Source organism: Opisthocomus hoazin, chromosome 21 (assembly GCF_030867145.1).
Source record: "Opisthocomus hoazin isolate bOpiHoa1 chromosome 21, bOpiHoa1.hap1, whole genome shotgun sequence".
NCBI classification, from domain to species: domain Eukaryota; kingdom Metazoa; phylum Chordata; class Aves; order Opisthocomiformes; family Opisthocomidae; genus Opisthocomus; species Opisthocomus hoazin.
Window position 1 is genome coordinate 8,443,892 of NC_134434.1, and position 1,107,671 is coordinate 9,551,562.

The window sequence follows — 1,107,671 nt, forward strand, 5'->3', positions numbered from 1 at the left end:
CGGACCCAGCGGCAGCCGGGGGTGCGGGGCCGCTTCTCCTCGGCGGGGAAAAAACCCAGGCGGGAAGGGAGACCCCGCGGCTGCCTCGCACTGCTCTGGGGCTGCTGCTTCGCGGGAATCGGGAGCGCGGGGGTGTCATCCACAGCCCGTGGGACAGGGACAGACAGCGGGTCGTTACGCTGTGTCTCCCCACTCTTAAAACGCCCCCCCCCCCGCACCCCGATATTTCACGCACCCCTGTGACCCGCCTCGCCCCGCGGGTTTGTGCCTTCGTCAGCCGCGGCTTTTATAAGATTAATTCCTCTCACTCGATCGTTTCAGTACAGCCGTGCCCGCACACACCGCACCCCACGCACCCCCGGGGGCGCGGGGCTCCCCGTCCCCAGCTGCTCCCACCCGCGGGTGCGGAGCTGCGTGGCGCCGCGGTGCCCGTCCGAGTGTCCAACGCCGGTCGTGGGGAAGGGGCACGGAGGTGGGACTCCCCCCCCCTACGCGGGGTCCCGCGTGGGACAGGCGGAGCTGCTGGCAGCGGGACCACGGGGACGAGAGAGCGGGAAAGGGGGGCAGCAGCGGCTCAGACCGCGGCGGGGGGGGTCCCGGAGGGGGGGCAGAGGAGGGCAGCGTGGGGAGGGGGCAGTTTCCCCAGGAGAGCCGGAGCGGAGCGGGGCGGAAACCAGGGACCTGGGGGCGGCACCGGGGGCTTCGCGGAGGTCCGGGCGGCGGGGGGAGCCGCAGCGAGAAGTCGGGGGGGTGGGAGGGGCAGGATGAGGACACCTCCCCCCTTCGGCAAACACGGGGCGGGGGGGAGCTCCCGGGGACACCGGCCGGCTGCGTCCCGCGGTCCCGGCAGCAGCGGGAGCAAAACGAATCGGGGCCGAGAGAGCGGGGCAGAGCCTCAGCCCGGTGCGGGCGGGGGGCGGTGGCTCGGCGGGGTGGGGGGGGGCCAGGCCCGGCCCGGCCCGTCTCGGCTTGGCCAGGTTGAGCGCGGCCCGGTGCGGTGCCGGACCCCGCGTTGCAGCAGCGGCGGGGCGGCGGGCTCGGGTCTCGGTGGAGAGCCCCCTCCTCCCCCCCCCCCCTCCCTTCCCCTCCCGCCGCCGGCGCTCGGCCCCGCCCGCCCCGCTCCCGCTCGCACCGGGCACCTCCCGCCGCGCTCGGCTGTCCCGCGCCGTGCCACAGCCGACACCTCCCACCCCCCCGGGCCCAGGAACGCTGGCGTGGGGCGGGGGACACGCACCCACACCGCTGTGTCCCCTGCTCGGTGTCTGCCCGTCCCCGCGCGGGTGGAGGGACCGGTCCGCCCCGTCGGGGCATCGGCCGTACCACCCGCCCGGCCCCGCTGTCCCCCGGCGCGGCCCCGCGGCTCGTCCCGGCCCCGCACCGCCCTCCCCGCCGCGCCGAGCCCCCCTCCCCAGACTCGCGTGGGTCACGGCGCCGTCCCCACGGGCTTCCCGCGAGGGCGTTTGGGCTGGTCCCGCGGGGAGCCGGTATCGGGACTGGTGTGGGGTTGAGGGGCCCGGTACCGGGCGGCGCGGCCCCGGGGCGGCCCCTCCCCGACGGGACGGTCCCCACGGCCCCTTCCCGGGCGGGCGGAGGGAAGCGACCCGCGGCCCCGGCGGTTCCGGAGTCCGTCGGCCGCGCTCCCCGGGCTGCGGGACGGCGGGTGCCAGCCCCGCGTGACCGTGTCCCGCGTTGGCCCGGGCAGCCACGACCTGCGGCCGCTGCGGGCTCGGGGCGCTAAGGGGAGCGGGGGGCGATGCCGGTGGACGGAGCCGGCGGCTGCCGGGGGTCCCGGGACCTGCCCCGCTGCCGGGGGCGGGGGCGGAGGGGAGAGGGGCCCCGGGCCGGGGGGGGGTCGGGAGGGGCCGCCCGCCCCGCCACGACGGGGGCCGGTTCCCGAGGCTCCCGCTCTGCCTCCGCTTTGGGGAAAAAAGCCAGCACGGTAACAAAATGGCGGGGAAAGGGTGGGATTGTCACGGCGAGCCCGGCAGCGCAGCCCCGCCGACCCCCCCCGCACCCCCCGGCACCGCCCGGCCGGGCTCGGGGCGTCGGTGCCCGCGGCGGGCGGAGGGCGGGGGCCCCCCCTAGGCTGTGCCGCCGCCCGGCCCCGCCGCCCCGCACCGCTCCGGTACAGCCGCAGCTGCAGAAAATGGCTGCTCGGCGGAGCCCGCTGCCGGGGGGGGGGGCGGCGAGGAAGCGGCGCGGTCCCCCCCGCCGGTCGCGGCCCCCTCGGGGACGCCCTCGGGGCAGCGGGGCGGGGGGCGGTGGGTCCTCACCTGCGGGGCGGTGGGGGGGCGGGGGGCAGCCCGCCCCGCCCCGGTGTCCGTCCCGACCCCCCCTGCCAGGGCCGCCCCGCAGCCGCTCCCGCAGCGCCCAGTTTAAAACAGAATAAAACCAAAAATCGATGTGAAACCGCAGCGGGGGCGGGAGCACGGGCGCGGGGACGCGGCTCGGCCACGGCAGCGGCTCCGCGGGGAAGCCGCAACGAAAACTCGTCCCCCCGCGCCCCCCCGCACCCCCCCGCCCGTCACGGCGGCGGCTCCCGGGCACGCGTGGGTGCGCGGCGAGGACCCGCGCTGCCCGTCCCGCCCGCGGCCCCGGGTTCGCTCCCCGCACTTCGCGAGTGTCCGCGGGGCGAGGGTGGCCTCCCGAAAGCGCGAGTGGGGGAGCCGGGCCGGAGGCGGTCTTTCCCCCGTGGGGGAGCGGCCGCGGGTGAGGCGGCAGCGTGGCGGATGGAGACGGGAATGTGTCCGTCCGGATGTCGCAGCCCGCGTGGGCCCCATGTACGGGGAAACCGCCGGACCCCCGGGGAGCCCCCGCCCCGCGCGCCTCTGCCGCCCATACTAAGCCCGGCAGCGGGGTCACGCGTGTCCGCGCAGGGCCGCGGCTCCCCGCTCCCAGTGCCCACGCGTGGTGCCGTGTTTGGGGGGGGGCCCACGGTCCCGCCGTCTCTGCGGCCCCGCTGGGACCCGTCCGCCCCCCCGCCCCCCCGTCCCCGCGGGACGCTTCTCCGTGGGTGGGCCGGCCACGCGCTCCCCCGCAACCCTCTTGGCAGACACCGGGACAGGCGGGGGGGGGGAGGGTGTCCTCCCGTCGGGGGTCACCGGTGGGAGCGGGGGGTGCCGACCCCGTCCCCACGCGTGGGGGGGGGGGAGGGGGGCGTGTCCCGGGTGCGCGCGGGGGGGGCGGGGGGGGCGCGGGGCCGTTCCACCCGTGAGAGCCGGTTGCTGCGATACGCGCGGGCCAATCAGCGCTCACCGCGGGCGCCGGCACCGCTGCCTTATATGGCGCGCGCCGTCCGCGCGGCGCCGCGCTCATCGCCATATAAGGGCACGAACCTAAATACAGCCTCGGCCCGGGGCGCGGGGGGCGGGGCCTGTCGGGGGCGGGGATGGGGCGGGGAAGTCCCGCCCCCTCCGGGCCCCGCCCCTCCCGCGGGAAGCTGCCGCCGCCGTTCATTAGGGGGAAGGCGAAGGGGCCGTCTCGCGCCGCTAATTGCTTTTGTTAACAAGCGGGGTCGCGCGCGGGCAAGCCCCGCGTCCCCCCGTCACCCCCCGGCTGGGATCTGGCACCCGCGGGGCCACCGGGCACTGCGCTCCGTCCCGCCCCGGCGGGGCCGTCGGGTGGTCCCTTGCCCACTCGTGTCCGCTGCAACCGGGAGCGGATTCACCCTCCCGCCGTGCCCGCGGGCCGGGCAGCGCGGCACCGGCGTGGGGAGCGGCACGGCGGGACGGGGCCGCCCCGGTCAGACGGGGCGGGGGTCGTGGGGGGGGGGGATATCCCGGGGCGTTCGGGTTCCCTCGCTCGACTGCGCGCTCGGGCCTGCTCCTCCTTGGCCCCCTCCGCAGACAGCTCGCGTGGGTGTCCCTGCAGATCGCCGGCAAATCCCCAAACCCCGCAGACAAAAGGTCTTCTGCGCGGCCGGCCCGCAGCCGGGCGCGGGGCGCCGGACCCCCCGCCCCGGGAACGGCCCCTCCCCCGCAGCGGGACGCGGGTGGGGGCTCCGCCGCTCAGCCCTGCGAGGGACGAGGCGCCAGTGACGGCGCGGACACGCGTGGGGCGGCTCCCCGACGATTCGCGGCTGCGTGCCGCGGGAGGGGATGGCGGCCGCTGTCCTCCGGTGGGACAGCGGAGGGACACCCCACCCCCCCCAACTCGGGCTTCAGCAGAGCAGTGCGGTACGGTGGGGTCCCCGGGGCGAGGAGGCGACGGACCACCCCCGGGGGCGGCGGGAGCGGCCGCCGCCGCCGCCATTTCCAGGAGGACGGTGCCACCTATGGAAAGCACCTGGAAGTCACCGGGCCGGGAAGCGTCGCGTTGCCGTGAGGAACCCCGGGGACCGGCCCGAGCCTCGCCCGCCGCCGCCCCCGCCGCTCCCCGCCCCCGGGGCCCGCACCGCACCGCCCCGGGCGGGGGGCGGCTCACGAGGTCGTCGGGGCCGCTGCGGTCGTTCAGCTTCGCCGCCCCCGGCCCCGCTATCCCCGGGGTGGATGCTCGGCTCGGTCCCGGGAAGGGCGGTGGGCTGCGTGCCCCTCGATCCCTGCTGACCGAGGGGTAACGACTCCCGGGACGGCGGGGAGCGGTGCGGGACCCCGGTCCCCCCTGCCGAGCCAGGGTGCCCGACGCGGGGGCTCCTCGGAGCGCGTCCCACGGGGGACCGAGCCCTGTCGCGTCGGCTCCATCCCGAGGGAGCGAGAGCAGCGCCGGGTGCGTGGACGGGGGGGTCGCGGACCGGAGGAAGAGGAGAGGAGGGCTCCGGGACGGGCGGGGGGCGGCGGCGGGACCGCACCGCTGAGGAGGCGGAGCGCGGACCCCCCTGCACCCGCGCAGAGCAGTGCCCGCGCCCCCCCCCCCCCCCCCGGTCCCACGGGAAGGGGCAGCAGCCGTGCCCGGTGCAGTCCCGGGGGGCCGCCGGGCCTGAGCCGTGCCCACCGGGGCACGCTGCCCCCCACCCCGGTCCCGAATCCGATGTGCACCGCGTCGAGACGAAAACTTCCCCGCACGGGAATTGCTGTGCTGGGGCGAGCGGGGGGGGAGCGGACACCGCTGCCCGGGCACCCCCGGCGATCCCCACCCCCCCCCATCCCGGACCGGGGGTCCCCGGCGGCACCGGGCGATGCCGGGGGTCGGGGCGCGGGGCAGCGCCGTGACCCGGGGGAAGCGGGGGCGGAAACGCGGGCGGCCCGGTCCCGCCCGCCGCCAGCCCCCGGATGACCGCAGCTCCGGGCCCGGGGGGGCTGGTCCTGCCCCTCCCGCGTGGGGTGCGAGTCCCGCAGCCCGGGGCCGGTCGCTTCCTCTCCGCTTCGCCCCGGGCTGCTCGGGAAGGAAGCGGCAGCGGCGCGGCGGGCGGGCCGCTCCCCGGGCCGGGGCAGGGCCGGGGGCTGGCGGTGCCGTCGGGTCCCCGGGGCCGCGCCCGCCCCGCCGGGACAGCCCGGCACCGGCCCGGGGGGGCCCGAATCTGCCCCGGGGCTCGTCCCGGCCCCGCTCGGCCGCCGGTGGGGGGAATCGTTTTCCCACCGGGCTTGGGAATGGGACCGGGACGGGAGCAGCCCGGAGCCGAACCGCGCGGAGGGGCAGGAAACCGGTGCTGGCCGCCTCGAGGGAGCAGGGGGGACGTCCACGACCGCAGAAATCTCGCGTGGAATGGGTCTCCGGGGCGCGCCCGGCCCTCCCCGGCGGTACCCACCCCCCGGCGGATCTCCGACCGGCACCGGCATCCCCGGCCGCCCGGGGAACCGGGACGGACCGACGGCTGGGCTGGGTCCTACCCGTCCACGCGTGGATCTCCGCGGGGCGGAGCAGCTCCTGAGGCGCGGCCGCGGGAGCGCGATGGGAGCCGCGGGGACGGAGCCCGGCTGCGGCGGGGGGGGTCTGTCCCGCCGGTGGCCGGCTTAGGGCCAGCTCCCTCCCGCTCCGCCGCCGCCCCCGCCCCAGCCGCGCTCGGACACGCGTGCTCGCCCCGCCGCCCCCACGCGCGGTTCCGCCATGGGCCGCAGCCTCCCGGTTTCGTTGCAAAGCTCGCAGCCGCGGAAGCCCCCGTGCAGCGAGAAACGGAGGAGGGGGGGAGCTGGGCGCTCGGCCTCCGGGGGGGCCCGCTGAGCCCCGAGGAGCTCATCGCACGCGTCCGGGCCGGGCGAGCGGGGAACCGGCGGCCGGGGGGCGGATTTGGCGTCAAAACGGGAGGAAACGGGGTTCGCCGCGGCGGCATGCGTCCGCGCTGAGCCCCGGGACCCCGCGGCAGGGCTGGGGGCGGAGGAGGCGCGGGGGCGAGGGGGTGTGTCCCCCCCCCGGGCTGAGACCCCCGTGGGGCGCCCGGGCAGCGGCTGCCGTTGGGCTCGGGAGCGCGGAGGGCGGCCCGTGCCCGCGCTCCGCTCCCCTGTCCCGGCCCGGCCGGGCGGGATCTCGCACCCCCCCCGCAGGGCCCCCGGTCCCGGGCGCGGGGGGGTCCCCGGATCCACTCCGGCAGCGGGAGGAGCCGCCCGGGAGAGCCGGGGCCGGTCCCGCACGCCGCTGCCTCGTCCCGCGGCGCCGGGGCGGCTCCGTCCCGCTTCCCCCCCGGGAAGAGACCCCACGAGAGGCCGCGGCCCCGGCCCCGGCTCACCCACGGCGGGGGGGTCTCCGGCCGGACCCCCACGCAGCGCCGGTCACTCCCCGCCGCTTTCCCCGCGCCGTGCTCGTTTGCGTTTCCCCTTCTCCCTGCACCCCCACCCCCCACCCCGCACCGCCACCGGGGACGCAGCCCCGGCCCCGCGCGTGTCCCGCGTGGGTCACGGCGGTGGACGGAGCCGTTCCCGCCGCTCAACCCTGCGCGGGAGACAGCGAGAGCCGCAGCCGCCCCCTCCCCGTCCCCACGCGTGACAGCGAGGCAGAAGCGCAGCCCGGAGCTCCGTGGCCCCTTCGTGCGGTGTTGGTGCCGGGGGGAGGGGGCCCGGCCCCGGTACCGGGCTTCCCGCCTTGCACCGGGGACACCGGCAGCGGCAGTGCGGGGCGAGCGCCCGGTTCCCGGGGCTGCAGCACCCACGCGGGCGCGGGGATGGGCCCCGCTCGGCCACGCCGCGGACGCTGCCCCGGGACCGCCGCGCCGCGCAGCAAGGGACCCCCCCGACCCCCCCCGACCCCCCCGGTGCCCCCGGGTCTCGCTTCTGCGCGGCAGCTTCCCAGGAGCAGGATCGGGGCTGCCCGCGTCCACGCCGATCCACGAGCCGCCCCGCGCCCCGCCGTAATTAACAACGATTAATTCGACATTAACGAAAAACTCGCCGGGACGACGCTGGCCGGGGGTCGGGGGGGTCGCGCCCCCCCCGCACGGCCCCTCCGCACCGGCGTCCGCTCCGGGCCGGGCCCCCGCGCAAAACCCGCGAGGGGGGGGTGCATGGGGCTGGGGGCCCACGGCAGCCGCGGCGTGGAAATGTGCCGCCTCCCCCCGTCAGCGCAGTCTCACCGGCGGCGACGGAGGGGGAGGGGGCTCTGCCCGCAGGGACCGGACCCACGCGCCCCGCGAGTCCCCCCGTGGGGGGCCCACCCGTGTCCCCCCCCACCGCAGGGGTCCCTGCGGCGGCCGTCGAGGCCCGCTCCCCCTCGGCTTCGAGCTCCTCAGCGGAGGACGCGGTGGGGCGGGGTGGGGACAGGCCCACGGGAGGCCTCGTCTGAGCTTGTCCCACATGGAAGGGGCCGCAGAAGCCCTCTCAGCCCCGCGCCCCACTCGCGGGGCAGCCCCACGCGGCTCCGCTGCCCCCGGACCCTTGGGAGCTGCTGCGAGCCGGAGGCTGGACGCGTCCCACGCGGGTCTCGGTCTCCCGTGGCCGTCTCGGGGGCGGGACGTGGGGCGGCGGGGCGACCGGCAGAGCCGGGAAGGGGTCCCGGGGTGAGTCCCGGTACCGGTTGGGAGCCCCGCAGTGCCTCCCGCGCACCCACGCCACTCTGCTGACAGGCGGGGGGTGACAGGCACGACGAGTCCCGCGCGGGGCCGCCCCCCCGCCTCCCCCCTCCCGGGGAGCGGAGCCGGGCGCTGCCGGCGCGGGGAAGCAGAGCCCGCCGAGCTCCGGTCCGCCGGGAGGGACCCGCTTTCCCTCCGGAGCAGCGTCCCGCGGGTCCGCGCAGCTGCGTGGACTATCGTCGCCCCCCACATTCACCGCTCCTCCGCGACCGGGGCCGTTTGCGCGCGAGCGCTCCCGCCTCCGACGCCGCTCCCTTTGTCCGAGCACCGGGGAGCGGCCCGAGGCCCCACCGCCCAACCCCGTCCAGGCGCTGCCGGGCCCGGCCCCGCGGCTGAGGGGGTGTTTGTGCCCCCCCACCCCCCCTGCCGCGCCGGCGCCGCCCCCCCCAACACACCGGGAGCGGGGCGGGGCGCTGGGGGCGTGGCTGGGCGTGCCTCGCCCCGCCCCCCCTCCGCCGGCCCCGCCCCGCGCTGATCGGGACGCGGTGCACGTCGCGGGGCGGGGCCGGCGGCGCGGGCCAATGCGGCGCGGGCGGAATATTCCACCCGGCTCCGGCAGCAACAAGTGCGGGGGGGGCCGCGGCGCTGACGTCAGCGGGCGGAGTATTATGGTCTGGGCTGCGCTGGCGGCTGCCTGTGTGCTGCGAGCGGCCGCGTAAACATGGAGCTCTCGGCCGTCGGGGAGCGCGTCTTCGCGGCCGAGGCCCTGCTCAAGCGCCGCATCCGGAAAGTAGGTGCACCACCCCCCCCCGAACCCCCCCTTCCCGGTGCCGCGGCGTTCCCCCCCCCCCGCAATCACCCCGGCCCCGCCGCTGCGGCCCCGGCCCGGTTGCGGTTGCGGCTGGGCGCGCGCGCGGGGGGCGGCCCTTCCTCCGCGCCGCACGCCCGGGCACTCCCCGCCCCCCCCCCATCCCCCGATCCGCGTTACATCTATCGAACGGCACACCCCCCCCCCTCCCGCCCCCCACGCCGTGGGGCTGCGGGAGCACCTTTGTTGCGGGCGCTGAGCGCGGGTTTGACTGACGGTGGTTTATTCCCCCTTCCCCCCCCCCCCCCGCAGGGGCGCATGGAGTACCTGGTGAAATGGAAGGGCTGGTCGCAGAAGTAAGTGGGGGGGCTGTGGGGGTCCCGCGCCGCGGGGCTGCCTCGCCTTGCGGCGGGAGGGCGGCTCGCGTCCCCTCCTTCACCCCTGCTTATTTCATTTTATTTCATTATTTTATTTTACTTAATTTCATTTTATTTTATTTTATTTTACTTCATTATTTTATTTTACTTCATTATTTTATTTTACTTCATTATTTTATTTTACTTCATTATTTTATTTTACTTCATTATTTTACTTTACTTCATTATTTTATTTTATTTTACTTTACTTCATTATTTTATTTTATTTTACTTTATTTCTTTTTACTTCATTATTTTATTTTACTTTATTATTTTATTTTCTTTTACTTTATTTCATTTTATTTTTTATTTTATTTTACTTTATTATTTCATTTTATTTTACTTCATTTCATTTTATTTATTTTTATTTCCCTTTCTGGCTCCTCACGCTGTTCCCTCCCCGTCCCCCCGCCCAGGTACAGCACTTGGGAGCCTGAGGAGAACATCCTGGACGCCCGGCTGCTGGCGGCCTTCGAGGAGAGGTACAGGGGCTTTTGCTGGCTGCAGCCGCCGCGCTGGTAAACGCGGTGCTGTCTGGTAGCTATGCTGAATCGAAGCTTTGGTTTTTCTGACACCTCTAGGGAGCGAGAAATGGAGCTGTACGGGCCCAAAAAGCGAGGCCCCAAGCCCAAAACCTTCCTGCTGAAGGTAAGGAGGGCCGCGGCGGCGGGGAGGGGGGTCCCCGTGCGGCCCCCGCCGAGGACGCGCGTTGCGGGGGCGGCTCCTCGCCGGGTGAGCTGGACGCGTGCGGCCGGCGACCGGACAGCAGCGTCATCGGCCGGTCTCTCTCCTTTGCAGGCCCAGGCGAAGGCAAAGGCCAAAACGTACGAATTCCGCAGCGACTCTTCCAGGGGGATCCGGGTGCCGTACCCCGGCAGGTCCCCCCAGGAGCTGGGCTCCACGTCCCGGGCTCGGGAAGGACTCCGGAACATCGCCCTGGCCCCCCAGGGCAGCTCCAGCGCCAGCACCCCAAAGGGAGACAGTGTGCGGGATCGGGTGATCCGCGTGGAGGAGAAACCCGGGGAGACCCCCAAAAAGAGAGGCCCGAAGCCCCGGAAGGAGCTTTACAAGGACCTGGCGGAGACCCTGGATGGCTCCAAGAGGAAACTGGGGGACCCGGGGGACAAGGTTGGGGACTACCTGAAGGCCAGGAAGATGGAGGAGGCGGGGGCGGCCAAGTTCGGCTCGGGACACAGCGTCATCCAGCTGGCCAGGCGGCCGGACCCCGACCTGCCCGGCGCCCTGCCCGGCCCCACCCGCGCCGAGGTGGGTGCCAAGCTGGGAGCCGCTGAGACCTACCCCCCCCGGCTGGCCAAGCACCGGGCGGACTTTCTGGACCCCAAGGGGCAGGGTGGGCTGGACCCCGGCGGGCCCAAGCTCCTGCACGGCGCAGTCGGCCCCGGCGCCGTGGGCAGCCTGTACCGCGACGGCGTGGGGGGCCAGGCGGGGCGGCCCTCCCTCATCGCCAGGATCCCCGTCGCCAGGATCCTGGGGGACCCCGAGGAGGAGTCCTGGAGCCCCTCGCTCAACAACCTGGAGAAGGTGGTGGTGACGGATGTGACCTCTAACTTTTTGACCGTCACCATCAAGGAGAGCAGCACGGACCAAGGATTCTTTAAAGAGAAGCGATGAGCTGGGCGGAGGTGGTGCTGGGGTTTTCTTCGGTCAGATCCAGACAAAAGCTTGGGTAGAGCTTGGTGGGCCTTTTTTGGTTGGTTGGTTGTTTTTTCTTTTTTTTTCTTTTTCTTTTTTTTTTTGTCCTGGAGAGGATTTAGAAACTGCCCAAAATTCATTGACTCTTTTTTTTAATTTTTTTTTTTTCCCCCCCTCCACGTCTTACATTTCGTTGGAAAGATTATCTCTAGAGTTATATTTTCTATTAGATGTAAATATGTTATTTAAGAAAAAATGCTTATATATATATCTATATATATTTCAACTCTGAGTTGTTTTATTTAAATGGAGACAACAGTGACTGCTCAGTTGCTCTTAGAAAGGACAATAAAACTGAGACCGAACGGAGTTCGTGCATCTTGCAGGAGCCGGTGTACATAACGAACAGTGTTCACAGCTAATTACCTTCTGGGTTTTTTGAACTCTTATTTTTCATACGATGCTGTGGAGGGGGAAGCGCTGCTCCCTCGGAGGGCAACGCGCCCTGGTTTCTTGGTTGTGGTGGAAGGTGTTGCTTGTACAATCAAGTGTGCTGTGCCCGGCGCGGTGGCCCTGGGCGGCTGGAGTTGGCACTTGGATTTACGGTGGTGCTGGGGAGGGGGCGTTCCCAGTCTGATGAGAAAAAGAGCGTTGCTGCGGAGTCAGGGCGGGGAGGAGCAGAAATCCATCAAAAGGCTAAAACTGTTCTAGTGGAGTATTCGCTTGAGTTACCTTTCCTGGCGAAGGAAGAGGCGGTTTGCGTGTGTAAGGCTCCCGAGAGGGGTGATACTGAAATGCACTTTAACAGAGTTGTTGTAGCAGTTGTGGGAGGCGGGACTGAGCTGAGAATCTGTTTTCATTTTGTCTGGTCGCTTGATTCTGTTCCCCCACCCGCTTTGGGAAAAAAAAGAGAAAAGAAAAAAGGAAGAAAAAAAAAAAGGAAAAAGAAAAAGCCCACCCCAACAAACCCCCCCTCTGTTTACATTCCTGGGATGCCGGAGGGGCTGGGGAGGGTGGCATGCCGCTGCCCAGATTTAGATGCTTTATGCCGCTATAGGAAGCGGATTATGATTATTTTACTTTTCCCCCCCCAACACAGTTCTCTCCAGACTGTTGGAAGACTCCAGATAAAGTGTTTTGTAATATCCGCATCTCTGACAAATCCCAGAGCCACCTTTATGCATTCAGAGACAATAAATATTTCCCTTTTCTTATGCTGGTTAAACAATAGCCGAGAGGCGAGATATTCCCGGGCGCGAGCAGCCCCGCTGACTCGGGCGGCTTTTGGCGCGGGGTTTGCCTGCGTTGTTTCTCCTGGCGTGGGGGGAACCCGCCGGCTTCTCCCGGGCTGGGGCAGGGCCTGGCCGCGGGGTCTCGGGGCTCCAAGCGGGGTGGGGGGCTGAGCAGCGGCCGTGGGGGGCTCTGCCGCCTGCACCGGGTGGGCAGCGGGGCCTTGGCCGGGTGCTGTTTTGGGGTGAGGGGAGCCGTGACCCTGTCCTGGCGTCTTGCTGTGAGCATCGCTGCCTTGGGAAGCACAAATCTGTCCCTGGCACTGCCCGAGGGCTGGGGTCCGGGCGCCCTCGTCCCCCCTCGCCATCACCGGCCACCCCAGCTGAGGTTTGGGGGGACGGTGTGGGGGTCCGACGGCCGGGGAAGGGCTGGGGCCGGGGGCAGCTCGGTGCTGGTGGGCCCGGCCGTGGCTTCCCCCTTGCTCCATCCCTGTCCCTGGCGCGGTGGGACCCCGGTCAGAGGGGGCTGCGCTGGCTGGGGCGAGGGAGCCGTGCCCCTCGGTTCCGGTCTGGGCTTGGTTGCCTTGGTGTGGTTTTTTTGGTTTCTCTTTTTTATTTTGTTTTTTTTTTTGTTTTTTAAGGCATATTTTGTAAAATTGAGGTTTTTAACTCTGTGCGAAGGACCGATGTGCTGGTTTCGGGGTGCCGTGGGCCGCGCGTGGCATCGGCGGGGTGCGGGGGGCAGCGGGGCCTTCACCGTGCGGGGGCCGGAGATGCCGCCCCTCGCCCAGGCGCCCGCAGCCGCCACCGCGCTTTGCGCCAGCCCCGCCACGCGCGTCGGTGAGCGGAACCGGGCCGGGGTGTATATGTGTGTATGTACATAGTGACGTGTATCCTGCGTGTGCGTGCGTGGGGGTGCGGGTGCGTGAATTATTTAAATCTAAGATTGTACAAAAGCGATTTGGCTAAATCTCCGTCTCCGCCGTGAAGCTTAACTACGTGTCTGCTGCCAGCCGTGAGTGTCCGTGCGAGACCCGCTTTTTATGTGAGTTTAAATATATACTTTGTAAATAGGAACGTCTCTGTCTTCCCTTTGGGGCTGGGGGGGGCCGGGGGCATGGCGGGGCGGGTGGTGGGCTCCGACGGGGCCGGCAGCCCCGCATCCTCCCCCACTTCGTGCGGGCAGGCTGGGGGCCGCGGCGGTGCGGGGCTGGGGCCGGGCCCCGACGGGGCGGGGGGAGCGCGGCCGGGCCAGGGCCCCCTCCCCCCCCCCCCAATCCCTCTCCCGGGGGTCTCGCGGGCGGGGGGTGGCGGCTTCGTGCGCGGCTCCGCTCCCAGGAACGGCCTCGGGGCCGCCGCTCCGCCCTGCGACGGGGCGGGCAGCGCGGCGGGGGTGCGGGGCGGGGGTGCGGGCCGAGCCCGGCCTTTGTATTCAGATCGGCCCCGGCCGCGGTGGGGGGGGGGGGGGGGGGGGAGGGGGGCGCGGGCCCCGCGCTGCGGGAGCTGTCAGCGGCCGGGCGCGGGCGATGGGCGGCGGGGAGGGGCGGGAGACGGGGCCGCACAAAGGGGCCTTTCTCCCCGGGCCCGGCGGGGGGGGGGGTGTCTTTCACACGGGCCGCGGCGGGGGGCGGGGGCGGCACCGGCTGGCGGGGCCCGCAGGAGCCGCCCCCCCCCCCCCGACCCCCGGGGCTCTGCTCCCTCCCGACGGCGCGGCCGCTTGGCTCCCGGTCCCGCAGGTGGGGGCGGCTGGGGGTGGGGGGGGTCCCTGGGCTGGGGGGAGTGGGGGGGTGGTTGCCCAGCTCCGGTCCCCCTCAGGTTCGCCCGGGTAGGGGGCTCTACGGCAGCAGGGGCAGGAGCGCGATGCCCCGGGGGGGGGGGGGGGAGGATGCGGTTTCACAAGGCAGCGCAGCCCCCGGCGGGGGGGGGGTCCGGGCCCAGGCGGTGCCCGTCGCGGGCGAAGGGGGGTGGGATATATGGGGGGGGCACTCCCAGACTAGTGACCACACCAGGCTGAAAAGTTTAAAAAAATATTTATTGATATGCTAAAAAAAAGAGCAGTGGAAAAGTTATACAAACACCCCCCCACCCCCCCGAGGTAACGCTCTCCTAGTGTTTTCCTGCAAATAAATTAACAGCAGCCCGGGCTCGGGGGGCTGCGCTCGCCTCAGTGTCCAGGAGCGCCGGACCCCCCGGCCCGCCCTGCGACGGGGACCCCCACCCCCGTCCCTCGGGGGCTCCCCAAGCCCTTCCGCTTGCCCAGGGTAACAACATCGCCAACTCTTGTTCTCCGAAAATACAAGCGAACAAGCAGCTGCAGTTTAAAGCGATCCTAAGTGTCGTACAGGAACCATTTGGCTCTCTCTTTAGTTAAATAAAACATACAAACCAGCCCCGTGACGGGCACAAGTTACAGCAACTATTGGTTGTTTTCACCCATCCCTCAGCTTCTCCCAGTAAAAACCTTCGCTCTTCACACCCAGCTCAGAAACCCACCGCGAACCGAAGCCCCTAAACCATCCCCAGCCTTCCACACACTCCAGTTTTTTTGGTACAAAATATATTTATAAAAATAGATGAAGTTTCTAGGGAAGATGGCCGAGTCGGCCACCTCTTCCAGTCCAACGGAACCCAACCAGAACGCTCAACCAGATTACGCTGGGAGAAACCATCCATCCAACGTACAAACACTGCAGGGCTTTCCACATCGGAAACCCCTCAGAGGATGACGAGCGACAAACCTTTAACCGGCTGTTTGACACACAGCTGAACACCCCCACCCATAGCAGCAAACTTAAAAAAAAAAAAAAGAGAAAAACAAGGTAGACCTAGAGTACTGATGGCACTGACTGGTGAACAGGGTCTGCACCGGCTTTCAGCCCCCATCCACAAAAGCTCCCAGTAAATCACTCCCATAATGAGCCCGGGAGAGGCCAAGGCCGACAGGAACTGGGCGCTGAGACAGCCCCGCGCTGCCCGGAGAGCCGCCGTCCCGCAACATGAGGTCGGGAGGGGGCCGGGGAAGGGGCGCAGGGGGAGACAACAGGCAGAAAACCCTCTGGATTAGCATTTTCCCCGACCTCAGACCTTTGGATGGAACCAGCTGGTGAGCAAAAGGCACAATAGCGAGCGGGGATGGCAGAGGGTGGGTGACGGGGGAAAGCTGCTCGCCGTCGGGGTTCGTGTTCCCCTGGGCACGACGGGCTCCCAGCGACCCCTCGCCGGGCTGGGAGGCAGCAGCAAGCCCCCGCGGGGAGAAACGCACTTGAGCTCAGGACGGGGGCTCGGGAGGGAGCAGCCGTGTCAGAGCCGGCGCGCAGCCAGCACAGCACCCGCCACCGCCGCTCGCCTCCCGCACCCTCAGGTGCCCCCTCCCCGGGGGACCACCAGCCCCCACCTCCTGCTGCTCTAGGCAAGAGCATCCCTGCCCGGCCGGCTCCCTCTGGGCGAGGATCCCTCGGCCCTGCTCCACACGATGCCGGCTGTCCCGCCAGGGACCAGGGCACCTCTCCCCACGGGTGTCACCGCTGTCTCCGGGACCCCGTCACCTCCCCGCTTTGCATAGGCACAAACCTGTCGTGGGACCGGCGTCGCAGACAAGGCTGAGATCCGGACGGTCCGAAAGGCACATCGTCGTTCAGTTTGGGTTTGCAAAGGCCGAGTCGCAAACATTTGGTGTGTGGGGAAGAGCTCCCCGTGCTCCCAGCTCCCCGGGTGCTCCCCCCGCCAGCTCCTGCCCCGCACACCCGGCAGCCACCACGCCTGGAGCCTTCGCGCCGGCCGCCACGGGCGAGCGGTCCCTCGGGCTGCTCAAAGCAGCGCCGGCTCGTTTGGCAAAGTTAAGGGCTGGAAGGTAAACGGCACAGACTGCGAAAGCCCCCTCCCTGGCAGGGTTCAAGGCCAGGCTGGATGGAGCTCTGAGCACCCTGGGCTGGGGGAAGATGTCCCTGCTCATGGCAGGGGGGTTGGAACCAGATGAGCTTCAAGGTCCCTTCCAACCCAAACCGTTCTGTGATTCATTCTATGATTTTGGCATTGTGGAGCTCAGCAGCAACTCCGTCCTCGGGGACCTCCTCCATGGACAACGCTCCCTCCTCTCCCCGGGGCCCAACGGGCAGCGCGGAGCTGGGCTGGGCAGCCAGCGGCAGGGCACGGCTGCCCAACGCCGTGGCGAGGTGAGGCTCAGGGCTGCCTGGCTGCACCGGGGCCGGACGGGGGCTGGCCAAGACGCCTGCTCAGCTCCTGCTGCGAGGCATCGATACGCCTCCACCCGCCCCGGCGTGCGTTGGCTCAGCCAAGACACCGTGCCCAGCGCCGCAACACAACGAGCTCAAAGCCACGACCACCAGGACGGTTGGGGATTGGACACAAAAGCTAAGAGGGAGCATCCCCGCAGCACCGGAGCCTGCTGCTGCCCATCGCTCGACCCAGCGCTGGCTTTGCGTGTCCCCCGAGAACGGCACGCCACCAGCCCATCAGTGGGCTGATGCGTCAGGGGAGGTCATCACAAGCACCTGTACCCCCAGTTTGGCCCATTTACCTCTGCACTCCCGTGCATAACAACACTGCGCGTGGCAAAGATGCCCGTCGTGGTGGCCGGCCAGTCACCAAGCACCCACGGCTGTGCCCATGGCACAGAGAGCACGCAGACGCGGGCAGGAACCCTTCGGAGGCATCGCCCAGCCGTGCACCCCGACCCGCTGGCTCCGCATGGCCCCCCGCAAGAAGCCCAGCACTGGCAGAACCGAAACGACCTCGAATGCTGCGAACTCTGCCTGAACTACGGCTGCGGATTTTGGCTTGTCAGAGTCATCTACAGTCGGGAAACAGATCTCCCTCAAAAAGCATCACTGGTTGCAATTACAAGCCAAAACACACAGCCCGGCTGCCGGCACGGGACGGCGAGATGCAGGCGAGAGGCACCCGCTGCCGGGCCCTGCCCTGCTCCCTCTCCTCCTTCCCACCGCTCCGGACCACCTGTGCAGGTGTCCCCGACCGGCTGCCGAGCCCTCCGGCCGGAGAAAACCGCGGATGACCAGCGTCAGGCAGACCCGGGGCGCAGGGCTGGCTCGCAGGCTGGGCTCCCGGCAGGGAGGGCTCGCTCACCCCCGGTGCCACTTTCTAGCTGAGCTGCAGCACTGACCCCGCGGACACCGGGCAGCCTGACCACCAGCCTACCTGCTGCCGGGAGGGTTGGCACGTTCTGCAAGGATGAAGAAATTCCCCCAGCTCGGTCCCTGCGAAAGCCTGGGAAGCGCTGAACGGGACGCGGAGACGCCGGTGATGCTGGGATGAGGCAGAGGAGCGGCGCCGGGGCTCTCTGGGCTGCACAGCAATTCGGGCTTCGCTTGCCTCTGAAAGTCAAGTCACTGCAAAGCAGCCAGCAGCTCTTGCTGGCTCCCACCCTCGGCAAGGCAGGACCCTCCCTGGGGCGGCACGGAGACGCCCGCTGCCAGCCGCCCCTTGCCCTGACGGAGGCACCTTTGACGCCCGGATCGTCAGTGGCATCCAGGATTCAGTCTTCCCTAGACTGGGTTTATTCCCCTCCCGCAAAAAAAAAAAAAAGAAAAAAAAAGATTTTTTTCCCTTAATAAAAAAATGTAAACAACATTTCCCTATCGGCTGGAAACCACAACAGAACCGTCGTGGGCTTCACCGTCATTGGAACTGACCTCGCCCAGGGGGGCGGCTGGGCTGAGTCTACCCTGAAAAGCCCCCGCGTGCAGCCGGCCCCCGCAGCCCCGAGGGCTGGGAGCGGCGGCTGTCCCATTTGGATTGACCTGTGACTCCCCACAGACAGATCCACGGGGAGCTCCGAGGAAAGAAAAGGACCTCCTCTTCCTCTGCTGAGGAGAAGCCTGGCCCGTCGCAGCTCCACACCCTCTCCCCACTGCCAGAGAGCCGCAGACCTTGTCGTCTGTAAAGCAAAGAAACCCGTGCGCAGTGAAGCCTGGCTCAGAACCTGCCACCCGTCCCTCCCCCCGGCAGCACTGGTGCTCCCGCTCCCAGAGAACGGCGTTGGCCACCTCTGCGCGGGGCACGGCGGGGATGGAGGGAAGCCGGGAGGGATCCGCCGACCCGCTGGCAGTTCGGAGCAGGTTTCACCGCGTCTCTCTCGAGCTTCTCTGGACACAAGTCCCAGCAGGTCTCACGAGGTCTCCGCGTTCACTTGAAGCAAGAAAAACGTGGTGGAAGAGCTGGGCAAAGCTGCGGGAGGGGCTGCAGGACCTCCCCCCTCCTCTCGCGTTCCCGGGCTCAGTATTGCCGTAGGTTGAAAAACCCGACGCTGGTGGGGGACTCCTTGACCGTCACTGTGATCAGGTTAGCGGTGACGTCGGTGACAAAGACATGCTCAATCAGGCTGCGGGTGGGTTTCCAGTCCTGGCTGGTCTGGATGGAGACAGACATGTTCTGACCCACGCCCGGGAAGGAAGCCGAATCCCGGTCCGAATCCGAGCTGGTCTCTTCGCCCGTGCTCACTTCGGAAAGGGCGGCCGGCTTGCGGCTCTCCGCGGCCGCGTGCCCCTCCTGCGCGCCAGCCGTGCCGCTTTTGGCCAAGTCCCTGTCGCCTGCCCGGTGCGCCGGCTTCTCGCTCTTGCCCCCGTCCCCCCCCGAGAGCCCGCCGGCGCTGGCAGCATTCAGCCCGGCCCCCGTCGCGCTGCCCTTCACGCCTCCGGCGCTCGCCGCCGCGCTGCCGCCGCCGGAGCCCTTGGCCAGAGCGCTGCAGAGGTGGCGAGGGAGGCTGCTCCCGCCGGCCGCGCTCGGCCCGTTTCTGACGCTCTGCAGGTTGAGAGCTTGGAGGTTCAGCTCCTGGCTGGAGGCCAGCTGGCTGCCGGCCCCGGACGAACTCGCCGGCGTCTTGCTGCCGTTGTGCAGCGTCTGGCCTCCCGCAGCAAACCCCGATTTCTGGTCCCCTCCAGCGCCGCCGCTCGGAGCAGCCGCCTTGGGTCCCTGCGCGCTCAGCCCAAGCTCCCCAGATCCTTTCTGGTTCCTCATCTTTAAGTCCAGCCCTAAGCCGCTCTTCCCGGCCACCTGGGTCTTCAGCGCCAGCCGGCCCAGGGGCGAGGTCTCTGCCAGCGCCTGGCTCTGGGACATCCTGTTCATGTAGTGGACGATGGAGCTCTGCCAGCTGATGGCCCGGGTCGGGCTCGTGGAGCCACTCTTCATCGCGCCGGGCAGGTTCTCCGCAGACGAGCTCCCCGAGCCGAGCCCGGCCAGGGCGCCCGGCGGGTCCTTCAGCGCGGCCGTGCCCGAGCCCTGCGCGCTGTGCTGGGCCGGCAGCTTCCCCGCCGGCTTGGCGCTGCCGCCCACCTCCTTCCGCGATGTCTTCAGCACCTTCGCCAGGCTCACGGTCCGGCGAGCTGCCTTCTGCTCCGGGGCAAGGGGCTTCCGTCCACGCTTCTTCCTGGAAGCGTCTTTCATTTCGGGCTTCGCCACCAGGATCTGGGCTTTCTTCTGCGGCACCGGGTGGGTGTCTCTGCTGCGGGGACCTCGCTTCGCTTCCAGGTCACTTTCATCCTCTTCATCCGAGGAGGAGGAAGAGGAGGATGTGGAGGAAGAGGAGCTACTTGACTTAGTTTTTGTGGGCATCTCTGGTTCCTGCAAAGCGACGGAGAGGGACGGGGGAAGAGGTAACAGGAATTACCAAAGAGCTGTTACCAGCACTGCAAATCCTCCAGCGGTGCCTGGCCAGGTGCCTCAGGCACACGCAGGCTCCGTCCCCGCATTATCAAGAAAGATGAGGAGCTACTGGAGAGAGTCCAGCGGAGGGCTATGAGGATGAGGAGGGGACTGGAGCATCTCTCCTACGAGGAGAGGCTGAGGGAGCTGGGCTTGTTCAGCCTGGAGAAGAGAAGGCTGAGAGGAGACCTTAGAAATGCCTCTAAATATCTGCAGGGTGGGGGTCAGGAGGACGGGGCCAGACTCTTTCCAGTGGTGCCCAGCGACAGGACAAGGGGCAACGGGCACAAACTGAAGCCCAGGAAGCTCCAGTTGAACCCGAGGAAGAACTTCTTCCCTCTGAGGGTGACGGAGCCCTGGCCCAGGCTGCCCAGGGAGGCTGTGGAGTCTCCTTCTCTGGAGATATTCCAGCCCCGCCTGGACGCGGTGCTGTGCAGCCTGCTGTGGGTGACCCTGCTTGGGCAGGGGGTTGGGCTGGGTGACCCCCAGAGGTCCCTGCCAACCCCCACCATGCTGGGATTCTGTTAGCTGGTCTGCTCGTTAGCTGATCGGCTCATCCTCTGCCGCCAAACGAGTCGGGGAGCGTACGGCCCAAACCCGGCCAGGCCTAAACACCAGGCAGGACCCCGGCGCCGGGGAACTCTTCTGCCTCCTCCTACGCCATCTCCACGATGAAGAGACATCCTCCTCACCGACCCACCCACCACCACAGCCTCCAAAGCCCCTCACCCGGGGTCTGCCGGCGTCGCTGTGTCCTCACCACCCTCTGTGGCCGAGTGCCCACTGCAGCCCGCGCCACGGCCAGGCGCTCGCTGCTGCCTGCCATGGCCAGAGCCCCTCCGGCGCCGTCGCGGCCGCGTTGCCACCGCCACCAGCACTCACCACGTGTTTCCTGGGCCTGCCCCGCGGCCGCTTCCCCCTCTTCCGATTCTGCACTTCTTTTTCGTGTTCCCTGAAAAACACAACGCTTAAGGACAATGTTTGCAGGGAAGAAAAAAACCACACCCGACGTCACCCTGGTTCCTCCCTTTCTTCTGCCATTACAAAACCCGCTCGCCCGGGGTGCTGCAGGCTCGGTTCCTCCCCCAGCACCCAAGCCGCGGTGGGAGGTGTCCCTCACCCCTTCCAAAGCGTGAGGACCTCTCAGGCTCCCAGCACACCGCTCACTTGAACCCACGCTGCCATGGGCCTGCCACACTCGGGCGCAGTCAAAAAGCCCCAAGAACCGTACGGGAACGCGGGGACTCGCGCAGTTCACCCTCCCCACGTGGCACCCAGCCGTTCGCCCTGCGGGACCGGCGCAGGTCACTGGAAGACTCCGGCCATGAATGCGACGCAGTGCAAGAAAAAGAACTGCAAAGTGAGGAAAAGGCTATAAAAACGGTGGCCTTAGGACAAGGACGGCTGTGTGGCCGCCGGGGTACCCCGGCTCAGCAGCAGGCATCTGCCCGGTCACGGGAGGCGAGGTGCTGCGTACAGCGCGGGACTGAACGGCGCGGCCGCTGAAACCAGTTCCCAGACTGCTCACAGAGCCCAAACCCTTCGCCGTGCAGGACCTGCCCGCTGGCTGCCCCGGTGCTGGTCCCTCGGTCCCACTGGTGCCGGCCACAGGCCGTCCGAGGGGAGGCTCGGGGTTTTGTCACACTGGCCGAGCACGGCTCCCCGCTCTGCTCGTGCCCGGGGAAGCCGAGGCGGTGACGGGAGAGCAGCCCTGTGTGCTGCCGGCACATCCCCACCGCCGGCGACGGACCGCACGGCGTTACCCATCCCAAGTCAGCGGCTCCTCCGATTCCTGGCGAGATTTGCCGTTCTTCTGGCGCAGCGGGATCAGGCAGACGGAAACGTCCGCCCCGTCCCTGCTGAGCCTCGCCGCGCTCAGCTGCTGGCGGAGCCGGCGGCCCCTCCGCTCGGCGGGGCAAAAGCAAAGGCATTCCCTGGAAACTCGGCAAGCTCTCCCCTCCGCCGGGCTCGTGTCACATCTCCCACACCTCCCGGTCCGGAGGCGGTGGCCGGGGCTGGCGGTCGCGCGGGGAACGCCTGCAGCCCCCTGCCCCGTCCTGCGGCTCTGCCTTTACGCGGGGCAGCGCTCCGCTCTAATGCACACGGCTAATTAAACACCGCGCGGTCTGCACTAACCACCAGATTCCATTCCTGAAAAGATGGATCCAGAAATGGGTTATAATTAAATCCTATCATAAACTTTAACGATTTTTATTAACACAGAGCCAAAATACTTGGCAGCACTGCGCTTGCCGTAGCCAGCTGGCTACTTTTTCAGCCCCATGCGTGACGCCGGGCGTACAATAGCTGCCGAACAATCGCCGCTCGGCGCCAGGCAGCGGCCCCGGCCCTGACACAGGACACCATTTTCTCCTCGCCCTCTCCCCGCTGTGCCCCCCACAAGCGCACTCCGGAGCCTTCCAAACCCCCGTTCCCACAGCCCCAGGCGCCGTCACCCCGCCGGGGCCTGCAGCCCCCCCCCAGCACAGCAAGACCCCGACCGCCAGCCGGGGAACCGGAGCCGAAGGTCTCTGCTGGGCGCTGCCATTGCCCACCCCGCGCGGAGCGGGCAGTGGGCTGCAGACCCTCGGTGCTCGCCCAGCCCGGGGAGCCGTCGCGCATGGACCTGAGCTGCGATTCCAGGAGACGAACAAAAGGCAACAGGCACGGCCGGCTGCGGGCTGTTGTTTCCCCAACTTCCACCGCACGCGCAGCCAATTAGAAGTTAATTGACTTCACCGTTTGCTTCGAAATATTTATAGTTTGCTCACTTCTTTTGGAAAGCCAGGAGGAGTCTCGGGTCAAGGATGTTCTCCTCGGGCTCCCAGCTGTTGTGCCTGCAACAGGAGATGGGGACTGGGGGGGGGGGCGGTGCTCCCCGCCGCCCCCGCTACCGGCCCGGCCCCGGGGGGGTCAGCCCAGGACAAACGCGCCCTTCGGGGCCCCGCAGCATCCCCGCACCGGGGGTCAGCAGCCCCGCACCAGGCAGGGGAGCGGGGTGGGGGTGGGGGGCGGCCACGCCGCCGCAGGAGAAGCGATCCCGCGCGTCCCGGGGGGGCTCCGGTTTCGGAGGGGGGGGGACGGGGGGGGGACACACGCTTGGGGGGCGGCGGGCCCGGCCCGGGGGGGGGGGGGGGGGGGGGGGAGCGGAACCCCACGCGGCGGCGGGGAGGGCCGGGCCGCGGCCGCGCTTATTTGTAAACAAAAGGAGCGGCGCGACCCGAACAAAAGCGGCCCCCGCGCGCCGCCCCGCACCGCCCCGCACCGCGCGGCCCCGCTCACTTGGAGGACCAGCCCCGCCACTTGACCAGGTACTCCAGCTTGCCCTGCGGAGAGAGACGGGGAGAGGGGCGTTAGCGACGGGGAGGGGGTGGCTGCGGGGGGGTGCGGGGGGGTCCCACCTTGCGCAGCCGCTTGCTGAGGATGCACTCGGCGGCGAAGACCTGCTCCCCCACGCTGCTCAGCTCCTCCATGGCCCCGGCCCCGCGCACACGCGCACGCACGCACAAGGGGAGCCCCCCGGGCGCGCCCCCGACGGCGGCCGCGCGCGCGCTCCCCTCCCCCCCCCATCCCCATCCCCGCGCGCCCCCCGGCACAATGCGGCGCGCGCGCCCCCGGCGGGGTGGGGGGTGGGGGTGTGTGGGGTGTGTGGGGGGGGGTCCCCCAAAACTCCCCGCTGGCCAATGGGGAGCGGGGGGCGGGGCGTGCCGGTGGAGGGGTGGGGGTGGGGGTAGGGGGGAGGCATTGTCTGTGCCGACCCCTCCCCTTCCTCCCGCGCCGGGGGCGGCCGCTGCCCGGCCGGAGCGGGGACAATGCGGACGGCCCGCGCGGGGGCTTTGTTCTCGCCGGGGCCGCGGGGGGGGCGGGCGGCGCGGGTGGGGGCTGGCAGCGGGGAGGGGGGGGGTACACCCGGGACCCCCGTCCCGCGCGGCCCCGCGCTCCCGGCCTCGCACACGCGGGGTCCCGCCCGGGGACAAAGCCGCGGCGTGGGCACCCCCGCGCACCTCCCGCGCAGCCCTCCCGGCCCGGAGCTGGGGAGCGGGGGGGTCTCCGCGCGGTTCTGGTCCTGAACTGGTCGGTTACGGGAGGGAATAAAGCGCGTTTCCTCGGGGGGCGGCGGCGGCCCCGCAGCCCTCTCCCCGCGCCGCGCTCCCGGCCCCGCACGGCCCCGGGGCGTGCGGGGCGGCGCGGGAGGCTGCGACGCGGCGGCTGTGGGCGTGGAGTGGCGGAGGCTGGAGCTCGGCGGGCATGGAAGAAGATGAGTCAGCACCTCGGGGAGCTGGCAGCCGCGGGCCCGCAGCCCGCGATTAACCGTGCGGGAGCCGGCGGGAAATGAAGCTCCGCAGCCCCGGGGTGCCCGCGGCGCGCGGGGGCTGAGCGGGAGCCGGACGGGCGATGGGGGTCCTGCGCGGGGCCCCCCGCATCCCTCGGGCACGGCCGTCTGCGGTAAGCGATGCCGGGCGCAGGGCAGCGTCGGGGGCCGCTGGCTGGCGCGGGGGGCTGGCCTGCTGCGGGGGTCCCCCCGCGCCGGACGGGCTGTGTGAGCGGAGCGGGGCTGCGTGGGCTCGGGACGGGGACGGTGCCGGGCGGGCTGGGTTGCCTCTGGGTGCTGGTCCTCGATCGAGCGCTGCCCCAGTTTATTGGTTTGCTTCCACAACCCCGTTTCGGCGTCGCTTCGGTGCCGTTGGCGCGGTGGGTGCTGGCCGGGAGGTGACGCCGAGACGCGACCCAGCGCCGCGCGTTTGCTCTCCCAAGGGTGCCTCGGCCATCCGGCAGCTCTGCTCTTTGTGTGCCGCCCTCCTAAAGATCGGTAAGGAACCGTGTGCGGCTTCCCGTCCCCGCACGCGCGAGCCCTGTGCCTGCACGCTGCGGCGTTGGCGGCGGCGTGCGTGGGGCTGGCCCGGCTGCCGGGGTCCGGCTCACCGGCACCGAGAGACGCGCGCCCCGGTTCGGGTAGTGCCGGGTGGGCTCTGCGCCAGCCACCCCTCGGCGCTGGTGCTCCTGTGCTCCGCCGAGGACATGGGAATGGAGCAGCCAAGCTTCCCCCCGCAGCGGGGAGGGCGAGGGCGGTGTGAGCCGGGGGGCTCTGCTCGCTGGGGTGGGGAGCGGAGCAGCCCTCGGCATTCCGGTCCCTTCGGGGACCGAGTTTTCAGGAGCTGGTGCCTGGCGCAGGGCTGTGCCAGCGGCGTTGTCCCCGGCTCCTCGTGGCCAGCCCCGAGTCGTCCCCTCCTGCGGTGACCCCCGTTCCCGTGACGCCGTGCAGCTCCTGCACCGCCTGCGTTCCCGCTCCCCTCCGCCTCGACCGGGAGCTGTGTCCCCTTTGCTGGCCGGGGGGAAAAGGGCTGTGCCGCTCCGTGGACTGGGAATCTCCATTGCATCCCCAGGGGCTTACTGGGAGCTGGTGCTGGTCAGCTGGGGTGGGCTGCGTGCTTCTGCCGGTTTTCCCCAGTCTGGAGCTGCAGGTTGCTGCGCGGGGTCTGAACGCGGCGCGTGATGGCCGGGCAGAGCGGGCACCGTCTCCTCGGAGCCCGAAGCCCACCGCGCCCTGGCTCTGCTCCGCTCCGGCGTGGCTGCTGCCGCGGGGTGGTCGCGGCTTTCCCGGGATGCGATGGCTTTAGTGGAGCCATGGGGGTACATGAAAAATCTCGCTGTTTCTCAGAGAAGGAAAAGAAAGAAAACAAATCGGTCTAAGCATTAAAAAAGCCCCAGCTCGTGGCTTTGAAAATTTGCAAAAACAGGAAGCGAATGAAAACACCCGACGTTTGTTAATGTGTTAAAATATTGCGAGTTTTCACGTCGCGATTCGGCGCGTTTGCTCTCGGGCTCGGCGACAGCCAAACGACCACGCTGGGAGCGTCGCTGCCTGCCCTGCTCCGGGCCGGGGTCCGGCCCAGCCTGATCCGTCTGGGGGCTTCGGCGTTTCAGGGGAGTAAAATGATAAAAAGAGAATTGTCTGCGGGTGCCCTCTGTCCCCGGCCCCGCTGCCGCCTCCCGCTCACCGGGGAAGCACAGGGCCGGCGTCTGCGCGGTGTGACCGAGGGCAAGGAGGGCTGGGGCTGCAAAGGCGGAACCGGGGGAGCTGGGGGCCCTGGCACAGCGCGGTGTCCCCGTCCTGTGAGGGGACCGTCCCTGGGCAACGCAGAGGCACAGCCCCCCGGGAGGTGCCGGTGATGCCGGAGCTGCAGCTCCACCTGCGAGTGCCTTTGGGCCAGACGCGGTGTTCTCCATCCCTGATGGAGACTTCACCTTCCCGGAGAAACTTGGGAACACGCAGGGAGCGGCTTGGCTGCCACCGTCCCCCGCTCCCGCCCAGCCAAGCGGTGGCAGAGCCAGCGAACTCGGCAGCCGCTGGGAAAACCTTCGGCACCTTGAAACCGAGATTCAGATCACAGAATCCCAGAATCCCAGCATGGCAGGGGTTGGCAGGGACCTCTGTGGGTCACCCAGCCCAACCCCCTGCCCAAACAGGGTCACCCACAGCAGGCTGCACAGCACCGCGTCCAGGCGGGGCTGGAATATCTCCAGAGAAGGAGACTCCACAGCCTCCCTGGGCAGCCTGGGCCAGGGCTCCGTCACCCTCAGAGGGAAGAAGTTCTTCCTCGGGTTCAGCTGGAGCTTCCTGGGCTTCAGTTTGTGCCTGTTGCCCCTTGTCCTGTCGCTGGGCACCACTGGAAAGAGTCTGGCCCCGTCCTGCTGACCCCCAACCTGCAGATATTTAGAGGCATTTCTAAGGTCCCCTCTCAGCCTTCTCCAGGCTGAACAAGCCCAGCTCCCTCAGCCTCTCCTGGTAGGAGAGATGCTCCAGTCCCCTCCTCATCCTCGTAGCCCTGCGCTGGACTCTCTCCAGTAGCTCCTCATCTTTCTTGAACTGGGGAGCCCAGAACTGGACAGAGTGCTGCAGATGGGGCCTCACCAGGGCAGAGCAGAGGGGGAGGAGAACCTTTGTCGCTCTTCTGAGTACGCCGGACATCCCAGGAATGCTGTCGGTAGCAGCGGCGTTGTGCTGGGGCGGAGGGTTGCTGCCAGAGGAAGGTGTTCGCCCCAAACCCAGCCCTTCCCAGTGACAGGGTCGGGGGGCTTGGAGCAGGCGTGTGGAGCAGGGCATCACCCAGCAGCGAGAGCCCGTCCCGGCTGGGTACCAGCAGCGAGGGCCACGGCTGCTCCGCGGGACTCGCCGAGCGCAGAGCCCTGGCTGGAGCAGCCCAGGTGGGGGTCCGGGCCATGGCTGTTTCCCTGTGTCGCTGTGCCCGGACCCCCAGGCAGAAGGAGCGCGGGCAGGGGTGCCGCGTGTTGCCCCAGCGCTGCGGACGTGGGGGCTGCCGGGGTCAGGGTCGGTAGCGCCGGGGTTTTCTGAGGGGCTGCCAAGGGCGTCAAGCTGTTCCAGGCGTTGAAGGACGGAGCCGGGGCCGGCCCAGGGTGCGGCTGGGCCACGGTGGCCATGTTTGTTGTGAGCAAATGGTGGTCACTTTCCCAAGGTGTCGGTGCAGAGATCTGCGTCTCATGTGGGCACCGCAGCCGGGTCTGGAGCCGCGGGGCTTGAGGGAGGGGATGACCGGAGAGCTCATCACGCCCGGGCCCGTGGCTCGGTGTGAGACTGGTGGGGGCACGTGGCACCCCCAGACCGGGCGTTTCAGGAGGCAGCAGTTCTCCTGCTAAGTGTGTGCGTGCCATCAATAAATACGTGTGTGTGTGTGTTTGTTGTTATGTGACCATCCAGGAGCAGCTGGGACCCCCGGGCAACCAGCGTCTCTGGCACAGGAAAAAGAAAGGGAAGCAAATGGTGTGGAAATGCGGAGCGAATTGGGCTGCCGTACGCAGCGGGGCTCTCCCTGCCGCCTGACCCCCGGCCCCGGGCAGGGGGGAATGAATTGCTGGGGGATGGGGGGACAGGGGGAGATGCAACCCTCGGCGGGGCGGGGGTCTCGGCTGACCCAGCCACGAGTCAGGCAGCGACTGCGTCCACCAGCACAAACCAGTATGGGTTTGCCAGCGAGGCCAGGCTGCGTCAGGCAAATGTACGCTGGAAACGTCACACGGTGGAAGCGCACACGGTGCCCGATGCAGCAGGAAGGGCTGGGAGAGACTCAAAGCAGGACGCGCAAAATTGGAGAGTGGCTTCGAGGTGCTGGGGAGAGGCTGGGCTGGGGCAGGGGGTCCGCAGCTGAGTTAGGTGGTCCCGGCTCGGTCAGTGGGGTCAGACCCTCTCAGCCTCATCCAGCCGTCCTGGGACGGCGAAGTGTCCGTCGCTCCGAGGCTGCAGTGTCAGAGCGGAGGGGAGGACTGCGAGGTTGAAGCGTGTGGCGAGGCTCTCCAGGGCCTCACTCAGAGCAGCCCTGCAGTGGGTGCCCGGTGCTGGGGAGACCCCAGGCTCAGCGGCTGCCCGAGCAGGGTCCCGGTGGGTGTCCAGTGCTGGGAGCATCCCGGGCTCAGCAGCTGCCCAACCGGGGTCCCGGTGGGTGGCCGGTGCTGGGAGCATCCTGGGCTCAGCAGCTGCCCAAGCAGGGTCCCGGCCTTGTGCTGCCGAGAGCTTCGGCTCTGCGTGGTGATCGAGCGGCACCCACGGGGGGATTCGGCCCCGCGGGAGGATTCGGCCCCGCGGAAGCCCCCGAGGCCGCTGGCACCGAGCCCCGGCGGGATGTGCCGGTCCCGGTGCCGGAGCTGGCGAGCGGCCCGTGGCCCCGGGGGTCGGGCAGCCAGGGAGATGCTCCCGGGTGGGGGGGTTTGTGGGGGGCTGCCCCCCGCCCGTGCCGGGCCCTCCCGGGGGGGCTCCGGGCGGTGAGCGCTGCGCGGGCTCCCCCGCCCGCCGGCTGCCGGTACTGCACCGGGACCGCCGGCCGGGCCGCTCCGCGCGGGACCGGCGGGCGGGGGTGGGCGGCGGGAACGGGGCCCAAGGCCGGTCCCGCGGGTTCTGGCGGACGCGCGTGTGCGGCAGCCAGGAGCTCGGGGAGGGGGGCACGGGGAGCGGGTCTGGGGGGAGGACGGGGAAGCGGGGCTCTGGCCAGGGAGGGGGCCCCTCGGGGGTCCCGCAGGGCTGGGGGCTGCAGAGTGCGGAGGATGCACTGTGCTATGGCTGGGCCAAAAGCTGCCGCGATCGATGCTCGCTGCTTCATTTCGCCTTACTCCGAGCGAAAATAGCCTGATGGCAACGCGGGGATCGCGGGGGCAGCGGGGTCTTCCTCGCAGGGCCGTGGCGGGGCTCAGCCTCCGGCCGGCACGGTGCGATGGTTCTGACAGAGCCCTGTCCCGCTGGGACGCTGCCCGGTGGGCCGGGAGCAGGATCCCCACCCGCACCGGCGGCAAAGGTCGGCCGTCAGGTAAGGGTTCCCGCCCGGAGGTTGGTCCCCGTGAGCTCCGCGTTGCCTGCGTGGGTCTGCGAGCATCCTGCCCTGCGCCCGCCGCGGTCGGCTGCCGGGCACCCCGGGGACGCTGGCACGGGGCATGCGGAGCCTGGCACGGCTGGGCTGGCAGCTCCACGTGCTCTGACTGCCGGGCTCGCGGGGATGCCGGCTCCACCGCCGAGCTGGCTGCCTCTGCCCGTGGCGCGGGGACGGCTGCGCTCCCCTGCGCGGAAAGTCCGAAGGTCACCACCCGTAGCACTGGGAAAGTTACTCTGTGCTATGATTATTATTTTAGATAATACTTGCCGTGCTGGCGCAGGCGGCTCCCCTTTCGGAGCCTCCCCGTCGTTCGCTGCCGGGCTGCCTGCGCGGCGCGCTGCCGGCCTGACCCCCACCCCCAGCACGGTTTCGAGCCAAACATTTTCTTCCTGTTTTTCCGAGGGGAGCGCGCGTCTCTCGTTTCATCTCGTTGGGTGATGCAGGGAAGGCAGCGTGAGCAAAGTCTCTATGGCAACAGATGTTTATCGAGCCCCTGAGATGAGGCACAGGGTTGGGGAGAGGCACTTCTGCGCCTGGGATGGGGTCTGGGGCTGCGGGACGGTGGGATGTCCTGCTCCCTGGCCCCCGAGCCCTGGCCTGGCTGAGGGATGCTGGGCTGCTTCCTGCAGAGAGAAGTTTGGGCTCGTACGAGGGCCCTTTGCATCCAGGGTGCACCAGCCCCGCTGCGGAGGGGGCACCAGGCGGGGGGCGCGAGCTGGCACGGGCTCTGCGTGGCCCTGGGCTGGGGAACGGCAGGGCTGGGTGTCTGCTCTGAGATGGGGGGGTCCCGGCCATGTCACTGCCACATCCCCTGCTCTGCGGCACACATCCAGGACCAATGCCCGCTCCCAGAGCGCCCAGGAGCCGAATCGGGGCTGCAGAGGGGTTGCGCCCGTGGGCGCTGCTACGGAGCAGTGCAGCCGGGGCCCGTCCTGCCTGCGGGTTTGGAGCTCGGGGGCGTCGAGGTGGCATTTCCCAATTTTGTGACAGCCATAAGGGGCAGGAAATTGTAGTCAGAGAAGTGGAACGGTGCTCAGGGCACCTGCAGCTCGCGGGGCAGGGGCTGCAAACCCTGCTTGCCTTTGGGGTACCCCCCAGGCTCCCGGGCCGGGCGGCTGCCTCTGCCAGAGCGGAGCTGGTTCTCCCACCAGCGCTGCTGCCGGAGCCCAGCCCCGCGGCCAGAACCGAGCTGGGGCTGCGTCCCCTCCGCGTGCCGAGGCTCTCCGCGCTGCCGGAGCCCAGCACCCGCTGCAGGAGCCTCCTGGCGTGCTCAGAATCACAGAATCACAGAATCCCAGCATGGTGGGGGTTGGCAGGGCCCTCTGTGGGTCACCCAGCCCAACCCCCCTGCCCAAGCAGGGTCACCCAGAGCAGGCTGCACAGCACCGCGTCCAGGCGGGGCTGGAATATCTCCAGAGAAGGAGACTCCACAGCCTCCCTGGGCAGCCTGGGCCAGGGTTATCACAGAACTGCGATACGGTTTTAATCGCTTTGGACGCTCGAGGGGTGCCGCCTGTCCCTGGTCACAGCAGAGCTGTTCTGCCTCCAGCAGATGGGGAAGCCGGGGTAATGTGGCCATGGGGTGACCTTGTCAAGGTCAGGCTGTGCGTCGGTGCCAGCTTCCGCCGCGGCGCATCCCGGCGTGCACCCCAAAGCTTGGGAGAGGCGTCTCCCCCCGGGACTCAGCCATTCTGGAGCAATGTGGATCAGTAATTTGGGGAGGTTTTTGAGACTGGAACCGGTTGTCTTCTCGAGACGCGTCCTTCCTCGTCTCACCACACTTTTCTGGTGGAGCTGCCGGGGCCGCCGAGGCTGCGAGACAGGAAAGCGCAGCCCGGCCGTTACTGATCTCACGTACGCGCGGCCTGCGGGTACCGGCTGGGGGTGCGCGGTGCTGGGGGTGCCAGGAAATTGGGCTGGGGATCGCTCGTCCTGGGGGGTCCCCAGGCACATGCACCCTCATTTCCCTCGCAATGAAGCATTCACCCCTCCGTCGTGACGCCCACACGCCGGCCCAGGCGCGGGCGCACGGGGAGCCCGGGGAGCCGAGGGACGGTGCGGCAGCGGCGGGCAGGGGGCTGGGGCGACATCCAGCCCCCTGAAAGCCCCGGGGAGCATCAATGCTGACCCGGGTGGTGAAAATCCAGAGCGTGTCTGCCTGAGGTGTGCGGGGTGGGCTGCGGGGAGGGGGTGGTGGGCGATGCGCAGCGCGGGGTCTCACGTGTGGGCAGAGCCCGGAGACGCCAAGGCGAAGCGGGGCGCGAGTCTGGGGGGGTCTCTGCTTGTCTGCGGAGCCGTTACCTGTGCGGGGGGGGTCAGGGTCTTCCTGCCCAGCGTCCCAGGAGCAGAGCCATCACCAGCAGCGCCGGCCCCGGCTCGGCGCGGGGAAGAGGGGCCCTGGAACCTGCGGGGCCGGGGGGAGCAGCTCAGCGCCGTGCTGGGGCCCGCACCGGGAGCAGCCCACCCCACCCCCCACCCCCCCCCACCCCGCCAGGCTGCGGTCCCGGGGGGCTTCTGCGGGGATGCGGTCCCCGGGAGCATCCGAAGGGGCTGCGGGAGGGGGGGGTCGGGGCCATCCCCGCATCCACCTCCCCGCGGGAGCGGCCGCCGCCAGGTGTCGCTGTCCCCGCGGGGACGGCGGGCGCGCGCGGTGCGGGGGGACTCACGCAGCAGGGGCCGGAGCGCGGCCAGCGAGCCGTCGTGGGGCTCCGGGGCGATGCCCAGCAGCTCGCAGAGCAGCGCGTAGACGTGGACGCTGTCGAAGGGCTCGACCTGCAGCCCGCGCCGGAAGGCCGGCCCCGCCGCGCGGAAGATGGTCTTCATGTTCATGGCGGCGTTGTCGAAGCCGTGCTCGCCCTTGTTGAACTGCACCTTGTACCTCTGGGTGGGAGACAGAGGGTGCCGGAGCCCGGACCCCTCGGCCCAGCCCGGCGCGGCACCCGGCACCGAAGCGGCGGCGCTGCCGGATGCCTCCGCCTCCCAGCACCGGGCTCCCGCGGCCGGGCCCTGCAGCCGCTGGGTTTAACGCGCTGTTGGGTGTCTTGGGGTTTGTGGAGCTGGTCTGATGGTGTTAAACTTAGCAGAAGCCCGAGGGTGCTGCCCATCGTAGAATCATTAAGGTTGGAAGACACCTCTAAGATCAAGTCCAACCGTCACCCCAACACCCGCACGCCTGCTGAACCATGTCCCAAAGTGCCACATCCCCATGTTTTTTGAACCTCTCCAGTGATGGGGACTCCACCACCTCCCTGGGCAGCCTGGTCCAAAGCCTGACCACTCTTTCAGGAAAGAAATTTTTCCCAATATCCAATCTGAACCTCCCCTGAAGCAGCTTGAGGCCATTGCCTCTTGTCCTATCACTAGTTGCTCAGGAGAACAGACCAACCCCCCCTCACTGCACCCTCCTGTCAGGGAGCTGCAGAGAGCGAGAAGGTCCCCCCTCAGCCTCTTCCAGCCTGAACAGCCCCAGCTCCCTCAGCCCCTCCTCATGGGACTTGTTCTCCAGCCCCCTCCCCAGCCTCGCTGCCCTTCCCTGGACACTCTCCAGCCCCTCAGTGACACAGCCTAGACACAGCTCTCAAGCAATAATGCCTTGCAATTTCCCTCCCTAAATGTCAGCACATCCGAATTTTGTTGTAGTGAGGAGCTTCACGATGGGAAGCTGCCTGCTGGCCTTGGCTTTGGGTCTACCCTTAACGCTGGGCCGGGAGAGGATCTTGCAAATGAAAATCCATGTTCATGCAAGCCCTGCTCCAAGGCTTCTGGACCCTGTTTTATCTGAACGGCAGAGGTGGTCTTTACACAAAGAGCTGGATTTTCCACCTGTTTGCAGGGAGACCAACCAGCATGAAGGCGTAAAGCTGGGTGGGTACCAGGGTGCCGTGAGAAGGGCAGGAGGAGAGAGGCAGATCCCCCAAAGCCCGTGAGATGTGTCTGCACATGCCTCTTACCCCATGGATCACGTAGCCTGGGTCGCTGTACAACAGGAGCGGGGTGATCCGGGAGTGGTTGGCGTAGTGGAACCTCTTTGGAAAGTCTTCTTTCTTGTACACGTGTAGCTTTGGGTGGGCATTTTTCAGGACTGAATACACGTGCTCTAATCTTCCTTCTTTTGGCAACAGTAGTCCGTTTGGTCCGTAATCTAAGAGTTCAAACTGGATGTCACTGAACGTGAAGTTCTCTACGGTCCGGATGTGAATCTCGTCGGTCTTTATGACAGTCTCCATGCCATGGTCGGACGTGATGATGAGGTTGAGGGTTGATTCCAGTCCGCTTTCCTGGATGCGCTGCCGCAGGTAACCAACGGTTCTGTCCACCTGCTCAATCATGCTCTTCCTCTGCGTGGATTCGGGGCCGTACTTGTGTCCCGTTGAGTCTGGCTCACCGAAGTACAGGGTGATGAAGTCCAGGTTGTTCACCGTGAACCATTCCATGGCGGTGTTGATGTTCTCTCTCCAGTTGGTTTCGTTGCTGTAGTTGAACAAGAAGGGCTCCACCAGCTTCATATTCACTTCTTCTCCTTGATATGTTGCTCTTCCGCCGGGGAAATAGATGGAGCCTGTCTTTAAGCCCTGTTAATGGAGACATGGCGTAAACTCACCTGGACTCGCCCTGTAGCATCTCTCCATCTGTCAGTGCAAACACCTACCAAGGCGGTTAGTTCATTCAGCCCCCTAATGTCTACCTCTGCCTCTAACGAGGTTTTCTTGCTCATTGCCAATTAAAAGTGATTAATGGAAAGCACTGCCCTTCCCAGAACTCCTGCACGCTAGTTTTCTCACTGCATCGGTCACACGAGTTATAACTTGGGGAACGGTGACCCGTTTGTACCTCGCCTGGACCCTCCGGCTCTCGTTGGGGTGGGTTTCGCTCCAGCCGTGTCAGCGCTCACCCTGGAGCCAACGGGGCCAGCTTGGCAGGTAAATGTGGGCAAAGCTACGTGTCGTGGGCCAGTCTCAGGCCCCGTCTCAAAGCCAGAGCCAAAGCCTGTGGGGATTTAGGCAAGCCTTGCTGCAGCCCCCAGGGAGGAGGGGACCGGCCCCCGGTGCTGGGGCTGTGGAAATCGGGTTTGTGCCTCGAAGCGCGTGAAACTCCTGGGCTCGGGACGCTCCGCAAGGAACCAGCTGAGGTTTCTTTAAACATAAAAAGGATAACCTGTTTAATTAATGGCTTAATAAAGCTGAAATGCGTCTATTATTTTTTACAGTTTTTAATAGAACGATCGTAATTATTCCTGCCAGCGTGTGGGGATTTCGTTTTTCTGCTGGTGCAATGAGCCTGTCGTTTGCAGTGAGGATGTTCGCTCGTGGCCACTAGAGATCGTGGCTTGCCCGTAGCTTCTGCTGCACGCTTGCGGGCGGGACCCGTGGGTGCAGGGTCTGTGCCGAGGCGGTGGCCCACTTGCCTGTCTCTGCGCCGTGATCCAGATGGGCAGGCTGCCGTTGTCCCACCAGCTGTCCACGGCTTGCGTGAAATAGTAGGGCAGCTTCAGACCCGTGCTGGTGTTGAACCACATGTTGTGAATCACCCCGTGGTTCTCCAGGTACCTCCCTGTCAGGAGAGATGGGGGTGAGCCGGGCTGCGGCTGGGGGTCCAGCCACCGTGGTGGGTGATGGGCTGGGGGTGAACCGGGCTGGGGCTGGGGGTCTGTCCCCTGCACTGGGTGATGGGCTGGGGGTGAGCCGGGCTGCGTCTGGGGGTCTAATCCCCATGCTGGGCGGTGGGCTGGCTCCAGGTTGACAGGGAGCTTTGTGCCCCATCGCAGCTCTCCCCTTGCCTCTGCTCTGCCTCCTTCCTCCCCCTGCCTCCTACAAAGCGGGGTTCCCAGGGCAGGGAACGGGCTGCTGGGGGTTGTCTGCTCCTCACGCGGGGAGCTGACCCCAGGAGGGTCTCACCCGGACCCCGAGCCAGGGCACCCTCGCCCTGGAGGTGCCGGTGCTGCCCGTAATTCCTCCTGCCCTGCTCGGTGCCGGCGGGGTTCACCGTCAGCCTGCCTTTAGCTGATGGCTTTGGTGTTCCACTTTCTCTGTTGCTGGCAGCCTGCGAGGTCAGCACGCAGCAGAAATTCCCATTAGAAACGAGAGAGTTGCACTTTGTGCTGCTCCGTTTCATGCTATTTTTATTATTCTGGTCCCGAAGACTGCACCGTTACCGTGCGATATCCCTCTCCTCTCCTGCATCGACAGGGCCCCCCTGCCTATTCTCATCAGCAGATTTCATTAGCATGTTCCACTCTTTTATGCCAAGGTTATTAATGAAAATCTTAAATAAAATTGGCTCCAAAATCAATTCTTCAGGAATTCCCCTGTTGCCCTCCCTCCAGCTTGACAATCTCCTCTCAGCGTCACCTGCCGTCCTCTCCCCTGTAGCCCGTCACTGCCCCGCGTTCGGTTTTGTACCAATCTTCATCTTCTCCATCTTAACTAATGATTTCCCACGTGGCACCGTATCAAGCACATTACTGAAGTCCAGGAAGATTAAATTTAGTGCATCTCCCTTGTCTAAAAAATCATTTATCTTATCAAAGGAGGCTGTCGGGTCGGTCGGGTGCTATTTGCCGTCGATAAGCACAGGTTCGGCTCTGTCCCTGCCTGCAGCTACTGCCTGGTCTCTCGCTGACCGGGGAATCTGGATCAGGATCGAATGGAGTGTTATTCTGTATTTGTGCCGCTGTGATTATATTTGTGTGTTTGCAGTGTTGTAGCGTGCCTTGTACCCCAATATGCACACGGACGAGAGGCTGTCGGTACCTGGCACCTGTGTAATGTAAACAGTGCGGGCATGCTAACCAAAGCAAAGGGAGGACACTGGGGCGAGAGGCTGATTCGTGCCACAGCTGAACACCAGTGACTAAAGTAAATGCAGCCTTCAGCTGCATGGGCTGCACTTTAATCTTTGTTTTGTCACTCGGGCAGATAGGGAAGTAGAAGTAAACTTGAACTGCAGGCCATCCTGTGGTGGAAGAGGAGGAAACGTCTCCAGGCACAGACAAAAAGGGAGCCTGGAGGCTGCGTGAGCGAACCAGGAGGGGAGACCCCAGACCCTGCGAACGGGACTGGATGAGCAGAATCCCAGCATGTTGGGGGTTGGCAGGGCCCTCTGTGGGTCACCCAGCCCAACCCCCTGCCCAAGCAGGGTCACCCACAGCAGGCTGCACAGCACCACGGCCAGGCGGGGCTGGAATATCTCCAGAGAAGGAGACTCCACAGCCTCCCCGGGCAGCCAGGGCTCCGTCACCCTCAGAGGGAAGAAGTTCTTCCTCGGGTTCAGCTGGAGCTTCCTCTGCTTCAGTTTGTGCCCGTTGCCCCTTGTCCTGTCGCTGGGCACCACTGGAAAGAGTCTGGCCCCGTCCTCCTGACCCCCACCCTGCAGATATTTATCATCATTTCTAAGGTCCCCTCTCAGCCTTCTCTTCTCCAGGCTGAACAAGCCCAGCTCCCTCAGCCTTTCCTCGTAGGAGTGATGCTCCAGTCCCCTCCTCATCCTTGTAGCCCTGCGCTGGATTCTCTCCAGTAGCTCCTCATCTTTCTTGAACTGGGGAGCCCAGCACTGGACACAGCACTGCAGATGGGGCCTCACCAGGGCAGAACAGCGGGGGAGGAGAACCTCCCTGACCTGCTGCCCACACTAAGGAAGACACACACACGGAAGGGCCGTCGGGAAATCGGGGGACCGATGGCGGCTGTCGATGCGGTAACAGCTGGCAGGCACCAGCTCGAGCTGCAGCTCGTGTGTTTGGGATACGTGGACACAAACCAGTTGACCTGATCTGTTGTTAGGGCTAATCTCAGGGATGGGCCCTGCTGGGGTGGCCTCCGCGTGGTCCCTGCCACGATCGAGGTGGCAGCCGCGAGATTCTAGTGACGTCTGGTGCTGTTTGCCTTCGATAAGCACCGGTTCAGTGCTGTCGCTCTCTGCAGCTATTGCCTTGTCTCCTGCTGCGTTGCCGAAATCTGACTACCCTGTTCCGAAATACGGCTACCACTGTGGAGGGTGGGCGGCTGCTGGGCTTGGTGTCCTTCACTGATGCCGATGTGCCCTCCCCCAGCTGCCCCCTGTGCTGCTCACCCGGCGTGTAGCCGGCGGGCACTCACCGGTCAGCAGCGTGAAGTGGCACGGGCTGGTGATGGTGATGAAGGCAGGAGTCATGTACCGCGCCTTCACCCCCTCCGCAGCCATCGCGTCCAGGTTGGGGGTGTCCACGTCCTGGTCGTAGTCCCACCGAAAGCCGTCGAAGGACACGAGGAGGAGCTTGCTGCGGGTGGATGCCTGCGGCACAGGGACGCAGCTCGCTAAAGAGAGGGCAGCAAGCAGGAACCCCAGTGAAGCGAACGTCGCCATGGCCTGGAGGTGGAACGGCCCAGACACCCGGAGTGCTCGCATTAATACATGCGGGATGGGACTAAGTTCAGTCTTTATCTAATCTTGCCGTTGCTGATCAAGTGCACGGCTTCAGCCAGCGCTTTGTATCAGAATGATCCTCTCTGTTTTTCTCTGACTGAAGTAGATTAGCTCAGCTTTGCTGCTGGGCCGAACGCCCAATCTGCCTCCTCCATCACTGGGTTGGTGCTATTTCAGCACCCACGATGGGAAGACCTGCTGGCATGGCAGGCAAGCCGCGTCCCCCCAGCGCCGTGTCCCAGCCACATCCCTCACCCCGGCCGGGCTCCCTTGCGTCTCCGTTCCACGCCCCTGGCTCTTGGTGCCCTGCTCCTCAGTCAGCAGTTCCGCTTCAGAAGGCGACTCACTCCCCTCCCAGGGCTGCTCGTCCGCCTCGAGAGGGGGGCTCGGGGGCTCAGAGAGGAGCTTGGATTCACCCGAGGTTCTCGAGTGTGATGTTGTGCTGGGGAAGGAGGCTCTTTCCTGGATCCTGGCTGTGCCAGCAACCCCCAGGGATGCTCCAGAGGGTGAGCCCAGCTCTGAAGCTCTGTGTCCCGTCAGCCCACCTCCCACCGCTCGGGCTCCGCAGCTCGCCGTGGCTTGGGTGACCCTCATCTGCTCGCGCGCTGCCGAGCTTCGCCGTATCAGCACCCCATTTTATTACTATCTGCTGGTTTTTATGACTTCTCTGGGGTTTAATCATTGCTGACGACTCATTTCTCAGCAACACTGAGCTTAAGGCTTTTGTAGCTTTATCTAACAGAGGTTGACTTGGTTCCCCAGGGTCTGAACTCTCAACCTTTGTGTCATTGCTGATCTCCCTCTGCTCAGGTTCCAGATTTATTCCTCGGTGCTCTGCTGCCGAATTGCCCAGCCGTCGCCCTCCCTCGCTGAGCAGAGCCGTCTCCACTGGTTTCCCCAGCCCTGTCTGGGGTCATTCCTTGGCATTTCCCCGGCAAGGCTGAGCCGGGCGGGGAACTCTCACGCACATGCCAGGGTTCGTCCCTCCTGGCCTGCCAAGGTCACTTTGTAGACCTGAGCATCCCTCAGTATTCCCGTCTGGACCAGCTCCTCAGGGAGCACCGACGTCTCCGCCGCCTCTTCCCCTGTGCTTGTGTTTCCCTGGTGTGACGCGGGACGAACCCGCGAGGACACGGCGAGAGGTTTGAGCGATCCCGCTGGGGACCTCGCAGCCGCCGCAAGCCGGTGATGCCGTGAAAAGCCGGAACTGAAGACTCAATAGTAGGAAGCCTGTTAAGCAGATATTCTCTGTCACAGCGCCGGGCACACAGGGGATCTCTCCTCCACTGGGAGCCAGGGCTGTGGGGCTGTGCGGGGCTGTGCTGGGCGCTACGGAGCCGGAGGCTGCTGGTTGGACTGGTGTGTCTGCACACCCTGGGTTTGGCCAGGCTGGAGCGGAGTGGTCGCTCTGCTGGGGTCACATCTGTCTGTCGCAGAGGCTGCCGCGTGTCCGGGGAGCGTAGAGCAGAGGCAGAGGAGCTGCTGGCCGGGCACCCTGCTCTGCCAGCCGGGCACTGCCGTTCACTCAGGGAACAGTGTTGTTATCAGCGTTTGCTGCCCTGGGTCTGATACCATCCTTTCAGCGAGGACAGAGGGGCCTGCCAGGCACGGAGGGTTTAAAGGGCTCATGTGATAAAGATGTTATCACTCACCAAGCTCAAGGAGAGTCCTAAACGTTCAGCCTGTTCCGAGGTGGGTCCATCCATCCCCATGGACTGCTGACAGCACAGGGGAAGGTCCTGGTGAGTAACTGCGTTCCCTGGCTCCACTGGGGAGGGAAGAGGCTGGAGAGAGGGAAGCACTGCCTTAATCTCGGAGGAATATTGAATAACAGGAGTGTCTCCAGGCACATTTTGATATTCGGTATCTGAGGAGCGCGAGGCGCAGATAAAGAAGATCACCTTTGGCCACGCTGCCTGGGAACGCTGTCGGTCTCCGGATAAAAAGGCTGATGCAGTTGCTCTTGCTCCAGCAGTACCGTGGGCACGTTTCCTACAAGCCAATGTGCCTGAGGGGCCATGGCTGCGCCGGGGTCACCGTGTCCCTGCTCAGCACCCGCCGGACCACGGGCACCCCGCTGACGGCGCTGACCCCGCACGCTTGGAAGCATGCACAAGAACGTGCAATGAGCTGCGCTCTGAGGGTGTGAGTCATTAGTCCCAGCACCTAATTGGGGAAGATGGTCCCTGCAAAGGCGTGTTGGGGCCGAGACTGTCCTTCCCACGCTTGTGTGCCAATTAGCGAAGATAGATGAATGGTCTTGAAAATAGAAATCACAAGCTCAGAGCAGTCATCTGCCGGCGGAGCAGCCCTGTTTGCCCGAAACACGGCACCCGGGCGCCCGGCCTGTTTCCAGCCTTTGCAAAAAGCGAAGTGCCGGGCACTCCTTCGGCAGCACCGCGGCTTCTCTGCGGCGTGGGAACAGGCGGGCGGCACTGGGCAGCGGCAGGGTTCTGTGCCGCGGGGGCAGTTTGCCCAGGCAGGCAGGGGCCGGGCGGGTTCTCTTCTCTATTTTTTATTTTTAATTTAATTTTTTTATTTATTTTTAAATGGAAAATCAAATTGCAAATTTCTCAGGGGTGCCGCTTGAGTTTCAGTCGGGAATGCCACACTTTGTCCCACATGGGGCACATGTCCGCAGGGATCCGTTACTGGCATGGCCTGAGCTGCTCCCTGGCGATGGGCTTGGCGACGCCTGGGCAGGGGTCCCCAGGTGAGACTGGCTGGAGGGAGGAGAGGGGTCGGGGGGCACTTGATAAAAGCCCTCCACGCTCCTAAGAGCCCTTTTGGTGCTGCCCTGCCTGAGCGCGGAGGGAGAAGGCGCTGAGAAGCGGAAGGGTGGCAGAGACCCAGGTCTGAGCCCCCTCGGCAGAGGCGGGGTGGGTGCGGGGTCTCTGCGTGGGCAAGCGGCTGCGTCCCCTGGAGAAAGGCTGAGCTGCAGCTCCAGGGAGAGCCACCTCCCGCGTGCTGGTTGGGGTGCTGGAGGGCAGGGTCACTGCAGGCTGGACACGACGTAGAGGACGAGCTGGTGGAAAGCGAGCGTGTGTTCTCCCTTCGCTCGCCTCCCTGTCCGGCGTGGAGCAGCTCTGCTCTGCAGGTCGGTCACGCCGTCCCGGGGGTCAGGGCATTGCGTGTGCAGCCTGCGGGGAGGACGGCAAAGGAAGGGAGAAGCGCAGAGAGGAGGCGGCCAGAAGAGCGAGGAGAGTCGCACAGAGCAGCTGGAGATGACCTAGGTTGCTCTTCACGCCATGGCTGCCTCCTCCAGCAGCTCAGTGCAGCGCAGATGCCGGGTCGGCGTCTGCAGCGCTGCTCTTGGCTCCCAGCGCAAGACTGCCCGTGTACCGGGGGCCGAGACACGCTCGTTAGCGTCGGCGAAACACCGAGTGCCAGGACCGCGTGGGTAGGGTCGTGATGCTGCGCTGGTGAGCAGAACCAGGAGCAGCTCTGCAGCGGAGCGGGTCTGGGGTGACGGCGAGGGGGGTCTGCAGAGCTGCCAAGGGCTGGATGGAGCTGCGGAGCCTGTGGGAGCTGCGGGGGGCTGGAAGCGCCTGGGACAGCTGGGTGGAGCTGGTGGGTGCGGAGCAGACCCCATTCTGCGCCCTGTGGAGCGCGGCTGGGGCAGCTCCCAGAGAAGGGGGCTGTTCCCAGGCAGAGCAGACCCCCACTGCGCTCACACCCACAGCTGTCTGTGGGTACTCAACCTCCCGTATCCCAGGCACGGCCGAGGAACTGGGGTGCGGGTGAAGAGGGTGCTGATAACGGCCTCAAAGTCAGGAGCAGAGCAGCACTGGCAGCGTGCTGCATGAAATCCAAAGCCAGGAGCAGCCCCGGACTTGGCCGGAGCCCTGAGGCAGATGGAGGGAGGAAAGCGCTCCAGCCAAGCAGCATGTGGAGGCTGGGAGGGGGGTGAGGAGGCTGGGAGGGGGGCGAGGAGGCTGGGAGGGGGGCAAGGAAGCTGGGAGGCGGCATCCCGGGGGGGCACCAGCCGGGGGTCCGCCTTGGAAGCCCCGTGAAGGGCAGGGGGGACACCCTCCCCGTGCTGGGGGGGGTCCCTCCCCGTGGTGACCCTCCCTACGGGGGGTGCGGGGGGGGACACGGGACCCTCCCCGTGGTGGGGGGACCCTCCCCGTGGTGACCCTCCCCTTGTGGGTGCTGGCCCGGTCACCATCCGGGATGTGCGATGCCCCCCGGCCCCTCGCAGGAGGTGACGCGCTGGACGGTGACATTGGGTCTGGAGGGATGTGTGGGTGGGAGCCGTGAGGAGGGGGCTGAGCTGGTCAGACCTCCCCAGTCAGTGCCTGGGGTGGGTGACGCAGCACGGGGACCCTCTCCCCGGCCACGGTGGGGTCACAGGGCAGCTGTCCCTGCTGGGCTGCAGGGCCTGGGCAGGGGGACGGTGACGGCAGCGAGCCCTGTGCAGCCTGCAGTGAGATGATCCTGCGACGCGTGGCGATGGAGCACAGCCCTGTGCTCCGGGAGGGCCAGGAGCAGCCTCCCAGGACCAGCGCTGAGACCCCAGCCCCGGAGGGAGAAGGGAGCCCACCCTGGGAGGGACCCCCGGGGACAGCCGCTTTGCTCCTGCTCTTCACAACCACGCGTGGAAGCTCTGCCTCAAGCGCAGCCCCGGGCTCTCAGGCCCTTGGGACGTCGCCGGTGGCGTGCCTGGTCCCCCCAGGCTCCCCTGCGCGGGGATCCGTCCTGCTGCTCCCTGCTGCCGTGGCTCGGGTCAGGCCCCGGCCGTCAGGGTTCAGCAAGCCCAGGCTGACCACGAGCCAGTAGCGTGTCCTGGGTGCCAAGGAGGCCGATGGGATCCTGGGGTGCATCAAGAGGAGTGTGGGCAGCAGGGTGAGGGAGGTTCTCCTTCCCCTCTGCTCTGCCCTGGGGAGGCCCCATCTGCAGTGCTGTGTCCGGTGTTGGGCTCCCCAGTTCAAGAAAGATGAGGAGCTACTGGAGAGAGTCCAGCGCAGGGCTGCGAGGATGAGGAGGAGACTGGAGCATCTCTCCTACGAGGAGAGGCTGAGGGAGCTGGGCCTGTTCAGCCTGGAGAAGAGAAGGCTGAGAGGGGACCTTAGAAATGATGATAAATATCTGCAGGGTGGGGGTCAGGAGGACGGGGCCAGACTCTTTCCAGTGGTGCCCAGCGACAGGACAAGGGGCAACGGGCACAAACTGAAGCTGAGGAAGCTCCAGCTGAACCCGAGGAAGAACTTCTTCCCTCTGAGGGTGACGGAGCCCTGGCCCAGGCTGCCCAGGGAGGCTGTGGAGTCTCCTTCTCTGGAGATATTCCAGCCCCGGCTGGACGCGGTGCTGTGCAGCCTGCTGTGGGTGACCCTGCTTGGGCAGGGGGTTGGGCTGGGTGACCCACAGAGGTCCCTGCCAACCCCGCCATGCTGGGATTCTGGGATTCTGAGCGTGGTACGGGGAGCAGCACGGGTCCGAACGGAGCGCAGCAGCCTTGGGCGACCCGTGAAGGGAGCAGGGAGCTGGAGCTCAGTGCTGGCGTCGGGCCGTCTCGAGGAGCCGGGGGGCTGGTGGAGCCTGGGGCAGGGTCTGGGCGCGGGGGCTGAGTCGGTGAGGTTGTGCCCACGCGCTGCCTGGGGCTGCCTGCCTTCCCCAGCACTGAATTTGCTCGTGGGTTGAAAATTGAGACTCTCTCCTGAAGCAGCCGCGGGTGTGGTGACTCAGCCGAGCACCAGCATCACGCGGACGGGCTCTGGGTCGAGGGGGGGCACTGGGGCATCGCTCGAGGCTGGGGCCTGGGCAAGCCCTGGCTCGGCAGGAGCTCGGTTCACCCGGGCTGGTGCGAGCCCTTGCTGGGCAGGCGGCTGCTTTGCTGTCGCGGTTGCGCTCCAGCGGTGTGGTGGCCCTTGGGGAGCAATCCAGCATGGCGCTCGGGGCGAGGAGAGGCACAAGGGGACAAGAGCCGTGAGGAACACCGCTCCGCAGCCTGCCCTTCTCCGCGGAGGCAGCTCTGTCAGCCAGCAGCGTGGGTGGGAGTGGGGGTCGGTGTGTCCCCTGCTCCGCGCAAGCTTCCCGGGATGCCCGTGGCCTCCGGTACCCTGCTGGGCTGGACAGGAGAAGGGCCCATGGCTGAAACCCCAGCTGTTGCTTTCTGCAGCCGAGTGACATCCCAGGCTGGTGACGAGGGGCTCGAGCCCCTGCTCGGCCCTGCCGGCAGCGGCCCCCTTTCCTCCCGCACCCGCCGCTGTTGCTGTCTCTGGTCCGGAGTCTGTGGTGGCTCTCAGGGCTCAGCACTGGCTTTTCGGCAGGCGATGGGTTGGGGTCCTCCCTTGGCTCCCCACTGGGGTCTGTGCCCAAGGACCGGAGCAGGGCCAGCCCCGTCTCGCAGCTGCAGCCTGGCTCTGCTCCCCGCCTGGGACCCTTCCTCTGCTGCTCGGTCGAACCCGGCATCGACCACTCCGCCGGAGCCCAGGGCTTGTTCGCAGCTTGCTGAGCTAATGGCTGTGTCTGCCTCCCCTTGATCCCCAGCTGCAGAGCTCATTGATTCAGTACATTTCTTACCACACTTCATGGTATTTTACTCCTTTCTGTGCTTACCTTGTGCCAGATGCTCACCCTGTGCTTCTGCCTGCCAGGTGGAGAATTCCTCCGGTCGGAGAAGCGTCCCTGCCCTGTGCTGGCCCTGCTCTCCTGCCCTCGGTCACCAGCCCTGCTTCCCCCCTCTGCCCTCTCCTGCCTTCCTTCCCTGCCTGCCTCTTCCTTCTGGGTCAGCGCAATCCCTCCGCCTTCTGCCCGCCAGTTCTTTGCCCCTTGGTCCCTGCTCCCAGGGCAGGGGGGGATTGCCTGACGTTCTCTCCAGCCGAGCACCAAGGCAGCCATGGTTCCCAAGGCATCGAGGGCTGCGAGGCTCCAGGCACAGTGCCCTGTGTCCCTGCACGGCTCCCACTTCTGCGGCCAAGCGGAGGGGTCACTCCCTCGGGGCAGAGCCATCTCCCTGCCGGGTTTGCTCCAGCCTTTCTGCGTCGCCAGCCCAGCGCCTGGCACAGCCCTGCCCTGCTCTGCTGTCCCTGCCGGCAGCGCACGGGGTTTTCCTTGTTCTCCTTTGCCTCCCTCCCCGCAACACCTTCGCACTCGGCACGCACTGCGTGTTGCCTCGCTCTCTGCCTCACCTCCTTTCAACTCTCTTGCATGCATCATTCAACAGCCGTAACATTATTGGGCATAAAATATTTACCTAACTGAGCTTTTTGCAAATATTTCCCTCCATTATTTTCCCTCCTTTTGGGAGCAGGCAGTGCTTCTCCTGTGCTCTCAAATGGCTTCTCTTAAATAATACAGCAAGAACATATGAAGACCCAGAAGCCTTTTTCTTTCTCTGGAAATACCCATAAATACCACGGTGTCACCGATCCGTTACAGCTACACCGGGACCACGGCTCAGGAGCAGCCGGCAGCAGAGGCGCAGCCTGCGTGGTCACCTTGCTGCTGGGAGACGGACGGGCAGGGCAGCAGCACAAGGATGCGAGAAGACCTGACGTGATGCAGAGTGTTAATATGAATTAAGAAAGGCTCCTTTCAGAGGGGACAGCTGAAGCTTAGCAGGGGCAGTGCAGGACTGAGCGCTCCCAGTCTGGTCCCAGCTGGGATGCTGGGCCAGCTGCTTGGAACGGCATTCCCGATGGCAGCTGCAAGGCCGGTCCCGGGGCCGGTGGCCCGTGGCACGGGGATGCAGAGGGACGCTTCCCGCTGCGGGCCGGGCAGGCTGGGCAGTCCTCTGCAGCTCTGAAAGAGCGGGACAAAGTGTTTCAGGAGCTTGAGAATGCGGTGTTTCTTCCGAAGGAGGTGTGTGCGTGTGTGGGATGGTGAGCACCTTCTTCCTGTGCGTGAGGACATTCAGCTGCGCACCCACAGCTTTCCCTGCCATGGGCTGCGCTTGTGTCACAGGTGGGTCTTCGCACAGAGGGTGCCATGGGAGGACCCATGAAAGGCTGAGGGAGCTGGGCTTGTTTAGCCTGGAGAAGAGAAGGCTGAGGGGGGACTTCATAAATGCCTACAAATATCTGCAGGGTGGGTGTCAGGAGGACGGGGCCAGACTCTTTTCAGCGGTGCCCAGCGACAGGACAAGGCACAAACTGAAGCCGAGGAAGCTCCAGCTGAGCCCGAGGAAGAACTTCTTCCCTCTGAGGGTGACGGAGCCCTGGCCCAGGCTGCCCAGGGAGGCTGTGGAGTCTCCTTCTCTGGAGATATTGCAGACCCGCCTGGCCGCGGTGCTGTGCAGCCTGCTGTGGGTGACCCTGCTTGGGCAGGGGGTTGGGCTGGGTGACCCCCAGAGGTCCCTGCCAACCCCTGCCATGCTGGGATTCTGTGGGCCGTGCTGTGTGCAGTGGGGGGCTGCAGCCCCCAGGCGTGGGGTGCACCGTGCCCGGTGTGGGGTGTGCCATGCCCGGCGTGGGGTTCCCCGGGCGCGGGGTGCACCGTTCCCAGGCCGGGGTCCGGCTCCCTGGGCCGGGGTCCTGCCCGCGGGGTCCCGCTCTGCCGCGGTGGCCGTGCCCCGCGGGGGGGGGGTCTGGCTGCCGCCCGGCGCTGTCCGCGGTGCTGACGGCGGCGGCGCCCGGGGCCGCTGCGCGCTCCCGTTGCGCGCTCCCGCGGTTCCTCCCTATCGATCCGCCCGGTTCGATCAGTGGGTGCCAGCGGCGGGAAACCTCCCTTAACCCCCCCCCCCCCGAAGGAAGGGGGTGGCGGGGGGGCAGGTGGAGCGGCCCCCGGCCCTGGCAGCCATCCCGGCCCCGGAGGCGTGGGTGACAGCTGCGGTCCTGGCCAGGCGGCCGTGGGACGCTTGGGCTTCCTCCCCCCCCCGGGAAGGTGTCCGGCCATCTCGGAGGGAGGAAAAACTGCAAACGGCAGGAAAAAGCCATGCAGAGAGCCCTGCTGCAGTGGTGAAAAAATAAACGACAGGACCCTTTCCCTAATTCGTGTGTCGTCGTTGTCCTCGTGAGCGGAGCCTCCGGGGTCTCACTGCTGGAAAGAAACAGGTAGTTAAGTAAAATGTGCTGGGGGGAGGACGTGGGGGTGCACCTGGAGCCGTGTCCCCCACCCTGGGCTAGGGATCTCAGAATTTCGTATCCTGCCTGCCTGCACCAGTCCCGTCTGCCGGCCATGACCAGTAAGGGCTGGGACGGTTTAGATCTGAAGATGCTCGGGCAGGGCTGCGGGGGGATCGCACCGAGTCAGCGGCTGGGTGGCAAAATGGTGGTGAATGTCGCTGAGCCCAAGCGATACGGATGAGAACACGTCCTTAGCTGCAAAAAGGCAAAGCTGGCCTTTAATTTAATATTTCCTGCTCAGGAAACGAGACCTGGCAGTCGCTGGCGGTAGTTCTGTGGAAGTGTCTCCTCGGAGCCCGGTGGCAGTCACAGAAGGCAAATTGCTCGTTAGCAGTTATTAGGAAAGGGGCTGAAAACAAAGCAGGCAGCAGCATCATGCCGAGGTACCGCGCGCCGTGTCGCAGCGCAGACGCTGTGCACGGTTTTGGCTGCCCAATCACAGAGAGGAGGTGGCTGAACTAGGGAAGGTAAAGAACGGGGTGACAAGGCCGATCAAAGGCATGGAGCAGCTTCTGCCTGAGAAGGAACTGATAAATTAGAGCTCTCTCAGTTAGAAGAGAGACAACAGAGGTGATATAGGGTGGAGTTCTGGAAATTCAGGAGCAGTGTGGAGATGAGTGATGGGAAATGGATGTCCACCATTTCTCAGGGATGGATGGCATCCCATGAAACAATCAGGCTGAGAACATAAATGAGGAAAAGAATTTTCTTTTTTCCATGCAGTGCTCAATTACGCTGTGGAACTCGGCACTGCAGGGTGGCTCGGGGACCCCAGCCCCCGGCTCGGACAGCGATTAGACAAGTGCGTGGAAGAGGGATGCGTTAGAGGCGATGGAGTGCGGCGGTGCGGACGCCGGGCCTGGCACAGGGAGTGCTCTGCTGCCGGCGGCCGGGCAGAGCAGCGAGAGGGGGCCACTGCCGTCCGTGCCCCGGGTCAAGGCTGTGACACGTGGATGGGTCTGGCCCCACGGAGCTGGGGAGCGGGGTCCGGAGCCTGCAGCGGTGCTGCCCTGCCGTGGGCAGCCAGGGCCGGGTGATGGGCAGCTCAGCGCGTGTGGCCGTTGCTGCTCCATCATTCCCTCTCCTGCAGTCACCCGCTGTCACCGTCCCTGGCCTTGCCCGGCGCTTCGCTGGCCGCGGCATCGGCTGGCCCCGGCTTGGGACGTGCCTTTGCCTCACCAAGGACTGTTTAAGCGTTTCCCTGTTACAGCCAAGCGAGCAGACCTTTCCCCGTAATGCCGGCAAATCCCTGTTCCCGAGGAGCCGTTAATTGATTTCCCTTCTCGCCGTGCCTCCGCTGCCCGCGGCGGTGCTGACACCGCCTGCCCGCGCTCTCCCTGCCCGCGCTCCCAGGCAGCGGCCGCGACAGGCGGATCCTGAAATTATTGATAAACACTCATTGGGGCTGGAGCCGGGGAAATTGCCAGCAACCCCAGCGGACTGCTCTCTTGCCAGCGTCATTTTTCTTGATGACAGCATGTTCCGAAGTTTGTCGGGGAGGGGGCAGGGCCTGCTGGCAACTTCCTTTCGGTTTTATGCATCGGTTGTTTTAAAAGATCCCTGCATAAAAGGAGAGAGGGGAGGCTCGGGAGCGGGTCCTGCCGCTGTCTCTGCCCTCCAGCCCGTCCCCAAAGGGCTGGGCTGGGCTCTCCACCGAGCTTTGCCCAGACCTTCCTCCACGGCCCTGCTTCTTCCTCCGAATCCTCCGCTCCCGTGGACTGTCACCCCGTGCCAGGGCAAGGACACTGGGCCATGCTCTGAGCAGGGAGAGGAGCCGGCGTGGGCGCAGCAGTGGAGCCGGACATCCCTCTTCCGAGGCCAGACAGCCCTCGCCAGCGAGGAGCCCGGCTGCCGGAGGGGCTGCCAGCCGGCCCTCCCCGCAGGGCAAAAATCACCTCAAGCATCTCCCAGGGCTGGTCCCAGCCAGCCCGGTGCGATTTCGCCTGGGCAGTGCTCCGTGCCCAGCTTGCGCAGCGCATACAGATGCACGCGGTGCGTCGGGTCTCGAGCTGTTGCTCTTTCTGGAGCTTGGAGCATTTTTCTCTCTGCTCGGTCTGCTAATTAGCGAGAGGTTGTGGATCAGGAACAGAGGGAAATGTCCTTCTGTGGTTCTGGCACCAGAAATAATTGAGCCATTTTTCACCTATAGCCAATCTAATTCTGTCCACATCTTGATTTTTCTCTTAATAGCTCGGGGATGCTGTTGGCAGCCGTGGGATTCACAGCCATGTCCAAGCTTTTCAGTAATCGTCTGGATTTCGTGCTCTCTTGCTAACCAGTTGCTGGTTTCTTCTGAGTTTTCCCGTAAGCTCCTCTGGGGGTGGGAAAGGAGCTCGCTTTAGCCGGGCTGCGTTTGCCTCTGCACCGCGTTCCTCAATACCTCTCTGCACTGCAGGATGGTGGGCCCGGTGCGGCTCCTCCGCGGCAGACACGCGTCCCCGGGGCCGTCCCTCCGGTCTGGGTCTGTTCCGCAGGCAGCGATCCCGGCTCTGCTCGCCCGGGCGGGGGCTCCTGTCATCCCCAGACCCTCCCCGCAGCGCATGGGGCACGTCCCATGGTGGGCGATGATGGGCAGGGGCTCCTGTCACCCCCAGACCCTCCCTGCGGCGCACGGGGCACGTCCCATGGTGGGCGATGATGGGCAGGGGCTCCGTGGGCTGCCGCGGAGTGGGAAGCAACCCCGGTCTGCGCTCCCCGGGGTCGGCCCTGCTGCCTCCCCGGCTGGGCAGCCCCACGCCGGGTCCGTGCAGGCTGGGGCGGTGGGAAGCGGGGCTGCTTCCCACTGGCTCGGGGTGCAGGGTGAGCAGAGCCCAGCTCCGGGCGGCTGCGCGGCAGCGGCTGCTCGTGCTGGGTGCCCCGGCGCTCCCAAACCAGCGAACACCCCACTACAGTTGTCATGGAAATCAGAAAGTGTGTCTGCTCGGGCTTCCTCGGCGCAGGGCTCCGTCGTCCCCACGGTTCGTACATCGGAGAGCCCCTCGCCGCGCTGACGCGGGAGCAGCTCTGGTGGGGCAGCCGGGGCTCGGTGGGCGGCTGCGGTCCCCCCGCCGCGCCGGTGCTGGGGCCGGTGCTGCGGTTCCGTGCGCCCGGCCCGGGGAAGTGGAGACGTTCACGGCAAGCTGAAAGGTGCGATTCATCAGCGCCAGTCCCCAGAGGCTCGGGGCCTGTCAGGCACCAAAAAACCCCATACATCACGGTGGCGGGGGGGCTGCTGCCTCCTTTTTTTGATTTTTTTTTGGGCATTTTGCTTTTCCATGGATGCCGGAGCGCTGTGAGGCGAGCGGTGGGGCAGGAGAGGGGCCGCAGCGTGGGCTCGGGCCGAGGAGCTGCCATGGCTGATGGATGCCGCTCCCCTGTTCACGCGCTACGGAAATCTCCCCCCGCCGCCCGCGCGTGCGGAGCTGGGGAGGCTGCAGCGCCTGGGAGGGGTCTCCAGCCTCTGCACAGATGAAGGGGCTCAGACGTCTTCCCCATCTTCACCCTGTCCCCCACGTTTGTCCCTCCGTGTTTGTGCGTGTGTGCGTGCATCTGTGTGCAGATTTGATTGTCTTCTTTATAACATTTTCTTTTTCCAGTGTTTATGGGCCATGGGATTGGAAGTGAAGCATCTACTTAATTGCTGTCAGGCAAGGAAATGGGTTATAAAGTTGCCAAGGGAAAAAATAGATCACTCTGGGGTAAATGCAGGGGAGCAGGGCTGATGTGAAGAGGAGGGGGAGGACGGCTGGGGATGGGGAGAGATGGGGGGGGAAGGAGGGGACGGAGCAGGAAGGGATCGGCAGGCAGCAAAGGGAGCTGGCTCGGGAAGGGATGTGGGGGCTCTCCCTGCCTCCAAGAGGGGAAAATCAGGAGAAGGGAGCCCTCCCCATCCTCCCCGTCCTCCCCACTGCCCGAGCCTCCTGGCTGCTGCCGCTCCGGTTCCAGGCTCTTGGCTTGCCACTCTCTTCATCTGCATCACTCTCTTGTTTCCCTCATTATTTCCCCCGGTCGAACCCTCCACCATGTCATCTTCATCGCACGGCTCCTCCCTCTCCCCATTCGCCACATCACTGCGGCAAGGACTCACTTTCCCATCTTTTAGTCTCAGTGCCACACATAAAAGCGCTGTGATGGCCATGGCGTGATAGCAAAGACAGAACTTAATTTCACAGCATTTTCATATAATACTCCATAAAACTGAACAAATTTGCTGGAGTCCAAATCCATCTCATTATGCGGAGTCATTGACAGGGAGGCTTTTACATTCTGGGACTCAGAGCTCAACTGGGGGATGCTACAGAAGAAGAGAAAAATAATTAATTAGGTGCTGCTTTGAATCTTTGATCCTGCGTCACAAGGCACATTAAATAAAATGCCTGGCTCATGAATAAACGCTGCACAGAGCCCTGTTTTTCTGACCCTGCTCAGGAAATTTTCAGCGAGGCTGAGGTGTGTGGCGGGGATCCCTGGCCTGAGTCTGTGCCCCAGGAGCAGGGCAGGGAGGAGGTGATGGAGCAGGGAGGAGGTGATGGAGCAGGGAGGAGGTGATGGAGCAGGGCAGGGAGGAGGTGATGGAGCGGGACAGGGAGGAGAAGGTGGAGCAGAGCAGGGAGGAGGACATGGAGCAGGGAGGAGGAGATGAAGCAGGGCAGGACGTCTCCCTGGGGCAGGAGCAGCAGGCTGCAGTGACAACCCCACATGGTTAAAAAAGCAAAGTACGGCTGCAGTGCCCTGGCAGGCTGCTGAGGATGAGGATGGGCTGAAGGAGCACTCGGGTTCCCCGGAGCTCTGCTGTGGTCCCTGCTGCCCCCTTTGCGCCCAGAGACCCTGCCCGGCACATCCAGGGCCCGCGCCCTGCCCTGCCAGGAGCCGTGCCTGCGCAGGCTGGGGATGGTGCCATGTGTCAGGGTCCCTGCAACCACCCCCGTCCTCCTGCCCCGTCCCTTGCCTTGCGGTCTGTTCTCTGTACACAGCTGCAGTCCGTCTGTCAGTGTCTGTGAGTGAGCTGGAGATTCATGTGGGGTTTGTAACTTTGGAGTACTGTGATTTGTGAGCTGTAAGGACCAAGCATCTGGCCACGCCAGGCGGGCGAGCGGGCTCGGGCTCTGCCAGGCGAAGGGATGCTGGGGCCGGGGCTGCGCTCCGAGCCCTTGACTGGGTTGCCAGTGAGCCCCTGTGAGCACTCACCGTGCCCTGCCTGGCAGCGAGGGCTCTCTGCCTCTCACCTGGGTGGAACACGCGATCAGACCAGGCAGTACTAGGAAGCCTTAACGCCTGGCTTCATTCACTGGCATCCCCCCATGTCCTGGCATGGGAGCGAGTCCTGGCAGGGGTCCTGTGCCCTGATCGATGGGCAGTGGGGCTGCCCCGTGGCAGGGTGGTGGGGTGTCCTCGGGGGCAGCTGCGATGCCAGGCGGGTGAATTAAAGAGAGACCAGCAAAGCAATCCTGCAGAGGAGAGAGCTCGCTTCACCTCGCGCCTCTAATTAATCTCCGAGCCAATGAGGATGCTCTCATCTGGTCTTTACTTAATCCATAACCCAGAAATCCTCAAATTATGTCATTTGTTCAATACAGATGAAATTAATTACTCTGGGAAATAGGCAACAAGTTGCATTTCTGACGCCCCTTATCGCGTAATCAGATCTACAAAGTGCTTTCCGTGCAGCCGCAGTGGCAGCGCGGGGATTGCCTGCGGCAGGCATGAAATACCGAGCAGCATCCGCCATAAATCCGGCACGGCGCTGGCTCTTCCAGGAAGCTGACGGCTGAGGGAGGCCGGGGAGCCTCTGCGGCGGTGCCGCCGGTGCAGCAGCCCCGGCAGCGAGGGCAGGGCGCCCGCCGCGTGCACCTCGGCTCTGCCCGCGGAGCAGAGCCCACCAGGAGCCTCCGCCAAGGGCTTCGCCACCCTCCTCGGCCCCGCTGCTCCCTCCTGCGCCTGCCACCAGCCTCCCTCTTCTTGATTACCTCTTACTGGGGTCACAGACACAGCTCGCGGGGCTTCCCGGGGTATCCAGAGGGATGGGTGCCCCCCCCAGCCCCCCCAGAGCCCCTTCCCGCGGGGCTCTGCGGGGCGCATCCCCCCCTTGCTGACCGCAAGGGGAAGGTCCTCATCAGGATGGATCAGAAGAGCTGGGCGCAGACAGCAGCGATTTGCTCTTTATTGGAGCTATCGCGGGGAGGGAGAGCTGCGACGTGAGGAGCAAAGGCTACGGCAGCGGCTGTGGCAGCGCTGCGGGAGCGCGGCACGGGTGGGAGTGCGGCGCGGGGCCCGTGGGTGCCGGCCCCGTGAGTGCTGGCGGTGTGACTCGGGGGTCTCTGCTCTGCTGGGGGGCCGGGGGGGCCCGGAATGGAGCTGGGGGGCAGGTCAGGCATTGCCTTTCTGCCAGGAGAGTGGGTGTTATCACAGAGAGAAGGGAGGGCTGTACCCCCACGCCCAACCCGGCCTCCTGCCTGCGCTGCCTGCGCTGCCCGCACTGCCTTCACTGCCTGCCCTGCCTGCCCTGCCTGCGCTGCCTGCCCTGCCTGCCCTGCCTGCGCTGCCTTCACTGCCTGCCCTGCCTGCCCTGCCTGCGCTGCCTGCCCTGCCTGCCCTGCCTGCGCTGCCCGCACTGCCTTCACTGCCTGCCCTGCCTGCGCTGCCTGCACTGCCTGCCCTGCCTGCACTGCCTGCCCTGCCTGCGCTGCCTGCCCTGCCTGCCCTGCCTGCGCTGCCTTCCCCCCCCCCGGCGTGGGGTCTCACCTGGGCAGGGGCTGCCTTTGCCCTTGCTGGTTCCCCCCTGCTGCTCTGCTCCTGCCCTGTTTAATCGCCCATTTGCCGATTTCCGACAGACCATGACACGCTCTGGGGAGCCACGGAGGCCGTTGTCCGTTCGTCCCCTCGCCAGCTGCCCACTGGCCTTCCCACGGTGGCACCAGCAGAGGAGCATCCCGGCATGAGCAGCGAGCAGCCTGGGCAGGGCAGGACCCTGTGCCCCCGCTGCCGTCCCCTGTGCCCCCGACACCACCAGATCCCCCCCGGAGTGCGGGCTGCTGCCCGGGAATGGGACCTCCCTGCCCCGCTCCTCCCCAGCAGCTCTCCCCTGCGCTGGGAGAGCCCCGGAGGCGTTCGCTGGAGCCGGGAGCGGGGAGCCCGCGTGCCCCAGCACAGCTGGAGATCTCGTGGAGAGCACTGGAGGCGATGCCCAGCTGCGCGAGAGCAAAACCTGCAGCCCGAGCACGCTCCCTTCTCCCACGACTCCGCTGCGGAACGCCGCTCCGGCATCCGAGCTGCCGAGCCTCCTCGAGCGTCGCAGAGCTGCTTCGGCCGCAGCCTGGCGCCGGGAGCGGGCTCTCACGGCGGGACGAGCCCCCGGGCTGGGGGGCTCCCGGGGCCACCTCGGCCCCATTGCTGGGCGGCTGGGGGTCCGCGGGGAGGCGGCTGGCGTTGGTGGGTCACTGTTTGGGGGGAAAGCTTTACTGTCAGCGATTAAGGCAGGCACCGGCTTACTAACACGTTAGGAGCCGTTGTAACAAAAAATCTATACTGGTTGTTGGCGAGAACGGCAGTAATGAATTGAAAAATATTACCAGCTGCTCAAGGCAGCTATTCCACGGCACGTTAGGGCCCTTAGCCCAGCTCTTCAGCTCGCCTGGGTCACCAGGCACAGGAAAATCTATTCAGAGAAGATAGAAATGTAATTTCTCTCTGCCCTATCAATTTAAATAAATTAACTATTAGATTAGCTGCACTTAAAACAAAACAAGAAATCAATCCCACCAGCCTCGGCTGCTATTAAACTATGTTTTGCACCACTAAACCTGTAATTGCCACAGGTCCCTGTGACGGGAGAGCAGCCCGGCTGCGAGGTGCTGCCGGTGGGCTCGGGCTCTGCTCCCCGGGCAAGGGGAAGGGTGTGGGGGGCAGCAGCCGGGGGGACCCATCCACTGCCTGCCCGCCCACCCCGAGCCCTTCGGCCCCCGCCACAGCAGCAGCTCCTGTGGGTAGCCCGGCCCCAGCCGGGGAGAAGAGCCAAGGTCGGGCCGGCTGCTGGGATCTCCCCAGCACATCCCTGGGATTGGCACCTCGGAAGTGCCCGAAGCCCCCCCCCAGGTGCATCTGCTGTGTGATCCCACTGCACCCCCCATCCCAGTTTGCTTCTCTGGGTGGGTGAACAGAGCCGGAACCCTGCTAAGAGAGTGATGAGCCGGGGTACAGGCAGCCCATCGGGCAGAGCGGGATGGAGGCAGGGATGGAGGCAGGGAGACAGGGATGGAGACGGGGATGGGGACAGGGATGGAAGCAGGAGGCAGGAATGGAGACAGGGATGGAAGCAGGAGGCAGGGATGGAGGCAGGGATGAAGGCAGGAGGCAGGGATGGAGGCAGGGATGGAGACGGGGATGGAGACAGGGATGGAGACAGGGATGGAGACGGGGATGGAGATGGGGATGGAGGCCGGGATGGAGGTAGGAGGCAGGGACGGAGACAGGGACGGAGACAGGGATGGAGACAGGGGTGGAGAAAAGGGTGGAGGCAGGAGGCAGGGATGGAGGCAGGGATGGAGGCAGGGATGGAGGTAGGGATGGAGGTAGGGACGGAGACAGGGACGGAGGTAGGTACGGAGACAGGGATGGAGGCAGAGGTGGAGGCACGGATGGAGGCAGGAGGCAGGGATGGAGGGACACAGGCATCCCCATGGGGAGCTGGGGAGGGCAGGAGTCCCTGGGAGCGAGGGCAGGTTTCTGAAGCAGCTTTTCAGACATGGCTCTTGTCTTTTTTTTTTCCTGCTGAAATTGCCAACTTGTGCAAGCCTGCTCGAGCTCCTCAGATAAATTGGCATCTAGGGGACTTTTTTTTTCCTCCACATTTTATGCAGTTGCGTAAGAGGGAAGAACAGAGGAGCCCAAGCAGCAGATTGCTTTGTAGGGAAGCATGAAGCAGCCACAGACAGAGCTGCTGTCTCCCTGCTGCTAACCGATCTCATGCGTTCAGCTGGATGGAGCTCACGCGTGTGATCTGGGAGTATCCGGGCGAGCGTGGGCAGGACGGGGAGACCCGGGGGGAGTGCAGCCGAGTGGGGCTCTTCCCGGCCTGGCTGGTCGTCTCCCAGGTCTCCCAGTTTGCGGGGCGGCCAGGCGCAGCAGAAGCAGCCCCGCAGACAGCCCAGCCCCGTCCCTCGCTCCAGGAGAAGGCAGCTGCCAGACCCCTGCCCGCTGCCGCTGGTCTCTGCCCCTTCACCACCGCTCCTCGGGGAAGGACGAGCCCCTTTGCGGAGACCCAGGGAGGCTCGGGATCCGCCCGGGCAGGAGCTGCGGGGGCTTCCCAGCGGGGGAGGAGGAGGAGGAAGGTATCGCTATCCACTCAGCTGCCTTTCTCCCTGACCTAACCCCATCGATTTGTACCGATCCGGGTCTGACGAGACGCTTGAAGCAATCGATGCACCTCGGCTCTGCCAGCGGAGAGACGGCGTTTAACCCCCCCCCCTCCCCGTGCCCCACTGCGGGTCCCACCCCCCCGGGGGTCCCTGCACTGGCTGGGCTCTGTCCCCCGTCTGTGCCTGGGGACAGACGGACGGCTCCTGGACCATGCTGGTCCCTCTGACCACCCGTTCCGGGATGTCCCCTGCCCTGCTGCCCCCCCGAGCACCCCCCACCCAGCCTTGGAGCAGTCCTTGGGGATTTCTTGCCTGTGTTCAGCTGGACCAACGCCGTCGGGCTCCCCGGGCAGCACCGCGGTGCCGTGGCCCCCCCAGCACTCCCCAGCCTTTCCCCGGAGGAGTCGGGCCCCGTGCAGGCTCTGTGCGGACCCTTGTGCCGTTGGAACCTCCGTACGTGCTCCCGCGTTACCGCCTCACCTTCCCGGGAAACTCCGGAGAGGAGCCTGGGCAGAGCAGGGGGGGAAGGAGGCAAAAGGGGGGAGAAAAAAAGAAAAGACTCAGAAAGGCTCAAACTTGCAGAAGGGTGAAGAAACCTGGGGTAGGAGGAGGGAGGGGAAGGGGCTACTCGTGAGGCTGCAGAGCTGCCGGGCACGCTTGGGGATGCTCAGAAGGAGGAGCCGGGGCTCTCCCCGCTGGGGAGGGAGCCGGGGGGGCAGAGAGCTCAGGGGGCTGCTCTGGGGGAGCGCTCGGCCGCCACAGCCCTCAGCCAGGAGTGGAATTTTTTCTGAAGCATAAGTAATGTAGGTGAATAGGAATGTCTCAAAAAAGGGAATGGCAAAACAAGAAATGTCTGGTAGCAGCAACGCCCTGGGAATGGGGCCGAGGAGGTGCCGGGGCGGGCAGCCCCCCACAGCTGGCACCGCGTCGGCGTGGGAGCACGCCGAGGAGCCATCGCCTGGCGAGCCGGTTCAGGGCGACGGGGTGGAACACCCACTGTGGAGCTGCCCTCTGCACCCGGAGAAGCTGCGTGTCAGGACCCGGCCCGACTCTGCAGCTCCTTGTAAGAGCAAAGCCATGGCCATGGAGGGCTGAGTGTCGCGAGTCCAGTTCTCGGTGTGATGTGAAGTCAATGTCCTGCGTGCAGTGCTTGGTGCTCCGTGTGCTCAGCAGCCTGCAAGCACCCTGCGAATTGGGCAGAGCTGCTGGGGCGGCCGGGGAGGTGATGAGCTGGGCTACCAAAGCTGTGGAGCTTGGATACCAAGCCCATGGAGCTCGGATACCAAACCCATGGAGCTCGGGTACCAGGCCTGTGGAGCTCAGGTACCAAGCCCATGGGGCTCAGGTACCAAGCCCGTGGAGCTCGGATACCAAACCCATGGAGCTCGGGTACCAAGCCTGTGGAGCTCAGGTACCAAACCCGTGGAGCTCAGGTACCAAGCCCATGGAGCTCAGGTACCAAACCTGTGGAGCTCAGGTACCAAGCCCACGGAGCTCAGGTACCAAACCCATGGAGCTCAGGTACCAAGCCTGTGGAGCTCGGGTACCAAATCCATAGAGCTCAGGTACCAAACCCATGGAGCTCAGGTACCAAGCCCATGGATCTCAGGTACCAAACCTGTGGAGCTCAGGTACCAAGCCCATGGAGCTCAGGTACCAAACCCATGGATCTCAGGTACCAAACCCATGGAGCTCAGGTACCAAGCCCATGGATCTCAGGTACCAAACCTGTGGAGCTCAGGTACCAAGCCCATGGAGCTCAGGTACCAAACCCATGGATCTCAGGTACCAAGCCCGTGGAGCTCGGTTACCAAGCCCGTGGAGCTCAGGTACCAAGCCCGTGGAGCTCAGCGCCGCGTGGCAGCACGTGCCCGGCCAGGCAAGGGGCTTGCACCAGGACGTGACCCCGGCAGAAGGGAGCGGGTCTCCAGCCTGGATTCCCCAAGCGGAGGCTGGGAACCAGCCCGGGTGTGCCGTGCCCTGCCAGCTGCCGCTGCCGGCTCTGCCTTCGCCTGCCGGAGCCTCTTCTTCCTCCGCCCTGGCCCCCGGGGTCCGTCCTGGCCCCCAATAAGCTCAGCCTGACGGAGCCCTGCTCATCGCGGCGCAGGGGCCGGCTCTGCTGCCTCGGGAGGGGCGAGCAGGGTGCTGGGAGACCCCTCCGCTGGCAGGAGATCACGAACCAGGGAGAAACGGAGCGTGGGGCAGCGTCCGAGGGGGCCAGGCTGTCGCCGGCAGGGAAGCGCTGCCCGTGTGCTCCCCACGCGCGCTGCAGCGTCCGCGTCGGGATGCGAAGGCGCAGAAGACCCCCCGACTCGGTTACGGCGACAGAGGCTGAGGCTCCTCCAGCGGGGAGAGGCTCTTCAGCTGCATTAACAGGCTGGGGTCTGGTGGGAAAGATGAGAAAGAGCCGTCTCCTCCACAGGACTCACTGGAGACTCTGTCAGAATTGCCACAATTAGGAAAATTCACATCGAAGCCTCATTTGTAAAGGACCAAAATAAGAGAAAACGTTCGGCCCAGAGGGAAGCGGAGAAGGAATTTAAGCTGCCTCTCATCTCTCATCATTTGCCTTCTCCCACTCCTATCTTGGCAGCCCCAGTATTTTGCTTTGTCTCCTTCAGGTGACTAATCATTAGATTAATTAGTTGCTAATCAATGTTTAATTAAAACTTGGCTGTTAATTACTGGAGGTGCTACTGTAGGTTGGATATGAAAAGATAGGAGATGTTTTTAAGGGCTGTTCACGAGAAGCTGGGCTCTCTGCCTTGTCCCTGGGGCGTCCCTTGCTCGGGGTCCCCTCCCCTCCAGGCTGCTGGGGACGGGGGCTGCGGGTGTCCCATCCCTGCGGCACCCTCAGCGCCCGCTGCCCACCCGCTCAGCCGGCTCCGTCACCGGGCACCGGACCGCGGTGCGGGCAGCTCAGGAGCATCCCTGGTGCTTTCCCATGGAGCAGCCAGGGAAGAAACTTCTCGTGATGTGGGTGGTGAGACCCTGGCCCAGGTTGCCTAGAGAGGTGGGAGATGCCCCAGCCCTGGGATCACTCCAGGCCAGGTAGGATGGGGCTCTGAGCAACCGGATCCAGTTGATGTCCCTGCCCATGGCAGGGGTTCCGTCAGCGATGGGTACCTAGGTCACCCCGGTGGGCACCAGCTCAGCTCAGCCCTTGGTGGGGAGCCTACATCTGCTCCTCAATTCTGCGGCTGCTTCTCCCTTCCCATCTCCTTGGGGAGCGGGGGCTGGTGTGCCTGGCCGGCAGCGGGGGCTGGCCCCGTGGGGCTGGGGGCTTCGTGCAGACCCCGTGGGGCTGGGGGCTTCATGCAGACCTGAGGGATGCGCAGGGTACTGCATCTCGTTCAAGGGCGCTGAACCCCTTATGGCTCCATAGGATGGGCACCTGGGAGAGGGGTCCAGGGCAGCACCCCCTGGCCGGGGCAGGGCCCCCAGGACCCCCATGCAGCAGAGCCCTTGCCCCATCTCGGGGCGGCCCGGGAGCCCTCCCTCTGTGGGGCTGCACTGACCCGGGGGGGACCAGGCACTCTGTGAGTGCAGTCCGTGTGCTAACGGCGTGATCTGCGTTCTCCCTGCTCGTTACGTTCCCTATTTCACTTTTCTTGCCATTTTATGGCTCGTCTGCATTTCTCACGAGCAGACCCGTGGGCTGACCAGGGCTGGTGCTGCAGAGTGTCCCGCGGCAGACACCGCGTCCCCACGCAGACAGCGATGCTGCGAGCGCCGCCAACATGCCTGTGTCTGGGCCAAGCGGTGGCATGTCCCCGTCACCTGGGGACGAGCGGGGGGCTCGCCGCAGACACGGGAATTCGGGCGGCTGAACAGGAGCCGATGCGCTGGCGCCCGTGGGAGAAGCAGCTCCCGGGCTCTGTGCTCGGCATTTCCATCTCCCCCCTCTGCAAACGGGCACCTCTTCGAGGGGCTGCTGTCCCCCGCTGGGTCCCTCTCACCCAGCTGGCGACTGATGGAGGGATGGGTGCTGTGAGCTGCAGACGGGCGCTGCGAGGCCGGGGGCAGCTCCGCAGCTCGCCCGCCCGAGGCACTGGAGGGTCTCAGACCCGCTGGGACGATGTCCCCATCCCGGGCTGTCCCTGGGCGATGCTGTGACTCCCACGGCCGCGGGCCGGGACGCGCGCCGCACTGCACATCGCCACGAAGCGAAATGCGGCTGACGCTGCGCGCGCGGGAGGCGAGGCCACGGGTGCAGCCGTGGTCGCTTCCTTGGTGCCACGGCCGATGAGTTTGCTGGGGGGGGAAAAAATTCTCTTACTTTGCCGTGCTGGTTAGAGAAAGATGCTGAGAACAGACCAGGGGTGGGTGATTCGGGTGGTGACAACGCAAGGAGAGGGAGCTATCTTTAGAAATAATTGCTTTGTCTTTTGCAGAGGCATTAGTGCTTCCACGCTGGCAGTGACAGGAATTAGCTGGAGGTACTGGTGGCATAAATACAGGAGCAAAATTACTGCGACTTTGAATCACTTAAATGTGTGTGAGAGAGAGGGAGACGTCACCAGGGCAGAAAGAGGAGAAGGAAGCGGGGTGGGGGGGGCAGAGGGGCAGGAGCTCTGGGGTCTCCAGCACCAGGCTGGCTCGTCCTTGGGCTCTGCTCCGGAGACCCCGCAGCTGCGGGGCTGGGGGCTTTGCTGGCGCAGCTCCACGCCGGCCGCGCCGGCTCCTGCTCCGCCGAAGAGAGGGGCTGGCCCTGCCGAGGGGCTGAGCCCACCCCTGGGACAGCGTCGCCGCAGGGACCCCCAGCACCGGGGCTGCTGCTGGGGGGCAACGGCTCGGCTGCACGGGAGCTGGGCCGATGGGGTCCCCCACCCCGGAGAGAGGCTTGGGGGTTGGCGGGGTCCCGGCAGGGCCAAATGGGCCGTGCCCATCCCAGCACAGACCCGGCCCTGCCGGTCGCTGCGGGGCTGGAGGGAATCATGGAATCACAGAATGCTTTGGGCTGGGAGGGGCGATTCGCAGTCATCTCGCTCGCTGCCCAGAGAAGCTGTGGCTGCCCCCTCCCTGGCAGTGTCCAAGGCCAGGTTGGATGGAGCTCTGAGCACCCTGGGCTGGTGGAAGGGGTCCCTGCTCATGGCAGGGGGGTTGGAACCAGATGAGCTTTAAGGTCCCTCCCAACCCCAACCACTCTATGAGTCTATGATCTTCAGCTGGATCTGGTTGCTCAGAGCCCCGTCCAGCCAGGTCTCCAGCGTTTCCCGGGATGGGCCATTGACCACCTTCCTGGGCAATCTCTTCCAGGGTTTCACCATCCTCATGGTAGAAAATTTCTTCCCCATATCCAGTCTGAATGCACCCTCGCTTAGTTTAGAGCCGTTGCTCCTTGTCCTGCCGCATGAGGCCAGCGTCTGGGGAGCCGGCCGGGAGGCAATCGTTGGGATTTTCTCAACAGTTGCAGGCAGAGGCTGACATTTTGCTGCCAGAACATCGTCCGCCAGCCGAGGAAGGCACCGGGGTGTGGGGAGCGGAGCGGTTCCCGGTGAGCGGCTGCAGGCAGCGCGGCCGAGCGGCACCGGGGAAGCTCGCCGTGCCCAGGGCATCGCTGCTGCCGTGTCCCAGCCCCTGCCCTGCACCGGCGGGAAGGTGCCCGGTGGGGTCCGGCACCGCGCCACGGCAGGGGCACGCACAGCCCGGAGAGCGTCCGGAGGCGGCTGGCGGGCACTGGGACCGGGAGGGTCTTTGCAGCCGGGAGCAGCTGCAGAGCTGCAGGCGTGGAGCGTTTGGAAACGAAACAGTGGGAGCGTCCTGACGTGTGAAGGGTGCTTGTCTCGGGGCGGCTGGTCCAGGAAAGCAGCACCAGAGGGACACACGGCCGCGGTGAAGGTCTGCTACGGCCGAGCCCTCCTGTCCCTGGACCGTGGTGCCCTGCCCGTGCTCCTCTTCGGAGCCGGCTGGGGGGGTTCAGATGTTGCAACCTTGGGGCTGTTAAAATGGGACCCGGTGACAGCACATAAGGGCGTCAGCTGAGGGTCCCGCGCAGGCGTGGGTGCTCACGGGGAGCGGCAGCCCTGCGTGGACGCGGCCGAGGACGGGAGCGGGAGAGCCGTCAGAGCCCCTCGGGACGCCGCTCCCCTCCGGGTCGCGGGGCTGCTGCTCTGTCGGGAGCACCCAAGGGTGCGGCCGCGGCGCCGGCCACGCGCTGCTCTCCCGCTGTTTGCTGCTCTCCGGCTCCAGCGGCGCGGCTCCTCGCGGGCAGCGTCCTCCCCATCCCTGCCTGTCCCTCGGCGGCGAGGCTGGCTGCGAAATGCGAACCCCGATGTTGGGAAGGAACCGATGGCGGATGAAACAAGGCCGTTCATGCTTTCAGATATTAAATTCCGTGCAGAATATTAAACAATTTCCTCTCCAGTGATCCCGGTAAATTTAATTAGCTCTTGTTCCCCCGATAGAGCTGTCTTTGCAGTCCTGAAGCGCTGCGCTGGGAGCGAAGGGGAGCTCGGCCACATCTCTGCCCCCACCGCCCCCTCCCCGCTCGGCACCGGGTGCCTTCGGAGCTGGGTCCCGGCTCTGGCCATCATGCTGGGGAGGAGGAGGACGGGGTGCGGGAGCCCCTTGGTCTCCTGGCCCCTCGGCTCTGGGGTGCTGTCTGATGCCGGTTTGGTGGAAGGTGTTGGTGCAGCTTTGCTCGGAAGACAGCGTGAGCTGCTCTGCCTGGGAGCGAAGGGCTGGGCAAGGGGGGGACCCTGGGAAGGGGGGGGACCCTGCTCCGGGCAAGCCAGCACTGCGGAAAGTCGGCGGGGTGGGGGCCGTGTCCAGGGCCGTGTATGTGGCCGCTTGGGAACCACATCCCGAGGTGGGAGGGCTGGACACCACACAGGGCTTTGGCTTTCAGTAGAAATGTTTGCTGCTGGTGGTTTTGGAGGGGTTTTTTGGTGGTTAGTTTGGTTTTTTAACTTCTAGAACCTCAGAGCAAAGAGAGGGGAAAAAAAAATTCTCTTGCTGATGGAAGCGGCTGATAGCGGGTTATGAATGTGTCCTCGGCACGGTTCGTTAGCTGCCGTGACACAGTGAGAGCCGTGAGCCGTACGAGACCTGCAAATCAATTCGGGATCTCATCTGGAACAGGACACGGGGCGGTCGGAGCGTGCAGCGCGTTCCCAAACATTCCTGCTCAGCCGAAACAGGGCCGCTCTTCCCTCCCGGTGCTCCTCCCGCCTGGGTACCGAGCAAAGCGCAAAATCAATAAGCAAGTACCTGATTTACTGATGATTAATTTGCATAATTAGTGCTGTGTCAAATCACTTCGCCGAGGTGCAAGGTGCACTTTGCTGTAGACGTTTGCGTGGACATCTTCCCAGGTTTCCTCAAGCTCACCCTGTTTCGCGTTTCACGGTCCCATCAGGACGTGGCATTGGTGCTGGTGGGATTTCGCTGGGTCCAAATGGGCGGCAAGAGCCCGGAGGCTGCCGGGTGGAAGCCCCGCCAGCCCCGGCGTGCCCCAGCCTGCTGCGGGAGCAAATGCCCGTCCCTGGCACCATGTGCCACCATGGGGGCCGTGGTCCCGGAGCCGGGAATGAACTCAGACCCAACTCTGCCCACAGGCACAGACCTGCGGGCTCCGACCAACGCCGGCTCCTCAGGGAGCGGCAGTGTCGTGGCGGCTGGGTCCCGGCGTTTGGTATCGCCTCGCCGTGTGCCGCGGCTCCGCTCCGGGGGTGCTTTGGGGAGGTGCCGGGGGTGGACGGCCGGGGAGAAGCCTTGCTGGGGGCAGAGGCAGTGACGGTGCCCGGGACGGGGGAGCCGGGCGTCCAAGCAGCTCGGCAGCACCCGCTGCCGCCCGTCCCTCGCTCTTTACAAGGTTTGCCTTTTGCAGGAGGACGGGGCCAGACTCTTTCCAGTGGTGCCCAGCGACAGGACAAGGGGCAACGGGCACAAACTGAAGCAGAGGAAGCTCCAGCTGAACCCGAGGAAGAACTTCTTCCCTCTGAGGGTGACGGAGCCCTGGCCCAGGCTGCCCAGGGAGGCTGTGGAGTCTCCTTCTCTGGAGATATTCCAGCCCCGCCTGGACACGGTGCTGTGCAGCCTGCTCTGGGTGACCCTGCTTGGGCAGGGGGTTGGGCTGGGTGACCCACAGAGGTCCCTGCCAGCCCTGCCATGCTGGGATTCTGGGATTCTGTGATTTGCATGGTGTTTTCCGAGCGCTGCTGCCTCTGCAGAGCCGGTCGCTCGGCACTGGGTGAGGAATTCCCAGCAGTGAGGCCGGTGGGGCTTCCCTCCTCCACCTCCTGCTCCCGGGCAGGGACCTGGGGTCCAAGGGGCTTCACCCTCCTCTCCTGGAGCAGGGCAGCAGCTGCGAAGCACGCGGGAGGTGCAGCGTTACCTCCCAGGTGTAAATTTGTCTAGTGCTGCACGACGCCGCGCCACGGGCAGCCCTGGGTGCGTGCCCCCGCTCCTTCTGCCCCCGTAACGGAGAACAGATCGTTCTGCTGAGCTGGGCACTGTTTTAGTAATTGATGCAACGCAATATTCACTGCTTTGATAAGTTTGCTCATACAACAGAGGCTCAGGGTTTTGCTGCTCATGCGCAGCGACAATTACATTTCGTATTTGCTCATTGCATTGCGTAACTTAGCTATGGAATCTATCGTAAATTGTATTTTAAAAAGCCTTCTTTCAGAGCACATCAGCACGGCTCCCCCTGCTCCTCTCTCCGTGCTGGGGAGCGCTCTGCAGGCTGCGCGCGTCGATGGCCCAACGTGCGCCCGGCTCCTGGCTGCGTACGGCACGTTCCACTGCGGGTTTTTGGGTCAGGGCAGCCAACACTCGCCAAAAAGAAATCCGGGTCCTGCCGTGCCATCCCACCGTCTGCACCGCGGCCGAGGCCGGTGTGGGTACCCGGTGTTCCGGCAGCTCGCTGGGAGAGCTCCAGCTGGCACCGCGCTCGCCGGCGGGCAGAGGGCCCGGCGCGGCCACGGTACCTGCGCAGGTAGGATGGGTGCTGGTGAACCTCCCGGCGCGGCCAGGCTGAGCCACCGGTGCGGTGTCAGAGCTGAGCACGCCACCAACGTCCCCTTCTCGGGCAGAGTCTCGAGGAGGGGCTGGACCCTGTTTGGGTCCCTCGAAGTCAAGGGTCCCTGAGAGCCGGAGCCGTCGTGGGGGACTCGGAGGGGCTGCCGCTGCCTTGGCTCGCATCTCACCCGACGCCGAGTGCTGTCTGCTGCCTCGCAGAGGTGATTTCTGGGGGTCTCGGCTCTGTCCTTGCTGGGGGTCCGCAGAGGGAGTGGTGGGGACGAGACGCTCAGCCCCGGGGACTGGGAGCATCCCCGCGTGCCGGCGTTCTGCTGCGTCCCGGGTTTACAGCATCCGCGCTCGGGAAAAACCCGAGACAGAGCCACAACGGGTCCTGACATCACCTTACTCCGGCCACGGTTCCGAGAAGGAAAACCCCGTCATCGTTAAGGATAAAGATAAAAAGGCAGCAGTAATTTAACAACTCTGACTTCCTCCAGACGAAGGCCCTAAATGGCAAATAGACTGTGAAATAAACCAAGAAAAAGAGAAAACCACATGTTTTTTCCAGGTTAATACTTGTTCCCTCTGGTTCACGTGGCAGCCTTGCCCGAAGGCAGGGGTTTGCTGGCTGGTGCTGTCTCCGACTGCTTCGCTCCGCTGCTGCTCTCGCGAGTTCTCTGCCAGCATCCCCCGCCTGCCCCCCCCTCCCCTCCCCCCCACGGCCGGGTTGGGGGGCTCGCCCTCCTGGAGACCCGCGGGCAGATTCCCCGGGGGGTTCCTCTCTCAGCGCCCTCGTTTCCCTGCCCGGGAGCCCTGGCGCGGGTGCGAGCCCCGGCCGGGCGCGCTGCTGGGCTCGGGCCTTGGCGGGGTTGCCTAGCAATCCCGAGCATCGCTCCGCGCGGCGCACGCACACCTCCCGAGCCGGCGGGTACCGCTCCGCATCGCTAGGAACAGATGTCAGCAGGGACCCGGCTCGGAGGCTTGAAACGCAGAGAGAATTCTGCAGAGCTGCGCTCGCCCGCGTTCCCGGCCCCTCGTTCTCCGAATCCGCTGCCTAAAGCGCCTTCAGCCTTGAGGAACCGCGAGCGAAGAGCGAGGAGCCGTGCAGGCTGGGCGCTGCCGTGGTCCGGCCGGTGGCGGGACCCGGGGCTGCTGGCAGCGCGGCGAGGCGCAGGGTCGGGCGTCCCGGAGGGCGGAAAATACACGCGTGTGTCGCACCAACCGGGCGCTGAGACGCGCGAGGCGCGGCTGGGAGCGTTTTACGCCCCTCATCCACGTTACGGCTCGGTGCAGCGCTGGTGATTTTCTCTGGAGTGTTCCTTGGAGCCCGGGGGAGGGAAGGAGGCAGGAGGGGATGGGGGGGTGCCCGGTTTCGGGGGGCTGCGCCAGGGCTCTGCGGGATGCTGGCAGCATCTCAGGGATGGACCCTGGGCAAAGCGCACGGGGAGCAAACGGTGGCTTGCGCAGCCCCCAGGTACTCCAGGAAACACAACTGGGGGAGCTCACCGCAGCCTTAGCTACTGGGAGCCCCAGAGAGCTCACTTGAGAGGTGCTGAGCCCCATCCAGCACCCTGGGCCAGCTGGCAAGGAGCCGTGCGCTGCCGCTGCGCTGCGCGACGTCCCCCGGGCTTGGGGGGGCTCGGGTCACTCGGGGGCCCCTGGCCTGGGGGACCCCCACTGCGCTGCGTGACGTCCCCCGGGCTCAGGGGGGCTCGGGCCACTCGGGGACCCCCACTGTCAGGGCAGCCACCGCTCCTGGCCCCTGCAGAGAGGTGGCATCTCCTGCCAGCGAGCCAGGGCGCAGGGCAGAGCTGCGGGACCCCTGACAGCCCCCCCGCAGAACGCGGCAGCGCTGGGCCGGCTTCCCGGGGAGGGGGCGAGCAGCCGGGGAACGGGGGAGACGGGGAGCGGCAGGGTCTGCTCTCGCAGCCCGCCCGAGGACGGGCTCTCGCTGCCAGCCGCTGCGGGAGCGCCCGCGTCGCCACCCGGGGGTCCTGAAACTGGATTTAAGGCGAAGGGAGCATGGACTGGAGGGAATCGGGGTCCCGCCGCAGACCTGCGCCCCGCCGGCTCCCGCACCCCTTCGGCCGGTCCCCCTGGGCTTGCAGCGGGGACCAGAAGCCCTTTCCTCGCTGGCGGCCACGGCCCGGGCGTCCCACCCGGTGACGGTGGTCCCACCAGCGCGGGGAGCGGCCGGGGGCTCTGTGCCTCACTCGCCGGCGGGTCTGGGGGGCTGGCGCTGCCGAAGCCCCCGGGCAGCGGAGCGAAGCCCCCTGAGCAGCCCCTTGTCACCGCTGCGCGGGGCTCGGTTTCGGGGCGAAACAGGGGGGAAACGCGGCGTTGTTCCTGGGTCAGAGGTGGGAGCGCGTGGCGGGACCCCGCCGAGCACGCAGCGGCCTGGGAGGGGCCTTGCCGGGGTGGGAGAGGGGGGTGGGGGCGGGGGGGGGAGTGGGGGGTGGGAGAGAGAGGTGGGACCTTCAGATGGGTGTGGGGTGGGCACATGGGGTGGGGGAGTGCGGTGGGCGCGGGGCCCGGGTGGGAGCTTGGGGTGGGCGTGGGCTGAGCGCTGCGGGAGCAGGGGGCTCCGGCCTCGGGCGCGCCCCGCGCTGGGGTCTCCCCTCGGGGCCCCGCGGCGGGGGGGGAGGGGAGGGGGAAGCGCGGGGGGGAGGGGATGCCGGGCGGGGGGGCGGTAGCCGCGGGGCGGGGCCGGGGGCGGCCGCACGTGCGCCCCCCGCCCCCTCCCCGCGCGGCGCTGGCGGCGGCCGGGGGCGGGCGCGCTCGCTCGCGCGCTCGGCGGTTGCGGGGGCGGCGGCGCGGGCGCAGCCGTGCGCGAGGCTGCCCGGCCAGGCCAGCCCAGCCCCGCCGCCTCCCCCCGCACCGCACCGCACCGCACCGCCACCCGGGAGATGCCGCTCGGCGGGCGGGGCCCCGCCGCCGCCCCGCGCACCCTCCTCCTCCTCCTCTTCCGCCGCGGGGACCTCTGAGCGCGTGAGTCACCGGGGGCGGCGGCGGCACCGCGGCACCCCCCGCCCGCCGGCACCGGGGGGGGGGGGGCTGAGGGCTGGGGGGGGCGGCGGCGCGTCCCGGCTGTGCCCCAGGCACTCGGCGGGGGGAGCGGCGGGGTTCCGCCGGGGCATCCCGGGGGGGGGAAGGGGAGCCCCGCAGCGGGAGCCCACGGCCGGGAGCCGGGCCAGGAGCCCCGCATCGGGAGCCTCACCGGGAAGCCCCGCACCGGGAGCCCCGCACCGGGAGCCGCACCGGGAGCCCCCTACGCCGGGAACCGGGCCAGGAGCCCACGGCGGGGAGCCGCACCGGGAGCCCCCCCGCAACGGGAGCCACACCGGGAGCCCCGCACTGGGAACCTCCCGCTCCGGGAGCCGGGCCAGGAGCCCCGCACCGGGAGCCCCCCGCAGCCCGCGGCAGGCTGGCGGCCCCGGGACGGTTTGGCGGTGGAGGGCGGGGGTCCCGGCTCGGTACCGCGTCCCTGCGAGCCGCAGCCGGCAGCGTTGGGTTTCCCCGCCAGCGGGTCCTGGCACAACTTCGTGGTGAGTTTACGTTGCAGGTTCTTAATGGGTGTTTTAATTAGGTGCTGTTGCTAACAGGAATATGCTAATTAACATCACACCCGCCAGGTGAGGGTAAATTGTGAGGGAAAGTTGGGTGCGGTGGAGTCTGGATTAACGGGGAGGAGGAAGAGGAGGATGAGGAGGATGAGGATGCTCCCGCTGGGGCTGGCCGGCCGCGGGCGCAGAGCTCGACCCTGCAGCCACCGGGTGAGCCGGAGCCGGGGCAGCTCTCGCCGGGATTTTCCTCTCCCGAGTCCCTGCCCGTCCCCAGGAGCGCCGGAGGGGCTCGCTGTGCCGGCCGTGCTCGGGGCTCGCCGCGTGGGGAGCGCGAAGGCCGTTGGGGGTCACCGGGGTCATCCGCGCCGCGGTGGCCGTGCCCAGCGCTGTCACCCAGCCGTCCCCATGCCGGCAGTCGCCTGTCGGCGAGCGGGCCTGGAGGCTGCACCGCGCGCAGTGTCGCGTCCGGACGTTGGAAGGCTGATGGCTGGGGGGGACAAACGAGGCGCTGGGCAGGGGGTGTGGGGTGCAGGCGCCGGGGGCTCGGACCCGTCCCTCTGGCTGGAGCCTCTGGGGAGGCTTCGTGAGCGCCCGCGTCTGCGCGCAGGCGGAGGGATGGGGGGGAGAGCAGGGATTTCTCGGCTTCTCACTCCAGTGAGCGTGACATCAACAACGCCGGCTATTTTCGGCTGCCTCTCCTGAAGGTTTGGAACGCGCTCGCTGCTCCGCGGAAGCCCGGCCTCGGGCAGGGCGGTTCCTGCGCAGGGGTCTCTGTCCTGGGGGGCACAGCCGGGCTGGCCACGGGTCGCTGCGTGCGGCGGGGGGCTGCGGGGTCGGGGAGTGCCTTCCTCTTCTCCCCCACTCGTCCTGCCTGGCGTTCTCTGGGGTCTCTGGGGCTCGTGGTTCGTCTCGCAGCGCGTCGAGGGTGGGCTCCTCTGCCCTGGCGTTGTTTGGGGTCCGGCGATGCCCGGAGGCTGCCGCTCCCCAAAGACCTTCCTGCTTTCGGGCTGGAATGGTTGAGACGTGATAAACCCTCACAAAGCGAGGGGTGAAGGCTGCTTTTCTGGATAACAGATGGAGAAAGAGCCTGGGGTTGATAATTTTTGTGGAGAGATGGTTGCAGCGGGTCGGGGCTGGCAGGGCTGCCCGGATCTGGCCGGGCGTTGGGAGCTCGTTCTTGGCTCTGGGGAGCCGTGGCGAGGCTCTGCTGGTTGTTTCACAGAAAATACAGGAGGGGTTGGGTTTTTTTTCCACCTTCTCCTTTGAAGTGATCCGTGGGATTGCTTGGCACGCGGAAAGCCTTGGCACGAAGGCACATGAGCGCTCGGCTGCAGCGTTAGGCGAAGCTCTCCAGGCAGGGTGCAGGGGGTTGCGTGTGGGGCTCGGCTGTGGGATCCTCCTGCAGGGACCTAAATCTGGTGCAGCGAGCCGGGGGGGGTGCGGAGCCCGCAGACCAGCTGGCTGGTGACATCCTGCGGCCGCGAGCCCACCCCCAGGCAGCTGCCGGGGCGCGGGGGGCCGGGATGGGGCTGGGAAACCCCCAGCCCGCCGGCTGCTGCTCCCACTCCTTCCTCCGGCTCAGGAACCACTCGAGGACCCGGAGGTGCGGAAGGAGCCGACCCCAGCGGACGTCTCACCCGGGAGCCCGATCGGCGCGGTGCTGGCGTGGCGTGGGCACCGCTCTGCGTGGCTGCGGGGCTGCCGTTGCTGCCGTCCCTGGCAGGCTGGCAGGCGTGGGGAGGTGTGAGGGTGCTGGCCCGCGCTCCGTGCGATGCTGCCCATGGAAAACCGGCTCCTCCAGCTCTGCTTTCCCAAAACCGGCCGGTCGTGCGTGCGTCCTGCGGATGCTTCCCGCTTACGCCGTCCCTGTTGGATACAAGCTGGGGTTTCTTCTCCTTCCTCTGCAGAATAAGGGGCCCCTTTCCCAGCTGCACTCACGTCTCCATCTCCCGCCGCTGGAACGCGTCGGCCTTCGTTACGGCGTTCGCGTCCCCGGCGGTGGGATGCGGGGCAGCCCGCGCACCGCGTTTGCCGGGGCTGAGCCCGTCTCCCGGTGCCGCCGCTGGTCACGGGCGCGTTGCCTCCCCGTCCGGTGCCGCAGTTTCTGCCTTGGTGCCCGGCTCGTTCGCCGCGATGCCCGAGGGCGATCCCGGGTGTCCGCGGCCGGCGGGCAGTGCCAGAGCGGGGCTGGGGCGCACTGGCTGGGCTCGGGCATTCGGGGGGTGCGAGGGTCCCCGTCAGCCTGGTGTCTCGAGCGGCTTGTCCAGCACGGGCTGTGTTTGCCCGTTCAGCGTGTCAGTAAAGGTTTTTAAGGGTGTGCATTTACTAAATTAGTTTGTCGTCACAATTTTTCAGATGGATCCGCTGACGGGAGACAAATGCCTCTGAAGGTTATTGAGATAATAAAAGGCATGAGGGAAGTTCCTTAATTTATTTGAGTTCTCTTTTAATTTACAGTCTTACGGGGCGAGAGCGTGGTGAATAATTGGTTCCTAGGAATGCTCGGGGCCTTTCAGACAGCCGTGGAGGAGGAAGGGGAGCCAGTGGGGAGGTTGGTGATGGAGCTCGGCGGAGCGGGGCCGAGGCTGTGGGGTGCGGGGAGCCCGGTGCTCCTCGGGCATTGCCGCCGGGGCGGGTTGGTTGGCGACGCCTCTCCGTTTCGCACACCTGGAGCAGAGCAGTACGAGAGCCCGAGGCCCCTTCCCTGGGGCGGCGGGGGGAGCGGGTGTCCCGGCTGGGTTTGGGGGGTGACCTGCGGAGCAGCCGCCTGCCCGGCGGCTCTGGACGCCGTTTGCTCGCTCGCTCCGCAGCAAAGCGGGAAGGAGACGGATCCCCAGGCGTGTGAGCTGCCAGGCCTGCCACCTACGGGCCTGGAGCCCACGGCCACCCTCCCCTGCCCCCCAGCCCCTGGTGCTGGCGGTCGGCTCCGGCCGTCCCGGGGGGGCTCGCTGCCCCCGGACCCTCGGGGAGCGCCCACCAGTGAGCAGGGCAGCAGCCCAAGCCGAGAGCTCCGGCGCAGCCTCCCGCCGGGACGCTCCTGCCCTGGCCGGGATGCGCAGCCGGGATGCTCGGGATGCTCCGGATGCGGACGTGGCTGCGGTTTTCCTCTCTGACCTTGTGTGCCACAGGCAGGGCCGTTGTTGGTGCCATTCCGGGGCTTTCTGCTGGGATCGTTGGAGGCATTTTGGGATGTACATTCCTGCAAATTAATTGGCGGGCTGAGATACCAGAGAAGGAAGCAAAATTTTCTTCCCTGTTATTTCATTAGCTGTTGAGATTAAATTTTTTTTGTTGAAACTTTATTTTTGATAAACCACTCTAAAGCTAGCTGTCTCCTTCGCTCAGCTCGCGCTCGGGTGCTCGCGGCATCGTTGCGTCTTCCAGACTAGACGAGATTGAATTTCTAATGGGCAGAAACGAGCGCACGAGCGCGGGATCCCTTTTCGTGTTTCCTTATCTGCTGCGGACGCGCTCCCCCCTCGCTGCCTGGCGCGGGCTGGCTCGTCCTGCCGGCAGCTCGGTCCCGTCCCCGGCTTCACTGGGCAGCCTTCATCCCGCTCCCTCGCTGGCATCCCCTGCCCACCGCTCTCAGCCCCGCACCGTGGGCATGCCACGGCGGCACGGCCGCGTCCGTGTGATTTCAGACTCCTCCGCGTGTCACCCCTGCGCCGAGCCCCCGCGTCCCGGTGCCAGCAGCCCCCTTGCAGGCTGCCTTTGCCTGCTGCGGCTCTGCCGCGCTCCCCAGGCCGCCGCGGCAGAACCGGTGCTTTCTGTGCAGCCGTGGTAGGCAGCCGCGTGGCTGGCTGTGAGCTGTGCCGGTACGCACGGGGCGCAGGGCTGGGTGATGCTGTGGAGGCTTTTTTTCTCCCTTAGTTATTTTTGGCTTCACTGCTCGGAAACTGAAGCTGTTTCTGGTCCAAGGAGCTTCCCGGGTGGAGAGTGGCTCTGGTGCTTGGTCGCTGGTCGCTTGGAGGGGGGCTCGGGGGCTGAGAGGACGGATCCCGCAGCAGCGGGGAGGGCGTCCGGAGGGTTTCACTGCTGCGAAAAGCTGGTGGCAACCCGCTTTGTGGGGTTGGGTTTCCCAAGCGTCGGAGGAACGGCGTGCTCGTGGGGGCCCTGCCAGGCTGCCCGCACCCCTGCTGCGGGGACGCTTCTCCACCTGGGGAAAGAAAAAAAGGCTTTTTTGCGACCTTGGCTGGGCCGGCGCTGCCGGAGGGGGACGAGAGGCTGCCCGCAGCGCCCAGACCCTGGGCGGGCACGGTGGCTGCCGAGCCCCAGCTGGTTCCCTCGGTCCTGGCCGTGCTGCAGTGCCCGGCCATGCCACAGTGCCCGGCCATGCCGTGGTGCCTGCCGTGCCCTCCCGGCAACATGGCTCTGCCCAGACAGGAGGGAGGAGAAAATGGGGTTTAAATACAGAAGTGGAGCTGGGCTCCCTGGGGCGTGAGCGGGGCCCCTGAGCTCCCCGTGACGTCCGATGGATTCAGGGTTGACTGAACCTGGGCAGCCGGGCAATGGCCCGAGTGCCGTAACCTGCCAAAATCGGCTCAAGGAACCGGTGGGCAGAGAAACCGGGATTGTTGAACCAGAGGAATTCGTTGCAGCTGGAATTTGTGGAGGTGATAAAACAACTTTTGACAACAGGCTCGCCTCCTCTGCAGCTGGGAGACAGCGCTTCCCTCGGGTTGGATCGATAAACAATTAATTCTAACGCAGGGAGCCGGAGAAAAAGGGAGAGTTTTCCAGATTTCTGAACTCTTAATCGAGCTCTGGGTAAAACATGGATGTGAGAATCTGCGACCTGCTGATAAAATCTTGACCTTGGTACCGGGTTCCTCAATTCCTGGACTGCAGATGGTACTTCCTTTGCGGAATAAATCCGCTTTTAAATATAGAACCTGTTCCTACGTAGTTATGCTTCCAATGTGTTTAATGTAGCTTTACTTAATAATCTGCTTCAAAATGCTGACTTCCCCCCCACATTTTAATTGAATCCTAATTTCCATTCAGAATCAGCTTAAATTAAAGGAGTTTAAAAACGTAGTAAATAATACGTATAATTCACTTAGTCTTACCATAAGCTGTGAAAATAAAGAATCCAAACAACTATGTAAACCTGCGCGCGGCGCGTCCTTCCCGTTAGCAGAAGACCCGGCATCCTTTGGCTCCGTGTGACGTCTCTGTGACTCGGCCAGTAAGAAAGGGTAATTAATTTTAGCCGGTAATGGGGTGCAGCTGGAAGCACGACAAGGTGCTCGCAGGGCTCCCGGGGCACAGCGTGATGCCGGGCGATGGAGCTGCTGCATGGGCCAGGGTTTGCCTGCCTGGCCGGGCACGGGGAGCTTTCGGGGCTCAGACTGAGGGGAGGCGGCTGCTGACAGCGCTGCCGTCCCGTGTCTGCAGGGTTGGGGGGCCCCGGGGGTGCTGACGGACCCCTGGGCTCAGGGAGAGCTTTGCTGCCGCGACTGATGGGAACCGTGGGTTTGGATGAAGCTCCCCCAAACAGCGTTTGGGTCCGTAGTGCCTGATGGGCACGGCGCTGTCGGGCTGGGGAGGTGACGGAGCCGTGTCCGTCGTGCGCAGGCTGTGAAGGTCTGTTCGCTCTCCAGGAGTCGCCGGGGTTGCCTGAGACTCTGTTTGGTAGGAAAAAAGCCCGAGGGCTCTCTCACACCTTGTGGTCTGGTTTCTGGGCAGCGAAGGAATTTCTGCCGTGGTGCCGCAGCAGGCAGCGAGCTGGTGCGAGCCGCTGGCTGAACTGGGGGCAAACACTGCCTTTGGCTGCTTTCTGGGCCCTGGCAAGGGGACCCCCAGCGCTGGGGTGTCACAGCCCTGGGGCTCGAGCCCCTCTCCAGGGGGCGCGGGGTGGGGGCTGCGGTGCTGCCGGCGCGGCGGCTCTGTGTGCGGCTGGGGATGTACAAATGGTGGATGCTGCCGGAGAGCATCGCTCTGCGCCGAGGGGCTCTGCAGGCAGCCCAGGTAATCTGCATGGCAGCGCGTCGCTGCTGCAGTCACCCCGGGCACGGGATGCTCGCGCTGCAGTCCGGGGGCTCCAGCCGTGCCGTGGCGGGGGGACGTGGACAGCGTCCCAGAGGGGCTCTCGCCGTGGCCCCTGCGCGAGAGCAGGGCTCGGGGCGCAGCGCGGGGCCCCCCGAGCCGGGAGCACGCAGGCATTGCACGGGGGGGTCCCACGGGCGGCTCCACCTGAGAAGGGGCTGCATGGGATGTGCAGATCCTGGGATGGAGAGGGGCCTGGATAATCATACGCGTAGCCAGATTTTTTTAAATAAAGCTATCTACAGTATAGTGCAGAAGTAATTAGGAATCCTGAGCTGGCTGCATCTCGATCTTTATAGCAACAGAGCTGATAAAGCATGATTCAGGGACCTCGTTATCTTTTTTTAAAGAAGTTTTTATTTAACTTCCGTGAAGTTGCCATGGTTACTCCTGTGCATGGCTTCCCTGCCTCTCTTGCCTTAAGTGCAGCTGCTAGCGCTGAGAATTAAAACGTCTCCATTCGGAGCAGCCCTGGCCCCCCCCCGCCGGCATCCCGGCTGTGCTCTGGTGGGGGGGGGCTGCGGCGCGGGAGCCGGCCCTGGCAGAGGCATTTTCAGCTCCTGTGCTTGAGCTGTTGGGCTGGGTTAGCCCTGCCCTGCCGGTGCCAAATCACCAGCCCCGCGGCAAGGGTTTGCAGGGTGGGTTTGGGTCCCCGTCAGCGTGGGAAAGAGACGCTCGTGCTTCCCGGCCGGAGCTGCCTCTGCAGCGATGCACCTCGCGCGGCCGTTGCTCTGCCTGGCATGCTAAGCAGCGAGACAGCCCCGTCCACGCCTCGGACCTCCAAACCCAGAGCTGGGGCTTGGGCTCCTTGTCCGGGAACCTGGCTGCGGGTGGAGCTGCTCCCTCCTGCCGCGGTGCCTCCGTGGAGCCGAGCTGCGGGCCCCTGCCCTCCCACCGCTGCCGGGAGCCGGGTGGTGGAGTCTCCTCCTGCGCCGGGGTCGGCTGCCGGGGCTGGCTGCTGCAGGGCGCACGGTGTGGAGGACACGCGTGGCTTTGTGCAGGTGAGGCTGTGGGCACCCCAGACCAGGGCTGCTGGGATGGCCGGGGCAGCTGTGCTGTGGTGGGGTGGCCTGGGGCGGCTGTGCCGTGGTGGGATGGCCAGGGTGGGCTGTGCCGTGGTGGGATGGCCAGGGTGGCTGTGCCATGGTGGCCATGGCTGGGGCTTCTGTGCCGTGGTGGGATGTCCTGAGGTGGCTGTGCCATGGTGGGGTGGCCAGGGGAGCTGTGCTGTGGTGGGATGGCAGGGGCTTATGTGCCATGGTGAGGTGGCCAGGGTGGCTGTGCCATGGTGGGATGTCCTGGGGCGGCTGTGCCATGGTGGGATGTCCTGGGACGACTGTGCCGTGGTGGGATGGCCAGGGTGGCTGTGCCATGGTGGGATGTCCTGGGGCGGCTGTGCCATGGTGGGATGTCCTGGGACGACTGTGCCGTGGTGGGATGGCCAGGGTGGCTGTGCCGTGGTGGGATGTCCTGGGGTGGCTGTGCCATGGTGGCCTGGCCAGTGCAGGTGGCTGCCATCTTCCCCTTTGCGTCTCAGTGTCCCCGGTGGCCCTGGCAGCCCCGTGACCGGGTGTCATGGGATGCTGCGGTGCCCGTCACGCGCAGGAGGTCCCTTGCAACCGTCCCCTGAAGCAGCCTGGGGACCAGGGACGTGCTGGTCAGGCACTGCTCGTGCAGGGGACGTGCCACCGTGGGCCCCCTGTCACCGCGCAGCCCCCGCGTGCCGTGAGAGAGTTTTGCTCCGATGTCGGGAGGGGCAGAGGGCTGCTCCGCCACGGGCAGCAGCGAGCCGGCGGTGACGGAGATGAACCGGCTCGCCAGCACGCAGGATTGCGGTGATGTCCCCCAACGCGCAGCGCTGCGCCGCGGCACAGCCGGGGACGTTCCCCGCTGCGTGCACGAGGCTCCGGCGGGGCGTGGGGGGGCTCGGGGCCCCGAGCGGGACAGACTGGGAAGGTGGTGGGAGATGCTGGGAGCGGGGACCGGTGCCCCAGAGCCCTGGCTCGCTCTGTTTTGCTGATGGGGCCTCGTTGTCCGGGAGCTGATAGAGGCAGGAGCTTTAACGAGCCCCAGCAGAGCCTGAGCCCGATCCTGCACCGGAGGCCGTGGAGGCAGGCGCAGGGAGCCGAGGTGGGGTGTGAGATCAGCCCGTTTCCATGGCGATGGCCATCACATAAGACAGCGACAGAAGATGTTTTGCGATAAAACCCCTGGAGCCGGGCAGGCCCGAGAGGCTGGGGAGCTGAGGAGGCAGCACCCCCCGACCAGCCGAGGGGTGCCGGGAGGGGTGCTGGGGGATGGGGAGCCTCCAGAAGGGAAAATCGGTGGTGGAGCAGTCGTTTGACGGGAAGGAGAAGCCGTGCCACCGCCTCCCGCCAGCAAAGGGCTTTGGTTTCTGCTGGCAGGGGTGTCTGGGTCTCGCGGGCGCTTGGCACCCTCGCCGTGCCGCTTCCCGTCCCCGCGGCACCGGCCGGGTACCGGGGAGCCCAGCGCCGCACCGGTGAGACGGCCGGCCGGCCGGCCAGGGCAGCGCTGAACTCCGTCCTCATTCCATCTGTCAAAGTTCTGCCAAGCTTCCCCCCGGCTCCTCTCGGCGGTGCCGAGCAGCGCAGGGTGGGAGGCTGCGTGGGCGCTGAAGCCGCGCCAGAAATAATTCCGCGTGCCGGGGGTGCGAGCGGCGCTGCGGGAAGGCACCGCTCACCGGCAGCCCCGCCGCGGGCCCGCCGCGCGTTGCCTGCCGCGGAGAGCCCGGATGAAGTGAGCAGCTCCTGTTTGTTTGCCTCCCCTCGCTTCCTCCTCCCGCCCTCGCCCGCTTTCTCTTCTCCCTTCGCCGTTTTCCTCCTGATGAAAGATTTTCTCGCGGTGTCAAGGCGATGTGACCTGGTTCCGTAATAAAGAGGAGGCTTATTAGAATTAAAGCCCAACAGTGTTAAAAAAGCAATCTGTGCAAGATTGAGGCCAGGGGGGAATTGTAAATTCTCAGCAAAGCCCTCATTTAAAGACTGGGATGAAAACACACGCGTGTGCACACGCCGAGGCCTGGCACCGCGAGGGGACGTCCGGCTTTGAGGAGAATTTTGGGGAGGACGAGGGAGCGGAGCGGTGCTCGGGTGCTCTCTGAGTCGCACGGGATGCTCCCGTTAGACGGGCACGTTTGTGGCTGCGCTTGCTCCGTGGCCGGGGATGCTCCATGAATGTCCCTTGGGCTTGGAGTGGTTTTCCTTGTTCCTTCGGGGACCCCCTCCCCACGCCCCCCCTCCGGCTTGCATCCCCTCCCGGCGCGGCCGCCCACCCGCCGCGGCGGTGGGAGCGATGACAGCCAGCGCCAGGCGTGCAGCCGGTGGGTCGGGCTGCCTGGGCTCCCCGGCGACCTCCGGCTCCGTGCAAGCCCCGAGAGGTGCAGGGCCCCCCCGGCTGCTCCCCACAGAAGTTTCCCTCGGGGTGCGATGGGTGCTGGGTTGGTGCCGGGATCGGGCGAGGTGTGCTGGCTCGGCGGACCCCTGCCCTGCGCTTGTGGTGGGTGCTGTGTGCCGGGGGTGCTCCCGACGCGCGAGCGGGGCTGTGCAGCGCAGACAGTGCCCATGGCGCGGCTGCGGCGTTGGCCTCGTCCCGCGCGGAGCGCGTTTCCCTCCCACCTGCCTGTGCGGGAGCCTGGATGCGACCGCTCGCCCATGCCCGGGGAGCTGCCGAGCCCGCGGTGGTCCCTGGGGAGAAGGGCTGCGGTGGGGGGCCGTGGAGTGACCCCGCTGCCCTCCAGCTGCTCCTCTCTCCCTCCTCCTCCTCCTCCTGCGGTTTTTCCTCCAGGAATGGCTGCAGCGGCGGCTGCGGCTGCGTCCCCACAGCCGGCTGCGGGGAGGGAGTGCGGGGCGAGCGCAGGAGCCGTCGGGAGGGCCGCGGAGCTCCCGCTGGCTGCGGAGCAGCAGCCCCTGCCATTCGCGGCGGGGGTCTGCTGTCGCGATGTGCTGTTGTCTGCCTCATTAGAAAGGGAGCTCTGCTGGCGCGGAGCTGGGCTGCTGCTCCGGCGCTCAGCGCTGCGCACGAGGAGATCTTCGGCGATCAGACAGGAGAGCTGGTGGACGGGTGTTCACCCGCTGGCCTGCCCGGGGTTGGGGCCGGGGGAGAGCAGCCGAGGGGAGGGGGCTGCTGGCAGCGGGGGGTGCCGGGGCTCCTGCTCCGGGATGCCGGGGCTCGGTGCCAGGGCTCTCGGTAACGGGGATGCTCGGAGCTGGTGGAGCCGATGCCCTGAGCCTGGAGCTGCTGGGTGAAGAGCTGCCACCGCCTGCGGGTTTGCGTCCCGGTGCCCGTGGCCATGGCTCACGTGCCGCCATGCCTGCCGGCGAGCCCCGGGAGAGCTGCCTGCGCTGGAGGGACGAGGGCAGCGGGTCCTGCCGATGGTGGGATGCCGGGGAGTGTTTGCTCCCCGGTCTCTCCGGAGTGCCAGGGGAGATGCGGGGCGGCTGGGTTCGGTGGCTGTGCCCTCCCCGTGGTGCGCGGCGCACGGGTCAGCTCTGGCCTTCGTTGTCGCTTCCACGCCTGGGTACTCACAGCCAGCCCAGCACCCGCCCGCAGCACGGTCCCTCTGTCTGTTGCTGCCTCTGCGCCCCAGCCCGGGGAGGGGAGCGGGGCTGCAGCCCCTCCGGGGGGTCCGGGCTTCTGCGCAGGTGCCCATCGCCCCGTGGCGGGGGGCTGGGTGGTGTCAGTGGGGCGAGCGGGGGCAGGGACCCCCCGGGGTGCTGTGTCACTGCTCTTCAGCTTGCTCAGTGCCGGGGGAGCCACAGGGACCAGGGATGCTTTGGGCCGTGACCCGGGTCAGGGCTCACGGGCTGCTGTGTCCCTCTGCCTCAGCCCGTGTGCAGCGTGGTGACGGCCTGCGGCGTGTCTGGAGTGGCATCCGTCCCGAGATGTGACTTCGGGTTTGGGGTGGGTGGTGGGGTTTGGGCAGCGGGGCTCTGGGGCATCCTCCCATCCCCTGGATCTGCTGCAGAGACCCTGAGCAGCGGCCCGGGGGTTGCGGAGGGGTTTCTTCCCAGAGGGCGGGAGGCAGGGCTGGCACTGCCACCACTCCCTGACACCCCATGAATTTAATGTCTCACCGAGGAGCCGCTCGCTTCGGGATAAACGGCCTTTCTGCCCGGAGCCTGCGAGAGTGATGCTGAGGTTTTGCTGCGGAGCAGAGGTGGGTGGGGGAGAGTCGGGTGTGGGGCTGGGTGATGGGTGCGAGGAGCGAGCGCTGGGATTCCCCGAGTCGGGTTGGGCTCTACGGGCTGGGGTGGGGGGTAAGCGCCGTCCTTCGGCTGGGAGACCTGGGAAGCTGGCTGCTTTATGGATCGTTATAGCTGCAGCAGCGATTGCTTCCACTCCGGCCGCGGGCATGCATCCCCTCCGGGCCGGAGGCGCAGAGGAGGGTGTGAAGCCGGAGGAGCGAGCCGGCTGCGGCGGAGCAGATGGGGGCAAACACGGCTTTGGAGGAGCGAGCTGGGCTCTGGCCTCGACGCGGAGCTGGGTGCTGCTGCTGCTGCTTTGCTTCCCAGCTGGGACGACCATGCCCGGGGGCTGGCTGCCTCCCTCGCTCCCTCCTCGCTGCTGCGGGGAGCTGGAGCCAGTTTAGGGGGGAGTCGATGGAGGGTGAACCCCCGCTCCCCGGGAAACCGGCATCCCGGTGGGTGTCAGGAGGACGGGGCCAGACTCTTTCCAGTGGTGCCCAGCGACAGGACAAGGGGCAACGGGCACAAACTGAAGCCGAGGAAGCTCCAGCTGAAGATGAGGAAGAACTTCTTCCCTCTGAGGGTGACGGAGCCCTGGCCCAGGCTGCCCAGGGAGGCTGTGGAGTCTCCTTCTCTGGAGCTATTCCAGCCCCGCCTGGCCGCGGTGCTGTGCAGCCTGCTGTGGGTGACCCTGCTTGGGCAGGGGGTTGGGCTGGGTGACCTACAGAGGGCCCTGCCAACCCCTGCCATGCTGGGATTCTGTGATCCGGACCTGCCCTGGGTGTGGGATCCCGTCCGCTCCCCCTGCGGTGCCTCTGGCCTCGGCTGGGCTTCCTCCGGCCGTGGCCGCCGGCAGGGACTTTCTGATGGGCGCTGGTGTTGCTCTTTGACCAGAGCGCAGCGCCCGTCCCCCAGCATGGCAGGGGGACCGGCTACGGCAGGGGGTCCGGCTGCTGCCTCGCTCTGTTTGTGCAGCATCCCCCGCTTCGAAGCCCTGCGCCGGCGGGAGCTGCCGAGCATCTCCCCGGGCTGCTGGCAACGGCGCGCTGCAGGCAGCGCCCGCCCCCGCGCAGGCAGCGATGGAAGGCGCAGCCCGTAAACGCGGGGAGAGGGGGAGTGATGGAATGGAAGTGGGGCAGCGGTCTGAGGCGGGGGAGCGCGGGTGTGAAGCCCGAACCAGCCGAGCGGAGCTGGTGGGGCTGGTGCAGCTGCTGTGCTGCCTGCCTGCCTGCCTGCCTGCGCTCTGCCTGCGCTCTGCCTGCGCTCTGCCTGCGCGCTGCCTGCGCGCTGCCTGCGCGCTGCCTGCATGCTGACCGTGCCCTGCCTGCGCCCTGCCTTCATGCTGCCTGCCCGCTGCCTGCATGCCCCCCATGCGCTGCCTCCGGCCGTGGTGGGGAGATGCTGGCGGTCCAGCGGGGAGGAGGAAGCCGTTCTGGACTCGCGAGCGGAAGGCCTCCCTTCCCTTTTGTCTGTACCTTTTGTTCCCCTTTCTCTCCGAGCGCTTCGTTTCGCAGAAGCTGTCGTTTTACATAAACCTCGCAGTGAGGGACATCCGTTCCCACTGCCGGCGTCTCCGTCTCAAACACTGGTAACGCGCTGCTGAGCTGACGGCCCTGGCTGCCCAGGGAGGTTGTGGAGTCTCCTTCTCTGGAGATATTCAAGACCCACCTGGACAAGGTCCTCTACAACCTACTCTAGGTGACCCTGCTTCGGCAGGGGGTTGGACTAGATGACCCACAGAGGGCCCTTCCAACCCCTACCATTCTGTGATTCTGTGATTGACGCTCCCTGGCTGCACGGAGCGATGCTGCGGCGGTGAGGGGTATAAATACACGCGTCGAAACGACACGCAGCGCACGCTCCCCAGCTCGCTCTCCCCTGCTCCCTTGCTGCCCAGTTCACATTTACCCGCAGCCTCAGCGCGGGTGCGCACGGCCCTCCCGGCAGCACTGCGGTGCCTGCCCGGCGCAGGGGCTGCTGCCGTCGGGTCCCCGCGCCGGAGGGGTGAGTGGCTGCCCTGGCCCTGGCGATGCTGCGGCCCCGGGGTGACCCACACTCCTGGTGACTGGGCGGGAGGGGGCTGCTTGGCTGGGAAGTCTCTGCCTCAGATCCTGCTTCGGTGGCAATATGGGGACAGCGGGAGTTAAGCAACCCGACTACTTCCTTTTCAAGGGAAATTCTTTTCTTCTGGATGAAATTCAAATCCAACCCCAAATCTCTGTTTCTTTGCAAAGGAGAGGGAAGGAAATGCAAAATACGCTCCCCAGCCCCCCCAGTCTATCAGTCTTGCAGCTGATGAGCAGAACCATCCCTGCTCGTTCTGGGATTCCCTCCCTCCTCTTCGGGAAGAAGTCGGTGCCGTAGCTGCGTGCTGCCGGGCTGCGAGCACCGCGCCGTTGTTCCCCAGGATGAGACGTGGCTGCCCGGGGAGGCACCGCAATGCTGGAGCTGGAAGGTCCTGCGGTCCCTTACCCCCTCCCTGGGGCCACTGCGTTCTGTCTGCCCCCAGACGTGCCGCGGGGGCTCGGGGCCGCACATCGGGAAGGGCAATGGCGGTGGTGGGACCTCTGGGCACGGGGGCACGGGGAGATGGGGGCTGCGGAGCTGGGGGAGCAGTGACCGGGACGGCAGCGAGCCGCAGCCCAGCAGCCAGGGTTCCCTCGGCTCCCGGAGCAAACCGGGAGCGAAACTCCACGGGATGGGGGGCTCCGGGGGCTGCGCTTGCCGGGGCTGCGTCGCTCCGTCCGTCCTTCCCCGCAGCGGAGCGCGGCTGGCCCCGGCGTTCGTCGGCCGAGCGCCTGCCCCGTCATCTGTAACGCTGCGCCGGGAGGTTTCTGCTGCTCTTAGAGACAGGAACCTTGACATGGGAAATATGAGAGTTATTTTATGTAATGTAATACTGTTAAAATGGTTTTTAATTGAGTTCATTTCTGTAAGTTCAACGATAAATTTTTAAGCACCTCAACTTGGAGAGACAGGTCTGCGCTCGGCTCCTCCACTTCTCGCACGAGAGAAGCTCCAGGACCTGAAGTGCTTCTGGACGGTTGATGTCTCCATCCTCAGAAATCCTCCGGGATCTCTGCCCCTGGCTAAGGGGAAGCTTGGTGTGTGCATGGGGGGGGTGTCTGTCCCGCCAGCTCCCGTCCCCCCAGCTCTGCTGCCCGGGCCGGCGCTGCTGGGGGCTGCAGAGATGCTCTGGGCTGGGGCTCTGCAGACCTGAGCTTGGCCAGGGCTGCCAGCGGAGGGTTCGTGTTGGGGAAGGTGGACAGGGGCTGACGTGGGGCGTGCGCCCAGGGCTGCGGTGCATGGGGAGGCTGCGCTTGCAGCCGGGCACCTCGCCGTGGGAGGGCTGGGCTCTGCCGTGCCTCTGCGGTTCCTCCCAGCTGGGATGGATCAGCCTTTCCCAAGGACCCGTGGGTGAGCTGCCGCCTTCGCAGCCGGGAGCCAGGGAGGGCGAGGGCAGCGGCAGTGCAAGCTGCGATGCCATCTGCTGCCCTTGCTGCCGGGTCGGCACAGACCTCGCGTCCCCAAAGCGCTCCTTGCAGAGAGAAGCGCGCCCGGCTGGCGACGCTCCCGGGAGCCCGGGGCAGCTCCGAGGGGCTGGGGCTGGCAGCTGCCCAGGGCTTGTACATCCTCGGGGGGCTGTTGTGCTCACTGGTGCTCACCGTGGGCTCAGGGTAGTCCCCATGGCCAGGGGCTGGGGTTCCCTTTTGCCATGCTGGAGGCAGCCGTCCAGGTTTGGCCCGTGGTTCCGCTGTGCGGCTCAGCCTGGAGCTCCATGCTCGTCCCGAGGAGCGGTGACCGCTCATCCCGGAGCTGGGATGGGCGCGCGGCTGAGCTCTCCCCGGGCCGACGTACGGATGCTTGGGGAGGGCGCAGCCATAAAACCACAGCGGGCTGCGGCTGGGCAGGGGCTCGCCGAAGGAGCGGGTCCAGCTCTGCGTGCTGCGGGTGGCTGGCGCGGTGTTGGTCCGCTGGCTGGGGAATTCCTGGTTTCTGGTTTCCCGTGAAGGGCGGCCGCAGCAAGGCGAGCGCAGAACGCCGCGTGGTTGGAGACGGGGCCCCTTGGTCTGTGGCTGCGCTGCGCGCAGGGTCCACTTGGCTGTGCAGCCCCGGCGGTGCGGAAGGTCCAGGGGGGTGGGCTGGGAGGTGAGCCCCCGACCCGAGAACTGCTCCTGGCCGTCGCTACCCGCTCCCCTCCCGCTGCCGCGGCGGTGCACGGGCTGGCTGCCGGCTACGCGGCGGGCGGCTGCGCGTGGCCGTGCACGCCGGGTTTGCCCATCTGCTCTCGGTGGGGAAGGGGGAGTGGGGGGGGCTCAACCGGAGCATCGCCCTTGGCTCCGTCCCCTCGCCGGACCCGGCAGCGCGCAGGCGGTGCCTCTTGCCAGCGTTGCCAGTACCGGCTCCTTGGTTCTGTGCCCACTCTCCCGCCGGCACCGGCAGCTGCTGCTGCTGAGCCCGGCCAGGAGCAGCCCCGGTGCCAGCTGCTGCGGAGCCGCCTTCCCTCTTCCCCCGTTTATCCGGAGCCTTTTCCCCTCCTGCTCGCCTGCGATGCTGCAGGTTGGAGGGCCGGAGCGCGCAGGGTGGGGAGGGGGCAGCTGGGTCTCGGCAGGGCGGTGGGCTCCCGCTGGGAGCAGTGGAGGGAAGATGGTCTCTGCAGGCAAAGTTCGTGAACGTTCATCACTGGTGATGGGAAGTTTTTGTACGTGCTGATTAACTGCCTCCCTCTGATGTGACATGGCAAGATAAAATATGAGCCACTGCATTCTTTGACTTAAAACTTAATTAAAACTATATATCAAAAACGTAAGACCCTAGGCTTAATAAAACCTGATAAAATTATACTAATACACTTCAATTTCAATCCAAGGCTCCCTGATGGAAGAGCGTGAGAGGCTGAACACATAACTAGATTAGAAACACCTCCTATGCAATATTTATGGTGCTGTCCTGCTTGAGATGCATGGCCTCCGAGGAAGACTCTGGCACTGTGATGAAGAGGAGTTGTCAGCCCTGCTTACATGTAAATAGGAGAGAGGGCAGGATCGTGCGGGCGTGCTCCTGGCAGGGGAAGAGCGATGCTGGGGCTGCGCTGACCCTGCGCCCGAGCAGGGCAGAGGGTTTCTGCTCCCACCCCTGCTGCCGTGCCCTGGGGACGCCTCCGTACCCCGGCCCTGCCTGTGCCGCAGTCCCCGTCTGCGGCACCGCTGGCCTGGCAGCCGCTTGCCGGGGCGAAGGGGAGGCCGCCGGCTCTGGCTGGTCAGCGGCCGGCCGGTGGGCTCTGCTGCAGGCTCCTGCCTGCTGCCGTCGGCCGCTTGGCCGGTCCGGGGTGAGTTATGGAGTGAGACGCTGCCGGTTGGGTCAGGGGCTCGGAGCCAGAGCCCTGCCGTTAGGAGCGGAGCGGAGGAAACGAGCCTGTTGGTTCCCTGCGCGGGTCCCGGCGGGGAAGGTGGCGGTGGAGCTGCCGGGGGCTGATTGCGTGGTGGAGCTGCTCTCCGCTCCCTCCTCCCCAGGCCAAAATCCGCAGCAGTGCCCGGTCCCCGGGCAGGGTCCCTCCGGCGCAGCCCAGAGCATCTCCCCTGCTGTGTGGGCTGGCGCAGCCGTCCCCACTCTGGCCACACACCCCAAAAATCCCAATTTTGGGCAGAAATGTGCTCAGTTTGTGTCCGCCGAGGGGTTTGTGCCGGGGCAGGCAGCACCCGGTGCTGTTTGGAGGGGTTCGGGGTCACTGGCGGGGCTCGGTGCGGCGCAGCCGGCTGCCGTGCCACCTCGCCCCGGCGACGCAGGAGACGGCTCCGGCAGACGGCTAACGCGGGGCGGCAATCGCGGCGGAGACAGGGGGGTCAGAGCAGGGAGGCAGGACCCGTAAAGCGTCGCGGTCAGTGAGGCTCCGTCCGCAGAGGAGAAACCAGGCTCTGAGGACGGAGCCTTCGGAGGGGAGACGCGCAGCGATGCTTGCCGGCGGCAGGCGGCTGGCACGGCGCGGGGAGCAGGAGCTGAGCTGCTGCCGGAGCCGTTTTGAGGGCCGTGCCCGCTTTTTGAGGTGTTCGCACGTGGCCGGGAGCGACGCGCTCCTGGGGTCGCAGCCATCACAGCCGGTGTTTGGAGCAGGGCCGTTCCCGCTGCCGCCGGTTCCTTGGCCCTGGCCTGACCCCGGGCGCTGGGCACGGTGGGTGCGGGGCTGTTGGGGACCCCCTGCCCAGGCACGAGGGGAGCTGGCGGGCAGCAGCGTCGGCTCGGCCGGCCCCAAGATCGCCGTCCCCTCGCCGCCTCCGCAGATGCCTTGGGAGCTGGGAGGAAGGGCAGCGTGGGAGGAGGGGACGGTGCTGCCCGTCTCTGCCCACCTTGGCTCCCTCCTCGCCCCAGGTTTGCCCCCCGTGCCGCCCCTCTCCCCAGCCCCGCGCGGGGACGGGGGTGCAGGGTGCTCTGCGGAGCTGTATTTTCAGAGACTGCGGGGGATGTCATGTGTGTAAAATTAGCACTGCCTTGTTAGTCCTTTTCAGGCTAATTCGGAGTGAAATGCTTTAGCAGTGGTGGGCTGATTCTATCAGGAGAACAAGAACTAATTAAATTCACTCTGACCATCAAGCAGTAAATTATTTATACCCAGGCGGATGCGATATGATCTGTGGCATCCAGCCCCACTGAACCCGCGTCCTCCTTGGGTCGGGCCGAGGAGCAGGGGGGCAGCAGGAGGGCTGGGGGGGCAGAGCCAGGGCAGCCGGCAAAGGCAAACTTGTTTTCCCTGCTGGAAAAGCTGGAAGCAGGGTCGGGGTCTCCCCCGGCAGCCGCCCCCTTTCGCCTGCCTCGGGGAGCCGGCGTCAGACCGGTGCCATCGGCCTGGGAGATGGCAGGGTGGGTACTGGTGGGGAGATGTGGGAGCCCTCCTCCTTCTCCTCCTCCTCCTCCCGGGAGGAAGGCCAAGCACCATGCGGAGGTGAGGGCAGGTTTCTTGCCGCCGTGTCCTGGTCCCCACGCTGCCGTACCATCTCCACCACGGCCCTGCCCGCGTCTCTCCCAGGCCCAGCGCCGTGGGCAGGGCAGGCAGCTCAGCTCGGGGCAGATCCGAACTCCTCTCCTCTCCTTACGGATTCATTTTTTTGGCTCTCTGGCCCCGGTGTCGGATTAGATCGTTCTTGCGTCTCGGTGGTAACATGAGCTTTGACTGCTTAAAAGCTGCAGTTCACTCTAATTACTATTGAGCCGAGATCCCTCTCCTTCTCTTGAGGCGAAAGGCAAGAGTGAAAAATCGTTTGCTGGTCCTTCGGGGGGTTGTAAAGGATTCCAGCAGCCTGGGAAGCTGCTCTGGCTGGGACTGGGGAACACAGCGTGTTCAAAATCGCCTGGCAGTTGCTTCTGTTGGAGGGACACCGGGTACCGATGGCAGAGCAGCCCAGACCAAGCCTTGTGGGGCTGGTCCCTGCCTCCTCCGGGCAGGAGATCCCCGTCCCATCCCCGGGCAGGCGCAGCATCAGCGGGCTGGTGCAACTGGGAGAGCTCTGGGCAGCGCTGGCTGGACTGGGTTTGCTCCCACCCGTTGCTGCCCTGGTCCCCGGTCGGGCAGGGAGCAGCCGTGGGCACCCGGAGCCGCGTGTCCCCCGGGAGCTGCCCTGCTGCTCCACGACCGAGGGCTGGGAGGGGGACGGCTGCCCTGGAGAAGGCTTTGGGCTCTCGCTGCCTTTACCAGGGCGCTGCGGGGTAGAGCAGCTGTTGACCAGCCCGTGCCCGTGCGGGCCGAGCTGCCCCGCTCTGCGGCGCAGAGCTCTCCAGGGCTGCCCAGGACCTCTCCCAGGGCTTGCGCCTTGCTCACACGCAGCGCTCAGTCGCTGTGAACCGATGCTTTCCTCAACAAATTTATTTTTCCGTAATATTGGAGGTAAAGGTGCAGACCAAAGGCTCCGGCAGCATTCCGCGTCGCCAAGCCCCATCGCTGCGGCGAGCCGGCAGCGCGCTGCTCTGCTCCCCGGCTGCGCCCAACGGGGTTTGCGTTTGCACCGGCGATTAATCTCTGTAGCAGGGGAGGGAACTCCTATCAGGAACCGGGCTCGTAACTCTCGGCACACACATTTCCGAAGCCCTGCTGAACCATTAATCCTCCCGGCTCCCCGGGGTGGGGGGCACGGCGGGGGAAATGTCACCTTGCGGCAGGAGAGCTGCGAGAGGCAGCCAAGCCAGGCAGCTCCATCGTGGAGGTGGCTCCTGGTCTCCAGCTCACTCCGATGGACCGTGGGGCCTCACCATTGATTTGAAAAGGGAAAGGAAGAAAAAAAAAAAAGGCAACTGCTTAGCTGTGGGTTTGCTGCTGCTGAGAGGACAGATTTGCCTGCTGGCAGCTATCTGCCGTTAAATGGATGAGCTATTCGAGTGTGGGTTATGGATTTAGGATCAGCCTGACTGTGCTGGAGAAGACACACGGCGCTGAGCCCAGATGGATGTGTGGTCCGGGGAGGGGGCCCAGGGGGAGCCGACACGCTCTTGGCAGTACGGGCAGAAGGTGGGCTGGAGGAGCCGTCCCCGGGAGCGGATAACCTTGCAAAGGGCGAGCAGCTCCTCCAGCCCCCCGTCCGCCCGCGCGGGTGGCTTGGCCGGCTCCGCTCCTGGCTCGGCGCGGCGGGGGCACGCTGCAGCCCCCGCGAGCGGAGAGGCTGCAAGGGGAGTCGGGAACGTCCCTCTGCGTTTGGCGCAACTGGGTGCCAGGGACCGCGGGCTGCGCGGGCGGCAGCGCTGGAGCAGAGGGGCTTGGACGTGCCGGGTGATGGGGCGGGGGCTGCTTCGTCCTCGCGACGCCGCGGTGCCGCAGCACCACGTGCAGCCCCGCTGCGGCGGGCAAGGGCGAGCTCCCGGCGAGCTCCCAGCTTGCCCAGCGCCTGGCGAGCGTGTCGCAGCCTCGCAGCCCCTCAGCCGGTCGCTGCAGGCAGCTGGGCGCGGGAGCAGCTTGCCGGGGCGGCCAGCTGGTGCCACCACCGGGCAGCACCAGGAGAGGAGCCTCGCTTCTCCCGAATCCTTCAGAGCCTGGGAGCAGCTCCCAGGCTGCAAACATCCCTTTCCAGCCCCAAAGCTGCCAGGAACATCCCCGTGCTCCTGCGGGCAGCCGGCGCGCACGGCGCTGGCATCCCAGAGCGAGCCGGATGCGGCCCCGCTCCTGCTCCAGCCCCGCCAGCAAGGAGAGGGACCTGGTTTTGTGGTTTTGGCTCTCGAGGATCGCTTGTGCCCTGAGCAGCCGGGAGATGAAGCAGCAGGAAGGCGTCTCCCCGGTGTTGCTGCGAGCGGGGCGGGATGCTGCGTGCCCACAGCACGGGGATGCGCCCGCGGTCCCAGTGCCGCCGTCTCCGGTCTCCCCAGCCCGCCAGCGTGGCTGGGCGCGGGCAGCGGGAAGGGTGTGACCCCGCAGCGCTGGCACGGTTCGGGAAACGCGAGCATTTTAATTTTTTTATATTTTTATTTTCCATTTTTGACGTTGTTCCTCAACCCCTCTGTCGCGCTCCTTGTTAAGCCGTTAAATCACTCCATTTATTTAGCACGAGCATTGCTGAGAGCTCATTTTTATCTTGGTGAAAACCAGACTTGCTCATGGGCACATAATGAAATTGTATAAATATACCCTTAGTTGGGAATCTAATTTATTTTTCCTGTTCATTACGGGGTAGAAGGCCATTATGAGATGTATAACTTTTTTTTTCCTAGTGCTGGAATTGAAAGGCTGGTGCGGGCTCTTTTTATACTGATGATTTCGTCCTGATTCAATTTAAAGCTGGTTAGAGCTCAAATACTGCAGCATAATTGACAAAGATCGGTGTGGGCTGCCATGCTAATGTCCTGTCTGCGGCTCCGGCAGCAGCGGGGCTGGGAGCAGCGTCCGGCAGAGTCGTGGCGTGCCCGGGACGGGCGTGGGGACCAGGCCGAGCCCCCCGCGAGCATCCGTGGGCGTCCCCGCCGAGCGTGGGAGCGCGGAGCCCGGCTCGCCCCGTGGCCCCGGGGTCAGCAGGACGTGGGTCCGTCCATTTGTCCATCAGCGGGATTGATTTTTGACTGTATTGATATTGCTATAAAGTCGTGTTTATAGAGCTATAATTAAGCGGGGCCATTTAGCAGGCAGTGTTAAGTGCTGAGCAGATTTACGGCATGGTTCAGCCTTCTGCGGCGTTGTATTTCACCGTGAAGCACACCAGGTTTTTATGTGTTCTGCGCTTGTGTTCGTTTGACAGTGATTAGTGCAATGGGGGGTTCCGGGGTCGCCTTGCCAAGCTAAGGAAACAGCAATTACGGTCCCGCCGCAGTATCGACTTAATTGTGTCCATTTGGAAGCGACAGCAGCCCGGGAGCAGGGGAGCAGCTGGTGGGGCGCGCCCCGGCCCCCCGCGCCCGGCGCTGCCCGGAGGATGCTGCTCGCTGCTGGGGCTCCGCGGGGTCGGTGCCAAGTGGGGGGAGGGAGGGAGGGCATCGCCGGTGCGGGGCCGCGCTGGGCTCCTGCAGACGCTTGGCTGGAGCGAGGTCACCGCTGCCGGCGGGCTCAGGGCTCCCCGTGCCGGGGGCTGGCGAGGGAGAGCCCGCGGGAAGGGCAGCAGCAGCCCCGGGGGCTGGCGATGCTTCGCTGGCATCGCCTGGGGCCGGGGTATCTCCCCGCGTCCCAGCCTTGCTGGCTTCCATCGCGTGAGCCGCGCTCGCCGCGGGCTGGGGCCACGAGGCTGCCGCACGCCTGTGCCCTGCGCATGGGAGCTGCTTGGCGGGGGACGAGCAGAGCCGAGCGCCGCGGGCAGGCGGGAGAGGGGAGCGGGCGGATCGGGGGGCGAAAGAGCCACCGGTGGATTTGCGGCGGTGCGCTCGGAGCTGCCCTTGGCGCGCACTCGTCAGCCCTGCCTTTGAACACTCTCCCGCGACGGCTTTCCCGAGAGCTGGAGATTTACCGGCTCAGCCGCTCGCCGTCCCGCGAAGCCGCGGCGAGGTTTTGCAGAGCGGTGGGTGGAAACCCAGCGCGGGCTGCGAGAGAGCCTGCGGGAGCAGCAGGAATCTCCGAGCCCTGCTGCGGGCAGGTCCCGGCCCTGAGCAGGGCGTGGGAAGCGCCAGGGGGTGCCGGGGACCCTGACGGGCAGGAGCCCTGCCGCAGCCTGGGCCCGCGGAGGGCTGGCCGCCCTGCCGTCGTGGTTGAGCACCCTGCCCGCCTGGGAGCGGCCGGCGGGAAGCAGGGTGGGGACACGTGTCCTGCTGCGTGTCCCGCTGTGTGACACCACTCCCTCGCCTGCTGACCCCGAAGCAGCGGAGCGTCGCGCGAGGCTCCGGGCTGCTCTGCCGCAGGCGCAGCCACCCCAGCTCTCCTCACACGTGGCGATGGGGCTGGGGAAGGGCAGCCTGCCTTGCTCTTGCCCTTGCTGCGCGCATTTTCCCAACCCGCTGCAGGAATCAGATGGGCTTTTGCCGACTCAGAGGTGTCAAACGGCTCTAAACAGTCTTCACGCTGCAATATCTCCACCACAGCGTTTAATTGAGTGCCACAGAAATGCCTATAAATAAATGTAATATTCCTGTGCCAGTGCCCTCCCACGGCACCTCGGGGCTTGCAGGGGAGGCGAGGAGGGGCTGGCGCAGGCTGCGGCTCCTGCCCTCCCTCTCTGCTCCGGCCCTTTGCTTCTGCCCTTCCCCCAGCCTGGGGGCGAGCGGCTCCAGCCCTGAGTGGGTGCTCCCGACGCTGCCTGTCCTTGCCTGCACACTGCCTGTCCCCTGCCTGCGTGCTGCCTGTCCCCTGCTTGCACACTGCCTGTCCCCTGCCTGTCCCCTGCCTGCGCTGCCTGTCCCCTGCCTGTCCCCTGCCTGCGCTGCCTGTCCCCTGCCTGCACACTGCCTGTCCCCTGCCTGTCCCTGCCTGCGTGCTTGCCTGTCCCCTGCCTGCACGCTGCCTGTCCCCTGCCTGTCCCCTGCCTGTCCTCTGCCTGCCCCTCGGCGAGGCCATGGCCCCGGCTGCCACACCGGCCCCGTCCCTTCGACGCCCAGCGCCGCGTGCATTCCCCGGTGCCCCGGGAGCGCGCGCTGCTGAGCGGCGATGCCGTCGCGCTGGGATGCGGCCGCGGGAGCGGGAATGGGGGTGTTGGGATGGGGCTGGGAGGCTCCTCGTGGGCGTCCTGGCCACTCCTGTCACCCCCACGTGCCGCGTCCCCCGGCGCTGGGCCCTGCGCCCGGGAGGCAGCCGGTGACAGCGAGGAACAAATGCTGAGACTGGAGAAAATCCGAGAGCGGAGGGCAGGGTGCGGAGCGTTTCGCGGCTCTTTGTGCTGTTCCTGCGCCGTGTTTGTGTCCGGATTCTCCGGGGGTCAGAGGCTCGTGGACACCATGATGGACGGGTTCCCCGCCGGCTGCCTCCGGACCCCGGCGGGGCGGCTCGCAGCCCCGGCATTCCGGATGCCGGTGCCCGGCTGTATCTGCGGCGGCGGGTTCGGGGGGCTGCCGGCGAGCCCTGCGGCCTCCGGAGCAGCGCTGCGGAATTCCGTCCACGTTCCCTTCCCAGATCCCTTCCTAGAGAGAATAAACGAGTGTAGGGGAAGGGAGGGTGGGCAGCCGGGTGCTCGTGGGATGCCAGGCAGCCTGGCAAGGCCACCGTGGGCAGCGCTGGGTGCCCGGGTGTGGAGGTCGTGTTCCCCCCATGGCCCCCTCCCTGGCTGTGTCTGCGGGGCCGGGGCCGGAGCTGACTGCGTGCACGGGGCTGTCCCCGTTGGCACCCCCGGCTGGGCTGCTCCGTGCTCCCCAGCGGGCGCTGGGTGGGCTGCGGGGTCTGCAGGGTCCCCGGGACCCCCCTGTGCTGGGCAGCTGGCCGGACCCCTCCCCTGGTGAGGGAGCCTTGGGGCCTTGCTTGGGATCCTCAGCCAACTGTGGTCCATAAATAGGATCCTCAGCCCATCATCTGCCTGCCTCTTCAGGCTGATGAGCCTCTCTGGTGTTGCTATTTCAGATCCTAATTGCTTTAATCAGCTCGCCCTTTGCCGCAGCTCGGCCGCGCAGCCCCGGGCCCGAGAGCCCTCCTGCTGCCCCTCCGCCCGCACCCCCCGTGCTCTGCGGGCGCAGCTGCGGCCGCGGCACCCGCGGGGACCCGGCACCCCCGGCCACAGCACCCCGCGGCTCTGCGCCGGCATGGCGATCGCTGACGGGATGGTGCTCGGTGGCCGGCAGGCTGGCAGTGGGATGGTGTCGGGATGGCGCTGGGATGGCGTTGCAATGGCATTGGGATGGCGCTGGGATGGCATTGGGATGCTGCTGGGATGGCGCTGGGATGGCGCTGGGATGGCGTTGGGACGGCGCTGGGATGGCGCTGGGACAGCGCTGGGACAGCGCTGGGACGGCACTGGGACGGCGCTGCAATGGCGCTGGGATGGCTGCGGAGCTGAGCACGGGTCCCCTGGGCAGGGGGAGGACAAGGACTTGAACAAACGAGGAGACGAGGAGCTGCGGTGGGCTGAAGGAGGCTTTAATGAGCTGGGAATTCCCCACATCATCTCCTGTCGCTCCCTGCGCTTGCTTTTATCGCCATTAATTCCCTTCCACGGTCAGAATCACTCCTCCTCTCCGGCGGGACCAGGGGCCCACCCCGGTCCCGCTCCCCCTCCCCAGGGAACAGCCGGCCCCTGGGGAGGGGGATGCGCCCAGCCCGCGGCTGCACCTTCGCGCTTGCCTGGCAGCAGGTGGGCTGCGGCCAGCCCCGTCCCTGGCTCCAGCTCGGCCCCTCCGGACGGGGCCTCGGGGCGTTCCTCTGTCCCTGGCCGGCTGCGGGGGCTCGGGACGGAGCTTCCCGGGGCTGCGCTCGCAGCCGGCCTCGCCGGGATGGATCCGAGGGTGCCGGATGGAGATAGCGCGGCCCTTTCCCGGGCTGGGAGCCTTGCGGCAGGACAGGGTGGAAGGACGGACACCCACACGGTGGAAGGACGGACGCCCACGCGGTGGAAGGACAGACGCCCACGCGGTGGAAGGATGGACACCCACGTGGCTGTGCCAAGGAGGAGGAGGAGAATGCTGGTTGATCAGTGCCGAACGCCGCCTCCGCGGGGCAGGGGCGGAGGGGCAGGAGGTGGAAGACCCAAAGCTGCAGGGGACCCCCACTCGCCCTCGCCGCCCCTCGCCGGCTCTCCCAGGAGCGGTGCAGGCTCACGGTGCTCACCGGCACCGGTTCCCTTCCTCGCGCCGAGGCTTTGCGGCTGCTGGGCAGGATGGCCGCGTTCGCCCGTTGGCAGCGGAGGGGTGGGGGGCCCGGGGCGCCCAGCGCTGGCACGCGGGTCCGGGAGGAAATGAGCAGGAAGCTGCCTGCTGTGGCCGGCGATGCCGACTGACCCATCGGGGCTGGCGAGCGCCCCGCCGCAGCTCCTCCGCGCTTGCCAAGCCCGGTGGCGTGGAAGGCGTTGGCCAGGGGCCGGTGCCGGCACCCCAGGGACGAGTGCCAGCTCCCGGGGCCAGGCTGCCCCTCGCCTTCTGTCGCGCCGTGACTTGGCGTCTCCGGGGCGGCGCGTCCCACCTGCGGCCCCTCTGCCAGCGCCAAGCGAGCCCCTGCTCCTTGTCCCGCCCGGCTCGGGCTGCGCGGCCGCACCAGCCTCCACAGCTGGGACCCCCTCCCCTGCGCGCCGGGTCTGGGGCAGAGCGGTGTCCCCCGGACCTGGGTGCCCCCCTTGCCCGACGCGGTGCCCAGCGATGAGCCATGCAGGGGCTGGATGGCGACGCGTGGCAGTGGCCCCGGGGCCGCGTTGTCCCAGAGTACCCCTGGCTGAGCAGAAAACCCCGAGCCGCGGCTTGCGCGGCTCGCGGCGGGGTTCCCGGGGAGAGAGGACGTCTCCGCGTTTATTCAAGGGCATCCCTGCTCACTTAGATCCCGGCATGGGCTGAACAAATGGGCTGCTGAGATCAAAGCGGGTCTTTTTTTCCACTTTTTTTTTCTAAATAATTGAGAAGATGTGTTGGAGGGCGAGTGAAGAAGAGAAGGCTGCGAGAGGACCTAATAAATGCTTATAAATATCTGCAGGGTGGGGGTCAGGAGCACCGGGCCAGACTCTTTCCAGTGGTGCCCAGCGACAGGACAAGGGGCAACAGGCACAAACTGAAGCCGAGGAAGCTCCAGCTGAACCCGAGGAAGAACTTCTTCCCTCTGAGGGTGACGGAGCCCTGGCCCAGGCTGCCCAGGGAGGCTGTGGAGTCTCCTTCTCTGGAGCTATTCCAGCCCCGCCTGGCCGCGGTGCTGTGCAGCCTGCTGTGGGTGACCCTGCTTGGGCAGGGGGTTGGGCTGGGTGACCCACAGAGGGCCCTGCCAACCCCCACCATGCTGGGATCCTGTGATTCTGTGACTCTGTGGTGTGTTTGGTTTCCGTTCGCCTCATGGGGAGGAGAAGCTTCCGTTAAACCCACGCGAAGGCGTTGGCCTGCGTCGATGTAGAAGTGGGGAGTTCATCAGTGCTGGCTGGGGGGTGATGGCTGTTGGGGACCCCATTGGAGTGGGACTGCCCATCTGGTAGCTGCAGATGAGTGGCCGACGGCTGCTTCCCTGCAGCCTCGGCACCGGCTGGCACCGCGCCGGGGCCCCCCCAGCCATGCCCCATCCCTCGCAGGCAGCCGCGAGCCCTGGGATGGCTCCCGGGGGGCTGGGGGCCAGCCCTGACCCCTCACCGCAGCGTCGGCCCCTGCCATGCCGTGTGCTGGCGCTGGAGCCCACATGTGCCACGCTCCGTCCCGGGCTCCTCGGGGATCAATGGGGTCGTTGAGGCCGGCCCGGGGCTGCACACCGCGATTGATGGCAGAGTCGGCCGTGGCGTAGGGTTTATCGCAGCCAATAATCAACCGAGCGTGTGCGGCGGCGGCTGCCGGGCAGGGTCTGGTGCGGTGAGGGTCTGCCCTCGCCATCATCGTTAGCGATGGGGGTTGCTGTCCTGGGGACCCCTTGGTGGGGACCATGCTGGGATCCCCCGGGGTGCGAGGGGCTGCGGTGGGACCCTGCGGCTGCGCAGGGGCAGCCGTCCTGGGGCAGGCGGAAGGGGCCGAAGCGCTGCGCATTCGGGCAGCCAAACCAGGAGCCATGTCCGCGGAGGAGCAGCCGGAGCCGGCTGAAGGGTCTGGCTCTGCCCCAGCCTGCCGGGGTGGGTGCTGCCTCCGGTGGGGAACCCGCGGCCGGGCAGGCGTCGGGGCTGGGTGCGCCAGGCAGTTACCCGCTGCCGCTCTCCTCCGATGGGGCAATGCCGGTACCTCGCGGGGCATCCTCGCACCGCAGAGCCATGTCCCTGCCGTCCCTCTGGCCATCGCCCAGGCTTGTTGCTCTTCCCCCCACAGCCCTCGGCAGCGCCGGAGCCCGCGGGGACGGGAGGACGTGTGCGGCGAAGAGCCCGTGCGGCGCCGCGGAGGTGTGTGCCGTCGTGGCGTGCCCGTGCCGGCAGCAGGCACCGTGGGACCCGGCTCGGTGGGAGCCCCAGCTCTGCTGTGGGGCGTTGGGCTGCATTTTGGGGGTGCGGGGCGCAGCCAGCACCGGGGTGCAGCCGCGTCCCCCGGAGCCACCGCGGCGCAGGGGCTGAGCAGACCCAGGGTCTGCAGCGGCGTGGGCCTGGCCTCCTCCCGCTCGCTCTGTCACCGATCTGCTGTCAGCAGCCGATCCCTTTGCCACCAGCCCTTTGCCTGTTACGTGGTGTCACTCTGCTGTTTCCTGGCCTCTCGAATAGATTTTTATATAATCACTACAGTGCACTTGTAAAGAGCGATAGATCACGTTCATTGCTTTTCCTTGTGATTAATTTCCCATAATAGTCCTCTGTAACACCAAGGCAAAGAGAGGAGAGAGAAGAAAACCCCCACATTATCCACTTTGCGCGCAGAGTATAAATGAATTAGATTTAATTTTTGTTTAATTGTTTCCATAGCTCAGCCTCTGCTAAGTTTGCGGGATAATTTATTTTGCAGTCTTGGGGAAAAGAAGGGAGGAAAGTCTCTGCAGCCGAGTGCTCTGCCTGTGGACGGTGGTTAATTACAGCTGATAGCCTGAGCTGCTTGTAATTACCGGAGTCGCGGTGGGCTCCCCTTCGCACGCCCCAGGTCGATCGCGGTGCGGCCGCGCGCGGGCGAGCAGTGCGGGGTCCGAAGCCGCGGGTGAGCTGGGAAGGGGCGAGCTGGGGCCGTGGGACGTTCTCATGTGTCTTCACATCCAAACAGCGCGGGGCCCCTGGCCGAGGAGCTGCGTGGCGTGGGGGGCGGCTGGGCAGCAGCGGGACCCACGGCGTGGGCTGGGCCCTGCCCCGGAAGGCACGCGTGTGCCCGGCGCTGGCTCTGCTGGGGTGGCGGCAGTGGCTGTGACACTGCAGGACTCGGTGGCTGGGTGACCCGGCCAGCGCGGGCAGAGCCCGAGGAAGAACCGGGATGGAGGTGAGGAGTCGGGCTGTCCCGGCGTGGGGCTGCCGTGGGGCAGGGCTGGGTGCTTGGGGCTGCCGTGGGGCAGGACGAGGTGCTGGGGGCTGCCATGGGGCAGGATGGGGTTCTGGGGGCTGCCGTGGGGCAGGATGAGGTGCTGGGGTCTGCCGTGGGGCAGGGCTGGGCTCCCTTCCTGCTGCCCTGTGCTGTGAGCAGTGCTGATGGGGTGGAGGTGAGGGGCACGGTCCCATGGACGCCCTGGCCCCACGGACGCCCTGGCCCCATGGCTCTGCAGACCCTGGGGTAGGAGCGGGCCGGTGACTTGCCCCCTGGGGTGACAAGGAGCCAGGGCAAGGGGGGTTCACTCTGACCACTGAATTTTCTGGAGCAGCTCGTTAAGGGGGACATTCCGTGGGGAAGGTGCGAGGTCCCTGTGCCGGGCCCCAGCGGTGAGAGCTCTCCCGGCTCGGTGAGCTTCAAGCATCCCGCCGCGGCGCGCCCGGGTGGGAGAGTGGGACCAGGGGAGCAGCCGCAGGGCTGGCGCATGCGGGGAGCTGGCAGCATCGCTCCCGGCCCACGGGGAGCTGCTCGCGGGGGGTCTGCTCTCTGCGCCGCTCTGCGGGGTCCGAGCCGGTGCTCTCCTCTCCGCACGCGGGGTCGCGGCTTCCCGGGAATCACGTCCTGCCTCCCCCGCCAGCCTGGTGCCGGTGCCTGGGCAGGGGCCGTGCTGGCAGCGGGAGAGGAGGCTCTGGGCATTGCTGCCCAGCATCGTCCCCCCCGCCGCTGGACCCCCGTCCTGTCCCGTCCGACCGCGGCGGGAGCGTGGGAAGAGCAGCGGGGACGGAGCCACCGCACGTCCTCCTGGCCCAGCTCGCCCATTAATCACCGGCCGCGGGGCATCGCGCCCCTGCTTAAAATGCGCTGGCGGTGCCGAGGTGAGAGCAGGAGCTCGAGAGAGCCGCTGCTAATCTGCGCCCTCGGAGACGGGCTACCTTCGGCCTGTTAATCAGTTGCAGTAATTACAATCCCAACTTTACATGTGGAATGTTAATGAAAGGACGGGGCGCAGGGACCTGCAGCCTGGCAGCGAGCGGATGCCTGGCAGCGAGGGTCAGGCTGGGCTGGAGGCTGCGGGGGGCAACGCTGCACCCCCGGGCTCATCTGCTGCTCCCCACGGCTGGGGAAGGTGCTGAGCCCTGGTGATGCCGGGCAGGGGACCAGTGGCGATGCCGGGCAGGGGACCGGTGGCAATGCTGGGCGGGGGACTGGAGGTGATGCCGGGCAGGGGACCAGTGGCGATGCCGGGCAGGGGACCAGTGGCGATGCCGGGCAGGGGACCGGCTGGCTGCGGTTGCCGCAGCTCGCAGTGCCGGTGCTGTGTGCTTCGTGGACATTGGCTGCTGGGGTTTCTGCTCCGGTGGCTGCTGGGGTTTCTGCTCCGGGCCTGCTGCTCGCCGCTGCGATGCCGTTGCTGGTGTGGATGCAGGATCTGGTGGGGAATCGGGATATGGCAGCCAGAGCTCCCCTGCCCTCGGCCAGCTCTGGGGACGGGGCTCAGCATTTTCCTTCCCGCACTGCCGTGCTTAGAGGAGCTTCCATGTGACCGACACCGAGCCGCCATTGTCCCTTCCCCATCCCTGAGGGCTACGTGGCGTGCTGTCAGGCTGCGGCCCCTCCGGCTCTGCTGCGTCGGAGCCCTTGGCTGTGCTCGCCGGGGCTTCGGGGGGCTTCGGGGGGCTTCAGCGAGGCCCCGAGAGCAGACCCCAGGCTGAGCCCCGCTGAGCCCAGCGGCGGTGGATGTGCTCGCTCATCCCTGCAGCCCGCCCAGGCCACGTTGGGTGCAAGTGTTTGCGGAGGAGGAATGGCGGGGAGAGCCTCGCCGGGAGCTGGCGGAGGTGGGGATCAGCTCCTGCTGCGGCCGGGGGAGTCATTAAAACCCCGGTCAGCGGCCGCCGAGAGCGCGCTGAGCGATCTGCCGGGCGCTGGTGCCCTGGATTACTGCTGCCAGCAGCTGAAGGAGAGCGGAGCAGAGGCGTGAGCTGAGAGGAATGACAAAGAGGGGAAGGCGAGGAAGAAGCCCTGGAGGAGGAGGAGGAGGAGGGGGAAGGGGGAGGCTGGATCTGTGCAGCAGGCAGCGCGGGGTGCTCAGCAGTGATGCTTTGCTGTCCCGGCATCTGCCCGGTCCCCGCTCCCCACGCAGGCTGCGGGGTCCCGGTGCGTGTCCTGCTGGCCCCGCGTACCCCGACCCCTGGCAGCCCCCTCCCCTGGGTGCAGCCCCGCTGGGCTCCTTTCTTGGGTCGCTTTTGTTTCCCCCCGGAGAGGGGGAGTTGCCGGCTCCCCCCGAGCTCCGGCTGTCGCTTTCCCATGGGGTCGCAGCCAGGTTCACTGAAGCTCTTCTGTCTCTTCGGCCACGCTGGCCGTAAATCTGGGGCTTGTCTGGCCGGGCCCTGGGCTGTTGCCAGTCTTCAGATGATCCGGCTTCTCAAAATGAGGAATGCCTCTCGTGGCATTTCTAACTCCCTCCCATCACCGGCGGCGTTGGAAAGGGCAGGGGGGAGGACGTGTGCGCTGCGGCAGCCGGTTCCAAAGGCACCACCGGGAGCCGCGCGTCCGCGTGGCGGCCGGGAAGGCCGGCGAGGTGCGGAGCTCTGCGCGGTGCCGGCACCGGAGCTTGGGTGGGTCTGGGGGGTGCTGTCGTCCCGCTCGCCCGTCCCGGAGCCTTCGCCGCTGAGGAGCCTCGGCAGCATGAGCACCGCTCCGAGGTAAGAGCAGCAGGGGCTGGTGCTTTGCGGAGCAGAGCCGGGCGCTGTGCCGGGCAGGCTGGCCTCCCCCTGCCACGGCAGAGCCGGGCACCGGACCTGGCGACGCGCCCACGGTGTGCCGGCGCAGCCGACGCGCTGCGCTGGGGCCGCAGCGGGCAGGCGAACCCAAAATGCTGCTGCAGCTCTTGGAGGAGCAGGGCTGGTGGTCGGTGTTGCTCTGGGAGGAGCCGCGTCCGGTGTTTGCTCTCCAGGTTTGGGATCAAGGACGATCCTTGCTGGCCCGGAGCAGCAGGGCTGCAGCCCTGTCCCTGGCTGCTGCAGGCACAGGATGGAGCGTGAGCGTGGCTGGAGCTGCTGGGTGCCGGGGCTGAGCGTGGCAGCCGTCCCGTGGGGTGGCCAGGGGTCGGGAGCCCACCCCGAGCTGGAGAGAGGGATTCCTCCGTGCCCTGGCACCCAGCCCCGCGGGGTTTCCAGCAGCTGGTCACGGGGTGGCTGCTTTAAAACATGGCCAGTGAGCAGCCAGTGGCGAGGCACGGGGTTAAAGATCCTTAAGGAGAGGAGGAGCAGGTCGGTGTGGATCAACGCACCCGGGGTAGCCGGGTGTCACCTAGCGAGACCACTGTGTGTGTGCGCAGGCAGGGGCAGGGCAGGGCTGCGGGCAGGGCTCTGCGGGTGGGCAGGCTGCCGGAACCGGGAAGGGTTGCGGGGACCTTGCGCAGCTCGTCAGGCTGCAGGCTGACCCGGGATGCGGCGGGATGCCGGGCTGACTCGGGGTGCCATGGGATGTGGGGCTGCAGGCTGACCTGGGATGCGGCGGGATGCCGGGCTGACCCGGGGTGCCATGGGATGCCGGGCTGCAGGCTGACCTGGGATGCGGCGGGATGCCGGGCTGCAGGCTGACCTGCGAAGCCAGGCTGTGGGCCGAGCTGCCTCTGTTGCAGAGGGCGGTGCTGGCAGAGCTCGGGTCCTGCTGCCTCTCCCTGCCAGGACAGTGGCGCGGTGCGGTCCCAGCCCTTGGCGTGGGGACAAGGGCCCGGGGGTCTGTGCGGGAGGGGTGAAGCCGTGGGCTTGCCGGGGGGCTGGCTCAGGTCCTTGCTGCCCGTTTGGTGTCTCACCAGCCTCAGGTGTGGTCTCTCCCTCTTCCTTCTCCTCGCCGCGCTGGGCGGGCAGTGCCACAGGCAGCGAAGCAGGGCAGTGCTGCCCACAGCTCTCCTGGGGTGATGCCTGTCCACAGCCTGGCGGAGGCAGGACAGATCTCCTCTGTCTGGCATCTTGGACCCCCTCTGCATTGGCGTTTTGGCCCTGTGGTTGCTTCCACCCTGCGGCAGGGGCCCTGGCACCGCTGCGCTGGCCTGCGTCTCTCTGGGTGGCTGTGGCACCACGTGTGCCCGCTCGCCGTGGGCTGCGGAGCCCCGGGGCAGCCCCTGCTCCCAGCACCAGGGGTGATGCTGCTGGCTGGCCCCCAGCTCTGCTCCGCTCTCCTGCGCGCGGTCTGGAGCTGGAGACCTTAAGAGGGCGGGAACGCCAGATTTGTCTTTTCCGGTTCATCCAGCGCTTGGCTTCAAACAGCCGCAGCCGGTGAGCTGCCCAGTGCCCAGCAGCCCGTGGTGCCTGGAGAGCTCGGCATGTGGGCGGCTGCTGTGCCGTCACGCTGGGCAGAGCCGCGCTGGTTGATCCCTGCGGGCCTCGTGGAACAGTGTCCTCCCTTCTCACAGAATCCCAGAATCCCAGCATGGTGGGGGTTGGCAGGGACCTCTGGGGACCCCCCAGCCCAACCCCCTGCCCAAGCAGGGTCACCCACAGCAGGCTGCACAGCACCGCGTCCAGGCGGGTCTGGAATATCTCCAGAGAAGGAGACTCCACAGCCTCCCTGGGCAGCCTGGGCCAGGGCTCCGTCACCCTCAGAGGGAAGAAGTTCTTCCTCGGGTTCAGCTGGAACTTCCTCGGCTTCAGTTTGTGCCCGTTGCCCCTTGTCCTGTCGCTGGGCACCACTGGAAAGAGTCTGGCCCCGTCCTCCTGACCCCCACCCTGCAGATATTTAGAGGCATTTCTAAGGTCCCCTCGCAGCCTTCTCTTCTCCAGGCTGAACAAGCCCAGCTCCCTCAGCCCTTCCTCGTAGGAGAGATGCTCCAGTCCCCTCATCATCCTCATAGCCCTCTGCTGGACTAGAGCTCCTCAGCTCTGCTCCAGGGTCTCTCCCGCACTCCTGCTCCAGTACTGCTGTGCAGCCGCAGTTCGGCCGCACGGGAGGCGGCTCGTGGAGGTCGTAGCACTGGTCCCAGCGCGTCTGTCGATGTGGATCCCATTTTGGGATACCTCCATCCCGCTGTGCTGGGAAGCACTGGCGTTCTTCCGCTCCGCTCCCTCCTCCTGCCAAGGCACCCGCTGGGTCGCCGGCTGCAACACTGCGAGGCTTCCCCCCGGCTTCCTCCGGCTGCGTCGCGGGGCTCCGGCGCTGTGGCGCGTCGGACCGGCACCCCGCGGTCCCCGGTGACGCTGGTGGGCTGGCGCCGTGGGGTGGCCGGGGCAGGACCCGAGGGCACCGGCAGCGTTACGCGGCGGAGCGCGGCCCTGCGTCCTGGGCTGTCCCTTGCTGCAGCCGCGCAGCTGCTCTCCGTGCAGTTAGAGCTCTCCCATCTCATTCGTTTTAGGGATTAATTAATGTGCTTCTCTTCCCTCCCTCCCTCTCCCCCGTTACGTACAGCTGCACGTGGATTTTAGGGTCGTGCTTGTTTACATCCGTTATCTTTACATTCATGGGCGTTTGTTTTAGAAAAAACAGCAGAAATCCCGTGAAAACCAATGTTCTCCGTGTCCCGCACCCGCCGCCGCTGCACTGTCGGGGTGGTGGCTCCCGGGCGGCCGGGGGGGTTCTGTGGGCTTCGAGGCCCCGGTCCAGCGCCCCGGCAGCGGCGGCAGCGCCTGCTGAGCGCCGGATCAGCCGCGTGCATTCGCCGGGCACAAAGCCCCATGCCGGAGTGGGGCTGCTGCCACGACCTGCCTCTGCCGGGGCAGCCAGCGCCGCCGTTCGCGTGCGTCCGGAGCTCGGGTGGGGGACAGCGTTGAAGAAGAAGAAAGGGAAAGGGGAGGGAGGAAGGATAATTATTTTTTCAGATGGTTCTCAGCCGCTGGATGCCTTTCAAGTTCCCGGCGTGTTCCGGCGGGTCAGGCCGGGCAGAGCCCAGCCCCGTGTGGCGCGATGCCGGCCGCCCTTCTCGGCGTGTCGGTCTCGGTTGTTGGCCGGGGTACAGAGACCCCGAACCTCAGCTCTCTGTGCGGCTGGTGGGAGAAACCAGCACAGCTGCCTGGGCGCGCGCAGTTAACTGGTTAATACATCTTCAGAGCAAATAACGCAGCCTGCGGGTGAATCGCTGCACCAACCTCATTACTGTTGTGCATTTAGCAGCTTGGAGGAAGATAATACCTTTCAGGTTTGACCCAATTTTAGTTTTTGTTGTCATAACCATGGAAAATCGACCTTCAGAGACCCTCAGCAGTGAGCCTGAATAGGAAGTGATTTACAGCAGAAGTGCTGTGCGGAATACTTAATGCGCTTGGGCAGAAAAACAGGCTGCGACCGTCGCCTCGGCATCCCTGTCCCCTGCTGCCCGTGCTGCCCGCCCGCGCGTGGTCCGTGTGACGGGGCCCGCGCAGCGCTGGGCTCCCTCCCCGCGGGGCTGCGGGCGCTGCCGGAGCGGGGCTGGCGTGGGCACCCGCTTCCCGGGGTGCGGCGAGCTGCTGGCCGTGGCGATGAGGGATGCTGGGGGCTGTCACTGCGGCCCGTGCCGGAGGGGCAGGGTGCCTCTGCGGAGCAGTGCCCAGCTCGGTGGGAGCCGTGCCCCGGCGCTGGGGCTCCCAGGGCTGCCCTGGGGTGGGGACAGGCGCCCGTATCCCGGCCTCGGCCCCTCTCCTGCCGCCGGAGGTGGTGAAGCATCCCGGCACTGCTGCGGAGCACCGGGGGACGGGTACGAAGGCAGAGGGTGATGTTCCCAACCACAACGCTGAAAATGGAATGGCAGGAGGACGGCAGGGCTGTGGAGCCGGGGGGGTCGAGCCCGGCAGGCTGCCTTCCCAGCTGGCAGGGGGGCCCAGGGCGGCCGATGGATCCCCTTGGTCCCCCACCCCACAGCTCCTGCGGCACTTTTTGGGACTGTTTTCTCCATCCCTTTGTTCAAGATGGTTGCTCCTTCGCTGTGTTGCCTGTCTTTCGCGTCTTCCCCGGCTCTTCTATCTAACAGCAACGCAGCTTTCGCGTGGCGGGGCTCTTCCCGAGCTACGGCTGCGATAACTCCCTGCTCCCTGGCCCTGAGCTCGGGAAACGCAAACGCTTCGAGCGGGACGCATCCTGCTCCCCAAGCGCCACGAGTTGCCTCCCCGCTTCGCTCCTTGATGAGCACATTCCTTGCGGCTCACGCGGCCCGTGCCTGCTTGCAGCCTGTGCAGGGCTTCCCTGCACAGCAGTGCACCCCGTGAGCCCTGTGCACCCCACAAGCAACGTGCCCCGCGAGCAGCGTGTGCCCCGTGAGCAGCGTGTGCCCCGTGAGCAGCGTGCGCCCCATGAGCAGCGTGCCCCATGAGCAGCATGTGCCCTGTGACCACTGTGCACCCCACAAGCATCATGCACCCCGTGAGCAGTGTGTGCATCCCATGAGCAGCGTGTGCCCCATGAGCAGCGTGCGCCCCGTGAGCACCCCTCAGCGCGTGGCCTCGCCGCTGGACTGCTGCAGCCTGACCCACGGCCTGGCCTCGCCGGATTTCCCTCTCGCCGCCGTTTGTGGGTGCTGGGAGCTGCCAGCCCGGTGCTTTCTTGCGCCTGCCCTTCGCCCGCCCGGTTGCGCCGTGGGAGGTGGCGGGACACGGCGCCAGCAGCGTTCCCACGGGTGAGATGTCACCCGCGCCTGGCGGGGGTGGTTCCCGTCCCTTCGGGTTTGCCTGCAGCAGGCAGCGCCGTTCCCAGCCCCGGCAGCGGGGCTGCGTGGGACCTTCCTCTGGCGCAGACGGGGAGGAGGGTGGCGGGGAGGTGACGAGCCTTCCTCCCCTTTCCCCGAGGCAGCTGCGAGCACGGCTCTGCCGCCCAAGCCTGGCTCCGCGCTGCTGCTGCTGCTGCGCGTGGGTGGCCCCGTGGCTGAGAGCGGGGCGCAGGGCGCGGGGGATGCCCACGGGGCGCTGGCTGCAGCCCCCTGCGCCGGGGTCGGGGGCAGGAGCGGGGTCCTGCGGCCGGGGCCGGTGCTGCCGCGGGGATGCTGCAGCAGGGGTGTGCTCGTCTCCCTCCTCTCCCCAGTGCCCTGCTGGAGCGGGGGCACGGAGCGGGCACCCAATATTAGATTGCTTTAGTTCTGCTGTTTTGCAGCTGAAGGTGAAGCTGCTCCCTCAGCGCAAGAGCTGAAACTCTTTAGCCTTCCTCTGTGTCACCTGCATGGCCGTGGATACCTCCGGGTGTGACGTAAGTGAGACTCGGGGAGAAGACAGCTTCTGCTCCGCATCCAAATCCCGTTACCAGGCGCCGTCTTCTGCGGCGCGATAGCAGGCTGGGCGCAGAGAAGTGGGATCAGCTCCTGATCGGGGCTGGGGCCGGAGCTGCGTCTCGGGCAGCGCAGGCTCGCGGTGCTGCTTCAGTGCCTCTTCTGCTGAGAGAGAATTCCGTCCTCCCCCTCCCCTGTGGCCAAGGGAGCAGCCACTGCAGGGGTTCGCCCCCGCAGCCCCCCGCCGTCCCCCCAGCGCTGCCCCGCCGAGGGGGGTGTCTCTGTCCCCCCACGGCTGGGGCAAGGGGGATGTCTCCGTCCCCCCACGGCCGGGGTGAAGCCCGACAAACGGCGCGGGGCCGGGGCTGAGCATCGCCCCGGGAGCGTGGGGGCTGCAGCGGGGGCTCAGTCTCCTGAAAATGGGTGGGCGCAGCGGGGTCCTCCCCCCGTCGCAGCCGCAGCCTCTGGGTCGGGCTGGCGATGCGGACGCTGCGGGCAGCTGCCGGCATCTCTCCGTCTGCTCCCCGGGGTGCTGCCGGCTTTGATAAAATCTCTGAGCCGTCTGGGGCTTGGCCGGTAGATGGAATCGCGGTGGTTTATGGCGCAGTAAAAGCCGGCTGGCTCCTGGGGGGGATGCCCCGTGGGGCTCGGTGATGGGCTGGGGGCTGCCGGGGGACGGCGCGGGAGCAGAGCTGGCTGCCAGTGGGCAGGGGCTGCTGCCAGGCCCCCGTCAGTCCCCCACCGCCGCTGGGGACCACGCCAGCCCTGTCCTCCCGCACAGGTGGGTTTGCTTTTGGAAACAGAAGGTGCTGAAAAAATCCTGCTGTGTCCAACTCGTTTTAGGGACGCTGTTGGATTTTCCCCATGTTTATCGCGTCCTGCGCTCGCTGCGCGTGCAGGGGGGGTTCGGTCTTGGGGGAAGCCCGCGGTGCGAGCGTGGAAGCCGCAGCCGAGCGAGCTGGTGGGGCTGAGCGGAGGGGAGACGTGTGCCTGATTAAAAAGCCCCTCCGGAGCCGGGACGGCCGAATCCCCGCTGAGCCCCCCGGCTCCACGCGGATCCCGGTGACACACAGACAGCCCAGGGCGGAGGACGGCAAGGGGGCTCCTGCGCCGGGGGATGGGGCTGCGGCAGACCGACGTGACAGCGGGCCGGGATGGAGGGGCTGGGGAGCGTGAAGTCGTGCTGAGCTGTGCTCTAGCTCTGCGTGCTAATCAGGAGCAGAGCCTAATGAGCAGGACTAATGAGGCGGAAGGGGAATTCCAGCAAGTTTGGGGAGGCTGGGGAGTTCCTGTGGTGTTCATGGTTGCTCTGGGGGTTTTCTGCGGTCTCTCCCCGAAAGCGGTGATGGGTGCCGTCGCGGGGATGGTGCCCGCTCCCGGCAGCGTGCTTGGCGTGCCTGGGTTCCGCGGCAGAGCCTGACGGCTGCACCCCAGAGCCGGGCGACTGCAGGCGCCGATCCCAGTGTGTCGGCTCGCTTGCCGCTTCCCCAGGGCTGCTGTGCTCCTGCACCGCTGGGAAGCATTCTCCCCATCCGGCACTGCGCTGCTTCGCTGCTGGGGGTGCTGCTGGGACGGGTGCTGGGGATGCTGCTGGGACGGGTGCTGGGGTTGCTGATGGGATGGGTGCTGGGGATGCTGGTGGGACGGGTGCTGGGGATGCTGCTGAGACAGGTGCTGGGGGAAGCTGGTGGCTTCACATGGCCCTGGCCAGCAGCCTCCCCCGGCGATGGCTGCAGAGCCGTCCCAGCACCCTTTCCGCTTCCCTCTTGGTTTTGGCTGGTTCGAAGGCGGGAGGGCGATTCGTGAGCCACAGCACTGCGGGCATTTCTTTTTTGCTTTCCTCTTCTCCTTGCTTTTTTAATGAGCCAACCTTGGAGGACCTTGAGAGACGCTCCCGCAGCTTTGCTGTGACTTATCTCCCGGCCTCTGCCCCTTATTCCGCCGAGGGGATAAATCTCGGCTCGCGGCACGCAGCTGGTGTGCTGAGCCCGTCCCGCCGCGCGGTGCAGGCGTCGTAACTCACGGTGGGCTGGGGGCTGCCGGGCCGAGGTCGCAGGGTGGACGTTGCCGCTTGGTGCCATGATGGATGGGCTGCCTGAGGGGACGAGGGAGAAAACTCCCATTACAGTGGGGGACAAGCTGTTAAATTATCTCCTGTTCTACCTGGGTCGGGGAAAACCAAGCCAGATCTGCTGAGAGTGCCGTGGGACTGCGGGCTGCCTCCGAGGAGCCGGTGGGGGAAAGAGGGTGGGTCGGGGGGCATGTTTTCCTGGAAGAAAGAGCCTTTGCCTTGCCTTGTCTCCATCCCCTGCGCTCTGCTGAAGCCAGGGCTTGTGCTCCTGGGGGAGGCAGGACCGGCCTCAGCATCCTGCATCGGTGTGGAGACTGGGACATGGAGACTGGGACGTGGAGACTGGGACAGGATCCCCGAGCTGGGGACCCCCTGTGCGCCCCTTGCCACCAAGCCCTGTTCCCCAGAGCCGGACACGGTTCCCCCTCCCCGAGGGGCTGGGGTCCTGCCTGCCGGGCTGCCGCTGCAGCCGGGCCATGCTCCAAAGCCGCTCTCCAGCCGTGAAAGAATTGTGCTGTTAGAGGAGTGGGACAAGCAGTGCGCGAGCCCCTGGATGCCGCGGCGCTCAGCGGCACCGAGCTCTGCCGCGTCCTCCTCCGTTATTAGCAGCGATGCCTACACAGGGACGAGACCGGAGCCTCTCCTCTCTCTTTCAGGCTAAGGAGCTGCTGCTGTGAGACCCCGACGGCTCTTCCCGACGGCTCCGAGGGGCAAACGCCAGCGTGAGCGCCTGCCTGCACCCGCAGCACCAGGGACCTGCTCTTGGCCTCCAGGTACGTCGCTCCCACCGAGCAGCCTGGGTGGGGGGAGCAGGGAGACGGGGTCGGGATGAGGATGGAGCTGCTGCTCCCCGCGGGCTGTGCCTGCCGGTCAGCCCGTTGCGTGCTTTGCGCCAGCACTGGGAGCAGATCCCATGCCCACCCACGGTGGCACAAGTGCCGCAGGTCCAGGCTCTCGTGAGAGGACCTGGCAAAGGGGACGTCGCAGGGAGAAGCCATGGCCGCTCCAGTCCTCATGGGACGGGGTGTGGGGAGGGGTCTGGTCCTGCCCCCAGGCCAGGCTCCCCGCTGCTCCGCAGGGATCGGTCCTGGCTGTCACCCTCCTGCTCGCTGCAGGAGCAGGGGCGTCCCGGAGCACGCGGCGACCTTGATGGTCCCCCCGCACGGGCAGGGGAGCGCACGAGCACGGTGCGCGCACACAGCCCTGTGCATCGCAGCCCGGACGGACCCACCGAGACCCAGCTCTTGGCACAGACCGTGCCGCAAAAACCTGCCACGGCTGCTGGTGTGGCTTCCCTTTGGTCTGGCTTGGACCCGGCCCCGTCAGCTCACGTCACGGGCGCCGAAAGCCGCCGCATGCTGACACCAGCCTGCGCTGGCAGCGTGCTGCAGCCCAACGAGCAGGTAAAATTTCAGCCTCGCAAAGGCAGCGTGACTTTCCCCTCCGTCGTCCCCGTTTCCTCCTGGCGCTGCGAGTCCCCGGGGGTGCGAGTGGCTGTCGGGGGGGCTGCTGCAGCGCTGCCACAGCGCTGTCACAGCGACGGGTGCTGCTCGGGGACAGGCCACGCGGCACTGTCTGCTGCTGCACGCGTCTCCCGGCACGCTGCCACGCTGGCTGCTGCTCCCCAGGGACCCCCGCAGCCGGGACCGCTCTTCCCCTGGCTGGCGTGAGCAGAGGGCAGCACCCGTGCCGGTGCAGCTGTGCCGGTGCAGCCGGTGCCGGTGCAGCCGCGCGTCGCCGGGCGGCTCAGCCCGCCACAGGGCTCCCGGCGCTGGGGAGCCGCGCGTCCCCACCTCGCAGCGCTGCTCGCCGCACGCCAGCTCCGCTGCCTGGCCCCGGTCCCAAGGGCACGCTCAGAAATCCTCAAACGGGGAGTGGGATTCTGAGAGCCCTCGGCTGGGGCAGCGGTCGTCCCGCAGAGCCGGGGATTAGCGAAGGCTGGCTGCTGCCGGGAGGCTCCGCGGATGGATTTCCCCAGCTGCATTCATCAGTCGAAGGCAGCACAGGCAGCGGAGCTCTGTGCATCACCTTGAAGATTTTTTTTGTCTTTTGGAAAACTTTGGGTGGATGTTATTGCTCATGAAAGCGAGGGGCTGATCATGCTGGGAAGGAGCAGGCGTAGTGTGGGCTGGCACCATTATGCAAGCTTCCCACACGCCGCTCTGCCAGTGCACGCCGTTCCAGAACAACAGCACGCGCCCGCGTGCCAGCCCCGAGCCCACCCCCGGGTCTGCCGGAGCACCGCGGGCCCGCGCTGCCCACGTCGCCCTCGCCGCGCGCCCAGCCCGCGCTGCCCGCGCCGCGCTCCTGCGCAGAGCCCCACGCACAGTGGGTGGGCAGGGATGGGGGGCCAGGGGGGTGCGCGGTCCTGCCTGGCCTCTGCCCCACAGCCCCGCGGGAAGAGGGGCCGTGTAGGGCTGCCCCATTGCGCCGGGAGCACCGGAGCTGGCCTGTTACGTGTGCCCTGTCCGGAGCAGGAGCACCGGGAGGTCCTGCTGGGACCTTCTGGTGACTGGGGCACGTACGGGTCTGGGGGCCGCGCTGCTTGGTGTGGGGGTTCGGGGTCGGGATGTTGCCCGGTGGCGATGCGCGTGCCGGTCCCGGGGAGCACGCTTTGCTTGGCCGGGCTGGCGCAGCCATTGCTGCCAGGACCCGTGCCGGGCGCACGGGGAGGGGTGGGCTTGCCGTGCTCCCGCCCCCAGTCAGATTTTCTCCCTTCTGCTTTCTCCTCTGCCCTGAACGCTCCCTCCCCACGACCCGTTTCCCTCACCGGGGCCTTGCACGAAGCCTTTGGGTTGCCGGGGCTGTGCGCGAGGCTCGCTCGGATGTCGAGGAGCAGCCTGGAGCGCGGCGGGACGCACTGACGCGGAGCCCCTGCGCCGGTGCTCCCCATTGTCCCCAAACCCACCACGGCCCCCCGGGAGGAGCGCGCTGCTCCGAGGAAGGCTTGGAGATGAGCAATGGGGAACCATCTGACAGGGGAGCCCTCGAGGCGCTGCTGTTCCAGCGAGTGGGAGTGCGAGATCCGCTCAGACATGAAAGGCTGCGCAGCTCCGTCCCCAAAGTCACGGCGAGGAGGAGGAGGGGGCCGGGGGGTGTGTGGCTGCACGGGGAGGTCATCCCGGGAACGCCTGGCACCGGGATCCCCGCTCCCCCCTTCCCTCCGAGCCAGTGAATTAGGTCACATTTGAAAGTCAGTTTCTTGGCTGTGGATTTAATTTGGCTTTTCCAGGCTAGTTATCATATAATAAATTCCAGGAGATTTATAGAAAACATGCCCAGGGAGGCTTAGCCAGTGTGTAACAAGATTTGTGCCTATTTCCCGGCGTCGAGCAGCTCCGGCAAGTGCAGTGCTGTCGGCAGCGGCACGGGCAGGGCTGGCAGCCCCGGCAGTGGGGGGCCGTCACCCCACGGCTCTCCGGGGCGCAGGAGGGTCCCCAGCGCCGACGTCCTCTCCGCGAATGCCCCGGGAGTGGCTGTGTTCCCCGGGGCCGCTGGCCGCTTGTCTGCTCAACGTCAGCCGCGCCAAGCGGGACCCCGGCGGGAGAGAGTCCAGCGCAGGGCTACGAGGATGAGGAGGGGACTGGAGCATCTCTCCTCCGAGGAGAGGCTGAGGGAGCTGGGCTTGTTCAGCCTGAAGAAGAGAAGCCTGAGAGGGGACCTTAGAAATGCCTCTAAATATCTGCAGGGTGGGGGTCAGGAGGACGGGGCCAGACTCTTTCCAGTGGTGCCCAGCGACAGGACAAGGGGCAACGGGCACAAACTGAAGCCGAGGAAGCTCCAGCTGAACCCGAGGAAGAACTTCTTCCCTCTGAGGGTGACGGAGCCCTGGCCCAGGCTGCCCAGGGAGGCTGTGGAGTCTCCTTCTCTGGAGATATTCCAGCCCCGCCTGGCCGCGGTGCTGTGCAGCCTGCTCTGGGTGACCCTGCTTGGGCAGGGGGTTGGGCTGGGTGACCCCCAGAGGTCCCTGCCAACCCCGCCATGCTGGGATTCTGTGATTCTGTGGGCGACGCTGGTGGCAGCAGCACTGTGAGGACCCAGCAGCGCTGGGCTCGGGGTTGGAGGGGGGCAAAGGGGGGGTCAGGGGGCCACCAGGTGCCTGTCTGTGGGGACATCGCTTCCGGGGGCCCTCGCGTCCTCTCCTCCCTCGCTGCCGGGGCGCGGGGGGCTGTGGGGTGAGAAGCCGCCATTGGCCGCTCTTCGCTTTCCCGGCTGCTGGAAGCGGGTTTCCCAGCGCGCCGGGAGAGGCCAGGAAGGGAAAAGCGCTTGGGTTCATGGTGATGGATGATGCTGGTGGCACGCTGGCAGCCGAGCGGCTGGGAGAGCGCCGGCTCAGCGCAGAGGGCACTGCCAGCCGCGCTCCCCGCTCGTCTCTCGCTGCTAACACCGCCCAATTAGTGTCTTATTAGTCACTGCGCGTGTTAAAGCATTAAGAACAATTAAGGGTGAGAAGAGTTTCCAGATGTAGCGGGAAGTGCTGGAGCCGGCAGCTCTGCGGCTGCTCCCGTGTGGAAGGGCGCTGGTGGCACAGCGGGGCTCGCTGCCGCGGGCGCTGGGGCCGGCGCGGGGTCCCGGGACCACCAAGGAGTGGGCAGCCAGCGGGCGATGCCGGCTGCGGCCGGGGGCCTCGCGGAGCTGGGGCAGAGCCACGGGGGTGCGGGGTGGGTGCAGGACGCGGCTGCTGGGGTGCCCGCTGCCAGGGGGACGCGCCGGGCCCTGCCCCGGACCCCTCAGCCAAGGCGGCCGCGCTGCCCCGTGCACGGGGAGGCACCTCCACGCGCCGCTTGGGCACCGCGGACCCGCTCCCCGTTATGGAGTCTGGAAATGAATTCGAGTCAAATATTTATTTCCTGGCTGGGCTGGATGTGAGTCAGAGTCCCCGTGCTCGGCACCCAGCCGTCGCTGGCAGCCCCGCGCCGCGCCGCGCGAGAAAAGGGGGCTGGGAAAGCGCCTGGCTGCGAGCAGCTACGAAAGTGCATCTGGGACGCGGCGTGTGGGGGACAGCCGCCTCGGTGGCGATGGCACCCGTGCGGTGGCACGGCGGAGCGCTGGGGAAGCGGCACAGGCGGAGACGAATGTGACTTCAGAGCCCGAGCGCGGGGGACTGCAGCTCCCCAGAAACAGCCCCTGGGCACTGCTGGGGGGAGGGGGCCTGGGGCAGGGGCTCCTGGGGGCTGTCGCTGTGCTCCCGCGGCTGGGCCCCCCCCTCCGCAAGGTAGGTCACACCCCACTATTGCCCCCTGCCATTGCACCCCACATTTGCACCCCACCATTGCACCCCTGCCACTGCACCCCACCGCTGAACCCCACCACTGCACCCACCATTGCACCCACCCCGCGCTCCCCAACACCAAACCCCTCGCCCTGCCGCCGGGTGCCGGGGGAGGTTTTCCCGCCGGAGACTTGGGGTGCAGGGGCTCTGCTCCGTGGCGTGCCCGGGAGGGGCTGCCCCGGCCCGGGAGCTGCGTGCCCAGGGCTGCCCACCGGAGCAGGGGCCGGGGGCCGGGGATGCCGTGGTCCCCCCCGTGCTGCTGCCGGGGCTGAGTGGGCACCGCGAGATGCTGGCGGCAGCCGGGGCGGCGGAGGGGAGAGCCATGGCCTTCAGCGTGTTGGCAGAATTTCTTGGTGGCCGGGCACGGAGCGGTGCTGGCCAGATGGCATTTGGGAGTGACCCTGCAGCTCTGAGCGGTCCCCTCGGCTGCTGCGCGACGGTGGGCGCTGCGGGGAGCGAGCAGCGGTGCCGCAGCCTGCTTGCGCCCATGGGAGGTTGTCAGGGAGCCAGGGCTGAGGAGGGGTGGGGGGCGAGCAGGGGGATGGAGCCGAAGCCCAGCGACCATGACGCAAATTCGATGTGCGCCACGGTCCCCGACTCGCCGTGGCCGTGGGAAGAGCGCGGCGGTGTCTGGTGAGGCTCTCCTGCCACGCCCTGACGGCTCCTCCGTCCCGTGCCCCCCGCGCCTTCGCCTCGGCAGCGAGATCGCTCCTCCTCGCTCCGCTTCGGGCAGAGCCTGAGCCCGCTCCAAGAGCCGAGGCGGTGGGGCGGGGGGCCGCGGGACGGTGCTGCTGCCCGCGCTGAGCCCCCCGGGAAGGGGGTGTGGGGTGGCACACAGGGTCATGCCCCCGCGTGCGCCGGGTCCTGGTGGTTGTGGAGCCCGAAGGGTCTGCAGCGGCGAGGTGAGCCCCCCCACTCTGCTCTGCCTTGGCCCCGACCCAGCGAGTGGGGTGGAGTGTGGGGTGGGCCGTACCCCCCCAAGAAGGGGGGCTTTCTGCCCCCCGGGAGCGCAGCGCTCGCTGACCCCACTGCCTCCGGCGCAGTGGGGGCCGGGTCTGGCAGCGCTGCTCGGGGGGCAGCCCCTGGCAGGGCAGAGCGCGCCTGCGCGGGGGCTGGGGACGCTCAGCCGCTGCCCACCCTGGACCCCCGCAGGGGTCAGGGTCCACCCCGACCCGCTGACGCCGAAGCCAGCTGAGCGGGCAGCGGGCAGCGAGACGTCGGCGACGGGAAGTTTGTCTCACGGCTACGACGGGCGACCGCGGTCCTGGGGAAGGGCCTGCGGGTGGGTGACGAAGCGCGGCGAGGGTGGTCTGTGCCGCCACGGAAGAGCTGCTCCGGGGTGAGCTTCGGCACACGCCGCTGCCACCCTGCCGCTCCCTGCCAGCTCCTCGACGGCTGCCGCACCCAGAGGTGCCCAGAATTGGGGAAGGAACAGGGAGATCCTGGCACAGCCCGCAGCGGCGTTTGCGTTCAGGCGAGGTGGGGGCCCGGCAGCCTCTCGGGGTGAGGAGTGGGGCCGGCACGGCCGGCGCCAGCATCCCCTGGGACCGCTGCGAGGGAGCCGGGTCCTGGCGATGGCCGCGCTCCGGGTTTCTGGGTGTCGGGCTCCTCTGCTCAGCTTGGTGTCCCAGTTCGCCGTCCATGATTTGTGGCTTTGCTTCTTCGGTACAGGAGCTGCCGTCTCGCTTCGGGGGTGGGCGAGGGGCTGGGTAGGGGGTCCCCGGTCTGGCTGGGGCCACCAGGGGGAGGCGATGTCGGGGTGGGCTGCTCCGAACCTTTCCCTGCAGTGATGGGATAAATCACGGTGGGGCTGTTTCTGTTCCCGTCTGTCCAGGTGCTCTCTGGGGACGGAGCCCGGCTCACCTTCCCCTGGGATGGAGCGCAGGGACCAGCCGGGGCCAGGCAATTCCCGGTGGGATTGAAGCATCCCGTGGCCGTGTCCCGTGGGGCGAGACGCTGCCTGCCCTGCCCAGGGGCTGTGCGAGCGGGAGCTGCTGGGAGCAGCCACTCCGAGCCGGGAGCTGGGGACGCGGCGGGGCGACCGGGAGCCGGGCAGGGTGTGCGGGGACCTCGAGGCTCTGCGAGTGCGGCGCGTCGGGCTGCGGGGCCCAGCGCTGCGCCGGCGTCACCGGAGGGAGGGAGCGAGCTGGGGCAAGGTGCTCCCGCTGCGTGGGGTGCGAGCAGCACGCGGCAGCGAAGGATGCGGAGGGGAGCGGGACTGTGCCCCCCCGGGGTGCCCCGCGCCAGTGGCAGCGCTCCCGGGCTGGGGGGCTGCCGGCGGTCGGAGGGCTCTGCGCCGGGGCTGCCGAGCGCGTCCCCTGCCCCTCGCGCTGCGGGTGCTGCTGGGGAAGGCCAGGTGCTGCTGGGCGCTCGGCCGCGGCGCATCGCCCGCAGCCGCCGGTGCCGGGCTGCCTTGCAGCATCCGAGCAGCTCCGGTTACTTAACATGCAGCAAGTGTTGCGCTCGGAGAAATTTAGACGTAATTTTTTTGTGCTTGCATGTAAATGTGGGTAGGTGCTGTCCTGATTGATGGCAATTAGCATTTTCTAACGGTAACAGATGTTCAGATTGCCAGGAGGCTGGTACCTAACGCCCACGCTGCCATCTGTTCCGCTGGGCACTGCCTGGGGAAGCGACACCAGCGCCGCAGACCTGCGAGTCCTTGCTGGGGTGTATTCAACAGCATTGTGCAAGGGGTTTTAAATTTTTATTTTTTTTTTCTGGGGGAAAATAATAATAATAAAGACGTTTTCAGGTTTATAAATAGTACGCTCTGTTTATTATGGGATGGAGACTTTCCATCTGATTAGCAGCCTGGTTTCTGCACGGAGTTAGGGAAGCAGCCTGGGCAGCGCATGGAGCCAGGGCGCCTGGCCCGTGGTTTTCCAGGGCAGCAGTGGGATGGGGCTCCGGTGTGACAGCGGTGCCGTCTGTGGGGTGTCCGTGGGTGAACCCGCCGTTCCCTGCCGGCTCCCCGCCGCGGGCGGTCGCTGCTCTGCTGGGAAAGGAGCTGGTCGGCCGTGGAAAGGGTGGAACATCTGCGGACCTTTACAAAGTGCTCAAAGGAGTGTTTGGGGCAGAGGCCCGGCCCCCCGAGCGCAGTCCCCGCTGTCCAGGCAGTCCCAGCCACAGCGCCTTTCCTCACCCATCGGTTGGTGAGGGCTGTCCCAGCGCCCAGCCCGGAAGGTGCCCGGCCCTCCCCGGGCACGGAAACCTTCTCCTTTACTTCCTCCCTGCGTCTGCAGCCTCTTGCACCCCTTCACGCTCCGGCCAGCGTCGTCCTGCCGTGGGAACAGCTCCTCGCCCTGCCCAGCGCCTGCTCCCTGTGTGTTCGCAGAGACGGAGCCTTGGCTGGACGAGCTCCTCCGTCCTTCTGTCCTGCTGTCCTTCTGTCCTGCTGTGCTTCTGTCCTGCTGTGCTTCTGTCCTGCTGCCCTGCTCCCCTTCTGTCCTTCTGTCCTTCTGTCCTGCTACCCTTCTGCCCTTCTGTCCTGCTGTCCTTCTGTCCTGCTGCCCTTCTGCCCTTCTGTCCTTCTGCCCTTCTACCCTTCTGTCCTGCTGCCCTTCTGCCCTGCTGTCCTGCTGTCCTTCTGTCCTGCTGCCCTGCTGTCCTTTTGCCCTTCTGCCCTTCTGTCCTGCTGCCCTTCTGTCCTGCTGCCCTGCTGTCCTGCTGTCCTTCTGTCCTTCTGCCCTGCTGCCCTGCTGCCCTTCTGTCCTTCTGTCCTTCTGTCCTGCTGCCCTTCTGCCCTTCTGCCCTTCTGCCCTTCTGTCCTACTGTCCTGCTGCCCTTCTGCCCTTCTGTCCGCTCCCCAGAGCCGCGCTCGTTGCCTGGGCAGCCCTGCCCTGCTCCTCCATCCCGAGCCGTCTCACCCGCAGTCGCCTGGCGGCACGGATCCGGCGCCGGCAGAGCACCGCGTGGCGGCGTGGCTGCTGCCTGCTTTCCCCTGGCCATCGCTTTGCCAGGAAAGATGCTCGCTCCGTTCGCAGATGCGGGCGGGGGTGACTCACAGGCAGCCTGTCACTGAGTAATGGCATCGCCGTCCCTCTGCCGCGCCGGGCTGGAGCAGCCATCCTCGCGTCGCCCTTATGCGCGGCGTTCCGAACCCCGTGCGGCGCGGGCGCTCCGGTCCCGTGGGCTGCCAGCCCCCGCGGGCTGAGGGCTCTTCCCCCGCGTGGCCGATGCCCCCTGGCCCTCGCCAGCCCGGCTGCCGGCCCGGCCGCTCGCCTGCCTCGGCTCCCAAGGACGATGGCGGCTCGCTCGGGCGTGAGCTGCCTTTGGTAAGGCACCGTTGCGTCCTGCCTGTCTGTCGTGCGTCTCCGCCTTGTTTTCCGTCGAGCTGCTTTTCTGCGGGCTGGGGAGGGCCGGGGGGTCCCTCCCTGCCCCCGCTCCTCGCTTGGCTCCGCGCTGCTTGTTCCCAGTGCCATGGCCCGTTGCAGCTGGACGCGGCTGGGCTGTGAACTGGGCTGGTTCTGGTGGGTTCCTGGGATGGAGGGTTCCTCGTTCCTCTGGTTTGAATTCATTGGGTGTTTGGAGTTTTGCTCCTGCTTTGGCGACCGTAGCTTCCGTAAGGCAGCCTGCGGACGGCAGCGTGCTGATCGCCATCGCTCCCGAAAGCCGCAGCTAACTATGCAGTCAGTCCTCAGGCAGCACCTAGGTTAGTTTTGTCCCCACTCATCCGTGCTGTGTAGCAGCGTCACTTTTTTCTGTATTATCTTTTTATTTGCATAACTAATGAGCCTTTTGCTGTTTTGCCACAGCATCTTGTTCAGCCCCCCCTGGCGATCCTCGCTCTGCCCCGTGCTCCTGGCACATGAGGTTTTCTCTGCTGCTGCTGCTGCTCCCCGCGCCCGGTCCTCGCAGGCTCCCCTCGCGCGGCGCGGGGTTATTTACCCCCTCCCTGCTGGATCGGTTCTCTGGGAGCTTTCTTCCTCTTGCTGAGGACTTTATTTACTCCTCCTGCGTTAAACAAAACTCTGCTGGCCTCACGGCTGAAGGCTGTGGCCTCTGAGGTCCTCTTGTCTTTACTCTTGGAGCTCGCCCCGACGTGCAGATGCGTTTTTGTTTGCCGGTGTGCTGTTCAGACTGACTCGGCACGTGGCCGCCTGAGCCAAGGTTGTTTTCGGCAGCCGTGCCTGCCGCTCCGTGCCTGTGCTGGGCCGGTGGCGTGGCGGGAGGACGGTCTGCGGGAGCCCTGCACCGTGCCGGGGATGTCGGGCTGCCGGGGCGATGCCCGTGGTGGTGAGCTGCGAACGGCCGTGAAGGCGTGGGGAGATTCCTCTGGAAGGCGTGCGCCCACCGGGGAGAAGCTAGAAGGCAAAGGGATGCGGGAAAACGCCGAGACCTGGTGTGAGAATCTGAGCTGCCAGCGGGGCTGGGGGCTGCACCGGTACAGCCCCCCATTGCGAGTGTGCACCCCGGGACCCCGCAGTCCCCGCAGCCGCGTCCAGCAGCCCGGCAAGCTGGGGAGCTCCGGTGCAAGCTCAGAGCCGTGGGATGCGATTCGCGTCGATTCTCCGTGTGGTCATCGGGTTTGGGACCCGGCAGCGTCCCAGAGCCGCGGCTGCCGTGCGGCGCTGCCAGGGTTTGGGGTCGGCCCGGGAAAGGCTCCAGGGCAGCTGGAGCAGGTGGGGGGAGGCTCGGCCGCTGCTCTTCTGCAGCTCAGGGAAGCTTGGAAGCACTTCTCTGTCCCCTCCAAACGAGATGTCCTTGGTCTTGGTCAGAGCCAGGCTCGGTGCGTGGTGAGGAGGGGGCTCAGGACCCCCGTGCTGGGCAGAGGAGCCGGCTGGCGGCTGTGGGATGAGCCAACCCCTCGCCCTGGTGCGAGCGAGTTGACTTCGTCAGACCGTGCTGCGCCGAAGGGCCCGGGCGACGCGGGCTGGGGACGGGGCGAGGGGCTACGAGTGCCCGCAGGCTGCTCCTCACTTGTCTTTTTTTCTTTTGTTGGAAAACAAGTCTGCTTTGCTGCCTTTGCCATCCTTCCCCTCGCTCGCTTTCCAAATCCATCTGGGAAAACTCACCCGAGTGTTCGCAGAGGTGGCCCCAGCCCGGCAGCGCCTGCTGCTCTCAGAAAATGGCTCCGTTGCGGAGGGTTTGATCTATTTTTAAAGGGAGCTCAGCGCTGTCTCCTCCCGCCCTCCCACCCGCCGGCTGAGCTAAGCCCGAAGGCTCCCGGGAGCGCGGCAGCGATGCAGGGTGGCTCGCGAGCCCCGAGCCCGCGCTCCCCGGCCGTGCCGGCGCGGTAGCCATGGCCGGCCCTGGGTCCTGCTCTCCGTGGCCGGGAGATGCTCCGGTGCGACGGAGCGGGGAGCAGGAGAGGGCTCCCTGCACCGCTTTGTCAGAGAGAGGAGCTCGCCGCGTGGTTTCCATTCCTTCAGGCAGGGAATGTGCTGTATAAATTAACATACGGAAACCTAGCTCCGCTTGGAAGTTTGGTGTTTTCTCCTCGTTTGATGCCCTGTTATTAAAACTCGATTTTCTGCGAATAACATCCTTTAAATAGCATTCGTCTTCCAGCGATGACTCACGGCGAAGCAGCAGCTCCTCGCAGGGAAGGCAGGCAGAGGGCAGGCCTGGCGCTCGCAGCCTTGGGAATCCCCAGATTGGTGCCCGGTGCTTTGCCGCGCTCGGGGAAGCTGCCGGGGTTGCCTCTCCTGCCCGTCCCACTTCCCCCGCCTGCTCGGCTTCGGTGATGCCCAGGGACTCGGTGTGGGCGTCGGATCCCCCAGCACGGTCCCCGGAGCCGGCAGACCTGCCCGGGTGCAGCAGGAGGTGACCATGCACCCGCCTGTGCCGCGACGCAGCCGGCGGGTCCGGCGGGCGGGGGGAGCCGCTGCTCGGCTGCCCAGCAGGGTGCTGGGGGGCATAGCTCAGCACCCGAGCAGGTCGTGGGAGGGGGAGCGGGAGGTCGGGCACTTCGCCAGCCGGCACCGAGCCGTTTGGCAGCGCCAGGAGCGGGATGCCCGGGGCTGGGGGAGCATCAGAGCGGCCGAGGAGGGCGAGAGGTGTCAGGGACAGAAAGAAGTGCATGAGCTGTGTCAGGGTGCCCAGCAACAGGACAAGGGGCAACGGGCACAAACTGAAGCCGAGGAAGTTCCAGCTGAAGATGAGGAAGAACTTCTTCCCTCTGAGGGTGATGGAGCCCTGGCCCAGGCTGCCCAGGGAGGCTGTGGAGTCTCCTTCTCTGGAGATATTCCAGCCCCGCCTGGCCGCGGTGCTGTGCAGCCTGCTGTGGGTGACCCTGCTTGGGCAGGGGGTTGGGCTGGGTGACCCACAGAGGGCCCTGCCAACCCCCACCATGCTGTGATTCTGTGATTCTGTTTTGAGTGCTCACTGGGCTGGAGGACTGGTCCGGTGGGTGGGGAGGCAGGGTGGACGGGGCTGGGGCTGAAGGCTCCCGTCCGAAGCTCCTTCACCAGCACTACAGCACGTCCGCACGCCGCGATCCTCCCCCGGGAGGAAGAGGAGGGCACAAGCAGATCTTCCAGCGCTGGCAGTGTCAGGCTGGGGCAGCTCTGAGTGGTCCTGAGCACCTGCAAAAATGAGCTTACACCCACCTCCTGCCCCCCTCCCCGGGAAGCCGCCCGCTCCGGTTCAAAGTTTCCTACGGGATTATTGTTCTTTCTGGGCTGGCATTTGTTAAGGTGACAGCAGCCGGGGAAAGGGAAGGTGTTGGAACAAATTTCTCATAAAAAGTAGTGAAGTTGATGAAACCATTACAGTGCCTGCATCCCGCACTCAATCATGGTGACACGCCGGGGGAGAGGTGCCCGCGCTGCCGTCTGCCGAGCGTTCCCGCAGGGAGCGGGGCCAGCCCTGCCTTCGCGCGGGTCCCGTCCCCGGTGTCCCCTCTGCCCGTCCCGCAGCCCGGGCGTCCCCGGAACTGCCGGGATTCAACGAGAGGGTCCTGCCGGGGCGGCTCAGTCACCTTCGGGGACCGGGGCACAGTGACAGCGCGGACGCAGCGTCCGACAGCCAGCAGCGTCTGCTCCGCGTCCTGTGGGCTCCGTGCTGATCCCTGCAACCCTCTGTCATGGAAGGGCAGGGGAGAACCGGGCGGGCAGCGCCCGGCATCGGGCGATCCTGCGGGAGCAGGGTCTGTGCCGAGTCCCCGGCCCCAGGGCAGTGCCGTCGGGGGGAGCGAGCTGGGGCTGGGGGAGAAGGGGCGACCGGGGAAGCGTGGGCAGGCAGCTGCCCGCCGGGCACCGGAGATCTGCGAGCCGCGCAGGCAGCGTGCAGGATGCATCCCCCCTCCGTTCCCCTCCCTGGGACCCCTGCAAACACAGGCAGCAGCCGGGGAGCGGCGGGCAGCGCTGGAGCTTGTGCTGTGAGGCCGGAGGGGCTGTGTACCACCAAGGTGACAGATACTGGGACGTGTCTCCCGTGCGCAGCGTTGGTTCTTAGGCATGGCGTCTGGCGTGCAAAATACGGTGGGAAGGGGTTTGGCAGCCCTGGCGCGGGCGCCGGCAGCGTGTCTGCCTCCAGCCAGGCTCCCCCGGGGCTCTGCCTTCTGCGGGTGCCTTTTCCTGCAGAGGTGCTGCTCTGGGCACCATGAAGAGCCGAGGGGACTCCAGAAATGGCAGTTTCTCTCTGGACCAGGTCTCAGAAATGTTTTTAATCCCTTTTCCACCCCCGCAGCCTGCTTCACACTGGGCTGGAGGCAGTCGCCTGTGCTAAGTGCTCGCTCCTAGGCTGGGTCTCGAGCTGGTGGAGGAGGCGCTGGCTGCGAAAGGAAAACCCTTTTTCCTGGAGGCATTGAGCTATTCCTCTCTCTGACCTAGATGTCAGTTTGATGCTCCGGCAAGTCCCAAGACTCGCCCGTGAAGCTGCCCAGGGGAAGATGATATTTCAGGAACACAGAAGCTTCTCAGCAGTGGTAAAGTGCACGAGCTTTCCCCGGCAGGAGCCTTGCAGAGCCTCCGTATGCCCGGACCGCCGTGCCAGCCGCGGAGCCGTGCCCCCTCTCCTCGGGCAGCGCGTGCTCCGGCACACGGTGCCAGTGCCGGGCAGAGCCCGCAGCGCTGCCGGGGCTGGGGGCTGGAGCGTGACCGCAAGCAGCTCCGGTGCCCCGTGCTCCGCGGCGCTGCCGCCATGCTGCCCGCCTGGTGCCCGGCCTTCCTGCCCGGAGCGGGAGCCTTCCCGGCTGCGTCATGCGGATCCGCGGCAGAGACCATGAGCAAGCTGTGAGGGGAACGCGGCGTGAGCTGGGGACGCACACTCGCCGTGCTGGGTGACTCCGCGTTGGCACACTCGTCCGTCGCTGCAGCCACGCAGGGCTCCGGCAGCCAGCGCTGAGCACGGGGAGCGCCGCTTGCCTTCGCCTCTCTGCTCGCCTCGTCCCGTCTGCGTCAAAACGCTCATCCTGCTGCAGTGCCCTGCATTCCCCCGGCACCCCCAGCCCTGCTCCCGCGCGGGCTCTGAGCTCCTGAGCAAGTGCCCGAGCTCTGCGGCGGTCTGGCAGGCTGGGGAGCACCGGGGAGACACGGAGTCTGACCCCGAGGCCTGGCTCTGGGGCTCTCCGAGGGTCGCAGAGCTGCTGCCGGCTCTGTCGCCGGGCACGTCGCGTGGTCGCGTGGGTCCGCTTCGACAGACGGATCTGAAAAACGTGGCGGTTTCGTTCTGGTTTTCTTATTTACCTTCATTCCGCTGCGGCACTGCGGGTGGGGACAGAGGAGCAGGACTCCACGCTGCGCAGCCTGCTCGCGGTCGCGCCGGCCGGTGGGGATTGTCCCCAGCCGAGCCCCCAGCGCGTCTCTGCGCGGGGACAGGGATCTGCTGCCCGCCGGCTGCGGGGGGGCTGGGCACTGCGCAGAGCCCCCGGCAGCACCGGCGGGAAGGCTGCCAGCTGCCCGACGTGCGGCTGCCCTCGGTGTCCGCAGAAGGCCTTCTCCTTCGTCGGGCACGTCTGCGGGGGGTGGGAGCAAGGAGGGCTCGGGTCGGGGAGCAGCGCTGCTGCCCTGCAAGAGCCCACCGAGGAGGGGTGGGGGGTGTCGTCTGCGGGGGGGTGCGTGGAGCTCTGCAAGTGCAGCAGCGTGGAGAGGCGGTGGAAAGGGTTGGTGGGGTCACGGAGGGAATGCCAGGCTTGTTTTAATCTCTCGGTGGCTTTTTGATTTTTCCTTTCCTGCTGTGTGCCTCAGTTTACCTGGCTGTTAAACAGGGGTCCGATTTAAAGCCCTTCTGCAGGCCCGGCAGTGTCGCTGGAGTTTGCCGTTGGGTGTCGTGGCGAGGAGGAGCCTGTCCCCTGCTCATCCAGCTCCTTCTGCGTCGGCCCCTGTGCTCGCTGGGCACCAAACGTCCTTCTCCGCTCTCGTCCGTGGGGTCGTGCCCACTCCGGGCTGGGGTGCGTTCCCGGGGGTCTGCCGGGGGCTGGTCCCGCCGGCCCCCCCCGCCTGTCGCTGTCGGAGCCTTCGTGGCAGGCGCTGCCCAGCGCCACCGGCACGACCGAAGCGTTGATGCTTTCGTCTTTTGTTCCCCCGCACCTGTGAGTTCCCCCGTGGATGATTTAGAGCCGAAAGCCTGCGCTCTGGCACGGGGAGAGGGTTCCCGAGATAAAGTCGTCTCTGCCAGCAGCTGAGGTGACAGAAGCCCCATTAACAGCAGCATATGCCTGCACACACACACTGCGAGGGAGCCGGAGCAGGGTGCGGGAGCGCGGGAGCAGCAGCCCACGGGGGGGTGCGGTAGCTGGTAATTACTCTGCTGCCATTGGGACGCTCCTCGCTAATTTACAGCATTAGCGGAGTCGGGATGCGATTCTTCCTCCTGAGCCCGGGCAGGGCTGTCCCCTGGTGCAGGCAGCCGTAATTATCCACATTTAACTGAGGGCTTGTAAAATCTATTTGTCTAGCAGAATGTGAGCGTAATTGCTGTGAATTAAATAAGGATGCATTTGTGGCTGGAGCAGGACCCTGCCTGACGGAGAGCGCAGAAAGTCGTGTCTCCGCATGCCGGCGGGGAGGGGGCTGCTGCTGGCCCCGAGCCGGGGAGGGATTCGGGGGGTTCCACGCATCGCTGCCTCCCGGCGCAGACCTTCACTCGCGCTCCCGTGGCCGCTGCAACTGGGGTGGATGCGCTGACGGGAGCCGGGCGCCCTGTGAGTATTCCCCGTCATCTGCTGGTTGGTCTCCGCTCTCAGCCCGGGTCCTGGGGCCGGGGGCTGCCCTGGGTTTATCTGACTTGACGAGTGCATTTGCAGAAGCCCGTCCTGGCGTGGAGCCGCTTTGCCGGGGTGTTCCTCAGGCGAAGGTCCGCGGGCTCCAGGTTTTGTCTCCGCAGCCTGCCTTCCCCCGGCACTGCTGCCGGCGGCAGGGCGAGCTGCTCCCGGCTCCTGCTCTCCCTGCGGCCGCAGCCCCGCGTGCTCGCCGCAGCCTCCTGGGGCGGGATGTGGGCCGGGGGGGCCAGGGGCTCGGGCGCTGCAGGGTGGGTGCTGCTCGGTGGCCTTTGGGTGGGCACTGGCATGGGTGGCACCAGGAGGGCTGGTGGAAAGCCGGGTGCCCCACGGCTCTGGGTGCTGCGCAGGAAACCTGCCCTGGGTCTCCTCCGCCCTGGTGGCTGAGCCCCCCCCGGGCAAGCTCCCAAGGGGGTTTTAGGGCGTTTGGAGCTCCCCAGGGGCCCTTTCCCCCACCCGGAGCGGCATCGACAGACCTGTGCCCTGGACCTGCTGCGCCTGGAGGAAGCAGCACGGGGTGGCCATGGCTTCGTCTGTGCCTTTGGCTCGGGGACCGTCATGCCCGGAGGCCGAGCTGGCAGGGTGGGCTGGGGGTGGGCGGCCGCTCACCACGGCCGGGTCCCCCCCAGCACCGGGGTGGGATGCTGAACCTCCCTTCCCTGCGTGAGGGCGATGGTTGCAGTGGCTCGATGGAAGCGCTGCCCGTCGCCACGCGGCGAGCCCGTGGGTGAGGAAAGGTGCGCGCGTGGTGGGAGTGCCCACAGCGTCGTCGGCGTGCTGCGGCCGCTCGTGGTGTCCGTGCTGGAGAAACACCGGGGACACGGGAAATGAGCAGAGAAGAGCCACAGAAATGGTTCACAGTCTGGAAAACCTGCTCTGCTGTGGGAGATGCAGCCTAAGTAGGTTGAACTTTTCATCCAAGAGAAGTTTAAGCGGTGGCTTTGCGATGTAGGTCGTCTTAGGCTGCGATCAAGAGATCTCTGCGGGTACAGAGTGCTCTGATTTAGCCAGGAAAAGATATAACAAGATCCAGGCACTGAAAGCTCCAGCTAGACAAATTTTGACTAGACAAGAAGTGCATATTTTTATCAGGGAAGGTAATTAACCACTGGAACAGCTTAGGCCCGTGGGGGATTCTCCATCACTTGACATCTCTGGATCAAACACGGATTTCTGTCTGGCAGGGATGCGGTAGCTTGCATGAACGCGGGGTTAGAGCGCAGCCGTCTTCGGCCCGCGTTCCTTGGGCGCGGCACTCGCCGGGTCTAACGGCCCTTCGAGCCCTAAGCTGTAAGAAGTGATAATGTTCAGTGTTGACACTTGGGGCTAGGTTAAAATTTAGGTTACGGCAGGAGAGATGGAGCACGAAAGCCCTTGGAAATGGGAATTGAGAGAGCTCGTCGCTGCAGAGAAGGAATCCTGTTTTCTCTGGGGATTTCTTGGAGCGTGCAGCGTGCTGAAGTCACCCTCAGAAGTCGGGTAAGCAGCAAATGATCAACACCGTGGGCTGGCACGAGGGTTTTGCTGCCAGAGCGCACTGGGAGCCGGTGCTGGGAGCAAGGTCTGGCAAGGTGCTGCGTCCCGGGGGCTTCGGGCCCCTCTGGCCGCCTGCTCCTGCTCTGAGTGTGAATACCCTGGGGAGGTGGGAGGGGGCCAGCGGCTGCCCGGTCCCTCCTGGCCGGGAAGGGTCGGGCTGTGCTGTCTCCGGGCTCTCCGTGCGGTGCGTGGCTGTGGGGCTGCACTGCTGCTGGGGACGCGGAGCTGCAGCCGGGCTCGGCTCCGCAGCCACCGTGCGACCAGTGACGGGCAGAGTTGCTCCGCAGTCTTGCAGGCAATGCTCTCTGCGCATCTTGGCGTGTTGTTGGCCTTTTTTCCGTGCAGCGCATCACAGCTTGCTCATTTTTGCCTTGGGATCCACGATCGATCCTCCTCCTCTCTCAAAAAGGCTGCCGCGTACCCAGGCGTCCCCTCCTCGGCGTGTGCCGGTTGCGGCTGCTGCCTGCCGCCTGCCGCCGGGCAGCCCCTGCCCTCGCCCCTCCAGCCCAGCGCCAGCCCTGTCCCAGACTGGGCTCTGCAGGGCGCCGAGGAAGACTCCTCTGCTGAGTTATGAGAGTGCCGTGTAGGCTCAGAGAGGCTGAAGATGGACCTGGCCATGGTGTTGCAGCCGTGTTGTGCCCACATGGTAATGCTGCTCGGCTTTATCCACGAGTGCTGGGTACTCGGGTGCCAGAAACTCCTGCAGCCCAGGGAAGTCGCGTTCCCTCCCGTGCCGAGAGCGCCGGGGACCATCCGGGGAGTGAAACCCGGTTGGGGTGTCCTTGGCACGTCGGTGTTTGCTGCTGCCTGTGCGGCCCCGTACCCGGCTCTGGGTCCCCGTGGGCAAACCGGCAGATGTCCGTCCTGCCGCCCCGCGCGCTCCGAGCTCGGTGGCCGCTGGGGCCGGCGCGGGGCTCCGACCGCTGCCCTCGGCTCGCGCGGTGCTGGGCAGCACGCTGCCGGAGCAGGCAGGACGCGGCTCAGCGTGCGCTGGGAGGGTTCCCGGGGCCGTCCATCTGCTGCTCCGCGGCAGCGCGAGGGTTGTGCAGAGCCAGCAAAGCGATGGCCAGGGGCCGGGGCCAGCCCGCTCGGGGACCTCCCGCCTGGCCCGCGCGTGCTGGTGGCCGTAGGCATCCGCGTGCTGGCAGCCCGGGCGGGAGCTGCGCGCTGAGCGTTGCTGCCAGGCCCCCAGCAGCACCCGGCACGGTGCTGGTGGCCGACCGCGCTCCCGATGGAGGAGCATCCTCTCCTGCTGCGTCGGGCCGCAAATAGCGACTGAGTCAGGCTCTGGAACGGGACCATCTTCCCAGGTCCCCGTTTTTTTCCCAATAATTTTAAATCTGTCCGCTGCTCAGAGACCGAATCCTGTGTCGGTGGGAAGTGCCGCAGGACAGTGTTGGTGAGTGGGATTTCTGTCACTTCTCAGTGGGGCAGGGGCTCACCACGCCCCATCCCCGTGTGGCAGCGCGCCCGCTCCCCGCTTGCGGTGCGCGCCTGACTCGTGCGGGCTGCTCTGCGCCGGGGTGAGGCGGCGGGGGCTGAGCTGGTCTCAGCATCTCTGAGCACGAGGCCTGCTGCTGTGAAGGCAGAGCTGGTCCCTGCCCTGAGAGCATCTCCGTCACCCGGCATCCGAGGGCTGTGGCCGGCATGGCCATGGCCAGCGTGGCCGTGGCTGGCGTGACCATGGCCGGCGTGCCGCAGCGCAGCGGGGCCGGATGGAGAGCACCGCACCAGCCTGCCGCAGACCCTCCCCAAGGAGCAAGCGCTGCCCCACGCGCCCGCACCGCTGCGCTCTGCCTTCGTCCCGGAGCCAGTGTCCCATGGGACCGAGGGCACGCTGGCCTTTGGGCTGGAGGAGAGGGGAGCAACTGGGGAGCGTGGTACGGGAAGGGTTAATGCGGAAAGATTTGTACCCTGTGGCGTAAACACTCCAGAATGCATGTTTGCCTTCATTTGCATATCGAAACATATCCTAAAGGCCCCTCGTTTTGGAAGTTCTGTTTTTTACTCCATCTTCCTATAGAAGGGAGGAAATTATTCATAATTAAAAAGTAATAATAATGTGGAATGAAGGAACCCAGCTGTATAATACCCAGCACAAAAGGGGGAGCGTGGGGAATCTATTTTTAATGGTTTCCACAGCAACGGAGATTTTGTTTACAGTGATTTTCCTCCTGTGCTGTGAGGCTGTTCCCAATTTACATTTGTAAGCAGCTCTTGCGCAGGAGGTCCATCACTGGAGGGTGCTCTGGGCACTCGGAGATGAGCTGCGGTGGTGGAGAGGCCAGCCAGTGCTCCTGGGGTGGGGTGGGGTGAGGTGAGCAGGACCCCCAGAGCCCAGCGCCTGCCCGGGCATCGGGCCCTGACCTGTGGCATCGCCGCTGTCCCCCAGGCTGGGGTGCGTGCGGCACCGGGGGCTGCGCGACCCAGAGAAACCTCTGCCGAGGACCAGCCCAAGGCTTGGAGATCTCCAGCTGCCTTCAGGAGCTGCACGGTGACCCCGGCACGGGGACCCTGCCCGCCTCCGTCCGCGGGAGCTGCCGCACGCTTCCCCTGGGACGGCTGCGTTCGTGCCGGTGCCAGGGGAGTGGAGCCCCTGTGGAAAGTGGGGGACGCCGGGGCTGCGTGCGGGGGGCCCGTGCCCACCCACCCTGCTGTGCCGGGCGAGGGGTCCCTTGGGTCTGCTGAGCCGCTCCGTTCGCTCTGAACGGCCCGGGGGGTGGTTGGCTGCCCCGCTGGGCTGGGACCTGGGCACTGGGGCGTCCCCGTAGCCACGGGGTGCAGGGGAGAGGAGGACGGTGCTCACCGCTCCCCCCGCGCTGCCGCCGTCGCTTGCCCGGCCAGGCTGCGGCTCGCCCGGGGTGCTGGCGATGGAGAAGCTCTGTGCCGGGCTGGGGTCCGCAGCTGGTGCCCCCCCGGGGCCGCGGGCTCTGGAGAGGGCGCAGGTACCGCGCTGCGGTGTGGGTGACGGAGCCGGGGAGACGCTGACTGTCAGAGAGCTCTTTTGCCTGGCAGGCGCGGGCACGACAGGATCCTGTGGCTGGGAACTGAAACTCGACCGATGGGTACAGGTTCTTAACGAGGGCTAACGGAGCGACGGAGCAATCTGCTGAGAGCTCAGCGCCTTCCCTGGCGCTGGGTCTCCCCCTCGGTGGCTCCCAAAAGCAGACGTGAAGCGGTTGAACTGCGGGCATCTGCAATGGCAACGGGCACAAACTGAAGCCGAGGAAGTTCCGTCTGAACCCGAGGAAGAACTTCTTCCCTCTGAGGGTGACGGAGCCCTGGCCCAGGCTGCCCAGGGAGGCTGTGGAGTCTCCTTCTCTGGAGATATTCCAGCCCCGCCTGGCCGCGGTGCTGTGCAGCCTGCTGTGGGTGACCCTGCTTGGGCAGGGGGTTGGGCTGGGTGAGCCACAGAGGTCCCTGGCAACCCCCACCATGCTGGGATTCTGTGATCTGGATTGCTGGGGGACAGGGCAGCTCCCCGGGCAGAGCGCGGCGGCAGGGGCGACGCGAGGGAGACGGAGGCTCATCCGTGGTCCCTCCTGGAGCCTGCGGAGGATGCTCTTTCTCTGGGAGGATGGGGAGGCGGATGAAGGCTTTCCGGGTTTTCTTAGGTTCTCTCCCCTTTTCCCTCCGGGGGCGGATGGTGGACAGCCCTCTCCCTTTCGAAGTGCCCACCCCCGGGTGTTAGCAGTTCGTCCCTGGGGGTGGTGGCTCAGCTCTGCTTCAGGATGGTGACAAACGTGCCAGTCCTGAGGACCCGGGCCAGGACAGGCGTTAGCTCTGCTCCCGACGGACACCCTCACCTACTGGGTCACACCAGGGGAGAGCAGAGCTCTGCTCCCTCGCTCGGGGTACCCCCGGGATCTGGGTGGGGTTTGCTTTAATTGCAGACTCATTTTCATCAGTAAAAAGCAGGGCTGGCTCTTCCTAAGTGCTGTGGGCTGACGCAGCCAGTCTGGGCTTGGCCACCCGAGGGAAGGTGGAGCTCGGGGCTGGAGCAGCTGGTGCTCGAGGGCTCTTCGGGAGCAGGGAGCGATCCTGGCCGGGCTGCCGGCAGGAGGCTGTTGGCCCCTTCCAGCTGCACGGCATGGAGCTGCTGCCCGGAGATCGGCTCCTTTTATGAACCAATAAAAGAAGGTTTTTATCACCTGTTCCAGCTAATTTCTGTGGTTTGTAATGGCTTTGGGAAGCAGGTAATTGCAGCGATCGCATTACATGTGTAGGCATTAAAGGGAATTGAGGGGACTGTTTGTTAATTAGCTGTACTTGTGTGGAACCTGAAACATATTAACCTTCATATAATCCCAAACTATTAGGGATGAAGAAGGGATTTAATGATGGGAGAAACAGAAAAACAAAAAGCAATTAGGGCTCTTTTTCCCAGCATTGCTAGTGTGTTGGAGCCGGGGGGGGGGGGCAGCTGACAGAGCAGCCCAGCAGGCAGGCTGGGAGGCCGGTGGGGTGGGATGAGCCGCAGGCAGGTGCAGAATCCCCTGGCAGCATCATCCCTGGGTGGGAGGATGAGGAGGGAGAACAGGACACCTGTGTAACCCCCAATGATGCTGATCTCCCCTCTTTTCAGCTTTGCATCATCCGAGCTGGGACTCGGATGCCGCAGTGCGCTGGGGAGCAGCGATCGCCCCTGCTCTGCGAAGGCCGAGCTGCGGGCGCTGTCCTGACTGTGGGTCTGCAGGGCGCGGGGCAGCCCGGTGGTCCTGGGGTGGGACAGGGTGGGCTCCAGGCACCGCTTCCCTTCGCAGTCGCTGAGGATGCTCTGGGAGGGGGCTGGGGAGCAGCCCATGGTGCAGCTGCTGGCTCAGCCCCCCCGTCATGCTTGGTCAGTGGGGAGCTGGGCTAGGGGAGCCGCTGAGCTCCTCCCCTGCTCTGGGGAGCCTGGGCTGGGGCTTCGGGGGCCCTGGCTGCCCCCGGGATGCTGACCCGGCCCCTGTGCCCACTGCGCAGCGATGGGACCGACGTCTCGCCCGCAGCCCGGGCGGGCACTGAGCCTGGCTGCCCCCAGGGGCTGCGAAGGCTGGAGGGGCTCGGGGGTCCCTGGTGCTGCCCGGCTGGCTGGCAGCCCGCCAACCCCATCCAGCAGCGCAGAGCTGTAGATGCCTCGGGAGAGCCCTGGCCTTCCCCGCCGGCGCGTCACGGTAGCACGTGCTCTGACTACTGCGACGTCTCCTGCCCAAAGTTGTCAAAGCCGGGCCGGGCGCGTGAAGCCCCGAAGACAGCTCCAGTTCCCTGCTGGGAGCCCTGGTGCCTTCCCCAGCAATCGTTAATATCCATCAGCACCGTGCAAACAAACTCCCTGCTCCATTTATTCCACCCAGCTCCCGATTTAATTAGGTTTTCCAGTTTTCTGCTTGTCCTGGGCCGATCACTCCTTAAAACAGTGGAGAATTAATTTGCACCTGCTGTCAGAAAGCGTCTCTCCCCAGTTAGAAAAATAATTAAGCCATCATCACACATCAGGGGTAATGAATCACTGCACTCCATTCCCTTCACAGGTCGTTTGTTTCCTTCCACGCTGGCGAAGAAGGTGCAAACTGAATGTGAGCAGCTGCCAGGTTATCCCTGTCCCCGCTCTGCCCGATTTCCTTCCAGCTCCGTGGATTCTCCAGCTGAGCTGGACCGGGGCCTTTCGGAAGGCTCCTGGGCGGGCAGGTGAGTGGAGTTTCCCCGCAGCCGCAGGGATGAGGGAGCCTGGGTTTGCTCCTTCCCGAGCCCTGGGGGTGTGTGCTGGAGGGTCGGGCTCCGGCTGCCCACGCCGCGTCCCGCCTGTGGCACGTCCTGCCGGGAGCGGAGCTCAGCCCGGGGCCAGGGGGCTCGCCCCACGCGGGCAGGCGGTCCCGTGGGGTCAGCGCGCGGGCTGGCGAGGGGCGTGCGGTGGCACGGGGCTGGCGAGCAGCGGGCCTGGCTGCGGGAGCTGGCGTACGCCTCGTAGCGGGCTGCGGGGTGACCGCTGCGACGTGCAGCTGACGCCGTTGAGGTCCCGTGTGGGCAGTGACGTGCCAGCTGGGGTGGCCCTGGGAGCTGGGAGGAGGGAGCGGGGTGACGTGGCGGTCGAGCTGGCTGTTCACCCGCAGCGCGGCAGGGCCACGGGCACCCCCAGCCCGCGGCGCTGTGCAGGGCATGCGTGGGGCCGTCACGGGTGGGCTTACGCTCGGTAAAGCGTGTTCGGGCTGAGCGTGGACGTGGTGTGACGCTGGGGAGAAACTGAGGGGGATGGTGGGAGAGAACATGGATGCGGATCTGAGGGACATGGTTTGGTGGTGGAACGACAGTGTTAGGTTAGGGGTTGGACTCGATGGGCTTGAAGGTCTCCTCCAACCTGAACAATTCTGTGATTCTGTGCTAAACGCCCTGTGTTTGCATGATGGGACATAATTATCTTGGTTTTGGGTGTAATGATGCAAACCATAATGATGGTTTGGGTGTAAACGTGCCCCCGGATTTGGGGTCAGGAAGAAATTTTCCTCCGGATCAGGTTGGTGGGGAGGTGCTGGAGGCTTTGTCCCTCTCTGCGGTGCAGGTTGGTTCTGCTTACGGTGGAGAAATGAGGACCTTGATGAACAGTGTCCGGGGCCCGTGTCCCCACCTCCCTCCCTGCGCCGTGTTGTGCTTGAGTCTGTCCTGCTTTCGCTCGCTGCACGCTAGTGGGGCGGCCGTGGTGGGATGCTGCTGCACGTCCTCTGTAGCTGTGATGGGGTGGCCGTGGTGGGATCCCGCTGCAGGTCCTCTGTTACTGTGACGGTGAGGCCATGGTGGGATGCTGCTGCAGATCCTGTGGCTGTGATGGGGTAGCCGTGGTGGGATCCCACTGCACGTCCTCTGTGGCTGTGACGGGGTGGCCGTGGTGGGATCCCGCTGTAGATCCTCTGTGGCTGTGACGGGGTGGCCGCGGTGGGATGCTGCTGCAGGTCCTCTGTCATGTCGCATGTGGGAAGCACCTGGGGGAACGCGGTTTCATCCGGGACGGGAAGGGGATGGGAAGGCGGGTGAGCTCCCTGCACCCGCAGCTGCTCTGGGTGAAGCTCCCGGCTCCCTGGGCATGGCCCCTTCCTGGGCTTTCCCTCTGAAGTCCCTGACAAGTCCCATGAGGAGCGGCTGAGGGAGCTGGGGCTGCTCAGGCTGGAGAAGAGGAGGCTGAGGGGAGACCTCATCGCTCTCTGCAGCTCCCTGACAGGAGGGGGCAGTGAGGGGGGGTTGGTCTCTGCTCCCCAGTAACCAGCGACAGGACGAGAGCGATGGCCTCAAGCTGCGTCAGGGGAGGTTCAGATGGGAGACTGGGAGAAATTTCTCTCCTGAAAGAGTGGTCAGGCATTGGCCCAGGCTGCCCAGGGCGGTGGTGGGCTCCCCATCCCTGGAGGGGTTCAAACACCGTGTGGATGTGGCCCCTGGGGACATGGCTTAGCAGGCATGGGGGTGTTGGGGTGACGGTTGGACCTGATGATCTCAGAGGGCTTTTCCAACCTCTGAATCTGCGATTCTGAACAGCTGGGCCCTGGGTGAGCAGCGCTCCGGGTCTGTGGGGACAGTGGGGACGGACGCGCCTGCGAGCACGGCCAGCGGACGCCTTCCACGATGCCCTGCCTGGTCTCGCGTCGTCTGCAGCGAGGCCCCCCTCCGCGCCGCAGCTCCCGGATGCTGGGGCTGCTCCTCGGTGGCGGGGTGCCCGGGGCGGGGGGCGAGCTGGGCCTCGGCGCGGGCGGACACGGCCAGTGGAGACGCCGGCCGTTGGCTGCCGCGCTGCGGGCTGGGTGGGCGGAGGTGGGACGCTGGCCGCTGCCGTCGCCGGTTTGTGCTCCCACCTGCGCGCGTGAAAGCCCGGTGCCCGCTTCGGTGCCAGCTGAGGAAATTAAGGTCCCAGTGAGCTTGAGTGATTTTCCCTGTGGAAGGCGGCAGATGGCCACCATTAGGCGTCTGCTCCCAGCAGCTGCCAGGGTGCGATCAGCCCCTCGCTGGGAGACGCTCAAAAGGGAGCGGGAGGGGAGAGGCCTGGGGATGGGGGTCTGTCCCTTCGTCTGTGAGGGGGGGACGGAGCATCCTCTGGGGGAGCAGCCCATGTTCTGGAGGAGCAGCGTCCACACGCCCCTCCAGCCCCTTTGCGCTGCTGCACCCAGCGATGGGAGGAGGAGGAGGGATGGGGACCCACCAGCCCAGGTCACACCGAGGGTAAGTGGAGCCCTAGAACTGGGGTGCGTCGTCCTGTGGGGGGCCGTGCTGTGCCCTCGTGTGGGACTGGGTGGGCTCCCAGGGTGCCGGCACCCCCAGCTCAGCCCCCTCCTCTCAGGGCAGTGCTGGTGGGGCTCGGGGGTCCTGCGGGTGCTTGCGTGGAGCCGGTGCAGCCCCAGGCCCCGCGCGCAGCCTGCGCCGAACCCCGCCAGCCCTCCCGCGCCGCAGAAGGCGTCCGGCACGCACGCGGTTACCCGACACGCAGCCACGTGCGCAGCCCCGCGTGCTGTCATCCCCTACGAGGCGTGCGGGATGGGCGGGGGGGGGGGGCTGCGCGTGCCTCGGGGTGTCCCGCGTCTGGGGGGGGCGGGGCAGCGTGCCCTCGGGGGGGCTCGGTAGTGGGGGGGGGGGGCAGCGTGCCGTCGGGGGGCTCAGTGGTAGGGGGGCAGCGTGGCCTCGGCGCGGGGGGGGGGGGCAGCATGGCCTCGGGGGGCTTCACGCTGGGGCCTGCGGGTGGCAGTGGGAGCGGGGGGGTTGGGGGGGGGTTGTCGGTGTGGCGGGAGGGGACGCGTTGCGAGCGGAGGGGACAGGGGGGTTTGCCCCGGGTGGGTGTGAGCCCCGGCTCCGACCGGGGCGGGGGCCGGGCCGGGCCGCGCTGCCGGCAGGGGGCGGCTGCTGCCCGCGCCGAGCCGGGGACGCTGCGGGGGGCGGGCGGGAGGCCCCGGGCTGGGCCCGGCCTGCGGCGGGGCGGAGCTGGGGGGCCCCTCCGGTGCGGGGTGTGCGGGGCCCCGGGGCCGCTGCCCGCCCGGCTGTGCGGGGAAGCCCCGCGTGGGCCGGAGCGCGGCGGGGAGCCCCGGGGCGGGCAGGGGCACGGCTCAGCCCAAGAGCGGTACCGGCGGAGATGCGTTCCCCTGAAAACAGCTGCGGAAAGTGGGGAGGGCAGCGAGGCGGCGAGGGGAGCTCCGCAGGCGTCGGGCTGCGGGCTGGGGCAGGGGTCTGGGGGCTGCGGGCAGGGGTCTGGGGGCTGCAGGCGGGGGGATGGCTGCAGGCAGGGGTCTGGGGGCTGGGGGCTGCGGGCAGGGGTCTGGGGGCTGCAGGCGGGGGGATGGCTGCAGGCAGGGGTCTGGGGGCTGGCTGGGGGCAGCTTCCCCGGCGGTCTCTGGGGCTGGGGAGCAGGACCTGCGGAAGGGGGTCGCTTCCCCATTTCCCCCGCACAAGGCATCCCGGCGTCGCGGGCACGAGGCCGAGCTCTGCGCCGCCGCTGTTCGAGCGCGGTGGAAGGAGCCGGTAAAAGCCCCTTCCCTGCCCCAGAGCCCCCGCAGCAGGGTTAGGCACCGTGGCCCGTGCTCGGGAGCAGACCCTGTGCCGGGGAGGAGGAGGAGGAGGGTGGCTGGGGGCCACGCGGCTGCCTGCGGTGGAGGGAGACGGCCGCGAGCTGGTGGGTGACCGGGGGAAGGGTCTCGGCCGCTTGCCTGTGCGCGCTGGGCATCTGCAGCCGGCCGGGGGGCTGAGCTGGTGCCCCGCACCCGTCCTTGTGCGCCGGGGAAGCTCGGCCTGTGCCGCTGCCATGGGGCCGTGCGCATCCCTCTGCTGCTGCCCTTGTCAGGGATAGGTGTTCTCCTTCACTTGCTAATTTAGCCGTTGTCGTCTGCTTTTAATTAAATTAGCATCTTTTAATACATTTTGTCCTGCCATCACAGCTTAATGCCGCTCTGCAGCTGCGGGGAGCTCGGAGCTCCTCTGGAGCCCGTGGGTCTGCGCCCAGCGTGGCTGGCGTGGGGGGAGCTGGCGCCGGCCGGGCTGCGGGACGTGCCCCTCGCTGCGGTGCGGGGCCTGGGTCCTGTCCGTCAGCCCCCAGGGTCTGTGGGGAGCTCCATCCTCACCAGGAGACTGATGTCCCTGGCAGGAGGGGAAGGCGATGGAGCCGCCCCTCAAGGCACCAGGGCCTGCCCGCTCCATTGTTGGGGTCTGCCCGTCCTCTGCCAGGCGTGCTGCCCACCGCTGTGCTCTGACAGCCCGGCACATCTCCTGCCCCTCCTCGCCCCCCGCCTGGCTGCTCCCCTCAGGGACGAGCTCCAGGTGTGGGCAGGGTGGTCGCAGCAGGAGTCCGCTCCCATCCTCTGCTGGGGTCAAGCGGGGGCTCTGCGACCTGCGATGGGTGCCCCCGTCTCTCCGTCAGCACTTTCACACGAGTCGGGTCTCTTCCGTAAGCGACCTTTAGGCGTGACGCCGGAGTGATGGCCGGCCCGCGGTGAGCGCGGGGCCCTGGCAGGACGAGTCTACGTCTGGCTGGGCTCCCCTTGGGTGGGCTGCAGTGGGGTGGGGGGCACACGGGCACTGCAAGTCCGGGTGCCCTGGGGCGGTGGGCAGCGATGGGTGCTGCTGCAGAGGCGACGGGTTCTTGCATCTGCTCGGTGCCCTCCCGACGAGGTGCTGCGGCTGCCCCCGGCTCAGGGTTGGGCTCCCTCGGGTCCCCCCTCCCTGCTGCCGCAGGCAGGGTGCAGTGCAGCAGGGCTGGCCTCGCTGCCGGCTGTCCCAGGTCTCTGGCCCCCTGCTCCGGGGTGATGGTGAGGGTGTTCCAGGCTGTCTCTGGGAGGGTGCTGCGGCGGTGCTGGCATGGGTGCTGTGGGTGGGGTGGTCCCCATGCAGCTCTTCCACTGCGGTGGCATCCCGGCGAGGCGAGGAGCTCCATCCCCTGATGTGGAGGCTGGGGTCCGGCTGTGCTGCGGCGAGGGGCTGCCGGGGTTACTTAACCTCGCGTGTTTGCTGCAGTGGTTCCCGGCTCGGGGCGGCGGGGAGCGGGCGGAGGGGGGCTCCCGTGGTGGCCCTGCCGTGCTGGAGCGCAGCAGAACACCTCGGTTGTCAGCCGGGGCTTGTCGGCCGCATCGCAGGAGCACCGGATAAAGTGTTCCAGTGAAGAAGATAATTGAAAATCAAAAAAGACTTTGTTAATTTGATTAGGCAGAGCCGTAGCTGAATTGTTCTTCATCAAAAGAGATTTAATTTTGACATGCAATTAAATCCTTCTGCTGTACTGGTGCCCCGCGCGTTCCCAGCGACAGGGCAGGGCGGGCGGGGGGGTCCGCAGGACAGCACAGGGCTGAGGCGTGCTGGGGGGAGCGGGAGTGCCTGCCGGGCGGGACGGGGCGCGGAGGCGAGGAGGGTCTGGCGCAGCAAGCACCGCTCCGTCAGCGCTGCCTCCGAGCCGGGGTTCAGCTGCGTTAACTGACGGCACCGATGGCGAGGGCAGCTCTGCGCTGCTTGGTCTCCCCACCAGCCCCGATCTTCTCGGGGAAACGTCCCGACCTACACGGCTGCCGTCCCCGAGAAGGGTCATCCCTGGCGGCTGGCTTTGCGTGGCGGCCGGAGCGGGTTTGCCGCAGGGTCGGCACCCTCCGGCCAGGCAGGAGCTCCCTCCCGCTGCTGGGTGTCGGGGTGGGCACCGCTGGCGTCGGGATCCCCGGCGAGCTCCCGCCGTCCCTCTTGCCGGCTGCTCCCCGCGCTGATGCGGCAGGGGATTATCGCCGCCGCTGAGCCGAGGGGCCGTAATCCATCCCTGCCCGGTGGAAATCCCACAGTCGGGGTGGTGGATTTAGAGCTGACGCGGAGAGAAGGAGCTCAGTGGGATGTGACAGAGCTTCAAGACGTGGCGGAGTGCCCGTGTGCCTCCACGGGCGGGAGCAGGGACGGGCCCTCGCAGTGAGAAGGGGCTCAGGGGGATCACGGCCCCGATTTGGGGAGGGGGAGGTCCTGGAGTGGCTGCGGAGCCGATGCCGTGTCTGGATAACGTGCCACGGCATCGCCAGTGCCTTGAGCTGCGGGGTCCCGTGGTGGGGGCTGCACCCGCTCAGATGGGTGCTCGGCCCCGCAGACCCAGCAGCGTGCGGGCAGGAAGGGGAAGGGGAGAGGCGTGGGGACCCCTCTGCCCAGCCCTGGGGCCGGCAGCGAGCGGGCTCCGAGCAGGCACCTGCAGCTGCCCGCGGCGTGGGTGCAGCAGCCCCAGCGAGCTCGGGGCGGTGTTTACCGCTTCCATCTTGGCTTCTTGCCTTATTTGTTCTCCTCTAATTGAGCAAATGCGCCGTCGGCAGTGAAGCTGGGCCAGCATTGACTTTATGAGGGGAGAGCATCGATACGACGCTGCGTGCTGGGAGGCTTAGTCCAACACTGTCAGGCTGCCGGAGTTTTAAAGTTGCGCTTTATTCATGATGTTGTGATTTCTCTTGCTCTGGGGACTCCGACGTTGATAGATTGTGATGCGGTACCAGAACAATATGATACACGAGAGCGGCTTGCTTCCAAAGCGGGCGCCTGCCACGAGAGCCCAACGTTTTCTTCAATTTTTTTGGAGTGAAAAATGATGGCATAAAGGAATCTTAAGCTTTGCGCAGTTCAATCATCCAGAATTAGCAACCAGAAAGTTGATTTTCCTGCTGACTGGTAGGCTGTTAGAGGTAGTTATGCCAAGCTAATTCCTGGGTTCGTTTTGCTGCGTTTTGCTGCTGCAGCAGCGCTGGCAGGAGCTGTCTGCGCTCCAGAAGTTGGAGTTTCTGGCTGCCAGGTACTGAATTCTTTTGCGAGCGAGCGCCCGCTCCGCTGCCGTGCTGCTGTTCCAGGCCCCGGTCACCTCGTGCCCTGCTTCCCGGTCCTCCGCGTGCAGGTGACCTCTGTGGGCGTGGGAGACGGGGCAGATTGCGGGCGCGGACCCGCCGACCCCCACTGTCAGGGCACCCGGAGCTGTCTGTCCCTGCGACTCTGTTCTCTGGTGCCGCGCTGTCAGACACGCCGGCGATGCGTGTCATGGGACGTGTTTGCTGGGAACACGTTTCTCGTGTGCGACCGTGCCGGAGCTGTCGGACGCTCGTTGTCGTGGCACGAATCACAGAATCCCAGCATGGTGGGGGTTGGCAGGGACCTCTGTGGGTCACCCAGCCCAACCCCCTGCCCAAGCAGGGTCACCCACAGCAGGCTGCACAGCACCGCATCCAGGCGGGGCTGGAATATCTCCAGAGAAGGAGACTCCACAGCCTCCCTGGGCAGCCTGGGCCAGGGCTCCGTCACCCTCAGAGGGAAGAAGTTCTTCCTCGGGTTCAGCTGGAGCTTCCTCGGCTTCAGTTTGTGCCCATTGCCCCTTGTCCTGTCGCTGGGCACCACTGGAAAGAGTCTGACCCCGTCCTCCTGACCCCCACCCTGCAGATATTTATAACCATTTATTAGCATTTATTAGGTCCCCAGCAAAGTACAACCCATTTATCTGTTCTTCAGGTGGATGCCACAGGGGCTTCTGTCGGAGCTCCCCTGGAATGAAGTATGAATTCAACGTGTCATTAAAATCAGGGGTTAGCACAGCTGTTTAATGAGTTGGAGTCTGTAACAGCGTGATTTTCCTGTTTGGTGGCCGTGCCCCATCTTATTTCATTTCATTCTCGCAGGTGCGGTTGGGGGGCACTGGTGTTGCTCAGGCGCAGGCAGCGTGTGCCTAGCCCCGGAGCCGGGCTCTGCCGCTGTGGCTCAGGTGGCAACAGCTCGGTGGAGCTGGGCAGCGGGGGCTGGTCCCTGCTCCTGGGGGTGCCCCAGCCCGGGGCGACCCGGCAGCGTGCCGTGCAGCCCGACGTTTGGGAGAAACCGGGGGACTGCGGCTGCGCCGGGCGCTTCGCGTACCCCCACAGGGGTGCGGTGGGCTGCCCAGCCGCGGGGTCGCAGCCGCTTGCACAGACGGCCAGGGGGGTGGCAGCACGGGGGCTGCGCCGTGCCCCGCTGCCTCGTCCCGGGGCTCTCTTCGGTGCTTTGCAGCCTCGGTGTTTTCCTAACTTACTCCCGAGCTCCGTGGGGGGGAGAAGCACTGGCTGCCGTGTGCATGGTGCTGGAGCTTCGGGCGGGCAGGGGCTGGGTGGGCACCGGGGCACCCGCTGCCGCCTGCCCGGCCCCGGGCTGCTCGCTCGGCCGCGGGACGATGGGGAGGTTTCTGAGCATTACCGTTGTAGAACTTTTTTTTTTTTTTTTTTTAATGTGTCAAAACAGCATTTTTCCGCAGCCTTGTGCTTGGAAATGCTTAAACCATTCTCGCTAACGCTTCCCTCAAAATCTCAGCCGGAGGGAGAGACTCAAGATGGGAAACATCGGAGCGGAACGACTCACGTTGCAGCAAGACACGTGGTAACGGGGCCTTTCCGAGGGCCGGGGCGTCGCTGGATGGCGGCACCTCGAGCTGTAAAGCCTCGTGGCAACCCGGGGACGAGTGGGCTGCCTGCGGTCCTGGCATCTTCCCGTCGGGAAGCCTTGGGAGGCTGCGCTGCTGCCCGCGACGCCGGGATCCCGCGGGGCTGCGCCGGGATGCCGCAGGCTCGGGGCGTCTCTGCCGATCGCCCCGCATTGGGGTGGCGGAGGAGAAGCCGGTCTGGAGGAGCTGCCGCCGCTGTCGCCGCAGCCGGGTGCCCGTCGCAGTGCAGAGCCGCAGCAGGCAGCGCCTGCCGGGCTGGGGCAGCTCTGTTATTTACAGAGAGGCTCGGGGAGCCTCTGAGGAGAGCCAGCACAACTTGCACATTACAACCAAAATTGCAATTAACAACAAAAAAGGGCATTTTTATAACATTTTTATTGGAGTCTTAATGAACAAATAAAGAAGCGGAGAAATCTACAGATGCAATTGTGAGATATAAAACTGACTGAATCAAGATGAAGCAGCAAGAAGCCTTGGCTTTGCTCATTTTCTGCTAGATAAGTAAAACAAAACTGCAAGGGGGGGGGGGTGGGGGGGCGGAAACTGTGGCGCGTGATCCGGGAACCAGGAGGCCCCGGGCTGTGGCTCCTGTGAACCCGGTGAGAGCGGGAGGTCGGCTCAGCAGAGCTGTCTGTTGTCTCCCCGCTTCCCTCCGAGCCACGCTGGGGTCTGGAGGGGTTTCTGAAAGCGCATTGGGAAGGAAATGGGATGCTGGAAAGTAGAAAAGCGTGGATTTGAACCCGGAGCCTGTACAGACAGCGGGGGCTGCGTGGGGGGCTGGGTCTGCGCCAGTGAGGGGAGCGGGGCGCCCGACGGCAGTGAGCACGGTGGGTGGGCGGCCATGGCGCCGGGGCCGACGGCCACCCCAGGACCCCCTGGCGTGGAGGCGGTGTGCGGTGGGTCAGGGCAGGGGCTGACCCCCGAGGGGAGCTGGGGGGGCTTTGCTCAGAGCATCACGAGAGGTGGGGATCGCCCCGCGATCTGCGTTTGGGCACCGAGCGCTGGCTTTGGCTTTGTGTCCCAGCGAGCCCAGGACCCAACGCGCTGGGCTTGGGGGTGCTGAGCGGGGCGGGAAGGGCAGCGAGACGTCCCCAAATAGTACGGGATAGAGAAACGCCCGTGCTCAGAGGGGCTTCTCCGGTACCAAGGGTGATGAGGTGCGTGAGTCGTATCGCCAAACGAGTCAGCGTGCGGACTGCGCGAAGCCGGGCTGTGGCCGCGGAGCCTGGAGGTGCCACCGAGCTGCTGCTGGGGCCAGGCGGGAGCCCCACGCCGCAGCCGCCCTGCGAGCAGCGGAGCCCGGCGCTGGTCCCGGCGCCGCTCCTGCCCTGCCCGGGGAGCGGGGGTCCGGGTCGCTCTGGGAAATGCTCCGCTGCCTTTCCGTGTCTCCGGGGCGTCGTGTGCAGCCGGCTCCCTCTGCTCGCCGCGGAGCTTCCTGGAGCGCGGCAGACCCTCGCTTCCTTTTCGGCACAAGCGGCTCCAGTGGGACCTGCAGAATACTCCCCGGAATGATTCGTGATGCTCCTTCGGCTGGTTTTTAACTGGTTGCTTCTCCTCCTCCTCAGTAGGATTGAACTAGTTTGCCTGGAATATTAATAATTAAAGATCAAGGAATTATATCCCAAGCAGTCTTTTCAGAGGAGCGTTTGTGATTGTTTTAGAGCACACGGTGCCGCGTTTTAGTGGCTCTTTGGTAGAATTTTGCTTCTTTTAAACTGCTGACACCGGTAACCCTATAAATTAGCCGATGATGGAGGGAAATCTCCTGGCTGCTTCTGTTGGTTTTTATGGTTTGATTTGTTAAGAGGAGTTTTGGGTCGCAGCCAGGAATCCCTTAACCGGCGAAGGGAAGGGTTTGCCCCGCGGTGCGGTGGTGACCGCCGGGTTCTGCCACGCTGCGCCGGCACCGGCCGTGAGCCGCACGCGGGACTGGGGATGGGTGCCAGTGCAGGCAGCGTGCAGGCGTGTGTGTGTCCCGTGTCCCTGTGTCCGTGGGTACGGGGCGGCTGCGAGGACATACAGGCACCTCAGCTTCGAGGGAGCGCCGCCGCTGTGGGACGCTTCGATGGCACGTTCCCTGCGGAGCGGATGGGCGGGCAGCAGGAAGGTGCTCGGCTGAGCATCCTGCCGGTCGCAGGGATTGCTCGGCAGGTTGCGGAGGCTGCAACGGTTTGCGATGCTCTCTGCTGCGAAGGGGAGTTCTGCCTCCTTTCGCGCGATGCTGCTGAACGGCCCGCAGCGGCTCGTGCCGCCGGCGTGAGATGACGGCCTCGCCGGTGTGATGTCTCTCGCTGCCTGTGGAGCCGGTGGAAGATGCTGCCGGCGCAGAGCGTGCCCGTGGTGTTCACCATCCCCAGGCACGCGGCAGGGGAGGGACCAGACCCCGCTGCCCAGGGACCAGCAAACGGGCTCGGCTGTGAACGCCAGGCATTGCCCGAGCGCGGGGAAACTGCAGCAGCCTGGGGTGGGTTCAATGCTCCGCTCGTGAACGCACGCCTGTCGTGCCAGCCCACAGCCGGGAGCAGGCAGGGCGGCTGCGGTCCAGGGAATCGATCGTCTTCCCCAAGGCCGAGCGTGGCCGAGGCCGTGCGAGGTCCTTGCCTCCGGGGCGGAGATGCTGTCGCAGGAACGGAGCTCGTTGCACCTTTTGATTGCTGCTTTGAGTCTGGGGAGCACCCAGCGCTGGGTGCAGAGCTCCTGAGGGGGGGGTCCCAAAGGAAGGGAGCTCGGCATGGGGAGGGCTCTGCAGTGTGGGGGAAGGCGACCAGTGTGGTCAGGGCTGCGGACGGGAGCTTTTCCAGTGGCGGGGGAAGTGCTCAGAGCCGAGCTCGCTGCTTCGGCCCTGCCCAGCCTGTCTTGTGTCTCTCCCACCCGCGGGACGGCTGCTGGGGGGTCCGGGAGGGGCAACGTGCGCTGAGTCCCACGCTGTCCCTGGGGGCGAGGGTCTGCGCTTGCCCGTCCCGCTCCCACCCCTTGCCGTAGGGCTGAAGCTTCATTTATTCTGAAGGGAAAAGTATTCACATCTCCCCAACCAACGCGAACCCAAATACAAATAAATTTCTCTCAAAGTGCAGTTGTCGGAGAAAACGAAGGGCCGTTAGTCAGGCTGCCATCAGAGGAGCCGCATTCGCTCTGACAAGCAGCAAAGGCTTATGTTTTATTCACCAGGCCTGAAAAATACCTTCCCGAAGAGGGGGCCCATAAATAAACCAGCATGATGAATATTACACGGGATAAAAACTGATAAAGCAAGGGCCCTAAACACGGGATGCACAAGGAGGTTAGGAAAGCACATGGTCTTCCTTACACCTAATCCTGCGTGATGGGCTGGGGGGAGCAGCGGGGTGGGAAGGGGCAGCCGCCCCGGGGACGCTCCTGGGGCGAGGGGGTGTGGGATGGGGACGGGAGCATCGCTGCAGCCCCAGGCCTGGGGGGGTGTCAAGGGGCTGCAGCGATGTCCCCAGCCCTGCCTGGGACACCTTCGCGGCGGGGGTCGGCGGTGCTGGGAGGAGCAGGGAGGCAGGGGTGCTCTGTAGCCCAGAGCGGATCTGTGGGATCTCCCCTGCGGATTTCCTAGGGTCTCGCTGGCCCTGACAGCCCAGGTTTGCGCAGTTCCGGCGCGGCCGTGTCAGGATGCTGAGGCTTGGGGCTGAGCTGGGTGTAGCTGTGGGCAAGCCCCTCTCATGCACCATCTTTCCTCGCCATCAGCTCTCTGCCCGTGGGTTTGCCGGGGTTCCACCGGCAGCAGAGCCGCCGGGCTGTCCCCGTGGCCGGGACCCTGCAGCACCGACCTGCCTGGGGTCCAACAGCCACAGTGGGCTCAGCCCCCCGGCCCCGGCCGTGCTGAAGGCAGCTGGGGGTGCAGGCGTGAGGAGAGGGGCTTGGTGTGCCGCGGGTGCCGGAGGAGCATCTCCTGCCATTGCGTTTCTTGGCACGAAGAACCTCCAGAATAGATTGGTTTTGAGAACAAGCAGCGAGTTATGAAGGCTGTGATCGTCAAGGGTGTCTGCAGAGATGAAGCTGCCGTGGTCTGGAGTGATCTGCAAAGGTGTCTTCGCTTCTGCAGCCGCTTCCCTGCCTGCTGCGTTCACGCCTGGCTGCCGGCTGTGCTGGGGTTGTCGTGGTGTTCGTCCCGGGGGTCGGGCCGCAGTGCGATACCCCCGGCGATGTCTGTCGGGCAGCTCCGTCCCTGCCAGCGCAGGAGGACAGTCCCCGTCTCTGCTTGCGGTGGTCCCTTGTGTGTTGCAGCGCAGCGGGGGATCGGGGCAGCAGCGCTCCGGGGACAAAACCCTTTCTGCAGCTCAGAGCCCGGCTGGGGCCGCAGCACCTTCCCCGCCGGGGAGCCCGCTCCTGCTGCTGGTGTGACCCTCCAAAAGTTGCTGGGACGCTGGCGTGTCCCCGGGGGTACCGGCTGCTCCGTCCCCGCCCCAGCGTGGGGACAGACAGCAGTGGGGTCCACGGTTCCCGGGGGCTGGGTGGTTGCCCCAGGTGCCCACCCTGAAACCAGCATGGGCTGCGTGAGGCCGCAGAAACACGGCGCAAACAGAGTGCGTGTTTAATAACCAAAGCTCCCCCGGCTCGGGAGGGGGTGTCGGAAGAGGCGTTGCGGGGGGTATTGATGCCGCATGGAAGTGCTGTTGTTATTCCGGCTCCCCACAATCTCGCTGTCGTTCCCCGCAGTCCGGTAAGGGACGTGTCGCAGCGCTCTCCCTGCGGCCGTGCAGCCTGCAGCCCCTCACCCGGCCCCCAGCAGTGGGGGGCTCAGCGGCTGCTCCTGCCCAGCTGCTGCGAGGAGCCGGTGGTGAAGGACAGGGCTCCCCTGGGGACAACACTCCGTCCACTGTGGGTGCCAGCCTGGGGGGGACGGAGGAGGGAGGGCTCCGGGTGCAGGAGCCGGCAGGGGAGCGGGAGGAGGATGGGAACCGGCGTCGATGGTCTCTGGAGCCGTGAGCGGCCGGGCCGGGTCGGGTCGGGTCGGGGTTAGTGCTGGCTGCCCTGGCCCCGGGGCGGGGAGGTGCGTGCTGGGGCACTGCACGCCCTGCTGCCGCCGTGGTCCTGCCACCGTCACCAGGTGATGGGCAGGATCAGGCCCCTCCGCGTGGCAGCCACCGGAGCCGTGGGCTGCTTTGGCAGAGGGCGTGCGGTGGTGCCGAGGCTCGGGCAGAGCTCGCTATGCGGTGCCGGGCTCCCGCCGGCTGCGTCTGCCTGTGGCCGTCGGGGCCGTTTGCCTTTCCTCCTCTCCAGCCCGTGGCGGAGGAACGAAGCAAGGCTCCTCGGGAAGCGGCTGCGGGGCTGCGGCGTCGTGCCGCTCCCGCGTGTCCCCGAGCAGCAGGTCTCGGACAGCGCGAGCAGCGCTTCGCTCGGATGCCGCGCGTTCGGAGGCTGCGGGAGGGGAGGTCTGCGCAGATTTATGCGCCGTAACCCCACGTTTGGCAGTTTCTGTGTCAACTGTTTGCAAACCTCCTTTGAAAAGTTCCTCTGCTCTTCCTGGGGTTTCCAAAGCCGGACCCCGTGGGGAGCGGGAGCAGCCCCCTGCCCTGCACCTCCCCGCAGAGCAGGAGGCAGGAGCCTTGAAATACGAGCACTTAGTTTTTTATTACACCATTTAATTGCTGCCTGACAGTCTAATCCACCATTAAAAACACCAAAGCTCGGGGGAATTCACCATTGTTATTCAACATGTATCTCCTCCGTGCCTCTGCTGCTCCGAGCTCCCAGCTGCTGCCTCCTGCCACCGCGCTCGCTCCCGGGACCTGTCCTGGCCGGTGCCGCACACGCGGCTGCTGCACGCGTGGTCTTGCTGGTGGAGACCTCGTCTGGGTGGAAGCGGTGGGTGCCAGTAAGGGAGGACACGGCGGAGGCTGCAGTGCCGTCCTCTGCAGCTGGCGCGGGTCTGTGGGCAGCGGGGACCGAGGGCTGGGGCTGCCGAGGTGGAGCTGCGGCGGTGCCTGGGAACCGCGCTGTGCGTGGGCAGCGTAACCGGTACGGAAACACGGCGGGAGCTCAGCACGGAGCCTCTGCCCATCCCGCAGGGCCGGTGCGTGCCGTTCCCGGGAGCGCGTGCAATGGGAAACGCGGGGTGCGGGGGTCTCCTCCCCTGGGGCCGCCTGAGCCGGGACCCGTCCCCGTCCCTGGGGACAGACGCATGCATGCAAGTGGGTGTCCCATGCGCAGGAGGAGCGTGCCAGCCTCCCCGGCCGTGGCATCCTTTGCGAGCCGCGGGCAGGGGAAGGGGCACTTCAGAGCCCAGTTTTCTGCCGAGCGGGGCTGTGGGCAGCTCTCCTCGGCGGTCCCAGGGATGGTGCCGACTTGGTGCTCACCAGTTCCTCTGGAACGAGCGGCTTGGCCTCGCTTGCTGTGTCTTGGAGCAGGAGCTGAAAGCAGCCTGCACAGGGGCGAGCCGTCCCCCCGTCTTCAACTGCCCACGGCTCCTGCTGGAGAGCCGCTCTGCAGATGCGAAAACCAGTTTGGGGAATCGCTTTGCGTGTTGGATGCGGGTTTTGCAGAGCTGTTTCCTTCTGAGCTGCAGCGCTCTGCGCTGGGCTGCGTGCCCGGGTGGGTGCTGGGGTGCAGAGGAGCTGCGTGCTGCTCTGCTCGTGGACCCCGGCTGCGTCCTCCTCCTCGCTGGGGCTGGATCCCCCGAAGGGGAGCAGGACCTGACCGCGTGCTCCGGACCTTGCCGTCGCCGGGAGCTGGAGCGGAGCATCCCTCCCTGCGTGGGACCCCACCGCCCTCCCAGCCGCTCCCTGCCAGCGCCGGCGGGGCCGGGCGGGAGAGGTGGGCTCGGCCACTTCTCTGAGCAGCTCTTGCTCACGGTCTGCTAAGTAATGATTTGTCTTTTTTTTTTTTTTTTTCCCGACTTCTGGTGTGTAAAAAATAATGGTGTTGGCTGCCATGCAGGAGGCATTGATCAGGGAGGTCTCGGCTGCCAAGGGCACATGGGGGAAGTGCGGCTCCTGTGCCCCCCCAGCCGGGGCATGGCCCCCAGACAGACCCGGCCTGGGGGGGAGCAGGCCCCTGGGGGCTGTGGGACCATGGTGATCTGAAACTACTGGTTTGTTCCCTTGGGGCTCTCTGCAGTCGCGTGCAGGTGCTGGTTCCCCAGCACCCTTCCGTCTGCTGTCCCCAGTTAAACCAGAAGGTGACCATGGGTGCTGCTGCCGGGGGGCGCGGGTGGTCACAACCGAGACCCCTGGAGACGAGGGGGCTGCTGGCAGTGTCGCATCGTACCCGCCTGTGCTCGGCTCCCGCAGCCCGGCCGTGCTCACGCTGCCGGTGCACGCAGGGTGCAGAGCGGGGAGCGGCCCCCCTGCCCCGGGGAGCGGGGTGCGACAGCGGGGAGCCGCGGGGTTTCGTGGGCTGCGTCGCCTCTGCCGCGCTCCACGCGCTGCTGGCGCCCGCTCGTTGGCGTCTGCGGCACGGACCAGCCTCGACGGAGCAGGGTCGGTGCCGCCCTTCCCGGCACAGCGTGGTCAGCGCCGCTGTCGCCGTCCCAGGTGGGCGAGCGGGGCCGTGGGGAGCCCCGGCCGTTTGCCCACCGCCACCTGAGCACGCGTTGGCGGGGCCGGGGTGGCCAGGGCCCCCAGTCCTCGATGCCATGCTCTGCCGGCAGAGCCCCCCGCCCCGCGCTGCACAGGGGTCCCCGGGCTGCCCCCCCCTGCCCACTGCCAGCACTGTATTAGAAAAACATAATTGATTTTCCTTCCTGCCAGCGCTTAACCCGGACTTTCCCACTGCAGCGGCAGAGGGCCCCGATTACGGCGTCTCCGAAGAGGCCGGTGAGTTATAGTAATGGACACTCTTCTCCTTGTCTGTGCCGCTCGTAAATCTCTCCCCTCCTGAAAGTGCAGATGGTCCATAATCGTCCATCATCCCGAGCCGAGCGCCGGGCAGCACCAGGGTGGGTTTCTCCTCTGAGGCTGCTTTTTCTGCAAGCTAAACGGAACTGCGACGCGGCGCGAGCTCTCTCCGTAATGGAGTGCGAGCAGCCCCGCCGTCAGCCGTGATTTAGGAGCGAACGAACAATAAATATCCCGGAGGCCGGGGCTGCGAGCAGCCGCGGGAGGGAAGGCGGCGGTGCCGGGGTGGCTTACGCTGAGCCCTGCTTGCTGGGGCTCTGGCCAGCGTGGCGTGACCCCCAGCAAGGCGGGAGCTTTCCAACGGCTGCTGCCCCGCTCTGCTCCCGGCGTGGGGCCGGAGCAGCCGCAGAAGTCCCAGCTGCGTGGTGCCGCTGGCCCTGGGTGCCTGCTGCCGGCCCTGGGAAGAAGGGCAGCTCCCAGCAGCAGCCGCGCAGGCGGGAGGGGACGGGGGTGCGGGCAGCAGCCTGGCAGCGCGGCACGGAGCCGCCTTGTCGTCCGTCGTCCCCGCTCCTGCCGTTGCGGGTCTCTGCACTTGGCTGCTGTGGGGTGCCGCGTGCTGTGCTGTGCTCTTCCCCGCGGCAGTGCCGGTCCTGGGATCCTGGTGGTCCCTCTCTCCCCAGGACGAGCCGGACTGAGCACCAAGCTGCTGCTGCTTCCTGAGAGCCAGGGCAGGGCAGACAGAGCCCCTCGCTCCCCACGCGTAGCAGAGCCCGTGGCGCGTTACGGGCAGCGCTGGTGATATTGGTTTCCGTGGGCCATTGGTGCTGCCTCGTCTGACCCCCCACCACATGCTCGTGGCTGTGAAAACTGTCCAGCTCCTGCCCAGCGTCCCCATCCCGGCGGCGCGGGCTCTGCCGGGGGCTGCAGGAGTCGGCCCCTCTCGGGCCAGGCCTGGGCAGCGGGGCCATCCGCACGGGAGCCTGGTGCGATGCTGTTGCTCCGGCAGCCCCGGCTGGTGCCCGCTGTGCTGCTGGGATCCGCAGCAGCCGTTGGGGACCTGCCAGCGCTGCCCACCTCGAAGCAGGTCCCTGCTGCCTCCCTGGGGACTTCTCCTCCCTTCACCCCGTTGCTGCCCATGATCATGGGCTGCCTTTCCCAGCCCCCGAGCTCTCTGTCCCCATGTCCCTGGGGCTCCTCGCTGGCTCCAGCCCCTGCCTGGTGATGCCGTCCCTGCCGTGCCGTCCGGGCTCTGCCCCCTCCCCAAGGGGGACCTGCATCGACGTATCGGCGCTGCCGGCCACAGCGCAGGGAGCCGGCGATACCCAGCTGCAGTGCTCAATGTCTGTATCGACTCTCCCAGCAGAGTCGATTCCGACTTGGTTACGGTGATTTCGTTTGGTATTTAACATCTGAAACGTGCGTGTCCACGCCCGCGAGCGCCGGCGGATGCGGGTGGCGGATGGACTGTGCGTGCTCGGAGCTGGGAAGGGATTCCCTGTGCTGGTGCCAGGAACCGTGGCCCTTGCGCGGTGATGGCCACCAAGCCCTCTCCCACGGGGAGATTTGACCCCACGCCAGCGATGCCGGGAGCGGGCAGGACAGCAGACCCGGGGCCGAGGACCCCGGCAGCCTGGCTGCCGGCTCTCCTCCCGCTCCCCCTCGGACTGCGTGCGGGCAGGGGGCTCGCCGAGGCATCGAGCAGGGACCACTCGAGCTTTGCACCCAGACACCTGTCCTAGACGGCTTCAGAGCTGCCTTTTATCGGCGCTGCCTTGCAGCCAAGCTCGAGAAGCTGCCCCCGCCTCGCCGAGTGCCCTTATTTACAAGAATCCCCCTGGCACAGCCTTTGAGCGCTTCCATTAACATTTTTGCATCTTGCTTATTGCGAGCCGGGGCCCGCCGAGACCCGCGCGTGGCAGGCAGCGGGCAGGAGCACCGGGCTCGCTTTAATTGGTTTGGAGCTCTTGCTGCTGGCCGTGGAGGGGTCTCTTTCCTTGAGTAATGACCTGGAATTTGATCACGTGGCTTTGATTAGATTGTGAGGCTGGAAGCGCAACCGCACGGGGTCAAAGCAAAGCAGGCACTGCCGGGAGCCAGAGGGCTGAGGGAGAGGAGCTCCTCGCCGCCAGCCAGCCTGGCAGAATCAAACAGCCCTGCAGCCTGCTGAAGGGTTTGAGCTGCTAAGGATGGAGCCTCGCAAGCGGGCACACGCGGGCAGCACTGCCTTGCTGGCGGCTGGAGGGCGGCGAGCTCCTCACCAAGCTGCCATGGGCCCCTGGGGGTCCTGCCCTGTGCCACCACCCCGCACCTTTGTGCCCAGGTCGGACCCGTCAGAGCTCAGTCAGCCGAGGGGAAAGGTCCCGGCGACCGTGGGGTGCTCCGGGACCCAGCCTGTCCCCGAGCATCCCCAGGGGCTGCAGGGACCCCGGCAGCGCCGGTGCTGGTGGCAGCACGGGTCCCACTGTGGCCCTGTGCCACGAGCCGGGCAGTGTGGGCAGAGAGAGCAGTTGCAGCGGTGATTAATGGTGCAGTGGCGGGAGCTGGCAGCTCGCGGTGCCCGCGGTGGCGATGAGCAGCTGGACCCCCGCTCCCGACAAGGTGTTCCGGGCCCCCTGCGCTGTCGGGGCCGTGCACCGCCGAGGGCAGCCCCGCACGGGCTCTGGGTGCCAGCCAGGCTACCGGAGCCTCGGCGGCAGCCCGCGCTGCAGCGTCTCTCCCCGCTCCTGCCCGCTGCTGCGGTGAGGAGAGGGCTCGTGGCCGGTTTGGAGATGCTGTCAGCAGCGGCTGCGTTTATTAAGCTAATAAAACAATGTTAAGTATCCGCGCGCCGGAGCCCCCGGAGGTCTCTTTATGTGCAGAGAGGAGCCGGGGGATCCTGGTGCCTCCGCGCTGATGATTGCTCTGTCACGCTAATAAATAGAGAGGAGCAGGTAGCACTGCACCAGGCTGCGGGGCGGCACTGGGCACAGCGCAGCGTGCCTTCGCCTCTCCCGACGTGCCACCGCGCCGGTGCTCAGGCCGCCCTCGGAGCACCGCGCTCTCAGCAGGCCGGCGGCGGAGCAGTGAGGCTGCCCCGGGCACGGCGCAGTGCTGGTGGCATCGCCCTCCACCTGTCCCCGGTGCGAGCGGCTGCGCGGTGCTGGAGCCGGGCTGGCAGAGCATCGTCTCGCACCGCACTGGGGCTCTGCCCCTGCTCCCGGCGCCGCGGCGGGGCTGTGCCGGTGGCACGGAGCTGTCGCCGTGTCAAGCCAGGCAGGGTGTCCCTGGCTGTGGGCTGGCATGGAGCCACCCGGTCCCGACGCGCGAGCACCCCATGCTCCCAGCGAGTTTCTGTGAGGCGCGGGCAGCGCGGCACCCCCAACCGCACAGCCCCACCGCGCTGCGTCCGTGTCGGGCGGCGGTGGTAGGCGACGCACTGGCAGCATGCAAAGCAGGCCGTGTATAATAGATAATAATTAATAGACTGCTCCGGCGGCTAGCTAGGTAAGTAGATAAATAATTTTAATTATCCTTGGGGAGGCTGTAGATTCGCACACAGCCCTTTATTAAACTCTCTGTTTACAACAGTCATTTATATCGTGTGTCATTTTGCATAAAACCCCCTTGGGGCCGAATGGCGCTGCGTAAGAACGGCTCCGTTCCTGCCAGCGCCGCTGCCCCAGTGCTGCCGGCGGCGTGGGCAGCAGCACTGCGGGCCGGGGCTGTGGGACGCGGCACCCTGGCCACGGGGCAGCTCTGGGTGCCTTCACCGTGCTCCGCCTGAAGGCGCAGACCCGGGTGCTGCAGGCCCAGCCACGCCGTGCTCTGCTTCCCCTGGGAGTCCCTGGGGGGTCCCCCAGGCCCCTGCTCCTTCCCAGGAGAGTTTATGTTTCTGTGCTGATGGCAGGGCGGTTTTTTTCCCCCCTTTTTTGCGCATGTCTCTCACAAGAACCATAAATTCCGAGCTGTGAAATCCCGCTGCGTCAGCAGTCTGCGAAATGAATTGATATTAAACGCGACAAAAGTCTCTCTAATTCACCCTGGCCGGTTCCCGCTTCCCTCCCTGCAGACGTCACCGAGACGTGGGAGAGCGGAGACGGCCATCGTCCTGCCCTGAGTGACACCGAGCCGTCTGTTAGTGAGAATCTCCTTAATTACGGATTATTTACAAATAACTGCGCTCTCACTGCCCTGTGCACGCGTGTGCTCCCTCCCGTCCCACGCGTGTGCGCACGCGCTCCCCGAGCCCGTCGGCCGCCGGGCACCTGCGCATCGCCCCGGCTGCGGGGGACGGCTTGGCCGGGGCAGAGCCACGCGGGCGAGCGGGATGCTTGCCATGGCAGCGCAGCGACCCGCTCGCGCGCTGCGGTGACCTCGCTCGCGGAGGACCGTGCTCCAGGGGCGAATTTGTTCTCAGCAGCAGTTTCTGGCAGAGTCCCCGCCATCAGGACGGGAGTCTGGGGGGGTTTAAAATCGCTTTCACAGGAACAGCGCGAGTTGCTCCCTTCCTGGGTGGGTTTTACAAGGGCGTTTTTGGTGCCGGAGGGGCTGGGTGCTGGTGCTCAGCCACCGGAACCAGCCAGGCTGGCACCTGGTGCCCTCTGCTCACCCGGCCCCGCGGCACGCGTGCCTGGGGGGGGTCCCAGGACCCTGCAGCCCCTGCCTGGCGGGGGTTCCAGGACCCTGCAGCCTGTGCCTGGGGGAGGTCCCAGGACCCTGCAGCCCGTGCCTGGGGGGGGGTCCCAGGACCCTGCAGCCCGTGCCTGGGGGGGGGTCCCAGGACCCTGCAGCCCATGCCTGGGGAGGGTCCCAGGACCCTGCAGCCCCTGCCTGGGGGGGTCCCAGGACCCTGCAGCCCCTGCCTGGGGGGAGGTCCCAGGACCCTGCAGCCTGTGCCTGGGGAGGTCCCAGGACCCTGTGCCCGCACCTGGCAGGTTGCAAGGAGGGGTTTCGTATTCTCGGCAGCGGGTGCCTGCCCCGGGGAGCACGGTGGGTGGTTGCTGCCCCACGAAGCAGCCCCTGGCACCATGGTGGCCGGTTCACGGAGCCGTTGAGCAGCGTGGCGGGAGGCTTGTGCCGGGCGTGCTGGCACCGGCCCCGGGGAGCCACGTGAAGGACGCGCTGGTGCTGCCATTGGGCAGGGGCAACGCTGTTTGGTGCCGCCCCGGTGTTCGTGCTCGCCCGGGGTCCAGGCGTGTGCGAGAAGGGTAACTTTGCAGGAGGCAGTCAAATAACCGTGTAGTTTAATATCCCCGTGATCAGGGCTGACATTTATGTCGTTAATTTTAAAACACTTTATTTCTTCTCTATTAAGTTAGACTCGTTTCCAACAGACTAAATAACTCTCTCCCTAACTGCGGGCTGGTGTTTTATCGTTTCCTTCCCTCTTTGGGTTTTGTTCCCTTGCTGGGAAGGGATGGAAGGAGGAGACCGCCGTGCCGTGCTGTGCCATGCCGTGCAGTGCCGTGCCGTGCCGCACCGGTGTTACCTGTGTGGGCCATCCCGGGGTGTCCCAGCGGATGGGCAGCTCTCGCCTGCTCTCCTCCGGAGGCAGGGCTGCATCCCTGTGCTTTTCTGGAAATATGCAATGGTAGAAAAGACAGGGATCAGAGAAATTCGAAGCAGGGACTTTACCAGTCATGTCTCATCCGTTTCCGGAGCCTGGAGGGGTGGCATTTTGTGGTGGCTTCCCAGGATTTAAAGTCCCAAGTGACAGCTCTGGGTGGGGATGGTCCCTGGCCTGGCGGGTCTGTGTGTGCGGAGAGGGACGATAGCTACGGACGTGCCAGTTCTCCACGGGCATTGGTCACGACCTTCTGCAGAGCCAGAACCTGTGGCTTCGTTTTGGGTGGTCGCTCAGGGTGGGGGTGACCCGGCAGTGCTGCAACCGGACCAGCCCCAGCAAGGCCCTGAGCCGGTGGCTGCGGGTGCAGGAGGAGTTTTCTGAACCTGACAGGGAAGTTTCTGCCCCCCTCCCCATCCGTCTGCCTCCGTCCTCTCCCGGCGTCTTCTCCTCCTACTCCTCTCCTGGCTCTTCCCTCCTGCCAGCCCTGACCCAGGGCTTGTGCTCCGCCGTCTCCTCCGGTCCCTCCAGCCGTGCTGCAGTGGCTGTGCCCATCCTCATCCTCACCCTCGCCTTGCCAGGGCTTCCACCATACCTGGGCTGGTGGGGGGCTCACCGTGTGCAGGGGGCACGGGGTGGTTTGAGGACCCCGTGCAGGGAGGAGCCCTCCCCGGCTGTGCCGGGCCAGGGTTATGAGTTATTTTTAGCAATCGATGTTATTGATGCCGTGCTAGCTGGAGGAAGCCACTGGAGGGCTGTTCTTCCAACTCATTACATTTAGAGCTGAACTATCCCCTTTTTCTATAAATCCTGACACATAAAGATAAAATACCCCATTTTCCGTGGAGCTGCAGCCCAGAGTCGGGGCTGGCCCTGGCTGGGACCAGCCCTGCGCACGCGTGTGCTGGGGAGGGTCCCCTGCCTCTGCCGGGAGGAGCGTGCGGGGCCGAGCAGGGCCTGCCGCAGACGTGCCGGAGGCGCCGAGAACTGCTCCGGAGGGGCTGTCACCTCGGGGTCCCGCTGTCCCCTCTGCTGCGTCCCTCCTCGGGGCTGGGGATCCTCCCGGGGGTCTCTCGGTGCTCCACGGCGCAGGACGCTCCTCTCCTCCCGGCCAACCTTGCGAGGGTCGGTGTGGTGGTCTGGGCGGTGTCGGTAGCCCTCTACGTCAGCCCGACACCGGGAAGCGTCCGGTCTGCCTGATGGACGTCCGTGTCACTGCCCAGCGTGCCTGGTCTGCGTGGGGTCCCGAGCCCCTCCGGGCTGCCCTGGGCGAAGCTCCCCGCGGGCTGGAGGTCTCCGGCCGGCTGCCTGCGGGAGGGACGCGGGCTTTCGTGCACAGCCGGCAGAGACGCTGTGCTGCGGCACCGTCCCGGCCCCTGTGCCCCCTCCCCGTCAGGCAGAAGCCCCTCAGAGGGGCTCAGCTCCCCCTCGCCGCTGCCCTGCCCTGCGAGAGCCGCGCTGCTGCAGCTTCGTTAGCGTTAACACTCGCCAATCTCTGTGATTAACGAACTGACTGGAGTGGGAGGAACCAGTGCGGGGATGAAATGGAAACCCCAGGCTCCCTCTCAGCTCGGTCCCTGCCCCAGCCTGCCCGCTCGATGGAAACTCAACCCCGGCCGGAGGGATCGATGCTGACGTGCTCACCGCACGCTGCGCCGGGCCCGGGACCCGCGGGACGCCTTGCTCCTGGGGGATGGGACCAGTGCTGCCAGCGCGCCCACCTCGCCACCGCCCACGCAGTCACAGGGCACAGGATGCCCTGTGGGGACAGACCCCGAGTGGGACCATCCCGAGCACACCAGCGCCGAGCCGGAGCAGGGCAGGGTCTGGGTTTCCCTCGGGCCGGCATCCCGCTCCTCGCGGCTTCGGCAGCGTGTCCGTTGGGAGCTGGGCGCGCAGAGCTGCTTCCCGGCGCGGAGCAGACAGGGCCTGCGGTCCCAGCGAACTCAGCCCAGTGCCTGCGAGGCGGCCGCCCGGGCTCGGCGGAGAGGGCTCTTTCCATTTACTTTTGTAGTTTTTCATTTCAAGATGAAATTAAGCTACAGAGAGCAAAAAAACAAACCTTCTTTTCAAAGCAATGCATCAGCGCATCCCTTAAGGGGAAAACGCTCTCACACGGAGGTTTTCCTGCACTTCAGTCGTCCTCCGTGTCTCAGTTCTCCTGCGCTTTCACAACGCTCGCCTCTGGCCAATTCCCGGGCGCGCTGGGTTCTGTGGTGGTTGAGGTTTTGTTTCTTTTTCTTGCTATTGTTTCCAATCAATTTTACAGTCCCTTCGTATTTAGGACAAAAGCCTCCGCCGTCCTCCGCTCGCCCCGCCGCGTTTGGGGCCCCCGCGCCTCTGCCGACGCAGCCAGGGCGCAGCAGGGGCCGGCAGCCGGGGACGCCCCGCGACGCGTGGCTCTCCGGCCGCGGCGAAAGGCCCCTCGCGGGTGCTGCGGCCGCGGCGGGCTGCTCGGCGTCCCCGTGGGCGGCTCCGGTCCCCTGCCCCGCCGGCTCGGTCCTGGCCGTCCCGCCAGCCACCTCGTCGCTCCCTCGCGCCGCAGCGGGTGACGTTGGCGGTGGTCACCCGGGTGACGTTGGTGGTGGTCACCCCCGGCGCGGAGCGGTCTCCGTTCATCGTGTCCCATCAGGTCCTCACTAAAGAGGCTGAGCCGCAGGTTAATTTACGGTGTGAGGGGGAGCCGAGGGTGGGAATAGCGTCTGCCCTCTAAATAAGTCATGAAGCAGGATCCCAACAGCACAATTAGAACCTTCTGTTAATGATTATTTATGGGGCTGGGAATGCTTATTTAACCTGACTATATTAAATATTAAACCAAATTATAATATTTATAACTGTATTTACAACAAAAGGGAGCGGCGTGTTGCCGGGGCTGCGGCGTGAGGGTGAGATGAGGGGTGCACCGGTGCCGGGCGGCTGCGGGCAGCGCACGGTGGCTTGCGGACACCGGAGGAATGGTCTCGGCTCTGTCCCCCACGCCGGCACGTGGCTTGCGATTGCTTTGTCCGGAGCATCCCCACGGAGCAGGGAGGATGGCAGGAGGGCGAGGCGTCCCTGCCAGCACCCAGCGCTGAGCCGGGTGGGGATGCTGCTGGGCACGACCCCTGCTTGTCCCTCTGTGCCCGTGGCTGCTGTGGAGCTGCTGGGGCGGAGCGGTGCCCGCAGCCCCCGCGGGGTCCCGTCCGGCAGCCGGTTTGCCGTCTGCTGACCCTGCCCTCACTGTGGTCAGCCCTGGCACCCCGAGTCCCGCAGCGGGGAGGGAGAGCCCCGTCTGCCCTGGCAGGGCACAGTCGGCACAGGGAGACGGGCTGGGAGGTCGGCTGCGCTGAGCAGAGTCCCGGCTGGGTAAAACACCCCTTGAACTGGTTTCACTGGCAATTAGGAAGGCTGCTGGCGAAGCAAGCGACGTTACCAGCCCACCGGGAGCCGAGTGCACCCTCCTCCAAAGAGGGGAGGTGGGCAATGGGGGCCGCACTGCCGCGGGGGGCTTTTTGTCCTCCAGACCAGAGTGGGAAGGGGCAGCTGCTGCGTTTGGGGCTGCAGCGTCCGCCCCAGTGACCTGCAGGGTTGCTTCATCCCACGCTCCGCCATTGAACCACACCTGCAGCACCAGTGGTGGGGACCAGAGATCCCAGTAACCCCCACTGGGGCCGGCTCCCCCCCTCCTCGGGCCAGGGCCTGGGCAGGGTGCGAGCCGTGGCGGGCAGTGGGCTGCTGCTCCCCGGGGCAGCCGGGCGGTCCCCAGCCCAGCCCGCGGTGCCGCTCACCCTGCGGTGCCCGTCAGGGACATGGGACCATATGGAGGTCTCTGCCCGCAGCGTGGGGACGGTGGGGCTGTGCAGCCCCTCGGCGCCCGAGCTCCAGGGCTGCTCCCCGCACCCAGTGGCAGGTTTGGCAGGGACCAGGGCACGGTGCAGAGAAGAGCCCGGGGCATTTCCAGCTGCCGAGGGCGGCTGAGAGGAGACCTGCGGCTGCCTTTCCGCAGAGGTTCAGTGCCGTTGCGACCACTAACAGCATTTTCAGGTGCGCAATCTAAGTTAATGACAGGGCTGATCAAATCTCCAGCATAAACTGTTGGGCTGGGGGTCGGGGGGGAACGCGCTGCGCCTCGGGCAGCAGCGCTGCGTTGCTTTTGTCCTCCCCTGATCGGAGGAGGCAGCTGGGCTCGGTGGCCGGGGGTCTCATGCTCGGGTCTCGCAGCTGCGTGTGGCTGGGCGGTTGCTGCGTGCTCGCGCTCGGCTCCTCCACGGCAGAGCCGCGGCTCCGACGCTGCTGGCTCCGGCGACTGCAGGAGAGAAGTGAAAAAAACCCCTCCGTGCTCCCGAGGACGGTGCGCTCGCAGGTTCCGCAGCCCGTTGCGGGTAAAATGATGATGAAGGGGTCCTACCCTATAAGCAGACAACCATGTTGACCTTATTTAGGCTCCTAATCAATTTGCCTCCGGTGTGATTAATTGAGATGCTTGCCATTGATTTTCCGTGAGACGGGAGCGGCCGAGGTGGGATTCGCAGGGATGCCTGCAGGGAGATCTCCGGGTCCGTTTGCTCCGCGCCGGCAGCGAGCGGCTGAGCCATGCCGAGTCCTCTCCAGAGGGACTGTCCCAGCTCTCCTCGCCGCGCTGTGTCCGCTGCGGGGCCGGTCAGGGAGGTCCAGGTGGGGTTTGGGCTTCCCGGGGGCCCTCCTGCACCCCGCAAACGGTGCAGCGGATCCGGGACCCAGGGAGGGATGGCGCTGAGGGAATCAGCAGCGCAGGGAAGAGCCCGCGCAGCCGGTGCCGCTGTCAGCCCCTCGGTCCAGACCTGCCCGTGGTCTGGGTCCCCCCATGCCAGCGGCTCCGGCAATGCCGGTGAGAGGGTCCCCGGAGCGTGGGCTCGGCTGGGGGTGCTGCGAGGGGCAGCGTGACCTCCCCTCCCCGAGCGGCCCTGCCAGACGTGGCGTGGGGTCACCAAGCGCCGGGGCTGCGGCGTGAGCTGCCGGCGGCTGCCAGGGTGGAAATGGCTCTGCCTAGAGCTGCGCGCTGGGGTGAGGGACCTGCAGCACGGATGACTGGAAAGGATTTTCTAGCTAAATTGCTGAGCAGATGGATTTACCCTGGACTGGTCCTTGTGGACTCTGGAACATTTTCTCTTCTGTCACGGTTCCTTTTTATGACCTGCCATTTGCTCCAGCAAGCAAGAAGAGAGCCCTTGGCGTCCAGCTCCCGCTCCGGCTGCCGTTCAGGAACGCGTCGGCATCGCTGCCGGCAGCCGCTCGCTCCCTTTCAGGAGCAGTGCCAGGGCCTGGCAGGACACCCTGCCTGCCCCTTCTCCCCGCTGCCCGCACTGCCCGCGCTGCCCACCCCGGCTGGCGGCTGCTGGAGGGGTGGGAAGGGGCAGCTCCCGCTGAGGCAGGAGGAGCTGGCAGCTGCCGGCTGGCGTCGGAGGACGCTGTGCCAGCGATACGGCCGTGGTTTTTATAACGAGCCGTGAATCGTTATGGCGACCGCCTGCAGTGCGTGTGGCGGCCAGCTCGTGGTCCGGCCAGGGGGTCGGCTGCGTGCGGGAAGAGCGTTGCCCCGTCCCCTCTGCTGCGCCATCCCCGATGCCGCCTCAACGCCGGGAGACCACCGCGGGGTCTTGCCGCGCCGCTGCCGGGACAGCGGCGATGGCAGCGGGCTGGGGAAGCGCTCCCCGCCGCACCCGAGCCGGGGTCGGAGCGCGGTTCCGCCTTTGCCTGGCCCATCCGCTCTGCTGACGGCGCACGGGCTGGTCGCGGCCGCGGTCGGGCTCAGCGCCGCCCGCCTGCATTCTCTGCCCCTCTGTCATCCCCCCGGGGCTGGTGACAGTCCCTGGGGGGGTTCTTGGCGGACCCCTCTGCGGTTCAGCGTGTGCAGAGGGCCGGTGGTGGCCCCGGGAGGGTGGGCTGGGCGCGCCCCTCACCCCGCCGTCGGTGTCCACGCGTGATGCAGCCAGGTACTGCGGTTCCCACCGTCCCTCTTTCTGACCGATATTTCTCTTTCTTAGGAGAAGGGGGAAGGACGACGTGCCATCTCCCACCGAAAGCCCTTCCCCTTCCTCCGGCAGCGTTTCTGCCATTTACATTAAAGGCTATAACGGGTTGGAGTAAATGGAGCAGGTTTGCAATTAGTTTTCAAAGTACTTATCTCATTAAAGTAAATGAATTATTGATTTAGTGACACTCATGCTTTTAGTGAGCGGCACAGTGCCATCACCACTCTGTTCCCTGGCTCACGGCGGCGGTGGCCAGCCCTCGCACGCCTGCTCCTCGCGTGCACGCGTGTGCGGCCGTGGGTGCGTGAGCAGCGAACGGCCTCTCCCCCGGCGTCGCAGCCACCGTGGCCCCGCACCGGATGTGCCGTGACCGTGGGAGCACCGGCACGGCTTGTCGAGGGGCACCCGTCACGGTGCAGGCGGGCAGCGGGCAGCAGAGACCTCCGGGGAGGGGAGGCTGGGGACCAGCGCTGCCTGCCAAGGAGACCCCAGTGCCCTGGCACGCTCCTGTGGGCATGGCGGCCACGCCAACCCATCCCGGCAGTGCCGAGGGTGACGAGGGAGGGAGGGAGGGAGGGAGGAAGGCAGCCCACCAGTGCCGTGGGGCGCGTGGCTTGCTTGGTGCCTGACGTGGGGCTGGTCCCGTCCACCGCCCGTGCCACCAGCGGCTCCTCCGCCGGCCCAGCACTCGCCGGGGAGGGGATGTGCGGGGTGTGCGGCGGGCACACGGGGCTGGACGCTGCCCGGTGGAGCGCGGCCGCGGGAGGGTGAAGCGCTGAAGTGCTGTGCTGGAGCCAAACGCTTACGGCTGAACCTGCCGCCCCCCAGCCAGCTGCTGACTCAGCTCTTTTGCGCTGCTCTGTACAGAGATTTAATCTCTCCCGTTAGATGAAATACTCCATTAATGGGAACCTGCCTGCTCCGAGCCACCCCTCGCCGGGTTCCAGCCGGGGAGGGCTGTGTGCTCCCGTGGCCAAGAGCTGAGGCTGCCAGGAGAGTACTGGGAGCAGCCCCGGGGGTCCCGGGAGGTGCCCACCCCACACAGGCCGGGCTGTGCGGCCAGACGCGCTCGCACTTCGCTCCTGTGCCCCCGTGTGCGACGCGGGGTGGGACAAGCGGCTGTGGGTGGGATGCCGGCGGGTGAGCCTGGGGTGCCACGCGGCTCTGCCGGCGGCGTCAGCGGTGACGCAGGTGCTGGAAGCGCTTCGTCCTCCTTGGGAGCGCGGCGTGCGGGGAGGCGGCGATGCTGCGAGAGCTGCCGTCGTCGGGCGGGCGGGAGGAGGTGCTGGGAACGAGCAGAAGTTGCAGCAAGAATTTTGGTTGAAAGATTCACGGCAGCTGCTCGGGCTGGTGCGCTGGTGGCTGGAGTCAGGACTGGCGGTGCTGGCGACCGCGGGAGCGAGCAGCGTGTGCCCCTCGCCCAGCCCCGCCGTGAGCCCGGTTCCCTCCGGGCGCTCCCGAGCATCTCTTGGCCGGCAGCGCGGCAGAGCCGGACGGCGGTGGGACGCGGCCCGAGAGCGGGGACCGGCGCTGCCGGCGTGCGGGACGGTCCCAGCCCCTGCCACGCACCTTCGGGAGCTGCTGGGAATGGGGCGTTTTATCTTTCCTAGTTACAAAAAAAAAAATCCTTCTCATTTAATTAAAAGTGTTGACATTGTGCCTGGCCATCCCGCCCGCCAGAGAACGTGGTTATAAATTAAACATTAAACCTTTAATGGCCCATAAAGAAATATTCGCTGCTGCTTATGTATATGGGGGATATAAATAGAGAGGGCTGCTGGGGGAGGGGCAGGATATTATTTTTCCTCAGCCAGATAATCTTTGCTAATGAATTTAATTAAAAGCAAAATTAATTTAGGATTTTTGGTGGAGGGAAGGGGGGTCAAAACGTACTTTGAAATCCTGCTGAGAAGTTTCCAAGCAGAGCGGAGCGGGCTGCTGGCAGGGTTTGCCCCACAGCCGCGAAGGGGGGATGGGGGCTGCTGGGTGCAGCACCCGTGGGGCCCGGTGCAGCTGCCGGGCTGGGTGACGTGGGTCGCATTTCCAGGGGACCCCGTGCAGGCACGCTGCTTCGGATCCGAGTGGTTTTAGCTGGGTTGGGTTTTGCTCGTGAGCTGGCCTGCGCTGGGCTCGCCTGTTCCGGCTGCGGGCCCCTGGCGCTCGGGGCTGCGGCCGGAGCCGATCGGCCAGGAAACAGGGACAGCGGCACGATCCCTCCCCGACGACGCTGACCCCAGCCACCCGGAGTCCTGAGCTGCTCCTAGCCCGCTCCCATCAGTGCTCGCCGGGGCTTTTCCTCCCCTGCTTTGGCGCACGAGCGGGACAGGGAGGTTTTGGCTGAGCACCCCGGTCCCCGCGGTGCCTGGGACCACCTGAGACTTCGGGCTGGTGCCGGGCCGGGCGAGCTCCCCGGCTGCGCAGGCGAGCGCGGCGCGTCCCGGCTGCTGGGGCTCCGGGCGGCTGCGGGGAGTTTCTCAGAAAGCGTCTTCCCTGGGAAATGGGTTTGGGAAATGAGGTTTTACCCATCACCGTGCCTCCCCGAGGAGAGCGAGCGCCCTTCAATTATTCATTGCCAAGCAGGCTGCCTGGGCTCCCAGCGCGCCCGGACCCGCCGCGGCGTGCGCCGGAGTCCTCTGCTCCCGCTCCACTGCCTGCCCTGCCAGCGCTGCAGGCGAGCGCGCTCCGGGTGCAGCCGAGGAAGACCTCGGGAGCGGCTGCTGCCAGGCGGGAGGGCAGGAGGCTCTGCCGGTTCCTTGGCCGTGTGGGGCTGTCCCCTTGCTGCCAGGGACCGGGGAGTTCCCACCCAGCGTTCTTGGGGCACCCGGGTCCCACGGCTGAGGCTGCCCTGTCGCGGGGGGCCGGGGAGCGGGGACCCCCGAGCCTGGAAAACGCATCTGGCTGGGCGAGAGCTTTCTGGAGGGTTTTTATCATAAGAGCACTAATGGAAGTCAGCACCAGCCTAATGAGTTGTGCTCCTCCATGAATCTGATTCATTGAGGCAGGAATTACCATAATTGATTATCCTGCTGCGCGGCTGAGAGCCGTGTTTGCTAACAGAAGTGCCTGGGAACCGGCTCCGCTCTTCCCGAGCCGCCACCGCGCGTGGCCGTGCCTCTGGCCGGGCCACAGGCTCGGAGCAGCGTCTGCTCGCCCGGCCGCGGGCGCAGGGTCCCCACGCCTGCGCTGGTGCCCCCGGGGCTGCCCTGTCCTGGGCGGGGGTCACAGCGGCGTCGCAGCGCCCGCGTCTGGAAGCCAAGCCGCTGCTGCCCGCTGGGCTGGCGGCGAGGGGCTGCGGGGCTCGACGCCTCCCGGCCCCCGGAGCAGCGGTTAGCATCAGGAGCAGCCCTCGCTTACTCTTTTTTAAAAACTCTCGCGGTGTATAAGCTGTTCTCATTATTTCGGGGGGTCTGACATGATTTATGAACATTCGCGTTGGCAAGGCTGCAAAAGCCAATTAGTTGAAGTGCAGCTTTCAGGGAGTTTTCTTTGAAATTTGGCGATATTCTCCAAGAAGCGCCCGGCGCCGGGGCGGCAGCGCCGTGTGCTGCAGGGCTTGCCCCCCGCGGGAGCATGGCTCCGTGCTGGGCAGGGACGGGCGCTGCCGGGGGGCAGAGACGCGGGAGCATCCCGGGGTGCGTGCGGGGAGCCGGGCTGGGCAGAGGGCTTGGGGCACACCGGGCTGCCCGTGTCCAGCGCATTGGTGATGGCCGTGCCCCATCCAACCCCGCTGCGCCGTGCGCTGCCCGTGGGGCCGGGGCTGCGCTCGCAGAGCCCCGAGGAAGCGGGGGAAGCGGCCCGCAGGGTTGCAGGAGCGGGGTCAGGTCCGAGGAGGGCTGGCAGGGCTGGGGGCGGGGGTCCTGCTGCCATCGCCCCGTGCAGGCGTCGGGGCTCGGCCACCCCGGGTTGAACCCCTGACCTGGCTGCTAGCTCATAACCAGGGAGGTTTCCCAGCGTGCCCAGGGGGACGATGCTGGCGTTTGTATTCGTGTGCGAACCTTTTGCCAGTCCGTGAGCAAACGGCGTTGCCTGTGAGCAGGTTAGCGAGGACGAGCATTGATTTTAATTCTTCCTCCTCTCTCTTGTCTTTTCTTAGAGAGCCCAGCGCGAGCGCCGCAGGAGGAGCTGGGCTGAATAAAAGGTACGGAGGCGTTCGTTTCGGTCGGGCCGGAGAGGCGAGGGGCTGCTCGGGGGCCGCTCGGCTGCACAGCCTGACCCAGTGCTCTTGGGGCCAGGGTGCCTCTGAGCATGGCAAGAAGCTGCATGCGGAGACCTGCACGTCTGGGGGCCGGCAGTGGGGGCTGCTGCGCGGGGCCAGGTGGGACCCTCTGCCCGCACTCGGGGTCCGGCAGGGGCAGGCATGGAGCTGGAGGGCTGGGGGAAGCAGCAGCCCCCGGCACCCCCCGGGCGCTGAGCCCCCGCGCAGGTGTGACGTGAGTGGCGTGAGTCCCGGGCGAGGAGGGACAAGGGCTGCGGTGTCCGTGAGCTGTCCGGGTGTGCTGGCGTTGCCGGCTGTCTGTCTGTCCGTGCTCAGTGCAGCTCCCGGGAGCGGTCCCTGGGGAAGTCTGCTGCAGGGAGCCTGCCCTGGCTCCTGGCCATGACCTGGCAGTTGCCCACCGTGGGGGATGTCCCGCAGCCTGTGCTGTGAGGTGTCACCAGCAAGCGGTGCCCCCCCAGCTCAGGCAGGCGGTGGCTTGTGCCATGAGGGGGTGGCTGGGCCAAGTGTCCCTGCCCGCCCGGTGCCTGCTGGGCAGATGGGGACGGCTCCTTCCCATCCTCCGCTCCTGTTCCTGGGCTGCACGGCAGTGGCCTCTGGTCCCGTCGCAGGGGGGGGGGGGCCAGGTCACCCCAGGGGTCCATCCTGCCCAGTACAGCGCAGAGCCATGCTCGCCCCGGTCCAAGCTGGTAAAGCAGAGGAGCAAAGCCACAAGGGGCTGGGGGCGAGGATGCTGATGCCTCCGTCCCTCCCTGCCCCGGCGCTGGTCCAGAGGTGCCCGTGGGACGAAGGGTGGCAGGGCCGAGGCAGCAGTGCTGGGCACCGGGGAGCTGTCACCATGCAGAAGTGATGGAGGAAAGAGGCTTTTTGGGGGGCAGGGCTCTTGTCTCTGTCATCGGCAGGACAAGGACGAAGGTGACCCACTGAGAGGGATTCGCGGTCCAGAAGGGTCCCGAGACACCACGAGAAATGTGGAGAAGGAGCTGCTGGAAGGAGTGGGAAGGCTGGGGCGGGTGCTGGGCTCGTAGGCAGCATGAGCCAGGATGAAAGCGACAAAGTCTGGGCTGCGGGTGTGAGCCCGGGGGTGAAATGTGCCGGGCGGCGGCGTGGGCTGCGGGGCCGGGGCTGCTGCGGCGCGGTGGTTTGCTGCTGTGCAGGAGCAGGAGTCTGGGGTTTGGCTGGCTCGGTGCTGAGCTGTTCTGAGAAAGGCAGCGGCTCTGGGGGCACAGCGGGGAGCTCCCTGCGGGCCCAGGGCTCACCCCCGCCTCTGGCACTCGTGTGTGTACTGGTGTCTTGCTGCTCGCTCCCTGTGCCGCAGCGAGGGCTTCGCTCCCTGCGCCGCAGCGAGGGCTTCGCTCACTCCCAGTGTCCGGCTGCGTGCAGGGGACGCATGGCACTCGGGTCGGTCCCGGGGGCCATGGTGGGCTGCAGGTGCCCGGAGCCCACCGGTCCATCGCCGTGCAGTGGTGGGGAGAGGGACTGTGCCCTGTAGTGAGGGGAGGCAGCGGCCGGGTCGGTGTCCTGCGGCCGAGCAGCCCTGGCGCCTGGTTTGGCTGGGAGAGCTGGGACGTGGCTGCGGGGTGATGGGGGGCTGTTTGCAAAGGCGCCTCGGGAAGAGGTGGGCACGGGGCTGGGGGTGCTGGAGCCAGAGGAGGTGAAACCGCGCTGGGACAAGAGCTGGGCTGGGAGCCGAGCTGGGGAAGCGCTCATGCTGCTGACCCTGCCCTGGCTTCGCTCTGGTGCTGTGCCCGTGCCCGGTGACCCCCCCAGGGTTCAGCTTACGTGGTGATGGAGGGGGTTTGTTCTGCTGCGTCGGGCCCCTCCGCCCCGGCTCCCCGTGCAGCCGGCGTCCGCTGAGGGCACGTCCCGCACAGCAGCGCGGGGTCCGGTGTCTGCAGGGCCCCGGGCCGGGGCTGGGGCTGCGTTTGCAGGGCACAGAGAAAGACGAGAGGGTTTTGATCGCCAAGATGTAAGGAGGAGTGGGAAGCCCCCCGCCCCGGCTGCCTGCAGTGGTGGCTCCTCTGCTTTATCACCCTCTCCTGGTGCTGAATTATTGAGAGTGTTGCTTTCCTTTATTGCCGTGCTGGAGGAGAAATGCCTCAGCCCGGCTCTGCTTTGAATATGATTATGGGGCTGGAGATGTCAGAGCCAGCGGGGCCCCAGAGACCGATCTGCCACCCCTCGCGCTCCTGTGCCTTCCCTTCGTCTTATTTATTCCCTTGCTCCCGCGTCTGGTTCAGCGCACACGGTCCCCTCGCTCTCCTCCGCCGCGCGGTGCCCCAGCAGGACGGGAGATTTAGTGCCTGGCAGGCAGCGCTGCCGAGCCGCCATGCCCGCGGCACGCCGGGGCGATGGGAGCTCGCTCCCCGCGGGGAAGGGTCCCTCCCGGCCCGGGGACCCCCAGCTGGAGGAGCCACGATGCCGTGGGCATGGGCAGAGCCCGAGCAGGGCTTGTCCCATGGTCCAGCCCGTGGCCAGCTCTCCCCCCGTCTCCGGTGCCGGATCTCGGCCGGCCCAGGGCTCTCCGCTGTGGGACGGGGTCTGTTGGGGGGCTGCCGGGCTGCGATGCTGGGGCTCGAGGGACGGCCGCTGCCCCGGTGTCGGTGGGGACTGCTGGGTGCCCTTCTCGCGCAGGCTGCGGCGGCCGCATCCCGTGCTGCAGGGCGGCCGGCTTGCGCAGGGACCGTCCTGCCTGCAGGGACTGGGGGCTGCTGGCTCTGTCCCCTCCCCCCTGCCCACTGTCCCAGCCGCACCCTGTCCCTGTCCCCGACCTGCAGAGAGCCTGGACAGACCCCATCACACACCCCCCTCCTCCCTGTCCCCGCTCAGAGCCCTTGGGATGGCCAGGGGGGTCTCGGGGTCACGGGGGCTCCCATGCCATCCCAGCCCACTGACAAGGGCTAAGCCAGTGGCACCAGTTCCTCCCAAACCCCCAGTCCCACTCCTGCTCCCCTGGGGCTGGCTGGGCTGTCGGGGGGCCGGGGGTCCCCTTGTGGGGGGTTCCGCGCTCCAGGAGCTGCAGTCCCCTGGGTTTTGGAGCAAGGGGCAGGGGGGGCAGAGCGAGGTGGAGGGGACTGTGGGGAAGAGAATAATGCGAATTCATCGATTCTCAGGGGAGCGGCTTTCAGGCGTCAGGTGCTTTGTCATGAGCCATCCTGTCGCGCTGGCCGAGCCTGCTCCTGCCAGGGCGTTCGTTCTGCCCGGGGACTTCTCGAGCCGCCCCGGCTGTGAAAGCGAAGTGCTCGGGAGCTCCCGCACGGCTTCGCGGGGTTCCAGCCGCTGCAGGGCGCGGGGCAGCAGCGCAGGGTGCCCGTCCCCATGGGAGCTCCAGGCACAGCTCCCCGCAGCCCGCGCGCTGGCTGGGGCGGTGGGCAGCGCGGCAGCGCTCGAGGGTCTCCGTTCCCCATCCCACGCGGTGCACGAAGCCAGCAAGCCCAGGGCAGCCGGGTCTGGGCGTCGTGCGGGGCGCAGCGGCATCCCCAGCCGTGCCAGCGGAGAGGCCGGGCGAGGGCTTTGCTCCCAGCAGAGCGGCTGAGCATCGTTCCGTGGCATCGCGGGTGTCTCTCTGTCGCGTGCGCGGGAGGAAGCGGAGGGGTTTGGTTTCCGTGCGTGGCGGGAGCGTGGCCACCGTCGCGAGCACTGCGGGGAGCACTGCGGTGGCAGGCGGCAGCGGGTGGCTCGGTAATCGACACCGCAACAGGCTGAGATGCCAGAGCGAAATGTCTTCAAATTAGCCGTAATTGCAGGCAAAATAAAGAGCATGTGGGGCGAGTGGAAGGAGGGTTCTATAAATATTATGATTTTTAAAGTTTGCCCTGGAGTCCTAGAGCCTGTTTAAACGCTAATATCCTGTCTGTGCATTTAAAAAGCCTTATAATGAGGATGGAGCGTCTGCTTCCCGAGCACCTCCTGCCTGGCGCTCCCCTCTGCCCCCGTCACCTGCCTGCCGCTCCCGGCGTCCCGGCCCCGGCTGCCCCGTGCCCAGCGCCAGCGGTGCCACGCGCACCCGGGCTCAAACCCCGCTCGGGGACGTGCTAACCCCCCCCCCGCGACCATCCCGCCCCTTGCCCTGGCTCCCCACGGCTGCTGCCGAAGCCCCCCGCCGCAGCTGCGAGCCCGGCGTGCCGCGCTGCGCCAGCGCGGGGGGGTGTTTGCTGGGGAACCCCTCGCCGGGCAGCGGGTCTGATCTCGGGGAGGGGGGCCCTGGGAATGCGGCGTGTCAGGTCCGCGGGTCTGCAGTTGCTTGTTCCTCACATCACCCGCCATCACTCCTGCGTCACCCTGCGTCCCGCGCCAGGCCCTGCGTGGCTGTGGCTCTGGCCCAGGCAGCACTGGTGCGGAGCACCCGGCCGAGCGCAGTGCAGCCATTTTACCGGCGCTGCCCACCCGGCCCGTGAGCTCGAGGTGCTCCGCAGCGTCTGTTCTGCCACAGTTGTGCCGCCTGCACGTTAATTCTCATTAAATCTAGGGAGCCTAATTGCCATTTCATGTAAATATTTTGTCAGGTGAGAGGGCTCTAGGAAGGGTGGTGCTGCCTGGGGGCAAGCAGCCAGGCTCTCTCCCCGCTGCGGGGACAAGTCCTGGCTGCCGTGCCCATGTCCCCAGGCGTGTGTCCTGCAGTGAGCCCAGCTTGGGCAGGAGGTGCCTGTGCACCGCTGGCTCGTGCCGGGTGGCGGGGGGACACTGGCTGCCCTGCCCCACACCTCGCGGGACGGCTGCAGCCCGGGCTGCGTGGCGTGGGGGACACTGAGGGTCCCGCGACCCTGCCTGTGCTGGCTGCAGGGCAGAGGAGGGACGGTGCCAGGGGCAGCAGGACGTCCCCGGGACTCACGACCCTGCCTGTGCTGGCTGCAGGGCAGAGGAGGGACGGTGCCAGGGGCAGCAGGACGTCCCCAGGCGCTGGCCCCACCGCCCTCCCACTCCGTGCAGCACTGCCAGCTCCGGCCGGACATCAGAGCATCTCCAGGCACCCGGCCACCCTGCAGCGGGCGAGGAAGGTTTCCGCGAGGTGGGAGGCGGTGTTTTTCCTTAGATCCCATTAAAATTTCATGTCCTTTCTCTGCGTTGCTGCTCCCCTCCCAGCTCCACAGCCGCTGTCCCAGATACCTGCCGTGTGCTGGTCTCCCCTCCTCACCTGGCGAGGTCATACCCGAGTGCTGGGGACGTCACCACTCTGGCCTGGGACCTCATGGCCGCTCTGGCTGGCAGGGAGGTGGCAGCCGGGGGCAGACGCAGGGTCCGGGTCAGCAGCAGCGGGGCTTTCGTACGATCTCCAGCTTCTTTGGGAGCTCAGAGCAGGGGGGGCTCCAGCGATCCCCGAGAGCTATCGGAGGAGGAGGAAGGAGCCGGGGGAAGAGGGAGAGCAAGTTTAACTGGGTGCAGAGGAGGCTCAGCCAAGCGTCCGCGGGGAGCCGGGACATCCTCCCCGGCATCCCACCCGTGCTCCCGGGGGTCCCTGCGCCCTGGCAGGGCTGCTCCGTCACAGCCGTGTCAGCTTCCACTGCGCTGCGGTTAGCTGAAACCACAGCGGTCCTTTACAGACAGAGCAGGAAACCAGGAATCTATCGGCGGCCGTGCGGCTGTCTCCGGAGACGGGGGAGCGTGCGGGGATTCGGGGCAGCACGTGGCGCTGGGACGGTGTGGGCTGAGCCGACCGGGCCGGGAGCTGTGGTGCGGCGGTGCTGGCCGCAGGAGGAAGCGCTCTGGTCTGTACTGTGGCCAGTGCTGGGTGCTCTGTGCCCGCAGGTCCCTTCCTCCGGGGATCCCTGCCTGGGAGCCTGCACAGCCCCCGCGGTCCCCAGCTTCTCCTTGGTCCCCGTCACGCTCTGGGAGGGGAGTCCCCATCCCCGTCCAGTCCCGGTAAATCCCGATGCTGCCGCTGCGCAGAGGGGCTGGGGCAGCCCCGGGGAGAGCTCGGGCAGAGGGAGCAGTGGCACAGCGATGGTGTGAAAGTGGCCGGCGCGGTGGTCTGGGACCTCTCTGCAGCGGGGCAGAGCCCGCCGGCACATGGTGCTCCTGCCGGTCACCCTGTGGGTCCCTGCCAGCGTCCTGGCCGGTGCCCGGCGCTGGGTTGCTCTCCGCAGCTGAGCCAGCGGGGCGCAGGGAGCTTCCCCCCGCTTCGCAGCAGCTCAGACCCGTCAGCGCCTTCGTCTAATCGCTTTATGTCTATGACTAACTACTAACGAGCTTTTAATTAATGAATGCCGTGGCTTGGGGGCATTCTGGAGCGGGTGGGAGGAGAGGACTAGACGAGTGCCCCGCTCCCTGGGTGCTGTGGGCTGCCGGCACTGCGCTCGCGGGCTGGCCCCGGGGGGCTGGGAGCCCCCGGCCTCGCTGGTGCTTGGTGCAGCGGCTGCAGCTCGGCCGGGGCCGGGGTCCCTCTTGGCAGCTCTGCCACGCGGCAGCATCCGGGTCTGCGCCCCGGCTTCGCACTGCGGGAGCGTGCTGGGGGTGCCACCGGGCTCCCGTTAGACGCCGGACGCTCGCAGCCTGCCCATGGTTGCGCCTTGCGTCCCCGTGGTGCGTCCCTGGCAGCCCCGTGGCCAGCGCGTCGTCCCTCTCTGCCGGGGAGGGCGTGGGACAGCGTCGCGGTGGGGGCTGCGGCGCTGGGGTCTGGGATGTCCCGTCGCGTCCCCTGAGGGTGGGCTGGGGGCTGGCCGTGGCATTTGGGGGCAGCGGGTCTGATGCCTGCTCGGGGGCTTGGTGCAGCACGTGCGGGGGGCCCTGGGCGCCCGGATGCATGGAGCGTGCCGCAGCCGTGCCACGCCACCGGCCTGCGCAGCACCGGGCGGCTCCGGGGCAGGGCCCGGCCGGGGCTCCAGGCAGCCCTCGGAGCCCTCGTGGCTGTCGGATGCGGTCCCAAGCGCGGGCGCACGCGTGTCAGCTCTCCCAGCGCAGGCTCTGCCCCCCAGCGCCGGCGCCTCGCTGGGCTCCGGACCAGCGGCCGAGGCTGCTCCCGTCCCGGTGCCGCTGTGTTCTCCTTCTTCCAGAAAACAAAACCAAGGAGCCCTCAAGGGTTCATTTAAAATAAATAAAAAATGAAAATAGTGCTGATTTGAAGGAAAGCCAGCCCCATCCTGTGCACGGGAGCGCATCGCCAGCCCGGCCCCGAAGGGCAGAGAGAGAGATGTGCTCAGAACTGCAGCCCTGTGCAACTTCTGCCTTTGATCATATATCTTACATGTGCCCTTTGCTTTCCCTCGTCTGATATTTATTAGGTTTAATTTTACTGGGACGCGGCTGTAAGTGAGACAGATGGAACGGGGTCTGTGCGCCTGGTGAACACATCTTAATTAAACAGATAAATAAACTTTCATACCAGGATGCTTCAGTTTCGGAAGGGTTCCTCCGGGGCTGCGGCTCCGCGGGGCTGGGCAGCCCTGGCCGGGGCTCCTTGGGACTGGGCGCCATGGGGCTGCCCCGGCACAGCCCTGGTGCCATCGCCGGTGCCATCGGCCAGGGCTGCAGCACGGCGTCACCGCCGCGACAGCCGGGAGCAGCAGGGTGAGGGGAATCAGCTGGTGGTGGCTGGGGACATGTCCTCCACCCCAGAGCCAGCCAGTGGGTCAGGACAGCCGACGGGGGACTCCCCGCTGCCATGGGGGCATCTCTGCGGCCGGGCAGGTGTCGGTGATGGCTGGGGATGGAGAGAGCAGACTTGGACGCTTCTCAGCTCCCAGAGCCGTGCCCGGTTCCCCCACCGCCAAGGCATTTATCCTGGGGAAACACAGCCAGTTCCTGCCGCTGCCGGTGGTGCCGAGGGTCTGCACCGCCCGGGTTGGAGGGCCAGGTGTCTGCCCAGTGCGTTGCTCCAGCAGAACAGTGTCTCTCCTTGCCCTGCGCTGCCAGCCCAGACCTTCCTGCGACGCGGGCCGCTGGCTGGCGGCCGTGCCAGGGCTCGGGGCGCTGCCACCAGCCAGGAGTGCCTTTGCGTCACCCTGCCGGGAGCCAGGCTCCGGCGCGGGGGAGGACGGGCAGATTACCTCATCCTGGAGCTGGCTCTCGGCTCACGTGGTTTGCTTGGTTGGGCACCGCAAGCCCAGATCATCGGGCCATGCCCTTCCCCTTGCACCTCTGCCCGAGAGCAGTGCCGGAGCCGCGGTGGAGCCGGACTGGCTTCGGAGGTGCCCGTCACCTTGCCCAGTGCGTCCCTCATCCCGTGCCGGGGTGTGTGCGGTGCTTAGGAGCACGTGGGTGCCTGGCAGGGCCCCCTCCTCTCCCAGAGCTCCCTGAGGGCTGTGGGAGGACGTTCTTGTCCCCCAGCTCTTGCAGAGCTGCCCCATGTTCTGTTCTGGTCACTGGAGCATGTGGCACCGGGGCAGCAGGAGGCCCTGGGGAAGGGGAGCGGGAGGCGAGCAGGGAGCAGGGGGGCTGAGCACAAGGTCTGCAGGGCGGACCGCTGCGTCGGGATCGGGCCGCTGCGTCGGGATCCCTCATCGTCCCCCGGGAGCTGGAGGGCGAGCGGTTGTGGTGGACGCGGGAGCGGCGGCCGGAGGATGCTGTGGGTAGCGGTTGTCGCTGCCAAACTCCTTTCGGCTCTCAGTACCGTGGGGCAGTGGCGGTGAGAAGCCCTCCCCCCAGCCTGGCGTCCCCTCCCCAGTTTGGCTCCCCTTTGGCGTGTGGTCACCGCAGCAGCAGGACCCCAGGGGGGCTGGCAGCCCCTTGGCCCTGGCCACTGCTGCCTCGGGACGGCTCTTCCCGGAGCTGGTTGCTTCCGCCCGCTTTGCCGGCGGCTGCGGGCCGGCCGTGCCGCACGCCGCTGCTGTGGAGTGTCTGCAGCAGAAACGGGAACCGCTGCGAGCGTAGCAGGACACTGCAGCGTGTCGCTCTGTCTGGGGATACTGTGGAAAATCCCAGCCTCCAACTAGGGCTGGTCGTGTGCTGGAGGCTCCGGCGGAGCCGGAGCAGCAGCAGCTGCTGGCACAGCCCTGCCTTTGTGCATCACATTTGGCCAAGATGGAAACTGAACCGAGCCCAGGTTTCGCTTCCCACATACCCAAGCACAACGCCGTCCCTGGCCGTGGCTCTGAGGCCGGGCGCCGGGCAGTGCTGGCGGTGCGGGGCACTGGGGCAGGGACCCCCGCACCAGCGCTGCGCTCTGCGGCACCCGAGCGTGCCGGCACAGCCGCGGGGCCGAGGCAGGATGACACGCGAGGTGGGACCAGGGACCCAAACGAGCGCATGTGCGTGCCCATGCCGGCTACGCCTGGCGGGCCCCGGCACGCAGGCGATTGCCATGGCAGCTGTGGCAGAGGTGTGCGCGGTGCTGATGCGTCAGGGCTGCTGGCGGCACCGGCCGGTCCGAAATGCCAAAACGCCTCTGGAGCTCTGCCGGGGCCGATGCCGTGCCCGCTGCTGGCGGGAGGTGCTTGGGGTCGGGGGTCCCCATCGCTCCGGGGAGTGCGGGGAAGTCGGTGCCGGCACGCTGGACCCCTCCATGTCACCTCAGGGTGCCGGGCTCCCCACAGCCCCCCTCACCAGCCAGGGGGCTCGCCGGCCCTTGCGCTTGGCGTGGTCGGGGACTGCGGGCAGCACCCAGGCTGCAGCCGCGGCTCCTCTCGCAGAGAAGGCCCGCGGGCAGCCGGTGCTGCTCGCCGTGGTGCGAGCCCATGTCGGCGCAGCGCGTGGCCGCGGGGCCGTGGTGCTGCGGGGCTGCGGGCGTGAGCGGGTCCGTGCCGCTCCGGGGAGGCGGGGCCGGGTCTGCTGCATGGCTCCCTGCCCGTCGCCGGCTGCATGCGTGTCTCCCGGGGAGAGCGTGGCGCGTGTGCACGTGTCCGGCTGTGTGTGCAGGGGGGAGTCCCGCGGCGTGGCGGCGAGGCGCTGCCATTGCGGGGGGCTGCGCGGCTGCAAGTGCCGGCTGCTCGGCGCGGCTTCCCGGGGTGCCCGTGTTGCATCACCGCAGCTCCCGGTAAGACCCCTCTTCCCTTGGGAGCTGGTGCCGGGAAGGGAGAGGGTCCTGCCCGCTGCGCCCCATCCTGCCTGGCTGCTTCCCTGGCGCGGCAGCGCGCGGCCGGGGGCTGCGACGGGGCTGCCCGGGCGGCGGGGAAGCCATCTGCGAGCGGCGGCGGAGGGGTTAAGTGCGGGATCAGCTGTTCTCATGTCATTACGGATTCTCTTCATTTTATACAGAGCTCTGTTTGATGTCTGAATGCACAGGGGACTCCCCCTCCTCCTCCAACTCCCACCCCTTTTATTTCGCTCCCTCGCCCTCTCTCCCTTCCTCCTCCCCTTCCTTTCTCTCTCCCGCTCCCGCTCTGGCTCACGCACACCCTTTGCAGACCGTGCGCTCAGTGCCAGTGGCTAATGGCACCGAAGTGAACAGGCGAGCGCTGCTCCCGGCGCGCGGCGCAGCCGGCCTGCCGCAGATGCATCCCTCCTAACTCGCGCCGAGGGGTCGGGAGGGACGGCCGAGGAGGGGAGAGCCCGAGGGGCGAGCCGGGAAGACGAGGATCGCGGTGTGCGGAAGAGGACGGACCCGCGAGCAGCTTCACGGCTACCTGTCGACACATGCTGTGCTCCATGGCTAACTCGGGCTGCCTCCTTGTCTCCAACTCAGGCATGCTTCCTCACTCTCTCCCCTGTCCTCCAGCCTTCCTCTACCTCCAACAGGTAAGTCACCCTCTCCGGGGGATTTTTTTGCTTTCCGGTTCACACGTGTCTCTGGCCGGTTCCCTCTCTCAGAGGGTCAGAGCTTAACCGCTCGCTCCCCGCCTGCGGGCTCTCTCCAGCGCCAGCCCCGCGGCGCCGGGGACTCGTGTTGCAGTGGTGGCTCGTGGTCCTCGGCTGCGGTTCCCCTGGGGTTCCTCTGGTTTCTCTGCCGCGGCGGCTGGGAGCGCGGCCGGGGCTGGCGAGCGGGCTGAGGCGCGGGCAGTGCGGCAGGCAGAGCCGCCGGCGCAGGTCCAGCGCTTTCCCTGCCTCGGCGCTGCTGCCGGTCGGCGGAGGCGAGGGAGGATGATGGATGCTCGGATAAAGGCGTGAGACTCCTGCGTGGCCCGAGCAGCCTCCGCGGAGAAGGGAAGGTGATGAGCTAGTGCATGCACACGCGTGTGCGTGTACATGTGTTTGTGCGTGTGCCGTCGCGTGATGCGTGTCTGCAGCCGGGCCGTGGGGCCGAGCGTGCGTGGGTTTGTCTCGCTGTCAGTGGGAAGGTGCTGCAGAGGGACCCGCAGCGGCAGCGGGTCCGGGTGAGCCCCAGGACTGGGCAGCCCGGCTGGAGGGTGCCAAGGCCGGCGGTTTGCTCCTGAACTTCTGGCCAGGGCGTGCTGCCGCGCGGGGCTGCCCTCGGGTCCCACGCCGGACCCCGCTCGCCGTGTTTCCGGGCTCATCATCCCGGGGGAAGCGCAGCTCCGGAGAGGCGGCGTTTTCTTCAAAAGCCTCTTTGCTGCATCGGAAATCCCGTCTCCCAGCCAGCCGAACTGCTCCATTTGTGCTTTCAGGAGTTTAAAAATTCATAGCATCCTCACCGCGCTCGGCGTGGCCTGCGCAGCTCACCCGGCAGCCGAGGACAGCCGGTGCGGGCGCAGAGCCTCCCACCCCGGCGGGGAAGGGCTGGGGAGCCTCTCGGTCCCTCGGGGGGTCCGAGCGGGCTTGCGGCCGGAGCGTGGCTGCGCCAGCGGCGGGGACGGCGAGGCGCAGGGTGGCTCGGTCCGGCACGCCGGAGATGGGGCTGGTGCAGCCGGTGCTGCTGCCGGTTACACAACTGCGGCGGCGGCCGCGATGCGCGCGGGGCCGGGGCTCACGCGAGGGCTGCTGCAGAGGCCGGCCGAGACGGGTGCGTGATTTATTGCACCCTCCTGCAGGCAGAGGCTGGGGGGAGCTGGGGCTGCACTGGATCTCAGTCTCGGCTTCCCCGGGCTGCGCCGGGGTCCCCGCGGCCGCTGCTGGGCTGCCCAGGCACGTCTGACGCCGAGCAGAGCCCGTCCCTGCGCCCTGCCCGTCCCCGGGGAGGTTTGCAGTCCCTCTGAAGGGAGCACACGGACGCCCTGAGCCGGCAGCCAGCGCGGGGCCCAGAGCCGCTCTTGGCGTGGGCGGCAGGATGGGAGATTTCCCTCTCCAGCCGGGATCCCCTCATCCCTCCGGGATCCCCCTGTACCCCGGCATCCCCCTGTCACCCCGCCACCGCGGGGCCCTGCTGCTCGCCCCGCAGAGCACCCCGGCACGGAGCGGCCGTGCTGCTGGCCGGGGCAGCGGGGCCGGCAGCGCAGCGGGCAGGCATGGGCTGCCGGCACCCAGCCGGGCTGTGCACAGGGGGTTTGGGGTGCCTGGGAAGGAGCAGCCTTTCCCCGCAGCTCCGGGTTCCCCCAGCGTCCCGTTTGTTTTAATTTGACCGTCGTGTTTAGCGTCTCTTCTCCCCGCTTTCCCAGAGGCCTCGGGCTCCTTGGCAGCAGCTCTGCGCTCGCGAGCCAGCAAGGAGGGTTTTATCAGGAGATTTGGAGTTGGATTTTCACCCAGCTAATGAGTGCAGTGGAGGCCAAAACCTCCGTCCTCTTCCCAGGCCTTGTCCCTTGCTGAGGTTCCGCGCCCAGCACTTGGGGACGGGGTGTTCCTGGTGTGTGTCGTGGCGAGGCATCGGCAGAGGGACGTTGCCGGCAGCCGTCACGTGGGGAGGGGGCCCGGGCGCCTCGACCTGCCCGGCTGAGCAATGCGCCTGCCTGGTGCGTCGCGGTTTGACCCTGAATTCGCGCTGGGATCTGGACCTGCGCTGCTTTGTCACGCCTGCGCTGGAGGAGCGCGCGGGGAGCGATGCTGCCTGCGCCCGTCCCGGAGCTCGGCTCTGGCCGGCTGGCTCCACCGCCCGTCCCCTCGATGCCAGAGAGGCCTGGAGGGGTGTAACCGGCTCTCCCCGAAGGCGTTGCGACGCGGGGACTGGGGGGCTCGGTTTAGACCCCCAGGGTTGCGGTTCCCTGTCCGGGGCGTGTGTGTACGCAGGGAGGCCGATGTCCCTGTGTTGGACCTGGGGTGAGCACATGCGCACGGACAGTGCCTGAGCCCCGCGGCTGCGGGGGCTCCTGCCGGGCTGGGGGGACCAAGAGCTGGGGTGCCATGGAGCCGGCGCGTGGCCGCTGGCCTGATCCCCGTCGGGCACGTGCTCTCCCCGTGGGGAGCGCACTGGCGATCGCTGTGCTGGTTCCACGGAGGCTGCTCACGTCTCGTCGCTCCCCAGGATTTTCAGCAGTGCCGGCTGTGAAGCAGTGAGCAAGAAATGAAGTCGTCTGCGAAACTGCGATAAACCCGGCGCCAGGGAGAGCCCGGCTGCCCGCGGGCTCCGGCGGGGCGAGTGGCTCGTCCACGTGGCTGCGGGCCCAGCAGCTTCCCCAGCTCTGTCCCCCCCACAGCTGCGCGGCTGCGTGCAGGAATCGCCCCCCGGCCTTGCCGCTCTCCGGCGTGGGGGTCCGGGAGGGGAGGGGGCTGCGGGGGCAGCAGGAGGGTGGGTGCACACCTGCGGCAGAGCGGCCGGCGCTGGCGGGGCCGGCGGGAGAACCGCGTCCTTCGGTGGGCTTGGTGGTGGCGTCGGGGTCTTGCTCAGGGAGGACCTCAGCGCAGAGAGACTTTGGTGGCTGCATTTCGTTAAGAGGATTCGGTACCTGCTGAAACAGTGTCTCCACCGTAATTATAAGAGAGCAGCTAATTGCTCCAGGACAAGGTGCGCTGCTGGCCTGGAACAGACCCGGGCTCTGAGGCTCAGCGTCGGCGCGGGAGCGCGGCGCAGACCCCAGCGCAGGTGGTGATGCGCGCGCAGGTTGGTGTGCAGGTGGGCTGGGACCCGACGCCGCTCGCCGGGGCGTCCCCACGGTGGCACCGCGCTGCCCAGCCCGCGGCGCAGGAGCCTCCTCGGAGCGGCACCCAGCCCGCTGGGAAGCAGCGTCTGCAAAAGGCGGCTTGGAAAATTCCTTTGCGAAAGGGCTGCTGCCGGGTTTAGCGCGTTGTGTTTTCGGGGAGCGAGCTGGTCCCGAGCAGCGCTGTGGCGTGTCGCAGCAGCGGGCTCCTTTCGAACCTGGTTTCTGCCCCTGCTTGCGCGTTGCGCGGGTGCGAGACCCGGCGTGGCGGCTCCCGGCTCCGGCCGAGCGCCCGCACTGCAGCGGCCGCGTTGCTCGCACAGCGGAGGACAGGCTTGAGAGCCGCCAAAGACAGGCTTTCCTTTTTTTTAATATATTGAAAACACTGATATTAATTTTAGCTTTGCAAAGCTGGTTTTCCCACAATAGCTGTAATTTAGGCCTACGCTGCCTGGCGATGCTCTTTTTATAGGTGTATTCCTATTTTAGTGCTATAGTGATGGGTGAAGGAGTAGATGAAATTAGATTTAGTATCTGTCATTCTTTGAAGCCTTACAGGCAGTCGGTGGAGGGGTTCGGTTTAACGAAGAAGAAAGGCTAATGAGGAGCGCGGGCTGCCCACGCCGGCTCCCGCTGCCCCCGGCCCCCGTCTGCCCCATCCCGCAGCTGCCCGTGCTCAGGGCCCAGCGTGAGACGGGAAAGGGCGTTTGAACCCAGATCTTCCTGCGCTGCCCCGGGGCCGGGACAACCCCAGGGTGTGCGGCCGGGGCCGGTGGGGTGCAGGGACCTGGGTGCCGGCGCTGGGCACGCCGGGCGCCTCGCTGCGCCGGGGATCTGCAGAGTCACGGCGGTGACGTGGCTCCCGGCCGCTCTCCTCACGGGGCGAACGCTGCCACGGCTCTGCCCGAGTCCTGCTGCCGGCCCTGGACGGGACCCACGCGCGGGGGCATTGCGTCCGTGCGCCAGAGTGACCTGGGCAGCGAGGCCCTGCCGGCACCAACCCCGGCGTCAGCGCCGCGGGCAGCGGGAGGGATGCTGCCCCGTTCCCAGGGCTGGGGTCTGCGAGGTGACCGGCTTCCGTGGTGGAGCCGGCGAGTGGCGGGGACACCGAGGGGCACAGCAGCCCCTCCAGAGAGGGCATTAGACCCCGGCGCAGCTGGTATCAGCACGCGGGCACAGCGGGCAGGCGTGGGGCTGGCTGCTGGCAGGGTGCGGGGAGGCTTGGGAAAGCGCCGGCATTGGGGAGTTTCCCGGCTGGGAAAGGTGCCCTGGCACAGGAGGGAGCCGAGGGAGGGGGCTGGGGCGGTGGGGCAGGGCAGGCTCCCAGCCCGAGGAGAGCCGCGGCGTCGGTGTTCCTGCTGCGGCCGCAGCCGCCGGGCAGCGGCGGGGCGAGGGCAGGAGCCGGGCTGAGCGGGGAGCGCTGCGGGCGACGGCAGCTCCCAGCGAGAGCCGGGGGTGCAGAGCGAGCGCGGGCACCAGCACCCGGCTGCAGGGCACACGCGGGCACCCGTGTGCTGGGCAGGGTTCGAGGCAGTGCCTGCAGATCCCCGCTTGTGCCAGGGCCTCAGCGCGCTGAGGCTGCTCCCTGCAGCAACGGCTGCCGGCTGGTGAGCCCCGCGGTGCCACGGCGGGCTCCGGTGCGAGCCGGCAGCGTGTGACCGGGGGGCTCCGCGGTCCCGGCCGTGCCGTGACTCTGGCTCAGTGAAACGCTGCTGCCGTCGAGCAGGCTCGGCGCGCCAGGCTGGCTTCGCAGCTCCGCTGCCCACAGGCACGCGTGGCCGTGGCGCCGGCAGCACGAGCAGGGTGTCAGCCTGCGCCGCCTTCCTCGGCGCTCGGCTGTCCTCCCGCGCTCCCCGGGGCGGGGGCCGTGGCAGTGGTGGCACCGCTGGCACTGCAGCCCGGCTGGTGGCTCGGCGAGCAGCCCACCCCTCCCCCCAATGCCAGCTCGGTGGGCTGCAGGGTCCAGCCGGGCAGGTAGGGGAGGCCACGTCCCAGCAGGTGACAGGGTTTGTGGTGGCATCCCCCGGGGCTGCTGGCATTGCCTGCGGCGGGGTCAGCTGCGGGTCCCAAATCCCCCACAAGCCCCGCTGTCCCCAGCCACTGTCCCCCCACCCGGGTTCTCGCTTTGCCCCCCCGGCACCTTCCCGAGCGTGCAGCCGGCTCTGGCGGTGCCCAGCTCCAGTGTCCCCCAGGGCAGGGCCCCCTCCCTGCAGCCGTCACATCCCGGCTGCGCTGCACCGGTCTCCCAGACGGGGTTTGCCCAGCATCAGCAGGATTCGCTCCAGCCCCGCGTGAGCAGCGCTGCTGAGACGCGGTCCCTGGCAGCAGGAGCCCATTACACTGCACGAGACGGGCGCTGGGAGGGACCCAGGCGGAGGAGGCAGGTTGTGGGGAGCAGCACTTGGGCAGCCCCTGCCTCCGCGCTGGCGCTGCCAGGGTTTCGACGTGCAGGACACGCCGGTGCTGGCAGGGAGGGCTGGTCACTTTGGGGACCCATCGGGGTCAGTGCCTGCGGAGCCGGGTCCCACACCCACCCTCGGGGATCTCAGCCATTCCCCCTCCGTCAAAGAGCCAGGGGGCTGCCGCACCCCACTCCCGGGAGGGCTCCGACCGGCGTGAAATGGGTGCTGGGGCTGGAAGGTGTCTGCAGAGCCAGAGCGGCCGTGTGCCCGGCGGGTCCCTGTGGCCGGCACCCCGGCACGGTGGCCGGTGTCCGGCAGGTCCCTGTGGCCGGCACCCAAGTGCGGTGGCCGGTGGCCGGCAGGTCCCTGTGGCTGACACCCCGATGCAGTGGCTTGTTCCCAGCAGGTCCCTGTGGCCGGCACCCTGGTTCGGTGGCCGGTGCCCAGCCGGTCCCTGTGACTGGCACCCAAGCGCAGTGGCCGGAGCGCAGCAGCGGGGCCATGCTGTGCCGGCGGTGGGGCTCGCTGCGGGATGCCGGGGTGCTGGCTGGCAGCCGGCGGTGGCCCTGCGGTGGGGGGAGGCGGCCCTGGCTGCTCCCGCTCCCCTGCGCCAGGCTTGCAGCACTTCCTCATGATTTTCCCCCCGTCTCCCTCAGCGCTCGCAGTGCCCGACTATAAAATGATGCGTAAGCTGACATGATTGCATGGCTCCCAGCGCCCGTGCAGCTCCTCCCTGGCGGCGCAGGGCTCGGGCAGGGCTCGGGGCACGCTGCCTGCCCCAGCCCTCACCCGCTGCCCCCCGCTGCCCTTGTGTCCCCTCCAGCCGAGCCACAGAGCGGTGGGCACCGGCAGTGCCGAGGCGGCACGTCGCCAAAGCTGGAGGGCAGAGCGCGGTGACCAGCTGCCCATGCGCCCCGTCCTGCCCCGTGCCAGGGACCGCGCCGCTCCCCTGCGTCCCCGCGGCCTCCTGCAGCTCTCTGCGGGGCTGGGGAGCCCCAGCAGCACGTGGACCCCCAGCTGTCGGCACCCCTTCAGCGGCTTCCAGGCTTGGTGTTTACCGGCAGATTCCCGTCCCCGTCCCTTCACCCAGGCTGGCCAGGGACATGGCCGGGGACGTGGCTGGGGACGCGCTGCGCTGGCAGGGCTGGAGCTCAAGCCCTGGGGTCTGGGCTGCGAGCCGGGGCCGTGCTGGCTGCATCCCCGCTCCGGCTGCCCGGTGGGTACGCGGGGACCGGGTGTGTGGCCAGCGGGCCCTGGCAGTGGGGACACTGGGGACATGGGGGCAGGGAAGCAGGGGAGGGACATGGGGGTCCTGCCTCGGTGCAGAGGGTCGCAGAGCCCGGGGCGAGCTGAGCTCCGGGACGGGGTCCCGCAGGACGGGGGCAGCGGGGCCGTCCCTGAGTGCACCCAGAGCAGCCCTGGCACTGGCTGCGGAGGGGAGCAGCCCCCAGCCTGGGGGGAACCCCCGGCCCCCCGCCCCAGCTGCGCCCGCTCGGCATCTCCCTGCCACGGCGCCTTCCGCAGCCGTCCAACGGCTCCTGTAGAAAATCAAAAACGGGGAGAGAGGAGCGGGAGCAGGCGACAGTGGCAGCTTATTTGTGATCTGCATTGTGTGGGGAGCTCTTAATTAGAGCTAATTAGACTAATTAACTTGCAAATGAGAAACTCGTCTTTTTCTCCTTTTCTTCCACAACAAAAAAAATAAAAAGAAGATGAACAACAAGATAAATATTGAGGCTAATTACTTTGTACCTGCTGCAGAACCCCTCCAGCTCGCCGGATGCCCCTCTCCCCACCCACGTGCCTGCCCGGTGCGGTGTGCCGTGCCGTGCTTGTCCCTGTCCCGGTGTCTGTCCCCACTCATGGCTGGTCCCACGGCAGGGCACGGCTGCCCACGTCCCTGCGGTCCCCGCTGGCAGCGAGGGACCACCCGCCATCCCCTATGCATCCTCGGCACCCGCTGCCTGGCAAGGATGCGGCACGTGGCCGGGAGCTGGTGGGGGCAGTGGCCTCCGCGGCACCGGCCATCGCCAGGACCTGGCGGCCAAGGCCCAACGCCGTCCCGGCGTTGGGCCTTGGCCGCCAGGTCCTGGCGATGGCCGGTGCCGCAGCAGGCATAGCACTGGCATCATGCCCCGGCACCCTCGCCACCAAACCCATCCCACCCTGTCCCTCCGCGGCATCGCGTGATCCCGGCTGTTTTCCAGCTCTTCCCTTGTGGTGTCTCCGGTTTCCCCCTCGCTCTGCCACCGCAACACCCCGGGGACTTTGTTAGCACAGCTCGGTTCAAATGTCTGATTAGTCTTTAGGAGATCGAGGGGTCAATTTTCCACAGCTCCTTCCTCTCCATTTAACTAATCTAACTGCACGATTGTTACAAATTTCATTTTATTATAGCCCTGCTTCTCAGTCCAATTGAATTACCAAAATCTCATTTTCTCAGAAGTGCTGAATATGTAATTAGAGGAAAAATTATGCTCCTGACTGCCTATTAGAGAGGGCTGTGGGAGAGAGCTTGTCCGGGTGCGCATGCGGGTCTGTGGTTCCCCCAGCGCCCGCGCTGGCCGGCGCGAGCACGCGCGCGCTCTCGAGGCTGCGTGCGCGCAAGCACCACGTGCGGCTGTGCCAGAGCCCTGGTGCGGCAGCGGCGTGACGGTGATGGGGCTGTGGGTGGGCTTTGCAGGAGCGGGGCCAGGGTCCGGGCAGCGCTGGCTGGGCTGCTCGGGAGCCCGCGAGCTGTGGGGCAGGGTGCGGGGATGGCGGCTGGAGCTGGCGTGGTGCTCGTGGGAAGGCGTAAGGCCAGTGGACGTGGCCGTTCCTCCTGCTCGCTCGCTGCGTCTTGAGCTGTCCGGATCCAGCCAGGCTGGACTCGGCTGCCGGTAGCTCCGTGCCTCTTAGGGTGCACCAGGGACGCACCCCACAGAGCAGCAGCTCCTCTCCAGAGCCCCCAGCCCCTGCCAGCAGTGGGGAGATCATGGCTGGCCCCAGCGCCGCTGGCAGCAGCAGACGGGCCAGCCGCTGGCATGGCAGGGTCATCCCGGCGCGCAGAGCCGTGCCGTGCGTGGGCGCCCGTGTCAGATGCTCCGGTGTCCGCAGGGCTCAGGAGGAGCAGGTAGCTCAGGTGGACGCTGCTGAGGACTCCGGTCGTCTCCAGCCCGTCCCCATCTGCGGGCTTTGCAGCCAAGGCTGTGCCTCGTGCCCGCCTGTCCCAAACCCTTCGGTGGCCGATGGGGACCAGGTGCTGCTGGGAATGCCGGCCAACACTGCGTACGCTGGGTCTGCGTTGTGTCGGTGTGCCTGTGGGAAGAGCTGTGCCGGGGCGCTGGCCTGGCTGCTGCCCTCCAGAAGCATCCGCCGGGAGCTGCTGCGGGTGAGCACCGGCACCGCCGGAGATGCCGGGAGCTGCTGTTGGGTGAGCACCAGCACCGCCGGAGCTGTCGTGCTCTGCTCAGGAGGGAGGAGAGTGCCGCGCGTCCCAGAGCTGCCGTCCTCCTGCTCGCTGCGGGCCTGATCCTGGCGCGTCTCTGGCGGTGATGCAGCCGTCGCTCCGCGGCGCAGCAGCACAGGTACCTGCGAGCCGGGGAGATGCTGGCCGCGCGCACGCGGGGGGCAGCCGGGAGCCCCCCCAGCACCCCTGTCTTGCCTCGGTTACACAACATTATCATTTCATAATACTCTGAAATATACATGAAGTTGGCTGAATGCAGATGAAATTGCACCATTTACTTCATGAATATTTCATGCCGCCTCAGCACCGAAGTTTCCGGCTGGCGGGGCCGGGAGCGGGGCCGGACCCTGCTGCCCACCTGCCCCGCGCGGGACGGACAGGGCCACGCGTGGTGGGGCTGCGCTCCGGCTGGCAGTGGGTCCCCCTGCCCTGGTGTCACCCAGCTGCTGGCCCCGCCGCCTCCATCCCTTGGGGGTCCCGGTCCGGGCCCCAGCAGCCCCCTGCCCTCCTGCGGGGTCTGGGGGGGCCGACGGTGCCAGGGCAGCGTGTGGCAGCCTGGAAAAAGGGTCTTTTTCCTGTGGCAGCGGGCTGCCCTGCCTTCCCCCTGCTCCTCCTCCTCCCGCACCGCAGCTTGGCCCCGCGGGTCCCGCCTGCCCTCCCCAGCACCTGCTCAGTGCAGACCCCCTCGCCCGAGACCCCTGGCAGACCCCCTTAGCAGGCTCCCCCCCCTCCCCTGCCTCCCCCCCCATGAAGACCTGAAGCGCCGCGGCTGCTGCCTCCGGCCCCGCAGCTCCTCGCCTCCTCTCACGGCTCCTTCCCAGGGGGGGACTCCCCCGCTGTCCCCCCAGCTCTCCGTGGGGCCGCGCTGGCCCCCGCTCCGGGGAGCAGAGGAGAAGCGAGCGGCCGCCATCCCCGGTGTCCCCCCCCCAGCACCCCGAGCCCGCTCCCCCACTGCCGCCCGGGGCTGGTGCCTGCGCGGGGCCGGGCGCGCTGCTTGGTATGGACGGCGCGGCATTTTGGGTAATGAAATATTCACAGGTCAGTGATTCCGTGAGAAATGACGGGGATCAGTCAGTCCCTTTTCAGGGAGTCATTTTCTTCCCCTCCACGGCCTCTGCCGCGTGTTGACAGTCATGAGCATGAGCGAGCGGCTGGATCGAAGCGGGGACGTCGGGGCTGTCACGCCGATGAGCCACGCCGGGCACGGCCTCGTGGCAGCCCACGCTGATGGCCCGGCTGCGTAGCGCCTGGCGGGCACGGGTGGGCACGCAAGGACCCTCCTGCATCCTGCATCTGCCGAGCCCACCCCTGCCGCCCGGCACAGCATGGCACTGCGGCAGCGCCCAGCTCCCAGGCTGTGCCCATCGGCGTCCCCGGGCACTGCCCCGGCCCGAGCCCAGCTCTGCGTCCCACCAGCGGGTCCCGCCGCAGCCACGCGCTGCAGACCTGCTGCAGCAGCGAGCAGCTGCCCTGCCGCAGGCGGGCGCAGGCACCCTCGGGGAGTTGCTCAGCACCCTGCTCCGGGCTCAGCTCTGCCTCGGGCTGTCTCACCCTGCCAGTGAGCGAGCGAGCAGCAGCCAGTCTGGGTCAGGGTAACGCGTTTGCTGCCTGCCCTGCCTGCCCTGCCCTGCCTGCCCTGCCTGCGCTGCCTGCCCTGCCTTCCCTGCCTGCCTTCCCTGCCTGCCCTGCCTGCGCTGCCTGTGCTGCCTTCCTTGCCTGTGCTCCCTGCGCTGCCTGCCCTGCCTGCGCTGCCTGTGCTGCCTTCCTTGCCTGTGCTGCCTGCGCTGCCTGCCCTGCCTGCCCTGCCTTCCCTGCCTGCCCTGCCTGCCCTGCCCACAATGCCCGCTGAGGCTTTGCAGCTTGGGGGAACATCTTGGTGGCCTCCTCGGGTGCCGTGGTGGGGTCAGGACCCCGGCCCCTCGCTGCACCCCTCAGCTGGTGGCTGCTTCCCGGTGGAGGGAGCCACCGGCCCTCGGCGCGCGCTGCTCTCGGGGCTCCCTTCTCGCGGGCGCTGGGGAGGTGCGTAGCGGTGGGACTGTGCCCCGTCCCCAGCTGCACCGGGGCTCACGCATGCCATGACCAGGCGGTGATGGCCAGAGCGCAGCGTGCGGGAAGGGGCCATCCGCAGACAGAGCTGGCTTGGGGGTTGGACTGGGTGACCCCCAGAGGCCCCTTCCAACTCCGACCATTCTGTGATTCTGTGGCTGCACCAGGGCTGACCTGGACCGGGGACGCGAGCAGGAAGGGGCCAAGGCGGCGGGACGGCCGTGGGGCTGCTGGAGAAAACTCGGGGATGGCAGGGGAGGGGAGCAGCCCCGGACAGGCTGCGTGGTTGTGAATCTTGACCGTGTGTGCAGGCAGAGGCTGGGCTGAGCGTGGGCACGCCTCACTGGCCCGTCTGCGGGACCACCATGGGACCACCGCGCTGCCCGGCCGTGGCCGGAGGTGGGTGGCAGTGGGTGATGGGTGCTTGGGAGCGGTTGGTACCTGAGGGGAGCTCGCCCGCTGCACCCTCGCAGCGTGCCGGCAGGACGCCCGTCGTGGGCGAGGTGTGGCGGCACACTGCAGGGTGCCCGCTCATTAGTGCCGGCGCACTGCGCTTGGCTAATTGCTCAGACGTGTCCTCTGCATTTGGGGGCTCCTGGTGCGTTATTTTCTTAAAAAGGAGCAAATGTTAAAAATGGCGTCGTCAGCCCCGAGCTGACAGGCACAATCACCAAAGTGCGGTGTCGGCAGGAACCGGCCCCACGCGCTAAATGACTTGAAAGGAAATGGCCTGGATTGTGCTGAGGAGGCAGAGTGCGGTGGGGAGAAAGCAAGTGGAGCAAACAAAAAAACTTCATTAATTAAAGAAACTCGTTAATGAGGGACATTTAATCAGCTAAAGATGATACCCACCCCCTGCCTGCTGCGGCAGTTGCTGCGCAGGGCTGGTGGCGTGGGGCTGAGCCGTGGGCAGGGGACACCGCACAGGGGACACCACGCAGGGGACCCCACGCGGGGGACCCCACGCAAGGGGGTCCCGCCGGCTCTGCCCTGCAGGGCTGGGCTCGGGGAGCGGCACCCCGCAGCCGGCTGGACGGAGCCGCTCTTGGGGGTCTCCCCTGGCCCCTGGCTCCCCAGCGCGGTGCCAAGGAGCCAGGACACGGCCGGCCGCCCGCCAGCCTGCGGGACGCTGCGGCTGTGCCACGCTTCCCAGAGCCACTTCTCTGCTGGACGGCAAAGGGCTCGGCTCCCCGTCCCAGCCCCTCCGCTGCCATCCCTGGGGCCATGGGGTTTCGGCACAGAGCTGTGGGGTTTCGGCACCGGGCTGTGCCACGGCCCTGCCGGCGTCCTGCCCAGGCAGGCGGGCAGCACGGGTGGTGGGGTGCTGCTTCTGCCCCCCATGCCATGTTAAATACCACCGGCTGTGCTCTGCACGCGGGCACCGCGCTCATCTCGTCTATCTCGTTTACTAAATGAGGGCTGCGGGCCACTAATAATGAGAATTTCTTTTAATGCAAGTGCGGAAAGTTGCCCTGCAAAGCACCATGCGGGAGCATCCCCCGTGCCCCCAGGACGCCCGTCAGAGCCCCCGTCCCCGGCACCCACAGGCCAGCACCATGCCAGGGGCTCCCCGCAGAGGCGTCCCCGAGCCCCCCGGCACTCAGCGCAGGGAGGGACCTGGGGAAGGGGCTGCCGTGGGGCCAGGGCCCGGTGACCCTCCCGGTAATGGCAGGCAGCCCAGAGGCAGGGGCACGGAGCCGAGCTGCAGCCGTGCGTGTGCTCCCCCCAGCCCCCAGCCCCAAGCCAAGCAGCCCCCACCCCCGGGCCGGGGAGGGGGGCACTGGGAGCCGTAGATCTGCGCCTCTGCAGCACCAGCAGCACCAGTGGCAGCGCGCAGCAGAGCAGGGGAGCCTAATGGTCCCTGAACGAGATCATACTCGGGCTGACAAGCACTGCGACAGCCCCAATTAATAACAGATACGAACGTGGCTGGCGGGGAGCCAGAGGGGCCCGAGGCCTGGGCAGGCGGGCACAGTCCCTGCCCCGGCACCCGGCTGCATCCCCCTGCCCGGGCAGCAGCGCCCGGCCCCAATCTGCCAGTGGTGACAGCAAGGACAAGTGTCCAGCGCAGAGCTGCTCCGGCTGCTGGCGCCGGGCACACCGGGAGGGACCGCTGGGCTCCGGGATGCGGGCAGAGATGGCCGGGCGCCGGGGATGCGGCAGGGATGGCTGGGTGCTGGGCACCGGGATGCGGGCAGGGATGGCCGGGTGCTGGGCACTGGGGATGGGGCAGGGAGGGCTGGGCAGTGGTCACCAGGGATGCGGTGGGGAGGATCGGGCCCTGGGCACCAGGGATGCGGGTGGAGAGGGCCAGGCGGTGGGAGCGTGCCCGCAGTGCCCGGTTGGTGCGGGCTCAGGTGTGGGGGCCAGGCTGGGCGCAGGGTGGAAGCCCTCCCGGCTGCGCAGCGGGGTTCGCGGCTCCCCGTCCTGCGGCACCGGGCTGGCATGGGCCCGGGTGCTGAGTCAGCACGGAGAGGTGCGGGCTGGCCGGTGGCTTGCGGGTCGGTGGTGGGATCGTCTACGCTGGGTTCGGTTCGCCCGTGGGCCCGGCGTGGGCTCCGGTGCCCCCTCGCAGGCGCGACAGCCCTGCCAGCCGGGGCACGGCACAGCCCACCCCCCCGCCCCCCCCCCACCCCGTGAATCGGCCGCACACACGACTGGGGGGCTCGTCTCGGTGGGCTGCGCCACGGCTGCGTTTCGGGGCAGGGGGCTGCCGCGGCGGGCTGTGGAGCACCCGAGGGCCCCCAGCCCTGCCCCGGGCACCGGCCCAGGCGCTCGCAGCCTCGCGGCTCGAGGGCAGCGCAGGCGGGTGCGGGGCAGAGCCCGGGGGCTGTGAGCACGGACGGACGGCGGGGACGGCGGGTGGGTGGGTGGGTAGGTGGGTGTGTAGGAGGCACATGCCACAGCCCCACGCCGCACCCCCCGTCCCACTTAGCCCCCAGCCCACGGCTCAGGTGCAGCTCACCCCATTTGACGGGGCAGCCAGGTGGGCTGCATTAGAGCAAATGGCCTAATCAAGTATTTAGCAGTTAATTGATCCCAAAGGGGCATCAGCACCGCTCCTTTCCCTGGCTGCCTCTCTCTGCTGCCCCAGCCCCGCTCCCCTTTGCTGTCACCACTGTCACCGGGACGTGGGGTTTGCTGCTGGCTGACGCTGCGCAGCCCCCCGCAGCGATGCTGCCAGCCCGGCTGTGCCTTGCCCCGCACTGGGCTGCCATGCTCTCCCTCCCTGAGGAGCGGGCGACATGCGGGGCCCCGAGCTGAGCCCTGCAGGGGGGGCTCCGGGTCCCAGCGCAGCGGGCAGGGAGTCCCCTGGAGCCGGGAGGGGCTGGGGGCTCAGCTGCAGACGATGCTGCGGCCCTGAGGCAGCTTTGGGGGGACACCAGAAGTGGGGGGACTGGGGGGCTGGGTCTGGCTGTGGGGAGTGGGACCCCTCTGGGGTGGGCGGCAGTGGGGGGGTAAGGGGCCGGTGCCGCTGTCTCGGCAGGGTAACCAGGACGCGACGGCCCCGCCGGACGCGATGGCTCAGCCCTATCCCCCGGCCCAGTACCCCCCGCCCCCCCAGAACGGGATCCCCGCAGAGTTCGCGCCGCCGCCCCCCCACCCCGCGCCGGACTACTCGGGGCAAAGCACAGTACCGGAGCACGCCATGAGCCTCTACACACCAGCACAGAGCCACGCCGAGCCGCCGGGCACCGACGCCAGCACACAGTCCATAGCAGGGACGCAGACGGTACCGGTAAGGGGGCGCGGGCGAGGGTCTGAGGTCAGACCTGAGGGTCCCCCCCGCCACTGGCTTCCTCCCTCGCAGCCTCCCCACCATTTCTGATCACTTGTGATCCACCAGCCAGCCTCAATTATGGAGAAAGCACTGAGCAGGGCGCTTCCCTGCCCTGCCCAGGGGGTCTGCTGCCCCCCACCCCCCCCCACACCCCCAGGTCGCTGTCGCGGCCCCCGGCACCGTGCCGCTGGGGGACCACAGGCCATTGCCAGGCCACCCAACGCTGGCTGGCTCTCCGCAGCGGGTCACCCCGTGGGCTTTCGCAGGGCCCCTGGCACTCCAGCCCCCCGCCTCCCCCTCCCCAAGGCGTGCTCCCCACGCCCCTGCAGCGCTCGAGCCCCCCAGCACTGCTCGTGGGGCGGGTGATGCCACCCCAGGGTGGGCTTTCCCCGACACCCTGCAGGCAGAGACCCCCTCTCACAGCCCCCCAGCTCGCCGGGCAGTGCAGGGAGCGCTGGGACCCCCCCGCACCCCTCCCGACGGCGGGGCTGCCGTGCCGCACCGGCTGCTGGTGGGAGACCTGCGAGGTGCTGCCCTGAGCCTGGGGTCTGCGGGGTCCGGGCTGTCCCTGGGGCAGGGGTTAGTCCCCAAGCCCGACCCCCCCCGGGGACGGGGGGCTGACAGCGGCGGTGCTCCCCGCAGCAGACGGACGAGGCGGCACAGACAGACAGCCAGCAGCTACACCCCCCCGATGCCACAGACAAGCAGCAGCCCAAGCGGTTACACGTCTCCAACATCCCCTTCCGATTCCGGGACCCCGACCTGCGGCAGATGTTCGGGGTGAGTCCGGCCCCGTCCCCGGCGCTCGGGTGCTGCCCAGCGGCACCGCAGCAACCTGGCATCGTCCGCTCCCGAGGGCCCGTGTGCGGGGCGAGGAGCTGCGGGCTGCAGGGTTTGCGCCCTGGTTAGCAGCCGGGCTGTCGGACTGAGGCCCTTGCGTGGGGGGGGGACACACACAGAGCCTCTGTCCCCCTCCCCGCGTCCCCAGCCCTCATTAGCATTCAGAGCAGCGCGGGTTGATGAGATTATGGGTGATACTCCGCAGGTCCTGGAACAGCGGGTGCCATGGGAGGGACGGGGGCTCTCCCCTGCGTGGCACCGAGGGTCCCCCGGTCTGGCCCCCGAGGCAGCCCCTTGCCCGTCCCTGTGCCAGCGGGGCCGGGGGCTCTGCGGGCGCTCACCCTGCTGCTCTCTCTGCTTGCAGCAATTCGGGAAGATCTTGGACGTGGAGATCATCTTCAACGAGCGGGGCTCCAAGGTGGGTGCTGCCCGCGGCCGACACCATTACGGTGAGCCCCGGGGAGGGGGCCGGGGGGAGCTGGGAGGCCTGGGGGCTCCTCTGCCCGCTCTCTCCTCCTCTCCTGCCCTGCGGGACCCAGGCATGGGGTACCCCACCTCGGGGCCGCCCCGTCCCGCGGCCCTGCCCCGGCTGGGGGGGCCGTGCGGGTCCCTGCACCCTGAGTGCCAGAGGTGAGGGGGGGTCTCGCTCTGCCCTGCCCCGCTCTGCGCAGGCAGCTCGCGTCCCTCTGTGTGTGGCTGTCTCTGTTGTATCTTCCCTGCTTTCTGTGCCCCTCTCCCAGACTCTTCTCCCTGCTCGCGGGCGATGCCGGGGCCTCAGCCGGGACCCCCGGACCCAGCGGGGGCCCCGACCCAGGCTCTCCATCTCTGCACTGCGGCAGCCTCACCTCCTGCGCCAGCTCTCCTGATTCACCCCCTCTCTCTCTCTGTCCCCGCACCCTCTCTCTGTCTCTGTCTCTTTCTTTCTCCTTTTCTCCTCTGCTCACAGGGTTTTGGGTTTGTAACTTTTGAAACTAGCACAGATGCCGACCGGGCACGGGAGAAGCTGAATGGCACCATCGTAGAGGGCCGGAAGATTGAGGTGCTCAGATAAGTGTGCTAGTGCCATGCCTGCATGTGCGTGCGTCCCCCCGCCCTGCCCGGGGCTGCAGGCAGGGCAGAGCTGCCCGGGGACCGTGGGCAGGGAGAGCCGGGGCAGAGGACGCTTCGGAGCAGCCCCAGGCCCAGCCCCGGTCCCGCGTGCCCCCCGGGAGGCTTGCCCGGCGCGTGCATGCATCGGCGACTGCGGCGCAGGAGCGTGCGTGCCGGCTGCAGGGAAGGTTGCACTTGGCGCAAGGAGCGTCCAGCTCAAACGAACTTCCCGCACGCGGGGAGAGCGGCGGCACCAGCCCGGGCTCCGGCTGCGTTTTGCCCGGTTCCAGAGGGGTCTGGTGGACCCCGGCTGCCCACAGCCCCCATGGCCGCCATGCAGCCGCCCTGAGCTCTGCAGGGAGGAGAGGGGCTCTCTGCTCCGCGTGCCATCCCCACCTCCCCTGCGCCCAGGGGGAAGGATGCTGCACAGGGCTCCCGTGCCCGTTGCACTTCTTGAAGCTGGGCAGAGGGACCAGGCTCTGCCCACTCACTGGCAGCACGCGGCTGATGGCCGGCGAGCGGTGGAAGCAGGGCCCCGCGTGGTGTGGGGAGCGGGACGCAGACGTCCCCGGCAGTGCCAAGCGCGGGGAAGGGCAGCCTGGCAGGGCACGGCGATGCCCTGTGCACGGGCCCTGCCTGTCGGAGGAGAACGTGGTCCAGCAAAAGCCGGGCAGGAGCTTGGGGGGCTTGCAGGAGCGACCAGGGCTCCTGCAGCAAGCAAGTTCCTCCTGCGGGCAGGGGCAGGCGTGGCGTGGGGACAGGAGGTGGCCAGGCCTGGCGGCAGCATGCTGGGGCTCGGCCGGAGCACGGCACGGCAGCAGTCAGGGCGTCAGCCACCAGCCCCACCGACGCTCGCGGCTGGAGCCCGGGCAGGAGCTGGGAGGCCTGGGCTGGCCGGGGCTGCGGGAGGGACGGCGGCACGGCAGGGCGGCTGCGGGCAGAGACAATTCCCGCGGCCGGCGTCCTTCACTACGGCGGCTGAAGCAGCAGTGACGCGCGCCGAGCGGGCCCTGGACCGTGGCCTCGCCAGCCCTGCTGCCCGCCGGCGCTGAGCCCCCGTCCGCTCTCCCCGCAGGTGAACAACGCCACGGCCCGGGTCATGACCAACAAGAAGGCTGCCAACCCCTACACCAACGGTAAGAACGGCGCCGGAGCTGCGGCGGGCGGGGGCATCCCCGGGCGCATCGCCGCCACCAAGCCCCCGCTGCGAGCACCCTCCTTGGCAGAGGGGGGAGCGGCCGCTCCCTGCACCATGCAGGGGCACAGCCCCCCCCCGGGCACCCCACGCCCTGCGGCTGCCCCGGGACGGGAGCTGCGGCCCCTCGGAGCCCGGCGGGGGGGAGCGCCGCGCGGGGTGCCCCGGCTCACCGGCTCTCCCTGCCCGCAGGCTGGAAGCTGAACCCGGTGGTGGGAGCAGTCTACGGCCCCGAGTTCTACGCAGGTAACGTCGGGTCGTGGCCGGCCCTGCCGCACGTCCCCCCGAACATGGGTTTCACGCCGTGTCCCACCCCACCGCCGCTCTGAGCAGCCCCCAGCCCCTCTCCACGTCCCGCACCCCTGCCTGCGCAGCCCCCCCGCCCCAGCATCCCCGGGGGGCCGTGACCCCGGCTGGTCCTGCGCCGTGGCGGCTGTGGGGGTCCCAGCCAGGCGCTGTCAGGCGCTGCTGCGGGAAGCCCACGTACCGTCCCCTCCCTCCTGCAGTAACGGGGTTCCCGTACCCTGCCACGGGGACGGCCGTGGCCTACCGAGGGGCACACCTACGGGGACGAGGACGCGCCGTCTACAACACCTTCCGGGCCGCGCCGCCGCCGCCACCCATCCCCGCCTACGGCGCGTGAGTACCCGGGTGCGGGGGGCTCTGCCTGCCGCGGGGCGCGGGCTGCGGCTGCTGCTGCGCTGCGCCGTTCCGCTGCCGTCAGCGTCCATTGCCAGGCTCTCGCACCTCGGGAGCGGGCTGCAGCTCCCCGGCACCTGCCTGGCCCCGGGCTCTGGGCGGCCTCGCCGGCCGCTGCCCCGCGGCGTGACCCCCACGCTCACCAGCCTCCCGCGCCCTGAGGCACGGACGGGTGTGCCAGCCGCGTTGGTTGGTTTGATAAAAACACTCGCTCTCCCGGCACGCGCGGCCGCTCTGGCATCAGGCACGGCCGCGGCGATCTGTGGCCGCTCGGTTGCTCACAGCAGCGATCGTGGCGCGGACCCCTCCGTCCCTGTGGCTCCCCTGCCCTCGGCCATGCCCTCTGCCCGTCCCCACGTCCCTGCCCTCCCTGCCAGGGGTCCCGGCCCGGTACGTGCCCTCGGGCTGCCTGGACGGCCGCTCCTCGCCCGTCGGCTGCGCTGCTGGAAGCAGCTCCCCCGGTTCACCGGATTCGCCCCGGTCCTTCTCGGCCGGTGACACGGGCCAGGCTCTGACGCCTCCGCCTCCTTGCAGGGTCGTCTACCAGGACGGGTTCTACGGAGCCGAGATCTACGTAAGTGCCGTGCCCAGCTCCGGGCCGCACCTGGGACCCTGTGCCGGGGCGGGGGGCAAGCGGCACCGGGCAGCTCCGCGCTGGGCTCATCCCCCGGGCAGCCCCTTCCTCAGGGAGGGCAGCCGGAGCCCAGGCAGGGCATCGGCGTGAGCGGGGACACGAGCGTGGCTTCTCCGCAGCAAGCAGGGTGGCACCGCGTGGGTCCTGTGTCCCCAGCCAGGCCCCTCGCTGGGCCAGCACCGCGTGGGATTTACGGCCTCGGCAAGCGCCGGCGCGCTCTTACACCGGCGTTTAACCTCCATATTTAAGAAGCCATTGGCAATATTTCAGGCGGGTGGCTGAAGGATTTATCTAATGTGACACCTCATTAAAGCGATCAGGGAGGTGACATTCTCTCCTCTGGAAATTTAATTTTTTAAGGTTAATGTTTGTGAAAGCCCCTGGGGAATGGTAATGAGGCCGGTGTGTGCCTGGCGGCACGGGCACCGGCTTCCCGTGGGGTCCCGCCGCTGCTCTGTGGCAGTGCCCAGCGGGTGCCCGGCTGCCCCGGCCCCCCGAGCCTCCCCTGGCGGGTGCTGCCCCCCTCCCTGACGCAGTCTCCCCTCTGCGCAGGGGGGCTATGCCGCCTACAGATACGCCCAGCCCGCGGCAGCAGCGGCAGCGTACAGCGACAGGTAAGCGCCACGGCCCCACGGGTATCGCTCCGGGGTGGGGGGGGGAGCCCCGTTCGCCCCCTGCACCGCCGGCCTGACGCACCCCAGCTTTTGTGCCCTGCACGATGAGGACGCAGCCAGGCTCGATGCGGGTGTCCTGCAGACCGGGGCCCCCGCACTCCCCTGGGGCTCCTGCTGGCAGGGACTGGAGCCCCGGCAGGGAGGGTCTGGGGGAGTCCCATGTGCAGCAGGGGGGTAGCAGGGTCCGGAGTGGAGGGGGCTGCTGAGGGGAGCAGGACCCCGTCCCCGGTCACCAACGCCCACCGCTCTGTTCGCTTCCAGTTACGGCAGAGTGTATGCAGCGGCAGACCCCTACCACCACACCCTCGGCCCCGCCGCCACGTACAGCATCGGCACCATGGTAAGAGCGGCCGCCGCGGCTGGGCTTTGCTTCCCGGCGCGAGCTGCCCGGGGAGGGGGTGCCGGGGCAAACGAGGGGCTGGGGCTGGGGGAGGGGGAGCCAGGGGCTGGCGGTGGGGGCAGGAGCAGCGCAGCCCCTGCCTGGCTCTGTCCGCAGGCAGGCAAGAGAGGAGACCCCCCCATCCCGTGCCTGCAGCCCTCCAGCCCCATTCCTCCCAGCGTGCCACATCCCGGGGCCCAGCTGCCCCCCACGCAGCACCCCAGGGCCCCTCCTGGGGCCCGGGACCCCCTTTCTCGTCCCTGGTGTGCAGCCACGCACTGGGAGCACGCGTGTGCACGCCGGCGCCTGCAGCCCACCCACGCACCACAGCTTTTAGCGAGCTTCACAACCAGCATCAAAGATGAAAAATCCCCCTCGTGGGCAGCATCTCAAAGCCAAACCGTCTTTTTCTTCCTTTTTTTTAACCCGCTCCATCCCGGCTGGGGCTGGGGTCGGGCTGCCAGGCCCCCCTCGGCACCCCCAGCCCCGGGCAACCGCTCGCGAGGGGCTGCAGCCCCTCCGTCCCCAGGGAGGGGCAGGGTGGGAGCCGGCCCAGCGCCGCAGCGGGACCGGGACGGGCTCCTCCGCGCTCACCGCAGGCACGCGGAGGCCTGGCGATGGCGGTGCTGTGCGGGGGGTACCCTGCAGCCCCCCACCCGGGCACCGCTGGGCCCTGCCTGCCCCTCACGTCCCAAGGACAAGCGATTTGGTGTCATTATAAAAAGAAAAAAAAAAAAAAAAAAAAAAGGATAAAAAAAAAAAAAAGGGAAGAACTGGGCTCTGGCTCTCTCTCGAATACTGATTGGCTTTTTTTTTCATCTTTGATGTTGCAGGCTAGTCTATACCGAGGAGGGTACAGCCGCTTCACTCCCTACTAGCAAGACAGAGCCCGCCCCCCCCACCACCCTGAGCGCTCCCTAGCTGCAGCCCCGCAGGCAGGCAGAGCGGGGGCGGGGGTCGCAGCCCGCAGGGTCACCGCGTCCCGACCCCCGCCAGCCCGCGCCGCGGGGCCCCGGGCACCTCCAGCCCTGGAGGCGCGGGGGGGGGGGGGTCGCCCGCAGTGGGGGGGGGGCCGGTGGCAGCCCCTCTGCCCCCCCCGTAGGAGAGACAGAGGCCGGCGGGGGCTGCTGCGCGCTCCGCGGGGCTGGGGCGGGTGCGGGACGCGGGGACGGGACCCCCCCCCCCTCCCGGGGTAGCCCCCCGGCCCCGGGCAGCAGCGGCTCTGCGGCGGAGCGGGGGGGGGGCTCGGGGGAGCGGGCCACCCCCCGCACCGCTCCCCGCACGCCGCTCCAGCGAGGGACCTGCCTCTCTGTTTCTGTTGTAGTGAAACCGCGGCCGTTTCCTTCTGGGACCAGGAAGGGCAAAAACAACACCCACCCCCCCAAAAAAAAAACCCTCAAAAATAGAAAAAAAAAATTAAAAGCAAAGCGACAAAAAATAAAAAAGAAACGAAGCGAAGCGGCCGCAGCCCCGTGAGAGCCCGCACGCCCCGAGCAGCGAGCCCCGGAGCAGCGAGTGCGGGGGGGCCGCGGGACCCCCGCCCGCCACGACCACGTCTTCCTCCGGCCCCGGCCCCGGGACGGCCCGCGGGGCTCCCAGCCCGGCCCCGCCGCCGGTGGGTCGGGGGTGCGGGGCCTCGGCTCCCGCGGGGGCCGGGGCCGGGTTGCGGGACGGTGGGCGTTGCAGGGGGACGAGCCTCTGCCTTTTAAAGGGAACTTTTGTTAAGAGGAGCTTGCGACTCGCTTGCGGTCCCTTCCCCCCCCCCCCCCCCCCCCGCCAGCCCCCGGCGCTCCCACCCCGCAGGGAGCAGCCCCGCGCCGGACCCTGCCCCGCTCCCGCCGCCAGCCCCGCTCCTGCAGCCCCCGGCGCGGGGTCTCGACCGGCCCGAGCCCCGGGGTCGGTCTGCAGTAGCCGGGTCTGGAGCCCACCCCGGGGGACCTGCCCGGCCCCCCCCCGCCGCCCCCCGGCCCTGACGTTGCCGCCTGCAGAGGCCCCCGATGCCCCGCAGCGAGCTCCCCCCTTTTCTACGCCCGGTGTACATAGCCCCGGCCCCCGCCCTGTACAAAGCCCCCCCCTCGCTGTACTGGCTTCTTCCTTACAGCAGCCCCCGCGCCGGCCGCCGGCCCCTCCTGTATGCTTCGAAGGTGTGACCATTCTAATAAACAGTATTATTATTATTATTATTATTATTATTATTATTATTATTACAAGGATTATTATTATTATTATTATTGAAATTATTAATAAAGATTTCTTTCTTCAACCAGGGCGACTCAGGGTTTGACTGGGCGCCGGGTGGGGGTCCGGCCATCCCGGCACGGTGCTGTCCTGGGGGCTGGCCCAGGGGGTGGGGGGGGGAACCCTCCCTCCATTTCTCAGACCGTCTGATAATTAATTTGGGGCAGTCCCCCCCGCACTGGCAACGAGGGCTGCGGGAGCAGAAGCGGGGGGTCCCCGGGCAGGGCCCCCCCAGCACCCCGGCCACGGCGCTGGGCGCAGGGACCCCCAGAGCGACGGAGCCCCTCCCCCGCTCGCCAAGGCGTCAAGGCCCCGGCCCCGCCGGCACGGAGTAGACGAGCAGCAGGCGGCCGCAGCCGTCGGGGCCGGCGGGCAGCGCGTCCCGCAGCACCGGCTCCACCAGCAGCTCCAGCCGGCCGGGCCGCCCCACCGTGGGCCGCGGCACCGGCAGCCCCACGGCGCGGTACCGGCAGCCGTGCGCCAGCCCCAGCAGCTGCGGCGCGCCCGGGCCCGGGTCCCGGCGGAGGACGCGGAAGGCGTCGGCCGCATCAGGCGGGAAGGCCCAGCGCAGCGTCAGGCTGAGCGAGAGCTGCTCGGGGCCGGGGCCCGGCTGCCAGCGGAGCTGCGAGGCTGACAGGCCCTGCACCGGCGGCGGGGGTACGGCCACGGTCGCCGCGTCCAGCACCTGCGGGAAGGGGAACGGCCGCACCGTCGGGCGGGGAGCCAGGGGGCCGCCATGCGCCGGCGCGGGGCGGCAGCGGCCGGGACTCACCCGCATCTCGCCGAGCAGGCAGGCGAAGGGCATCTCCCGCGGGCCGGGCTGCGGCCGCGACGCGAGCAGCGAGAGGTCGCGCAGGCTGCAGTCCTGCAGGTCCAGCTCGTAGCACCTGGGAGCGGAGCGTCAGAGCAGGCACAGAGCGGGGGGTCGCAGGGGGCTGGGGGCTGGCAGGGCACTCACCGGCTGGTCCAGCCGTTGGAGCCGCGGTCGCAGGCGGCGAGCGGCGCAGCGAGCCCAGGTGGCGGTGCCGGGAGGAGCCGGGGGTGGTGGCGGCCAGTGGGCTCTGCCAGAGGGAGCGGGGTCACGGGGGGGCTGAGCTGGCCCCGCTCCACGCAGCGGGTGCTGACGGCAGAGAGAGTGGGGGAGGGGGCAGGGTCCTCACCGGGCAGGGAGGCGACGTTGCCCTCGTGGCAGGTCCCCGAGTCGCAGGTGGTGAGCTCCAGCGCGATGGCGAACTCGTCGGGGTGTGGCCCCTCCAGCTTGTAGAGCAGGGTCAGGAAGAGCTTGGGGGGCGCCGGCATCTGCAAAGAGAAGAGGCTGGTGACCCCGAATCCACCCAGAGACAGAGAGAGAGAGGGGGGAGAGAGAGAAGATGCATCGGGTTAGGTCTGCTGGGCAGCGCGCCCCACGGCACGCTCACCGCTGGGCACCGCTCTGCCCGGCCCACGTGAGCTGTGCCGGCACAGTGCCAGCTCGGTGCACAGGGGGTGGGAAGGGGCTCCGCGGCCCCCCCCAACTCACCGGACGGCCACGCGCTGCTGGCCGGCGGGGATGGTGCCCTGCACCCGCAGGGAGCTGCCCCCGCACCAGGCGTCCTGCAGACAGCAGCCGGTGCTCAGCCTGCCCGCGCTCTCCGGGTAGAGCGGCTGGATCTCCTGCGCGCTCAGGTCGTACCAGGGCCCGGCCTCTTCCTCCTGCAGGACAGGGCAAGCAGGGACAGGTGGGGAGCCTGTTGCAGGGACCCCCTCCGCCTGCCCAGCCCCCCCCGGAGCCGGGCCGTCACCCCACACCCACCTTCCCAGCCAGGAACCGGCTGGTGCCCATGCCCAGGCTGAAGGAGGTGGCGAGGGGCAGCGTGCAGATGCTGTGCGTGGGCAGGTGCTCAGCCAGCGAGGCCCAGAACCTGGAGGAACAGGCGAGTGTCCGAACGGAGCCCCCGCCACGGCTGCTGCCCTGGCATGGTACTGGGCACTGCCCAAGCCAGGGCAGAGCGGGGCCAGCCTGGTCCCAGCACGCAGCCGCCCTCTCCCAGCAGCCCCCTCCCGCAGCCCTCCCAGCCTGGGGTGCCCCCAGGGCCACTTCCCTGCCACAGCCCCCACCCCGCCAAGCCGCCCTCACTTGTTCTCGTTCTGCAGGAAGTTTTCCTCCCCCAGGTGCTCGTAGACCCAGCCGGGAGCGAAGATGGCGGCGGAGAGGCCGTGCTGGCGGACCAGGCGCAGGGACTGCAGAGAGGAACGGTGAGCGGTCGCCTTGTCACCTGCCCTGTCCCCACGTCCCCAGGTCCCACTGGCCCCGTGGTGGGGGAGGGCAACACCATGGGGATGTGCTATGGCTCTCCCTCTGCAGGGGCTGTGGCACGGGGATCCCCTGGCTCCCTCTCCGTGCACGGCCAGCAGCCCGGCTGCTCCGGGTTCCCCCACTCCTCACCGCTGTGTCCCCAGGCTGGCAGCCCGGCACGGCACAGCCCGGCACAGCACAGCACAGCCATCGGAGCTCAGAACCCCGTGCCAACAGGGGACCCAGGGTCCTGCTCTTGCCCGGCCCGGCACACCCACCTTGTCAGTGTCAAAGCCACCCCCGACCACATCCCCGCGGGCGAAGACGTCGATGCCGACGTAGACGTCGGTGTGGCGGGGCCCGGCCAGCCGGCGCGTGCGCTCCAGGTGCTCCTCCTTCCAGTTGTAGTTGGTGAAGAGCCCGTCACAGGCGTCAAAGAACACCCTGGGGACAGGGTCAGGGTGGCAAGGCAGGCACGGTGGCTGTCCCTGCAGACCAGCCCGCCAGGGGCTGTGCAGACCATCCCTTGCCCACCGAGAGCTGGGTCGGGGGTGGGCTCATGCCCCCCGCCCGGGGATGGCGGCGGGGCAGGGCCCGGCCTCACCTATTCTCCTCGTTCAGCTCGTTCTGCCATTTCAGCGCGCCGTTCCGCAGGACGCTGTCGTACCAGATCACCATTCCCCCCGGCACGGCGCTGCGCACCTGCGCCGTCAAGTGCCGCAGGAAGGGGGGCAGGTTCCCCACCGCTGCTGCCTGCCAGGAGAGAGCGGGGCAGGTGGGCGCGGGGCGGGCGCGGGGCAGCAGCGGGGGGGCGGGGGAGGGGTACACCGTGACGGCGGCTCACGCTCAGCCTGTTCTCCACGTTGACCAGCCAGCCATCGAAGCGGTAGTGCTGGGCGACGCGCGCCAGCTGCTCGCCCACGGCGCGGTACGCCTCCTCCTCGCCGCCCAGGAACGCCTCGCACAGCTTCTCCCCGTCCGTCCACTCCGTGATGAACGTGCCTGGGGAAGCGGCAGGAGCGGCGTCGGCCGCGCACCCCGGCAAAACCACTGTGTGCCCGGGGCTCCCCAGGACCTGGTCCTGCGGCCGCCGGCCCCGCAGCCGGCCCTGCCCTCACCCAGCACGGGGACGCCGTTCCTGTGCGCCGCGTTAGTCCAGCACACGGGCGGGATGGTGACGGTGTGGTGGCTGAAGTAGACGAAGATGTCGATGTACCGCCAGTGGTAGAAGACGTAGGGATTGCGTGTGGCGGAGCCCTGGATGAACCTGCAGCAGCAAGGAGGGTTGGGCAACGCGGGAAGGATGCCGGCAGACGGCTGCGGGGCTGGGCAGGAGCCTGACTCACGTCCTGGGAGCGCGGCAGAGCTGTGGCACCGAGCCACCCCTGTGCACCCCGGCTAGGGCTGGCCCAAGCGGGGCCACCGCGCTCCAGTGCCCAAACCCAAACCCCTCCGTCCCTGCCCGCCTGCGGCCGGGCCGGCAGGAAACACATCAGGCAGAAGCAGAAGAGGTTTGGGGTCTGAGGCGCTGAGCCCCGCCGCCACGTCTCCCCTCTGCCCAGCACGTACCTGTCCTCCAGGTACCCGCCGCGCATGTCGTGGCACACCAGCGTCCGGGGCCTCTCGCTGCGGAGCGGCGGCTGGCGCTTGGCCAGCGGCACGGTGGAGACGTTGAAGTCATCGTTGCTGTCGGGGCGCCAGGCCAGCAGCTCCTCCAGGCCGGACAAGAAGAAGCTGATGGGCTCCGTCGTCCTGGTGTCGAAGTGCCTCGCTGGCGCAGGCAGGGAGATGGGGGACGGGGTCAGCGGGGCGCGCTGCCCGTGCGGGTCGGTGTCGGCACCGGCACGGGATGGCGGGGAGCGTGGCGGGTGCCCGCGGTGCCTCACCTGGCAGCGGCTGCGGGTCGGTGCTGACGGTGTCGTGCAGGACGGTGGTTCCCCGGGGCTCCGCCGCCGGCTGGAAGCTGCCCGGGGAGGGCGGTGAGGGCCGGGCCGGGCCGGGATGGCACCGCGGCCGGTGCCGAGCCCCGAGCCCGGCCCCTGTCCCGATCTCTGCCTGGTCCCTGCCCTGGTCCCTGCCCCGAGCCTGGTCCCTGCCCCGATCCCGGCCTCTGTCCCGATTCTGGTCCCGATCCCGGTCCTGATCCCTGCCCGGTCCCCTGCCCGGTCCGAGCCCCGATCCCTGTCCCGATCCCGATCCCTGCCCGATCCCGGTCCCGTTCCCGGTCCCGATCCCGGTCCCGATCCCTGCCCTGGTCCCTGCCCGATCCCTGCCCAGCCCCGGCCCAGACCCCCGCCCCGGACCCCGCGCCCACCTCCTCCTCCGCCGCCTCCCGCCGCGCTCCGCCCCCGCTTCCGCCGGCTCCTCCGCCGCCGCCCCGGCCCTCTTCCCGCGCCGCCCGGGCCCTTCCTGCGCCTCCGCCATGGCTCTGCCGCCGCTGCCGCCGGTGCTGCCGCTGCTGCCGGTGCTGCCGCTGCTGCCGCCCGCTCTGACGCGGCCCCGGCCCGGCCCGGCTCGCCCGGAGGCGCGGCCCCAGGAGCTCCGCCCGCCCCGGCCCGGCCCCGGGGTGGGTCCGTGTGTCCCGCGGCGGGTCCGTGTATCCCGGGATGGGGACGTGTCTCCTGGGATGCGACGTGAGTCCTGGGACAGGCTGCAAGTCCTGGGACACGGCCATGTGTCCTGGAATGGACTATGTGTCCCGGGGTGGGACATGTGCCCCAGAACAGGCCGTGCTGTGCAGACTGGGCCAGAGCCGGTGCCGGCAGCCGCCCCGCAGCAGGCAGCCGTCCCCTCGTGCCGTGTGCCAGCCGCGCCGGCAGCCCCAGCGCTGCCCACTGCCCGAGGGACCGGGAGCTGCCGCGGGGCTTTGCCCCCACCGCAGGGCTGGGACCGGGCTCTGGCCGGCCATGAGCGGGGCAGCTGCCCCCACCCCTGCCGCCGGGTCCCGGGGGCCCTGAGGGTGCTGCCAGCCCCACCGGGCCCCCCTCACCACCCACCCGTGGGGCCGAGGCTCTGCTTCAGCTCAGCCCTGGGCCATCGCTCCCGTCCCTGCTCTGCTGGGCGCGTGCTGGTCTCCAGCTGCAGCCCTGCTCTGCCCAGCCATGGACCCACCGATCCAGACCCTGACCCACCGGCGTCCCAGCTTGACCTCAGACCTGCCGCATCACCGTGGGCGTGCTGGATCATCGGGATTCTTGGCAAACCCAGCCACCACCCCCAGCCCCCGCTGCTTGCGGGCTGACGGCTCTGTTACTGTGCTCAGCTTCCAGCTCCCTGGCCCGTGGGGAGCGGCCAGGCCTCACAGAGACTGGCACAGGGCTCCCCGGCTCTCCAGCGATGATCTGCCCTTCCCTGCCCACCACCAGCTCGGCAGCACCGTGCCAGCCCACGGCTCTCGGGGAGACCCCGCACCCTGGGAGCGGGAACCTGCACTGAGCCGCTCGGAGCCTCCGCACACACAGCGCAAGCAGACGCGCCGAAAGCGTGAGTAGGACTCGAAATCACGGGGTGTTTAATGTGGTCGCAAGCTGCGCAGAGAGCGAGGGGCGGCACACCGCCCCGCGCCCCGCTTTGCCATTGCGTCTACAAAAATACGAAGCCTGGCCAGCAGATAACCTAACCGAAGAGGAAGCAGCTGAGGCCGAAGGCCCCACACCCAGGGCTGCCGGTGGGGAGCCTGCCCCTCCTCGGCAGCATCGGCACCGAGCAGAGGCTGCATGCGGGGAACAGTGACGGGGCCTTGCAGAGGGGAACTGATGCAATCCGCCGCCCCGGGGAGCACCTGGGGGAAGCGTCGGCCCGGAGGGTGCCCAGCGCCGTGCGGCAGCGCCCGTGCTGCTGGGACCCATCGCCACGGGAGGAAAGAAGGGCCCTCAGTGGTCTTGTTGCCTTTCCTGATGGAGACTGAGCACTCTCTGCCCCTTTCCAGGAGAAGGAGCCTGCAGAGCACATCACAGCGCGAGGGGGGAAGGGAGGAACACGGCGCATGTGTCTGCGCTGCCTGGCACCAGGGCACGGGCAGGCAAACCCGTTCGGCCGGTGCCGGCTCACAGCCAGTGCCCCGAACTCATGTGCCCCCGCAAACCCAGCTCCGCAGCGGGCGCAGGCGGGGATGAGCCCTGTGCCCGCCCCAGGCGAGCGGCCGCTGCCTGCGTCGCAAACGCAGCAGAGGCTGGAAACGGCTCCGACTCCTCCGGGCGCATCCGATCGGCCTCGCGGGGCTGGGAGTGGGGGGCTCACGCGCTCGGGCAGCTGCTGGGGCAGCGGCACGGAGCAGCGCGAGCAGCGCGACAGCGGGTGGCATGCCCGGGGCGAGGGGACACCCACCCCGGGGCGCTCAGGGGTCCCCGCTGTACTTGATGAGGTGGCCGCTGAAGGTGACGTAAGTGTCGTACTCATCGCTGAAGATGGCGTTCTCGCGCTCGCCCTTGTAGAGCCGCACCCAGACCTCGTCCTGCTCGCGCAGCTCCAGCATGACACTCTGGCTCTGCATGATGCTGCGGTCGCTCACCTGGGCGTAGAGGATCACCACCTCTGCCCCGTTGCGCATCAGGTGCAGGTACGTCTCCTTCTGGTTCCAGGTGTGCACGTTCAGGCTGAAGTAGTAGATCCCGGGGACGTAGCAGTAAAACTTGCCCGTGAACATGTTGAAGTGCTCGTAGAGGTTGACAAACTCCGTGTCGAAGATGAGGGTCTGGTAGTAGTCGTTGCTGTGCAGGGGCTTCTTGCGGCCCACCGAGAAGGCGGCGTAGTGGCTCTTGCAGCGCTCCCCCGGGGCGCCCACGCTGCCCTTCTGTCCCTTTGGCCCCGCGTGGCCCCTGCTGCCAGCCACCCCCGTCTTGCCGAACTTGCCCTGCATGCCCCGCTCGCCGCGGTCCCCCTTCTCGCCTGGGCCAAGCAGGAGGGACAGTTGTGCTGTCAGAGGTGGTGCCACCTCCAAACCCGGTGCCCAGGGAGCCCCTTTGGCTGGCAGAGGGGGACGGAGACAGCCAGGACCCCCCAGCCCCGCTCCCTCCCTGGCTCTGCCGCCGCCTCCAAAGCTGCTGCCCAGAGGCCACCAGCGCAGGAGCAGCTCACGCCCCGGGGGGTCCCTTGCCCACCCCCCTCTGCCCAGGCACCCAGCCCCTCCTTCCCAGTTTGCAGGAGACTGGTGCCCCCGAGAGCTGGCACTGGGAGCCCAGCTGTGCGCTGGGCAGGCTGCGGGTGCCCAGGCTGCCGTGCCGCAGCGCGGGGCCCTGCCAGCCCTCACCTTTCAGGATGGTCACGTTGATCCGAGGCAGGGGCTGGTACTGGGGGTAGGAGAAGCGCTGCTCGGGCGGCTCGCAGCAGCGGACGCAGCGGGGACGCGGGGGCAGCCGCTCTGGGGCACCGCCAGCCGCCTGCTCTGGCGAGACGCTGCGGAGGGCAGAAAGCAAAGCGCAACGGGGAGCTGCGGGTGGGGGCCGGAGCCCTTTGCGGTGCCGGGGCTGCCCCGGCCACCGCTGTGAAAGGGCCCAGCCCCGGGGTCCCCTCACCTGGCTGCGTGGTGCTGGGACGGTGTCTCCGTGGGGTCCGTCTGCGGACGCTGGCCGGGGCTGGGGCTGGGGCTGGGCTGGCTCCGCGCAGGCGAGGGCAGCAGCAGGCAGGAGAGCAGCAGGACACCAAGTGCCCCAAGCCCCTCCATGCTGTGGCAGTGCCCTGTGAGATGCCAGGGACGGCTGAGGGGGAGAGCAAGGCCTGGCGGAGCCATGATCGGCAGAGATGCCGTGCCGTGCCGTGCCGTGCCAGCCTGGCTGCACCCGGTGCCGTCCCCGGGACAGGACCTGGCACACCAGGCAGCCCCAGGCCTCCAGCCCCAAAAGGCTGCTCTTGCAGCAGCCCTTCCCCAGCAGAGCCTGCAGCGTGGGCACACGCAGCTCTTGCAGCTCCAGGGACCATCTGCACCTAAAGAGCCGCTTCCAGCTGGGCCAGGTGCCTCGGCGGTGCTGCAGCGAGCGCCCGGAGCCCCGTGTTTGGGGCAGTGCAGGGGCTTGGGGCTCACCAGCAAGCTGGGAGCTGGGGCCAGGCAGCCTCCAGAGCCCTGGCACCCGTGGAAGAGGGATCACCCGGGGAGCCGAGGGTGGAGCGGAGCAGCAGCCGTTGGCGGACTGGCCAAGCCCTGCGCCAAGCATGACTGCTCCTACGCAGCCCGGCTCCGGCTGCCTCCCATGGACACCCAAGAGCAGCGGCTCGGCGCCTGAGAAAATTACAGGCAGCTCCAAATGCCACAGGGCAAATGTCAGGGTGCAGCCCTGCCTGCCGTGAGGGACCCCAGCCCTGCCTGGAGGGGGTCTGCAGCCCTCCTCCCTCCCTAGGACATGCAAGGATGCCTGCAGCTCGGGCTGCACCGGCCCCGTGAGAGGGGCTGCTGCGCCCCAGGAGCTGCCAGCCCTCCCCTGTGCCTGGGGACACGGCAGGGAGACAAAACCCGCTTCGCTGGAGGGGTGCACGCAGGCGGGGAGCCGGCCGTGACGGGGAGAAACCTCCCTGGGAGCCCACGTCCTGCGTGGGGCCAAAGCTAATATTTGCAGTTGCCGGTGGCACCATGGCCCAACCCGGGCAGCTCCGCTTCCTTCCCTGCCTTATCGCAGCCGTATCCGCTCGAGGCGTGGGGCCGGGCACGCAGCACCGCAGCCCCGCAGGCGCCACGAAGCCACGGCCACACATGCATGCGGCACTGCCCAGCCGCTCGGCATCCGCGGCGGCAGGGTCCGAGGCAGTGCCGGGGCACGACCAGCCGGGCACAGGGCTGCAGGCGTGGGCTGCCCGGTCCCATGCCCTCCGTGCTGCGGCCTTGCAGCGCCGGGGTGGGGAAGGCTGCCTGCCAGGCTGCTGTCTCGGTCAGGTGCCTCCCTGAAGGGCACGGCCGTTGCCTTTCTCCCCCCCGGACAGCCTCCCCCCACACCGGCCGTGCTCCGTGGGCTCTGCCGGGATCCCGGAGCGCCCGCCCCGAGGGGCAAAGGGCCCCGCACAGCACAGCCCCACGTCCTGGGGTGGGCCAGGCCACGGGGAAGGATTTGGGGGCAGAATCCTGGTGTTATGGTGAATGCCCTCTCCGAGGAGCAGGGTCCCCAGTCAGCGGTCGCCAGGCTGGGCCAGCCTGCGGGCCGGCTGCTCCCGTCGTCCCCGAGGGCGGGGGCTGTGGGGTCCGCGGACCGGGCGGGCATGCTCCGGCAGCGGGCGCGGAGGGCGTTCGACGCCAGGACGGATGCCTGGCTTATGAGTCACCTGCGCCAGGGCCGGGAAGGGCGGAGGGACGGGGCCAGGCTCCGAAGGCCTGTCCCGCTGCTCGCACCCTCTGCAAAGGGCCCGTCCCCTCACACGCTCCCTGGGTCCCCCTGCCTCTGTCCCCTGCCTCGCGTCGTTATCTGGGCCCACGTCGCGCTGGCGCTGCCGAGTACGGGCAGAGGCAGGGCTGTGGGCAGCCTGGCGCCATGTCCCCCTGCCCACGCCTCGTGCCTGCCCGTGCTCAGCTCCGTAGGCAGGGGAGCAGCGGATCCACGGATGGAAGCGCGGAGGAGGCCAGGCAGGGGCTGGTGAGCAGGTCTCATCCAGGGCAGCCTCGGCACTGGCCCTCTTCCCCCTGCCTGGCCTCCAGTGAGCGTGGCACGCAGCCCGCCGGGGCTTGGGGAAGCCCGTGGCTGTCCCTCGGCGCTGGAACCGTCAAACCAGACGTTCCCCTGGGACCTGCAGCAGGCTCAGCCCTGGGGAAAACGCAGCTCTGCAGGGAGCTGCTCTGCAGGGAGAAGAAATCCTTCAGCAGGAAATTCCCACCGAGGACGGCAGTGCGCTTCCCGGCTGTCGCAGGGCTGGAAACGGAGGCGAGCGTGTGGGGCGGGAGGTGCCTGCGCACGCAGGGGCACAGACAGCTCGGCGGAAGGGACGCTGTTTTTCCTGTCAGGGCTGGGTGCTCTCCAGGAGCGGTTTGGGTTTGCAGATTTAAGTTCAGTGGGTGCTAAAGCCTTGAGACTGCAAGCCAAAAGATCCTGAAACACATTCCTGGCGGTGATAAAGACCAGGATGAAACACGCGCAAATCCCGGGGGAGGGATGAGGGGGCTGGGATGGGTGGTGTGGAGGCAGCAGGACCCTCCTCGCTCTCCCCACTCGGGTGCTGGCTGCAGCGGCTGGAGCCAGGATGCCGCTGGCACCGGGGCCGTGCTGGTGGGACGGCTCCCTGCCTTCACTCCCACAGCAGTGCAGACCTAGCAGGCAGCAGGGCCAGCGGCGTGGTCACAGCCCTCCAGGTCCCGTGGCACCCAGCAGCACCGATGAGATGTGCTGGGGACCCCAGGAGTCCCCACGTCCCCGCAGACGTGCCCGGGGCTGGCCCAGTACTGGGCTGGATGTGCTGGTGGGGACTGGCTGTGCAGGCGGAGGCCTGGCTGGGGGATCTGCACGGCGCCGAGCCCGCACTGCCGGCTCCAGCACCAGCCCTCTCCCAGGCTCTGCCCTCCCGGGGCTGCCGCGGGTGGGTCTGTGCCTCGGCGGACCCTGGGGTCCCCATGGCCCCCTCCACAGGCAGGGCCGGGTCCCCCTCGCTGGACGTGCCCCGCGGCGCCCGGCGAGGTGGAGCTGCCTCCCGGGTGAGTCCGCACCGATGCCGCAGAACCCGACGCCGACGGGCGCACAGCAAGGTGCAGCTCTGGGGCGCTGGTCCCCAGGCCTGCAGGGCCCCCCCAAAGCCGCCCCCCACCTACCTCCAGGGCAGGGGCCGCTCCCTCCTGGCGCTGCCTTCCCGTCCCTAGAGCATCCCCCCGGGCGCGGGGCAGAGCCTGCCCGCGGCCGATCGCCTGCCGCCCGCTCCGCGGCCGCCTCTCCTCCCTTGGCCCGGGCGGAAATGCACTTTCTAGAAAGCGCGGGCGGCAGCGGCGGAGCGGGACGAGGCACGCAGCCCTCCCACTGCCAGATGGGAGCCCAGCGCGCCGGCAGCCGGCGTTAACCATGTGTGCTCCCGGCGCCGGCCAGCACCGGGCCCGCGGCCACGGCCGGTGCCACATCGGGGTCAGGGGCCAGGGCCGGGGTCTGTGACCCTGGAGGCCGCCGCTTCACTCGGGGCAGGGCCCTGCCCCAGGCCGGGGGAGCCGCCGGCCGCTCCCAGCCCTGGGGACACCGGGGGGGGGGGGGGGGGCCGTTGGCGGGCGGCCGCTGGCAGCTGGACCCGAGCGCGGGGCCCACGGCGGGGGCCGGCCCTGCTTCCCGCAGCCCGCCTGGTGGGGGCACACGGGGGTACCCGGGGCAGCGCCGGCGCGGCGGCGGGGGCTGCGGGCTGCGGCCGGGCCTGCACCGGGGGCTGCCCCGGGGCCATGCCCACGGGGCAGCGCCGGGCAGCGGGTACAGGCCCACCCGGGGCCGGGCTGCGGGGGATGCCACACCGCAAGGCCGGCTCGGGCCCCGCAGCGCGGCTCCGCGGCGCTGAGCTGCAGCCGCCCGTGCGTGGGAGCTCGGGGCTGGCGGGACCCTTCCCGCTGGGCCCGGCCCGATTCGGGCGCGGAGCAGGCCGCGGGGCGGACTACAGCTCCCAGCAGCCCTCGCGGCGCGGCGGGCGGGGCAGTGGAGCGCGGGGGCTGCCGGGAGTTGTCGTTTGCGCCGCGAGCGCGGTGGTTTGGGCGCTTCCGGCTGCCGTGGCGGCGCGCGGGGGCTGCCGGGAGCTGTAGGCGGCGGCGGCGGGGAGGAGGCGGGCGGCGGCGCTCGGGCGGTGAGCGGGGATCGGGCACCGTGGACAGGGGCGGGCGAGGGGCCGGGCCGGGCCTGCAGCACCGGACTCCCCGCCGGGCTGGGGCGGTGGCACCGCGGGGCCCGAGCACCCCGCCGGGACGGGAGCGCCGGGGTCCCCGGGGCCGTATCCGGGGCCGGGGGGGCCCGCTCGGTCCCGGCGCTGCCCCGCCTTCCTGGCAGCGCGCTCGGGGAGCGGGCCCGGGGGTCGCCGTGGCCGTGCCTGAGGGCCCGGGGGTCCCGCGGCCGTGGTCAGGGCGGTGCCGGGGTCCCGCGGCCGCGCTGGGGGCCGGTGCAGCGAGCGGGGTCCCGGCGGACGGAGCGGCTCCCCCTTCCCGCGGGGTCCGTCCCGGCTGCAGCGGGGCCCCGGGGCGAGCAGCCGTGCCCCCGGGCCGGGCCCCTCCGGGCCGGGCCCCCCGCGCTCAATGCCGCCTCTGTTCGCGCCTGGGGCTGCGGAAAGGCGCCTTGAGAGCCCCGGGGACCGGCCCGGGGGTCCCCCGCCCGGGGCTGGGGTCCTGGCCCGGGGCTGCGCGGCTCCGGGTGGGAGCGGGCGACCCGGGGGCACCTTCCCTTCCCGGGAGCCGCTGCCCGCTGCCCGGCCCCGGTGCCCGCTCCCCTGTGCTGCGGGGAGGGGTCCTGGCCCTGCGGGTGGGCACAGCCCGGGTGGGTTGAGGTGCCCACGGGCGCGTCCTGCCCCGGGGAGATGGGGGGGGATGGAGGGATGGGGGGGGCTGCTGGGGCCCTGAGGCTGGGCAGGTCGGGGTGCGTCCCTTGGACCCGGGCGCTGCGCTTCCTGCTGCGGCGCTGGCACCCTGCTCGGGCGGGGCTGCCACGCGTCCCCTCTGTCCCCTGGGGCCTGGGCACACGTTCGGCAGCCGGGCCGGTTCCTGGGGGCTGCCGGAGCTGGGCCAGGCCGGCCGGCTGCTCCCGAGGCAGTGAGGGTCGTCCCCGCCGCCGGACGGGACCCTGATTCCTCCTGGGGCTGTGCCGGACGCTGCGCAGCGGCGTGGGGGCTCGCTGCGTGCCGGGGTGCCTCGGCTCCCTGCCTGGGGCTTGTGCCGGTGTGGGCGTGCGGAGGGGGTGAGCTGGGGCTGAGAGCGGCTGCAGCAGCAGAGCGGCCCCCCTCTGCTGCGGGAGAGGGGCTGGGCCCCGGCGCGGGGCCGTGCCGGGCTCCAGCTCTGACCTGCGTCCTCCCGCCTTGGCCTCCAGGTTCTCCTCGCCCCCGGTCGGATGCCCGGCCCGCCCTGCCATGAGTCTATGAGCCCCCTCCGGATCAGCGTGGGTGGTCTGCCGGTCCTCGCGTCCATGACCAAGGGCGCTGACCCCCGCTTCCGACTGCGCTGGAAGGCCATCGTGCTGTCGTCGGCCTGCGTGGGGTTTGTGCTGCTGCTCTTCTGCCTGCACCGGTCCTCCCCGGCACGGCCCGTCCCACCCAATCCTCGGAACTGGCGGCTCAGCCTGCAGGCAGGGGACCGCTACAATGACACCTACCCGCTGTCCCCACCCCAGAGAAACCCCGAGGGCGTGCGCTACCGCATCGGCGTCATCGCGGACCTGGACACGCAGTCGCGGGGCTCTGAGGAGCACACCTGGTTCAGTTACCTGAAGAAGGGCTACCTGGTGCTGTCGGACAGCGGGGACAGGGTGAGGGTGGAGTGGGACGAAGATGAGAGCGTGCTGCAGTCCCACCTGGCTGAGAAGGGCAGGGGCATGGAGCTCTCCGAGCTGGTGGTCTTCAACGGGAAGCTGTACACCGTGGACGACCGGACGGGAGTCGTCTACCAGATTGAGGGCAACAAGGTGGTGCCCTGGGTGATCCTCCCGGATGGGGACGGCACGGTGGGGAAAGGTGAGCTCTCCCGTCCCGCCCTGCAGACGCAGAGCCCTTGTCCTTGCCCCTCAGGGGGCTCGAGGGGGTGGGGTGCACCTTTTCGGTGACCCTGTGAACCCGGCCGGGCCGGGGGTGGTGGCTGGCTGCGTGCGGGAGGCTGTGCCCAGCACCGGGCCATGCGGTGTGGCGTTGAGGGGAGCGGGGGCCGCTGTGGTGCCCGCGTGCTGGCCGAGCCCCGGCTCGTGCGTTCTCTCCACTGCAGGCTTCAAGGCGGAGTGGCTGGCGGTGAAGGATGAGCACCTCTACGTGGGGGGCCTGGGCAAGGAGTGGACCACGACGACGGGGGAGGTGGTGAACGAGAACCCCGAGTGGGTGAAGGTCATTGGCTACAAGGGTGACGTGGGCCACGAGAACTGGGTGGCGAACTACAACGCGCTGAGGGCTGCAGCGGGCATCCGACCCCCAGGTACTGAGCGAGGCTCCCTCCTGCCACCCCATGTCCCACACCCCCTGCGGGCTCCGGGGCTGAGGGCTCCCCCCCCACCAGACACCGGGACTGGAGCGAGAGTTAAAGGATGCTGGAGGCCGGAGACTCTCCCCTGCGCTGTCCGGTTTTGTCCCCAGCCTGTGCCACGAGCAGCTGGGGGGTGGCTCAGCCGGCGCTGTGCCTGGCAGCCGGGCCCCGGGGCAGAGGAGGCCGTGCTGGGGTGCCCGGGCTCGGCGCTGGGAGGGGCTGGGAGGGCGGCTGTGGCGGGCAGTGGGGCAGGGGGGCCACGTGTGCCCCGTGCCGTCAGACCCCGCTCCCTGCCGCAGGTTACCTGATCCACGAGTCGGCCTCCTGGAGCGACACGCTGCAGCGCTGGTTCTTCCTGCCGCGCCGCGCCAGCCACGAGCGCTACAGCGAGAAGGCGGACGAGCGGCGAGGCACCAACCTGCTGCTGAGCTCCACCCAGGACTTCGGGGACGTGACGGTGGGACGCGTGGGCGAGGCGGTCCCCACCCACGGCTTCTCCTCCTTCAAGTTCATCCCGGACACAGACGACCAGATCATCGTGGCGCTGAAATCGGAAGAGGACAACGGCAAGATCGCCAGCTACATCATGGCCTTCACGCTGGACGGGCGCTTCCTCCTGCCCGAGACCAGGATCGGGAGCGTGAAATACGAGGGCATTGAGTTTATTTAACCGACTTCTGCACTGGACCAGCGGGGTGCGGGCGGCCGAGGGGTGCCGGGCAGCGCGCCCAGCTCTGGCCTTGGCGTCTCCGGTAAAGCGTTGGCTCTGCTGCAGCAGGCGTGGTGCGAGTGTTTCGGCAGTGGCACCTGGTGGCAAGGGACTGCCAGCACAGGGTGCGGTGACCCCCAGCCCCGCCGCGATGTCCCCGGGCAGGCCCTGTGCTGCCGCCCTAGCGCCCAGCCCCTGGCTGCGACGGGAACCCTCTGCGGCGAGTCGGTGGCTCTGGTGACGTCCTGGCTCTGCGTTTGCAGCCGAGGAGGAGCCTGAGCGCCAGCTCTGCAGTGCTGCGCCTGTCCCGCCATGCCGCCGGGCTCCCCGGGCGCAGGGGGGTGTCCAGCCGGAGCACCGGGCCCGTCCCGGTACCTGCGGGAGCGGCTCTGGCCTGGGCCCTGGCAGCCTGTCCTGGGGCCACCTTGCAGGAGAACCTCTGTTCTGTGTCCCAGTACCTGTCTGGGAACGTGCCGGAGACGTGGGGACAGGCATCCCTGGGGGGAGGAGCATCCCAGGGCACGACTGCCCGGATCCTGCCCCGTTCCTGACCCTCCGGGGGTCAGGGTGACGCAGGGGGCCGGGGCCACAGCAGGGCGTCACAGCCAGGGCAGGCGAGGGCCATCTGCGATGTCGTAGCCGCGGGGGATTTCGTCAGGCTTTTCCCCCAGACGTTGCTTTTCCTTCCCTTTTCCCCGTCAGCTGGGTGAGGGGAGGACCGGGGGCACGGGTGGCCCTGGGCGCTGTTTTCTGGGGACAGTCTCCTGCAGGAGGGCACGGCGGCCGTGTCCCTCTGCCCTGTCACCAAGGGGGACGCAGCAGTTCCTGCACCGCCGGTAGCACCGGAGCAGCGGCAGCGGGGCCATGCTGGGTGCTGCGTTAGCGGCACAGCGGCTGTGCCTGCGGGGCAGGGAGCCAGATGTGGCCCCAAGCAGCTGCGGGGGCCAGTGGCCGTGGCCGGGCATCATGTGGGGACATCCCTGCGCCTGGCCCTGCGCCGCTCCCGGCCCGCACACCAAGGCGGTGCGGGGTTTGCTGGTCGTGTGTCTTCCCCCAGCCCTGGCTGTGCACGGCTCGGCCGCGGAGGTGCCTCGACGCAGAGCGGTTGGCTCCGGGAGCAGCCGGGAGCTGGAGCCGGTGGGCGGTGTGGCCGTGCCTGCTCCCAGGGCTGCCGTGCTGGCCGTGGGAGGGAGAGCCAGAAACACCAGCTCGGCTTCCCGGGACCAGCAGCAGCTGGGAAATGCTCACAGCAGCCCTGGGCTTTGCTGGCCGCGTAGCCCTCCCCGCGCTCGCCAGCAGTGTTGTGAAATCGCAGCAGCCTGCGGCCCCCCGGGAGGAACTTGCTGAGGTCTCGGGAGCCAAAAGTGCAAAACACGGGCGTCCACAGGCCCCAGGGCCTCCTTCCCACCCCACCCCACCGTCTGCAAGGACTGCGGCTCCGGGCCTGGCCTGCGCTCCCCCGGCTCGCAGGGCAGCGCAGCGTCGCAGCACCCACCGGCGAGGGGCCGCTGCTCGGCTCCGCCGTGCCCCCCCGGCTTGGCAGGGGAGAGCTGCGGGCGCAGGGCAGGCGGGGGACGGGGTGACTGCGGCACCAGGACCCTCTGCAGCCCCTGGTGCCGGAGCAGGTCCAGTGCAGTGCCGGGGCGAGCTCCTGGCAGCGCCGGGTGCCGGCGGGGTGCTGCCGGCGGGACGCTGCGCCTGGTGCGGGTGGGAGCAGGCAGGGGCGCAGCTTGACGAGCCGCTGCCTCGCGGCTCCGGGCTCGAGCCCCCAGCGCACGTTCGGGCTCTCCGGGTGCCTCCCTGCAGCCGGGGGTCCCTGTTGCCCCCCAGCCCCTCAGGCAGCTCTGCCAGCAGGCAGGGCTTCAGGGAGCTGGGCCTGGCTGCTGCGGTGCAGGGGGTCCTGGGGCCCCCCCTCCCCCCCGCGTGTCTGCGCTGCCCTGCTGCGGGGACCGGCCGTGCTGGGGGAGCGAGGGGTCTGTTCCTGCGGCAGCTGGACCCACGGTGCAGAGAGCCGGCAGGGATGGGGGCCCTCCCGAGAGCCGTGGGGGGCTGGCCCTGTCCCCCCTGCCCCTGTTTGCGGTGCCCTCTGTGAGTCACGGGAGCAGCGGGTGGAGGCTGGACGCGAGGTCTCGCTCAGCCCGGCCGGTGGCTCGCGCTGGCCCTGGGCTGCGAGCGGACGCGCTTGTCCCTGCGGGCAGCTCTGCCCTGGGCACGGGCGCGTCCCCAGCACTGCAGGCAGAGCCGGCCGAGGGCCGCAGCTCCCGGCCAAGGGCACCCGGGGCAAGTCCCCAGCCCGTGCTGGGTGCCAGCTGGCCACGGGCCTCTTCGGCCGCCCTGCCTTCGCCTGCGCCTCACTTGGCACAGCCTCTCCCGGCCTCGCTTGCCCTCCTGGCCTGGCCCTGGGGCTGTGCCGGTGGCTGTCTCTGCTGCGTGGCCCCTTCTTGTCCCCTGGGCTCAGCCAAGCGAGGGGCTCTGCGCCCCGCTGGGGAGTGGGGCCTCTCCATTCCGTGCCCCCCTGCACCCCAAGGCCATCTCACTGGCTGCCCTGCCTGCTGGTGCCCTGGCCCTTTTCCTGGCGATCTGGCTGGACCCCGTCTCGCCCCTCCTCGTGCCGGCGGGATATCGGGGCCCTGGCGGCTGCCGGGGTGCGGGGCAGCGCAGGCAGCAGGGCCATCAGCCCCTGCCTTGCCACAAATGGGACCGGGCTGCAGCGTCCCGGGGTCCCAGCAAGCACCCAGCAGCATTGAGGCGCACGTCAGCACCCAGCGCCGTGGGCTCCCGGGCCGGCGGGACTCCTGGCAACTGCCACCGAAGCATCTGCGAACTGCATGCCTCGCGGCGGAGTTGGGGACTGGGAACCCCTTCTCCAGGTTTCATCCAGCATCCCGCAGCATGAGCGCGGTCCTCTCCCGTGGGTTTCCTGCAGGCTTGAGCAGCACTTGGACCAGGCTCGCCTGGCCGCATTTCTGCCATTCCTTCCCACGCCGCAGGGCCGGCAGCTCCGCCGCCGCTCCGGGACGTGAGTAGCTGTGGCTGGGCAGCTCTGCGGCGAGAGGCTGGCGCGGGACCCGGTGGCGTGGCCGCGGTGCTGGCCATCCCCGCCATCGTCTGCCTGCGGTGCCCAGTGCTGCTCGGGAGCCGTGTCCCTGCCCGGAGGCAGAGCTGGGCTCCCTGCCCGCTTCGCCGGGACGAAGGCACCGCCGGCGAGCGGGGCCACACGCGTGCGGCCGGCCGGGCGTGGGCGTACGGCTGCGGTGACGCCCGCAGCGTCCGGACACCCTCCGCGGTGACACAGCCGGGACGAGGACAAGGCGGGGGTCTCTGGGGACGCGCCCCGGTGCGGGCGGCCGCTGGCCGAGGGCGAGAGGCCCGAGCCCCGCGGGGGTGCTGCGGCGGTGCGGGACCCCCGGGCGAGGGGCTGCGGGGTGACCCGGGCTGCGGCGGCCGGGAGTGGAGGAAGCGCTGGGGCACGGACACGACCGCAGCCCCCCCGCAACCCGCGGCCCCGCGCTCCCGTTGTCTCCCCGGGGCGGGGCGGGGGCGGCCGGTGCGGGGGGGGCGGGCCCCGCGCCACGCAGAGGCGGAGCAGCAAATCCCCGGAGCGCGTTAAAAAGCGGGGCCGGGCGGGGGCGGGAGCCGGCCCCTCGGCAGCAGCAGCGGCGGAGCAGCCCGCATCGCCGCCCAGGGCCCGCATCGCCGCGCAGGGCCCGCGGCCGCCCCAGCCCCACTTCCCGGCGGCGGCGGCTCGGCCGGGCCCGGCGGTGGATGCGGCTTTCTCGGGGGGGTCGCTGAGCCTGCAGCCCCCCGCCCCCCCCCCCTGCAGCCCCCCGCAAGATGCCCGCCGCGCTGCCCAGCCTGCTGGCCTGGCTGGCGGTGCTGCTGCTCGGCAGGGCCCGCCCGGCCGACGCCTGCAGCTGCTCGCCCATCCACCCGCAACAGGCCTTCTGCAACGCGGACGTAGGTGAGCGCCCCGCAGCCCCGCATCCCGCGCGCGGCCCGCGCCAACTTCGCGGCGGGGGAAGGGGCGGGAAGTTGGCGGGGAGCGGGCGGAGCCCCCCCGACCCCCGGCACCTGCCCGCAGCCCCGCGCCGGTGCGGGCTCCGCGCCCCGCTCAGCCCCGGGGCCGTGTCGGCGGGAGCGGACGCGCGGCCCGTGGGTCCGTCCGTCCGTGGGTCCGTCCGTCGGTCCGCCCGGCCTGTGTCCGTCCCTCCCCGCGCCCCTCGGCCGCGCCCGGCGTTGCTGGCTGGGCCATGGAGGGGCCGTCGGGGCCGGGCTCCAGGCTGCGCAGCCACGGTGCCCCGGGCCAGCCCGGCCTGCCCGTCCCGGTGGGCCCGCGGGGGGACGTGGCAGCGGGAGAGGCCCGGCCCCGCAGAGCCCCCCGGCCCCGCAGCGCCAGCCCCCGGCCCGGGGCAGGAGCCAGCCCCAAGCCCTGCAGAGCCCGGCCCCGCAGCGCCAGCCCCCAGCCCCTCAGAGCCGGCTGCCCCGGCTCGGTCACCTCCCGTCTGCTCCTTCTTCCCAGGCATTTCCTCTCCCCCGTCCCACTTTGTTCGGCTTGGATGCTGCTGAAAGGGAGGGCTTGGCAGCGCCGGGATCTGGATTCCTCTTTCGATGAATAATGCCCTTATTAAATTTTAACATATTAAACAAACAGGCCAGCCCCAGTTCCCGGTGCTGGGCTTTGCAGGGCTGTTCCCAGGCTCAGCTGGAGCGGTGGCATTCCCAAACACTTAGCCAGCCCCAGCCTCCGGATGGCCCTGCCCCACGCCCCACTCCTGAGCCAGGATGCTCCTGACGGATTCCCAGGCTCCCCTCGCCCCTTCCAGACCCCGCTCTCGTCGCTCCCCCTCTGCGGGGCAACTCCCGCAGCGCCTGGCCGCTGCCCCGCCGCTGCCCGGCCTTGCTGCTCGGCATGGCGAGCCACCGAGCGTGTTGGGGACAGGAAGGTTTCTAGACAAAATGGAGCACTGAATTTTCGGAGCCGCTGCTCAAGCCGGTGCCTCTGGACCGCGGGATCCCCCACGCCCGCTCCGGGAGCGGGGCTGCGGCTTCCCGTCACGCTGCCGTCGGGCTCAGCTTTCCGGGGTACTCGTGACTCACTGCCCGTCCCGGGGTGCTGGCTCAGCCGTGACTCAGCTGCTGAGTCACCGGCTGTCTCGCGGCCCCGGCTGTCTCGGTGGCCGGTGGCAGGGCGCAGCGTGGCCAGGCAGTGCTTGCCGGCGGGTCAGCCTGCCCCGCGGCCCTCGCCAGGTGCTCATCTGTGGGTACCGGAGCCCGTCCTGCCTGGGCAGCCTCCCCCCGCGCTGTGCTGCCCGTAGCCCTGGCGCCTCCCGGCCCGAGTGCCCTGTGCGGCTCCCCTGGATCAGTCCTGTCTTGTGTGACCCCGGGTGGGGACAGTGCTGGGCTCGGGGGAGCAGGGTTCATCCCGGGGCGAGCTCCCCAGCCTTCTCTTCCCACACAACATGGATCCATCTCCTGCAGCCTGTGATCCCTGGCCTGCTTGTTGCTTCTCCTCTGCCCCCGGGTGCTCTCTGGGGCTGGGGGGTTCCTCTCGTTCAGTCCTCAGCAGGGGGGAGCTGGGCGAGCGCAGCGCAGGGTCCTGGCCCTGGCCCCGTGGGGCTGGGACCCCCGCTCTGCAGCGTGGGGCGCGCCTGCCGCGTCCGGCTGTGCCTCCCTGGGCCCCTCTGCCCTCACTCGCACCCCTGCGGCCACCTCCGAGGCTCCGCAGCTCGGAGCGGGACCGGGGCAGCCAGAGCCCAGCGTGTTTCCAGGCGGAGCGGGGCGAGGCGGATGCGGCTCTGCCTCGGGCGTGGGGTGTTGGAGGGGCTGGGGGTAATGGGGGGGCTGGGACTCGTGTCCCCAGAGCTGGTGACTTGGGACAAGTGGCCTGGCCTGCCTGCACGTGCCCCTCCTGGGCAGTGGGCGGTGGGTTTCTGCGGTGGGCGGTGGGTTTCTGCGGGGGCCAAGCGCTGAGGGCTGCCCCGTCGGCCGTTCCTCACCGGGGCCGTGCCCGGGGAAGCAGAGGCCAGGGCTGCTCCCCACCTGCCCGGGGGTTTGCTGTGCGGGGGGAGATGTCGGCTGCCAGGTGGGGACGTGGCTGGGTCGCGGGCTGCAGCAGGACACCGGCTCCAGCTTGGTGTCCCCTGGAGCAGCGTGGGGGTGCACAGGAGGGGGTGATGCTCAGCCCTGCCGGGCACGGCCGGGGCTTTGGCTCCGTGCAGCGGTGACGGCTCCGGGACGGGGCGGCGGGGCGGCAGAGTGGGCCGGTGTGCCGCCTGGGATGGGGGCACCTTGGATGCATCCCCCTAGGATGGGGGCACCTTGGGTGCGGCCCCTGGCAGTGTTGTGCCGATCCCAGTTGTCCCAGTGCTCGGTTCCTCGGGACGGGGTGCAGGGGAGGAATGGCAGGGGCTGAGGTGAGGGTCTGGGGTGAGGGGTGGGAGCCGTCCCTGCGGAGGGCTGCCGGGGCAGCGCAGCTGGCCGGTGGGCCCTGCCGAGCCCCGCTCGGGCTGGGGAGCAGCCGGTCCCCAGTGTGGCCCCGCCAAGCGCCGGTGGTCGGAGCGCTTCCGTGCGGCTGGCGCGAGGGGCCGTGGGCTGACTGCTGGGGCTGCTGCTGATTGGGCCCGGCACGCTCCCGTCAGAGGGCCGCGGTGACGCACGCGGCCATGGCAGCGCGTAACCCGCGCCTCCCGCGCAGCCCGGCGGGCGGGCGAGCGGGGCCTGGTACCCGGGCACTGCGTCCCACCCCCCCATGGGCACTGCCACGCGCCCTGGGAGCCTCCACAGCCTCCGCCGCTTCTCCCCGCGGGGCTCCGCGTCCCTCCGGGCTCCGCATCCGCAGCACCGCCCTGACGCTGCGCCGGGGCGAGGGTGCCCCGCTCGGCAGCCCCCGCGGGCGCCGGGGTGCGGGCAGGCACCGGGGGCTGGTTCCTGCCCGTGTGCCAGGCAGGGCTGGGGCTCAGCCCCTCCCGGGGTGGTTTGCTGACGCTGCCTCCCCGCCGGCCACACGCGGGGCTGGGGTGACCCAGGGGCTGACCCCGCCGCGGGGCTGGGTGCCCGGGCTGGCGGTGCCGGGTGGGCAGCGGGCAGCGCTGGCACTGGCAGCCGGCCCCTTGGCTCAGCCGGCTGCCAGCAGCCCCGGAGAAGGGAGCTTTGTTCCCTGGCCACGCAGCCCGGCCGCGGCCCCCGCGGTCTGTGGGCACCGGCGCTTCCCGGGCGGGTGCTGGTGGGGCTGCGCGGCGGGGTCCAGGCTGGGGTGGCATGGAAGGGGCGGCCATTCGGCGGGTCTCTGGCCAGGAGGGGAGTCCTGCGGCCGAGGGTCCTTGTGCTGCCCCTCTGCCGGGGGGCACAGAGTGGCAGGGGCCTTTCAGCAGCTGCCCTGGGCAGGGTGGGTGATGGCAGGACCACCCCGACCGCAGGGCAGCACCCACGCAACTTCCCCCCTCGGCAGCTCTCACCGCTTCCACACCCCCTTTCTTCCTTCCCCAGGGAGTGCCTGGGGCTGCCGCGTCTCCCCGCAGAGTCCTGCCCGGCTGCCCGCCGGCTGCCTGCAGCAGCTCCTGCCGCGATGGCCGCTGTCCCCGGCAGGAGCCCCGCTCGGCAGCCCGGAACGCGGGTGCAGCCCCCGAGCTGGGGCAGCCACGCGGCGGGGTCAGGGGGGGCAGCATCCCGCCGGCTGGCAAGCCCAGAGACGTCCCGGTGGGTTTGTGGCGCTGGGTGACTCTGTTTGCCCCCCGCGTTGCTCCTGGAGCTGCACCGCAGCCCCAGTCAGTCCCAGTTGGTCCCAGTTGATCGTGTGCCCATCGCCCAGCCCAGGTGGGGAGTGGTGCAGGGACGTGGGGATGGCTCTGCTGCGGGGTGCCCGGTTCTCTTTGGCCCCGGGCAGCCCCAGCTGCTCCGGGTGGGCAGTCACCTCCTCCCACCGCCCCCCCATGGACCCCTGCCCCTCTCCCTGCCCACCCTTGTGCCCCTTCCCGCATCCCACGATAGGCGGTGAGGAGCGGTGCTGGGGATGGGCTGTGGCGAGGTGGGGGGGTGATGGAGAGCCCTTGGAACCGTCCCCGCGTGCCCTGGGGCAGCTGGCACGGGGTCAGCCCCGCTCCCCAGGCCCTGGCTGCGAGCGCAGCCCTGCTCGTGCGGTGGCTTCTGCGCGAAGTTCAAGGCGAACGCTGGCGTCTGTCCCTGCGCAGAGGCAGGGAGCGGCCAGCCGGCAGCCCCGGCCCGCGGGCGAAGCCCCCTGCCCTGCTGGGGCAGTGGGACTGGTCCCAGGGGGCAGAGGGCCACGAGGGGACCCGCTGCCTCGCAGGGGTCTGGGGTCCTCGCTATGGGGTGGCCGTGGCTTGCAGCCCTGGGGACCAGCATGGGGGCTCTCACCGGTGGGGCTCCCACCCTGCCAGGACGGGGTGACCCCGCGATGCGCCTGCTCGCCGTGGCTTGTCCTGCCCGGGGAGGGAACGGTTCCAGCATGGCCATGGTCGCACTCCGTCTCCCAGAGCCAGCGGCGTGCCGTGCCTGCCGTGCGCCCCGGGAGAGCCCCGGCTCAGCTTCATGGGGGCTCTGGGGTCCCACGGCCGGTGGCTGTCCAGGCCAGCAGCAGGAGCGGTGGGTGACGCTGCTGATGGGGGCATTGCCATTGGGGAGGTCCAGCTGCCGGTCTGTGAGCACCCGCGGTTTCCTCCGTCCCTCGGCCCTGCCTCCTCATCCCGGGGATCCCAGCTCCGGGGCTCCCTCGGCGATCCCGGTGGATCACCCTCCTCGCCGCTCCGGTTCCTGGCTGGGGCAGAGCAGCTTGGCCGCGCTGCTGGGGTCTTGGCGGGGAAAGCGCAGCGCAGCCGTCCCCTCCACAAAGCCGCACTGTTCGGAATAAATCCGCCTAGAATTGGGCTGCATTTTTGTCAAGTGATTCATCAGCACGTGAATGGAAAAGGCTGGAGCCCACTGAACCAGTAACCGTTCCCTGCGCCTGGAGCCGCGGGGCCGGAGCTCGGTTGTACCCGAGTGACACCGCAGGCGCGCGGCGCAGCGAAGGGCTGGCACGCGGGAGGACGTGGCACGGCGGGGCTGCAGGCGAGGGGCTGCCTGTGCCCGCGCTGACCCAGGCGTGCTGCTGGCAGCTGAGTGCCCACTGCGACCGGGGCCGGCTGTGCTGGGGGGTCGTCCCCGGGCCCTGCTCGTGCTGCTGGCCGCCCTCCCCTTCCTGGAGTAAACTCGGCTGGCACGTACCGGTACCCACGTGGGGCTGTGCCCCCCTGACCTTCGGCTTAAACAGCCCGTCTGCAGGCACCCCACAGTATTTATAGAGCGTGGTCAGGTTCCCCCTCCTTGCTGTGCCAGGTGAAAGGCAGCGGGTCTGTGCCAGGCAGCCCTCGGCTGCTGCCATCCCAGCACCTTTCGGTAGGGGACACGCGCCGTGTCTCCAGACTGGCTGCTGCCCTGCCCAACGCACGGCTCGCCGGTCCCTGCCCCGTGGCACGCACGTGGAGGGGGCTGGCAGGGCATTGGCGTGCCCCCGAGGGCCGGGGAGCTGGCGTCCCCGTGGGATGCAGAACCCCGGCAGAGCAGGGAGCCCTGCGAGCCCCTGCCCCGCAGCCGGACCCCTCCCGGCTCAGCCCCCGGCTGGGGGTGCTGGGCAGGAGCTGCGGCTCTGGGGCTGCCACTGCTCCCTAAGCCGTCGTGCCCAGCGACAGGACAAGGGACAACGGGCACAAACTGAAGCCGAGGAAGCTCCAGCTGAAGATGAGGAAGAACTTCTTCCCTCTGAGGGTGACGGAGCCCTGGCCCAGGCTGCCCAGGGAGGCTGTGGAGTCTCCTTCTCTGGAGATATTCCAGCCCCGCCTGGACGCGGTGCTGTGCAGCCTGCAGTGGGTGACCCTGCTTGGGCAGGGGGTTGGGCTGGGTGACCCACAGAGGTCCCTGCCAACCCCCACCATGCTGGGATTCTGTCGTCGTCCCTGGGGCCGGCCGGGAGCTTATGTCCCACCGCAGCGGAGGGAGCGGTGGGTCGTGGTGCAGGGACCCAGGCCCCGCACGCTGAGCGGCTGCGACCTGCCAAGCTGCCGTGTCCCGAGCTGGTGAGCAAGGGTGAGCTGGCTGCCCGCTGCCTCCCCGCCACGGCTCGCTGCCACGTGCTGAGCGCTCACGCGCCCGTCACCACGTCCCCAGGCGGTGCTGGCAGCGTGACCGCAGGGACCCTTCTGTGGCAGAGCTGTCCCCGGGCTCCAGGGTGCCACGGCCTCAGCGGTTAGGGGACACCCGACCTTGTCCCTCGGCACGCTGCCCTGCGGCCGTGTGCGGCCGGGCTGGTCCGTGCCTCCGGCTGCAGAGTTGCTACCTCTGCTCGCCGCGCCGTGCCTTCGCCCTGCCCCAGCCCCCAGCGTCCACGCGTTGTTTCTGCGGGCAGCGAGGGCAGGAAGGGACCCCTGCGGTCCCTGGCCCCGGGAGGATGCGGTGGCTGTGCCTGCACGGCGTGGGGCTCCGCGTGGCAGCAGCTGAGCTCTGGCAGGGAGCCGGCAGCCAGAGCATCGCCCGGCAGCATGGGGACCCTGTGCTCCGGCTGTGGGGTGCGAGGGCAGCCTGGCCCTGGGACCCCCGCTCCCGTGGCGTGGGGGTGTGGAGGGGCTGGCGGGGGCCTGGTGGGGCTGGGGACCCCGGCGTGAGCTCCGGCCTCGCTCTGCGCCCAGAGGTGACCCCCAGATGCTCCCTGTGCTCCTCCAGCCCAGCCTGGCCGCACCAACTTTCGGCTGGTTTAATTAATGACAGTGGGACAAATACCGCCGTGCTCCCAGGGTTCAGCTGTCCGGGTGCCATCTGGGTGACCGGCACGAGCCCGGGCAGGGCCAGCCTGCGCCCACGAATCCGGCGGGGCTGGGCAGAGACCGAGCCAGCACTGGCTGAGGGCAGCCGGTCCAGCAGGGCTGGTGGCGGTGGGGCCGGGCGGTCCCGGGGTGACCTTTCCTTATCACCCGCCGTGAGGGTGCTGCTGTGATGCTGCCCGTTGCCATCCCGCCTGTGCCAGAGCCCTGTCCCTTTGGGGACAGTGTGTGACAGCCAGCTCTGCGGGCGGCTGTCTGTCTGTGGTTGGGTTCGCTGCGGGCAGTGTGGGCAGCACCGGCAGCCGGCCCCGCGCCAGCGTGGGAGCCCCTGCGGGATGGGGGGGCTGAGCGGGACCTCCGGTCCCCGGCCACCCTGCTGACCTCGACACCTCTCCGTTGCAGTGATCCGAGCAAAGGCCGTCTCTGCGAAAGAGGTGGATTCGGGGAATGATATATACGGGAACCCGATCAAGCGAATCCAGTATGAAATCAAGCAGATCAAGGTAAGGGGGCACGTCGGGGCAGGAGATGGGGGGACGGGGCAGCCTCCTCGCCAGCCGCTCACTCCCGCTCTTGCTCCCCAGATGTTTAAGGGCCCCGACAAGGACATAGAGTTCATCTACACGGCTCCGTCCACTGCCGTGTGCGGCCGGCTGCTGGACACCGGCGGGAAGAAGGAGTATCTCATCGCAGGTGGGTGCCCGAGAGGGAGGGCTCTCGGGGGACGTCGTGTGCCGCCCGCGATGCCTGTGACGTGTGTGCCCGCTCCCCAGGCACGGGGCTCCCCACCACACCACCAGCCCTTGGTGGACCCCCTGGCTGCATCCTGGCCATGCTCCGCAGCCCGGGCTGTGGCAGGGGCAGTGGGGGACGAGCTGCTCCCCGGGGTTCTCTGGGGACAGCGTGTGGCAGGAGGGGCTGGCTGCAGCGGTCCTGAGCCCCAGCACCCCGAGACAACGTCGGGTGCGGGGGGACCCTCTGAGCGGCGCTGTCTGGCCTCTCCCCAGGGAAGTCAGAGGGCAACGGCAAGATGCACATCACGCTCTGTGACTTGGTCTCCACCTGGGACTCGCTGAGCCCCACGCAGAAGAAGAGCCTCAACCAGCGGTACCAGATGGGCTGCGAGTGCAAGGTGAGCGGCCAGGCTGCCCCCGGGCACGGGCTGTGCCCCCTCCCCGTGCCCTGGGGGCTGCAGCCCCAGGGCAGGCGGGGGCTCCAAGGCAGGATGCTCTTCCCCGTCCTTCAAGGATGAGGCTGTGCAGGGGGCACGGCACGCGGCCGGGGATGCGGGAAGGGCGGCCGAGCCTCCGGCTCTGCGGCTGGGAACCAAGGCCGGCCCTGGGACCCGCACCCAGGGGTTCCCTCAGTGCCTCCGCATCGGGGTCATGTCCCTGCCGAGCCCCGCAGGGATGGGGCAGCCTGGCATCCCTGGTGCAGAGCTGGGCCGCCAGCCCCAGCTGCCCTGGGCTGGCTCCTCGCGCGCCGGCGTTCTGCCGCGGGGTGGTCACTGACGGTCTCTGTCGTGCGCAGATCTCGCGCTGCCTCTCCATCCCCTGCTTCGTCTCCTCCTCGGACGAGTGTCTCTGGACGGACTGGGCGATGGAGAAGAACAATGTGGACGGGCGGCAGGCGAAGCACTACGCTTGCATCAAGAGGAGCGACGGCTCGTGCGCCTGGTACCGCGGCATGGCCCCCCCCAAGCAAGAATTTCTCGACATCGAGGACCCCTAAGCCAAGCGAGCGCATTCCAGTAGCCAGTAGAAAAAAATCCTGCGAGATGTTAGACTGGTCCACGCTGATATCAATTCCTGGAGACAGCATGAAAATCCGCTCGGCCATGGGGGTCCCCAGGCTGCGGCGCCTGCCACGCACGTGCAGCGGGCGGGGACGGGGACCCGCTCTGTCGCCAGCACCCGGCAGCCCGCAGCTGTGCTGGGTGGTCCCGCGGCAGGGCTGAGCGGGGCGCGGGGGGACCCCCTGCCACGGCCGTGGCCCTGTCTGGCCATGCTCAGCCCCACTGCCCCGGCCGCTGTGAAGGAGTTGAGCCCTCGTGCGTGGCGGGAGCTGCCCCGTCTGCGTAGCAGGTCTACCAGTGCCCCCGCCGCGGGGCCGCCGCCCCAGCAGCTCCCGCCAGACAGCCCTCCCCACTGCCGCGTCCCCGGCTGCCCTCCAGCGCCGGGGACCCCGCTGTCCCCCTGCCCACCCGCTGCCCGTCCCTCCCTCTGGGGTGCCGGAGGGGTGCAGCGCTCCATGCCGGGGCTCCAGGGGGCTTGGCCATGTGGCAGAGCCCCCGGCTCTGTGCGGGGGGCTACGGGCCCTTCCCGGGGCCGGGTGGCTCCTGCGCAGATGCCTTGTCCCGAAAAGCTGGAGGGGCATGCCAGCGTGGCTGGGTGACCCCCCCCGCGTGCACCCGGGCGCTGCTGCCCCTCTCTCCGTGGGGGGTTCACCGCCTTCCCCGGCATGGCGGGGGGTCCGTTCCCACTGCAGCCTCCTGCAGCCGCCGCATGGGCTGGGACCACCGGCCTCGGCAGGCGAGTGGGTGGGGGGCTCAGCAGGGAGCTCCCCCCGGCAGCGCGCCCGAGGCCGGAGCTCCAGCGACACGGGTGTGGGGTGTTCGCCATCGCCTTGTGCAGCCGTTGGCTGAGCCGTGCCGCGGCCGTCGGCACCGCTGCGGCATGGCAGCCAGCTGAGCCCCCTCCTCTGCGGCGTGGGGAGCCCCATCCCCCCCGGCGAAGCCCCCTGCGCTGCCTCTGCGCCATTCCCACGCCACCGGCGCGTGCCGTCGTGCCGCAGCTCGGGGAGCGCTGGGAGCAGGCCCCGCAGCCCCGCACCGGGGCGTTTTCATGCTGTGCGTCCCCGTGAGGTTTGAGGTGTCGTGCTGGACCAGTCTGGGCAATTTCAACGTATTGAAGAGAAAAATTAAACAGAGAGAAAAAGTAAAAAAACCCCCCCCAAGCTCTCCTCGGTCCCACACACGGCTCCTGTCCGCTTACTGTATGGTTATCGCCTATGTGCCGTTTGCCTCTGCCTGCTGGTAGTCTGCCTTCAGTTAATACTGCCACTGTTTGCCACCGGCTGTGGGTCCCTGTGCCGTTTGTCTCCGTCAGGCGCGGGGCTGCCCCGGCGGGGGACGGGGGCCGCACCGGGAGCTCCGGGCGGGGGCAAAGGGGGGTGGCAGGGGCCGCTCCGGGCATGGGGCTGCTCCGGGAGCACCGGGCGGGGGGCGGCGGGGGCTGCGGGGCGGCGGTCGCCCTCCTCCGGCCGGGCCGGCGGAACGCGGAGGCGGGCGGCGGGGGGAGGAGGGGCCGCGGCGTTACGCTCCGCCCCCCTCGGCGGCGTGGGGCGTGGCCGGGGGTGGAGCGGGGCGGGGCCTGGGCGTGGCCGGGGCCTGCGCACGATGAGCGCGCCACAGTCCCCGCCGGACCCGCCTCGCCAGGCCCCACCCTCTCGCCGTCGCAGCCAGCGCGCAAGCGCGGTACCGTCCCCGTGCGCGCGGGGCGGCGGAGCGTGGCGGGGGCGGGGCAGGGGGCAGGGCCGGGGGCGGTGCTGGCGGGCGGCGCGGAAGGGCCTGGCGGCGGCGCCGCTGTGAGGCGGCCGCACGTGCGCGCGGTGGCGGGGACCCGGATGGTGAGTGCGGCCCGGCCGCGGGGCCCGGCGGGACCGGGCGGGACGGGGTCCTCGCGGCCTCCGCGCTGTCTGTGGGGCGGGCGCGGCGGAGCGCGGGCACCGGGCGGGCCGCACGTGGCGGCGGCGCTCAAGGTCGGGGGCGCGGTGCCGGTAGCGGCGGGCCGGGCCCCGCTGAGGCCTGCGGCGGTGCTAGGCCGCGGCCCATTTCCCCGGCAGCGCGCGACCCCGCACCGGGAGCGGGGCGGCAGGGCCCGGCGCCCCCGCCCGACCGGCCCCGTTCCCCCGCAGCCCGGGCCGGCGGGCCCCGCCATGCCGATCGTGGAGAAGCTGAAGGAGGCGCTGAGGCCGGGGCGGCGGGAGGCGGGCGCGGACGCGGAGCTGGCCCGGCTGCTGGCCGCCTCGGCGCGGAGGGTCCTGCTGCAGAAGATCGAGTTCGAGCCCGCCAGCCGCGGCGTCTCCCGGCCGCTGGAGCTGCTGCGCGGGAAGTACGTGCTGCTCAACCCCCGGGCCGAGCCCGCTGCGCCCCGCCGGCCCCGGGACGGGCCCCCCGCCAAGCAGGGTAGGTGGCCGGGGCATGGGGGGGCTGTGCTCCGCACCCCGCGGCCCCGCTGACCGACGCTCTCCCCGCAGGCAGCGGCCGTGCCCCAGGTGGGCCGGGGGACGGGGTCCCTGCGCCCCAGAAGGTGCTGTTCCCCGCCGAGCGCCTCTCCATGAAGTGGGAGCGGATCTACCGGGTGGGCGCCGGGCTGCACAACCTGGGCAACACCTGCTTCCTCAACGCCACGGTGCAGTGCCTCACCTACACCCCGCCGCTCGCCAGCTACCTGCTCTCCCGCGAGCACGGCCGCAGCTGTGAGTGGGGGGCCCGGGTGGCGGGCAGGAGGAGCGCCCGCCTGCCCTGCTCCCACTGCTGCCCAGGGCTCTGGCGAGGGGTGGGTGGGGGTCGGCTGCGCCCTCTCGGCTCCCTCCTGTCCATCCCTGCTTCCGGAGGCTGTTCCGGCGCGCAGCTCCCTTTTCCTGGCTGCAGTAGTGTTCCCCGTCTGTGTGTCGGGGAGGCTTTGTCTCTGCTGGGCAGAGCCGGACTGCCAGCGGGGTCTGCTGGCTTCCCGGGGGGCTGAGCTGGGGGTCCTAAGCAGCCCCTGCCCGTGGGGCTGAGTGAGGGCAGGGCACGAGGCTGCCTGCAGGCAGCACGCGTTTCTGGGTGACCTGGAAAGGGAGCTGGGTGGGCACTGCTCCGAGCGGCGACTGCGGGGAGCACGCGGGATGCGCAGCCCTGTCCGTAGGGCTCCGGCGGGATTGGCCCCTGTGGGCTCCTCCAGTTCCTGTGACCGCTTTGCCAGGCGCGTGGGTGCTGTCTCGTCGGGGGGGTGCAGTGGCTCGCGCTGTGGGGTGGGCTGGTCCCCCTGTCCCCGGGGTGCCCCTGAGCTGTAACGTACTACCGAGCTCGTAGGGAAAACCGAACGCGGCTGAGCTGTGTGGGACCAGAGATGCCCCGTCCCCTGTACTGCTTCCGTTCCTCCTGCGTCTTTCCCCAGCATCCTGTCTTCTCCTTTCCTGTTCCAGGTCAGCAAGGAGGCTTTTGCATGATGTGCGTTATGCAGAACCACATGATCCAGGCTTTTGCCAACAGCGGCAACGTAATAAAGCCAGTGTCCTTCATCCGAGACCTCAAGAGTAAGGATGGCTGCCCTCCTCTCCCCTCCCGTAGCTGTGCAGGAGAGCGGTGACTAATGCAGGAGCAGGGCCTTGGAGCTCGGGGCAGGTCGTGGCAGATGGCTCTCCTGAGATGACTCACTGAGCCTGCCGGGGTTGGGGACTTCAGGGGCTGCGTGGGGCTTCCCCAGTGGCCGGCGTGAGTCCGACACCTGGCTTGGGCTGGGGGGGCTCAAACCCTGGCGTCCCTGCCCCGAGGGAAGGAGGCAGGCAGGGAGGGAGGGCCTGCATCTGTTGCAGCACCAGCACGTGCTGAGACTGATTCCTCCCTCTCCTGCAGAGATTGCCCGGCACATCCGCTTCGGCAGCCAGGAGGATGCGCACGAGTTCCTGCGTTACACCATCGACGCCATGCAGAGGGCCTGCCTCAGTGGCTGTACCAAGTACGTGGGGCCTCTGAGGGCCCGTTGCTGCTCTTCTCCGTCCCCTCGTTGGTCCCCTGTGCCTGCGGACGGGGGCTGTGGGGTAAATGTGTCCCCCAGTTCAGACTTGTAGAGGGAGGTACTGGCTCCAGGGGCCTCGGGTGGATGGCCCAACTCCCTGCCCGTCTGTGTCACCGCTCTGGGCTGCTGTCTGCCTACTCCCTTCTGACTCCTCCAGCCCAGCATAACTGTGGTCCTGTCCCCAGCTCTTGAGGCTGCTCTGGGTTTGGATCCTGTCCCAGCTGCCAGGCAATCCAGATGTGCTGGCTAGATCAGCCCCAGCTCTGTGGCTGTGGGGGAGCAGCTTCCCCTGGGCCCTCCGTCCCGGGAAGCCTGCGTTGCCCCACTCTGAGCTCTGGCCAGGAGTCTCTGCTCCTTCTAGAGCAAGGTGTGCATCGGAGCCTGGTGCCGCCCCTCGAGCTCTGGCACTGGGAGAGCAGGCTGGCAGAGGCTGTGTCTCCCCCCTGCTCCCCGTGCCCTGCAGCCCGTTGGGAGGCTGTCCCGGGGACGCAGGGTGGCCGCTGCGGAGCGGCGGTGTGAGATCCGCTGCTGCTGTCTCTAGGTTGGATCGCCAGACCCAGGCCACGACGCTGGTTCACCAGATCTTTGGCGGTTACCTGCGGTCCCGTGGTGAGTGCTGGTGGCCCGGTCCTGGGCCTGTGACTCAGGGCTGCTGTTTCCCTGAGAGCCTGACGGTAAAAATCTTTCGGGAGAATGGTGAAGCATGTGTGAGTTGCCCGGAGCGGCAGCTGGTCAGTCTTGTGGTACCTGTGAGTTGTGACCCCTGTAGTGAGGATGGAAAAAGCTGTTGGCTGAGGGTCCCCAGCTCGCTGCCACCAGCAAAGGAACCTGTGTTGGCAGCTGTCTAGTGACACTTGCTGTCCCAGCATGTAGTGGAATCGCCAGCCTTCCTCCTTGCCAGGCTGTGAATCCTGGTGCTCGCATCCCGGAGCCCAGACCCGGGGAGGGGGAATACGGCAGCTGCCTGCGCTGCGCGGGGTGGAGGTGGGTGCGGGTGTTGTGCCAGGGTGTGCTCATTGCTCTTCCGTTTGCAGTGAAGTGCTCGGTGTGCAAGAATGTCTCGGACACCTATGACCCTTACCTGGACCTGGCACTGGAGATCAAGGTACTGCAGCAGGGCTGGGCCGGGGAGGAGCTCTGCTCTCGCCGGGCGTGTTCCTGCGCCGTTACTGTCTGAAGGCTCCTTAACCTGCCAGTGTCAGGGCACGGTGCAGGCAGGAGGGACGCAGCCCCTGTTGTTGTGCTGCCTTCTCTGCCTGGCTGAGCAGTGCTGGTTGCCTGAGTGTGGGCCACGACTCCTCTGTCGAGGCTCCGGGGTGCTGGGGGGGCGTGTGGTCGTCCCTCGCGGCGTGTGGCCGGTGCCTGGCCGGTGGCAGGCTCACGGCATTGGTGTGGTTTGTGGCCCTGTGCTCACGCTCTGTGTTGTCTCTCGGGGCCAGCGTCTCGGCAGCTGCCGCACGGACAGGCCGCTCGTGCCCTGACCTCTCCTCTGTCCTTGCAGCATGCCGCGGACATAGTGCGGGCGCTGGAGCTGTTTGTGAGGCCAGATGTGCTGGGGGGGGAGGACGCCTACATGTGTGCCAAGTGAGTGTGCGGGCTGTGGGCGGGAAGGGGCCTGCGCGTGTGCTGGTGGGAAGCAGGTGGGAAGCCTGCTGCGGTGCGGGAGGGGTTCTCTACCTGCTCCACGGCTGAACTGTGAGGCACGTGGCCACGGAAACCTGCGATGAAGCCTGCTGCTCCTCAGCTCCCTCTCCTCCTGAGGAGGACCTGGGGCAGCCGACGTGGCCGTGAGCAGGTGCCCTGGAGCGGACCCTGGTGTCAGCAGGGTCATTTCCGTGGCGTTTGCGGCTTGGCCAGGGCTGGCACTCGTCTGGGTGGTGGAACAGCTTGAACAGCTTGAGCTCTTCCTGTGCAGATGCAAGAAGAAAGTGTCGGCCAGCAAACGCTTCACCATCCACCGGGCCTCCAACGTCCTCACTCTCTCGCTGAAGCGCTTTGACTTCGGTGGAGGCAAAATCACAAAGGTGAGTGCTCGGCAATCCAGAGCTGGGGCTGTCTCCTGGCCCGAGGCCTCGCTGCCCAGAGCAGAGCGGGAGGTGGTCCTGCGCGCAGTGTGAGCTCTGCCACGGTCCTGCAGCCCTTCCCCAGCTGTGTGGTGGGAGTCTGGCTCATCCTGGCATCTTCCTCACCGTGACCTTGAGAGATGGGACTCATAGGACAGCTGAGCTGCTCTGGCTCTAGCAAGAAAGCCATCTGCTGTGCAGGGTGCTGAGACATCCTCTCTCCGCAGGACGTGGGGTACCCCGAGTTCCTGAACATCCGCCCTTACATGTCTCAGAACAACGGGGATGCTGTCCTGTACGGGCTCTACGCGGTGCTGGTGCACTCTGGGTACAGCTGCCACGCCGGGCACTACTACTGCTACGTGAAGGTGAGCCCGGGCGCTCCCTTGGCACCCCTCTGGGCCAGGGGCTGCTGGTGCTCGGGGGGTCCCTGTAGGGTGCAGGGAAGGGGGTGCTCAGCAGGTGTGAGTGGTGTGGAGCACTGGATGAGGGGTACAGGCTGTGCTCTGCTGCAGGAAGTGTGGAGGTCTGCTCCTGCAGAGTCCCCTTGCCTGCCCTGGGCCGCCTGTGGGTTCTGGGGACAGGAGCTCTGCCAATGGGCGCTGCTCCTGCTGCTCTTCAGGCCTGGAGAGTCCCCGGACACAGCCTAAGCCCATTCTCTCTTCTTCCACAGGCCAGCAACGGGCAGTGGTATCAAATGAATGATGACCTGGTCCGCTCAAGCAACATCAAAGTGGTCCTCAACCAACAGGCCTACCTTCTGTTCTACCTGAGGTGAGAGCACCTGTGTCTGCCGGCCCCTCTGCCCCTGCTCTCGGCCCTTGGGACAGGGCTGGCAGCACGTGCCCGGGTGTGGGAAGGAGCTCGGCCCACGTAGCCCTTGTGCCCGTGCATCAGCTCGGAGGAAAGTGGCAGGGAGAGGCCCAGCCCCTTGCCATGGTTTTGCTGTAGATCAAGGGTGCCTCACCTCCTCGGAGCTTCTGGCCCCTGTTTCTTGTGTGCGTTTCTGAGGAGAGCGTTCCCATCGCTCAAACCCTCGCAGCTAACGCATGCGCTTCTCTGCCTTCACCAGAATCCCCGGCCCCAGGAAGAGCTCGGAGGGGCCCATCGCCAAAGCTGCCTCCAGCCTGCCTGGCCGTGCTGGCAGTGTCTCTGGTCAGGTCAAGAATGCTGTGACCAACGGGCCCCTGTCTTCACCGCTCATGGGCCGGGTGAGTCCCGAAGGCTGCTCTCTGCCCGTGCTCCCAGGAGCTGGGAGCTGTGGCCGCTCCGTCTGCGCTGCGAGGGCGGGTGGGCTGCAGCTCCGCAGGGAGGCCGGGGCTCCGTTCCGAACGGGCAGGCGTGCAGGAGGGAGGGCGGTTTGCGGGGGGGATCCTGCTGAGCCAGGGTTCCTGTGTGGGCCTGGTGAGGGACAGGGAGGGCTGTCTCCCTGTGCGTCCTCGGCTCCTTGAATTCTCTCCTCGCTGAACCTCTCTTTGTCTAGAGACCAGACGCGCTGCCGGGGAAGACGCTGCCAGGGCCGGAGGAGGTTGGAGTCCCCGTGGCCCGTAGCATGTTTGGGACCGGGCCGAAGCTGCCAAATGGAACCGCTCCACCAAAGCTGCCTGCTGGGTCCCCGTCACCCAAACTGCCCCTCAAAGCCACCCCCACGGCCACAGCGCTGCCTGATGACACAGCCCGGAGGCCCAAGAAGCAGCTCTCCTGCTCGCAACTGCCTCCCACACCCAGAGCAGTTCAGGGCTTCTGCGACACCAGCAACGCAAGTGGGGCCAAAGCGGAGCTGCCCCGGCAGAGCTCCTGGGAGAGCAAGCAGCTGCCTAGCTCACCCAAGCTGCTGCTGGAGCCCAGACCCAGCCAGGAGCCCCGGGGCAGCGGGGAGAACGCCGGGACCCTGACGAGGGACTCCTGCGGCAGCAGTGCTGCCAGCCCGGCGCATGGCGTGGTGGGGAAGTTGGCCAAAGCATCCCAGAAGGCCAAGAGCGGAACCGGCAGCCTCTGCACCTCTCAGGAAATGGATGGTGGCACGGACCTCCCTGCTGGCCCCAGCGCCGAGCCGGCTGCCGCCGAAGACTCTAAGCCGGCGAAACTGAAATCCTCCCTGCTGGCCAGCGCCGGGCTGGAGCCGAGCAGCACCACGTCCCCGCCACCGGCCAAGAAGCTGGCGCTCTCTGCCAAAAAGGTGAGTGCCCGGAGACTTCAGCCCGGAGACTTCAGATGCCCGGAGACTTCAGCCGGCGCCTTGCGCCTTCTGAGCTGGTGCTTGTGCTGGGGGCAAGCGCAGAGCGAGTGCTGGGTGTCTTGCGAAGCCAAGGGTGGGCAGGGAGAGCCCCTCAGCCCCAGGGCTGCAGCAGTTGCTCTGCCCTCCCTCTGGGTCGGGGTGCGGGGCCAGGCCCCTGCTGTCGTTTGCATCCCTGCGTGGTGCAGGGCAAGGGGCTCCGGCCGCCTTACCAGGACGGAGGGGTGGTGGTGCCCATCCCTGCGGCGCGGCGGCCTCGCCAGCCGTCTCGGGGCAGCGTGTCCCCTGGGGCGAGGGAGAGCGGGTGACGTGCCCCCTCCCTGACAGCAGCGTGGGACTGGCCCTCTGGGCACCGCCGTGCAGCCGGGGCTCGGGACGGTGCGCCGGGGTTTCTGTTCTTTAAATTTCCTTCCTGCCTTTTTTCCTTTGTTCTTCTAACTGAAAACACTTCTGATTCTTCTTCTACCACCCCTCACTTCCCTCCCCCCATCTGTGTCTGTTCCCCTCCCTTTTCTCTGGGCTCCCCTTTTTATTTTCTCCTCTTGGCTCATGGAAACCTCTTTTCCTTAGACCACCAAGTTTTTATTTATGTCAATAACTGCAGGGCAGCACCCCGCGGAAGGCGAGCGGAAGTGACCGCCACGCACAACCTCACCCACAATTTGCTGACCGCACGTACCCCATGAACACCACCCACCCCGACTCCTCTCCCCGGCCTGTCGGCAAGTCGAGGTGAGCAGTGCCTGGCGCTCCCAGGCTCCTGCCCGGCAGCAAGGCCAGCGGCAGCCTTGGGGCCCTCCATGAGGCAGCTCTCCGGCATCGCAGCCGGCTCTCCTGTTCTCCTGGGCTGGCAGGGCTTGCTCTGGATCCTAGAAGCGGGGCAGTTTCCCTGACTGTCGGCACAGGGTAGGAGGGAGCTTTGCGGGCTCTGCCCACATACTAGCGTCCCGTGGGATCAGGAGGCACCAGCCTGGTCTAGATCTTGCCCCGGATCTCCCTTGTAACCTTCCCCATCGGCATGCGCCGCAGCAGCCCGCGCTCTTCCCTAATCCCCGGTGGGACAGCGTGTGCCCGGCACGTTGCTGACACGGGGCGGGTGCAGGATCACTGTGCGCTCACAGCTGCTGCTCCCAGAGCAGGGTCTGATGCCGATTTCATGGCTGAGGCGGCAGCAGTTGGGTGCTGTGTTTGTGCACCTCGGGGTGGGGAGGAAGAGAGGGGCTCCTGCTCCTGACCTGGCTTTCAGATCACGTCAGCCTCTTTTCCTGTCCTTCAGGCTGTCCTCATCTGCTCCCAAACTGCCAAATCCCGAAAAGCCTGCCTTCAGCTTCACCCTCGACTTGGCCCCTCAGTCCCCAGCCTGCCCCCTGACCAACGGTTCCACTGCCCACCCTTCGCCCCACCTTCCTCCCTGCAGCAGGGAGAGGCGGCCCAGCCAGGTCACCCCTGGCTCCTCTAAAAAGAAGCGGCGAAAGCAGCATCGTGGAGCAGACAGCAGCCTTCGTGCTCCAGCTGCAAAGGGCAAGGATGAAGTCTCCAGCCCCCCTCGGAAGAAGAAGAATCTGGCTCAGGAGGGCTCGGTGTCCCTCGCAGGGAAGGGTCCCAGCGGTGGCCAGGAGGGGCTGGGCTGTCAGGACCTGGAGAGCTGGCCCAAGCAGCAAGTGTCAGACCCCAGCACTCACCTGGACACAGAGCCCGTCTTCCCCCTCAAGAAGAAGAAGAAAAAGAGAAGGTTGGAGGAGACAGAAGAGCGCAGCTCTGGGGCACTGTCCTCGGGCAGGTGAGGGGCTAGGGTCACATGAGAGCCCTGCGCACCTCGGTTCTGCCTGATGTTGGGCTCCCCAGGCTGCGGCCGGATGCCTCTCCTCTTTCTGCGGGTGCGATGAGCCTTGCCATGGAGCCAGCTGAAGCGCCGGCTTGCTGGGGGTGGTTTCGCTCCTCCCCGCGTGCCACGCTGGGGTGTGGGTGTCCCTTTGTGCCATTGCCCTGTGGGGAGCTCAGACGCTCCCCGCTCTGCTCTGCTCTGCTCTGGCTAGAGCCAGCTGACCCCTGCTGCCTTCCCCAGCTCCAGGAGGGCTGAGCTGGAGCCCTGGAGGGCAAAGCAGCAGCGGAGCATGGAGGCTGGGGCTGGGGAGAGCGAGCACCGCAAGCGCAAGCGGAGGGAGAGCCTCAGCCCAGCCGAGGAGCCGCTGGCTGTCAACGGTGTCCACGACGCAGCCGGCACCCCAGGTATGACCCTGTGCCTCCAGCTGCTCTGTTGCCCACACAGCCCCTCCACGCTGGAGTGCGGTCCCCAGTGCGTGCTGGCCCCCACGGCTGCCCGGTGGTCCCGTCCTCCTGCCCTGTGTCCTTGGCTGGCCTGCCTGCAGGCCTGCGCCCCGCCGCTGCCGGAGGGCTGTGCGGCTGTACCCTGGGTGAGGGTGTGCTCCCCTCCAGCCTGCGCCGACAGGCTCCGCGAGGGGTGAAGGTTTGCCCACGGCCCCTCCCTGCCCAGGACAGGCCCCAGTGTGCCCAAATGCCCTGCGCCATCAGGACCTTGTTAGTCCCACGGTGTCTCCTGGGGGGAGGTCTGCCTTGGAGATGGAGCGACACGGGAGCTGCCTCTGCCTTCCCCTCACCCCGCCTGTTCCTGCAGCGGCAGCGTGGGCCTGGGACAGCCAGGCTGGAGAGGGGCACAGGCGCTGCCCGGCTGCCCCGAGCCCTGAGCCCAGCCGTGGGGCTGGCACAGCGCGCGGGAGCCAGGAGTCCAGCGTGGTGGAGGAGCTGCTCAGGAACTCCTTGGACAAGGCTTATGGCAAAGAAGGTAATGTCCACTGGCCTGGGCGGGTGAAGGGCCATGCAGCCCCCCTGCCCGGAGGCCTGGAGCTCCCCCAGCCCAGGCAGCTGCCGGGGCTCCCGGGGCTGGGCAGATGTGCCTGGCCGAGGGGCTGTTGGGGGTCCCCCAGCGTGGGGTGCTGGGCTGAGACGCAGGGTGGGCGCAGCGGAGCCCAGTGCCGTGCTCCCTGCTCACCGTGCTGCCCCCCAGTCTTGACATGGGCGGGAGAGGCCTCGGCCGTCAGCCAGGACGCCATTCGGGATGCAGTGTGGGCCCGCAGCAGGACCGTCATCGACGAGTGGGACGAGGAGTTCGACAGAGGGAAGGTGGGTGCCGGCCGCGTCCTGGGGCGGGGGGCAGCAGCCCCTGCGCTCTGACCCCAGGAGCCTTCCTGCCCCTGCGCAGGTGAAGAAGCCGAGGAAGCCGAAGCGGGAGCACAAGAGGCACTTCAATCCCTTCCAGCAGCTGCAGAGCAAGCGCAACTTCTGGTCGGTGACGCATCCCGCCAAGGTGGCCAGCCTGAGCCACCGGCTCTGAGGTGAGCGCCGGGGCCGGGGGGGGCCGGGGGGCCGCCCGCGGGCTGCTAACGCCGCTCCCTTCCCCCCCAGGTGGAGATCCGCGGAGCCGGCCCGGGCCCAGCAGCGGGGGGGACCCCTGGGCAGTGCCTGCAGCTGCGGAGAGGGACGGCGGCCCTGCGGGGAGCGTGCGTGCGGCTGCGGGGCCGGGCTCGGGGCTGCCCCCCGTCCCCCCCCCCCCCCGGCGCAGTGAAGCCGTTGGCCGCGGGCGGGCCCCGCGCGGGGGGGGGCGGGGTCCGGCGGGGGCGGGGCGCTGCCGCCGCGGGCAATAAATGGACGGTTGTTTGTCACCCGGGCTCGAAAGGGGGCGTGGCCGCTGCGGGGGGGCGGGGCTTCTTGGCACCGCCCGCGTCACGTGCCGCCGGCCCTGGCGGCCTGGGCGCCCTCGTCAGGCGGGCGGGGCCGGAGCGGCGGCGCCGGGATGGAGGAGGAGGGCGGCTACGGTCAGCGGGGCCGGGCGGGGCGGGGGGAGCGCCCGGGGGCGGCGGGGTCCGCACCGGGCCGGGGGCGGTGGGGCGGGGCCCGGTGTGCGCAGCCGGCCGGGGCGGGCCGTGATCCGCGGGGGGGAGGGGGGGGTCCCGGTGGGGCGGCCGCGGCTCTCCCGGGGGGGTGGTGGGGGGTGTTCGGGCCGCGCCGCTGCCGGGTTGGTGAGCGGGGTCTCCGGGCCGGGGCGAGGGGCGGCGGGACCCCCGCCCGCGGGTGACAGCGGCTGCTCGCCCACGCGCGGCCTCCGCGGCACCGGCCGGGCGCGGCCCGGGGGCGGGGGAGGAAGCGCCGGGAGGAAACCGGTGCCACGGGCAGCGCGGGAGGGGCCCCCTGCCCCCCACCCCACCCCGAGCCTTCCCGGGGCTCAGCCCCCGCCTGTCCCGGCTCAGGCCATGCCCGCGGTGTTGGTGCTGCCGGGCTCCGGGACCCGCTGCCCTTGGAGCTGGTGCTGCCAGGACCCGCTGCCTGCGGTGCCGGTGCTGCTCGGTTCCAGGACCCGCCGCCCGTGCGCCCTCCCTCTGCCGCTCGCATTTCGTATTCAGCGCTGCCTCTGCGCCCGTCTGCGCTCGGGCGCTGCAGCCCTGATCGGCAGGCTCGCGTCGCTGGTGTGCGTTGGGCGTCTCGCAAACCACCCCAGCCCGGGATCGCGTCTGCTGGGCGCGGGAGCACCCGGGGCCCGCTGCCGGGGGGGCCGAGCAGGGCGAGGTGCCTGGGGGCTGCAGGGCCCCTCTCTCACGCGGGCAGATCGCTGCCCCGCTTGCCATCGTCCGGGTCCGCAGAGCGTTCCCTCCAAGCGCCCAGGAGCAGGACCGGGCCCGGGGATGCTGCCTGTGCCCCAGCCCTCTGGGGCAGGCTCGGCTGGGTCAGGTTTTCTGGGCGAGGACTTTGCTGAGAGGGCGGCTGGAGCCTGTCTGGGTGAGATCTGAAACCAAGGTCCCAGCTCTGCGAGCCGCACTGGTGACCGCTCTCCCGGGAGCCGAGGTCACCCGGGCGCCACTGCTGCGGGTGACGGTGCTGCTGGCGGCAGCGCTGGCTCAGGGGCTGGCGTCCTGCCTGCCGCGGTGTTCGGTGCCGCTGGTGAGCGGCTGCTGCTCCACGCCGGGAGCGACTGCGCTCGGCAGCGGGGTGTTTGCCCTGCGAGGTGAGGCGCAAGTGCCTGGCGCTGCTGCTGCGCGGCCTGGCACGGGCGCTGTTGGATGCGGCCCATCAGCGGGAGAGCGCTGCAGGGAGCGATTCTGTGGGCAGCCGCTCGCCGCTTCCCAGAATCACCTGGAAGACGTCCCGGGCCGTCTGGCAGCACCACGAACTGCCCGTCACCACGCCGCGGAGTCACAGGGCCAGCAGCACCGCCGCCTCCAGGTCCTCCCCGCTGTCCATGCTGCGGGGACATCGTGACCTGCAGCCTTGCCGAAGCCCTGGAGCTCTGCTGGCTGGGCAGAGGCCTTGGCGTGGTGGGAGCCCGGCGGGGAGGCTCGTGCTGGTGGGGTTGTGCTGACGCCACTGTCTGCCCCGTGCCACACGGCCCCTCTCCAGCCGTCTGCCTCGGCAGAGAGCAAATCCCAGGCGAGCAGCTGGAGGCACAGATGTGGGCTCCCCCCGCTGCCGCCGGGGCCTGGGGCCGCGCTCCCACCCCTGCCCAGCATCACCCTTGGGGATGGCGGTGAGACCGATGGACCAGAGCTGACTGAGCGCGGCAGTGCGAGGGCCCACGGCTCTGGACAACGAGGCGGCCATGTCCTGGTGGGGAACTGGCCCAGCTGCTCCTGCCATGCCGAGCTGCAGCACCAGTGAGCAGCCTGCCGCGGGGAGCCCCGGCCCGTCCCGGCACCGTGTCCCGAGCCGGGCCCAGCCCCAGGGCAAGGGATTGGGCAGCACCGGTAATCCTGCGGCACCCGAGGGATTACCGCTTGCTCTGCCCGGGGGATTAAGGGATTTCTCTAAGCAGGGCTGATGCAGCCTCCCACAAAGCGGCTTGTGCCTGGAGGTCTCGCTGTCTGGGGCGGGATGCCCGGTGCCAGGTGGGCTGTGCGAGGTGCGGGAGATCCCCAAAGAGGGGTGGGCTCTCGGGCCCCCCCCCGGCAGGGTGGGGGTCCCCACCTGGGGGTCCCAGCCCTCTCCCTGCTGCTGGCCCGCACAGCCCGGTTTTGCTGGCGGGCCCCTTGGCGCGGGCTCAGCGGGTTCGGAGGCAGCACCTCTGCTCCGAGGGGTCTGGGGTAGGGGGCACGCACCAGCCCTATCCCCTGCATGGAGCTGGGGTGAGTTGCTGGGCTGGGGGAGCGGCTCCTCCACGGGGCCCTGGGGCTCCTGGGGGACAGCGCAGGGATGGCACCAGCTTGGAGAGCGGGGCTGGGGGCTGCGGCCGGCAGGGCTCCGGCAGCGTGTGTTGGGCAGCGGCAGGTAGCTGGTTCCTCCCAAGATGTTTGGGAGCAGAGCACGGTCAGCCACGCTGCTGCCACTCAGCAGTTACTCGGCGGGGACACAGCGGGGCCCGCGTCTCCCTCAGCAGTTGTTTCAGCCCGTCTGAGCACCGGGCTGTCGCGGCTGGGCGGGGGTCCAGAGTTTCTGCTCTGGGCCCGAGGGCGGGGGGAGGCTGCTCTCCGGGGCCCTGCTTTCCGGCGCGCAGAGGATCAGGCCCAGAGCTGCGGTTAACCTGATGCCGGGGTGTTTGTAAACACCCTGCTGCACCCAGGCAGGGTGTGAGGATCGAGGCGGCGGCCGGGTTGCGCAGCGTGGGAGATACCGCCTGGCCCTGCCTCAAGCCAGCTGGAGCACCCACGGGTGCCCTGGCCGCGCGGGGGTTTCTCCAAATGCCGGTCCAGGCTCCGGGCAGGCGCTTGCCACACCACGTCCTGGCTCAGCCCCACCATCCCCCAGCTCCTCTCGCCAGCCGTTTCGCACCCTGGCGATGTGGCAACCACCGCTTCGGCCCTGGGGAAAGGGGAAGTGGTGCCGAAACCAGCAGGTCGGTCACGTCAGCAGCGAGCGCCCGGCTGCCCTCGCAGCCCCGCGAGCTGCCCTTCTCCTCCGCCTTTCCTCCCGTCTGCAGCCATGCTGCTCCGGCACACCAGGGTCCCCCCTGCCCCGCACCCTCCAGCCAGCGAGGGCAAGGGCGGCTTCCTCCCGGCGTGCCCTTCCCCGCTGCCGCCCCGTCAGGGCTCCAGCCTGCCCGGCTCCCGTTTCTCCTGGCTCAGCGCGTCCCAGCGCTTGCTGGCGCAGGCGAGCGGAGCTTGCTGGCTCCTGGCAGCCGGGCTGGCCGCAGGACGTGGCCTCGTGCCCCGACAGGCTCTGGGGTTTGTTACTCACAGCTGAGCCCTGTGCTCAGGGATCGCTCCTGTGTTGAGGGAAGGAGCTGTCGGTCTGGTTTGGGTTAGGTCAGCGCCTGGGGGGCTGGGGGGACGCAAGGGCTGGGCCTTTCCCCAGCTCTGCAGCTGCCTCTGAGGTGGAGATCTGGGGCAGGACCCCCCCAGTTCCTGCTGCAGAAGCCCCCCGTGCCCCAGGCCTGCGGCAGAGCGGGCGGCGCAGCCGTTGCTGCCAGGGCATGCCCGGAGCTCAGCCGTCTGGCCGGCGTCGCCGGGGGCTGGCAGCGGGCCTGCCCATGCGCGGCACGTGGGGCACGCTGAGCCTGCCGGCGCTGTGCTGGGACCTGGGCGCTGTGCCCCACGAGCGGGGGCCGCGGCGGCACCCCCCGCTCCCCGCGCCTCGCCGGAGCCGCCTTGTCTCTTGGTGCACCTTCCCGTATGCAGCGCTGGTTGCTACGCGACCGCCGGCTCCTGATGCTTAATGCTCTAATACGGAGGGATAAAGCCACTCTAAAAATACCCCGCTGCTGGCCCCCCGCGGGGGAAAGGGGGCTGGGGGGGTCAGGCGGCCCGGGACGGGGGGGCTGCCAGGGACTTCCCAAACTCCCCGTCCTCCAAGTGGCTTTGAGCCGCCGGCCGGAGCACCGGGAGCGGAGCTGGTGTGCAGGCACGGAGCGGCGGGGATTGGCTGGGGCTGGCGCGTGGGCTCCTGCGGCTGGAGCTCCCCTGCCAGAGCCGCCTTCCCCGGCTCCAGCCGAGCGGGGAGTCCTCCAGCTCCCCTGCCTGCACCCTGCACGCGGGCCCTGGCACCCGGCCTCCTGCCGCCGAGCCACCCAGCGCCTGCCCGGCCTCGCCTGCCCCGTCGGACCCGGCAGCGTCCTGCACCGGCCTCTGCAGCATGGGGACGGTCAGCGAGCTCTGTGCCTCCAGCTTCCAGGCCTTCCTCTGCCCCTCGGTGGCTGCCAAGCCAGGTAGGCGCTTCGTGCCCTCCCCTCTGCTCGCCTGGGTTCCCCGTCCCCGTGGCAGACGTGGCAGTGCCCGCAGCTCCGGCTCCATATGGCTCCTGCCGCCGGCGGCACAGACCGTCCTCGCCGCCTCGCCGCCTCCGTCCCCCGCGCACAGCCGGCCTCCGCAGGCTCGGGCCGCTGCAAGCGCTGAGCCCCGGCAGGATGGTCAGGCGCTGGGCTGCCTCGCGCGGCTTTGCCCCGTGCCAGGGCGAGCACGGCGTCGGGACCGGGGTGCTCGGGAGCCGCTGGCAGCGGCCGTGGGGAGGAAGCCCCCAGCCCGGTGCGGCTGCGACAGGTCCTGCCCCAGCCCCTCGAGCCCTGCGGTGGGCGATGCGCAGCCAGCGTGTGTGTGGCTGCGAGCACAGCTCGGGGCGTTTCTCTGCAAACCCCGATCTGCGCAGGGCAGCCCAGCGCCTGCTGCACTGGGGCTGCTGGTGGGGACTGGCCGCCCGCGCAGACTGCCGCTGTCTGGGGGTGGCTGTGCCTGGGGGTGGCTGTGCCTGGGGGTGGCTGGTGGTGCGAGGCCTCCGGCCGGCCCTGCGCCCTGCTGAGGCCGAGCAGCAGCCGGCTCGGCTCTGCCTGAGGCCCAGCGCAGTGAACGGTGCGGAGAGCAAGCACGGTGCCAGCCGGGCTGCGCTCCCGCTCGGTGTGTAGGGGCATGGCCAAGCTGGCGCTCGCCTGGCCACGCCGCGTGCGGGGGCTCCGTGCGTGGGGATGTGGGAGCCTGGAGCTGCCGGGGAGCGAGGCAGCGGCCGTGGACGTGGGTTCCCTGCCAGGCTCTGGGCACGGGGGTGACGGGCAGGGCAATGCCGAAGCGGCACGAGGGCCCTGGCTGGCTGCGGGCGCAGGGCCCGGCCGCCTGGGAGGGTCTTTCCTGCAGCCGCCCGTCCCCAAACCCTCCTCCTGACGCGCCTCGGCCGTCGGTGGGGAAGGACAGGGCTGATGCAACCCAGGATGCGCACGCGGCGCGGTGAAAACAGGATGTGGTGTGCTGAGGCGGGCAGGAAGTTTCTGGGGGCCCCCCGGGCCCCCCAGCCGCGGGCACGGCAGGAGCGGGCAGCACTCTGGGCTCGTCCCCGTCGTCTGCCTGAACCCAGTGCCTCTGCCCCTCCGGCGCGGTGTGGGCCGGCGGGAGGACCGGCCGGCACTGCAGCGCAGCGGGGGGCTGAAGGGCTGGCGGGAGGCTTCCGAAGCCCCCATCCTCCCCTCGCTCTGCAGCCGGCGTGCCGGGGGCCGTTCCTCCATCTCACGCTGTCAAGCAGGATTTAGCTGAGTCAAGGTGGCCGAGGCTCACGCGGCCTCGCCAGGCAGCTGACGGCAGCATGGGGACTTGCGGGGGGTTTGCTCCCGCTGCAGGCACGGCCCCCCGGCCCCTGCCACGCGGTGGTCCCGCACGGAGCGGTGGGGTCCATGCAGGCACCCCAGAGCAAGGGGGCAAGGCAGTGGGGAGCAACCTCACACCAGGGCAGCATCGCTCCTGGCCTGGCTCGTGATCCCCGTGCTGGTCCCGTGAGCTGCCGGGGAGGCTGCGGAGGCGGCCGGCACCAGTGGTCCCCACAGCCCTCCCAGTGCTTCCCGGGCTCGGTCCCTGGGCCGGCAGTGGGGCGGTGGGGGCAGGGTCAGGGGTCGGCTGGGGTGGGGGCCCCGCTGATGGAGGGGACCCCCGCGATGCTGCAGCGAGCTCGGTGGGCCGGGCCGAGCGCGGGCGGGCAGCCCCCAGCCCCCGGCGCCGGCCTGCCCGGGACCCCCGGCCCGGGACCCCCCCGGCTCCCGCCCGGCCGGCAGCGGAGGGGTTAAGGCGGCGGCGGCCCGGGGCTGGCTGCGGCGGGGCCGGGCGGGGCCGGGGCCGCTCCCGGGGCCTCTCCCGGGGCCGCCCCGGCGCTCATTGGCGCGGCGCGGCCCTGACTCACCGGGAGCGCCGGGAGCCCGGTCCGCCATGGTGCTGCGGGCGGGGGGCGGCGGTGAGCGCGGCGCGGGGGCGGGCGGGGGCGGGGGGCGGCTCCGAGGCCGCTGGGGGGGGCGAGCGCGGGGGGCGAGCGCGGCCTCTGCGCATGGCGGGGGCTTCGCGCTGGGCACGGCAGCGCTGGGGGACGTTCTGCTGTCACTGCTGCTGCCACTGCTCCCGCTGCCCCCACTGCTGCTGCTGCTTCCACTGCTGCTCCCACTGCTCCCGCTGCTGCTCCTACTGCTCCCCTGCTCCTGCTGCTGCTGCTGCCCCCGCTGCTCCTCCTACTGCTCCCCTGCTCCTCCTACTGCTCCCCTGCTCCTGCTGCTGCTGCTCCTGCTGCCCCCACTGCTGCTGCTCCCGCTGCTGCTCCCACTGCTGCAGCTGCTCCCAGCTGCCACAGGCCCAACAACCCCGGTCAGACGGATGGACCCTCCCGGTGCCCCTTGCTGCCCTCCTGCTGACCCTGTGCGGGGTCCCTGGGCCCGGCTGCCGGCAGCAGGAGCTGCGGGAGCCCCTGGGCCCCCTGCGCTGGGCCCTCGTGCTGGCAGGGAGCCGGGCTGGGGTCCCGCAGTCCCTGTGGGTGGCTGTGGCCCAGCTCCTGTGCCGGGATGAAGCCGGGGCAGCGAGCACCTGCTCCGGCCTCCCTTCCCCTGCAGCCCGCGGCGAGGCTCGCTGGCCTCGGGAGCCGTTTGGTCTCCGCTCGGCGCTGCGGGCTGGGTGTTAGCGCGCTGGGGAAGGGTTAATGCCCTCTTCCTTCCCCAGAAAAGCTCTTGCGTCTGGGGTTTCTCTTCCTCCGGCTGTTGCTGACATGGCTGGGCTGGTGTCACGAGTGCTCGCCCTCCACCGCAGCAGCGCAGGCGGGGAGGGACCTTCCCAGGCTCCGGTACAGACCCGCCGGCCTCTCCGCCCTGCAGCATCTTGTCCTCTGCTGCGCCTGCCCCGGGGCCTGCCAGCACCCCTGCCCAGGGGGAGCCACGCTGCTGCTGCTGGGGCTCGCTTTGCTGGCTCCAGCCTCCAGCCCTCGGCCGGCTCACCTCGGGGCAGGTGAGCCAGCCTGGCTCCGAATTTCACCTCCCCTGCGGCCGTGGTGGGGCGGGAGGGTCCTGCAGTGCCCACTGCAGCCCGGGGACTCCGAGGTTTCTGTGTCTGGCAACGGGCTGCGATGCAGCTCAGCCCTCCGCAGCCGGGCTGGGCGTGCCGGGTGCCCTGGGCGCCGCGCAGGGGGGTGAGCGCCTGCAGGAACGGCTCTGGGGCACATGAGAGGTGCTTGGACGTAAGGCAAGGCCTCCGATATTTGAAGTTTAAATGACTTTCAGCCTGGTGCTGCGGGCTGGGTTGTCTGGTTCACACTGCCCAGCGTCGGAGGCTGGAAGTGCTGGGAAGCGTTGCTGCGGTGCCTGGAGGGACGGTGTCGCAAGCCGAGGCTGCCTCCGGCCTTGGTGCGGGGGGGGATTTTTGCGAAGGAGGAAGCTTGTCAGAAAGCCCGAGCGCAGCCAGGAAAGTGCTGAGCTCAGAGATTCGGTTTGCGTCGTCGCGATTGCCCCAGGGGCGCGTGCGGCTCCCACGGGGGAGGCGGCCGTTCGGGGAGAGCCGATGGGCGGCCGAGGACGGCGCCGGTCCGAAGGCCGTGGCGTCCCTGGGTGCTGGTACGGGGTGGGCGGCCGTGCTGGGGACGCTCCGGGTGGGTCGGGGCTGGTGGTAGTGGTGGCCTGGAGACCGCGGCTGCGCGCGGGGCCTCGGCAGAGCGGAGCGGTGATGTTGGAGGAGCCCCTGCAGGCTCCTGTCCCCGGCACCCCCAGGGCAGAGGCGAGCCAGGGGGACGGGAGGGAGCAGGGATGGGGTGCTGTGTTGCTGCGGAGCGGGAGGTCACGCGCCGGGGAGCAGCAGGAATGTCCCGGGAGCTGCTGGGCTCCGGAGCGAGGGGGGGTGAGCGGTGGCCTGGGGGTGGTGTGGGGGTGGGGGTGCCTGGCTGCAGTGGGGTGATGGGGAGCTGACAGGGTGCAGGTGAGTTTGTCCGGAGGGTGCACCCGCTCCGGGCCCTGGCTCGGAAGGAGGGATCCAGCGCAGAGGGGGCTGCGAGGGCGGCAGGAGCTGGTTTCCACTGGGGCTGGCCCGGTGCGGCAGAGCCACCTGCGGGTCTCCAGGTCCCTGCAGAACCCGGTGCCATGGGGCACAGCAGGGACCAGGACAGGCACCGGCACTGGCTCGGCTGGGGTAGAGCGGAGTTAAACGGGACTTGCCGGGACCAGGGGTCAGAGCCCTGGAGCTGGACCAGGGGCCGTGCCAGTCCTCGCTGCCCAGCCGCCGCGGGCTGAATCAGCAAGAGCCGACGGTGCCCGGCTCCCCCGCTGCAGCCGCTGCCCGGCCGGGCGATGCCCTGGCCTCGCATTCCGCGCGTGCCGGCGGTGGCACTTGGCCGCTGTGTGGGGCCGGGGGGACTGCTCGCCCACCCGGCGGCTCCGGGCACCCGGCAGCTCCCCATCCGAGCTCCTGACGGGCCGTGGGCTGCCAGCTGGGAGCAGAGCCTGTGCCTGGAACCTGCCGGGGACGATTGCCATGGCCACGCGCGCTGACCTGTCCATGTCTCTGCTCAGTGCCCAGTGACCTGACCCCGGAGGAGTGCCAGGAGCTGGAGAACATCCGCCGCCGCAAGCAGGAGCTGCTGGCTGACATACAGGTGTGACGCTGAGGGCCACCGCCTGCCTGCACAACTCCCTTGTCCTGGGCACGGCAGCCTCGTGCCAGGGGCTGTCCCCTGGGAAGCAGGGGACAATCTCCCTGCCACTGGGCAGGGTCCCTGCAGCCCCATCCAGGGTCCCTCGCCCCGCTGCTGGGACAGGGCAGGGTGGCCCGGGGGAGGCGGGGAGCACAGGCTGTCCGTAACGGCCGTGGGATTGGGGTGCAGTGCCCCAGACCTGCAGAGCCTGGGCAGGAGCAGCCCAGCCAGGGCCGTGGGTCGGGTTTGTGCCCCTGTCCCCTTTCCTGGCCAGCTCCTGGCCCCTCGCAGCCCGGGGGGCTCTCGGGAACCTTCAGGCGCAGGAGATGAGAGCTGCTGGGACCGCAGGGTGAGCTGGGCAGACGGCAGCGGCCGCTGCAGGGAGCCTGCGATCTGCCGCCCCGCTGCCCAACTGCACCGCCTCTGCGGGGCTGGGGCTGGGGTCCCGGGGAAACGGGCCCGGGCTGAGGCAGCCGCAGCTTCTCCTTGCGCCCTGCAGAGCTCCGGGCCGTGCGCTCGTGCCATTCCCTGCGGCCCAGGGCACCGGCGTCGCCGTGCCAGCCCCTTCCTGGCACGGGCAGGGACTGTGTGTCTGGGCCAGGCCACTGCCCTGGCAAGCGACCGCGAGGCCAGTGCTCATCTGGGACACTCATCAGCCGTGTCCCTGATTAAGGCAGCAGAGGCTAATTACGGCCACATGCTGGGCACGATCTAAAAGGATTAGGGGGTAATTTTGTTAACCTCTGAATCTCTTCCTTCCTGCAGGCTCGCAGCATGGCGATGCCGCAGGGGGATTAGCAGCGGGGCGCAGCCAACCCCCTCCACGAGTGCCCCCCCCCCCCCGAGCTGGTTCAGCCCCGGGGCAGCTCTCGGGGTGGGAAGGAGGGGAGGAAGGAGAGGCTGCCAGGGCGTGCTGCGGGAATGGCCCTGGAGCCTGCTCCTGCCTCCTGGAGCCGCGGGATGCCCTGCCTGCTCTGGGAAGGGGGACGGAGGGGCAGTCCTGGCTGGTGGCCGGGGGGCTGGAGGGTCTGGGAGGGCGGGAGGCAGCTCCTTTCTCAGCGTGCTCTCTCCCCTCAGCGACTGAAAGATGAGATAGCAGAAGTGACGAATGAGATCGAGAACCTGGGGTCCACGGAGGAGAGGTGAGTCCTCTGCTGTCGCAGGGTCCCGGCAGAGCCTCTGCTGAGCCCCCTCCCCTGGGTGCTGGCTTTCTCGGCTGCGGAGCGGTGCAGCCCCATCCCGTGGGTGCTGGTGGCTTTCCCAGGCACTCTGAATTCCGTGGAGCGGTAGCCGGGTCCCAGGCTGACCTGCTGCTCCAAAGGTCTGTTTTTCCAGGCCTCAGCCCCTCTGTCTGGCCGCAGCGACTTTGTCGGACTTTGTTATTCTGAGCTGGCGCAGGCGGTGCCAGCCTGGGATTAGGGGCTCCCGGCAGCCGGCGGGAGCTGACTCCCAGCATCGTTTCCAATCACCCGCTGGGGCATGAAGGCTGTCACCCTCACGCTGGCCCCACTGGGACATGAAGGCTGCTCTCCCCAGAGCCCCGCCGCACCCAGCCTCCCCCTGTGCAGGGGGCCCTGCCGGGACGCTGTGCCCGGCACCCCTTCTGCGCGGGGTGACCCCATGGGGGGCCGAGAGCAGCCCCGTGCCGCTCTGCCGCGGCGTGGGGCAGAGCCGTGGAGCGGTGTGCCAGCTTCGCCCCGCGCAGGCTTGGCACGGGAGCCCTGGCCGCCTGGAAGCTGCTCGGCTCCCGTTGGGTCCGGGCTGACCCCCGCCGCGGTGGTCTGCCCGGGGGCGAGGGGCCGGGCAGGGGGCAGCCGCGTCCCTCCTGGGCGCTCAGAGCTGCTGTGTGCCGCACAGGAAGAACATGCAGAGGAACAAGCAGGTGGCCATGGGCAGGAAGAAGTTCAACATGGATCCCAAGAAGGTACTGCGGGGTGCGCAGGGTGGGGAGCGGGGCAGTTCACCGGCCCGTCTGGGGCCACGCCGGGCTCGGCCACCTCGCAGCCCAGAGGGCTGGCTGCCCGCCGGGGCCATGGCCGGGGCTGGGGGGCAGCGGGCGGGCTGGTGGGGTCAGCAGCACCTCGTACCGCTCCAGGGCATCCAGTTCCTGATCGAGAACGACCTGCTGAAGAACACGTGCGAGGATATCGCGCAGTTCCTGTACAAGGGAGAGGGCCTCAACAAGACGGCCATCGGTGACTACCTGGGCGAGAGGTGCGCTGCCCTGGGGCGGCTCCCGGGGCGCCTGGGCTCTTGCCGCCGGGGAGACGGGACGCCGCGCGCCTGGAGCTGACGGGGAGCTGGGGGGCACAGGGGGAGCTGGGGGGGCTACACGGGGAGCTGGGGGCTACACAGGGAGCTGGGGGGGCTACACAGGGAGCTGGGGGGCACAGGGGGAGCTGGGGGGGCACAGGGGGAGCTGGGGGCTACACGGGGAGCTGGGGGGGCACAAGGGGAGCTGGGGGGGCTACACGGGTAGCTGGGGGGCACAGGGGGAGCTGGGGGGGCTACACGGGGAGCTGGGGACCCGGAGTGCCAGGGCCAGCTCTGGGGCTGTTCGATCCATGGCTGGCGCTTGTTTGTGTGCAAACAGCCCGGGACTCGAGCGGGGGCGGCTGCAGGTGTCCCCCCACAGACGAGCGGAGCCTGGAGGGGGTGGGGGGGCGCGGGGCTGCTCGGCAGTCACAGGACTTGCTGATCAGGCGTCCCTCGTGCTCTGTTCCCGCAGGGACGAGTTCAACATCCAAGTCCTGCATGCCTTCGTGGAGCTGCACGAGTTCACCGACCTCAACCTCGTGCAGGCGCTGCGGTGAGCGAAGGGGCCGGGAGCCGGGCTGTGTCCCGGCGGGGGGCTGGAGGGCGCGGGGGTCCTGGAGCCGCGCGACGCCTCGCTCTCCGCAGGCAGTTCCTGTGGAGCTTCCGGCTGCCCGGGGAGGCGCAGAAGATCGACCGGATGATGGAGGCCTTCGCCCAGCGGTACTGCCAGTGCAACCCCGGCGTCTTCCAGTCCACAGGTGAGCGCGGGCCCCGGCCCCCCTCCCCGGCCCCCCTGCCTCGCGGCTGACTCCCCTCTGCCCCTGCAGACACCTGCTACGTGCTCTCCTTCGCTATCATCATGCTGAACACCAGCCTGCACAACCCCAACGTCAAGGACAAACCCACAGCGGAGCGCTTCATCGCCATGAACCGGGGCATCAACGATGGGGGGGACCTACCTGAGGAGCTGCTCCGGGTGAGGGCTGGGACGCGGAGGGGCCAGGGCTGGGCTGCGGGGCCGGCGTCCCACAGGGCTCCGGGGCAGAGCGGAGCTGACTCCACGTATTGTTGTACCAGAACCTCTATGAGAGCATCAAGAACGAACCCTTCAAAATCCCCGAGGACGATGGCAATGACCTGACCCACACCTTCTTCAACCCTGACCGGGAGGGCTGGCTCCTGAAGCTGGGTGAGTGCTGGCAGCCGAGCAGACGTGGCCCAGGGAGGAGCTGGGCTGTGGGTGCGATGCCCCTGGGCTGCGTGCGCCTCGCCTGCTGGCCTGGCTCCTCGGAGCATGGCCCTGTGGAGGGGCAGGAGGCTGGAGATGGGGGCACAGCCCCCATGGGGAAGGCGTCCGGAGGTCCAGCAGCCCTCTGTCTTCCCTGGGCTGGTCAGCAGGAGCGGACTCGCAGCTGATGAGGCCCTGCCATGCGGCTGGGTGGGCATCCCGGGGGATTCTGCCTCTACACTGGGCCAGCCCTGGGGTGCAGAGCTGGTACCGGGGTCCGGTGTTGGAGCATAGAGACCACAAGGCCCTTCTCGTCACCAAGTCACAGCGGGGTCCTGCCGGAGCAGGCCCCCGGGAGCGAGCGGCGAGCTGCCCCAGGCTGCGTGCGTCCCCCGCTCCATGCCACAGAGCAGCCCCTGCCTCACCTCCCCACAGCATTATCCCCTCCGCATCCCGGCTCCCGTGCAGGCAGCGTGCATGGCATCCCCGCTGCACAGCCCGGCTGGCGAGGCCAGCGAGCCCGCCCCACGCCCTGGCTCCTGTGGCTTCTCCTTCGGCAGCTCTGGGGAACCCTCTGCCCGGGTTAAACGAGGGGGGACGACGGGGTGCTGGCAGGAGCGGGGGCTGCTGGGGGCCTTTCCCTGGGGCTCTCGCTGGGGTCGGGGCTCTGTCCTCTCACTGGGGGTGTTTTTGCCATATTGCCACCCCCTCGGGACGGGAGAGGGGCCTTAGCCCCGCACCGTGCCCTGACCGGCACCGAGCCCGGCCCTGGGGCTGAGCAAGGGCCATCTGCCCCCCGACTCTGGGGTGGGGGGACGTGGGGGAGACCCCAGACCGGCCTCTCCTGTCCCTGAGCGAGCCCAGCGCCCCGCTGCTGGCCGTGCCGGGCAGGTCGGCATCCCACCGCCGTCGGGGCTGCGAGTGGCTGGGGAGGCTCAGCCCGCTGGTGGGGCAGGGAGGGACCCCCGGGGAGGCTGTGGGGCGGGGGGAGCCAGGCCCCGTGCCCCAGCCGAGGAGAGCCGTCCCGCAGAGCCACAGCGAGCCAGGGCAGGTTGGCCCCCGCGGTGGTGCCGCCGGCCCCGTCCCTCACGGCTTCCCCGCTGCAGCCCTGCCCCACTGACCCGCGCGGGCGAGGGGGGTTCTTCGGGGTTTCCTCTTTTTATTTTTTTTTTTCCTTTTTTTTTAATTTTCTTTTCTCCCTCATTTGTATGTTTCCATGATTTTGGCTCTTCCTTTCCTTGCCCCCAACTCCAGGAGGTACGTACCCCTCTCCCCGCTCTGCTCACGCCGCTGGGGCTTCGTTTCCTTTTCGTTTTTAATTGCTGGTGATTATTCTCATTGCTGCTGCTGCTAACCACTCGCACCGCCCCGGGGAGCTCGCCTACGAGGGCACAGCACTGCTCCCGATGCCGTCAGTGCAGGAATGTGGGGTGCCAGCCCCGCCAGTGCCGAGCGCTCCCCCAGACCTGCTGGTCCCCTCCGCTGCCCTGGGCACCCCGCGGCCCGGGGATGGACGGGGCCATGGCCGCCTCTTGCCCAGCCGCTTTGCCGTGTTCGCAGGCAGCTCGCCCGGCTGCAGCGGGTCTGCCACGAGGGATGGGGACAGGGCTGGGGTGTTCTTGGGAAGGGTCCTCGCCCGTGTGGGGGGTCGGGGGTGCCGAGTGCCTGGAGCTGGGTGGGAGCAGGCAGGAGCTGCCTGCGCAGAGCCCTGTGCCGTGCCGGGGGCTCGTGGCAGTCCCCGTGCCAGGTGCCGGCGCTGCCCCGGCTCCACTGCCTGCAGCCCCCGGTGCCAGGGAGCGTTGGTGCGGTGCCGTGCGGCTCTGCTGGCCCTGTCCAAGCCCACTGAGTCCTGCACCCTGCGAGCCCCAAACCCGGGGCTCCTCCTGCGCTCCCCTGCGCTGGCGCGTGGCCCACTCCCGCCCACAGCCCCGGGACAGGAGGTGGCCCTGGGGGGTCCGGGGGCCAGAGAGGGTCAAGCCCCCGGTGTTGGGGTGGGCTTGGCTGGAGGGGGCAGAGGAGGCTTTTGCTCTGGGCAGTGCTGGCCCCAGCACGGCTCTGGGGCAGGGACGGGTGGGCGGCTGGCTGGCGGGGGGAGCAGGGGGCATGGGGCCTTGGCAGGGGAGCGGGGAGATGAGCATGGCCCCAGCGCACACGGTGCCTCCTCGCATCTGTGCCAGCTCTGGGCAGCACGGCCTGGGTGCTGGTCCCACGGTGGCCGCTGCGATGGCCGGAGCACGCTGGCGCGGTGGAGGGGGAGCCGGGCCCAGGGGTGTGAGCGGTCGCTGAGCCCGGGGAGCGGCTTCTCCCTCTGCGGTGGCGGCTGTGAAACTCCCTCCGACCAAAACTCCACGAGCCGCGACCCTGGGCTCGTGCCTGGCATTGGGCTGCGCTGGCCGGGACGCAGCGGGACCGTGGTCGGGGTGAGCAGAGGGTCCCGCGGCCCCCAAGAGCTGCCTGGCTGCGGTGTCCGCTGGCCACGCTCAGTGTTTTCGGGGGGGAATGGGCACAGCGGTCCTGGCCCGGCACCCCCGCCACCCTCCACCTCCATCCTCATCCGTCTGCTTCCCGCTGCTGCTCGTGCCGTGCCCGGCGTGGTGTGTGCTGCCTGCTGCTGCTGCGCCCAGCGCCCGCCGGGCTGCCTGGCTTTGCTTGCGCCCCGGCGCCCGGTGCTTGCCTGCCTGCGTCTGCGGGGCTCCCGCTCTGCCGTCACCTCCGTGCGCCGCGGCCGTGCTCGCCGGGGCTGCGCCCAACCTGCCCCTCTCTGCTCGCAGGAGGCAGGGTGAAGACGTGGAAGCGGCGCTGGTTCATCCTGACCGACAACTGCCTGTACTACTTCGAGTACACCACGGTCAGTGGCCTGGGCTGGGGCAGCGAGGGGCGCGGGTCCCACCCAGCGCTCGGCCGCCTGCACGGCACAGACCGGGTGCAGCGTCCCGGCACGGGGCTGGCCGCTCGCCTCCTGCCACGCCGGGGTGCCGGTGACTGCTGGGGTGCCGGACGCAGCCCCCGGGCCGGGCAGCACGGGGTGCCTGTGCCGAGGGGTGCTGGGAGAGGGGTGCTGCAGCAGCCAGCCCGGCCCGCGGCGTGCCGGTGGGGTTCGGCGGGTCCGGTCTGCAGCTAACGCCTCTGCTTGGCCCCACCAGGACAAGGAGCCCCGTGGCATCATCCCCCTGGAGAACCTGAGCATCCGCGAGGTGGAGGACTCGAAGAAGCCGGTGAGCACTGCAGCAGGGTCCCGCGGGTGCTTTGGGTGGGGAGGCAAAGCCAGGAGGTGCTGCACCCCCTGGGGATGCCCCGGGCGAGGTGAGAGGGCTCTGCAGCGGTCACTGGGTGCAGACCTGGGGCCGTGCTCACCGCGGTGTCCATGGCAGGGCATGCCGGCGCACTGGAGGGTGACAGGCTGTGCCAGGGGAGCTCTTGGTGCTCTGCCTCATCCCCCCAGCCTGGGGTCCCCTTCGGAAGCGGGGGGCTGCCTCTGAACGCTCTCCTCCCTCCCAGAACTGCTTTGAGCTCTACATCCCCGACAACAAGGACCAGGTGATCAAGGCCTGCAAGACGGAGGCGGACGGGCGCGTGGTGGAGGGGAACCACACCGTGTACCGCATCTCTGCCCCGACGCCCGAGGAGAAGGAGGAGTGGATCAAGTGCATCAAGTGAGTGCTCGGAGGAGCCGGGGGCAGGGTGCAGGGCAGGAGCGGGGTGCGGGGCAGGAGTGGGGTGCGGGGCAGGGGCAGGGACCTGTCAGCTGCACTGGAGGGGGGCAGTGCTTCCTGGGCACCCTCTAAAGATGGGGGGCGCATGGGCTTTCCCGGGTGCACAGAGGGACCTGCCCAAGGCCCTGCTGAGCCGGTCAGACCCAAGCCGCCAGCAGCTTTTGCCAGGCTGTGTGGGTAACCAGAGCCCTCGTTCCCCCTGCCAGGGCAGCCATCAGCCGGGACCCTTTCTACGAGATGCTGGCCGCCAGGAAGAAGAAGGTCTCCTCCACCAAGAGACACTAGCAGCCCCGGCTGGCCCCGTGAGGCCGGCGTGCCCCCGGCAGCCCGAGCGTCTCCCCTCACCGGAGGGCTGCGGGGCTGGGGCTGCGCCACAGCCTGGCCCTTGGGGCCCAGGACCCAGCTTCAGCTTCGCAGTTTCTTTACCGTGAGGAGAGGGCACGGGCATCTCGGCAGCTCTGGATCCCCCATCACTGCCCCATCTCCAGGACAGCATCTCCACAGGCTGGAGCTGGGGCAGCGATACCCCTGCGTGCAGGGAGCCCCGTCCTGCGCTGGGCGCGTGTGCCGTCCCCCCTGCTTCGACCAGCCCGGGCACCATGGGCACCCTCCCCGCTCCTGATCCCCCCAGCAAGCGTGCGGCTGCACACGCTGCTGGGACCCCCAGCACCTGCGTCCTGAAGCACTTGGGGTGTCCTGTCGGGGAGGCAAGCAGCTGGTGGTTAGCCGCTGGCAGTTTTGGGGTGCTGCAGGTGCCGGGTTGAAGGGCGGCAGCCCAAGGGTGGCTGGTGGGGCCCCGCGGAGGCACGACTTGGCCCTCGTTGTAGCGGGTTTGGGTCTGTCCTGGGCTTCCCCGTGCTGCCGCCTCGGGCCCTGCCAGCTGTCCCCCGCACCCCGGATGGTCCCCACAGGCACAGGAGGGCTGAGCGGAAGGCAGTTGTCACCGTCACCGCGTGCTGTGGTGGCACATGGGGTGCAGACGTGTCCTCGCCTGGGTGTTGGAGCGCGGCTGAGAGCTCCAGGGTGGCATTGCCCCGGCGTGTCCTCGCAGCGTGATCCCTGCAGCGCGGGGCAGGGGAGGCCATGCCAGGGCTGGCCGTTGTCTCCTCGAGCACGAGCTCTGGCTCTGAGCGGGTGGTGGGACGCGCCAGGGATGGCTGCGGTCGAGGGGGTCCAGCCGGGCTGGGGGCTGCGGACCCCCGCCTCTGCCTTGCAAGCGCCCGTGTCTTGTCCTGTTCCCCCGGCCACCGCGCATGGTCTGGAGAGAGGCGTCTGGATCAGTATTAAGTCTATTTATCAGAGGTGTAAATACTCCTGTATAGTTTTCTCCTTTTAGATTATTTTGTATGTTGGGTCGTTCTGTGCAGAGGTCTCTCCGGAGGGCGGGGGGTGGCAGGATTTTTTATTCTAACTTTTTTTTTTTTTTTGCCACGGCCTTGTGAAGTAGTGCTGAGGACCCGCAGCCAATAAACACTGAAGCGTGCTCAGCCTCCTGTGCTCTGTGTGCGGCTCAGGGTGGGCCGGAGCCCCCGGCCCCCGCCGCCAGCCCCTGCTCTGTGCCCGCCTTTGCGGCCGGGTTCGCACTTCTCCCGCGGTTTCAGTGCCCGGCACCACAGCGATGCCACGTTGGATGACGCTGTCGGCGCTGCAGCCGGCGCGGTCCTGGTCTGAGCCCCAGCCTGCTCCCAGCCAGAGCCTCTCGTTTCTTGGGGTGTTGGGGGTGTTTGCGTGCCTCGTGCCCTCGCCAGCTCCGCTCTGCTCCCCCCGGCCGCCGGGAAGGTGTCTCGGGGACCTTGCCGCGGGGTGGCTGTGCCGGGGTGGGATGGCTCCTGGTCCCGTATCCTGCGTGCTGTGCACGCCTGTGCGGAGAGAGGCCTGGGCCATGGCAGAGCCGGGGCAGCCCCCGCTGCGGCCCCTGCCTGCCTCGTGCCTGGCATGGAACAGCCCTGGGCACCGCGTCGAGAGCCCAGCCACGTGGTGGACCTGTGGGCAAACAGCCCTCGCCGAGGGGCAGGGGACACTGGGCATGGGTGGGGGGTGGTGGGGGGGACAGCCCTGCAGCTCCGAGGCAGTTGGGGCTGCAGCCAGCGTCGGTTGGGCTGGTGCTGGTTGGGGCTGGTGCCGGTGTCGGCTGGGGCTGGTGCCGGCATCGGCTGGGCTGTGGACAGTGGCCGGAGGTGGTTGGAGAGCCGAGGGGTGCAGCAGGGCAGTGGAGCAGTGGGGCCAGGCTGGGGGGTGGTGGGGCTGGGGGGCGGTGGGGCCGGGGGGCAATGGGGCCGGCATGGAGCCGGCAGCCCCTGCGAGGCTGCGGTGTGCAGAGGAAGGCTGGGGGCAGGGGTGGGGACAGCGAGGCAGGTGGAGGGGTTGGGGTGTGGGGTCTGCACAGCCCCCAGCTGAGAGGGGCTTCACCTGCCCCCGCCAGGCGCCGGGGAGCCGAGCCCGGTGATGTCGGCTGCGCCAGACGAGCGGCATGGCTTCCTGGAGAGCTTTGCCACGCTGCTGCTGCGGGTCCGGCCGGACGAGTGGAGCAAGTTCGTGGGCAGCGAGGAGGCCGCGGCCGTGCTGGACGAGTTCTTCAAGCAGCAGGACGTGCTGGAGCTGGGGCTGGGGCTGAGCCCTGCCGGGCAGCTCCTGCCGACCGCTGGCTTCCCACCCGCCCTCAGGGGCAAGGACGTCTACTTCGTGAGGAAGAAGAGGGAGAACATCACCTGGAAGAACTGCCGGAGCGGGCTGCTGGTGGGCGACGTCGGCCCCTCGCCGGTGGAGCAGCTCGGCACCGTGATGGAGGAGGTGGGTCGCCCAGACGGGCGGGCGCTGGGCACAGGCTTGGGACGAGCCAAGCTCCCTGGGCTCGCCGCTGCTGCCTGGACCCCCGCTGCAGGCTGCTGTAGCCGAAACTGAAGGTGGGCTTGAAAAGAAACTAAATTAATAGAAAAAAAATTGCCCCAGGCTCTGGCCCTGGCCTGGTGGTGGCTCCTGACCACCCACCCCACTGTGCTGGCCAAGGTCACAAGCCGGGTTTTCTCCTGGGTCCCAGCTGGATCGCTTGCTCCCGTGGTTTTAAAAACAGCGCAATTCCCCTTTCCCTGTGCCCCACAGCTGGGAAACGTCTGAGTGGATTTCCCTCAAACTTCCCATAAATGTCCCTGCTCAGGGGACTGCCAGCCCAGAGCACCCGAAAGCTGCGTCAGGCCCAGGGCCCCTGCGATTCCTCCTCCTCCTCAGTGCCAGGGGGTTTCAGACGCATGCCAGCCCCTGACCCCACCGGGTGCACTCTGCACCACTCCCAGCCCACGAGAGCTGGGAACCCACCAGAGCATGAGGGGACTCCTGGTCGTGCTGATGAGAAAAACGTCGTCAACCCGCCAGCGGCTGCCGGAGCTGCGGCTGGGCTGGGGCTGTCCTCGGCCGGGCGGCTGCTCCCTGCCCTTGGCAATGGGAGAGCCCGGCCCGACTGAGCCCTCTCCTCCAGGTCGTGGTCCCCCTGCTCCTGAGTGAGGAGAACGTGGCAGGCTGGCCCCGGGGTGGTGGTGGAGGACATCGTGCACCAAGCCCACCAGCTGAAGAACGAGCTGTTCGTGATGGGCGGGAAGATCCAAGGGAAGCCCCTGCTCCCGCTGCCGGAGTGCCTGGACAGCTGGGACGGCTCCAGCACCGTCCTGGACTGGTGGGTGCTGCCGGCACCGCTCGGCGACAGCAAAGCCAGGCAGGGGCCCGGGGCAGCATGGGTCCCTCTGGGAGGGACGGGAGCTGGGACGACAGCTCTGTCCCTGGGCATCCTGTGCACAGCTGCCCCTCGCAGCAGAGCCCCTTTGGGGGGCTTGTGCCAGGCTGCCATGCTGGCAGAGGTGCCCACGAGCAGGCGCGCGGGGCTGCCCAGGGCGGTCCTGGGCCAGCCCCGGTGCTGGAGCGTCACTCGGCTGCCTTTCAGCCTGGCGGGGCCCGCGGACGCTTCGGTGCTGCACGCTGCCGAGACGGTCGTCATGGAGTGGTCCCAGCAGCTCAGAGACATCCTGAGCAAGGACTCGGTGCAGGCACTGCTGGAGGGGCTGCACCCCCTGCCCAGGACCGAGTCCGAGTTCTGGCACACCAGGATGGTCGACCTGCGATGCATCAACGAGCAGGTGCTGCCCGGCCCGTGGGCGCCCCGCGGCCGTCTGTCCCCAGTGCTGAGCCCCGGCGCTGAGCCCGCCTTTCCCCGCCAGCTGCTCTCACCCCGAGTGACGGCGCTGGCCGAGATGCTGCAGAAGGCCGGCAGCTGCTTCTGGCTGGCGCTCCAGAGCATAGTCCGGGATGTCGATGCCAGTAAGCCCCGGGCAACGCGGTCAGCAGCTGCCCCTCGCCCCGCCGGTGAGGCATCCCCGACCCCAACGTGGAGTCTCTGCCCTGGCTCAGGGCTGGAGGAAGCTGAGGATGTCAGCCTCCACCTGCAGCCGCTCCGCGTCCTGCTGGAAGAGATGCCGCGAGCCGATTACTCCCAGGTAAGCTGCGTGCGGCGAAAGAACCGGGCACCGGCTGGCTTCCTCATCCGCGTAGAGGCAGCGGTGCTGAGCCCCAGGTGCTGTGTGCGGGGCGGATCTGTCCCGGCTCTCCCGGCCCTCATTAGTGCGGCCACGGCCCTGCACTGACGGGGCTCTGCTCCCACAGCTGCAGCCCTACGTGGACCAGACGCTGTGCACCATCCTCCTGCTCCGGGCTCGCTGCCAGCACTACGGCTCGCCCGCCCGTGTCACCGTGGTCCTGCAGGAGATCTGCAACCTCCTCATCGAGAGGGTAGAGCCCCGCGGCCGGCTCCAGTACGGAGCCACCGCCATCCCCTCCAGCCTGCTGTGGGACTGTGAGCGGGAGGGTGACACGGGGCAGGCGAGGGGTGACGCAGAGACAGCCCAGCCACGGGACCAGCAAAGCCCCCGCGTAGGGCTGGAGGGGGGTTGGGGCGGCTGTGGGCTGCAGGCGGTCACCGGAGAGCCTGTGGGTCCAGAGGGGGTCTGGAGCCAGAGCATCCCCCGTGTTCCCCTCTGCCAACAGCCCCTGCCTGTCGCAGACCCGCAGCTTCCTGAGCCCCGAGGATGTGATGAAGGGGCTGCAAGGAGAAACCGAGGAGACCCTAGAGGGAATGAGACTGAGCATTTCCACCATAGAGAAGCTCTTCCAGTCCTACAGCACTTACTGCTCCGACCTGATGCCCACATTGTTCCCGGTGGGTGCAGGGGGGTTGCTGGGCTGCCTGGCCCCGTCCACGGCAGCTCCGCTTGCTGACGGCCCCACTCCACTTCCAGGAGGAGTCGCAGCTCTGGGAGCTCCCCCCCTCTCTCATCTTCAGGAGAACGGACTCCTTCTTGCACAGGCTCAGGACCATCGAGGTGACAGCACGGCGTTTTGGGGCACGGCACCAGGTGCGAGTGAGCTCCCCTGCACTGGGGATGCTGGGGTGGTCCCCTGAGAGTGGCCTGGGGCAAGCTGTGCTCCGTCCTGGGGTGGGCTGGGGCCGTGGGTGCAGCCGAGGGGCAGAGGGGAGGTGGGAGCCCAGCAGCGGTGCGTTGCTGGGAGCGCAGTGGCATCGTCCCCAGCCGGACACCAGCGGCCCCAGGGCCGGGTGGGCACCCCCAGCCACGCCACGAAGTGTCCCCGGGAAGGATGCTCCTCGGGAGCGGGGAGCTCGCAGGACGCAGCACTGCGGCACGGGGAGCTGGGTGCGATGATGGTTTGTGCTCGTCAGGAGCTCTACCGGACAGCCGACGAGTTTCTGAAGCTGGAGAAGGCAGAGCTGGGAGAAGTGAGAGGAAACGTCCTCGGGAGCCGGGTGTTTCAGATCTACGAGGAGGTCTCTGAACTCGTTAAGGGCTTTGCTGATTGCAAATACGATCCCTTGGATCCTGCAGAAGAGGTGAGTGAATGCCGGTTTGGCAGCGTAAGCGTTTGCTGAACGAAAAACATCGCTTGCCAGCGCGCGCTGGGAGAGCTGCCTGTAGAGCCGTCCTCTGGCAGCACCTGCGCTCGCTCTGGGGCAGGTCGCGGGGCTCCAGGGTCTCTGGATTCAGCAAATCCTTCTGGAAGGATTTGGGAAAGAAGTGCAGAGGCTGCGCCAGCTTCAACCATTTTGCTCTGACTGGCAGCAATGGGACAAAGACTGCAAATTTGCAGAGTTCCAGAAGAAGCTGCAGGACAAGGACAGGCGGCTGGCCACCGTCTTCTGCCAAGGCTTCGAGGACTGCAACTGCCTGGCATCCGCTGTGAAGGTACGCGTGCCCCAGCTCAGCACATCCTTGCCCGAGCGCCGGAGGCTGGCGGCCAGCACGGTGCCCGCAGCCGCACCCGTGCGCGCGGGGGTGACCGCGGGGCCGTCACCGCGCCGTTGCGGTGACGCTCTGGAGCGCGGCAGCCGGCGCGTCTTTCCCCCGCAGCTGGTGCAGATGTTCTCCTCCCGGCTGGAGCGACCCTGGATACAGGCTGAGGTTTCCCCCTGCTACTTGGCCCTGCTGGGAATGTTCATGGCCGAGCTGGAGATGGTGAAGGCACTGTATGACGCGCAGACCGCCCCGCCGCAGCCAGGCCCGGGGAGCGCGGCCGTCAGCAGGAACATGCCGCCGGTGGCCGGGCAGCTGGAGTGGGTTCTGGAGCTGCAGCGGCGGCCGAAGGATGCGCTCGTCTCCGTCAGCAGCAGGTTCCTGGAGGAAACGGGGGGCATCGAGGTGAGCGGGATCCTGGGTCGGTGCACGCCGTGGCTGTGCCCAGCCCTCTGTCCCGGGGGGGCTGGGGACACCGGGCTGCTTTGGGGAGCGACCCACCCCTCCGCTGCTCTCCTTGGTGCAGCGTGCCTGGGGATGGGGGTCTGGCGTGACCTGGGGGCAGCGAGCTGGGGATGGGGTCTGGGGTGAGCCGACAGTCAGCCCCAGAGTCAGAGCCTGCCGACCCTCACTGTGCAGGCGGGGATGAACCTTTCCTCAGCTCCTGTTTGTCCTTAAAAGTCCACCACAAATAACAGCCTGGAAACAGCAGCTTTTCCCCAGCGCAGCCCAGGTTGACCTGGGGAATTAGAGCCAGGAAAACCAGAGCTGGGCTTAAAACCAGCATCATCAGTGCTGTGGTCACCGACGTTTCTCAGCCACGCACTGAGCTGTTTAACGAAAAGCAGCACTTTGCCTCCTGACCTCGTGGCTGGATGCAGAACCAAGGCTGAGGAAAGCTTGGTTCTACCCCGGCATTTCACCACCTCCACGCGGCGCAGCAGGTCCCTGTCTGTGCTCCTGGCAGAGCATCTCACTGTCCGTGTTCCTGGCGCAGCCCGAGGTCAAGGTCTCCATCAGCCAGTTCATGTCCTACGTCCACAGGAGCGTTAAGGAGATGTCCGAGACCTACCTGGCCGTGGAGAGATGCTATAATTGCACCACGCCAAAGACCTTCCTGGAGCAGATAAAGCTCTACCAAAACCTGCTGTCGAACAAACGGAGCGAGCTCACTGCCAAGATCGAGAGGCTGGAGAAGGGGCTGATGAAGTTGCAGAGCACGGTGTCGCAGGTGCCTGCCCACAGCATCGCTCCTGCATCGCGCCCGCTGCAGCTCCGATGGGGGGGCAGCAGGAGGCACATCGCCGCAGGGCGGTGACAGCAGCCACGAGGTCCCCGAGCCGTACCCATGGGCTCACTGGGGTGCACAACAGCCCCTTCCCCTTGCTGCACCACCAAGGCAAGGCAGTAGGCGAGGGGACGTCCAGGACAGACAGACCTTGGGCATGCACCAAGAGGGGCCACCGAGTAGGGGACCGGGAACAGAATGTGGAGGCCAAAGCATGGGAGGCCGTCTGGAGAGGATGGAGGCCCTGCAATGGGGCGCAGGGTTCCCGGGTGCACCCCACGGTGCCAGTGACGCTGCGCAGGGTAGCTGGGTGTCCCCAGCCCAAGCAGGGTGGCAGTGCCCTGCTGCAGCCGCTCTCTGCGGAGCCAGAGCAGGAACGTGGGGGGAAGGAGTGATCCCCGAGCCCGTGCTTCAGCCCAACAGGAGGGGCTGCTGTTGCAGAATATCCACCTCGTGGCACGGTGGCTGGGCACACTGGAGAAGCTGGTGGAGCGGCACAGCCTGGGCAGCCACACCGACTACCGGGTGTTCATGAGCGCCGAGCCAGCCCCCAGCCCCGAGGCACACATCATCCCGCAGGGACTGCTGGAAAACGCCATCAAAACCACCAGCGAGCCACCGACGGGCATGCACGCCAACCTGCACAAAGCCCTCCACCTCTTCACGCAGGCACCCTCACCCCACCGCGCTCGCGCCCTGCGCAGCCGCTTCCTCTCGACCGCTTCGGGCCAGCACGGCCGGCTGCCCCTGGCCCCGGGGTTTCGCGGGCTGAGCATCTTCGGGCGCATCACTGCAGACACGCGTTCTGCGCCGGGAGCCAGCCCAGCCCCCGGCCTGTCCTCCTCGGGGTGCCCAGAGCCCCCGTGTGTCGGGACGCGATGTGGGGGGCAACTGGTGCTGCCCGAGGGTTCCCGAACCACGGAGGGTGCCGGGTTACTGGTGCCTTTCCCAGGGCTGAAGGCCGGGCTGCTGTGGGTCAGTGCCCCCAGCACGCAGCCTCACGTATCAGCGGTGTGAGCGTGTGTATGTGTGGGGGGATTCTGAATTTTTTTTATAAACAAAGATACTTCTATGCTTTTTTCTTTCTTTTAATAAACAGCCCTCCGTTCTCCCCTGCCAGCACCCGTTCATTTTCAATGGAGGGATGGCTGATCGCGATATTCACTCGTTCACTTGCAAACCCACTCTCGCTCTTGTCCCCACTGCAGGACACGCTAGGGATGTGCAGCAAAGAAACCCAGGTCAAATGCGTCCTGTTTGCACTCTGTTAGTTCCACGCAGTGGTGGCCGAGCGGCGCAAGTTTGGCCCTCAGGGCTGGAACAGATCTTACCCCTTCAACAGCGGTGACCTGGCCACATCCATCAACGTCCTGCGCAACTGCCTGGAGGCCAGCCCCAAGGTGAGGGCCGTACGAAGTGACCGTACCTCAGCACAACACACACGACAACAATCAACCTTTTTTAAAAAAACGCACCCGTTTGCTGCGCACCCGCCTTCTCTCGAGGAAGCGCCGCGCTGCCGGCAGCTCCTCCCCTCCTCCTGCACGCTCGGGCCGGTGAAGGTGCAGAGCCCTCGGCGCGACTGCGCGGGGTGGAGAGCGGGCGTCCAGCACCAGGCTGGGACGAGCGCCTCGGCGCTCTGTTGGGTTTTTTGTTTAAAGCACTTTCCACCTAAAAAGCACGGCCTGCCCCGAGAGTGAAGGTGCAGCGAGCAGGACGGAGTCTCACCCTTCGGAGAGTCCTGCTTTCCCCTGGCCTCACAGGCACGGTCAGCGCTGACCTGAACGAAGAGCGGACGGCGGGGGTTCAAAGGATGGACGGCTGTGTCCGTACCAGGACAAGGCGAAGTCTGTGGGTGAACACAAGAGATGCCTGAGACAAGGTCCCCTGCCTTGCTCCGCCACCAAGCCTCCACAGCTCTGGGGTCTGTCGCTCCCCTGGACACCAGACAGGACAACCCAGCAGCCATCGCTCCGTGGCCCCGCAGCTCTGCAGTCACGTGCCGCTTCCCCGGGCTGCAGGGGACTTCTGGGGAGCCACGCAGAGAGCCCACGCGGAGCCTCTCCTCGCAGGTACCCTGGGACGACCTCCGGTACCTCTTTGGTGAAATCATGTACGGGGGGCACATCACAGACGACTGGGACCGCCGGCTGTGTCGCACCTACCTGAGCGAATACGTCCGCGAGGAGATGCTGGCAGGGGAAGCGTGCTTAGCTCCGGGGTTTGTGATCCCTCCCAGCTTGGATTACAAGGTGAGAAAGATTAACCTTGCCCTTTGCTGTGGCAAACCACTGCTCTGGATAAATGCGCACGAGTCAGAGTTCCCTCATGCTAACCAAGGGGGAATGCAGGGGAAAAAAAAGCTTTGGTCCCATGGAAACATGCAGAATCACTGCAAAAACAATTCCAGTGGCCGGGCTGGTAAGGGAAAAACTTAGGTAAGATGTGTGTAAAAATCCATCCTGAACAAGCAGCGCCAGCTCGCTTTGAAGCAGCAGCACCAAACCAAAGCGCGCTGCCGTATTCTCAAGGCTGAAGTGACACTCGGGCGCCTTTGTGCGTGCCTGCTAAACCGACGCCCGCGCCTGCCCTGCGCTTAGGGCTACCACGAGTACATCGACGACAACCTGCCCCCCGAGAGCCCCTACCTGTACGGCCTCCACCCCAGCGCGGAAATCGGCTTCCTGACGGTCACTTCGGACGGGCTTTTTTGGACAGTTCTGGAAATGCAGCCCAAAGAATCGGACGCTGGAGGAGGCGCGGGTGTCTCCCAAGAGGAAAAGGCAAGTAAAGTCTCTGCTTCGTTTCAGCAAGCCACGGCAATTCAGAGGCCAGGGGGGGAGGACAGCTGTGGGCCCACACACAACGGACATGAGAACAGGACCCGTAACAATAACCGACTTCTTACCAGCGCAAGAGAGCACAGAGCCGTGGTTCTAGCCCAGTACTAATGCCGCAAGCCGTCAGCTGGAGAGGGGGAGTTGCTAGCGCAGAGCTCAGGAGCGACACTGCAGTCTGCTCAGCTCCTGTCTAGTGTCTGTTTCAGCGTATTTGCACCCGTTTCCCTGTGCCCAGGCTCTCCTTTGCATTTCAGTAACTTTGCCGCTCTTTGGCATTGGCAATGTACTTAACACGAGCAAACGCTGCACCGTGCCACAGCTGCTGAGCAGGCAGCGTGGCTACCGCAGCCCCGGGCAGGCGAAGCCCCGGGCGTGACGCCCGACGGTCCCCGTCCCAGCCTCAGCGCTCCCCGCTCCTCCCTGCCCTCGCATCGATCCACAGCCCAGGCGGGCAGGCAGCTCCTCACGCAGATCGTAAGACCATTAGCTGCTCTCCTCCAGCACCTCCGAGAAACCCAGAGGGTAACGGGAAGGGGCTGAAATGCTGCCCCAGCGTATTCCTTCTGCTCATTCCGTCTGAACACGAGGTGTAGTTACAAAAGTCAGCCGTGTTCAGAAAAGTGACTCTTTGACGGGGTCCAGATGCACCAGCAGCAAAACGCGGCTCATAGGCCACGTCCTCAGCAGCTGGACCAGGCTCCGTAACTTCCATTCATGATGGCAACTACTGAAAATACAGATTTTTTTTTTTTTTTTTAAAAAAAAAAGGAAGGGGGGAAAAAAAAAGTTTTCCTTCTGACTCCCTGGATTTTACACTTGAGTTTCACAGCCTCCTCTTACCTTCTTGGCTATTCAAAAAGAGCTGCACCTTTTTAAGATGCACGAGCAGTCAGTAAAAGAATAGACAGAGGAGAAAGCACAGGAAAACACAAAGGCAGGAAAAAGAAATCTTACTAAGCTAATTAGCTGTTAACCCACAGCACTTTTCCTTAGATCAGAGCAGTTCTGCCGCATATTCTTTGCAGGTGAAGTCAGTCCTAGACGAGATTATCGCGAGGCTGCTGGAGCCGTTCAATATGGAGGAGATCATGGCGAAAGCGGTGGACAAGACCCCGTACGTTGTAGTTGCCTTCCAGGAATGTGAGAGAATGAACATCTCGACCCAAGAGATCAGGCGCTCTCTGAAAGAGATAGACTTGGGCCTGCAGGTAGGCGTGAGGCAGCTCCTGGAAAGCACCTCTCCCCACCAAACGATTCCCCGCGATTCGCCAGCGGCTGTTGCTCGATTCAAGCCTTGTCTTGTTCAAAGTGCTTGGCTCCCCTCGCTCACACTCTTACAGATCCCGCTGTGCTGGCTCCGGCCAGACGCTGCCAGCCTCCTGCTTCGCGAGGAGTCTGAGGCCAAATGCTTCCACCAGTCTCGCTTTCTTCAGATAAAACTGCCCAGGCTTTTCTCTTCTTTAAAGGGAGAACTAACGATTACGTCACACATAGAGGAGCTGGAGAACGCGCTCTTCTACGACAGCGTTCCTGAATCCTGGACACGTTACACCTATCCCTTTCTCCTTAGCTTAGGAGCCTGGTACGCAGACCTGCTCCTTCGGATTAGGGCGAGCAGATTTCTTGTGAAAGTTAAAGCTTAGGGAGCAAGCGGATACCACAGAAAACCAGGAGCCACCTCCATCAGTGTACAGTGGTTAACTGGTTTATTTTGTAATATTAACTTAAGCAGTTTGAAGTACCTGAAATGGCCTGTTACCCAAGAATGAGAGCAGAAGTCTGAAAAGGGTTCACCACCGGAGTATATCACTGCTTCAAAAGAATATTAGCTAACCCCATCATAATGTTATATGTCTCAGAAGAAAAAAATATTTTATAAAACCATCTATTTTAAGTGTGGCTTTGTTAAAAAAAATACCAGCAGTATTTACTGCCATCCAAATTCGTGGTTTAAGTTTCATTGCTGCAGTGGAATCTGCTATTATTCACCCCAGACCACCTCCACCCTAGTCTGCCCATCTGGAAGACGACCTGAAGCTTGCGTGTTGGGCACAGTGAGGCACCAGCTCTTTGTCACCTCATACCTCAAAGCAGTACGCTGCTGCTCAAAGGCCACGCTGCACTCTGAAGCACTTGGCTGGTTTTATTTTCCAGGAACTGGAAGTCTGGACAACAGACTTTGTACTGCCTGCAACAGTGTGGCTGGCAGGATTCTTCAGCCCCCAGTCCTTCCTCACTGCCATCATGCAGTCCACGACCAGGAAAAACAAATGGCCGCTGGACAAGATGTGTCTGTCAGTGGAAGTGACCAAGAAAAACCGTGAGGATGTAAAAGCTCCACTCAGAGAAGGCTCCTACGTGCATGGATTATTCATGGAAGGTAAAAGATTGTATCTTTTGTGAGATGTTTCAGACATGGAGGAAGCCCCGTTCAGCCTTAAAAACTCTTGCACGCAGAGCAGGTGTTCGTACTCATGGGCTTATTTGGATTTGTACAGCTTTTGCGAGAGCTCCAAGCAGCAGAGCCTTTATGCGGCACTGCTGTCAGACACGCCAGCTGAGGGCAGCACCCGCCCAGCTCACACAGTTTCACAAACCAGAAGCTGTTTGTGGAAATTCAGACTGCGTATCATGAACCCAAGGACCGAGTTGTCTGAGGCCACACGGCTCTAGGGAATAAATATATCACACTCTTATCTGATGTGCAAGTAAGATGAATCAGGAAACTCAGAACCTAAAGCTAAAAACGAGGGGGAATGAGATGGGCAGCATCAGCAGAGCACCGAAGGGGTCCACTTAGGACAGCTATCGTAGTTCCCACCACGGCCAAGTTCTACCTTCAGCTGTGCAACTTCCATGAAACTCCTGCTGAAGGGATGAGTGGGGACAGGATTTATTTAGACATCCCACACACAGTAAGGCAAAATGCATTCATGAGTCACAGTGAGATGAAAACACGTTAGTTAGCCCTAACGACTACAAAGCCATGGGTACCCAGCCTTCACACCCCACCCTCGGCTCCTTCCCACCCGCAGCAGTTAGGAAAACAGCCCCCTCTAAGTGGCGAAGCCACTGGCAAGCTGGCACCCTGACAGTCTCATCATGTTGCAGGCGCTCACTGGGACATCCCTTCTGGTGCGATCGCAGACGCTCGGCTGAAGGAGTTGACGCCGATGATGCCAGTCATCTTCATCAGAGCCATCCCTGCGGACCGCATGGACACCAAGAACGTCTATGAATGTCCTGTCTATAAGACCCGGACGCGAGGTCCCACCTATGTCTGGACCTTTAACCTAAAGACAAAAGAAAATGCTGCGAAGTGGGTCCTCGCCACTGTGGCTCTGCTCTTACAGATCTAAACTTCAATGACTGTGGAAAACAGCAAATGCTTTTACTTGCAAAAAACCTCAAAGTTGTGTAACTCAGACAAAGTTTGATTGTAACAGAACTATTTTAGCCAAGTATCAATAAAAACATTGCTGGAACTGCTGTCATGTGGAGACTGCTCTTAAAATACGTGGAGTTTCTCACGACGGATACTGGTTTTTAGTTGGTGGTTTCTGATAAAGTGCTGGTTGAGCGCCAGGCCACCGATGGAAGCCAAACGGAACAATTGCGTGCAGCTATCCGGATTCCTTTCCTTCTCATAGCTCTCTGTCTTTCCACAGCTATTTGTTTGATCGCTTACTGCAAACTGTGAGCAGAAATCATCAAGCCGTGTGCACGGCAGACTCCTGCATGGCAGCACGCATCTGTTCAGACCAGGTGGACGCAGAAAGGTGCAGATTTGGCCCAGTTCACCAACACACCAACCAGCACATCCCAGAGAAAGTCCATCTGCCAGCAGATCAGTCTCTGAAGTATGTCCCTTTCTATTTCTAGGCTACAGAAGCTACTCTACCCTTTCTTTCACAACACATAATAGGCCTAACTGCTGATACAAATTGGGTGTTGAGATCTGCTCTGGTCACCATACTGGAAGCCAACGCCCGCTGCTTTATCATAAAATAATTTACCAAAATTCCACCCCATGAAATATCTGAACAATTAGTTCTAAAATGCAGCTGCACAAAACTGTCCTCACAGCTAGCAGTAAGAAAAGCCACATGGGGAGGCAAGGGGAGCTGCTTGTTTCTTTATAAAGTAGTAGCACTGAGACTAAATTACCATTAAGCTTTACGCTTATCTTCAGCTTTTTCAGGTGTCAGAAATCCCTTTTGTTGGCAATACAAGATCAGAACACAGTGCACACGCTCTGCCAGAGAAACTCATGGGCAGCCCAAGCCTGCGCTCTAACACATTTTTGTCTGGCTTCCCAACCAAGTTCTTTGCAGGGTGTGCATTACGGTTTGAGCTTCCCACTCAGCAAGTGACATCCAAAAATCACACTGGCACCAAAAATCCTCTCATGCCCTCTCCACAATTCATGAAGGACACTGATAACACATCTTGACATGAAGGAGCCAGATACACAGCCCCAGAGATGGAGGCCGTATTTATGTAAATAAATAGGATGTGTGAACACTCAGCGTCAAGGGCACACGCTCAGGTGCCAACTGCATGGACTATGTGCACAGCACAGAAAAAAAAAAAAAAAATCTAAGAGTGATTCCATGAAGCTCAGAGGGGCTCCAGTTACTGGGCAGCTGAACAGCCAGGCAAACCCAGCACGCTGTGTGAAACAGAACGGCAAAAACAACTGCCCCTCTTAACAAACATCTACAAGGTTAAAGCAAAGCCCTGATCAGATAAAAAGAAGACAAAGTATTTTAAATACTTCAACAACGTTTTCTGTAAGCTGGTCAAGATAAAAACACAATCCTTCTCCACAAAACTCTGAAAGGGACATTTCAGAAATGGGAGCTTTATTTCTGTGCATGAGAAATACCCTCGTATGGGTTCTCTTCCACTGCCCCTTCCAGAAATTCTAGTAGATGAAACCCAATACAGACCCTGAGCAATGACTGCAGTCAGTGGCAAGAACCCCAGAAGAGAGATGCCTGGTTTTTTCCCCACATCACCTATGTTTCCATCATCTACTTCTTCCACAAGACAGAGTACTGCACTTCTTCATTGCAGTCAGTGCAATACAAATTCCCCGTAAGAATGGCAGAGAACTCACCCAAAGGAGCAGCTTTTCTTCTTTCAAAAGAAATTCTTGATCAGAGGTGTTACCAGCTTCACCCACAGTTTCACGTAACGATTTGGCTGCTCAAATGTTGATGATGAGACTACACCTGAGCAGAGGTAAAGCTGCTCCTGCTCCTATACAGGAAAAGAAACATCATCCCGGTAAATCCTACGTGTTAAATTACATAATGGCCTCTAAGAAAAGTGAGTTCTCAGATAAAACTGGCATGGATCCCGCCAAAAGGATGTCTCCTTTCTCCCACAAGCCTGAACATAAGACCCTCACTCCATGCAGCACAACTCACACGCAACTGAACCATCAAGGAGCGAGCACAGGATCTGTCCCTCACACCTGTCCACCACAGCACTCCACCTTTCGATGACTATCAGTACGCTAAGTAACCGAACCTCAAGAATTAGCAATTTAAACTCTACAAAGAGCAAAGGTTTTGCCTTCTTGTGCCCCACAGCTGCAGGAGAGCTAAGCTTCAATTTCAGAAAAATCCTAAACCCCTTGCTGTAACTGCCAGAAAAGGAAGCCTTACCATAATCTCAAGAGACTGGCTTACGCAGCTCTTTCTAGGCAGAACTCAAGCGCTGTGTTTTCAAATGAATATACAGTCATGATTTCAACTAAATTACCAGAAACACTTAGGCTTCTCCAGTGTGTACACAATACCGCTGAAGGAGGAAATGAACCATCATGATGATAACACACGCTTGCGTTGCACGTGAAAGCAGCTGTTTGATCAAAGGTAGAAGCAGTTTTCTTATCAAAGCCAGTTAGGTTTCCAGATTTGCAGGCAAACAAGGAGCAGAGCAGCTACTGTAAGTCAGTTCATAACCTTTTTTTCATTAGCTAAGCTGTTACAAACAACATAAAATCCTCCGCACTGTTTAAATTCAGGATGGAACAGGGAAGCAGGAACCAAGCATAAGACCAAAAAGATGAAACAACAACAGAAGGAAGACATCTGTGTGCCAAATCAGTCTAACTTTAGAAACCCAAATGCTCCAAGAGCTACAGTCAGCCCTGCACCATGGTCATCCGATATAGCGAGGTCATCTGCTCACTGGAAGCAAGACCATTTATCTGAACTGAAGTTCAGTTCATTCAGTAGAACATCCAAAGATACCCAGACCCCTCAGATCTCTTCCCAAATCTCATCACACGTTTATAAAATGGAACTGAATGTTACATAGGCAAAGTGATTTCATGGCAGCGTACCAGTAACGTATTAAGTCTTCTAAACAAAGACCACAGAACAGCAAACAAACAGCCAAAATCAGCTTCCAGCAAATGGGAATGGCTTCAGGCCCTGTAAATTAGATCACTGCAGCACTATTTCAGAAAATTCCTTTGTCATATTTTCATTGATTCTCCCCTTCCATTAGAAACAAGTAGAGGCAAGATATGAATTGAAATATCCAAGCAACTCTTCCAGTAATAGAATTGTTTTTGATTAGATAGACTCTGACTCATCCTGGGGAAGAGCCCTGATGCAACAGGGCAATTCCCATTGATCTTCAAGACAACCGTGCCTTCTTATGCCAGGACTTGGCTTAACAGAATGCATTTTTGAGATCCCTAAGTCCCACACAGAGGCACCAAACCAATTTGCTTTGTATCAGAGCACTACAAGAGAAATTACTTGTGACACTGTCAGTTCCAGCAGAAGATTCAGAGTCAAAACAGCTGGGGAACCAGGCAGGATTTAGAGAAGCAGCAAAAGTGCTGAGCAGTACAAGCTGCCTAACAATAAAAAAAAAACCAAACAATAAACCAAACCAAAAACCTGGGATACTGAACATTAAACCACTGAAAAATGTTTGTCTAGATTCCATAATGTCTTATTATTATTCACAATTATATTATGTCATATAACTTCAGAGACAATCCAGCCAGCCCAGAAATCCTCTTACTGTAGAAACTACACTAAGATCCCCTGCCTCTGTTCACCTCCACAGCCTGTGGGCAGCCACCCAGAAGCTAACTGACCGGCATTTATACTCCTACAAAGGATTTCCCAAACGCCTGAGAAGCAAAATCCTCCAGAAGTCCCAGATCAGCAATTCAAAGGGCCTGACCTCATTATCCTAGAGCACGGTGCAACCCTGGCAATGCACAGACTTGGAGGATAAAGCCCAAGAACGTGCTGCGTGATCAGCGAGCAGAGGAGGGCCAGCAGATCCTGGCTGAACGCTGTCTCTCGGCATCCAGTGCCTGAGCACTCCCAACACTCGAGTTCACCGGGGACACATGTTCTTTCCCGTTATGGCCCCTGTTTCCCAGAAACAGGCACTCGCAGCAGGCATCTCATCAATAGTCACTTAACTGACAGCTCCTTGAGACTTCCTATGCTCGAGAAGGTTTTGAATTATTGTAGCTGGAGGTTTTTATTGCAGCTGCGTCATCAGCATTCCCTGCGTGACCAAGAAGCACAACATCATGTTATCTCCCCGCAATCAGCCACTTACCTGATGGAGTTGCTGCTGCAAAGCTTTATTTTCTGTCACTATCGCAACCTGAGCTTCCAAGTCGCGATGAACCGATCGATACCCGAAATTCGGCGAGCCAATGAGCGTCAGGCAGGGAAGGTCGCTTCCCGCCAGGTACAGCCAGAGGCCTGCAAGAAAAAGAGGAGAAGAAAGGAAGCGTGGCAGACAGAGGAAACGACCGGGGCAGCCTCCGACAATCGCTTCACTTAGAAGAAATGAATTAAACATGTTAGATTACAGTAACTATAAAAGATCACGACACAAAGCAAGCCTCCTCACAGATGGTCTAGCATGTCCTGTACAGCTTCGTACGAACCTTGGGGTGCCCGTGCACAGTGGCATTGTCCAAACTCGTGCTCTTAACACAGGGCTGCAGCACGCTCGGTGCCGCCCTAGGGACACATTCCCAGGAATGTAAATACACTGCATGGAGGGGCCCCCAAAATAATCTGGAACAAGTCACTATCATCAGATTAGAGGTCATTTTGCACCACGGCATATCTCAGAAACACCGAAATAAGACAAACAGTTCTTCAGTAAAGAAAAACCTACAGCAAGCAGCAGAGCACCAGGCAGGCCAGGCCTGGGCCAGCAGTTCCCGAGCTGGAAGCGGTGCAGCTGACAGTGACTAACCCCCTTCCCGAGACGACACAGGACAGGGACATGAAGAGGCATCTCCCTGCTCTGACAGGTGAATTCACACGAAATTAAGACTAGTAGAGAAGTGCAAGCTATTACACCCACTCGCTTCCCGAGGAGACACCCAAAGATGACATCAAACTCTTGCCAGGGCACAAGGCTCCCTCCACTCACCACCACTGCAGTCACACACAGCTCTGTCAGCAACAGCAGTAAGCGTGAGACAGCCTAGGGCTGCTGTTCAAGCACAGGATGGAAACACACTACTCGTAAGCACCCCACTGTAGCACGGGAGCAAAGCACAGCTAGGGATGCCACAGGAGAGCCAGGAGCATCGCCAAGCAGAGCCTATGCAGCCATTCTCTGTGTGTAAGTGGATCCAAGCAGTGTTTGCTCTCCACTTAGCGAGGCACAAGCGCTCAGAACAGCCCTGGGCAGGTCCCTGATAGATGGCTTATTCCTCCTGCAAGTCACACAAAGACTACAACAAAGAAACCGTCACATAAAAACCACCTAGTCCTTAATATAGAAGCAGGTTTCCTAACTCAACCCCAGAGCAGTTCCAAGAATGCCTTGAGTAAGAAGCTGCCGATTCACCACTGGTTCCTGTAACCTCCTCCCCGCCCCCACATCGCACAGCTTCGCTGCCACTTGCAGTTACAGCTCCGGCTCGGGGCTGGCACTGCCCTGACCCGGCGGCGGCACCGGCCCCACCGTGGCTCACCACCCGCTGAAGAAGGGCAGGACCCCCGACGCAGGGGGCTCCGGAGCCGCAGAAAGCACCCGAGTGGCGCAGAGACTCGGCAAATTCTGCCACCAGACAGGATGGCTGCTGCGTGGTGCCCGGCCCGGCCGCAGCACGAGGCTCCCAGCAGCAGGCCAGGGCTCTGCCTGGGGAAGCAGCTACGAGGAACACGCTTCCTCACTATTTCTAAGCAGTCACGCGGAAGCCCTAAAGCCTTTATGGTGTCTCTGGCTTTACGGCCACCTGGCAGGATCTGCTCAAACAGTGACTCACCTTTCCAGAAAGGGGAAGCGCAGTTTCCCAGCCGCCATTCAGTTGCAGTCATGCAGGTTTACCTCGCAGCAAACAGCCACCTGCCCAGCACTCTGCCGCCCAACATTTGCAGGGAAGGGACCCTAATGCTGAAGGACGTACCTGTGTCACCCACGGCACCACACCCAGAAATGCAGCAGAAGACAGGCAGACGTGCCCTGCTGCGGGTAGGCTGCACGATGTTACACCCGGCAAAGCCCCTCTCCTCGCAAAGGTTTGCATTTCCTACTCAACGCTCTGCTGCAGCTGCACTTGCACCAAACCGGCCTAAGGACAGTCGCAGCCCTGGTGGGAATACGCACTGCGGGAAGTTGTGCATGAGGATGCAAAAGGTTTTAAGAGGAGCTGGAAGGGTGTACAAACAGCAGCCACAGCGTTTGGTGTAAAGGGTGTCTTTCATCTTAGTCCAAAAGGGAAGTACTAATGGGCACTACTTGCTGCTAGGGATCTCACGTCCTCTTCCAGGAGCCAGACTCCATGTGCAACTGCCCTTCATCTGTCTGCAGGGTTTCCTCCTTTTCCCTCTTCTGCCCTGTCCTCTCTTTCACACACACTATGCGACTCCTGCAGAAGGAAACCGGATGAATCAAACATGTGCCAAAGGGCAGAGCATGCCAGAGAAGGGAGCTACAAGCTGATCCTTCCAGCATCCCAAAGAGGAAACAGAAAGACGGCAGCAAATATCTCCGACTGTCCCTCCTGCCAAGCATGGGAGCTGCTGAACTCCTCGAGCCTGGTATCCCCCTCTCAAAGAGCAGACCGTACAGCAGATAGAGCCCAAAGCACTTCCACGAGAAGGCACAGCTGGCCCAAAAAGCGATTGACTGCCACGTGCACTTTGGTAGCTTGGAAAAGCAGCCCATGCGTTCCGAGCTCAATCCATGCCAAACCACAAAATCCCACTCGGAGTCAGCAGTGCCCAGCAAGAGGAGGAACCTGTGAACCACAGATCGCCTGAGCACGTGCTTCCTGGAAGACAGACCACACAAGACTTCCCAGGCAGGCAGGCACCTCCTGAAGCTGCCCTGGGCTCAGATAAGGGTTTTACTGCACGAGAGTTACCGATCTCACCGCCGGAGAGGCACAACACTTGGTAGAAAGGTTTGTAATTTCAACACAGGGGCAGCCTAGTAACACTCACGTGTTTTCTTTAGTCAAGAGAAGGCCTACTCAGCAGCTTTCTCTCCCTATCACCTCTGAACCTTCTTCCGAACAGCCCTGCAGGAAGCTGGGCAGATAGAGGCATTCCCACAATCATTAACTGCCAGTCTCCTTAAACAAACAACGGGAGAACAACTCCGGAACAGGAACAGGCTGGATCCCGGGGGCCGCATCCTTCCCCCGTTCAGATCAGACACGTGCTGCAAACAATGGAAGTGCCCCCCAGCACGCTGCAAAGCCAGCTGGGGACGCCTGCACGCTAATTAGTGCCAGAGCGGGTACGCTTACAGTAACAGAGCTGCCCCCGGGGACCCGTGAGCCATCACCGGAAGTGACACAGGGACGCGGCGCAGAGCTCTGCCTGCAGAAGATTCAAGTGACAGAAGATGCTGTGGAACACGGCAAAGATGTCCCAGCCTAGCCGAGGGCCATGCCTAACCACGAGACCCAGTCATTTTGTGAGGCGTTCCGCTGGCACAGTCACGTGAATCAGACTTCTCAAAAAAACCCCCACCAAATCCTCAATTAAGTAGACTTCCTAAACTATTTGCATTATTAAAATCTACTACTAAGTAATCAAATACTTACTACTGCGCATAAAGTAGGAGAACAAGAGAGTCAAGGACTGGATTTTCTGGAAGGAAAATTTAGAGACACAACCAGCAACAACCACTTAGGGGAAAATATTCATGCTTTGGTCAAGGTGGCATTGGGCTTGTGAAAACTGCACTAAATCTACCCAGCAAGAAAGAATCTGGGGTCTTCTACAGAAGACCATGATGGCAGCATTAATTATTTTTGTTTATTAACTACAATTGTTAAGCAACATTCATTTCTCAGCAACTTCCCCTCCAGCTGCCTCCAGCTCCCAGAAGGCACATGGGTGCATTTATTCACCATGCGGCACTTTCCTGTATGCCGTAAACAGAAGCTGGTACAAACTCCTCACCACCTGGATCATCCCCACAAAGACCTGCTGCCAAGAGAACACGGCGCCCAGGACCACTGGGGAGTCACCACCAGCAAGCTCTCTGCTTCTGCTGCAGATCCCACTCTGGGGTCCCTGACACAGTCATGGCTTCTTGTTGCTGGAACTGGCAAGGGGGATACAAGAAACTGAATCACAACTGTTACTGCGACCACAAACACATCCAGATGCTTCCTTTCCTTTCACATCAAGGTCCATATCAAGACAGTGAGTTGCTGTCACCACAGGGACAATTCTTGTACAATCTCTGGGGCTCTATTTGAATCAGAAATCCATAGGCAAGACATGACTTTGCATGGTTGTCCCCTGAGTGATTCAAACCATCCAGGTTTATGCAAGCCAGCTGTTTGAACCTTGGATGAGTATTTGGATGTTAAGTCTAGACTCGGCACACAGCCGTCCCCTCTCTCGTTGCACAATCCAAACACATGCAAGTCTCAAACGCCTTCTGAACACGTCCTCTTGGGAAATGGACTTCTTACCTTTGGCATGGAAAGTCCACCCGGCCCTAGAGTACTCCTGCAGCTGGACCCTCTCCTGCTGGTGAAGGTAGCAGACCTCACTGTAAAACTGGCGTTCAATGTAAACATAGGCAGCAGGGATGGCACCCGCCACCCCTTTGGCACCAAAAAACCCATTCACCTCCGGTGAGGCCAGAAGAATCCGATACTCAGCCCTAGTGCCCAGAATGAGGTCCATGTAAGCTTGTGTCAGGTTGAAGTAGCCAGTGGTAAGGTATATCCTGGCATCCCGCTCAGCCTCTGTCAGCAGCGTCTCTGTGACCATCTCATCTATTTGAATCCCAAAAGGTTTCATCTGGATTAAGGGATAGATCCAGGTGTCAGGTTCTGGTTTCAGACCCCCAGATGCTTGAGAGCCTTTGTGGGACAACAAGGAGGTGCCTTGCTGGCTGCTGTGGAAAGTCTTTGTGTGAAGGAGTTCTTGTCGTGTCCTGGCAGAGTTGATCACCTCCATGACTCTTCGATTTGCTATCTCACAGTAAGCCATCTTGTCTCCTGCAGGAAAACCACAAGAGATCATGTCTGAGACCTGAAGGTGCAGAGCTACGCATCACCTATTATGTAGTGGGAAAAACTACTGACAGGACACCAACATCGGAACAAAAACAAGCTAACACAAAACCTATACAACTTTCTTCCCTAAGTCTCAAAAATACATGTTTTAAGGTTAGCAAAGCTACATTACAGAAGAAAAACATTCAACTTGAAGAGGGGTAAGAAACTCAACTAGCAGCAGCTAGAAAAATCCACTGAGAAATGAAAAGACCAGGTCAAAGCTAAAATGGTCACCAAGAACTGGAACATACAAAATAACCTACTGCCCGCAGTCTAAGCTCACATCACACAGCAGTGCACAAGGCCAGGACTAAAACTTCGTATGATGCAATCAGCCTGACAGACATACGCCCTTCTCTGCCCACTTCAACACTTGCTCTCAGCCCTCCTAATTCAATATTCTTTTGATTCCCAGAATACACTCAACTACAAAATACTAATTACCAAAAATACATTCATGAAACTTTCAGAATATGTACACAAAGAACATGCAGAATTATAAGCATTAATATGAAAAATAGAAGGAACCTTTCAAGCAATGTAAGTTCTAGTTTAAGGTCATAAGCAGCAGAATTATGAAGAAGCAGTGAGACAGTGACGGAGGAACTTTTAGCCTTTGCACTCTCTGCCAGATCAGCTGGTGACAGCCACCATGCTAGGAACCCTCTGACCGATCCAGTCTCAAAACTCTAGTGATTTTTATTTTGATTTTAATAACGGATGGCACAGAAATGGGTCACCCTGCAGTCTGTAAACAATGCCCAGACACTCAGCAATTCACGGATGGATAGAGTTCAAGTCATCCTTAAGCCCTGGCTGTCCCTCCCCTCCCCTGGGTCACGCCACCCAAGCAAGTAAGACAACTCCCTCCTACCTTGGTATGGGTGTACCATCCCCTCCATCATCTGGACTGTATCATCCCGCTGTAACTGCAGAGACACATCCCCAATCGCATCCACTAGCTCTGTGAAGAAGTCTGCAATCTCAGGAGAGTCCTGCAGGAGAACATAGCGGTCCTGACGGTTGGTGAAGTACAAATCACTCAGGTTTGCGCTAGGAGAGAAAAAGAAGAGTTCCAGAACAGAGCACAGGCATATGATACTGAACACCCCAGCCCAGGTTACAGATCTCACTCTGCACATAACTGGACTAAAGTACAAATTGGCCATTTCCTTCTGAATCATGAGAAATCTTTCCTTTTTCCTTTTGAGAAAGACTCTTTCATATAAGAATCTCATGTGGAAGAGCAATGGTTTCTCTCCCATCTCAGAAGAGCATTGACATAATCACTACGAAAAGACCAGACGACAATAACGAAGTTCAGACAACACCGGTAGCATGCACAACCTTGCCTCAAAACCTCAGCCAAACGAACCACAGCAGGGCCTGAAGAGGCAGGACTCACCCGCTCAGGATCACATTATCATCAAAGAGGTAGACCTTGATGTGCTGCAGTCCAATGGTCTCATTAAAACGCTCTGGAATCAGGAGCCTGAGAAGCCCACGCAGGTTTGGGGTGTGGAAGAGGGACACACGGACTTGCTCGGGGAATCGCTGCAGCAATGGAATTAGCATTGTTCGAGAATTCTTCCTGCCTGGGAGACAAGGGGAGTTTCACACACAGGACAACACCAGACAGGGGATACAGCACGGCAGCTCCTCAGCTAGAAGCTGATTACAGAACGAGTGCCCCTCTCATACGCTGGCACTGGACGTATTTTCCTTTTTTCTCTTTTTTTTTCCCCCAATCGCTTTCATTTGCACTATATCAGTACTGAAACTGACACCCAGAACTGTAAGTTCTTTGACAAATGGACCTTGGAAACGGTCACTGAGCAGGTCCAACACCATTCAAGCTTCTTAATTAAGACACACCTAGCACAGTTAACTCATGCTACAAAAAGTCACCACAAAAGTTTCCGGTTAAGCGTACTGCCACTTCCAACAATTCCCACCTTCCTTTAAAAATGGAAATATGAAAGAGTATGATGAGTAAAGGCAAATGCACTGACAAGTGAACTGAGCCAACAAGAAAGCACAAGTTGCACAGAGCAGAGTTTGGCCTTTCTCGCTGCTACCACCTATTTTTGGAAGAAAAGCTGCTCAGCTTGGAGATTTTCTGGGAATAAGTAGTTACTGGTATACACAAAGCCAGTTTTTAAAAGGTATGATTTCAGCAAGTAGGTCCAATTGGTCAAGACGGCCTCTCTGAAAAAGGGTTTATCCAGCCTAACTGTAAAATAAGCCTTTGAAGAAATCAAATCATCATCATATGTACCCCGAGATCCCCTGGTGTAGTCCAGAAGAATGGAAACTCTGAGGTTAGATGATCCTTTTGCTTGCAGTGATTTCTCCAGTGTTTCTTCTAAGCAATCCACCTGCAGAGAGAGATTCCTCTACTCACTACAGAAAGCAAATAAAGCTTCATAAGGAAAGTGTTCAGCAGCCAGGAGGCTGGTGGCCATGAAAGCTTCCACACCCTCCCACGAGTCTTTCCTAGTCATGCAAAACACTGCTAGTTTAGACTTTGCATCCGCCAGACTGGCAGCCTACTCTGTCAGCCTAAAGCAATACATCAAACACATTCTTCGAGCCTCTGAAGAGCAATTATTATTAGCAGAAAGAGTCCCAACATCATTCCCAAATCACAGATTTGCATTACCAAGGAGAAATCTTGGTAGGAGTTCACAAATGATGCAGAGGCAGTTTTGCTCCTTAACTTCAAGGCTGTTTGTCACATGCAAATTCAAACCCTGTGTACAAGCCCAGACAAAGCCAGGCACAAAACCCTTGCAGGACTCTCTCCACCTTTACCCTGCTGCGGAGTTGCATTGTAACTTAAGAAACTGGCCAAGGTCAGGCTTCTCCCTAAAGGTCTCGGGTAACGCTTTTATTGCTAGAGGGAAGAACAGGAAACAGAAGAGATAAACAACATGAAGCAAAACTGACCTCTGTCTTTAATGCAGAGAGCTAACACTGCATCTGCATACTGTACCTGGAGGACAAAACATAGCACTACATACTTACAACTTTAATCGTGTTCAGGAAAAATTCCAGAAAAAAGAAAAATTCTCCACGATCCCACAGTCCTGCGCAAACCCTTTGAACACTACGCCAGTAACCTCTAACAGCCTGAAGCATCCAGGCTCATCATCCCCTGAAGAAGTTCAGCAGTTCCACAGCTCTGCACTAGGCCTAAAACAGGAGCGCCATACGCCTCCCTTCCAAATTTCTCCCTCCCCCACCCCACATACAAGTACACAAAGGCAGCCAGGAACCCTAGAAAACCGCCCAGGAGAGGAGAGAACACATGTAAAGTGAATCCCTACAGGAAAGTTATCAGGACGTTACAAGCTCACACACTGCACCTCCCACACACCTCCTGTACCTGCAGGAACAGGATGCTTTTTGCAAAGGCAGGCATTTTCTCTCTGCATTCACTTTCTCCCCTTGCCAAACCCTTTCCACACTCACCAGCTCCTGTTCAAGGAGCCCCGTTCCCAGGTATAGTGAAGCCATCACCACTCGACGCTTGGCTGTTTTTATCTGCACCTGGAAGTAGCAGAAAATAAGTTTGGTGTCATCCTCGGTCACCAGGAGCTAATGGCCCAGACCACGGAAGAGCTGTGGTTCCCCCGAGGAGGATCACTTTAGCCTCATCACAGCATGGTCTCCCTTGCCTTGCAGAAGGAAAGGCAGAAGGATAACACACTGACAGCAAGGACGTGAAACACACCCGTCTTTACTGAGCAACACCAGCACCACTGCTGCATCCAAAAACCAAGACAGAAATCAATGCTTTCTGGAAAACTGAGGAACACACTCCGGTAGCTAGAACTATTACAAGAGCAGCTACCAGGCAGTAGCTGCCACACTGGGATTGTATCAGTACTGGCAACCCCAGCTTTCATTCTGCAACTGCTTTAACCCTTTGTATCCATTCTGTGAACTAGCTGGAACCTAGAGACCTTCGTTTACAGAGCTGTCCTCCTTCCCCCTGTCCTCGCCACCAACGGATGTCATGGGGGGGAGCTGCTGTCTCCACGGCCCACCCAAGCCTTGTTCTCCAACAGCTTACCACGGCGATCGGAGATCACGTTTCAGAAGTACTGGAAATTGCTTTAAATATGCATTGTGAAAAGCCTCAGGCAACTGAGCTAATCCAAGAAATCCTCACCTCAGCCCTACTCCTTACCTAAGGGACGCAATGTTACAGGACTCGCGCTGTGAGGACCTAAGCGACCTTGGGAGGGACTGAGGGAGCTGTGCTGGGTTCGTATCGCAGAGGAGGCTGGGGGGCTGACCTAACAGAAGCCTGCAACTACTGGAAGAGTGGCTACAAAGATGGTGGAGCCAAACTCTTCATGGTAATTACAGCTGAGCAGCAGCCACAGGCAGCTTTGGAAAGTTCAGCTGTGACATCAGAAAAAAACTGGTAAACTACTAAGATGGCACAGCACTGGAATTGCTTACCCCGAGGCAGAACCTCCAACCTCGGCTGTTTTCAAGACTCAGCTGGCCAAAGCCTGCCTGACCTCATCTAGATGACAACAACCCTGTTGCAAGTAGAAGGTGGACTGGTAAGCTGCAGGTGCTCCTTCCTAACAACTTGTCTATGATTCTGCATAACCACTGCAGCTTCCAGCCCCCAAAATCCACTCCCGCAACTTGGAACCTGCAACTCACCTTCAAGAGTTCATAGAACTCAGCTGGGGACGAAAGCACCTTGACATGCGAGCTGGAGATCCCAAACTCCGGCACCAGATTCCTGATCCACTGGAACCTGTGTGCTCCTTCTGGACAAAGGGAACACGGCGGGGCCGTGATCACAGGAACCGGAGGGGTAAGCAACGGGGCTAGGAGAAGCCATGACGATCTGTGAAAAGAAAGTTGGAGAAGTTCTGTACGATGGAGCCTTCGCTTCCCACAAGCAGCCTCCGGTAGGCAAAGCAAGAGCTGCAACCGGGGCCAATACAGTGTAAGGACCCACGATGGTAACAGTGCCTTTCCCTTTCCATAATCCCAGCTGAACCGCCAAATCCATATCTAGAAATAGAAAAACACAAGAAAGCAGGTGGGAGAACAGATCTTAACATCATCAGCTCCTTCCTCTTATCGGCAGGGGAGACGAGAGGAAACTACTCTTCCATCAGAACAGGAACGCAAGAGAGGAAACAGGCTGGAAGCTGAGGAACTGAGGATGGGAACTCTCCCAGCCACCCACAAGCCAGACGTCCAGCGGTGCCACCGTGGTACCAGCTACCCCTCTAATCAGTCACTTCTAAATTGCCGTTATCACACACGCGTCAGCTTTGCCATGGCGACAGTCACGTCCAGCTCAGCTCTCAGCTGGGCTAAAGATTCGTTGTTTTAATTTCAGGTAAAGACATCTTAAAAATCACACTACTCTAAAAGTTCCTTAACAAAACAGAAAAATGCCTCAACCCCTCAAACATATCCAAAAAAAGATCTGCAACACGCAGAGCGGCCAAGGGCAAGTCCTAGCCAAAGCAACGAAGTCCCATCCCCAGAATGGCCTACGAAAGGATCGAGGTGCTTCAACGGGTCAGAGCCGAGAACCACAACTGAGGAACACCAGGTAGCCCTCCACGACGCCACTTGCATTCTGCACAAGTACTAAAAGAAGGTCAAGACTTCTCTTGCAAGCTTCAAAGTAACTGTAAGGGAAATGGCAGGAAGCCCATTCTTACAAAAAAATTTCAGAACAAATTTAATTCCTTTGAAGTCACTTCGGGAAGAAACCAACTCACTGCTAACAGTCATGCTTCAGGGGGTGACAAGAAGCAAATGGCATCCTTCCTCCTCTGGAGGCTTCATGCATGCAAATCCATCAAGTCATACAATAACCCTGGTAGGAGTCCGTCCACATGACAAAACCACATTTCAGCACAATTAGCAGCAGCTGCTCCCATGAGATCCAGGAATCCACGGGCAAGGGACTGAACTACAGCCCCAAACCTGACAGAGAACACTCTGGCCCGCAAGTCCTACTCGTGGGAGTCGGGCTTGCTGTCAGGACAGCACCAAGGTGGCTGGTGCCAGCCCCGAGGAACGCCAAGGCCCCCGGGCCAGCAGGCAGCCACCACCCTGTGACCCATCCCCACGCATTCTGCCACCACCACGTACCAAGAAGAAACTTGATTATGACTTTACCAGAACTTGTTACAAGGAACTTTTAGGTTTTACCACAATCCAAAGCCCAAATTACCACAGATTCCAGGAATATGATTTCACTCCTTTGCTTCATGATAAAACACTGGATCTTCGCAAGGTTTCCGAACACCCTTACGCAGAAGCCAGGCAGTTTGCAGTTGCGTTTCCTGGAAAATCCACTAGTTTGTCACCGACTATTCATCGCATCAGAAATCTGAGTCAACTTGTGCAAGAATTCCTAGGATGGCAGTTTTCAACAGATCATGTGGGCCAGGCTCAAGCTTGACACCCACAAGTTTTACAGATTACCAACACAGGCTGTTAAACACAATGGAAATAGCCCATCAAAGATGGTTAAAAAACAAAACAAAACAAAAGGCAGAAAATAAATAAAAGAAATCCTGTTTTTCAAGCACACTCTAGTCAATCTTTATAGAACCCGAGCAGGACCTCTGCGCGTCTTTGCTCGACTCGCGTCTCGAGGCACAGGCACACGCTGGGAGCAGAGACCCACTGCTACGCTACTGCCAAGCGAGCACGGCAAACCGAGCACGGAGGACTGAGCTACACAAATTCAGACTAGCATCCAAAAATACTTTTTTTTAAAAACAACAAAATGCACAGCTTGCAGAGCAATAACAAAGGCAGGGCTACAGCCCAGCCCCGCCAATTACAGATCGCGTTCTCTGGAATTATTCCCACTGAGGTAACAGTGGCAAATTTTATGCATTTTATGAAAACAGTCGATCAGCAAGAGGAGATAAATGTTTTCCTTATCATTCCATTGGTCAGCCCTGGCCAGTTATACTTCCAGGAGCCAGCAGAGTGGCCGAGAAGCCACTTCCCAGAAACATGATTCCACGAAGCCATTTTCTGGCAATGAATACGAAAACTGCAAGTTAAACTGCATCCTCACTCCTACGTGGCCCAACGCTGGGTTTCTGGATCGAGCAGGCGCTCTTCCGGCAGTCCTTCCCGGTGCTGCTGAGGGAGTAAAATCGATCTGCGTCACCAGCACTATTTGGTATGAGCCTTCCGATTAACTTCATACAAGTATTGATATCCACTAATTCCATACTCTGGATTTTTTACTGCCTACGCAATTCAGAGTGTATCTACACTGCTTGATCTTTTAATCCAATACTGAAATTTTAGAACTTCTTTAGTGTTGAGAGCTGAAGGCTTTTGTGATTATCAAATAAAGCAGTATTTTGCTCCAGCCAACAGTAACAATGGCACCGCAGCCGTCTGCCAAAGCGGCAGCTTCTACGCACCGGAGACTGAAAATAGCTCAAGTGACTACCCAAGTATGACACCATCCTTTCAGCAATCAGAAACCGTGTAACGTTATGAAGAAATCGTCAAAATTCCATGCTTCAACAAACCAACTTTCAGAGAAACAGAAAACGGGGCGGGGGGAGCCCTTCCCATGTACTCCACATCATCAAGTTAACCGGAAAGCGAAAACAGAAGTAAGAGGAACCACCTCAAATCTTTTCTGCATAAAAAGTTGACCCTAAATATAAATGAGGGGTTTTTTTGTGTGTTCTATTTTTAAAAACTGTGGTTTTGGTACACAAACTCATGATGGAGCCGAAACACTTATTCACTGTAAAACCTCATCTGCAGAGCCAGAGGTGAAGTGAAACTGCAGGATGCGGCGCCGTCCTTTCACCCACGCATACGTCACCGCACGGGGGGATCTACAGACCTCCTGCCTTTGAACTCAGCTGGCTCTTTCCAGGGCTCGGTCTAGTAATTTATCTACGCCAAAAAACACTGATGAAACCAACAGAGAAGTTGGAAAATAATTTCCTTGGCTTAGCCAGGAACACACAGCAGAACACGGGCTAACGTGGGGCTCTGAGACAGCAGCGAGGGCGACTGCAGCACGTCCGCTGTCCAGGGGGAAAAGGAGCGTGAAGACATGCTGCGACACCGGAGATGCCGCCCGTACAAAAATACGTTTAACTCATCCAGAAGACTGTATCAGGCAGCGCACCAACTACAACAAAACACGGCATCCTTCCAACGCTCTCTTACCAAGCACAGTGCAAAGTGATGCCCGAAGACTGGGGGGAAAGGCCTTTTTTTAAAGACTCTTTCGAAGCATTTTGTGTGATCACTTCTGAACGCAGGATGTTCTACAGAAAGACAATCATCTCTGATTCATTAATGTTTTGGTTTTAGTATGCATTGTACTCCTGATTGCACAGCCCCACAAAAGCAGCAGCAGCGCAGTGGCAAAAACAAGGAGAGGAGCAGCTGTTTGGGGGAGCGCAGTGGTGGGAAGACGGACAGGAGGAAGCACAGACGGAGGCTGTGGCTGTGCATCCCCTTCAGCACGGCACACAGCCACAGGGCACCGAGCAGGGCAGATCCGACCCCACAGGCCCAGCTGAGCAGGGCAGATCTGACCCCACAGCCCCCACTGGCCGCCGAGCAGGGCAGATCCGACCCTGCAGCCCTGTCGGGTGCCGAGCAGGGCAGATCCGACCCCACAGCTCCCGTCGGGCACTGAGCAGGGCAGATCCGACCCCACAGCTCCCGTCGGGCACCGAGCAGGGCAGATCCGATCCCGCAGCCCCCGCTGGGAACCAAGCAGGGCAGATCCGACCCCGTAGCCCTGGCCGGGCACCGAGCAGGGCAGATCTGACCCCGTAGCCCTGGTCGGACGCTGAGCAGGGCAGATCCGACCCCACAGCCCCAGCCAGGCGCCGAGCAGGGCAGATCCGACCCCGCAGCCATGCTTCCCCATCCCTTCTGCTCCCTGGGGAAGGAGAGAGAGGAAAGGGAGAGTCTGGGCATTTTTCAGAGGTCAGCGCCTGGATCCTGCTCACTGTGCAGCTGCCCAAGGGAGATGTCAGGAAGAGGAGTGAAGGCCCACTCCTCCCCACCACGGCCCACTTAGATCCATTTAAAAAGACAGAGAAAAAGCCCTGTGAGCCCAGTCTGACAATCCACCTACTCCAGCGTAACGCTGACAGCCGCTGGAAGCAGCAGCCCCCGTCCCCACTCACCGCTCCCGTGCCAGGCGCAGCCCCAGCGCAGGCAGCGGCGAGACCTGTCCTCACCCCCCTTCCGCGGGGATCCCACCCCCCACGGACACCCCCGGCCAGGCACGCTGCACCCAGCGCCCCAATGCCGGCACCGCCGCCCCGCAGGCTGAGCCGCACGGCGACAGCCGGGGCACAGCGATGCCTGGCAAAGGGGTAATCATCGCTCCGCTCCGGAGGGACGGCAGCGGTGAGGGGAACGAACCCGAGGGAAGCAAAGCACCGCTGCCGCTGGGGCGGGCGGGCAGCAGGAGCAGCTGAGGCCGCAAGCAAGGAGCGGGGCCAGGCCCAGGCCCAACGCAGCCAGCCCCTTCGGCAGCCGCAACCGCTCCCGCGGCAGGGCCCGCGCCCAGGCCCGCACTGGAGGGGCCGGCCCCTCCCGCGCTCCGGCTCTGCCGGGAACGGAGCGGGGGCGGAGCGGCTCCCGCCCGGGCCTCCCCGCACCACGCAGGAGCAGCACCTGCCGAGGGCTGCGGGGGGGAGGGGTGCCGGCGGCGGGAGCAGCGCGGCGGGGCCGGGCGCGGGGCCTTACCTGCGGGCGCGGCGGTCGCGGCCGCGGGACAGGCGGTCGGAGAGGCGGCCGAGCAGCGCGGCCAGGCCCAGGCGGCCCCGGGGCAGCCAGGCCGAGAGCCGCCGCCACAGCGCCGCACCCCCCGCCGCCATCGGCCCCGCGCGCCTTCCGCTTCCGCCCGCTGCCATGGCGACGCGCGCGCGCACCGCGTTTCCGCTTCCGGTCCCCGGCCCAGAGCGGCGGAGCGGTGCCTCCGGGGAGGCCTCGGCGCCCGCCGTCAGCCCCCGCCCTTCGGCCCGGCCCGGCCCCGGCCCCGCGGTGTGGCGGGGAGGGGCGGCCCTGGGAACTCGGTCGCCGCCCCGGCCGCCTCAGCACCCCCCCCCCGGGTGTCCCCGAGCCCTTCGCCTGCCCCCTCCCGCCGCGAACCCGGGCGAGCGGCGCCCGAGGCCCGGGCACGGTCCCCTCCCGCGGCGGGACCAGCGGACGCGCCTCCGCTGCCCGCCCTGGGCCCCCCGGGGACGGGACGGGTCTGCGGGGGCCGCGCCCGGGACCCCCGCACCGGGCGGGGCGAGGCGGTGCCCGGGGCCGCGGGAGTCGTGTGGTGTGTCCCCCGCTCCCCCCCCCGCCGCAGCCGCGCTTCCCAGCAGCGGGGCCCCGCGCTCCGGCACCGGCGGCCGCCACCACCCGCGGGCAGGGTCCGGGCCCAGCCCCGCACTGCCCAGCCCCGGTGGGGTTCCTCCCGCAGGCCGCCGGACCCGGGGCGGGGCGGAGGGCGAGGAACCCACGGGGGCACCCGGCCAGGGGAAGGAGGGCCCCGGCTCCGGGCCCCGCCGGCCCCCCCGGCCCCTGCCTCCCGCCCCCCCGCGCTGCCCCGGCCGCCGGCACCGTCCCTCGGGGTCGCGGCCCCCAGGAGCGGGGCTGGGGCAGGGGGGCCGCGCCGCTGCCGGCTCCTGGGAGCCCCCGGGGGGGGGGGTCGCCCCTTGGTGTCCCCCGCCGAGAGGGTTCTTCCCGGCAGCCCCCCCCCAGCCGGGCCCAACCCCCGCGCCCCTGCCCCGCCGGGTCCGGGACCCTCCCCCAGCAGAGGCGGGGGGCTGCACAGCGCCCTCCGGGGGTACCGGCATCCCCGCTCGGCAGCTCCCGCCCCCCCGGGGGCCGCCCGCGGGCAGAGCTCCCACCCCCGGCCCGAGGGGGGAGGGGGGCACGGCGGCCCCGGGGCTGCCCCGCGGCTCTCGCGGCGCGGGGGGAGGGGCAGCACGGGGGGGCCGCGGCCGGGACTCTGCTCTTCTTAGAAGGAAAGAGCGCGGCGGGGAGCGGGGGGCGGGGGGCGGCGGCGCTGCCCGGAATGGGCCGGCGGGGGCTGGCGGCGGGCCGGGCCGGGCGGGGCGCGAGAGGCCGCCGGGCAGCCTTACAAGAAGCCGCGCAGTTCCAGGAACCCGAGGGCGGGCTCTGCGCCCGCTATAAGAGGCCTCCCCGGGCGGCCCCGGCAGCTCCGCCGCCGCCCGCCGCCCCGACCGGCCCCGCCGTCGCCGCCGCAGAGACCGGCCCCGGGCCCCGCGCCCCAGGTACAGGACGGGACCGGGCTCCGGGAGGGGCCGGCGGGCACCGGCGCGGAGGGAGATGGCCGGGCACCGGGACGGCGGGGCCCCCCCGGGGGGAGATAGCCGGGGGCAGGGGAGCCGGTGCCCCCCGGGGAGGGGGTGGCCGGGGATGCCGGTGCCCCGGGAGGGCGGTCGTTGGAGCTCAGTGGAGCCAGTGCCCCCCAGGGTGGGATGGCTCGGGAGCGGGGGTGCCGGTGCCCCCCGGGGAGGGGGTGGCCGGGGGTCGGCGGAGCCGGTGCCCCCCAAGGGGTGGGTTTGTCGGGGGGTCGGCGGAGCCGGTGCCCCCCGGGGAGAGGGTGGCTCAGGAGCGGGGGTGCCGGTGTCCCCCGGGGAGGGGGTGCCCCGGGAGGGCAGAGCCGGGGAGCAGGGTGCCGCGGCTGACGGCCGTCTCTGCCGCAGGTGATGGTGTAGCAGCGGCTGCTCCCGGCAGCAGCACCCCGAGCGCGCAAAGCTGGCTCCCTGCGCCATGGTCACCCACAGCAAGTTCCCCGCCGCCGGGATGAGCCGCCCCCTCGACACCAGCCTGCGCCTCAAGACGTTCAGCTCCAAGAGCGAGTACCAGCTGGTGGTGAACACCGTGCGCAAGCTGCAGGAGAGCGGCTTCTACTGGAGCACGGTGACGGGCGGCGAGGCCAACCTGCTGCTGAGTGCCGAGCCGGCCGGCACCTTCCTCATCAGGGACAGCTCGGACCAGCGGCACTTCTTCACCCTCAGCGTCAAGACGGAGTCGGGCACCAAGAACCTGCGGATCCAGTGCGAGGGCGGGAGCTTCTCCCTGCAGAGCGACCCTCGCAGCAGCCAGCCCGTGCCCCGCTTTGACTGCGTGCTCAAGCTGGTGCATCACTACATGCCGCCTGCACCCTGCGCCGTGCCCGAGCAGCCGGGGGGGGCCCTGCACCCCAAGCGCACCTACTACATCTACTCGGGCGGCGAGAAGATCCCCCTGGTGCTGAGCCGCCCACTCTCCTCCAGCGTCTCCACCCTGCAGCACCTCTGCCGCAAGACTGTCAATGGGCACCTGGACTCCTACGAGAAGATGACTCAGCTGCCGGCCCCCATCAAGCAGTTCCTGGACCAGTACGATGCCCCCCTCTAAGGGGCCGGCGCAGCGAGGCGACACGCTACAAGCACAAGAGCAGGGGCAGGCGCGATGCCCCGCCGGCGCGGGGACTCACAGGGCACGCCGAGCCTCTCCCTCTGGGAAGGAGAGCAGGGGGACTGGGGCGAGCCGCTGTGCTGGGGGGACACCCCGAGGAAGCACGACACCCCGTCTCCGCGGGGAAGGGGACCGCTCCGGTCGGACTGTGGATGTTACAGTGCGCCCAGCGCGGGGGCCTCCCCGTCACGGCTGGGCAGAGCCCGTTGGCAAAGCCCCCGCGGGCTCGGGCAGCCAGGACAGCACGGGGGGATGAGCACCCCGACAGCCGCGTCCCCGCCGCCGCAGCGGGACCACGCCTGGGGGGCCTGGCGAGAGCCCCCTCTGCCACCAGAGAACGGAGCGCACTGGAGCCCAGCTAGTGCCTGATCGCTCTTCCTCGGTTTTAAGGGGAAGGTGTTTTTTGCCCGTACTGTATTTACCTCTTGCTGCCTCCCTGTGGGTGGAAGCTCCTTTCACACCAGGCCCCAGACTTGGAGGTCGCTGCCTTTTTCCCCTCGTTGCCATTTTTGGGGGGACTAAGCCTTAATATTCTCCCTGCACATCGTTTGGTGACGCTGCGTGGTAACGGCCCTGGTAATGTGCCATGAAGCTGGAGGGGAAGCAGCGTGTCCTGATGCCGCTGAGAGTCCCGTGCAGCCGCGTCTGCGAGGAGCACCCCGGGACCGGGCGCTGCCGCTGGACCGTTGCTCCCGAGCGTCGCACCCCAGCTCTGCCCAGCTGCTCCCCGCAGACCCCGGCCGCGCTGCTCCGTGGGGCACCGATTCCTGCAGGAAGGCGACGGGAGGATCCCCGGGAGTGCGCCATCCTGCGAGTGCTCTTCAGCGTCCGCCCGGGGAAGCCGTTGGGTTTTTCTGGTTCTTTTTTTTTTATCTTTTTTTTTTTTTAACCGAAGGGATGTTTACAGGCCAACGTGAATCACTGTCTTTTATAAAGATTCCATCTTCACCTCCAGCCTCGAGGGCTGAGCAAAACCATGCTTGAAAATTCAACCAAAACAAAACTCAGATGAAACTTTGCACATATTTATATTTATATTCAGAAAGGAAGTGTTTCCATAATTTATAATAAATAGCACTATTTTTTAATGAAAAACCCCAGATCTGGTTTGTTTCCTCCTGCACCTCCGAGGCTGCTCGGGCCCCCCGGTGTGACGCATGTCCCTCCCTGGACGCCGCGATGGTGTTTACACCACGTAAGCGCCGGCTTCCTGGAGCCGCTCTCCATGCCGGGGTGATCCCGCCGCGGTGACTCAGAGCCTGGCGTGCGTAAGCGCTGCCCCAGCGCTCAGGTACGTCTGAGCCCTGCCATGCCGCGCCGCCGGCCAGGCCGAGCTGCGATGTGCTGCGGGGACTGGACCCGTTCCAGGCACGTGGTGCAGCCGCGAGCTGTCCCCGCACCGTGGGACGTGGCCCATCGCCCTGGCCACGGAGAAGCTGAGTTGGTGGCCGAGGCTGGCCCGCTGCGCAGCCCCATGCACGTGAGCCCATCCTGCCTCGCAGCCGGCCCCCAGCCCAGCTTCGGGAGGGGATGGTGGAGGCAGTGCGTGATGGGGTGAGGAGCTGCAGGAACGGGGCACCGAGGTGCGGGGTCAGGATGGGCTTTGTGGTGCTTCTGCTGCGAGCACAGCAGCGCCAGGGAGGGGGAGTCATGGGGGGAAGCCAAGGTCCAGCTCTTCCCCACCGCACGGAGTTAACAGCTCCATCGGGGCTGCCCTGCGCAGACCTCTGCCAGCCAGACCCCATCCTGCCCCCAGCCTGGCCCAGAGCAAACGCCCGAGGAAGGACGTGAGAGGAGCAGGGTCTCCCCAGGGGTGTCCCAGCCCCCAGCAGCGCCTGGCCCCGCTTCTTCTGCCTCCACGCGAGCGGCACCGGCCGCGGGGGTGTGAACCAGGCGCGGCAATAAACCCACAGCTCCGGCCGGCCGGAGGGGAGCACGATGCCTGGCTGGGGGGCTGTGCCTGGGGGGGCTTGGGGGAAACTCCTGGGGGGTGCCAGTGCCCTGCAGAGCCCCAGCAGCGAGGAGCAGGCTGTGCCCAGGTGCCCTGTGCTGCCGCACAGCCCCTCCGGCACCCGCGCAGCCCCCCCAGCCCCGCACCGTGGGCATCGTGCCGGGCATCGTGCACCGTGCTCGCGCCCAGGGAACCCCAGCCGATGGGAAAAGGCTTCCCTTAGGAATCGCCCCAGAGCAGAGGGACGGCGAACGTGCCCAGCTCGGGCCGCAGGCACGGCACAGTCCCAGCGACTATTTTGGTGCTGCCAGGAAGCCGCGCGCTGCCTGCCCGGGCGCCCGCCGGAGCTATGCGAGGAATGCCCACGCGCACGGGTGGCCGCCCGCCAGGCCCTGCCGAGGCACATCCCCACGTCAGGGCTCCCGGCAGCACCGGGGACTCCCGGCCCCGCGCCAGGGAATGGGGTGGGAGCAGCGCCCACACCACACGCAGCACCTGCGGAGCGACCTGGAGCATCGCAGCACCTGGGAGTCCCCCACGGGATGGGGAACTGGGGCCCCGGGGGGCCTGAGACCCCCAAGCCTCCCCCGGCAGAGCCGGGGGGTCGCAGCACCCTGCGGCGGGGCAGAGCGGGGCAGCTGCCCTCGGTGGAGGGCAGCCAGGCTGCCTGCAGCAGCCCTGCCCAGCACCCCCCGCCAGACCCCCGACCCCCATCCCTGCAGGAACGGCCCCGGCTTCGCCGCTTTCCAGAAGGGCCCCGGGCGCCTGCGCCGCTGTTCGGGGGCCTCTTCCCTCCCGCTCAGGCTGCCTCGGTGCTGCAACCCGCTGCCGAGCCGAGAGTCCGGGAAGCTCCGCCAGCCCCGCGGGTTTCTTGGAATAAACCCAACCTCTCGGCAGCAGTGACGTGGCGGCCGGCGGGCAAATCCCTGCCGAAGGTTTCACAAACCTCTTGCCTTCCCCAGAAAAGCTGAGCGGACTTGGCCCCGCGTTTCGTAAGCAGCCGATCGAGCGTGTCATGGGCAGCCAGTTCCCCTCTGCCCCGCGGCTGGGGCCGGGGCTGGCTGAGCTCACCCCCGCGGAGGTTTCCTGGACAGGGAAGGCATTCTCGGCGGTGATCAGACCCTGTCACTGCATGGCAGACGGGAAACAGGGCACGAGCGCAGGGGGCCAGGCACGGGGCTGGGACACCACAGCCCTGCGGCTCCCCCCACCCCGTGCCTCCCGCAGCCGGGCACCGGGCGGGTGAGCGAGGCTGCCCACCCAGCCGCGGCCGAGCAGGAGCTGCCGCAGCCCCGCTCACCGTGGGGTCCTGGCTCCCGTCGGCCTGGCCAGGAACACCCGGGCGATCGGCTGGCATCCCCAGAGATGGACTCGGGGCAGCCTGAGAACCAGCCGTCAGCGAGCATGGAGGCGGCCACAGAGAGCCAAGCCAGGCAACCCAGCAGCCGAGCACGGCGCCCGGTCTCCTCGCTGTGCCACACCAGCCCTGGGATGGACCAGGCACCGGGACAGGCACCGGCACTGGCACAGCACCCTGCCAGGCAGCGGCCCCAGGCCCCGTCCTGCCCGCACTGGCCAGGCAGCACACAGCTGGAGGCTGAAGCTGCCCATGGGCTTTCCTCTGTGCTGGGGCTGGGGTGGGACGGGACGGGATGGGACGAGGTGGGATGGGATGGGACGGGGTGGGATGGGGTGGGACGGGACGGGATGGAACAGGACAAGTCAGCCAGTGGCTTCGCTCCACCTGCTCTGGGCACAAACAACCCAAACCTGGCACGGCTGAGCTGGGCACACCAGCCCTGCCCTGCCCGGGGCACCGTTAGGCGGCTGCATGCCCTGCGCTGAGCGGCCGTCCCACCAGGCCAGCCTGCGGCACGGGGCTGCGGGGCCGGCCGGCTCCCGGCTGCCTCCCAGGTCAGGGGACGTCTGGCCCACGCAGCTCCCGGGCAGTGCGGGATCCACAGGCTGAAAAGCAGCAGAACTCCTGGCAGCTGTGAGCTCAGCCTGTCCCCAGTGCCACCACCTCCTCCACACCACGACGGCAGCCGTGCAGAGCAGGGCAGGATCGAACAGGGCCACGCGAGAGCCTGCCGAGGGGTCGGGGAGCAGGAGGGCAGTTGGGCAGGGACAGGCAGCTGCCCCGCTGCCCCGGACGCTTCCCACCGCGCCACCAGCTCGTTAGTGCCACGATAAGAAAGTGTCAGCCAGGATGGTGAGCCCGAACCCTGCGGGGTCAGGGGGTGCAGGGAACCTGCTCTGGTGCGTACCAGAATCTGCAGACCCCAAAACGGGAACCAACTGCAGGTGCGATGGCCGCAGGCAGACAGCCCCCGGCTGGGCAGGCAGCGCAGCAGCGGGGGGGCTTGGCCGGGCACCGCAGCTCTGCTGCGGGTACCCCAGCCACGCCGCGAAGCCCGGCCGGGCACAGCCAGAGGCCATCCCTGGGGAGCAGCACAGACCCAGCCCGCACCGGGACCACAGCCTGCCCGGGGCCGCGGGTGTGCAGAGAGCACCCCGTCCCCTCGCGGGAGCAGTGGCCATGCCAGGAGGGGACCTTCCTGCTTGGAGCACCCCTGTCCCACCCGGGCCACGCCGGCTCCCTCCGGGTGGGACACAGGGGAAGGGCAGGCTGTGGTGCAGGGACACGGAGCCGTGGCACAGGGCAGGCTGCGGCGCAGGGACACGGAGCCGTGGGGCAGGGCAGCCATGGGGCCGGGCACGGCCACAGCCCGCAGCAGGAGAGAGGTGGCTTCACATGGGGCCCCCTGGGGGGACCCCCGGTCTGGCCAGGCCGTCGCCCCAGGCGTGGTCACCCCCCAGCCCCTCCGGTCCTTGTGCCCGGGACTCGGCGGTCGCCCTGAGGAAGGTGGCGGCAAGCGGCAGCACCGGCAGCCGCCGGGTCAGCAGAGCCCGGAGGGGAGCTCAGCGCGAACACCCCGACCTCGCGGCACACCCCTCGCACACTTCCTCCCGCGCTGGCCCCGCAGCGCCAGGACATTCCCACGTCCACCGCCGCGTTTCCCAGTAGGATGCAGGAAAGGGCTGTGCAGCAGCTGGGGACTTACTGTAAATGGCACCACCTGCTCCTTACATGGCAATCCCTCTGCGGGCCGGGGCGCGGGGACGGTCGGGAACAAGGACTGAGACATCTGCTTGCCGGCACGCTGCCGGGAAGCGCGGGCTCCGGCTCTGCGGCACAGCCCGGGGCTGGCGCCGGCTGCCCCGGCTGCGGGTCAGGACAGGCGACGGCTCCCTGTGCCGCACGGGGAGTGGGGCTGCGTAGCCCGGCAGCTCCACGCTCCTGGGGTCCGCAGGAGCCCCTGGTCCCTCGGCATTCCCCGCCTCGCCCGTCTGCCCCAGTCAGGCGCCCATGGCACGGCACCGCGACGCTGCGTGAGCCGCTCAGGCTCGGCCGGTGGAAACCCGTCCCGGTGCTGGCACAGAGCCTCGGTGGCCGCAGGAGCCGCGGGGGCTGCCCGAGCCCCCTCCCGCACACCCGGCTCAGTCCCCGGCTCTTCCCAGCCTGGGCAGGGCTGCGAGCGGGTGGGGAGCGCGGGCAGCAGCCGGACCCCGTGCCCGGGCCAGGGCGTATTTCGGGATGGAGACGAGCCCCAAGGCCTGTGTACGTCCCCATGGAAACTCCTCTCTGTTGCCGCTTCCCCAGCCAGGCCTGCGGTCCGCTCGCTCGCAGGGAGCCAGCAGCTGCGGATTCCTCACTCCTTCCATCAGCAGCTCCGTGGGGCCGCGCGCCCCGGCCCCCCGCCCCGGCCCCTCGCCCGCCGGCCGGGCTGGGGTCCCACTGCCCTGCCAGCACCACCCCGAGCTGGGCGAGATGCAGACCCCCCACCCGCCCCAAGTGCCCTGCATGGAGCAGCGTCTCCCACCGCCCCGCAGCCCCCGCCCGCTCCAGCGCCCTGCGACCACCGGCCACGGCGCGGGCAGAGCTTGGGCTGCCCATGCGGAGACGGACGTCCAGAGTGGAACCCCCCGGCGCGGTTCCGCAGCCCAGGAGGAAGTTTTCATCCCAGCAGCTGGAGCCTGCAGAAAGTCCTGACATTTCAGGGGAAGGTTTCAAACAAAGCCGCGTTGCTGTGGCAATGGCAGCCACAGGCCCCCCCGTCCCGGGGCTGGGGACGCAGCCAAGGCGGAGGGAGCGGTGCCGGGGCTGCCGGGCGGGCGGGCGGGCGGTGGGCTGCGACCTGCGTCCCCAGCCTTGCTCCTGCACCGTGCCGTGCCCAGGGCAGGCGGAGGGTGCTGGCACGTGGGCAGACCCCATCCCATGCCCTCCCCAGGGTCAGCCTCTCCCCTCCCCGGCCAGCGACCCCGGCCCACGCTGCTCTCACACCGGCGTTCGCAGGGAGTGCCGAGGCACCAGCCGTGGCCGCAGTCGCGGCTGGGCGCGGGCGCCGATGGCACGTCGCGGGAGGTCCCCGTGGGTGCTCTGTGCCGCGGGCTGCTGGCTGCCTTGGGTGTGTTTGCCCAGCGCAGCGCTGAGTCCTCGGATGACCCTGGCAGAGCAGCCGCGGGCAGGTGCCAAACCCCAGCCCCGGAGCATCCCCTGGCCTCGCGTCAGCCCTGGCCTCGGCCCCGGCGCAGGAGCCGGCAGCGGCGACGCCGGCTGCGGACGGGGCTCCCAGACGTGGCACCCTGCGTCCGCGGGGCTGGCGCGGCTGCTCCCAGTCCGGCCCTGCCCGCCTGTCCCCTCCACACCGCTGCGCGATGCCGGGGGGCACAGAGGTCCCTGCAGACCTGGTGGGCTGTGCCCATCTCACGTCCCAGGCCCGTCACCACGCGAGCAGCTCCATCCCGCGCCGGCTGGGCCGGGGCGGCGGGCGGAGGTGGCGCAGCGCTGGGCAAGGATGGGGCACGCGGCGGGCAGAGGGCACAGCTGGAGCAGATGTTCTCTAGGAGGACCCGAGGGCCCTGTCTCAGCGTTTAACGAGTGGGAATGGGAGCACTTTACTGTAATTCCAGCAATTACATCGTTCATCCTTGGCAGCTGACGCCGGTTGGTGTCCAGCGCCATGGGATCGCCATCAGCCACCTGGCACAGAGGCTTGGCAGCGCGCCGTGCCGCGGGCAGCCGGCCAAGGCAGGGCAATAAAGAGCTGCGGAGCGAGGTGTGAGGTACGGTAAGGGCCCGCCCCAGGAGTTCCTGTCACCGGCACGGCCGCGGCGCGCAGGCGCTGGCCCCGCGGTGCCCAGGGGTGCCTGCCAAGCCCGGCAGGACCGGGCATCCCCAGCCCTGGGGCCCGGCAGCCCCTCCGCACCGCGGCAGTCCCCGTGCCCGCGCAGCCTTGCCAGGGTGCGGAGCTGGAGCTGCCAGCAGCAGGATGCTCCATCTGCCCATGCGGCACGGAGGGCTCGGCGCAGCGAGGTGCCGGCCGGCTGAGGGGACCCCGCACACGCCAGGCGCTGGAGGGGGCTCGGGGATGGGGCAGAGGTGGCTCTCAAGGACCCATCGCCTCTGGGGACCCCGGAGACCTGGTGTCCCCCCCAGCCAGCACCCCCCCAGCCCATCAGTGCTTCCAGGCAGGCGCTGCCCAGGGGCTCTCCTTCCCCGCATCGCCCGCCCCGGCCGCCACACCCTCCGGGTGGTCCCCACCAGCGCCCGGGGGCACGCGGGAGCAGGGGGCAGCTGGCACCCGAGGGACGGGAGCGCGAGCCCTGCTGAGTCATCACTTTGCTGTTCTCGTTTTTCCATGGGGTTGTTGTGCAGCTTGCTGGAAGCCAGCTAAGAGCCATGACTAATCTGTTCTCAAAACAAGCACAAAGCGAGCGGGGAGGTTTGTGCAAACCCGCGGGGAAGGGGGGCTGAATCACGGCGCGGGGCTGGGGGAGGCGAGCGGCCGGGAGCAGCCAGGAATGCACAGCCACAGAGCAGCCCCGCCGGCAGCACCGCACCGGGTGCGAGGGTGGGCACAGCCCGGGGTGGCGAGGGGTGGCCAGGACCCCCGAGCTCCGCTCCATCCCCTCCCCGCGCGGTGCAGGGCCGGGGTGACGCAGGCAGGCGTGGGCCGTCGGCGCTCAGAGACGCACGTGCTGTCGCGGGGTCGGGGCTCCCGTCCCGGCCGTTCCTGCCCTGCGGGGAAGCCACCGGCCGGGGGAGGAAGCGCAGGAGTTTGCTCTGGCCGGAATCGGGCATCCATTGATTTGCTGTTATTAAAACCAGAGCTGCTGTCGGGAACTCTGCAGCCTGGCTGCCCTCATACACGCTTCCCGGAAAGGGCCGTCCCGCGTGCCCTCGCCGGCGGGGCTCGCTCGCCCCAAAGCCCCGCGACGAGGCGCTGGCCCGCGCCGGGTCCGGCAGCAGCCGGGGCAGGGGAGGACCCGTGGGGACGGGAGCTGGGGGGTCAGCTCTGCGCTCGGTGCCCACCGCTCCGCCGCCCGGCAGCTCTCAGCCCCCGCTGCGCCCGCCCTCCCCGGCTCGCCCAGCAGCGCGGCGCTGCCGGCGGGGCTCGCGGCGGCCCTGTCACCCTCCGCGGTGCGGGCGATGGCGAGGCCGCGGCGGCACTCGCGGCCCCTTTCGTCTGCCGGGCTGGAGAGGTTTCCTGGCCAGGCAAAGTCATCGCTTCCAGCGGGGGATGAATCACCCCTGTCAGGAATCCTTCCCGGGGGCTTTTCTGTAAGCGTGTGGAATTTCGACACTGCGGAGGGCCGTGGCGGCCGTGCCCTCCCGGCCGAGCGGGTCCCTCCTTGCACAACCGCCCACCGCGTGCCTGCTCCCGGCCCCGGCCTCGCAGCCGCTGCCGAGGGGTCCAGGCACTGGCACCCGGCAGGGAGGGTCCGAGCCCACGGCGAGGAGCAGGGCTCTGGGAGCCACCGGAGCCGGTGAGGGGCCATGGTGAGCCCAGGGTCTCAGCATGCCCACCCGCAGCCCCACGCGCCCGGGTGCCCCGCACGCTGCCCCAGCCACACGCGGGTCCCCACAGGGCCATGGGCTCGCCGGTGCTGCCTGTGCTCAGCACCGTGTGGCCGCCATCACGCCGTCGCCGCGGCTGTCGGCTGCGGTTCGGAGCCCCCAGCTGCACTCGCACCCACAAGCAGGTGCCGACAGAGGGGAAGTGGCGGGTCCCAGCCACAGCGAGCAAACCAGCTCAGCAGCAGCAGCATCGTCCCCGCGCCCCGACCGGGCACGTCCCCCCTGCTCATGCTGGTGGCACCCCACACTGAGGGGAGCGGCGCGGCGGTCGCCGGTGGGGCAGAGGCGTGCAGCCGCGGATGGAGGGGCAGCTCCTGGCAGGCACCCGCCCGCTGCCCCCGCCACCAGCCTGGTGCCGTCCTGCTGTGGGGTCACCGCACGGGGACACCGCTGACCCGGGGACACACCACAGACCCGGAGACACACTGCTGGCCTCGGGAGACACCGCTGACCCATGGGGACACCGCTGACCCGGGGGGACACTGCTGGCCCTGGGGGCACATCGCTGGCCCAGAGGGACACTGCTGACCTGGGGGGACATCACTGACTGGGGGGGACACTGCTGACCTTGGGGGACACCACTGACCCGGGGGGACACTGCTGACCCAGGGGGACATCGCTGGCCCGGGGGGACACTGCTGACCTCGGGGGACACCGCTAACCCGGGGGGACACCGCTGACCCAGGGGGACATTGCTGACCGCGGGGGACACCCCTGACTCGGGGGCACATTGCTGGCCCAGGGGGACATCGCCAGCCCGGGGGGACACCACCGACCCGCGGCTGCCCCGGCATGGGCTGATGCAGCCGGAGGGGAGGCGGGGAAGAGGGCCAGGGCCGGGGCCTTCCCGGCAGCGAGTGGTGACCCTGCGGGAGCCCAGCCGGTCGGTGGGGCCGTGCCAGGGCTGGGGTTTCTCTCGGTTTCCACACGCTGCAGAAACTCTCTTTCCGAGTGAGAGCAGAGGGGTTTCTTGACAAGGGAGGAAGCGCACTGAGAGCAGGAACTGAAACATCACCTTTGAGGCTGGCGGCTCTTCCCCAAGCCGGCCGCCCGGCTCAGCCTCGCCGCTCTCCTGGCAGCTCTGCAGTACAGGGGGCTGCTGGAGCGGGGGCTGCCCCTGCCCCGCACCCAGCCCAGCCTGCCAGGACCCGGCCGATGCCCTGGCCGGGCACAGATCACGGCTCGCTCTTCAGCACCCTGCTGTGGCCTCACCTGCGTGACTTGTCCCTGTCCCCCCCATGATGGCATCCCCAGGACCTCAGCCCCACCAGTCCTGGCAGCCGCGGCAGAGCTGAGCCCAGCAACGCAGCCGCCTCCTTCGCTCGATGCCTCGGCTGCCCACCCAGCCCGCTCCCCCACGGGCTCTGCCGCCTCGCCGGGGCCGGCCCTGGGGCTGGAGCAGGGGGACATGGCGGCCGACACGTGGGAGAGGTGCGGGGGCTCAGACACACGCACTGGGCAGACGAAGCGGGAGGATCCCCGGCCCCAGCCCGGGCTGTGGTGAGCGTGGTGCAGGGCGGACGGGCTGCGCCGTCCCCCAGACGAACCATCCCGTGGGTGAGGAGAGCAAACGGCCCGGCTGCCCACCGCCCCGCAGACCCCGTGCTGGCGAGGCGAGCGCATCGCTGTGGGAAACCGGAGGTAACAGGTCCCGCTTCCCCATGCCTGCTGTGCTGGACACAGCGCTGCTGTCAGCGGAACGCCTTCTCGATGCATGCCCCGCTCCAGGCGTCCCAGCAAGGCTCCCGGCTGGGCACGGCCGCGCATGGCCAGTGGCCCCAGTGGGGAAGGGGAGGCTGCACCAGGCAGGGGCTCTGGGGAGCTCTGGGGGGCTCCGGGGGGGTCACGGGGCTTTGTGGGGGTCATGGGGCTCTGTGGGGCTCCTGGGGGCTCCGGGGGGCTCTGGGGGGGTTGCAGGGCTCTGTGGGGGCTCCGGGGCTCTGGGGGGCTCCGGGGGCCTCTGGGGAGCTCCGTGGGGGTCACGGGGCTCCGTGGGGGTCGCAGGGCTTGCAGCCTCTGCAGCCTCCCAGTGCCAGCGCAGCCGGGCACATCTGCCGCAGGCAGCTTCGGCGCAGCGGGCCCGCGTGCAGGCCCTGCCGCCGCGGCGCTGCTTCCCAGCAGCGGCCATCTGCCGTGGGCAGCCGCCAGCCACAGCTGCAGCCATGCTTCCCGGGGGGCTGGGTGATTTGCCTCCCTGCTTTGCATGCCTGAGGCTGCCCCGGGGACAGGGGACACAGGGTGTGCGGCGTGCCCGGTGCTGGGGACACGGCCACCGCTCCCACCCCATGGCAGAGCAGGCAGGGGGGCATAGCCGCCCCCACCCCAGCGCGCCGAGCCGCCGGCAGCCGCTCCAGGTCTGGGGGAAGGGAGGTGGGGGATGCGGGCATGGATCAGGACACGGCAGGACCTCGACTCTGGGAAGTTGCTTTATTTTGCTTGACACTTTCTGCCCTTCCTGGAAACAAAGAGCTGGAGGGGCCACTCCGACCTGCCTGCTGGGAAGCAGCCACGGCCCCCTCGGCCCCGCCCCGCTCCACCCTGCCGGAACGCTCCGAGCCCAGAGGGGCTCCCACGGCCCCCACCCAGCCCTCAGCCCCTGCCCCCAGCCTGCCCCCGAGCCCGGGAGCGGCTCCTCCAACCGCCCCGAGACCGGGGGGACGTCCACGCGTCGGTGTCGCGGAGCAGCCCCAGCCCCACAGGCTGGGACGGCTGCACTCGGACCCCCTCTGCTGCGCACAGCGCTGGCGAGCCCACGGGCTGCGGTGCCACGCACCGAGGCTGAGCAGCTCCATCACAGCCCCGAGCTCCCAAGGGCTGCGGTCCCTGCACCCAGGCTGAGCAGCTCCATCGCAGCCCCGAGCTGCCCACGGGCTGCGGTCCCTGCACCGAGGCTGAGCAGCTCCATCGCAGCAAGCCCCACGCATTAGCACCGGGTTGATTTATAGAAATCCAATGGCTGGGGCTGCCGGTGCCTCCTGCCAAACCTCATTAACGGCTGGCCTGGGAGCAAGGCAAACAGCTCGTGCAGCAACAAGGAAATCCTTGTTTAAGCATTTCTGGCCGTGTGGGGCCCTTCCCCTCACACCCAGGGGAGGAGGAGGAGGAGGTGCAGGCCACAAGCCCCAAGCTGGCACCACCTTGGCAGCCATGAGGAAGAAGACACAAGAGGATACAGTGGGGTCTGCACAGGGAGGGATCCCCCCAGGACAGGCTGGGAGCTGGGAGGGAGTGGGAAGCCACAGGGGCACGGTGAGGGGCAGAGGGCTCCCACGCCGCAGCGCTGGGGTCTGCCCTCCTCGCACCACCGCAGCAGCACTCGCGACCGACGGGGACACTGGGGTGGTAGCAACGGGTGACCGAGGGCCAGCTCCGCAGGGCAGCCCTGCTCAGCCGACAGCTTCGGGCACCCAAGGTGCTTCGGGGCTCGCTCCTGCCCCTCTGCCTGGGGCCACCGGCTGGCCAGCGTGCTGGGCCGTGCTGTGCCATGGGGCAAGCTCTGCCAGGGCTGGCCCAGAAGCATTCACCCAGCGCAGAGCCGCCTGGAAGGAGCCTCTGCGCGGGGCTGGGGCAGGATCCTGCCTGCCCCTCGGTGCCCCCTGCTCCCAGCTACGCCGGGTTCCCCGCACAAAGCGCTGGCCGTGGGCGCAGGGAGCTCCAGGCACGCAGGGCTGCCGGGAGGCCGTGGGAGCCGGCATGGCTGCCCCATGCCAGGCACCAAGCACCGGCACGGCTGCCCCACGGACCTGGCACCGGTGAGCTCCAGCCCAGCCTCAGCGAACTGCATCCGCCTGCCCCACATGTGGCTCGGGATCTATTTCATCATCTGGAGAAAAGCATTTACTGCCAATAAACGGGCTAATTAATTCTCCTCAAAGACCTCTCAATTATTCATCTCGGGCCACAGAGAAAACAATTACCGCGCTTACCTCAGCCCTGGCTCGGCCAGTGCAGCAGCCAGCGCGGGGCCAGGGCTGGCGGCAGGCAGGGCACGGCCGGGGACAGCCCGGCACAGCTCCCGGCACTGAGTCCCAGCTCCCGGTGCCCAGCCAGCCCTGGCTTTGCCCACTCAGCAGCAGCGGCCCCGCGGAGCTCCGAGGAAGGGCTGTCGAGCTGGCACAGCCACCCAGCCCAGAGCCGTCCCCGGCGGCCATGCCCTCCCGGGGTGCCCCCGAGAGCTGCCCCCAGCACCAGGGCTCAGGAGGGAGGGGACCTGCACCTCTCCTCGCCATGGGATGCGTCCCGTGGGTCTGACCCCCATCTGCCCACGTGCAGCCGCTGCATCCCATCCACCGAGACCACAGCAGTGGGTTGCCCCCTCCTCGCCACCCGCCGCAGCGGCCTCGTCTCCCAGCCCAGCCCAGGGCCGCAGACCTTCGAGCCACGGCCAGGTGGGCGCCCGCTGCGAGCAGGGGCTCAGTCTGTGCGCCCCGGGAGCCAGCAGCCCCCAGCCCCGCACGGCACGTCGCTGCTGCCCAGCCAGGGACAGGCAGGACCCCATCCCGCCGGGGCACCCAGCCGCCGGCTGCCCCTCGGCCCCGCACCCCAGGGGCCGCGCTCGGAGCCCCCTTGGACAGGGTCCCTTTTCCCAGGCCGTCTCCATCTCCGGGGCGCTCGGGATGCTCCTTCTGCCCCGCGGCGGGGTCCAGCCCCGCTCCCTGCATACCCGCTGCACCCGGAGCAGTAAAGCCCCTGCCCCACCGCTTTGGGGGTCCCTTCCCGCGGCGCGGCCGGACCCCAGCCGGGAGGGTGCGGACACCGAGCCCCCCCGGGGCGGGGGTCGGGGTCCGCGCTCTCCCACCCAGGGTGGGTCAGGCTGCTCCGCACGGCCGCCCCGCCGCGCCCGGGACCCCCGGACCCCGAGGAGCGGGGGCAGCGCCGACCGGGGGCGGGCAGCCCGAGACCCCTGCCCCGGCCCCGGGCCCGCAGGCGCCGGGCGGGCAGCGCGGGGGGCCGGGGCGACGGCGGGGCCGGGCCCGCAGGGGTTAAGGGCGGCCGAGGGCGGGGCTGTCGGGAAGCCGGGATTTCTGCGGTGGTTTTACTGGAAAAGTTGTTGCCGGCGGAGGGAGGGGTCACCCCGGCAGGCTGGGGACGGGGGGACCGGCCGGCACCGCACCGCGGGGTCCGCCGCGTCTGACGGGCTGCGGGAGCGGGCTGCGGGAACGGGCTGGGCGCTGCGGCGGGACGCGGTGCGGGGCTCGGGGCAGGGACACCGGGGGCTCTGCCCGCCGCGGCCCAGCCGGGGCCCCGTGGGGCACAGCCAGCCCCGCAGCACGGCCACCCCACAGCACAGCCCCGCAGCACGGCCAGCCCCGCAGCACAACCACCCCACAGCATGGCCAGCCCTGCAGCACGGCCACCCCACAGCACAGCCCCGCAGCACGGCCAGCCCTGCAGCACAACCACCCCGCAGCACGGCCAGCCCAGCAGCACGGCCACCCTGCAGCACGGCCAGCCCCGCAGCACAGCCACCGCGCAGCACAGCCACCCCGCAGCACAGCAGCGGCAGCCGAGGCTGCTCCGCGCCTGCCCCGGGCAGTGTCCCCCCACTGGCTGCGTCCCAGAGGCCGTCGAGGGTTCGGCTGAGCTCGGGCTCGCTCGGGCACCGTCTGCGAGCGGAGCAGCTGCCAGCACACAGCCCGCAGTGCCCGGGCCCAACGCCACAATGGTGCCGTCGTGCCAGGACAGCAGCAGGCAGGGCTGGCAGAGACGCAGCCGTGTCCCTCGGCCGCCTCCGACCCCACACAGCCTGGCACCGGTGGCATGGCGCGGCGCGCTGGAGGCCTGGCATGGTGTGCTGCAGGCATGGCATGGCGCGCTAGAGGCCTGGCACGGAGCGCTGGAGGCATGGCATGGCGCGCTGGAGGCCTGGCCATGCCCCTGGCAGGCTGCGCCAGGAGCCCAGCACGTCCCAGCGCTTCCAGGCATCGCTCCACGGTTCCCGACAGCAGGAAATCACTTGGCCGCGCCGCCCCGGCCCCTCCAGGGATGATTGATGGCGGCTCCCCCCTGCCCGGGTGGGAGCGGGGCCCTCCAGGCCGGCCAGCCCCAGCACGCGGGATGAGCTACGGCAGCTGGCAGCACAGTCACAGCACCCAGGACGAAAACACCCCTGAGCCCACGGCGAGCGCGTCGGGGTTGCTGCCAGGCCCTGCCGCCGGTGCCCATCACCAGCACAAGAGACCCACGGCACTGCCTGCACCCCCGGCAGCCCCATGCCCGCAGCCCCGACCCGCAGCCCCAACCCGCAGCCCTGTGCCCACCACGCTGTGCCCACAGCCCCAACCCGCACCCCTGACCCCCAGCCCTGTGCCCGCAGCCCCGACCTGCATCCCTGTACGTGCAGCCCCGACCCACAGCCCTGACCCCCAGCACTGTGCCCACCACCCTGTGCCCACAGCCCCGACCCCCAGCCCCGACCCTGCCGGCTCTGCGGGGCCGGGAGCAGGGCGCTGGCCCCAGCCCTGTCCCCGTGCCCTGTCCCCGTGTGTGCCGGGCAGGCGGCCGGGCCCAGCACAGCGACGGCGGAGGGGGCAGCGCCATGCCGGCCCCGACACCCGCGGCACGGCGGGGGCTGCACGGGGGTCCCACCCCTCGCTGGGGGGGGCCGGGGCAGGGGGAGCCCGGCCGGCTCCGGGAATCGCCCCGGCGGCTGCCAGGCCTGCGGGGGGGCGGGGGGAAACCCGATCCTGCGCGGCGGGGCCCGGGCTACGCTCCTCGGCCGCGGCTCCGCTGGAGCTTGGCCCCGGGGGGGCTCCGCCGCGGCGGGATCGGACCACAGCCGCCGGCCCGGCCCCGGGAGAGCCCCCGCAGAGCCCCCCAGACCCCAGGCGAGCCCCCCAGCCCCGGGAGAGACCCCGCCGAGCCCCCCAGACAGGGGAGAGCCCTCCCAGCCCCCGGGCGAGCCCCCCCATCCCGCCGACCCCCCGGGAGAGACCCCGCCGAGCCCTCCAGACCCCGGGCAAGCCCCCGCCGAGCCCCCCAGACACGGGAGAGACCCCGCCGAGCCCCCCAGCCCCCGGGCGAGACCCTGCCAAGGCCCCCAGACCCAGAAGAGCCCCCCCCGAGCCCCCAGGAGAGACTCTGTTGAGCCCCCCAGACCCGGGAGAGCCCCCGCCGAGCTCTCTGCCCAGCCTCCCTGCCCCTGGCCGAGCCCCCCCAGCCCCCGCCGAGCCCCCCAGCCCCCGCTGAGCTCTCGGCCCGGCCCCCCCAGCCCCCACTGAAGCCCCCCAGCCGCTGCCAGGCGCTGCGCGGTCAGGGGGCTCACGGGGTGCCGCAGCCAGGGGAGCCCCGAGACGGTCCCCAGCCCAGTGCCCCAGGGACGGAGCGGGGAGGGCAGGGTGGGGGGGGCCCTGCCATGCTGCGAGGTCCTGCAGGGGCTGCGGCCGCTCCCCTCAAAGGAGCCCCCTGCGCCAGTGCAGACCCGGGACCCTGGCCGGGCTGCTGGAGGGGCTGCCAGCCCCGAGGCACCCCCCCGGGGCTCCAGAGCCAGCGCTTGCAGGGCCTGAGACGAGAGGCACAGCCAGGAGCTGCCCCCACGATGGACGCAGCGGCGGCCGCCATGGCAGCTCCCTGGGGCACCCCGGGGCACCCCTGTCAGCAGCTGGGCGAGCGGCCGTGGGCCCCAGGCCGGGGTGCTCCGTCCGGCCCTCCCCGAGGCAGCGGGGGAAGCGGCGCTGGAGCCTGCCCTGCCCCGGAGCAGCTGCCCCGGGCGCTGTGGGGGTCCCCAGGCCCCCACGGCCGCGCTTCCCCCCAGCCCTCCACCTGCGGCCGGGCGAGCGGGCTGCCCGGCGCTTACGGGAGGAGGAAGCTGCTGGGAAGGCAGCGCGTGCGGCGGGCAGCGCTGGGGAGGCGAGGCGAGGCGAGGCAGCCGGCGCAGCTCGGCTGTCCGTGCTCCCAGGTCCAGGGCCAGTAACGGGAAGCGTCTGCGCTCAGTGACGGTAAATCAGATCGGGGAGATTAGAGGCCTTTTTGCCTAATCATGAGCAGCTTGAAGTTGGAGGACAAGTTCCTGGAACAAAGAGGAAATGGAGGCAGTAAATAAAGAAAAACTGTTAACATGTGGCCCTGCGTGTGAAAAACGTCTCTGTGAAGGAGTGTTTATGGCTCGCTCCTCTGCGGGGCAGGCAGCGCCGGAGCAGGCGGTGGGGCCCCGTGCGCAGGGCAGGCGGCCGGGGCAGCCGCGAGGGGTTCCTTGGGGGGGAGGGCTGGGGGGGCCAGGGCCCATGGCGGTGTGTGGTGGAGCGAGGAGGAGCGCGGCAGCACAACGGGGCCGCGGCGCAGGCAGCCGGACTGGGGCTGTCGCGAGGCTACGTGCGCGGGGCGGTGGCACAGCACGTGTGAGCGGGGAGGCCAGGCAGCACGCGGCCCACCGGGGAAGGGCCCACCCGACGGCGCCTGCCCCATGGCTCCCCTGCCAGTGCCTGGAGAGGTGCCGAGCGCTGCGGGGCTGTGCCCCCTCCCCACCCGCAGCACGACGCGTCTGAGCCCGGGCTCTCCCAGCAGAGCCCCGTGGCCGTGGCCGGGTCTTGCCCCATGGACCACCGCAAGCCCCCAGCCGGTCCGGCCCCACGCAGGGCAGCTGGGGGGGTCTCACCGCTGTCCCGGGCACGTCCGCTTCCACTCCAGGGGCAGCGGGGATTCCTGCCGGGAGCCGGACACCGGCGGCCCCCTCCCCAGTGCAGGCAGGGTGTCGAGAGCTGTGGGGCTGCCCACAGCCCGCACCAGCGCGGTGGCAGTGCGTGCCGGCCCGCGGTGCCGCAGGACGCGTGTCAGCTGTTCCCAGGGCAGACGCGGCCAGGAGCTGGAACCGATCCCCAGCATCAAGGTGACCCCGTGGCATCCCCGCGGGCAGCAGGAGCGGCGTGGCGGGAGCAGCACGGCGGGAGCAGCATGGTGGTAGCAGCATGGCGGGAGCTGTCGCGGCTCGGCACGCAGTGCCACGGGCCTGTGGACGGACTTGCGGGTCCCCACGGAGCCACGGCCGAGCGGGCGCCCAGGGCCCTGCACCCGCACTCCCTGCGGCACGACGCCCGCCACGGGTGCTCCGGCAAGGCGATGGGCTGGGGGGGAGCCGGGGGGGGCCGAGGGGGGGCGGGGGTCTCGGGGCAGCACCCGCCCGCGTCCCCCCGCGCCCCGCCTGCCCTGCACCGTGGGGGGGGGGGGGGGCCGCGCTGCGGGACAGCCCCGGGCCGCGCTCGGTGCCCGCGCGTGTCCCAGCCCCGGCGACCCCGCCCCCCCCGCGCGCGCTCGGGGCGGTCCCGGCCATGTTGGCGGTGCGGGGCGCGCGCGCGGCGGGGCGGCTGCCGGGGGCGGGGGCCGGGGTCCGTGTGCGGACCCCCCCCCGCCCCGCCGCGCGCCCGACGCGCGCCGTGGACCTGCGGAGCGACACGGTGACTCGGCCCTGCGCGGGGATGCGCCGCGCCATGTCCCGCACCGCCGTGGGCGACGACGACTACGGCGAGGACCCGGCGGTCAACGGTGGGCGGCGGGGACCGGACCCCCCGCGGCCCCGGGCCCGGCAGAGGCGGGGCCGCACCCCCCCCCAGCCGGGGTGAGGAGCCCGCAGCGGGGCTTCGCCGGGGCTGGGGGCGGCCCGGGGCCGGCAGCCCCCCCCTCACCCCCCCGGCCCCCGTGCCCGTCCGCCCCGCAGAGCTGCAGCGCCGGGCCGCGGCCGTCCTGGGCATGGAGCGGGCCCTCTTCGTGCCCACGGCCACGATGGCGAACCTCATCGCCGGTGAGTGCCCGGGGCCGTGCCCCCCCCGCCCCGGGGCCGTGCCCCCGCCCCGCCCCGCCCCGGGGCCGCCGGGTCGCGACCGGGGGTGGGTTTGTGCCCCCGACCCGTGGAGGGTGCGGAGGGCGGGAGCGGCCCCGCTGCCCCCCGGGGTCCCGAGGAGGGAGAGCTCCGCTCCCGCTCGGGGAGCGGCCCGGGGAGCGCTGCGGGAGCGCTGCGGGAGAGACCCTGTCCCACCCGGGCGCTGCCCCTCCCCCCCCCCCCCCCCCCCGCTCTGACCCGCAGCAGCCCGCTCCTCTCGGCCCCGGGGCCGCCCCCCTCTCCGTGCTGCGGCTGAGCCTCCCCCCGCCCCGTTCCGTGTCCCCGGGCCCGCTCGGGCCCCGCGCTGCTCCCTTCACCTGCACCCGCTTCGCTTCCCCGCGCTCCTGTGTGCGGGGCCGCCCCCCCGCCCCGCTCCCGCTGTCCCGCAGTGATGTGCCACTGCCGCTGCCGCGGGGCTCAGCTGCTGCTGGGCCGGGACACGCACCTGCACCGCTACGAGCACGGCGGGGCCGCGCAGGTGGGTGCGGGGGCTGCGGGGCGGGCTGCGGGGCTGCGGGACGGACTGTGGAGCGGGATGCAGGGCTGCGGGACAGGCGGGCTGCGGAACAGGCTTAGGGGCTGCGGGGCGGCGGGGCTGCGGGACGGGCTGCAGGACGGGTGGGCTGCGGGACAGGCTTAGGGGCTGCAGGGCGGGCTGCGGGGCTGTGGGGCGGGCTGCGGGACAGGCTTAGGGGCTGCAGGGCGGGCTGCGGGGCTGTGGGGTGGGCTGCGGGACAGGCTTAGGGGCTGCGGGGCAGCGAGGCTGCGGGACGGGCTGCAGGACGGGTGGGCTGCGGGGCGGGCTGCGGGGCTGCGGGGCGGGCGGGCTGCGGGTCGCTGCTGCCCTCCGGTGGCTGCCGGTTCCGGTCCGGGCGGGCGGTCCCTTGCTGGGCATCAGCCGGTAGCCAGGGCCCGGGGCAGGGGAGGGGGCTGGGCACACCCGGCCCGGGGGAGGCCGGGACCCCCGCGCCCCGTCCCGCTCAGCGCTGCTCTCCCCCCACCCCGGGCGCAGGTCGCCGGCGTCCACTCCCAGGCGCTGCCGGACCTGCCGGACGGCACCTTGGACCTGGACGGGCTGGAGGCAGCCATCCGCGAGGCCCACGGCAGCCGGTACCACCCGCGCCCCGAGCTCATCTGCCTGGAGAACACGCACAGCTCGGCGGGCGGCCGGGCGCTGCCCCTCGCCTACCTGCGGCAGGTGGGAGCCCGCGGCGAGCCCCCCGCACCAGCCCTGGGTGGGATGGCACGGCCGGGTCGCCGGGGCCTGGCCGAGGGGCTGGGAGCACGGCTGGCCTTGGCGCCGGCCGCCCCGGGGGTCCCCGGCAGCCCGGCTGCTCCTCTGCGTCCCCAGGTGCGGGGGCTCGCTGACCGCTACGGGCTGCGCCTGCACATGGACGGAGCGCGGCTGATGAACGCGGCAGTGGCCCAGGGTGTGGAGCCGGCTCAGATCGCCCAGCACTGCGACTCTGTGTCCCTGTGCTTCTCCAAGGTGCTGGGGCAGGGAGGGGGTCCCAGGGGACAGGCGGGACCACCACAAGCCGGGACCTTGCCTGGTTCGGGGGCGTCGCGCTGAGTGCCCGGCTTCCAGGCTGGGGCATCCCCGCACGTCCCGGCAGGGGCACGGGCAGCCGCCGCGCAGCCCCAGTCACTGTCCCGGTGGCTCGGCAGGGCCTGGGTGCCCCGGCCGGCGCGGTGCTGGCGGGAGGCAGCGAGTTCGTCGCCGAGGCCTGGCGTGTGCGGAAGCTGCTGGGCGGGGGGATGCGGCAGGCCGGCGTGCTGGCAGCCGCTGCCCGCGTCGGGCTGGAGCATGCAGAGGCCACGCTGCGCAGAGACCACGACAACGCCCGGCGCTTTGCTGAAGGTATCCTGGGGCCCTCCGCGCGCTCTGCCCGGCTGCGCAGGCTGCTGGGTCCTGCCCTGCCTGGCAGCTCGGCGTGGGTGCAGCCTTATCCCCCCACCCCGCGCTGGCTGGGCTCAGCGCACCCAGCACCGCCCGGCACTGCCGCGGGTGGTGGTGGCACGGTCGCCTTCCCTGGGCTGGATCTCCAGCCAGGCAAGGAGGCTGCTGGGGTCCCTGCCTGGCTGGGGTGCCGGGACAATGCCGTGCCCGTCCCCACGGTGCGCAGGGGGGGAGGGCAAAGGGTCCCTCCGTCAGCCTGGACCTGGGGCAGCGGTGGGCAGCGCTGCAGCCGGGCACCGGGCCGGCAGCCTCCTGCCCCTGCCTCCCCCAGGCATCCAGGAGCTGAACTCGCCCCTCTGCTCTGTGGACCTCGCGGCGGTGGAGACGAACATCGTGATGGTGAGCATCAGGGGGGGCTGGCCGTCCCCCGAAGAGCTGTGCCAGCAGCTGCGGGCAGTGAGCGAGGAGGAGCTGGCCGAGACCGGCCAGGCTGTCAGCGTCCTGCTGTTCCCCTGGTCGGCACACGCCGTGCGAGCCGTCTGGCACCGCGATGTCTCGGCCCGCGACACCGAGCTCGCAAAGAACAAGCTGGAGTTTGTGGCCAGGAAGTGCCAGGAGAAGCTGGCCCTGGGGCTGTGCCCGACTCCTCCGAGTGCGGGGGGAGCCTGAGCAGCCCCCAGCCCGGGCAGCCGCCGTCCCCTGGGTGCCGCAGGCGGGATGGGGCGGCTGTCCCAGCCTGAGCTCCAGGCGTGTTCCCAACCGGCTGCAGCACCACATCCACCCCCGCGTGCCGCCCTGCAAACCAGCGTGAGCCCAGCCCCGGGGAGACCCCAGCCCAGCCCCGGTGGGAGCACCGCACCCCCCCAGGAGGCAGCACCGTCGCAGGCGTGCCGGAGGGACGGGGGGAGCCCAGATCTCACACCACCACCCCGACTCCTCCGAGGCAGCGTCCCTGCCTCACTCGTCACCCAGCAAACGTGTCCTCGGAGCACCCTCTGGTCCTCGACAGAAGCTCTGCTTCCGTACCTCGGGTCCCACAGGCAGCACCCAAAGGCAGAGCCAGACACCCCCACGCCCAGCCCAGGCGCACCACACGTGCGAGGACGCTGCAGCGGGGGGACGGAGCCCGAGGGGTGGTCAGGGCACAAAATAAACCCGTTCTGGCAGCACGGTGGCTGTGCAGGCCGTGTTCTCCTGAGCGTGCTCCTCTGCTGACAGCGCAGCAGGGACATCGCCGCAGCCCGCAGGTCCCCGCTGAGGGACAAGGGCTCCCGAGGACGTGGAAGCATCTCACGAGTTGGTGCCTGGCCCGGACTGGCCCAGCCAGCTCCCCTGTGGGCTCCTCCATCACCCCCCGCCCGAAGGCCTGCGCTGCCCAGTCCCACAGCCTCCCCGCAGCGGCAGGTCGGCTGTCCAGCTCCCCTGCCTGCCGAGCCTCTCGCTTGCTGGTTGGGCTGTGCCGGTGCGAAGAGCCGGGCCAGGCTCGGTGGTGCGTGCCCCGCTGCCAGCGCCGAGGGGCCGGCCGCCGGATGGGTGCTCTGCGGCGAAGAGCAGACTCTGCCGCAGCCGTGCCCGTGTGTCCTCGCCGGCTCGGCACAGCCCCAGCTCCCCGGGAAGCCGTTCCGCCCAGGCAGCAGTTACTCCGATTTTATTTTTTCACTGGCGATCTGCAGTTTAAAGGAAATTGAGGGAACAAACTTTGCCACCCGGTCGCCCAGACCGCGCGCTGCAGCCCTGCCGGCCCCGCGTGCGCCAGGCGGGCAGGAACAGCCCCGCAGAGGAACACCAGCCCGGCGAGAAGCAGGGGCAGCCGGTGCTCCTGGCTCCGAGCCCCCCTGCCCGGCTGCAGGCTGGACGGGTGGGGGGCACAGAGGGGTCCACAGGCAGCAGCCGCCTGTGCTGCAGAGATGGTGCCGGCTGCAGCGCGGGCAGCAGGGCAGGCTGCGGGCAGGCTGCCGGTCGCCGCCGCGCAGGGCCGTGGTTCCAGTCCCGGTTTGTCCCCGACGCGCCGTCAGGCTCTTGAAATCATGTTCAGAATCACCTGGGACAAGGAACCAAGCGCTGTGAGCCCTGCCTGGCCGCGCTCCCACAGCCCCGAAGCTGCACCCGCACCCGCTCTGCGACGCAGTGGAGCTCGGCTCGGCACGGCCGCCCTGGGCTGCCGGTCCCGGCTCCGCTCACCAAGCGTGGGACGACGGGAGCTCTTTCCCTACCTGGGTGAGGACGTAGCTTTCCTCCGACAGCTTCTCAATGATGTCAAAGTGATCCACGCCAGCGAGGTCGAGCAGGGAGACGGCCCAGCCGGCGGCACGCAGCGCCTGCGGGGAGAGCGGCGCTGGCAGAATGGACCCCGACCCTCGTCCGCCCGGACACGGCAGCAGGAGCGACGGCGCGGCAAGGACCAGCGTCCTCCCCCGAGCTGCTGTTGCCCTCTGCAGCAGCCACTGCCACGGCAGCAGAAGCATCGCTCCGACGCTGCACACCAGCTCTTCACCCCGCCCTGGGGGGTCCGAGCGGGGCGGCCGCAGCAGCGTCCCCGCAGAGCCGGGCCGGGGGCCCACCTGGCCGTACTCCTGCGACTGCCGGCGAAACTCCGGGGAGTCGTGCTGGGCCACAGCCACAAGCACCTCGCTGGCCGCAGGCGCTGCGGGGCGGATGCACAGCATGGGGCTGTTCCTCCGGGCGACCTCCCTGGAAGATATGGCAGCGACAGCCGACGTGGCCCCTCGCTCGGGGAGGCCGTTCTGGCCCGTGCAGCCCCCAGGGCTGGGCAGCGGGGCCAGGCAGTGCCCCCCAGTGCGGCGGGCTCAGCGGCCAGCGCAGAGCAGCTGCAGGGCTGACGGCGTTCGCCCGCAGCTCGCACCGGCCAAGCACCGCACACATGCACGCAGCCTGCCGGTGCCGTTCGCAGCTGCCGTCCCCGCGGCGCGCGGGCTCACCGGCTCATGTTCAGCGCATCGTTCACGTAGGTGTGCAGGATGGGCTCGAGGTCGTAGATGCCGCTCACCAGCACAGCTCCTGGAGGCAGAGGTGCCAGTGGTGAGGGGCCCGGCAGCTCTCACAGCCCTGCCCATGCGAGCCCCCCTTGCACCTGCATCCCCCAGGCCTCAGTGCGTGGCTGGTGGGTGCAGGGCACGCGCACCCCGGGGGGCTGCATGTCCAGGAGCCCAGAGTCACAGAATCCCAGAATCCCAGCATGGCAGGGGCTGGCAGGGACCTCTGTGGGTCACCCAGCCCAACCCCCTGCCCAAGCAGGTTCACCCACAGCAGGCTGCACAGCACCGCGTCCAGGCGGGTCTGGAATATCTCCAGAGAAGGAGACTCCACAGCCTCCCTGGGCAGCCTGGGCCAGGGCTCCATCACCCTCAGAGGGAAGAAGTTCTTCCTCGGGTTCAACTGGAGCTTCCTGCTTCAGTCTGTGCCCATTGCCCCTTGTCCTGTCACTGGGCACCACTGGAAAGAGTCTGGCCCCGTCCTGCTGACCCCCACCCTGCAGATATTTAGAGGCATTTCGAAGGTCCCCTCTCAGCCTTCTCTTCTCCAGGCTGAACAAGCCCAGCTCCCTCAGCCTCTCCTCGTAGCAGAGACGCTCCAGTCCCCTCCTCATCCTCGCAGCCCTCTGCTGGACTCAGTCTCCCGAGTCCTGCACCCCAGCACCCGTGGGCTGCCCGCAGCTGGGGTAACTCATCTCCCTCAGCTCGGCGGCCCCTGCCGCCCCACACGGCAGCAGAGACGGCCTCGCCCCGGGTGCAGACGCTGTTCTCCTTCGGCCCCCGTGCCTGGACATGGCGGCGCTACCTCTGATGTCCGGCACCGCTCCGTACTCTGCCCAGTCCGTGGACAACGCCATGGCTGCCAGGTGGGCCCCTGCCGAGTGCCCGCACAGGTAAAGGCCCCTGGAGAGAGTGAGCCGTGAGGCAGCGCAGGGCGTGACGGCGTGGTGCCTGCTGCCCAGGGACACCCTGCCCCGCGCGCAGGAGCCAGCACGGCCGCCAGCGCCGCAGCCTGGACGGGTCCGCTCGTTCACACCTCCCAGCCTGCCAACCGACGCCTCGTACAGCGACAAGGGAGCACGGCCACAGCCGAGGCATCGACACCTCTGCGACAGCTCGGAGCTCGTCACCTCCTCCTGCTGCGGCCACGGCCACCCCCGCACCCCAGACCGCCCCGGGAGGGAGCTGGGCCCTCGCGGGGATGCCAGCGGCCATCGCAGCGGGACGGGGGGGACCCCGGGAGCCGAGCGCGGCCCACCTGGCCCCGGAGTACCGCTCTGCCAGGAAGGCGATGCTGCGCCGCACCTGCCGCACCATGGCGTCCATGTGGCCTGCGCAGAGAGCGGCGTCGGGCACGCGATGGGCAGCGCGGGCAGCCCCCCCCGCCGGGCAGCACCTACCGTGGGGGGCTGTGTCGTAGCCCACCGCCACCACCCCCACGCCCCGCGACACCAGGGGCGGGGCTGCGAATCCCGACTCGTCCTTACTGCGGGGAACAGCAGGTAGCCAGGCTGCGGGCCAGGGTCTCCGGGGCCGCTCAGACCCTGTGCGCCCGGCGCCAGTCCGGGGGTCGGGAGCAGGCGGTGACAGCGGGCCGGGGGCTCCCTCCCCGCGGGAGCCCCTTTCGGGCAGCCCGCCTCACCTCAGGCACTGCCAGTACCCGCCGTGGATGTAGACCAGGACCGAGAAGGCTGAGCAGCAGAGCCCGGGGTGAGCAGCGGTCCCCGGCCGCTGCCCGCCCCGCCGCCCGCCCATCACCTACGGCCGGAGGGCTCCGCGGGAAGGTAGATGTCCAGCTGCTCCCCCGGCCCGGTGCCGTATGGGACGTGCAGCGAGGTCCGTGCGCCGGCCCGGGCCCGCTGGGTGCCTGCGGGGGGAGGGGGACGCGGGGCCTGGGGCACGGCCGCGGGGACCGGACACCCGGGGCCGCCCGGCCCCGCCGCCCCCGGCCCGCGCCTCACCCGCCGCCGTCGCCGCGAGGTGCGCCCGGAGCACGGCGTCGCTGCCCAGGCGGGGGGACCAGCGGCTGGGGGAGTACTGCCGCTCCAGCGCCTGCCGGGCGACCGGGCACCGGGTGAGGGGGCGACCGGGCACCGGGTGAGGGCACCGGGTGAGGGCCCCGCCGCTGCCCGCGCCCCGGCCGCGACCGGCCCCTGCCTGCCCCGCGGGCCCCACCTCCGCCGACATGCCCCGCCAGCCCTCCATGCCGCGGCCGCTCCCGCTCCCCGTCCCGGTGCCCGTCCCGGTGCCGACCACCGACCCCTGCCCGTCCCGGTCCCGCCCAGCGCCCGCTGCACTCCCGGGGGCGGGGCCGGAGCCCGGGGGCGGGGCCACCCCCCATTGGCCGCCCGGGGGGCGAGTACGGGGGCGGGGCACTGGGCGGGGGCCGTCCGGCTCCCATTGGCCGTCCGGGAGGCGGGGCCGGGGGGGCACTGGGCGGGGTTATGAGGCCGTGACGTTTGGGCGCGCGGGGCATGCCGGGAAATCGGCGCGGTCGGGTCCGGGGCGCGAAGAGAAAGACGAGTTTTGGCGCCCGTGCCCCCATTGGCCGGCGGGGCGGCGCGAGCCCTCCTCCGATTGGCGGGCGCGTGGGCGCGCGGGCGCGGGGCGCGCCCGGATTCGCCGGCGCGGCGGCAGAGGGGCTCGCGCGCGGTCCGGCGCGGCCATGAACTGCCTGACCGTGCCCGGCGTCCACCCCGGCTCGCCCAGCCGGCCCCGCGGGCAGATCCAGGTGCGGGCCGGGGGGAGTTGCGGGGCCTGGGGGGGCCGGCCCGAGGCCAGGTTATGGGGGGGGGGAGCCGGACCGGGTACGGCCAGGGAGGGGTCGGGTCCAGGTACGGGGCCGGGGAGGGGGGGAACGACGTGGGGGGGGTGGTGTTGGGCTGGAGGGGGGGCGCCAGGCTGGGGCAGTTCGGGACCGGGCCGGGTACTGGGGGCTGGGCCAGGGGGTGCCGGGGAGGGGGCCGGGGCTGGAGGGGGGGGGGCCGGGGCCGAGGCGGAGGGTGGGGGGGACTGGGCCGGACCGGGGCCGGGTACGGGGAGGGGGGTGCCGGACCGGACCGGGGCGGTGGGCTGCCTGCCCGCCAGTGCCCCCGCCGAGCCGTGCTCCCGCCCGCTGACCCCCACGGTTCCGCCTGCAGGTGATCTTCGGGCCCATGTTCTCCGGGAAGAGGTAGGCCTGGCGGAGGGGGCGGGCAGGGGAGGGGGTCGGCCCGGGGCCCGCTGACCGCCCACCGCCTCTTGCAGCACAGAGCTGATGCGGCGGGTGCGGCGGTTCCAGCTGGCCCAGTACCGGTGCCTGCTGGTGAAGTACGCCAAGGACACGCGGTACGGCCCTGCGGGCGTCTGCACGCACGACAGGTGAGACCCCCCCCTACCCTCCCCGGCCCCCAGCACCCCCCGCCGCGCCTGGCTCAGCCCCCAGCTCTGCCCCTGCCCAGGAGCACCATGGAGGCCCTGCCCGCCTGCCGGCTCCAGGACGTGTCCCAGGAGGCGCTGGGCTCCGCCGTCATCGGCATTGACGAGGGCCAGTTCGTAAGTGTGGGGCTGGGGGCAGGGGGGAGTCTGTGTCCCCCAGGACGGGGCGGGAAGCCCTGCCCAGGGCAGTCTGGTCCCGCTGGACCGCGCTCGGGTCATCAGACCCTTCCCCTGGTCCCCGGGGGCCTGGAGCCTGTTGTGCAGGCCGGCTGCAGGGCTCTGGTTTCCTTTGTGCCCTGCGTTGCTGTCTGGGCATGCGCCACTGGATCCCGAGCCAAGTGCTGCCCCTTCCTCCCCCCTACGCTTGCTCTGTGCCTCCTCTAGTTCCCAGACATCGTGGAGTTCTGCGAGGTTATGGCCAACGCTGGGAAAACAGTCATCGTTGCTGCTCTTGATGGGACTTTCCAGAGAAAGGTAAAATGCTTATTTCTTAGTATGGCAGCTGCTTTGGGATCCTGGTGGAGCCCGTCCAACAGAGCCGCCCCTGCTGTCTTGGCACAGGCTTTCGGGAGCATCCTGAACCTGGTCCCGCTGGCAGAGAGCGTGGTGAAGCTGAACGCCGTGTGCATGGAGTGCTACCGAGAAGCCTCCTACACGAAGAGGCTGGGAGCAGAGAGGGAGGTGAGCTCTCCTGCAGCAGAGCACGCTTTGGCAGCGCCGTCTTGCCAATCCTGCTGCTCTGGAGGGGTCCCTGCGGGGAGCGGGGCTCTGCAGCCTCACCCTCCTGACTTTCTTGCCAGGTCGAAGTGATCGGAGGAGCAGACAAGTACCACTCGGTCTGCCGAGCCTGCTACTTCCGCAAGCGGCCCCAGCAGCCTGGCTCGGAAGACAAGGAGAATGTGCCCATGGCGGTGAAGCAGCTGGACGCGGCTGCCTCCCGGAAGATCTTCGCTTCTTGACTGCGGGGCTCCCGCATGGGGAAGAGTGAGAGGAAGGGAGCTAAATGCTTCGTCTCCCCGACGCCGGATCTGGCTTCCCCTGCTTTTAGCAATTCTATTAAGTGTCTCAGCTCTACTTGCCAAACCAGGCTGCCGTTCCTCTGCGCTGAGGGCTGGGGAAAAGAGGAGGATCGGCTGGGCCTGTTGCCGGGGGGAGCTGAAGCGGGAGCCTGACTAAAAGTGAGTTCCTTCCTCAGACGCTGGAAAAGAGACGGGTGTGGTTACCGGTGCTGCCACACAGACAGGTCCTGGAAAACTGTCGCAGCAGGCCGGGCGGCAGGGTGCTGTCGCTCGCCGTAGTTCTGGCCTGCTCTCCTGGCCTGTGTGCGTTCAGACTGGCGCTGGTGGCTGGTTCACTTGCCTGTGAACACAACCGTTTCCTTCTCTTGCGCACTGTTGCTACATTCCAGGTTTCTTAAGACAATGTACAGTAACTTTGTATTTTAAACCCGCTTCCTTTTTAATGCAGTCTGAGGAGATAACCCATTCCTTGCTGTAGAGCTGTGGCTCAGCTTCTCACTGACACACGCAGCAGCGGCCTGGCCCTCCGCAGCCTCTGTGACCGACTGCGTGGCCCATCCCTTTGCCATTACGCCTGCTCGCTGCAACTGTCACATAAATTGTGTTGAAACAGAAGAGGGGGAAAGGAAGGCTTGGCTTGATGGCCTAGCAGTAGGATCTTCCTGGCTTTTGAACTTAAAAGGACCGGCAGTTGTCCAGTAGCAGTCTGTGTGCTAAGACAGAGCCCTCTGGGGAGAACTAGGCTTCGCTTCGGGAAGGGTCACTGCTCCAAAACCAGGGGGGTTTTGCTCAGGACCAAGCTCGGTGCTGCTACGTCTGTGCTTCGTTACCTGTGAAGGGTTTGGAGGCTCAGGACTTAAAGGTCTGGGCTGCGGCGAAGATCCGGCTGCTTGGAAAAGGGGCCCTGCTTCGAGTGGAAGGTTCTCGACTCTAGTCGTGTGTTGCTCCCTCCTGAGCTGTCCAACATTCTGGAGGTTCTATTTCCTCCGCCACAGACTGGCGGAAGGATCCTCTTCCCCCTTTGCTTGACTTGGGTTCTGGAAGGTTTGGGGTTTTATCTTACTCCTTGCAAAAGTGCTTTTCCCTGTATACCAGCGTCCACAAGCTCCAAGGCGCAGCGCTCGGCTCTGGCCGGGTCAGACCCCCCGTGCAAGTGCAGTGCTCGCTGTTTGCCTGCACCCACCCGGCAGGAGACGGCCCCTCCCCGGGAGGTCACGAGAGCTGTCTGAAACCTGGCTCCCTCCACACTGCTTGGCGTGACGACAGCTGTGGCACTCGAAAGCACTGCAGTGCCAGGCCTGGGCTTTCCCCTCAGGGAGAGGGAAGCCAGCACTGCTGCTGGTTTAGCACTAATAAATTTAAAACTTCATGAAATTGTCCGTGTGTTGATTACCAGACTGCTCTGAAAAGGCTTCCCGCAGGTCGGGCTGCGCAGACGGGGCCGGCTGGTCGCGTGCAGCAGCAGCCGGGGCCGGGCGGTGCTGGAGCTCTGCTCAAACCTTTGGCCAAACAGGAGGGCTCGCCTAAAAATAGCCCCTGGCGCGAGCATGCTGTCGGCTGGGGCAGCTCTGCCGCTTCCCTGCCGGGAACCCCCAGCCCTCGGGCAGGGGGGTAACCCGGGTTTGCGTCCCCAGAGAAGAAAAGCACTTGGTGGCGAGGTGAAAAAGTTTATTCCATCTCTACAGTGACAAACAGCTATTCGAATGCCAGCCCCAGCAGCGACAGCTCGCAGACCACACGCTGCTGCTGGGAGCAGCTTCACAACAGCGCAGCAGAAAAACAACCTGAGTTGGCCAAGAGCGCGGGCTGCGCACAGGGCGCTGCGTGAGAGCCGCGGGTGCAACGCGGGATGACGGCCTCGCTGCTTGGCGCGAGGCCAGCCCAGGGGCCAAGTACCGGGTCAGCAGGGAGAGCGCTCCAGGACCCTCCCTGGGCACCCGGAGCAGCCACAGCCCTGCTGGGAGACCCCGAACCCCGTCGTCCCAGCACCGGCAGCTCCAGGGCAGGCTGTCAGCAGGCACAGCGTGGGAGTTTACAGTCAGAAGACAGGGCTTTGGCATCGAGCTCACCCAGCAGCAGTCGAGGGGGCAAGGCACGGGAAGCCAGCGGCGGGCAGGAGCCGGACCGCTCGGCTGCGCTATGGCAGCGAGAGCCGGCACTCGAGGGGCTGCAGCTGGGGGGCTGGGAAGGCACCAGTGCCAGGGCAGCAGTCACCAGGGCACAGCCAGGCCAGAGCCGGGGGTGCAAACCACCCCCCCGCCGCTTCCCCCAGCAGTTCCTTCCCCCAGGGCAGGACGGCGAGGGCAGGGGCTCGGCCGGCCCCGCGCACCCCCCCACCCCCGGAGCCGTGGGGCTGCGCTCGGCACCTGCAAAGCGCCCACCGCGCGCGGAACCCATCACCACCGCGTGCCGAACCAGTCACCCATCCCAGGCCGGGCCCCGGGCCCTGGTGGCGCAGAGCTCAGCTCCAGCACCGAGGCCCGGTGACCGTCCCGCAGCGCAGCCGCCACCCCCCCGCACCACCTGCCCCCTCCCACCCCACAGCAGAGACTGGCACTGGCGCGGCCGTCCCCGCCGCGCAGGGCTCAGTACACCGGCGGGGGCTGGTAGCCCTCCGGCGCTTCCGCCGTCTGGGTGAAGGGCGGCTGCTGGTAGCTGTCGTGGCTGATGTTGGGGTAGCTGGAGTAGGGAGTTGGGACCTCCGCGCTGGGGTCGACGTAGCTCTGAGCAAAGTCCTCCACCCCCATCTTGTACCTCTTGTAGGCGAAGGCGATCAGGAGGCCCTAGAGAGACGAGGGGGCTGGTGGCGTCAGGGCGGCCCGGGGAGCCCCTCCATGCTCCCCCCCGCGCGGGGCAGGGCCGGGCTCCACTGCGGCCTCACTCACCCAGGAGAAGATGGAGAAGAAGCTGAAGGTGATGGCGGCGCGGGCCGAGTCAGCTCCGACGTGCACGTCCTTGGCCTGCGTCCAGGCCCACTGGTTGGTCAAGAAACAAAAGCCAACGAACCACAAGAAGGTCCAGAGCCCTGCGGGAGGAAGGCGGTGTGAGGGGCCGGGGCCGCGTCCTGCCGCGCCCGGGCAGGTCCCCACCACATTGCTGCCGCTGCCGTTGCGGGGGGGCCAGGGGCCGGTGCAGACGCCCGCGCCCCGCGGCTCCTCGGAGCGCGTTCGGCAGGCAGCGCGTGGCCCGTGGGCAGCGCGCCAGGCGGCAGCGACTCCCTTCGCCAGGCACCGGCGGGTGGCCACGTCACGGGACGGGGGCAGCCATCGCAGCGCGCAGCGGGCAGAGCCCCGCGGCCACCGGCACCTGAGAAGCCGAGGTCGGCCAGGACCAGGTACTTGCGGTCGGTGGCGTTGCTGATCTGGGGGAAGTAGACGTCCACCATGAAGAAGAAGACGGAGGCGAGGAAGGCGAGGACGCCGATGCCAATGCCGTAGCGGCAGGCGTCCTCGTTGCGGTTGAAGATGCAGAAGAGCTCGGAGGAGCTGGGCAGGTTGGTGTAGCCCTCCCCTACCAGGCAGGCGAAGACGATCAGGGCGAAGATCTGCGGGGGGGGAGCGGCCGTCGGGCGGGGGGCGGCGGGGGGGGGTCCCGACCCCTTCCCGGGCTGCCGGGCCCGGCCAGGCGGGGGGCACCGGGCCGGGTCCCGCTGAGCGCCCGCCCGCGGGGGGAGGAGGGGGAGGCCGGGCCGGGCCGGGCCGTGCGGGAGGGCGGGGGGAAGGGGAGGGGAGGGGAGGCCGGGCCGTGCGGGCTCGCCCCGGGTCCCCCTTTGCGGCCCGTCCCGGCGGGGCTCCCCGCGCCCCCCACTCACCGCGCTGGCGATCCGCGCCAGGACCTGCGGCTGCCGCACGAACCGGCCCAGCTCGAAGGCGCCGCCGGCCTTGCCCGCCCCGTACGCGCCGCCGCCGCCGCCGCCCTCCATCGCCGCCGCCGCTCCGCGCTCCTGCGCGGCACCGCCCCGGGGAGGCCGGGCCGGGCGGGGCTGGGGGCGGGGCGGCCGGCGCGACCGGTGTGTCCCCTCCCCCCCCCCGACCCCTCCCGGTGCTGCGGCTGCGCGGCCCCGGGGAGCGGGCGGAGCCGCGGGCGGAGCCGCGGGGGGGAGGCCCGGCGCGTCCCGGTTGCGGTGTGCCGGGGGGGGGAGAGGGGCTCTGCCGGGGCTGCTCCCGCCGCCCCTCCGCCCGGGGGGACCGGCCGGGGTGGGGTCGGTGCCCCCCTCCCCCCCGCTGGGCCCGGGGCCGGCCCCGCACCCACGTCGAGCCGCGGAGCCTGCCCGGTGTGGGCGGCGACAGCCCCGGGACGCGTCTCCCTCCGCCGGTTCCTGGGGTTCCGGGGGGCCGGGAGCCCCGCCGGGGTCGTCGCCTGCCCGGAGCATCCTCAGTCCGGCCCGGGAGGGGAGGAGGGGGCGGGGGGCACCGGCGGGCGCTGGTGCGGGGGCTCGCCGCGCTCTCCGGTCCCGGCCCGGCGGGCGGGCGCAGAGCTCCCTGCCCGGTGTCTCCGCCTGGGGCCGCTTCGAGCCCCGCGGGAGCGGGACGGGGCGGCCTCGCCCACCCCGGGGCTGCGGGTCCCGCCGTGCCCCTCCCGACCAGAGCGCGGGGGGCGGTGCCGGGGCCCGCTCGTCCCGTCCCGTCGGAGCCCGTCCCGTCCCCCCCCGCGGGCAGGGCCCGCTCGGCAGCGGCTGCACCGCCCCCCCCCCATCCGCCCCCCCGCCCCTTCCTTCCTCCCCGCCCGGCGCTGGGTTCGCACCCGGGTTTGTCCCCGCGGTCACTGCCACTCCCCGGGCCCCGCCGCACGATCAGGGCGGTCCCGCGGGGGGAGGGGTGCGGGGCGCTGACGCCCGCCCGGTCGCTGCCGCAGGCGCGGTGTCGGCGGGACCCGGGCGGCCCCGGCAGGATGGACCGGCCACCGTCCTGCTCCCTCCGCGTCCCCGGGGACACCGAGAGCGACGGGTGAGTGCGGGCCGGCCTGCCCCGCGCCCTCGGCCCCGGGACCCCGCACCCCCCGCGCCCCGCACGCTCGGCCCCGGCACGCCGCACCGCCCACGCTCGGCCCCGGTACTCCGCACCCCCCATGCCCTCGGCCCCAGAACCCCGCATCCACGCGCCCCGTACACTGAGCACCGGGACCTCGCGCCCTCCACGCCCCGCACCCTCGGCCCCGGCACCCCACACCCCCCGCGCTCCGCACCCTCCACGCTCGGCCCCGGGACCCCGCACCCCCCACAGCCGCCGTGTCCCGCACACTCGGCCCCGGGACCCCGCACCCCCCGCGGCCGCCGGGCCGGGCTGGGCCGGCGTCGGGGCTTTGCGGCGGTTCCCTCCCGGCCCCGGCAGCCCGCGGCGAGCGGCTCTGTGTCGCGACAGGCAGGAGCCGAGCCCGGACAGCGAGGGAGCCCTGCACAGCTCCTTCCAGCAGCTGATCCAGCAGCAGAGCAGCGCGGTGCGCGCCGGGCTGCAGCTGGAGATGCAGGCGAGGGGCAGAGGTGAGGCGCGGCGGTCGCAGCCGGGGTGGGACGGGGACAGCGCGGGTGCCCAGGGCTGTCTGCCACCCCAGACCCTCCTGGGCCGGCTGGGGCTTGCGCCGAGGCTGCGGCCGAGGGGCTTGTAGGGTCCCGCTGACACGGTCGCAGTGCCGGCAGCGGGGCAGAACCCCCCCCCGGGAAGGGGGTGCTCCGGGGGAGCACGCAGCGGGGCCGGGCAGTGGGACCACGGGGACTGGAGCCGTGGGCGCTCCGGCTTTCACCGCTCTGCGTCCCACCCTCCCCTCGCAGAGCACCCGGTCCATCTGGCCCCCCCCGACGCCGGTGCTGCGGCCTGGCCGGAGCCCGGGCAGGGCGAGCAGCGCCCTGGCTACTCCTCCGCTTCCCTGCGGATCCTCGCCAGCATGCCCAGCCGCACCATCGGTACGTCCCTGCCGCCGTCCCCGGGCCCAGGGCCCCGTGGGAGAGCTCTCCCGCCCGCCCTGCTCTCCCACAGCCACCCACCCCACCGCCCTGCTCTCGCCCGCAGGGCGCAGCCGCGGGGCCATCATCTCCCGGTACTACAACCGCACGGCCCGGCTGCGGCGCCGGAGCAGCCGCCCGCCCCTGCAGCAGCTCTGCCGCGCGGCGCGGCCCAGCCTGCGGCAGTACGACCTGGAGACCGACCCCGCCAGGGCCACGCTGGAAGGTGAGGGACCCCGAGAGCAGGGGCGGGCGGTGCTGGGCACCCTCCCCGGGTTGGGGACTGGCATGCCGTGTCCTGGCCGGCTGCTTCCCGCTGAGCCCCCCGTGCCCCCAGACAAGCGGAGTCTGCTGGTGAAGGAGCTGCTGAGCCTTTCGCCCACCCAGCGCAGCCACATGCTGCTCGCCATGCCCCTCAGCCTGGCAGAGAAACGCACCCTCCGGTAGGTCCTCCCCCACCAGCCCGGGCCGGGCAGGGCTCCCACAACCAGAGCCATCCCAGGGCCCGTGACCCCTCTGACGTCCCTCTCTGCGGGGCAGGCAGGAGCTGAGTGGGCAGAGGGGCCCCCCGAGGCAGCACACCCAGCACCGGGCCCTCTCCTCTCCCTGCGGATGGTCCAAGGACTACGTGGTCCTCGTAAGGCTGGGGCACGGGTCTGCACGGCGGCTGCTGGGGGCTCCGGTGAAGGCTCTGGCCCCGGTGCTCTCCCCAGTTTCCCTCTCCCCAGGGCTGCCGGGGCCTCTGGTACAGGCTCCTCTCCCTGCTCCCCGCCGTGCAGCCCTGGCACTACGCCCTGAAGCAGATCAGCGGCCGCTTCGGCTCCAGCGTCCTCTCCTACTTCCTCTTCCTCAAGATGCTCATTATGTTCAACATCATCTCACTCCTCATCCTCCTGGTCTTCGTGGTGGCCCTGCAGGCTGCGTATCCACCTGCCTCGGCCAGCCCCCAGCCCTTCACCGGCCTCGAGCTCCTCACGGGAGCGGTAAGCACTGCCAGCACGCCGGCGCCAGCACGTCCCCGCGCCGGGAGCTGCTCCAAGCCTGGGGCCCAGCCCTGTGCCCCCGCTGCGGCGATGCCCCGGTCCCTGCCCTGCATCCCAGCATCCCCCGCCACAGCAAAGTCCCGGTCCCTGCCCTGCATCCCAGCATCCCCTGCCGCAGCGACGCCCCGGTCCCTGCCCTCGCACCACCAGCGCCCTGGGACTGCCGGTGCTGGGGGTGGAGGAGGGCGCGTCCGGTGCTGCCCCAGCCGAGGGCTCTGTGTCCCGCGGGCTGGCATAGATGTGCCAGACTGGGCAGGGAGCTGCAGGCACCAGTGAGGTCACCGTGGGCCGCTTTCCCACAGGGCTACTTCACTCACTCGCTGCTGTACTACGGCTACTACAGCAACGTCACCCTGAACGACCCCTGCGCCTCCAGCCCCAACGGCAGCGCGTGTCCCCTCGCAGCCCCCCCTGGCCCTTACAACATGCCGCTGGCCTACATGTTCAGCGTCGGGGTCTCCTTCCTCATCACCTGTGTCCTGCTGGTGTACAGGTGGGTCGGCAGCGCTGGCGGCACTGCAGCTGTCCCCTCGCCGCCCAGCCCCGATGCCCTGACACCTCCTCCTCGCCGCAGCATGTCCCGCTCCTTCGGGGAGAGCTACCGCGTGGGCAGCTCCATGGGGGACCTGGCCGTCAAAGTCTTCTGTGCCTGGGACTTCAAGGTGATCCAGAGGCGCTCGGTGAAGCTGCAGCATGAGAACATCTGCACCCAGCTGAAGGTGAGGAGCCGGGCCAGCGTCGGCCCGGCAGACCCTGGGCCCTGCAGTGGGAGGCAATCAGAGGAGCCAGTCCAGTCCCAGGGCTCAGCATCCCCCTCCTGCAGCTGCAAATCCCCCCCACCCTGCAGCAGCACTTCTGTCCGTCCGCCCTCGGGGTCCCGCCTCAGCGCAGCGGGACAAACCGCGCTCCCGGCACGGCTCTCTTGCAGGAGCTGCTTGCAGAGCGGCGGTCTCGCTCCCACTGCCAGAGCCTGTGCCAGCGCCTGCGGCACTCCGCTGTGCTCCTCCTGGCCTGGGCCCTCGCGCTGGGCACGGTGCTGGGCTGCGTGCTGGCTGTGCACTACTTCTCGGAGCACATGCACGTGGTGAGTGCTGCTCGTCGCCGTGGGATCTCCTGCCCTGGCGTCGGGGGGCTGGGGTACCCGTGGCATCTCCTCTCCTGGCATCGGCGTTCGCTGCCCTCCCCGGGCACGGCGCTGCTGGCAGCCGTGCTCACCCTGCTCCCGGCTCACCAGGTTCAGCAGGAGCATGGAGTGCAGGGCAGCGGCGCGTGGCAGCGGGAAGCCGTCCTGCTGGTCCTGCCCCTCGGGGTGTCCCTGCTCAACGTGCTGATGCCCCACCTGTACAACTTGCTGGCCGCGTGGGAGAAGCAGGACTCGCCCGTGGCAGAGGTCTATGTGGCGATCTGCAGGTAGGCTGGCCGGGGCCGGGGCGGGGGGCGCGTCCTGTGCCCCTTCCTGTGGCCCATGGGGAGGCTTTGGGGCCAGGCACGCTGCCCGCGGCGCTTGGCCCCTCCATCCCCAGGGCTCAGGGGCTCCTGGCCCTGCTCCTGCGCCCCAGGAACCTCTTGCTGAAGATGGTGGTCCTCGGCCTGCTGTGCTACCAGTGGCTCAGCCGGACAGTCGTCTGCTCGGCAGAGGAGGTCAGTGCCACGCGGGGCCGGGCTCTGCGGGTCGGTGCGAGGAGCACATGGCGCCCGAGCGAGCCGGCTGGGCCATGCCATGCCATGACGTGCCATGCCATGCCATCCGGACCGTCCCTTGCCAAGGACGCACGGAGCCAAGCCAAGGCTGCCATCCCAGCACCAGCAGGGGCGGGGGCCTGGCAGTGGGGGGGTCTGCCGGACGGCCGCAGGCACCATCGGCTCCTTTGCTGGGGAGAGGGGGGCAGCAGCCGGACGAGGGCACCCCAAACGTGGGGTGGCTGGGGAAAGGGGTGCAGGGCAGGAGGAGGTCCCACAGCCCCTCGCACCGTGAGGGCCACGGGAAAGTCGTGGGGGAGGAGGGGTCCTGCTGCCCGCTTGGTGCCACCTTTGCCTGTCTCCCCAGTGCTGGGAGACGTGTGTGGGGCAGGACCTGTATCGCTTCGTGGTGATGGACTTCATGTTCACCCTGCTGGACACGCTCTTTGGGGAGCTGGTCTGGAGGTAACGTGCCCCGGGAGGGGTCCCCCGCCAGCGTGGCATCCCCGGCACGGCCCTGGCTCTCCGCTGCCCATCGGTGCTGCCCCGGCGCACTCAGGCTCTGCTGCCATCCGAGGGGAAGACGGGGTGCCGAGCGTCCCCCCCGCAGTGTGGGAGCAGAGCTCTGCTCCTTCCCAGGCTGATCTTGGAGAAGCGGCTGAAGAGGAAGCAGAGGCCGGAGTTTGACATCGCCCGGAACGTGCTGGGGCTGATGTATGGGCAGACCCTGACCTGGTGAGACATCTCCCGCCCGGCACGTCTCTGCTTGCCACTGCCTGGTGGTCCCCGGCGAGCCCCGTGTCTGGCAGGGACCGGGCACGGGGAGCTGCTCATCTCGCTGTGCGGGGCCGAGTGAGACCCCCCCAGCCCCGCGTGGGTGGGACGAGGGAGACGTGATGACAGTCGCTGTTTGAGGGGAGCCGCTGAGGCCCCTGCTTTGCCACCCTCCCACTGCCTTTCTGCAGCCCACGGCCTCGCGTCCCCGGCCTGCGGAGGGGACCCACGCGTGTGCCGGTGCTGCGTTCCCACTCGGCACACCTGGGAGCCGAAAGCCCACCGCCGCCCCAGGCTCGGTGGGACCCCAGCCCAGCCCAGGCTGTGCGGCAAACCCAGCTCAGGGCAGCGTGCGCCTGCTCCTTGCTTTGCGAAAGCCCGGACGCAGCCGGCACCAGGGCCCTGCCGCTGCCCCCAGCGCAGCCCACCACCGGCTGCCGCGGGGCTCGCGCCCGGGACGAGCTCGTCTTCCCCCGTCTCTCCCAGGCTGGGCGTTCTCTTCGCACCGCTCCTGCCAGCCGTGCAGACGCTGAAGCTGCTGCTGCTGTTCTACATCAAGAAGGTGTGAGCTCCCCACGCGTCCCCACGGCTCCCCACGCGTCCCCGCGACGGGCAGCCCTGCATGACGCCTCTGCCGCAACGGCGGTGCCGCGCAGCGCCAGCCTCGCGGGTGCGAGGGGCTGCTGCTGGGGATGGGGCGTCCCCACGCGCGCCCCGCTTCTGGGATGGGGAGGGACGGGGTGGCGGGGCGGGGGCAGCCGTCCCGCTCGCACCCCTGCAGCCGCTTCCCGGGAGAGGGCAACATGCGGGACTCTGCCTGTCTGCAGACCAGCCTGATGCAGAACTGCCAGTCCCCCAGCAAGCCCTGGCAGGCGTCACGCATGAGCACCGTCTTCATCACCCTCCTGTGCTTCCCGTCCTTCCTGGGTGCAGCTGTCTTCCTCTCCTACACCATCTGGTCGTGAGTACCCGCCGGACCGCGGCTCGGGGCGCAGAGCCGCTGGCGCTGTCGGCACGCGGAGCACATCGCACCCGGCGCAGGGCTGCACAGTGCTGCCGCGGGCAGGAGGTGCTGCCCAGCCCTGGTCGTTGCACGGAGCGTAGCAGTGGTTGGCCGGTGCCTGCTTCTCCCAGCTGTTCCCAGATGTTCCTGGTGCAGGACAAGGGGTTGACACCATGACACCCCCCTCCCTGTCCAGCCCCTGGGCATGGCTGGGGTGGGCGAGGCTTGGTCCCTGCTGGGCTGCACATCTGAGGCCAGGCAGTGCCCTGGGGGCAGCGGGTGGCTGGGCTGCCCATCGCTCTGACCGACCCCGTCATTCTGTCTGCTCAGGGTGCGGCCGTCGGAGACCTGTGGTCCCTTCCGGGGGCTGGAAACCATCTACAACTCGGGGAGGACCTGGGTGCAAGTGCTGGAGAAGTCCAACCCGAACATCACCTGGCTTTCCTGGGCCCACCAGCACCTGGTGGAGAACACCTTCCTCCTGTTCTTTGTGTCCGGGGTCCTGCTGTGAGTACAGACCCAAGGCTGAGCCCTGGGGCCACGCTTTGAGGGTCCTGCTGTCACGGCCCCGCACCGGGAGCTGGGTGTCGCTCCAGAGCCCTGCGCCCCAGCACTGCATCCCCCAGCTTCCCGCCCCGGCTCCACCGTCCCGTCCCGCCTGTCGTTGCAGGGCCGTGATCTACTTCAACATCCAGGTGGTGAGAGGCCAGCGCAGGATCATCCGCCTGCTGAAGGAGCAGATTGCCAACGTGCGTGAGCGCCGCGCGCTGCCCCGCGCCCCGCGACTGCCGGATTCAGGCTGCAGCCCCGACGGCGCTGCCGCTGCAGACGTGGGAGAGCCCGTCCCACAGCGGCTCACTGCCCGGTCTCTGCTGTTGCAGGAAGGGGAAGACAAAACGTTCCTCATTCAGAAGCTTCACTCCGTTTACGAGCAGAGAGAGAGGAGCCTGAGTCGCAGGTGAGGCCGGCACGGAGGGCAGGGGGGCTGCCGGGGCGCTTGGCCAGGCGCGCAGACGTGGCTCTGCTCCATGCCAGAGCGGGGCTGGCAGAGCACCGCTTGCCGGGGAGCGGGAGGGGGCTGGGGGGAGCCCGGCGTGTCGCTGACCCTTGTGCTGTGGGCACGGGCGGCAGCGGGGCTGGGGCTGCGGGGCGGAATGCGCTGGGGGGCTGTGGGGCTGCCCTGGTATCTGGCCTGTCCCCGGGGACGCTGGGTCCCTGGTGCTGCTGTGGCCCGGAGACGGCACTGGCTGCCAGCAGAGCTGGCACAGGGATGGGGAACAGGGGAGGATGGGGACGTTTAGAGACCCCCATCTCCGCTCTGAGCATGGGGCGGTGCCGCCTGCCCCCGGCAGCAGACCCCGGGGTCTCAGACTGTCTGTCTCCCCTTGGCGTCAGCATCCCCAGGAAGGAGCGGCAGGGGACAGGACTCTGCTCACAGCCAGGGACGGGACCCGGCTGTCCCTGAGGGCTGCAGTGTGGCGCTGGAAGCAGCAGGACCGTGGGTGCTGGGGAAGAGCCTCTCCTCGGGGCTGCAGGGGCCAGGGACCCGCTGGGACACGTCGTCTGGCCGTTCCGCGGGGACGCTGCGACACACAGTGCTCCCACTGCCCCGAGCCGCTGGGGACGCGGCCGGCGCAGCACGACCGGGGCCAGGACTGCTGCCATGTCCCAGGGCACAGCCCTGCGTGGGGCCGGCTCGCCGGCGGAGCCCTCACTGTGAGCAGAGACCAACACTCCCTCCTGCCAGCGCCCCAGCCAGCCGGGGAGCAGCTCTGGGCTCGTTCCAGAAACCCTGGGGGCCAGCGAAGCCTTCTGGATGGAGAGGACCCGCAGCCCCCGCGCTGCCCAGGAGCAGCACGGCCGGAGCCCATTAAAGTGGAGCTGTGCAGGAGCCCTCCCCGCCTGCGTCTGCACTGTCGGGCTGCAAGCAGGCCAGCAGATGCGGTGGTTCGTGTTCGCTGGGGGTGGTGGCTGGGCAGCAACGCAGGGAGCCCCTGGCGGCCGTGGCAGGGGTGCTGGGGCTCCTCGGCACTGCCTGCCCACCCTCGGGCTGCCCAGGGGAGAGCCTGGCACAGCCCACGCTGTGGGAGCGAGACCCCCGGCCACCTCATTGCCTGTGGCCCCGGGAGCCACTGGCCATCACGGTGCGGCGTCTGCAGCCCCGGCGCCGAGAGCGGCTCTCCACCGCGGCACGCTGCCAGCAGTCCCTGGCACGCCGGCTGTCCCTGTGCCGGGAGGCTGTGCCATGGCGTGCCAGCCGTCCCCGTGCCAGGAGGCTGTGCCCCGACGCAGCCAGGCCCAGGCAGCCTCCGAGACCCCGGGACCTGGCACTGGTGCTGCTGGGTGACGCGGCTGCCGGCTGCGCTGGGCTGGGCTGTCAGGGGGACACGGGATGTGCTATCGGTGCAGGCACAGCCCAGGCTCCCCGCACAGACCCAGCCCTTCCCTGAGCCCGAGTGCCACAGAGCAGCCGTGGGCTGGCACTCGCTGCAGCTCGTCAGACATCCCTGACCGAGGCATCCCCGCGGCTCAGCCCGCCCCAGCTCCCGACACCCACCCGGCCCCAGCAGCCTTTCTGCCTCCCCCCCAGTCACCCCATGAGCCCACGCTGCTGGCAGGAGCCCCACGCGCACTCGGCCTCCACCCCGGGAACCGCCACTGGCGCAGGCACCGCCGCACCCCCACCCCGCTGCCCGTGAGCACCACAACCACTGTGGTCCAGCCCCGGGGGTCCTGCTCGCCCCGTCCCCCAAAGGCCGCAGTTTCCACCCCAGCACAGCGCAGCCGCCAGCCTGGACAGGACAGTGAAGTTTTACTGCAAAGGCCGCCATGTTCCCCTGCCGCCGTCCCGTGACGCCGCGCCGGGCCCCGCTCACGGCCCCACGCAGGGCAGCAGGGCTCCCAGCAGCGTCGGGGTCAGCGAGGGTCTCCGAGGGCGGCCCGCAGCCACTGCAGGACGTCACGCAGGCCGGTGCTGTCGCGGGCGCTGGTCTCCAGCGTCGTGATGGGCTGCGTGGCGCAGGAGACGATGTCCTGCATGCGGAACAGCGACTTCATCTCCGCCAGCGACATGTAGCAGGGCAGGTCACTGCGGCCGGGGGGGGGCTGCGTTAGCCCACCCGACGGCTCCCCCACCCGGGGGTCCCACAGAACCCCCGCCCTCGAGGTGCCCCCGCCCCCCTCACATCTTGTTGAAGACGACGAGCACGGGCACGGAGGCGAGCGGCGGGGCGCAGAGCACGGAGAGCAGCTGCACGCAGGACGAGGAGACCTGGGTGGGGTCCGCGGCGTCGACCACGAACTGCGGGAGCAGACGGGAGGGCGGCGGTGCGGCGTAACGAGGGACGGCAGGAAACAGCACTGCTGGGGCAGCACCCCGGGCCGCAGCCCACCGCTGCGGGCCGCCCCTCTCCCCGCCCTTGGGCCGGGGTCCCCGCCGGCGCGGTCACGGCGCGGCGCGGCTCACCATCAGCGCGCGGCCCTCGCCGTAGTAGCTGGGCCAGACAGGGCCCATGCAGCCGCCCAGCTCCCGCAGCACGGCCACCCGCCGCAGCGCCGTCAGGTCGGTGCCCACCTGCGGGACCGGGGCGCGGGTCGTCGGCTGCGCCTCCCCCCGGGGCCCCCACCGCCCGCCCGACCGGGCCCTGCCTACCGTGGGCTGCGTGGCCGGGGGCTCGCCCAGCTCCACTGCCCCCCCCACGGTGCTCAGCTGTGCAGCCGGTCAAGGGCAGCGTGAGGGGGATGCAGACCCGCCGCCCGTCCCGGGACCCCTGCCCTGCCCGGGAGCCTCCCCTCCACCCCCCCGCCGGGACGCCTCCCGCCCGGGACCCCCCGCCCTGCCGGGACCCGACAACCCCCCCCCCCCCCCCTCCCCGTGCCTGGGAGCCTCCCCTGAACCTCCCCACCGGGACCCCTCCCGCCCCCCCGGGACCCGACACCCCCGCCCCTCCCCGCCTGGGACCCCCAGCCCCGCCGGGACCCCCCCCCGCCTGGAGCCCCCTGCCCCGCCGGGACCACGACACCCCCCCCCTCCCCGCCCGGGAGCCTCCCCCTCACCCCCCCATCTGAGACCCCCTTCCCTCCCCCCCGCCCCGCGCCCGCCGGATATGACGTAGCCGCTTGGCCAGCAGGCTCTTGCCGCCACCCGTCGCGCCCAGCAGCAAGCACGTGGGCACGGGCCGCCCCGCGCCCGCCATCGCGCCCCGCCCCGCCCCGCCGGAAGAAGCCCCGCCCCCGCCGGAAGGAGCCCCGCCTCCGCCGGAAGGCGGAAGCGGGAGACGGAAGCGGAAGCGCCCGCGGAGCGGCGGTGGGGCAGGCCCGGCCGGAGGCGGGGGGACGCGATGGGGCGCGGCGGAGGCACCTTCGAGCGGCTCCTCGGTACCGGGCGAGGCGGGGGCCGGGCCGGGGTCCGCAGCGCTCGGCCGCGGGAGCCGGGGCGGGCGGGCGGTGCGGGGCCGGGGCGGGCGGTGCGGCGTCGCGGCGTCGCCGAGCGCCCTGGGCCGTCTGCGGGGGCCGAGCTGCCACGGTCCGGGAGGAACCGGGGCTGCCGTGCCCGGGTGTGGGGGCTGGGGCGTCGCCGGGTCCGGGCGCGCTTCCCGGTGGTGGCAGAGCGGGGCCGAGGGTGCTGCGCTGCTCTCAGCCGTGCTGCTGGGTTCGTCCCTCCAGATAAGGCTACGAGCCAGCTCCTGCTGGAGACGGACTGGGAGTCCATCCTGCAGATCTGCGACATGATCCGGCAGGGAGATACGCAGTGAGTGCCCTGGGCGTGGGAGCCCGCGGTCGCACGTCTCTCGTCGTCCCCCTCCCCAAAGGCGTCGGAAGGGCGGGACAGCAGGCCCTGGGGACTGCAGGCTGCCCCTGGCCTGGACCCCTCAGAGAAACTCTAGCTGGAATGTGCTTGTTTCCTTCCGTTCCTGGGTTAACCACATGCTGCGTGTACCCTTGTGTTGGGGTGGGGGCTGGCAGGTTAGCGGCAGCTGGAATCTCCCCTCGGATTCTTGTTTGCCTGAAGACGTGCCCTCTCTTTCCTTACCCAGAGCAAAATATGCCGTCAACGCTATCAAGAAGAAAGTCAACGACAAGAATCCCCACGTGGCACTCTACGCACTGGAGGTAATGTCAGCCCAAGCTGCGAGCACCGCCGGGCCCAGCTCGCAGGCCAGGGAGCTTCCCGGCTTTTATAATCTTTCCTGCGGGGCTGCGCAGCGTGCCCTGCCCTGTCCCGGGAGCGGCGGAGCCGCAGGTTGGAGTTTTCCTGCGCCCGGCTCTAGCACAGGGGTTCTGTGACTGACCAGCAGGTCACGGTTTTCGTTGGCATTCCATCTCGGAGTTACTAGCAGACACAGCTGGAGTGTGAGAGGCTGTCCCGGGGGGGTCTGTCTTGTGCAGCAGCGGGGCAGAGGCTGCCGTGCAGCTGACACATAGCTCGCTCTCCAGCGTGGCGGCGTGGTCTTCTCTGGCTTGACTGACACTGCCCTGGTGTGACTCCTTGCCTAAGTCGTGTCCCTGTCCTGCTGTGATGGCTGCAGTAGCCTGTAACGTTTGCTGGGACTCCTCGCGGGCCACAGAGGAGGAGGAGAGCGGCAGGCTAATGCTGTGCTTTGCCCTTGCAGGTCATGGAGTCAGTGGTCAAAAACTGTGGCCAAACAGTCCATGACGAGGTGGCCAATAAACAGACCATGGAAGAACTGAAGGAAATACTCAAGGTAAATACATCCTATTTTACTGTCGCTTTTGAATGGGCTTGTGAGAGAAGCAGCAGGAGGAGAAAACGTGCACGTCCTCTCTTTCATTCCTTTTTTGTAAGGAATAGAAGTGCAGGAATAGAAGGGAACTGTTTGGAAATGTATTTCATAAAAGAGCAAACTGTATTGCGTGGTGTGAAGGGATGAGTGTGGGGAGCTAAGGAGCAGGGAGCGGGGAGAGAAGATACCGTGATATCAACAGTAACGTTTGGCTGTACTGTGAAGTGGGGTAGGAACGTGCTGCAGAGGCTTGGACCACTTTGTGGCTAATGCTGCTGGGTGCGATGCTTCGCTTGGCTTGAGGCAGCGAAGGAAAACAGAGGCGATGGTCTGGCAGTTGCACCAAGGATCTGAGCAGCGGTGCGGTGAATTCCCTTCCCGTAGTACAGCATGAGACCTGCAGGAAGGTAAAGCAGCAGGGTGAAAACAGGCAGAAGCTTCCTCTTTATCGTGGCCATTTCACTGGCCTGTGGCATTGTCTGAAGAGCGTTGCAGGACGCGAACCTGGCTGTTCTCACGGACAAGTTGTCGCAAGCTGTCGCTTGCCAGTTTGGTGCAACGTGATGCCTGCAGGAGCTCCATGTGTCCTTGGACTGGAGCATTCCACAAGTGAAGTGGAAACGGGAACTTCTGTCTCCAGCTCCCATCCCCAGAATGGCAATGGCCAGACAAGAGCTTGCTAGAGTAGTGCTGTTCCTTCCTCACAGCCTCCGTCTTCCGCCAGAAATAGACGACCGGATGACCCAGATACTTGCTGAACGAGCTGTGCGAGTCCCGTCACCTCGCACGCCGTCGCAGGGCGTCTCACTCCTGTCACCTCCCTGTTAGGGCTGACTCAGTCTCCGTGCGGGATCTCCTGCTGAGATGGGAGCACTGCCGCAGTGCGATGGACGGGTGCAGCCGCTCCAAGCGCTGAGGAGATCAGATCGAGAGGATTTTGTGGTTCTCTCCCGTCCTTGTCTGTCTCGGTAGTTTCGTAACTGCCGCAGACCCCTTCTGCTCCCACACGTGGAGCTTTGCTGCTTGTGAATGCCCAGTGCTGGTAAACTGGTCTTAGTTCTGATGAGGTTCAGGGCTGCGAATTCAGAGTTTGTGGAATGCAGGATTTTGCCAAATATTCTAGAAGTTTGGAGCTCCAGGAATTGTCAGCAAGTCACGCTGTGTGTGCTGAAATAGGAGCTTGACAACGCTGCTCTGCTTCCTGGGGCATTTCTGGAGCAGCCGGTCATGTGAATGCGCGATGACTCGGTCAGCTGATGACAGGGCTGCTCTCGGAGGCTGGCTGGGATAGGAACAAGCTTGCCAAGTTTCCTCTGGCTCCTTGAACCGTGATACAAGCACCCCTACCTCCAAAGGGCAGTCTTCGCAGCTGTCCTTACTGCGTCACGTCCCGAGGTAGCTTTGGGTGTTCGTGGGTGGGAGTCTCGGGGCTGGAGGTGCTGACAGCCGGGCACCAGCACCCCCGGCTGTGAGCCTCTGGCACCCGGTCTGTGCTGAGCTGAGGCGGACCGTGCTGTCCGTGCTGTTCTGCCTGCTGGCTCGCTGTGGGTCCCGCATGTTTCTGAGTGCAGTCTGAGCAACTCTTGTGAGGAGGTGACCAAGGGTGTTGGGCAGGCCAGCGCTCGTGCCGGCCCCGGGGCGCGACTGTGCGAGTCTCTACGGACATTTTCTCAAAGCATCGTAACCTGCTCCATCACCTGCTCTGAAGGACACTTTCTTGTTCGTGCTGGAGGGGGGAGGTGGGGAAGCTGAAGGAGGCTGTAGTCCTTGCTGTGAATGGTCCTTACTGCAGCTTTCTGACAGCTCTTACCTTGCGCAAGTGCTCTAAAGTCTCTTTCCACGCATGGTATTTCTGGCTTCTCTTTGGGGGGCTCACACCATCCTTTGGGTTTCAGGGCCTTTTTCTCAGATTTTTGTTTTATTTCCCCTCCTCCCTTTCTGTGCAGAGGCAAGTGGAGACAAGCGTCCGCAGTAAGATCCTGTACCTTATCCAGGCCTGGGCTCACGCCTTCCGCAATGAGCCCAAGTACAAGGTGGTGCAGGACACCTATCAGATAATGAAGGTTGAAGGTGAGGAATCGGCGGGCGAAGGTGGGTGGGCAGGCAGCTGAGCAGCTCTGTGCCGGAGGAGCCTTGCAGGAGAAGGAATGGGTGTCAGGACCCTGCCTTCCTTTAGTGAAATTCTGGACTTGCGATACTGAGTTTTTTCTTGGTGCCCGATACCCGATGAACCTCTTGGCCTGAGTGTGTCCTGCTGCACAGAGAGGACAGCCCCGTTGTCCCGGGATCGGGGATGCCTTGCTCTGGGCCTCCAGCCCCGCCAGCAGCTAAGGGTTGGCAGTGAGACCTGAAAAGCAGCAGCTGCGAATGCTCTTCAGGAAACTGGCAGCAAATCCGTGTGTCCTCTGGGAAGGGATTTACAGCAGGGTGGTTCCTTCCTCCCAGGCTTTCATTAGTACCTGGGTCCAGGCTCCCGCTTTCTGACAGTGCCAGTATGGCGCTTCCTCTGTTGTCCCGGGGACGGCAGCGTTCACCGTGGGGGAAGGGACACGCTGCTGTCTCTGCGTCTGTCTGTGGAGCAGAACCTCCACAGGCAGTGGCACAGCCTGGAGGTCCCAGTTCCCTGCTGAGCCAGCGTTGCCGCACTCTTGCCACACAAGGGGTGAGACTCAAAGCCCTGCCTACCCACACAGGGGGCTTTTTTCTCCCCCATGCTGAGTTCAAGGTCTTGAGAAATAAGCCTTTTCCAAAGGGCCCTGATGTCCCTTACGGGTGTGTAAGGGAAACCAGTAGGGGATTGTCCTGCACATTCGAGAGCGTGGCTGAGAGCCCAGTGCTTCACTGGCAAGATAACGGGCAGGGCAGGTGTATGGAGCTGGATCTGACGCGTGTGGCTGGGACCTGCAGCACGAGGCTGTGGGCACCACGGCCTCGCTCTGCGGAGGAGCCCTTCACAACGGGACTCTCGCTTCTCCTGCAGGTCACGTGTTCCCCGAGTTCAAAGAGAGCGATGCCATGTTCGCTGCAGAAAGGGTGAGCTCTGCTGGTGGGGACGGAGTTGGCGCTGCAGGACGGACCTCGCTGTCCTGTCCCCTTCCTGCTAACCCTTGCGTTCTTGCATTCCTCATTTCATGCAGCTTAGAGACCTTGCGGGGTGCATGCAGCTCCCAGCTGTCGCGCGGGCAGTTGTGGGGTGGTGTACAGCAATTTAGCCTTAAACTGCCAGAGAGAGGGGAGACTTGATCAGGACAGGGAGTTAGTCTCCTCATAGCCTGCTCAGTGGCCTTCCTGCAGCCTGGCAGTCTGAACATGGCAGCAGAGCACTGCTAAAGCGATGGCTGTGCAGGCGTGTTCCTAGGAAATCTCTTGCTGATCGGGAAAGCATCCCCATCTCTAGTAACATGAGAGGAGATAACTTGTGGGGATTAATATGTCCTGTTGAGCAACAAATGCTTTCGGTATCCCCCATTCATGAGAGTGCCTTGGTTGGCTGTAGGAGCTCCCAAAATGCTCTGTGGAGACACTCCTTGAGGCCTTTCTTCCCTCCTCACGCAAGTTTCCTTAACCTGACAGGCTCCAGACTGGGTCGATGCTGAGGAGTGTCACAGATGTCGCGTGCAGTTCGGTGTTGTGACGAGGAAGGTGGGTGCTTCTCCTGCCCCTCTGGGTTCCCTGGTCCTGTGCAGCCCTCCAGGACTTGCAGGACTCCGGAGCCTGCGTGGGAGCGTGTCGGGGCTGCACCGCGCTCCCTGGCCACTGGCAGGGAGGTGCCAGGAGTGACTGAGTGGTGGGGTGTAACGGTGAAGGAGCGTCTTGCTGCTGCACTGATGTCTCTCATGCTTTGCAGCATCACTGTAGGGCCTGCGGGCAGATCTTCTGTGGCAAGTGCTCCTCCAAGTATTCCACCATCCCCAAGTTTGGGATTGAGAAGGAAGTGAGAGTCTGCGAGCCCTGTTACGAGCATCTCAACAAGTCAGTACCCTTTGTGCTGTGTTTCTGCGCCTGCAGCAGCGGGGACTGAGGGGAGAGGCTTGGTGCGGAGCCACCTTTCTGCAGACCGGAGCTGGGCTGGGTTCCCTTCGTTCCTGGGAACAGGGCTTACAGCTGTGGTGGTGTGCAGGGCTGGGGCTCCAGTGCGGAGGAAGGAGCACTCAGCCTGCACCGTCGTCTCTTTCTGGCTACAGGAAAGCGGAGGGTAAAGCTGCTGCCACCTCCGAGCTGCCCCCCGAGTACCTGACCAGCCCCCTCTCCCAGCAGTCCCAGGTGAACGGCTGCGCTGCCGGTGATCCAGTGACCCCGACCCGCTTGTCGGTCCCTGTGCTGACCCCCTCCCCGTCTGTCCGCTTGCAGCTGCCTCCAAAGCGCGACGAGACAGCTCTGCAAGAGGAGGAAGAGCTCCAGCTAGCTATTGCCTTGTCTCAGTCAGAGGCTGAGGAGAAGGAGAGAATGGTTCGTGCCCTGCTTGGCATCTGGGAGTGGTTGTTGCCATACAGCCCCGATGTGCTGGGCATCTTCTGGCTGTGCGGTAACAGATCTCTAGGCATGTCCTGGTGCAAGTGAGAGAGGGTGAAAGCGGAGCCAGGCACATGCTGTGTTGCAGCCCCGAATCCTGGGAGCAGGCTGTGCCCAAGCAGCAAGCCCTGGGGCACGCTGGCCAGCAGGAACCACACCAAGCGTGAGGCTGGGTCTGCCGGCCATGCCTGGCCCTGGCGGGGAGCCTCGCCCACCCGGTGTGCCCGCTCTGTTGCTGACTGGGCAGTTCGGAGCAGTCTGGACAGTCCTCCAGTTGACTCTTCTTGTTCTCTTTTGCAGAGGCAGAAGACAAGCTACTCCATGTACCCAAAGGCTGAGCCCACACCTGTCACCTCATCAGCTCCCCCGGTCAGCACGCTCTATTCCCCACCCGTGGTACGTTCACGGGACCCCTGGCTGTGAAGTGGCTGGATGCAGGCCACCTCCCTAGCGCAAGCCTGCTCTGCTTGGGTCAGACTTAATCCCTGTTCTGAGAGAAAAGATCTGCCCCGTTCGATCCCTCGCTCTGTCACAGCACTGCTGTATTTTCAGCAAGGTCCATAGTCAGCCGGCATTTCGGTGCCTCCCCTGCTGCCGGTCGCTGCAGCGTGTGTCTGGCCGAAGGAGATGGCCGTCGCCTTTCGGTCTCTTGCTGGCGCTCGGCACGGGTGGTTGTGCGGGGCCAGGGCCGAGCAGCACGTCTGTGTGGGAGCTGTGGGTCTCTGCTTTCTCTGAACCGGATTTTGCTGTTTGTCTCTTTCCAGAATTCCTCTGCTCCCTTGGCTGAGGACATTGACCCCGAGGTAAGGATCCAGGCCTTACTAGGCCATGGCACAGGCTCACTCCCAGCAGGGCTGCGATGCTCATCTTCCTTCTCTCCCTGGCAGCTGGCTCGGTACCTGAACCGCAACTACTGGGAGAAGAAGCAAGAGGAAGTTCGCAAGAGCCCCACGCCGTCAGCACCTCTGTCCCTCACAGAGCCAGCCGCTCAGCCCGGGGAAGCCCACGCCGCCCCGCTCGGCGTTGTTGAGGTAAGAGGGGGCCTGAACCTGTGTCTGGCAGCTTGTGGTGAGGAGCGCCCAGCTCCTTCCTTCAGCCCGGCCACGCAGCTCTGCAGGCTGGCTGCTGGCTCTCGGCACTGGGGAGTTGAGGCTGCCCGGCTGCCCTGTCCTTCCAGCAGCAGTACCAGAACGGCGAGTCTGAGGAGAACCACGAGCAGTTCCTGAAGGCGCTGCAGAACGCGGTCACCACGTTTGTCAACCGCATGAAGAGCAACCACATGCGGGGCCGCAGCATCACCAACGACTCTGCTGTGTTGTCCCTCTTCCAGTCCATCAACAACATGCACCCTCAGCTGCTGGAGCTGCTCAACCAGCTGGACGAGCGCAGGCGTACGTGGGGGCTGCCCGGCCGGGACGGGCATCCCGGGGGGAGCAGGTGGCTGCTGGGACTTTCCCAGCCCCGATGTCTGGGTGCCTGTGACAGCCTCTCCAGAGAGAAGCCGGTGCGGTGCGCGGGGGGGGTCTGAGTGCTCTGCCCCGCAGCTTCCCTGAGGCCGTCTCCTCCCTCCCCAGTGTACTACGAGGGCCTGCAGGACAAACTGGCGCAGATCCGGGATGCGCGCGGGGCTCTGAATGCGCTGCGTGAGGAGCATCGGGAGAAGCTGCGCCGCGCGGCGGAGGAGGCAGAGCGCCAGCGCCAGATCCAGCTGGCCCAAAAGCTGGAGATCATGAGGCAGAAGAAGCAGGTGAGGCAGGGAAGCGCTTCCCGGCTGTCCAGGGCCCCATCAGCCAGCAGGCCTGCCTGCACCTCGGGCCCTGGCAGGAGGGGATGCTGCGGTGTCCCGGCTTGTAGCCGTCACGGCCCTGTTCCCACAGGAGTACCTGGAGATGCAGCGTCAGTTGGCCATCCAGCGACTGCAGGAGCAGGAGAAGGAGAGGCAGATGCGCCTGGAGCAGCAGAAGCAGACGATCCAGATGAGAGCTCAGATGCCGGCCTTCTCCCTGCCTTATGCCCAAGTATGGCCACTGGGCCGGAGACCCTCCTTCCAGGTGCCAGGGGACATGGCCTAGAGCTTGCTTTTCCTTCCCTCCACAGCTCCAGGCCATGCCCGCGGCCAGTGGGGTGATCTACCAGCCCTCCGGGCCTGCCAGCTTCCCTGGCACCTTCAGCCCGGCCGGCTCTGTGGAGGGCTCTCCCATGCACAGCGTGTACATGAACCAGGCCGCGCAGGGGGGCACGGGGCCATACACCACAATGCCCGTCACGGGGACAGGTACGTTGGCCAGCCGATCCCGCGCGGGGGGAGGCCGAGCGCGAGGTGGCTGCTTCAACCCCTGCCCTCACTGCCGCAGATCCCAGCATGGTGAACGCCTACATGTACCAGCCGGGGGCCAGCAGCGGGCCGGCGGCGCAGCAGGGGCCGGCAGTGCCCACCACCACGCCGGCGTACTCGTCCTACCAGCCCACCGCGACGCAGGGCTACCAGGCAAGCGAGGGCAGGCTGGGGCACTCGGCGGGGCTGCCGCGGTTCACCCGTCCCCGGGGGAGGGAGAAAGGGCTGGTCCGTCCCTGATCTCTGCGCTGCTGCTGCTTTTGCTGTGAGGGTGGGGGGGTCAGAGCCGGTTCCGGGCTGCCCGTGGCGCAGAGGGGAGGAGACGCGATGGTCCCAGCGGAGCAGGGAGTGCCCCGGAGCTCCTGGGGCGTTGGTTTGCGGGGAGCCATCGCTGCCCGCGCCCCCCGCTCAGCCGCCGCCTCCTGCAGAGCGCAGCCTCGCAGGCGCAGAGCATCCCGGCCATCTCTCAGGCCCCGCAGTCGGGCGCCATGGGCTACCTGGGCAGCCAGTCGGTCTCCATGGGGTACCAGCCCTACGGCATGCAGGTGAGCCCCGCCGCCCCTTCCCGGGCACCGCGGGGACGGGCTGCGGGTGGGCTCCAGCCCACGGAGCCTCCCCCGGCCCGTGCGTCCCCCTCCCTGCTGACGGCCCCCTCGCTCCCGCAGGGCCTCATGTCCGCGCTACCGGGACAGGACGCGGCGCTGAGCAGCCTGCCCGCTGCGCAGCCCTACCTGCCTGGGCAGCAGCCCCTCTACCAGCAGGTGAGTGCCGCCCGCCCGGGGGCTGCGGCCTGGCCCCGCGCCCGCTGACCGAGCCCCCTCCTCTCTTGCAGATGGCCCCGGCCGCAGCAGGAGCAGCTCCCCCGCCGCCGCCGCCGGCCCAGCCCCAGCCGGGGCCCGCGGCCCCGCCCCAGCCCCAGGGCGGCGGCGAGGCCCAGCTCATCTCCTTCGACTGACCTGGCCGCAGGGCGCGGCCCCCGTGCAACACTACGGCTGCCCCCGCCCCCCGGCTCTGGGGCCGGGCTGGCGGCCCCGCCCCGCTCCCGGGCCCCGCCCCTCCGGGATCTCCCGGGGCCGCAGCTCGGCCCGTGGGGCCTGCAGCCCCGCCCCCCGGGCTCAGCCCCGCCCCTCCCCTCCACCCCGTCCCCGCGGCCCCGCCCCTCCGCGCGCTCTCGGTGACTCTAATAAAGTGTTGGGAACGAGGCGCGGCCTGCTCTGCTTGGGGGCGGGGACTGTCGGGGTGAGCGAGCTCGGCGGACCCGGCGGCTAGAGCGCCCGCTCCTCTCCGCCGACCATCGAGACGCGGCGCGGGGGCCGCCGGGACCATCGAGCGCGGGGGGCAGAGCGCCGCCGTGTCCTCTGCGGCCGCCATGCTGCCCGCCGCCCGCGCGCTGCTGCCGCGCCGCCCGCCGCCCGCGTGGCGCTGGGCCGGGCCTCCCCGCGCCGGGCTGCGGGCGCTGGGCACGGGCCGCGCGCGGCGGTCGGAGGCGCTGGCCGGGGCGCCGCTGGACACGGCCGCCAAGGAGTACTCGCCCAAGGTGCGGCAGCTGGTGCGGGACATCGCGGGGCTGACGCTGCTGGAGGTGGCGGACCTCAACGCGCTCCTGAAGGTGGGTGCGCGGGCGGGAGGCCCGGCCCGGCCCGGCCCGGCCCCGGGCGCCGCCTGACCGGGCCCCGGGGCCGCTGCTCTCCCCGCAGGAGACGCTGAAGATCCCGGACGTGGCGGTGGTGCCGGCGGCCGGCTCACTCCTGCCCTCCCAGGCGGCTCCGCAGGTACCGGGCGGGTGGGGGCGGGGGCCGGGCCCGGGGGCTCCGCGTCGGCCTGGCGGGGCCCCGCGGCCTGGGGCCGGGCCGGGCGCCTGAGCCGAGCTGCGGGCGCTTCCAGGAGGAGGAGGAGGAGGTCCCGCTCAAGAAGGAGAAGACGCATTTCACCGTCCGGCTGACGGAGCTGAAGCCCGCCGACAAGGTGAAGCTCATCAAGGAGGTGAAGAACTTCGTGCCGGGAGTGAACCTGGTGCAGGTGAGGAGGGGACTGCCCGCGGTTCCGGCCCTGGGGCCCGCACGGCAGCTGAAGCACGCTGCGAGCGGCAGCCGTGACTCCCGGTTTAGGTGGGAGCCCGGATTGCTGCATTTGGGAGAGCGCTCTGCCTGTGTGCACACCTCGGTCCGGAGGTGGGGGCGAGGTCTGGAGTAGGAGTCAGTCTGTCCATCTGTCCGTCTGTGTGTCTGTCATTTCTTGGGGAAGGCTTTTCCCTCCCCGCTCTGCTGTGTGTCGAACAGCTGAGCCCCTAGCAGCAGTGGTGGGATGGAGGAGGAGGCTCCGAGCAAGAGCGTCAAAGTCTTCCATGCCAGCCTCCGCTGCTCCAAATCTCAGAGCTGCTGCGAGCTTTGCTGCAGAACTCGGGGGCAGCCAGAATTCTTCACTGCTGCTGGATTCGCCATGCCTTCCCCTTGGCTTTTTCGAGGCCAATGTATTTCTGAATTTAGACATGTTTCTCTAATTCACATGTCTTGCAATCTGTGCTTCCCATGCTTGTCAGAGCTCCTCTTTTTGTAGGTGATGCTTTCTCTTTTTTCGTCGGAGGAGCCGGGCCTCTGGCAGTGCTGTGCAGCGTCTGAGCTCTTGCCCTTGAGCAGTGCTGTAGGCTCAGAACAAGGAACGGGCGATACAGCTGCTGCTGTGGAAGTATTTAACGTGATTCAGTTTCCCACTGGGTGATGCTTCCATATCGCAGGGATAATAATAGCACTTTCTGTTGCAAGGAGGAAACGTTGAGCATTGTAAAATCTGCTCTTCTTTGTAGCCCGGGGCATCAGAAGGGTTTGCAGAAAATCTCCTGACCCATTTGTATTGACACATTACATGGCAAGTAATTCAACAACAGGAACTCTGGTAGCAGAAACGTGAGTTTCGTTGGCCCGCTGGGATAATTAACTGACTGTCAGCTTGGTTACTCCAGCAGTTGTTTATCCAGTATCAGTCCCAAGCAAAACCCTGTAACGGACATGATCAGCGGATAGTTAAAAGTTGTCTAGGGAACTAATGCTAAATCAGCCTGACTCAGGATGTGGAACCTGTCAAACAAGCTGGTTACGGTTCTGATGCAGTTACGAGGTTGGTAGGCACAGGTTATTGCGGGTGAACTTTGTCAAGTGTGCCTTACCCGACCTGGTGTGTTGGTTAAAACACCCACAGAACACAAGCTGCTGCTGGGGGTTGGTTCTCTCTGCAGCGGTTGGATTCAAAGTGTAGCTGACACGTTTTTATTGCAAATTTTATTGCCATCCAGCTGAGGCTTTTGTAATGAGCTCTGTGGGGAGTCTGTTCTTGGCCTGTAAGGCTGTTAACGATTTGGAAGAAAGCATCGCTAGGAAAGTCTGTGGACGTTGGGTGCTGATGTGACTCGAACAGGTCAGCCCAGCAGAAACGGCTGCTTGACGAGACAGGCGCAAGCCGGGCTTGAGTGCGTGTGCAGCTCCGGAAGGTTGTTCAGAGCTGGCTGACAAGACGCTCACCTCACGTCTCCACCAGCCCTGGGCCAGCGTTCTCGCGTGCTCCGGCTGGGACTGGAAGCGCGTTGCCTCTCTGCCCCATGGCTGCTACTGTGCAGGTCCAGCTCTCCTCCGGCTGGGAGCTCTCAACAGCGGCTGCCTTTGACCGAGGCTGCTTTACAACAGGAGTTAAGCATTAGTGAGCAAGGCTTGAATGAATAACCTTGATTGTGTTGCCCGTCCTCATCACGGCAAGCCGGAACAGGCTCCGTTCCGGATGCTGTCCTGGGCTCTGGAGGCGTGCCTGCCCTGCCGAGCGTCGCCTGCACAGCGGCTCCTTCTTGTCCCAAGCGAAAGAGCATTTTCTGCCACCACAGACACTGCATCGCTGTGCCCAGCATGTATTAAAACAACCAGACATTTCTGTCAGCTCTGGTCGATCTGTTGGGCGCCGAATACCGGCGGTGCCACACGGCAGAGAGCGGGCAGCGGCTCTGCACCTCCCCAGGCTGTGCTCGTAAGGAGCCGAACAGCTTTGTGGCTGCTGCTTGGTGTAAGAGCACAAGCACCTGACCGCAGCAGGGGCTTCTCCTGCCGGCTCTCTTCCCTCGCTGTGCAGCAGAAGTCCCTTGAGGTTGGTTCAGCCGCTTTTCAACTTGCCTTAAATGCTGCTCTATTGCATAGTGCCAGTAGGTTTGTGTAAAAAGTCCTGAAACTCGGGATCATGTTGTTGAGCACAGGCTGTGCTGGAACTCATTTTTCACCCGGCACAGTGGACTCCTGCGCAGCCGTGCGCAATCGCTGCGGCAGCCTCTTCTCGCTGCCGGCAGAGGTATCTGAACCAGAACATTCACACTGAAATAAGTGGGCCCGAGGAGGCGAGTCGCTGCCTCGGCAGGCCGTGGCGCGGTGGCTCTGCGTGCGTCCCAGGCTTCGCAGACCAGGACTGCACATCTGGGAGCACCGTGCATGTGGCGGGAGGAATCCACGGGCAGTCACTTGCTGGGCGAGGTCTCCCAGGCTCTGGTGGCTGCGCCGTCAGCCGCAGCCAGGCTGGGAAGTCTTCCGGCAGGATGTGCTGCAGTTCCAGTCCTGGGTGTTAGACCAGTCGGTGGGTTTCCCTGGTCTGCGTAGGCAGAGGTCGGGCTCATGGCTCCAAGTCCGTTAGTCCGGTTTGTGAAAGCCAGTTTACGAGTCTCGTTCGTTGTCCTTCTGCAGGCGAAGAAGCTGGTGGAGTCCCTTCCGCAGGAGATCAAGGCGAACGCCTCCAAGGAGGAAGCGGAGAAGATCAAGGCGGCGCTGGAGGCAGCAGGAGGGACTGTGGTTCTGGAGTAGGCAGCCCTGTCTCGCCGCGGAGGGACTGGCGTGACGGCAGCTCTCCCCGCTGCTGCCTGCCCACGCGCCGGCCGCTGCCGGAGCCAGAGTCCGGACGTTTCCGAGTGCGCGACGTCCCCTCGTCATGCGGTGGGGACGCTCTCGAAGCGATCTGGCGCGACGACGCCGTCGGGTTTGGTGGCGCCGCTGTCGGCTTCCGTCGCCGCAATGAACTCTACCTTCATAAACGTCCTGAAAAACAAAAAAGCAACGCCGTAAAATGCTTCATCTCTCCAAAATCAGCCCCAACCCCTGCCTCTGCCTGGTTGTCCCTTGGGTTCCACACGCGGACCCCGGTACCGGTGCGGACCCCCTGCTTCCGCTCTCCTCGAGCTTCCGCGTGGTTTGACCTCCCCGTTAATAACTCGCGGTTAATTATTAACGGGGAGAGGCGCCTGCCGCGGTCTCCGGGGCCGGTTGCGGGGTTGGAACCAGACTCCCGGAGCCGCGGGGTCCCCGTTGCTGGTATCGAGGGGGCGTGTCCTGCGAGAGGGGGCGTGGTTCCGTCCGGGGGGGCGTGGCCTCGCCCAGAGCGGCGCCGATGGCGGAGCGGCGCGTGTCGCGCTGGTACTTCGGCGGTCTCGCCTCGTGCGGGGCCGCCTGCTGCACCCACCCGCTCGATCTGCTGAAGGTGACCGGGACGGGGGGCTGGAGGGCGGCTGCGGGGACCGGCTCTGAGGGGCCGGTTCTGAGGGGCCGGGGGGCGGCTCTGAGGGGACAGGGAGCGGCTGTGGGGGGACGGATCTGCAGGGCCGGCTGCGAGGGGCCGGGGGGCGGCTGGCTGTGGGGCCGGCTCTGAGGCACCGGGGACCGGCTGTGAGGGGCCGGTTCTGAAGGGGCCGGTTCTGAGGGGCCGGGGACCGGTTCTGAGGGGACTGATCTTCAGGGCCGGCTGTGAGGGGCCGGGAAGCCGCTCTGAAGCGCCGGGGACCAGCTGTGAGGGGCTGGGGAGCGGCTGTGGGGCCGGCTCTGAGGGGACGGTTCTGAAGGGCCCGGCTCTGAGGGGCCGGGGAGCGTCTCTGAGGGACTGTGGGGCCGGCTCTGAGGGGACGGAGCTGCAGGGCCGGCTGTGAGGGGCCGGGAACCGGCTATGAGGGGCTGGGGAGCAGCTGTGGGGTCGGCTGTGAGGGGAGCGATCCGAAGGGCCGGCTTTGAGGGGCCAGGAAGCCCCGCTGAGGGGCTGGGGAGCGGCTGTGGGGGTCTGGGGAGCGGCTGTGAGGGGAGGGATCCGAAGGGCCGGCTCTGAGGGGCTGGGGAGCGGCTGTGGGGCCGGCTGTGAGGCACCGGGAACCGGATCTGCAGGGCCGGCTCTGAGGCGCCGGGCAGCCGCTGTGGGGGGCTGGGGAGCGGCTGCGGGGGGCTGCGGAGCGGCCGTGGGGCCGGCTGTGAGGCACTGGCGCCCGGCTGCGGAGGGACCGGCGCTGAGGAGACGGAGAACGGCGGCGGGAGGGGCGTTGAGGGGACGAATGGCTGCGGGGGGGCCGGGAGCGGCTGCGGGGGGCGGCTCTGAGGGGCCGGGAGCGGCCGTGGGGGGACCGAGGCTGCGAGGCCGCGGCCCTGGGCCCGGGGAGGAGGCTGGCGGCTGCGGGGCCTGGCGGCTGCGGGGCCCGGCGGGGGGAGACAGGGCCGGGGGGGCCGCGGGGACAGCGCTGAGGGGCCTAGCCCAGGGGCGGGGTCAGGTGTGGGGAGGGACACGGCTCGGGGCTGAGGGCTCTGGGGGGGCCCCCGGGGCGTGGGGGGCTCCCGGGGGTGGGGGGCTCCGGAGGGGGGGGGGGGCCGTGGAGGCCAGCCCTGCCTAGGCGCCTGCGTGCGGCACGGTGGTGGCTCCGGGGCCCGTGGTGTTGGACACGGGCCCACTGGGCCCTGTGTCCTCGGGCCAAGATGTCACCTAGGCGCCGCGGGCGGCCTGGCATCCCCGCTCCTGCACAAAGAGCGCCGCGCGCAGCCCCGCGCTGCCAGCACCCACGGACGGGGCGAACGCCAGCGCTGCCTGGAGCCTTGTGCGCCGGCCAAGCAGTGACGAGCCTGGCAGCCGGGCCGGCTGTGGCGGGGGAGCGGGAGAGCGAGCCCGGGCCAGGCCCTGCCGTGCCGTGCCCGGGGCCTGCCCGTGGGTGAGACTCGGGACAGGCAGCCCCTTCCCACCCCACCGCATGGAGAGAGGAGAAGCTGCACCGGGCACAGGCGCAGGAGAGGAGCCAGCGCTGGCAGGGAGATGCCACGGCCCCAGTGCTCGGCCGGTGCCCAGCAGGCCGCGTCTGCCCAGCGGAGGTGGCTGGCAGCCCGTGGGAGCTCGTGTGGGATGCCCTGGCAAGGTGCTAAGAAGGGGAATTAGTCTGGCACATGCCTCTAGGCCTGTCTCTGTCTCTGCGCCAGCATGACGGGTGTGACTTTCAGGCTGTGTCCCCACGCACTGTCCCGTGCGGGTGCATAGCCCCCGCATGCCCTGCAGCCGTGAGCAGCCCAGGCCAGCCGGCTGTATTTGCTAGAGGGTTCATGCCTGAATATTGGAACGCGGACGTGCCTTTGGCCCAGAGCTCCCCTGCAGTGGGGGCTGGTGCCAGGCGTAGGGAAGGACGAGAGGCGGGGGGCCAAGGGCACTTCACCAACCTCTGGACCTTGGCCCCGGTGGGAGGCCGCAGCCAGCCTGGCCAGAGGGTGCTCACACAGCTGCCGACCCCCCACGCCGGAGCTGCATGGCCACTGGCTGTCCACGGGCCACCTGCCCTGCGGCAGTGCCCACAGCGCTGGCCAGCCCCGCTGCTGCCCGCCTGCCTGCCCGCTCCCTCTGCCCCAGCTGCCCGGCAGCTGCTCACCCGGCTCCCCGGCACGCCCTGAGCTCCGGTCCCCAACGTCTGAAATCCGCCCACCGGGGTCAAAGGCAGGCCCCTTCCTTGCACCCTGGCTGCTGCCCTGCACGGGACACAGAGCCTGTTCCCAGCGTCCTGCTGCGTATCCCACGCCCTGGCCCTGCCGGGGCTTCTGTAACGGGAGCCAGGCCTGGTCCCCTGCCAGCGGCCCTTTGCTCTCTTCAGTTTTATCTGCCAGGGTCTTTGACCCACACGTGATCTTCACCGTGTGGGGTCCGGTGGGTGCGCTCGGAACATGCTCCGGCACTGGCCAACGCGGCTGCCGTGTCCCAGCCAGCCCGTGCAGCCCCACTGCCGCTTCCTCTGGTGATGGTGGGCAGCACTGGGCTGCTGCGGGTGGGAGGGGAGCGCCCAGGCTGTGCCTGGCCATGGCAGGGAGCGGTTCGGAGCTGGTGAGCGGGGCTGCAGGGTTGTCTTCCTGCCTCTGCGATTCCTGTGGCTGGGGAGCAGGGGAAGTTCCTCCTGCAGGCCTGTGGCCTTGCGTGGCAAGGCTTCAGGGCAGCAGGAGGTCGTGAATTCACCAGCCCTGTCATCGTCCCTCCAAGCAAGCCTGTGCTGGTTGCTCGCTCGCTCATGTGCTTCTGGATCCTCCCCACTCCGGCGTGGCCTGGGGCCTTTCCTGGAGGAGCAGGCGCTGCCACTTCATCTTGGGGCGTGCTGCTGAGGCCACCGAGCTGGGCAGGCGCCTGGGAGGGACGGTGAGCTGGTGCCCCGCACTGCCCCTGCTCCTGCCAGCCTCCACCGCCCTGGTACTGCGCCCGTTTCCCGGTATGGCTTAGGTGTGGGCAGCCGGGAGCTGCCTGCAGGGAAGCTCCTGCGTGAGCTGACGAGTGGCTCTGACAAGCACTGGGAGCGGCCATCCCCGCGCTGCTGCCCTGCGCTCTCCGGGGTGGGGGGCTCCGCCGCGCCAGGCCGCTGCTCTGACGCTGCCGGACTCTGCCCCAGGTCCACCTGCAGACGCAGCAGGAGGTGAAGATGCGGATGACGGGGATGGCGATGCGTGTGATCCGCACCGACGGCTTCCTGGCTCTCTACAACGGGCTGAGCGCCTCGCTGTGCCGGCAGGTGAGCGCTGCCAGCCCGCGGGGCCAGCATGGGGGTCTTGCGGCGCTGCCCCCCGCCTCTGGCCGCTGGGCTGGGGCTGGCTGGCTGCCCGGAGCCGCGGGGGACAGGCGCGCAGCGGGACACAGCGGCTCCTCTCCCGCTCCAGATGACGTACTCCTTGACCCGCTTTGCCATCTACGAGACCGCGAGGGACCGCTTGGGCCAGGGCAGCCAGGGGCCTCCCCCCTTCTACCAGAAAGTGCTGCTGGGCGCAGTGGGAGGTGAGCGAGGGTCCCTCAGCCCCGGGCTCCCTCGGGCTGGAGGAGCCCCCTGACCCCAGCTCTGCTTTGGCCGCAGGTTTCACCGGCGGGTTCGTGGGCACCCCGGCAGACATGGTGAACGTCAGGTCAGTTGGTGCTGGGGGGGGCTGGGGGCTGGCGTGCGGCGCCAGGGGCGCGGTGGGGCCCTGCCCGTGCTTCCGTTGTCCCTCCGGACCCGCTGCCCCGCGGTCAGCGGCCCTGCGCCCCAGGGCCCCGGGCTGCTCCGCCACTCGGTGCGATGGCCCCCGGCCCCGGCGTGGCCCCCGGTTTGGGGCTGGACGCGGCTCTGCGGCCCTTCGCAGACAGGCGATGCCGCTGGGCGCAGGGCAGCCCTGGGCCCCGGGGCTGGGGGGGCAGCGGGGCAGCGGCCCCCTCCTCACCCCGCGGTGCTCTGCCCTGCAGGATGCAGAACGACGTGAAGCAGCCGCCCGCCCTGCGGCGAAAGTGAGTGCGGGGCCGGGGGGAGCGGGGGTCCCTGGGGGGATCGGGCGGGGGCCGGGGGGAGCGGGGGGAGCGGGCGGGGCCGGGGGTCCCGGGGGGAGCGGGGCGGGGGGCGGGGGGCCGTGCGGCCGCGGGAGGGCAGCACCGCGCCGGGGTCGGGAGCGGGGCCGGGAGCGGGGCGGTGGCGGGAGCTGCGGGTGCCCGCTGGGGGCCGCGGTGCTGCCGCGGTGCGCGGGAGCCTCGGACCCTGACACCCTCCCGTCTCGCTCCCCGCAGCTACTCCCATGCCCTGGACGGCATGTATCGCGTCCTCCGGGAAGGTGAGGCTGTGCCAGCCCGGGTGGGGGGGGCCTGCCCGCCGTGACCTCCCGGACGCCGGGCGGGAGCGGCCCGGGGGGCTCAGCCGGGGCAGGGAGGGGGGATGGGGGGTAGCCGCGGTGCCCGTGGGGCCGGGTGAGCTGAGGGTTGCCAGGGCCCAGCATCTCTGGCTGGGGCACGGGCCGGGCAGTGCCTGGCAGCCTGCCTGCGGGCTGGCGGAGAGGAGAACCTGCTGGGAGCCGCTATAAAAAGCACAGGAGGGTGGAGCAGGTGGGGAGGGGGGTGAACGGCAGCAGGAGGAGGTAGGGCTGTTCCGAAGGATTTCCTGTGGCCTGTTGGCTGTTGCATGTTTTAAGCGGTGTAGCGTGAGGACTCTGGGACGCAGACTGGGCAGGGAAGGAGGCTCCCCGGGGGGGGGAAAGGAGTGTGAGCAATGTCCCAGGACTGTGCTGATCCCGATCTGTCTGTCCACAGAGGGCTTGAAGAAACTCTTCTCAGGAGCTACGATGGCATCCAGCCGAGGGGCCCTAGTCACCATTGGGCAGGTAGGACAGCCCTGCTGGGCAGTGGGTGCCCAGGGTGGGGACAGGAGTAGTCGCTGGCACGGCATGGAGGGGGGATGTGTCACTAATATGCCATGTCTCCACAGCTCTCCTGTTATGACCAGGCCAAGCAGCTGGTTCTTACGACTGGGTTGCTGTCAGACAACGTCTTCACTCACTTTCTGGCCAGCTTCATCGCTGTGAGCAGGGCTGGGACTGGTTTTGCCCGCAGCTTGGCTCAGGACCCCAGGCTGGGGCTCCCAGAGCTGCCTCTCAGGATGCTGACGAAGCGGGGCCGGGCACAGAGGCTCCTGTGGGGCTCCCGGCCTGGGGTCGGGCTCAGGCCGGGCTCCGGGTCTGCCCAGTGACCATGGCAGTCGCTGGCAGCTGGGTCTCCTCCGTGAGCCGCAGCTGCTGACCCCTGCTGCCTCTCCCCAGGGCGGATGCGCCACATTCCTGTGCCAGCCGCTGGACGTGCTGAAGACGCGCCTCATGAACTCCCAGGGCGAGTACCGGGTGAGTAGCCTGTGCTGCCTGCCTCGCTGCTGCCGGCCTCTGCCTCTGGCACCTCATCTCTCCCCCTCTCCTGCCAGGGCGTGACCCACTGTGCCATCGAAACTGCCAAGCTGGGACCCCTTGCCTTCTACAAGGTACCGAGCTGGGGCTGCGGGGGGTGGGCGCGTAGGCTGGAGCGTGGGCGGCTGGGCCGGGCTGGGCGCAGGGGGGAAGGTCCAGAACAGATCTGGGGCAGGAGCCTTTGGGGCTCTGCTGCCGGCAGCCTGTGTCAGGCCTTCGTCCGCCTGTCCCTGGCTTGGCCCTGGCCTGCTGCGAGCCTTGGCCTCTTCTGGGCTTGCCGCCTGGGTCCGGGCACCGCAGCAGCTGCCGCACTGCACCCGTTGGGCTCCCAAACGGGAATGCGGGTGTGGGCAGTGCTGCTCGGGCACTCGGACCTTACTGACCAGCAGACACTGCTCAGCTCTTGGGCCCTGCGTGCCCAGGCTTGGTGCAGTCACCCGTATGTTCAGTCTCACTCCTGGGAGGGCCCCTGAAAAGGGGTTTCACACCCGAGGTTTCTTCCAGATGCTGCCAGTCAGGCATCTTCCCTGTCTGCTCATCTTCCCCAGGCAGCGTGCCAGCCCCTTCTGAGCCAGGGGCTGTGGGATCTGACCCGGGCTCCTACCGAGATTCTGCCTACGTAGCGGTGATGCGGCACTGATGTGTTTGGGGGCAGAGGGGTTGGTGCATGATGCTGCGATCTGTGTGCACAGCGATGGCTGCGGTGCCGCCCTCACCGCTGTGGCACTCTGCCTGCCACCACGGCCCCGGCTCCTCGGAGCTCGCGCTGCATGCCCAGCCGGCCGCTCCCCCATGCTTGCACGCTGGTGCCGCTCCCCGCGGGTTGGGCTGCTGGGCACCCCGGGCCCCGGCGGGGAAGCCCAGGGCCAGGCACATGTTGATTCTCCCCATTTTCGCTGTCCCCTTCCAGGGCTTCGTTCCTGCTGCCATCCGGCTCGTTCCTCACACCGTCCTCACCTTTGTCTTCCTGGAACAGCTGCGCAAATATTTTGGGATCAAAGTGGTCGCCTGAGCAGGAGGGACGGGACCCTGCCTCGCCCCGGGGGGGTGAGCGTGCGGGTCACCGCTGAGATCCCAGAACCTCTCTCGCCTGTCTGGGGTCAGCGCTGCTCCCCCTGCCCCTCGTCCCCACTGCCGTGCCTTGCCAGTGCCTGTGGCCAGCCCGTCCCAGACTCACTGGTCCTCTGTCACCCTGTTCTCAGCATCTCCGTTACCTCTGGGACCCTCTTGGGCCTCTTGCCCCCCTGCACTGTTGGTTTGGGGTTCTTCTTGCTGTGTTCCCACTGCCCACGAGTTCTGCCCTTGCCTCCCTCCGCCCTGTCCTGTGCGGGCCTCCGGGAGCGGAACACTGCTGTCCTGTGGGGCGGGGGGCTTGGGGGGCTGGGGGGCCAGCAACCGCGCTGCACCAGGGCAGGGGGCCGGCCTGCTCCCAGCCTCCCCTGCCCCAGCGAGGCAGCCGCAGGCTGGGCGCAGCCGGGCCCTGCGCTCCGGCCGTGCCTCTGGCCCCGCGTGCTCCGCGCTGCTTCCCAGCCTCGCCAAACACCCCCTGCTTCTGCTCGGCCAAAGCTCACCAGCGCCCGACGGCTGCTGGGCTCTTCAGGGACGGCGCCTCGTACCAATGATGACAGAGACCGGACCCCGGGGTGAGGGGCAGCCCCCTGGACCCCTGGCCAGGCACCGGCTGATGCCCTGCCCGCCTGCACTGCCCTTGCGCGGGGCATGGCTGCCCGCTGCTCCCCTGGCACCAGGCAGTGGCGAGAGGCGGCCTCGTGGGGGGTGTCCGTCCAGCACCGCGGCCTTGACACCCCCTGCCCCTCGCACCGCCGCCGGGGCAGACCCCAGCCCCTCGCCCTGTGCAGCCCTGTGCTGGTGGCCCCGAGGGATCAAAGGACTGGAAGATCTGTGACCTGAAAGTGTAATAAACAGTGGAGCAAGCACAGGGCCTGGTGTCCTTCCGGGGGGTGGGGGCTGTGTCCCCTCCTGCTGCGGGGGGGCTCAGGCCGGGGAGCAGCGGCCGTGGAGCGAGGCTCGTCCCCTCGGCACCGCACCGGGCTGCGGTGTCCACCCCGGTCTGTGCCCGGCCCCGAGGGTGTGTGTGCCTGGCGTCCTGTGCAGCAGGGAGCTGTGGGCCGGGTGCCCGCGCCAGCGCCGCTCCGAGCTGTGCCCGCTCCCAGTGGAGCCGTGCCCCGGGCGCCGGCCGCCTCTGCCTCCTGGCGCGAGCGGCCGCCTGCATGTGGCACTAATTGGGCTCCAGCCGTGGAACGGAGCCAGCCCGGGACAGCAGAGAGTGAAAGCTCGTCACCCTAACGAAGTCTAATGATGCTGGCGGGCACGGCTGCTTTGTTCCTGTGCCTGGCCCCGTGTCAGGGCGAGCGGACCCCGTCCTCCCCGGGGCTGGGGCTGCCTGGCCCGGGCCCGGCTGTGGTGGCTCATGCCCCAGCTGCCCCGGCACCGCTGCCTGCACTGACGGGTGCTGCGCGGCGATGAGGGCCAGCGTTGAGCAGGAGGGCAATGGAGCCGCAGGGCCCTGCCGCGGTCCGGTGTCCCCCTGCAGATGCACAGAGCCCTGCTCAGCCCCTCGCTGGCCACCCGCAGGGACGTGCCAGCCGCAGGGATGTGCCAGCCACAGGGACGAGGGCCAGCCGCAGGGACGTTCCAGCCAGGCCCCGGGTGCCAGCCCTGCCTTCGCGGTGCCCACTCACCCTCTTCCCGCCGGCAGGCCAGTGTGTGCCGGACACAGGCCGGAGCACGGCGCGTCCGGCAGCCGCACGGTGCGGGAGCATGCTGTGTCCCTGCGCATCGAGACCGCGGGGCCTTGGGCCTGCGGGCAGCCACTCGCCGGCAGTGTGGGCACTCGCTGCAGCTGGGCAGCCCCCCGGCCTCACCCTGCCCCCTGCCAGGCCCCCTCCCGCCTGACCACCTGGGACCCTGTGCCCGTGGGGGTCCCACGGGTCACCCCGCTGCCCGCGTCAGGCAGGGCTGGGGGCTGCCGGCCCCCCCCCAGCCGCCTCCCGGCCTGGAGAGGTGCGAGGGCTGTGTGCGGGGGTACCCCGGAGTCCGACCCCCCCCTCAGCACTGCCGAGGCACCCGGGGAGCGGGCGGCCGAGCAGGGCGGGACCCCGGCAGGGGGCTCCGCGCTGCAGCCGGCCCCGGGGCTGGGCTGGCCGGGCTCGGGGCGGGGGGGGGGGACACAAGCTCGGTGTCCCCGAGCTGCTGCCGGCCCGGTGTGACGATGTCTGCGCCGGGGGCCGGGGCCGGGGGGCGGCTGCTGGCATCGCCGCGGCAGGGGGGTCCTGCCGGGGCCGCGGCCCAGCCCCAGGCCAGGGGTTGCGGGGGGGGCCCGGGCTGTGTTTACTGGTTGCGCTGCGGCTGCACCGCGCGCGGCAAACCCGGACCCGCCGCCGCCAGCCGCGACCGGAGCCGGGAGGCGGCGGCAGCTCCCGGCGGGGGTTGTGTGGGTCCGCGGGGGAGGGGGGGGTTCGGCGCCCGGACGGGACCGGGGCACGGGGCTGGCCCGGGGGGGCCGGTGCCGGGAAGCCCCCGGGGACCGCAGGAGAGCCCCGAAGCCGCGCCGCATCGCTGGGGTCCCGCCGCCCCCTCCCCGGGGGACCGCGCGGCTCCCAGCGGGGGCTGCACCGGTCCCCCGCAGTCGCGGGCACCCCGCCCCGCTCCTGCAGGGGCCGGTGCGGTGCAGCTGCCCCCGCCGCTCGCCCGCCCCGTCCCCGCCGGCGAGCCGAGCCGGTGCCCGGGAGCGGGGCGGGGCGGTGGAGCCGACGGCGGGGACCGGCGGCGGGTGACGAGCGCCGGGGCCCCCTCAGCTCCCGGGCGCGGTGATGCGGGGCCGCGCGGGCAGGGCGCAGCGCCGAGCACCCGGGACCGGCGGGAGGAGCGGGGCGGGGGGCACCGGGCTGCGCCCCCGCCGCACCCCGTGCCGGCGGGAGGAGCGGGGCGGCGGGACGCGGCTCCTCGCCCGGGGTCCCTCCCCCCGCGCCGGTCCCTCCCCCCGAGCCGCCACAGCCGCCGCCGCCGCGGCTCCGCCAAAAGTTTTCGCCGGGGCGGCCGATCCCGCCGGTCCCGGTGCGCGTCCCCGCCAGCACCGCGATGCGCCCGGGAGCGGCCGCCAGCGCAGCCCCGACAGGTACCGGGGAGCGGGGGGTGGGGGGGGGAGCGCCCGTTCCCGCGGCCCCGGGGCTCCCCGCCCGGCGGGATGCCGCCCGCCCCGCGCCTGGATGCGGGTCCGAGCATCCCCGGGGCCGCGGCTCGACCCGGAGTCCGGAGCCGTCCCGGGCGGGGCGGACCCCCTCGGCAGGGGGGTCTCGGGCGGGGGTCCCAGCTGGGCTGCGCCCGCTCCCTGCCCGCGCCGCTGCCGCTGCCGTCGCCGGGACGGGGCTCGGCGCCCGTGGGTGGTGCCGGGGCGGCTGCGAGCCCCGGGCGAGCGGTCCCAGCCGGGCTCTGGCGCGCCGGGAGCGTCTCCCCGGAGCAGCCCCTCGCCGGGTCCCGCTGCGTGGGCGCGGCGGTGCCGGCAGCTTTCGGAGGGGAGAAGCAGGGGACCCTTCCCCACCCTGCGCAGCCCCAAGCTCCGCGGGAGTCGCGGGGCCCGCTGCGAGTGCCCTTTGTGACTCTGTCCCGAGCTCTGCTGTGTCAACACGGGGTTGGTAAATGGCTTTGTTTAACCAGGACATGTTGGGTATGTGACCTTGCCGCCCTCCTGGCTCAAGCGCATCTCCAAAGCCGCTGCCGAGATCACCTCTGCCCGGCGCCGTGCTCCCCAGCCCGGCTGCGTCCTCGAGGGAGAGCGGGGCGTGCGGGTGTCAGGCCGGCTCCCCTCGAGCCGCGGCGACTGGACGGGCAGGGCACGGGGCATCTGCTGCTGCTGCCCAGCCCGAGCTGCCGAGCCTGCGGCCGCCCGGCACCTCGCCATGCGCCCCGTAATGCACCCGCTTCACCCCACGCAGCGCCCGGCAGCGCGTTGTGGGTGCCCTGACCCATGCCAAATTCACTGGTTGCCTCTGTGATTTCCCCAGCTTTATCTGTGCATCAGCAGGAAAATGTAGGGCCCGCAGGACCCCTCCTCGGCATGTTAGTGCCGCCCCAGCTGCCAGCTCCTGTCCTTCCCACCAATCCCTGCTCCGTTCTGCACGCTGCGGTGCGGGCGTTTTTATGTTCTGTTGCCTGGAGAGGGGAAAATAAGGCTGAATGGAGAAAAGGCAAAATGTGGATTAAAAATAGTTAATGAAAAAATGTGACCGCAAGCCCTGATCAGCAGCGCAGGGCTGAGACCAGCCGCCGAGCGCAGCGCGGTGCACCTCGCTGTGCCAGGCAGCGGCAGCGGCAGCGGCAGGCTCTGGGCGAGCTGGGTGGCGGGGAGATGGGATGGCTGCTCTGCTCCATCCCGCTGTGCTCCTCCATTTCATCCTGCCTCGTCCTGCATCCCCCACAGCCAGACCCCCTGTCCTTGTCTGCCTACCCCAGCCCAGGGCGTTGGGGGAACTCGGCTGCAGGCGGCAGGCAGCAGCGGGCGGCTGGGCACGAGTGCCACCCTGCAGCACCGGCTGCCACCAGCACGGCCGGTGAATGGCCATGCCCAGGCGCTGCCGGTGCCCAGGGACAGGCAGGGACCCTGCCAGGACCCCCGCCAGAATGGGCAGCTGTGTGCAATGTCACCTCGGCAGGGCAGGGTTTGAGCTGGCTCCTGGGTGAGGTACCGGGAGGGTGCCCCAGCTCCGTGGTGACCACAGCGTTCATTCGTGACCCGAGCTGCTCTGGGGAGGTGGGTGCTGAGCTCCCGGTGCAGATGTGCGTGCACACATGCCCGCCTGCACTGACCTTTTCCTAGGCTTTTCCCAGTCCTGTGCTTCCCCTGTGACATGCTAACCACACATGTCACACCGTGTCGCTCATGCTGTGCTCCTGGATTTCGTGGGTTTTCATGCAATGCAATGAGCAAGAAAAACCCATTTCCCTGAGCCAGGACCGAGACGCTGTATGGCTCAGCAGCTCCTCGCCAGAGCCTGCCGGGCAGCAAGGTTATTCTGCGACTGCCCGGCCGTGTGTGCAGACCCCACACTCCCTCTCTGGTACTGGGCAGCTGTGGAAGACGCCCTTGGCTGTCCCTCTCGGTCGCCGGGCAGTCGTGGAGGTGATGCGAAGAGCAGAGGGGCGAGTGCCGGTTGTTTGCATCCTGTGTTGCTGTTGACGAAAACACTGCCAGGGTTGGTTTAGGTTTTCTTGGTCCAAAGTGCTACAGAATCTGACATTGTCGGTGCCTGGTGACGTCGGCTCGCTCCGTGTGCTGCTGCTCGGTGTTTCCACGCTGATGTAGCTCTGTGCAAATGAGCTGTGGTCTTGCAGTGTGAGGGCTGCTCCAGGCCGTTCAGCTGTTCCTCTGCTGCCCGTGTTCCTTGGACTCGCTTCACGGGGGGGACTGGGGCAGTTGTGGGTTGCAGGTGGGGGGCGGGAGGCACCCCCAAGCTCGGGGCAGGGACAGAGGCAGCGACAGCACAGGGTGCAGGCTGGATCTCCTGGGGCTCCGTCTCCCCCCACCGCTTGTCCTGCTTGCCCTGGTCCTGGGTGGAAAGTGGAGCAGCATCTGCCGGGCCAAGCTCACGCTGGCATTGCATCAGCTCTGGCCCCGCACCGTCCCCTCCCCTGCCAAGTGCTGAAGCCCCCGCTGCGCTGGCTTGTAGCTCTGAGCTCAAAGCCAAGCCAGCCGTGGAAAGCGCTGCACTAGGGCGCTGGGGGCTAATCCCTGTGTCTGGAGGGCGTGCAGCCCCCACCGCTGCCTCCTGAGCCAGCGGTGCTGTGCCGGGCACAGGGCTGCGCTCGCGGGGCCAGGCTGCGGTGGGCTGTGCCAGCCTCCCGGCGCGTGTGCGGGGCCGTGGCTGTGCCGCGGTGCTCCTGGGTCACGTTGCAGATGCCCATGAGTGTCCCCGTGGAGGCTGCACCGAGCCGCTGATCCATGTGTGATCGGCCGCAGCGATCCCAGATGTGGAGCTCGTTCCCTCGCACGTGTGGTGGCAGCCGGAGCCGGGTGCCAGACAGGGTGGCAAAATCCTTGGGGAGGGGGCAAGTCTGGGGCCCACAGAGGAGGTGGTCCGGGGGGAGAGGGGGTCCTTTCCCTGCCCCCGCCACTGCAGGGGTTGGCACTGCTGGCTCGGGAAGGGGTCAGCATGCCAGCGCAGGTGCCGGTGGCTGCCTCGCTCCCCGCGCGCCGAGGGCAGATGATGGTGCCTGGGTCTGATGTCTCTGGCCCCCAGCACTGACCCCTTCCCCGCGTGGGCGCAGCCGTCCCGGGACTGCCTCCTCTTTCCTCCTCTCCGGGTGCGGGTGCGAGGTCTCCTTCTCCAGCTCCGGGTGTTCGCATCCTGGCCTCCGCGGGGGTCAGCAACCGCAGAGCCATGACACGGGAACAAGCCGTGTTGCCCAATGCCAGCGTGGGGCAAAAGTCCCCTGTGTGCCCATGGCAGCACACAGCAGCCCCCGCAGACGCACCCGCCGGCGTGCTGTGCGCCCACGGCTCGTCACGGCCGAGGGTCCCCCAAAGCCTGGCCCCGGCTGGTGGTGAGATGCCCGGGCAGGGAGAGGACGAGGTGATGTGGAGCCGGGTCCTTCCCGCGGTGCTGCCTCTGGCAGCCGTGGACACAGCACAGAGGGGCTCCCAGCACTGGCGGCCATGGCACGTCCAGCCAGCAGTGACGGCTGCTCTGAGCACTGCGGGCACCGATGCTGGGCAGCACCAGCTCCTGGGAAGGTGCTCGGTGCTGCCGGTGGTCTGCGCCGCCCCAGACCCCGGCATCGCAGCTGCGCAGGGGCCACTGCTCCTTCCCTGCCACTGCCCATCTGCGATGAACCACAGACCAGTGGTCCACAGCTACTCCTGCCTGCCCACGTGCCTGCTAGAAATAGCCTGCGTCCCCAAGAGCGCAGCGCGGGGTGGCTGAGCTGCCGGGGGTCCCTGGCACCGTGGGGAGCAGGGGACCGGGCGGCGCTGCGGCTGCGGGGCACTGCAGGCGGCTGGGGCAAAGGGCCTGGGCAGGGCCCCGCTGCGCCGTGGGGAGCCCCGTGCCAGAGGCGAGGAGCCCCGTGCCGGAGGCGAGGAGCGTGACTGGCCCCACGTGCCAGGACCCCTCACCCAGTGCAGTCTGCCCAGCTTGGCTGCGGCGGGGCCCCGGGGCCGGGGCAGCGGCTGCCAGCCCGGGGGGAGTCTAGGGCAGAGGCCTCCCCACTGCTAAATCCCATCGCAGGCAGCTAAAAATAGAGGCACCTCTGCCCCAAAGCTCTCCCCGGCCGCGGAGAGGGGCTGCCAGCTTCGCAGCAGCCCGCCGTGCCTGGGGATGCTCGGAGCAGGGGCCGGGCACGGGGAGGTTCCCACGAGGACTGGCCACGGGCGGTGGCAGAGTGGGGCGGGGGGTGCTGGGGGGGACAGAGGTGCTGGCATGGGGACAAGGACAGGGATGCTGGTGAGGGGACGAGGACAGGGGTGCTGGGGGGGCTGATGGGGGGACAGGGATGCTGGTGAGGGGACGAGGACAGGGGTGCTGGGGGGGCTGATGGGGGGACAGGGATGCTGGTGAGGGGACGAGGACAGGGGTGCTGGGGGGGCTGATGGGGGGACAGGGATGCTGGTGAGGGGACGAGGACAGGGGTGCTGGGGGGGCTGATGGGGGGACAGGGATGCTGACGAGGGGATGAGGACAGGGGTGCTGGTGTGGGCAGGTGCCCAGTGGGCGCCCACGGAAGGTCCCCATTCCCAGCGCCCGCCTGGCGCGGTCTGTCCCAGCACACAGGTCCTTCTGGCCTGGGACCGTCTCAGCAGGGCAGGTCGGGCTCCCCGCGCCGCATCTGGAGCCCTGCACGCTGATTAATGAGCTTCTCAGGCGGCCGCCTGTGACAGGGCGAGTGGGTCTGCGTGGAGGAGACGCGACTTTCCCAGGGATAAAAATAGTCCCGGGCAGAGCAGCGAGCCCTGGGAGCGGTGGCTGGTCGGGGCGCGCCGGCCAGTGCCCGGGGGGAGGCCAGGGTGGGGGGCTGAGGGGGGCTGGGGGGAGGTGTCTGACGCCGCAGCGTCTGCCGTGGCACCGGCACTGCCCCCCGTTCTGTCCCCGCGTCCCCCTGCACGGCCGTGGGGCTGCCGGCCCCGTGTTGGGTGAGCTGGAATCCTGCTCGGGAGTGCGTAACCGGCTTAGGGGGATGGAGGGCATTACGGCGCCTCGTGAGCCGGGCTTTGTGGGAGCCCCGGGCCGGGGGCCGTGACCCGCAGCCATGCTGAGCCGGGCCCGGGCCACGGCAGCCCTGTGAGCCCGGGTCCCTGCGGGGTAACAGCCCCGGGGCTGGCAGCCATCCCTGCCCACCGCCCTCCCGGGTGGGTGCTGTGGCCAGGGAGACCATTGCGGGACAGGGGTCTGCTGCGGGTGGGGGCACGGGGGGAGGCAGCCCCTGCCCCAGAGGATGCTGAGGCATGGGGAGGGGTCCTGGCTGCTGCCAGAGTCCTGGGCTCATGGGGCTCGGCACTGCTGGCCACCGGGACTGGCGCTGGGGGGGGGGGGGCCCAGCCCAGGTCCGTGTGTGGGGGGTCTGGAGGCGGCGTTGCGTGGTGATGTCCCGCACGGCGCTGCGCCGCAGCCAAGCTGGGGCTGGGGAGGGGGCGAGAGCCAGGGGCTGGGGGGAGTCTGGCCTTGGCAGAGGGTCTGATGCTGCCCGGGGGAGGAGCTGGCGGGTAGGGGCAGCTCTGCAGCCTGGCGGGAAGACGCATGGACGAGCAGCTGAACACGGGAGCCCGGCCGGCTTGGGCGAGGACGGGACTGTGGTGTCATGACCAGGGCCGGCTCCGTGCGGGGCAGACCCCCCCGCGCCCACCTGCCCCCAGCCACGTGTCCCCCAGCTCTGCCCCGGGACGGGCCCTGCCACCCGCATCCCCGTGACCTGGCGTCTCGCGCAGGGTCTCCGCCATGCCAGTGCCGTCGCCGAGCTGCCAAGGGCCGGTAGGAGCCGGGCGCCCGCGCTGCTGCCCATGCGGCTGGTGGCCTGGCGGAGGGATGTCCCAGCCGCGACGCCTCGGCCGCCTGCTGCTGCTGCTGCTCTGCTGCCAGGTAAGGACGGGCCGTGCTCACCCCGCGCCCAGCCTCGCGCTGGTTCCCGAGCTGCCACCGAGCCACCCCTGCCCGCGGTAGCCGCACAGCATGGCACGGCACGGCATGGCACAGCATGGCACGGCACGGCACAGCACGGCGTGGCACGGCCTCTGCTCGCCCGTGGCCATCCCCAGCCGGGGTCACTGCTCTGCCCGGCGTGGCGGCCCCGCGGCAGCTGGTGGGTGACAGCTCCCTGGTGCCCCAGGGCCCCTCCGCCCAGATCACGGATTTTGTCTTCGAGAGCTGGAAGGCGTACAGCGAGGAGTGCCACCGCAACATGAGCCGCCTGCCCGCGCCCGCAGGTGGGGGACGGAGCGGGACGGGGAGTGGGGCGGGGGGCTGGCGGGGGCTGGCGGGGGCTGGGCAGGGCGGTGGGCTGGCGGGGCCCGGCTGAGTGCGAGGCCGAGCACCGCCGTGTCCCTTCCGCCCGCAGAGCCAGTCTGTAACCGCACCTTCGACAAGTTCTCCTGCTGGCCCGACACGCTGCCCAACAGCACCGCCCGCGTGCCCTGCCCCTGGTTCCTGCCCTGGTACCAGAAAGGTAACGGCCCGGCGGGTGCGTGTGTGTGCGTGTGTGTGCGTGTGTGCACATGCGTGTGCGCGCTGCTCCGGGCAGTCACGCCCGCGCCGTGCACGGAGCCTGCGGCGGCTCCTGGCCCCTGCAGACCCCGCCGGCCGCTCCCCGCAGTGAAGCACAGACACGTCTTCAAGACCTGCGGGCCGGACGGGCGGTGGCTGACGGGGCCCCGGGGACAGTCCCTGCGCGACGCCACGCAGTGCGAGCTCGACGCCCAGGACCTGGCGGCGCAGGTGGGCAGAGCCGGGGCACGGGCGGTGCAGGGCTCCCTGCCTGTCCCTGCCCCGTCCTCACCTGCTGCCTCCCGCCCCAGGAGCAGTTTGCCAAGACCTACGGCAGCTTCAAGGTGATGTACACCGTGGGCTACTCCGTGTCCCTGGGCGCGCTGCTCCTCGCCCTGGCCCTGCTGCTGGGCTTCAGGTAGGGACGCGGCACGGCTTCCCGGTGCGGGGGGCAGGCGGGGCGTGCCGGGGTCTGGCTGCAGCGCTGATGGCGGCTGCCCACCTCCGCAGCAAGCTGCACTGCATGAGGAACTACATCCACATGAACCTCTTCGCCTCCTTCATCCTGAAGGGCGTCTCCGTGCTGGTCATCGACGCCCTGCTCAAGACCCACTACAGCGACAAGATCGACGACTACCACGTGCACATCTGGCTGAGTGACGAGGTGAGCCGTGGGGCGGAGGGGCTGGGGCTGGGCGGCACAGCGCGCTGACCACTGCCCGCAGGCGGCTGCGGGCTGCCGGGCGGCCACGGTCTTCATGCAGTACGGCATTGTGGCCAACTACTGCTGGCTGCTGGTGGAGGGCATCTACCTGCACAACCTGCTGGTGGTGGCCGTCTTCTCCGAGAGGAGCTACTTCACCCTCTACCTGTGCATCGGCTGGGGTGAGTGCGGGCGGGCTGGTTCCCCCACCCTGTCCCCATCGCCGTGCCCAGCCCCGTCCCCGCTGTGCCTCACCTGCCCCCTGCCCACCTCCCCTCAGGTGCACCCCTGCTGTTCCTCATCCCCTGGGTCGTTGTCAAGTTCCTCTACGAAAACGTCCAGTGAGTAGCAGCCGCTGGAGCAGGCCGGTGAGCGGTGCCGGCGGGGGCACGGGGCGTGGGCAGGGTGTGTGGGACACGCTGAGGGACAGCGGGGACAGTGTGACAGCCCTGGAGCGGCTCCACGCCACTGTCCCGTGCCCCCGAGCGTGTTGGGCCATCGCACTCACTCGGCTGGGGCTGCCGAGGCCACGCCAGGCTCTGGCAGCCGCCCGCTTGAGGGGCTGCCCAGCAGGCCCCCTGCCCTCCTCTGCAGGTGCTGGACCACCAACAACAACATGGGCTTCTGGTGGATCCTGCGCTTCCCCGTGTTCCTGGCCATCCTGGTGAGTCCGGGGCTGCCGCTCTGCCCACCACAGCCCCTCGCTCCACATCTGCCCGGCCCCGGGCCAGCTGCCACAGGGCTGTGCCGGGCAGGGGAGAGCGCTGCCCTGCCTGCCCTGCCTGCCCGCCCTGCCTGCCCTGCCTGCCCTGCCCCGCCTGCCTGCCCTGCCCTGCCCTGCCCCGCCTGCCCTGCCCTGCTTGCCCTGCCCTGCCTGCGCTGCCTGCCCTGCCTGCCTGCCCTGCCCTGCCTGCCCTGCCTGCCCTGCCCTGCCCCGCCTGCCCTGCCTACCCTGCCTGCCCTGCCCTGCCCTGCCCCGCCTGCCCTGCCTACCCTGCCTGCCCTGCCCTGCCTGCGCTGCCTACCCTGCCTGCCCTGCCCTGCCCTGCCCCGCCTGCCCTGCCTACCCTGCCTGCCCTGCCCTGCCTGCGCTGCCTGCCCTGCCTGCCTGCCCTGCCCTGCCCTGCCCCGCCTGCCTGCCTGCCCTGCCCTGCCCTGCCTGCCCTGCCTGCCCTGCCTGCCCTGCCCTTCCCCTCACGGCTCCACCGCTCCATTGCAGATCAACTTCTTCATCTTCATCCGCATCATCCAGATCCTGGTCTCCAAGCTCCGCGCGCACCAGATGCGCTACACCGACTACAAGTTCCGGTGGGTGGTGGGCACAGCCCCTGCCCCACACGCCCATGGTGCCCAGGCTGGGGCACACGCGCGTGTGGGACCACCCCACGCCCCAGTGCTGACGGCCCCTCTCCACGCAGGCTGGCCAAGTCCACGCTGACGCTGATCCCGCTGCTGGGCATCCACGAGGTGGTCTTCGCCTTCATCACGGACGAGCACGCCCAGGGCACCCTGCGCTACGTCAAGCTCTTCTTCGACCTCTTCCTGAGCTCCTTCCAGGTGAGCCCAGCCCCACCCGGCGCCGGCCCTCTGCGGGCACCCTCCACCTCGGAGGGACCAGGCCAGGGCGGGGGTCGGGGTCTGACCGCGTGCCTCTCACGCCTCTCCTCCCTCTGCCCAGGGGATGCTGGTGGCCATTCTCTACTGCTTCGTCAACAAGGAGGTGAGCAGGACGGCGCGGGCGCGGGCAGCCGGCGGGCGCGGGGCCATGCTGACGGCAGCTGCCCACAGGTGCAGGCAGAGCTGCTGAAGAGGTGGCAGCGGTGGAAGCTGGGGAAGGACCTGGCGGAGGAGTACAAGCAGACGTACAGCCACACGCCCGGTGCCCGCAACGGCGCCGGCAGCGCCTGCGAGAAGCACCAGCTGGTGAGCGGCTGCGGGAACGGGCTGGGGCGCAGCCCCGGCGCCGCGCGCCCTGGCACCCACTACCTCGAGAGCAGCAGCTGCGGCACCGCCGAGCACCTTGCCCTGGGGGACCGGCACCACTGCTACGAGTTCCCCGAGACCACGGCCGAGAGCCACTTCTGAGCCGCAGCGGGGGCCGGAGGGCGTTGCGGCCCCGCTGCTGCTGGATCAGCCCCCGTCTCCCCCAGCCCCATCCCCGGGCGCGGCGCAGACCCTGCCTGCCGCGGTGAGGGAGCTGCGTCGTGCCGGGCGGGCACGGGGCGATGGAGGCAGCTGGGCCAGCTGCAGGCGAGGCACGGCGAGCGGGACCTGGACCTCTGTGCGGGGGAGATCTGGGGGGCGGGGGGATCTCTTTTGGGGGGGGGGGGGGGGGGGGCTTTGTCCTGTGGTGCTGCCCTCGTGCGCCTGCGAGACCCTGTGCGCAGTGCTGTAACTTATCTGTCGTGACTGTCAATAGGTGTGGGCCCGTGCCGGGCCGCAGGGCCAGCTCCACGCGCTGCGCCTCTCTGTCCGGGGCTTGGGGACTGCGATGCCGTGGCCGAGACCCTCAGGGAGCTGGGCCGCCCGGCATGGAGGGGCTGCACCAGAAGGCAGCCCCACTGCCAGCCCCACAGCCCTGCTGCCTGCCCCACAGCCCCACTGCCTGCCCCACGGCCCCGCTGCCTGCCCCATAGCCCTGCCTCCTGCCCCATGGCTGCACTGCCTGCCCCACAGCCCCACTGCCTGCCCCATGGCCCCGCTGCCTGCCCCATAGCCCCGCTGCCTGCCCCACAGCCCCACTGCCTGCCCCACAGCCCCACTGCCAGCCCCACAGCCCCGTTGCCGGCCCCACAGCCCCACTGCCAGCCCCACGGCCCCACTGCCAGCCCCACAGCCCTGCGCAGGTGAGCGAGGCAGACGTGAGGCAGCGGCCGTGGCTGCGCTGCCGTCCAGGGCTCCAGTTCCCACCAGTGCACGCTCTCCTCCGGCTGCTAATCGGCTCTGTCCTCTCGCTGCCAGGAGCCCTTAATTAAATTATTTGGCTCTGCCCGCCGGCACCCCCGCTCCCCTGGGAGCTGGCCCAGGCCATGGGCCAGGCAGCAGCCGCCGGCAGCACCGAGCCCCGTGAGCAGCACGGTGGGGTGCGGGGCTGAGGGTCCCCGTGCCGGCCGGCTGGGCTGCCGGCTGCAGCGGTCAGGGAGCGCGGCGGGCCGGCCCCTCGGAGCCTTGTGCCGCGCACATGAGCGCTAAGCCCGGATGCCGCGGCTTTGGGCACCACAATCGCCTGGTGTGCGGGGATTAGGCCGGCGTGGTGCCCTGCCCGGCACCCTGCCCGATGGGTGGCGGAGGGACGGACGGACACCCTGCCGTGACCCCTGCCGCCCACTGCGAGTGCCCCTGCCTGGCCCCGGACAGGTGACAGTCCCCGGCTGCCCAGACCCCGGCTGCAGCCTGGTGCAGGAGATGTGACACGCGAGGCGGGCGCTTGGAGCTGTGCCCTGGCAGCCCCACGCAGAACACGGCAGCACCGGGCGGGCAGCTGCCCCCTGCCAAATCCCACCCTGTGCCAGCATCGCCCATGCCGGCCGGCACGAGGGGCCGCGGGAGCCTCGCTGTCCGCCCAGGCGCGGCAGGGTCCCCGACCACTGCGAGGCCATCAGCGGGGCGGCTGCGGCGTGGGGCGGGCAGGGACGCAGCACTGCCCCAGCTGCGCAGCGCCTGGCTCCCGGCGGCACCGCCATGCCGAGTGCGCAGTAATTTTCCTCTGTTTACTCGACAGCTCGCCGTCTGCCCTGGCGTCGGGGGCCAGCGCGGCGCGGGCAGCGGGGACGTGGGGCGGTGGGGAGGGGGGTGCGGGGCTCGGGGTCTGCCTGGCCTCAGGGGCAGGGATGAGGACGGGGAGGGGGACAGGGACGGGGCTGGCCGGGGTAGCCCCCGCAGAGCCGCTGGCCCCCACGGCCGCTGCCGTCACTGCGGCCTCCTGACGCGGTAACGAGCCTAATTGAGGCAGATTGCTGGAGCACGAAGCGGTTTCTGGGAAGGTAAATATGGCCATCGAGCGGCGCCGGGCCCTGCGCCTGTTGCTCCAGCGTTGCCGTGGCAACGCCCCACTGTCCCCCCGCCGTGGCACCGTGAGGGTCCCACAGTGCCGAGGATGCGGGGACCCCCCCACCCCACGACAGGGACCCTTCAGGGCCCCCAGGCCAGCCCCAGTCCACAGCGCGTCCCCAGGTGCCGTGGGGCAGCCCCTGCGCTGCCCCATGTCCCCCGCACAGCCGCTCCTCATGTCCCGCCATGTCCGGGGGGCAGCTCCCGGCCCTGTCCCCGCTGAGGGGCCCGGGGCACGTGGCAGCAGCAGGGACAGCGTCTGCTGGTGGCTGGGAGCCTTGTGCCAGTGCCCACTGCCCACCTGCACGTCCCCTCCCTCAGAGCCGCTCGCCATGGCCCCTCGCACCCGCCACCAGCCCGGCTGCCACCCCAGAGCCGGGGCAGGGCTGCAGGCTCCCCCTCCCCACGCCCTGCTCGTCCCCCACTCCCATGGAGGCTCCCACCGTGGCCAGCGGCTCCCCGGCACGCTCAGCCGCCCAGGGCTGTGCAGCTCTGGGGACCCCTGGGAGGGGGAGTGGGGTGCCCGCCGCCCTGGCCCAAGGAGCTCGCTCCCATGGCACTGCCGCCAGCGTTCTTTGCCATGGCCGCAGTCTCTGGAAGGGGACAGCCCGCTGCCCCACGCCGCCGTGCCCGCCGGCTGCCGGGGGACGCGGCACCCACCCTGCGCCTGGCTGCAGGACCTGGCAGGCAAGAGGTGGGTGGCCTGGGGGAAGTGGCCTGTGCCTGTGCCTCTCGCCCCTGGGACCCCCGGGGGCCCCAGCGAAGGCTGGGGCTGGGGAACCCCCCCTGGCACTGCCCGCAGCACAGCCTGCCCAGCGCGCACACACGTGCACCATGCTCACACACACGTGTGCATGCACACACACACACGTGTGCACGCACACACGCACACACACGGGCACAGACCTCGGCTGCCCAGCGGGAGCTGCCCTTTCCCAGTGGAAGGAAGGTGCTGCCGCCAGCCCGCACGCCCCGGGCAGCGCATCCCAGAATCCCGGACTGGTCTGGGGGAGACAGGGCCACCCCGTCCACCCCCCACAGCGGGTAGCACTGTCCCCAGCTGGACCCGGCTGCTCAGAGCCCCGTCCAGCCTGGCCGCGCATGGCCCCAGGGATGCGGCATCCCCGGCTCTCCGGGCAGCCCATGCCAGGGTCTCGGCACCTCAGCGCCCAGCACCTCTCCTCCGCAGTGCCCGGGGCAGAGTCCCCGGCTGCGGGTTAAACCCAGCCGTGCCGCGGCCTGCCCGGGCAGCAGCACCCCGCAGCCAGGCACCCCGGGGCCGCGGTGCTCGCAGCAATACTCGCACTTTATCAAGGCGACTGAACACCACAAATTGGTCTCCTAAGTACACTCTGCCTGCTGCCGTCCCCTCTTCCCACCGCCTAATTCAATGATACAACACCTACCTCTCTTCCTCCCACCATTTAATCTAATGATCAGCACCGCGCCCGAGTCACAGCGAAAATAAACCCTTGCCGAGTTCGGTTTTTATAGGTAAACAGCCTGACTTCTTTGGCCTGCGGGCTCGCTCCCTCGCAGGGCCACCCCCCCGACACCTGACTTCCACACTGCTGCACCGCCTCATCGCCCTCACCCCGTGGCTCGTTATTAGTCTTTGTAAAAATCGCCTGTTTATAGAATGACTTCTGTATGACATTTCATGAGAGTTCGAGCGACTGCTTTGCCTCTGGCTTTACAGCATCGAAGCCCAGAGAAAAACAACGGTGAGGCCGGGGGCTGGGCTGCAGGACCCCGCGTGTGCCCTCGGGCTCGGGGACACAACCGCAGCCCCCAGACAAGGCCTGTGGCGCACGCACGGCTGCAGGACCAGCGCCGGGACCATGGCAGCCGGCCAGCAGCCCGTCCCCAAGGCTGGGCACCACGCAGAGCCCATCCCGCGCTGGGACGCGAGCCCACGGGGTGCAGGCACAGCCCGGCCGTCGGAGCAGCGAGCCAGCCGGCTGCAGCTCTCCGTGCCGGAGCGTGGGCCACGACCTGCAGAGAGCTGCTCCGGCACCACTGCAGCCCGGCTGTGCCGGCACCGTGCAGCCAGCGCCCGGCGTGTTTGGGCAGCCCCGTCCCGCTCCCCTCGGCACCATGCTCTGCGGGGTACAGGGCTCCCAGGCAGCAGGCTGCGGGTCGCTGCCTCCAGCGCAGCCCCTTCCCACCCCCTCGGGACGCACAGACCCAGCACACGCTCGGCGCTCCCAGCCGGGGCAGAGCCGCCCGGCTCCACAGACACAGGGCACTCCCCGGGCCCATCCCGCAGAGATCGCAGCGACCGTCACCCTCCTGCGCCTGCTGCCAGAGGGGCTGGGGGCTGGCAGCGCCGGGGCGAGGGCGCGGGGCCAGGGGCTGCTCCGGCAGAAGCGGCAGCAGGAGGGGCCGAGGCGCCGTCCCACAGTGCCAGAACCGGGCAGCGTGCCCCGGCGCGTGCGCGTCCTGGGAATGTTTTGGTGATGGGAGGTAAACAGGGTCGTGGCTAAGTGTTAAGAGATGCACTTCAAGAGAAATTCTAGCAATGCTAAGTATAGTTTAAATGCCACCAAAGCAGGGGAAGGAAGAGGATACGAGTGTATTAATAGTCTCAGCATTTAAATCTTTGGTCCAGCGACAGCTCCGAGGATGCCGGCTGGCAGGAGAGCTGCCAGAGCACCAGGGCATTGTGCTACCGGCAGGCACTGCCAGGCTGCACACGTGTGCGGCGAAATTAACTGCCCAGAGCAAGTGCAAGGGCAAGATCCCTTCTGGAAAAAAAGAAAAAAATAACAGGCAGCTTCTGGTCTCTGCGATACTTCTCCTTAGGACTTGGTCAGACCCGAAAAGGCAAGGAAAGCCCTGGCCTTTATTACCAGCGCTGAGGTCTAAAATGGAAAACATGGCTTCAGCTACAAAACAGGAACGTTTTGGAAGTCTAAAAAAGGGAAGAACAAGGGCCCTGCCCCAGAAAGGCTGCAGGCGCACGGGCAGCCAAGGACCCAAGGGGGGGACGGGCAGGGAACACCCCCCAGCTGAGGCAGCCTTCTCCGGGCACAGCCCACCAGCACCGTCCCACTCGCTGCTGCACGGCCGGGCACAACCACCGCGGTGAACGGCCGAGGCAGCGGCCCTGCGCCGGCAGCGGCAGAGCAGAGGCTGTGGCGGGCAGCGGCACGCAGAGGCAGAGCCAAAAGGACACCAGCTTTTATTTACAACACTCCTCAAGTGACAGACAACAGAAAAAAAAAGGGAACGGTACAGCTCAATGACTCAAGAAAGGAAAGGTAATGGCAGCCACAACTCCTCCCGTGCCCCTCCCGAAGCCCACCTGTGCCAGGTAGAGTCCCCGCAGCCCTATCCCCACCGGCTCGGAGCACAGGCGGGCAGGGCGCTGCTCCCACCACTCCCCACGGTCTCATGGGGGCACAGAGCCGCGGCCAGCACGGTGAGGATGGCACAAGTCGTTCTCCCTCGCTCAGAGACGATGATGCAGAAACCACCCTAGCCTTGCCAGGAGTGGGGGTCCCAAGACAGCCCCCCCGGGTAAGTTACACCAGCTACAGCAGCCCCCCCCTCCCAGTGACAGTTCTGCCAGCTGTGGAGGCCAGATCTCTTCCGAGGGTGCACATCTGGAAAATGGTGTTAGTACAAAACAGCCCAGCGCTGTGCAGGCGAGGACGCCAACGAGCTTCTCCCCACCGCCAGCGCCAGCCGCCCCCCCGTGGCTGCCACCTCCTGCGGAGCTGCCGGAGCACCGAGGCAGCGGGGTGGGGCTGAATGCAGCCCAGAGCCCCCCTCCGAGCACTGCTCGGGCACCTGGGGCTGGGCCGGTGCCGAGACCCCAGGAGAGAGGAGCAGCCCCACCTCCAGCCCCACCTCCAGCACCACAGGGACCCGGCCCAAGCACAAGGAAAACCCGGCCTCAGCTACAACCCCCGAACTTGGGCAGCGCTGACAAGGCCCAAGCACTTGGAGCCCAGGTACAAACTAAGCGCACAGCAGGGAGTAGGGGACAGCCAGAGCGTGACCTGCCCAGCAGCCAGCTGCACGAAGCGTGTCAAGCTAGGGCTGCTGGCCTGTCCCGAGGCACGTGGACAGAACGGGCTCTCTTTCCTCCTCCCACCGGGACCGCCCAGCAGCCGTGGATCCTTGGTGCACAGGAGGGAGCGGAGAACCAGCGCTGCCTGTACCGACGGCACAGCCGCTCTGCTCCGCCCTGCCAGGCACCAGGGCGCCCAGGTACTCAGCGCACCAGGGGCAGAGACGGGAGGAGAATGGGAGATCTACGAGCCCAGCACGAAGTGGGGAAGGACAGCTTGAGGCCAGAGGAAGCTATGAGCGGGGGGCTGGAATCCTTTGCAACAGGCTCTGGGCACCCTCAGCGAGCCCCTGAGCATCTTCGATTTCAGGCAGCTTCAGAGCCGAAGCTGACAGGCTCTCCCGGAGGCTTTTGGGAGCACAGACCAGAGGAGGAAATCAACACAAAATCTCAAATTAAATCTGCTTGAGGACCTTAGGAGACCGGCCGATCCGCCCGGAGCACCCGCCTTAGGACTTCTTGGCGTCCTGTGTGTTCCTCCTCTTCAGGTCACCCAGGTCGACAGGTTTGAACGCTGCAGGGCGGACAGGAGAGGCTCTGGCAGCGGAGGCCGCACTGCGGGGCTCTCCCGTCCAGCGCAGCCCCCCGGGTCGCCCCCCGCCGGCGCTGCCCCCCCCTCCGCTCACCTTTGAGGCTGGGGTTCGGCATCTTCTCCACGTACTCCTCGACCAGGCCGCGCTCGGAGCCCATCTGGCTGCGCAGGTCGCGCTCCACGCATTGCCAGGCTGCGGGGACAGGCGGAGGGGCCGCTGGCCTCAGGGCCGCCCGCGCCCGGCCCCGCCGCGCCCCGGCCCCTAGCCCCCCGCCCCGCTCACCCTCGTAGATGAAGCGCACGTTCTCCTCGTGGGCCGGCGTGAAGATCTCGCTGCCGGCGCCGGGGGAGCGCGGCCCGCCGCTCCGCTTGCCGTTGTAGACCACGCGGGACACGGGGGAGCTGAAAGCCAAGCGCGGGGCTGAGCCGGGCCCGGGGCCGCGGCTCGGCCCGGGGCCGGGCGGCGCTCACCTGGCCATGGCGTCGTCGGCGCGGCGCGGCTCGGCTCGGCGCGGCTGCGGGGAGAAAGGAGGGGGCGGCCAGGCCGGGGCTAGGCCGCGGGCCGCCCCCCGCCCGTCGCCATGGCAACGCGCGCCCCTCACCTGGGCCCGGCTCCCGCCTCCGCTCGCCCTCGGGCCGCGACGGAAGCGCCGCAGCGCGCAGGCGCGGCCCCGCCCCCGCGCACTGCCGGCCCGGGCTGACCCCGCCCCCGCCGCGGCCCCGCCTGCCGCCCGCCCGGCCTCCGCTCCCGGCTCCCGGTTCCCGGCCCGGCCCCGGCGCAGGGAGCGGCGCAGGCGGTGTCCGAGATGCTTTATTGGAAAAGTACAAAGTGTTCCCGAGACGCGGTACCGAGCGGCCCTGCCCGTCCGCCGGCCCAGGCCCAGCCCGGGCCCGGCCCCAGCCCTCGGGCCCGGCGCAGCCCCGCCGCCCGGCCCGGCCCCGCAGGTCCCGGGGCCTGCTCCTCGCCGCGCGCCGCCTCAGCCCATCGTGGTGGCTCGGAAGAGCTCCACCAGGTCCGTGTACTCGGGGTCGATGAGGTCCGAGGGCTTCTCCCCGGCGTCGGTGGTGGCCTCCAGGCTGGCGCCGAGGGAGAGGAGGTACCTGGGGGAGATGGAAGCTGAGCGGCCGGGCCCGTGGCCGCGGGCAGCCCTTCCCGGCCCCCGGGGCAGCCCCGCGTGTGCCGCCGGCACCGGGCGCCCTCCGAGGAGCAGCCCCGGAGCTCTGCAAGGCAGCGGCGTCCTGCCGCAGCCCGGGCGAGGTGCTGCTCACCTGGCTATGTCAGCGTAGCCGTCGCTGCAGGCCATGTGCAGGGGTGTCCACCCGTTCTCGTCCTTCTGGTGGATGTCAGCACCATATTTAACCAGCAGCTTGACACAGTCCAGGTTTCCGGTAAGAACAGCTTCGTGGAGGGCTGCCATGCCTGGAAGGACAGGATTTGTTAGCCCTGGACTGGGCGAGGAGTCTCTAAAACGCTGAGCTTACAAGTGCAAGTTGTCCACAGCCCAGGAAAGAGGGGTTCCAGCAAACCCTCATTGTTAGGGAGACGAGTTTGGGGAAAGAAACAAAGACTGAAGAAGCAAAAGGAGATGCCGCATGTTTCTGTTCCCCTTCTGCAGCATAAATACCCTCTCTAAGATGGCATAGCACCCACCTCCCTGCTGGGCCAGGCAGGACAGATAAACCAAGGAGGAGCTGCCCTCTCCTGCAGAGCTCCCGGTCAGCCCCGAGTCCTCGCCAGGACTCACGTGGGGACACGAGGAGAAGTGTCTCCGATGTCCTGCTCTGTCCCAAGTTTTGGAAGCTCCTTACATAGCAAGTAATGAAGCAATCAGCATGGATAGGAGGAAGCCCGGGGTCATTTGAGACCCTGTCTCCGTGGCCATGTGACAGCAGGAGCTGAAGCCAAGCACAAGAAAGGGACAAATCTGGGCTCTGCACCAGCCAGTGCGGATCAAGGCATTCCATAAACAGTTGCTGGTGAGGTTGGGCACAAACACAGCACAATGCCTCCCCCACAAACAGAAATGCCGCAAGTCCACAGATCCAGCTGTGCAAGAGAGAGAGCAGTGTGTGTCAGAAACGGACAGAGCCAGGAACAAAACGTGGAGCCTTGTTTCTCCCTGCTCTTTCCCCAAACCGAGGCGGAAGGCAGGAGCCCCACTGTCCCATCCAGAGCTCCACAGACCAGCCTTTGCTCACCGCTCCTTTCCTAGGTCCCACCACGCTGCGGGTACACGGTGATGCCTTGAAGGGGCCCAGGGGTAAGCGTCCCCGCACCCCACAGTGTGCACTGGCCACACTGTGGTGGGGAGGTGTTTGGGCGCTGGCACGGGGCTCTCTTGGGCCCTGCTTGGCAATGCTGGGGGCCCTGCTCCTCACTAGGGAGGAAAATCGGCTCGATGCCAACCTGCCGCCCTGCCGAAGGTGGCCCACATGCTTGTCTGGCTGCACGCTGAGCCGTGCTGCTGCGCAGACTGCAGCTCCGCCAGCCCCGGCAGCACTCACCAGAAGGGTAGATGGTGTCCAGCGTCACCTTCCTGGCACGTATGAACCTGCCCACCTGCTCCAGGTCCCCCTGCCTGATGTGGTCCTGAAAGACGACATCGTTGGGGAAGCGCACGGTGCGTGAGGCTCTCAGTCTCTGGACGTACCGACTGTACCGGGGCATTGAGACTGAGTAATAGTCCTTCATGCTGATCTTGGCCTTCAGGCACCACAGAGGAAGAGGTCGAGCAGAGGCGTGGAGGGCTGTAGGGGCAGCCGGAGTTGCTCAGTGCTCGGCCCTACCACTTGCTGCCCTCGAAGTGCTCCTTTCTGCTCTTCTGCCGGTTGGATCCCTCCTCGCTGCGCAGGTGTGATGGCACTCCCTGCGTGCCCGTGTCTGTGCCTGTGCCCGGGTCCCCTTGCTACACTCCCATGCTGCCCGGCACTGGGCGCACACAGCTCGCCCGCCCGCCCTTGGCCCGGGACTGATGGTTCTCCAGGGCCTTGGTGTTATATAGGCTCCCGCGGGCTATTTTGAGGACATGCAGCTCATGCTATTTGCCATGACACTTTGTAACTGAGCCGTCCAGGCCCGCAGCCTCCCACTTCTGGGCAGAGGTTGGTGTCTCATCTTACGACCCACCTGTTGGTTGGTGTGCCCATCCAAGCGGGCAGATCTACTCTTGCTTTTGCATGGGCAGCCCTTCAGAGAAGCCCAAGGGCCTGCAAACAGAACTGGCCAGCAGGAAGCCCTCACTCACGCACGCATGCATGCCAGGGAAAAGACACAAGCACGGTCACCAGGCGAGGGGAACCGGCTGCTCACGTAGCGACCAGGCAGTGCAATGCAGGCGTGTCAGAGCTGTGGTGCCAAATACATGCAGAGCTAAGTCACTCTCCTGTGGTTGCATCATACAACTTGAAAGGAGCAGAATGAGCTGTGCTGCCTGGCACGACTGCATGACAACGTACAGCTAAGCATGGCGAGCACCACCAGCATGTTGGACATCATCAATGCCCGTGTGAGGACAGAGGTGCTGCTGGTGCTCCTGATGCAGAGCCAGAAGCCCTCAACGCCAGTCCACGATGTTCAGCGTTGTCCTTCAAACTCAGAACCAGCTGCTGCGTAAGGGCACGCTTCTACAGAACAGCCTCAGAAGAATAGCTGAAGAACAGCACCACCACCAGACAATTCCTGCATTCGTTACTCTCCAGCAGTAGCTGTCAGAGGCCCAGAATGGACCATTTGCCACAGAGGAATCTTTCAGATCTATCAGGCATTCAAGCAACAACTGCTCCTCCATCCTTTTCCCCATCAAAGTTTGGTCATTTCAGATACATGACCATATCTGGCTCTGCTTCATGCTGATGGGGATTGTCTACGCAGGGCAATGAACTGCCCTGCAGTATCAGGAGAAATCCCTGCCCTGCATTAGGGGTGACAGAGATCATTCTGCCCCTTGTCCTGAGCCCCTGCCAGCAGTGAGGCCGACAGCTCCCATCAGACACGCACCCGAGAACGGCCTGCTGCACCCGTTCATCTTCTGGCAAACACATTGATCTTTCTACTGAGCATCTCTGCTCAGTGGTACATCAGACAGAACACCGTGCGACAGGACGCTTTTAGCCTGCTTTCTTGGAACAGCAATTAGCTGTGTACACAAGATGACTCCAACAGAGTCCTGCTCTACCAGGCACAGCCTTGGTGTATGAGAAAAGCCCCCCCTCCTCTGATCCGAGCAAGGCAGGTCTCAGGCCATAAACAGAGGAGAAACTGCAGAGCTCAGCCTTGTTTACACTTTGGCTCCACAAAATGGACCTTTTTGAGCCGAGTCTTCCAGTGGAGCTTCCTACTAGCAGTGCTCTCTTCCTCCCCACCCCAAAACACAAAGTTGCTTTCTTACTTAGAAGCAGCAGCCGCTGACACTGCCTGCTCTGCTGGGCCACGGTGATTGCTGCTACACCAAGACAAGTCCCTGGGCTGCCTTCAGATACACAAGGTCACGGCCCTGGAGGGAGGCATCTTCAGAGACCCTTCCCCACATAACCACAGGTAACAGTCAACCACTGGTCTGGTTGCAGATGTTGCTGCTCACTGCAGGGGGGGTCGGACTGGATGGCTCTTAAAGGCCCCTTCCCACCCAAACCATTCCGTGGCTCTGTGACTCCTGACAGGAGAGGCAGTGGCAAACACCATTCCCTCATCCCACAGCCCGCGACCGCCCATTCAGCCCCAGCGCTGCTGTGCCTGGTGCCACTGCACCAGGGTCCTTGTTCCCAGGGAGCTGCGGACAAGTGCTGCACAGGGCTTCTGTTCTGCCACCCCAGCACACCCACACACGGTGACAGGCACCAGTAGCCTCCCAGGTTGCCCTCTAGCTCCACCATGCCCTCCCCTGTGACATTTATAGCATATTTGCTTACAAAAATATTTTCGGCAGCAAGTGACTGGTTTGGAAATAGCAGTGTAGCTCACTGGATCATGTGAGCCTGACTAGCAGAGGTACCAGCAGCCCCAGGTCTTCCCGTCGGCAAATTCCTTGGTTAACTGCTCAAGAGCAACAAGGTCCTCTCGCCTCAAGCCAGCTGGCAGAGCTGCTTCTTCTCAGAGCCCAAGCCAGCATCCACTGAGAACTGAGCTGTCAGTTGTGTGCCTGCACAGGCTGACTTAATCTGGACATGACATGGTCATCTTGGAAGTTTTTTCCTTTATAGATTATGCAATACAAGTTTCTTCAGGTTAAGCTACCAGAAGCCACCTGCAAAACCACAAGCATTCAGAAAGTAGTTTCTCTCAGAAATATGGTATTTAGTGAAAGTTTGAGAAAGCCAACAAACACACACTGTTTTGGCAGAGTCCCTTGAGAATCACCCTAGAACTCTGATTCTCTTTCAGGTCAGGTTCAAATATATTCATTCTGTATTCCAGTAAAGACAGACAGACATAATAGTATTAAAATCTCAACTTTATTTGGCCAACAAATTCCATTCCAATGTTGCTGTAGTGGAATGCTAAGAACCAGCCTGATGCAGCTCAGGCCTTTGAGGCACTCCCCCATTCAAGTTCCTCCCCAAACCCCAGTAATTGCAGATGTCTGTTTTTATCTATTTTATCAGGCCCTCCCACACCACCCACCTGCCTGGTCAACCCATTCAAAATAATGCATGGGAAGTGATTGCAATAAGTCTTGCATTTGATCAAAAGGATGGCAACACAGCTAGGTCTCATCTAAGCTGGTGAGCCAGCGACCACCTCCACCCCCAGAGCCCGCCACAGCCAGTGCACACAGTATTCCACCCTTCCAGGTGTTTGGAATAGTCATCTCCAAGTGTCTTGAAGCAGAGGGGGAAGGAAACATCTAGCCAGCACGAAGAGAAGTACCTTCATATACACCTTCCACCAGGACAATGCCATCAGCATCGGCCTCTTCCCCTACATACACTGAAGGCCAATTACAGGGAAAAACAGCTGAGACCATTAAGGACCCTGCCAGGTGCAGAAACCAACTATGGGCTTTAGTTTTCAAAGAAAAAGGAAAAGCAGCTTTCTTGGAAGATGTTAGTGGCAAGGCTCCAGAATGTTGGGCCATTGAACTCACTCTACCGCTTCACAATCTGCACCTACCCAGGAGAACAGAATACTTCAAACAAAAGCTGTGTACAAAAAAAAGTACATCACAATTTAAAAAAATGAGCCCAGCTGGCTGGACTGGCTACCTAGTGACAGATCCCTTCTCAAAAGCGAAAAGAAAGAAAAGAAAGTCAAGTGTAGAGACAAGCGAGGGCAAAGTGTTACTTTCAAAGCCAATCCCTGGATTTCCAGTCATTCACCTTCTGCTTTAAATCTTAATGGGTTTCTGACTTGCTGGGCTGCATAACAGCAGCCAATTTAGTGTGTGATTTTTTGGGTGATGTAGATCAGTCTTCTCTTTACAATTCATCCTTTTGGATTTTCTGCTCATCATCATCATCATCTTCCTCAAGGTCTGTTTCTTCATCTGTCTCCAGGTCCTCCAGATCCTGTACAGGTTACAAAAACAGCTGCTGGTCTCTGGCACATTAAGCAGACCCAAAACCAAGCACAGAACTACATCTCTAGTCTGTTCGCTATACTCTGCTGCCATGTTAACAAAACATCCAGAGACTACTACCAAGAGCTCTGAATTTGGGACATTAAGGATCAGAAACCCCTGCAAGGCAGTACCTGCACCTGTACCTTGCAGGGGAGGAGCTTTCAACTAGATATACTGTGTATGTAGTGTTCATCATGCTGCTCAAGTTCCAGGTGCTGAGCAGGAGTTCTCAATAAAGAACAAGCCCTCTGAGCACTCCAGCAGTTTGTACAACAACCAGAGACAGCTTGTGCAAATTTAGAGGTTACAAAATCAACAGTATCCATGCATTTGTGTTTAAGCCTCCCAAGAACACTTCACACCCAGCTGAAGCATTCTCAATAGAAGGAGTCCATTACAGGCCAACGGCCAGCCAGGCTGCAACTGAACAGGTCACATTTTATGACATGGGCACTTTTGTTCACCAACAACATCCTTTCCTGCCACGTAACAACGCAGGATCTTGTTTAGGACTGAGGATTCAAGCACAGCACCAGATCCGACCCACGCTCCATATTCTGAACGCCCAGAGTCCTGTGTTAATGTTACTCACATCATCAGCTGCTGCCCCATCCTGACCTCCGCTCTCCAGAAATTTTTTGAAGCCTTCTAGCGTCCTCTCCCCATTATAGTCAATTACCTACACGGGAAAAACATCAAGATAATGGTTACGGGCACCCACAGAACCACAGCCCTGGAGAGGAGAATTCTTTCTGAGCAACAGTTAACATGCCAAACAAAAGGGAATTTAAAAATTCACCTTCACCCATATGAGACGAAGGAAAACAGCTCAGCCACTAGACTTCAGAGATCACTGCGAGGAAAGAATAGCCTGCAGATGAGCACACCGTCCTCTGCTATGCTCCCCCTTTTCCCCATTCCCACTTCCCACCCCCACTAAACTCCTTCCTACAGCCCAGCCCCCCACAGAGGGTCTCAGATGTCCTGTAGACTTGATGTGTTCCATCCCTACAGAATGGAGAGCCCTCCCAAAGGCCTTGTCCAAAGCAGAACTCAAGCAGGCAACTACACATTCTAGTGCTCCCTCGTTATACGATCTGTGTAAAGGTCAGCTGCCCTCTTACGTTTCTGCCAGAGCCTGCAGGGAAGAACTTGAGTGTGGGGAAGCTGTGGATTTTCACTGCCTCTACTTCATTGGCTGTCGAATCCATCTTGGCAATGACAATGTTCTCATGGTCCCTGTAGGTCTCTCCCAGCTTGTCCCAGATCGGAGCCAGCTGCTTGCAGTGACCACACCAGGGGGCATCTGTTCATCACAAAAACATAGCTAGCACCAGCAACCAAACAAGTCACCACCACCACCGCTCCCCCCTCAGGTTCCCATGCCAGACCAAGCCCACACATCTTTTCAACCGAGGCTCTCCCTCTGTGGCTTCGATTCTGCAAGATGCTTTCTCCCCAGTCCTGGTCATGCAATACTATGGCACTCCTTTCATGCCAGCTACTGGGAATCAGCTGTTAAAAGGTACTCACAGAACTCTACAAAGACATTCTTATTCTCATCAAAGGCAACTTCTTCAAAGTTTTTCCCAACTAGAACTTTGACAGGCTGCTTATCCCAGTCATCAGGAAGATCTTGACTCATCAGGTGGGGCTAGAATAAGCAGTGAAATTCAAAGCTATGGTTTACTGCACAGCTGCTTGGAACATACCAGCAGTCACATATCCCAGAAAACCCAAGTTTAACCACCCCTCTCAGTGCCTCAGTCATAGGCAGTGAGCAATCAGATGAATCAGTCACTTCCTCCCCTGCTTACAGAAAGTCTCCTTCCCACCCAGAACAAGCGGGAATAGCAGGTGCTCTTGCGCAGAGAGAACTGCAGTTGAGCTCTGCAGGGAGGAAACAATATTGCTGACAGCATCATTCCCACAGGGCTGTGTTTAGCTAAACAGTCACTACTGGAGTAAGGTGCGCATAGCTACCTCCAGCAGATCAGAGCCAAGAGCTCTTTAAACTGTGCCACACAAGTTCACACCTTCCACAGATTGTTGGCAGAAAGAGCAACTGGGTAAACAGCACCGTTACCATAAGCAGCAGAAAGAGCAGGCTCCACCTGCACTTGGGTGCCAGCACATAGCTTGCTTTCCTACAGTCTTCATGCCCCAGTAGTTTTGTCTTTCATTTCTCACCACAAAGCCCACTAGATACTCTGTACGTTAGTTGGAAGGATTTTCTCCAGACAACTCATGCAAATTCTCACAGGGAGCACTTCTTACTCTTGCTTAGCCAGTAGGTTTAACACCAGCAGCATTTATCTTCATTACCTTGATCTTGCCCTCCAGGAACTTATTACAGAACTCTTTGATCTTGTCTGCTGTGAGGTCATCTGATTCAGGTTTGTATTTGGTCATTTCTTCCTCCAGTGTGATCAGACGTACAGCTGGACATTCTTCTTTCTTTAGGCCAAAAAACTCCAAAATCCTCTGGTTGTCACTGTGGTCACTGTCTATGAAGATGAACAGGATCTTTGGAGGAAAAAGTCAAAGGCAGTATGGTGAAGACGAGTACCTCTGGGCTATCGACACTTTACACACACACTTGCACAAGCAGCAGCTGAACCAGCCCCTCTTCCTTCTCCAGGCCCACCAGGAGGGCACCCCATCGGAGCACAGATGCTGGAGCCGCAACAGTTCAAGCAGCATGCGCACAGACCTGGCACTGGTGGTGATTAAGGCAGAGTCAGATTTACATCCGCAAGAAGGAAAGTCAGGAGTTAACTGCTATTCCTTCAACAGTTGGGCAAGCCAGTAAGTGACTCAGTCACCTATTATCGAGAGACACAGGCAGAGAGAGAGAGCTAGCTTCAAGTCCTCCTCCACAGCTACTAAGTGGATATAGACAGACAGCACTAAACTTCTCTGCAGGTGGTGGCCACTTAATTCATAATCCAAGAGATCCATCTCACCTTCCCTTTGAAGTTTCCAGCTGCGCTCTTGAAGTTGTCCAGTTTCTCTTGATAGTCAGAGACGCTTTTTGGTAGGAACAGCAGAATATGAGTCTTGATCTCTCCTCCAAAGATTTTAGGAGCAGTCTGAGGAGTAGAATATAAACTTTATTTTTGGAAGAGGTAAATCAGTGCCAAGATGAGCTTGGCGCTGCCATTCTGACTAGAGCACAGAAGCCTCCAGTACTACAGGACTGCTTTGAGCAGCAAGCTTGTGCCTCCTTTCCTGTGTGTTCTCCACACTTCTCCATAACCCCAAACTAGCGTCAGCTCCAAGACAAAACACGACCACACAACCTACAATTTGTTATACTCATACAGTAGCTACAGGAAGGGGCCTTACCAAGTCTCTGAAGACCTACCTGTTCAGTGAACTCTATGACCAGAGGCAATGCGTTAGACTTGATGAAGTTCAGCAAATCGTCTTTTGTGAGGTCCCCTTCAAAGTTGTTACGGCCTTCATCAAACTGCAAAACCAGATATTCTTGCGTTAGAACACTTCCATATGCCACACAAGTCTCCGTCGAGAAATAAGATGCATTCATGCCAGAGTCACTGCCGCAATGGACCTCAGCTGCACTTGCTGAGAGCAGACTTCGGTCTCTCAACAAGGTCACCACATGTTCACATAGAATCTGGATCAAGGTGTTCACCTTCCTGGCCAGCAAAGCCTTCAGTCATGCCCTGCAGCAAGTGGTGAGCTGCAGCAGGACAGTCCGCTTAGATCTTGGCATTCTTCTGGATGATCACAAAGCAATATGTGAAACAGATCACCAAGAAGGACTTTTAGCAGCCGCTTTGCAGCAGGCATTAGACAGACCAGTGAGAAGCTACCAGAGCATGGGCAGCTTTCTGCTCTGCAGGAATTAGCAACATCGGAGCAGACACACACACTTTAACCAGACAGCGCTATGAAAGGAGTCTGACAGCAAGGCCCACTGCACTGCAAGTAAATAGTAATTTACACAGCTCTGTGGGTTGTTTCAGTCTGTGTTGTTAGAGACCACAGCATATGCTCATCACACACATCGCACCAGTGGTGCCAGATCCCTTTTTATTAGGATATCACCTGTATCCCTGACCAGGGCTCTCAGAACCCTCTTGGGCAGCCTGGAAAGGGAACAGCTGTAGAAGACTGCCAAGGCTAAAGAGAGGATGTGCAGGACAACACAGCAGCCCCACAGCAGGGCAATGCTCAAGTCACCAGCAGAAGCAAGAGTAGACTCAGATAGCCTTCTGTTAGAGGAAACACGCTAGTCTCAGCTGAAAGGCTGAGCAAAAGCTTAACATTGGAAATGGACTTTGTAAATACTTCAAAGTCAAACTCTCAGTTTAGACCCAACTAACTGCAGGAAGCTGAGCCAAAGTCCAAACCCACAACTGTTGGTAAAACAAACCACCTGGTTCTTACACCCTGGTATTCGGTTACCACTGGTGCCCATTTCCATCTTGGTTTGGGGTGGGCATATTTGAGAGCTCTCACAGCACTACCATGACATCGCACAGGAACAGGGAGACAATGTTCACAGCTGAAAGGCATCTCACCTTCTTTCTTCCACAACGAACAGAGCACTCCTGCAGCATCCCAGCCCTCCAGCAGCTCACGCACAGCCTTTCAGACCAAGCTTCCTCCCACTCCTAACACCTCACACACACTGCCAGGTGCAGAATTGCTTTTCATTCCAGATGTACCCAGGTAGACTACACTTATGGAACAGAGCTTGAAAGTTCCTTTACTGTTAAAGACTGGTCCTGCCATTGCCCCAGTTCTTCAGGAGTGGAAGAAACCTTAACAGAGCTCAGAGAACTTAAGGGTTAGCAGCTAGTACATCAGATTAAATCAACTCAAGTCCATTCTACAGCGAGCTAAACATGAGGAAATGTGCAGGTAACTAAATAAAACCCAGGGTAATAACTTGTCAGTGCTGGAAGCCCCAGCTGTAACCCAGCCACTTCAAAGCAACCTCAAACATTGCCCTGCACAGAGCCCAGTGCTGGTGCTCCCCACAGCCCCAAAGAGATGGTCAGTTCTGGAGCTCAGCATTTGCCAAAGGACATGAACAGCAGCTGTGAAAAGCCCTGCAAACAGCGGTTTCAGCCTAGCATTAGCCATGAACAGAGCGTACAGAAGGAATAGAAATCTATACATGTGAGAACAAGATACAGGCAGTACGTCAGCCAAGAACAAAATACTGCTCCCTTCACCCACCCCAACTTTTCTAGCTGCAAAACTCTAGCATTTCGAACTCGTTAGCCAGATAATTTGGTCACACAGTGATCTGAGGGACCTCTTACTGAGAATTTAAGTCCACAAGCATCTAGTGCCATAAAAATCACTACAATTTCAGAGGTGTAGTGGAACAACAAATGCTATTTTAGCTGAACAAGGCAAGAATGAGGTAAGAATTCATTCAACTCGTTAGCCTGTCTTAGATCAAATTGTGCAGAGCAACGACCGATTAGATTACAGATTTAGGAAGTCTGATCCCAAGCAGCTTTCCGTCCTGCCTCACAGCACCCCCGTGTGCAGTACCACCCAGTCTAAGGAGCCTCTACTTGCCAAACCTAGAATTTCATCCCAGTGACTCACATTTTCATGGTAAAAGGCATCAGTAATTTATTCCTGCTTCCGTAGATGGCCACCATCCCTCTGCCCATAATCCAGCTGCCCCAGCCTCATCAGCTAGAACTGCAAATCCTCTTAGGAACTTCGCTGCAATCACTATGGCGCAGAACCCAGCACGAGGCAGAGCAGCTCCCAGACGCAGACATCTACTGACTGCAGCAGAGCCAACACTGAGCGCATTTAAAGCGACTTCGCCAGGACACACTCGCACAGAGCATCACGGCAACGCCACCAAGGACTCTGCCACCATTCTAAGACCTTCAAAGTTCAGGGAGGGGCACGGGAGGCCTCACTAGTTACAGCCATGAGTATTTTAAAGCTTGTGCTGACCATTACAGCACAGCAGCCAGATACTTGAGAAATAAGCAACAGCTTGGCCCCAAAGCCCAACAGCTTTGGGAGGACAGCACTGGGCCGGTAGACCAACAAGGCTGCTGACTGCAGGCCCCTCCGCTGCCAGGTGTGCCCTGCGAAGGGCCCCAGGGCTCTGCCACCCCACAAAGGGGCTGCAGGGGCTGCTCTCCTCCCCCGTCACGCTCCAAGGCTTGGAAACAGCCAGACCAACAGCACAGGGTCTTGTGCCATTTCATCCAGGGCCGCCCTCACTTGAACCTGACCAACTGGAGAACAGAAGAGGCAGAAGACTCAAGAGCAGTGCTCGTGCTTTGCAACAACCAGTACCTTCTTGAAGAGGACCACACCGTCCTTGCTAAGCTGGTACTTGGTGAAGACATCATCACTAGAGGAAATCCCAAAAGGAATGTCATCCACAGCTTCTGCCGCCAACAAGAACTCCTTTGCAGCCTCTGATGTCAAATCCTGGTGAATAAGGAAAGGTGGTTCGTGGGACACACCACACTGAAGCACAAACATCCCAGGCCTCCCCAGCCAGAGAACTGGAAGATCAAGTAAGGCAGGACAGCAAGCATTGCACAACTTATGGAGAGCCTTCCCCAGCTGTCAGGTCCCCGTAGGGCAGAAAGCAGGGAAGGTCCTAGACATACACAAGAGCTTCTCAAACAGAAGCACAAACTCTACCTTAAAGAAACCAATCACAACCACTTCACCGGAATCCACTAATGTCTCTGCTGCAGCAGCGTCTGTCAGGGTGGTTGCAGCCGGGCCAGTGCGCTTCTTCAGCCAGCTGACAATATCATCTGCTTCTCTGCCAGCTACACCAGAAAGACAAGAACACTGATTCACCTTTTGCCTTGCCTAAGTTTAAGAACACAAAACCCCTAAGCTTTGAGACAGACGGCTCAGCAGCCAGCTGAGAGGTCAGAAAGAATGAAGATACTGTTTGCACAACTCTATTCCTTTTACTCCAGCATAATTAAGCTAATCTCTAATTATTAAGTCAGGGTACAAGGGGCTCCCAGGAGTCCATTCTTCTCTTGCTTCCAGCCCAAGCATGCTCTTAAACTTTAACCAGCATTACAACATTCCTTTAAGATCCTCATTTTTTTAGGCAAATGTATCACCTTTCCCTTTCACTAACCAGTATTCTGCGTGCTACCTTCAGCATCCAGCGCAGTGGCGCCTGGTTTAGCCGAATTCTGCTTGTCTTGGTCTTCCTTGCACCTCTCTCACACCTCGTGCTTGCCCCTTTACCCAGCCGCCCAAGCGTTCGCTCACTTCTGGGTGCTACATTGCTCGAGCGACGCCAAGCCCAGCAACAAACAAAGCCTGGACCACTCTGCTTCCCTGCACAGAGCCAGCTCCGCCTGCCCCCGCTCGCGTTAGGGGCTTCCCCCGCTCGAGGCAAGCAGGGCTGCCAAGGGCAGGCGTACCCTCGGCCCCGGAGTGCAGCCGCCAGCGCCATGGACCTTGTCCAGCCGTGCCAGCGCGGGCCGGGAGCGAGGACGGGCGGCCACGTCGCTGCCCCGGGCACGGGGCCAGGCCCGGCTCACCTGTGTACTCCCGGGGAGCAGCCCGGTCGCCGTTGCGGAAGAACTTGATGGTGGGGTACCCGCGCACGCCGAACTGCTGCGCCAGCTCCGACTCCTCCGTGGCGTCCACCTTGGCCAGCCGGATCTCCGAGCCCTCGGCCCGCAGCCGCGCCGCCGCCTTCGCGTACTCGGGGGCCAGCGCCTTACAGTGCCCGCACCACGGGGCGTCTGCGGGACGGGACGGGGTGTCAGCGCCGGGGGCCGCGCCCGGCCGACCCCCCCCCCGCACAGCACAGCCCGGCCCCGGCCCCGCGCCTCCGGCCCCGCCCGCCGCCGCCCCCCGGGGCCCGGTCACGCCGCGGATCACCCCGCCCCGCTCCCAGCCCCTCGGCCCTCCCGGCCCCATCCCGGCGCCGCTCCCGGCCCCCCCGCCCCGCGCTCACAGAACTCGACGAGCAGGAAGCGGTGGGCCGCCAGCGCCTGCTCGAAGGAGGCCGCGCGCAGCACGAGGACGCCGTCCTCCTCCTCCTCGGCCGCGTCGGGACCGCCGGCGCGCGCTGGCGGCGGCAGCAGCACGAGGCAGAGCAGCGCCACGATCGCGCGCAGCCCCGCCATGGCGCTGATGGCGGCAGACGGGATAGGACAGGCCGGGCGCGCGGCGCGGCGCCGCCTCCGCTTATAAACCCGCCCTCCCCGGCCGCCGCCGCGCCCCATTGGCCGCGCCGCGCCGCCGCCGCCGCCCGCCCGCCATTGGCTCGGCCCGCCGCCCGGGCCGCCGCGAGGCGCCGATTCGCCGGCGGGCCGGGCCCGCCCCCCCCGCTCGCGACCGCGGGTTGGCCGCTGGCCTCGCCGCCCCTCCCGCGGGTCGCCATTGGCCCCTTGACCCGCTGCGTCCCTCGCGATTGGTCAGCGCCGCCGCCTCGCGCGGCCGCCTGCCCTCGAACGTGGCACTCGGGCGGCCCCGGCGGACGGGCACTGCGCGTGCGCGCGGCGAGGCGCGCGTGGTGGATTCTGACTGGGCCGCGTCCACCGCCCTCTGACCCGACCGGAAGGGAAAGGGCCGCTTCCGGCGCGGGGCACGTGACGCGGCGGGGCGCGCGAGGACCGGGAGGGGCGGCCCCGGCGGCCCCGGGAGCCGCCGCCGCGGGAGCCGCCGCCGCCTTGCTGGGGCCCAGCGGGAGCGCGGTGCGATGCCGGATGGCGGCACCACATGGGGCAGAGCAGCGCGTGCCCACGGCCGCTGCTCGCGGCTGCACCGCACGGGCGGGTCGGGCTGCCGCAGCGGGGCCCGCCCTGGTGCTCGGCCACCCCAGAGCCGTCCGGTTCTCCCGAGGGGCCCTGCCCCAGCACCCCCGCAGCCGTCCCCTGCTGCCCGTGGGACCGGGGCTTGAGGCAGCGCGCTGCCTTGCCACAGGGCCGCACGTCGGCAGAGGCAGCGGGGCCGGGGTGCGTGGGCCCAGCAGCTCCCGCGAGGCTGCCAGCGCTCACTGATACATTGCAGGTGCCGCTGCTCCCTTGTGTTCGTTTTTGGTGCTGGCCGGGCGTCGCGCCACTGCCGCATGCAGCGCCCTCGTGCCTGCCTTCCGGCACCCCGCGAATGGAGCACAGTTCTCGTGTTTTCTTTCCATCCCTTCACCGTGCCCGCACTGCAGTGTCTGCCGAAGGGAAGGCCGCAGAGGGCCCTGCCTGCCGTGGTGGCAGATCATCCCCGCTGGTGTCATGCTCGGGGCTGGGGTAGGGTGTCACCACATCCACACCTGCCAGCCACCACCACAGCAGGTCCGGACCCACAGCCAGGGCTCTCATGCACTGCAAGGCATTGATTCACGGTTCTCCCCTTCCCCTCGGCCTCAGCTCTCCCAGGCTGCCTTGGGCTGCCCCAGGCGAAAGCTTCAGTGCACAGAGCTGTAGTTCTGCTGCTTGCGGGCAGCTGCTGTGTCAGACCAAGCTGCTGCATCACCAACAGCCACCTGGCCAGAAGAGCATCCCGGGGAAGTCTTACGCATGCTCCGAGCTGAGGGTTGTGCGCTGCATCTCCTGGAAGAGGCCGAGGCTTCTGCTCGGAAGCCGCAAGTGGTGAGAGTCGCTTGGCCACCACAGCCAGGGCCACACAGCCGTTGGGCTGCTCCTGTCTGCGTGTGCTCCTGGGTTCGGCTGCTGGTGGGAGAGCCCAGCCTGGCGCCGCGCAGCAGGGACCACGTTGTGGAGAAAACGCGGGCCATGAATCACCGCTGCGGCCCCTCGGTCCCTGGAGCTGGGAGTGGCAGCCGTCCTGCCCTCCCCAGGCACCGGCCGTCGCAGGACCGCTCTAACAGAAACACCAGCGTCCATAGTGTGGAAAGACTTGCCAAAGAGCTGGGGGTTGCGTCAGACAGGATCTCGCCCTGACGAGGCTGCCCGCAGAGCGGCTGTTGGGGGCCAGCACAAGGAGGGCCTTTGTTCGCTTTATCAGCACATCTGGACTCGCTCTAACCGACACGATGGAGGGTGACGCCTGCGACAGCTCCTGCGTGGCCTCTCACGTCCCCACGCCGCAGGGGCCGGCAGCTGGGAGCCACCCGAGGGAAGCGCGCCTGCCTGCTGCTGCCTGGTCCCCACCGGGCTGAGCGCGGTCGCTTCTGCCCCTGCACTGCCCTGCAGCGTCGGAGCTGCATCGCTGCCTCCAGCTGCAGCACCTGGGGAGCACGGCAGCTCGCCGGGCCCCGAGGTGGATGGTGCGCTCAGTAGCTTCCCCGTTGCTTTCGGAGCTCTCGGTTACGGTCACGAGTCTTTTAGACCAGGAGCAGGGCCCAGCCACCTCCTCCACCGCTGCTCTAGCGCTGTGGGTGCTGCAAAGCACTGTTCCCAGCTCCACTTCTGACACAAACACGCCACACGCTCTGTAAACATCCGCAGGCTCTTATCGCACATCGCCTCCATCTTTCAGACTGCGCAGGAATCCCACGTTGTGCTTGCCGCGGGAGCAGGCGCAAGGCCAAGGCTTGGGGCCCCCAACCCTGCCACCTCCCAGAGCTGCCGCTTCCACCTCCCCGCGCCCTTCTCGTCCCTCGTGCTGCGGACTGTGCAGAACAGGGCAAACAGCAAGGGATGGATGTGAAGGCAAGCCCCCGCGAGCAGGGAAGGACACGCTGCAGCCTCTTCTCCTCCAGCAGGGACTGTGCCAGACCCCCTGCTTCACAGCTCAGCCAGCCCCGGGATCCTGGTCTTGTCCCGCCCCAGGCATCTGCAGAAATCCCCCATGGAACGGGAGTCCTGCCACTGCCTGCCAAAGACCCAGAACAGAACCAGTGCGGACAGCAGACTGTCAGTTCAAAGATTTTATTTAACTGTCATAAAAGGAGAAGCAGACGATGATTCCAAACCTGTTAACCCGGGTCTAGGATTTACAGACAATATGCACCAAATCAAATTAACAAAAATCTCTCTAGGGGCAGGGCGGGGCGGGGGGGGGTGGTTAGAGGCAGACGTAGCTATGAGAAAGCCACATGTGCTTGGTCCCAGTTCTAATACGACCTCACGTGGTAGGATCCAAAGAAGAGGGCTGCGGAGCTGCAAGGTGCCTGCCCAGCCCTCGGAGCTCCTTCGCCCTGAGCGCCGGGTCGGTGCCGCCGCACTGCCGGGGCCTGCTGCGGGCACGGGGCAGTCGAGTGTCAAGGCAATAAATACTGACGGGCCAGGCACGGATTGTAAAGGCAGAACAGATACATAAGGCATTAACCGCTTCTGAATACTCGTCCATTGCAAGCTCTTTGTTGCCCGTGTCAGGAGCAGCGGCAGAAACAGGCTGGTCCGTCCCCAGCCCAGCCAGCCAGGAGGGCGGGTGCTGTCCTGGGGTTTCAGTGCTTTGCAGCTGCCTTGGCTGCACGGAGAAGTGCGAGGTGATGGCAACACTGGTGACCCCCGCCGTGCCCCAGCGGTGCTGAGGCTGCAGAGCGTGCGGCTCCACGCCAACAGGGCCGGGCGCTGCCAGGCCAGCTCTGCGCCGCGGGGGTGCCCGGGCGTCACCCAGGATGTCACACCGCCCTCCCCGCTGGAGATGTCCCATCTCGGGTGAAGAACGGACCAGCAGCGAAGCGGGAAGTTGTGAATCTTTCCTAATAACCCATGAGGGGCGTGACCAAGAGGAGTGCCATGCCAACAAACAAGGGGAGGGCGGGTGGCATTTAAAAAGTGTAACGAGGGCAGGGCCCCCTCCCTAGAGGATACGCGTTACACATTAAGGCATCATGGTTACAGGGGACATCCACAAATGAAGCTGCCAGCGTTCCCAGGACACTGACCGGGTGGAAGGGGTGGGCTGGACATCATTTTAACCAACAAACGGATTCAACAGCTGCCTGGCACCAAAGTTCTTCAGCTGCTTGGAGGCAGGAGCTACCCTGAGCTGCGCACAGGAAAGGCAAGCGCAGGATCCCGCACAGGACTCTCTCCCCTTCAGCGCCTACCGGGACACAGGAAGGCGAGCAGCAGCCAAGGGGCTGGCGAGGGAGCAAGCGCTCCCACCTCCGTGCTGGGACAGCACGGCCCTGCGACGGGCAGCTGGGGACCAGATGCAGACAGCACGGTTTGGTCAATGGACTCAGTGATTCTCTGGGGAGGGGGCATGTTACAAAACTGAGCTCTCTGGTCAAATTATAACGGGGGTGGAAGGTAAGAGGGGTCCAATGTCAGCACTTTGGTACAGGGGGGGATTTCTACGGTAGCCACTGTCTGATTCACGCTCTCTGGGGTTTGGCCTTGGGAAGGGCTAGTCCTTCCACTCCTTCTTGATGGTCAGGTTCCACTCCCAGGACAGGTGGTCAGTCTTATCATCATCTGTGAACTTGGATTTGATGTTGTAGCTGCCCCGGGCCAGCATGCCCTTAGGGGCTTCTTCCATGGGGGTCAGAAACTCGTACTCCTCTGCTCGGGGGCCGTAGCTCCCAACCATGTACTCGGTCTTGTCAACTAGAAGGAGAGAGAGAGGTGTATGGAGGCTGTCTAAGAGCCCCCACTGCATCTGGGGCGAGGCTAAAGCAAACGAAAGGTCTGTTACAGCTACAGCAATCCGCAGAGGAGCTGGGAGAACAAGAACGTCATCGACATTAACAGCTCCGTTCACTTCAGGAATGGCTCCTCCCGCCAGGAGTGATCCCCCCACGCTCGCAGCGCTCTCAGCAGCGACCGTTCACGCCGCGCTACGGCGGGGATTACACATCAAGGCCAGAGGTGCGGGCGCAGCCGGAAGTGGAAGCTGCCACACTGCAGCAGACCCAGAAGCCTTCACACATCACCACGGGCTCAGTGGCAGAGGTGATGGCAGACCGTCCCCTCCCACTGTGAGCTGCTGGGGCACCAGCGGCGAGCCCCCACCACCGCCGTGGAAAGGCAGGAAGCCCTCACGCAAAGCAGCACCCACGTCCCAGAGAAGCACTTACTTTTCACGCCTTTCCGGAACGTGTGCTGAATGTACTTCAACCCTGACACAATCTCCCTGTTAACCTGCAGAGACACAAGCAAGGACTGCAGCAGACATCTCGCAGACGCGCTGCCCACCCCACCCGCAGCAGGAGATGCTTCCTCCATCACACCACTGTTTGGTGCTCAGGCACTCCCTATGATGGACTGCAGCAGCCCGGGGTTCCACTCGTTCTGCAGTTTTCAGCTCTGAATTCTTACCCTAAAGGAGATTTTTATCCGGTATTCCACAGCCTCCTTCAGCACAAATGCTTGCTTCTTGTAGCTCTCCAGGTCACCTACAAAGAAGGGAGAGGGTTGCTCCAAGTCCCTTTGTATTGTGCTGTGGGGCAAATTTAAGTTGCAAGAGGTGATGGGGACAGTATCTGCAGGGGACGACCCTTGCTGCCTGGACAGCCCGCAGCTTGTCCTTTCGCTTTTGCAGGGCAGGACCCTCCGTGCTGCTCAGCCCACGCTACCCAAGGTGGGCAAGCGACGCCCTGTGACAGGACACCGCAGCGCAGCAATGCAGTCAATTCAAGAATGTTCTTTGCAGACGTTTGCTGTGAGGCTGTCACCATCTCAAAGCTGCCATCAGTGTCGTGGCGCAGGCTGGAGGACAGCTGGCTCCCACCTGGCCGCCCACACCTCTACAAAACCAGGGCTGGCAGGGAGTGGGGACAGAAAGGCTTTCTGCTGCGACGGGGCACACCGCGGCTGGCTCAGAGCACAGAACCCTCCGGGTGGTTCTCTGCATCCAGCACGGGAGGCCGTGCCCAGCACGCCAGCAGCGCTCCTGCGCGGCCATCTGCCAGGCCCCGCGCCCGGCCAGCTCTGTCCTGGGAGAAGCGCTGGAAGCCCTTCCCAGCTCACCTGTCAGGTCCAGCTCCAGAGGGCCCGGCGCAGTAGTGCAGACCAAAGTCAGCTTGGTCACCACCACATTTGGAGCATTGGGATCTAGAAGACAAGCAAAAAGGCCGTTAAACACCCGTCCCTAACGCCAACCAACACAACTCCTTTTCCCTCCAGGGCACTTCTTGAAAGAGCAAGGAAACCAGTGAGAACCGCGTGTCCCTCCGTGAGGGTCTGGGCTCCTCGCTGCACTGGGCCCAGCCCAGGGGCTCCCCACTCGCGGCAGTGCCACCCCTCAGTCCCTGTGCTGGTTCCCAGGGCCAGAGAGCAGCACGGGGGGAGCGCAGACACGTGCCTTTATGCTCCTGACTGTGCCAAAGCGCAAAGAGCTGGGAGAAGAGCAGCTCCCGGACGGGAGCAGGGACGGGGCTGGAGGTGGCTGACGGGGCTCTGGCTCAAGCGAGGCACAGCCACGTCCTCGGGCTCACCTGCAGTCACGGTGACGGCACCAAGCAGTGCCTCCTTGTACTTGCGCAGGCTCTCATCATCCTTGTCAAGCTCCTGGATCTCCTGGATGCTCTTCTGGGCAGGTGGCTTATAGTTGACGGAGTGTTCGTCCTCCTCATTTTCAGCCGCAATCTGGGCCAGCTGCTCTGCCGTCGGCTCCTGCTCCGCCATCCTCACACACGCGAGTTACACTGAAGCGGGGACAAGAAGCGTCACTGCACCCACCTGCCCAGAAGCGCAGGCTCCTTCCCCGCCGCGCAGCCCGGCAGCACGCACCAGGCCTCCCCAGAGCTGCGACGCCGCAGGCTCCCCCTCTCTCCCCGGGCTGTCCCCAGGGCCTGTCAGGGGACACAAGCCCACCAAGGGCCCACGGCTCCTGCAGACTCCTCCAGCAGGCCAGGTCTCACATTCAGCCCAGGGAGGCCCACACAAGAGGGAGGAAAAATACAGCCTTGGTGCTTTACTCATAAGCTGGAAGAGGTAAATACCCCAAGGCACAGAAAACGCTCTCCTCCACAAGAACAGACGGGGGAGGCTTTCACTTGTAATGAGCCTGAGCTCAGAATAAACCCAGCTGAGTTCTGCTCTCTACAACACATGATTCCAGCTAAGAATAGGCCTCTGCCCAACGACCGGCACAGATGCCAGGAGCCTCTGCCGCACTCTGGAGCTCACAGTTTGTAACTCAATCAGATCAATCTGCTCTGTGCCGCAGAGCGGAACAAGACACCTGGCTCGGCTGATCTCACACGCGGTCCTTTTCAAAGATCTGTGTCACACAGCGCCAGTGAAGCAGATAATGGATTGAAAATGTGCGGAGCTGGGCTGGCTGTCCAAGACTCTAACCAGGAAACACCCAGCTACGCACCCAGGGCTGGTGAATGGTGATGCCAACAACCCACTAAAAACCTCGGCCAAAGCCAACGACATCCTCGATATCCTCGCTATTTCCTGATGTCCCACAGGGTGTGCTAAGGGTCATCCGAGGGCAAGTACCAACTTGGACTCTAAAGACTCAAAAAGACAGCTTTTGAAAGGCTTTTTGTACAAGCAAAATCTTTCACAGCTGATCTTCTGATGGATCCAGGTGTTTCTGTCATCATCAGGCATTCCCGCGTCCGGTTCAGTGCTCCTGCCCGGAGCTCTGTGCTCGCACGCACGACTCGCAGCAGGCTGCGGAACTGCCTTCGCTGCTCTGGCATCTACTTTCCAAATAAATCAAGAACTACAAGATTTGCTGCGAATACAACACACGCACACAGACTACCTTAATACAGGCTTAGTTCTGCTCCACATGCACCTAAAGCTTCGCATACGGGTTACACGAAGCAAGCTAACCATCACCCGTTCTTTCCGCCTTTGAACTAACCGACGTACCAGCGCACGGTTCCGTTACTCCTTTTCTAGTCCGTGTGCCACACAGAGGGGGAAAGAGAGACCTCAGCGCGGGCACGACCAGGCACTGCTCACAGAGCGCGCTCTGCAGCGACGCAGGGCAGGGCCTGCAGGTGCCGGGGCCAGTCCGACGCCACGTCCCGCTCGGCCCGGCAGCGGCTGTCACAGCACGGCAGTGGAGGTGCCACCCGGGCCCCACTGACACGCTCAGCCAGAAACATTATGAATGTTTTCTTGTTGGGGAACAGGGCAAAGCAGACAGATTAGACACAGAAAGTGAAATTTTGCACATCTCCGCCAGAAGAGCAGACTACAGACAACATACCGGCAAACACGCAGAGGAGAGCAGGGAGTGCAGGGAGACCCGCTGCGCAGCCCACCTGCCCGGCTTCCCGGGTGTGGCCAGTGCCGAGGCGGAGCTGCAGGCAGGCCCTGGCGCGGACCCGCTCCTCGCCCACTGTCGAACCCCAGAACAGCCTTGCTGGCCTGTCCCGGGCTGGCAGCACTTCCCGGGGAGGCTGGCGCAGCTCTCGGGGTGTCCTGGGCGCAGAACAGATGCAATGGACGCAACTGGTATTTCTGGGTAGTAAAGCTTGACAAAGATTTATCACCAGACAAAGGTGAGGGGACGGTGTGACGCTTTGGGGTTATTACAGGGGCCTTGGCCCTGCGTGGCACAAGCGTGTCTGCGTAGGAAGCTCTTCCCATTGTACCTTCACACTCCCAACTCCCAACCGCCACTGGTACTGACCCCCGCGCTTCACAACAAGCAGCTGGCCCTTCTGCACGGCGTTCTCCAATATCCTGGCAATGAATATTGTGGAAATTTGTATTCCAAAGGCCATTTAATCTCATGTCATACATGGACAACTGGTTAGATTTCACCCTGGTATCTCCGTATCAAACTTCCTTTGTGCTCCTGCCCACAAAAGCCTCCAGCCTTGCAGACTCCCAGAACTGTTGAGCAAACACTCGCTCCGGCATCCCCCTTACCGCAGTCCTTTGTCTCACCTCCAGGCTAGACTTCACCTCCCGAGCACTAACGGTCATTCTCTCTCCCTACACTGACAAACTCCGGGATCTTCCTCCCGAGACACCTGTAGCTTTCGGGAAATGGAAATGACGGACTTTCAGCGAGAGCTTTATGGAACTGAAGTTCCAAGTCCCTGATTTCTGCTGACTCCCGAACTCTGTGACTGAGCCCCCCTGAAAGCATGGGTACAATAAACAGACACACACACGGCAGACGATCCACCAGTGTCCACATGCACAACCCCGATGGTGCTGGGTCCCTTTCCATGGCATTACTGCCCACAGGCGTGTGCCACCTTCCAATTTTCAGTCCAAGCAGAGACAAAAGTTCTAGCGAATGGCCTGATCAGTACCTGCAAGCGCCAGGCCACAGGGCCCTCGGACAGCCTCTCCTCGAGCCCGTGAAGCCCCTGCGGCATGAGCAGAGCAGCACCCAGCACAGCGCAGCTCCCCAGCAGCGGGGTTCGGCCCGGAGATCGCTGCACCCCGCGCAGAACAGCCTCCTCGTTACTCAGCACCGGCTGCTGGCACCTGAAATAGCAGCCGGTTTCCAGGATTGGGTGCGCTGTCCGCACCAGCTCAGAACGCATCAGCTGGGGCTCACCCCTGCAGAGAGTTGCCACCCATGGACAACCGACCTCCGAGGTAACCATCAGGGCAACGGCTTCCTCCCACACATCACCAGCACTCAACCTTCATCAGCTCTGGCTCAACCCCTCCCACAAACAGATATCTAGCAAGAACCACACCATAGAGGGCACAGAAAAAAAGCCCTCAAAAATAACCAAACCATAACTGAAAATCCAAACCCTCAGCTCTTCGGCTGCATTCCTATGCCTCCAGCCCTAGTCCTGTTACCCAGAGCTGAAGAGACAACCACGCACACCACCACACGGATGAATGAAGAACCACCCCAGCCCTCACAGGATCTCTGCAGGGACGGAAGCCCACCAGAGACAGAAGACGGCTCTCCAGACCAACGCAAGGCAACATTCCAACCAGCAGCTCAGGCCAGGCCTGGGTTCAGCCCTCTGCGGAAGCCCCGGAGAGAGACCACCTGCCCCTTCGCCAGGCTCCCCAGGAGCCGCAGTTGGGAGAACGCCTGCTCCAACCAGGCTGCGCCAAAGCCACTGCTGCAGCGCTCCCAAGGAGCGGGCTTCCGCACCCGGCTGGGGGGGGCCCTGCCACACGGATGGGAGGGCTGGGGGGGGGCCCCTGCCACACAGATGGGAGGGCTGGGGGGGGGCCCTGCCACACAGATGGGAGGGCTGGGGGGGGGGCCCTGCCACACAGATGGGAGGGCTGGGGGGGGGGCCCTGCCACACGGATGGGAGGGCTGGGGGGGGGCCCCTGCCACACGGATGGGAGGGCTGGGGGGGGCCCTGCCACACGGACGGGGGGCCCCTGCCACAAGGATGGGAGGACTGGGGGGGGCCCCGCCACACGGATGGGAGGGCTGGGGGGGGCCCCGCCACACGGATGGCCACCCCCTCCGGCACAGAGCACTGCGCTGCATCCCCACGGGTCCCAGCGCCTCAGCTACTTCTCCAAACACGCAGACAGAGAGGAAGGAAGCTCCTGATCACATGAAAACTTTTCTGAGGGCCTCAGCCTCGCCCTTCAGGCTCCTCAGATGACACCCTTGTTGAAGCTCCAGATTAGTAAACCTGAGCTCTTCTGGGCGTGTGAAAGACCAGCCACCACCCTGCCAGACAAAGCAAAGCCAAGGGACTCGGCCGCATGTGAACTGCCAGTAGAGAACTGCACTCTCGTACCCCACCTGCGCCACGCCGAGACCTCCCGCACACACGGAGCGACACGCAGAGGAGCGGGGGCCTGCGGCACGGCCCTCCAGAGCGCTCAGCTCCCACACGCAGCCTCCCAGCCACACTGCCAGCCTGCTGCCAGGCGCGGGTGCCTCACGGGAGCTCAGCCCCTCAAACCCCAGGCACTGCTCAGAGGCATTTGGAAGTAAATTCCCCTTCAGCTCCATCTGACACCCAGGAGATGCCGGGTGCCCGCTCAGCCCCTCTGCACAGCGTCTCTCTGGCTCTTAGGGCACAGCCGAGTCGCAGAACGCTGAAGCCGGTGCCTGCGCTGCTCTGCAAGATGGCACAGACCCACTGTGAGCTGGGCTCAGCCTGAAAGCAAGTTACAGGAGGACTCCTCAGCCGTGGAGAAACGTTGAGGGAAACAGCCATGGGCTCTCCTCAGTTCCTCGCAGATCACAGAAGCGCACAGAAGACAGCAGGAGACTGAACCGCTTCCCACCCGAGAACTGGCACCCAGCTGCTCTCACTGCTGCCTCAGGCCAGCAGCTCCTCCCGGGTTCTCTCACACGGAGGAGCCAGCAGCGGCGAATGCAAGAGCCCCACCTTCTGCCAGGCAGAAAAGCTGCTGGGGACATTGGCCCGTCCGTCTTCAGGCAGAGCGGTCACAGCGACTTCTTCACACCCCGGGATTGAGACCCCGCGGCACGAGTGACGCCAGGGCTGGTCCGAGTCTCCTGGACTGAGCTCATGGGCTTCGGCCGCCTGCCGGGCCACGGCGCAGCCGCGCTCAGGCAGCGCCGACGCGAGCCGTCACGCCCTTCCCGCTTCCCCTCCAGCGCAAGGGAAAGCTCGTGCAGCCACACACAAGCACGGCTGGAATTTGATCCCGTTAATAACCGTTTCTGCAGTGCTACTTTCCATCCAGATCAGTCTCTGATCCGGCTCACCGTGCAGCTCCGAGCGCTGCCGTGCCGCCAGGACAGGGAGCCTGAACTGCCTGAACCAGCTCAGTCTGCGCCGCGGCTCCACACGCACGACAGCCGCTCAGGAGGCTGGAGCAGAAGCCACCAGGGCTCGGACGCTGCCCAGGGCAGCAGCAAAGGAGGAACTGGTGATACCGGCACTTCCTGAGGCCGAGCGCTGCCCTCCGACACCACCTGGGAGCTGGGCGGCAAGGGGACGTCCCGCCGCTTTGGAAGAGCATCCCAGAGACCTCTCGTCTCGCCTGATCCCCACGACTTGCTCGCAGCTCTGGGGGTGAGGGCTCTGGAAACAGCCTCCCGCCTTTCTGAGCCGCGCACTTCGGAGATGCAGTATTTGATTTTACGGGTTGCTTTGCCCTGGCACAACCCTGGACTGGACCGCAGCTCACCCGCAGGGCGTTCACGGTCGAGAGCAACCCAAAGGCAGGCGCAGACACTCCGTACGCTCACAGCTTCAGGAGTGTGAAACTTCTCGCCGCCCTACACCCAGATCAGCCAGGCTGCACGGGGAGCGGGCTGCAGTCTGGCTGCAGCCACCGGCCCGCCCGCATGCTCACCCCTGCGCGGTGACGCCCGCGCTGCAGCCGCCGACACCGCCGAGCACGCGACCCCTCCGCACCAGCCGCCACTCGTCCCCGCGCTGCGACGCCGCCGTCCCCACTGAGCGCGCAGGGGACAAGCGCACCGCAGCGGGAGCACGCGGGGAGCGACGCCGCACGCTGCACCAGGCCCGGAACCCCGCGCAGCGGCTCTGCGCGACGGCGCGTCCTGCTCCCCCGCAGCGGAGGAAGTCGCGGCCTTCAGACCGGCTGCAGCAGGCCCAGAGCCGGGCGAGGCCTCGCGCCCTTCCGGCCCAGGAGCCCGGCACTCGCTGCCCGCCCCCCGCCCCCCGCGGCACCGGGGCAAACCGGGCTGCTCCGCCGCGGCCGGGGCGGGCCCAGAGGAGGCCGCCCCCGAGTTCCCCATTTCAGAACCAGGAACCGCGTCTGGGGGATCCGCCCGAGAGCGGCGGGAGCCCCGGCACGCCCCGGCGCCCGGGACGGGAGCAGGGCCCGCGCCCCGCCCGCCGCCCCGCCCGGGGAGGAACCCCCGGGGCGTGCTCGGAGCGGCCCCGGCCCTGGCGCCCGCACTCTTAGCCCCAGCCGCGGGCCCCCCCCCGGGGCAGCGGCCCCCCCCCGGGGCAGCGGCCGGGCGGGCGAGGGACCCCGATACGGCGCCCCGGCCCCTCCCACGGCCCGGCCCCGCGACCTGACCCCCCTCTCCTCCCCTGGCCCGGTGCTCAGCCCCCCCCCCCCCCCGCCTCCCGCCGCGGCCCAGCCCCGCCCTACCGGCCCCGCTCCGCGATCCGCGCTGCGCTGACAACGCCGCCGGGATCCGCCCAGCCGCGCGCGCACCCCCGCACTTCCGGGACACGCCCGTCACTTCCCGTTATACACGGCTGAGCCCTGCGCCTCGCTTCCGGCCGCGGCCCGGCGCGCCGATTGGCCCGGAGGAGGAGCGCGCGATGGCGGGACGGACGACAGAGTCGGGGCGGCGGGGCAGAGCGCCGCGGGCGGGGCGGCGCAGGCGTGCACACCTCTAGACACGGTTCTATTTTATTACGGCAAAGGTGAAAAAGCCACCTCGGCCCAACAGGCAACCAGTAAAATTTATCCCAAAAATAACTCGGTACAAAACAGGTCTGCTTCAGAATTAAAAAAAACCTTTACAGGAGTTTAAAACCTATCCCAGAACATAAAAGTAAAACAAATCCCATTCTCGGTATCAGTAGCCGCAGCCGCAGCCCCCGCCGGGGAGTGTGGAGCGAGATCGGAGTCCTTCCTGCGCCCGCCACCCGCCGCTTTAGCTGGTGTCCATCTGGAAGAGAGCAGAGCAGCGGAGCCATCAGCGCGTGCCCCCCGCTCAGCCGGGCCCCGCAGCGCTGAGGCTCGGCTGCGACAGCGACCTGCCACGCTCCCCCGCACGGCAACGCTGCTCACGCGTCCCAGCGGCCGGAGAAGGCTGTTCTAAACCACCGGACATTCCCATGCCGATTTGCTCTGGAACTCTGCTCATCCCACCTCTCCCACGCCATCCCTCCAGTTACCCCCGTCCCACCACGCGGCCACGGCCCGGCGGCGGCAGACGACGAGCACGCCTCCCTGCGGATCCGTATCTGCCATCAGCACCACCCACCCCTCCTCCGTCGGCAGCCCACGGGGTTATTTCACACGGGTTTTTTGGTTTTGTTTTTCCGTTTCTGCAGCCAATTCTCTCTGGGGGTTTTGTTCTGCAGCTCCTGCTCCCCACAGCTGTTCCAGCTACAGCAGAGCCTGCCCCACGCCGGCCCCAGCGAGCTGGGGAGCTGGAACAGGGGCCGTTTCTGGGCTATCAGTAACAGCAGCTACCAAGCGCTCTGGGACGCAAAGCCAAAAACCAGAGCCAGGCGCTGCTCGGCTTAGGGAAAGGCTGCTTTAGTCCAATGACTGGAAAACGCTTTCTCTTTCCTGCCGGCTCCGGGCTGCCTGCGCTTCCCGGAAGGAGACGGCACCGGGCACCCGCGAGCAGCACCCGAGCAGCACTCACCCTGGCATTGTAAGCATCCAGCTGTGCATCTAGTTCCTCTGCGGAGAGCTGCTGTTTGGAAGTTCTCCCGGCTCCTCTGCCTCTCCCCCTGTTCCCGCCACGAGTACCTCGCCTGTTGCCTCCTCCACCACCAAATCCTGAGCCACCGCGGTTTCTGGTCATGCCACCTCTGTTTACACTGCGATTTTTAAAAAGCAACTGGTTTAGTGCGTTCCAGCTAACCGGAACAGGCATGCAGAAGTCTGCCAAATGGGAGACGGATCCACGCAGCCGACACAGAGAGGGGCAGCCACGTTCCCACCCTGCACGGCATCTCACCTCTGTGCTGGTCTCCTCTGTGTGTCGATCTGTGACGTGACCAGCTGGATGTTCATGGGGCGCCCTGGAGGGAGAGCAGCCCGTGAGCCCACCCGCGGGACATGGCGCCGGCTGCCCGGCCAGGCAGCGCGCTGCCAGGCAGACTCACCATCCAAGGGGACGCCGTTGTACTGCTTCATCGCTTTCAGAGCGTCTGCCTTCCTCTCGAAATGCACGTCTGCCGTCCCTAGGCTGCGGCCAGATCTGTCATAGTGCACAGCTGCCTTCTTCAAGGTCCCAAACTCTGCAAAGAGCTCCTGAGAAAGAGAGCGAGAAGAGTGTACGCGTCCATCAGCGCCGCAAACACCGCACAGCCAAGAGACAGCGCTGGCAGTCCCCTACACAGCCACTCGGCAGCAGTCGCTTCCCAAAACGCCACTGACCACTCAGGAAAAGCGCTGAAGGTAGAGGGGAGCGCAAGCCCATCAGAAGGATTTCAGATCTGCCACAGAAAGGTCGCAAAAGCAAGGATTTCACATGCACTGCTCGCAGGGCGCACGTTCACAGCCAGCGAAGCAGATGCAAGGGAAACCGCGAGTCTTTTTGCTGAGCTGAGTCAACGGGGCGACTAATTATAAAGAATCCAGACCCTAATCCCGTTCACAGAGGAAAAATGATCTGTATGAACGCAGGGATTCGCAAGATGATCACAGTTTCATTGTACTGGACTTTTTTTTTTGTCTGCAAATCTTCACTAGATCAGGTGCAATTTAAAAAACCCAGCCCGTTAGGAAAATACCCCAAAAGCCAAGATTAGCAAAGCCCTCTGCTGAAGTACGTCACTCGCTGTCACGACGGATGGAGACGAAGAGGCAGCAACAGAGCTGCCATTAAGGAGGTCCCGAGGACACCTCCCCTTCGCGAGTTCCTGCCACTCCCCGTGCCCCAAAAGCGCAACATCTGCGCCCGAGCCGTGGGCGCCCGAAGGGACAGGCCACCTTGTCCAGCGCCCGCTGCACAGCCTGACCCCGCGCAGCGTCTCCGCGAGCTGCTGCCCAGCGTCTGACGGAGTGCCGTACGCGTCCCTCCGCCTCCTACGCGCTTCAGGGAGGGCTGCAGGCCCGCTGCTCCCTTCTGCTCCCTCACGGGAGGTGAACGTTACACAGCACTCGACACGGGCTTTCGGGAACAGAGCGCGCCACAGGGAGGCGGCGCTCAGCGCTGCTCCAGAGCCAGCTTCTCCTCGCGCCACGGACAACGCGGGCTCCTCCTGGGCAGCAGCGAACACTCGGCCGCGACGCTGCGCAGCTCCTCCGAGAGCAAAGCGTGTGCGAGGTTCCTTCCAGCCAACACACCGCCCAGGCTGCGCTGCACCACATTAACGATGCAATTAGCATCAAAACAAAGAGAGTGATCACCACATCTTAGGCAGCACTAAATTATGGAATGGGTAGGAACAAATAGGTGCACAGGCATTAAGTCAGCTCTGCTGCTAAATAAACTATACATCAGGTTCATCCACGCCTCGGCGCAAGCCAGCGGTGGGAAAGGTGAATCCCAGCTGCCACACGAAGCGCAGGAGCTGCTCCAACAGAGGTGACTTCACAGCGTCATGCTTTGTGCGTCGGGGCCTGACTACACCAACCAAGAAACTTCAACCAAGTCTGAACTCACATGACGAAAAGAGGCGGTTTTAAGCGCATTACCCAGTAACTAGGTGACCTGAAAAAGCTCACTTCCAGCCCCCCAGGCACAGCCCAACCGGCGCGCGGAGCAACCGGGATGAGTTAGGAGAAGAAGAAAGCAGAGGAGTGGGTGGGTGGTTTTCCCTGGCGAGGGCACGGGGACCAGAAGGCAGCTCCAAAGGAAGGGCTTCACAGCATGGCTGCGCCAGCAGACCCCCAGCGGGGACGCGCCCCGTCTTTGCAAGCGTTTATTGCCGCAGAACCCACTGCCGTGTCGCGACCGTGCCGTCGCAGCTGGCGGGGAGCCCCGCGCTCCCCAGCTGCAGGGACAGACCCCACCGGACACCTGGTGGGCTCTCACCCCAGGCATGGCTGGAACATGGACAGGACCCTGAACACGACAGTGACCACAGCTGCCACGCGCTCCCCCTCGCTGACGCGTCCTCCCAGCAGTTCGATGCTCCGCAGAACGTGACTTTAACAGCGCTGCGCAGGCGGGTCCCGTAGAAGCAGAGCAACGGACGCAGGCACGGCGCAGTTACGGGACACCGCTGTTACGCAGGCACCAACACCGTGCGCTGAGCTCCCCGCGCCCCGCTGCATTCAGCCAAACGGCCGTGTGGCCCCGCACGCTGCGGCGGAGTCACTGATGTGCAGCCGGTGGCCGCCCCCAGCTCTGCGAACCGCAGCCCCGGGACCCCGCAGCCGCCGCAGCACCGACACCAGCGGCAGCCCCAGGAGCCCCAGGGCCGCAGGGACCTCCCGCCCCGGCGGCGGGACCCGCCGAGCCCCGCGCTCGCCCCCGCCTACCTGGATGTCCGCGTCCGAGACGCCGAAGTCCAGGTTGGAGACGAGGAGCTTCCCGCCGGTCTCCACACCGGCGCCCGCCCCGAAGCCGCTGTCGAACAGGTCGTGCTGCCACTTCTCGGGGAGCTGCTTCGGCTGCAACGAGACCGGGACCTCGCCGACCGGCCCGGGCCGCCGCCGCCCGCGGACAAAGGGCCTCCGCCGCCGGCCCCGCCCGCCGCCCCGGCCCGCCGCCCCGCAGGCCCGGCCCGGGCCCCCGCCACGCCGCCGCTCCCCGCCGCGCCCCGTACCCGGCTGTAGGGCGCGGGCCGGTTCCTGCCGCCGCCCCGGGCCATCAGCGGCCGGTTCCGCACGGGGCCGCCGCCTCCCGCTCGACCGGCGCCCACACCGCCCCGGCCGGGCCCGCCCCCGCGGGTGGCGCCGCCCCGGCCCCGGCCGCCCCGGCCGCCGCCTCGGCCGGCCCCGCGCTGGCTCCGGTTGAGCTTAATGATATCGTCCAGGGACATGTCCATCTTGTCGGCCATGATGGCGGCTCCGCTCCGGGGCCTGCACTTCCGGCCGCGCTGCCGCCCGACGCCGGAAGCGGAGGAGGCGGGGCCGGCGGCGAAGGCTCGGCGGCCGCGCGCGCGCTCGCGCGCGGGGGCTTGTGGGCCGGCGGGGCGGGGGCGGGCCTTCCGGCGGCGCGGGCGATGCGGGTGCGCGTGCGGAGCTGGCACGGGGTCGCCTCGTGGCTGTGGGTGGCCAACGACGAGAACTGCGGGATCTGCCGGATGGCCTTCAACGGCTGCTGCCCCGACTGTGAGTGCGCCGCCGCGCGGGCGGGCGGGGCGCGGCGGGGCGGAGCGCGGGGGGCGGGGCGGAGCGCGGCGGGGCGGGGCGCGGTGCGGGGGGCGGGGCGGGGCACGGCGCGGGGGGCGGGGCGGAGCGCGGTGTCTGAGGGCGTGTCCCGGCGCAGGCAGGGTGCCCGGGGACGACTGCCCGCTGGTGTGGGGGCAGTGCTCGCACTGCTTCCACATGCACTGCATCCTCAAGTGGCTGCAGGCGCAGCAGGCGCAGCAGCACTGCCCCATGTGCCGCCAGGAGTGGAAGTTCCGCGAGTGACCGCGCCGGGGCGGGCCGGGGGCGGGCCCCCGTCCGCTTTAAAGCCGGCCCCGGCCCCGGCCCCCGCCCCGTCGGTGCGGTCCCGGCGGCACCATGCGCGCTGCCGGCGGCGCGGGGCCGGGCCTGGGGCTGTTGCTGCTGCTCTGCCTCTGCCGCCCCGCCGAGCCCTGGTACCGGCCGCCGCCCGGGCCCCGCCACTACTCGGTGGGCAGAGCCGCGGGGCTGCTCTCCAGCCCGCGCCGCCCGCCGCCCGCCCGCCTCGCCGGCCCCGGCACCGACGGCTCCGCCCGGCGCGGCCCCAGCCTGCGGCTGCCTGGCCTGGCCCCGGCACCCGCGCAGCCCCGTGCCACGGTGAGTACCGGGCTGGGCGGGCGGGGGGAGCAGGGCTCTGCGGCCGGGCAGGGGGGCACCCGGTGCCCGTGACGGTCTCTCCCGCAGGCACCGTGCGTGACGGAGGTGGCCCCCGCACCGCGGAGCTGCCGGCGGCTGCCTGGAGCCCCCGCTGCGCTGCGCTGCGAGGCCGCTGTCACCCTGTCCCTGGACCCCGTGGAGTGCACGGACGCCTGAGCCGTGCCGGACGCTCTGTGGTGACAATAAACGTGCTTGGGCTGGCTCCACCGCGTCCGTCTCTGCGCGGGAGGCAGGTGCTGGCAGGCGGGGGCGGGGGCTCGGGCTCTGGGGGTCTCGGGGCTGCCACCCCCCCTGAGCCTGGCAGGGCCCTGTCTGGGGCTGGGGCTGCCCCAGGTTGGGCCAAACGAAGCTGGGACGGGCTGTGCCCCGGGCAGGGGCCAGCGGCAGCGCGGGGAGGGGGGCGTGGGGGCGCAGCTGGCGGCAGGGCGGGGGATGGGGCTGAGCCCGGTGCCCAGCCTGCGACTGCAGAGGGGCCCTGGGTCCCAAGAGAGGGCAGCCCCCTCCCCTGCCTCCTCGTGGGTCACAGCAGGGGCTGGGTTGGCTGATGGAGCACCCACTGCCTGCCTCCCACTCCGAGCCAGCCTCGGGGCTGCTCCGAGCCACGGGACCCATGACAGGGACCGGGCTGCCTCTGGCCCCGCAGCCCCTGCGAGTAACCCCCTCAGTGCCGAGGCTGCTGGCACAGCCGGTGCAGAAGATCACTGACTGATCAGGACCAGTGGGTTGCAGCCCACAGGGCCAGCCCGGCACCGCAGCAGCTGCAGGGCATGGCCTGGGGAGCTGGCGTGGGCAGCGCGGCGCCGGGCTGAGCTGCGGGGAGCGGCAGCAACGGATGGGAATTTGCTGGGCGGTGAGCGAGCACAGGCGGGCACTCCCGGCTCCGCGTCACCCTGGCTGGGAGGGTCCCCGCTGCCCCCTGCACTGTGGCAGACACAGGCCGTGCTCCGGCAGCAGGGCTGGGTTCAGCGACAGGAGTGGGGTGGCAGCAGCCCCCAACAGCAGCTGCTCCCCAGCAAAGGGCACCCCTCTGCCAGGCATCTGGGGGGGCTGCCTCCTCCCCGGGGGTGAGTCCCGGGGCACAGCCCCCAGCCCGGTCGCGGTCCCTGTCCCCATCCAGGTCATGAGGGCCTTGCCCCGCCTGGGAAGGGGCACTCGCCCTGGCAGGCACCGCGTTCTTTATGAAAGAAGTCCCTGCAGGGGCTCCTGGCTGCAGCCCAGCCCCACAATGGTCTGGACGCACCGAACCATTGCCCTGTGATGTGCTGCACTGCTACGTGATGCGCCGTGCTGGCCTTGGCCTGGTCAGTGGTGTCAGGGTCTTCCCAGGAAGCCGGGTGGGTGCCAAGGCCATTGACCACAGCAGAAGGGATGGCCCAGCGTCCCCAGTGCAGCGGGGTCGGCACGGTGCCGTAGGCACCTGCTGGAGCTGCCACAGGGTGCCAGTGCCCGCCACAAGGCTTGGCCGTGGCACTGATGTTCCCCCGGTGCCCAGAGTGCTGCAGCAGCGTGGGACCTGCCATGCAGCCGCAGTGGCGTTGCCATACGGGTGTCCCCGCGCAGCCCCACTCCCACCTGCAGCAGTAACATGCCAGCTGGGCCCCGGTCGCGGTCCCAGTGCTGCGTCCTGCGCAGAGCCACTGCGCGTGGAAAGGGCTGCAGAGCCCCGGCCCTGCCTGTGCAGCAGGACCAATGCGTGGGGAGGAGCCAGGTCCAGGCTTTGGCCAGGGTGGCAGCGGCTGGCAGCAACCCACCGGGCATCGGGGTCTGCTCACCCCATCGTCCCCTCCGTGAACGGCTGACGGGGCGCTGGGGGATGAGCCCCAGTCCTGCTTCGGGAGTCCTGCACCGTGCCAGGTCTGGGATGAAGCTGCTGCCAGCTCCCCTCGGCGGGGTCACAGCTGCTCTTGCAAGACGTGAGGCACCCGCTACAATTGTGCCAGCAGATTGATTCCCGTTAGAGAAACGGCAGGCACTCACTGCAGTCTGCATCGGGGGGTGTGGGTGTGTGCTCCTTGGGGTGGGTGCAGGAACCAGAGCCTTGATCTTTTGCGCTTGGGGGGCTGGGGTGAACCACCACCAAAAAAAACCAAATCACAGAAAACAGTCACAAATTTGAAATTCATGCTCCCCCCCCTCCTCTCCCCTCCAATTTTAACACCACGCTTATTCTTTCCCTGGGACTCAGAGGTTATCAGTAAACAGAAGCTCAGAAGATGGCCCAGAGGCCCTTGGAGAAATGAATATCATATGCAAAAAGTTTACAGCGTAAGCTCAGAAACAGCGTGCAGAAGCCCTGAGGAGCAGCAGCTCACCATGCTCCAGCTGAGCAAGTGGAGCTGACGTTTCCACGCAGAGAAGTTACACCAGCAGGCAAGCACCCGCGCACGGCGAGAGCAGAAGTAAAGCACTTCTGTCATTTTTTCAATAACAACAGTACCTGTCTGGGTCCCAGAGGCAGCTTATTTGCATGCAGATGCTCAGCCCGGGGTAGATGTGTCACCGTGGCTGAGTTGTTTGTTTTTAATGACAAACTCTTCTGTGGTCTCTCAGGAGGGGGGCCGCATGCTGCAGCGGGGTTGTTTGGGTGCTGAGCAGCCGGTGGAGCCCGGGAAGGGGCCGACAGCGCCGAGTCGCTGCTGCTTCGGGGGCGAGGAGCGAGTCTGCCAGCTCCAGGCAGCAGAGCTGACGTGCCCTGGCGCGGCGAGGTTTCGGCAGGAGGGCACATGGGGCAGCTGGGGGCTGCGACGCAGACCAGAGCAGAGCACCAGCTCTTCCCAGCGCAACAGGGTCCCAGCACGCACGGCCCCTGTGCCCAGCGGCTGCTCTGCCTGCACCCCACAGCAGGAGAAGCGCTGGCCTGAGCCCTTCTCCTGGGATGGGAGTCACCCCGCACATCAGCCCGCTCCCGCACCCCGACTGCAGCTGGGACTGATGCCACAGACCCTCAGCGCAGCCAAGGCCCCTGGCCGACTGGCGAGGCCCACAGCCCTGTTTTCCACTGGGATGGAGCTGGACGGGGAGCCAGGGCAGGGCACAGCCCGCAGCACGAGCCGGCTGGTGCAGCCCCCCCGAGCAGCCGGTTGGGTCAGGGGTGAAGCCCCAACCCGCTCAACAGCAGCAGCAGCCGCCGTTACCTGCGGTCAGGAAGAGAGAAGCCCTGGTCCTGGCTGCAGAGCTGCAGCGGCTGCAGAGCAGCGGACAAGCAGCAGCTGTGAGGGCTCACCTGGACACGCTGGGAGGGAGGTGTCTGTTCTCCGGACCCCAGGCAGTCTGCAGCGGCCAGGGGTCACAGCAACAGGCTTGTCACCACAGCCTGCGAGGGCAGGACAGGCGTTACCTTCCTACAGAGGAAGCACGTTCCTTCTCACCAAAAAGGGCAGCAGAAGTTTGGGATCCCCCTGCACCTCCCAGGGCTGCCCCTTCCTCTCCCCCAGCTGCAGAACTTGCCGCAGAGCCCAGCCCCGCTGCCGGAGAAGGGCCCGGAGCAGAGCGTGGAGCACAGCGGCTGAGGCTGGGAGCAGCGGGGACCAGCCAGCCCTTCCCTGTCGCTCCGGAGCAGGAGCATCTGGGTCTCAGCAGCGGCCGTGGGGCTGCAAGGGACAGCTGCCGGAGCCCGGGATGAGCGGACACAGGCACGGCCTCACCCGCGCTCAGCCCGGCGCGGGGATGGGACTGCGTTGCTGCCGCAGCACCCAAGGGCTGCCAGGTGCACCAGGGAGAGGAGAGGAGCCTCCGAGTTCTCCGGTCCCTCCCCCTGCCTGGTGCTTGGTGTGGAGCGTTCCCACACAGGTGGGTATCTTAGCTCTTGTCACGGATGACACGTTAATATAGTCTATGAATATTGTATTCTATTCATTACTGAAATGCCAATATTCAAACCCAGGCTCTGGGATTAGCAGCTGTGCAGCCGTGAGCCCCCGAGCTCCACAGCCGATCTGTGCCTGACGCAGCCCCTCCAGGCACTGCAGCGGCTGACGATGCTGCTTTGGCAGTGCGATGCACCAAGGCATCAGCAGAATAATTCAGGTCAGCTCCTGCCCCCATACCCACCACAGTTATGTGCCCACCCAGCTGCTGAGACACCTTTCCAGCACAAAGTCTGCTGCACTTTCAGAGTTCAGAAAGCATAAAACCCTGGAACACAGAAAAGCAGAGAAAAGACTAGTTCAATTTTCTACTGAATTCAGGAAAAACCTCCTCCCACAGTGAGAATAAATGGCTTCTAGGCCAGAACAACCCCTAACCCTGCACCAGAACAAATCCAGCGTGGCCCAGGGCTCGGGCTGGGATGGGCTGCCCGAGGGCAGCGAGCTCATTCCTGGGCCACAGCAGCCTCTCCCCAGCTCCCTCAGCTCAAGCCACAAAGAGACCAACGCACGACTCTTCCAACATTTTATTAATGATCAGCAACAAAAGTTTACAACAGAGGACAACAGAATCGGCGCGGAAGGACTGCCCAGCACCGTGCAGGGAGCAGCCCAGGACACCTACCACAGCACCCTGGAATGTAAGAGGCAGAAAGGGGCTCAGCCCAGCACCCGTCCTCCCCAGGCCCCGCACCTCCCCGCATGCCACACATCAGCCCCCAGAAAACAGCCGTGGAATTTTGTGACAAGGTCCCTCCCTCCCTTTGGTAACCTGTCAGGCACAGGGTGGGCTCCCTCGGCAGCAGCCAGCAGGGCTCTGAGCATGGTCTACACACAGCACGGGGTCCTGCTGCCTCATGACAGCGGAGCCTTTGCCAAAAGCCCCCGTGGTTCCCCCACCTCGTGCGGAGAAATGCCCCAGCCCACCATGGAAACCACAGAGCCGGGTCCCTGTGCCACCCACCCCTCTCAGCAGCCGCCACGCCGCTGCCTGTTCCGGGGCAGCAAACAAGACGCTGGCACCGTCACAGCGGGGAGAGGCTTCATCCAGCCAAACCCAAACAGCTCGGGGCTGGTGTTTGTGCAGCGGCTGCAGAGAGGCAGCGCGGTGAACCCCGCAGCACAGGGCCCGTCGACACCTCCAGCAGCTGGCACAGCGCCGGCCCGCTGTCCCCAACGGGAAGCTCGCAGGAGGCACTGCGGGTGCCGTGTCCCTTCCCTGGGGGGGCCGTTCTCGCCAGTCTGCCCCTGCCCGAAGGGCTCCTCTGGACCGCAGACTCAGGTCAGGACAGCCCAGCCCGGAGGGGAGAGGGGGCCTGGGCAGCTGCTCCATCTCCCTCCTACTAAAAGCCAGAAATGGCAGAAGGTAAAAGCACATCAACATGTTAAAACATTAGTTATCATTAAAACAATTTTTTTTCTTTTGTCAGTCTCCTCCTGGGAAAGGGGACGGGGGCTGATTAACGGAGGAAAAACTAGGCAGCAGGATCCTGACTCATTGTGTCTGCGTAATTAGTGCAGGAGGAGCTAGGACAGCACATCCTGCGTGCTGCAGCGGTGCCCGGTTCAGGGTCCCCTCTCTAAGAGCTGTCTGTTCCTCAGGAGGGAGAGGCTGCGGCACTCTGCGACCCACACATCAGCTCTCCGCTGGCCTACTGCTTCTCCTCTTCCAGTCTCTTCATGGCCTCCAGCACAGCCAGCTCTTTTGCTTCTTTCTTCTGGTTCCTAGCTTCAAACTCCAGCCTGGATTGATCACAAAATGCCATGAGATTCTCATCCATCCATATCTCTAGTAGACTAACAGCACCTGCAGCAGGGGAGCGCTGCCTTCTCCTGCACTGCTTTGTTCCAAGAGTACGTCAGAAACCTCACCAGTAACCCCCAGACACCTCTTCGAGAGCCAGCACACAGAGCTTCCCACGACCGTTACCATCACTCCGAAGTCCTCGGCTCCCACCCTGGCCAAACACTACTTATTTCTCCCTCTGCAGAGGGTGCTGCTGTTCCACACTTGGTCTGCCCTGGGACAGACCCCTTAGTGCCGTAATACCAAAATCACATCTACTGCAGACCTGAGCCACGGTCACTGAAGGTAAAGGGCTCAGGCCTAAAACAGCACACTCTGAAAGAAATAACATGCTAAATCACCAAGAATACAGCAAGGAAATTTTATCATTACCAGAGGAGGAGGAGGAAAAGTTATAAAACATGCTGTGCAGCACATTCTGGCATAGTAGAGTTCAGCTGTTCCTTCTCCTGCACAGTCCAGTACATCCACATTTAAGCAGCCTGCCCAAGCTATGGAAGATGACAGACCAGCTCACTGATTCTGCGCCTTTAGACAACCCCTTCTGTTCCTGTTTGACCCCATTAATTAGTCCTCAGACAAGCTGGACAGAACAGTACGCGACAGAACTGGGAGACGAAGAAAGCCAACCTGTTCTTGATGATTCTCTGCACAATTAAATCTGTGGTGAGATTGCTGCCACTGTCCACCAGCTGGAAAATGCCGCGTCTCTTCGGTTCCTGTGAACGACACAGCAGACTCAGCTGTGAAAAACACGCAGCACCTCTGGGTTTACAGCTCGGCAGGGAAAGCTGCACAGAAGTCACAGCAGGTGCCACAGGCACCCAGCCAGGCACGACACAAAACGGTCTCTGAGGAGGCAGAGCAACTGCCGACAGCAAAGCTTCACGTACACAGCAGCTGAGCAAGGTTGCCCAGGACTGGCACAGAGCAAAAATTACAGGATTTCTCACTCTGCCACGAAGGCATCAGGAACAGCCAAAACAGTGACTGAAAGAAGGAAGCTGTTGTGAGTGATTTAGAGGCTCTGCTCCAAGTAGCTGCCCTCAGGGAGGGATGAAAAACAGCATCACCTGCCAAGGACTGGCTTGGGGGCATCCTCTGCAATACAAATTCTCAGCTCGGGAACACGAACGAAGTCATGCTGTATCTACCAAATGCTGACAAAGAGGCACAGACAACAGCAGCTAGTGGCTTACCTGGTATGGATCAGAACCATCCTTGTCTGGCACCACCTCAGTCATCCCATGACAGACGAGCGTGACCTAGAGGACACAAAGTCGCTGGCAAGATCCAAAAGATGACAGGGACTTTGCCTGCCACCACACTCACCACAGCACAGCCTGGAGATCAGCAGAGCCACCCCTCCCATCCCAGGCTCAGCAGCGTATCCGGGGCTCCCTGTAACCCTGCTGAGCAGGACCGTCTCTCTTCTACATCCCTGTGTTTTCCTGCACCACTTTAGCTCCCTAACCACATCACACGCCAACATCTTCACTTCCATCCATACGCAGAGACTCTCACCCTGAAGTGATCCAGCAGATCAGCAGTGACAGCATAGGGGGCTCCAATCACCACTTCCGAGACATACTAGAAAAGAAACCAGTAGACAGTACAGATTTGGGAAAAGAAAAACCAAACCAAACCACACCCCAAACCCAAACCAGAGGCCAGCCTGCTTCCTAAACAGACTTGAGCAGGTCATCTGGTTACAGAGTTAGGAACTCCAGGGAACGGGAAAGTGGGTGTAGCAGACACTGCCTGTCACACAGCATCTTTTCGTTCCACTAAAGAACAGGCTTTCGGGTAGTGCGTACAGAGCAAATCCAAGAGTTAATTGCTCAGGTCACATGTTCCTGGGCCTCCCCACATTTCTTCCCCAGGAATTTTCTCCCCTGCTGCAGGGAGCAGAGTTTTCTACAGGAACACAGCCGCAGATCAGAGCAGCACCGTGCACGGCACCCTGCCTTTCCACCGCCAGCGAACGGAGGCAGGCAGGGTCAATAGCTCAGGTCAGCCAGGACGACAGAGGAGCCCGGCGACTCCTCCCGAGAGCACAGCAGCCCCCCCGGCAGCCTAAAGCGATCAGTCTTGTCTTTGCCTTCTCAGCGTACACCAAAGAACTCGTGCAAGATTGCTGGCTACAGGTGAACACCACCAGCTCCGGGCAATTTCTGGAACAGCACAGAGGCACCTACCCGACAGGCACTTACCCTACAGGCCAAGACACTGAGTGTTCTCTCATGGATGTTCATGATGGGATAGTTCTTCCCTTTGTAGCGATTTACTTCCTAAGACAAAGCATCAGGCTCAATTAGAAGACAGACAAAGCAATCCCCTTTTCCTCTCACGTTCTCCCAACACGAAAATTCCGTATTGGCCAATACACCCCTTTCCTGTCTTCCAGAGCACAGCCTCCTTCTTTCAGAAAGAACAGGCGCCAAGCTGCTCTGCCTTTGGACAACGCTGTATACAGACCTGGTCAAAGTGCAGCCCAGCAATGATGTAGGGTTTCTCTGCCAGCTGGTGAACCTTCTCCAGGAAATCCACGTGCCCAATATCTGTAGACCTGTTTAAGGAACTGAAGCTAACACAGAAAATAGGGAAAGGAAGACAGTAACACATGCACTGAGAAACCACAGTGGGAGACAGGAATCCCAAGGATTTTATTTTGGCATTACTCGTTGCCTATGTCCTAAGAACAGTTGCCTCCTCCCTCCTCAGGCTCCACAGGTTCTGGGCAAAAGCCAGACATCTTTTCAGCTCCACCTTGCCTCTGCTGAGAATTTCTACCTGTTTCGGGTGTTCTGGCACAACGCCTCAAAGATGGCCTCAGGAATGCAGTGTCTGCTCCAGACGCCCTGTGCAGTCGCTTGGTCTATGACAGCCCGTCCTCAAGAGGGACTTAGAGCGTGACCATCAGCGTGTGGAGAGCAGCCAGCTGTCGTCCTGAAATCCTCCAACAGCCACAGATCTCTCTACAGAGGACCTATAATTCCTTTCTCAGTGTCCTGCGACTAAGAAACTGCCAGTAAGAACTCCTGCCTCCTCCCTCACATGCATACCCACAGAAAAGGGAAGGGCAGAGAAAGGGAGCGAGAGAAAGGGAGCGAGAGAAAGGGAGCGAGAGAAAGGGAGCGAGAGAAAGGGAGCGAGAGAAAGGGAGCGAGAGAAAGGGAGCGAGAGAAAGGGAGCGAGAGAAAGGGAGCGAGAGAAAGGGAGCGAGAGAAAGGGAGCGAGAGAAAGGGAGCGAGAGAAAGGGAGCGAGAGAAAGGGAGCGAGAGAAAGGGAGCGAGAGAAAGGGAGCGAGAGAAAGGGAGCGAGAGAAAGGGAGCGAGAGAAAGGGAGCGAGAGAAAGGGAGCGAGAGAAAGGGAGCGAGAGAAAGGGAGCGAGAGAAAGAAAGAAGACCCAGAGAGGTAAATATCCTGGTACAAAAAGACCAAGGCTACTTTCTTGACAAAACAGTGAAGGATACGGAACAGGTCGAAGGCTCCAGCCACGTAGATTATGGTGTCTCCTGGCTGTGGCTCCTTCCCTGATGCAAACTGGATGATCTTCTGAGATGTTTGTAGGAACTGCGAGACGCCAGTCCAAGGACTGTGACCCTTTGGGCCCTGGGAAAACACACACCACACACCTTTCCCTTTCATGCTGCAGGAGGCCCCTCCTGGACAACACACAGAACGCTGCTGCAGGCAATGTGCTAGCCTTAATTTGCTAGCAAGGATCACAGCTCTTAGCAGCTTGGACCTTCTACATTCCTGGCACCAAATATTTATGCAATCTCACAAAAGCCCTTTTAGGTCTGCCAAACACTGTCCAAATCGTCCCCTCAACAGCCAGCTGAGGAGATGCCGAGAAGAAAGCTCAGGAAGCAGGAAAGCAACAGGGTAGTCTCAGATTTCCAGGAGAGGCAAGGCTTACTAAGCGAGACAACACGCACCCCACCCACGCCCTTCTCAAGCCTCAAGGCAGCCGATCCATTGATCCGGCCGACGGTGCCAAGCTGCGAGGGGATCACCCTCCGCTCCAGCAAGGGCCAGATCCCAGCACTGGTGCAGCCGAGGATGGAGCTTTGTCCCCACCATGGGGCAGTTTTGGAAACAGCCACCGAGTCACCTGCTCCAGCCCCAGCTTCTCTCCTCTACAGCCACGTGCTCTGCAAGACTTAAAAGAACGACAACCGAGCTGAGACCAGGGCAGGGCATGCAAATGGCAGCAGAAGGGGGGCTCGGCTGACAGGGGTCATGCAGGGTGCCTGGTGCCCAGACATTGTCCCCAGATCCAAGCACCAGGAAACAGCCATGCTGGAGCAACAGCCCCCGTAAAGCCTGCTCAAAAACCCCAACGTAGTGGAGAACAACGAGGATGATTCGGCCTGGTCAGCAAACCCCCTGCGAGTAAAAAAGACTTACTCAAGCTGTAGGTCCAGGCACTTGTTAATCAGGGACAATCCATGACCCAGGGGAAAAAAAGGGGCTGATAGCTCTTTCGAGGTTGCCCAGGACGTGAACCGGACACGACAGCAGAGAACCCCAGGAGGACTCCTCTGCTACTTGAAGACCAGGCACGTGAATTCTGCAGTACAACACGCTAGCTATGTGCCTGCTACATAAATACTTCCCAGACCTAACACCACACCTTTAAAAACATGAGCACTAAAGGGAGCACCCACAGAGGCTGTCCCTAGGCGGGAACCGCGGGCTCTCGGGTCCCAAAGGAAGCAGCGATAAGGAACTTACAAGCAAGCCAGAAAACCAGCAAAGGCTCAATAGCTGCAGCAACTCAACGGCGCTGCTGACGCACAGTTCACTCGCTGGCCCTGTGCGGCCACACCTGCCTATTCACTGACTATGGCAGCTACTTGTCTGGGGCAGCAGGCATTTACTGAGGCTACTACTAAATGGGGGGGGAAAACAAGCCTGCAATGCAGGCCAGAAAGCACATTTGGAATTCTTGTCAGACAGGACAACAACCAGACGTCCACGACCAGAACTCACATTACCTTCCCAAAGTTGTCAGTGTGCTTCCGATAGTCTAGGTCCTCATCCTGAAGGGAGATAAAGAGTCAAAACGTTTAAGCACTCACACAGCTCATCCAACCAAGAACATGCTTGTGTGTGTCAGAAGTGCTGGGAAGTCCAGGCTCAGACTGCGCACCATCGATCCCTGGCACTGAATGCTGACAAACTAGTTAATACCTAAACCAGAGTCGTGTCCCAGCATGAGTCACACGAAATGTGCCCTTATCTGATCCCAGCCTGGCACCACACAGTGACGGTGGCTCTTGCCCAACCTGCAGACCTAAGAGCGTTGCACACCTACATATTCCCTCAACCACACAAGCCCCTAACAGGACAGCGTCCCTCCTCCATCCAAAGACACTCCACTAGAGACAGGCTTAGACCTCTGAAGACAGCTCGTAGCACTGCACCAGATCTTGGTATGAACTTGCACATTATGGCTAAGCCGATCTAACAGATCACCACACTAAAAGACCTCCCTCTAGCCCTGAATTCTCCTGTGGGTCCCTTGTCTTGTCCCCGCTGTTACGCAGATGATTCCATTCACTGGACTGCTTGTTTACCAAGTCAATTCAATTCGTTAACCAGCATAAAACTACTTCCTTTATTTTCCTAGCAGGTAGTGAGCCGAGGAGACTCAAGAAAGGTCTGATAAGACTAGAGACAGCAGAAGACAGAAGCATGCAGCTCAGTGGGAAGGAAGAGGACTTTCCAGTTCTGGCAGCACTGTTGCTGCGCTACGCGGTTTCACCCTCGGATAAGGCACAGGATAGCCTGCAGTGCCCATAATGTTCCTGAAGCCCGTGCCAATCGCAAGGGATCGAAGCTTTTATCCCCCCACACCTTTCCAAAGCAGCGTGGTCTGAGATCACACGGTGATCTCGGACAGGATTAAGCAAACATAAGCAGGTTGTATTGTTGCCGCTGCCCATAATCAGCTTGCCAGTTCTCTGAGCACCTGGGAGCCAGACCCAGGAGCTCTGCTGCCACTTGGGACAGCAAAAGGAAGGAGCTGGCATCTGCCCTGGACTCCGCACTCCCACCCAAAGCCCTCCGACTCACTATGTTGCTGTGGTGAGCCTTAGTCATGAGCAGCATGCGGCCAACGAGGTCAGTAGTGGACACACCTTGGGTGCGTTTGCATTCCCTGCAGGGAGACAAGCAGAGGATAAAGCAGAAGCCACAAGAGCATACACTGCCTCCTCTTCCCACCACTATCACGGGAACACCCCGGACACCTAATAAATCCAAACCAGGGGCCGTCCTGAGAAACTCCTCCTTCTACCTGCTCTTGATATAAAGTACAGCACTCCTCTGCTGAGCCTCTGTGTCTTCTTCACGCCCCAGCAGCTGCTCACATGAGGCAAGGTTACCTTGCGCAGACTTCCCAACAGAGCTAACTCCCAGTGTGGCTTCAAGAGCAGAGCTAGCACCTGCCAGGAACAGGAGGGCCCTGCCAGTCAGCTGCGAGTCTGCGACACTTCCCGAAAGCCAAAATGGTGGGAGCAACTGAGGCTCTGACAAAAATTCAGAGTGTGACCTGAAGACAGCCGTGTTCCATCTGGCCTCCCTTCAGGACACAAACTCCCAGAAACTCTGCCCAAAACAAGATAAGAAGGTAAGCAGCAACAGGTTACCTGTACCGCCCCGCTGTCTTCACTTCCTCATAGGTATCCTTGCCATCTATCGTTAAGGTGATGTCATCTGCAGAGAGAGAAAACCTCAGAAACGGGCCCCAAGCGTTCCTGCACAAAAGCTCTTTCAGAATGACTGTAGTAGCTGAACAGCTCCAGCACGTAAGCCAGACTATAACTCCCACAACCCAAATCCCTGTGCGTACACGTGGGACACACTCCGCATCCCATGGAAACGCCGGGGTTTGCAGACTACCCTGTCTGTGGGGACAAGCATATTCCTGGATGCTAAACATCACTAGCCATCTGGTCCACTGTTTTTTAGATAGTCCAGAAAATCTGAGCCGGTTGCCCTTGCAGTGAATCCAGCAGCAGGCACAACTGAATTATTGTCTGAACGACAACAAACAGCTACCATCAGTCTCAGCATTAAGCAGCACCTTAACCTTAACTTCTCTAGGACAGGTTTTAGCCGTTAGTTCGTGTTACAACTTCTTCAGTCAGTTAAACAGTCCTCCAACAGCCAGTTCTTCCCCTCAGTGACAGCACTTCTACAGCGACATCAAGCTACGCTTCCACAGAGTTAATTCTGGCTCATCTTTGACACGGTTCCTAACTCACTGTACAGAAACATCTCTCACCTACTTTTAGCAATCGTGTTAAATCTTCACAAGTGAAAACCTAAGCTGTCTTTCATTTGTCAAAGCAGCCAGCCTGCAGCACAGGGTCTCCCTCATACGGTTGGTGGCACGCTCGGGGACGCTGAGGGGTTCCTCTCAAAACCCCGCTCCCCCACCTCAGGGTACGGGACGGGAGAAGAGAACACACTGCACGCACAGCTCTGTGTGCCAGGAAAGAGGCAGAAACAGGGGCTTGTGGCCTGTCACCCCCCAGCTAAGCTGAGCTATTTCAAAACTTATCTTTTGCATAAACACAGCCCGGCAAAACTGCAGCGTGCAAGGGTATTACTCAGGTAGGAGGACTGAATGGTTTGGCAGAGGAGACAAGAGCAGGGAAACTGGAACAAAGGCCACCAGCACTTCTCTTGCCATAATCCCTCCCCAAGTCTAGTAAGGGGTTGCGTACCCCAAACACATTCAGGGCAGGCAATTAAATTAGCAAGGAATTTGGTAATCACCCTAAAAATAAATAAAAGCATATCTATGTTATGGAAGATTAACGACTTCTTTACATTTAATGAAATATTGGCTTATTGAGAGTAGGTGGCTAAGATCAGATGAGGAAGGATACATGAAATGAGTGCAAAGACTACTCCTAGTTAAACGAACAAAATACCTTCAGAAGGGTAGGGAGGAGGGGCTGAGGCTGCATGAACACCAGCAGCAGTCCCAGGAAGGACAGAGTACAAAAGTAAGAACATTTCCTCAGAACACTGGCTCCCTTCAGTGACTGTAAACTGCAAAGTGTTTGCAGTAAGAACTAGGTCTCTGACCACACGGCCAGCTAAGCCCTCGAACTTCTTACCAGCTGGATAAAGAGAGAGCAGCTTTTCAGATCTGATCTCATCCCAACTTAAGCAGATATAAACATGATTGCATTTCTGCACACTTACCTTTTCAACAACATTCTTCACATTTAAGCTTTGTAAACGACTTTGCCCTACGCAGAGAGCTCTGCTTGTTCAAAGGGCAACCTCAGGGTAATTGTCAGACAATGCGTTTCACCCTCGTAAGTCAAAAGGAACCAGCCACTCTTAGGGTGCCTAGCACACAAACGTGTTTCTCCGGAGCACCAGAACAGGAACAGCCAGGCTGCCCAGTGCAGGTGTTGGTAAGGTGGTGCACACAAGGTGCCCTCCAACAGCCAGCGCTGGCCAGAATGCTCCTCGGTTTGCAGCAGGGAATTCGAGAGCACACGAGCCCCGCAGCGCCTGTGTTAACAGAGCTATTGCCTCAGAATACCACTCACCACCGTGCACGCAGAAGTCACAGTTATATTTGTCCAGGGTTTCCAGTGTGGTGACATAGGGAGCTCCTGGAGCAATCTCATCCACCCACTTGATGGCTTTCACCATTTTGTACCTCTCCTCCTGTGTAAAGACAGGGGGGCCCTTGTGCTTGGCAATCTCCTCTGGCCGAAAAACAGAAAAACCCAGTTAGAGGCACGTACTACAGCTACGAAGACTCTCACCTACAGGAGCCTCACGCATTTCACAGGCAGGTGAACTTCACTGCGGTCTTATGCTCAGCATGGAATTGGTTTGTGGCACAGAAGGAAGCCCCAGCTAGATCAGAAAATATTTTAATTCAGTTGCATTTGCTAAGTGCCTAACAAGGGCCCTGGAATTCACTCGGAAAGCAAAAGGTCTCGGTACCTCCCTGTACCCAGATATTCCCTCCTGGGGGGACTACCTGGGCCTCCTGGCAGCCCCCGAGAGGAAATTCCCCTTATAAACAACAGCTTCATGCTACGCTTCACTCATGCTAGAAAATATGCATCCATAAACCAGCTTAAAATCCATCTTCGCATGCAAGAACTAGTTCCGAGCACTTAACTACCAGATGGGCTTGAAACGAGTTTCCTCCGCGCAGTAATCTGTTTTGGAACACCAGTTCTGCAGTTTGCACCAGCAAAACCTGACTCACTTTCAACGGGTCCAGTTGTTTTCACAGCACAGAACACAGCTCACCCCTCAAACGCAGCCTGCGAGCTCTAACTACCTCCCCCTCGCTCCGGGAAGCGTGCAAGGGGCACCTGCGCTCCCTCACCCAGGGAAGATACGCTTTTCTGTCGGAGGCTGCTGCTTCTTGACGAAACGTGGGAAGACGCCTGCTTTGTAGCAGGACATCTCCGCTCCCTGGGGGCAAACGCTGCTGGGCGATTCTCGAGGCGGCACGAGGTGAAAAGCTGAGAAAACCTCTTACCATCCGTGTGGACTCCAACAATCAGATAATCTCCCATGGCCCGAGCCTGGCGCAGCTGGTTGGAGTGGCCATAGTGCACCATGTCATAGCTAGAAAGACAACGGCCCGGTTCAGTCCGGGGACGCGGGCGCTGCGGGACGTGACCTTCCCGGGGCTCCAAGGTTTAAAGTCTCGCTGCTATCTGGAACCACGCAGCGACCGGTGCTGGCGGCCGCACTTCACCCGCTGCCACCAACCCAGGCGCCCGTCGCTGGGGGGGGGGGGGGGGGGAGGGCCGGGGCTCCCGGGACCGGGGACCACCGCTCAGCGCCGGCCTGGCAGCTGCCGCCTGCAGCCCCGGGCGGCCCCGCCGGCAAACGCGGTCCGGCCCGGCCCGGTGGCTCGGCCGAGGCCCTTCCCGGCTCCGGAGCAGGCGCGCGGCGGCGGCGGCGGCTGGGCGGGGGGGGCCGCGCCGCCCCGCGGGAGCCAGCCCGGGCCCGGCCCGCCGCGCTGACAGAGGAGCCGGAGCCGCCGCCGCAGCCAACACCGTTTATTTCTCGGGGCGCCGCGCCCGCCCGCGCCCGACTCACCATCCGTCGCACCAGACGCGCACGGCCCGGTGCGCCGCCGCGCCGCCCGCCGCCGGCCCGCCGCCCGCCGCCGCCCCGTTGCGCAGCATGGCCGCGCTGTCACCGGCGGCGCCGCCGCCCGCGGCCGAGCCGCCGGGGCCGCCCCGCCCCGCGCCCGCCCCCGCCGCCATCTTGGCCGCGCCCCGCCGCGCTCAGTTGCTCTTCCGGCGCCGCGCGCCCTTGGCGCAGCCGCGGCCCAGCCACCCCGCGGGGCGCGCGGGCGGCGGCGGCTCCCGGTCGGTCCCCGGCGGCGGCTCCGGGCCGGTCCCCGGCGGCGGGGCCACCGGCTTCCGCGAGTGCGTGCCTTCCTCCCCGGGCCGCAGCGGCTCGGCCAGCGCGAAGATGGGGTCCCGCGCCCTGCGGAGAGGGGGGGAGCGTGGGCGCGCTGCCGGGCGGCCCCGGGGCGGGCGGGTCCCGGGGCGCGGCCGCCGCGGGGCACCGGGCCGCTCACCGCTCGTAGCGCGGGATCTCCAGCCCCAGCTCGGCCATCAGCAGCCGCATCACGTCGTCGCAGCGGCCGTGCAGCTTCAGGGCGGCCAGGTCGTCCTTCGGGGTCCACTGCGGGAGTGACAGCAGGGCGGCGGCTGCGGGCGTCTCCCCGCACGGCACCGGGGCCGCCGCCCCCGCCCCCTCCCTACCCCACCATCCCCACTGTCCCCCTGCCCCACCGCCAAGGCCCCGCATGCCCTCCAGCGCCCGCCCGACCCCAGCCCCCTGCCAGCAGCTCTCACCTGCAGGTTCACGATGTAGAGCTTTGGGCGGCGAGCGGGGGGCTTGCTCATGCACCACAGACGCGGGTATTTTTTCAAAACCTGCCACAGAACAGGGATGATCAGCACGGCCAACGGCACGCGCAACTGCGAACCGTATCAGCGAGAGGAAAAGGAATGTATTACCAGGAGGGGAAAGAGGGAGGAAGAGAGACTATCACAGATGGTGGGCGAATCCCGACACCAGAGTTTACAGTTGTCTGTTTGGGAGGAGACTGCTCAGCACCAAGGTGTATCCCCAAGAGGGAATGCTGCTAACAATCTTCACCGAGTCTCTAAAGTTACCTTTAAGCTGGAACCCAGACAAAGAATCACATCTGCTTTGCTTGCAGCTTCTGTTGCTGCTTCCCAGTTCAGGGGCTGCCTCAACGTCCCCTTCTCCCCAAAGTGGACGATTGTGTCTCTCAACTGTGCCCCACACTTGTGGCACATCCTGCCAGTGTGATGCCTGTGCAGGGCTGTGCGCTCTGTCACGTCAAAGACTCGCACGTACTCTCTGTTGGGCGTACACGAAGTGCAGACCTGGTGCAGAATGGAAGCAAAAAATCCGTCACATCATTATCGCCTAGCCCGTCACAGGCCAGAAGCCAGCCACCTCTCCCAGAAGAAAAGCAGTTTTTGGGGACATCAGGTTGGAGACAGTAGAAGGGATCATCAGGGATCAGATGCTAGCTTGGAAAAGTCTGGAAAACCTCAACTAGCAAGGGGCATTACAGGGAGCCTGCGGGCTATGCGACAGGAGGGATTTCAGAGCAGGCTGAGGAACAGCAGTCAGAAGCAGGAGGCTCTAGCAAGTACAGAGAAAAAGCTACAGAGATGTACAGAACACTTTGTTTTGGTGCTTGCTAACTAGTTCACCCCAAACCTCATGGCCTGAGGATAGGAACTAAGCAGAGGCTAGCCCTTGTACTAATTCTTCTCGAGCTAGTGATGGATAAAGGGTTTACATTATCCTCTTGTGAGGCCACTAGATGGTAACCTGATCCTGTCCTGGCCACTCACCTCTATGTACATGTTTCCATGAAGCTCGGATATTGCTGCTCGGGGTAACCCACTCCGCAGGTGCAGCCCATCACAGTTTTGAGACACCACATGCTGCACCTGAAAGGGAACAAACCACTGAGCTAACACACATGCGGAAGACTGTGAATGTATCACTCAGACGCAGATGATGCGTAGGTCTCAGTACGCACCAAACAGCACCAGACATCAGAGCAGAACCCGCAGCAGAAAAGCGTGGAGAACACGCCTTTATGGAAGTTAAGTGAAAAGACTCCTCCTGCTAAGCAGAGCTGTGCTAGGTCTGGCTGACACCGTGGCCAGGTCCCTGACCAGCCTCACCCAGAGGAAAACACAAGGTGTTAAAGAAAAGGCACCGGGGAAAAAACTGCCAGATGGACAGTCTGGAGCTAGGCTAGTGAAGCCTCAGCTGCATGTGAGCACAGGTGCTTTTTCCTGCATGGATGTGTAGCCATCTGAGTAAAAACAGTAGTTAGGCACTCATTAAAAGCTTTTTTCCTTTGTTGGGTTTTATTTATCATACTTAGACAAAGGAACACAAGCGAGGTATGGAAAAATCTCTTACCAGGTTGTGCTTGTGTAGGCAGGCAATGCTCATGTGAGTGAGTGTGGGCTCTGCCTCACTCAGATCTGCAGCCCTGACAAGAAGCAAGGGAAAAAAAAAAAAAGAAAGTTGGAATTGTGATTAATCCCTCTTTCAGTATCAGCTTTCTGCCACACAGCTCAGAATTTCTCCCTACCTGATGCTCCTGCCCTTCTGCAGCAACGTCCATATGCCATTAGGGCCTCTGTAGTCTGGGATTGAAGCTGCCTGTGTTACCGAAGAGCCAAAACGAGGCGTGACGGGAAGGCTCATACCTCTTGTCCACAAACACACCAACCCGGTCTCACCCGTGACCACCAGATACACCTCATTCACAGGTGCTTTCTCATTCACTCCGAAGTTTCTAATGCAACAGTTCCCTAATTGCAGGAAAACCTTATTTTGATGCATTTTCTCTCTAGCATCTTTCCTCCTACCTTACAGCTCTCATTTTCGCCTCCAGTATTTATTTTCTCCAATTTTACCATTAGGGAATCCCTCCAAAACTTTTTTGACCCTTGGTACCTCCCATTTCCCTACACAGAACTCAGTTCTTGAACCTTTCCTTGTTTTCACTAGACTCTGATTTCTGGTACCTTGCACTCAGCATTCTTTAGCAAAAATGCTTGTGGCCTTAGTGCTCATACACCCTGCCCAGAATCATGCTCCACAGCAACAGAGACTGTAGAAAAGCAAAAGAAAAATAAGGTTCCCATCTCAGAGTTCAGACAAAGGTGACGTATGTCACGTTCGAAGAGGCAAACCCAGATTTTCACTCTCCCAACAGAGGCCGCTGAAACCAACCATTTCTTGAACTGTCATTTATAAGCTCTGAAAACCACCAGCTATTCCTACTTGTCCATTAATGCCAACAACATGAATTAGCTAACTTGTTCTTACATTTTACACCAAAATAAAAGACTTGAGTGAAGTAAGACTCATGATCTTCCCCTTTCATTCAGAAGCACGTTCTTCATGTGGTCGCAGAGGTGATGCGGCCTCGGAATCCCCTGGGCAGCAGGCACAGCCCCAAACTAGCAAATGGTCATGGTTTGCAGTGAGCTGCGTTAACATGGCATCCCAGACTCGTAACGCACCTCACATAGTTGTTTGCAAACCACAAAAATAGTCCAAACCACACTGCAACGCTCCTGAAGTACCTCCCAGAGCTCCAGCCACTCACACCCAAAGAATCCTACCGTGCTGATCCCAGCTCCCGTGTAGATGACAAGGTGCCTGGCATTCCGGACAGCAGCAGCCAGCTCAGTAGCCTTTCTCTTTAACTCCTCTGGTTCGTCACACACCTAGAAAACACAGCTGAGCAAGCTCATGTGTTTCTGAGATGCCGTGCATCCCTGAATTGGAAGGAACGGGGGTTCCCGGGAAGCTTTAACGCAGGCCTAGCCCGGCCATCGAGTGACACACGCGCTATCAGAAGTGGCTTCCAAACAAAAGAACGCGGGCGGTGCCCAGGGAAGATGCAGGGAAGCAGCTTCCCGGACGGCCGCACGCGCAGCTCCGCCCTCCCAGCGGACGTGCCCGCACAGCACGCGGCAGAACCCCGCACGCGGCTGGGAGACGCGGCGACACAGGCCCGGCGGGCCTCGGCCCGGGGCCCGGCGGCACAGCAGCCTTGCTGCGGGGCCTGCCGCAGCTCCGGAGCTCGCCCCGCAGCCGCTGGCCCGGCCGCCGCAGACCCCCGGAGCGCGGCGCTCCCCCCGCCGCGGCCACCGGAGCCCGCCGCCCCGCCGCCGCCCACCTCCTCCTGCCGCCGGCGCAGCCGCTCCCGCCGGGCGCGGCGCCGCTCCAGCTCCCTGACGATGTCCTCGCCCTCGCTCAGCGCCTGGCACTCCTCGGGGCTCCGCTCCGCCGGCGGCTTCCTCCAGATGCGGGACACCTGCGCGGGACACGCGGCTGGTCACGGCGGCCCGCGGCGGCGCGGCGCGGCGGGGCGGGCCGGGCCGTACCTGTCTCCGCCGGTCCCGCTGCTCCTCCTGCTGAAGGATCTCGGCGCGCGCCGCCGCCTTCCGCTCCGAGCGGCTCAGGCTGCCGCCGGCCGCCATCTCCCCGGAAGCGCTGCGCTTCCGCTGCCGGGCGCTCCGCGGCAGCGCCGCTTCCGGTGGCCGGCGAGAGCGGCCGCGCCCCACTTCCGGCGTCGCCGCCCCCGGTGCGGCGGCGCCCCCCCGCGCCGCGGCAGACCGCGCCCCAAGGAAGCGCGAGGCGGCGGCTGTTGGGAAGCGGTTTATTGTCACGTACAGACCGGCGGCGCGCGGACGGACACGGAACAGCAATAAATAACGCCCGCCCGCTCGCCGCCCCGGGCAATAACTTAGCAATAAATACCGCCGGGGCGGGGCTCCCCACGCCACCGGAGAGCGGCGCGACAGCGCGACACGATTCACCACACGACAGAGAGCCCCGCGGCACGGGGACACGGCGGGGCCCGGGAGGGAGGGGGACCACGACAGCCTGCACGGCGGGAAACCACACGGACGAGCACCTCGGGCACGACAGGCTGCGCTGCGGGACGCCACGCGCGGGAGAGGCCCACGGGCCCGGAGGGGACGGGAGACACCGCGGGCACGGCAGAAACGTGACGGGGGCCAACAGGCCACCGAGGACGAAACCCAGACCAGCGCACGACGGGGGGGAGCAGCACCCCGAGGCCCGGGCCCCCGCCGACACCCGGCCCTGCGCCCACAGCTCGCGTACACACCCGCTGCCGCAGGCGAGCGAGCGCTGCACGGCGGGAGCAGCGACAGCAGCCGATGGAGCCGGTGCCGCCGCCCGCTCCGTCCCCCGGGCTCGACCCCTCACTCAGCGGCAGCAGCACAGCTGCACCCAGCCGGCCGGGAAGGACCCGGACACTCCTCGCAGCAGAGCACGACAGAAGCAAGCTCACCACGGCTGCAGGATTGCCCGCCACCGCCCGCCCTGTTGATGGGGCCCTCCTCGCACCACAGCCTCCAGCCCCCAGAGCTCAGTTCCTCACAAGCCCTCAGCTGCTCACCCTGCCGAGGTCAGGCCTCCGACGGGGTTCAGAACGGCTCTCCAGCCAGGTTCCATCTCAGGCTGGCTGCAGGAGGGACGGGGCTGGAACCGACACCCCAGGCCAACTGGAGGTCTCCATGGTTTGGAACACCTCACCTCTTCCAGGCACTGCGTCACCAGCTGGAAGATACAGGTTAGGGCCCAGAGCTCTGTGCTCAGTGCTGCTCAGAGCACAGCCCACCTGGCAAAGGGCTGGGAAGTGGCACATCGGACACCTCAGGTCAGAGAAGAGCGAGCTCAGGGCTAGGAGGGGGAAGCCTGGAGGGCAATGTTCTAACCCACTCCTTGTTCGGGAAGTTCACTGGGAAAAGCATCCCAAACAGCTTCCAAAAAACAGCTTCCTAAACTCCAAATCAACCAGAGCAAAGCCGATGTCCACCTCCAGCAGGAAATCCCCACCAGCTATCTGCTCCTGTCCTGCCACATCATGGCTTTCATCAGGTTTACCGGCTTCTCAGCCCAGAAGACGGCAGTATCAGTTCAGCTACATGAGAAACACATCACCAAAAACCACCCAGTATGGCAAACTGCGGTTTCACTTGTGCCATCCCAGTCTGTCCCCTCTGCTCAGGAGACTTTCAGCAGCCAGGAGATCACAGACTTCACCCCCACGTCCTGCTTCTCTAAAACAACTCGGTAATCAGCTCAAATCTCTGGGGAGGGGAGAGGGGGATCAAAGTGTTTGTGGAAATGAAGCCTGGCCACAAATAGCTTCTCAGCTGTGTCACACAGCTCTAAGTCTAAGCACTCTTCCAACACCCACAGACAGAAGCTGCACCAGGAAAGACAGTAACCATGCCACAGCTTAATTTCCAGTAATATGCAGACACTCAGGACTAGCGCTGGTCCCGCGCTGCCCAGAAGGCAGGCAGACTTGCCCCTCTTGTCAGACGAGCCGCAAGAGCAACACAAGTTCTGATCACAGATCCAACTCCAGAGTTAAATCCCGTCAGCCTCCTCCCAAACTCGGACAACTCTCCCTTCTGTTACTTCTCTACCAGCTTTGCTGGAGGAAGACAAGCGCAACGTTTTCCCCATCCCGGCAACTGCATCACCCAGTGTCGGCTGCTCAGCAAGAGGCCCAAGCTGCCCGTCCTCCTGCAGCACACCTCTGCAGAGAAGGGTTTTCTGGGCAGGCATCACTACTTTAGTTGCACCAGCCATTCATTTTTGCCTTCAAGAGCAGCAGCACCTTTGCCTGCATGCCAGAAGCCTTGTGGAGAATTCAGAGAGATTCCAACTCAATCTCTCAGTCAAGCTTAGAGAAAATGATGGCAGCATGAAACGACAGCACACGGCAAAGGCAGCCAGCGGCAGCACCACACCACAGCGCCTCGCAAGAGCCCAGAGAGCACAGAGAGCGCAACACAAGGGGACACAACGGAAGCCAGCAAGGTCGAGAATAAGTCACTTTTGGTACAATTGCAAAAAGATATCAAACAGGACTTGCCTCTTTTTTTGTCTTTTTCTAAGTTTTATAAATAAAGTCTGATAACTCTTTATAAAAACTAACCTCAGAGCCACAAACAGTTTGCAGGAGGTTCATGAGAAACTTTAAAATTATTTATTTATTAACTTTCAACTAGCAAAGTCTCCGAGAATATTTCCCCATTTATATGGTCAAATATTCTCACCCTCTCGGATAAAAAAGCTGACTATAAATACGCTCTCTCTTCTGACTGATTTTAATTTTAAACTTAGATAATTTAATAACTCTTAAAATGATGTTTCTCTCTTTAAATAAAGGGCTATTTAACCACATAAACTGGTTGTGTAAACCATCACACTAGAGACACTTGATACCCTCAAAACACGGGAACAACTAGTGATTTTGGTCTTGTTCAGTGCAACGCATTAGGCACAAAACCGGCCTGCAGCCAACACGGTACCTTCCCTCCCTCCCCGGGGGTGCTGGGCCGCTGCCCGGGCCCCGTCCCGGCTCCCTCCCCGGCGCTGGGGCAGAGGCAGCGGGGCACGACAGCCTCCTCCTTCCCACCACGGCTAGTTTACACGGCTAACGCAACGGACGTCTGAAGGAAACCCACTGTTCGGGCACAGAGGCATACTAGAAAGAAATACAGACCTATCACACAGAACACCCCAACTGCAACTACGGGTACCAAATGAGACAAAAGCAGCAGGTTCGGGCGCCTGGCAGTCAGGCACCGAGATGCACCGCCCGGAAGAGCCATGAAATAAAGCCTTTGGCAGCGACCGGACACGCGGGTTCCCCGCCCCAGGAAGAAGCCTCCCTCCGGACCTTCCCCAAGCCCTTCCGCCACCCTGCTGTCAGCCACGCTGCACAGACGTTCTTTGGCTAGAAAGCCAAGATCTCGCAGCCTGTCCCAAGGGCGCCCGAGGCCTACGGACCGCTGGGCAGGAGGCTACGTCTGCACAGGACACGGGACGCACCACCACTGCTCATACCAATCTGGACACAACAAAACAAAACCGGAGTGATCAGCAGGCCAGTCCTGGGCCAAGTGGAAGGAACCCGGACCCATGTGGGGAGGATTTGTGCTTTGGGGATTCCAGGCTGGTTTTGTGCCTAATTGCCCTGCACAGACAAGCTCAGGCAAGACTTGCTTCACTAAGACCGGGCGTCCGTTTTGGATTTCACTATTGTGATGACACTGGTAGTAGCAACCTTGCCAGGGATGAGGGGCCCCATACTGGCAGTGAGAGGCCCCCGTGCAGGGGTCACGGGGCTCCGGGCCACGGTTCTGGCGAAGTTCTGGAGAGCCTCGTATTTGGAGCGGAGAGCATCGAGTTCCATTTTCATGCTGGCGTTCTCAGAGGCCAGCTTCTCCACTTCTTGCTGCAGCTCTGCCTTCTGCTTCTCCAGTTCCTCCTTCTGGGTAACACGCTTGACTCTGCAGCTGGCGGCATAGCCCCGGTTCTTCAGCGTGCGCCGACGCTGCTTCAGCTGGATGATCTCCTCCTTCGACAGGCCCCGCAGATGCTGGTTCAGCTCTCGCACAGACATGGTCACCAGCTCCTCATCTGTCAAGCTGGTCCCATTCTCGCCTGGCTCCCGCTTCACCTGGAAGAAAAGGCAGTGCACATCTGTGAAACCTGGAGCGGATGCCCGCACCCACCTCCTGCACCCCTTTCCTCCACCTGCTGCTCTACCTTCAAGGCCTTGTTTCCTTTGTTGGGGGTCGTCATAACACGGCAGCCTTGTCAGTCAGGTTCTGGAAGGGAAGGAAGGTCCGGTCAGCCACGCAGGACGCAGCAGAGCCCGCGACACTCCTGCAGCAGGGCCCAGCAGCAACGCCCCGCACGGCTGCACATCCCACTCCCCCCTGCGCAGGCGAGACTCGACAGCACCCGACCGAGCGGGACTCACAAGCGGCAGGTTCTGTCCCTGAGCAGAGGCTGCTGCCCTTCCACACCCCTACTCCCATGAAGACTTTGTGGCAATGCCTTTTTTTTTTTTTTTGCTTGGGGTGGGCGAAATTAAAAAACTAGGAGGAGTCAGAACACACGGAAGCCACATTTTTAAAAATAGCCTGGCAGGCAGCAGGCTGGGTCCAGAGCACGGCTGCTCCGGGCCAGTCATGCTGACTCAGCACGCCGGCACTCTGTGCCTCTTGCTCCCAGCCTCATCCTTGTCGCTCCCCAGCAGAGCAAGGCAGCCAGCCGCTCCGGCGCGCCCTTCCAGCAGGTGCCCAAGCACAGCCCAGAAACTGCCCCAGACAGGAGTCCTGCAAGATTCTAAGGGCCCCCAAGGAGCCAAACCAGCACAGTTCAAGAGCACGCGACCCTAGGCAAAGAGCACAGGGGAAGCCTTTGCTTCGCTGGGCGCGGTGCGGGAGGGGAGAATGCCACTGCTGCGCTCATGCCTCTCCAAACTTTTTCTGCTTCCCAGGAAAGCCAGCACATCCAAGTTCACATCAAAGTTCTGTACCCAGCCTTTCCCAAGGAGCAGAAGGACAACCTGATACTGCAGCACACGGAAGAATTTGGGCACATGGGAATCCCATCACAAATCTGGGACGACGCCTCAGCAGCCTTCACCTCTCCCAGTCACGCAAAGCTGACCCTGGCTGTAGGTCTCTCCTGTGAGAAAGTCCCTATTAGACCCCGGAAATGCCAGGGCACAGAACCACCCTGCCCCTCCCTCATCTTCAGAGCCAAGGTATGGTCACAAGAAAACAAAGATCAAGGACAGCCAAAACCAGAGGAGAGCAGACTCCTTTGCTGCCACGGAATACACGACATCAGAACTGGTAAGAGCAATTCTCAGGCCTGTTTTTACAGTGAACCATACCCAAGCTCCTGTTTCTGTCCCTACATACGTCCTCCCCTCAGGCTTTAGTTCAGAGTGCTACTACATTGCCCAATGAATTAATCCGCTCAGATACTGCTTGACAGACATAGCTGCACCTCAGACAGCCAGGAACCGCACACCTCCTTAAACGAGGCAAGCGTTCATGTGCACGCGCAGCCTACAAACACCTCTGTGCCTTTCTCCTCTTCGGAGCCAAACAGTCAAGAAAAATGTTGTTGTTGCTACTGCTTTGCTAAAAAAAAAAAAAAAAAAAAAAAAAATGCACTGATGCACAGCTGTAGCCAAGAACCAGATGCACAAGTCAGCAAATACAAATCTATGCTCTCCCAGCAGCTGCACTGCAGGCTCCCCGCAATGCATCTGCCACCTACTAGAGGTGAGCGGGGTCAGCATTCCCCAGGACGCTGGCAGAGACGCTCCCAGAGCCCCCAGCCTGCCAGGAGGCAGGCTATTTATACCCAGAGGACAATGCTCCTTCCAGCGAGACGTCTGCTACAACCCGGCAGTGCTGGTGCAGAAAGGGTCACTTTGTCATCCAAGGAAGGCGGCTGCAATGAAGCAGACTAACACAGGACGGACAGCACACAAGCAACTGCTGCGTAAAATCAGTTCTTCACTCTTTCCCATACCGTTGTAGTTCTTTCCTCTGCTCCTACTGGGCAAACAACACGGCTGCTGGGAAAAGGGGAGCAGGCGGGGAGCAGCTGGGGAGCCCAACAGTGTCCCCCCCGCAGCACCCCTCTGCGCTGTCCTCCAGTGCGCGCAAGGAGCCGAGGGCAGGGGTGGTCAGCGGACCACAGAAATCGCTTTGCCTCGTGGTGCTACAGGATTGCCAGCTGCCTGGCAAGCGCTGCAGCTTCCCTCCTCACAGCAGCGCTGCAATAAAACAAACAGGGCAACAAACGTGCTGCATCAGGCAGGGTGCTGGGAAGGGAGGTCCTGGGGTGGGCTGGGGAATCGGCAGGGTGCTCCCACAGTCCAGACCCCGCAATGTCCCCCGGCCCAAGGGGATCAAAATGGACACGCACAAATCAGTCAGTGGAAGGGGAAGAACAACCCAGACACCAGCTGGCCCTCGGTTATGGCTATTTTTTGTGTCCCGTCCGAAGGATCAGAGGCAGGGCTATTCGGCAGCTCACAGAGAGGACACCCAGAGAACTGGCACCACGACAGAGACCAAACTTGGCCTAACTCTCAAGACTGCTGATTGCTCAGCTTTTGATAGCTTCCTGAAGAAAGATTGGGCTGAAAAGCGCCAAATGCGATGACTGCAATGAAGAAAATGCAGCCTCAACACATTTCCCCAGAGCTGAAAAGGCCTGAACTCAGCACAAGCGCAGCCAATTCTCTCCTCAGCTCAAAGGCAGCGCAAGGGAGCTGACAGCACCGCGCATGATTCAACGCAGGCCCCATTCTCCACATTCCAGATCGCAGAACCGTGCCACGAGCCCCGTGTAAACACAGTGACGTCACCCGTTCCAGTGCAGGCCGGCCCAGAGGAGGGAAGGAGAGAGACCCATCTGCGGGGACAGGGAGGCAGAGGAAGGGGCCGTGCTCCACAACGGCTCCGCAGCAGCCGGCGGACGGAGGAGCGAGGGCGGGTGGCAGCGGCCAGGCACGCCACACGACAACTCCCTCTCCCAGCGTGGATTTCACACTCTGTTTATTTGCTTTCTTGCACATCAGCTCACACAGCCCTCCCCGGAACCCACGAGATCGGGTGGCTCCCCCAGCTACACACAATGCCAGGACAGTGCCTCCCCTGTGCCCCCCCCCGCAGCTCCCGGTGAGCTGGGTGCTGCCCCGGGCACGCTGACAGCAGCTCCCGCCGCAGAGAACCGGCCGGCCCGCGGGCTGACCCCGCTGGCACAGACACCGGGCAGAACCGGCTCCGGGCAGACAGACCCCCGTGAGCCCCCCCCCCACGCTCCGTGCCCGCTCAGCTCCCAGGGCCCCGCGGCGCCGAGCCCCGAGCAGACCCAGCGCCCCGGCCCACGCGGGGGCTCCGGCGGGGGGGGAGTCCGCAGCCCCCCGCGGAACGGGGCCCAGAACCCGGCGGCATCGAGCTGGGGCAGCGGGGAAGCGCGCCCAGCCCACCCGCGGCCGAGCCCCCGCCCCGACCCCAGCCCCCGGGAGCCGCCGCCCGCCGCCACCGCCCCTGGCGGGAGCGGGGCCCCGCGGGCCGGCCGCGAATCAGGCCGCGGCGGGTGCGGGGGGGTCCGAGGGCCCGGGCGCGGCGGGGCTGGCGGGGGCCGACCGGGAGGGGCGGGGCGGGGTGCCCGCGCGCGGTCCCGGGAAGCGGCGGGCGGGGCCGGGCCACAGGCTGACGGCCCCGCGCACCTGTTGCTCGGCCGCGGGGCGGGTGACGGGGCCGGGCGGCGCCGGAACCCCCACTGCGAGTCGGCGGCGGCCCCCCCGGCCGCCATCCCGGGCCCGCCGCGCCCGGCCCGCCCCGCCCCTGCCCGCCCCCGGGGACCGGCCCGCCGCCCCGCCCCGCCCGGTGCCAGGGCCGCGCCCGTCTCCCGGGCCGCGCCCGCCGCCGCCAGCGGCGCTCACCTCCTCACGGGGCCGCCGGGCCGGGCCGGGCGGGGAGGCCGCGCTGGGAGGGACCGGGACGCCGCGAGCCGCTGCCACCGCCGCTCACGGACGCGTCACGTGATGTTTGGGTCACGTGGCTCCATTCATGAAGCGCCCGGTGCAGCCGCCCCGGGCCTTAAGGGGGACGCGCGTTTCTGTCGGAGGCGGCGCCTTAAAGGGGAGGCGGCGGCGGCAGGCGCGGGGCCCCGCCCGGCCCGCGGTGCAGGCCCCGCCCGGCCCGCGGTGCAGGCCCCGCCCGGGAGCCGCGGCGCTCCCCGGTCCCGGCTCCGCCTGACGGCGCGCGGCAGCTCCCGGCCCGGGCCGAGCCCTGCGGCCGCCGCCCCGCCCAGCCCCCGGTGCCTCGGCGGCGGGGCGGGTCTCCCGGCACGTCCGGCCGCAGCCTGCGGCCTCCCGCGGCGGCACCGGCGGCCGCAGCAGCTGCCGGGGGTGGGGTGCGGTGGGCGCCTCCCTCGCGCTCCCACGCGTGTCAGCGGCGCGCGGCGAGGCAGCAGCGAGTGCTCCCCGCCCCTTGCCCGTTCTGAGCCGTCTCCGGTGCGGAGAGCGCGGCCGCCTCCCGCCGCTCTGCCCCGCCCGCAGCCGGCACTCGCCGGAGCTGCCCAGGCCGCGCGGGGAGCCGCAGGGGTCCGGCGGCAGCCCCCACCCCCCCGGGCACGGGCGGCAGCGCGGCCCCGAAGCCGGGCTGACCCCCCCGAGGAGCGATGCTGCTTTCCCGGGGGCGTCCCGCCCGCTCGGCTGAGGGTCCGCACCGCAGCACGGCGGCTGCCGACGGCGCTTACCGAGTGCTGGAAGCAAAGCGGCTCTGACGAGCTGCGCCGCAGCGGACGGGGGGCACGGGGAAGGCGCAGCGGCGAGCCTGGGCATACGGGGCGAAGGCCACGCCATGGAGCGAGTGCTCCCTAGAAGGGCAGAGCCTGGGCCCGGGGGTCCAGCAGCAGCACCGGGCTCTCCGCGGTGCACGCAGCGGACGAGTGAACCGACCCTGGTGGGCTGCGTGTCCCACCGGCTGCGGCAGCAGCTCAGCCGCAGCCCCGCAAGCACCCAGAGGCTCCCGTACAGCTCTGCCTCTGTGGGGTGCAGCCTGGGGCAGGCCACACGTCTCCCCGTGGAGGGGCCCAGGCGCAGCCATCCTGCCTTTTATTCCATATCGTGCTATAAAAGCAGGAACTCGTTCACAACGTTTCCCTTTCACTTGGCATCAGCCAGGGCCAAAGCCATCTGACCCACAGCTTGGCCTGTCTGCACGGGGTTTTCACAGCAGGGGAGCACCCGGCTCCTGCTCGCCTCCCGTGGAATCTCCTACAGAGTGGCAGAACCGCTAGCACGCCCGAAGGGTTGGGATACTCTGAGAAGGGTTAGCACTCCATGTCCTTCCTGTCAGATTTCAGCCAGACACCCTTCCTTCTTCCGCTCTCTTCGTATCTCCAAACACTGGTAGCACGGCCCTAGAACAAGTTTTGTGTTGCTGCTCAGGAACCATGGGCGACAACGAGAAACAGGCCACCACACCCCCCAGTCCCACGCCGAAACCAGCCTCAGAGACCCCTCGAGCACACTCCCTGCGGGCAGCGAGGACCCCACAGCCACTGCCAGGGGCAAGAGGTACACCCAGCCCACACAGCTGGGATCAGCCACAGGTCTCTGCCACAGCAGCAGTTTATTATGTAAACAGGGAAGAGGAGTAACCATCTGTTGTGCCCGTAGGGTCATACCCTGCTACCAGCCAAAAGCCCAGCACTAAAAACACTTTAACATCAGTAGCACCTTTGGCAGCCTCTGCATCAATACCAAAATGCTCTTCCTGCAATGCCTGCATGTCCAAGATTCCTCTGGAGACAATAAGCCCATCTCAAATGTTCTCTTTTTACCAGCACTCCCCCAGTACACCCCAAGGTAGCATGCAGTGCAAGTTACCCACCCAAACCCATCCCACCCCTTCAGCCTGTTGCTCCCACTGCAGCCCCATGGAAGTGACAGGGGCAGCTTGCATGCTCTGTGCAGTTTTCTGGCCCAGGACAGGACTCCGGCTCTGGGAGAAATGTGGTGAGGCAAGGGAGCCATGCAGGGACACCGGCTCCAAAGAACTCACAGAAAGCAGCACATGCAATCTTCTCTTTGCTGCTGTTCTGGGGCTGGCTCCCATGACTGTGCCCAAATGAGAGGTTACATGTCCTTCTCGATGACGGGCTGTAATCCACCTTCTGCCCTTTGATTCTGCGACCCTCACTCGTCCCTTTCCCTGTGGGCCCCGGGTCCTGCATCGCCCTTGACAGCACAGTGCCTGGTGCTCAGGGCTGTGCCAGCCAGCAGGAAGGGTTGAGCAGGGATGCCTCTGCTCGCTGCTACCACAGCCCTGGCCAGATTCCTTCCCTCACAAATACTGGAGTTTCAGGGGCAGAAGTGACTGCTGCTCCTAGACCCCATGCTTCACTGCCGTTTCTTGCTCATAAATTTGAGTCAGATTTGAGAAACTCTCCAGACCAGAACAGCAAAGGTCTTCCCCCTCTGCAAAAGCGTAGTCATCTGCACCATCTGTTTCACCAAGCAAGCCCTTGTTCTTGGACAGGCATCAGGCATTCTCAAATCCGCCCTGAACCTCTTTTGTCAAGCAAGGACGGACTTTCCTCCTGGGTCTCACGCAGGACAAGCTGGGCGAGATGGGACAAGATCCGAGTCACAAGCCAGACCAGATGACTTGGTGTTTCCATTTAGTCCTATATTCTACAGAACTAGGAGTGCAACTGCACGAAGCAGCCCCAAACTTTTTTTCTAGGCATTAGCAGTGCAACACCTTCAGAGAAACAGGAAGAAAAAAAGAAACGGTTTAGAAAACACCAAAGAGACATAACTGTGCCCACATAAGGTGATACTGAGTGCTGCTGCTGCTTAGGGGCTCTGCTGGGAGGAATGCTGTCTGGAAGGACAACCAGTCCTCCACCCGACAGCTGGACTGCACAAGCTGAAGCAGAGCAGCCACTGTCAACAGGCATCAACACTCCAGTCCAAGGAGGAGGTACAGCCCGATGTAAGGAATGGTGCTGAGGAAGAGTCCTGCCACCATGCAGCAGCCCAGCACCTGGGCACAAAACCCTCCTCAAGTCTCAGGGAATGGTACAGGACGCGGCTTTCTCTGGAGGTTGTCCTTGACTTCAGCTCTGCTCCCAACTGCCCCAGTAGCAGTGCAAGCAGAGCGCCAGGCAGCACAGTGACACAAACACATCCACGGGTGTGTGGGAGCAGATTCTGCCCATGGAGAGCATGAGGAGGTGTCAGAGGGAAAAACCCCTCCACCTGCCCAACCACCCAAGCAAGGCTAGCAGCAAAGGATGGACAGGACAATGAGAGCAGCTCACGGTTCCCCAAACCAGACCAGGTAGAGAGAAGGGGTGGCTCCCAAAGAGGGAAATGGAGTATGGTCCAGAGGTTCACACCATCCCTCTCCCAAAGTCAAAAGCAGATGGGAGATGGGACAGAGGCACTTTGGTCTCTTCTGAGAGGTGCTTTAGGGCCCAGCCTCTAACATAGTGCGCAGCATTGCATTCGTGTGGCAGCATCTGCTCTAGCTACTAAAGACAGCAACGAGACACAAGCTCTGACAGCAGATGCAAGATGGGGCAAGAGGGATCCAGGCCTGCTTCAAACCTTTGAGACCAAAAGGTGTTCTGAAACCTCTTCAGAAATCCTGTTAGTAACCATTTCTTCATGGAACACCACGAACACTGCCTGAGACCTAGAAGCATCCAAGGCTTCTGGACAAACAATGCCCTTGATGAAGCTCTGATGATGGTACCACCCCTGCCCAACAGAGAACAGCAATGCCAGGGACAGTTTGCACCAACCCTGCTACAGGTTAAAGGCCCTCTTCTACAGCATTGCACTGCCCACAGCTGCTGCAAGCCAAGAGCCAAGTATGGGGGACACCAGCATTCAAAGGCAGCATTTTTGCTCAGACAGAAAAGAAAGGGCATGGAGGGGACTGATGTTCAGTACAGCCGGACTGCAGCAGTCCAGTCAGTTCTTCTTGCTGCTGGGGCTCTTACTGGTGAACAGACTGACTTTGCTGGCAGATGCCATGGACAGAGAAGGCGACTCCAGCTTCACCTTATCCAACAAAGTCTTCTTTATGGCTGCTGGGGAGATCCTCTCTTGGTCTGCCAAATGCTGCAGCTCCCTGCAGTGGGGTGGTGGGAGAGAAAGACATCGTAAAAGGAGGAGATGGAGGGGGGGGGGGAGCAAGTTTTGCAGGCTCTTTAGGACTTCCTAGGTGCCCACCTTGTCCGGATGCAGGATGCCTCCACAGCATTGATTAGGAGTGAGCGAAAGCCACCGCTCTCCAGGAAGTGCAGGGCATGGATGGTGGCTCCCCCGGGTGAGCAGACATTGTCCTTCAGCTGACCTGGATGCTGCTCAGATTCTAACAGCATTTTGGCAGCACCCTGTGGCGAGGAAGAGAAAACAGCTGCCAGAGCTCTGACTGAGGAACCAACTGCCAAACACTCCTGTTCTCCACTGCACAGAGCAGCACCTAACACTCACAGTGGGCAAAACTGGGCTCCTGTCTGAGCCGTTAGCAGGCTGCCAAAATGCTTCTCAGAGCTGAAAAAGCCTGCAGAGGAGACACGGTTCCCCAGGCCCAGCTCCCATACCACCACCAGCAGACTGCTGCTGACACTTCCTGTGTCCCCTCACCAGGAACCTATATGCAGTCAAACCAGACATGTTTTTTAAAGTAGATTCAGTAAGAGGGCTGAGATAATTTCAAACCATGATGTGCAGAATACTCCGCACAGAGCAGGCACAGACTCAAACGTGTTCTGGATGAGGAAATACTGACCAGCAAAGCCTGTGCTCCAAGTCGAACGGCCAGCCTGCGGGGAAGTCCCATTTTCACTCCCCCATCTGCCAGAGCATCCAAGGCAGTGAACGCCTGAGACCAGACAGAGCAAGAAGGTGACTGAAAGTCTCTACTCCAAGACCGATAGCCTCAGGAAGAAGAGAATGCAGGGCTCCAGGATCACACTGTGACTTCTATCACTTACAGACTCGACAAATGCCTCCCCCTTTACCGCATGGGTGCCATGCCAGGCTTCCCTCCCTCTAGTTCCAGCTCAGGAGTTGAGGGGAATGGGAGAAATTCAGCTTCTGGGTCATAGTAATTACAGGCCCACGTTTTGCAACATGGACACGTGGACACTGCAAGCTGGCTATGGACTTCAGACTCATCCGACTGGTAATGGCGTTTTGTCGTTTGACCCAAACCAGTCATAAACTGGATACCTGGATTACATGTCCCATCGTGAATGTGAGTGATGAGAAAAACAAGAAATGACAACCTGAAGTTGCACAGACTCTCATCGCATGCAAAACCTACTGCTCTCCCAAGACTGTCACAAGTTGAGGAAGCAGCACATACATACGCAGGGCCACTGCCACTGAGCCCTGTTACAGCATCTATCAGGTCCTCTTCCACCTCGGTGCAGAAGCCTACACTGGCCATCAGTTGTTCCAAGAGCTTCCCATCCTCCACATCTGCGTGAGTCCCCGTGGCATAGACTGTAGCACCTTCCCGGACAATCACAGGAGTGTTGGTCATACACCGGATCACTTTTGGTGTGGGGCAGAAGGTAGAGAGTTTCTTAGGGCAGAAAATTTTTGAGGACAGGTAGAAAGAAAGGAAGAAAGAAATTAAAAAAAAAAGAGCTTTAGTGCATATTTGGCATATACCAGATAGGCTGTTTAGGAATGGACTCCCCAGGGCCAACAACACCACAAGCAGAGGGAAAAGAGAGGCTCCTGTATTCCAAACTCCCTGCTTGGAGCCAAAGCAGCCAAAACTTGAACGTGAAGTCTTTAATAGTACCAGCAAACAGGAAGCTGGGCAGAGCTACTGGTGGGATCAACACCCTGAGCACCTCACTCCCACACCAACTCACAAGTCTCCAAAACAGCTCATGCAGACACTCAGCACAAAGTCTGCAGAAACTCAGGGGAGATGACCCATCTGCTGAGAGAGAAAAGATCTGATAGCACCTCATGTAGTGAACGAGCTGGCGTAAGGACTCTTACAGCCTTTTCTCATAAGGGCAGGCAAAGGCGACCCAAGGCAACCAACTGGCTGCAGCGTGAAGTGAGTCCCGGGAGCACAAGTAAGGCCTGTCCCTCGCACCAGCTCCTGGGGGGCCGGAGGAGCGGGCCCAAGCCCCGAGGCCCCAGGCCATCCCCGCACGGCGGCAGGCGCTCCCAGGCCCCGGCCGCGCCGCCCCTCACCTTCTCGATAGAGCTGATGGTGACCCCGGCCGCGCAGGAGACCACGATGTGGCGGGGCTCGATGTCGGGGCCCACCTCCTCCAGGATGAAGGGGATGATGGGGGGCTTCACCGCCAGGAAGAGGACGTCGCTGCCCTTCACCGTGTCCTTGTTGCTCACCGTGAAGTTCACGCCCATTTTCTGCAGCGGTTGGGGACAGACGGGACCGCTGTCACCCGGGGCGCCGCGCCGGGGGCAGCGCCGCTGCCCACCCCCGCACTCACCCGCAGCCCGCTCACGGTGGGCAGGTCGGTGTCCGGGGAGCTCGCCGTGATCTTGTGCGCGGCCAGGACCCCTGCGAACGGCACCGCGCGTCAGCCCCGGTGGCCCACGCTGCCCGCCCGCCCCGCGCGCGCCCGCCCCGCGCGCACCTGCCGCCGTGAAGCCGCGGGCCAGGGCGAAGGCGAGCTGCCCGGCGCCGATGAACCCCACGCTCATGGTGCCGTGCGCAGCGCTGCCGTGCGGGAAGGAGCGGTGCCGTGCACAGTGGTGCGGCCCCACCGGAGCCCACCTGCAGCCGCGCCGCCGTCCACGTGGCCGCCCGCCGCGCAGGGAGGCGGTGCCGCGTGGCAGCGGGGCGGGGAGTCGGCGCGCAGCAAATCGGCGGGCTGCAGGGTGGGGCCGCGCCGGCTCTCCGCCACTCAGGGGCGAGGGGGCGGTGCCACCGGCTCAGCTCTCGCCAGCTATTGGTGCAACCGGCGTTGGGTGTTGCATCATTCACTGCCTACGGGGGCCGCTGGGGGCCAGCCACGGCGCCCCACGGCACCGCGCCGCGCCGCCAGGCGGTGCAGTCCCCCCGCCGCAGCCGGGGGCCGGCGGCGCGCGCGCTTCTGGAAGCTTCGGGCGGCGCCGCGTGCCGGGCCGTGCCGCGCGCCGCCGCCGTGAGGCCCCGCGGCGCCGAGCGGGAGGGGCCCTGCCCCGAGGCCTCAGCGGGGACGGGCGGGCTCGGGCCCTGCCTCGCTGCTGTCCCCGACGTCCCAGGGAAGCTCTCGCCCTGCTCTGCAGAGCCGCACGCGGCCGGGGCGCCCAGTGAGAGGGCCCCGTTCGTGTCCGTGCGGGCCGCCCTCGGTCCGGGGCCGTCCTCGTCTCCGTGGCGCTGCCGGCAGCGCTCCCGGGTGGAGTGGCTTCCCTGCACCGGGACCACGGTGGGCACTTATGCTGCGGCGGCCGGAGCCGTTACCAGGCAGAGGCCCCCGTCCCTGCCCGGGGCGGGGGTGCAGCCTCGCGCGGGGATGCCCGTGATAACGGGAGCGGGGTGGGGCGGCGGGCCGCGGGCCGGGCCTGCTCCTGCTCCGTGCCCTGCCCGGGGGCGCGGGGTCGGTGTCCCGCTGCTCCGGCTTCCGGTGGGCCCGCATGTCTCCGGGGGTGCCGCATCCCGGGCGTCAGCAGGAGAGGGTGGCAGGAACCGCGCTGCGCCCCAGCCCCGAGCGACCCGGGAGGTTCGTTGTGTGTAACGGGCGCTCCTGGCCGGAGCCCCGGAGCAGCCTCGGCGCACCCCAGCCACAGGGCGGCCGTGCCACGCAGGCGCGCCCCTGGCCTTCGTCTGCCCAGAAAGCCGAGGGTGGTCGGTCGGTGTCGCAGGGAGCCGCGCGTGCAGCAGGACACGAGTTACTGATTCGGGTCTGTTAACTGAGGGGAGAGCTGAGCTCTGGAATGCAGGGGGGTTAATGGGCTGAATGGTGGCAGGGGCGGTTGTTAATGTCGCATTGGGCAGATATCGGATGTTCTCTGTCCTGGGTTGGGTAATCTCATAGTTTCCAATGGTTAGTGAGTGTTTTAACCACTGAAGCATGAGGTTTTGATTTTTTTTTGTTTTGTTTTTTCCTCCTACAAGAGTGGATTGTTGTCCACACAATCTTTTTTTGCCATTTTGACCATGCTAACATTTTTTGCTCAGTCTTTGGCTGGCAGATGAGAAAGCTAAATCTGAACACGCTGTTCCTGGCAAAGACTTCTCTTTCCACTCCTCCAGTCAGCAGTATCATGATTTCCATGTTAAATTCTATTTCCACCTTATTGTGACGGCACTAAATTTTACCCCCATTGTTTCCCAGTTACCTGTTTCTTTTGGGCCATTCTTTATGTCCCTGGCACAGTACAAGTTGCATCAGCTTGTGTCATTAGCAGATTTTATCGTATTGCTGCTAGTCGCTCCTTCTTGGTGCAAAATCTTCACAGCAAAAAGCAAGCAAATGCGTAGCTGAAAGAAGCGTTAACCAGCTGAGGAGCTTTCCAGCAGACTTCCCTGCCCGAAAGGCACAGGGTGGTCTCTGGGGTCAAGCAGCCCCTGCCTGCAGGACACCCACCGCTGCTGTCCCCAGCCCCCACCAGCCCCCTCGGAGCCGCTCCGGCCTCCGCAGGAAGGTGCTTCTGGAAAGCAATGTTCCTGGTTTTGCAGGTTTGGGTTTTATAATGGAAGCCATGATGGTTCACAATCAGCTATGTGATTTTTGGTGCCCTGTAATAACAAAAAATAAGTAATTTTCAAGTGTGACAAAGCTTAATTCGTCCAGGTTGACGGGTGCAAAAAGAATACATCGTAAATGCTCAAGGTTCATTTTGTGTGCCCCGTGGCTCTCTTTGTATGCTGTCTCCTGCAACACAAATGGATTTCTTTCCCCAAGTTAGCATTTCTTACTTGTACAACCTCTTAATTTGTTTGGGTGGGAAGAAATTCTGCTCTCTAATACCCTGTTTTATATTGATAGTAGATAGCCTTGGGTCTTGCCCTAGAACAAGCGGACCAGCCTCCTGCTGGACTGTCCAGATTTCCTGCCCTCAGCGGGGGCCTGTGGAGGAGGAGACCCCTCAGAAGGCAGCTCAGCGCATTCCCTTTCTGCTGGGTGCTGCGTCGTGACCTCTTTCATGGGCTGATAATTCCCGCTGCTGAAGGTTGCTACTTACTCAGTAGCAGAATTATGCAGCGCAGTCTGTCCCAACAACTTTTTACTTTGCTTTTCAAACCCTACACAAAGCACTGATGAAAAGTGAGTTTCCTTCCTTTTTCCTGAGTGACTCTGCCACAAAGAATGTCAGTCAGAGGTCTCGGCTGTCTTGTCTATATACTTTTGGGGGGCTGCGTTCAGGCTTCATACATCAAAATAAATTGAGCTGAGCTTTCTAGCAGAAAGCGGAAGGGCTATGTCTGGCGAAATAAAAGCAGGGTGGGGAGCACGATTAAAGGATACAAATCTCTGGAGATGTAGTATGTAAGTCTGCCATTCAGCTTTATTTTAATTTGGTTAAAAAATAAGCCTTGCTTCTGACAGCTACTTTAGATTTGAATCAAACCTATCTATTCCGCATGCTTTCTGCACAAGTACTCAGACTGCTTTGGTTTCTCCCTGGATCAGAAATGACGAGCATTTCTTCCTGTTAAGCTTGAAATCTGAACTATGCAATGTGGGACTTCAAAGTGGGTGTTTTGTCAGGGATGGGTCGGAGAAATGCAGCTCGCTGGTGGCACAGAGAGCTCGGGAATCCCAGTGCCTGTCTGGTCTGAGGCAGCGCTCCCAATTTGTTACCGTTGTATGCAAGTTTTGTTGCGTCCCGTCCCATCCATGCCACCCCCCAGGTTTGGTCTTATGCAGCGCTGTAAGGTCAGTTCATGTCTGCATCCCCCTCCCCACAGAATTTATCTTTAAGCTTCCAGAAAAAAAAAATTCTTTACATCAGTATAAGGAAACGGTGCATGTGAACTGAGGCAAAGCAGGTGCCAAGGTACCTTCTGGTCCTGCTCGAGCAAGGACGTCAAGCTGCACGTGGTTATTTTGCAGTTTGGCTCTGTTCCGCACCCTGTTTGTTGGCAGTAGAGCCCCAATTTCACAAATCTTCATTTCTGTAACGACTCAATGTTTGCTAAATAGGAATACCCCATGCTTCTCCCCCAAGGTGCGTGCTTGAGGATATTCTTTTTCTGTGCTAAACAGCAAAGGAGAAGAGAGGCAGGGAAAGGACTGGTAATCTTCAAAATACTATTGCAGTTATGGTGTTCTTCTCAGAAACACCCCAGCTGGGATTTTCCCACCCTTGCAAGCATTTCATGTCTCACCACACAGCCCAAACTAACCCAAACTCTGAGGGACTGTTTTTCATTTCCAGAACTGCTGTTCCTTGATGGAACTCTTAACTTTCCCACTTCCTGGGTAGTCACTTGATTACAGCTAAGCGTTGGTAACAGTTTCAAAATCCTTGGTGTCTTTCCTAATATTTGGCTCGGTAATCCAGTAGCCTGCAGACCCACTGTTGCAGCAAGCGTTTCTGCTGCCTGGAGATGAAAGACCGTTTTGCATACTTTGAGCTGTGTCGTTTCTTCGCTCTGGCACCAGGCAGCTGCACCAGATGTTGCACGGTGGGGGAGGTGGGCTTTTCCCAGGGTTGACTACAGGATGTTAATTTGCTGATCGAGTCAGTCTTGACCTTGAAGTTTGGCTGATGGTTCTTGAGTGCATGCCTGATCAGCACCTCCCTTCCCTGCGTCCCGTCTCCGGCCGCATCCCTGATCGCTATTGCTCGCGGCACTGGGACAGCTTCGCAGTGGCAGACCCCTGTGTCAGAGGTGCGAGACAAAGCGGATGCGCTGGGAGTATGCCAGGTCTACAACGTAGAGCAGCAGGTTCACGTAGGTGAAGATGGCGACCACCAGCTGGCTGTCCCAGGGGCACTTGCCTTTGGCGCAGAGGCCGGGGCGCCGCGGAGAGCCATACTTGCTATCAAAGCAGAACACCGGCCAGACAACCGCTGCGCTCACGTACAGCAGCACAGCCCCAAAGGTGTAGATGACCACGGAGCGCTCGAAGGGGAACCACGGCAAGGCGGTCTTACCTGTGACGCTGAAGGCCACTACCACCACTGTCGCCACAAAGCAAAAGCTGTAGACGGCCACGCACCACTGCGTCGCCACGTATTTGCTGTACTGGCTGTCGTTCACCAGTGCCCCAAAGATGATGCAGGCCACGAAGGCCTGCACGATTTTCAGGAGCCCAGAAACAGTGGCCATGTAGCTAGTGACTTGTCCCGGTTTTGCCCTGGTTAAGAACACCTCGGTGGCATACACAACGAACAGGAGGCCTGCGAAGACACTGGCTGCGATGCGAAAGTCTCTCACCTCACAGCCGATGGGGTAACAGCCAACCTGGACAAAGTAGAGCGGGTAGATCACCGCGGCCGTGACAGACATGAGCGTGGCGAGCATGGCAAAAGCAGCAGTGAAGTTTCCCCAGGAGATGCTCAGGCAGCTGTGCAGATGCGTGAATTCGCAGGTGATGATGAAGACAGTGACAGCGAAACAGAAGGTCCAGACAAACATGCAGAAAGTGCCGTATGCTGCGCTGAATCCCCCCTGATGGGCCACCAGGCTGAACGTGGTGCATCCGAACGTCATCTGCAGCAAACGAGCTATTCCCACAGGGGATGTCACAGCAGCGGTGTTCAGATACGGCCCACCTGTGCTCTCCATCATCTTTCCAGTCCAGCAGACAATGCACTTAAAGCCCCCTCAAAACGTCCTTTCAGGCTTTTGCTCCTTTGTCCTGAGTCACACCTGGTACGGGGTCGGCAGAGCGGCAGCTCCAATCCCCGCCTGTCTCTGCCGGTGTCGGTAGGTGCTGCCTGTGACGCCGAGCTGCGCTGCTGGCAGCCTCTCGGCGCAGGCTGGCTGGCTGCAGTGAGGTTACTGGCTGGCTCTGCCTGCCGGCTGCGTTCTCAGGGTGTCGTGATCAGCTCGCTCCACTTTCTCAGGTCTGAGACTTGCCCCATGTTCTGTCCTTTCACCATCTCCTTTCCCACATGATGGCTGAAAGGATCATTTTCTCCCTGGAGGCTGACATATATTCCATTTTAGCTCTGCAGCTGTAGCTCTCTGCTGCGCCGTTCACAGGAACCTAGCAGTATAAATAGGGGCTATATTAATAGTTCTGGAATGGGTCCTGCCCCTCTCAACTGCTATGAGCAGGTGTTATTTAACACTGAAACTGCGAGCTCTATCAGAGGCTCTTGGTTATCCTGCTGCTATTGCTCTAGAAATGTTCGGGTTGCTGGGATGCTGTTGTTCTCCCAGCAGCCACCCCACGCCATGGGGGCTGTCTGTGGAAGTGGGCTGTGATCCAGCTACGCTGCAGAAGCAGGAGCTCAGACCCATGGACCCAAGGGCCCCTGAGCGGGGGCACAAGCCCAAAGGCATCGCAAGCCCTATAAAAGGATTTAGGGCAGAGGCTGTGATAAAAGCTGACTCACTTTGCTCCATTGGATCTGGAGCGGTAATATTATTTACCTGCCGTGGAAGGCCTTGCTGTGCTTTGAGTATTAGTGAGGGCATGTGGCTGTGAAGATTTTGAATACCAGTCCTCACTGTCTCCTTAAACTCTTCCCTGTCTCGGTTTTACTTATATGGGAACCAGCTATCCTTGTATCTCTGAATGCCAAAACCAAATACAATTGTGGAAAAAAAAAAAATTGCTTTTATATTCTTAGCTCTGTTTTGGAACACAGATTTCAATGTATCATGTCACACCCTCCCCTCTGTTGGATCAAAGCTTTCCTAGGTAGCCATTTTTGGTATATATTTCCCCATACTTGGTCTCTACCCAAAAGTGTCTTAATTCTAACTCTAAAAGCCACTAAGAAAATTTCTGGTGTTTCAGAATGGGAAAAATGAAAAACACAACATAGAAGAAAAATTCCTCGCTTACCTCATGGCAGCATTGGTGACACCTCGCCTGCAGGTCAGCTCTCACTGTGCTGGTCCCAGTATGGATGCGGGATCGGCTCAGGAGTTCTGCATGGGTGCAGGGAGTCAGCCTGACCGGGGGCCAGCCCAGCACCTGAAAACCCTTCTGAATGGCTCAAGGTAGTCACCAGCTGTGCTGATACAGTCTGTAACTTCCTAACCAGGAGTTATTGACCATATGCTTGGTAACAATAATAATTGCTTAATATCATTGTTTCTTATTCGTATGTTCATGTAATGATGTGACACCCACCAATGAATTGCACATGTGGTGCTAGGTATTATAAAGAGGAGGTGGCAAAGGAGAGTGTCTGCTCCAGTTTATGATCTTGGTGTGCAGTTCTGGGGCAGTCTGGGTTTGTCCAGGTGAAGGACACTGCTCCTCCTTCTCCTGTGACCCTTCCTTGTGCTGTGACTGGGGACTTGGACAGGCTGGTCTGGGGAGCTCAGAGAGGTGAAAGCTCCCAGACTCCTGGAAGAACACCCGTTCTCAGCCAGTTGCTGCCTGCGAGGTCTGCTGGCACCAGTGCTGCTGGCAGGCAGGACCACAACCCGCGATGTGTGAGTGCTGCAGCTCACGCTGCCGGGAAGTGCACCTTTACCTGAGTCTCTGCTTGAGTAAAATGGGCTTTGGAGACGATGCAGCACGCCCAGTTTCTGGCTGCCTGTGCCCACCCCTCCACCCTCTTCCCTTGCTCTTACACAGCTTGCCTACACGACTGCTCTGCGAGTTGGGTCAGGATACTAATCTCAGCTTTAAAAAAGAACGGCAGAAAATTTGCACCTGATGGGGATTATTTTTAACCTGGAGTCATCACTGCTCTGATTTACACTGCAGATGTGCATGGTTGTGTCCACACAGCAGTGACATTGACAAGCAGAGTAGCCAGGACCAGGGGATTGGACAGGAACTATTTTAAGCTAGTATTGCTGCTGCCAGTCTTGTGATCCAGCTGTGTATTAAGAGACAAATGGAGACAGTCATAGGTTACAGCAGGATTGCTTTCGGTGAAAAGCAGTGGATACATCACTCCGGTAGCTCACAGCGTTTGTAGGCCAGGGATAACTTTACAGAATGATTCACACGAGAACAGTACAAATTTTGTGGATGTAAAGGTAAAATGTGCCTACCTTCAGTTTTGCTACCGTCTTGTAACCTCACTGTCTCTTTCACAAAAATCCCTCCCATTTTCCTTAAAAAGACCGCTGGTGCTAAGTGTAGAAAACATGCATTTATTTGGGGTGGAAGCTGCGCAATTAACATCACAACAACCAGGAAATGCAGCAGGAGAGCCAAGGAGCTCCAGGTGAACCGTGCTCTCACCCCGAGTTCTTGCCCTTCCCGACTCTGTGATGTTAATCCTTCACCTCTAGCAGGAGTTTCCCAGACTTGCTCAGCTGTGCAGCCCTCCTCCACGAGGACTAAAGTGGGTTATCTGGGTAAGAGCTAGCTTCTCTCGAGCCCCGAGTATTAGCAGCGATTCCTGCAGTGAACAGAGGCACAGGGTCTACCCTCCAGCTCATGGCTGAAACTGTTCACGTGCCCAACGCCCAAGTCTGGACTTGTAGTTATGCAGTGCAAATACATTCCGCTATCCGCTTGTGACTTCCTGGTTGCCTTTTAATTCTGGCTCAATCATATGATGCTTTTGGAGACAATTTTTCCCTCTCAGAGGGAAAGCGTCTCATCTAGTCATGAGATCTGAGAGTACAAACACATAGTACTGAATTCTTCCAGTCTTGCCCTTTTTGCCACTGGCTTCCACACAGCAGCTGTCACTGCGCGTGGACTCAGAAGTGCCAGCTTTACAAAGGCTTGGGAAAATTATGTTTATTGCACAAGAAACAGTATAGAGCTAGAAATTACTTCCTGGGTTACAGATTCCAGTTTCCAGCTACGACTTGCAACCACATTGTATAATTTTTCTAATAAATTAGCAAAGTTCCCCTTTAAAAACATATGTTAGACTTCTGTTACACATTTTAAAAGACTGTTGCAGCACAACACAAAGCTAAAAGAGTGATCCCTGACCCCCAGGGATTTTTTCCAGGTGTCAGATGTCCCCTCCAAACATTCTCTGCCTTTTAGAAATTAACCTTTGAACTAATGCTTTAGATATACAGGTAACCAGCTCTGCAAAAAGTATTCCAGATGTCAGCAGTGGCATTTATACTTCACTGTTTCCTAGTACAAATACATCACTAGACTAAGGCCTAAGGCACTTGCCATGCCTACGGGTGCATCATCTTGTGTATAGTCATCCTGTGAACAACTGATGTGCACAGCAACTTCCCCTGGTGCTCCCAACTGAACTATTCCAAGCAGTAATTCTGGCTGCTGCTCAAGTACCAGCACTTTGATTGAATCTGCGCGACTCCAGCTCTCAAAGGAATCCCATCTTCCTGTATGGTTTTCCAAATGTCTGCACTGAAGAAGCCTCTCAACTTAGTGGCACGAAAAAATGTAATCAGAATAATTTTACTTTTATACCCAAGTCATTACAACATAAAGGATATCAGCAATCCCTAAACTGGTATCAGGGAAACTCCACTGGCAGTTTTCATGCATTTCAGTTGTGCTGAGAGCACCATCCATTTTCTCTTTAGCTACTGTTTTATCTTAAATGTGTACTAAACCGATCTTGCACAGCAGGATAGCTAATTTCCTGCATGGTACTGCCCGACTAAGTCCACAAAGAGTAACCAGATGGCTGCGGGTTTTTGTTTTACTCACCTAGGGCAATGGATCTTACAGATAGCACCAAGACCTATCTTAAAAGTGCATGGAATTTCTTCCAAAATTAGGCCCTAATTTTCTGTCACCTACATATTGTGTACCCATTTACACGAGTGCAAGCAAATGCAAAGTCAGTATCGGGAACTTCTGCAGAACGGACGTAAATTATACTCCTTGTGCAGGTTTGTCTCTGCTGGCTGCAGTACGCTACAGCGTGAAGCTTTTTTGCAACTGCCTGTGTGCTCTCTGCCCCAAGGAACGGTCTCTCACTCTCCCCAGCTTCAGTCACACATTCCTGATCCCCTTGTCCTCCTCCCATTACCATCAAAGGGGATGCTGTATGTTCTGAGGTGGGCGAGTTCACAAACGACTAGAACAGAAATATGTTGGTGCTTGTCTTGTGTTCTCTGCCTTTTATGTTCCAAATGCTCCCCATCTGAAGACAGGCCAGGCGGTCTGATCAAACATTTCTCTCACTAGAATAGAGGCCTTTGCTGCAAAACCAGATCTCCCTGTGTCTTAAAATGCAATGCCCTGGAACACCTGGCAAATCATAGTCAGGCTGAAAATGCTGTGCAAGTTTGCTGTGCAAACATCAGATGCTGAGTGAAAATCTGTGTACTTCGACCTCATATTACAACCTCTTCATCAGAGAAACAATGACAAAGTGTACTGCGAGGGGAACACAGAAGTCTTAATTATTACAGAATATCAGTACCACCCTCAGCCCTCTCCCAGGCACAAATGATCGTAAGGATAACCCATCGAAATGAGCAGCATATACAACTTTACAAAGACATATGTATGGTTCTCTGGTGAGCCCTTATAAATAGCATTTTACATATTAAAATAAATATGTCCACGTTGCCAAAGTAGCAAGAGGTTTCTTCGTTATTTAAAAAAAATATGTTACAAAACAATATCATTTATATTTCTTGCTTAGTTTAAAAAAGTAATAAAAAAGTCATTTTATAAAATAATACGAAAGTAAATTGAGTATAAGAGTGTCCATCCCTAGCACGTGTCCTGGGTTTGTATGTTATGACTCATCATCAGATGCTGACCTCCAGGGAGTCATGTAATCATTCCTTCACTTCCAGTTGGACAAAAGAAATCCAGTGCTTGCTTTTTTCACCACTTGTATCAAGTCTATGATGTAAAATTCATGGCAAGGGAAGAAGTCCTAGATCTGGGAAGGTTCTTATTGCTGCTATTTGTGGCTTTGCTACTCCCTGTATCAGATTGCCTTGTGTAACACAGGAAGAGGACGTGAACAGCCAAATCTGAGCCGTGGAATCTGGAGGTAATGAGTTCCAGTCAAATAGTGTAAGCAAGAAACTGCTTCTCTTTTTTTCTTGACACATCCTAAGTGTGCAAGAGCGTGGGAGCATGTGGGTGTGTACAGGTTGGAGCATGCATGGGTGTGAGTGTGCATCTGCCTGCATGAGCGTAAGGAAGAAGATTAGAAAGTGTGGGAGAAGGGCTTAGAGTCTCCTCCTGCTCTAATCTCTCTGCCCCTCTGAAGACCCCTTCCTAGTTACCACTGCTGAGCATCCCCAGGAGTTTACTGGGCTCCAGGCCCTGTTGCTGTGCCATTTTCTGAACATCAAAGCCCATGTGCATGAGGAACTGGATCACATTCATCTCCTGCCCTGTGAACTGGTCCCTGATAGTGGGGCATGAGGGGTTGCAGTGAGGCCATGGACAGCTGTCAATCAGATGAATTGGGCAGCCTTTCAGAGGGGCCTTCCCATTTTTGTTGCTTTCATGTAGGCTCCGATCCCAACAGTGCAGGGCACGGGGTAATGATGTCCCCTTCACCTGGATGTCTGTCCAGTGACTGAAAAGAGAAACCGTACAGATTCTATCAGAGGGGTCAGGCTGTCAGAACTGGTTAATTCCCCTACCGTTTCCCTGTTGACCTTTTGTAGAATCTGCAAAAGCACTCACTTGCGTGTAATGATCTCATGAGACAAACAGGCAGGAGCAAAGCTAGCGCTAAAGGAAAAAAGGAAACATGGATTAGGTCTTGGAAGGACAAAGTAACTCCTGCTAAACAGAACCTTCTGGACTAGGTACAGAGGGGAATTTTTGCTGCCCCTGGCAATATTTTAAAACCAGCAATGACTACCATCACACAAAACCCAACCGGACTGGAAAGTATCCAGAAGAAAGGGGCTCCATCCTGCCTAACTGCACATTAGCAACAAGAGGCTCCTGAATACTTGCTCTTGCATGAAGTAAGGCACATTAACTGTTCCTCCTCTGTTGTCTCATCAACTCTCTGGATGTTTTATGATCAGTACTTTTCAAAACATCCCTGTGAGGTTAATGGCTGTGCAATGGCAAGGAGTCAGACCTCACCTTGGAGGTAGCAAAGAAAAAAACATGATCCTATTGATAACAATGGGTAGCTGATAATTGTGAAGCTGGAAATTACTTTGCACTTATCCAGAAATAAAAAAGGCAAGATTCTTGACGTAGACTAACTAATAGTTATCGAATTTACAACACTAATTTCTACAGAGATCTGAGAAATGCTGCAAGGATACTGGATATCTCTTAGAAATAAATGTGCCAAGCTTTCTACAATGAAATACTTACGTCACATCCTTCAAGGTGTTTCTCAGCTCCCTACCCAGATTCTGGATGTAGAGCCACTGCCCTTCCTGAACAGGCTGGCCAGTGAGGTGTACATTGTCTACTGTAAGCTGGGCCTCATCAAAGAGCCACTGGACAACAAAGACTGGACCTAGGAAGACAAAAAATTTGGAAAAGGAATTGCTCTAACTTAGCTGTGATTACAGAGGAAGCTCTGTATACATATATACACACCTATATGTAATACATTTTATATCTCTCCTCTGATACTTACATCGAAGAGTGGGGTAAATTTTGTATCCAAAAAAGCAATTCCACTCCTCTCCCTCTTTAAACTGCAGCTTACAGCGTTCAGGAACAATACCATTCCAATACCTAGAAGACAAAGCGATATTAGAACGAAAGTCATAGCGCAATGTTAGCAACAGCCTTTCCATATCCTGGTCTGTTTCTGTTCTGATTACAGTTCCAACTTATTGACAGCAGATTCTTTCTTAGCTTCATTGTCCCACCAACAAATTTTAGAGCATCTACAATCACAGGCATTCTTTTGCAGGTCTAGATTTTAAATTATTTTCTTTTCCAAGACAGTAATTGAAAAAACAGTGACATAGATGATAAATACTCTTTAAGTATCAAAATGAAGGAAGACAGAGAGGGAGGACATCTTCTCCACACACTAACCTCTTATAAAAGTGTACTTTAGAGCATCTGCTTGTACCTTATTCCTCTTTTGATGGCTTCTGTTGGAGCACATGTTATGGTATCAATACAGTCAGTTCTGCGGTACTGTTTATTATCCAGGAACCATCCAGAGTCTGCCAAGCCTCGAACCTGAATCCCTTGATAACCCATCTCCTCCAGCTGCTCGGCCACTCGATCCACATTCAGCAGCACTCCTGTCCCTCCAGCACTGCAACGGCAATGTTAATACTTCAGTCATGCAGCACACACAGCTATTAAACGACTGGCTGGCATACGCATCCTCACAGCAGTGACACTCTACAAACGACTCCATCTATCCACAGGACAATCCACTACTAACCTGGTAGTCACCAAGTTATTTCCTTGATGTACAAAACACTCAGAAATAAAGCCAGTGCTGAGTAACAATCTGGTACCTCAGAAACCAAATCTCGTTCCTGTTTGTTCTTCTGGGTGATATACATGCTTTGTCTCATTTGCAAGGGGTTCAGCTGTTCAAAACCCAAAAGAATCTGAAGTGAGACAAATTCACCCTTTGCAACTTCTGTATTACACCCCTGTGCAACATATGCTGAGTGTACCATAGCCTTCCGCAACACTGCACGATTCTGAGCACCTGCATCAGGCAAGTCTGATTTTTTAATTCAGATGTCCCAAATCAACCCATAAGAGACATGAATCTCATGGTGTGGGCCAACAGGAGCCAGCATTCTTGATGCAGAGAAGAATGAACACATTCCCTCCCTCTTGCAAAGCTTTCACCTTGCTGTTATTTTCTGCATTTTCTCGTAAGTGTACCTGGACCAAAAGCTGAGGAAATAATACTGAATCGTCCCCTATGGTACCACTCAAAGGAAAAAACTGAGAAGAGATAGAGGGTCTGCTGCGTTAGTACTCCTAGAAGAAATTTTTGAGGAGCTGCCGAGACCTCCTCCCTAACAGCTTTCTACTGGGAAACCTCCTGTCTTCACCACAGGAAATCTTGTCGATACCCACCTGCTCCCTGCCAGCAGCAACACTTTGGCAGTGCCAAGACCTTTTCCCACCAGCTCCTTTACAACCTCCTGAATGATCAGCGCTCCCATGAAGGCATATTCATCTGGAAGAGACAGCTCAGTATCAACAAAACTGTTTCCTGTCCAGGCTAAGACTTTTGCTTGCTCTCCACAAGGGATTGTGAACCTAAAACCAGGCCCATTTTCTCCACCCGTATTGAGCACATCTAACAAGAGCTACCCCCTGTTCCCCCTCCCCGCACAAAACTTGCTTCCCTGAAAGAAAGCGAAGAGAGAGTGAACAGAATACACAATAACACAAGCTCACCTTCCTACAACAGTGCTTAGTAGCCGGTAAAGTTGGAGAGGGAAAACAAGAGCAAACCAGGAAGGCGCTGGGACCCTTTCTCTATACACGAGCAATACGCACACCTTCCTACCCCCTGGAATCTCAGTTCCAACTAACTGCATCCCTTTTTTTCCCAGTTCAGACAAGCAATGTTTCGAAAAACGCTATACCTACATATATCGCTACTTTCTCGGCACCACCAGCAGGCAGTCACGTTTGCTGAAGTGTAACTGCTTCATAGGAACAACTGTAAGAAGCTATGACGAAGAGAAAAGGTCCCTTACTGTGACAAAAAGTGTATCTGTTGTACCCATGAGTGGTCAGTTTCTCAGCGTAAGAGTTAGTGTAAAAAGACAGTGACACAATGTTTGGTTTCAGGCCAGAACTCACAGACGAACTCAGAGAAAAGCACTGACCTTCTGCCTTTTCAGTGCCACATGACAGAGCATCTTAGGCACAATTCTTTCGTTCACAGCAGCGTATACCAACAGCAACTCCATTCTGGTCAAAGAAAACTCTTCATGAACAAACGAGGCGAGAACTAAGCCCCTGGTGTTTCTGTAGACATTACTGTACCCAAACACCAATCCTGCTGAAGTTGGGAAACCCAGAGAAGTACACTATGTAGAACAACTCGTTTGCATGAAACCTAGGTTAATCTGGAAGAGGACTCCTTTAAGCAGACTCCCACAGTTCCATCATCAAAATGACAGCCGATGGCAACGCATGTGTTAAGATGAACTATCCTTCGTTTCCCAAAGAAACCTGCAGACAGCTTTAGCCTAACACACGAGGGCTCCTTTCAAATGCCAGATACTCTCCTGATTGAAGTCTGAAACTGAATTCACTGCTCTTGCCTCTCAGATCAGCAAAACCAAAGTCGCATGCAACAAACTCTGGTTCCTCAGCTACACCATTTAATTTGCAGTGTGCTGGAACCTGGAGATTCATCTAAAAAGAATTTCGTTTCTCTAATCCTTGCATACTGTATCATTGTAACAACTCCACAAGCAGTGGCTCTGAATTATGTCAAAACAGCCTGAGCTAAAGAGATCAGGATGTTTTATCTGGAAGTAGACTGATATTCTTTCCTGCCCTTCAGCAAGAAATAGCCTGTTCTTCATTCGCGTAATTTCACAGAAGTCTGGCCATATCCTTTAATGCGCAATGTCTGGGGCAGCAACAGCCCATCAGCAACACTCACTTTTCTCAGACTTGGACGAGGCACCACTCCAAACATCACTTGAGCAATAAGGGATGAATCTGTAAGAGAGACTTGTGTGAGTACCAATGTTCCTTTGACATGCGAGGAGGGGTGAGGACAGGGTCAAGTAACCGGAAGAAAATTAAACCCCGGGGAGGGGAAAAGGGAAGTTTCTTGTCCAGTTAGACAACATACCTTCTTGCACACCAAGCCAGAATTATAACTGTCTTGAATTTTCTCCTGAATACTGAGTTAAATCAATAAATAATGTGTCTTTTATCAAGATAATTGAAGCACTGAGCTCAGTGGACAGAACCATGGGCCAAGATTTTGCTCTTAGCTGTCCCACTGATATGGTGGATGGCCTGCCACAGGGAAACTGTCTGTGCTTCAGTTTTTCACAGGAAAACTGAAAATACCTTCTCAATCCAGTGTCAACGCTGACTGCAACCACTGGAGGTTTTTGCAGGACTGAAGTTCTCTTCCCATTTTTGTCTCTGGCTTGCAGAATGCAAATAACATCCCCTCTCTTCTGGCTTTCCCTCCTATACGCTAGATGCTAGGCACCTAGCACACGTAAACGGGTGTCTTTCTCATTCCTCTGAACTAGAAGAGCTCCTCCACATCCCTCAAACTGGCACATGTGTAACATACTATCAGCCCACCCCTCACAGCAGTATTTGCCACTTCAGTTACTGGAGAAGGCTCTCCAAGCTATGTCCCCAGTTTTTCTTCATTGGATCACCCCACAACTCCAAGCACACTGGACTTCAGTTTCTCCAGACCTTGCCAGCAGTACTTGTTAGAGCGCTGTACTAGAGTAAATGAGGACACACACACTTCCCTCCTGCGTGCGTTAGTCTTACATCTGTCTTTGTAGCGTTCTTGCTAGCCTACAAGGCAGGAGATGCTGTTTAAGGACAAACCCATTTCCCTCCGCTGTCCCTCCTTACACCATGTTTGCATTCCACCAGTGGGGGTTTTCTTCTGGCTGTGACGACAGGATCCCGGTTCCTGCAGATGGGCACAAAGAAACAAGACATGTACAGACAGCAGTCCGTGCCTCCAGAGAAACCCTGTGAGCCTCACGCAGGATCTCTGACCACGCAGAAAACAAACATCCACGATGAAAACCATCGGCAAGGGAAGCGGAAGGAATGCTTCTACATTTGCCCTTAGGCAGTTGTGACTCTCAGAATTTGATCCGTACGGAGATGAAGTCCCTCTAGGAGCCTCTGGCAGTACAAAGAACCTGTGACACCTGCTTAAAACTAAGCGCTTCCCAGGCGTCCCCGCAGGTGCACTCCAGGACAGGCAGCCCCGGGTCTGTGCCAGCGACAGAGGCCTGGGCGCGCAGCGAGTCGGAGCATGAGCAGCGAGAACGGGGAGAGACACTCAACACCCCGCGCTGTGCGGGGAGCCCCGCGGGCCGGGGCGCGGGTACCTGGGCGCTGGCTCTGCCTCCCGCACAGCCCCGACAGACGCTGCTTCCCACAGAGCAGCCCTGTGGCCAGGTCAGCGGGGTGCGGGGGCAGGACCGGGACCCCAGGGCTCCGGCGAGAGCGCAGGCAGCGGACCCCGCTACGGCTGTGGGCACGGGGCTCCCACCCCGGGAGCCGCCCTTGGGGCGGGGCAAGCGGAACGCGGGGTCCCCCCAGAAACCGAAGCCCCGCGCGGGCTCCAGCAGAGCGGGGCCGTCCCGCCACACCCGCCCGCGCTGCCCCCCGGGGCGGGGGGGGGACTCACCCACGCGGGTGGCGGGCCACTCCCGGGAGCTCATCAGCCGCCGCATGGTGTCGTAGCGCGAGTCGCAGTTCTCCCTGCTGAAGCAGTACCACCCTCCTGCGGAGGGAGCGGGGGTCAGCCCGCGGCGGGCACCCCCTGCGGGGCACGCCCGGCGGGCAGCCCCGGGCGACGGGCGCGGGGCGAGCGCGGGGGTCCGAGGCGCCGGCGCTCACCTTCCAGGAACAGCAGCCACCGCCGGCTGCCCTTGGACTCCTTCAGGTAGAAGCTGCGGACAAACCAGGCGCGGGCGGCGCGGCGTTAGCGGGGGCCGGGCCCGGCCGCAGCGCTCGGACGCCGCCGGGCCGGGGCTGCGCCGCGCGCGGGGGCGGAGCGCGGGGGCGGCGGCGGCGGGACGGGCGGAGGCGCTCGCGCCCGCCGAGACTCAGCGCCTCGGGCCGCCGCCGCCGCCCGGCGGGCGCGCGCTGCACCTGTCGCCGCCTCGCCGCGCGCCGCCGCGCGGTGGCGCCACAGCCCTCGGGGCCGGGCCGGGGCAGCGGGAGCGCGCGGCGGGCCGGGGCCGCCCCGGGCGCGGCGCGGGGACTCACCCGGCCGGGCTGCCGTCGTTGCAGGTGACCGAGGCGTTGCGCAGGAGGTGCAGGCGCAGGTCGTGCGGCAGCGCCTGGGCCGAGCAGGGGTACAGCGACTGCGCCAGGCTCTTGACCTGCGCCATGAAGCTGTCCATGTTGCCCTCCACGGCGGTGAAGTCCAGCGGGAAGCTCTCGGCCGCCGCCGCCGCCTCGCCGCGCTCGCGCGCCGCCAGGCCCCGCCGCCGCCAGCCCTTCCTGCCCTCGCCGCCGGGCCCGGCGTGCAGGAGCCCCAGCAGCAGCAGGAGGTGCACGGCCGCCGTGCCCATCGCCGCCCGCCGCCACCCGCCGCTCGCCGCGGCGGCAGCCAGTCCCCGGCGCCGGGCAGCGCCGCCCGCGCTCCGCCGCGCCCCGCCGCGCCGCCCGCGGGGACGGGGGTCGGCGGCGGGCGGCGAGGGCGGCGCGGGCTCGGCGGCGCGGCTGCCGGCGCAGGAGCCCGCCGCCCGCTCCCAGGCGGCGAGCATGACAGAGGGGCACGGAGTGCGCGGGGAGCGCGCCGGGGGCGCCGCCAGCCCGGGCGCCGCGTGGGGCAGCAGCCGGCCAGCCCCCGCCCTGCCCTGCCCTCCGCCCCCTCGGAGCGAGGCGGAGGGAGCGGGGGGTCTGCTCCGCGCCGCACCGGCACGCCGGGCCGCTCCGTCGGACGCGCCCCCCGCCCGCCGGCGCCGCCATCGCCGCCCCTGCCGGCGCCGGAGCCGCGGCCGGCGGCGCCCGCCAGCCTCGCCCGCGGGGGGCGGAGGGGGCGCGGGGCCGCTCCTCCGCGGGACGGGGCCGGCCGTGGGGGGGGAGGGGGGGGCTAAGGAGGGGGGGAGGTCGAGCCGCGCGGGCGCGGGGATCCGCACGTGGCAGTCCCCGCGGCGGCGCCCCCGGCCCGCGCCGCCCCCCCGCTGCCTCCCCCCCCCCCCCCCCGCGGCCCCGACGGCGGCTCCTCCCCGGCTCCGCGTGGGCGCTGCCGCCAGCCCCGCCCCGCGGGACGCGCCAGCCCCGCGCCCTCGGCCACCGCCGCTGCGGGGCCCCCCCGGGGCTGGCGGCGGGGTCCTGCGGCCCGGGGGCCTGCCCCGCGGTGCCGCGCTCCGGCCCGGCCCCGGCCCGCAAGGAGCAGCGGAGCGCCGGGAGGCGGTCGTTTGGCCCGAGACATCGGCGTTCTGTCCCCGTATCCGCCCGGGGGACCGGGGCGGGCAGCGGGTCGCTCCCGCGCGTGGGGCGCGGTGGCCCCGGCGGCGCTGGGAGGAGGGGGCTCCCCCGCGGGGGGGGGCGCGGCGGGGCAGAGGCCCGGTCGCAGCCCCCGGGCCGGAGCCTTCGCGCCGCGGTCCTGAGGTTCGGCTCCCGGCAGCTCTCCCTGCGGCCGGGACGCTTCCGGGGAGCGCGGCAAGAGTCCTGGAGAAGAAGCCGCGTCGGGTCCCAGTCAGCAGAGCGCTGTCGTCTGGAGGGCAGGCAGTGTCACAGAAATGCTGTCCTGATCGCAGACCTCGGACTTAAAAACCGAGGAAAAACAGAGGAAGTGAATAATTCCATCTTCATTTGGATGGCAGACCAGACAACTCGTCCCCCTCGACAGCCCTCCAGAGAGGAGCAGGGAAACAGTCTGGTTTTACTGGGAAATGTAACCTATCTGGGATCAGAATAGGTGAAAATAGTATAGTCGTATAATTAATAGTAAATAATAGTAAGTGGAGGGTGTTTTTGTAGAGCAAGAGTTAAGGCTGTCCAGCTGCTGCAAGTACGTTTTTTACCTTGGCGTGCTTGGACTTCTGAAGCGTACCCGCAGCTCTGAATCTCCTACGTACGTAGCGCATGGTTTTGCAGTTTGCTTGCCATGTCAGGTTTTTTGGTCATGCTTTGTCTTTTGTTTTTTAATCTTTCAGTTACTCTTCTGTAGTGTCGGTCTTAGGTCTGTCCTCAGTCAGATTTTTACCTCCAAATGTTTTCTTTTATTGAAGTGCTGATAGTACCAGCAGCATCTCTAAGCCAAGAAAAGCTGCTTAATTGAACATACCCCTCCACACACACACCACATTCACTCCCTGACGTATTTGTGGTCCCGGGACAGTTCTGCATCATCGTACCACCTTCTACACTGGCCTTACCATCCCTTCCTCACTGGCCGTGACAGGTCTGAGCAGTTCATCACTGGGACTAGTTACAGCAGGTTAGAGATCTTGTCCGGCTGCCTGAGCAGAGGCGCAGCTGGAAGCGGGTTAGTTTGTGCAGAGTCTGCACAGATGAACCGGTACGTCGTGAGGAGTGCTGCAGGATCACTGACTGGAACCGTCAGTGTGAACAACTCCAGGACCTCATGTTCCACTAGCTACAGCAAGAAAACAGGACGGGTAAAATTGCTGAACTCCATCCTACTTCTTTAGAGAAAAGGCTGCCATTCACCTCACTGATAAGCTTGCGTTCTTCCTGGGTTCCGTGCTCCTTTTCTTAGGGGAGGTCTGCAGTTCCTGGAGTCTGTAACGCTTTGTACCATTAAGGGGTGACTGGATGCAATATACCAAGGAAGAACCTTAGGGCAAAGAGAAATGCATGTTAAAGTTGCAGGTCTTTGGGCCTTTGTCGGAAGAGGTGAAGCAAAGAAATTTAAATTTTGCCTGTCTTGGCTTTACTGAGCCCCTTTTAGCTTTCTTAATTCTCCTGGCTCAGGTAACTCAGGGTTTCTTTCAGAGCACTCTCACTTGTCATCCTTCCAAAGCCCAGTAAAACGTTCACGGTACCTCTGTCATGAAGGAGCAAGGGGGCTGTTAAGAAGAGTGTAAGGCTGCGTGAGGTTATGTCATGACAGACTGCTCCTCCTTCTAGACATTTAAATCTGGTACAGTTTAACTCTTTGACATCCTGTGCTTGAGGGAATGTCAAAGTGTGCACAGATTTTAGAGAGTTTTATAATACTGTCCCTCAGCACGAGAGGTTCACTGAGTTTTAATCTTTTGAGAAGAGCCACCCTACACTGAACAGTTTGGGCTCGGTGCAGAAGAAAGCTCAGGGAAAGCTCTGAAAGAACTGGAGTTCTGCTCCAAGCACTGAAGATAGGGCATTTTTACTGATAGGTGTAAGGCACACAGGAGGCCAGCAAGAGATTTTTAATGATTGGGAATAATGTTAGGGCAGATACTGTTTTCATTTAATACTTTTCAAAATGAAATATCCTGCATAATGCGTTCCACTATGTCCTAATGTAGTTCTCTATGTTGGAATATATTGGACTGTGCTATACAATAGCAAACGAGACAGTTCTGAAATTCTCTAGTGCTCTGCCAGGACCAAGGCAGCTCCAGCACTCGCCCTTTTGATGCTTCCCTGTCAGACACCGAGAGGACTACACCTGGAGCCCTGTGCAAGGACTTGTGCCACAGGTATATTTCCCCTTCGTCGCCAGCTCTCATGCCTGATTTAAGCAGCTCTGCAGCCATGGCTCAGTTGAAGTTCCTTGGCTTGTTTCTTGGGTCTTGTGTTGACCAGAAGTGTGTGTGTTTGTCTGGCGTAAGTCACCCCATAGAAGACCACTCACCAACAGGTAAAGTCCTGCTTTCCTGTAGTCACACTACCACCATCTCTTCTAGCATCATTGGTGGGCAGGGGTGAAGGAACTCTGGTAGGGCAGCAGAGCTCGTTCAGCCCCTTCGTATGCAGCATGCTGTGCGATGCTCTGGTAGCAGCCACCCTCTTGAATGTCCCCAGGACTCAGCATGATCAGTAGCGTGTACGGTGGCCCCTACAGGAGGAAATACTTTTCAGAATCATTGTTACTGTAATAAGTCACTCTTGTTCTGTGTCATATTTTGGAACTGGTTACAACATATTTCTAGGTGTTCACAGTTAATTTCCTAGCTATTTGAAAGCAAAAAAAAAAGGGGGGGGGTGTTTCCTTGCTTTACTGAGAAGCAAATTTATGCATTATTCTCTGTGTGGCTGTCTGACAGAACGCAAACGTGCATAATGCCAGGGATATGTACCTGATGCAAAGCACTAGCTGCCTAAAAGGTGATTTTAGGGAAAGTTCATGCTATAGTTTGTTCACTGTAATCACTAATGAAATGTAGTTGTAGATGTTGTTTTGCTGAGACTCACCTGGCAAATTTGCAGGCATCTTCTTGATCCGGACAGTGGCAGAAATGGGAATTGTTAAGGGTGTTTTCAGCTATTCCCTAATGAGTTCCTCTTTCTTAGTAGCACTGTAATGAACTCCAGGTTGTAGTTACCTCCCCCTTCTTTTTGTCCTGGTGCTTCTAAATTCAGACAAGTATTTGAGATTAGAATTGTCTCTGGCTATGAAATGTGACCCTTAACCTCGATGCAACTTTCTGATCATGACATGCCGTTAAAAACTAGATTCATCTCTCTAATCCTGCAACTTGAAAATGTTCAGCTCAAATTACATTGGTGTCTTTTTAACAGGAGCACCATTTCTTGACGGGATGTGTCACTTCCAAATGCAAAATAGGAAACAGCTGCCTGCTTCAGACATCAAATGGGAGCCACCCCCATTCAGAAAGAAGACGAATTTTTTTGGCTCCATGAAACCCAAAGTGTATCTTTTAAAATGGAATGGCTGCTCCACCTCAGCAGCTGAATAATCACTGGTGTTAACATAGCCATTTTAATTGTTTCTTCTTCTTCATACCATCTGTGAAGGTATTAGTTAGTGGAAGGACAGGATATCTTCATTCTGTGTTAGATACTTGCGGAGCTTTGGCTCTCTACCCTATTTTAAAGACTAAGAGGAACTTGCACGCCATGGATATTTGTTGCACCCTTTGCAGGCAAAAGTGTGAAAACTTTCAGAACAATCTTGCCCTCAAGTCCTCATGCCTCTTCACATATTTTACAGCAAAAGGCAATTAAAAAGGTAGAGAATTATAAGAAATATGTCTCTAGACTTGTGAATGTTACAGAGAATGATTAGTGATTGTTTCTTAATTAGAGCCAGGGAACACCAAGGAAGAAGTTCTAAAACAAACAAAATTAAGTACTGCTGTCGTACAACACCATGGCATCGGTTGCCCCATGATTCTGTGGATGCCAAAAGCTCAGGTGGGCTCAAAACATGGCTGGGCAAATTCTTGTAAGAAAAATCCATCAGACATGATTAGATGTAAAGACACAACATCTGACTTGGGAAATCTAGAAGATGCAGATGGCTGAAAACTGGAAGTTGATACTGGGGAAAATACAACGGCAGAGTGTCCTGCTGTGCTGCTGTTGGCAGTTGCCGTCACAGGTAGTGTTCCGATGACCTTGGTGTGAGCCAGTGCAGCCATTCTTATGAAGAAGCCCTGCTAAGATGTGGGCCTCTCCCCTAGAAAAGAGCATCCTTGGGAGGACGGTAATTCATAATCTCCTTCTGCAATGCTGACTTTCAAAGTGCGAACAAAGTTTTTTGCTACACAAGCTGGGAACTGACAAGTAAAACGAGGATGGTGGCAATAGCTCCACATGTAGCTATCATGGTTATATACAGAAGGCTCCGCAGCTGCTTAGCTGAAATAGCAAACAACAACAAAAGTGCACACAGACTACTTACAAGGTATTGATATATGATTGAAAGTCATTCAGCTGATGTGGACCGACAAGTTACTAATCCGTTGTTCTGTGGTAACTGGCCACATATATATATACACACACCCCTTGTCCATCCCAGCTCTGAGAGTGAAATACATCAGCTTAAATCATTTTAATGCGTTTAGGAATTACAGACGTGGACTGGGATGCCAGTATCCCAAACGCTGTAGCTGTATAAGTGATAAGATAATGATACTTCCCAACGGAATGGAAAGAACAAATGTAAAGACTTTTTTAAGCGTTATTTTTAAACAACGCATTATACAACAGGACATCCTTCACTACTGTTGCTACATCCTATTCAGCAGTTATGGTGTTGGGTGGACTTAGGAATCCACATGCACGCAGAAGCAAGGGGCTGTCCCTCCATCATTAAAATTCCCATCCTCTCTTTTTCTCCCTTCTCTCACACTGCTGATATGGTAAAAACGAGCAAGTGTTATCTTTTACAAAAGTGTCTTTCCTTAAAAGGATATTTTTCCTTTATAAGCCAAGCAAAGCAGACATTTTTGTGGGCGCTGGGGGCAGCGGTGGGGACCTAAGCTTAACATATATGATAAATATAGAAGAAGTAGAGAAAGTATTTGGCATGTGGTAACAACTTAGGCTAAATAAATTCCAGTGGTTACCCAAACTGAAGGTTTTTTTATGACAGCAAACAAAACAGACTGTAGTTGAATCTCTGAGAGTGCCTTCGACGCTGAAAAGGTGGTGTGGAGAGGAAGGGGAAGCTCGTAAATGAAATAAAGTCTGAGAAACTTTGTGTCATAAAATGTAAGAAAATCTTGGATCCCTAGCTGCAGTCATCTCATCTGAATGGCTGACCTTGCAACACTAATCATGAGATGCCCAATCAGGATTTTTCCTTTTTTTGTCTTTGGCCAGAAGAAACGGCTTTTGAAGGCAGCGGGATGCTGTAATTTGTCTTAACACCGGTGTCGTGATTGTGACACTGTCTAGACGCTCATCTGACAATGGGAACGTAGCAAGATGCTCCCCTCTTCTCTCTGACGTGCGGTTGTTGCAATAAATTTTATATTTTGCCAAGGAGTACCTTTCTTGTATGCGTAGATATTTTCGGAGTTATTAGCCACCGCCATCGCTGTTTGGTAGGGAGGCAAGAGCTGAAGTCTGTGGGGGAGATTTCCTGGTATAAATTCTGCACCTGAGTGCCCAGCCCCGCGCGCAGACCCCTCGAGCGAGGGTGACGAGCGCCTGGGCCACGAGCGCGTGGCGCGTTGGCGGCTGCGGGCCCGAGGCTTGCTGCGCTCGCAGGACTGGCGCGCTCCAGTCTGGGGTTCCTACGCGCGTCGCCAGAGCAGGTCCCGGCACAGCGAGGAAATCTGTTTTACCTCCTCGGGGCTCAGCCGTAGCCCTGCAAAGCCAAGCCCAGAATACAGCGCGTTGCCGGCCGCCGCGGGGAACGCCGGCTGCTCTGCTCCCAGCTCGCCGCAGAGCTGCGGGACGGCGGCGGGCCCGGCCCGGGCTCGGCTCCCCGCACAGGCCCCGGAGCCGCCGCCTCTTCCCGCCCTCCCGTCCAGCTCCCTCAGCCACGGCAAGAGCCGGTGCCCCGGCGGGCGTCCGCGCGCCTCCCCGGCCTGCCCGGCGCCCGCCCCGCTGCTTCCCCGCCCGCGCCCCGAGGGCCGGAGGTGCCGCAAGCCCCATTGGCGCCCGGGGAAACGCAAATGCCGCGCCGCCCGGGCCCCCGCCCCGCTCCCGGCCCCGCCACGCCGGGCTCGCCCTCCCGCGCCACCGCGCGCTGCTCCGCTGGGGAGGGGAGGGGGCGGGGCGGGGCGCGGCCGGCGGGCAGGGGCGGGCCCGGGCTCGGCTCCGCCCTAGCCGCGCGCAGGCCGGCGGCGCGGCGGGCGGGAAGATGGCGGCGGCGGGTGGGGGGGGTGGCGTGGTGTCGGTGCTGGCCCCCAGCGGGCGGCGGGTCACGGTGCGGGTGGGGCCCGGCACGGTGCTGCTCCAGGTGGGTCCGGGGCGGTGGCGAGGGCGGCGCGCGGCGGCGCGGGCCGGCCCCTGACGCCTCCGTTCTCTCCGCAGATCCTCGAGGAGGTCTGCAGGGAGCAGGGCGGCAGCCCCGGCGAGTACGGCCTGAAGTGAGTCTCACCGCGGGGCCGCCTCCGCCCGCCCGGGCACCACTGCGGGCCCGGCCGCAGGCCGCGCCGCGCCGCCGGTGGGAGAGGCCCCGCGCGCCCGTGCCCGCGGCCTGCCCGTGGTCCCCGCGGGCCTGCCCCGCCGCGAGCGCGCGTGTGGCTGGCGGGCGCGCGCCGGGGGGGTGCGGGGTCCCTGGGCCGCTCGGCGGGGTCGGGCTGCGTGTTGTCCTGGCCGTGGCTGCGGGGGTCCCGCGCGGGGAGGCTCCGCGCAGCCGCCCCCGGGAGAGGGCCCGCGGGCCGCGGCTGGGGCCGGCCGCCGGCTCAGCTCTGCCGGTCGGGCGGGCCTCTCCCGGCTTCCCCGTGCCCAGTTCCCTTCGCTGCGGGGGCCGGTACCGAGACCTTGGGGGACTTCCACAAGGACGTGTGTCTCCCCCCCCCGCCCTGCTGCTCTCCCGCAGACGGGTAGGACTCTTCTCACCTGGTGGTCTGGCCCTGCGCTTTGGGGTGTCGTAACCAAGAGCTGCTTTGTCTGAGTGGCAGCGAAATGCAACCGCAGAAAGCCACCTTTTTATTTAACAGTGAACACGAGGCTTGGATATGTACTCGGCTGCTGTTTATCTCTGAAAGCCTGAGGAGGAACGTATATTTGGGTATTTTATCTGTGACCTCTACGAACTGCAGCTTTTTTGGCATGCAGAATAAATTTGTGTTCTGAGTTACCAGAAGTTGTGTGGTGTTGAATCGTGCTCTATGGCATCCAGTCAGCCTGTGGGGAATTCTCTTGCTCAGTATCTGGACCTTGCATTGTTGCCAGTCTCTGAAGCGATCTGCAGGTGGCAAAGGGTGGTTCCTGGTGTCTTCATGGGCTGTGTTCTTCTTTAGGTTTCAGAGGAGTGTGTTGGATCTCTCTTTACAGTGGAGATTTGCCAGACTGCCCAACAATGCCAAGCTGGAGATGGTGCCAGTCTCTCTTAATAGAGTGGGAGGTGGAAACACGGTATGTTCATTTCACAGTGTGACCCGATTTGTTCAGTTACCAGCCGTGCTGGGTATGATCCCCTCAGAGCTAATGAGTAAGAGTATGGTTAGGCTTGGCCAATGCTTGAGTGGAAGACCACCCAGAGGCTGTTTGAGGTGTGGTGGAAAATGGTAATTTAGTAGCTGGAAGTCTTTGCTCGAAGCCTGTGTGGTGGTGTAGTTCCAGCTGTGTGCTGGAGGATAGGGAGATCTTTTGGGGAGCTGAAAAACTGGTAGTCGTGAATGTATAAGAAGTTAAACATTACTGATGACTTAGCTCAGCATTAGAGCTACTAACTCAGTTCCCTTTCCTCATTTCTATTTCAGTTACTGTTGTCTGCCCCTGGATTTTGACTAAAATCACAAATTCTTACAGGATTATTTTTTGCTTCTTTCCCGGCGTTGCTGTTCACGGTGTGTTCACACAGCTTTAGAATTCTTTGTGGTGTGTGCTGTCTTTAGCAGTTGTAGAATGTCCCTGTTTAGTATGACATACAAAGGGCTTGCAGATGGCACATTCTGTAGGAATTATCGTCATGTTTAGGAGATTTAAAAATCTTTTATGCATGTCATAACAGCTGGAGGAATAATTTTTAGAACGATGCATAGGTGTTAAAGAACGTGAACATTTTATGTGGTAAAAATGATGAATGTTCTTATTTAAGTAGCCTGGGAATGAAAACTTGTCTGTCACTAACAGTCATCTCTCTTCTTACTGACTTCCTCATACGGAGTTTCTCAATTTCTGTGAAAATTTCAGGTCTGTTAGTGCTAATCTCTTAAAGTCTGTCTGCCAAATTGTGTTAGTGGTATTTTGTTACAGGCAGTTGCCTTAGCTGTCACAAAGGTAAACTGATACATACATTGAAAAGTGAGCTTTGTAGTGTGAAGTGGTTTTGGAATCTCTGCTCTAGTTCACAGATCGTGTGCAGCGTAGTTTTGGGAGTCACTGATGTCCACGTTTTTCTCTGTAAAACCTCAGTGTGCTTTGTTTTGACGCTAATGTTTTCTTTCTGACTTTGTGGCAGAAAGAAGTTTGTGCTCCAAATGATGTATTTAGTTAAAGAAAAATACCACAAGCTGGTAGCATCTGCTTAAAATTTTCAGTTAAAGAAGTTGTGATGGCATGGAGTTTGTCTTCCAGAGGAAAGTATTTCTGTTAGAATGGTGCAATGCTGACTTTGCCTGTCATTTGCATCCAGTTTTGAGAGGTGTTGTGCTGAAGGAAAACAGGGATTTTATTATTTTTTTCCCCCAGTACCAGAAAGGATGAGAAGGTCTGTGTGCTGTAGCAGGGGGGCTATAACATGGAATCACTACTTCAGATCACCAAAGAAGACCTAGTGAAAGTTTAAGTTGTTACTGTTCAGTTGTAGCTCAACAGGAGAATCTACGGAAATGAGGCTTCCCTTGGAGTGCGCGTTGCTGTTTTATGGAGTTGAGAAGATACAGCAAATAAGCTTGTGAAGGGTGCAGTCTAAACAGAATTGCTATCCCATAAGCTTAGAGCAGAGGTTTCACTTGGGAGAATTTTACAGACAGTATAAGAAAATACTTTGTACGGAACAATTGACCAAAAGAATTCCCTTCCACAGGGAGCTAGTGTCAAATCCTATAGGAAGTTTAAAACAGCCCGTTAACTGTAACTAGAACTGACACTAGCGTTATGCCCTGATAGAGTGGCAGCTGAGATCCGGACTCAGTCATGCAGGCCGGCTGCAGTAATGTTGGGATGAATTTGGTTCTGTGCCTTTTGTTATTGTCTCTTACTGAGATAACGTGCGTGGAAGCAGGTGTGCTTTTCTGTGGTGGGTTGGCAGCAGTTACCCAGTTTAGATAAATCACGAGTTTGTTCAGCAGGTCTGATATTTTAAAAACAGAATGCTTTTGGATTTGCCTTCACATGTAGAAATCATTGATTCTTGTAAGGCGTTTTTTTAGTGAAAACTTGAACAAATTTCCCTTGTGGTGGCAGGTGATCTAGGGGTACCATCAGTACAGTTCTAGTGTTAAAGTTGTTAGCCTTTTGTTTATATGTTTGTAAACTTAGAAGATGATTGGCACTGGTCTCTCTGTTATTTTGTTGGGATTTTTAAAAATATTTTTCTAGTTGACTGAATAGGACTTTCGTGACATACTTAGCTTTGAACTGTTGCCCAAAAACTGATGCAACTGGTAGTTTGAATTTCTGGGCTGGATTATTATAGCATGGTGATGTCAGCTGTCATCACTCTGCTGTAGCTGAGAGTAATCTAAGGCTTGTCTCCAGCACAGGAGAAACCAGGAGGTTGTGCAGTGGGATGAAACGACTGAGTTCTGTTGACGATGCCACTGTTTCCTTTATGTAGAAAAATTCCTGTCTCCAGCAGATCACAATCTGCAGTCCTGCAAGGACTGGTAGGAGCCGAGGCAGATGACAAACGTACTCCTCCAAGGAAATCACAGTCGATTGCTGGAGTGTGTAGTGTCTATTTTTTCTCATCTCTCGCTCGCTCTTCCCCTCATGCTCACACACACACTCTCTCACAGCGAGAGAGAGGATGCCCTGAGATTGTTGGTAGGGACACATGAAAACACAGAATGAAAGAAAGCTTCTGCTCGTGTCCTAGGCTTATGTCCTTCTCAGACTTCTGAATAAGGCCAGTTTCTGTGGACTTCAGAAAACTGTACCTGACTAGAGACACTAGGTGCTATCTCATAGGGACTTTTTTTTCTTTGCATTTCTTTAGACATGTGAGCTAAGTGGGAAAACTTAGGAGTTAGACATTTTGAAAAAGAAGGCTCAATATTCTCTAAAATGTAAAGATAACACCTGAAGTGCACTGCCATTTCCCATCTCTTGGTCGGCTGCTAGATTTGTTCCCTTGGGACCATCAGGAGTTTGAAGTTCTTCAGGACTGTCCTCAGTGTGTTCATTTTAGAAATGCCTTGGATTTTTTTTTTTTTTAATGGCAGCAGTGCTCTGAAGAATGTGAAGGATCTGCATGAGCCCCTGCTAATGAATGTGAATGTTCACATCCCAGGTTGGAAAAGGCCTGTTAGAATAGACAGCTAGCTGTCCTTTGGCTTTTTCTGCAGGTGTTTAAGAGCTTACTAACTGAATGTCCAGAATTATTTTTGTGATTTTTGATTAATTTACTCTTAAATTGTATGTCAATATTTTGTGGTTAGGAAGCCTTAGTGAATTGCAAATTACATATATCTCTTTGGACTGATGATAGTTGTATGTTCTTCAGTAACTCAAAGATAGATTTGGGCTGTGTTCGTTGTTTCTCTGTGTGGATGTACAAGTATACTGTTTGTTCTGCCTCAGTGAAGTTCCGCAAATCAGTGCTTAAATCGACAGCTCTGCGTTGGTGTTTTGGTTTATGCAGCTGCATCAGTCCTGGCTGGGTTATTGGAATTCATCTTGTATAGCTGTGAAGACCCTTGCTGTAAAGTTTCAGCTAGTGTAAAGCAGAACATATCAATTGCTTGTGGTGACATGTTATTTGGGACGCTTGCATTGGCTTTTGAATATGTTTCGGTTCAGGATATGGCAGGGAAGAGGAGCCCAAGGAAGCTGGTTAATATTCAAGGATTTCAGCCCCTACAACTCTGTGATTCCGTGATCATCTCCTCCACGCTCAAGAGCAGTCCATTCCAACGAATAGGAAGTCAGGCGAAAGTGCCAGTGTGTCTGAATGGATGAACAAGGAGCTCCTGACCAAACTCAAACACAACATGGAAGGGTACAGAGAGCGAAAGCAAGGGTGGGTAACCTGGGAGGAATAGAGAGATCTTGTCCGAGCACCTGGGGATGAAATTAGGAAAGCTTAAGACCAACTAGAATTGCGTCTGGTCAGGGACGTCAAAGACAGTAAGAGCAGCTTCTTTAGGTACCTAGATGACAAAAGGAAGGCTAGGGAAAATGTGGGCCCATTGCTCAACAAGACAGAGGCCTTGGTTACATAGGACAGGGGAAAGGCTGAATGCCTTCTTTGCCCCAGTCTTAGTACCAAAGTCCCAGAGACCAGGGGGAACGGCTGGAGCAAGGAAGATGTCCTAAGTGGAAGAGGATCAGGTCAGGGAATACTTCAGCAAACTGAACATGTGTAAGTCTATCCTGATGGGATGCACCCGTGAGTGTTGGGGGAGCTGGCAGATGTGACCGCAAGTCTATGCTTGATAGTCTTTGATTGATCATGGTGATTAGGAGAAGTGCCTGAAGACCGGAAGAAAGCAAATGTCACTCCTGCCTTCAAGAAGGGCAAGAAGGAGGACACAGAGAACTACAGGTGGGTCAGCCTCACCTTGATCCCTGGGAAGGTAATGGAGCACCTAATCCTGGAAACCATTTCCAGGCACGTGAACAACAGGAAAATCCTCAGGAGTAGCCAGCATGGATTCAAGAAGACGCACTCATGCTTGACCAACTTGATAAGCTTCTGTGATAAAATGACTAGCCTGGTACATGAGAGGAGAGCAGTGGATATTGTCTAACTGGACTTCAGTAGGGCCTTTGACACTGTCTCTCACAGGATCCTCATACATAATACTCATGTTCATAGCAGAATAGAACTATTCTAAATATTAACTTCTGAAATAATAATTTGAATACTCTGCATTTTTAACTGATGTAATTCTTTGCAGCAAGTGTTTAGAAGGAAGTGATGTTTTTTTGGATGGCAGGTTCTAGAGATCATTGAAATATTGAAAAAATTTGTTGTGAAGAAAAAAAAGTTTTCATTGAATTTTCAGATTAATTCAGTGTGTTTTTCCTGTAGGTTCGGGTTGCATTACAATTGGATGATGGCTCCCGTTTACAAGACACCTTTCTCTGTCGACAGACTTTGTGGGAACTTCTCAACCATTTTGCAAAGATCAGGTGAGCAGTGCAGTGAGAAAATACTTGTTTGGATGGATCTCTCTATGCCAGTAGCTAGCTGTTGTTACCGTGACCCAGCTAAATCCTGAAGATTTGTAGAATTTGCATTTATTTTGCTGTGTTTTTTTCCTTTACAACACAGACATTTGCCTTTTCCTTGCTCTTTCAGATTTGACACTTCGTAGTTTTGTTACTATTTTTCAGTTCTGGAGTAGCACTCCTGGTTCAGGGCATAAACTGGTAAGAGACTGATAAGGCTGGGAAGAAACTATACATGGATATATTGCTGCACCTGTCTTTTACACAGACTTGTTTGAAGTCAAGTTACTGCCGGAGTTGAGGTGGTAGCCTACATTATCTTGATCACTAGTATTTCTGTGCTGTGGTTCCATGTGATGGAGAGGCTTTTTAAGTGAGTTGCTGTTGCTCTTTAGGCTTACTGTTTTGTGAGTTCTTCAAGGAAATTTGGAGCTCTCAGCAGGCTAATGTGGAATCTTCAAAAGACTGATTAGATCCTGTTTAAATGGAAGAATTTCTGGTCCTACATTTACTGAATATATACGTGGGTTAGAAATCTTATTACAGTTCAGACTACATTCATGCTTTCTTTTGTCTTTAGTTTTGACTTTAAAGCACTGTATTGTTTTGAAATGTCAAGCTAATAAACTTTTCTCTAAAGACAGTTCATTTATTTTTGTCAGGGCTTAGAAGATGAAGCCTTGAAGCTGTGACAGCCATTCTATTCTGAAAAGAATTTCCAAATTTCATTTTTTTCAGTTGTAGTTGGCTTTACCTTTCTCTTGATAAATTTGGTTTTTTTTAGATCCTGTATTTCTAGCTTGTTCTTTCTTTTACATTCCTCGCCTTCTGCTAGTTGCTCTGTTGCAGTTGAATCTCTTGCCCATCCGTACAGATGTTGTGCTATGGTATTGTGCAAGTTGGAACTATTTTTGTTATTTTTCTCAAACCAATTAAATACTCGTCTAAAGAGACAGTAGCTTTCTGTGTCAAAACTTTTGAAGTCTCCAAGGCTGTGGTGCTAGAAAAGCAATGAAAAGAGTAGTCAGTAATAAGGGTGATAGCGCAGTAGCATTCAGATAAACACAGCCTTTTACAGTACAGGTACAGGATGCAGAATGGTGGATTGTCACCTGTTAGCTGAGCTGTAGTGATTGACTGGTTACGGGTGTGTGTTAGTACTAGACTAACCTGTACTAGCATAAATTACTTTAACTGAAGTTTAAAGTTGCTCTTTCTACACTACAGTTGAAATATCCTAAGCAGCATGGTTCTGGGGTTGAATTGGCTGATGTTATCTCATTAAGTCAGGGTTGCACAGTTGAATTGTGTGACTGTAGTTGCTCCAGAGCTGTTGTCAGGGTGAAGGAACTAATTCTTCCAGCTTCCCACTGCTGTGCTGTTAGTTTTCTGCTAGCTTAGCTCCCTGACTGGCCTGTAACAAGATCAAAGGAGTGACTAGTGCTGGGCAAGGGAGGGAGTTTGGATCAGGGGGCATTTTCTGTGTAGCAGTAAGGGATTGAACAGTTAATGCTCAATTCCTGCCCTCCTGTCTAACTCCCCTCATACGATTTGTGCAGCTGTGTTGGGAATTGGCTGAATAGCTGATTCAGCTGCAAAATAGTATTTTTCCTACATTATCTTTCAGGTAGGTAGGTTTCCTGACACAGTTAAGGGTTGTGTCTCATAGGCAGTGATGACAAGAACTGTAGCGTGTCTGGTAGCAAGAATCCAAAAAGAGGAAGCAGCAGATGGGTAGTATGTCAGTTTTTCTGCTCAACGTGTTGTGTCATCAAACCATAGTTTGAGGAAATGTTGGAGGTAGCCTAGTGACTCTGAAGTGACATAAATGAGTCTTGCTGATCATTCTCTTTTTGTCTCTAATGGTGATGGACCAGGCCTACACTGTGGCATTTTACTCTTAAGTCAAAAGGGACAGTCTTCATGTAAATGCTAGAGAGAAAAGAATTGTTTTACTTTTGATCAGGGAACGAAGTAGGCAAGAAAAGCCGGGTATAATTTTCCTGTCTTTTTCAAGGCCCCTCTTCTACCTTACTACATACTTTGTGACCTCTGGGAGGAGAAGAGTGCCTGTTGCTGTTTGGGGACTGCTAGGCTGGTGGGGATGGTAATTATGGACAGTGACAAATAGCCTTTGTGTGGCTTTCTCACACATTAGTTATTTCTTTGGTTTAAATTTTGAGCTTTTTATATAATTTTGCTCCTTTGGAGTGGTTTTATTTGTTACAGGTTATTGTAATACTAATAGTTAATGTGCATGTTGCTCTTTTGAAGACTCTAACTGCTGCAGTGTGCTAAGCATTATTAACTTCAGTTCATAAGACACAGCTGTTCTTTTCGGCCCGCTGGAAGCTGAACTCAGATGTTTGGTTGGACTCTGCAAACTTTTGATTAAGTTCAACAAGCAGCAAAGATGCTGTGTGTGACTTAATCACAAAACAAGTTGGATCTATAGCCATCCATATAGATTTCATGGGCTATGTTGCTTTTCATTGTGTGTTGACTCAGTTGACTAACTAGTCAGCTAATTGTTGACTTTTGCTGAATCCTTCTGTGACTTTCCAACTGGAGACATTTTCCTGGAATGCTCAGCTGCTCTAAGTGCGTGAGGGGAAGTATTCTAAATCCACTGGAATTTCCCCCAGGTTTCTAGTGTCCATCTTGGCTAATTGGGTCTGAAGAAGGTCTGGAAGCTATTGTAAGGCTGCTCCTCCTCTCAGCGTGCGGCAGTCCTTGCACAAGATGTTTACAGGCCCTGTCAGATCACTACATGAAGGAATCTAATCTGCTTGCTGTTCCCCTTCTAAAGAACAGCACATCAAAGAAATGACAATGTGTTTGATGTGTGTGCTTGCCTCAGTGAACGCATGTAATGGATTAACAGCAGCTGGAGGAGGAGCCTGCTGGCTTCCAGGAGTTATACAAAAATAAGTCTCTGGGGGATCTTTGCTTGGAGTCTGTTCTGCAGAGACTGGTTGAGGGCACAGTGTTGTGTACCCTTTTAGCATTAGGCCTGGGAGAGCTGTTGCTTTTCTGTCTGCTACTCCTGCCTGTCTGGCAGCTTCAGCAGCCTTGTAGACTCTTTTACGTAGAAGTGATTGCAGTCTGGGCACTTGAAGACAGTTTTGACAATGACTGTGACTCTTTGCTACTTTGTGGTATCATTCCTTAAGTTCAGATATTTTCCACACGTTTTTAGAAAGCGCTTGAATTCAATGAGTTGCTTAAATTGAGAAAGCCGTTTTGGAAAGCTGAATGAAACTGGGTTGTGTACGTCAAGTTGGTTTCCTTTTTTGCAGGTCTTTGTGGTGAGGACATTGTGCCTCTGTCCTCCTAAATGGTGATCATCCACCTTTCCTGATAGACAGGCAACTTGACATTCAAGCTTTTATTGCTCTGGGCTGTTTCATCTGCCTTTTCTGTGATTCTGTACTGTTTCCGCCGTGTCTCAGCAGTCCTTTGTCTTTTGTGCATTTCCATTGAGGATTCCTATAGGGATACAGCTGATCCTGACTGGAAGCAAAAAGCACTGAAAATAAGATAGGGGATGACTAGCTCTCCTGGATTGTCTGGAACAGTCTGAGCACACACAGCCTGCTATGGTGTACTAAAGGTAGTCTCTTAGGTGCTGTTTTGTTCCAGTCTTCCAGTCAGGCAAGATATTTTTCTGCCTTTGCTCATCAAGCTTACTCAGTTACTGCTGAAAAAGGAGTGAGGGAGGTCAGAGCCTGAGTCTTGAATCACAAGATTATGCTAATTCGATATTAGGAACTTAATCTCTTGATTCCTGCAGGGCCTTGTGTAAGGCTTTCTGTCCTTGACAGAGAATAACTGCAGAACCGTAAATGGTGTCAGACCTATTCTAGTGTTGTTTTGGTTGTTCATCTTGAGTTAGAAAGTTAACTGTGTTTCATAATCTGAAGCTTGAATGTAATAGTTTGGATGCTCTGGGTGTGTCTGTTTCTTGCTGCACAACAGGATTTGTTGTGGTGGCTGGGAGAGGTGTTCTGAAAGAATGGTACCTGAGGATTATAAAACCCTTGTGACTTGATGCACCTTGTCTGGAAGTAGTTGTCAGCCCTTGACTTCCCTAAACCAGACCTGGCCCTCAGGACTGGTTTTACAGGTTGCTCTGGATTTGCCAGCTCTAGCGAGTAGGGCTTCTCAGTTGCATTGTGACTCATCTTGTCCCATATCACCATGCTGTTGCATGCTTTGTTTAGAAAGTCTTAAGTTTTAACTGTTAGATTAAGACGGGAGATAGACTGCTACAATTAAACCAAATGGAAGTCTCAACTGTGGTCTGCTCTTCAGAGGTTTGGTCCCCCACATCCTCCAGCTGGAACTCTTTGATGTGCTCTTGCTCTTGAGGATTACTCAAAGGTTGGGTGTAGTAATTTCCAGGTGGTGTGCTCAATGCTGAGTGACTTCTGGTTCCAGCTATTTTGCTTACATTTAATTGAAGCTGAGTTTTGAGTCTACATGTAAATGTTCTTGATGCATTTTCCCTGAACTTAATGGGTATTTCCCTTCGTTTTCTACTCTGTAGGCTGGTTGACTTCTTCCCTGTTCAGTTTGTTATGTCACTTTGTTGGCCTGAATAAATTAATGTTAAAATACTATGTAAGACATTGATTGTGTATCTATTCTGTGAAGCTGCCCATCTGTGATGCGTTTTGAATGTAATAGAAAGATAATACCGGCAAAGCTGTTGTTAAGTAACTTTGAACATGATGATCATACGTAAGATTATTGAAACAGCTGCATTCAAAGTAGTGAGATGCATTTGGGTGTGCAGCCTCTTGTCTTCTGCTGTGCAGGCAGGTTGCTGAAGTGGTAAGGGTTAGGAGATGAGCAAGGATGTGTTGCTTTGCTGGGCTGTCGGGTAGGTTTCACTAGCTGATCTGCAGAGAGGTGGGTTCTCTTCGAGTGATGGGTGATTGGTTCCTGGTGGGGTGAGGCATGGGGGAAAGCCATATTTTTCCCCCCAGAGACTGGACTCCAGGGAGCACTAAGATCAGGGGAGTTTACCATGAGGCAGTATTTCAGCTGTTTTGCTTTTGACTGTAAAACAGCTGTTGCAGTGCAGATGGAATATACCAGCTCCTTACCAAGGGATGTCCTGGTGCAACTGAAATGACAGAGAGCTCAGGATAGAGTGTGCAACAAGAGCTACTGGAGTGTTATGGAGAAGGATAAATCTCATCAGTTCTCACTGTGTTGATGGGGAATATCCGGGGGCGATTTTCTCACCTTTTGTTTTGTAGTTTCCCCTACTAAGTTAGGCTGAAACTTTTGAATCTAAGACTTTTGAAAAAAATGCTGTGAGAATTCAGTCAGTTATCTGTCCGAACCGCATCTGTCTCAGCATGGACAGTGTTCTCCTGGTCACCTTTTGCCGTTGGTGTGCTTGGAGGGGGGAGAAGCAAACTATTCTTCTCCTTAATTTCACGTTTTACCACATTCTCAGCTGATGTCAGTTGGAGTTTCACATTGATGGCTGAAGGGGAGACCAGCATGAGACAGTTTCTTCTGCTGTTGAATCTAATTCTCTCTGATTTCAGTGCTTCAGTGTAATGTACTGGTTAATTCTTGAAGGCATCTTACTTTGCTACAGACATCTGAGGTTTCCCTGCTAAAAGTGTTAGTCCTTCCCCCCCCCTCCTTTAGGAGCACCATGTTGCAGGGTTTCCTACGTGCTCTCTTTTGAAATTGCATGATCTTGGATGGATAAGAACTGAGACTTGCTGTGACAGGCAGTGATTGTCTTTTCCCAGTCCATCTTCTGTGTTTGATCGAGTGAATGTGTAATAAAGCTTCTCTTCTACTTGAATGTCTCAGAATTGCTTTTCTAGAGGAAAACGGGAAGAGTAGCATCTTGTCAAGAGTACCATCTTACTGTTTTTTCCCATTTCTCTATGCTAAGAGTCCTTCACTTATGTCTTCCTCTGCAGATGGCCTGTCAGCAGTTTGTGTTGTTTCTGATATGTGTCCTGCCTCACTGAAATGCTTAAATGTGGGTTGGTCTTCACTTTGTCTACTGCAGCAGCCTTTCTGTGTCTTTTGTTTTGTCCCTGGTCTCCAGAATCTGAAAGCTTCTGCTGGTTTTTTTTTTTAATTTTTTCTTTTTTAATTTGTCCGATACTAAGACAGGCAAATTATTTGTCCTCAGATTATTTGCTTTTGAGCAGTATTTCATTCTGTTTGTTGCTCTGCATACATGGAAAGAAACTGACGTGTCCCCAGGGAAAGTACAGTCTAAACTGTAATAAACCATTTAACTTAGATAAGGGATTACAAAGAGCAAGTATTATGAAGGCATGTTCCAGATTGTCTCCTGAGGCACATGAAGAATGATGTGCTCAAATTTAGCTAGTAAGATTGACTAATATCAGAATTAACTTTAATTACTTATCCTTTGTTTTTAAATTTTCAGGGCTGTGTTTAAGGAATAATGAATGCATTGGAGCAGATTCTTTACCCGATGTCTAATACTGACTCTGTGAACTGTGCAATGGTTGTTGCTGGAGCAGGAGACTGTTGCTAGCTAGTTTAACTTCTTACTATTGCTCTGCATTGGTTTTGGAGGGGGTAGGCTGTTCTACGGATGCTGCAGTATTTTGCTCTTTATTGCAGGGAGTTTATGGAACAGCATGGTGAATTCTCTCCAGTGTGCATTTACATGCGAGACGAGGTAAGTCAGCTAAGTCTGCTTAACTGTCTCTTGTCCTTCTGTCCCTAAAAAATAAGAAAAACTCAGCTCTGCTTTCCAACCTGGAAAGTGTTTCTTTTGAACTTTCTTGAGAAGGGAAGTAGAAACATGTTGGTCTCTTCAAAGCATTACGTGTCTGTATGGAAAAAAGCTCTCTTGGAACGTAACCCTGGGCAGTTTAGACGTCTGAGCCCATAAAATGAGCTCAATGACCTGTTTGTGTTTTTCTTTCCAATTTCTTTTCAAGCTCGAGTCAAACCAGTGGTTTCATTTTAATAAATATTTGCTTTTCTCTGTGTTTTGATCTTTTGCTATTAATGTTTTCTTTAATATTTTGAATGTGTGTATTATGGAATTTGCTCTCCCTAGCTGTCCCCTTCACTTCCCACTGACCTCTGTGGACAGATCATCTTTATTCTGGAACGCGTCATTACAGGCAGATGGGAATGTATGTAATGAAGTCGACTGTCTTTCAGCTCAGAGATGTTGCCTGTGATTTAACTTCTGACATAAAAATAATGCTTTGCTGAGGTCAGATCCGTTCTGCATATATGTACGGGATGGAATTATATGTAGGTCATCTTCCCTTGAGATCATTTAACAAGCGATGAATTTGGTAAAGTGGTACAGGTGAATAAAGATGGATTCAGGTCTCACTTCCAACTGCAGAAAGAGTGTGTTTTGAGCTGTTTCTGGTGTTGTGTAGTGTTTGCTTTCATACGGGCTTCTTTCCAGAATACTTTAAATGCTTTCTCAGGTAGGTAGTTGCCATGATTACTCTTCTCTGTTTTTGTTGCAGATACCAGGAAAAGATGCCCTAGAGAAGACAACACTGAAGTCACTTGGCCTGACTGGAGGCAGTGCCATCATCAGGTTGGGAGGAGCAAAGTTTTTTGAATTCTTTATTTTTCCTTTCCACTCTGGTGGTGAATTTTTTTTTTTTTTTTTTTTTCTTCAAATACCCAAAACAGAAAAAAGGCATGAAAAAAGTTCAAAAAGACAAACATCGCAGCACTCGATAATTATTGCATTTGCCTGTTTATCTGAAACTGCTGCCCAGATGTGCTTCCCACAACTGCAGATTTTGGCACTGACCAGTCCTGTGCAGATTAAAGGGGCTTGTTTGCTGCTTCTCCCCCCCGCTGCCATGAGTGAAACAGACAATTCAAAGTTAAAAGTCCCTCTGAGAGGACCATCATCTACCACTTAATTCTTCCCAGCTTTGGATTTCAGACATGAAACTCCCAGTCCTTGCAGTGCCTCCTGCTGACTGTTTGGGAGGGCGAGGCGGGGTACAATGACAGCCTTTCTGTGATCTTCTAGCCAGTTCTTCGCAGTATATACAAAAGGCAGGAGTGATCAGAAGCTGTGCTTTACAACTGACTGCTGTTTTTTCCTGGAAGGCAGTTTTCTTCCTGTGGGGCGGGTACTTCCTGTTCTGTTTTTTTTTTTTTTTGCACAAACCCCTGACCCCCCACCTCTAACTTCAGGGCAACTGGAGCTTGTTCTTTTGTGAGGGTCTGGAAGAAGCAGATCATTAAATTAGGGATATATTTGAGTCTAGCTGTCTTGTTTGTGTCATGGTCACATTGAGAATGGGGAGGGCAGTACTGTTGGGATAAATGATTTTGGTTTTATTCCTTTTGGTGTCTTATTTAAAGAGTTGTCATGAAGAAGTGCAGTTCATCTGGTCGGGAGGAAGCTGTGGGTGCCACGGTGCAGTGTAACGAGCCGACAGTGAGGCCAGGCTCTATTGAAGGAGCAGTGGATGTACCCCTACCTCAAGCAAACACATTCCCAGAGGACTTGGACCACAGGGATGTGGCCACGTCTTTAAACAGCTGCACAGACAAGCAAGACTCAATTAGAGAATCTCATGTCCGCTTGGAGGAGCAGCGGCCTTCCTCAGAGCCTGAGTCTACCCCATTTGTCCCTTTTATTGGAGATGAACAGTGTCTGGGGGACTCTTCTGTAGCTCTACCGCCTCTTGGGTTAGATATGCCATCTTCAAAGCTGCCAACAACTTCTTCCAGCCCTGGAGGCCCTTCTAAGCCAAAGAAGTCTAAGAACAGCCAAGAACTGCAAAAGGAGCAAGAACAGGTAAGGGAAAATTTGTTTGCAATGAGGGCTTTTTTTATCCTGCCTTGCCTGAGGCTGAGCTTCTACAAGGAAGAAGATATGTCCATGTTTAAGACTCTTTCCCCTTAATATAGGATTAGGTGCCTTGGTAACATACAGATCTTCGAAGAGTTCAGTAAGGAAGTATTGCATTTTGGACAGTTTACTATAGGAAGTATGAAGGATAGGAATTTAAGAATTTGCTGTCCAGAGGCAAACAAAGCTTTGAATCTTGAGGTATCCTTGATAGATGGTTCTAATGGAGGCAACACAACTGCAATAAAAGCACAGTCCAGAAGAGCCTCAATGTCCGTGCCTCAAATTTCATGCAAATTTCATTAACAAATGCCCACTTTGTCACCTGAGCCCTCGGTACTTGTCCTTCTTTTAAAAATTGGTATCTGCTGTGTAGTTTTGCTAAAGATGAGCAGAGTTTGGTCAGACTAGTGTTGTTGTAATACCCTGAAGGTGCTTACTGCTTGTTGTGACTGACTTATCTCCCAGATCACACAGAAGGTATAAGCTTAGTAGAGTTTTATATATGGAAAGGGATAACTTTTCTAGCTTGTAGGATTGTCCTGGAGCAGAAGCGGTCTTAATAGGTTTGTTGCAACTTGATCCCATGACTTCCAAGATCTGAGAAGCTGGTCAGAGTTTCTAACTCTTAGGTAGTTGTAAGGTGTGCTCAGATTTCTCATCAGAGCCTTTCTGTTGATCATGGAACTCCATAGTAAAGCTATTGTAAAAGCAGTACCCCATGCTGGTAGTTGTTAACATCTGCTTCCTCAGAGTTCCTTCTGCCTGTGGTCTCTCTGACTTACAGTTTAACTCTTTCGGTGGCACATGTGGTAGAATGTAAGGGGTATAGATCTAGGAAAGGAATTTTTCAGCTACAGTCGCATCTTACTTGCTAGGAGTTCAATATTGAGGGGAGGGGAGAGGTCTGCACCTCTTACTTTCAGTCTAATCCCATCCCCTCTCTTTTCTTAGTATTGTAGATGAAGCAGAAACCTTCCATCCTTTTCCTTCTCTATTTCTGCTTGCATGTAAAAGTGTCTTCTGTCTTGCTCAAAAATATCCTGCTTCTTAAATAAAGTCTACCTCTCTCTAATCCTTTTCCCAGGGAGACAAACTGCACATCTCTCATCATTGTTGGTGTCCCTGAAGTATAACTGTATTGGTAAAAATAGAAAATGCTTTAGCCCGTGTAGAGATACCAGAACTTGATGGCTCAAGAGTGCTGTGATGCCATCACAGCATGGCCTTTGAATGGTGTTAAGTATGCTTTCCGTAGGGCAGCTGTATGGAATTGAATTCCTTCAGCAAGGTTGGATATGTCTGGCAAGTAGTGTAAAATGAAGTACAGGAGGCATTAAATTCATAACTTACTCCACATTATTGCCCCCTGGGAGTTTCACTTCCTGGATTCTCTGTGAGCGGCTCTTTCCCTTGGCCCTTCACTGCACATATCATCACTAGGGCTGGCTTTAGTGTTGAGAGATGCCCTTCATTAGTACGTCCTAGAGTTGGAGTTTTGGTTCTGATCCAGCCACTGGATTAAACAATGGAAAGCCCTAAGTAGAAGGAAAGGGTGCCTGATGGGATTCTAAGGGAGCTCAGTCCAGGAGGAATTTAGCAAGACTATGTACATGGTCTCATGTTGATGAAGAGATTCTACCTTGGTTGACTTCTTTGTGGTTGCAGTCCATTCTTGATGAGTTTCTGAATTGTTTAGGATCAGAAGCCAGACTCTGGAAGGACTCTGGAGCAATTACAGATGTAGCAGAAAGAGGCCTTGCCAACCCAGTGATGAATATTTCAGTGTATTAGAAACATGTTTGGGTCCATCTAATCAGTGTTATTTAACCTTTTGGAACAGACCCTAAGTGTGGAGCACTAAACAGTAGGCTGCGTGATTTGTGTGGTTTAATGTGTTGCTTGCTTCAGTCACACTTCAATCTATGAGGGGTTAGGAAAGAAGGAGTTGCAGTTGTGTCTGAGAAGGAAGGAAGGAAGAGTTGTGAGGGTTTGTGGTGGTATTCTTCACCAGTCCTGTGGTCCACACTTCTCTGTGTGCTGGCTGGAGAGGCAGAGCTCATTTTATCATTTTACTGGCTACAGCTTAATGTGAAGTTGCGCTGTTGGGCACAGAGCTGAACAGCGGTGGCCTAAGGCCTCTCGTGATCCGGTATCTTTCTCAGAATTGCAGTGCAGTTCAGACCACTCCAGGGCACTTCTGGAGCCAGCCTCCCTTCCAGTTTGAGAGCAGCCTTGGAAGCAGCTGCAGATTCTGTTGGGGGGGTTCTGCGCTTGTGTTAAACAGCATGTGATTTTTGACTGCTGCTTTCAAGCCCTTTGATCTCTGGTGCTTCTGCTGCTGATTGATTACATTTTATTCCCTCCTCCATTCCTGCCATCCTCCGCTCTCCTTGCTCTCAGCAGCAACAGCAGAGCAGGGCTAGCCACATGGCATCTGCTTTTTGTCCCTTTTCAGTCCTGAGGAAAAAAACCAAAACAAAACAAATTATTTTTAAACATCAAAGGTCCATTTTTGTAAAAGAATCTTCCCATTAATGCTTTGCCTGTGTGTGGTTTTTGAAGCTGGAGAGAGAGGCTGGATAAAATCTGTGCCGGCGTCCCTTCGTTTCTTGGTCTAAAGATGGTTTACAGACAGCTGCATGCTGACTTTGATGTCAGAACATTAATTATTAGAAAGTAACTTTACACCAGATTCCCCAGGAGATTAGAGCTCCCTGAGGTGGTGGGAAGGAGGTGGGTCTCCAGGGAGAGCTTGCTGCTGTGGAAAGCACAATAGCCACTACTTCACTTAGCATGGAAAAAGTTTTTCTCTGCTTACCTGCTTACTTAGGTCTGGGGTGGTTACCATAGAGTGAACTGCATTCTTCCTGACACCTGGCTTTATAGTAGACTACCTCATAGACACTGCTGTGAGTACATGGCTTCAGCCTGCTGGTGAAGAGCACTTAACATCTCAACTTTGGCAGCAGCAGTAGAGACTTTGAAGAATGAAAGTGACAAACCGTAACACAGCACCTCTGGCTCCTGAAAGGTATCGCTGACAGAAATATGACAGCAAAATGCACAGCTTGCTGTCCTCCAGGATTACGAAATGGAAGGCAGAAACTGCCAGGTGGTGGCCATTTATTATTGGAGGAGGTGGTTACCTTTTGTCACCGTTGCAGGAAACACTAGATGTGTAGTGGACTGGGAAGAGAGTCGGTGTACCTGGTAGCTTCCTTTTTGTAAATTGCCGCGGGAAGGTGGTTCTGGGATTCCGTCTGTGCTTTAGGATTGTTGGTGACACATTAAAATAAGGCTGTATTGAGAGTACTCCGGTTGAGAGATGCCTAACTGGAATACGTAAGTGAGCAAATGGTAACGGATGAGGAAGGGGGAGCAGGATGATGGCTGGACTCCGAGGAAAGAGAGAACTGGTTGTGCAACAGGAATGGTTACTTCTTTCTCTCTGAAGAGTGTTTCTGACGTCTGTAAGGAGGTGAGATATATGGTTGATTCCATGGTATGTTAAATACATGGCAGAAGAGATATTACGATGATACGATGTAGTAGTGTTTGCATCCTGAGTGGCAAAATGATGATGTCTTTTGGTTGTTAAGCAGTGCTTAGTAGACACCTTGCGCTGCCCTTCTTTGATCAGACCCTGTTGTGCAGTTCTGGAATTGAGTTGCAGAAATGCTGAATCAAACCACCTGAATTAGGTTTCACAAAAACTCACTTGTTACAACTCTCTCCAGACATCTCAGTGTTATTGGGGGCTAGCTGAATGTTTAATATTAGGGAATTCTTGCACTAATTGTGTATTTTTGCAATCTTGTTAGGCGTGCACAGATCTGCTGCTGCTTCTGTATGGTAAAGTATGTTTCTTCGCGTTAAGTAGTAGCTAAGTAATGTGTCTTGGTGTGGAAGTTAAGATACTCCGCATTCAGTGTTGGCTGGGGAAATGGATAAAATTGCAGACTTAGGAGCTAAAAGGTAGCTGTGTGTCTGTGCAGGGCCCGTACAGGTGTGCTACAGAGAATTAAATGGGGACATCTTGGCTGGATGCAAGTTGGAGGTCAAGAATAGGGCGTTTATGTCTGGAAAGTAGTGGATTTTGTATCACTGTGTAAGCAGTTGTGGTAGGATGGGAAGTGGCTCTAGAGGGGAAGTTCTGACTGCCCATTTGCAGTACCTTGATGGCGATGGAGACCCACTTGTTTGAACAAAAATTTCTGGAAAGCAACGTGTGAATGACAGTCCTAACGTGCAGTGAACGCACAGTGAGGAAGAGGGGGGAACACTTAGGACTGGCATATATGTCTGCCTTCTGCTATGTCGTGATTTCTGATGTCTTGGTTAAAGTCTTTAGCTACTACCACGGTTTGGGCAGTGACTGATGCTTTTCCTGTGAAATATGACTACTCTTAGGGTTAGCTAAAGCGCTTGCTAGAGCCAATACTAAATGGTGAGTTTAGGATTTGCAAATGCAGACATAGGAATTCTCTCCATCATATCCCAGCACCCTTCACAACATGTACCTGATTACTGGGGAGGCCTGATTAATTCTTCTCTGGCCTCTGACATTGACCTGATCTTACCAGGCCAGCTGCTGGCAGCAGTTAGGACTGCTGTGCAATGGGCTCTTTCCCAGAGGGTGGCTCTGCACCCTCGGGATCACTCCCCAGACGCTGGGCATTCCTCCCCCTGAGCCCCAGGAAAGCTGCAATCAGGCTCCTTCACCCTCTAGTTACAGCTGACCCTGCTCAACTTTCTAAAAGTAGCCAAGGGTCCCACCCACACAACCTCGCTCTTTTTATTTCTCAAATTACCCTTTAGTGCCCACAAGCAGAGCGAACATTGCCTTGTAATTTGTGTTGTGCTTTGACAATTGAGGGAGACTCCTGTTCCCAAGGGGCCTGTGCCTGGGGGAAGGGAAGGTGGATGGGACAGATGGAGGGAGGACATTTGGGCGTTAATTAGAATTGGAAAGAGTACAGGAGGAAATCAGGGGAGAAGAAATGGGTGTCAGGTTTGTTCATAGAGGCTAGAGCTGTGTTAGGCTGGCAACTGGCTGTAAAGAAATGCTGTATTAACTGTCAAAGTTTTTGTTTTCGTGGGGCTCTTCAGTCATGGACAGCTTCCTCCCCTGCATCTCCTTTGGCTTGCAGTACGCTATTCTGTTTGTTTCCAAGCTTTGTGCCTTTAAACATTTCTGTGATTTAAAAAGTTTGGATTGTTCAGAAGCCAATAGGTGTAACTGCCTCTTGTGTGTTTCGCTCCAGTAGTGGTTTGTATTCATATACTGACACAGCTGCTGCTTTTGACATAAGGGAAAGTAGCCAGTATCTAATGTTTTCTAAATTGGGAGGGATACACAATGTCATCCTTGCTTCAGAGACAGCAAATGCTGTTTGATAGCTTGGGATGGGGGTGTTTGGGTTGGGCTTTTGGCGGGTTGTGGGTTTTGGTGTTGTTTTTTGTTTGTTTGTTTTTTAATAGCTGCAGCCACAGTTATAGGCCAGGACACAACTGTGCTGAAAGGTTTGCCACCATGATCTCTGTCTCCCAGTTCTGGGCTCTGGAGTTGGGGGGAGCAGAAGGGCCAGGCTGCCTGTGCCCTGCTGTGCAGGTGAGAGGGGTATCTCAGCTGTTGGAGGTCTGTGTGCTGCTTGAATGGCCTGTCCGCAGCAGCTGGGGTATAGGGAAAGTTGCTGATAAATGTATTAAGTACCTTTATTGCAGCTAATGCATACGGTGAACTGCTTTCCTCCATTTGTCTGCTTTGCCTGCAGCAAAGGCTGATTTCAGTGCTAAGTACTTTGTAAGTGCAAAACAAAAGAGTTTTTACTGTCTTGGAGCTTTATGCACACCAGAAGCCAGGTTAAAAATTTGAAACGTGTACAGTGAAACCCTGCAGTGGCTCAGTTCAGAGAACTCAACAGGTCAAAAACTACTTTACCAAAACAAAGGATTGCTCTCTAGAGTAAGAAGTGGAGTGAGCCCTGGATGGGAACTAGTGCTGTTCATTCTGTGGCAAGAGAATGTGAAGCGGAGAGAACAGAAGATATGGTGTGAGTCAGGAGTGCATGGCAGATGACAAACTTAAAAGGGCAGTTTATAGTCTGTAGTATGAAGAATAGCACCTGTGTAAGTTATGTACTGCCTGTAGAATGGTGATTACCATCATTTGATTTTGCTTTATTTCCATTTTTGGTTAGGCTGGCAACTGGCTGTAAAGAAATGCTGTATTAACTGTCAAAGTTTTTGTTTTCGTGGGGCTCTTCAGTCATGGACAGCTTCCTCCCCTGCATCTCCTTTGGCTTGCAGTACGCTATTCTGTTTGGTTCCAAGCTTTGTGCCTTTAAACATTTCTGTGATTTAAAAAGTTTGGATTGTTCAGAAGCCAATAGGTGTAACTGCCTCTTGTGTGTTTCGCTCCAGTAGTGGTTTGTGTAATCACTTCAGGTGGGAAGTGATTACATACTGAGAGAGATTTGGAGTAGAGCAGAGAGTTAGGTTGTGGTCTTGGGACAGAAGCAATTTCTGAGTGCTTGTAACTAGATAGAAGTATGGTTCAGCTGCAAAATATCTTTGTAAGTGAAGAGATTCCACAGGCACTCCTTGGAGAGGAGTTATGTCTCCTTAAGTTAGATGACTGCTGAGGTTATTACCCTGGGCTTCCTATGCTGACAGTGGAGAGCAGTTAACTGCTAGGGTGTGACTCACCCGACAATATAGATTGCTCCTGCTTACTGGGGGGAATTGTGCCCCAAGCTCTATCAACTATAAAGAATGAGAACACTAACAAGCTCTATATCATTAGTATAATCTTAGTGACATGAATGCCACACTGACTGTCTTTCAGTTTGCAAATACTGTCCTTGTACTTTTTTCAGGAACCTTATAGCATAAGCAAAGCAATGCATTTAAGACTAATCAAAGCTCATTTTTGTTCTGTAGCTTGTAGAACGAGAGCCACTTGTGTGTCACCTAGACCTACTGGAACCACTTCCTGCTGGCCGAGAAGACCTTCCTGATGAGTTTTTTGAAGTCACAGTGGATGATGTACGGAAACGTTTGGCACAGCTGCAGAGTGAGAGGCAAGGTCCCTTTCTGCTGGTGACTGAGATTGTTCCATATCTTTTTGTTGAGCAGTGTGACACTATGCACTTACAGCTGGCTGTGATCACTGGGTAAAGGGTTGTAGAGAAGTTACTGGGTGTGGAATGAATGAATTAGTCATCAGCACTGGAAATCTCTGCTCTTTATGCAATTTGAGTTTAAGGGCTATGTCCTGTTTCTGTGACAGAACCCATGTTGTTGTGTGAATTGATTGAGCATTTGTGCATGAGTGTTGAAAATTTCGTCATGAAGTGTCTGTGATGCCTATGAGGTGGAAAGTTTATCTGAGAACCTCAAGCTAATCAGAGATGGGCCCTCGCTGAGGAAGGGTTAAGTGAAAGATTCCTTCCCATGTTGTGCGTTTCGGGGAGTTATTCAAAGCCACTTAACACTGCACCTCTCTTTCTTTCTTTCCTTCTCCCTTCTTCTGAAAGAGAAGCCACTGCCTTTGTAATTAGATGTGCTCTTACTTGCTAGAGGCCCAAAGCAGTGATGAGCTTCCGCTACCTGTTTTGATCTGACTTCACGTTAAATATTAGAAATTAAATGGATGGAATTTGTAACTTGTGATGGATAAATATATGAACACAATGATCCAGCTTCATAGAAATAATTCAGTGACTTCAGTAGTAGCTAGTAGCATTTTCAGCCAGTAAGAAGCACCTTGTGTTTTAAGTAACAGAATTGACCTTTTATTAGACCTCATCAGAAAAGACCAACTTTCAGACATTACCAAAAATGGAAATAAAGCAAAATCAAACTTACCCGTGAATCAAGACATGAAAACGTTTGGAACACACACAAAGAGGGGGAAGAAGTATAGGAAGCTGGACTGATTATGCATCTCACTGTTCAAATAGATTGCTGTCAAATATTCATGAATTTACTGTAGTCTTATTCCAGTTCTAAACTAAAAAAAAGGATTAAGGTAAACTAGGCTCCCTATCACAACAGCATTTTATTGTCTATACGTTCCTTAAAGAAATTAATTTCATGGATGTATTTAGCTTCAAGTGGATCATAACATCCTTTAAACATTACAAGCATTCTCTTGAGACTGTGGGACAGCCTACTTTACAGTGTAACCAAGTCTGAGTTGAACTTTTTACTTCGAGCTGATTCTTTTTTTCCCCACAGGCTGCTGAAATCCACATGAGTACACAGATTGGCCTGAAAATTTCTCAGTCGCTTGTGGGTCTGGAGTATGTAGTGGTACAAATGTAGGATCCTTTGGTTGAGGGTTACTGGAATACAACCCCCTGAAAAAAAAGAACGAATTTCCAAACTTGCTGATGCTTGTAATCCCTTTTTCCCTCACAGCAGGGATAAAAATAAAGGCAAGTTACACATGAAACTGATAGCAGTTGGCTTCTGATCTTAACAAAAACTAGCTGCATACAATGCAGTATTTCAAATACAATTATAATTTAATTCTGACTTCATGAAGAGCGAGGAATTGGTGTGAATCAGCAGTTGGTACACAAAGAAGGAATGGAGCATGTTAGTTTCGTGTTTGCTTTTCAGATTATAAATTGGCACTTTTGCATCTTGGAATGTGGTGTACCAGCTGACAGTTCTGAGCACGGTTGATGAAGTAAGCCTGTAGTTGTGTTGTTCGTTAGCTCTTCCTGAGATACCTTGATAATTCTTAAAATGAAAAGAGATCCTTCAAAGTGTCTAGGTGTAAGAGATTAATGTGCAAATAGTTGTGCAGAATTATATCAAATGTTTCATCAAAATCTAGCGTAGTAAATAGTTTATGGAGAATTAAGTGCAAACAAGGAAAATGGACTAAAGCTGAACGTGGGATCTGTGGGATCTAAGCTTATTTCTTTACTTACAGGAAAATATATAATTGTTTTTTCTTGAATTAGTGGTTTCATCTTAAATACAGGTAGATTTTTTTGACACCCACTACTCCTTTTAGAACACCCGTCCACACTGCCAGTTCTTGAATGATCTGAAACTTCTGATTTTTGTTTTGTTTCCCTTTTGCTGATTAATACCCATTAATTTCTTGTGCCAGCATTGTTTTTCAGCTTCAGTAGCTCTTCTCCCTCCCTGGAGTAGTCTCGTCTGACTTTAGTCTCTGTTTTATTGGATTAATAAGTCCACCTCTTCTTCTTCTTCTTGAGTAGTCTAAGCAAACATTCCTCTGCTCTCCTTACTGTCTTTTCTGGCGTCTGCTGTAATGAACTTACTTTTAAACTTTCGCAAGAAAAAGAATTTTATACAGTATTGTTGCTGATGCTCAGTAGTTCCATATATGAGATTTTAGGGGTAGGAACCACAGGAGGTGGGGAAAATGCTGAAGGGTACATGGAATGGTTGAGCAGTTCTCATCAGCCCTGCATGGACCTTTCTCTTTCTCGGTAAAATAAAAATAAATTTTAAAATTACAAAGTGACAGCTTATCTTCTTCCCATGCATCTAGGAAACGCCTGGAAGAAGCTCCACTGATGACAAAATCTTTGAGGGAGGCTCAGCTGAAGGAGAAGTTAGAGCGTTATCCAAAGGTAGCCTTTGTTCTTCTTCCAGTCCCTCTGGCTAGTCCAGACTAGGGGATTGAGTAATTTTGGGAATCAATTGTGATAAACAGGATCTTGAGCTACTCCTAGGAAGACTTTTAAAATTCCTGTCCCTGCTAATTGTTAGTGGGACTTGCATAACAGTTGTACCATGTAAAAATCAGCTGGCCTGTAATCATTATGGTTGAGTGGCAGGCAATATAGCTCCCTTTATTTTGTTCCAGATGTTTCAAAACCCTTGTGTTGTGCAGACGTCAGTCTGCATGACTGAACTCTCCTCTGTAGTCTCTTACATTTTGATAATATCTCATTAGAAGTTAAATGATAAGATGTTACAGATTGGAGATAGCTTACTCGGTAAATACGATCCTAATGCAGTTTTTGTCTCTGGTGATTTATTGAAGGAAAAAAAAAAAAAGAGACTAAGTTCCCAAGTTAAGTGCTTTTTGACCAATGCTGGAAATAGAATGGTACGAGTTACTTCAGATGTATGGCAGGAGGATTCTTGCTGCTATGGATGCTTCAAGATACTGATAGGCTGTCTGTACCTGTCTGTGGGTGACTTTCTACTTTGTGCGTCACTTAGCACAGGGAGCTCGTACTCTCTGAGTAAGTGCTGCTGCATTGTACACCGTACTGTTTCTATAGATGAGCTCTCTTACAGCCTTTGAAAGCCAGGCAGCCCATGTTCTCTGAGGAGCTGCACAGTAGCTGTTAGCCAGTATGCTATTCTACCCCCGTAGAGTAAATATCTTGAATCTCCCCGTTTAAAAAAAACAGCTTGCTCACAAATTCTAAGCCAAGGACAGGAGTTACAGAACAGCCTTAAACAAATCACCTGTTGTGCTTTGCCTCTAACTTAGGTGGTGTTGAGAGTCCATTTCCCAGACCGTCATGTTCTACAGGGGTTCTTCCTTCCTAGTGAAACTGGTAAGAGCAGTCTCCACTGTGTGTAGCTGCAGCTAACCTCTCATCGTTGATTAGTTGCATGACAAAAGAGAGTGGCTCTGGACAGATCTTTCTGCTCTCCAGGGAAGTAATACTGCTCTTAAAAAGCAGCAGTAGCTAGTTACGCTGTCCTTACAGGGTCCCTGAACTGGATGAGAAAAGCGTCTGGGGTAATTTTCTTAGTTAAGCGGAATTTATTTCCAGGACTACTTGATGGTGAAATACTTGTGCTCAGAAAACTGTCCCACTTGATGTCACATTGTCTGTGTCCAAATGGTATGTTACTGAGATGAATTTGGACACTTCTCTATGTTAAAGCTTAAAAATTTTGGGGGAAACCTCCCCCATCCAAAACAAAACCAAAAAAAACAGGAAGAAGAAAAAGAAGCTGTAATAAGAATAACAAGGGATGAACCTTTCTGCCTCTGTCAGTTCACAAAAGGTGGTCAGACCAAGTAGCTCTTACTGTTGTTAATTGAGATCATCTTGGTCTCAGCTGGCAGTGAAGGTTACCCATACAATTTTTTTGATACTTTTGTATGGAACAAGAACTAATAACTAGTTACTAGAGTCTCATGTGGGTGGTCTCTGCAAATCTTGCGGCTGCTGTTGGATTTCCTAGGAAGAATTTCACTGGCATCCTTAGATTTTGCTAAGAGACCAGCATGTCTAAGTGTATGTGGTGGTTTTGGTTTTTTTTTTTTTTTTTTACAATTTGTAGTCGTAAGTGTTCTTTTGAGAAAAAGGCAATCTGCAGCCACTGTGGAGCGCAATTCTTCTGGTAAAGGTTAGTCTTTTTGCCCACCGTCTGAAGAAACTAATGTAATTCAGCAAACCTTTCTTTCCTTTTTTTCGCAGTTGGCATTTTGAAGGACTTTGTAAGAAGCCACCTTGCAGATGCAGACTTGCCATTTTACTTGTGTGAGTGTGCTGTTGGTAATATTTGGCCTGACTTTACAAAGCCTGTTCCTAGCTGTGGTGCATATAGGATCTTGTGATGCCATGCGGTGTGACCTGGGGAGGCATTCCTTCCCTGAATACAGCCTCAGAGTGTGAAGAAGCTGTAGCCTGCTCACTTAGCCACATTGTGCTTCTGCCTAATAAGAAGCCTGTGTGGGCAATGTGAATGTGTCACTCCTTTAAAGAGCAGTAATCCCTCACATACCTGCTGTATTTATTGTTTTGGTTGCTGGGTGGTCCTGTTTTGTAACTTGTTTTTTAACTTCAGTTATTGCACCTCCCAGAATCATCTTGAACAATGAAAGTTTGACACTCTTCGAGGTAAGGACTCACATGTGTGCTCTGATTCTCTCTGACTTGCTGCTCCTCTTCACCTCGCTATATGCTTTAGTTGATTTTAAAAGAAGCTATATAATGTTGTCATCCCTGTAGACTTCTGCTTAGCCAAGACTAAGGAACCAGGTGTTTCGGAGCACAAGCTCTTCACCAGAAGAGGTCCACCTTGTGCAACAATATGCGCTGGCGTATTGTGGCAGCGTTGGGGGGTTGCGTTGTTGCGTACATAGTCTCTGTGCCTTGCTGAATCTCAGCTGTATTTAGTCTTGAAACATTATTCCAAGAGGTGAGCTGATAGGATGTGCTGTATCTGCAGTTGGACTAGTGCAGTAGGAGGTGAGACACTGAGTTTGGATAGGTAACTGTTTTCAATTTCTACAGCAGGAGCTAGAGGCCATAGCAGGCAAAAATCTGACCTTTTTGATAATCACTATGTGAGAATTTATTTTAAGTCTGCTTGTACATTGAGGAATACGTACACTCTGTGTGCGACTTCTCAGAGGCTGAAATTTAGGTTTTGAAAGCCAGATTCTTGGAGGTTTTTTGCAAATGTCAGATGAGTTGCTCTGGAAGTCTCTGGCTACAGACTCTTGGCTGTGTAAATCACACACACGTTAAGAGACTGATCGAGTGATTTTGCCAGCAACTTTGCCCCAAACTCACCATGTTTGAAATGTGCTGTCGTTCAGGGAGAGGGTAGAGAAAGGGGCCTTTCAGGCAGTGTGGTGAATCAGGTGGGGATTAGCATGCTTCTGAAGTTGTTTGTAATGGAGCTTTCCAAATTCCACAACTTCCTGAGTGGGCCATGTGGAAGAGATAGATGTGCAGCTGCTTTTGGACTGTTGAATGTTCAAGGAAGCGAAGTGTGGATCTCTGTGTTCACAATGGGAAGTCTCTCCCCTTCCTAATACCCTGTTAAGAATTCTGTGCTGAGATTTGAAGTTTTGGGAGTGGTTTTGTTGATGTTGGAGTTCGTTGTGTTGTTACTGTGCCTGTGACAGGTTTAGCTTCCTAGGGAGTCCTGAGCTTCTCAGGGATCACAGCCCTGTTTGATGCTGTGGTTCAGGAGTTGCTGTGCAGTAGCTCTTGGCCCCCACCCAGCTTTGCAGCCTGACGACTCCTCTGTTCTGTCAGCCTTCCTGCTTTCTGCCTGAGCATGGCCTCTGCTCAGAGGTGCAGTGTGCATGGCTGTGCTTCTCCCACCGACAGGAATCAGACAGTGTATGTGTTCGTAAGACGTAATGTCATCGTGGGTGGGGAGAGCAATGATTTTTCTTTTCAAAGCCATTTTGTGTATTTTAATTAACAATGAAAATACCAGTGGAAAGCGCTTTGTGTCTTTGAGCCAGGAGATTTTGCCATTTGAGCATGAAGGCAGTTCTCCCAGCTTCCTCTGACTTGTGCCATTCAAAACACTGTCTCAAAGCACACATGGTAACCATGATGGGAAATGCAAAGGACAAATCTTGTCTTCAGATTTCTGAGAAATCCCACGAAGGGGAAACTGGCTATGGTTGCATTGCTAATGATATATTTGGAAAACATTCAGAGGAACAGCAGGTAATAAAAAATGTTCTGCACTTGTTAGCAGTTCTGAGGCAAGGGAAGCAGACGTAGAGTGGTGACTAGTACAGACTGGTCTGACATGACACACATGCACTACTCTCAGCCTTTCTCTGTCTCATATTTTTTTAATTTGTTTTGTCTTTCTTATTTTGGTCCTAAGCTGTCATGTCTGAGAACATCCCTTACCTAGAGCGCCTTTATGCACGTTTTCTAACATGCTTTTTGGAAAGCTTTTTTCATTGTTCCAAAGTGTGGTCTCTGCAGCTCTCACCAACAGAGGTCTCCTGCAGAAACAGACTAAGTAGGCTAGAATGTGTCAGTCTGCAAAAGATGTGACTGGGAAAGAACGAACATATTGAGGAGAAGCTGGAAGGGGTTGATTTCTTACTCTCTACAGTAGTAAATGGCATCAAGTGAGGCAAGCAGGAGCTAGAATAGGTGGAAGAAGGTAGTTGTGTTCATGCAACAGAAAGCTGAAGTGTGGAATTCCTTGTCATGGGATGCTATATACTGAAAGTATATACTGATTCAAGAGAAATTTGGACCAGTTGAAGGAAGGTATCTGCTGAGAGTCTCTTAATATGTAGAAATCATCTCAGGGAGCTTCTGAACTGAAAATCTTTGCTAGCTAATAGTACTAAGGAAAAGTATCACATGTGAGCAAAGAGAAAGGATACTCTTTGTTTTTTTGTTCATGTTTAGAGACAGGATACTGGCTGGACTGAGTAGACTTTTGGTCTGTGTGCAGTTGTTCTTATGTCCTTGTGTGTTGCTGGAGGTGGACTGACCAGGTTACCTTGGCAACTCACCTGGTCCAACAGCAATTCCTGTATTGACTCAGCTGCCTTATAGATTGAATGATAATGGACTAACACACATGAAACGGTGCACAAAATTTCGTGTATAGCAGAGGATTTGAACTGGCGTATGTGACTTACTTCTTTGAATATCCTGGAATAATTAAGCCTGTGTAGCTTTACTGCCTGTTAGGTGTTTTAAGGTTTTTTTTCAGATTTATGGTTTCATTAATAGAACTGTTTTGTATATAATTCTCCCCATTGTAAGGAGAGAAAGGAAAAAAAAAAAAAAAGGAAAAAAACCCAGACAGTATGAGCTTCAGAGTTCTGGAGAAAACAGCTAATAATATCAGTGGAATTTGTTGGATTTTCTTTTGCTATGTGACGTCCTGTGTAGCATTTCATGTCTGTGAGAAAAAGATGCAAAGTATAAGCAACTTGTTCCCAAGGTGGTGTGTTCTTCTGTACCGTGCAAGTGATGATGTGACACATTTAGGTAAAGGGAAATGAGTCTGTGAAGCAGTAAGGGCACTGCGAACTCCATCTAACCAGGTGTCCTGTAGAAGCTTTTTTCTGCATACTAATTTTTATTGTTTCTTGAGACATTTCTGCTGAAAACCCTAAGATGAATGTTTGTCGTTTTAAAGGAACTTTATCTGAGCAATTTAGACAGTGGACGGATAGCTGCTGGTTACAGCTGAGTCAGCTGAAGAGGCTGCTGCCCCAGTTATTCTCACATCTGTCACCTGGTCTGCTATCTGTTTCGTTCTACATGAGTTGGATAAATATAAACAGTTTAAATAACAGATGTTTGCAGGCTCAGGTCTCTTGACTGAAGTGGGTTAGAGTCTCATAACATGCAAATGCAAGTGATTGTTAATGTCTTGCAATGAGTGGTAGTGATGGGCTGAAGAAAGTAACCTTGTCAGGAGTATAGTTTTAGCTGGGAGGATATGTGTGTCTGCAACATCGTGAAAGTAGTTTTGCTCATATATTTCTCACACTTTACAAGAGTTTGCTGATGCACTTGCACCAATGGACCCGAGCAAACTTGTTCTGCGTGAGACCTTGCTAAAGTTTATGGTGAGTTTAAAGAACTCCCTTCCGGGTTCTGTATTTTTTCTCCTTCTGCAGTTGAGTATATAAACTTTGTGAAGTTTATACTTATAATGTAGCTTGTACTCATAGCCCATCTGTTGCAGAAACCTCAGATGGTTGGAAATGTGTACTCAGCTGTAGGTATTCAACTTTCTAGATTTTTTTTTCACAATGCAGATTGTGGAACATTTCAAAAGGCTATTGTTTTCAAAAGTTTATCCCCAGAATTAGGATAGCCCATCCAGTTCATCACAGCTGACTTGCAAAAATGAGTTGATGGTGAAAAGAGCAGGCCAGAGCATTTTTGTATTTTTTTTTTTCTTTTAAAAAATATTTTTTTAATCATTATATTCAGGGAGACTTTAACTGTGACTACAGGGCGGTAGGGCATTGGAAGTGAGTGTGTGATTTGACCTAAATGCTTGAGGCTAGCAACACTACTCTAATGAGGGGAGCAGAGTAGAGGCTTAACAATAAGAGAAGACGTGTTACTGGATTGGCAAGAAACAGCAGGGGAGTTGATTTGTTTGAGGAGCAAAGAAATTCATGTATGTTCAGGGTGAGGTGTGAGAAGGGAGAAGGCTGCAAGGGGCAGAGGCGACTTTGAAGGATAAAACAGGGTGAAGAGAGGGAGCAGAAAGAAATGTGTGCCTGGACAGGTCTGGGTTCCACTGTCTATTCAGAGTTTTAGATTTTGGGGCAATGGCTTGTGCAGTGCCAGAAACGTGTGCTGGGGGAAGGGCACACGAGCATGTGCATTAAAACCTTGAAGTTGTTTGGTGCAGCTGAGTGTAAAATGGCCATTATGTAAAATGGGTTTGCAGATCGGAGGAGCTGTGTTTAATGGCAGCGACTGTGTAGCTTATGTCCCTTGCCTGGGGCTCTTCAGCTCTTTCAGGTCATGGTCTGTTACGGCAGGAATGATTCTGTGTGTTTATAAACATTTTATTTGGATGAAGCATCAAACAGGAAGAAACAATTCCTGCCAAGAACTTGTCATACCATTCTGGTTACCCATACTGCTTGTCAGAGACCACAGTGCTCTAACTTACTAGGATGGTGCCTTTTCCCAGTTTAGGTCGGCTGATTCTGGGTGAAGCTTTGCTCCCCTTTACCAGTCTAAATCCTTTTTCGTCTTTAACTTTCACCTTCAGTAAGTGAAGGCCCTGTGCTGTAATGTCTTCTGCTTGGCTAGGCTTTCCCATCTGCTGCTGCAGATCTGCGTGCTTGGCAGGGGCTGAAGGGGGGCTTTCTTCTCCGGGAAGACGCGGGTACGGAAGTTGCTCTAGCTTTCATGTCCCTGGCAACTGTGTTATTGTTGGATGCCCTTTTTATAGGCGGCTGTTACTAATTGGGCTGCTTTGCCTGCGCCTCAGTGCTCCCAGTAAAAATGACCCTGGCCCAGACCAGGAGCAAGAGAGGTGATATTTCTGGTGTGGGGCCAGGTGGGGCAGCCCTGGGGACAGGACTTGCTCGTCGCGTCTCACCTGCTCTCTAGTACTGCCTTCCAAAATGTGAAGTGTTCAGTCTCGGCAGAAGTTTGTGTGGGTCAGTATCCACGCTCGAGGGCTGCAGTGCAGGCTGCGGTGCCTTGTCCTACTCTGGATGGGGTTAGGCTGTGTATGGGTGGGTTAGGTGAAGACTTTGCCCCTTTCAGGCATCATGGGGTCTGTGGAAGAGAAACCTTTTGTACTTTAGTCAGAGGTCCCATTCTGTTTCCACTATCTGGAAGGAAAGAGATGAAAAGACAGAGCTGCTCTGTAAAGGCAAAAGGCATATGGTTAAGGCATTTTGTAAAATGTATGGCTTTCGGGCTGGAGGAAAAAGAGCTTTTACACTAAGGTGACCCTGCGATACTCAGCATCTCCATAGTGTGAGAGGTTTTTCTGGAATAATACTGTGTTTTGGTACATAAAGTGCAAATGTGAATGAAGGGCTGTGGTGCGTGTGGTTCTTCTCACATTGTAGGGAAAAGGGAGCATGAGTAAAGTCACGAAACAGCTAATTTCTCAAGCTTTTTTGTGTTTTTTTTTTTTTTTTTATAAAGGTGTGTGAAAGGTTGAGGAGGGATGTTGTCTTTAGCAGTAGTACAGCTCTTTAAGATTGTGAGGTTGTATCATGTAACCGCCAAAATTTGCAGCTTTTGTTCCAGATGCTCTGTGTCAGTAGGGTTAGGAATAGCCTGCTGGAATGCGTTGCACCTGATGTGGTTCCCTTGCAAAGGTGTGTGCACGTAACCTGACACTTGATTGTAGTGGGATATTTCTTAGATGACTAGAAACCTATGTTTCTGTTCAGAACAAATCTTCCAAAACAGGTACTACCATGTTGTATCTAGCCATTTTGGATTTTTTCAACATTTAACTGTCATATTATTAGGCTGTTCACTCTTTCATACACATCTTACCTGAGCGGAAGATAACAAACCAAAATAGAGGTAGACCGTAGGTACTTCGTAGAACCTCTGAAGTGTATATTCATTTCAGGAATAAAGTGACTTTCAGAGGAAGCAAAGGCAATCACAAGGAAAATTGCACTGAAATCTAAGTATCTCAATGATAACTGTGAGCTGTAGTTGAAATTGTATGAGCCTTAGAATTTCTGACTTTCAAGCATGAGATTTTGTCTAATTACCCGGTTCCATAAATGCTTTTCCATTTTTTTTTTTTTTTTTAAAACGTGTGGCTTATTCTCCTTTTGCTTTCAGGGACTTCTTAGATTCTTGTTCCCCAAATATGGTGCTTAAACTCTTGAGAAACAGAAAATGAGAAATACTTAAGAAAACCAAAGACTAAAAGAATAGAAGTTGGCTTATGGCTTCTGCACAGTCCATTCTTGCTTTTCTAGGTTGCCTCCTGTCTTTTCAAAATACATGATGCTTTCATGTCTAAACCTAAGTGGACTGCTATTATTACTTTTAAGTAGGACTGTGGCAAAGAAGCGTACAACTATTTATTCCCTTCATTTTAGTCATAGGCTACTTTATGGCCTTCTGTTTTCTCCTTTTGTTTGAGAAGTGCCTTGGTACATAAGGAATTCTAGCAGCATCCTCCAAGGATATGGGAATTCTCTTGATGAACTTAAGAAAGATTTTTCTAGAAACTTACGGTCTTTTCTGAGACTGTCAGAGGCAGAACCTTCCTGAGCCCAAGCACAGAGTGTTCTGGACATTGACCACTGTCACCCTGGATGTTTTAGGAACTTACTGTCATGGAGACTGCATGATTGATGGTATCACAACCCTGCCCTCCACTAGGGCAGAGGGTAGAGTTGCTTCTTCTGTGATATGACTGGGAGTTGCTTGTTTGGGATTGCTTGTCCAATGTCATATGTGAATCACGGAGTTGCATCTAGCTTTCCAGGTCTTAAGTTAGCAGTAAGTTATCCTCCACTCTATAGACTGCCTTGGTGCTGTCTGTAAGAAAAAGTGGATGATGCCTGAGGCAGTAACATGAGCACATTTGAGCATTCAAATATTTATAAATGACTGAAATTTGTGCTGAAGCCAGTAACAGGAGTCATGGCAGATGGTGGAGTACCATATTATCAACACTTCTGCACTGTCTCCACCCTCTCACTCCATTCAAGCTGATAAGATTGGAACCACATTCATTAAATCTGATCTCTTACAACGGAGGGAGAACTTTTATGCTGCAAGCAAAACCAGGAAAAAAGACAAATATTGTCAGCTTGTTTGCCAAGATACTTGGGCTGAAAGAACTGTCTGAAGTGAATTCTCTCCAAATATGTGTGTATTTACAGTACAGTGAACACACAGATTGGCAGCAATGTGGAGGAGTTTTTGGAACCCATAAAGACTTCAAGGCATTGCTTTGATTTTTTTGTTATTGCTGTTTTTGCTGGCTGCCATATCCTCATGTCCCTTGAAGTGTTTTATAATGTTCTGCTCTCCAGTACTGATCAGCTGCAGGGTTCCCTGTTGTAGCACTTGGCTTTGGGTTCCTTATAGCTCTAGTTGCTTGTTTGTGTTTTTTCTAGGGTAGCTGAGCTTTTCAGAGTTGCTTTTTCCCTGCTTTCTCCTCCCAGAAATAGGCACTTGTGTAGTGCATATCTGGGGTGCGTTAGTGGAAAAAATTGTTGATTGCTGGGTTAATACTAGGAAAGAGTTAGAAGAAGCTAAGAATACCAGCCACTGGAAGAGTCAGGGCAGCAAAGAGGGCAGGATGCCATCATCTGTCTTCAGAGCAGCTAAAGGAATCCACAGGCTTCCACGTAAATATTTAGATCTTCTAATCAGATCTTAAGAGTGCACCGAGTGTTTCCTCTGGCATGTACTGTGGGGCAGGAATCCAGGGGAGCTGTTTGTTCCTTTCTTGGCCTTTGGTTCAGTTTCCATATCCTATTTGTTAATGCCATTTTGGGCAATACATCTGGCATGCTTGTTCAGTGAAGCCGACTACAAATTGAGCAGTGTGAAGCCTTCTCTGCTTTTGGCAAGGCTCTGAATACAGTTTCAGAAAAAATGACTTCATCAGAGTCAGTCCGTCAGAGGTATTTCCAGTGGCAGGCCTTGCAGTTGTTCCTCTCACCAGCAAAGAAAATTGCAATTAATAGTGAAATTCATCCAGCCTGGAGGATCGCATTCACCTTCCTGTATCACAGAATCGTAAGGGTTGGCAGGGACCTCTGTGAATCACCCAGTCCAACCCCCCTGCCAAAGCAGGGTCACCTAGAGCAGGCTACACAGGACCTCGTCCAGGTAGGTTTTGAGTATCTCCAGAGAAGGAGACTCCACAACCACTCTGGGCAACTTGTTCCAGTGCTCCATCACCCTCAGAGTAAAGTAGTTCTTCCTTGTAATGAAGTCTTAGCCCTTTATTTCTCTATTTAGGATTTTCTCATCTGACCAGATACTGGTAACAATCTTACCTCCTGTTTGTCTTGTGAGGTCTGTTAGCCGTGCTCGCAAGGGCTGTCCATGCTTGCTTCTTCTGCTGACTTTGGGTAAGGCTAGGCACTTCAGTCTGGGTGACGGCCTGCCTTGTATGACTGAGTGTAGAGGGGAAATTCTGCCAAAAATGATCTCTCTTCTACTGTCAGTTTTGGAGACCAGATCTTTCTGATCTCAGCTCAAGGGCGCAATGAATGCTCTTTATGCCTGGATTCCTTATTAAGTAGCATTCTCAAAATAGTGCTTTAAAACCTTATCTTTGCCTTATGAATTTTAAAGGCCCCCTGCTCTAGCTGGATCAGACCTCCTCCGTATTGGCTGCAGAATATCCATCTTTTTGGCAGTTGCAGTCCACATTGAGCGGCTTTGTTCTCAGGTTATAAACACAAACTACTTAGTCAGTTTGCCCCTTTTACCATGACTGTAGTGTTTATTTCTGTTTCAGCGATGCTTTGCAGTCTTGCTGCAGAAGCTTTTGATCCGTCGGCTTTCCGGTTGAATTTTCCAAGAGCTAGTTTATGTGTTTGGGGTGTGTGTACTATGCAGTATTTCATGTTGGTAGCTTGGGTTTCTCCTTCCATGCGCGTGTTCCTTTGAAGTGCTTATTTTCTTATTCATCTTTTAACATCAAACTACAGCAGACCTGTGGCACTCTAATCTTTTTGGATCATGTAACGGAAAGAATGCTTCTCATTCTGGCAGCTGTAAGTTCCCCTTAGACAGCAGTCTCTGCCTGGTCTGAAAGCATCACTCTGTCAGCGAACAGAATAACTGCATGGTAATAATGTACATATTTTGTAATATTCTGTTCTAGGCTTTTTTGAATGTATATGTCTGGAGATACCTAGTGAAGGAGGAAGTGTGGAGATGTTTTTGAGGAGGGTTCTGCCTGAAATCTTTTCTGTGTTCTGGAGAACAAGTTACAAAAACATGCAATAAACAAAGCAGAAATGTTTCCCTTGTGTATCGCAGCTGAATTCACAGTGGAATATTGTTCTAGTCTAGATATTTTTGTCATGGAATGCAAGATGCAGTAGCCCCAGTATACCATTCTACAGCCCGGATGCCCTGCTGTTGTAAACCACGCTCACCACTATGGTGCCTGAGTAACTGCACTCGGCATGTCTGAAATAAAACTTTGAGTTACTTGGCTACGCAGTTTCAGACTGAACGTGGCTTTATGAATAACAGACTGGTCTTCAGATTTCAGAAACGGAAAGTGTTCATTTAAACTTCTGCAACTGTATATTGATGAAGCTGTGTTATTTAGATCTTTTTAAAATGAGGAGTTCGTCGTTTGGAGTGATACTCCTTAAATAGGGAGGCCAGTAAGCAGGACATTGTCTTCCTCCACTTCTTGCCTTATCAGTGACTTTCTGATCCCTTCAGAAGAAAACTGTCCTGTGATTAAGGCCTTGGATGGGACTCTGGAGATGTATATAGTTAGTTCTCATTTCTGCTACTGTCATCCTGTGTGATGTTGAATAAGTTATTTAATCTATTTAGGTCTCAGTTTGTCATCTGTACCAAAAAAAAAAACCCTCAACCAAAAAACCCCAAACCTCATACTTAACATTTTTGTTTATATTGCATGTTGCTGCTCTGTATGTATGTATAATTGAACAATGGGACACCATTTTCAATTGGATTTCTAGGTGCTGTTGCAATAAAAGTAATAATCTAACTGTATTTTGTAAATATGCCTTGCACAGTGTGATTTGAACATTATAATTAGGTAGATTAATAGCATCTGTTTTTCCATTCAGCATGGCATTGTATCTTTAGCTGGAAATCAAAGCAGCGAGGAAGAGAAATGCTGGATATTTGAGTAGCATAACTAGCTGTTGACTCATTCATATTGTAGTAATTCTTCACATATAACTGAATGGAGCTTTTTCAATATTTGTTTGAAACAGTCTTTTATGATTCTTTTGGTCAACCTGGCAGGCTCAGTGTGACTTTAAGAGGTTTCTAAATCTGTTTCAAGTCATAGATATTCTTATAAGAATCCTATGCAGTGAGGTTAAGAACTGCAGAGTTCTGCTAGAGACATTGATATATGCATTAGAACAACTGCAAATGGGGAAATATCATCTGACTTGAGAATCTAGTTTTTGGGTAATGGTCTGCCCAGTATTTGATCCTTGCATTCTTAGCAGTGTTAGAGAATCCTAAAGGCTCTGACTTTGGGTTTGTATGTTTTCCTGGACTGCAGCTACTAAAGCCGCCTCATCTTTATGCCAAGACATTCCTTGGCCAGTGGGATCATTCCACTGCCTTTTTTTTTTTTTTTTTTAATGTGAAGTTGGTGCCGATTTAAATACTTTTGTGTTACAGAAAAATCTGACAGCGTTATGTTCTGCCAGTGACTGGCTGGAGAATTCCTGGGGTGATGGGTGAGATGTAGCTAGCTGCCTTCTGTACTGAACCCTCAGTAAGTGTTGAAATTGGGATGGTACCTGAGAATTCTGCACAAAGGAAACTAGGCAAAGGGTTGTATGAATGACCCAACAGAACTTACTGTGTTGGCTGAGCCCTAGGAGGGGGTAGGGGTGTGGGGAAATCAGCCATGAGAAGGAGGTTGCATTCTGTATACTTATGAGCTGCTGTCTAGTTCCTTTAAATTTCTTTCAGTTAAGAGATTTTGAACTGAAACATTTGTACTGATGTTTTGCCAGCAGTGGTAAATGGTTGTGGAGGTAGATTCTGAAACTTAGGACTATGGTTATTTGTCAGCCTGTGAGTAAATAGGGTAGAGGTTTATATTGGGGCACAGTCTGTCTGTGTGTTTGTGTGGGTGAGTGTGTCTGTCTAGCTCTTGGTCTGTGTTTCTCACTCTTTTTTTCTTTGTGCCTCATGCAGGCCCTGCCATGAATTTTCTCTGACCCCTTGGGGCCATTCCCACATGAAGCTTTGATGTGTGTGCCCGGAGCTTGATTGACAAGGAAGTTTTGGTGGCGGCAGCAGGGAGACTAAGAGAAAAGGGCAGGGCTTTGAACTAAAGGGCTTTGAGCTCTGAGATGCTGTGCTTACTTATCTCCTTCAGAATGTTAATTATTTACCAAGATAATTGGTCGGGAGGGGGGAAAAAAGAGAGGGAAGGTTATTAAAAAATTCCAACACAAACATGCTACAAAAACCTCATTTTCCGACTTGCAACTGGCATGAAAAGGATGTTGTGTGTAAAAAGGCTTGAGTGTATGTGTGTGTGTGTGTGTGTGGGGAGCCTTTTTTAAGGCACCCATTTACTAAATAGAGGGATCCCTTCAGACCAGTGCAGTGGAAACATCAAAGCTCTTGCAAGAGTTTTCTCTGGGGTTTCTAAACCGTATCTGATACTTTTTAATTAGAAAAGTTTATGGAGAGCCGTCTTTGTGACTGGAGCAGGCAACCTTATGCCCTGTCAACACAGGAATGAAATACTAAAAGACCTAAAAAGTAATGATTTCTACTAAAATGTCGGTTCAAGGATGTGAAGATGCCTGGCCATTTTAGCATGAGCTGAAGACGTGGAGGAGACTGATGAATGTCTTTTGCTTCAGTCCAGCATAATGTAGTCTGTACTGTATGTGAAAGTCTCCTCCAGCTTTTGGATTAATGTCAAAAAATTTTTAATACCACATAGTCATTTGGAGTTTGTAGTCAGGAACATAGGTGAAGCTGTTTCATTTTTGCCTCCAGTTAATACAATTTTATTAGTCTCTGTGTTAGGTAGCAATCCACAGACTCCCCCGGTAATTGCTGTGCTGGATCAGGTCCAAGGGCCATCATTCCCATATCCTGACTGTGCTGATGGTGGCAACAGAGGTTCAAGAAAACTCAAGAGCCGGCAGCCTGCCCTGCGCAATTCCTCAGTATGCATTAATGACACAAAGAGGGGCAGGTGCTTGCTTTTATCTGTTTATTTACTTAGTGGATCAAGGTGAGAAATTTAGTGTTATTGTTATGCCAGGGTAAATGTAGACCATCAATCAACGTTTTCTGTACAATTTCTGGCTAAGACAGTACTTACCAATTTTACACTATGATGATTTGGTTTCTTTAACTGTCTCATAGCATAAGGACTTCTGAAAGCTTAAAATAATTGTTTCAGCTAGTTTTAGTAGTATTATACTGATGTGTTAATTCCCATAGTAAGTATGATACTTTTCTTTCAGAATCCTTACTGGTACAGCTGGTTACACCGTATTGTATTACTTCTGCATATCACCTTCAAACCCTTTTAAAAATACAAGCCTGTGCTTGCAGCAGCATCTGTTTTTAGCGTGAAGCTTAACAATTTTAAATCTCTTACTCTGCAGCCCCTTACGAACATTTGGATGTACCACTTGGACGTGGTGATGTAGTGCTTTTTAATGTATCATTTGGTTCCAGCACAAGTTTTTCTACTGCTTCAGTTTCTTTGAGTGTGTGGTGTCACGCCATAATCACTGTAAGTGGCAGAGCAAGCTTCATAGGTAGGTACCCCCCTCACTTACCTGCAGTTGCTTTTGTGATTCCTTCGTTGAACCAGTGGGACTGCCAGTTCAGTTCTACAATTTCTCTGGTACCCAGCGAAGGACCAAAAGATAATTAAGCAACTGATGCATCTCACATATGGGGAGAGGCAGAGAGTTGGGATTGTTAAACCTGGAAAAGAGAAGGCTCTGGGAGAGTCTTGTCAATGTGTATAATAAACACGATCAGAAAGAGCGAGGAAGATGGGCCGGACTTATCTCAGTGGTGATGGATAAAAGGACAAGAGGAAATGGACATGAATGACAGCAACTTCCATTGAAATAAAAGGAAAAAGGAAAAAAAAAAACAAAACACCACTGAAAGGGTGATCTAACACTGGAACAGGTTGCCTGAGCAGGTGGTGGAGTTTCCCATCGTTGTTGATATTCAGAACGCAACTGGACATCATGGTCCTGAGAAACCTGCTCTAGCTGACCCTGCTCAGGGCAGGTGGATTTGGGCTAGGCAATCTTCAGATGCTCTTTCCAGTCTCAACCATTCAGCGGTTCTGCGGTGGCAATGGTGTTGTAGGATGTTTCTGCCCCTGTAGCTGCTCAGTCTTACCCAGGTTGTAGTTTGTTACAGATCGAGAACAAAGTTACTCTGCTCCACGTCTCCCTGATGATGAAACTGATCCAAAGAAGTCATTGAAATTCTCTTCTTTAATTGGATTCCTTAATCTTAGTAATTGGTGATCCAACCGATTATTTTAGGGACTTCCGTTATCTGAACTTCTTATTGTAACTTTTTGTTGGTTTAATCCTTGAATGGTATTTTATCTCTCCCGAGTTTCCTTCCCTGCACCCATTCTGCATATTCATTCTGTATTATTCGCCTCGGAAGTATTAACCACCAAAGTTAAAAGATATTTGCCATTTTTAAATTATGGGTAAATGGCAACATTTACTAGCTTGCTTTAATGCTTACTTCCTGCTTGCTTTTTTTAGCTAGGGCTGCACAGGATTTCTAAGACTGTTTTTCCCAGTAGTGTTTGCTCAGTAGCTAACAATTCAGTAGCTAAGGATTTTACTTCCATTCCCTCTGAATTTCAGGTCTTTAATCAGCACACTTAATTTTAACTCTCTCTTTCTAAAATATTAATTGTTCATATGTTTTAATTTCTTATGGTCTTGGATTTTATTACATTGTAATCACTGTTTCTTATTGGCTGGAATCTGATCCTGTATGTTCCTTAGGCCTAGTTGAAAACAATTTTTCTTTTAAGTTTACAATATTCGTTGAGTAGGTCATCATTTGAGCTACTGACAAATTACTTCTCAACAATATCATGTCATGTGTTAGTATGTTGAACATAATTCATATTTTGTATTGAATTTTATTCAGTATTTATTTATGCAGAGGTAGTTGAATAGTTATTTATCCATGACATAAGAGGCTGAGTGTAAAGCAATGAAAGAAGATAGTGAGAATGGCCATTGTCAACATAAGTTATTAGAAGCTTAATCATTTTGATTTGTTGCTATGTAAATTAGAAAAAAAACAACAAGTGAACTGCAACAAACCGGATACTATCTGGTGCGTTACATCTGAGTAACTTGAGAGACATCAGTTGCCATCTTGTTCTTCCTGTGTGATGGGTATATACCTTAAAATGGGGTAAGCTGAAGTATAAAGCAGTGTGGTAAATTTATGAACAGGTTAAATTAGGAACCGGGGCTGCTGACTAGAACTGTAGGTATTTCCACTTTTCTCCTCGCCCCATGCAGAGAATGTCTTTTCTCTGTGGAGTGGCAGTTAATGGTAGAGTGGCAAAAGCTGACTCTGGCTTTATTGCACTTCTGGGTTGCAGAAAGAAGAGTTAGTTCTCTTAGATTGTGAGCTAATGGGAACTCTGTTTAATGTGTTTTTTGTGTATGCGTTTGACCAGAAATTGTTGTTGTGGAGTGCTGACGAGGTAGGTGAAAAGATAAGGTTCAAGGTAATATGGTGCATAGCTTTCTGGGGCCATTCCCAGTGAGACAGTCAGCATCTCCCACCCTTCCACTGATGTGGTCAGCCAGGGCACTGTGGCACTATCCTTTTATCATAGGTCTTTCTATATGGAGACAGTACTTGTGAGATCACAGACTCAATAAATTTGCATACTTTAACTTACTTTCACTTGATTCAGTGCTTCGTGACCTATATGTGTTGGGTTTTTTTAAGGTGTGTCATGCAGTGTAATTAAGGCACGCACTAAATGAATTATGATTTTGCTGACTGACATCTCAAGTAATAGTCAGGAGTTGTTGAAAAACATAGATCACTTATGCTGGTGCTTTGCTCAAATTAGTTCTGGCCACACTGTCGTTATTTTTATCTCGTTTGGAGGTAGATATATAAATACAAAATAATCATTAATAACATTTGCAGATGAAATAAAGATCATCAGATTGATAACTGCAGACATGAAAAAGGCAGTCCTACGGTTATCTAGGTCACATAATGAGCTAAATGGATGAAAAAAATGTTTGAATATGGCAGTTATTCTGACAAGTAGGGACTAGGAATTCAGGCTGGATTTATAAAAGGATCGACTGCATCCTGGAAAGCTGTTGAAACTAGACAAATTCCAACTTGAGTCAAGGTATAAATGTAATAGAATAATCTAGAATAGATTTCTGAGGGCATAGCTGTATTTTCCTTCTCTTACTATCAGCCACTGGGGTCTCGGAAGATTCTTAATAATACTCAATGTTATCTGCTTAGCAGTGGAGAATGTGGGTGAATTGTAATGGTCTGAGATACAGGGACAGAGGAAAACAAATAGCAGATCATCAGCACAAATGTCACTTGCTATGCAGGTCTTGTCATCTGTGTGTGGTAGAATAGTTCATAGAATTTTGCTTCATGTCTTACTCTGAGTGCCCTGTGCTCTACACAAGTTTAGCCTTTTCTGAAATATAGATGGTTCGGTGACCTCAGCTTAAGCTCTCTGAATTTGTCTGTAGCTGTCTAACCTGTCTCTAATGTTCACAGTGAACTGTGAAAGCATCTACAGTCAGTGATCTCTTCTTTTTCCCTTTTTCTGCAGGCTAAACTCTTTCCGACTGCCATAATTCATTTTGGATCTGAGGAGTGCCAGGGTGAGTGAATTTCCTCTCTTCTTCAGCTGACTGTATAGCTCCTATAGTAGACCCAGGAGAATTACATCTTTAAGTTTGGAGTTCTTCCAACAGAAGATAATGCAGTCCTCAAGAATGCTGGCAGATGTTCTCCTTGCAAATGGCTGAAGCTCTGCAGAGCTAGTTTGGTCAGTTAGCTTGAGCACAAATGTAAACATATTGCCTTTCTTATGAGACTTGTTAGGCTCTGGAGTAGGCAGTGTCTACTATGGGGACAAGAATGATAGAATGACGACTCTGTAGAAGGAAATTCCATTGTTCAAAATGTTAACCAGACAAACAATTATGAAACATTTCTACAGACCTTCTTTGTAGTGGACTGGCTGGAGATGGGAGAACAAATCTGAATCTTTGATTCTTTGACACCTCTGGTTTGTGCTTAGAATATCTGTTTCTCCCAGAGGTTAAAAATGCTCTGGCTTCACAGAAAAGTTTCTGAGATGCAGCGAGCACTGGAAGAAAACGTCAAGATCTTGAGGTCTGAATGATGAAATAGGGCACCCTGAGTTGTGAAAGAGACTGTCATAGTTTAAAAGTGTCCTGAGTCAGATGAGGGAAGGTGATGGAGATTTACTGTAGTATACAGCAGGTATCTGCTGAGCTGAGAACTACGTGATTCTGTGGTGATTGATGTCTCTGTGTTACCAAACAAGTGTTTTGGTTTCATTTTTAAACAGACTGTTACCTGAAATCGGACCTGCTGCGCTCTGCAGTTTCCCCTTCTGCAGCTGATTTATTAGTAGCCAGGTATGTTGGGACGGAATAGAGTTGCAAATGGGTGAGTATTTCAGGGATGGGAAGCATGAAATGAGCCCATCTTACTACAAAGAAACGTGCTCTGAAGATACTAGGACTTCATTTTGTCCTGAAACAGTCATACTGCCATACTTGACTTCATAGCTTTGTGAGTCCTTCTTTGCAAAGTAGGATTTCAGTGACTAAATCAAGTAAATCCTAGGGCTTTCATCATGAAAAAGAGCCTTTTCAATCTCACTTAAAAAGTCTAAAAGTGGTGGTGGTACAAGGGGCTATTATGAAAAAATGAAGCTTAATTCTATTTGCTTTTCTTCCTCAGATATTTGTCGAAATCATTAGTTCCTTCTGCTTCATCATCTTTAGAGTCAATAGTTCCATCTCTATCTGAACCAGAAGTGGGAGGTGACAAAAAGGCTGATGAGCAGCCAGAACCGGCAAGCGTGCATGAAGCTCCGCAGGTGTTGAGAAGGGCCCCTGGGAAAATACCCAAATGGCTGAAGCTGCCAGGTATCATGAAATAAGAGGAGAGCTCTTCTCATTCTGAACTCCCCAGAAAGGCAGACTCCCCTGTGCAAACTTTGTTGGATGTTGACAATATTGCAGATGTCAACATAAGGCTTGCAGGACATTTGGTTCAATGCTTGTCAATCACAAATCAGTTTCCAACTTAGACTCAGCCTTCACTGGAGAAGTACCCAAATGCAGGGTCTGGGTTGTGTGGAGTCTGGTGTGTAATCCATATGCTTGCGGCGTTCTTGACTATATACTGGGCTTAATGTTTTGAGTTCTTAACTATGCTAGTGTACTTCAAATACTAATAGGCATGATATTCTACATACCAAGGGCCCATGTCATCTGTTAAACCTCTGTTGTTATTTTTTCCTTTGCTGGTATAGTCTGGTTTAGTACTTTCCTTTCTCTTGATTTTTTTTTTTCAGTTGGTCTTTCTGTTCTTAATATTCACTGCAAAACAGAGTGGTTTTCCATAGCTAAGATTGCAACCAAGTTTCCATTATGATTTTTTTCTTGGTTTATCCTGATCAGAAAACTGCAACCTTGGTTTTAGTCTCAGAACCAATAGCTTATATGTGGTTTTATATGAGAATATATACAAAATATGAAGTAACTAGAAGAAGGATTCCTGCATTAAACAATTGGAAATATTTACTTTTTGATGCAGTGGCTAAAAGGAGAAAAGGGGGGGGGGGAAGACGTTGAATCAACACTCTTAACGGCAATAAATCTAGAAGAATTATATGGACTTCCCTGGCTAATAATGCCAACTGCTAACTTCCTGAATGACAATTTTAGTATTTGATTCTGGAAGATACTGTGAGGCCTTCAGCTCCAGCTCACCTACCTGTGCAGTTTACCCATTAATGGCTAGTGTGTAATAATGTGCTCTAACATGCATGCTAGTAACATGTAGGACGAAGTTCCCCGCTCCAAAAGTTATGATATATTCACCATTCCATCTCCCTAAGAAGTGCTCCTACATGCTACCCAACTGTTGCCTGAGCACAGCAGTGTATAGAACCCTCAGCAACCAGATCATATTATTGAGAAACAATATGGTGCGAATTACGTGGTCAAGTGTTTTAATGCTTCTGTGTTTATTTTGTAGGTGGGAAGAGATGAAAGGTTCTGGGCTGCTGGATCAGTGAGCAGTCAGCTGTGCCTCTTTCCTGATGAACTTACTCAGAATGTTAAAAAAATTGTTGGTGGCCCTGGAGAGCTCTAATCTGTATGAACATTAGTTATAAATGGAAAATTGCTATTTCAGATGCCAGTTTCACCTTTTGGAGGAGTGGAAGGCCTGTTTGTGGTCTTTGTGACTACAGAAGCAAGGTTAGAGGTTAAATTTAAGGTTTCTTGCATGCAAATAATATGAATACAGAATTAAGGGGAAAAAGAATTCCTGTGTACTTTCTCTGAAGGACTTTGTTTCTGTCCGTATTTTAAAATTCAGATCTTCCCAATTCTACCTTCAGAAATAACTTGAGTCTAGCTGCCTGAATTCTAGCAGCATGATACAATCCGATCTATAGCACTTAGCTGGAGTTAATTGCTGCCTAGAAAAAGACTTCTCTCTGCTTCTTGCTGGCTGGAGTTAGTGCTGCTGATAATTCTGGGCATAGATGGCTGGAAAGTGAGTGAAGAGGAACCGCTTAGGTCACTTAAAACAGTTCAAATAGGCTTTTCCTGTGAACCTCTCTGTCTGCCGCACTTGTATTGTTTTCAGTTGCCAGAATCTTGTTAACAAAGAACACAAGTATCTGTTAATGGAATGCACGTGGAGTTTGTTTCTGCCCCAAGCTCTGTGTTTTATTTTCACTACATATAATTAACATCAGTAATTACAGTTACAGTGAGGGAAAAAAACATCCAGTAAAAGGGCCTCTTCATGTGACCTTCAATCTACGGACTTCTATGGTCCAAATGTTTCCACAGAAGAGTAGCTGTTCTCTGCAGTGCAGTTAGTGTACAGAGGAGAGCACTAGTCCAGATCTCTGCCTCCTGCAGATGTACTGGGATGAATAGTGTTGGTTAGAATTGCACTTATACTGGAGATGAACTCTATAGTGCCACAGTAGCCGTGGTGCTGTATTTTATTTGAAGTCTTCTCCATGGATCAGTGATTCATATTGGACAGCTGGGGCTCCGTGTTACGGTAATAACATGTTTTCCATTTTCCCTGTATAGACAATTGTTCCCTGAGCTATGGGTGCATCTGCACAATTTGTAGATGTAATAAAGTAGAGTGGCCATAGGAGGCCTTTTTGTCGGTCTCTTTGATAATCCGTTTCTTCCCGCAGCACTTGGTTTCTCTGTCAGTTCACAGGAACCTGTACCCTTTTCAATGGGCCTGTCATGCCTCATTCCCTTCCATTTTTTTTCAACAAAGCAAAAGGGAGCTTTGTACCATCTGAATGAACTTCAAAGTGACTAGAAAGGGCACCCAGGGTTCCTGGCACTTGTCATTGTCTTCCAGCCTGGCCAACATTTCCTTTCAGGTCTAATTACTTCCAAATGCTCCCAGATGCTTTGAAGAAAGTCAGAGGGAGGGGGAGGTATGAAAGAAAGGTGGAAGAGGAAAAAGGAGACTCAAAGTGGAGGGAGCAGAATGCTTTAAAAAAAATGTTGATGATTTCTTATATGACACCCAAACTTAAACAGGGAATGTGTGCAGCCACTGGTAGTGGGGAATACAAGAGCACTGTGTACAGTTGCTGCTCTAAATTCTTACTCTGGAAAGCAAACCTTTCTTGCACTTGACAGGCTATAAAACATACTACAGCAGAAAAAAAAAAACCCTAAAATAATGTTTAAAGTTTATTACTTTAGTGGATTAAATGTGGTCTGAGCCTATGCTCCGTAGGACTATCTGCGTCTTGGTTCAGGTGTTATGTCAGGCTTGTTTGTGTCGCAAGTCAGAGGCAGACTGTAGCTAGAGCTGCTTTGCTGAAGTCATGCAGGATGTATCAGGGGCTACCTAACAGCCATAGCTAATGATAGGTGATGATACACTTGTGCTGGTGGTTTTGATTCACAGGGTTAGAATAAGCAGCAGTTTGGTTGGCAGGAAATTGTAGTATGCTTTCAGGTGTGCTAGTCTTGTTTTTTGAAGAGTACAGGCAACATTAAATAACACTGATTTGCTTAGTTATTTTGATTCCACCAGTTTTGACAGAGACAGCACCGTAACGATCACCTGCAAATACCTGATATGGGAAAACAGAAGGAAAAGTTTAGGGATACAAGCAGCAATATTATTACTGGGGCAGTTTCATGGGTTAAATAAAGGGATGAAGATTAGGAGACTTCATATTGCTAACTGTGCCTTACCCTAGTCAGTTCTGCCCATGCGTGTCCCTTGTGTAACTCAGCCATGCATCAAATCCAATTTAATCTACTTCTTTTTCAGGAGAATGAAAAATTAGTACCTTCAACAGCTAGACCAGAGGTCTTACTCCCCTTTCCCTATGCAAAGAAGAGTCAGTTTTAGCTGCTGCTGCTATTAACATAATGCTTTACTACTAACATTCACACCAGCAATCCTCTTCAGTCAAGAATGCTTGTGTAGGGACCAGATATGTCAGGGAACTCAAGCCCTTTTAGAGCAGGAGCTTTGAGAGATCTGTGTGTCAGCAGGAGTCAGAATAGGGGGAGAGATGAGGACTTGAAATCTGGAAAAGGCAAGAAAGTAGGAGTGAATTCTTTGAGGGACAAGATGCCCCAATATTTAAAACTGCAGCCTCTTCACTAAGGTAGTTGCCTCAAGGATTCCTACCCTGCCGCAGAACAGCACATGCAGATACCCGATGAGCTGGATTTGTTTTAGTATCACTTCTGCTACAGTAGCTGTACTCATCCCTGGGGGTTTGGGGCGTTCAAAGGTAGTATTACTTGCATTTTTTTGCTATTGCCTTTTTTTACCATATGGTTGTGGGGCCGAAGGCTGAACTAGGTCAGTTCCTTCATTGTACAGCTGTACAAACAGCTGTCTTGGCAAAGAGGCTGCAGCGCAGAGGGATGGGGCACTGCTTAAGCTGGTACTGTCATCAGAAAGAATGTGTATTAAATTGTGGTTTTAGCTGAAGTTTCCAAGTGGCTGGTGTCCTGAGTGATGACCTTGATAGCTCGTGGCTGAAAAGAGTACAGTGACCTACTGAGCCTTCACCTGCTGCAGCTGTCAATGGGAAAAAAAGCTGCTCGCCGTCACTGATCGTAAAGACTACAGCTAGCCAGGAACAGAGAGCGTGCAGTCCTTAAGACCCACTGGTGTCAGCTGCTTTTCGTGCAGCTGGCTGTGTATTTCCCAACAAAGCCAGTTCAGTTGCGTGGGTCCTGCCTGCATGTGTAAGGTTTCTTATTTCACAGCTTCCCCCCCGGCCCCCCTGCGGGCTGAGGGGCCAGGCTGTCCCATGATGTGGGATTCTCACACATGCTGTTTGTTATTCTGTCCTCTTTCCTTTCGTCCTACAGAGATTTAGAGAAGAGGGTGGGTGAGGGGGAAACTTTGCAAGTCTTTGAAGCAACTTGACTTTCGATGATTAATTGCAGCAAAGAGCCTACACAAGGGAGGGAGACTCGGTTTTAATTTATTGATGTTTCTTTGTGAGAACAAATTTATAGCAGAGGGGAAGCAGCTTCTGAGGAAAATATCAAATGGTTAAAAGGTTCCAAGCATTCTTTGATGTCACAGCCCTGGAGAAATACTGGAAGGTAGTGAGGGACAGACACTGTTTATTTATAAAACAAAGATCAGTTACCTGCTTTTGGCAAGCTTGTGACTGAGCTTCTGTTAACAACCTATTCATTAAACAGGCTTGGAGCTGGACCTAAAGTTTCTGCCACAGCTGCCTGCTGAGGTGAGGAGAGCCTGAAGTTTGGATGACATTTCCAGCTATTAAGTCTTTCCATGCATCTCTGTGAAGCAGGACCTTTTTCCCACATTAGCTGAGAAAGCAGCAGCATCATCTCACTGTGAAGTACAGGCTACTGTTACAGGAGTAAGGCGGCAAGACGGAAAACAGTTACACGCTTAGCCGACCAAACCAGGTGTGTGGCAGCCCTTTTTCAAAAACAGCATCTGACAGCATAGTTGCCTAGGGCTTTGTTGTGTTTGGTAAAGGAGAGGGGAAACAGAAACAAAATGGCAGAGAAATAAAAAGTTGACTGTTGTTCCTAGAGCTAGACTTCGAGGCTGAGAAGGATGTTCACTGTCAGGTCAGGGTCTTCTGCTGGCAGGTGCCATTTCCCCCAAGACTCCTCTAGAAATCCAGGAGCTATAAGGAGAGACGAAACCGGTTACTTTGGGTGCCCGAAGGGAAGAGGCCTCAGCTGCATCAGTCCCCTCCTTGTCAGGTGCCAGGGTTACGTACCAGCTGCGGCAACACTTTCTCCACGTGCTCAACATCCACTTTCTGCAGGCCCTCAGCCTGTGCCTGCCGTGCTGCTCGCGCTGCTGCTTCTGCAGGGTGAGTGCAGGGGAAGAGCTGTCAGAGGGGCATGTGGGGTGCTGGTCTGTGCCCCGGCCGGGGCCTGACAGAGGGGTGCTGGTCTGTGCCCCCCCTGGGGGCTGTCAGAGGGGTGCTGGTCTGTGCCCCCCCCGGGGGCTGTCAGAGGGGGGCTGGTCTGTGCTCCCCCGGGGCCGGGGGCTGCTGCTCCGGGAGGAAGGTGCTGTCCCATGGCAGGAGGTGGCCCCGCTCCCCTTCACCGGCCCTGCGGTGAAGGCGGTCTCGGCGGCGGCGGAGCAGAGCGGGAGCGCGGCGGGGTGAGCCGAGTGCGGGGAGGGGGCGGGGGTCCCTCTCACGGCTCAGGCCGACCCTGGGCCCGGCACTGGGAGCAGGGGCTGCGCGCTCACCTCGGACGAAGACGTTCAGCATCTCCGCCATCAGCAGCTGCGCGTCGCCGTTAACTGCAACGACAAAGCGCTGAGGGAAGCGGGGGGCCCGCCGCGCCGCGCCCGCCCGCCCGCCGCCCCGGTACCTCGCGTCTTCCCGTCGCGGAAGTGGAGGCGGAGCAGCCGGTCCACCGTCTCCTGCGCGGAGAGGAGAGCGGGTGAGCGAGGCGGGAGCAGCCCGCGCGCCCCCCCCCCCGCCCCGCCCCGCCCCGCCCCCGCTCCGCCAGGGCCCGCCGCACCTTCCTGAAGCCGCCGGCGCGACCCTCCCGTTCCTCCATGGCGCCGCGCACTGCCGCGCCCCGCCTCCCGGAAGTGCGCGCCGCGCGGGGCGGGGCGGCGGCCGGCGGGGCGCGCGGCGGCGGCCATGGAGGAGTTCCGGCGGGCCTACGCGCGGCTGTGCGCGGCGCCGCAGGAGGCCGTGCTGCGGCGGCTGCGCGAGCTCGGCGGGGCGGCGGGCGGCGGGCGCCTGGACCTGGCGGCGCAGAGCCTCTCGCTGGAGACGTGCGGGGCGCTGGGCCGGCTGCTGCGCGGCGCCGCGCCCTGCGCCGAGGTGGCGCTCGGCGACTGCGGCCTGAGCGAGGAAGGTGCGCGCGGGGCGGTGGCGTCCCGGGGCGGGGGCCCGTGCGGTGAGCGGCGGTGGGCGGGCGGGGCGGTCCTTCCCCCGCTTCCCCCTCACGCCGGGCCCGCGGGCGGGCGGCGGCGCTGAGCATGCGGGGGCCGCGCTGCAGCCTGCGAGCGGGCCGGGGGGCGGCGGGGCCGTCAGGCGGCGGGCGGGACGGCTGGAGGAGAGGTCGTTTGTACTTGGGGCGGGCGGCCTTGCCCGGGCCGCGGCCCGACGCGGCGGGGGCGGCGCAGCCCGGGGCTGCCAGGGGCGCCTTCCCCGCGTCCTGGAGAGCGGGCCTGCTGCCGCCGGCCGTGGACAGACGGCGCTGGTACCGGAGCGTCCCGGTGATAGCCCGCTGGAGCCGAGCGCTGGACGGGGCTGCTGTAGGACGCAGAATGAGTCTCTGCTTGGTCCCCGCTGCGCGGCAGGGCTGAGGTCAGCCAGCAGGCATCTTGTCTGTGTGGCCTGTCTGGACGTGGGCTATTTTCGTGGCTGCAGTAGGAGGGTACGTAGGCTGACATGCAGTTCTCCGCCCAGGCACCTCTTTCTCTGAGATTATATAAAAAAATCTCCTGCCCTGAAAGTTCAGACTCGTGCTTTCCAACAGCAGTGGCCGTTGACTTAAGTCTTACGTTTTATCATAGCTGCGTCTTCTGAGCTGGCTGTTTGAAAGGATGCTTTCTCTTCCAGCTCAGGCAGAGGGTTACGCATGTGAAATAACTGTCTTTTTTCTTCTACTCAGGTGTAAAACTTCTGTTGCATGGTCTTTGCTCCAACACCACAGTCAAATCTTTGGATTTGAAGGTGAGTCTGTTTGAATAAGACGAAGAGATGGGGAAAGAAACAGGAGGACAAGCTTAATCAGAGTTAGAAATAGATCATCTTGGTGCAGGATTGTTCTTGGAGACGTGTACTTCTGTAAAGTTATTGTTCTCAAGCGTTCTCAGTCCTTGCCTCCTAAACACTGTGTCAGGACTTTCCAAAGTTACATTGCAACTCATCTTTTTCTGTTTTTATTCAGTTACTCTGCTTTGATAGAAAGTGATTGCTGTATATCTTTTGGCAGTTGCTGCTTGGTCAGATGAGGCATGTGTAGACTTTTCTTTGGGTTTCTGCATTAATCAGTGAGTTACAAGTTGTTTAAACTTCTGCTTTTGTAGAGTTTGTCCAGCTTGCCAATGTATTTCAGCTAGCCTGGGGCTTGGAACTAAACATCCCCTTTCACATGTGGTAATCACTCTACTGTGAGAGTGACTGCCTGTATTCCTCTGGAGCATCGCTATTCACTTGAATCTACAGTCCTAAACTGCATCGCACCTTGCTTTCTCACTTGTGCAGGTGCTAGCTGAGACCTTTTTAATGAAGTGTGTTACAATGGTTCTGCTTGTCTAGAATCGGCATTTTCCATCCCATTGTGGGCCATGCTGATCCTGTGCTATCCTGTGATTTTGGTGAGCTCTCAGTCATGATGCCTGGCAAGACTAATGGTGTATGTATCCACCGTTCCTCCCAGGCCCTTTAATTTTCTGGAAAGCTGACTGATAGGTGGAACAAATCTTACTGAGACCATCTTTCACAGACCGAAATCGGCATTACAGCTGGAGTGCACCTGGTGGTGTTGATGGGATAGCTGGACTGGGACAGGGCATAGCCTACTGATCACCTGGGACTTCTGTTTCAGGGAAATAACCTGCGAACCATGGGAGCTGAGGCTTTGGGAAAACTTCTTAGGCAGAACAAATCCATCAGGAGGTAAAAAGTTGTATCTACCTCTCTTTCTGTTATTCCTGCCAGATGGAGCACAACGTTAGAAAAGGGTTGAGGGTTATTTTTGTTGGGGTTGGAGGAATGTCAAGTGGTGCAGTTTCTTTGGAGGGATGGGACACGTGAAGAAATGAGAACTGGTGGTGCCGTATTGGAAGATGCAGGGCCCTAGCAGCATCCTGCTCTCTGAAACTGAGTCTGTTAGTGGAGCTGGGTGTTTAAATGGGTGCTGTGATCCAGGTGTCATTCAGGCTCTTGCAACTGTCCGATTACTCAGTTAACTCCAGTTCTGTCTGATTTTCCCTAGCCTAATCTTGGAATGGAACAGCCTTGGCATGTGGGAGGAAGGCTTCTCCTTTTTCTGCCAAGGACTGGGAGCAAACAACTTTCTCCAGCGGCTAGATCTGCGCAATAACCAGATCAACCATCAAGGGGCCGGAGAGCTGGCCACAGCACTGAAACAAAATGCCAGCCTTCAGGAGCTGGGTAAGAGCAACTAGTTCTCTGCTCACCTACATACATGTATGTGCATGCACGCACATGTATATCTTCAGGTTTGTTGCAGCCTGCCCTGATCTCTGCCAACTGGTCAGTGACTTTGCCAGTTCCTGTCAGTCTGGAGTGCTTTGCAGGCTTTGTGCAGGGAGCAGAGGTCACAGCCCCATGGCCTTTGGAGAGTGGGAACTGTAATTGGAATCTCTGGAACCAAGCCTGCAGATGAAGATTGCGTGTGTAGAGCAGAACAGTTCTGACTGCAGGAGGAAATGTGTTCATTCCCTTTTGTGAATGCTATTGGTATGCCTCCTGCCAGACTCGGAGACTCACTTCACACTTGCTATGTCCTTAGTAAGGAATTCTGTCAGAATTTCCTTCAGCAAAACGTGGCTTGTGGTGCTGGTTCTTTCTCATCCACAGATTGTGGTTGTAAAAGGAAGGCTCGTGAGATGAAAATACGAGGGGCAGACTTGTATACCTTTTGAACTGTAATGGCTTCCTGAACTGAAGATTCATCCTTGTCTTTCTTGCTTTGTCTGTCATTTTCCCTCCCTCTCATTCATCTTGAAAAGGGAGACAGTGCTCACCTGTGTTTGCGCTGAGACCATCTGGGCTTAGTTAGCCAAGCTTGTAGGTGTGTAAGGAGCACGGTTTCTTGAGCTCTGTCTTTTTTCAGCAGATGTGTGACTACCGGGGTGAAAGTTTGCTTTCTGTATAGATTTGCGTTGGAATAATATTGGGCTTCTGGGTGGCCGAGCTTTGCTGAACTGCCTGCACAGCAACAAGACCTTAAAGAGGCTGGAGCTGGCTGGGAACAATGTTCCTAGTGACATCCTGAAAGCTGTGGGTAAGTATTACTTGTTGTACGGGAAAGAATCAGTAACTCCTTTCCGACCTGAGCACTTGAGGGATATAGGGCACTTGCTGCTCCAGAAGACCACTACCCTTCCTCCCCTCCCTTTCTCAACAGCATTTACACAGTGCCCTACATTGTTTCCTCTTGTCCTTTAGTGAGGGCTGGTCAGGTTGGAGGTGTCCAGCAACCTGGACACCTCTTTCCTCTTTCCAGCAAGAGGAAAAAATAGTCTGGATTGAATTAGAGATTACTATGCCATGTGAATGTGGGAGAACTTGGGGCTCTGTTTGTCTCCGAGAAGCCAAGTTTGGATATGGCTAAAGCAGCATGTCCTTTGTTGTTGTCGTACCCACAGTGGAGCTGAATTGCTCTCCTGTGGCTGGGGTGTTGATTACCCCATATGCACTGCTCTCTTGGATTTTGCCCCACCTCATGTCTGTAAGGTGGGAGCGGTCTTTCTATGTGGACCATCGTGAGAAGGGTTACTGTCCTGGTGCTTCTGATAGCTGGATGTCATCCTGAGTGCTGTCTCTTCCAGCAGTGCTTGCTATTGTGTTGCTTTAGAAACATGTGCATGCTCTCCTGCTCTCTCTGCATCAGAACAAGCCATGGATCACAACAGAGACCGTCAGACTATCTTGAGTGAGACCCAGAACCGAACGTACATACTCAGCAAGGAGGTTTTGAGTCTGAAGGATGAGAAGACCAAGCAGGTCAGCAATCTTACATGTTGGCAGTTCAAATGGGGCAGCTGGAATCCGATGTTTTCCCTTGGTGTCCCCATGAAGCACTCATGACAGGATTATTGTGCACCTGAAGCTGCATGTGCATCTTTATCGGTGGGAACACAGCAAGGTTTACTAAATTGGGTCCTTCCTCTGAGCTGGGTTGCTCAGGAATCAAACCCGTGACAGTGTGGGTATGGACATGTGCCCTGCTGAACACTCTGGGTTCTGGAGGAGTTTTGGTGGGTTTTTTTTCACCAGTTCTTGTGCTTTCAGTTCTTTCTTTGCAGCTAATTTGGTATTTTCCAAGTGATGAAAACCTAGAAATACAAATCTGTTTTCCTTGTGACACATGATGGTGCAGAGTCCCGATAGCTGATGACCTCGTTCAGATGTGCTAATGAACCTGTCAAACCTCCAGTTTGCTTGTTTTCAATAGAGTGGCTTGACCTGTATTCAGCTGTCGCTAGGAAAGATGAGAAACGTAAATGCTTCAAGCTGATGCAGTTTATTTTCTCACTGATGTTTGCCGTGTTCACAGTTCTTGGATTTGATGGACACTATAGACAAGCAGAGAGAAGAAATAGCCAGGAGTGGCAGGTGAGTTGAATTTCTGAGTGCTTTCTGCTCTTTGATAGCAGAATTGGGCCCTCTCCATTTCCTGGAAGAAATTACCCACCTTTATTTTGTTTTTTTCCCTTTCTTGTTTTCGTCCCAAATGCAGGATGTCTGCAGCACGAGTCAGCCAGCTGCAGGAAGCATTGGATGAGCAGCACTCTATTATGAATTCACTGAAAGCCAAGTACGGAGGAGGAAAACCTTAGCCTTCCTACTGTTCTGTGCTGAGCAGAGCTGTTAAGAAGGGGGATAATCTTGTAGAGTGGCTGGCTTACTATTTCGCTTAGTTCCGTAGTAATGTCAGGCCTTTGGGTTTGCCATGCTAGATATTTAGCCTGCTTTTAAGTAAAACTGCAGTGCATTGGTGTAAGAGCAAGTGAGTTACAGAGGGTGAAAAGGAAAGAAAAAGGATTGCGCGGATGGGATGGTGGGGGCACATTCCTTGCACAGTTTGCAGCCTGGCAAGAGTCTGTACCTGCTTCCCCTGGCAGCTGGCAGTATCCTCTGAGAACTGCTGCGTGTATGGAGGAACCTGACCAGCAAGATTGTGTGCTTGGGACCAGTGAGGTGGAGCTGCCCTAAAGCAGTGTTAGATTGTGTAGAGCGATATGCACATGACAGTGGTTAGACTTCAAACACAGATAAGCCTGGCTTACTCAGTTCTGCCAGGTAAAGGTAGTTTCGTTATGTCACGCCTCGGTGTGCATCTGTCCCTCGTACAGAGTAAGCAAATTGCTTCTGCTACCTGTGTTTAAAATTCTATCCTTAATTTTAAGCAACTTTGCAGTGGTGTAAAATAGCCAGCTTTGTTCTCTTGTGAGAGTGGGCAAATCCTGGAGGGGGCTGGGCAGGGAAAACAGCTTATGGAAGACAACACGGGGAAAATGCAGTGGAGCACCAGACCGCTAGGCTTTGAGAAGTCCAAGGTCACTTACCGTTTGCAGAGGCTGCTGGATGTAGAGATAAGTGGTGTCCTTTTCCCAGAGGCAAAAAATTTAACCTCATTTAGCTAGCCGGGTTTCATCCACTGCCAGATACACGTTAACGTCTTGTACCATGTGGTGTAGAGAGATCGCTGGAAGTGTCTGCCTTAGAAAGGACTCTGGAAAGTGTTTCTCTGTATAGACTCCAGATGACTGAAGCTGCCCTGGCTCTGTCTGAGCAGAAGGTGCACAATTTGGGAGAGCTACTGAATGCCACAAAACAAGAACAAACCAGTATAACTGAGCGCCACTTTACGGAGCTCCAGCAACAAAAGCAGGTGAGCTAGATAAGTCCTAGTTAGGTTTGAGAGCAGGGTTCCAGGTTATGCCTCATTTGTGTAGATTTGGAGGATGCTGGATAGGATAAGCAAGCATGATTTTTAGTGGGCTAACCGCAGCTGCCATGACTAAAATTGTTATGTGAATTAGGTGAGTTCCCGGGTGTGGAGAGGAGCCATGGTGTTTATGGGGTAGGTTGGGTGTAGTTGGGTGCGATGTTGGTTGGAATAGGTTGGCAGTGCAAGAACTAAGGTGAGTACAGGTTCTTTATTTTTATTCTGTTTGCAGGAAGGTGCTGATCGGGAAGGCAAGCTTTTGCGTGACTTGTCTGCCGCGAGTGAGAAAAACTTGCTTCTAAGAAACCAGGTAGGAAAGCAAATCCTAGGCTGAGAAACAGGACTTGGGCTTGTCCACTTCTACTCTGTATATGTGTCCTCTACTTTCATTGTTGTTTAGGTCTCTGCTGATTGTTCTGTATAGCCAACTTTCTCTGCTAATAGGAAAAGAAAATCCTTTGTGGTGGTAATTTTCTTGTAGGTGGAGGAGTTGGAGAAGAAGTGCAAAGTTCAGCAGGATCAGCTATTCCAGGTAAAACAAGACTTGACCAACACAACAGCAGAGCTGAAGCTGCGGGCTGTGCAGGCTGAGGGTGAGTGGAGGAGCAGAAACAGCTCATGGACACCTATGGGTTGGGATTACTGTTCATGAGTCAACAATGCAAGGCAGCCAAGAAGAAAGGGTGGAAGAGTTTGTGATAGAGCACAAATATCGCCTGCGTAGCAGGAATACCATAATTGTGATATGGCTGCTTTTAATCTGCAGAACGCCTAGAAATGGAGAAGAGAAGATTTAAACAAAGCCTTGAAGACATGGAATCCCTTCGGTTAAAAGAGGTAAGAGTGGGGTTTCTGCAGCATCCTGAGATTAGTCCCGCTTTGGTCCTGATATACAGGTGCCACTGGAGGTCACCATTTGCTGTCAGCTGCTCTTAAATTTAAAAATTAGTGGACTCGGACTCACTGTGGGAATAAGAGGCCATTTCTTCAGGCAGAGCCTAGCTGAAGAAACCACAAGACATTCTACCAGCTAGTAAGATTTTGTAGCTTGCAAAAGTATGGGCCAGAGCGGTACACTGATTCTGCAAAAGAGGCTTGGAGGCTGGCCCTTGTGTCAGTCTTGCCATGCATAGAGACAATTATGCATAAGCAGTCTTGTCATGCTCACTGAAATAAAGATGCATTAATGGAGGAAATCAAGATATATATGTTATATACAACCGATTCTTTGCTCGGGGCTCAGCTTGCTAGTTCCTTCTGTTATGTTCCAGGGGGATTCTGTCTCAGTGTGGGCAGGACGAGAGGCTGTGTGGTCAACTCTTTGGAGTGTTTATTGAGATGGGAAATCTCTCAAAAATAAAATGATACCAATAGATTTCTCTGAAGATTTTGAAATCTTATAAGAAAAGACATAGGCCAGGAAGATTTTAGCCACATTACAACTAGAAAATGAATGTGGTGTTTTGTACCGCTTGAAGATGAGAGCTCAGACTGTATCTTTCATCTTCGCGTGGAGGGGGTCTCTGCCTGAAGTTTCCAGTTTCTAGAGGGCAGGTTCTGTCTATATTGCAGTTTCCTAGTGGAGGTCTGAGGGAGGTAAGAGTTTTTCTTTGGTGGTAGGTGGGTCGATGAGAGGATGCTCTTTCTCATGTCCAGTGGCCATGCTGCTAGGCCTGGAGATAGGAGTGGTTTTCTGGCACTTGTTTGAATGGTTTCTATTGCTTTGCAGGTGGATCATATGGCACAGCACATTGAGAACAGTGAACGTTCCATGCAGGACAGGATCCAGAGGCTGGAGGCCATCAGGATAGCTCTGGAGGAGGTGAGAATGGATGCTCCAGGCACATTGGAATGCTTGGGTATCGGTGGCAGGAGAAGGCTGCTAGGGAAGCTTTGTGGAGTCTTGCATTGCTGACCTAGTAAAGATTGTTGTGTGCTGTAGGGAGGAACAGAAATCAGCAATTTACCAGCTAAAGTTACTTTTACTGTTCTGGACTAAGGAAGGAAAAGGCTCCAAGGAGAAACTTGTAGATTCTGATTGAACAAAAATAAAGTTTCCCTTGAACATGGTTAGATTCTTACCGGAATTTGACTTCATAGGTTTCCCATGTGGTCCCAAGTAGTGTAGCGTATTTCTCCTTAGCTGTTCCCCCAGCTAGATCAAGTGCTGCCCTCTCCTATTCCCCTGTCTTTAGAAAGCTTCCCCCATTACTTGCCCTCAAATAACTGAAACTCTCATTGATTTAGGAAGGCAGTCTCGGGGTGAGAAAATGTATGTAATCTGGGTTTGTTTTCCCTGCCGTTGAGTGAGTTAGCTGTGTCAATGTTGTAGCCTGCGACTGGAAGCTGCTAATGTTTCCTCATCAGTGTTGCAGTGATGCAGCTTCTCTGTCTGAAATGACCATTCATGTTTCTGTGGCAGGAGTTGAGCCAAGTCAAAGCGGCTGCACTCACTGAGCGAGGACAGGCAGAGGAGGAGTTAATAAAAGTCCGGAATCAGGCTCGGTTGGAGGAGGTAAGGACAAGATCTGTCTGTGGGCCCTGCCTCTGTGGGAAGGAGTGTATTTGGCTGCCTAGCATGTGTTTTTGCTCAGTAACTCCCCGCCCTGGGTTTCACTGGCCTGCACACAGTGTGTTTTCTGAGGAAGGAGTCCTGAAAAGTCTGCTTTGAATTGTCCTCCAAATGTAACCACTATCCCCACCTGCTCTGTGCTTTCCAGCAGTAACAGAATTGATGTGCATATTGTCATAGCAGATTTCATTTAAGTTGCCAACTTTTGAAGGAAGCAGCCAGATGTCCGTCCTTCTGTTTAACAGCAGCATTCATGGGCTGCTCATGTTTCTTTGGACTCAAAGGAATTTCCACAGGTGGCTACTGCTGCTGGACAAAAAAAAAAACCCACCACAACACTGTAGAACTGAATGTTTTGAAGATAAGTCAACGCGCTGGGAAAGAGAATAAGGGATGAGGAAAATACACCAAAACTATTAGAATGTTTACTTACATGTAACGTCACAAAAGAAGATGCTTTACTGAGTTACAAACATATAAAAGCTGCCATGTGTGTCTGTGGTGGGACACAGCAGTTGCTTAGCTGAATACAGTGGTGTTTCAGAGCTGTTTGGGATATGGAGGAAGTGAGGGTAGAGCATTAGCTGTAAGCACCAGCGGTGGCATTGGTGCTTCTACCAAGGACATGCTTCTGTTTCTCAGCAAGTGAGCTGGGCTTTGCAGTATCTCCATCAGAATGTTTTCCCTGGCAACAGAAAGCAGCTTAGCTTCACTCCTGAATGCAAGGGAGAAGTGCTGTAGCTATTATGGCTAACTCCTGTGTTTGTTCTTCAGTGCCAGCTGACTCAACCAAGGCTTCATTGTGCCGGGAACAAAAAGGGGAGAAGCCCTTCGTGGAAACAGAATGAGACTGATGTATTTTAATTTTCGTTTGTGTCTTACAGCAGCAACGACTAGAACACCTAGAAGAGAAGCTGCGGTTGATGACTGAATCACGGGATGAAGCTCAGAACTGCTGCCTCAATCAGAAGCAAATGGTTGCTGAGGCCCAAGCCAAAGCCAATCAGTTGAGCCTGCATGCTGATGGACTCAGAAGGCGGTTAGAGGAACTTCAGCAGGTAATTTGGACTGGAGTAGAGATATGGTCACCACAGGGCAGAACAAGTTGCTGAAGTTGTTTGGTCATTCGTGGATTTGTCTTTGTGGGTCAGGACCTGAACAGTAAAGAAGAGGAGAAAGTCACAGAGGTGAATAAAATGAAAGTGGCATTACAGGAGCAGATTGGACACCTGCAGGCTGAACGCACAGCACAGGAAGGGCTGAGGGAGAAGATTGCAGCCCTGGAGAGACAGCTGAAAGGTGATGGATCCTTTCATGCTTCTCAAATGGTAATGTTGGGTTACCCTACAGCGGGCCTGGAACTGAGCTACGTTTACAGGTACTGACAACGGTGATTCGTGTCTGTGCGTACAACTGTGAATTGTAGCCTCCATCCTGATACATTTGCAGGGATTCTTGTCCTCATTTTGTGGAGACGAAGACTCAGATAGCTACCCAAAGCTGCACAGCAAGCAAGATGCTTGGATTTCCTGCACAGTGAAGTGTAACATCTTGCCTGTGCAAAACCTCTCACGTGGTCTCATGCAGCTTCTCTCGTATGCCTGTCAGTCATCCTGCTTCCGTTGCCTTTGGCTGTGCCTGTAACGTGTTGTTCCTGTTTATTCTAGGGAAAGCCTAATTTTCTTTACTAATGCTGCTCTTCTTTCACAGCTCTGTCAAGTAATCACCGTGAGGCACTGCTGGACAAAGAAGGTGAAATCTCTATGCTGCTGGAGAAACTGAGAGTAAAAGAGGCTGACATCTCCAGGATGAGGGAAGAAGAGGCCCAGCGAGCAAGCTTCTTGCAGAATGCCATCATGGCATATGTGCAGGGCTCCCCCTTGGGAACCCACGGTTCTAGGAAATGAGAGCGTGGCTTAAAGAATCCAGATACCTGCTGGCAGGAAGAGGATGAGCAACTCAGGTACAGCCCCTTCTTTCTAGGTGGGACAGTTTTGTCACAGTGGGGTAACACAAAGGCTTGCAAACACAGAAAATTGCTCTTGCTCTTCAGAAATCTTGCTCCTGACCACGTAAGGGACAGGAGGAAACAACCATCCAGGGCTGGGATAGAGACTCGTGGGTCTGAGTTCATGATGTGGAGCCCTTCCCCTGCTCTGCTACAGCATTTGAAGTAGTTTCTGTGTCCTCCCATACAGCACCAGTCTGTTGGCACACTCTGTTGTTACCAGGGGGTTATGTGTTCCCTGGGCAGCGGTCCTTCCGAAGCATTTGTTTGGATGCCAAGGCTGTTTGCAATGAAACCTGATGAATGACGGGCTGCAGTGTTTACAGTTCCCTGTAGGTGGGAGCCATTGACTTTGCCATGGGGTCCCGAATCTGCTGGAAATACCAGGTCTTACCCGCCTGTGCTTTTATAGCCAGTGCTTAGATGGACGCAGCGGCTGAGAGGGCTCACTTTGGCTCTTTTACTCTGCCCCTCCGTGGCTCTGCCTGTAGTGATGGGCAGTAGATATGCATTTGTTACACGTGGAAACGGCAGTGCAGAGGGGGACTTGCTGTGCAGCGGCTATCCATATCCTTGTTGGACAGCTGAGCTTTGGCCATGATTCAAGCCTCTGCACCACTGACTGGCATGGAAGGGGTGGTGTGGTGTGTTGGGGGGGTCAGTATCTGTGCTTCCTCACTTGTGAACTGCAGCCCTTGGCTGGAGTTCTTGTGGCCAAAATGCAACAGGATTTCATTCCACTATGACAAATGGCCAGACTGTCCTGCTGGCTTCTGAGGATCCTGGGATCGAGTACTGTTTCTGGGCCTTACCCTGGAGAGGAGTGATGTTTCTGACTGTCCATGAGGGAGCTGCTTCTCTGCGCACGAAGGGGAGAAGGTGCTTCCTTTTCCTGGCAACAGGAGTCATCATGTGGTGTGGAGAAAGGGAAGGGATGTGAGGGTCTGGATCAGAGAAAGTGGAGACCTCTGACAGGAGAGCAGTACAAAAGCCTCCTGTTAAGTTTCTCTAGTGAGTCTGTGGTAGGAGAAATGAACTTGTGGTGCATATTTTAAGAGGCAGCTGGAAAAAGAAGCTTTCTGTGTGGACTGGTTGGTTTGTGTTTGATTTTTCGTACTGGGCTTTGTGCTGCTTTTTTAATAAAGAGCTTTTGCATTTTGTTGTAACGCCGGGCAGTGAAGCTGGGTGTTTGGCTGATGTGGAGGGAGGGGCCTGCTGCTGTGTTACTCTCGCCAAGATCCCGCCAGTCTGTTCTGGACCTAAAAGGCTGTTGGAGGTGGATAAACTGAGTGTGTCTACAGATCTTGGTTCTGAACGGAGGTAAAGGCGAAGAAGCTGGGAACCTATGCCCCGGTTGCAAGGAGGGGACAGAGCTGGGCTGTGGCTGCTGGGCAGCTCTGCGGACCGGCAGGTGAGGGGACAGCAGGGCCTGCTTTTCCGGGAAAGCACCGCTACGCGAGCATCGCTGTTCTCGGTGGAGTGCTTGGAGAGGTGGAGGGCTCCGAAAGCCACCTTCACGCAGGGTTGTTGCAGCTGCAGCGCCGGGCCGGTGGCAGTGCTGGCCGCGGCCACGCTACAGCCGCCTTGCACAGCCGCCGCCTCGCACCGCGCTCGTCGGGGGGGGTCATCGGCCGATGGCGGCCCGGGTGGGTGGGGGAGTGGGGCAGGGTCCCGCGGCGGGGCGGGGCAGGGGGCGGGAGGCGGGCCCGGCCTGCAGCCGTGCGGGAGCGGGGCGGGGCCGGCGCGGCGTCCGCCCCGCCCCCGCCGCAGGGCTCGGCTGGGCTCGGCCGCGCTCGGCTGGGCTCGGCTCGGCTCGGCCCCGCCCCGCCCGCGCGGGCTGTCACTGCGGCGGAGTCGCGGCGGCGCCGCCATCGCGGGCAGATGCAGGCGATCAAGTGTGTGGTGGTGGGCGACGGGTGAGTGCGCAGCGGCGGGGCCGCCCCGGCCGCGCCTCGGCCCTCCGCAGCCCCGCACAAAGCGGGCCTGGGGCCGGCGGCGACGGGGGGGGAGGGAGGGAAGGAGCGGAGGGAGGGCCCGGCGCGGCCCCGCCCCGCGGCCCGGGAGAGCCGGCTCCGCCAGCGGGAGGCGCGGCCCGGCCCGGCCCGGAGCGCCGCGGGGCCCGGGCGGGGTGGAGCAGGCGCTGGGCGGCCCGGCCGGCCGTGGCCCCTCAGCTGCGGGGCCGCCTCGGCGCTGGAGGGTGACGCGCCAGGCCGCGGCCGCCGGGTGAGGAGCCGGGGCGGGCGGGCCGCGGGCGTGGGCGGTGAGGCGAGGCCGAGCCGGGCCTTGCTGCAGCGGCGGCCGTTAGAGCCCTGCCCAGCGCGTCCCGCGCCCTCCTGAGTTCATAAACTTGGGTCTCCGTCTCTTGATGCGGTTCGGTTTCGCATCTAGCAGTGTACTGCCCGGAAAACAAGCACCTTCTTGTCTTGGGGTTTAAATCTTGTCTCCTCGTTATTTTATTAGGGGCCTGTATTTCACTATTTTTCATAATACAAGAGTGATTCATCATAAAGTCCTCCTTAAAAATCTGGATATTCACAGATTTCTTTCGTATCTCCTTTTGTTGTTTACATTCTAAGGTGAAATACATTGCCGTTTCTGATTTCACTATGTGCATCTTGTCATCCTTCTTGCTCTTTTCTTTAGGCTTTTCCTACGTGCCTTTTTCTGAGAACACATCTGTATGCAAGCTGCAGGCAGGCATGCAGTAGATTTGTCGTGCTTCGTAACTTTTCCTAGCTTGTCCTGCAAATTTTTCCTCATAATTCCTGTTTGCTTTTCTGATCATCACAGCAAGCACAGAGCTGAGATATGGAGAACTACATCTGAACTCATCTTAGGCAGGGACTGGTCTTTCCACCTTGTCATGTGTGCTACCCCCTCAAATACACGTTTGGATCGAGGCCTTCCAGGTTCTAGCCTGTGAGGGCTGAAAGGGAGCAGGAGAAAGAGCTGCCCACCAAAACAGCGCAGCCTTACTTTGGAGGGGAGAGCAACAACTGGGAGCACAGCATGTTGGAAATGGACTTCAGCTGAAGGTTTGCAGTCCAATATTTTGCTTTAAGTCCAAACTGACAGTGCAGAGACTAAATGAACTCGGATACCAAAACACTTTAATCATAGATGGGTCTGTTTTTTGTGAGTTATGTGACTTCCCTGTTTGGTGAGAGAGGTGTCACAGTTGAGGGGGAAAGTCGGGCTGGTCAGTGTAGTGGTTCCTTACACAACCTCCCTGTTCTCCAGAAGAGGGGACCTGATCCAGGGGAAAATCTGGGTGGATGACTGTAGTGATTCTCACTGTGCTTTGTGTCATCCTGGTGCAGGACTGTGGGGTCCTCTGAGGTCTCTTGCTTATTCCTGAAGTCTTTCCTTATGTCACTGCAGTTACAGATTTGGGTAGAGGATACCCATCTCTGCGGGCTCTTCAGCTTCTCTCAGGCACCTAAGGGTCAGCTTTCCCTGTCACTGGCACTCATGATCTGTTTCTCTGGAAGGTTGTCCGCAGTTCACAACTCTCACAGTGATAAACAGGTTGTTTACACTCCTAGTACTCCTCTGTTCTTGTAACGAAGCCTTTCTCTTATCCTGCAGGGCTAGCTGAAGTTTATATGCTTACACCATTGCCAACCAGGCCCAGACCCTGCCAGCTGCCACCACTGGGCTGACCAGTCCCACCGGCCTTCAGCCAAGCCCTGAGCTGGTATTTTCAGTGATGTACACTGATGCCAAAATCTCTTTCCAAATTGACAGTGGTCAATTTTAAAGTTCATTTTTGTTTATGGATGCTTTTTGTTTCCCCCCTTTGACATTGAATTCCTACATCTGAGAAGCTTTTGTGTCTTTGCACGTTTTTTCACTTCACTGTTTACCCATTTTGCTAGATTATTATGGATGTGTTGAGCCCAGCACAGAACCCTAATTTATTCCCTCTCTTTTGGTTCCTGGAACAAATATACTTTGCCTGGTGTTTTGCTGAGGCTGAATGGGTGGGAAAAAGGAGTGGGAGAGAGCAGGGTCAGGTGTTCAGGCAAGGTGTACATTGTGAGTTCAGGCCTGGTCGCTGATGCCTAGAGAATTCCAGCCAGCTACAGGTTTGTTTTCTCATGTGATAACTTTTTACCTAACTTCTTTTTCTGGGTGGCAAGGGGAGAGTTTTACAGTGCCTCCTGCTGTACCCCTGTTTATACTTGTCACTCTTATCCTCTGCAGAGCTGTAGGGAAGACCTGCTTGCTGATCAGTTACACCACAAATGCCTTTCCTGGAGAATACATCCCCACTGTGTGAGTAGTGGCCTTGGACTTCAGTTGCTCTTTGCTGTGTGTGCACGTATATGTAAAAGCTGGTCTTGTAGGTGAGGAGAAGGCTGTCCCAAATCAGACTATGAACTTCACGCACGAGGAGGATGCTGGTGGTGTGGGTGTGTATGTGAGAAGGGCAGAGGAGTTCCCACAGGAGCTGCGTTGCAGCATCCTGTCCTGATTCACTGTCTCCTTGGATGTAGTATAGAGACGTGTGGGCCTCAAGAAGATTGTCACTGATGGGGACTTTTCCTTGGCAGGTTTGATAACTATTCTGCCAATGTCATGGTAGATGGAAAGCCAGTGAACCTAGGCCTCTGGGATACAGCAGGGCAAGAGGATTATGACCGACTGCGGCCTCTTTCCTATCCACAGACGGTGAGTGCTGGGCTTGGGCTGGCTTGTAACTGCTCCCTCCTGGGGACAGGGAGGTGCACAAGGACAGCCAGGCTTCTTTCCTTTGAGGAAAGTCTTAAGTTACTGCAGCTGTAACCGTAATTCTGGTTATTTAAGAAGTATCGCAGCTGAATTTTTCCTAAGAGATTGTCCTATTCTAGTCCCTGCTTTGTAACAGTGTTTGAACAGTTAGGCATGCCATAGGAAGGCTCAAGTGAAAGCAATGTTGTGGGGCTGCTGTGCAGCCGAGCCATGTTCCATATTCCCATTCTCTCTCGGTGGCACAGCTCAACTGTTGGGCTGCGCTAGAGTGTTTCCCTGGCTGTAGTAATTCCTGCATGGCCCCCTTTCCACGGGTAAAGCCCATAGCACTGTTAAGGTCTTTGTGGCCGCAGGCTCTTAATGTGCAGAACCTAGTATCGTAAAAGAAAATGAAGTCATACACTCAAAGTCCATTCCTTTCCTCTCTGAATTAGTTTAGCACCCTTAATGGGGAAAAATCTCTTACAGCCACAGTCCTTGCTTGTGGGAGGAGGTTGTCCTCTATAAGGCTCCCTCTCCACCCTCCCTCCATTACTTTTAGCTGTTTCTTTCTGCACGGCTGACCCTCTTGTTTCTGCACAGGATGTTTTCTTGATCTGCTTCTCCCTTGTGAGTCCAGCTTCCTTTGAGAATGTCAGAGCCAAGGTAACGTATTCTCCTTCTGGGTGAAACAGTGGAAGGGAGGAACCAGTGAAGTCCCCTGCCCCACCCAGCACCACACCTACAAGCCCAAAATTTCTAGCAGTCATGTTTTGGTAAGGGGAGGTCATAGTCTGCAGGTTTTAAGAGGGGCCTACTTTTTATTCATGACTTCTTTGACTGATTTTTTGCCTTTTTGAATCTGCCTCTTAAAGAAGATAAGGGAAGTCTTAGAATCTAAAATGCGGTCAAGGGAAGCACTGTGTGCACAGTCGGCTGTCCCTGTCTGTCATGATTCCATGTCTCAGTGCCTTCATTATTACATCTGCACCAATCTCTTTCTGTGGACCATATTCAGAACTGTAGGCAGAAGGATCCTGTTCAGGTAGTGCCACTATGTCAGATGGTAAAAGCCTTGTTCCTAATAGTAAATGCATCCTTGTGGTTACATCTACCGCTATCGCTACTTTTCTTATCGTGCCTCTCTGTTTCAGTGGTACCCTGAGGTCCGACACCATTGCCCAAATACACCTATCATCCTGGTGGGCACCAAGCTGGACTTGAGGGATGATAAGGACACCATTGAAAGGTTACGTGATAAGAAACTGGCCCCCATCACTTACCCTCAAGGTTTGGCCATGGCTCGGGAGATCGGTGAGTCTCGTGTGCTGACAGATCTCCATGGCATTGAGCTTTTTATTTTGGAGTGGGTGAGGGACAGTATGTCCTGGTAGGACTGGAGTGGTTGAGCTGGAGCTCTCTTTCCCCTAGGGTCGGTAAAGTACCTCGAGTGCTCCGCCCTGACGCAGCGGGGCTTGAAGACGGTGTTTGATGAAGCCATCCGGGCTGTGCTCTGCCCACCGCCTGTGAAGAAGCCCGGCAAAAAGTGTACCGTGTTTTGAGGGCTGTGGCCTAGGTGCTGGCTCGGCATGTTGTCCTCTGACAGATTGCATATTAGCTGGGTGTTTCTGGAGGGGGCTGGGATGTGTAGGGCCCTTCATCATGTATGAAGTCAGTGTTTTTTAAATGTCTCTTTGATTTAACGTCAGTGTTGATGTGAAGGGGCAGCGGGGGCAGGAGACTAGCTGGGGGCTGTACAGCCCCCAGGGGAGGTACAATGGGGAAGGCAAGGTAGCTCCTTGGGGCAACAGGCTGTTTTGGCTCTCCTGAACTCCAAGCTGACAGGGCTGAGACATCCATCCTGTCCTGGAAACACCTGGTTTCAACCTGCAGGTGAAACAGGTGGTGAAGATCCTTGTGGGAGCGGCGAGGGAGTCAATACGAATGGTGCTGAACGACAAGAGCCGCTGGGAGAGTGGTTAGGGTCTCCTTGTCCAGCCTACTGGGGCTAATAGTTAACAAATTGGTGCTCTAGCAGATATGTGCCTGAGACTGTTAAAGAAATCATAACCAGCCCCGGAAGGGGTCGAAGTAAATGAGGTATGAAGCTGAAGAACTAACGATTAGGTGCTTTATTGGGTACTAGCCAAACTCAGTGAGTGAAACAGCTCTGTGCAATCTATGTATTTGCCTTTTTGTGTGTGCACACCCTAGGACAGCGTGGTGCTGCTCCCCCCATCAGTCTTTAGCAGGGCCTCCCCCCCAAATCCAGTCTCTGCAGAGCAGGACTGTGGTTGCCTCTCTTTTGTTTTTTTTCTACTAAAGACAGCAAAGGAAGCAATGAGGAGTCTGCTAACTTCTTCTTTCCCTTCCCACTGAAAGTGCAGGCGGGCTCTATGGATTTGGATGGAACAGGGAGAGCTTCTGAAGGGTTGTGGGGGGGGAACAGGATTGGAAGACAGGTCCAAGTTCTAATCATCATGTAGAGTGACAAGATAAAACCTTGTTTGGTGCAATAAACATTCTCCATGACGGTGTTTGTGAGCTTTATTATACAGCAGCCTTCTAAAGGTAATTTTCTGCCTCGCTTCTCATACAGGCTCCAGCCCTGCTGCCCCTCTTCTCCAGCAAGACTGGGTCTCTGTCATTGTTTTCTATCGAGTTTACATCTGTGCAGTACTAGTGTGATGAACATCAAGGCCAGGTGTGAAATGCAGGTGTCATCTTAGGAGACAAGAAATCCCCCATCAACCATCAGTGAGCTGCCAGTTGTCATAGCACTCTTATCACTCAGCAGGAAGAGAATGCTGTTCACCACATCATCCACCTCTGGAATCAAACACAGAGAACATTCTGATGCACCCCTCAAATTGTGCTAGAAAAACAAGCATCCCAAATGGTATGCCTTTGACCTCTATGTGTATTTGGAGCAGGGAAATATCTCTGCCCCTAGACTGTGCTTGATGCAGTATACAGGACACAGTGGCTGAAAGCTGGACATCACCTTGTTGTGATCAAATGATACTTAGTTCACAGCAGACACCTATGCTCCCCTCCCAGTCATATTTAGGAACAATAGAGCAAGTGCATTTCACTTGCCCTAAGAGCAGAAGGCTGTAGGAGAGGGGAGATAAGGCTGATTCTCGCCCTGTCCTCATCAAATGCTTCAGGAATTCAACCACAGCCATTGAGCAGAGTTGTGACTTTTCCCACAAAAGAAGCAAGGTACCTGTAGTTGAGATGTCAATTAGAGGGAAGGCTTGGATACAACAAAAGAGCCCAGCCTGGCAACAAATCTGCACCACTGACCTGCAAACTTTCCCAGCGGAATCCGATTAATCATGGCAGCAGATTTCTGAGGGTCACTCCAGTTAATTCTCCCCATGTCTGTCATAACTACCGTGGGGTTCACAGTGTTCACCCTGATCTGGGACCAAGAGCAACAAACAATCTAACCAGACTGCTCCGAGGGGAAATGCTCAGGTTCAGCATTCACACTTTTCTTTCTCTCGGAAAGGATCCTACCTTGTGGGGTCCCAGTTCCATTGCCATTACCTTGCTTAGCATATCCAAAGCACTTTTTGTGGAACCTTCAAGAGAAGGGGAGAACAGGAGGCATTTAAGTGCATAGCACTTGGTCTGGAAGTACACAAGGACTTCTGAATAGAGAAGTATTTCACTGCCCAGAACTGGCAGTCAGCAGCTTGGTGGCTGCTGCTCTCCAGCTAGTCAAAATGAGAGGGGCACTGCTAAAGCTACACATACTTACAGTAAACAGCATGATCCTGCAGAGCACGCTGAGATGCCTGGCTGGAGACATTTACAATAGCGCCTGGCACCCCCTGTGCAATCATCTGCCGAGCAACAATCTATGGGGGTAGAGCAAAAAAAAAAAAAGGGACGCCAAAATCGTAACAGGAGAAATCATCATTTCACTCAGAAGGAATCTTGCTGGGCTATTACAATAGCCAAAAGAACAAAAACATCCGGAGGAAATAAATCAGCACTGCCTCCCACTTAGAGAGTCAAAGCAAGAGAGTGAACGGGCTGTATGTGCAAATTGCCAGGTTAATATTGGATTACAGTCGCTTTAGCCCCTGCAGTGAACACTTATCTCTGTTGTGCGTTAACAACTCAGCCACTGCTGTTCATGGAGACAACTGCAGTGACAGTTCTTCCTCACCTGGGAAACGTGAAGCACAGCTCCAAGATTCACATCAAAAGACCTACAAATATATAAAAATATAAAAGTTACAGAGTGGTTGCAGCCCAGGCCAGAGAGGTGGTTTTGGGAGGCAGCAGAGGCCAAGTGCTGCTGGTACCTCGGAAACACTGGTGACACTAGAACATGGACAGAAATGCCAAGCTTACTGGCTAGCAAGAATGATCAGGCCTGCTTTCAGCAATAAAACATTCATTGGATGTAAGCTATTTCGTGTGCAGGGAGGAGGTGCACTCGTGCATTGTCACATTTAAGCAGTGAGCCCTGGGCTCCTCACAAGGCTTTAAAATAGCAAATAAATCTGCTATAAGATGGGTAGAAGCAGCTTTTCTTCCATTTGCCACAGTCTTTCCTTGGTCAGGTATTTACCTGCTAGTTCTGCAGAATGGTCTTAGTAGAATTCATACATTTTGTATTCTAGTCACAAATTAATCCTTTATTACAGATCCACAATGGCCGTTCTTAAGGTAGGGACAAAGCATGACCCATCTTCTGAGAAGGACATAGACGCACCATCTCCTGTAACCTAAAGCTTACCCCCAACTGGAACTATGGATCTTTTGAGAAGAAAAGATGTCACGTTATTGCAGTGAGGAAATTTAATTTCCCACTGCGACAGTTTTATACTCCTTTACCTGCCTTTGTCTTCTCTACAGCTGAATTGTCTTATCAACAACAGCCTTTCAATTTAGTGGAGACTGAGTCGGAGCTAGACTGGAAGCTCTGAGCCCAATTAACAGCAAAAGGCACTCTTCTCTCCCATGTAAGCTGGATGGCATGCGCACACCACCATCTAAGAGGTGAAACTGCAGGTTCTGCCTACTCCGTAACTGTGGAACAGCGTCAGCACTTTACTTGGTTTCCTTTTCATGTTTACAGGGTGAAAGGTGATTATGTAAAGTGGTAAATCACAGTGGAGAAAAGAAAGCAGACATTTCTCAACAAACCATTGAGACAGGGAAGGTCAAGCATTTCTAAAAGTGTGCGTGGCTGTGCCTGGTGCCTACACACCAGCTGCTTCCTCTCGTAAGAGCCACCGGTTTCTGGAAAGCTTTACCACAATTCTTGGCGCTGGCCGTTTGGCAAAGGCTTGGCAGGCAGCGCCTGCCCGCGGGCCGTGCGGGCAGGCTGAGGCGAGGCACTCACCGCTGCAGGGCCGCCCGCGTCACCCCCAGGAAGGGCTGAAGCACCGCCACGGCCGCGTTGTTCACCAGCAGCTCGAAGGGCCCCGCCGCGCCCACCGCCGCCTCCGTCGCGTCCCAGTCGGCCAGGTCCAGGCACAGGGGCTCGATGCCAGGGCACTGCGGCGAGGGCGGCCTCCGTGGGCTGGGGGGCCGAGGGGCTGTCCCGGGCAGGGGGCTGTCCCAAGGCAGGGGAAGACGTTCCCGGAGGGGATCACGGGGGGAGGGATGGGGGGTGTGTCCAGGGTTCCCAAGGCCAGGGAGGTGCAGGGGGGGTCCCAAGACTAGGAGAGTGCAGGGGTCCCATGGCCGGGGGGGGTCCCATGCCAGCAGGGTGCAGGGGGTTCCAAGGCCGTGGGGGTGGTCCAGGTATCCCAAGGCCGAGGGGGTCCCATGGCCGGGGGGGTGGGGGTGGGGGTGGTGTCCCAAGACCGAGGGGGTCCCACGGTCGGGGGGGGGGGGGGGGGGGGTCCCATGGCCGGGGGAAGGGGTGGGGGATGCAGGGCCGCTCGGTACCTCTCGCGCGAGGCTCTCCAGGTCCGCCGCGGTGCGGCTCAGCGCGGTCACGCGGGCCCCGGCCTTGCTCAGCGCCACGGCCACGGCGCGCCCGATCCCTGCGGGGAGACGGTGTCAGCCCCGGCCCCCGGCCCGCGCCCGGCCCCCGGCCCCCGGCCCAGCCACCTTTGCCGGCCCCAGTCACTAGGGCCCGGCGCCCTCGGAAGCTGAGGTGCGGTTCCATGCTGCGGACGGATTGCGGCCTGGGCGGGCCCGCCAGTCCGGGGCCGGGCGGGGCCCGGGAGCGGGGCGGCCTGATAGGGCTGGGGCGGCCGGCGGGATCTGCCCCGCGCTGGCGCCGCAGGGCTCCCGCTTCACCGGCCGGAGGATGGCGGCCTGGCGGGGAGGGCCGCGGGCCCCGCGCAGCGCACTGCCCTGCGACGGGCCCCTTCTCGCCGAGGCATCTGCCCGGAGGGCAGGCGGCAGGTCCGCGCTCTGCAGCCCCGCGTTCCCCCGAGAGGACGCAGCAAGAAGCCATTTCTGGGCTCACGCAGCAAGAGCCGAGCATGCTGAGGTGAATTTTCTTGGCTCTGATTCTCAGGGAAGTATCATGGTGAGAGACCACAGAAAAACAGGCTTTTTAACCAGATAATCAAAAGATCTGCCTTCTCTGCCGCCTTGAAGTTGCTGATGAAGTTTGTAGGCAGCTCTAGTCTCACAGGCATTGCCTAGAGAATCAGCTGCAAGTACACGGGCTCCACTTGCCCGAGGACCTAGGCATACAGGATTTCACATGCAGCACCTGTATGGCAACAGCCAGGTGTGCTGGAAAGCACAACAGAAACGCAGGCTGGAGATAGTTAGAGGTCACAGATAAGTTACTGCACCAGTTTAATTGCAGTGATAGTTAGCATGGCAGTTCTAACTCCTGATTTGCAGAGCAGCATGGACAGTTATGCACCCTATTAACAGGTCTGTTTATAATACTACCTAATTCAGATACTGCTTTCTGAAGACTCCTAAATTTAAGAGCTCCTGTGGCATACATAGTAAGTGCAGAAACAGAAGGAAAGTCCTGAGAAACGTTTACAACAATTAACTTACTCCTTATTTCAGTTCTTTTACTTTACTCTGTTAATCATCATTTTCAAGGATTCTTCGCATCCATATTTATCCCTCTGCGCATCCAAGTCGTCTTAACTCACATGCTTTTTGGCCATTTGGCATCACAACACCCTGACAGGAGGCTGTAGTTTTCTGGATTACAGGCTTTATGGTCCATTTTTGGTGCAGAGAATGTGTCAAGAAACACGAGAAAACACAGCCTTTGTCATCCTTAAATATTTATTTTGTAGAATCACTTTATGTAAGAGACAGTAGTTTGATTAAAGAGCTGGATCCTGATATATCCATACATATACCCTACTGTATTCTCAACACAAGAAATCTTGGAAGAATCTTGAAAGCAATACAGAACTGTTGAATGCGATGCAGCACAATGTGGTCCTTTCTGTTAATAAACAACCTACCAGCTTAGAGTATGCTGCCTCTTTGGCACACCTAGCTTAGGGTGACCAGTGACTACAGTGTGAAATTTCTACTACTCATTTTTCTGCCATCCATATGAAGCATCACCATTTTTGAACTGCAGTTTGCCACATAACTACCCAGCCCATGCTGTCTGTGATACCTTACAAGAGGCTGCTACCAGTGGAAGAGGAAGAAAAGCTCCAACAGAACAGTTCAGAATCAGTGTTTGAAGACAAAAATCTGAAGAGCTCATGAAGTTTCACAGCTTTCTGCTACACGAGGTTGAAAACAAGAACCTAACAAGTGTTTAAAAAAAAACAAACCTGTTTATATAGATACCAGGAATCTCCAGAGCTATTAATGACAAATCATTAAACCACAGAATGCCTCAGTTCCAGTAAGCAGAAGACCTAGTAAAGAGACAGAACATACCACAACCTACTATTCCACAAGTCCTTCTCTGTTTTCTGTAACAGGCTGTCAGTGTTATGGGTGTACCTGTTATGTAACAGCCACTGTGCTAGCTGGACTTTGGTCCAGTTCCCTGCAGCATTCTTATTCGCATACCTCAGGACTGTAGCAAGTAGCAGTCAGCTTGCCTGCTCCTCAGTAGAATTAACTAAAATCATGCTGAGAGGACAATGTACCCAGGCAAACACTGAAAGGTTTGTGTTAATAACAGAGTGCAGGTAACGGTCTATTTCAGGAGGCTGACAGCTCTGCTAAGTTTTGTACTTGGATACACTGCAGGCATTTGCCTACATTATACCCCTTTTCAAATGGCAGGAAGTTAAGCAACTAGCTGAAGTCCACGGTACAGCTCAGCACAGCTGTTTAGAAATCTGAACCTTTTGCTAGGTCCACACTCTAGCTGTTAATCATAGTTTCAGGTTATACAATGTCATTCTACTATTCTCTCCTTAATTTAGCCTCAGACTTTAGCATTAAACCAGCAAGCATTTTCTGAAGAGCTTGTGAGAGAAAACAGTGGTTTTGCAAAACCATTTTTTTAATGCTGTTCTTCATGTCAGGAAGGGATTGCAGATGGTGAAAGTTCAGGCTAACAGAAAAGTAAACACACGGAGCCCCGTTTCTTCCACTTTCAAAACTAAGCTTACTTTCTTTAAAAAGCAGCAGTAGATGATACTGCTACAGCACTGAACTTCTGCCTTTGTGTGAGTGTGCAGTCTCCTTTCAGTGATTGCACGAACTATTTATTAAAACATTAAGGAGTAAAAATAAACACTGATTAGACCTTAAGGTAATCAAACGATCACCTGAAGAAGCTGGAGTAACCACAGTCCTACAATTAAAGGTCCTCAAATTATACCACCAAAAACTTCCTCAGGGCATTACAGCTATCTAGCATTCCTCCTCCCTCACAGACAGCAAAAGATACAGTACAGCTTCAGAAACAGGGCATTTTATCAGCCAGTGAGCATGCTCTAGCTCATACAACCTGCTGCGGGCAAAGCAGGAGAAATGATTACCATTTCTTCAGTATCAAATATCAAGGGAATAGTCTGGGACCTGGCAGACCACCACCACAATCAACAGCCACTGCAATTCAGCTGATAAGAGAGCCAAGTCTGACAATCACCTCCATGGGAGGTACACATGTACTACAGCGGAGAATGTGTGCTGCAAGCAACTCTTATCCAGTCCTGAGTAAGCCTACTCTTACACAGTTTTCCCATGACTAAGGTGTTCAGCCTTGTTTACCCTAGTGATTCCAGGATTTCTGGTGTTTATGAACAGACTCTGTTGTGGCCCACAGGTGGACTTTTAAATATGGCAGGCCACAGAAGCTCTTAAATAATTCTGTTCCCAAGGGAGCCCAGTGAAAACTTCCCCTCTCTTGTCACCATGGGGACTACAGTCTGCTATAGCACTCTAGCTTCAAGACAATGGCCTCTAAAAGCCCCTAACAGTGGTAAGAATGCTATCGTTCCAAGGACTGCATTTGCCTAGGATGTGTCCAAGCACAGCTTCACATGACATCAGATGAAAGTGTGAAGTGACTCATACACATATGACTGTAGTCATTATTCGAAGAGCCACAGGACAAAAGAACAAGGGTTCTTCCTGGAATGTCCCAGTTGCAGCTGAACAAACCATACCTTCTTGCTTTTGTAAACCGAGTCTGTCTACCTCCTTTGTAGATACCTCTGTTTGTCTCCCAGAAGAAGAAAAAAAAAACAAACAACAAACCACCACCACAACTCCTGTCTTATGCAAACTAGGTAAGACACAGGTGTCAATGACTGGTAAAGAATTATGACATCTTCTTAGCAGGGCACCAAATAGTGTCAGGGTAGAGCAGACAATGGACAGATTTAAATCTATGAACAAAAAAAAAACAAACAAAAAAGAGATTATTAGATTGGAATTCTCCATACAAGGAATGTACTAGCATTGAATGTCCAGCAGTCTAACAGAGCAGAGACGGTGGGTCTACCTGCCTTTGGCACAGCAAAAAGAGCTGACATGAGAAAATAACCCTGTTAGTGGGTCTGATCATCTTACAGTTGATAAACATGAACACGGCAGGGAGATCTTGTTTTGGAAGTGGACACTCACCGGGTTGGATCTTGCTGAAGGCCAAACACTCCTCCCACACTCACAACATTGTGTTTGTTCTCAGGGTCCCCATAACTTAGAGTTACCTGTAAAAGCAAATAAATATACACTAATGCAGAAAAACAGAGTGGGGATAGCAGGATTATTAAGGAGGTATGAAGAAAGACTCCAAGGACCCTGTCCAATCTGAACGGTGGATTACATATGAAAAAACAGTCGTTAGTTTTGACATAAGGAATATTGGCACTGAATGGTAGCTATCAAATGGACTACCGCTCATCTAAAGACAACGTGGGAGAATAAACAAAGGAGCTGAAAGTTGCATTGTCATGAAGGACAAGAGGAGTTACAATTGTAAAATTTGTAAGGGCATTAATCCTGCTAGTGTCTGTACCTCCACTAAATAACATACGTTCATCCTCACCAGATGCTTGCCTGAAGCCTGCGATAGTAGTGTCTTAGCACAGAGGGAAAACAGAAACATTTGAATGTTAAACGGCATGCAAGGGACTACTGTGTGACAAACCTGGCAACAAAATTTAGATCTCTGGAATGCCAATTCAGTGCTATTCTTCCAGACAAGCACTGAATTAAGAAATTTTCAGGTGCCAGGTACAAGACGACTTTTGTTTTCTTTCTAATTGTAGAGTTCTTGGATTTTGGGTTAGCTGTTCAGTCTCTGTTATGATCACCAACAAAAAGCTGTATTCAGTCTACAGTTAAATTCATTAACATGAAGGAGATTACATCACTGTGGAATTTGGCCCCAAACGTACATTTCTGCTGCCTAATACAACTGCCAGGAAAACACAACCAAGCAGTTCGTAGGGGCAAAACCGTACTCTCATTTTTTTTCGCGGTGCCAAACAGTGAGGCAGAGCTTCTGGATAGCCTTATAGCCCCATCTACTGCCCATGAGTAAAAACGCACCCCAGCAATTTACTTGATTTTTCCTAAGAAAAATTCCTTAAGTTTCTTGAAATTCAGAGAAGTTATTCTTAAAAATGACACTTAAAAGACATTTAACTATGTCTTAGTTATTTAAGAGGTACTTGCTATAGCTGCGACACTAGTCTTGTTGAACAGCATGAATGAAGACCGAGACTTTGTTAGGCAAAGACAGAAACACATGGCAGGCAAACTAAGTATTGTCTCCTTCTACACTTGCTATTTCTGTGACTCATGGAAAGTCAGAGTTTAGAAGGAGATGGGGAACACCATATTTAGGCTTAATGTAGCAGAATGTGTCCTCAAAGATGGGGACAGCTACGTGACCTGATTGGGTAGGGTGAAAGTACACTTTTTATCTAATGAAGCAATTGGACAGTACAGAGCTCTGAGAGAGTCCATAGACATCCTTCTTTGCTGAACAGTGCTGAGTCTATAGAAAGTATTCTTTCTGATCAGACTGAGGTGTAATTGTAAGAACAGGATATGAGGCTCAGCCCTACCTGCTGCAGCACAGACTCGCCTTGTAGTCTCTGCAGATTTTCCAGATGGGAATGGAACAATGGGCTGTGCAGCAGCTTTACCTCCAGCAGCCCTTCAATGATGTAGCCAATAGTGCAGTCGTCAGGAAGACGCACTCTTTCTGCAGTACTGATGAAATTACCCAGGCTGTGAGACAGAGCACAGGAGACAAGAGAAACATGCTTCAAGGCCTACCAAACACATACTGATGGAGCTCAGCTAGAAACAGTCTTTACCTGGCCCAGGGACTCATCTTCAGGGCAAGACCTCTGCTGATACAGAACCCTGCTCCACCTGTGGCAAACCAGAATTTCATGGTTGTCTTCTGAAGAGTAACAAGAAAAACACACAGTAGTTACTGATAATCAGCTTTTTCCATTTGGCTGGGCAGGGACAGAAACTTGAGGTTCTACTGGTTATCACATACTGCACTTGAATCAGAACAAGACTACAGATTAATTTCTATTTCTTTAGGCTGCTGAAAGCCCAGCTAGCTGTTCTCTCAAAGGAAACTCTATCCTGGAACTAACAGCAGTTAAATTATCAAGTTAGCACAACTGAGGTAGCACACATGAAATGGGGAACTATAGCCCCGCTCCTACCCAATTCCATCTGTCCCCTGGTCATTCTAGTCAAGGGTCGCAGCCAGCTCAGTGTTCCTGAGGAAATCAAAGGTGGCCCATTAGTCACTTGGCTCCATGTCTAAGGAGACTAGTTTGTTGTGCAGAGCTTTTGCTAACAAGCTGCTTTGTAACTGACTTCCTGGCCAGCAGATTGATTGTCTTTAGGCCTGTCAGTACAGGCAACCTGGTGAGGACTCGTCCTTTAGCACATCCGTCTTGTGACTGAGGTATGTTTGCTTCCACTTCTTGGAAACCTAGTAACCATTCACTACTGAAAATACCTCATATACTCATAGAGCCTTTGTCACCCACTTGAGGTTGGTGCAACATGGTAACACTGTGATACTACTCTCAGAACAAACAAAAAACCCCAAGCCCCAAAACCCTAAAACAAGGAACACTCTCCCCAAAACCATTAAAGAAAAAGAAAGAGTCAAGGTGGGGAGGCCTACTCACCTCAGTGTGAGGGAGATCACCAACATATGTGAGTAAAGGAAGACAAACAGACATCCACCCAGGAGACAAACTATTTTACACATGCATATGACATCAGATCAATGGTTCATTTAACCTAGCACCCTGTCTCTGAAAATGAGCTGTGCCAGGTTCATTGCTTGCAGATTTTATTACTTCTTTTTATGGGGGGATCCTGTGAACTGTCAAGGTTTTAAAAGCTTAGAAGGTCAGGATGTCTCTCAGACTAACTGCAAAGCTTCCTTACTGATCCGTCATTTTGGATATGGTCAGCTGCTTCAATGGGATGGTCCAGACTTGGTCGCCCCACATAGACATCCTGGCTGTGTGAGAAGGCAGATAAGAGACGCAAAAGAGTCCGAGGATTTACATAGTTGTCATCGTCCACATGGCAAAACCATCTTGAAACAAAACAAAGTAAGAAAGTTACTGCAGAGCAGTGACAAAGAAACGAATTACAGGTTTAGAGCTGAGTCTTAGTCTTTCAGGTTTGGCGCAGAAAGCATTTCCCATTGTCCTGAATTACTGAATGTGGAAACTGAAAGCACCCACAGATCCTAACTCTGGAAAGAGCCTGAAATCAATAACCCCCCTTTAGATTATCATCCTTTCTGCCTTTAAGACCTTTATGTTTGTTTATAAACACTGCTTCATGCTGTGTTCCCTTCTCTATGCTCATCACCATGTTTTAGCTAATACTGCATTCCTTAATGAAGCAGAGGTTACTCAAGTTTCCGGTGAACACAGAACTGGAAGAAACAAAGTCAATCAGAACAACACGTTCCACCTACTTTTGCCCAGATTCCAGGAATTTATCATACTCCACAGACATCTTGCAGCAGAGAGCTTGCCGGGTATGGACAGCAGAACAGTTGGTGTTGATCATATGATCCCCTAGAAAAACAAAGATCAGCCCTTTCAGGTTTGAGAAGCATGTGTAGTCCAAAAAAAGACTACAAAAGAAGTACACATTTGGTGCCAATACTGTATATCTGAAGTGCATATGGTACGCACATGGAGAGTAAACTGCAGGACAGGCAGGGCTCACGGGTTATGCATATGGCATGCAAGCTGTAGAGGACGTAAAAATGTTTGAGTGCAGGGTATATAAATAGTGCCCTGAGACTGTATGCAGATGAAATACCTAATATAACTTATGACCAGATAGACTTAAGCTTAGTAACAGGAAGGAAGTGGGTGCAAAGGTGAACCCAGTATTCAGGAAGTTCCAGGCACCTTGTCCAGGCGCTAAGAACGAACAGTATATTCTCTGTGAAAGGAGATGTTTCCTCCATCTCAGCCTCCCTAATTGCTTGTGCAGCATGAAATAAGGACTTCTGGGGAAAGTGTGACAGAAACAAACCTCAGCTATAACAGACAGCATACACCTATGCTACACAGCTTACCTGTTTTCAGGCGTAGCTCCTGATCCTCCCAGTCTGTGAATATAAACGTCTGTAGGAAACAAAAATGGTGTGTCCACATTTGAGAATTTCAGAAGCCAATTTCAACTTTGCTCAGTTGCAGTCAGAACTCTGAATGTTTTGTCTTATTAGTTTATTTCACTATAGCCGTTGGGAGTTGGGGTGGGGAGTGGTGGCTGAGAGAGCGCCAGCAACTTCAGCCCTTTCCTTATTTGATAAGTTTTTGCACTGCAAACCAGAAGAGTCTCATTTCAGTAAAGCATCCAAGATTTTACTCTCCTCATACCAGGGTACAGACAACCATTTCCAGATAGGAATGACTGTCTTTTTTGGTAGTATCTCCCTCTGCAACTTCACCTCCTCTCTGGCTAGGAGTCATCCACAGCTGTTAAGCAAGCTAAAGGGAAAGAATGAAAGTCAGGGTGGAAAGTGCCAGGTGGAAACACTGTCTTGTTCCAACTGCTGGACAAAGCTGCATTAATATGCTTGAATAGACTGAAATTCCCAAACAAGTGAATAAGTTCTACATTGTCCTATGGAAAAACCCGAGCTGCTGAACTACTTAGCCCAAAATATCAGCTTAGATGCATCAGCACCAGGGATCTTTCACTATCTTTTTCCACAGTTGTCTAAAAGTCAGCGAACTGTTTCTGCTTGGACCACTCCTCCTGGACTGCAACTAACTAGCTTAATCAATGACAAACTCTTTTGGAGGTGGGTTCAGACCAACTGTTTTGGCAGGACGACCTTGCTTGGCCTTACAAGAAGGGACTTGGTGAGGAAGCGCCGTGGCTGGCAGAGGACGAGGCCTCCGGCTGCCGTCCCGGCCCGCGGGCGCAGCCTCACCTGTCCCCTCGCCTGGGAGATCCAGGTCTGGAGCAGCAAGTCCAGCCGGCTCCGGTGGTACTTCCTCGTGGTCTTCACCGCGATGAAGATGTCCTTCAGCTCCAGGCGCTCCCGGCCCGAGCCCCCGGCAGGCCCCAGGCGGCCCCTCCGCGCGGGCTGCGCGCTGCCAGCCAGGCCGCCGCCGCCGCGCCCGCTCGCCCCGGCCCCCGGCCCCCCTCGCGAGCCCGCCCGCGTGCCAGGCGCGCCGCTCCCCCCGGGGCCCGCCCGCCGCGGCGGGGGCCCGCTGGGCCCGGCGGCAGGCGGCGGGCGGCGGCGGGTGGCGGCGGGGGGCTGCCCCCGCGGCAGGAGGAGGAGGAGGAGGGCGGCGGCGCTGACGGACAGCAGGAAGCAGGCCTTGCGGAGCCCCAGGCAGGAGCTACTCATGCTGCAGCCCCACCGGCCCCCGCCGCGCTGCGCGGCCGCCTCATGGCCCCGCGGACGGGCGGGCGGGCGGCGGCTCCGGGCGGGTCGCCGCCGGGAGTCCGGCGGCCGCCCCCGCGGCAGCGGCCGGCTTCGGCCGGGAGGCGGCCGCCGCGCTCCGGGAGGCGGCCGCAGCCCCCGCGGCCGGTGGAAGAGAGCGCCCGGGCACCCCAGGCCGCGCTGACCCGCAGAGAAGACGGTCCCAGGCGAGGGGAGGCGGGCCGCGGCCCCTTTAAGGGCTTCACCTGTCGGATGCGGTCTGGCGGTCTTCCGCGCGACCCGGAAGTGGAAGCCGAGCCGGAGGGAGGGACGGAGGGGTCAGCCGGAAGTGGCGGCCGCGAAGGGAAGGATGCCGCTGCCCGTCCAGGTCTTTAACTTGCAGGTACAGGGCAGCCACCTCCCGCCGCTGCTGGCAGCGTCTTCCCGCCGGGGGCCGCCGCGGCCGCGCGCCGCCTGCCTCCCGCGCGCCGCCCGGCAGCGCGGCCCAGCCCTGCCCTGCCGCGGCCTCCGGGTGGCGCGGTGCGGCCTTCCCCTTCGGCCCCGCGGCTGCTGCTCGGGAAGGGGAGCCGCTCTGGGCCGGCCCTGCGCCCTCGCTCGGCCTTGCGCCGGGTCCGTCGGTGTCCCTTCCGCCGCCGTGCGCGAGCAGCAGCGCCCAGCCCAGCGTCCTCCGGCACCCGCGGCGTCCCCGCCGCTGCAGCGGCCCCTCGGCTTTATTTTCGCGTTGTGCGTGCTGGAGGGTAGGGGTCGGGTAGTAGGGGCGGGTGTCGTGAGGCGGCGGACGAGGAGGAACGGAGACCCTGCAGTGCTGGGGAAAGCGGACGGAGCCTGGAGGGGGTCGGTGTAGTGAGTCTGGCCCTTCCGTCACCGCCCCCGCGATCCCGTTGCGAGTTAACTGTGTTTCTTCCCTTTAGCAGCCAGCAAGTTCTCTGTCAGGGCGCGGGGGTGCGGAAAGTCAGGGCAGGATGAGGGATAGTTCAGCATCCAGCTCAGCTGCTTCATCAGTGACAGATCTGTACTGCACCCCTTCCAGCAGTAGGTCACACCTTCTCCTGAGCACAGCAGGAGACTTCAGCTTGAGTGCCAGCTTATCAGCTTGTATGAGGCTTTATGAGGTACCTTCCAGCTGGGCGCCCTTGTGGGCTTAGATGATCTTAGGGAGTGAGCATTATTTAATTTGCTTTGTGAGTATTTCTGAAGTAAACCTTGCATCTTCCTTACAAAATACAGAGTTAGCCTGAAAATGTCTGAATTTGCCTGTCGTAGTGGGACTTCCAGACCACTTGTGTTTTTTCTTGTCTGGGCGTTAAGAGAGAAATGCAGATTACAGCCTGCCACCGTAGCAGGACACAGATCGTTCTGTTCCACTGGCTGGAGTTACCATTAGTTTCTATAATGCTGATTTCTAAGGAGTTCACATCAGGTTTTTACTATGGTAGTCTAAAAAAAGCAACCCTGACACTTAGTGTTTATGTAAGAATATATATGTGTTTATAGAATATGTAAGTGCTTATATATAATACATGAGAATATGTAATTTTATATATAAGAAAACAGATAAGGTAGATAAAAATGGAAAAAGTAATGGTCTCGATATCTGGTGACTGAAATGGTTTTATGGACAGCTTTCCTGAGTGGTGATATGGGCAATCAAACTCCTCTTTTGCACTCTCCCTCCCTTTCCTTCGCACAGAGAATAAAAAGCTAGGAAACAAACTTTTATATGCTTTACTTGCTTTTACTTCAGATTTTGGGAGATTTCACATCAGCATTGAGATACGTGCATATTTGGTACATACCAGTCTGTGAAAGAATAAGCAGGCTGTGGGTGAATACAAAATGCATCAGTGTTTAGAGTTAGGAAATCTGGATCTGCCCTCTTCCTCCTCACAGAAAAAACAAACAACCAAACAAACCCAAAACACCAACCCAACCAAAAAACCACTTTGATTTCTTAACAGACAGCAAAATCAATAAAAATATGGAAACAATTTGGTGTTGATGGGGGCAAGATGGCTGACATTTTTGTCCTTTCTGAGGACCACTCATCAATCTACCCCAAATCAGGTGTTGCTTATGTTGATATTTGCACGTATTCATCATTTTGTAAGAAGACATTCAGCTTGTTTTTCTTGAGTTTAAATTGGTAATACCTAGGGGAATGTTCAGCACACTTTTGACTAGGAGAAGGAAAAGAATTTCATGATACGGTACCAGTTTTGTTTGTGGGACTGCATAGTAAACTTCCCCTAAATGGGAACACACACAGGTACTGTATTGGTGCAGTTGTACTGAGGTCACTGTATCAGTATGATTGCTCATGTAGTTCAAAGCAGTGAAGATATACTGGGAGAATAAAATTCTGTTGTTCCTGCAAAGGAGAATTTACCTAAACAGTTGAACTTGGATAACTGTACTAAGGTAGTTCAACTGACGGTGAATTTTTGCAGTGCAGACAAATTTTTTCCCCAGTGTTTGTTAGAAAATGTGGAATTGCCATTCTGCGTTCTGTTCTTTAAATTCTTCAGTACTTTTTAAAAGTATGACAGTTGTAATATTACCCCCTCCCCCCCAAAAAAGTTACTTTTAAGTGTTAAAGCCGCTTTGAAAGGTTCTAGTGAGTTTTTTGGGTACTTTTTGAGTTTTGGAGGTTCTTGAGCTGAATGTTAATGCCTGCTCTTGCTCAAGGAAGAGAAATGGAATATCATTTGGAATTTAGCATGCATGCCTGAGATACTTTGTAGAATCAGATTTATTGACCCCATCACTTTCTTGCTTGATAATCTACGAAACAAAACAAGCGCTCTGTGTGAATGCTGAGCCTGAATGCTGCTTGTTTTAGACAAAACAACATGCAGAGTAGTGCTGGTGTTAGAGAAAAATCCTAAATGTGTCTAAACGCTGAGGGGTGTTTTTTAGTTTCTAAAATTTAATGTGCATTTAAGCAAGTCCTCTGTAGGTTGAGTCACATAATTGTTTCCTGCTCAAATGTAGTAAGCTACTTTTGACCCCATTTTGCTGTTCTAGGGTGCAGTAGAGCCCATGCAGATTGACGTAGATCCACAAGAAGATCAGCAAAATGCACCTGATATCAACTATGTGGTCGAGAACCCCACTCTGGTATGTGCTGGTTGAGGGCTAGTGGGTTACGTTTCTTGGGCATGGCCTCTTCCTTTAAGTTTTTTTAAAAACTCCCTCATTTTACTCCTTGTCAAATTTTTATTTAGAGATTAATGGATTCTCTTCAAAGCAAGGTGGGGTAAGAACAGCAGTGACCTCTGCTGTAGCTTGTCACATATTGACGTCTGCTGCACCTTCTGAGATGAAGGAGGAATTGCTGTTTTGTGACTCGCTGCGTGCTGCCTGTTTGACAGTTTCCGTTCTGAAATAGTTTAGTACATCTCTGGTTACTTACAGAGATGTCATTTCTTTATTTTGAGGGTTGTTCTTTGATGAGCAAGGCTCAGGTGCTTTAAGTATACAATTAAGATAAAATTCTTTCAACATTTGATCCTCTGGAGACTGGCTAAAACCCACAGAGCTGTGGAGTTATAAAAGGCTGTGTTTGCTTATATCAGTTTCTTCAATTTTTAGTTAATAGTTTAAAATTTTGGCCAATTTTTATGTATCAGCTCTGTAACAGTGAGAGATGGGTGTTGTAGAAGAGAACAAAAATGTGTTAACTGGAAAAAGTTAAAGCAACATTAAAAGTGCAAAATAAAGCATTCAGTTAGGAAGCTTTGGATATCATATAATATATGGATATCATAAATAATATTTTCTTGGATATCATATAATATTTTCTTCATCAACGACCTGGATGAAGAGTTAGAATGTACCCTCAGCAAGTTTGCTGACGACACCAAACTGGGAGGTGTGGTAGACACACCGGAAGGCTGTGCTGCCATTCAGCGTGACCTGGATAGGCTGGAGAGCTGGGCAGAGAGGAACCTGATGAGGTTCAACAAGGGCAAGTGCAGGGTCCTGCACCTGGGGAGGAACAACCTCATGCACCAGTACAGGCTTGGGGTGGACCTGCTGGAGAGCAGCTCTGCGGAGAGGGACCTGGGTGTCCTGGTGGACGACAGGTTAACTATGAGCCAGCAGTGTGCCCTGGCTGCCAAGAAGGCCAATGGGATCCTGGGGTGCATCAAGAAGAGTGTGGCCAGCAGGACAAGGGAGGTTCTCCTTCCCCTCTACACTGCCCTGGTGAGGCCTCATCTGGAGTACTGTGTCCAGTTCTGGGCTCCCCAGTTCAAGAAGGATGAAGAGCTACTGGAGAGAGTCCAGCGGAGGGCTACAAGGATGGTGAGGGGACTGGAGCATCTCCCCTACGAGGAGAGGTTGAGGGAACTGGGCTTGTTCAGCCTGAAGAAGAGAAGGCTGCGAGGGGACCTTATAAATGCCTACAAATATCTGAAGGGTGGGTGTCAGGAGGATGGGGCCAAGCTCTTTTCAGTGGTGCCCAGTGACAGGACAAGGGGCAATGGGCACAAACTGAGGCACAGGAAGTTCCGTCTGAACATGAGGAGGAACTTCTTCCCTCTGAGGGTGACGGAGCACTGGAACAGGCTGCCCAGGGAGGTTGTGGAGTCTCCTTCTCTGGAGATATTCAAGACCCGCCTGGACAAGGTCCTGTGCAGCCTGCTGTAGGTGACCCTGCTTCGGCGGGGGGGTTGGACTAGATGACCCACAGAGGTCCCTTCCAACCCCTACTATTCTGTGATTCTGTGATTCTGTAATGTCTGAAGCTTTAATTTGTTCCTCTTGTCTCCGTGCTTTATAACAGTTGTCACATGGTTATTCACTGTTTATTGCATGGCCCTCTATGTTATTGTTGTTTTGTGTTTTTGTTTCTTTGATTGGTTTTGGGTTTTTCAGCATATGACCTGATACCTTGTTTGATTTCATTGCATTTCAATTCGGTTCTGAAGCTAGAGTGATGAAGCAATTATGTTGTGACCTTTATGTCTTTGTTATTACTATAGCATCCAAGTGTTCCACAAAAATTAGTGATTTTTTTTTCACTATAACTGATGTAAAGGACCATAACTCCCCTTTGTCATTCAGAGAGCTGAGGAGTAAAGTGAAATTACCCAGTGATTTCAGGAGTATTGTGCACGATGGGGCATGAAACTGTGGAAGAAAGACTGCTCCTGTCTTTAATACTTTTCAAGTTCTGTAGCAAATAAAGCTGGAATCCTAAATACAAATTTTCAGTGCACACAGTTCTGTTTCAGTCTCAGAGCAAGATCATTCTTGCACTGAATCAGGCAAGAATCATTTTGGAAAATGCTACTGTGATGCCTATAGCGGGGTCTTAATTTAGACATACAAGGGTGAGGGAGTCGGACACGACACAACATGCATATTAAATGTGGAGAAGCAACCTGAATCTAGTGTTTCCTGCTGCCTGAATGCTTGACTTTGCCCTGAACATTCTGCTATGGTTGTTTGCATGTGTACTTCTGTCTTTAGGAAATCTCCCTGCAATACCATGTCATAGCTTTACATTTTGGGCTTTCTCTTCTCCACTCCACTGCAAGGCTTAAAATCTGTTAAGTGTTCAGAATTTAAACCTCAGATCCTTCCTCAAGAATAAGAGACCCTATTTGTTCTCAAAGGAGATGTTTTCAGAGATTAGTATGAGCAAAAAAATGCAAATCATCATATGGAAGCTATTTTTCAAGGAAAAACTTCATCTGGAATGGTTGTCTGATTTAGGAAACTTCAGCTCAAAGAGTGGAATCTTGACAAAATTATTACTAGGTGATATAACGAATGCTTAAAGTGGGTGAGCTGATTAGCCTTAATGGATAGCATTACAACTGAAATAAAAAAAGGTAAGTTGTAATATAATGCATATTTCTGAGGAAATTACTAATGTTTGAAGAAAGCAGAAATTGAATAATCTTACCTGATTTTTTGTTTGTCTGAGTCATGTTGCCCGCTATGAAGGGTCAGGACTGTAGGAAAACCTATGCAGGTCACAGTGTAGTAGCCTGATTTACTGTTGCCATCTTTGCCGTCTAAGACCAAGTTTTGTTTGCAGGATTTGGAGCAGTATGCGTCCAGCTACAGTGGTCTGATGCGAATTGAGCGGCTGCAATTTATTGCTGATCACTGCCCACAGCTGCGGGTGGAAGCTCTCAAGATGGCACTGTCATTTGTCCAGAGAACTTTCAATGTTGATGTGTACGAAGAAATCCACAGAAAGTTATCTGAAGCCACCAGGTACTAAGAGATCATGGGAACCTGGAGAGCTTTTTTGACTGAGTTAAGACTGGTGTGCCACAGTGGGGGACTTTGCATGTCATACTATCATGTTCCTTATACAAATTGTCTTTGCCCTTAGAATTTGGTAGCAGTGAAGTGTATGCGTTCAGGCCTAAGGTCTCATGCTTTTTGTAGAAGATTAAACACAGAAGAATATCTCATTCTGAAGCCTTAGTGTTTTAAAAGGCTATAGGTAGATATTGAGGAGAGATTAGTCCTTGCAACTGCTTCAAATATTAATGAACACAGTTGTCTCCTTAGGTAGATTATGGAGATGAAGCCTCTGCTACGTGCTCTTGTGTTCATAAATTAAAACCTTACCTAACTATTTGACTTGTTTTGTTTTTTTTCCTTCACCCCCCTCCCCCCCTAACAACAGGTTTGCTTTAAAGGGTAGCCTTTAATACTCCACTTATCCAGCCATACTTCCAGTATTTGCATTATTTTTGTTGCTATGCATATTTGTTGATTTCTTGTCTGTTTTGCCCTGGGAGTCTTTACCATCTATGTGTGACAGTATGTTCATTGCCTTCTTATATGTGAAAAGGATTGTTGGTTTAAAAATAAAAAACCAAACAAAAAAACCCCAACCAAACAAAAAACCTGAAAAAAGCCTCATAATGTGTTTGTCTGTTTAAAATATTGAAAAATGAGTTCAGTGCAAGTAGATACATTGATCTGAGCTGAATGGAAAAAGCAGTTGGATAGTATCTGTACAGCGTAGCTTTGCTGTCAAGCCATTGCAATATGGCTGAGGAGAGAACTTGTAAACACGTGCACAGCGTCCCATATAGAGATGTTTGATGGGATTCGTTAGTGAGTTGTTAGAGTCACTAAATACTTTTATAGAATGTAACAATTCATTGCAGCGCTGTTACTAAATTGGTTTCTGTTGATTTATAGAGTAGGTTGTTTCTTTCAAATTAGCAGTGACTTGCTTGTTAATAAAATACCTGCAAAAGATCATTAGGATGATTTTGAGAAGAATTTCTGAACATCTGTGATGCTTATCTTACTGTTTTCACTGGATATCTTAGCAGTTGTCGTGGTTTAACCCAGCAGCTGGCAACTAAGCATTGGAGAGCTGCTTGCTCACCTCTCCCCGTCCTCCCCAGCGGGTTGAGGAGGAGAAATGGACAAAAGGGGAAACTCGTGGGTTGAGATAAAGACAGTTTAAGACGACAACAAAGGAAATACTACTATTAATAATAATGGTAATAATGAATATGCAAAATAAACTATATACAATGCAATTTTTCTCACCACCTGATGACCGATTCGCAGCCAGTCCCCAAGCAGTGATTGCAGCCAGTCTGCAAGCAGTGATTGCAGAAACCGGAAATCACGAATTTCGCTAATTCCTGAAAAAAGTTCGAACTTCTGGACAAGAGAGCATTTGAACTCGTGGAAACGAGAAGAGCAGATAGCCTTCTTCCTGCCTGGGCAACCCCCATTTGTAAACTGAGCATGCTGTCTATGGTATGGAATATTTCCATTGGCCAGCTTGGACTGGCTGCCTGGCTATACTCCCTCCCGGCTCCTGCCCACCTGCTGATTAGCTGAATATGAGAAACTGGATACGTCCTTGATTTCATAGCAACAGCTAAAAACATCAGTGTTATCAACATTCTTCCTCTACTAAATCCAAAATACAGCAGCTACTGGGAGGGAAATGAACTCTGTCCCACCCAAAACCAGGACAGCAGTCTATTTCTTTTTTCCCCACCATCCTTGTTTTCTCTTTGGTCTGTTTTGTGTATGCAGCACTGTTTAGGGTAACAGGGCCAGGTACTTAGCAGACCTCTGTTTTGAAAAGTTTGCAGTGTAATAACTGCGTTCAAACTATTTTCTTTCAGAGAACTGCAGAATACACCTGATGCTGTCCCTGATAGTGGAATAGAAGCCCCACCTCTTGACACAGCTTGGGTTGAAGCTACACGCAAAAAAGCTCTTCTTAAACTGGAGAAACTCGACACAGATCTGAAAAATTACAAAGGGAACTCCATCAAGGAGAGTATCAGGTGAGATGCAGGAGGCTCTGCTGGAGCAAGGAAGAGCATTTTGCTCCTCCAGGCACCTAACACAGGATGTCAACTGCATTCAGTGCCTTAGGTCAGTGTGTTGAGTTACTTGTTTGGAACAAACTGACTGTGTCCCTTTCTGAGCACACAGTTCATTGGTATTTTAATTCCTGTGCTCCAGGAGAGGCCATGATGACTTAGGTGATCATTATCTTGACTGTGGGGACCTCAGCAACGCTCTCAAGTGTTACTCACGAGCCCGTGATTACTGCACCAGTGCTAAACATGTTATCAACATGTGTCTCAATGTCATCAAGGTAGGAAGGTTTGCAGGAAATGGTACTTGGTGTCTTTCTGATAATCTGCTGTAAAGTTCACCTGTACTTTGCCCTGCTTACACCTCTGGTGTCTGCAGTGATACTGCTTATCTAAGTAACAGCATTTATCCATGCTTTTTTTACAATGTTTCTGTTCTCTGCAGGTCAGTGTCTACCTCCAGAACTGGTCTCATGTTCTGAGCTATGTTAGCAAGGCTGAGTCTACACCAGAAATTGCAGAAGTAAGGTCCTGCTCTTTAACTTGCATGAGTTTTCCCTTTGTTTCCTATCTCAAAAATATTTAAAACAATTTCTTCCTTTGCCACTTTAGGACTTGCTTTCTATAAGACTCCCATCATCTTACAGTCTGTTCTTCTAATCCAGCCTCCTTAGCTGCTATACTATTTAATCACAGAATCACAGAATGTTAGGGGTTGGAAGGGACCTCTGTGGGTCACCCAGTCCAACCCCCCTGCCGAAGCAGGGTCACCTACAGCAGGCTGCGCAGGGCCTTGTCCAGGCGGGTCTTGAATCTCCAGAGAAGGAGACTCCACAGCCTCCCTGGGCAGCCTGTTCCAGTGCTCCATCGCCCTCAGAGTGAAGAAGTTCTTCCTCATCTTCAGCTGGAACTTCCTCTGCTTCAGTTTGTGCCCGTTGCCCCTTGTCCTGTCGCTGGGCACCACTGAAAAGAGTCTGGCCCTGTCCTCCTGACACCCACCCTTGAGATACTTACAAGCATTTATAAGGTCCCCTCGCAGCCTTCTCTTCTTCAGGTTGAACAAGCCCAGCTCCCTCAGCCTTTCCTCATAGGAGAGATGCTCCAGTCCCCTCCTCATCCTCATAGCCCTCCGCTGGACTCTCTCCAGTAGCTCCTCATCTTTCTTGAACTGGGGAGCCCAGAACTGGGCACAGTACTCTAGATGGGGCCTCACTAGGGCAGAGGGGAAGGAGAACCTCCCTCGACCTGCCAGCCATGCTCTCTTCATAATGCACCCCAGGATCCCATTGGCCTTCTTGGCAATTGTTACTTTTCTCCCATGATATGTGTATATGAAATCTGACTCATGGTAAAAACAGAGACTTTCCATCCTCAGTTCTTGGTATATTTCCCAAGACAAATAAGATGAAGTTACCTTGCTGTTGAGATTTGCAAGTTAATTATTAGGATAAAGTATCCCAAGGACATTGTAATCAAAGCAGTTTTCATACTGCTTGCTCACTACTGCTTTTTCTTATCGTTTAGCAAAGAGGAGAAAGAGACAGCCAGACACAAGCAATTCTCACCAAACTGAAATGTGCAGCAGGTGAGTGAATCCTTCATCTTCCTGTATTGTCTGCCTGTATTTCTGCCTGTTAGCTGTCCATAGGGCTCTTTGACAACAGTGTGTGCTTGGCTTACTTTTTCTCTCAGATTTTACAGACTTTGTATTTTCTCAACAGAAATGCAAAATTTAATAAACTGGATGAGATGGAACTGCTGACTTGTTTTTGCCATTTCTTTCTTCTCCCTAAGTTTTTTCAGAAAGGATACCAGTGTGAGTCAACGTAGTTCAGAGGATGCTAGATACTATCTGAGAGTCTGGTTTCACTTCAGTATTGAAGGCACTAGCAACCATGTGGGGGCCTGTCCTACTCCCCAGATTTTGTAATTTCTCCTAATTTGTGTGCTGTCATAAACAAAGGACTAACTTTTCCTGCTTCCTAGGCTTGGCTGAACTAGCTGCTCGGAAGTACAAACAGGCAGCAAAGTGCTTCTTGTTGGCATCATTTGATCACTGTGATTTCCCTGAGGTGAGGACCAAGAGGGCGCTGTGTGCAGGTCTTGGAGGGGATGTAATTCTTCTAAGTATTAGGTTGTAAAATTCAGATATTCTCACAGCAGTCCTGTATATTCAACTATTCCGTGCTTCTATGATAGTTGGTGGTGCTGTGAACTGTGTGTTTTTTGTGTGTGGGGTGTGTTTTTTTTTTTTTTTTTTTTTTTTTTTTAAGAGTCTGTGTTCTTAGGTTCTCTAAATTATCTACTCTAGATCACATAGGAATTACCAGTTGTGTGTCTGTGTAGCTCAGTCAAAAGACTGGCTCTTGGAACAGGTTTCTGCTCTCTTAGAAGTGGACTTCTCAGGCTCTGGGTGAATGCCTGAGAGCATGCTGAGTGGTTCCACTGCATTTGACAAGGGCTAATCTTGGCACAGGTGAAGGAAAGGCCTGGGGTAGAATACTTAATTCCAACCTTCTGCCATTTTAGTAGTCAGTGACAACTCGATCTTTCTCTGTCTCTGTAGCTGTTATCTCCTAGTAATGTGGCTGTGTATGGTGGTCTCTGTGCCCTTGCTACCTTTGACCGTCAGGAACTGCAACGAAATGTTATCTCCAGCAGGTAAGTGATGCCTTGAAAGGAGTTAGTATGTACTGGACATCTTTTGGGACATGGGACTTTAGCTGAGAGCGAATTCTGGCAGGAGTAATAGCTTTCTTGCACAGGAGAGAAAGAATCACTGAGCCTTAGTTTGGCTTTAGCATTAAGTGACGTTTTGCTGTCTAAAACACAGTGGTTAATCACAGGTGAAATTTTTGTAGTATAATGGAATTTTCCAACTTGGGTCAAATCCAACATCTGCATAGCCCAATTTTCTCTTTCTGTCAGAGGTCCATATCAGATATTAAATCGGAGGGATAGAGCCCTACAGAAGGCAGCTGTAATATAATTTGCTTTCATGTTACTACTTGTTCTGGGGTATGTTAATTGTGTTAATGCAATTTAATAATTGTTAATACAACTTGCAGTGTAATCTAACTATGACATATGCAAGGTTAAGAGAATTACAGTCTTTGGAAGCAAATGGGTATTTGTGTGTCATAGATTGAATTACAGTGGTACCGAATTCCTGTTAGCTAAGTGTATGGAAGCACTAATTTTAAATTTATGTGGAAAAAGGGTTGTTACCCTGACTTTTTTATTGGCTGATTCATAGGGTGAGATCCCAAAGGTTCGGAAATCTGTGATGGAGAATTCGGAGAGCACTGAGAAAGAGTGTGCATCTCAAAGATCTCCCACATGATAGGTTATTTTCCTGAGACAGGTGCATGCTTTACCTGTCTATGGCATGCTGTACTTAGTGAAGGCTGTGCTTTGAAAGGGAACACAAAGCTGGCCAGCACAGAGTACGGTGCCTGCACAGATGTGGCCTATGTTTTCTGGTGGTACATCCTGATTTTGACCTATTCACACTCATTTTTTTGTTTTGTGTGGACAAACACTGCTTGATTTATCAAAAGTCTCTTGCCTTCCTTCACCACAGCTCTGATGCTGTGCTGCATCTCTCTGTGTTCCAGGCTCCCAGCCCTGCTGAAAATAGGCTATCTGGTCTGTTAGAGAGTAAATTCTTGGAATCTTAAATGATAATGAGAGTTTGTAACTTTGCAACTTGGAGTGATGGGACTGTAGGGTATTTAAGCGGTGGGTTCCAGTGTCTGATCACTGCCATCTTTATTTGTAGCTCCTTCAAATTGTTTTTGGAGCTGGAGCCACAGGTTCGTGACATCATCTTCAAGTTTTATGAATCTAAATATGCTTCATGCCTGAAGATGCTGGATGAGATGAAGGTGAGTTGCAGGGGAGCAGTGCAGAATAGACCCTAAAAGTTTTCTGCACCTAGCCCTTTGTGAGAAGCAGTGACTGTTAAAAGTAGCTACTAAGAGTGTTCAGCTCTTCTGTGTCTTCTGTCTCCTGACGTGCTGAATGAAAATTGGAAGTAGTTTAGCAGTAGAGCATGAGGAGAAATGGTATTTTTTTTAAACATATTGCTAGTTCTGTTATTCATTCTTGATTTATGGTATTTTCTTGCTGTAGTGTAATATCCGTAAGGTTTAAGTATAGATACATATATGTTTCAGAACATAGGAATAATGTGTTTTTCCAGGCTGCTTCTCAGCTTCTAATGTGTGTTTTTGCACAGGACAACCTGCTGCTGGATATGTACCTTGCACCTCATGTCAGGACGCTTTACACCCAGATTCGAAATCGTGCCCTTATCCAGGTAATTGTTCCTGTAATCCTGAGAGGTGGATGAAAAGTAAGATAGCCCATCTCTTTGTAATTGCTTTTCCCATGTTTTTTCAGAGGGTGGGGAGCACGTTTGGCAACTGAATATTTTCTTCTTCCTAGTACTTTAGCCCCTATGTGTCGGCAGATATGCGCAAGATGGCCACTGCTTTTAATACCACAGTGGCTGCTCTGGAAGATGAACTTACTCAGCTGATTCTGGAGGGACTGATCAATGCCAGAATAGACTCGCACAGTAAGGTTAGTGCATCTGAGCCACAGGCTGAACAGCTGTATTAAGATTAGAAACTCTCCATTCCTGGGAAACTCTGAAGTTGCATTCATCTGTTGTGACTGGTATTTTCAGTAGGGCTGATCTGTCATACCTTAGTTTTGTTCCCTTGCGCAGAAAGGGCTTCCTACTGTGGAACCCTCTCATAGCTCCTGTGTACAGTTCTCTGTATTGGTTACAGATTCTTTATGCTCGCGATGTAGATCAGCGCAGCACAACTTTTGAGAAGTCTTTACTAATGGGCAAAGAGTTTCAGCGACGTGCCAAAGCTATGATCCTGCGAGCTGCAGTCCTGCGCAACCAGATACATGTCAAGGTATGGGCATGTTAAATGTGGACTTTGAGACAGTGTTAAGATTTTAAATTTTTTTTTTTAACTGAAAGTATAAAAGGTGGTGAATGGAGGATTCTGGAGGGGAATGGATTTATTGTGCTTGTGATTGAATGAATTCTTACAATAGTAATTAATTATAATTAATATATCACAATATTACTATTACAATAGTAATAGTTCCTTACTAAACATGTAAGGAACAAGCGTTTCTAGCCAATACGTTGACCTGCTTGTACAACGCAGAATGTCCTTTGAAGTTTGTATGCTTAGATTGATTCTGAGTAATTCATTCTGACTAATTCTTGATACAAATATCTTTTATCTTATCAAACAAATATTGTTTGAAGTCTGGGTTTTGGTTTTTTTGTTTATTTGTTTGTTTTTTTGTTTTGTTTTGGGTTTGTTTGGTTGGTTGGTTTTTTGTTGTTGTTTTTAGTAGAGGAAGTAAAAAATGCATTCATTGCTTGGAGTATTCCTTCCAGGATGCAGTTCCAAAAAGAGTGCCCTTAGGGACAATACGCCGTCTACCACAGAACGTGTTAAATTCTGTACTATGTTAATCTCTGCGATAACTAAATGCCAGATAGGATTCAGCTTCTGGGGCACACAGCACCTTGTGCATAGTAAATAAGAGTGGCTTAAAAGTTCTGGTTTGACTTTTTTAGGAACAGTTCTTGTGAACTGTAACTATAGAAGTTGTAAACACAAAGCTTTTCCAAAGCAATCATTATTTATGAGTTGGGGGTATGCTCTGCCCCTGCTGTTACCCTGCTGTGCTTCACCTGTGTTTCATTTGGTCTCTCAGGAAGCACTCTGCAGGATATTTACGCATCACTGACTAGATGTGTTTTGGTCTTGTTGCAGTCTCCTCCAAGAGAAGGTAGCCAAGGGGAGCTTACTCCAGCTAACAGCCAGTCCAGGATGAGCACCAACATGTGAAAAACTTCGCGCACTACCAAAAGAAATGGTCCCTTCAGGACTGTACCCAGTGTGTCACCCACTAACTGCTGAGCTTCACAAACTGTCCCTGTCTCTCTCACTTCTTGCTCGGATTGAGAGGTTCAGGGCTGATGGTGGATAATACAGATATTCCAGTAACTTCAGTTCTCCTTGAAAAGAAATTATTTTTAAAAACACCATCCCTGCAATGGGTCATCATTTCAGTTTTGGTAGAACATCTTCCTCCATTCTCCCTTCTTCCACCACTCCATAAAGAGTTGTCAGGTTATTCATACAGATGCCGATTTGGGAGTTTTTCAGCTGCTATTAGTTTTCTTCTTTCAAAGCTGCAAAAATAGTTAGAGTTAAGTTGAATGGACAGGTGTGATCTAAGATGAATTTTGCTGGCCTGAAAGTATTGCCTTGATTCGGAGCAATGCTGAACTTTCTGTTTATTCCAGATAAACTTACAACTGCATTGCTCTCAGTTATGGAGCTAGAGTTTTGTTGGGAGATGAGATTTCCTTTGAGAAACTCTTAATGATTTTTCACCTGCACCAGAAAATACGGCACTGCTTCCATGCAGTCAGTCACAGGCCTTTATTTTAGGGTGTTATGTTTACCTGAATCCAGGTTCGTTCTCTTTGGTCTCTGTTTTCAAAGACCTGTTTCCTGATGTGTTTCCCACTTGTGCATGACCTGGCTTTGGGGTCCAGTGTTACCATAGCAGTAAATCTCTGCTTCATGCAAATACTGCTGCTTGTCCAGTCTTACTGCCATAATGTGTGATGGTTTCCCAACATGTGCAACAGTTGCTTCTGGTAGCATGGATAAATGCCATAAAATACCACTGAAGTCCTGTGGAATACCTGAAAGCAGCTAATCTAGGTGCCTGCTCTCCAGGTGCATTTATCCTGCTTTTCCTTTTATAAAGGGATTAAAGGTAGCAGCCCGGGTGTGTGCGTGTTCTGTGTTAATGAAAGGAGATATGCACTGAATTTCCTGAAGTCACCGTAGCCTTGCATTCATCTAATCCATAAGGCAAGATCAGAATTTTGATCCAGTCTTGACTGGTCTGGCAACTGACTACAGATGTTACTGTTAATGTGTTAATGCTTTTTTTTTTTTTTTTTAAATACGTTGTTATATCTAGTGCATTAAACAGCAGGATTAAAGAAGCATCTGAGTATTTGGAGTTTTGTGTTAAAGTTGGGGTTCAGGTATTTTGATCTCAAGCCATTGATTTTTTGCTAAGCTTGATGATGTTTTGTAGGCCATTGTATTGTGCTTTCTGATTAGGCTGGAGATGTAGCTTGGATGAACTGCAAACAAAGTGCAACTTGAGGGAACGTTCTAACAGCAAAATTCCTGGATTGCATTTGCGTTGCTGCTAAATTGTAACAGTGCTCTCTCCCTCTGGCTTTCCATGCTTTTTATGACTTAAATGCTGAAAATGGAAGCAATAGTTCCTGTGAGGTCTTTGGTTAAATGTCTTTCATTTGGCCTGGAAAAATTCTCCAGTTTTTGAGGGGTGAAAAAGGAGAGACCTAGTTAATCGAGAACTTTGAGTCAGGCATCACTCACTAGCCAGTTTAGTGAGAAAGGCAAGTGGAGTCCTCGGGTCAATTGCTGTACATTCTTGTAGAAATGCTAGCAAAGTCATTGTTCATGCTGAAGGGAAGCCATTCAGTCCTATAATACTACTTAAGTGTTCTTGCTTTCTTAAAACGGGCCACTGATACATTTCTAAGGAAAAGATCTTATGCTCTGCTCTTGAAAAGATGGTTTTGCAACCCAATTAAGTCTATCTTGTCAGCTGGCTAACTTTGCTTACACGCAGCTTCCACTCTCTTGATTTTAGTAAATTACTTCTGTTCCTTCCTGGAGGCTTTCCACTGGAGGAGTCCTCAATTGTAAATGGACGTCTTTAGCACGCTGACTGGAGAGTGTCTGCTCTTCCAGACACTAGCACTTGTCCACTCTCGGGAAGTGGCTGGAAGAGCATAGCCTTTAACAGTGGACATGGAGCCCACGAGGTGGCAACAGCAGTTTCCAGCTTTTGCTGTGGCTGGGGGCAGTTCCATAGCTGGGGCAGAGGTGATCGGTTTCTTCTCTCCAGACAAAAATGCTTACAACCTCTTTCGAGCAGATAGAGCATTTCTCTTTTGTTGCTTAGTTCTTCGGCACTGTTCAAGCATAGTGTATGCTTTTGTATAGACTTATTGGCATGTAACTCTAGCCTGTGAAAGAAGCTGTTGTTGTTTTAGGATCTTGTAAATGTGAGTCAGGGCTGTCTAGGCATATTTCTTCTGGACCTCATTGAATGCCTGCTTCAGTCCTAACTACCTACCAGTCCAAAAGTCAGGAAATAAAACACAGCATGGATATAGTTCTGTATAACTTGCATTCATAAGCAGTTTCTCCCAATGAAAGATTATTCTTACCTTAAATTTCTAAGTAATTTCTGGAGTAATAAACGGGAAAATAGTGGCTCACATAAAACAAATTTCCAGTGATTCCCTGTGACCACCAAGGTAATTCAGGGGATGAAGTTTTGTATGATCTGTAGCATGCTGGTATGTGTAGGATGTGTTCAGAGGAACTTATTTAAGTAGATTGCATGAACTTCTGCAACACCTTTTCATTGATGAGGAGGGAGGTGCCAGTGGTAGGCCATAATTGATGGTGTCCTCATGCAGTGTAAATCCTGCTTTCTTTGCCTGATCTAGCTAGGGATAAAGGAAAAATGGTTGGCAAGAACCTGGTTCTTTTGGCAAACGCAGTTTTAATTAGCACAACTAATTTTAGTGGTAATGTAGAAACTGCCATTATGAGATTTGTGTTAGTGTAGTTGGGGATGATTGGTAAGTATCTGGCCAGAACTTGTCCAGCATGGACTGTGCTGCTAAGATTTGTAGAGGGAGGTCTGTAAGAGGGGAGATTATATTATTGCTTGGACTGAGGCTGGGTGCAGCATCATGTGTGAGCTACTGTCATCTGAGACAATTCAGTGGATGAGAGAGAAAGTAATCGAGTTCTGTCTTTGCCCCATGCCATACATGTATGATTTGTACATTGCTTTCTGGGACTCTTGCCATCCTCTGGACAACTCCCAAAACTGCCGCTGAATAATGTGTTATTCTGGTACATGCAATGTAATGTAAACTGATGGAAAAACAAATGAAGAAACTTAAATAATAGCAACAATGCTTCTGATAAAGACGCATCATGCATAGGTCAAAAGTGCTGGTGAAGCACATATTTATTTATTTATTTATTTATTTAAGAGTAAAGTCTCAGCCAACGTAATTTGGCTATTCGAGGTTCTTTGTCATCTCCTTCATTACTTTTTATATAAAGCAGATGACAGTGGGGGAGCAGTGTGCTCCACGGGACAGTGCTCTTAGTATTTTCTTGTGCCACCCCCTTGTGACTAATACAAGTCAGCATTTCATTTTTTCAGTAGTCCATCAATTGTGAATTTGCAGTAGGGTAAAAACCACCAAACTGGTATGGAACTGACTTCTTATCTCTGATGCTGTTAGGGAACAGGGTATGAATTACTCTCTGCTTTGCAAATGAGCTTTATACTTCAACTGGTACTTCAGCTTCTGCGTTCCTATGGATCTGTGAATTCCATTCAATGTTTCATAGAGTCTGACAGAACAACCTAGCTTTAGATTTTTCTCGTAGGATAACTTGATCACACTAAGTTAATTAGACACGGAACAGAAAGTGGCTAATAGGATATGTCAACCTCTAAGAGATTCAGTAGTTAGAAGTTTGGTAAATTCATAATGCAAGTGGGACAGTTTCTTGACAGCAAAGAAATAATTCAAACTTAGGCTTCAGTAGACTTAAAAGCCACTGACTGAAGGGTGGCTGCATTAGCAAGAGAAGGTCTAATTCAAGCAAGAATTCAAGTGGCGAGACCTGAAAATCTGTCTCACGTGGTAGATCAGGCTAGGTAATCTTGTTGTCCTTGATCACACAGATACTGCTGTTTCAGTTGCCTAATACTTCTGCAGCTATAGCTTTGATTATTATACTCCATGTGGCTGTAGTTTATGTAAATGTGAAGTCTGTGTGTACATAAAGTTTGTACCCTGTAAATACATGCTGAGATCCAGGGTTTTCAGTCTTTCTTTTGATGTACTTCTTTTTGTCTTTTCTTTTTTTTTTTTTTTTAATTCTCTGATACCTCATCTCATAAGCTGTTTGCCAAATAAAGGCAGTTGGCTTTCTTTTTGTCAGGTGAACTACTACTACTTTTTCTTGTGTGCCTCTGAAAAGGGATGTAGATCCAAGAATCCAGTCATCTCCCTCAAACCCAAAGGCTGAGGATCATTTTCACTATCACTCTACATGCAGAGGACTGTCTGCTCCTCCCCCTACTCCCATTAAAATTAAATAGTGTCTATCTTGTTGAGGGCCTGTGAAACAGAAACAAAATAGGACATTACCTTCTGAGTTGGCAGGCTGCAATTTTTTGATTAGAGATAAACAGGATAATTAGTATATTGCCTAGCCTGAAAGTAATCCCTAGTTAGTGCAGGTGTGCCCAGCATGAATGGTAAATGACTTGGCTTTACTCGTGTTGTAATAGTGCCTCCTAATTCACAAGCATTGTTTCTGAAGAAATTGATACACTGGTCATCTTTATTAATTGCAAGGTTATAATCTTCTAGAATGTCTGTTGAAAATTCAGATTGCAACTTTTTTTTTTCCATTAGTGTAGTGATTTGTAGTTAGATGCACACAGGGAGTTTTGTGTTGCAGAGCCTAACAAAAGTATTCCAGGCCTCTGTTAGGAGCACTGCGGTCTCCTGCCATGCCATGGAACCGGGAGCTAACAAGATAAGGGTGCATCTGTCTGCATTGCCTATTAATAAATACCTTGGAAGAAGGGGGTGAGGACGAATATGCCTTAAATACTAATTCTGTATAGAAATGTGTCCATTTAGGGTTCTTAAGTACCTTAAGTTCAGGCCCTTCCTGAATTTAGGAGCTTAAAGCCAGCTTGATCCTGGTGAGTGATTCTGTCATGAGACTACTCATTTGAGAGATGTGTTCTAAAATCCCACAGTGTGTTTAAGAATGTAATCCGAATCTCTCACGTAGCACCAGTTCACTACTGTGCTGTAATGGTGGATGTTTCTCATGCAAATACCTTTCCTGACTTTGTAAATTTTCTCTGGCACAGTGAGCAGGAGAATGACTGAGCTTTCTGATGTTTCTGGCCAACTGGGTAAATGGGAAGGGGTCAGGTAAGCAGTCTGAAATGCCATGACAGTGAACATTTAGCTTTTTACTAGGAGAGGGGCTTTTCAAACAGACCAGGGAACTCATAATACTTGACAGCTTTAAAGTGTATGCCTGTGTGAGGGAGGAAGCAGACTATTTCCACAGGAGGTGGGCACTGTGGGTTCAAGTTACCATCTTCAAATATGGCAGAGAAGCATTTTTAAACTTGGTTCTCCCACACTAATCACTGCACTATTTGGCATATGCCACACCCTTTCCCTCCCCCTTGGTTTCTGTGCTAGTTCCAATTCACAAGGCAAGCTAGAGTACCACCTAACAGCTCAGTGTCTAAACTTGAATGCCAGGGTAGTCAGAAATTAGGAAAGCTGCTGAAAGTCTTGGTTAATGAGCTGATTAATGTTGGAAGATGCTATTCCCAGAACATGACAGAAAATATTTTGTTCACGTAATGAGCAAATGCAATGGGAAGACTCAATAGGAGAGTTTGAACTACTTTTATTGTCATAATCTGTAGAAAGCGACAACTAAATGTTAGGCAGCATTTAAGTCCAGCCTCCAAATGGATACGAAGTTCTTACCTCTTGTAGTCCATCTAGAGGACTTAGTGCAAATGAATGGGAACAGCTAGATAGAAGCTAGTTCAATGTAGACAAATGTCCAGAGAGATTAAGATGCACATGATCATATGATAGGGAGGGTGCCTGAAGAAATAGCATAGAAAATTTGATCACAGAAAAAAGTGGGTACAAGGGTGATTGACATAAGGGTAGGCCAAGGTCTGTGCTTCACATCTGGTGCTCTGCTTAGTGATCTGTTAATCTTGCTTGTGGACTCTCTTGTTGTTAATGCTTTGAATGAGAATGTTGCTCCATGGCTTGAGTAAGTCTACAGCTACTACTAGTTTAGGGTGTTTTTTCAGCATACTGTTCCAGTCCATATATGAACTCTTGACTGTAAACTATAACATAGTTTGTAATGGAGGTTAGGAAATACACACTGGTATTGCTAGGGCTTGAGGGTGGCCTGTGTACTTGTGCATGCATGAACACACACACACAAGTAGGGAATGGTTGCTGAGAAGTCAAAAAAATTGTTAAAAATGGTTTGTAAAATAAGCAGGGCATGCTGTTACCTTCTGATCTCTGAAAGTGCTGGGTTTCTGTCATTAAAAAAAACAGTCTTGAGCCCCTCTTTTAATTGTGGGTGGGGCAAGGGAGGGTCTTCCCTATTTTTAGAAATGCATGGTGCTGCATTTGTTTTCTGACCTTGGAGGCACTTTTGATTCTTGATTTATTACTGTTCAGTAATGTGTCTTTTCCAAGGCAAGGGCTCTTAGAAGACCCTTTGCCAGTGCTTTAGGCAGACCTAGTATTCTGGGTGCTGGCTTTGTTCATTTCCTTTCAGACCCAGCGTAACTGCCAAAAGGGGGTATCTGTCTGACACTTTCTGACAGGTAGAGGTAGAATCTCTGCAGCTGGGATTCTAGAAAAATAAATGTCAGCCAGATGAAGCATGAAGGAAAGAAACCATAGAAGTCTCCCTACTGGCTCCTCACAGTTGTGTTCAAAATAGCTATGCCGTGTCCAGTGTTGATGCTAAATGACCTATTTTATTTTAAATTTGTGTTAAGGTACACACCTAAGTTAGGTCAAATCTGTGGAGGTTCTGTTGCACAGGCTGAACTTAAGAATACACAGCACCAGCTAAAACAGGATGAGCTGTTTTGTTTGTGAAATGAAGCAGGCCCTCACCCAGCCAAACCCTCAAACCATCAACTGTTCAGAACTATGGACCAGAAAGTCATCATACAAACTATCCACTCTGAACACGTCACTGCACAGTGTAAGACGGTCTGCTTGCCAGACATTGTATTGGCAATTGGCTTGCTGTATTTGCTTACAAAACTAACAGCTGGACCACAACATAATTTTGATAGGACAGGACAAGGAGTAATGGTTTCAAAACTAAGGGAGAGTAGATTTAGACTGGATATAAGGAAGAAATTTTTTACAATGAGGGTGGTGAAACACTGGCACAGGTTGCCCAGAGAGGTAGAGGAGGCCCTGTCCCTGGAAACGCTGAAGGCCAGGCTGGACAGGGCTCTGAGCAACCTGATCTGGCTGAAGATGTTCCTGCTCACTGCAGGGCAGTTGGGCTAGATGACCTCTAAAGGTCCCTTCCAGCCCAAAGGATTCTATGATAATTTCTTATTACTGGCCAGTACAGTACTGTAGTAGGCTGTTTGTTAGAGAAATGTTAGGTTACACACCAGCGTAGAATAAATTTAAAAAAAAAAAAAGTTAAGACCAGTTATGAATAAAACCTGCCTCCATGGAGGCAAACTTACTGGCTTAAAACAGGCATACTTAGCCTAGCAAGCAGGGTATACTCGTAAACATATGCTAAATCTCTTCACAGCCTGGCAACATGAAGCAGAGGTTTGACTTGCTGGAAGCAGGGCCTTGGATAGTGCAGGGGGTGGGACCTATACCCATCAAAGGCTGACACCCTCTCAGTGGCAGGCAAACCATTTTAGATGGGCAGGAACTTTTGCTCAGGACCCAGGCCAGGCACAAAACTCTGCACCCCTCCCTCATTTTCTTCCTACCCATTCCCCCACCCCCTTTCTCCACTTTCCTTGGAGGAACAGTAGTTTAAGACCTGCTAATTTTACAGTTAAAGGCTCTAGTGCTGTACAGGGCTCATTCATAATGTGCCAGCTTTGCCAGCCCAAGCATGGCTAGACTGCATGCTTCACAGGCTCCACAATGCATCATTGCTTTGTTCCCTTCAGTAGGCTGCCTGTGACGAGAAGGAAAGCTTTAACAGGCCTGCTGCTTTTAGTGCACTAAGAAGGTGCTAGCAGTGCTGCAGCAAAGATGCTCAATCTGCAGCTGCAGGAAAGGGCAGCATACGCTGCATGGAGCAGGGTCACTAAGCATGCAGTGAACTGCATTCAGAACACAGGCCACAGGGAGACAAAATTTCAAAGCTGAGCTAAGCTTTATGTATTTATTCTAAGGTAAGCTTTATGTATTTATTCTAGGGATGGCTTCCACTTCTTCAGTCTATTAAACAGCTACACACTGTTGCTGTTGGGGTGCGGTTTTTGTTTCGGCTGTTGATGTTTACAGCATACTGAACACTGGAAGGCTACACTGACTTGAGTGCCTAGGAGACACAAAGCCCATGGGGAAAAAGGGTAAAAGCCAGGTAGGGGTATTGCATGTGTAGACCTGCATCTGGTTTTGACACACTTCTCGCAGACTTTATCATGTGGGAAGGAGAAAGAATAATCATGTAATTAAGTATGAGACTTTAAGCAGGGAAAGGTTCATGGACCTAGTTCTAACCTAGCACAATTTCAGACAACCGTCTCTGTTAAAATAGAGATTTAATTTTCCCCCAACATTTGGCTCATGGGAGACCGTTAAGCTTTATCATACTGTATAAAACTATTAATTGTTAATACATAATGTGGTTATAGCAACATCTTACAGTTTTACATTCAAATTTTCAAAGTACTGCTAGATTCCTTTCTGCATTGAAAACACAGCCTGCTGAAACTCAGATGTGACACATTTTCTGTTACCGAAGAAGTCACTGACATTGCTATTTTTAGCATGCGAGAAGGCTGTTCTAATAAAAGAAATTTATTCCCCAGTAGTAAAAACAGGACATGAAGGGTTAATGAACATACAAGAGGCAGATTGTGATGGCCACTTATATAGGTTACCCCCACCCAAAAATGCAGCATTTTCAGTCTCTAAAACATGCTGAGAAATTTAATTGCATCCTTTTTATTTCAAATGCAGGATAATTCCCTGAGTAAGCAGCTTTTTTACTTAAATAAAACTTTTCCAGAACTTAAAATAAACCTGTGGAACAAGTTCACACAGCTGACGGTGAGCTGGAGACGGCATGTTCTTTGGCCCAGGGAAGCAGAGGCCTGGCAGGAGCGCTTTAACTATTCACTTCCAAAGCTTCACACTGCACTGTCACCAGCCTCCTTCAGTACAGCAGTCTCCCCCACATCTACATCTCCTCTCCGACTGATCTCTGGGTTTTGAATTACTCTTTGACTACTCTGCCATGAAAGGGATTTTTCATATTTGGTCTTAAAGAGTAATCCATGACCTGAAGAAGCAAGGATGGGGAGGGGGGAGAAAAAAAAAAAAAAAAAAGTGAAATGAGATGACCGCACAGGTAAACAGAACAGCTCATTCCTTACAGTTACAAAGAATGGGTCCTCATAGTCTGGAAACTATGCGTCCCAGCACTTTGGAAGCAGAAGAAATACCATACATAGAAGGAAGAGCAGGCTTTTAAAGTTGTAATATAAAATTTTAGATAGCTACGTATGTAGATTTTAACACACACACACCCCCACAACTCATACACCAAAGATTAAAGTAATGAATATACACAGAAGATGAGACATTTTCTCAATGACTTGTAAGGACAGCTGCACTTACCTGGACAGTCTGCTGTCTCTTTGAATGCTCTTTTTTTACAGCATCCTCGGCACATGTTAAACACACATTTATTGCCCTGGGTTGGGTAGAGGGTAAAGAAGCTTTTATCAGTGAAAATAAAATTATTATTGTTTACTATAATAAGCAACCACAATACAGCTCTGCACATTCAGACCTTTGGAAAAAAAAACACCCCATGAACATGTATATTAGGCAGTCACACCTCAGTCTAATGAAGATCACAGAGTTGATGTCATACGGAGGGAGGAGCCCCAGCTATAAAGTGTTTGTACATAGCGAACAAAAACCGAAACAAAAAAAAATCAACTTCTTCAACATCAGTAATCTACTGGGCAGCCTGAGTTACACAACACAAGCAGGCAAGTGCCATAATCACTTTGGAACAAGCATTATGACATTGACTGCAGGTGAACTTGCTGTAGTTCTCTGCAAAAAGTATGTGAAACATGGTGCCTAACATGCTTGCTACCATCTGTAGCTATGTCTAAAATAAATGTTACCACAGCAATTACTTTCCTACTTGCAGCTTAAAGTATACCTCAGTATATATTAAAATATGATGTACAACCCTTAGGGGACAGCAGCAGTTAAGTCTTGGCTAGTTGACAACTTGGCTCTACTAGACTGGGTATCCATGGTGCTCTGGCTCACACGTGCTTAGTGATCATTTGGGAAAGTGGGGTTCCCTCCATTCCAATTAAAAATTCCTTCATGTTTGAGGAGTCCTTGGTTGAATTTTGTTTGTTTGTGTGTTCCCCCCCGTTCCATGACATAGCTTAGAAACATATGAATGGGGGGTGGGGGAGCAAACCGAAAAAACAGGCCCCGTCACCAGATTTCAAGGGCTGCCTGCACCATTACAATGCTGCAAGAGCAAAACAAAAATGAGACTAAGCCCAGCTTCAGTCACGGTTGAGGCACCAAGCTGTGACACCTGGATTAGCTATGAACAGGATGGCTTTGAAAGCAGGCCAGATGAATACTTACTATTTTCCCAATAATGAACACAGCAAGAAAAAGTATTTTCTTCTGTAGCTGCAGCTCCAAATTGAGCCCCAGCTGGCTATTTCTAAGGTGCTAGAATAGTGCTACAAAAGAGAGCAACACCACATGCCTGTGTCCTTGTGTCCCCACCCCCACAGCTGTAATGCTACTTTTTCAGCTAGAACACAGAACTGTTCCTTGCACCTTACGCCCTGCTTCTACATTTGCATGGACAGGTATCTTAGCAGCAATGAATACACTCCGCTCACTCTGCTTAGCAACATGTCCCTGCCAAGGAAACAGCTATGTTTCCCAAGGGGGGAAAACTAACAAACAAAACACCACCCCAGTCAACTCTGTTCAAATATCAAATATTTGAAGTTTTGTATATAAAGTTTCAAATACATATGCTGTATACAACCTGGAAAACAGCTGGCTTGTTTAACATTGTTAATGGTGAAAATTCCTGTTAATCTGCTAGCAAAAACAGCTGAGAATGACCAGGTGCTCAGTCTTGTTCTGGTTAAGGGCATAGATCCAAACCCAATGAAAAACAGAGCTACAGATTGCTGCCTGGCACTCGCTACAGACTGTACTGCGACAATGGTTAAAAAGTATCTGTATTAGTACACCAATAACCACACAAATTATTAAAATTCTCAATCCTTGCAGAAAAACACCACCCACCACTAACCCTACTGAGAGGGGTTTTGTTTTTAATTTCACAGTAGAATACACGTGTAATTACTGGAAGTTTGGAGATGTGGCTCCAAGAGATCTTGGGAAGTTCATCTAACTCACTCAACTGTCTTAGCAATAAAAATCCTCTGCAGGAGTAAGACTTCACTTTTTTGGAAAGGCAAATGATCTCAGAGAAGCTACAGATGTTAATGATTTTTGTGCAGCACCTGCAACTCAGTGACCGGTTAGTTAATGTTAAGAGGCTTTTGCATAAGTATGGACTTCCTCCCCTCCCTCATATAAGCAGGACTTGGTATGCATGCAGTAATGGACACTGGCATGGACCTACCTCAGGATGTAGAATCATAGAACACAATCACAGAATGGTTTGGGTTGGAAAGGACCTTTAAAGGTCATCCAGTCCAACCCCGCTGCAATAAGCAGCGACATCTTCAAGTAAATCAGGTTGCTCAAAGCCCTGTCCAGCCTGACCTTGAATGTTTCCAGGGATGGGGCATCTCCCACCTCTCTGGGCAACCTGTGCCAGGGTTTCACCACCCTCATCGTAAAGGAATTTCTTCCTGATATCCAGTGTAAATCCACTCTCCTTTAGTTTAAAACTATTACCCGTCTTTCCATCGCAACAGGCCCTAATAAAAAACCCTGTTCCCATCTTTCTTATAAGCCCCATCAAAGGCTGCAACAAGGTCTCCCCGCAGCCTTCTCTTCTCCAGGCTGAACAGCCCCAGCTCTCCCAGCCTTTCCTCACAGCAGAGGGGTTCCAGCCCTTGGATCATTGCTGGGGCCTCCTCTGGCCCCGCTCCAAAAGCTCCAGGTCTCCACTGACTTACCTTAGGGTTTCCACATTGATCACATTTTGCATACTTGGCTAGAAAAGAGACAGAAACCTGATTTCAGCAACGGTATTTTTATGTGGAAGAACTAAATTTAAAAAAAAAAAATCAGAACCAGACAAAGCTTGGGGCTTTTCTAGCCTGAGAGAGACTCTTTTGAAATAAAAATACAGTACCTCAAAGGGCAAAGGTAAAGATGCTTTCACTTTTCAAGTACCTCTAAGCTACATCCAAACACAGAAAATTTTAATCCTATGTCAAGCGTAAAAGAGGACATCTACTTGAAATGCACACAAAATTCCAATTTCAAATACTAGTGACAGCTATATTTACTTTGTAAAGCGTTTTGATCTTGAAAAGATGCTTATAGTGGATCAGTGACCTACTTTGATCCTTGTTTTCTATACTAATGAAGATAATTTGAATCACATTGCCTACTACCCAATTTCCCAATAATGCTCCCCCTTTTTAAAGAAGTTTCTACAAGTACATAAACAAGGAAAATAAATAGTGGCAATTTATGTCAAATGTGATAATGAAATGAACTTTACATGCATTCATGCCAATAAATGGAACTTACGTTTTAAAGATGGATCAAAGCTTTTATTTGGATTTCTTAACTTCTTTTTTTGCTTATTCTTTGACAGAAGCTCAGAATTTCCATCTTCCTCCTCTTCCAGAGCACGTTTCCCTCGCACACCTTTTTCAGTCCCACTGGCTCCATTCTCCTTGCATCTCTCCTTTGGCCTGAAACAGTGAATATCATCCTAAGTTGGCTGAAGGAAAGAAGTAGGTGTTCCCTGGCCACTATTCTGGTTTACAGAAATCTGGGTAAACTAACGTTTTGTATCATGGCTAAATTACAAGGAAGTGTCATTGCCCTTTAAACTGGAATAGAAAAACCTAACTTTTTTGTTAAAATTTGCTGTTAATAACAGACACACTGTCAGATGTATTGGAAACACAGTGCAAATTGGCCAGTTAAATTAGGCACCTGTTACTGCCAGGTTTACTGAAGTATTTACTTAAGTATTAATCTTGCCATGCTCGTTCTTCTCTTCAGCCCAATTTTCACAACATGAAAGGAATACGCTATCTGAAAAGCTTGTCCATACAACACAAGCATCCTTTATAGCATACAATTTAGTTCTCATCTTTGCTACCCTGGCAGTTACCAGCAACATTTGTGTTAAATATAACAATAAAGTACTGTCAGGTAGCATATCTGTTGCACATCAGGTTCTCTTTCTGAGCTGCGGTGGAATTCTTGCGTTTTACTTTCCAGAGGGAGAGAAATCTGAGGAGAATCTAAAGGAGAAGATGCATACAATGAGCAACATCCCCACAAACAAAGCAATAATCAGGAAAAAACCAAACCAGAATAAAAGTAATCCAAAGTCTTCAATTATTTTCAAATGAATGTAAGCTCCCACAACAGGACTGGATGGCTCTGTATTGATAGTATGGGTGGGAAACGCCTCTGTGTACCTGTCCATGTTAGAATAGATAACTCACCCTGGCCTGATGTACGGCTGACAAATCCAGTGGAAAAAAGGCAACCCTTCTTTTGGCTTTTCTCCTTCTTTCTGATTAGCTATTTCTTCCTGCAGCATAGAGTTACAGTCAGTTTTCCTGGAGTTCTCAGGAAATACTTCAATAATACTTCAAAATCCAGGAAACCACAAACTGGAATTTAAACTAACAGTTACTGACAGTTAGATATAGGCAAAAACCTCTACTAAGACAGATGAATCGAAGCAGATTTGTAACTCCTAAATCAACTTTATCCCATGTAAAGCTGTTCCAGCTTAAGGGGATGCTACTGTAGTAAACTACCAGTATCAAAGTTGGTAAGCCACAAAGTTCCAGTGAAGTGACTAACAGACATCCACTGCATGACATACATGTTAAGTTCCCACCAAGTGTGGACAGTGTTGTTCCGAGAGATTAGGGCCCATCTTGGTACCTGGCATCGTAGTTTCAGCTCCCTGTTGACATCTACAATGCCCTCTAGAGTCTTCACTTTTGCTAATTCTTCACGCAGCTGCTGGTAAACTTGAAGCCTGAGGCAAATCCCAAACATCAAGTCATATTTATTCACTATGGCTAGACCACGAGCAACTAAAAATGTTTTTATAAAAACCCTTCATAGATTTTTCTTGCTGCACTTGCCTTTGGTAGAAACTTGTAAGTCCAGAGAAAAGCACACATACCTGCCCCTCTTTTCCAAATAAATACTTGGCACACAACCAAGGTACTTCGAGATAAGCTAACCTGAATGTACAGCGCATCAGCTGCTCCTCAGTAGCTGCCCATGGCCATCTTACTCCACAATACATGGAAGACAGCTTACTTCGCAATGAACAAGGAGTTAACTCATGTTTGCCATAAAGTGCATGTGTGCATAAGGGCAATTACCACACGGTAGCTGATGTGCTGTGAGCTCACACTCTAGCTTATCTTGTGGTAACTCGTTCAGTCCCCCTGCCCTGTTTCCCAGATATGCAGTGAAGGGTAAAGGCCTCAGCCCACATTCTCTCCAACCAGCTCCAGGAAAAAAACCTTGCAGCATAGTAATTCTGGCCAGACAAATCCTTGTCCAGAAAAGCTAGAGACTTGCTAAGCGGGACGAGCCCTAAAAACATTAAGAGTTCTCTGGAGATACTCACGTGTGATGCCAGAGCTTGAAGAGATGAGCCCTAACATAAGACAATGGACAAGGGTACTTCTGCACTATCTCCAGATACTCCTCAGCCATCTCCCACACCAATGGGTTTCGGCCCTCAAACAAAGCTGGGTTATGAAGATTACCTTCTAGGGAATGAAAAGAAATACTCAAACTTTCATTTCAGGATTGAAAAACAAAATCAAAAACTAGGCTCTGGAACTTGATCAGCTCTGTTGTGATTCTACCAACCAGTCACAGACATACAGAATCATAGAACGGTATGTACTCACAAAGAGGAACACAGGGTCCATAAAACTCTGGCCTGACCTCAGGATACTATATTTCACTATACAGTTCTTAATTGAGCCAAATAGCTCATATCTAATTGTAAAAAATTACAACAAAGTATATTTTCCAGAAAGGCATCCAATCTTAACACAAAGACAGTAAAAAAATAAATAGAGAAATCACTGTTTTTTGTTGTCCAGTGGTTAAATACTTGGACAATGGGTGTCTTACCTTATGTCTGTATTCACATTTATCTGGCCTAAATTTACAGATACTGCTTCTCACTATGCTTTTCTCTACTAGCTTCACAAGCCTTGTGTTGACCAGTATTTTTCTAAAACAAGATTCTACAACCTCCCAGAAAATATGTTTCATTGCCTTAACTGTGTGAATGATTGGAAGCTTTTTCTGACACCTATCCTTGCTCTTCCTGTAAGAAGTTATGCCAATTCTTTCTTGCCCCAACCTGCCAGAAATATTAATCAGTGGACACACTTCCTGCATCAAGATTCATTCAAAAACCATTCCATTGATTAACAGATGCCATGAAAATATCCCAGGACAAGAGGAGTCCCATATGCCTTTGTCAAATAATTAGATTTGAGCTGTCCACTCGATGGTACTACAAGTCCAACGTAACAATTCTTACAACTCTTAAGTGACTCCTGTTCCTGCTAAGAGATGGCCAGTGTAAGAGGAGAGAGAATGGCCACTCAGCTTTCAATCAAAGCTATGCACCAAGTCAGTCTGACGTAAGCTTTCATTAAATGTATATGGGGCTGCTAAGAGAGTAAGAAACAGTTTGTATTCTCATCTATTACAAGTAAAAGTTAATTTTCTTTACCTGCACTCATGACACCATGCACTCCTGTCTTACGGATACATTCTTCCACATCGCTGAGACACTGGATGTTTCCATTTGCAAATACAGGAATGCTTACAGCTTTTCTATACCAGTGAATAAAACAGATGCATAAAACTGAGAATTAGAATCAACCTAGAAATTCTACTCCTGTCACACAAATTTGTTTGCTCTTCAATGCACTGCACACTCTGCTTAAAATCTACGTTCATAGCACGTTAGCAGAAATCCACTAAGATTGGTACAGCTCACTAACCTGACAGCTTGAATGTGCTCCCAAGATGCCACACCAGCAAGCGGTCCTTTCTGTTCTTTAGTACGGCCATGCACAGTCAGCAGCTATAACACAAAGTTGCATTTACTTTTCATGCGTGTGAAGCACTGGAATAATTCCACTGACAAAAATTTCCTTTCACCCCATATGCTTCATCGACATGACTGAATTCCCACTGCTGTTTCAACACTGCAGGGACTCTGGCATTACAGAAAGATATCAGCAGCTCACCTACCATAGCATGGTTTTGGGCTTCTTTCAGCTTGCTATTCCACAGCATGACAAGATCACATCTTGGGAGAACCTACAGACTTCCTATTGCATTGGTTCCCATTTGTGATTCACTTTGGAACTTGTGATATATTGATCTGGCTTGCTCCTCAGCAGAAGGCCTGAATACTGTCAATACTGGCTCTGACTACAGACTGTCTCTTCCAATTTAACTGGAATTAAGTCCTACAAGACTGCCTATTCCTTCACTAGTGGTGGCCATATTTGATACTGGTTTTGCTTACAGCCCTGTGGATTTCATGCATTCACACTGCCTCCTGCAGCACTATGTTAGTCTGAGATGCTCACCCACAGTGAAGGATGCCGCACTGCCCAGTGATTACAAGAGAGACTCTGAAGCCATGATGTCTTCCATATCATACTAGTGACCTGCTGCCTATGACTGCAAATACAATCAATCTCTCTGCATCCTGTTTTCTCTGTCTGTAAAACAATGTGGCCTATTCATCTCCACAGTACACCAAGATCTGGTCATCAGGTGCTTTACATAGAGACACATGTCCAATGCAAGAGCACAGGGAGCAGCTGCCTCCTTACCTGGCAGCCAGCTTTCTCCAGCATCTGTGCATACTTCACTGTCTTGTCAATTTCGGGGAAAACGCGGATTTTGCACGTGATGGGAACAGAGAGCTTCTCGTTAGCCAGTAAAACTGGGAAAGATTGAAAAGACAGGTAAGTGGGCTGCACAATGCTATGAAAAGTCCCTACTCTCCTCAAGATGTGATACTGGATGTGATAAGGAAAAAGCCTGAAAAGTTAATGCTATGCAGTTCTCGCAGCTGAAACTATCAGCACTGTCCTCTGCAATCCTTATTGCTTCGGTTAATCAAGTAATAATAAAACGTGAAGCACAAAATCTGCATTCTAACGAGAAGGCATAAAATAGTCAGCATTTAATAGCCCTAACTTTTCCACTGCATCAAACCTTCACTTTCAAGGACCGCCCCTCTCAAATCTTAATCATCGACACAGGTTTACTATTGTCACAGGCTACTGTACTCCTCCTACTCTGCCAACAGCATTAACACTCGCTTGCCCACCTTTCCTACAAGAGATGCTTTGCTTCTTCCCAAATTATCACCCAAATAATCATCAGAATATTCATCACCCAAAGAATCACGAGTCTCGTCCATGGCAAGCAGAGGCTTATTAACTGAGGTACGCTGTGGACTCAGTTAAGTAGTAAATGTAGGTTACAGAGTCAGGGTGAAATCTAGAACAACATGTTAAACTCCCATAGTCTTTACACAGTGCATGGAATCAGAAAACTACTAGAAAAAGAGCTAACAAAGACAGCCAAAAGGAAAACAGTGAGAAGTGGCATGCCTGAAATTCCCTTCTCTTCCAGAGCTTGAATTTCTAATGTAGGGAGTCACCTGCTTTCTTCTCTTCTTACCTTGAGGCTGTATTGATTTGCATCTTTCCCTCCTAAGAAAAGTGCCCTAACAACCACATTACATGCTGGGCAGGGAAGCACTGTCTGTTTTTCCACATCCTCAGCAGTGTATTTGCGCCAAACATAATTCAAGATTCCCTGGACCACAGGGAATGCAAACGGAAGTGGGACTCTTTAAAATTTCACAGTTCAGACACTTTCTTCGAAGTGGGGTGAAGACAATTCTCAGCTCTACCCAATGACCAAAACCTTGCTTTTCAAATCAGTTTCGAATGTATTTCTTAAAGAAATATGATACTGTTCACAACTGCCACCGATAGTCTGAAAACATCCTACACAAATTTGGAGGAGAGAGGCATGACTTGCTACGGTGTGGACAGAAAGAGTATGCTGAGTGGGTCAGAAAAGGGCAACCGTGGCTTTAATCAGAAACACAACTGGCACCCCAGAACTTCAAAGTGAAAAAGTAAGGCACTGGGAGTTCTGCTGTTTCTAGTGTTGGAGAGCCACTAAGCCTTCATTAGATCGGGACTTAACTGACTCACTTTCACCTAAAGTCTGTTTCAGGTAGTGAAGCCTTTTAGCAGATCTAGGATGAGTTTGTAGTGGGATATCACCAAGTACCTTGAGGGTGCTGCTGGAATACAGTAAGAAAGAAAAAAAACAAAACCCAAACATAACCCTCCCCAAAGAAACATGCTGCACCTCCTTTCCCCACAAATCCCTAAATCTCCTCTCAATGATGAGCTCATCCCATTCTCTCTCAGTGAAGCCTCTCTAAAGACTTACTCATTCTCTGAAGAAGATCCCACTCCTCTTGCAGAAATGCTCCGTAGTGACCTATAATAAAATAGCATATGACAGACCTGTACAGAAGACTAAGATTCTGAAGTACACAGCTTTCATAAACACTCACATACTAAGATCCAGACACCCATATGCCTCACCTGCAGAAGCACAGTTGCTCTGTCCTGCCTGAACTGGAAAAGTTGGATCATTCTGTTCCCCATGCCACCCTAGATTTATAGGATAAACAATGATTCCCCACACCCTACTTTCACTGCTACTTCTTAAAGCTGGTGTGGTGACACTGCCAGCTCAAAGTCCAACTTTCAGGGGTTTATACCAGGTGTTTAAAAATTCCCTGCAGCATAAAACCTGATCAGATTGAAAGATCTATTTGCCCTGTACATCACTGATCACTTCCTATTAGTCTTTGAAAGACATTTTAGAAGAGGAATGGGCAGTTACTGAACAAATGTTTCCTCAACATCCTAACTGATCTAAAATTTTCAAACACTGGTTCTGCTTTTCAAATATAGCCACCTTCGCAGTATCTTTAAGGGATTCAGCAGGTGTTATCCTCTTCTATGCTACTGTGAATAAACTTTGTGCAAGTATCAAGGAAACAGCAGGCGCCAAGTGCCTACACGATATAATTTTAAATGCAGTTTTGCAAAATTAGGCTGTTTGAGCAACTGAAATCAGAACGAAAGTCAAGCTCTTGCTAAAAATACTTCTTCTGAAGGATATTCTAGACACAAGAGCTGTCACTCAAGAGAAGGTGGAATTAGTTATTAGTATATCTAATCTTTGCCTTAGGTATTACAAAGCATTACCTGTTAAACTGGGTGTAACTAAGTCTGACTTCAGCAATACTGCAGCCACCCCCCCATCAAGGCTTAATTTGGTCCTCTTGATGTTTTACTGCCAACATTCACATTTGAAACATGCCATTTCTCTGTTTATCCAGGGTTCAGATTTGCACGTACCTCTCTTTGCAATCATTTGGGGGCAACCCAAATTTAGGTCTATGGCATCACAATAATCCTGAGCCAACAGTGCTGCTTGGACAAACACTTCAGGGTCATTGGCACAGAACTGAGAAAGACAAAGAAATGTGGAATAATCAGGCAATAGCTTTCTTCAAGTACTGCCAACACATTGTGACATAGTTATGAAGCAACTACTTGCTACAAAAACCAGGCATAATATGTAGTTAACAATAGCAAACACCGTTTCTCAAAAAAACCCAACAAACAAAAACTGTGACACCAGCTGAAGATCCTCAGCCTTCAAATGACAAAATGAGAAAGATGAGCATTCAAGAGGCAAAGAAATATTTGTAGAATATTTTACACGTCGTACCCCGTAAGAGGGAACAACATAAAATCCCCTGTAGAACAAACAGCTGTAGCATTTTAATATATAAAGGTGCTGCAGAAGAAGAGTCACCTGAGGTGTCTCTGGGTCTTGAGACAATTCAAACTTTATAGATACCAATAAGCACCACTGCTTCTAAAATGAGTTCACATTAGTGTGGTGTGTGAAATAGACACACTGGGCTGTTAGTCAAATGCTCAGTCTAAAATACAATTAATATTACATTTAAAGCACAGTGCAAAAATCAATTTATTAAGAAAAATTGGGTTAATTGGAAGTTGCTTTGTTGAAGAGGACACAGCCAGACTATTCTGCTCATTTATGCTTTTCAACAGAATTTCTAAAATTCATTATTAACCAAAACCAATGCCATCACATCTTTAAATAATATGGATTTAAACTCAAACACATGTGAGCAGAAGGTGTTACTTAAACCCTACAGCACTACATAAATTATGGCTGACACCAACTAAAGCCAGGAAAGGCGTTTGCTTTCTCTGAGGTGATTGAAACAATGGAAAGCATCCAACCAAGCCACATCAGTGAGGATTTTTACACAGCAAACAAAGTCCACAGAGCAGGCTGGGCCCAGATGTATGTCTGCCAAATCTACTTCCAAAAGTCTGTGACCAAAACCCAAGCCTGCCCAGAAATACTGCAGAACTCAGTAAGGACTGCGGTACTGGGTCAATCCAAAGATTAATGTAGTTAGTTCCATGCCTTATGTCGAACAGTGACCAGTGGGAAGAAGGATAATACAGCAAGCTCACAGTAACTGACAGTCTTCAGGTAGGTTTGCCCAGAATACACAGCTTACTGAGCTGAAGATCTGTGTTCAAAAGACTTGTACCTTTCTAAGACTGTTTAAATTTCTGCCACCTGTATTTGTATGTGGCAAAAAAACTGCCTCCCGTGGAAAAAGAATATACAAAGCTGTACTGAGACAAACCAAAGGTCCATCTCATCCTGCTGAAAATGGTCAACAACAGATGTCTAGGGAACAGCAGAAGCTGGAAAGCATCTTCAAGGACTTTAGAAGCAGAAACAGTGTTTCCTGCACCTAATGACCCTCAATAGTTTTCCCTCATTTGCTTTCTAAACTCATACAATCTTTCAGCATCCAGCACATCCCACGGTAATGAATTTCGCAGTTTATAACTACCACTACCCTTACTTAACACTCATTTCCCATTTATCATCTCCAAGCCAGTCATACTTTCACAGTCTTCTTTCATTTCTTCCCTCAGTCAGAGGAGATGCTACTTTTCCAGGATGAAGAGTCCTCATCTATTTAACTGCTCCACATGTTGAAATCATGCCATTCCTCTGCTCATTCTGTCTTTCCCTGTATTATTGTCCAGCTTCGCAAGCCTCTCTCCCTCTTTGGGATAGAGTGAAGTACCTGAACCTCACTGAGTATTCACGAAGCAGAAGCACATGTCCTTAAAAGTGTGTTCTGTCTTCCTTGCATCCATTTTCTATAGCTAAGGACTGGACATGTGGCTTCAGAGAACTACTGAAAAACCTGTGATCCTCCGAGTTGCATCAGATCTGGAACAACCCTTGACTCTAGAAGACCAGCTGCAATCTAGCTCTGAAGATGAGGAGCAGAGGACTAAAATGCTGTGAGAAGGCTAGTGCTCCAGGCCCCTGAGGTTAAGACACCCAATCCTCTTTGCTAGACAAGGGATAAACAGAAAAGCACACGCCTATTTTCATGAGCTAAGTACTGTTTGCTGTGTTAGGTGAAGAAAACGAGAATTCTGTCATCCCATATAACCCCTTTAAAATCTGGGTGAGATTGACTAGCTTGAACTCACGCGTATTTGGAAACCGTCTGGCTTTGTTAACACAAACGGGATGGGTGACGAGGGCAGGGGTGCACCGGGCGATGCCGACTCGCTCCTGCGGCGTTACCCGAGAGCGCAGCGCTGGGCGCACCCCGCGGAAGCTCTTCCCGGAAGCCCCCGCCGCCGCTCCCGCTGCTAGGGCTGACCGGGCGGGCGCCGCCGCCCCGGGAGCGCAGCGGGCGGGCCGGGGCGGGCGCCGGTGGCGTGTCCGGCGCTCACCTGCACGATGAGCGGGCGGTCCTCGGGGCAGGCCTCGCCGTAGAGGTTCTCGCGGCGGTAGTTGGCGTCCCTGAGGAAGACCTGGGCGTGCAGCATCGGCGTGTAACAGAGCTGGGCGCCGTGGCGGCGGCTCAGCAGCCTCCAGGCCAGCTCGCTCTGGTCCACCATGGGCGCCACCACGTAATGGGCGCTCCGCAGCGTCTCCCTCCAGAAGGCCTCCCCGCGCAGTTTCGGCATCTCCCGCCTGCCCGCCCGTGCAGCGCTGCGGCAGCTGCCGCCCCGCGCCGCCGTACCGGGGCTCGCAGCCGCCGCCTGAGGCCCGCAGGCGGGCGCGATCGCTGGGCCCCGGCAGGGCACCGAGACGGCCGGACGGTGCCACCGCCATCTCGCTCCGGCCGGCTCAGCAGTGCAGCTACGCGCCGTCCCCCCCGGAAACCGCGGCGCTGCCAGCAGAGGCCGCGCGCGGAAGAGTCCGGACAACCGCAGGGCCGGCGAGTGAAGGGAGGAGGCCGCGCTCCCCCGGTTTCCCACCGCGGTGGCGGGCACCGGCTGGGTCGCTACAGGCCCCTTCCGCAGCGCGGGCCGGCGCTCGGACCCCCTGCACCGGCCTCGGTCCAAGGCCGTGCGTAGCCTGAGGGCCGGCTGCTGTGACGACGGACGTGGGCGGCCTCCCCGCCGGCGAGCGGGCACGGTGCCGCCGCGCGCAGGGCTCCCGCGCGGGCCGTGAGTCAGCGCACGCAGCCCCGGCCGGGGCCGCCCGCCGGTGGGTGCCTGGCGCAGCGCGGCCTGTGCCGCCGCAGCAGCCGCTCGCCCGCGTCCCGCCCTGGCTCCGGCGCACCCGGCCGCCCCCCTGGAGCGCACGAGGCCCAAGAAGCGTTGCTGGTGCTGCACTTTGGCCTCTGTCCCCCGCAGATGCTGAGATGAAGCGGTTATTGAGCATTACAAGAGCTCAGACTCATTGAGGGGGGGAATGTCTCACCGGTCCTTGGTGTCAAGATAATGAGGGCAGAGAGGTGGAAATGATCTACCTGGCTGAACCAAAAAGAACACACACGACAGAAGTGTTCATTCTGCAGCATTTGCTAAAGCTACAGACCAGCACCAGTGATGCGCACTGTAGAGGATTTTGTCTTCTCAGCTGCTTGCACCTTCCAGAACACCAAAATGCTGTGTCTCTACTCCAGTCAAAACACCAATGTAACTTTAGTCACAGAGCTTTAGATGTTTTTTCTTCAAAAGAGAAAAACCTCAAACAAAACCATTATATACAACCACAAAGCACCAGAGCCTAAGCAGTGTTCCATGCAGAGTCCAGTTGTTTGTTCAGCAAGCCTGTTAGAGGCCTTGCACTGACAGCCTTCACAGTTTAGTTCACTCTGAAAGCTTACCTTCCTTTCCCCCTCCCCAACTTTCTAGTGCTCACGGCTGTGATGAACCTTGCTGCAAAAAACAGCGAAGCTTCAAGCTCATCTTCCACTACCTTCTGGAGGCCTGAACACCCAGCCTCTCCAGCCCTCCTTTAACGCTCCAATCTCCTCTTCTGCAGCTGCTCCAGGGTTTCTTTTTTTCTTCTCTCCTTTCTTCAGACTAATTTGCTGGCAAGGTGTCTGATCTTCAGTTAGGCTAATTTAACTAATTGCAGGAGAAACAAACACCTGCTTCCTTTACTACTATTCTACCTTTAATCTTTTGAGTTTTACTTGACCTCTGTCTCAGCACCAGAAAGCTTCTCTACTTCTGGTGTTTGGTAGTGCTGTTTAAAGTTATCAGTTCTGTTAAACTGTGACCCTTCTTGCATTTTTTTTTAGCTATTGTCTATGGCAAGAAAGGCATGCTTCTTTCCCCTCAGGAAGGTGGTAGAATAGAAAAGGAAAATAATAGCTTTAATGCTGACGACTGCATGTGCTGTATGTTCTTATTCTTACTATTAAGGCTATATTGCAGATTTAAGGTATACTGCCCACCATTTCAGAATAGCAGTGTGACTTTGTGAGCCTAAATAAGTTTATAGGGCCAATAGGGGACTCTGTTTTTCAGCCTTGAGATTAAGACCAGCATGGTGTAAAGAAGCCTGTCAGAAGCTAGATGGAAAGCAAGTATCAGCGGACAAGAGATTCCAGCTCCAATATCACACAGAAGGGTGGATGTGAAGGATTTCACTTCTGCCCTTGTCTTCTCAAAACAAACAACTGCAGTATTTGATTTCACATTATGACACTTTTGTTCTACCTATGTCTATCTGACAGACTACTGAGAAACAACAAGCAGTACCAGCACTAATAAAGTTTTTATTTTTGGCACACTTGTTTTCAGCAGCTAGTTACATAATGGAGTACAGGGCAAGAACTCATAATTAGACAATAGGGGAAAGACACCCCACCCCACCCCCTCCAAAGAAAGCAACCTTCTGCTTTTCAGGTAACAACTACAAGAACATTGAGAGCATATCTTCTATTACTAAACCAGTATCTTCAAGCTTTACTTAGATGAAACCATGCACATTTATGTTTATACAGACAACTTGTCCAACTCCTGCTTCAACAGCTGGAACAGCATTAGTGCTTGCTCCGTCCACATAGCCCATTCAGACTTGATAAACACTTCACCACAGAACTATTGTACCTGTTTACTTAAAGTTTAATCACTCCTTCCTTTTTCCTTCTAGGTTTTCAATACAACCAAGGCAAGTAGGATTCTTGCCACTTTTTTTCAGGCTCACTAACAACTGCCAGCAGTTAAGTTAAAACAAACAAACCAACCAGTCCACATTTGTTTCATGTAGTACCCTATGCTAGGATGTGCATGGATAGTGTGTGGTAGATATAACAAAGTCCCATAATATGCACAGATGCCCACCTCACATAGCCACTCTTCAGTAGTAGATTCTTTGCAGCTGTTAAGACACCTCACCCTCACACAGTGCCCCCTTCCCTCCTTCCATTACCATCTAACACTAGTCATCATACTTAACTTACTAGCATTTATACCCATTGCCTAACACTCTCAACGACCTTGAGGTAGATGCTATTAGTCCCATTTTACAGAGGGGGAAACTGAGGCAGTAGCATTAATGGCTTGTCCAAAACTGCAACAATGGAGCCAGAATTAGAATCTGAGAGTTTCCACTTGTCTTGTAGGTGTGGTTTGGATGTATCTACGGTACCAAAATCAGGGCAACAAGAAGCCACACCCCAGAATAACATCTTCTTTATTATTATTTCTGCAGACTCCAAGTCATATGCCAGCAGCAGTTTTTGCTTGATACCAAGAAATGAGAGATTCCAGATGAAACAGGATTAAGAAATGGTGCTAGAGAATAAGACAAAAAGCCAACCAGTCATCAATTCAGTTTAATACTATGAAAGTAAAAGAGAAAAAGACACTCTTCAGACCAAAAAGTATTAAAAAAAGGAAAAAAAAGAACAAGACTTATTTTGGAAATGTTTTAAGTTGACATTATGTTGGTTTTATTTCAGATTTCACAAAAGAAATACGTTATAAAACTAAAACCAGTTAACCCAGCCACTATCAACAGAGGGTGGTACAAGCAAAAGATACATCAGAACCTGCACTGAAAAGCCACCCATTCCTGTCACTGCAATGCTCCTGTACTAACAGGATACTTCACTGGGGGATGGAGAAGTGGGGTTTTACAGCAGTTCTGAGAGAGGCATATAATAGCTCCTCCGAGTTGGTGCTTTGTTGCTACCCAGGTCTCCTCTGTATCATAAGTGTAGCAAGGATTCACTGATTTCGGAAAGGACTGATCCAGCATAGCAAAGGCAGGAAATTTTTAAATTGAGTTTTATGCAAGTTTGCTTTAAAAAGGTACTACATCTTAAAATAACACCATTAAACTGATTACTTCGCTAACTTATGTGGGATCTCCAGTCTCATTACCAAGAGGAAAATGAATACAAAAGGCTTAAGCAAGCCCTGTGCTAAATAAAATATACAGGGGCTTTGGGTAGATGCTTGTATGTTTGCCTGAGCTTTGGTTATGGAGAGCAGAGAGAAGAGGATTTGTTCAGGTATTGCTGAAGAATTCCGTTTCCCCCCTGTTCCAAATGTCTGGCTGGGTGGTGAGACTGGAGGTGGGAGGGAATAAGGTAAAGCAATAGTCTTAATGCTTTACTAAGGTTCTAATACAACAGAGCACAGAACCTTGCACAAATACAAAAGTACCTGTCTAGGGACAGCTTTGCCTGTTTTTATCATGCCAAAGTTGATACTGTTCTATACAGTGGCATCTGTCAAACCATCCACCCTTCCTTCCTACCCACCTCTCCACAAAAGAGTGGATGATGGCAAGAACCCTCCCTTCCACCTTTTCCTTTCTGAACAGGGCAGGGCAGTGGGAGAAAAAGGAAAAAAAGAACACAAACAAAAGAGACCAGACTGTTCCAAAGATGCACTTTGGTTTAACAAATGGGCAACTTTCCCTTGCAGAATAAACCTTCCCCTCCAAAATGGGATGTTTCTTTTCTCCTATAACCCACGATAAATTAAAACCAAGTAACAAGTCTCTGGTTTGACACAATAAATACTTAGAATATATCAAATTAAAAAAATATAGTTACAAAAGCCTCAATGGAATTCTCTTTCTGACCTAACTACAGACAGATTCTTCACAGACAAAAATGTATCTCCGAAATCCGCTGCAGCTCCTCTCCCTGCTCACTGGGCTTGGTCAACAAGTGCTATCACATACCCTTTGGAATACTGTTAAGACAAAACAATATAGAGCACAAGAAATCTACTCCTAAATTTGTTTTTCATACTGCCAAGGGTGTAGGAAGCAACCATCAGTGGGGAACCCTTACAGCAGTGCACAGTGACAGAGTCACTGCACTAGAGCAACACAGACAGGGATACTAGGGGAAAACAATGCATAGGAAGGGAAGGAGGAGAGAGAACCCATAGAATTTGGGGAAAGAAAAGATGAGCAAGAAAGAGAAAAACACTAATCAAGTTCAGCTGGACTTTCCAGTTCTGGCAGCAGAGCAGATGAGATGTTGAACAACAGGAAGAGTTCCTTGGGGTCTGTAATAACAAGGAATGTCGTTGGCATTTTCTTCACCATTCGCAGTAAGTAAGCAGAAGTTAACCCTCTCTGACACTGACACGTGGCTCTGCCAGTGAGCTGTGGATGATCCCAATAATTGATTCAACGCCATCTCCCTCCAGTAAGGTGCGGTGATCCCCTTCAATAATATGGACAGATACTTTCCCATCGCATACCTGCACAGACAGGAAAAAGAAAAGCTCTACATTCACAATTTACAAGCAGCTGGTAATCTAGCTGTTTTGGGTTTGTCAGTCTTCTAATTTGCTCAGTCTACACCACTGCCTCTATCAAATTCTGTTGAAAACAGCACCAGTTTGACACATTTTCATAGACTAGCTGCAGGCCATTGTTTGGAACCAATGTTTTAAGTCACAACAGTTTGACAGTCTGGCAGGTGATCCACTCAAATATAAGATGGGCAGGAAGCTGACCAACCTGATACTAACAGAATAATTTACCTACAAGATCAAAGAAAAAGTAGCGACTTCCAAGCCCTTAAGAAAACTGAATAACCCTCCCCACCTAATCTTTCTCCCACCACCACGAATCTTCCTTCAACACCATTATGTAACCTTAGTAACATACAGGTTAGCCTGGAATCAATAATCAGTATAAGTTAGAAGTCTGAAGAGATAGGAGATGCCAGAAGCAGGAAGGTAATTCTGAAAATCACTTCCTTTTCTGTGGTACCTGTACCATAATGTAAGATACTTCACCCTTTCACACAAACAGGGGCTAAAGAACAGTGACCTTATCCGGACTAGAGGCTGAAAATCTAATTTTTTTAGGTCCACACTCCAAGAGGTCCAGAAAACATAACTAAGAAAGAGACGTCTCTATTGTCAGAAGGCTGACACTTGCTTTCCAAAAGCCTGCCCTCATGCAGTGGACATACTTTAGGGATCTACAGCGAAAGAAGGAGACTAGAAGTTACTTCTGTCAAGTTATTCCCTTTTAACATCTTTATTATCTCAAGTCTAGATAGAGAGCTGCAAGAATTAGCTGTAGAAAATACTTACTTATGCAATATAGAGGCTAGACCTTCTCCTGACCCTCATTACCCTGAAAAAATGCCTGGAACCAACCAACTAATTTGCTTTTGGGGACTTTTAATTCTTGTTAGAGCATGATAGCTGCAGAACAATCACTTTTTTCAGGTTGGTTTCATCCCTTCTCCCTCAGTAAGGATGATTTTCCATGCTTTTCTTTTGCTCCCCCAAATATCAGGAGAACCTCAGCAGTCACCAGTGGGCCTCAGACTGACCTCTGAGAGTCTGTAGTCTCCACCCAGACCTTCTTCATATTCATTGTGAGACTTTGCCCGCATCAGTGTCACATTTCCATGATACTTGGACTCTGGTATATACTTGTCAGCAGCCTTCAGTTTATGGTAAAAAGAAGCAGCAGCAAAGCTGAGTGCTTCACGATTGATGTTGGTATGAATCTGAGTTATCAGGTCTGCAGCAGCGTTCACACGAGCCTCCAGACCTTTCAGGGGCAGAAGAACCTCCAGCAGCTGGAAATATTAAATTTTTTCCCCATTAGTCGCAGTATCTGAGAAACCGTCTCCATTAAACAAAAAACCCACAACCCTTCTGTGCAACATAAGGAGATATATATGTAAAACCAAAAAAGAAACATTACCTTATTATATTCAATGCCTGTAAATTGCTGAACAAAGGCACACAATGCTTCAGTCTCCAATGCAGCCTCATTTCCTTGGGTCAACTTGGCTCTGTAGCTCTGGAAAAGAATAAAATGCAAACGTGAGAGGAATATGACTGATCTTGAATGTTAGATAAAAACAATTACAGAACAAATGGCTTTGAACTGGGGAAAAAGGGAGAGGGGGGAAAAAAGAAAGAAAAAGGATAGACTGAAGGTTGAGGTGTGGTGGGAGAGGAAGATCCTTTGAGGACAGATTAGGAAGCAAATCCACAGGTGGCAATTGACAAGAGCCTAGTATCCCTTAGACTGGATATAAGGAAGAAATTTTTTACAATGAGGGTGGTGAAACACTGGCACAGGTTGCCCAGAGAGGTAGTGGAGGCCCTGTCCCTGGAAACACTGAAGGCCAGGCTGGACAGGGCTCTGAGCAACCTGATCTGGCTGAAGATATCCCTGCTCACTGCAGGGCGGTTGGGTTAGATGACCTCTAAAGGTCCCTTCCAGCCCAAAGGACTCTATGATCCTACAGAAAGTACAATGAAAACGGAAAGGAAGGCTTAAGCAAGGTGCCCTGGCACCCCTACAGGAAGCTTTTGCCATGCAGGCTCCAGCACTTTCCAGAAGACTAATATGATTTACCATAGCAAGAGCAACATTTGTGTCCCAGCTCTTGCCAGTTAATGAAGATCACCCTCCATATGCTGCCACCCTTCAGGCATCCCTAAGCATCCACTCTCTACAGCTGTCTCCCAGCGACCTGGTGAAGAAAAATCTGTCTGCTTTTCAGATGGCTCATATCTGCAATAGCAAGCTCCCAGAACATGAGCCCTGATGGGGCTCCTGATCCACACAGGATGGTCCCCAGACAGAAGATTTTCTTTGTATCTTACCTGAGTGTATGCTGCCACAAATGAATGAGACCCATCAAAGAGGAACAGACTGTTGAGTGCATGGGAAGCATTTTGTTGTGCTTGCAGTTGGGAGCACATTTCAAAGGCTACACAGGCACCGAATGAATATCCAGCAATGCGGTAAGGTCCTTCAGGCTGTATCTGCTTCATACAGTCAATGTAATAGGCTGCCAGGCTCTGTATACTGTCCAAAGGAGCAGCTAGAACATGGAATTGAGTTAGAAACAAGACTCCAGTGAAGAGACACTGGCAGAAACAGTTACATTTTCATGAGCTTAGACAACCCTGTCGGAAACATCCAGGCTATTTTGAAGTAAAGTTTCTGAACTGTAGTTAGCAACTTACATTTTAGACAAGGAATAGTAATGTTCCTGCTTTCCAAAGACAGGTAGAACAGCATGCCTCATTTTTCTCCTGCATGCTTATCTGCTGGTAGGGACTCAACGCAACATTGAATTGTTCCATTTCCCCCCTACATAAGCTCTTCAATCTAACCTAATAGTTCTTGTTACCTCGGGATGTCTGAGACGACCCTATACAGACTATAGGTACTGACACGTGATCCTTCGAGTTTTAGAGTCTAGAAAACAAAGCTCTCTATAAGGCAACTAAAATTCAGAATGTTATGTTTACAAATTCAAGATGCTGAAGAACTGAGATACCTTTTGTGCACTGGAGCCCATAGCAGGGCATGTGAAGTCTGGAGGCAAGAGTGTAGAAAACTGCAATGGATCCTTCAATGGGGTGAACAAGGAAAAGAGGGCGCTCTGTGCTCTGAACATCATTGAGACGGGTGATCGTTGGCCCTTCTGGGTTCACCAACAAGTTGTTCAAATCTAGTTTTGGAGGTTCACTCGGGCCCGTCTTCATCAGTTGGGATGGCTTCAGCTCTTTGAAGGGAAGCAAACCAGACAAACACAGTTAGATTTAAGATCAGTCTTGGTCACGTAGCCATAGTCCTAAAGGAGAATCTCAGGGCTGCTCTGGATTAGCCCATTGGCTCACTAAATCATCAGGGCAAAGACATACGGACCTTCTTGTTGTAAATTGCTCTGCAGCAAGTGAACGTGCTTTTAGCTTACAGTAAGCATGACATTACGTTGTTTATTCCTCAGACAGGTAAAAGGTCTCAAATTCCATCCTGCACACAGCTGCAATAAGAGTACCCACACCGGCAGATACTAGCCAGACAAGACGACAGCTTTCACGCTCTTTCTTATACCCTGCCCCCAGAAGTGATGGACCTGACCCAATGGTCAATGTACTTCAGTGACGTGTCTGTCACTTAAAAGGCTTTCAGCTATAACCTTATTTCATGATCTTAGTCCATGATTTGATAGAGGCTTATGTCACTAGAAATGAAAGCAATGGATTGGGAGCTTAATTGTTTGGACTCGGGTGACTGGCAGCAACCCTGATCCAGACACTATACCCTCTGCTGTCCCGGACTTGGAAGAAAGTTCACGCAGTTTGTTGATTGTAAGGAGTCGAATTTCTCTCATGGTCATAACGATGTCATAGTCCCTCTCCAGTGTCTGGCGCACCTCCACACCCATCAAGGAATCCAAGCCCAAGTCTGCCAAGGAACTCTCAGCATTCAGACTACTGACGTCACGGACACCTGAGAAAAAAAAACAGCATACTAACAAAAGGCCGATTTCTTCTCAGCTTCCTTCTTTCTCCTAAGACCTGAACAAACTGCAGCTACAGAGAATTACTTTTCAGTATCATCTAATGCTTTCACAAGTCACCTCTTCTACAACCCACATCTGGTCATTTGGGTTACAGTCTTTAGAGTACATTTTAAATGTGCACAGCTTTATAACAGGGGATACATCAGTTCCAGCTAAATACCTGTGAATACTGTCACTTCAGCTCTAGATCAAGTTCAGAACAGTCAGCTAGAGGAATCTCACATACTGGAGGCTCAAACAAACTGCAGTCCTAGACCCAACACAACTAATCCTCAGCTATAACATGAGATGAAACAGTTATCAGTGTCAATGATGGCTGATTGGAACACTTGATGTCTGTCACATTGGAGCAGGAGGCAATTCCTCTAGTTTTCATTGCCTCTTCCCCTTCCATTTTCACACTGTTTGAGACTCTCACCCTTTCCTTACCTGTAAAAGGCTTCTCATAGTAACACTTGCACCTACAGCTCTTCCTCCCCTTCTCCACCTTGTGCTGCCCCATGTTACCACCCATCCCACAATTATGCTTCTTACTAGCTTCTCCCTTTGTTGTATACATACACTATCTCTTTCCAGACTAACCCTACAGCTGGTACAGTTTCCCAAAGGCTTTCCTACGACTTCTAAAGACCATGTTTGTTCTCTGAGGTCAGATTTGCTGTCAGTTACTGCACACAATTCCTTAAGTGATACTCAGGAGACTGTCTGATTTATCAGTATCTCTTTTGGTAGAAAACAAAGGATCAGTACACACTTCTGTCTGCAAAAGAGACAACTCAAGTGGGACATAGTGGAGTTGACAGAGATTATTCACTTTCGACATAGGAACAGGGGACACAACGGTAAAAGGAAGCAGGTTCAAAACAGGCAGGAGGACGTAGCACTTCTTGTAATGCATAGTTAAGCTATAGTTACCAGATTTTCACGTGGGATGACAGACAGCACTGATAAGAGATACAATACCAGTTAGTCACTAAGTACATAAAAGCTACTTTTTGCAGCATGAGTACATCCCGAGGTGAATGTTTGAAAGGTGGAATAGTACACAGAAAGTTAGTCATGTATCTGCCCTATTATGTGCTGACCCAGAATTTTGCTCTTAGGGGCTGTTCCTGTTGATTCTCCATTTGGAGAAAGGCACCAGTCCACTCTAAACAAAACCCAAGAGACTGAAGAGCATTTATATACACACACACAGGAAGGGAGAAAAGCCCACACTGAAGAAACAAATTGATTATTGGAGAGAAGGAGCAACATAAAGGAAAAAATACACAAACAAATAGTCCCACAGCAACATCACCACACCCACACCACAGCAAATCAGCAGGAGATGCTGAACAGAACATCTACAGCAGCACCACTGCATTGAGATGGCAGACACTGCCCAGCACTGCTTATCCGAGAGCACTTACCCAGGATGTGAGCAACAGCTTCTACAAGATCCCGTTGACTGCCTCCTTCAGTTTTTACAGAGACCTTCTCTGCTAGGACAAAACTTGACATGACAGGATGAGGCTGATTCAGAAAGGTATCAAGCACCTCCAGGCATGAGCTGATTTGCTGGGGAATGGTTCCCCCAACCACAACCTCTCTGTTTCCCATTGTCTTCAAAAGGATACCCACATCACCAATGGCTCCCCATTGGATTGCCAGGCCTGGAGGAGAAAGCAGAAGAAATAACACACTAGACTAGCTAAAGTACATGGCAGCAACGAAAGGCAGTTAAAAAACAGCTAAGCAAAGGCCTGCACTTCCTTTGTACTGTTAAATGGCCAGTGTTCATTCACGCATCAATGACTCAGGGTAACAGATGGGAGAGGAAACAGCCTTCAACATTCATTACCGTTCCAGACAAGTGCAGAAGTTTCTGGTGAGCTGGTTCTTGTGTGGATGTTTGGTGGGATATATTATTCTGTCCAATGAGTAAAGTCATCTTACCTGGGAACCCATCATGATGTCGCTGCTCACAGATACGCTCCATAGCAGAATTGGCGAAGCCATAATTACTTTGTCCAGCATTTCCTCTTCCACAGCTTACAGATGAGAACACAACAAAATAGTCCAGGTCTGGACACTTCTTACGAGTCACCCTTGGAACAGAGCAGGAGAGAGAAACACCATGAGAAAAACCTGCTAACTATATGTTACTGTGGTAGGCTAGAGCAATACTAAAACAACTAAGTTTGATCAGCTCTGTGACTATAAAAGCAGTTCATACTTGTCCCTTCTACAGACACTTACCAATCCAAATGAAGGGTGCCCAAATACTTGGGCTTGTTGACCTCCCAGAAGAATTTTGGGGTCTGATTTTCAATCATGCCATCTCTAAGGACCTGTTGGGGAGCAGGGGGTGGGGAAAGCAAAGAAAAAAGGTACAGTTTCAGTATCTGCAGTTTCTCCATATTAATTTGCTATGTGGCTTGAGATATAAGAGGATATCGCACAACACATTTTTGTAGCTTTGATACAGAGGTATCCTGAACGTCCTGAAATATGACATAGATAACATGGCTTTTGGCAAGTCTGCTTTTTTCAGTACTGCCGCTGCAGCCCTCAACTGACAAGTTCCATATGTGATTTTTCTTGTCCCCAGGGATTTTGGGCAACATTTGTGTTATAAGAACTGAGCTTACTGGCCAAATACTGTTACTTCCCAGGTGAAGGGGCCAGACCTGTAAGCCTTTAGTCACCAAGTAAAGCCAAAGCAAAGCATCCTCTGAAACAGAGAGGCAATCTAAAACTCTTATAAAGCCTGACCCCACCCAGTAAAAAAGCCACTTGAATGGCTGCTGTCTCTTACAAGTCTTCAGCATTTTAAGATTCAACAAGGGTGAGTGTAAGGTCCTGTATCTGGGGAGCAATAGCCCCACGCACCAGTAAAGGCTAGGGGCGGACCTGCTGGAGAGAGGCTCTGCAGAGAGGGACCTGGTGAGCAATAAGTTAACCATGAGCCAGCAGTGTGCCCTGGCTGCCAAGAAGGCCAATGGGATCCTGAGGTACATTAAGAAGAGAGCATGGCTGGCAGGTCGAGGGAGGTTCTCCTCCCCCTCTGCCCTAGTGAGGCCCCATCTGCAGTACTCTGTCCAGTTTTGGGCTCCCCACTTCAAGAAAGATGAGGAGCTACTGGAGAGAGTCTAGCGGAGGGCTACAAGGATGAGGGGACTAAAGCATCTGTCCTGTGAGGAAAGGCTGAGGGAGCTGGGCTTGCTCAACCTGAAGAAGAGCATGCTAAGAGGGGATCTTATAAATGCTTATAAATATCTCAAGGGTGGGTGTCAGGAAGATGGGGCCAGACTCTTTTCAGTGGTGCCCAGTGACAGGACAAGGGGCAATGGGCACAAACTGGAGCATGGGAAGTTCCAGCTGAAGATGAGGAAGAACTTCTTCACTCTGAGGGTGATGGAGCACTGGAACAGGCTGCCCAGGGAGGCTGTGGAGTGTCCTTCTCTGGAGATTCAAGACCCGCCTGGACAAGGTCCTGCGCAGCCTGCTGTAGGTGACCCTGCTTTGGCAGGGGGGTTGGACTGGGTGACCCACAGATGTCCCTTCCAAACCCTACCATTCTGTGATTTTTGTCACTTACCACAGCCAAATTAAAGATGCCTCCAACTGGGCCGAACTGCAAAGCTTCTTCTATCAACAGCTGTGTTCCTTCTAGTGTTCCAATATCACTGGTAGACACCAGTACTTGGATTCCCAGTGCCTTCCACTCTCTAACACGTCTAGCCTGGTAGCCTACAAAAAAAAAAAGTGAACAGTGCCTGGGATAAAGCATTCAAACCACAAGGCTTTGGTTAACCTGCCCCTTGCACTTTTCTGACTATATAGACTGAGTAGCTAAGTAATTCCTGATTCAGCTACAAGAGGAAGATTGGAAAAAACTTGAATAGTAGATATAAGTCACTTGAGTTTCAGAAATATTCCAAATAGATCAAAGTGGAGATCAGAATCAGGAGAACGTACTGGGGCGGGGGTGTGGGGGTGTGGAAGTGCAACAGCGAAGGCAAATTAACAAGAATTTGGATACTGAGACAAGAAAGAATGGCTAGATTAGAGCAAGGCAACAGATTCTAGCAGCGCAACCAGAACTTGAGAAGTAGAAGTATCTGATCTATTTGCTTGTACAAGTGGTGCAATTGTGAACCTGCCAATAGAAAGAAGAAATCTGTATAGACAGAGAGAAGTTTTGTTATGACTGAATTTTTATGAGGAAACAGACTACCACTGATAAGAAATCTCACTGCTGCAACTGTAACAAAACTAATGGCTTAAAACTGAGTAAAAATGCTTGCTGATGTTATCAGATAGTAGGGCGCATCTTTACAGATGAGCTATCTGAAGGAGCAAGAGCAAGCATCCACACATATAACTTGAGGGACAGAGTATCTTTAGTGAGAAGTTTATAGGCCTTTCCTTGTGGCATGTGATCCACAATGCTGCAGCCACTGGACAAGCCAGTCCAGGTAGCTGGATACAGACTTTGTAGGTGGGGTAAAGGTAAAAAGTAAGGCTGCAGAAAAAATCCTGGGTAAGCGAGAAAATTGGTTGATAGAATCTGGAAGCATAAAGATGAGGAAGGTCATATTTGGAAAAGAGGTAAAGTTAAAAGATACTTCCTCCTTTAGAATAAAGGGGACAACAGCTTGTTTCAAGTGAGAGAATACACACATGAGAGGAAAGAAAATAGACAAGACATTATTATTTGCTGATAGGACACCTAAAAATAGAGAGCAACTACAAAGAGAGGTCTGTTGAAAGGCATGTTCACTGTTCCTTTACAGTTTTTGCTTACCAGTTCGTATGCCAGAACGAGATGTCAGTATAAGCTTCTGTGCTCCTCTCTCAATTAGCCACTGTGCCAACTCAAGTCCAAATCCTCCTAGGCCCCCTGTGATGATGTAAGACTTGGTAGCTGGACAGGACGTTCGGGAGACGGCAGAGATTTTAACTGGTTCTGACCTTCTTAAAGGGTACTCCTTTTCCTCTTCTTGGACCTTCCACCCCGCAAAAAAAAGGAAAAAAAGAAAAAAGAAGTTGAGATTAGATACACAATGCATTTCTTACCTTTCATGTTATGCTCCTTCAGTCAAGGGGAATGAACCTTGTAGAATCAGTGACAGACTTGACAGTTACGTTCATTACAGTGTCAGCAGCAGAAAACACAACCCTGTGCTTAGTTATACAACTTCAGCTTGAACTGGATCAAAATATCCAACAGTCACCTACAGAGAATGACAGATGCATCAGAGAACCAAAGCCATTATCTCTACCTTGATCATAACTTTGCCAATATGTTTTCCTTGTGCCATGAATCTGAAGGCAGCTTCTACCTCTTCTTTGTTGAAGACCGTACTCCTCAGGGGCTTTACCACGCCATCTTTTATACCTTTCTTCAACAACTCTGATACTGCTTCCCACTCTTGGTTTCCCTCCTCAAAGATTGCATCTAGTAGGATCCCATGAAATGCCACATTCTTGAGGAACAGAGCCATTCCTAGAAGAAGCAACTTGGTTATGACCCGATGCTGCTGACACTTCAAAACAGAGTCTATCTTCTATTTCAGAAACACTCCCGTGTAGGTCAGCAGTGCAAGACTGCTGAGTAAAGCAGTCATTTGTTGCTAGAATTCTACATTTTCCAAACTAATTAATGCATATACTCTCTAAATGGTATATTAATTAGATTGTTCTCTTACAAGCAGATCAGTTTAACAGAAACTCCACCCAAAAATTCCAAGTCAAGAGGACCAGCTATAACATGGCTGGTCTGCTATTAAAAAGCACATTCTCTGTCTAGTGACAGCTGAGTTACGAGACACAGGGAAGCCAGAATCCCATGTACATCCAGTCCATCTTCACAGGAAACTCTTCCTCATAGAAAGTTATCCATGATGCTATGATTAGTTGAAATTTAATTAGAATAAGAAAGGAGACCGTCAACATTTGCTATATGCAATCATTCTACAACAGGAGAACATTCTTGTCATTTTTCACTAACACATCAGATTATAACATTCAAATTTATTTTCCCCATCTGAAAGAAATCAGGTTAATCTTGCCCCAGTGCTATCAAAAACTGGGAGATGCTGCTGACTCTTGAGGGGCAAGAGGCCTTGCAGAGGGGTCTGGATAGACCAGAACATCGGGCAATCATCAACGACACAAAACTGCAGCTTATACAGCCATGAAATTAATTTGTCGAGTTTTACAGTGCACTCCTCTATTACAAATGGACAGGTTACATGCCCAAAAGTTTGTAAGTCAAGTCCAACAGATCTATGCCATCTACAAGCTAACAGATACAGTGGTGAATAGTGCCACGTGAAACAAATACTGCTTCTTTGTTACCTTCCTATCCAAACACTTTGTGGGCAACATGTCCTATAATGACTTTAAAGAAAGACTTTGAGGAAGACAACTTTATTATTCTGCATGTTTTATGCAGGCTTCCAGAAAAATGCTGACTGCCACGATTCTCCAAGAAGGTATTTGTTGAAAGGACCACATAAATTCATAGTGTCAAAAGTGAAACAAGTATTCCAGCTAAAAGCTTTTCTAAATTGGAAGAGTAGTCTGTGTTAAGATAGTATATAGGTTGTGCTCTCATGCTTGCTGAAACCTAATGAGATGTATTTCCCCAATGCCCCATCTTACCAAGCTGACTGTTGTTAGACAGATCAAATTTGCCTATTTCCAAAAAGCGCCCATGTCGAGCAAGACAACGCAAACTGGCTTGGAGCTTCTCTTCTGCCAAGGAATTCAACACGAGGTTGACACCTGCAATGAAAGAAGCAGCAGCTGTTTAATAAACTCAACTCTGCTGAAAGCCTAACCCTGTTTTCTAGTGACTCATTTTGTCTTTAGCAAGTGCAACTGCATAATATGGCAGAGCTGACAAAAAGAAGTGTTCCTTGCACTTACCTTTTCCATTGGTAACTCGCAGTATATGTTGCTCAAAGGTAGTATTTCGGGAGCTGGCAAAGCTATTAGCATCCAGCTGTGGGAATCTTGCTTGGAGATACTCGCGTTTCTCAGTGGAGCCTGGAAGTACAAGACAGGTTGAATGATACCAGTGCTCTTACATTAATTTTTTTTTATGATGAAACAGCCCATTTTCATCTGCACGTCTTCTTCCAAGGACTGTAAGTCTGAGCAGCCATCAAGCACTTGCTTCAACACTCTCAGGCTCTCAAGGCATCAAACCTTAGGACAAAGGCTGTCTAGTTGTTACCACTCATTCAGGAGCTAGAGCAAGGACCAGACACAGACCAAACCTTACAATGGATAGACATTCTTTGATAACATTACTGAATTTAAAATGAAGAAGCCTTAATCATCTTCTGTACTTTTGACTATATAGTGTAAAGAGGTAGATAAATTTGTCTGCGCTGTGGAAGTTTCTGGCACATAGTCAGTGGCTGTATTCACCATGTATCCCATTCTCAGTCTAGAAACTAAATCAAAGTTACACGAGACCATACTGGGGAGAAAAATATATGCATAAATATGCATTTTTGTATATAAACATATGTGCACATGCACACACACTTCCTCTATTACAGAATCACAGAATGTTATGGGTTGGAAGGGACCTCTGTGGGTCATCTAGTCCAACCCCCCTGCTGAAGCAGGGTCACCTACAGCAGGCTGCATAGAACCTTGTCCAGGTGGGTCTTGAGAGAAGGAGACTCTACAACCTCCCTGGGCAACCTGTTCCAGTGCTCCATCACCCTCAGAGGGAAGAAGTTCTTCCTCATCTTCAGCTGGAACTTCCTCTGCTTCAGTTTGTGCCCATTGCCCCTTGTCCTGTCGCTGGGCACCACTGAAAAGAGTCTGGCCCTGTCCTCCTGACACCCACCCTGAAGATATTTATAAGCATTTATAAGATCCCCTCGCAGCCTTCTCTTCTCCAGGCTAAACAAGCCCAGCTCCCTCAGATTTTCCTCATAAGACAGATGTTCCAGTCCCCTCGTCATCCTTGCAGCCCTCCGCTAGACTCTCTCCAGTAGCTCCTCATCTTTCTCGAGCTGGAGAGCCCAGAATTGGACGGAGTACTGCAGATGGGGCCTCACTAGGGCAGTGTAGAGGGGAAGGAGAATCTCCCTCAACCTACTGGCCACACTCCTCTTAATGCACCCCAAGATCCCATTGGCCTTCTTGGCAGCCAGGTCACACTGCTGGCTCATGGTCAACTTGTTGTCCACCAGGACACCCAGGTCCCTCTCCGCAGAGCTGCTCTCCAGCAGGTCCGGCCCAAGCCTATACTGGTACATGGGGTTGTTCCTTCCCAGGAGCAAGACCCTGCACTTGCCCTCATTGAACTTCATCAGGTTCCTCTCTGCCCAACTCTCCAGCCTGTCCAGGTCTTGCTGAATGGCAGCACAGCCTGCTACTGTATCCACCACTCCTCCCAGTTTTGTGTTATCAGCAAACCTGCTGAGGGTACACTCTAACTCTTCATCCAGGTCATTGATGAAGAAGCCAAATAAGACTGGGCCCAGTACTGACCCCTGGGGGACACCACTAGTTACCAGCCTCCAACTAGACTCAGTGCCGCTGATGACAACCCTCTGAGTTCTGCCTTTCAGCCAGTTCTCAATCCACCTCACCGACCACTCATCCAGCCTGCACTTCCTGAGCTTCCCTAGAAGGATGTTGTTATGGGAGACAGTGTTGAAAGCCTTGCTGAACTCGAGGTAGACAACATCCACTTCTCTCCCCTCGTCTACCCAGCCAGTCAGGCCATCGTAGAAAGCTATCAGATTGGTCAGGCATGATTTCCCCTTGGTGAATCCATGCTGACTACTCCTGATAACCTTCTTTTCCTCCACTTGCTTGATGATGACCTCTAGAATGAGCTGCTCCATCATATTTCCTGAGATGGAGGTGAGGCTGACCAGCCTGTAGTTCCCTGGGTCCTCGTTCTTGCCCTTTTTGAAGACTGGAGTGACACTGGCTTTTCTCCAGTCCTCAGGCACCTCTCCTGTCCTCCAGGACCTTTCAAAGACAATGGAGAGTGGCTCAGCAATGACGTCCGCCAGCTCCCTCAGCACTCGTGGGTGCATTCCATCGGGGCCCATGGATTTGTGGGCATCCAGATCACTTAAGCGATCCCTCACGCAGTCCTCCTCGACCAAGGGAAAGTCATCCTCTCTGCAGGCTTCCTCTCTTACCTCCAGGGCCTGGGATTCCTAAGGGCCAGTCTTGGCACTGAAGACTGAAGCAAAGAAAACATTCGGTAACTCTGCCTTCTCTGCATCCTCCGTCACCAGGACACCCAGCTCATTCAGCAGCGGCCCTACATTGTCTCTAATCTTCCATTTGCTACTGATGTAGTTGAAGAAGCCCTTCTTGTTGTTTTTGACATCCCTTGCCAGATTCAATTCCAGGTGGGCCTTGGCCTTCCACTTTGCATCTCTACATGCTCTGACAACATTCCTGTACTCTTCCCAAGTGGCCTGTCCCTCTTGCCACATTCTATGGACCTTTCTCTTCCACCTGAGCTCTGCTAGAAGCTCTTTGCTCATCCACGCAGGTCTCTTGCCTCCTCTTCTAGATTTCTTTCTCAGGGGGATGCACCGGTCCTGAGCATGGAAGAAGTGATGTTTAAACAATGACCAGCACCTCTTGGACCCCCCCTGCCTTCAAGAGCCCTGACCCACGGGATTCCTCCAAGCAGCTCCTTGAAGAGGCCAAAGTTAACACTCCTGAAGTCCAAGGTTTTGATCCTACTTATCGCCCTGCTTCCTCCACGCAGGATCCTGAACTCCACCATTTCATGGTTGCTGCAGCTGAGTCTACCTCCAACTTTCACATCCTCAACCAGTCCCTCCTTGTTTGTTAGTATGAGGTCCAGCAGAGCGCCTTTCCTTGTTGGTTCCTCCACCACCTCCATCAGAAAGTTATTATCGATGCTCTGCAGGAACCTCCTGGATTGCATGTGCCTAGCTGTGTGGTCTTCCCAGCTGATGTCAGGGTGGTTGAAGTCCCTCATGAGATCCAGGGCCTGTGACTGTGAGGCTGTTTGCAGCTGCTTGTAGAAGGCCTCATCAACTTCCTCCTCCTGGTCAGGTGGCCTGTAGTACACACCCACAATAACATCACCCATATGAGGCTGTCCCTTAATTCTAACCCATAAGCTCTCGACTCCTTCATCTGCCCCCAGGGAAAGCTCAATGCATTCCAGTTGCTCTCTCACAGACAGAGCACCTCCACCACCTCTCCTTGTCGGCTTGTCTTTCCTAAATAGTCTGTGGCCATCCATGACAGCATGCCAGTCATGCGAGCTGTCCCACCAGGTTTCTGTGATGGCGATCAAGTCATAGCCATCCTGCTGTACAATGGTTTCCAGCTCCTCCTGTTTACTGCCCATGCTATGTGCATTGGTGTGGACGCACTTGAGCTAGACTGACGATCTCACCCCTGACACTGCTATGCCATGCCTGGGCTCATCCCTAGTGAGCTGGGCGATGTCCCCTTCCCCCTTTGAACCTAGTTTAAAGCCCTCTCAATAAGCCCCGCCAGCTATTTATAATAAGTATTACATAATCCCACCTCTCTCCCAAGATTGGGCCCTCAGTACTCACCTACAGTAGCAAAGACTTGGCAGCCCATGCTCAGGGCAATGGCAATGGCTGCTTGGCCCACACCTCCTGAGCCAGAGTGAATAAGGACACTCTCACCCTTCTTCATACCACCTCGAATCACCAAAGCATAATAAGCAGTGGCATAAACCACAGGGACTGAGGCTGCTTCTTCCAGAGTCCTAAGCAGCAAAGTGAAAGAGAGAAGATAAACTTTAGCCTTGGAAAAAGAATACTAGATTCCCCGTGATAAAATCTGACCTTTCCATTGCAGAAAAGCAAACTGCTGAGCTAGACCAAAAAGTTCAAATGGTTCTCAGTCATACAGCAGACTACCACAGCTGCCAAGCACAGCCAAGAGTTTCATCCTCCTGCAAAAATATTTCAGGAACCAACCAGTAACATAACCAACACTGAAATCCCAGTGTAAGATGACACATATGGAGCTAAGAGCCCAAGCAAGGGATGAGAACCTTCTGCAAGCCACTGTACAAAAAACTAGCACTCAACTCCTGCAGTGAATCTAAGCTAAATCCTACTGCTGCTCAGGAGACTATAGCTCCATTACCATTTTCCAGAGGGGAATCTACCCATTGTGCCATCCTCTAGTCTGATCAGGGCTGTCAGCCTCAGACAGGAAGGCAAATCTTAACCATATACACAAACCAAAAAAACAGAAGTTGACCTACCAGTTTTTAGGCACTTCCCATAGAAACTTCTTGTCACAGTCTACTACTGTAGCCAGCCCCTTTGCCGGCAGCAATCCCATCACCCTTTTTCCAGCCAGGTCCCGTCCTGAGAACTCCATGCCCAGCATGCACTGCTGCAAAGCCCAGTTACCTGAAAGAACATTAGCATCTTTTACACAGGAAATTTCTCTTTTAAAATCCCTTGGTCACCAACTTACTACAACAGTAGTCCCTGGAAGCTGGAACCCCAGAGACAGAAAAAGTGCTGGGATTTGTCTACTATGTACCCAGTTCACAAGTGACTATAGTTAATTTCTCACTACAAGAGTAGCAGAAAAAGGCTTTATTTTCCAGTTTTCATCTGAAAAATTTTATGGAAACATCCTGTTTCAGAGACAATTTTGTTTCTCTTTGAAAAAGAATGATACATAAACTAGAAAGGATGATCACAGCAAAAATATCTTTACTATGAAATCTTTAATTTTTGTAAACAGTCATTTTAGGCAGAGACTAATCTCAGTCATGAAGGGAAACCCAGCCCTAGTCACGTCGCCCGTAAGAATCTCCAAAGGCACTTTTTATATGTTCCATCCTCTATCCTTTAAATACAGCTTTAAAACCATTTAATATATATTAATTCTTAACTCACTATAAGGCAAGATATTATCACCTCCATTTTACAGACAGGAGATTACTTCATCCTGCCTTTTTCTCCCCTAAGAGGAAAAGGCATGTCCAGTAGCGTGGCAGCATGAAACTTCAACATTCTCATCTTAGTATGAACCCTGCCCACCTCCAGAACCTCCATCAAGTTGCTTCACCTCATGCTTGATATCTACATAATGGGGCTAGTAGTGTTTCCTCGCAGCAAGTTTTATTAATTTTGCCATATGAAAAATGAGACTGCAACTGAAAGTAGACCTGACGAGTTTTTGATGTACAGTCCTGCAGTAGGGCTATACTTCCTTTACAAAAGTATGCTTTCTTGCTAAACAAAACCTGATAGATGCTTTAGCCAGTGCATGGCCAACGCTCAGGAGATACACGAATAAATTCTAGAACTGTAATATGCAAACACATTTTCTTCTAGTGTAACTTTAACTCACCAGGAATAGCATCTGGAGAAAGCTTTCCTGTGGCAAGCATAATGTCCCGAAAGTTGAGAGATGCATAATAGACTTTGCAGAGTTGAACATTGGGATTAGTTGTGTGGAAGTGCCGAAGCGGGGAGACAATCCAGCGAAGAGATGAGAGATCTCCACGAGTCAACACATTCACATAGGCATACTCTGTCAACTCCTGAGGTTGTGCTGCAGAAGGAACAGTAAGAACTTCACACACATTTACTCATTCTGGAAAGCGCATGCACATGTTAATTCCTTGTGTAATTGCTACCTCCTCCTCTATTTGCTCTCCAGAAAGCCCTTTCTTACCCTGCAATACTACCCATACCCTAAATAGCTCATCCCTCCTCCGGATACCTGAGCACGCTACTGTTCACGCTAAGCTGCGGCAACGGAATTCCAAATTATCCATCAAAACACAGTAACAAAAAATAATTGTAGGAACAATAGCTACGCATTTTCTATTAAAAGCCATTCAGACTCAAAGCCCTGCAAGTGGTCCTCAGACCTCAAAAGAGTTACCTTGCTGCAATGGGAGATGCCTGAAGGAGCCCCACTTTCCATCACGACACACATTCATCACCAGGTCCCTCTGAACAATCTTCTGCATCTCCAGTGAAGACAGACTTGTGGGTGGGACAGCTGATGAAGGGTTCAAGTTGGAAATGAACACACACCTAGAAGCCAAGAGTTGTCATTTTTTTTGTTTTGCTATAGGCCTGAAAAGAAGCTAAGACAAAAATATTCCATCTCCAACTGCAACTCAAGGGCATGCTTACATACCTGATTCTGTGGCCTTCTGCTTCAAGGCGGAGGCAGTTCACCATTCCCAGAATTCCTGAGTTCCCACAACTGACGGCAGTCAACCACACAGGCTGCTCTGATGGGTCTGCCAAGACCTTCTGCAAGACAAATGCCAAACTGTTTTATTAGGAAGCACAGAAAGGATATAGCCCTCGTATCGTTAAGGTAGAGATTAGTAACTTCTATTTTAAGAAAAGTAACTGAATGCACATACTTTTAACACCGCTAGATATCTCATTTAGGAAGTGTAATGATTTGAAAATTCAGATGTCCAGGGCATGGGATTTCTCACCTTTAAGGATTCAACCCACTTATAATCGGTCTCATCTATTGGCAGAAAAACAGGTGTTTTGGCAGGGGCTTGCCGGCGACACAGGAAAATAACCGATCCAAAGAATGATTTCTTCATAGCAACCAGATTCAGTGAGGCTTTGCTGAATAAGCCTTCCCACTGTGCCTGTCAAATCAGGTAAAACAACAATTAACAGGAAAGTCAGAAGTCAATTAAAAATACAAGTCACATCTATACTTCATGTTGAGTCTCCTCAAAGATGGCTTCACCAGGAACAACAGGCACCATACACCTCTTTCTTGTTTGAAATCTTGGCAACTGTTCTGTATTATCTCAGTACAAATATATATTTGATTAACGTAACACTATTTTATCCATGTCTAGGCTATTCCTTCTTCCCCAAAACATCCTCAGAAAGCAGTAGTAAAAGTATCTTGAAGCCCTTGTTAGGGAACTAGTCTTACCACACTACCGGGTGTCCAAAAAACAGAGCAGTGACCATGCTGTCAAATACCATAGGGTATTTGAATGTGTCTAGAACTTAATTCCAGCAGTAAGGCACACCTCTACAGACAAACACAATGTACAGATTCTAACACAGAAAACAACAGAAACGGAAACAGTGAGTTTAGAAGTTACCAATCTGTCACATAAGCTCTCTCTGCAATAGAAAAAGTAAGGTGGGACAGAGGAAACATGAAAAACCAAGTCACCGAAATCCTTCAGCTGCAGGGAGGTGGGAAGAAGCACCTATACACGTAAGTTGCATTGAAACAGCATTTCAGAAGAACAGAATCAAAATGCACGTATAGCGTATCAAGAAACACTGCGGCTCTACTATCTGAATAAACATGATGGCAGGCTCTTAGAAATGCATCCATTTGCTTTTCATACGCCAGGGACAAAACAGTGAAAAGTTTTTACAGCACAATCACTTATGTCAAAGACTAGGGACACTGTCCCTATCTAGAAAACCTTAAGAACTATATTAAGTCCAGCCTACTCTCACCTGTGTAGTACAATTTTCTTTAGAGAAGATACATTCAAACCACATGTACCTTATCCAAGGAATGTGCTAATACCAGGCTACTGATACTTATGGCAGATCTACGTTTTAAGTTATCAGCTTCAGTAGCATCACATCACAGAGTCTTCTTTTTATCCTCGTCTTTAGTGGGACGCAAAGCCAAAGAACTCAACCTTTCTTCTCAAATCTCCTTGAAAAAAAATCTTTGCAGAAAGTGAAGGGCTATAATCCATGTAACTACAAAATTCAAAATCCAACTACCACACTCCAGAATTATAAAGAAGTTTATAAACTATTAGAAGTGCTACTCTCTTCTTATTCTAAAAGAAGAGCTGAGAGGCTACAGCCCCTCAAATCAGAAATAATTTGTATGTTCTGTAGATGAGCAGCTTCCCATTACTGCTTAGTCCAACAGCTGCCAAGAGAAGGTGATGCCCCAGTTCCCATCCTTACCATAGCCACTCACTCTCTCCTCCTCTTGTGCTAGCATCGACATTAGTTCATCTGCATGATATACCGGTTTGCAGATACAAAGCAGAGATAATGCCACCCCACCCCCCCAACTTCAGAGGACTTATTTTGCTGTTTCTCATTATGGGATCAGATGAGGTAAGGAGGAAGGAAAGGAAGGAATAAGGAAAAAAAAGAAGAGTACAAGAGTAAAGTCTTCCTTTCTGAGAGCACTTCAGTGTTAGAACTTAACTAGTTTATAAAGTCTCACTCCCAGCAGTGATATCAAAAGGAAGAGAGATATCCTGATACTGAAACATTTTGGGATCCTACAGTGATAAACCTGTAACCCACACCCAACAAGACACCACATTACTTTAGCTATAGAAGAATTGTCCTGGCCAGTGTTTTCATACAGATAATATAGACATACAAATGACAACGAATAATGTTCAATGCATTAAGAAAGGCTATCCTGACTGAATTCACAATTTAGTCTCCCAGCCTAGTATGTGGAAATTCACAACTCTTCTCTTCTGAAGTGTTTATTATGTATTCCTACAGACGGCCTCATCGGAAAGTGATGTAAGTGATGTCTACTCAACATTCATCCCAAGAGCATCTGCAAGCAGCAGACTACAGACTATCCACTGAAAAAGTATTTATCCTTCCAGGAGGCTCACCTCACTCAGGAAGCTGTGTTTCTGCTGTAGATCTGGACTTGCAAGGAAACTGACAATTTCTCCAAGAGTTTCTCCTTTAAGAAGGGTGTGTAGCAAAACAAACCCTCCTTCTTTCACTGCAGCTGCCAAATTAGAGAGAATTTCAGTGGTGTTCCCTAGAACACTTGTCGAACAGTTGTATACCACCAGGTCAGCGTTGGTCAGATTTCCAGAGGGAAGGCTAGATGGATCCCACTGGCTAAGGAGAACTCCAGCATCTTGTAGCTCCTTTTCATTAGCTGAAAGAGTTTCCAGAATGCGGTCAGTTGCAATGTAGTCCACCTGCAACAGGGGCTGAGTGTTCAGAATACTTTTGACACGAGAGAACAGATGTCCACTTCCTGCAAGAGCCTGTGAGAAAAGATGGGGAAGGAAAAGGGGAAAACAACTTGAAACACAAGCAATATCCAAAATTATAACTGGAACAACAGAAGTATGCGATCAGGTTACTGGTAGGCCTAGAAACACTAGCTATAGTCCCATCCCGGGCTTCCAGCTAACCTCTACTATCTTCATCCTGTGACTGGTCATGTTCTCCAATGCCATATCCAGACAAGTCTTCAACTCTGAAGAATCTAGCAATCCATTGAGAAGAGGGTCGTCCTGGAAGTGCATTTTCTCTTGAGTCACAATCTGTTCCAGCTCAGAATGGAGGTTTCCATTCAGTTCCAGATGGCAGATTTCAGCAAGGATATGCTGAAGGCCCTTCTGTATGGGTGAGGACTCTGCAGCAGCCACTGCAGTTTCTAGTCCAGGGATGACTAATTTGACCCCATGCACTGCCACCTTAGCCTGTAAGTTCTGGATCAGATCTATGGAATAGAAGGGGAAATGAAAGGAAGAGTCAGGTTTTCCAAAGATTTTTCTTTTCCTCTTCACCTCCATTTGCTATACCAGCTGATCAGCACCACAAATCACACCATCTCGTATCACTAGCCTAGCCACAAACATACGGTGCATGCTCCTGTACATTCACATGATTATGTATCGTGCAGCAGATGCAGCCCCCAAACAAGTAGGCTTTGTGGCAAGACAGTCTAAAACACCAAAATTACCTGTGGCAGGACTGACTGAAAGAGGGCAACCAACACAAAACTTCTGACTGATTTAGGGAGTTGTGGAGGGAAATTGTAAGCTTCCGCAGATACTAAAATGCTATTTTGCTTTCCAACCAAACAGAAAATAGCTCATCCTGAGATCAGAAACAGCATTACAAAAAATAAAATTCCCACTACAGCACATGCAAAAAAAAAAGTCTTTGAGGATAGTATTTGGACACTGCAGGAAAAAAAAAAAAGGAAAACTTTGAAATCTATTGCCAGATCAAAGGATGAGTATGAAGACGCTTTACCAATACAGAGTGACAAAATTGCTGTCTCCAGATATAGCAACATTTATCACTAGAGTAAAAGCTTCAAAATAAAAAAAAGTAATTTCTGTCCCTTTGATGAAAAGGCACTTGAAATGATGAGCTAAGTGGATGTCTCACCATCCAAAGAGCACTGTACTAGGCTACAAGCTTTGCAATAGACTAAGCTGCTCCTATTCTATTCTTGCAGTAAACACAAACTATTTTTTTTGGTGTGCCTCGCTAAACAACCTTCTGTTCTTGGATATGCTCTTGCGCCCACAACCTAACAGTAACAGACATGTCAGCTTACCCGTACCTTGGCAGTTCACAGGTAAAAACAAAACAAGAAAGCTCAAGACTTGAGGAAGCAGGATCTCCTGTTAAGTGTCTGAAGCAACTAGGCTAGATTTCTCCTTAAAGAAGATCACTTGTGCCTCTCTGCTTGCAGAGGGGAGTTGCGCCATCTGATACCACACTGACTGTTATAAAAGCGTAGATGCCCCTCCTCATGGCTTTACTCCTACCCACATTCTAGATATACCTCAGGCAGAAGCAGCTACTAGCAATCATACAGACATACGACTCCTGCTGAAGTCTCCTATAGAGGCCAACACTATTTCTTGGATGTTCTGAAGTAGTATGAACTGCTTCTATCAGACATTCCCGTCAGGCTGGAAGATTCCCCTAGTGTAACAAGAAACCAGTCCCACTGTACCTTTACAGTGCTCCAGATAGGCATGAAGATGGACACTGGAAGACAAACAGTCACTCTCAGTATAGGGCACAAAGCAGAATTTTTCCAAGGTGGGAGGGATCCGTTCCTGTTGTCGTCGTGGTGCCACAGCAGCATGAAGGCCATTGATCTGAACACCCCCTGCTTTAAGGCTATCAAGACAGTGGTCCACAACAACATCAAAAGCTGAAGGACAGGAAAGAAACATAAGTTTGCATCAAACACTGCAAGTATCTTATTCAAGGTGACCAGATGAACAACTGTGCTATGTCAGACTGCTACAGAGGTCCAGAATAGCTTGGAGACTAAGAGGGTCCCCCAAAGTCCATCCTATTTCCTAACAAGTCATACATTCATCCACACAGCAGTCAGAAGAACTAGCAAAAGCCCAAGCATGAGAGACCTTACCTTCTACATCGTCCTGGTATTGGCACACCTGCTCCTGATGCAGCACTGGGTCAATAAGTACTGAGCGAATCCTGGTGGGTAAACGCAGACTGCGCCCAGTCTCAGCTAAGATTAGTACGTGTAGCAGGCTGTCAAGGAAGGTCACCCAGTTCCTATTCCACTGGACCTTCCCAGTGCTTGCTGCAGAATAAGAGGAAGCAGAAGCCTTGCTGTGATTCTGTCTTTCCGCAGATGCCAGAAGTCACTGCTTATCAAATGCAAAGTCTGCCATATATACCCAGCTACTCCAATAGTCAGTTCTACATCGGACATAACAGCTTTCCCAGTGCTCTGTCAGAACTCTTGGTTCTTCTCCATTATCACACAAAGTATAATTACCACACAAAACAGTCAGGTGGACTATTAATATAAATGGAATTAAAAGACAAAAATATTCATCACTACAATAACCATGCTCATCATTCTTCTACAGAAAGTAAATTCACCTTCACTGTTGCATTCCAGAACGCCCTGGAAAGTTGGTCCATAATTATATCCACGCAGATGCAGCTCTTGGTAAATGTCTTCTTTCAAGAGGCCAGACTTCGAGCTCATGTCTACTTGAGACTGAAAGTCAACTGACTGGTTATGGAAGTTCTTCAGAGCATTTTGTTCTAGGAGGGAAATCTTCCCTGATAGGCACAGTGGCAAGAATAAGCATCATCAGTGTCCATAAATAATGCATTTTAGTAGGACAGTGCATATACTTACACTTCGTTCACTTACCACTCACAGCCAGATTCCCATTCCCTGACACCTCAAAGCAGTGGGAAGCAGGCATGAGTCTTACTTCCAGCTGTACTGATCCTACAAGAAATATTGAGCAAGACGGGACTGTGAGGTCATTCATTGCCACCATCCTCAAGCAGAGCTTTCTCTTTCACCATCTCCAGACTCACTGCGTGCAACATCTAATAAAGACGACCATAACATGTGCTACTTGATGGTATGAATTCACTTCTTTGTTCGGTCATGTTGCACTCTTCTTTACATTCTTCCTCCTCACTTTCCCCTTGTATTTCTTCCTCCCACTCCCTTCGTCTTCATGACACAGTTTTGCAGTTGTACCAGCATTCCTCACTCACCTTTTTTGGGAAGGATAGTCGCCTGATGAATTGTGACTTCTTCAAACATAACAGCCACTTGCTCCACAGCCATCCCAAGAGACCGTGCCAGAGTTCGCCAAGCCAGTACTAGGTACCCAGCTGCTGGGTACAGAACTCTGCCATCAATGCAGTGACCAACCAAGTAGTGGTCAGGAGAGTCAGGACTCACATCTGCCAAAGAATAAGAAGTGCAATAAAAATAAGAACAGCCCAATAAAGAGGTCTTTTCCTCCCCTCAATGTCTGTAAGAGGTTCTAGCTGTTTCCCTAACTATCCTTGCCTTGCAACATGCAGCTCTTAAAACAACCATGAGTCTGAATCAAGCGAGTTTCCTGCTCTATTCATATTCTTTCATCCCATTTCAGAAGCAGATCGAGTCTTTTTCAATCCAAACCAAATATTAAGCTTCAAGGACACTGCTTTGAATATCCTTTTCCTAGTTTTACAGAAGAAATGCAGAGGTAAAGCAGAAAAGAGACAAACAAACAAAAAAAACAAACAGGCAAACACACCAATATTGTAGAGTGAAGCAGATGCAGAGCCTTTGGAACCTGCTGGAAAGTCTTCAGCTTTTGGAACATCCCAGTCCTGGCTATGGTCCCATTTGATGTATGGAGAAATAAGGGGTGTTCCCACAGGGACAGGGTACTCCACAAGTGGGAACAAGTTATTTCCAAGAACATTTATCCTAGGAAGACAAAAAGGATCAAGACAATGGGGGGGAGGAGGAGAAAAAAGCGGGGTGGGGGGAAGTTCACTATAATAGAAGTCAGACAGGGTCAGACAGTAATTGGTCTTGGACTCCACATCTGAGATTTCTCCAGGTGTACCATGAACACTCACTGCGGCCAAATTTGTAATTCTATCAGTATACAAGACGCAAAATTTATTTCCAAGAGCTAGTTCCAGGTTCCTAGGTCTCTAAAATGGGACTGCTCTTTTAAAAGCATCTTCCCAGCCCAAGCAGTCTCTAACCCAAGGCAACATTTCATACGTGACCATGTTAAATAGGTAAAGCATAGATGTAAACCCCATTTTTTCCAAGTTTCTTGAATTCTGTCCTAACTGATCCCCGACTCACCCTCCTCCCTTAGTCTCCTTACCCAGTTAAATGAATCTTTCCAGTCTGTATTAGGAAGAACTCCAAATTATTTTTGTGCTCTTTCTTCATCAAAGGTAGAATGGTGCAAGTTGGTTTCAAAGTTCTCCTCAAGATAGCCTGGTCAAGTAGAGTCCATAAATCACTGGTAGAAGGCATTACTTACTACTTTGTCTCTAAGTTTTTCTCTATAGATCTCAAACCACGCCTGTTTCTGTGCCAAGAGTTCTGTGCTAGGACGTACACCATTTTAACAGGCAAGAGGAAGAGCAGCACAATATCCTTCCAGCAACCCAAGAAGTTGCACATCTGGTAAAACAGAACCTACACAATACTCATGAACTTCTGCCAAAACACAAATCTCCCTTTCCCAAGCAGACTGTCAAGCAGAATCAAAAGCTGCACTTCAAGAACTGCAAGAAGCAGTTCATCCTCTCAAGCCTCCCACTCACACACGCACCCCACACATAGCCTAGGCCCTTGCTCCCAGGAGCAGCCCTTTTGAATCTGAAGCATCCTAGAGCATTTTCCAAGCAGCAGCTATTAAATAGAAAACCGCAGCCTTGAACATCTGACCCAGCTTGTATCTTCTCTTCAATGTGATCCCACGGTCTTTAAGTAGGAGAAGGAAGAGGGTGGGGAGGAACCAGAACACCCTCAAACCCAGCTGATGAAGTCTTTAGTCACTTGCATTAAAATGGTGCAACGATTTTAACATGAAGCATAAAATCTTTCTACAGAGAAAAATATCTACCTAATTTAAAGGTTCTGCTGAGTCTCCCTTCAGGTCACTTTCAAAGCATAAATAAGGCTAACATGACATAATAAACATACACTGGATTAGAACTCAGAGGCACTGTATAACTATTAAACTTGATTCACAAGTAACCATGATTCCTCTTATGACTTTTCTCCTCTTGCATGCCACAGACCAAATAAAAAAGACCAGTTCTTGAGACTTAATGGACACGCACAAGACCACAGCACTGATCTCGTGGAGCAAGAGCATCCTAACGTACCTCGTGTTCTGCATCCTCTACTATGGAGCTAATTCCACAAGATCAATTCTTACAGGGTGGGGAGGAAGGAAAAATGATCTGATCATTAAGGGAAAGGAGTTTATGAAGAAAGCAAGCTCCTGTGGTCTCAGACTACTTTGTCTAGCGAAAGAGAGGAAAACACTACTGCCAGCTACCACTTTCTAAGACAAAAACCTCAAACCAAATTCACTGTGCAGATGGTGATAACAGATTTTTCAGAGAATTTCTCCCCCCACCCCAATTTTCACACACATCCTCTGTTAGATGAAAACAATGAAATGCTTTTCTTGCTCATTGCACAGTTCAGAGAGCTGACTACCAGCTATCTGAAAGGCAAGGCAATGAATAAAGGCAACACTGAGTGTCTGGATAGTGAAGTGGTAGTGTGTTGGGATTTTTTTTTTTTTTTTTTTTAACATACACCACCCCCCCAAAAAACCCCAAACCAACCAAAAAAACACAGTAACACCAAAACTCACATTAAAAAACCCATCACGAAAATGTTAAAACTGGGACAGACTCCCAAGTACTGCAGGGAGAAAGTGTTCTCAGAACTAGGGGAAGGGGGGCCAGTATTCCCTCATCCTCAGATCCTCAATCTCCTTTCTGCAGCAGCGTATCAACATCGTGCTATACTGACAACAGTCAAATACAATACCTGTAAAAGAGCATGAGGAGCAATCTCTACTACAACAGCGTTCTCTGGAACATGCTTCAGACCTTCGTGGAACAGCACTGGATTCACTAGGTTGTTCACGTGATACTCTGCAGAGGAATTCCTAGCCAGATCACTCTGCCATTGAGATTCAGGTATAGATGTACTGATCCATCGTGCTGAACGAGGTTTAGGGTGTGGAATAACCTAGAGACAAACAAGGAAGAGTTAATTGTCACACATAACAATCAGACAGGCAAAAGCAAGCAGCCCCTCCTTTTTACAGGCCATTTTTCTCAGCTGGATTGCTCAGGACATCCTTCTGCTTGAGACCACAGGACTTCAAACCTTTGGTCTCAGAGGTCTATATACTCTTCAAGAGATTTCCTTCTCCTCCTAAAGAAAGGAACCCCCTTAAGCACAACATCACCTATACTCAAATCCAGGTGCCTGAGCATAAGCCATGCAAGCCGTAGTTTGGCAATATTACCTTTTTCAGGGCACTCAGCAGCACTGGTGCAATAGATGCCATGTAATAGGAATGAAATGCAACTCCAGCACTGCGCACCTCCTTTGCGAACACACCATCCTTTTTCAGTTTGGCTACAAACTCATTCACAGAGTCCTAAGAAGAGGAATATAAGTGAACTAAAAATAAAAGCTCACAAGGTATTTGGGATCTGTATGAGTCACTGTACTCCCACCATGCCCTCCATCCCTTGCGACTTAAGAGAAGCCATATCTGGGATGAGGTTATTGCCCTTCTCAGTCTTGTAATTTATCACTCATTATGCCCACAGCTATAATACTATTCAGCATAACAGATCTTTTATTACTAGCTTACTAAGATACTAACATCACTTCCTCTCACAGAACATTTAAGTGTTTAAGTTTATACAAAGCACCATGTCCCTTGCCATCACTTTAATCCAGCTCCCCTTTGCAAGCAGCTGAGCTGTAACTCAGCTAGCTTCATGCTTTCTTCAAACCAGAACTTCACAGGTCCCAATCACAACTGCGGTATGCACCATATCAGCTCCTTGCTCACCAGAGGCCCCGAAACAGTGACAGTATCTTCAGAGTTGTGACAGGCTGGTACCACATGCGGAGGACAGCGTTGCTTACATTCCTCCCATGTCAGACCTGCAGAAGGAAGACCACAGGAGAACACAAGTGTTTCTAGCCATAAGCCTCATAAGGTGAAGCAATCTGAACTGCACAATCACTGTGCTTAATTCAGCATTTTGCAAAACTGGGAAGGATTCTTAAGAGAAAGATAGACATCCCCCTTTCCTCAAATGGGATTCTACAAAAGCAAAGAATATTTATCTCAGGGCTTTAACATGACATTTATCACAGTGATACTGAGCACAAGAACAGAGAACTGAATCTTTGTACCATCCCATTAAGGGATGGGGTGGGGGGGAACCCACACACTTTCAAAGAAGCTACAGAATTGTTTGTTTAGTTTCATCTTGCCCTTAGCATTCCGAGCTAGAACAGAAGAGAGAACACGTGAGCTTGACACACAGAAATGGAGAGCCACAAAACACCCATAGAAATTGACAACTGTAGTGGCTTAAATTAGCTTAACACATGCAGCATCTGGTCATATATTACATGGATACCAGTCACAGGAAGAATGAATTCAACACCAGATTATGAAAAACATACTATATGCAGCACTCCGAGATAAGTTCTGTGATAAGTGTCATGTATTTAATGTCAAGGGGGAAAAAAAAAAAAGCTAAATTAGGTAGGTAGTCCTTCGTAGAATTAATTAAAGTACAAAGTACAGGACTATAACAAGTGATCTAGTGAAACATACTGCATGAGACCTGCAACAGCTCTTCTCTTGTTTCAATTTTCAATTGACCACTGCATCCAATAATAAAAAAAACAGAAGAACAGCAATGCTGCCAATAATAATTTTATTTTTAAACATGTAAGTCACCACGAAGCCACATCAAAAATTAAAACTGCTGGGCCCAAAGCTCAAACATTTCACCCAGTAGTGGGCAAATCTACGTGACTTAGGAAGAAGCTTTTTCCAGAACAAGCTTTGCTTAGTGTTTCTCTAAGTGCTGTTAGGCCTAAGTAAGTTCTAATGTCATTATGATCCACTATCCAGTTGCTTACAACGTAATAGTGGCTTACTGGTTTCACGTCTCATCATTCTTGAAGACAATCATAAATATATGGGGTTTTTTTAACAATTTAAATATATACATGTGTGCATATGTATACGCACGCACATACATATATATCAAGAGCCAAAAACCCCAGTGCCTTAGATTTTCACCTCTCTTTTCAAGGAGATTATTTATCAGGCCTCTGTCATTGGTCACCTGTCAATACCTCTCTCTATTTCCACTTAGTTTTGGATGGATTACTAAAATTCTGCTGTACTCCAGGTCAGAGATTACCACCATTATATAAACTTCAATTTTTAATAACATATTCTACATCAGAATAAAAAGAAGAGGTAACAGTAGCCAAAAATTTACAGGCATAATTGTCTCCACCAACACATTTCAGAGCCCAGTTTTATCCCAATGCCATACAACAGAGATCACATGTACTTTCCCACATCGCTCTTTTGGTAAGGGTGTACCTACCAACAGCAGCCATTCCTCCTGGGGGCAATTTGGCCTCTTTAACACATCGTCCCCGCCAATAAGCGGCAAGAACGGCTTCCTCGTGACTTAAGGAGTTGTCTGCATAGCCACAAGCTAGTTCTCCCACCGAGTGGCCCAAAATCCCATCAGGTTGTAGACCTGCAGCCTTCAGCATATCAATCTGTGCAATCTGCAAGGAAAAGTAGAATTAGCGATTCCATGACAAAGCAAGCAGGTGTCAGGCCTCAAAGGCACACACCAGTAATGAGTACATTACAAAATGGCTTTTGGTACAGACATTCTTCTCAGACTCACTGCTTTTTATCCCCTCCCCCCCGTAGCTCCAGTGTCATTTCACAGCAATCGTTATGAGACTCCAGCATTGATTTGGCCTCTCCACTACGTAGCTTTCCAAGAAGAAGCTATTTCCAACAACAGGAGGTTGCCAAGAGCATGTCTGTACAAAGAGGAAAGACCAGCTTTCCAGATCACTTTAAAATCTCTGCCTCTAACTTATTAAGAAACAATGAATCACACATTGACGCTCTGAATTAAAAGAGACTTCATTTAGCACCATTTAGTTAATTTGCACAACAAATTTTAGATGACGTTCTATGGAACCTTGCTCCTTGGCACATATGTTCACACAAAACTTACAGACATTCTTTACTCTCTTAAAAGGGGAAACTGTCCCACATACGCACACAGATACACACGCAAATCTGTTTAGGTCAATATTCATCCAAGTGTCTTGCAAATAGCAGAGCCCAAAACTGTCAAGGGTGCAACATGCTCCCTCCTACCAGAGAGATATTTCTAACAGCTGCCATTTGATGATTACACAAAACAAACTTCTGTTAATCAGTATAAAGTGTTACTGGCCAAAGAGACACAGTAGCAGAGCACGCTTCTGTGGATTGAGTCTATGACGCCCTCCACCAGTCATGTGAGTCTTACCTGAATAGCAGCTAGTCCAACGAACGCATGGACGGTGTCGTCAAAAGTGTTCTCGTCTGCTTGCAGAAGCAGGTCCGAGACCTTTAGGCCTGTGTTCTTCAAAGCCTCGTCCGAGCGCCATATAGACTGGCGAAACAAATCCAACTTCATAAGGCTCAGGCCCATACCTTTCCACTGTGTTCCCATGCCTGCAGGACAGATGAGGAGAAAGCGAGCTTTAGTAATGCTCCATAACAGGAGTAAACATCACACACTTGCTCTGACAGTGAAAGAATTCTAAGAGTAAAACATTGTACGTTTCTAACATCCTCTAAATCAGGCACTGCTTTTTATTTTCCTGGACTTTGCTATCATCAGAAGACAGCAAAGTTGGAAGGATTAGATAAAACACAGGAAACATGAGTCTCCTAGACATATCACAGGCCTGCAAGATATGTCCTTATGCCAGAGTGGAAAACATAAGAGCACAGAATCAAGTTGCTCCAGCCCCACATGTATAGAGGAACGAAGTAGCCTGGACCCATTGCTGCATACCTACCTGAGCAGATGTACCAGAGAGGTCTACCAGATGCTTGAACTTGCTGAACCTCTTTTATGTCGTTCTCAGTGCCAACTAGTGTGTAGCCCCTGTAGGGCATGGAGGATACAGGAACTGCAGAGATATCGCTGAGCATGCTTACAAATGGGCTGCATCCTCCATGTTTTCTGCTCTCTTGAATAAGTATTTCCACAGCTTCCTGCGTTCTGCCACAAATTTGAACCAGTCTTGGCATGTTACAGGTCTCCAGAGGCTGGCGTTTGTTTTCATTTGGCCTCAGAATTACATGGGCATTAGCACCTCCAAAGCCAAAAGAGTTGATACTGACAAGGCCACCTTTCACTGGCATAGGTTTACAAACTACCTTTAGAGAGCCATCTTGTAAGGCAGGAATATCTGGATTTGGGGTATTGAAATGAAGATTTGGAGCCCACAGCCCATGTTCCAGAGAGAGAATCACCTGGAAGAAAAAACAGAACATTTTGTGCTCCACATTTTCTTCTACCAAACACTATTTTGTTGTTACTGTTTTACCATAAACAACCATGATAGCATACACTAAAGCAGCTCTCTGCTTGGATAAAGGGACACTTCAGAGAATAGCATTACTGATGTTACTGAGGTAGTACTTAGTTCACCTAGGCAAATTTTACGTCCATGCAGGAAGTCAGCAGTGAAGGTAAAGGTGGTAGCTTTACGTTTAGCTTCCAGACCCTTTCTAAACTAGAAAGTCATGCAGTCTTGCTGGAAAAGCAACCTGGCTACTAAGAATATCACATCTTCCTCCTCCCCTTTCAGATCCTGTCCCTTCATCTTTCCCCAGTCACACATCACTACATATGCTCTTCCTTATCACTACAAATGCTTCCATTTCTGCCTTTGCTGCAAAAGAGCCAAGCTGAAGCACTGGTAAAGGAGTTTGCTTGCTGCTTTGCACCCATTTGTTGTCTTCTTGATCCAGAAAAGCAGGAACAGCAGACTGGTCAGAACTTGCAGAGCCAATGGGAAGCACAGAAACAGTGCTAGTTAGAATAGCTGTGCCAAAAAAAGCAAGTGCTCCCTTCTCTCAGCAGCATCTCTACAAACAGCCAATGACACCAAGCCCATACTCCTCTGTGGCACAAGTCCAGCAAATCACAGACTACAAGGTCAGGTGCAAACACTCCGTGCTTTGTGTGTTTGGCAGTTCCTTGATCACCCCAAAATGGCCAGAGAAACAGATACTCATTTGGGAACTGTTCTTCCAAGTTGATTATCAGACACGGCAGCCTACCTGGGAGAACCACCAGCATAAATGTATGGTTTCAACTCCAGTCAGCATGTTTAAAGTTGCAGTTTAAGTACTTTCATGCACACTGTCCTACACCTACCATACTACGCACTATGAACTTGCTGTTGCTTGACACAGCATACCTATTTGTACTTTTAAGTCTGCCATGATTTCCACACAAGTTTGAGAGTACAGTACAGTGAGCGTACACCACAGCCTCCAAGAAGCTTTGTCTCTGCTGCTCAGTAAGTAATTAGACAAGCCAAGTAGTTCAAAGACACATGTGAGTTTTCCCTCCCTTACCAGAATTTCACTAAAATGGCCTTGGCAAGTGCTAGTTTCTTTCCTACCTATCCACATAATTAATGGATTCTCTTTAAGCCTGAAATCAGACGCTTTCAAGATTTGTTTTCCAACTTATCATATGTGACATTTCACATACAAGAGCATTTTATGGAATTCCAAAAGAAAATATTTACAGAAACTACAGACTTTCCAAGACAGTTTCTGTCCAAGAAACAGTGGCCTTAGTCTCAAGGACATCTGATCTATCATTCTGATTAACTTCCAAATCTTAAACTACCGAGTGCTGCCCAACTTTCAAAAGACAGAGCTTCCAATATCCTTCCAAAGCTTCAGGTGCTTTCAAGATGCCAGATCTTGAAAAAAAGACCTCACACAACTTAATAAAAGCACAGCAAACAGATATTCAGGCACGCATGATGGGTGTCATGGGCTCTTGCCTGCAGCTGTAAGTTCTGATACAAAGTTAAATGAGAAAACTGACAAAAAAAAATAGTGAGAAACATGGTGTCAGAGAATTCTTCCAAATGAAATTGTGGCTCTCATCTTTGCAGTTCTGCATCCTCTAAGAAACAGAGACAGGGAAACAGTAGCTCAAAGTTATGATCCTGTCCTGACAGATCACCGCAGAACTGCACTAAACAAGCTGTTTATGTTGTCCTGGTTTCGCCTTGGATAGAGTTAATTTCCCTCCCAGTAGCTGCTGTACTTTGGATTCAGTACAAGAAGAATGTTGGTAACACTGATGTTTTCAGTTGTCGCTACTAAATCACAGACTTTTTCCAGTTTCTCATACTCAGCTAAACATCAGGTGGGCAGGAGCTTGGAGGGAGTATAGCCAGGCAGCCAGCCCAAGCTGGCCAATGGAAATATTCCATACCACAGATGGGATGCTCAGTTTATGAATGAGGGTTGGCCGGGGGGCAGTCAGGAAGCTTTCTGCTCTCCTGTTTTCTGTGAGTTCGAACCCTCTCTCATCTGGGAGTTTGAACTTTTTCAGGAAATTAGCAAAATTCACAAGCTTGGCGTTCCGTGATTACTGCTCAAGGACTGGCTGCAGATCAGTCATCAGGTGGTAATAAAAATTATACTGTATACAGTTTGTTCTGCATATTCATTATTATTAGTAGTATTTCCTTTGTTGTCTTATTAAGCTGTATTTAATATCAACCTATGAGTTTTCCCTTTCATTCATTTCTCCTTCCCATCCCACTGTGTGGATGGTGAGGGGTGAGTGAGCAGCCTTCTAGTGCTTAGTTGCCAGCTGCCAGGTTAAACCATGACAAAACAAACCTTTTCACCCATACTGTATTGTGAAGTTTATGACTCAGTTATCATTCCTTCTATGAAGAAGGTGTCAGTCTGAAGAGACGGAGGTGCTAAAAAAAGTAAACTTCTCTTTACAGAGAGACAGACACTGCAGCCTCCATGTTTATTTGCAGATGAGGCTATTCAGAGTAAGTTGTATGTATTCAGGTCACAACAAGTGCTTTAAAGAGCCTAAAATTCTAGCAGTGACAGTGTACATGACTTCAATTTGCGTGGCTCTAAAACTGTCAGTAATAGGCTTACAACCAAGTGTGAACATTAGCTAGCTCTCTGCTAAGCAGTTTAGCAGCCACAGCCAATAGATGATCATCTGCCTACAGCAGTAGTTAGTAGGCTGGTTGCTAAGACAACCAGTTATTCAAGCTGGTAGCCTCACCTGGAAGAGCTCACCTGGCTTCTTGCCAACACAAGCGAGACAACGTGATAAATCCCTGACAAACAGCCAGAAGGAACAGATACTCTTTTGGCACCAAAAGCACATGCTGCCTCTTATCATTGGTCATTGCCAACTACTCCAAACATTTAAATCTCTCTACTCGTACACCCCTCAAACCCAAATGACTTACAGCTGAGTTCTGCTGGAAGGTCCAGTATAAGGATAACCAATAAAAAGTCATCCCAAAGTCTTTATTACAAACAGAGTTATGCTCCCGTAAAATTCAGTAGGAAGGGGGAACTAAAGTGTGTGTGCACACAGCAGAGGGCCACCTGGGCTTTCATGTCCAGCTTGCAGAATAGCCACCTGAGCTTTTAAAAGTATATGCAGGTGAAGCAAGAAGTAGATGATTAATGAGAATCACCCGAGTTCTTCTCATTACTAGTGAACATCTTGTCCTGAATCAGAGCACACTTTCCTGAAAACAAACACTATAAAACCCACACACTGTTGTGTTCCCCCCTCCCAATTTTCCTTCTCAAGCCACCTGTTACCTTGGCTAATGCAGCAAGACCAGAGGCAGGCTCTGGATGACCCATGTTTGACTTGGTTGATCCAATCAACAATGGCTCTCTCTCACATTGACAGAAGACATTTACAATGCCATTTACTTCCTGTGGATCTCCAACCTAGTAGGAAGAGAATCAGAATGGCTATTAGATAGCACTTCCAAAACACACCACAAGAGAGAAATCTGAAAGATAAAAGATGTTCAAGCAAAATGCAAGAGCAGTGAAGCAGTACATATTCCAGTAACTAGCAGAAGGGAGAAATAGTTCATTCTGGAAAACAACAAAGAATAGTTTGATGAAAAGAGCGTGGCAAGTGATGCGAGGGAAGAAAATAAGGGAGAAGAAAACACTCCAAACCCAGAAGGGGCCATGCTGACCTTGGTGCCCGTCCCATGAGCTTCAACATACTCCACTTCTCCAGGGTTGACACCGCTTTCTCTGTACAAAGAGCTGACCAACTGCTGCTGCATCTCTCCAGATGGGAATGTCACACCTAGGACCAAAATTGCCATCAATTCCTCCCTCCTATCAGGTGTTTCCTGTTCTGATTTTAGCACCCTTTCAACTGTCTGAGGCTACCAGGTCCAAAAAAAACAGACTTCTATCAGGATTTACACCAGTGTCCTTAGCACCAAATACAATAAACCTCTCAGGCTCTTTGGAAGAAGAGCAGAGGAACCAGAAATGGACCTAAAGCAGTTAAGACTAGTGTGGAAAGATACTGGTTAACAGAATACTAGGAGATGTCTAGATCAAGCAGAAGATGTGAAACTTGGTGTCTCCACAACCGGAGAGTGGGAGAAGTGGGACAGCAGTAGGGAAGAGTGCCTTACAATCACAGCACTACCTACATTTCTACCATCAGTGCAGAAGTTACAGCAGACATGTCCTGAGGAAGGATAAACTAGCAACAGTACTTTTCTGTTACTTTGCACAGTAGAAACCACCACTTGTCCCCTTGAACTTCTTTACAAAAGAGTCCCAAACTCTGCATTACCGAAACTGAAGAAAACCCCCCCCCAACAATAAAAAAACTTCACACTTTTAAAGAAGAACCCAGCACAGCCCATTTTTGATGGCAAAGACTCTAGACTGAACAGTTCTGTAGGTAACTTGCTTTTCAGCGGCTCAAGGCCTACCTTGCTCCTTAAAGCCATCAGTGTTACTTCCAGCATTGACTATTGTGGCATAGATCCGCTTAGCCATAGATCTCTTGGTCAAAAGAACAACAACAACAGCCTCAGAGCGACAATATCCATTTCCTGAGAGCAGATAGAGAAAAGAACAAGTCACTAATTCTGCTCTGCTTTAAAAAAAAGTTGCAAAACACCATGCAGTAAGGTCATCTCATTCCTGAGCTACCGCTTACAACAGAGTGCTTTGAGACTATGACATCTCTATTCCTTTTAAAAGAATTCATGTCCTAAAAAGGCTTGCTGCCGATCACAAATGATGATAGAAAGTCTCCATCAAGAGACAGCTATTTCCTCTCTGCTATGGCTGAGAAATGAACCATCCAGTTTCTTCCCCACAGTTAGTTTTCCAGGTTCAATGAAGCATGCAACACACATCAAGTCCAGGGCACGTTCCAAACAGCGCATCTAGGAACAACTACAAGGCCATGTCTTTGCTCTGTTTCAAGAGTATCTGATCACAGACTCCACAATAAGTTCCTCTCATACAACATGCAACCTTTTGTACTAGTGTCTTACCTGAAACATCAAATGCCTTGCAGGCACCATCAGGACTAAGCATACCCAGTTTCATGAACTGTACAGAAGTGTTGGGTTTCAGCAAAATGTTGACCCCTCCTACTAGGGCTGCACTGCACTGTCCATGACGAATTGCCTTATAAGCATTTTCCAGAGCAATAAGACTAGAGGAGCACGCTGTGTCAATAGTTATGCTTGGTCCTTAGGGAACAGAAAGGCAAAACAAAAAAGCTGGGTTTTACTGTTCATTTCCTAGAGTTGCTCTCCGAAGACCATAGGATGGGATCACAAGAGAAACATCTTCAAAAAAAATGTTAAGTAAGAGTTGCTTCAGAACATAACAGATAATCCTGATACAATGGCAGACAAGAATCACTATCTCTGCCTGCTTACCAGGTAACAAAGGATGAGAAAAGTGCACACAAATTGCAAACGGTTTAGCTTTAAGGGTATTTTTTTTTGTTTTAAATTCCATCTCTGTCTCCATCAAAAAGATATTGTAGCTTCACAGCCAGATGTCATCTATTTCCCCATTCTCACCAATAAAAATCCCTCCCCATTCTTACTGCTACCCTTGCCACTACCTCTGTTCTCTGCTGCTCTTCATAGCAATTCCTATGCCTCCACCCTCTTCAGTGCCACACACAGTTCAAGTCATATCTATGCCTTCAATCACATCCTTTTGGTGGCTCTCCCGCTTCACTCAAAAAAAGCCAACTGGTTCAGTCAGTTTATATCCAGGCTAGCTGACTTCTACACAGCTTGACACCAAATAGCAGTCTAAAGGCTGGAAAGGACCTAGACCTTCTTATGAAGGCCTCCTGACATCATCATCTTTCAGATGAATGCCAGCTATGCCCGTCAGCAGCAACTGAGTTAAAGCCTTACAGCGAGTCTTATTACACACTTACAATACATTTTCTGCTTCTCATATGCCTCCTTACAGTAGCTGCATGCTACTTTCTCATCCCAAAATGTGTCTATGTCACCATAACCACCCCACTCCTCTACATAAGCTATGGTACAACCATGCTCAAATTGGAATTGCTGATCAACATCAAGAGGTTTGGGGGCACTTACCTGTTAAGTCATAAAAGTAGGAAATCCTGTTGGCAAACATAGCACGCTGGCAGCCAGTCATACTGTATCCCAAAAGCTCTTCTGGATCTTGGCTAAGGGCTTCAGCAGCTTCTGACCCACTGGCACCAACCCATACACCTGTGTCTGTGCCACGGAGGGTGGCTGGATTAATACCTATGGGGATATTGGAAGATAGATTACAGTAGACAAACTTATAATGAGTGGCAAACTGGGGAGACATCAGATACACTGGCACCAGTTCAAGAGCTGCTACTTACTGTCCATTTCTGGCAGGCCTGCAACATTGTTCCCTTACCTATAGCTACCTTATATCTGTTTCAATTGCAGACCTTCACAATTCTCACTGCAAAGTCCAACAGAACTTTGGTGCTGGCTTTTGGCCAGAACACCTTGTGCATGGAGACAGCTCTTCAACTTAGCAGGACATCACCATAGCTTTGTGTTAAAAAAAAAAAAGTGCACGGACTATGAAAGACAAACGCTGATCAGATTAGCTAACAGCTGGCTTTCATGGCAAAAAAAAGAAACAGACCAAAGGTAAGAAAAATCACAGGACCTGGAATGTCATGTGAGCACATGATTACCTGTCTCTAGCCACACACAAAGCCCAGATCTGGAGTACAAGACAGAAAGGAAAAAATCTTCAGCACAGAAGCCAACAATCAGAACAAGAAACAACTCTTCTCTAAAACAAAAAAAAACCAAAAAAAAAAACCAAACACAGCAAGCTCATCTTGCAGCAATCTTTGCTGTTTCTTCTCTGTGCTTCAAGAGTCCTGAAGACAGGGAGAATATTCAAGCCTCCAGACTGAGGCTCAGCAGTAGAAGAGCAAGTGTTAAGTTTACTAAGTCAGTACTAGTGAGGTGGTTCCAACTTTTTCCTATACGTTTCTTATGATCAGACATGAAACTGATTAACACAAAAAACAATTTTTTTGTCTTTCTGGGTAGCTCAAAAGATTAAGACACTGGCAGTGATGGAGGAAAGAGGCTCCTGTTTCTGAAAGCACACTTCCTGGGTGAGCCTTCTATAGAAGCAGATCAAGTGCCACAAATTTTCCATGAACCTGGCCAACAGACAGGAATCCATTAAGCCATCTGCCATTCCTTTAGACCACAGATAAAAATTCTAACCAAGTCATCTTGCTGTTGCACTACAAATACACCTTTAGCGAAGGGACCTATTACAGAATATTAGGGTAGAGCAGAACATACAAAAGCTCTAGAACTGTTGACTGTTTAAGTGTTTCTGTTGTACTGATTGTACCATATGATGCAGCTAGAGATCTGCTGGCAGTCGGTATAGATTTCTAAGTTTGAGTTCCAGAGAAAACAGCTTTGTTCTAACCCTCATATCAGTTCTTTGGTCTCCTCTCTAATGTGATGGCTTTCTCTTGCTAGAGATCTCATCACATCTGTGCATGTCTGCACCTATTGCACAGAGACAATACAGCACAATTCTCCCTCTTCAGTCATCCAGCTGCTTACCTCCATCCAAAATAGCTTCATAAGAAACTTCCAACAGCAAGCGAAGCTGAGGATCCATCGTATGAGCTTGTTTGGGGTGAACCCCAAAAAAAGATGCATCAAATTTGCTTATGTCCTTGAGCTTTCCATTTCTCTTGGGCAGTCCATAAATTCCTGACAAGAAAAGTTCAACACTGAATCACGGAATACACCAGTTTTGAGGCAGCTACCAGCTGAGACAAAGTATGGAATGACCACAGCCAACTGTCAATTACATGTGAAACCTCACTTCCCTGATGCAGTACCCACAGCGCTGCAAGAATATCTACCTACCCATCTCTCAATCTCATCTGAAAGTGAGAACACTGCATTAACAAAAACAAATGTCATTTTTAAGACTCTCCCAGATATGGCACCAAAGACATCTACCTAGTTCAAGCATTTTTGCTTTGGCAAGTGGTTCCGAACACATACAGAGTCCAAATCAGCAGTTCCAGTCAGTTGCCAGGCAGAAGAAAAACAAAGCTTTCACTTCTGCAAATCGCTAGCATGAATTGGATAGACGTGTGCCAATCACTTCAGAAAGACAGTCAGGCACAAAAGAACATTGTAAAAAGCCGTAAGTCGCAGGACTGGAGTCCCTGTGCTACTTCTGAACCCAGAAAAATGACAGAGTCGTCTTACTGCCACAGCTATCAACAGCAGAATTCATGTTGCCTAGCTGCTCTGTCAGAGTGTTCTTTTACTAGAAAGCAAGCTATGTATTATTTATAAGCTACTACTGCATGGGACATGATATTTTATAATGGATTGCATTAGACCTTCATAAAAGTGCTCTGTTCCTGAATTTCTTTATGATGTATCAAAAATTAATCCAGAAGCTCTGTCAGTTTTACACCTGGTAAATCCTTCACTTTCATAGGATAATTCCTCTAAAGTGCTCAGAACTCAGGGCTCCAAGAGGAGAGACAAGCAGCACTCACCTGGTTTCCACCTCCGATCATCCTCTGTGACCATATCAACTCCATTAAGCAGGTTCTCCCAAAACTCTTGCAAATTCTCTGATTCTGGCAGCTTTCCTGCTATACCTGCTATCACCACGTCCTCCATCTCTAAACTTCTCCCTGTTGCTGAGATCCACAAAGCAGTTAAGACTAGTAAGACTTCACACAGAGAAGGAAAGTATACGTGTTTCTTTTCTTCCTGACATGTGACAAACAGGCATATTTGCAGGAGAAACACCCACACAGGAACAGCCCATGGAGTCTCTACTAAAAAAAAAAAAAAAAGACATCCCAACTAATCAAATGGACCATAAGATCCGTGGGGACAATGAGGAGCAAAAAACTGATCCTGAGGAGTGTTGGTCTCTGAGAACTGACAGTTTCTACGTGACAACTAGAAAACAAACAGGTCCAGATCTACTAAATGGCAGAGCCTCTGTGAAGTCAGCAGAGAAGAAAGATTAACATGCTGGAGCAGAGGTGGGTGGAGAAATTATGAAATACATATAGTAAAATACATAATTACAAGGCAAACCTAACAGGTAGCAAAACAAGTTCTACGATCATTCCAAAGTTAAATGCTAACTTAAGAATCAATAACAAAAAAGAGTTTGTTGGAGGGGAAAAAAAAACCCCAAACCAAAGCAACAAAAACAAACACCCCCCCAACCTCTCAAAAAAAAAACCCCAAAACATACACACAGGACAAAACCCATACAAAAACACAAAGATTACAATACAACTTTGCATCAATTTAAATACCCAAAGCAAGAAGTACGTTTTACCAACGAAGTGTTTCCCAACTGGACCCTGCACTGCCACATGCTTAGAGGCCTGGGAATGGGGCACTGAGTACATGTGATAGAGAGTGGTGCTTTAAAATAAAAGTTGGCAGAACAGATCTGGATTCCGAATGGGATGAAAAACCTTAGCTGTTGTCTCAAGAAACTTGCATTCTAAGACCCCAATCTCAAACACCACAAGATGGCATCACGCTATATAACGCAGCATGGCAGGCCATCTACACAGATCACACCACCAGATGACAGCTATATATTACAGTCACACTAATTCAATTTATTCTCTATTACACTAAAAATATATTAACAACTAAGCAGAGAGAAGACAAGTTAACCTGATGTTTCAGTTAGGATTGACAAACTGTAACTTGAACTTTAGTAGGCAAGTTAAAGGAGAGAGGGGGAAAAACCCCATACATATATGGGTTATTTTTATATACATGAAAACAAATAAAAGTGTGGTTGTATGAACAAAAGAGGTAGTAAACATTCACAGTACTTCCTTAAATAATCCTTCCAGTAAGCAGAGGCAAAATATTCTTTAGAGCTGATGTGTGGGATTTTAACAAGTAAAAACCACAAAGAAAACTGGGTATTCAAATAGCTAGAAGTCTGCCTTAACTTTGAAGGAAAGACTTTGCAACAGAAGACCTAAAGTCTGACTTCCATCACAGATTATGCTCCGTAGTGCCATGAAGGCACTTTGCTTAAGTGCTGCTGGTGCTCGATCGTCTTCTCCATAAAACAGCACTAGTGGGTAGTCTTAGACAAGCACGTCATAGCTGTTTTTTCCAACCCAAGACATTTCATTTAGGCATGGTTTTGCAGCCTCTTTCAGGAGTTCCTGATGCTTCTGAGCAAGAAACAGGCCTCTTCCATGCACATACTGCTCAGGTGTAAACACATTCCTGCAGCTGAAAGAGGCTGGGGTGCACACACGGAAAGCAAAGCCCTCTGGTTAGCTGAGGTGTAGCCCAGCCAGAACACACCACCACCGGGGTTGCCCGATTTCTTTTACCCTTCTTTCCTTCAGCAATTATCTTGATTCAGATCTATGGAGTAACTGTGGAATTACACAACATTGAAGTAGAAGAGATGATTACCTCATCCAGTCCATCCCTTCTGGGAGCAGAAACAGAAGTGCTCCCAAAAGGACATCTTGGACTTTTTCACTCTTATGCTAAACACCCAGACAACAGAAGTTCCATTCCACTCTTGTTTTTCATTTACAAAGGGAAACACTAAGGGCCAAATGTGCAAGGCCCTTACTGACAAACTATTCCCCAAAACCAAAGCTGGTAGCAATAGGCCCAGTCCACTCCAGGCTGAAGAGAAGCCTTTCAGTTTCACCACTCACACAAATCTGTTAAGTTAGTTTTATTGCTGGTGTAACCAACTGTACCTGGAAAACCTGGTCAAGGGCCACAACTCTGCTATTCTTGCAGCAGTTCTGCACTAGGGGCAGAGGAAGAATGGATCTCAGGCACAAAGCTTACAGTCTAAGCATAAGGCAAGAGACATATGAGATGATAATGTGATTATAATTCAATCTTATGCTGCAGCTTGTTGGGCAGTGATCTCTAGGGAGAAAAATAACGTGTATTTCAGGGGACTGAAACATCACTTCTGGGCTTATTTCTTCCCATCCCAGATCTCTTTCCCTAGAGTATCAGAAAAACTCCATCCAGGTACAGCCAATCTGGATAAAATGTTCTTCTAAGACAGTGAAGTAATGGAATTTATCAGCGAAACTATTTTTGCCAACATATTATGAATGTAGTTGAGCGAGACTGTGTCAAAGGTGGAGAAAAAGATGCTGCAGTAATCAAAATGTAGAAGAATAAGAGCCAAGAAGTTAATTTTAGCTGGGTGAATGGATACAAAGAGTCACAACTGAAAGACTTTTTACACACAAAGAACTGGAAATATTTAGACTCAGCACAAAGAGTTCCAAATGCCTATGTCTAAAATAACATACAAATTACGGATTTAGCAACAAACAGTAGAGATGATTTGCTGTGGAAAACAAGAGTGGGAAGAGGAAAAGTTATGAATATTAAGTCATGCCTAATTAAACAGTGATTAAAGTAGATGTTAAGGCTACCAGAAATGTCTTTGGTCTTCCCTGACAGATAATAAGCAGGTACACCATTGTAAAGTTGATTGACTCTACTCCCAAATGGTGCACTATTTTACTATATTAGACACTCATTTTTGTCTGTAGAGAATTTTTAGACTATGCACAGTATGTTGACAGTTTTTGAAGTATAGGACATAGCACAGATGAAGAAAGAAAATTCTTTCTACAGCCTTTTTAAAAGAGATTGGAATACAGTAAATATACAGGTTCCTACTACATTTGATGAGCAAGATGATCAAAAGCAACAGGTCAAAAAAGAAGACAAAGAAGATAATGGTACAAACAGGATTCTCACATTTCTTACGGCTGTATTTTGCTGGATCTAACCAGTCATCTAACATCCTTTTTCCTGTTTACCCTTCGGTTTTGCTTGAATTGAATTACGTGAATTCTTCCCAGACAGCCTGTATTTTTAACTGAGGGGAGAGGAGGGAGAAGCAAACACCCCCACCTCCCACAACGCATCAGTCCGACAGACACCTCAGTTAAGCATAAACTACCACCTCACTGGATTTACACAACATTTTCTGGCAATGATGTTGCACTGCTGACTCATTCAGTTTGTGACTGGTAGTAACTAACAATCCCTTCTGGTATTATTGACCAGTAACAACTTTCATCACTTTATACCTGTGCTCTGGTTATCTACCTCCCACATAAGCTATTTGACAAGGCTGGTCTGTTTATTGATGCCAGTTCCTTTCTCCAATCATGTTATACCTTCTTAACCTTGTTCTCTATGTATTGGATACCTCCTGGTATCATGTTAGCTTAATGCTATTATCAAACTTACTTTCAAGTTGGAATACTTTTCTCCACTGCATTTAAAATATTTGATTTTTAGCACCTCACTAATCCAGCACCAAAAATGAATCAAGAAGAAAAGTATCAATCATAGTTTTCCACCATCCCTCACAGCTGTACTTTTTTTTTTTTTTTTTTTACTTTTTCAAACACTTTTATCTACTGTTTCCCTACAAAAATATCTGTGTCCATTAAGCCTGTAAGCCTTTAGAGGAGGTAAGAAAGACACCCCCCCCCCAAAAAAAAAAAAAAAGCAAAGGTAAAATTTTATTTCTTCTCCCACTCACACCTGACTTGCCAACTACTGAAGAGAATACTTTTCTTATTCTGTTATACCTGTGTCCACCTACGGTTCAGTGCGGAAAGAAGCGGGAGAGGTAGAGCAGAAGAAACAACAAATAAAACCCAAATCTTGTTTGGCCTGATGCACAGTTCTCTTTCCTAGACAGAAGCACAATATTTATTTCACTGTTATTTTGATGGTTGTTATCACATTGGGACAGAATCAATTACTGTTACTGTTTCTAGGCAGTCTAAATCCTGATCTTTTTTCGAGCTCCCATTACTGTAAAATGAAACATCCATGACTCCTCCATAGCTTCCTTCAGCACAGATATTGACAAAAGAATTGCTTTCTAAGTTTTATTTAGAGATTTGGAAACCTGGATTATGATGTCGCCATACTGAAAAACTGTCATTACATAGAAACTTCATTTGCGAAGAGCTACGTCTGCCTCCAAAAAACCTTTTACAAAATAGAGGGAAACACAGCTTGGTGTAGCACTTGGCTACATCAATCTGTGTGCTACAGCTTTGGTTTAACAAAGACCTTTTAACTGTCTCTTTCCGTTTCGAGACTGGATTTGTCCCACTGACCACAAGACAAGTGAAAAAATGGTACAAAGACAAATTTAAAATGCACTATTTAACAAGAAATTTTGTTCAGAGCTGTTATTTGAGAAAAGTAGGTTAGATTTCACCCATGGAATCAACACAGCTGATTCCCGAATGGTCAGAATTGATTTGTACAAAAATTTAAGTCCCCAGTATCACTAGATCATGTTTGTAAAATATTTGTTCATAACAGGCCTCCACGTAGGGCCCTCATCATCTGAATTCATCCATAAAATGCAGCTTTTCACAACGTACTATTATTTTCAGTTTGACTCAAGAACCATGCACACTGAAGGAAAATGTGAACTCTTTGCTCATGTACCTTGAGGCTTTTCCTGCCTTTCATTTTTTCTTCCCCCCCCCCCCCCCCCCCCCCCAAGGCAAGACACGCTTTAAAGCCCCCAACGCTGCTCTGTAAAGGAGTATGGGAGTTAACGTACACAGTCTAAACATTGCCTGTTTCAGTTTATTCAGCCAAATAAAGCCTTTAGCTAGGAAAATATGCAGTCAGTATCTCCAAGCGCCCTATGCTGGGGAAGGAATGGGGAATAAAAATCCAACAGGAGCAAAAACAGCAGAAGAGAGAAGAGCATCATCACGTTCCTGACAGAATCGTATCATCAAATCCAGACTGATGTACAATCAATGGGTTATTCTGTCTGGGCGGTAGGCTTATATCGAAGTGGAAAGTAGTTCAGCAGTATATATGAGGCACCTTTTTTTGAGACGGTTTCCTAGTACCTACGGACAAGTCACCTTTCGCAACAGCGAACGCTGAATCTCCTCCCTCACGAGCTTCCTCACCCTGCCACGCCAGTGCTCCTGCGCTACCGACCCGCGGCACCGCGCCGCGCTGCCGCCCCGCGGCCAGGACACAGCGGCCCATTCAGCCCCGGCGCCCGCCCGGGGCCGCCCGCTGCTCCGCGCCGCTCGCTCGGCGCCCGAGCCGCGGCAGTGCGGGACAGCCCAGGCCGCCCAGCCCCGCGGCGCACGCTGCTCGCCCCGCACCGGGCGCGGCCCCTCGCCGCCGCTGCGGAACGGCGCGCCGAAACTCGGAGGAACGGCAGGAAAGCTCCCGCCGCCGGGCGCGCGCGAGGGCCGCGGGCAGCGGTGCCCCCGGCCACGTCCCCGAGCCCGCCCGGCACGGCGGCGAGGGGTCGCGGCGGAATGGTCCCCGCCCGCCGCCAAGATGGCCGAGCGCCGGCACCACAATGCAGCCGCTCAGCCTCCCTCCGCGCCTCCTCGTCGGGCGGGCGGGCGGGCAGGCTGCGGCTCGGTAACCAGCCGCCGAGCTGGGGGGGACTCTCCTCGGCACGGCCGCGCTGGACCACGGCAGAGCGGCCCGCGGCAATAGGCCGCGGCGACCACGGCGCTGGGGCGCAGAACCTTCTGGTCGTGCGGGACGGGCCCGCGGACCTCGGCCGAACCCGCGGAGCCCCCACCACTCGCCCAGCGAGGCATGGGCGCAGCTCTCCGGCGCAGAAGGCAATATGGAGCCCCCCACCCCCCCCGCCGCGCCCGCCGGGCGCAGTGGCTCGCCGAGGCCGTCGCTCTCCCGGCCGCGCCGCATCCGCTGTCCCGCCCGTACCTGCACAGGGGCGGAAGGTTTCGCGCCGGGAAAAATCTGGCGGCAGCTCAGCGCCGGACCAGACTGCTGCGGGACAGGCGCTGCGGGTGCACGCGGGCTGTGCGGCGGCCGGTGCCGGGCTGCGCACGGCCGATGCTCCGCGCCCTCCTCACTGTCTCCCTCTAGCTCCCACCGCTATTTAAGCAGCCGCCACCTCCGGCGGCCACGCCACATGGGCTGACGGTTTACTCCTCGCCGCAGTCCAATGAGAGTCGGGGCAGGGCCGCCCCGAGCCGGCCCCGGGGTGATGCCACCCCCTGCCCGCCGGAGCCGCTTCAGAGTAACTACAAGAGCATAGCTGGGGCGGACCCAGGCGGGCCCCCGTGCCCGCGGCACTGGGCCAAGCTCTCGCGCTCCGCCCCGTGCTGGAGGCCGTGGAAGGCCGGGCGCTGCGGGGGGCGCCTGGCTTCAGGCGGGCCTGGCCGGGGCCGAGACAGAACCGACCCACCGCGGCCGCGGGCCTCTTCGTGTCCCTCTCCCACCTCCCCGCGGGTGTGCACGCTGTGGGGCTACTGCCACGCCGGCCCCACGGCTCGGCGGGCGCCAGGCCAGGCTCGGCCGGACTGCGGAGATCCCGCGCGCGCCCGCGGCGCACAAAGGGAAGAGACACTGGGCTGGACGCGCAATCCCGGGCCGGCACCCAATCCGGAGGCGGGAGCGTGTGGGCGGGGGCGCGGCCCTGCCAATCGCGGGGCCCGTGGGGTGTTGCTAGGCGATAAGGCGATGTGATGACGGCTGAGGGGACGGCCGGGGCCGCCGGCGGAGCGAGCAGCAGCCGCCACTTTCCAGCGGCGGCGGTCGTTCACCCCGGCGGAGCGCGGTCCCGGGGTTACCACAGGGCAGCGGGCACGCCGGCCAGGGATGCGCAGCCCCGTGCCCGGGCCCGTCGCGCCGCCGTGACTGGCGGCGGCGGAGCAGGTCCGAAGGCGGGGGGCAGGCCGCCGCGCTCCCGCGGGCGCCAGGGCCTCGCTCCCGCCGCGCCCACCTCTCCAAAGGCGGAGAAGGGGACCATGGCTTTGCGCGCAGGCACCCTTGATCCACTTTCTATATAACTTCTAGTCCTTAAATTAAAGCAAAATAGTAAACAAATTTAAATTACCTGCGACTGCTGCTCCAAACCACAAAAAGCCATCCTGCCTTTCGGGCGGCAGGCGTGGGCCCGAATGCCGGGATGCAGAAAGCCCTGACCTCGTCTCTTGACTCGGGGGTAGAAAACGCGTCGGTCAGAAGCCCCGTTTCCAGCAGCGCTTTGCACCGCTGCCGGAGCTGCGCTGCGCAGTACAGCTCGAGTGCTATCACCTTCTCTGGGCAGACCTTTTGCCTGTATCCATATATTCCTCAGTACTACTATAATTTCTTAACCCTTTGATAACAAGTCAGCAGTTTACTCTGTTTTACCTTTTCGATACTCTATGATCGGCTGGAATTCTCTTTTTTACAGGCTCTCCTTTCTTTGTACAATTCAGTAGCATCCACAGTGCCACCTTGTCACCACTCTCTCATTTGGTTTTTAAGAATCAATGCCCAATTTGTTAAATATTTTGGTCATAAGAGAAATCTATGAGAATGTTCCCCTTGTGTTAGGTACACACTTAGCACAACCTCCCCCCCAGTAGCCAAGCAATATGTTCATGTTATTTATTCTTATTATGCAAACCTTGTTCATTTTAAGCATATGGATACACTATGCTCTTATAGTTACTCTGAAGCAAATGTACAATAATTGAACTACTTTTTTTCTATCACAAGTAAAACAAAATTAAACAATCAAGAGCTATAATTTTCCCATACCTACAGTTGCCTTAAGGAAACCTGTTTCTCAGGTAAACTGAATAAATTAAAGTTGCATTTCTGGCAAGATGTCTGCATGACCAGGCATGCCAGGTGACATACTTGGGATGGGGGGAGGGGACGGGACTAAACAACCACAAAAAAACTCCCAAACCCCTCAAACCAGCAAACAGAAAACCTAAAAACCTGCAAAGAAACCTATGCAAAGGCATTTCTGAAGTCTGCAGCCCATGAGCTTACATCCATAATGTAAGGAACAAAAAGGGATGTTTCCCAGGCTCAGGTGCAGTGTTAAAAAGATTATGGAACAAACTGCTCTTTTTCTAAGGGCACACTGCTTTAAACATCCATAAATGCACGGAATCTCATAGCACTGAAAACCTGCACATCTCCACAGTTCAATATGAAACATGAAGTTGGAAATTAAAGAAATGTTTTTCAGCATAATCCACAGCTATTAAAAATTTTGGAATTTATACATTGTGTTCTAGAAATAACCAGTGTGAGCTGTGTCTGGTGTGATCTGGCCAAACTTCCTGTACTTGTTAGAAACCACTATACTTCGAGCTACAGAAAGGGCTCATTCAGGGTCTGGTTGAAGGGAATGCATCATGTTCTGGCTCAAGAACAATGTTAAATGCTGAATCCAATGACAGGATTTTCAAGTAATTAAACAATTTGGAAAGAAGCTCACAAGGTCTCTAGGGCATCATAATGGCTTGGTGACATCTCAATGAAATTTATTACAGGTTTAATATCTGACTATAATAACATAGCACCTTTGCACTAAAGCAAAAGATTTTCAGCAGGGAGTAGAAAAATTATTATTCAAACTCTCAAAATGATTGCTACCACACTGTCAGATGCCACAGAGAGCAGCTGTTTGCAAAGAGTACCAGGAATGCATTTCTGAAAAGAAAAGCGCTACAGGAAAAAAGCGCTCGTCGGCAAGTAGCTCTCCTCCTTCATTCATCCTGTTTAGATTTTGTATGTTTTTAGTAGCAACTGGGAAGTATTATTCACTTCAGTGATACCACGCACAGAATCACAGAAAGGCTCGGGTTGGAAGGGAAGTCTTGAGATCACCTACTTCAATCCCTCTACTCAAGGAGGGTCAGCTGGAAAAAGGTTGTCCGGGACCACGTCTAGTTGGGTTTTTATTATCTGCACAGCTGGAGAGTCCCTAACCTCTCTGGGCAATCTGTCCCAGTGCTTGACCATCCTCACAGTAAAAAAAGTTTTTCTTAGTTTTTCATGTGTAATTTCCTTTACTTACAGTGAAGTTCATCACTGTAATATCCCAAGACAGCTCAGCATTACTGGAAATGTTACAAAAATACACTGATTACTTGTTTCAACGTCCTGGCGTGTTCACAACTACATAAATATCCCTCATTACATCACAACTCCTTCAAGTTTTCTTTTAGTTTCATCTGTTGTAAGACTTATTTCTTACAATGCTTCTGTACAATTTCAAGTGTTGCTAACGAACATGTTTTTCACTGCTTTAAACTCTATGCAATCTCTTGTTAAAGATAAATATAATTACTGGTGTGACAATCGAAGTTTAATTTTATACTCTTTCATGCTGTCTGAACAAGTGAAAAGAGCTACAAAAGATGAGAAACAATACAGATTCAGGTATAATCTTTTCAGCTCCCTTTCTTTCAGGTAGAAAGATAGCTGCACAGGATTAACGGTTGCACTGTTAATTATAAGAAAACAAGTAGGTCGAGGCATCCCACTTGTAAGCTTGAATCACATCTACAGTTTCTCAACAAAATATTTGCTAATGACCTGCAAGCCCTGCCTAAAGGCACAAAGCTTTACATATGTATTAACTGGCCATTTCTAAATCCATGATGCAAGCAATATTTAGCATATATAATTAAAATAAATTAGCATTAACACTGAAGATTGTGATCACATAATGTACACAGATTAACCCTTTATTTTAGGGTTCACAGCATGAAACAGAGTATTTGTTCTCTTTTCTGGCTGCAAACATCACAACTCGACATACAAAAAGGAGGCTGACATTTATATCTGTTTTACAGATTTCAAAGTTAATAGTAAGTGTGGACCTGGGACTTGCCACCGGCAAAGAAATCAGTCTTTAATATTATAGTTGCGGATTTTTGCCATGTTAGAAGAGATTTTTGGTTTTATGGGATGAGCACAAGATAAATTCCTGGATTTTAACTTCTGCCGAACTTCCAGTCTGGTTCCTCTGACTGTCAGATCTGCTGCTGGCATTTCCGGTTTATCCCTTGCTTTGATATTTTGCTGAGATTCTTCCGATTTCTCAGTTGAATGTGCCACTTCAAACTCCACTGCTCAAAAAAAGAAAGAAAAATACTTTGTAGTTATGTTTGTATTTAATTATGAGACTGGATAGTTGAAGAGAACTGGTTTACTCTTTTTCTCCAAATATACTGCTGCCATAGTGCCATACTGTTGATGTCTTATATTGAGTAACAGAAGCATTTCTGTACATAGGAGGCACACAATTGTCCTTTGAGGTTTGCTATGCTGATGACATAATACATCAGTATCTCCTGCTCAATCCTTGCTTCATCTGTAGCTGTTCATTCTTCATCAGACTGCTTAAGAGAGGAGAAAGGAAGACAGCTGGAAGGTCACTGTAACTGTTGAAGTCAAGCACTACCTATCTGTTCAGTTGTTTTTAAACATCCTATTTTACAAGTTTACCCTTCTCTCCATTGTGAGAGAACATATGTATCAATAAAGGCAATACCAACACACTGGACAACACAACACAAAGACCTACCTACCTGTGCCCATATTGTGAAATGGTGATAAAGTAGTTGGCTGCAACAGTTTGATCTGTTTCAAGAAATCACCAGCAGCCATAAAAGCTGGAGCAAAACGTGTTTGGATATGCACAATCCAAAGGGCTCAAAGGCAATTCTGTGTGCTTCACAAAGCTGCACTACTACCACTATCTTTTGGGATTGTTTTCATCTTTTCTCATGGAAGAAGGCGTTTACTGTGGAATTCTTTGTTTTCCTTGTTTGAAGTACTGTGTGTACTAGAGAGTGTACTGTATGTACTAGAGAGGACTAACTCAAAAAGTAACATCTTTGGTTGGCAAGCAGGGAGACTGGTCTTAACATCAATTGGAGTCCATTCTGCAGCCTCTCGCATAATTCTCTGAAAACTACTATCTCGAACCAACTGAACTTCAGTCTTATCACAGGTTTCATTAGGTAAGACAAGTGGAATTGGTCCATCACAGTATCCATTGTAAGCTGTAGATAATATTTACAGCTGCTTGGCTCTAGTCACTTAATCCTTATTTTTCAAGGCACTGAGATTTTAACTTTAGATTTGCTATGAAGAGCCAAAGCAGGCAGCAGAAGTAGTCACAATATACTCGCAATAACACACGCTACAACATTCTGTACTAGATGATTTTTTTTGATCATGGTAGGCTTCAGCGACAGGTACTATTCAATCACAGAGAAAGAATAAGAGGCTCACAAATTGATGAAGATAAGTTATTAATAGGATAAGGTAAATTTTCATAGTCAACAGAACATGGTAGAAAGTCCAAACAAAATTCTACATGGAAGGAAATAAAAAATATTATTGAATTGTGGAATGAATTAATCTATTGAGGGCTTATAGCTCTATGCAAAGCATGACACTCTGGCTAGTGTCAAAACACACCACTTTTCACAGTAACTTTTATGTTCAGGCTTAGGCCGAGCCAGCTGTTCACTCGTGTGTGTGCAATCTCTGCACTGAGTCAGCTTGGTGGCGTTTGTTGTTATAGGCAGCAAGAGCCCAGTGGACTCTTGTGCTATTGATGCAAAATCACCTTGCCACCTAGTGGTTACCTACAGATGTAGAAGATATGAAAGAGGATGCTTGAGTCCATGGAAGACCTTTGGGTGTATTTTCCTGCCTGGAAAAAGGACTTTCATCCTTATAGTTCATTACCCTAGACCTCTACCACATCTGGCAGATGATAAAGCAGAATTTTACAACACCAACAGTTAAGAACAGTGCAGGCAGCGGTGTCTGAAAGGTACCGGATACAGCTTCAAAGATTATTTTGCTTCAACAGGAGCTGCAGCAGAATGAGAATATGTCTTGTTTGTGGTCTAAATAACAGCAATGAGCAGATCCACAAATAGCACACAGTCAACACTGCTTACGGTAAGTCTGTTATTTTGAATACTCCCTCAGTTTTGAAGGGTCTTTTGTATTCAACCAAGGGTATAACTTTCAGAAATAATGTGGGAGGCCCCAATACTGTAGATCCAAAGGAAAAGTAACCGAGCACCAATGCATCACATGCATCCCTTCCTCTGAAGTCTTCTGTATGCTTGTCTCTTGACATTAGCAGAGACATTACAGTTGTAACTAGCAAAAGCTACTTGCTTAGGTGTTTGGAACAACACAGAACACAAGCATTCTATATGGCTATTGTAAAGTTTTGGACTGTCAAAAATTCTTGTTAACACAGAAATTTAAAACCCTGCAAACTTGTAAGGTTAGTTCTACAAAACAGAAAAAGACAAAGAGCAATAGCCCAGAATTAGAAATGCTATTTAAAGTGAAATATCCTAAAGGAACACTGAATAAGGACCTGCATATGTTACTGGTTCTGCCTGGGACTGTTCACGTGTGAAGGACCTTGACAAAATCAGCATGAATGCGCACTGTGCAGTAAAATTTTAATGCAAGTAGCTCAGTTTTCACAAACCAACAATGAAAAGGCACACCACGTTTACAAGCCTGTAACTTACTTTCAGCAGGGACCTTGGCAACAAGAGCGAGTAAGATCATTGTTAAGAGCCTAGACTGCCTGTGAAAATGGACCCAAATGTTTAGTGTATTGAAATGCTTAACATATCTTCTATTTGATGTGTGTCAACTACAGTCTGAAATTAATATTCACAGATTTTTTCTCAGAACTAAAGAGATACAGGTAGACATGTTGCATGAGCAAAGTGAAATTTCCCCAGATGGAAAATTTCACTTAAGAAACTTGGCACTAGATATTTGCTTATGGCTAGCAGTGTTTCTGAAGGAACACCAACTCAAACAAGTTCCTATTCAGGAGAAGAACATTTAAGTGAAGAAAATGTAACTAGAGGATTAGTTAATATTTGCGAAACACTCCAAAGATGAAGTTTTGTGTAATGCAGAAAAGAAATGGTGAGTCCTTCTCTGATTGGAGCCAGAATGAAGCCAGAGCCTGAGCGCTCTTTCTGTTTGTTAATATTTTACCAGATTCTTTCTCTGGCCAGCTTTTTACCCACATGGATTGCTCTTAGAACTGTCAGTGATGCCAAAGCTGTTGAAATTCTGTCTAGTGTGGAAACACTTAAGATAACTTTTGATCCATAAAGTGCAGAATTTCAGACAACAGAGCTTTGCAAATAACAGTAACAATGTGAACTATAGTAAAAGAAACTCCCCTAAGTTCAAGTGGTAAACCAGAAAAGTTACTTTGCTTCAAAGCAGCTCAATCTCATTGTTTGCTAGGCTACAATGTAAACCCAAATTAATAGGCCGAGGACCCAGTTCTGAGTATCTGTGGCAGTGGGGTTTCTCAAAATGTGCAGTGGGACCATCCACCACAACTGGAGCCCTCCTCTGGCATGAAAAACACGAAGCTTCACCTTCCCCAAAAGCGTGCAAAACAAGAGACTAGGGGGGACATTCCAAGTGCAGATAGAGCTTGCCTTATGCTCTGATTGCCTCTGCACTGACCCCGGCTTCTGTTGACCCAAGGTGACACAGATGATCAGGAGCTTTTCACATGGTACCAGAAAGCCTGCTTCACAGTACTGGCTTCACTCTAAATGCAGTCTTTCAGTCAACCTTTAACAGGTGATGTTTGACTTTCTTTCCAGAAAAACTAGTAAGTGTCTCCAATAGCAAGTAAAAACTTTATTAAGCTAAACTACTTGAAAAAAATAAATTCCAGTTTTCTAAAGGTTTTACAAAGCTTCCCCTCCTCCTGCCAAACATTTATTCTAAAATCATAAAAGGCCCTACGGCCCACAGATGGATAGAGAAATCTTGCAGCATGTACAGAAGCTAATCACACGGTTGTATACATGTGATGATTTTCTGAGGAAACCATACAGCTCTTCTGACAAGCAACTTTCCTTTGAGGATGACCTGTCATCAGCTTTATGACACATATGATATGGATTACGAGCCAAAGTCTCCCACTTGCTCTCAACCTCTGTGACAGGGCATATAAAAAGGAAAGAAATACAGAAGCATATTTCTTACTAGTATCATCCATGTATGTAACACTGATGCTTTTAATATCATCGTGGCTTGTACCCGTCTACCTCTGTAGCAGGATCTTTTTCTTTCAATGATACAGAACAACAAAAACACCTGAACAAGGACGATGTGTTCCTTCTAAACCTTTTCTTTCTATTTATCTGCAGAATTAACACAGAAATTATTAAATCCATCTCATTCCTACAGTACAAACTAAAAATCAGCAGGTAGAGTAAGGAGAGAGAAAATTAAAATATCTCATAGCCTCCTGACTTGCTTGGAAGCTTCCACAGGTTCTGAATTCCATAGTGAAAGGAATAAAATATGTAACAGTCCACTTCAGTAATTCAATGTTAACATGTAGCCATAAACACTCAAAAACACATTGAGTCATTGAGTTGTATCATATGCTGGAAATACAGCAAATTGCAGGGCTTACCTGACATGTCAACCATTTTAAGTCCCAACAGGCAGTTTTGTACATGAAAAAAATAAATTAATCTGTTCAACAGGTTCAGAAAATCATTCTCACACTACAATTGTTTCTGTACAGAAAATGCCCAGAAATGCCCATAAAACACAGCTACTGGTGTGACAGATTTGTTCAGAGTTGAACTTTTAAAAGAAATGTTTGAATAAGCAAACTAACTTGCTTGCTTTGTTGCAAATAATTTTTTGCTACTAAGCTTTCATGTCGGTGTGTGTGTCACGTATCTGAAAGCCCAGTACCGAGTCATTCCATCTTAATGATGGTTCTATCCACTGTAGCCTTGTGTTTGATGAATGTATTAATTTCAAATGAGTGGTTTCAAACAGGAAAGATTGAATGAATTTTCCATAGCTCAGTCATGAAAAATCATAGAATCATGGGTTGGAAAAGACCTCTAAGCTCATCAAGTCCAACCATCCACCTAACACCACCATGCCTAGTAAACCATATCCCAAAGTGCCATATCCACACGTTTTTTAAACACCTCCAGGGATGGGGACTCAGCCACCTCCCTGGGCAGCCTATTCCAATATCTGACCACTCTTTCAGTAAAGAAGTTTTTCCTAACATCTAATCTAAACCTCCCCTCACGCAACTTGAGGCCATTGCCTCTCGTCCGATCGCTGGTTACCTGGGAGAAGAGACCAACACCTGCCTCACTACAACCTCCTTTCAGGTAGTTGTAGAGAGCAATAAGGTCTACCCTCAGCTTCCTCTTCTCCAGACTAAACAGCCCCAGCTCCCTCAGTCGCTCCTCGTAGGACTTGTTCTCTTGACCCCTCGCCAGCCGTGTTGCCCTTCTCTGGACACACTCCAGTAACTCAATAATAATAATGCAAGTCTCTGCTAAATATCAGAAGCAGAACTCCTTGAAAATTTTGTATATTCTGCTCTGAGGTGACATTCTTCCAAAAAAGAAAGATTTTGCCTTCACAGTCTTGTTTTCTGAAATGCAGAATTCAGTCTAGTATAACTAAGCATACCATTTGGATGGTTTCCTGGGCGAGAAAGCTAAGCAACATAAAGGGGTTTCTAAAAGTCCTATTCTTGCAGTGCAATTTTTCAGGGCCTGCATGTTTGAGTAAGCAGCTCTGCTCATGTTCTTAGGGTAAATCTGGATGCAGAGATCAAATTACGGTTGTTCTCAGGAAAAGATCACCCCTGACTGATGTTTCACTTGTTTCGTGTTGGCAGTATCATCTTTCCGTTTTGCTACTCTCTAGATCCCCAAAAATCTACAATAAGTTTTGCAATGGTGGCTGGAAATTTCTAGACATTAAGAAACTGATGTCCTTGTAAGGCTGCCAGTGGTGTTGCATCATACACACAGCAGCGTGAAAACTGCATGGCACTATCAGTAATGTTTCAAAGACATCCTTTTGCTTATCCTGTCAATATAGGCCTGACCTGAAATACTCTTCCTATTTCAGTCCCAGCCCCACAAAAAAAGCACATGAATCATGACTGTCAGCACTATGTCTGTTCCAGTCCTACAGGTCTGCCAATGCACATTACTTTGTCCCTGCAATGCACCGCTGTTGTGAATAAATACACTTATAATCCATTCTCCATTTTGAAAGCCCTTTTACATTTTTTTTTCCTTGTGTGCTGCTAAAGATGGTTCATTGCATCTATACACTGGTTTAAAAATAGATGTAATATAGGTTGGAAAGGACCTCTGGGTGAAATGTCACAGTGCTTATCACTCCTTGCTCAGAATGTATCTTAACACAACTTGCGTCCATTGCTGCTTTTCTTTTCACTGTGCACCCGGAAGAGTCTGGCTCTGTCTTCTCCAAAATCTCTCACTATGTAGTTAAAAAGCAGCAATCAGACCACCCATTGGCTCTTTCTTTTTCTACCCAGTTCTCTAAACCTCTTCTCATGTAACCTGTCTTCCAGTGCCCTAGCCATCTTAGTGGCTCTCCATTGGAGTCCAGTTTGTCAATCCTTTATACCACAGGGCCCAAAACTGGAAACAGTGCTCCAGATGTGGCCTCACAAGTATCAAATAGCAGGGAACAAATCACTTTCCTTAGTCCACGGGTTGCATACTTCCTCCTGCTGTCTGGTGTGTGGTTAATGGCACACAAGTTTCTATGTAATGGTAACAGGTCACGATTAAAATAAAGCTCATTTGAAAAGGCTAAATGCCTGCCATGTTATGCCACAGCTGCCATCAGGTCTTGGAAATAATGATGATGATGAAAGTAATAACATCAAAACCAAAAAACCCAACAACCCCCTCAAGCCCCACAGCACTGTAAGAAATAATTCACTAAATGCTAAACCTCTTATTCAAAAATAAAAATCACCTTTACTTGGAACACTCTGGAGAGACGTTTGTCTGTCTGTTTATAAAGACCTTTAACACAGAAGAGTCTACAATTGTTCTGGGGAACATATTCCATTACTAGCTGCCATTAAAGTTTTTCTAGTATTATAATTCAGGGCCACTACTCTTTGTCCCATCCACAGCAGGCATTAGAACAGTTTTCCAAAGTTTTGCCGATAAAGGGTTACTTCATGAACAGGCCAACAGTTTGGGAGACGTAATATTCATCTGCAATGCAGTGCTCAACACAATGGCTACCATTAAAAAGTTCCTTTACAACTGGCCTGTGAAGCGGTTACACTTCACTGCACACACCTTACAAATGGCCCTCCTGCTAAAATCTCCAAGAACATGTGGTGCTTTTTGTAGAAGTATAACACTGAGTAAGGTTCAGTTTGTGACCTAGGTTTTACCTCCTCCTCTCATCCTAACCCTGATACTGTCTGATATGCAAGGTCAGGATGCTGTCTCACATGTAAGAATTTGTGTCTGCTTTTATTTTTTTAAGTTCCAACTTATGGCACTGGACTACAAAATTCTAGTGAATAACAATACCTAGTTCATTGTGTGCCCACAGCATATATCACGCTATGCCCATAATCTCACTTTTGGCCTTTAGGTCTTAGCACACTAAGCAGTACTGTAGCTGTTTACTTGCCACAAAAATTATTAAGCAAGGATTTGCCAAATTACAATTTGATCTAACAGTCACTTGGTAATGCCTGAAGTGTACAGTTTTCAGACAGACACTTTCATATCTGCCCCAGATAAGGTTTATATTATGTCAAAACAGAAGAATGTTTTCATTTTCCAGGAGTATTTAATAAAAGGGGAGAAGTATTTGCAACAATGGCATTAAAACTGAAGACCTATATAGGCATTTCTCTTCATTCTTTCTTCTGCTGGCAAGAGTGAAATGCCCTTCAAGTAACTCATTAGATCTTTGTATTCGGATTACAGGACTGTAACAACGGCAGCAGCCATGCAAAAAAATTAGTGGAAGGGGGCAGAATCCACTACTGTACTTTGATTCTTCTAGAAGAGCCAAATACTGTGACTATTTTACAACATATGCTTACCTTGGTCAGTGTTCTTTTGATGACTGAGAATAGAAGGGCTTGATCTTATTTCTGAATTTTGCCAAATACCTCGGCAGAAATTGTGTGCTCTAGATGAAGAAAGCTCAGCGGATGGTAATTCTGTTTCTTCCCCACAGCTGCTTGGAGCTTCTTCTTCCTTTAAGCTAGGGCAGGCAACTAGAGGAGTGATCCCTGAGGGATGCTGTTCCTTTGCATACTGCAGCTCCTAATATGAAATGTTTCATTAGCACAAATAACTCATGGTCTCTAAAAATAACACATTTATAGCTCAGTTTGCTGTTACATCGCTAGGTTTAAAATAACCAGTTATAAATAATATTAAACAAAATTATGTTCCCTTCAGATCAACAGGGCCAAACAATCCTCCTAATACACCTCTTTCTAAATATGTTCAAAATCTACATTTCTTGCTGCTGTTACTATCATCCTTCTTGTTACTCAAGTTTATATTGCCAGTGTCGTTCTTCACTTTTGTCTTTTCCCATTACTAAATTACAGAAGAGAAACTCCCAAAGAAGTCCTAAAAAACCAAATAGAATAAAGCAGCTATGGAAAAGTGGTTTGTCAGCAACTAAGAAAACCTGATTATCCCACAAAGTTTAACCACCTTTCAACATGTAGCAATTAAAGTGAGATTTGATGAAAAGCAAACTGCTTCAGCCCTGTTGAAGGAAATGAAAATAACCATCAAAGTCTTATGCTAAATATTTAAGACTAAAGAAACAAAACATGAGCCCATCATATAAAGTAACTGACACCAAAATTCCTGTAGGTGCGATAGTAATAAATTATCTCAGATTTTCTTGAACACAGAAGCAAATGTAGCCTGGCTAGTAAGAGTGATTACCTAGAAGAAAAACACCCAAACTAGAGTAGTAGTGTTTGGAAGCTCAACCTGGAGCTCAGCTTCAGTGCAGGAGCTGAAGCCTCAGCAGGTGTGTTCTGGGTAAGAGCAGCCTGGAATTTGACTACTGAAGATCAGCAGCTTGGATACGAGAAGGACTGTCCTTTCTAGTCTGGACAAATTCCAGCAGTAATAGAGACGATCCCAAAGGTTCCAGAGCTGGAAAGATTCTCAGGGATAGCCACTTCAACCATGACCTCCAAGCAACCCATGAGCTGAAGAGGTTGACTACCACTCCTGGAGTTTAGTACACCATCTGGAAACTCACAGTCAAATGCTACCTCTCCAAGAGCCATGGACATACTGTATTTTTAAAATCTATCTGTTCTTAAAAAAGCAAGAAGAATCTTTAGTGATTCTGAAAAGAACACGGGAGACACAAGCTGTCAGAAAAACAGCAAACAGTACCCAGCTCATTAAAAATAAGGTAAGGGAAGATCAGGATAGATGGGCAATGAATATTCATTGGTGTCAACTTAGAAGTCAGCTAAGTTCTAAGATGAGTTGTGAAAGAAAAAAAATTAAAGAGGTGGAGAAGAAAAAAAAAAAGTAAAAAAATGTAGTTTGAATTGTGGTAATTTTGCACAGATCTGGAAATCGCTTTTACATACATTTAGTATAAACATTTAGCTACTCTTTTTCAGATCTTGATCCAAGAAGTGCACAGATGAAACAAGCAGGCTATAAAAAGTCTACTCAAATGTTTTGCTGGACCTTAATCTCCTTGGTAAAAATTATTCCTGGTGTTAGAGTTTAAGAAACAGTTCACTGAACTGAAAGTTCAAGTGAACAAATGATGCCAAGCTTGTGACTTCAAGTTAATAAGACATTCATAAGCATCCTGAACATATTATACATCCACAAGCACACTGAGGCATTCCACAGTAAGTTCACCTGTTGACAGACCACTTTCCAGGCTTCCTGCACACTTTCGCAGTTGCCTCACCTATTTCCTTCTGAAACCTGACAAGAGGGAGATCAGAATCATATGCTCAGGATTGCCATCTAGGACCAGAGTTGACCTTTTCACCTTGGAGTTTTACCAGAAGCTTAAGATCTCCTGCTTCAGAAGTAGCCCATACCACTGTCCTATAACATGTGTCATTGATACGCCAGTGAGGCTATTTATTTTGTGCTCCCTGATCCTTTTCTCTGAGGACTTCCCTTATGCTACAAGATGCTAATACTTCTTGTGACAGTGCTGCTGTGACAGCTCTTGATCAGGTCATCAGACTGTTAATGAAGAGTTGCAAAAGAGTGCTGCATTCCCAGACCTGTTCTCACAGAGCTCAAATAATTTGAGCCTTCCCAGTCTCGGAACCCAGATGGCTTTCACTATGCTATGCCCTAACTAGTATTTCAGATGCTCTCACTAATACTTTTGATGTCAAAAGAACTTGATTAGATTAATTTGATAATATATACCAAATTCTCCAGCCAATGTTGCACTTACCTGACTAACCTGTTACAGTTCTTGATTTCTGTTATCTAAGACTATCTGCTATATCTAAAGAAGAACAAGTATCCATTAGCTCTGTAAAGGTACACCAGATGGCATTCTCAGTTTATCATTGTCTGATGGATGGTTTACAATGTTTGCTCACACTGCAACCTTTAAAACTTCTTCATTGACTAATGGGCAGTAAAGAAGAACAGGTGCTTATTTTCACTCAAGCAACCTGTTCAAATTTGGTTCTAATTGACTCCAACAGCACAGCCTTTTGGACTTTAGGCAACCTTTCTCCATCTCACAGGAGCACCCCTCCCTTTGGATATATTCTGCTAGGAAGAAGCTAAGAGAAATTCAGGAACCTGTGATAGGACGTCCAAACACAGACCTCTTCCCTGCCAGGTTCCCTTAGAACATATTCCAAAATGTTGCTCTAGATTCAGTCTGATAGATACACCTTAGCCAAGAAACGTGTGCCCATTTTCTCCCCCAAATATATGTCTTTCCTGGCTGAAATACTGCTGCTTATTTTGGATGTTTGGACAGCCTTTTCCTTTCATATCCAAATGTTTGAGTCCTCCAAACGATTACTACCTGTTTTTACTACTATTCTTTATCCCAGAGATTAGCAACACTGTGCAGAAGCTGGAGAACTGTCTGCCTAAAGACCTGACAGCAGAACACTGAACTTGATGCTGTCAACACCTGTTCTCAAATTTAATTGTCGGATGATCTTTGCACTTCAACTTTTTACACTGTTTTCTTAAATCTACTAACCCAGAAGTTTTTGTAATTGGTCCAGCTAACATCCCTCAAGGGTAGAATTACACAGCTGATCTGCAAGACCGTTTTACTTCACAGGAAAAAAAAATCTATTTTCAGCAGAACTACATTGCAAATTGAAAGTGCATCATCCCCAGATATACAACTGGCTAAATTGTTACCAGCTGAGTCACTTAACTTTTATTTACCTAATTTGTAACATTTATTCTAAGCAACTACAGAGGCTAATATGTGGGTTTTCTTTTTTCTTTAACACCATTCTTAACTGTAAGAAAAATCAAACATTAATTAGAATTTACTTCCACTGGCTTTTTTAAGAAACTCGTCTTTGTCATTCAAACTGTCTGGCCAGATGGTTCACATACTTTGTAATACACCTAGGCCAACCAGATAACACCTAAAGAAATTAGTGATAACTTCAGGCTCAGAAAAACACAGAATGGCATGCTCAAAACGAATACGTGGTTATTCTGTCTTCTCTTTTTAGAATGTGTCTAGGTGTTAAAGCATTTAAGATGTGTTTAGAATGTGTTCAGGTGGTAAAAATTTCAAGTAAATGACTGACAGCTGTGATTTCTTAGTGCAATCTGACGATATGATAGGATTCTTTCTTGTGTAGTTTCACATTATCACAGAGACCTTAGCATGCAAAAAAAGAAATGTTAAACCTCAGTCTCCTACATAGTCCTGGATTAACCATACTGATCCTCAAAACAGCTCTCAATCTTTTCTTGATTTCAGTTAAGAGAAATAAGAATGTATGAAGAGAGAATTAAAAATGAACAGTATCCTCCAGAGGACATTAGCTTTAACTCAGTTGATTTTTTTCGCCAAAGGGAGAGGAGATTGCAGTTTCAATCTAATAGGCTGGAGGCTGACTGCTCGGAAAGCAGCTCAGCAGAAAAGAAACAGGAAACCTGGTGGACTACAAGTTGAACATGAGGCAGCAATGCATTCTTGAGGCCTTCAGCCTACAGCATGCTGGGTTGCATCAAGACAAGCACTGCTAGCAGGTCAAGGGAGGTGATTATTTCCCTCTGCCAAGCACTGCTGCAACTACATTTAGAATATTGTGTCCACTTTTGGGCTCCCCATTGCAAGAAAGACATGGACATACTGGAGCAAGTCCATCAAACAGCCACAGAGATGATCAGCGAATTGGAGCATATGACATACAAGGAGACATTGGAGAAGCTGGCCTTGTTTAGCCTCCAGAAGAGATAGGTCAGGAGTGATCTTTTCAACATGTACAAGCACCTGATGGGGATGGTGGGAGGAGGTAAAGGTGACTGAGCCACACTTTTCTCAGCAGTATACGGTGGAAGAAGGAGAGGCAATGGGCAGAAAGTAAAGTACAGAACACTCCGCTTAAGCATAAGGGGGCAAAAAATCCTCAAACCCCAACCTTCTTTCCTGGGATGGCGATCAAACACTGGAATAAGTTGCCCAGAGGGGTTCCCAGAGGAAGTATTTCCCCAGTTGAACTTGGTTAATAATTCTACTGGAGTTTATACCTCAGAGCAACAACCTCACCCTTTCTGAAAGAACATTGTTTACTGCCCTCAAAACTACAACGACAATCAGCTGCTCTGACTCAATCCTCACAGGAACAAATCTGCTGATCAATTAAGTAAAGTACATAGTGAAATCCTGACTACTGAAGCCACTGGGAGGTCTGCCACTAACTACTAGGACAGCCAGGATTTATCCATTTGTCTCTCTGATGAAAGCCGCAATCTAACGATAAAAAGTTGTGTTTTAATTACAAACAATTAGAGACAGGTTAATTATATATCCTGCATTCATATATGGAAAATGTGCTATTACGATAATTTGAACAAAGGTGCTTTAAAATCCCACCACTGTGGATATTTGGAAATATGTTCACTGATTAATCATTCTCAAGTTTATCTTAGAACATGCTGCAAATCCTTCAAATGGCCTATCTTACTTCTTTAAAACAAAGCTTTATGAAGTTCATACTTATAATTCAGATTGCATTTATGCTGCATTAACACAGGTGTTTCTGACATTCCTTGGATGAAAATAATGTTTAAAAGTTTAATTCTGAAGTCCCGAATATAACCCTTTAAGTAAAGGGGGTAACATCTGGCTGGCGGCCAGTCACTAGTGGTGTTCCCCAGGGCTCAGTTTTATGGCCTGTTCCCTCCAATGTTTTTATCAATGACCTGGACACAGGAGTTGAATGCACACTCAGTAAGTTTGCCAATGATACTAAATTAGGAGGACTGATTGATTCCCTTGAGGGTAGAGAGACCTTATAGAGAGATCTTGGTAGACTGGTGCACTTGGCAATCACCAACCATATGAAATTCCACAAGAGCAAATGCTGGATTCTGCACCTGGGACAGTGTAATCCTGGATGCCCATATAGACTGTGGGACAAGAGGCTAGAAGAAAAGAATCTGGGGGTTTTGGTTGATGGTAAGCTCAATATGAGCCAACAATGTGCCCTGGCAGCCCAAATGGCCAGCCGTCTCCTGGGGTTCATGAGTCACAGTGTGGCTAACAGGTTGAATTGGTGTGGTCTCACCTCGAGTACTGCGTGTAGTTTTGGGCTGCACAATATGAGAAGGATATAGAAATATTAGAATGTGTCCAGAGGAGGGCAACAGTGATGGTGAAAGGACTAGAGGGCAAGACTTATGAGGAGCAGCTAAGAGAACTTGGCTTGTTCAGGTTAGGAAGGAGAAGACCTCATTGCTGTCTACAACTTCCTCACCAGGGGGAGCAGAGCGGCAGGTGCTGATCTTTCTGCTGTCCAGAGATAGCATGCAAGAGAATGGTTTAAAGCTGCATCAGGGGAAGTTCAGACTGGGTATTAGGAAGAAGCTCTTCCCTGAGCTGGGGTTCAAGCACTGGAACAACACTCCCCAGGGAGTGGTTGTGGCCCCAAGCCTGTCGGTGTTCAAGAAGCATTTGGACAATGCTCTTAGATACACGGTTTAACTTCTGTGTTGCCCTGTGTGGAGTCAGGACTCGAAGATCCTCATGAGTCCCTTCCAGCTCAGGATATTCGATGATTCTGTAAAATCTACCAAGGTACCAAAGGAAGATTTGAGCTAGAATCCGTTAAAGACACTTCAATGCAGATTTTTAAGGAAAGTTATATTCATGGAATTAGAACTGACTTAACTGCTCATTATCACTAGATTTCAGAAAACATATCATTACCTGTGTTGTAAGCCTGTGCTGTAGATGCTTTAAAGCTGATAGCTGACACTGTGTTCTTTTGACAAGCTCTCTTGGAAAAAGACTACCAGAGGCAATACAAACTGTGCAGCACTTAGAGCTAACAGGATGCCAAAGTCCTAGAAATGAGAGAAAATACTGAGGAAGGATTTCTCTGTTGTTATTTTGTCACCAATATTACATTCCCAGCAAGTGTTTACAGTGGATACAAACGAACTACAGAACACAGGCCTTTTCATTGCAGCTGGATTCAATGCTATGTGGAAACAGGCCTCATGTTTTTCTCCTTTGCTTCATTATCAGAACAGTTGTTGCATGGAACTTCAATGTCCACAGTGAAATCTTCTTAGACTATATATACTCTTGATTCAAGTTTACTCTATAGTAAGCTTATTCTGCTTTCTCTTCCACTTTCATAAAGCATTAGTTTTTATTCCAAGAGATAAACTACCTCTTTTTCTCCTCTTAAAAGAAGTCTTAGTTCAACTTCCAGTTCCCACACTAACATCTAAGCACCGGGGAGTCCTTCGTCTAAGATGTTCATCAACAAAAAGTTACTGCCTACATACTCTTAGTGTTCTATGCTAGCACCTCCCATCACAGGATAATCTTATTTGCAACAATTAGCACAGCAGCCTCACACAAACTGTGCAGATCAAGAATCTGTCAGGTCCAGCACTTTGTTTTCATATTAAAGCCTAGCTGTCTCCAGCTCGAAGAAGGAACTGATTCCCATGTTTTATTCTAAACATATAAGCTAGCACCCTGCTGTAGAATAAGTTTACCTTCCTTTAATACCATTCCAAGTTCTGCCCTGAGTCTGTTTCCCATTTCAATCAGCTGCTGCTTCTCTTGGCTCAGAACTGCGATTTTTCTTGCTGCTTCCTTCAGTGCATTTTGTGTTCCTTGTGGAGTGCAGCTGACATCATATTGAAGACCAACACCAGGACCTATATCAGGTAACTCTTGTCCAAGATCTACCATCTTTTCTTCAAGAACTTTGGGTTTCGGCCCCTGAAAAAAAAAACAGATAGTGCTTGTAATGAATATTTTGAAAGTGTGGTCTGTGGATTTAGAGATTTTGTACAAATGTGCATTAGAACCCAGTTGAAAAAAAAGTGTAAAGTTGAAGTCTACAGCCCATTTTTGAGGGCCCATTTTCAATACTTTGTTATCAATATAGGGCAAATTAAACTGTGGAGAAAATGCTATAACAGCCTGAGACATTCTCACAGATACTGCTAACTGTGTGTAAAATAATACCACATAGGATAAACACCGTGTAACTGTAAACTAGAAAGCAGTTAATTTTAAGTTAAAATGTGGAAAAAAAATTTTACAGCAGATCGCAAGCTACCACAAACCCTTCTTTGTGTAATCATCACGTGCATACACACATATGGGGTAGAATGACTTAAAACACTGTTTTCAAGAGAAAGGCTGCAGAGTGAAAAGTACAAATTCTACAATCGGAAAGCATGCAGGTCCGCAAACAGTATTGGAGAGAAAGCTGGAGAAATTAGTGCAGGACTAGAATATAAAAATATGAAGAAAGACACCAAAGTGAAAGAAAAAAAGAAACACCACTTTGGCATAACATATAGCAATTTATATCAAGGCAATTACTATAAGCAGCCACAAATTATTACATTCTGCCCTCATCATATGAACAATGAAATTAACACACCGAAGCTTAACATACAGAGAGGTCAAGGTGATGACCAATTACCCCACCAGTGGCTGTCACACTATGTACCACCTTCATTGTACCAAGAGGCAAAAGCACATCACATGGCTGGGGCATGAATATCATTTGCTTAAATTTCTATTTTTCCTGAACTTTTCATAAAAACTTTCAACAGTGTTACCCAGAATAATTTTTTTTTTAGGTAACAGATTGTAAGCTGTAGAGTTAGGAGTGGAACTCAGAAATCTTTTTATCTCTAGATCCATGTCCAGAGTAAAACTCTGCAATACAAAAAAGAGAAAACATGGGAAAGATGGGTACTAAAAAAAGTGGGAGGACAAACTCTGCTCAGAGCTGATATGAAGAGAAAAGAAGAAGGATATATATACACGCAGAAGTCTACATGCCTATTTTACCAGTTTCCACAATAAACTTTCCTCTGTAGCTAAATTTTAGCTCTGGAGTCTATAATTTTGAGATTATGGTCCCAGAACCTCTGTTATATTAAATGGAAACAAGAAAACTATCACTATGGCTCACAGTATTGACTTCACATCAGCACCCTCATGTTTAGTTACCATTATTGCTCAACAGATTATAAACTCCCCAAGGTAGAAATATTTTTGCCTGTAATTCATCACAGCCTTAAGTACATCCTTAGCAAGCAATTAATAAACGTAAGAAGTGCAGAGACAATGTAGAAGAATATTAAAAAATAAGCACTTCTAAAATCCAGTAAGGAATTCTAATGAAGTTTTGCCCATTGTTTGTAAGATATTCTCAGGACTGTTTCCAGCTGCCAGTCTATGCCTAAGAAGGCTTATTATGCACTAAGGAAGAAGAAATAAAGCAGACGGCACAAATAGACAGGAAATGATAGTTCAACTTCAGTGAAGACAATATTAACTGCAATTCTAGCATTTAGTTCACTTCCAGTTTTGGCCTGCACATCTGCTGTTTACTACTTGCCTATACGTACAAAGCACAAAGTAATTCAGCATTTCACACTGAAGATGCACATGGCTGCCTGAAAAATGTTCTTTTTCAATTATAGTTTAGCATCATGAAGCAAAGGATTCATCTCTGGCACAGAGAATGTTCAGTTCCTATCTTACTGTCTCCATGAAAGCCATTCTCCACTTTTAAAGCTCTATCCCTACCTAAAGAAATGCAAAGAAAATGCAAATGCATCTTGAATGGTAGTTTGTAAAACATTTTCTGCAACAGACAGAATAGTTGGTATACAGATTAATTGAAAATTAGAAAACCGTTAATTTTTATTTATATTTTCACCTATCTTACTTTAGACTCTGTTTACTACACCATGAAATTGCTGGGAGACAGGAAGGGGAGAACAGACAGTGACTTACTCCTTATGTAGTATTAGATCTTTGTCACAGTTTTCAATTCCTTTATTATTTTCCTGAGAGATTGCCTCTGTCACACTTTAATGCTGATATTGTTCCTACCCTTTAAAATAACACAATGGGAATAACATTTGTAAACCCTAGCACTGAGTAAAAATGCTCCCAGAGCCTTTGTGGGTGGTGAGAGAATCGATCCAAATCGATGTTGGTGCTCAGTTATTTCTCCTGGTCATACTGAGTCATTCCACAGCAGCCTGCAGGGCATGCACAAGAGCCCACTGCAGCTGGACATCCCGCTGGTGCGGCACGGGAGCTGGTGAGTGGGAGGTGGCGGCCACTGGCCCCACCAGCACTGCCACGTTGCACCCTAGCATGGGACTGGCAGAAGCGAGCCCCACGAGCCGGCAGTGACGAGGTTCTCCCAGGAAAAGCCACCCACATCCCTGACGGAGTATGCAATGCCATTTGCATATCTATCTCCAACCAAGGCTTCACAGGACCCTCTCGTCAGAGTCCAGTAGTCACACAGTATCTACAGTTTCATCTCTGTTCACCTTATTACAAGGCATATTGAAAGATTTTCAGTATTTTAAAAAAAGGCTAAAATACGGATTTACAATGGAACCCAAACTACTCTATGATTCTCTGATTCTGTGAAAACTTGAGGTGATACACAGTAGTGTAAGAATTTGCAAGTGGAAAAAAAACAATAGCAAGAAGGGCTTGAAAGACCAGGAGTGACTTGTGCCAGGGAACGACTAGTCAAAATCTATTCCCTAGAAAGAATGAGCATAAGTTTGGCTGAAAAAATCATTGCTGGCTCTCATCTAACTTACATTTATCACTAACTGACCACATAAGCATATACTGCTTCAGTTTTTAATATTAATTCAAGCAAAAATAATATGCTATATATTTAATTACACACACATACGGATATTTTAGGTAGTTTAAACTTCATACCTTTTCTGTGTCTGGGCTTACTATACCATCCAGGTTAGTTGAGCTGACTTTAATATTGCTCAAAGTAGTTCCAGCTGAAGTTTTGTTTGTGCACAATGAACCTAATCAAGAAGAGGAGTAGATATACTGTAAACAGAGCTGAAGAAACATAAAAAATAGCACAGTCTCACAATGCACAAAGATCAGTCAGCTACAAAATACAGAAGTCACTACAGATGACACATTAGAAAGGTCAATTTGTGGCTAAGGAGAACAGAGAAGTTTTTATTTCTTCCTGTACTGCATAATTTAATCTTTCTTGCGAAACTGGCAATACTGAGTATAACAAGAATAATTAAGACACAGCAGATTCTTTCAATCACAGTTGGAAAAAATTGGCAATAAATGGAAGTTAATCCCCAAAATCTCTTCTTTTAGTTCCAGTAAAAAAGTGAGTCTGAACGTATTGATGTATATGGACAAGTCAGGGGAAAGAACAGATGACTTTCCGGAAACTAGAAGCGCCCCTCTAAGTTACTCTCCCACTTCCTTAAAAAATTCAGATTTAACATTATCATCTCTTTCAGTGATTGAATATAATCTCCAAACATTTTTAAAAGGGATATAAGAAAGATTATTTTAGTTGAACGAAGTATTTCAGCCATAATGGAAACAGATAATACATATCTGAAAATTTACATGTATCACCTGACAAACATTATTGCTTCTCTTGGACACTGCTAAACTCTAGCAGTGGTGAATCTTTTACATATTGGACTACACCATCTTCAAAAAGCAGTGGACTAACTTTAGTTGCCTGTGATGAAAAACTATGCTTGGATTTGGTTTTTTTATTTAAAATTGACAGAGGTTTTGCTTTAATTGGTTATTTATGTCTCATTATTAACAAAGCTAGAATACGTTTATCTTTATTAAAAGTGCCTGCGCACTTAATTAGCTCATGATTTCGTTATACTGTACAAACGACAGTTAAAACTAATTCTGCAAACTGGTAACACACAGATCCAGTCTTACTGCAAAATTACAACAGAGAAGCATAACAACAGCAAAACGGTACAACGAAATACCTTTCATTAATCCCATCTTATTTTTTCTGAAATACAGAAAAGAAGGCATGGTGGCTCTGGAATAGTTTGAAGCAATTAGACATGAAAAGTTTACGTAGATGAGACACAAATGTATGAAGCAGCTATTTACGTATTTACACTTACATAACGAGTAAAAGGTGCTAAACACAGGGCTACTTATTCCACAGAAGTAAAAGATGTCCTTTAAAAAATTATACCTTGCCTATTCTTTTTTAAAAAACAAAACAAATCAGAGCTGGTTATTCCAGTATCAAGTTACAGTTGATTTCCTTTTCTCTTTTCTGCAGACTTCCAAAAGTCACAAGAATGTTTATGAAGAAAAAATCCAGTTTTGTTTCTGAACAGGCCTGCATGAGAGCCAATCAAGACCAAATGTAACAAATTTTCAGAAATTTACTGCAAAATGTATGTAGTTGTAGTGGACATACCTTCTGCAGGTTTGGTGGTTTGTTTTTTTTAATGTTATCAGCTTTGACTTTCCCATGAAGGATGATGAGAAAAAGTAAAAATGAAAGTGTAAGACATGATATACTGAAATGTTTCTGAGAGATGCTAAAAATAATGCAACTAATGTGTGACAGTATCTGGTAAAATAATGCATTTGAAAGTACTACATATTTTTAATATTGAGATGTTTAAAAATCTTCAGCTTCCTGATAGAGCCACTAAAAAGGCCACCTGGTAAACATACTGAAAAGAAGGGTAAACATACGGAAAAGAAGGGTGTTTCCTTAGCGCTCAGCCATAGTAAGCAGGACAAAGAAAGCTTGCTGGGTGCAGGACAAAGAAGCTGTGATAATGAACTGACCTTCCAGAAAAACAGGACTCTGCAACAACTATACCTGGAACTGATGCCCTATGCCCATTTACATATCTACACCAAAAAGGTATAAAAAGTAACTCACTACCTACCCAAAATGAGTCTCTCTGCAAGACCCTCTCTGCAAAAGCTCCCCTGCATGCAATCTCCCGGACAAACTGGACCCTCACTGATGACGCCTGGCTGACTCCAGACTCTGTGATGTGGATCATCTTTGAAGTGAGAGTCTTTTTTTTTCCATCATCACTTAGCCCCACTCTTGGGAGAGGTTTTGTGAGTATCATACCAGTAACATCTCATATAATATATTTACAGGCACGTGCCCAGGTAAAGGTCTGTAAGAAAGACATAGACCTGTTAAAGCGGGGGCCCATGAAAATTAGCAGAGGGCTAGAACACTTCTCCTATGAAGAATTTTTTTACAATGAGGGTGGTGAGACACTGCAACAGGTTGCCCAGGGAAGCTGTGGATGCCCCATCATTGTAAGTGTTCAAGGTCAGGTTGGACAGGGCTTTCAGCAATCTGATCTAGTGAAAGATGTCCCTGCCCATGGCAGGGGGGTTTGAACTAGGTGTTCTTTAAAGGTCCTTTCCAACCCAAACCATCCTATGATTCTATATACTTGCTTCACTGGTTGCAATTCTGTAATAACTTGTAATATACATATATTTGCTTTACTCTTGCAATATACATATGCATTTGCTTTCCTAGTAGTAATTGTGTAGTGACTTCTAGTGTGTGTGTATATTTGTTGTTACTTATAACAGTTTTGTAATGATTTTTAATAAAGAAATTCTCAGAATCTCGGACCTCTGTGTGCTTGTGTATTGTGGAATCCTGAGAACCCCATGGTCAGGATTTTACACACCCGTGGGTCAAGTAGCTCTCATGGGTCGTGACTGTGACCTTAAATGAATTTAGAGTTCTGTGGCAAAAGTTGTCACCTTGCTCTGCAAGCTGTCTGTTTTCTGCCAGAGGAAGAGAGAACAACATCTGCTCATCAAGACTCTCCATTTCTTTCCTCATTTGTGCAACAGCAGCCCGAAGGCTGGCATTCTGCTCCTGCAGCTTTTTTATTTTCAAGGCAGAAATATCTTTGCTCAGAGAACTTTTAACATAATATTGAAATACCTGTAAAATAAAAGTACAACACAGTAACAGTGTTTCATTAATGAGCAACACATATCCTCTCCACAACACCACATACAGAGATCCTAATACTTTCAGTCCATGAACAGACTTGGCAGAAAGGAACCACAGGAAGAAAAGAAACAGATCTGGTTATTATGGGGGTTTGCTAGGGAAAAAAAGTGCTATGATGAGAACCTGAGATAGAGGAGGAGGCATAGATGGTCAGCAGGATGGCCACAGAGGTGGCTCTGTCTTATCACTGTTGTTCTTTGAAGAGTGCTATCTCTTATCTCTTCTGTGTATGGGTAACCTACCTCCTTAAAGAACTTACTGGCTCAACAGCAGTCCCCTTTCTGACTTGTTGAATTCTTGGAAGTGTAATTGGACATCATTTGTTCACAAGAACATAAAGAGGCTGGACATCCTTTGCTAAACTGGAAAAGGGGAAGCAGTATATGGATTACTTCTAGGCAACCTGGACAACTGACAACTTCTAGAAAACCTCTAGGCACTTCAATTCTGAAATAAGTACCAATGTCTTCGTTGTGCGCATTAGTTATAGACAAGCTAACAGTGAATGATGTAAAAGGAATATTTGTCAGATAGCGATTTAAGCTCTGCCTTCACAAAGGCCTTGACGCTGACTTTTGGAATTATACTTGGTGGAAGTATGAATTGATGAGCAAATGTCGTTCTTACAGACTTTCAGAACTGAAGAGGCTGACAAAACCCAGGTTGCCAAAGCTGCTTTAACTACTGTAAAAAAAAGTAATTTATGTTAGTAAAATATGAGCAGCTTGCTTAGAGAGTAATACATCCCTGAATAATTCTATTTCTTAAACTTTTGAAGGGGCATTGCTCAGTGTTTTCTTCATGAGCTGCACACAGCCTTAAAGATTATCTTAAGAGATTTGGTTTGGAAAGCTAGTCCTGTGCAAAACTTGCTAGATCACTCTAAGAACCGCTTTACTCTGTTACGCTGAAAGTTGCTAGCTCCAGAATCCAATTCTTGACAAGTCAGCAACATATGTTTATGAAAAATACAGGAAAAAGGACAAGTATGGAAACTTCTTCATCAATGACCTGGATGAAGAGTTAGAATGTACCCTCAGCAAGTTTACTGATGACACAAAACTGGGAGGAGTGGTGGATACAGTAGCAGGCTGTGCTGCCATTCAGCGAGACCTGGACAGGCTGGAAAGTTGGGCAGAGAGGAACCTTATGAAGTTCAACGAGGGCAAGTGCAGGGTCCTGCACCTGGGAAGGAACAACCCCATGCACCAGTACAGGCTTGGGCTGGACCTGCTGGAGTGCAGCTCTGTGGAGAGGGACCTGGGAATGCTAGTGGACGACAGGTTGACCAGGGATCAACCTGACCAGGGATCCTGGGTGCATTCAGAGGAGTGTGGGAGGTTCTCCTTCCCCTCTACACTGCCCTGGTGAGGCCCCATCTGCATTCTTCTGTCCAGTTCTGGGCTCCCCAGTTCAAGAAAGATGAGGAGCTACTGGAGAGAGTCCAGCGGAGGGCTATGAGGATGATGAGGGGACAAGAGCATCTGTCCTATGAGGAAAGGCTGAGGGAGCTGGGCTTGTTCAGCCTGGAGAAGAGAAGGCTGCGAGGGGACCTAATAAATGCTTATAAATACCTGCAGGGTGGGTGTCAGGAGGATGGGGCCAAACTCTTTCCAGTGGTGCCCAGTGACAGGACAAGGGGCAATGGGCACAAACTGAAGCAGAGGAAGTTCCAGCTGAACCCGAGGAAGAACTTCTTCACTCTGAGGGTGATGGAGCACTGGAACAGGCTGCTCAGGGAGTTTGTGGAGTCTCCTTCTCTGGAGATATTCAAGACCCGCCTGGACAAGGTCCTGTGCAGCCTGCTGTAGGTGACCCTGCTTCAGCAGGGGGGTTGGACTAGATGACCCACAGAGGTCCCTTCCAACCCTGAACATTCTGTGATTCTGTGAAATGCTTCGTCTCACATGTCTCCTCAATTTCCAAATCTGCAACTTTGGGTGAGGGAAGAAAAAGGAAAAGCAGATGTGACAAAAAAAGCCAAAGACACAGAGAATGATTGGAAAATACATTTTCTAGTCACTTGAAATTCCAGCACAATCTTCAGGAAAAAATTCTAGTACGAGCAATGGGATATAAGGACCAGGATATTAGGGGCCTGATAGGATTGACTTCTGCTGTTTCTTCATTCAAAGTGTGACTGCAAACATTTTTAAAGATGTTACATTAGATGAATGGCAGTGTATTCTAACTGTGGTTTCAACCAAACAAAGGATGCAGAATTGAGATTTCACCCCTGTAAAATCTTTCTAGATGATGGAAACATTTGTCATCAGCCATTTAAGAAATGCAGATACTGTTTGGTACAGGAGTATTAGAAAGGCCTGCAGCTGTGGAACACACACTCCTACAGTCACTAAATGAATCCTGATTCGCAGACTAGGTGTTTTTGAAAAGGTAAAGACCGTCTAATATGTTTGGAAAGTTTGTATCAAATGCTGCTAATCTATGTTTCTGAGCCCAAAAAATATTTTGTTGTATTCAACCCTAACCTTAAATTGTTGCAAAACAGCAGTTCTGCCTCTTGAGAGGGAAAGGCAATTCATGAGGCCCTGCACATAGGACACGTGTCAGCAAAATACTTAAATCTCAACATTTATGCCTTGCACAGCCTCAAACACTACTCCTTCTCTGTCTTCTCCATCATTCCCCACTTCCTTCAGTCCCCTTATTTCTACAGTCATAAGTCTGTTCGGTCAGTGTGATCTGAAAGTGTGATTTGGAATGCTAATAGCCTTCAGATTACGTTTCCCTGTTGTAAAGACAACGGCTGCCCTACAGCCTCTTTCTCACGTGGCTCTTTCTGCCCTAACAGTACAGAGTACCCAGAAGATGAGGATAATCTCTATTCTGCTTTTACAATCTCTCCAAGGCTGTTAACGTGAGGGGAAAGGGAGTTATTTTTATAAAAAGTCACAAAGGGAAAGGCACCAGTAGGTACCAATATATCACCCAGGTGTGTTCTGAATTTTGGGGCCCAGAACTTCATCCCAACCTGCAACCTACACAAGAACCATCACAGTTTGAATCAGAAATACAACTGTTCCAGATTTTTGCTAGTGGAAAAGGGTCTAGACAGAAGACCACATAATCATCCAGAATTACTGTAAGCAATCTTTTCTTATCTGTGCACTTGTATGGTATTATTAGCATGCTCCAGCTAGGCAGACATGACCTAAGTCATACTCAAAATCAGTTACGAGCAAGATTCTCCAGGCTGGTGTGTTTCACATCTCTGATGCTTAATTAAAGGCCAAGAATGACTACTGCAGTATTTCTAGCACCCTCATGGGGTCTCAGATCAATCTGAAAAAAGGACCTGTATGCTGAAGATACTGCACTAGGGTGTATTTAATCTTTCTTGCCGCAGCCGCCTGAACCAGAGGCTAGCCAACATACTATTCCTTCTTTAAGAAGACTCATTGACACAAATGCTAGAAATTTTAAACTTCTAATCATTTTTCACCCTCTGTTTGTTTACAATTCATTGTGCACACAAAACTTAAGGGAAAGGGTTCTAGTTCAGAATAACAGATTTTTTTTGTTGTTGTTGTTGTTCATTTGTTTTATTGGGCCCAAACTCTTTTCAGTGGTGCCCAGTGACAGGACAAGAGGCAAGGAGGACAAACTGAAACATAGGATGTTCCATCTGAACACGAGGAAAAACTTCTTTACTTTGAGGGTGACAGAGCACTGGATCAAGCTGCCCAGAGAGGTTATGGAGTCTCCTTCTTTAGAGATATTCAAAACCCACTTGGACACAGTCCTGTGCAACCTGCTCTAGGTGAACCTGCTTTAGCAGGGGTGTTGGACTAGATGATCTCCAGAGGTCCCTTCCAATCCCTACCATTCTGTGATTCTGTGATTTTGTGGTTTGTTTTTTAAACAATGGCCCTTCACATAAATCAGAGACAAAAATGGTTTTGCTGAGATGGATACTGCTTATCCTACAGACAAAAAATGCAAAACAGAGTATGTTAACAACTGAAAGAAATGTGTGACAATGAAAACAAAGTCTTGCCAACAACAGTAGTAGTCAGTTACAGTGGAAGACAACAGTGAAGGTGAACAGTAAAAGAAGAATCCTTCTCCAACCCTGAGTCTTTTGGTATTTTAACGATTAATGATTAATTTTCAAATCAGTCCAGTTTGAAATGAAATTGAAAAGACAACTTGCCCCATAGTAAGCTTTTGTTAGCAGTCTGCTTTTGTCTAATTTATTATTAAAATTGTTTTCAGGAAGTATCTTTCTGAGTACAACAATATATGCACGCAGAAACCACTACGCTTGCTTAACATTGCTTTTTCTTATCAGCAAGCTCTGATAATACACTCTTAACCGCTCTCTGTTGAGCATCTGTAGCTGCCCAGCAGGGCGCACTGCAGCACACTCTTTACTTCCAATCTTTTACAAAAGACAGTTCCCTACTTGTAATGCATTATCCTTCAGCGCAGCTTCAAACCAGCATTATGTCTGCAATTTTGAATGGCTTTTTCTAATATAGGTACTTTAATAAGTAGCAATGAAAGGAAAACTAGTTTGTGATACTAAAATAAAAGACATTATTTTAAACAGCTGGCAAGTTAGTATGTTGAAACATTGCCTTCAAATTTTAACTTTACTACTTTAAAATCTACCCTGAATTGCAACTAACACAGAGCCTCAGAACATTTCAGAACTAATTCTTCCCTTTCTGATGTGCCATGATGGTACAGTACATTGTCTTGTTTTGGAGCAACTGTCTACATCAAGCTTGCTCCTTTTGCCAGTGAGTAATGTATCAGACCCATAACGAAGCCTGTGACACCTAATCTATTTGTATTCCAGGCTAGATATACCCGTATTTTTAGTTAAACATATGAAACAGATGAACTGCTTACAAGAAGTCCAGTGGAAACAAGCCCCATAAGGAATAAATTCATCCAAGTCAAGACATTAAGCGTTGTCTAACCTGTTTCTCCCCTTCAGGTGAAATACTGTGATTAAAAGATGCTTTTGTTGGCTGTTCTCTCTCAACAGTCAAAGCAGAAAGCACAGTCTTCACTTCCTGCAACCTGCAATCTGTTTTCTGTAGATCAGCTTCAACCTAGGAGGGATGGGAGGGAAGGGAGGGAAAGCAGAGGACATCAGTATCTTGAGGACAAAGGGTGTAAAGGGTTTAAAAAAAAAAAAAAAAGGAAATCAAAGAAAAAGATGTTTTAAATCACAGGGCAGGGACCTAAAGCGTATTGCTTTTGGCTTAGTCAAAAAATGCCTTCACAGAAAAATAATTTGGCTTCATTGTCTTATCTTCTGTATGTAAAATGGACAATGCTGATTCATATCTCAGATGTATTTCTATGCTACACCTGTTGATGCCTATGAATCATTTTGGGAAGACAATGGTAAAATAAAACGCCAGGGTAAATGCCTGCATTCTAAGCTTTGTAAAAGAGTGTTTCCTCTGTACCCACAAGTTTACCAGGCAACCGGTCACTGAGAATTATTGTTAGTCCATTGTGTAAACAATAAACATGTATTTCATATTTCAGAAACACAAGCTTGTACACTTCATAAAATAGGATTTTTTTTTCCTCACACAAAAATACTCTGAATTTTCCAGGACTAATATTGTTCCCTTGATAGAGTTCAAGATGTATTATGATATGAAACTCTTTTTTGGCCTAGGGCTGCTCGAACTAAAAGCGATCTTTCTTCTGATACAATGCCAAGAGAAAAGCAGTGGCATCTCTCCAGCTGACAACTTCATTACAAGGGAGAAAAGGTTGCTATTAGAGATTGTCCATGAAAATTAATCTGGTCTCTGATCAAAAATACCTGATGAACTGCTGTGTACAGAATTAGTTTTACAGATTGTTGAAAGAAGACCAAAGTTGCGGCTCCCCTGAGCAACGCCATGATGGAACAACTCCATAGCTCTCTATGTAACAGATGGTTCGTAAGTGGTGTTAATTTGAGATTCTCACCTGCTCTCTTGCTGAAGACAGGGTCTGTGTTAGATCCTCTGATTTCTGGCAATGATTACTTTGAGCATTCTCACAGAGCTGCTGCCAGTCCAGTTCTGCTTTCATTTTACTCTGTTCCAGAATCCATTCTTGCTCAGCTGCCAGAGACAGTTGTTGTTTATACCTAACACACAGAGCAAAACTGTTGATTTCAGAAGGATGTTTTGTGTTTGCTTTTTGGTTTTGTTTTGGTTCATTTTTTTTTTAATTTCACACTTTTTGGCTGACCTTATCTTCTTTCCTTTTTCTGTTTTCCAATGTATCTATTTTATTCTATTTCACTCTAAGTATTTTACTGGACAAAAGCATTTTAATTGTTTAGAGCTCAGCAGCCTTCTAGAGTCCATCTGTACAGATATTTAGAATCAGCTTTGGAGGTCATCTCAGCTTAAGAGGCATAAACTGCTCTTCAACACCAATACTGCTCTTGGCAATACCATACACAGCATGTGTCCCATTTGTAATAATGGAAATGAGATACAAAAGAGCTAGGAATTAAAGCTGTTGGATTCTCGGGATAAAATTCCTACGCTCAAAGGCTGCTGCATATACATACATTGAAAACGCACTGCAGAAAGAGAAGAGATAGGAGGAGCACAAAATGAGACAAACGTCATATTCAGAATTTAAGGGCTTTCAAGACAGGTTCAATTGTCCTATGGCCGAGCTTTTATAACACCAAGCTATCAAGACTTCAGGGCATTGTTATGACTGGTTGGAAATACCACTTTAGACAAAATCTTAGTCTTCTTTACCACTCTGCATATTTCTGGAATTTGACCAACTGCGCCCTCAACTTCTCTTCCTGTCCATGCATTGACTGAATTTGGAATTCTTTAGAGGCAGACTCCTTAGAAATCTCAAATCAGATGAGAATCTTGGCCTGGTTTTAGCGCTACAATTTCTTCTTGAAGTCTACATACAAGAACAGCTTCCCTCCCATATTAATATATACTTGCTTAAGACAATTAACAAAACATGTGATGCAATCTTGGATATAAAACTGTTCAATGACTTTTTTTTTTTGTTTTTTTTTTTAATTAGCTCAGAGGGACTTTTTCATGAGCCAAAGTCATATTGTAAACCATGCATTTCCAGTCACACAAAATGCAGGCCATCTAAGCAACTCCTTAGTTTCCAGTGGCCTTCTTGGATTGGCAATTATCACAGAATCATAGGATCACAGGTTGGAAAAGACCTCTAAGATTATGAAGTCCAACCATCAACCCAACACCACCGTGCCTACTAAACCATATCCTGAAGTGCCACATCTACACATTTTTTAAACACCTCCAGGGATGGTGACTCTACCACCTCCCTGGGCAGCCTATTCCAATGCCTCTTTCCAGGCTGGTTATGAAAGAAATTCTTTTCTTCTGGTGTGTTGTTCCTTCTCTAGGTTCCCAGATACTTTCTTTTCCATGTAACCTCCTTTACTTGCTAAACTCTGAGGAGATGTTTCCTGATTATGTCAATCACACAACCAATGTTTATATCGAAATTTTGCTACAAATTTTGTTGCAATAGTATAGAAAGAGCATAGAACAGATTGGGTTGGAAAGATCATCTGGTCCAACTTTTCACAGGAAAGGGAGTCTAGATGAGATTATCAAGTACCCTGTCCAATTGTGTCTTGAAAACCTCTAGTGATGAGGACTCTACCACATCCCTGGGGCAGTTGTTCCAGGGACTGATTGTTCTCACTGTAAAAATAATTTATTTTAACACTGAAATGAAACCTCTCCCAGTGCAACTGGTACCCGTGGCCCCTTGTCTTCTCCATGCGGCTTGTGAAAAGAAAGCCTCGATCCTCTTTGCAGCTGCCCTTTATGTACTAGAAAACTGTAATGAGGTCCCCCCAAGCCTTCTCCAGATAGAAAAGATCCAACTCCTTCAGTTTTTCTTCACAGGGACGGTTCTCCAGAACGTTGATCATCTTTGTGGCCCTCTCCAGTCCATCTGTGTCTTTTTTCAACTGGGGACCAAAACTGGGCACAGTACTCCAGGTGTGGTATCCGTTTAACCATGAATTACTGTGAGCTTTTCACATAAGTTGGGCACAAAACTGGTAGGTATGCTGTTTGGAGTTTCTTTCATCACCGCTTGTGAAACAAGATAAATCAAGTCACTCACTTTCTAATAAGAGCATCTTTCTCTCTTAAGCAAGCACAGTGGCTCCATTCTCTTCTGCACAGCTCAGTTTCCAGACTTTTATATCTCATCTGAAGTTCTCTAAGCTGCTGCTTCAACTTTTTAAACTGTTTCACTTGGGCTTCTTTCCCTGAAGCTGGCATTGGATCCATTTCCTTGGTGGTAGCATGAGCTAGTTCTTCATGCCTAGAAGATGTAGAAAAACAGAATAAAGTGAGGTGTCTAGCAATACAAGCACATTATTTTTTATTGCTGTTGATTTACTTTCTTATTAATTTAGTTCAAGCAAATTCAAAGAATCATTGTCGGAAGCAGTGGAAGCTGCAATCAATATCTGCTTGACAGTGGAACAGGTTGTAAGGAGGTCTTTTGCGGTTGTTTTTTCAAGAATGCCACTACTCCACTACTTGGTTGGACTTAGGACAAGGACTGAGTCCTCCTTATACCACTGCAGAGAGTTTAACTCCAATTTATCACAGAACTTTAAGTTTGTGATTAGCACAAAGAACAGTTTCACTTAATTATGGGCTCAGGGTGATTCTATAAATTACGTGGTTGGGTTTTTTTAAGGTGACTCATAGAGAAGATATTTCAACAGGTGAACTATTTCATTCAGCATACTCTTTTACCATACTGAAAACATTCTTCCTAGTAAGAATAATTGAAACACAGCTATGATCAGGTGGCCCAAATAAGAGACTGTAGGAATTCATGGAGCAAAAATTAATTTCCTGAGCATGCGCTCACACAAAAATAGGGATCAGGTTTAAAATGAGAAAAAGGTGAGTTATTAGAAGAAAAGGCCACAGATTAGTGCCTATAGAAAACTTGAATCTAACAGTAAACAAAAAATGAGACATGCAAGTAATAGTTGTGTAATGTTCTTATCCTCAGAAATTGACCTGCATATAAATTTTAAATCATATACAAAATTTTGGATACAAATGATTAAAGCAAGACAGAAGGAACAAAAATTGAACTATGAGCAAATCTTATTTCTTAAGTTTTAACTAGTGAAGAGTAAAACATAAAAGATAAACCCCCCAATAATACTCTGGTTACTCTCTCTGTATATATCACACTGTCACTATATTCACAATCTGTCTGTAGCTGCTTGAGAAAGTATAAGTTGTGACTGAACACAACTAGACTTACTGGATTCAGATCAAGTGTATGAAATACAAGACACTAAAACTAGCCACACACTCTAGAAGTGGGAAGAACTAAGCTTTTTAATTATATTTACTGCTTGGGAGAGGTACTCCTTTTTGCAGTAAAGGCAGAAGGTACCATTGAACCATTAAAACTTCTAAGATAAAATGTTATTTTTAAAGTGAGACAGTTTACATCCAGGAAGAATGTAGCAGAATTAACCTGAATCCATGCGACTTGGCAAATACGTCATACTAAGGGCTACTTCTTTCTGTTGTAACAATATACATTACTAGATCAATTAATTCATGTACACAATTCCAAGTGGTTGCTAAAATAAGAGTATATGAAGAAGAATAAGCTGGAAGTGTTGTGGAGTTGTAGAGTTCGTGAAAAGCAGTTTATTTTGATCATAATAAAAATTGTAAGATAACAAGCATCTTTCACAGCAACAAAATCATTGAACTGGTTTTCTTTCTCCAGTTTTAAATCAAACATTTCTGCTGTTTGCAGTGATTCTAGTGTTTGCATTCCAGTGTCTCTGAGGGCCTCCAGTTCTCTGGTGAGCAGCTTCACCATAGAAAGGCGGAGAATAAGACTTAGGAATTCTAATGGGAGCCTGATATAACCTGATTTTTTTAAGAGGTCCAGAGCCCTTATACAGTTGAAGCATTAGCATCAGCTACAGAAACAAAACAGTATAGAATGTTGTAGGGTGTTTTTTTGGGAGTATGCTTCTGTTGTTTGTTCGTGGTTTTTTTTTTAATTTGTAAGTAACATTTGCATGGTATAAGGATTAGATCAACAAAGAACTTTTAAACACCTTCCCCATAAGCTATAACCTCTGCTGTTATCTAGATTTCTACTTCCATATTACTGCAAAATACCCATTTTGTATCCTCTTCCTAAACCTATTACCTACATTAACATTAATCCTGCATAGTACCCCCACCTATCTCTGCCTAAAGTTCCTTTTACAGTTTTTTATTCAGTGACTCCTTGGCTTCCCCTGCAGCTGGCCTCACTAATACATGGGTGAAATAACTGTGGATGACCTCTCCTTCCCTTGCTTAATGCTTCCACCACCAATTTAGGTGTAAATAATAGATAGATATAAAAAAATATATATAAAATACATAACTCAGTATAGACAATATGTTTCATAAAAAAGATATAATGGCACACGAGGCCTACTGAGAGCTATTACATTCAGATGCAGCTGCAAGCAGTATTAGAAACTGAAACAGTATTATAGATATCTAATCAAGCACGTAAGTCTGAAAATGGCAAAGATTAAAGGTTTCTTCTGAAGTACTGTCAGAGTTACACTGCAAATCACAGAGTGAGAAATATATGCAAATTTACATTTAGTAAGTATACATGCAGTTGCAGCTCCTTTGTTCATACTGAGTAAACAGCAGTTGGTCATGCAATCTTTATAGTCAAGACTGCAGTAAGACAAAGTGTTTTTAGGTCCGGTACTACAGCAGTGTCCTTTAAAAAAGGCCCAGGACAAGGTGTGTTGAGTTTGCTGTGTAGGGCTCTAGGCCGGAGAGAACAAATCCTGCAAAACACCCATTTTGAGACGCAGGCATTGCACTTTGGAAACTTCCGCATCTTGATAAGGGACTGTGGCAGGCGACTGGAACCCTGCGGAGGCAGGGTGCCAGCTTGCAAAGCCCACCTCTCTCCCTCTGAGATGTCATGTAGGCAAGGAATTTAAGCGCTTGCACAAGGCAGCGATCATCCTTGCTCCCCACCTCATTTCAAGAACTTTTGGGAAGCACAACAGTATCCCTCCCCTGAGGAGGGACAACCGCTACCCGAAGCTGGAGTAACTGGACCTTGAAAAGGATGGTTAATTACAATGTTCTATGTATGCTGCAAACTTGGCAGAAGAACTGAGAATTCATGTATCCTTAGTTGAACTACCCTCATTATAATACTAAAAATCACACCCCCTGAGCTAGAGACCCCGGCCCAGGCAAAGGCCCTTCCTCACTGAACATAACTAGTGAATTCCAGAAGCATTATATCTTTAAACCGAAGTGAGAAGGGAACAAACCAGTCCGAGTTAGGAGGGTATGGCTAGTAAGCAGTACTAACATTTTTAACTGTACAACATGCAATGTGATTGTAAGTGGGTGTGCTTGATTGATGGGAAATCACCAAGCACCCAGGCTTGCGAAACCTTGCGATGAATGACCCCGACCACCAGCAGAGACCATCGCTGAATCCAAGGGTGGTGATATCTTTTATCTTTCATTTTGTTTTCCTCTCTTTCTCTATCTCTGACTTTCTAGGCACATAAGGGTAATGTTGCTGTAAGTTTGTCAATCTGTTGTATTTTGGGGTTTTGTAAAATCAGACATTATGCGGTTCTAAGCTTTGCCAAGTCAATATCCGTTCTAACATCACTGTGCTAAAGGTAATGTTCCAAAGTTGTGAAGTTACCCTCTTTTGTAATTCCACTGAACTCCAAGTAAAGCTTCATTTGTAGCTGAGCCTCTTGGGTCATTGTCGTGACTCCTAGGAACCACACAGAGAATTAAAAAGCTCACCTCCACCTTACTCGCTGAGTAGGACTGGACAGCATAGCAAGATTTTGGTAGCAGGGAGCCTACAGGGGTGGCTTCTGTGAGAAGCTGCTGGAAGCTTCCCTCCATGTCCAATAGAGCCAGGGCCAGCCAGCTCCCAGACAGACCGGCTGCTGGCCAAGGCCGAGCCCATCAGCAATGGTGGCAGCACCTCTGGGATAATGTATTTAGGAAGGAAAAAAAAAATTCCTGCATATCGGCAATGGCAGCCGACCAGAGGAGTGAGACCAAGCGAGATAAACAATTCAAACAATTCCACAGATACCAAGCTCAGTGAAGAAGGAGGGGGAGGACGTGCTCCAGGTGCCAGAGCAGACATTCCTCTGCAGCACGTGGAGGAAGACCATGGTGAGGCAGGCTGTTCCTCTGCAGCCCATGGAGGTCCACAGCGGAGCAGATATCCACTTGCAGACTGTGGAGGACCACATGTCGGAGCAGGGGGATGCCCAAAGCAGGCTGTGACCCTGTGGAGAACCCACTCTGGAGCAGGCTCCTGGCAGGACCTGTGGGCCTGTGAAGGGAGGACCCCACACAGGAGCAGGTTTGCTGGCAGGACTTGTGACCCTGTGGGGGACCCATACTGGAGCAGTCTGTTCCTGAGGGCCTGCGCCCCATGGAAAGGACACACTCTGGAGCAGTTCGTGAAAAACTGCAGCCCGTGGGAAGGACCCACATTGGAGCAGTTAATGCAGAACTGTGTCCTGTGGGAGGGACCTCACGCTGGAGCAGGGCAGGAAGCAGCAGCAGAGACAATGTGCGAAGAACTGACTGCAACCCCCATTTCCCGTCCCCCTGTGCCGCTCAGGGGGAGGAGGTAGAGAAAACTGGGAGTAAAGTTAAGTCCAGGGAGAAGGGAAGGGTGAGGAGAAGGTGTTATTAAGATTTAGATTTTATTTCTTATTATCCTACTTGGATTTGATTGGTGATAAGTTAAACTAATTTCCCCAAGCTGAGTCTGTTTTGCCCATGATGGTAATTGGTGAGTGATCTCTCCCTGTCCTTATCTTGACCCACGAGCCTTTCATTGTATTTTTTCTCCCCTGTCCAGCTGAGGAGTGGGAGTGATAGAGTGGTTTTGGTGGGCACCTGGTGTCCAGCCAGGCTAAACTACAACACAAGGCAACAAAAACAGAAACTAAATTCCAATAGTGTCAACATGCAAGATGTAGGAATCCATGGATACCACTAACAGCCAGGCAACCTTGTGTTACCCTAATAAGCCTTCGGCAAGGTAAAGTTTGTAGGAAGAAGTAATTTATTTTATTAGACAAATACAAACACAGATAGACAAAGCTGGCAATATTTTAGGCATACAAGCCCTCTTTCCGAAAACTTACCTGCTTTTCCCAATGCTATCAGCTAGTTTAACGTGAGGGTTTTTTTCTCCCTCTACCGATACACCTTGGTTTGTTGACTCATTAAGCTACCATTTAAACCACCACTGAACCAAGTGAACACAGGCACTACAGAACCATCCAAGTAATGTTGGTTGATGATTAGTGAAGACTGCACATGCAGAAAATACAGATTTTGGAAAAGTGAATTCCTCATTACTAGCCTGAGAAGGGTGAGACAGGCCTTTCAAAGACCTATATATAGTTCTTTGTTGTGTAGGAAAAAGCCCAGTCCCTACGAATGAAGTTAAGATGCATACCACAAATCGCCCGGCTTCCTGCTATCCAGGAAAGAATCAATTCAATACATAGGTGGAGGAAAACCAGCAACAACAACAGAGTCCTCTTTTCATGCATTTCATACAGGAATGACTTGAGATTATAATAAACGCATTCATTCTGTGAGTAAAGGTTAACAGCTTAAAAATAAATTACCTTAACTTCACAGGACAGAACTAAGGTACTCATTTCAAACGTCTGCTTTTGAAATTCTCGTTCTCTCTTTTTCAGTTCTGCATCAAATTCAGCCAGCAGTTCCTACAAGCAGAGCAACAGATAGGTAACACTAGTACAATGGTACTGCTGGAAACACCATATTGTCATAGGCTTTTTTAAACACTGTACAAGGGGTTTAATCATTGCATAATCTTTCTCTGCTCTGATGAGAATGAGAATGTGTTGAATGAAGCCTATCATCTGGCCTATGGTAGGTCCCCTAACACGACTTGTATAGCAAAGGGGAATTTGAAGAAACATATCAGCCAAATGGCATTTTTGTCAAAAAAAGATCAGATTCCATAACCACAGGGGAAAAGGAAAAAAAAAAGAAAAAAAGGTTATTTTAAGAAAAGAACACCAATACCTTACAGACATTAAAGTTCAACTCCTTACAGACATCTGAGCATTATTATGGAAACAACTGAACATTCTTCTAACTTCTAAAGGAGCAGAAATGTGCTGTATCTCCCCAGTGCTAAAAGTCATGGGTTTTTTGGTTTGGTTTTTGTTGTTGTTGCTGTTTTTTTGTTTTTTTAAACTGGACACTTTACTTAGCAAACTGAACCAAACAGTCTTGAGCTATACAAAAAGAAACCAAATTAAGTTATTTCAGCCTTTTTTGCCACAACTTAAAGTAAAATTTTAAATCTAAAATAAAAAATATTAACAGAAGTGACATTTATTTTATAAACACACAAATAAAGGGATAGTGATTATTATGTACAATCTAGTACAAGCAGTTAGAACACTCATCTTCTTATACACACAAACATATATATTTGGAATTAATGGTGATAAACATTTAACTGTTTCCCTCTATTTTTGCAGAACAACAATAGAAATAGTATTAAAGAACCAACAGTGGTCACTAACAAACCACAAGAAAAAAAGACTTTAAAAGTACATCACAGAGACTTGTAATCACTACTCTACGCTTTTTGTTTAAGTTAAGCAAAACAATTCACTACTATTACAAGGGAAAATTTTGGCTGCAGTCAAGAGGCTTTCAAAGTGAATACTTGTAGAACTACTAAAAAGCTAAGAAATTATAGCCTTATGGAAAAGTTGTCAGAAAAATACTACCATGTTTTCCACTCTGGAGATGCAGAGACAAGAGGCCTGCTGGAAGATCAGAAGCTATGGGAAAAACTTTTTTTTCCCCCCTGTATAGCTATTGAATTTTAATTTAAAGGAAAATAGTCAAAACAGTCATATTGTTTGTCATACTTGGTAAAAACAAGAAAAATCTGTTGTTAGAGGACTTTATGTTTCAGTCCCAAGTAAGAACAGTACTACAGACTGGTCATTCTGGTGTGAAATTCCTCCAGAGTAACACTGCAAGTTATTCAGAGTCCAGTACGGAAATTACAGACACCAGGGATGACACCACTGAAGAAGTGTGAAACTCATTCTTCACAACACCTATGTTTCATAAGCTTCTGAAAACCAGGAACTATTGATTTTCCAGAAATTGAACAGTTGCAGTGAGCAGCCACTCAGGTACTTAGACTGATAAAATATTTTTAAAAAGTGTTTAGGAGATACTACTTTGAGGAGGTAAATTGATAAATCACAACTGAAACTTGAAAACAAGAAGATGATGTCACAAAGGATTTTGGATAATTGATGCAATATCATGTGTTAGGTTAAGGGGAATTATAAAGAGACCCAATGACAAGCACGTAAGATGGGCTTCTTTAGTTGTAAGTCATAAAGAATGGTAATACCACACTGGAGAAAAAAAAAAAAGTTAAGAGAAATAGTGTATATTAGATGTTGTTCCCTTATGCTTGCAGAGCAGCAGTTAGTCAGCTTTATCATTACAGTTTAACCACACAACACACAAAGATAACTTCTAAATCAAGCCTGTTATCAAATGTGGTTCAAGTGAGAAGTGCTCTTACTCCTTTGGGTAAGTTCATAGGCTGTCTTTGGGGAGCCCACGGGTAAAGCACTTCTGGATGAAGATGGGTTATTTTAGTAGGACTACTGTACTGAGGGCAGTGAGATATGGATTGGCAGATGTTGGGTGCAAGGTGTAATTGCCTAACAATCTCTTTTACCACTTCCATTTATATTATATATTGGTTTGGTTGACAGGACAAAAATTAACCATTCTAGTTTTAATGATTAAACACATTAATATGTAAATAATTAAAAGTCATTTTAATATCAAAAACATTTTTATACAAAAACAAAGAAGGAAGGTTTTGTTGCCCTTTGAAGTCTTAATACATACAGAGGTGGCAGAGTGCCCTCTTTAAGGTATCACAGTTGAAGGTCACATTTCACTGTTACTAAGACTGTCCTTTTACAGTGAAATGATAGCAACGTAAGAGGCAGAACGGGGGAAAAAAAGTACCTTGTAATTAGGAGTATGATAAACAACGTACATTTACCCATCTTGCCTAAGGCTGCCTCTGCTTTCTAGATGCTGACCTTTCCTGCAGTTTCAAGGTTAACAAATTTAGCAGTGTGCTGTCTACATAAAACAATCTTACACAATCTCAAATTACTAAACACATTCTTACAGTTCCTTACAAGGGGCAGCTGCCAGACAAGCAAAGCAACAGCTACTAGACAAGTAGTACATAATTCTTCTAAACTGTCATTACGCATCTCATCAATCATCAATCAAAAATAGGCAAAACCCAAAAGCTTACACAACTACAGCAATATTCAACCAGAACATTCTAATAAAAAAAAAACAAATTGGAAACAAAGATTGCTAGATGGCACCACAGCATCACAACATCGTTTCTCCTTATTCTTATACCTGTTTCTGACAAGCAAGCTCTCCTTCCAGTTCTTGGATTCTTGTCTCCATGCAGTGTTTCAGGTTCACATACTCCTCATTGCTGAAGATCCATGTGACTGTTCCTAGGGCTACAAACAAAAAATAAACAAATTTACATTAAAGAGCATCTTTGGTGACTTAATGGGACATATATAGGATCATAGAATGGTTTGGGTTGGAAAGGACCTTTAAAGGTCATCCAGTCCAACCCCCCTGCAATAAGCAGCGACATCTTCAAGTAGATCAGGTTGCTCAGAGCCCCGTCCAGCCTGACCTTGAATGTTTCCAGGAATGGGGCATCTCCCACCTCTCTGGGCAACCTGTGCCAGGGTTTAACCACCCTCATCATAAAAAAAATCTTCCTGATATCCAGTGTAAATCCACTCTCTTTTAGTTTAAAACTATTTACCCCTCTTCCCATCGCAACAGGCCCTGATAAAAAACCCTGTCCCCACCTTTCTTATAAGCCCCCTTTGAGTACTCAAAGGCTGCAACAAGGTCTCCCCGCAACCTTCTCTTCTCCAGGCTGAACAGCCCCAACTCTCAGCCTTTCCTCACAGCAGAGGGGTTCCAGCCCTCGGATCATTGCTGGGGCCTCCTCTGGCCCCACTCCAACAGCTCCAGGCCTGCCCTGTGCTGAGGGCTTCAGAGCTGGACACAGGACTCCCGGGGGGGTCTCACCAGAGCAGAGCAGAGGGGCAGAATCACCTCCCTCGACATGCTGGCCACGCTGCTGGAGATGCAGCCCGGGGTATGTCTGGCCTTCTGGGCTGCGAGAGCATGTTGCTGGGCCATGTCCAGCTTTTTGTCCACCGGTACCCTCAAGTCCTTCTCGGCAGGGCTGCTCTCAATCCCTTCATCCCCCAGCCTGTATTGATAGTGGGCGTTGCTCTGGCCCAGGTGCAGGACTCTGCACCTGGCCTTGTTGAACCTCCTGAGGTTCACACAGGCCCACTTCTTGAGCTTGTCCAGGTCCCTCTGGATGGCATCCCATCCCTCAGGCATGTCAACCGCACCACTCAGCTTGGTGTCACCTGCAAACTTGCTGAGGGTGCACTCGAACCTGCCTTCTATGTCACTGATGATATTAAACAGTACTGGTCCTGATACGGACCCTTTACATACAAGTGTAAAATTTTTTTAACAGTATGTAACTATAAATACAAGATGCTATAATTTCCTGAGGGAACAGTCACCATATAGTTTTTTCTCCTAAGTCAGTTGAAATCAATTATAACAGTATGTGCCATTTCTTGAAACTATGTCAAGTTATTTGCATATGAAATATCGAGGATCTGCTGAAAAGTAGTGAAGACTTTCACTTAAGTATAAAAGAGCTCCTCCTCCACTCAAAAATTTCTATTACATAAGAAGAAATTGCAAAACAAGGGCTGCCTAGCAGAAATTTGAGCTTCTAGATATATCTAAAAATTGAAGCAGCTCCATATCTTTTCATCTCCTCCCCCCAGTATTTTTATTTGCTATCAACAAAAAAAAGTTTATCTGAGATACAGTGAAAGAATATCAGTAAGTCCGGTGTTTCAAATTCAAAGAGCTGTCACTGGTACCATGACCAGCATGTTCTCTAACGATACACTGAACCTTTTCAAGCTTTGGATTCATCCCTGCAAGACTCAACAGGCTTGGTGCAGCCTGTTCCATGGCCAAACAGACATCGATTGATATCGTGCAGCTCTGCAACCTTCTGATTACTTTCAAATCTATATTACAGTCATTTTACGTAGCTGAATGACCGTTGCATTTGGTTAGAAAAGGTTGATCATATAATGACTACATAGACAGAACAGCAAACTAGAACTGGATAGTCACAACCAGGTAAATGTATATTCACTTTCATATTCTGCTACATTTGGCTTTTAAATTTACACTTCACCCGAATTAATCTGAATCCTATAGCCAACAGTTATGCTCATAAATAAAGTCTAACAGAAGTGTCATCTCAGTAGTACTCAGAAGCAGCCTATACAGGCACTTCTACTCCTCCCTTTTTCATCCCACAACTCTCCAGGGCAAGGCAGATCTTAAGGATAATTGCTGTACTGATCAGTATCCAGCCAGCCTGGCAAAAAGGCAATGCTGGGTGTAAAAGACTCAAACTCCTCCATCCATTCCCAAAGGCTATGCTGCATATAAAATTCCTAAACTGGCTTTAAATGAGTTTGCATGTGCTCCAGAACCACAGTAACATCAATCAGGTAGTGACCTTTGAAGAATTCCAGATCCATGTCCAGATCACTTCTAAAAACTAAAAAAAGTTACTCAAAACTTCTCCAGACATCTCTACATTATAAATGCAGTTTGACCCAGAACACTTTACAGCAGTTATGATTTGAAACAGAGAATAATCCCAGAGATACTGTTATATCTGAAGACAGCAGTTATACTAAACAAGAACGATGTGCAGACAGATCTCAAGAAATACGTGTTTATTCCCCCCGCCAAGGCTTAGAAGTCTATACAGAATAATAAAATTAGGGAGAATGGCCAAACTAAGCAAATGCATTGCTTTAGATATCTTCATCTTTTAATTGGTTGTATTAGTCATAAAACTTGGTCCTGTGACTGGATATGCCCCCTACAGACTTCTTTCCTTTACAGAGGCCTATCAAAGAAAGTGGGACAAAAATGTATTTAGGAGTGCACAAACCCAACCCCTATCACAAGGTTAGGTTGCAATGGCTTAAAATAGTTGAAAGGCTGAACCATCTGTGTTGAATCCACAGCACAATGTAGCAACTAATGTCTAGTAACCTTAGATAAGATTATTGACAAAGGTTGATACCATTTATCACTTGTCTCCTCACGTACACAGGAGACAAGTGCATCCTGACATAACACACAGTAGACATATCACAATACTTTCAGACTCCTCTCATTTCCCAGAGGTGTTTCAGTTCCCAAGGAAAAAGCATTTCCTTCTGACAAACGCTTTTCTGCTCCCTACACTGTTTCCCTTATAATCATACCATCTCCACCCAGTCACATCATCTCCCCAACATATACCCTTGTAAATTATGTAGGGACATGCCATATGCTGAAGAGTATCCTCACTTACACTTAGTAGTATCCTTTCTCTAATAAATTGCCAGAAATCAGACAGGTTACTGCGGAAACCAAGATATAGGAGGCGTAAGGACAGCCCAAGTCCCTTCTGTTAGACTTCCTCTGTTCATGTTCTAGTGTTCCTCTGTCAGAACAGATAAGCATATCTCCATGCTCAAAGAGCTCTTGACTGTATGAATGTTACTGCTTTATCCCAATCCAAATATGTCTTAGAGAAGCTAAATTTCTCTTTTCCTGCATACTATTCTAAGGAAGTCACATCTCACCTGCAAAACCGTTCCAGGTCTCATTTACGTTCTTCAGTGTGTTGTCGATAGTGATAATGAAGTTTGCATCTTTTTCTTCTTTCCTTGACAAGCATTTGCACCTCTTTACCCGGTTGTAGTCCAAGATCACTAATCTCTGCCTGTTTAGCATCTTCAGATGCTTTCAGGCGAGTGACTGTGACAGCATAGTGTCCTAATTCTAACTCTCTCTTCTGAAATTCCTAGGTTATAGACAAATTCATCTTTCAATGTGTTAAATTTTTCATGCATGTCTTGGAGTTGCTTTTTGACATCTTGTAGGATTTTGTTTTGACACGGGAACTGGCAAGCGTGTAGCTCCTTTGCTTCTTTTTCTTTCCACTGAAGGAGATAATTTAGTTCTTTCTCCATTTGTAACAATACTACTATAAATCTGAAACAGGACCTGACAGAAGACAGTTAAGACTGATAACTAATACAAATCAAGTATCTCGTTACTCTCAGTCTACTGCATAGCTGATAATTAATTACCAGTAACTTTTAAATTTAAATTGTAAAGTTTCTGGGACCACCAGGTATTGGCCACTTCTAGAAGCAGAATTTACTTTTATTTACAGTTCTGCATTATCCAGGGATAAGACTTTCTAAATTAGTTATGATACGCCGCTAAATTTTGGGGCGGGAAAACATAAATTTCTCCTTTCTTTATACAGGTTGAAAATAGAGGCATAAAAAGATTTAGTCACTGTAAACTACATGCATATTTCTCTTTTCCTGAAGACATTTATGACAAGTCAAGTCACAGTCCAGCCTTCTCTTATATCAACAGTATTAACTGCTGTGTCCCATTTGTCTTCTCCTCCCACAATTACTCATGGGACTACAAAGCTACTGTTCTGTCCACAGTTAAATACACCTTGAAGTTACTTTTCAGAAAGAGCAACAGGTATGTGGAAATAGCTGTATTTCAGTAACCTATTAACTGTATTTTTAAAACTAAAAAGAAAGTAAACAACATAGAGGTTGTGTTTTTACTGGTAAAACCCTTTAGTTGCTTCACTTTCATCTCTTTCTATTGTTTATTTTCCGTATTTGCCTCATATCTAATTATAAACTCTGTAGAAGAAAAAAACATTTCTAAGCACCATGGTTGCTTTAAAAATAAAGAAAAAATTTAAAAAAAAGAAAAAAAAAATATGGTAATTTGTGCTCAGATCTCTCCAGAGATTTTCCCAAATCTCTGGAGTCAATACAGCTTCTCTCACTGTACAGTATTATTCTGTGTCAGTGGTTACAGACAATCCCATCTGGATAAGCACAGGGATGCAGAGAACAAAGTAGACAAGCATGCCTTTCAAATAGTGGGTCTTTAATCTCTTTAAATAAAAGATTTCCAGATCGGCAAACATGATGCAATATCTCTATGTTAAAGGATGCCACAACTTCAACAATATTTTTCTTCACAAACAAACTAGACAACTCTAATTCTCCAGCACCAAAAGCTGAGTCTTGGATCATTGGACGTGACAAGTATAAAAAAATTCAAGCTTGCTCTTCCAAGGTACACTGAATAACAAGCACTGCTAGAGGACAATGATCTGGTGGTCTTTCAATTTGGCTGGCCTAGATTTCACATTTATCCCTAAGGCAGTTAAAATAAATTATGTTTTCTCTTCATATTCGGCTTCTTGTTGGCAAACTTCAAATTGTGCTACCATGTGGAAAATAGTATAAGCAGTATTTCCTTCATTTGGATAAGCAGAAATAGATTTCTTTTTTTTTAGAAGTCACTCTCATGGATATTCCTGAACAGTACTGCCTCCCTGCCTATAACATGCAACGCTGAGAAAGATTTGTTCTTTCTATATTTCCCTTTCAGCTACTGTTGCTCCAAGTGCATCTGATGGCTTCCATAGTTAAAAAGATTAACTAAATCTGACTTCCTTCCACCCTCCACCGCAATCAAAAATACATTCAAAATAAAAAATGCCTACAAGATCCTTTCTGGACTCCAGGCACTGAAGAAACTATGCTCAGTCTATAACCATTAAGGTATCAAAATACTTTTGTAAGTGCCTTTTAAAAACCTGACACATGCTTCATTAGCTAAAATTAGTCAGACATTATTAGACAAGACCATTGTGTAAGTAATCAAAACCAAGACCACAGCCCCAGCCTGTTGCTTCCTTGAAATCATCAAACCAAAGTCATGATTTTCTTGGAAAGAGGTCATTGAGAAAAATGATACTTCTTTTACAATCTCTCTCTACGATTATCCTAAAATTAAAAGACACCACAGTTTCCTATAGCAATAACCTTCCTCCCTATCTCCGTATATCTCACTTACATTGATGGCACTGGTAAATTGAAAGTGGTATCCTGAGGTGAGTTTGGGTTACATATAACACAGGAATCATTCATTTCACATAAAAATGTGAATGAATAAGCCTTCCTGTCATTTTAAAATATTGCTTTCCATCAGAGCGAGCTGTATTTCTTAGAAATGCAATTAAACAAGGGAGAAGGGAGCATTTTACCTTTGATAGCAACAGTATTTATAATTGCAACTTAGTTTCAATAAGGACCATAATGGAAATAACAGTGTAATTTTAAACATAAATTACACCAATTGCCTGGATGCCTTACAGTCAAAAAAAAAGAAGAATAGTAAACCTATATATGATGACTTTAAAAGATGTCTTAGGAAACAGCACACATATAAGTAAGAGACAACATCTTACAACAAGCACAGCTTACCTGTACAACCTAAATAGCAAAGGTACCTATTACAATCCAACCACTTACTTCTTGCATACCCAGAAAGAGGTGATTGACAGGTACTCCTGTTCCCCCACATAAGGGCCTAATGGGACTCCTATCACTCTCTTTACCAAAGGAAAATGATGGCTTGGCTGTAAATCACACACAATTGAATGTGCTTGGCGTATCTGATTCAGTGGAGATTTCACAACTGTGACTACTAGAATGCTACTTCAACAACAAGAAGTTAGATGCCATGTTTGAGCTAGTCAATTTTCAACCAAATAAGGTGATGACAAAGAATATTTCAGAGTAACACTTGAGAACCTTCAGACTTCTCTAAAAACCCTATTTGTCAAAGAGGTGTAAAGCTCTACAATTTTGTTCGAAGTGTAAAGAAGCTGTACTTGCTTCTCTCTTCCTTGCTATCCTTATAGCATACCCTTATTTTACCAAGAATAAGACATGCATAACAGACCAGTAGAGCTAATAAACTGGGATTACTTCCCTTCATTTCAAAACTACAGAAAAGAGGATGAGAAAGAAAATGCCACACAGCCAGTATCAGTTCAGTATGTCTAGCTACAACAGTTTTCCTTAATGAAACAGTAACAGATAGAACCAAGATCACCCGAGTATCAGCACAGCTGTTCCACTATGTGCTGCAAGTCGTGAGGAGACAAGCAATCAGCACAGGCCATAGCTACAGTTAATACTTGTGCTGTAGCATTGTCAAAAAAAAGAAAGAAAAAGAAATCATGTCCACACAGTTCCAAGGAAAAAATGATGATTTAAAAAAAAAGATGGTGATACAAGTTTGCATCACTTGCGTGCTCTTTCTTTACTGCTAGTAGCTGGTTTGTTATTTACCTTACAACTAAGGTTAGACATATAAAACTGCAAACATACGTCATGCATTATATGATCTGATCAGAACAGATAAAATGTAGCATAAGCTAGGCGATGGGAAAAGGACCAATAACACATAAGAGAAACCTGGAATGTCAGTTACTGAGCAGGGACACATCTCTGGCAAAATATGGGGTGGACTATGCTGTGGGGTACAAGATAACCTGATGTCAGGCTTACCATTATGCAGGACAGATGAAAGAACAGGAGGCATAAGGGACTGCATAAGTAAAAGACAAAGTATGGTGGGAAGAAACAATTGTCCCTGGGACTAAGAAATGGGTACATATTCCAGAGAGTGTCCAGGAATGTAAATAGAGGGCAATGCACCATGAGGAACACTGATACCAAGGCCCTAGAGCAAATATCCTCAGGGATGACAGAAAGGGACAGCCACATGGATGGAGGAAAGGAATGCTACTGGCAAGCCAGGGATTGAGTACCCTAGGACTAGAAGTTTACACACTGTTAAGTGCAGAGAGGGAGAGAAAGACATAATCGAGTGGGAGCAAAAGAAAACACTGCCAGGGGAACAGCCCACAGGCAGGCAGCAGATCCCAGGAGGAGGGGTGAGACGTCCCATGGAGGGCCCAGAGGGTCAGATGCTCTGAGGTGGAAGAGCAGATGGCAGGCAGAGTGCCGAGGTCAAGTCCCTTTGAGGAAGGCAGTAGAGAGGGGCACACGGTAGCACAAGATAATGCTTGGGACTCAGAAGCAGCACACAGAGAGCAAGCAGTAGCAGGAAGGGTGCAGAAAGACAGTGGGTCCTCAGAGAGAGAAAAGGGCTCTGAAGGACAAGCTGCGGCACAACGGGGCGCCGTGCGGCCTCTGCGCCTTCCGATGACGCCCACGCAGCCGCCCTGTGGCGGCTCGGCTCCGCCCGGCACCAACCTGCACGTCCCTCCGCCGACGGCTGCAGGCCGCGTCCCACGGGAGCCGCGGCGGCCAGCGCCTGGCCGAGAGGCGGGCCCGTCTCCATGGGAACCGTGCCCCGCCCCGCCCCGCCCGCCCCGCCCCGTTTGTTCACCCGTCCCAGGCCCGGTCATTTGCTTGTTAAAAAAATGTGTCTGTTCACCAAATCAGACTACACTGTCTACGTGAGATTGAGGAAGACACAACACGTCAGCTGGACGTGAAGCATGATTTCCCCTTAGTCACTCTAGATTACTTGCTTGTCTGGAAGTCATGAAGCAAACTTCCTGTAACGCTCTCTCTTTTTTGTGTTTCTGGATTGTATAAACGGCTTTGCCAGGCGAGAGACCTTTCAGAAATCTGAACTTGCATGAATGGTATCTGAAGTACGCTAATTTAAAGAAAATAGAATATTATCAGTAGTTCTTACATATCTTTCCTTAGGTCATCAGAAGAGAACTGTATTTCCTAACCCTGTGTCATCTAAAGAAAGCAGGGGTTTATTTCCATCAGCAACTACTATTGAAAATTAGAATCAGAACTAATAATTTGATTTTTAGGTAAATCAAGTTTCATTTAGCTACATGAAGTGTATCTACATATAATTTCAGAATAGTACAATTACTAAAGGGATTTAGTTAATTTGTTTATCTGAATCACCTCTGGTTTAAAACACAACAGTGAAATTTGGCCTCAGATGATTTTCCAGATCTGAGCACACAAAAACTATAGTGCATATCCCAGCATAATCTACACTCTGCAGCGGGCCTCTCAAAGCACTCATCAGAATCAATACATAGTAGGTCAATGTCTAAATCCATATATCCTGCTGACTGGTTGCATACTTGTTTTCCTTACTTCTTACTTCAGAGTTGCCTAACCTATCAATCGCATTATCTTTTGTTACCCTTCCTCATTGCCCGCCCCCTCCCCTCAAATTAGCTGTCATCTTCTCCAAGGTACCTTCAGACAGTCCCTAGTCATGCAGTTAAATGCATGTTAGTTCCCCATATGAGTAACTGAAGGCTTCTAGTGACTCAACAGTGCCTGAAATTGGTAAATTTTAATCTGAGCAGTGAGTCAAAAAGATTACAGTCTACACAACATCGATTTTAGGATCAGTGTAGAAACACATATATACCTAAAACAAATGCAGAAAATGTCCTGGTTTTATAGATGGAAAGAAAAGGAAATATTTTTCCCTTTGAGCAAAAAAAGGACACAAATTTGGAAGAGAAACAGATTTTCTGTTCTTATCAAACACTAGTGAGTTCAGTCAGATTTAGGCTAAAGGTAGGTTTCAGCCACCTTTAGAACCACCTGCAGAGTCACAGCTTCTGAATACATGTCTGTGGACCCACCAGTGCACTGTGAAATAGCAACACTTACAAGTAGCTACACAAAGAAAGAAAACAGACACACCCTCTGAAAATGCTGCATTTTAGGGAAGTAAAGCAGGGTATACCCTGGCTAAAAATACACCACTAAGCTCAAAAGCACTTCTAAGTTTCCAGTCTTAAGGCTATGTCCCAGCTCATCATGGCCTAACTCCACAACAAGACAAGACTCAGGATTACACAAACTATTTAGCCTACCACTCTCATTCTTGTTTCTGTGGAAAAATTATTCTAAGACACAGGCCCACGAGAGCCATGGCTCATTCCAAAGATGCTTACCTAGACAATCAGAGGAGCAGATTTATGAGAAACATCATGCAGGGACTCTGAAAGTGAAGATGGACATAGGCTACCTTGATGAAACATAAAAACTAAAATATGATTCAGAAAAGTCTTTCTTTCAAGTGCAGCTTTCCTTCAAATGAATAAACTTATTTCCACAGAGCCCCAAGGAGTGTATTTGGTATATATTATACAAACAATACATACAAAAAATTCAGAACTAACATTTTAAAGATGATCTTATAAATAAAAGTAGCCGACTTTACAGCTTGCAAAGGACTCCACAGGAATTTTTGATCGCCTCTGAAATTTGAGTGTTGTTATTTAGGAGCTAAATGGCACGTTTAAATTGTTTTTTCATCCAGGCTAGAAGAATTTGATTTCCATGTCTCTTTTCCATGTCTTATCTGTACGACAACTGAGAGTTCATATTTTTGAAGACTATATACATGTTTGTAGGTACAGTTCATGTTCCGCAACTGCATCTTGAGAGTAATATAAAAACCCCTTGTTTTCATACTTGCTTTAGAAACAAACTAAAAATTACTGAAACCTCAACTCAGAACATTACTGGCCTTTCTGCAATAAAGATCTTACAAGGGCTCTTTGTACAACATGAGCTGCTATGTTTACCTTTTGAATCAAAGGCAGAGGTGTATGCACTGCAGAGTGTACAGTTAGCTGTGTATGAAACCATTTGAAATGTTCAATGTTACTATTAACATTCTTAAAAGCACTGCAGTGAAAATCTGTGATTGATACAAGAGACTCCATTCAAGTGCAAATCAGAAAACATAGCCTTAAAAACAAAGTATCTATAAAAGCTTAATAAGAATACATGTTTACAGGCACTTTTAAGGTAGTATTTGGGACTCACCTACAAACTGCAGGCAGCAAAGAGTACCACTGGAATTTGGAACAGGAAGCAGCAACCACCCAAAACTGTTATGATACACAGAAGCATTTCTACAGTTCAGGAGGTGCTAAAGAAGACATTTGCTGTCAGAAGCCCTAAGTTCCAGAGCAATGAAGCTTTGTCCTAATGTCAGCTACCCTCTTCCTATTTATACCCTGTGACAACAATATTCCAGTCCCTTCTGCATTTTTGGAAGCCTGATCAGGCAAAAATTTCCAGCATTCTCTGACTGTCTTTACTGATGCAAATGGAAAACACTGGATTCACTGCATCGCTGTTTGTAACGGAAACAATCTAGGAATCTCATGAAGCTCATAGGAAGAAAATGTAAAGTTCTGCACCTGGAGAGGAATAACCCCACGCACCTGTACAACCTGGGGACCAACCAGCTGGAAAGCTGAGAGTCCTGTCCAACAACAAACTGTGCCAGCAAGCCAGCAATGTGCCCGTCTATTCAGAATATCATTAGCCTTCCTTGCCGCAAAGGCACAAAACAAAAAATAACAAAAGTCAAACGAAATATGTATATAAAGAACACACCAGAATCCTTATTTATGTGGACACTAGTAAGGAATTATGGAGTGAAGGACTTTTTAGTGGAGGGTTGGTGGAATCTAGCAACTATTAAGTATAACCCAATGACATTATACTTTCCTATTAAGAATCCCCTTTAACAAGAAACTAAGCTGAGACTTTCACAGTCTACTCTAGACAAAGAATTTGCCTGTCTAATGGTTCCTCATGAGTTAAGCAACACTTTTGAGAATATCTGTAATAAGTAGCATACGTATAGATGGAACAATACTAAGATGCAGAATTTTTTTAATTTAGTTAGAACTGTAAAGAATTTTTCAAAGCTCTTTCTGAAGTTAGATGCCTTAAGTCACTGCGTTTTGAGTTCTCTTTGCTGCACTTTAATATTCCCTCTACTCATAAGTGTACTGCAGCATATTTAATGCTTAAACACATGCAACACAACTCAACATAACAGATATGGGGTTTGTGCCTTCCTCTCAGTTCAAAGTGTTTATGAGGTTATCCAGATTCTGTGCAGGCTTCTGCAAGCACAGCAACCATGTGTTCTGTTCACTTAAACTACTGCCTTGTTGAACACTGAATGAAATCCAATGATCTGGATGCTGATGTCGGGGGGTGTCATTTACCCTGGCATGTTATCCTCTATGAACACGTTCATTTCAGAAAATGTATTCTTCAAAAATAGTAGGAGCTGTCAACTACAAAAGTGAGACCACAGACCACTGGTCAGTTTTCTCAGCAGCTGGTCTATGCCTATGGATGTCCACTTCTGAAAAACAGACCAATTGCAGTGACACTCCTCTGCCTCTAGAAAAAAACCTCACTGACCTCTGAAATGGTGCGAATGCAAGCGCTCTACAGCTGAATGCTAACCAGAGAGCACGGGTTGCACTCTGTGGACTAGGCTGAAGAGAGGTGGAGGCTTTGGTAGGGGCAATGCTAACAGATGTGAAGGACACACCAGTCGTCCTTTTTGTCCTTTTAACATGTTTGGTTAACACCTCTTTCCTTATCTAGCCTCTTATATCATCTGAGTAGCTAGAAGAGATACTGATGATTTAGGTATTCTGCCAATCTAAATTTCATTGTTACTCCTCTTCATTCCTAGGCACGTCTGTCCCTCCTGAAAGTATCTTCACAAAGTACCTGCCTCTAAGGTTTGAATTAAAAATTCTACTGGTGGCTATGCATTTCTACAATGTAGTGATTCAAGTTAAGTGGAGTAACAAAGCAGAAGATTTTGGAGGATGGAACTGTCCTCCTTAAGAAATTACAGTCAGAGGGTGGGGTCGTGACAAATAAAACTGTCTCCCTCTTGAAAACTGTAGGAGTTTTTCCAGTCCTTTGGGACTTACAGTGGAGACACTTCCTTTTCCTGGACAACCAAGAATACCTGTCAAGACATATAAAAATGTCTTCACCTGCCAGACCCCATCAGTTTTGCTGGGCCTCAGGCATTGCACTGCTTGCTTCAGAAGCTTCACAAGAATCAGTGATTTTTGCTCTTCTACAACTACCTTCATCTAGTTTGTAAGTGAATGGCCTAAATTCAGGTAATGGTAGACAATGAAAAACTGGTTTTACTGATCTTTAAGATTAGCAATGTATGTCTCGCTGGCTGCATGTTATCTACCCAAAACAAACCACCCGGCCTTCCTCATCTTTGCACATTACTGCAATAAATCCCTAAGCAGGTACAGATGGATACCAGAGCAAAATTGAACCAAAAGCCAAAGCAAACATAATACGCAGGGAAAAGAAAAAAACTTCTATGGCATCAAAAGAGTTTCAGATTCTCCCTCTGTATTACCTGATTTCATGGAGTGGCTTCTAAAATATCAGAAGCTACTAATCTGTGCAATACCATAGCTCTCATAAGACAATAATGTATCCTCTTGTCCTGGTTAGAACCCTACCCCTGCCTATCTCCACATTTAAGCTGGAAAAGACCTTTAAGATCATAGAATCCAACCATAAACCTAACGCTGCCAAGCCCACCACTAAGCCATGTCCCTAAGTCACATCTACTGGTCTTTTAAATACCTCCAGGGATGGTGACTCAACCATTTCCCTTCGCAGCCTGCTTCAATGCTTGATAACCCTTTCAGGGAAGAAGTATTTCCTAATATGCAATCTAAACCTCCCCTTGCACAACTTGAGGCCATTTCCTCCTGTCCAATATCACCTGTCACTTGGGACAAGAGACCAAACCCCACCTCACTACAACCTCCTTTCAGGTAGTTGTAGGGAGTGATGAGGTCTCCCCTCAGGCTCGTTTTCTCCAAGCTGAACAACCCCAGTTCCCTCAGATGCTCCTCATAAAATTTGCTCTCTAGACCCTTCACCAGAACACGCTCCAGCACCTCAATGCCTTTCTTGTAGTGAGGGGCCCAAAACCGAACACAGTATTCGAGGTGTGGTCTCACCAGTGCCGAGTACAGGGGGTAGATCACTCCCCTACACACTGGACTGTGTGCAGTAAACACACAAAGGAGTGGAGAACCTACTCCTGAATTTCCTAAGGCCTGAGTAGCCTAAGGAGTGCTGCTTTCTGTAGTGCACTTTAGGAACCCACCACAACTTGTGTGGATGCTAAATAATAGCAATGACAACACACAGTTTTATAATTCAACACCCATTCAATTTTATAACTCCACATTTGTCTGAATAGCAGTAAAGCCACAGCAGATAAGTGCTTCTGCACTCCATCTCACTCCATCTAGACGTAAAAGGAGAGATATCTCCAGTAGATGTATTTGCAGATGGTGCTCGCTTGGTAAAGGAGGAGGGATGAGGAGGGAAGCCAGTAAGTTATCTGCAGGATGCACAATACCACAATCAAAACGACTAGGGGAAAAAAAAAGCAAGGAAGCTCATAAATGTCTTTCTTATGTGAGGAGACAACAAAGAAACTGTGATAACTCCTTGGAAAATAGAAACGGCTGCACAGAACAAACCTCAACTACAGACGCTAGTTCGTGCCTTTAAGTCCACTGCTCAGGCCCCGCTCCTCTTGGCGGGGGGACAGCACTCCACGCGGGCAGGACCCAGCACCGCGCGGCGCTCCACGCAGGCAACGGAAAGCTCGTGTCGGAGCCTCGCGCGCCAGCCCGCACGGCCCACGCCACCCGCGGGGCTCCGCTTCGGGCTCTCCCGAGGGGCGGAGCCGGGCCGCACGCGGCTGGCGTGCCCCTGCGCGGGCGAACCTGTAGCGGCGGGAAGGAGTCACATGGCGGCGCTAGGACCCGGGCGCCCCCGCCCTGCCGTGGGAGGGGCGAGCAGCCACCGACCGGCCGCGCCGAAGCGCTCCGCAGCCGGCGGTTCGCAGACGGGCTGGGGCGGGTCTGTCTGGGCGCACGGGGAAAGCGGGCGGCGGCCCGGCGCGAGCGCGGGCATCCTCACGCTGAGGCGCGGGACGTAACTCAGGTACTGAGGCGGAGCCGTCATGCGTGATGCTGCGGAGTGCTTGGCTGGCGCGCGGGGGCGAACGCAGTGGGGAGCGCGGGGGGATCCGGAGCCGGGTGAGCCGACTCCGGAGCGGCGGGCAGGCCGAGGGCGCATCTCTGCGTGGGGCTGCCCGGGGCCAGCGGACGCGCTCGAGCGCGGCCGCAGCTATGGACGAGAGTGACGCGGGCGTCGCGGCTTCATGCTTCGCCCGAAGGCTGCGCAGGGCGCCGGTGGGGCGGTGGGCACGGCGCGGGCTGTCCTCACCCCCCTGGGCGCCACCTCACGTGGGACGGCGGGACGCCTCTTCCCCCCTCCCCCCCCGCCTGCGTTTCTCCCCGCGCATGGGGCAGGCGGCCGCATTTCTTCCCGGGAAAGCCCCCGCTGCCGTACGGGTCGCCCAGCATCCCCCGCCGCCGTCGGCCTCACAGCGCTGTCCGGCGCTGAGCGGTGCTGGCGACCGAGCTCCGCTCCGGCTGCTGCAAGGGAGCGCAGCCCCCAGCTTCCCTCTTTGGCGGTCGGCTCACGCCTAGGCGCGTGCTGCCGCCGGCCCCAGCGCACGTACAGTACCACACCGGAGGCTCGTGAGGCGCCTGCCGGCTCCGGCTTTGTTCTCGCCATCGCTACCTTCAGGCCGGTACCGGGCGATAAGGGTCCCCGCGTCGAGCTCCGCCTCCACGATCCGTTCGCTGCTGCTCACCATTTCAGTGTCGAGCCCCCGGCGGGTAAATGCCGGAGTTCCCTTTGTCACGGCGGTGACAGTTCAGATGCGCCAAAGCGAGCGACGCGCAGTCTGAGGGACCGTACCCTCACAAGGACATCGCCGTAGCCCCGGGCATGAACTCCGTTACTCTGTTCTGGGAGGGCTCTGAGAACGGTGAGGTGCTCGGGCCCGCAGTCCCGCGGCCGCATCTCAAGGCTGCGTGAGCATCTGCGCCGGCGGCGGCCCGAGGGCTGCGCGGGAGCCGTCTCGACTCCGGGCGGCGCGGGCTACGTGCCCGCCCCGCAGCGCCGCGCGGGTGGCCGTGGCCGTTGCCGTTGGCGGCGCCGCGACCGCCACCATTGTTCTCCCGACCCCGCTCCTCCCCCGCGGCGGGTCGCCGCTGCCGGTCTGCATCTGTTGGACAAGAGCCCTTTGCTACCGCTCGAAATCCACGTGAAAAGGTCGGCGGCTTGCCTTACTCGAAACGGTTCTGTGGCGAAAAGCAAAAGCGCACAAAAGTGGGGTTGAGTTGCAGCAATACAACTTCCTCACCGGCGCACCGGCTGTGGAAACGCACGCTTGGTCAGCAGGTTTGCATGCTTTTGGGGTAAAGCAATTGGAAAACCGTTTAGTTTAGGATGTCACAGAGTGAAGTCATGTATGGTTTTGCAATGTTTATTTCAGAGGGAGCGGTAGTTTGTTAAGGCGTGGCAGTTGGCAGTTTAAAAATGTAAAATGGAATCTATTAGTACAGTACACCTGTTTTGGTTCAGTCGGAAGTATAACTCAAGCTAAATTATAAAAATATTAAGGTAACTTTTGGAATTGTGACTGAAGTGGGAATTCACATATCTCGATGTACAACACCATGTTATGCAGCACTGTCCAAAGTGATTGTGTAAAATGACACCTCTTAGCCAGATGATCTTTTCCCACTATATTCAGCTACATGTGCTGACCTACCTTGAGATACAGTGCATGTGCACTTCATATATCAGGGTAATTCCAAGGTATTCTGCAAAAATAAGCATGTATGTCAGGCTGGTGACAGGACTGGACTCTTAATTAGTATATATCTAGCTCTGTCACTTTTTGGTTTTATACTAGAAAAAATAGGCACACTTCTCTACTATAAACAAGTGGCAGAATTTCTATTTTTCTAAAGCTCCAACACATCACAAAGCCACCATAGCTGCAGGGCTGAAATTAATTTTCATGATACATAAAGAATGAATAATGAATGTAAGTATTCAACTGAAGTTGGGATTCTGCAACTTCTATTTTTGAAAGCATACAGAAAACAGGCAGATAATTCAAGTGCAACCGAAGGTATGTTTGTCACTTTTTCTGTGCACCCAGAAAGGGCATATGCTGTCTGGTCTTAAGGTGCCGCTGTGATGCTGATATTAATACACTTACAGTAATGGATGTGGTGTTAAAAAACCCATAGGCTTTAGAAAAATAAGTCCACTTTTCCAGAAACTGGGCATTTGATATGCAGACAATAATTAGGGAGGCTGACAGTGCTGTTGTTTTAGAACTAGTGTATTTGTTTCAAAGGTGGTACTTCAGAAGATTGAGCTGTTAGTTACTGTTGTATCTGTAATTAAAGAAAACATTAATGCAAGTATTTATCTCAAGATTAAAAGAGCTGTTTCTTTCTTGTTAAGAAGCAAGCCGCATTAATACTTCTTCTTTAAATGTGAAGTTAGTATGCAGATCTGTGGCTTATTCATTCGCTTATGGCCCAGTGTAAGCTAGGTGTACTTGTTCATAACACGCTTATTAAGGAAAAATAAAAAATCCCCCAAGAAACCAAAATGATAATATAATCTGTTTTTCCCAGATAATGTGAAGAACAGGGCTTTAACATTTTCATGATATAAAGACAAAATAAATAAGCACAACATCCCCTGTAAAGAACTTTACTCAGATATTAGAATCTACACTGGTGTATTATTTGCTACACATCAAATTGCAGTGTGAATTTACTGTGTCATTGCAGTCTGCTAGTAACTTGTGAATGTACGTTACTTACTGTGCTGTAGCAGTGAACACTGAAATGGTTTGAGGCTAAGTGGGGACTAGAGTTTGATTAATAGTAAGTGTTGGTATGGAGCATCACCTACAGCTACAGACAGCACAGAATTACTCTATGGCTTATCCTAGGAGTTTGGAGAGAGAGAGATGAGGGAATGGTGAAAGCTGGCGAACACTTAAGAAAGGCAAATGTAGCAGAACCAGAAAACTCTCACTGATATAGCAGAGGAGGCTAAAATGGGAGAGTGAAAGTCACTGCAGGGCCTTGTGGGGAGGACAAGAGGTCAGGACAGGCATCGGTAAATACAGTAATGATTTTGTAGGTAACAGGAGTTTGCAGCAGCCTTTGGGAATGAATGCGTAATTCAATTGGCTGATATTTAAGCAGGTAAGCCACAAGAAATGCACTACCCTGTGCATTTCACTGGCCCATCAAAATGGCTTGTACGAAGTGTCTAAGAATGAGTTGTAATAAATAAAATTTGAATTAAAGATATGTGCGTTAGTGCTTTGGAGCATCAGGACAGAGTTGAAGTCATGCTGAATAGGCAGATGTCAGCAATGTCAATGCAAAGGGTAGTTGCTTTATATGTAGAGGGCTATCACCAGGGTCTAGAGGATATTAAAATTATTTTTGCAGGGGTCATTTTTGGCCAAATTTCAATACAGTTGGTTAGTCTTAGGATTCCTCACTCAAAATCAAGGATAATCACACATATTTTGTTTAGTCTGCTTAGATTTTAATACCCTTGGGCAAATATAGGAGGTTTATAACTACTATTACCACAGTAGTGAGCAGTCTACACTTTTCAACGTATCCATACTCCCAACACCCTACGAAGAGAGAATCATTATTCTCTTCATTCCACAGATAGGAAACTGAAGGAGGATCTCTACATTGCTCAGCTTAGACCATCTTCCTTATTTTGTAATTGTACAGTTCTCAATCTAGTGGTGTTCCAGGCTGAATTCCAGTCTGAACTGGGTTCACTGCATGGAAGTTCATGTTTTATTTTTGATAACCGTTATTTATTTCTGTCCTAGGAATTCAAGGTTGGGTAGATTTCTGCCATAGTTAAAACAAGTTAATTCAGGGGAAGTTCTCAAGCTATGTAGATCAGCCTACATACTCACAGATGTCCTTCCTACTCATACTGCTGACCATGAAGTACTGCTATGTGACCAATAAGGGTATTGGCTAAGCACTGATAAATCTAGTATCAGTGTTGATACTGCCATTTCTAGCTGCTGCTTTTTGTAACACAAATGCTCTCCTTTTATATACACTGCACCATCACACCGAACGTACCACCCACAATGGTAGCATCACCCAATATTTCCTCCTAACTGATCCTGTGTCATTTTCCACGGCAACAGGAAGACAGTCTCAGGAGCATGAAACCCCACAGATTTAACTACATTTGCGCCATTTGTTTTACACATTACCAAAGCAAGAACCCATTTATGACAGGAGGAATCTAGAATAAATACTGACTTGTCTGTTGTGGAGATACTGAAACTGAGCTGCAGCCAGTTAAATGTCATCCTTTGCCTGCAAACAGGGCTGACCCAGCAAAAGCAGAAAGCAAAGCAAATGGTTGAAATAGTTACGCAGTAGCCTCCTGTCTTAGCAGGCTTTGGCAGTACCCCAGGACTGAAGTGAAATTCTAAGTAAAAATTTTGCCTGTGCAAATAAACCACAAGCCCATCTCTTCTAACACTAACGATAGTTTCACGTTTCACAGGGGAACTTCCCCACTACTTCCTTATTTGTTCTTAAGGAGGTGAATACAGTCCAGCCTAGTAAGGCACACCACAACAGGCTGAAGGGAACAGGATGAAGTGCATCTTCTGCGGGGTTCATTTAGTTCTGGCTAATGTTGGTGTGTTTTCATGAGCTACTGATAGACTAAACCAGATGAACAAGTATGTGTGTGCACGTGTAGACCAATCTTAAAAGCACAGTGTTTGAAGGTCTGGTATGTTGGTTTATGGTGATTTTTAGCCAAATGTGGTAACAGACATGATGAAGAGTAAATGGATGTTACTGTTTGTTTCCCCGTGGGCTTATTTTTATGAAGTTCTAGGGGTAGGCCAGGTTCCCCCACATCTGCAAGTCTATGTCTTTCATCACAGCAGAACAAAATCGTCTGAGAGACCATTCCTCTTACAGCACGCAAAGCTGGCAAGTTGCGTAGGCCGGGTGGAACAAAACACGTCTCTTACAAGGGTGACCTGCTCTGCTGAGCAAGGGAGAGAGCCAAGAACGGCCAGGGAGGAAGACGCTTCCACCTCCTCTGAGCGAACCGGGCTCCGTCGAGTGCGCGCCGCCGTTGCGAGCTCCGTGCGGAAGCGCGGCCCCAGCCCCGCCCGCACCGGGCCGCTGCACGCAAGGCGGAGAAACCGAGCTGCGCGACGCTGGCGCGCCGCGCTTGCGGGAAGCGCCGTCGGCTGCCTCCGCCGCAGTGACGGTAGGCGCCCCGCCCCTCCGCCCAGTCACGTCCTGCACGTCTCGGTGCGGTGGCCGCCAGCGCGCGCGCGCGCGCCCTGCTGGGGTGGCCCGCGCCGCCGCACGTCACAGTGGCAGGGTCACGCGGGACCCGGCCCGCGGGCTGGCGGGGCGGAGGCGCTTCCATGCAGCCTCTGCACGGAGGCCCGCGGCTCAGCGGCAGGCAGCGTGGCGGGAAGCCGGGCCTTCTTCTGGGCCGCGTTTGCGTCGGGCTCGGCGCGCCGGCTGCTGAGTTACCGTCCTGCCGGACGCGGTGAAGCTTGGACAGTTCGTTTCTGGAAGAAACAAGCGTGTTGCCAAGTAGCTTTCAATGGTGATTCGTCTCAAAAGCCACCTGCCGCTTCAGGTGGCTCGGATGTATTTTACTGTAAAGAGTCCAGTACTGTAGGCCTGCAGAGACTGCCCTTACAACATCTTTGCTATAGGTTCCATAAAGGAGACTGCCCCCGCCTGAGTGCAGGAAGAAGCACAGAGGTGAATGCCATGAGCCGTTTCTTCCTAGGGCTGAATATTCCTATCCAGCACTCAGTAAGCAGCCAGGAGAAGCTGCCGATTGCTATTTTTCAACACAACCTGCTCATGTATTATTACTTTCTGTTGCCACTAGATGGTTAATACAAAAGAATAAAAATTACACAACCCTTCCCCCAACATTTTAAACGTTCTCTCCAAATGAAATGTTCTGACAATTTGGAAGTAGTGGGAGTGACGATTCCTCCTGGCCCCTGGACTCCTTCAATTTTACATATCATTCCTCTTCTTTATACACTTGAGCTGAGACACTTGAATCCACATTTTCCCTGTTGTCATTAATATTACAGAACTACCAGTCTCATGAAGGACTACACTTTGTGCATCTACTCTGTGCTATCTGGTTATTGGTTTAAAAAAATAACAATCCTTTTTTTAAGAATGCTTTGTATCTTGCATCATACAGAAGTTACTGGGAAAAACAAGTTTAGAAGGGTGGACAAATCCCAGTGTCAGGAGGGTTGGCAGAGATGCATCTTTAGACTTTAATTTAGTGACCCACAGCCTGGTGCAGAAATTGCCCAGTCTAACAAGCTGTGCATTTTTACATACTCTTACAGCAATCAGCGAATCAGCCATATGTAGTAGCAGGCACTTAGATGTCTAGTTTTACTGCGGTATTCTGTTTCACTTCTTGTTAACTATTTTAGGTTCTAGTTGTACGGACTTAAAACAATTTTTTTTTCTATTTAATTTCCAGAAAACAAGAGGTGAAGCCAGTAGTATGAGGCTTACTGTCCTTCTTGTACAGCCCAGGGTAATAGAACAGCTATAGTCAGGGCCAGGTTTATTTCTGCATCATGTATATAAAGTTGTTTCTTCCAGGAAGTGGGAGTGCTGGTCCAAATGCCATAGTAAGTATGTTCATACAGGCCTGTTAACAATCATGCATTCGGTGCTCAGTTGTCTAGACAAGTCTGCATGAACTAGATAGTTGTGCCATACATTGTCTGGTTCTGAAATGGAGCTGTAAGAACTACGTAATTCCTAATGCACAACAATCACTATGCAGACCTATACTTCTGAAAGCAGAATTCCTTAGTGATGAACATCTCCGACGTGCCACTGTGCTCACACTCCTCTTTTAGGTACTATCATAGAGAAACAACAGGAGTAATCAATTGCATTTTCAAGAAATGGTTAATTTTTGTATGTGTAAGATTTAACGTAGAACTTCTTTGAAGCGCACTAACTTTTTCAAGATTTCTCTAATAGGCAGACCCAAGAAAAACCTAATTATTGTGATGCGATACCTCCCTGCACTCTTCACATACAGGGACACTTTATCTGCCTTTTCAGTGTCTTCCCTTCCTTCCCCCCCACCCTTTAAACTTTGCAGCATTACTGTCTAGTACATCACATTTTCATGAGAAATTTTATTTTTTAGATGCAAAGGTGCTTGTGGCTGCATATGAAGATGTGAAAGATAAGATGCATCAAATACTAAAAATTCTAAAAATTTTTACTGATAATGTAATAGTAACAGCAATGGAAAGTATTTGCTTCAAGCAGACAGTAATACTGATCATTGTTGCAGTTACTAACTCCCATCATCCACAAAAACTGCCCATGCAGATTTTCATTGCAGTTTAGCTTCGGTGTTTGATGTGTGAAAACTGATAGCTCATCAGAATTTCAAAGGGATCTGTCTACCTTTTCAAGAAACTGGTGCAGCAGGGCTGTATTGCTGTCCTCAGTGGGGAATAAAAAGCCTGAGTGATTTGTCCACTGTTGCACAGAATACTTGTGATGCACCAGGATTTTGCATCCAGGTCTCCAAAGTGAATAGTCTAGGAGCTTCATATAACAAGGTCTCATTACAAAAATCCCATAGACTTTAATGCAGTAGTTATTGCATATTTGTGAAAGTCAAACACGCCCCTGAACTGCTGTAATGGCTTCAGTTTTTCTGTAAAACAGTGATGTGGTTGAAATCCAGTTTTGACTTTGAGAGCTGTGAGGGGATGTTCATTTAAAACCCAGCTGTGTACATCTCATTTTTACATATTTTTTGCAAGCTTTGCAAGGACTAAACTGGAACAAGGAATAGTTAAAACTGCACTGCGTCTTCAAGATTTGTATTCAAAATAGTCCCATATCTTACTTGCAACTTTTAACTGTAGTGCAATTTCTGCCTATTTTGGTGAGATGGTTTTAGTTAGATAATTATCCCAATGTCTATAGACTGTAATTGCTTTTTGTTTCTCAGGGAACAGTCTTGAGCTTCGTCATGGGAGCTGTGGTAGCTGACGATGGTCCATCTGGTGTTAAAGCCCCCGATGGAGGCTGGGGCTGGGCTGTCCTTTTTGGCTGCTTTATCATCACAGGATTCTCCTATGCCTTTCCTAAGGCAGTTAGCGTCTTCTTTAAAGAACTTATCCGGGAATTTGGCATTGGATATAGTGACACTGCATGGATTTCCTCCATTCTGTTGGCCATGCTTTATGGAACAGGTAGGTAGTTCTCTGTTTTTGAAACAGTATTGTGTCATACAATGATGTTTGTAAATCACACAGCCACTTACAGTATGAATCATGATTGCATATCATTACTTGTGTGCAAGTGAGGCATTCCAAAGAATTACTATTGATGGCATAAATCCAAAAGTTATTTAAGCACATCCAGCTTGCATATACAATTAAATCTCTTAACTCAGTAGCTACTAAAGACAATGAGAAATTGCATGGCACTCTGAAGACGAAAAAGACTAAGTATTAGACGAAAGAACACTCTTCTGGATTGGCCTGATGGGATAGACAAAGTACAGAAAGAATCATAGAATCATTTAGGTTGGCAAAGACCTTTAAGATCATTGACTCCAGCTGTAAACCTAACACTGCCAAGTCCACCGAAGAAGAAATGCAAACTGACATAAAATAAATTGTAAAAATTGGTTTATCTTAGCAACTGTAACTGGCTCTTCTTGCCTAGGTCCACTCTGTAGTGTATGTGTCAATCGCTTTGGCTGTCGCCCTGTCATGCTGGTGGGTGGCCTTTTTGCCTCAGTGGGGATGGTGATAGCCTCCTTCTGCACAAGCATCGTTCAGATCTATCTAACCGCAGGTGTGATTACTGGTAAGTAGCGTGCATGGTTGAAAATGGGTTAGCTAACATCTTACCTTTAGGTTGAAGTCTTGTGTAAGTGATAAATATCCTAAATCATTAGGATCGTCCAAATGGACTTTTATAAAGATGGTAGATAAATGTGGAATTAAACTGTAATTTATTTTTTTATTGATGTTAATTTTTCTGGTATGTTTAACAGCCACTGCTATAATCAGTGAAGTGTAACTGTAGAGTACAAGAATATTATGGAGGTGGAATGCTTTTAAAAATGTTATCTTAGAATTCTTTTGTCCATTTGAAATAAAACTATTTTCTCCTAAGTCACGAATTAGAAAAACTGTAATTAGTTGTTTTTTTTTTTAATAGTTATATTGTAGGCCAGTATTAATTTTTATGTACTCTCTGTTACAGGTTTGGGTCTGGCACTAAACTTTCAGCCTTCACTCATCATGTTAAACCGTTACTTTGACAAACGCCGGCCCTTAGCCAATGGGCTATCTGCTGCTGGGAGTCCAGTGTTTCTTTGTGCTCTCTCACCATTAGGGCAGATACTACAACATGAGTATGGTTGGAGAGGAGGATTTCTTATACTGGGTGGGATGCTGCTCAACTGCTGTGTATGTGGAGCATTAATGAGACCTTTGGAGCCACCTAAAACGTCTGAAGCTACCCAAGAGCCAGCTGAGAAGAAAGTGAAGAAAAAACTTCTGGATTTCAGTGTGTTTAAAGATGGTGGTTTTGTAATCTACACGCTAGCAGCATCTATCATGGTGCTTGGCCTCTTTGTTCCCCCAGTTTTTGTTGTGAGTTATGCCAAGGATTTAGGGTATCAAGACACCAAAGCCGCTTTTCTTCTGACTATTCTGGGATTCATTGATATCTTTGCTCGACCTATTTGTGGAATGGTAGCTGGTCTTAAATGGGTTAGACCACGCTGTGTCTACCTCTTCAGTTTTGCTATGATTTTCAATGGCTTTACAGATCTCATGGGTTCTATGTCTGTTGATTATGGTGGCCTGGTGGTCTTTTGCATTTTCTTTGGCATTTCTTATGGAATGGTAGGTGCTCTTCAGTTTGAAGTTCTCATGGCTATTGTTGGTACTCAGAAGTTCTCCAGTGCTATTGGTTTGGTGCTCCTGGCAGAAGCTATGGCTGTTCTAATTGGTCCACCATCAGCGGGTAAGTATTCTGTTTAGTTCAGACTTCAAAATCATTTGCATTGCATCCATTTACACAAATTGTATGATAAGGGAGCAGAGAAAAAGACAACCTGAGTCACTCGAGGAGTGCATATGGTGCTAGTGTTGCATGTTTCAATGACTTTCTGCAGTTACAATCTGAAATAATCCAAGACAGGATGGGATGAATCTTTTCCTTCATGGATCTGTTTCAGGATTGGTTGAATTGCCATCTGGAGATGCTGCTTTTTCTCCACTGAAAGCCTCCACTGGACCTCTTAGTAGATGGCTAACATTGTAAGAGAAGAGTTTTACACCCAGAGTGAATAACAGTGAATAACTTTTGTGAAGTTCAGACCTCTTTGGAGTTGGGATTCAGAATATGAAACCCGCCAATTTTCTTTGGAAAGGACTAGGATAGATTCTCTATACCCATGGCAGATTTGGAGGAGAAAAGCAAATGTCAGAAGAAGGAGCAAAAGAAAATCTGACAAGGAGGACTGTAAAACTGGACTGTTTTAAGAAAAGTAGACTGCTTCTATTGCATGTCTCAGAACCCAAGAATAAGGGGATGTACAAAATATTCAAATTCATTCATTTGAATTCAAAATTGCAAATTACTTACTAATTAAAGAACATAAATGTTACAGACCCTGAGCTGAACACCCCCCCCCCCCAGAACCCACCAGTTCACTGCCATAAAATGTTTACTGTTCATACCAGACACTAAAAAGCATCAAATGTCTTTATTGTGACAGAACCCCTCATGGAAAAAGCAGTACTATGCACAACTTCCTCTGATCTTCAGGTTTGGAGAGGCACTTCCTTCACATCCTCCCTCCTGTTCTTTCACCTCCACCAAGTCCTGTGAAAATTTAACTTGACTAAAGCATCAGAATCAATTACCCCAGACAGACTATTAAATAAGGTTTGCATTTTAAACAGACAGCGCACCGCCTGTGTAGGAAAGGAAATGAGATTGGGAGCGAGAGGAATCTGATGATACAGATCCCAGCCATGGATGCCCACATTTTGATCTGAAATACACGGCACTTATCTCTTGCATATGAAGAAGGCTAGGCTAGTTTTATTCCAGTTGAATTGCATGACTCTGTATGTGCATGGGAGTATGCGTTTTGGGATGTGACATTAAGTCAGTGAATGTTAAACTGAATTGAAATAACTGAGAAATATTTTGTTATAAACTTGTTAAAAAGCTATTTCAAAAAAATTGCTTAGATAGTCATGCTAATTCTAGACAGAAGTCATGTAGAAGTTTAAAACATGTCATTGTAAGATTGTAACTTTTGTTAAATACCTGGAATGTTGTCTTTTTCAGGAAAACTCTTGGATGCAACAGGGAGGTACATGTTTGTTTTTATTATTGCTGGAATTGAAGTTACCACCTCAGCACTTGTATTGGCCTTGGGAAATTTCTTCTGCATTAAGAAAAAAACAGAAGAACCACACACAAAAGAAGCAGCAGCAGAAAGAGAAGAATTAAACAAATCTGAAGACAAAACTCCTGAAGATGCCAAGGTGGACTCTATTGAAGTGGAGCAGTTTCTGAAAGATGAGCCTGAAAAAAATGGTGAAGTTGTAACTAACCCAGAAACGTGTGTGTGAGCCTGACAGGAAACCAACAAAGCGTTTAGAAAAGAAAGCTTTTCAACACTATTTATTTTAGAAATAGACCTAGTTTAGGGCTGGGCCATCTGCTTTATTAACTGGAGGCCGGTCAGGTCATCAGGTCTCTCTGGAAGCTGATTAGCTAGACAACCTTTTATTGGAAAATTAGCTTTAAAAGTGAAAGGTGGAGCATTGTGGTTATACTTTTTATGTAAACTAAAAAGCTTTTATAAACACAAGTAGAGTCTTGCTATGCATCACCAGAAACTGCTTACTTGGAAGAGATATAGGAAGACTATATTTCAAGAAAAGTGGAATTTAATATATGTTTTCAGACAGTATTGGTGGAATCGCTGTGTTGTGCGGCTAAATAGAATTTCCCTTTCTGTGTTCTTTGTGAAGGGGAAAGAGTTTGAGATGGAGAAAAATCTCAGGAACTTAAAGGTCTCCATTAGGTTTTTGAATTTCTTATTTTTTTAGCTTTTTAGAGTAATTGGCCTAGCCCTAATTTAATTTTGATAATAACTGTTACTTTGATTTATGCAAATGTATTTCTGAGTTTTGTCTAAACCTGTAATCTTTGTACTTATCACCTGGAAATACTGTATGTGGAAAGGCAAATTACAGATACTGTCCTCAGCAGATCACACAAGTGGTATTCTAAGGGAGTACTAAAAGAAAATAAAATGAGCCGAATCGATCTTGACAAACCATAAGCAAAGTTAGCCTATGTTTACATACACGGTTTTCAGTAGTTTCCCTGCAGCACTGAAAAATATTACAAGTCACATGGAGAAGACAGATACTAGGTTTAGTACAATCTTCTGAAAGAGTGTTTATTTTGTATACAAAAGACACAGTATATGACCTGTAAATTCGAGTGGATCGACTTAGCGAAGGGACTGGATTATTTTGAAACACGTTAGCCATCTTTAAAATGCAATGTTAGCAACATAGGAAAGTCTTAAAAGGGTGGGGTTGTTTGGGTTGGTTTTTTTCTTCTTCTTTTTTTTTTTTCTCTCTCTATTTACTCCACTTCCCTAACCCTTTTGCTTAATCTATAAAAGTTCATGGTGCCATTCTTGCTGGTTGAGGAAACATGATAGAACTGTCGATCATATTTATGACAGCAATGCATAGGGACCAATCAAGAATGGGGTTGCCACTGCTACTCATTGCACAAACAGAACAGGGAGTCTGTGGCCAGTCTTTAAATCTTCTCTGACACTGGTATGGGGGAAGGAGAAGAAACAAATCAGACAAGGCAGTGACAGCACATTTGAAAAAACATGGAAAAGAAAAAGATTCATTGTGACAATGCTGAACAGAAAAGGAAGGTAAAAGGAAGGCATTTTCTGTATTTTTTTTCACCCAAACACTTTCAAAAATGTAATTGTTTATACAAAATCATGATACTGCAACCCACCTTTCAGATATGTTTATGAAAAGATGTCTAGGCTTTGTGACTTCAGTAACAATCTTCAAAATAGACTAAAAGTAACAGATTCAGTTTTCTTGTTGGTAGGCAAAAGAATATTGGCTTTCAGGTGCCAAAATTGTTCTGCTTAATAACTGAAAACTGGAAGAAGCTAATCCCTTAACACCCTATATTCCTTTTAAAAATAACATCATTAATTGTTTCATACTCAATCATTTTAAAAGAAACATACAGTAAATCCAAGAAAGTGCCAAAACCATGAACCATTCCCTAATGGAACTATCTCTGATAGCAGCTTCCATTTTGGTAGTTTCTTCAAAATGGTTTTGCATTGCTTAGGACAACCTTGGACAGAAATTGGAAAGTCAGGATCATGATGTTTGAGTGATTTTAAAAAGAAATGGATGCTGCATTGAATAAACTTTATTTTTATATTGCATGTAGTGCATTACTTTAAAACTTAATTTAGTGGCAGGAATTGTGCTGGCATGTCCTAGTCACCAAACTTAGCTCCAGTTTACTAAAAAATGAATCGGTACTTGGAACACTGCTAGCTCCAGAAGGCTACCACATGAAAGGGCAAGAGGAAAATGGAATCCACAGATCAGTTTATGACATCCCTGGAGGCTGCTTCAGCTGATACGTGAAGGCCTGATAATAGCTTTCAGATTGGAGTTCTCTGTCCTGTTTCAAAAAGCAAAACCTAGAAACATTCCCAAAGGTGAATTCAGATTGTCAAATAGCCGTTTTTGTCTTATTGGGGGTTTTGATCACCAGATTTCGTTGCTAGATAATGCTGTACTGTTATCACAGACTCCTTTGACCTCAAGCTTTGGCACAATTTTTAGTTTCTGTACATTCTGTAAATTGTCTAGACAAACATCTCGAAAATTTGGGCTTATACTGGCTTCCCAGACTGTTTCATTTTCCACACGTAATACCTTTATGATTAACCTGGAAACAAGACGTTACAATTTTATGTGATTGGGGCAGAAGAGGAAGTTATTAGGACAAGGGAAACACATTTCAACAAGACACCATAAATAGTTTCTAAAGTAAATCTAGTGTTCACAGAAAGTGCCTCATTGGCCTATATAAGTTCTTTTCCTTGACTCAAAGATGAACTACTCTCAGTAGGACTGCTGGTGCTCTTGTGCTATTTTCAGCACAGACCTACCAGTGGATTGCAGTATTCGTGAGAGCAGGAGATGCTTACTGCATGAGAGAGATGAAATCACAGGACTCTTATTGACTGTGAGAAATAACGGTTGGAATTTAATTTGCTAAGCAGTTTCACACAGGCTATAAAATCTTTTACTGTTTTCATTATTCACAAGAAGCTTAACACAGAGATGAGAAGCTCCAAATGCAGATCTCTTAGCAATATCAAAACTGGCAGGTTTAGGAATACTTCTGAGTTGTGGAGCCAGTTAAGCTCCCTGCTTCCATTCTGTCCCATTCAAGGGTGACACCCAGGTGTGCGCTAGCCCTCCAGTCCTCCTTCTGTTCAGCTACCTTTATTTCCTTAGAAACAGATTGACTATACTGATTGGAAGGAAACCACCATGCATGCCAGATCCCTAGCTTAGACAACTGCGGGCCAGTATGCTAGGCTCTGCTGAGGCATGCACCCAACTGCTCCTACAGGCATGGCCAGAAAGGCTTTATAGTGAGCTCCTGTTTTATAGACCTCCCTGCTTCCTACCCGAAGATGTTAAAAAAAAAAAAAAAAAAAAAAAAGCAGCAAGCATTGAGTCCTTAGGTTCCCAGCGCTGTTGTAGAACACAAGCTAGGAACCGTTACATACAGGAGGACAGGATTGTATTGGAACCCTTTCTCTTGGCAAGACTAGTCTGGCTCCTTATTAACTCTGTTTATTGTACATTTACAAGGAATTGCTTTTAAACCTCTCCAGGTATTTTGGTACAGTATTTCTTTAATCTCAGCACCACTGAGATCCTCTTCAGAGCAGTTTGTGAGATGTGCTCTTTCACTTCTTTTGAGGATTTGCATGGTCGGAGTCATAAAGCATTGCTAAAGAAACACTAACTGCCCGGGGACACAAGCAGAACAGTTCCATGCAACATCTACCTGGATGAACCTTTGTACAACCTTTACCTGGTTAAAATTTTGTGATTTGAAAAAATCAACAGGGAAGAAAAGGGGAATGGGGAGGGAAGGCAGGTAATCATACATCAGACTTGCCAAGCATCCCAAATACAACATTATAATTTACTCTTGCATCATACACTATAGGAACAAATACAATTTCTTTAGACACATAGTTGATGAATCTATTTAAGAAGTGAGGTAAACAATCAAAAAACATAAGTGCAGTGCAAAAAATCCAAACACAGTTCTATAAAACAGCTGAACAGTTTTCATAATTATTTCTCTGAAACTAATGAACGGTCTTTTAGCGTACAGGCAAGAATAAATTTTAAGGCATCTTAGATCTTTGTACATTCTATAAATTGTGTACTATAGGATTTATGGTTAGAATGTTGTATGTTTGATCATGTAATGGATTTTAGGCCCTTAATTTCCTAATGTAAGGTGAGGATGTGTGTATAAATGCCTCACAGAGAATACATAAAGAGGTATACATGTGTGCATATATGTATTCATATATGTATGTATCAATCTATATACATATCAAACATGCAAAATACCCAGTGGAGACAGTTTGCCTGTTCACTAGACAATGACCAATGCAGAGTTAAAACTATTTTCTTCCTCCTCCTATACAAAGATAAGTTTGGTTTTTTAAAAATTTCTAAATAAAGTATCTTGTAGCTGCTTGGAGCCTAGAAGATCTCAGCAGAACTAAAAATTTTAAAGGGATGCAGATATCTGCTTTAAATCACAATCTCTAAATTTTATTTTTCTCCAGTCCTTAAATGCATTACAGCAATTCTTCAGCAGTACCTGCTGCTAAAGCAGTCAGTTCCCTAAAGTGGAGACTTGAAATGGAATGAAGGTGTGGTGTGAAGGACCAGAAAGATCTTATGCTTGTTAATATTAAATCCCATCCAAACAAATACGTGTGTCAGACAATGTAAAATCATTCTCTAAAAAGAAACTAAAATATTCCCCATACCAACCAATCAAACTTCAAAATGAAAATCCAAAATACACTCATGTATGCACCTTTGCTATGTCCCAAAGAAAAACTTCTGTTTGGTATGCGATCATAAACAGAGGGCTTTCAGGACAACGCAAACTCTTACATGTTAGAGCGGTAAGTACTGACTTTTGTATGTGTGTCTGTGTCTCTCTGCCACACTTGTCTTTAAGATTATGGGAGTACACTTCAGTTCTGTGCAAGTGAGATGACCGTTTCTCATTAATGCACTTTAATGTAATGTGTACATTTATACTTTTTTTTCATGTTTTGCTAGTAAACTAGTGCAAATGTAGTGAATAAATATCTATTTGGTTGTCAAAAACTGTGGGGGTGAGAAAATAATCTTAGAAAAAAATAACACCCAGATTTGGAAACTGGGCTGCATTTGCACATGCTCAAATAGCTATACAGAAGCACAGTGCTTATAGAGCAGAAAGCAAGAGGTGACATGAGCTCCCAGGCAGCCAGAATTTAACGTGAGCAAGGGGACTGCTTTTGCCATGACTCATAGTTTGTCCAGTTCCAAAATGGAAATGGGGTCTTGCTGTAAACGATCCTGAACACTATTTTAAAGCATTAACTAGTTTAAAATAATAGCTACTACTTTTGTTGTGCTCCATGGAGAAATTATTATTCTTGTCCTCTGAAGAGTACTCCAGGTTTTGTTTGCAAGTAAAAGTTTCATGAACTGCTATGACTTATAAAGCTCTAAATATTTTGAGTATGACCCACTAACAAGCTGTCTTTATCATCAGGTGATGCTCTTTAGAACTTGAAAGCTCCTAAGAAAATACAGTTTAAGAACACGTTTATGGTGGGGTTTTTTGGATTCCATGGTACCCCAGCTAAGACTGTCTCTCCTCAAGGTATAATCTCAAGGCTACACCCACGTGAATCAAAAGTACAGTCTCTTCAATGTAACAAGAGCTAAATTTTGCTATCTAGAAGGCTCATACCTATTTGTGCCTAATTCTAAGTACATCTTCTGAGAAATTTTAGAGAGATCTAAGCTCAGCCCCAGAAGTTCCTCTGTATATTTACACTGAAAAGATCGTAGGTCTAGCTGACATAAACCCCCATGTTTCAATAAACATATCATTACCTTTTTTACACTCGTTTAGTTAAATCAGTAAGACTTAAGGTGTAATCAAATGCTTTGCTACCCTGCTGGCCAGATCAAGCCATATGCTGCTACAGGAAGGAATGTTACCAGGTGGACTGAAATGACAGAATTTATTAGCATGCAGTCAGCACATCCTTGTGACAGAAAACCAAAGAGATTATCTTTGCCTCTGGTACTCTTTGACTCAGAAAGAAAGCAGTCAGACCATTCACCGTGGAGGAAAAACGGGCACGACCTGAGTTGCACAGCGTCTGTTCCCTGCTGTCGAAGGAAGGTGACAATATTTGAAGAGTAAACACCTTTGACAGTAGCAGAGACACTGCATATGAGAAGCAATGGCTTTGGAATATATTATTTCAGCAGTCTTCTCAATGCTTCTGGAAGAGAGCTCATCTTTGTGCCAGTAACAAAAAGGCGCATATACTGCAAAAGTCAGGGCTCTTCATAGTCTCTTGCTAGTGACATAGTCTGCGAGATCAGCAGGCCTGCATTTGTCTAGCAAAGTTAGAGGCAGACAGAGTAAAAAGCTACTTACCTCTAGTTACACGCTGTTTGTTCCTTGACTGATCTCAATACCCACTTCATGATCTCAGCAACATTCCAGCTGGCAACTTTCCTCACTATGCGTAGATGAATGCTTCGGAGCAGTAAGAAATGAGGATAGCTCTTGCTCATCTGACTCTTCATCTACTACTGTTTCAGCCATTTAAAGCCTTTCACTGGAAAACTCTGAATCCAATGAAGCGTATCTAGATTTTAGTATTTAAAATTCTTAAATAGCAAAAGACTTTTCCAGCCTTGAGGAAAAATGTGGTGTAAGATCCAGTGGTTGACAATGTCAGACAAACTTAAAATACAATTTCTTAGCAATGGGAGCAGAGAAACATTTGCCATTTGGGTCTTCTAAGAAAAAAATATGCACATGAACTCAAAATACTGTGAATCACTTACTTATCCTTTTCTTAAGGATTATGGGAAATACCAAAAGCTCTGCATTGCCTTTGTGCCTGTAACGCTTGCAGCACTGAACCAAGCTAAGGACTATAATTAAATTAAATGTTTTGTCTGGTTATGAGATCAGGACTAGACATTTTCTTCCTAGTGCGTAATATACCAAATGAATTCCTGTTTTGTTCCACATCCCACTGCACCTCAAGTATCCTGGACTGGTCACAGCAAAGACACAGTAGACTAGGGCTTAATGCGTTAGGATGATATACACAATTTCCCCTTTTCCACATTCTTATTTGTCCTTTACAATTCTATTTCTCAGACCCAGATCTTCTCTATGCATTTCGAGTAAAGAATTTTCCCAAAATGAGATTAACAAAGAATACTAACTTTTTTTTTTTTTGGTAGACTGTGTATTTTTGTAGATCATAGTTCTCTGTTGTCCCTCTGCCTGCAGCACGCAACTGTTTTGTCAAAAGAACTGAAGCATACCAGTCTTAGTAAGACTACGCAGGAAAAAAACACCAATGCCTGAGAAAAAGTCTTAAAGTGTTACTCCTGTGCAAATATTTGCTGATAAAATTAGCAGGATTTTGCTGTGAAACAGATTCTTACTGAAGATCAGGCCTCTGAGCACTTTCCTGGCATAAAACTACTGAACGATGCAAATAGCCCATACAATTCAGGTTCATACAATCACTTAAATCTAGATCTAGACATACAGACATAATGCCAGTAATTGTCACCTGAATGAACCAGAGGGAAGTATAAGGTTTTTAAGTTCTGCATTCTTTAACAGCAAAACCTTTTTATAATTAACCTGCCTCGTCCAGTGAATTTTAGACACTAGTTTGCTGTAGGATTAAATTCATGGTGGATTACAATTCCTCACAACTGGATTAAATCTATATTTCTGACCAGATGACTCAGCACTATTAAAAAAAAAGCAGTGTTTGTTTTCACTTAGTATTTTGTACACATGAAGTGCTGCTTTTGTAGAGCAAAAGTTAAAGAACAAAATAAATGCCTTTTTACTTAATTCTTTTACTAAGAGAAAGTAAATATTCTTGAAACGAATACATACGCTCTAGCCAACAATCTACTTACAGATCTGTAAATTCATTGTAAAGATACCTGTCGGGAAATTCAATTTCTGACAATGTTGCTTTTGACAGATTTTGTGGAGGAAATGCCATTCAGAGGTCTGGAAAGTGGGGAAATGAAAAGAACACGTAGTTGTGCTTATGATATTTCGCACCACTGGAGAATGTAGGAGTTCTACATGCCTTCTATCAAGGGAGACTTTGAGCACTTTCATAAAGTTAACATGGAATACATGGACTCCTCAAATGTTTTTACTTCCTATCTCTCTTTAAGCATAGGATTTATTTTTAATTGTTTTCAAGGTACTTGTACCACAAAGAATTCATGGACTCTAACCATCAAGATTACGCAGAACAGCAACACAGGTGGTATTTTCTACATAAAAGCACACAGCCAGTTCTAAACGAAAACTGTGAGGATAAATTAAATATCCCTCCAACTTTTAAAGGCCTGCTAATCAGAAAAAGAGGATTCTTGAAGGTGCATTTGCCCTCAGATTATGAACAGACCTTTGAGAATTACACAGCAAAAATCAGGACTTCCATTATACATGGCACTGCGGGTAGAGCTCAGTATTTTTCTGGCTTGTATCCTAGCTCCTATAACTGATCGAGTCTCAATAGCAATTCTCTTCCCATAGTTCCTTTCAATACAATGCTTTACTTGATAAAAGAAAGCGTTTGCTAAAAAGACTTTTGGAAAAGAAGCAATATCCAAACAAAAACATTTACCTTTAAAGAGACAAAAGACATGCTTTCTGTGAGCAAAGCAATACGCTTCTCTTTCTTCCTGTACACCCTAACTACTGCATCTGTCTTCAAATGTTTGCAACTGACAACACTCTTTGCAAGTACAGAAACCTCTTTAAAAAAAAAAAAAAAAAAAAATAAGAAGAAGAAAGAAGTTACACAAAGTACAGAGTAAGGATACACTGTAAGTAAGTTACACCAAAGAAGAACAGAAGTCATTATGAATGTATTTACACAATTGTTAAAGTACACAAATACAGTGGTAGTACAAATGAAGTGCTCCGAGATACTGGTTTTCAATACACAGGTTCATACAGACAGTCTAACTATTTTCCGCTTGATGGAATTTAACTATTATGAAGGACAAAAATTGCCCACAAGTGAGTACAATTCTAGAAGTCTGCAGTCAACTTTTACGCATAGTACAGCAATCTAATGTTCCAGATACAGCGAATAAAGAGGCTGCCTTCTTAAGTCCCTCTAACGGTACATTATTAACCACAAATATTTACAAGGAAAGCACAGTGAAGTGTAGAACTGTTCAAATGGTAGTGCACATGCCTAAAATACTGAATTTTATAGTAACTGAGGAAATAATTCTTACGCAAACTTATCCATGGATCAAACTCTTAAGCGTTTCCACTATACTGTCCCCAAACACAGGTTTCCCCAGTCAGACCCAGAGTACACACAAGCAAGTAGCGAATGTTCTGAAAACATCCAAAGAAGAGTGACTAATACTCAATATGTGGACTTTTGAAAGGGGCAAAAAACAAATTGTAAACCCCGAAACAATAAAAGTTACTCTTCATAAAACTCTGAAGACCAATATGCCTTTTAAAAAACTTGTTTTCAAGCAGGGAAGAATTTCTTAATATACCTAACTGTTCAAAAAAAATCTCTGTATATACTTTCATTTTCAAAGTGGAACTTCCCATTTCTTCAGTCATACTAGTATAAACATTACTTCTGATACTGTTCCAAGTACTGTGAGGACACCATACCTACTTTTATTTTATGAGACTGTTTACAGCAACAAACAACATGAAGAATCTCCCACATTCTATAACCAACAGGTGCTAACAACACCTGCAACAATTTTTTTCAGCAACCCAAGTTGAGTCATTCATTCCTAGCTAATGATTCTGGGCATACTCAGGAATTAAATACAGTATGCACCTGAATTGTAAAAATTCTCAGGATTTCACAGCAAGAGTAGGTTGTTTTGTTTTTTTTTAAGTAATTCCTTTTTTGAGTCTTGGCATGAAACAGAAGGCCTGAATCAATTTATTTATTTATTTTTAAACATGTAGATGTTGAATGAAACGTGAAAATACACTGAAGATTCAGTAGCAATGTGTATTTTCCACTTGCAATACCCTCCAAGCTAACCAGCCTCAAAGTGCAGGAAACACAATTTTACCAGTAAAAACAATGTTTGGAACTATTCATTTATCCAAACTGATCAGAGAGACAGGACAATATTTCAAATTCTAAATCCCTCATACAGTAGAGTCTTTCACTTTGTCCTTCATATTCTTTACAAAAAAAGAAGTCCATTATCACCCTCTCTACTATACTTAAGACTCTCCTGCAGGGTATTTAGTTCTCTTTTATGAAAAAGAATGAGTATTAAAAATTCCTTTGTGTTACACGGAAAGTTAAATTTTAAGTGTGAATGAAGACAGCAAACAGCAAAGTAAAATTCTAACAGTTTTAAAAATTTTATGAGAAAACTGTCTCAGTCAGAATGGGACCACACAAATAAGTGAACAGTTTAAATAAAGTCAGATGGTTTTGATTCATTTACATGTTCCCTGCCAGACTAATTTTTTCAAACAAGAAATTTCAAGTAATTGTCTTTAGTTTAGGTTTGTTTATACTCTACATTTTTAAATCAGACAAAAGCAAGAGTTCTTTACAGAGAATTAAGCCAATAATTTTAGCAAAATGATACAAAAAACTTTCTGAAACCAAGTAAAATATTTATAGTTACAGTAGAATAATAAAAAGGGGGTAAAGTCTGCCTGCCGCCTGTGGAGGGAAAACTGAAACGGCCATCCGATAACAGGCGGTCAACTCTGTAAACCATCTTTCTTTTCCAGCCCTGTTACCACAGGGTTCTCTTAAGGTCATTGGGTTTCTGGCAAAAGCGTCCTGTAATGGCAGCTGCTGGAGTCTGTCCGTGTTCCTCCAAGTGTCTTTTAAGTCACATGGAGAACTCCAGTTGTAATATTTCCACTCTAGTTTAGGATATTTTTGCTAGTAAAGCCATTGGTAACATAGGAGATCAGCCATGCATTATCTGCCCTCCACGGCAAAATAATTTTCATCGGTGCACAGCAGACTGGAGAACACTGGTAGTTACCCGTGCAGGAATCTACCAAAGCCAAAAAACAAGACAATATCAGTACATATCCTTCCAATTAACATACAAGTGGCTCTCAATGTACTCTTAAATAATTCATTGCCAAAACTAAGTGTGTGAACTTAAAATCCAATGAGCTATACACTGTTTCCCAAACACCTGTAGCTACACGAAGTTCCCTGTATTTTCCTCCTTTATTAGAAGTTAACATGGAAAAATCACCTTTCCAGCCAGAGGGGATGTTTTAAAGAAAAGCAAACAGAGCATAAACATGCACAGAAGAAAGAATAAACCAGATGAAAACATTACCAATGTGCAGAAACAGACTCAATGAATAATTAAGTTTGGGGGAAAAAAAAAAATCCCAGTAAAAGGATAAAAAAAAAATTATTTGCAATGGCTTTTCATTTTCAATGGGACATGGTGGTTAAAGACCCTTCATTAATTTCCATAGCTTGATCTATTCCAGTAACAGTGTAACATTATTTCAATAACACTTCCACTGTGAAAGTGAAAAACAACCACACACCACTGCAATTTAAGAAGCGAGATATCTCTAAGTAGCTGTATCAGTATTCAGTATTAATTTCAGTTGCAAACAGCTACAAATAGTACGGCATACAGTAAAGGCCAACCACCGCAGACACAAACCAGAGCAGACTAGAACCCGCAGGTCTCCCGCTTACAAGCACACACTCCCACTTTCCAGTGCAAAGCTTTAGGTTTGCCTTTTTTTAAAACAAAACAAAAAAAAATTTACTCAGGTCTGAAAACTGGACTTTAAAGTGTTAAGTGATCCATTTACAGTTGGATCTTTTTATATGTTCTAAGCTGTTTACAAAGCAGCTTGTGCACAGTCAGCCAAGCACACAAAGCAGGAAGAGAGAACAGAAGAGGAACAGCAGGATTCTTCACCAACTAGAGATACAGGATTAGTGCAAGCTTAGGCTTTACAGAGAAAGTGAGGCAGCAGACGGAGTAATAAAACAGAATTTATTAAGGAAAAGAAAAATCTCACAGCCTTTTTTTAATAAGAAGCAAAGAAAAGAAGCTCCTTGAAATACTTAAGAAAGCATCCTTTGGCCATCAAGGTTCAGATTCCAACTGAAACTTGCTATTTCCCTGATGAAGCCTGTCATTGCCAAAAGCATAACAGACTAAAAAACGAAAAGCCGCACACAGAAAGGCAGGAACTTCTACCGCACTGAACAGTGGAAAGGAGTTCTAAATACTCAAATCAGTCCACCTTGAGATGCTCATGTTCAAACTATTCTCATTAGTATGTGAACATTTTTAAAATATAGATACTAATAGATCTAAGTATTTTTAAAATGACATCTCATAAGGAATGGAGAAGAATATAAAACAGTGAAAAATGGACATGGCTGTAGTAGAACATTCCATTCACGACAAGACAGAGCCTCATTTGAATAATATAGCCAATTGAGTCTTCATATGAAGTATTTTGGTTTTCAATTCTGAAGCAGATCTGTTTTTTGAATGGGTGACACAAAGCTGCATGAACATCCCCAGAAAGACACATAATTCTCAAACAGCTGAAATTTAGGCTTGCTTATTTTGTTTTATTGTTGATGCTTGAATGACTTTAGGGACTTTTAAGTCACTATTTTTGTCAATTCTGCGTAAGAGTTCAAGTGGAACAGCAGCAGTAATTCAATTTTTGGCAGGACACTTAAGTTTGAGAAAAATCAATGGTCCATCTGACCAGAAGGCGCAGGTACAACTATGAGGTAACGTGAGGAGAAGAAGCAAAGTTGGAAGTTTCCAAAGATTTTTTTTTTCCCCACCCCATCCAAAGTTTTGGTGTCTAATGAGAAGCACTCACCCAGTGCTGCCTTCCAACGAAAGGAGACGAGCAGCTACTTGCCATGGTGTTCAAAAGGAATGCTATTCTGAGGTAGGGGAAAAGACAGCAATTTGTAACAGTTGCACTGCCCCGATATATAAAGATGTCTAACAAATATCCAACCTAAACTTGCAGTAGCAAACGTATCTTTTGAGGGGCTCTGATTTCAGACTTGTATAAGACATTTCTGTCGCATTAAGAGATATGTGAAAGGAAGAAATCATTATTCCTCAAAGAAAGCTGACAGGGTCAGAAGAACAACTCAGAGTATGATGCCTATTAAGATGGATATATGGAAAAAGACTTGCTCATGAGGAGATGGAAAATGCAGAGGCATTGGAAGTATGTTGCTTTTTCCTCAGGGAAGCGGCACAACACTTAAGTTGCTCAATGCCAGTGTTGGCTACAGTCTTCTGAAAACCTCTCCTGCCAAAAACACTTAATCAAATATTTCTTTGTGCAGCATTCCAATATTTTCTTCCAACGACAGAGAGAATACCTCTATTACCAGGAGGAGTTATGCACAGATTTGACTGTTGGGCACTGAACATGCTACATTCGGGGGGGGGGGGGGGGGGGGGGGGGGGAACCCAAAACAACAACTTACTGTATACCATGAGCAGATCAAACCTTCTGTGAAAGGAAATGAAGGCTACTCACACATAACTAGACTCCTGATACGATCACTGCTTTCAGGATGCAGTCTGTGCAATGTGGACTGACAGAACTGATTCAAAGTAGCGTTTACTGGAATACTCACGACCTCGTTCACTACATTTCTTAATGTTTAAAGACTGACTACATAAAGGAGACGGTGAACAATTCACTCACAGAGCTTAAGAGCAGAAGGATCTTTTAACAGCTGGTATGATTGTCTGTCCAGCACTGATCATAACTCTTCATTGCACAGAAACCTGCAATTTAGACTTGCTTTAGACCTGAAAACACCACCTAGAAATGAATCCAGGTTTGATACAAAGACAAATAGAACAGATGATCTACTTCTTCTAGAAGTTGTTTTAGTGGCTAAATGCCTTCACTTTGATCTCTGTTTTGCTTTTCTTTAAATGTGAGTGGTTTTAATTTTAAGCAATAGGTTCCTCACATATGTTTTCTGTATAAATGCCAGTTCCTGTTAAAATCATTGTCTCTAAAATACTACACCAACTGACTCAAAATGATCTCTTACCTTTCAGACAAACTGAAAGATGCTGATTTGAAACTCCTGAATTATACAATCTTTTTTCCCAAGCTCATTTTTTAAGGCTCTTCTCTGTGTTACTCAGTTTTCCAGCAGTTTAAGATACTGAAAACTGAACTGAATATTCCAGCATCCGTCTCATCAATGACATGAAAAAACCTCTCCATTTCTGTTCATCACTATATCATACACAGATTCAAGGATGAAATTACGCCCTTTTGTTATGACACCACACTAACCTCTCCAACATTATACTTAAAACCTCCTCAGTCATTGCTTGCCACAGATATAGTTCCAACATACAACACAAGGGGCTCCACTCCTTCATCCTAACCAGGCTTTGAAGTACTGCATTAATACACACTTCATTTGAAAGGCTTCACCTGACTGCTCAACTCTCATTAATGTTTATTGCTGCTAAACATCTCACAACTTTCAGGTTTTTAACTGTTGCATTCACTTCCATATAATCGAGAGAAGTACTGAATAATGTGTGCCATAGAATTTAAGTAATTTCCTTAGAAACACTGAAGTTTCACAAACCATTTTGTAGACATCCTAGCTGTTACTCCAATAAACACTTGTTAGTTAGTCTCACAAAGTGCTAGTCTCTCTAACGAGAACGATTTAGGTAATACGCCAACATTACCTTGGAGGTGGGGAATATACATGACATCTATTTTGCTATCCTTACCAATTGCCATTTTTCTGTGAGTGTTAAATTTCTCCGAGAAAATCTATTTTCCACAAAAGAATTTTGGTTCGTATTATCTACATTCCCAGCCTTATTTTTCAGTTTCAGTCTGATCAGAACTCATTTTGGAAAAAAGAAAGATAAAAATGTGGAGTCATCTTTAAGAACCTTACTTGGAGGTAAGTAGCTTTCATTATTTCTTTATTCTGCACGTCCATCGCCCTGAGTTTAAAACACAGTAGCCCTTCCTCTAGATGAGAGGTAGAGATCACAGATGCAGCACTGCCTTACCAAACCAAGGCAGCCATATAAAATAACAAACCCAAATTTATGAAGTTATAAATAACAACTCTAACAAATGTAGTTCTTAACATAGGCTATCTGTAGATCTGCATAGCAAACTTTAATAGCTGCTTTCTACCACGAGTACGGTCTAAGCACTTCCTGAAAAAGGAACAGTGGTAGTATATTTACTTAGGGCTTACTAAGGAAACTAACAATGGAATGGGCATGGACAGTTGCTGTTCTTTACTGTTCTCCTGATAAGAAGTGGTATAGATGATTTTTTATATTCTTACACCTAACCAATCAAAACTCTCTTTAATAACCTTGCCATGCGAATTGGATACTTTAGGTTTTCCTCACTAAGGACAAAGTATAAAGGGAAACCCATGGCTTTAATTGGTAAGCCAGTTAACATCTAAGGATAAATTTTTATTATGGAAGAGCTACTTTAACGTTATGAAGACAGTTAAGAGCGTAAGCTATGAGAACTTGCAACTTGAGCCATCTTGCCTGTTATGGAGTAAGCGAGACCTAGAAAAACGAAAAGCAAATTTTCTCCAACGAGCTCAAGGGGAAGCGTTATAAGGTAAAGTCTAAGGAAATCTCTCTTGCCTTCCAAATCCGAGAGGTCCATGGGAAGCTGTTTAAATTATAACAGATTTGCACACTGTTACTCAGTCACCATGAGTGGAGACCAGCAGTGGTTCACTGCCTCGGTAAGATGATAAATGCTTAATTCTAACAAACTCAGAGAAGATCCTGACTAGGCCGCTACTGGGATTGTAAAGAAGTCAACTGAATGATCCCATACTTTGAGCAGAGTGTTAGAAAGTGCAGGTATGGAAATGTACCATTAAGCCAGACTGAACTGTTGGCCCACACCACAACTTGCACATCTGGATACTGAAACACTACTTAAAAACCCCCACAGTCCTACACAATCTCAGAGTCTTCCCATTTTACAAGTTAGGCAGAACCAAAATGTATCTGCAAACCCACCTGGATTACTTGTACATTACAATGCTTAGAAAAGTGTCACATACATACCGAGCTACATGTTCATAATACAGCAAAAAAACCTGATAGATATACTCTCTCCTAACATAGTCAAGTAACATCACTGCATTTATTTCTGTTACTCCCATTAGTTATTTATCTGACTGGTAACAGAGACAAAGCATCCGAGATTCACTCAGAATGACAGAGATGAACCCTGGGCACACACACTTTACCAGCAAACCACCTTTACATTTGAGTAAAGGTTTAGGGGGAACTTGGCATCACAACCTCACAGAACAGCCAATCTAGTCCAATCCCACTACCCAAAATGCAGTCAACTACAGCAGGCTGCTCAGGACAATGTCCAACTGGGTCCCAGGTAATTTGGCACAGGCAGGCTCCGCATTCTCTTAGGGCAGCCTGTTGCAGCCCTTGCCTACTCTCATAGTAAATGTTTTTTCTCACGTCTAAATGCAATTTCTTTTATTCCTATTTGTGCCCACTGTCCGTTGTCCATTCACTGGATATGGCTGAGCAGAGTCTGGCTGCACCTTCTTGCATTCTTCTATCAGGTATTTATGCGTATTTACGAGATACGTAACTATGTGCAGTTCTACCCTCTTTGTTTTCATACTGTTTACAATCTTCAGCCATAAAATATGTCAATGTGAGGATTTCTGGTGGTAAGAATTACAGTTCAGTGAAGAATTCAAGCTGGCAAAAGTTGCCACCAAAGCCAACACGGAAAACCTCACCTGTCTCCTATGCTTGTCCAGTCATTTCTGCCCCTCAACTGTTCACCCCTCATGCAAACGCAAACATTTGTGCAGCTACATGGTGAAACAATTCATTCAGTCGAAAAACAGTCCAAAAAAATCCCACTTCACTTTTGTCACAGACTTGCTTCTTCAATCCAGTTCACCCTCAGTCTTCATCAGATACCCACCTGGCCTCCATCTAAAAGAGCATTCCCTCTAGCAGTACGATTTTATATATAAGAACATGTACTATCCAAAACAATTCATTTTGCCAATTAAATGACAAAGCCAAAAGGAATCGAGTTACTTTTTATCAATGTGCTCTTTCAACGAGGAATAAAATGAGTCCACAGCAAAATCTGTGCAGTTAGAACTCCAGCACAGCATTGAGGCATGATGGAAAAACCCCTAGACGACTGCACCAGTCCTTGTAACAGACTGCTCTCCCAGTAATGTTGCAGTATGCCTACAGTACAGGTGATTCCCCATTCTGTAGCTAAGACTGAAGGCAAGCTGTACAAAGCCAGGCCACACACTACTTAAGACAAGTCTGTGTGAATACCCTGAAAAAGGAATGTAAGCTACAGCATGAACTGTTGAAAATATATTTAAACAGTGTTGGTCAGTCTTACAAAGAAGCATTCTTAAAATCTTTTTGCTAAGTCATCGTGACCAATGAGGATGATTTCCGTGCTGACTATGGCTACGAATCACTATCATTCGTCCTCCTGCCATCCTCTTCAAATCAGCCTTCTGCGACCTATCCATCATCCACACATGTGGCTTCTTACCTGCTCTGAATTACAGTACTGCGCTACAATATTTTTTCACTTCTGCACTTTCTGTTATTCATCAACTATTTCTTGTCTATTCTGCACCAATACTGTTTGCTCTGTTGGTTTGGAAACATGACTCAGAACTGCCTCTCACTCACTCTGCTTTCTCATTGATAACAGAAATAAGAAATTCATTGAGCATAGGAGCTAAACACCATAATTGTAGGTAAAAACGCTGTATCTCTAGGATTTTGCATCATCTCATACACCAATGACTCTGTATTACTTTGAGTATTTTATGCTTACTGTTGTCAAGGTTAAAAAAAAAAAAGTAATTTCTTCTTTACAGTAGTCTACAGCCACACCACAAACATTCAGCTAAAATGTCAAGTATTTATGAGTCAACATATTCTGCAGTATCAGTATGATATCACATCAATTAGCTTGTATGTCCTTTTGGCAAATTAACTTTATCAAATCACCCTCATTTTCCCACGACACAGAAATCTTCTCTACCTGCGAAGTTGACATGCGAGAGGTATCCTGTCGGCCTGTTAAGTCGGACGACGAGATATTGACTGGGGCACCACGATGCAATCTCATACTCACTTTCCTTTCGCGTTCCATACCAGATACTGGCCGAGGAGAGGTGTTGGCTGTGAGAAAAACCACATTATATTCGCGTAACGAGAAATGGGATTATGACACGGTCACTGGAAAAATCACTCTCTGGCTGTTTGCATACAAAACTTTCAGAATGTCATACAAGAGAAATCAAAGCCTTTGTTTTATATTCACAGACATCTAAGCAGCAATTGGCAGGTAATGAGTGTATACAATTACCTTCAATCTACTGAAAAGCAAGGGGGAGAAAAAACAAATTAAAAACCCAAACCCTGATCAGAGACTAATACCACTCAGGTATCCCAATTCTAATTCCGACTTTCTAACGACCAGGAACAAAGTGCAAATTACAGTAGTCTACAAAGTGCATCTATCCAGGTATTTGCTTACTTACCAGCATGTGAAGTTGGGGTAAGAGGAGTAGGAGGAGCTACATCTTGTGTTCCTCTCAGCCTGCCGGAAGCAGTGGAGGGTAATCCACGCACAGCTGGATTTCGTGTATGTCTCAATCTTTCCTCTCGTTCTCGCCTTTCACGTTCAGCATCTTCAGCTGCTCTGCTTGCACCCTACGGGTCAAGACTAGTGAACAACTTCAAGGATTACTGAGCTTACAACTATGTACTCCGATAAAACTACTGAAAATAAAGAATTGGACAACCTTTGAATTGAAGTTTTGCTAGGGCATTAATTATTCTGGTAAATTTTCTTGTGAACTGCCATAAATTTTGTTCATACAACTACTGGCATAGTCTTCAAAATGCTAATGCACATACATACTGTTATGGCAGCTGGACACCTCCTTAACAGTTGCAAGTGACCTGTGCTGAAGATCAAGGTGGGTGAAAATAACAATCCTTCAACCCAGCCTGGTGACTGCCCTGAAGGAAGCATCTCAGAAGCCTTTCCTCATTTCCTGATCTTTTCTCCTAGACAATAGAGCTTACAGGAGGAAAAACCCGAGACAATCTTACAGTATCAGTTAAGACACTCAAAACTGACAACATAGTAAAAAAAAGTTTTAGAAAGCTATGTCAGCTACTCACGAATTTCAACATGTTCCAGTCAAACACATAATCGTAGGAGAACCCTTGTCGGTGGAATAGGTTTCTGAATAACTGCCTTAGATAGGAATAGTCCGGTTTGTCATCAAAACGCAAAGAACGGCAGAAATTCAAGTATGTGGCAAATTCAGCTGTAATAGAAGAAAGCCTGTTTTTTCCCTTCAGCTTCACATTTGCTTTTTGTAATTCCAAATCATAAAAAAACCCAACTACTCCAAACGCAACAAACAGAAAATCTCCTAAACCTAAGAAAAAGAATAATGACCTAATACTAGAAATCTGAAGGCAACACTACAGCCCATCTATCAAGTCAACCCTGAATAGGAAACTGTCTATCACAGAGTCAGCAAAGATCTCATTTGTCAACAGCAGGGAGGACCCAATATTAGAGTTCTTTAACCAACAGTTGTGGGGGGGGTGTGTGTGATGTGGATGACAGGTTTAAAATTACAGCTGAGTAAAAAAAAAGATTTTTTTTTTCTCTTTCTTTGCTTTGAATATATTTAAATACCATTTCTTGTGGGACATGGAATAGCATCTCTTTGTTGTTAAGTCACATAAAGATTCATATCTGCTACGCCTCAAAACATGCAAAATCTAGGGGTCCTGTATAAATTTCCCATGTAAGTCATGCTACAATTTTAGATTTGCAATGGTCTGGACACCTCTTTTTATATGGCATACGAAATACTAGTTACACAGCAAAAAAATGAATATTGCTGTGAATTCAATAAGCCAGAGATAACAGCAGTATCAAAATACCGGCTTTTGAGTTCAAGTCTTTCCAGATGAAATGATGTATTAATAATTTACATTAAGAAAGAAATTCTAACAATAAGCACAAGAAAAGTTGATTAGTCTTCCCTGCCTGTTAAGCCCAGAGAAAAAAACATAGTTAATGAATGCAAAGGAACACGTATGAAGCGACATTTGAAACACATTGAAGACAGTAAGTTTTCATACAACCCTAACAAAAACCATAGTTCCCATTATCGTACCTAGATGCCAAAGCCAAGATTGTGAAAAGAACAGAGATGGAACTCTTCATGAAAGATCAACAATATTCTCTGATGGCAGCTAACGTTAACAAGTTTTAAAATAGATTTAAGTATCATTCTGCAGGCCTCAAAAATGCCTAGTTATTACTGTGGTGTAAACACCAAACTGAGATACAGAACAGCTTTGAGGCATGATGCTAGGATATAGGAGGGTTTCTTACGCCTCTCACAGATGCTGACCATCAACATGCCAAACCAGAGGAACCTGGAATGACAATTCCCAAGTGAAACAACTGCAACAGGCAAGAGGTGTATCTGACTATACAATCCAATTCATCCAAGAAAGAGTACCCACACATATGAAGAAATGGGTAGTTTCTCAAAAAAGTTATTTATCTGTTAAATTTATCCAGCCAGCACAGATGCCCACACTCACAATACAGTGTGCATCAGACAATACCAAGCTACCATTTGACTCGAGGGCACCACAATGATTGGTTACTAATAGATAGGACAAGGTATAATTTGAAATGGTCTATGAACACAAAGCTCCCAGTATTGAAAGCACAGTATCTTTATTACGGATGTGCCCAATCATGGGGAAAGTGGTGGGGGAAAGAAGAAAAAAAAAAAAGAGAGAAAAGTAAAAACGACTGGTAGAATTCAGTGTAAAGAAAAAAGAAACACCACTAAAACATGAACATGTAGACCTAGCACCACAAAAGAGCAACTTACAAGGATATCCTTTACACAAAACCTCAATGGGTGTAGACATTTTCTTTTCACTGATACGTTCATATTTCTGCCTCTTTGTTGCTGCTTTCAGTCCCTGCCAGGGGAGGGAGCCCAGGTTAAAATACATCAGTACATAGCCCAAGGACTCCAAGTCATCTCTGCGAGATTGCTCTACAACAGTATAAAAAAGTGGACTCATTAGGTTTCATTTTCTACTGGAAAAACAAAAGACTTTGCAACAAGACTGTCATAAAAACCCTTCGAAAAACAAGAGAGAGCTCAGAGTTACTATGCGCATGACAAACTCACTCAGTACAAGAAAAAGCCTATTACCCTTGCACTTATTAAAAAATGTGCTAATTCTTGAGAACTACAAACTGACCAAATCCCACCCAATCAAGAGACAAGAGGCCAAGCATGCTGCGCTGTTGGTGCCAGAAATAGGGACCATCTTCTATGCCTCCATAAAGCAACATCTACTTGCACTAAAATCATGCGCATTGACACTTTTGAAGTTTCTGTTTATTGCTTTCCCCAGCTCACCAATTCCAAGATGAGTGTTGATGGATGCATAACGGGCAGTTCCTGTTAAGTTTTTATTTTCACGATATGGAATATGTTGATGAGTTCGAGCATCTCGATACTTCTTTGCTAACCCAAAGTCTATTATGTAGACAAGATTGCCTTTCTTCCCCAGGCCCATTAAGAAATTATCTGGCTTCACGTCTCGGTGGATGAAGTTCTTGGAGTGAATATATTCAATTCGGCTAATCTAAATACAGAGAGAAAAAAAAATTGTCAAAGACACGGGGCATACACCTTGTTTCTTATAAAAACACTAGCAACTCTGTCTTAATGATAAAAGAGGTAAAGAAATTTTTTAGTGTAAAATGCAAGGGCATTGAACAGAACATAATTTAAAAGACAGCAGATAAACCTCCTCTCCAGCTCTTTCCTTGCAGCTGTTCTACATTTGTTTCCAAAAACTCCCTTGGGGGAATTTCTTTGTCTTTGAGCAGTGCAACAACTCGGTTGCAAACAGCACAGGTCCAGTTCTTAAAAATCAAATTAAGACTTTGTCATCACTTTTGATGCGACACTTTACATTTACAGAAACAGAACCAATTTTGAGTCTTTTCTCTACTTACACAGCCTATCCACCTCTAAATTACAGAAATAAAACAAAGTTGCTTATGATCTCTCAAGAAATTTTGATATCCCAACATACTGCAGTATCGAGATCAACAAAGCAGTTTCTTACCATTTGGTCAGCGAGTAATAGGACTGTCTTGAGACTAAATTTCCTTGAACAAAAATTGAAGAGATCTTCAAGACTCGGTCCCAACAGCTCCATCACCATTACGTTGTAGTCTCCTTCAGCTCCACACCACTTAATTGTGGGAATGCCCACTAGAAAAAAGGAAACTGTTTATTCAGTAGAACAATTTGTTCTATACAGTTCATGCACACAAATCTTCAACGTTCCTAAGATGAATTCTAAGAGGGTCATTACTGTGAATGTTTGCATTTACAGTGAAGCTTAGTATTTTATCCTACCTTCAGCCATTCTGAAATGTAAAGTTTGATAATTTCACAGCAGAACCAGTATAAAATTACAGCAAGAGGTCTAAAAATAGCCTTTTTCCTCTTCCCCAGAAATGTCCCAGTATTTGTGCTTAGCTTGTAACTTGAAAGTATTTATCACTTTTGCTGGATTTGAACCTTAAGCATTTTACAAGTACTAATACTCATGTAGTCTCCCAGATGGCAATAAGGAGCAAACTGGAAGTCTGAAAATAAAGACAGTGTCAAACCACTAAACAGTATTACCGAAGAGGACCTTAGAAATTAACTTCTTGGTTTCAAAGCCTACAAGATCACCGTAAAATATTTCTCTGTTCCATTTACAATGAATTTTCACTCCCGCTTCACACTCTTGTCCTTCCAGTTCCATTGTGTTTGCTGTTTGGTGAATCTCTACCAAAGTAGCATTGTTTGAGACGTGTTATACATTCAGCTTGACAAAGCTAAAATTAGCCTCACTTCATGGAGAAACTCAGGAAAGTTATGTCACACTACACTGTAGAACTGCTCACATGTTTTTAATTAAATCTGTATGTAGGTAGCCTTATCCAGAATTTCAGATGCCTTTGAGTTAATTTTATGCATTTTGGAAGTGAAATCGTGTAATTCACCCATTTTAAACTCATACCTTACCTTGATATGCATTATTTCTTCCTGAATCCCCTGCACAGAGAAACCCCTATTTGGGCGAAAACGTAACCTTCTGCCACCTGCCTCTGCAGCATCCATCCTCAGAAAGAACCCATCATCATGGCCTTAGTAAGCCCACAAAGGAAGCACTTTACTCTGTGAAGGCTATTCAGGTTACACACAGGTAGCAACTGAATGAGGCAGGAATTAAAAAGTAACTAAATGCAAATACACACTATCATCCATTTCTAGATGTACGATTACTGTATTTTGCATTTGACATACAGTGTGGAATGTAGTCTTTATGTGAAGCATAGCCTCATTTAGGAAGAATTCAAGGGACTATGTAAAATATCCCAGAACTGCACGGGAATTCACAGAATTCTAATACATATGAGGGAGATACCCTAGCAGAGTACCACACGGTGGCTATGAAGTTGCTTCACTCCTGTTCTCTACTACTAATGCTATTTTGTCTTAGAACTCCCACAGCAAGGAAATATTTTTAACTCAGAAGAAAGAATTCTAATATATATAACAAAAATGAACCTGAATTTACTAAGTTTAGAACTGTGCTACTCTAATAAGCGAGTGAGGTTAAACCCTCCAGAACAGCAGTTACCATCTTTTTACCGATGAGAAACAAAAGTCAATCAGTGTACTGCTGGACGGGACCAAACTTTGTTCCACATTGCTTGAGGTTTTCACATTTTAATATTCTGGGACCATGAGCAACATTGGAGGATTAGTGGTTATCATGCAGTTTGGCAGCCATGCACATGGAACTGCTATTCTACATAGCTCGCAGAAGAACTGAGGTACTACTTTTCACCTATGCTGCCACCTTTCCCACCTTCTCCTTATATGTTGAAAGGGATCTTAAGCATTAAATATTTCCAGGTGGCGGATACATCAAAGACATAAACCCAGTTAAATCCCTGAAGAAGGAAAATAATTTGCTTGCCTCCACCCTGCATCATTTTGTAGATTTTACTCTCAATGTGGAGCTGAGGATGTTTGGTTTTCACACATTCCAACTTAATTGCAACCTCCTCTCCGGCAGCAATATCAGTTCCTAAAACGAGAAGAATTAAGAACATTGCTCAAAGTATTGTTTAAGATGCATTGCCTTCGTCAAGACTGAAACAAAACAAATACTGACAAACTGCTTCTCAATGACAAACATCCAGACATTAACTACTTTCAGCCACGACTACCTAAAAATTCTTCTGAAGTCTTACAGATTCTCTCTAACGGACTAGCAGTTTAAGAGACAACTATTAGACACTGTAGCACAGGAATTTGAAACTGCTGCTATCCCATTAAAAAAACACAAAACAAAGCAAAAAAAACAAAACAAAAAACCCAGTGCATCTTCTGAGGGGTGTCTTTCCAATTCCAGTTTGTGGTGGAAGTGCTCAGAATGAATGTTTACAGGTGTGTCAAGCATCCCTGCCAACCTAAGAAATGCTAGGAATTCAGATCACCTCCTCTTATGCCTTGGAAACAGAAACTACCACTTCCCTAAATATCAACATACTCCAGATGTATTCCAATACCTTATGATTTTATCCAGTTAGGAGGTAGATTATCTAGAATCAAGAATGTGTTCTCTCAAAAAATTTTTACAAAAATCGCATTCAATTCTTGTTTCAGGAATCAAGTGACTGACAAAATGGCTTACCTGTTCACTTCTAAAGTTTAAACTGATGTAGGGAAAAACTGACTTTCTTAAAAAGAAACACTGAGTCAAGAAAATACATACTCTCACAGCCATGCAACTTAGGAACAGGACACAGGAATTGGCAAAAGCAGATGTGTGACATTTTTTAGATATCGCCCAGTCTCTTTAGTTTCAGAATTTGGCTTTCTCTTTTCACCATTACCTCATGGTTTAGCATTATGCGAAGTACATCACCTGCTGTTTGTTCCAATCCCCACTCTTAAATGCTTAACTTGAGGTCTGCTAGTTTTTGTTTGGAAAGAAAGAGTAAACAATCATTTTTGCACTCACTTTCTCCATGACATTCAGGATTTCACAGACTTCTACCCTACCTCACTTTCCCTTAACTCTTTTCAGAGTTCAGTAACTCTTGTCATTCTCTGTATAGAAGTCCTTTGTAACTACCCCTAATGACTCCCAATTTCACTTACCCATACCTTTTCCAGTTATTTTCCATAATGCCCTTTTCAAAAGTCACATAAAGCAATTAAGAAAGAGATGTGCAATTGTAATTTTTTTTCTGCTTACCTATTATTTTTCCCCATATGCTTTGACTATTACAGAGTACTAAGCTAACATATTCACCTGCAAAGCCCCTCCCACTGTAAAGGAAGACCAGGTTCAGGACTACCTAAGGAACCTGAACACACATAAGTCTACAGGACCTGATGAGATGCATCCCAGAGTCCTGAGGCAATCGGCTGATGTCACTGCCAAGCCACTCTCCATGATATTTGAAAGGTCATACCAGTCAGGCACAGTCCCTGGTGACTGGACGAAGGGAAACATTGTGCCCATTTTCAAAAAGGGTAGGAAGGAGGACCCTTCGGGAAATACCGAACTATCAGCCCCACCTCTGTGCCTGGTAAGATCATGGAAAAGAACCTCCTAGAAGCTATGCTAAGGCACATGGAAGACAGGGAGATGATTCGAGACAGCCAGCATGGCTTCACCAAGGGCAAGTCCTGCCTGACCAACCTTTCTATGATGGTGTGACTAGATCAGTGGACAAGGGAAGAGCTACGGATGTGATCTATCTGGACTTCTGTAAAGCCTTCGACACAGTCCCTCACAATATCCTTCTCTCTAAATTAGAGAAATATGGATTTGATGGGTGGACTGTTCAGTGGCTAAGGACTTTGTTGGAAGGTCGCACCCAGAGGGTAGTGATCAAGGGCTCTATGTCCAAATGGATGCTGGTGACAAGTGATGTCCCTCAGGGGTCTGTACTGGGATTGTTGCTGTTTAACATTTTCATCAATGACTTAGCGAGATCGAGTGTACCCTCAGCCAGTTTGCAGACGACATCAAGCTGAGTGGTGCAGCTGACACATCAGGACAGGATGTCATCCAGAGGGACCTGGACATGCTTGAGAAGTGGGCCTGTGTGAACCTCATGAGGTTCAACAAGGCCAAGTGCAAGGTCCTGCATCTGGGTTGGGGCAACCCCCACTATCAATACAGGCTGGGGGATGAAGGGATTGAGAGCAGCCCTGCCGAGAAGGACGTGGGAGTACTGGTGGATGAAAAGCTCGACATGAGCCACAAATGTGTGGTTGCAGCCCAGAAGGCCAACCGTATCCCGGGCTGCATCAAGAGAAGCATGGCCAGCAGGTCAAGGGAGGTGATTCTGCCCCTCTACTCCGCTCTAGGGAGATCCCACTGGAGCCCCAGTAAGAGAAGGAAATGGAGCTGTTGGAGAGGGTCCAGAGGAAGGCCACAAAAATTATCAGAGTGCTGGAGCACATCTTCTATGAGGAAAGGCTGAGAGAGTTGGGGCTGTTCAGCCTGGACAAGAGAAGGCTGCGGGGAGACCTTACAGCAGCCTTTCAGTACCTGAAGGGGGCCTATAGGAAAAATGCTGAAAATATTTTCAGCAGGGCTTCTTGCGACAGGACAAGGAGTAATGGCTTTAAACTATAGGAGGGTAGGTTTAGTCTGGATATAAGGAAGAAATTATTTACCATAAGGGTGGTGAAACACTGGCACAGGTTGCCCAGAGAGGTAGTGGAGGCCCCATCCCTGGAAACATTCAAGACCAGGTTGGACGGCACTCTGAGCAACCTGATCTGGTTGAAGTTACCCCTGCTCACTGCAGAGGGGTTGGACTAGATGACCTCTAAAGGTCCCTCTCAACCCAAAGCATTCTACGATTCTAACTATCAGAACTGCAAAATCTTGTTCCTGAGATTAAGGAGCTACGTTAGTGCTTTATAGCCTTTTGTATATAAACTCAGGCTAACCAAGGCTAATAAAAGACAGGCTAACACTCCACACCTCAAAACAGGCATGACTTCACTCTGCAAGGGACTGAAGGTGCATGGAATTATCTATGAGTTCACGCAAGACTATGCTTTTTTTTTTTTCAGGTTAATAAAATGTCTTTTTGTGTGTGCACACATAAGTATTAAGGTGGTGTTGGTGGTACAGTGAGTTGTTCTGAGTGAGCTCCAGAGTCTGTTAGGCATTTCACAATACACCTTAAGATAACAAACAATCTGAAGCTCACTCTAGGTACAACTGGCATAGTAAGTGGCAGGATCCCTGACTGCTACTTTGGTCACAGCACAGTAGCAGCAACTGGAAACTCTTCAATCTGTAATGTAAGATTTCCAGATTTTATGAATATGTTATTTTGGTGGACCTTAAATGAGTTACGATACACATCAATCGAGAAATGTGAAAGGACAGATCAACAATACAAGCAGGAAGGCTTTATCTTCTGACCTAATACTGACCTCCCCATCTCAAACAAATAAAACTCTTGATTTTGAATCACAGAACTCTGGAACTTTCTTGCTTATCCCTACATTCACTACCTGTTCTCCACAATCTCACGGTAGCCAAGATCAGGGAAAGCGTGGACTGAAGACACTATTATCTGGTGGGCAATCAGCAATGGATGCAGTTGTTCTGGGGTTTTGGTTTGTTTGTTTTTTAACTTTTCCGATCAAAAACAGACACAAATTGCTGTCCGAGTATACTAACAGACATTTCTCTTTATAGGCAGCTGCAGACTTCTGTGTTTGATTTGGGCAAAAACTTCACAGGAGGATCAAGACCTGTATTATCAGTATCAAGTTCCGCTCAACACAATATTAAATTGTTACTTGACGAACCCCAGTCTCAACCTAGTAGGTCATTTCTTAGGATAACTGCTCTTCCCAATAAGTCTTTATCACCTGAAATAAGCAAGATCCTTAGCCTGAACTCAGATTCTGTATAACCCCTCTCCTTCAAGACAAGAAACTTTGTATTATAGACTAATGAAATTAAAACATTTGAGTCCAGCAAAACTGATGAGAGGGGGACAAAAAACCAAATCATTCTTCCAAGCAATCCAGTGCTTGACCCCAGTGAAGGACTTCTGACCTCACCTAAACCCTGGGAAAAAAATTCTAAAATAACTCCGTAACCACCAAAAGCTTAGGTTCCTTTAAGGAAAACATAATACTCGAGAAGCAGCAAGAAGCAGTATTATAAGAAAAATCAATAATTAAAAACTAGTAACAAGCAGTCTAATGACAAGTCACCATCTGTAAGTAAAAAAGAAAGTCTGGAGTTGTGAAAGTATTTTCTTTTGAACCGCAAAATTCCAGTGTACTTGGAACTGCAAAATCCTCTACCACCAGGAAAGCTTTGGAAATTATTTTAATTAGTTTACAATCCAAAACTCATTCTTAAGAAAACAATATACGTCATGCAAAAATCATGAGAATACAGTGACTGCAATGCCTTTGTGATTCATATCTATTTGACCTCATGGACTGAGCAACAAAACAAATGCTTACTCTGATTCCCCAGCCCCTTGTCCATCTTTGATACTATACAGAATATCTGGGAACCCATTTCTTTCATATTTTCCTCTGGAGGGTAACTTCAAAAGATGCAGGTACACTAAATTCCTAAGTTTTATTTTCTTTAAGTTGTCCGCACTTCTTTATTTACAATAGTATGTTGCATTTCAAAATCCTGTCCCACAGATCCTGCCATTCTAAGCAAGCAAAGCTGGGGTCATTCCAAATTCCAGAAGACATATTTTGAGGTATGAGGGAGAACAGGAAAGAATATGAGAGAACTATGATAATGAGAACAAGTCATTGGCTCCATATTCCAAAGAACTGACTGCAAGAAAGAAATAAAGAAGGTACCTCCCCTTTACTCTGGAAATGCCTTCAGCACCCTTGTAGATGTATTAAAAAAAACAACACAAAAACAAACAAACAAAAAAAACCACATGGGGACTGGAAACATGCAAAAATAATAAATTCTTCCTTTTCAAAGCATAAAATCAAGCTGGAAATCTACATTGAGGTAATCAATGAATTCACTAAGAGATATCAGAAAGTACAACTTCTGAAATAATTTGAAGAGTTATTTTAAGTCCCTTACGTACTACTGTGCAGCCTGAACAACAAAGTAGAAACTTCTCTTCAAAAAACAAAAACCATTTCATTATCACACAAAGCACAGATTTTGAATGCCTCTGTTTTACCAGATAATGGTAGGCAAATCAAATGGGCCTCTACAAAAGGCTTCAGTTCTTGAGACACAGTAATTTCCCCCGGAAAACGAAACCCATGCCACTAGCTGGATCTTCCAGTCATATAATTCTCTGTTAGTTACTGCCTCAAGTGTGACACTTGCAGCTAGCCCTACAAGTAAATCCATGCTGGCTACTTAGAAACAAAAAACAGAGGTCAAATACTGAGGATGAGGAATTCATATGCAAAATGCAGCGCAGCTGCAGTACTAATATACAGAGAACTATTATTTCCTGTGCAACTTAACTGGTGTGGGCCGTATGCGTAAAGATAAAAGTGATGAATAAAAAAATGTTTATTTTACTTGCACTTTAAATTTATACCATAATATAATTTACCTGAGCAGTAGTCAAATGCTAAAGCGGGTGTTTCTTAAATCACCTCCAATATTAACTGCTGTCTTAATCTCCACCCAAAATCCCAAAGGTAGCGAATGAGGATTTTTGCACAAGCATTACCACCATCTTTCTCACAACAGTCTTCAATCTTCTATGCAAATGTTGCAGAGAGAAAGAATCATGTCTCTAGACAACCACGTGCCTTTAACTAGAAGCACGGATTTTTCATCAGGCATGTGATCTATATTACAGATTATCAGTATTTCATTATCTGCAAACAAGTAGCTTTAGCTAATTATTTTCAAATGCCTGCTGTGTGCTGCAACATGAAGCACTGCTGTCTAGGAAGCAAAAACACCTTTCATACTGCATACACTGCCAAACATACCACATACATTAGCCAGTGACGTTTGTACCCTCCAGATGTATGCAGTTAACATACCTTAGCCCCTGCAAGTTCCACCTCCCCCCACTTTTTTACTTGCTTTTCTAAGTTACCACAATTTTCAAATGCAGACTACTCATTTCTGTGTGGCAGGATGTAAAATTTATACCTCTGGATTTAACCCATTCCTTATGGTTTGAGAGTTTGTAAAATACTTGCTTTCAAAATCCGTGGTACCCACCACTTCTTGTCATCATCCAAGCAGTGAGCCGTTATGATAAGAGCGCTACATAAACGGACAGGCAAAAACAACGCCAATCCTGCAAACTTTACAATTGCACAGAAATCACGGTAGCAGAATAATATACACGCAACAAGGCATTAGGGCAACATTAAAGCAACAGGATAGCCAATCTAAGATGATTCTTTGAAGGATTTGAGGGCTTTTTTAACTGCAACCTTATGATCTGCAGTTGTGCATTTTTTTTTTTTTTTAAGGCCTCGCAGGAGAAACAAACCTCCCTGTGACAGCGATTTTTCGTAGTCTACTGCAGTGATAGTTAACCTTGACACACGTTTCTTTCCCAAAACACTTTTCTGAATGTGGTGGGTTTTTTTGTTTTCAAGTGAGGAAATTTATACCCTTATCCCCATTTTACAGATGAGAAGATTAACGCTGACCAAGGTCACAAGACAACAGCGGGAAGTGGCAGCTAAATAAGCCAGAATTCCCGATTTCCGCACTGCCCAAATTAGGACACGATGTCAACGAAATATTAAATCGCTGTTGCTGTGCCCCACCAATGTACTTCATATCAAAGGAGATTTATTAGACAGCAGCACAGGCTGAGCTCCAGCCGGGGTGAAATGAGGTCCCGGGGGTTGCCCCCGGCCCAGCCTCGCCGGGGGCTGGGAGTGGGCACGGCAGCGAGCAGCGCGCACCCCGGCCCGGCCCCCGACGTTCTCCACAGAGCCACAGACCCCCAAGTACGTCCCCACGAGCCACCCTCCTTACCCAGGTAGATGTCCCCGAAGGAGCCACTCCCGATCTTCCGGCCCAGCCGGTACCGGTTTCCAACCCTCAGCTCCATGGCGGCAGCTCGGTTCCTCCGAGACCGGGTTCTGTTGTTCTGCCCGCCCTGCCGGCTCGCGCTCTGCTGCCTCACAGCCCTGGGGTTCCTGATGCCATCGCGGCTTTGGTCCCGCCGGTCGATACTAACGAGGCAGACAGCACCGCCACCACAGCCGCCGGGAAGGATGGACGCGGATTCCCCGCAACACCAGCCCTCAGCAGCTTCGTCTCCGAGCCGCCATACTGCGTGACCTCACTTCCGTAGCAACGGGGGCGGGGCGCGCTGGCCGTGGGGACGGGCGCGATGCCTCGCGTGGCTAGCCGTGGCGCGCGGGTGGGGTGCCGCCTCACGTGTCCCCCGTGTCTTCTCGTGTTGTGTTCAGGCGTCGCTGCCGGTCGCGCGGCCCCCCCGTGGGGCACCGGCTGCTGCCTCATCGCATCTCACTGTGCCGCCCCACCGGGCCCACGGACCGGGCCCGCCCGAGCCGTCCCAGCTGTCTGCGCCGCGCCGCGCCGTGAGGGGTCCGCCGGGCAGGGAATGCGGCCCGCGGCCTTCCGGGTGCGTGTGTCGTCACTGTCCTCCCGCCGCAGTGGAGGGGTACTCCGGCTGCGCTGGACTCCGAGGAGAGCTCGTTTGACCGTGGGGCGTCAGGAACAAAGTGTGAGTCACGGCCTCGCAAATTTCAGGGGAAAAACGTGTCATTCCTGCTGGGGAGGCATGTTGGGATCTGCTCTGCGGCCTGCTGTGGGGTGGAGGAACCACCTTACCTCTGCTACAGTGGAAGAGGAGTGGTGAGAAAATATGTTTCTGTTTGCATGTTTTGTCCTTTTCTTCCAGCAACACCCCTTGAAATCACGACCTTGACAGGCTAGTGGTCTTAAATTGGATGACTCGAGGTTGCCTTCTGTTATGGTGAGCCAGAGACTGCACTTACAAGTGGGGAGATGGATTATGAAGCCAGCTTCTGGCTTGAGCCGGGCTGGGCTGCAGATGGCGGTGGACTGTGATGTAAAAAGGCTGGGAGCATTGAGAGAGGTGTGTGTGGCAGAGGTGTAGGGTGGCAGAGGGAGGAAAAGTAGTCACAATGTGTTTCTAGGTAAAGAGTTTCTGAGTACCCTTCCAGTTGTTTCATGTGCCATCCTGCAAGAGGGACTGTAAAACTGGAAGGGGTCTTTTTAGTGAACACTGGGGGGCTTTGGCTGTTTTTCTGCCTGTCATGCTTGTGATCCCTGTGATTTGGCCTGCTGCAGTGCTGAGATAATCATGGTTCCTCACAATCTTCTGTGCTGAGAGGAAGAGCTATGCTGTGGTATATATGCTAGAATGGAGAAAATGAGGGTAGTGTCCTCCTTGCTGTGTGTATTAGGGAGTACAGTGTGCAGCCTTGGAGTTGGTGATGTCCTGATGTGCTGGGCAGAATTAGTGGTAAAAGTACACAAGAGCAGCTCAAACAAGGGCGGGCAGCCAGAGACAGGAGAAAGCAGTGGACTATTAGTTGAGTGTTGGACCCCATGTACAGACTGACATGTGGATTATGTAGGTCATATTGAGTTCATTAAAGCAATGAAGGTTTGGGGCACGGTGGCAGAGGCGGTGGGTTCTACTTGTGTTCGTAAGAGAGCAAGCTTTGTTGATTTCTGCTTAAGTACATAACCCTGTACATGTGGAGGAAGCTGCAGTGCTGATATGTAAATGGGAACTTTTTTTTTTCTACAGTCTCGGCCTTTGCAGTAGGAGGCAGGCTGAACATAGGACCAGAACTGTTGATCTCAGCTGAGTAAGAGAGTTTCCACGCCTTTGATTTTCCCCGAAAAGTGTAGCTGTGGGTTTATAGAGGGAACAGTGTGGTGTCTTGGAATGTTGTTTACAAAAGGCTGGCTGCAGGCCAGTGTTCCCCCTTTCCATCAGTAGTTTGAGATTATTACTCACAGCTCTGGCAAAGATGTTGCAAAGCTACCTGTCACTCAAGCTTTCTGATCAGTACCAATCAGAGTAATTTGCCTTCTCTCTGGTCATGTCTTGTGATGACCGCTACAGGTCTGAGCATTGGGGCTTGTAGTTCTTTACAGTAGTGCATGGCCATTGCATGGTTTGCTAAATGTAACTATCGCAATTAATAAACCTAAGTATAGTTGCTGAAATTATTTCTATAGAGCATAGAACCACGTGAGAAATTTCTGCAATTGCTGAAAATGTCTCTTGAGTCCGACAGAATGAGAGACATATGCACAGTATCTATAACTGAAGGCTAGCAATCACTGCTGAGCAATGTTATTCCGGCAGGCCATGTACCTCAGCTCCTCGGTCTTGCCTCAGAGTCTCCTTCATGGCATTATAACTTTGTCAGCCATTGCTTACCGCGCAGTTGTGGTAAAATCTGTCAATCTTCAAAAACATACAGTAAAATTCAATGTCCTACAGAAAAGCATAAAACAATAAAGTTACTATATAAGGACATGAGGATATCTAATGCACACATGGATATGCTGCCATAAGAAATTTAAATCTATGAACTCTGTTTTGAGATTGATTAATAGGAGTCTTTATTTCATATGAGACTTTAATCTTTCTTAAGTTGATCTCTTACTTTTAAAACTTCTTTCATGCATCTTCTGTAGCTCCAGCCACTGGAATATCATGTACATGAGGTAATAACTTGGCTTCTTGTAGCTCTTAATGTCTTGCAGCTCTTGTGGCTCTTAGTATCATCCACACAGAGAGACATGTATATATATATATATATATAAAAAAATATGTATATGTACACATGTATATTCCATATGCAGATATTGCAATATATGTTGGTGGTCTATTAAGCATGATCACTGTTAAAATGGTATTAATAATACATCAAGCCTCATCAACAGAAACAGGGTTTCTCTTGTTTGAAGACAAAGGTGCATTTAAACTGGGTCCATTTTCTTTTATTTCCTCCATTTGGGTATATTTTCTTCTTGCTTTCAACTTTAGTCATGGCAATGAATGTCAAAAAGCCTACCCCAATATCCAGAAACCACTCATACCCCTGCCTGCAGGCTGCAGATGACTCTAGATGTCTTCAACCTCCTTCTGCCACCTGGTTCTGGCTTTCTGGCACTCACAGGGACATCTGTGCACCCTCAGTCCTGTGCCACAGGGAATGGGATTTATGCCCTGATGCTTCTTGGCCAGAGGCATGGAGCCCTCAAGGGGGTCCAAACTAGAAGAAACAGTTTCTGCTCAAGTAATAGATGAATGTAGCTTTGCGTAATGTGAAGAGAAGTGGTTCCATCAATCACAGTTAAAGCTTCAGAAAAGTACTCTGAAAATAGGATAAAGTAATGGCCTCAATAGTTTTTTTGTTTGTTTTGCAGGGTAGTACTTTGAAGGCCGACAGCTTGAAAAGACGCAGCTTGACCTGATTTGTTGATTTTAGTGATATTTTCAAGAAGCATGCAAGTATAGGAGGAGCCTAAGAGCATTAGGAAGAAAGGAAATAGCAAGGAAGGTTTGAAACAGAGGAAAAGCCAAGTATCATGACTACTGAAGTTGGTAAAGTTGGAGAGAATTTGGGCTTATGCTGAGCCTTGGCCTCATTGGTGAAGAAAGGACCCGGTGTGCTAGGCACGTGGCAGGTACCTGAGTGCAGCTGGAGCATGGTGTGGACTGGGCTGGGCTGTCTGGTCTGGGGCACACCAGAAGAGAGGGAAAAGGCAGGAGGATCTGAAGGAATATAGGATGCAGGCTTTTCCTCTCTGATGGCTTCTCAGGCACGCAGGGTCACTCATGAGGTCCCTTATGCCTCCTCCTGGAACTCTGACAGCCACACAAAGCACCCAAGGCACTGGCATTTTCACAGAAACAGCACCACTCTGGGATGGGACTGCCACCCTGACATGCTGCCAGCAAAAGCCCTTTGCCCAAAGGCTCTGCAGACATCCCTCAAACCAGCCCCAAACCCCCCAACAGCTGCTAAACCCTGCTCCAAACCCACCATCAACCTTCAAATTCCCAGGACTTCAAAACACCCCCAGGCCTCGACCAAAAGGCTCCAGCCCCAAACCCTGCCCCAAGACCACCAATGATTCCAGCACTGCCCTGAACCCCATTCCCAGAACCCCAGCACCCCCAAACCCACCCCCTCCAACAATGCTCTGATACCACCTCCAAACTATACCACATCACCCCTGCTTTCAGGCTCCCCCTCAATTCTGGGTGTCTCTTACCTCCCTCTGCTGACCAGCCCTGCCCTCCTGGTGCCCAGTGGAGAATTGTGTGCCCCTAGTCCCGCGCCGCATGGAAACAAGATAGATGGCCTGATGCTGCTGGGATGCAGACACAGACTGCCGAAGACTTGGCAGGGAGTGGATGCTTCTGAGGCACTGCCCCCTGCACTCCCCGTTCCCAGCCCAGAAAGATAAGCACAAGCTAGCCCCTGGGTGCACTTTATTCTCAATTAACGCAGAGGTCATTAGGTTCATTAAGGGGACACAGTAAGGACCCAGTCAGGGAGCCACCACAAGCCTGGGGTCCCTGAGGCGCTCTGGTCATCTCAGTGGAGCTATTCTGGAGGCATGTGGTGGGCTGCTTGTGGGTTTTCAGGATGCTGTGGTCTTTCTAGGACTTTATCAAAGTCTCTGCTATGTTCAGGATGGCCAGTGGGGCTTTTCCTCCTCACCTATGGGCTCTGTTCAGTGTGTGTGTGGGCATTTAGGGGTCTGTAGGGCTGTCCCCATCATGTTACTATGATGTTTGGGGTGGTGCAGGGGTCTTCTCGGGACTCTGCAGCTTTGGGGAATGTGTCTTAGCAGTATCATGGCATCCCTTTCCTGTTTTTTCAGGGGTAGTTTGGCCATGCCCAGAGCTGTTCCCCTCTTTTTGGGGAGTTATATCAGGGTCTTTGGTTCTCTGCCCCCAGTTTCATTTGATTGCTGTGTACTCTGTTTAGTATCCCCTTCAAACAGATTTTAAATATGGAGGGTTTTTCCTCCTGACTGGTGGAGGGAAAGACAGGACTACAACACAAAGTGATAAACACAAGAGATTACACATGCACTTTCAAGCTGTGGTCTTTGCTAAAACACTGTCCAGAACTCTAGGGAGAAATAAATGTTCCATTGCAGCCCAGTGAGTTTTACTGCCACTCTGTGAACACAGACTGAAGAAAAGGGGGAATTACAGGGAGACAGTGTCATAACCACCGCTGCAAAACAAAAAAGGCTAGTCTTGTGCGTCAGCTGTCTGCACATCTGCCTGAGCAGCACGACTGGTGTTCACAGGGCAGTACCACAACCGGTCCCCCTCTCCGCTGCACCAGCATGTTCTCACCTCACCAAGGAGCTGACAGTGCTTGCTCCAGCCCGTCAATGGCTGCGCCTCACCCGTGCAGCCACCCCTGCAGCCTTCTGCGCTCCCCTGGCTACAGCGCGGCGCTGCAGCCTGTCACTCACGCATGCGCACTGGCAGATGCTGCACCGTGTCCTTGCCACTGCTGTGGGCTCACAGGCTGGAAGCGCAGCCTGTCAGTGCTGGAGTTCGTGTAGCTGCACAGCGTACTCGTAGGAAGTTAAATGCACAGTTCATCTTTTAGACATGCAATCAGTGTTAGAAAATGCAGACAGAGAACAGAAGACTGGTGAGAAGATTTTTATCAATAATACCTAAAAAATTGGATGAAGCAGGGAAGAAAAAATGCAGTTCACTGGATCCTTCGTATCACTAGAACTCCTAGAGAAGGAGGTGTTCCTGCCTGGATAGCTAAGATAACTATCAATAAAAACTTTTTGTTACTTCTGTCTCTCAGGGACAGCTCTAAGGACTAAATAATCCATTCCCACCCTGTAGATATTGTTAAATGTGCCTGGATTACCTTTGCTTTGGTAGTTTCTTTTTGTTTTGTTACCAGGCATGCATATGTGAAAAAGATATGTAATACCTACTTTTTAGATTAATTGCTGTGGCTGGAGTCGATTACAGCCTGCCTTATGGCCCCTTTGGTGTGCACCAAGGCTCTACATGTGCTCCAGAGCACCCTGAGACCCTCTGTTCACATTTTGAATTGCCCCCAAACCCTCCACATGCCTTTCTCTGTGCCCCTGGGCCCTACGTTTGTCTTGCAGCGTGCCACAAAGTTCTCTATTTAGCTTTCTTCCCTGTCCTGGAATTTTCCGGAGACTTTCTAGTGTGCTCCAGGATCATGTTTTCCTTTCTGTATGCACCAGGGCTCTACCTTTGCTCTTCTGTGTTCTCAGAATCTTTTGTTTGCCCTATCACCCTGTGATGTTTTTCTCCCCCCCCCCCCCCCCCCCATTGCACCCCAGAGCTTTCCATTTGTCCCCTTAATACTCATCTTTATGCTTTTTTGTGCACCCCAGGTCTCTCCCTTTAGCTTTCAGCAAGCTGCCCCCTGGAGCTGGGCACCTATGCTGCTTTAGCAGCCCCGGCTACTCGTTAAGGGGTTGATGATGATGGCCCTGTGTTCCCTATGGGCTGCAACTGTGGGCTATGGGGCAGCGACTGGGGAACGACAAGCCCCAGGTGTGACAGCAGTACCCTCTCTGTGTCCAACAGGCTGCAGCCAGAGGTAAGTAGGTGGGAATAATTGTGCTGCCTGGGGTGGCCATGCTTGTACAAGTCTGGAGAAAGGGGGCCGCCGCCAACCATAGAATATCAGAATGGTTTGGGTTGGAAAGGATCTTAAAGATCATCTTGTTCCAAGCCCCCTGCTGTGGGCATCGCCAGCATCGGGGGCGGGGGTCGGTGCAGCAGGGCAGTAGAGCCCGGCACGGGGCTGCGGAGCGGGAGTTCCCGAGAGCTGGAGGTGAGGGCCCTCAACGTGGGAACGCAATAGAGCTGGGGGGGTGCGGGCCTTGCGAAGGGTGGGGGACCCTTCGGAAGTCCGAGTGAGGGCTGTGCTGTGAAGGGGCGCCAGGGGCCTGACGTGGTCCTGCGGGAGGCGTGGGCGACGCCGGAGAGGGGGGTGGGGGCGAGCTGGAGCCGCGTCGGACGCGAGCGGGCTTCGCTCGTGGGGGAGCACCAGACTGGTATCGTGGAACGCGCGGCTGCGCTTCAGGCTACGCGGTCGCTTCCGTATCGCGCGGACGGGGCGGAGAGGGGAGGAACGCAGTCTCCGCAGGGTTGTAACTCACGAAATGCAGGGCCCGCGAAGCAAACCGGGAGGTGTAGTTTCTGACACTGGACTCGCGGGCGGGCCAGTTGCTTTTCGACGCATGCCGGAAGGTGCAGTCTCGTGGCGCTGGGCTGCGCGCGGACGCGTTGTTATTCAAGGCGTGCAGCTCACGTCCGCCACCAAGTGGCCAAAAATTGGTATGCTGCAGCTCGGGAGCTGCGGATGCGCAACGACGCAGCCGTGGAGCTCGCTACTGCTGTTCCGCGACCAAAACGCGGTGCTGCACTTAAAGCACCGCGCATGCGCAGTGGCGCCGCCGTGCTCCACACTGCCATCAGCCGGTAACGGCAACGTGGTGCGGCGGTGCCTGCGGGGCAGTGCCACCGCGCTTGCTGCTGCTTCCCGGTAAGGAAACGTCACGGCCGCCCCACGCGCAAAGCGCGGAACGGCAGCGCCGGTGGCGTCCCTAGGCGAGCGCCGACAGCTGGGTGCTCGCTGCTGCTGCCGCGCGTGGCCGAACCGCGACCCTGCAGGCCGGTGTTAGCGCGCGGCTCTGCCGCCTCTGGCGTGCCGTCGGTGTGAGCCGCATGCGCGGTGCCAGGGAGCAGCATGGCGGCGCGCTGGGCGCAGGTCGCGGCGGCGGCTGGGGGTCGAGGCCGCTGGTGCGGCGAGGGAGCCCCTCGGCGGGTGCGGGGGTGTCTCCTGGCCGCCGGCTGCCCTGGGGTGGTGGGACAGGGAGCTTCAAACCGCCCGCTGCGGCAGGCTCCTGGTCCGCTGGGGGCGAGCCGGGTGCGGGCAGCCCCAGGGACTTACCCGGGAGCTGACAGAAGGGGAGAGGGGAAGGAGGCGGGCCCCCCCCCCCCCCAGGCGCAGATGCTGGGCACCTCCCCGACTCGCCAGCGCTCCCCTCGAGACTCTCCCAGCCCTGCTCGTCCCGTGCAGCTGCCCCCAGCGCCAGCACCTCCCCTGAAGCCTGTGCCAGAGACCCACGCTGTTCGCAAGCCCTGTCCTGAGGGGGGCAAGCCGGGCCTCGGTGTGTCGTCAGAAGCCCCTGCAGGAGGGGTTTTGGCCAGGGGTCGGCTGTGGCAATAAAGATCGCTGCTGCTTCTTTCTCGTTCCCAGAGGCCGTGCTGAAGGTGCGGTTGTCCGTTCCTCCCCTAGGGACGCCGTTAACTACGCCTGCTCCAGGCTTGTGTGGGCTGTCTCTGCCGGGCCTTGCTCTCCTCGCGGCGCGGGGGCGAAAAGGGAGAGGCGGAGTGCTTACTGGCTGCGGACAGGAGCTGGCGCGGTTGAAGCTGGAGAGGCCAGAGAAGGCTGAAGAAGACGAAATCGAAGACTGGCTGGCTTGCAGCTGCTTCCCACTGCAGGCAGGAGAGAGCCTGCCTCTCCAGGTGAGGAAGGATCCATTTTCGTAGCCCGCAGCAGGCCAGGCTGCCAGCATGCCCCACAGCGTCTGTAGATGTCGCCAGCAGCACAGTACGGCTGTGGAGCGTGCGAGCGAGTGAGGCTACATGTGTCCAGGGAGCCTCGTTTTGTAAAAGCTGTGAGACACGCACGTTTTCTCTCAGGTGGAGGACAGCCAAGCGACCGAAGTCACGGAAGAGGAAGGGAGGAGAGAAGGAGAGAGAAGCGTCTGAAGTGGCAGAGTCTCCTAGCAGTGCCGAGAGCAAGAGCTGCAGTGAGTCCCAGGCTTGGGGCCATGTCACACCTGTTCTACATCCTGGACCCTTTCTGCCTCTCCCCTGGCCCCCTCTCTTTCCCATGCTGCTATGATTTTTTTTTTTTTTCTTCCCTGGACCTCTCCTTTCTGTTCTTGTGTTCTGCCCCTGCTCCCTGTCCCTCTTTTTTTTTTCATCTTCTGTCTCTGTCCTGCAGCCCATTGCTGTATTTTCCTTTTCCAGCTGCTTTTGTTAAACAAGACTGGCCCCAAAACTGAGCCCTGGGGAACAGCACCTGTGACAGGCTGCCAACTGGATTTAACTCCATTCACCACCACTCTCTGGGCTCGGCCATCCAGCTATTTTTTTACCCAGCAAAGTGTACACCCATCCAAACAATGAGCAGCCGGTTTCTCTGGGAGGATGCTGTGGGAAATAGCGTCAAATGCCTTACTGAAGTCTAGGTGGACAACATCCACAGCCTTTCCCTCATCCACTAGGTGGGTCACCTGGTCATAGAAGGAGATCAGGTTGGTCAAGCAGGACCTGCATTTCATGTACCCATGCTGGCTGGGCCTGATCCCCTCGTTATCCTGCACATGACCGGTGAGTGCACTCAAGATGAACCGCTGCATAATCTTCCCCGGCACCAGGGTCAGGCTGACAGGCCTGTAGCTCCCTGGATCCTCCTTCCGGCCCTTCTTGTAGATGGGCGTCACAATGGCAAGGCTTGTCCTTCTCTTTCGCCTCTTTATCATTCCCCATCCTTCTTCTTGCCTTTCTTCTTTCTCTTTTTACCCTTCTGCCCCAATGCTGCTTTCTTCACCTCTGCCTTGCTCCCTGCCCCTTGTTTCCTCTCACCATCCCTCTGTCTTGCTTTCTGTCCCGGTTTTCCTATCTTTTCTAAGTCTCATTACCTGTCCAGTCATTTCTTGGTGTATGTCCCTGTCAAGCTGGCTCTCCCTTTTTTCCTTTCTCTCTCCCTCTGTCCTGCTTCCTGACATTTTCTTCTCTTCCTCTGTCTGTTCTCTAGCTCCTTGTTGCTTCCCTCCCTGCCCCCCCCCCCCCCCCAAAGAGACCCCCCCCGGTCTCTTTGTACAGATCTGACCTTTGCTTTATTTCTCGGTCCCTTTGTCATGTTCCCTATACTTATTCTCTCTCTTGTCTGTGTATCCTGCACCCTGTCACCATCTTTGTCTCTCTTTTTTTCATCCTCTCCTCCCCCTGCCCCCATTGCGCTCTCCCTCTGTCCTGCTCTCCACCCCTGCATTTTCTTGCTCCATCTCCTATTCTCTATCACTCCTTGTACCTATTTTTCTTGATTTCTCTACCTCTCTGACCTTTTCTTTTGACCTTTCTTTCTCTCTGTGCTCCTCGGTCTTCTCCCTTGTCTTATTTTTCTCTTTCTAGTCCTCTGTTGTGCTCCCCATCGCTTATTTTCTTTCTCCGTTTCTCTGCCCTGCTCCCTGTCTTTCTCCATCCTCCTGTGCTGCTCTCCAGCAGTATTTTTCCTTTCTCCAGCTCTCTGAACTCCTCCCTGCCTCCACTCTTTTTCTCTCTGTCATTCTTTCTGCTTCCCTGGACCTCTCTCTCTGCAATTTTGTGTCCTGCTCCCTGTTTGTATCCCACTGTCCTCGTCCCCATCCTTCTCTTTTGCCTCTCTGTCCCTGTCCTTGTCCCGTTTTTTTCTTTCTCCATCTCTCTGTCTGGCTGCCTATCTCTGTCCAGTTCCCTTTCTGCTTTTTTTTTTTTTAATTTTCCCACTCAGTTACTCTGCTTTTCTTCCTGTCCCCATTTTTTTTTCTCTCTTCATTCCTCTACCTTGCTCTTGTTCCCTCCCTCTCACTCCCCCAGGGTCCTGTTATCCATCCTTCTCCCTGTTGATTTTTTTTTTCCTCTTGCTCTATCCCTGTCGTGCTCCCTAGAAATATTTTTTTTAATTCTCTTTATATCTGTCCTTCTGTCCATCGCTACTATTTTGTTCTCCATCTCTCTCTCCTGCTCTCCTTGTCATTCTTTCCTTTTCCCTGTACCTCTGCTTTTCTGTATCCTTGCATCCCGCTCCCTCTGTCTCGCTCTATCACGCTGTCTGGCTTCCCATCTCTGTCTTTTTCTTTTTACCCTTCCAATATGTGTGTGTCCCAATCCCCCTATTTTATGTCCCAGTCTTTTTACACCCTTCTGTCATTCTCCTTCTGTTGCTGCTCTTGTTTTTTTTCTCTCTCTGTTCTGCAGCCCATCGCTATTTTTTTCCTCCTACATCCCTTTGTCCTGCTCCCTGTCCTTGTCAGTTTTGCCCTTTGTTCTGCCTCCAGTCTTTGTTTTCTCCATCTCTGTCCTTTCCCCTGTACTGTTTTGTCTCTGCTCCTCAGTCCTTCTCCCTCATCTTATTTTCCTTTCTGCCACCCCCCTCTCTTTTTCTCTGTGACCCTCTGTGCTGTTACCTTTCTTTTATTTCTTTTCTTTTTTCTTTCTCCAATTACCTGTTGTCTTACCTGTCCCCCTCTCTCTGTCTCTCTTCCGCTTTCTTGCTTCCTGGCCCTATTATTTATTGTTTCACCTCTCTGTCCCACTCTCAGTCCCTGTTTTCTCTCATGCTCCGCCTCTCTGCCATTCTCTCTTGCTCTCGTTTGCTGTCTATCCCAGCATCCTGCTCCCTGTTGCTCTCTCTTTCATAGTATCCTTCTTTCTGGCTGCCAGTCCCTCACCTGTTTATTGCTCTGTCCTTCCTCTTGTCTTTCCTTGTCCCTCTGGCCTGCTACCCATCATTACTTCTTCCTCTCTTCCTCTCTTCCTCTCTTCCTCTCTTCCTCTCTTCCTCTCTTCCTCTCTTCCTCTCTTCCTCTCTTCCTCTCTTCCTCTCTTCCTCTCTTCCTCTCTTCCTCTCTTCCTCTCTTCCTCTCTCTTCCTCTCTTCCTCTCTTCCTCTCTTTCTCCATTTCTCTGCCTACATCCTGTCACTCTCCTCCTCTCTTTGTCTTCAATGTTTCTTTCTCCTTCTCTGCCCTGCTCCCTGTCCCTTTTCTCTTATTCTCTCTGTACTCCATCCTCACCGGAAGCGAAAGCTGCAGTGAGTCCCAGGTCCCCAGGGCCCTGTCGCATCTATACTGTGTCTCGACCCCTCCTCTGGCCCCCTCTTTTCAGATGCTGCTGTGATTTTTTTTTTTCCATGCACCTTCTTTCTCCATCTCTGTCTGACCGGCTTCCTGTCCCCGTCTTTTAGGTCCTCCCTCTCTCTGCCCTGTAGCCCATGCCGTTTTTCTTCTCCATCTCTTTCTGTCTGGCTCCTGGTCCCTATTTTTGCTTTCCTCCCTCTATGTCCCATAGTCTGTTGGTATTTTTGCCATCTCTGTCTCTCTGTGTCCAGCTTCCTGTCCCGTTGGTTCAAGATCTTCCTTCTTGGCTCACTGCAAATCTACTTCTTTCTTAATCTCTCTTTATTCTGCTTGCTGCCCCTCATTTTGAATTCGTTCTTCTCTGTCCTGTCACCTGTCACTATTTTTTCCTTTCTCCATCTCGCTCTGTCTTGCTCCCCATCCCTGTTTTTCTAAGTCTTCCTTCTCTGCCCCCTAGCCTGTCATTACATTTTTGTTTCCCCATCTCAGTTTGTCTGGCTCCCTGTCCCTCTTTCTTCATTCCACCCTCTTTGACACATTGCCCATTGCTTCTTTCCCTTCTCCCTTCCTCTCTGTCTCAGTGTCCCCATTTTTCAACTCTCCTCCTCTGCCTGGTAGCCCGCCACAGTTTTTTCTTTCTCCATCTCTCTCTGTCCAACTCCCTGCCGCTAATTTTCAATTCCTCCCTCTCTCTTCAGAAGGTGTCGGGACTTTTCTCCTTCTCAGTCTCTCTGTTCTGGCTCCCTGTCCCTGTTTTGTAATTCCTCCCTCTCCGCCCTGTTACCCATCGCCATTTTTAGTTTCTCTATCTCTCTTGGTCTTGATCTTTTAAATTCCTCTCTCTCTGCCCTGTAGCCTGTCAGTTCTGAAAGTCTCCACTTCTCCACCTGGGAGCCCTGTCTGGCTCCCAGCCCCTCTTTTGCACTTCGTCCCTCTGGACCCTGTGGCCTGTTGCTTTCTCCCTCTTATTTCCCTCTGTCTCTCTCTGGCTCCCCGCCCCTGTTTTTTCATTCCTCCCTCTCTGCCCTAGAGCCCATCAGTAGTTTTTTCTTTCTTTGTCTCTCTCTTTCCAGTTCCCAGGCCCTGTTTTTCAATTTCGTTGTTCTTGGCTCTGTGCCACAGTATGATTTCATTTCTTTTGCCATCTGTCCCTGTCTGGCTGCCTGCCAGGATTTTTTAATTCCTCCCTCTCTGTCTTGTAGCCCATCGCTGTTTTTTCTTTCTCCGTGTCTCTGTCCGGCTCCCTGTCTGTTTTTTGTTTTGTTTTTAATTCCTCCCGCTCTGTCCTGTACGCGTCGCTCTTTACATTTTCGTTCCTGGATGTCTCTCTGTAGATTGCTCCCAGTCCTGGTTTTTTAATTCCTCCCTCTCTGTTGTGGTTTAACGTGGCAGCCAACAACTAAGCACTAGAGAGCCACTCGCTCACAGCCCCCACCCTGTTCACTCCCCAGTGGGATGGCGAGGAGAAATGGACAAAAGGTAAAGCTTGTGGGTTGAGATAAAGACAGTTTAATAAGACAACAAAGGAAATACTACTAACAATACTTCTACTACTAATAGCAATAATAATAATGATAATAATGAATATGCAAACCAAACTATATACGATACAGTTTTTCTTACTACCTGATGACTGATTCACAGCCAGTCCCCAAGCGGCGATCACAGAACCCGGAACCTGGAAATCGTGAATTTTGCTTAATTCCCAAAATAGCTTGACCTCCCGGCCAAGAGAGGATTCCAGCTCATGGAAACGAGCAGAGCCGATTCCAGCCCCCTGGCCAGTCCCCATTCATAAACTGCATGTGATGTCTATGGTATGGAATATTTCCATTGTCCAGCTTGGGCTAGTCCTGTAGCCTGTCGCTTTTTTTTTTGTTCCCCCTCCATCTCTCTGTGTCCAGCTCCCTGGCGCTGCTGTTTATTTCCTCCCTGTCTGTCTTGTAGCCCATCACTGTTTGTTTTTTTTTCTCTCTTTCTCCATGTCTTGCTGTCCAGCTCCTGGTCACTGTTTGTTAATTCTTCACTCTTCCCTGGAGCCAACTGCTATTTGTTTCCATTCTCCATCGCACTCTGTCCGGTCCCCTGTTGCTATTTATCCATTCCTCCCTCTCTGCCCTGTGGCCTATTGCTTTTTCTGCCTTTCTTTCTGTCCCTATATTTTAATTCCTCCCTCTCTGCCCCGTCACCTGTGTGACCTTTTGCCTTTCTCCTTTCTTGGTCCCTTTCAGGCCGGCTCTCTGTCCCTATTCATTGATTCTTCCCTCTCCACCCTGTAGCCTGTTGCTTTTGTCCTTTCTCCATCTCGCAGTCTCTGGCTCCCTGATGACCTTATTTTAGAATTCCTCCCCCCACACCCCTTCTTTCTGTATGCATTGCTATTCTTCTTGCTCTCCAGCTCTCTTTCTTCCAGTTTGCAGTCTCTATTTCCTAATTCTTCCCTCTCTGCCCTGTAGCATGTAGCTATATGGTTTTGTGTTGTTCCCCCCACCCTTGCCACTTCCTTCCATCATTCGCTGTCCCAGCTCCCTGTCCTTGTTGTTTCATTCCTCCCTCTCTGCCCTTTTCTTTGTAGCTTTTTTTTTTGTCTTTGCAGCTCTTTTTTTTTGTCTTTTCCCATCTCTCTCGGTTCAGGTCCCTGCCCCTATTCTTTTTTCCTTCCTCTCTGTCATGCTGCCTGTTGCAGGTTTTTTCTGCACCTCCATCCTGCTCCCTGTCCCTCTGTGTTGGTCTCTGTCCTGCTCCTTCTCCTTCTTTCTGCTGTCGCTCTTCCTCTCTCCCTGCTGCTTCTTTCTCCATCTCTGTGGGACTGCCTGTCTCCATCCTTCTGTTGCTGTCCCTTTCCCTGCTTCGTGCTTTCTCATTACACCACTGCTGTCCAGCTGGCTGTCACTTTTCTCCTCTCTTGTAGTGTCCTGCATCCTGCTTCTCGTTTTTGGCAGCCTCTGCCCAGCAGCGCGTTGCTCCAGGAGCTGACTGACCGACTGTTCTCCGCTGGAACAACAGGCGCGGCTTCTTGAAGGACTGCTGAGGTGTCGGAGGGGCAGGGGGATCATCGGGGGCCCTGAGCCCCAGAGCAGACCGGCTCCCGGGACTGGCCGGGTGCGTGACTGAATAAACACCTGTGGTACCCTTTGCCCTCCTGGCTGCCTTTGTGGTTCCTTTGCACGGGATGAGGGGCTGCGACAGAGCCCAGGGTTGGGAGTGGACTGTGGGGCTCGGGTGATGACCCCATGTTCTTGGTGGGCTACAGCTGTGGGCTGGGCTGGACGAGCCCCAGGTGCTGGCAGTGAGGCTGATGGTGACAGCACCTCCCTCTAATAAGGGGGCTGCCGGTGGAGGGGCTGGAACTGCCCTGCGCCGGGTGACTATGGAGGGGCTGGTGCGTGGCAAGGGCGGAGTGGAGCTGTCTCCGAACGTCGCCGGGCTGCAGCGAGTTAGAAGGTGAGCGGGGGGGGGCAGGCAATGGACCTGTGGGTCCCGGGGAAAGCCCCCAGGTAACGGCGTTACCTGCCGGGTGGCGGGCCGGGACAGCGGGACCGTGTCGGAGGCAGGGAGCGGCGGGGGTGCGACGCGGCGTCGGAGCCGGGCGGTGGGGGCTGCACGGAGCTGCGCTGTGGAGCGCGGGGCTGCGCTGGGAGCAGAGGGTCTACCGGCTGTCTTGGCGGGGGGCACGGTGTCCCCGCAAGCTCAGACAGCAGGGAAGGTGCCTCTCGCGGCGTGCGGGGAGCTGCAGTCCTGGGGCGCGGGGCTCGCGGTCGCCCGCGTTAGTTCCGCGGGGCAACCGGGGAAGGTGTGGTCTTCCGGCCTCTGACTACCGGGCGACCGTGTTGTGCTGGCTAGGGCAGACCGGGAAGGTGTCGTTTTCACGGACCTGGCTGCCGGGCAGCCGCATTGCTCTCGGTCACGTGCGGTGCGGCGTTGCACTTCATGCCGCCATGGCCCCCGTTGCGCAGGATGAGGTGTAGTTTTGTTGCCGGTTTCGGGTGGTTTTCTGCAGGCTGTGGGCTGTGCCTGTGCTCCGAAAAGAGCTTCGGGAGCGCACGGCCTCGGGCTTACTTCTGCCACCAGGTGGCCGAAAAGTGGTACTGCAGCGCTCCTGCCGCGCAAGCGCGCTGGCACCCCTGGGCTCGCTGCTGCCAGCGGGTGGCTGAAAAGCGGTACCACAGCGCCCCGGCGGCCGGGCATGCGCGGTGGCGGCCGGCCAATTGAATGGGGATTTTGCTTAATTTTTCGGCGCTGGATCCCAATTTTTTAACTCTTTCTTTTCTTTCCTGTAGTTTGTCTTTCTTCCTTCCCCGCGCTCACCTGTGTCCCTCCCTGGCTCCCTGTCCCTGTGTTTTAGTTTCTCCTTCTCTGTTTTCTAGCTGTTGCTGTACTTCCTGTGTGTGTTGCTCTGCTGCTCTGTCCTTGTCCCTTTCTTTGTAGTCCTTGTTCTCCTTCCTGTAGCCTATAGCTATAATTTTTTTTTTTTGACATCTCTCTGTCCAGATCCCTGTGGAGTGCATGTCTGCGCTGGGGACTGGGGAGGCTACCGGGTGCGTCAGCAGCGGGTCACAGTGTCAACATCTTGAGAAAAACTTTTTAAATCAATAAAATCTGTGTATAAACGATTTATGCAATGTCTGTAGTTTAATCTCTTAATATGCGCAGATACTCTTAATAATTTTATGTCTCGGAGGGGTTGGCTGGGGTAGCTATAAAATGCATATTGATAACTACAGTTTGGATTAAGTGTATCAAACAAGTAATTTTGTGGGGTAATATAAGCAGTCCTCAAATTAATAATAAACTGTCCTAAATTGAATAATAAATCATACTCTTTGTCCATGGTCTTCCTGGAAGCTAGGACTACATATCAAATTCTCAGCTGTTCCATGTCTGGACAGGAACGTGTGGCAGTTCACGAATTCCTGATGTAATCTTTTTAACTACTTCCCTGTTGTCATCAATTTTTAGGCAACAGTTAGTCATTTAATTTTCCTCAAAGTCCTTGTTTCTCTGCCAGTAGATAACTGAGAACCAATCTATGTTGTAAAATTGCTGTCTGCATTTGAGTCACTTGTTTGGCTAATAAATCTAATGCTATTGCCATTTGATTTGTAAGGATTTCTAAAACAGCTTGTAATTGGATGGTACGGTTTAAATTATAGATTGGTTCTCAGGCACCAGTGGTGGGTTTGTGAGGGTTCCAGGTCACAGGTCCGTAATGTTTAATAATTCACTTGGGGGGCCATTCATTCTTTCCCCATTTTTGGCTAGAACCGCTAGTAATAGAGGAGTCAATGGAATACTTGACCCTAGAAAGCTCATCGTAATGTTTGATCCCTAGTTCTGATCCAGAGGTATTTGGTATAAGAAAAGAAAGGGTCAAATTACACCTATAAAGCAAGGGCCAGTCCAGCTGGCAGGTAATTTTTTATAGGCATGGTTTCCACAAATCCAGTGATGACCTTTTAGGCTGGTACATCCATTTGGAAACAGTCCAGTCTAATTCTTGTTTACCATATCGCGGCTCCAGTTTCCAAAATATTGTCGCGTTGGAAAAGGTGAGCCGGTTGCTCTAGGATACAACCATCCTTGGTATCCCGTATTTTGGTGGAAAGTACAATTTGCTTTGCTCAGTTCCGTATCCCCCCCACGAACCTGGGGTGTTCCACAAATTTTCTTTGTCATCATAAAATCCCCATAGGGGTATAGAGACTTTAACACTACAATTTGAATATCCATTGCAACCCAGCCTGAAAGTCCAATCACAACTACTTTGTCCTACCCATATTCCGTCTGATTAATTACAGGATAAGCAATATTGGCCCTTTTAGGGGTATGTTATAAACCAGGGTGTTTTCTCACCATACGTGTCATTTTGTACTATACTGTCATTGTCTGCTAATTGACTTGGGTGTACAGGGGTAGAAACCCAGGGCCAACTATGCAGACCTAGAGGGCCTCCACATATCCAACAACTGCTTAAATTAAAGGTTTGAGCAACAGCTTTACCTAATAACAGAAATTCATTATCTAATGAGGGAGTGAGCATGTTGATAGGAAAGTTTCCTATAAACCATAAGAGACAAATTATAACCGGCCAAACCACCCTTTTTAACAATAGCACAGACATGTTATTGTATTTATTATTAAATCTTAAGCAGCACAAACAAACACATGCAATTAAACTTCCTGTTAAATGACTCTTCAGTTGCTTTCCTTGTATCTTCTTCGGTTATTTTCCTTTTAGCTTCTAATTTTTCATCATATAAACAAACAAAGAGAAAGGATTCTCGGTCCCCAGGAAAAGGAAACCAGATAAAGAATTGGTTAAGCCGATGGCATAATCCACTGGGTATTAATTTTGTGTTCTTTCCCCAAAGAATCTTTTGCTTTCCATACATATTTATTAAGTGGAGCAGCCAGCACCAGTGGGACTTCTCCCACAGTAGGAAGTTTAACTAATGTCCTCCTGCACATTCCCTCCTCTCTCGGTTTATCTGGATATGGTGTTTTTACTAGAGGGGGTTTCATTTCTGTCCACCTTACATTTTTGGGTTCAGTTTTAATTGGGCCATACTTTCATCCATAATTGATTAACTCCTGAGCTACTTCACCCCAAGTCCATATTTTTTGTCCTGGAGCATGGTGATGCGGGGTTGGTGCTCCTGTTAAAGCCACAGTTGCACAGGCGCTTTGCAGGGTGTAGGTAATGGTATTTTGGAATTGAATTCCTAGCGGTTTTAATGATTTGGGTAAGCCTTGGATGAGGGGAGTTATTCTTTCAGGATTGACCAGTATCATCATTGGGGATTCTTGCCCTAATTTTAATTCTCAGTCCTACATCATCTGTAAACGATCTGCTTTTTGTACATTTTCTGAGAATTGATCTTATGACCTGTTAAGTGTGAGAGGATCTCCCTGTTCTAATGGGTTTAGACCTCCAGCCCAATAAGCTGCTCACTGTGTGAGTGACCATGGGGCTCTAGAATTAACGGTGGTTAGAAAAACTCCAGGTCCCCTGTATCCATCAGCCTCCCTTTCACTTAACATCATTTGATCTCCACCCATTGATGACACTCTCCAGACATACTCTGTCTCAGTAATCCAATCTCTCTTGGATTATGCGAATGATCTTTTTTTATTTTAGCTAATTTGGTTGCTGTATACAGTACTTGCTTAGTTAACACTTTAGGGGAATAATCTTTGTCATTATCATAAGCATACTCTAATTAATGGCTTTAAAGATCATGTAGGTTGTTGCAGGGAATCATGCAGGGCTTTAACTTCCTAACTTGATGGTAGGGTACAAACCTTTCCTTGTATGGTAACTGTCAGGGCAGGAAAAAGCTTCCTGTTGACAATTTTCTTTTGTTAGGTTTTCTATCAAAGCCTCCTGCAAACACCTAATACCTTCCTGTTCCCTTTCCGACTTTTCTTGTAAGACTTTAACTTGTTCCTTCAACCTTTTATTCTCCTGTTCCAAACTTGCTACCTGCTCTTGCACTAAAGCTTGTTCCTGTTTATCCTGCTCTCTGGCTTCTGCTGCTGCTACTAAACTTGCGCCGCAAACCGCTCATATCATAGCTTTACCTTTCTTTGCTTTAGCTTCCATTCACAATGCCTCAATTTGCTCTACAACCTTTCCTAACTGATACCAGTTAGACTAAGCCCACTTGTCCCCTGATGAGGAGGGGCATGCCTTAAATTTCCTTAAAAACTGATACAGAACCTCCCTGTCTGCCATCACTGCAGCTGTGGCTGTTTAAGTTACCGATACCTCCCAAAACTCAAGGATCCCATTTCTGACACCAATTTAAAAATGTCAGGTTCCGATATATATAGAACAACAAGGTGATAATTGTTTAAGACATCAACATCCCCTCCTTTCTTATGCTTCGTTTGTCTCTGGCTGCTTCCCTTGTGGGAGAGCAGAATCGCGGGTCAGAACCCTGCACTTGCTTTGTACTTGTTTGCACATTCACACACAATCATACAACATTAACTTGGAAAACAACACAGTCAGTCCCTCTCAGAGCCTGCCTCCAAAACAAAAAATGCCGTCAGCCCCTTTGCGGACCCTGCGGAAAGAGTACTCCCGCCTGAACCCCAACAGATAATAAAATAGATTCATGATCCTTGAGTTTAGATAAAGCACAACCGAGGCTCGATAATGGTAACCAACGAACCTCATGAGTTTATTTACTATGGCTCTAGAAGTAACAGTCTAACAAAAATGGTGTACAGAAGAGGAAGAAGGAAACAAAGAGGAAAGAAAGAAGAGAGAGAGATGTGTTAGCACTGGGAAGAGAAAAACAGATAGTCACCACCCTGGATCCCGTGGCATCCCGTGGGTCCTTCACTGTTGATCCTCAGCAGTCAGTGGTGAGTGCACACCCATAGTGTCTCAGAGGGTCCTTTTATATCCATCTGAGTCAATCTGCTGTGGTCAGTTTGCACCGATCATTTTGTACCCGTTGCTTTTCCACCAATTACCTTGGTACACGTGGGTGTCTAAGGTGTGGTCTCTTGGCTGGACCTGGTGGGTCTCATCCCCTTGAAGTTTTTAAAAAAGTGTGTGGCCAGCAGGTCGAGGGAGGTTTTCCTTCCCCTCTACTCTGCCCTAGCGAGGCCCCATCTGGAGTTCTGTGCCCAGTATTTCTGGGCTCCCCAGTTCAAGAAAGATGAGTAGCTACTGGAGAGAGTCCAGAGGAGGGCTATGAGGATGATGAGGGGACTGGAGCATCTCTCCTATGAGGAAAGGCTGAGGGAGCAAGGATTGTTTAGCCTGAGGAAGAGAAGGCTGAGAGGGGACCTACTAAATGCTTATAAATATCTTAAGGGTGGGTGTCTGGAGGATGAGGACAGACTCTTCTCAGTGGTGCCCAGTGACAGGACAAGGGGCAATGGGCACAAACTGAAACACAGGAAGTTCTGTCTGAAGATGAGGAAGAACTTCTTCACTCTGAGGGTGACGGAGCCCTGGCCCAGGCTGCCCAGGGAGGCTGTGGAGTCTCCTTCTCTGGAGATACTCAAGAGCCGCCTGGACGCGGTCCTGTGCAGCCTGCTCTAGGTGACCCTGCTTTAGCAAGGCGGTTGAACTAGATGACCCACAGAGGTCCCTTCCAAACCCTAACATTCTGTGATTCTGTGAGGCGATGATGACACTAAGGCCTCTGTAATGCTGCCACCACCACGATGATAATCCGATTTCCCTAAATACCTAGTCCCCTTTAAATGTTCTTTGTCTGCCTCGCTTATTCCCTTTGCTTTTTTTCATTATTTCTTGTCTTTATTTAGTGCCTTTGCTTTTTAATTTTTCTCTCTAGATCTCTGTTTTAGTATACTGTCTCTAGTTCATATTTTTTTCCTTTAATTCCCGAATGGCTATCAATTGTAAATGCTCTTTCTATGTCTACTTTCATTCCTTTCGCTGTCTTTTTTAACTGCTTCTGGTTTGTCTTTAGTGCCCTTGCTTTTTAATTATTCTTTCTATGCCTACTTTTATCTTGTTCATTGCCTTTATTTTTTAATAATTTCTTCTCTTTCCTTAGTGCTGTCGTTTCTTAAAATTTATTGTCTATGCCTGTGTGTCCTGGGTTCAGCTGGAATGGAGTAAATTTTCAGAATAAGCCATTTGGGCTGACTCAAACTAGCCAATCAAATGGGATATTCGATACCATGTGACATCATGTTTGGTATTTAAATAGGGGAGCTGGCTGAATCAGGGAGATTTGCTACTTGGGAGCAAGCTGAGCATGGGGCTGTGAGAAAATTGCACTCTGTGTGTGTGTATATATATATTCATTTTAAATCAGTATTATTCTTGTTATTTTCTTTGCCCTTTCCTGTTCTGTTAAACTGTGTTTATCCCAATCCACAAGTTTTTGCCTTTTCCTTCTGACTCTTCTCCCCATCCCACTGGGGGTGGGGGGAGGGTGAGAGAGTATCCACGTGGTTCTTTGTTGTCTGCTGGGGCTAAACCATAACACTGTGTTTTAGTCTGCTGTTGCTGTTTTTTAGTCCTTTCCTCTCTTAATCCCTTGGCTTTTAAAAATCTCTACTTTTATCTCATTTGCTGACTTTATTTTTGATTATTTTGTCATCTTACACCTTAGTGCCATAGCTTTTTAAGTTTTCTTTTTATGTCTCCATTTTTGTTTGCCGTCATTTCTTTTTATGTTTTTCTCTTTATTTTCTGAATCTCCATTTGCTTTTTAAATTTTACACTTTTATCCCAGTTCATTGTCTTTAATTTGCTGTTATATTTTTAAGTATTTCTTGTTTCCTTAGTGTCATCACTTTTGAAATTTTCTTTCTCCATCCCTTTTAGTTTGCTGTCCCTTTTTTTTAGTTTTTCCCTTTATTTCCCTAATCTCCTTTGTTTTTAAAATTTTCCACTTTTATCTCGTTCACTACCTTTATTTTAAAATAAAAATCTCACTTTTCCTTAGTGCCATTGCTTTTTAGATTTTCTTTCTATGTCTTGATTGAATTCCTCATCACTATTTTAACTTTTGCTTATTTCCTTAATCCCCATTTAATTTAGAATTTTATGTCTACTTTTATCCCATTTGCTGTCTTTATCTCACTGTCCTTATATTAATTATTTCTTGTCTTTCATTAGTGCCTTTGCTTTTTAAGTTTTCTTTCTCCATCTCTTTTAGTGTGCTGTCCCTATTTGTTTTTTCCCTTTATTTCCCTAAATCTCATTCCTTTTTATATTTTATACATTTACCTAGTTTACTGTTTTTATTTTGCTGTTATTTCTTTTAAATATTTGTTTTCCATAGTTCTGCTGCTTTTAAAATTTTCTTTCTACATCTGTTTTTTGTCCCTATTTTAGTTTTTTCCCTTAATTTTCCTAAGCACACTCGATTTCAAAATGTTCTGTGCTTAAATTTTTTCCCTTTGATATCTTTATTTATTTCTTGTCTTTTATTTGTGCCCTCACCTATTACATTTCTTAAGTCTATGTTTGTTTGCTGTCCCTATATTTTATTTTTTCCCTTTATTTCCCTTATTTCCTTCTAATATTCTCTTTATACACCTGCTTTTATTTCCTTTGCTGTTTTTTTAAAAGTTATTTCTTGTCTTTCCTTAGTGCCGTTGATGTTTAAATCTTCTTTCTAGGTCTCCATTTTAGTTTGCTGTCTCTATTTTTAATTTTCTTCCTTATTTCCTTACTCCCCATTGCTTTTAAAATTTTCTGTCTACTTTTATCCTGTTTGCAGTCCTTATGTATCTACCTTTATTTTTAAATTATTTTGTCTTTCCTTAGTGCCCTTGTTTTTTAAATTTTCTTTCTACATCTCTGTTTTAGTTGGCTATCGATATTTCACAATTACTTCCTTTACTTCCCTAATACCTATTGCTTTTTAAATGTTCTTCATATGCCTACTTTTTTCCCTCCAAAGTCTTTATTTTCAGTTATTTCTTCTCTTTATTTAGTGCCCTCACTTTTTAGATGTTCTTTCTAGTTCGCTGTCCAAATTTTTCAACATTTTCGCTCTATTTCTTCCACAGCAAACGGCTGCAGTGGGGTCCAGGGGAGAGGGTGATGTGCTGTTGGGCTGGTGCAACTGCCCCTGTTCCATATGGGTTCCAGCTGTGGGCTGGAGCTGCCCAGGTGGGTCACGTGAGTTGAGGATGGGGTTGGGCCAAGGTGTTAAAAAGGCTGCAGGGCTGACCCCGTCCTTAGCCTCCAGCCTCACAGGCTGCACCTAGTAGGGCTGCCCCAGCCCTGCTGTGCCAAGGGGCTCCGGCTGGGGAGGGGGCTGCCCTGGCATGCCTGCCTGCAGGAGCTGGCTGAGGAGTGGAATGAAGGGGGTTTGGCAGGCAGCTGCTTCCAGCAAGAAACAGCCAGTCCCCATGGTGCAGAAGGATGGCTCCCAGCCATCCCTGACAGAGTGCACCAGCAGCACACAGCTCCGGGAGCTCTCTGCTTCCGTCAGCTGCACGTGTGAGCTGCCATGCATCCAGGAAGCCTCGTGGGAGAGAAACATCGAGGCACCCACCACCTGCTCCTGGGTGGGTGAGGGTCAGGCAACTGGCACAGCAGAGGACGAAGGTGGCAGAGAGAGAAGCCTTGGGGCAGTGAAAGTCTCCTGCCAGTGCCAAGAGCTGTGGTGAGTTGTGTGTCTGGGCCCATCCCTGCCGCGCTTCTCCAGATCTCTGCCTCTCCCTGCCTCCATCTCCTTTTCAGGCTCTCTGGCTCCCTGAAGTTTTTGCTCTTCTGCCAACACTGCCCTGTATCTTGTTGCCTTCTACATTTCCTTTCTATATCTCTCCCTTTTTGTCTCCCCACCTGTTACTGTTTCATTCTTCCCACACAGCCTTCTTCCCCCTTTCTTGGGAAAATTGCAGTTCTGGGTCTCCCTCTACCCAGTGACCTGTGTCTGTTTGGGGTGACCCCTTCTGCTCTGCATTGCATTGCTCTTCCAATGTCCCTTCCTTGGGGCTGTCGTCACGCTCTCTCTCCCAATGTTTAACTTCTTACCTGTACTGCCAGTACCCCATTGCTTTTTAAATTTTCTCCCTACGTCTACATTTAACCAGTTCCCTGTCTGTGTTTTATTAATTCATGCCTGTCTTCTACTTCATTGCTTTTAAAATTTTGTTTCAACTATTTACTTTGCTGAGACTATTTAGGTTTTTTTTTGCCTCTCTGTTCTTCATCGCTTTACTTTTTAATTTTTCTTACTTAGTCAAATTTTATCCAGTTTGCCGTCTCTATTTTTCAATTTTTTTTCTGTCTGTCTCTTACCACATCACTTTCAAAATTCTCTTGGTATGCCTACTTTTATGAAGCTGCTAATCCCTATTTTTAATTGTTCTTTGTCAGTCATGTACCCCTTGGCTTTAAAATTAAGTTTGCTGTTCCTATTTTAAAATTTTATTTCTTTATCTCCCTAATTGCTGTTGCTTCCTAAAAGTTCTGTCTATTTTTATCCTATTTGCTGTGTTTATTTGTTAATTTTTTCCTACTCTCCTTAGTGCCATTGCTTTTTAAATTTTCTTTCAACATCTTGGTTTTAATTCACAGTCCCTATTTTTAAATGTTTTTCTGTTGTTTCCCTAATCCCTATTGTTTATTAAATTGTCTACTTCTATCACATGCGCTGGATTTATTTTGTCTCTTTTCTTAGTTCCTTTGCTTTTTAGATTCTCTTTCTATGTGTCTGTTTTAGATTACTGTCCCTATTTTATAATTTTCCCCCTTTATTTCCCTAATCTCCATTGTTTTTAAATTTTCTACTTTTATCTCCTTTGTTGCCTTTATTTTTGAATTATTTTTCCTCATTTTTCCTTAGTGCCATTGCTTTTTAGATTTTCTTTCTATGTCTCCACTTTAGTTCACAGTCACTACTTTCTAATTTGTGGCACGCGATGCAGATCAACGTGCTTTGTGCTGCTGCTGTGCTCACTGCTGCTTCCGGTAACGAAATTTTTAGGAACTACTTAGCATATTTATTACTTTTCTGATAACTAATTAGCATATGTAAATATCTTTCACATATGTCTGTTAGCATCTTTGGGTGGTCTTTGGAGGTCCCAAGATGAAGGCCCATCCTCTTCATCACAGTGTTCGCTGATTGACTTCTGTTTCTGTGCAAACTCATTTCTAGGATCACGTACATCATGTCCTTCAGGTGGTTTGGCTCCGGTCTTGTTGCTCTCTTGGTGCCTCCTTGTCTCTGTAGCTTGGCATGTTTGCCCTCTCAAGGCCGAGCTGTCTGGAGTAGAATTATTTAGGAGTCTCTTTTATCCCACAGTTACCCAATTATTTGCTGGGAACCAAGACCACTTTTGTTTCACTAAATTATTTTGTCTAATGACTAAGTGATAGCTTGTGCCCATGTCCATCCACTACTTTCCTTAATAAGAAAACAGGGATTAATGTAACAGTTACATCATTGAATCACTATGCATGCAAGTTACAGTACTAAAGACTACTAAAAACTAGAAAATATTAAGGCTTTTTTGTTATAGTCTTTGTATTGCTGCCTATCTCTGTCCAGTTTACTTTCTGTTTGTTGGAGGTTTTTTTGCCCTTCATTCCTCTGCCTTGCTCTGTGTTCCCTCCCTTTAGCTCCCCCAGTGTCCTGCTGTGTGTTACTGGTCCTTCTCCATGTTGATTTCCCCACCTCCACCCTCCCGTTGCTCTATCCCTCTGTCCTGCTGCATGGAAGTATTTTTTTTTTATTCTCCATTTCTGTTCTTCTGCCTGTGGCTGTTTTTTTGTTCTCTGCCTCTTTCCTGCTCCCCACCCTCGCCTTTCTCTTGCTGTCATTCTTTCCTCTTCCCTGTACCTCTGCTTTTTTGTATCCTTGCACCCCACTCCCTCAGTCTCACTCCATCGTGCTGTCTTGCTCCCCATCCCTCTCTCTTCCTTTCTACCTTTCCAATGTGTGTGTCCCTCAGGCCCCCCTTGTATGTGTCCATGTCACAGTCTTTCTGTCTATACCCTTCTGTCATTCTCCTTCTCTTGCTCTTGGTCTTCTCTCTGTTCCTCTATCCTGCGGCCCATTGCTGTTTTTTCCTCCTCCATCCCTTTGTCCCACTCCCTGTCCTTGTCATTTTGACCTTTGGTCTGCCTCTCATCTTTGCTCGTTTTCTCCGTCTCTGTCCTTTTCCCTGTACCTTTTTCTCTCTGCTCCTCAGTCCTTCTCCCTTATCTTGTTTTTCTCTTTCTGCCATCCCTCTCTTTTTCTCTGTGACCCTGTGTGCTCTTCTGCTTCTCAATTTGCAGTTGTCTTATGTGTCCCCCTTCTCTGTGTCTCTCTTCTGCTGTCCTGCTCCCCAGCCCTACTATTTATTGCTTCACCCCTTGGTCTTGCTCTCAGCCCCTGTTTTCTCTCGTGCTCTGCCTCTCTGCCGTTCTCTCTGTTGCTCTCATTTGCTGTCTGTCCCAGCATCCTGATCCCTATCATTCTGTATTTTAAAGTATCTTTCTTTCTGGTGTCCTGTCCCTCAGCTGTTTTTTCAATCACTCTGTCCTTCCTCCTGTCTTTTCCTTGTCCGTCTGGCTTGCTACCCATCATTAATTTTTACTTTCTTTCTCCATCTCTCTGCCTCCATCCGGTCACTCTACTCCTCTCTCTGTCGTAAATGTTTCTTTCTCCATTTCTGCCCTGCTCCCTGTCATTATATTCTCTCTGCCCTAGGTCGAATCTTGGTTCCTGCAAGTGCTTCCTCTTCTCTTGGTGCTCCTACCACCCCATCCCTTGGGCTGTTTGCTTTCTAATGGTAGCTGATGTTGTTCACACATCCTCTGTCTTGCAGTTGTTGGGGTTGACTTGCTGTCTTGGGATCCCATCCTTTTTTCTCCACTAGACTTCTGGAAATTACTATGATTCCCAATCTCAATGTGATACTCTGTTCATGGAGAAAAGTGTACCTTTTGTTCCTTCCCACCCCTGTCTTTTGTGGCATAATTGTGCTCTGCTGCTTAAACCTGACCATCCAACGTCTGGACCACCTGCTTCTGAAGGTGAGACAGAGTGAACTGAAGTTCCAGCGTATGAGCTCTTCACTTTGAGACCCCCATGAAAAGAGGCAGGGCCTCATTAATATGTAGCATATTAAGGAAGAGGAAGGAAGAGAGCGGTCTGAAAATTCTGACCTCCAATTTTTGCGGCCTCCCACCCCTTTGCAGCCTCCAATTTTTCTGGCCTCCCGTGCCTTTTCGGCCTCCAATTTCTTCTGGCCTCTACTTTCTCCCCCTGGCCTCCCATGCCTTTTCAGCCTCCAATTTTTCTGGCCTCCCACCCCTTTTTGGCCTTCAATTTTTCTGGCCTCTACTTTCTCCCCCTGGCCTCCCATGCCTTTTTGTGAAGTAAGGGAGTACGAATACATTGCTGAATGGGGCCCGTTACAGCTATCCAAGGGTGTTGGCAATGCTGTTAAACATGTCCTTTCTAAATCAGACCAAACAGCTATTGCTGGCCCCAGCATCTGCATCAACAGCTAGGTCTGAAGGGACTCTGGAGCAATCTGGGCACTGCTTCTGGCTCATCGTATCTACAGGGTGAGGTAAGTTCATGCCAGCAGCTCTCTAGTCAATGTTCTTGTCCCAGGATCTACCATTCTCTCTGTTGCTCTTGTTTGCTGTCTATCTCAGCGTCCTGCTCCCTGTTCTCTATTTCACAGTATCTTTCTGTCTGGCTCTCTGTTGCTCTATCCTTCCTCCTGTCTTTTCCTTGTCCCTCTGACCTTCTACTCATCGCTATTTTTTTTCTTCCTTTCTCCCTCTCTCTGCCTCTGTCCCGTTGCTCTCCTTCTTGTCTCTCTGTCGCCAGCATTTCTTTCTCCTTCTCTGCCCCGCTCGCTGTCCCTTTTCTCTTATTCTCTCTGTCCTCCATCCTCCCTGTAACTTTTTGTCTGTATATCTCCATACTGCTGCCTGTCCCTTCATTTCTCACTATATGCCCCTGTCCGGCTCACTGTCCCGTTACTCCCCTCTGTCCTGTTTCTTGGCCTTTTTTCTCATCCTGCAGCCCATCACTTTTTTTTTTGTCTTTCTCCACCTCTTTGTCCTGATCTGTGTGTCCCTGCCTTCCACGCCTTTCCCTCTGGCTTGTTCCCTGTCTTTTTCTCTCCCTTCTGCCTTCTTTATTCCTCTGATTAAATTTCTCGGGCCGAGTACAGAGAGGTGGTGAATGGAGTTAAATCCAGCTGGCGGCCGGTTGCGCGTGGAGTTTCCCAGGGCTCCATTTTGGGGCCAGTCTTGTTTAATACCTTTATCAATGATCTGGCTGAGGGGATTAAGTGCTCCCTCAGTAAGTTTGCAGATAACACCAAGTTGGGCGGGAGTGTCGATCTGCTGGAGGCAACGAAGGCTCTGCGGAGGGATCTGGACAGACTGGATCAATGGGACAAGGCGAGTTGTGTGAGGTTCAACAACAGGGCCAAATGCTGGGTCCTGCCCTTGGGTCACAACAACCCCATGCAATGCTACAGGGTTGGGGAAGAGTGTCTGGAAAGCTGCCTGGCGGAAAAGGACCTGGGGGTGTTGGTTGACAGCCAGCTGAACATGAGCCAGCAGTGTGCCCAGGTGGCCAAGAAGGCCAATGGCATCCTGGCTTGTACCAGGAACAGTGTGGCCAGCTGGAGTAGGGCAGTGATCGTGCCCCTGTACTTGGCACTGGTGAGGCCGCACCTCGAGTACTGTGTTTGGTTTTGGGCCCCTCAGTACAAGAAGGACACAGAGTTGCTGGACCGTGTCCAGGGAAGAGCAATGAGGCTGATGAGGGCTCTAAGGAACAGGTCTTGTGAGGAGTGGCTGAGGGAACTGGGGTTGTTTAGTTTGGAGAAGAGGAGGCTGAGGGGAGACCTTGCTGCTCTCTACAGCTACCTGAAAGGAGGTTGTAGTGAAGTGGGTGTTAGTCTCTTCTCCCAAGTAACTAACGATAGGACGAGAGGAAATGACGTCAAGTTGCACCAGAGGAGGTTTAGATTGGAGATTAGGTAAAACTTCTGAACTGAAAGTTGTGAAGCATTGGAACAGGCTGCCCAGGGAAGTGGTGGAGTCACTATCCCTGGAGGCGTTCAAAAAATATGTAGATATGGCACTTCAGGGCGTGGTTTAGCAGGCATGATGTTGTTGTGTTGACAGTTAGACTTGATGATCTTGGAGGTCTTTTCCAACCTAGACGATTCTATGATTCCCTCTTGATCTGTCTGTTCTGCTGCCCGCTCATCATACTCTCTCTCTCTTTCCCTCTGTCCTACTCCTGTGCATAACACGTCGGAGAGTGAGGCTATGAGTCTAGGGAGCTCGTCTCGCAAGAGCTGCAAGACATGCACATTTTCTCTTGGGTGAAGGATAGCCAAGTCAACGGACTTACAGAGGAGGAAGGAAGGAGAGAAGGAGAGAGAAGCATCTGAAGCAGCAGTGTCTCCCGACAGCGCTGAGAGCGAGAGCTGCGGTGAGTCCCGGGCCCTCAGGGCCCAGTCGCCCCTCTTCTGCATCCCGAGCCCCCCCATGGCCCCCTCTCTTTTCTACAGTGCTGTGATTTTTGTTGTTTTTTTTTTTCCTTCCCCGTACCTCCCCTCTTCTGTTTATGTTTGCGTCCTGCTCCCTCTCCCTCTTTTTCTCGCTTTTTATATTTTCTCTTCATGTCTGTTTTAGTACGCTGTCCGTATTTCATAATTTTCTCCTTCCCTAACAGCTATGGCTTTTAAAATGTTCTTTTTATTCCCACTTTTGTTGTTTTTGCTACCTTTTTAAAATTGTTTCTTGTCTTTCTTTAGTGCCGTTGCTTTTTAAATCTTTCTGTGCCTGTTTTTATCCCATTTGCTGTTTTTATTTTGCTATTTGTTAAATAATTTCTTATCTTTCCCTAGCATCCTTGCTTTTAAAATTTTCTTTCTGCATCTATGTTTTTGTATGCTGTCCCTTCTTTTTATGCCATTTATTTCCTTAATCCCCATCGCTTTTTAGATTGTATATATTTTTCCCAGTTCATGGTCTTTATTTCACCGTTAGCGCTTTTGAATATTTCTTGCGTTTCCGTAGCGCCATCGCTTTTTGTTTTCTTTCTATAGCCATTTTAGTTTGCTGTCCCTATTTTTTAGTTTTTCCCTTTATTTCCTTAACAACCATCGCTTTTTAAATGTTCTTCCTGTAGACTTTTTCCGCTTCGGTGCCTTTCTTTTTTGTTCTTTCTTTTCTTTCCATAGTCCCCCAGCTTTTTAGCTTTTCTTTCTACGTCTCTGTTTCAGTTGTCTGTCCTTAAGTTTTAATTTTTCCCTTTATTTCTCTAACCTTTGTCATTTTTTTTTAATTTTCGACTTCTATGTCATTCACTGCCTTTATTTTTTAACTTTTCTCATTTTTCCTTAGCGCTGTCGAGTTTTACATGCTATTTCTACATCTCTGTTTCAGTTTGCTTTCTCCACTCTTTAGTTTTTTATTTTTGTAATCCTCATTTCCTTTAAAAACATCTGTCTACTTTTATCTTATTTTCTGCCTTTAAATTATTTCTCGTCTTTCCTTAGAGACTTGCTTTTTATGTTTTCTTTCTACAACTGTTTCGGTTTGCCATCCCTATTTTTGATTTTTTCACTTTATTTCCTTAACCTCCATCGTTTTTTTCAGTTTCATTCGTTTACCCTATTTGCTGTTTTTCTTTTGAGGTTATTTCTTTTAAGTATTTATTGTCTTGCCTTAGTGCTCTTGCTTTTAAAATTTTCTTTCTACACCTTAGTTTGATGTTCCTGTTTTTTTAGCTTTTCCCTTTATTTTCCTAAGCCCACTTGCTATTTTAATGTTCTCTCTACACTAGCATGTTTTTGTTTTCGACGTCTTTATTTTAGTTATTTCTTGTCTTTCCTTAGCGTCTGTTGGCGTCCTGAAGGCTCAGCTGGGGTCCTGGGGGGTCTCTGTTGGGGTCCTGGGGGGTCTCTGTTGGGGTCCTGGGGGGTCTCTGTTGGGGTCCTGGGGGGTCTCTGTTGGGGTCCTGAAGGCTCTGTTGGTGTCCTGGGAGCTTTTCTGGGGTCCTGGGGGCTCTGTTGAGGTACTGTAGGCTTCGCTGGGTTCCTGGGGGCTGTGTTGGGGTCTTGGGGGCTTCGACGGGGTCTTGGGGGCTTCGCTGGTGTCCTGGGGGCTCTGTTGGGGTCTTGGGGGCTCTTTTGGGCTCCTGGAGGCTTGGCTGGTGTCCTGGGGGCTCTTTTGGTGTCCTGGGGGCTCTGTTGGTTTCCTGGGGGCTTTGCTGGTGTCTTGGAGGCTCTGCTGGGGTCCTGGGCGTTTCGCTAGCTTGCTGGTGGCTCTGTTGGGCCCCTGCGAGCTTCGTTGGGGTCCTGGGGCCTTCGTTGGGGTCCTGGGGCCTTCGTTGGGGTCCTGGGGCCTTCGTTGGGGTCCTGGGGCCTTCGTTGGGGTCCTGAAGGCTCAGCTTGGGTCCCGAGAACATTGTTGGGGTCCTGGGGGCTCTGTTGGGGTCCTGGGGGCTCTGTTGGGGTCCTGAAAGCTCAGCTGTGGTCCTGGGGGCTCTGTTGGGGTCCTGGGGCCTTCGCTGGGGTCCTGGGGGTTCTGTTGGGGTTCTGCGGCCTTTGCTGGTGTCCTGGGGGCTCTGTTGGTGTCCTGGGGGCTCTGTTGGGGTCCTGGCAGCTTGTCCCAATCCAATATTGGGGAGGTTTCTATGCGATCCCAGGAGACGAGATTAAGATTCAAACGCAGTCATATGCTGTGCAACCTTGTAAACTTTATTTTCGGTGAACCGGGAATTGGAGGTGTGGCGGGGACGGCAGTGGGGGGGAGAAGATAAAAAGTCGGAAAAACCCCAGTGGGCGAGGAAAAGAAGTGCGGGGGGAGAGGATCAGTTACCACCACCACGGATTCGACGATGTGCAGCGATGTCCAGTCGGCTCAGTCTCTGTGCAGGCGTGGAGCCCCGGCGAGAGTAGAGCCCAGCAGCCAGGCGGTGAGGAGGAGAGCAAGAGAGCGGCGAGGACCACGTGCTGCCCTTTTATAGGGGCATTTGCGCGTGCGCAGAGCATGTCCACATACATGCAGTTCCTGCCATGCGTGCTGCCCGCTTAGACAAGTCCGTTCTTGCCTGTCCACGGGCTACTCTGTGCGCAAGCGCTTTCCTGCAGGTCGTTGTGGCGGTTTCTTTCCAGAGGCCAGCAAGAGATGGCAATGGCAATGTCGAGACAAAACCTGTTTGTAGTGGTCTTCTACACCCTTTACAGGATCACGTGGCAGTACGCTGAAGGGTTCTAGTAGTAGCAGACATCAGTGCCGATTGGTCTTCCTGTCATACATAAAATAATGTAAATTCCCCATACTAATTTATAGCTTTTTGGTGTAAGCAACAGGTTATCAGTAGTAGCAGACATCAGTGCCGATTGGTCTTCCTGTCATACATAAAATAATGTAAATTCCCCATACTAATTTATAGCTTTTTGGTGTAAGCAACAGGTTATCACACTAACATGAGCTGTGTACCAAAAACTTGGCTTCCACCAAGAACAAAATTTACTTTTAAATAGTTACACCCCCAGCATATGTGGGCTCATAAGCTTTGCGAACACTAGATATATTTTTTTCAAAATATATCCCCATTGCTTTGCACAGTAGGCGATGCAGGAATGGAAGCTGCAGTGTAAACCCTTTGCACCGGCCAAGTATTCCCACTGTCATCCAGTTCTCTGCTTTTTGTGCTGACCAGAGGGTTGGCATGCTGGGTGCCAGCAGGCAGCATTACCATCCTGCCTTTTACAGTGCTTTCTGTCCTCGCAGCCCAGGGTGTCTTGGCTCAGATCCCTCCATGAGACTGTGTTACGGACTGGCAGAGAATAGGACTATATGACTGGGAGGATGCCACACGATAAAAAGCAGGGTCTCAGTCAAAGTAAGATTAAAACGTGCTGATAACATAAATGACATTTTTAAAATAATCAGAGATGGCAGATCTTGCTGTCTGTAACTGAACAGGGTTTTCGACTGAAACAGCACTGTGGAAGTCAAACAGTGTCACAAAGAATTGCAAATTAAATTCCCCAGCTCAGCGTGATCTGGCCTAGCACAAACAGCTTTTGCTTAAAATAGATGAACAGAGGTGGGTTCATCCCAGCACTTATCTTATTCTGCTACAATGAATCCATACAAAATCAGTTTTTCTCCTTGAGCTGGTGGTAGAACTGTGCACAGGGATACAGCGGCCATGCACCTTCATTCACAAGGGAAAGTCCCCATGTTCCACATAACAAGGGGGGATAGGTTTTATTGTCACAAGAGATCTCCTTTTCTACTGAAAACATTTAGTGAGAAAAACAAATAATTTTATGTTTGGGCTTTCTTACAGAAAGCCAGCATTGCTGTACAGAAACAAAAAAAAAAAAAAAGAAGAGAAAGAAGGTTGAAATTCTCAACAAGTGTTTGCTGCTAATCGTAGTAGGGTGGAAAGTGGCAAGGACAGAGCAGCAGAAGTCAGTAATCCTCTAGCCCTCGCTCCCTCTACTCCCCACCCAGGCTCACAGAATCATAGACTATCTCGAGTTGGAAGGGACTCGTAAGGATCACTGAATCCATCTTCCTGCTCCTCGCAGGACTACCTAAAACTAAACCATACGAGTAGGAGCATGGTATGTATGCACGTAACTTCCTGCAATACGGGATTTAACTTAGTCCAACTTCTCTACTGTTTTATTTCTTTTGTATTTAATATAAGTTAGATTTACTATGTATTGTATAATCGTGGTGGTGTATTAAGCATAAGCATAGATGGGAGCTGTATTCCCACCAATTTTCCAAAAGTGCAAGTCTTATTTAACAACAGTTTAGAAATCACCCCAATCCTGAATGTTGTGGGCAGCAGTGCAGCCCGTGCCTTCCGGTTTTCGGCTTTGTTGTGCAGTCTTCCTTGCACAAGATTGTTAACAAGCACGGTGCAATATTCCTGTGACAGCTCTGATTTGTTGTGGCGGTCACACTGGACAAAGAAGTGTGTACATCGGCAGTGGCAGATGCTTTTTGGCTAGTACGCTGTGGCCATTGGAAAGGGCAAACCGCGAGCTGTCTCCACCAGCCTGGCGCATGCCGAGCTCAGTCCTGCAAGGTGCGCAGCACTATCTGTGTCCCACGGAGCTCAGAAGTGCTCAGCACCTTGCTACACTGCGCCCCGTGTTCATCATACATGCACAATCTATTGTGCGCTTTCTGGCTTCTGTGGGTTTTGCCTCTTCAGAACCATGTAATTTTAGCACAGTTTATTTACTTTGGAAAGAAATAGCCAGTAATTTTAAAATACCTTAAGTACGTCTTGAGAAGTGCAGAATTATATGTTGCATCTTGTCAAAGCCAGTAAAACAGAAGGCTCCTTAATTATTTCACTTTTTCTTTTGTTGTAATATGGTTTAGAAATAAATGTAAACATTGCATGCAAAACCAATGCTGTTGCATTAAGCTAGCAGCTAAAAACTTCTACAATCTCATAACAAACCATCCTGTCTGTAGCATTGATAAATAAGTGAAGGAAAGTAAGTGATTTTAAAGGCTAGTTCAGCACTACCTCAATCTCCACACTGACCGCTGACACCTACATCTCCCTTCTGCCTGGAGTGCAGAACGTACTGTAAGCAGAAGACATTTCCTGTTATTTAGTTTTTGAGGAACAACCTCATAAAATCCACATTTCTATAAATGAAAAGCCACTTTCTTCTCAATAATTTAATCAGCATTTTTGAACCGTGATAAATAATTTCCACGTTCTGCAACCATACATTTCCTGAGCAATATTCAGCCCTTACAGAATGCTACTTAACAGTGATTGAAAGAATGTAAAGGGTTTTTTTAATATTTCACAGAAGAAGTCAGCTGCTTAAAAGGGTGATATTCATAACATATTGCTTGGAATTAAATCTATAGAAATCTAATACTAAGCACAAATGCTTTGGGGGTTTTGGTGTTTGTTCTTTTTTTAGTTAATGTAACTTAAAGATAAATATCATAAATCACCCTCATTGGCTCCATCAGGGAAGCCAGCTTTTCTTGGTCTGTCTTCAGGACGAGTTCTCATAATCTGTTTGCCGTCTTTTTCAGACAAAATTGGTGAAGTGTCTAAAGACAGAAAAGCAGAAATTAGTTCTGAAATTACCAAGAAGTTAATATTTTATCTGTCAGTTGTAAAATTAAATGTCTCCAAACCCGATTTTTGTCTATATACAAAGTGTTCTTTCATTACAGCCCCTTCCCAGGGGATATTGCATTCCAGGAGATATGAGTGGAATTTTAAACCATTTTTATACTTGTGCTTTCTATAGTTCTACCAGTATGAAGCAAACCCTACATATTCATGTTACTCTCTGAAACAAGAAAATACAACAGCACCGTCTAACCACTGACGTTAGTAACTCTTCCAATTCTTTGTTCTTCTCTGTGTTGCTTTACATTTTACGATTATTTTTCAAAGTAATGAGTCAGACTTTCGTTGCAAAGGAGAGATTGCATTGAACATTTCGCTCGCAGGACCTTGGTAAAATAGTATTAAAATAGTGAGCTTATAAAATTAAACTTTTGGGTTTTAAAGTAAATTACTACAGTGTGATAATGCAGAGAGTAAAATATCTAATTCAATAGCATGATTGTTAAAAATTAAATCATGGAAATCTGCAATATAAAAATAATTAAGTATTAGAAATGAAATATGAAGATACTAAAATACAGGTTTGAAGAACTAATACTGCTATAACACGTTCTGCAGCCCTACATACACACGCAGGTTTGTTTAATATAAACTCTTACCTGTAAAAGTGGTCATCAGAACCAAAAAGAAGACAAACACAAGAAACTGCTTCATTTTGATTCTGCTTTCTCTCAGGCTGTTCCAAAATGAGTAACAGTGACGGAGGCATTAGCCTATCTGAAGTAGCTACGTCAGTCACAAATGTTTGTTTATGATTTAACTAATTTGAGCGATAGTATGATTTTTAAGACATCTGGCCTGAAGTTTTTGAATGTGGCTATTATCTGCTCTCACATTCTCAGCATAACTCGGTTCCTGAGGGAAAAAAAACAAACCCTTTTTCCACTTCAAGCTTCAGAGTTACACTGGACATTTTAAATTAGTGAAAATCAACTCCATCACCTTACATTTAGCATAGCAAGTAATGGTTTCAGGTGCCTAAGGTAACGATTGTTTTTCAAAAGAAGAAATTGGATGTTGCTGAAAAAAGGCAGCCGCAAAGGGTCCCCTGTTTAAAAAATTGTCTCGAACTTTACCCTGGCACAGAAGTACACATTGGTGTGGCTTAACTCTAGCAAAGCCAAATTATCACTGATGAAAAACACAGCAGAGAGATTTTTGTCAAATTAATAGAAGCAAGCAAATGAAAACTCACATAATTCTTCTCTTTTTCAGGACAAGTTACTAGCAAACAGGATTATGAAGGCTTTTACTAGTAAACATAGTGTGAAGTGAGAACGCAGGTTTAGCAAATGTCGTTGCAGACAGCCAGTTTCTGCCACCAGTGATGGGACCGGCCAGACCTCTCCTGAGCAGCACCAGGCTGGACTTACGGCACCAGCATCTCCAATTTGTCGGCAAAGAAAGCAGTGTGCCTCTGAGTACAGTGTGTGAAATAAGGAGTCAGAATTCATCGGTGGCTCTCGCTCGAGGGATGTGAGTAATTAGCATTTCCCCTGCGAGGAATCCCGTACCTCTGGCACCGCTGATGACACAAAGCTGGGAGGAGTGGTGGATACACGAGAAGGCTGTGCTGACCTGGACAGGCTGGAGAGTTGAGCAGAGAGGAACCTGATGAGGTTCAACAAGGGCAAGTGCAGGGTCCTGCACCTGGGGAGGAACAACCCCGTGCACCAGTACAGGCTGGGCTGGACCTGCTGGAGAGCAGCTCTGCTGAGAGGGACCTGGGGGTACTGTGGAGTCTCCTTCTCTGGAGATATTCAAACCCGCCTGGACGCGGTCCTGTGCAGCCTGCTCTGGGTGACCCTGCTTCAGCAGGAGGGTTGGACTGGGTGACCCACAGAGGTCCCTTCCAACCCCTACCGTTCCGTGATTCTCCCGGGGTGTGCCAGCCTGGCTCTGAGCTGCCCTGCTCATTTGCGCCTTTTCATTTCCTGGAGAAGTGGCGTTTGTTCTGCCTGTGCCCTGTGTCTGCAAGGCCCAACCGGTTTCGGTGAGATCTGGCGGAGAGCTGGGGGTCTCCAAAACGCTGTGTTACAGCACGGTTCCAGAGATCGAGCAGGAGGTCAGCGAGGGGGGCTCTGCGAACGCCCCTCGACGGGCACATGGGGGAGAGCAGCACTGGGACGCGGCTGCTGGGCCGGCCGGGCTGCCATGGCACGCCTGTTCGTGCAATGGTCGGTTTGTAAAAACCTGGCAGAATTATGGGCTAAACCGGGGAGCGCAGCAGGCGATGGGGGCTAAGCCGCCTGGCGTGGGGCAGCTGCGGGGTTCGGGCGCCCTGTTACCGGACTGGTCCTGGAAACCCCGGTGTCAGACCGTGGGGCCTTCGCACGTTTCAGCGTGTGTTTGAAGGCACTGACAGCCTAAAATCCAAAAGATGTTCTGTACGCTGTGTGGATTGACGCGATTGTTCAAGGCAGTTTTCAAAGTGCAAACCCCTATAGTTTCTAATGGCAGCAAGTATTTATTTTTAGAACAGCTACAGGGCAAACAGCGTAACACGGGCAGGCAGAACGACATTACGGGGGGAAAGCACGTAGGGTCGGGGGCGCACAGGGACACACAGCACGGTAACGCGGCCCGAAGCCAGCTGAGCAGCCGCCGCGGCCCTGCCGCCCACCGAGCTGACGCTGGAGCCGCGCGATGTCCCGGCCGCCGACGAGAAACCCGGAGTCGCGATAAGCCGGCGCCCAACCCGACCGCGCCCGCTTCCGGGCGGCGCCCGTCTCCTGGCAACCGCCCGCTTCCGCTTCCGCCGCCCCGCGCATCCCCGGCGGCCGCCGCTCGGCCCGGCGCAGGCGGGAGCGGCCGCGGGGAGCCGCCGCCAGGAGCCCCCGCTGTGCCGCGCTGCGGGGCGGGAAGCGGCCGCGGGGCCAGGGCGGCGGCGGCAGCCCCCAGCGCAGGGCGGCGGAGGGGGGCGCGGCGGACTGAGGGGCCGCGGCCTGGGCGCGGTGCCGGTCCCTGCCTCGGCAGAGGGGCCTGAGGGGAAGGGGGGCGCTCGAGGGCGGGCGGGGCCCTGTGGCGGCTCCCGCCTGGGGGCAGTGGGCGGGAGGGGGCCGGCGGCCGGGCGGCCTTGCGCTAGGCCCGGGCAGGTTTCGGCGGAGCTCCTCGCACCTGAAGTCCCTCTGTGGGTTGGCAGGCCAGGGGTGGGGGCAGGTAGGTGCTTAGCTCTAATAAGGGATTAAAAGATGTTTCATGAAGCTGCACGTTGGCCCCTGGAACGAAGGGGCCGTTCCTGGGCTCGCCCTGCTGTCAGCCCAGCTGGCGTGAGGGTTTAGGCCGAGCTGCCGAGGGATGGAAGGGTTGGAGAGTGGGAGCGGTGCGTCTTCGTTGGCGGTCGCGGACTGGAGCTTAGTGTTGTGGACGCTGTGTGCTGTGCTCCTGCCGGTGCTCATCACCCTGTGGTGCAGCTTCCAGCGGTCCCGGCGGCAGCTGTTAATACGGGACATCTTCCACAAGAGCAAGCATGACTGGCACTACACAGACCTCTTTGGCCAGCCCTCGTACTGCTGCGTGTGTGCTCAGCACATCCTTCAGGGTGCCTTCTGCAACTGTTGCGGCCTGCGCGTCAGCGAGGGGTGCCTCAAGAAGGCTGACCAGCTTTTTCTCTGCAAGGAGATCATGATGAGGAGCAACAGCGGAGCCCACGGCTCTATGCCGCACCACTGGATCAGAGGCAATGTCCCACTCTGCAGCTGCTGTGTGATCTGCAAACAACAGTGCGGCACGCAGCCCAAGCTCTGCGACTACAGGTACTGTGAGAGACTTTGGTTTCGTATCAGAACGTACGATGCTATATCAGTGATGTGTTTTCCACAGAGTTACTGGAACTCGTTACCCCGAAGGAGGTCCTGCAATAGTCAAATATGAAACTCTTTTTAAAAAAAAAACAAACTCCAAAGAACCTGAAATTAAATTGGATGCTTGTGGATAATTTGAGTCATAGATTAAGAGTATAGCACTGCATCTCATGTCCGCTTGTTCTCTTCCTTGCATTACTCCAGCATGATGTGCTAGCTACTGTATGATTGCGTATAAAAGGCTTTCTATGTCCAAAAGAGTTTATAGTTTAGGGGATGACCTTAGAAAGGTGCTAACACACTTGTCATTTGTACAGTGCATAGCCTGAGCGGTTTGGGTGGTACAGCTCACAATTCAGAGCACCAAAAAGCAAATACATCTCTGCAAAAGAGGCATCTGCTCAGTATAACTAGAGCAAACAACTGTCCTATAGTTGTTTTCAGTTCATTTTTAAGGATACTCAAAAAACACTAATCAGAAGTTTTAAAAGCTCCTGTAACATGATCTATTGTTAACGTTTGTGGTAGGAGTGTTAAAAAATTTAACGGAACCATTGAATAGCCCTGCACACTCATCAGTAAGGCCGACTGCAAAGTTGCCAGCGTGATGCATAGTGGCATGTTAGGCCGAAATATAGTGCTAGTTGTCCAGGTGCTGGGTACAGTGCAAGTGTCATTCCAGCCTTCTCAAGGGATGTCACCTTTCCAGCACATATTGTGCCAGCTTTTGCTTTCCTTCTGTGTGACACTGTCAGACTGCTTGGTAAGTAAGCAGAATTACAGTGTAAACGAGCATACTATCGGAAACAAAACCTTTAGAGAGAGTGTGCGTAGGAGAGGATTTTGGTGGCAAAGGGGGAAGGAAGGAAGAAAAGAAGAAAGTCACAATATGGGGCAAGTATCATTGCTACTCTAGTTATGTGCTGGATTAGTCAGAAGGACTCCAAAAATAGCTTTCACAGCTGCTTAAATCAAGGCTTTGGATGTAGCAAATGAGGATTAACATTCTGCAGAGGCTGGCAGTGGATATTGCAGTATTTCCTCTTGTTCTAGTCCATTTTCCAGGACAGCTTTTAGAATAGGTCAAAAAGCTGAGCAGTTTTGCATAACAAATCCTGTCAGCCTTGTACAGTACTGTGCAATCTTTTAGGTTTCAGACTTAAAGGGGTATTATCAATTTAAGAAATTTATTAATTAATGTTACTAGTAAAACTTTATTAAATTGAACTGTAGTGTTTTATCTGTGCTCTGTAAGGATGGATAGGAGTTCAGTTTCTCATACAAGCTTTTAGTGTAACTGTTAACATTGCAGACAATGCAAGAAGATATTTGTAGCACCTGGTTTTGGAACTGTTGGGGACTTTTTTTCCTCCAGAATTCAAATGCTTTTCTGGATTTGCAAGCGCATGATCAAGTTATATAATTTTCTGTAGCCAATACATAGTCATGTAAACTTCCAGGGAATGCATGGTTTTCTCTGTAATGTGTTTAAAATATTACTTATAATGGTGCATGTAAATGTAAGTACTTTTCAGAAAGTTAGCCTTTCTAAAATAAGTGAGAAAAATTGATGTGCTTCTTGTTTGAGGATTTTTTAAAATGTTTTTTGGTCTTTTTTCCAGATGTGTGTGGTGTCAGTACACTGTGCATGATGAGTGCATGATGGATTGCTTAAAGACTGAGGAGTGTACATTTGGCGAATTCAGAGACTTAATTATTCCACCATACTATTTGTCTACAATCAACCAGATGCGTAAAGACAAAAGAACCGGTTATGAAAAGGTAGTTGTCTACTGCTTCTTGGTTTTACAAGACACTAAAAAAACAAGAACAAAAAACCCACGCATTAAAACTTGAACTCAGTACATTGTCCGGTTAATAACTGTCAGGTAAATGTTTCAATATATGTGAAGTACTTGCAGTGTTAATTCAGGGGTGCTTGTCATTGTATTAACATGATAGCTGAAGCATAATTAGACGTCTGGATTTTGTTAGTCCAGAACAACACTGAGATTTGGGTACCTTACCTCCTCGAATGTTTTGTGATTTTTCTACTACTGTGTTCATAACATTGTAGTATTTGTTGACCTAGGTACTGTAGAACAAAAATCTTCAACCTGGGTGTGTCAGAAGCATTTGTTTCTGTTTTGACTATTTCAGACTGATTGGTAACTTGCTCATTTCAGCACTGACAGGGGACAGGTTTTTGGAGCAAGGCTTTCAGCGTGTTTGAACGCGCAGTATTTGTGTGCCTGACTGACTTTTACCCTTTTGCAGGTAGTACCTTACTGCAGAAAACACTGGATGCCAGTAATCGTACTGGCTAATACTCGTAGTGGAAACAACATGGGTGAAACTTTGCTAGGAGAATTTAAAATTCTGCTGAACCCCGTTCAGGTATTTACAGTGAAAAGCCACTATAATAAAATAAAAGTTTAAATTAGAATAAACAGCACTGTGCTTACACAATAGCAGTAGGATCTTGTGGAAGATCAGTAAAGGAAACAAATTCATGCAGTTCATTCTTTTAGAAAGACTGGCTTTATACAGAGAGACCAAAAGTGTAGAGGCTCCTCCCAGCCCCGCATCTGTTATGGTTCTAATACTGGTCCACTCTTCTAATATACGTGCAATAATTCCATTAATGATAAGTATCTGATATTGAAACAGTGTACAATTTTTAGACAATGAAATATCTAGATCTTCTTGATTTGAAACCTGGATTTGTTTCAGTCCTCACTTTTGAAAACGTCAGTGTTTACAGTTGCTGCTTTGTGTTGTTGCTTTCCCCTTAAAATCCACTGGGCCGGCACAGGATGTGGACGTAAGGCAGTTAGTTGTTCCTTGGATTTCCTGGCTGCACCTGAATAATCTTCCTTTAAAGTTCAAAACCCAGCCTTAGAATACAGGCGAATAGAAATCAGTATGTACTTGTTTTAAATGCATCGCAATAAGGCTTTAAAGAATAAACCTGCTCAGAGAAGTCAGGACAGCTCATTTGCTAATGGGATATTGTAAATGGAAAATCTTTTGTTTTGCATTAGAATGAACTCCCGGAAGTTGTATATCTGTGAGGCAAATCCCGAGTCATGTTTAGTGAACTTACGGAACTCCTTATTTTCCTTTCTTCTAGGTTTTTGATCTAAGCAAAATTTCACCTGCTAAAGCACTCCAACTTTGTACCTTGCTGCCTTGCAACGCTGTCAGGGTTCTTGTCTGTGGTGGGGATGGCACGGTAGGCTGGGTCCTGGATGCAATTGATGAAATGAAGATAAAGGTATTGTGTTTTAAATTAGAAGATGTCTTATGGTGAAATGAGCTTTAGAGCTGCTGAAGTGCTACACCTAATCTCTTGCCTGCATTTGTTGTTTTCATCTTCCTGAATAAGCCTACAGAGAAATATTTGTGGAATTGCTGATTCATACTGGGGGAGACAGGGAAATGCATCTTGTTATGAGTCCCTGTAGTTCAGGAAAAATAAGAAAGCTTTAGATTTTTCATGATGTTTAAAGTTGTTTTTTCAGTAAAACAAGAAAAGAATAAGCTGCAAAATATCTTTTGCATTGTTGTTTCCTCTTTGTCTAAACAGATTTATTTTATCGTAAATGGCATCACTAATCATGGCTAATGTGCTCTGATGGCTTATTTCTCCTAGCATGCTCAATGTTTTCTAATAACCTCATAATTTTACTGGCTATGTTGGTTATATTGGCAGTGCATGAATGAGTGCAGTAATTTGCTTCTGTTCCTTATCATGTATTGTAAAGAATCTTATCAGTCTGCAGCCTCACCTATTAACAGCAAGTAGAGAAGGAAAAAATGAGCTGTATGTTTACTGTTGGTTTGAAATGGAAGATTTACCAATTTACAGGGTACTACTAAGAACTCCTGAGAAAATCAAGAATAAAGAATAATTACTAGGGCTTTGATACTTTACCAAATAAACTTTTTTGTCTAGTGTAAAAGGAAGAAAGTTACTCTTCTTATATCAATGTCTTTTTCTTCTTTCTTGTGCAGCTTTCTTGTTAATATCTGAAATCTTGTAATTGAAGGCCATTATTACAACTTCATGCATAGTCAAACTGAGCTTCTTTGAGATTTTTTTATGTACTGATAAAGTAGAAATGCAGCAAAGTGTAACTAAAGGTTAATGAATATGAGTATATGGTTACTTGGTTTTGGACACTTGATATCTTGTCCCTCAGAGACAATATAGTTGATGAAATCTGGGTTCTTCTTTGTTTCCAAGTATTCAAATTGAGTCATTGCAGTTACATACATACTGTTGAGATTATCAGCAAAACCTTTTTATTATCAGCAGTAGGTTATTTGCTCCCTTCATTTATCTTGACTCTCAAATACAGGTTACCTGGCTGATAACTCTTCTTGAAAAAATAGTAACCGTAATGCCACTTACTGCAAGTGCTTTTCACAGCTGAGTTTCAAAGGCCGTAGTACATCTGAAAGAACTGTTCACCCTTCTGTGGCAAAGTGGCCGTTTTGAATGTCTGCTTCTGTCACTCTGATCTGCAGAGGTGATTATCATCTGCTCCATCTGTTGATGACAGTTGGATCTGTCTCTGAAACAGATACTGACTTTCCTTCTCTGAGTATGTGAAGTTCTGCCTGTGGTTGAATACTCTAGTATTATACGCATCTGTTGTTTTAGAGCTTGACCTCACTTCACGCTTGTGTGAGTGTTTTGGTCTCTTGTTATGTTTCACAGCCTTGTGTGTTACATCTCTCTCAGTGCTCGTATCACTCCCGAGAGGTGTGTGCAGTAACAGTGTTAGTAGCTTACCATGGCTGCAGCAAGTCAGCAGCGTATAATCAGGAAGTCGGATGAGAAATTCAGGCTTCCACTTCTAGATCCAAAGCACCATCCTTTTGAAGGAATACTCTGTTCAGTATTAATGCTGCATTGTTTACACATTGTGTTTGTGTTCTCTTTTCCTACCACAAAGATTTAACATGTCCTTCCTTTGCATTATCCCTATGATATGTACTTAAATGCGCCATCTGCTATACTAATGCTGCCAGCTCTATTGCTCTGCACCGTGTAACAAGCTGCTGTGAAGAGGAGTGATTTTTATCTAACCTGAATGGTTGAGAGTAAAAGGGACAAAATGAATGCTGAACAAGGAGCTAATGTGCAGTGTTTTTGTATCCTAGGGCCAAGAACGTTATATTCCACAAGTTGCCATTTTACCTCTGGGAACAGGTAATGACCTGTCTAATACGCTGGGCTGGGGTGCAGGTTATGCTGGAGAAGTCCCTGTAGAACAAATCTTACGCAATGTCATGGAGGCAGATGGAATCAAGCTAGACAGGTAAGTAACAGTGAAAAGATAACTTGTATAGAACCAAATACTGTTATATCCCGTTGCAGCAGTGTATGTAAAGGGTATTGCTGCAGGGAACTGTAAAATAACTGAACTTCAGAATTAGTCTTTATTTAGTTGTTCTACAAGGCTTAACTCTTTCATAATTTAATTAAATTTGAATATTTTGACTTGGTCCTAGTGTGGATATAAGATTCCTAACTACAGCTTTGATACTGAGTGAGACAATCTGTCATGAGTCTAATGTCTGTTGTTTTTCAGATGGAAGGTTCAAGTAACAAACAAAGGATACTACAACTTAAGGAAACCAAAGGTATGATTTGCAAGAATAAATATGGATGCTATGGAATACCTGTATGTTTATTTTTCTGGTTACCTGCTTCCTGTTAAACATTGTGACTTTTCAGTCCTAATAATGATATTTTGTAAGACCGTAACTAGAAGTTCTGTCTTACAGGTATTCACAATGAACAACTACTTTTCTGTAGGACCTGATGCTCTCATGGCTTTAAATTTTCATGCTCATCGTGAGAAGACTCCCTCTCTGTTTTCCAGCAGAATTATTAATAAGGTGTGTTTAGTAAAGTGACATTTTCTCCTTGTAGTTGTTGACTTGACTGAAGGCTATTTTTGTTTTGCATTGCTTTACTCCCCTACTTCCTTTCATGCCATTTTAAGAGTTTGAACTCATTTTTCACAGGGATGGAATTCCATAGGTGAAATGTTTCCAGCCCACTCAGAAGTGTTTTGTCTTGCCTCTGCTTGCTGCCTTACAGAATATGCTGTTTGTTCAAATTTTTTTTAAAAATGTTTCACTTGCTTTGAAATTTAATGGGTTAGACATTGTCTATTTCCTTTTAAAGTGGAAAGCAAGTTTCTTATGCAAGTTGTAGCCTCAGGAAGAAAGCTTAGCTGAAAGATTTGCAAATATGTTACATATTAATTTTAGATAAGGTTTGCAGAACAATAACTATACATGAATATTTCAAATAGTATTCATTCTTCATATGTATTGTCTTTTTCTAACAGTGTTTTCTGTTCTCCCTATTTTGTGTTTGTTTTTTTTTTTTATAGGCTGTGTATTTTTTTTATGGAACCAAAGACTGCTTAGTACAAGAATGTAAAGATCTTAACAAAAAGGTTGAGGTAAGTCTTTTACTTTGCTTATTCTTTGGATAGTGGAGTGTAAAAACTTACCTTGCGAAAGAAAAGTGGAAGAGCTTTACAGTTTACATCTGTGTGATATTTGTATAAGGATGGCTCTGGACTTGGAGTATTTTTGACGTTCCTTTCGCTATCTGCAGCTTACTTTATGGGATTCATGTCTTTGAGCTTACTGAAAATTCCCATTTCTTTTTTCTGCCCTTGACTCAGTTCTATGAGTTAAAGTACTGATATTCAGAAAAAAGTTGCTGTAGCGCCAGAGACTTACAGAAGTGAGAGTTCCTTTTTCTTTTCTCTATTAACAGAAATTTATTACAGCTTAGGATATCTTGTTAAAGCAGAAGCATTTTTTTTAAGTATGAAAAGAGAACATGTTCTATTTATACAGCAACAGTTTTTCTTCAAGTGAAAGCCTATTAAATGCATAAAGAGAATAATTAGTTTATATTGAAGTAGTGGATACTGAATTTGATCCACAGTAATTAACTTCTGTTTGTCTTTTAAAGCTAGAGTTGGATGGTGAGAGAATCGAGTTGCCCAATTTGGAAGGCATCATTGTCCTGAATATTGGATACTGGGGAGGTGGCTGTAGGCTCTGGGAAGGAATGGGTGATGAACCTTACCCTTTGGCAAGGTACGCAATGCATCTTTTTCTTCTTTTTTCCTTTAACAGTTCTTCTAATGTAAGCAATTCTCTCCAGTAGGCTGTGCTTATGTAGCCAGACTAGTCTGAAAGTCAAAAGGATTCCTTGTGACAGTAGGCTATCTCAGATTTTTTTATTTTCCTCATGTTAGAGACTTGGACTAAGTGCATCTACACATCAAGGTTTTCTCAAGACCTTCTCAAAATGTCTGGTACGATTAAGCAATAGCATTGAAGAGACTATTAAAAATGAAGGTAGCCATCAAAAAGTAGAAAATACGTCCATTTCAGAATATAAAAGAACACGTCTTAATAGAGGTTAAAATACAAAATGAAAACAAAGCAAGCCAAAAATTTGACTCCCATGTTTGAGTAAGTTGGCTGGATCAATGCTAAAGAAGAGAGTAGGTGGGTACATCAGTTATTCCCTCCTGTGACTTCATTCTTTAGAAGCCATGTGTATAAATAAACTTCATAGTTCTGTTACAAGGCTTATGATCCTAGATTTCTAAAAAATTTTTGGGCAGGGTCGTTTACCAAAATCTAAAAAAATTCACCCATTACAAGATTTTTCTGTAGATTAATAACTGAGTGAAAAGACAGAAAGTACAAATGTATGGAAGACAAATCTACTGTGGGCCTTAAATATGCACGGTGAGCCTTGGAAAGTCATATATCCATAATTTCCAGAAGCTAGCTGAGGTGTACCGGCTGGTGTATTGCTCCATACTTGCATTTTAATATGTCTTCTTTTGCCATTCAGTGTGACTTTTGTCCAGCACAAATAGATAAACGTATTTGTCGAATAGCATTTGTCTTCTCTGTAGGAGTAGCCATAAAAGGACTGTGTAATATTTGAAAGGGTGTTCTAGAGGTCATGAGCATCACCAAAAAGACTCTCGTTTCTTAATTCATAGACATGACGATGGACTTCTGGAAGTTGTTGGCGTTCATGGTTCTTTCCACTGTGCCCAGATTCAGGTGAAACTAGCAAATCCTGTTCGCCTGGGGCAGGCACACACAGTGAGGGTAAGTGGTGTTTATGAACTTGTTTCCGTAATTTTTTTTTTTTTTTTTTTTTTTGAAACACAGCATAGTATCTCAAGCACTCAACTGTCTGATCTGAAGTTGCAGTTTGCATTTGACCTAGATGTTTCTCTTGCTTAGTAAAAATTAATTATGTCATAATTCACAGTCCTCTGTTGTTGTGGTTGGTGGCCTATGAGTGCAACTAATTGTATACTAAGTTTCTTCCTGGCCAGGCTGAAATCATGCAGCATCAGTATATTGTAGTTGTAAAAGGTGTCTTCAGAGCTACTTTGAACTGCTATGATTGTGTGTTCTTCTATTTAATACTAGCTGATCTTGAAGAGTTCAAAAATGCCGATGCAGGTGGATGGAGAGCCATGGGCTCAGGGGCCCTGCACTGTTACCATAACTCATAAGACACGTGCACTGATGTTGTATCACTCGGGTGAACAAACAGATGACGAAGCTTCCAGCATGTCTGAGCAAGACCACATGAGAGAACAGACGGATGAAGACGCATAGATTTTGTGGAATTTCATGTAATACAGTGATGAACTTCAGCTCATTAAAAGCACTGACAACGCCTAATCTAGATGAAGGTTTATGCCATAAGGTTCATACTTGTGAATGAACTAGAGCTGAGGAAAAAGCCATGCTTTTATCTTCAAGAAAACTTTCACAGCTGAATTACCACAACTATTTTGCCTTTTAGATTGATGGTGATGCCCAGCCTTTCTAGCTGGAGGAGTTAGTAACACTAGTGACAGGAAACAGACAGATATCACAGCCCTTCCTTGCTGTGGAATCAGATCTTCTGCACATATGCAGTATAGTGTGCAAAAGGTTTGATACCCTTAGAAAGGGGAACAGCTGGAAGTTTGGCCTGCTTCCACCTGCCCTGTTCCACAGAACAGTTCCAGAACAGAAAAACAGACCAAGTAGGATGTGGGCTGATTTTCTGACAGTAGTCTGCTCCTGGCTGCCATCTCTTCTTGGGAGCAAGATGAGTACCTTTCGGTGCACCTGCTTATGCAGTGTGTGTCTAGTAGGCTTGGCTGGGAGAGCAGAGGGTCTGGGACCTCTTGGGAAGGGGGTTAGCAAGAAAGATGCTTTTGGGCTAAAGGTTTCTGGAAATGTTCTGGTAGAGAATGACCTTTTTCAGTGGCTTTGTAAACCGTAGATAAAGTACTCCTGAGGTCCAAAGTGCCCAAGATACAACTTCAGAATAATTGTACCATGACTTGCACTGAATGATCCTGTTACTGACTCTGCTTCAGTTCAGCGAGAGACTAGTTCTAGTTTTTGTAAATAGCAACGTCTTTGTTCTTGATGAGGCTTTTTGGAGGAAAACTTAGACAAAGGAGCTGTCTTTTTTAGCTGTTTAGAGGAGGGGTTTAAAGAAATCGTGATAATTGGCAAATGTGTGTTTGTTTAAAGGCTTCTTAAAGATCTGGCTTCATAATTGCCTGAAAATCATCAATAGTGAGTCAGTCTGTTAACTGTTGAAGTGTGGAGGTTGAGAGATAAGTTTGTGGAGGTTAGCAAGTTCTGGCATTCATGTGTATAATTAGATTGTGAGAAAAAGTGTGGAAGCATTTGTTTTCTGACTGGCTCTTAAAGGTTCAAAGATACTTTGTTGGACCTGAAACTTCATTTCCCAGATGGATATAGGGTGAGAAAAAGATTGGTGGTCTGTGCTGATGGTAAAGTTTAAGAATGCGTGTAACAGTACATGGAAGCTGTCAGTTTGGCATATCTGAAGCTTCTCAGGTTAAAAGCTTCTCAGGTGAAAACATCTTCATGGTGAACAGAAGTAAAAATCTGCTTCCTTTTTTCTTTTCTGTTGTAGGTATTTTAAGCCTGCAGCAGGTGAGAGCTATGAGCTGGGGTTTAAATTTTGTCAGTAAAGAATTCAGTTAAGTCCAGCTGAGTTACTGAAGGTGATCTTCCAGTTAGGAAGAGAGTGTATGCTGAATGTATCATGCATAAGCTGAGACCATAAAAGAAGTTGAGAGCCTTGGTCTGAACTGTGAACATCGCTGCTTTTGTCAGAACGCCCCCAATCTCCCCCCCCCCCCTTTTTTCTTTATGCTAACTGAGAGTGATACCATGGAGTAAAGTAGGCTATGTTTCTAGGTTTTGTAAAATGAAACTGTTTTTCAACAATCTGTAAAATGACATTTGCATTAATGTTAAATGGACTATTTATATTTTAAAATAATTTATTGAAACCTTGGCAAAGTCAGTATTTTTAGAACCTTCAACTGTAATCCTCTTTGGAGAGCATTTTTAACTTGATGGTATTCGTTGTAGGAAGTGTATGTACTACATCTTAAATACTACTGATTATCAGTGAATTTATAGCTGCCTGAAAATGTGATTAGAGTGAACTGTAAAGCAGAAACCATTTGTAAATTCCATATTCATTAGCCTTATAGACCTCATCTTAATTATTTTATTGTATGTAAATATAGAGAACAAATTAATAGTTAAATCTATGTAAAAAGTGTTTAAAATACCCAAAGGTATACTATGTTAGATAAATCCACTACCCTTTTTATTGTTATGAGGTTCAATTTGTATTAGCTTAAAAAAATCTTACTAGTTAAGTTATTATTTTTTTTAATAACTTATAACCATCAGCATCCTAAAAATCATTATATTCTATGCTATGGTCCTTATGTAACTGTTGTTTACAAACAAATGACAAGTCTGGAAAAGCAGGGTGTGTGCTATGAAAGGCAGTATTTTCTCAAGAGAAATGACACCACTGGCTACTTGATCTAAACTATTCGCAATGCAGTTTAAAGAGTTACCTGAAGTTGATTGATGATTATTCAAATTGTTTTGTAGTATAAGAACCTTTAACTTTTCAAAAACTTCTCTCTCTGAACTCCTGACATCTAGGAAAAAAACAATCATTGCCAAGACTTTAAAAGTTTCCCTTTTTTACGGCGGGCGAGCTGGCTTCTCCACTTGTGCTTTGCCTGAGTGGGTGTCAGTGATGTTGCACAATGTTTGTGCAGGCAAGAGCCTCCCACTTAGAGCGGCCTTGCTAGGAATCCAGTCCTAAATGTGTGAAACCCTCTTTGAGAAAGGTAAATCTAGCATTCCTCTTGCAGCAAATGATGGGTAGCAAACATAGCGATTCTAAGTGTGGGGAAGCATTCCTCTTGCAGCAAATGATGGGTAGCAAACATAGCGATTCTAAGTGTGGGGAAGCATCTTGTAAAATTGTATTTGTGGTATGGAGACTATTCTGTAAGGGTGAAGCATCCAGTTCCCGATCAGACACGGGGTCATCATTCTGTTGTAACTGTATGTAGCTGACACATGCATGACAAAAAAAAGTTCTTTCTAAACATGCAGTGTTAGCACTGGAATCTGGTAGGAAGTCTGGCTGTTTCCAACGTGCTGTCCTTTAATTTCAATGTATCCTCCTTTCCAGTATGTTGCAAATTGGATTAAAGCCTGTTTTGAGTTGCTTTTCTGGCACTAGTTTTAGTCCAACTGCAGACAGTAAATGTCAGCAATGGGCTTCCAGATTCTGATGCTAGCATAAATGAACTTTTCTAATTTAGATTATAGCTGTATCTGCTTAATGTTTTCATGTGTGTGTTGTAATTGTAAACTGTTACATGCTTTTTTAATGTAGGTCAGTGAAGTACCAGTACAAATAGCTACTCTGTAGCTCTTCTGAAAACAGGTTGAAACCTGAAAATGCTGCAGAACGTTCTCTATCCAGCAGAGGGTGCTCTGCAGCTGGATCTCAGGTCTTGCACGGAAGGTTTTTTCCCTTACCCTGTTAATGATTAACGTTGGAGAATCAGTGCAAGTAATGTTTCAGAAAGGCAAATAATGAATCGTTTATTTTGGCAGTCTTCATATAGTATGTCTTTGTGTGAAATGTACAGGGTGAATAATAACATCAATTATCGAGCACTCAAAAGTGAATTTACAAAGTTCATTTTGAAGTTTTATTCCTGCATACACCAGCTTAACTGAATTTTGGTCAGATTCTGATAACTTTCTTTGCTGGAGGTTCTCAGTCCTGTGCAATGCAATACGATAAACTTGTATGGAGAGCCTTTCTGTGAGTCAGCTTCCTGCCTTGCTCAAACCTTGTTTGTTTACACGCACATTGAGAGCCCGTGTCCATATTTTCATGTGCACAGAACTGCTTGTCATAGGCTTTGTTTTACTTTGTGTTTTCCCTTCTGCAATTCATAGCAGGGTTAAACTGTTTGAAATGCCACCCACATTTTGGATATTTTTCTATGTCTGGACTTCTCAAAAAGGTGTCTAACGGCCAAATTTGCATTCTTCATCTTCAAAAGCAGCTGAGATGGATGGCATTCACTTACGAATACATCTGTTGTTCCTGGTGTTTGAAGCGGGTTAGGGTAGTATTTAGAGCATACTTTTAACGGCACTTTGGAATTATTGCAGTTATGAAATAAAACACAAGACTATATTCTTTCTACTGCAATGGTGATATTTCTGTTTCAAATTAATTTGGAATTATGTTCAAATTTGAACATTTTTCTCAGCTCATGCTGTTATGAATTGCATTTCATGTTCATAAAGTAAAGACTGTATAGCAGAATTCATGCATTTGGTACTCTTTTTTTATACGTTCATTTTGACTGTTGCCCCTTCATAGGGGTTTTTTTCTGTGTCTTGCTTTTCTTAGGTGCTAAGTAACTTGAAACACCATTATTTTAGTTAGAAGCTTTAAGTGCTTGCTCTCTGAAAACAGACCTGAGTTTCTCCTGGTTGCAAAAGAAAATGCTACTGTGTTTGAACACACTAGGAGAAAACCATCTTGTTGAGGCAATGCTTATAGGAAGAGTAGGTTGAAAGTTTCTTCTGTATAACTTCAGCTGATTCAGATTGAGAATTTGTTCCCTGCACATTTTGTCTTGCTAGTGTTTACATCTACTCAGTAAATACTTCTTTCCCTCAGTCATTTAATTACTCATTTTATGCTGGCTCACTTTCAGCTAAAAATGTCATTTGGGACAGTATGAAAAGCTCTCCTGAAATCAGGATAGTGAGCTTCTCTTCTGTCCACTTTATCCTTCATGCCATCTAGCTTGTCAGAAAAGAAGATTGGAATGGCTTCACGCAGCGTGCTCTTAGCCCAGTAACCTGCCTGTTTGGCTTGTTCAGTCACTATCACCACACTTGGAAGATAGTAGAAAGGACTCCAGAGGTTCTCGGTGCCCCTGACCTATTCTGAAAGTATAATTCTCACTCTTTTCTGCTGGGGAGGAACCGCACTGTTCTCCACAGGTTCTGAGAACTGATAGTTAAAGGTTCTGGTTTCAGTTTGGCCAGTTCTTTCTGGTTCTGCGTTATGTTGCACTGAAGCTCACAGCTTTTACAGTGTGTGTTACTGTATGTCACTGGTTAAAAAAAAACTTCAGGCACTCTACCTTAGCTGTGAATCAGTTTTATAATACTTACTCTTTTTCACTTGGCAACAAATGCTTTTTGGTAGAGCACCACTGTATCCTAGTTACTTAATCTATGGGTAAGAGTAAGACACTTGGGAATCGTTGCGTGTGTTCTAACTGAAAATCCTGTTTTGTTCTGTATTTCATAACAGTTACTAGCATTTCTTTTTCCTTTTGGAAAAGAGATGTGACCCTTCATTTAGGAGTAAACTAGCATATCATCAGATTTAAAAATACTAGTAGCGTAACTGATCCTGTTGAATGTGAACCATTTAGTTTAAAATGCTCTGACTTTTTCTGAGAAATGATAGCTGCTTCCTGAACACAGGAGTGAGACAACAGAGACCACTTGTTCATTTAGCAATTAGGTATATTGAGAGAATATGCACATTCTGTATTTCAACTTCATTTAGGCCACAGTTCTAAAAGCTCGTCATGATCAAAATTTCTTAATCCCACTAAGAGTGCTGAATACGCAGTTCAAGTTTTGGGCATCTCAGGGAGAGACTTCTAGCTGGAGTAAAGCCACATGCCTTGACTAAACCTAATGATGATATGCGGACTTGCATTAGCTGAGGATCTGGCCCTTAACTGTTGAAAAGTATGAATGTATTCAAAATTTTACTTTGTTTCTTGTTAATACTGCCCTGTTTACTGTGCTGTGTAATTGCTGTATGTAATTCATTTGAGTTTATTCGTATGAGTTTATTGCATTCTGTATCTGCAAAGTTTACATCCCTCAAAAGCCATTTTGTCTGCTATCAGCTGTTGTAATCCTTAGAGTACCTCCAGCCATCTTCTTTCTAGGATTTTTATAGTGAAAGAGAATGGTTTTTTATTTTTGTAGCTTGTAACTTCAATATGTATACTAGTTATTTCTATTTAGTAATTAGTGATCAGAATACTGTAAAAATATTACTTGTAAGAGCTGTAGCTTTAAATTAGTAATAACTACTTAGAAGAAAATACCAGCATGTTAAGTTTAAAAAAAAAGTTATTCTTTAGCTTGGAAATACTGTGATGCTGTGACCTGGGATTTGTATTGAATGTGTTTATGCATATATTCTGAAGTTGCACTAAACAGGTAAAAATGAGCTTAAAATGCAAGTAATAGATCAAAAAGTAGAATTCATAACATCTTAGGTTTTTTCAACCAAGAAAGGTGACATTTGGGATTCAGTATTTTTTTTGTTTTCCCGCAGAACCGTGAGGAAGGAGTGGTCAGTGTACTCTTGACGGAACAGTTGTTTGCTTGTGGTGCAGTCTGAGAGATGTATTATTTAGTGCTCAGACATAAGCAAAAGCCATCTGCACCATTCCCACCTCTCTTCTCAGAAAGCAAAATCTCAGAGCAAACCTGAATGCTCACAGCTGTAAAGTATATGAGATCTTACTTGCAAAGAAATAACCAGCCAACATAATATTGAACCTCCAATATAAATGTTTAAAGTCAAAATTTGCTAATTTTTTCTTGATATCATGTGATGCTTTTAAATCCCAAATTGTTTTTCCTCTTCTTTTAAAAGAAGGCAGGCTGAAATGAGAGGATAAGGAGGTATTACTGTAAAGCTCTTAGTCATAAAAGCTGGGAAGTGTGTTCCTTATTTGCTGCATAGGCAGAGGAAGTGTGATTGTGGAACGTCTCGTAAAAGTCTCTGCTCTGTTTGCACCGTCAATGGCTTCACCCAGTATTTCTGAAGCGGGTGATGATGCCATTGCCTCCTGTAATTGTGACGTTTCCTCAAATCATTATATGTGGATGATGCATGTGAGTACTTGGGTGAGGTTCTGTTTGAAAAAGCTGCAGCTCCAGTGAAGTCACAGAACTCCACCCGGTGCTGTGGTGGTACTGCACATCAACACAAGTGGAAGTGAAGAAAGTTTTTGTTTTCAGTCAGTTGTATCATGGCCTGTCTCTTGTGACCTAAGGTCCCAGAAGGCTCTTTTGAGAAGCATCTGCTTCATAGAAGTGTGTAAATACAGAATTTTTCACAGCACTGATCCTGTTACTGAATTTCCTAATGCATCTTTTTGTTGTCTTGTTATTTGTACTGTATTTCTGTGTAGATTAAATTGTGTGGATTAAAGTATTTAAACTCAGCTCTTCCTGTTCCTCACTATGCATAAAAGCAAATGTGTGTTCAACTCTGTAACAACCTAGTGATGATGATAACTGCCTGACTTTCAGAGGGCTGCGGTGTGATCAGCTTGGTCAGTTTGAGAACAGAGCTGTATTTTGTTGAACACTGCAGCCATGCTTCTGCCAGAGATCCCTGCTGCAAAGTCCAAGCATCTCCAACCTCAGGTACATGGAAATATTTCTAGACAACATGGCAATCTCATTCAGAGGTAAAACTAGTACTATTTGGTAGCCTACAAAAATGTCTCAGCAGCTGGTTGTCCACTTCTGGTTCATCCTTCTCCTTGAGATGTTCAGCCCTGGGCAAAAGCTGAGTTTGTATGGCTATATAATAGATGTGTTTAAAAAGCCCAGGCTTCAACTGTAAGATGAACTGTCTAGATTGTTCCTTCTCACCGACATTGTCAGTGATTTGGGATCTTAAAACAGTTCGTGAAACAGTTTGTGGTGCACACGCTTTAGTTAGACTAAGAGGGCAAATAGGCCTACAGATTTCTTACCTATAAAGAGCAATTTCTGAAGAAGAGTTTTAACAGGAGATGTTGTGGTGTTTTGTGGTATTACTATAAACTGGAGGGGGGAGCGCCGCTCAGCAAGTGTCAGCAAAATACACGCAAGGCTTTCCCCAGAACAGGGAAACGCTGCTGCTGGAAGATATTCGGAGATCGAGTGGCTCAATGCTTTCTCCTGATGGCAGCAGATGTGTTGGTTCAGGCTTTTGGAATGAATAAATCCTGTGGGGCCACTTCACCACAGTGTTGGTTCCCTCCCTGAGTCCTCTCCTCTGTTCCCTGATCTCATTTGCCCGAAAGAGAGGACAGGCTCTGGCCCTTAGCTCCTGTGTTATGCCACAATCAAACTCTTTGTGTGGTGTTTTTCATTCAAGATGGGGTCAGAGCACAGATATTCAGCAGGTTTTTTCTTAGATGGGTAGGACAATAGTTTGAGGAACAGTGGCACTAATGTTAATACAAGATCTAGTTTTAATGTATTTTTAAATGTTTTTAGAACTGTTGGAGTGAACTGTGCGTAGCACCAACTTGAGCCAGACTTTAGCCTAAGGTTGTGTCAGAAGTCACGCCACAGGTACGTGTGGGGAGAATCACAGGATCTTAGAAGTGCAAGTCATGACTGAAATTCTGTTTCTGTCTTTTGATAATAAAAGTAAAAATTGTGAAGTATTTGGTGAATGAAAAGTAGTTGTGGGGGGATCCAAATGAGGTTCAAGGAGTCTAGTGTTAAGGAAAAGCCCTAATCGCAGAAATGCAACGGGATGAACTCTGCTTCTCTTCCCACCAAAGCCAAAGGGCTCCAGAGCGGAGTTTCATGCCAAGGGACCCTTCCTGAAGTGGCAAAAGTGCTGGGAGAGCGAGGAGACCCCAACCCCTCCCCCCCCGAGCAGGAGAGAGAACGCTGCTGGTGAGGGGTCTGGAGAAGAAGGGAGCTGGGGCTGTTTAGTCTGGAGAAGAGGAGGTTGAGGGGAGACCTTATTGGTCTCTACAACTACCTGAAAGCAGGTTGTAGTGAGACAGGTGTTGGTCTTTCTCACAAGTAACTAGTGATAGGATGAGAGGCAATGGCCTTAAGCTGTATCAGGGGAGGTTTAGATTGGATATTTAGGAAAAATTTCTTTACTGAAAGACTGGTCAGACATTGGAAGAGGCTGCCCAGGCAGGGGTGGAGTCCCCATCCCTGGAGGGGTTCAAAAAACGTGTAGATGTGGCACTTTGGGACATGGTTTAGTAGGAATGGTGGTGTTGGGTTGACGGTTGGACTTGATGATCTTAGAGGTCTTTTCCAACCTTAATGATTCTATCATTTCTGCACAGTTGACAGTGTCTGATTTTGCCGCCCATGCAAACAGGCCAGTGAGGGATACTGCACTGCAGCTAATATGAACACTGACACTGTGTCACTGCCAGATGAGAAAAGGTGTTTGGGAAATGCACTGAAATAATCAGAAGTTTTGATTGTAGCCTTATCTGCGTTAGAATATAATATTTGCTATTCATAGTACTGGGCCCACAGCTAGCTGTAATTACTGTTTAGTGCACAATGGGAAAGACCTAAGCAACCTGGATGTTGTAAAGTACCAGAGAATGTACACAGATATCTGAGTACTTGCGTTTTGAGAGCTGGAGATCAATGCTACATTTTCGATTTTAAATGGAGTACTATTATTTGGTTGGTATTTGCACCGTAAATATGAGATAAAATACTTTCTTTTAGTATAGATCAGAGATATTGAATTTCTTCTTGTTTTGTATATTTGTATATGTTAAACTTGGGGGGGGGGGGAGTGTTGCCTTTTAAAGGGGCCTTAACCATTTCTTATAGCATTAGTGTCATAATTAATATTTGCCTTTATAGAGCATCATGCATTTAAAATAATGTGTTCTTTTTAAAGCAAAGAAGTAGTTTAGTGAATGAGTGATTGAAAAACCAAAATAACCCAGTGTGAAGTGAAACAACATACTTAAAAACGCACGTGATCTGATGATTTAATCCACAGCACTGTGGACTTGTCAGCCTTGAAATGAGCAACCTGAAATCCTTGCAATCGGTGAGAATATTGAAGAGCTTTCAGATAGCGTGGATGTTGGATATATTAATTCTGTTTGACTGCAATCTCCCTGTATTGCATAGAGTTGAGATAACTATCATGATACCAGTAACTAGCAGAGGTACCTGAATGTTTCCAAGTGGTGGGGTGAAAAGCCTTTTTGGAGAAAATCTTTTTGGTTTCATTTGTTTCAGATTTTAAACAAATAGGCTGACTTTTCTGGGGAAAACATCAAAAAAAGTTCTGCTGTGCGAAGATACTGCTCCTGCTGTTTAGATTTGGTCCAATTTTTTTCCAGCATCAAGACCAAGGGTGTTTAGATACAGACATGAGTAACAGTGGGGTAAAGCAGCTAGTGTTTCCGCTGAGATAAGATGGAAAATTTGAATCGGTGGAAAAGTAGTAAAGTAGTTGAAGAGGAATGTAGGATCAGGTCATACACTCTTTTAACTGCAGTGACTTTATTAGTGTGGCAAAGCGGACAGCCATTGTCACAGCAAGGAACTGTGGTTCAGTCAGGGCATTTTAATTTTGTCTCCTGATGTTTTAAACTCTGTCAGCCTAAGGTGGTATTGTGGTTTTCCAAGTACTTGGTTTCAAGGGCAGCAAGCAGTGTTTCTTCCCCTGGCACCTTACCTCACATAGTTTCTAAATGAACCATAGAGACCTTTCTTTAGCCACGGTAGAATAAAAGCCAAAGGGGAATAATCTTCCTTGCGCTGGCTGTGTTAGTTTATGTATAATAGGAGCCAATGGTTGCATTTATGTGCTCATTTTAGTCTTCTCAGACAGCAGGTTGAACAGAGACAAACCCTAACATACAAGCAGTTCGTAATGCCCACTGCTTCATTATGTATATCACTGAATGTATCCCGAGTTCACCCACACTGCTTTATTTGCCCCCATTGCGAAAGGACGGGCAGAGACCAGTTGTATTGAGGGCATGAAGCACTCAAACTAGCAAAAATGAAGCCAATTTATAAAGATTGAAAGGTCAACTTGGGAGTAAGAGAGGTGAAGTACAGCAACAAGTAGTTTAAGCTACAGCTGACCGTAGTTCTTGCTTAATGGTTAGAGTCAACATCTTCCATAAAGCAGCAATCTTCTGTGTAAGATCTGTTCTGTTGCTTGTTCTCTGCATAGATGGTAAAACCTCTCAAAAGAGTCCTAGACATCCTAAAGGAGATGTAATTGGTACAGTTCCAGAGATCTATTACAGGAAGTTCCACATCGCAGGAGTTTGTCATTCTGTGCTCAAGAACCATATAAAAGAGAAAGCAAATTTTATGGTGCTAAACAAACTCTTCATTCAGTTGTTTCGCAAAAATTCTATAGATTTTCCACCTTTTAAGATGGATAAATAGGGCCAGGAAGCCTTACAAAAGCACAGTGATTCATGTATTCAAGGAATAGGTACCTAAAAACAAAGTAAGGATGCCAGAAGCATCTTCGTGTTCATCTTCATGGTTTTTTTCAGTCTTTGGGGAGCAATTTCTCCAATTCTGCATACAGGAAAATTGTGTCAATCATCACTGTTTCACATATGGAGAGTTGAGGCAATGAGAGACAATTCTTGGTGGAATTTGGGTGCCAGCTCTCATTAGTGCCAACTTTAAGATTTGAGCTAGACCCAGTATGGGCTTGGGGGGGACCCAAATTATAGTCAAAACATATTTGTGAACAACTGCAAGCAAACAAGTGATCTTCTTTCTTTACTGTGTTTGAATTTAACCCAATGAATTATCTTTGCTGAGGAAAGCATGTTGAATGTTTTCTGCTTCAGCACTGCAAGTTTAAGTCTTTCAGCCTCTTCCGGGAAGAAGTAAAGCCTTTTCCATAATCCTTCTGATCTGTAACATTTCATAAAGCACCAGCGCTCTTTATGCACTTAATCATTTGTTCTTTGCTGGACTTGTGCGTGAAGTGTAGATAGAGAATCAAAAGAGGAATAGGATATTTCCCCTGTTCACTGAAAGTCAAAAGAGCTGCAAGAATCTCTAATGAGTCTTTGAAGGAGTGGACCAACACCATGAAGCAAAGGCTTGTGAACAGACACTGGGGGCTAAGTCTTCTTGACTGATTTGAATGAGGTTTTGCCTGCTTACACCAGAGTGGATTTGGCCCTTTTTGCATGCAGCTGGTCTTTTCCTCGTGTCTACCTTGCCTTTTCTGTGCTGTTTCAAATGCACTGAATTTTCAGCACATCATTCTGTAGGAAATTAATTACATCAATACAGGCTTATTCCCTTTATTAGAGGTGTGACTCATTCACTCCCTTTCTCCAATTCTATTATTATTTTTAAGGTAAATGTTTCAAGAATTTTAGCTGAAATGTAAGCTCAACTTTGGCTCAAACAAAAGGATAAGAACCCTGTTTGTATAACAAAGTAGGACAAGAAGTCTCCTGTCACAGTTAGGAAATGGCAAAGTCATGGCTTTCAGAGACCTTGAGAATTCTAGCGGGAAGGTACAGGAGCTGCCTCCCAAAGTCCCAAAATCGGGCGTTTATGCTGAGCTTTGCCACTGACCCAAATATCTAATACCTTCTGCTGTCTGTGAGAGAGCCCATGCTTAACTTCACCATGGGAAGAGGAGGATTTTTTCCTCTTTTTCTGTCCTTGACCAAGGGTCTATATTTTCTCCCTTTTTAATGGTCTTGATCTCATTCTGTTGAAATCTAGCAAGGCTTCCAAAATAGTCATGGAGAGTCAGAGTTAAGAATATTCAGAGTTATTCCAAATGCTTTTCTTCATTTCAGAGTGATGAGTTTTGGTTTCAGTATGTTGCAGTGATAATTTAGAGATTCATGCTCCTGTAATTAGTACTGTCGTACTTAGCATATTCATAATTTTGTCTCAGGATGTAATCCTAGAAATGTTTGAGAAAGCCGTTGTACTATCTTCGGGGAAAAAAATCTCTCACTAGCTAAAGAAATACTCTCACTGTCATCCACAAGCAAGTACCTGAAATTGATTGGGGGCCAAAAGGGGATGTAGGGGCTCTGGGTCTGCCGTCAGGCCGATCGTTACAGCATGCCACAGAGCAACAGTGCTCTTCACTGTGAACTTGAGAAGCTACAGCAAAATGGCAATGTCCTTACCTAGATCAGTGCCAAGGTTAAGGATAGCCAAACTGCTCGAGTATCGGTTTCACGCAAAATGAATGCTTGACACGAACCCTAGGAGATTTACTTTTGCATGAATGATATTCCTGACTCCAATAGAGAAACTGTTACACCTCAATGAAAAGTGTTGCTGATGATAATTTGATCTAAAATTCTGTTTCTGATGTCATATAAATGGAACCATATACAAATTACCTTGTTACAGTCAGGAGAATAAAAGTAGGATTTGCAGGCTCGGGCTTCTAAGGCACAACATTCCTTTCCAGACAAATGTGGAAACTCCCTCTAAACTGGGGAAAAAACCTAACCTTAAAGCGAACAAAAAAACCCACAAAACCTTTCTTCCTCCACCAAGATCTACTTGATTAAAAAAAAAAAAATGCAAATTATTTTCTTACATTGAAAAACATCAAGGAGTTTAATATAAACACAGACAAAATACAACTAACTCACCTCCTTAAAGTTCTGTTTAACTAATTTAGGATCAAGAATTACTCATGAAGGTATTCTCACCTAAATTATTTGCCTCTTTTCAGTTAGCTTTTATTATTTTAATATGGCTCTTCCTACCCCCTCTTAGGGCATTGGCCTGACTCTCATAATTGCCTGTATTTTATGTAAATAGAATTGTTACACTGTAAAATGATACACAAATGTGTCTACCACACAAATTCCAAAAAATGGTGTCAGTAAACCCATTATTTTCAACATAACGGCATCTGATAGCAGCCTGGGAAACACGGGGCAGACAGATGTAAGCCCATGACAAGGCCTGGAAACAAAAACCTGAATGAGGAGCACTGACAGAGCACAATCAATTGACTTTTGAAGTAACTCCTTTTTTCACTCAGCAGTTCTACTCAGCTGAGCAAGAATCACAAATTGCTGTCTTGAACTTTTTAAAAGGACAAAATAGCTGCCAATGAAAGTCTAAATGACATGAACTTTGAATAGCAGTCATACAATGACCGTGCTGTGACGTGTTTTTAACTGACATATTGATTATTTGAGAAGTAGCAGCCACTCAAGTGGGAGGGAACCAAGAAGGGGGGGGGGGGGGGGGAGATGGGAGGGAGTCAGAGAACTGGGTATAGAAACATAGTCTGTTAAACACTAGCCAAATACAATTTTATTTTAGGAAGGGAAACAAGTATTAGGAAACATCCTGATAAACATTTTCATGTATGTTCCCAGAGAATATGATTTGGAGTCCAAGTCTGTTCTTCCTTTTGCTCTGACAAAATGATCGCAAAGCTAAACCAAGAGGAAATTACATTAGCAAGTAAGAAAACAGACCTTGTATGGGTAATGAGTGTGCTGACTTCTGGGGTTTCAGCACCTGCTCAAGCCCCAGGCTGTAGCCACAGTAAAGTTTACGCAGGCTCAAAACTTCCAAACTCTGGCAGACCTAACTGACCTCGTAGTCCCACGGACATCATGGGACAAGTAGTTGGTAAAGATGAGGATTCCCCCCCGCCCAGTTTTTGTACTACCTGCCACTGCTGAGCAAGCAAGACCATTGTCTGACTCTCTGGGAACTCTTCAGAGAGTTTGTTCCCCAAAGCCTTGATCATCCTAACTCCCTTGAAGAACTTTAAGTGGAAAAGTCAATTTGTAACTTGGTTTGTGGGTGCCTTCATTTTGGCTAATTTAAAAACCTCTGTGGAGGCCCCAGAGCAGCTCCCCCTTGAGCTGCTTTCCACTGGCCGCGCGGGGAGGCAGCAGCTTGCAAACCACAAGCCCTTTAGTTTGATTTCACTGAGTAATATTAGGAATCAAACCCATCACTGCTTCCAGACATAACTTCAGGTAACAGATGCTGGACATCACTGAAGGCCTCTTTTAAGCAAGCCCGTTGCACATACTGAGTCCCTAGTCATTCGTCTTCCTCCAGCTGATGACCATGTTTTCGCTTAGCCGAAAAGGCTCCAGTTTCATTTACGGGATAGGATGCAGCGTTACTGGTAATGGGTGTGTAGCTCAGGTGAAGGAGATGATAGTTTAGGATGGCATTTGACACTCCAACGGCTACAGCTCTCCTTCCTTTCTCCCTTCCCCAGTTCTCATAGAACTCAGTGAGTTATGGACTAGAAGACCTGTTATTTGTACACTATAGCATCCTTATTTCTTCCTTGCTGCTTGCTTCAGCTTTGAGCACAGAACAAAGCATTTAGAGTTAGGGTTTACCATGAATATTTATTGAATTCAGAATATCAGAATTCATTTACAGCTGAAGAGATCAAGAACAGTCAGCTTCTAAAACAGTCACAGGCACAGTCCTAAAACAGATGGCATAAAATCTATGTCTGTTGCCCTGACAAAGATGTCTAGCTGGCACATCTATATGAAATAACATAGTATAGATAGTGAAGTATATGGCTGATATATCAGTACAATCAACAGGTTTACAATTACATAAGCATATATTTTTCTAACTGCAGTATTTTACTGATGTGTTTCACTGAAGAAAAGGTTAAATTTAAACAGATTATCGTGTTTTCAGTGGGCAGGTGTTTCTCTGTTTACTCTCACTTGTACATTAACATGCAAATCATTCCACATCCTCAGAGCTTTAACAGCACCAGAATTAGTTCTTTTTCTAGACTGGATAAGTTGAGTTCTTTATAGTATTAAAAAGAGAAGTATAATTAAAACATATGCTTGTATCTACATCTTCACAGAATCACAGAATGTTCGGGGTTGGAAGGGACCTCTGTGGGTCACCCAGTCCAACCCCCCTGCCAAAGCAAGGTCACCCAGAGCAGGCTGCACAGCACCGCATCTAGCCAGGTCTTGAATATCTCCAGAGAAGGAGACTCCACAACCTCCCTGGGCAGCCTGTGCCAGGGCTCCATCACCCTCAGAGGGAAGAAGTTCTTCCTCATGTTCAGGCGGAACTTCCTGTGCTTCAGTTTGTGCCCATTGCTCCTTGTCCTGTCGCTGGGCACCACTGAAAAGAGTCTGGCCCCATCCTCCTGACACCCACCCTTGAGATATTTATAAGCATTTATGAGGTCCCCTCTCAGCCTTCTCTTCTCCAGGCTGAACAAGCCCAGCTCCCTCAGCCCTTCCTCATAGGAGAGATGCTCCAGTCCCCTCACCATCCTAGTAGCGATGTCATCCTGTTTAAAAGCAGTACAGCTTTGATAGTTACTGCCCAAGTAAAAACACATCAGTTGTGCTGAAGAGGCTTTCGAACCATTACTTATCATGCTATAACTAATTTTTTTTTCTAATGTTGTATCACCCCAATGTTTCGATATATCCAGGATATCTGAAGCTAACCAAAATACCAGTTTTCAGAAGTGCTGCAATTCAGTTATGCATTTCTCATTTCATTCCAAATTAACAGAACCTCGGTCTATCATTTCTATTCATTCATAGCACAAAGAAAACAAAGAAAGAAAAGACTCAGGAATACAGCAGCAGGCTTGTTTCATTGCAGGTGGTAATCCAGAACACTTTATGTGTTACATACTGTCGGTCATACACCAATGTCACATATAAAGGATCCCACCTTGCCCAACGTGGCAGAACAAAGGCTCTTCTTTACTTTCCTTGAGTATCACTCCAGACTACGGTTAAAGAAGCCCAAAAACTTTGAGGATAATATTCACACCCCTTTAAAGTCAAGAAGCAAGCAATAGAAAATGTGGACTTTCTCCACTGCACAAACCACCAGAGCAAATTTTTCCCCATAAGCAAGAGCACAGAGTACTCCCTCGGCACCCTGCTGCAGGGATCCGCAGCCCTGTGGCACAGCCAAGCAGCCAAAGGGACTGGATTTCTCAGAGGAAACTGCTCTCGTCCCTCACTGCTGAAAAACTGGAAGTGCAGAAAAAGAAAGTTTTGCATTTGTTGCTGGCTCCTAGTGGGACACATCCTCCTTCCGAGCCTTTTGAAGTGTTCTGCTTAGTTTGGTAGTCTTAGCACCGACTGTGCTTTGGAAAGCTGAGACCCTTGAGATAGTACAACTACTCCAAAGACAGCCATGGCACTTTTAGGTCCACCATCAATTCCATATCCTGTTCTGGCCAAATGCTATCCTTGACAAAGTCCTTTGAGTTTACAAACCAAGTAAAAATCATTGAGTCATTAAGATTGGAAAAAGATCTTTCAGATCATCAAGTCCAACTGTCAACCCAACACCACCATGCCTGCTAAACCATGTCCTGAAGTGCCACATCTACATGTTTTTTGAACACCTAGAGACACCAAGCCCGAATTCCTGCAAGTCTCTCTCTACAGCACTTTGCTAATGTGAAATGTAGTCACAGAGGTTCCTCTGAGCCTTCTAACAATTCCCTTCCAAACTGCCAGCAGTAGTAGCTTTGTGTTTGATTTCACCAGGTCCCATAAAGGGGATTTTTACAAATCAAAGTCCAGAAAGTCTCTCGTATGAGCTTCCCTGTTCTTCACGGGCTACAAGACATAAGAGCTAGCATAGTAAGTCCAGAGGCATCAATAAGATACAGGCCCAATAATTAGGAGATCCAGATACCTCAGATGCCTACTGATTGTTTTAAAATTGTAAATAGAAATGCAGAAGTACAGATTCCTCTGCTCATGGTGAGGACTTCTGAAGACATACCACAACCCAAAGCAAAGAACACCAGGAGAATTAAAAATCCATCCCAGTGGGAATGGACATATAGTCTCCTTTGTGCTAATTCCCTGTGTGTTTCAAAAGACTCACCTGTCTGCCCGCACGCTTCATGCAGAGAGGATCCAGCATTTTCTAGGTACTGTGCAGAGTCTTGAGACTCCTCAAATCAGAGTCCAAATAATATGTAGGAAATCTAGTTTCTACCACCTAAGGAACTGAAGATACACCAGCAGAGAACATCCCACCTCACAAAGAGGAAAAGCTTTATGATGAGAGACCCTGCTTTAAGTGAACAGCACATTCATGCTCCCTATGCAAGCCAAAAATGCACTCCTTGAACTGCTCAGCACACAAAAAAACACTGAAGAGCCTCCACTGTGAAAACATGAAGCATGTTCTGGGTCAGAACATGAGACAGAATGCTTCATCCCACAAGCTATATTATCACAGGGTGCACACTATTTCCTGTGGACTCTCTGGCTATATTCCCAGTTTTTGAGTCGATGTCATTTATTTCCTGGTGATTCTGACACCGTTTCTTATCCACCAACTCTAAAAGTCTCTGCATTTCCATTCTGATGAGATTTGTCATACTGGCTTTTACAACTTAGCATTGTAAGACCTGAACTTACTGATTTTAATAGTTCATTCTGTATCATCTCATGGAGTCATACACTGAGAACACGTGTATTGCAAATCCTGACTACAGACAACAGTCTGTGTATAGAGAAAAAGGCAATGCTGAGACCTACCTCAAAGCCTGGAACCCGAGTTTGTCAGGGAATTCTTCCTGTTTCTTTCTCAAAGGGGTTAATGCTACTGTGAAACACATTTAGACCTGAAAATTAATTCTGGGGATCCTTTACAGCAAACCACAGAAGCCACAGCAGCTACTGAAGACATCTAACTATGGTTCGTATCATAACTTTGCTTTTAGAAGGACAATCAAGGTCTCTGCAAAAACCGTTCATCATAGTTTTTACTATCATCAACATTTTACTAAATCACTATGTAAAGGCTTTAGCAATTCAGACCAAAGAATCAGCAGATTTCCCGAACTGCTTAAAAGAGCTAATAATTTTCATCTGAAACAAACTTTGAGACTTCTTAAGACCAAAACATAAAAAGAGTTACTGCAGGACTGACTATCTGCATGTCAGTACTTAGGCAAAGTAAATGAAGATAAGAGACCTTACTGTTTCATTTGGCAGAGAGAGAGAACAGTGCCACTGGAAAATAACCAGAAGGCAGGGTACAAGGCTTCAGTAAACTGAGTTTTGAATTTATAGATCAAGTTATGCTTCTCCCCAACAGCCATGAAAATCACAAACCCTGCCTCGCAGTGGAGCAGCACACCAATCTTGGTAGTCTTCACATTGGGTAAGCACTTTTCAACATCATTATGCCAGGATGATATTTTGGAATTAAACCACTCAATACACCAAGAGCTGCTGTTCCTGCCCAGGCGGCTCTCTGGCCCCTGCCGTTCCATGCTGCCGTAGCAGATGCCAATACCACAGAAGTTGTTCTGCTGCAGTTCCACTTCCCAGTAGTGGATGCCCCTCTTGAAGCACTGGAACCCCAGCACTTGGGAACAATCAGTGAAGCGCTGAGGGTGGTGGTTATAATTCAGGGAGGTGTCTGAGACAGACATCCTGGTGTATCTCTCAGACAGAATCACTTTGTTATGAGCTGTGTTGTAATCCAGCGTGATGTTCGCAGCATCTGCAATGACATGAATCATCTGAGGGTACTGAAGAGCAAAGCGTTTTTATTTATATCGTCCTGCCTAAGCACTTGTTCCTGTGCGTGTTTATCTCCCTGCTCTGCTCTCCTCCACAGGGCAGGCAGTTCTTAGGGCCACAGCCATAGCTGCTGGGTTCAGCTGCAGGACCGTACACAGCAGGCAAATGGAGGGCAAGTCTCCTTCCTTCATCCCCATGGAATTCCTTCACCACCCAAATACATGCTGGCAGAAGAAGGGGATTGCTGATCTGGCAGTGAAAGGTATACCATATTGTATACCGTCTGGTATAGCATCTTAAGCAACCCATCATGGGCTCACGTAAAAGCCTTGCTTTTCATTTCAAAGAAAAATCCAGTGTGTTACAGTGTATTTCCAGGCTACCCTAATACAGTCATTTTAGGCGACACCAAAGCTATTACTGAGAAAACTTCATTTACCTTCATAAAGATACATGAATACTGAAGAGAAATTTTATTCCTCTGGCAAAAGAGCCACTTAGAAACCTCCTGCCCCCCTTTCCTCTAAAAATTTCCTTCATTTGTAACAACTGGCTGATAACCTACTAAGCTAACTAAACCTCCTCAAGAGTATTTTTGTCAGGTAACTACAGAGGGCACAAAACACCAGTGCAGTAAGTGCAGAAAGTTCATCTTCAAGTAGTGTAACTTTGTGTGTCTTACACTGCAAAAGCTCCTCTCTGGATTTCTTCAGAAAGTTGTTGATAAGCTCTTTAACTGTCATGGCAGCTGCAGCATTTAGTGGTCCCGTGGGTGGTGCTGTGTCGACAGAAGAAAAGAGAGTTTAGCCAGTCGGGAGGAAACCCCGCATGCTTAACACACAGCCACAGACACCCTGGGGTTGGAGTGGACCTCAGGAGGTTATCTGGTTTAGCCTCCTGCTCCACACAGGGTTAATTTCAGTATTAGCTTGGGTTGCTCACAGTCTTGTCAAGTTTTGAAAATCCCCTGTTGTCTCTAGGCAACCTCTTTCAGCACTTGATCGCTCTCCCAGGGACTAGTAAGAGCCTTCTCAGAGCAAGAGTTGAACTTCTGCTTAATACATCAACACTAATGACCACCTACTCACCATTTTAAGAGCAGTCAATGAAAATTAGAATAAGTGTGCTGAAAGTTTGGACTCACCAACTTCAACAGGTTTCTTTTTCTCCTCTGGAGGGGGAAAGAAAAAAAAAAATAAAGTGAGCTCCAAGTTCTACTGAGACTGAAAACCCACTGGTAGACTATGCCACTTCTAAACGCCCTCATCATGGCTCTTCTGAAGCTGCAGCAGTAGGTAAAGCTGACAGTCCAGGGTGTTGAAGCTATATACAGACACACCCGTACTGGAAAGCTACACATGAAGCACAACATACTGTTTGCTTCCCATTTCACAGGGTCATAAGCCTGGAAGGAACTTCATCTCTGCTCCAGGATGCAGCATGTCAGGGCAAGTGGTAATAAGCCTGCTCCCATGAGGCACTTACATAGACTATTCCTTTTCTTTTTCCAACAGATCTTCTATTGCAGCAACAGGAGCTACAAGTTCACTCCACTCCAGCAACCCACCACAGACCCTGCTGAGTGCTCCACACCCAGGACTTGTGAATGGAAAGGACCACGTGTCAAGAGCTCGGTGGAAGTAACACAAGTAGTTTGTTAACACTTGGATTTACTTCAAAAAGAGAATATGGAAGATCTTCCCAGCAGGCTAGAGTGATGCATTAATACCAGTATCTGGACAAAAGAACACTGAAAGGCCCCAGACTGTCTCCATCACCCCAGCCATACACTGTAAGCAAGACATGGCCAGCAAAATGTTGAGGAAGGCTGCTGTTAATCACCACTTACCGGTATCTGCTTCCAGCTGCAAAGGGGCTTGAGCCTGCTGAAGGATTTTCTCTTTGCGGGTATGCTCTTGTGAGGGGGGAAAGCAAAAAAAACAGAACATGAACAGCTCATAAGCAGGATTCAATCACACAAATCCATCAAACAACCCAACAGATGTTTAGTACAAATGAAAAAAACCCCGCAAGAACCAGAGGGTGGGGAGGCTCTGCTTTGCTCTGCAGCCTGCACCAACACCACTACAGGGGCACGCTGAGGGTAACGCACCGTTATACCTGGGCAGTCTGCTGCTCCGCAGCTCCCAAGGCATCCATCGCTGAACAGCCCAAAATGCCCTCCCCTTCCCGCGCCAGAGTGCTCACTACAGATAACCACCCCATCACCGCTAGAGCCAGCGGCTCTTGGGTAACTGCTTGAATTCTTCTGTAATGGTAAAACCACAGTTAGAACAGGACAATGTTCTTCAGTACTTACGTGGTCCCGGGGCCTTTTTCCCAGCAAGGGTTTTGTTTGTAGAAGCCGCTGGAGGGGCCTTGGTTTTCCCAGGTGTTTGTTTTGCTGCAATGGCAATAGTTTACATTATGGTTTGCATTGCCAGGAACAGTAATGCATGAGCAAAGACATTTTTCAATCTTATTTTTCAGTCATGTGAACAGAACTTAAGTGACACTCAGCAGAGATGGGAACTGCATAGAAGATACCCAGGCCCCAGTCCAAAAGACACTTTTGCTTAACCCAGTAAGTAGGGTTACACCTACACGATCAGCACCTTTACAGTTGGGTAACCATAGTCCTATCACTCAAAAGTGTTTTATGTCTCCCCTCAAACCCACATCCTAAGTGCATCAAACCCTGCTACATAATAAAAACATAAATTACTGTAAGAAATAAAGGCTAAGCTGTGCCAGAAGGGCATATTATCACGATACTCATCAGCTTATCGAAGTATAGATAAAAGTAAAGAGACACCAGGACACTTTCTCCTCCTAGTTTAGCCCAGACTGGAGCATTTTTGTTTGTAAACAGAGGACCACAGAAGTTGGGAGACAATTTATATTAGCCAGCTGTATTTGCTTCAATATTTTTTTTTAAATGATATTTGGAGGGGGAAGGTGCCTCATTTGAACTGAAAGTCAAGGCAGAAAATGCCAGTTCTCCCAGTGATACAGTACCTTCTGCTTTTTTCTCGCTACACTGAGACACCGAAAGTTTCACAATGTCTTTAAGGTTAATGGCAGACTGGTAAGTGGAATGTATCAAGTTTTGGTCCATTTCAATTACAGGGATGAAAGTGTCTTTTGTTGACTTTCGTTGCAGTGCTGCTGCTCTCTGAAATGAGAAACAGAAGATCTCATGCAGACCACCTTGTGTAGCAGACAGGAAAAATACAACCAAGTTACTTCAAATGGGGTGGGGTTTGTGCATTCATCACACATTCAAAGGAGCAAAGGCTACAGTCAGACACGACCCACGGCAAAATTTCAGCAGCAATCCAGATGCATTAATCCTCAACTGATTTCTGAAGCAGCAAGAAAGATCTACGGGACAGTGTCACAACACAGAGCTGCAACACCTCATGAAGATGAATTGTCTCACTCGCTGGCCCCTCCGCTTGCGGCAGAGGCTGAATTGGGGGGGGGGGGGGGGGGGGGGAGTTACCAGACACCACTTCATTCCAGCACTCTTCCGTTGATATCTGTGTACTTATCAGTACATCCTTTTATAGCAGGTTCTTGCACACGACTACATTATTGTTTGACTGAAAGTGTCTGGAGAGCAGGGCTACCACAACAGGTTTTTGTGATTCTGCATTCTAAAAACACAAAGAATTGGATTCGCATCTAAATGACATATTACCTTCAAAAACAGGATGTCATCACCTTCAGTCAGCGCCATCTCAATCTGATCTTTGAGAGACTGGATTTCATTCTTCTTACCTCCCAGAATACCGTGAATATAATCAAACTTATTGCAAACTCTTTTTTCTTCCTCTGCAATTATTTTTAAGGTCTCATTTTCTCTTTCTTCAATTAAAGCTTTAATTTCTGAAAACTCACTTCTGATCAAATCTTTCTTTCTGGAAGCTGTCTCCTGGAGCAGACAAGAACAGACAGACACTGGTTTCAAAATGACAGTTTGTAAACAAAGTACTGCTTACTATGACTACAAGAAGAACCCAAGGCTTTGAGGAACACGTAGGCTTCAATTACTTGAAATGGACAATAGAAAAGCTATGCATGTCTGTGTAGTTTGGAAAGAAAAATCATTTACTCCCCAGAAATCAGGCCAGTTGCTGTTTCTGCCTCTGAAATGTGGCATCTCTGGGTAATTCCTGATCCTCCAACAGATGTTCCAGAGGAGTGAAGAAGTGCTACCCTGGCAGCTTTTCAGTTTCTTGGTCTCTGCCACTCGGTTCAGAAAGCATGGTACAAGTGAGACGTACCCAATCCCGCCATCGGCACAAACAGCAACCCCGATCACCAGCTAAAAGCAAGGACTAGTTCTGCTAGTTTACAGGGAAGAGCCATCCCACCTCTCTGCACTGGTGCAGCCGTTACAGCTCCCTAAGCCTTCAGCTTGGGCTGCACAGAGATGCGCTTACTGGTACAACAGGAAAGGACAGGTTTGAGCCCCGTTTCAGGTCAGTCGTATCAGCACACGCAGGTATAAAACCCTTGCACAGTGGCTGGTTTACTCCTGTCTCCCAGGGAGCTGCCTGGCTCTGCCAAAACGCCTCTTTTCTCTTCCCTCCCAATAACGTCTTCTCCTGCCAACGCAGTCTCAATACTACAGCCATTGTCAGAAGAGTACAGGCATCAACAACACGCAGCAGCCAGCGTATGCCAAGGAACCTGACCGCGCTTTGAACAGTCACCCACTTACAGCAGCTCGGCTTTGGTTGGTTTTCACAGTGTTCATCGCTCGAGCAGCTTTCTCGCTCTGGTTATGCAGCTCCATCAGTTTCTTCTTCAGCGCCGACTGCAACAGAATTGATCAGAAAGCATTTCAGAGAAGCAGCTGCCATGTCTGCCCTCAGTCAGGTCATGCTTACTGAAGAATCGCATTTACACAAAATTTTAAATAACCATTGTAAGCATTTAGTACTGTTAGTTTAAAACCTACTGCTCCTTAAACCTTACAGGATATAAAAGTGCTCTCCTGCACTGGTGTGGCTTGTGGAGCCAGCACCCTCCCTGCAGCTCCACCTCTCCCAACAGCAAGATGCACGCTGCTGACTCACGCTTTTGATAAGGACCAAGTGCCTCCATCTGCACAGCAGCTCTAGTGCTAAGAATAAACTTCACCTTAGCTCTCAGGTTGGACTTTCGGCACTCGGTTAACACTACTGCTCACCCCTCTCCTTTTAATTGAGAATTTTATTGCTCAGATGTGAATTACCTATTCCATTAGTTCAAGACGCTGCTAAGCTGAATCAGGGAGGACTTCTGAGGGCAAGCAGTATACACGTTCGCCTAACAGATGCGATTTCGGCCACCAAAACTTTTCAAGCGTGCTTTACTCATCTACCCTCTAATTTTCAGCTGCACTGTAAGATACGAAGGCCAGGTTTCCTTCCCTTCCACTCTGTGGAGAACTTGCTCCTGGCTTTTATCTACACGCTAGAGCTCTCCCTAGACTACTTTTACAATCCTTTGCTTCTGAAGAACATACACAGAGTAATGCCTGCCCACAGCCCCTCGGTCAGCCTGCGGTAAGGCCACGCAGCGAACCCCACGCAGCAGCAGCAGAGGAGGCAGCCGCAGAGGACAAGGCCTCGCCGGTCAGCCCAGCCTGAGACAGGAGCTGGCTATCAGCTCTGTGACAGAGCCTTCCCAGACCCTCGGAGCACCATCTTGGAGAGACGAGGAAAATGCAAGGAACGACTCCAAAGACGTGTCGAGCACGCACTGGAGGGCAGAGAAGAGTTTGCCAAGGCCAGGCACAACACTCACACTCTGGGTCTTGGTCCAGCCTGCCCCGGGCACGCCACAGCCCGCGACCCCAGCACCCCGGGGCAGCGAAGGGAGGCTGCGGGTGCCCCGGGAGGGTGCTGAATCCCCGGGCAAGGCCGGCCGCCCCCGCCTGCCCCGGCCCCTCACCTCGGCGTTGGCCTTGGCCAGCTGCAGGGGCACGGTGTGGCACAGCTTGTGACTTAGCAGGCAGAGGGAGCAGATGCAGCTGCCGTGCTGGCTGCAGAAGAACTCGAAGAGCTTGTTGTGCTGCGGACACTTGCGCTGCTGGAGGTCGCGCAGCGGTGGGCAGAGCTGGTGGTCGCGGAAGGCCGGGCTGTCCAGGTGCGGCCGCAGGTGCTCGGCGCAGAAGGAGGCGGTGCAGGTCAGGCAGGTCTGCGCGGCCGGCGCCTGCAGGCAGCTGTCGCAGCGCACGGGGGGCTCCCCCTCCCCCTCCCCCTCCTCCTCCTCCTCCCCCTCCCCCTCCTCCTCCTCGGGCCCTGCGTGGCCCCGGAGCTGCTCCACCACCCGGCACAGCACCGTGTTCTTCTGCAGCTGCGGGCGGCTCGCGAAGGTGGCCCGGCACTGCGGGCAGCTGAAGTTCCTCGACAGCCCGGCCCAGGTGAGCTCCAGGCAGGAGGCGCAGAAGTTGTGTCCGCAGGGCACCGTCACGGGGCTGCAGAAGAGGCAGAGGCAGACAGAGCAGGTCAGTTCCTCCTCCAGCCCCGCCAGCGCCGGCTCCGACACCGCCGCCATCGTTCCGGCGGCCGCTGCCCCCAGAAACGAAACGGGGACTGGCCGCTACCAGAAACGAAACCGGGGCCGGGGCTTTCCGGGAATCGACGCGCTCCGTCCCCGCCCCGGCGGGAGGGGCCGCGGCGCCGGGACCTGCCCGGCCGTGGGGCCGCTGGGTGCGGGGCCAGTGCCAGCTGCGCCCGCGGGACGCGTGGAGCCGGGACGGGGACGCTGCAGCTCCCCCCCCCCGCCCCGGGGTGAGCTCAGACGCCTCCCGGGCGCGGGGCCGTGTGCGGGTGCAGGCGGGGGAGGCAAAGCGGCCCCGTCCTGGGTGCGGGTTCCGGGCCAGCGCGGGTCCCGTCGGACGCGAACCCCGGCGCAGGGCCGAGCTGCCGCCCCGGCTGCCCCGCTCCGCCCCGCGGGCCGTCGGAGGTCGGGTCCGCTGTCGTTTATCCGGTGCCCGCAGAGCACACGGGCTGCTGCGCTGAGCCGGGAACTGTGAGCAAGGCAGCTCCTCAGCCGCGCTGCTGAGAAGAGGCTGTTTCTCACAGGAGCGTTGGGTAACAGCGTGTGCTACTTGGTGGGAGAGAAGCTCAACGTGAGCCGGCAATGTGCGCTGGCAGCCCAGAAAGCCAGCCGTGTCCTGGGCTGCATCAAGAGAAGTGTGGCCAGCAGGGCGAGGGAGGGGATTCTGCCCCTTTACTCCGCTCTCATGAGACCCCACCTGGAGTCCTGCGCCCATCTCTGGAGCCCCCAACATAAGAAGGACATGGATGTGTTGGAGCGGGTCCAGAGGAGGCCACGAAGATGATCCGAGGGCTGGAGCACCTCTCCTACGAGGACAGGCTGAGGGAGTTGGGGCTGTTCAGCCTGGAGAAGAGAAGGCTCCGGGGTGACCTCAGAGCAGCTTTCCAGTACCTGAAGGGGCCGACAGGAAGGATGGAGAGGGGCTTTTCACAGGTGTGTGTAGTGACAGGACAAGGGGGGACAGCTCTAAACTAAAAGAGGGCAGATTTAGATTAGGTATCAGGGAGAAATTCTTCCCCATGAGGGTGGTGAAACACTGGCCCAGGTTGCCCAGAGAAGCTGTGGCTGCCCCCTCCCTGGCAGGGCTCAAGGCCAGGTTGGATGGAGCTCTGAGCAACCTGGTCTGGTGGAAGATGTCCCTGCTCATGGCAGGGGGGTTGGAACCAGATGATGTTTAGGGTTCCTTCCAACCCTTACCATTCTATGACTGCTCCAGCCCTACCTGACCTGATTGCAGATTCTTCCAGTGGCCTCCTCCTGCTCCCTCTTCTGCCCTGTCTGCTGGTGTCCCACAGGCCTCTTCGGTGCCTGCTGTACTTCTCCGCTCACGCTGGCAGCATGGACAAGATGCAGCAGCCTGGCACAAATCTGTGATCCCCCCCCCCGGAACCGGAACAGGGCCTGGAGGTCTGCAGAGGAAGGAGACGTCTGCTCTCAAGTGCATTTCTAGTGGCCAGAGGACACCCAGTGTGGAAAACTGCTGATATTCCTTTTAATGTTGTTAAAAAAAGTATTAGCAGGTAATCGTGGGGCTTCTGTGTCAGCATTAGTCTTCAGAGACTTCAAAAAATGTGCAGGAATTGTATACAGCACTCAAAAGAGGCAATGGTGGTTTGTCTGTTAAATTAGTGCTTTGGAAGGAGCACTGGATCAGGCTGCCCAGGGAGGTTGTGGAGTCTTCTTCTCTGGAGATATTTAAAACCCACCTGGACGCGGTCCTGTGCAGCCTGCTCTGGGTGACCCTGCTTCGGCAGGGGGGTTGGACAGGGTGACCCACAGAGGTCCCTGCCAACCCCGGCCATTCTGTGATTCTGTGAAAGAAATTCCTAGCCAGTTATTTTGGAAGACTAAATTAAATCTGAGTCATCGTTGTAAACCTACATTACAGAGATGATGTTGACTTCTGCCTACGTCAGTAATCTGCTCGGGGCTCGTAACAGGGCTTCGGGATGGACTGCGGAGAGGCCATGTGTCACGGGCTCTGATTCACTGCTGAGGAATGGTGCAGAAGGGACAACAGGAGGCCTTCAGAGCTGCGGGGCTTGGACGGGGAGGAGCGAAAGTTCAGGGAACACGTATGTAACGCACTTGAGTGCGGAGGAGTTTCTAGGAGATGGGCATGGCTCTGCTCACGGCTTTGTTGGGGTGTGCAGATCAGGGCTTCATAGCTGCTGGCAGAGAGCATGCGAGCACCTGAGGGCACCCGAGAGGTGGTGGTTGAGGGGGCTGCAAACACAGCTGTGCTCTGTGTGTTACCAGAGATGGGACCAAAGAGCCGCTGGTAATGGTTCTTATTTTTCTATAGGTGAACAAAGCACTTCTTCCTGGGTTTATCTGGACTAAGCCACCATCATCTTCTAAAGGTGCAGCACCTTCACTGTTCTCCGCAGCATTCGTGTCTACTGATGCAGGCAAAGGTAGGCAAACATAAAGGGTGAATATACACCCTCACAGATGTAGCTTTTGCTTCTGGAGCAGAACATGGGATGTTTAGAGCTCAGATGAGCAATTTAAGTTCTCCATTGTCTAAGAGGGCTTGAAATTCTATTTTGAGTAAGCCCAACCACTCTTGTCATCTAAAAACCAATACTGTTTAACATTAAAAATTCTGAGAAATTTCACCATTTAAATAGCTCCAAAAGTTACTACTCTCTTTGCTTCCTTTGAGAACTTCTTCATGTGGTTCTTGGCTAAATCTAACCCTTTGCCCAGATACTGTGGACTGGCAGTGCTGGTCGGGGCCCCAGCAGGAAGTCAGAAGCACAGCCGAGTAAGTTGTTCCTCATGTATGTGTGGCTGAGCAAAAAGCAAGACAGGTGTTCTGATACTCTTTGACTTTGTTGGATTTAATATTCAGAGTGGTTTAAGTAGGTACAATTTTCCCATCAAAATTATAAATAACCTCAAATTCCTAAAGAGCTGACACTGCCTCTGTGCATTTTTGCAAACTCTGTGGTCACAGCATCAAACTTGCAAGCCTTTAAGGCCATCTGTTCAGCCGCTTCTGGGCGTCTCACGGTGTCCGTAGGCCTCTGGCGTGTTGCATGCCTTGCTCGCTCAAACACATCCTCACATTTTGAGTCATGAGACTAGAGTTTGTTAAAAAATAGTAAGAGAATTTTTAAACCAACCCATACTGCTGAATTGCATAGAGAAGGGTGGCAAGGAACCCCCCGACTGACAGCTGGGGCTGCCCCAGCACAGGGGCTTGCCAGAGACCCCAAAACTCTCGGGTCAGAAAGCAAGCAAAAAGGGTTTGTTCCCAGCATCGCCAGCTCCCTCGCGTGCTCGTTCTGTCCCGTTCTGAATTTCTTATCCCTTTACTGCCCCAGCTGCCTGGGTATGAGGAACCCCGTGCGTGGCTCTGCCAGGAGGTGGGTGGGTGTGACAGAAGGGCAGGCAGCCAGCTCCCTCGGACAACAGTTACTTGATCCGATTTAAATTGTGCACCGAAACAGCAGTTTCACTCAAACTTGCTAACAATGGATAAATAAAACTCAAGATTTTATCTTCAAAACATCCTCTCTCTGGGGTGTATTTATTTTCAACTATCATCTGTTCGTCACAGCCAGAGTGACTCAGCATCCATTTAATTTGTAGCCAAAATGCCCTGCAGTCAGTGGAGCAAGAGGTGAATCCTGCTCTAAAATGCTGTGAAATAGTTGCATTTTTATAAGAATGCCAAATTAATGATTTCCTTTAGAAAAAAAATCTTTCCATTAATCCCAGCTGTCCCAGCATGACTGTACTAGTGTCTAGAATTTTGTTTTTGTCCAGTTTGCAAGAATAGCCATGCATGAATCTAGCTTGTCCATTTCTCTAAAAAACAAGTTCTAACACAAAATAATGGCAACTGAAGAGAACCACAGTACACCAATTAGTTCTACTCATTTGAGAACGATTCCTTCACAAACAACACATTTTAATAGGGATAATGCAGAGGTGTGCAGTATTTTAATGCAATCATGCACTAGTCACAGTACGTGTTGGCTAAACCGTGATGTACAATTTTTCAGGTGTCGGTTTGTCTCTAGGGGTTTTTTCCCACATCTTCTGTTTAAGAGTCGACTACCTGGGACAGGGATTAGCTTAAACTGTAAGGCCCGCCAAGATGCAAGCACTGCAGGGTACGAGGTGCTACCTCAGTGCTGGTAACTAGCAGAGCTGTCAGTGAAGGGCACTGCCACCACCTGGGGACCAGTTCTGCTGTGGGGAAGGAAAGAAAGGCAGCACAGAAACATCAGCACTTAAAGGGCAAAAGGGTTTGCTTTAAAACAAACAAACAAACAAAGAGGTTTTCAGAGCCTACACAGATCAACACAGTGGGACACAATTTTGCCAGGAATTCATGTTATATTCCACCAGTTGTCGGCAAAGCTGACAGTTACCAATACCGTTTATCTGCCTCTCAAAATTACAGAAGCTTAAAATTCACAAGCTTTTCTTGACCTGTTCAGGTGAACCTTGTAAATAACTGCAAGGTCATGGCATTTGTGTCATGCTTTGCAGCTGCAGAGGAAGAGATGTGCACATCAACAATATATTTCATTTTTAAACAAGGTCATATTTTATCTTTTTGATCAAACCATTCCAGTTCTTCAGCTCGCAGTAGCAGGATACAAAAATTGTTATTAAGCTTCTGTTAAGAAAAAACCCACAATGGATCTCTATTAAAGACCTCCTATAATAAACAAACCATTCATGTATTACATAAAAACATATCCTAAGAAAAAAGTGTTTTCTTTTGGCATAGTTTCATTTTAAAACCATTTATTAAAGATATCCACCAGTGCACCTGCTGCCCTCAGAACTAGAATGCAGCATTTCACAAAACAAGTCCATCCATTTACATTTGTTCACATTTTAGACCGTTCCACTTTCAACGCTGGATCCGTTAACTGGAGGCTCGACAATCAGTCTTGGCTCTATCAGTGCATCCCAACTTTCAGTTATCTGAAAACAAACCCAGACAATACTTAGCACACACAACCACCACAGGCAGATGCCATTCCTCCTACAGCATGCTTTGCCTAGACTTGAACAGCAGCAGTGCTGAACAAAGATCGCAGATCCTTCCCGTGATTCATCGATCTTCTTGATGAACCTCAATCTGCCTGATGTCCGGGGTAAGGACAGATGCAGGTAAGCGCAGCAGTGCATGACACAAATAACCTTGTAAGAACTCACACTCTATCCAGACATGATGCTATTTATTTTATTAGCCCAAACAAACAGTTACACACTTTGATGACTGTTTTGGAATCTGGCTAATCGAGTAACATGAAAGAAGTGATTCTTAATTCATAGTCATGCACATTCTTGCTAGAAAGGAACAATTATTTTTGCTTCCATTTATTTTAATCAGATGCAGCATTATTATACAGGCAATCTCACCGAGATGAACAGAGTGATAAAGCAGGGCATACATCAGCTACGCAAAACTTGTAACAGGCTTCAAAACCGGACACCCACATACCTTTGTATCCTGAGGAACCGCGTACTCTATCAGTTCCACTCCATCTGCAGACTGGTAAACCAGATCAAATTTCCCTGGCTCTTTAGCGACTTAAAAGCAAACAAACAACTCCATTACTATAAACAAAAAAGTTTAAAAGTTCACCAGATTTAGACAGCTAATCAAAACCAGAGTTTTTTTGAGTTGGGTGTTTGGGTTCATAATTTTAACAAAATATCTGAGATAGAACTAAATACTACACACCAAAATAAAGGTAATTATCTAGTATGATTATATGCATGAAAAAGTTAATCAACAATATGCTGCCTAAATCTGAGAAAAATGCTCACATGATGGTGGTTCTTTAGCTTAAATGGCAACTGCAGTATACGCGTTCAGTTTGAGAGACGTGAAACTACGAGTGTCTCTGAGTGCACTTTGACATTGCAGGGACTCAGTTTGCATCCACTGAATGCAGTGGCTTCACTGATGTCGCAGATAATGGCATTATGATCTAAAATTTTCTCTGTAATTCCACATAATGATTTTAGTTTTTCCAGGAAATGAAACCACAGTAGAGATGAATTACTGACTGCTCATACAGACTGGAAAAGTTCCATTTTGTAAATACCTATAAGCATCTTCAATACAAGTAGCAAGTGTTAGCACTGCTCCATTTAAATGGACTCTTTGGGGAGGGAGTGAGGAGGAGAGGGGTGTGCTGAGAAGGAACCCGAGGAAATCAGAAATACTCCTGAAACACAAAGCATGCCTTGGACTAGCTGTTTCCCAAGTGATGTGCGTGACAACAAGCATTTAGTGTCCCAGGGTACGTACACTGTCCTGCTGACGACGAAAGGATCTCAAGCTCGATCTGCTTTTTATCAGCATTCCAACTGATTATTTTCCCCTCCTTCATAAAGCAACAAGAAAAGAATGAGGTAAGATGTACTTCAGCTCTGGGTAGCTATTTCCTATTTATAGCCACTGTGATACTTGATCACAGAGGAAGTGTATCTGTCTGTCACATTTTTCTATCTCTGCGTATAAAATCTGCAGAGTATTAAAGCTCAGCAATCTGCAGTTACTGGCATCAATAAACAGTTATTCATTGCCACCACCTTTGTAGTTTAAATCAGTACTTATCCAGAAACCAAGTTATCTGAAGTAGCTACAAAATTTTACTCGCACCAGTTTCAAGAATTTGCCTTGACTTCAAACAGCAGTAGGCTCGAATACAGGCACAGTTTTCTACTTGAAGCTCTGCATTTTTTGTCATCTCTGAAATATTAATGATCGCTAATAATGCTTGTGGGTTTTTTAAAATAACTGCTACACCTTTCAAATTTTCAATTAGTTTTGGGTTCTAGAGTTTTCATTTTTAGTGCTGCACCAAGAATAGCCTGCGGAGTCAAATGGATGAGAAGAAAAATACTGCAAAACCTCAAAACATTTAAGCCTTACCTCACCTACAGTAGTTTTGTGAGCAAATTAAAAGAGGAAAGAAAAACAGTACCTTATAGTCTGAAACTTCAGGACTGTAATTTTCAGTTAGTTCCAAGCGCTGTTGAAAGAAATACAAATAACAACTGATCCTTGATGATGCCACCTATACCCAGACATGGTTTCCTCAGCAAGGGGAAAGTGCAAGAACCAAGTCTCCGGCTCCGGGATCCTGGTGCCCATCACAGGCCCAGGCCATCTTCCAGGACTCACCGCGCCAAAGGATTTCTGTTCAGGTCGGGCTGTCAGAGGAGATCAGGGAGATGGATCCCAGTCTCCTCAATGGCAGTGATTTAGTTTTCATTTACTTTTTTATTTTAGAGTGAAGTGTAGCTATTCGTATGGTAAGATTTGCAATAATATTGTAGAAATGCTATAGAGAGAAGTAACAACACAGAGGTGTTTTTTTTTCTTTTGATAGCATCCAATTTTAATGCTGACTTTCCTCGCATGTTGGAAAGAGAGGGGTAACGTATTTCTTTCTGGCATTCTTATTTAAACATGCCCACGGTAGAGAGACACTTTGTGAAGGTGCAACCAGAAAACTGTATTACTTGTCAACTGACTCGTGACTTGTGTGTTAGCTAACAGAGTCATTGTACAAATGTACATCGAAATTCACACTGAAGTGACAGTGGAGACATTTCTTGGTTTGTTTTATACAAATACAGGAAGTCTAAAAGAAATGCGTTTAACTTATGCACATGCTCCAAACCTTTGTAAAAATCAAAGTCAGACTTTACTACAAAAGAATTTTTTAGAGCTGACAACAGTTACAGTTTCTGTTGTATGGGAAACTACTGGGTTAGAAAGCAAGCAAGAGAGCAGAGAATGCTTTCAGAGATGCGTACAAACATTAGACACAAGATGTTTTAGGTGCTGAAATATTTGCTTAAGTTTAAAACAAAATTTTTAAAAAAGAACAAATAAATAGGATGAAGATACTTTGTAACTCTTCTACTTCTAGGATAACGGTCCCAGAACAAAGTCTTCAGCGTAAGCTTCTGGTTGTCAGGACTGTGTTATCTGTAGCGTGTCCTGCAAAACTTACACTGGCCCAAATGAAACAACTTTAGCCCGCTAACATTCAGTATTTCATAAGTTCTTTACCTTAAAGGCAATTCTTTCTCCCACTTGTGGTGGGGCAGCTAGAAGAGGTAACACACTGTAGTCCCTCTTGGGGGCCTCCACAGGATTCTGTGAAACAAACAGAAAACCCATTGATTTAATCAGTGTATTAATAAAACCAGAAGACAATGTTTGTGCTGTATGGATTGTAAGAAGTTCTGAGAAGAGTAAGGTACATATGCAAGTGCTTTGATACATATACAGAATATAATCACTTAAATATTGTTTCATAAACACTTCCTCAGGCTGCTAACTGGAGATACAGTAAATAGCAGATTTACTAAGTCAAGATCAGTCTTTATCCTACTAATCTTTTTCTGCTTTTACAACTTACTCTCCTCCTACACAGTTTTTGTACAGTTAAAGCTGCAAGAGACCTATGACTGCGTAAGTCACTCACCTGGACAAGAACAGAAGCGTTCGTCGCAGCTTCATTTAACTGCCTCTGTTTCTGGCCTTCACTGCTGTAGTTATAGAAGAAGCCAGGGTTTGCTCCTCTCCCACGGCCTTGGCCCCTCATCATCCCACGAAACCCACGGCCGCTAGGTCCTCTCCAGAAGTTATCCCCTCCTGTTCCACGCCCCCTTCCGCGGCCTGGGCTGGCAAGTGGTCCTTGAACACTGGCTGGCAACTGCTTAGTACAGTTCCTTACTACGGAATTACTCAGTCCAGCATTTGCTGCGGGTTTTTTAATAACAAGTGTTTCTGAATCTGAACTGTCAGACTCTGAAGAGGAGGCCTTGGCGGTACTGGTTTTTACAGCTGCCGCGTTGTTAGGCAGCAACTTTTCCTTTGCAGTACTGTCTTGTGCTGGTGCCGCTTTCTCATCCTCCGTACTCGAGTCAGAATCTGAACTAGAGAACTGGGATTTTCTAGCATTTTCACTAATTGCAGTCTTAGTGGACTTTTCAGCTTTAGACTTTACAGTCACTTTATTAGAAACAACAGTTTTCACTTCAGAATGTGCAGCAGCTTGGGATTTGTCTTTGGGAAGCGTTGACACTACGGGTTTATGGGAAGATTTATTTTGCTTTAAGTTTAATTCACTGCTGTCACTGTCAGACGATGTGCTGGAAGAATCTGAAGGCCCCACACTCTTTTTCCTGGACTGTGTTGTGATTTTTCTGGTGCTATTTTTACCAGAATTTAGAGAAAAGCTCTCATTTGCCTGTTCTAAAGCCACCTTTGCTGCAGCAGCCTTTGTCTTCTTTTCAACCTTCTTTTTTGTTGCCAACTGTTTCTCCCTCTCCGTTTTTTTAAGCTTTTTAGATTGGTCAGTAGAGTGCTCCTCCTTACCTTCTGCGAGTCTACTTCTCTCACTAACTCCGTCCACTCCTTTTCTTTCCTTGTACCTTTTTTGAGAGCCCCCAGTATCTACAGAGGTCTCTTCCCTACAGGAGGAATACTCGGGGTTATGTTTATTCTTTTTCTTTTTCCTTTTATGTCTGTCTCTTTCATTTCCAGAGAACTCTTCCTCTTCCTGCTTTTGTCTACGCCTTTTTTTCTCTTCTTTTGGTGTGCAGGAGCAGCCATCGTTTATCTCTTCATAATCATCTGCGACTACCTCCTCCAGCGTTACTCTGCCAAAAGAAACCCCCGCCCGCCAGACGGAAGCCACCGCTGAGCACAAGGCCCGCCCCTCCCGCGCGCCGGCAGCCGAGCCGCGGCCGCCCCTCGGGCCCTCACCGCGGCCGCCAGCGCCCTCGTCCCACCCCTGAGGGGAACCCCGGGCCCTCGGCTCTCCCCGGCGCCTCCCAGGCTCCGCAGGCTCTGGGGAACGGAGCGCCCGGCGGCTCCCCGGGCAGGGCACCGCGGCTGCGGCCTGCCAGGGCCCCCCCAGCCCCCGCCGTACCGGAGCGAGTCGTTGTCCCGCACGAGGCGGGCGCTCTCGGTGGGGGGCAGCAGCGCCCCGTCCAGGAAGAGGCTGAGCCGGGCCCGCCGGCTGAAGCCGAAGCGGTGGCGGATGAGGCTGAGCAGGTCGGTGACAAGGCGCACCCGGCTGGGCTCCAGCAGCAGCCAGCACAGCGCGCAGCCCGGGCTGCCCGGCGGCGGGTAGTCGAACAGCAGCCGCAGCCGCACCGCGCCGCCGCCGGCCGCCGCCATCTTGGAGGAGAAGGAGGCGGGCCCAGGGCGGGCAACGGCGCCGCGCGTGGGACACAAACGGCGGGCGGCGTGCGAGCCTGGGCCTCGCCCCCGGCGGGGCGGGGCCGGGCTGGTCCCCGCTGGTGCCCGCGCGCGTGACTCCGAGGGCGCTGTTGGCGGGATGGGGCCGCTGCGCGCGGGCGCGGGGCTGTCGCTGCTGCTGCTGGCGGCAGGTACGGGGAGGGGGAGGGGAGGCGAGGCTGCGCCCCGGGCACCTCCCGAGCCCCCCCGAGCCCCGGCGTTCGGGCACGGCGCGTCCGGTCCCGCGGCCGGGCAGGGCCCGGGAGGTTTCCGAGCCCAGGCGGTAACCGGGCGGGACGGGGCCACGGCGGGGCTCCGGTGGGAGCAGCCCGGGCCCGGGCCCCTGCGCTGTCCCACGCCGCCCCAGCCGGCGCTGTCGCCGTGTCTCTGCCAGGGACTGTCGCGACCTGGGGAGCCGCCTCCTCCCGCCCCGTCTGCCGGGGGTCTGCGCTCCCCGGAACGCCTGTCGGAGCAGGACCGCGAAGGGTGAGGGCCCGGCCGGTTCGCCCGGGTAAGCTGGGCGGGAGAGGCCCCCCGCAAACCGGGACCGCTCGGCCCTGAGCTGTCGCCTCTCCGCGCCGCAGCCCCCGGACCCGCGGCCCTTCCCTCGCAGCTGCGAAGCGCGGCGCAGGAGCGAGCGTCCCCGGGCACACGGTGCCTGCGGAGCCGCCGGCGGCGGGCGGGCAGGGGCGCGGGTGCCCGGGCACAGCGTTTCGCCTGCGAGACCCTGCGGGTTGGGGGCCGCGGTGAGCGGGACCGCCATGTCGGGGTGTCACCGCCGGTGCAGCGAGGGCTGGTGAAGAAGGCGTGGTGGTGACCACCTGATGGAACCCGCCGGGAGCTGTGTCCCGCGGATCAGCAGAGACTGGGCACTGTGGCTTGAGAAAGCTTTGTGGCCACTTCTCCAGCGCCCTGCTGCCCCGAGGAGAAGTGAGGTGATGTAGTTTCAAGGGTCTGTTTCTGGACAGTGTCTGTGTCCTGGATGGAGAATAGACTGACAGCTTAAGTTGACGAGACTCTGACCTAATTGGGTTTAGGATTAGATCTGGGGTTCATTCAGAAGTGACCCTTCAGTCTATCCTGCATTTCCTCTCCTCGGGGGCTGTAAAATGACTTCATCTTCCCAGAGACTAAGATGAAAGTGGTGGATGCCTGAAGAAGCCCCAGTGCCGCTGAAGCTGGTGTGAGTTATTCCGTCATGTCTGGTGGGCCTGTGCTTTCAGCCCAGGCCTTCAAAAGATTTATTTCCCTGATAGAAAAAAATTACCCTGGCTGTTGGGCGGCTATTTCTGCAGCCACTGTACCACCAGGCCCTGATAAGCAAGCACTTAATTACACACCTAACTTCATTCATTGATGATAACTCAGCTATGTGCGTGGGTGTAAGTACAGGCAGGTTTCTTATAGTAATTTTTTTTAATGGAAGGACTTCTAATTATCACACTCAAGATTGAAATGTAATGTTTTGGAACAGATCTGGTGGAAAGCTCAGAACTGAGCCTGTTTACCTAGCTGATTTTTATTTTTTTTTCCTCACCACAAGGTGCAGTTCTGAGGCAATCCCAAGAGCCCAAAGAGCTGTGGGGATATGTGCAAGTTCGAAGTAAGGCCCACATGTTCTGGTGGCTCTACTATGCAAATAACCCAGCCAAAGATTTCACAGAATTACCTCTCATCTTGTGGCTTCAGGTAAGGTTTGGTGAAAGACGCTGAAATGGTAACCTTCTACCTGTGCCTGGTTCAGTCTGATAGGTATCTTTCAGCTCTACAGAAATAGGATTCAAAATTGTCCGATTTGAAATGATTCACCTTGTGAGTGAGGTGTTCAGGTTAGGAAGAAATAATGGCAATGTCATTCTGCAGTTGTGGAGTGCCCTCAACTGCTCACCCTCCATCAAGTTCAGTTGCAGAACTAGAGATTGTTCTCATCGTTTATACAACAGTAGTGCTTTTGTGCCAGGCACTACAAGTACATTGGAGTGTCACCGCTCCTTTCCAGAAGAGCTTTCAGTCTAAACAATGTTCAAAGAGAGAGTAGATAAAGTGGTCAAAGATTTAGAAAGATTTCTAAATGGAAACGAGAAAGAGAGACTCTGGTTGTTTAGAGCTCGGTCCCATTCAATCACAGTTCGATAAAAAGCAATGGCGTGTGCTCCCCATTCTCTTCCAGCAGTACATTTCAGAAGTTAATGTGGAATATAATCACTTGATGACTTCGTCTTTTTCCTTCTGGGTTATTTCTTCAGAGTGGAACGCACACGCTGTACAGGCTGATAAAACTAATGACTTGCAAACCTCTGTAGGTAGCTAACTTGTGCATTTGGTATTAAGGGAACAAGGGGAAGGGTTTTCTAACTGCACTCACATAGTGTGCAACTCATTAGATGCTTTCACAAGTGGGTGATTGTGTCTCTGCTTAAATTCTTGCTTTCAGAAATGGCATGTGTACACATAATGAAAGATGATGAGGAAGAGAGCCTTCTTTGCAAATTAACACATAGCGCAAAACCAGGTTTTTTTCAAGTTCACAATCTGTCATTCTACTTACTGGCTTGCTTTTATTTTTCTCCTATCTGTCATATCTATACCATGCTGCCGCTTAACTTGCTTGTCATTTGGTACTTCCCCACAGGGAGGTCCAGGAGCTTCAGGCTGTGGATTTGGGAACTTTGAAGAGATTGGTCCATTAGACAAAGAAATGAAACCACGAAATACAACCTGGGTACAGTGGAGAGTTCAGCTTTTAATTACTGATTGCAAATGTTTGTTGCTTGTGTAAGCAGATGATTGCTATGCAAAAATGCACAGAACAGTTTTCATTTAAAGTTCAATAGAACTATAATATTTCAGTTTTTAGGAATAGTCTTGTTAAGAACTGAAGAATAGACCTATGAATTTGATTTGGTGGAATATGTCTGGGCTTCTATGAATTTGTGAATTGCAGATGTCTGGGAAACTGAGAGCAGGGAAATTCTAGAAGGAGGTTACTGCAGATCATAGCTTCACTGTGTGCAGTCATAGAGGTTTTTCTGGATGGCTGGCAATGTATAACCAATGGCTCGTAATTACAAGTCCCATATGGCCTGTGAGGGAAAACAAATTACAGGTGCCTGTGAAAGTGGAATTTTATTCAATGAAATGTATTTGTGCTCTGAGCTACCAATAGTCTAACTACTCTGGAGTTCCCTAGATGGGATGATCTGCCCTTGGATCACTGGGACTTTTTGGATGCCTTTCTTTTTGCAGACTGAGCAAACTGAGACTTTATGTTGTACCTCTTTATTTGTGAGCCTTACTGCTTTGAGCCACGCTAGCCATCTGTGTGCTGATCTACTAATTTTATTTCTACGCTAGTAAATATACAACTACAGCATTTGCTATAGCAATTTCATAAAAGCCCAGGAACCCAAAAGAAAAACCCTCTTATTTTACATTCTGACAGACAAGTCTCACCTCTACCATTCTCTCTTTTGGACTTTCACCTAAGTTTTCTGCAAGTTCTTTCAGGGCCACAGATTTGGTGGTTCAGTTAAACGTTTGTGCCATCGAAACTAAGGTTTTCCCTGGTGCTGAACTGAGGTTTCGTACAAACCTTCTTTCTGCTTGTACAGTTGCAGGCAGCCAGCATCTTGTTTGTGGATAATCCTGTAGGCACTGGATTCAGCTATGTGGATGATTGTGGCTTGTTTGCCAAAAACCTTACGGCAGTAGTTTCTGATATGATGGTATTTCTTAGAGAATTCTTCACGTGTAGAACAGAATTCCAGGTAAGTGAATTGAATTCTTGGTTAGTATCATATTTTTCTTTGCTTTTAAACAGATCTCAAGACAAATTACTCAACAGACTTCCAGATGGACAGTGTTTGCTACTACATAGTGTGCATTTGGTGGGAGTCAGTGCAGGTATAGCCCCTGCCTCTCCTTTCTCACAATTCAGAAGTTTTATGTTGAATTTGGTGCTAGTTAGATAAGCAGTGGTGTAAATTATTGTCTATCGTGCGATCCGAGAAGCATATAGGATCACGGCTGTTGCTAGTTCCAACATACTGAAGTGTCTGCTCCAAAACTTCCATCAGTAATTACACCAGGATGTTACAGAAATCTTATCTGCAGCTTAGATTGGAAGAGTATCCAGTGTTTGGTAGTGAGAGGTGAAGAGTCAGTACCTGGGTTATGTGGGAGATGGTTGGAGGTGTCTTCTGCCCTCTGCCCAACAGGTTCATTGTGTGGCTTTTCTCTCTCCAGACCATCCCATTCTACATATTTTCTGAATCTTATGGAGGTAAAATGGCTGCTGGCATTGCTTTAGAGCTGCATGAGGTAAGTAGTCGGAGGATGTAGTTCAGTTTTCACTTTAAGATGTGGTGTTCTACAAGGACTTCTACTTCCTGGAATTCACTGTGCCTCTTGCCTAATTCAGAGTGCCACTTATTTTTTTGGCTTAAAGAAAACTGGTTCTAGAGTCATGAATATCTAACTAAAAGTTTATTTGTTTGTTTGTTTTTGGTTTTCTTCTTATTCACCAAGGCTGTTCAGAAAGGGACCATAAAGTCAAATTTTATGGGGACTGCTCTTGGAGACTCATGGATTTCTCCTTTGGGTACGTTTAAAATCCTCGGGCTGCAGGTGGTTTGTTGTTGTTGCTTTGTTTTGTTGTGGTTTTTTTTTTTTTATCATTCCATGGATACGTAGAGTCAAAAATGCCAGATGTGCCTTAAGTGAATTAAATCTCTAGTGAGTCTGGTAAATAAAAAAAAAACAAACTTCAACATTGCAAGCTGTGATTGAAGAATCTACCTTTAGAATTTATCTAGATTGTGAAAAGTCATGGAGCAGAGTCAGTGAGGAGCATACTTGCATTTGAAGTGGGGTGGAGGTGAAACATCCCTGCACATCTCTACAGCCTCCGAGGTGTTTTTGTATGAGTGCAGCACTTAAAATGTGGCCACCAAAGGACTCGCAAGGTTGCAGCTGAGGTTTGATCTTTCTTTTCACAAGAACGCCTTGTGCTGAGAAACTGATGTGCTCACAGAACTGGAAGAGATGGGGTGTGTGTCTGGTGGAGGACAAAAACCAAATCAAAGGACTCTTGGTCCTTCAATGAGGTTTGCAAGGGCAAGCCCCACAGATTCTCTGCAGCATGGGACAGTATCAGGCAAAGTCCTGTCTGTCTTGGGATCAGCTGATCCTTGAGACATTATAAACAAAGTTGCTGTAAAAAAAAAAATCTTTTACAACTAGGTGTTTTTCCCCTGTAACTTTTGCAAACAGATCAGTTTAGACAATGCCCAATCGTTTGTCAGATCTCTCCTCGTATTCTAGCAATGTGCTGCAGTGTTGGGGTGAGAACATTTTGGTAAGAACGTGTCTTGTAGCTTTAAATAAAATTGACTGATTAATGTTTAGGGGGTTAATGACGTTGCAGTGCTTTTATTGGTTCTCAGGATTTGTATAGAACCTGCTCTGTGGTACATAACCTTTGGGCTAAACGAAACTGACAGTACCTTTTTACTGATTAATTAATTTCCATATATTTTTGACACAATTGTTCTTGCTACAGTAAAGGAGAAGAAAAGGAAATGGTATGTCAAAAACTTACAATGTTTGAAATCTGTTCTGTTTCTTTAGACTCTGTGCTGTCTTGGGGGCCCTACCTTTACAGCACTGTAAGTACCTTCTTAAACTCTTGGTCCTGCCCTGTAGTATAAATGATGTTGATTTTTAGGGTTAGCTCTTAGCCAGAATGAAACCTCGACTGCATGAAGACTGTTAGTGAGAAACTGATGGAAATTATAATTAAAGCTGTCTTCCTTTGTGTTTGTCTTCCAGTCTTTCCTTGACGATAAAGGTCTAGCAGAGGTGACTGCTGTTGCGAAAGAAATAATGGATGCAATAAATAAAAAGCAATATGGGCTTGCCACTGAGCTCTGGGGCAAGGCTGAAGACGTCATTGAAGAGGTGAAGTCTTCTTTGACCAGCATTAACAACTAACTGGTGCCTGCGGAGGCACGCGATTTCGGGTTATCCTTTCTATGTGCACTGGGTTGGCATGAATCCTTCAACCCCCTGCCCAGTCATTTGTGCCAATGTTTGTTTTATCCGGGTGCTGATGTAAAAGAGCTGTTTGTTTGCTGTGGACCCCTATGTGATTGTAAGAGGCAGTGGGTAGGGCGACTCACGTGGGCTTGCAGTATTGCATCAAGGTTTCAACCTGGCACATGACTTAAATAGATGCTTAATTTTTAGCATGCAGCTAGTCCCGTTGATTTCTATAGAACCCAGTTTCAGGTTAAATGAGCTGTGTCTCCTTGAAAGCTTGGTTTTTAACATTGAAAACCGCATCCAGCAACACACAAATTTCAAGTTAAGCATAGATCTCTATTTAAAGGACTATGATAGGTGCATAGGATGGAAAGGAACCTCCAGTTATGTCCTGTTACAGTGGGTTGCTGCACCTTGTTAATTAGCAAGTTCCAGCTTAAAAGATAGGTGCAGTTTTGCTCTTGTTTTTCCTGTTGAATGGTTGCTCCAAAATCTCACTCTTCTTGTGTTTTTGTTTTAGTACAAGTAAGGATTTGGCTTCCTGAGGCTGAAAGACTAATCTGGAGCTGCTTTCTTTTCTCACTCTTGGTCTTGTTTTGGTTTGGTTTTTTATGTGACAGTGCCTTGCACATAGTTGGTTTCACTTCTTAATGTTTGGAAGGAACTTGTGATTCCCATTTTGCTTTTCTCTTCAAGTCTACTTATCTTCTCCTCCCCATTGTGATAGTTGCTGTCAGACTGCAGGCACTTCAGTTCTTCTAGGGTTGCTGTTGTGATCTGATTTCTGACCTATGCTTCAGAACTTCAGAAATTGAATAAAGCAGGGCTTCAGGAATCTGGAATAGCTTCTCTAATGGCAACACTGATCACACTTGTCCTTTGGATGCAGGCAGTCTGCTGTCTGCACCAGAGCTGCCATTCTACAATTCGTGGACTTGTCCAGATGTCAGCAGTTCCAAAAGAGGGGTGGCTGATACCTATCACCATGTTCTTGAGGAAGCATTTGAGATTTTGAAAGGTTGTAGGCTGGGAAGATGTTGAGCAAGAGGCACCGTCAGGCTGGACTGGATATAGCAGAAGAGACCATCTGAAGGCATCATCTGGCATTGCAACTCTCTGTAATTAGTAATGAGAATCTGCAGTCATTCGCAGGGTGTAAGGTTTCCTGTAGCTTCACATCCGTTTCAGAGAAGTAAATAGCATCTCTGCCACAACCCATGTGTGAACAATACAGACTTCAGAAAACTCCTCCCCACTTCTCAAAGCAAATGTAGAACCAAAGATTTTCCATAAGTATCCTCCTGACGTGTAGGTGACCTTTTTTTTTTTGGAAGATAGTCTGTTCCTCATATCTGAGAAATGTTTTTGTTACAGTGTTACTGAAATTATCTTGTGTTTTCAGAACACAGACAATGTGAACTTTTATAACATCATGACTAAGGAGGTTCCAGAAATGAAATCAAATGAACAAGAAAGTCTCCATCTCAGTAAGTTGTATTTAAGTACTTGAGCTTCTGAGGCCCTATGTTTGCGTTCATGTACTTTCAAGGCTGATGGTTGGGACAGCGTCGGTTTAGCACATCCTTAAAATGGGGCCTTCAGATCCAAAGGATATTGGTATTCTCCGGAGCAGAATTTGTTTGCTCTTGCATAAATAGGGATAAATAGGAATGTGGAACAGCCCATCTATGGATTACACCTCCGCCTATACATCCTGCACAAATTACTCCAAGGAAGTAGTCAGTATAATTGCAACATAGTTTTATGACCTTTAAATTACTTCCTCTTAGTGTCTTTCATTTCTGTCTTCAAGCTAGGATGCAAAAAATGTCTCATCAATATAAATAGTCTGATTAGACTCCTTTGCTCCGTGATGTTTATGCATCAATGTGAAAAACAAATGTATAGAATTTATCTTTATCTCTTTCTGTTGGCTTCAGCAGGGAGGGTGAACAGCACAGTTAACTCCCAAAAGTGAAGCATTTCAGCTCAAAAATAACTGGTCTGTTGAGAAGAAATCGTGTCTGTACCAAGTGGCTAAAGTAGAAGCTGGTCCCCTGGAAAAGTCTTGTGGTAGCCAGAAGTAGAAACAGGTGGTTGGGTTCTTCCCATATCATTCCCTGACATAAATAAATGTTGACTTCAGTGGTTTCTAGTAAAAGTAAGCAAATCTCTCTCTGTGGTGTTGCATTTTCATTAAAAAAGTGTTTGTTGGCCATGACTGTAACAATGAAAATTGTTGTCTGTGCAGGATAACTGTCTTGAACGTGCCACTGATCAGAGGGTGTTCTCTCTCTTTCAGTAAGACTTTACCAACGCCACGTCAAAAATAGGCATAAGGACAGCCTAAATCAATTGATGAACGGACCCATCAGAAAGAAGCTAAAAATTATTCCTGACTCTGTGAAATGGGGAGGTACTTTACTGTCTGCTAGTGTGGATCTAATGAGTGCTTTATTGCCTTTTACAGTATTGCTGTCTGTAGGAAGATACTTTACTGTAGTAAGCAGTCACATGAAATTGTTATTAACATTGGGTCTAAGAAGAGGACTTATTCTCAGAAATGAACACGTAATGGGGCAGGCCCATGGGAGCAGATGTGGTTCTGGTTCCAATTCTGCTGTCTGTACCTATCTTTAGCCAGGCAGCTAAAAATACAGGGGAAGGAAGAAGATGCTTTGTGTCTCAGCAGCTGGTTTCTGTCTTTCATGCAATCTTGCTGAAATTCCTGTCAGTTTTTTTCTGCCATAAATCTAGTATCATAGCTGCATGGTGTGGAGGGGAGGGTGTAAAATGAAAGGAAGGCGTAAAGGACTGATGGCAGCACCCTTTATGTATATAACAGGAGCCAGAAGCTACAGTGCTGTGCGTGAGCTGCAGTGGCAGCATGGCTGCTTTCTGATTCTCTTTAGTTCCTCAGACTGATAAATCACTGGCTGCTGCTTTGAGCTAGGACTGTTTGTTATGCAGCCATGAACTGCATTTTAGGACCCTTAGCCAGTTGTGTCTGTCCCAGCTTGGGGATGACATTCTTCATCAGTTAAAATTTGTCTTCTTTCTGGTTCCAACCAGGTCAGTCCAGAGATGTCTTTGAGAACATGGCTGAGGACTTCATGAAACCTGTAATTGATATTGTTGATCAGCTTTTGGCAGCCAATGTCAATGTTACAGTCTATAATGGGCAGCTGGATCTTATTGTTGACACCATGGGTAAGGGACTTCTTGACTGGGGTTGAGAACAGAACATGCGAAAAGTGGAACATGAAGTTGCCAGTGATATTGGTACCTGGATCTCTCCAGTATTCTGTAGAAACCTCATGTCTAACTGGCAACACTTAAATACTACAGTCGTAAACAAGCAGCTCGTAGTATGTTTTATTTACATCCCTCTGAGAGAGGCAGTTGCTTTACCTCCACTGCACTGTTGGGACATGGGTCTGCAACATCAATAACTGCTTGTTTTAGTGAAGCCCATAAGTAAGTAGGTAGCTAATAATTCACTTAATGCTTCTGGATAGACACTTACATATGTATGTGCGTATGCTCATTCAGAAGTGAAGAATGAGGATAGGTTAATAAATACATGGAGATTATCCTCTCTTCTCCTGCTGAGCCTTGAAGATCCTGTTCTCTGGGGCAAAGGTCATATCTTGCTACAGATTTGTGCACAATGCAGGTCAGCCTTCACTGAGTGGCCTGCAGCAGCGAGCATGGTGCCAGGTGAGATGGAACAAGGCTGTTGGTAATTAATTAAGCAGCCGAAGAGTGAGCATGCCTTCTGCTCAGTAAGATGTGTAGGCTTCTGCACGTCTTGGCCACGCAAGGGCTTTGTCTGTCCCTTGCTGCTTGCAAGGTGCAGGCTTGATCAAGTGGCAGTTTGGGAGCCAGGCCAAGTGTTGCTGAAATGCCTCATGCTGTGAGACTGGCATGCTCCTTTTCCTTCATATTTTCTTATTGATTTAAATAATCTACAGTCAGACTGCGCAAACATCTTGCTGTGTTGTGAAAGGCTTTATCCTTTGTCTGTCTCTGCCCACTTAGATATGCAGATGTCCTTCATGAACATCATAGCAATCAATAAATCAGGAAACAGAGTATTTAGGCTGGCAAAACAGATTAGCAGTTAGTGGCACTCCAGTTTATCACATTTTGAGCTAAAATTCAGCTGCAGTTAACATAGAATTTCAGAGGTGAGCTAAAGCTTTGTCCCCCTCGGTGTCCTGGAATTGGTCTTCTTGCTGTCTTCACCTCCCAACTTCTCTAGCAGGCATCTGAAAACATAAAACCTTCTCAGGCTCTTCTTGATGAGTGACTGTAGCAAACAGAGAAGCAGTGTCTCTTCTGATTTCCGAGAGGGGGACTTGGTGTGGCTGTTCCTTCTCCATGGCAGGACATTCAAGGTGTTTGAGGAGTAAAGCAGAATATGTCAGAATTGCTAGGGCTGCAGAGCCTTTAAGAGGCACATGTCCCACTTGTGCAATCGTAAGTCCATTTCACATACCTCTTCACTATGTGCTTTTTCCCTTCTCTTTGCATTGCTTTGTTTCAGCTTGTCCTGAACCCAGCCTTGGTCATTTTCCTAGCCATAGCAAAATTGTTATTAGAATCTGAGCCCGCAGAGACTTTCCGCCAACTCTGCTGTATTGTATCTAGTACAGTGGGCATCGAGCTGAACTGGGACTCTCAAGTTGCTATGTCAGTATCGGTAAACAAGCATATCTCTTATCTCTAACAGGCCAGGAGGCGTGGATCCGGAAACTGAAATGGCCTAATTTGTACCAGTTCAGCCAGCAAAGGTGGAAGGCACTCTATGTGTCTCCAGAATCCACTGAGACAGCTGCTTTCCACAAGGCCTATGAGAACTTTGCTTTCTTCTGGATTCTTAAGGCTGGGCATATGGTAAATAATATACTTCTTGGGGTGGAATGCACCGTTATTGGCAAGAAAATTGAAGATGCGTATATGCTTGCTGTCTGCTTCCTTATAACAGCTGTTTACTATGTGCTCTCATCTCTGTGCTAGGTACCTTCTGATCAAGGAGAGATGGCACTGAAAATGGTCAGGATGGTGACCCAGCAGCAGCACTAGGGAAGGGGAGGCCAGCTGGTATGGCTTCCTGCTGAATGTCAGTGCTCGTGCAGAATGCAAGTCCAGAATAATAACCCGCAGGAGGAACAGTGGCTATTTGGACACATAGCCTCTCTGATCTTGCTGATAAATGTGGACAATCACTTATGGAAAGACATTTTTTTCCTTGAGTGATTTGTTGCTTTTGAATTTGTAAGCTGTGATTTGCTGCCTTAACACTGTTCATAATGACTCTTCCAGAGGGAAGTCCACTGTCATGAAGAACTATCTTTGAACGTTTGCCTTGGAAGGATTTTGTGCTTTTGTAAAAAGCTGCCCTTCCCTGAATGCCCTCTTGTCTGTTCACACACCAAGACTAAAACTGATTTGAGTGCTGATAGATTTGCTGTTTGTTCCTGTCAGAAAGCTAACCCGTTTCATGAGGCCGTGGAATGCTTCTTCCTTTGTCCTCAGGCCTCTGCTTGAGTCACCCGGCTGGATTACAAGCTGAAGACATGGAGATGCCAGGATAGAGGACCTGCCCTAGAGGAATTACAGTCCATCTCATCTTGCTGAGGCACCTGACTTAAGATCCAAGATTCTTTAGGCTTTCTGTGCTATGGAGACAGAAGAACACCCCCCCAGAGGAGGATTTCACCTTTTTCATCTTACCATTTGTTGTGGTTTTTTTTCATTCTTTTTAATGTCTGTTACTCAAACTTTGCCTTTAGCCTTAACACCTGAAGTATATCCAGCAGGAATTCCTGCTTTCCTGTATGCTGAAGCAGGAGCCTTGTTAATACCCTCTTCTTGTATAGAAGAAAGTCCTAATGGACAGAAGCCTCCTAAAACTTTCTGAGTTTAGTCTGGAGAGTGGAAAGGAGAGCATTATTTGAGCAATAAGAGCATCATTCTGAAAGATAATAGCAGTGTTTAAAAGGATATACAAGCTAGAACCAATATCTTAATCCATATTTTTCTAGAGCTTTTTTAAAGTCTTGCAGAGACCTATTATTTTGAAACACCTTTTTTTATATAGTACACAGTCAGGAGGAGACTTGGTCAGACATTTGACTTCTGCTGTGGAGCACAGTGACTGTTGTTTATTTGGAGGCACAACAGTTTGTTCCAGCTGTCAGAATCCTAAATAAATAGCAACCCCTCAATTACTCCAGCAACTGAAACTGTCATGAAATGTCTGATAGTGTTGTTTTAGCAAGGACTGAGGCATCATGCTATGTAAACAGATATGCAGTCACCCAGCAGCTGGAGTATTGGCACCTAATAATTGCTTTCCTTCTTGGCATTCTCTGCTCGAACTGTGTTCTTGAGAACTTTAGCAATGCAAATCTGGATTTTTTCTTCAAACACATTTTTCAATAAATGCAATAGGTCTAACTCATCTCTCTTCAGCATCACATTGATTTCACTGCTTGAAAATCACAGCTTTTCTGTTCTGTTTTTTCAGTGTAAAGCCCCTGCCAATGGAGGCAGGTGCTGTCACACTTGAGAGGGAAGGGTACGGGACAGTGCTCTCACCCGTGACTCCATCGCATGACGAGGAACACACGCACTGGGGTCTGTGGCCCCTCCTGTCCTTTCCACAAAATGCAGTCCTGCAGAGCATGAAGGGAAACTCAGAATGGCTAGGCAGGATCAAACCAGCAATTGTTTCTGTTCTTGTTGAAGATTAGGTGAATAAGAAGAGGCTCCTAAAGGTGTGTAAATCTGCATATCTGCATTCTTGGAATATTTTAAAATAACTCACCAAGCAAATAAGGGTGTCTGAACCTGGGCAGTTTGAGTTGGCTTCTAGTCCTGAAACCTGTTATATACAATACTTTGCATTATGCCTAAACAACTAATACTATTGGGCTTGACAGAGGGAAAGAATTGAGAAGATGGTATTTCCAGAAAGCAGCATTTACTGCTGTTCTTATGCTTCATTATCAAATGGGACATTCATCCACATTGCCTAGAGCTTGTGCTCAGTGATAAGCCTGAGACATCTGGGTTTTTTTGTCCTGCTTTGGTTTAGCTTCTGCAGGTTTTTCTGTTGGCAAAGAGATGGCTTATGAGGAAAAACAGATGGTTTCAAGAAGGCTGGTGGTAATGATTTGTTGGTTTTAGGGGCTACACCAAATCTAAACACAATAGAATAAAAATACGTGACCATGGAGACAGGCTCTTAAGTAGTGTCCATTTACATACAAACAACAAAAAAGCACCAATCCTGTAATATCAAGGAAGATTCCTTCCTTTTATTTCGCCAAAAGCTTTGTAACTGGTGCATCACAGCTCTAGATGTAATCACAAAGGTAGGTCACCTGTCCAGCAGATGCTGTAAGAAATCAGTTACTGTGAAAGGATTTCAAGTCCTGCTGCGTATCTGATTAGCAGTGACATACTTCGTCCATTTTGATTTCATGCAGTATGCTGTTTCTAAATAAGGGCTGTCACTTGGCAAATCCGTTAGAATGAATTGTTCTAAATATTAATAAGGTTTTCTACCGATGCTGGACCAGTCGAAAGAGAACAGCCCAACATTTGTATTTCATCCTCTACAGCTGCAGGCTTTGATGGTATAGGTAGCCTGAGAGCCAGTGACTGATTTTGCTCACCATCAGTTGAGCATAATTTTCATAGAAACAAACTGTGTTAAAAATCATTAATTCAGCACTACCTCTTCAGCATGAACAATTTTGGCTTTCTATAACTATCTTTTCTAAACCAGAGAAAGAAACCTAAAAGTTATCCACTATGTGATAAACAGGTGTCTGTGTCTTTCTCCTTTATATTTTGCTGGACAGGGGAGTATATAATGGGGAAGGGTCGCTTGATGCATCCAGTGTGCCTTAAACCAGTGTGTACCAGTGCCTTGTGGTCACAGGTGACAGATGGACCTTTAGTCTGGCTTTTAGAGCTGTTCCTATGCAGTAGAGGTTGAGACTGGTGTGGACAGATGAACACAGGAGGCAAGAGATCTGCCCTGTTTGCCACCATAGGGGTATCTGTGCAGGCACAATATTTGTGTCTGATGTAACTAATCTGGCATGGAATATTTTTGCCACAGGAAGAGTGAATTACATAAGCTATTTCTAAATGGAATGTGGCACGTGATGCTCATTGATTTTTATGCCTTTAAAGTTTGAGGTTTAACGGTGGGCATGTAACTGTGCATTGAGATATCTTTTTTTCAGAAGATGAACATTTTGAAATATTGCAATATCTGCTTATCTCGGGATTCAAAACTACAACAAAAGAAGAACATCTGTGCACTGAGGCAAGATGGAAATCTTGGAGCACTTCTTCATTGTCACATTATGTCTATTATCCTGTAAACATTCTGCTGTATGGCAGCACAATTTGTGTGTGTCTCTTCTGAACTCTGGGGTATGTTGGTGTTTTTCCAGAAGGGATTCAGGAAAGGAGTAGTAATTTATCTGACCCACAGACAGTGACGAAGGAATAGTAAGAATTTGAGTAAAGCATAGTTCACCCTCACAGGCTTTCTCTGAAAACATGTTTTTGGCATTTGCTTATAATACATTTGGGAGTTAAGAAGTAGCTTTAGCTCTTGTGGAGGAACAAATGTACCATTCTGGTCACTGTTTGGGGAGGATTTTTTTTTTTCTTTTTCCTAACTGGATGGTGGTTGAGTTTGTACGGAACTATGTTGGATATACCTGCAGGAGTAGAGGTGTGTTAGTATAAATGGCCTAATGCAGTGGTTTTCGACCTATCTCAGTTTACAAACCCCTCACCTGAAATATTTCTGATGAAAGCAAAGCATCCTTACAAATGTCATATATTGACCATTACTCTTCACTTGTATCTGATAAGTAATGTAATTCAGTGGTTAGCACTAGCAGAGTATTTGCGGAATTGTTGCACTAACTATACCAGTGGTCTAAAATAAATGGGAATATTGGCAGGCCATGTCCCGTAGGGTATTTCAGAATTTCCAGTCTTTGTCTGAAGTAGTCTTAACTGGTTAGTCTTCAGGACGTACTCTAAAGCATACTTTGATGCCTTCCCCCCCCCACCCCCGCTAAACTACTAGAGGCTGAAAAACAAAGCACTGAAAGGACATGGCATTGTGCTAGTTTATCATAGCTAGCTGTCAGAGTTGTGTGCTCCCACAAACTGGAAAGTGAGAGATGGACTATGAAAGATTTCTTCTGTTACAGGGATCTCTGGAACAGTGAGCCAGACCATAACCCCTCTTTGCCTGCTGTTCCAGAGACTGGGCAAGCACTGCAAACAGTCTGCCTTGAGATTAGTGTATCAGGCCTAAGGTCGGAAAGGGGGCTTTCCACTTAAGTACTTTTGTGGTCCAGAGCTTTGATTTGGTGTTTATTCTGTGGCTACAGTACTGCAGGGAGGAGGTTGGGGTGTCTCAGAAGACCAAAACCATCCAGATAATATGCAGTTCCAGCAAATGTGTCACTGTGGCTCTGCTGTTCAGTATTTCTATCTAATGTGTTGCACAAATCTGAATCCAAAGTACTCTTGTAGTAAAGCAGGGTTCTAGGGTGTAGAACTCATCACCAAAACATTCACTTGGATGTCACATAGGCAAAAGCAACTACAGATTCACAGGGGACTTGAAAAATCAGGCCAGACTGGCTGTATGGCAGGGAGGCAGAAATCATACTTTTGCTGAAGCTGATTCAAATCCAGGAGCTCATTTCTGTTCACCCCTAACTTTTATGATTATCAGTCAAAATATGAAAATTTATAGGTAGATACTGTGATGAATAGGGCTGTATCTGTTTTAAAATGCTGTGAATCATCTAAGCCTAAGAGACATCTGGAATAATTTCATCTGCAAGCTGTAGTCAGTAGATTTGATAATGCCTACCACAATCATTTTTTAAGACAATTATAAAGACTGCTGGAACTAGCCTGGTCAAGCTGCTTTTCTAATTGCTTCTCTGTTCCTAAAACGTCCTTTTCAGGACTGTTGCTCTACAAGCAAGCTTCTTGCAGTCTGTCTTTGAAACAGTCAGACTCTGTTCATTGCCATTAGCCCCACAGCCAGTTTGGTCCATTGATGGTCACAGCAGTAATGATGCTGCACCTACATTCTCTTGCATAAATATTTTTGTTCTGTCCTTTATCTCCCATTAGTCAGCCAACTTGGACTCAGCTCATACAATCTGTTTTGAGACACAACAAGTAATCACTGTTTGGCTTTAGCATCAGTATGGTTATATCATGTTCTAATTTTATTATTCTGTCCCAGATCTTGTTGCTAAATACAGCAGTATCTGGGAATTACATTCCTTTAGTCAGCTGTAATAAAACTGCAGATGAAACATATTTATTCAGATGTGTGTAGTCCATCTTGGATAGGACAAAATAAGCAAAATTTTAGAAACTTTATTTGAATCAGTAAGGGATAACTTACTGAACCGTTCATACACTGTGTTATGGGTGAGTTAGCTTAAAGAAAATAACTGACTGGTGCACCTTCAGTCTTTAACAGCTGCTAGATGATTAGCTAGGTGTTTTTGGTTTTTTTTTATATAGAGTGGGGGGCAGGAAACAGAGAGGAACGGTTGTGTGTCTCTTGACAGCTCTTTTGAGGATAGGAATTGAAAATAACTTGACTGTGGCTACTACACTAGGTCTTCTTTTTACACTGCTGTCTTGGAGTCTTAAACACTGCGTTGTACCCAGAACTTCCTGTGACAATGAAGATCTCCTGTTGGGAGCACTGAGGGTCAGCAATGACCTAGTGGCCTGGCAGCTGTCAGATGCTTTCTAGCACCATTATTGCTTTCAGGAGATTGCTAGATGCTATTGCATGTTATAAGCTGAGGCAATGTAAGTCTACCCAACTGCTTAGAGCTCTTCAAAGAAAAGCTGATGGGTATTGTCCTTTCCCTAAGAGAAGGCACCAGGGAGGCTTCTGGAATGTACCAGAAAGAGAGGTTTGGTCCCCGGGCATTTGGAGGATTGTGGGACTCCTTGGAACAGGAAGAAAGCTCGCTTTATCCCGTACTATTCATTCGCCTCTGTTTCACATATGATTTTCCTTACCAACCACAGTATCCTCACCTTGCTGCCCTACGCCAGCTGGCCAGCGATGGCTTCTCTCGGCCGGTGACAGACGTGCAGTGAAATGGCTGGCCACTTGATGGAGTAAGGAGACCTTCAAATGCCAGGGGAACATGCTGGTGTTGGATGCTATGCTCCTGCTGTTGGATGCTACGTTATTTCCCTGGAAATAACCCCGTCGGCACTTGGAAACATGAGTTTGATCCTATGAATTCACAGTGGAACCGGTTTTATGTGAACCGTTACAGAGGAGTATTTAATTTTTGCAGTAACTTCATGAGAACAGGTATTTTGGTATTTGTAAGCAAAAGCCCTGTTATAACGAGGCTTTATAGTTGCAAGTAACAGCTAAATTAGCCTGCTTTAACCAGAACATACCATTCAATATTGTGATTTGTACTTAGGCACACTCTTTTTGATCAACGTCCCTGAAGGTAGGATGCGTATTGTAAGACGAAACAAATAAGGCATTGCTGTGTTTGCTCAGGTAACTGCAGTTGGCTGTCTAACTAGGCTCAGCTAGCAGTTATGCACATACCTAATTCATAATCTGATAAGAGTGCTGTTGAAATCGAGCAAGAGCATTCATACTATGTAAAATTAAACCACTAAAACTTTTACAAGGTGAGGTCCTTTAGCAACTAGAAAATTTCAAAGGCTTGCTTGTTGAAACATTTCCCCAAAATTTGTAAGCTTTTGTTGTTATTAAACTTTTATAATCAAAAAAAGATTAGAGAAAATGGCATTAAAAAAATCAAGTATCTTGCTTCTGTACCATACCTAATTAAGCTAGCCTCAGAAAACTCCATTATCTCTTAAATAATATTTTTAAGTTTCCAGGCAATGAAAGAGTATTAATAAGCTAGTTCTTGCTGCCTGTTACCTGTTACTTATGGCACTTAAAATTGAAGAGAATATCCAGCTGATGAAGCACATCTGTTATGTTGCTAATTGGAGCTACAGTAGTCAATGGGAAACAGGATTTGATTCAAAATACAGTAAGGCTATTAGAAGCCAAATATTCAATGGGGGTTACATTATGTATACTATAAAGAGAAGTTGTGCTGTGAAGCTGTTCTAAGAGGCTGGGTCTCAAGATGCTGCTACCGTAAGCTGGAACGCAACCAGAACTGTAGGTAAGGTCATCAGCCTTGGGGAATGCAGTCCTTAGATGCTTTTTCTGACACCAGATTACAATTTGCTATGTAAGTGGAAGTGACATTGATGGAAAAACAGCTGATTGTAAAGAAATCCTGCAAATGACAACATCGCCTGTGGTATTCAATTAAATGTTTCCTCTTGAACTATTTATTCTTAACAGACAAATATGGTAGCACCACCACTAGTCATATTTCAAGTTCAGAAAACTAGATTTGCAGCATGTAAAATGTTTATTGCACATAGTGCACAAGTCAAAGGAAGAAGTTGCCAAACATCTCTGGCTAAACAAGTATTTTGATATACCAGTAAGGAAAAATAGCCCACTGGTACTAGCAGACATGTTCTACCCAGAACTGGAGAAGCAGAGATCAGCAAGGGGTAATGCCAGCAACATCTACTGGCAATAAAAACTGACCCCCTCAGCCAGTTTGTTCAGCCTTACAAACTATCCCTTGCCAGTGCAATTGCCCAGCAAGTGCGGGGCACATGTTCAGCTCAGTGTCGTGACTGTAGCGAACTTGGGGCACCTCCAGCTTTTAGATCCTGCACCTTTATTGACAGCATCTCACATCTCAATTCTCCTGTGTTCAGTGCTGTCAAATCATCTCCCAGCTGTCAGATCTTCGCTCAAAACATTCAGCTGTCTACAATGACAGCTTCTACAGCCTCTTCAGCTCTCCTGTCAGCTTGATTGCAGTGCTCTCTGGCACTGAGGCTGTCTGTGGCAGACTTCAGTACTAACTTCCCAAACTGTAGTGTCTATACCTGCAGTGTTTTTTCTCTCAGCCCTGCGCCCTTATGAAGTAATGCAAGAATGACACAGATTTTAATGCTGACAGTTTTGGTCTAAATCTATGTTGCCACCTACTTGTGTATCTAGACCAAGTTCCTTCTTCCTCCAGCAGATGATAAAGGAGAGCCAGTGGAAATTAACTCCATGAGACAGAGCGTGACCTCACTGAGGTGTGGGAATTCCTTCTCTGGTCATGGCAAACAGGAGCAAGTGCTCCTTTTTTCTTCCACAATACTTAGTGTAACTCCACATCCCTGTCTGGGACGGTACAGCTGCCCACCTGCACACAGAGAGGCGAGTCAGATGGTGCAAGCAGGCACTCTGAGGCAATTTCAGCAAACAAGGTGGGACAATGACACAGATGTGCTCTGAAGCTTTGGAGAGGCTGAACTCCAGAGCAGTTAGACTAACAGTAGCTGATTCCACATAGGTGTGCTTTCCACAATTCTGAGGGGCACCAACTCACAGATTTTTGAATACTTTGAACAGGTGCCTCTCAGGGGGTGTGCTAAGCTCAATCCCCATGTAACTTGAAGATGAGTTCAATGGTCCTGAGATAAAAGCTTAAACATCCATACATCTTAAGAATCCTGCTCTAACTAGACAACTCAGAGAATCTTGCTGATCAAATATTTTGCTTCCCTTTTCTCCTTCAGATCTCTTCACAACTCTTCATAAATTCTTTGCTTCCCAAGGGTCATATCTGATCTCTGCACTTTGATTTTTTTTTTTTTTCTTCTTTTTACAGTCTGGAGAGACCCTTTTGTACCTCAGCAAGGGAACAGGAGAACTATTTTGTATTTGCTGTAAAACTAAAGGAAGGTCAAGGTGGCAGGGGCTCTGGAACCAGCTCCTTATCTGTGTCAGAGGGTGGATATGTGGGGAGCTGTATTGCTAGTGCTGTGTGCGCTGTCACTGTGTTGTTGATTGACAGCTGACTTACAGCCTGCAGGGCTGTCAAGTCAGCCTCTTCCTGAAACGTGAATTTGCACATAAAAGGGATGAGAGACTCGTGCTCAAAGAAACAAGACTTTCTGAGGAGAACACTCCTATTTTTTCCTAGAAAAGAGACGAATTTCACTAGCTTGCTCTAATCACGGGATTTTGAGAGTTGGTAAGGGCCATATAGACCTCTTACTGCAAGAAGCCAATGAATGGATACTGTCTCAATTCAAAACTTGCTGCACTTTCATGGTCATTTTAGATGGGCAGTGACATCAGCCACCTGCAGAATGTCACTCAGTGATGGACGGTCACCTGTGCTCAGCAACCACAGTGAGAAAGAAGTGCTGGCAGAGGCAGTAAGTACCCGCACCTGACTCAGCCAGTGCACCTTCCTGCCCAAGATGCTGCCCGGTCGTTCCTGGTCTGAGGCACGATGCAGGAACCAGAGCCATTCCTGGTCTTCCCTCTGGCAGCTCACAGCTGTAGCTTAAAGAGCAGTCAAAAAAACCCTGAGAAAGAAAATAGACAAAGCAGAGAGATCAAATTAAACCCAGCACAGCAGTTGTGGAAGGCTTTAATGAGGAATCCTGCAAAGGCAGGACATCCCTTCATTACCAGCAATGTCTCATGACAGCGTGCGTGGACAATGTCTGTCCTCAGCCAAACCCAGCTGCCACTGCCTCTGCTCGGCTCTGCCTGGTCACCTCAACGCAATGGAGCAGGGGAAGCTCTGCTTGTCCTTCTTTGCCTGAACTCTCCTGCTTCCTGCCCCGTAAGTCTCTACGCTCTGCTTTCCCCTTGCCTGGACCTCTTCAGACCAGGATCAATGGCTTTTCCTCAGGAGGAACTGCAGTGTGACTGGTGCTTTATTTGGGGTGGCGGGAAGGAGGACTGAGGTGTGGAGCAGCGAAGGGTCTGCGAACGGGTCTGTGACAGCCGGGACAAGGAACCCAGGGGATGCCAGGCCTGCTGGTCCCCCGCTGCTGGAGGGGAGCAGCCATCCTGCCTCCCTCGCTCCCCCTGCCCCAGTCCCTCCTCCCTGTCGCGATGCTCCTGCCCGGGCAGCCGCCCCTCGCTGTCCCTGGCCCCCGCCGCGGCCCCCCACCGGCCCGCGCTCCCCTCGCGCCCCGCTTCCCGCCCGGCCCCGGCGGCGCCTCTCCCCTCACCGCGGCGCCCCCTGGCGGCGGCCCCGCCCCTGCCAAGCCCGGATTCCCACCGCCCCCTCCCTCTCCATCCTCCAGCTCTGCCCTATTGTTCTCGCTCCCTCCCTCCGCCCGGCGCTCGCATCCTCCCTCCGCTCCATCCCTCCCCCTCCTCGCTGTCCCTCCCGCCCCTCTCCCCGGAGCTGATGTCACGCACCCGCTGAAGGCGCGGGCGATCATGGCTGCTGCGGCCGCGGCCGTGCCGCCGGCCTCCAGCTAACGCCCGCGATGGAGCCGGCGAGCCTGCTGCGGTTCCTGCGGAAGCTCAAGGAGGTTTTCGACGTGTGCGACGAGGATGCGGACGGCTTCATCAGGGTGGAGCACTTCGTCGCCCTGGGGCTGCAGTTCGGCCAAGGGGATGAGGTGAGTGGGGCGACCCCCGGCCCCTGTGCCTGGCCCGGCCCGCTGCCCCGGCCCCTGGCAGCCGCGCAACTTTCACCTGCTGCTCCCGCTGTGCGGGAACGGGGCCATGGCTCTGCCTGGCCAGACCGCGCCAGCACGGTTCGGACCTCCCCGTCACCCACCTTGCCTCATCGCCGGCCCGAGTCCCCCCGTCCCTCAGGGAGACCCCGACTCCGCCCCTCAGGGCGGCCCAGACCCGCTCCCCTTGGGGCGGCTCCGACTCCCCCCGTCCCTCAGGGGGTCCCAGAGCCCCCTTCGTGTCGGTTTGGAGCCGCCTTCCCTCAGGGCCGCCCGGTCGCCCTCCCCCTTGCCCGCAGAGTCCTCCCCAAAGACAGCCCAGATCCCCCCTTCCCTCAGGGGGTCCCGGAGCCTTCCCCTTCTCTCAGCGCGGCCCGGACCCCCCGGGCTGACCTGGCTCCCGGTACCCTGGGCTGGAGGGACCGGTCCCTCTCCGGTCCCCTCCCCGAAGCCGCTGGCTCGGGAGTGCGCGGGGGTCGCAGTGCTTTTCGGGGAGAGGTGGTTATTGTGGTGACAAACACGGGTTTTCTCCGCCCTGGTCCGTGTGCCAGACTCCGTGGGGTATCGGGAGCAAAGCCCCGGGCTGAGGGACCCGGAGCCGGGCGCCGGCCGGAGCTGCCCCCGGTGCGGGGCCGGGGCTGCCCCCAGCAGCAGTGCCGGGACAGTCGGGGAGGCAGCAGCCCATGTGCACCCTCAACCTCCAGGTGATCGGTGGGAAGCGAGGACCCCACCCAGCCCTTCAGTGACACAGCGTAAATCTGGAGTCGCACCGCTGGTCTCGGTGGAGCCGTTGCGTCAGTGGGACCACTGTGAATCTGTGACATCAGTGGAAATGAGAGTGGGATTCAGGCCAGTGTCTTTGAGGGTAATGACACACATTTGGTTTGAAAGAGTTCCCTGAAGTGATTCATTCCAAGGCTGCAGCTCCAACGAAATTACGCGGCAAGAAATGCTTGCTTTCCCTAGGAGAACTCTCAGGATATTGCACTTAACTGTTCAGGGCTTCAGAATATGCCCCAGCAGTTTTGGGTGCTGGGGAGGAGGAGTGGAGTTGGGACTAGAACAGGACTCAGAAAACCAGTATCAGCTGACCTTTTAAAGTACAATAAAACAAATTAATGCGAGGAGCCAATAAAACAGTAGTTTATAAAGGGATGCCAAAGAAGCAGCAAAACCAGAGAGAATTCACAGTAATTGTTGGAGCAAATTACTTATTTTTGGCTTACCGCTGGTAATGAAACACAGCTTGTGAGTGAAATCAGAGGACCAGGAGACAGAAGGCTTATTGCTTGCAGATAGTCACAGGTCTGTTAAACATTTTCTTAATGAGATGATAGAGTTTCTTGTTTTAACCAGCAAAATAAGGAGGAGAGATGAGTAATAGTAAAGAGCTTTATTGATTTCTGGTTTTATTTGTCTCTTGGTAAGTTGTATAATGTTATATAAACTAATAGAGGTATTTTTAAATCCTTATCGCCAGATACACTGCACCAGAATTGCTTTTTGCACTGCTGCATTTATTTGGAGGCATATCAGTGGCTTTTACTTGTAGTGTTGAGGAAGACTCATCAAATTCCATTGACTGTTTTGCAGCAGGATGGCATTAATGATCGTAACAATCTTTTTTCATCTTAGAAACCTCTAAGGTTGTGAGAGAGGTTCTGTAAGACACAAAGGAGGATTCAGGTGGTGGTCTCATAAACTTATAATGAATTGGAGTATATTAGCTGGAAAATACTTAAATGGAATGGAAAAGAAGAGAAAACTGGAAATCTCAACAATGATGGCAGTAGAAAAGTCCCACTTGTCAGTGATAGTATCTGGGTTTTGGGGTGGGCTGGCTTACTGGGCAGGCACAGGAGAGATTACCAGTTCTGAGAAATGCATCCTTTGTGTTTTGTTCAGTTGTAACGAGCAGTGTTTGATAAAATATTTGCAAAACTGGGACAAAGGAGTTTTATCTATATATCTATAAGGGTTATTATGTAGTTTGTTCTGGTTTGCTTCCTTGTGTCTATTGTAGTCATTGGCTAGCAGTCCCTTGACTTCAAAGGAGCATGTGTCAGGTGAGTGGGATTTGTAAATCGCCAAAAGAGGCTTGCTAGGGAAATACCGAATCAATTTTCCAAGTGCAGATTTACTGTAGAACAACCACTGTAGGTGAGCTAGTCTGGTTTTAAGTCTCGTTAAAAATGAACTTTATGTGTGATGAATCACAGCTGATGTTTGCAGACGGTGAGAATCTGTTCTCCCACATAGCACAGTGCTTTCAACCTTGCATCTGCAGGAACCTAATAAGCTCTGTGCGGGAATGCATCTCATGAAATTAAACTGAGGAGACACTGCTGAAGAACAGTTCCTTTTAACACATTAGAACATATTTATTGTCATTGAAAATTAATTATACTTTTGAACATGCTATGCTTCTTGGGCCTGATCTGCCTCAGCTCCCTTTACATTCAAAAGAAATCTTTCTATTGGCGTCAGAGAAAGACTGATTTGCCCTTGTTTAAATTATTTGCTCGTTCTATTTAGGTAATTCGTTTGGCCACAGGAAGGATCCTGTTTTGTAGCATTGTGGCCTGGATAATTCTGACTCTTACCAACAGTAGCCCTGGGTCATGTTTATGAACTGAGAGAGTGTCTGTCCCTTCAGTTGTGCCAACCTCATACACACAGCTTTCCACCTTTTCTCTACCTCCTCAGAGCCACTGCCATCCAGAGTTTTGGAGTCTGTACGTTCTTAATACTAACTTAGTAGGGCTTGTGGCTTGGACAGTGGAAGGCATTTAGCCTTTTCTGGTTTTTCTTTTTATTTACATTTCCTTTTTCTTTCTTTGTTGTGTGTGTGTGTGCACACGTGTAGTCAGCATGCTGAAATTTATCATTCCTGAAAGATAACAACTCCCTGAAAACTGCCCTGAGGCAAAATGTTGCAGCAAGGCAGCAGCTTTCTATTCAAGCAAAGCAGACCTTACCTGTGCAGGTAAAATAATAAACTTTAGTATTTCTGATTAACTTTTTTACTGTTTTAATGGGCTTTTGAGGTCTCTGCTTTTAATAGCTTGATGCTTTGCTTTTCTTCTTTAAGATCACACCATCACCACTGTACCTCTTTCCATTCTGCCTTTCCCTTACACACTGAAATCCTCTACTTACCACAGTCATCAAGAGTCCACTGCAACAGAACAGCGATTGCCTCAGAGCTGCTGTTTAGGTAAGGTGTTTTGGTTGTGGAAGCACTTCTAGTAAGTTTACTTGCAAACTTTTACTTTGCCCTACAAGGCATGCCGTTCAACTAGAGGAAGAAATTACTTGGCCATGTTGATTTGGCAGAGCCAGGAGCAGGATCACGTCTCTAAATTCCTGCTGTGGTGCTGGAATTAACAGCAGACCCGGCTAGCTGTCGAGCGTCACTTGCCTGTGCAAATAGTTGTGGAACTTTATGCTTTTAAGCAGTTTGACATTTTAGCCTCTGTTCTTCCCCTCTGACTGTAGGCATTTAACTGGGCGTTTAACTGAGTTGTCTAAATTAATCTTCTTCCATGGTCACTGATGAGCAATTGAACACTCAGAGGGTATAACAGGACCCAAAGATGAAATAAATCCTTCAGAGGTGCTGCTTTATCTGCACCAACAACAGAAACTCCTTGCTAAGACTTTTGGTTCAATGCTTAAAAATAACAGGCTTGGGACTTGCTTTCCTGTTGAATGGTCTGTGTGCCATTTGTGGAGCTGAAGAAAGACGTGAACGGCTGTTTCCAAAGCGACTTGACTGGATGGCATGTAGTCACTAGCTGAAGAAACACTTCACATAACATTGAAAAATGCCAAGAGTCGCTCACCATCTGGCTCCCTTTCACTGGGAAGATAGTCACACTAGCAGCCGAGTGTCTAGGAGTATTGAGTGACGTGTTCAGCAAGCCGCAGTTCTGGCAGTGGATTGTGTGAATGTGTGTTTCAGGATAGTACCAGTTGATGTTTCATTATGCCAGATGCTATTTAAATTTTACATTCAGTTCTCAGCAACAAGTGAAACATGCTGACCGTGTTGACGACTTCTTTTTGAGGTACGTAATCACCTTTTGGAGGTGTGCAAACCATACAGGTGCTTAGACAGTAGTCTTTGTCATGGAAAGATCAACAGATGTGCATCAAGTTGAAGCTGTGTCACACCTGAGAGGGAACTTGAGCAGCTAACAAAATCTGTAGGCCAGTATCAATTATTCTTGGTTGTGGACAGTAATTCACTTGAAGTCAATGGTTTACTAATGGTGTGGAACAGAAGTAGCTGAAGACAAGTTCACATATGTCACACGAACAAATGAAATTTTCTGGGCAAAAGAAACTACTGAAATAGGGAGATGTTTGTTGCTAATTTTAGTCTCCTGCATTCATCCCCAGTCTGGGCTAAAATTAAAGGCATCAGCCTCTAGTGCTGCCCAGGTAGTAGACTGTGGCTGCTGGCTGAGTTTAATGAGAGTCCTGGTGCTGCATTTTGACTTGCTCTCAGAGGTCTCACGGAGACACCTGATGGAGCCATGCTCTAAACACAGCCCTTCTATTGTAACCACTCCATAACTAGCTTGTCTTGTAAAGAGCAGGAGTGTAATTTCACTGCATGACAACATGGAATCTTTCTGAATTGTCTGTGTGGATTTCAGGCTCCTAGCAGTTCAGAGTTGCACCCAGAAATTAATAGAATCACTGCAAATTTACATGAATGTGCATGATGACAGAGACTAGTTCATACTTTCTTGATAATGTGCAGTATGCTCTGGACTTAACCTGCAGCCACAGGAAAAAGAGACTTTGGCACTGAGACACTGAAAGAAAAGTATTAGGGTGTTACCAAACAATACTGCCATTCTCATAATGGAGGCAGAAAAGAGTTAAGACTTATTTATTCTCTGCTTTTCCTGGAAATAATTACTGAAAGAAAAAACAAAAGATTTGCCTAGATGTAACAGGGTGCAAAGAGCACTCCAATGCGATAATGTTCTCTAGGTAACAGCAAGGCTGCCACACATTTAGACTCCTTAAAACTATATTTGCCAATGACCCAGGTATTTCGTATCGTTTACAGTGACTTGGGAAAAATGCAGTTCTGAAATGACACAGTGGGGTACTTAGTTATGAATTAGTCAAGGTACAGTCACTGTAGCTTTCCTAATTCAATACAAACTAGCAGTGAATTGGTTTAAAATAGCCTTTTGGTATATCCTATAACTAAGCATGTATTTCTGAACAGCTAACATAAAGTAAGCTTAGTACTTACTGTTAAACATTTTCTGAAGCACTGTTAGGAAGAGAGAAGCTGTACGGTTGCTGTGCACTCATGAGTTTAACTGGTTATGTGATACATTTGCATTTCAAAGGTAAGAGCTCTGAGGGGGTCATGTGTGTAGTTAAGAACTGATTGTTGTTGTGTTTTGCAATACAAGTCAGTGATCTGAAATAGTAAGTTCTTAATGCCTACAGGAAAGACAAACAATTTTGGTAGCAATTCTTGATATTTAAAGGACTGTGTTTTATAACTATCTCAGTGTTTGCATTTAGTACGGGTACAGTGATACTGTGTTGTCTTATCATGGAATGCAAAAGTAAAGAAAAAAGCATACGGGTCAAGCATAGAAGACAGTAGTGAATCTTTTGTATACAGTATGCAAGGTAGCATAGGCAACTGGTGAAGTTAAAACACGGAGCTGCCTAGCAAGACCAGGTATTTTATATGTAAATTTTTCTCCCTCTTCCAGGGAGGGAGAAAATTTTCTCCAGAAATTTGCTTTTGCAAATCCTAGGGAGGATTTCAGATTTCTAGCATGTACTAATTTTATTCCTCTAATATGATTAAGCTTTGAAAAGTGACTTGTACAAAGTTGCTGCAAGAGAGGGTAAGTCTTAGAGGGGGAAGAAGCCACCGCCATATAGTATTTGTGGGGTGATCCCCAATTCAGATTTTTTCTTGGTTTCTAAATTGCATTGTTACCCACAATTTAGCACAATTGACTCATGCTTGGCAGCAGTGCTTTTATAGCAACAAAGTGGAAAAAAATTAATTACTTTCATAATGTTTAGATAACTAAATGTGATTGTTTTTATTCTCTGTGTAGTTAACAATATTGTTTCCTTTAATTTTATCTGATTTTAGTGCTAATATTCACAAACATTTTAAAATCCCTGATTTGATTTTTGATTCAGACTGTCTGCTCATGAGCTAGAAGTGAAGTTCTAACAGTTCTTAAAATACGTAGTATTTTAGGAGACACATGTGATCTCAGACCTAAATACTTGCATAGGCTGCTAAATAAATAGCCACCCGTGTGCTGAACATAGTTAACTCTGTGCAGGGTGTGTTTAAGTACATGAATGATACAAGAGAGCATCAGACACAATCACTAGTACTATAACATATGATTTTATAACAGCAGTGTGAGTGTAAACAAAGCACTGTAGAATACATCTCGGTTCCTTTTTACTCGAGATAAAATTGAAGGGCCTCACTTGGAGAGAATGCAAGTGTTTCTATATATCTGTGAATGCTGTTTTCACATGTTGTGTGTAGTTAAAACCAAAAATAGTAGGGCTCCTTCCTAAGCCTTGCATCTCATCCAGTTCTGCAGTGTGTCAGCCCCAGCGTGAGTGACGGGAATGAACTGTGGGGTCAAACTGCTGCAAGGGAGACAGGATTAATGCACAGGGCACAGACCTGGAAAAAACAGAAAGTACTTGTCAGATTTTAAAGCTGCTTTGACAATTTAGTTTGGGTATAGTGTTATGGTTTTAGTGGGTCAAGTGAAAAGCTTAAAAATTGTAAGAGAGTTTCTCTGTTAGATTTCCTGAAATTAGAAGGAAAGGTACTGGTATTGTCTGTTCTGGAGTGGAGAGGTGATTAGACTGGTGGAATAAGGGGTGTCAACCAAACCAATTTCTTGCTCTAGAGTGGTGTTAGTTTTAAAATGATTCACATTTTGATGCTCAGGTATGTGTCTTCTCAAGTGTTCAATAACATCACACATATACCTGCATTGTGAAACAGTTTCTTTTCCCTCTCAGCTCAGGGCTGCTCACTGGAGAACAGAGCCATTCCCTGCTGCCCCACAGCAGGGTCTGTCACATTGGCCTCCAACAGAGAAGCAGGGTCATGGTACAGCACTCCTGCAAGCAAGTCCTTGGATAGGAAGCTTGTAAGAAGCCCTTTTCTATAGTGGATCTTCAGCCTGTAGCAGTGTTTTATAATGTTCCAAACTGTGCCCCAGTTCTGGTACACCTGCAGCAAATTTTCTGATAAAGCAAGCTTCACATTTTTCCCTATGTGTGGGTCATTCTGGGCATCCTCAGTGCTTGGTTTATTGTGAAGACTGCAGTGGGACAGTGAAGACATTCTGGTGTTGTTCCATCACCTCCTGATGAACTGACCCTCCCCAGTGGGATCCAGATGGCTTTTGGAACATGGGATATTCTTTTCCAAAGACACTTCTGTTGTTATGGTAAAAAACCCAAACAAATGTGCAGATACAAACAGCTTTGTCCCTATGTTTGCATAGTATTAATAGATTTGAGAAACTGTCCTAAAATATTGGTGATTTCACTGTATTTGTAGCAAGTGACTGTATGATTAGTTGAACATATTTTTACCCAACTAAACTATATGATGTATATGTTAGGATACAGTAGCTAATAGCAATTCAGAAAGTGAAATGCCACAGATGTCAACACAGAGACCATTTATAATTGTTGGAACTTAGCCTTTTGTCCCTGTGCAATAGTATATTCTGTCACCATAAAGTAGTACAGAATCCTCTGGTAATGGTGCTTAGGCCACCTTTCTCAGTGTTCTTAGATACTGGGAACAGTAGAAAGCTGTAGGACTCTCATTGTAAGAATTTTGTTGCAGGACTCTCTTGTGTGCTGGATTATTGTGGTATTGTGTCAAAATACAATAGAGCCTGCTTGGAAGAGGGTTAAAGGCAGCCATGGAAGGCCCTAGGGTTGTGGGGTGCTAATGAAAGGAAAAGGGATGTAGTAAGATAGAGATTCTGCTGTACTTTCTCACTGGGACTACAAGCAGCATCAGTGAGAGCAGGTTTGGCATTTTGACCCAAGGAATCCTGGTCTCATTGCATTCAGCAGTCTGACCATTATGTGTTTTAAGGGACTAAGGACTGACCATAGGATTTGCAGCCTTGTAGTAAAGACAGTTGCTCTGTTGCCATTTCTCTTGCTGGTTCTGTATTTGGTTTTGATGTTCATCATGCAACAGACCAAGCACTAGCTTGTGGTCAGTGGTGTGGAATAGACTCTGTTTGCATCCAGCTTGGAGAAGATTGGAGCCTGTAGTCACCCTGTCTAGGTGCTGCAGCTGCTTTCATTCAGGTTTTAGGAACGTTTTGCTCTTGAGGGCCGTGGTTCACTTGCTGGACTAGTTCACCAGCACGGCAGCTGCTATGTTCGGTGATGCATCTGAGCGTGTAATGTGGCCATGAGCTAGCTGACAGCCTTGTCAAGCTGGTATGGCCTCGTGTTGGCTGCTGGGCCAGTCTATGTGAACTGTGAGGTTCAGGAGAGCATATGTGTTGGAATGGGAGCAAAGCTGTCTTGTATCACATAAAAGCATATTTCATGGGAGTGTTATTTTTATATAGTACTATTTCAGGCTTTATGCAGCCTCCATAACAGTTGCTATATAACCTTGTGCTTTCTTCTGGATCCATGTACCACCAAGTCCAGTTGTGCCTGGACAGAGAATGCTAATTCGATAGACTGATTCTGCCTGCAGAGAGCTGTGCTCAGTGAGTGGAGAGAAAGCCCTGAGCAGCAACTTCGAGAAAGGACACTCAATTTCAGAGGCTGATTGAAGTGCTGTACAGAGCGAGGGCATTGGTTTGAGGGTTCAGTCTGAGGCACGTGTGTAATAATAGTTGGAAGCTGAACTTAACTGTTCTTCAGGTGTGTGCACAGCAGCTTTAAGTAAATACAGATGTTCTCATGATGCAGTAAATTAATGTTTGTTAGCAGAGTCAGCAGCTTGGGTAGCTTTGTAGAACAGAAGGAAAAATGTTTTGCATTTGTTGGTAGAGGGGAATCTCAGGGAAAAACAGTGCTGAAGAACTACTGTACTGGCCTACTGATTTTTCTGGGGGAACCTAGTGCTGCTGGGAGGGCTAAAGATAACACATTGAGGAGAGTGCTCTGAAGCAGCGTGCTTGCCTTGATCTAAAAAGAACTGCAATGTTGAATAGTGTTGCTCCTTCTCTGAATGGGTGTCTTGGGGATTTTTTTCCATCAGGTAATCCATTTTCATAATGAAAAAACATTGTAGACTAAACTGTTCCAAATCAGAGTATCCCAAGTCTGCCACAGGCATACTCTACAGAGGTTGGCAACTCTCTTCAAACCGCTGTGTTCCCTCCTGTTGTCAGACATATCTGACAGAAGACATATTTGTTGATAGCATAAAATTGTTGTGTTAGGATGTGGACAATTAATTATGTGTTTATTCAGTGCTGAGAAACTCAAAAGTGTTGGCTCATTTGGAGTGTGTCAGCATCTCAGCAATACAGAACAGTTAACAGTGTCTCAGCTGAAGCTGATGTTTTCTTACTCTCTTCTTTTGGCAAGTAACATACAGACTCTGAGTCTGGTTTGTGTATGAAGAGTGAAAAAAAAAATCCTAAAATTTCAGATGAGTTTGGCAAATTATTTTTGCCTTTAAAAAGTAGGAATGTAGTTAACTTCACCTTATGGTTTTTTTTAACGTATTGTATCTTGATTGTTTCCATTTGAAGCTAGCTTTTTATTGACAACATTTAAATAGAAATATTTGGCAAACAACAAGTGTAAATGCTCCAAAACATAAGATTTTGCTCAACACAAAGCATTTTTTCTGTTTTCTTGTGAGAAACAGAAAAAAAGAAAAAAATGGTTTTGATTTCCTTTACTTGGTGAGAAAGCTGAAAAATCAATTATTTAGCAAGTTATGTATTGCACAAGTGCAGAGAATTTGTCAACTGAAGGAGGAAGAGAAAATATACTATTCAGTATATCTCTCCTCTGCCTAACTGAAGTTACGTTCAGCTGGCAGCTAGCCAGAGCTGTGGGGAAAATAAAGCAATAGGTAAACCAAAACCATGGCTAATGCCAAGCTGTGTAAGAGACTAGAAGAATGTAATCTTTAGGAAAGGACAATCAGTAAGTTTGTGCAGGAAGCAGGAACAGCTTTAAAGTATGGTACAAGAGAACATAGGATTTTGGCTCATGAGTATTTGTTTCTTTGGCTGTTGGTTTTCACAGCTTGTGATCACAGTTGCCTGATCATTCCTTGGTCTTCAGCAAATGAAGTCTGATTTCATTTACCGCAGCCAGACATTGGTGAAACTTGGGAATTTTAGCCTCCAGTGTGAGGAGTGACTTGTATGTTTCATTGCTCAGTTCTCTTTGGGATTGTTTGAAAATAAAGAATTGAGGAGTGTTTTAGGACACATCTTCAAAGGAGCTTTGATAATGTCAGTTTTGCTCTTCTTACTGAGCAATTACAAGCCATGAAAGTTTCCACTGAAGAAAACTGCGTCTTACTGTCTCACCTGGGCATTGCATGCCCTTTGCCACGTGCAAGCTCTTCTGCACAGTTGGATGTATTTACTGGAAAGTGCTGTGATATTTACTCCCAGTCAGACAGTCCAATGTGTCTTGTTTAGAGAATGAAATTGGTTTGAAAAGTCTGCTGTTGACAACTATGATTTGGGAAAGTCTAAATTGGGAGGTGAATACGTCTATAACTGCCAGGGCTGCTTTGGAGGTCACAGATTACCATCTTTATCAATAATCTACCACCTCACAACTGTCGTAGTAGTCAACTTGCCAGGTGACTCTGCTGGTAATCTAGAGAATTTCTAGATAGCTGTCAGCCAGATTGGAAGCTTTGGTTCTATCCAAGCTCATTATGTCTTTCAAATGGACAAAAAGATAGTTTGCTGTGTGCAGTGAATTTAGCATAGGTCAAGTCACTGTCCTCGTGTGAATGCTAGCAGATACAGATCATTTGTTTCTTGATTTAGGTAGTCACCCAGGTAACATCAGGAGAAGGTAAAATATTCACAAACTACTTTCATTTTGCCAGAAGTACAAGGCACAGATTGCTTTTTCTTTGTACATAGGCCCGTGTGATTTCTCTTACTGTATTTTTCTTGTAAACCTGGTATGGCTGTTGTGAACTACATTTCTTTTCCCAGCAATAGATTTCTTTCCCCCATGGCATTCTAAATACATTTTAAAAAACTTGACTGTCCTGGTGTGTGGAAGTACTCTCTTGGTACTTCTGGCTTGTGGTTGGTGTGAATGAACCATGCTGCTCCCTGAGCGGGTGAAGCAGCTGGTAGAGGTTGGTGATCTTCTGTATCAGCTGTTCCTTTGGGGTGGGCACTGAATATTCTGTGCATTTGCACATGCTGGGCCAAATTGCTGCTCTCAGCCTGCTGCCTGAGGCCACAGAATGGTATCAGGAGGAGGAGGGCACCATAAAGCAGGGGTATTTAATGCATGACAATCAATGATGCCTCAAGGGACACAACAGACTGTAATCACCACTGTCATTCCACAGCATCACAGCTCTGTCTGGGTGCTGTGTTTTGCTGGAGACTTATTTGAAGCAATGCATGATGTTCTGGCCTCACTATGTTATTCTCCCAGTTTATTCCTTCCTTCTTCTGGGACAGCTTCAGTTTTAGACTTGCCATTGCTTGTGCTTTTTGGTGGGTGGCTCCTGTTTAAATGATGGTGGTCAGTTAGCTCTAGCTATGTTACCACAAATTACCACCTGTTTGGAAGGGCATGGAGCTTTGGAGGCATTGGTCTAAAGTGGTTATAAACACGAATGATTTACACATTTCAGGTGAAAAGCTTGCTTGATTGAGTTGGTGGAATAATGTGGCTATAAATTACCTTTGAAGTATTGCAGTTGGCTGCTGCAGCGGGTCTTTAGCAGTACATTCTGTTCAATGACACTTCTCCTAATTCAGTGCTTGCCATTGCTTGCATTTTGTAGATGTTGCACTATTCTGTAGCACTGATTCCCTGGATTTACAGTACAGGGTGAAGAGAGTAGGAGTGTGGACGCTCCTCTCATTGCAAGAAATTGCTAGTGTCTCTATTTTGGGGAAGAAGTGTGAAGAAACACATTTCAAATACCTTCTTTACAGGAGGAAGCATTGCGATGGATAATAGCTGTGAAACATTGGATCTGATTTTCACACCACCCCTCCACCCCCTTTTACTTTGTTCCGAAATGAGATATGAGAATCAGGTTCATCTTCCAGACTTCTGTCTGGCACAGGATGGCTGAAGGGACATTTTCATTCACTGTTTTTGGCTTCACCAAAGACAGTTCCTGAGCCCACAAGGACACCAAGCTGAACATCCTCTGGAGCATCTTCTGCAGAGGCAAAGATGTAGAACTAGCCTTTTATTTGGGGGATTTTGTATGAACAAGTGGACTCCAGAAGGGTGTTCTCGGAGTCCTTTGAAGGTGCCTGTGTTGTCTGACCTCATTGAACTGGTACACTAGTACCTTTCTTCCCCTTTTTGCACTGTACAACTGCTTTAAAGCTCATCGTGTTTTAGGAGCTTGTGTCATTCACTGAATAGCAGGTGTGCCAGTCACAGAAGGTATTTCTCTAATTAACCAAATACTATTTCAACTTTAATTGCTATTTTTTCTGTATTTTCTCTCCCAGTCTTGCTGCTGATAGAAACTTACCCACTTTACAATCAATTTGTTAGTCATTATGCTTGCTTAAGTTTGGTGAACCTGCTGTCAATAATGTTGATTGTGTGCCAACATAAACACCAACATGTACATACACATATGTAAGTGTGTATGTCCTAATACCCACATACAAGAACTGATTTCTGAGAGTAAACTGCCAGCCTCGAATAGAAATTGATTTTAAGACCCAAAATGTGTGCTCAGTGCTTTCTGTAATTAGATTGTAATGGCAATTTCAGCACAGGACTGAACTTTGGCTAACTTTTCAAAAACTCTTTCTTCCTTCAGGAGCTCATGGGGCTATTTATGATATCAGTAATAAACTCGGGGAGTGTCATAGCCTGTCAGATGGGGAAAAAAGAAGCTTTCAAGAGATTAAATTTTGATGGCATTTTAAATGTAAACCCCCAAACTGTATTTGATGCTTCTCTAATTCTGCTGAACGTCGGTGATTCTGAGAAGCTCCAGTCGTTTTTGAAAATGTGATTTTATTTCCTAAGTACAGCAGAGGGTTATCAAAATTCTACCTTGGCCTTAGGAAGAGACTCAGGAAGTGCTAGACCAGATAACACATTGTTCTCGTCAGAGCCATTTTCCCCTCTGTCGGAACTGGCTATTGTGCTTTTTATTGTTCCCTTTAAGTGAGGTTTCCATGATATTTGCTGCTTGGCACTTTGGATACTGATGTGATTCCCATGAAGATTTTGTGAAGTCTTCATTAAACAGGTCACTACATGCCAGACAACATAAGCAGCATCTGCAGCACTTCTTTGGACCAGCAAGGAAGGCAGGCTTAGCACACTGCTGAGCTGTGTGTCAGCCACTGCTTGAAGGAAACGCCGCACACAATTTTAAAATACTTACCTTTGTTCAACTAATATTACCAAAATAAAAAAGACACACACACCTCTTTTTTTTTTTTTTTGTGCTGGATTAATGGATTTAGGTCACAGGCTGTAAATGAGTGTGACTCAGCTGTGTGAATAAATCAGTTTGCTTGATTGTGGGATGAATTTACACTTTCAAAGCTTTTAATAGGTAATGAATATTCAGGGTCTGCCTCATGGTAGGAGATCTAAAACCAAGCTTAGATTCCTACAGCCTTGGCTCTCACTCAGCAAGTGTAGCTGCAAAAGAGTGTCTTGGAGTGGCAGATAGCAGTGCTGCTCTGATCCCTGTTTTTTTTTTCCTCTTTGCTGTTGCTAATCGGAATGCAATAGTGTGATATGCTAACTGGTGGCTCTAGAAGAGAGGTTTTATCATGCTGCATTAATGCTCAAAGTGTGTTGTCCTCAGCACTATTTGTAGGCATCAAATGGAGCTGCATAGGTGTCAGAAAAGGGGATTTGAAATCTCTCAATGGCTTGCAGAGGAATCTGGGAGCAGTTACTCACCCCAACCCTGTAGGCAGAGAGGCAGCATCAGACTCCATTTTTATTTTAGGGCAAAATGCTCAGCAATCCTGAAATTCAGTTTGCTTAAATGTCTTGTTCGGCGTAGTCAAAATTGCAAATGACTCCTGAGAAACCCAGTAAACTCACGATTTTGTCTCCTCTTGGATATAGTCTTGCTGTATACGAGTTGGGTTATGAGTTCTTCAGGGTACGAGGAACTTTGTTCTGCGTTTGTACAGCTTAGGGTGGCCTGTACTCTAGAATCTGTTGGTACAACCACAGGGCAAATAAAAAACAATAAGCCCACATTTTTTCTGGGGAAACTGTCTCCTGCAGACATATTTTTGCTGGCTTGCAAAGCAGACAATCTTTGATTCTGATCAATTGGAAGTTGGTTCCCCAATCCTGAAATCTCTGCCGTAACCACAAGTATTTAGTGGAACACGTACCAACTAAGCTCATGCCAAAGAAGACAGCTCCTCTGGGTTCTTATAATTGGATACAAGCTTTGAGGTGGTAAAAACCTGTATCGGTGACAGTCATGACATTGATTTGCATGGTAGAGCCCATGCTCGTGCAGGAAGCAGCCAAGGAGTGCATCAGACTTTCCTGGGCTCTGTTGACAGAATCACAGAATGGTAGGGGTTGGAAGGGACCTCTGTGGGTCATCTAGTCCAACCCTCCTGCCAAAGCAGGGTCACCTACAGTAGGCTGTAGAGGACCTTGTCCAGACAGGTCTTGAATTTCATCTCCAGAGAAGGAGACTCCACAACCTCCCTGGGCAGCCTGTTCCAGTGCTCTGTCACCCTCAGAGGGAAGAAGTTCTTCCTCATGTTCAGGCGGAACTTCCTGTGCTTCAGTTTGTGCCCATTGCCCCTTGTCCTGTCGCTGGGCACTACTGAAAAGAGCTTGGCCCCATCCTCCTGACCCCCACCCTTCAGATATTTGTAAGCATATATTAGGTCCCCTCGCAGCCTTCTCTTCTTCAGGCTGAACAAGCCCAGCTCCCTCAGCCTTTCCTCATAGGAGAGATGCTCCAGTCCCCTCACCATCCTTGTAGCCCTCCGCTGAACTCTCTCCAGTAGCTCTACTCCAGATGAGGCCTCACCAGGGCAGTGTAGGGGGGAAGGAGAACCTCCCTCGACCTGCTGTCCTGTTGAGGACTCAGCATCCTGATTTGTTACTTTTTGAAATACTGTTCACAAGAGTAGTGGAGACAATGAATAAAGATGCTGGTGCAAAGTTACTCAAGTTAAGAATAGCCTACAACATGGCTGTGAAGTGTTTTAAGTTTGATATTTTTGCTGCAATAGAGATTTCTTGCTGAAGCCCTCTGTGGAATTAGTTTGAAAATCTGAGTTCAAGGTAGCTGGATACGAAAAAGGATTTGGCAGTGCTGCGAAAATCTTTAATGAAAAAGAGTCTATACAGCACCTCAGCAGAGAGTTCTCCTTGGTACAGCCTTTCCCTGCCTTGCATGTGCCAAGACTGAATTGTAGCTGATGGTAAAGTCCAAGAGGTGACAGGGCTGATCTGGAGTAAGTCTGGTTTAAGTGTAACACGCATTAGCCTGCCGTGGTAACTTTGTATGTGGCCAGCCCCAGGAATGCTGCTGATGGTCAACACTTCCTAGAGAGGGGAAAAATGAGAAACACATCTGTTATGAAAGCTGAGTTGATGATCCACCAGTAACCAGGAGCTTCTGATACTTCACTGATACTACAGTGCTGCAGTTCCAGAATTTGTGATGCTGACAACCTTGATGAGCGTCTCCATTACTTGTGCTGAAAATCTGTCAATACAAGGAAAAAGAAAAGATTTCTAAAAGGCAGAGGAAGATCTCTTTAACAGTGTTGTTGCAAGGAAGTCTGGTACAGCCTGCACAACTGCTCCTTCTCTGTGTAACTGTGGCCAGACACTGATGGATAGCCTGATATGTGTGACAGAATTTATACCATTGATAAAGGGAATGAGAGGAAAAAACATAGGCTTCAGTTGTGCCAAGCACTTTAGGTATGTGCTCAGATCCCAGTGATGTTAGTAGGGTCTGGGTGTATGAAGATAAAAACATTGATGGTTTCTGTTGAACAGGAATGGAGCTGAATAAAAGGTGCAAGTTGAATGCATATAGCAGTGATTTGTTGAACTTGAGCCTTATTTTTTTCCCCTCAAGAAGTCTTGTAGGATGGGGGCATCCATTTTAACAGGATTCTCTGGAAATTAATCTGAAAGTACAAGGGATGTAAAAACTGACAGCTTTCTAAGGTTTTAACTATGCTATAGTATTCCACAGCAAAAGTACATGTCATTATTAAATTCTACAAGCAGAGTAGAAATCTATCATTTCCATTCACTGCTACAGGGTTTTTCCACAAGGAAAATTAACTTGTTGTTTGATTCTCTTTTATTATCTGTAAGGAGAGCTAAGCAGTGGAATAAGCTGCTGAGACTAGTGTAAAATTTTTAAGATATTTAAGGCTAGGCTGGACACCTATCAGAAATGCTGAGAGATTATGAAATCAGTCTTCCCAAGCTATAGCATAATATTCCTGATGAGCCAAGGGCTACCTGTTCGAGAGATAACTCTAAGGAATAAGGCTAGGAAACAGAAAATGGATAACCAGAAACTTGTGTTGACAGAGGATTTGAACCTGCAAAATTTTGAACTGGCACTTATGTGCGTGCTTGGCTGTATGCATGAGTGACCCCGACTTCAGTGGGACTATTTGTGGCCTGTTTCAGCAAACTGTCCTGCTGGGCACTTGGGATTAGGTGGGAACACCCTGTGAGCATGCTTCTTCCTTGACGCACGTGCTCTGCTGTTGTGCTGAATTGTGGCTAGACTGCTGAGCACTCCTGCGAGGTGAGATTATGGATAGCAGAGCAGGGGTGGGAAGGAAACTAGCTCACTGATCAAGATGTTCCAAAGTATGTCTTCAAGGCAGGTCTGAGTCAACACTTTGAGATAATGTTGTCAGACTAAATGATAACACAAAATATTCTGACAACCTACTTGGTCTGGAAACTGTCTGTTCCTTGGCAGTGATTTCTGATTAAACCGGCGGCTCTAGTTGCCAACAGCCCAGTGCGACCCACTGTGACTCAAGCCATTGACTCCTGTTGTTTGGCATAAAACATTCAAATATTTAAATTAAATAAATTCAAGTGAAAGATAGAAACAATCTTTTTATTTGGAAAAACAATCTACTCTATAGTTTTGTTAAGGAACTCTGAGATCCACCTTAACCACAGACAGCAGTGAGGAAGCTCACATATACATGCCACAAAATAAAATATGTAAGAGAAGATTTTTGATACAGGTACCCTCCATCTACAGTTTGCAATTATATCTGACCTTTTAAGATAATCCGGGTGCAGAAAAGGTGCTTGAATACATCACACCAAAGATGAGCTTCGTAGATACTTCCTAGTTTCCTAAGAGCTCTGCTCTTTGCAGTAAAGAGCAATCAGGTTAATCAAAATAACAGAGAAAGAGGAAAATATATGCAGGAAATTCTCTGCTGGCTCACCCAAGTATACAGATTGCATGCACTACTTTCCTGGTAAAGTCTTGCAGACTTTAAGGGCAGAGACCTAAGACACTGAGCAATCTTACTGGTGTCTGTGCAACTGTTCACATACTTAGTGAAAAGCACATACTAAACATGTTGCTGATCTTTTACTTTATGTTTTCTTTCCTCTCCTGTCTGTCTTCTATTCCTATGTCAGTCTCTTCTGTTTCTTTTGCTACCAATAGCCCTACTTTGAGGCCCGTGGCAGGATTTATGTTCTGTCGCTCTTGTAGGGACAGCAGTCTTTCCAGTGACTGTTGTCATACACCTTTCTGCCCTTAAATCTTTCCTATTTAGTGTAGGTTCAGAATTCTTTGTGAAGTTCCTGTCTTCTGTGGGATTTCAGAGGGAGCTCAGACCCTGGAGTTCAAACGTGTAAACAGCTTTGTTTATCCAGACCTGAAAAAACACCTCCACCATCTAGACAGCATCCTAGAATAGGGGCCTTATCTGCATATCGGATAATCTGTGCATTGGGAAGAAAAGGGTATATGCAATTCCATCAAGCTGAATTACAGTAGGAGATTAACAATAGAATAAACAGGATCCCATTCACTACATGAAGCTCTGTCAACATATTTTGACAGTTTCTTGCAGTGATGGATTAGTCAGCACAACAGCATGTTATGTGAAAGTGTTATATCTGTATCTGGCAGGAAAATGGCCATATTACCTGTAGCTCTCATGACTCTTGCTGTCTTTAAATAGCGTTTTCTTATATGCTTTTTCACATATTCTTCCTAAATCATAGATGGCGTGTTGTCAGAAGCTAGAGCTCCTGTTATAAAAAGACTGACCATACATTACTGAAGTGGACATAGAGTTGCTTTTCCATTTCACTGTCTGATCAGAGTGTTTGTGAACAGAGCTTGACCAATTGCCTGGAAACGAGCCTATAATGTTAAAAGCATGGTGTGGTCATCCGCCAGAGTCTTCCCTATTGCTCTTTATGAGTATGTTGCTCATGCCAAAGAGAGAAAACACGACACTGTATGAAGTCAGACCATATGCTACATTTCAGTTCAGGGTTAGATTCGTGTTTGTTTTCCATGGAAAAGCTGAGCATGTATGATTGTGGTTGTGTGACACAATCTAGTCCATCAGCACACAAAAGTCAGGTGGTGAAGTTTTGATATACCTGAGCGTTGGCTTGTTCTGCATGGGCTCCTCTCTGAATCCTAGACAAGTCTACCAGACTATTGAGGTGGCCAGTAGGAAATTTCCTCAAACAAATGGAAATAATAATGAAATTGAAAAATCTTGCACCTGTCTGCACCTTTATGGAGCTGTATTGACTTTAGAAGGGCTCCCTGTGTCTGCAGAGGATGGGTAGATCAGAGCCTAACTTATTTGCTACAAATACCTTGAAAAGGAGAAGAGGATCAGCTGTGTATTTAGAAGAGCATCCTTTACCAAGGGCGATGGTGGTTAGAACAGAACTAAAAATAGGTGCAAAGAAAATTAATAAGCCTCAGAATCATTGGGATAGAGTGGAAGAGAATAAGGTACCTTTCCTGGTATCTGTTCAGCATTTTTAAAATTGACTTGGATTTTAAAATTGTGACACAGGCTCAGCAAACAATCAGTCCTGACACTTTCAAATCAGCTAAAAGGCACTCAGCAAAAACGCTAATGGATGAGTTGTAGTGAACACAGAGGGAGAATGATGGAAATACTGTCTTGAAGAGTATCAGCAGATTTCTCTTCAGTACCAAATGCAAAAGATTAACAAGTAGTGGCTGAACACACATGTGATGACTGCATTTATTGTAAATGTCTTTCTGCAGTGTTCATGTTTTCTTACCAGTGACAACTGTAATATCTACCAACTGCTTAATCCCAGATCTTCTTATTCCTTCTTTAATTTCTTGCTCAGGAAGAACAAAAACTTACTCCTAGCTCAAGTCTGCATGTTACAGAAAGAGTAGATGTGTCTGTGGAAGTGAAGGAAGATACAGTTCTGACTGTATGAAAGATTCACAATTTTATCTGAACTGGGCTCAGCCAAACAAGGACCAAAATGCCTGTGAGCTCTGAATTAAATCTCCAATGCAAACTGAGCACTTGTTTAAATCTTTGCAGTGTTTTTGTCCTTGTAGTAAGATTTCACTGATCTTTTCAAACAAAAACAAAGATTTTTCATCTTAGACTGACTATCTTTGGTCTTCACTGTTGAAAATCCCAGAAGCTTCATATTCTGTTTTTTATCGGCATAGAAGAGATAACAACAGGGAGAACCTGTCTGTCCTCTGACACTATTGAAAACACTGGGAACATGAATAAAAGAAAACAAAGGCTTTAGTGACCTCGTGGAAAACTACCTGGAAAAATTTAGAACTTCTCTTTGCATGTTATCAGATGAGCAAATTCTGTTTAGGATTTTTATTCCCTTAGATTGAAGGACACTTCAAGGGTCTAACTGTGTTCTCTATTACTCTAGCATTCGTGTAACTGTTTGAGCTTTAGTGAAATTCTGATTGATGCCACTCTGAGATTGGAACAGGGTCTGTAATGGTTCTGTTAGAGTAAAAGGAGCTGTACCACTTTATGCTTAAAACTCAGGAGCCCTGTTCCCAAAGCAGTTATATAACGCTTATGCAGAAGAAACAAGCAGATGATTCATAGATTCTGTTTTAAATATTTACAGGTCTCTTTATCTTCTTAGAGATGCAGGTATGAACAGCTGTTGTAGAAAAACTGCGCAAGCGCTCTGCCTGACCAGGAATTTCCCATTTTTTGCGCAGGAGACAGCCAAAGGGGTGGATGCCAGCCCAGCTGAGAGCAGCTGTGCTGTGCAAAAGTCCTTAAGCAGCTGGGTCCAGCCTCACAGCCCTGCGCAGAAAGAAGCAGCATGTGTCAGCCATCCTTTGGAAACCTTTAGTGATCAGTATCATTTTGTCACGTTCTGATCTACCTCCTCCCTGGCTATGGGTCCAGAGCTTCACTTCATTCACACTCTTGCTTTTCTGGCTATGCATGAAAGTGGCAGAGCCAAAGGACAGCATCTCCAAGGAACATCTTCCCAGATATGCCCAGAGTGCTTTCTCCCATCCTTTGTGAACTCCAGACACACCCTGCTAAACATGGAATTTGGACTCCAGTGCCAGGGGTGGAAGGCTGATGAACTGCCATACTAACATCACTTCTGGAAGAGCTTTTCTGTGCACATTGCAGGTCACTGGCTGTCCACAGATTTCTAGACGTAAAAATCAGAATATGCTTCTCTGGGCTGCAGTGGAGAGTGGGAGCTGGTGTGATCAGCTGTTCTGGTGGATGAGTGGGAGCAGTACCATCTGGTTAAGGGACAGTGACAGACAGGTATGATCTGCCCTTGCTCACCCAGTATGCAGACTACATCAGCAGTCCAGTGCTTTAGAAATATACCGTACTTCTAAAGCTCTGTCTTTTTTTTTTTCCACTTCTGAGAGTAAATATTTTACATTGGTTCCATTATTTTAGTGCCAGTGATCCCTGTTTGTGCTCAGCTTTGGTGGCCCACACTGAAAGTCTTTTCCCGCATTCCAAATGTTTCCTGGTGAGTTATGTGCATAGGATTTGCTGTTGCCTTTTTTGTGCTGTCAGAATTTGAACTTGCTGGCTGTATGCTATGTGCTAGGTGGTGATTCTTTGGCATATTTCCTTTCTTCTTTTGGCAGGTCCTGAGTTTGTTCCATTCTCTTTATGAAGTGAAGAGAAAAATGCTAAGCAGAATTTGCAGTAACTTTCTCTTTTATTTAATCAGTGTTCTATCTTGACATTGTCTAGTGTGTAAATTTTGTCCTTTTGAAGATCAGGACTAGTTGATGTATGGTAGCTTTGTCATGGGGCTGCACTGGCTGTAGATACCTATCTGCTCAGCAATTGGTATGTAACACAAGTTTAGTTCTGGGGTGGGGAAGTGGAACCAGTATTACAATTTACTGAGAGTATCTGATAAATTGTTATGTTCAACAGTAATGTGAAGTGTGATGTTTTATTGCTGCCACCTGACCCTCTGAATATTGCATTCCCTTCGGGTTCTTACACTTCACCCTTTATTATTTGCTCTGAGCACGCCATGAGTTTGCAATATCCTGTGCCTCTGCTTCCCTGTCTTATTTCCAAAAGCTCTGAAGGGCAGAATGCACATCAGTGCTGAGCCCATACCCAGGGCACATGGCTTGCACTGGGCAGTCCTGATGCTGCCTGTGGATGTTGGTCTAATGTTTTGGATAAGTATGAGACGTTAATCTGCCATGCAGTGTGATACTCTGGAGAGCCACTGTTGAGCACTCAGTGAAATCAGAGTTCACAGGGACGTTTCAGGAGCCTGCGAAATGACAGCACAGATCTGGTAAGCTGCAAGAGCCGAGATAGTGTTTGTATGCCATGCTGAGATGAAATTAAACCAAATTGTGTAATGCCAGCATTTCTGACTGCATGATTTGAAGCTTCTGTGTGTGCTTGAACATGTTTTCTTGTGACTGGAGTACCACAGAGACCTGTGAATCTGAGTGGACCATCGACAAACTGTAGACCTGTAGAAGCACAGCACAGTTTACCCTGCACAGTCTACCCATATCCTAGGCTGAAGTATGTGTAAATGCCAACCACAGAGCAGGACACTTACTGCTGCAGCACTAACTGCAGTCTAAGGCTGTAGGATAACGACTGATATTCGGTACAAATCAATGACAGTAATTTTGAAGGACTGAGACTAAAGTAAAAAGCAGTTAGAGCCAGTCCCAGGTTTGAACTGAGAGCACAGCTTTGTCATGTATTTGTTAGGAGATAGAAGAGCCTCCAAAGCATTTCACTCATACAGTGCCCTTGCTAGAGAGGAACAAGTTAATTGTACATCTGACACAGCAGGAGCCTTTCTGGGTTGTCTTTCAGATGAGATGACAACTGATAATTACGTGAGAGCTACAGGCAGTCTATCCTCTATTACTCCAGGATAGCTCTGAATGCTTTCTCTAGGGGAAAAATAACACAAGGAGCCTGAGAAAACCTTTGATTATAGGGAAGGAAGTAAAATTTGTTGTTGCTGGATCTTACCCTAACTAGCCAACTGTTAAATCCTGCATCTGATATAATTGCACACAGTATTGGGAATGTTGTTGTTGTGTTTCAGGTCTTGCTCTAGTGGGTGGCTGGAGGAGATCTGCACACCTAGCCAGACTCTTGTCTGTGTTTTTTGCTTCATCAGGACACACTCAGTTTGCAAGGGCAGGATTTGGGATGCAGTACATCTGTGCCAGCTTTAGTGGTAACTCATGCCTAATCTCCTGCTCTCGCCATGTCTGCCCATCTCAGCAGTAACCTGAAGTCAATGTCAGTGATAAAATACAAGGTAGTTGAAAGTGTTAGATGAAATCTGGGTGTTATGTCTGCTTGCAAATTATTCCCAGGTACTATATAAACTTAGGTCTATGACTTAGTATAAAATGTGCTGGGACCATTAATCTATGTAGAACAATTACATTGCTTTCATCACTTTTCCTAGTACTTTACGGGAAGCCTTTTTCACTTATGCAGCACCAATTGTGCAAGAATTGGAATATGCTGTAGTTAAATGAGAATGGGAGCGGGAAGAGGGGAAGAACAGTATTTCTCCCAGCAAGCCATAAACTTGTGACAGGATCCTGTGACTCAAATCTGAGCCCTGGGATAACAGTCCAGCAGAGGAGGAAAGCTTGCATACAAGAATAAGATTTTGCATTAGCTTCCACAGAGTAGTTTCTTTGGGGAAGCAGAGGGCAACATAAGTGTGTGGGTTTTTTTTTTAAATCCAGTTTTACAGCTCATATAAGAGACTTCTAGCTAAACAATGTGGGAACTGGTTTCCTGTTACTGAATTAGCAGCTATGTATATTCGACTTAGTGTCAGGGTGATGTCCTGCATCATTTCACTGACAGCTAGATTTTGTCTTGTGTCAGAGCTCTCTTTTGGCTGATTTGTGACAATTTCTGGCCTGTCCTCAGACTGAAAAAATCTCTTCTTGCATGTCTTATATATGTATTTAGGCCATGTTAAGTTTCCATAAATGGTCTGCCACTGAGAAATTGGGGAGTGCAGGGTTGCTAACAGAGCAGGACTGGAACCAGGCATTCCTTTGGTGTTGTGAACTGCTGCCCAGTATGTCAGCCAGGCCAAAGAAGCATTTTCTTCCTTATCCCTCTCCCTTTCTTTCACTGCACTGGTTATTTTTAGAATCTCCTCACCTCTGCATGTCGGTTGTGCGAGCTGTGTTGCGGTAGATGACAGTACAGGCCAAATAAGTTCAAACCAGTCAGGCTTGGTGTTTCTGATGGGTTTTATGTAACACTGAATAAGGCATTTGCTTCTTTTCATAGGTCAGCTACCCACAGTAGTATTGTTCCAGTGCCTGAAGTGGAATAACATTTTATTTTCCAGTAATGAGATTCCTTCACACAGGACCTATTTTAGGAATAGATCCAGGGGCAGAGAATCATTTGCTTTACCTCTTGAAAGTTGTTGGAGTGTTGTTCGTTGCTGCAAGTACTTACTGTAATGTATACAAACTTACATATGCACACAGATTCAGATTCATTGCTGTAGTGTCTAAGCATCTTAGTCAGTAGGTACTTATTTTCACAAAGTCCTGGGGGTTTGGGGAGTGGACATGTAATGAAACTAATGACCTGTCCGTGATGAAAACACTGAGTCTGTGGCAGAGTTGGTAGTTTAACCCAGGTCTGCTGAAATCTGAGCTACTCTTTCAAGAACGGAGACTTCTTTTGTATGGGAGAAGGTGCTGGGATGAGTGTGTATGTGTGCACCATCCAGACCATTTCAGCACAGAATTAGCCTTACTAATTACTTGCCCTCCTTCCTTAAATGAGTATTTACTTAACGTTTGACCTCCTTTAAGGTGCTCAAACAGTCCGAGTTGGCTTTCCCTAGAAGTTCAGTCTGCAGCTCTTTATTCAGGCAGAATTCCCTTTATACAGTTATGCTCACTCTGGAGCAGGGCCAGCAGCTCCTACTCAGGCTAAACCGTGGCCTTTTAGACAAGGAGCAGATTTTTTCCATCCTTGCCATTAGATGTTTTGTATGAACTTTGAGAGTGTTGTTTCAGTGAGGACAACAGCAGCATCCTGGGAAAAAAAAAATGAACTGCATTTCTGTAATGACAGAGGTTTGTTGTTAACTTCAGCAGGGACGAGAGAAAAACACATCAGGAATTGTATAGAAAAGTCTTATTCTCCGAAATATTTTTCCGGTGTCACAGATTGAAGAACTTGGAGCATTCTGCTGTATGGATGCTGGCTTGGCACAGACAGAGGCAGTGCGAGTGCAGATCAGAACTGACTGCACTTTGTGTTGCTGTGTCTTTTAGGAAGAGAAATCTCTCTCCCCTTCCCACTTTTGTTTCCCGTGATTTTGGTTTTAAAGCTGGAGACTCTCGTCTTCCCCGGAGGGCCAACTTCCTGGCATTATGGACTTGAGCGGTGCTTCTTGTCTCTTCTGAAAGAAGTTACTGGTGTTGCTGTGGTTTTAAATGATAAAGGAAGACCCTGTGGCAGAAAATGCCTCAGCTATGTTTGCCAGCTTCCACAGATGAGCAGTTAGTGTATGCAGCTTAAACTACCGTGAAAGTACAACAGGAAGAGAGTGATTTTTCTGAGAATAGCATCATATTACATTCTTCTCTGAGCAGATAATTTATTCAAGGAGTGACAGATTGTCTAGTCTGTCTGAAGCACTGGCCTGCGACTCGGATGTAGCTGTGGTTGCCACAGATTCCCTTTGCTGTCAATATGTAGTGTGTCCAAGCATAAAATGAACTGTCAGACCACATCTTAGAGGTGCCGTGTTAGGTTTGAATGGCCGGGATGAGAAACCTTGAAAGACTATTGCCTGCACCTGATTCACACATGCTGTTAAGGCTTTGGTCTGCAAGGCTTTAATTCAGCATGCTGTATGAGCATTAAATTTATACCTATATTATATGACCAGTAAGATATTAATAGCCCACATAGCAAGTGTCTTTTGGAGCAAGTGTAGGCTTTCCTGTTTGAATCAGCTGAGTAATTGATCTTGGAATACAGGCACAGGAAAATGCTTGAAAACCAGATGAGAAAGGCTAGAGCTTACTCTGAAAGGTCAAGTATACAAGAACATAAAATTTACTTAGAGAGCTAGTGCAGGAAGGAAGTGTCCTAGAAATGGAGTATCCCATGTTTGCAGTGCCCAGGCAAACAACAGAAAATCATGAACAGAGAAGCAGTTTTTCAGGAGTCTGACACTGAAAAAGTGAGTCTGCAGTTTATAGCCTGTTCCCTGTACATAGCAAAACTTCTGGCAGAGCTCTGTGAAGCTGCTGATCTCTGTCAAATCCCTTGGTAAGTCTCACTTCTGCTGAGTGCCGCTGCTTGTGAGAAGCTTGACCAATGGTGAAATGGGCTTGCTGTTAACTAGCGTATCCTCGCTGCTGATCCTGCACACTGACCAGAAGGTATTCGGGTCAATGGATAGGTTCCTATTCTCTGCTTTGAGCTTTGGCCCTGTGCCACAGCTGGCCTGTGCAGGGTTGCACTTGTGGTACTGTTCATCCGTCCTGGCTGTTTGCCCTTCACTGTGTCCGAGGACTCATGACTGTACCTGGAACACGGCCTGTCTGCTGTAGTGCCCCCCAGCAGGGCAGTCAAGGCTTGGTGGGAATCTCCTAGCCCATAGGAGGTTTGGCTGTCTTCCTCTGGTGCTGACACTGAAGGCACTGGTGAGGTGGGCAGCACTTGCTTAGTTCCCAACCCATGGAATCCTCCCCAGCAAGCAGACCTAGTATGAGCCTTTGGTTTTGTGCAGCTTTAGGCTGAGGTTCATTAGTGGAAGGCTATCAGACTAAAGCTTCCCTTGAGCTCCGCACTTGCCATTCATCTTCCAAGTCCTTTGTTCACACACATTCCATAAAATTGAGAGTAACAAGAACACAAATATTATCTTCTAATACTCCCTTTGTACAAATGTTAGCTTCTGCTTCTTTGGCGTGACGATTGACCTCTGGCTGGTGTTGATGCTACCATTCAGTGGTGCACCATTCAATGCGCACTATGCTCTAAGATTCTTCTTTTGTTTAATTATTATTATTTGTTCCTTTTTATCCCAGACAAAGCATGTGCTAGGGCAGCAGCCTTTAAAAGGCCTTGCCATTGTTCTCTGCAAGTGTGGCAGTAATTCAGTTGTTGCAGCTCTCCATAATTCTCACCAGTGCAGTAGTGTAAATAAACAGGGAGCAGTGAGACACATGATGGGAGCCAGAAGCAATTTAGCCACAAGAGTTTATCATCAAGATACAAACCACCCTGGAGCAGGAGAATTGTCTCCTTTGCCAGCTCGTGGCTCTCTGACTGCTGGCCAGATAAATAGCACCCTTTTTTTTTCACTGATAAAATATTCCTTTTTGCGGAGTCTTGATGCTTCCCCTGATCTCATTGCTGGATGCAAACTACATGAAAGAGCTGTGCTGACGTTGTTCCAAAGAAACGTGGAGGTCCCCTGTATGCAGGGAGGGTTCAGCAGAAGACCAAAGACATCTGCACAGAGAGATGTATGGGGGAGGCTCTGGTTTGGTGGCTGTGTTTTGAAAAGCATTTGCAAGGCTTTCCTGATGGCCCCTTCTAAGAGGGATTTCTATTACAGTGAAGAGCAAAACCATCTTGTAAACTGTGGGCAAGAAATAATGTGTCCTGTTCTGTGGCTCCTCATCCCATCTAAATCTGCAAAGTAATGGCGGTGATGAACTCCTGTTTCCTGAGATGTGTGGAAAGATACCCTCTCTATCCAGGTCTGGAACAACGGTCTGTACCAGTATTTCTGGGCTCTAGGATGATAGAAATTCCAAAACCAAGAGTGCACTGGGCAAAAGCACAAAGCTGCTGAGACCAGCAAGTATGAAGGTTCAAAATAGGTGCCTATTAGTAATTCTCAGCACTTCACTTTTGTGCTGGTCCTGCCTAATGAGGCTTTGACAAACCTGGCTGTGAAGAGATTCATTCTGGACCAATGAAGGTGGAATATGTCCTGTAGTACAGGGAGTCCTGACTGCTGGACCATATCTGAATGGTGGTGGCCACTGGAAAGTAATATACATCCAGCAAAGGTTAAAGTCCTCGTATGAGACAAGTTTGATTTAAGTCCCACATCATAACGATGCCTTCCAGCATCTCTCACATAAGAGGCTAAGTGTTGTTTGCCAAGGTTTAGAAATCTATTGCAAAAGCACTTTTCAGAGTTAAATACCTCCCTGTGGTTTTGGTGATTTATAGATTTTATCGCCGTTAAGTTCTTCTAGCATGACTTTCATTGTATAATATGGTACAAGTGGTTCCTGCATCAAGTCTGTTGCTTCTGGCTCTGTTCAAGGTCAGGTTTAGTATGGTGCTAAGGGAGCTGTTTCCCCCTCCTATCTACTTCCCTCCCCTTGTTAACCTTGTCTGGTGTGATGTGAACTTTTAATGATGTGATGGCTCTATGGCTGCCTCACTACCTCTGTACCCTCCTCACTGCTTCCCTACCTCGGCAGTACTTGGTCATTTAATAAAAATGCATCAATCTTTATTTGTGAGAAAAGTGAATTCACACCTAGAATAGCAAAGCTGAGCTGTCATCAGGTGCAACATTTCATTGTGACTCAACTTAGATATATGTACTTGAATGGCAGTTGCCCTGTGCTAGAGCACCTTCATCCAAACTGCTCCCAGAACACCACAAAGCGTCTCCAGGACCACTTCCACATTTCCCACATCTGGCAGGCCGTGCAGCTCCAGCCCACCACAGTTACGCAGAGAACTGCAGAGACCTGTCCAGCTGGTGGGAGACACAGTGCAATTTGTCCAGGACATTGTGTTGTCTCTGGTCCCTCCAAGAGTCAGCACTGGCAGGATGCCCCTCTCTGTAATCTGTACACCTTGCCCATGAGGTTGTTATCCCTACTCTTACACAGAAGTTATTCTACTCTTACACAAAGTGCATGGATCCTGTCCAAACCAGTATAATTAAGAAATATGGCAGCTGCTGGCTGGTCAGTCTGCGGGGTGAAGTACTGCAGTGAGGGTAAGAGTGCCTCCCTGCTGTTACTGAGGCACCAGCACGGTGTTTTAGCACCAGCTTGGTTTTCCTTTGGCATTTCCCCTGATATATTTACCAAGCTGCAGCCCTGACATTCCCCACTTCCTGGAGTCAGGGTCTTCATAGAGAAATTTTAAGAAAATATGTACGAAAAGGTACCCAGTCCATAAACACGTTAGGCAGAATCAGTCCATCAGCCCTCTCTGGTGAGCCCTCATATGTCAGGCCATAATCAGCAGTGTCAGATAGACACTGCCATTGCTACACAGATGTAAAAATGTCCAGCTGTTTAACTCGAGATGGTTACAAACCATGAAACCATCTACTCCATGGCCAGGAAACCAACGACACACTGCCCAGTGAGGATTCTTTTATTGATCTAGTCCAGTGAAAGGTGTTCTCAGAAAGCTCCTTTTTTTCTTTCAGGTTCTCAGCATCCCACTTCATGTTTCATACATCTACCTGTGCTACAGGGCTTCATGGAGCCTTATCACTGAAGGGTAAATTACATCCTTCTTACTGTAACAAGTATCTTCCGAGCACTTGCAGATAACACACATCAGAAACTGTACCCCTGGAAATACAGGAGGAGTAACCTCTGATTTCTGGTGGCTGGTATGTGTCTAGCTATTAGCTGTGGACTGGCTTCTTGGATTCAACACTGCAGTGAAATGTAGTTGGCTGAAGGTCTTGCAGTATCAATCTATTGTGATTTCTTCATTCTGTCACCTCTTGATTGTAATTCCTACAAGACATCTTTATGTTGGAGGAAAATAGATAGAAGCACAGTTTTGGCAGGTTGAGAGAAGGCAGCAGCAGCAGCAGCTCTGAGTATTTGAGAGAAATTGCATTGTGGAAGGTCTGGCAAATACACAGTAGTCAGTTTTTGCCTATTTAGGGATTTCACAGGGGATCAATAAATTGCCAAGAGTGTTTAAACTGGTAACTGTGAAGCAAAGAAGAGCCTGTGAACTGAAAGGCCAAGAAGGGGGTGTAAGCACCTACTCTGATTTTCAAAGGAACTCGGTGAGTTTAGAAATAATGTTTTGTTGTAAGTTTTATACCTGGAAATGGGGTGAGGTACAGTGAAAAGGATAAACTAGTCCACTCTCCCCTTGTATAGATGCTCCAAAGCATAACTGCACATAGTCTGACTGGCAGGGGGTAGGGGATGTTCTACACAGGAGATAATAATTTAAGCTCCAGCGACCAATTCATACCATATTTCTGAGGGTCCGTCTCAGGAGAAGCTCTCCTGATTCACTGTAAACAGCACCTATTTTGTTTTTGCAACGAAAGGGTTAGTTAGTTTTGCTTTCCAAGCAATTCATTTTCACTGTCAGGGGCTCTGTGGTGATGTGTTGTCATAATACCTACAGGGAACATATATTAGCTGGAAAAAATCAAAATTACTATTTTTTTCATCAGGCTGTTTGGTTTGATTTTAATGTGGGGAAAAATGAATTCACATCCTGATATACAAAGCATCAACAGATATAAACAATAAATCAACATATACCACTGAGAGATGGTAAATATATATGTATTAACAGAAAATGCAGGCTACATCCCTACTAAAATCTGGTTGAAAAAGGCAGCAGTAGAAATGAGCAAGAACCAAACCAGTAATTTCTTAAAAGGCTGTAAGAGGAAAGTTCACACAACGGGAACAGCCCTGTGGACTTCTGTGCTGCATGTATAGGCATGAACGGTCACAGTCCCACATACAGGTGGGCAGAAATGCCTCTCGGATGACTATTATCTTCATTGGCAGCTGGACTGGGAACAGTGACCTGCTTACCTGAGCCTGTGAGATGCGATTTTTCAGCTGATGGAAGTCGTCACAGAACCACTCTTACGTTATGTGATGTAGACCAAAAGGTAGTGCTAGCACAGGGCTGGCAAATATCAACTGAATCTCTGGCTCGTGAAGTGCTGTATTGTTACTGTTCTTTATTTGTTCTGTTGTGGGGCTTGGTCTCTTGTGTACAAGAGGAAACTTAGATGGGGAGTAGGATGGTGTCTCCGTTCAGCTAAAAAGCCAGGTGCTGTAGCCAGCCGGTGTCTGCCGTGGGGTGATCACAGGGACAGCACACCTGGCGCACACTGACCAACATTCACAGCTCATCGACAGGGGCACACGTGCACGCAAGTACCCTGATTCCATACACAGCGATGCCACAGTACAGCTCGTATGTCTGCTCTGGAGAGTAGGGTTTTTCCATTAGCCAAATCTCTGTTTCAAAATCTTCTGTTCCTGCATAGTCCCCAGCCCAGCACTCTTTACAGTCTATCTGTTTCTAGATAAGAAGAGAAGGTAAAATCACATGCCAGCAGAGAAAATTAACTTTGCGTCAGATACTATCTTTTCAATAGTGTGTACAGCGAGCTGACAATACTGGGTCCAGTGCCTCACTGAGCTTCTTACAATACCAATACTAATTGATAACACTTGAATGGGGCACACTTCTAAACTACAAAAGTACAATTCCATCGTAGCTGTGCACCTCTATTTCCTTTCTCTTTGTATTAGGCTTTGGATGTTGCTTCTGTTCAGCCTTCTAACCATTAAGAAGTACTAATATCGACCAGGTTGTAACAGCTAATAAGTATGCAGAGTATACGAAGTACTGTAACATAAAGCACCCTTCCACAGCTTCCAAGGCTGGAAAGAGCATGCATTTTCTATGCATACAGGCTTTGTATTTCATCTGTCCCTTTCTACACAAAAATGCTGGCTAATTATCATTCTTTCTAATGTCTTTCCCAGTGTAGATAAAAAAGCAATGTGGATTTCTAAGTGTGATTTTATACAGTGAAAATTTCCTCCTATGCGGTTTGAATGATGCATTTCTGTATGGGGGAATTGCTCATGACATGGGAACAGGAGACATGAGGGGGCTTCTGGGCTATTACATTGCCTGGAGCTGGCAGTTGCAAAAAGGCACAGCAGAATTAGGAAAGATTAACACTGCTGGCTGTATGAGCAGTCAGGAATCTGTCTGCTTGTGCGAGCTGATGCAGCGAGGACTCCCTCCTTTCCTCAGCCCCTGGTAGGTTTGCTCTTTGTGGGGTTCATTGCTCACCTCGCAGCATTAACAGTCCTGACTCGTGCTCTGCTACTGCTGTCACAGCCTGCTTATCTGTGCTTCCCTTATCTTGACGTCAGAGAAGTCAGCTGCTGTTCAAACCTGTCAACCTCATTTCAGACTTGGTAATTATCCCACCATAGTGAGTGGTACTTACTGCACATTTCCTCCTCTGTTTCTTTGGGGAAGGACGTTATTTCCCAGCCACACTCTTCTGAAAGGTTAAGCATCTTTCTCTTCAACTAAGTGGAGGATTGTTCCTTTAATCATACCTTTCTGCCTCATGTTTGTCATCTTAACTAACATGTGTCTCCCTGTGCTGGATTCATCCGATACGCATTCCTCCCAGGATTTGTGTCAAAGCATTAATTTGCTGTGAAATTTCTTTCATTCAGTTTAATTTCAGGACTGCTGCTCAGGCATTTGCATTTGAGATCAGATCTCAAGACCTACATTTCATCCTCTCTGTCTGTTGAGCGTGCCAAAAGCTAAGCATATTCCCTTTTAACAGCTGGATTCAGAACTGATTTCAGGAGACCAGGCTGAGAGAGCTGAGGATGCCCAAATTGTGCTGCCCTGGGCAGGTCTGTGGCTGGCTCTCAGACCACAATCTAAATTGGTTTTGAAAGTAGATGTGTATGAAACACAGCACTGTGTTCTGGTTGCATATTGTTTGATTAGTTTTATGCATTAAGGAGAGAAACAACAATCAGCACACATACAAGGGAAGTAACTATCTAAGTGTAATACTTGCTTTGTATCTTTAAGGCTAGAAATCCAACCTGTAAGGATGTTGCTGACAAAACTGGGTGATGTCGGAACTCAGGAGCCTGCCATTGCACTAAGCTATGTTTTTGACCTGTGAATCAGAGATGAACAAATGGAGTGCCATCATACGGTTGGCAGAAAAGTGTCTTGTTCTGATTTTGTGTAAGTCATGCAGTCTGGAGCCTGGATTTCAGCACAAGCCTGGAGCACACTTGTAGCAGTGGCACTAGCTTTAGACTCTGGTTTGGTGTATTTTCTGCAGCTTCTGTTTGGCTTTGGGCACTGTTTTCACTGGTATAGGGGAAGTCTAAGCTGCGTGCTGTGACCTACCTACCAGTCATGGTTCAGACTTGCTCTATTCTTCCCACCCTCTCCAGCCTCTTCCTGCTCATCTTTGGTATTTTGTTTGTTCTTTGCATATGATAACACCTCAATTAAAATGTGACTGCAGATGTGTCAGCAAGAAAGGCACTGAGAAAGTGTTGGCTGATGAGCTGGCACTGTATGCCCCACCTCTCTCCCCAGTTTTACTTAAAAAAATTAGAATTATTCCTGGAGTAGATCCCATTTGGCTGATGTCTCACAACTGGAAGCCATGAAAACCATTATTCTGTGTAAGTTCGCTTGAAGTACTGACAAGAACGATCACACACACCACAGCTGCAGAGAGGAAGAATGTTTCCTCTGAAAATGAATCCATGCTGCAGCACTTGAAGGCAAGCCTGATGTTACCCAAACATTTTCCTCCTTGTGGTTTAAAGGCAAAGCATGCTGCATTCACACAACCAATTGTCTACTGAGTCTCATGAGATCTGACTATTTTATGCTTTGACTTATGCTAATGAACGAGACAGTAATGGGCTATACTTCATTTCAGCTTGTCACAGATTTTGCTAACAGCCTTGTTTTCCAGGAAGCCTTGGTTTCAGTTCTGGTAGAAGTGGAGGAGAAGGTGTTAATGCAGCCCTGCTTATTTTAGCAAGTGAGTGAATCAGTGGTTTTAGGAAAACAGTTCAACACGTTAACCCTTTGTTTCCAGAGCAACACAGAACAATCACTGTAGAGTGAACAGATGGCTCTGGCATATTTTTAGCCTTGCTTTCTGTTCCCATAGTATTCCAGACTGTGTGGGATTCCCCATAGACTGTTGTAAGATCGGTGGGCCCAGCCAAATGTCTTGTTTTGCAACACAGCATCAGAGGGAAGGAGGGGAATGGAATCCTCTTCATATCATCTCTGTTTAAGTAACTTCATATGAGAGGTTCTCACATACGGGATCATAAATGGTGGGGAAGTCTGTAGAGAGATGTTGTTCTTATGATTCAGTGCTTACTCATTGTCAGCTGCTGCATTACATTAGGATGGACAAAATAAAAGAGAAATACTGTTCTAGTGGTATTGTTGGTATAAGCAGTTGATGCATACGAGGGTGTAGATGGCAGAGGAAAAACTCACTATGATTTTTGTGGTCTCTGGCTTTCAGATAGGATGGGGTAAAGTAGCTTCTGTAGCTGTGAACAATGTCTTTGGGATGTGTACTCTGAGGAAGTTCTGAAAACTTCTTAATTCCAGGCAGTGATCCTTTCTCAGGTGTGGTCAGATTCAGAGCTATTCACATGCACTCTCTTTCAAAGTTTATTGGTGATTCTCTGTGGTCATAAAATGTTTTGTTCTGTAAGTAGAGAGGTTAGCCAGTGTGGTATGTGGTGTAAGAGAGGGGATTCCTTAGGTGTAATAACTTCTGGGTCTCAGCTATGGTTAGAAAGCCTAACTGTAAGGATGCTAACTACAAAATCTGGGTATGTAATATTGCAGGAATTCTGTTTGTTGTTATCCCAGAGTAGGTTTGTGTCATGATGTGTATTAATGACTGCAAGTGATTTCTCAATAGAGAACAGAAATCATAGCACCAATTTTCCTGGCACTGCTTGGATTTCTGTTACACACACACACTCATTGAGGTTCATGGAGTATTATGTTCTCTTAATAGCTTACTTGCATATTAGAATGTCTTAAACAAATCTGTCCCTAATGTCTTCTCTCTGTGCAGTACTGTGTGGCTCAATCTTTTACTATCAGAAGATAATAAAATGTTATTTGACAGAATATGAAAACAAGGTGATGATAAGGGTCTGCCCAGTGGGGCAAGTTTCACTGCAACACAGTAGAGTTTCGTAATACCTGTGTATTGTATGCGTCCAAATCATTAGCGTGTCTGGTGTTCCATGTAGAGTCAAGCATATATATTAAGAGGTGACAGACAGCAGTCCACAGTGTTGAGAAATTAGAAGACAAACTATAGTGGGCAAGTGAGACAGGGTAAAAAAACCAACAACTTACCGCATGGACCAGCTTGGTGCAGATTTCATTGCTGTCTGTGGTATCATCACCTTTCTAGTACCCTGTTAATGCCACTTAAGTATTGCCATAGCCATTTTAAACAAGAAGAAGCCAAAGCAGATGAAGTCATTTGCTGGTGACAGCATGCTCTTGGTAAACTTGCAGCTCTGACCTCAATGCCACAGTCCCGTGGTCAATGGATACCATCTCTTTCCCCAGCAGCATGGATCTCCCAGTCTAGAGAGTTAAACCATCCTGCCCTGGAGGCCGTGATATGAATCCTGTAGCTCCTATGCTCATCACTCCCGTGAGCTGAGAAGATGCAGTTAACTGCCCTCCTCTCCTCTTTGTCGCTTCTGTAAAGTGCTCCAAAGCTTCTCCACCAGTCACGGGCAGGTGCGGCTCAGCAGATGCAGAGCACTTGCTGTCCTTGCTTATCTGAAGGGTAGCAGCTGACCTCCTGTGTGCATGCTGCAGATCTGCAGTGCTCCGCCATTCCTCTTTCGGTAGTTCAACTGCATTGACCATCTGTCGCCCACCTGAGTCAAGGAAATGCTTACGCAGGGCGTTAGTAAGACGTGAATACTAGAAGCTTCCCTTTTTCCTTTGAATGCACTCAACCACCTTCAATGCCTCTGAAACCACCTCTTTCTTTCTGTGGCTTTTTAATTCACTGATACATTTTATACACTCAGCAAAATACCACAGTACGGATGTTTTCTCCATCTGGGTAACAGGTGGATATTTTTCTCCCATAGGACCAAGGCCCCAGGGATCAAGTTCATATTTGGAAGAAGATGCAATACCAGATCTTGATGCTAAACCCAGGAAAGCCAGTGAAATTTGGTCATTTTTTTTTGCATTGGCGCCATTAGTAGATTACGGATTTGACAGATTAGGATTTTGATCAAAGTCAAGGCTAAAACTATTCAACAAATTTGCTTATATCATTTAGGATACAATCCCAAAATCTGCCTTCTAGCTGGTAAATTGGGAGGCCCCAGTTAAAGCAGAAACTGAAACAATCGTTTCTGTTTACAGAAAACTTACAGACAAGCCACCCTTAAGGCTTGAAGCCTGCTGACCAAGGAGCAATGACTGAAGCTTGAAATCAAAATTCAAAGCAAATTCAAAGCCATTGTTTCCAGCAATTATGTATGTTCCTGCATGTTTTGGGATCAGACAGCAGCTGATGGAAATTCATGATGCTGTTTGCAGTGGTATGAATTATTTACGATACACAGTCTGCCAGAACTGAATGGCGAGGGCAGGCTGTTTGTTGGACTCATGATTCCTAGATGCTGGCCTTCCATGCCTTTCACGTGTGACCAGGAACATAGTCCTTTGTGTGCCTTAGGGTCAGGTTCAAGGAGAGTATCAGGTCATCTAGTGTGATGTCCTGAAATGGCGACAGCACAGCTTTTAACCCACTTACTCTGGGCTAGGTAAATCTTCCAGGTATATCTCATTGTCTTCTCAAAAGACCTCAGATGAAGGAGTCCAGTTCCTTTTTATAGTTCCAGACCAGTTCCAATTTATAGATCTCATGGGTAAATAACCATGCTGATAAAAAATTGTGCCTTGTTTTTAATTCAAGTTTGTTCAGTTTTCATTTTTAGCTAGTGGTACTTTATGTCTTTCCTCTGCTAGACTAGACAGTCCTTTAGAACCTGCAATTTGCTACCTAACAGAAGTCTTTATACCGAGTAACAAATCACCACTTGGTCTCCCTTTTGCCATATTAAGCAGAGAAGACTCTCTTTAAGTGCGGTTACATAAGGTGTTTCCACAGCACTTGATTGTTATGTCAGTTCCCTGCAACCTGTCTGGGTTTTCAGCATCTCTTATGAAAGTGGGTACCACAACTGTATTAGTATTGGTTTCTCCAGTACAATGTAAAATAATTTCCCTCATCTTGCTCCCCTTCCCAGAATTGCCAGAATATCACAGAGAAGCCTCATTCCTCTCCCCTGCATCTATAAATCCCAGCTCATCAAAAGACAGGCCTCCACTCTGTAGATGTGTTACTCCTTTTCCTTCTCTTTTGTATTCTTTTCTGTTTTGTGACCTTGCGTGGCGGTGCTTAAAACTTACTCTGTCTGTATGGGCTTCACTTATGCAGCTATCCAGAGGAGCATGAGACTGTCTGCATTGTTGTTATTTATCAGCCTGTCATCTGCAAATTTCACTGTCATGGTTTTGTATTTACTTCCAGTCTGTGAATGCAAACACCAAATAGCATCAGGGAAGGACCAAGCCTACCAAATCCCAATAGAGACACTGGTATCCTATGCTAATGGGTCTCCTGAGCATATCTCTGATATGGCAGGTTGTTTTCAGTAGTAGCCCTTGAGAAGGAACTAATGAATAGCTAGATTCATCATTTAGGACATTTATATAAGCAATATGAAGCCTATGTCTAGTGGTGTCTGTAAGGAGGCAAGGTGAAAAATTGCTGGTGTCTAGATGGCTGTGGCCAACTGCAGAGTGAAGTAGTGGACGACCAGGACCTTCAGAGCAAAGGGAAAGCATGCTGGGAGAGAGGAGGGTGGCAATTTTTGAGTGGCAAGGAATTACTGAGCCACAGCAGCAAGAGTCGCTCTTGCTTTGTTACTTGACGCTGTAGATTGGGACCGGGGACAAAACAAACAACACTGTGCGACAGTGAGGGTGACTTACTGGAGAGGACCCTGACTGAAGAGCTCCAACATGCCGGACCACAGGGATGCTGAAAAGGCCAGGGGCTGGTTATAGAGCTGGGGGTGGGTCTCAGCACATGTGGTGGCTGCGTTGCCTGGCACTGCGCAGCTGGCACAAGTCCTGCCTCGCATTTTTTACCGTGAAGGTGTAAACTTATGCCACTTCCCCAGGTGCTGAAAAGGCGAGTCTGTTAAAATTACAGCGAGTGCAGTTCTGCTGCTCCCTATATAAATCATGGGAAACTCCCTAATTCCACCCTGCAGCATTTATATATTTAATCTCCTTTTGCTGTTTTTTGAGATTTCTCACAAACGCTCCTGCTTCAGGAGATCCTGCCCAAATGTTGCTGCCGCAGCACAGTCTGACCTTTCCTGCAGTTCCTTGTCTTGTCATTCTCACGGCTCCCAGGTGTTCCCTGCTGGCACTTCAGGGTGAGATGTGCTCACAGACTCCTGCAGTATGAATGCGAGCTGCTGAGAGGAGTTGTTTATTTCAGATGGCATTTGCTGGTGGTGACAGACCCTGTTGTAAAATTTCAGTGGATGGACCCAGTATGGGGTGTCTTGGAACTCAATTACATCTAAATCTGACAAATTTTCTTTGTGTTAACAAAATCTCGTCTATGCTGGCCAGGTTTTGAAGAAAATTAAGTGAGGTCAGTAGAGGTCTGAGTTTCTTCTTGCCTGGAAATAGAAGCAGGATTCAGTTCCAGTCAGAAAATCTTTGCTGAAAAAAAATACCTAGCTGTTTTGGCAGCATCAGCATGAGAGGTGGCCAGGACTCCTGAGAGCATTCCTTGGCTGGGAGGTGCCCCTGTAATGAACTTACTTGCAAAAAAAGATCAGTTTCAGTAAAGCTGTTCTGAGGTTTGTCAGTGACCTGTCTTCTTCTCTCCTCTTCCTCTACTCCCTTTGCTGGAAAAATCCTTTCACTTCTTCTCTTAACAGTCATTCAGATGCCTGGTCACGTACTGTGTGTGGTTGTACTCCAAGATACTATGAGTCTGGGGACAGCAGGCATGCTCAGTGATGCTGGGAAGGGAATTAGCTTGAGCAAAGGCTAATAAACATTCCCCTTGCCTCTAGTTAGAGCAGCAGATTGCAGCAACTTCACTCCCCTGCACACCTTGGTATGTGCCTGTGGCTGGCTCCTTGCTCTGTTTCAAGCAGTGTCTGAGTTAGTCACAGGTTCCTGTTTTGCATTCTTGGCAGGATGGAGGGTGCTTTGGTTAGATGTGAATTTTGTCCCAGGCAGTATGGCTACGGAGGACTTCTTACAAGGCACTCTGGATTTCCTTTCTGCAGTGAAGGTTGGGTCTGTCCTCATATCTGGTGCTGTCATGTGGACGTAGGACATAGGAGGGGACCTTTCACACCTTCACTGGAGCAGAGCTGGGAAACGGAAAGTTCTCTTCTGCAGTAAATTCAAAGCTGCCCCCAATGTAGGTAGAGGTGCCTCTAGCTAACAGTGAGAAACTTTGGGCTGAAGAAACTGAGGAAATGCATTTTCTAGTTGCTGAGTTGAGTGACTTTGCCAAAACTCAAATCTTTTCCTCATACCCAAATGGCATCAAAATCAAAAAGGTTCTAAAATGTCAGCAAGCTCACTGCCTGCTTCACTCCTCCTGTAACAGTTAAACCAAAATGGAACTATATGGAGTTCAAAGAAAAATGCCCTCCTTCTCTTGTAATTTTGAGGACACTGAGTTCAGTACAAACACCAGGTCTTCTGAAAACTTCAGGCTTCAGGATTGAGTGGCAGGGCACCATTTGAAACCCCTGTTGAAGCGAGCGAGCAAAGGACAGCACAGCTGACTGTATCTGCGGGCACAAAAGTAGCCCAGTGCGTACTGGATTTAAAACTCTGGCAGGTAAACTTTCGAGTGACCCTCTGGCCTGACTGTGAGTTTCTGCCTTGGCTTTGCTGATACTAGGATTTCATCTCTGCTCTCTTGTGTCTGGATTCAGCTGTATTATAAAATTCTGGCAGCCAGCAGATGGTTCTGTTACCTCAGTGACAAATATTTAGATATATTTTAATAAAATGAACGAATAATTAAGAATAAGGTTATAATTTAAGGATAGTTAACTAACAAAAAAGTATCTAACTAGCAGCTAGTGTTCCAGATAAGGACAACCTGATGGTTACAGACTTGTTCAGCCAAGGAGATTGCTGACAAGTGGAGGACATTAAACCATCTCTAATCAGAAGAACAAACACTTGGTAGCTTGAACTGAGGACAAACAACTGGACCTTGAGAAGGACAGTTAATTAGGATGTTTTATGTATACTGCAAACTTGGCAGCAGTGCTGAGAATTCATGTATCCTTAGTTGAAGTACCCTCATTATAACACTAAAAATCATCCCCCCGAGCTGGAGACCCTGGCCCAGGCAAAGATCCTCAGCCAGTGAGCATGCCTAGTGAATTTTGGGAGTACTGTATCTTTAAACCGAGGTGGGAGGGAACTAACCAATTGTAGTTAGGAGTGTATGGCTAATAGGTGGTACTAACATTTTTTAAACATTTTTTTATTGTCTAAATATGCCATGTGATTGTAAGTGTGTGTGCTTGATTTGCAGATATCTTCCACCTTCCACCCTGTGCAGAATAAAACAATGTCCTCTCTAAACATACTTTGTGTGTTTCAGGAGTTGTTTTCGATTTCAGGTAACAGTTTTGCAGCAGCCTAAGTCTCTAAGTGTTAAGCTTTTTACTCAGTTACTGCGCTCTCTTCTGTGCTGGGTAGGGTTTAGTATAGCAGATTTCCTACTGAGACTCTGCTGTGTTCAGGTTCTGTACAGAGCTGGTTTGTAAATCATTTACTTATGGCCTTAAAGCTGAGAATCCAGCCCTTCCTGGCTCCTGACCTAAACCAGGCTGCTTACCTACAAAGTGCGTGCCACAAAGCCTCAGCCATGGACCTCTGCATTGCATCCAGAACTTATATTTTGAACCAGAGGCTCTCTAGTGGAAAAATATTATGCCTCACTTTATTATCCACGGCTTTGTCCTGCTAATTGCTGCTCATTAATATGCATCTCTGCCTTGGTCAGTTTTGATTTCAAAATTTTTTCTTCACACTGAACCTTGTCCCTTTATTTTCATTGTAGAGACTCTATATAAAGTGTTCCTACTCTTATATGTCAGAAAGCAGCAGGGGAGCAAACCTCTGCAGCGCAGTCAGTACAGCTGGGAAACCCAACAGAGAGGAGGCAAATGCTTTGGCTGAAGTGACCTGTTATTACAATGGAGAACTATGTTTGCATTGAAAGGATAATCACCCATTCATCCAAGCAAGTTAAACAATAGGGACAGAGGGTTTGGTTTTCTCTGATTGTTTCCCAAAGCAAAAATGATTTATGTCTTCTCTCTGAGACCACTGGATGTCTACTGAAGGGTTCCTTAGTGAGACCCTTGCACCTGCCAAAAGAATCAGCTAGATTATTGAGCCTGCAACTATTTTTTTTCTGTCCTTGTCTTCTTCCTACAATGAAGAACTAGCTTGCAATCCAGACCTTGTTTGTGCTGTCCCACATGGTGGGGGACTGCTCTGTGCAGCAATGCAGAGAAAATTGTCTGTCCCCAGCGTAAAACACTGTCTCTAGCTCATTGTGATGGCTTCTGACGTTACGCTCTGAAGCACATGGTATGTTCCCTGTGCTGCTTGTAGGTATCGCAACAATCACGTGGTCAGTTCAGCACTGAATTTTGGCAGCAGTTCAGTTTGCAGTCCCGTCTCCCTTGCAGTGGGATCAGCAGCAGACGCAGAGCCCAGCACTGCCTAGAGATGCGGCGGGCTCGGGAATCTGTGCCCAGGACTGGTGCAGCCTGCATATTCCACGTGTGCAAAAACGGGCTGCGTTGCCCATCCCATTAACGGGGCTGAAAGGCCACTGCTTCCTCTTTTGCTAGCAGACTACCATAGCTTTAAGCCCGGAGGGTTGTTGACTGCAAAAAAGGCTGCGATATCATGCAGCCTGGCAGTTAGGCTGGCAAGCCTTTAACATTTCCCAAGGCAATAAATAAGCATTGCAGCTTCTGATTAATTGCTGGGAGCCAACCTTTTCTGAGAAGGAGGAGGGTAGGACATTATTTCTCTACAAAGTGGAACAGAAAGATGGTTGACACAGTATAGACAGCAGAGAAGATTTAGGGGTAGCTGTGATGACAAAGTTTATTTGGCCACAGCCTGAAACTAAGCTTAATTTTAAGTAGTGCTTTCCGTCTGGAATTAACAATGCAGAGCTTCTTGCCTTATCCCATAAAGCTACTGGTAAAAATACACTACAGGCTTGAAACTCAGTGCAAATATGCAGGGATTTATGTACAATACACATATGTATATTAATGCACAAACTCTATGCAAGTATCCATCTAAATGTAGTCCCAGTTGATCAAAATCCTTGTAGCCCCTGACCTGTCCTGGGAGCTGTGTTGATTAGCACTGGTTGAAGATGTGGCATAAATTCCATCAGGCTGTTCTGTAAATTCGTCATAATCTCCTGCACTACTGTCAGTTATTTGCAGTGTAAAATCTGATTAAAAACCTGCAAAATTAGATTTAGGGGAAACTGGAGACTGAAACACTTTGCTCAAGTGATAATTTCATTTACTGTTAAGACATTGCTTAGACCTAAAGGTGAGCGTATTCTCTGTTCCTCCATAATACACACACCCGAGCATATAACATCTTATTTAATTTGATTTAAAAAATGTAATTGTACATGGCTGAGCAACTGGCAGACTAAAATCATTGGATCAACTTTGAGAAATAAACTTATTGTGCCAGATTCACTGGGAACATCCAGTGACACTACTGTTACAGCACAATATTAAACAGGGTAGAGGCTTCCCAGCTGGCTGTAGGAACCTGTACATTAAAACCCAAAACACAATTTGTTGCCTTTTAGCAAGAGACCTACAGGAAACAGGATTCTCTAAAGCGACTCTGCAAGCATCTGAAATAGTATTTACTTACATTACAATGATGGGAGCTTGCTATTTGTCAAAGAGAGTTACAGGCTGATCTTGTAACCTAGAAGACTGGTGTCTGATTAGATTTTGTTGCTGTATCCATGAGGGGACAGATGCTCAACTAGTGGCCATACTAAAGTCTTCATCAAAGCCTCTGGAGCCAGGCTGAGTTATGCCAGCTGACGCATCTGCCACGTATTTAAGCTACTACAGTGGCCAGGAAGATTTTCAACTGTAAAATCTTGCTGCTTCTAGCCTCAATGGCCTGTTTGATTATACTGCTTTGAATGCACCCAAAAATAGTTTGAAGAAAGGAATTTCTACCACCGCTTCATCTTTCTATAACGTATCTGTTGTTTGTGAAGATGAGCAGGGATAACACTGACCCAGCTTTCCTGTATCAAGGATGTCTCTACTTTATTGGTTTCAGTGAGGATTTCCAGCTAGTCATGTATGCATTAAACACACACTACAGTTTCTGGTAAAGTGGCTATGTTTTGGAAACAGAAACATGGCTTCTGCTACTATAAATTAGTGGGGCTACAGTAGTGGCTTGTGATACCAGATGTAGGAATTTGATCATGAGTCGCATGATAGCTGACAGCTGGCCTTCACTGCCTGGCTGGCAGGACTAGAGTTGTTGGAGCCTTCTGCAATAAGAAAGTTTTAAGAAAATTTCTAACTTCTCATGGGCTCTGAACTCATCATACAGCTTCTTGTTTGCCCTACCTACACGAGCTAATTTTTTTTTTTTAAGAAAAGGAGAGAGTAAAGGATTCAATGTAAGGATAAAATTGTTCCTCTCTCATTCAACATAGAATTTGTATGTGAGCAAAAATATTGTCATTTTCTTATCCAGATTTGGTTGTTCTAAATGAGGCCTTTGGCTGATCATGGCCTTTAATGGCACAGAGGGAGTTTCTAAGCACTGAGGGAATCTGAAGGAGAAGTGTCATGCGCACACATTAGTGCATTATCTGCAGGGCTTTAAGAAACTGCTAGGGTTTTGCTAGTGTATATTGAAAAAACAAACAAGAAAAAAGAAACAACAGAAAATTGAGAAACTGGGTCATTTGGATTCATTTGCTGCATATCTTTCCAGCTGGGCTTTTGTGGCTGCTCAGACTGACACATCGGAGCTCACGTTGTACTCACCAGGACTGTGCAGCATCCTACTTGCCTGCTACGCTCATGTTGTTTATACTCAAGGGGGTCTGGAGTGCCCAGATCAAGGTCAGAGTTGTGCTGCAGCTGACTGTGAGCCTGCTTACAAGCAGCAAGAGGCTGCCTTTGCCTCAGTGAGGGTACCTGCTAGGTACAACAGGCAAAGGCACAGGGACACGAGGGGACTTACACAATGTCATGCAGCATATTTATCACGGAGACAATAGCCAGCTGGCGTGTCCCAGAACTGTGCCCTCCTCCTTGGACTGTTCTGCCTCTCTCCTTATTCTCCTTCAACTACTTGTTTCTCTATTCCATTGTTCTAGACAGCCCAACACACAACACCCTCTGCAGTCTAGACTGCTTTTCTCCCTCTTCCCCAAACTCCCCCTGAAAAATCTACCAGACTTTCTTTGGGGCAAATACCAATTTGGTGGCTGTGTTTAAATTCAGTGTAATCTCGTTTTATGGTGAGTAGTGATCAGAAAGGCTAAACTTGAAGCTGAGATTATAAGCAATAAGTACATTGCTTGTTTGCATAGTGTACTGAACAGAACCATTCTCTATCTTATACATGAATCTTTGTGCTGTTTATATACTTCTGTTTCCCTCTAGAAAACATGTGTTCTTTGCTGTGGCAAGGAAGTTTTGTTTGATCCCAAGTGCCCAATGAGGTTTCTCTCCTATAGTCTAGAATCTTCAGGGAATGAGGGTGCTGTGGTTTGTGCACATCTTTGTCCTTTCTCCTTCCCCAGTAAATTTTGATAAGAGGGATGGAGATCACTAAGGTTTTAAGTTCCTATGAGCTGCATACACAGCAAGGGCTCCTAGGGAGGGAGGTTCTGTTAGCACCCTGCTCTAAGGTGAGAGGCTAGGTCACAGATTCACCCCTTGTTAAGCTCTTGAGATCCACATAGGAGAGTATTAATGCGTCCCAGCTGCAGAAGTTTTGGTCAGAGCATGTGCCTTACTCAGCACCAGATAATCCAACTATATGACATGATTTCTCCTTGCAGAATGATTTGTTGGCTGATTCAAGTGAACATTACAGGTATTCTTCCACTTAGGGTCTTCTGTAGAAGGTATAGACGAACTGAGCCACAGGTGATGCGTCAAGCTCAACACATATTTTATGATCTTTTCTTTTAGGTGGAAAAACTGGCAAAGTACTTGGACCCAAATGATTTGGGAAGAATAAATTTTAAGGACTTCTGTCATGGAGTTTTTGCTATCAAAGGTATGTGCATATTTCTTAAAAATAATCCACTCCATGAACGTTTCTCTGGTTGCAGAAAATGTAATGATCAAAGACATCCTCTCTTTTGACTGTAGTTATTTGTAGTGACAGTAGGGCAACTCTGGGAACAAAGCCAATATATTTTCCTTTTTGTGCATCTCATGTATTAATGGTGAGCAATGCTAGAGTTCCTGCATCTGCAGGTGCTTGTGTATTGGTTTACTGTTTGTTTTTCAGAACAACTGTGATGTTGTTTAAAGGTAAATGTAGCAGAAGAAAGAGTAGCTTTGGGGTTTGCTGGCAGTGCCAAAGTCTGATACTCCCAGGTTCTCTTCTGGTTCTGCTGTTGATTTACCTAAGGAAGTTAGAGAGCCCCTGGGCTTTAGTTTCTCTACTAGGAAATTTAAGACTATTATACTTTGCTTGAGGCATCTGCAATGTATAGTTAATTCATGTTTTCAAAGTACTTGGGAACATGTATTGGAATGAAGAGGGTTAATTACAGGTTGGCAGTGCAAGCCCTGAAGATAGAGACCAGGTGGATCAAACCATCTTCTCCGCAAGGATAACACAGTCCTTGACAGAAGACACAGACATTATTACGCTTTATAGCTTAGCTAAAGAGCAATGAAGCAAACAGCAAAGAGGGACTTCAGCCATTGTGCTGCTGATTAGTTTTCCAGCTTCCCATAGCAAAATAATCCAGCCTGTCCTTTTCTGGACAGGTAGTGTGACCTTAGTAGAGTACCAGAGTGCTGTCACAGGACAGAGACTTCGCTTCAGGGACAGGGTGAATGCCACAGCAATTGTAGTGTGATTCCAGGAGAAGCCTCTACAGAGTCTGCTACGATGAGATTATTATGAAGCTGTAATGATGCAAGAATGTAACACCACAGCAGTTTTAATTAAAGTTTATGGCAGCCAAGGACAGTGTATAATTATGTAAAATTACAGTGAGGAGCTGCTCTCAGTCCATGATCATGGAGACACCTTCCAAGGTGACACTGATGTGTTTGAAGAGAAGGCAATAGAAAGCCCAGAAGGAAAGTTAATAGATTAGTGTATAGACACTAAAGTCTACACTAGAGGTTTTCATTGTCTGGGAGATGCTGTAGCAAACTGGGTTCTGGGTTAAAGAAGACACAAGCTCTGTAAATTATCTGGTAGTCCTCTGTAATTTGCAGTCTAAATATGTGCACAGAGTATGATCAGGAAGGGATAGATGTGACCCAGAAGAACAGCTCTTCTGTAATGACTGTGCCCTTGTCCACAGTGGGCAGTACGCTCAGTGAAGGAGGGGGCAGCTTCATTTCCTTTACTGTGAGGGACAGCATGTGCATATTGACACTTATCATCAGAGTGATGATGCCTTGGGAGTTTTCATCCTTGCTCATCTTGTGGGAACTGATTCACATATTCATATCCTAAGGTCTAGTCCTGCAAAGATTTGGCTGAATCAAACATTCTGGAATACTTTGTGCTCCAAGTTCATGAATAGCTTAAAGCTAAAAGTGGGGCAAATTATAGGTGGAGTCCAAATCATATGCTTGGTGGATATTAGTATGTATATATGAAGAGATACAGATAATTGGTGGTGTTGGGTTGACGGTTGGACTTGATGATCTTAGAGGTCTTTTCCAACCTATGATTCTATGATAAATCATTGCATCCTGCAGCATCACCTAGAGCTCCCTTAGCACATCATTAGCATTGTCAACACTTACACAGTGTCAGTGTCAAGCGTGTATAATCGCAGGAGCAGTTGTCTCTATTTCAGACAAGACATTGTTATGCATGCTTTCACAGCATCTCTTTAGAAAAGCTGGCTCTATTGCTTATCTCACAGCATGGAAGTTTTATGGATCTTTAGCTACCAGGCATATTTTTCTTAAAAATGAAATTGGTCAAACTGAAGTTCAGAAAGGGTACGTCCACATTTCAGAATAGAAAGCCTTCACCATGTTGTTATCTCTCACTTTTCCGTGCAGTCACGTCCTAGGGGTAGCAGCAGGCTTGTTATCAAACAAAAGCAATTTCTCTTGGCAGCAACAGATTATAAATATGTTTCTTTAAGATCTCGGCCTATTGCAATTGCTTGGGGCAATCAGTTTAATAGACCAAAATGAGATCCTACTGTAAATCCAGTGGGTGTTTTCAGTAATGGAGTATGAAGCTGTGTTATTCTTAGCACTGGAAGCGAAATGTTTTAAATTCAAGCTTTACTAACCTGATGCTTTGCCATATTTCTTATTTATGAGGCTTCAGATTAATTTGTCTCATAGATGCTTGCCTTTATAGTATGCTTAATAAATTGTTTGCTGCACAGAGGTGATAGTGTGTCAGGTTTTTTTGGTAGTTCAGTGCTTTGAATTTGCTTGAAGCATGAGGTTTGAAACATCTAGAACAAAAGATTCACATCTCAGTGGTAAAGAATTGATCTCTGATGATGTTGATTTGAGCATTTCAGATCCAGGTACGGATCTTAGTGAAAAACTAAGTGTTGGAACCTGAAAAATCTCAGACATTGGAGTCTTCAGTGTCTGCTCTGTGACTGGTTGGTAGCAGCTCTCACTGCAAGAAGAAACCCCAAACCCTGGATTTAAAATCTGCAGCTTGGCCCCTCTCCTTCATAAACCAGTGCATTTTTCACTCTTGCATGGTACAAAGGAAAAGTGTGTTCCTTCACAAGCGGACATCAAGCCTTGCCTCCTACTTAATGCTTCTGAGCTGGATAAACCTCATGAGATATGAGTCATGTATCTCCACAGCAGCTGCTGGGACTATCAGGTGGAAAAGACAATCTTTTTCAGTTGCTGAGTAGCAGAAACTGTGGGGAAGGATGTGTTGAGGAGTCTCATTAGTAGCAGGGACCTTTGGAAGTGATGGAGAGGACTTTTTCAAGTGCAGACATGTATGCTAGAAGGGGAAAGTGTGTCAGAGGAACTCATTCCCGTTGTGTCTCTGGGGTGGAATACTGGACAGGCAGAGTGCTTTCTATATATGGAAAGCTTTGCTTCTTTTTGCTGGTCCTTTGTTGATTAAAGGACTTTGCCTCAGCATCTGTGCTGAGCCCCTGCTTTCTAGGCTGCTTTCCCCTTGCAATTAGGCTCTGCCAGAGCCAGGGACAGGATTGCCATCAAAGGTAAAGCTTTGCAGCAATTTCATTGGAATGCCAGAATATGAAGGTTTTATTCCTGCTGAAACTGCCCTCTCTATCTGCTCACTGCATGGCTGCATTTCTAATAACTGTGTCTGTCTGGAGAGCAATTGCCATGAAATAACACCTGTACCCTCTTACCTAGCATCTGTGTCAAATCCAGTATAGCTTAAGAAGTGGCACTGCTTAGAGACTTTGGGAGCAGCCAGAACATCACTCAGAGGCTGAATTCCCATTGATTTCAGCAGGGTCAGCATGGGATCTATTACTGTTTGCTCAGTGGAGTCAATGACTGGTTTTGCTGTACTGAATTTATTGTACTGATCCGGTAAATATTTTCTGCTACTTGTAATACTTAGAGGCTTGAGTTGGAACTGTTATTTCTGATGTTCTGCGCAGGTTGGTAGGTTCCACAGTCAGACATGTTTGCAGGACCTGGCTCTTAGTAGGTTTAACAGGCTGACCTGTTCCTTCTATTTTAAGATTTCTGTTGTCTTTCCAATAGTCTTTCTGCTTTGATATTCCACTTGAAAAAACCTGCACCGTGACGAATAAAGAGTGAGCTCCCCCTACTGACCTTGATGTTGCAGCTGACAGAGATAAGAGGGTACAGCACAAATGGAAGTTAATACAGAATAAAAAGATAAAGGCAAATGTATTCTGACTTGATAGCTTATTTTAACCATGAAAACAACAGTGACCACTCTGTACTAATTGGAGGGTAATGGCTTTCATATGCGAGAGACTGAGCCACATTAGCACAGAGCATTTCTGCAGTAATGAATCTTTGTGCTTTAGCAGAATTGTTTTTTTTTCAGATGAAATCGTACAGCCTGTTTTTCTTCTCAGGAAAGAGAGTCTTTTCCTCATCTTGTAGACATTTTAAGGACGTTTAAATTATGCTCTGTTACGATATTTGAAAATGAAAAGTTGTAGGAGCTCCTTAATGTTCATTAACAGTGTGGAAGAAGCACGGTTGTGAATTTATATGCTTCCCCACCTGCAGCAACAGCAACCTTTGAATCTTCGAAATCGTAACATAGGCCAGTATGTGCCTTCAAAAATCCATCTCTGTGCTTCCCTGGATCTTTAGGCATCTAATTACTGAAGCTGGCTGAAAAGCTTCTGGAAGCAGCCTTATGTGAGCAGATAAAAGTCAAAAAGTAGGTGTGTTTCTCCATGAGTTCCCTGTAATTTTGATGAAAACTCCAAGAATACAGATTTGCCTAAAGCTTTAAAGAAGTGTTCAAAAAGGGAAGCTGGCTGTTTTGGTAGCTTAGACTGTGACAAGTTATCTGGACTGTGAATGAGTATGAAGATAATATAGTATGAAATTTGAAGTGTTTTTCTAAAGCAGAATATTTCTGGCCTTCTGTTTCACTGGAAATTTTTTGGTGTTTATTTGCTTTTACAGTTTTATCCAGATGCTCCAAAAAAACATATTTCTCACAAAATCAGTGTCAAATTTTGACCATCTCTTTTAGCTAACTTCAAAATCTAATTTGCAGTCCTGTAGCTGAGAATAGTATTGTACTGGCTTTGCCCTGAAGATCCAGTGTGGAATACGAGAGGGATATGTTGCAGTCATGTAAAAGGACTCTTTATTTGCCAGACACCAGTATTAGTAATATATACCACCAATACCTAAGACCAGGACAGCTGCACTTAGCACAGGGATTTCAGTAAAGCACTGCAGAAAACATCGAAGCCTGGATGAACCCATTTGGGCTTGTTAGCTATAGATCTCAAACTTCACAGTACACCATAACTGGAGATGATGTGATGAGTCTATCCAATCTTTTAAGTGTAACTTATTGACAGGAGCGGTACTGGGGATGGCTCCAAGGAGGAGGACTGTCATGTAAATGTGAAGAGCTGAGCTTTCCTGTTGTAAATTACACTATAGCTGTTTAATGAACTGAAGTTGGATACTCTTAAAAGTACTTAGGAATTTTCTAAGACTCAACTAAATTTTACTAAATACAGCCTGAAACTGTAAATGAGTCTAATACACCATTAAAGATCCAAGGGTAGATAGAGTAAAAAGCTATTGCTCTTAGGAAAAATGCCAGGAACCAACTACATGCAATTAGGTAACCAGATTTGATTTCCTATAGTATTAAAATTGCTTAACTGTCTGTGAAAATTGCCTGATGCAGTATGGGTTAAATCTTCTTCTTGGAGCATTGGCAGGAAATTGCTTTGCTACAAGTTGTGTTTACTTGTGGCGAGAATGTCTGTTTGCAGATTGACTGTTTGTTAGGGTGTGAAAACCAGTTTTTTAAAAATGAAACTGAAGGTAAAATTGTTTCATAACAGAAGTCATGTCTGGCATCCCGAGTGAACTGAAAAAGTTGAAGGTTCATGTCTTCCCCTTCAATAACTTGTAGGACACTTTCATCATCTTTGCTTACAACTAAATACGATCCTGTCCTCCCTCTGTACAGCCAGCACTGTTTTGACAGTTTACGATTCTTAGGCTATTTTCAAGAAAGGAAAAATCTTCGCTGGCTATGTTCACAAAATGAAAGTATAAGTGACCTAATGGTTTTGGTGCTACTTAGAATTCTTGTTCTCCAGCAGACTACTTCTGACCAGGGCCAGGTCACTTGCCATTTGACTTCACTTTGCCCTGCAAAGTGCAAATAATTCCAAGCTCATACGCTACTCCCTGACCCAGTTCTGACCAAATAAGCTGTGTTTGCTTATGCATTTCTAATAATAGGATAAATAGATTTTTAACTCAGATAATCTGGACAGACCAGACTAGAGAGTGGCTCAATGCTTTTTTAAACAGGAACTGATACATGTCTAAATTTCAGTCTTCTGAGTGGCACAGAGAAGCTGCCCCTGTACTGGTTCATCAGGTGTCTTTAGCCAGAGAAGGATATTCAGCAGCTTCTGGCACCTCTCATTTTGTGATCTGGTAGTTAAGTTCTTTCTCCGGATACAAGGTTGTTCCTGATCTGTGTCAGCCTGCACAGTGATTTATATAAAGCACAACCCTTTAGCAGGGTGTTCCTCTGTAGAGGACATCCGTTTGCAGAGCTGCAGCAGTAAATACACAAAGACTTGAAACTATTCCTGGGTTAGCTCTTTGCCTCTGTCTACTGCCTCCCTATGATTGCAGTGCAGCTGAGTTCCTTGCCAAGTGCCACCCGAAAATGTAGATGAGGAAATTTTCCCAAACATAGCAAGGGAGGGAGAACATTGAGCACATTAATATCTTATGATACAGGTAGACAGCCAAATGAAATATCTCTAATCAGCCATGTAAGTGGCTTTCAGTTTTACCATTTCCTGGAAAATGAAGTTATAGCAATAATGGGACATCTTAGTGCAGAAGGTCCTTGAAGTAGCCAGGAAGTATTCCTTCGCTTATTTGCAATGGGTTATTTATGGACAGATTCTAGCCTTGGGTGCATACTGCTGCACAGCTTGAAATATCCATCATGGCAGTTCTGCAAGCCTAGGCAAGTGTGTTTCTTCTCAAGAGTGGTATTGGTATCAGAGAGCACCATTTGTGCCAGACTAGATTGCTCCCTGATTGTTGTCCAGTACCTTAATATTTCCATATATTGACATTTGTCAGAGTAAACCTTGATTTTTTGTTGTTTTCTGTCTGGACTGTGACACACAAATTTAGCTTACTGGCATTTCCCAGGCTGCAAGCCAAAATATATTCTGGTAATAAGAAGACGTATGCGCAGTATTTGAGACATTCCAGTGTCCCCTCTTTATATTATACCTGTTGTGTAAACCTCTTGGAGTACTTGGAAAATTCACAGAATCACAGAATCACAGAATAGTAGGGGTTGGAAGGGACCTCTGTGGGTCATCTAGTCCAACCCCCCCGCCGAAGCAGGGTCACCTACAGCAGGCTGCACAGGACCTTGTCCAGGCGGGTCTTGAATATCTCCAGAGAAGGAGACTCCACAACCTCCCTGGGCAGCCTGTTCCAGTGCTCCGTCACCCTCAGAGGGAAGAAGTTCCTCCTCATGTTCAGACGGAACTTCCTGTGCCTCAGTTTGTGCCCATTGCCCCTTGTCCTGTCACTGGGCACCACTGAAAAGAGCTTGGCCCCATCCTCCTGACACCCACCCTTCAGATATTTGTAGGCATTTATAAGGTCCCCTCGCAGCCTTCTCTTCTTCAGGCTGAACAAGCCCAGTTCCCTCAACCTCTCCTCGTAGTGGAGATGCTCCAGTCCCCTCACCATCCTTGTAGCCCTCCGCTGGACTCTCTCCAGTAGCTCTTCATCCTTCTTGAACTGGGGAGCCCAGAACTGGACACAGTACTCCAGATGAGGCCTCACCAGGGCAGTGTAGAGGGGAAGGAGAACCTCCCTTGTCCTGCTGGCCACACTCTTCTTGATGCACCCCAGGATCCCATTGGCCTTCTTGGCAGCCAGGGCACACTGCTGGCTCATAGTGAACCTGTCGTCCACCAGGACACCCAGGTCCCTCTCCTCAGAGCTGCTCTCCAGCAGGTCCACCCCAAGCCTGTACTGGTGCATGAGGTTGTTCCTCCCCAGGTGCAGGACCCTGCACTTGCCCTTGTTGAACCTCATCAGGTTCCTCTCTGCCCAGCTCTCCAGCCTATCCAGGTCACGCTGAATGGCAGCACAGCCTTCTGGTGTATCTACCACACCTCCCAGTTTGGTGTCGTCAGCAAACTTGCTGAGGGTACATTCTAACTCTTCATCCAGGTCGTTGATGAAGAAAATTCAAATTGTCATTTAGATAAGGAGAGTGAAAGGTGATGTATATTGGCACTGTTGCAGAAAAACACCGAGTGAGAAAGCTGATGCATTTCCCAACATTGTACCAAAACTCACCTTCCTGGTGATAAAGGGTGGCCCACAGAAAAGACCAGCATCACAGTCCTCCAGAGTTAAGAGATTCTGATTTGTGTCTTCACTGGGAAAAAGAGCAACCGAGAATTTATTCTTTAAACACAGTTCTTAACAGGAAAAAAAACAGTGGCATAGTCCTAAGATTCTTGAAGCCAGTGGCCATCTTTCCATTGATTTGATGGATTTTGGAACAGGTTCAGGTGTCTGCCAGGTAGGGATGATTTGTTTTAGTAATCTCAGAGGAAAATGGCCTCTCAGCATTTCCTTCTCTTCTTCCCTTTTTTATGGAGTATGGTAAGATGCAAATCTTCCCTGCAGGATGAAGAGATCCAAGCTGTCATGCCAGTTTGTATGCTAAGCAAACCTTTCCCACGGGGACACACTGGTTGCTGCACAAACATCTTCCCACCAAAAAGTCACCTTTGCAGAAGGAGATAGTCTCAGATGAACCTACGTCCTGAGTCTGTCAGTACCAATGAAACATGGCCTGTGACTTCAATAAAAGCAAGATTTGGCTTTGTTTGCCATTTTAAGCTATGTGGCTGGGTAAACAAATTGGATTAAATGCCTGGTGATGCTCTGGAAATGGGTCAAATGCTTGATCAGCTTCTGTGGTTCTGGATCAGGACATAATAGCCTGTGCCAGGTGGCTCTCATGAAGAAGTGGTGAGGGCTGCCCCAAGTAGGTTAAGTACAAAGGAGGCAATGCTTTTCTCCCCAGTGTTTCTACTGAATAAATTATAGGCTTGAATTTAAATACCCAAGGGCTATCATGAAGGGGTCTGCCTTAATAGACAAGGAAAATGAGAGAATGTGATCAGGAATAATCTTAGGTAAGAACCGAACAGCAAAGAGGGGACACAGAAGACCTCGCAGCTGAACTCTAGGTATGAGACCCTGGAGATGTGGGAGCTATTTGTGACTCTAGCTCTAACAGACCAGTCTGGCATTTCAAAATGAGGCAAGGCAGAAAGATTTCTGACTCCCCTTGTTTTGGGCAGTTAAATGCTTTGAAGACCCACAGCCTTTATGACTTTTCCCCACCAATGAAAAAAGTTGGGAGAGGTGATAATTTCTCACCTAACAGACTTAAATGAACATTGACTGCTTAGAGGCCTTTAACTGGAACCACTGTTGTTAGTACAACTGAATTAGGAAAATAAGGCTTGAAATTATGGCTACGGTTATGGTTGTTGGGAATTTTTAGAACTGTGTAAACACATCTCCTTCATTACACTAATCTACATCCATTACTGTGTAGCACTTGGCATTTATTTTCTTTTTGCTGGAGTTAACTCACTTTAGTGAATAGGTGTCCCATATCATCCAGAGACCTTTTAGCAAAGTAAGCAGTTCATAAGGTGTAAAGACTCTCACAGTGGGTGCTGGCACAAGGCAGTTTGAGTAATAAGCTTTGGTTATTAATGTCAGAAGGTACAAACAGTAAATTGAATTCTCCTTTGTAAGAGGAGTGAAGAATAACCTCAGTCAAGCACGGGCAGACACAGTGATAAAACCAAGAGAAAGAAAAGGATCGTGTGAGAGTCACAAGCATGGCATGTTATGTTGAAAGATGCGCTCTCTAGGCAAACAAGTTTAACATCTTGCCTCGATCAGCCAATAATTTTTTCAGATTGTTATTCCCAGGTGAGCTCCTCTTTGGGAAGTGACCCTAACACACATTCTTGCTCACTAACTTCTCCAGCAAAGTGAAAAATGCACAGAAGTGTGCAATTAACAGCTTAATTTATTTTCTGTTCTCTGCCACTTGAGAATCTCGCTTTGCTGCAGAAGCTGGAAAAGGGAAAAACGTCCTACTCCCTATTGTCTGTGTGACACTCCTGAGATCTTAGTATCAGCTAACACTATAAACCTGTGCAGTTCACACTTTCTGGCTCACCTGTCTCATTAGTGGGTATCAGTGTGTAATATCACAGCTAAATGTATTGCATTAGTGATGGGATGGAAGAGAGAAATACTGCTGGATAATTACAGCTTCCAAGTAGGATAGTGTGCAACACAGACTGAGAAGGTTTCTCACAGTTTGGGTCCAAGGCTGTAAACATTATTCAAAAATAACCTATCCTGATATTACTGCCTTCTGCAGCTCAACATACTAAATGTGGTCATTGGTAATTAATGGTGAATGAGGCATTTGGTGATTTCAGTGTTTCTATATTTGTCTCAGGTTTTCAGACAAGAGAAGGACTGAGAGAAACACAGACATTTATTTTTCCAGCTGTCAGTGTGGTTGTTAACAACAGCAAACACAGAAGCTGAAAATCTCCAGTTGCAGTGCATAGATATTTGCTTGCCAAACACTGTATGCTTTGTGACAGAGCTCTTTTTGAAAGGGAATTTGTGACATTTAGGTATTTCCCCTTTGTCACTTAGCCCAGAGAAAATCAGAAGCGGCTCCATGGACACTAAGGTGCAATAGACACTGGCTCATGCCAAGCCTGCAAATCCAGTGTTTGACTTCAGAGTTTTGGGTTGGCCAGGGGTGGGTTTCTATCCCGCCGGACAGTTTACCAAGCCAAGCACTGTTCAACTTTCGGTTTCATTGCAGTGTAGTGTATCCATGCTGAGAGTCAGCATTAGTGTAATTGCACTTAAATTAAGTGCCAGATGCTGAATATGTGCTGTGCAGCACTCAAGACAGAGCTTTGTTACAGCTATTTAAACATATTCCAGAGCTAGCTTTCAAGGTTTTGTGTATACAGATTATCTACAAACCTGTGTTTCTTCCCCCATTGTCCATGCATTCTCTGGGAAGATTAACTCTCAGCCTGACCATTTGCTCTTGTTTCTCTTTGCCAGGCTGTGAAGAGTTGCTAAAAGATGTCCTGTCTCCTGAAAACTCTGGGCCTCAACACTATGAGCCACAGTATGTTGATTACTATTACCAGGTAAGAGAAGCACTAATTCTGTCTCATGTTAGCAGGCTGAGGAAGCCTCTGGAGTGATGTGTAGTTGGGTCATTGTAAATGCTGTTGTTTTACTCGGCCTATTGAATCTTCCTTCATAGATTCATGACTGTTAGCAAGCCTTCCATACTGGTTTAAGCATTTAACACAGGGTAGCTGTCAGCTGATAGAAGAGTATTTTGGATTTGGACAGCGTTCCTCTTACAAGCCTCAGTATTCCTTTGGCTGTAAAGGGAGACATTACATACAAGCTCGTTAGCACCCCGCAAGTGGAAAACACTGATTTGTAGCTAATTAAATCAGTCAAACTTTGTAGGTGAATAAGTCCTCAGAGACCTTCTCCAGATAAAACAGGGCCTGAACAGCTGTTGGGAAGCAGAAGCAATACACCTTTGGTAACCTTGATAGTATTTTGGCTGGTGGGTGTAGCATATTTTCAAACCATTAAAGGTCTTCATCTGTATCCTTGGTTTGCCAGTGTCTGCACAGTCTAACAAGCAGGACAATGTTAAGTTTCCTTTAAGCATCTATTTGTCTCTCCTTCATTTTACTTTGGTTTTCATCACCTCCAGCCATGTAAATTCTTAAGTTTAAAGGTACAGTTAGCAGTGTACATTCAGATAAAGATTACGTGTCAATGGTGTTATGAGGCTGCAAGTGATCCTGAAATCAGTAGGGAAACTGGTTTACCTTCCCAGGTGATGAAGTGTGAAAACAATACTCAGGTATTGAGGAAAGACATGTGATAACCATGCTGCTGTTACAACACTTCATGGTGTTATACAAAATGGTTACCGCTGTTCATACAGAAAGTATAGAGACATTTTCTTCACCTTGGTGCAGAAGATGTCCGTCACAAGATGGAAGGAGCCCTCCACGACTGCAAACAGGAGGGCAGGATTTGGTCATAAACTTTCTTAATAAGGAAGAGTTGTCTGGGCATATTGGCTCTTTTTGCTTGATGAAAATGACAGACAGGTTTTAGTACCTGGGCTGTGGCAGGCTGACACCACCATCACTCTGCTTGTTTCTAAAACCCTGTTTTTTTTGTAACTGATGACATAGATACCCGCCATGCTGTTGCTTGGTTACCTTAACGGATAACATAAATGAAATTCCCTGTTTTGCAATAGATGATAGAGGCTATAAAATAGAAAGCAGGCTATGTGCAAACGCTAGATATTCCCCTGTTGCTGTGCAGACATTGCAGGCTAGTTCCGGTAGTCTTTGAAGGCAGGCAACACGGGCATTGGGTCTTCATTCCACGGGAGTTTCACATTGCTGTCTCCCAAAGCTGTGCTGTGGAGAGTGCTTGAAGACAAACTGTGGAGATGGCTGCAAACTGCACCACTCCAGCCACCTGTCCACCAGGAGAGCCTGAGGGTGGGAGGTGCATTTGGTAATCCTGCTAGCAGCCGGTGACTTTCCTGTTTGAGTTCTAGATTTGTGTAGGGAGAGGAAGCAGGGGACAGAGAGTGACCCTTCCTGTCCAGGAGGAGTTGACCTGGCAGTGCTGTGGTCGAAGCCTTGCTGATCACTCCCGGGTAGGACTTTTGATGTCCACCAGCCACCCTGTATGGTCACTACAGTGGGAGGCACTATGGTAGTAGAGTCCAGTAGCTGTGCTTGCCCCCTTTAATTGGGCCAATGCAGTTTCTGTGCAGCCTCTGAGCAGAACTAAGTTCTTCTCCACCTGCCCACAGGGCAATGAGCTATCGTGATAGGGGGAAGAGAGGAAACAGCGCACACTGTTGCATAGCCCGTGCTTATCCCACCACTCCTCTGCACAGCTGCTCTCCAGAGGGGATGCTTCATCTACAATCTCCAGGTCTTTCAGGTGCAGTTTGGAAACTGCTCGCTAGATGTCAGTTAAAGACTGGGAAAAGCCGGTTTGGCACTTCGTTTAAAGACCGTCTGCTATAGCAGAAAGTTGCGGAGTTTTAAATGTGATGAAACAGAGGAGAACTCAGACCCAGGTGGATTTGAGATTATCACCATTGATGAGATTTGTTCCCCGTTCCCAAGGAAGCGCGTACTGGAAACATATGATCTGTGCTTGCACCTCCCAGACCTTACTGAGTGTGACTTTCTGGTGATGTAGTCAAGTTTGTGGGCAGCTCCCAATAGCACAAATGGTAGTTGCCTATATATGCTTTGCATGTCTGTCTAATGCTCAGGTGCAGTCGAATTCTCAGGCAGCAGAAGGATACATCTGCTGTGACAGCACAAATAGATATTCTAAAAGGGAGTGCATCTCTTTTATTCCACCCAGGGGGTTGTACTTGCACAAAGGCAGGTACTGAGCTGGTTTATTGTTGTGCTGTCTCTGTATTCACAATGTGATTTGAGAGGAAGGGGAGATTTGTCCTTGTCACATGTAATTTCCCCTGGCCCCTGCTTTCACTTCCCTTCCCAAGTGCCCACTCCCCGTATTGCAGCTTTCCAAAGCCCAAAGGCAGGAACCTGCAGAGGCGAAAGTAATGTGGAGTGGGAAGAAGTGTCAGGAGCTGTGGTAAAGTGCTGAACTGATCCAGCTGTTTATGTATGTTGAGTCAAATGGGGAAGAAGAAACTTCCAAGCCTCCAGCCTTTAATTGCAACCAACTGAATGCAATTAATTTAAATTGATACGTAAAATCTCCTGATACAAGGAGCTGGGGCATTTCATTTGACATTTTCTAAATGGTCTCCTTTTGCTTTTTTTTTGCATTCAGTGTAAACAAGAACAAAAGCTGACAAGCTTTTAATGTATAAAAACTTTGTCCAAAAAGGAGAAAAAATCCTATTGTTTATGCAATTTAAAATGCAAAGACCACTCCATGGAAGGTTTCTAATGATTTATAATGAGAGGCCGTGTCAGTGATATTTCAGGTGAATGGAGAGCTCTCTGTCTGTGCTCAAGTCTGTTAAGGTGTGATACGCAGAAAGCAAAGAGCAGCACTTTGTTACTATAGGACTCTCAGATCAGTGGAAAGTCTCCCACTGACTTCCATTAGCATTGAATCAAGCTGCAAAGAGTATGTTAGCACATACAGAGAAAGCTGGTCCAAAGAAACTTAGACGGATCGGATTGCAGGTAGGAGTCAGCAGTTGTAGAGCCTCTCAGCTCCAGGACCTACAAATAAACCTGCCCCGTCTGTGTATGAGTTCAGAGTCTGTTGATTTGGTTAAGTCTGTATTGTGCTCCATTTCAGGCACTGCTTCAGTTAAGTGCTGTTTACTAGTATAATTTCTGTCTCTTACAGCCTTTAGAGAGATAATAGAAATGCTCTGAATTTGCCAGAAGCCAATTTATCGATCCTGAATTCCTTTCATAGTATTTGCTGCTATGGCCTCAACTCTTGTTTTGGCTCCAGTTTGAACAGAGACAAAAGTCTCCCTAGTCCAGTGTGCAGGATTTGCTGTGTGGCAAGCATCTGGTAGCCCTTCAGAGCCCGTGGATAGCCTTTTGGAGATGGTAACCAACAGAAAGTCCACAGCTGAAGTATGTGTGTGAAAACCCAGACCCACATTCAGCCAGCTCAAACAAAGCAAAATGCCAGTGTCTAGTATTTCCAAACGGCTGGCTCCGGGCCTTCCCGGGCACCTAGCCAGCTGGGAGCACTAGCCACAGGACTCAGAGGGAATTAGGCTGGCTGCATCTGCAGCTCCCTGGCCAAGATTTGCATTGCAGGCCCTGAGAAGCGGTGACCTGGGTCGAAGTGCTTTTCTGTCTGAGCACCTAAGTTTGGGGAAAAGGGAATCAGCAACAGCAGCTGGATTTTTAAGCTCTTAACCTGGCATATTTTGGCTGTTCAGATTTGAAGGAAGCCTATATCTAGATCACATGGATAGAAGACAGAAGAGGAGGGTGAATATCATGTCTTAGAGCCTCTCACCACCAGGTAGCAGGGCACCTAGTTGAGTAGCTGTTTATGAAGGGACAGACTCTATATTTTTACATGTGAGTAAATGCCTTTTCATCTGAAATCAATGCCCAAATGCCATACATGCAAACCCAGTGGTAGAGTGTGTTGTAAGATACAATAATAGCAGGATCATTGTTTTAAACAAGGCTGTTTCTTATTAATAGTTGCTGGGTTGAGTTCTTGCTTTCTATTTTTCTGCTGCTCTCACCTGCAAATTAGAGAGTGAATCTGACTCTTAACAAGGTACAGGATGATTGCTGCATGTCGAAGAATGATCTGCCTTTTCAGTCCTCTGTGTGTGTTTGCCTGCCTGCCAAGTGATTAATTACACTGTATGAACAGCAGAAAAATTGTTGAAACATGACAAATTGTGTTTGCTTCTGGGATGGAGCTGGGACTACTAGCTGATCTGCTGATTTGAAAATATTTTCAGTAGCAATTAGGAGTCCCCCACTGGCTTCTCAAAAAAGATTTTTTCCCCACTAGCTGCTTCGGGATATCTGCTCACACCTGTGTCAGCACAGAGGGGCCTTTCTGCACTAGAAAAGGACTGTAATCCAAATGGGTTTTTGGTTAGATTGTGGAAGAACATGGTAGTCTGAGACACAGCTGGGCTGAGGAAGGGTGAAGGGCCATTTGCACAGGTCTCCTTTGTCAGCCTAGAATTGCAGTTATTAACTCTGATTGTGCAGTTTCTTGCTATTTATTGAAAAGCACAGCCCAGAAAAGCATTGAATATTTTATTGAACTCAGACTTGCAGTTCTCTTCTTGTTGTTCCCCTGTTAAATAAAGTTCTCCCTTTTTTTTCCACTGAGAACATATCTTTTACCAGGCATGCCAGCAGTTGCAGCAATGCTACTTAGCTAGCGAACAAATCCCTCTGGGTCACTTCAGTAGAGAGCAGCAAGCAAAGACATCACATCTTACCTGAGCCCGAGAAACATCTGCCCTATCTCTTCTAGTTTCCCAGAAGCCTGTTCTGCTCTTTTGGGGTGGTGTCCACCAGGCAGACAGTGACAGACAAGGAACAGTACTAACCTGACACCACAAGTTAATGCAGTTCTTTACTAAAGATAGCACCACGCATCTTTCAAAGCTTGACTGCTCATGTATTTTTATCTTTGGTGCAGATCTGGTAGGTCTGAGCCCCTAACAAAATCTCTTCCCACATGGTTTGCTCTCGGTCTGTGCACTCTTGCTCTACTGAGATCACTTCTCCTTCTGGAAGCTCAAGCAAAGTTTGAGTGAAGGATGTCACATCCAGTGGGGAAACTTTGGAGAGTCTGCAACTAGATTTTTTTTTGTATTTTTCATCTCGTATATGCTGTGTTTTGAAGCAGTGGCTCCACCTTGACCATCAAGTCACCAGTGTTCTTGGGCAAAATGATTGACCTTATTTGACAGGAGGCTTTTCTTGATACTATTTTTCCTGACAGTAGACCCAGGTGTTGCCTAACTGTTAATGCGAAATACATCATTTTTTCTACATCTGCCTTCTGTGGCAGCATTGGCAGAGACACTCCTGTCTTAGCAGTGGCAAAGCAGCTAAGTTGTTATGAATTTGGAAATACCTTTTCAACTGATAGCAAAGAGAAAAAACAGCCTATGCGGTAAGGAGAAGCAATATTAGACACGGCAAATTGAAGCTTTATGTTTTTTGTTTCTTATCAGCCTCCAGTTTTCTCCACCACCCACACTCTCTCAGTCTTTCTTGCTCCCATAGTGTTTGTGTTTTCAGCCTTGCGGATGCTTGGTGCCTGCCTTGTGTGTGAAGACTTCCCTCCCTGTGCTGGAGACTCTTGGGGTGTTTACACTACACAGTGATCAGCACAGCTCATGTTGGCAGATTGCTTCCCTTACCAAGCTGCTGGTGGGCTCTTCTGTCCTGCTGTCGCTGTAGGACCCACGCTATGATGATAAGCAGCTCATCCTAACGTCTTTCCTCAAGAAGCTGGGAGAGAGGCTGCATTTTCATTCCTGCAGTAGTCAAAACCTGGGACATGCGTGTCCCCCAGTACTTCAACGGGGGAGTGTTCTGGCTGAACCTCTCCCTTGGGTATGCCAAGGGAAGCAGAAGGTTCCCTAGTTTCCCTGGTCTAATCTAGAAGTCTGTTTTATGTTTGGTGCTCCTAGATCTGCCAGATTCTCCTTCCCCCAGCTTCTCCTGCATCCGCTGGGGAATGAGTTTGCTTAGCATCTCCAGGGATGTCCTTTTGGGAGGCCCAGCCTAGGGACTGATCCCAGCCCCTGCTGAAATCAGTAGAAAGACTTCTCAGACCCTGGCAGGATTTAGGTCAACTCCTTGGGTTGTTCCTGAGGTGCTTGTTGCCTGGATCCCTTGCTGGAGAGGTGAGGAAGAAAGACTTGATAAAGCTTGATAAAGCAGAGCCATGCAGTTATAGAGAAAAAAAAGTCCATGTTCCTAGGTACGGCTAGGCAGGATTATACATAGGCAACAGACTGCATCAATGGGAAGTTTATTTTAACCGCTAAGGGAAATACTCTCAGCAATTCATTTTTTCCTATTTTTTCCAAGCATCAGAAACCAACATTAACTACAACTGCTGAGAAACCCCCAGTGAACAATGATAAAGAGCAATGAAGAGCAGAAGGTGCCCCTGTTTGGGACTAATTTACATGGAAATTGCCTGCTTTTATCTGGCAATATTCTGATTTATATTTTTTATGTTTGTGCATACATGCAAAAATAAGCATCCTTGGTACAAAACACCTGCATACAAGTAATCTAGCTCTCTGGCTGCTCAAGCTGATTTCAAAATGCTGCCCTGAAGAACTGCTGTACAGAGAATGAGCGCTTTTGCACTTGGGGCAAGGTAGGCATCTTCCAAGTAAATAAATGCTGACTCCTCCAAAAACAGCCATGAAAGAGTTTATTTTCTTTTTCAAAACCAGTTTGAATTTTTGATTTGGTGGAACATCACACACTGACATTTTATAAGGGGAAATTACTTTTTCCCTGACTTGTTTTTGCTCGGTTGTTGTATAAAACACACATAAAATAATACAAAAGAAGTGAAACACTATGGCCCAGTCAGAAAATATTTCTTTCCTTTCTCAAAAATGTGTTTTGAATTTCCTTTTGAGAAAAATCCAAGGTTCTGACCTTCTCATCATGAGCTGGACCAAGAAACTATGTTGAAATCTAAGGTCTCCCAGGCTGGAAGAAATGTTTTCCCACCCAGTTCTTGCCACAACACCCCGGTAGATGGGCTTTGCTCCCTCCAAATGCAGTCCCACTTTCTGAGGCCAGCAAGACACTGCCCAGGGCTGGGGGGGGGGGATGTGACCCGATAGAGATGTTGCTTGAGTTTCATAGCCCTCAGAATAGAGTATCTCGGTACAGGAGTGTTTATGCAGATAGTGCCATCTTTTGGGGGCAGGGAAGCTGGGCTGAATTTGTGTATGTCAGTGTTTTTGCACAAATTCTGACAATCAGCTGGTTTAAATTTTAAGTACCTACTATTGCAGCTGAACTACTGGCCTCCTGTAATAGAAGCTTAAACCAACCAGGGACCAAACATTCACTTCCCACAGGACTTGTCTGAGTCTAAATTTACTATTTCTTAGGGCTACATTTGGCTGAGTGGTTTGAAACAGGTGGCAGTGTGACTGCCTGGTTCAGCCACCCTTGCTGTGACTCTGTGATGGAGATGAAGTTCCAACTGTAGTGTCCCTCCAGGCATCTGTAGGAAAGTCACCTCATGCACTTGGATTTATTGTTATCTATGACTCTTTTTTTTGAGTATTTATTTCTGTTCTGTGGCCCAGGTAGGGTTTTGTGTAGCATTCAAAAGCTTTACCATTTGAAAGCCTGTCACCTATCTGTTTGACAGAACCTCTGTTTAATAGACATTTTCTCTCTCATCCTTATTTTTTCTTTTGAAGCATTATCTTCAAGCTTTTTATCTGCTGATTTTCTGTCTGAGCATAGTTTTGGGGGTGTTTTTTCTGGAATTGTCAGTTGCCATGGCAAAATATTCCTCCTGTCCTTGTCTCTCCATGGATAAACCAATTTAGGCTCTGGCCCAATCTTTGGGTAGAGGATGTGAAATGACTGAAGGATAGAAGTTGGTCTCTTTCTATCAAGGAAGTTGCATCCCTATTCATTTAATCCGTCGGGTAATTATGGCTTTGTGGTTTAGTCCTTTTTGCCTTTGCTTGCTGTACTGAAAATCTGTCCATTTATGGTGTGTTTTGGATACAACATTATTAATAACATAAGTAAAAGAAATATTATGACAGCACTCACTGTGCGCTGTACTTCCATGAAAGAAAAACGACGACTTGGTCAGAGGGTGGTGAATGCATCTTGACTCTGATATGCGGCCTTTGGGCAATATGAAAATATCTGTAATAAAAGTAGCCACGTAAGAGGTGGTGCGTGTAGCATTTGGTGGGTTTCTTGACACTTGTGTGACAAGATATCTTTGCCTTCCAGTCATAAACTTGAAACTGGCACTTTCTTTATTTCTTTGTTTTTATTTTTTTATTCCCTATTCTGCTTCATATTTTTTCTCCTTGCTGCTGGGGGAGATTTGTGCTGTGTTTATGGAAAAATTTGGGGACATAGAGTGTTCTTCTTAGAATATTTTCAGTAGGAAGGCTATGAAGTTGAGATATAGGAATTTTTTCTTGGACTAAAAAAGCATTGGTTTAAGTAGGTTTATCTTTTTTTTTTTATCGGAATAAATTTCTGTGTAGACCTGTAAAAGCTGGTCGATAAAGCCAAGATTCCAGGTTGTTATGAAACTGTAGAGAGAAAGTCAACCACAGAGAGATGTTCTAGCTAAACAAAACCAGTGAAATCCCTCATTGCACAAGCAAACAAAAAGGATTTGACTGCTTCTGTTCTGCCTTCTAGCCCCTCTGACCAAACTGAGAGCAGTGTATTTTTTTGGAGGCAGCTTTTCTAATTTTTCAAGATAAGAGCTGCACACACTGTTAGGAATTTTCCACTTCCACAAAAAAAATTCCTCCACAGGTAAAATGTTAGAGGAACAATTTCTGTCACACAGCTGCTGCTATGCTGCCCACAATATTTTAGGGTTCAAATATCTGATTTCAGCAGCCTCAAGATTTGCCACCAAAATGACCCATGCAGTTCATGAAATTGCCTAATACTTTTCCTAGTTTTTTTTTGGGGGGGGAAGCTTCAGGACACCTTTCACACTTCTTTCTTCTTCCGTTTCACACCCAGCCCTTGCAATGTCAAAAATCCCCACAAAACCGTGTGGATTTTGGCCTACCCATTTGAGTGTCTCCCTCCACCAGGTTTTCCCGGAGCTGCCTCCCACCATGGGAGACCATCGCAGTGAGGTGCCTCACGGGGCGGACTCTGGCACTGTCTTCTGTCAGAGGCAATGGAGCTGTTTAAGATTAAACTATCACACTCAGCTGGGCTCACAGAGCTAAAAATTAGATCTTGATTATCTTGTCTATTTTTAGAAGCTGGAGAAGAATCAAAATGTGATTTTTTTTTTTTTTTTTTTTTTAACACGCTGCAGTGGAGAATGTATTTGTCTGGGTGGAGGCAGGCTTTTGCAGTCCTGTCACACATCTGGGCTGCGATAAGCAATTTGTGACTGAACAGGAAGAAAAAGTAGGCTAGCCTACAAAAAAGTATCCAGGAATTACTCCTGAGGGATTTGTGCTACACTGCCTCCAGCAGCTGAAATAACAGCATGAAATTGCGATTAAAAATTAAAAAGAGATATGGGCTATTTGACCTTCTTTTAATCAGGGATACAGAGGCCATGTCTAGAATAAGGATGCAGAGAAATGCAGCTTCTGTTTAGCGATTACATGCCAAGAAGAGGCTGCTGAAGCTCATGCTAAGCTTGGTGGAACATAGATCATTTCTTTCCGTTCAACACGGTCCTTGCAGAGCCTGGATGGGTCTTGGAGCTGTGTGTACAGTGGTGGGGCAGTGCTGCCAGGTACGGGGACTGCCGCCTGCCACACACTGTTTAGAAGTAGAGTGAAACAGTCCTTGCTCCAAGAGCCATGGTCTGAACAGAAGAGAAATAGGAAAGAAACTGACAACTGTTATGTTTTCTAAGTTTACAGAAATCCAGGCAAGATTAATTAGGCCCCTGAGAGGCCTTGTAATTAGGAGTTTTGCTGTTTGGCTCACCTCTTTACCGAGACTGTTATTGCAATTTACGCAGTTGACTGTAATCAGTTGGGGAAAAGGCCATGAGATAGAGTGGCCTGTTTAAGTGGATGTGTACACTGGATCCTAGGCTTGTTTTGGTACTTGGCGTTTTGATAAGCTACTAGCAAGGTTAAGTTGGAATAATAATGTAGCCATGGCAAGGCTGATACAGAGTTGACGGAAATGCTGATGAACATTTTCAGCTGACAGTGTGAACCTGGCAGCCTAGTCCCAAACCACCATGACTAGGAAGTGTTTGGAAAGGGAGTGCATACAGTAGACACAGTAAGGTAAAAAGGGCATATTAAAAAGGGTGATTCCTTGGAGCTTTTCCCAGCCTGTGTAAATAGGACCGTGATAAACAATCTGGCTTTGTAAGAGCCTTTGATTTGTTCTCAGCCACGGAGCCTGAGAACCTGCAAGGAGACATCCCTAATGTGACTCCTGTTCATTTTTTGCCTTTCTACTTAAGTCTCTGATCACTCAGCATATTGTTTGGGGCAAAGGCTTTCTTGGTGTGTGTTTATACAGCACCACATAGAGCCAAAGCAGGATAATGACTGAGGGAGAGAAAGTTTGCAGGCTCTGCACCCTTTGATAGGTACATCCCAAACACATAAATATGGTGTAAATATCTTGTAGAGCTTTGTCCAGCCATTTTTATAGAATAGTGCAATAATTAGGTAAACTTTCTTGCTCATAGTAGAAATTTCTGTATAATTCAACTTCTACAGACTGAATATGCTACCAACTTCTTCCAGCAGTAGAGAGGGTGTGTTTGGCTTATTTTGGTCACAGGCAGAGCAATAGACAGAGCCTCAAGTATTTTTATGTATTCCCCACAGGAATTTTCCTATATCAGTAACTGTTCAGCATTTATTACTGGCTTGTATACGTTGAAAAAATTATTGCTGTTTGTTACTCCAGTGTGTTTTTTGTTACATTGGCCTTGAAGGCTAATCTCCTTGAGGAAGATTTGTTGGGGTAACTAGGGCATGTGTCTTTCGTCAGGAGATGGACCATACGGTTACAATGCCCTAAGGCATGCTCGTGTAAAAGTCTAGTGCATGGAAGATGGGAAACTGTCCAGAACAGGGAGAGGTGTTCAGGAACCACTAAGAACTCTTTGCCAGATTCTTAGATGGTGAAAATCAGCCTAAGAGCGTGAAAGAAATGAGCCTATGTTCCAGCTGAGGTGTTTTTTTTTCCCAGCATGTAAGCTTAAGACTGTTACAGTAGGAGCTTTTTCCATATTTATGCCTCCTGTCAACTCTTACAGCTTCGCCTTCACCAGGCTTCTCTTTTGTCTTTTAAAATTTCAGAACTTAAAACCAATTTCATTAGCTTTTTTCTGTAGGAATTTCTGCTGCTATTTGGCCTTCTGGCTCAAAATTATTGCAGTGTTTTCAACTGAATTTTCTCTTAGTGCATTGTACAAGAGAGCTCACATCGTGAGTGATATGAGACTGAAGGAAGAACTGATCTCCTCCTTTCCCTTCACCCATTCACAGTGCAGAACAGCCTCTGAGCAGAGCATGTGTGCAAAAGTGAGCTCTGCGAACTGAGGAGATGTGTATGCAGAGATAACTTACCTAAAATGGGTATGTAGAAGGACAGCAGTGAAGAATTAAGGAAAAAGGGAGGGAAAGGTGAATTCTCAAATATCAGAGGAAAGTAAATCTAAGGCCACAAAAAGGAAGTCAAAGGTTGGGAGATTAAAGGAAAACCAACTGGGAGAAGTCTGAACTGTAATTAGGATAGTTTGTCTTCTTCACCTGCTGTTTACAGAGAATTGGATATTCTGGAAATGTTTAACTTTATCTAGTATCCCCCAGATATACCAAAGGATCACATGCACCATACAATCTCTAGGCCAAATCTGGAAATCTTAATTGAATTGTAAGAACTGTGGTTAAATTTCCATCGGTAAACTTCGAGGAGGAATCCATAAACCCTGTGGCTAAAGTGGAAAAAAAAAGTGTTCCTTCTTTTGTTTTTGTTCTGTGTTTGTTTTTTTTTTTTTAATCTATGCATGATAACAAAATAGAAACTGAGCTGATGCATCTTTTTTGTGATCAGCTTTTCTGCAGAAACCCAGAAGTGTTAAGTTCTGAGGATGCCAAGTCCATTGTTCTGGAGTCTCTAGGCCTTGTTCAGGTGACATCAATCCTGCCCATAAAATAATGCAACTCTTTTCTGGGAGTGGGGAAAGAGGCCTTTCCTGTCTGTGTGTTTGTGGAGTTGTATACACATTTTCAAAGCTCTGGATCCATGCATTTTCTGCCTGCATGCTGAGGCTTTGCTTTTGCTTGTTTATCTCCAGGAGCACAGTGTGTGTCTCTTGAAGAAGAGGTGCTGAGAACCTTGTTGGTAGTCTCCCTCCCTTTCCAGCAGGACATTCGCTGTATGCATATGTACTGCAAAAACCTGGAGGCTCTAGACTGGTAACCAGTGTACCCTGCATCAGCATGGGATTTGGGCTTTAAGAGTTTGTGAAAATCTTAACTTAAACCAACAGTCTTTGCTTTGTTGAATTCTTGGCTTTTTTAAATGAGCTTGCACGTATGTTTCCAAGGAAAGATTCATAAGTTGCTATTAACCCTGTGGAAAAGTGAGGAGGGAGACCTAAATAATGAATGAAGTCAGTATTTTACTGCGTCTCTGAGATCTGATTTTTATGGAAATGAGTAATGCACAATATTTTGTGAGACTAATAGATAAATATTGCATTTCTTAAATATTTGTTTACCTCTGAGCTCTTCAGCACAAGGGTCAACAACCATCCCTTTATGAGTCACTCTTCTCAGGGTTTATCTAGCTGCAGGAGCTGCCACAGGTTTCTCGTCTGGGAAGCTGTCAGTTAAGTGAAAGAGTAAATCACTGGTTTTCTATTTCCACCGTATTTTGAAACTTCACTTAAAATCTTTCTATTTGTTTCATTGCCAAGCCAATGGTGAGATACTACAGGGGAGTCATAAAAGGGGGTTTTGTGCCATAAATTCAGAGTTTTCACCTCTTGTCTAGTATGATTCCTTGCCTATGAAGAAACTCTGAGTAAGACTTCTCAGATTGCTGCACCATGATGAAGCTTTGCTATCAGGAGACAACCTGTGCCATGTTGTGGTACTCAAATCAGAGGGGAAAGAGTTTGTACTCCAATACCACATAAGATGCCCTGCCGAAAGTGACTGATATCCTGCTGGTCTACAAAGAAAACTTTTAGCAGTGAAATGTACTGAATAACACCAACCCACATGCTTCATGAAGCAAAATCCTAGGGCCGGGAAAAGTCCTGGAGCACTTTCTCTGCAGTTATTGAAGACTACTATTTTTTCCCCATGAACAAAATCGTCAGATGTTTCCTGACTCAGAGCCAAGGCATTATTTGCTGTGCTAATGTGTGACATGCTCTTCCTCTAGCTTGTATGTAGTCTGATTAGATTGAAAACCTTTACGGGAAGAGACAGTCTCTCTTGCTTGTATTTGTGTAGTGCCTGTCATATGGTGCTCTTCCTTTGCCTCTCCCTTGGGAGGACAGGACCACCACATTTTAGAAGGAAGAGATGGGAAAGGGAAGAAACCAGTATATCAATATTTACTGTACCAAATGTTCATTCTTAATTTGACTTAGATACTTGCATTCTGTGTAGACTTGCCTTTACATGCAATGTCTTCTTTCTTATGAGGGAACTGATACTCAAGAGAGGAAGGACTCTCCTGAATCAGCTCCCAGGACCTCAAATTGTGTTAGGACGTACTCCCTGTCTGCTCTCGGCTCATCTGTGTTAGCACAGCTCCCTCGGCCTGCCTTGTGCAGGTCCACTTGGGGAGACACAACATCCTTTCCCCAGCATCCGCTTTCCAGTAGGCTGGGGCTGCCTTCGCACTCCTGCCACTTCCACAACCGCCAGTGGGTAACAAGAACCACATGGACCACACGCATTTCTGTTTCCTGAGGTAATTCGCCATCTGTAACTGCTTCTTAGATGATGTGGGGTCCCAAAGCCTCACTCCTGCTGACAACTCCTCACTGTCTTACAGCACCTCTTTTCTCATGGCATATAAACACTTCCATACTGAACATGATTAATTAGAGGGGAGAGGTGAGTGTCAAGGGCAGGGATCAGTGTTTAAGAGTAGTTCAGTATTTTAATTTGACCAGATTATGGAAATAGAATTTGGAAGGTAACTGGAGGTAGTTTAGTCCCTACTGAAAAGGTAGAGAAAGCCACATCACATTTAGCACAGGGAGGGGGCCTTCCATGACCTGCTCTTCACAGGACATGGGGCACTGCAGGCCCCTAGCTGGGCTTGTTGTGCAGTCATGGGGTGTCTTGGTTTTGCATGGATGTTTCCAGCCTGCACTGCTAGTCTTGGTGCATCTGCTGGGGGGATATCTTCTTCATTGGCTTCGTTTCCTTCTAATATTGTATATTCAGAAGTATCTGTGCAGCACCAGGGTCATTGACAATACTACTGATTACTTCACATCACTATTTAATTAGGATGAAAGACAGGGGATGAACAATTGGAGATTTTACACTTGGGAAAGAAATTGATTTATGAAACAATCCATCTGCTGGCTCTGGCAGGCTTTTCTTTAAAAAGCAAGAAAAGTATTCTCGTCACTTTTGCATTGATCTAAATCAAGAAGCTTGTGCAAAATTACTCTTCTCAACCTGTGGCTGCAGAGACCTAACAATGGGGCAGAAATTGATCCTCTGTTAAATTCTGTGCGGTGCCTCAGGGAGTGAGGTAGGGAGCCCAGGCCTTCTAGGAGCCTGGAGTTTGCAGTGCTTAGTGGGACTCCATTGAAAGGCCTTGCCTGGGCTGTACCTTTTCAGTCACAGAGAACTGCTCTTTCTATAGCAATGAATTTCTGTTCTTTTGCCAGTGTAGAATTGTCTGGGAATGAAAACTGATCTTATTTTAAAGGCATCTATGGGATATATGTATGTGCTGCACTCCCCCATTCCTTGTATAAATATGAACATTGCCCCAAAGCAGTAGAAAATCAATGTGATGGTGCCTCAGAAAGGTCTTGATAGTGTTAATGTTGTCACAGCTTGGCCCACACTCATGAGCTCTATTGGACAGCTGTACGTTTCTCCTAAAGCTGGGAGTTTTCCCTGCAGTGTTCTGAGAAAAATGTTCTGTGAATAGAAGAAGGTATCTTGCCTCCTACAACAGATCTGCACCTGCTGTTCCCTGCTCCACATCTAGGGCCCAGCATCATCCAGTCTAACGTCATCACACCCAACTTTTGCCAGGCTGCCAACAGCCCATATGCAAGGGCTGGCCTCTGCTGTCTGAGATGAAATGTATTTCAGATCTTCCTCACAGTTAAGCTGAACCAGAGGTTATGTTTTTCCTGGTATGTCTGCATTTGTCAAGGAAAATTCTCTATGGGTATATTTATACTCTTATCCATGAAGGGACTGTAATAGAAACGAAATGCTGTTTTCTGTGACTCTCTGAGGCTGCTGCATCAGTTGTTGCTCCAGAGTTCCTGTGGGGAACTGCAGGTTTGCCTCAGCTACAGGTGAGTTGCCTTCTCTTCCAATTTCTGTAGCTAGAAAAGGACATATTTCTGTGACCAGGATGGAGAGGTTGATACAAATACTTGGCTAATGAACATTTGTCAGATAAGAAAAATGAATTCTAACTTCCCTGTTAGAGAAAGGTGTACTTGGAGGGACTCTGTAGTGCTAAACACAGGACCAGGAGAAAAAACGGCTGAGTTCATTTTCCTATTGTTACAAACCTCCTGTGATTTTTGGGGAGGGCAGCTGAACCGTGGCCTCCATCATACCATGTCATCCTCCCTACCAGTAAAATTAGGATAAAACTATTAGTTCTGGCTATTTAGATGGCAAGCTGGCTCACAGAGCATATTCCCCTGACTACATGTGCCAGCTGCGCTGAGAAGAATAGCCTGCTCCTCTTATCTGTTGACCAGCTCCAGGGAACTGTCTGTGTATTAACACATCGTGCCCCACGGCCTGGGAACAACAGCCACGTCCCTCAGCAAACAACTCCAAAAGGGCTTGACAGTTAAATAATTGCCTCTGCTGCCTGGCTTTTAAGAGACGAAGTGAAACTTTAATGGGAGTTCTGCAAAGTTTGGTAGCCCTTCCACTCTGCTGGCATCATTCATGGTGGGCGTTCAAGCTTCCAGCCTAATGGGGATTTGTGAGAAGGCATCAACTCAGAAAAGTGTCAACAGCCCCGCAGGTCAGACAAGGACATATTATTATGCACCTTTGAAAACACAGCCAGACTTCACATCTCTGCCCAGCATGCAGCAATCATTAGTCACCCTGCATAATCCTCTTGACCCATTTTTTTTTTCCTTTCACAGTGGTCACATTTGAAAATATTGTCTAGAGCTGATTGGGCTCACACAAAGTTGTTAATTGGGAGCTGTCAAGCTAAGAGGTAACACAGCGACAAATTTCAATGCATTGTGCTCAGCTCCCAGGCTGCAATGTTCAACATTCCCAGGGAGGTGATGTCCAGGAGGCCAGGGAGGCCTTGTGTCACCAGTGTGCACAGGAACTTGATTCCTGTCACTTCCAAAAGTGGCTGGGCACCTGGGCACTTTGGTTTATCTGGAATTTAAGATCCGACAGGATCTGGCCCTGCAGAAGGGTTTGAATATGAGAATCGCTAATAGCATTTACATACAGGAGGAGGAAAACACTGGTTGGAACAATGGACCAGCCAGCGAGAGGCTGCCTGCACACCTCCACCCCAGAGACCTGGGTGAGCACCACCTTTGTCATTAGGGGATTTTTAAAGCGGTTGCTTCCCTCGAAGACTGGTGAAAAAGATGTGCAGAGCAGCATAGTTCGCAGGTCCTGTACGCTGAGGCTGTCACTCACCATCACCTTACAGCAGGCTGCTCTCAATTATCCTGGAGGGACAAGTGTAGGGTAGCCCTACACAGGTGGCGAGATGTGGGAATGATCTGCACACTTGGTACAGACGCTTGTTACTTCTGAGAGATTTATTCTGCATACCGTATATCTGTTAAATTCCTGGAGGCGGTGGCCACAGATATGTATATGAAGGAATTAGCATTAAAACTATCTACAATACTTATTCCATTATTATACTATCAAAGTGCTTCATAGGCTCTAGTGAATTCATCTCACAGCCTCTGTGGGAGCTAGGAAAATGTTATTCATCCCAAGTTTGCAGAAGATAAATTGAGCTGTTCAGTGATAAGGACCAGGTAGGTGGCTGAGTCAGATTGGATTCCAGAAGAGCCGGGTGACTACATACCACTGAGGTCATGGAAGATGTCCATCACTGAGTGGGAACCTGTACCTACATCTCAGCTGGTGCCCTGTCTGCTGGCCCAGCTTTTATATCTGAGCATATATAACGTTCAGCAGTACTTTTGTGCATGTAGGTGGAATCGGATACTAAATTTCACAGGCTAATAATTTTCCAGAATGCTTTTCCTTGTTCCTCTCTCTGCAGAGCCCACCCAGATGAAAGGCAGAGTGCAAAGCAGGGCTCCCTTGCCTCAGCTGGGAAAAGATCAAAGCTCTGGTTGTGATGGTGCTGAAGCAATATGCCATTCTTGCTTACCTACACTAGTTTATGGAGCTACTAGCCTAGCAAGATTAGTAGGTGTCAAATCTACTTTATAAAAGCAGTCGAGGGCGGGCGGAGTTATAAGTTTGCTGCTCCCTTGTACAAATAGGCATGTTCTAACTGATTAGGTCAGGGTGTATTCTGCTAGAAGGAGCTAGTGTTGGAAATCTTGCCTCTCCCTATCGTATTAGCCTTCCTACCTTTTCGTGGTGTCGTGGAACCCAGAGGTGTATGTGCAGTTACCCTCCAGTCCCTCATGCATCTATAAAAATTTGCAAGGCTTGATTTGGAGCTGATGCTTGTGAAGCGTGGTGCCAACACTGCCATACACAGGTGGCCAGAAATTGCTTCTCTCCCCCAGTAAGGTTGCATGCTTGTGGTCAGGAGCGGTGCATTCAGTGTATTTAAGGGGTGGTGCAGGTAGGATATTACTTGGTTCTCATTCTTTGTGACGCTGTTTCCTTGTCTATTTTTGACCTGCTGTGACAGGACTGGGGTGTGTCAGTCTGCCTTGTGTATTTCTAGCTTCATTAAATCCCTGGATACTAAGTGCTACTGTCTGTGCTCTTCTGCTGTTCGTTTCTATAGGGATTTAGGGCAGAAGTGCTTTATGCTGCCGTCATTGTCTTATAAGAAGCAAAGAAGAAACGCAGTGTATTCCCTAGATGCCAGGATAATCGTATCTTGACAGCATACTAATTAATCATCTCATAATCAGGTAATTATTTCCCATGTAGCTGTCTAATTACCATTTAGTAGCCCAGACTTCAGCCTGCAAATAGCTAATACTTTGAAGTGAGGGTTTCAAGGAGAGAAACACAGTGGGCCATGACTTCTGGTGTAGCTCCTCTGTCTTCCTTGAATTACTCCTGGGATTAATTTGGTCCACCAGTTCTTTTAGTCTACTGAACCATGCAACAGCCCTAATTATTGCCTTATTGGGAAAAAGAAAAGAGTATGACCAACTCCATTGCTCAGTGTAATGGACTTAGCTGCTAGACTACAGCTGTTAACGTGCTCTGAAGTACATCCATATGTTGGCTCCCTATGAGCTCTTACTAACCTAGCAGATTATAAGCCAACAAGCTTGAGCCATACTTTTGGGATGAATACACAAAATGCTTTCAAAAGGCGAGGTTATATATTAAAGTATGTTGAAGCATTCCATGGTAGAGGAGAGATTTACTTGTAAGCCAAGGAAGACCACAAAGATAAAAGTTACAACCTACAGTCAAAGCTTGTTGACCGTTCATACCATGAGTGTGCTTTCACCTCTACCTCCAGCTGATTTGTTCATTCATTTAGTTAGGTTTGCCAATGTTTGTGATGTGTCTTGAGTATGTGTGTTTGTGTCCCACTTCCGTCCATCAAAAAATTTAGACTAATTCGAAAATTTCAAGCACATTTGGAAGAGAGGCAGGAACCTCAACAATATTAAACTTTTATGTTTCATAAAAATAGGCTTTTCTTTGGGTACAGTTAAAGCAAGGCAGGCCTTCATTCATGTGACTTTACCGGTGTAAAAATTATTTAATACATCGACACTGCTCCCATATATGAAAGAAATCAATGTAGGCTGATACAAGGCACTTTCTCACTTGTGGAGCTGCCTCTTGGGCTGGTGACATTATTTAGGTGCATGTATTTTGGGTTGTTTTTAATTATGTCCTACAGTGTCTGTGACGAAGTTAGAAAACTAATCCTTAAGACACCAGAGCCCAGCCCAGACGGCATACGTACACCTACCACTATGTTGGCCACACACTGGTTTGTTAATATCTCCCATTTTTTTAAAGCTGTGCCACCCTAACAAAGAGACAACTTCTTGGTGTCAGATTTACCCCAGATGAATTGTAGCAATGTCCTCATGCTTTTTACAGCTGAGTTGTACCCAGCTGCCTCTGTATGTATTTGCTGCATGTTTATGCCTTCAGCTTTGCATCTCTTTTCATGTGTCCAGACCATCAGACTTTGCCCAGTCCAGCCTCAGGATGACCTTGCAAACACTCTGAGAAACTGGAGTGTTTGCTTTTCCTTGGCTTGTTTTCTTTGTATTATCTATCTTCATGATGATAAAGACTGCTGCTGTTAACCTCAGAAGTGCTCTGATGGGCTTTGCTGCATGGAGGACACAAAAGGAGGAGCAACGTGCAAGCTCTGCTCTCAATAGCTGGTCTCATGGAGCTTCTCCCCAGAGAAGCCAAGGGGAGGGAAATGGAGACCGCAGAAATAGCAGGGACTCTCCAAGAACACGTGCTGAAAGAAAAGCAGCTAAAAATAGTCTTTAAGGCTAAATGTGAATCATCTGGAGAGTAACTGGCAAAAGTTTCTGCGAGAAAACCCTGAAAGGAGGAAGCCATGTTTTCAGAAACAATCATGCAAATGAAGCAAATAAAGTCTTCCTGTAAAAAACTGCCACCTCCAGCATGCGTTTCTGGGGAGACTTCATATCCTTCCCCAGGTCTGCCTTCTCCGGTTGTGCTGGAGCTCAATCTCATTCTTACTGGTGCAGTTTTCAGTTAATTCTCTCTTGGGATGGGATTTTTTTTCCAGATTTTCATTGTGTTTCAAGAAATGGAGCTCCAGCAAGTGGAATTGGGCTTTGCAAGAACAACCAGTCCACATAATTTCTCTCCGCCTCTGTGGTCAGGGAGTTCTCAGGTTCTAGAAACGTGGCAAGGTGGTAAAACTTTTTTAAAAATAGTGGTTTTCTTTTGCACCTCTTCTCCCAGTACAAATGCTTATCCCCTTCCTTCTGCCGTTCATTCTTCCCTCTTTGCCAGCTGTAATGTGCTGCCATGGGTTGCCAGAGCTATTTCCAATGCAACATGTTTAATCTGAAATTGAAAAGTCTTTATGAGCTGAGGTCTCAGTGTCATGTGGTGAATATCTTAGATGCAGAAAAGGATCAAGGTGGCTTCTTAGTTACCAGTAGTTAACACAATCTATTGTGTTTTATTTCATTGCCTTTTATACGTGTCTTTGTCTCCTACTAGGAAAAGATGCAATATGGAAATAAGATAGCTTTTAAGTAGCTATAGCTTTGCTGTAGCACCAGGAGAAACTCCAGCTATAGTGCAGCTATAGTGCATTCTGACAGGCATTGAAGCCTTTCTGCTATACAATGCTGGGCTACAAAAGCAGCATTACAGTGAGCAGCCCTTGCTAGGCGGGAGTAGCTGATCACAGATGCATCCCGTAGCGTGCGGGGCAGCACTGGCTTTCCAGAGCAGCACACATCATCCACAGCCACCCTGAGAAGTAACAGAAGGAGATGTGGTCCCACGGGTGCATTGCTGGGCCAGGAGCACGTACCAACCTGTCGCGCAGCCGCAGGAGGAAGCCTGGGCCTTCAGACACTGCTGCCGCCAGTCCCGTGCCTGTGGCCCAGCTTGGTGTGATTTTTCTCTGAGTATCTTTCAACTTCTCTTTCTTGTGATGGCATTTCTAGCTGAGACACTGGATAGAGTGCCAAGTCCGATGGTAAAGCTGTTTTCTGTCAAAGTTGAAATGACTGATTTTGACAACATTTTGGCTCAAGAGAAAGGAAATCATGTCTAAATTTCAGAGCATCTCATTTTTATGTCTTTCAGAATGGAGAGGTTCAATTAGATTTTGACTGTATTTTTAACGAATTTGTTTAATTGCGTAAACATTTAAGAAACTGGTTGGCCCCAGTTTTTTTAAAAAGTCTTTTAGTGAGAATTTTCACATTTTCCTTTGATTACTTTCAAGAGCATCTGAATTTCGCTTTCATAGTTCATACTTTCAGCCCGAGGCTGGTGAAAGACAGGGCAGCTATCCAGTAAAGCAATCTAGGAATATAACAGGAACTATATTTAATCAGAAATTGTTCTTTTCAATTCAGAAGAAGAATGGCTAATGTGTGGTGGTTTTCTACTACCTGTTAACAATGCATTTAGTTTTTCCTGATGTGTTTAGAAGAATGCAACAAGAGCCCCAAGACATCTTCTAACAAAGAAACTCGGCGTTTTTATAGCGAGCTGAGGCTTTTCTGGGTTACGCGTCAAAGCTAACTAGAGGGTGTAACTTCCATTACCCACCAGAGAGGAAACAGAAGGGAATAGTCTGATAAAATCATAGTGTTTTATTAGGCAAATTTTCCTATGTAAGGCTAAAAGATTACTGCCTGATGAATTTATTCCAGACTTCAGGCCTGCTTTTTAAAAAGCTTGAAGTGTGAACAGATAAGGAGTTAATTTACTTTCTCAGATATAGACCTTCTGAAAGCTTCATGGAAATTGTGAGTGGGAGAGATACATTTTTAATCATGCTCAGCTTATTTAATTGTAATCTTTGTCTGTCTCTGCTGTGCAGTGTGGAGCCCTTCCCTCTTGGTTCGCACTGTGCACCCCAGGCACATCCTAACTCTGTAGGAGAACTGGCTTCATCCCCTGCCCTGCAGCCCCTGGCTCTTGGGAGAATTAACCTGAGCTGCAGCAAGCTCTACCACTGCTCCTGGGCTGGGCTGTGGGGACGCTCCGATGCCGACCTTGCTGTGGAGGCGAGCAGACGCATCCTCCAGCTCCGCCTGAAACTGCAGTCCTGCAGTGGGGCTTTTGAATAAGGAGTAAAATTTCTTTATGTTGGGATATCTCCACGCAAGCTCCAAATGGAGACACACTGACTTAAGAAGCTCTACAGGCTTACTATTTTCCTAAATTTTATGGAGAGAGGGCTGCAACAGGCCCAACCATGAAGTGATTTGACCTAGAAGCTGAGCCTCGGCTGCTTGAGAGTGATGTGCCTTCAGCATCTGTATGTGAAGAACGTGAACTGTCTTGGGTATCTCACTCACTGGGGTGTCCATAACTAGTGTTATTAACAGATTATGATCTTTTTTGCAGAACTGCTCACACTTAATGTCTTTTGGGCTGAATGATGAAGCTGGTTGGAGGCTGCACACCCTAGCGCTCAATGCAAATGCAGTGCCAGGAGAAGGCAGAGCAGCAGTTTATTCTTTTCCTTCCAAAATGTGTCTCTGGGAGTATAAAGCAGTGTGAAAACCCATATGCAAAACCAGAGTTGTCTTCCCTTGGTACTTGACCTTATTGCCATTGGGTTTTGCTTCCCACCGTCCTTTAGAACATTGTTGTTTGAAATCAGGAACCGAGGCCCTACTGGGAAGATACATTTAACTGGTTTACTTTAGCCACACTACACGTGGTCTTGCATGAGGAGTTTGTTTTAAGTTATTTACACACACAGAATGGTAACTATAGGAGGAAAGAAGAGGACTAACGTATATCCTGCCTGAAAACTAATCTTTCAGATGTTTGACTCTCGTCACTTTGAGCAACCCTCACCAGCAAAATTAAGGGTCCATAAATTTCCATTGTTGCAGAAATCTGAATGTTGACAGTTCATCTAATTTATGATTAACTAATATGAAAGGCCATAAAATGTTTTTTCTATACCATTAAAGATTGAAAGATATTGAAAAATGTTGCCTATCTGAACTCAAGAAGTCATTATCAGACTCTTTGTGATCCATAGAAAAAAAAAAATGTCAGATCAGTCATACTGATAATTTTGAAATGCTTTGATCTGACTTCCATAATGTAAGCATTTTTATTGTAATCAACTTACCTGTAGAAACAAACATTAATGCTGAACAAGGAAGCTAGAGTGCATTCAGGATCAGTTGTAACATAGGAGCAATGGAAAATGGGGTTCTTAAATGCCTATTCATCTCTTCTGGTTTTGCACAGGCTTCCATAAGCTCTGTGAACCTTTTCCATTTTAACACCACTAAGAATTGGAACAGCCATTAACAGATTAACAGACTATGAAAGGCACAACTAATTCAAAAGGGTAGGAGCCCAAAATTACACCTATTGTACCGGTTTGAGACATAGCAGAGAGGTGGAACTTTTTCAGGTAGGCAGTTTGGCTTCTGCTGTACTTTAGACTTTTGTTTTCCTTTCATCCGGCTATTTCTTGCTCTCTGCAGCTTCACACATCTTGTGTTTTGGACTGTGAGGTCTTTGGGATAGGCCTTGTGAATTTGTATTGGCATCTGGCATCATGAGACCTGACTGTCTAGGATCTGTTGCCATAATGCAAAAGTTTATTCATGTGTGTTACTGCAGCAGCTGATTTTATGAATTCCCTGTGTTTTCAGATGTCAAGAATCTTGCAATTGCAGGTCATAAAATTTTGGCATAGCAGACTTTTATAGTTGTTCAGAAATAACTGATTCCACTGCAGACTTCAGCATCAAACCTGGAGGCAGACTTCAATCCTGCCATAATTTCTGTGATCTCCTCTGAGCTGCTCAAAGCAGGAGGGTGAGACAGAAAATTTGTTTCAAAAGTAAGACTGACATAAAGAGTTTGTTACAATTCCAGATAGAAAATGTTTTGTTAATAAGCAATATTTCAAACTGGTGAAAGCACTGCATGAAAGTTTAGCTTTATGTGAACCAAAGAAAATGATGCTGCTCTGTGTGATGCCCGTGGCCGCGCTGGAAGCTCCCGTTGAAAGGAGCATTTGATTAGGAATGCCTTAGCCAGGGTGAGATCTGGAGGCTTTGGAGTCTGCCCCGGGTGTCTTGGCAACGATACACAGTTGAGAGCCCTCATCAGCGCAGACACAGAGTGTGTCCCAGGTCTGGCTTCACATCCCACTTGTGCGAAGGCAAGAGAGAAAACTTAGCTGCTACCAAGACGGGCTTAGAGACCCTGCAATTCCCTGTAGAGACTTCCACAGCCATTCTCAGTGAGTATAACTTTAAATTAAGGAATAATAAATTTTCTTCCCCCAGAAGGCATCTTTTGTTAAGTGTGCTGTAGATGAGGGATGTAAATCAGGCTAAAAGCCACAGTTAAAATATACAGAAGTCTGCTTGCAATTAGTGTGAAACTGCTCTAACTAGCCATTAAGTGAATGGTATGAGATTGAAGGAAATGAGTCTTAGAAAACCTTACAGATTGGGAAAGCAGAGCCTGACCCTTCTCCCGTGTCAGCTTTTTCTTTTCAGGGGAGAGCTCGTTGCATTGTGTGTGCAGTGCTACCTACAGCAAAGCTGGCTGGGTGAGAGGGGAGCCGGGACAGCCTCTTGGCCTCCTGCAGGCCTTTTGTGGGCTCTGCAGAGCTCTTCCTGCACTGCTGATGCAACAGGGTAGCCTGGCGGTGCGGCGGGCAGCGAGCTGTTTCCACTCCTTGTGCACCCAAGACAGTTATTGTGATAAAGCAGTGTCATTTGGAAGATGAGACCTGCAGCTGGGCTGTAGTGTATTTTCTAAGATGTCTGTTTTCTTACGCTGAACTAGAACGTGCAGTGAGCTCTCATTCCCTCTGAGCTTCTCCACTTTCTGCAGTGTTTGTGTTTGCTTTTAATGGAGTAAAAAGTGATTGTGGAAATACAGGCCCTGCAGAGGTATCCCAAACCAGAGCAGGAGGCACAGTTGTGGTTGTAGGACTGGTTTAGAATCGGGGTGTCTGAATTAGTCTCTAGCCTCTGTCACAGCCTTTCAGTGTGACCTCAGGGAAAGAGCTAATCTCCCTGTGCACTGTAGCTGCCACTGTTAAAGTGGGCCCACACACAGCCTTCTCTCCCTGGCATGTGTCGTGCCTGCGTGGGTTGGATGTGGGGTGGGTGGGCATGGCTGGCTGGTTTGGTGCTCGTAGCAACCTCTTGCTGTGCCTTTGATGCAAACAGCAGTCACTGCAGGTATGTCTGCACTCCTGGTTTAAGCGTTTCAGGGCAGAGGTGTGCACAGATGGTGGTGCATGCAGTGAAGAAGCGTATTTGTATGAAGGATGTGTTAGCATATTGCTGAGAGACTTGCAGGCACAGCGGAGGGCTGGGCTGGCCGCGCTCCCTGCGGGAGGTAGCTGTGGTCCTCTAAGGAAAGGCCAGGGCGGTGGCATGGCTGCCTCATCCGCAGTTCTTTCACAGCTCAGTTGTCTAAAATGGTATTCTCAGGAAGGCAGCTTGCAGCAATGCGGAGAGCCCGTGCGGCTTCTGTGCGGGGCGGTGACTGATGCAGCTGCGTGCGATATGAGTGTATCTGCTTCTCATTCAGCGAGGGGCAGCGACCGCTCTGCCACCCAGCCTGACACGGCAGCACTTCGCAGCAGCTCCTTTTGTGGGGCTGAAGGAGATTAGTCACAGAGTACAGTGAGCGAAGAATTCAGACCTGCTCCTCGGGGAATAGTGAACGCTGCAGTGGGAGGAAGAGAAGTCAGGACTGGATTTATTGATGCTCTTTGATCAGGCAATCATACAAATGCTTTTTGTGGGGAGAGCTGTAAGTTTAAAGAAACTTAGTTCAAAGGTTTCACACATCTGATGGCTGGGCCAGATCCTCGCAGCTTTGGTTCCTTGTTTGAATGAATGTGTAGTTTGAGTACGGGCTGTCATACTTGAATGGCAGCCAGATGAGACTGCTGCACCTCATCAGCTCTCCTGCTGTCCAGAACTGCTCACAGCAGGGTGTCTGCAGGAAGCTGGCTGTGGCTCAGTCTGTAACCTCTCTGGCTGAAAAGTGACAAGGATTTGGCTGGCCTGGCTCTTCTCCACTTCCAATATCATTTGGGAGATACCAGACCAAAATCTTGCCATTTAAATCAGCAGAGCTCACTGAAGTCAGCGGTGAGGTGGTACAGCCTAGTTAAGAGTCTGGCCTGTCACTGTTTAAGAAAGAATGTAACAGCCGTGGCAAGTAAGAGGTGTGTCACTTTGCTCCCTTGGGCAGAGTGTGGTTTGGGTGGCATATGGGGACCTCCTTGTGCGTAGTGTGTTATTAATTAGATGGTTTGGGCTTTCCAGGGCCTCCTGCCTTGGAGAGACACTGTGTCCGTGCATTCGGTGGCAGTGTCTGTGTGGATGTTCCTGATTACTCCCTTGCAGCCTCTTGTGATGACCTCAAGAGCATAGTATTGCTTGGTTTTGGGTTGCTGGGCCTGTTCCCGTGGAGAACTGCTGTGTTTCACCTAAGTAACCTGTGCATGTGAACCGTGCTCTTCCTGGCTCAGAGGTGCCTCTGAACTATGCTTCTGCCGTGACCAATGGGGAGTCATTCCGGGAGGGATGCAGAATAGATCCCATCCTTATCATGTCTTGGCCAAATTCACTTTAATACCAGTTTCCCACAAGGCTGCATAGGGATTCCTAACCCATTTTTCCCCTTAGAGAAAAGTATGATATTCTAGTAACAGAAACCAATGTGGATATGACTTGTTCATTCCAGATCACGACAAAATGTGATTTTTCCTGTCTGTTTCCCTCATTCATCTCAGTGTGTAACACGTGCTCCACGAGGAGACTGTCCACGAGCATGGAGAAAGTCCCCTTTCATCTGCACCTCCCTCGTGCCTCATGGCGTATGCTCATGAGTGCTAAATAAAGTGTCAGCCTTGGTCAGCTCTAGCTTGGACTGGTCTGCTAAGTATTTAGACCTCTCTGTCTCTCCTCCCTTTATCTTCCCCCTGCTTTCTTTCTGTTCCTTCCTGTATTCTCCAGTAACAGTGCCACCTAATTAGGTCATTGATTGTTTCAAACTCAAAACCTTTCAGGAGGTTTTCCAGTAGCTCTGGGTTTTGTTACTCAAAGCCACTTGTTCTGCTTGCCCAGCTTTCCCGCTTTGTGCCTCTCCTAACTGCTCCTAACACTGAAATATTTCTTATTCATGTGGCTGTGGCAGTAAAAGACATGTTAGCTCCATAATAAGCTGCTGCTGACTCCTCAGGGAGGTCCCAAAGAAACATTTTACTGTGAGATAAATCTGCTTTTCTGCATTCCCTACTGTTTTATTAATGGGGATATTTTCATGAGAAGAAGATTCTCACATGAAACCTTCTGCAGCTTCAGCTGCTGCTCCTCCCTGGAGCCCAAGCACTGCCTCTTGCTTGCACAAGCCATTGGGAACCACATCTGGTAAGGACACATGCATAGCTGCTTTCAGGGTGAGACCAGTTGAGTGAGGAGTCAGCAGCACTTGTTGAGACCTGGGAATATGGCCTTTAAATCCTATGAAACAGGCCTAATCCAAGGTCTGGTTGGCCCCAAATTTTACTGTATCCAGGCTCAAAGGTCTCATCTAGCTACTATGATGTGTTACTTTTCCCTGCTAATGAGTTCTGTTAAGCTGTAAGGAGTAATTCCAAAGGAGGTGCTGGTCAGTATAAGCAATGTCAGAATTGGATTTTTTGTATCTGTAACCAGAATCTAGGAAACACCAGATACATCCAATTCAATCTGCAGCCAGAAGTCTGTGACAGGATGGGCTAAGACTAGATGTAGACCTTGCAGTGGGCATTTGTAGAAGATTCCTACCTGCGTCCCTCCGAACAAAATATGAATTGTCTCCTGATCTCTAATCCTAGCGTTGAAACGTGTAGTTTAATACATGGTCCGAAATTATGGTTGTGAATTATGGTACCTCCAAATATTCTTAATAGCTGTATAAATATCCAGACCTTTTAAAAAATCAGATGAAAGAAGGGCTGATAATTCAGAATGATTAAAAAGATTTCAACTTTTCTTCAGAGTTAATTGAGAGCAAAGACTGTTGCCCCCACTCACTGCACAGATTTCAATTAGGCTGATGGCAGAGCTGGTCACAGTGGCTGAATCTGGCCTGTAACAAATTGTTAAGGGAAATCTTTCCTGTTTCAATCACTGAACCTTATTAAATCAATTTCATACAATATTTTAGTCATTGCCTTTCATTCAATGCCCAGCTAAAGCTGCATTTTCATAGCAAACAGTGGCAATGGAGTTTGCATGCTGGAAATAACAAGACTGGCTTTGCCCGGTCACGTGCTACGTAAGAGACTGTCCAGACATTTTCATCCTGGGGTCTGCTGTACAAAAGAGGGGCAGGAGGTGCTTCCAGCTTCTTTGTCAAGCAAGGTAAAAGCACATCCAGGTGAGATGGTGGTATCTAAGTTTTTAGCCTTAGTAAATATTTCACCTTTTTCAAGGTGAAGATCACATATGGCTGTGGAGAGACCACCTTGGCTGGCTTTTTTCCTGTGGCGTTTTTCTACATCACTTAGCAAAAGAATGGAAAGATGCTGGAAGATGAGAAATGAATGAGGGAGACAAGAAAGCTACATGTAAAGGAGATAAGAATCGAGGGGCAGTTTTTCAGTGCAGTTAGGATGTCCCAGATCTGAGCACCACTCCTGCCACAAGAAATCTTGCAAGGTAGGTTATTCAGTAAACTTCCTGGACTAGTAGATAATGTCTCTTTCGTGGTGCAGTTTAGCTTGGATTTGTATCCGAGGTTTGTTGTGCCACCTCTGATTTTTTAGAGATTCACTTCTCATTCCTTAATCACCTCAAGCACTTAAACCCAGTGGGAATTTGGAAGTCAATAGTTTTGAGCTCAGCCTCTCTAGCTGCTGAGGTTGAAATGGGTAAGCCTACAGGAGCTCATTGAGATGTCCTTTTCAAGCAGGACATCCTGTCAGGTTTACATGGAATAACAACCATCCTGATCTTTTTTGGCTTTTCTTTTTTTAATTGCTTCATCTCCCTGCTGTCAGCAGCACTTCAGAAATCAGGCATCCAGACTGACCTCCCGGAGGAAAAGGCATGCTGCCAGAGAAGAGATCTCAGGTCTTTATAGAAGGAAGTGTCACATTACCAGCTGATTAAACAGGTCTGTCAGAGTCTAAAACATAAAGCATTGAGCCTGAAGTTGTAATCCAATAGCTGTCTTAAGAGCAGCCTGTGTAGCCATGGGGGGAGTTCCCAGGTGACCACAGTTTCTGCAGCCTCAAAGGAGCGTCCCCTGGGACTTGTGTGTTCCTCTGGGTTTCAGGTGGAGAAACTCACTTGTTGCTATTCCACTTAAATTGCACTTTCCAGAAGGGACTGGGGGGAGGACAGATCACACAGCTCACAGCATGCTCGGGTTATTAAAAAGGGTGATGGCTCTGACTGAAGTACCTGTAGCTCTGGCTGCACAGGCATCCTAACAAGCCCAGCAGACTGCAGCCAGGTGGTGAACTGGTGTTCGCACTGAGACAGGGCTGTGGAGCCAGGTGCCAAGAGGAGCCCTGTGCTGTGGCACCCGTGGAGTCTGTGTCTCTTCTCACCTCTAGTCTCTGTCTCCTGGGTGCCTGTACCAATAGTTGCATGGTGCTGCAGCATGGGCATGGCCTCCTGGAGGGGCTGTGCCACATCTGTGTGAGTGCCTTGAATATCTGAATGCTTTAGAGTGGCATTAAAGGCCTGCGTTCAGGCAGCTGAAGCCAATCTTCAGTCATGCTGGACATCAGGTAGGAGTGACTGATGGCGTTGATCCATCCTTAGGCTGTCAGTGCTGCCCCTGCCTGCCTGGGGCTGAGCCACCAGGAAGGAAACAGAGGGCAGACATGCAGCCCACAGCAGGGCTAATTGACAGCAGGGGCCCTATTGGACACTGTAATTATTTCCTTCATTTTCCTTTTGTCTGATTGTAAGATGTGTGATTGCCGTAGGGGGGACCACCTACTGCTACACTGCGATTTGGCAAAGCCTTTGAACTTGTCTATGTTGAGCTTTGGTCACCCAAATGTAAAATAGAAGCCATTAAAACATGGGAAAAGTGAAAAGGTGTGGAAGACAGACATATAAGGCTGGCCTGAGTGCCCCCAGAACAAGCTCTGCAAAGAGGGTGGAAGAGAGGGAGGGCAGGTTTATCCCTGGAGTGAAGGGCACTTTACCACTGAGACTTTGTCTTACACCAGACTTCAGTTTCCGTGTTGTTTCCAGGCAGAGCAGTTGTGTCTGCAGGGCAGGTACAAATGCAGACTCTTCTGGCAGAGCTGCCACTTGGACCTGTTTCTGAAGGCATTTACTGTACGTCTGTGGCTATTCAGAAGTGGGTGAAAATGCCAAAACACAGAAAGAGCATTTATTTTCTGTGAGTCTGAAAGATAAAAATTATTCCTGGCAAGGAGGGTCTAGCAGCGTTTGGAGAGTTGTAGGAGCAAAACAGTCTGGCGGGGCACAGTGTTTGTCCTCCTTTAGGCTTGGTGGAGGAAGGGTATCAGAAGTTCCCAGCCCCATCTCCCAGCCTTGGGGAGACATTTAGTCTGCCTGGAGAAGCCATTGCTGGCATGGTCAGCACTGTCCCCAGGCAGAGCAGCAGCAGCACCTGACAAGGAAAACAGTTCAAATCAATGGAGATGTTCATGAAGCATAGTTGGGACTCAACATCAGCAAAAATAACAAAATGAGGGTTTTGAGGGCTAGTGCAAAATATGCCTTAAATGAAAGCAAGGTTTGCTGCTGATGTCAGTAGATTTTAGAACAGACTTTGGCAGAAGTGCTGGTGCTCACTGGTTTATTGTTGGGTGGCTGTATCTGGTGGCCAGCTTGCTTTAGTGTATTTGGATGTCAAAGAAGCATCGCTTTTCCCAGAAGCAACAGATGAAAAATTGGTTTCAGCTGAGGAGCTCTGTGATGTACTTTATACAGGCCTTGGGAAGACTTTCAGTTTTGATGTTAACTATGATTTAATGATAAAATGCTAATATCACTTGGGAAGGAAAGACAATTGGTCCAGTCAGCCGTCCTCACAAATAACTGCTGTGCTGTGTGCTTAGGAGCCAGAGCACTGCTGTCGCTCCAGATCGCTGCCCACGGCTTAGTCATTTGTCTGAGCACCAGTGAACAAAAACACAGATGTAGAAGGAGACGCATCCTCTCTGCCACAGCAGAAAATTGATCATGTGCAATACTGTCTCCCTGTAGCTGCCCATTGCTCAGGGAGGAGGGAAGGAGTGAAGTGAAATGTGTGAGGAAAATATTTCCTGGATGAGGAGAATTTTAATCCTGTGCAGCATCCATCCCAGCAAGGTATTTCATCAGAGCCCTGGGGGGTGGCAGAGTGGTGTAAGAGTGGGGAAATGAGCATCCAAGTCCTAACTTTGTCATGGTTTTTTCATCTGAGCTTGGAGAAGTCACATGGAAGTAGTTTTAGGGCTGTAGACCACCTAGGCTGTATTCCTGCTGTTTAGCAAGGCCTTTAAGTGTTTCTTTGAGCTTTTATCACGCAAATATGGAACAGAAGCAATTAAAGGGTGGGAAGCAGATATCTGAACACCTTTAAAAGCCACAGCATCTCTATGTCATATTTCTCTACAGTAAAATGGCAGTAGCCACTCTTTCTTTTCATGCAAGTATTATGAAATTACCTTGACAGTATCCAAGCCATGTAGCCCTGGAACATCCTTCCTTCTTCTGCATTTGCCCTGCAGCTCCAGACAGTACCTCCAAAGAGCCAGGTATTGAGCGAAGCTTCTCCTGTGGCAATTTGGCGAGATCAGTGCAGCTGTTTGTTCACAAACCAGCAGGATTGCAGGTGAGCAGCACAGAGCTGCCTGTGCAGTCTCCGTGTGCAATAACCCCAGGTTTCCCCGTGTCCTTATGAAGTCAGGTATTACAATAACAGGAGAGGAGCAGGAACTGTAATGAGCTCTTATTGGGATAAACTTGTGATACATAGAAACTGTTGCAGCAATCCCAGAAGAAACCACAAACTACAGATGTGAAACCCTGATTGCTTCCAGTTAAACACAAACAATAGGTCCATTTTATGTCTGCTGGCATTTGTCAAACCGTTACCACAGTTTATGTTTACCAGAGTGTTCTTTTGGGAACCATTAAGATTGTATGTGTAACCTAGTGAAATGGCCGCAAGAATCAGATTCAAAATATTTGCATTGCTTGCAGCCAAGGTTCACAGCATGGCACGGTCATTTTACCATATTGGGCTTTGGAGGGGTTGGTGTAGCTGTGCTACAGGTATAGAGCCAGGAAGTAAAGACATGGCAGAGACAGAAGGTGACTGGGACCCTGTGCACGTGCTGATCCGTGCTGCTGAGGCTGGATTGCATGCAGCCACATCTTCCCTCCTCACTGCTGTCCAGTTTTTACTGTCTGAAAAATAACGGCGAAAGACTTGACTTTATTAGACATTTGCATTAGTAATGTCTATAGTGTAGAGCCATGTCTTCCTACTTAACTATATCATGAGTTAATCCATTCATTTCAATAGAAAAGACTGATTCTGAGTTGATTTACACTAGAGTAATTCCAGGTTAACTGAGCTGCAATCATTGAACAGTCTCAGTTATAAGAATATTCTTGGGTGCTGGGAGAGCAATAAGGCAAGGTGGAGCAACAGACATGCCATGCAGGTAGTCAGACCAGCACAAGTGATTGCAGACCTCACTCTGTAACAGGAACGTGACACTGGAAAGAGCTTGTGATCGTGTGTCTGCATATTTAAACAAACTCTAGTCTCACAGCTAGACTATTGTGGTTTTATGTCAAAGCAGAAAGTTTGAAGAAAAGTGCTGATGCAGACCAGGCTAATAACCCGGTACAGACTAAAAATACATTGCATTTGTCATTGTGAACATTTGCACTTATTAATAGTCAATATTAAAATAGCCCTCTGAGTCCATCTGTTACACTTTCTGATTCAGGCACTGCATGCTCAGGGTATTTGGTAAGTTTTTTAACATCTCTGCCTTGGGTAAGATTTTTCAGCATTTTAAAATGATGAGAGATCTTTTTCTGAAATCTGTTAAAATCACTTCACTTGGTCAGGCCAATAAATCAGGACCAAATTCTCACTGTCTTGAACAGTGGCTGGGGAGTACTGAGAGCAGAACTGGACAGTGATGGATCCAGCCTTACATTGGCATGGTTAGGAATATAGCCACCCTTTACCAGTAAATCAAGGACTTGCGTAAAACACAGAGAGATCGTGTACCAGGTGAGTGATTAATAATACTTGGGTTTTGGATAGCCACTTATGACGGGAGAGAGCAAGTAGATACAGGATTTATGTGCTGGGAAGTCTGTAAGGAAAAAGGCCTTTAGATTTTTCAACCTGATCACAGGACATCACCGTTGTGGGACATAAATCTACATGACAGTCTGTGCATCTTCGTTGTTAAACAATTATCTCCGTACGAGTGATAGTTTGGTGTGAAATTGAAGGGGCTGCACGCTGCAGCTATGGTAGCGTGACACAGAGCCAATGGGAATTTCTTCATGTGACCCATCCAGTCTCTTGCAGTGAAGAGGCAGGACACAGAATGCCAGTCTGGCTTTGAGGAGCCTGTTGCTGTGTTAAAGCTGCCATTGCTTGTGTTATTCCAGGCAGCGAATGCATTTGAGGGTGAGCATCTCCTGCCAGTAGTTCCCATGCTAGTGACTGGTTTGTCCTGTTGATTGACAACTGTGATAATGAGGTTATTGTGAGGAGGTAATCAGTGCACAGAAATGTTTTTATGTCTTGTGGTCTGGGATCTTGGGCTTTTTGTGTCCCGAGAGGCTCTGGCTCTTGGTGGCTGGGCCAGAGCAAAGGGCAGAACATGAAAAGACCATACAAGAAAAATCCCTGTTGCTTTCTTGTCTCTGCATTAGGTGTTAGTTTGCTATGACCCTTGTAGAGCTGCTTGCTGTAGTATCAAGACAGAGTTTTCTAATCCTTTTTATGTACGTTTGGAGTGAAAATACCTGGGGAGCGAGGCAAGGCTGTTAGTCCCTATGAACAACTGATTGTTCGTAGATGCTCCATTTCTATGTAAATCCCCTTTGCTGCTCGCTCTCTTGGTGTTCACTGAACTCCATTGACTTAGCTCCTGTTTTTCATGTAGCTGGCTTATTGCAGTACTTGCAATTGCCTCAGATTTGGGTCTTGGCTGATACCAGAATAAAATAATGAGAAAGGGATCTGATGACTGGACAAGGGTGGTGTGGAGGAAGAGGGCATAATTCTGGTCACAAGATTTGTCAAAAAAGTTTTCAGCATTTATCTTTTCTCTTTTATTCTCTGTTTTAGTCTCGCTGGTGCTGTGGAAGGTTGTTTTCCAAAGTACGACTTTCACCATGCAAAAATCTTGTTTTCTTTCTCTCTTTGCACTGATTGTCTCCTTATTATGCTTCTGTGAGTTACAAAAAAAAACCAAAGCAGCAGTGGCTAGCAGCTCCTTTCTCTTAGGGACAAGATTAAAATCCACCAAAATGAACTGTCATGGAAAGTATTGAGTTGTCATTCTCTGGTACTACAGAAAATTGACTTGCTGTATATTCCTACTGCAGTGCAGAGCTGATGGAAGTGCCTTGCTCGCTAGATTTCAATATGAATACAAATGGGTGGTGAACAGGAACCACAAATCACAGAGGTGAAGGAAAGTGCTAAGGATGGTCCAGGCTGGAAGTCGGATCATTTTGATGTCTATACCAAGTCATTAAGGCTAGAATGTAATTCATGTTTCAGCTGATAAGGCTGTCCATGTGTGACTTTTAAATTAAAATCTGTTTCTTACGGAGTTTGGACTTCCCTCTGTAATACCCAACCGTGCCTCTGAAATGCTTCGTAGGCATTACTTGTAGAAAGTAGCGGTTTTTTGCATCCATATGTTAATATTCTGGTGGTTGCTATTTTTCGGCCATATCCGAGAATGAAAATTCTGTTTCTGGATAGAACTAATAGTTGAGCCCATTCCTGACTTTCTGTGTGACCCCAGATCCTAAACCCAAAAGTAATCCTGAAAAGGGCATATACAAATTTGTAGCAGGTGCAACTTAGACTGAGATGATTTTATTAACATTAGTTACTGAAACATGCTTAACCTCACAAGCCAGCTCCTCTGCTCACAGATGTTGGAGTGTTTCTTGGTCAGAAGGAACTGAAAACATCTGGTTCCTCATTTGGTGAAATGAAGAGCCAGGAGTCTGCCAAAAAGTGAAAGATCAGGAACGCAGCAGCTGAGTGCTACAGCGTCAGCGGAGTGCAGAGCCCCAGGAAATAGACCAGTTCTTGTCTCTCTTGTATCCATGGTGACCTGGGGACAGCAAGGGGCTGGGATGTTGGGATCTGTCACACTGTGCTGTCACCGTGCAGCCACAGGTGACAGCGGAAGATGGGAACTCAGCTGGCCTGGCATTGCAGTGCTCAGTGCTGGCACTGCAGGAGGGTACAGATCACTGTAAGACAGCAGAGTCCCTGAGCTCCTGATGCAGGCAGATCCACACCGACTTCAGCTTGTGAAAATGGTCAAACACAGCAAACTGTTCAGCTCCTGCACTTTATAGTCTTCTTGTCCTCTGTCAGACAACTCCCTTCTTAGCCATGATGGAGAGACCATAGCTGTCAGTGCCAGGGCCACCTCAGAGTCAAGGCCACCTTGTTCCTGATGGGTTTGTTTTCCCTAGCGACAGCCAGCTCATGACATTGGTGGCATTTGGTTAGATGACCGTCTGTGTTTAAGGAGCCCCACTTTACTAGATACGTGCTACATGGAGATGGCACTGGAGTGATAAGACAGAGAAGGTTAATGGCCTCAGCTGCAACTTTCCAAGCAAATAAAACTTTGATATGCAGTGCATTTTAACTGATCTAAATCGTATGCAGTCTGGAGGCCTGGGATGTATCAGGAGTCTTAAATAAAAGACATTTGCTGTGTCACAGTTTGGTGTCTTTCAGGGATAACAAATGAAAAAGGCTTTCTTTTAGCCTCCATGTCCCTCCTCTCCCCAAGTTCCATTGTCTTCCCTAACTGTACACCTACCTTATTCATCTGTTAAAAACCAGGGCTGGAGACAGGAGCTTGTATTAGGCAGACCTGTTTGCAGAGCCTGGAGGGTGCCTCTGTGGCCTTGTGTGGAAGAGATCATGAAGTGCAGCAGAAATGTGTATGTTGCCCATACAAACCCAACATTTTTATCAAAGAATTTTTCTTTTGAGACAGAGAAGTGTCCAGTTTAGGACAGAAGAGGGAGGATCAAACATCCTGCAAGCTCTGATCCATCATCGTATGTTGCCTGGTCATGTTGTCAGTCTAAACACTGTCCTGGATTTGCAAATCTCCATAAGCACAGATGTGCTTTGGGCACAGTAAGCTCATTGTCCCAAGACAAATCGAAGGGAGGTCTTGAGGGATGTCTTGTTATATAGATGTTGCTTCTAAAAGCAAATTCTCCCAGCAAGTAAGTGCAGATTGTTTCTGTTATTGATTGCCACAGTCTCTGCTTCATTGAGACCACATGGCCCACTTTGTTTTTGTAGCTGCCTTTTATTAAAACTGACAAAGAGGTATCAGCGTTTGAAAAGATGAGTCTTCAGAGTCCCCTGGGCAGCATTTTCATGCTGTAAAGTGATACTGGCACATTTGATCCACAGATGCTTTTAACACACTAATAAAACAAAAGCCTTCCTTCCCAGGGTGGTCTTCTACACTACAAAGCTTTCTGTTTTTGTCCATGCTTAATGGGCCAGACCCCAAGAAATGGAGAGAACCTGCAATTTCCTCCTGCCTTAAACTATGCTCTCAGGATTTGGTCCTGTGTTGTAAACTGCAGAGAAAAATTCCTATATGTATAGTTTTTCAAGGTGTATTTTGCTGCTTCATTGAAGGCTCATAATGTGTTTTATATTCACATGGGTTATCTGTACTGGTTTTCAGTATTCCTGAGACTGGCAGTTGGAAATCTTTCATCCTTATTTCTGATGACCAGCATTTACAGTTCCTGCTCCTCTCCTGTTATTGTAATACCTGACTTCATAAGGACCCAGTCAGAGCTCCATTTTAACGTGTAAAGCAGAAGATTTTTGGTTTGGCATTATCTTTGAAGATACCTAAAAAAAAATTTAGATCTGAGACATTTCATATTAGGACCAATCATGAGTGGAAATGTTTGACCTCAATCTGTCTGTGCAACAGCTCCTGATCTGTAAAATGGGAATACCGTCTTCTCTCATTTCGAATTAATCTTTGTGAAGCACTCAGATGTTAGTGATGAACACCACAGAAAAGCTTGGGGGGAAAGAAGTAGTTCTGTCTACAGAGCAGGCTGTTAGTAGTAGCCATAAATAAGATATGAAGCTACACTTTGATCAAGGAGACTAAAGCAGATACTGAATAGTTGCTGATAAACTGAGCACCATCCAGCCTGTTTCCTGATCAAATCCAGACCAGTGGTAAATAGCGTGTGACTGTGTGATTAAAGAGATATGTTAATACAAACAAGCAATAGGACCAAAATGAAGTTGCACCCGTGAGGTCAGTAGAGGCTTTTCATTGCTTTAGGATGTTCTGTTCTGCAACCTTGCTGTTAGCCGCGTGGCATGTGAGAAACATTAGCCACTGATGAGCATGAATTATTCTTGTCCTGGCCGACTGATTATTTTTCTTTTCCTTGCCTCTGCTTACAAGTTATGTTATACAGAGTAGGGGCAGAAAGCTTAAAACTATGTCTTGAAAACATGCTCAGAGCTGAAATTACCGAAAGGTGTGTTCTTCAGCCAGCAGCCTTGTCTTTTACAGCCCATGCAAAGCAGAATCTAGCAGAGCTGCACATCCATCAGACGGGCTGTTGGAACCCCCTACTCCATTCACATCTCCAGGCTTGCCTTGCTCCTGGCCAGTCACTTGCTCGGGTAAACCAGCCAATAAAGACTGCTGTCACTTCAGCCTCAGAGGAACTGAGTTAATTTGCCACAGTGGAGACAGCTGCGTAAACGTGTTTCTGTCTTTTTGGTGCAGCATGGAGCTGCTTGGCTCCACCTTGATTTAAGCTCTGAGGTGGCTGAGGGATGCTCACACTTCCCTTGCTGTCTTCTATGCTCTCATCTGCAAAGTGAAAGTGTCCATGTCCTCAGTCTGGACAGTCCTCCCAGCCCATTTATAAAGGACAGGCTACATATTTTTGACTTCAATTTGCTCATGTAACCTGTTGTTTTATTTTAATTTTTTTTATTATTGGGCATTTTGACAAAGGCTGAATAGAATAGGTTTTGTGCGTGGTGTATTTTTGTAATGCTTTTGACAAAGGTGCTTTAACTGTGGATTCAAAGCTACTGTTATGAGACACCTTCAGAGCTTGGTATGAAAAACCTAATGATACAGTTGCAGTGATGAGCAAAAAATAAACTGCTTTTCAGATGGGGGGTGCTTATCCTGTTCCATTATCTGGCCTTTGGATTTGCAGTTCTTCACTTACTGTCCCTCAGGTTTTTGGAGAGGAACACAGAAAATCTCTCTAAATGCAGCCTCATTAAGCAACGAAAATGTAACCTCTCTGCCAACCTACTGATGGCAAAGAGGTTGCAAAGTAGCTCATCTCTAGAGAGAGCAATGTGTAAGTCCCCTGCAATGTCTCAATGCTGTAATTGCATGCCATAGAGTTAGGTCCAACTCTGTTATAGGCCCAAGGAATTTATGCTAATGGACCCTCAGCCAGCCCATGCTGCCTTCAGTGTACTCGTTTGCGCAGAGACATTCTTGTTGCGAGCCCTTCGTTTGACCTGTGCTGTTTGATCTGCCAGGCTGCCTGCCTTATTCCTGAGGACAGTATACAAGCAAGCACTCTGCTCTTGTTAATGTTAATGGGGATCACAGCGAAAGCAGACCCCCATGGTCTACCCCATGGTGTAGAGTCTAAAGAGATGCTTCCTTACTTGCTGAAATAAGCCTCTGTGCAGACACCTGGGGTCTTGTTTTTTGGGAGTGGGAGCAGGGGTTGAGCTGAGCCTGCTGCACCCAGAGCAGTGGTCGCGAGCAGCTGCAGTTTGGACCTGACCTCTTCACCCCGTGCAGGGATGCAGGGAGAAAACTGCAGAAAGCTCTGAAAGGCTCTATCTGCTGTAAATGCAGCCTGCTTCTGCTTCTTTCCCCTCTACAGTCTTCAGCTCAGCAGCTCCACACTTTTCCTGTGTTCATCCTATTTTAGCGTCCTTCTGACTTCCCCTTCAAACAAGTCGTGGGAACAAACTGTAGTCGGGAGAGTTCATTCTGTCCCCTTTTCCCTCCGTCAAAGTCTATCTTTGCCTATTCTGATTGTAAGATCTTTGGGGCAGGGACTGTATGGTCTCTCTCTTTCCACAGAAACTAGCTTAATTGGGGATCATTCTTGGTTTGTTCTGTCATAATAAAAGGGATTCATAATAATACTGCAGTAATTCACACCAGTCTCATTACATTTGCTTCAGAGGAGGCACTCCAAAATAAGACAAGTGCAGATGAGATGAAGATCAGACCAGCTGTAATTACTAGTTTGCAATATCTCATTTTGAAACACAGCAGTTACGCGCAGCAGTAACTTGGACAGCTATTATTGTAGGGGAAAACCCACACAAAAGGTATTTTTACATAAGTATCTGTGCAAAATAGCCACCAATATTAATCAAAGAGAGCATGATTAAAGGCCCTTGAAGCATGATTGGAGTTGCCAGTTTTCGTGAGATAATTAAGATGTGGGTTTGGTGTATACATTCCAGTGATCTCATTGTCTTCATTATTAATTAGTCTCTGTTCTTCACATTTCAGCTCCAGTTTCTTGTCATTAGGGTGACTAGCCTGCGAGCGACACGTTAGTGAGATTCAGAGGAATGATTCTGCCTCTGGAACAGCAGAAGAGGTGCCAGCCTTTGTTCAGAATTGCTCCGGAAGAAATTGCAGTGCTTTGCACAAGATCAGCAGGTTACCCTGCCATAAACCCTTTCAACAACGTACCCTGCCTGGCATTTTCTGGCCAGGAGCCCCTGATTTCAGCAGGCACTCTGGCTGCTACTGGAAGTCAGCGGTGATTGTGATTTAGGCACTCAGCTGTGTATTTAGCAATCTTCCTCTAAGCACCTGAATATGAATATTTTGCCCAAATTTCGTCCAGTGTGCTTCTGCAAGCAGCTTTTTCAGAATGCTTAGCATTCTTCATCTGTGAGATCTGGGGGTACCAAGCATTCTTTTGCTAGTGTAGCTGTCTCTTTTCTTTCCTGTGGTAATGGGGATAAAAGTCTGTTCTCCATTAACAGAAAGGTAATTGTCACTATTCTAGCCTTAAACCCTGGACAGGACTCAGAGTACACGTACTTTGCAAATACCACTGTGTACACATAGGCATATGGCAGACGGGATTTAGGAAAAAGTGGGATGAATTCAGATGGAAACTGAGTGTGAGGGAATGCCCTACTGTTTCCAGGGGCCAGCTCTTACGGTACTGGAGGAGCGCTGTACGGCTTCCCTTTGAAAAGCAGAAGTCTGCTGTTGGTGGAGTCAGAAAATACCATGCTCGTGAGGATCTCGGTGTGCACATCTATTCATGCAAACTAAGCATGAAGCCTGGAGAATATTTCAGTGTCTGGGGTCATGTGAGCTATTACTAGCTGCACAGACTCCTCAGCTACCTGAAATCATGACAAGAGTGTAGACCTCCAGTCTCAGATGGGGAAAACACATCACGTAACATCTCCTGCTGTGGTGCTGACTCATTTGAGGTGCAGCTGCCAGTCTTACCAAGCGGAAGCTGCTATCCTGGGCATTTCATGCAGACACGCAGCCCTTTCTCTTCACCCTCACTACTCTTGGGCATGAAGCCGTTAAAGGTCTGTGTCACTCTCGATATAGTTCTCATTCCTCCAAAAGAAGGCATTGATGGCCACCTGCCCTTCCTCAGCCATGATAGTGTGCTCTGCTTTTCCCTTCGCTGGAAACAAATCATAAGTGATATTAAACAGAACATTATCACTTACCAGGAAATATGTAAAAAAGTAAGGTTTTTGTCTCAATGGAGACATCAAAGCCAACCTATAACAATCTCCACTTAATCAGGCTTACCTTTAACGAAGTGACAAATGGACTTGTATTATAACTACAGTTATTACTTAATAAAGTTTCTATACAGTCATTTCTTAATAAGAAGTGATTGTCTAAAACCTGTACATTTTCTAGGACCTTTACTGAGGAACACTTCTATCAATGAGACATTTATGCCTTCTTAGTTATTACTGTGTAATAAGCGGCAAAGCCCTGGGTAGCATACAGGGTGATACATTCAGCGAGTGTACCAAGCAGTTGTGCCTATGTTCTTAACATCTCTGCTATAGTATTAGTTTTAAGTGTTGCTGCTTTTACTTTACATTTTGCTCATCATAAGCTATTGAAAGTATAACTGTGTTGGCTAATCATTCTGTAAGTATCAGGAACCGTTTCACAATGTGCTGTAACACTGACTGATCAGTGTAACAATGTAAACACTGCTTACTTGCGCCTTTCAGGACACCATTGAAAACACACTGCGCAAGTAATTATTTTATTTATGGTTGTTATTTATTCTGCAGTGAACCCTTGACATACAACTGTCTTTTTCAAGAAGAATACAGAAAGGAAAAGCAGGTGTTAGAAGTGTCCTATTTAATAAGCAGTGAAGTTGTCGGTCCCCAGATCTGTCTTGTAAAAACCACTTTCCTGTTAATTTAGATTAGTGACTAGAAGGATATCTGTGAGGTGGTTTTGATCCTTGTTACACCATTCATCATCAGCTTCTGCTGAGCTTCGCGGGAGAGCTCCTGAACACAAAGGTTCCAGAGCCCCACTGCCACTGCAGGAAGCCCAAGACCTCCCTGGGCACGTGAGGACAGCAGTGTGGCTTGGCCGAAGGTGCGCTTTGCTTTCATCTGTTGCTGTTACACTTTTTTACACTAAACTTAAGGCATCTCCCACCCTTCCAATGCTTCTTTGTTCAGCAGAGAGGGAAGTCTTTTCATTTTCTTTCAATGAACTGGGTAAAGGGTCATGTTCAGTAAATTGCTTTAAGTTTTGCATATAAGAATTAAGGCTATTGAATTTATTTCTGTTTTCTTTTGCTTTTTGAACAACAGTTATTTTACACTTAGAAGTCGCAGGCTGCAATGAAAATGAGGTCAGACTCAGGCAATACCTGGGACACGCGACATCAGGCTGGTAGATGGGTTTGAGTGAAGTGTGAGCTGGTGGGCTTGTCACTGCCTGCTTTGGTCTGTTTTCTTATAATCTCCTTATCCTCTGCTCTGAGTAACTCCTGGCGCCTCTCCTCTCTGGAAAACACTCTGTCTTTGGACATGGTAAAGTCCAAAAGATTTGAGGATAGAAGCGTAAAGTACTTAAAGGATCTTTCAATCATTTACATTTACAGCATCTCTGTAACTCTGTACATGAGCACTGTTACTAAAGTATGCCACGAACAGCTTTGCGTAACTCTTTTGAAATACCCGAAGTTAACTTTAAAAATGGGTTTTGGAATATGGCCGGATCCAATGGCAGGGTAATGACTGGGGAATCTTTCCTTTTCCAAGTCTTCCAGTGCCATTATAGTTGGGCCGGAGGGGTGCTGGTCTGTTGGCTGAATCCTGCAGGACGGTGTTTCCTTTCATGTGTAACACTCCAGCGAAAACTGTGAGAGTAAGTAAGGGCAGGGCTTGGCTTCTGGATGGGAGTTCTGCAGACAATGTTTGTTTGAATACCACACTGTCTTTGAGTCCTCTACTGCAAAGCCACCGAAACAGATTTAGTTTCTTTAATTTTTTCTTTATTAGCACAGACAGCACAGTAAACACAATTCTTATGACACGTTGCGAAAAAGGAAATTACACAACTTCTAAGAAGTTAATTTAAAATAACAAAGTCAGTGTGAGTGTTCTCAGCCTCTCTGTTTTGCTTTTCTTTATCTTGTAACTAAAGGGATTAAAATCAAGGACAAAACAGACATCACTTCCTAACAGGATCTGGTCTGCTTTGTAGCACACCGAGGGTGTTTTAGACTGGCATCACCAGCACGGGGAGGCTGTGCATGAGTTTTACCGTCACCCAGTTGTAGGAAAGAGGGCACACCAGGCAGGCGAGGTGGTGCACAGTGAACCCTGGTGTCCCCAGGGCCAGTCCCCGTCCAGGGGCCCGACATCCCCGCTGCCCTCAGGGGCCCTGTCCTGCTTTGTGAGGCATCGGAAACCAGAGATTGGTCTGTCAAAATGCCTCCCTTGGTCTGCCAGCTGCGTTCCGTGCAGACTCACAGCGGGGAGGAGAGGCGGGTGGGTGCCTGAAGTGGAGGCGATGCTTCACCTGCCCTCACCCAAATCTGCTCAGTGACCTCCTCCTTCCTCCAGTGGAGGGCTGTGAGGATGATGAGGGGACTAGAGCATCTCTCCTATGAGGAAAGGCTGAGGGAGCTGGGCTTATTCAGCCTGGAGAAGAGAAGGCTGAGAGGGGACCTTATAAATATCTCAAGGGTGAGTGTCAGGAGAATGGGGCCAAGCTCTTTCCAGTGGTGCCCAGTGACAGGACAAGGGGCAACGGGCACAAACCGAAGCTTAGGAAGATCTGTCTGAACATGAGGAAGAACTTCTTCACTCTGAGGGTGACGGAGCCCTGGAACAGGCTGCCCAGGGAGGTTGTGGAGTCTCCTTCTCTGGAGATATTCAAACCCGCATGGACGCGGTCCTGTGCAGCCTGCTCTGGGTGACCCTGCTTCAGCAGGGGGTTGGACTGGGTGACCCACAGAGGTCCCTTCCAACCCCGAACATTCCGTGATTCTGTGTGATTCTGTGATTCCCACCATGCTGTTTCTGAACAGGGGTCTGGCTGCCTTAGGTTTGCGTGTGGAGGTATATATATATACAGAGAGAGAGAGAGAGAGAATTACGCGGGGTTTACGTCCTATTTCATCTCTAAGGAACCCCCAGCAGCTTCCTCTTATGGATAATTTTGAGCAAAACTGAAGAATTATGGCTAAAACCGCCAGCGCGGTCGGGGAAACCAAGTGCCAAGCAACAGCTTCTCCCGGGAGGAGCCGACCGCCAGCGACGAAGCCCAACCCCCGGCGTGGGACCGGTTCATTCCTCTCCGCGCCCGCCCACGGGGCAGCGCGGGGAAGTCCGAACCTCCCGCGCCGTGACGTCACGGAGCCCCGGTACCGCGCGCCTCACACCGGACACCCCCCCCTCCTCCCCCCCTCCCCGGCGTCGCCCAGCAACCGCGGGGCGGGGCCGTTCCGCCGCCCTCCGCCCGCCCCGTGTACGGGCGGGAACGGGGCGTGGGGACGGCAGCGTCCTCCCGGCGCTGGGCCGGGTGCGGGGGACCCGGGAGGAGAAGGCGGGAGGCAGCCGGTACCTTCGTGCGGGGTGAGTTTGAGGCCGGTGTTGGGGATTTCCACGCCGCAGCCCCGGCGCGGGCTCCCGCTCTGCCCCGGAGGGGTGCCCGCGCCGGGGCTGCGGCGTGAGGGAAGTGGGGGGGGTTGGTGTGTGCGGCGTCGGGGGGGGGGGGAGAGCATCTCCGTGAGCTTGCTGCTGCGGTATCTGCATTCGCATGATTGCACGAAGCGTTTTGAAATCCGGGCAGTGAGGCAGGTATAGCGAAACCGTGCCGGTTTATTGTTTGTTTGGTTTGTGGGTTTTTTCTTGTTTGCCTAGGGAGGGGTTTTTTCTCTCCGGAGTCATGTACGCTGAAAGGTTGGATTCGCCGCGGGGATGAGCGGGTCCTGGAGAGCTCTGGCAATACTCTTAACATGGGGAAAATGCAGGACTGTGTGTGGCTGTGTCAGCATCCATGCATGGTGATCCGGGGGTGTCTTCCTGCGTAGCTGAGCCGTGTGCGGCACTCAGATCCGTCACCTGGAGACACCCGAGTATCTGGGCTTTAAGTCTTTAAAAGGGGAAGAGGAGAAAAGAGTACTGTTTAAGGGTGAATGCAAGCAAGCAGCTTGTTCTGTGATTATTTTCTGTGGCACTGGTGATGTGTTTGGATTGCTATTACTTCTTGTTGAATGTTTTTAATACCCAACTGTGGTTCTGGATGCATTTGCTGGCTCTGGGATGCTGGTGACATAGCCAGGAAAAAATGATTTGCGGTTAGTATGTGGCTGTCACGACAGTCTGTTCTGTAACTATGGATCTCGCGTGCAGCCCTCATGTGGGACCTGTGTTGCCCTAATGCAGTTGGTGAAGTGGTCCTGCCTCTAATGAGCTTAAATGAGTAGAGATGGGCCTGTGCTGTATGTGCTTGGCAGCGTAAGAAGCCAGCTCACAGCAGAGGTCTTCCTCTGAAGCTATCAGCGGTGGGGGTGTAGGAGATGCAAACAGGTCTTGGTCTGGAGTTGTCTGGCGTGTCTCTGAAATGGAGACGGGCAATTGCGCTTTTCTGTTGTGCAGAAGTGATCTATGGCAGCGTTTGCCATCCTGCCTCTGTGCCACGCTAGTGCTGATATTTGGGTGGCAGCTTAGCGCTGCTGCTGTGATAGTAGCAATAATCTTCATTCGTTCTGGCAGATCTATAAGGTTAATGGCTTTGGGGCACAAATAACATGGGGTCTCTTCCAGATAAATTGTTATTTGTCTGATTTAACTACTTATGTTAAGGAGGAGGGACAGATGAGAGAACGCTTCTGAAATAGGTTCAGAATAGGCTTCCTGAATACCAACTTCATGGTACCTGTATTCAAGCTCTTATTATACCTGTATAATTTGTGATTCTTTTGGTCCCTTTTAAGGGCTATCGTAGCTGCTCTGGTTAAAAATAGTCTTACCAGTCAGATGGTGTGCTGAGTGTGGGGCTGCTCCCCAGTGATGGGACTGGATTGCCCTTCCCTAGTCGTTTCTGGGTTCTCAGTAAGAAGTGAAATGTGTACTGGTTGGTGATGCGAGTGATTTTCTGCCTGTGGCCCTTCTGATTTCTGGGGAGGGGGGAATAGCATGGTGGCACCACCAGATATGTGCAGTAGTGTGGAGTTTTATTCGCACAACTGGGTACAGGAGGAAACGGTGGAATTTCTAGTGGCTGTTTGGCAGCCTCTGCCCAAATTGTGAGGAGCTTGAGCTGTTCCACTGCTGGATGTGGTAGCCTCCAAGCAGTTTTAAAACCTCTTCTAATGGGCTTCTTTTAGCTTTGTTATTTTAAGAATTACTGCAAACAGCAGCAAATCTCCTAGAAGCCACCTGACATGCAGATGTTTCTCAGCTGTGGCTGCCTTGTCAGGGCTCTTATCACCGTGGTGGCTGGGGAGTCTTAGACATGTGTGAAGGCTGCAAAACAAAACACTTTCCATGCCAAAATAGCAAGGGGAATGCAGTAGCTTTGCTTCAGTTACTGATTAACCAGTCCTGTTACATGTGTCAAGCATACCTTGGTCTGAACTCTTTCAGTCTTTTGAATATAGTGTCCTAGAGAAATACTTTAAATGTTTATAAAACTAATCATGGGTTGCTGCTGAGTTAACCATTATCCAAGCTTTAATATTCCCAAATGCTGGCCGTGTTTAGGTAGCTGACCCCCTGAGTTCTGAACTGCAGCGTAATAATGTAATTCCTTTTGTTCTTTCCATAGTCATTTACGTTGGTCACTACACCGAACAGAAGACAGGCTCTGTAAGTGCTTCCTGACAACATAAACCAGTGCTTTGGGTGCTGTGTTGCAGCTAATGCTGCTGGTTAGTAGTAGGGGTCTCCGGCTAGGGCTCTGCTTTTAATTTTGTTTTCAGTGTGCAAACTAGTGTTGTTATAAATGATTTCTACTTGGTCCCTATCTGTTTTTGTCTGTGCAGGTTCAAGGGTAGAAATATCTCCTGCCTACGCATAGCTATAAACTCTAAAATAAGCCATGTTTTTTATTTTACCATAAAAGTGAAAAAACCCAGTCTGCTGAATGTGCCAGAGTTTATGATCACTGGGTTCTTAATTTGTGTTTGTCATGTGTTGAGCACTATGATATGCTTGGCAGACTTCTAGAAATAATAAAGCAAAGCCCTTCTACAAATAAGTGCATTCACATTATTGTGAGAAAATAAAAGAACAGGTATGTGAAAACCTTTCTTTAAAAATAAATAAAATGCCTTTTATAAATAGATGAGACTGAAAATTTTTAAAAATCAGTGCTTGCAAACTTTGCTGGATAAAGGCGGCAATTCCAGTTATTCCTGCCACAGAGACGTCGTAACCCATGGTTTGCCCAGCCACCAGCTGAAGAGCAGCCAAGGTCCTGGAGCTCCTTCCTCCTCTTAATGAAGAGCTCTTCAGAGCTACCGCAGTATTTCTTAAACATGAAGTAAATTAGTTTTTAGGCTTGTCTGCATTCAGAGTGTTCAATGAGCTCTGGGAAGTGTTTCCATCTAAACTAGAGCAAAGCCACATACTTAATGCTTTCCCTCTGCTTGCCAATGTAAACTACTCATCATCAAGCATGGCTGGATTTCTTAGTGTGCTGGGGAAACTCAAGATGTTTCTCTGCCTCTTGGGGTCTGACACTGCTCCCATTCCCCAGTTGTTCCTCCCCTCTGGAGACTGCAGTGTAATCTAACCCGCGTGGATGGGAAGGCAGAAATATGATTTGTGAAGCAAAAATCTTATTTTCTTTGCTTTTCTTTAAATGTCTTTATTTCCTTGTGTTTGTTGGAGGCCAAACTTGCAGTAGTATAGAAAACAAATGCAAATACTAGTTTCTGCATTCTTTGGGGGAAGGGAGTTTGACCAGGGCTCCTGTAAATTATTAGCTTAGACATAGGCAGAACTGGTCCTGTCTGGGACAGCTTCTTCCTGTTCCTCACGCGGTTTGTGCCTGTTGGTACTCCTGAAAGTACTGGGAGTACTCTCGTCCTCGCCCGGCCATGGTCTGGAGCAGGACTAAGTCTGCAGAAGGACCTCTTCACCCGTGTGTCTGCAGCACCCGTGGGCAAGTATGATGCAAGTTTTTTGCTATTTACTGAGTACCCAACTGGGTGACCTTGAGGCTTGTCAAGGAGAACAAGTTAGTGTGTGAGCTCAGCTGTCTCCTGAGCAGCAAACAGCAGTTGCAAAGATCATCTTGCAACTTACAGGCTTGGTTAACTAAGGGACTGAACTGAGAAGCAAGTGCTGGACTATGCTTTAGGCTTAAAGACATGTATTTGCAAGCAGCCTCCAGCTCTCTTTAACATGGTATAGATGTTCACTTGTTGTATTGCTTCAAAATAGCATAATCTGAGCTTACCTGTAACTGTTGGTCTTAAGGCTGGTGTATACTGGGGTATCTTTGGAGTGCCTTTAGCTATGAACTGCTGCTCTGTGTTTCCTGTGTGTGAGGAATGTTTTGGCATCTGGCCTGTGGTTGGCTGTATGCTGCCCAGGGCGCAGCAGTGCTCGTAATTTTGTCACCAACTGTCCATGTCAACATGATGGTAAGTGCTACTGCCCGTGATATACTAGAGCTACCTTCACTGGCCCCATTGCCCAGAGGGGCAGGTTTAACAGGGGCAGGCCCGAGCATCAGTCCCACGAAAAGATCCCTGGTAAGAGAGCTGGGGCTGTTCAGCCTGGAGAAGACAAGGCTCCAAGGAGACCTTAGAGCAGCCTTCCGGTGCCTGAAGGGGCCTGCGAGAGAGCTGGAGAGGGACTTTTTATAAGAGCAGGTAGGGATAGGACAAGGGCTGACGGCTTCAAGCTGAAAGAGGGGAGATTTAGATTAGATATAAGGAAGAAATTCTTCACTCCGAGGGTGGTGAGGCCCTGATCCAGGTTGCCCAGAGAGGCTGTGGCTGCCCCCTCCCTGGCAGTGCTCAAGGCCAGGTTGGACAGGGCTTTGAGCAGCCTGGGCTGGTGGAAGGGGTCCCTGCCCGTAACAGATGATCTATAAGGTGCCTTCCAACCCAAACTATTCTATGATTCTGTGAATAGTTTGACATTTTCTGTCCTCCCTCCCTGTTACTGCTGTTCTGACTTTAAAAATAGAGATTGTCTCATCTCAAGACAAAGACTTCTCAAGAGGGTTAATTATGTCACATTTATTATCTGCTGTGCAGATCTTTTTTGGCAAATGTAATGAATAATTTTTTTTTTCAGTTGTATATAATTTTTTTTAAACCAAGGGCTGCAGCACCCCTGCACATGCTGCAAAGGTGATGCCAGGTTGACCACAGCTCATCTCAACATACAGCTGCCTGACCTGGGTGCCCTGCTCTGGAGGAGGGGGTGGCAGGTGAGTACCTGCTGCGGGCTGTCCCAGCAGTTCGCTGTATGGGAAGGGCCATGGTACCAGTCTGCAGAGGTCTGGCAGCTTGCACACTCAAGAGCATTTCGCACTGGAAGTGTTACCGGAGACTCCCTGATAATTTGGTCTCATTCATGCTCTTGCTGGAGAGGACACCTCTGGAGTTTGAGTGACATTTGTGACATCCTCATGGCATGCCAGCATGGTGCCACTTCGCACCTCTGGAAACTGTCTTGCAGCTCAGAGCTAGAAGTGCCCTGGTCAGTGTTGGAACAAGGTGCCAAATGATCTGGTGGGTTTTATGCTGAACTCTGTGTGCTGGCCCTATCCATGCCAAAGGTGAAGGGAACGTACTCTTGTTCCTAACACTGCAGACTAGGATGTTTTCTTCTTCTGCAAAGGGCTGCTTTGAGCCTCCAGTGATGGCTGATGGGCATACGACAGCCCAGGGAGTGGTGGGACACAACTTCAAAGTAATGGGAAAGAGATTGCTTTTTTTTTTTTAACTTTCTTTGGAGGATCAAATTAGCAGTCTGCTAAAGTCTTTTAATGTTAAAACTTTCAGAGCATAAGCAATGACCTGTGAAAAGGAGTGCTTGTTTCTAGACCCTGTGTATGATGAGGTCTGGCATGTCTATTATGGCCAATTAAAGTGACAGGTAGCAGAGTAGAAACACTCCTGACTCCTGCCATTCCCTGGCTGGCTCCAGGCTGCACGCTGCCTTTCTCCGCTGCCTTGGAAAAAGCACGTCAGCTTGAACTTCCTATCCAGAGCACAAAGCAGCCTTTCAAAACCTCTGTGCCCTCTGCTCGTGTGGTTCAGCATGAGCAGCCCGGACACTGCAGCTTGGTCTTTCGGTCAAAACCTGTTGTCTTTGAATTACAGGACTGTATGAGATACAGATGTTACCTTGCGAAGGAAGCAGAGGCTGGCAGAACCCTGTGCACAGGCATAGCTTGCCATCTGTCTGGGGGCTCTTCGGCAGCTTTCCAGGATGCTGTCCAGCACTCGATCCTAGATTTGGATTTTAGGAATAAAACTAACCCTGAAAGTCCCTTCCAATATTTACAGCAGCAGTGTGTGAAGCCTTGCCTTAAACTGAGCTTGAAATACTGGATTTGAGTAACTAAACAGTCAGAGGAAGTTATTGCATTGAATAAACTCAGTTGTGGCCCTAAAATAGCTTCTTATTTGAACAGCTTAGTAAAATAACCGTGCTCTGAACACTGATCTCGAACTCTGAGAGATTTAAAACTCCCCGCTGTATGGAGAGACTTGGTGATCTTCCATGCTGCAGCGGGAGATGGAAGCGTTTCGATGACTTCTGCCCTCCCACATCAACCTGCCTGCAAGCCGTGTCGCTGTGCGTGGCAGCCCCTGCTCTGCCTTGTGCTCAGCCGCAGCTGCGTGGGTGAGAGCCAACGCTCAGCTTCCTCGTGCACGCAGATGCAGAAGTGTTGTGTCACTTCGTGCTGCTGCATTTTCCTGTTACGTAGTTTCTCCTGTTTCCAATCTGATCAAGTCAGCATCTCCCCACCTCTGCTTGACAACTGAAAAGGAAATTAAATACGTTGGGGGAGAATCTGTGCTTTAAAAAAGTCTATAGCCCTCTTGGTGTAAATATGCAAATGTTGGTAGAGGAGTGGCGTGTTTATAAGACAGAGTAGTGAGAAACGCTTCACACCCTTCTTTGTTACCCGGTAATTAAGAGAATACTTGCCTTCCAATGCAGTGGCTGCTTAAATAAAGATGAGAGAGCTTGGATTTTCTCTATGATGGATATACAACAGTAAGTAACATTTGGTCTGACAGCCAAGCCTGGCACACCTCCATGTGGCATTGCTTCCTTTCCGATTGTGGTGAGGTGACTTTTCCTGCGCTTTTGCTGGGAAGAAACTGGATGGGGATGGTGCAGGAACTCAGATTTGCATCTGTCCCACAGCTAGCAGACTCAGCTTGTCGGACGGGTGTGGGTCGGGGGCATGATCCTGGTGAGGGAAGTGCCATGGCTGACGTGCATGTGGCATTTTGGTTTCTGGTTGTGTGTGATGATTCCAGCTCATGCTAATCAGATTTTCCAGTGGTGGGAGACTTGGATCCTTTTTTCTTCTATGTCTCCTCTGGAATACTGCAAGGCTGCCTAAATGTGAGAGATGCTGGTGATTTGGCTGTGGTGGAAGTGAATTTTAACTAGGCTTGCCCTGCAGCATGGATGTATTGATCTAGGCATGTTGTGTAGCCCGATTGTCAGCCAAGTTACTAGCTTTCAGCTGCTTTATGTGCGTATTTTAGGGATTGCTTCCAACCTGGGAAAGCCCAGCCAGGCGAGACAGAGCTGTATTACTGTACCCACCTAATGCTGATGCCGCTTTCTTGCCCCACAAAGATCAGAAGGAATCCATGGGAATCGCTGTCTTCTGGCTCCTGCTTCTGTTTGGGGTGGCTGTGCAAAGGCAGCCTGTGCTTACTCATCTGGCTTCAGTGCAGCCACACAATTGCCTCTTTCGAAGAAGGGAATTCATTAATTTCTGTGAAGTGGCCTTGGATCTTTGGGCAGCAGGTGCTTCTATAGAGCAAACTGTTGCTGAATATTCAGCAGTTGCTATACAAGTGTCTGGCCAACCGCTTGTGAAGCACTTGGCGTTATCTTAAGCATCCGATTAGATAAAGTGCAAAGTAGTTACTGCTTTAAAGCTACCCGTAGCTATGTTGTGTTGGCAGTATTTTAACATACGGTTTCTTTTTTTTTATGTAACTCTTCCACAATCATAAGCAGCAACTTCATCTCTTTAGACTCAGCCAACAAAGAAGGGAACTGCCTAGCAGAAAGAGAAACGCAGTGATTCATATGTAGGTCGTCAGAACCTCATTCTCTTACTGGTTTCAGCTAATGGCATGTACACTGAAAACAAATGACTCAGGATAGACGTGTCTTCTAATTTGTAACATACTGTTTAAACTCAAGTTAGCTCTTTTAAGGCTGCCTGAATAACACTTGTTCTTGCCAGCCTCTAATTTGGTACATGAAGTACTGTAGATACCTAAACTATGAACAAATAATTTGAGAGGTTAAGCTGTGCAATCTGCCTTTTCTTTTCTCTGCTTTTTTTTTTTTTTTTTTTAGGAGTTAGATTTCCTTAGGTGTGGTTTGTAAGCAGCTTGTGCTAGATGGCATCATTGAAAGTATGGTCCTGTGAGAAACTGTGATCACTGAACAATTACAGCTTCAAATATCTTATAGCCTTAGTCAGTAGGTGTGGATGCCTGTATATTGTTTACTAGAGATGTGCCCCAATTCTGACTTTTTGTAGTAGCTTTCTTAACCTGTATTAGTTGTTTTAAAGGTGCTTTGTCTGTTTTCTTCTACTGGTTATTTAGGCCACAGAAGGAAAACTTTTTGTAAAGTGTGTAATTGTGACAGTTGCACTGAAGTCTGGTTTCACCAAGTGAGCTGAAGAAGACACCTCAGTGCTCCTATCCAAGTCCCATGCTTTACAGGATTTCTGTGCTGCACATCAGAGGTATTCCTGAGCCTGGAAACACTGCATCATTAAGTGTAGTGATTCCCCACCCTTAAGCTCTTCAAGCTTAATAGCTAAGCGTGTAGTTCCTACCCACAGAAAACAGTCATGCATGCTTGGGCACAGTGGCTGTCACTGGTCCTAGTTTCTGTACATCTTCCTGAAACAGTGATCTTTAGCACTGATTGTGGGTGGACCTTGAGCACTTAAAAGCGTGAATAAGCAGCTTATGCAGCTGCTGGAGCTGAGCCTCCCTGGCAGGATGGTTTGTCATGCTGCTTGCTTTGAAAGGGCTGGGGTCTTCAGTGCGTGATTCGGCTGCCAGGTTCTCACGTGCTTCCTGAACGTCCACTTTCTTTGTGCAGGTCTGTGGGGTAGGTGCCAGATTGCAGAGAAGAGCGGGGCTGGCAGCCCAGGACATGGCATGCTGCATGGCGTCCACTTTCTTCCCCCAGAAGGAAGCAGCGAAGGGCAGCTGAGAGGAAGGTCCTCAAAGGAGCTTGGCTGGCCCATGTTCTGCATTTATCCAGTCCTCGTCAGTCCCTGAGCTCCCTACGGCTCAAGGATGGGGTCAGCAAAAGTGAGGACCAGCTTCCAGGAGGGGGTCCAAGTCTTGCAGTTAGGCAGTTCAGAAGCTGTTCAGGCTTATGATGGGTCATTGCCTCCAAAAGCTCATTTGTTTTTTTCATGGGGCTTAGAAGTGAAAGTTTAGGAGCAGAATAATTACACTTTGACAAAGAATACATGGTACTGACCAGCGTGTGTACAGTGCAGTCTGTGCTGTAGCTATAGATGAGTACTCCAATACAAGTAAATATGTGAAGGTTAGGTTGCCATAAAGTGGCAGCAAAGTGAGCCCTTAGCCTTTAGAGATGACACTGTACATTTAATTGCTAATGCATTTCTTTTAAAGAGCATCTAAGCTGCTATTATTAGAAAAAGTGAATATGTGGTGTTACCTACAGGGAACAAAAAGAGAGTATTTCATGATCTTCTTGACCTTTACTTTCTTGTGTTAATTTGTTTAATACCAGTGAGATTTTCCTGCTGTAAAAACTTGCTTAAGCAGAGACTTCTCCAAGACCTCTGAAAAAGATGTGCTAATTGGGAGGTAGGGCTGTGCGAGATCTGCTTCTTCCTTTCCTCCCTTGATTTTCAAACTCCCACTTCAGGGGTCCAGTGTGCCTCTCTCTTTCCCACCTGGATCAGACTTTTACTAGCTGGTGCAATTCTGTAACAGCAGTCAGGGCTTTGTTGCATTAAACTTTTTAAGAGAAACAGGAGCTCTGTGCCTGTGGGACTTAGCATGCAGAAGGAAACTTTGAGGAAATGTTAGATAAACAAACACTTCTGGATACTTCTGAAACATCTTAATTGCTCTTAACAATCTTTTTCAACACCCACTGAAAAGGTCTTATTGCCTATTTGTAGATCCCAAGGTACTTTTTAAAGAGCAACAGTGTCGTTATCTCTGCGTGCTGGTGAGGATGCAAGGTGCAGGTCAGAAGATGCGGTGAAGAACCTGGGGCTATAGCAGGACCAGGGTAGACTCCATGGCTGGTGTCTGACCTGCCAAACCCCCAGCTCCCTGTCAGTGAGGGGTCATGGCCGTGCTGAAGGTGCTGTGGCTCAGAGCCATAAATTTGATTGCATGAGGCGGTATGGCTTCAATAAATACTACAGGGTATAGACCAAGAATAAATCCTTTTGGACATCTCTTGGACTGGTACCTAGGGAAAGTTTCAGGCTTAATAAGGCTGACGCAGAAAAGTGGGAGAAGCCACATACACATGTGCTTACTATTGTATAGTGCCGAAGTGTCTTACTGATATTACTTGTGTATCTGGAAGACCTGTTGAAAGCTCAGCGAGAAGACCATCCAGACATCTGCTCCGAGTATGTACCTAGAGATTAAAACACTGCAGGTAAAGCTGTCCTTTTGATTGCTTGGGTGTTCATTAGTTAACTAGGTTTGAGCAGGTGGGGTTGGTTTGAATTTCTTAAACCTCCATATGCTAGGAGTTTTCACAGTCATATAAATTGGTATTTCAGGAAAAAATGGAAGGCGAGACCTGCATTTCTAGTAGTAGTTTTTGCGGAGCTTAAAAGCTGCAGTTTCTGGCTGACTTCTCATGTTGAGATGAAAAAGGCACTGAGAAAAACTGGTGTCATCAGCATAGAACATCACTAGTTCTACAAAAGGGGATTTAAGCCTCTGTGGCTTTAGCATATGAGTGTCCAGAGACTGCGTGGTTGACTTGAAGCCATGTTGCTGCAAGCGGTGCCACTGTAACCGCGTCCCAGTGGACAGGCTTGCCAGAAGGGCAGCTGGTGCTCGCGGTGGTGCCAGGCTGCCAGTGCCTGGGGGTTCCTGGAGAAGGAGCTGGCCAGGGTGGCAGCTGGGCCTGAATATGAGGTGTATCTGTGAATGAAATGCTTCATTACTTGTGCCAATAAACTAAGCCTGAAATGCATGATTGTCTTAACTTGCTGGCAATAGTTCAATGGTAAACCTGCCTGTGGAGCTTGCAGGTGAGCTTTGGAGTAGAGCTCTGAGTTGGAGCATTTACGGGACTCGCTCTGGAGTCATGAGTTATTTGTGTCACACTGGATGGGAATTGTCAAAGCAGTATTGTGTTGCTACATATCAAAGCACAGAGCAAAATCTCAGACCTTATTTTTTCAATTAAGAATTTTTATTTGTCCCTCGGGGACAAGCAAGTAGAAAACAGCTTGTCTTGGCTATTGTGAGTGCTCATGGGGCAAGGAGCAGGGGGAGGGGATGAACAGCAAGAGCAAAGTGTTGCAGTAATGAGGATGACGTCTTATTTTAGTTGATACATAATCAAGACGTGGTTCCAGGAAGCAGGAACAGATGGCTTTGGTGCTTTTTTCCCTGCTCTCTTACATCTTTGATTGTCACCAAGACTTACCATAAATGTTTTAACAATTGCCAACTCTTTTTTTTTTTTTTACCTTATATATTTCTGCCCATCCTCAAAGACAGAGTAAACTGTTAGATTTAGCTGGCTTGTTATTGTTTAATCAGTAATGTTAATCACAGGGCTAACTCTCAGTGACTTCAAGTATTCTCTTTTTTCAAAGGAAGCCTCTTTATTATAAAAACTTTGAGGATATTTATTACTTCAAGAGCATTTTGATAGTAAATTAGGGCAAAACTGATTGCATTTTATACCTGTGTGTTGTGTCCCTCTCTCCTATAGTGGAGTCAGAGATGGTATTTGAGTCCTTCTAGAAGGTGCAAGCGACCTTGGGGGCTTGCAGGAACTGGCTTTGTAAAGTAGCTCAGGCTTTTTGTTTTATGGCTTGTATTCAGTGTCACTTTTGCTTACCAGGGCATCCAGAGAGGGGGTTATTGCTTCTCCTGTATCCTCTTGACTCCCTTGAAGGATGATCTGAATTGCCTCCCAATTCTTCTTTTGCCAGGGTGGTGAAATCCAGGACTGTGTCTACTTGGACAACGAAAGCGCCTACAGCGAGTCAGAGCTCTTTCCTGATGACGACGCAATGACTCTAGCACAGCAAGAGGTTCACCATGAGTCTGACATGGACAGTGCTATTGAGAGTGCCCAGAGCTCGGAGGCCTCCGACGTGTGTCGTAGCGAGGAGAAGGATGGTGTGCTTGGTGGCCTGTTTCTGCCCGGTGACAAGTGAGTGGTGGTCTTGCCCCATGGCAGCCCTGTTTTGAGGCATGTGCAAAAGGACCAGGGAGAAAGGAGTCTTTAGGTGACTAATCCCTGCCGTGGGAGGCTGAGGATGCCTGAAGGACTTAGAAACTTAAAATCCATTTACATTGTAAGGGAGATGGATGTCCAGGCCCTCTAAGTGGCTTAGACAGTCTCAGACCTGGCTCCTTCTGGCATGTTTGGTGAGAACTCATGGGACTTGCATATTGCGTGTTGAAATGAAAATGTTGGGTCTCTCCAGAATGGATCACTTCATTAGCATCCCCCCAAACTTAGGATCTTCTGTGTTCCCATACCCTTTATATGCTGGAATTAAAACAAATACTTCCTGCAAAGCAGTGTGATGTGCGGAATGCTGCTTTAGTCTTTTGTACGACTAGTTATCTGAAGATGTGGGATCTGCAGATTTGCTTTGCAGCTCCATGTACCAAGCTAGTGATGTGTGTTTCTAATTTTCCATAACCTTTAGTGTGCAACAGTAAATTGTGTTTAACACAGGGTGTCCTGGCATGTGCGTGTGTAACCATAGTTTGCTGTTAATACAAGAGTGTCTCTGTAATCCTAACCTGACTCTTCCCAGGTGTGTGTCTGGGGGTGTTGGTAAAAGCTGACTGGGGAGAGGAAAGGACCCAACTTGGTTTAATCCCGCTTTGAACTGAGTTAATGCAGTACCACAGGACAGAGCTCAGCTGGGCTTGCTTTGTAAGCTTCTGCCCTGTCTTCCCTATTTTTGGCTTGTCATCTTGGTTTGTGCCTCTTGAGCTTCTTTCATTGCTAAGGCAGTCCTCCTTCTCTCTCCTGGGCCTCCTCGGGTGCTCTCTGCGCAGCCTCGGTCCTACCCTCTTCCTGAATTTCTCAGCTAGCTGAGATCTGGCCTTCTCCCATTTGCCCAAGCAATCCCAGAGACTGTATCAAGATAATTCCAGTTTTCATCAGCTCTTTATCAAACTTTTCTCCTTGCCTTGCCATTCTCAGTTCTTCAAAACACCCATCCTTGCAGGGAGTGACTTTTACCCATACTGCATTTGAAACGAGTAGCTTTCCTCCCAGCTGTGTCATTCAGGCTCTTGTGAAGAGGCGGGGGGGCATTGTGCATCCTGTGCCCTCCTCCTGGGGAGGCAGGAACTCCTAAGAGCTGCTGTGCTACTACTAATAGGTCTTGGTTTATCCTCTGAGGCCTTCTCAGCTTTGGTAAATCTGTGGGAAAACACTTGGAAAGCTTTTGTGTTAAGACACAGTAGAGATTTTTACCTTGGCCAAACCATGATACTTGGTTGTTGAAGCAGCAGGTGGGTTGTGTATCAGGTGTGCCAGCCCTCTGTGAAGTCCTGCTCTGAAGAACAGGAAATAGCTGTAATAAAAAAACAAAACCCCAAACCTAGAAGATTCCTTCAGAAGGTGTTAGAATGGGGAAAACTGTCTGCTTTTAGCAACTCCCTTGAAAATGACTGTGCGATTCCTAGACAGTTTCCAGCCTGTGGCTGGTTATGAGTTTGGGATCTACTCTGAGCACAGACTGTTTCAACCCAAGCAGTTTAAAGCTTGGCAAAGCTTATGAATAACTACAAATTGAAAGTTCTAAGCAACATTACCAGGCGGATCCAGCAGTGGTGACTGTTTGCGTAGCTGCTATAAGAGAAGCTTAGCCAGGCAATGCATGAGAGATAATGGGCTACTGAACGCCAGCCTGTTGACAAGTGGTGGTGTCCCAAGGCTATTACCCTGCAGAGTGGGGTTTATGGACCAGCATATGTTATCTCAACTGGTCATTTACCTCCATCCGTGGTGGAAGTGTTATGAGGAGCTTCTTGCTAAACTGACTTAGTGTAACAACATCAAGACGCAAACAGCAGTTGCAGTTACATAGACCATAGTCACCCAAAACCCCATCAACACACAGTATGTCTGTGGCACAGCGGGTCTTTATGAATAGATGTTAGTGGGATGTGTTGAGCTTCTCACTAATCCATGTCCAAGTCAAGAGGCCTTGTTAGATATGTTTGATCTATTTCTAGTACGAGTATTCATATCTTCATGATCTGCATCCTTTGATAGTGTGCCAGGCTTGGGTTGCCCTAATTTCTGTTAATGTGAATTAGATAAATGAATTGCAGGTTATAAATGGATCTCATCAAAACAGGAGCAACAAAAGAGCATACATCCAAAATGTTGGCAGGCTTCCTCTTCTACTAATTGCTTTCAGAGGGAAGGGATATGCAAATAATGCTTGCACTGCCTGCCAAAGGAACAGTGTTGCATCTATTGTTTACAGCTCACATGTAGTATTACAGGGAGAGGAACGTCCCCATCTCCAAAGGGGCAGGGCATGTTTAGGAGGCTGAGGATAGACTCAAAAGAAACCTAGGACACAAAGTTGTTCATCTGCTGGAGAACAACGTCAACTGGGTACTCCAGTCCCATGGCTTAGCTAGTGGAGATGAAGATGTAAGCACTGTGCACTGAAGCAAAAGGACTGGAAAAATTTAACCCAATCTGCACAAAGTGTCAGCAGATCAAATCGGTGCCTTCTTTCTATTGCAGAGAGGTGCTGGATTCTACTTTGTGGTGGGAACAGTAATGTGTCAGGCAACTCCAGGGCTTCACAAGTGGAGCATGTGTTTCAGGCCTTAGGTGTGCATTTTCTGAGAAGTGTGTTTAGAAGAGCTTGTATGTGAATTTACTGCCTTGTCTGTCTGAATGCCTTACTGAGGTGGGAGCTGAGCAAACCTGTGTGAAATACCTGCCTCTGCAAGACAGAACACTGCATGACTGCAGGGTAGTCTGGACTCTGGGCAGGTGAATCACTATGCATCCTCTGCAGCAAACTTGCTGTGTTGTATTAGATGTGATGTGCTCAAAACTACTTTGCCAGCTGTTTTCCTATGGTGCTTGGCTCTGCTGATCTATTTACCTATATGCCCTCTCTCTCTGAGGTCACAGGGTCCTGCCATTCCCTACCTGGTTGGCATTATCTTAGGTACTTCTCTGGTAGTAAAGCAGCCTTTTCTTGTGGTCCATATCTCCTCTAAAAGACACATTTTGTCACAACAGAAGGAAGAACAGGAACCCAGCCTCCATTAGGTCACATCGGTAGCTTTAGTGACTCTCTGGCATGTGGTGAGTTGAAGTTTGTTTCTGACCACACAAAACAGAGTGGCTGAAACTGAAGGGATGTGGGAGAGGGTTTATGGGGGTTACTGGGAAACTCTGACAGTGGAATAGAGTGACAGCCTCTGTCTTGTACATGTTCCTCCCACTATCCCATGCATTTCAGAGCTGTCTGCACAGCTCCTGCATTCAGCACAGAAGTCCCACAAGGAGTGGTCTTCACCACCACCTGAAAAGATGATTAAGGATTGGCCAAGTGTGCTCTTTAAAGTGAAATAGTTTGTGTTGATCCAAACCTGTCTCACAAATAGCTATTCATAGATTCTCATGCTCTTGTCTTTCAAGACATCAAATGCACATCAGATGTGTTTAACACTGAAGTTTTTTAGCACAAAGTAAGTGGGTTACAACTTCAAATGAGGGGAAAAGCTGTAATGGTGGAAGATTCCAGGTGAGGTGAGATGCTATCAAAGTCGGCCTTCGAGATGTTTTGACCTCTTGTTTCAGGTCAGGTCCTCACAACCCTTCTGCATCTGACCTCTCAACTTATTCCACCGCCTCTCTGATCAGTAATGAAGAACAGTTTGAAGACTATGGGGAAGGAGATGATGTGGATTTTACTCCCAGTAGCCCATGCCCTGATGATGAGACCAGAACCAACGCCTACTCTGACCTTGGCTCATCTGTATCTTCCAGGTTGCTCCTTATTCTTTAACAAACAGTTTTTCTACTTTGTTCTTCTCTGAGCATGGGTGACCATACCAGAGTTTACACTGGTTACATAGACTCACCTTAAAAGCAAGATGTTATCAGTTGATTTTCTGCCCTCCAATTGACAGACTATACTTAGTAATACAAGCTACAGCAAGTATGTTGTTTCTAATAACCTCTGTTGGGTTCTGTTGAAATAACTGAGCTGTTCTGGTTATAGAGATTTCTTTCTATTGTAGACAGTAGATGTCACAGTTAGGGGCTAGTATTGGAAGTTACCTGCTGCCAGCTGGAAACCAGCTTAGCACTGTGCACGAGCCCTGATGGAGTGAAGACCTGCAAGAGAGCTGTTTCTCTTCAGTGTTGTGATACTAAAATCCTTAGCACTAACCTGTGAGGTGGAGTGCTGTATACGGACAAGGGGTTGTTTGAAACAAGCATCCATACTGACTTTGAATGTCTTGGAGACCATAAGCAAGTAGCTGCTGCGTGTTAGGAGCTGGAAATGCCCCTACAGTCCGCCCGTTTCCTGAATGTGACCTCAGTCTCTGTAGCCCTTACGTCCTCTGACCAAGTCAGTTGCTGGTTTTAAAATCCTTCCCCAAGCAAGGGCATGAGTGAGCAGGGTTGGGGAAGAGCCGAGCATGAAGATGCTCTAGGATTTGTCTGCTTAAATCAATTGCACATGAAGGTCTTGTGCTTCACTGCTAACACAGGACAAGCTCACTGCATCCACCTGTTCCGCATGCAACCCCTATGTGCTGCCCTCTGTTTCAAGCACTTTTGCAATCCTGCATTGCCACCTCTGTCATGCATGCAGAGCCAGCACCCCTCTCCACTGCCCCTTCGTGATGATGGCTTGTGTCCTTCATACCTTGTTTCCTCAGGTTTATGCTGCCCTTTCCATTCCTATTCCTGGGGCTCTGTGCACTTCGTGCCATGATTGCTCTTTTTTATTTGAGTTTATTTGCTCTTTGTTATGCCAAGAGCTACTGTTACCTCCTTCAGACCTGTGTCCACTTCTCCCTTCCTCCTCATTCTGGGGTTCCTTCCATCCTACCATCTGAGGGGGTTTGTGTGACAGCTTCTTACCAGACCACTCTGTTTTTCATCTTCCTGCCTTTCTCTTGGAGAAAAGGCTCTTTAGGTTGCATGCCAGGCTCTAGTGGGAAGATGGGCAAGATGAGAGGGGGCATTACTGAAGTGGAGCATACTAAGGTAGCTGCTTTTGCTACGTGCATCGCATGGGCTCTGTATACCTTGTGCTATTCTTCCAGTCACCGAAACTGATACTTTCCACTGACACCTAGAACACGTCCTCTGTAAAGCCTCAACTTGGACAGGTAGACTTGCTTTAAGGCTAGCATTCTCCACCATCAGCTCTAAGTTAGATGAGCTGCGGTTAGAGGTGTTTCCTCAAGTCCCTTGGCTGTGATTCTGACACACAGTCAAGAGGATAACCTGTTGTGAGTTAGTCACTAAAGCCAGTAACATCTCTCCTTTCCTGCAAACAGTGCTGGCCAAACACCCCGAAAAATGAGGCATGTTTATAACAGCGAGTTACTGGATGTTTACTGCTCACAGTGCTGCAAAAAGATAAATCTACTCAACGATTTGGAAGCCAGGCTGAAAAACTTGAAAGCAAACAGGTAAGCAGCCTATTGCACTGCTTTTAGCAATGCCCCATTGAAATGGGACTAGCTGGTAGCAGGAGGAGGGGAAGACAGAGCCCTTTCTTTCCCTGTATCACATTCTGTCTTACACATGTGGTGTTCTTACAAAACAGTAAGAAATTCAGACCTTGATATCTAGCCTGAACCAAAGTGTTGTTCTTCATTAGCTAGTAAGTAGTTTTCTGATTTAAGGTGCAGACAGTGTTAATAAACTCAAAAGTTTTAACCAGTGAGCTCTCTGATTGCAGAGTGAGAGTGATATTTCCAGGAATTTTTCCCAGGAAGTGGGGTCTGCTGTACTGCTTGGTGCAGATCTACAGTTAGCTACTGTTTTCTCCAGGTGGGAAGGAGTGATCTGGCAGATGCTTAGCTGATGCGTATAACCTTACATACACCTCTCCTAAAGCTATTGGTCAGCAGAGGTACTTCATTCCTGTGGGATTTTTTATTTTGTCCTCAAGGGAACTTGGAAAAATGATGAATCCCATGGCAGAAGTTACTTTTGGGGTTCTCTGCAATTTCAGCTTTTTCCTACATTTCTATCTCTGCCACTCCATCCACTTCTAAACTGTGCTGAGCACTTGGAAAGAATTCACTGCCTCCAACGATCACCTAGGGTTTTTGAAGGAAGTTATTTGGTGGGCTTCGAGCTCCCCCTAGAAACTGAATGTAAATCCTGCCTGTCTGCATAACCCTTGGCACAGAGCGCAGTACACTGCTGTTTCTCTTGATGATACAGCAGCATAGTACTTGATATGAACAATGTTCCTGCCCTAGCAAGGAGTCTACTAACACCCAGACCATGACCAGCTAGGGCTTTGGTAATTTTAAGAGTGAGGCTTAAAGAGAGCAATGCTCTGACAAAGAGCTGTGTGTCTGCGTACACACAGAGATGCAGCATCCTCTTAATGAGAGATGCAGCTGGATATTTTAATTTGGTTCTAGTGTTGTTGTCTGGTCCTTCATTTAGATAATACTAGTCTCTGGCTGCAAAAGGGAACTGTAAAAATGGAAAGCATCTCAGTTCCTGTGCTAAACTGGGAAGCATTATGGGGAAGATAAACTAACTGTTTATAAATTCATCTAAAAACAGGAATCCAGAATAAATGTCCATCACTAACTCAGTGTCCCTTTGTGGTGTTTCTAATGTTAGTTTCGCTCTGATTTACACTGACAAATCTCCGCTAAATATAATGGTATTTGCAAATTGGCTTATTAATGATCACAGTAATTTGTGGCTCCACTCATCTTCACGTTGTTGGTAACTGCAGCTTTTGATTAAATTGTCTAAGATTATCGTTCACAGAATCATTTTTTTACTTCATTACAATCTCAATATTATGTTTCATTGTGCAATTCAGCTGGAGTTTAAGTTAAGATTGAATCCAGTACTGATCAAATAAATGTTTAATTCCTGTATCATTCCTTCTGTATCCATGTAGCCCGAACAGGAAAATATCAAGCACAGCTTTTGGAAGGTAAGAGTCTTAAACTTTTTTATTAATACATGTGGAATCAGCTGTAACAATTCTGTAAGTGGGGTGGGAGGAGAGAGGAGGAAGAAGTTTAGGAAAACAAAAAAGTGCCAAGACAAGTTTTCAAGGGAAGGGGCCTGTATTTGGATAGGGATGTTGCAGAATGTAGAAGCCACTGCTAGTCTTGGAGCAAGCCCTTGAGCTGGAATGAGCTCTGTTAAGACCGCAGGTAATTCCTTCCTTGTCTGCCAACTTTATTCCCTTATACTGCTGTTCCATCAGTCCGCCTATTGGTTCTTTCACCCTCATAATGTGGGCCTTTTTGTTCTTGTTGCTGCTGCCAAAGAGCAAAGGAAAGCTAGAGCATCCTTTTAAAAAGGACATACAGAATTGTCGTCATCTTTTGACTGAATGAACCAGGCCTGGGCTGGAGAGGGCTGTAAATTTCAACAATATTTTAGATAATCTCCAGTATTATGTATTCTGACACTATTCTGTAGTGGGAACTGCTTGAGATTTCTTTTTTTCTGCTTTTTAAAGATGTTCTTACTGTGTGAAATTTTCTAGGTTAACTGTACCAACCAGTGCGCAGTGGTGACCTTATTTTAAATTTCAAATAAGACAAATGCAGCTCAGTACATAGTGTGAATAAGACTAAGTAGGTTTTTAAACTCAATTAATGCTGGTTTAAAGCAACAAGGAACTCACACCCTAGAACTAATCTCGTTAACTGAGCTCAGTATGACTTCATTTAGCTACCAGTCTCTTGTAAGATTTGTGCTTAAGTGGTTGTAATTGTCACTGAAATGATTGCACAAATTTTAGCATCAGATGTTCAAAGTGCAAAGCCAGTCTATAACACAGTATCCAGTCTCTTTCTCCTCCATCCTCATCAAGCAAAATAATTATCCTTCTGATCTTTCAGACAACTCTTCCACAACAGTAACTTCAGCAGCAGTAATGGCAGCACAGAAGACCTGTTCAGAGACAGTATAGACTCCTGTGACAATGATATCACTGAAAAGGTGGGAAGCTGTGTGCATTGCGACTAATGTACCCAACAAAATCCTGCTGGAGACATGCATCAATTGACGAAGCTCTCTTGCTCACGGTTACCAGTGATCTGCAGTAGCTCATTCAAAATGTCCTTGGTATTCCATTGGTATTATGACTTTGCTTCACAAAAATGCAAGAACTGTGCCGGTATAGATCTAGGCGTTGTGTTAGTACTTCTTTACTGTCTGATCGCATTGATCACCTTCAAGGAAAATGCAGGGTCTGGGGAACTCAGAATTTCAGAGCTTAATTTCACTGCTGGCTTTGCAGAGAGGTATGCCCCCATTAAAAAGGGTAGCATAGCTAAATGCCGGTTAGGAACAGTGAAGGGGTGTATGAAGAGAGATGCAAACTCTGAATTCTTTTCCACTTCCCCTTCCAGGTAACGTACCTAGAAAAAAAGGTGACAGAACTGGAGAATGATAGCCTGACAAATGGTGACTTGAAGAGCAAACTGAAACAAGAGAACACGCAGCTAGTTCACAGGTAATAAAGCACAGAGCCAGTTCTCTTTATCAGGTCAGAGCAAAGCTAGAACAAAGGTTTAGAGAAGGAACATCTCTAGCTGTAAAATATGATCAAGTCTTCTACCTTAATGCTGACAGAATATAAGGCTTCATCTGAGAAGTCCTGGTGGAATAGGGCTGCCTTGCTGAATTTTCAGCAAGCAGAGGCCTTCCAAGCAAGTTTCTTAGTACAAAGGTATTGCTAGCTTGTATAGCAAGCTCTTCTGATACAGGAAAGGTTACCACTGATTGATTTTTTTTTTTTTTTTTTTTTTTTTCTTGCACATAGCAAGAGCAGAAGGCTGGGTCATAGTCCCAACTTCTTGAGACTGAGAATGAAAGAATAATAAATTAACTGATGCTACTTAATTCTACTACTTAATTCTATGTTTACTGGGAAGATTAAATACCAAGAGAGATACTGGGAGAGGTTAAATGCCAAGAGAGACAGTGAAGTAGAATGAAACAAAAGAATGGGAAGGAGAGGCAATGAAGTTGCACACTTTTTTTTTTTTAAGTACTTGTGAAGCTCTTACTGAAATGAGATCTGGTTTCCTTAGAGTTCATGAGCTAGAAGAACTATTGAAAGACCAAGAAACATCAGCAGAACAGACCCTGGAAGAAGAGATAAAGAGACATAGAGAAGCATATAGCAAGTACGAAAAAGAGAAAGGCACTGAAATTGAACTGCTGAATACAAGGTAACAAACATCATGGTGCCACCCAGAACACAGTACAAGCTCATCTTTTCTTCATTTTTACTTTGCATGTAAGCGTAGGCTGTTCACAACCAGACAGTGCACAGATGGTTCCATGTTAGTAGTTCTGTAGAGTAGTTGTGCAGTTGCATGTCTAATGCCCGAAGGCTTGGAGGATGCTTTACTGCTTTACATTAATGCTTTAATCCATGTGACCCATGTAGACAGCTTAGCTGGATAATTGGCATGGATTGAAGGAGAGAATTGTGACCAGATGTAGCAAACACTTGTGTCTGCATTTGTTTCTTCTTACTTAATTCTTTTTAGACAGGTGTTGTTAGAAGCATAAGAGTCTGGGGGTCAGTGTAGCATTTTTAGCCCTAAAAACAAAAAAAAAGCACCCAATAGCTCATGATAAAAAGTGCTAAGATTAGAAAGATTTTATTGTTTTGTGTTTCTATCAAGTGCAAATGAAATGGCTTTTTAGAGCATGCTGTTTTGCATGTCTGCATTCTTGAAAAGGTATTTACTGTAAGATTTTTGTTATTGACACAGGGTTCAACAACTGGAAGAAGAAAATGGTGAGCTGAAAAGCACTGTCACACGGCTGAAATCACAAACGGAGAGATTAGATGAGGTAACAAAACTCCTGAGTGCTTGAGCAATTTAACAGCAGCTTGGTTTGTGTAAGAGCAATCTCATATAGTGTTTGGCCCAGCTTCTTTAACTGTCCTTCCCTAAACAAGAATATTGATGGAATTGGAACATTGCTCACCTTTAGTGGCAGGAATGCCCCAAGACACCTGCTAGCTTATGACCAGCTATGTCTGTAGATTCCATCGTAAAACTGAAGATGGCTCATGCACTTGCAAGCTAGCTATGAAGCTCCCCATTTATTCTAGGAAAGGCAACGCATGTCAGATAGGTTGGAAGACACTAGTCTGCGACTGAAGGATGAGATGGATTTGTACAAGAGAATGATGGACAAGCTGCGGCAGAACAGACTGGAATTTAACAAGGAGAGGGAAGCCACACAGGAGGTAGGTGTGAAGAGGGCTGTAAGACCAGGCAATCACATCTCATCTGCATGGAAGTCCATCTGAAAAAGAATGGACAGACAGGATGAACATTGAAAATACAACATCCAAGGAATGCATTACTGGATTGTGTTTCTGTGGGAGGGGTACTTGTAGGGTGATGAATGCTGCAAGAATACCTAACAAATGACAATCCCTGACCCAAAGGGTTTACAACTCTTTGAGAGCTTGCAGCCTTGAATGTGTGCCCTAACATTTCTTTTACTAAGTTTTCAAGGTGAATTATGCCTCTCAGACATGAAACTTGGAGATCAGAGCCACTTAGAGCTCTGAAGCGGTTTAAGTGACCATAGAAGAGCAAATGGCTGTATTGTAGGAATGTCCAGCCTCACCCAGGCTCACACGGTGCTTGTGTCAGAGTACAGAGGTGCAGCACAGAGTTGGCTGCTGCCAGGGAGGGGTGGTTGTGCAGGGGCTGGAAAGACATGGCCTGCTTGCATGCCCACAGCTCATTGAAGACTTACGGAAGGAACTGGAGCACTTGCAGCTGTACAAACTGGAATGTGAGCGTCCTGGACGTGGGAGAAGCTCTTCATCCAGTTTGAGTGAATTCAATGCCAAAACCAGAGAGGTGGAAATGGAGCATGAAATAAAACGTCTGAAGCAGGTGAGCAAGGAAGGACCTCTTCATCCACATGAAACGTGCAGGACTGCTTTGAGAAATGTGTATGGTTACAACCCCTAGCACGCTGTCTTTAGATTTTGTCCCTCAGTTCCCACACAACCACAAGAGCCACACTGCATCTGTCTAGGACCTCATAGCACAGGCGATATAAGTTGTCTGCATAGGAAACACCTGTGATTCAGACAGAGAGGACTTGTCACTGGTGGTAAGAGAGCTGCTGTTAGCCTGCATGCAGCCTTACCCTGTGTCATCCAAGCAACTTGTGACTTTTAAAGTTTATTTTTTAATAAAACCTTTATAGGAAGAACTTAAAAGCAATATCTTTTCATTCTTAAATAGGAGAATCAGAAACTTCGTGACCAAAATGATGATCTTAATGGACAGATCCTAAGTCTTAGTCTTTATGAAGCTAAAAATCTTTTTGCAACGCAAACAAAAGCCCAGTCCCTGGCTGCTGAAATTGATTCTGCATCAAGAGATGAGGTAATACTCTTTTTTAATCAAGTACTACATCCAAAAATGTACCTTTTTCAGTGTAATTAACTGTCAAGGTTGAACTGTCTGAAGCTGACGAATGAACAACAGAAAAATCTGCTTTGCTACGTGTCAAGAGTGTTAGATTACCTTAAATCTAACAGTGGTTTTGGATGCTCCTTTTAATGTAACTCTTCCATCTGTCTCCAAATTCTAATTTGGAATTATTAGAATCTCAGTGAACTTTTACAATGGATTTATTTGAACATCTTCTATCTTACAGGGTATTGTGATATTATGACATTAATACAGAAATTACCATAGCTAGTTACTTAAATTTTTACTTTCTGTTCTAGATTTAGTTCTAGGTTGCTTCAGCGACAAACTCTCACTTAGATCTAAATTTGAGCTATATATTCCCTGCAGCAGAGCTGAATTCTTGGAGAAAGTAGGTAGTGTGCAAGTAATAATCTAGTAATGCTTTGGAAGATATAATAGGAGACCCATTTGTATGTGTGCTGAGTCAAGCTGGTACAGCTGCCTTTAAGCTCCAGAACAGATCATGAGGTCAGGCCAATGGATATGTAAGAGCTCCCAGGAAAAAAGACAGGTTAGTGATGAAGGAGATTAGAAGGAATTGTTTGCTTTATTTCTTCTGGACAGAACTTCCTATTTCTTCTTCAAGAGTTGTCCCGAGAAAAACCTTTTTACCCAATCTGTACTTGAATGACCCTGTTAGCCTTAGCTGCTGGGCAGTTCTGTGAAGCAAAGTGCATACTTGAGTTTCTTGCTGAACTACACCACTGTGAAGAAAGGCAGTTTAATTGTTGAACTCTAATTAGGTAAAAACAAATTGGGGTTTTGCTATTGTCAAGACAAATCTTTATTTCTCCTTCTGAATCTCATGACTCTGGCTCATGCAGGGAGTACCCAGCACTCCCACTCTAAAGGAGGAAAGTGCCTTACAGCTGTGGCCCAGGCTTAGTAAACCTCACAGACCTGCGTAAACTTTTCCCGTTGTGACATTTTTCCCATATATTAACCAAAATTAAGGTAAGAAATGCAGATTCAGAGTGGGACTTTTATAAAGTCTGGTGGAAATGGGCATCCAAATCATACTAGCTTTAGGAGGATCTGGGGCTCTGACACTCCTGAGCAGCTTTGTCAGTTTGGCATTAAACATGCAGAGTATAGAAAGCAAGCAGTCACTATCTTTGTAGAGTTTGAGGGGCCTTTCACAGCTCAAAGGTCTAGTGAAACATGTCTAATACAGAACAGACAATATTCAGTGGGTTGTTCTGAGAGAGAGAGCATGCGCATGATACAGAGGCAGCCCATATTGTTTCCAGTGCAAAACTCTGAAATCCTTGTTCTGCTCAGCAGCCTGTCACGCAAAGTGCTTTAGATTTCAGTAGATGTAGAAAAAAATTGAGTGTCATGAAACTCTTGCACTGAGATGAGGAAGCTCATCCGTGGTGTGGATGCAGGATGGATTGGTGTGTTGGATGGGGAATTTGTTTCAAAAGGTCTGCCAAAACATTCCTGGTGATGACTATTCACCAACTTCCTTAATAGCAAAGATCTTTAACGTACAGATTTTTTTTCTAATAGACATACAGGGAGGAGCAGGAGGTACAATACCTATCGCAAAAGGGAACTGGTGATCCTAAGCAGGTGCTAGTTTCTCACCTGTCTGAATTTCATGCCGTTATGTAACCTAGTGAGAATATTTCAATATTAACTTTGAAATGTTGTGTTTCAGCTCATGGAAGCCCTTAAAGAACAGGAAGAGATAAATTACAGATTGCGACAGTATATGGACAAGATCATTTTGGCAATCCTAGACCACAACCCGTCTATCTTGGAAATAAAGAATTGAAGAGAATATGAGAAGGAAAACCAGCAACTGCCTGATATCTCTGCACATGCCACTGGATCTAAACAACACTCTGATACTGTAAATTAATCTATAAATATATATATATACACACTACGTGTGAGTGTGGGTGCGCGGGTGTGTTTATGTTTGGTACACTGTTGTTTGTCATTGAATGGGCTTGGTTAGACTTTTTCCATGCACTTTCAATACCTGTGATAAGATGGATACTGTATATTAATGTAATAACAATATAACTGGATCATGCTGTTTTAGATACTGGACAAGATGACTCTACCTCTAGTTGTAAAGGTGAAAAAAACAATGGAAACATATGGATGTGGCCCTAACTTTAGGAGCAAGAATTGTTCTTTTGTTCTTCCAGGAATTTGGGTACAACAAACCAATTAGCATACCCAGGTTCAGTTCCTGACTGGTGCTGACTGTGTAATTTCCTATTTGATTTAGTTTTAGTACTTAAACCATACATAGGATAAAAAAAAACCACCAGACTTTGGGGAAAAGGAAAGACACAAAGTAAAAGGGAAGAAGAGGAAGATATTGCATAATTGTTGCTGTTTGTGAAAAATCACCATCCACGTGTTTGCCACTGTCAGCACAAAGTGCTTTTTATGTAAGGTCACTTTGGAGCCTGCTTTGGATGCTCTGAGCCAGCCTGCTCTTTAGCGTGTGTGCGCATGCTTGTTTTTTTATGCCAGGCTCCCTGTAGCATTGAGGCTAAGAAGCTCTTCAAATCTGTTCCCCTATTTTCAGGGGTTTATCATGGGCCATTAAGATGAGTTCTGGGACCCTGCCCCTTCCCCTCACCCTTAATTTTTAAGATTTCACTGAAGAAACACATTCCAATTCTTACAAAAAAAAAAAGGCAGAACAAAAAATGAAAATTGCATGAAATAGCCCACTTCAGGGGGAGAAGGAGCAGCCCTTGAAACTACATGTTGAGTTGCTTTCTCACCCCAGACACACTGCACCCCTTTACAATTGGCATTTTGTGGGCAAGCTGTGGAGAGGACCAGCTGGGTCCTAACGAAGTGGTGGAGACAAGTGTGATGTGGAGTGACTTTTACCTATAGGGCAGTAAAAAGAAAAAGAGCTTGGTCTTGCAGAAGTTGCCAATCCAGTCTGAGTACACGCATGCATATCTGAAGCTCTGAATGAGGCACACATCCTGATTTACATGAGCAGTTGTGCAGGTGCTTAACTTTAAATGCGAACTGTGACTGCTTGTATAAGTCAGTGGGACAGAACATAAGCTGTAAAGTTGAGTGTATTCTTAAATGCTGCCTTAAATAGGGATGGACTTCATTACGTGCCTGTGTTCTTCTGAGCTGGATCTGTGTACTGTAGGGCTAGGATCTTTTTAATTAAAATGTAGCTTATATAAGGAGCTTATGGAATTGTTTGGATAGTTGAATGCTAAAAAAAAAAAAAAAAAAAAAAAAAAGATTTTATTCCATGCACTTTTCTTAAAGTAAATACTTCACACTTTTAATTCACACCAGCTGGCACAGAAAAATAGGCCCAAGTATCTGGCTTTCCCGAATGATGCATAGAGATGTTTCCTTTGTTGAATACACTCCCCAGAAGAATGTTACAGTAGCAATGACTGTGCTTTTCTGTGTATTTCTTGCTGTTGGCAGTGTCTTGCCCCTAGTATTCTCTTGATGTATTTTGGTGTGTATGTGATGCATTTTTCTTGAAGATGAATACGTAAAATATGTATTCAGTTATGGATGTAAATATATATATATTTTTCTGCAATCTCTGTGCTCTTGCCTTCAGTGATTGTGTTACTGGAGTGATGGGAAGAGGGGGGGACTACTGAAATCAGGCTTCCTTGAAGGCAAGAAAATATAAACAATTTGTTTCTATATATCTGCATTAGGCAGGTGTAAAGTAACTGGAAAGTGAAAGGGACCAGAGGAATACCGATGGGATACAGCACGCCAGCACACAAAGATGTCTGGAGGACTTCGGTGCTCTGGGAAAAATGGTACAGTCTTGTCCGAACAGTGGTGTCTCGGGGCTGGTTTCCTGAGGCTCTAGGGTAATCTGGAGGAAGGGATTTGAAGACCACTCATTTGCCACCTGGCGATGGTATAAAATGTCCTGTGCTAGATTGCAGCAGCTTCTGTTTGTGGAGAAGCAGGTGGAACACCATGGACGCCCCTGCATGCACCTTTCCCGCCTGCTGCTGCTTCTGGACGTGCCACCCAGAAGGTAGGAGAGGAACAGCTAAGCCAGCTTGGTGCTACCTACAGCTCCCTACCTACAGGACTCTTCACCTGCACTTTAGCGATGGCATTTCCCTCTGCATGGTGCTGTCTGTGGGTTGTGCCAAGGACTTTGCTCTTTTTGTAGGCCACAGAGAACTGTTTCACATTGTCAGGTGACGCTTGCTAACCTGCTGTGCCAGGGCTGGGTGAGCCAGCAGCCCTGCGACTGGGGCTGACGGGGTTTGCGGAGTTACACTTCTGCCTGCTCTCATGCAGTGGATTTAAATAAGAGTGAAGCTGTTGGAGATCAGACTGGTGACTGAATGTTTTCTCCTAAATGTTTTTAAGTAAACTGGACTTGGATTCAGAATTTTAATAGTCAAAAACCCATTCCCATTAGGGTAGAACGTCAGCAAATGTTGAGGACTATTTTGCTGAAAATTATGCTGAGCATTTGGTAAGCAGAGAGCCTGACTTACTTCGCTGAGACTAGAGCCTGTGGATATGAACAGAAGAAGAAATGAATATAGTGATAGCCAAATTTTTGTGCAGGTTATTATATGTAAGAGGTGAATAGTCACTAATATAGTGACAAATAGTTGCTAAATCTGCCTGAAATCCTGAAAGCAGTAGTCAAATCAAGGGTGTTAAGCAGTGGATCTTCTAAAGACTTCTGGGACTTCTTGTTCAGCTCTGTACCCAGCTGCTGTGGCATTTAGAAGCTCTTCCTTGTTCCAGTGTTTGCATTTGAAGAGTTGTCTTGCCGCCATGTTGGTGATGTTTGTAACTGTTTTATTGCACAAAGGAGTTATACTTCTAGTCCTCTGGGGCCCTTGGTGCCGTACTGCTTTCTGTTATTGGTCAAATACATGTCCGGATACTTGCTGTGTTTAATAAATCATGTGAGTTGGAGGTGGGAGGGGCGTTTCACTGGCAGATACATTTTCCTGTAAGGTATCCACCTCTAAAAATACTAATTAGCAATTGCATTCTTGGACTGAGTAACTACAGATATTAAACCAACTTGTCTTGCAATCCAAGCCTTGGAGAACCCTTCTATCCCGGAAAAGTCATCACATCTTATGACATGGAAGTAACTGGGTAATAAGGGATCACTTGATGGGTCACTGGGGCAGGAGAAGAGCAATCTGATATCGACATTGCAGACAGTGCATATTTTGATCAAGTGTCAGACAGACACATTGGCAGAAGAGACAGGTGATGTGGGAGATAGGGAGGCACCGGTTTCAGTGTCAATTCTCTGATAAATCTCTTATTTCTTTGTTGTGGGCGTCCTTTGTGCTCACAAGCCAGCTGGGGAAGTACAGTTTGCCTCTGTGTCCCTGTTGCTGTCGGTGGAGCAATGGCTGCACTTCCCTGGGTAAATAACTTCAGAAATGTGGCATCATCTCATTCTAACAATACTCAAATGCAGTAAACATTCCTGTGTCTGAACTGTGCTTCTCATTTAACCCTCGGGGATGCAAACACAATCTAAGGTACTGTATCTTGATCTGCTCCTGAGTTCATTCTACTGTAGATTCTGAAAAGCTAAATGATATTCTGGTCAGACCAGTTCCAAACCACTGCAGGTATTTTTGTACAGTGAAAAAAAAGACTTGCTTCTGGCTAGAAGCTGCCCTGCATCAGGCTAATCCCACATACAAGCTACAGCAGAAAAAATACCTCTTTCAAGACTTGCACTTAAGAGTACCTAAAATGCAGTTTCTCAAGATTTTTCTGGTATTGGACACTTCCCTCCAGACGTCAGTCTTCAGCTGCTGCCTGTTTCTGGTTTCAAAGTGTGATGCTGATTCAAAACTACCTTGATATCAAAAGAGTATTTTTCAGCTTTTTGACTAACTTCTATTAAAAACTCAAGCTGTTTGAGAATTTGTCATGTTTTGAAGTGCAACAGTAACAAGCTGTAACCATCCCATCTATTTTTAAGTTTTTAATACACATGTTTCTAGCAAGTCTCAAAAAAAAATTCCAATACATTTTTGAACACAGCATTATTAATTCTCAGAGATACATGTAGTAACAAATATTTTGCTGTCTGAATGCAGCAATGCTCCATCTACTTCGGTAGAACTGCATTAACTCTCCAGAGAGGATCTTGGCCTACAGTATTTAGGCTCCCTGATCTGGCTAGTAATTAAGGGCTTGGAAGCTAATATATAAACATACATTGCAGCCTGCTACAGGAGTCACTGTTCAGCGGTCTCTGCATCATAGTGCTAGTGACATGTGATGAGCCTAAGATCTAGAATTTACAAATAAGTGCTTTTTTTCTTTTTTAATGGCAGTGAATATACAGTGGTTTTTCTCTTAAAACAAATACTGTATGGTGTGGTCTGAGGGACTTTTTCCAAGGAAGGAAGGAAGTAGCAGCTGATGAAACACTTGCCAAATCAGTGGCTTGGCCTATATAGATTTGAGTGAAAACTTGACTCAAACTTTAACCGAGCAGTTCCTGGATTGGTTCTGGTGTAAGTAGCAGTGCTCGTATTCTTGTTATATCAGTTGTTACTCAAGGAACACTGTCAAGAAGGCAGGACAGGTCATATAACACAGCTGATTTTAATGGCTATAGCTCAACAGTTGCTGGCATTTTGTTCCTTCACAGCATCTTCAAGGTTGTTTTCTCAAGCCAAATTTTTCAATTCTAGGAGCAGTTTGCTGTTGAAGCATGTGGCATGTGCGGGTTTCTTATTGAGTGAAACTCTGCATGCGCCCTTAGACTTTGATAAGGATTGCAGTTGTGTGTTTTGTCTGAATCCTGTAATCCTGCATAATACACTGGGAGTTGCTGTGATGTGCAAGAGAGTCGTTTCTGTATGGGATTCTTCCCCAGTGTATTGTCTGTTGGCATTTACACTCTTAGTCTTGGCCCCAGCCACTGTGTCCGCTGTCAGAGTACCTGAGTGCCTTGGGGCGGCCGCTTTGAGCAGATGGGAGGGACAAACACAATGTTCTTGGCTTCAGTACAGCTTTAGCTACTGACACGAAGAATTTTAGCCGTAGCTTTATACCAGGCCAGTCCTGTCCATGCCTCTTGTGTGGTGCTGAAGACAAGTTGTGTCCCTGCTACGTGACAAAGTGTCACAGCTGATTCTCGTGATATGCAGGCACCTAGGGTGAATAAGCCTGAAGTCCATCCAGGTGAGGCAGCACTGGGATGTCTCCGTAAGGCTTGCACTGATTCTGTATGGCTATGCAATCCCATGCTGTACTTACATGCTGTTTGCAAGGCACAGCCCTGCTAGTTTAGCCTAGCAAGCGTACCTTACAGGTAATGACAGCAGCCCACTGAGATAGACACCTCTGCAACTAGGGTCCCTGTACCATAGCTTGTCACAGCACGGAGCCAGCTGACAGTGCTACACTGCGTTCCTGAAACTTACTTTCTTCAGTTTACTGGCTTAAGTCTCAAAGTGTTGTTTAACTGTGAGAGTAGTACCTATTCAAACATATAATTGGAGTGAGATTACTTTTTACTTAGACTTTAAACCTCATGAAAACATATGTTAACAAACATGGACTTCTGTGGTACAGTTTAGACACCTACCCCTAGAGTCTGTATGTCTTTTTTGTGTAGGTGTTGTTAGTGGTGCGACTGTGACATCTGAGCTGCCAGCTTTTGCATCGCTGTTCTCAGCAGAGTGCCGTTCGCCCTGGCAAAGCCTCGTACAGCCCGTTTTGCCCTGGCGCAGAGCGCGGAGGTGTTCTGGCAGACACACGTTCAACGCACAGGCAGTAAGGGGTGCAGGAGGGCTGCCGTTACTCTTCCACCCAGGCAGCTGGAGCAGTGATCTTCTCACACTACCCAACATCAGCCTCATTTTATTTAATACGTTATCCGTAGCTAAGCCATTCTGGCTTTGGAGAAAGGAAGTCAGAAGGGGAACCATGAATTTCATTATTTTGTATCATGTGAACACTTTAGTGTGCTACAGCACAGTAAATGTTGCACTGACAATGAGTTTAAATAGTGAGATGTTTTCAGAATTACTGTAAAATCAGTTGTGGGAGCCATTTGTTTTGCTTTGTTGCACAGTTTGTACTTACATTTTTTGCATGGTTACATATTTTTGTGCCTTTTACTTCTCTGTTGTGAGGATACATCTTATTTTCACATTTTATCTCCTGTTTTAGGCACCTTTTATATACATTATTTCATTTGATCTTTATCTCTGGTTTTCATGTAATGCACATGTGTATATATGAAATAGATCAGATTTGTATTCATGTGCCTCTGAGATGTAAAAAATACTCATTTTGTACAGGTTTTTTTAGAAGCACTAGCTCATGGTCTAAACTATGTAGCAAATGAAATTTAATATAATTAGCAGTTCTTTGTTTTCTGCTAGAAATGTTGTGTCAGATGGCTGGTCTTTTTTGTAAGGCAATGTCACACACACACTCCCCACATTTATTGTTCTAGTATCATTATGAGACCAATTCTATCCACTTGTTGGTTTCAGTTAATTCAAAATAATAAAATACCTAACTAAATCTCATGGTCCTGACTTGTCCATTATAGTTTTTATTCACAGTAAATCCAGTTTGCTTCTTTTTATACTTGAAATGGACATCAAACCAAAATCTCATTTGAATGCATTGCCCATTTCAGGTTAACTTCAGTTTTAGGATGATTTTTGTGGGAGTGGGAGAGCGATTTACTTTGCTCATTGAAATGGAAAGAGAAATAGCATTACCAATTCACAGAACCTCCTTCTTAGAGAGGGTAAAATGCTTTGTATTACTACTTCTGTTCCCTCCCTTGCTTCTCTGGCAGCTTTTCCTCTGGACAGACCCTGGATCTGCATGACTGGAGAGGTTCCTCTTGCAGATGTGAGAAACTGGGTGTCTCACATTTTGGCAACTGCAGAATAAACTTCCCTTGGGATCTGTAGCCCAGCACTCTCTTGCAGCACGTGGGAAGCTAAATAGATGTGTTGTGAGCCTGGGCCATCTGTAACTCTGGCAACCGGGGACCTGGTCCTTGAATTTGTCCTTCCTTCCCACCAACCTCTTCCTGAGCTGGTGCTTTCATTTCTGGAGTGTTGACCCCCTCCTCTGGTGAGATGCTTGAATTGTTCCCTCTCCTGCACCTTGCAGTTTATCAATATTCCACTCACCAGCCTCTGGACACGGTGAGATAATAAATTGTGGTAAATCACAAGAAAGAAATCATCAATATCCCGTAAATCTCCCAAAACACAAAGTTTTGATCTATAAAATAGTATGTTCCATCCTGATGGAGCAGAACTTTTTAAACTGAATTTGGCACCCACTTGACAGATTATAAAGCTGCCTTAGAAACAAGGAGGTGGTTTTATTTTTTACTTCAAAAGCTGCTTGATATGAAAATGAGCAAAATCCACTGGCTCCATTGTTACTGAAAAAAACCAACTGAAATAAGCAGTCAGCAAGAGTGGCATATTACTATTTTTAATCTTGTTCTGTAATTTACAACACAAGTGAAGTGATGTCAGTACTGTTGCAATGTGCCATTACACGATTTTCTCTGTATTTTCTTGAAATACTTTCCGGGGACAGTAAAGCTGTCCTTGCTAATGTGGATTCTTTCAGGTAGCTGTATGTACAATCACATATGTAAATAAATTATTTGCTTTCCCTGCATGACTAAAAAGCTGTCTGCCGTGGGTGACTGATTCAACGTCCCTCTTTACCCTGGATCCCTGGCACGTGCAGTGTGTGCCCGCCTCTGTTTCTGTACTTCATTTAGAGAAGGATTGCACAGTTCTGCGCTCGCCTGCCCAAACGCCAACCTCGTTGGCTTTGGCCGAGTTACGTGGATGTCACTAGGGAATGAGTTTGTTTCAGTACGTGCCTTTTCTGACAGCCTCAGGTACGTTGTGTGTCCAGGAGCTTTGCGGGATACGTAATGCCGGAGTTCCACAGGACCCACCTGTTAATCTCTCCAGCCACAGCGCTCCCCTGCTCAATTGATGGGAACTCCAGCTGTGAGCTGTTTGCAGGATTTGGAGCCAGCTTTTCAACCTGGCTTCAATATAATTATTTGCCCACCCGTGTGGCTAATGAGCGTGTGCTCTGGCTCCTTTCCTGAGGAGCTGTAAGCTGCCGTGGGGAGGGCACAGCCCGCAGCTGCGTCCTTGGCAGGTCCTGGTGCTGGTGCTGGGTCTGACCTCGCCGGTGATTGCCCCTGGTCCTGCCCACGGGGCACTGCGGAGGAGAGGGTCTCGGTTACACTGAAGGCAAGGGCTTTCCCCTGCTCGCCTGTGCCTGGAGAGGCCCGAGGGACAGCTCTGCAGCGGGCAGACTGGCGGCAGCTGCCTGTTGCCAAGCCCCCGGGAGCGACCATGGCTCCAGGTGTGCTTGGACAAGTGCTCCTAGAAGTGGGACAGCAAAATCGGCCCACAAGGGACCAGGGGGTGGGAAACCAGCTGGGAGCTGGGGTCTGTCACCGGGGCGGTGTGTGTGGGCGGCGGGGACTAAAGGAGACCCTTGGGCCAGGACTCCCCACATCGCCAACCCAGGGGAAACAGGCTCTGTGTGGGCGGGAAGGCAGAGGACACGCCGGTGCCTGCGAGGCCCCCTCAACCAACACTGAGGTAATTTTTTTTTTGTCTTCTCCTGTTTGAGCTGCCAGAGTTGCTGGCCTCTTCTCTGGTCTTTATTTGTAGAAAAAATAACCTAGTAAGTGACAACCTGTTTAGGTTCAAGGCTATTTTTTGCAAGAGTTTGTGTGGAGTGAGGGGAGGGCACTGCGGGCACGGTCACCTCAGGGGCAGCCGGCCCTGGGTCTGGTGTCTGTGGGCACCGCTACCGAAATGAGGGCCTCATTGGATTGGGAAAATGCTGCTGATAGAGATGTACACGCAGTCAGCCTTCAGAGGTGCTGGGTGCTTCTTACTGGGAAAAATGGGGCCATTCTGTGGTGTGTCGGGGAGGTGGCTGGGGTGAAGTATCTCCTCCAGCAGCCCTGGGCAGCTCGCTGCCCCGTCCCACCTGCCCGGCAGCGTGTCAGAGGGAAGCCTCAGAGTTAGCCTGGAAATGCCAGCACAGCCCATGGCCACAGGCTGAGGATGGCTCACGGCTGTGCCTCCACCGGGACGGTTAATGGCTTTAAAGTTTGCCTCCTGAGAAGCTACTGCTCCCTCCCCCAGCCTGCTTCTTCACCAGGTGTCGCTTGTGCCCTTGATGTAATAAAAAGTGATGTTTTGCAGCTGTGTGAATGATGGTGAAGGGTGTAAAGCCGGAGAACCGGGCCTGTGCTGTATTGTCTAAAATCTGAAGCAGAGTCTAACGTGGTAAGCTCTCTGCCTCCAGCTGGGCTCGAAGCAAGGGAGAGGGGGAAAGGGGATTTTGAAAAGACTCCACTGATCAGCTCAAGCCACGCAGGGCAAATGTTTTCTTTTAAAAAGCTTTTTGGTGATCTTCAAGAGATCATAGCATGCAAACTGCTTTGATTTGGCTGTCAGTAGTTTCTAAACCTGGTATACGTCTTCTACAACATCTCCCCATGTGGTTGCTGGGCAGCTTTTCTCCCAGTGGGTACAGACATCTGGGGAATCAGAGCAAAGACAGTGTGTGAATAAGCCCTGCAGCAACTTACCTGTGTGTTACCGTCTCAGGCTTCCCCATTCCCAGATTCATCATGGCAATGAGATGTTGGATATGCAGATTTATAACAGCAGGCTCAAAGATAACTTCCCACAGTGTATGCTAAACCACTCCACCAGAGAGAAATGGAACAGTTTTGTTCCCAAATCTCAGCAGCTCAGGCTAACACTCTGTACTACTGACCTACTTCCAGATCACTCCCTGCTACACGAGAAAGGCACTGGGAAATGACATCAGCTGTTACTCTGGGCATAGGAATACAGCAACACTATGTATCACAAGTCTGTAATAGTTTCTAATAAATTAAGATGTTCTTACTGTGCTGGGGAGAGCTGAGACCCTTGGGTCATTTTGCAACCAGGGATTAAAGCTCAGAACTCCCTGGGAGGCGATTGCTACCTTGCTCTTGTATTTTGGGGGGAACAGGAGGAGGGAAAGGGGGCTTGAAGCCAGACAGAGGTTAAATGAGGCAGCAGCAGAGGAGGAAATACATTGCAGGAGTTCTGACTCCTGAAAACTTGGACGGTGGCTGGGAGAGCCGTTACAAAGAGGAAACACATCTCATGTGAGCACCAAGTGAGTACACCGGCCAACTCCCGTAATCTGGCAGCAGGCTCTCATCTCCTCGTGTTGTCTTGGCAGACGTGTTTTGTTCAGCGTAGCAGTCTTAAAGCTGTGACTTTGATGCTTTCCCTTGCTGTTCTTGATGACCCATGTTACGTTTTGCCGGATCTCTGATGGCAGACAGGGCTCTGGGATGTGTCACTCCACTCTAAAGGTGTTTTGGCCCTTGTAAGGCAGCAGGCACTCTCCTAGCTTGCACAACTCGGGGTAAGTTTTGTCCTTGGAGCCAGCTGCTCTTGGATGCAAAAAAGAGGTCAGAGCATATGACTAGTAAATTTAACATTGTCGCATATGTACAACCATAACTAGCTGGGTTAATGGTGATTTTAAAACAACTTTGCATTGATAATGTGTAAGCATGTCTTCTGGCATAGTACTTAAACCCTTACTCCCTCATGCCGAGATCTTTGTGCCTTACCTTGCTAACAGACCTGTAAAAAGCTGGTGGTTAATGTTTTGATGCATTAGCATGCAACATAAGCCTTACAACTCGCACTACAGGCTGCTTCTGAAAAGAAAGGCAGAAGAGAGTATAACCAGGCCGTGGCACCGACTGAGGCAGATGGAAGTCAGGTGCGGGAAGGCTGCACTCACTCTTTCCCTGCTGTGCTGTAACACAAGCGAATTGCAGGTTGTGCTTTATGAAGCACGGTCTCTTTTGGCCACCACGTGGCTTCGCTTAACACACTCAGGCTTTTATTCAAAACCTGAGCAGTCCCTGGGCAGGGCTGCTCTCGGCAACCCTGGGGTCTGCCTGAGCACTTGCCCTGCGTGACAGAGCAATGGCCCCCGGCCCAAGCCTGTCCTTCAGCCTCTTGGACAGAGGCGTGGGCCGAGCAACCGAGCTCTGGCTGCACAAAGCAATGATTGGGGGGAGTGTGCCTTAGCATCAGAGGTCGGCCTGAGAGTATTTGGCAGGATATTTATACCAACACCTAAAAACGGGGCTGACCCTTAGGGAAGCAGCTGTTCCTTTTTGGAATGAGCTGTTCAGACCTCACAGGTTTCGTATATTTACTTGTGCAAGGAGCACACTGCAAATGCATTCTTGTCGTGAAGGTTGCCTTGTAATGAAGGTTGTGTAACTCGGGTCTGATCAGACAGACAGTGGCGCCTGGTTACGAATTCTAGGTGTAGAGCGAAATGAGTGATTATGTTATGTCAGATTGGTAGCGGGTTCTAGCTGTGCCTTGATTCTTTTATTTTCTTTTTGTTTGATTGGTTTGGTTTGTGTTTTTCAGGGGGAGCATGTAAGCCAAAAAATACCAGATTACTTTCTGCTGCCCAGCAATGGTTGAAAACTAGAAACCAGCATGAGAAATTTCAATGCAAAGTGAAATAATGGTTCAAAACCACATCCTTCAAGTCCTTCCCTCCTGCCCTACAGCTAGCGGTGATAAAAATGAGAGCTGATTCATTTCTTGGGTTTTAACCAAGCATTAGCCATAAGACTAAATATTTGGTAGCTGGAAACCCACAGGAGGAAATATTAATAATGCCGTATTGTATTTATGATTTATGCTGTTATGATTTGCCTACGTAAACAGCAGATAAAGAGATTGAAGTAGAACGTGAGAACTCAGCCTAAACATCGGGAAACCCTTCCTGACCCCACCCAACGCTAGATCGCCTGATGCTGTCCCGGGGGAAGGGGTGGCCACGCGTGGTGCCCCGCAGCCGGGTGTGCCGCGGCGGGGGCAGCAGCCATGCTGGACGCTCAGCACCGGGATGCTTTTCACACAGAACGGCGCTCTCGTTTCCTCGGGCGGCTGGCGCATTTCGGGAGCGATGCACGGCTTCGCTCCGTCCCGAGCAGCAGCAGGAACCGGTCACCGGGCTCTGGGGACGCCGGCGACGCCGGGCCGGCCGCAGCAGGAGCGGGTCTCCGAGGAGGCTCCCAGGGAGGGGCCGCGGGAACAGCGGAGCTGCGCGGGCGGGGAGCGGCCCGGCCGCCGGGGGACGCGCTGGGGCACGGCCCGCCCACGCCCCCCTTCCGCGGGGCCGCCGCCCGTTCCCGCTGCCCCGCCCCGCGGCTGCCCCAGAGCCGCCCAGCGCCCGCAGGTGCTTGCGGGAGCCACCGGCAGCCGCAGCGGCGGGCGGGCCCCGCTACCGGGGCCGCCCGCCGGCGGCAGCTCCCCGCGGCGCTGGGCCGGGCGCCGCCACTCGCGCCCTTCCACTGGCGGCGCGGCGGTCCTGCTAGCCCGTCAGGCGCGGTGGCCAAGTGGTAAGGCGTCGGTCTCGTAAACCGAAGATCGCGGGTTCGAACCCCGTCCGTGCCTGCCGAGGCAGCGCGGTGCGCTGGTAGGCCCGCGGCGGGGAGGCTGCGGATGCCGCCTCGTGTGAGGCTTCTTTTTGGTCGGGGCGGCGGAGATCGGCTCCGGCCCCTCGCCGCGGTCCCGGGGAGCGCCGGGGAGCGGGGTCGTAGAGCGGGGGGTGGCCGCGGTCACACTGGATTTCCACCGCGCACCCAGCGGCGTGGGCGCGGTCCCCGCAGAGCTAGCGGGGAGGCCGTGGGCGTGAGCCCGGTGCGGGCCGTGGGCTGGCGGGCGGGGGGAAAGGGTCAGGCAGGGGCCGAGCCCGGGGGTTCCGGGAGCCGCTGCCCTGGCGTGGGCCTGCTCTGCTGCGCGTCCCGCAGGACGGGTGTCTCTGGTTTGCTGCGGGACGGGTGTCCCGGGGGCAGTGAATCACCGCTGGACTGGTGTTTGCACTGCATCGTTGGGGCAAAGCGCTGGGCCAGCCCGCAGACGCTGAATCCCTCTTGCTGTGACTTTCTCTGTAGGTGCTGGTTTTGATGTCATTCTCGCATGTAGAGTCCTTAAATGGTAGAGGGAGGCCGAATCCTGGCATAAACAAATAGAGCTGTGAAAAGCTTAGTGCAGTTGTACCGTTTACACCAGAACTGACCTTCGCTGGTTGGCGCATAAAGCTGTGCGGAGCTTTACACGCGTGCAGGGGCATTTCTGCTGGCTCTGTGTAACATCACTTTGATTATTGCTGCTTTCAGGCAGCTTAAAATACATAAAGAATAGAGTCATTTCACTGCAAAGTCACCATCGCCAGATATCTGGGTGGAGCTGAGAAGCCTCTTCCAAAAAACTAGCTGCTTCCTTTGATGCTTAGAAGCAGCTGGTTTTTGCTCTTCAATGTGCCATGCTTAGCCTGGGACTGACTGGGGAGGAGGCTGTGTGTCTTTCTCCATAGGTATTGGAAGTGTGTGTGCGTAAGGTGTTTGGGGAGGTTTGTACAAAATGGTTGTACAGTATGTCAGTAACAACACACAAATAAAGCTGTAGTGCATTTTGGTAGAAAACCAGGAGGTGTGGTTTAGAACTTGTTTAGAAAAACTTAGACACCGTTTTACTTGGAAAATGCAGTGCTGTCAAAATCCTGTCAGCTTTGTTGGAGGCTTTTGAGGACAGAAGCTCCAGCTCTGAAACACCCTATTTTGACTTTTTTTTAATTCTACGTCTCACATCAGCTTGTCAAAGCAAAATGTTTCTAATGATTCAAAAGCCATCTTGCAGTTTTGCAGAGAATTTCAAAATTCTGTGGGTTTGTGTGTGGTTGAAACCACTTGTGAAAGTGAGGTCCTCCCTGAGACAGGCTTGCCATCCCACAAACCTGAGCAGTTGAGTCTTGCCCAAACGTGTGCCACAAACCCAGGACTAAGAGCCAGGTATTTCAATAAAGCTCTGGCATTGCTCTCCTCTGTGGCCATAACACATCCAGGCAGCTCACCAGTTGCTTAACTTCAGTCTGCAGAACTGGAATATTCACTTCTGACTCCCGTGTGCCCTGGGAGGAAGGTCCTTCGCAGGCTCTTTGCCTAGCGTCTCGGGGAGGGTCACACAGGAGAGCGGTGTGCCGGGGCTGCTGTTGTGCGTCTTCGCTCTTGGAACAAGCTCACCTGCCTGGATCCTTTCTGTTCAGTAACATGTGGTTCTCTGTCTGCCATCCTGCTCACGTTCTCTTCAAGGCTCCCCAGCTCTTCACAGACACACAGATCCCAGGGTACCGGTATTTTTCTGCAGTCTTCAGGACCATCATTTTAGGGCTGTTGGTTTTGCTAAGTACAGCAGAGCCCTGGTGTGCGATACAGGCCCCTGCTCACCCCCAAAGTATGACTGAAAAATAATGCATTGGTTGTAGTAGCCAAGAAAGTCCAAAGGAAGACAAGGAGGTGTTCTTGTATGGAAAGGAATGGGTGGAGGCCTTGCTATGAATACCACATTTGAACAGGTGAAGCTTTTGGAGAAGTTTGTTGCCTCTGAAAAGTTCTGGCTGGCTTATTAGAAGGAATGGAGCTGTGCCTCTGAGTTCACACATGAAGTTTACAGCAGGGCAAGATGCTGTGCTGAGCCTCCTAGAGACAAACTGCTGTCGGCCCTGGCTCAGGCAAGAGCAGAGGCTGCCGGTTACTCTAGACAGCGGAGGGAATTTCTGCAGCAGGAGGTCGGGACGTGCAAGCCTGGCCCCCCGCGCGTCCCTGTCACCTGGCGCGTGTGCTGTGCCTGGCCGGTGCTGTTTGTGAACAAAGCTGGAAATCAACAGCTCACCCCAACTGATGGAAATCAGCAGCGAGCCGCTCAGGCTAATAAGACTGTGTCAGCTGACCCTGTGTGGGAACAAAGTCCAGCCTAAAAATAAAATCCATATAAAATGTCCTGCTCACCACATCTAGGCAGAGCTGATCCTGCTGCTCCCTCCCCTCCCGGCTCGCTGGCGCGGGCACTGCTGAGGCTTTTGGCTCTCCTCGCTCCCCTCTCCTCCATGCCTCTGCACCTTCATGCTTGTGGGAGCTCCCGGCACGGCAGGGCTGTGTTGAGGCAGATCACGCGTTTTCTCACCTCCCAGATTCCTGTCCCCCTCTTCGTACTCACTCGGGCAATAAATTTGATTCTGCTTTATTTTAATAGCTGAAGTCCTGAAGTGCCAATGAGCTTTAATTGAGATGCTTATGATCTGATCATAGCTATGCTGGCGATGGTTTTGGTTTGGGTTTTTTTTTTGGTGGGCGAATTGTTTATTTTGGACACAAGTCTTGACCAAAAACATACAATTTTTTATGTGCCCCATTTGAGTTGCTTTAAGATCTTTGATTTTATTCCAGAAAATACTGAGCAGCATCCCTCTGAACATAATGCCTCTATTAAATGAGGAGTTATTAAATGAGGATTAAAATGAGGCCCCTTTTAATTACCTAATAAAAACACATTACAATTAATGTACTCAAAAGATGTGTCAATGCTGAAAATCTTGGCCATATTTAGACAGAGAATTTCCTGACCTTTCTGGTTTGACAAAAGTCATTTAGAATCCAGACATCTTCATGACCCCTTTAAAGTAAGTGTAAAAATGAATCCATTATAACAGCGGTATTTCTGAATTGTGTATTACATGTATTTTTGAGAGGCTGACAGAAAATGCTTGCTTTTGAAAGGTAAGATGTGAGTGGGGACTAAAAGCATAATGTTCTTTGTTCGGATTATAATAACATTTTTCAGTGCTTTGCAACTCTCCTGAGTGTCTGTCGCGTCCTCCCTAGGGTCAAACTTCAGCAACTGAAAACCAGCGTGTTAGCAACACAGGAGGAGCTGTGTGTCTGATTCAGAAATAGTCGTGAGATCATTCGAAAGCCTTGCTCAGACCCTGCTCTGTGGAGCCGGGCAGGGGGACTGTCCCAAAGGCTGTTCGGATCCGCTTGTCCCGTTAATAAAGTGTTGCATTGTCTTCTCAGCTCTCTTGCTTTTTGGGTATCCCTCCATGGGACTGCTGACGTCTTTTTTTTAAAAAAAAAAAAAAAAAAGAGAAAAAAGCTGAACAACCCAAGCCCTGAAACCTTGAACTTCAAAAGAAAATACAAGTGCTGAGTTGTGCAAACAGAACGTGGTGTGCCAGGGGGAACGAGGCTGCCTGCGCCAGCTGGGCCATGTGCCGGTGAGAGCCCTCGCTCGTGGGGATGGGGATGGGGTCCTGGCAGCCAGGCCCTGCCTTTGTAGAGGGCAAAGGACAGGGCCAAGCTGGGAGGATGCTCAGTGTCTGCGGTACGAAGCTGCGATAACATTTCCTACAGATCAGACAACTAAACGTATGAAGTACGTTATAAGCTGTGACTGCTGGTAAGACCACCAACAAACAACTGGCGGGATGAGGCAGGAGAACAATATTTGCAGTGTTGTCTGAATCCCAAGTATATGGCTGAGTAAATTAGCCCATGAGTAAATAAACCCCAAACTGTGGAAATCTTCACATGGCTACAGCAATGTGATTCCCATTTCCATTATGCCTGGAATTTAATGGACTGCTGCAGTTTGACCAAAAGGCATTTCTTGTGTCAAAATGAAAAATTACAGATCAAAAGGGTGACTTTGCAGACAAACATATCGATCTAAAGCCTGGGTGACACAGACTTCCTGGAAGAGAGCCCAGAAGCATGTCTGTGTTTAAAGTCAAATAGCTGTAGTCTTTTACCACTGATGAATAGAAAATGTTTTTGTCTGCATGCCGAAGGCTCAAGCAGAAACAGAAATTACTTGATTTGTTCTGCCGGAGGAGCAGGTACGTGTTTGCGAATAATAATCCATTGAATGCTGCAGTATTCAATAATTTTAAAAATGACAGTGAGATAGGAAATAAGACATTTCCCCCCTTCTGAAAACTCTGTTTATGGCAACTCTAGAAAAGGCAAAGTGGGTTTCCTCATTCTGTGTTCAAGGGGCAGAGTTACTGGTGTCCCCTTCCCTAGAAACATGAGGAGGGGAGCAGCGTGAAGTTCCTCCATGAGGATCCCAGTTGTATTTTTGCTTTGGTACAGGAGTAGCAAGTCTTACAGAGGTTCAGTCCTGAGCATGCTACTGTCATCTATAATTAGATGCTAATTAAAAGGTCCAGGTGCGCCTCCCTGCCCCGGATGAACGAAGTGGTCAGCACAGCATGCTGAGAGCAAGGTGTAATGCCACGAGTGGCAGCCGCGGGATTTTGTGAATGAGCTCTGTGGGCACCCAGGAGAGGGAGCGGGATTCCTTCCTGCTGTGCTGGAGCAGTGCGCAGCCGTGCTCGGTGACCTGGTTTCACAAGGGAACCTGTGAAAACAGAATTTAAATGGAAATAGTGGTGCTGAATGGCAGCGGCTGCTTCTGTGAAGCCCAGAAGATGCCAGCTGACACTCCGGGCAGCATGTCCGAAATGAACTTCAGCTACGCAGGGAAGGAGGAGCAAGGGGGATGGATGGGAGATTTCTAATCTCATCTCCTCCACTGTCTGTTTAACCTCAGCAGCACGGGGTCTGCTGGTCACAGAAGCCCTCCTCCTCTCCCACTTTCTCTCTCGGGTGCTTATTCATGCTCCTGACTGTAGACAGCATGAAAGGAACTGAGGCTGAGAGCCCAGCCCTGGAAGGTTTGTGCACTCTTACGCATCCGAGTACCCTCTTGCATTTATCACTGAGTGAAGTTTACTGTGGTAATCAAGCTCTCGCAGAATGAGGGGCAGTAAAAGGAGTATAGCTTTTGTTATGACCTTGGTGTAAACTGGAAAAAAATTATATTGGAGCTGATGAAATTATATGTATATAAATGCAGTGCCATGGGAGCAGAGTCAGATGTCGGATTAATATAGCTTCTGAACTATTAGTCCTTTTATGAATCTCATATTATGGAGAGTAATTTCCTTTGCGTTCAGCACAATACAGCTCCACTGACCTGGTGGTTATGGTGACAAAGCCAGGCTTCGGAGTCCAGCATGAGACATCCTGTCAGCAATGCAAAAAGCATAATCGACAAACAGGGCAAGAGGCAAAGGGCCAAACTGAAACACAGGAGCATCAGGAAACACTTTTTCAAGTGAGGCTGCCCACAGAAGTTGTCTCCATCCTTGGAGATATTCAAACGCTGTCCAGACACAGTCCTGGGCAGCCTTCTTTAGGTGACCTGGCTTGAGCAGGGGGTGGACCAGATGACCTCCAGAAATCGCTTTCAACCACAACCATTCTGCGATTCCGTGAAACTTCTTTGCCTTTGAAGTTTGTGCTGTTTGCTGCTGCCTGAAAGACACAGGGCCAAATCTGCCCCTGTACTAGCAGCAGTGGCTTCTTCGGGGTGACGCTCCTTATGACTGTGATCTGCCATCTCATTTCTGGCAGCAGTAATTCAAACTGTAGTGCTGAGTTGGTACAATCATCTAAGTTAAAGAATTTAAACTGTATGTGAATTCAAGGCAAGGACAGCCTAATACAGAATTTCATATTTACTGTCTTCAAAGAAGCTATAATAGACTTTGATGGGAAGCTCAAGAAAGAGATGGAGCAATCAGCTAGCATTGCAGATATGTTAGAGGGTTCTTGGGAGCCCCAGCCTGAAACTTTTGCATGTTCTTGCTGGGCACTGTGGCCATCAATTGAGCCCAAATGGTTGTAAGATTTTGATGGCATTGTGCAGTTTGCACTGTCACAGCATTATTGGGACTGTGAGGACCGTGCATCTGAATCTATGGAATCCTTGTCACTAATTTCACAGGGATTGTACCCAAGTTCAAACACATATTTCATCATAGGAAAAGGAAAGCAGAAGGTATATGAGGCTTTACTGGCATAGCTGGGTTTAAAGCCTCATTTCATACTCCCAGTGTGTGGATGGGAGGAATAATACTGTGGCAGCATCTTGAATTTTAAGAAAGCTTCTTGTGTAGTCCTGCGAACACTGTCCGGTCTCAGCAGCCACTGCAATGCCTTGGTGCCTGTGTAAGGCCTGTGCAGGGAGAAACGAGCTCCCGCTCCAAGCCCGAGCCCGCTGCCTGTTAGACTCTGCTTGGGCTGAGTTCCTGACTCCTGCCCTTTCATCACTCCGGGCCCAGCTGAAAGAGTACTTGCGAGCCACCAAATATAGAATGCACGCAGCCTATTTCACAACTGGAACTTGCAAATGCTGGAGTGGATTTCATGGACTGAAGCCCCCCAGGGAGAGAGCATTACAGTAAATAATGTTGGTGCATTTGTTTAATCCCTGGGGATTGTGGAACGTAGGATTAAAGTGGGCTAAGGGGATTTCCCCATTGACAGCTGCTCTTCTGTGCACAAACACACATACACAATTTTTTTATATGTTACTTGTTCAGCCCCAAAGAATTTAAACTGCATATGGCACTGTGCATAAGATGACCGTTGTTTCCACATCTGGTTACACATATCTGTCTCCCCCAGTAATTGTCTTTAATAGACACAATTGGGGATGAGGTAGTTGTACTAAGAAGAGACATAGCTCTGTATTTGAACAGGAAACCATTATTTCTGAGCTTAATCATAGCTTGTTAGTCCTGTGATTTTTCTCCTCTCCCTCATATACGCACAAGCACATATGCTTTAAATATGAAGGCCCCATTTATGGTGGGGCATTCATCTTGTATTGACAATTTGCCAGAGGTTCTTTGGACAGGCAGAACCTTGGCCAGTGAGCAGAGAACCAGACCATGTCTGAGCAGTGACTGGAGGCCGGAGCTCACTGGTGTTCTGTGGGTGCTCGGAGCAGAACAACCAGGTCGCAGTAAAGATCTCTGAAGCACTGCTTCAGTCTCTATAAATCCTTGATGGACTTGGCTGCTCGGTGTTCCTGCAGAGGTACACGGGGTCAGGCCAGCTCCTTGCAGTACATTGTATTTGCACATTTCAGAACTTTTAATCATAAACTTGCTATTCCTATTGTTCTGATTGAAAAAAAAAAAATCTGACTCTGGGTCTCCGGCATGGATTGGTATTTTCGGGTGAAGACTAGCGAATTTCATCCTGTGCCGGCAGTGGAGTTTCAGTGATTTCTCTCACTACCTTGTCTTCGAGTTTAACTTGTTTGACAATCCAGTCTCTTTACCACAAGGTCTGATGCTGAAATACCAAGCTGTTGGCTGCAAGCCACGCTTGCTTACAAGCTGCTTAGTACCACACGCTGGAAAGTTAACAAATCAATGGATCTACTTGCAGAGAAAGGTATTGCATAAGCACAGGCAGGATCAAGAAGGAAAAACTCAGATTAATGCATGTGTTCAACTAGACCAAAGTGCGTCCACAGGCTCTAAGTGTGTCCCAGTCAGCAACACGCAGTCCAGTCTCCCACCCACAGAAGCTCCCTCCTGACTTCAGAGGTGTCACACCAGTCTTCAGCTTTGTGGAGCCTTTGTGGAGACCTGTAAAGAAGCTACTACATCTCGTTCGTGGCTCTTGTGAAAATATTTTCTTTGTTCCAAACAGGGCTATTTTCAGAAGCGATAGAATCTATTGTTCCGTAGTTATTGTTCTGGGCTATTGTTGGTCTAATGTTATTAATATATTGGCCCTTTGGCTGCCAAATGGCTTGAAACAAACTGCTTATATTTATTTTTAGAATTGTGAAAGTTGTGATGCTTTACAGCTCGATATGCTTGTGATTACATCTGAACTGAATGCAGAGATAATCCTCTTCCCAGCTTTCATCCAGACACGGGCTGTAGTCATGCATTCCCAGCACACAGGTTCTGCACCCCATGGAGAGCAGCCAGCAGGTATTTGTGAGAGGAGATGAAGTCCAAAGACCTGGCCTTCTCAGATACGGAAGTACCTCCTGCCAAAGGAAGACTCGCCTGAAATGTGCCTTATCCAGTTACCACCAAAGGACTGCCGGTGCCGTCAGTGGAAGTGGGAGCGGGCTGCCAGCAGATGAGCACATCTCGTGGGACTGGGTTCCCTGCGTAAGAGCTACCGATGGGCAAAACCCCTGTGTCAGTCTTGCCCTGCTCTCATGGAAATTAAGAGGCTCTTCACATCAGTACCAGTGGAAGCAAGACAAAGACAAGAGGCAACATGTATGCGGCTGCTGAAAATAGCAAATTAAACAGTCGGTCAGGACATCAGCTAAGCAGTATGCCATCAGCTTAATTAGGGAGAAGCTTCTCCATTCCCTGGCTGGCACTTTTCCTTCCATACATGTAGGTACATTATTTGCTATGAAATTTGTTGTGCTCAGCATTGCTCTGCGGTGTTATGAGCAGCTCTTAGTACAACAAAAGAGCAAGAACAGTATTTAAAAAAAAAAGAGAGTGGCAATAAGAGGTTGGCGGATGTAACTTGCAGTCTCTGTAAAAGTAACAGTCTCTTAATTTCTAAAAGCTGTTGAGGCCTTGTCTCGTTCAACCCAAGTGATTTCTACAGTATCCATGCCCTTCACCAGAGAAAAGTTTACTGTCTTTTAGGCAGTTTTTGGAAGCCTTCATTTCTACCAGTTCTCATTGGGCATCATCACTGCGGAACAAATTATTGGGTGTTACCATTTCAGATGGTCATGAAATTCCTCATTTCTGTACCTTCTGCCAGTACATCTTATTTCCAAAATGCTCATACAACTTCTTCCCTCTTTCAAGCCTTTTTGCCCATGGTCCATGATTCACTTTGCATTCTACTATTGGTTTTAAACAGCATGTTCCTTGGCTCTAAATACTCATCAGGCTTCCAGCCAAGGAACACGTTCTTCTGTGTAGAGGAGGGCTTCGCAGTGTTGATCGAGAGCAGTTACATGGCAGATGAGTTCAGGTTCTCTCTGTCACGTTCTGTCCACGCAAGCGAGGTACAGTCACTTGCCATATCCATCGTGATGCTGGTACCATGAAGCTCTGAGCACGCACAGGCTTCTAGTGCAACCTGCATATATGTGGTTGTCTTTTGTGGCTTCTCTGTAGACACAGGAAAAAAAAATCCACTGTAGACAGAAAGGATGTGCGTTTGTGTCCTGCTGAACCCAAATATTTAAAAGAGGAGTCCTCTGGATGCTGGCTTTGATTGTTGTTATCTTTAGCTCCTCCGGCCCAGTTTGGAGCTGCTTGCCTAGCTGAGGTTTTCCTACCAGGTACGGTGGAGACGTTCCCCTGCGTTGGTAATCCTCTCCCATCAGTGTGAGCTCATTCTAGTCTGCGTCTCTTGTGGGTCTGTGCTCAGCTTGATGGAGCTGTGTTCCTGCTGTGATCTTCAGTGAAGATCGCCTGGGTTGCTGACATGTCGCAGGAACAGTGAGTGACCTCCTCTCTCTTTGTAGGACAGAACCTTGCAAGCCATCCCGCATGTTTCTGGCGGCTTCAACATGCTGCTGAACTGGTCGCTAGTTTGCCGTCACGCGGGAGTAAGCCGTGTGGGGGTATGGTCATGCGAAGAACTGCAGCTCTGAGTGGGGTGGGCGTGTTTTGTCCCCTTTCCCACAGTTTGGCGTTCAGAGGATCTGTAGCGAAGACTAAAGGGAGCTGCGGCACCTGCCCAACGCCCTGTGACCCGCGGGCAGGGCCCACACGTGCTGGGCCCAGAGCACAGCAAAGTTTCATTCCAAAAAGCCCAGAACGCTGAAAAACACGAGGCGGGCGTGGATGTGCAGAGGAACAGTGCCAGACCGAAAAGCAGAACAGAGTAAATCCTCCTTTCCGTGGGCTCCGGCTCCCCGCGCCTCACCGGGGGCCCTGTGCCGTTATCTTAACGCGGGGGGTTAACGGAGCGCGAGTCAGCGAGCGGCTCTTGCCGCGGCCCGAAGGCGCTGCCCCGCGGTGCCCACGCGGCGAGGCCGGACACGCACGGACGTTGCGGGGAGATGCCAGCCGGCCACGAGCAGACGTGGTGTTGCGGGGCCGGGACCTGCGCGTCGCCGAGACCTGCGCGGCCGCCCGGGCCCACCCCCCAACACTCCCGCCCCGCGCCGCCGCGGCTGCCGGGGAGCGGCCGGCAGGGGGCGCCCTCCGCCGTCGGTGGGCCGCGGGGCGAGCGGGTCGGCGCGGCGGGCGGGGCGCGGGGAAGGGCGGGCGGCGGCGGGACGGCGACGGGCACCGGGCGGCGGGAGCGGGGCGCCGCGGGGCCGGCTGCGGCTGTCCTTGCGCGGGGCCGGCGGGGAGGGCAGGGGTGGAGAGCGCGGCCCGGGGGAGCCTCCAGACCTGCCGAGCTGCGCTGCGGCGGGAGCTGCCCGGCGCAGGGGTGGGGGCCGGCCGCTTCCTTAAACGGCGCAGGAGCGGCCGAGCGGGCCCGCACCGCCCTGCTGCGCCGGGCCGCGCCGACCCTCCCGGGACGCGGCCGCAACACGTGGAGCAAACTTTCGAGGGTTGTGTGTCTGCCGCCGGGAGAAACTCCGCACCGGGACTGCGCCTCGGCGTTGCATGGAGCAGCTCGCCTCTGCCTGGTTTGACGGGGTTGGGCTCTTGGGTTTTGGGGTTTTTTTGTTGGGGTTTTTTTTTTAAATGCTGCTTTGGGGTGTTTTGTTTTTGTTTTTTTTTTCTCTTTTCCCTACTTCTGCTCTGCTGCTTGTTGGGTCGGGACTTCTTAAGCTCGCTGGGGCAGACGCAGCGTTTGAAAAGCCGAGAGAAATGTTGCAATGTCCCTTGTGGCAACGATTTTTATTTTTTTCCTTTAATTTTGCCTTTTGCAAGGACAAAGAGGAAAGGTGGAAAAAATCCCAGCATGATCAATACCGGTTTAAATACCCATCTGCGAGCAACGGGGCTGCGGAGGCAGCAGACGGGGCCCGCTGCTGCTCCCCGCTCGGTTGTGGCTCAGCCCGAGTCCTTCCTGTGCGTGATCCCGAGGACCTGCGGGTCTGGGGAGAGGAGGCGGCCGCGGGGTCCCCGTCCCCCGCCCGCCCCCCGCCCACGCTCCCTCCTCGCTCAGAGCAGGTAACGGAGGGGCTCGGGATTTCCCGGCCGCTTGCACTGTGCGGGTGTTTTCCCTTCCCCCCTCCCCTCGCACGAAGTTCCCGCGGGCGTGGGGATCGGCGGTGCCGAGTCACGGTGCGTGTCGGGGCCCGGCCCGAGGTGCGGGGCTGGCTGCGAGACCCGGGGCCGGCAGCCTCGCCCCGCCGCCGGCCGGGCCCGCTCGAGAGCCCGGGGCGGGGCGCGGGTCGCCGCCTCGCCCTGCTGGGGACGGTGGCTGCTGCCGGGGGGGTGCCCGGGGCGGGGGCCGGGGGCCGGCGGCGGGCACCGGCCGGGGAGCGGAGCGCAGCGGCAAAGCAGCGGTGAGAAGCCGCAGCCCGCGCCTGATGGGCGAGCTGAGGGCTGGGTCTTTGCGGGCGAGATGAGAGGTTCGTGTCTTCAACTGGCCTACAAAGTCCCAGTTCTCGGCTCCCAGGACCTGCCGGGCTCGCAGCGGGCGAAGACGGAGCGCGGGGGCCCGGCCAGGCCCGGCGGGCGCTGCTGGGGGGCTCTGCCCCGGCCGCCCCGCCCGGCGCTGGGCCCCGCTGCCCGGCTGGCCGCGGGCGGGCCGCAGGCCCGGGACGGAGCCGGTTCTCCGCGAACCGTAAGTGCCTTTCGTTCGCTCCCGTCCCGAAGGGGCCTTCGCCGCGCGGTTATCGGGCCCCGACGTGCCGGGCCCCGGCTCGCAGGACGCGGTGCCCGGGCCCTGCCCGGGCAGCGAGCGCGCCCGGGTTTCGCTCCCGCCAGGCCGTGTGTATCCTGCTCACCGCTTTCGCTTTCAGAAAACACAGCTGGTTTCTTTTTTCTTTCCGTTTTTTTTTTTTTTTTAAATAAATCTAGTCACATACGTACCAAGTGGCCTGGCGCCCGGTAATTCTCTTCTCTTTCACCGAAGTGCTTTTACCCCCCACCCTTCCAGCCTTCCTTATTGCTTGTCTTTGATTTCGGTTCGGCGCACTGCCTTGCTGGAGACACTGGTTCGTGCTCCTTCTTTGGGCAGAGTATGGATACAACCCTATGTGTATGTGTTACTCTTCGCTTACATAGAATCGTATTTGTAACTTGCATGCCCTTCTGTGTTCTGTTATGTTACATTTGAAGTTCTTAGATTCAAATTATTTTGAGGGCCCTCATAACTTTTTTTTATTTAAGCAGAGATGTTTTTACTTCTCTCTTGTAAAGTTGAGGATATTGACCTAGAATAAGGAAAAAGGCCAAGTGGCAGCAGTATTCTCATGGCTAAGGTCTATAAAAGCAAATAGAAAATTAAAATCTTCCTCTGTGTTTTTCTGAGCCATTTAGAATTTAATTCTCTCTTTGATGTAGCATTGCAGGAATTTACATTCTGCGTGTGTGTAGACAGACATGTACACACCCCACACAACTTGTATGCTCTCATACCACGAGATTTTTGCAAATGAACCCTGTTTGCACTGCTATATTCTGTAGCATTTGCCCATAAAAAAAAAAATGTTTACTTCACGTTTCACAATTAGGAAAAATTTGCAAAGGGTATTACAGGCCCGTTCATACTTTTTTCTTCTTCAGCCCTGTGTATCTGCTTGTGCGCCGTGTACTAAAATGTGTATTAATAGCTATTCCTCGGACGTGTGTTGGGGCACACAGACCGAATTATCTCCTGTGTGCAGTCGCCTGGCTGCCTCTGACTTTGGGGACAGCAGGCACGGTCAGGTCTGCCTTGGGCCTGGTCTCTTTATAAATCTGTTCATAAGTACTGGTTGGGAGCTTTTTTTGAAATGAAAATTTGAAGACAAATTTTTTGCACGTTTCTTTTCCCCGCGTGCCCATTTTTCCAAAGAACTCTGTCTAGCGGCCACAAAAAGGAAAAGTATGTGAAAGTAAGGAGTAAGGGCAAAAATAGTTACCGTTTTAGGAGAGAAAACTGTTAGAGATCGCTCTGCTGGCCCGTTGGCAGCCCTCTTCTCCCTGCAGATCTGTAGCTCTTAACGAAATTAATCTGCAGTGAAATCACAGAAATCTGATTCTAATCATCTGTGCTGGAACAAGACGGAGCTACAAGCAGACAAGCATAGTGCAAAAGTACTTTAAGCACGCGGAGCCATATCGTTAACATTAAAACCTGATGGTGTGGAAGGAGGGAACAGGGAGTAGATTTCTGTGCCTCTTTAGCATGCTCCTTCCAACTTCTTGTACAACTTTTAAGGTGTCACTGGCGAGCAGCGATTTTTGTTGAGGTTGTTTGTGTTGCTGTTCAGGTTCTTGGACTAGCTGGTAGGCTAAACTGAAGTTTTCCCTTTCATAGGAGATTTTCTTAGTTGTGGTTTGCTTTGTAAAGCTGAGTAAACTGTTGAGTTCAGTTTTTGCCAGGTTTAGCATAATCTGGAAATATTTTTTTTGCAGCAGTAATTGTTTTCTTCCTGCCTTTAAGTAAATCTGGCAAGTTTTGTCCCCCCAGAACCCTGTTTTGGAGCACTCTGTAGCGTAACTTGAGTTACTGTCTTTTGATATGAGTGCGTCGTTCAAAATGCAGTTGAAGCCTGGCTTCTGTAGGGAGTGAGTGCTCAGGATTTTATGGTTATCAGGACTTGTTAAACATGTTCATTTGAGCTTCCAACTCCGTAGTCACTTTTTGAAATATTTTTTTTTTTCTTAATGGCATTTGCCAAGGTGAAAGGACACATTTTTTTCAAGCAACATTCATCTGTTTGAACTAGTGTGGATGTAGTTGTTTATAGCTGCTAGAAGTCTGTTGACAGACCTGCTGATACTAGGAATTTTTTTTTTCTCCATTCATCTACATTATTAGTGATTATTTATATTGTAGCCACACACACTGCATTGACAGGCGATTTCCAGCTTCTGTTTGTGCCCTGAAGAACATACAGTGCAATGCAGATGGGTTTCTCAGCATCTGTTTTACACTGTTCAGTTTAAACATTCCCTCAGAATTAAAGTTCAGGCTGGAAGGGAACATTCCCTCATGCCCCAAATGACTTTTTGTGGGTCAAATTACAAAGTAAAAATATTTTATTTTTAAATAATATTGCCCTGAAGGCTGGGTTGGGGGTATGGCATGGTTTAGCACTTTCCAAATGCTAAAGATGGTTCGAGCTTCTGCTGCGAGTTGTGGACAAGCTCTTAAATTGCTGGTTTAGCTCTGAAGCTTTCATAACGTCCTTTGCTCTCTGGGATGCAGACTCAGTTATTCCCCCCTCCCCGGTAAATAATGGGGCTTTGTTTTATTTTCACTTCTAAACTTTATGCCTCTCTTGCTAATCTTTCTGTGTGTACAAATATGCTTTCTTCGTCAGTCAGACTTGGCAATACTTAGGCCACACTAAACTAGTTCTGGGCAGTACAGCAAGGCGCTCTATTTATCAGGGCCTTTCCGGGGAAGTGTAATACACTGTAGGAGTGACATTTTCAGCCTTCTGAAAGAGTTGGTAAATATTTGGCAGGTTCTACTCCTTCAACAAAAAAAGGGCCGTATTTTGTCTGTGATAAGACCTGAAAGAAAACTATATGGGCATTAAGGGCTGGAGTTGTTGGGCAGGAGGGTGGGGTTCATGCAGGATATTCTTTGAATTGCGCTGAGTGAAGTCAAATGTTTGCCTGCAATTTAGGAACCGCTGTTCCTCTATGTTTGCAAATACAGACTTTCAAGCCAGGGTTGTATTTTAAGTTGCAGGAGGGCACAGAGCATAGCAAGTCTGCGGTGTCTGGGTTACAAATACATGTGATCAGGGGCAGCTTAGATTCATACCATGCCTGGTGTTAGCTCTGTCGCTCAGTACAGACCTTTCACAGACACCTGGACATACTTGTGTTAGAGCCTTGCACCCTTAGTGAGGACTGAATTTCCTAAGAGTGCAGCATCCAGCGTGCACCCAGCTCGCAGACGCTTTCCCTTCTGCTCTTGGCCCCATCTGCAGATGGCAAACCCCGAGCTCGGGGTGTGCTCTGTGCCAGCTCCCGCTGCAGGCCAGCTCTTGAGCACACAGAGGCAAACCAGACGTGGAAGAGAATGTGCTTTTTCCCTTCCTGCTGCTGGCCTGCTTGAGAAAATCCTTCCAGCTGCTGCTGATTTCATCCCTCCCCTTCTTGGGGACCCCAAAGTGGCAGATCCCCGGGGGAGAGGAGGGCAGGAGAGCCTAGAAGAGGCTGCAGGATGGCTTGTGCTGGTCTGCAGGTGGGGACACCCCTCTGCGCCTTCAGCCCCTTCCTGCAGCCCGAGTGATGTCCCTGTAAAATGGGAACGATTGGTGGCATCTGCGTGGCTTTCACAAGGCGCAGCGCTGTCTCCCTTTGCCGGGTATGATCTTTGCTTGGTGGAGGGGTTTCTGCTTTCTGCCAGGGTTCAGCTGCTTTGGGGGAGCAAGTGAGAAGGGGGGTGTGCATGTGGCTGCACTTACAGGAGGGTTACAACTGCTAGGATCCCAAAGAGGGGAGCATCTAGTGCTGGGGTAGGGAAGCTCTTCCTTGCTAAGGGCAGAGTAGGTCTTTGAAATCTCGTTGGCAGTCTGCACATTCGTGTGAACCTTAGTGTGAGCCAGCAACAGTGTGGAAAAGAAATAATGTGGCTGCAGACTGAAGGAAATGAGCCAGGAATGATGCTGGTCCGGAGACGGCTTCCTCTTCCCTGCCTAACTGATGGACTATGGATTCATGGCATATTTCTTCAGCACTGAATAATCGAAATATTTCCAAGACATTGCTTGGTAGATTTGGTTTCATGCTGACTTCTCGGTTTTTATTTGGATGTTAATGGTGTATTGGTTTGCAGGGGTTAGGCTGTTGGGTTTTCCCTTCTGTGGCAGCAGGCAACGGGATTTTTGTTCTTCCCCTCCTTTGGCAAGAAGTCCTTCATGGTGTCCTGAACATCCACGTGGGTGGATGATGTGCCCACATTCCGAGGCATCATGCAGGATTTGAGTGTTTTGCCAAAACAGATTTGTTAGTGACACCGTTTATAGGTCCAGGACTGGAGTCTTGACTCCTAGATCATGCCTGCTAGTGTTGACATTCATTATTATTGCTTTAATTACAAAGTGTCCCACCTGACCAAGGCTTTGGAGCCTTGCTCAGACAGTTACAGTACTCGGACAGTTGCAGTGCAGATGACAGACCGAGGAGGAATGCACGCTGCTTTGGGTGTTCTTTTGAGGAGCAAACATCACCCTGAACTGTCTGATCTGGTCAAATAGTCAGTCCTGTACAGCTGGAGGTAGGACAGGGACTCTGCCCGTCCTTTTCCTGGCGAAATCTTGATTAAATGAAATAGTGAACATACCAGTTCTTACAGCTGTTTTGAATCTTTCTAAATGCACTTTACATTTTTTTGCAGTTTTAAGTATGGAATTTCCTCAAACTATAAAATTTGAAAGCAGATTTCATTCAGCAAGATCTCTTTGCATGATAGCTTTTAAAACATGGCGAGGAACACGATATAAAACACTTAAATTCAATCATCAGCCTGTAGGAGCTAATCTACAAGTGGCCCGAAGGCCTTCTAAAATTAGTCACGGTTTTATGTTTTTGGAAGAAAATGGAAAAAAGTCTTTAGGAGTGGCTCTGCTGTTCTACAAAGTACAGGGCTTATGAACCCAGTACTGTCAATAGGGTTAAATTCAAATATGCAAGTGCAGTAGTTTAAACAGCTTCTGGAATTTATTCCTTAATGCTCAGCTTCGTTACAGAGTGACAGTCAGGTTGGGTTAGGCAGAATTGCCCGATGCTAAAACATCTGGGATAATATCACATTTCCCCAAAATGGAATTTTCTTAAAGAGCAGCAGCAATTGCTGATATTTGAGAGGGTGGAGCTAGCAGCAACCTACAAATGCTGGAAAATGAATTAAGAATTTATGGAGTGAAATATTGAGACTTTGTCAGGAATCATGATTTTGATTGTGATCTCTCATTTAAAACATCAGCTAATTCTGAGAACCGGGACTTTCCAGGCTGCGGTGCTTGGTAGGACAGTTTACGGTGGGGCCAGGAGCTCGGCTCCTTGGCACTTGGCTTTTTAGTCTTTTGAAGAATTCCAGTGAAACAAGTTGTGGCGAACTGATTTGGAGCTTTGGAGCCAGAATATGCATGAAAAATCTTGTATGAAAAGAGATTGTTTCATGAAGAAGAATTTGAATGTAGTTCAGTTAAAATACGCTTTTTAAAACTAAATGCTATTTTGATATTTTATGGAAGATAAAAGTTTCCTCAGTTCTACCATTATGTTATTTTATACCTGAAGGATACTATAAAAGCAGATTTGAAGTCTCAGTTGCATTTAAAATGTTTTTTATTACAAAATCTGCTTTGGCTACAATGATATTTTATATAATTGTGACTTCATCTGTTAATTTTGAAGGAAATATTTCTGGAGGAGGAAAACATTCCCATGCAAATATAACAGTTGTACAGAACAAGAAACAGAAAGGTGCTTAATCACAAAGGAGCTTGTCCATTTTTATTTACCTTGGACCACAAAACCAACCAAATAATGTAATCTGTGAAAAAACTTAATCAGACATTTACAGTATCCAGTTTTCTTCAGTGTTGTGGATTATTCAGCAATACAATTAATTGTATTTTACATATTGCTTTCAATATATTGAGTGTCTTTTTCACATGAGCTATTGCATGCAAAAATCAGCTTCAGTCTAAATTTTAAGAACAACTCACATTATTTTTTTTTAAAACAATTGCACTAAACAATGAAATTCAGCTGAGCAACTTGAGCTGAATTTCTTAAATCTGAGTTAGTAAAGAGCTTCCAAAACTTCATCCCAAGTTGATTGTAACAAAGGAGCAGAACTTCACTGAATCATCTCACAATGTTTGTTAGTTGCGACTCAAAGTGCTAGGCTGAGATTAGAATTATGTTACTCCAAGTCTCAGCCTAAATTTAGCTCCAGGATTCACATACTGCGCTCGCTTCATTGGAAGAGTTTGGTTCGCATGGAGCATATTTGAGCTGGTTTTGCATCTCCTTGGGGAATAAATTATAGCCTGAATGAGAACATTCACATTTATGACATTAATGCTGTATGCAGTCGGAGGTTCTGCATGCATTCAGCCTTTAAAACTGATACTACCTTTAGCCTCCTTCCAGGACTTTATTTAGTTTCTGTATCAATGTCCATTAAGGGCAGTGAGACACACTGAAACAACTTTTTTTTTCTGACAGTGTTTCTTTGTAGACATCTTCGCAAACGTACTAACAAGCTTCTCACTTTAGAATTTCCACTGGAGCGAACTCTTTCCCCCCCAGCCCAGCCCCATGTGAGGAACTGCACAGCGAGCTGTTTCACATGCCCCAAATAAAAATGTAATAAATCCAGAATAAGGAAAATGCTTATGAGCCAGTTTAAGGTGTTATGTAACGCTAGTTACATAAAGTTTTGGAAGTCTTTATACTTTTAAGATATTATTGCCTTCAAAAAGAACACAAACTGTAGTTTCATTTCAAAAGATCTGATAGGAGCTTAATTTTTTAATAGAGCTTATAGATTGTCTATGTCACAAAACAAATTTACAGCTCTCCGAAGAAATAGCAGGTGTGCCCATCGCTAAATAAAGCATCTCCTGTAAGCCAGTGGAGATACTCTGATCTGTACCAGCCCAGGATTTGTCCCGTACGCTAATTTGGGTGACTGGTAATGGTTTTGGATGAACAACCATGAGCACTTCTATCATTTTAGAGTGGCATGTTCATAAATGTTTGGAAACACTGTAACTTTCAAACCTTTTCTAACTTTAAAGTGCATTTTCCAAATGGAAATATTTTATAAGTGGCTAGCTACCAGTGTTACATTAATGCTGAATTATGATCAGTTGCTTACAGGCAGCAAGCACAGGTTTAAGTGCTTAAAAATACATATAACGAGGCTGTTGCAAAGCACAGTGGGCTGTGCTGTAAGTTGGTGTTCATGGGCATGAGGGCTGACTGCAGTGGAGTTGCAGTGATTTATTCCCCTGAAGTCCTGACCTGATGGGTCACAAAAATAGCAGTGTGTTTCAGAGACCGAGCTTGCGCAGGCAGCCAGGATCTCACCGAGGAGGGAGGATTTGCATGAAGGCCGGCCGTGCCTCTCTTGCATGTGGCCTGTGCAGTGCGCAGGAGATGAACGGGATGGACGTGGTCACTGAGCTCTTCTCTCCTCTCCCTCTTGAGTAGATCCATACCCAGAAGGAAACACTTTAGTCCAGGTGAAAGCAATGTAGTACATCCCAATACAGCTTCCAGAAATAATCTCCCACCAGAATGATTTCCACAGCAGCTAAAGATAATGGCCAAATACTTTTTTTTTTTAAATGAAATTTGCTACAACTTCACTACTCCAGGCATCGCTTTGACTGTCAGCAGTGCTGCTGAGCTATTACCTGACAGCCAGGAAGGAAAAGAGCTGAAAATAAAAGCAAAACTGAGTACACCGATTATGGTGGCTGACCTGAAGTCAAATGAGAAAGAGCACCAGGCAGCAGGGAGCGCGTAGAAAGGGCACCAGGTTTCTGCACTCGGCATATTCTTGCCAGCCAGTCCACGTGCCTGCTGCTTACTGTCTGGTCTGTAAGTCTGTCAGGGCCGAAGGAAAAACACTTGTTCATTAATAGTATTTTTAAAGGGCTAGAATTTCCCGCTTTCCCAAGCATTTCTTGTGCACTCCATGCATTACTGAATAGCAGTCGTAAACCTGGACACTGGTAGAGCTTTGACACCACCTCATTCTCATTAAATGTATCCGGCAAAATGGTTCCTAATTCACCTAGGCTGGAGTTGAGTTAACTTTAACTGTCTAAAAAGTGGGTCCTTGGCCTAGGCTCTCTTGTGGCGAAGGGGAGGGGGAGATGGCTCCAGGGTCAGGGTGTCTCACTGGGCTCCTGGGACACTTGAGGGTTGGAGGTAGCAGCCTCCGAAGCACCACTCGTATCCCGCTGACCAGAGGAACTTTGCACTGTCTACATTTAGTCACAGATGCCAAGACTTACGGCTCCCCACACAAATTCTGCAAAGGGCAAGGCTTTTAACCATGTGTTTCACTTAACTCTTAGATGCGCTTGATGGCTTTGGTATCAGAGGTCTGAAACTTGTAGGTGTGAAGCTGCTCCTGTCACAAGTCACTGTGGTGGTCAGGCACTGAACGCCAGCTGACACCCGTGCGTGCTTACGCAATTCAGCTTTTCTGAATGTTGCTGGGACTTTCTTTCAATCTATATGCAAGTGAACTGGGTTTCTCTAAACTATTCTTATAGCTCAAAACTATCAGCAATTGTAAGAACATTAGCTCAACTTCATGTTGCCAAATCTCGTGTAGTTTAATTAATGACATTCAGCAAATGAGGGGGGTGGTCCTGTGACTTTTACTGCTGTAAGGAGCTTCTGGATGTATCGGGTTGGACCCAAAACCAGTGAGCATTCTCAGTGGTTACTGAACCTCTGTCTGGCAAGCTGGTCCCCGACATGAAAATGAAAATACGTTTCAGAGTTACCACTGTGAAGTAATGCTGAAATGAGAGAAGAAGTCATGTAAGTTCTCCCACACCTACAGCATTAAGGCTAGGTTCCCTAGTCATAGGATCACGGAATTATAGAACCGTTTATGTTGGAGGAGACCATCAAATCATCGAGTCCAAACATTAACGTAACACTGTCAATTCCACCACTAAACCATGTCCCTAAAATAAGTAACAATACAGACTTCATTATTCTGTGGAAGATTTTACTACATTTCATATAAAAAAAAAAAGCTGTAAACTTACAAGAAAAGACCACCATCTTAAGCAGAGAACAGCATAGTTTAAAAGCTCGAGGGTGCCATATTGGTGCTGTGAGAAGAGTGAGGGCACGCGAGCTCGGCCAGCCGTCTCTCTGGGGACCGCGTTGTCTTCTCTGCTCTGGCGTGCTCTGCTATCCAAAACAGGCGCTTTTCATTAGTGTACTGGTGGTAAACAGCATGTGATGGGACTAGTTGGGAGGAATAGCCAAAATGTTTATCAATTATTGTATCTGTTTTCTTCCTCAAAGAAGGCTTCCTTCAGAGACACGTGCCTCCTCTCTTGTAATCAAATCCTGTGAGCTCTCAGTTCATTGCTGAAAATTGATTTGCACATGCTATGCTCTAATTGAAGTCTCTTGGCTTGTCAATATGAAATGATTTTACTGGGTGAACTTGGGCATGGGTGTTCCTGAGCCTGCGATGCTCCGGCTGGCAGCGCACATGGGTCACACACCTGCCCTGAGAAGCGGCTCTTGTCTGGTCCGCCCAGCCTCCCTGAGCGGGGATTTCCTTAGTCATAGAGGCAACATGAGGCAGTTGTGTCTTAAAAAAAAAAAAAGCACCTTCCAGGTCCCAGTCTCCTCTGCTTGCTCCTCCCTGGGGAATGGATAACAGTCTGACCTTCCTGAAATTATTGTGAACTAGCAATAAGCCTTTGCTGGAAATGTGGAAAAGTGTAGTGAAAAAAAATCCCCAGGATCATGGACGCTGTAGCTAATGAAATGTGAATTTACGTGACCACCCATAGCTGATGCATATTTTATGCCTGAGTTCTTCCATGTGATGAGTCCACTGCTAGCAGGGGCCATAGTTTTAATGATATGATTCATATTTTTCTTAGGACTTTGTACACTGCTCAGACATACGGGAACTGATCCCTAAAATGTGCAAATGAAATGAACTTAAGTTCTTACCTGAAGTCCTATTCAGGCAAAGTAAAAACTAAGCCCAAAGCTTTTTTAAAAGCTTGAGAATGCTCATGTTTTCATGCTAATGCATTGTGATAATATACATACTACTGTAATATCCATAATTGGTACTGGTGGGAACATGGGGAGAATAGGTACAAAAGTTGTAATTTAAAAAAAATAACTCAGAAGCCAGATTCTGGCTGAATTATTTGGAGTGTATGGCCACATGAATATTCTTATGTTCTTTCCACTTATTGAGCCTCAAAGAACTGGAAAATGGGGAGCACCAGAATACCTGATAGATCCACTTAAAGCTCCGGGTCAGTAGCATGCTTAAGCATATGCTTAACTTTAAGCATATGATTAATCACATCCTCGGTCCCCGGAGTAATTAAACATGTACTTACATACTTTGTACAGTGCAGTACCAGCCTGCAGGCATTCTCTAAATACTGGTGTGCCTGAGAAAGTGGTGAATCAGAAAGTGATTTTTGGCTGGTGTTTGGAAATGAACTTAAAAGAGTTGGTTAGGCACCCAGGTCTCATTATATTTGAATAGCAATGGAAAAGCTGGTCTCGTTAAGCAGAACCGCGTAAGTAGCAAGGTGTGGCCATTTACTTTATGGCAATGCCTTAGTTTTGTTTAAAGTGAAATTATTTAAAAATCCCTTTTGCTGGGCAATTTCCTGCTGCTCTCCTATAACTCTTCACTTCCTTTAATGCCGCCCAGACCAGATTCTGTTCCAGCAAAGCCCAAGCCTCTGGCTGGCAGCTTCTCTCTTAACTTGCCCGGTCAAAGCTGAGGTAGATTCAGAATTGGGGGCAGCACTGGCAGGGTGATGCCAGCAGCACAGCTGCTTTTCCAAGCAGAGCTCTGCGGTAACGCGCTCCCCTGGGGCCTGGCAGGGATCTCTGCACTGCTGCTTGCTGTCCGTACGCCCACCAACCCGCTCGGGTGTCTCCAGCACTGCTGTGCCCTGTGACAGGGACCAGACCCTCGGGTTACAGCTGCACTGGGAAACCCAGCAGCTGATGGCCGTGTCCTGAGCATGGTCCTGGGCAGAGGCTTGGCCTGGGACTCTTCTAACCGATCCTGGATATGGTCTGAAAGTCAGCATGGGCCAGGGACCAGTATCAGTAGGCCGTTTGGACGTGGCCCTCCTTCTTTTGGTGGCTAAGAGACTTTAGTAGGAGAGCTGTGGCCGGACTGGGCTGGTTGGCTGTGCCCTGGTGAATTTACTAGAAGCCATGTAGGCCCTTCCAGCCAGAGCTCCTCCCCTGGCGTTTTCCTCCTAGCGTTCTCCCTTCCTGTCCTCTTCCCTGTGCCAGCCAGTTTCATACCTCAGTCACCACACCAGCAGCTCCCTTCTGAGTTACTCTGGGTGTGTTTTGCTGCCGTGCTCGTCTGGCCATTAGATTTGACCAGGCAGCACTGCCATCTTCTTCTTTGCCAGCCTGGGACAGATAATGGCCTCTTGCCACTCAAGGTGGGTGTAATGTAGCAGCCTCTAGAAGACTTTTTGATGACTAATTGTTTTATTTTATATACGTAAAGTCAGTTAGCTGCTTTAATTTCCTTGTTCTACGAGGCCTCTGCATATAAGCACTAGTGAGGTCACCACAATGAGGCGAGTCAGTGCAGCATCAAACGTTACTGTTCGAACTGTTGGATCCTACGTTGCTGAATAGTGGGAGGCTCGTTTTCAAAGCAGCCTCCATGGAAAGTCTGCATAATGTTTGATTACCCAACCTTGTCATTGTCAAAGGCATCCAGTCAAAATTAACAGGACCTCAGTGTACCATCTCCTAAAGATAACTCTGGCTTTCCAACTCCTCTGCTGATGCTAGGGGCGGGGTGGGAGGGAGGAGAAGTGACGCTCCAAATCGAGGGTTGCAAAGGAAGTGAAATGCAAAATGCATGTGACCAAACCCACCCCTGGTCAGCTCCCAGGGATGGGTGCTGGTCCATCAGTGCTCAGGTGCGTGTTCGCTTTCGGGTCGCGGTGCAGTGCACCCTCCTGCGCGCTGGCTCTTGCAGGGCACTCGGCTGGAGCCGTGAGGACAGGGAGCTCGGTGCTCTGCGCAGGGGCTGGGCAGCTCTTGCCGCTGGAGACAGCAGCAATGCAACAGCAACTTTCATCGTCTGTTCCTTGGCAAAGTGAGAGACTTCCTGAATTTTCCTAATGAGTGTATTTTTGTTTTCTTGTGGGTGAGGGAGACTAACGAACCCAGCTAACATGGGCACTTCTGGAGCATGCTTGAGCCCGCACAAAGGACAGCCCGATGAGAGTCCTGCGGGCAGGACCCAAAGCCAGTAACTGCCGCTCTTATAACTTGTTCACAGCTGATGGCATTTCCCAAACGTCAGGTGTAATTCTGCTGTGCTGCAGTCTCTCTCAGCGGCAGGACTGTCTGGGATGGATCACAGTCATGCATTCGTTCTGCTGCACTGCACAGTTAATATTTTCTTGGGGACCTCTCATGTCATTTTCAAGATGGTGATCAGCCCGATCTTTGATTTGAGACAAAAATCTGAGACAAGCTTCTTTTCAGAAAGTAAACTCCACATGTAAGTGGTTTCTGGAAGCCTGCTTTGCCAGCATTTCTCTGAAGCAGCTCATTAATTTCAGGGCCACGCTGGTATCAGTTATTTTCTTACTGTGTCCGCTGGCTCATGCACCTGGAGTCAGCTCGAGGTTTGGGAAACGTACAGTGCACAGAGTCCTTGGCGTCCTGCTGTGTTTGCAGCTTCTCTGAAGGCACCCTTCATCTTTTTCAAGCTACCTAGAACCAACGCTGCTGCCGTCTAAAACCAGAGGCTGAAGCTCTTGCAGGGCAGAGTGGGATCTGCTGCTGCTGTTAAGAGGGCCAGAGTCTCTCCTGTGAGTGGGTGTTACTCATTTGGTAATACCAGTCCATTCCAGCTGAGGATCTGTCCCTTTGTGTTGTGTATAGGACAATTTGTTTTCAATTTTTGTTTCTGAAAGGAAACTGTCAAGACAAAATTCACACTTAAAAAAATTAAGGGAAACAGCCCTTTGTCCATTTCTAACAATCCCCTTCAATGACTAAAGCTGGAAAAATTCTAGAAACTGCAATCATTTTCTACCTTCAGTTTAATTTTGTGCTGTTCTCGCGTTTTCCGAGTTTCAAGTCCAGTGCACCAAAAAGACTTCACTCCCAAATCGTCCTGATAACATCAGTGCAGGCTAGAGATCTGTGCTCCGATGATGAAAATCTGATTGTGGAAGTGGGGCGGCAGGGAGCTGAGAGCAGCTTGGGCTGTGTTCCCCTCTTCTGGCACACACATCCTCGTGCTGGCTTTGCAGTCGAGAAGGAACACGTAAAGCCTCCGTGAAGGGGCTCCCCGGAGCAGCACAAGTCCAGCCTCGCTGGAATCTGCCAGCGACCCAATGCGAGTCATATAAAATCAGAGGTGAGATAGCCTACCCAGGCTGAAATCTGCAACGACTCCAATTACCTGCTTTTCTGTACCTGGGGCGTGCTCTGTCTGCTTGTGGTGGGGTCCTGGCTGCTGGGGAGGTTGTGGTCTCCCTGGGGCAGGGGCTCATCAGCTTTTCTTCCATGTTGGTAAAACAGCAAGTGCTGCAGGGACCTGGTCCTTGCCTGGGGCTCCGTCCGACTACAAAGAGTTGTTTATTGTCAATCCAAGAAAAAAGAAAAAGAACTTTTGAAAATAATAACAGCATGCATCTCATTTTAATTTTAGTCCTAAAAACTACTTGATGCTCATTACAAAGGAATTGATTCCTTAAATGAATGAAGCAGCCGTGAGTGCTGTTTTCAGTGTGGGACTGCTGACGCTCTGACTCATGCTTTGCTTCTTGCAGGCTCTGGCTTTTATGCTTCATTTAGGACACCAACGTCATTAGCATTCAGAGGGCTGCTGCTTTTTTTTATTATTATTATACTGCTGCTGTAATTTTTTCAAAGTTGCTAATAGTATTTGGATCAGAATCATGGCTCATGTTTTATTACCAAATCAGGGCATAGGGTTTGCTTTCATTTGACTTGCAAGCCTTAGAAGAAATTCTAAATGAAAATAAGGTGTGGCTTTGTACAGTAATGAGAGGGTCTCAGGGTTTTTTTGGATGCCAGGTTGCCTGCTACTGCAGAGCGTCATCCCTTGTTAGGATGGGTGAGGATATTTGTCTTGTGTGGCACACGGCTGGGATCTGTGTGACTGCCCCGAGCCTCGGCATTTCCATTGCGTGCAGGGCAGCCGTGCCAGCCTGCCGTGCGTGTCCCTGGAGATGGCATGTTTGAACTGCAGCAGCAAACAAGATGCTGCTCTGTGCGGCTGAATGTGGCAACTCAGCCTCGTCGTTTCGGAGCTGAATGTTAACACTCCGGCTGAGGCCAGCAAGCTCTTGGGCCCAGGCAGGGAGAGGGGGAGCCGCGCTCTGCGAGATCGCTGCGCTGCCCCTCGCATGCCGCCTCGCAGGTTTCCACGCACTCAACCACTCCTGTTCTTCCTAGCCTGTAACTGGGAGTGGGGAAAAGGGTCTTTTGCTGAGGGACATGATGTCTTCACTGCAATTAAAAAAAAAGAAAAGAAGAGCCCTGAGAGCCCTCAGGAGTTCCCTGCTCTGCCACAAATGCCATGGAAGCCCTCAAGCATGTCACAGAGTCCCTTGCTAGGGTGACAGCTTGCAGGGACACATGCAAGGCCACCACGGGAACAGGGCCAGTCCCAGCAGGAGAGTTCATGGGGAGACAATGGAGCAGAATTGTGGGAACCTGCCTATGGTTTCTGTTGCGTCCACCTCCACCAAAATTCTAATTACTGATGAATTAAAAGGAAAGTGTTGCTCCTTGCCCTGAGGGTATGCTGGGCTGGGATTTCCAGGAGGACTTGTGAGTGACGGTTGAAAATTCCCAGCCAACTACTTGGCACATTTTTAGTAGGGAACTTATAGGTCTTTTTCAGATCTTACTTAAGGTGAAAGTTGTTGAGAAATCAGTAGTAATTCCCTAAATAAAACCCTAGCTCTAAGCACCCTGCAGATTGAGGGTTACGATGCACGAGCACAAGATGCGTGGCGCTGCCTGCGCAGTGAGCTGGTCAGCCCTGGGGTCTCCACTTCTCCTGGACCAAGCGCCTGTGCTCATCTGATTGCCAACACGGCACATGTTTGCAGGACAAGGTGTTATTTCCCTTTGCCCCAGTGCTTTGGAGTATTTGAGGGCTGCTTGCAGCTAGCTGTGCCAGGCTTTGTTTGATGGCATTTCTGCCGAGTGACAGACGAGCCATCTGGCGTTACGATGAAACGCAGCGCGGCGGTTGCTTAGGAGGGAGCCTGCAGGGATGACACCGGTTCCACACCTTCCGCTGGCCGTGTCACGGCTGGTCACCGGGCACACCAGCAGAGCCGTGTGTGCCAGCGTGAGACGGCACAGCCATGCTGGAGAGAGAGGACCCTGTCAGACCTCTGCCCTCCTAGGGACGGACTGAGCGGCAGCAAGAAAAATGAGGGACTTTCAGGGGCAGCTGTGTTTTACTAACCCAGTCATAATGCCCCTAAAAATCCTTATTGTTCTTGCAATGGTCAACTGACCTCCGGCACGGGGAGGCCTGGAAGGCAAGCACTAGCGCTTGGGGCAGGGCAGGCCTGCCGGCGGGAAGGCTTGCTTGCACGTCGGAGCAGTGTTTCAGGCTGGGGAAAGCGTTTCTGTCGGAGCTGAGAAGATGTGGTGGTGTGAATCGTGGTATGGAGCGTGTACTTTGTATAACGCTCAGGGCACAAGAACTGGAACGCAGACTGGGGGAAATGAAACAAACCAAGAGCTTTCCCTCCCTGTTGTGGCTGTCTTGCGCTTCCTCCCCCAAGTGAAATGCAACCAGAGTTGCTCACAACCCAACCCCAGAAAAAAAGCCCCTGCCCAAACCATTCCTCGCCCCTGTCTGCCCAGTTCCCTGTTTACTCCTCTTTCAGCTGCCCTGCTCCAAGTCACTGCGGGCCTCTGCTCATCCTTAACACCTTTCTCTGAGCTCTAGTTCTACTCTCACTTTTCAGATCAGACCAGGATGCAGTAATTGCATGCAAAGAAGTAATTTGTTAAGCAGAACCATAATATTCCATTATTATTTGCCATCTTTATGCATTCTAAAGCTTCGTTTGCATTTCTGAGAGTTTCTATATGTTGAGTAAAAGTTTTTGTTTTCATTGAACTCTGCAACAGCATTCAAAGCTTTTATCCTTTAATAACTCTAGCTAGGGGTAGGGATAGTCGAATTAATCTGGCCCCACAACAGCAACAGTCCCTTTCACACTGTCTGGCTGGATTACTCTATTTTTTGAAAAGGCTTTGTTTAAGGCTTTTATAATGTTTATCAATTAATTGATATGTTTATCAATTAATTCTGCTTTATATACCCATGCCAATAGAGTAGAAATGCATGCTCTTTTTGTACAGTGACTAGATAGACTTGCTTTACACATCACTCACTATTTTTGATTGTGTTATATGGCTCTGGAGCAAGATTTACTCATTTGTTATTTGTTATTCTCAGGCGCATTTCAACTGCTTTTCTTTAAAGCCGAATTCTTTGTAAACGAGAAGTGGCTAGAAACCCTGAACTGAGTCCCAGGTCTCGCTTAACTTTGTCAGGCACACTGACATACTGACGCTACTCCAGTTAAGGTATGGTATGAATCAGGAGCTGTACCAGCCGCTGTGGAATGAGCGCGTTCACATGAAGTCATCCTGCCGTAGCTATTGCAGAATCGTCAACTCCGCTGTGTAAGCAAGCCCTAAAAGGCAATGCCTGTCCCAGTGACTGTGGCTAGATAAGACGAGACAATGGGCAGAAGAAAGGCACCGTACTATCAGTTAAGGATGGGTACTGTTCAACCACCTGGGAACAAAGAAACCTGGGCCGCCCAAAGCCCCACAGGACTGTCCGGCAGCGTCCGTCCCTGCAGGCTGATTCCAGGAACGTGCCACTTTTGGAACTGTTTGTTTCAGGAATTCCTGCTTTGACACCTTTGATTTCTGAGGCTGCCCCATCACGGAAAGCCCCAGACCCTCTGCTCCTCTCCACGAGGATTTCTTCGTCTAGCAGCTCTTATGTCTTCATCTGATCCTGAAACAAGATGGAAGGGCTTGAGTGTTTCCTTGGCAAGATCTGTGGATGGGATTAGTTTAATCTGGTCTGAGTGATATCTACCAAGCCAACTGGATGCACCTCAGCTGCGAACAGGCTGCAGAGCAACGACCTGCTATAGTGGAATATTCTTTGTGCTGAAAACCGGAAGATCGGGAATGAGGGTTTGTAACCTTTTTGATGTGTTTCTATGTTACAATTTTTATCTTTAGTATCACCACCTTACTCAAAATAAGAATATTTACATGTTAAATAAACACATTTTACACTGAAATACTGGAATACGCCTCCCCAGCTTCTTCCTACCTCAGCTCTGCCTCTACGAAGACAATCCACTCCTGGATTTTAAAGTCAGAGGAACAAGTGTGAACCTCTAACAGAGGATGCGCACAGAGCAATTCCTGCAATTCATCCTGAAGCCAGGGCCCTGATGAATGGAGCTTTTTCTTATGTGCTGTGGGAACTCTGCCTATACAAATGTCTGACAAGCTGTTTCAGTGCTTTATAATTTTGTGTCTTGTACCTTATGGCAAGCTGCAGTTTCCCGCTTACGCATCTTATACGGCATTTGTGGATGAAAACCTTCATGTATGTGACTTTATGTGGTGAACAGGAGAGCACGGAGGTTTGGTGCTATTTTTATCCTGTCCCCAGAACAGCTCTCCCAGTCACGCAGGTCACACACATCCCCTCCAGTTGCCATACTGCCTGTCAGAGCGGAGGGAAGGTGCAGCGGAGATCTGTAGGGACACTTGGTATGGGGCCAGGGGCTTTACACAGGATCCCTCCTGCATCTCCTGCGGGTGGGATTCAGCCCTGCCAGCCCCTCTTTAACACTTCAGACATTCTCGGCAGAACCATGAGTCTGTTTCTCTGTGTCCAGGCGAAGTCACTAAGATTTCAAGGACAAATTTGGCTGTGTTTTCTTTTTGAAAGTGCAGCGTCATTTTGCACCTCCAATTTGCCTTGGAAAAATGCAGAAATACCTGTATTAAAGGTTTTTTAAAAAGTACACGCAGGTAATCATGGCTTTTTTCAGACTCGGTCTCAGGTGATGCCATCAGCTTATACTGCACCTAAGCTCTGCCCCAGACTTCCTTGAAGTTGCCACCTCTAGTCTGTGCTAAGTGGTATGAACATTAAAATAGACTCTACTGAAATAAAACACCCTGGTGCTCACGTGAACAGATTTTTTCCCCTGAAAAATTGGCAACAGTGGAGGAACAAAACTTGAGCCACAATTCATACACAGAGCATCTAGATGGGTAATAGCGTTACAACAGCCCACAAAGAATAGACCCAAAGCAGCGAAGAGCAAAGATTGCAGGGTGAGATCTCAACAGGGAAAAGAAAAATATCTAATTGCTCTTCAAGTACAAGCAATTCTATTAATGTCTTTCAAGCACCAGCGTTCCAGGCTGCAAGGAGTCTCACTGCAGGGGACACCTTCTGAACTGCCCGGTAATATTATCAGCTGCTTTCAGTGCACAACTCCTGTCCAGAACAGTTTAATATGTGGTACATTCAATCAAACAGAAATTGTACGTCAGCCGCATAAACAGAATAAAACCAGTGCAGGAAATACATTTTGCAGGCAAATTTGTTGCCTTCTTTTTACTGAAGCCTTTTGCTACTTTGCTGTACTTTCTGTTGAATAGCTGCTTCATGGAGGAAATAACATTATTTAGGCAAACTTTCATCATAATTTAAACATTTAATATTCAGCAGAATTGAAGAAATCCAAGCTGTCAAGGAACCTTTACTTTATCAGGTTGTTGTTGGGCTTTTTCTTTTTAATTGGACCAGAATTGGCCATGTTTAATTACGAGAACATTAGCAGAAGTTGGTGGGAAAGAACCAGCAGCTTCTCCAGTGGGATGGCTGGGTCAGCCTTCAGGAGTGCTGGACCCTGTTCTGGTGCCCAGCTTGTGTTGCCTAGGGTTGAAAGGTTGATATTTGTTACTTTTTAAAGAGGAAAACCAAAACAAATGCCCAGCAACATGCAGGGACTTCCCTGAGTCTTAAGCACACAAACTCATCAGCTGATTTAGTAGAGCCTGACTTGTGTGCATGCCTCTCTCTGCAACATCAAGTTTGAAAACTTTGTTATGTCATGGTAGCAGGAGTTGTTTTCCTAACCTGAAAGCCCAGCAGACAGAAAGTCCTCTTGCTGCTGAGGCTGATGCTGCTTGATATGCAGCTTTACAAAAAAAAAAAAAAGAAGGGGGGGGGCGGGGGAGGTACATGCCCTTTCCTAACTATTAAGAATACAAGAAAAAAAAGCCCTTGGTGTTCCAAGTAAGTAATGCTGTCAGGTGTAATGAGTTAAATCCCACACTATAATTGTCGGTAGTCTTCTTGGCTATGCACCATGGTGCCCATGACCTGACACAGTGTGACAAACACTGAAGCGATCCTTGATGACTAGTGTACCTGCAAAACCTTCCCTGTTTTTTTTTAAGTTCTTATTTCTGTAAACTTCACTTATTCTGTGTGTAAACTCAGACTGGTTCTTTAAGCTGAAAAGTAGCATGTTCATAGACACAGAATGCAGACAGAGAACTTCAGCGTTGTAGCAATACAGTTTGTAAATTAGAGTACTGGTAAGCCCATGGAGTTGGGCACAATGCATTTATTTAGTAGTCTGCAATTAAGGGAAGGCAATGAAGTTTCATCTGCACACCCCAGACTCCTCAGGCTTCTCCCCTGCCTCATGAGAGAAGTTGAGAAGTGCAAGGAGTCACTACACTCCTGAATCTGTGGATGAGCAGTTTGTTCTCCCCTTAAACTTCCCGTGACTTCTGTTCAGCATTTTTTAAAGGAAAAATTGAACAAAGACTTATTGGTTTCTACAGCCTACAGTTTACCAATATACTGCTAGTTCATCCACTTCTAATGATTCATTTATTTCTCCCACAACACACGGACATCCCCTAATTAGTGTCAGCATATACAAGAGGCTTTTTTAATCATTACATAATAAAGCGGGACAGAAAAGGACTGATGATACAGTAGGGGCCAATGCCATTTTCAGTGCTCTGTTACATAGGACAGGGTTTGGCCACCAGCCTGTAGGCACAACAGCTGCCACACATTCATACACCACACTACAATATATTCTGACATTTATGTCTGGCAGCACGGATCTTAATACTGTGTGTAGTACCGAGTTTTTTTGCTCCATGACAGATGAGAAGCAAATCTATGGATTCCAGCGTGTGCACTTCCAAGTTGTTACGGCTTGCTCTTAATTGGGTAAAGGAAGCTGAAGGAAATCATGTGCATTGGAGTCAAATACCATTTTTAGGAGTGGGAACTGCATGTGTATTTCACCAGCGATTAAAATAGTCAGGGACCAAGGCACACTAATGATTAATGGTTTCTTTCTGTGAGCGTAGGACATGTCCTACAGAATCTGGCCCTCCCGAGTGACACTCATGAAGTACAGTTTGACCAAGCACATTATAAAGGCACGAGCAAGAATTGGTTGGTTAGGCTTTATTTTCCTTTATGTTGTGGATCAACTGTCATGTGGCTTGAATTATTAGCTCCTATTTCTGAAGTGTGTGATGTATATAAGTAGCTCTAACCCAGTCTGAACCAGAGAGCAGTGGAGCATCCCCGCAGCCAGCCTACCTGCGGGGCCCACAGCCTGAAGACGTTACAGTGAGCTCTCACACTTGCACACTAAGCCTGGTGCTGCAGTTGGAACAAGGCCAGCCAAACAATTATTTTAAAGCCACTCAGTTTTTCTGACTTTGTTCTTGCTCACATTTTTGTCACCGTGCTACTTCCTAAACCCCTGCCCATCCCTCCGGCCAGTGGCTAGCTGTACCGCTGGCTTTCTGACTTTCCTTGGCTGGAGCAGGCGATCTCCTGATGGAGAATCCTGCAGGATGCATTCAGGTGAGCTCGGCGGCCCTGACTCTACCCTGTCCCCGTGACAGCACGCAGTCAAGCACCTCAGGACTGGCTCAGCCGGAGGAATGCGATGCTGCTCTGGCCAGTCTCAGCAAGGTCAGGCAGGCCAGCGGGGCCTGCAGCAAGGCTGGCACTCTGATGCCAGAGAAGCAGCTCCCCATGGCCCTCAAAGCTCCAGCAGCAGCTGTGAGCGGGGCGGGCTCGGCGTGGCGGAGCCGCACTGAGGGTGCTGGGGAAGGCCGAAACCCATGCAGGAGGTGAGCTGGGGCTGCTTCGCGCTCCACCCTTGCTCACTGTGTGGCAAGAAGTACAGGCTTAACCTCCGCGTGCCTCCCACCCCGGCTGAGCCAGAGACAGGAACCTCTGTCGGGTTTCTACAGTGCTTAATTGATTTGTGCTGCTAAACAGCCTCGCAATAAATGAGTACAAGGTGTTAAAGAAGGATGCGTTAGTGGGAAAAATGCAGCTGAAACAAAGCTTAGATAGAAAACATGTGCATGCTGAGAGAGAGTGCACCCCCTCCCCGATCCCACCCCTGGCCCCGCGCAGGGTGATTAATGCCTTACAGAAATGCTGGCTTGGTGTCAGGCCTTGTCCTTGAGCATCTCTGCAGTCTGACCGTCCAGTGGGGTTTTCCGCCGCAGGAAGGCCAACCAAGAAGCTGACTGGCACCAGTTACTGCAGCTGCCCTATTCCAGCACTGTGCTGACACCCCTGATTTGCCCATTAAGGATGTCTTTTCCTGCACAGAGACAACAGTACAAGGCATTACTGTAACAAAACTTGAAAAGGACACGAGTGAGGAACTGCTGGGAATTTCTCAGGTTTTTCCAGCTGCAAAGGAGGCTGAAAACTGTCAGCTATAAAAATATTATAGTTTATGCTGTTAAACAAATCATCATTTATCAACAGGTAGCTGAATTACACGCAGTTCTGCTGGCAGAGCCGGAACTGATTTTTTTTTCCCCAATACTATTGTATAGTTCACAGCTGGCAGAAACCTGGTAACCACGGCTGTACTGGGCTGATAAATAACCCAGTGAGCCTTGGAGCAGAAGAGAGAGTATCTCATTGAGCGACTGTAACTCATGCTGGAATGTGTTGAAAAAATCGCTTGTTAACAATCTATGCACAGGCAGAGAACTGCTTGATGAAAAGGTACTAGAAAAATGTTCTTTAAATAAGACACAGATTTCCTAGGGTTATCAAAAGAACAAGCGAGGTTTTAAGTCTACGCAAACCAGCAAATGCTAGCATTTCTCACTCATTGAAACTGAGCGTCTGGTAATAATGACTGAAATGTCCCAAACCAGTTCTAAGATACAAAAGGCAAGCCTGAAAACCAACGGAGAGAAATATTTGTTTCACAGCTCCCAAATTCTGCTGGAGAATTTTCCACTCTTCCAGATGTTTTCTGAGAGAGAGACATACTCTGATTTCAAATGTTGTGTTGCTTCTAAGCCGATCCGACCACACTGCACCATCTGGGAGAAGGCAAGGTAACAAGTGAAAATGCCCTATCAGGAGGTATGACTTCAGGCTGGAGCTCAACACCTTGTACAGCAGCATATTACTGCCCTGTGTTCTGTACTTAACGCTGCTCTGGTTTTGTCTCTGCTTTGCAGGCATTTTATTTTTGTCATGGGTAAGAGCAGGAATGTGTGTGTCTGTGAGAGAATGAGCGAGCATGGGGCTGCAAGCTTCAGCTCAGTGCAAATAATATTTTGGCAGGAAACCTGCAGGAGATTAAATTAGGGGCCTAACGACTGAATATTAAAACATTTCAAACTTTGAGTTCCTTTAAATAAGCAGCTACAAAACAAGGAAGCAGTCTGACAAAATTAGCAGGTCCAAAGCACTAAAGGAATCCACTAAGGGTCACTTGTTTATTGATGCAGATTTAAAAGGACCTTTTTATTATTTTTATTACTAGCTGTACATGTCAACGTGCTATTTCCTCAATGCATTTTGAGTCCAGATTAGCTGAAGTTTTAGGTGTTGGCAGAGTTGCTACAATAGAAGGGAAATGCCAGTGGAATAACTTTAAACATGATCCAATCCCTGATGATTCATTGGATGTGTTAAAATTTCCTCTGAGACCATGTAAGTAATGCAGGGACTGGAGTGCAGAGTGCCTGTGACTCAGCTCTCTGCAAGGCAGCGGGAGGATGTCAGAATTACTCACTGGGACAGGAGGAATCTCATTTATCTATTTATAGGCAAGGCTGAGATGAGCTTGTACCATTAAAGAGCTGAGTTTGCCAGTTCCCATAAGGGGGGGAGGAGGGAAAGGACCTCACTTTAGCTGTTGAAATGAAAGCTTCAGTTTCAGCCTCCTTTTTTTCCCCCATTTCCAAACCTGATGACTGGCCAGTAACATTTTCTTGCGCTTGCAGGAGCAGCGCAGCGCTTCCAGCCCTGGGCTCCAGCTGGTGCCAAGAGCAGAGCAGTGCTGTGAGCCCCTGGCCTGGTCGCTCCCAGCCCTCTCGGGGGCCTGCGGGATCACCCGGTTCAGTGCCCCAAGGCCGGGGGAACTCCTGCTGCCACGGGGGCATTGCTGGGGCACGCATCTGTCTACAGACTTCATTAATGAGGTGCTTGTTAGAGGCCAGTGCCCTCTTTGCCAAAACCCTATCTGCTGCGTGCTTCCCTTTGGAGACGTACAGCATTATCCCTTGGCCAGGCATTCTGACTGATGGGCCATGAGAAGAGGCAAGGGCACAGGAGCTGTGCGCGTCGCGTGCTCCCAGCGCCCAGGTGAGAGCCGGGGAGGCTGCATCGAGGCAGGGCAGCGACGCTGCCAGCATCAGGACAGCGGTTCCCGAAGACGTGGTTTCAGCTGTGTAGATTTAGGTTTGGGAGGTGAAAGATGGTGATGTTTTTGCGTGAAAAAGCAAAAGCTCAAACCCACAGTAAAATGTTTTAGCAGCACTGTTTCTGTAATACAGCTGGAACTTCATAGCACACAGTTTGCCTTAGCTTTCTTTGTAAAAAAGAGCTCGCTACTTGGTAGCGGCAACATGAGTCTGTCATTCACCACACTGCTCCATCTCTGGGAACACATCTGTGGTGTTGGTCTAGGCCGTTCCTTTCAGTTCCCTGCACGTAACCATCTCCATGGCTGACCCCCTGCCCATAAAGCAGTTACCTAGGAACACAAGGCTCTGGATTACTGATCCAGTCTCCCACTATTACAGTCAATTACATCATATCACACTTTTTTGGCAGGCTATTCCAGCATTTAATTTTAAATTTCCAGCCTTAATACCATTTGTTCTTGTGCCAGCATCGTAATTCAGTTTAAACAATTCTCTTTTTTCTCTGATCTTTACCTATCAGATGTATTTACTGAAAACAATCCTATCTCCTCTAGTCTTTGTTTTGAGAAACTAAACAAATGAAGCTCTTCTAGTCTTCTCTTGTTCTAAACCCTCTGATCATCCTCATTGCCCTTCTCTGTACCTGCTAATCTTCCTTGAACATGAGTGAACCTGTATCTTCTAGGATTGTGTTTGCCTTTCTGTATCAGATCAGTGGCTCACAGTTATCCCTCGGAGCAAGTAATTCTCTATGTTTTCCACCACCCTGCTTTTGTCATTCTCAAGTGAGTAATGTGATATTCTAGTAATTAATTTATAACTGCATGTCTTTATACTTTGTCTCTTCTATTTCAGACAAATTCTGTCACTCAGTTATTGCTGATGGATGTTCTGATCCTCCTCTGTATTAACAAGGCCCATGTCCTCAGCACATTTCTTAACTACATTCCTACTGCTGTGCCAGAATCATTAACATAAGTAAGACTGGGCTCAAGACTGACCCTTGAGGAGTTCTTCTTAACTGCCTCTATCCGGTAATTCCCTTCTCCACAGAGCTCCCTGTCACCTGCTTTAGCAGTTCTGTGTTTGCCATCCACGCTAATCCCCATCTTCTCAGCTTCAACTAGTAATTTCCCATGTGGTATAATATCAGATTCTTGACTCAAGTCTGGATAGAGTAAATCACCTGTATTTCATTTGTCTAGAAAAACAGTAAAGTCAGTCATCAAAGAGAAATATGAGGTTAAGCTGAGCTCCTTTAATGTGCCAGTTTTTTCCAAATCCTGGGAAGGAAATCTGCCAGTGCACCTTGATCCGAGCACATCGAATTCTTTAAGCTTTTCCTTCCATCTTACATGTGATAATTTTCATTCCCTTATGTATGTTCCTACTAGAAATCCTGTCTTTGCCCCGCTGTTCAATATGATAATCTCTGCTGAAAATGTAGGCAAAGTGTTTTCATTCATTTTCAGACCATATATAGACTGGTCTAAGCTCAACCCCATTCTCACTACATAATGACCACATTTCTCCTCTTTTTCTCTCTTCTTGTATTTATCTAGCTGAATCCTTCTGCCATCTGTTTAATTTCCTTTTCAAAGTCTAATTCACAACTTTACTTTTGACATTGCTCATTCTACCCCTACACTTCCTGACCTCAGCAAATTAAAATCGGATGACTGAGGCAAATAGTGCCTCCAGTCTTCTGCCCCATCGCTCTTCTCTGATGCTGCCCTTGTGGCAAAGATGGCAGAATAGCTCAGAAAGTAGGTCCAGAACTGCTGAACTGAACACGTCACTGGCACGACGGCTGGTCAGGACCTGCTGCGTAAGCTGCCTGGTTAGCTGCCCTGTGGCAGGGGTGATGGGCTCCATCAAAGAGCAGAGATTGTGGTCATTCCCTGCAGTGATTCCCCTCCAAACATCTGATTTCAGTCCCTGGCTGCATGTGAACTGAACACCCTCTTGCTGATCAGGTCTTCTGCCCATTCCTTGCCTGCGCTCAGTTAACTCCCCCCATGTGTTTGGGGCTGGTTATTTATCCCACCGGTTTTGGAGTGTTTCCCTTCAGGGTTCATCTCTTGCATGTTCCAGCTAGTTACCATCACATTCAACTCCTCAGCTCTTCAGTGCAGTTGATTCCACTAATTAGTTCCCTTAATTTCTCAACATTTGCCCTTTTTGAGATGAATATGTTTGGCGTATGACTACAGACAGTGCTGGAGATTCAGCCGTGATGAGGTACATTTAAAAGCTCCTGTTTCTTAACCAGAGTCTTCAGAGGCTCTGGATGACTCACAGCTCGGTGCTGCAGAGACAGTGAAAGAACTGCACTTGCCTTTCCGTGTGTGTGAGACTGTATCAGCGTAACACTTCTCAGTATTAACTAGCATTTTCATTTGACGGACAACTGAGACATAAAGAGCCTAAAGATCACATTTCAGAAGATGCTGCATTGCATGAGGAATTAGTTAAGCACCAAAGGTGAAGTACAGAGCTTCCTAACCCCGCTGACATCACCCCAGCAGTCTAACCTTGCTCACTGTAGAACTGGGTGTCTGTGCCAAGCTACTTGCTTTGAATCCTGTTTAGTTCTTGAAGCAAGCAAAGCACATCCAGACTGCAGATCGACCTATTCCAGACACACAGCCAAGGCAGGCAGCAGAGGCCCAGCTGAGGCTGGCTGCACAAGGCCAACGTTAGAAAAGAGGAGCCCTGCCCTCAAAACACTTTGGAAAACTGCACTAGTCACCTAAGACCCTTTAAAAACCCAGGCCTGACTGACACTTAGGGTATTGGCATTGACAGTGGGATTTGCACCTCAGCAGTGGGCCACCTAACCCCTCACTGATTTTCTCTGCTCCCTTGAGAACCCCTCTGGACCCTGCCCAGGACACGTGTGCTCGCTTTAGCTGCTTCCTCAGCTGCAGAATGGCAGCAGCACTGCCCTCGCTTCCCAAAACAGCGTGAGAGTGACACCACCACAGCACTAAGGCCATGCTGCCATCCTAGATAGATGGAAGCTATCTTCCACTGGCAAACTGGTGCACATTCAAACCCTGCAGAAAGAGATGAAATGGCACAGCAAAGCAAATTTCTCTCCTTTCCTCTCCTCTCTATTAATATACTTAAAAATACTTTGGAGTGGAAGAAAAACGTGCCCCTCTCCAAAAGTATGTCTGCCCTGAATGCTCACTGCTCTGCCGGGCACCTACTGACCTTGGCCGTGTCACAGGACTCGTGTTTTTCTAGAAGAGTAACCTCCTTGTGAACAGGCTCTTTGCTTTGGGAAACACAAAGCAGTCTTGTCTTCCAAGTGTCCGAGCCTTCTTTTCATGTCTGTTTATTCCTTCACTAGCATTTATTTTTGGCCTTGAAAGAAAAACACAACTCCACATTAAAGGGATGGTGCCCAATTAAAACCCACAGGCTGCACCACCCATTTGTTTCCCTTTGCAGGGGAAGGCCGTGGAGGAGACCAACAAAAAAAAAAAGAAAAATCTGTCGCCTGTTGGGCACAAAACTGCTTTTGCTTTCTAGTGAAAAGGCAGCAGAGCATCCTCAGACGCACACAGCAACTGGTCAAATAGGCCAGAGCCTGGATGTCTGAGGCTTTTTTGTAATCGTAATAACAAGTCCAGGGGCCACACTTCCCATTTGTCCTGGAAAGCCTTTCCAGCTGGGATTGTCCAGAGGAGTAAGACACCAATGTTCCACAACGTCGTATTCAGTTTGTGGTGGGTCTAACTCTGGCAATTCCATACTTTACAACATCACCTATCAACGACCAGCTCAGAAGAACACCCTTTCGTGCCACTTCCACACAGACTCCACAGCCCTCTTGGCTACGGGAGAGCCAGCCCTTCAGGACAAGGCTTCTGCTGCTGTGTGAAAGAGCTTAGGAGGGGCTGCAGGTGGTCATTACCTCCTGAGCCCAGTGCCAGCTGCACGCACACTCCTTCCCTGCTGAAGGCTACTGCTAAGTCAAACAAAAGCACTGAGCTACCAGTGGATTGCGCTCACCTGTTTGACTTTGTAGAGGAGAAGAATTCACAGATCCAGTGCCAGCTCTGTGCCCGTCACCTCCCAGCAGTGACCTGTGACTGCGTGTGGTCTGATGCAACTGTAGAAGGGCCATGTAAGGGCTCACAAAGCTGAAGTCCGAGGCACGAAGTTCAGGGCAGAGGTCCTCTGTTGTCAGTGTGTGTGGTCAAGACCTGCATTCCTTTGGGGAGAGGCAGGGGAGGAGAGCAGAACTGCATCAGGAGCTACTTAGACTGGATCTGCAAGAGGAAATAAGCTCACTTTGGCAGTGACTATGTTTTGGGCCACCCAGCAGCATTCAGCATCCCACATCAGGCAGCTGCGCTCCCTTCCTATAGCACAGTGACTTAGTTGGGCACCTGAGAACGAAGTTATTAAAGCACTCTGCTCTCAAGACCTACGTGACAGCAACTGCAGCCCTGTTCGCTGAAATCAATGGGACTCTTCCATGGGCCTGATTCACCTCCCTCCTACACCAATACTTCATCTTTTAGGTCCATTGACTTCTTTGAAATTAAAGCTGTCGGGCTGGGCCAAAAGAAATGAGGGCAGCAACGCCTGGACATTATAGAAATTGAAACCTCAGGAAGACTGTGTCTGCCTTGCACGCTTAGCAAGTTAGCAGAATATTAATGATGCATCACTCATAATAGAGTAAGTGCTTCTGGATGCTTGGCTGATTTTGGCAAGGGGCACTTTGAGAAGGATAAAACTGCATTTTCCTTGCTGAAAATTTTCCTCCAGTAATGAGATGTGCCCCATGGGATGCTGCTAACATACTGGTATTGTCTGCAGAGAGTAGCTGGGGGCTAGGGTCTTACATTGCTAAAGCGTATACACGAAACGCTTACCCCTGAATATCGCACTAGTCCAGACCCAGGGTTTACAAACACAGAGACAGCCACAGGTGGGCTGTCCTCCAGTTAGCCCATGAATCTAGAAAGAAAAAAAAAAAAGTAATTTTGTATTCTTTCCTTTGCATATAAAACACCATTAAAATAATTAGGAAAACAGAGGCATTGTATCAGTAACTGACAAATTTAGAATGCAGTCACGGTTGTTCAGGATCCCACAGCCTCCTTGCAATACCAATAATGATTATTTATAGCCTACTATGCAAGGAAATCAGTACAGAAAAACTGAATGATTATAATGTAATACAGTCATCCAAAGGGAGAAGCCTAGTGCAAGGTGCAGGCAGCCAAGATCTCACACTATTTTATTTTCTTGAATTACAAACTTTATTTAAGTACTGTTGCATATTTTGTACAGAATGTCTCAGTTCCTCTGTAGCAAACACCCATTTTATTCCTGCTGAATTTCATTTAAGTTACTCCTGATTTATACTTGAGATCAGAGGCAGATCCATATTACTGCTTTCTACATAAATCTCTTAGCTGCCTATTCAGAAGGATGTGCAGCTTGGCAAAAGAATGAGTTGAGAGAACGAGCTGGGCGGCAGACTAGCTATTAGTTTTGATGATATTACCATAGGATCTGGAGAAGTTACACGCAGTGCTAACACAAGGTATGAGAAATTCTCTGCTCTTGAAAAGAGCTAACAATGAAAATACACAGAGGGTGGGAGGTAAGGAAGAGCCACCGAAAAGAGAAGTAGCTGTGCAACATCACACAGCAGGCAGTCGAGAGAGGCAGGCGCAGATCCCTTGGGTGTCAGCCCTCCCCAGCTTCACACTGCCGTTTGGTCCTTTCCATCTCTGCACACGGGTGTGATGCATCTTTAACTAGAAGATCAATCCAGAAAAAGAAAATAGTTTTTTTCTTATTTGTGAAGAGACCTTGCTTTCTGCTAGCTGGGCAAACAAATTCTTTCCCATGATTAATACCTGTCTCCTGTGCTAAAGACGTCAGTCGATGCATGGATCAAATCCTAATAAAGCAAAGCTCTCTTCTTAGAAAAGAACATGTTTTCCATTCTTTCTGCTAACATTCCTCCTCACAATTGCCCTTGTTTAGCCCTATGATAACTTTATGATGCAGTCCCAACATAACTCACAGCACTTCCCATTATTGTGTGCCACAAGTGTTTACAGAGCCATTTTTGTGGTAGATACCAGCCTTTAGACATTCCACATTTCCTGTTTCACTGGAGCAAATCACACACTGTTCAGCACTGAAATGCAAGTCCCTAATTAATTTATACACAACAAAATACATTATCATTGCAATGACTGAAGTAACGGAGAACAGCCCATTAGCAAAAACTAGCTACCTAGCATGGACAGATTATTTTATTTTCATGTTTCCATCAATATTAAGATCCATTAATCATCTTTAAAAAAACCCAAAACAACCTACCCCAATCCCTAACTGCCTTTACACTTTTCCACTGGTACTAAGGATGTCTGTATTGGATACCTGGGCCAGACTTGTTTTCTCTCACAGCAAGGAAACCTCTCTGATACACGGAGAAGAACTAGGTTTTCACCACCACAGGGGACTTCACAACTAGTCCCACTCCATTAATACTCTCTTTATAGAATCAGAACATAATAGCCCAGTTAAAAAAAAAAAAATCAAGATTAAATTCAATATATTCTGAAGGAGTGAAAATTCCTAGCAACGGTTGAAAGGGAAGTGGAATTCATAAATGCTTCTTTCATCTTTGTCAAATTATTATTCAGTGCAGTTACGTTTATTAATAACAACATCCCTTAAACCACATAATGAAAATCCATTAGCAAGAAACACTTTAAAACGTTCAACAGGCTGTAACAGATGATTTATCAAAAGCTGCAACAATTAAATAATATAAGCAGAGTGGGCATTTTTATGGGCTATGGAACTTGCCAGAGGGCCGTCACGATACACTCAGAAATGGACTGTGTGCATGGCACAGCTCAACATTTTTCTTTAATTCAATCATCTACATTAGCAAGGGGTAATGCAAGCTAATAATAATCCCTGAGATTTTCTTCATCGCACTTCTGTACGTACTTGCCCCTAAAAATGCAGATGGTCATTTCAAAGTCATCACCTGTGGTGTCTGCTCCGTGCAGAGGTACCAGACGGCTGCTCTGAATCAAGTACGGAGAGAGGGAACCTGTGAGAGCCAAGCACTGCTCGCAGAGGAAACGCACTCTGTCTTCGCTGTAACGAACCCCAGCAAGAAGAGTCCCTGAAGAAGCTGTTCAACTGTCCCTAGGAGGGTCAGACTTAACCGAGACTGGCCTGGGGACGATCACCGCATCACTTTCTCTGTTAGCACACCCTGCATTTGCCCTAGAAGTTCACATATTCCCCTCTTTCATTTCTTTGCTTTTTTTAAAACATATTTTAAATGTCGATCACTGTCAAGTAATGACTACGAAAGCACTAGATATTGAGACTACATTCAGACGAAGGATTTTGTCATTATCATCACGCAACAAATTGCCAGTCTTGACTATTGTACATAGCCTGCAATACCGAAGGGTCTTTCAGGTCCCGGGGGGGCCGTTACAGAAGGACCAACTGCGTCGTCCTTCTCTCGGTCGCTTCCAGTTTGCAGCAGAGAACAATAATGGCACAGAGCGCTCGGCACTGCTCCGCACTCATTCCCCAGCCGTGACTGCATCTATCACAGCCTCCTGCTGCATCAGTCTGAAGAGGTTTTTGAAGGCATTTTCTTTGTTGCTGCAGAAGGCAATGCCTAAGTCAGGGACTGCAGGGAGAGGTGAGGGGAAGGGGTAGGAGATGCCATTGCAGCCAGGGAGCAAGTGAAACAGCAGCTCTGGGGTCTCAGCCCACTGCCCGGGCTGCACACAGGGCAGCTGTGGGCTGTACTGGGCTTTTGCCTACTTGCTGACAGATCAGCCTGTGCAGGTTCTCCTTCCAGATTTAATCATTCCCTAAATCAGTAAAAAGATGCCCGAGGCAGGGGTCAGATGGTTTCTGAGGCAGATACACACAGTGCAGCCCAAATGCAGCCCAGTTCCCTCCAGAGTGAAAAGCTCTTTGCACCTTTAAGCTATGTGTTTAATTCATCCCAGGCGAACAGAGCTGCACTCGGTGTTCATTTGTTCCCCCAGTGTGTTCCACTTAGGAGGGCGAAACGGTGGCAGAATGTATCTTCCATAACCGCACATGAGCCAACTTGTCAGATTATTTTCTGTCCCAGCTGGGACTGTAGCTCAGTGCTTACTTTTGACTGAGCACAGCTAGAAAACATAATTACATGGGCCAAAGCACAGAGGTCTGTAGCTATGGATGCCTGGTGCTGAGCTGGTGAAGTGCAGCACATGGGGGGAAAAAAGGAAGTTACGAATGAAGTGTACGCTCCCACCACATCCCTGCTGCAGAGCTTACGGCTTTCAGGCTTGGGCAGAGCAAAAGGCTAAAATGTCTCTGGTGTAATGACAGATTGTGTGGCATGAAACATCAAAAACTGTATGTTAGTGCTTGAGCTGGTGGGTGCAACCCGTCCAGCCAGATGAAAGCAGTCCAGACTAATGCTGGTGAGACAATACTTGGCATCTCACAGCAGAATCACTCTTGGCTGTAACATCCCCCTCCTAGTTCATTTTCTGTTTTCTCTGTTGTTGACCTCCAGTGATGGAGGAAAGGGGCTGGACATGGAGAGGAAAATGAGAAGGCAGTGGAAGGTGGTGTGAGCAGGAGAGGGGCCTGTAGGAACGGGAAAGAGAGGGAACAGCTGTGGGGCTGGGAGGGAAACGGAGGCAGGGGCATGAAACAGATACGCTTCCCCTTTGGGAGGATGGGCTGAGCCAGTCTGAACAAAAAAGGCCTAATATGAAAGGGAGGAAACCAGAGAAGAGAAGAAAGATGGAACAAGGGAGATCACAGAGAACAACAGGAAGCAGTGCTAAGAGGACAGAGATGAAGGCTGGGGCTTGTGGGGGAAAAGCAAATAAAGAGAAAAACTTCAGGAATATTGTGCAAAAGACTGAGAGAATAATAAAAAAAAAGCCCTATAAAAGTGCCAGCTACCCAGCTGCTGTAAGCGAAACTCCACTTACGTCAACACCACACCACTGATCAGCACCAGGGGAGGAGGTTTGGGGTTGTTTTCTAATGGCATGGAAAGGCTTTCAGCGACGCAGAACATGAACTCCAGCTTCCACTGAAGTCAAAGGGTTTAGAGGTGCTTACAGCCACAGAAAAACATGGCCCAGCTTGATAAATCCCACGAGACAAGATGCCACATTACAGCCCTGAGAACAACCAGCCTTTCACCTTGTCTGATGTCCACCTCGAGACCCAGGGTGATAAAACCAGCACGTGCAGGGAGGGGGCATGTGGCAGCCTCTGCACCCACGCTGGGGACACTCACCTAGCCCTGCGCTGCCTGCATCACAGCAGGCATCTGCTTCGTTTTCCCTGATGAGCAGCGAGGTCCTTGATTTACATATCTAAGCTTGAGTAGGGGTAAGAGGCATCTGCTTTGCTGGTTGAAGTGAAATGTTTGGCTTATTGGCATGGCTTGTTTAATTTGGCCCTTACTGCTCAGTCGGTGTTATTAGAGAAAGCAATAAAAAAGCATTAAATACTAGGAACTACATTAAAACAACATGGAGCATGCAATGCAAACCTAAAAAAGCAAGGAGGCTGAGTATGGAGACTGCCATTCCCTCCTTCAGTCCTCCTCTTCCACATGAATATGGAGAGTGTTACAGTGCTGTTCAGAGGGGTGGAGGGCCCGGTGGTCACCATGTGTCTGCAAAGTGTCAGATCTGTATCCGAGGCTGGCTCCTTCCCCCAGTGCCAGGGTGGCTGCTGAGGTCAGAAACAGGGGCAGATGTTTAGCTCTGATGCAGGCTGACAATGCAGAAGTACCGAGCTCCCAAAACTGAAGGCTCTGTCAGAGTTTTCCTTCAGTGCAATCTCCCCAGAGGCAACAAGTGTCCACCCTCAGCTGTACCTCTCTCCAATCTACATAAACCATCATTAAAGAGAAGTCCTAAAGTGTTCTTCCTCTCCAGGTTCGCAGATCATGTGCTGTGTGTTGCCAGCCCCATGAATTGCAGCAGCTGCAGAGAAGGATGCTGAGCTACGCGCAGGGAGCAAACACCAGCAACGGATGCTCAGTCGCTCCAGTGGCAGCAGCTGGGACTTGTGTTAGTCTCACAGGCTGCAAATATTGACCAGATTGTCACACATGTTGAAATTAATTAGTCATCTTGAAATCCTAATTCACCTCAGCAACACCCTTTCATATGCTGCTGTGGTTCATTAGATGCACTTCAGCTCTTCCACTACTTGCTCAGCGCTTCTTCTGCAAAAGATGTTCCTCCATCTCTGCAATCCTTTGCAAACCTTGAGGCCCATTTCACACAAGTTTCTTTCTTCAGCTTGCAACTAGTCACACCCTAAATAATCACAGGCCATAGCAGCCCAGCCATCAGCTGTGCAGTCTTAAAACATCTGGGCTCATCTCCTGGCTCTAGGAAGTGAGGGTCTCGCTGCCAGGCCTGCTGCGGACTGATACTTGTTCCCCAGGGATGTTGTTCCACACAGGTCGGAGAACAGGTGGAGCACAGTTTCAGCTCTCTTTGGCCAACTGCAGGCAGCCTGGCCTGGCTTTCAGTGGCGTCTACCAAAGACCACCAGAGCCGGTGAGCTGTTGCATGCAGCAACGTGGAAGACGTCATCCCCTTTCTCCCTCCAGCTAGCAGTTCTAGAAAGACTTTGAAATGTTGCAGTCAGCTCCTGCACGTCCCTGCTGAGCTCCTTCCAGACTGAATTCTTACACTTGCAACATTTTTGCCAAGATATAATTTTCTTTTGACCACACAAAAAAGGGCAGATCCCTAGCACCACAGGGAGGGACTGAGAGATGTCAGAAATGACATTGTCACCTGCCCAGGCCAGTGCTCACTGCTCTGCCCCAGCTTTCACAGCTCAGTCAGATTTCTTGGTTTCTGCATTGGCCTTGAGATGGGACTCCTGGGGCCCTGGGATCATTAATTTGCCCATTTTGTTAACTGATTTGAGCCACAGCTGTATCCTTGCATTTCTTCTGCGTCATGAAAACCACAACTGCACGTTCTGTCTGGGCAAACGGTGAGGTGATTATTGTAAGGCCTGGATCTCCTAAGGCAACAAAGCTTTATGTGTGATCACAGTGTGTGTGTGTGCGTGTGCATAGTTCTTGAACATGTCAGACAATTTCAGCGAGACAGAGAGGAGGATTTCTCAAAGCTCTGAAGCTCCCAGAGGTGGACTGGAGATGGCAGATGGAGGACACAGACACCATTAGTATCCCCCGAGGAAAAGGCAGCAGGGAGTGCTCCCTCCACATCAGACAGCAGAGATGCCACAAGGGTGAATGCTGTTCATTTGACCCGCTGATCATGACAGTACTCGTGAATAATCTCCGTGTGCCTGCTCACCTTCTCTTGCCACTCACTTCCTCTGCCCGTCTGGAGCTGACCCTGCATAGTTGTTACGTGAATGGCTTCCCTCACTCACCTGCCCATCGGCCCGTGGCCTAAATCTCTGGTGATGAGGGTACTGCTACTGCGAAATGGGTAACGGAGGAAATGGCAGGAGGACTGGGACACAAGTTGACGGGAGCTGCAGCGGGGCGACAGCTGTCCCTCGGCGCATCCGTTGTTCCTGTTCAGAGAAGCAGCTTTAAGAAAGTGGTATAAATTATAGGAACTGGATCACTGGCTTGAACAATGTCAGCATGTCCCTTCGAGGGCATTCACTCGCCCTACACCATGAAACGACAAGTTATTATTTAACAGCAGACCTCACACAGAGGAATGTTTTTCTGTATTCATGACCTCTAACAAGTATAGCAATTGTTTACTATACTCTGAGCAATTCAGCAGTGGCTATAATGTGATAATTATAAAGCAACCTTCGTAAAAGTATATTTCTGATGCATCAACAAAAACTCAGCAGGCCCCTCCAGCTGGCACTGAACATATGAGTTAAGCCCAATTTGAGAATCAGATTGTGCACTACGTTTTGTGCAGCTGTGCGAAGACTCTGGCGAGGAGCTCTGGAGCAGACGCCTTGCAGGAATGGAGCGAAGGGCAAGAAGTAGCATTGAAGCAGACAGGGCAGGAGCCACAGGTCCTTTTCTCAATGGTTAATGACAACGGAAACCATCAGGCTCATTTTCAAGATGGATAAACTGAGGTTCTGGAAATCAGAACACCAACATTTTCTAATCTGGCTACTGATTTGTTGGTGTCTGGTTTTCAAGGTTCAGTCTGAGTCCAGTCTGTGCTGGCATTTTTCATGGAGTGAGATGATTCATTATTATTATTTTATTTCATCCCTACACACTAGAATAGCATCTTGAGGTTCCTGCAAGAATCAGCTCTTCTGTGTGCTCAGTGCTAGCAAACTCCAGCTCCTGTTCCTTGAGGAAGGATCTACAAGGGCTTCAGACACCTTGTAGCAGAGCCACCAAAAAGTCACCCTCTGCCACTGCCATTCAGAGCCCCGAGGCTGACCTAGCCCCATCACTGATGTTTCAGCTAATCAGACTGTGAAGGGGAATGGCAGGGCACAGGTGTTTGTTTTCTTCTTCCAGCACTGCTGCAGCACAGCACTTCCCTGGAGACAAGCTGGATACTTCAGAGACTCTGAAGTACTTTGGTAGCCCCTAAATGCTTCTGTGCCTCAATTTCCTTACCTGCAAAAATGCAAAGATGAAAAACCCTCAACCTAGGGCTGTGCTCAGGTGTGGAAAACACTTTTAGCACCTTGAAAGAAGGTTTCTGTGGAAGCCCAAACTGTAATTTATTGCTTCAATTAAAAGAGTGTGTGTTTTATAATCCACAGTCTGTTTACACTTCTTATAGCTATCTCTCTAAAAAGAACTCAGCTCTGGTAGCTCATGGATTTGGCACAGCTTGTCAAATAAGCAGGCTCACCAACCTTTCCACGACACACAGTGCTTCTGTGTAACTTTGCAGGCTGTGTTTGACTTGTCTGAACTTGAACAGTCACCACTGATTGATTGGCTTCTAAAAATATCCACCCACCATGGTCCGAAGTCCATAGAGCTCTTGTTGATTTAGATGGAGACCTTCTTGCCGGTCAGAGGCTAAGACAGACATCTGACACCCGGGTGCTGCTCTGTCTCGGCTCTGCTCTCTGCCTCCTGTCCTGGGAGGGACCAGCAGAGAGGCCCTGCGTGCCGGGCAGCACTCGCACTCGGCAAAGCCCTGCTCTGCCACACTTGACAGCTCTTGGTACCGACGAGCAGAGCGAGCAGCAGGATAAAAACAGCCCTACGGGTCCCTTCCCTTCCTGCGTCCCCATTTCCAGTCTCCTCCTGCAGCTATTGGTAGCAAGTGGGATGAACTGGGACCATCATGGGCCCAGGCGGTGCTGTAAGTGCCCCCACAGTGATGGGAGAGCTCTGAGAGCCAGGTATGCAGCTGCTGCAAGAGGAAGGCATGGCAGCATACCCTGGAGAAAGCTGCAGACACATGATTATTGCTAGGACAGCCACCAGGAGGAAAGCCAGACTACGATCTCTATTGGAGGCAATGGACGCCCTGTTGTTTTAGAAACCTGTCACAACTGGCTGTTAAGCATGCTGTTTTGCAGCTCCTAGATCCCATCATCAAGCCAGCTTTAAGAAAGAACTCCAACCCAGGGCATACGGCCGGGGTTCCCCCCTTAGAGACCACGGTGTTTGCACCCCCAGCTACCCACACCCAGATTACTACAGCTGAAGCCTCAAAATGCATTTTGGAAAGGGAAAGGTGGGCAGGAGGAGCCATGATTTGAGGACAGGAGCCCAAGCAGCTGAAACCTTCCACAGAAGGAAACAGCAGAAAGGCAAGAGCATGGATACGCACAGCCAGGAGCAAAGCAGTGTCTGCTCATTCCAGCAGAGATGCATCGATACCGGCATGCCGGGTGCTGGTGAGGAATGCAGCAGCACCAGGTTTGCAAAAGATGTAAAACCGAGACAGACTCTCAGCACCGCGCACCGCTGCCACAGGTCTCGGGCCACTCTGGTCACCTGCCTGCTGACGTGGAAGCTAACAAAGACAAAGCAGAGTGCAGTCTAATATATACACTGGATGTTACCACGTTACTGCATCTTAACACAGCAGAATCTTTTCTAAATGATGTATTATAGCTGAGCTAAAACCTAAATAATAAAGGCTACTTTTGGCTCTCTGGAAGATCACAGCTAGACAGTTGCCTGTGGAATACCAGGCTAATGGAAGAAATTAATGGTATTCTGGGAGCATAGAGGACTGGAGATGATCACTGCAGCCAGACTCCACTTCCACGGCTTCATATGCAATCCCTTTTGTATACGGGTTACGCAATGGAACCCTGGCCCTGCTGTCCTGACACAAGGTCTTGCAGAACCTGGTTGCTCTGAGACCCAGAGCCCTCCTCGTTCCAGCTTCAGTGTTTATACTCATTTTGTCAGCCAAAGATTTCCTTTCATTTATATAATATTCTTCCTTCTATTGCACCTACAGAAAGCAGTATCCTCACTCCAGCACTGCTACGCTGAACGACCCACACTCCTTTGGTCGCTCCTTGTAAGTGTCATCCATTGTCCCAGTCACCTTGAGTTCCACTTCGGGTTTATCCTTCCCAAAGACGGATGACGAGAACTGACCGTGGCTTTCCAGATGAAGGTTCAGCTGTTCCTTGTACAGTGGCAGGAGCACTTCCTCATCTTTTCTGGAAGTATCTTGCCCAATAAACCCTATGATCTCATCTGGCTTTTGTGTTTAGTTTTAAAAGGGGCATAAAGAAGGCTCTCCAACATTTCACTTCATTTTATTTTAGTGTTTGTTATCTGGAAAGAAGAGGGTAGTTAAACTGCCTTTTTAATTAAATTCCTTTAAATATGTGAAAACAATAAAGAAAGAAAGATAGCAAACAAAGTAAGACAGAAGAATTACCATGTGTATGAGCAGAGGTATTTCGTCCATGTAACACATTCATATATAAATCTCTTTTCCAAAAACTTGCAACATTTCTCAGTCTCTCAGTCTGTCTCCTGGGTAACTTCACACCTCACAAGAGGAGCCTTGTGCCTCCGCTTGTCAGTGGGACACAAGCCTTGGGAAGTCTATTGAAATTCTCCTCTAAATAAAAAGTATTCCTAATTTCTTGAAGGTGAGCAGAGCTTGCAGTACTGCATCCTTCTCTCCTTGCTTCTCTCCATCTTCACACCTCTTATGAAAATAAAAGGCTCTGAGTAGCAATAGCTTCATAAAACCAGGGGGTTTGAGCCATGGTCCCTTCAGGCACACAGACTCTTTCTATAGGTCGATGAAAAGCTCCTCAGAATTACCATGAGCAAGGAGACAGTGAATAGGCTTAGGTTTGCTAGAAAAGGGTTCAAACCTGTGGTGTCAAATGTTTAGAGCTCCATAAATTAAAAATTAGGTTGGAAAACACTGTCTTAGCTAAAATGACCTGATAAAGGTCCTCTGCCATCACCACAGCATCTACAGGATGAGATCTCACCACTTACACTAGATATGGGAGAAATTGTGTCTGTCTGAAGGCTCAGACCCTGTAATTCAATTAAATCCGTGTTGCAATGGTTCTGACCATAATGAAGACGTCTGAGCACAGAGCTGCATCCTGCCTACACCCCATATACCAGAGTGGCGGGAGCACCAGCCCCAAGACATCAAGGCAGCTGGAAACACCAATTTGACCAAGCTTCTCATCAGCCACTGCTACGGCTGGCGACAAGGAGCACAGAGTGTATGTAAAACACTGTAGGTTACTGGCACTTAAACCCACTGGGCACTTCAAGAAATCACGACATTAAGACTGGAACGTGTTTGCCATTGTCACTGGAACTGGGGAATCGGGAAGATGTTGGTGTGCAAGTTGCTCCCAGTGACCTGTGCAGCCCCGGGTGCTGCACTGCTCTGTGATACGGTTTGCACTGCAGCAACACCTCAAAACCCTCTCCAGAACCAGGCCTTTGTGGTAGTTGGTGCTGTACAAGCATAGAGCAGTTTTAATGTACATTCAGCCTATTTAAAGTACAGATTTCTGAAACGTGAGACCGCTGGGTATTGAGGGCCACGTCACTGTCTGCCAAATGGTTCTCAAACATTGCCTGCTGCTTGCCCTTTAGTAATATTTACTTTATCTTCTCTACAACTTGCCTAATTTTTTTTATTGTTGTTTTATTCCTTTTTTTTTTTTAAATATAGAGACGATGTTTTCTGTGTCTCCTTTCTCAGATACCACCACTCTCCCAGGGACCTCTCAAACACCAAGGCCAGAAACCAAGTCCAGGAATTGTAGGTTGCAGTTAATCTAAAATTGGTGACTTGTCAATTTTAATAGTTTTCATTTCCCAACTGTCTGCTTGGGTTACATACATAAAACTTTTAAATAATGTGCCTTGTCTCTCTTCCCACATAGAAAACCACTGTGTTTCCCTGTCCTCCTTACAGTATGTGACCTTTAGCTGCTCTCCCTTGCTTATCAACTCAAGGAATTCATTCAGCTTCTCAGCAGCTCCAACACTTACTCTCCATTCACATCCCTCTAAAGGCCCCATCAGCTCCTTGCTCAGTATAGAAAGATTTATATGTATGTGCCCCTTCACATCCTTCCTCCTTAGGCTTTGATTTACCATCCTGGCTTCCTCATCACTCTATAGCACTTCCTACATATTTGTCTTTATAGCTTCTCATTTTCCCTCTTTGAAATCACCAATGAGTTGTGTTTCCTTAACGGTAGTGGCAAAAATTCACTCGGCAAAGAGACCGTTGCAAGGAACTGTGCAAACCTGAGCTCCAGTGGAACGTAAATGGCATTTTGCCTCTGATGCTGGCCTTAAGCACAGGAAGGACTTTCAACCCGTATCAAACTTCCTTGCGCCGTTCTCAGACCCTTGCCTGCTTTTACATTTCCTGTGCATTCATTAAAGGAAAGCTTTGTGCCTTCCACAAGGCATGAGGAAATACGACCTTTTTCCCCTGTTTTCTTAGTGCCTCCCTCCACAAAGAGCTACTCCAACCCAGCACCACTTTCTCTAGCAGACACAGTGCCACAGCTGCAAAATTTTGCTCTTTACTTTTTCCCCTCCTGGGGTTTGTGATCAATTTGTTACACAGTTTGTGTTACCCCACTAAAGAAACGGGACTAATGGAAAAATGCAAGGTCACGCCAGAGAGGGCTCTGGCTGGGGTGGCCACCACCCTAAGGATCTCCGTCAGGGTCTCCTGGAGTCACAGATGCACCAAGCTGGAGGAAAACGATGGATCAAAAAAAGCTGCCCACCCCTCTCTGCTCAGCTGCTCGTTGGCCAGACCTGAGGTTCATGTTCCTGGTCTTATAAATCAGTCTTTGAAGTTATTTTCACATTTATTCTCCTACTCCTAAATACTCCCCTCTGCAGGGATTAAAGCTGGTAGTAAAATATCTCACAAATGTTTATGATCACAATTACACCTGTTCCTAGAAGAATTTCACAGTCAATTGAGTCACATTATTCTTTTCATATTGGCCTTTCCTTCCCTGGTATCCAGATTTTCCAACCACGTGAACCAAGTGAAAGCCCTGCAGGTCGTGATTTCAGAATATTCTTTAAAGTGTTTTAAACTCAAGTACTCCCTAAATACAGACATGCAGGTCAGGCAGATGATGAAATGTCTTTAACTAGCTGAACTGCAAAAAAAGGGGGGAAAGATCTTTTCTGAAAATGTTGCCTCTGTAACGGACTGGGATGTGTATGGTCAAGAACTCAGGCCAGCTGCTTTAAATGTTGCAGAATCCTGGATTACATCAATTTTACCCAAATTAAGGCATTCCTACTTTAGATCGCACAACTTTGATCCCTTGAGGGGAATTTCAGTTACCAGTGTGAGTTAATACTCACCTGGGTATGACCAGTACTCAAGCATGCAAGACGCTGGGCAGAAAATCAGGGGAAAATTTTAAGCTTTCTTTGGCATTTATTCAGCCTGAATTTCCCAACAGAAAAAAAAAAGATTGGCACTTATGGGTGAAATTCCCCCATGACACAATAAGGCTTGCCTATTAAACAGGAGTTAAGTCACGCACAGTCAGCCCATTTGGAATTAGACTCTACAGAGTCCAGTTAGAAGCAAGGATAGGAGATAGAGCCATATTCCTTCCCAGGAGGCTGTTGAGAGTCTCTGACTCCCATCAAAATCACCTGGAACTCCCAGGTGCTGTGAGGAGAGAACAGTCTTGATTAGTAAAATATTCCTGGACAGAGTTCAATTTTACAGAAGTTCACTGCCTACCAACTTTCAGCCCCTTTTCTCCTGTAACCTACTTCAGCTGTTAACACCAAGCAGCAATAAAACTATATCCATGTTCACTCAGAAATTTTCTTGAAATGCTTTCGTGCAAAGGGAAATAGTTTCACATCCTGCACATCAGATTTCACATGGGAACATCTGTCAGATTTCCAGCGTAGAACAATTTTTCCAACAGGAAAAATCAAGTCCTGTAGTAAAGGCCAATCTAATCTAATACTTATCTTTGCAAGGATCCCCACCAGCTTTGAATGCCCATGAAATAAATATGGCTCATAAAAAAATATACAGTCTAACTGCATGAAAGAGCTGACAGACAGCAATGGCACTAAAATTCTTTGCCACAGAGACTGGGATACCACAGTTATATCCTTCTCTAGTCATACAGAAAATACAGCTTATCTTTTCCATTGGGATACAGTAACTTTCAGAAAAATGTTCAATAGTTATTGCTCTGTCCTAAAAGTCTAATTGCACAACCCACTAAAAATAGATGCAACACTAGCACTTACAAAAAATGTACTGCAATGTCAAACAACACTGCCAAAAAACCACAATGGCAGGCCTGGGTCCTGCAAAGCCCCACATCTAGTCACTCTGCTTTTTCACACATTTGGAACAGGTTTTCTAAAATTGGTGAAGCTATCCATAACAGGCAAGGGCCTTTTGCAGGATCAGGGGGCTCCTTTACTTGCTCTACTGGTGGAAAATTAGATCTACTCACTCCTATATAACCTCTTTCAAATAATATTGAATTACCTACAAGTTACTAAAATTAGACTAACAAATAAATGACTTTGTAGCTGAGCTGATAAAATGTGACTGTTTACGTATGATTTAATCCTAGAACTAAGATTAAAGACTACTTCAAACAAGGCCTTTGCCCAATATGTCATATAAAATTCTGTTTGGTTTCAGCAGAGCTGAGCATGACTTTAACAACCTTGTTAATCACAGATTAAGAAGGGAAAAGATCCTATTTGGCACCAGGTGTGCCATTAATAACAACTGGGGATGCAGGGGAGCTGCAGAACCAACCTAGCTCGAACGCCATGGAGAAGCTCTGAGCGCTGGAGCCGTGCCATGGCTGAAGCACACCAGCCTGGGCATGGCAGGACAGAGCGGCCCTTCTGCTTCCACACGCTGCAGACGCCGGGCAGAGCAGCCTGCAGGGACCAGAGCTCTATGAGATCTGCCTCACTGCCCCTTCTCAGCTCTTTCTCTCTGCATTCCTGTAAGCCTCTGCTGGATCCATTTGAAAAGTCAGCAAATACCCCTGGGAATCCAAAATTTCCTAAATAATTGTTTTCTGGCCCTAATGAAGTCCCCTCCCTTTTTGATGGTTTTTGTCCTTCATGAAACCAGGCATGAAGCTGATGTTCCTCAGACCACCTTTCCCTGGCAAGGGTATCACACTCATTTCTTTAAACACACAGCGAAGCCCTTGTCTATCTCCGGGCTACGCTCAGCCCCTGAGGGGCACAGGCAGGGGCTGAGCACGGCAGAGCCTCCCATGCTGGCAGAGCCAGGGGAGGTCCCCCTCACCCTGCAGCTCTCCTGCCCACAGACTCCTGCCCCTGCGCTGCCTAAGGCTGGGCTCAGGGCCAGGCACCTGGGCATTTCTCACGACCACCACCGTCCACCAGCATCTCACCTGGATGTTCCTGTACTTTCTGCCCCACCTCTCTCCAGGGAACTCCTCTGCAGCGCTCCACAGTACAGGTACGGCCACCCGCTACCCTCCAGCTCTCCTTCCCAAAGGCATTTTTCTGCTGGGGTGGGAAATCAGCTGCTCTCAGGTTATGCAGTGTCTGGTGCATGAGACTTGCAGGCACTATCACCAAACCAAACCAGATGTGATGTAGCAGTGTGCTTGAGTAGGAAGAAGATCCTGGCCTGCAGAAGCCTGAGCCATCGAGTGAAGCACTGCAAGGTCCTTTCCTCTCATCCAAGGCAGAGTGCCAGCACCGCAGGGTCTCCCAGCCACATCAAACTGCACAGGGACAGAAGAGAAAATCTACTGCATATTAAATGTATCTAACAATCATTTTTAAGCACAACCATAAAGTCTTTGCCTGAGCAGCCCTCTTCATCTTCACCTCCCATGCAGCCCCAATGTCCCCCAAAATGGATCCGAGGGACAGTCTGGTTAAAACAGCCACCCCATGGATAAATACTGGACAATGACAAGTTTTCCCACCGGCAATCCACTAGACTAACCTTGCAAGCCCATCTTCAGGTTTTAATTCTTGCTCTGCACAAACAAGGTCTATATGGGTGGCACATGGGACATGAGGGTGGTGCCCAAGTATCTCGGTGGCATTGCTAGCCATAGCTCACTTGCAGCATGCACAGAACCCTGAATCCAGCACAGCTAACCTGACCACTTACAAGTGAACTATCTCCCGTTTGCTGCAGGAAAGGCAGAAAAGACAGGGAGGATGGGCATTTCTTTCCCAGTGGTCTTTCTAAATGATGTTTGCCCTAAATCTCTTAAAGGTAAAAAGAAAAAGAAAAGATCTGGAATCCTCCCTTCTGCTATGCAGAAGATAAGCTGTGATTCAGTGTGAAAGTCCTTCTGAGCTTTTCCTAGTTCCCATTACCACAGTGCCCAAATATCCCATTGTGAAACAAAATCTCCCCCAGTGAGGTGCAGTGCCAATGCACAAGAAACATCAGGGGGTTTAGAATAGAGAAGAGCAGTCCTGGCGCCTGGTATTCTGAAAACGCTGTGCAGCCGACCTTTGAAAAGCAATTCCGAAGTCCCTCTCATCAAAACAGAGGCTCCTAAAATCACTTCTCATGTTTTATAATTTTGGTCAGATCTCTGCCCTGACAGTTTTGCAGTGGAATTCAAGTTTATGATCCATACTCCATTGCCTTTAGTTGCTGCAATTTAATGCAAGCTTAAGACCCAAGCAATTGCAGAGAGCATGCACGGAATCCTCTTCGCGCTTATACTGCATGTGTTTTACATTGTTTAGGTTTTATTGTATATTCCATGCTATTAATGCCCTGCCTTTCTATAGCATCTCCCAGGTGAAAGCCTCACTACACTTTAGAACCATAAAAAAAGCTGAAGAATACCACCAAGACTAGCAGAACCCCCTGTTCTGTAACCACTTTGACAAATTTGTCTCCTAACTACCGAGTGGTACCTTTCTGCTCTCGCATGAAGCCCAAGTTCTTCTGCAAAAGGCTGCCAGACTGGTGCAGGATCAGACTAGTTTACCCCTGCAGTTCCTCTGCCAGGCGCTGGGTAAGTGACTTTGATGTTTCTACCCTTTTCACAGTGTAGAGCCAGAGCCTGCACGTACCAGTCTCCTTAGGAAGCTCTGCAAAGGGGCAGAGCTGAAAAATCCACTGCTGTGCAGCCAGCCCTGACCCAGCCCTTCTGCCCCTGCAAGTCCAGAGAGCTTTACCAGCACGCTGTCAGTACCAGGAGAAAAGGAAATTCTCCTGGAGGTACTGTGAAATAGTAAGAGTCTGGGAGCCAGGACTGAGCATGCTGACAATGATATTTTCTTTGCACTGAGCTGCCATGTGTTCAGGGTTGGCTGGATACTTATTTTTTACCTGTACAAGTTGTGCCTGGCAGAAGTAGAAGACTTTATAAATTTGTCTAGGATTCTTAGATATCCGGCAGCCAGGTTGCGAGTTGCAGTTGCTGGACTTCTGGCAATCCTTGATTTGTCACATCCACAGGGATCAGCTCTACAACACACACATGGCCCTGGAGACTTCAGCCTGCTCTGTGTTTCTACAATAATCCCAGCATCTGAGATTACCATGCCTGCGCCGATCAACTGCACAGAACACACACACCGGATGCTTCCTGGAAATACCGCATACACTGCGCCAATAAACAGATTTCTGCAAGACTAATTACCTCAACATGACTTTTAGCAAGTCTTCTTGTGTCTCAGTGTGTCAGTGGGATGCTGTCATAAAGCTACAAAGTTTTTCAAAAGCCTAGGACAGATATCATTTCAGTTGAGTTAAAAAGGTCACCCAAGAGCAGCACAATAACACAACCAACTCAATCACATAAGGTGTTTGTCAGATCCTGTTCCTGTGTGTTATTCTCAAATACGACTCTCTCTGGATTCTTATTGGGCTATCGCACTTCTATCTGTGCCCCCGGTACTCAGACATATGTTCAGCTCTCGTTAAATTTGACTTCTTGTTGTGTTATACAACTGAGCTTTACTCAGTGTTATCTTTTGATTGACTCCTCTACTATTGCCCTCCCAGGGTATTTATCTGAGGCCAATGACAGCCAGCAAATACTTACTAGAACTCTTGTCTTTGGCAGCGCATTCTGGCAGTAAGTGTTTTCAGGCAGTTTGAGAAGTGGGTGTCACTTACATTCGCTCACTCTAAAATCTTGACTCACCCTTCATGCGTATAATCCCTCCTGCAAATTCTAGGCCATGGATTTTAATAGAGTTTCCAAAGTAGGTGTGAGGGCCACTGGCTGTGCTAATTTAGTTCCTATTGATTTATCTTGTCTCCTTTCACGGCAGCAAATTGTAAATGTTTCCTCTGCTTCACTCGGTGTTTGCTCACTGCATGACAAGTCTCTAGCATTGATGGAATGTGTTAGTGAAAAGTGCCTTGATGTCTGTTTTCGGTATCACAGAGACAGAGCCGTCATCTAGTGACAGTCCCACTCTGGGAGAGCTGCCTCATTCAACCTCTACCTGGTTATCCAGAGAGGAAAGCTGGGCCCTCTGAAGCGAAGGTTCCACAGTAAAAGACACAAATTAATCTCCACAAGAGAGGAAATAAACCTGTGTTTAGGACTGGAAGCAAAACTAAACTACTGACCCATCACAGCCTTTTACGTTCCCCGTAGCAGAGGCTGAAGTGGTTACAACCACGAATTTCTTTCTCTGAAGTCAAAATCAGTTGTTGCAGGCTCCTTTTGGTCAGCAGCAGAATGCACTCTCCAGAGAGAATCCTGCCACACACCTCAGTCCTTTATGGATTCTACTTTAAAGCTTAAAATCCAATTTTACCTCCAGTTAGAAGTGGCTAAAAACTAGTAGCTCATTTTGTTTCCAGCTGAGCTCCTATTCTACAACCATAATAGGCCTGTTCTTTTGAAGCTGCTGCAGTTTTAGAGTGGTGAAAGGAGAACCTGACACTCAGGTTCACCCTGAGCCACCACCTTCCTCCACGGCTTTGATCAAGACCTTCCAGGTAATGCTCCTGGTTAGCTGGTGGTAAGTCCTTATGCATCTATTCCCTGCAGACCTCCATGTGGCAGCTGGAAGCAACTCTGGGACTGCGCAAAAAGGAAGAAGTGGTACTCAGGAAAGTGTGAACAGGCTGCCCAGGGAGGTGGTGGAGTCTCCTTCTCTGGAGATATTCAAGACCCGCCTGGACAAGGTCCTCTACAACCTACTGTAGGTGACCCTGCTTCGGCAGGAGGGTTGGACTAGATGACCCACAGAGGGCCCTTCCAACCCCTACCATTCTGTGATTCTGTGTGATTCTGTTGTGTCGGGCAGCCAAGGTGTCCATGTAGAAGCTGAGGACTTCACATTGGAACCCTGCAGCCCATCTACTGCTTTGAATGACAGAGCTTGACTGGCAGGAATATGTGGCCAGAAGCAGAGGCAGATGGAAAAACCAGATCTCCCTCTTCCAGCAGCAGCAAACTATAACGTGGCTCAAACCACATCAAGAAATCACGCTTGAATTCCTGTTCTCAGGAGTCATTTAGGCACCAACCTCCAAACCTGTTCAGGGGTGGAGAGGAAACCAGGTGTCAAACTCGCTCTCAGTACAGCGGCAAAGTGGAAGTCCATGGTACGGCAATGCGATTCAGGAAAACTGACACTTCAATAGTGCCAGCAAAGGCATCTCAATCTAGCCTTTCATGTGCACGTTTAATTAGGTCTTGATCCAGTCCTGAGCTCTCTCTGCTCACACAAGGAAGGCATGTGTTCCAGCTATTTTTAGTTCTCACTCCTGACTTGGGTACTAATCACGTATTTTTTCGAATACAACATAAAGCATTCCCTGTAGGGAAAGGGACATTGAGATGGAGCCTACAAAGTTCATACACTTTCTCTTTGGTTATAATTATGTATTACATTAGTATTGTTTTTTAATGAACAAAACAAGCAACTTAGTCTTTATAATTACACATTTAAAAAAAAAAATTGTTGTAGATGCCTTTTGCAGCATGCTTCCCCTGCTGCCTTCACTGCGAATCCCAGCATGTGCCTCTGAAACAGATACGCTGGGATTTGCCAGACTCAAATCCACAAATTTCTGGTTGTGCCAGTTCGTGAATTACAGACCTGATGTCTGCAAATGACTGGTTTTCAAAGTGAAGGCAGCCATCATTTCAAAGGCTGAGAAATAAATATATCATAAATCAGCATATGTGGATTTTATTTATAAAGATCTAATTAAATTTACTTCTGTAACTTCAATATGGAGTGTACACACACAGTGTATATTTTTTCCTTCTCTTTTGGCCATAAATGCTAGCAATGTACCTTATAATTCCCTTCCTCTGTAATGTGCCTGGTTTTTGTGCTAGTAAAGTAACATCTTAGCCTTTTGTAGTATGTTACAGTGCCCTATAGAATTTTTATTGTATGTTACAGTGCACTACAGAATTTTTATTGTATGTTACAGTCTGGTTTGGAGATCCTCCAACAAAGCGATGTGCTTCCTTTTAAAAAATAACATAAAACATGGCATTTTTCATAACGTGTATAAAGCCATGCAGAAATCCAAGCATGGAAAATAAACACAGCAGTGCCAACACCAAGCACTTAGCAGTCCTGTCTGAGGCCACAAAATCACGAGTTTGCCTTACAAATCTTGAGATTTCAAAGAAACGTAATTTTGGGTTTCCTCTATTTGCCCTTCTTCCTTTTAAAACTTTCTGGTTGTTTTCAAGTTATTCCGTACAATCACAAAAGTTGACAATTTACCTTCAGTTTTAAAGAATGTTGAAACTCTCACACAATTACAGGATACGAGGAACCAGAGCTTTGAAAAGCAACTGTAACAAAATTTGTGGTAAAATCACAAGAGCTGGTGCCACTGGAGGCTGAAATCCACTACCTGGCATAGGGCTGACACATCCTCATTCCCATTAACCCTCACCGCTGAGATGTTCAGAGAAATAAGCAGGAGCTAAGACTGCCCTGAACACGTGAAGCAGTTGCTTGTCGCTACTTCCCTTTGAAAATTCCAATTTTTTGGCTTACTATTTGACAGGCTTTCTGCTACCAAACCAAACTGCATCCTCAGGCTGAAGAGTATTTCAAGGTAATATGAAATATTTGCTTCAACCTAAAATATATTTCCCTTTAGCAGAGTTTTGGATTTGTTTTTTTCCAGGAAACACTGAAAAGAAGGCATTATTCATCAATGCAAAACAGGCATTGCTTCACCCAGGTTTTTCTGCACAACTCTTACTCTGAAAGTTGCTGTTCTCACTGCTCTTCTGCTGCTTCCACTGCCCGACAGCAAGTCTCACCGTGCGGATCCGAGTGCTGGTTCCGCTCTCGTGGACAGACATCCATGCACTTGCTTAAAAGAAAGGTACTGGCCTGATGTCAGCGAGTGCTTGACAAAGCCACGCTGCGTGGCTGGGGGTCACCAGGGGATCGGAGCTGCACAAAGGGGTTTTGTGCTCTTGTGGTTTTATACATAAGAGTCACACGGAGTTACCAGACCTCTGCAGGAGACTTCTTAGTTACTGCATTTGTTTAAGGGTAGAAAGAGGCAACGTACCCTCTGCGGTGGTACAGCAATGGCTGCTGCAGCGCGGCAGCTTGCGAAGGGCTGGGCTGGATTCCCATCCACCATAAGGATCACAGGACGGCCCTGTGTATGAAATACTGGGGCTTTCCTGATAAAACAAAAGCATTTCATTGTAGGCAACAGGGCCAGACAAACATGCATTAAATGATGGATCATCTGTCTTCCTCAGCCCAACCTCAGGCAGTACTCAAAGGCAACGCACTACCAAAGCCGGCTGCCAAGTACCTCGCCTTGGCTCTGCCCGAGGTGTGTGGAGCCAGTTTTCACAGGCGCTAAAAGAAACACTAAATCCCATGCAGAGCAGAACACATTGCTCATCACTCCAAGTAAGGCTGTTTTCAGTTTCCTGAGACATTCATGAATTCATTTGAACACCATGATTTGAGCACAAGACCTTTTTTCCCTTCTCTCTTCCATGATTTCCCAGGGATAGGAAATGCACTCTGGTCCATCGTACCTTATCGTCACTTCCAAGGCCAATGCAAAGGAAAGGGATGGGGAGACCCAAACTGCAGTCCTTCCACCCTTCAATGCTGGGTCATGGGAATGCTTTCTGGAGAGAGAAGGGAAGGCAGGACTGTACATTTATTCTAATTCAGACAAAAGGGGTGACTCGCAACTCATTTCAGGCCTCTCTATCCCTTCCACTTAAGTTTGCTGCTGTTGTTGGTTTTCCTGCTCTGCACAGGGATGCAGCCTGGGGTGCAACCTTCATGTGGCCTAGCTTGGCCGTCACGGCACCCACACACCGGCACGTGCCTGTCATACATGTCCCAGCCAGGTGCCTCACACAGGAGTGCGTCAGTTCACACCCAAGCACAGCCCATGGCACTCTGCAGCTCATTTCTGCTCAGAAGTGGCCTCGGTGAGTGAGGCAGTAGTGACCAAAGTGTCCAATACACAGTTGCAGACTGGGCATCTGGAAACCAATTTTACCATCCAGTGTCAAATGCTCAAGACCCAGTCGTACAAACGACGCACAGGAGGAAGCCTTCCTCACACAAGCAGCCCTACAGCACATGTAGGAGTGCCTGGCTCCAAGCACAGATCCATTTTCAGATGACTTCCTATGAAGTACATTAATTAAAGGGCATCTTTCACAGTGGCATTCATTGCCAGCAGACAGACTGTGTGCAGCAGAGATATGCTTTCAGTGTTGACATGTAGGGTAGCATCGCTTCAGCAGTGATAGGAAGGTGTTGATGGGATAAAGCCCACCCTCCCAGGAACTCCATCTCTGTAATCGTAGCAGGCCATGAGCCAGCCAGGTGTTGGTTTTCTCTGTTCCACAGAGAACGCCACAGAGAATTCCACAGCATTAACACTAAGCAAGGGCCTAAAGACCCCAGAGGGACTGCAGAGACCTCACTCTGTGCTGGGTGCTGTTCATAAGGCAAAAGGCAAACCTCATGTGCAAGCTAACCAGCAAAACGCAGCAGGGCAAAGAGACGCAGGGTCAGATCCATTCTAGAGTCCCAGTTCCTACTGACAAGTCACCTGAAGTTTGAAGGATGCACATTCACCTGCAAACTCGGGGCCGCAATGCTGTTGTGGTGTGGCTCACGCTGACCTCCCTGAGACCACACAGCGGGGTGCAGCAAAGCAGGGAGAACCAGGCTTCCTCATCCTCTTCGTCAGATTACACTGGTGTGAGATGGACACGTTCACCTTGGCGAGACAGAGGCGGTGGGGTGGGGCATTGCAGCACCTGTCGGCACAGCTCCCTTGCCCACGGCCATCACAAGGGCCCCCATTGGTCTCGCAGGGTGCTGTGCCCTGTTCCCATCAGCTGACAAAGGCCTTCTGCTCCAGGAGAGAAAAAAAAATGTAGCATGGTCCTCTGCGAATTTCAGTTGTTCCTTAAATATCCCCTTATATCTACATCAGGTCAGACTGTGAGTCGGTTTGACACATAAAAGGGCCGTTGCGCAAGGCAGCGCTGTGTGCCATACAGATGTGATCAATCACACAAAGCAAATAACCAGCTTCAACAACCACCCGGTTCCAGCAAGGGCAAACGTCACCCCTGTGCCAGCGGTGAGCCCACAAGCCTTCCCACCCACACGGGGCAGAGTCTTCAGAGGAGATCACCGGATCCTGTGAGAGACGGGCCTTGTGAACGTGATCCCCAAACAGTGAGTGTCCTATCCAAGAATGCTTTCTGTCCTGAAAAAAATGAACCAAGTTCTGCCCAACTTTTAGGCCAAAGCAGCTCCCATGTCCATGGCCAGGCTGCATGGCTCCAGAAGCTGTCCTGATATTTACCTGCGCTCACAGGGCACTCCTGAAGTCATGACATTCATTTGTAGGAGGTGATTAAAGAGCCTGAGAAGGCTGTGTGTCTGCTGGCATAGTCTGAGCTCTCATGCTATAGCATGTAGAGTGGATAAAGGACTAGATTTGGGTCAATATAAAGTGAAGAACTACTCAGGAATGACTTGCTGAACTAGCCCTTGAACTCTATGAAGACTTTGTAAGCAGCACTGTAAACAGTTTTCTACTAGGCTTTAGCCCCCAGCTCGTAAGGGCAAACCCACAATTACAACAGACTGCGCAAACAGGGAAAACAGAAACACAAAGTGCCACAAACCCCCTGAGAGGAGAAATGCTTCATCCTGTGTCCGGGCAAAGACTGAATGCAGATGTAATGGCAGAGGCTTCTGCCGCCTCTGCTGCAAGGTCTCCCACTGCGTTGCCCAGCGGCAGGAGGGCAGCCCTCGGCGGGAGCCTGCCCGGCGGCGGCTGGGGCTGGAGCCGGTCACAGGGCAGGCTGGGGACAGCCTCCGGATCTGCCCTGGGGACAGGCAGGGAGGTGCCTTCCAGACCATGGGTTGTTTCTACAAACTCCTCCTGTGCTGTGTGGGCCGTGTCCAGGCTTCAGCTGAGGGCGGGTGTCTCAGGCCAGGGCTCAGATCTGAGCAGGGTGGGCGAGACACAAACCTCCAAAGGTATTTCCAGCATCACACCAGTCAGCGCTCGCCTTCCTCTCCCAACATGTGAGAGGCCCAGCTTGTATCCTCATAACCTCTGCTCTAAACAAAGCAGCAAAACCATTAAGTAACACAAAAGCAAATAAAAAAATCTGGATGGTGAAAGAGCCCATGTGCGGGGAAAACACAGTATTGACCCAATAGGGCAGGGAGCAAAAATTGTGTCTAAAATCGTAGCTTGGGACAGCATGGATCAGGCCCAACTGGCGGCAACACATTTAGACTCCCGTGTCACAAAAGCTCCTTTTCTGCAAGGCACCATACAGCAATACATGCAATAAGATGTCCAGCAGCACCCGGTGTGAGGACGGCAGGAGTAAATCCTCTCTGGGGAGGAGGCCAAATGCTCCAGAAGCACTTAGCCATGGTAGGAATAGAGCTAGGGCACTCTCCACAAAGAGCTCGCTTGCTAATTGAGCAAGCGAAGGCTTTTCTGGAAGAAAAACAAATATATTTGCAGACAGGCTAAAACAATAAAAGAAAATTTAAAAGGCTGAACAAAGGGACCAGAAAGTCAGTGACAGAAGTTAAAATCTCAGAAGCAGCTGCCTGCAAGCGGGCAGCAGAGGCTGCACAGCCAACGAGAACTCCCCGTCTCCGTCCTCCCTTCACCTGCCGTGCCGGGGGAGCAGGAGGCGCAGCAAGAGGCTGCAGAAATCCAAAGGATATTTAAAATAGCAATAAACTATCACAACCTGAATCTGCATCTAGGATTTAAAAAAAGAGAAATGCTGAAGCTATGCGCTCTGCTCGGGGAGGAGCCGAAGGCCAGAGAAAGCCGAAGCTGTCGGGGTCTGAGCCATGAAGAGAAGCATGAGGGGGACCTGGGGACAGGAGGTGGCTGCCGAAGCACCCGTGAGCACGGCATGGAGCTCGAGCAGCCGCCTGCCCCTGCCTTTGGGAGCAGAAAAAGTTATGTAGCTTCATCATAGACCTTTTCCAAACAGAAGGATGCAGAATTTATTCTTCCTATGGTTCAACCATCTCAAGCAGCTTGAAGTCCACAGAGCTACAGGGTGGGGATGTAAAATCCTGAACTTCTCAGGAGATCTTGTTTCTCTGCAAGGTGCAGCAAATCACATATCTGCAAAAGAGACCTGTCTACAAGTTGGCAATTTTCTCCAGCACAAACCAGAAGCCTTTGACAGATACTTTAAGGAGGATTATAACGAGATCCTCAGCTTCAAGGAAAATTGAGCAGTGCCTAAAGCCATTTAGACTGCCTACATTTCAGGAAGACTGTAGGGGTATGCTTATAGCCCTGCATTTCTTTTAATATCAAAAGAAGAGGTGAGTTCCTTATGACATTCATGGACACAACCCTCAAAAGCACCATTAATGGAGCTGCTTTCCCGTAGCCGTAGAGGAGCTGGAGGGAGATGGGTGCCTGGCCTCACTGGCCAAGTGGAGCAGAGCGAGCAGCCCCAACCTTCCCAGCCTCTGGAATGAATTACTTAAGGCAGGAACCCACCTAGATCCAGGTCTAACTGCTAAATTATATGCTAATTATTGCCTTGATGTTCTGTTCTTCCTGACGCCACAGTGAGAATTGCTGCCCATTGCATTACTGTGGTGCTGCTGAAGACGCTTCAGCTGAGGGAGTGGTTTGGTCTGATTAACTCAGACCATCTCTTTTTCACACACTGTGTGCCAGATTTGCACGGTAAAATCCAGAGTCGTTCCTTTGAAACGATACATTTCATAAGTACAACTGAAAACTACTGGCTTATTTCAACAGCATTATTCTGGATTTACAGCAATGAAACTAAAAGGAAGTTAGAACTTGCCTATCCTTGACAGTTAATTAGGAGTAGTACAAGAGTGAATTTACAGCACAATAGTTGTTACTGAATTGGTCCTCAGAACACAACTGAATTAGAACAAAGATACTCTTCGTCATGGAATAAAACGATAGGATTTAGGAATAGGTATCTTCTTGTTATTTCGTAATTCTGGAATAACAAGTATAGCAATGAAGATTTAGCAAGATGGCCATTTTACGCTTTACCTTCTGGGCAACTGAGAAACTACTCTCCACCTATTTTTTTCAAACCCAGTTGACTCTCCTGAAAAGAGTTTCTGTTCATAAATACAGTGTGAAATTCTACAGGGCTCACCTGCACCATTTCCTTTCAGCATTAGCTTTTATTGCTAAACTCCTGATTTATTTAAAATGGAAAAAAAAAAATCATCACACAGAAAAGAAAAACAAGCATTTGTAGGAGTATGGCAGCGTTTTCCATACATGCTTTCCTCATGAGTCAGGGTCCACCCTGCGCACTGACACATCCTGCAGACTTGCGCTAACTTGTGGGGCAAAGCCGTAGGTGTGCACAGCCCAGTCACATGGAAGACACCCAGAGAAACCAGAGCGAAAACTATGCATCCCAGCAACTACCATACAGGACACAGTTTCCCAGCAGTTTTTTCCCAGGATATCAGCATGCTGCTCATTTTGCTCCACACCACAAAAACTGCGTATGTACTAGAAAGTAACTCCTTGGTGTTGGACTCGGGACATTCTGGAGGAGCTCTGAGGTCTCTACAGAGGCTGCAATTAGAATAACCATAATCAACATTGCTCTATGTATCTTGCAGTGCTTCTGCTGAGACTGGGAAACACAGGCTTGTCGAAGCCTGAGAAGTGATTTAAACTAAGCAGTTGTGCATTCAAAGCACAATGGTTCTTCCCACAAAACGCCACACCTAGACACTTTCATTCTGGAATAAAACGAATAAAATGTGACTTGATACTATGCACTTTATCCCTTTGGACAGTTTAGTTGCATTGGCTTTAAAAGCTGATTAGGCTAACATAGAACAACGCTCTATTTATTCCACAATGAGTTATGCAGGAACGAGTCCATCCCTAAAATTAAACCCAGAAAAACACACATTGAATTGCATATATTAATAACCAGTGTACATCATTTCAGTGCACAGAGGACCAAATGGGCCTTCTGATTAGGACAACTTGGGCAACTATCTGTCAGCAAGATTTCCACCCCCAAAATATCATTATCTAATCTGAAAACTAGGCAGTTATTTTTCAGTAGCTTGGACTGTGATTTATAGGATGGGGTATCAACCCGGGCCTCCTGAATGATCTTAATTAAACTCTGAGGGTGAAAAATTAATTACCATGCTTATTTTATTATGTATGACCAGTAAAAAAATTATTTCCAATTCACGTAATGTCTATCTGAAAATTATTTAGTAGTCACACTGAGACTCAGGTTATTATTCATTATTTAACTTGTTCTTATATCATCAGGGAGAAACAGGTAATGTTTGGGCACCAAGTTTCTGTACAAGGAAAGGGAAGGGGCTGCTTTGGTGTATTTCTGCCTTTTCCCATAGGTGGCCAGGCTCCACACCTGCTCTGGTGCACTGCGATAATGCCAAATGTCTGCTCCTCTCCCCAGAAATAGCCCTTTATCAGCACTCCATCTCCAAAAATACTTTTACCAGTAATATGTAACATACGCTGTTTGCCACTAATTAATGTCCAAGCCAACCCTGTCTAGAAATGACTGTTCTCGGTGCTGAGTAGGATTGTATGTAGGTTTCTCAAACAGGTAAGAGAACATGATGGGACAGGAGCTTCCCCACAGATACCTGCCCTGCAGGTGCTCCCGAAAAAGCCCCGCTTTGGTCACCGCTGTGTGCACAGGACCCAGCTTTACCTTCGCCATCTTCTCGCTTCGGGATGTCTCTGACACCTGCCTTGTCCCTGGGGGCCACAAGCCCTGCGCGGGGCTGATGGGGCGAAGCTGTATCTACCCCTCGGGTCCCTTCAAGGCACCTGAGTGACAAACCAAGCCTCCAGGCAGCAGGTTGGCGCCAGCCAAGCACGCTGGTGCTGCTGGGGTGAAGTAACCCCTCTCCACTCTCTGTATTGTCTTGACTTCTCCTTGAGGGAAACTCCAGGACATCCTCATGGACCTCTGTAACCTCCTCAACCCGCTGCAGCATCTGACTTACTGAAGAAATGAGCTGTCCCTCCAAGGAGCTGAATAAACTCCTCCCTGAGCTCTTGCCATCACCTGAGAGGAGTCAGGGACAGACATGGCCATCGAGGGTCTCCTCAGATCCCCGCCCACCCCCCAATCTTTTCTCCATGCCCCATTCCCAGTTTCTTCCCAAGCCACTCCCTGGACGCCTCTGCCAAACTGTGCTGGGGCTGGCAGGCTGCACGAGGTGGGGGCCCATAAATCACAATGTGGGACGTGCCGCAGCACTTGCTGAGAACAAAGAGGATTATATTGACAGGTCTGTCCACAGTATCAATACATCAACCCAGAAGAGATCCCCAAGGTAAAGACAACAACCTGCTTTATCAAATTACCACCTTAATGAGCCAAGATTGCAAATAAGAGACAATCGTGTGGGCTGATGCCTTGGTACAAAACCAGATAAAACAGAATATGGGCTGGCACGGTCTCTGCAAAACACAGTAGACTATTTATACTGATTTTCCTTAAGAATATCAATAAGAAATGTTGAAATTGAGAAAGTAACCCAAAAATTAGCCTCATAAGGAAGCCAAGGAGTGCCTGGTAAACTATTACATGCTGCATTGCATTTGAAAGCCAGTATGGAAAATTATTACACCATGAGAATCCTTACTACTAGTTTCACCAGTGCATTTACTGGCTCCGGTGATTCTCAAGAATATAATAATAATATTCGTCAGGAAACTGGTGCTTTTCTAATTGCTGTGCCTGTTTTCCCTCTTTGTTCAAATACTACACTGACAGGGCAAAAAGTAGCCCTCTGTGCTTCTGCCATGACTTTTTTAAACAGCTGTCTCAGTTTTTCCTTGTTACAAAATGGCAATTTTTATTTCACATATAATGGAAACTTTTTATTTATTGAAAACTAGATTTGCATTAACTAAAACCATTTAATCACCACCTTCATAACAGTTGGTAAAATGAACAGTGTTTTTAAAACCAAGGATAAAAAGTAAAATGTTTCATTTCAGCACTTTCCATTGAGTTGTCTTCTTAGACATGGTAATGTCTATTTTTTAAATTTAGAGATGAAAAACAATACTTAACTTAGAGCTCTTCTTTACAGGTCTCAAAAGAGGGGGAAATGCTCTCAAGATAAGGAAACTGAGGCAGAGCGCAATTAACAGAAGAGGTTGGAGATCACATACAGGGACAACGGCTTGGAGATTCCAGATTTTCTGGCCATCTACTACATTACCGACAGGATCACCACACAGAGGAAGTTTCATTTATAAGCACTTCTTCCTCCTGGTCTGTAAGTCACCAAGGTGACAGCATGCACAGGGCTGTGTCCTGACACCATCAGGGCCACCACTGCCAACCTCCCCTGCCGCAGCAGGACGGGCAGCATTTCTGAGTGTTTCTAAACAGAACTGTAAATGGGAAGGTAACACGATAAAGTAATTTACATGCAGTTAAATCCCCTCATTTGATAGCCCCAAAAGCTAAGCCCCACCTCCTAACACACTATGTGCTTATGCCAAAGTGCTACTGGACCAAGGCTTGGACAGCAAAATAAAGACCTGGAGGCTAAGACTTCACTGGACCCGTAACAGAGAAGAGATGTTGTTAGACAGTCCAGTATATATTTATATATCAGCCTTCAGAGAACAGCAATGCTCAGTTGTCCTCATATGTTTGTATGCCTGAGGAGAGGTTTCCAGTTACACAAATTTATTGCAGGGTGACACTAACAGATCTCATTTCTTGAGAGAGAGAATGAAGTCCAGGACTTTCTGGCAAGGAGCAGAAATGTCAGTATGACAAGCTGATCGCTTACTATACCATAACTTAATACATCCTGTGCGTGTTTGGGAGGATGTTTTTGATGAACTAGCAACCCAAATTAGCAAGGAATTTTTAGCATGTGCCTGGTCTTCTCATACATCAGGTATCAGGATTCACCTTGAACAGGGAGATCATTCCCTAAGCATGACTCCATTTGCTCTAGCATTGCGATTTACGACTCCAAGGTGCTTGGAGGGACGAGAGGAGAGGTGGGAATGTCCACAATTATTCAGGTAAAGCAGATGCTATCAGACAAGACTGCACCATCATTTTCCAGATCACACAGTTCTTCTAAACAGGACAGCAGAAACAGCTGCCAGCACTGTCTGCCTTTTGACAATCAGGATAAAAAAATGGACAGTAATATCCTATTCTCCAAAATGCAGAGGACAGTTTAGGAGTGATCTGGAGTGCTGCCTGATCCCAGATAACTAAGGCCTTCTTCATAAATCCCTGCAACAACAGGAAGCAAGGTTGGTGGGTGTTTGCTTCCAGCGAAGCAAAGGACTCTGCATGGGCAAGTTAAACATGGCAATGGTGGAATTAGTATGGCAATGGTGGACTTAAATACTGCAATGGTAGACTTAAATATTTCAATGGTGGATCATAGAAGGATGAAACAGAATTGCTGACATGAGCATTGACAGTTTGTAACTCAAACTGCGAAGGAAGAGGATAGGTTTAGGCCTACAGCTTTGTTATCTTACTGTAGGCAGATCCTGTTTACAAGACTGATGAGCACAACAGCTACAGAAGCGAAACTGTTTACTTGCAGTAAACTGCTGATGCTCACAGCTTTTGCTCCATGTGCCTCTCATGTTGCTTTCCCATCCTTCCAAATATAGTCTTCTGTGACAGCCAAGACCTGGAAGGCTTTTAAGCAGCAGTCTCTTCCCAAAGGGCACTGTGCAGTGCAATCTGGCCTTTGCATATCACTGGCACTCAGGATATAGAAAGAAATAATCTTTCTGGAGATTAGACAGGAATCCATACAAACTCAGAAACAGAGAGATTAATTGCTGGAAATAATATTACCAAACCTATATTCCATGTGAAGTGCATGCTTGTGTAGGGTGTTTATGTATGCGTATGCGTGTATCCTTACATAGTAGGTTTGGTGGGTGTATGTACACACAATCTGCCCAGAATTTTGCAACTTAAGTTAACTGGGTGGAGGGCAAAGAAGGCTGTGGGGAGGGAACAGAACGTTCCATCCATTTCTTCTATGAGCGGACGATTTGTTAATCTCGGGAATTCTTGCTGACCTACTGGCCCAATATGAGTGCTGGCCTACTGACCCAACCCATGAATTCAACTCCTGATCCTCTTTTCTAGCCATGGGAAAGACCATAAACATCCTCTCTGCTTCCTCTTCCCTATGTTACATGGATTCAGTTCTAGAGCTATTATAGAGAAGGACACAAAATAATTTCCAAGCGCCAGAGAGAAAGAGCAGTGATCTGAAGACAGAAAAAGAAATGACAGATGTGACAGAAACACCAACCTGCAATTTATCAGCACAGAAAAGGTACCTCGGGTACTGCCAGGGCCCATGAGGCTGCCCACGGACTGAATATGCTTTGAGAAAAGCAGCTGAACAGAGACCAAGGTGACCATAAAATACATCCTGTCACAAAGAGTACGAAGAGAAATGCTGGCGCGCTGAAGTCCACGGAGTTTTGCCACTGATGTTACTGGGGCCATAGTTCTGTCCTGGTCCTTTCTTCCTGCTGTTGGTAACACTGTAAAAAGCCTCACCAAGTTACAAAGTGGAAACATGCCCAAGGCACTGCTAGTGATGAGCTACATTGCTGTAGGTGGTAACTAACTGCAAGTAAAGCTGTAACTCTTTGGACTTTGCCCACAACAATGTTTTTCCCTGTCTGGAAATTCAGGCTTTATACAGAGCAGGGAGAACACACTAACTTTTAAAACCTCCCAGGGCAGACCAATACAGAAGACCAAGCTGATGCCAGGAACACAAGTAACTGACCTCTCCATTTCAGAAAAAGTTGTTTGTGCTCTGCAAAGCTCCAGTGGGTAAAATGTATACGAGCAGATCTGGAAAAAAAAAAAAACAGAAACAAAAAACACCCAAGTAAAATCTCTGACATCAGCTGAAAAAAGAACATGCCAGATAACAGCCCTCTGGGCCTCGGGCTTTTTGTTTCTTTCTATATAGATCTCACTGGAGATGAGTTAACTTGGTTTTGGAGTTGGCTCCTGAGCCCACACCTCCCAAACTGCTGGACTTTCCAGGAACCTTCCAAACGCCCAACATCTTTACAGAGAAGGCACCAAATGTCCTACTTGCAAAGGGAGAGCTGGGCATAATCAGGCTGATAACTACACAGTAGGATCTACCTTCCTGTTCTCGCTCACAATCTGGGCTTTCTTGTGCCAATTTCTCCTCTTGTTTTATTTCCCAAAGCAGGACTGCCAGAGCAGCCCAGCAGCCAGGTGAAGCCAAGCCTGGGTGCTGACCTGAGGAAGGGACAGCGAAAGTCATCGCTGCACTCAGAAGTCAGGTGACAGAAGGAGGAAAGGAATGGGTCCAGTGTGTCTGTTCAGGAAAGAATTTGGTTTCAAGTTTTAAGCAACAGAAATGTTACTAAGGACATTATTTTGACATTTCTAAAAGCTAGAAGAAAATCCTGCAGAATAACAAGGTTTGAAATGGTGATCCCTGAAAGGAGTCTTTCTCCTCTGGTCCATACTGCAAATTCACGCATTTCTAGCCCGTGTCACTCAGAAGAGCAGTACGGTTTCATTAGACAAGTTTACCAGATGTCACACTGACCACGAATACTCCTTGAGCTATGTGAGCAAATCTCTCAGCACAATGCCAGCAGTACACAAACCTACACCTGAAAGACATACAGGTGTTGAGATCTCCTAATCTGAGCTCCAAATCTCACTCAGAGCCATCTTTGGCTCCTCATGCATCTTTTGATCTAATCCTTGTCCTGACTTGTATTGGTGATATTGCCACTGGCAACAGGCAAAGTCAGGAATGAAAGAACAAAGAAACATAGAACAGAGAGAGACCATCCAGGCCATAAAGCCCAACTTCATGAAAAACTCATGAGTCTGGAAACTTTATCTCTTTCTTCTTCTTTACATTTCTTCTACCTTGTCAAATAGAAGTTTTTACATCACCCTATAAACAGACTGGTACAGACCTTTCCAATTTGGTCAATGAAAGTCCGTTTTGGGTTCTTTTCAGTCAAAAAAAAAATCATATTAATGAGACCAAAATTAATTTGAGTATTTTCATCTTTCAGATTACCAGAAAAGTAAGCTATTATTAAAAAATTGCTTTACTCAGTTGATGCTGATTTAACAAGTGCCAGAGTAGCTGCATCTCAAAGCCAAGCTTGAAATGATCTATCATGCCCATAAATGTTCCACTGATTTCCCTGGCCTTGCACAGCTGCCCAGCTCCTGCATATCAGGACATTACAAGTGGAAAGAGAGCACTTAACTCTCTTGTACATGTCTGCTCGTCAAGGCAGCAAACAACGGAAATACTAACTCTGACTGTCCAAAGGAAGATGAAATAAGAAAGGACGTATTCTCTCAATACCGCAAGACTCAAGACAGAGAAACAGATGCCAGTAAAGCAGACAGAAAATGCAACATCTATCACTAATTGCTGGGAAAACTATTTTTTTTTTCAGTAGAAGCACACATAAGATGTCTGTTTCTGTTCCCATCAAAGTTAAGAGCAGAATTCCCACTGGCTGGCCTAAGGACCAGGCCCACTATATATTTTTAAAAGTTAGATCAGCAGCCTTCAAAGTCTCTAGAGGGTTTTTATGATGCTGCCTAATTAATTCAGAAGCAAATAGATTATTTCTCAGGAGGTGAAAAGCAGGAATTATTTAAAAGCTGCCTTTAGGCAAACCACCAGGGAATAAGAAAAATGTAACTACTGGTTATGTCAGGTTTCATTTTCCAGATCAAAATTCATTGTGTCAGCTCCTTTTCTTTGTTGTGATTCTTTAAAGATGTAACGAAAACCTTCCACATGTGGGAAAAGAAGGTGCTGCTTCGCAGAGCAATGCAGCTCCAGGTACCTGAGGTCTACACTTCACTGTACTTTTACCCACCTAATAAATATCCTCTAAATGGGACTGTGTGAGGGAGGGCAAGGCAGTCAAGGCAACAGCAGACAGAAATGCTTTTGCCTCATCTCCAAGTTGCCTCTGCATGGCATAGGAAAGCTTTTTACGCATGGAATTGTGCCATGCAAGTGATATTATGGGTCAGTTATTTCAGTGTCACATGACTGTAACGCCTCAGACTAACTTCTGCATAAAAGAATAATAAAGGAACCCTTATCCAGAGGTCTTGTCTTCTAAATGTGTAAAGATAGGGTTGAGGGGATAGCAGAGCTGCAGATAAAGTCGCATAGAAGGTCAGTGACAGGGGTAGAATTAGCCAAGGTCCTCTGCTTGTACCTGCCAGCAGAGGCTGCCTCCAGATTTGCAGTCGCTGTAGTCTGGCACAGCTCTGCTGAAGCAACTCAAACTATAACTGTCCACACCAGTTCTGGTTTTGGCCTGCGAAGGTGGCAAATATTTTGAAAAATTATGGCTGGAACATCCCAAGACCAAGAAGGTATTAAACACCCAAATCCTAGTGGAAGTCAACAAACCCAGCTTCCATTATATCCCTTGAAACGATCCAGCTGAGATGGAGAGTGATAGGAGAGTGCTCATCTTAATACATCACATATTGGTAATGTAGAAAAGCTTACTTAGTATTAGCTCTGTGTGTAAGAGGTTTGTGCTTCTTTATCCCATCTAAGCCTTCTAAGACACCGCTTTTTACTTCAAGGTTTTACAAGGGAGAGTGTTAAACCCTGTCCTGCACAAAGAAGAAAATGGTGCCAGGCTGGGGAGCAAAGGACAGAATCACAGAATCACAGAATCACAGAATGGTAGGGGTTGAAAGGGACCTCTGTGAGTCATCTAGTCCAACCCTCCTGCTGAAGCAGGGTCACCTACAGTAGGCTGCACAGGACCACATCCAGGCGGGTCTTGAATATCTCCAGAGAAGGAGACCCTGTGAAAAGCACAGCAAGTCCAGCACATTGCAGAACTCCACTTTGTGGCAGCCCCCAGGGCCCTGGGTGGGCAGCAGGGAGGACTGGTGGGCACCGAGCAGCCTGGCCGGATCCTGCGGGAGCGAGTGGAAAAGCTGCGGCTGATGGGAAGGGAGGCGGCTGCCGGGGCAGCAGGTCCAAGCAGGAGAAAGCCCATGGTACTCCCCCCAGAAAGTGCTGCATCTTAACTCCAGCAGCTGCAAGAATAAATACACAATTTGAGGCATGGAAAGAGCCAGATGACCAACTGAAAAAAAAAAAAGCATCTGACCAAAGTCTTTTATACTTTGCAATATTTTTTTCTAACTTGCTGCAGTACTGCTGCAGAGGCTCTTCAAAATTGATTCACTCTGCTTTGCTTGAAGGACATGGGAGTGATTCCTGTGCAACAGGACTAGCAAAGGCCCGAGCATTATTCAGTCCCACTACACTGTCAGCCTTGTTGGTTCTCTCCATGCACAGTACGAATTTAACCCACAGCAATGAAAGCCCAGCTTCTGGAAACCACGAGGCTGGAATAACAGTGTGCCTTTGCAGCGGCTGCTGGCTCCCAGCACCACCAAGGCGATGGCTGCTGCTCCCCGGCCACGGTCTAGGTTTACAGGGGAGCGCTGCTGCTTAGATGGTCTTTCTTTTGGTGTGTGTGTGGGGGTGCTCCATGGGAATTTTGAAGACCTTTACATATTCAAACTTAGGCTTAGCCAGTCAGATTCAGAAAGCACTTGGAAAACACCAGCATTTGAGAGGGCTGGCTCAACCTCCTGTTTTTCTGGGATGCCCTCCAGGTACCTGAGGACTGTAAAGCAGAGAAAAGGGGAGAGTCAATAATTCACGCTTTTACAGGACAAAATTCAGATAAGCCTGAGCAAACCAAGCCAGCCATGCACTCTGCTGGGGCTTAGCTGCTTCAGTCCTTAAATATTTTTGGCTGACGGTTCCTTTGAATTCTAAAGCAAAATTAAGAAGCTTGCTGTTTTAAGAGGTTTTGCAAATCTCCTTCCTTTAATTCTCGTCATGTACTCTGTCTGGGTGTGTTCTCATTACAACTAGGAAAGACCTGAAGATCTTGTTTCCAGGCTCTTCAGTGTGGGGCAGATTTGAATTCAAGTCATAAGAATGTGAAAATAAGGGAGCTAACATTGAAGAATTTCCTTACTCACCAGCTTTCCCTAGTCTTGACTTAGATCTTGGTGACTCTACTGATTTCTGTATCTTTTCACAACTACAGAGCCAAAATCGTATTTGATGTGAATACGCTGAAGGCAAGGTATTTACAACATTTCTTTTTAGAGTTGTCTATATTTGAATATATTTGCTGCCTGGGCCTTAGATGGCCTTGAAGAAAATAAAAAATAGAAAATAGGAATAATTTTTTACTACAGTGGGTTTTAGATCTCAAGTCTATACATCAAAGCAGGTACTGTGGCAGTAGAAGTGAGAATTGTGACTTCAGTCAGAGATGGCCAGGGACAAAGGACTAAACCCCTTCGTGCAATTCACTGACTCCTCCCAAATATCTAAGAGATGCAAGGCTCCTTTGCAAATATCACATGGGCAAAGTGCTGTGCAGAACACGGAGTTGTGCACAGTCACTTTTCATGTGTCCTACCAGAAAGTCTGGGGTGGTAAGGGGAGACAGGGAACATCGCTCGGCCAGGCAGCTCCAGTTCTCCTCTTTTCAAAAAAGACAGAGAAAAAAGAAGAAAAAAGGAAAAAAAGTAAGAAATCTGCCTGCTGAGAGGAGACCCTCATTTAGTCATTATTGTGGAAGCCTTGGAGGAGTCTAAAGGACATTCAGATGAGGCCATCTACTTACGATTATTTTATAGCCTTCATAATGTTCACAGCAAACTCCTGCAAGCAAGGACTCATTTCTGTTACATTCAAGAAAGTGTTTACGTTGGCAGAAAATGTATCTCTTCAAAGCCTATTAATATAGCATTACAAAAGACAGAACAGTAAGTTACTCAAACCGGAGATCAAACCTGCTTACTTTGATGAAAGAAATGGTTAAGGGCAACAAAGGGTGCAGCAACATCTGACAGGCCAATACGCTGAGCCCAATCCTGCAAATGCTTCCTCTTCTGATGAGGCCAAAAATCTAAATAACACAAATGATATGAATACGGACAGCAGCTCTGTTAGTTCTAGCTGTAATTGGGAATAAAACCGATCAGGCCATTTGTCAAGATGCAGCCATGCAAAACACAATGGCATTATCTTAAATGACATGCAAATAAATAACATTTCCTTTCAAGTTTTTTGGTTGCTTTAGCCACATATTGGCAGTCACACTCGCTAAGCAGAAAATAGTTGTTTTTTAATAGACTCTGCTGGGAATGCTGGACAGCAGGGACACTTCAAGACAGTTTATCACTATTTTCTTACTCTCAGTCTCCCTTGGGTGGCTTCTGGATTAGCCACGCCAGGACAGAGACACTTGGGTTGCCTCCAGGCAGGACAGCTTGCTTCAGCAGAGCCTCTTCAGCTTGTGTGACTGCGACTGTGCTGCTCTCAGCAGGCAGCCGGAGCGTCTCCATCCCACATTCCTGACACTGGGACACCGCTCCCATGCCGGGATGCGCACACTGCAGACATCCAGGCACGTTGCGTGGAGCCAGCCTGAATAGGAATTGCCGGCGCTGAGCCAGAGCTAATAAGGCTGGCGAGACCTGAGCTGACTCCTGCAGTCAGGAGTGCAGGGAGCCAGGTCAGGTCCAGCGCTGCAGCAAGGCATTCCCCTCGCCTGGAGCCAGGAGTGCTGGGAAGCATGGCACAGGGACTAGCTCAGATCCAGCAGAGTTTATTAGCACCAGCTAGACTTCTATCATGCAGACCTGCCTGGGTGTTTTATACTGCTCTTCACAGTACCCATATCACCTAGTTTCTTTCCTTACCTGAACTATCCTGACCTCTAACCTGTAACGGTGAGCTGGCTGTGTTTGAAACGAATTTATAAGAAAATTCAAATACTCTGAGGAGTTACAGCCAATCTGCAGTACAATGGTTTACGGCCAGATGGTCAGATGGTCCGGCTACCATGGCCATCTAGTCTGATCTCCCAATTAACGCGGGTCACAGAATTTCCTACAGACAGTTGGTACACCGGATTAGCTCTGAGAGCTATTAGCCAACAAAGCACTGGGCCAGCATGGCTCTCCATCACCCCCACGGTGGCTTGGGCAGTGCAGTAAAGCAGGACGGGTCTTTTTGCCTACTAGACAGCATCGCTGTCATGCAGGATTCGGAGAGGTGCAGAGGGCTTCAGTGCACCAGGAGCTCGCTGGGAGCTGTAAAAGGGCATCGGCTCCGAGAGCCAGCGCTGAGCTGTGGCAGCCAGCTCCCATTGGCGGGAGGGTAAATCACAAAGTCCTGCCTCCATTTGTAACGAAATCAAGCGGAGTTTTGCTTAAGTCAGGGCTGAGTCAGTCATGAGTCAGGATTCATGGACTTGGCCCAAAACACACACACATTTAAAAATAATTGCCTTGAGTGCTTGGATAAGTTTTCAGCGACACTGGGGAAATGTGAATAATTTTTGTCCAGTAGGAAGATCAAAGAACACAGCAAACATCCATGTTACCCAGCCTCATGGGCACTGTCCAGCCCAACCACAGGAGCTGTTTGCTTCCCAGGGTGAGAACCTCAACCCATGGGTGTCAAAGAGTGAAATCATAGCTACTCTTTGATGTATTTATATGGGTGGAGATTCCAGGTCATGCAATGAAATGAAGTTACTCACGCCCTTTTGTTCCCAAGGATTAAAGCCTTTATCTTCATATTCTCAGCAGGAATATCATAATGTTTTGGGAAAGAAACCCTAAGATCTATACCAGTTCTACACTACTGTTCTTTTAAATATATATGATCTGTGGTTAGCCTTCAGGATAGAATACAGCAGCATAAGAGCAAACAAATGAACTAACAGTAAGGAATGGTGTATGACTGTGAACAACGGAGTATGACCTATCGGTATGGGCCCGAGTTCTTTTTTTCCTCACTCCCACGGAGCACTCATCACCTGTAATCATATGGGAAAACTGCACCAGCAAAATAATGTATTGTTAATATTCCTATGTTGATTCTTTTCTGCCTGTGATATCTTGCCCTAGCTTGAACAGCCCCAGGCACATCTATTGCACTCATCCAATGGAGACAGTTCCTTACGGTTTGAAGGTAAGGAGGAGATCCATGAAAGTGTTTGTCAGCTTGGGACCAAGTTCATACCTTAAATGATGAGCATGACCCCAACATATAAAGTAACTTTAGGAACAAGAATAATAAGTTAACAGGTATCAGCTATTCTGTAATAACTATCTTTGTGCTTGCTCTCCCCCCCTGGCAAATACAAAGTAAGCCAAGGTAGTTATCCCCTTCCACAAAACCGGGGATAGCTGCATTGCCTTTACTGGGGCAAGAGCACGAACAAGGCAGTTGTGGTGAAGAGCTTGACATGCAGGAGCTTGTTGTGCTGCAGTAACTTGCCTGCATGTCAGAGCCCTTAGCGCAAGCAAGACTCAGAACCAGTGCAGGTCGTAAGCTGGGAACGGAAATACATAATATTGGGCTGCAGAACCTCAGCACTTCTGTCATTGATCATACCGGCAAACCCTCGTGCCATGTATTGAAATCGTGCTACAGCATTTGTCATTTTTACAGTAATTATTTGCTTTGGTGACATCTCCTTGTGATCTGTCTTGGTTAGCTAGAAGAGGTGTGAAACAGAGCAGCTATTAGGACTAATTATCTTTAAGTGCCTTCAGCAGGTGCTGAGAACCACACCACAGAGTGCTAGGTGTTGTACAGGACAGCAAAGAACAGCCATGCCACAAGGAATACACAACTGAAGTGAGAAGTATGTGTCAATTCACAGTTTTAAAACACGTCTTATGGTATCTATGTGCTTCTCAGTCATTTACCAAATCAGACCTTAACCACCGTTCCTGTAGGACTTCACTAGACAGCCATAACAGAGTACATAATTCTACTTTCATTTCTCACTTTAAGCCATTAGGTGAGCATCCTGTATCCACTGCAAAAAAAACACGATGTCTAGAGGTCATGGTTTCAAGGCAAAGCATTAAGTATCTCGAGCATACCCCGAAGCAGAGATAGCAAATCCCATTTAAAGACTAAAATTTAAAAACCTATATCTCATGAATTGATGACACTACCTTCGGTTTTTGGGAGTTGTTTGGTTTTATTTTTTTAACATTTGAGCAAGATGGAAACTTGGTAAGCCCCAGAATAAATCAGAGAAAACAACTAATGAGCAACAGGCAAGTAATTGCGAGCAATGAGGACAGCACAACATGCAGCTGCCATGCCACAGGCGCTTTACTCTCTACTCAGCGTTTTGCAGACATATCTAAGAGGACCTTAATAGAGGATTTCATGCTCTGTTCTTTCATTGGACAACCACAAATTGCACTCATCTGCCATCAGAGCAGACCACTGACCATAGACTCAGAAAAATGCTTTCACAGAGATACCGACGAGAGCCTCTTCCTCATCCTGACATTACTTGGGTAATCAGCGTGACCCAGTTGCGGCTGTGAGAGGGCCAAGGACTTGCAAAAGACTTCAGCACATGCTTAAGACTGAGAACAAGAACAGTTTTAGTGAAGTTAAGCACATTTATGAGTGATTTCATAGAGTTGGGCTGAACTCTGCAACTGCTCGGCATTTTTGCTGATTGCATCTGCATGAATAAAAAGACTGTTTCAAGAACAAGTATGAGCTGGGTGTTACATGGAAGGGAAAGGTGAAGAGAAGAGAAATCAAGGAGGAAGAGTTGGTTGCTAAAGGAAAATCATGGTCTGAACAAAGACTTTTTGGCTCTTCCAGCAATTACAAAACCTCCCCAGCTCCCAGAAGGGAGAGCTCAAGTGAGCTGCCTGTCATAGCTGTGACGCTAGTGTTCATAAAGGTCAGCCTGGCCACAGGAAAACACAGGCACAGCCAAATGCCAGGCATTTGTTTGGCTTTAAGAGTCACTTACTGCTTTAAAAACAGCAAATGAAACACAGCACAAAGCTGGAGCACACCATGACTTGAGCCTTCTCCAGCAGCACAGAGCACGTGGGAGGCTGCCCCTGTGCCAGCAGCGCTTGTGGCTCAGAGGTGAGGCCAGGCGTGGGTCTGGGCTCCTCATCCCCTCCCAAGCCATCACCCAGCCGCATCCCGCGCGGCCTGGGGGACGTCAGTGAAGACTCAGGGACTTGAGAGTGTTCATCCATGGTGGAGGATGGAGGACAGAGGACAGGACAAGTTAGTACACTGAGATGTGGCACAGGGACCTGATGAGCAGGGCCAGGACTCACAGCACCTGGTTATTATTCCTGGCCTGCTGGCTGACCACGGATAAAAGCTCAATTCCTCAGTTTCCCCCTCTGTAAAACGGGGTTAATGGCACTGACCTTTTGTAAAGCACTATTAGACAGAGATATTCTCATATTTCAGAAGAGAGGTAACAGTGCTATGCCTGGCACTTATTTACATGCTTTAGGGCACGAGTGGCTTTTTCTGTGTGTGTGGTGCACTGTATCACCGGGCTGCTGTCTCCAGGGGCTCCGCAGAGCAACACTGTGACAGAAATCACCAGTTAAATGAATAAACACTCTGTGTGTTAGGATCCGAACTATTGCATTTGGTCAGTTATTGGAAGGATGACCAGACTGCAACAGAAATTTCTTCTTCTTTGAAGGCAGGCAGCCAAAAGATCAGCATTTACCAAGCAATACACAGACAGGGCATCCCAAGCATTCCTCGTGGGAACAGCAAACCTCTGCTCTGGCCCGTGTGTGCCGCGGTGGGCACGGCAGCGTGCAGGGCGAGGGGAGGCCAGGCCAGGCCCACCCAGGCCACCCTGAGACAGGGAGTTGGAAGGATTGCACTTGAATCACCCAGCCCAGGATCTGGCCCTGTTCCCTGAGAGGGTGCTGAGGGCATCCGCCAGCAGACGAAGGCACTGAGCAGGTCCCCAGCTCTTGCTCCAGCACCAGGCAGCTCAGCCCTCCACACGCAGGCACTGTACCAATGAATTGAATGACTTTTTCTCTTTAAAAACTTATTTCTGAGTCTTTTTTTTTACTTTTCACTAACTGCTGTGACCCTTCAGTCCTTTCATTCCCTTCTGTAATTTTGTAAATCCCAGGGGACAGGTCCTGCAAGCCCACGAGGCTGGACCGTGTGCCTCCTCTGGAAGTCCGAGCAACAAGAGTGCTGATGGCAGGGCTGGAAACACAGGCAGAACGCTCTGCTCTGTGGGGATCCCAGCAGTGGCAAGATGACTCCCCGGCTTTCTCCAGCAACGCAGCTATTCCTGACAGCTCCAGCCTCAGCAACGTGCAAGAACTGGGGTTAAAACAATCATGCTGTGTGATAAAGCTCGAGATGACCGGCTATATTTAAACTTGGTGGGCAGAGGCCCTGCCGCAACTGGCCCGGGAGCAGCTCGTGGGACCAGACCCACACCCCTGACCCGGGGAGGGATTCCCAAACACGAGTGGGTCTGGCCATGGGGCTGCTATGGGGCTGCCCAGCCCTGCGGCTGGGCCTCTCCCACGTCCTCCCTCGCTGACCACTTCCACGGACACTCACCGGGTGGGATAAGCCACCCCCCGCCCGGGGACAGACCAAACTGTTTGGATTGCCACAAGAGGGAGCAAAGCTGCTGGGCACGGCGGGGAGAGCTCAGCCCCCGGCTGGGGACCCCGCGCTGGGGACCCTCAGGCTGAGGACCCCCCGCCTGCCCTCGGCCTCTCGTCACACCTCGAGAAGGCCAACACCTGACACTTCCAACAAGCAATGCAATTTCTCCCAGAAAAAGGTCACACAAATATAGGACAGGCACAGGAACGAGCCATGAAAACCGATCAAGCCGTGAAAGATGACTCCTATCATCAGATTTCACAACTATGTATGTGTGTGCCTGTACGTATAAACATAAAAATATAAAAATATATACACATCTATATAAAATCTTCCATTATCCCTAAAGGCATTTTATTGTTTTGTTAATTCCCAGGATGTAATCTGTTTTGCATTAAGTGGGATGTTAAGCATCTAATTGTCAAGTGCTGATAAGCCATGGGAAATTTTATTATGAGATAGGCATCAGCTGAATGGAGATAAAACACCTCAGATGCTAAGGTGCAATTTCCAGGTGAGATCAGTGTACGTACTTGTGAATACCAGAACCAGGGGCACGCCAGGGATGAGCTGCAGAAGTGCTACAGGTGGAAATGGACAAATTGAGGAGTTATACATCAAAATCTGCTATTACCAACTGCTCGGCATTCCCAGCTGCGCGTGGCACTTACAGTTTGCACCTGGGCTGATGTCCTCATTTAGAAAAGGCCCCAAACTTCACGCATTTCATGTAAAACCTGTCATTTAGACCTACAAGTACCACAGCATTTAAAAATACCGTCAAGTACCCATAAGTACCAGAACAGAGACTGTAAACATGTTTTTCTGCCCCCTTTTATCTCTCCAAATGAGACAGAATTTGCAGCTCGGCCCCAACCTGTCGGCTGCTGTCTGGGAGCCAGTCCCTGGCCGGCCAGCCCTGCCATGCGTAGTTCATGCCCTTGTAAGTGAAGATCAGACGCATTTTTGCAATTCAAACTGAGCTTATTGTCAGGCCAAGTAATTGCTTGATCTTGCGATTTCCAGGTTACCTTCCACTTCCTCCTGCCTGCGTGCGCCGCACCACCTCTCACCACAGGCAGCGAGGTCTCGGAGCAGAAACTCTCTTCTCTTGTCTACCGTAGGGGCCCCAAGGCTGCGTGACTCACAGCGCGTGCTACCACCCACCCGGCATCAACATCCCATGTTAGGGTGTCACAGGCTACTCCGGGTCCTGGTCCATCGGTTTCACTATTAAAATTCTCTAATTGTCAGTAGGCTGTTGAGCAACTTTGTCTGGAGCAATCACCAGGGAAAGGGAAGCGTGTCCCCTTGGCACTGGTGCTTGGGTAACGGCTCCTCCACCAGACATGGCATTGTGTCAGCCGGGTCCTGCTTATCTCCATGACCTCCTGATACTTGCTGCTCTCTGTCCTGATTTTGGAACGGCAGAAGCAGATGCAGAGATTGGGGTTTGTGATACTAACACACTCTGAGCTTTTTAACCTCAAGTACTCTTTGTTTTGCTTGGCATTTCCTCTACGACCGACCACGCAGGGGCTGGTCCTCCGGAGCAGCCCTGCGGTTAGGAGCTTCCGACCAGAGGCTGGAAGTGACTGCGAGCCTGTCCCTAACCCACCCCACTGCGAGATCTCCGGCTTCTGTCTAGTGAAGCTCAACAGGTAACAGAAAGGCCTTTAAAGTGCAGTGAACTTTGTGCATTTACTGGGAGCTAGAGAAGAGGAGAAATGTGCTCTGCCTGCCTCCGGCACCCGGCTGCGGCAGAGGTCGCCTGCTTTAGCCACCATCCGAGCTCAACAGGGACAAATTGCCAGCCTGTACCCTGCGATATTCGCACAGGAGTGGGAAATAAGGACCATCAGGGAAGCTTCACCAGCTCCCCCAGAGCTTCAGGCAGCGCACACCAAGGGAAGAGGGAAGGAGGCTGTGAGAGCTCTCCCAGCATCCTCCACCTCTGGGAACCCACCTTCACCCTCCTCGAAGCACCTCAGCCAGCAGCTGGCTGGCAGATACCCTGAAAGCTTTAACAGGGACAAGGAGGTAAAAGGGCAAAACCCTGACTTGTGGAAGAGTCAGGAGCCTTTATCCGTTAAAGCAAACAAAACTCAAGACATCGCTCTGCACTGCTGTTCGCCCCATGCTATCACCTAACCCTGGCCAAAACAATTCTGATTTCTTAATGTTTCACACCCCTTTGCCCACCTGGGAATATCCACAGCGGGTACCATATGGGGGGGTTTCGAGCCCCTGGTTATTTTGGTGCCACTTGCGTTAGCATTTATTAGTCTCCAGAGGCAGCAATTGCTGTTGACGAACTCACAAACAGCCCTTCCAGGCCATCCAGCTACTCCAAAACACGCGCTTAGCACATCCCGCCTTTACCTTAAATGGCACCGGCACAGAGGAGAGATTCACGTCTCAGTTTAGTGCGCTCCTGCGCTGCTGAACCTGAGGGCTTCTCCTCAGCAGGCCCTGCCCTCACGAGAAGTTTCACATCAAATGTGAAATGAGTCTCCATGCAGTGAACCAAAATCATCTTTTCCTCCTCTCTGGACTGCCCTGACAATTTTCTCATATTCTCTACGGACTTATTGGAATGGTTTTTTTATGCACAATTCTTTTTATTTTATTACATGTAAAAGATGATCATTTTCAGCCTCCTGAAATTTGCTGATTATACACCGTTAGAAAGCAACTGGCAATAAGTTCACTTCCAGTTCTTAAGAAGCCGCTTTTTTCCCTTTATTTGCTGTTCTCATTTTTGCCATAGAAAGTGGGAGAGGAAGCCATGAAGGAAACATTGTAAAATTCCTGCATATTTTAGGGACAAAAAGCAGTTGTCATTTCAGAAGGTATTTTTAAGAAACATTCACTTCATCGGTTGTCAGGCAACGCTGTTATGCACAGTGCTACTGCAGGCAAGGTAACGACACAAGCTAGTATTATGTCGTACAGAAAAATAAGCTTAAATTCACAGCTGAATCAGAGCTGCCTTCAAACGGGGGCTCTGACAGTCCTGACTGGCACTCGGGGCTGGTGACTCAGCAGCCGCTGGTGACTCAGCACCCACGGAAATCGATGGAAGCGCCTCCAGCATTTTTTATAAGAGCTGAATCAGGCCCTAATTGCATTTTAGCCTGGTAAGTGAAATGCGCTTCTGACAACTCTGCTTTGTAGCTTTGAGTCATTTTTTTCTATCTGCTCTAAACTAGCTTCAACTGTCTTCTGACAAAGACAGCATTTCCCCACTGGCTTCTTGACCCGAAACGGGTTGAATTTTGACACTTGGAGCTATTTGAGCTCCGATTTTGTATGTATTGCTTGCAATTACTGTAGGGATCTGAAAGACTTCTGACATGAAATCCTTTGGCTTCAAATCAGCACTTAGAACACAAAACCTTTTTTTTTCTCTCTCTCTTCTCCCTAGCTCTTTTTTTATTGCCTTAAGGTGGAATGTACGTTCTTTGGGTCACAAAAAGCTATCTACTGCTATTAGGACTTCTAGCACATTGTTATTAAACCATTTAACATACAATCAGGCACTGCCACAGCAGGTTTAGCATGGCATGTTTACTGATTTGAAGCAGACTGCACGGGCAGAAGGATCACTCTGTGGGCTGTTCCCCAACCAATGATCCCCATTCTCTCCATTTACATACAAGCCCTCTGCTGTCCTCAGTGAATTTTTTACTGGCAAATAAAATATCTTAGAAATACCCAAATGCCTGCCTGCCAAGCTGTAGCTATTGAAAAGCGCTGTTGCTGCATTAACTAATAGGTTAGAAAGACTTAATAAATTCAGATGACAAGGCAATTCTGTGCTGGCCTTCCTTTCAGAGTAAGGCCTCTCCCAGCTCCTTCCCTGGTGTGGTGGAGGTGTATGTCTGCCTCTCAAACATTCGCCAGTTTTCTCTAGGATTAAATTCTTAGTGGTAAAAGAAGCTTGTTAAAAAATGTGAGGAGGAGGAAGGGAAAATATTCAGTTGCTTTCTAAATAATTTTGCTCTGCTTTATTGTTCCTGATGTTGCTGGCTGCCTGACTGCAGCCCAGCTCTGTATCTCTTCCCCATGTGCCACTCGCAGGAACCCCACAAGCAATGGCTCGATGCTGAGTTACCCTGAGCCAGTTCTGGTGACCCCACAGCTCCAGGGCAAAGCTCTACCACAGAGGTGGGCTCCTGAAAGCCACGTACGATACACGAAGCTGTCCTGAAGAAACATCCTCCTGAGCTACTGACCACCTTTGGGTCTGAACAGAGATCACTGAGGACCACGCATCAGTTTTTGCACTGCCAGGGAGGGGTAGCGGCAGCCGGGAGGTGGGGATGCTGCCTCTTCTGGCATTTAAATCAGCAAGGCCCAGCCTGCCTGTGCTGGGCAACCCCTGGTGTGGATGCCAGCCCTGCCGCTCCGTGCCAACACTAGCCACTTGGCATGCGTGTGGGAAAAACACAGCACACCCACACTCAGAGTCACAGGCTCCAGTCCCAGCTGAGTCAACTCAGCCCCTTATTTTTGCAGAGAAGATATGCAGAATCTGATGGGGCTTATCATGTGTGTTTGGGGCAGGGAGTGGCTCCTTGGCTTCAAAGAGCAGATAAGGCCATCAAAGTGATTGCCATCTTTAAACACTGTCTACTTACTCACTAGACCTGATAGCCGCATGAATTCAGACTCAAAGCCTCTCACTTCAGTAACCATGTGGATACATTTACTGCTTGCCACTCCTGTTAGCTCGTGGAGTCAGCACAGCCCTGGGGAGAAGAGAGTCATTCCTGCTTTCTGCTTATGCATCAGCAACGTTTTAGTCAGACACTTTGCCCTGAGACGCAGCTGTTGTACCTACACGATGTAGAACACCGAGTCTGGAGAGTGGGAGCCCCAGGAGGGCTGTGAGCGGGGACTGCCTCCCATTCTATCCCCCAAGAACATCACATGGATATCTCCGGGAAGTAAAGGAGTTGTGTTAGGACACACTGCGGGTCTGGGCAGAGAAGATGGCCACCTGGGAAAGAAAGGAGTCCTGTTTCATTCCAGGGGCCCGTTCCAACAGTGCAAGCAAAAGAAAAAGCAGGCAGGCAAGATGGCAAGTTCCCCACCCTGGTGAGAACAGAAGATGGGAGGCAGCACCCTCAGAGGCAGATGGGATGCCAGAGGGGAGGCAGAAGTGGGTGAAAACAAAGCAAACTTTCTTGGTTGACTCAGGGGCAGGAGTAGGGACAAGACAATCTTCTGCCAAAGGCTCCGCTTCACCCAGCACCGCCTCGCGAGGACTCAGATGGAAAGAATTTCACTTGCGGGCAGGAGGGCAAGTCAGACACAGTATCTCAGCACACTACCCCACCCTGCCCTAGGCTTGTCCTAGGTTTTGATATGCAGTGTGCAAATCTGGAATGCATTCATAAATAAATGTCAAATTCTCAGATGTATTGTCAGCCTTAAAGAAAACGACCTAATTAAAAATCCCACTGTTTCTTTGACTCATGACCTGAGTCACGTCTAGAGCCTTCACGCTTTTTGTATATTTAACACACAGGCACAGAAATACACTCAATACTTCTCAACTTCAGGAAGCCAGCAAGATGATACTCAATGTTTGAGAAAGTCATCTGTAAGCTGTAGCAACAAGAGGTTCAAGATCTGTGAGGAATCCCTGTGCAATATGCTTACCTGATAATGATAACGCACATCGCAATTTACTGAAATCACACAAGAGGCCACGAATCCTCTCCCATGTTTCCCATCCAATGATTATGTATTTTGCTGCATTTCAATTATTTTGCTCCATCGGGTGACAGCACAAGCCCATTGGGATCCAGATGTCTATGACTAAAAATCTCCTCATAGTAGGCTGACATATGTAGGCCTTCAAAAATAAAAGTCCATTTGTTCCAGATTTGTTCCTGTATCTCCGACCCGCGGGAACACTATGCTCCCGCCTGGACCCCTTGCTAGAAGGAAGCCAGCTCTGACCACCTACCCCATGCCTGGTGATGTCCCATTTCTTCTTAGCTTCATAGGAGTGGCCGGGAGCTGCTGGTGAGATGCCCTTTGACTGGGCCGGATGGGCTGCGTCTGCTGGCACCGCTGCCCGCTTCCCCTTCTGGGCAGCCAGGCGGGCTCTGTCCCGGCGTGAGGCCCGGGCAAGCAGCTCCTCTGCCCATGGTGTTGTGCATTTCCAACGAGGATACAACACGCGCCAGAATCCCACCCCTCACAACTGACAGAAGACAACGAAACCTGCAGAAGGCACCCAGCCCTCACACACCGAGGATGTACTTGCCAGTAATATCCTGTGAGAAGGCTTCATCCAAACCAAAATAAAGTCCATGATTTCCATGGGCTTTGACTGAGGCCTGTTTGAAAACCCTTCATTTTCCAGGACAACCTCATTCCGGATCCATTTTGCCTTGTTACACAGCCAGTGGCAAGTATCCAGTGATTTCAGTAGTAGGTGTGTTTTAGCAAAGCTTATCACAAAGGGGGTTAACTCCCTGCTAAGGAAGACCACGGACATCACCTACCCGTCAGACACACAAAACAACCCTCTGGCTGGTGCATCCTGCTGCCGCTCCGTGGGCAGCAGACTCCCAGGAGCTCTGCAGCCGTCCTTCCTGCCCCTCCATGGCACTGTGCCCAGCACACCGGGCAGACACACAGACTAGATCACCTGCCAGAATCTCTTTCTGCCACATTTTCTGTCATTAGAGAGTTCCACGATTTTACTGTTATCTTATTTGCTACTAACAAGGTTTATCATTAAGGCTTGCTACTATAGAACAGGTATCCATACCCGATGATACACATACAGAAGACAAAGACAACAGGCCAGCTGCTGCTCTGTGTATGCTGTGTGATGCCCATCATTCTTCCACAATGGCAGCAGACATGTAAGAGCAAGCAGAATACACCTCAGTAATTTTGCAGACTAGGCTGTCGACCTCCAGTGCCAGGAAACCTACCTGTCGCAAAATGCAGCCTAAACACCACATGCTTGTAACATCTGCACTGCCTACTCAGGACTGTGTTTAATAAAAAGCAGCCATCTCCTTTTCCAGTAAAGCAATGTGGTTTGTATTTAGGTCTGTGCAAGGAGTTTGGCACCTCTCTTACACTGCCTTTTTCCAAGAGATTGGAACTTCATCATAAAAAATTTACTCTGGAGTGGCATTCAGCAAAGACACTGTTTTGGCTCAGATGCAAACATCTTTTGGTAGCAAACTGAAAAAACCTCCATTCAAGCACTGAAGCGGCCGGACTATGATACCAGCGAGGTTATTTGCCTTCTCATCTGGTTCTACCAGACGCAGGCCCATGCAGTAACGACAGCCTCATTTAAGGCTCACCAAAGGGTAGTGGGAATTTTCCCATCACCTTCCAGGGCCCTATTAAAACATAACTCACTGCCCAATTTTCATTCATTTCCTTTTTGTTAAGCATGATTTTACCTAAACCAAGCAGGGCAGCTCTGCTCAGTACAGCACATTAGCACATTTAGTCCCAGGATTTAAGAACTGACTTAAAAGCTTGGCTGATACCTGAACTGAGCATCCATTTTGCTCATTATTCATGGCCCTAACGGTGCTGGAGCTGCCTTCAGAGATTGCCTGCTCTGCTATGCTGCTTCTGACATGCAGAATCGCCAGCCCTTGTTGGCAACCGCAGCAATCCCCCTCCACTCTGGGAATGCATCATTAATTGTGGAATTTGGATACTCGTGGACATCCTTACAGTTTCCAGACTCTTACTGTTGAGAAAGCAGAGCCCATAAAAGGACTCAGTTGGGCTATTTCCTGCTTAGAAAATAGAGAAAATAAAAATCCAGCAATTTAGCCCACTCTGGACCTATTGAAGACTGAAGGTCAAGCTCTAACCTCAGCTACTCCACTGCTTGTCCAGGGCACATGCTGAAAAGTTAATGGAATTACTTCAGACATTCCCCAGCATGGCTGAGATCAGACACTGGCCTGCACTGTCTGGGGCTGGAGATATTCTGAGCCAGACTCTTCACCCTCAGCCTTGGGAACGTTTTCATAATGGAACACAATGTTTGCAAAAACTAGACCAAAGGTGGCTTCTCCATCTGTAAACACGTCAAGAGCGAACTGGCAAGGCAACTTCTCCATCCCTGGAATGCGCAGGAAATAGCTATGACTATACTTATCCGTAAAACAAATAGCTTAATTCCCACCACCAGAATGGTCTCTGACATGTTGTGCTCACAGTAGCGTTGATAAAAGGCTGTAATACACCGTATGCCCCGTAAACGGCTTTTAAATCTCAGCCCAAGCATTTCATTACGAGCTCATTAAAAGATGACTGTTCCCTCAGACTGGCTGTGGTCACACAGCAGAACAGGAGGTAATTGGAACCACTTCCCCGGTCTTGTATAAATGTGTAACGTAGCAGTCAACGTAAACCTTTGCTTCGGCTGCCAATGTTGCCATACAAATCAGCACAGTAGACTTGGCAGGAGTTCAGCCAAATTTGGCACAGGCTCTAAGCCAGTTCATTTCATAGTTGTTAAGAAAAACAAATCTGTATCATGAACGTGCTGCAGAGCACTCACATTTCTGTTTTGTTTTTGCAAAAAAAAAAAAAAAAAGGCCAGATTCTGCTCTGATTTGCTTTGGTGCAAACCCAGAGTAACTCTGCTGGGCTTGATTCTTCCAGGTTCCTGCTGGCCTGTACTCGATCATAGCGTGGCGCTCCGTCTGACACAAGGGATGACTAAATTAGGCGAGATAAGGGGTTTTTGCCATGTCATTAGCATCAAAATCTTATTGACACAAATTAACAGCATTTCCAGCAGAGTTATTGATTTTGCTAAATTCTGTCAGAACCTGTACTTTAACAATCTTGTTTAAAAAGTTCATTAACTGCAGGTAACACTCAATTCTGGAGCAAGAAAGAACAGAATTTGGTTTTAACTTTGAAACAATTTTCTAATTTACATCCACCAAGGACAAGTGTTACTTTTTGACTTGTGGTTTCCTTTTTTTTTTTCCAAGAAATATTATTAACTATCTGTGAAAAGCTATCACTGTCTTAATTTTGGGTTACTTTTTGTAAGGAGGGAGATACTGGATATTAACTAGTTCTATTTCGCAATGTCAGATAAAAGGAAGTAAGTTAAATATCTGAGAGTAGAAAGTAATTTTGTTTTGTAAGGGATTTTAAAATAAATCAAAACTGCATCAAAGCTATGTTCAGTACTACAGCATGTCTACAGCGAGCAATTTATCATTCCTCCATTAAAGTGGGCTAACTTCAAAAACCAATAAAGTAGGTTTAATTTCATTTACAGTCCAATTAATTTCAATCCCATTTAATTTGAATCCCATTTAATTTATTTAATATAATGTTAATTAAAAAAAATTGTTTAATATAATGTTAATTAAAAGCCTAATACTACACTTTGTACACTAGCCAGCCAGTGACAGCACTACACAGAGACAGGGAACTCCGAGCAGAGAACAGTCACAGCCTCACGATAACACCCAACAACAGGTGCCTCCTTAAAATATCTAATGATGCATTTCCTACTAACTGCACTGACATTTAGGAAATGGATTTTCTATACTTTAGATGTTTACATCTAATACGCTGGCTGTCAGCTGTGCCCCCTCCAGATGCCAGAACTGAGCATTCTCTTTGCAGGGATGGAGGCTGAGAGTTTGCCAATCCAGCCTGCCGCGGCACGCTGCAGAGCCCGCAGCGCATCCTCATCCAGCTTCATGGTAGGACACAGACATACCTCGACTTTAACAAGCAAAGTAAAACACAGCAAAGAAGCAGAACCTTGAGGAAGAAGATGGCAATGTGGGAAAGCAGTGAGGATGCTGGCCCAACCACATCAACGCTGTTTACAAGGCACAGTCACAAAATCTGAGAAACACCAAACACTGAAGTTCAAGCATCAGAAATTCATGTCACTGTGGCTTTCAGGAACTCGTAAGAGCACGTGTTTGGGAGGGAATGAGAGCTCAGCTAAAACATAAGGGGCTGAAGAAAAAGATATTTTAAGCACGTGTTCTGTACCAAAAAGAGTAGCATGACTGGAAATCACATGTCATCAGTACAATAATGAGAAAGCCATGTTAGATGAAATATCAGACAGCTTGGTATTTGCGTGGAATCTGTCAGTGGCATTTGTCCCCCAATACTCAATAATTTGGACGCATATCATCTCCTTGAAATGAAGCTATGCCTGAAGCATGAAACAGCAGTTGCCTAAACCACAGTTTTCTGCGGAGCAGTTACGGGAAAAGAAGGAATGTGACAGGCCAGCGCCCGCCGCCGGGCTACTGCAGGGCTGCTGGACCAGAGACGTCTTCTCTGCCATCACACACCCGCCCATTACACAGTCTCCTTTTTAGCTCGCTCACGCTCCATCTTAATAATTACTAAGGCATTTCTGCCACCTCCCCTTTTGCTGAAGTTGGCTCCAGAGCCTCCCTGTTCCACACTTGGAGACCGTCTTCTGGTTTCCAGTTTAAATTCAGCCATGGCCAGCTTATAAACACTTGTCATCTGGCCAGAACTGGGGTTCAAACCGATTCAAACCCATTGAAATTAATGAGGTTTTCTTCCCCCATTGACTTTAATGAGCCTTAAATTAAGGCCCTGTGTGTGGACAGAAAGGTTTCAGGCATTTTTTGTAAAAGGCGAGTTTTATCCTGTTGATCTTGGCCTCCCTCCTCAGCCTGCTGTGAACTGTCTGCCTTATTTTAACGCTGTATTCTCATGCTGCTCTAGTGCAAAACTATTGAAATCCAGGACGATCTTGCCAAGTTGTTATTAATTACTGTGGTTCTCAAGGCTCAGTCCTGCAAACTGATCTGCATGAGCTCAGAGGTCTCTCTCGAAGCATCTCCTTTCAGGATCTGGGCTCTAGGGCTACAAACCCAAGCACCAAAGGGACTGATCCGATCACGCTCAGCTCTGCCTGCCACCCCAGTGCTGCTGCAACCCGAAGCAGCAGGCAAGCCCAGTGCTGCTGCTGTAGTTGGAAGGCCGGGGGCCAGCAGGGAACAGTCCTCGCACCGAAACACAGCTTTCCAGGCCAAAATAACCAGCCTTTCTGCTTGTCAGAGTTTGAGCACAATTCAGCTGTGCTGGAGGAGGGCACAGCTGAGCTCTGCTTCTGAGGACGACGGGAAGAAAGTGCGTTTCGCTGCTGAGGAAGGGAACAACTGCTGTCGAATTTGACTTTTGTGGCTGGACCACAGAACATTTCTTATGCTAAGAAATGGCAAGATGTCGCACTGGATGCACGTGAGGTCAGAGGCATATCAATATGTGGGCAACTAATTGTATCTCCAGCACTGGGAAATCCTTCTTTTATTACAAAATAGGATCTGGATTAGTTTGCTCTGCCTTCACTACTGAAGCTAGTGCTTGGCGGTGCCAGGACCACATTAAAAGCAAGTTTTGGATACACTTTCATTGTTCTTTTTAGCTGAACGGTGAAAAAAGCTGGAAAAAGCTTCTTTGCAGTGGAAACAGAAAAAACTCAGCTAGTTATTTTAAAAAGTTATGAGCTTTTCAATTAGACCACAGGAATTTTATAAAGCAAGCAGGTCAGGATGTACTTTATTCCCTGAACCTGAAATGTTAAAATAGTCATGTTAGGTATTTGCATAGAGTTATGTAGGATGAGTTTAGATCTCACTAATCTAGCTAGTCAGATGCTTATAAAAATAAATAAGAACCCAAAAAAGAATGACATCAGCCATAAGTGCTTATTCGGCTCCAGATTTGGCAGGTAAAAATCAGAAAAAAAAACAACTGCATTATGCTGCCTGGGCTCTGCGCCTATTTCCCATCATGTAGGGAGCCAGGCCAAATCCTTGACACAATAGCAATTTTTGCCCAATGCCAACTATTCCCAGCCTGGCAGTATGCATGCAGAGCCGTCTCCTGAGGTCATGGAACTGTAATGGCATCCAAACTGCAACGAACATCCCTGCTTTCGGAGGTGAAATGGCTGTTGCATGTGAGTCCATTTCCACCGAGCCACCGCATTCAGTCACAAGCTGTCAGAAGACAAGTTACAGTGACAACAGACAATGCCACCCTTAACAGAGTCACCGCGCATGCCAAGCACTGTGTAACACATGGACTGGTGGCCTCCAGAAAGCCTGGAAAACAACTGGGTCAGAAGTATTGCTAAACACCTCAATATCAGGTATCTGGGTGAGCTATAACATAGCAACTGTCAGTCATGTAAAGTGATAAGTGACTTCTATTTAGACGTGCTCCACTCAGTCAGTGGTCAGTGCCCTGATAACAAAAGCACTTTACTGTTCTACATCCTTGCATGGGGACAGGGACATCTGACAACGGCACAGTAAAGAGTTTAGCTGCTAGATTGCTGTTTGCTGCAAGCACAGAGAGCTTTTCCACACCTTTAAGGCTGATCATCATATTCTCTATATTGAACCGCGAGTTGAATGACGCTGGCTTAATAATACACACCTACTGAGAAAGGCAAGATAAAAAAATAAAATTACGTATTTGTCTGCCACTAACCAGCACGTGTTCTGTCTGCGAAGAGAGACCCTTGTCTTCATGCTAGAGAGTCACAGCAACAGAGGCAAACCTGCTTGGCTGGGAAGATGCCAAGCCCTTTCTAAGTAACTCAGTGTCCTTAGAGCTTGCTGTGGCACGAGCTATGGTGTCCTCAGAGATGTACGAATGTGCTGGAGCACCCAGAAAGACAAAATGCAACATTGCTGAGCTTCTGTGTCCTCAATGCACGTGGGCACACATTGGTAGTAGTAACTACGGGTATTCTCACCACAGACCATGGGACACCCCCAGCTGTGTAAAGTCAGGCCAGTGCTAAGTCCTGCTCAGGGCCACGGTGCCTCCACCCTCCCGACAGCTCATCACTGACTGACACCAAGAGTGCTTTTACCTGAAAAGGGGTTAAGAGACTTTGTCCCGCTGCCAGGCAGACAAGCCACAGCAGGACAGGACAGCTGCAATTTTGGGGAGTGTGACTGTCTATTTTTTTATTCTAACCTCATTGCTGCTCACTTCTCATGCACATTTTAAGCACTTCTGGATGCAGCACAGTCTCTGTGATGCTGCTTCAGACAAACTCCTTGGCTCAACTGCTGGCACCAAGCTCTCGGGCTGTCCTCAGCAAACCTGCTCATATGAGCCCTACTGCAAAATCAATATTCCTTCCTCTGTCTGTCCTCCCCTCACTGTCCTTGTGCCCTCCACTGTAATGCAACAAGGTAATGCCTAGGGCGTCACAATTAAATACGATAACTAACAATAGGCTGTATGGCCAGCGGCACAAAGCACTCTGATTCGCATCCCGCTGAATGGCAGCATCTGTACAGACTGGACAGAGGGGAAATCAGGTTCTTCTTCATTTATCCTGGCCCTGGCAGCAGCAGTTTGGACAGTTTCTGAAATTCCATGGCCTAGCACCAAGCTGGCAAGAGAAGAAATATCCCCATCACTCTCTCTTACTAAGGAATGCAATCTATATTCTTCTGCAATGAGGAGAGAAATGACAGAAGAGTTCTTAGAGCTGTACAAGAAGTAGATTGAAAGTTATCCATCTGTTTACAAATCCCTTTAAGAAAAATCCACAGTAGCAGGTCCACTGACAAGCCTCTGCAGAAGTCAGCATCGGCAGCAAGCTCCCGCTGCCCGGAGGAAGCACGTGTACTACCCAGCCGCAGGGACTCCTCGGCCGACAGCCCCATCCCGCACGTGGGCAGCGTGACGGCTCCTCAGCTCCGCGAGCAGGTGGCCAGCACCAAAACAAATGCTAAACGCGTGGTGTGACCCCACGGTACCTGTAAGGTGATTCAGGGTAGCCTGGCCCGCAGAGAGAGAAGGATAAGAGCCTGCACACAGCAAAACAGCAAGTGGCAGCTGGTACCTGCAGTAATGTGTCACCTCGTGACAGCTGATTCACAGGTCCATAATCGACTTCCACACAGGACTCACAGTGGCTCTCTCCAAAGAGTATTACACTTTATGGCAAAACCCTCTCCTGCTGACTGAGTGGAGCACTCCAGTGTGCAAACCAGCCAACAGAATGCAGGTGCTGGCCTCAGCACGCGTGCCCGAGGCTAGCCCATGCTGAGAGGCCATCATCTGCCCACACGGCAGGAGGGAGCCGGGCTGCTCGTGCCTCTGGCTTCCAGGACGCAGCACCACAAGGTGCTCCTCTGTCCCCGCTTCGGAAGCTCCTGTCCTCCGCTCTTCCTGCTCAGCTGAGTTAGATGGGAAAGGATTCCCAACGCCAAAGAAGCCTTAGGCAGACAGCCAGGTTTCCAAGCCCCTTGCCGAAGGGGAAACCGTGCTTCTGCTTTTCTAAGTGCTCTGTGATCTTGCACTTGCAAGGCTTCTAGAGGCTTTTTCCACCCACTGCACATTAGCAATTCATTGAGTGGTTTCTGCAGGTCCAAAGGGAACAGACAGACAAACTTTTAACATACGGAGAGATGGAGTGGAAGAATTGCAGAAACTTCCCCAAGAGACCATCATTAAGCCCTGAGCGACAGGGTCTATAGCCCGCTGCACTCTCCCAAAGATGGCACAGCCAGAGGGAGCTAAGGTGGTCACAGGTGAAAAGCTGGCATCTCCCAAGGAAGAAGAGCTGTGCGTCTTCCAAAGCTCCCCAGACATCTTATGTGACCTCAAGTAAGTCACTTCTTTCCCAGTTTCTCTCTGTAAGGTAGTGATAAAACTTCACAGGAGGCTCCATTAATTGTGGAAACATCCAAATACGACACCAAAGATTCTTGGCAAATATGCAAATCCACAAATAAACCAGTATTTGCAGGGGAGGAGAAATCATAGGTGGGGCTGAGAACACCCAAAATTTGAAATCTCCGCCAGCAATATCCCCCCCCAAGGTTCCTGGAAAAAGGCTGTTCTGATACACGCACTGCTCTGGTAATGTGAATTTTGTTCAACAGTCTAATATTATTATTTCTAATTTTACTAATACTGAACACAAACCCATCTGTATTCTTGAAAACCTGCAAGCTTACAAGCTCTCGCATGTACAAAGCGAAGACATTCCAAACACCGTGCTGTATTTAGAAGACTGCTTTGAAAATCTGGCTCTTAGTATCACCTTTGGTTGCTAAATAAACTTGTCTAGAGATTTACCACAGCCTGCACAAAAATAGTTACGAAACAGTTTTCAGACTTTGAATAGAAATGGGTGTTGGTAAAGAAGCATGCTCAATTCTATTTCACTAAAGCTGAAATGTAAAAAAAATACAATATAAGCTCTGTAAGCAGATTCTTCATGGTAAATAAATATGCAGAGATGCAGAGAATGCTAAGTGATCATTTTTAGAACATTTATTTTTGGCAGGATAAACACTTTCAGACCTCAAGCAACTTCTCTGTGTGTACAGAATCTCCAACTGTGAAAAGAAAACAAATAGCAGAGTTTCATTTGTTGTAATCAGGATTTTTTTCATGACTGTTTAGAATAAAGCTGGATCGGATTTGGAGTGGCTTCGAAATTCATTGTTTAGGCATTAGTCTCCAGTGGTAAACATCCTACAGTATGTGTGTAATACAGCAACTATTTTTGTACTTCAAAGCCTTCCCTCGTAATTTGGGAAGGTGCGGGATACAAACAGCTCTTCTTCTCCCTTCTAGGGAACGGTGGCTTCGTTGCTTGCCATTAGCTAGCAGAAATCCTACATTGCCTGGCACCAGGCTCCATCTACTCACATCGAAATTAGATACAAACACCAGACAGCAAATTGCACTTGAGAAATATAACTCTCTTGAGAAATAGGAGTTTAATGGGGGGACTGTACAGTCCAGGAGCCTTATTATTACCCAGCTCCTCTGGGCACAGGGATTTTTTAATACAGGAACTCACTGTTGACTCTTCAGGACTGAATATCCTGCAGATAGCAAAACTGCTACCACAAGGACAGATGCTCGGCTGCTATGAAAGATCACAGCTCCACAGCCAGCGCCCGACTGCAGTCCCAGCTACCACCACCCCCGTCTCAGAGGAGGCGACTTTCATCACTTTAGGCAGAGGATCGGAAAGTTCAGGACCAGAGCTGAAAAATGTATCTTCTTATTTTGAGCAACATAGTAGAAATCTGGCTGCTCAAGACTTCTGAAAATACCCATCCGAACAGTCCCACACTGAGTGTCCAAGGAACAAATAGCCAGTATTAGTCAATGATCTGGGAAATGTTGGCCTGCCAAGGTCACATAAGTCTGTTGCAGGAGCAGCAAAAGGATCATCTGGCTCTTCTCCTGTTTCTCAGCCACAAAACTTTCTTCCTCCCCTAACAATTACACATGTGGGTTTCCTTAACAGTTTCTTTTTACATTCCTGTTTAAACAGCACAGGGAAAAGGAAGAGGAGACTTGATGTGGAAAATTAGTTTTGGAAATGTTGAGCAGTGTGGATTTGCCAACTTCTGTTCCTCCAGTCAGTTCATTGTAGACACTCTCAGCTCTCACCGAAATGCTATTTTTAGGCTGTACGTCAGACTTCACAATTCAGACTGACAGGATTTTTCTAAAGGCTTTTCCCTGAGAATTAAAAAGAAAAACAACGTGGAAATTCTGCTTCCCCCTTTGCGCGGCTGGGGATCCACAGCTACCCCAGGGCAAAGCTCCAAAGGGACCCAGGCGCACAGGAGCAGCTTTTTCAGTCAGCATCAGGAGATTCCCAGCACGAGGGAGATGGGCAGGTCTTTTACATCTGATGAGGCACGTGGAGCCTGAAAACATTCTGGGGAGACACTCTGCAGCAAAACAAAGCACAGATGCAGAGCGAGGCTTCAGAAAACACAGCTTTCTAATAAAATTCTCCAGCTGTTGCTGGGGCTGCCAGGCAGCTCCTCGGGGGCAGAAGCAGCTGCGGAGCCGCAGCACCGGGAGCTCCCACTGCTGCCCCAGCTGCACTCGGGCACCCAGGCTCCCCGGACCTCCACCACCGCTTCTTCACACTGCTCGGCGGTATCCCCTGAGCCGTACCCTTAAAATGAGAAGGCCAGAAATGCAGAGGTGGCACGTTCTGTTACAGTGAAATACCAGCAAAGCCTCCGGCAGCAACAGCCATCTCCCTTGCATTATTTGTTGAGCACTTGTCATGCTGTTGGACATGCACGTTAAGAAATTATAGTTTCTACATGGTTATTTCCTGAAGCTAACAGGTGTCTAAAGCCAGCTTCCAGCACTGTTTGCCATCCAAACATAAGGACCTTGAAGCAGGTTTAACTTTTGGGGGTTTTTTTAGAGAGAGACTCTGTGCTTAAGATCTTTGCTGTGGCTATTTTGATCAGGCCACGTACATATTGACTGAACAGGGCTGCAGTGAGGATGTCTCATCCGCACATAAACCAATGGCTCAACCAGAAAAACCACTGCTGTAAAAGACTTGCTATTACAATGTTGCCAAGCATTTTTATTCAATATCTACACGGATATTTGAGACTGCCTGATGATAATGCAGATTGTTTTGAATATTCCAGGGCTATTTCTCCGCAAGACACTTTGGACAAGTAATCCAGCTAGATGTCAGTTTGCAGATCAATGTGTCTAGATATTTGATGGCATGGTTTTACAGAGAAAACATAGCATCACTGTGCTAGCCGAGGGCGGTGAGTTCACACAGGTGTAACCGAGTGCAGAATCTACCTCCCAAGGGTTTTCTGGTGCTTCCTGAAGCTGACAAGATTAATTTAGCGATCTGGAAATCCGTTGCCAAGCTGAAGTCCCCAGAAGACTGCATAGCAATAGGAAGATTAAAAGCAGATGGTTCAGCAATGAAGGTTTTGTAGTTAAACTTTTAACAGACTTAAAATTCTTGGGCTTCATATCACCATCTTCATTCTTTCCTTCAATTCAGCATGTGTTAGTATCTTTTGAGCACTTCCGTAGGATGTGAAGCCAAGCACATCACGCTAACAATATGACCTCAAAAAATATATATACCTTTACGATAGGCTTAATAAGAGGTTAAGGAAGTGTTGATTCTAGCTCAACCAAACCACTATGCAATTAGACCATCTCCACATTGTTGTTAATTTCCACGAAAGCATGCTGGAATTTAAAATATGAAGAGAGAACATTTCCGGGAGGGGCTTTAGCAGCTGAGCCTGTCAAACACAATTTAAGTGCTGTTGCAATCAACAAGAGCCTCCTCTATTAAGGCGAGACATTTGAAAAGGGTTAAGGGTGGCTCCTGGGAGCTGATGCCCACACACTGCTCCCAAGTCCCCGCTTCCGTCGGACCCGCTGGACCCCTCTGCCGAGGGCAGTGGAAGCTGGGGAGATGTGGGTCAGGCTGTCAGCATCCCCAGGCCTCTGAAGATTTACGATGGAGAGAAGCAAGGTGGGAGCAGCTAGAAGCAATAACCGTTCTAGAAGTTACCTAATGAACTTACAATTTCTCTGTTTGGCCAGGGCCCTCTCCTCTCCCATTGCCCTGCTATAGCAGCCATACAGCTTTGACCCCCGTACCAGGCCAACCACAGCTCCGTCATCGTTGTGCCAAGGTCCCTCCTTCAGGCAAGTAAGATTTAGACCCCAGCCAGTCCAGCTCCAAGCCTCAGCACACTGGGGTGATCTCCTCTCTAGAACTTTTAGTCTCCGGAGCTAATCCTGAGCACTCACGTGAGTGGGACAGAAAATGAGGCACGCCTAAGCAAGTATGTGCCTGACCGAATCCTTAGCAACTTCCTCCAAACTCCCAATTAATATCAGAAATGAAGGGAGGACAATTGTCTCCCATTTGTCTACCAGAAATCTTCCCACTCTGCAGAAGATTAAAACAATCCCCCAGCCCTTCCACATGAGGCCCAAACAACATAAATACAAATAAAATACACAAAAAAATCTCTGTTGGGCATTTTTTCCTCTCTAGTATCTTGGAAAATATAACACAAGTCCAGGATCACAACTGACATTATGGCCACCCTGTGCAGAAGCTGAATGCCAGTGCAGAGATAGCAAGGACACGACGGCCCTTTCTTCGTGTCAGCTGCACTGAACAGCCTCAGGATTTGCTTTCTAGAGGTCATTTCAGTTAGCTCTCACAAAGGCACTCTGGGTGGACCAAGCAGCAACTAATTCTCTCTATGAATGGCAAAAAAGACTTTCGCATTAACAGCCTTTCTGACCCAGAGCACCATGTGACAGGGTAGCCTTGCACACCACCAGCCTCGGGGTCCCCAGCTGCCAAGGCAGAGGTATTGCAGAGCCAGATTTCCACCTCACAGGTCAGGCCCATGTCAGCACACTCAACACTTCAGAATAAAGCAAGAGAAGTAACCACACAATGCTTGAGACCGAAGCTTTCAGCCAGAGAACACAGCTGGCCTGATTCTTCCCACCCCTGAAAACAGACTTGCAGACATGTTTCAGACCCACCCCACGTCTCTGGGTGCCCACTGTGTTGTGCCGTTCTGTATGCCATGGTGAGTCCCACTTTACCCTCTCCAAATGCTGCTTTGGAAAGCAAAGTTAGTTTCAAGGACAAAAAACTGCACCTGCAAAAGCTGAGGAGGACTGCTTTGAAAAACCAAGCCCCAAAATACATTTGGACACACAAATATAGCTGCCAAACCTCAACTTAAATCTTCCATATGAAGTGTAAGGAGTCAAATAACCATCCAGAAAAGATGTCTGCAAAATAACTTGGCTCATAATATTTTCATTTGGGTTAAATTAAAATAATTGTAAATCTTCAGCACACAGCACGAGAGCTTCGTTCTTTGTAACACTGTACGTATCCTATTAAGCTTTATACTTAGTTCAGTCCTAAAAAAATGCTTTGAAAACCAGACCAAGTTGCCTTTGCTTGGGAAAGTGTGTCCACACCGATCACAGAACTGCAAGAAAGAAGAATAAGCTCCATGAGTGAACTTTCTCCGTTGCAGTTAACCAGAGCTAAAAAAGGCAGGGGAACAGGAGGGGCAGAAGAAACATTCCTTGGAACAAAGTGGAAAAGCATCATTACACACTGATCTCTTGGAGCGGCGTTAAGCCTCAGCTGTGCATGAATTAGAAGCCAGTGCCAAGCTGACTGTCTCACAAATAAACTTGCTTTATCTAATGATCCTTTCGTAATGACTTCCAAGCTGGGACTTCCTGGGCATCCTGGAGGTTTAAGGAAAGAAGGTATCAAGCCTCGAATGCTCCTCACACACAAAGAATTGAGCCCTGCTGGCTGCAACTCAACTCTGTGGGGAGCAAGAAACTTTGGACATCATTTGCCAGGCTTTCTGCTAAATCCAGAGGATCAAGAAAAGCAAAGGAGGTGAAAAATCACCTCCATTCACAACCCTGTTAAATCACTGCTCATCACTACAGATCAGATTTTGACAATGTGATCAGAAAGCTCAATCCACACACTGGAATGTGAATTTACAGCACAACACATGCAGTTGCTTGTGAAAACCATGCTAACTCCTGCCGCTCCTCCCCTCATTTTGAATCATTTTGCCTCCACCATCCTGTCTTGACAGCCTGGTTCCTACGGATATTCACAGAATTGCTGTGAGCAAAGCACAGGAAGAAGAAGGGTGTTTGCAGACCCTGCCTTCATTACCAGGCTCAAGGACGGTCCCAGCTGGGCGAACTACAGACATGCGATGAGACTGCTCAGCCCCTTCCCATACACAGCACAGTTGCATCTGATCCTGCGGGATGATTCCACAGCGCAGACGCTACCACAAAGGTATTGTCCATGTGGCACTCCTGGACGACCAACAGATCACCTGAGCTCTGGTCTTCACCCAGTACAGGAAGCTGTCACGGAGGCCAGCATACCCTCTGCCATGCGTAATATGGATACTCCTGCAGCTCACCACAGTCTACTGTCGTTGTGTGCTTCCACTGCATGGGGAGCTGCACCTAGATTTGATAGTGAAGCACACTGATCTTCCCTGCTTCACTCCTGAGCATCAGCCTGAGCTCTCCTGGAACCCCTCAACTCCTCCTTTCCACAGCATTGCATTTTGTAGGAACTCAGCCCTAGCCACACGCATAGAGCAGAGTCATCACTTGTGCCTGGGTCTTAGTGAAGCTCTCAATGACTTTGTGAGGCTTAAAATTAATGACTTTATTTCTCCAGTCCAGCTGTAAGTAGAGTATTAAAATTCCCACCCTACAGTTGTATTGGCACCAAGTGCCAACCTTAAAGAGGGTTTAAGAATCTTTGCTAAAGGTGGCACAGAAGGGCAAAGGTTAATGGTTAATTGGCACAGTTCTGCTCATTAGTTCTTGTAAAGGAAGAGTTCAGAACAGGTTAAACCCCAACATATGAATTTATTTCCAGAGCTCTTTCTGAAATTGCTCCTTCATATTGGTGCCAATAAATCTTACATTCCAGCCATGCTTCTCTAATAGATACAGGCATAAATTCTTATTTCTAGTTGGCCAGATTCATGACAAAGAAAAAGGGAAGAATAAAGAAAAAGCTGCAGCTAGCATTTATCTATCTCTGTCCTGCAGCCTTCTTTCTCATTACTCCTGCAGCTCTCATAGTCAGAGGCAGCCAAGGTCTCCACGTGCAGCTTTAATGGAACACCTATCCCCCAGCATGCAACTGCAGTGTTCAGCCGGGACCACAGCTGCAAATAAAACCCATTGTACACTTCTCAAACAAACACAGCAATGGTAGTGTGGACAATACCTTGTACCACTGAAACAAGAGTCATCCAAAGATTTCAAAGTGCTTTACAGACATTCATAATTTAAGACAATCCACATCCTCCTAAAGGCGATACTGGATCCTCGCTTTGCAGATGAAGAAGAGAGGCATTAAAAGATTAAGGGATCAAGCACAGCAGAGTAAGGCAGCACTGAACAAGGTCCTGCTCACAAGCCCATACATCACAGCAACTGGATTTCGTGATGGTTTCTGCAGGCACTGTAACTATTGCTGTATGCTTCTGAAGTTTTCTTTATCAATCTCTGGTTTATTTCCTAAACTACACTCTTAGGTATTGTTATCCCATCCCTCCTCCCCTCATCTTCTTCTCTGAACACTACTGTTCCATACCAATACCAATTACACAGTCCATACCAAAGCTTAGGTGAAACAGCTACAGTGTTTTATATACATTCAATACTACTAATAACTTATTAAACATATCCTACTTTTACTGACCTTCCTGCCCAGGCTGTACACTTTTTTGACACTGTACAAACTGTGGATTTAATGAGATGAGCTGTCCTTTCCAGGAGGAACCCAAGGTAGCAGTCCTGCTAAGCAGGGTCTGTTCTAGCCTAGGGTTTTCATCCAGCAAAGGTTCTGTTTACTGAATAACTCTTGAAGCTTCAGAGCCTGGTTTAAAAGTTGTAATTGATGCACACAAAAAAGTTAGATGAGGCACTGTCTCTCCTGATGGACCTCTCCCTGCAGACAGTGAGACTGGGGAGTTTGAAAGCAAAGACTTTGGTCTTCCACTTCACTGCCATAAAACACATCTTCTCACTCTATAATTAATCCCAGTGAAGTGAAACACAGGAGCCTAATGGATTCACCTGTTGTGGTGCAAAGTGCAAAAAGGCTGACTGAGTATACAACTTCAGAGGTGCAGTTCGGCTTTTCTAATTTACCTCTTTAACAAGCATCTTGTACATGAGCATCACAGAGCATAGGACAGGCCAGAGAGACAACAACAAAAGGTTTCTACAGCACTAGACAGAGGTGAAGCAGTGCTGTGGCATGCTGAATTATAAATGAGAAAAGCAAATGTAAAGACAGCTCATGAAAAGCCAAAACCAAATGCAAGGCTTACTCCAGCCAAAGTACAAGCGGAAAACAGAGAATCCAGTTGGCTTCTGAGCTGACCTTAAACAAAAGGCTAAACTCACACCTAAGGAAGAACGCTGGAACAGAAACCAAATGTAGAAAATGCCTCAGGAATACAGTGGTATTCTTGTAAGTTTTCCTCACTCTAAATCATAGCTGTAACCAGGTGTAGTTACGACAAGAGGGAAGGGGACACATTCCCTGCTGCAGCGGTCTCATTTGATTTGTGCATGGTTCCACCTTTGGGGAGAAGTGCTGAGTAGAGTTAATCACACAGAATCACGGAATGGTAGGGGTTGGAAGGGATCCCTGCGGATCATCTGGTCCAACCCTTGCCAAAGCAGGGTCACCTACAGCAGGCTGCACAGGACCTTGTCCAGGCGGGTCTTGAATATCTCCAGAGAAGGAGACTCCACAACCTCCCTGGGCAGCCTGTTCCAGTGCTCCGTCACCCTCAGAGGGAAGAAGTTCTTCCTCATGTTCAGACGGAACTTCCTCTGCTTCAGTTTGTGCCCGTTGCCCCATGTCCTGTCGCTGGGCACCACTGAAAAGAGTCTGGCCCCATCCTCCTGACACCCACCCTTGAGATATTTATAAGCATTTAGAAGGTCCCCCCTCAGCCTTCTCCAGGCTAAACAAGCCCATCTCCCTCAGCCTTTCCTCATAGAAGAGATGCTCCAGTCCCCTCACCATCCTTGTAGCCCTCCGCTGGACTCTCTCCAGTAGTTCCTCATCTTTCTTGACGTGGGGAGCCCAGAACTGGACACAGTACTCCAGATGGGGCCTCACTAGGGCAGAGTAGAGGGGGGAGGAGAACCTCCCTTGACCTTCTGGCCACACTCAATGCACCCCAGGAGACCATTTGCCTTCTTGGCAACCAGGGCACACTGCTGGCTCATGGTCAACTTGTTGTCCACCAGGACACCCAGGTTCCTCTCCACAGAGCTGCTCTCCAGCAGGTCAGCCCCAAGCCTGTACTGGTGCATGGGGTTGTTCCTCCCCAGGTGCAGGACCCTGCACTTGCCCTTGTTGAACTTCATCAGGTTCTTCTCTGCCCAACTGTCCAGCCTGTCCAGGTCTCACTGAAAGACACCACAGCCTTTCGGTGTATCAGCCACTCCTCCCAGTTTTGTGCCATCAGCAAACTTGCTGAGGGCACACTCTGTCCCTTCATCCAGGTCATTGATGAAGAAGTTGAAAAAGACTGGGCCCAGTCCTGAGTACTAATAGGTCCTCTGGGGTGCTTTCCATTTCTGTGATGCAGAAGCTGTCACTCCGGTAACTTTTAAAACTGGATACTTATAAAGGTTACCAGAGCACTATCAAGGGGGCAGTCAGAATAGCTCCATGAAAGAAAGAACATTACAGGTACTTACTTGGGCTCTTCACTGAGTGTAAACAGCTGTAAATCACAGCAGGCAGACAACCACCGCACCTCTGAGCCAGCTGCTGGCCACCTTCTCCCCTTCCTACCCTTCCCTCATCAATGGCTGAAGGAGGGCAGAATCAAGCTCTGCCCTTCCCCACCAGCTCATCATAGGAATAACCCCTGTGCAGCAATTGTTCTAGCTAAAATATCAGGCCTATGACTCTTGCTGAACAAGGGAAGGGACGCAGTCCTTGTACAAGTTGATGAAGGCACAGTACATCCCCTGTCCAGGAATGTCCAACCTCTAACTTGTTGGCCAAGACAAAGGCACAACCAAGCATACACACCAAGGACCAGAGGAACAAAGCAATGCATGGTGCTGAGACTAGGGACATGTGCTTTTACCTGCATCTTCAGGTGCCTCTCTTGAGCAATTCCAAGAGTGCCCCATGAACTACGTGCTTGCCTCTGCTCCTATGCAAAACATGTCCCTTCAGATTACAATTTCTTCAAGAGAGAGCAGTACCTGAGACCAAGCAGAAATTAGTTAGAAGTTCATGGAGCATGAGAGCAGGGAGATTCTAAAAGACAGAACTTTCCCCACAAGAAATCAAGAAAAACTTCTTCCTCAAGGTTTTACTAGCCCTGTGCTCAGGACATATTCACCAGGTAAGCCACAGGCTGAAAGCTCAAATTCAGTTGCAATACTAAAGACTCAATTCTTCATAAATATACACAAAAAATTATACTACAGATGCTGGTAAGTAATTGTGCGATAGGCTTGAGCAGAGAGAAAAGACAAACCATACTATGGAGATGAAATAATGACATTTTAAGCTTCAAAAGAGTAAGATATAAAGCTGAGATTTTACTGATGGACTTTAGTTAAGGAACTGGTCATCATTATACAACAGCAATTTGAATATCCTAGCACAGGATAAGTCACAAGAAAAATCATTCAAAGCTTGGCTGCATTTTAGCTATATTAAAGTTGTACAACACAGTATGAAACCAGATAGCAAAACTTAATCCAAGCAAGTATTTATATAGTGCTACTAAACGACAAGGATTTTGTTTAACTGGTGAGCAAATGGAGCTGGTGGTTGCTAAAGCAGTCTCTAGCAACCAAGAAGATCACTGGGGCAGAACAAATTGTTTTACTCTATTTTTTGTGTGTCTGCATTTTAAGCCTTCCAGATGCTATAGTAAATGTGATAATAACATTGTACAATGTAGGTGGGTTGAAATAATGAGTTTGGGGTGAGAGGATGTAGCAGTGACTTGTATAGCAGTACTTCACCCGGGAAGTAGAAAGAAGCTGACAGAGTTTCTGCCTGGAAAGGGATGAGGAAAGGTAGATCACTACACTAAACTAATGGAAATCCTCCAGAAACAAAGGTGGCAGTTTAGATATGTAGGAGAGCTTTAACAGACTCAGTAAATTGCGGCAGTACCAAGAAAGCTTAGTGGTACTGTATGCAAGAGTCAAAGCTCTAGGAGATGGTGAAAAAAGATCTGAAAAGCACAGACAAATCCAGATTTTTCATAAACTTTCATGCAGCACTCACTTGAATGGACAAGGCACTGTAGCACCATCCTTTCCAACACAGCCGCCTCAGAGACAAGATCAAGAGACTGCTCTGACAACATGAACACATCCTCACAAGTACTGAACGCTTCCGTCCGCACTTACTCCTCCACGTCTCCAAAAGAAACTGCAAATACCATTTGAACAGATCTATGGTCCAGGATAATTTACACCAGCTGGAAATCTGACCCCCCTATTCAAAGCAACAGAATAGTCATGACTTCTTTCCTGCTGCATTGACTCGGATCTCCCCAACCCTACTCTGAGAACTCTCTAGGCGTTGGGATATCGACCACAGAAAACTGAGTAGAAATCCCCAGCCAGGAATAAAACATATGTTTAATAAATGGGTCTTCAGAAAAAATGAAAAAAAAAAAAGAAAGAGGAAGAGGAGGAAGAAAGGAAAAGGTTTGTAGTTGTGAGATCATAAGAGTCCAGCCATCTAAGTGATGACTAAGTGAAATCTTGTGTTTCAACAAGATGAAGAAAAACACAATTTTGAAACTGTTGAGTCTGGTGTTCCCCAGCCAACAGATATTCTTTTATTGGCCTGCGAGTGACCCTTTCAACTTGGGCTTTCCTTCAGCCTGTGGGTCCACAGCAATGATTAGAGAGTAGAAAATCCCTGCTACTGGCCAGCTGTGCTCCAAATTACCTTACTCAACTGTGCCTATAAATGTAATTGCTTGTTTCCATCGAATTGCATCAGAATGACCTGCTCACCCTTCGCATAATTCATATATCTGCGATCTCTGTCTCTGTAGATAAAAATCTCTTTCTTTGGCACAAGTATGAAAGCATGAAAGCACTGTGAGGACACAGTCAATTCTTCACTAACTGGGGAAATGGAGGGAGCAGATCACTGAGATACAGCAAAACTGTGAAAAGTGCAAAGCACAGGTAAATTATGTCCTAAAATGTATAATATGAATATGGAAATAGGGAAGAGTTTAGTGCTGCTGACTATAGACACCATGTATCAACATCAGCATAAACAGCACAGCAGATGTAGATATGGCATGTTGAGCCCATTTTGACATCTCCAGTAGTTAATTGCCATGGGGACAGTCTGTCTAGGGATAACTATAATTCACACTGATGCTGCACAAATGGCGTGGACAAACACTGTAAAAAGCCCAAGTCCCAGTTCAGGTGAGAGCAGAAATGCCTCCTGCTAACCCAGAGGAACTGCCTTCTAAGCCAAGTAACCAAGTGCTGTCTCCTGCCTCAACTTCGCCTCTCTTTCTTTAATTCAGTTAGCATTCACTCCTTCTCATGCCCCTTTTCTCCCTCCTGGCTCTTCCACAGCACCTAAAGGAACTGGTACTCATAATTTCTATGCTAAATGAGAGTTGTTCCATCCTGGAGCAGCCTACAGCAGAGCAGGCCTTCCTATGGTCCAAGCAAAGCGGAAGATCAAGTGCAAGCAGAGGCATAGGGGGAGGATGTTTTGGTGGCTCAGATGAAAGAAAAGTGTCCTGGTGCAAACTGCAACCTGGGCCACAGCACAGGAGGAGAAGAAGACTACAAAGCCTCAGACAGCTAGAGGACACTGTCTGGCAAGAGCCTAGGTGATGTAGGTAGAAAATTTTGGATCTAAGACAAAGGAAACCCATGGTTCAGTTTCAAGATGAGTCAGGTCAGACATGAAGAGAGACACAGACAGAGAGGAGAAGAGGTGAGAATTAACCTCCTTTACTTCAAAAAGAAAAGCCAGAGAAGAGGAAAATGAACTAAATGTAACTTCCAGTGAAATAAGTAAAACCCCTGGGAGGCTATTTTCTTGGTAACAAGCTAATGTAAGTAGACCTTTCTATTGGGACATAAATGTGACTGCCATATAGATGTAAGTGAACTCCATGCCAAAGCTGCCGTAGGATGGACGTTTCCATGGCACTCCCTCCCGGGCCCACCGCCGTTGCCTGTCAGGCCCTTCACACGGCTGGGCAGTCCTGCTCCTGACAATGACTGAGGCTCAGGACTATGGTGACCAAAAAATAAAATATGTTCCCATTAAAAAAATGTGGATGATAGCAATTAATTCCACATTTTTGTGAATAAATATAATGTGTTTTGTGCCAGAGCAATTTGGCTCGTTTGTAGAAGCTAACAGTGACACATAAATCTATTTTTCCTGTTGCTCAACAGACCATCTCACTCTGCTGACCAGATTTTGCACTGGAAGAGGTTTCTTCTTTCTATTTTCAGTCAGCACCTTTAATGGGACTTGCTACTCATCTTCAGGTCGACCTGTCGGCTACAAAGCTCACTCAAAGGTACTGAAGTCAAGGCAGTGCTGTGACTGCTTGGGCTTTTCACCAACCACTGACACCAATGACTTTACTTCCAAGAGCTGCCCTGCTGTTTCCCAGGAGTGATGTTGTTCGACTGGAGTCAACGACCAGGATCTCCCCCCTCTCCTGCAGCCAAACCCAGCAGAATAGATGTGCTGTGAGCATCCCTGCCACCACGGCTATGCCAAATGACCCATCCTGCTCGCCCTGCTGCACAGCCAGGAAAGAGCTCTCTTCTGGCATCTGTGATCTTGGGATAGTGAGTAACAAGGAAGGACCAACATCTGCGCAGAGAAAGGTCAAACCATTGCGAAGAAAAGCTAATATACCCGTCTTTTCCCAGCTGTATTTACTTTGGTGTACTCCACTGATTTCAGCATATGGAATTGCAGAAGTGTAAAACCAAAGTAAAGCTGTATGGAATCTGGCTGTTTTGAAGCTTTACAGATGTTTGCTAGCCTTACGTGGGAGAAGCATCACTCTTTCATTGACCAAACCCTTTTTTCGTTTTAATATGGAAAATCTCAGTGGCACTTCACTCCATTTGTCTTTTTTTCTTCTTTAGTCATATGATAATGTACACTTATAACCGGTGAATCATCCCCCCGAAAAGTCATAAAGAGAAAAATAGCTCGTATGTATGCCTCAGCGGTCAATGAATCACTGACGACAGGTATAATGGGAATAATTATATACTGCTGAGAAACTTTACCCAAAGCCCAGCTCAGAAGGCTAGTTTCAAAACTTCTGAGTTGTGCAGTTGGATCCAAGGTTGCGAGTGCCAGGTTAGGAAACAGCCAGGAGAATTTCAGATTTGTGTTATTGCAAGGAAATATCCTCTCCAAGTGTCTGTTATGCGTTGACAAATTGTTTATACTTAACCAAGCAATAATAATGAACAGTCTAAATAGACATTGATTTTTATGTTTTTAATTCACTTTTAGTGGGAAAATATCCTGGCAACAGAAATATGGATGTCAAGCTTTGGATGCCAGCCACTGCTTTATAACTATGCTATTTTAAGCAGTAATATGTATTATTTGGTATAACAACATATATTTTTAGGGTCTAATCCTGGAAGTTCCTACTCCATAGAGCTCCAGTCTTCCAGTCAAAGTTTCTGGGATTAGGCATACGAATGTGAATTTGTAGCAGACAGTGTCCAGATAAAAAAGCGTTTCAGTCTCAATGCAGTTTGCCTGCTGCCTCCTAGAAACAGTCAGTGGAAACACAAACGTGAGGCAAATGCTCCAGAACACAAGTGTAAAACCCTTCCTCAAGCCAGCTCAAGGAAACATAGCAACTACAAGAAGACATGTCCTTTGCATCAAGTCCAGCTAAAGAAGGCTTTGATATCCCAGCACAGTGACATTATCTATTTTGCAAAGCGTATACTACACGGAGTAGGCAGGACTGCCTACCAGTCTGCATGGGCTGCTGACCCCACTTTTCAGCCAGATTTGTATCCTCAGCCCCACTGCCAGCTCTGGCAGCCCCCAAGCTTTTGCACATCTCTAATCAATGTGGAGCCAGGTCCCACAATCACCCTTGCGAGCTATTTTGTTCTCGGATCTGCTGAAGCCTGTTAGCAAGAAAAGATGTACAAGTGTGCCCTCTCACAGTAATGAAGCTGCATCCAGTCCCATCCGTGTACAATATGAATATTCTTAAAGTGCAGAATTCCTCACACAAGGAAAACTAACAAAATATATTATGGATTAATCAGATCCGCTGTGTGCAGCATAAGCCCTGCCATCTTCCAATGACAAACAGAAGTCTGCAAGAACCAAATATGCTCTTCCTCCCAAATATCCGAATGTTGCAAGGAAATGGTGATCAGCACCACCCTGCTTCAGTCACGGCTGTACAGAGCTGTACATCAGCACCAGCATTTAAGTCAGTGAAGCGATAATCGCCCATACCTGGGAGGAGAAGGTGGTTACAGGAACTCCTTCTGAGAGCAATTAATCTGATCCATTTTAGATGTCTGTCCTAGGATAAGCTGAATTACCCTCTGGAGATTCCCATTTCTCCTTCTCAACTGCAAATGGAGCACAGCTCCAGCCATGTCCAGCTCAAACGTAAATGTCTGATTTCTGGATGCATTGAGTTAGAACTCTTAGCTGGGAAAGTAGCTGAAATGAGATGAGTGGCTGCTGTTGCATTTCTGGGAAATGTGAGATATTATATGATCCGTTAATTTATTCCAGAATTTCCCTTTATACTTTAACAATACTGTTCAGTATTCAATACAGGTCATAACAATTAATGGCTTGTGGTTAGCTGAGCTTATCCTGCATTTCTGTGCCAGTTTAAAAAAATAAACAAAGCTGTGTCTACTGAATGGCACAATTAGCGGGATTTATCCTGCTCCTACCCCAAAACCCGTACCAGAACATACAAATACTGTTTCAGTTCAATTCAGAGAAGATGGGAAAATCCTTTACATCCTGCTATAGGAGCTTGCAAGAGTTGAACAGTCTGTTCAGATGTGAACCTCACTCTTTAGTGGACCCGAACACTGGGGACAGATTCAAATTAACACTACTTTCACTTCAGAAATGTCTAGTGGCCACAGGTAAGATCAGAGATGCAATGCGTTAGGGGCTGGACAGTTACTTAGGACTTGTTTCCACTACGGAGTTAACTCAGCTAATAATGTGAGTCTTGTCCTCAACTCAAACTACCACTCACACAGAAAAGCTCAGAGTTTGGAGGGCGCTTTTATTAGGGGCTAGCTATCCTACATAGCAGCAACGTGGCATCATCATGGATGAACGACCCCTCTGCCAATTCCATGTACAGCTCACCGGACAAGAGTTAACTCCACTGCAGAGTTAACTCCGTGATGCAAATAATCACCCTAGTAAGAGATAATCCCCGTCCCGTAGAATTTACAACCAAAACCCCCACACAAGGTGTGGCAGGAGGCGCAGAGACAAAAAGAGGTACAGCAACTCTTACAAAAGTACGTAGGTTGCACAGCTGGAAACAGTATTTAATACCCAGCTGGTGAAAAAATAAAACAAACAACCCCCAAAAGCCCAACAACTTGCCAAAGACGCTCCGTATCTCAGGCAATGGGAACAAAACTAAAGCCTCTTTAGCCTAGAGATATTTTTCTCTGGCTCAGTGTAGCCAGCTCTTAAGCAAAATTGAGATTACAAAATAGTTTGAAAGTAAGATACAAGGTTCACAAGGTTTACTCCTAAGACCCTCCGTGTCTCTGCAGGCCTATTCTACCACCCCCAGTTTCAGGGGTCAGTGGACCAGACCCCTCCCATACACAGCATTGTCAGTAACTGAGTAGGCATCCTGAGGCACTGCCTGAGCACTAGCTTGAGTGTCAGTGGGTTACATGGCCAAACCTCAAGCTCCACGGAAGTCTAAAGATGTAAGCGAGGACCAGCCGCTGCAGGTGCCAACAACAGACAGAGCTCTCACAGACATGCAACCTTAAAATCCTGACAAAGTATGTGCCCTGCCAAGCTGCTCTGGATAAGCTCAACAGTAAGCCTTCCTCCTTCGCATCCTCACTGCCACAGAGAACACCCCTCCCGTACAGGGTCTATGCACACTCAACTGTTTCCATCACAATTCATATAGGTAGACTGCAATTTCTTGGCTCCAAAACAGTTCTCTAGACATATCCAGTCTACAAATCTGCTGCACAGACCTTCTCCATGTGCTCAGCTTCCCGGTTTAAAAGCCATCAGACAACTTCAGTGTCTCAATTTCTTCAAAATCCTATTTTAATTCGATTTCAGCAAACCAGACTGTAACTATTTAAAGCTGTTTTGTGGGTTGTGTGCTTCGAAGAAGAAACAATTACAAGAGACTTCAGAAAATGTCCATTTTTCCTCTATTGTTTCTCTGCCCTCATGCACCTTTCCCACCAGCTGCTGGAATGCCGTCTGCCATCCCACCTCCTCCTGCATTCCACATTCAGTGGGCTCCTCTGCAGTCAAAAGCTTTCTCCTACCTTGTGGTGCCGTTATGAAAGACAAATATTTTCTGTGTGTTACATTCAAAAGGGAGTGCCCTTCTTTAAAGGCCCCATCTTTAAAAATGTACGCATATTTACAGTGCCTATCTACCTGTTTTACCCTTTTCTTGGAAATCTGTACAATTATGCTCTTAGGATAAAAGTGTAGTTTTGACTAGATCATGCAATGAGACAGGTCATTTTATTATAAGTGTCTATCTGGAACTTTGAGTGGTTTCTTAAATCTATCGTAATAAAAGCACAGAGCTCAACTGTAAGGCCATCTCCAAAACTTCAAGCTCTTTCCCAGTCTAAAACAAACTCTGTTTCTGCTAAACAGAATGCAGTTGGCTGATTTGAGGGCAAGAGGGTGAAGAAGAGAAGGAATATCTTAATATATATTCTATATATAATCTTCCCTACACTAAGCTATGTACTTCAGGTTTCACTCCAATGGAGACACTTCGCATTGCACGCTATCCTCTTTCCCTCTTGTCGCATGAAAAGCAGTCATTAACTACTGAGTCCTTTGTTTCCTCCTTTAAATGTCTTCAGTATCTACAGTTCCTGCAGTTACATCCTTGTAATCTACAGATTCATATCTAATAATATCAAAGTTGTTCTGTCATTTGTTCTGAAGCAGGATTTCCAAACTGTGCAGTGAATGTACATTAATTTTCAGATCAAAGATGCCATTGTCATTACATGAAAAATCTACCCAGTCAATATTATACAACACTGATTCAGCACAACATTTCCATCCAGCCCTAAGAAAATAATCTGGTGAACATCTTCATTTCATAGAGAGGGCTCAAACTCCTCAGTGACCCCTGCCAACCTACCAGCATCGCTGCCTAGGTATGGGGACTGGGTGACACGCTGCAGTTCTGTCCCATGTCCAGTACGTCCCAAGGGAAAAAATAAAGAAACAAAAAAAACCCAAAAACCAAAAAACCAAAACCAGCCTGTGAAGTACCCTTGCTCAAGTTTTAGAAAAGCCATCTTTCTTCTCTTCTGGAGGACAATGTGGTGCTCAGAGCATGTGGTAAAGGTGCCACACAAGCACAAGAGATAAGTGGGGGCATCTGGCAGCAGTGCCCGATGTGCCAACACAAACCCAGGTGCTGCTGGCACAGCACCCGGGAAGCAGCCAGCACCGTCACCAGCCTTTCCTCACACCTTTGCAAAGGCACAAACATGATGAGTTTTGTCAGAAGACCCTTGGTGTAAGAGACCCTCTGCACAGGGAGGGCAAAATCCCAACCAGCCTTTGCTCATGTTTCCTGAAGACTGCTAAAATTATGTGCTAATCCTGTCAAAGCTTTCTGCATCCACTGCCAATGGTGCACACACAAATCCGCTTCATGCTAGCAACCACTGCAAACACACAGGCAGGAGAAGCAGTCTATTTAAGCAAGGCTCTGCTTTCACATTACCTTGCTGGGTCACGTTATGCACCTAGTCACAACAGAGTGAAATACAATATCACGCCAGAACGGATACGTGACAAATTCTCCTTCAACCACCCAACAAGTGCCTTATCCCCATCCCAGCCCAAAGTACAGGGCTGCAGTGCTCCCACCAGCCAACACACGGGCACAGCTGCACAGGCACAACATGAGCCAGAGGGGACGATGACACTCCAGAAATTGGGAAGGAGGAAGATATAAAAAAATATATCCTGTTGTTTATCCAGGTTTCACATACGTGCTCTGTTTGGTCATGAGGAATTCCCTGTCTCCTTCATAAAAATGAACCAAGGACCAAGGACTTGCCAAGGAGAGCGGCTACGGTGTGCGGCAGGAAGAACAACGGAGGTGACCACCACAAGCGTCCCGCCCCATACTGTACACCTGCTCATAGGTTAGCAGCTGTAACAAATCTGCTTTGCAACACCTATTGCTCTAAAATGGAAGAAAGGGAAAGGGCAAGACAGGTAGGGAGGACATCATCAAATTCCAATGATGATTCCAAGGTTTTAGGCTAAAATCCCTGCCCCATGCATGAGGTCGCTGGAATTGCTCAGCTTGCCATGGACTACTGTGTGGCTACAGGGCAGGCAAACCTCTGCCTCAGTTTCCAAACCTGCAAAGGTAGGAATATGAGCATTTCCCCTGCTTCAGCAGGGCTTGTTGAGGCTTGGAGATTTGCAGTGTGCTGCAAGATCAAAGGATCAGAATAATATTGCATATTCAGTACAGGTCCATGCACTATTTGCAATGTCTGGAGGCGTGGCAGGTTGCTTACCTTGCAAAGGAAAGCAGGAAAACAGAGATTTCACAAGCCCTTATATTGCAATTACTTGGGCTTGAACTGGCTCTCTGCGAGGTGGGCATGCAAGGCTGTTTGCTCCAAAAAGGCATTTACCTCAGAGGTACCAAAGTTTCAAGATTTTTACTAATAGTACCCTAGAAGGAAGACACTGAGCTGGTTCTCCTCTTTGTGAAAACACAGTTTTTTCTTAAGTTTGTGAGTTGCCTCTCAACCATTTGCCCCTTGCAAACTTCTCTCCTTCTTTCTGTGGAGAAGTAACGACTCTTTTGCCTGTCACAGTAAGCCAAGGTCTTTCTTACAGCAGACACAAACACGGAAGAAAATAAAGGTATGCTGGGAAAGCACAGGGATGAGTTCACAATTACAAATGGGAATCAGTGTTATTGTAAACACACACAGACAAAAACATATGATACAGATCTCTTGTTCCAGCTACCATGAAAGGTCACTTAAGTTAGACAACTTGACTGGGGACGTCTGGCAGCCGATGGACTCTGTTCTTCTCCCTCTTCTGCCTTCAGAAACTCGTGCTGCCATCAGTACACCTGCAGCGGGTGGGCTCTGGCCTCCCTGGGGCTCCTTGAGTCCACAGTCCCTCAAGCTCCTGCCTCCCAGTCAAACGAGAGGCTTGCTGTTCACAACAGGTTCAGGATTTTCACACTGCCTAACTCATGTATCACCACAAGTGCTCATAGTGCACAAACCTATCTCGCTAAAACAAATCTCTCGCTTGTTGTTAATGCTTCCTACCCACCACATATGACATACGACGAACACAAAAGACAGCACTGACATCTCCACAGATACACACATGTACGTCCACAGATCTTTTGTCTGGTTTAGGGGCTCCAGCTGCCACACCTCCCTTTTTTAATTTAAGTATCTTAAAATGTTTGGCAGTAAAGCATTTGCCAAAGATTAAATGTTGATCCAGCACTCAACAAAACCAATGAGAGTCTTCCCATTGACTTCAGTGAGCTCCACAGGATTGGGCCTCGAATGCCCAACACAGCTCACAACACGGACAGGTCACAGGGACTCCAGCTGGAGCACTCAGTGCTTGCCAGGCTCAAGACCTGGTCTTCCCAATGCAAGCAACTAGGATAAAAGGGAAGCAATAATCAGGACGGGCATTTTTTTATAATTTACCTAGACTCCTGATTTAGGGCTGAGACATACAGAGAAAAATTTCTAAAAAGTGCAGAAAATGCAATGAAATAAAACTGCAAAATGCATCTCCGTTGGGTTGGGTTTGGTTCTTTGGAAAAGAGCACGTTACCAGAAAATATGACCAAACTGTGGAAACCTATGGAGGTAACCTGAGATCATGCAAATGATTAAAACTTTTACATGACTATTGCAAGAATATTAAGCCTTACATGAAAAATAAAAAGCAAGCAAGAAATGTCTTGCTTGCAAAACCTTGGAAAAGTAGTCAAATAAAAGCCCACATTAATGTTGACATTACCCTAGATCTCATTACAGAAACAATGCTCGTGAGGAGACAACAGCAATTCCGGACTATACTCAACAGCAAGGACAGCCAAGATTTTATAAAAAAGTTTCTCAGCTGATGCAGACGGCAAACAAGCATTTTGGGAATGATGCCAAATGCAAGAGGAAGGACGATGAAACCAGATCTGAAAGAACCAGGAAAGTTTACATGGATACTGCCTGCAAGTTTGACAACAGGACTGAAAAGCAACACCCTCCACCCCATGCACATACAAAAAGCCACAGGGAGCTCTACACGGCCTGAACTGGCCACCTCCTCTCTGGAATGATGCTGAAGGCTTTCCCATCGAGGGGCCCAAAATGAAACAAGCCACACAGTGTCTTAATCTGGTAACTCAGTCAAGTAGAAACAGGCACTAAAAAGCTCAGAGACTACAAAATGAATGAAAAATTACTAAGACAGAAAATAATGCAGAAACTCTTCCCACTAATTAACAATTGTATATGCATGCTGTGGGACATGGTAGCTGGTCCCTCACCTGAAGTCTTTCAAGCTGAAGTACTCCAAGGGTCCTGTGCATATCCAGAATACTAGAGATTCATTTGCTTCTAACTCTATGAGGTTCTTTTTGATAAAAGAAGCTTCAATTGTTGTTCTCAGAGCTATGTTCCAGTTCAGCCACATGCTAATAGCTGTAACGCAGAAAACACTGGATGAAATGCCACAGGCTGTAGTATGCAGGTGTTCAGGCAAAAGAATCACAGGGGTCCCTCTGGGCCTTGAAACCAGTGAACTGTGCAGAGAGCAATTAAACACTCTCACAATTGGAGATGACTCTGGTTTCCTTTGCTGAAAGACCCAGTGTGCAGCTGGTCACCTCCTCCTCTGAAGCTTTGCTCAGCAACCCTGAGCATGAAGACAGAACAGAATCTGATGCATATGTGCGCATATATATATATATACACACAAACACGTATATACTTATGGCCCTTTTGTATGACACTATGGAGAAAAACAAGAGAAAAAGGATCCAAGAGATAAAGAAGGAGAAAATCTCATGAAGCATTTGCAGCCACTCAGCCCGTGTGTACCACAGCGCAGTGACCTCCCAATGCCATGCTCTGTGGTGATGCTCAAGTCAGAGCTTAGGCTTTACAGCCAAGTAATGGCTAAAGAGAAACTACCATTCAAATAAGTTGAGATCTGGGACACGGGGAGCTCTCTGCATTCCTTCTACCAGGATATTACTTGTAACTAATGCTACCAACTGAATTAGTTGGGCCAGCCGTTCAATCCAGAACGTATCCTTACTGCCAGTGACCAAAGAAATGCAGCTTTGCTTGGTAGCCTGCACAGCAGTATTGTTCTGATTTGAGAAAGCACCTCTATTCACAAAAGCACTCCAAAGCATGCTTAAAATTACACTGTGTTTGCATGCCACACTGAATAATGAAGGTCTTTAGCATATACTTAAGAGCTTTCTTACGCTGGGCATTTGGAATTATACTGGGGAGCCAAGGAGAAAAGCAATATGCTTGTCCTCCTGCCACGTATTTTAAGCAAGACCAGAAAAATCCCAGACATGATTAAACAGTAGTATCATGCTGTGAACATAAACTAAAATAATGCACTGATAGAAGCCTGTGGAACATGGAGATTCACAAAACTATATGCTGCAATGAGGGACAAAAAGGATACTGGATACTCTAATGAGTACAAAGGAATGTAACACTGCATCTGTACGGCAGTTCTCACCCCAATATTCAGTGAGAAACTGGTATCCTCATCTCCCAGAGAGAGAAACTGAGGCAAAGAACGGTTATTTGACTTGCAAAATGCCCTATCAGATGTGGGAAGGCGCCCTGTGAGGCTGACTCGCTGATCTCTGCACCAGCACACCAGCAAGAGGAATTGTTTCTGAGCCAACACCCCAGGTCGTTGAAGCCGACAAAGAGCCAGGGCCAGCGACGCCACTGTTTGCTGTGATCGCGACCATACGTCAAATTCTGGCAGATGCCTACTTTAGTAGAGGGTGACTATTTCTGATAAAAAGTTTAGAGTACAGTACAGCAAGCCCACACATCACACAGATCGCAAAGTCTCATCTGGAATGAATCAGTATCAATTCAGACTTTATTTAAACATATTGTTTAAATACAGTTTATCCCTCTTCATGCTGGGTTGAGAAGTTCAGTCTTTGAAGTATACTCTTTCTTACACTGAAATGTTCTTCTATTTAGGAACAACCTGAAAACACATGAACATAGAATTAAGTTCTTGGATACCTTAATCTTATTATCAGTAATCTGTGATGCTTAGGACATTAGACGGACGTGTCTGTGGGACCGTACACACCACGTCACAGCAGTACAACAGTGTCTTGGAATAGCTGCAACAGGGACCTTATGAGCTTATACACAGCTTCAGTATCTGGAAAGAAAGCTCCCAAACATTCCAAGCCAAGAGAAAAGCAAAATGTAAAGCTCAGCTGTATCTTTTCGTTTTTATAACACTCTATTTCTCTGTGACAAACAACATCTTCCTAGAAATTCACAGTTCAATTTCATGTAAGTTTGTCCTCTGAACAACATTATTTGCTGTTTCTCCTCAAAGTCATCTCCCATTGTTCCCTACATTAATTCCTTCTTGGTGAAATACCTAGTATGGTCAAATGAATAATGAATGACAAACTTTCTAAATTTGAGCATAAACTTGTCCAGGAGTAAACCTTTTAAGGACACTTTAAGGAGATAGAAGATTAAATGTCATTTTCAGCAGTAATCTAGGGCCAGATTGTAAGGCTGCATTGGCATCTAAAGATTTAGAGCGGTTCCTGTTTTTATCCTAAATTGCTATATACCCTTCAACAATCCAGCTGCTGCAAACCAAAGACTGCGTTTACACTGACTGAGAGAGGAGGGCACAGAGATCTTGGAAACAGCTACACAGTCCAATCCATCCACATGCTGAAGGAGAAAACCATACCAGAGCAGAGGCTCAGGCCTTGCAAGCCACAGAGCCATGCCAGGGGAGTTTTAACAGCCCAGGACAACTGCTCAGTGCCACAACCCCGCTTTCCAGAGCTAGGCTGGCTAGTGCTGTGCTTCACTGACCCCAAGTCCTTCTGAAATGGGCTGTCAAAATCTCACCACACACTTGCCAACCTCTTTCTCTTTCTCTTCTTAGTACAACTGAGGATCGTATCTTTTATTAAAGATCTCTGACAAACAGCTAGTAGAGGGTTTATACATGTTTATCAGCTGTTATGAACACTGCAGGTGTGAGCTGTATGTTGCAGAATCTCACCCTCAGTAGATGCCCTCCAGCCCAAATGTCCCAGCTTGTAAGCGGTCAGTTGCTCTCCAACCACTTACTGATCAGTAAAATTCACTAAACTAAACTGGCTTTGACTTTACAGACTAAATCTATTTTTAAAAGGCATGACTGAGAGGACCGTGAACACTACCACTCTTAATGACGTGAGAGGTCCGAGAAGGGAAATACTGTGTACAGGGCTCCGCCCTACAAGGGTTAGAGATGGTTTTGTCCTTTGCAGAAGCCAGTATCAGACAACGCAGGTGTTGCTGTGCAGATCGGCGCTCGTTTCTCCTGCAGCCTCCTTGAGTGACAGTGTAAAAATGCTGGTTGCACAGATGGCACAAGATGCTCAGCCTGAGACAGAAAACTCTTTCATCACATGCACTTCTGCCTTATCTAGAGAAGACATCACGAATTCAGGACCTGCTCCCCCAGCTCTGGGTCAGGAGTTCACATGCTTCCGTTTGTCCCCACTCAGAGAAGCAAACACACAAATACTGAAAAGCAGTAAGACTTATAAACTTATGCTTTAAATTAAGCATGTGCTTAAGTGTTTTCCTGGTTGAATCTGGACTGCAGCCTGAGGACCAGCAGAGCACCTTCTGCCACCTCCCAGCAGGCAGAAGAGCACCTGGCTCTGCAGAGCAAGCGCCCCTGCTGATTTCCACAGCACTTTTACTCCTGGGTAAGCATTGGCAAAATCCAGCTCAAGAGTACCACCTAGCCTTCCTACAACATTTTACAAACACTGACCAGGGAGCCCAACATCACCAAATTAGGTAGTTACCAACTCTTGCACCTGTCCTACAACAGACAGATTTAAAAGGCTGATTGATGTCTGGGGTAGGTCTAGCTCTGCCGCAGCATTAAGGAGTGCGGGAAATACAGACCCTTCTCCTGTGCCTGCATAGCCTGTGCTTGGAAAGCGAACTCCCCTCTCCACCCTCCTCCCGTGCTCTCTGCGGGAGCACTCCCTCTGAACAGCCGTGCGGGAGCTGAGCTGATGCCACTGACTGACTCAGCTAGGGATGCTCAAGCCTTTGCTTGCAGAGAGAGACACCAGCATCAGTCCCATGGCAGTGGCACGCGTCGGAAAGGCAGCAAGCTTGCCACAGCCCTTTTTCCCCATATTGATGGACTGGAGAAGTTTTGTGTGTTTCAGGAACAATCACAGTATAATGTAACAGCCTACACTTAGCACTTTACAATCCCCAAAACCCTTTGACTCACACACACTCAAAGTGATATTCAGCCTCTGCAAAAGCTCACTATGCCCACCAGCGACTGCAGTCACTTCTGAGCTGAAGCAGAACAACACATAAACATAAAACAGCAATATCTTATTACTGTTTAACCTAGGAAACAGAGGATATGAGCCCACTCCAGATAATACAGGGCATGTTTTACACTGGTGGGTACCTATAACCTAAAGCACAGTCTTCCCACATAGCCTGGTAAGTGGGAAGTATGATATAGAAGCTCCCCCATGGTGTGCTGCAATTGCTGCATCGTGCTGGCCAGAGGTGAGTCCAGCTGAGCCTGGAAGCAGCTACGCTACCCTTGTAACAAAACGGTCACAAAGCAAGGGCAGCCAGACGACTTCTGGGCACAAGTTGGGAGGCCTGAGCAATGCTGTTTTGTGCCCTCCAGACTCACTGGCTGTAACCGCTGATCGCTCAGGAAACCCTACTCCAATTCACAGCGTAAACATACCCAGAGTTATCCAACCTGGAATCGCGCCAGACCTCTGGCATGAAATCCCTTCTACTTGGGAAAAAAAAAAAACAAATCAAGATGATCTGAGCAAACAAGAAGGGACACGTTGCAAAGGCAATGCAGGAGATTTGGGGTTTGTTCGTAGCTCCACCCAGCCCTGGTGATGATAATCCTTTGTTTGCCTTTTTTCTCTACTTAGATTGTAAGTTCTTATAGACGGAGACAGTCTTTTGGTATTTGTTTATATAGAGTTTATATGTCAGTCGCAGGGATTACTGCAATGATTAGAATAATCTTTAATGACCACAAATCATTGCAACCCCTGTTTTATGAATCCTCTGAGGACATGCATGTCAAATAGGTGCTCAAAAAGAGGCACTGAACTAATTACAAGGTATACGACACACACTACAGTATTCCTCCATGCCAGTTTCTGTCCAATGTATCCAGCGAGGAACCAAATCCCTGTGTTCTTGGCTGTAATCCACTTTCTAGAGCTACGGAGACTGGCAAATGAGACTTAGTGTGGCCGGGAACTCTGTGCCATTCCTCCAGTAGGCTCACACTTGACAGAGAATTAAGAGAAGTCACTTCTCTTCTTACCCTATTAAAAATAAAATAACAACAAAAAACACCCTCAAAAACCCAAACGCAAAAAACCCAAAACAAACCCAAAAAAACCCCACAACCAGAGACAGAGAGAAACTCAACAACACTTCAGAGGAACCAAGACAGACAGAACCCTCTTGTAACTGGGAACTTTAAAATAAAAGCAGGAAGTCCAAGGCAGGACTGCTGGCTTGAAATACATGTAATACCTGGGGCACAGACAGAAGGAGAGGCAGGAGGAAAAGAAAGGTGCCAGGAGTGGGAGGGACTCACTGATTGGCATCTGTTAAACCCAGAGTTGCATCTTGAATTTGCTTTTTATTTCTGAGCAGCAGCATCAAGACGAAGTGCCAAGGGATGGGGAGGAAAGGAAACAAGCAGGGAACCATCCCTCAGCCCAGCAAAGCCAGACCCCAGAACGAGCCTTATTGCCAGATTTGTTTCCCTGGGACTGCTTGCCTTTCTCCAATGGCTGACCACAGCTCCAACTTCATTCATCTGCTACAGATTGCTTTCGCATAGTCCTAGAGCTAAAATGTATTAATAACTGAATTTCATAGTTAGGAGCTTTTCTAACCAACAAAACCCTGGCTCAGAGAAGTTCCCATCATGTATGTTCTGCGGGCACCATGAACACTGCGATCTCTGTTATTAAAGGAAGTCTTGTTCCTTGCAGCCACTAGCTCACCTTTCTTCACTAACTATCCCCTGGTTATGGGTGTCAAGTCCTTCAGCATATCCAGCCCACCGCTGCTCACCCAAAGACCAACGGAGTCACCAAAAAGGCTCTGATTCCCTTTTTGCAGGCTTTGGCTCAGGCCATTGAGAAGCAGCTCTTTGCCCTAATGACTTGTGATGCCTATTTCAGCTGCTGCTTGTATGCCCACGGTGTTACCCTGCCTCTCGCCCAGCGCAGTCCTGTGCTGCACCAGCTCCTGGGAAAGCAGAATCAAATCAAAGCAGTGCTGTTCTGAGATTAGAGCAGATGAAACATAGGTTTGCTTGTGTGTGCACTATGGATCCAGGATATGTTTAGAAAAATTACTCTGGTTTACTTCACGTGTCCATACCTATATGCTCTCCTTCCAGTTGAGATCATTAACCTTCGTGAAGAAACATTGATTGGTGACTAATTTTAGTTCAGTCCTGTAGAATGAAACTCATTTTGGTTCTGAAGTCAGTCCTGTTCAAGTAAAGTGTTTGTTTGCATTTAAGATCTTACTGGATGTTAAGATGAATCAAGGTTCTTGGGGCTGTCAAGCTGAAAGCTTAATATCTTCAAATTGTTGCCCAGGTTACTTTGAAATATTTATGTAACGTACCTTTCTTTTCTGGCAAATTACCACTAATGGGAAAGGCGTTTAGACTTACCTAATAGAAGCACCAAAGTCCCTTTAATGGAAACAATTATTCATTCTAGCCATTTTTAATATCTTATTTTTTCCTATAGTATCTTAAAAATACCTGCAATTCCAGCAAAATATTTTATGTTAATATAAACTCTGATTCCATCTTACTCATTTTTCCCAAAGCTGCTGCCTTGAGGAACCAGGCAAAGCAATGGATAAGCATTGATTTCATCCTTCTGACTACGCGTTTGATGTGAAAAATCCTTTTGCTAATGTAGGCTGTTTTTAAAAACCACTTCAGTTGGAAAGCATAGTATTGTGGTCTGAATCCAAGACCTATTGAAGCCAAATGGAAAAATTCCAAAAACTGCTCCTCAAAAGGGTTAATAAGTCAACAGCAGATATTTTTATAAGGAGTTACTCAATTTTAAACAATTATCATAGTCAGAAAGGTCAACAGGCTTTCTCTTAGCTACCCAAAATACTCAATAACATGTTTATTCAAAGTTCATTTTTAAAAAAAAAATTCATTTGAAGAAAATAGTGAGTTTTCAGTGAAATAATGAAGAACAAAATATTTCCATTATTCCAAAATATTTCCATATTCCTCCTCGAGGGGCAAAGTCTGCTATTGAAACTCATTTAAGAGAACCACAGAAAACTAGAGAATCTAAATTACAACAAAGAGGAAGGGTGGTTTGGGACTGTGCCAGCAGGCAGGACATTCGTGAGATCTGGATTAGTTTCCCCATGCTGCTGCAGACTTCCCGTGTAGGCTTGGGCAAGCTGCGTACCCCTGCATGGCGCCCACCTGTAACACAGCCACACCACCGCCTCTCCCCTGCCTCGGCCCTCTTCAGACTTCCATTTCTTTGGAGCAAAGACTCTCTCAAAATTTATCAACATAGTGGTTTTGGCACAAAAGGGCTTTGTTTTGGAGGGGGCAGTTGGCCACCACCGTAATACAACCAACAGCTGCTCAATGCAGTGCAAGTCATTGCCTTGATGTGAGTGATGCAACCAGGCCAGACAACAGCAGAGCTCTGAACGGCAACAACTCTGCCGTGTATCAGCCCAAAGCCACTCAACTTTTTTCTGATGTCCCCAAGGCAATTTTAGCAAGGCCCACTAATTCATACTGTGGTCACAGAGTAATTTCACCAGCAGCCAGAAGCAGTGAGGCAGCCCCCGTCCTGCTGGGCCAACCAGACTGGCACCACGGCAGAGCATGGCCGATGCTCCCTGGGAGACTGGGACTGGGGTAAGAAAATGTCATCTCCAGCGGGACTTCAGCAGATAGCACATGGGTGATGCTGCGTGCAACACTGAATTGCATTCAGTAGCTTTCTGTGAGCCTCTGATCTGTGGGGTTACTGGTTTGCCCTGATTTAAGGCCTCCTGTACTATGGGAAGTTTATAAAACTGGTAGGTCCCAATATTAAGGTTGATGAAGCTACAGCCGAGGGGACAAGTCTCTATTTGCTGCCATGCGTTGCACTTTTTCCTGTTCTTGTTCTGCTCCGTCAGAACTTTAGTTTGGGGCTTTTTTGATTCAGTCCAAAACAAGAGGGGAAAGCTGCCTGTAAGTTACTTGCCACTGCTGAGCTGGAGAGTATTTCCAAGAAGAGCGGAGACGCAGAAGGATAAACTCTCATCACTGAAGGGCTGCATGACAGAAACACGGGAAATTCAGCCGTATGCTAAAAAGTTCCAGGTTCAAAACAAGGTCTTACACATGGATATGAAAGTTAGTATTATGGCCCTCTAGAACAGCAGAAGAAATGTGAAGACAGAAGAAAACCGAAAAAAGTTGTTGGGGAAAACACTAAGCACTGCACCTATTACAGGCACACTAAATAACCAGGCAAACAGCCAGCTCAATACGTGATCTACTTCCTTCCTCAAGCTGACTGCAACAAGTAGTAGGATGCTAAGATGATATTTTCATATGAGAACAAAACAAAATAAAACCAACAAATAATTGCACCCCTCCCAGGAACTGCTGCCTGTTTATGAAAAACAAGCCCATTAAGGCTCTTGGAGAAATGGAATACTCCAGTCCCATCAATAGTGTGCAGGTAAGCAGGAGAGAGAGCTAAAAGCTATGTAGGACTCTGCAACAGAGCTGGAGCTCTTTCAGAGTCGAGTGCCAAGTACTTACCTTCCCAGTTATTGGTTTCAAATCAATCTCCTATGCCCTATATTTACCCATCTGTACTTGTGCTCTGGCCTCTCTCAGACTGCAGGATAGAGAGACTTTTTTTTTTTTAAATAGATGTCTAGACAGTTGTCTTCGCATCAGACAAAATGATCACACAGGAAATTCAAAGGAAAATTGATGCAGGCTGGTGCAAAATAGAGGTATTCAGGAGAAGGATGGCAACTTTGTTCCTGAGAAGACTCCCAACGTGGGGTGAGTGGTCCACCTGCAAATCCCAACCACCTCCCACCACCCCCACCCCCGCCTTTGCCCCCAGGATGAAGAAAGTCAAAGGAATCATTCGATTCTCGTCTGGGCTCCACTGAAACCAATGAGAGATGCCCCACCGCTACGTCACTAGGTGTGACACCAAAGATCAAGATCACCCAAACAGGTCTCAAGCCAGTACTAAAAGAGAAAATCAAACGGAGGTAAGCGTAATTCCCCTGAACTGGTAGTGAGTGAGTGGAAAACAGACACTAAATTGAGCTTCTGCTCCTTCCCTTTTTTAAGCATACTGTGTACTAACAAAATAGATCTTTGATCTTATGATTCATCATAGCATAATATGAAGTATTAAGTTACCTATCTGGTTACATGGACAGGTGACACATGATCGGAGCAAAGTTTCAAGACCAAAGAAACAATCTGGCTATGTAAATAACGCAGGCGTGAGCTCAATTCGTTTATTTTCATAGTAACCATGCCTCTATATAAACTTATTAAAAAGAAGACTTTAGAGGCATTTGAGATCTTTTGGAACTACACTAACAAAACAAGAAGAGCTCTGATACCTATTTCATGTTCTGCTTTTTTGTATTACAACCAGGATGGGCAAAAACTTAAGACTATTTAATCAAAAATTGTCAGAATTGTCCAGTGTATGAAATGGATGGATTTTTCAATTTTTCTTTGCTCCTTTTAAAATTTATATATTATATAAAAATGTTAATGATATTTCTCTATAATGGAAAATATCTATAGACTTTTATAACCTTTTAAATGAAAAATTAAACTACAGTCAAAAAAATATAAAACATCCAGTTTTGAAGAAACATGCATTTTAGTAAATTTTTTGTTTTAGATAAAAGACCATTTCTCAATTAAAATCTTACCCAATGAAAAATGTCTACTTTTTTATGTGTTATGCTTTCAAAATTCTAGAAACTGCTTAGGAAACAAGAGGGGAAGGTATGAAGGAGAAAGACGTTCAGATGGGAAATTGACCCCTTCCCCTTTAGAAACTCTATCAATTATCTCAAGTTCTCAAGTCAATCTACTTTATAGTAGATAATGGTGGTCTTAAAGACATAAAATTTATCTTTAAACATAACCTTAGCTAACTACAGAGCACTCGCAATTAATAATTAAGCGCTTAAATCCTGCAAGAAAGGCCTATTGTTCTAATAGAAGCCCCAAATTAATAAGACCATTTTAAGCCAAAAATCATTACTGAATTGCTGCTGTCACCCAAATGACAATATTTTAAGGACTCCAGGAATAATTCTTCCAGAAGCAATTGCTTCATCTTCTATAAAAAGTACTGCAAGGCATCCAGTAAGACAATATTCATACCAGAGTCACTGAAACTCCCAAAGCAAACATGAAATGAGGATTCTTCGTGGACATCTTAATGATCCCATAACATCTTTTCTTGCCTTTTTTCTTTTTCAAATAATATACATCGTTTTTTACTGCCAATAAAGTTTACTGTATTTTCATGGCTAACGGTCACTCATGGTGGAAATCAGAGCCAGGGATTAAAAGAGGATGCTATTTTTATAGTTCTTCCGGCAGAAATTGCTTCTCCTCCATCTGAGGCAGAGACCCATGGCTGGCACAGTCTCCTGCAACAGGTACAGCCTGGATACAGGGGACAAAACCAGAAAGCTTAGGTTTGGGCATTGTTTTTTATTAAACATGGCATGCCACACAGGGTGAAATCCATCCTTTTAACAAGAAACAAGAAAAAAAAATTAGATACATATCATGTATGTCTTGTTCGGAGAGCTTAAAGGGGAGATGAGTGGCAGGCCAGCTTCAGTTTCATCTGACTTGAGTCAAATCCAATTAATAAAAGAATTGCAAAATCAGAGTAGGGGGCAGAAAATCCTCATTTCCTTGCAATAACTCTGAGAGGGGCAGGCAGGGCACAGCCAGGCAGTCCCGCTGCCAGTCACACGGGTGCTCCATGTCAGGGGTGCCAATTACTTATTCATTCAAAAAACAAAGTAAAAAACATTTCTGTTGGAAATGATCATGCTTGGAAGTCTCTAAATGACGTGATCACACCTGTGATCCCCTGTAGCTTTTGCATTTTTCTTTCCTTTTCTCTGTCCTGTATTTACTACACTTTCTCGAACTTTTGCAGCTGTGGCTGTTCCAAATTCCTCAGCCAGCGAGTCCTGCCTAGGGCACCATCTCAGCAGCAGCAGCAGCAACAAAAGCAAAGACGAAACACATCCAGTTGTCTCAGGAGAAGTATTAAATGATCTGGCGCTTAACGAATTTGAAATATAAAGATTTGAAATACAAACCATATGGTACTAACAGTGCATAAAGCAGGGAATCATGATGAAGCATTAAGGCAAGAAACTGCAAGCGGTATCGGAGCCCCCAGCGTGCCCCCGCCTCGCCGTGGGACAGAGCCCGGGCGGGTGCTCCCGAGTGCACTGCCAGGCCAAGCCCCTTCTCCTCCAGTGCCTCAGTTTCCCTGGCAGGAGCCAACGCTCGCCATGCGCATGGCCACGTGGGGAGTCTTGCTCAGCATCGGGACACAGAAAGGAGCTGGGGTAGGAAATAGGTGGAATTCCTGGTCCCATCGGAAAGGCTGGCAGCAGCAATCCCACAGACTGCGTGGAAACAGGCGTGTTGCTTTGTTTACCTCAAGCTTTATTTTTTAAAGCACCGTGACAGCTCTGAGACTCGCTTTGTCTCAGACTAATCTATTTCCCCCTCAACACCTTGCAGCGTACCGTTTGCCAGCTTCCCGTCCAGAGCAGGGGTCAGAACCTCCCGCAGGGACGTACCCGGCTGCTGCGCGCTGGGTGAGCCATACGGGAGCGGTGGGATCGGCACAGCCTGACCCTCCGATAGCAGCTCTCTGTGTTCAGGAGCTCCCCCGCGACAGGATCGGTACTTGGCAGATTCCAAAACTCAAGGCATACGCCTCTGAGAAGTCCTACCTCCTCTACGAACCAGGCAGCAAGGCTTGGAGAACGAAAGCAGCTGAAATTAAACACTGCGTTGCTTGCTGGCGCTTCACTTTTGTAGAGGTTTGAAAGGGGAGACTCCCATTTCTGCAGGACGCTGTACAAAATAAACTCTAAGGCAGAACAATGAAAATCCTACTATGCAACAAGGATTCCTGAGCCTCGCGTCAGGCTGGATTTCTCTCATGAGCATTTTACCAATATTCCTAACACTAGACATTTAAAAAATCATGAGTCAGAGTTCTTAAAATCACAGATTAGGAGGTTTTTTCAAGATCTCAGTCATGCTTTCAAACTCCCTTAAAAACCACAAAGACAAGAAGCTTGTTGGGTTTTTTTTATATGCAAGCTGAGTCTTAAGCAACATCTTAACTCTAGGTGCTGGGACTTTCCAAATAACATTAATTAAGGTAGCACTCATGATAAGATCCAGAGAACTGATCCTATAATTTTTGTAGGATAAACAATAATAAAATTAATCATTACTATATTTGGGGCTTCAGAAATCTCACCAAAAAAAAAAAAGGGAGTCCTGAACTTCTCCCAAGTTTTGCTTAATCCCAGTTTGTTTTCTATTTAGATTGTAAACTTACTTGCACTGAACCTTTCCCTACTGTTTATACAGCATCTGGCACATTGGGAACTTCTGAACACTGACATAAACCGAAAAATACCGGCATGCAGGGAATTTTATTTCGGATCTCAAAATATGGGCGGAAGTTCCTTGATGAGAACTACGAAGGAGTTATTGTGCACTTTTTTTTTTATTAAAGAAACTTTCTTATTCTGGAGGTTTTGGATTTATCCAAACATAGCCAGGACAAAATTCTCTCACTGCAAATAAACAGACCAAACAAAACAAATCTTTGCAGTTTGGGATTTTAGAGACAACAAGCTAGAAAAGCGTGCTTGAAGCAAAATAATTTTCTAGGTGTTTATGGTCTTCTTGCATAGCTGCCCCCCGTTTCAGCCAGAAAAAGTTTAAAAAATGGGATCTAACTTGTGACAGGGACCTCTAAGCATTAGCACAACACAGATTAAAACCAGTAATGAGATCACTGGGCTTTGCTGGCATAGTGCAGTAGGTGGAAAGCTAATTATGTCATTAGAGGAGGAATGGGTAAGTAGATTTCAGCTACAGGACGCTGGCAAAGGCCTGGGAGGAGGCGCAGAGTCCAACCTGGCCATGGCAAGCAGGTGCCGGACGTGGAGGCCGTGCTCGGAAGAGCTCCAGAGCCAGCCGCCCTGCTCTTGCCCAGGCACGCGTTGGCCCTCCCAGACACAGCTCGCTGCGAGACAGGAACAACAGGGCAAATCCAGCCTCTCG

General features: G+C 53.1%; 52 protein-coding genes, 2 long non-coding RNA genes and 1 other non-coding gene across 117 annotated transcripts; 27 read left to right on the forward strand and 28 right to left on the reverse strand.

The window, feature by feature from the left end:
* The first annotated feature begins 8,544 nt into the window (after positions 1–8,544).
* CBX8 (chromobox 8) lies at positions 8,545–13,023 on the forward strand. 2 transcript variants are annotated; one of them, XM_075441033.1, is made up of 5 exons: positions 8,545–8,663; positions 8,994–9,037; positions 9,514–9,579; positions 9,655–9,745; positions 9,896–13,023. In XM_075441033.1, the coding sequence occupies exons 1-5, from the start codon at positions 8,595–8,597 to the stop codon at positions 10,727–10,729; spliced, it is 1,104 nt and encodes a 367-aa protein (XP_075297148.1). In that variant the 5' UTR covers positions 8,545–8,594; the 3' UTR covers positions 10,730–13,023. The 2 variants fall into 2 exon arrangements, with proteins under 2 accessions (XP_075297148.1, XP_075297149.1); XM_075441034.1 differs by having other exon boundaries at positions 9,679–9,745.
* Positions 13,024–18,231: 5,208 nt separating this feature from the next.
* CBX2 (chromobox 2) lies at positions 18,232–23,791 on the reverse strand. Its single transcript, XM_075441200.1, has 6 exons — positions 23,769–23,791; positions 23,058–23,471; positions 22,939–22,982; positions 22,428–22,493; positions 20,539–20,608; positions 18,232–19,575 (listed from the first exon to the last, which is right to left on the reverse strand). The coding sequence occupies exons 2-6, from the start codon at positions 23,127–23,129 to the stop codon at positions 18,232–18,234; spliced, it is 1,596 nt and encodes a 531-aa protein (XP_075297315.1). The 5' UTR covers positions 23,130–23,471; positions 23,769–23,791.
* A 94-nt stretch (positions 23,792–23,885) lies between these two features.
* RBFOX3 (RNA binding fox-1 homolog 3) lies at positions 23,886–195,555 on the forward strand. Of its 19 annotated transcripts, none has more exons than XM_075441323.1 (16): positions 67,653–67,788; positions 107,919–108,035; positions 130,748–130,904; positions 163,060–163,104; positions 173,735–173,787; positions 188,338–188,589; positions 189,274–189,411; positions 189,836–189,889; positions 190,418–190,510; positions 191,636–191,696; positions 191,948–192,001; positions 192,262–192,394; positions 192,989–193,028; positions 193,641–193,702; positions 194,024–194,102; positions 194,975–195,204. In XM_075441323.1, exons 5-16 carry the CDS (start codon positions 173,737–173,739, stop codon positions 195,017–195,019), a joined length of 1,062 nt encoding a protein of 353 aa, XP_075297438.1. In that variant the 5' UTR covers positions 67,653–67,788; positions 107,919–108,035; positions 130,748–130,904; positions 163,060–163,104; positions 173,735–173,736; the 3' UTR covers positions 195,020–195,204. The 19 variants fall into 19 exon arrangements, with proteins under 19 accessions (XP_075297428.1, XP_075297435.1, XP_075297440.1 ...); XM_075441317.1 differs by having other exon boundaries at positions 173,457–173,787; positions 194,975–195,203; XM_075441313.1 differs by lacking the exons at positions 67,653–67,788; positions 130,748–130,904 and adding an exon at positions 23,886–24,102 and having other exon boundaries at positions 173,457–173,787; positions 194,975–195,203.
* Positions 195,556–196,347: 792 nt separating this feature from the next.
* Positions 196,348–207,736, reverse strand: ENGASE (endo-beta-N-acetylglucosaminidase). Of its 2 annotated transcripts, XM_075441311.1 has the most exons (17): positions 207,371–207,736; positions 204,168–204,330; positions 203,903–204,048; positions 203,010–203,541; positions 200,541–200,617; positions 200,224–200,425; positions 199,773–199,921; positions 199,499–199,656; positions 199,259–199,407; positions 198,933–199,098; positions 198,496–198,599; positions 198,172–198,280; positions 197,899–198,071; positions 197,540–197,694; positions 197,338–197,440; positions 197,152–197,266; positions 196,348–197,064 (listed from the first exon to the last, which is right to left on the reverse strand). In XM_075441311.1, the coding sequence occupies exons 2-17, from the start codon at positions 204,314–204,316 to the stop codon at positions 196,684–196,686; spliced, it is 2,868 nt and encodes a 955-aa protein (XP_075297426.1). In that variant the 5' UTR covers positions 204,317–204,330; positions 207,371–207,736; the 3' UTR covers positions 196,348–196,683. The 2 variants fall into 2 exon arrangements, with proteins under 2 accessions (XP_075297426.1, XP_075297425.1); XM_075441310.1 differs by lacking the exons at positions 203,010–203,541; positions 203,903–204,048; positions 204,168–204,330; positions 207,371–207,736 and adding an exon at positions 200,969–201,078.
* A 580-nt stretch (positions 207,737–208,316) lies between these two features.
* CANT1 (calcium activated nucleotidase 1) lies at positions 208,317–211,487 on the forward strand. The gene is made up of 4 exons (XM_075440820.1): positions 208,317–208,368; positions 209,595–210,234; positions 210,479–210,682; positions 211,030–211,487. The coding sequence occupies exons 2-4, from the start codon at positions 209,616–209,618 to the stop codon at positions 211,398–211,400; spliced, it is 1,194 nt and encodes a 397-aa protein (XP_075296935.1). The 5' UTR covers positions 208,317–208,368; positions 209,595–209,615; the 3' UTR covers positions 211,401–211,487.
* Positions 211,488–215,119: 3,632 nt separating this feature from the next.
* On the forward strand, positions 215,120–225,321 carry TIMP2 (TIMP metallopeptidase inhibitor 2). Its single transcript, XM_075441166.1, has 5 exons — positions 215,120–215,400; positions 222,650–222,750; positions 222,832–222,940; positions 223,255–223,379; positions 223,778–225,321. The coding sequence occupies exons 1-5, from the start codon at positions 215,274–215,276 to the stop codon at positions 223,976–223,978; spliced, it is 663 nt and encodes a 220-aa protein (XP_075297281.1). The 5' UTR covers positions 215,120–215,273; the 3' UTR covers positions 223,979–225,321.
* A 489-nt stretch (positions 225,322–225,810) lies between these two features.
* USP36 (ubiquitin specific peptidase 36) lies at positions 225,811–235,894 on the forward strand. The gene is made up of 20 exons (XM_075441177.1): positions 225,811–225,874; positions 226,163–226,433; positions 226,505–226,726; positions 227,438–227,548; positions 227,868–227,970; positions 228,572–228,639; positions 229,065–229,135; positions 229,532–229,614; positions 229,946–230,054; positions 230,321–230,461; positions 230,767–230,867; positions 231,166–231,304; positions 231,577–232,272; positions 232,934–233,061; positions 233,606–234,109; positions 234,395–234,558; positions 234,965–235,132; positions 235,355–235,470; positions 235,550–235,682; positions 235,753–235,894. The coding sequence occupies exons 1-19, from the start codon at positions 225,872–225,874 to the stop codon at positions 235,679–235,681; spliced, it is 3,330 nt and encodes a 1,109-aa protein (XP_075297292.1). The 5' UTR covers positions 225,811–225,871; the 3' UTR covers position 235,682; positions 235,753–235,894.
* A 182-nt stretch (positions 235,895–236,076) lies between these two features.
* Positions 236,077–253,855, forward strand: CYTH1 (cytohesin 1). 5 transcript variants are annotated; one of them, XM_075440735.1, is made up of 13 exons: positions 236,077–236,162; positions 245,054–245,136; positions 246,253–246,317; positions 247,033–247,099; positions 247,271–247,389; positions 247,904–247,984; positions 248,077–248,189; positions 248,259–248,407; positions 248,509–248,620; positions 251,431–251,507; positions 251,803–251,874; positions 252,158–252,312; positions 252,579–253,855. In XM_075440735.1, the coding sequence occupies exons 1-13, from the start codon at positions 236,141–236,143 to the stop codon at positions 252,655–252,657; spliced, it is 1,194 nt and encodes a 397-aa protein (XP_075296850.1). In that variant the 5' UTR covers positions 236,077–236,140; the 3' UTR covers positions 252,658–253,855. The 5 variants fall into 5 exon arrangements, with proteins under 5 accessions (XP_075296850.1, XP_075296848.1, XP_075296849.1 ...); XM_075440733.1 differs by lacking the exon at positions 236,077–236,162 and adding an exon at positions 240,066–240,475; XM_075440734.1 differs by lacking the exon at positions 236,077–236,162 and adding an exon at positions 242,411–242,472 and having other exon boundaries at positions 248,509–248,621; positions 251,429–251,507.
* A 7,198-nt stretch (positions 253,856–261,053) lies between these two features.
* LOC142363863 (uncharacterized) lies at positions 261,054–263,124 on the reverse strand. Its single transcript, XM_075441037.1, has 2 exons — positions 262,596–263,124; positions 261,054–261,796 (listed from the first exon to the last, which is right to left on the reverse strand). The coding sequence occupies exons 1-2, from the start codon at positions 262,818–262,820 to the stop codon at positions 261,275–261,277; spliced, it is 747 nt and encodes a 248-aa protein (XP_075297152.1). The 5' UTR covers positions 262,821–263,124; the 3' UTR covers positions 261,054–261,274.
* Positions 263,125–264,476: 1,352 nt separating this feature from the next.
* On the reverse strand, positions 264,477–285,266 carry PGS1 (phosphatidylglycerophosphate synthase 1). Its single transcript, XM_075441036.1, has 10 exons — positions 285,100–285,266; positions 280,024–280,213; positions 278,812–278,889; positions 277,616–277,715; positions 276,743–276,932; positions 276,212–276,390; positions 274,744–275,277; positions 270,396–270,544; positions 267,910–268,052; positions 264,477–266,080 (listed from the first exon to the last, which is right to left on the reverse strand). The coding sequence occupies exons 1-9, from the start codon at positions 285,264–285,266 to the stop codon at positions 267,933–267,935; spliced, it is 1,707 nt and encodes a 568-aa protein (XP_075297151.1). The 3' UTR covers positions 264,477–266,080; positions 267,910–267,932.
* A 1,292-nt stretch (positions 285,267–286,558) lies between these two features.
* SOCS3 (suppressor of cytokine signaling 3) lies at positions 286,559–288,903 on the forward strand. The gene is made up of 2 exons (XM_075440872.1): positions 286,559–286,640; positions 287,076–288,903. The coding sequence occupies exon 2, from the start codon at positions 287,143–287,145 to the stop codon at positions 287,770–287,772; it is 630 nt and encodes a 209-aa protein (XP_075296987.1). The 5' UTR covers positions 286,559–286,640; positions 287,076–287,142; the 3' UTR covers positions 287,773–288,903.
* A 17,102-nt stretch (positions 288,904–306,005) lies between these two features.
* Positions 306,006–309,587, forward strand: LOC142363831 (uncharacterized). Of its 2 annotated transcripts, XM_075440809.1 has the most exons (7): positions 306,006–306,182; positions 306,355–306,438; positions 306,906–306,994; positions 307,529–307,714; positions 307,868–308,005; positions 308,185–308,377; positions 308,748–309,587. In XM_075440809.1, exons 1-7 carry the CDS (start codon positions 306,116–306,118, stop codon positions 309,083–309,085), a joined length of 1,095 nt encoding a protein of 364 aa, XP_075296924.1. In that variant the 5' UTR covers positions 306,006–306,115; the 3' UTR covers positions 309,086–309,587. The 2 variants fall into 2 exon arrangements, with proteins under 2 accessions (XP_075296924.1, XP_075296923.1); XM_075440808.1 differs by lacking the exon at positions 306,006–306,182 and having other exon boundaries at positions 306,351–306,438; positions 306,721–306,994.
* Positions 309,588–310,022: 435 nt separating this feature from the next.
* AFMID (arylformamidase) lies at positions 310,023–313,665 on the reverse strand. 4 transcript variants are annotated; one of them, XM_075441158.1, is made up of 11 exons: positions 313,585–313,665; positions 313,371–313,461; positions 313,172–313,276; positions 313,052–313,100; positions 312,810–312,895; positions 312,668–312,740; positions 312,215–312,312; positions 311,356–311,434; positions 310,978–311,107; positions 310,630–310,734; positions 310,023–310,457 (listed from the first exon to the last, which is right to left on the reverse strand). In XM_075441158.1, the coding sequence occupies exons 1-11, from the start codon at positions 313,612–313,614 to the stop codon at positions 310,428–310,430; spliced, it is 876 nt and encodes a 291-aa protein (XP_075297273.1). In that variant the 5' UTR covers positions 313,615–313,665; the 3' UTR covers positions 310,023–310,427. The 4 variants fall into 4 exon arrangements, with proteins under 4 accessions (XP_075297273.1, XP_075297274.1, XP_075297272.1 ...); XM_075441159.1 differs by lacking the exon at positions 312,215–312,312; XM_075441157.1 differs by having other exon boundaries at positions 312,215–312,740.
* Positions 313,666–314,030: 365 nt separating this feature from the next.
* TK1 (thymidine kinase 1) lies at positions 314,031–317,189 on the forward strand. The gene is made up of 7 exons (XM_075440776.1): positions 314,031–314,140; positions 314,550–314,581; positions 314,656–314,769; positions 314,850–314,943; positions 315,211–315,300; positions 315,388–315,507; positions 315,627–317,189. The coding sequence occupies exons 1-7, from the start codon at positions 314,075–314,077 to the stop codon at positions 315,783–315,785; spliced, it is 675 nt and encodes a 224-aa protein (XP_075296891.1). The 5' UTR covers positions 314,031–314,074; the 3' UTR covers positions 315,786–317,189.
* A 307-nt stretch (positions 317,190–317,496) lies between these two features.
* Positions 317,497–319,786, reverse strand: SYNGR2 (synaptogyrin 2). The gene is made up of 4 exons (XM_075440575.1): positions 319,657–319,786; positions 319,152–319,389; positions 318,731–318,870; positions 317,497–318,628 (listed from the first exon to the last, which is right to left on the reverse strand). Exons 1-4 carry the CDS (start codon positions 319,765–319,767, stop codon positions 318,431–318,433), a joined length of 687 nt encoding a protein of 228 aa, XP_075296690.1. The 5' UTR covers positions 319,768–319,786; the 3' UTR covers positions 317,497–318,430.
* Positions 319,787–320,651: 865 nt separating this feature from the next.
* Positions 320,652–327,839, forward strand: TMC6 (transmembrane channel like 6). The gene is made up of 20 exons (XM_075440570.1): positions 320,652–320,791; positions 321,206–321,324; positions 321,613–321,744; positions 321,851–322,009; positions 322,121–322,226; positions 322,324–322,420; positions 322,512–322,766; positions 323,129–323,319; positions 323,401–323,545; positions 323,755–323,910; positions 324,061–324,236; positions 324,386–324,467; positions 324,874–324,971; positions 325,146–325,241; positions 325,767–325,842; positions 326,108–326,241; positions 326,614–326,790; positions 326,954–327,032; positions 327,165–327,241; positions 327,679–327,839. The coding sequence occupies exons 1-20, from the start codon at positions 320,736–320,738 to the stop codon at positions 327,746–327,748; spliced, it is 2,481 nt and encodes an 826-aa protein (XP_075296685.1). The 5' UTR covers positions 320,652–320,735; the 3' UTR covers positions 327,749–327,839.
* Positions 327,840–329,082: 1,243 nt separating this feature from the next.
* Positions 329,083–330,516, reverse strand: ARL16 (ARF like GTPase 16). Its single transcript, XM_075440576.1, has 5 exons — positions 330,391–330,516; positions 329,936–329,993; positions 329,750–329,857; positions 329,469–329,584; positions 329,083–329,371 (listed from the first exon to the last, which is right to left on the reverse strand). The coding sequence occupies exons 1-5, from the start codon at positions 330,477–330,479 to the stop codon at positions 329,200–329,202; spliced, it is 543 nt and encodes a 180-aa protein (XP_075296691.1). The 5' UTR covers positions 330,480–330,516; the 3' UTR covers positions 329,083–329,199.
* A 10-nt stretch (positions 330,517–330,526) lies between these two features.
* Positions 330,527–339,931, forward strand: HGS (hepatocyte growth factor-regulated tyrosine kinase substrate). 4 transcript variants are annotated; one of them, XM_075440572.1, is made up of 21 exons: positions 330,529–330,660; positions 330,949–331,033; positions 331,320–331,395; positions 331,896–331,988; positions 333,974–334,097; positions 335,008–335,060; positions 335,601–335,669; positions 335,875–335,999; positions 336,212–336,290; positions 336,378–336,476; positions 336,840–336,935; positions 337,304–337,342; positions 337,427–337,570; positions 337,717–337,930; positions 338,114–338,286; positions 338,417–338,557; positions 338,637–338,814; positions 338,894–339,027; positions 339,303–339,419; positions 339,540–339,635; positions 339,707–339,931. In XM_075440572.1, exons 1-21 carry the CDS (start codon positions 330,624–330,626, stop codon positions 339,827–339,829), a joined length of 2,295 nt encoding a protein of 764 aa, XP_075296687.1. In that variant the 5' UTR covers positions 330,529–330,623; the 3' UTR covers positions 339,830–339,931. The 4 variants fall into 4 exon arrangements, with proteins under 4 accessions (XP_075296686.1, XP_075296687.1, XP_075296688.1 ...); XM_075440573.1 differs by having other exon boundaries at positions 337,720–337,930; XM_075440571.1 differs by having other exon boundaries at positions 330,527–330,660; positions 336,212–336,476; positions 337,720–337,930.
* Positions 339,932–340,243: 312 nt separating this feature from the next.
* On the forward strand, positions 340,244–343,955 carry MRPL12 (mitochondrial ribosomal protein L12). Its single transcript, XM_075441203.1, has 4 exons — positions 340,244–340,483; positions 340,572–340,646; positions 340,759–340,893; positions 343,584–343,955. Exons 1-4 carry the CDS (start codon positions 340,244–340,246, stop codon positions 343,698–343,700), a joined length of 567 nt encoding a protein of 188 aa, XP_075297318.1. The 3' UTR covers positions 343,701–343,955.
* Positions 343,956–344,252: 297 nt separating this feature from the next.
* SLC25A10 (solute carrier family 25 member 10) lies at positions 344,253–351,784 on the forward strand. Of its 2 annotated transcripts, none has more exons than XM_075441066.1 (11): positions 344,253–344,370; positions 347,552–347,671; positions 347,817–347,931; positions 348,008–348,056; positions 348,373–348,414; positions 348,688–348,731; positions 349,204–349,274; positions 349,379–349,471; positions 349,710–349,787; positions 349,865–349,921; positions 350,758–351,784. In XM_075441066.1, exons 1-11 carry the CDS (start codon positions 344,281–344,283, stop codon positions 350,857–350,859), a joined length of 861 nt encoding a protein of 286 aa, XP_075297181.1. In that variant the 5' UTR covers positions 344,253–344,280; the 3' UTR covers positions 350,860–351,784. The 2 variants fall into 2 exon arrangements, with proteins under 2 accessions (XP_075297181.1, XP_075297182.1); XM_075441067.1 differs by lacking the exon at positions 344,253–344,370 and adding an exon at positions 347,241–347,304.
* A 2,061-nt stretch (positions 351,785–353,845) lies between these two features.
* Positions 353,846–363,432, forward strand: GCGR (glucagon receptor). Its single transcript, XM_075441077.1, has 14 exons — positions 353,846–353,985; positions 359,785–359,935; positions 360,183–360,279; positions 360,411–360,518; positions 360,666–360,787; positions 360,868–360,974; positions 361,067–361,220; positions 361,282–361,441; positions 361,540–361,600; positions 361,854–361,923; positions 362,479–362,567; positions 362,678–362,816; positions 362,938–362,979; positions 363,048–363,432. Exons 2-14 carry the CDS (start codon positions 359,795–359,797, stop codon positions 363,342–363,344), a joined length of 1,587 nt encoding a protein of 528 aa, XP_075297192.1. The 5' UTR covers positions 353,846–353,985; positions 359,785–359,794; the 3' UTR covers positions 363,345–363,432.
* Positions 363,433–368,476: 5,044 nt separating this feature from the next.
* On the reverse strand, positions 368,477–370,573 carry MCRIP1 (MAPK regulated corepressor interacting protein 1). Its single transcript, XM_075440775.1, has 5 exons — positions 370,522–370,573; positions 370,391–370,434; positions 370,203–370,321; positions 370,014–370,112; positions 368,477–369,901 (listed from the first exon to the last, which is right to left on the reverse strand). Exons 2-5 carry the CDS (start codon positions 370,396–370,398, stop codon positions 369,837–369,839), a joined length of 291 nt encoding a protein of 96 aa, XP_075296890.1. The 5' UTR covers positions 370,399–370,434; positions 370,522–370,573; the 3' UTR covers positions 368,477–369,836.
* A 141-nt stretch (positions 370,574–370,714) lies between these two features.
* Positions 370,715–372,907, reverse strand: PPP1R27 (protein phosphatase 1 regulatory subunit 27). The gene is made up of 3 exons (XM_075440915.1): positions 372,425–372,907; positions 371,189–371,339; positions 370,715–371,020 (listed from the first exon to the last, which is right to left on the reverse strand). Exons 1-3 carry the CDS (start codon positions 372,609–372,611, stop codon positions 370,897–370,899), a joined length of 462 nt encoding a protein of 153 aa, XP_075297030.1. The 5' UTR covers positions 372,612–372,907; the 3' UTR covers positions 370,715–370,896.
* Positions 372,908–375,351: 2,444 nt separating this feature from the next.
* On the reverse strand, positions 375,352–384,658 carry P4HB (prolyl 4-hydroxylase subunit beta). The gene is made up of 11 exons (XM_075440960.1): positions 384,440–384,658; positions 384,018–384,224; positions 383,146–383,279; positions 382,789–382,926; positions 379,844–379,948; positions 379,443–379,568; positions 378,802–379,002; positions 378,010–378,130; positions 377,601–377,782; positions 377,069–377,155; positions 375,352–376,423 (listed from the first exon to the last, which is right to left on the reverse strand). The coding sequence occupies exons 1-11, from the start codon at positions 384,609–384,611 to the stop codon at positions 376,334–376,336; spliced, it is 1,563 nt and encodes a 520-aa protein (XP_075297075.1). The 5' UTR covers positions 384,612–384,658; the 3' UTR covers positions 375,352–376,333.
* Positions 384,659–387,298: 2,640 nt separating this feature from the next.
* Positions 387,299–397,410, reverse strand: ARHGDIA (Rho GDP dissociation inhibitor alpha). 3 transcript variants are annotated; one of them, XM_075440802.1, is made up of 6 exons: positions 397,302–397,410; positions 390,773–390,982; positions 390,306–390,389; positions 389,655–389,731; positions 389,414–389,477; positions 387,299–388,943 (listed from the first exon to the last, which is right to left on the reverse strand). In XM_075440802.1, exons 2-6 carry the CDS (start codon positions 390,960–390,962, stop codon positions 388,744–388,746), a joined length of 615 nt encoding a protein of 204 aa, XP_075296917.1. In that variant the 5' UTR covers positions 390,963–390,982; positions 397,302–397,410; the 3' UTR covers positions 387,299–388,743. The 3 variants fall into 3 exon arrangements, with proteins under 3 accessions (XP_075296917.1, XP_075296919.1, XP_075296918.1); XM_075440804.1 differs by lacking the exon at positions 397,302–397,410 and adding an exon at positions 391,280–391,338; XM_075440803.1 differs by lacking the exon at positions 397,302–397,410 and adding an exon at positions 391,068–391,214.
* A 195-nt stretch (positions 397,411–397,605) lies between these two features.
* Positions 397,606–401,895, reverse strand: ALYREF (Aly/REF export factor). Its single transcript, XM_075440801.1, has 6 exons — positions 401,618–401,895; positions 401,331–401,462; positions 399,005–399,152; positions 398,857–398,920; positions 398,539–398,716; positions 397,606–397,830 (listed from the first exon to the last, which is right to left on the reverse strand). Exons 1-6 carry the CDS (start codon positions 401,849–401,851, stop codon positions 397,816–397,818), a joined length of 771 nt encoding a protein of 256 aa, XP_075296916.1. The 5' UTR covers positions 401,852–401,895; the 3' UTR covers positions 397,606–397,815.
* An 83-nt stretch (positions 401,896–401,978) lies between these two features.
* ANAPC11 (anaphase promoting complex subunit 11) lies at positions 401,979–402,432 on the forward strand. The gene is made up of 2 exons (XM_075440938.1): positions 401,979–402,125; positions 402,283–402,432. Exons 1-2 carry the CDS (start codon positions 402,017–402,019, stop codon positions 402,426–402,428), a joined length of 255 nt encoding a protein of 84 aa, XP_075297053.1. The 5' UTR covers positions 401,979–402,016; the 3' UTR covers positions 402,429–402,432.
* Positions 402,433–402,510: 78 nt separating this feature from the next.
* On the forward strand, positions 402,511–403,043 carry NPB (neuropeptide B). The gene is made up of 2 exons (XM_075440937.1): positions 402,511–402,779; positions 402,867–403,043. The coding sequence occupies exons 1-2, from the start codon at positions 402,522–402,524 to the stop codon at positions 402,993–402,995; spliced, it is 387 nt and encodes a 128-aa protein (XP_075297052.1). The 5' UTR covers positions 402,511–402,521; the 3' UTR covers positions 402,996–403,043.
* A 4,171-nt stretch (positions 403,044–407,214) lies between these two features.
* Positions 407,215–418,713, reverse strand: PCYT2 (phosphate cytidylyltransferase 2, ethanolamine). Of its 2 annotated transcripts, XM_075440724.1 has the most exons (13): positions 418,626–418,713; positions 418,057–418,145; positions 417,101–417,262; positions 415,175–415,241; positions 414,600–414,684; positions 413,519–413,563; positions 411,989–412,127; positions 410,991–411,073; positions 410,726–410,803; positions 410,037–410,102; positions 409,712–409,777; positions 409,143–409,231; positions 407,215–408,448 (listed from the first exon to the last, which is right to left on the reverse strand). In XM_075440724.1, exons 2-13 carry the CDS (start codon positions 418,136–418,138, stop codon positions 408,358–408,360), a joined length of 1,053 nt encoding a protein of 350 aa, XP_075296839.1. In that variant the 5' UTR covers positions 418,139–418,145; positions 418,626–418,713; the 3' UTR covers positions 407,215–408,357. The 2 variants fall into 2 exon arrangements, with proteins under 2 accessions (XP_075296839.1, XP_075296840.1); XM_075440725.1 differs by lacking the exon at positions 413,519–413,563 and having other exon boundaries at positions 418,626–418,690.
* Positions 418,714–418,816: 103 nt separating this feature from the next.
* Positions 418,817–423,119, reverse strand: SIRT7 (sirtuin 7). Its single transcript, XM_075440953.1, has 10 exons — positions 423,005–423,119; positions 422,797–422,934; positions 422,237–422,341; positions 421,195–421,265; positions 421,020–421,092; positions 420,437–420,535; positions 419,720–419,956; positions 419,396–419,476; positions 419,116–419,222; positions 418,817–419,021 (listed from the first exon to the last, which is right to left on the reverse strand). The coding sequence occupies exons 1-10, from the start codon at positions 423,098–423,100 to the stop codon at positions 418,817–418,819; spliced, it is 1,212 nt and encodes a 403-aa protein (XP_075297068.1). The 5' UTR covers positions 423,101–423,119.
* A 121-nt stretch (positions 423,120–423,240) lies between these two features.
* MAFG (MAF bZIP transcription factor G) lies at positions 423,241–431,133 on the reverse strand. The gene is made up of 3 exons (XM_075440954.1): positions 430,939–431,133; positions 427,221–427,282; positions 423,241–427,131 (listed from the first exon to the last, which is right to left on the reverse strand). The coding sequence occupies exons 2-3, from the start codon at positions 427,254–427,256 to the stop codon at positions 426,679–426,681; spliced, it is 489 nt and encodes a 162-aa protein (XP_075297069.1). The 5' UTR covers positions 427,257–427,282; positions 430,939–431,133; the 3' UTR covers positions 423,241–426,678.
* A 1,780-nt stretch (positions 431,134–432,913) lies between these two features.
* On the reverse strand, positions 432,914–437,836 carry PYCR1 (pyrroline-5-carboxylate reductase 1). 2 transcript variants are annotated; one of them, XM_075440993.1, is made up of 7 exons: positions 437,655–437,836; positions 437,508–437,578; positions 437,245–437,424; positions 436,391–436,612; positions 435,812–435,904; positions 435,250–435,413; positions 432,914–435,148 (listed from the first exon to the last, which is right to left on the reverse strand). In XM_075440993.1, exons 1-7 carry the CDS (start codon positions 437,719–437,721, stop codon positions 434,989–434,991), a joined length of 957 nt encoding a protein of 318 aa, XP_075297108.1. In that variant the 5' UTR covers positions 437,722–437,836; the 3' UTR covers positions 432,914–434,988. The 2 variants fall into 2 exon arrangements, with proteins under 2 accessions (XP_075297108.1, XP_075297109.1); XM_075440994.1 differs by lacking the exon at positions 432,914–435,148 and adding an exon at positions 435,514–435,673 and having other exon boundaries at positions 435,328–435,413.
* Positions 437,837–440,506: 2,670 nt separating this feature from the next.
* On the reverse strand, positions 440,507–443,191 carry MYADML2 (myeloid associated differentiation marker like 2). The gene has a single exon (XM_075440821.1). The coding sequence runs from the start codon at positions 442,742–442,744 to the stop codon at positions 441,836–441,838; it is 909 nt and encodes a 302-aa protein (XP_075296936.1). The 5' UTR covers positions 442,745–443,191; the 3' UTR covers positions 440,507–441,835.
* A 4,229-nt stretch (positions 443,192–447,420) lies between these two features.
* Positions 447,421–455,254, reverse strand: NOTUM (notum, palmitoleoyl-protein carboxylesterase). Its single transcript, XM_075441201.1, has 11 exons — positions 454,932–455,254; positions 454,560–454,612; positions 454,348–454,443; positions 453,555–453,615; positions 452,602–452,660; positions 451,050–451,152; positions 450,070–450,261; positions 449,623–449,723; positions 449,352–449,499; positions 448,698–448,745; positions 447,421–448,587 (listed from the first exon to the last, which is right to left on the reverse strand). The coding sequence occupies exons 1-11, from the start codon at positions 455,237–455,239 to the stop codon at positions 448,281–448,283; spliced, it is 1,476 nt and encodes a 491-aa protein (XP_075297316.1). The 5' UTR covers positions 455,240–455,254; the 3' UTR covers positions 447,421–448,280.
* Positions 455,255–462,402: 7,148 nt separating this feature from the next.
* On the forward strand, positions 462,403–510,655 carry ASPSCR1 (ASPSCR1 tether for SLC2A4, UBX domain containing). The gene is made up of 16 exons (XM_075440672.1): positions 462,403–462,501; positions 462,576–462,631; positions 463,511–463,625; positions 468,412–468,512; positions 475,188–475,245; positions 476,063–476,136; positions 476,925–477,363; positions 484,363–484,502; positions 486,959–487,040; positions 487,916–487,982; positions 488,859–488,921; positions 489,229–489,281; positions 505,201–505,252; positions 505,969–506,038; positions 506,367–506,554; positions 507,672–510,655. Exons 1-16 carry the CDS (start codon positions 462,403–462,405, stop codon positions 507,683–507,685), a joined length of 1,671 nt encoding a protein of 556 aa, XP_075296787.1. The 3' UTR covers positions 507,686–510,655.
* Positions 510,656–511,129: 474 nt separating this feature from the next.
* Positions 511,130–512,774, reverse strand: CENPX (centromere protein X). Its single transcript, XM_075440673.1, has 5 exons — positions 512,693–512,774; positions 512,540–512,591; positions 512,415–512,468; positions 511,933–512,021; positions 511,130–511,836 (listed from the first exon to the last, which is right to left on the reverse strand). The coding sequence occupies exons 1-5, from the start codon at positions 512,729–512,731 to the stop codon at positions 511,822–511,824; spliced, it is 249 nt and encodes an 82-aa protein (XP_075296788.1). The 5' UTR covers positions 512,732–512,774; the 3' UTR covers positions 511,130–511,821.
* Positions 512,775–512,817: 43 nt separating this feature from the next.
* Positions 512,818–527,687, forward strand: LRRC45 (leucine rich repeat containing 45). 7 transcript variants are annotated; one of them, XR_012765989.1, is made up of 18 exons: positions 512,818–513,037; positions 513,800–513,861; positions 514,739–514,809; positions 515,129–515,307; positions 516,035–516,163; positions 516,773–516,885; positions 517,439–517,497; positions 517,622–517,699; positions 518,641–518,776; positions 519,066–519,143; positions 519,315–519,426; positions 519,600–519,670; positions 520,563–520,655; positions 521,256–521,348; positions 522,290–522,463; positions 522,557–522,704; positions 523,116–523,368; positions 527,620–527,687. XR_012765989.1 is itself a non-coding variant. In XM_075440779.1 (17 exons), exons 1-17 carry the CDS (start codon positions 512,818–512,820, stop codon positions 523,310–523,312), a joined length of 2,013 nt encoding a protein of 670 aa, XP_075296894.1. In that variant the 3' UTR covers positions 523,313–524,579. The 7 variants fall into 7 exon arrangements, 5 of the variants coding, with proteins under 5 accessions (XP_075296894.1, XP_075296895.1, XP_075296896.1 ...); XR_012765990.1 differs by lacking the exon at positions 527,620–527,687 and adding an exon at positions 523,459–524,579; XM_075440779.1 differs by lacking the exon at positions 527,620–527,687 and having other exon boundaries at positions 523,116–524,579.
* RAC3 (Rac family small GTPase 3) lies at positions 525,192–530,663 on the forward strand. Its single transcript, XM_075440785.1, has 6 exons — positions 525,192–525,329; positions 527,620–527,691; positions 527,970–528,087; positions 528,730–528,792; positions 529,281–529,440; positions 529,558–530,663. The coding sequence occupies exons 1-6, from the start codon at positions 525,295–525,297 to the stop codon at positions 529,686–529,688; spliced, it is 579 nt and encodes a 192-aa protein (XP_075296900.1). The 5' UTR covers positions 525,192–525,294; the 3' UTR covers positions 529,689–530,663.
* Positions 530,656–534,577, reverse strand: DCXR (dicarbonyl and L-xylulose reductase). Its single transcript, XM_075440784.1, has 8 exons — positions 534,211–534,577; positions 534,046–534,143; positions 533,495–533,649; positions 532,310–532,352; positions 531,896–531,995; positions 531,652–531,716; positions 531,436–531,553; positions 530,656–530,955 (listed from the first exon to the last, which is right to left on the reverse strand). The coding sequence occupies exons 1-8, from the start codon at positions 534,560–534,562 to the stop codon at positions 530,852–530,854; spliced, it is 1,035 nt and encodes a 344-aa protein (XP_075296899.1). The 5' UTR covers positions 534,563–534,577; the 3' UTR covers positions 530,656–530,851.
* Positions 534,578–535,350: 773 nt separating this feature from the next.
* RFNG (RFNG O-fucosylpeptide 3-beta-N-acetylglucosaminyltransferase) lies at positions 535,351–543,459 on the reverse strand. The gene is made up of 8 exons (XM_009932715.2): positions 542,972–543,459; positions 542,108–542,156; positions 541,493–541,595; positions 540,949–541,102; positions 539,841–539,929; positions 539,586–539,751; positions 538,135–538,220; positions 535,351–537,896 (listed from the first exon to the last, which is right to left on the reverse strand). The coding sequence occupies exons 1-8, from the start codon at positions 543,392–543,394 to the stop codon at positions 537,830–537,832; spliced, it is 1,137 nt and encodes a 378-aa protein (XP_009931017.2). The 5' UTR covers positions 543,395–543,459; the 3' UTR covers positions 535,351–537,829.
* A 239-nt stretch (positions 543,460–543,698) lies between these two features.
* On the forward strand, positions 543,699–566,264 carry GPS1 (G protein pathway suppressor 1). Of its 2 annotated transcripts, none has more exons than XM_075441027.1 (14): positions 543,699–543,812; positions 546,455–546,547; positions 549,480–549,661; positions 551,560–551,724; positions 551,906–552,041; positions 552,206–552,283; positions 553,285–553,345; positions 553,747–553,832; positions 554,327–554,421; positions 555,542–555,647; positions 556,001–556,081; positions 556,210–556,347; positions 556,560–556,694; positions 557,577–566,264. In XM_075441027.1, the coding sequence occupies exons 1-14, from the start codon at positions 543,780–543,782 to the stop codon at positions 557,649–557,651; spliced, it is 1,464 nt and encodes a 487-aa protein (XP_075297142.1). In that variant the 5' UTR covers positions 543,699–543,779; the 3' UTR covers positions 557,652–566,264. The 2 variants fall into 2 exon arrangements, with proteins under 2 accessions (XP_075297142.1, XP_009930888.2); XM_009932586.2 differs by lacking the exon at positions 543,699–543,812 and adding an exon at positions 544,363–544,542.
* A 436-nt stretch (positions 566,265–566,700) lies between these two features.
* Positions 566,701–580,287, reverse strand: DUS1L (dihydrouridine synthase 1 like). Of its 2 annotated transcripts, XM_075441028.1 has the most exons (13): positions 579,943–580,287; positions 577,483–577,591; positions 576,500–576,550; positions 574,852–574,964; positions 574,006–574,088; positions 573,732–573,835; positions 572,601–572,745; positions 571,898–571,994; positions 571,447–571,535; positions 570,512–570,678; positions 569,929–569,966; positions 567,392–567,467; positions 566,701–567,053 (listed from the first exon to the last, which is right to left on the reverse strand). In XM_075441028.1, the coding sequence occupies exons 1-13, from the start codon at positions 580,177–580,179 to the stop codon at positions 566,902–566,904; spliced, it is 1,461 nt and encodes a 486-aa protein (XP_075297143.1). In that variant the 5' UTR covers positions 580,180–580,287; the 3' UTR covers positions 566,701–566,901. The 2 variants fall into 2 exon arrangements, with proteins under 2 accessions (XP_075297143.1, XP_075297144.1); XM_075441029.1 differs by lacking the exons at positions 571,447–571,535; positions 571,898–571,994.
* Positions 580,288–583,133: 2,846 nt separating this feature from the next.
* FASN (fatty acid synthase) lies at positions 583,134–631,166 on the reverse strand. Its single transcript, XM_075440710.1, has 43 exons — positions 630,879–631,166; positions 624,632–624,778; positions 623,670–623,822; positions 622,161–622,334; positions 621,081–621,281; positions 620,508–620,630; positions 619,746–619,861; positions 619,351–619,485; positions 615,519–615,978; positions 614,981–615,168; positions 614,024–614,213; positions 612,454–612,548; positions 611,896–612,030; positions 611,409–611,612; positions 609,715–609,830; positions 609,124–609,299; positions 608,591–608,782; positions 608,232–608,312; positions 607,952–608,137; positions 607,467–607,646; positions 607,041–607,244; positions 605,476–605,786; positions 604,936–605,325; positions 602,776–602,940; positions 602,463–602,581; positions 602,202–602,356; positions 601,662–601,865; positions 600,556–600,706; positions 599,870–600,048; positions 596,205–596,324; positions 595,938–596,060; positions 594,554–594,777; positions 594,076–594,277; positions 592,867–593,018; positions 591,525–591,616; positions 591,222–591,373; positions 590,696–590,938; positions 589,022–589,210; positions 588,252–588,479; positions 587,569–587,789; positions 586,655–586,753; positions 586,275–586,526; positions 583,134–585,183 (listed from the first exon to the last, which is right to left on the reverse strand). The coding sequence occupies exons 2-43, from the start codon at positions 624,756–624,758 to the stop codon at positions 585,046–585,048; spliced, it is 7,545 nt and encodes a 2,514-aa protein (XP_075296825.1). The 5' UTR covers positions 624,759–624,778; positions 630,879–631,166; the 3' UTR covers positions 583,134–585,045.
* A 2,351-nt stretch (positions 631,167–633,517) lies between these two features.
* Positions 633,518–673,000, reverse strand: CCDC57 (coiled-coil domain containing 57). The gene is made up of 10 exons (XM_075440593.1): positions 672,963–673,000; positions 664,528–664,731; positions 662,356–662,518; positions 661,341–661,475; positions 656,130–656,316; positions 653,277–653,377; positions 650,045–650,273; positions 649,242–649,378; positions 642,889–643,114; positions 633,518–635,041 (listed from the first exon to the last, which is right to left on the reverse strand). Exons 2-10 carry the CDS (start codon positions 664,695–664,697, stop codon positions 634,818–634,820), a joined length of 1,572 nt encoding a protein of 523 aa, XP_075296708.1. The 5' UTR covers positions 664,698–664,731; positions 672,963–673,000; the 3' UTR covers positions 633,518–634,817.
* A 14,300-nt stretch (positions 673,001–687,300) lies between these two features.
* On the forward strand, positions 687,301–699,122 carry SLC16A3 (solute carrier family 16 member 3). The gene is made up of 5 exons (XM_075440595.1): positions 687,301–687,451; positions 695,462–695,705; positions 696,184–696,327; positions 696,730–697,497; positions 698,836–699,122. Exons 2-5 carry the CDS (start codon positions 695,483–695,485, stop codon positions 699,120–699,122), a joined length of 1,422 nt encoding a protein of 473 aa, XP_075296710.1. The 5' UTR covers positions 687,301–687,451; positions 695,462–695,482.
* A 2,842-nt stretch (positions 699,123–701,964) lies between these two features.
* On the reverse strand, positions 701,965–730,545 carry CSNK1D (casein kinase 1 delta). Of its 4 annotated transcripts, XM_075440597.1 has the most exons (10): positions 730,203–730,545; positions 723,162–723,272; positions 721,245–721,393; positions 720,527–720,755; positions 719,984–720,154; positions 718,233–718,381; positions 717,584–717,755; positions 717,082–717,221; positions 711,832–711,898; positions 707,829–709,997 (listed from the first exon to the last, which is right to left on the reverse strand). In XM_075440597.1, exons 1-9 carry the CDS (start codon positions 730,276–730,278, stop codon positions 711,866–711,868), a joined length of 1,230 nt encoding a protein of 409 aa, XP_075296712.1. In that variant the 5' UTR covers positions 730,279–730,545; the 3' UTR covers positions 707,829–709,997; positions 711,832–711,865. The 4 variants fall into 4 exon arrangements, with proteins under 4 accessions (XP_075296715.1, XP_075296712.1, XP_075296711.1 ...); XM_075440600.1 differs by lacking the exons at positions 707,829–709,997; positions 711,832–711,898 and adding an exon at positions 701,965–702,087; XM_075440596.1 differs by lacking the exon at positions 711,832–711,898.
* Positions 730,546–730,559: 14 nt separating this feature from the next.
* LOC142363806 (uncharacterized) lies at positions 730,560–745,278 on the forward strand. 9 transcript variants are annotated; one of them, XR_012765971.1, is made up of 5 exons: positions 730,560–730,920; positions 736,614–736,822; positions 738,530–738,759; positions 738,937–739,046; positions 745,053–745,278. It is a non-coding gene; the product is annotated as an uncharacterized LOC142363806 (long non-coding RNA). The 9 variants fall into 9 exon arrangements; XR_012765972.1 differs by lacking the exon at positions 730,560–730,920 and adding an exon at positions 730,928–731,051; XR_012765970.1 differs by lacking the exon at positions 736,614–736,822 and having other exon boundaries at positions 730,578–730,920.
* Positions 745,279–762,797: 17,519 nt separating this feature from the next.
* C21H17orf67 (chromosome 21 C17orf67 homolog) lies at positions 762,798–766,431 on the reverse strand. Its single transcript, XM_075441341.1, has 3 exons — positions 766,377–766,431; positions 765,591–765,692; positions 762,798–762,885 (listed from the first exon to the last, which is right to left on the reverse strand). Exons 1-3 carry the CDS (start codon positions 766,429–766,431, stop codon positions 762,851–762,853), a joined length of 192 nt encoding a protein of 63 aa, XP_075297456.1. The 3' UTR covers positions 762,798–762,850.
* Positions 766,432–768,822: 2,391 nt separating this feature from the next.
* DGKE (diacylglycerol kinase epsilon) lies at positions 768,823–800,420 on the forward strand. 4 transcript variants are annotated; one of them, XR_012765991.1, is made up of 12 exons: positions 768,823–769,532; positions 771,203–771,362; positions 771,858–771,977; positions 772,714–772,857; positions 774,753–774,910; positions 775,184–775,235; positions 775,380–775,493; positions 775,997–776,068; positions 776,593–776,720; positions 777,647–777,758; positions 798,910–799,187; positions 799,886–800,420. XR_012765991.1 is itself a non-coding variant. In XM_075440790.1 (11 exons), the coding sequence occupies exons 1-11, from the start codon at positions 769,075–769,077 to the stop codon at positions 799,054–799,056; spliced, it is 1,665 nt and encodes a 554-aa protein (XP_075296905.1). In that variant the 5' UTR covers positions 768,823–769,074; the 3' UTR covers positions 799,057–799,251. The 4 variants fall into 4 exon arrangements, 2 of the variants coding, with proteins under 2 accessions (XP_075296905.1, XP_009936730.1); XR_012765992.1 differs by lacking the exons at positions 798,910–799,187; positions 799,886–800,420 and adding exons at positions 785,406–785,522; positions 786,366–786,441; XM_075440790.1 differs by lacking the exon at positions 799,886–800,420 and having other exon boundaries at positions 798,910–799,251.
* On the reverse strand, positions 793,227–803,947 carry TRIM25 (tripartite motif containing 25). Its single transcript, XM_075440787.1, has 9 exons — positions 803,342–803,947; positions 802,125–802,220; positions 801,099–801,332; positions 800,414–800,570; positions 799,716–799,799; positions 799,245–799,310; positions 798,540–798,566; positions 798,078–798,173; positions 793,227–797,375 (listed from the first exon to the last, which is right to left on the reverse strand). Exons 1-9 carry the CDS (start codon positions 803,945–803,947, stop codon positions 796,843–796,845), a joined length of 1,899 nt encoding a protein of 632 aa, XP_075296902.1. The 3' UTR covers positions 793,227–796,842.
* Positions 803,948–804,496: 549 nt separating this feature from the next.
* LOC142363830 (uncharacterized) lies at positions 804,497–807,574 on the forward strand. The gene is made up of 3 exons (XR_012765993.1): positions 804,497–804,886; positions 805,249–806,028; positions 806,259–807,574. It is a non-coding gene; the product is annotated as an uncharacterized LOC142363830 (long non-coding RNA).
* A 1,132-nt stretch (positions 807,575–808,706) lies between these two features.
* Positions 808,707–814,155, reverse strand: COIL (coilin). Its single transcript, XM_075440788.1, has 7 exons — positions 813,892–814,155; positions 812,440–813,619; positions 812,022–812,108; positions 810,925–810,972; positions 810,246–810,321; positions 809,430–809,518; positions 808,707–808,906 (listed from the first exon to the last, which is right to left on the reverse strand). The coding sequence occupies exons 1-7, from the start codon at positions 814,140–814,142 to the stop codon at positions 808,817–808,819; spliced, it is 1,821 nt and encodes a 606-aa protein (XP_075296903.1). The 5' UTR covers positions 814,143–814,155; the 3' UTR covers positions 808,707–808,816.
* Positions 814,156–814,242: 87 nt separating this feature from the next.
* Positions 814,243–826,713, forward strand: SCPEP1 (serine carboxypeptidase 1). The gene is made up of 13 exons (XM_075440901.1): positions 814,243–814,354; positions 815,746–815,891; positions 816,835–816,924; positions 817,814–817,969; positions 818,448–818,522; positions 818,730–818,802; positions 819,831–819,868; positions 820,032–820,160; positions 821,647–821,731; positions 822,547–822,660; positions 823,317–823,454; positions 824,980–825,143; positions 825,267–826,713. The coding sequence occupies exons 1-13, from the start codon at positions 814,303–814,305 to the stop codon at positions 825,330–825,332; spliced, it is 1,326 nt and encodes a 441-aa protein (XP_075297016.1). The 5' UTR covers positions 814,243–814,302; the 3' UTR covers positions 825,333–826,713.
* An 8,876-nt stretch (positions 826,714–835,589) lies between these two features.
* Positions 835,590–968,631, forward strand: RAB11FIP4 (RAB11 family interacting protein 4). 5 transcript variants are annotated; one of them, XM_075440647.1, is made up of 15 exons: positions 835,591–835,841; positions 880,888–880,975; positions 891,808–891,896; positions 948,318–948,541; positions 952,193–952,381; positions 953,911–954,045; positions 955,512–955,547; positions 956,470–956,569; positions 956,983–957,086; positions 957,667–957,807; positions 958,360–958,441; positions 958,707–958,844; positions 959,350–959,508; positions 959,866–960,009; positions 961,763–968,631. In XM_075440647.1, exons 1-15 carry the CDS (start codon positions 835,707–835,709, stop codon positions 961,877–961,879), a joined length of 1,881 nt encoding a protein of 626 aa, XP_075296762.1. In that variant the 5' UTR covers positions 835,591–835,706; the 3' UTR covers positions 961,880–968,631. The 5 variants fall into 5 exon arrangements, with proteins under 5 accessions (XP_075296763.1, XP_075296762.1, XP_075296765.1 ...); XM_075440648.1 differs by lacking the exon at positions 952,193–952,381 and having other exon boundaries at positions 835,590–835,841; XM_075440650.1 differs by lacking the exons at positions 835,591–835,841; positions 880,888–880,975; positions 891,808–891,896 and adding an exon at positions 936,399–936,517.
* A 5,927-nt stretch (positions 968,632–974,558) lies between these two features.
* Positions 974,559–974,630, forward strand: TRNAT-CGU (transfer RNA threonine (anticodon CGU)). The gene has a single exon. It is a non-coding gene; the product is annotated as a tRNA-Thr (tRNA).
* The last annotated feature ends 133,041 nt before the right edge of the window (positions 974,631–1,107,671 follow it).

Bases quoted from the DNA above. Each gene is read 5' to 3' on its own strand.
- CBX8 (XM_075441033.1), top strand. From the start codon at position 8,595: ATGGAGCTCTCGGCCGTCGGGGAGCGCGTCTTCGCGGCCGAGGCCCTG. The intron at 8,664-8,993 runs GTAGGTGCACCA...CCCCCCCCGCAG, and splicing joins TCAAGCGCCGCATCCGGAAA to GGGCGCATGGAGTACCTGGT. The intron at 9,038-9,513 runs GTAAGTGGGGGG...CCCCCCGCCCAG, and splicing joins TGGAAGGGCTGGTCGCAGAA to GTACAGCACTTGGGAGCCTG.
- CBX2 (XM_075441200.1), bottom strand. From the start codon at position 23,129: ATGGAGGAGCTGAGCAGCGTGGGGGAGCAGGTCTTCGCCGCCGAGTGC. The intron at 20,609-22,427 runs GTGAGCAAACTA...TGTGTTTTTCAG, and splicing joins CTCCTGGCTTTCCAAAAGAA to GGAACACGAAAAAGAAGTGC. The intron at 19,576-20,538 runs GTGAGTGCTGGT...GTCGCTTTGCAG, and splicing joins GCAGGCCCAGGAAACACGTG to GAACCAGAGATGCCCACAAA.
- RBFOX3 (XM_075441313.1), top strand. From the start codon at position 173,686: ATGCTGTGCTCCATGGCTAACTCGGGCTGCCTCCTTGTCTCCAACTCA. The intron at 193,029-193,640 runs GTAAGTGCCGTG...CCCTCTGCGCAG, and splicing joins TCTACGGAGCCGAGATCTAC to GGGGGCTATGCCGCCTACAG. The intron at 193,703-194,023 runs GTAAGCGCCACG...GTTCGCTTCCAG, and splicing joins GCGGCAGCGTACAGCGACAG to TTACGGCAGAGTGTATGCAG.
- ENGASE (XM_075441311.1), bottom strand. From the start codon at position 204,316: ATGGAGGGGCTTGGGGCACTTGGTGTCCTGCTGCTCTCCTGCCTGCTG. The intron at 199,922-200,223 runs GTACGTGCTGGG...TTGCTGCTGCAG, and splicing joins GGCGGGTACCTGGAGGACAG to GTTCATCCAGGGCTCCGCCA. The intron at 197,695-197,898 runs GTGAGTTGGGGG...CGGGGTCACCAG, and splicing joins CAGCAGCGCGTGGCCGTCCG to CCTCTTCTCTTTGCAGATGC.
- CANT1 (XM_075440820.1), top strand. From the start codon at position 209,616: ATGCCCGGCCCGCCCTGCCATGAGTCTATGAGCCCCCTCCGGATCAGC. The intron at 210,235-210,478 runs GTGAGCTCTCCC...TCTCCACTGCAG, and splicing joins GGACGGCACGGTGGGGAAAG to GCTTCAAGGCGGAGTGGCTG. The intron at 210,683-211,029 runs GTACTGAGCGAG...TCCCTGCCGCAG, and splicing joins AGCGGGCATCCGACCCCCAG to GTTACCTGATCCACGAGTCG.
- TIMP2 (XM_075441166.1), top strand. From the start codon at position 215,274: ATGCCCGCCGCGCTGCCCAGCCTGCTGGCCTGGCTGGCGGTGCTGCTG. The intron at 222,751-222,831 runs GTAAGGGGGCAC...CTTGCTCCCCAG, and splicing joins ATGAAATCAAGCAGATCAAG to ATGTTTAAGGGCCCCGACAA. The intron at 222,941-223,254 runs GTGGGTGCCCGA...GCCTCTCCCCAG, and splicing joins GAAGGAGTATCTCATCGCAG to GGAAGTCAGAGGGCAACGGC.
- USP36 (XM_075441177.1), top strand. The intron at 234,110-234,394 runs GTGAGGGGCTAG...TGCCTTCCCCAG, and splicing joins GGGGCACTGTCCTCGGGCAG to CTCCAGGAGGGCTGAGCTGG. The intron at 235,471-235,549 runs GTGGGTGCCGGC...GCCCCTGCGCAG, and splicing joins AGGAGTTCGACAGAGGGAAG to GTGAAGAAGCCGAGGAAGCC.
- CYTH1 (XM_075440733.1), top strand. From the start codon at position 240,403: ATGGGGACGGTCAGCGAGCTCTGTGCCTCCAGCTTCCAGGCCTTCCTC. The intron at 247,100-247,270 runs GTACTGCGGGGT...GTACCGCTCCAG, and splicing joins TCAACATGGATCCCAAGAAG to GGCATCCAGTTCCTGATCGA. The intron at 248,408-248,508 runs GTGAGGGCTGGG...TTGTTGTACCAG, and splicing joins TACCTGAGGAGCTGCTCCGG to AACCTCTATGAGAGCATCAA.
- LOC142363863 (XM_075441037.1), bottom strand. From the start codon at position 262,820: ATGTCCGTTGTGTGTGGGCCCACAGCTGTCCTCCCCCCCTGGCCTCTG. The intron at 261,797-262,595 runs GTAGGGGCTCTC...GTTCACCCACAG, and splicing joins CTGGGGTGGAGGCCGTACAG to ACTTCGCCTTGTCCTGGTAC.
- PGS1 (XM_075441036.1), bottom strand. From the start codon at position 285,266: ATGGCAGCGGGCGGAAGCGGAAGGCGCGCGGGGCCGATGGCGGCGGGG. The intron at 276,933-277,615 runs GTACATATGATG...CTTGTCTCCCAG, and splicing joins CTACACCAGGGGATCTCGGG to GCAGGAAGAATTCTCGAACA. The intron at 275,278-276,211 runs GTAGGAGGGAGT...GTTTTCCTGCAG, and splicing joins GATGGTACACCCATACCAAG to GAGACAAGATGGCTTACTGT.
- SOCS3 (XM_075440872.1), top strand. From the start codon at position 287,143: ATGGTCACCCACAGCAAGTTCCCCGCCGCCGGGATGAGCCGCCCCCTC.
- LOC142363831 (XM_075440809.1), top strand. From the start codon at position 306,116: ATGCGCCGCGCCATGTCCCGCACCGCCGTGGGCGACGACGACTACGGC. The intron at 306,995-307,528 runs GTGGGTGCGGGG...CCCCGGGCGCAG, and splicing joins AGCACGGCGGGGCCGCGCAG to GTCGCCGGCGTCCACTCCCA. The intron at 308,006-308,184 runs GTGCTGGGGCAG...GTGGCTCGGCAG, and splicing joins TGTCCCTGTGCTTCTCCAAG to GGCCTGGGTGCCCCGGCCGG.
- AFMID (XM_075441157.1), bottom strand. From the start codon at position 313,614: ATGGAGGGCTGGCGGGGCATGTCGGCGGAG. The intron at 311,108-311,355 runs GTGAGCCCGCGC...CATATCTTCCAG, and splicing joins GATGCGCTGAACATGAGCCG to GGAGGTCGCCCGGAGGAACA. The intron at 310,735-310,977 runs GTGGGCCCCCGG...CTCTCCCCGCAG, and splicing joins AGTCGCAGGAGTACGGCCAG to GCGCTGCGTGCCGCCGGCTG.
- TK1 (XM_075440776.1), top strand. From the start codon at position 314,075: ATGAACTGCCTGACCGTGCCCGGCGTCCACCCCGGCTCGCCCAGCCGG. The intron at 314,582-314,655 runs GTAGGCCTGGCG...CGCCTCTTGCAG, and splicing joins CCCATGTTCTCCGGGAAGAG to CACAGAGCTGATGCGGCGGG. The intron at 315,508-315,626 runs GTGAGCTCTCCT...CTTTCTTGCCAG, and splicing joins GGCTGGGAGCAGAGAGGGAG to GTCGAAGTGATCGGAGGAGC.
- SYNGR2 (XM_075440575.1), bottom strand. From the start codon at position 319,767: ATGGAGGGCGGCGGCGGCGGCGGCGCGTACGGGGCGGGCAAGGCCGGC. The intron at 319,390-319,656 runs GTGAGTGGGGGG...CCCCCCCCGCAG, and splicing joins TGGCGCGGATCGCCAGCGCG to ATCTTCGCCCTGATCGTCTT. The intron at 318,871-319,151 runs GTGCCGGTGGCC...TTCCTCCCGCAG, and splicing joins GGCCGACCTCGGCTTCTCAG to GGCTCTGGACCTTCTTGTGG.
- TMC6 (XM_075440570.1), top strand. From the start codon at position 320,736: ATGGACCGGCCACCGTCCTGCTCCCTCCGCGTCCCCGGGGACACCGAG. The intron at 322,010-322,120 runs GTGAGGGACCCC...CCGTGCCCCCAG, and splicing joins CGCCAGGGCCACGCTGGAAG to ACAAGCGGAGTCTGCTGGTG. The intron at 323,911-324,060 runs GTGAGTGCTGCT...CCGGCTCACCAG, and splicing joins TCTCGGAGCACATGCACGTG to GTTCAGCAGGAGCATGGAGT.
- ARL16 (XM_075440576.1), bottom strand. From the start codon at position 330,479: ATGGCGGGCGCGGGGCGGCCCGTGCCCACGTGCTTGCTGCTGGGCGCG. The intron at 329,858-329,935 runs GTAGGCAGGGCC...CCGGTCCCGCAG, and splicing joins CCCCGGCCACGCAGCCCACG to GTGGGCACCGACCTGACGGC. The intron at 329,372-329,468 runs GTGAGGGGGGCG...CCCCGGCCGCAG, and splicing joins CTCGTCGTCTTCAACAAGAT to TGACCTGCCCTGCTACATGT.
- HGS (XM_075440571.1), top strand. From the start codon at position 330,624: ATGGGGCGCGGCGGAGGCACCTTCGAGCGGCTCCTCG. The intron at 335,670-335,874 runs GTGGGTGCTTCT...CATGCTTTGCAG, and splicing joins TCGGTGTTGTGACGAGGAAG to CATCACTGTAGGGCCTGCGG. The intron at 339,028-339,302 runs GCAAGCGAGGGC...CGCCTCCTGCAG, and splicing joins CCGCGACGCAGGGCTACCAG to AGCGCAGCCTCGCAGGCGCA.
- MRPL12 (XM_075441203.1), top strand. From the start codon at position 340,244: ATGCTGCCCGCCGCCCGCGCGCTGCTGCCGCGCCGCCCGCCGCCCGCG. The intron at 340,484-340,571 runs GTGGGTGCGCGG...CTCTCCCCGCAG, and splicing joins ACCTCAACGCGCTCCTGAAG to GAGACGCTGAAGATCCCGGA. The intron at 340,894-343,583 runs GTGAGGAGGGGA...GTCCTTCTGCAG, and splicing joins CGGGAGTGAACCTGGTGCAG to GCGAAGAAGCTGGTGGAGTC.
- SLC25A10 (XM_075441066.1), top strand. From the start codon at position 344,281: ATGGCGGAGCGGCGCGTGTCGCGCTGGTACTTCGGCGGTCTCGCCTCG. The intron at 348,057-348,372 runs GTCAGTTGGTGC...TCTGCCCTGCAG, and splicing joins GCAGACATGGTGAACGTCAG to GATGCAGAACGACGTGAAGC. The intron at 349,922-350,757 runs GTACCGAGCTGG...GTCCCCTTCCAG, and splicing joins GACCCCTTGCCTTCTACAAG to GGCTTCGTTCCTGCTGCCAT.
- GCGR (XM_075441077.1), top strand. From the start codon at position 359,795: ATGCCAGTGCCGTCGCCGAGCTGCCAAGGGCCGGTAGGAGCCGGGCGC. The intron at 361,442-361,539 runs GTGAGTGCGGGC...ACCTCCCCTCAG, and splicing joins CTACCTGTGCATCGGCTGGG to GTGCACCCCTGCTGTTCCTC. The intron at 362,568-362,677 runs GTGGGTGGTGGG...CTCTCCACGCAG, and splicing joins TACACCGACTACAAGTTCCG to GCTGGCCAAGTCCACGCTGA.
- MCRIP1 (XM_075440775.1), bottom strand. The intron at 370,113-370,202 runs GTGAGCGGGGCG...CTGTCCCCGCAG, and splicing joins CGTGCGCTTCATCTACGAGG to CCTGGCAATGCGTGGAGCGC. The intron at 369,902-370,013 runs GTGAGCGGAGGG...TCCGCCCTGCAG, and splicing joins GCCGAACCCCAGCCTCAAAG to CGTTCAAACCTGTCGACCTG.
- PPP1R27 (XM_075440915.1), bottom strand. From the start codon at position 372,611: ATGAAGGACTATTACTCAGTCTCAATGCCCCGGTACAGTCGGTACGTC. The intron at 371,340-372,424 runs GTGAGTGCTGCC...CTGTCCTTCCAG, and splicing joins GGACACCATCTACCCTTCTG to GCATGGCAGCCCTCCACGAA. The intron at 371,021-371,188 runs GTGAGCAGCACC...CATCTCCCCCAG, and splicing joins GGCTACGCTGACATAGCCAG to GTACCTCCTCTCCCTCGGCG.
- P4HB (XM_075440960.1), bottom strand. From the start codon at position 384,611: ATGGCGGGGCTGCGCGCGATCGTGGCGCTGCTCTGCCTCGTGCTGCTG. The intron at 379,569-379,843 runs GTAGGTCTTCAG...TCTACTCCTCAG, and splicing joins TCATAGAGTTCACTGAACAG to ACTGCTCCTAAAATCTTTGG. The intron at 378,131-378,801 runs GTAATGAAGATA...TGCTTATTCTAG, and splicing joins TCCTGGAGGGCAAGATCAAG to CCCCACCTGATGAGTCAAGA.
- ARHGDIA (XM_075440802.1), bottom strand. From the start codon at position 390,962: ATGGCGGAGCAGGAGCCGACGGCAGAGCAGCTGGCCCAGATTGCGGCT. The intron at 390,390-390,772 runs GTGAGCCCGAGG...CTTGTCTTCTAG, and splicing joins TGCCGTCACCGTGACTGCAG to ATCCCAATGCTCCAAATGTG. The intron at 388,944-389,413 runs GTAAGTGCTTCT...CTCTCCTTCTAG, and splicing joins GTTCCGGAAAGGCGTGAAAA to TTGACAAGACCGAGTACATG.
- ALYREF (XM_075440801.1), bottom strand. From the start codon at position 401,851: ATGGCCGACAAGATGGACATGTCCCTGGACGATATCATTAAGCTCAAC. The intron at 399,153-401,330 runs GTAGGCGGGGGC...TCTCTTTCTCAG, and splicing joins TCTCGGACGCGGACATCCAG to GAGCTCTTTGCAGAGTTTGG. The intron at 398,921-399,004 runs GTGAGTCTGCCT...CTCTCCCTCCAG, and splicing joins CAACGGCGTCCCCTTGGATG to GGCGCCCCATGAACATCCAG.
- ANAPC11 (XM_075440938.1), top strand. From the start codon at position 402,017: ATGCGGGTGCGCGTGCGGAGCTGGCACGGGGTCGCCTCGTGGCTGTGG. The intron at 402,126-402,282 runs GTGAGTGCGCCG...GTCCCGGCGCAG, and splicing joins CAACGGCTGCTGCCCCGACT to GCAGGGTGCCCGGGGACGAC.
- NPB (XM_075440937.1), top strand. From the start codon at position 402,522: ATGCGCGCTGCCGGCGGCGCGGGGCCGGGCCTGGGGCTGTTGCTGCTG. The intron at 402,780-402,866 runs GTGAGTACCGGG...TCTCTCCCGCAG, and splicing joins CCGCGCAGCCCCGTGCCACG to GCACCGTGCGTGACGGAGGT.
- PCYT2 (XM_075440724.1), bottom strand. From the start codon at position 418,138: ATGGTGCACTATGGCCACTCCAACCAGCTGCGCCAGGCTCGGGCCATG. The intron at 417,263-418,056 runs GTAAGAGGTTTT...TTTTTCGGCCAG, and splicing joins TGTTGGAGTCCACACGGATG to AGGAGATTGCCAAGCACAAG. The intron at 411,074-411,988 runs GTATCCTTCACT...ACAGGTCTACAG, and splicing joins TGGAGCCTTCGACCTGTTCC to ATATTGGGCACGTGGATTTC.
- SIRT7 (XM_075440953.1), bottom strand. From the start codon at position 423,100: ATGGCGGCCGGCGGCAGCCTGAGCCGCTCGGAGCGGAAGGCGGCGGCG. The intron at 422,935-423,004 runs GTACGGCCCGGC...TGTCCCGCGCAG, and splicing joins AGCGGGACCGGCGGAGACAG to GTGTCCCGCATCTGGAGGAA. The intron at 421,093-421,194 runs GTAGGGAGAAAT...GCTTCTTGTCAG, and splicing joins CAGAAGGGCAGGAGCATCAG to GGCTGCAGATCTGAGTGAGG.
- MAFG (XM_075440954.1), bottom strand. From the start codon at position 427,256: ATGACGACCCCCAACAAAGGAAACAAGGCCTTGAAG. The intron at 427,132-427,220 runs GTAGAGCAGCAG...CTTTTCTTCCAG, and splicing joins AAGGAAACAAGGCCTTGAAG to GTGAAGCGGGAGCCAGGCGA.
- PYCR1 (XM_075440993.1), bottom strand. From the start codon at position 437,721: ATGAGCGTGGGGTTCATCGGCGCCGGGCAGCTCGCCTTCGCCCTGGCC. The intron at 436,613-437,244 runs GTGAGGGGCGGC...TTCTGCCCTAAG, and splicing joins CCATCAGCTCTATCGAGAAG to AAACTCTCTACCTTCTGCCC. The intron at 435,149-435,249 runs GTGGGCACCTAG...ACCCCACTGCAG, and splicing joins GCATCCTGCATCCGGACAAG to GGAGCTGCAGCATTTGGCAG.
- MYADML2 (XM_075440821.1), bottom strand. From the start codon at position 442,744: ATGATGGAGAGCACAGGTGGGCCGTATCTGAACACCGCTGCTGTGACA.
- NOTUM (XM_075441201.1), bottom strand. From the start codon at position 455,239: ATGGGCACGGCGGCCGTGCACCTCCTGCTGCTGCTGGGGCTCCTGCAC. The intron at 449,724-450,069 runs GTACAAGCAGAT...TTTGTCTTCTAG, and splicing joins GCCATCAAAAGAGGAATAAG to GTATTGGAATGGTATTGTTC. The intron at 448,588-448,697 runs GTGAGTGCTTTT...TTCTCTTTTCAG, and splicing joins CATGAGATCATTACACGCAA to TCACTGGACAGACATCCAGG.
- ASPSCR1 (XM_075440672.1), top strand. From the start codon at position 462,403: ATGGCGGCGGCGGGTGGGGGGGGTGGCGTGGTGTCGGTGCTGGCCCCC. The intron at 475,246-476,062 runs GTAAGTCAGCTA...TTTTTGTTGCAG, and splicing joins GCATTTACATGCGAGACGAG to ATACCAGGAAAAGATGCCCT. The intron at 489,282-505,200 runs GTAAGGACTCAC...CTTTTTCTGCAG, and splicing joins AAAGTTTGACACTCTTCGAG to GCTAAACTCTTTCCGACTGC.
- CENPX (XM_075440673.1), bottom strand. From the start codon at position 512,731: ATGGAGGAACGGGAGGGTCGCGCCGGCGGCTTCAGGAAG. The intron at 512,469-512,539 runs GTACCGGGGCGG...TTGTCGTTGCAG, and splicing joins CCGCGACGGGAAGACGCGAG to TTAACGGCGACGCGCAGCTG. The intron at 512,022-512,414 runs GTGAGCGCGCAG...CTCACCCTGCAG, and splicing joins GCTGAACGTCTTCGTCCGAG to AAGCAGCAGCGCGAGCAGCA.
- LRRC45 (XM_075440779.1), top strand. From the start codon at position 512,818: ATGGAGGAGTTCCGGCGGGCCTACGCGCGGCTGTGCGCGGCGCCGCAG. The intron at 516,886-517,438 runs GTCAGCAATCTT...CCGTGTTCACAG, and splicing joins AGGATGAGAAGACCAAGCAG to TTCTTGGATTTGATGGACAC. The intron at 520,656-521,255 runs GTGAGAATGGAT...TTTCTGTGGCAG, and splicing joins TCAGGATAGCTCTGGAGGAG to GAGTTGAGCCAAGTCAAAGC.
- RAC3 (XM_075440785.1), top strand. From the start codon at position 525,295: ATGCAGGCGATCAAGTGTGTGGTGGTGGGCGACGG. The intron at 527,692-527,969 runs GTGAGTAGTGGC...TTTCCTTGGCAG, and splicing joins GGAGAATACATCCCCACTGT to GTTTGATAACTATTCTGCCA. The intron at 528,088-528,729 runs GTGAGTGCTGGG...GTTTCTGCACAG, and splicing joins CTCTTTCCTATCCACAGACG to GATGTTTTCTTGATCTGCTT.
- DCXR (XM_075440784.1), bottom strand. From the start codon at position 534,562: ATGGCTTCTTGCTGCGTCCTCTCGGGGGAACGCGGGGCTGCAGAGCGC. The intron at 534,144-534,210 runs GTGGCTGGGCCG...GTCTCCCCGCAG, and splicing joins AGTGACTGGGGCCGGCAAAG to GGATCGGGCGCGCCGTGGCC. The intron at 531,717-531,895 runs GTAAGTATGTGT...CTTCTCTTGAAG, and splicing joins GCAGGATCATGCTGTTTACT to GTTCCACAAAAAGTGCTTTG.
- RFNG (XM_009932715.2), bottom strand. From the start codon at position 543,394: ATGAGTAGCTCCTGCCTGGGGCTCCGCAAGGCCTGCTTCCTGCTGTCC. The intron at 542,157-542,971 runs GTGAGGCTGCGC...TGTTTCCTACAG, and splicing joins TCTCCCAGGCGAGGGGACAG to ACGTTTATATTCACAGACTG. The intron at 538,221-539,585 runs GTAGGGCTGAGC...TTGCTTTTACAG, and splicing joins GCGAGTCTGTGCTGCAGCAG to GTAACTCTAAGTTATGGGGA.
- GPS1 (XM_009932586.2), top strand. From the start codon at position 544,393: ATGAGGGATAGTTCAGCATCCAGCTCAGCTGCTTCATCAGTGACAGAT. The intron at 553,833-554,326 runs GTGAGGACCAAG...CTGTCTCTGTAG, and splicing joins ATCACTGTGATTTCCCTGAG to CTGTTATCTCCTAGTAATGT. The intron at 556,082-556,209 runs GTAATTGTTCCT...TCTTCTTCCTAG, and splicing joins GAAATCGTGCCCTTATCCAG to TACTTTAGCCCCTATGTGTC.
- DUS1L (XM_075441028.1), bottom strand. From the start codon at position 580,179: ATGCCGAAACTGCGCGGGGAGGCCTTCTGGAGGGAGACGCTGCGGAGC. The intron at 571,536-571,897 runs GTACCAAGATGG...TCTATGCTGCAG, and splicing joins AGCTGAAACTACGATGCCAG to GAAGAAATAGCTAATCAGAA. The intron at 567,054-567,391 runs GTAAGTGCAGCT...TTGCTTCTTCAG, and splicing joins AGAGACAGCAGACTGTCCAG to GTCATGGATTACTCTTTAAG.
- FASN (XM_075440710.1), bottom strand. From the start codon at position 624,758: ATGGAGGACGTGGTGATAGCAGGTATAGCAGGAAAGCTGCCAGAATCA. The intron at 615,979-619,350 runs GTAACAGGTGGC...TTTTTCTTCCAG, and splicing joins GTCTTGCTGCATTAGCCAAG to GTGATTCTCTCTCTGGAACA. The intron at 596,061-596,204 runs GTAAGTGCAAGG...CTTTCATTGCAG, and splicing joins GCGAGTTACCAATGGAAAAG to GTGTCAACCTCGTGTTGAAT.
- CCDC57 (XM_075440593.1), bottom strand. From the start codon at position 664,697: ATGGATCCAATGCCAGCTTCAGGGAAAGAAGCCCAAGTGAAACAGTTT. The intron at 650,274-653,276 runs GTATGAAGTTTA...TTTTTTTTTCAG, and splicing joins TAAGCCCAGACACAGAAAAG to GGGCCGAAACCCAAAGTTCT. The intron at 649,379-650,044 runs GTAAACTTATTC...TCTCATTTCTAG, and splicing joins TGGAATGGTATTAAAGGAAG to GACTTTGGCATCCTGTTAGC.
- SLC16A3 (XM_075440595.1), top strand. From the start codon at position 695,483: ATGGGAGCTGTGGTAGCTGACGATGGTCCATCTGGTGTTAAAGCCCCC. The intron at 695,706-696,183 runs GTAGGTAGTTCT...CTTCTTGCCTAG, and splicing joins GGCCATGCTTTATGGAACAG to GTCCACTCTGTAGTGTATGT. The intron at 697,498-698,835 runs GTAAGTATTCTG...TGTCTTTTTCAG, and splicing joins AATTGGTCCACCATCAGCGG to GAAAACTCTTGGATGCAACA.
- CSNK1D (XM_075440600.1), bottom strand. From the start codon at position 730,278: ATGGAGCTGAGGGTTGGAAACCGGTACCGGCTGGGCCGGAAGATCGGG. The intron at 721,394-723,161 runs GCAAGCAAATTA...CCTTTTTTCTAG, and splicing joins CAAAATGATGCAGGGTGGAG to TGGGCATTCCCACAATTAAG. The intron at 702,088-717,081 runs GTAGAGAAGATT...TCTGTTTCTAAG, and splicing joins CTCGCATGTCAACTTCGCAG to GAAATAAAGGTAGCTGAACA.
- C21H17orf67 (XM_075441341.1), bottom strand. From the start codon at position 766,431: ATGAAGCAGTTTCTTGTGTTTGTCTTCTTTTTGGTTCTGATGACCACT. The intron at 765,693-766,376 runs GTAAGAGTTTAT...TTCTGTCTTTAG, and splicing joins TCTGATGACCACTTTTACAG to ACACTTCACCAATTTTGTCT. The intron at 762,886-765,590 runs GTGATTTATGAT...TATGTATGACAG, and splicing joins CCCTGATGGAGCCAATGAGG to GAAGACCAATCGGCACTGAT.
- DGKE (XM_009938428.2), top strand. From the start codon at position 769,075: ATGGAAGGGTTGGAGAGTGGGAGCGGTGCGTCTTCGTTGGCGGTCGCG. The intron at 771,363-771,857 runs GTAGTTGTCTAC...ACCCTTTTGCAG, and splicing joins AAAGAACCGGTTATGAAAAG to GTAGTACCTTACTGCAGAAA. The intron at 777,759-778,088 runs GTAAGTGGTGTT...ATTTAATACTAG, and splicing joins GGCAGGCACACACAGTGAGG to CTGATCTTGAAGAGTTCAAA.
- TRIM25 (XM_075440787.1), bottom strand. From the start codon at position 803,947: ATGGCGGCGGTGTCGGAGCCGGCGCTGGCGGGGCTGGAGGAGGAACTG. The intron at 798,567-799,244 runs GTAAGTGGTGAT...TTCCCCCTCCAG, and splicing joins GCAGCTGGAAGCAGATACCG to AGGAGAAAAAGAAACCTGTT. The intron at 798,174-798,539 runs GTGAGTCCAAAC...CTGTCGACACAG, and splicing joins AAAGAAACCTGTTGAAGTTG to CACCACCCACGGGACCACTA.
- COIL (XM_075440788.1), bottom strand. From the start codon at position 814,142: ATGGCGGCGGCCGGCGGCGGCGCGGTGCGGCTGCGGCTGCTGTTCGAC. The intron at 813,620-813,891 runs GTACGGCGGGGG...TTCTTTTGGCAG, and splicing joins CGGGACAACGACTCGCTCCG to AGTAACGCTGGAGGAGGTAG. The intron at 810,322-810,924 runs GTACTGTTTTTC...TGCTTTATGAAG, and splicing joins CTGAAGTTTCAGACTATAAG to GAGGGGAAAATAATCAGTTG.
- SCPEP1 (XM_075440901.1), top strand. From the start codon at position 814,303: ATGGGGCCGCTGCGCGCGGGCGCGGGGCTGTCGCTGCTGCTGCTGGCG. The intron at 818,523-818,729 runs GTAAGTAGTCGG...TTATTCACCAAG, and splicing joins TTGCTTTAGAGCTGCATGAG to GCTGTTCAGAAAGGGACCAT. The intron at 821,732-822,546 runs GTAAGTTGTATT...TCTCTCTTTCAG, and splicing joins ACAAGAAAGTCTCCATCTCA to TAAGACTTTACCAACGCCAC.
- RAB11FIP4 (XM_075440647.1), top strand. From the start codon at position 835,707: ATGGAGCCGGCGAGCCTGCTGCGGTTCCTGCGGAAGCTCAAGGAGGTT. The intron at 954,046-955,511 runs GTAAGCAGCCTA...GTATCCATGTAG, and splicing joins AAAAACTTGAAAGCAAACAG to CCCGAACAGGAAAATATCAA. The intron at 957,808-958,359 runs GTAACAAACATC...TTATTGACACAG, and splicing joins ATTGAACTGCTGAATACAAG to GGTTCAACAACTGGAAGAAG.